This window comes from Bombyx mori, chromosome 6 (assembly GCF_030269925.1).
Source record: "Bombyx mori chromosome 6, ASM3026992v2".
In the NCBI taxonomy this organism is placed as follows: Eukaryota; Metazoa; Arthropoda; class Insecta; order Lepidoptera; family Bombycidae; genus Bombyx; species Bombyx mori.
The window spans coordinates 10,021,704-11,117,500 of NC_085112.1; the positions used below are offsets into that span (position 1 = coordinate 10,021,704).

Genomic DNA, 1,095,797 nt, shown 5'->3' on the forward strand with positions numbered 1-1,095,797 from the left:
ATTATAATTTTGCGGGTTTGATTTTTATTACACGACTAGCTGACCCGGCAGACTTCGTAGTGCCTCAATCGATAGATAAAAGACCTAAACTTTTGTATAAAATAAACTTAAAAAGGAATCCGACGGCCGACACATCTAAGGAAAAACAAAATTGACATTTTTATTTAATTCCGAGCATTTTTATATTTATCTACCTTTCAAACCTTCTCTGGTTTTCCAGAAATAATTCAAGACCAAAATTAGCCAAATCGGTCCAGCCGTTCTCGAGTTTTAGCGAGACTAACGAACATTTTTTTTTTCCTACCTATGCTGATAGCCTTGAGAGGCTATTTCAGCTTCACCCTAACGTTAGTAGGTGAGCTCGCGGGGCTCAACCGGAGAGTTGCTAACACTGACCCTAGCAAGAGCAGTACTTCGCAGAATCTACCACCGGATCGGAAACGCGACCCACTGAGAAGATCCGGCGAGAAACTCAGTGGGCTGTGTCTATGGGTTAGTTCGCTCGTCGAGCCCTTCGTCGCAAGCGACGGGTTCGACGAGGACGGTGACCGGTGCTTGTGGTGCCTAAAAGCACCGTTAATGGATCAGGAGGATCCGTAATGACGTGCTAACGAACAGCAATTCATTTTTATATATATAGATGTTATTCCTTCATCGTGGAAGTGAATCGTGAACATTTGTTAAGTACGTATCCCGCCTGCGGGATTCGAACACCGTTGCATCGCTCAACGCGAATGCACCGGACGGCTTATCCTTTAGGCCACGATGACTTAAATTTTTGTGAAATAGCTAATCATTTGAAACGTAGAAAGATTAATATTCTACAATATGATAAAAAGCTATATTTAATATTCTTCGGGCACGAACCTCTTGTATTGAATTTATTCAGTTTTGCAGCGCTTGTTATTCCATTCAATATGTCACAAAGCATCGGTCATACAAAGGGACTCCGTAATGGATTTCCGGTAATTTTAGTTCAGCAAATAGTATTTGCATAAAGCTAGAGGACGATCTAGCCTAATAAAAATTGCAGAACTTAACGTATTCTAAACATAGCCCTGTACTTACAAAAAAGAGAATTGTTAGTCTGTCTGCGCTATTGATAAAATTTTAACTAAGCACTAATAGCCTGCCACTCTTCTCAGCTGCACTGTTTCAAACTATGCCGTCATTTTATAATGCAAGAGTGTTCTGAATTCGAGCATCATAAATATCACCTCAGGATAGTATTTGTAAAAAATTACTGGTAAATTAATACCAACTTAACAAAAAAAATGTATTCATATTTTTATATATTTTCTTTTGTTATTGACGCATTCTCTTGTAAAGATGACCTTTAAAATTAAATCGGTCGACAAACAGAAGAAGAATAAAAAATACTCAATCTGTTTTAACTTATTCTATATATGTATATACCTAAGTAAATATAATAATATCATGATTGCCAAAACTTAAAAGAAAGTTTAGGAAAGAGATCAGAAACATACAAATATATTTTTTATTTAAATAGCTAAGATAGATAAATAAACAACGTTATTCCACATTCAACGATGCTAAGCTAGGATTTTATTACAGGTATCCGAATCACACAGGACAAGAACAAACACATGTAGACCCCGAAAATCAACTTTTCTGTTTTTTGTCAAAATTACGCATTCCACTATTGGTTTTTTTTAATAAATAAATTCTATGAAATTTAGCCAGTGTTAAGAGAACTTCTATTAGAATTAAAGATACTATTCTATGATATATAAACGAAAAGAACACTTAAATTATTTTCCAAAATAGTATAAAATAGATCTATTTTATCATGGTTGTAAAATATCGAAAATTATTCTAAAAATGCTAAATATTATGGGTAAATTTAAGTCTGTCAAATATTATAAGGTCGTTGTGAAATAATATTTCACTTCTACATCAATTGTAGCAATGAAAGCTACTTTAATCTATTTTATTTTCATAATGCTAACACTATCGAATTTTCGTCAGGACTTTGAGAATATGTTTTTCCTCGTGAATATTAAAATCCTTCTGGAGTGATTCGTGACGTGTTTAAGCTATACTTAACCTAGTTTGAATGAAATGCATTTTCATTCTATAGATATGCTTTTTAATTATAAAGTAATTTTTTCAAATCATCTTATCTTCTATATTCATAAAAAAAACATTTAAATATTTTTTTTATCTATTATAATTAAACATAGAAAAAGACAGTTTGTTTCAAATAAAGCCTGTGGACAATGTTATGCATCAATTAAACTAAAGTAAATCTATTTAAAAAAAATAGTAGTGGTTCTTTTCCCACCGCACTTGTTTTATACCTATAGAACTTCTTCTTCTTCTTTTTCTCCGCCTTATCCCACTAAGTGGGGTCGGCACAGCTAATTTTTCACTTCCATTCTCTTCTATCAGCCGTCATCTCAACACTTACTCCTCTCTCTCTCATATCGTCATTCACACACTCCATCCATGTCTTCTTCGTCCTCTTCCCCCTCTACATTGCACTACCATTTCCATACATCTCCTAGTCACACATACCTATAGACCTGCATTCCATAAAGGCCTTACGATTATTGGATCACTCATTCTGAATAATACACGAATATAAAACTAAATATAACCACCTAGTAGCATTTTTTTCAACGCATTGAATGTAGAAAAATTTCATATTTGTCAGCCCAAAGTCCTGATTAATGCAATACTGCAATATTATGCCGGGTTTTTGAATATTCGAGGTGCGTCGTTCGTGTTCGTCCATCCCTAGAGGATCGGCGTAACGAGATTAAACTCGCGGTTATGGATATCCCAGTCTCCCCGATGAGCCCTCTCATAATAACTACATTGATTAACCGCTGTAAAGAGCCTCATTTAGGGGCGTCACGTTTCACACATTACGGCTCGCCACTGACGTTAAATTGTGCTAATTTTTTTTTCATAAATATTTGTTTTTATATCTATGCTGTGGTAACCTTAGAGGGTTATGCCAGCGTCACCTGAGCTGACAGGGCTCTACTAACTAGAGAAACTAAACCATATTATAAATGATAGCACATAGTTTTGTTTAGCAAATTGCTTTCTTCATATAACAATAAAAATAATGAAGATTTTTTTTACATTTAACCAGCCTGCAAGTGTAAATGGGCTATATAATAAGTTACATAATGTTGCGATAATTCAAGCAAGAAATGCTTGTGAGTCAACGCTTTCTTAGATGAAGAAATCGTCGTGGTCTAAAGGATAAGAAGTCCGGTGTATTCGTATCTAGCGATACGCCGGTGTTCGAATCCCGCAGGCGGATACCAATTTTTCTAATGAAATACGTACGTAACAAATGTCCACGATTGATTTCCACGGTGAAGAAAAATAACATTGTGTAATAAAAATCAAACCCGCAAAAAATATAATTTGCGTAATTATAGGTAGGTTGGTAGGAACTTTTGTGAGTCCGCACGGATAGGTACTACCACCCTGTCTATTTCAGCCGTGAAGCAGTATGCGTTTCGGTTTGAATGGTGGGGCAGCCGTTGTAACTATACTGAGACCTTAGAACTCACATCTCAAGGTGGGTGGCGCATTTACGTTTTGGATGTCTATGGGCTCCAGTAACCACTTAACACCAGGTGAGATGTGAGGTCGTCCACCCACCTAAACAATAAAAAAATACATTTTGAAAACTGCATTTTAAACTTTATTTCGGACAAACACAAAAAGGCTTTGGGAACAAAGAATTTGGAGATGTAGCCAAAATCCACCAATTTATAAAGACAAAGCGTATAATTTTGACATGAACGTGCACGGTTACGAATATTAAAATAATTCATAATATGTAGATAGGACTATACTGCATTGTTGCAGAAGTTTCCAGAGAGGATATTGTATTCGAATCACGTTGTTGACTGCTACTTGTCTCTAGAGGTTCAACGAAATGAGATTCGATTCTGTTGCAACGGATAGGCCAGTTTCCCTAGTGATTTTACTTCACAATAACCACGCTAATGAAGTTTAATATGAAGTTTTGAGATAACAAATGCTGAATGAATTTTGGATTCGCGTATATTTATTTATATGTGGTTTAATAGGGAATATGCATGTATTATTTTTATGTTTTTAAACGATTCCAATAGTTCTTACTTTACCAAAAATAAATGTCCGTAATACAAACCATTAGGCAATTTTTTTAAAAATTTAATTCACTATAATTTTTGGCGCGATTTAAACACGGCCATTTTGGCACGCATTTTCTGTGACGTCAGATTACAGACGAATTCGATGTCAACAACGCAGCGAAGTTCACACTTTAAAAAAGTTACTTTTTGATGGACATTATGCTCAGGTGTTATTCTACCCCTTACGACGCACATATCTTTCTCTCGTTTTACTTGCACATATCCAATGGCTGAATCCCCATATGATTCTCGTTCAGATCTGTCACAAAAGTTATAAAATTAGTTGCGTATTTTAGGTTATGTTTATGCTATATTTACAAACCATGAAAACGATCATTTAATAAATATATATACCTACCGTTAAAAGATAAAAACCTATATCTATATTTCATTATTTAAAATCATGTTAATATGTGATCAGCAAAAATGATTTTTTTTAAATCTTAAACGAACGAACTTACGGTTCACCCGGTGTTAAGTAGTTACCGAAGCCCTTTTTTCCGCTACCTAAGCTGATAGCCTTGATAGGCCATTTCAGCGTAACCTTAACTAGTAGGTGAGCTCACGGGGCTTAAGCCTGGCGACGTTGCTAACACTAACCCTAGGAAGAGCAGTGCTTCGCAAAATCTACCACCGGATCGGAAACGCGACCCAGTGAGAAGATCCGGCGAGAAACTCAGTGGGCTGTGTCTATGGGCTTATTTATTCGCCGAGCCCTTCGTCACAAGCGACGGGCTCGACGAGAACGATGACTGGTGCTTGAGGTACCTAAAAGCACCCTTAGTGTATTAAAAGGATCCGAAATGACGTGCGGAGCCCAGTGATATTAGAACGTTACTTTGAAAAACGTACAACTAGTAAAATACAACTTGTAGTGTGACTGTTTCAATTTGTGGTCGCTATTTAGAAAGGATTCATGCGAATTCTTCAACCGACACTAACAGCTCGTTATCCAAAATTATAAATTATTATTAATTGTTTCCAAAAATAACGAATGACTAGCAAACGTTTCCATTTCGCCAATTCAATTAATTAACTTGATTCGATCCAGAACTTGGACATCGCTCACTGACCTATTTATCAACGAAATCACTTAACAAAAGTGTCCCTACCAAAACAGTACAGGAGAATAATAAATTCTTGACAAGAACAAGATTGAGCGCTCCGGATACTTTGCAAGCATTGAATTGCCGTATAAAATTCGCCAGTGAACATTATATTGACAGGTTTTTAACGAACCGGTATTTTGGTCGGCCGAACCGGTATTTTGGTTATCACTAAATGCCCTTGAGAAATGAGATCACAACTACAATACGTTGGAACGACGGCCATCCGGCAGTTAAGACTGGAAGGCCCAATACCCTCTTATAACACGGTACTTCTACAACGCGATACCGAGAATATTTCTTAAAATTATTTAGATATTTTATTATGCACTATGAACACACAATATTGGGAATAATCGAAATTTTACTGATAGCTTGTTATGTATAATCTATATACTTATATATATGAATTGCTGTTCGTTAGTCTCGCTAAAACTCGATAACGGCTGAACCGATTTGGCTATTTTAGGTCTTGAATTATTTGTGGAAGTCCAGAGAAGGATTAAAAGGTAGATAAATATGAAAATGCTCGGAATTAAATAAAAATAAGAAATTTGTTTTTCCTTTGATGTGTCCCCCGTCGGACGGATTCCTTTTGTTTGTTTTAAGTTTATTTTATACAATAGTTCAGGTCTTTTATTTATCGCTTGAGGCACTACGAAGTCTGCCGGGTCAGCTAGTGGTTAAAAAAAACTTACATACAGGCATAGTTGAGATTTTTCATTAAGAAAAATGCTCTCCTTTTTATGCTGGGTTCTAGTGCCATATAACACGGTTTCGCACAACACGGGACTTTGTAGGAACGTATCTACCACGTTATAGACCGGTTACCTGTCTTTAGATTTGTAATTCGAAGTAAATTTGTCCTAACAAAAATGAATAGTATTACGTTATTTTATATTTTTATGGTAACATGGAATATTCGAAGCTCAAAAAATAACATCGTTGTTATTCGAAATTAGAATAATAAAGTTTGCTATTTTAAATATCTGTTAGAGTTTTGATATTTATTACTAAGCTTTTTTAAATTATCAAATACTAGCGACCCGCCCTCGCTTCGCTTCGGAAACATTAAAACACACATGAAACCAAAAAATAAAAATAAAAAAAATAATAAAAAAAGTAGCCAATGTTCATCAGGGACAATGTCGGCTTCTAATGGAAAAAGAATTTTTCAAATCGGTCCAGTAGTTTCGGAGCCTATTCGAAACAAACAAACAAACAAATCTTTCCTCTTTATAATATTATTATAGTATAGAAGTTACAACCGATATTTCTAAAATAACCAAAAAAAAAACAGCGACTGCGATCTGTACTTTTAAAGAATTACCTCCCTAATAAACTCGCTGAATTATTAATAAGAAAGAAACTATGAGTTTATATCAGCAAAGTTTTTTTCGTGGGACTCACTGGTAATATTAAAGTACAAAAGCTTGTTTCTCTGTACAGCGGTGATCACAACGGTCGACTCATGAAATATTCATGCGGGATGCGTGGTACATTCCACCCGATATACCGGTGACCGCGTCTGGTAGCAACGACCAAACAATAATTACATGTAGAACGAAATTGATCGTCCCGCTGTATGTACATACAGGTCGCGCGTAATTTACGTAAATTATTTTCGCAATAAGTATTTTTTTTTTTTTATTACACGTTTTGGTCGCAACATCGCGCATTGAGGCCTTTCTGGAAAACAAAATACAGAGTGGTTATCGTATGCTTTAAAACGTCACAAGATTTTTTTTATTGCTTAGATGGGTGAACGAGCTCACAGCCCACCTGGTGTTAAGTGGTTACTAGAGCCCATAGACATCCACAACGTAAATGCGCCGCCCACCTTGAGATATAAGTTCTAAGGTCTCAGGTATAGTTACAACGGCTGCCCTACCCTTCAAACCGAAACGCATTACTGCTTCACGGCAGTAATAGGCAGGGCGGTGGTACCTACCCACGCGGACTCAAAAGAGGTCCTACCACCAGTGGAAAAATATTTCTATTATAATATTTTTGTATGGCACACAGTGTACTGACTGCAATTAACATTCGGCTGACGCGCAAAATCTAAGGTCTTGAGATAACGTAGCGAGCGTATACTAGCAGATTTGCTTCTTTACGGATTCACGAAACACGTACCTAATGTTGAATGTAGGATTTTTCCATAGAATTTTTTTCATATATAGGTGAACGGATTGCGCTGTGACTCATTGACGACTTAGTAGCCTCTTACGACAGCCGTGGGAAGGCATAGGTAGGTGTTTTTAAGACTACGCCATTCATTACATACGATTATGACAAAGGAAAGAAGCAGAGGAGTCAGTGAAGGATAAAAAAAATCAGATAATCTCTAAAGATTCTTTATTTAAGGAGCGATAAGCTTAAAATTTACAATATCGTTGTTGTCAAACCAAAATGTGATATGTGCAAAAACTCTATTTTGAATTAACGAGTAAAAACATTTTTGTATAAAATTTTATGTGAATGTGAATTTTGAAGAACTATATCAAATGAAGCTATAGATAAATATTAAAGCTATAGACACATAACAGTTTTTTTATACGGTAGATAGGGCTGTGAACTATACGGAAAGGTAAAAAGTAAAAATCACAAAAAGTGCACATAGCAGATTTTGGTTTGACAACGACGATATGCCAGAAATAAGTGAGAGGATGTTTCCAGGCGAGCTCATAGCACGGTCCTACTAATTACATTTACGTGAATTTGTTAAAGGTGGGCTCCATGTATATTACAAAAGGCTATTTATTCCTCTGCAAGCTGTGCGTGTTATGTATGGCTTTACAAAAAAAAACAAAAATCCTTTAGAGCAGTAACTTTACTATATTATAACATATTAAGATGGCACTCTTTACAGGTGATTCAATGTAGTTAATTTTTAAATTATCATCAACATAAATTAATAGAAGATTGAACCAATTTTGAAAATCTGTGTAAATTATTCCAATCTTAATAACCATAGATAATTCTTATAATAATACGAACGCGGCTGTAAGTTTTGGGTGAATTTTTAAAGGTAATATAATTCTGTAAAACTATTTAAAATATCTCAAACAAAAGGAAAAATCGATTCAAATTGAAAGGAGTGTCATAATGCTCTGTTTGTATTTATGAGATCTTCATTAAAAATTTAATTCATAAATGGTGGCTTCAATTAATCCTTCTATTATAATTCATTTCTAAGAACAGACACAAGTAAAACAAAATGATATCAAAGGAAAAATAATTACTTTGACTTCATGAATTAAGACAGATATTTACTAAATGCAATTGTTTACCACTGTACTTGTAGAGTAGCTCAATCATTTGAAAACTCAAAGGGCGGTGCCTCGTAAACACAGTCGGTAATTTTGCACTATCTAATTCACTGAACTGAAAACTCAGAAGCGTCCCACCTATTTGAATTACAGTTCATAATATCTCGATATAGCAAGCAGAATAAGGTCGTATATGCACGACTTCGACTTTAAATCGAAAAATTTAAGCCTATGAGACGATTTCTTCGAACAGCTATTTTTTTTATAGACTAGCTGACCCGGCAGACTTCGTAGTGCCTCAATCGATAAACAAAAGACCTAAACTTTTGTATAAAATAAACTTAAAACAAACAAAAGGAATCCGTCCGACGGGGAACACATCAAAGAAAAAACAAAATTGTTATTTTTATTTAATTTTCCGAGAATTTTCATATTTATCTACCTTTTAAACCTTCTATGGACTTCCACAAATACTTCCAAACCAAAATTAGTCAAATCGGTCCAGCCGCTCTCGAATTTTAGCGAGACTAACGAACAGCAATTCATTTATTATATATATTATAGATATATTATAGTCACAGGTCACAAGATATTACCAAAAAGGTTCAAATAATTTAGTTTTTAAAGCAGTTCGTGAGGCAGGGAGGCTTTATGAGGAAAATATCACAAAGGAAAACTTAGTTCTTTTGACGTCTTAATAAACATTTTATAAAGGACATTAATAACAATAATTAAGTTTGTAACTTAACGTAATTAACTAACGACGAATTACAAGCTTACCAAGTATATTCTGATATACATTAGTAGAAAATGTTCATGTGTTAGCTCCAAAATTTTATACCAGAGGGCCATTCAAATAATTCCCTAATACTCCAACAGACTGTTAGTTCACTAGCTTAAAGTCTGATATTCATGCGACAGCTATACGAGCCGTAAGTTAGTGGTGTAATTTAAGTAGATAAGCTCGTGAGAATTTCACATTCTAAACTCCGCTGCTATGGATCGCAAGGCTTCCTCTTCTGTTACATGAAACGGAGTATCTGAGAATGGTTTGGTTAATATATCGCATTCAACCTTACCTAGTGAATTATTTTTTGCTACAGACGTGGAGAAGTCACGATCCAATTGAAATACCTAGTCAGGTCATAAATTCTGTCACATGTTTAATGTAAAATAATTGAAACAAGTTTATTCATTATGTAACCATTCATATACCAAAATGAACTTAACAAAACATAAATTCTTATGACACTAAAGTTTATTCAAAATTACCTCCGTGATTTTGGATACAGGCCTTCAATCTGCGCGGCCAGTCGTCTATCGCAGCACGAACGAGGTCCATGTCAATATCGGCGGCTGCCTTAATCAAGGATGTCTTGAGTGACTCCAAATTGGGATGAGGCTTTGAGCACGCCTTTTCCTCCAAGTGTTGCCATATCTTGTAATCTAACGGATTCAAATCTGGACTGGAGGAGGGCCAGTCTTCGTGCCGGATGAAGTCGATTTCACGCGCCGCCAGCCAGTCTTGTGTGCTCTTCGCTCTATGAGCTGGCGCCGAATCTTGTTGGGATACCCAGTGCCTGTTATTGAACATGGTATGAGAAACAGGTTCCACAAGGTTCGTCATGACTTTATTTTGATACACAACTGCATTCGTTTTTACACCTTTCTCACAAAAATGTACCTCTGTTAAGCCCCAATAAGAAACTCCCAACCATACCATGAGCGAGGATGGAAAATGACCTCGTTGGACACGCGGAATACGGTTGCTCGCTTTTTCACTACTGTGTGCGTACACCTTATCATTTTGTTTGTTGTAGCTCTCTTCTACGGTAAAAATTTTTTCATCCGAAAAAAGAATTTCCCGATATTTTTTTCCCGCGTACCGCTTCAACAAAGCGCGGCATCTCTTCAGTCTCAGGTCCATTAGACGAGCATTCAAACGATGTCCTGTTTTTCTTCGATATGCCCGAAGCCCTAAGTCTTCATTTAACACCCTTTTCACCGTGGTTCTGCTTAACCCCATCTGAAGGCCCAACAGTTTCTGCTTACGTTTGGGATTTCTTTGAATTCGCGCCTTCACAGCTTTTATCACTGCTGGAGTCCTAACAGACCGAGGGCGACCACTTCTTGACCTGTCATCTACACTAGAGTCTTCATTGTATCGTTTGATGGTACGCTAAATGAATTTTTTGGTTATATTAAAATTTTTCAGTATGTTCAAAATTTTAATTGGCGCGTAACCGCAACGATGCAACGCAATAATTGCAACACGGTCTTATTTAAGCGTCCGCTCCATTTTTAAAAATGAGTAAAATTCTAAAAGTATACATTTTTATTTTCATGAACAATTCGAAATTCGAATTCAATAAACTTTTTTGTGGCCAGCATTCTAAAAGAAAAGTTTTTACTGTGTGACAATACTTATGACCTGACTAGTTATAATTATATTTGGTACCTGAACACTTCTCAATATCTTCTCTGTCCAAAGAAATGACGCCGTAGTCTCAATGGTATAATAAAATGACTTTTTACTGGAGAGATGGAATCTCACGAAAAAAACTAACCGAATATGTTAGTTTTGTAGGTTTGTTTACCAACGGATGTATCTAAAGCCTTTATTGTGGAAGTCATTCATGTACAATTTTTAGGTGACGACGTTTTTACTTATAATTGGGCACAAATAGTACACTGGTTTCTAACACCAAACATTTTGCAGCTTATTTTAAATTATAGTTTTACGATATACTTCGCTCAAATTGTCAACACTCTTTCTGAACTGTAAAAGAATAGGCCTGAGAGGAGGAAAAGTAAAATTCCTTACTTGAAGTGGTTGGCTAACATTTTTCGATCGATAGTCGCAGAGATTCGTCATATGGGATCCTTTGGGTAAATTTACTTATATGATGGAAGTCGAATAAATAAACAATGGAAACATTTGCCGACAAGTCTCCTTTTCGTCTAAAGGTTTGTTACTTAAAAGACAATACATAAAATTGACAATAAAATTTACTGGTGGTAGAGCATTTTGTGAGCCTGCATGGGTAATAATTACCACCACTCTGCCGTGAATCCGTAATACGTTTAAGTTTGAAGGGTGAGGCAACCGTTGTACTGAAAAACGGAGAATTAGAAGTCATGTCTCAAGGCATTTATGCTGTTGATGTCTATGGGCTCAGGTAGTCACTTAATACCAGATGGACCGTGAGCCCGTCCGCTTATCTTAGCAAGAAATAAAAAACCATATATAAATATTTACAACGTAATATATTTCATCGGAGCTCCTTATTTTGTGAATATTCTCGAAATAACGAAGGGACTCGAACAATTGCTTCAAACAGAAAATAGACTTATATGTTCAAAAAATAATCCATACGTCGGCAGTCCTTCATAAAGTAGCGAGCAGGGGGAAAATCTTCAAAGAGGGATTCTCTTTTATTGAAACCCAACATGTACTAGTCCCATACAGAGTTTTAAATATTTACACGTGCGGTAAAATTTAGATCCAAATACCCACAAATTTCTGTTTGGGTAAGATTTCAATAAATAACCTCGATTTATTTATTTATTGCTTAGATGGGTGGCCGAGCTCACAGCCCACCTGGTGTTAAGTGGTTACTGGAGCCCATAGACATCTACAACGTGAATGCGCCACCCACCTCGAAATATACTACTCATTAAACTTTCATTTTGTGGAACACTTATAGAATAGTTTTATACTTATTTGGAAGTAAGTACTAATTGACAATCAGATGAATATTTATATATTATATTCCTATAATATATTATATTATTATACACTAACATGTCAAATTAAATCCCTAGTTTTTGTGATGTTAGTTAAAAAACGCGCTATGTAGCATTATGTTTGAAGTTTCTAAATCCAACAAGAACATGAGTTGAAGTAATTCAAAGCTAAGCGTCTTATCAAGAGGTTAAATTATGTATACGTACACTTTACAGTATTTTTTTTAATAACTGCCTATTTAGTTTGTTTTGTGATAGTGAAAAATTGCACCCATGTTAGAGCTCAAATCTTGCAGACTTAGCCTTAAACGACTTACAGAGCAGTAGATGTTTTCACGTCATTAGATAAATTAAATCTCCGTTAACAGTAGTCACTTGTACCGATATTTATTCAGTTTATTGAAGATTTTAAATTGGGACATAAAATTATGAAAATACATTAAAATATATATCTAGTACACGTTATTTTGAATTCTCTGCTGTCTTACTTCTCTAATGAGAACGTTTTATTGTCCAAGCCTTAATAGTCCATCAGCGCAACGATGCAAAGTTAATTAAGGCAAATTGCGTCAGCTGGTTTCGATAGGCCGTAGGTAAGTTTATTATTTAAGCAAGATATTTTTGTCTGAGATTACGGAGACTAAGTCGGTATAAAATGGCTCTGCCCGGCATGATATTACATGAATAAACAGATGAAATTTCAGGCTCGAATTCTAGCGAAAATTCTATTCACAGTTGAGCTCATTATAAGCCTGAATATTCTTATGGAATTTAAAATCAACTTTACGTTTTATGTCCTTTACTAATGATATAGTTTATCAGATTCAGTTTTTGGCAACCCGTAATTAGATTTGAATCTTGAAAAAAAAACCCATCCACATTCCAAACTTGATTTACAAATAATGTTACTCGGTTTATATTTTGTAAGTTCTTCCAGCTTTATGTTTAAATTTACTTTTATCCTCTTCTTTTAGTACATAACATAAGATGACGGAATACTTAGGGTCGCAATAAAGATGATAATATACGAAAGATGATGATATACTTTCATCAACGAACTTAATATCTGTATCGTAAAATTTTATTCTACACGAGACTATGCTGCGGTTTTTAATAAAGCATGCAATATTTTGACTGTTTTGTATTTCGCTAGAACAAAAAGATTCCATCTCTTCGTGTAAGTCCTAAAAACGACTAAGATGAAACCCTTAGATATCTGAGTATGGACAGCTGTGTTAATTATTACTAGACGATGACCGAGCTTTGCTTAGTGTTTTTTTATATTTTATATGAAAAAGACACAAATAATATAAATAAACAATTCATTTTCTTGGTCTAACCTTAAACCAAACACTCATTGGCTTCGGGTGGCTTAACAACGCCATCTGCTGAAATAGCTTAATAGTATTATTATTCAACAATAGATGTCAGGAAGAATCAATCGATAAAGTTGAAAATTGAAAACACGATTAAAACAACATTTTCTGAAAATAATTCGTAGCTAGATCGATTTATCGCCCCCGAAATCTCCTGTATACTAAATTTTATGAAGATCGTTGGAGCCGTTTCCAATATACCAGAATTGCTCGTTTAAAGGTATACCTAAGATTATATTAGAACTAGTACTAGAGTTTTAATTATGTTAGCATAGTGCGATTGTCAGCCGACATTAACCAGTGGTATCGCATATCATAAGTCCAAATAGTTCGGTACAACAAGCCTGCTTATTTCTGGTGTGGAGCAGTAATGCATTCTAGTTTCTAGAGTTGGTTGGTATCCAGGTTGTGATGCCTAAGCGCTCTGGGTCTGAGCACTTTACATCAGATGAAGCTTGAGTTTATTCTTCTACGCCATAAATAATATAATATTTAAAAAAACAATTTTTGATTTGATTATGTACATTTTCTTTGTTAATACATAAGAGGTAAATATTAAAGCAAACAGTAGCTTTGGAAAACAAAATACTTAACTCGAAACTGGAAAAAAAAGACCATTTAAAATTATGCTAATAACATCACAATGAGGCTCCACGTTAACCATTTAAATTCCCACATGACACAACCCTTATAATACCTTGTGCAAAGAAAACAAACCTTAACGACCCGGTACGAACAAACTCGAATTTAACTAGGGCTACCGAAATTATCCTTACAAAAATATCTGAGGCAACCGCATAAATGGTCCGACGATGACTAGCAGTCTGCGTCGGCTTATTCCTATTACGTCCTCGTGCGGAAAGTATTAACAGGACCTATATATCGATTTTATAAACGTTACGCAACACAAAATGGACATTGTCCGCAAGTCACATCGGAAATAATATAATTTTTCTGTGTACATAAATTCTATGTGGGTTGATAAAAGTATCACCTATTTATTTGTGAGACAACAGGAAAATCCAATTTATTTGTAAAGGAAGCCATGGTATTTGCGCGGATTATCCCGGCATTTTGTCGGGTTCCATGTAGGCTCCGTTGTGGATGATTGTGACTCTGTTAATTGAGAACCGAGAAGCATTGTTTTGTATACAAAAAATATTTATTAGTTTTTTTTTTCGAATCATTTATAACATTAAAGTCCCTTTCCACTCAAAAAACAATTATATCTGCTTAAAGAACTTTCGGTTTTCGATTAAAATATCCCATCAGTTTAACGAGTCTGCGCTCGAATCGTGGTCGAGGCGGTTGGCCAACCCCACGTGGGGTCTACGGACCGTCGAGATGGCTTACCCGGTCTTTAATGACTGGGTGAATCGTGGCGCAGGACGCCTCACCTTTCATCTGGTGCAGGTACTGACCGGGCACGGATGGTTCGGGAAGTACCTGCACCGGATAGGAGCTGAGCCGACGAGGTGCCACCATTGTGGACACGACCTGGATACGGCGGAGAATACGCTCGCTCCCTCCCGCGCCTCCCCGCTTGGGAGGTGCAGCGCCGTGTTCTGGTCGCAAAAATAGGACCGGACTTGTCGCTGCCTGGCGTCGTGGCGTCGATGCTTGACAGCGACGAGTCCTGGAAAGCTATGCTCGACTTCTACAAGTGCACCATCTTGCAGAAGGAGGTAGCGGGGCGGGTGAGGTAAAGCTCTCCTGACAACCAGAGTCCCATCCGTGACTCGGCCCCCTAAGATCTTCGGGCTCCACCTGCTTTATGCGGGGAGGAACCCAGCTGTGGGGCGGGGTGCTTTACACCACGCCCGTAATGGGAAGCCGGGTGATGGTAGACCGCGTTGCCCCAACTGCTCCGGGGGAAGGTGCAGCGTGGCACCATCAAATCCACCCCATAAAATTCATACCATAAAATCTACGGGTTCGTAAAAAATCATAGAATTATTATTAGACTAGCGACCCGCCCTCGCTTCGCTTCGGAAACATTAAAACACACATGAAACAAAAAAAATAATTAAAAAACAATTAAAAAAGTAGCCTATGTTCATCAGGGACAATGTCGGCTTCTAATGGAAAAAGAATTTTTCAAATCGGTCCAGTAGTTTCGGTGCCTATTCGAAACAAACAAACAAACAAATCTTTCCTCTTTATAATATTAGTATAGATTTTGACTTTGAGAAATTCATAAAGATGTTTTTTTTTATCATACGTGTAGTTTGTAAAAGCACAATCTTTATATCTTTTTTTTAGGAAAAACATAAGTACCTAATGATATATTCATTGTAGTGATTCTTTTTTACGGAAATAATAGTGTGATAGCTTAATCTATAAAAATGTTCTTTAAGCCACACTCGAACTCGCGTGAAACACCACTAATTATTTACCAACCGACAAAATTCACCAACATTAACTGCTCTTTTACATTAGACCAATAAATCCTGCCGGCGAACATAATATTACGTGACACGAAAAGAATTCAAATGATAAAACGGGATTACCGTGAAAAGCGCCGCATTACCAAACGACATGCAAGCCGAGTCTGTAAGCCAGGTATCAAATAAAGCCAGTTTTTCAACGTAACCCCATAAATAACATGACATTCATCTTCTTGACACTTGAATAACACGGCATGCTCAACGGGTCCCATTAGCCTTTAGCGAAACAAAGCCTGGTGGACAGTATTCAAGTCCATTAGGGATGCTCAAACTGAAAAGTTTATCGTTATTTCACTCGGTTGAACTCGTTTTTTATATTCATCGAGGACCTGATTTTTAGGGTTTTCATATGAAGGATATCGCCTCAAAATGATAATAAGTTACATTGGCTTCAAACCGAAACGCATTACAGCTTTACTGCAGACATAAGCAGAGTGGCTTTACCTACCCGTGCGGACTCACAAGAGGTCCTACCACCAGTAATTACGTAAATTATAATTTTGTGGGTTTAATTTTTATCACACCATGTTATTCTTTCACCGTGGAAGTCAATCGTGAACTTTTGTTAAGTACGTATTTCATTAGAAAAATTGGTACTCGCCTAGGATTCGAACATCGATGCATCGCTCAACACGAATGCACCGGACGTCTTATCCTTTAGGCCATGATGACTTCAAACGGTTTTCGGGCAACCACTATTATTTTGGACAATAACGAGAATAATTCAATCGATCCCAGATAATCCGTGTCAAGGTGTACGTAAGTTAGTTTTGTCAAAAACATAACCCTCATGTCTATGTTAGTTTTGACAAAAAGTGACCGGTTACCCTTGATCTCGGATAAGTTAGATCTGGTATAAACTCTTTACTTTTCCCGTTTTGCGGTCAAGCGGAGCAGCATCTGTTTTATCTTCCCTTTGAGGTTAACTTCAAAGTTTGTTGACGTAAATCATTTATTTGGAAAACCTTAGGCCGAGTACATATTTCGGCGATGTTAATATTTAAACGAATATTTTTATATTACGACTATCCGCAAACCGTATTCATCTCGCTTTCTAAGGTGATGACTATTTAGTTACGAATGGCAAAAAAATATATTATATGCGCATGTATTCGATTTTCCGATACTAACGATTCTGTAAAGGAACGATAAAATATATTAGAAAAAATTAAGTACGTCTAGCATTATCTTTAAAATCTATTGTGAAAATCTAGAATGTACAAAATACTCGTCTTGACTATTAGTATAAAATAAATACAATCAATAAGCAATTACTTTTAATTAGTGACGTTAGGGCTTACCCGCTCATTAATATCTGTTACAAAAAAAAACTATCGAAAAGTCCACTAGAAACATTTCTTATTTGAGATCAGAGCTGACAAGAATGTATGTATTCTTTAATATTGCTTAAGTTCAATACTAATGAGTACTGCGCCATTTCTAAAATGTGTTTCAGGCAAGACCTACTCTGAAGCAAATAAAATATCTTATAATAAATATCAAATACAAAAAGTCATCGGGGTCTAAAGAATAAAAACCGGTGAACTCGTTTTTTTTTTTTTTTTTTTTTTTTATGATTGAAGGATTACTGGTGGCCCGGAGGCCTTTCCAGTTTCACCAGGACAGGTGGGCGAGCAAAGGCTCAGCCAGGAGGGGTGGGATTTGCTAACAGCTACCAGAGCGCCTCCGAAGGAGACCTAACAGCTCAAGAGCAGCTGCTTCGCGAATGAATCTACTACCGGATCGGAATCGCGACCCGCTGAGAAGATCCGGCGAGAAACTCAGCGAGCTGATTCATGGGTTAGGTTGCACGGCGAACTCTTTGTCGAGTTCGACGAGTACGGTTACCGAGGTCCCTAAGCCTGCTCCTAGAGCTGAAGGCGTCTAGTGCGAAGGTTATTGGATCTGATGGATCCGTAAGGACGTGTCTAGGGCGTCGACGGTGACTGGCTCCTGCATGATCAGGATTCGGGGAGTAGTCAGCGGCGGCTACGATAAGGCGATTATCATGACGCATAGCCTTATCGAAGTACCGTTCCGACGCTGACTTCATGTATTTCTGTATAGATTCGAGGCCCAGGTCGTCGTGTAGGTCAACGTTCCTCACGAACCACGGAGCTCCGACGGCTAACCTGCAAAAGCGGGATTGTAGAGATTGAAGGGTGTCTATGTGCGTGCGGGCCGCGTGAGCGAACACCACACTCGCGTAAGTCATGACGGGCCTTATGCAAGTTTTGTAAAGTGTCACCTTGTTCCGAAGGGACATTTTACTCCGCTTACAAATCATGGGGTAGAGTCTACCGAGAATAAACGCGGCACGGTCACGGACTGATTTTATATGCGGGCGGAATGTCATCGATGCATCCAGGGTAACGCCCAGGTACTTGACCTTCCTGGCCCAGGGTATGGATTGACTAAAGAGAGTAATCGGGGGTGTGAGATTCCTCCTCCTAATACGGGAGGAAATCCGTGTGGAGCTTCCCCTATGAAAGAGCACCGCAGTACTTTTCGCTGGGTTGATGTCTATGCGCCATTTTCGGAACCACTGTCCTAGGGCTAGGGCTGCGCTCTGAAGCTTCTTCGCGATTAGGGACTTGTTTCTACTGGAATAGTAAACAGTCGTGTCGTCGGCGAATAAAGCTAAATGGGTCGGCGGCGACCGGGGAATATCGTTAACGAATAAGCTAAATAGGAGGGGTGAGAGGACAGAGCCTTGCGGGACTCCAGCTGTGAGAGGTCGTGGGGAGGAGCGGGTTCCCTCGACTCGATATCGAAAAGAGCGGTTCGACAAGAAGTCCCGTATGATGAGCACGAGACTATCCGGCACACCCATGTTGAATAGTTTGAAAATCAAACCGTTGTGCCAGACTTTGTCGAACGCTTTTGCGACGTCGAAGAAGAGAGCTCCCGTGTATAACGGTTTTGGTCGATTAAGCCCCACAAGAATGTGCTCCGTGAGGCGGTGCACCTGTTGAACGCATGAGTGATTTGTACGGAATCCGAATTGTTCATCGATGAGAATGCCCTTGGATGAGACGAAGTCTCTGAGGCGTTTGTAGAGCAGACGCTCATACAGTTTGCCTAGAGACATGAGGAGGCTAATCGGGCGGTAGCTCGTCGGATGATTTTTTGGTTTACCGGGTTTATGTATGCCGATAACGTCCGCTTCTTTCCACACCGCGGGAAAGATACAGTTCGCCATAGCGGCATTGAAAATAGATGCCAACATCACGATGAGTTGGACGGGTAGAAGTTTAATAACGCGGTTGGATATACCGTCGGAACCGGGAGCCTTGCGAGGACGTAGGTCTTTGATCAAGTCTTTAACTTCCATCGGGGTGACGGGTGGTAACACATCAGAGGGTGGCAAGGAGGCTCTGCGTTCTACCTCACTGTCTACTAATTCTACATGCACAGGGTCCACGGATTGAGTGCTGGGCGTGCACTGGGTTTGCAATGTATCGGCCAGCAGCTCTGCTTTTTCGTCATCATCGAACGCCGTGAGTCGGCCTGAGGGGCCTACGAGGGGGGGCATAGTTACTACCGTATCCGATTTGAGAGTACGAGCTAAGCGGTAGTAAGACCTTTGGGAGGGCGCGAGTCCTTCTAAGAAATCAGACCATCTGGCATCTCGGACTTCGGCGATGCGAGACTTTACGTCGCGTTGTAGGGCACGCATTCGAATACGATTTTCCGCGGTAGGATACCTGTCGTAGGCGCGTATCGAGGCGTTCTTAGCTCTAAGGAGTTCCCTAATATCGTCGGACAATTTGAAGCGGTGAAGGAAGTCCTCCGCTACAACTTGTTTCGATGACCTATCTAATGTCGAGGTGATGTGTGACGTTAAGATGTCTATGGCTTCAGCGGTATCCTGAGGAGACGGGGTAGAGTCCGGGCTAAACGGTAGCGATGGTGGATCAGATTCAGCCAGGCTGATGCCCAGCGTGTGCCAATCCACCACAGTCCTCGTGACGGGAACGGAATCGGGAGCGCGACCGAGCTTCATAACGACGGGACGGTGGTCTGAATCTAACTCTGAAACTACTTCGATCGAGTGTAAGCTCAGAGTTACGTTTTTTAATAACGCTATGTCGAGTATATCCGGGCGATGCGCGATATTTAGCGGGTAGTGAGTCGGGATTAGCGGAGCGACGATATCGAAGGCGAGATTATCGACTAACGCGTCAAGCCGCCTGCCATTCGGGGTTGTGGTGTGTGAGTTCCACCTGATGTGTTTACAATTTAGGTCGCCCGCCAGAATGACAGAGCTCCCCATACCGAGCAGCGCCTCGATATCACTGCTTAGAACGATCTTATCCGGTGGAAGATAAACGGACGCGATAACGATCGGCGCGTGTCCCGTCAGTGAGATTCGGCACACTGATGCTTCGATATTAGCGAGCGCGGGAGGATCGAGTGGGACGCAATGCAGGGCTCTTCTATAGTAAATGACGGTACCACCACCACGAGCAGAGAGCCTGTCGTTCCTGACCATGTTATAGTTCGCGATTTTAGGGTCACGGCGCGCGGGCTTAAGTAGGGTCTCCTGCACTAAAAAGATATCAATTTGATGGTCACGCAAAAAGTCAGAAACCTGATCACGCTGATTTGCGAGACCGTAAGCGTTAAAAAATCCTATCGTTACGGATAGGGGCTTTATTCTACTTATATACGCCATTGATTACCGGCGGAGTGAGGGGAGGACGTACGTATTTAATGACGCGTATACGTCGGCGTATTCTTGCACAACGGCGATAAAGTGTTGTGCAGTGGAGGCAGAGCGAATGGCGTCGCCCAAAGCGTTAACGCGCTCAAAGTTGATCGACTGAAAGAAGTCGATCGCTAAAGCGAGATTGTCGGACGCGGTCGGAGGGCAAGTCGCGGGAGAGGGACGAGTCGCGGGGGCGGGACGAATCGCGGAGGAGGGAGTTGTAGCCGTGTTCATGTACGGCAGCGGTTTCGCCCAGGCCGAGACACTGGGCACCGGCGCCGGAACGAACGCTGGCTTAGCCTGCGACACAGAGGGTGCCGAGGCTTTGATGTCTGGGCCGGAAGCTCGGAGGCGGTTTTGGCGGGCGACGCGGCGATTTATTTTCGGGGCTCGGGGGCATCCGCGGTAATTTGCGGGGTGACCCTGTGTTCGACACAGGACGCAGCTAGGCGGTTCTGTCGCGGTTTTTTGATCGCGAGTGCATAGGGCCGTGGCGTGATCGCCTAAGCATTTGACGCATCGGGGGTGCGCGTGACAGTTACGGGAAGAATGCCCGTATAATTGGCAGTTATGGCACTGGCTAGGTGTGCCTTTCTTGTGTGGGGTTTCGACTGCGATTCCGGAAAGGCTACAGACCGTTCGGATGTTGAATATTTGCTTACCCTCGGGGGTAGGCTGGAGGGCGACGAGAACCATATTATATGGCTCCCTTCCGCGGCCTGTGTGCATGCGGTGTACGGAGTTAACCGGTAGGCCTTGTTCGAGAAGGTCGGCCTTGACGAGCTCGGCATCCAACTCTTTAGGGATGCCACGTATAACGGCACGGAGTTCGCGCTCCTCCTGGAGCGTATATGTGTGGAAACTTATACGCTCCTTACGGAGGTAAGAAGAGAGGGCCCTATGGTCGTCGGATGTTCGAACCTTAATTTGAATGCCGTTCGCGAGGTTACGGGCATTCGTAAAATTGATATTTTTGGCCTTAAGGGCCAGGGAAACTCGTTCCCAAGCTGCCTTCTCTTGAAGGATTACCGGGGGAGGGGTCTGGGCTTTATTTTGTGCCACCGGACGCGGCGACGGAGTGGCACGGGCTGGAGGCGCAACGGGAGTCTGAGGGCGGGGGCGCGACGCGTTCGCGGCTTTGCTAATTTTAGCGGCCGCGGGAGCTCGAGACTCCGCGGCACGCTTCTTACCCTTTTGCACCAGGGTGAATCCATCCGTCGATGAGGCGGGAGCGAGGTCGACCTCCATCTCCGAGTCAGAGTCGGAGGACGAGGAGGCGGGCGCAGGTGACCTACGAGTAGGTGTTTTGGACGGCGCGACGGAGGCCGCGGATGATCGCGCTGCTGGAACGGTGACCACGGCGGACGACGCAGCAGTTTTACTCGCCAGTATAGGCGACGCGGGAACGGCAGGCACGACAGAGGCTGCGGTGCTCGATGCAGAAGCTTTGCACGCAGGTACAGGCGACGCAGGAGCAGCGAGCTCGGTGGAGTCCACGAGAGGGCTCGCAGTGTGATCGGCCTTGAAGGCCTGAAACTCGGAAGTGAGCTTTGGGTAGCGAAGCCGGAGAAATTCCGCAAATACAGCGTCCATGATGTCTACGTGCCCAGGTGGGGCTACCCTGGGTCTTAGAAAACACTCGCCTTGCGGCGAGGCCCCAACTTCTCGGACCTGAGCGGTTCTATTGAACACAGGTGGCGATGCGGCACGATTACTGCAGGACAAAGAAAAATCACAACAAAACGGAAATAACAAAAAGAAACAAAACAATTAAACACTTCCAGGAAGACAGTTTGTCGGCAGATGTACCACGAACACAGAAATAACAAAAGGAAACAAAACAAATAAAAACTTCCAGGAAGAGCACTTAGTCGGCAGATGTACCACGAACACAGGCCGCGCGAACAATGGCCGGGCTAACAAAAGCCGGGCGAACAAAGGCCGGGCGATCGAGTGGTCGATGAGCACGTCCGCGCGTGACGGGTGCCTCTATCGGAATGCGGTGAACTCGTATCGAACGATGCAACTATACCGGTGTTCACATACCGCATACAGGTATCTATCTATTTGATGCAATAGCATCGTGTAATAAAAACCCGCAAAATTATAATTTGCATAATTACTTGTGGTAGGACCACTTGTGAGTCCGCACGGGTAGGTCCCACCGCCCCGCCTATTTCTGCCCCGTGAATCAGTAATGCGTTTCAGTTTGAGGGGTGGGGCAACCGTTGTAACTGTACTGAGACCTTATAACTTATATTTCAAGGTGTGTGGCGCATTTACGTTGTAGATGCCCATGGGCCTTAACCACTTAATATCAGGTGGTAACCACTTAATATCCGGTGAGCTGTGAGCTCGTCCACACATCTAAGAAATAAAAGAAAAAGGAAAAAACAACCTACCTCGCTTTCTCCCTCTCTCCAAGGTCGAGTGGTTCGCGAGACGCTCTGTCTATTATCTCACTCTCGCTCGTCCTAAATTGTATTTTTTCTTCCTAGCCGTAACGAATCTGTCGTGAATTAAATTTTACTCTCAACGCACCTAAAGAAGTTTCACTTCAGAAAAATAAAATAACACTGTTTTTCTTTTCAAAATAATAACAACCCAAAAATGATTCTTAATGGAACATGGAACGAAGACTAGTTTCATTAAAAGTAGCACAACTTTAAAAAATATATGTTTTGTATTATAGTCATATAATGTAATAATCGCAATTTCCAAGTCTCGAATTTATTAAAGCATTGGAAACATACATGTAAAACTTTTTAAGAATTTTAAATAAAGAAACCTTTTAAATACAAATTATTTAACCTATCGGAAATACTTTGTACCGATTTATTCAATGGAAATTTCTTTTCAACTGAATATCAAAACGTTCTTGTGTTTTCGACAGAAGCCCTCCTTTATTTCTTTCAATTTATCAAAACAAATCTTTCAAAGAGCTTTTCTCTTATGCCGTCATCTCAATACTTTTGACGAAATTGTCATTCATAAAGTACCCTTGAGAGAGTCTTATTTCTATCGTATTTTTTTTCTAGCAAAAATATCAAACGCTCCCATGTTCTTTCTCGAAATTTTATCCGCATATCGTGATCGTGGTAATGATTTTTACGTTTTCAGACAATTCGGTTTTCACGGAGCTTATCACGCACACGAGGTTTTGCAGTCTCCTGGTTTAATGGCGTGGAAACTGTGATAAATTACATCCTAATGCTCTTTTTTTCTTTCGCGCAGAGCCTATCGTTAAGAGGCCGTATATTATTGTTGCGAAATACCTGTTTATGGAGACGGTTCGATTTATTTGATAAACATTTCAATTTTATGTTCAACTGCGAATATCTTAGTTCGAACGGACCAAACCAAAAAAAAAAACGTTCCGCAATGCATTCAAAACATAAAAAAGCTAACATTCAATTCTTGAAGCACGTGAAATATGATGATAATCTGTAAGCACGTTTTATACATTTTTAGTGGTGGTTTACTTGCTGTAATAAAAATGAATAAACGCTAAACACTTCCCACTCGGCCTCTAAATGAATGAAAAACACGCAAAGTTTGGAAACCGCGCAAATGTGCGGAAGTTGTCTACAGTTGCGCTAGTTGTAGAATCTATAGGACACGCATTCGCTTAAAAGGTTGCTTTTATGCTTACAAATTATTGTATTCGTTCCTGCTCTGCATAAACATCAATATTCAAATACGTCGGCTCTAAAAACTCATACGGTCCAGCTTTTCATGGCGGGATATTTTTCATCGGCTGAATATTAATACGGAAATCCTCCGCGAATCCCAGCGCCAATTGAGTCATATTTTTTCAGACCACCTTTTGAATATTCTATTGAGGTTGAAAGGTTCCTGACCGAACTGTTTGAGCAAACGCAAAAGCAAACCTACAGTACGACATAAGCTTCTAAATCTTTAATAAACATTTCAATATCTATAAGAAAATGAAATGATTTTCGTTGGTAATCGTATAATTTGAGAGCGGCTATACCGATTTGAATATTTTTGATGTTAAATGATCTGGAACATTTATAATTACACTCGATATGTGGGGGTGCGATCAGAATTCAGGATAATTTTACTCTCAAGGTAGGATGTCATCTGAGGAGTGACTTTTCAACGGCTTATTTCGGGTTCCCAATTTTACTTTTTTTTTAATGCGAATCGGAACTTTGTGTACACTCACATCGTATGACGTGAAGTGTTCGGTTCTAAAGTACTTAAATCTCGAAGAAAATGGCCATAGAAAATGCTTTCCGCAACAAAATAGCTTAATTCACATTCATTCTCGGCCCTACTAATTATGATAGGAGTTTTTTTCAAAATGGCTCATTTCTAGAACATTTTGTAGGTAAATTTTGTTAATACGTATCAAAAAGGCTTATTTCTAATCTGGTATCACAGGTTATTTTGGACGGTTGAAAGATTGCTTCAGTATCTGGAAGTGGATCCGCAAATATATTTTTATACATTAGCAACACTTTATATTTGACTACGGCCAGGACTTCCTTTTTTGGCGGGAAATAGGAAGGCGGCAAATTGAAAATTTTTTTACAAAAAAATTATATTTAATAGTTGTAAATATTAAAAGTTTATAAAATGTCGTCAGAAAGTGACGGCGATGATGAGGGAAAAAGAAACGAGGCGAAAAAACGCAGATATCAAGGGGACGACGGACTATCAGATTCGGACTACATTTATAAACCTTTTCTCAAACCTGGGTACCGTCGTAGTTATCCTGATAACTCTCTTAATGACGAGTTTCCTGTCTACATCGAAGGTATCAGTAGAGAAGATAAAATTGGTAACAAAAATCCTTTACTTTTATCAAAAATATTTAAGTCGGTGAAGGGCATCAAAGAGAACAGGCGCATTAATGCTAATAAAATAATGCTTATATTTAAACAGGCAGTGGCTGCCAATGATTTTATAAACCATAATTGCCTTAAAGAAAATAACATGAAAGCTTACATTCCGGCATCTTCAGTGGAGCGTGTGGGGAAAATAAGATTCATTCCTACAGAAACGAGTAACACTGAACTCTTCGACAAATTAATATCAGATTCAGAAATCATTGCTGTTAGACGTTTCACAAAAAAAGTAGGCGGAAATATAGTCCCAATGTCCATAATAAGTGTGACCTTTTCGAGTACTGTTCTTCCCGATTTTGTATATTTAGATAATTGGAGATATAAGGTATTCCAATATGTACCACCTTTGATGCAGTGTTTCAGATGCCTTAAATTTAGACATAGTGCCAAAGTGTGTCGGAATGAACAGGTCTGTTCTAAATGTTCAGGCAATCATTCATACAAAGATTGTTCAAGTGAAATTCTGAAATGTTGTAATTGCCAAGGCGATCATTTAGCTATCTCAAGATTTTGTCCAGTGAAACAAGCCCTTTATGAAAAACATAAAAATGTTTATTTAGCAAAACAATATGCTACAGTTGTATCTAAAGAATTTCCACCTTTGCAAAGACTTCAGAACAGACCAGATCATTCAACACAAAAGAATCAAATTAAATCACAGGCCTTAATAGATAATCCTAATTCTGTTAAAAAACAACCTACTAAATTAAACTCAACTAATAATGTATCTTATGAAAATTTATTAAATGATAATCAGTTCCTGGAAATAATTGTTAAAACTATAGTAATGATAGCCAATTCAAATTCTGCAAAAACTATGACACACATTAAAGATATACTTAAACAAAATTTAACCCTCTAATGGATCCACTTAAATTAATGCAATTTAACATTCAAAGCATAAACAGTAAAAAATGGTTACTTAAAACTATACTTAAAGATAATTCCATAGATTTGTGTCTACTCAATGAAACTTGGCTTAAAAAATCTAGTCCTTCTGTTAATATAACCGGATACAATTACATTGGAAAAAATGCACAAAACGAGCATGGCGGTGTAGGTATATTGATAAGAAATACTCTTCAATACAAAACTATCAAAACAGCATTTTATCAGGATATTCAAAGTATCGCTATTGTAGTGTCGACAGTATCAGGACCAGTGTCCATTCTTTGTGTATATTGTCCACCTAAAAACAATAATAGTCGTAATTCGATTAGACTGAATAAATTAAAAAATATTATTAGTAAAATACCGAAGCCATGTATAGTTTCTGGCGATTTTAACGCTCACCATATTGCTTTTGGCTGTAGCACTACGAATTCAAGAGGTAGAGAATTAATAGATATTTTTGATGAATTGGATTTATGCATCTTGAATACAGGATCAGCCACTACTATACAGAGACCAGGCTTCAATTCTTCAGCCATAGATGTTACTTGTGTCAGCCCAGTCCTCGCTCCACTATGTGAGTGGAAAGTCGGGGATGACCCTCATGGTAGCTACCATTATCCAACATTTATTGATCTGATTACCTCCCCTAAAAAGTATCAAATTAAGGATAGCTCACAAAAGTATTTATTCAAAAGAACAAATTGGGATGTATATATGGAAACATCTAAAGTAATGTTTGATAGCTTTTTAACAACTACTTGTCATGATCCTCTAAAAAGTTATAAAGAATTTTGTTCAATTTTAAACAATCTTAAAGTTAATTGTATTCCTGTTCATAAAAATAATATTCGTGTCTCTAATGCCCCTGCACCATGGTGGAGTCAGGACTGCGCTATATCTGTAAGGAAATCTAGAGAAGCTTTATTAAAATATAGAAACTGCATGTCCTTAGAAAACTATATTGAATACAAAAAAGCTGATGCACATAAAAAAATAATTATCAAACAGGCAAAATTGAATGGCTGGAAAAATCTCTGTCATTCATTTAATAGACACACTCCATTGACTAAAATTTGGAACGATATCAGAAAATTTAAAAGAATATATGTAAATAGAAACGTATATCGAAATGACGAATGGATAAATGATTTTATTAATAAACTATCCCAGACTGACATACCCGAACTAGACAATATTCAGCTGTATTTTGACAACAATAATAACCTAAACAATAATTTTTTATTGAAACCATTTATGTTACATGAACTAGATATAGCTCTGACATCAAGAAAATCCACAGCGCCTGGTTTAGATGACATCCCATATATCATGTTACAGAAATTGCATATTTCAGTGAAAAACAAATTACTTGATATTCTCAATTCTCTCTGGCTTAGTCAACAAATACCTGAATCATGGAAAACTCAGTGTGTAGTACCTATTTTGAAACCTGATAAACCACCAGATGATTATAAGTCTTATAGGCCAATTTCTCTAACATCATGCATTGGTAAATTACTAGAACACATGATCAAAGTAAGATTAGATTTTTTTGTAGAGACAAATAAACTATTACCCCCTTGTCAGTTTGGTTTCCGTAAAGGTAGGAGTACAGCTGAAAGTTTGATAACATTCCTTAATGATATGAAGAGTTGCCAGCTATCTAAATCCACTGCAGTGTGTGTCTTTTTGGATGTCCAAGGAGCCTACGACAATGTTGATCTTATACAGCTGATTAAAATTTTACATGATCTTGGTTTACCCGGAAAGTTGTTAAAATGGATTTTTAATTTTTCATCTGATCGAACTCTATATGTCAAATATAACAATCAATTACATGGACCAAAAAAAACATGGAAAGGCCTAATGCAAGGAGCTTGCATGTCACCACTATTATTTAATTTATATACTTCACAAATTATTAATTTTATTCCTCATAATACTTCAATTCTACAGTTTGCTGATGATGTCCTGATATATACTATAAACAGAAATATAAAATCAGCTGAAACAAATATAAACTTAGCACTACAACAATTAAATCTATTTTATTCCTTAAATTTAAAACTTAAAATTAACAGTGAAAAGAGTTCAGTTATGGTTTTAGGAAATGACATCACATCAGTTAAAGTTCTTTATAATAATAAACAGATACCTCTAGTAAATGAGAAAAAATTTTTAGGGGTTATTTTTGATAATAAATTAACATTTAAAAGCCACATAGATTACATATGTCACAATGCCATGAAAGGTATTAATATTATGAGATCTTTGGCAGGTACATTCTGGGGATCTGACCCTAATATTTTATCAACAATCTATAAGAGCTTAATACGTAGCCATTTTGACTACAGTGGCATAGTTTATATGAATGCTAGACCAACCTTTCTAAAAAAAATAGACGTAATTCAAAACATGGCATTACGCATAATAAGTGGTGCCATGCGCACTACTCCCATTATTTCAATGGAAGTAGAGACTTGTATTGAGCCCCTACCTATTAGAAGAATACTATTTGCTGAAAAATTCTCTACCAAGTTACTAGCATGCAATAGCCCTATTATCTTAAATAAACTGCCTGACACTCTGTCTATTTCTCAGCAATCCAATGTACTTATAACTGTAAATAATGTGGTTACAGGACAATTTCCAGAACTGTTAGGTGTTTTTAATTTAGTTTTTAAGAAAACAAAGAATATTTACAAAAATGATCTATGGCCTTTATATGTGGTTTCATATGATTCTTTATTTGCTAAAATGGAAATAGATGTTAGCCATGTTGGCAGTAAATTTGAATTTTATGAGTTTCTATCTAAAAAAGATGATTTTTATGTGTTGTATACTGATGGATCCAAAAGTGGTAATAATACTAAGTCAGCTTATTATGACCCGCAAAAGAAATTAACTAAATGTTTTAAATTAGATAATCATTGTACTATTTTTACAGCAGAGACATATGCTATTTATCAATGTTTATTGTATGTATGTGATATGGAAAAGGAGAAAAAGAATGTACTTATTATTTCAGATTCCATGAGTGTTCTTCTCTCTTTAGATAATTATAAGTTAAGTTATAAGCTCAATTATCTAATATATTTAATAAGAAAAATTATATTTGATAGTGGTAAAACTGTAACATTTAAATGGGTTCCATCTCATAGCGGTATTTGTGGGAATGAGACAGTAGATAGGGCGGCAAATGCTGAACATGATGAGGACCACTCGCAAGTATTCAAGGTCCCATTCACGGACTATGTAACTTTACTTAAAGTAGAGAAAAGACAGCTATGGGAGAGTTACTGGCAATTATGTTCAGAGAATAAAGGCATATGGTATAAGGAAATTCAAAAGAAGATCCCATGCAAGCCGTGGTATTGCAAAATCAAATTATTTAAGGAAAGAAAATTCATAACAATCATAAACAGAATGAGATTTGGTCATTGCCTGACACCTGCCCATTTGCACCGAATGAAAATAACAAATAGCAGCCACTGCCAATTCTGTAATGATGAAAATGCAGACCTGACGCACATAATATTGAAATGCTCCAACTTTTCCACACAAAGACTGACCCTAGTAACAGAAATAACAGAAAAACTGGAAGAACATTTTGAAATAACGAAAACAAGAACAGCCCTTGAAGATGATGACTTACGAATGTCATTCTCAGTGTCAGACACTTATGTGTCAGTGTCAGAGGACTTAACCCGCCGCGTTCAAGAACTTTTGAGCAATGAAAGACTTTTCCCGAGCTTATATAAATTTATTACAGCGACTGTAGAAAAAATCTGACCTGAAAAAATAACATGAAAACCTGAGAAAAAACCGGGAATTTAATAATTTTGTATACTGTATGACATTTCGTAAATATTAACTTTATTATTGTATTATAATATGTAGACGGCCAATGGACTTGTATCCGGCTAATTTTATAAATAAAAAAAAAAAAAAAAAAAAAAGACTACGGCCAATTAAAAAAATATTAAACGAATGTAGGAGAAGTCCGTGTGTGATTTTCAGATTTTAATAAAAGTTTTTAGAAAAAAACATTTTTTTTTGCTAGCCCATCTTTTCGAAATGGCTTATTTCTTAGGAGTGCTGAAACAAAACATCTTATTTCTTGGAGTTTGCGACTAAATGGGTTATTTCCTTAAATCATATGATAATAACTCATAATTTAGAGAATTAAAAAAAAAAATACTCTGTGAAACGATCTATTAACCTACCTAGATTATGTACATAAAAGTTTGTTACTAAAAATATTCATGTATGAAAAGTTTTCGTATTTTTCTTGTTCCTGAAAAAAAAAATCATACAGAAATAAGCCATTTTGAAAAGTCACAAGGTCACGAAACCGTGCTTCAGTGCGTTCATATGTCCCGGAAAATGCTACCTGCTATCAAAAAGCGCAAGATAGAGTATCTCGGCCACGTGCTCAGGAACGATCGATACATGCTGCTGCAGCTGATAATTATGGGCAAAGTGGACGGAAAGAGACGTGCTGGGCGAAGAAAGAAATCATGGCTCCGGAATATCCGGGAGTGGACCGGTATTGCCTCCGTCGAACAGCTGTTCCGGCTGGCTGCAGATAAAAACGAATATAGAAAGCTAACGGCCAACCTTCAGGATTGAAGAGGCACTGGAAGAAGATGAAGAAAAGTCACTCCTCATCTGGCTAGCCAATCTCTGGAGTCTACCAAATAAAACGGTTATTCATAATGAAAGATAAAATGCATTATTCAAAGGGCGCGCTGCTAATGATTACGAAGTAATTGGGACAGTTCTGAGATTATTCTCTTTGCAGATTAAATTGTTGACAGCGACCGGGTAATTTATTTCAATTAATTCAGCGACGTGAATACCCGACAGATTCACTGAATCATTTTTCTCCTTGGCAAAGCGAAGACGTTGACAAATGAGAAAATTATTCGGTCACTTCACTACATGTCACTGGGAAAGCGCTAGAAAAAAAATTATGATCGAAATTCTCTTGTTTTCTCCGATTTTTTCCGTGAAAATATTGTTTTTAGGTATAGCGCGCCGACCTAGGTTTTAGAGATAAGAACCGCCAATATTTTTGTATGAAATATCACTATCGTTTTAAAATAACGAATTGCTATGGATAAAAATTGACCGACCTCGGCGATTCTACGTACTCGTAAAGTAGAGTTGGTAATATTTTGTGGAGCGCTGACGTGCTTCATTCGGGGAAAGGATTGTAACTATTTTTAAAATTCTACTAGAATACGTACTTAGTTATTGTAATTTATTTAAAAATACCCTCAATAAATTCATTTGCTTAACATGTTCTATGTATTGTATGAATGTTCGCAAATGGAAAAAAATATTACAAAAAATTATTTCTTCCCTTAATATGTGAAGTATCATCAGTCTCATAAAACTGCTTTAATATGATTTAGAATATTACCAAACGAAACTTAAAGAAATTCCGGCTGAACAGAAAAAATATTCCCGAAAAAATAACATATATATACTCATTTGTATTTGTATTAAAAATATATTTTACCTAATGCTCTAGTTTCACATTCTCTAGACTAAGTGAGCCGTGAGCTTGTTTTTCTTACGCTATTATTAAGTATATTGAAGTACTCACCGACTAGATCTTTCAATGTAAAAAAACCTTCAAGCAATAAAAAATGTTGCAATATAATTCTAGATTCTATTTTTTTAGAAACACAAAACAAATCGAGTAGAAAACAGCACAAACAAAAATGATTCATAACATTCCCGAGCGAGCTTATAATTTCAAAATAATATTAAACGCACAAAAGAAAGGTATTGTGCTGTGATTGAGGTAAATAACGGTGTTTAGGTAAAACAGGTAATATTAGAAGTAGTAATGAGTTCCGCGGACGTCGAGTAATGAAAACAGATGACGTCCCGCCCGGGAAGGCTCGTCAACCCAGATGTTTTTTGTTATACAATTTTTTTTTTTTTTTGTGGAACGTTTTGTGTGGAAAATTCTAAGAAAATTTGAGCAATTATGATTCCTCATAGGTCGGTCTTTGTGCTGGATATTTTGTTGTACTGTTTAATTCTTTTAAACAAAATTGTTCCTCTATTCGTTTAAGTATTTTTATATTTGTATTAAGGTTTGAAGTTCGTTCTTGATATTTGAAATTAATCACAGAAGACAAAGATCGATGTAGTTAGCTCAAAGACTATCTATATAATAATATATCAGTTTGACTAATTTTGGTCTTGAATTATTTGTGGAAGTCCAGAGAAGGTTTAAAAGGTAAATAAATATGAAAATGCTCGGAATTAAATAAAAATAACAATTTTGTTTTTCCTTTGATGTGTCCCCCGTAGGGCGGATTCCTTTTGTTTGTTTTAAGTTTATTTTACACAAAAGTTTAGGTCTTTTATTTATCGATTGAGGCACTACGAAGTCTGCCGGGTCAGCTAGTGTATAATAAAATATTTATAACTTCCAGATTGCGCTCCAAAGTGCCAACACGTGGTCGGCGGTTCAAACTACCACGACAATAAATGATGTTTGCTGCAACGTTCTAATCTTGGCTAAGTCTTATGTTTTCGGGTTAGGTTAGGTGCCAACAATCTACGTTCTACAACCCTAATACAAAAAATAAGCATTTAATACAGAAATTACTGGTAGAATTTACTGGTGGTAGGACGTGTTGTGAGTCCGCACGGGTAGGTACCACCACCCTGCCTATTTCTGCTGTGAAGCAGTAATGCGTTTCGGTTTGAAGGGCGGGGCAGCCGTTGTAACTATACTGAAACCTTAGAACTGATATCTCAAGGTGGGTGGCGCATTTACGTTGTAACTTCCCTTAACACCAGGTGCGCTGTAAACTCGTCCATCTCTCTTAGCAAAAAAAAAAAAAAAACAAAAAAAAAATTGTCTAAATTTTCGGATCCGTGACTTTTCTAAGAGTACTCAGACTTGTGGAGTGCTCGACTCCTGTGAGCGTACCGTCTCGCAGAAGGAGGTGGCAAAACGAGAGAGGGAAAGATCATCCCTCGCCACACCGATCCGACTAACTGACGGCCTGGTACTGGCCCAGTGGCATGCCACAACAGTGGCACCCCCTGAGACAGCCTGATGAGCTACCGTACCGTGATGGCTGACGTAAAGTCGTCGACTATTGCTTCAATGACTCCATTTCCGAACCCAATTAGAGCTACGCGTTTATTTTTAGTGTTGATTATGGAATTTAACTTAATTTAATTGAATTTGTTTTTATTTTATTTGGAAGACAAACAGTGAACTTAAATTATACAAAAACTATATTTTAAAAAACTTAACTAGGCCGGGTATAGCAACGGGTAAAAAAAATGTCTCACGGAATGTGTGAAAATCAGAGGAGCGTGACAATCTGATTGAGTGATGTCGGTATACCGAAATTCCCAGCCGTTGTTTACGTAAAAATGTTTATCTGGAATTGTGCCAAAGGCTACAAAAACGACAGAGGGCATCAACAGTCCAAGCATCTTCATTTAGTCAGTGAATTACCGGTAAGGGATGTTCATTATGAGTTGTTTTTATCTTGTACTAGAAAGCAGTTAAAAAATCTAGTTTGAATAACCATTATAATTTACTGGTGGTAGGACCTCTTGTGCCGTGAAGCAGTGATGTGTTTCGGTTTGAAGGGTGGTGTAGCCGTTGTAACTATACTGAGACCTTAGAACTTATGTCTCAAGGTGGGTGGCGCATTTGCGTTGTAGATGTCTATGGGCTCCAGTAACCACTTAACACCAGGTGGGCTGTGAGCTAGTCCACCTATCTTAGCAATAAAAAAAAATAAAAAAACCATTCATCTATAAAGTCACCCATTTTCGGGATGAATCCATTAGGCGCGTTTTACAATACTGACGGCAAAAGATGGGGGGAAGTCATGTGTACTAGGCCGAGACCACACAGCTAAAACATATGTACACATTTATGCATATGAAACCCATAGACAAAGATCAAACAAGTGTTGTTCAGTACAGAATTGTTTGCCTAAACTGTGAACAAGACCAAAGCTTTCGGCTCAATAAACAAATGCCTAACTAACTAGTACTCTAAACAGTCAGTATATTATTCGTAGCATAAACAATATTTTACAGCCAGCTTTAGGCAAAAATATTATTTAAATTTACATACGTTTTTTTTTCTTATATCCTTGGATCTTTTATAATACACAGCAGTCCATCGTGGTGTTTTGTTTTTCCTACCTAAGCTGGTGGTTATAGGGTTGTGCCAGCGTAACCCGGCGAGTAAGTGAGCTCTAGTAAGAGCAAAATCTATCACCGGATCGGAAACGCGACCCACTGAGAAGATCCGGAGAGACGTCCGGTGCTTTCGTATCTAGCGATGCAACGGTGTTCGAATCCCGTAGGCGGGTACCAATTTTTATAATGAAATACGTACTTAACAAATGTTCACAATTGACTTCCATGGTGAAGGAATAACATCGTGTAATAAAAATCAAACCCGCAAAATTATAATTTGCGTAATTGCTGGTGGTAGGAGCCCTTGTGAGTCCGCACGGGTAGCTACCACCACCCCGGCTATTTCTGCCGTGAAGCAAAAATGCGTTTCGGTTTGAAGGTTGGGGTAGACGTTGTAACTATACTAAGACCTTAGAACATAAATCTCAAAGTGGGTGGCGCATTTACGTTATAGATGTCTAGGGGCTCCAGTAACCGCCTAACACCAGGTGGGCTGTAAGCTCGTCCACCCATCTAAGCAATAAAATAAAAAAAAACGTCAGAAAACAACAAAATATGGAGACGCAGCTTTCAAAGTTTCCATTTGCCAGAATTGTTTATCGATCATTTCGAAGATGTAACCATCTAATACACAAAGCTATAACATCTAAAACATGCAAAGCAATTTAAATCCATCAAATTTATTGTTTTGTGGATTTATCTTAACTGATTGTTTAGTTCATGAATTTCTAAATTGTTGTTAGAACAACAACAGTGTGCTAACATTCTCGAAATTCAAATGTAAATTATAGATGGGATATTGCTATCCAATTCCTGGTATAACTTAGTATAAATACCTCAGCTTACCCCAGCGTTCTCGAACATTCTAAGATCAAAGAACATATTTCGACAGCAGTCTCGATTAGAATCTTTGTTGAAGTTTGAAACAACTTGAACGATGTTTTGAATTAATTACCTTATTCAGTTTTAAGATCGATTGATCTCTTTTGATCTGGTATTACAAAGGCGCTCAAGTTCCTAGTCAATGAACTTGATGTCAACTTGCTTTTTAAAGCTATTTTAGGTAACAATTTTTATGAAAGCCAATTTGGAAAATGAAAAAAAGTTTTTTGAGAGAAATCATTCTATAAGGCAGATAAATTCGCGACCTACCGTTTGTCATCGGAGCACATAGCCATCACTAATCCCAGAACTTAATGATGATCTCTTATTAATTAAGTAATATCTATAAGCATGATAAAAAAACCTTTAACGGCCGTCTGGTGTAGTGGTAAGTGACATGGTCACTACACAAGGGGGTCGCGGGTTCGAATCCCGCTAAGGGAAGATATTTGTATGATAAATATAAATGTCTTTTCCAGGGTTATGGATGTATATTAAATATATGTATGTGTATAATAAAAATCTTACATTTATATCCGTTATCTGGTACCTGTAACACAAGTTCTTTACGAACTTATCGCGGGACCAGTTAACGTGGCGTGATTGTTAGTAAATATTTATTTATTTATTATTTATTTATTTTATTTATCAATACATTTCCTTTTTTAAACCTTTTTGTTCAAGATTTAAAAATATTTCCATGAACACACTCGACTTTAATATGTAAGGGAATAAATATAAATTATTAGGACAATGCCCTAGCATACTTCGAGAAATGTTATTACACACATCTATTAACAGGAATATAGCATCGTCAACATGCGAAGATAGTCTTATCTTCGTGGCGGAAAAGCCATTATGCATATTCCCCCTTGGACAATAGCAGTGGTCGTAGCTAGATAAATAGATAGAGCCATGCGTTGCTTATCCCGGCCTTTATGATGAAGTGATCGCTCTAGTACGGGCCACTCATGAAATATGCATGGCTCCAGAATGCGGCAATTTGCCCAATATATTCTGTTCTATAAACAGCGTGTACGTAGGTCATTCTGAATTCGAGATTACGCATTGTATTATTATATGTTTACTGCTATTCAACATAAGTCTTCTAAGGGCCAAAGGGCCAACGAACATTTACATTATTGTAAACATACTTTTGTTTTATATACAAGCAAACAGCGATCCGATTTCATTTAATATCATATAGCATCGACGTAAAACATTTCCTTTTTTTTGCCATCTAAATGGGTGGACGAGTTCACAGCCCACCTGGTGAAGTGGTTACTGGAGCCCATAGACATTCACGACGTAAATGCGCCACCCACCTTGAGATATCAGTTCTAAGGTCTCAAGTATAGTTACAACGGCTGCCCCGCCCTTCAAACCGAAACGCATTACTGCTTCACGGCACAAATAGGCAGAGTGGTGGTATCCACCCTCGCGGACTCACAAGAGGTCCTACCACCAGTAGGTAGTAGGGCCAATTACGAACATTTTACATTATTGTAAACATACTTTTGGTTTATATACAAGCGAACAGCGAACCGATATCATTTAATATCGTATAGCTTCGACGTAAAACGAATCCTGATTGATTTAAGTGCAGCGAAAACTTTTATCGAACCAAAAAAAAGTAACAAAAAAGGTTCGCCAGGAATTTCGCCGTTTATTCATACATCAAAACGGCCCAGAGAAACCAAGAAAAACACCAGTTCACACGGTTCTCTCTCAGTGAAATTTCCTCCAACTTAGCTAATAAAGATTTATCGTTGCGATAAAAAATTTCATAGCCGTGAGTTGGCCGTAAATAATTTGCGGCATACCTGCGAATGCTGATTTGACATGGGTCAGGGTCTCGAACTCGAACCGTATAATATTTCATTTCTTTGAAGGCGAAACATCACGAGTCGCAACCGCGGTGCAAATTGAAAATATCCGTCGGACCCAACGATGCCCTGTTATTAGTTTATTCTTCCGATCCCTTGCATATGGTCACGTTATCTTCACAATGAAAGATATAAATTTTACCGTTGTCTAATTGAAAATACCCGGAAACGTTACTTGTGGCTTGTGGCTAACACATTTCGTGTTTCGACGTTATTATGTTCAAATAATATTTATTAAGCTATTGCATAGAGTTTATCGCGGGCCTTGAGCGCGACTTGAGAGCGGAATCGTGAAATTCCGTAACGAAAAAAACCTTACACCCCTCACTACGCCTACTATGTATTTTTAAATAACTTAATACCATAATAAAGTTAGATAAGCAAAAACGGAACAAATTGCCACCGTAAACACAACACACAAATAGATAATGAAAAAAAATAACTGAATTAGCTACTCAAAGTTTCACTTAAATAAATATCAAAAACACTTCCAAATTTGTTTAAAATCTCCACAATGATACATAAGAGTAATATTATTATCCTCTATCATAATATTTTCTTTTGAGTTTTGCATAAAACTTGGCTTTGTTTCTGTTTGAATGAAAAGAAGAAACAGAGATGAAACCGTCCCAGATAAACATATTTATAGGTGTTTAAAACTTAATAAATATTCTCGAACTTTTTTCGGGATCCTTATCGGTGCCATCAACAAGCTTTATACATACAAACGATTCCAAAACTTACTGCTATGAAAATAAGGTTATATTTCAAGTGATGTTAAAATAATTAGAAAACTAAAAGCAAACACATCGGCCGTTTTGTCCCACACTCATTAATCGTAAGTTGGGCGGTCTACCACAGAATATCTTTAGCAATTAACTACCGGAACTGAGTATACTATAAATTCGGAGTTTTCATATATAAATCAGGGTTGTCCCAGAAGGTCCACAGATAAACCCGATAGTGAAGAGAGCGGGGAGACATTACCCGGGCCAGCTGGGTCCCCGAGTCTGTCACATTACAACCGGTTTTATGTGGAACCCGGGCGAATCTTGGTTTAATACCGTACGTTTCCTTAGCGAAACTTAACCAAATTGAAACTTGGATCGGGGACCGCGGGATTATTTCAACGTTTCACATGCGAGATATGTACATTTCGTATAAAAACATTGATCATTTTTTTCGAAAAGAGCGAAGTTTTATTGACTTTTAAATATCCTACCAGTAGCAAAAGTCTTATGGACGCACTGCCTTTAGAAAAATGATTACATTGATATTTAAAAAAGCAATTTACTAAATTTAAATCTGGCGTACTTTTGCGAACAAACAATTATTTTAAATTAATCGTTCAATGAACCATGTAAGGCGCAATCGACATAAATCTGTCATCACATTATGTTACGCTGAACTTCCCATATACACAAGAAACATTACAATGTTATTATAACATATTTATTTATTATTCATGAGAACGTGTTCGCATTATCGAAATAAACCAAACACGAACTTATCCCTGAAACGTAAAAGGCAAAAACCGGGCACGTAACGGAAATCTTATAAATTATAAATCCGTTTCGTATGGAATTGAAATCTACATAATGGTTTTTCTCGGGGAAAAATATGACTGCTGAATAGAACGACAATAATATGAAACATTCGCCAAACAAAGCGTGGCTTCGAGTGAAATTACAACAAGAGCACCTACATATATATGTAATACAATTGAAACAGAATGAAAACGTAAGAGACGAATAACCTTATTTGTCCTTATATCATACGAGTTTTATATTAATATAGAATTTTTAATACGTCATAGATCGATGGTTGTTATTAAGTTGTCATTTTTTTTAAGGGTATTTATGACCTGGTAACTGAAACCTTTAAGTCACATCTTATTTTAATTTATATTCATATTTTTATGAAAAATGATATTATGGAATGAAATGAAATGAAGATGATTAATTTGAGATGAAATGAAATGAGATGATATGGGATGAAATATAATCTCAGTAAAATGGTGGTCATTTACTAAGATTTTTTCAGTGGACTTTTTGGAGGATCCCGAGAAGTTAAGTCCAGCGGCTTTGTTTCATTTTCCCACATTTGTGCACTTTCACAGATAATAAACAGTTAATAAACCACCATTATTACACATTTAAACCTGAAGAAACACTAAATAGACAAAATAAAACAAATCACACAACTTCACTCCTCGCGTTCCCGCCAAAAAGTCCTAACGTTGTCTTATTTTCATCGATCATCGACAATTATCTGTCTAAACGATCATCAGCTTTTAAATCTGTAAATAATAAAAAATATATTTGGTACGTTAGGCTTACGAATGGTATCTAGAGTATTTTGGCAAAAGTAATTTCAAACTGATCCATATAAAATTCTGATTAGTTGTTCACTTTTAAAATATGCTTTTTAATTAACTGCTATAAATCATAACGATACAAACGTAATGGCTGAAATGGCGCGGCACCGCGCGCCGCGTACCGCCAATAATAACACCAATTCTGTTTTTTTTTTTGTTATTAAATTCGCATACTTTTTGCAAGTGCCGCCGGTGCGACACAATATTTCATTTTCACCCTGCGCGACATGTAATTTTATTACCGGGATAAATTTTACGACATCGATACTTTTATGGGTGTTTAGCCTTGAACGTAAAAGGGTTCCGTAACGGTGGTCGTAACTCGGCCTCCTTTGTTCTCGTATGGAATATTGAAGAGATTCAGGTTTTAAATAGATTTCTCGTGTTTTACTGCTGGACCTGCTTGCTAAGATTTATGGGAGCTGGCGAGGAAGCTAACCGGATTTTTTTGTTCATTTTCCGGTAGTTGCTGAACTTAAAATATTACCCTCTAGGCAGCGTTTCAATGAAATTTATACGTGTAATTTCAAAGGTTACGATGATTTCACCCCTTTTGTTGCTTTTGTAAGCATACCGTCATACGATTGACCTAATGGTCACAGTGGTTCATGAAGGTCAACAATGCAGTGAACACGGCCGTTGTCTGCCACTGAGAATCCGCCTCAAAACTCGTTTAAAGAAGATCTAAATACATATACCATTTAAACGTAAACCAATCTAGTATTTCGTAATCAACGTAATTAAATTTTAAGAGGTGTCTCTGTAATCAAAGCTCACTTTTTTTTACGTTATTAAAAATAGTAATCTACACTACGAGATAGTGTGATGTTACCTTCAATACCAGACCGGGACATAACCCGGTCTGGTATGGCTAAGCTTCTAATAGTTCTAATGTCAATTAGTGACGATCAAAATTAGAATCAGAGGTGTACGCTTTCCCTATAAATATTTTTGTTTGCTACAATCGCTATCTGGTATCATAATTAGGACTAAGTTTATATAATCTAGTGGTCAATCAATAACAAAATTTTTTGAATTAATAAAAAAAAGCTAATTTACTATGTCGTAGTGTAGATTACTATTTTTAATAACGTAAAAAAAAAGTGAGATTTGATTACAGAGACGCCTCTTAAAATTTTATTATATTGGTTGCATTTTTATGTGAAATTGTCATAATACAATGTAGTCAATGCTATTTGTGATTAATAATAAATAATAGTTTAAAAAAACTAACAAAATACGGTTTTATAGAAAATCCAACTAAAAAATAGAAAATAAATTTGAATTAAAAATAGTGTAAGAAAAAACCATTTTATTGTTAAAAAAGCGTTTATAAGCATATTTTGTTAGTTTTTCTAAACTATTATTTATTTTTCATTTTTTAGTTGAATTTCAATATTTTTTTTAAATATTGAATTCCCATCGGTCCTTAATAAGTAAACCAAATTTCGAGTTAATCCAACGTTTTCAAAATCATGTTCAAAAATTCAGTTACATACTAACATAGTAACGTACATACGTCTGGAGCTAATAAAAGCGTATTAAAATTGAAATAAGTACATTAAAAAAACACAACAACATTGTCTTTAATAAATACTCGTTCTCATTCGTAGAACGGTCACGTAAATGGTACAGCAGTCGCGTGGGACGAAAGCCGAATTACCCCGGGGCGAGCCGCAAGCCACACGTGACATCCTACGTAGACGATGTACGTGTGTTAGTTTGATTTCTCATAGGCCCTTTTTAATACGCTTTTACATTAGCTTCAAACGTATGTATGTTAGTTTGTACCGGAATCCTTGAACATGATTTTGACCCCCTTCAAAACGTCGGATTAAGTCGAAATTTGGTATACTTATTGAGGAACGATAACAATTCAATATTTAAAAAATAACTATATATTAAAAAAATTGAAATTCAACTAAAAATGAAAAATAAATAATAGTTTAAAAAAAAACTAACAAAATACGCTTTTATATAAAATCCACCTAAAAAATAGAAAATAAATTTTAATAAATTTGAATTAAAAATAGTGAAAGAAAAAATGATTTTATTGTAAAAAAAGCGTGATATGAAAAAATATGAAGATCATTTAGTAGTTATCGTCGTCGTGGCCTAAAGGATAAGACGCCCGGTGCATTCGTATCAAGCGATGCACCGGTGTTCTAATCCCGTAGGCGGGTACCAATTTTTCTAATGAAATGCGTACCTACTTAACAGGTGGTAGACAGGCGTTGAGCATTCTCCATTTTAAGCTGTTGTAGGACCGAGATTTTCGTGCGGTGGGCTGTCCATGGAATCCTTAATAGGCGGCGCCAGCACCAAATTTCAAAAGAATCAACTCTGTTTCGGTCAGCTGCTTTTATTGTCCATGTTTCTGTGCTGTAGAGAGCGATTGGAAAGACCAGTGAGTGCACAAGATGTATTTTGGTCCTATTCGAAATATTACGATCTGTCCAAACTTTGCTCAACTGCATCATAGCTGTCTTAGCCATTCCAATGCGTCTGCGTATTTCAGGTTCACAACTCCCCTTATCCGGGATTACAGAACCAAGGTAGGCAAATTGGTCTACGGCCTCGTATTCTGCCAGAAGGTTCGTACCCTGGGCGGATGAGAAGCGGTCTACGACTAGCAGCTTGGTCTTGCTTTTGTTAATTGCTAGTCCCATGTTTAGACTTATAGCCTCTAATCTGTCCAGAAGCTCCTTCATCCCCGCCTCAGATGATGCAAGAAGTGTGGTGTCGACGGCATATCTCAGGTTCAATATCTGAACTCCACCTATTCTAACGCCTCCTTTCCAGTTTTCTAAAGGCTGGCGCATTATTTATTCTCCATATTATTTAAGAGAATAGGTGAGATCTCATCCTTGCCGGACCCCTTTTTTGGAAACGAAATTTACTTGACGTGGCATTTTCTATAGAGACAGACCCAAACCCAGGCTGACTCGTATAGGTTGCGAATCAACATAATAAGATGACCCGGAACTCCTGTTTCACTTTGGATCTCTCACAGTTTCTCCCATTTCACACAATCAAAGCACGCCTTCTGATTAATCTACAAAGCACCTAAAGATAGGTGTGTCATACTCGTAGCATTTCTTACAATAATATAATAAAAATGTAATCTCAGCCTCTTCTTTGGTAAGTGGTATTCATATTGTAATATAGGGTTCCAATTAAATTGGCTCGTGAGTTTGTTTTGTTTCTCCATAAAATTCTCGGTAGGCAGCGACTTGGCTCTGCCCCTGGCATTGCTGAAGTCCATGGGCGACGGTAACCACTAACCATCAGGTGGGCCGTATGCTCGTCTACCTACAAGGGCAATAAAAAAAAAATAGACCTGGTTCATAGACATTTTAGTAAGTATTTACTAGAGTTCGTTTATATCAGCACCCGCCTTGAGACATGACATTCGCACCCTTCAAACCGGATAGCGTGATTACTTCACAGTAGAAATAGGCGGAAAGTGGGTACCTACTCGTGCGAGCTCAGAATTCTTCTGCGTCTGCTTGCAGCGATAAAGAAATCAATAGCGTCGTCTTGGCTTAAACTTTTCCCTCCAGTATACTAGTCACGTATGTTGCAGAACTCGCGCGAGACGAAAGCCGAATTATCCGGGGAGGGCTACGAACCACACGTGATATCCGGCTACTTGAATACGGCAATGTGTACACTGTGTATATATTTGTTTTTGTTTTTTACTTATGCGGAGGTTTTTTTTGTTTTTAATTATCACTAGAGACGAGTCAAATAGAAACAACCTGTCAATGTTCAATCAAAAAAACTTTATGTTGTTAATGAATCTCAATGTAGGTATACCAAGTTGTGAACATTCGTAGAATAAGGTTTTTAATTAATAATACATCGCCAAGAAATTTTAAAACACCTATAGATATATATAACACACTATAAACACACATTTTACTGATGGTAGGACTTGTTGTGAGTCCGCCAGGTTAGGTACCACCACCCTGCCTATTTCTGCCGTGAAGCAGTAATGCGTTTCGGTTTGAAGGGTGGGGCAGCCGTTGTAACTATACTGAGACCTTAGAACTTATATCTCAAGGTGGGTGGCGCATTTTAATTGTAGATGTCTATTTGCTCCAGTAACCACTTAATATCAGGTGGGCTGTGTCCACCATCTAAGAAATAAAAAAAGATAGTAAGTACTGAAGAGTTAAGCTTCATAAAGTTTTCCATTTAATAAGCGCATCGCTGAACGTCGAAGTACATACAGCATATTTTCAATATTTCGGTACTCATGTTTTTAAGCTTTATTGCCTTTCCGTGCAAAAAGTCTCCAACTATTTTTTTTGGTGAAAAATATTTTTCCAACACCGAAAACTTACACGTACACTCATATTGCATAGGAAATCGCTTGATGTACCCACCGGGGGGTGGTACGAACTTTTCCTCGTTTTTATTTATTTATTAGACACGTGACAATTAAATTACAAATACAAAATTGAACTACAATGTAAAGACAATGTAAACAAGACAATTTTTCTAACAGTTTTTTAGTTTATTTAATTTTAATTTTCAACCAATGTACACATATAAGATAGGTGGTCTTATAGAAATATAATTATATTGTACTACAATTGAATATAATGCATTCATTAGTATAATATATTATAATTTTTTTTAACTTAAGATATATGTGTATTATTTCCCTTAAGCACTTTCTAATTGATAACTTTAAAATATTATTTTAACACAGATACAGTCACAAATAATTTTCCAATTTAACTTTGTTAATATCCTTTTAAATAAATGAAACAATAGGTCTGCAATTTTTACCATGTTTTCGCAACGTCAATATTGAAATTAAAATGTAATATAATTGTCTAGTTTTAACATTTCACAATGTTTCTGTGCAAATGAATATTAAAATTGAAAAAGACGCTCGATTTATGAAAAATTCGCATGGATCAATCATTCTTACCTTACACACATGAACTCAATTACTCCCTTATACACAATAAATGTTTTTATTTATTATTTATTATAAACTAATTTTAAATGCAAAACTATTTGATCATTTATAATATTTTAGTTAAATTCGACAGTAACTTATACTAGGGGAATATATATCGTGTTTTAGTACCTAGTAATATGCTGAGTACGAAGAACTCGCGCAAAACTTTCCTTCGTAGAGTACATACGTACACGATCAGCTTACGAAACCTTTGCGGTGTTATCTTCACGCAAATAATTCGCAACGAAGCATCTTGGGAACGAGATGGAAATAGAATATTTATGTTACAATTCTTTACAGAAGGAATCGAGGCTCGATTCGCTAGATTGGATACGTTGAACATATGGAAAATAACAGTACAGTAAAATGGATAAGAAGTGTGACAAGGCTGTTTTGAAGAACCAACAGAAAAAAAAAGTCTGAATTCGGATGGAATTTCTATGTTACAAACAATAGTAGTAGTAAAGATTCGTTAAAGGCAGAATAGACAAATTGATAAAGAAAGTAAAACAAGTAATAACATTATGATATTTGTTACCTGTGTTCCAAATATTCAACATAACATATGGCCTGTAATGAGACAAACATCTCAGAAAGGTATTTTTTTTTCGGAAAACAACGTGAAACTTTCCAAACCTGACAAGAAACTCATATAAATTTCTTTCAGTATAGGTTATTTTCAGGCAAATGAAAAAGCGAGCAAAATATTTTGGCAAATTTTCTCGAGTGTGGAGGCTCATTCTCCACAATTCCCGATGGAAGAGAATGCGAATCGCGTCCAATGCCTGGAGAATTCCAGAGCTCCGACGATCCCTAGAATTATCCCGTTGGACAGAGTGCACTATACGTAATCCTAGACACTCAAGCCGCTCTCTCCGTATCGCTTAAATTGACTAATACAATGAACGGAGAATTTTATACTGTATTACCTATATTTATTGATTTACAACATTTTGCGATTTATATTATTATGTTGTTTTGTTTTTAAATATATCACTGATCATAACAATAACTGTATTTTTATGAACATATAATACAGTAATTAAACCAGACTTTTAACAGACCGTTGCAGTAGAGAACCAAAAAAGTTAAGAGTCTATCGAAGCGTTGTGTGCATGAAGATCAAAGCGGATGCAGCTCATCTGAGAGTTGAGAGAGTTTGATGATTTTTTAGTTTTAAATTTTTTTATTTACATACATGAGCGATCTCACGGCCCTCTTGATACCAAGCAACATCATGTTATGAATTGTATTGTTTTACGGCTGTGCCATTCTTTAAGCTGGAAGACATGACTTCATTGCGGCAGAAATAGACAAGATGATGATGGTCTGGCGGCCTTATTATCCTAAGCAATACGTCCGCTCGATAAACCATTATTTTACACGTTTCATAGAACAACCGTGACGATAAAAAGAAATAGAACTCATTATTCGTGTCAAGGACCCGTTCGCTCATTTTTTTAAAAACGTACCTACTTAAATAATTATGAAATTATTCTATTTGAAAATATTATATGCTTGAAATAAATCATGAGTCGCGTATAAAGACCGTGTAGTGAAAATCGTATTAAGCTTGCCAGAACAAAAAATAGTAAAGGCGGCCCGCCGTCGACCAGGTGATCAAGAGAGAGAAGGGGGTCGTTGTATCCCCTTGCGGGGGCACGGAACCAGTCTCGAGGAAACCCCTCTGCCCAGGCTGAATCTCCCTGCCTAATGAGGCAGAGGTGATGCGCTGCAGGATGTTGTAAGGCAGGCTTGAGGTAGTGATGGGCGGGACTCTCCTTCTTCTTCTTCTTCTCTTCTTCCCTTTTCTCTTTTTTCTTCCGTCTTCGTTCTTCAGCAGGGACCCGATTGCCAAAACCAACAGCCTAGGACAGATCAGCCTGGCGCCGTAGAGTGAGCAAACCCGACCCCAGTTAACGGGAACAGGGACGGTAGAGGAAGAAGAAGAATATGCTTGAAACAAATAATGTAGATTCAATCTAAATTTCATGTTTCGTTACAGAACCATCAAACGCATATATCACACCAGGCCGATGTCGTAAACTGTCGGAATTTCATCGAATTTCATCGGAGCCCGAACCAAATATGCACATCGAAATTTATCGAAGGTATATAACGAACGCTACGATTATAAAACGCATCTTATTGAGCAGCGAAATTCGTCTTTTATCACAAAATCTGTAACTCAATTTAGGAGAATGCTTAATCCTGAAAGAAAACGGACGTGAAATGTTTTTGTTTGTGTTGTTACGCGACGTAGAATTGTGTTGAAAATTTCAATAACTACTTTTGCGGTTTGACCTCACGTTTTTTATTATGATTATATTAATTACGACATTTTAAATACTTTACGGATTGATTGATTTACCACACTGGATTTATGTCACGAGACAAAACAAAATGGAATTCTTTGGAGGAGGCCTTCACCTGAGAGCGGTCCATGCATATAACATAATTACACAAAAAAATGTAATTGCATGGAATAAAGGGCTTTTTTTATTAAGTACTTTACAGTTTTCGCGATCACCGACACTTGATGCTGTTAATCATCTACATTTGGATTTTATGCTAACTACCATCTATTTTTCATTATGCATATCCAACTCATTAGAACAACGGCTGCCTTGCTGCTAATATTGGTAGGACCTCTAGTGAGTTCGCACGGGTAGGTTCCACCACTCCGCCTATTTCTGCCGTGAAGCAGTAATGCGTTTCGGTTTGTAGGGTGGGGCAGCCGTTATAACTATACTGACACCTTAGAACTTATATCTCAAGGTGGGTGGCGCATTTACGTTATATATGTCTATGGGCTCCAGTAACCACTTAACACCAGGTGGGCTGTGAGCTCGTCCACACATCTAAGCAATAAAAAAAAAATAAAAAAAACTAATAACAACACTTTTCATTCATGACTTAATTATAAAATTTAACACAAGCGAAATCACTGGACTTGTATAGTATAATTTAATCAGAACAAATCTCAAATTAGATTCACAATGTCGTTCTACCCGCGATTATAACTTTGGAATCGAATATACAACCACTTTTAGGGGAGTATTACTTTGAGTAATCCCTACTAATATATAAATGTGAATGTAAGTTTGTTTGTTACGTTTTCACGCGAAAACTACTCAACCGGTCATCATGAAACTTTGTACACATATTCTTGGCGGTATTAGAAGTAACATAATATGATACTTTTTATTATTATTATTTTTTATTTTTTTTCCTACCTAAGCTGATAGCCTTGAGAGGCTATGTCAGCGTAACCCTAACTTTAGTAGGTGAGCTCACGGGGCTCAAACCTGACGATGTTGCTAACACGAACCCTAGCAAGAGTCGTGCTTCGCAGAATCTACCACCGGATCGGAAACGCGACCCACTGAGAAGATCCGGCGCGAAACTCAGTGGGCTGTGTCTGAGAGTTAGTTTACTCGTCGAGCCCTTCGACGCAAGCGTCGGGTTCGACGAGAACGGTGACCGGTGCTTGAAGTACCTAAAAGCACCGTTAGTGGATCGGGAGGATCCGAGATGACGTGTTTTGGGCGACGTCGACTGCTTTCCATTCTGTCCGCAGGATCGGGAATGTAGTTACCGGCGGCCACGATGAGAGGGTTCTCGTGTCGTGCCGCTTTATCGAAGTGGCGCATGGACGCCGACTGCAGATACTTACTGATGGACTCTAAGTCCAGGTCGTCATGGAGGTCGACGTTCCTGACGAACTTTTTATTAAGTAAAAAAAAAATATTTTTTACGAAAAATTAAAAAATTGTTTGTCAAAAACGTATCAAAATCTAGCTTCTTCAACCCCATCTACCGGTTCAGTAATGAAGCTCCAATCCTGAGTACTGTAGATGAAGTCGCGGGTAAAATTTAGCGTTATGCCAAAGTAACTATTCCACGCGGACGAAGTCGCGAGCAAAAGCTAGTTGAATAATAATAATCAAATATTACACAGTCTAGAGATTACAGATATAGAAACGATACTAAAGTGATTTTTGCAGTACAAGTACTTTCGATACAACAGCTTTTCATGGCGAGATTGTAATTACTGAAACGGAACTGCAGGCAAAATGTGGATCTAGACTTTAATAATGCTGTTGAACCCGAGTGTATCGTGAATCTAAATTTTTTTTTAAATAATTTTTGTCTTGTGTTTCAATGACAATAAATGTTTCTAGGAATTTCTTTTTGTATTTAATACAAACAGCTAATAAAATATTATTAATATATTATGGTTGTCTATGTTGTCAAGCCAAATCTTCATTAATATGTTTTGGTTTTATAAATAGAAAAAATGAAATGGAACGAATGAAATAGCTTCTTCTTTTAGTATAATGGTAGGCATAGTAAATATACATGTATTAAATGTTGAAGTAATTTTTTTTGGGTTTATCTAGAATTAATCAAACATGGCCCGATGGTTGTATAAATAAGACTAACTCAACTCATATCAAAACTATATTATAAATGTTAAAAACACTATATAAAAAAAAAAACATAATATGTTGCTCCAAATTATTCATAGTGGCCAAATAACGTTAATAAAAACATACAATGTACAAAACACTCATTAAATTTCTTAAGACATAACAATCCTTAATGGAAAATTATGAATTAACCTCAAAATGAAACCACGAATATCAATTTATATGTAAATAAGGAATAATCCGAAATCAAATACAAGGTACTACTGTTAATTATTTTTATTTATAATCTAATAATAGTCCAGATAAGTAGGAGTACAAGCTTTAAATAAATAAGGGGCTGTAGAAACGAGTTTTTTTTTTTTATATCAAGTATATTTTTTGTCAAGCAATGGCCTCGATAAACTGGTTGTACCCAAATTAAATCAGTTAGGTAGTTTAGTTTTATGGACGTCGATAATAACTATGGTACGCGTCGAGCAGTTAGTTGGAAACGTAAACTTACCACCAAAGTATTTGTTAATACACAACTTGTACAGTTGATGACGTAATCCGGTCATCGTTCTCGTCGAACCCGTCGCTTGCGACGAAGGGCTCGGCGAGTAAATTAACCCACAGACACAGCCCAATGAGTTTCTCGCCGGATCTTCTCAGTGGGTCGCGATTCCGATCCGGTGGTAAATTCTGCGAAGCATGGCTCTTGCTAGGGTTCGTGTTAGCAACATCGTCAGCTTTGGCGCCGTGAGCTCACGTACTAGCCCGGCGACGCTGACATGGTCTCTATATACCATCAGCTTAGGTAGGAAAAAAAAAAGTTTTTTTTTACATCATAAAATTACTTGAATAGTATATCCGTCCGCTGATAAATACTACTATTTATCAGCGAACGGACTACTCCGTAAAATTTGTTTAACAAGTATTGATTAATATGACTGTTAAAGTCTCGGAAAAGTCGGTGATGTTTTTTTTATGATGTTTCATTACTGAGAAATAGTTCAATTATCACTCATAATTAGTATCATTTGCTACTTCAAGACTGTATGAGTGAGGCTCTTTTTATTTTGCACATAAAAATAGGTCACCGATATACATAAGCTATTTAAATAAACTTTTAATTTTTAAACATAATAAAAAAAAACACTTGCACTCATTGTGAGTGATATCTCGTTTACTGGAAGCAATATTAACGGGTTTAAAACAAAGCTGTAAAACTATCGATTCAATCTACAGAATAGAACGCCGAACGGAAAATATGCAAAAGTTTATTGAATAAATTTATTGAATTCGACTGTACACAGCCTTAATGCGGTGCGTAAATTTACGCTTGGCTGTACTGGTTTAAATTAGTTCTTGTAAATGAACGGTAATGAGTGTGAACTGTGAACAAAGGTCACCTAAAAATTGTGTATAGTCAGCATAATCGTGATAAATAGTGTTGATTCAAGGATTTATTCGTTGAATTTTGTTGGTCTAATGAAAATCAGTGACAATATTTGATTGACATGAAACTGTAATTACCCACCATATTTATTTTGTTCGACTTCAGCAGCGCTTTTGATACGGTTAACTTTGGTATCTTTCTCAGTATTATGTCCTCTCTTAATATCTCTAACTCGGTAATTGTGAGACTCAACTAATACTTTTTTGGGGGTTCACAGTCGGTACGCTACGAAAAATATCACTATGAGTGTTGAGACATTGCTGCGAATATTCCTCCGGGTGGTGTATTCTCTCCTTGACCACTCTGCTTCTTAATACCATCACGAAAGTAACTCTGCTTTTCAGCTATCAACGACAATGATCCAACATTATGCCATGCAATAGGCAATATCTTTTAATTTTGTTAACTCATCGAAATTGCAAGCTATTTTCGTCGGCGGTCAGTACTATTCCAATCCAATTTAGTCATCGTGGCCTAAAGGATAAGACGTCCGGTGCATTCGTGTGTAGCGATGAGCCGGTGTTCGAATCCCGCAGGTGGGTATTAATTTTTCTAATGAAATACGTACTCAACAAATGTTCACGATTGACTTCCACAGTGAAGGAGTAACATCGTGTAATAAAAATCAAACTCGCAAAATTATAATTTGCATAATCACTGGTGGTAGGACCTCTTGGGAGTCCGCACGGGTAGGTACCACCACCCCGCCTATTTCCGCCGTAAAGCAGTAATGCGTTTCGGTTCGAAGGATGGGGTAGCCGTTGAACTATACTAATACCTTAGAACTTATCTCGAGGTGGGTGGCGCATTTACGTTGTAGATGTCTATGAGCTCCAGTAACCACTTAACACCAGGTGGGCTGTGAGCTCGTCCACCCATCTAAGCAATAAAAAAAACTGCTTGATATTAACTTCATTTCAACTATACTTTAGTGTCTAGGCCTACCTCTGAACCTTGCATGGGATAACACCTTATGGAAGTGATTCTAAGATCTTCTAATCGGTAAGATATTCTAATCGTTCTAATCACTCAAATGTTTCTATAAAATTGATGTCTGTAAACTTGAAATTTTGACAATCGATGCCTTTAATGTAGTAAATAACTACATTTAATCGAACATACTTGCACAAAATCCAGAAAAAAAATCTACAAAACAATACTGAATACTGTCGGACAAGGTCCCTCAACTTAAAAAGGGTTAGGGACATTATGAACTAGAGACAAACTTTAAATCTTTTATTTAGACATGACGCTATGCATAAATCTTTTATTTATATTTTAAGCCGAACAGTAACGTGGCATTACCTTCGGGTCTTAAATAATCCGCTTCAAAAGACCAGACAAGAAGCCGCGATAAATACTTTGCTGAAGACAGTAAAAAGTCATCTTTGGTCAGGAAAAGCGATTTGATCTCGTCTACTGAATATTAACTTCTAGACTCGTTTTGGTTTTCTTGAGTGCGTTTCTCTTAATAATTTAATTGACTAGAAATAATAATAATAATAATAATAATAATAAGCCTTTTTTATTTCTTGTTTTACAATCTTAGGTGGATTATAATATTACATTAAACAACTAATATGATTTTTGTTAGCAAGTTAGCTTAAATTATGTTACTAATATAAGTACGTGTATTAAAATAAATATAAATTAACAAGAAATCCCGGTTTGGGTAAAGGCCTCCTCCAAAGACTTGTGTATTAAGAATCCTGCTCCAGATTTTTCCGGGTGAAGTTCCAATGTAGCAAAATATAAAAGCGTTGTGTTCTTCTATTTGTTACCCTGTCATTTAACTTCCGAAAGTCCCACGATATCGTCATGTATGATGACAGATAGTATATATATTTATTTATTTACATCTCTATTTTTTTTTGTATTAGTGACTATGCTTTATCAGATTTTGTCCAAGTTTTTAAGGTTGGGTTTGAGTTTTGTAACTTTGGAGGGTTTTGGTCGTAATCTTCCACGGTGACCAGCCGGGTTGGAAGATTTTTTTGTCTTTTTTATTGAAGTTTGTTTATTTGTGGTATCAGTGTGGAGAGAGGGGGTTAGTTGTTATGTATTTTTATTCGTTGTCAAGAAGTTCAACATGCTTGGTTTTATAGCTTTTTCGGTGACACTATTTGACCTTATGACCTTGATTTTTGAGTCAGACAGTTGTTGTTTATTCTTTTTTGGTTTATTTACTAGATTATGGATATTTTCAGGAGATATTGAGAGATTTCTCTTATTTGTTATATTCTTGTCTTTGTCTAGTACTATAAGTTTATCGTATTTTATTATGGCAGTGTTTCCTTTTTCTCTTTCAATCTTTAGTTGCTTTTGTAATTCTTTTCTTTTATTTAATATGTCCCGTGGGTAATCTTCCTTTATATAGTATGTTGTGTCTTTTAGTGCATTTTTTTGTTTACATATCTCGATTTTTAATCCTAGATTAGAAAGAGTGACAACAATTGGTCTAGGTCTTTCTCCTTTTTTTCCAATTCTTTTTATTTCTTGTATGTCTCTTCGTTCTATGTTTAACTCAAAGTATTTTTTTGTAAATTCTACCAAAGTATTTTCCAAGTTTGAGTATGATGTCTCTTTTTCGTCTAATCCGAACAATACAAAGTTTCGTCGTCTTACTTGTTTTTCCAAAAAATAAAGACGTTTCTCTTGATTTTCTACTTTTGTTTGGAGGTTGTCATATTTTTTTTCTAAAATTGTAAATTTTTCTTCCATTATGCTATTTATATTTTGTGTTACCTGTTCCGTAACTTTTTCTCCACTTCTTTGTATGGCGATTTTTTGTTCATCTAACTCTTTTTGGATGTGACGAAGTGCATTCATAATGTCCTCCATGATTTGTGAGATGCTTTGAATAAAATTAGTAAATTATATTTTTATATTTTTATAGCACTGGTAGTGTCATCTAGCGACTATTTTCCTATATATTTATTTCCTTTTCTAAACTAATTCATCCTAGTGATAGCTTTTGTTTGCAAATCTATCGATAATGTTTCGTTGTTTGTAGGACGTAGTACATCGAGTTTAAGCAGATGGCGCTCGTTTTGATTTATTTAATGATAATTGCCTAATCATCAAGTATAGATTTAGGTTATTTTTCTTCTATTTGTATTTAGTCCACAATAGTCCACTAATATTCACACTTTGTCACTTCCTACCGCGATGTAGTTCGTTTAGGTAATAATTTTTCGTAATTATTGTCCATTTGCCCCAACAAAATGATAGTTTGTTATTACAGCTATTCACTATTTATAAGCAGATAAGTTATTATTTCACTATGTTGTAAATCATTTGTTTATAAATCCATAATATTCTATTCCACTGGTTTTTAAGCACTGATTTTATTTTTAAATCTACAAAATACTCGGAGCTGATGTTCCCTAGAAATAATAAGAAACATTTATTTAATTTAATAAGGTTTACTTAACTCATCTCAAAAATCTAAATATTGAGTTACCAACATGCATGTGACTAGGAGATGTATGGAAATGGTACTGCAAGGTAGAGGGGGAAGAGGTCAACCGAAGAAGACATGGATGGAGTGTGTGAATGACGATATGAGAGAGAGAGGAGTGAGTGTTGAGATGACGGCTGATAGAAGAGAATGGAAGAGAAAAATTAGCTGTGTCGACCCCACCTAGTGAGATAAGTTGGAGAAAAAGAAAATTGAGTTACCAACATTAAAAGTTGAAGACACGGTAAACTAACCTTTAAATACCATTGGAAATGAAAACGAATTACTAAGGTTATGTCTGTAGATATGTATATATCTATATTATAACTAAGAGACAAGGTGGGATTAGTTTTGGAACTTTGATTAGAAGCGCTGTCTGTATATAGCATAGGAAGCGATCCAAAACAGATTCGTCCCACAGCCAATACAGTCGGTCAGCTCTCCCCCAGCGGATATTGCAACTGTTATCGTGATATGCAAATTCAATTGTCGCTCTCCAACGACTATTTCGCAAGGACGTAACTGATCGTACCTACCCAAATTCGTTGTTGGAATAATATCAATTTCGTAAGATTATTAAACATAGATAGCATGACGCTCAAACAATTCTTGAAATAAAAATACATTCTAAAAATATACAATTACATAATCTATACGATATTACCTGTACTAACACATTACCGATCATATACCAATAATACAACATAACATATTACACTTTTTTCATTTCAGTAAGGATAAAATTTAAAAGAAATTGTGCGAAACTAAAACAGTTTTTATAAAGAGAATACAGATCGAGGGACTGCTGATCAATAGCCTATGCAGGAAGCACTTGGAAGGAGAAAAAAAAAATATATATATAATAGTATAAAATGTATATAATGATAGTTATGTGTTAGATTTTTTTAAGTTACTAACATAGATTATAAGTAATTATTACTAACAAAATGTTACGGTTTTAAAAAAAAAAAACTGAAATAAAGTATTAATAATAATAATAAATAATAACGATGCTTATACGACGGAAACTTAAAAACTAAAATAATATTATTCGAAATTCTACTTCAACCCATTCAGTAATATTAAGTAGACCTCTCGCAACTTTCGCAAAACTGTACCGACTCTGTCATAATCCGGATTTGTATGAATAATGCATAAGCTGAAACTTCGACGGATTCGAAATTAATTCGCAACAATTGTTATTATACGACCCATAGAGACAGCCACAACACAGACTGTGGGTGTGAACGTCAAACTTGTTACATATAAATCAGAGAATCCAAACATATGTATCATCTTACAGTATAATAATAACAATAATAGAAATAAAACCTTTTATTCGGATAACAGATATACAATTAAGTTTCTTATAGGTACTACTGCACTTATACTGATAGATTATGTACATATATGTATTTTAGAAAATTAAAATTGTTCACGCATTTGGTACTTCTTTACTCTCTGTAAGTCCGTTTGCCAGTTGGAAAAGGCCTCCTCTAACCTACTCCATTCATCTTCCATTCATTCTCCAGTCAATTAAAGTTAGGTATACTGTAAGATGACGTAACTTTAATTGACTCCTATCTTTTTTATCACTAAGAGAACCAAGTTATCTTTTCGTAACTTGAAATATACTATCGTCGTTCGATAAAAACAAATTCCACAGTACGAATTTTCAGCGGATCATTTTTATCAACGTCGTAAAGTTATAAAATAATTTAAGACACAGTGACTGTCTTCTGGATCGGTGCCAAATGGGATGCAATGTTATCCCCGCCTCTCGACCGAAAAACTTTAAAGAAGCATACCCTTGTCTAAGTCGAGTGTTATTACAGAACGTATAAGGCGACACGTTTAACATTAAATTGGATTTTCGTAAGACGTTTCGAGTGGTGATTATTATAGCGTCTGCGTGTACGGAAAAAGCTCACAAATTTTTACGACCGCCATTTTACGAACATAGAAACGCTATCGATAATCACGTAGACCCGTTAGCTCTATTACTATACGTGCCTCAGTTGGCAGATATTGCAGTGTATTAAATTAGAGATATGTTGGTGATTGCATGATATTGGCACGACTATCGTACGTAGCTGCGAACAGATGTGTGTCAGCGATGCGGAATCATGCATCATTCAGTCGAAACCTGCAACCGATTGCTTCAGAATTCGAGAAATAGTCGGTGTGATAAATTGCCGTTCTCAAGAAAACTTGTAGTATCATCGCGACTTAGCGTGCCTGTGTTATATTGCGGGCTTTTATCAGATTTTTCTGTCGGTGAGCGAATGTGCTCATGTAAAATGCATGCTGTACTAGTAGATTGGCAATGGTAATCGCCGGAAAAATATCAATTCTCTATAAGTAACAAGCACAATAATAAGTAAATAATAACCTAAATGGCTACATAAACTGTTGTTTTTGTTTCTCTTGAAACAAATTTAAACAATTGATGTATTATTTTTTTATTAGATACTAGCTGACCCAGCAGACTTCGTAGTGCCTCAATCTATAAATAAAATACCTAAAATGTTGTATAAAATAAACTTAAATCAAAAAAAAGGAAAAACAAAATTCTTATTTTTATTTAATTCCGAGTATTTTCGTATTTATTCACCTTTCAAGCCTTCTCTGGACTTCCACAAATAATTCAAGACTAAAATTAGCCAAGTCGATCCAGCCGTTCTCGAGTTTTAGCGAGACTAACGAACAGTAATTCAATTTTATATATAAGTATATAGATTTCCTAGAAAATACGACAAATCCTATGTATTCACTAACAATTTGTTTTGACTTATATCGTCTGTACAAGAAACAAAATACACTACAGATAATGGACCTCAATATAAGTGACATTGGTTGATGGTTTCGAAATTGAACTGATTGGGATTCTTGGCATGTGTGAAATTGGCGTTTTCATTGGACGAGCGCAGACGGGGACGGATGTACTCATGCAATATGTAACAGCGTGCTGAATATGAGACCTATTTGTCTGTCTTCCTTCTTATGAATGCTCTGTTTATTATTTATGAGAAATGGGGTAATGGAGGAAATGGTATTCAGATGAAAGAATGTAACAGGCATTTGTACTTGAAACTTGTTGAAATTTTTTTTATTGCTTAGATGGGTGGACGAGCTCACAGCCCACTTGGTGTTAAGTGGTTACTAGAACCCATAGACATCGACTACGTAAATGCGCCACCCAACTTGAGATATAAGTTCTAAGGTCTCAAGGGAATATTTAGATTATCGTCAAATTCTTTTTTTTAATTCTCTAGAATATTCTGCTCATTTATATCAATGACGGTGACAGCTCAGACATTCCTTCGAGTTTATTTGTGAAAAAAAATTACGTCTGATGTTTGTTAGCCGCTTATTCCCATTTAATTAATGTTCGACTTTTTTACGATTTGCCAAATAAAAACATCGCTTGGATGCCTTTTACTGAAGATTTACAAAACGAAGATGAGTACCCAGTTTTGCCTTTTTCCGGCTTATGACAACCATATTTTCTCTTTGATCACTCAAAGAATTCACGGAATGAAATATTTGTTTGTGTGCGTTATTTATATTTTTACTTAGCATTTTTTTATTTATTACTTAGATAGGTGGACCAGCTCACAGCCCACCAGGTGTTAAGTGGTTACTGGAGCCTGTCTATGACATTTACGACGTAAATGCGCCACCACCTTGAGATAGTTCTAAGGTTTCAAGTATAGTTACAACGGCTGCCCCACCATTCAAACCGAAGCGCATTACTGCTTCACGGCAGAAATAGGCAGGGCGGTGGTACCTACCCGCGCGGACTCACAAGAGGTCCTACCACCAGTAAGAATTAAGCATTGAAGTAATTTGTTATCAGTATGTCATAATAATACGTAGATATATCTACATATTTTAACAATTTTTATTAAGAACATCCTCAGAAACCTACAAAATAATTACCCGTTCTTGATAAACTTACCTCAGAAGTATGAGTTGAGAATGATCATTGTCTAATGGAGAAGATATCATTTCTAAAATCTCGTTTAAAATAAAAGATTCAACAAAGACTTCAACTTAATGTAGAAAATTAAAACATTTCAAGGTTTCCGAAATATAATGACTCTTTTACGTCGAGCCAAGAAAGAAAGTTTTTAGAAATTAAATCGAATCACCCTTTGTCATCGGGCTTGCGAACCCTCCGGTGCCAGCCCGCGACTAACACTAAATCCATATTTAACCTTTCCGATTCAGTCATAAATAAAATTAATATGATTTGTATATCGGTTTGTTGTTTGAAAATTTTGGAGTAGGTAAAAAGAAATATAAGGAGAACCCGTCGTCACTTCTTCGCTCAGTAAATAAACCAGTACAATTTGCTGGCCACCTACTCTTGTACGGTTACCAAATCCCATTGTATAGTGTACACTGTCATCCGCCTAGAGATAATAATACGATTTTAAGACTCAACTTCGTTGTATAAAAACTGCCACTTCCTTTCAAACCGAACGCAATAGTACTGCACGGCAAAAATAGTCATGTATTAATGTTTTCCAAAACATTTTTTTTTATTGTTTAGATGGGTGGACGAGCTCACAGCCCACCTCGTGTGAAGTGGTTACTGAAGCCCATAGACATCTATAACTTAAATGCGTCACCCACCTTGAGATATAAGTTCTAAGGTCTCAAGTATAGTTACAACGGCTACCCCACCCTTCAAACCGAAATGCATTACTGCTTCATAGCAGAAATAGGCGGGGTGGTGCGTACACGTGCGGACTCACAAGAGGTCCTACCACCAATAAAAACATAGGGGAATAAAAAATATAATCTTAAATACACATATTACATCGAGCCGATTTCATTTCACGAATTAGTTACACGGAACAAGCTAATCTCATATCACAATCAAATGAATCTCGAAATTGGAATCTTCAGACCCTATACAATCACATTAACATCTTCGATACGCTTTGGCAGAATTAACGATCCTATCGTAGTCCTCGACCGCAACGCCTTTGTTTGTTACAAAACAATAGGAACAGTTACCTCAGACGGTACAACTTCTGATAATAAACACGTATAGATCAGATAATGGTATCAAGAATATCAAATCCAATTTTATGTGGAAACAAGTGAAGCGTTTTTCGAATATGAAGAACAGAGAAAATGCTTTTAGAAAAATGTCGGATGGATATTATGGTAAGATGAGATTCTTGTTATTGTAACGAGCAATATGAGACTTTAATCCAAAAAGGCGTACATATTATGTCAATTCAGTTTTTCATTTTCCGTTCACCATTATCGCCGATGATATAACTTATTGACATGGAAACGTGAGGTCGCTACCTACCTTAAGACGTGAGGTCGAAACCTCATTTGAATTGTATTACGGTTGTTCCACTCTTCAAACCATACAGCTTGATGGGTTTGCATTTAGAATTTGATAGGACGATGGTTATAATGGTGTGCAAAACAACAATATAATCAGAACTATAGGGTCATAGTCCTCATTTTAACGGCATGATAGAAAATGCCATACGCTTTACTGGTGGTAGGACCTCTTGTGAGTCCGCACGGGTAGGTACCACCACCCTGCCTATTTCTGCCGTGAAGCAGTAATGCATTTCGGTTGGAAGGGTGGGGTAGCCTTGAAACTATAGGCATACTGAGACCTTAGAGTTTATATCTCAAGGTGGGTGGCGCATTTACGTTGTAACACCAGGTGGGCTGTGATTTCGTCCAACCACCAAAACAATAAAAAAAAACGCTCCGCAAAACACCATCTCATCTTCACCGTAGGCAGAGACTTGGCTGTGTCCCTGGTATTGCTGACATGCATAAGCGACAATATCTATCCACCGTCGGTTTGGTCAAATTCTCCTCTGTTTACCAAGGCCTTTGTATATACAGGATATAATATCGCCATCTGAGAGCAGTTGTTTCCAAATAAATCTATTTTTACATTCACTTTTGAAGCTTCGCAATCATCAATGGAATCATTTTGCAGCCTTCCATTAGCGATAATGCGTTCACGCAAGTATAATTTTAATATTCCACAAATCGTACTGGGCTCAGGTGCTAAACGGAATTGTCCCCCGTTACTTTTCCCTTTGCATGCCCGTTTTATGGCAACTGATGGGAAATTGTCTGGAACGTGGGACGAAGAGAAAGGGAATTTTAATATTCATGTCTCGAGTGAACCTTATGACCCGAAATCTTTTCTCGGCGACATTATTACCTATATGGATTGCGTTTGTTTGTATGAATCTGCGTGTAGCGGGTTTTATGGGCAGAATTGGTCGCCCTATTTGTGCTAAGCAAATACGACAACCTGACACAAGTAGCCTTATACGAGTTTTATACCTACTTTCAAAAACATATTATGTTATTTTGATAAATTATTAGAAAAAGTTTATTTTTATATTATCTCACGATATCTTAAGCCCGAACCAAAGATTTTATTTTATTTTTATGTAGCCTAATACGTATGATCTAATCACTGTTTAATTTTTGAAGTGGCCATTCGTAGTATTTTCATTGAAACATATTATGTGTAAAACACACATTTCAATTAAATTACATATATTACAAATATCTTCGGCCCTCATTACTTCATGAAAAAAATGTTATCGACTATAATAATAATAAGATATCACACGAGTATCTCAAGGCATCATAGTGACACTTCTATCACTGAAGCCATTGTATTAGCTCATACATAACTCCTTAACGCAAGATATAACTCAGATGTAGCAGAAAGTGTTGTATATTTGAAATAGAAAAACGAGACGTTAGGTTCATTAGCGTCCGTAATAATCTGACCTATTTAAACACTACTGAATAATCAATCTAAATGAGGCATCAAAATAGTATTAGTGCTGTTAAAGCTTGATATATGATATTCCGGAAGTATTCCGAGAAAAAATATACACAAATAAAATGCAGCATATGAAATGGAATATGATACTAAAATAGAGGCATTTATTTCTCATGGGACCAATATAATATCGTTGTAATATCCTAAATCGGGTTTCCCAAGTGTTTCGAACTGAGGCAAGTCGTGCCATAAACTAAGATTAGGAGTGGTACTGTAAGGCGAAGCAATCGTGCGTTTCGTTTTGAAGAGTATGGGAGACGTCGTGCCAATATTTAATAAGTACTTTTATAAGTATTTTTAGAATGATTGAAACTTACATTAAATCTATACAGATCTATCTATACTATACAGATAAATTTGCATTCATTGAAAACCAGATTAAAATAATATGTAATGACAAAAACAAAATCTTTTAGAAATGTAAACCACGGCGGTGCGGTGTTTCTATATTTTTGAACGTTCCTGGGGGGCAAGTAGGTATCGCCAAAAGGTGAATAAAAAGAGGGGTTAGGTCGAGATAAAGTATTTTAAAAAGAGTAGTAGACGTACCTGCCAACCCGTCGCTGGCTTCTTGCAAGCTGTAGAATCTAAGGAACGTGACTTATTGACGACGCGTAATGGCGGCGGTCGGCCTGACAACTTGACAGCACTCCTCTAAATTATTTGTGTTCACAAAACGCGTCTAACACTCTCACAACGACGAGGATGATTGTCCGTAAGAGTTCGTAAAAGAAAAGTAACAAAAGTCAAAAAAAATATTGAGATGAAAAATAAGCGACGGGTGCATGTACAATGCGCGCGGTGTGGTCACCGATAGTCTTCTTTTTTCTTTCTTTTTCCTTTTTTTTTATAACTGGCCATGCAATAGGTTTTATGTCTACTCTCACCAAGAAAAGAAACAATATGCATCAAATGCTATCATAATATTTTGAACACTCATCAAATAACTAATTATAGTCTATCAAATAGAATCCACGGTGCTGTACGCTCTTACTAAATTTAATTAACATTCTCTAAACATCGAAGCGACGTATGAATTTCGTCAGGACTGATTACTAATCCAAGATGTTACGCTTGAATTGAAATATATTTATCTCACCAACTAACGTATCAAATTAGTAATATGTTATCTATTTTGTAAATGAATTAAAAAAGGTTTAACTGTCACGACTCAAACTGCATCACATGATTCTGGTGGTAGATGCATTAGTAAAGCGTTCTATCTTTAAGCTTCTTTGAGGACGCTTGAATAGCTCTGTTAGCATAACTTCCCCATCTTGCTGAGTCTTTGAGTTTACCCACCCGTCCTTGCGAACCTGGAAAAGTCTTCAGGTCATTAACCATAGTTCCATCGCTAAAATACCTGTAATGAATTGTTTACGCTGAAAAAAAACTTAATTCATTTTAATACCATTATGATATGGTGCCAAATTATCGAGGGATATGGATATATTATTGAGGAGGCCATAATTCTCGATACAAAACATTCATGTCGTGTCGTTATGTGAAGATATCAAAATACAACAAATACTTCGTTCAAACGAAAGAAGCGTGCGCATCTAAAAACCTCATCTTTCATCAAATGGAAATTAAAATTATCTCAATCTTTTTTTTTACATATTGATAGACATATTTGACACATGAAACTGACATTTTTTGACATTTTTCTATTACGACGATTTATTTATTTATTTGAGCCCTTTTTGGTATATCGCGGGTTATATAAACTCGTTCGTAGGCTTAACTCGTTCTTGCGATAACTTATGCCGGCAGAAGTGAGATCGTTTTAAGCCGTGTTAACATGACCAGAGTAGGCCCGGACACCGTGCGATTTATGGTCACTCGGCGTGACCACGGTCTATTGTCAAGAGCTAGTCCAATAGCAATAGTAAAACAAGATGGTGTGTTATAATTTATTTAGATATATTCCGGCTTCTACGCAATAAAGGTATCCGAGAGCACCAAGAGTGTTAATAGTGTGGTTTTGGAAGTCGTCGTGGCCTAAAGGATAAGACATCCGGTGCATTCGTGTTGAGCGATGCACCGGTGTTCGAATCTCAGGCGGGTACCAATTTTTCTAATGAAATACGTACTGAACAAATGTTTACGATTGACTTCCACGGTGAAGGAATAACATCATGTAATAAAAAACAAACCCACAAAATTATAATTTGCGTAATTACTGGTGGTAGGACCTCTTGTGAGTCCGCGCAGTTGGGTATCGCCACCCTGCCTATTTCTGCCGTGAAGCAGTAATGCGTTTCGGTTTGAAGGGTGGGGCAGCCGTTGTAACTACATACACTGAGACCTTAGAACTTATATCTCAATGTGGGTGGCGCATTTACGTTGTAGATGTCTATGGGCTCCAGTAACCACTAAACACCAGGTGGGCTGTGAGCGCGTCCACCCACCTAAGCAATAAAAAAAAACAACAACTATAAACTTTTTTCCAGCTAGCATTTTATTTTTTGTTATAGGTACCGATATTATTGACATACTTATTCGTAGGTCTGGAGTTAGTGATCACGAGGTTGTATGCACAAAAATAAATACACACTATACGTAATTTCAACTTAGCAATGTTGTGTAAATAAGTTTATTACATACCAAATTTTCGACAACAATAAGTTCAGTTCTCTCTCAAATTTACTAACTAAACTGCCTTTGAACCGAACAATTATGTGTAAACCTTAGGTTAAACACTAATATGTGTAAACTGGACGCCCAGACCAACAATGGCGTCGAAGGATATTGTTATGATGTGTGTATTCAATTTCACGGCATCAAATTATTATTGACAGCTGTCTAGCTCGTATATAAACTGATTGTTTGATAGGCAGATAGTTATAGATGAGCGATGTGGTCCTTAATTATGTTTATAGATTGTTATACCGATGATTCCAAACACACTGTTTTCAAAATGTAATTTAAAAAACTTTTTTCTTTGATTTTTCTCGAACATAAAAGGAAATGCGGTGGCATCGGGTCATTATGCCACGCTATACGGCTTGAATTCCATGTCAAAGTTCAGTATCTTATAATTCGAAAGTTTGACCTTCGGAGTCGAGGTTTTCATAGTTCTTGTCCGATTTATAATATAATCCATAACGGTAGTTGGTAATAATGCAAGCTTACTAATAATATTTCGACAATTTTATTTACAATACTGAATCCAGCAAACCTAAGATAGGACGGCGTATCGAAATGGCAAAGGGAGCCATGGGTTATGGCTCGGTAAAATCTGGAAAGACCGTAACATTACCCAGAAAACAAAGATAAAACTGGTGCTCACTCTGATCTTTTCCATTTTTCTAAACGGAGCGGAGATCTGGACCCTGAAAGCGGCTGATCCCAAACGCGTGGATGCTTTTGAGATGTGGTGCTGGAGAAAAATGCTCCGGATACCTTAAACAGCGAAGAGAACCAATGTGTCTATCTTAGACCAACTGCAGATCAAGACAAGACTGTCCATATTCTGCCTTCGCCGCGCACTCGAGTATTTCGGTCATAATGCTCGGAAAACACCCGATGGCCTAGAGAGACTATTCGTAACAGGGAAAATGGAGGGAAAGAGACCGCACCGGCGTAGTCCGACAAGGTGGTTTGATCAAATCTGCACCACACTAGAGATCCCATTCCATAAAGCCCTTCATACGGTTAATGGTCGGAGGCGCTGGAGGAACATTACAAGAAAAATTATAATTTGCGTAATGACCGGTGGTATGACCTCTTGTGAGTCCGCACGGGTGGGTACCACCACCCTGCCTATTTCTGCCGTGAAGCAGTAATGCGTTTCGGTTTGAAGGGTGGGGCAACCGTTGTAACTGTACTCGAGACCTTAGAACTTATATCTCAAGGTGGGTGGCGCATTTACGTTGTGGATGTCTATGGGCTCCAGTAACCACTAAACACCAGGTGGGCTGGGAGCTCGTCCACCTATCTAAGCAATAAAAAAAATCCTGTCGAAATATGATGGTCACGACCCTCAGCAGTGGGGAAAAAACCTGAGGAGAATATGTTATTTTTTTTTTATTCCACAATGCTATTTTCCTTTATCACAGAAGTCATTCACAAACGATTTTATAGACGAAATTATTTAGAAAAATCAGTTACATCAAGATTTAACTTAATTTAGAACAATTTTTGCCTTTGATCATTATTAATGTGTTAACATCACAGAATCTCGCCGGAAGCTACTGACGATATTTTCACAAGCTGCAGCACCACTTCTACGAGTTCTATAACTTTTGATATTTTTATTTACATCAATAGCAGAGACCTGAAGAGAGCATAAAATCTACCGCGTCGAATTATTTTCAAATCCCTCTTGCAGACCAACAATACTGTTCTGTGGTAGGATTGAAAATTCCAGAGCAAGATGGTATACGTTTAAAATGATCTCTAGAAGCACATTATAGGTTAAATTTTCATTCCAGATAGTACGAAACAACTATATTCTCTTTGCGATGTCATTAAGGAGATGACAGGATTAATTCGAATAATTACTGTGAATATGTAAAGCTGTCATAATATTGCATTTAATACAAACGTAAATTCTTTAAGCCAAAAGAATGTATTTCTTACGTTTCGTGTTCAACAGGACTAGCAATTTAGTATGCATTTGTTCAGTCGCATAAAAGCCACTATGCCGGTTGCACAAAAAGTAGAAATAGAGGTAGGTTCACATAATTGCAGCCACCATCAGCGGCGGGCGAATGAATGCCGCCGTGACGAGCCGTGATGGCTGGAGTGCGCCAGTGTGTACCGCGCTTTTGATGAAACCATGATTACACCATACATACGCATATGTGGCCATCGACATAGAGATTCTGGAATTGCAATATCACTTGCAGTTGAAAACGAGAGCTCCTTCAATTCTTTTGGAACAACTGTCGGATGATAACGTCACTTTTTATTAGTTAGTTGATCGATCCAATTTTGATATTTATTATTCCAAAGGATTGTCCGGCTATTCGTTAATACATCTGTTTACTGACTTGATGGTGCAGTAGTTAGCAGCCCTAACTGTTGCACCGAGGGTCATGGGTTTGATTTTCACATCAGGCAAACACAGGGAATCCTAAATAGGGGCCGGATGACCGTGCGCGATTTTTTCCCAGTTATAATTATTATTACATGGATATACCACGCAGTAGTAACGGTACTGTTTCCAAAACATCCACCCGTAGTAGCAGTAATTTTTCCCTATATAACTTTCTTCGCAATATCACCAGCATCATACGATCATTTAACCTCAACCACGAAAAATCATCACATGCTTCAGAAGGGGTCTTACAGAGTTTATTTTACGTAGTGTATAGGACCATTAAAATTTCATATTTCTTAAAATTACTCATTGTATTTTTACTTTTCTAATTTCAAGATGTTGTCCACTATTGTTGATTGCACCTATAATTAAGGTGACATCTGTCATGTACTTATTATCGATTTGTCAATGTTTTGTATTGAGGATCACTTTGTTAGTGCAATGAAATAAATAAATAAATTAACACTTCAACTGTTTTGTGATTAATCTTCAACCAAAAGAAATGTAACCAAGAATAAATGGGTCGTTTTCAATTTTGCGGCCAAAAGGCTAACGATTTCATGAATTTAAACTTTTTCTAATTTTTAATTTTTTTGTATATAAGCATGTTCATAATAAAAACAGCTTCATCACAGTCAAGTCAATCACTTATTTATTGATAATATTATATTATAATATTTGTTTATATTTTTCTTTTTACGCATTTGATAACGCCAACACGGATGACAATTTAAATAGGAACTTTTTTATAAAGCTTAGAAATCGTACTTCCTTAGTTTTTAATAATGTTCTAATATCCAGTTATTTTTCCTTTATTATTTTATTATATACAATAATAAATTAAATAAAATTGCCGAATTTCAACACGCGCTACTGGAAAAATAACAAACAAGTTAGAATTTGAATTTTAAGCCAGTGATACGAATAATATTTGGGGGTAGTTTTTAATGTATAACTCCTAATTTAACAGTTTTTACGAATATACAGTTATAGGACAGCGCGCCTGTTGTCATGGCAACAAATTTACTGTACTTATAATTATGACAACGTTAAGATTATGAGAATTAAATCAAACTAGTGGTCCCGCATAAGTCGAAATTCGACTATAATTAATTGGAATTGTAAGTTTGTACACTATTATGATTGTATTTTATACTTCTATAATCACAAATTTCGCCAAGACTACACTATGAAAAATATTAACAAAGACAAACAATATTTAAATTCAATTTGACAACAGACGTCAAGAACAAAAGTTTGACAATAAATAGTATGTATGCGTGTGTGCGTCAAATACATGGTATTTAGTGTGTGTAATGTTTTTTTTATTTATTTAATGTATCTTTTGTACATTATTTAAAAAAAATATTAGCACTGTGCACTTCTTCTCTATATTCTCTATAAGTGTGGAAAATTTCATACTCCTCCGTCCGCGCAATTTTTGTAAAAAGGGATACAAAGTTTTTGCTTCACGTATTAATATAAATCAAATAACTCGCTTTTGGCCCCAAATTTGAAAACGACCCAAACCTATGTATGTCAGTTCTAGTGCTTCTCTATGTCATTACATTTGCCAACATACTATCGGGTTGACACGCCTTTGTATTACGCGCATTCAGCTGTGGGTTAAATAAAAACCGGGCTTTGCGGAATGTGAAAAAAATACACTGCGCGCAACCATCCTTTTAGGCATTTTCTTTTAGGAATATTTAAACATTTGCACAACGTTTTCGGTAAGATTTTAAAACATCGTGTTCCCTTTTTATTTTTAAAACTAGCTGTGTCCCGCGATGTTACCCGCGGTTATTGTCGTACCGCGGGTGACGCAACGGGGCAAAGCTAGTCTAGAAAAAGTAGCCTAAGTTACTCCTTATATTTATTTATTTTATTGCTGAGATGAATGGACGAGCTCACAGCCCACCTGGTGCTAAGTGGTTACTGGAGCCCATAGACATCTACAACGTAAATGCGCCACACGCCTTGAGATATAGTTCTAAGGTCTCAGTATAGTCACAACGGCTGCCCCACCCTTCAAACCGAAACGCATTACTACTTCACGGCAGAAATAGGCGGGGCGGTGGTACCTACCCGTGCGGACTCACAAGAGGTCCTACCACCAGTAATTACGCAAATTATAATTTTGCGGGTTTGATTTTTATTGCACGATGTTATTCCTTCACCGTGGAAGTCAATCGTGAACATTTGTTGAGTATGTATTTCATTAGAAAAATTGGTACCCGCCAGCGGGATTCGAACACCGGTGCATCGCTCGATACGAATGCACCGGACGTCTTATTATTTAAGCCACGACGACTCAATATCATCAGCTACCTATCAGTGAAAGTCCCGTCAAAATCGGTCCAGCCGTTCTAGAGATTAGCCCGAACAAACAGACAGGCAGACAAACAGACAGGCAGACAAACAGACAGATAGACGAAATTTAAAAAAAATGTTATTTTGGTATATTACGTACCGTGTATACATACTTACGCATTTAGTAAAAAGTGGTGATTTTATTATTACGAACAGACACACCAATTTTATTTATTTGTATATATTATTATGATGCTTTCAATTTGATTTTGTACATGTGAGAGATTCTATAAAATTTTGAGAATATTGAAGATAAAATGAATATTAGAAGAATATTGAAAGCTTTCTATATAAATATGTCAGTGTTTGTTCCGATTCCACATCTTTAGCTCACAGCGAACGCTTAGAAATTCCACCGATATTAATATTAGTTTCAACATAGGATGATTAAATTTCTAGGAGTTCGCTTTGAGGATGTTTGCAGTTTCGAAAAAGAGAATACAGGAAAGATATTAAAATCCAATCTCTTACTTTTCTTTTCTTAATAGTTTCTTTTCTTAATCCACAGTTTTAAAAATACTAGTGATTTTTTTTTTATTGCTTAGATAAGTGGACTAGCTCACGGCCCACTGTTACTGGAGCCCATAGACATCTACAAGGTAAATGCCGCCACCCACTTTGAGACATGAGTTCTTTTTTTATTGCTTAATTGGGTGGACCAACTCACAGCCCTCCTGGTTTTAAGTGGTTACCGGAGCCCATAGATATCTACAACGTAAATGCGCCACCCACCTTGAGATATAAGTTCTAAGGCGGCCCCACCCTTCAAACCGAAGCGCATTACTGCTTCACGGCAGAACTAGGCGGGGTGGTGGCACCTACCCGTGCGGACTCACAAGAGGTCCTACCAGTTTTAAGTCCTCACAATCTTTATACTAGAACGGCTGCTCCAAATTCTAATTTTTTAACAAAACAGCGGTCGATTAACATAGCCCTTCGTTTCTAAATCCTAGAACGCCCAAAATAGTTAAACAACGCTATGTAAATATCGCCTCAATAAGGCCCAGTTTAAACGCAATGCGTTCGAAAGCGTAGTAATAACACGCACCTTATTAAGTGTGCCGAGAAACGACGTGTACGGCCTTAATTTAAAGCAAAGTTATTAAAATTTAATAACAAAGCCCACGAGTGTATAATAAAATAAATTACAATGGCAGTTTCCATAAAATCAACATTATGTCTCGCAGTTGTTCGGCGAGACGTTTAATTAGTATTAAAATTTAGATTGGGTTGCTTGATCCATGTTAATAATGGCGATGTTTTGAAAGAAAAAAAAGTATTTTTAATTCTATACATAGTTACATAATTGCTTGAATGCATTTTTAGATAGAGCTGTGAATTGTGTGTGTACCTATTGACACGTTCCGTTGTAATTTATAATTGTTAAATTTGTGAAATGATTTTTGAAATTTATAGTGAAATAACTGAATACACTAGATAAATGAAGACATAAAGTAAAAATGTTAATTATCCAATAACACATTGTAGTAGAAAAACAGAGAAATATGTATACCCTATTCGTATAAAAATTGAGATTTTCATGTACGATATTTTCAATCATTCGTTTTAAAGTTATAGAATTCGGAACACAAAGTAACTTATAAACAAATTAACGTTGTAATTTGTTTGTGTTCATTAATTAACATCAATTAACAAGTTTCGTCATTAATCATGGCTCTGCTGGTGACAGAATGACGTATGACGTTGTGGTTCTACTCAATTCTTTGAGTAACTGTAACTTACTTTCTTAGAAACTCATTATTTGTTGGGAAGTTACGAACAAATCGCCTGATTAAAGAAAAAAAAAGTATTATATGTTTAATTTAATCAGTAGTATATATTAGATTCAATAATTTTAGAATATTATTGTATCACCAACTAACGACTATTTTATATAATAATATTGTTTGGGCTTGGTTCTTTAGTTTTTAGATTTAGAGCGCAATTGATATGATACTTGGTAATTTGTTAGGAACTCACCGAAGGTCTGTGTCTTTGTAGTTATAATAATATTTTGTAGCACTATCTTCCTGGAGTGGCCACTCCTGTCTTCCTTCTTTTTATCTTGATGAACACTTTCAGCTTTTTAAGTAATTAATTAGCTGCACTCAATATTCACTACTATTTTTCGCGATCGCACAATTTTGATGGGCACGAATCAAATTCGACTTTATAATGACATTGATATAAGAGGGGAAAGAGGCGGGACTATATGGATGCGCTCTCAATTACGTTCAAAGATATTAATGCGATGTGCCCATTGCAGATAGCGTAAACAAATATAATTATTATGTGAGCAGAAAATCTTGAAGATTTAGTTTGAGTTACGGTTTGGTACAAAAATAGCCACCAAAGATATGACTTGGACCACTAAGAAAATGAACAACAGCACGTTCTCGCCATAAGGGCAGAAAGACTGGTGACACCTGAATGACATTTCATAAATTAAAGAAGACACGGAGGTGGTTATCGGAGACTATGATATGATCAAAGAGAACGCCACCTTCTGCGTTGGTACATAAGGTCCAACTCACAATTCTAATGTATGATACAGCCGCTGTATAACCATATATAAAACTGCATCAATCAACTCGTATTTTAAAAAACTCATGAAATTCATTCATTCCCACGATTACCAACACAATAACTTCACAACTAGATCAATCAGTACTTCCTATTTTTGCCACTAACTAGTTATCGGTTTGATAATCGAGATCACAGTCAAAGAATGTAATCGAAATTTCACTAGTATTTCAAACAACATCAAACTCCGCTGATTGTCTATATCTATACTAGTCTATACTAATATTATAAAGAGGAAAGATTTGTTTGTTTGTTTGTTTGTTTCGAATAGGCTCCGAAACTACTGGACCGATTTGAAAAATTCTTTTTCCATTAGAAGCCGACATTGTCCCTGATGAACATAGGCTACTTTTTTAAAAAAAAAATTTTAATTTTTTTTGTTTTTGGTTTCATGTGTGTTTTAATGTTTCCGAAGCGAAGCGAGGGCGGGTCGCTAGTACTAAAATAAAGAAGATCGAAGCAATGATCACCTTAATTTCTATGGGCTATCGACGTCAACAGTGACGTCTTTATTCCGTAAGAAAGACGAAAATCCAATGTAAACAGTCTATGTATGCACACTTGACTGGAACATGAGAGAAAACGAGGTAGCATGTTTGAGGAAGGTTGTCAAGCCGTGTGAACACGCATAGCAAGGCAATTTTGTTTGGCTAAGGAGTTTATCTCACTTAACAGTTCTGTCTGGTCTCTTCGAGAAAATCTTGAAAATAATTTTGCATTCTAAGTGATAGTCATAGATAAAAGAATTGTAAATATTTTCTTTTAAACGAATTAATTACCATAATAATAATATGCTTTTCTAAAGCACCAAAAATTCGAGTGGCAATTACATGTTTTTAATCAATGTTGAAGAAAATATTAAAGTTAGCAAACAAATGATGTTTATTACAGAAAGTTTGTATTTTTATATAGCACTAGCTGACCCAGCAGACTTCGTAGTGCCTCAATCGATAAATAAAATACCTAAACTTTTGTATAAAATAAATATAAAAAAAAACAAAAGGAATCCGTCCGACGGGGGACACATCAAAGGAAAAACAAAATTGTTATTTTGTATTTAATTCCGAGCATTTTTATATTTAAATCTACCTTTTACACCTTCTCTGGACTTTCACAAATAATTCAACACCAAAATTAGCCAAATCGGTTCAGCCGTTCTCGAGTTTTAGCGAGACTAATGAACAGCAATTCATTTTTATATATCTAGATAGATATTAAAGTATAATAAAAAATTCAAATACAAAATTTAATAACAGCAGGACCACTGAATTCAATCGCTTTGGAGGAAAATTACTTGTACTGCAAATACCATTAGCAAGGCTGCCTGCAATATCTCCGGCGCAGTCAATAAACCCAGTATCGTATCTTGAAGACGTCTTTTTACGGTGTAAACCTACAGCGAACAAACGTTAGCTCGAACCGATGCGATATAAAAGAGCCGATGTGAGTGCTTTTGCTCCGGGCTTTTAACATGGAGCATGTTAGGTCTAGACGGAAATTCACACTCGTACGTCTTTCGTCGTTTAAGTATTGGGTTAGTGAAATAATAATAATAATAATATAACTGCCCACCTCGCCGGAGTGTGTCCTGCCGTCATCCCAGGCGTGGCAGTGTTTGATACATAAAAATAATAATATTTATTCAAGCCTCTTAAAATACAAACACGTACAAAAATTCATACCTAACACTAGTATAATAATATACATGGCTTTTTATGAGGTATACAATAACAGTATTCCCTGACTTATGCTAGGAAAACCTGTACAAAAGTCAGTGGTTCAGTGCTAGATCACCAGGTAAAGTAAGTTAACCAGAAGAGCGATCTGTAAGAATGTAGTACGCACATGTGTGTGTGTGTGTGTGTGTGTATAGCTGTTAATCATTATCAGTCGAGTCTAATGGTAGATGCCGAGTATATTCGTACCAAGTGAAGCGACGTTGGTGCTCAAATGCATCGGTTGACACTCTTTTTTCTTCTTCTAACAAATCGTTCTTGCTTCAGCCATAAATGTGATCCTGGTTTTACAGTGAGATATCCGTTTACAACTAAGATTTACACCTCAAGTGGGTAGCCAACAACTTGAGGTCTTGAGGTCGATCGACACTATACCGTAAATGCGGCTCCACTGCGACTCCGGTAACCGCTTACCGCAAGATGGACCGTGGGCTCGTTCACCCGTTTAAGCAATATAAAAAATTTAAATGTAAAAAAAAAATTGTCATCACAACACTCCAATAATCAGCAGCCTCCACGCAACGAGCAGTAGAGCTTTACAACGAAGTTATAAGTGACGACTTTCATACTAAACATTTCCCTTGTTTTGTAGCTAACCACTTTAACGGGTACACCGCTTACTAGGACAGATAAAGATTGCAATAAGAAGGACGTTTATTACGCTGAGGGGTGAATGACCTCAGGGTCCAGCGGCTACCGGAGACGCATCACCAAGTGAATATCGCCGCCCGCCTTTTTGCCTGATATCAAAGTCTCCATTATACAATGGCCAAGGTTAAGAGAACCTTCAAACTGATGACTCGCGAATGTTTCGTAGCAAAAAAGTGCAGAAAAAGAACAGCTATCCATGAGGTCTTACAGCCTTAAAACACCACGAATACCAACAAAAATAAATCTTCTTGTAAAAGCAGAATAGAAATCGATTGTAGCAATTAATATTTCTAAGATTATGAAAGTCGAAGGATTAACTCAGGAAAAGTGAGCGCACCATCTCGCTTTCTCTCTCGCATATTCGTACACATACACATGTGCGTCCTTTTCTTTTCATCATACCAATATATTTTTATCTAATAACAAAAGCCTTCTGGAACAAAAGCTTCATATTGGAATTTTTTTCGGCTTTATCGAAAAGACAATAAAATCGTTATTTCCCATTTGGCAAAAGCCGCTGAAAACAGAAACTTCCGGATAATAGTTTCGATGAAATATCTTTATTTCAACGATCATTATCGGAGTGTGGAAACTTTTCCTATTATTCCTTTAATAATACTTTAAAAAGTGCTGCGTCCGTTTGATTACATTTTTTTTTATCATAAAATCAAAAAAGTCTATATGAGTTCGAAGTTCAACTTAACCCGTACATCAGCCTGCTGAGTTTCTTGCTAGATCTTTTCAGCGGATCGCGATTCCGATCCGGTAGTAGATGCATTCGTGAAGCAGCTGCCCTTGAGTCGTTAGGTCTCGGGCAGCTGTTCAAAGCAAATCCCACACCTCCTGGCTGAGCCCGTACTCACCCCACCAGTCCTGGTGAAACTGGAAAGGTCTTCGGACAACCAGTAATCTTTTGCTTTAAATAAAAAGGTGGGTAGCATTAACGTGGTTGATGTCTATGAGCTCCGGTGACTACTTGACACCAGCTAGGTCGTGAACTCGTCTATCTATTGAAGCAATAAAATAAATACGTTATTAGAACCCTTAGAAGTCACAGCCTGAATGTCGCCAGCAGCAGCAAAAACGTGCATTATTGTATATGTATAGTATACACCCGTGCAGTCCTATCAAACTAAAATTTAAACTGAAATAAAAGGTTTTCATTTATATATCCCATTCAATACTATAAAACTAAGCCCATTATTTTCCATTCACTAGACCGGTGAAGTTGTTGTGCTTAGTCTCTCAAAGTTGTTTCCGATTTGTTGTTCCACTGCAAACTGTGTCGAGGCTCGCTCACAAATTGCAAAACATTTTGTAGCATTCACGAGAACCTTTTAGATAGCTCTAGTTATTGTGTTGCTCGGTTGTCGTGACCCTTGGCCTTAAGGGGCACGGGCTGGCCATCAGAGGTCCCTACGTCACTGAATAGGGATGTTGTTTCCCAGGAAAACTTATGCTGCTTGGTTGGAGTACCAACTCGTATAAGTTTTAGTTTAGAAGGTTAGTGTTTTTTTTTTATTGCTTAGATGGGTGGACGAGCTCACAGCCCACCTGGTGATAAGTGGTTACTGGAGTCCATAGACATCTACAACGTAAATGCGCCACCCACTTTGAAACATAAGCTCCAAGGTCTCAGGTATAGTTACAACGGCTGCCCCACCCTTCAAACCGAAACGCATTACTGCTTCACGGCAGAAATAAGCAGGGTGGTGGTACCTACCCACGCGGACTCTCAAGAGATCTTACCACCAGTTAGAATACCTGTTAGAACGGGACCTATCTGATTATATTTCGATTTTTTATTTATTATAAGAGTAAAGTCGCGCTCTTCTCCTAGTATTCGACACGAGGCAAACTCTGTTAGATTAATGTTAGTAAATGTTCCGATAGCTTTTGTTAAGACATTGAGAGAATGTGCGAATCTTCGCGGAGCTTAGTGTTTAATGTTATTTGATGACACTTTTTGCTATCGGAAAACGTTTCAGTCGTTAAATCTTCTTCAAAAAATATGTGTGTCTTCCTTTTTGTTTGTCTGGTCATAAATATAATTGTATCTGTAACTGCTAAAGTTAGTAATAACGTTTCTCAGTTCGGTTTCTTGGGCTTGCATATTTTTTTTATATACTAGCTGACCCGGCAGACTTCATAGTGCCTCAGTCGATAAATAAAACACCTAAACTTTTGTATAAAATAAACTTAAAACAAACAAAAGGAATCCGTCCGACGGGGGACACATCAAAGGAAAAACAAAATTGTTATTTTTATTTAATTCCGAGCATTTTTATATTTAAATCTACCTTTTACACCTTCTCTGGACTTTCACAAATAATTCAAGACCAAAATTAGCCAAATCGATCCAGCCGTTCTCGAGTTTTAGCGAGACTAACGAACAGCAATTCATTTATATATATATAGATTACAGCATTTAAATACACGTCCCCGTTGTGAAACAGAAACACGAAATTCAAAGATTACCTAATTTGTACCTGTACTTGGTAATCTAATTATCAAATAATAAACTGTTAAGTCTGTGCTTATATATAGAGCGTGTGTTAAATTATGTAGGGTGATAATTATTAACAAGACACGACAGTTTGCAATCTGTTTATTATAATATGAATACTCGACACAGACTGAACTAAGTTAAGTCCGCTACAAAATATAAATTGTGAATTAACAAAGCTATCAATTTTAGGCTAGGCAATGGACGTTTTTTTTTCTTTCATGAAATTAAATGAATGTGCCAAAATGTAACCCGAATCAAAGGCCTAATTGACAATGAAGGCTAATAAAATCATCCAATACTTAATAATATTCGAAAGCGCTTTTAGCCAACTCGTGGTTATTTATTGCGAATCTCAAACGATTTACTTTGACAGCACGAAGCTAGCATTTTAGCGAACACCTTCATTTGAATGCAACACATAGCCCCGAGGAAAATCGAGAGCATTGACGATAAATTTTATTTGGAACTGCAAATCAAAGTTTAGTATGAGAAATCCCGCAACCACCTGCATATCAGCAAATTCATTAAATTTGCTGATATGATTTTTATAACACGATCTCACGGCAAAGGAATCTCTACGAAACATAATGTGTAAATCATTTGTGAATATTCGTTCATTGTGATATTATATACTTCATCTTATCAACATCATCATCCTCAGTCTTTAGTCCTACTGCTAGGCATAGGTCTTCTCTTTTTATGCCATAATATCGTCCGAAATTCCCATCCACGTCGCTCATAGACGTCAGCAATTCCAAACCCACAGCTAAGTCGCTGCATCCCATTGATTACTCTCCGCAAGCCTCATTTGAAGACAGACATGTCATAGCGCTCGCGAAAAACCGTGGAGGGGAGCTCATTACAAAGTCGGATATTACGTAGCAGAAAATATATTTTGAAACGCACTGTCGATGAACGCAGCTGTTTCAGATAACATGGATGAACTCTGTTCCGGTGGCAGAAGGTGTGATGGTAAATAGGAGATGGGGGAATCGTCTCGAATAATTCCTCAGAGCACTCCCTATGGAACATACGCTACAAAACAGAGAGAACCGAAGTCCCTCCTCAGAACCAGAGGCTCCAAGCGATCTGGTATACTCCTATATTTACTAAATTTTTTCCACATTCTTTTTTCCTTGAAATTTTATTCATCATTTACTTTGTGAAAGCGAGCCTAGCGATCTGGTATACTCCTATATTTACCACATATTTTCCACATTCTTTTTTCCTTAAAATTTTATTCTACATTTACTTTGTGAAAGCGCAAATGGGATTATGTTCCTAAAGACTTTTTAAAAAGTAAAACAACCACTGATTACATTACATACAAATCTGCGAAAAATGTAAACTTTATAACGTCCATGAAATTGGGCTTCTAATATAGTGATACCATCTGAGTGGCTGTCACGTCGTCGGTATACTTCGATTTACTAGAGACTTACCGTCTGCAATGCCTTCAGCCAGCTTATTACGATACCATTTGTTATCTTTGACACAGACGAGAGCTTAGTATCTTATTAACCCTTCAAATGACGAAATACTTGTTTATCTGTTGGAGAAACTTATATGCATCGTGATATCATCCCATTGGTAAACTGGTTAGTAACGTAAACTATGGAACACAAGTTTGACTACCAGTCGAAGTACGTACCTCTGTTAAGAAATTTTATGTTTGACGAACACCAAATTTTGTCACAGTTTGAACATTGTACTGATATGTATTTCAGGTTTTTTTTTTTTATTGCTTAGATGGGTGGACGAGCTCACAGCCCACCTGGTGTTAAGTGGTTACTGGAGCCCATAGACATCCACAACGTAAATGCGCCACCCACCTTGAGATATAAGTTCTAAGATCTCAGTATAGTTACAACGGCTGCCCCACCCTTCAATATATGTATGCCAACAACTATGATATTTCTATCTACGGTATTCATATTTGAATAAAAACTTTTACGTATCATTTGTATCTAATACCTATTTATATGATAATTACTCAAAAAATTATTTATCATTGATTTTTGGAGTTTTTTGTGCAGAAATATAATAAATAACAAAGAATGTAGTTGAAAAACACGCTGTAGTAGTAAACCGCACTTTGACTATGAGTGATCTTGCCCTAGAATGTCACTACCGTTTCTTCCCCTTAGTGTCATAAAAGAAGACTCAGGGATTCATCGGAGAATGTGGATTAGTGTTTGTTTAGGTATTACACCAAGGCACTACGTTTTACTAGAGGTAATGCGTATTGTAAGACGCTCGGATAGGTATAAACCGTATATTTCCGTCTTTCCTTGCGTTCCTCTTTGAACTATTTGATCTAATTAACTTTGCTATATCATTCTGTACATTAGACACAACGGTAAATAAAATTAAAAACATTTAATTGAAAACAACATTTTGGTTGTTAAAACAGTAGTACGGTAGAGCTAGAAACAAGAATGTCTCGCTATCTCACTCGCACGATTACTTCCCAACCCATATTTTGGAAACAGTTTTTTATTAAAATAGTCGTTAATAGTTAGAATTTAAAAAGAGGCAACATCACTATTACCGACAAGAGCTAGAAGCAGGAATATCTCGCTATCTCACTCGCACGATTACTTCCCAACCAATATTTTGGAAACAGCTTTTTAATAAAATAGTCGTTAATAGTTAGAATTTAAAGAGAGGCAACATCACTATTACCGACATGTAGCTTTCGTGTTAGCCTTCAAAGTTAAACCATTAAACAAGCACCGAAATGCTTTTACAGTACAAACTAGCCGAAGAGTGCTGACTTATCAATAAATCGAACGAAGCGAGTCGAACTGACTGTTAAAAACTCAGCTGAATTCAGTTCGATTCAGTGTGGAATTTTGCTTCAGGTATTGGCATTACGCTGGCGGAACGTTAAGATAGAAATAAAAATCTTTCCGAATATTATAAATCTAGAATAATATTAAAACCTATACACTAAAAGAAAAAAAAAAACTTAATAATATAAAAACTTATTAATTGATTTGCAATAATATCTTTATCAGCTTTTTCTTTTAACTAGTGGTCCCGCAGTAGTCAAAATTCGACTATAATTAATTGAAATTATAGATTTGAACATTATTCAGGTTCTATTGTTATGGACATTTATACTTCTATAGTCACAGATTTCGCAAAGACTACGCTACAGACAAATAATATTAAACTATTCTAAATTTGACCACAGACTTTAAGCAATAATAAAAGTCTCACAATAAACAAAGAGTATATATAGGTGTATGTGTCAAATACAGGTAGTGTGTGTAATATTTTTGTTATTGATTTAATGTATTATTAATGCATAATAATAAAAAATATCATTCCGCACTCCTTCTCCATATACTCTATAAGTGTGGGAAATTTCATACTCCTCCGTCCGCGCAATTTTCGTAAAAAGGGGTACAAAGTTTTTGCTTCACGTATTAATATATAGATTAAACATAACATATTGAAAATTCGTTTATTTTACAATTAAATTAAATATGATAATACTGTGCAATGTACTCCAATAATATAAAACGTTAAATATAAAAAATGAGTTCTTGGAACGTACACAAGGTTTCCATTACTACATATCCACAAAAACACGGCCTGGGTATCTGAGGGTACTTTAAACACTTATTTTCAAAAAATCTATTTATTTGCAAAATAATTTCCGCCTTTTACGATTCGAGGTGCACTGCGTCTAATAATTTGCGTTAAACTGCAATGTATGTATAGACTTAAAGGAAGTTTGTTATTAAAATTACAAATAACTAAATCGCCTTGTCGTTACCATCGTCATTATGGTAGGCAGCGGCTTGGCTCTGCCCCTGGCATTGCTGACGTCCGCGAGTGACGGTAACCACTCACCATCGGGTGGACACGTTAGTCGTGGCTCAGGGGGATGTTTAATGAATCTGCCCGTCTAGCCACATCTTGAGTGGCCCTAGTCGTAGAGAGGATAAAGAGGCTGGGCCTCGACGTGGCGCTCAGTACATCTGTCGACGCTCATGTCGTGGTTGGAGGCCTCCGGATAGGTTTCGGGGTGCCGTTGAGGTACCTCGCAGTGCACCGTTGCTATCAGGGTCCTCCGTGAATATCGCACCGTCTCCTTCTGGTAGCTGGAAGAGGAGTCGCTCGCTGCCGATTATCAGTGGCGCAGCGAGATTCGTGCTCTGGGCGTGACGTGTCTCCCCAAAAGTGAGCTGCGGTCGGTCTCCCAGCCCGCCGATCGAGGGAACCGGTGGTCGTGTCGCTGGCGGCCGGCAGTCCGGCGTCTGGGGGACAGCGAGATGGATGCAATATGTGCTCTGCGTCAACCCTGTCCCGCAATTCGAATTCTCTCTGGTTTTAAAGTCCTTTAAATTAATTACCTGGTAAATTCACCGGTACATCCTCTCGCAGCACCTCTGTCTATTCATTCGAGCGTCGATTACAACTCAACATCAGGTAGGTCGCAGCTTTTTTTGTTCAAAATCCTTTTTTCATTTCGTGTTTGCTAATTTCAAGGACATTAAGAAGTGCTTGATTTATGGACAATTAATTTAGTAAATGCTGTTTTCAAAATCCAAGACTTACAATGCTTATTCACCCAGTAATTTTTTCGTTAATTAATTATAATCAAAGAGCTTTTTATTTGAGCGTCCACTAATGAAAAGTTTTCCTTGGTATTTATCGCGCAAGTTAACAATTGTAGATCCGGTCTCACCCGGTTTTCCGGTACATTCTCAAAGAAACAAAACGGCTCCAAGGCCGGATGTTACTTGATAAGGAAGCCGGATGCTTATTCCTGACTAACGAACAACTAGTTACCGACGTCCAGAGACAATTGGCCTCTTTTATGGCAAGCGCGCGTAACTGTAACGCCCATATTTTAAGGCAAGAAGGAGGAGGAGTAGATCAAGAAGCACTGGACGCCCTTGCTCCATGCTAATATAGTGTAGTCATGCCAAAGTGACATGAATGCAAACTTCCTTTGATACTTGAGTTGTGAAGAGCTCTTCTTACGTTATAATGGAAAAGTTATTTGTCTAGAGAATGTTGCGAGGAGCGGGTGAAATGACTTTGTCACGCGTTTGAAACGGAAAGAGACACGCAAGGGCGCCTACAAATATACAAGTTCTTATCACTTAGGATGTTGACGTTTGTCTGACATGAGTTATACTTCAACGAAACATTAACATGTAAGGCTTCTAATTAATTGGGTTGATAACGTTAACTTGTATTTTCAGAGCAATTATGATTAAGATAAATCGTTTTCAATCAACTTTTAAACTAAATTTTATCGATATAAATCACTGAATCGAAATTCTTGACATACGAAACACATTGCTTTTACGAAATATATTTTTTATTGCTTAGATGGGTAGACGAGCTCACAGCCCACCTGGTATTAAGTGGTTACTGGGGCCCATAGACATCTGCGACGTAAATGGGTCACCCACCTTGAGATATAAGTTCTAAGTTTTCAACGGCTGCCCCATCCTTCAAACCGAAACGCTGGTGGTGCTACCTACTCGCGCGGACTCACAAGAGGCCCTACCACCAATTATCACCAGAGGTCCTATCACCAGTAAAATTGTTGTTGTATTATTGTTTATGCATATACGCAAATACTTTGGCAACACACATATCCATACAAATTGATTTTTCAATTAGTAAAGACACCGACCAACACAGCACTTTGCGTAAGCCTAAGAATGTAGAGTATGAGATTTTTTAATTACTGAAAAGTGTTTACGTACTGCACTGTTATCCGTTCTTCCAGCTTATTTAATTTTGAGTCTATGACCGAGCCGCAAGTCCCTTTGTTCTGACAAAAAATCTCTACAGCGTTATAAGTGTTAGATACACAAATATTGTGTGTAGATCGAATTCGTCCAACAAAAACGTTTTGATATGTATTTAATAAGCCAGATCTTCTTGACAGGCCCAAGTAAATTGGTCAGGTTTTTTTATGACGTCTGACGTTTTTACGTGTGATTGTCGGGTTATTTTGAATTTTTTCTCTATCTATTCGCTGGTGACCTAGGGGACTATTCTAGGTAGATTTTGATTATGTGCTAAAGGTGACTAAAAATCACCAAAGAGTTTTTGTAGGGTAAACCAAGGGCTTATTGTATATCGACGCTTGAAAGGCAAACGTGACTAAGCGACAATAACTGCTTTGTACATAAATGATAGGCAATAACCATATTCGATGCGCAAAAAAATTATATTTCTAGGTCTATTAAAATCACTTCAATCTACATTACACTCAAACAGCTAGATTCGTTAAAATATATTTTGTTTTCAGATATTTCAACTTTAAATTAGTCTACTGTAAAGTTCACGCATTGTCGCTTAGTCATGTTTGCCTTTCAAGCGTCGATATAATGTATTATTTTATTCACATAAAAATAAAGTTTACTGGGGTAAAACTATAGCACAAATTGAGTTGCTCTATAAAGAGAAACAACATTTAAAGCTATTGCTTCACCACTTTCTTATGTTTTTTATATTTTACAATTCAAAAATGTTTTTATATTTCTTATGTTCTTTCTAATCTTTCAATATTCAAATTTTCATTTATGTCATCTTTATAACAAATTTACCTCTTTTAAGATAATTCGTATAGAGATTACATGTATATTATCATATAATTATGTATGTGCCCTCGGAGTATGAGAATGCGGAGGATGAATATACGAGTATAATGCCAGTCAGCATTTATTAGCGGCAAACCATATTGTAAACCGGCACGAGTGGATCCTACCAATTTCTGACCTAAAGTAATCATGCGCTCTAGATGAAGGCTGGAAAAGCCTTTGCGCAATAAAGTTGAGACTTGAACTTAAAGTGTCATGGTGAATTATTTATTTATTTATTACACTTCATGTAAAATTTACATTGGCGGACTTAATGCCTAAGGTATTCTCTACCAGTCAACCAAAGGTAGTGCAGAGTGGATAGTGGTAGGTGCAATGAAATTTATATTAAGTTACAAAAAGTATATACATACATACATACATACACACATACATACATACATATAATAGTTTATATAGTATTAAAAGGAATATATTAATAAATTTCCTTTACAAATAACTTCATCTTAATAAGTTCATGATGATTCCGCTAACTTTTCCAACAACATTCGCCGAACCCTTAACTTGAACGTGCAACGGTTAGTAATAGTCCTGATCTCGAGAGGAAGTGCATTCCATAGCAGAACAGACTGCACGACGAAAGAGTTACGAACATAACTAGAACTATGTGTGGGACAACGAATTAATAGGCTATGGAGAGAACGTAGAGAGAATTATGGTGCTCATGATGGTTTAATATAGTCTCTAATCACCACCTAATAGCAGGTAGGTCTTTATCTCGTGTGGTGCAGATATGATCAATAGAAAACATAGTTACTCTTTAGTTTCCAAGAAATGAAAAATGATGAATGAAGAATGCAATGTACGCCGAAACGTTTCCTTTGCCAAATATTTTGTAGATCATAAGAATAAACAAAAACATTGATTATTATGATCAAGTTATTTCATATCATACAATTACCGTACTAAAAATAAAAATAATACTCATTATCTCTCTACTTAGATCTCACTCGCATAACAATTCCAGTATTGGTAAACATTTAAAAATATAAGTATATATTGAATTCTTCTAAAACATACCTGGTATTTCCTTCCTTTCTATTTTATTTAACAAAAATAAACAGTCTAAAGATTCCATCCTTATACTATCTAACCCCTTGAAAGCAGAATTAATTTTACAGAAAACTCATCCTTAAACTCGTTCGGTTAAGTGCTAGATTTTCTCGAAAGAAGTTTCTTAAGTCCCAGCATACGGATGCAGTTCATTAAACTTAAGCTTTAAGTAATGAAAATGGAATCTCCGGCCTGAAGTATCTGAAAAGCATCGTGATGAATTTTCCAACAATATTTTTTAAATGAAATAGAAAAAAATGAACCGTTTCTTTGATGGGATGGATATGTTTTGTTACGAAAAAAGGAAATTGGCATTTTATCTAAAAAAAAATAAGCAGCGCAGTATTTTTAGTTTTTTCCTCTTACCCTACCCGGGGTCTGACCTCGAGGACAATCGGATGCTTGGACAAGAGTGCAGGGGAGTCATTTAGTGGGTAGGGTCCTCAATTCCATTCCTTAGGCCCGGGGTCCGCTCCGAACATGTGCGAACTGTTCAAGTATTTTGTATTTTGAACAGTCCTATGGATTCTGTTTGTAAGAATAAGTTATTTGGAATCTTTGAGTCACGAGGTCAAAGTCACGGTCGTATTGTATACCAACTGTTTCAGAACTCAAGCCAAAAAAATCAATGCTTCACAGTGGAAATTGATTAGTTTGTAGTAATTATCATGAAGGCTCATATATCATACCGCTAGTAATCACTCATCATCATCATCATCCGTCCATCAGGCTTCTACCAGTGGACAGAGTCCTCGTACAAGGTTCGCCATAGTGATATGTCTTGTGAAGCCTGCATTGAGCAGATTCTGGTAATGACTGGGTGAAATATTCATCGTAGGTTTTTATCTTATCTCCTCCTTCTTATCTTCTCTCCTTTTTTGGATTTAAATTCCCTACACTTTATTTTCTGAGCGCTGTAACACATTCTTCCTTAAATGAGGCTTGTGCAGAGGAGAATCTAAGCTCGTCGAGAATCGTAGCTAATAGTTTGATAGTGCCCCTGGCATTGCTAAGTCCACGATCGACGATAACCGCTTATATTATAACAATTATCCATGATAAATAAACAAGTTTTAGTCGCTTCCCATGGTCACGCTAGCAGCTGCAATTGCAGTAATCACGCGTCTAACTGGTCCAAGAGTTGAGCATTGGAAAATCACAGCCGATCACGATTCCTATCCAATGCCAGATGCACTCGTGAAGCACCTGCCTTTGAGCTCCCAGGACCCTCAATTGTTAGCAACCACCATACGGCATATCCGCATATCCGCATAGCAACCGGCATACTGAGCAATTGAGTTCACCCACGAGTTCGATCGCATTTGAATAGGCCGCCGGGCCATAATCTTTTCATACATCCCACAAAAACAACTCACTTCACTACACTTTATAACTTTGGTTGGTTGGTTTGGCTATAGGATTCGTAGGATCGTATTTCATTTTCCTTGTATTCGGTGTATTTGAGTTTAGTTGAAATGGTAATTATAAAGTAAGATCTTTGTAAACAAATATTGCTGTTTCTCAACAAACACGTTTCTAATAAGCACCCCCGTTCTGGAGACAACTCCAATATCTTTAATTGGTATTTGATGTGTGATCTAACTGCATTACATTTAGAAAGCTAATATTATAAAATTAAACATTGTTGGTAAAGTTATCAACTTTTTATATCATACCTGCTGTTCTAGAGGCAAAGAACATAGCTTACTCTATACTAGTCCAGCTTGACTGCAACAGTGTAGGCAAGCCAGAATACAGATACGAATACAGATTCGGTGGTATCCAGCTTTAATACCACCACTGCTCGAGGATCGATCGAAGTTGACAGCTCTCATGCTCCTACTATTCATTTTCTACAGAAATTCCCAAATTGATACAGATGTTTAAATAGTTCAACATTTTGTACTACTTTGTGTCTGAGTATAAGAGATTAAATACGTAAATAAATATTTTGTTTGTTGGCACAGTTAAATAAATTGTGAATAAATAAAGCTGTAACAATGTACTGATCATTTCATAGATCAAGTCAATGCTGATCTTGTAAATTTACGATTTAACTGCAATAGTTTCAAATAGCTCGAAAAACAAACAATTCGTTTTAAAATTAAATATTCGAATATGTACTTCGACAAAGGATTTAGTCAAATTTTTAATGAATGAAACAAAACATTATATCTGTTGAGAAGGAAATAATCATTGGTCGGGTTGGGCCTAACCCGTGGGAAATTACACATGAAAGGCAAACCGAAATGTCTTGCGATTAAATCCATCCGTACAAGCGATTCTGTCCCATTGCGATATTTAATTTTAATTGAGTGGAAATTCTGAGCTTAGGGGTTGTGGTCGAATTTATCCGATTTTCCCAATACGAGTTAACGTTCAATACATTTTCGACTAATAACGTTTAGAAAGATTCTAAAAAAAAGCATACTTAATGTGTACAATTATTATTACCTACACGCTATACTAACAAGCTACATGAAGCACCGCTTAAATTCAAGATCAAACACGTCAAATACTCTAAATTACGTGTTATCTTTCTTCTGTAAAGAAGCCAGGAGATAATTTCCGTATGTTTTGGCACCCGGCGACGGCTAAGTAAAAGCTTTCCGAGTCTTATTGACACACCACTCTAAGTGAGCGTTTATTCGGCGGTAAGACGCCAGGTAACACGGTATCAACAAAACACGCTCTCAATGTGCCTTTGGAGACTTTTCCGACAATTTTCATCGTGTTTTCTATACAAAGAGCCCCTTAAATTGAAAGAAAAATACAAGTAAACTTTACCCCGAGGCAATGTTTTCAACAATTTATGTTTCCTATTGAAACAGCTGCCACTTCGCTCCGACGTTTCGCTATATCTGTAATTTTACGTGAAGGGGGATATTAAAAAGCAATCTACTTTAATTTCTCTGAAACCGGTAAGCCGAAAAATGAATTAATATCATTTGAGGTCCTTAATTTCTTCCGAGCAAAAGGACAGTGGCGTCTTCACTGCGAATGTAAACTTAGCAATTTCAATATTTACGAGAGCTAGCGTGAAAAACGGTTTCGTCCCGAGGGATGCTGCAATATTACTTTTTAATAAAATTTTATTAATTCTTGTTAGAGCTCTGCAAATGTTGCGTCGGTTTGGGTACCCAGGGAATTTATTTTATAGAAGAATTGATTTAAATTTTTATTCGCTTCACGTAAACCAAATTGATTTTCATCTAGGTCGTAAAAAGTTGGGACAGAAAATATTGACGAATACGATTTTTACAAAACTTTCCTATTAATAATTTTGAGCCTAATCCCATATGCTGGACGCTTAGCAAGTCGAAATGATAACAGGTGGAGTTAGACAGCGAGGGAAAGGTAAGTGGGAGTAAGTCATAGAAGTGTCGGAAACCTATGACATAGTCAAGACGGCCGAGCGGTCCTGAATGAGAATAGCAGACATCCGAACATTATGGCATAAAAAGGGGAGACCTATGCCGAGCAGTGGGTATCAAAGGACTGAAGATCTCTCAAAAATCTCACGTAAAATAAAGTTTTATTGCTGATAATTCTAAATATTTGTTTTATAAATATTTTTATTAAGATATTCACCTATCCAATTTTTTTTATTGCCCTAGTAGGCAGACGGTTGTACGGCCCACCTGATGATGAATGGTTACCGTCACCCATGGACTTTAGCAATGCCAGGGGTAGAGCCAAGCCGCTGCCTACCGTTATGCACTCTCTCTCCACAAGCCTCGCTTGAAGAAGAACATGTTATGGCGCTCTGGAAACACCGTGGAGGGGAGCTCATTCCAGAGCCGGATGCTACGTGGCAAAAAGATCTTTGCACTGTGGACGAACGCAGTGGCTCCAGGTAGTATGGATGAACTCTACACCGGTGGCGGGCGGTGTGATGATGGTTTTTTATTATCAATTAATAAAGTAGCTAATAACTGCAATATTGCTAATTATATACCTATATTTATAAAACTGCTACCACTTTGAAATGAAGTATTCGATATATAATATCCACTCCTTTAATAAACATCTACATAATTCATTTTTGCATGTTAAAGTTAATATAAATATATTGGTATAGTCTTCAGAATTCTGGAGTTGAGGTGAGCTGCGAAATTTTCGTCGTGATGTCTATGGACAGAGATAACCATTTTACATCAGGAGCGTTATGAACTCGTCTGCCCATCTTGAGCAATTTTATTTACAATAACTGAATCGAGGTTTTAAGCTTTTAAATAGTTGTTCAGAGGTCACAAATTTAATGCCACAAATTTTCTATAAATTAGCCTAAATCAAATCGATTAATCGATGCGATGTGAGACATTGATATATTAAGGGTTAGAGTATGAAATTGCCGATTTATACTTAAAAATTGGAATTCGTTTTTTTTCTTTCATTTATCATATTTATTTAATCAAAATATCTACCATTATTATCTATACATTGCTGCCATTTAATAGCAAGGTCATTTATGCCTTTGCGATAGAGCTCTGGTGATCGACATTCTACAAACTGTGTGAAAGCATTTTATACTGCCTCCTAGGAAGAAAACTTTTTATCACGTAGAAAATTGTCCAAATCACGAAAAAAATTGTAGTCCGTTGGAGCAAGGTCTGGCGAATACGAATGGTGACAAATGGTACCATTTGAAAAAAGTTTCACTCAAAAATCTCAAACCATGAAGGTTCTATGTCAATTCGAAGTACCTATTACAATAAAACGGCAATTTCATACTTTAACCCCTATTACTAAAATACCGAACAATTTGTTTTGTACGATTTATAAAATCAAAACATAGATGCGACGTTTCAAGTAGTTGACGGAGTTTTTAAAAAGCAATCAGAAATGGCAGATTTAGCAAGAAACAAAACAAAAACGACTAAAGAAAAGTCGAACAATAACTATTTAAAGTATTTATCGGGGTCGGCTATAATGGTATGGCTGTTCGGAACTATCGCTATTCGCAAAATTAGATAGGCATGTTCCGCTATTAGGGCTGTCATGTTTTCTAAATGAAGATAAAACGAAGGCAAGCTAAATGCATTTTCAAACAAAAATCTTTATACTTATTAGGATTTCCTAAGATATATTATGATGAGTTCATAAACAGCTAATATTGCGTATCGTTCATTCATTTTTTTTTATTGCATAGATGGGTGGAAGAGCTCACCTAGTCAGTCTACCTGGTGTTAAGTGGTAACCGGATCCCATAGACATATACAACGTAAATGCCGCCACCTAAGGTGGATATGAGTTCTAAGATATATATATATATTTTTTTGCAGTACAACGGCTGCCCTCCCCTTCATACCGAAATGCATTACTGCTTCACGGCAGAAATAGGCGGGGTGGTGGTACCTATCCATGCAGACTCACAAGAGGTCCTGCCTGCTTAAAGTTTTTGAATTTTCAGATTTTTTCATTACCGCTAAAAATTTCACAAATTTAACTTAGACGATATTGTTAATTAAGCGACTTTAAGCTCTAACATTAAAACAACATGAATATAGCGTGTATTAGTGTTTTGTTAAAATAAATCTAAAGAAAGCAGCTAATGTGATTAGCATTTGTCCATATAGCATGCTTGTTTCATTAAAATCCATTGCCGAATAACAAAAATCACTAAGGCAGTTTTAATGTGCATGTGTAATTCCGAATCAACACTCTTCAGATAAAAATAATTTACATGTTTGTACGCCTTTGAAATTTCTCACTATAAAACGCCTATAAATTAATTTTTTTATATGCGTTTTGTGCTGAGAAATTTATTTTGCTTGCTTATATGGAAAAGATATTCAATAAAAATCAAAAATTCAATACAAACGAGTGACAACCCTTTCACCTGGTTTATATTTCGACCTTTATATTCTATTCCGGTCAGGGTATTATGAGCCTTCTTAAGACCTCGAATTCGCTTGTTCGAAATGGCCTGAGCTCATACAGATTACATAGCTACAACATGAGAGTAGTATTGTAAGGCAACAGAGCGTATGTGAAATTCTAACTGAAATCTGAAGAATAGGGTACATACAACCTAATAATTGTATGTATGCTTTAACAAAAACCGACTTCAAATAGAAAAAGAGTTATTCCAAAACAAATGAATATACACTAAAAACAATAATCTTTCGAAATCGGTTGGCGTGATATTGAGTTATTGAGTTATTCATCTAATTGTCGCGCACATACTTAATGCAAATTTAAGGCTTATATGGATTTCTCATGGATACCATTAACAGAACTGGACTAAATTGAAATGGGACCACACGGGAAGCGTCAGCTTTCTAATAAAAAAGAATCATCAAAATCGGTTCACCCAGTCAAAAGTTATGAAGTAACAAACATTAAATAAAACATACAGTCGAATTGAGAACCTCCTCCTTTTTTGAAGTCGATTAAAAATAAATGTATGGGTAATTACTCTTCAATTATTACCAGATTGTTATTGTTCTTCTTAACATTTTCATCGTGAAGGATTTAGTTAATCTTGTACTATAGAAACATGTAAATCAGGGCTTATTTTGATCTTAACATCATGCTTATGTCTTATTACTTACCTATGGAGCTCTGTGTGTTTTGAATGTGTGATATCTCGTTTATTTTCTGATATTGATTTCTTGTCAAAGTTAATATCTTTGTTAAAATAATCGACATTTAAGTTCTAATTGTACCCTGTATGTGTAATTCCATTAACTAATAAGAAAGGAGGAAATACTAGTCTGGAGGTATTAAATGTGAAACATTTGATTTATATTACATGTCACTTAGAAAGAAAGATGATTAGGAAAAATGAATACTGGCAATGTTTAAGGTATGGACCCAGAGACCGAAGCCTCATCTGTTGATCCTACCACATCGGGTCAACCTCGAAATTCCAGTTAACATTTAACAGTTACTGTTAAGCTGGCTGGCGGACTGTAGTCAACAGAAGACTGTTTTCTTTTTTATTGCTTACATGGGTGGACGAGCTCACAGCCCACCTGGTGTTAAGTGGTTACTGGAGCCCATAGACATCCACAACGTAAATGGGCCACCCACCTTGAGATATAAGTTCTAAGGTCTCAAGTATAGTTACAACGGCTGCCCCACCCTTCAAACCGAAACGCATTACTGCTTCACGGCAGAAATAGGCAGGGTGGAGGTACCCACCCGCGCGGACTCACAAGAGGTCCTACCACCAGTAATTTATAATTATAATTTTGCGGGTTTCATTTTTAGTACACGATGTTGTTCCTTCACCGTGGAAGTCAATCGTGAAAACTTGTTGAGTACATATTACATTAGAAAAATTGGTACCCGCCTGAGATTCGAACACTGGTGCATCGCTCAACACAAATGCACCGGACGTCTTATCCGTTAGGCCACGACGACTTCATCAGAAATAACTACGTTCAGCATTGACGCAATGAGTACAAGAAACTTGAGAATCATAACCGTAGGAAAATTGTTGTTGGATATTTTATCAATATTAGTTAAATAATACTAGATGCAACAAAGTTATTGATGTAAACAAAATAAGTAATAAACAACACGTGGGATATGAAATAAACGATTTTCAAGAAATCCAGCTATTCGTGCACGAACACGAAACATTCCGAATAAATAAACGATACAACGAATCATGCGACGGTTGTAGATTGCAATTCCAAACAAGAAACTCGAAAGCAGAATCGATAGAATTATCTGGAACATTGATCAAAAGTGTAAACAGATACTGATTTCAGCTCAACGTTCAACGTGAACGCGATGCAATGCAGTGGAATCGTACAGGGTTGATGGTCATATAGATCATAATAAAATAACACTACAATTCAGACTAACTCCAATTTTGTTGGCAAAATTATACCGCTTTTGTCTACAAATACATACGAGAACTAGTAGCTTCGATATTCTTTTTATTTCTTATTTCTAATTCAAATGTATCTGAACTGAACTGTAATTACCGCGATCGTTTATTCTACATCAAATGTAGGCTGAAAATTAAAGAAAAACATAAAAATAGATTCATTGTAAGTGCAGTTTTTATTCAATTATTTTTGTTCAAATGTGTAGTAACGATAAATACATATTTTTATTATTTACTAGCTGACCCCGCAGACTGCGTAGTGCCTCAATCGATAAGTAAAAGACACATCAAGGGGACACATCAAAGGAAAAACAAAATTGTTTGTTTTTATATAATTCCGAACTTTTTAATATTTTTCTACCTTTTAAACCTTCCCTGGACTTCCACGAATAATTCAAGACCAAAATTAGCCAAATCGGTCCAGCCATTCTCGAGTTTTAGCGAGACTAACGAACAGCAATTCATTTTTATATATAGAGAATATTATTTATAAATATTGTATTTTAGCAGTGTTTTTATTATTTATTTCAGAAGATATATCGTGTTTGTCCATAAATTCATTGTATTCATTTATTCTAATTCTTTAAACTGCGATTTATACAAAGAAACATCGCTATAAGTAGCTAATTTTAAAATAAGTAAATGTTGTATTACTTATTTGTATATTTACAATTTTATCCATAATCAATTATCGGAGTGTTATAGCCCACTATAAGAATACTGTCAAGTAGTGATATTCTTAGTATTTAATGAATAAACATTTAAATGACACTTCCTGGCAATCCCGTTATAGCGGGACTATATGGCAGCAATAACTGATTAAAAATAAGACTGCTAATCTAAAGCTTACTGAAAGCTAGGTAGATAATGTATTTAAAAATGTTGGAACGGTATTAACGAAAAGGTTAATGTATGTACCTGTATGCACTATTTATTTTATTTAGTTATTGTTAACATAGAAGTAGAAACACAATGATATTGTTTGTATCTGTGCTAGAACTAGGTGATAAAACCTGTATCTCAAGTAGTACTATTACTATAGAAGGGTGTAACAAGTTCTGAGATTATTTCTGTTATACCTGGTTGATTTTGCGATAGTTATCGAGTTTTAGAATGACCAACAAGAATTTCAGAGTAACTATTTTCTCAAATATTTAGAATGACAATACAATAAATTTTCAATTAACAATCTTGTGTTTCTTTATTGATGATTTTATACGAATTCTTTATTAGTGTACTGGCAGCCCTGCAGAAGTAATACGATAAGCTGGTTCCCAGTAAGCAGGATCCCCGTACATCCCAAAGCAATTCCTCGTACATATAGATTATATTTAGCCAAAGCAACTAATGATCAACTCAATGTAGTTTCCAATTTCGTTGTAAATGATACTCTATGACTGTGTGACTATTTTTGGTGATGTAGATACAAATATAACAATTAGCGATATGCAAGACCCGCGTTCATTTACTTATTTTTTCCTAATTAAAATACGTACATAACACGTATCAATTACCAAGAACTTAATATGTTTCATTGCTATTAATGTTTTTTTTTCTTTTCACTATACGTTTTTTTTTCTACATGGCTTTTGTTTTTTCTTGTTTTTCGTTTATATATTATACTTTGTTTTACTTTTGAAAAACAAAAAAGAACTATTGCTATACTGAAAAGAATGGTTGATCGGACTGATGCTGGTGTGCACGTCGCTCTGCAGGTGCCGGTGGAAGATCAGCGCCGTAGTACCGATGTTAAGCATTGCTGATTTTTTTTGTTTGTTTATTATTATTATAATTTGGTTGTCAACCGCGTGATAGGAGTAGAGCTGGTCGCCCTGTACACACTATCCAACACACCGTGGATAGCAAGATGAGAACTGCCGGCCTGACCTGGAGTTTCCAGAAGTTCCCCGTCAATTTCACCCCCCTATGGGAGGAAACCGTAGCGGCCTGACCTGGAGTGATGTTAAGGAGCAAGCGCAAGAAAGGATGAAGTGGTGACAACTTGTGAGGGCCATACCAGCGGTGTACCATAGGATAGGACCCTTATATTATTATAATTGTAAACGTAATAAAATTACCAATGTTTTTTTTTTTATCTAGTCACTGATGCTAGGACATATTGTTCCACAATCCTGAGGATTTCTGCCACCAAGCAGTAATAAACGTTCCAGTTTGAACGTTAGGTAGGTATCTGTTATAGAATACAATTCTGGGGTCGTCGTGGCCTAACAGACAAGACGCTTAGTGCAGTCATATGTATGCGTCATAGCAAGGTGTATGCGTCGGTGCTCGAACCCACACGCAGGTACTAATTTTTCTAATGAAATACGTACTTTACAAATGCTCACGAACGACTTCCACGATGAAGGAATAACACCGGGTAATATAAATCAAACCCTACAAAAATTATAACTTGCGTAATTACTGGTGGTGGTGGCGTGTTTTGAGGCCGTATGAGTAGGTACCGCCGCCCCATCTATTTCTACGGTGAAGCAGTAATGCGTTTCGCTTTGAAGGGCGGGGCAGCTGTTGTACTGTAAAAGCTGAGACTTAGAACTCATAATCAAGGTGGGTATGGGGAGCCCATCTCAGCAATAAAGTAGAACAGTATCTCTTAAACAAGAGATAGCAGGACCAAGAACATGCCGCCATTTCTAGTTTTTGTGCTGAGACTTATACGTGCCTATCGTTCTGAGTGTTGATGAGGGTTCACGTTTGGCAGTCAGAAATGGCTACAAAGTTTAATGTACGCATCAGTTCCCTTTAAATCGATTTTTATTTTTGCGAAACTTAAACATCTGGCACAATTTCAGATTCCGTTCTCGGATTTCCTGCCTCCAATATTTTGGGTATCGCCTGTACCCGCGACATGTCCTGCATGCCGACATGGCGGCATTATGTCGTTGATGCCTATGGGCTCAGGTAAACACTAAACACCAGGTTAATAAGCTCGACCATTTAAGAAATAAAAAAATATATCTATCTACCTCGTATCCGAAATTTATAATTAGTACCTATTACAGATCATTCCCCAATGCGGTCGAGATGCGAAACGTCCACTTTTTTGCTGTTGCTGAAACAAAAGAACGACTAATCACCTGCTGTAAGTATAAGCCGTATTTAAATTCTTAAGGCACGCTATAAATTTACATCAGCTTTTCCCAAAGTGGGCGCTGCAGGCCTAACGTGGGTGGTAACAGGTCCAGAAAAAAATGGGAGCGTTGTGTAGAAGCTTAGGAGGCGATTTGTAATTTCATCTAAAAGGACTCTTAGACAACAACTAAGCTCTCACTATAGTGGTTTTTAGGTATGTGAAAAAACGGGGGCGCTATAAAATAATTTATTCTCAAATTGGGCAGTAGACAAAATAAGTTTGGGAACCCCTGATTTACACGGAACAAATCGGATAGTTGGCCATAATATAAAACATAAGTTTGTGCTGTTACCTTATTTCTTTTGCTTGTCAGATGAACTATTAATAATATAATTCTTTAAAGATTGTATAAAAACAACATTACTGTCTGTAATAAATATACTTCACCTAATACCTCTGAATATTTACCCGTCCATTACAAACCTTCTTTGGAGCCTATTTCAAATAGTTTATTCTACATAAGTTTGTGGAAATTAATAAAAATATTCAAAGTTTGGTTTGAAATATGACAAAACCTTCAATAATAAGGCTAACCCGACACGCAACTTCCGCTTATCAGTCTCTTTGGATGAGCACAAATTCTTAATAAGCAATATAATAACCTTCAAAAGACGTAGCCTTGAATAACAGACATCTACAGAAATCAAATGGCCATTTACAAAATCAAAAGCTTGAATTTACTTAAATCTCTCGTCAGCCCTAAAGGTTAAGTTGAAAAGCGTATTTCGTATTTTATGGAAAATCGGATGATGCTATTATATAAATTTGAAGCGCTGTTAATTTTGAAGATCTTTGTTGCAATAATCTAATTCACAAATCATATTTAGAGCACTGTAACCAGTCCTTCTTCAAACGAGTCTTGCAGATAGTAGTCTTAGTGGCAAGCAGCGTCTTGTCTATGACCCTGCTATTTCTAACGTCTATGAAGAACGGTAGCTACTCACCATAAGGTTGGCCATATGGTCATCTGTCTACAAGACCAAAAAAAAGTATAGGAAAAAAAAATGTTTTATCTCTATTCACAGTTCTCTATGGTTCTATTTTCGATAACCGTCAACTGACTATTTAAATGCAAGACTCGTCAATGTAGCTACTTTTTATATTATAATTCGTGGATTTTGAAAATAGCCCTCTTTGACAACTCTTTCAGGTTGAACATAAGGGCTCCCAGCCAGTTTAACTGGAATAGTCTCTTAGACTATCGGCGAGTAAGTAGGAGAAAAATAAATCCAATAAAAATACTAGGCTATTTTCTTTTTATGATAAGGCCATGTTTTAATGAACTATTTCTCTTTAACTTAACTTTTTAATTTTCATATCGAGTATTTTTCACTGTAAGTTATCTAATCTGGAGTTTTTGAAATACACGTTTTTTAACTATTTATAGTTGGTAGAAGTATTTATAATAACATGTGGTCCCTCGGTAATCGAAATTCGACTATAATTAATTGAAATTATAAGTTTGTACACTATTATGATTCTATTGTCAAGGACTATTATATATTATATGCGAAAATACTTTTTCCCCAACCTATTAACTATATACTTTTATAATCACAGATTTCGCCAAGACTACACTTTAGACAAATATTAATAAAGACACAATATTTCATCTATTCTCTATTTGACAACAGACTATGCAATAAGAAAAGTTTGACAATAAACAAATAGTATGCATGCGTATGTGCCAAATACACGGTATTGTGTGTAATGTTTTTTTAATTGATTTAATGTATTTTTTATGCATAATAAAAAAAAAATAACATTCTGCACTCCCCCTCTATATTCTCTCTCCGTCCGCGCAATTTTCGTAGAAAGGGGTATAAAATGTTTGCTTCACGTATTAATATAAAGATAAGTGAAGTAAGAACTTTACACTGAAATACTAGAGTTCATGGAATGACTAATTTATCATGCGTGTTATGAAAACTTGCTGAATAGTTCGGCGCTAAAATACAACTATGTGCTCTATTAATATAACTTAACAACTGACATTACTGTGGGAAGTTTCCAAAATTACGGTTACAAGAACAAGTAATACAGTGTTATTAATGATGACATAATGTATAATATATATATATATATATATATATATATATATATATATATATATATATATATTTTTTTTTTTAAGTGCTTTATTTCGTCCGCAGTTTTTGTCTACAAAAAGCACTTAAAAAATAGTTTATTAAGATAATTCGCTGGTTTCAATAGATTACGTGTAATTTAATTGAAATTCAATAAACTAACAATTTTTAGATTTATTCTTGCATTTAAAATTAGAGGATTAGCTCTACTGTGTTATTCGCATTGGGTTTTTCAATTGACAATTAGAATTTCTAATATTTCCACCACATTACGTTTTATTGAGAAAACGTGTTTCACAACTTCAATTACACGATCCAAGCTTTTGTAGTAAATGAGTTTGTAATGCGGACTGCACCGATATTATCACGTTAGGGGCACGCTACACTTTACCAACGAAAAGTAAAGGTGAGTTCACAAAAAATGGTTCTTAACCGTGTTTTAATAAAGACTGTTTCTACATAACTTAAGTTTCCGTGCCCAAGGAACGTTAAGTAAATAACAAAGTCGTAACACAATAGCGACTATTGAAAACGACAAATTTATTTTCGTACTAAGTACATATTAGGAGTATATTAGTTGATCAAAGCTAATATTCAATGGTAACCTTTAAATAATACACTTTAAATATCATGCAAACACTGGATGCTCCGGATAATTGAAATATTCTAGAAGCGTATGGTGGCTATTATCGGTTCCTTATTTTTCATTTTCGCGGTCTAGTACATAAGTATATGTACATAATATCTTTAGTGATAGTCAATTTAAGATTTTTCGAAGCCAGACTTCGTAGTAAATCATTCAAAGTGACAACTGCCATTGATAGGGGCAATAGAATGATCTTGCACACTGCTTCTATAAAAAAATCCTTGAAACTTACCCACAATCCGTTTCAAGACATGATTTCCTTACTGTTTAATTTACTTTCTATTTTCTTACTCACTATAGTGTTTCTTGAGTGCCATGAAATGTTCTTCTTCAAAATATTCGAAACGAGCCCACGGCTTTGATGTGACCCTGACATTTCTGATATCGATGGGCTAATATGACTACTCATAATCGTTACGTTAAGATGCCTTGCTTATAAAAGTAATTAAAAAGCAATTTTGAATGATGACTACTGACTCGTCGCGTAGGTATTAAACTCCGCTCCGCATTACTTTCTTGCTCCGCTCCGGTGGACAGACACAGTACGCAGCTCCGCTCCGCCTTACTCCGTTGCTCCAAGGCAGGCAGCTTCTGCCCGGGCAGTGGGGTTCCGTGCCCCCGTAAGGGGGTACGACGACCCGTCTTGCAAATGACTACTCAGATAATCAGATACGTTGCTATAAAAACACAATAAAAACAATTTTGTATTAGATACAATCTCCGAAATATGCTCGTGATCTTAAAAAGAATCAAATAGTCATTTCCGCTTTTATAAATACTAAGACTAGATTCAGACCCAATAACTAAGATTTCGGTTTCCTTTCACAAACTTAGTTAGAAACTCAACCGATGTTTTGAGTCATTAATGAATTAAAGTGACCAAAAGTCTTCTAGTTCACGCTGTGTCGGTGCCTTTAGATCAGCAACATTTGCGGTTTTAATATCGTAATGGGTTTGCCGTCGCACCACCCTCTATTTAGCTCGGAACACTCAATTACACTATAAGCAATTAGAATTTGTATGAAAAATTGTTGAAAAAATTTACAAAATATACAAATTGAAGGTTGAATTTTGAAGGCAAAAAACGAAACAAAAATTAACCATTTAGTAAAAGTTTCTATTAACATTATTATTATTGTTAAAATTATTGTTAATGTAAACATTGTTGCTATTGATTTCCAATGAAGGAGATGAGCCTCGTTCGAACAGAGATAGAATTAGTTTGAAAGTATCGAAAGAATAGATTAACCCGTGCATTGGATTAAGTTCCTGATCTTTTTTTTATTGCTTATGTGTGGACGAGCTCACGGCCCACCTGGTATTAAGTGGTTACTGGAGCCCATAAACATCCACAACGTAAATGCGCCACCCACCTTGAGATATAAATTCTAAGGTCTCGAGTACAGTTACAACGGCTGCCCCGCCCTTCAAGCCGAAACGCATTACTGCTTCACGGCAGAAATAGGCAGGGCAATGGTACCTAGCCGTGGGGACTCGCAAGAGGTCCTACCACCACTAAAACATACATACCCTTAAAACTGGAAAGTATTACTGCATCACAAAACGTCCTATCAGAATTGTTTTCGAAATTCATACATTGTATGAGTCCTCAAATTATCTGTATAAGTTTATTATAATATGCCTACTATGTGTTTTATTAATATTGCCTTCTCTTTATATATTATGAAGCGCTTCCTACAATTCTTCTCGTACACCTATTATTTTCACAATAACAGTAACTCTACCAATATTACGATCCGCTAAGATTCCTCTCGCAAATAACAAATGCTATGAAACTATCTACCAACAATGATGAAACTGTTATTAACGCAATAATACTCGTGAAAATCTCATTATCACGGTATAAGGAGATACTGTTCTTTATTTTTTGCTAGCACTTTTGTTATATCCATAAGTAATGTGAGCTGTCGTAAAAATGTCACGGCACTGTGTCTACACATGACAGATAATCCGATTTTTTTTACTTTTCTTTAAATCTCGTTTTTATTAATTGAATCAATAATCCACTCAAACAGATATGGTGTGTCCATATTCGAGTATCTCTAAACGTTGTAATGGATAATTACTTTTTTCTTTAATTAAAAAACCATTTCAAGGTATATGCTAGCTGACTAAAGAAAATCAATTTTTTAATGAAAACTAATCTCTAAGTACCGATATTTTTAATAAAAATGTTTGACCTTTGTTAGCCCTCAAATGAAGTCATAGTGATCCACATCGCCCAGTCATTCCCCACAGCAGAAAGTCAAGGACAAATCCCTGTGGAAAACCGCACACGACCGTTATAAAACTCCACCGTGTCCGGCGCATAAGACCAATCTGATCTCAAGATAGGACCCGATCAGTTAGTCGAGGCAGGCAAGTACTCTTTCCACCACCTCCTAAACACAACATGTCCAAACACGACTCAACGAATGATAATTTGAAGCATTGAGTATCTCATTCCCGCAATAAACAATTCAATGAGCAAGTTTCAGGCTTCATAAATACCAATTTGAATTCCTAATGGATCGATAACTATTCCAGCTTTGCCCCTACACAAAGCGACAAAGGAATTCCCTTATTTACGATCATTTCTCTTTAAGGAAAATGAACAGAATGCCTTCGGTATTCACAAATGAAAATGACGTACAGCTAAATGCTTCGGTTAATTGCGATTAATTCGCAACGTCTGAGAAATAGTGCCTAGGAAGGCAATTAGCGCTCCAAATTATCTATTATTTAACTTGTCTTGAGTTGTAAATAATTTTATACAACTAAATGCTGTGAATAAATTCCGTTCAGAGTTCCTTTTTAATTGACTTATTTAATTAATCTATTTGCTTGATTGTATTCCTACCAGTATGATAGACAATTATGGTTAACTGTTATTAAGTAGTTGCTTCGAGAAATAGGGTCGAATATTCAATTGTATATACAAAGGTTTTGAAATTCTGATTTTGAAAAACTTTTGGCCTGAGACGATCACTAAAAAGAGCTGTGAAGGATCACCAAGAATACACGAATAGAGAAGGAGTTCTTAGGCGGAAGTGGCATTAAATTGGTCACATATTAAGAAAACCCGATACCCACGTTTCCTGAGATCACTGACCTGGAAAGTGTCTGGCAAAAGAAAGAGAGGCCATCCCAGAACAACTTGGCGTCACTCTGGAGCTGGGATTTTTGGGCGTGACGTGGGAAGAGTTAAAACAGAATGTCCAATATCGATGTAAATGGAAGTATTTGATTCGAGCCCTACACCTCAGCAGAGGGTAATAGGAAAGAAATAAGAAGAAGAAGAAGACGTACAAAGGCTGTAATCTTTCAAGCTGAAATTCTTACTGCTTCGAAGCAGAAATAAGGCAGTGGTACCGATTCTTGCACGCTCTCGATACGCCTTATCCACCAAAGCGGACTGTTGACGTTTGTAAAGCCCGAAAAAGATGTTGCTCATTTTGCTCCATTGAATCTTTAAACTTTCACGACACTCACGGGGTGGTACAATTCTAGTTTGACTTTTGGGCAACTAGCACGGTACGATCGTACACATTAATAGACTGCCAACTATTAATCAGAAAATGTGACCTTAAACCCTTTTGGTAAAGCCGTTCATTTAATAACCCTGTACCTAATACTTCTCCTTTGTCGTATCACTCTTGTCAGAGTGGTTGCGATCGTCATTCAGTATCATTGCTGTGGGCAGATGTTATGCGCATCAGGAGCAATCGCCACTTCTCCCGGTTTGTGGTATACTTACAGTATACAAAATGGCAGCTATATATTATGTCCAGCAGTGGACCGCTATGGGCTGATGATAATGATACAAAAAGATTCATTTGCGAAGCACTTGCCCTTGAGTTGTCAGGTCTCCTCCGAAGGCTTTTGAGTAGCTGTTAGCAAATCCTGTCCCTCCTGGCTGAGCCTTTGCTCACCCACCTATCCTGGTAAAATCGGAAAGGCCTCCGGGCCACAAGAAATCCTTCAATCAAAAAAAAAGTTATATTTAAATTATTGTGTGTATACACAGGTATGAAAATTTGTACTTACCCATATGGAAAACAGCAAGCCTCGAGTTTCTTAGCGATTCTCAGGAATCGTTTAACTGCATTTCAAATCGGTGGTAGAGTTGAATGTGCAATTCTAATTAATAACTCTAATTTCATCTTACTGATTATTATTACAAAAAAAACTTACAATCGGCATGGAGTACAAAGGTATTGAGATCGTAAAATTGTACTGTATTCTTGTGATTGGTTGTAGGGCGTCTTGTGAGCCCGCACTGGTCGGGGACCTCGTAGGAGGTTCGGCCCTCTACCCGAAAAAAAAAAAAAAAAGAGGAAAAAAAGGTACATCACCCCGCTTATTTCTGCTGCGAAGCAGTTATGCATTTCAGTTTAAAGGGTTGGGAATTTTTATTCTTAGCATTATACTTAGCATTCACGTAGCAAGGTCAGTGCCGGAATTTGTGTTGTTGATTTTAAGGCCTCCAGTAACCACTTTACACCAAGTGTTCTGTAATTTGCGGAGCTGGTCCCCCGATTGATGGGGACGGCCGGTTCTTTGAGCCGGCTGCTCCCGAATATTGGGGGACCGGATCAGGTTGTGCGCCGTCTCTACGCGGGGGTGGTGCGATCGATGGCCCTGTACGGTGCACCTGTGTGGGCTGAGCCGCGCAACCGGGCCACTATGGCTCGGTTCCTGCGCCGGCCGCAGCGCACCGTTGCCATCAGGGTCATCCGCGGATATCGCACCGTCTCCTTCGAGGCGGCGTGTGTTTTGGCGGGGACGCCGCCATGGGAGCTGGAGGCGGAGTCGCTCGCTGCCGACTATCGGTGGCGCAGCGAGCTTCGTGCTCGGGGCGTGGCGCGTGTCCCCGAGAGTGAGCTGCGGGCGCGGAAGGCCCATTCTCGGCGGTCCGTGCTCGAGTCGTGGTCGAGGCGATTGGCCAACCCCACGTGGGGGCTACGGACCGTCGAGGCGGTTTACCCGGTCTTTGATGACTGGGTGAATCGTGGCGAGGGACGTCTCACCTTTCGTCTGGTGCAGGTGCTGACCGGGCACGGATGCTTCGGGAAGTACCTGCGCCGGATAGGGGCTGAGCCGACGACGAGGTGTCACCATTGTGGACACGACCTGGACACGGCGGAGCATACGCTCGCTGTCTGCCCCGCTTGGGAGGTGCAGCGCCGTGTCCTGGTCGCAAAGATAGGACCTGACTTGTCGCTGCCTGGCGTCGTGGCGTCGATGCTTGGCAGCGATGAGTCATGGAAGGCTATGCTCGACTTCTGCGAGTGCACCATCTCGCAGAAGGAGGCGGCGGGGCGAGTGAGGGAAAGCTCTCCTCACTACGCAGAAACCCGCCGCCGCCGAGCAGGGGGTCGGGACCGGGGTCGTATCCGTGACCTGGCCCCCTAAGAGCTAGGGGTCCCACCCGTTTTGTGCGGGGAGGGACCCAGATGAGGGGTGGCGTGCTCTGCACGCTCACCCGCAATAGGAAGCCGGGTGATGGTAGACCGCGTTCCCCCGACCGCTCTGGGGGAAGGTGTAACGCGGCGCCATCAAAGCGGGCTCTCGGCCCGCTGAACGAGGGAACCGGTGGTCGTTTCGCTGGCGGCCACCGGTCCGGCGTCCGTGGGACGGTGGGATGGATGTAATGTGCTCTGCGTCAACCCTGTCCCGCCGTTTCAATAGCCCCGACTGGGCTCCGGCCCGGTCCGAGGTAGGGCGCCGGTTGTGAGCGGCAGGAGTTTTTAGTGAGGTTCAACTCCCACATACCCCACCTGCCGCGCGGGTGGGGATCCGGCGATTTTCTCCTGTGGAAAAAAAAAAAAAAAAAAAAAAAGTGTTCTGTAAAATCTTTCACATATTTAAGCAATAAAAAAATACACTCAAAAGACGTAGATTTTTGTTTATTATCTTGATATTAACTTTATTTAGCAGAGTTACTATAAATATCGCGATACGATAATGCATGGCTCTGAAGTTATTGAGAGCGGAGAATATCAAAACCATTACAGCTTATTACAAGTTCAAAGACGACAGCAATTGCTGAAGCATAAAACACAGGAACGAACTGGTCTCTTTTTTACGGTAAATTGAACTAAAAGGCTTTCAGTAGCAGACAGAACCGGATGCGGCGGACGGCGAACTTCCGGCTTTAAGCCTCAGACTTTACATGTAGTTTTTCTCTCGTTCACGCTTATTTATGTAGCTTTTGCTGTGTCAAGTGAGGATTCTACTAGAGGCTTAGACCGAAACCTTTTTCTTTTAGGAGGATGACGTAATTTGTGGTGAATTCTCCACGGAAACGTTTTCAGCTATACGTCTAGTCAAATTTTTGTTGTTGTCCTTCTAGTAATTTGTTCGCCATTTTAGTCTTGTGGTTGTTGAACCGACCACAATAGCACGGGGTCCAGGTTCGATTATCGGTCGAACTCAATATTTTTTTTAACGGCATTTGGTGTTTCTAGTCTGGGTGTATTATTATAGTTATTGTCTCATCTGCAGCCAGGTTCCCCGGTCTCACGCGAGAAAGATTCAGTTTGGATGTGAAAATTTTTATTTTCAAGTATGGATTTTAATTTGGGTGAAATTGATAAAAAAATTAACATCTATTAATCATAAATACACAATGTATCTAACACACGATGTTCAATTATTCATAAAATAATAGAAATTAGTTCAGTTTCAACAACCATTGCTATTGATAAAGCAAATTAATTCGCAAATGTAATTCACAGAATCAACATTGTGATATTTCCGAAAATTCACGTAGAAATTTAAATAGACGTAACATTCCGTAACATCACTCGAAATACACAAAAGACTTGCCTATATAATTTTTGCTGTTAATTTGTGAACCAATTAGTTTGTAGTATTTTGATTGGAAATTTTAATTTGCAGCTTTAGGTATAAATTATATTAAGGTATAAATATCTTAACACTTAATCAACGTTAGTTGATCGGTTTAAATTTTAAGTAGCTATTATATAAATTCAAAAGGAAACAAAACATTCAGACTACAGAACACACAAAGATAATAAAAGAGAACTACAAGATTACGCATACGATTGACTCGGAATAATCAAAAACTCTGGCATCCCCGAGGCTAATGCTAAGATGTTTCGTTATGAAAACCCAGGCAATTCAACTATAGTAACTAGCTGGAGTCATAATTGGGGCGCCGGCAATAACATTTCAAAGGGACCCTTTCAAATTAGGTGCCGCTCATTAATGTAGATTAGTTCAACTAACAAACTTGTTTGGAAGTTTCTGACGTTTTGTTCGTCTCATGAACAACTGATTCTGTGGTTTTGGAATGCTAAGAACATTTGATTTAGTGATAGACTATAGTTTGTATTCAGCAATACACATTATATTCATTGCTTACCTCGATGGAGACCACTCATCGCTACTAACTGAGACACTAACGGCTAGGGCACAAATAAACTTCTATCTTCTTCCTTTCTTAAACTTCCTTTTTTAAACTCGTTTGAAGAACCGGCCAGAATGCTCACGAAATATAGAACCAGATTTATTGTACGTGTTAAAAAATATACCTGGAAATACAATGGCTGAACGCGGTGCCACAAGTCACAGTGATAACCTCTGCTTCGGTCGCGAATGAAGCTCTGGTGAAAAAAGGCGACGAAATCATCGTAAATAATTCCTAAGAGCACTTTTCTTTTTCTTTACTTCCAATTAAATATACGATTCTTATAAAAGAAAAGGTGATCGAAAATATCAGGGTTTTTTTAATGCTTAGATGGGTGGACGAGCTCACAGCGCCACTCACCTTGAGATATAGTATAGTTACAACAGCTGCCCCACCTTTCAAACCGAAACGCATTACTGCTTCACGACAGAAATAGGCAGGGTGGTGGTACCTACCCGCGCGGACTCACAAGAGGTCCTACCACCATGTTTGTCAATGAAAAGATATATTTAGTAGAATTTTGAAAATAGCCGTTAAAACCGAAACCGTTTTTATCACCGAAACTGTCAGTCAAACAAATCGCTTCAAGCGCTTCCATTTTCAAACTGTCAAAATAAACAATTCAATTTTTTGTTTTCTCCGTTCACTCGCCGCGTTTATAGGTTTCGCATTCCCGGACATGAACAATTAGTATTCTGTTTCTGTGCCCGAAGCTAATTGGATTGTTAGTTAAATTGACGTGCAAACATTGAGTGCGGCGTCAGCGGTAGCGTCATTTAGCCGCTTGTGCGGATTCCCCGCGGCCGTACAGTTCATTCCCTATTTAATGTGCTGCTACGTACGAGAGAAATAATTACCAGAGATATTTTAAATGAATCGATTAGCTTACCCAAAAAATATGACACAGTAACTATACTGAGACCTTAGAACTTATATTTCAAGGTGGGTGGCGCATTTACGTTGTACGTGTCTATAGGCTCCAGTAACCACTTAACACCAGGTGGGCTGTGAGCTCGTCCATCCATTTAGACAATAAAAAATAAAACACAATATGTACTTACAAATAATTTTAATTTTAAATTTAGATTTTAGCTGGAAGAAAAACTTGGTTGTACTTTTAGAGGGCCCGTGAAAGCTTTTAGAGAGCAGCTTGTTCCTGCTCCGCGTCCATCTAGAAATCCATCAACTTTTGGTAGACGAGCATACGGCCCACTTGATGGAAAGTGGTTACCTTCGCCCACGGACTTCAGCAATGCCAGGAGCAGAGGAAAGCCGCTGCCTACCATTATCTTTAGAGCAATTCTTGATTCCGTAATGACTGAGATGTTCAGTGACCTCGTAACGAGTAGTGATACAGCTAGCTATACTGGGATTAAAACATTTTCAAGGATCATTTTTTTATGTTAATACGTAGATATCTAATACATATTTACGAACTACTTCCACGATGAAAGAATAACATCGATTGCCTCCCTCTTCGGACCGAACAATGACGAAAAAAACACAGCCATAAATCCGTGTATCTTCAAACTAATTTTCTATATGTATTTTTGTACTGTATATTGTATATATATTTTTACTGGTGGTAGGACCTCTTGTGAGTCCGCACGGGTAGGTACCACCACCCTTGCCTATTTTTACCGTGAAGCAGTAATGCGTTTCGGTTTGAAGGGTGGGGCAACCGTTGTGACTATACTGAGACCTTAGAACTATATCTCAAGGTGTGTGGCGCATTTACGTTGTAGATGTCCATGGGCTCCAGTAACCACTTAACACCAGGTGGGCTGTGAGCTCGTCCACACATCTAAGCAATAAAAAAAATAAAAACTGTAAAGACTTAAATTAAGTTTTATTTTTATACGGCCCTTAAATTCACGGATAGTTAAACTTTTTGTTTTTCTTCTCCTACTTTATCGATTCATTTCAAAATTAAAACATATTATGCATGCTTACAAAAACCATCGATTTTATTTTAATGCTAATCCTAATATATCTCACTTAAAGTCCACATATGCGAAGCACGTACCTCAAACTACAGAGACCACTACGTACATACAAACATTCCATTGCTTCTTGATACATGATATCGAATACTCAAGAGTCTTACTAAAATAGTTATTTAACTTATCAACACCAAACTAAAACGGAGTTTGGTTCACAGCAGCAATAGACAACATTGTGATTCCTACTAGTATAGGCTTGAAACAGGTCATACCACTAGTAATCCATTGATCAGAATATAGCCAAGATATTTTTATAAGCATTACTACTACAGATTCCGCTACTATGGATGGATGGTGCATAATTGCTGTACCGATGGTAGGACCTATTGTAAGTCCGCACGGGTAGTTACCACCACCCTGCCTATTTCTACCGTGAAACAGTAATACGGTTCGAAGGGTGGGCAGCCGTTCTAACTATATTGAGGTGGCGGGCTTACGTTGTAGATGTCTATGGGCTCCAGTAACCACCCAACAACCATGTAGGCTGTGAGCTCGTTCACACATCTAAGCAATAAAAAAAATATATTTTTTTTAATAAATGACCGTGAATGTCAAAAACTGAATCTAAAGCTACACATGTTTGGAATTTACATTTAAGTTTATACAATGATACAAAAAAGTACTGAAAAGTCTGGAAACAGAGCATTATCCAAATAGAATACGATTTCGATAGCATCGAACGATTCTATTGAGAAGATTTCCAGTCAATGTAGCTTATAGGATTCGACACGTAGTTAAATATCCCGTACGATGGCTGAGGCGCTTTAAAGCACGATATGTTAAGCCGGGCAGTGCTTATTGAACGGCTGTTAGCAGATAACGCGCAATCCCTCCATAAAGTGTTTCTCTTCGGCTCTACAATACGTGCGGTTACTCTACATTCTAAATTTACTGTTATCGCATTTAAATGGTACTTCAAGATGTTCTTGGGCTTATCATTGTTATATAGACCTTGATTCTATATTGGTATGTACTTAAACATTTTCATGATTACAAAGGGCAATCCCCACTTTCCTTTAATCTTAATAACAATAAACCAACTTCAATATAATCACTTCGGTATTCAGACTGACCCTTTGAGGACTCATGGACCTCTTGTTATGCCACTCGACTGATCGACAAAGCATCGGAAATCTGTTCGCCTTTCATTGTATTTCTAGGGCACTGGCTTGGTTTGAATTTGATTTTGGATTAAGTAAATTGGAAATATTTTTTTAACGATCCGTCTCGGCTTTGTAAATACCAGGATCCAATCTAATTAAATCTAGCACATATTTATGTATGTCTTTTGTCTCTTAAACATAGAGTTACTTTTGGATTCCATCTTGTAGAATAAGAGCAGCCGTTATAACTGAGGCTACCTCTACCTTACTACTGCTACTTTCATGCCTCAATATGGCGACAATTTTAATGCATCATAATGTTTCTTTTTCTAAATTCTTAGCATGATAATAATATTATGGACTATGCACTTGGTCATCCATCTACGCCTTAAAATAATAGATAGAGCTATAATTTTATAGATATACCTATAATACCTTGTTAGTGTCTATTTTTCAAAATTGATTTTTTCCATTTATTTCATTTCTATCAAGAGCAATATCATCTTTTGTGACCATTATGTTATGTATACAATATGTACATATTTCAACAAGGAATTATCTAAATTATTGTGAAAACTGTATGAAAATTGGTTGCGTAGTTTAGAGGAGTTAAATACATACATACTATTTTAAACTTCTCATTGAAAAGGGTTTCTTTTACTAGGTACAGACGCCAAAATTATTATTTTTCAATAAAAATATTCTCAAACTAAAGTAAGTAAAGATTCAAAGAAAAGTATCAAAAAAGAAGTTTCAAGATTTTTTTTAATTTTAAACTTGTTCTATGATACTTTTCGCTTTTTCAATTCAACTGGTTTGTACATTTAAACTATTTCAAGGATATAAATTTATTAATTTAAAAATGCAAAACCAACGAAATAATGAATTAACTAACGATTAATAATTGGCAAGAAACCAGCTCGCAAACTCGAGACCACTTAGGTTCGGTACTCTTTGAAATCTATGAACATCATAACTTAACTATCTGTCTCGCTTCCACGTCACGTAGGTGTGAGCAGGATAGTAGTTTCCTGAGATATACGTACCACTTACAGATTTCACAGCCAAGAGACGAGTTGGCTTTGGTTAGGAAATGGCTAAACTTTGTAGGATCGTTTAGATGAGCTTAGATTATAATTAGTCTGTCGATACAATGTTGCTTGGCTGCACTAGACAAACTTCATTCTAAAACCTCTTTTATATTATATTTTATTTCTATAACAATTAAACTTATTTTATAGGTATTTTATAGGTTAATGAATCCACGAACCAGAGAACAGTAATCTGTTTCAGAATTGATAAACGTTGCAGCGTGAATGTCGCTATCCACCTTAAGATACAGGATCGAATTCTCAATCGCATTATAGAAAGGGTATCATTATCTTCTAGGAAAATAGATTGGAAGATTTTATGTAGTACCTACCAGTGTAGACTCAAGACATGGTCTACAATCATTTAAAAATAATTTTGAAAGTCATGAAAGTAATTCGTTGTAAATGATTGGACTGAACATTCATTTAGAAAAATTAGTACTTGCCCCAAATCTGAACCAGGAGAGAATTAATAGGACGAATACACCGGGCGTCTTAATTACTAGGCCGTGGACCGTAAATTGGATGGAAATCTGCGAGTAGCCACACTTGTGCGGGGAAACAATATTACAAAATCACCTCGGAACTTTGTGGGTTTCCTTTTTAATTTTACAAGTATTTAAGGGATCCTTGCCGCATGTTTTAGTTTTGGTGAGTTCCCGATACTCTGGAAGAGCTGTTGGAAGAATCATTATCACAGGTTAACTAAGGACAGTAGGTTTATATTTATTTTTTATTGCTTAAATGAGTGAACGAGCTCACAGCCCGTCTGGTGTTAAGTGGTTACTGGAGCCCATAGACATCTACAACGTAAATGCGCCACCCACTTTGAGATATAAGTTCTAAGGTCTCAGTATAGTTACAACGGCTGCCCTTCAAACCGAAACGCATTACTGCTTCACACCAGAAATAGTCAAGGCGGTGGTGCACCTGTGCGGACTCACAAGACCACCAGTAAAAAAGTCCAGTAGGTACGATGTTACAAGTAAAAAACAAATACGTCCACTCTCTTTCTAGTCCCTTTTTGGTGTTACCACTGAAACTCGAAAAGTCACCCCGATAGCATATAGCGTATCAACAATTTTTTTGGGACACTCAGTCCGCGTTAATTCTTATTAAATTTAATAGTGATTATCACTCGATTCCTAACCTGAATCTTTTTTGACCATTCTAGGTGTAAAATAGCATTCAGCTGACAATCCGTGTGACTTTTAAAATTACACAAATTAATAAGTCATTTCTTTTTTAAGATTATTTTGTACATTCGAAGTATTAAATTTGGTTAACTGAGTGAATTTTTTAATGCTTAATTGTTTTGTAGGAAAAGGCACATGTTACGAGTAATATGCAAATGAAATTCATGTCAATAGCGTTAAAATTTAAACTTCAATGTCAATCTTTCTCTTTCCCTTATTTGAGATGTAAGTTAACATTGTATTTTTTTTTATTGCTTACATGAATGGACGAGCTCACAGCCCACCTGGTGTTAAGTGGTTACTGGATCCCATAGACATCTACAGCGTAAATGCGCCACCCTCCTTGAGATACAAGTTCTAAAGTCTCAGTATAGTTACAACGGCTGCCCCACCCTTCAAACCGAAACGCATTACTGCTTCACGGCAGAAATAGGCAGGATGGTGGTACCTACCCGCGCGGACTCACAAGAGGTCCTACCACCAGTAATTACGCAAATTATAATTTTGCGAGTTTCATTTTTATTACACGATGTTATTCCTTCACCGTGGAAGTCAATCGTGAATATTTGTTGAGTACGTATTTCATTAGAAAAATTGGTACCCGCCTGGGATTCGAACATCGGTGCATCGCTCAACACGAATGCACAGGACGTCTTATCCCTTAGGCCACGACGACTTCAAATTTATATGATGATGAGGTATTTTTATGATACCTCTCCAATACAGCTATTCAGTAAATACGCAAAAGAATCACAGTGTTACTTAGTTTTTTTTTAATTTTTTTTTATTGCCTTTGTAGGCAGACGAGCGTACGGCCCACCTGATGGTAAGTGGTTACCGTCGCCCATGGACTTCAGCAATGCCAGGAGCAGAGCCAAGCCGCTGCCTATTACTACGTGATTAGTGCTACGTGATCAATTCAAAAAACATTCAATACTGAAAGAGCTTAAAATTGGACTCACCCCGTTTCAAATTAATGCGCTAGCTAAACGCGATAAAGTTAATTTACGCTTACGAATACGTTTACCGAGTTTTATAAACTAAATAAATTTTCACTGAACTCATAAACTAGTTGCGATTAACATGTTTTTTTTTTGCCGTTCGCGTTTCAAATTTAATTTCAGCAACAGCAAAAAATCTAATTAAACGTAACAGAGTAATCTCATCGGATATTCAATATACGAGTTTTTTTAATTCGTAGATAAACTTTATACAGTCAATTCTAAATAATGGGACAACATAAATTCCAAACATAGGCAAAACGTTTAATAATGGGACTAGTTTAGGATGCTAGATTGATTGCTGGACAACAGCGAGCACATTAATATATCCTTCTTCAATAGAGATTTAAAAATAATGCTAAGTGATAAACAGTTACAAGAACATTAAGGACAACTGACTATCAAATGGGTCTACTTGTGAATGATCTACTACCATTTGATGGAAGTCCCAAAAATAACATATACGAACTGTCTTATCGTTCAAACTGTATTTCAATACTGGCCAACGAATGAAATAAACAGAGGGTGCTTACCCTTGTGGCTCTTATTACCCTCCACCACCAGTAAAAATAATATGAAAGATCATTTACAGCCGTCATTTCAATGAAATGCGGTCTTTTACCTCATAACCTTTACCACTTTGTCAAGCTTTCAGGACATACGAGGGCAAATAAAACTTTAGAGATAATTCATATAACACTCAAAGTTGATGTCACTTAATGTGTTTGGCTTAATTTAGAAAATAGGTCAGTGGTCTGTACTGTTATAATCCTATTTCACTACATATCTATTGAGATTTTCTACAATTTGACATGAATTTTAGGTGCGTCGCCAGCGGCAGCTTCTTAGTACTACGCACGCGCGTACGCAGCACACCGCTAACTCTCCGACGCATCGTGCTGTCTCGCCACTCAATGGCTTGCTAGCCTATGCTCCAGAAATGGATATATTCCATGATGGTTTGCAGCGATTTATTGTTGTTGTTAGGAATTACTTAAGCTAATTATTAATACCTTACAAATGTTTTGGTTTATACTGTTAATTTGTAAGTAGACTAAATAAATAAATAAATAAATGAAACGAAGGGAGGATGCGTTAGTGCAATTGCGAAGTTTGGTAGCAGATTACAAATTCTCGGAATGGCTGATTCGTGGATGATGATTGTCGGGTCCCGTCGCCTATTACGGTCCTCTTCGGCTTACCCGTCAGATTTCCTGAACAATCAGCTTCACAGTTCATCGAGACAAAGCATCCAGTAGCTCCACCATTAGAACAGAAATAAAAAGTTTGACCGAATCGATCAATTAAAAGATTTCATATTAAAAATTGCGCTGACCTCGTCGCATGCGGTTCGTTGATTCGCTAAAATTTGTACACGTTTTGATTATTTCTTTTTTTTTTGGCTGAGGGCCGAACCTCCTACGAAGACATGTTTTGATTTTTACTTGGACTTTTTTGAGGGAAACAAACACAATCATTTCATTATAAAGATATTGAAGATGTATTTAGTTGAATTATCATCATTCGGATTTTCGACGAGTAAAAACAATCTTAACTCTGACTAAAGTGTTTAGGTATTTTTCTTTACGCCATCATCGTATTTTGACTGACACGATGGTGCAATAGTTAGAGCCCCTGATTGTTGCGCCGACGGTCGTGGGTTGGATACCAACATCGGGCAAGCAATGGTGTGATGAACAGGTTTGTTTGTTTTTTGTCTGGGTGTTCATTATGTATTATGTTTAAGTATATATTTAAACGTATATAAGAACATATGTCAGTCTCTGGTACCCATAACACAGGAAATCCTAATTTAGGGCCGAATGACCGTGCGTCATTTGTTTTCAGTTCTTTTTTTTATATCATACAAATCAGTAATAGATACAATAAATTCTTAATTTATTTAAAACACTACAGAGATTCATTCCTGTAATTTTTATTGGCTGTAAAATGCGATGTAAAATACCATGATGTATTTAAAATATGGTGGTAGGACCTCTTGTGAGTCCGAATAGGTAGGTACCAACACCCCGCCTATTTCTGCCGTGAAGCAGTAATGCGTTTCGGTCTGAAGGGTGGGCTAGCCGTTTTAACTATACTGAGACCTTAGAACTTATATCTCAAGGTGGGTAGCGCATTTACGTTGTAGATGTCTATGGCCTCCAGCAACCACTTGGCATCAGGTGGCTTGTGAGCTCGTCCACCCATCTAAGCAATAAAAAAAAAGAATGATTACAAAAAGTGCTTTTCGTTTAGTGACGAAGTGTAAGTTCTGGGATGAAACCCCGTCCGGGGCAACCATTAGAAGATTAAAACGCAGGCATACCTATAACTCTAAATGCGCCACAATTTCACGAGGTGGAAACCCGACATAAACTATGAATAGGCAGAACTTAAACCGTCCGTTTTTTAAATTGGAATCATGGATAGTTTCTAAGCGAGAATTGTATTATAGCTGCTATATAATTGGGGCATAAGGTCGCTATTTCCAATTCATAGTTTCGAATGGTAATTTTTCTATTTCAACTATGAGCAATTATTGTTTATTTTTATTAGTTTAGGCTAAACGGTGGTGCTGTGTGGGTGATTTGAGACGCCAAATCCGGTAAGGAAATTTTGTTCATAACGCTGGACTTCAATAATATTTTTTTATAATCATGTCACACCCCCCGTTTTCAAAGTGGAAAAGCCGCTATACTACATACACAACTGAGACTTATTGGCTATAGTAACCGCTTAACATCAGGTGGACTATATATAAGCTTTTTCACTTGTCAACGCAATAAATAAACAAGTAAAAAAATTTCAGTAAATTAAATTTCAGTAAGTGTTGCTGTTACTGTAGGAATTAATCTATATAATATTAATACGTGAAGCAAAACTTTGTACCCCTTTTTGCGAAAATTGCGCGGACGGTGGAGTAGCAAATTTCCCACACCTATAGAGAGTATAGAGAAGGAGAGCAAAATGTCAATTTTTTTTTAAAATTATGCGTAAAAAATGTTTTAAATCAATAAAAAAAACATTACACACACTACCATGTATTTGAAAGAATACATACATATAAAACTCTTTGTTTATTGTCAATTGTCAAACTTTTTTTATTGTTTATAGTCTGTGATCAAATTGAGAATAGATTAATATTGTTTGTCTTTAATATTATTAATTATTATTCATTTATTTTATTAATATTATTTACTAAGAGACCTACAAATCGATTGACAATTGAAAAACCAAAGAACTTAGACACACTCAATCTCTCACACCGTTTATCCCGAAAAAAATCAACATGTTTCATTACTTCTGAAGTGCTTCTGAATTATAAATTTAACGCACCGGCAACCGAGATGTATTTCGAAAATGTGATACAAATTATTCATACTATTCTTTTTTTTATTGCTTAAATGGGTGGACGAGCTCACAGCCCATCTGGTGTAAAGTGGTTACTGGAGTCCATAGACATCTAGGACGTAAATGCGCCACTCACCTTTAGATATAAGTTCTAAAGTCTCAAGTATAGTTACAACGGCTGCCCCACCCTTCAAACCGATACGCATTATTGCTTCACGGCAGAAATAGGCAGGCAGGGTGGTGGTACCTACCCGCGCGGACTCACAAGAAGTCCTACCACCAGTAAAAAATAGGCCAATATTTTATTTGTTAACGTAATACTATTTGGCTTTTAATATGCAATGCCTTTTTGTTATATTAAGAACATATTTTACCGCAGTAAAATAAAACCTCACTGTTCTCTTTGATAATTTATTTTATGTTTTATTAATCTACATCCGACTCGCCTTATATCGGTGGACGCGTTACATTTATTATGAGCCTGAACCTAAACTGGGAAAAGCTGAATAATGGCTCAATGAAGCACTTATTCATACATAAAATTTTGAACATCTGTTATAAAATGTTAATAAAAACGAAAGAGTCTATATGATTTTTATTATTTACAATAAAATCGTATTCTTCAATTTAATAAATCTGCAATCGAGTTAATTGTAATTTGAATTTAAAAATATTAATTTTTAACTCCTTTCATCCGCTCTTTGTACACGTATAGGAATACTAGCTTTTGCCCGTGACTCCATCCGCGTGGAATAGTTACTTTGGCATAACGCTAAACTTTACCTCCCACTTCACTTACGTAGAAAGTGAAAATATCTTTAAATTATAGAACGTTAAGGAGCTATTTAAACCCCTATTTTGAAACATTCTTTATTGCTGCTCCACTTGTATTGGTCTTACCGTGATGTTATATAGCCTATAGCCTTTCTCAATAAATGGCCTATCTAACACTGAAAGAATTTTTCAAATCGGACCACTAGTTCCTGAGATTACCTCGTTGAAACCAATCAAACTCTTCTGCTTTATAATATTAGTATAGATTAACAACAAATGTATATATTAAGTAACTGATTCATACATTAAATAAAGTGCGATCATTTTACTATTACTACAATATAAATGGAAGATGGCTGGGTCAGAGATATTCGAGAAAATTATTTTGATTTTACAAAAATCTCAACGGTTCTCAAGTCGACTTGAAGTTGGAAGCTATCACGCAACATCGCAAGCTTAGGTTGCGAGTCAGTGATATTTGAACAGTCAAATGGAAAAGGTGTTAACACGAGTACATACGGCTCGATGTGAGTGAGCGAAGTATAGAATCGGTAGCATTTACCATCCATTTTATGTATCGACCAGAGAGTTACACAAGTGACTCTATCCCTGAAAAATGCACTGTTCCTTTAGAATAATAAGCATTGTACTCTATATTTTCCTACTAAATCATCCGTTTGTGAGAAAACTTGGTATAGTTGTTGTTGACGCTCTAGGGAAGGTCTTCGTCATAGTATTGCTAACGTAAGACAGATGGCGCGCGAATTGTGTCAAGAAATCGACTTTTTTCATAGGATTATAACAAAATAGAAGTCTTCGTCGTAGGACGTCGCGACATTACATCAATTTAACATAATATCTATCAAGCGGGATCTTATCGCGGACCACTAGTGATAGCTAACTCCTTTCACTGATGGTAGGGCGTCTTGTGAGCACGTATAGATAGGTGCTGCTCTGACAATTTCTGCCGTGAAGCAGTTCTGCCTTAAAGCGTCAAACAGCCGTTTAATTATATACAATTGCGACTTAGGCCTCATGTCTTAGCACTCTTATATTGTAATGTGGCCCGAATAAATTTTTTGCGCCCAATCACACATTCGAATAAATAATACACCCTATATTTCTATACCCTTTTACGTGAGTTAATGTTTTTCGTAAAACTAAAATTAATTCGTCAAATGACGAAGACAAAGGTCGCAGTTTCTTTGTGAAAGTAAATTACATAAGTGAAGAATGGCCTGGGTTGGACACACCAATTTAGCTGAAACGCCGGCAATGCCAAGGGCATAACTAAGGTTCTGCTTACCGCTTTGCAAACGACTTCCATGTCACACTAGTAACAAATACAACACTATGTTCTGAGAATGTTCTGGTGATTTACAACAGCACAAAAAAGGGGCGCTTAATCTTATTTGTAAATCGATTATTGGTAGTCGAAATTACTGCTATTAAGATTTTTCAGGCTATAATAATACCTGATAGGCAAATAGACTCATGAACCGGGCGAACTTGAAATCATATTTTTTTCTTATTGTTTTTCTAGGCAGATGAGTGTTAATCACCTGATAATGTGTGGCTACCGAAGCTTATCAACGTCAGCGATGCCAGAGGAATAACTAAGGTTCTGCTTACCGCTTTGCAAACGACTTTCTTGTCACACTAGTAACAAATACAACCCCATCTTCTGAGAATGTTCTAGTGATTTGCAACGGCCCAAAAATGCACGGTTAATCTCATCTATGAATCGATTATTGATAGTCGATATTACTGCTATTAAAAAAAAATATCAACCAATGACACAGCGGCATTTTTTTTCTTAACTCGAATCAACATAATAAAATAAACACAAACACGTATTACCACTTTAATATTGATTTTTTACACTAGTAACTAGTGCAGAGCAACTATTGCTTACAGAAAAAAAAATATTTTACATACATATGACGCAAATAAGATAAATATAAACATTATTAAGCATAATTCGTAACGCCACTACGTATTTATAGTGAGCGTAATAGCGTCTTAAGCATTTTGCAACAATTTATCTGTAAATGCATAAACATATTATCTATACGGGTATTGTAAGGGCTCATATGTGCAGACACAATTAGTAATTAGGCGCAAGACTACTTGCTAACAGCGAATACAAAGTGATGTTGTTTACGTGATCAAAGCCCGTGTCGGGTGCTACACATTGCTCTAAAAAATGTATAACATATTATTTCCGTCCTCAATTTGATAACTTTCTTTGTTTTTGAAAGTTAAAATGCGGAATGGGAAACATTTTTAGTGCGAATAGAGAGTATTATTATAATAACTCTAACTTAATAATATATTTTCGTTGTTGTCATCATGGTTTTTTTATTAAATCTCTATAATTATTTTGTTACAGACTATATGTATTTGAAAAATTATATACATTCTATATTCGGCCCCAAAGTAGGCGATGTTGTGGGTACAAAAAATACAGAAGTAAAATAAGAATAGTCAGTGTTCAAAAAAACCTATTTAAACAATGTATTGCGATTGAGAATCGAGCCTGGATCCGTTAGTACAATGACCACAAGGCCATTAAATAATATAATGAAAACAAAAAATGCGAAATTAAGCCATAAAGGTAGTTTTCATTAAGTCCTTTTTCATTTATTTATTGCTTAGATGGCTGGACGAGCTCACAGCCCTGTGGTACTTAAATGGTTACCAGAGCCAACACACACACACACACACATAAATGCCGCCGCGCACCTTGAGATACGATTTCTAAGCACAACAGCTAATCCACCCTTCAAACCAAAACAAAATATTTCACCACTACCGGTACGGACTCGCAAGACGCCCCACCACCAACAAGCCCATAAAATTATGGCGTAAAAAAGCTTAACATACATATTCTATGTATTATTATTATTTTATTATTATATTATTTTAGCATTAAGAATTGAAAAATTACAAAACAAATATAGTTTAAAGATTATCAGTAATACTCAAATACTGGTGAAAATATGTTTGCTGTTCTACATAACAGTGTGTTTACGGAGTGCACGGGATTAGGTTCCAGTGTCAATCAGTGGCGGCTTTAATAATCTTGCCTCGTAATTGTACCAGAAATCCAATTATCTGCGCGATACGAGATTAGGGGCACCGACTGACATTGATGTCCCTGTGAGCAATTTCAACCAGGATTTGCTTTGTAGCGGTACACCGTGGCACACAAGACGATGCAAATTGTTACTGGCAAAGCATAATGACAGTCATTTCAACGTGTAGAGCTACAATAGGTAGTTTATCGTATTTTTAATATTACGTTAAATAAAATTTAATTAATCTACCACCACCCTGGCATTGCAATCTATCTGGATATCTGGATATCTAATGCGAATAAAGCCACCCACTTAGACGTCTGGGTTTACGGAAGTTTAGTTCTACGGAACTGCAATTCCATAAACAGAAACAAGAAATAAACTGAAAAGATTAATTAAATTTAAGATAGCAAAAATACTTTATAGGACATTGTTCAAAGGCTGAATATTTTACACAAGTTCATCTAATAAGAATTTTTAAAATCGGAATTTAAAAAATGGATCTTGATTAAAATAGAAAAAAAAATTGAACCATAACGAAAAATAACCGCCGACGATTCCCCTGCTGTCTTCAGAGTTAAAATATGCAGGTAAATTTTACCTTCTTTCAAATTCACTAACGAAGAATTCCGTATTCAATGAATGTACATTCAAGCAAAACTTCTCAGAGATTTCTTATTTCATTCAGAATGGAAACTTGTTTCAATTCCATCGTTGGGCCCACGAGTCATCTTTTGTGAGTTTCAAATGAGTACGAATTCTACGTTGATGTCAAACAAGTCGCTTCAAAGCCCCGCTAATGAGTCCCGATTCAAGTGTTTCAGTATTCCACCTCTCTGTCTGAGCTTCTACGACTTTGGAAACCAATCATTCTCCTGAGATCTTAGTCTAATTAGCAGACTCGTGCGAGAATTATACAGAATACGATACGAACGTGTCTGGAATTAGTCTCGTAATGTCGGAAAGACGAAATTCATTGTTATATTCTGTAATTGTAAAATCGTCATGGCGGCTTATATTTTTCTTTGTTTTTGTACATTCACTTGACTATTCTCGATGTTCTAATTTTATGTTTGAAAATTCTTTAAAATTAAAATTTGTACGATGATAAACAACTACTAAAGTGCTATGGTACTGTCGAAAAGACGAAAATAACAACTTGACTTTTAAGTTCTGTAAAGACGAACTTACAGCCGACCTATTGGATGATTACTGGAAGCCAGATTCCAGTTCGGGCTCCGATCTACTTCTATACACTTAAAATCAGATGGGCCAGGCCGCTCAAATAAAAGCTCAAATAAACGCAATAAAAGCGAACAATGGAAGGAAACTGTTTCTTAAATTTTTTTTATCGAAAAACAAGATTGATATCATTAAATTTTGTCAAAAGTTAAAAAGTTACTCTTCTTCTTTTTCCCACTTGGTGGGGTCTGTATGGCTCTTTTTCTTTTCCATTCTCTTTTATCAGCCGTCATTTCAACACTCACTCCTCTCTTTCTCATATTGTCATTCATACACTCCATTGATGTCTTCTTCGGTCGACCTCTTCCCCCTCTACCTTGGACTACAATTTCCATACACACATACATAGTCACATGCATCTTCTCTCTACGCATCACATGTCCGTACCACTCTAACCGTCCGCTCTTTAATTTGTTAATTACCGGGGCTACTTTCACACTTCCTCACAATCCACACATTCATCTCAACATTCGCGTCTCTGCCGCATGTACTCCTCTTTCATGCTTTTCTTTCAGTCAGAGAAGCCAAAAAAGCTTTGTTTCTTTTTACAAATATTTTATACACAAATATAATGTATCTTAAAAGTATATGTAGAATTTAAATCCATCGTAATATGTTAAATCCGTTTTTAAGACTCATTAACACGCTTTTTAAACCTACAACTTAATCAATACAAGTAGACTGTGTACTTTAACTAAGATGAAAATGTAAAATTAGATCACTTAAATTCAGTTGTACTCTTTCGTGATTATCATTCTAACCTCTTTGAGGAACAATCGACATTTTATTTTTGCAGATTTTCTCCTCCTCCTAGCGTCGATAATCCTCAATGCTGAGTGTCGTGGACTCCCTTAATAATTTTCTCCTGGATTATCCTGCGCCAGCCTTGCCATTCCTCGGCTGTGCAGATAGCATCGTGGACTGAAGTGTTGAGAGTAGAGCGTATCTGGCGTATTGAATTTGCACCTCTGGCCCTTCAGCTTTTCTAAATTGTCACCTCTCTTTCTAGAAATGTGTCCAAAGAAATCGAAACTCCTCCGCGCGCATATAGTGCTGAGCCGCATCGGAATTTTGAGCTCTCTAAGGATGGATTTCTTGGGTCTGTGTTTTGCCAAATGAGTCCCGAGCATTTTCCTCCAGCACCACATTCAAACGCGTTGATGCGTTGGCGATTGGCTTTCTTAAAGGTCCATGTCTGTGGGCCGTAAAGAAAAATGGAGAAGACGAGAGAAGTTTTTTTTGAAGAGTTTTGTCTAATAATAAACAAATTGTATGCATTTAAATGTAATGTACCACCACCCTGCCTACTTTCTGCCGTGAAGCAGTAATGCGTTTCGGTTTAAAGGGTGAGGTAGCCGTTTTAACCATACTGATACCTTAGAACTTATATCTCAAGGTAGGTGGCGCATTTTAGTTATAGATGTCTATGGGTTCCAGTAACCACTTAACACCAGGTGGGCTGTGAGCTCATCCACCCATCAAAGCAATAAATAAATTACTCTTAAATAACTATCCATTTGTGACGTCTTGTTTTATATGAGTAGAAGACTTCTTAGACTTAACTTTTTTTTTATTGCTTAGATGGGTAGACGAGCTCACAGCCCGCCTGGTTTTAAGTGGTTACTGGAGCCCCTAGACATCTACAACGTAAATGCGCCACCCACCTTGAGATAAGTTCTAAGGTCTCAGTATAGTTCAACGGCTGCCCTACCCTTCAAACCGAAACGCATTACTGCTTCACGGCAGAAATAGGCGGGGTGGTGGTACCTACCCGTTCGGACTCAGAAGAGGTCCTACCACCAGTCAAGAACCTTATTCAACCAAAACTTCACCTTATTTTCAAGCTCTGGTCGAAACATTCTTGCCCCTCGGAAATCCCCAACACAATAATCGGATAACACCGCTCGAATAAAGCGGCTTAGCTTTAGATCCATTACTTGTATCAATAAAAGCAAGCTTAATGAAATTTCAGTAACAAAATCACTTTTAAAAATCACGTTTTTCTTTCACAAAAAAAAAACGAATTACCATACTCGTCCATTAAGCTTAATCGCCTTTGTGTTTCTAAACAAAACAATGTGATTTATGAATTTAAACGCCAGCTTAGCGCACTTTGGAAAACGATAGTCATTTTGTTTCAGTAAACATTTTTATTTATAACAGCCATCAATGCATTCATTGTTATTAAAATCAGCTTGCGTCCTTTCAAATTGTAAATTTCTCTGTTCGTAAACGGATTTGAGGCCTAAAACTATGTATGTGTGCATATGTCATAAAAATTATTTCAATCTATAACTAGTCAGGTCATAAGTATTGTCACACAGTAAAAACTTTTCTTTTAGAATGCTGGCCACAAAAAAGTTTATTGAATTCGAATTTCGAATTGTTCATGAAAATAAAAATGTATACTTTTAGAATTTTACTCATTTTTAAATATGGAGTGGACGCTTAAAGAAGACCGTGTTTGCAGTTATTGCGTTGCATCGTTGCGGTTACGCGCCAATTCAAATTTTTAACATACTGAAAATTTTTAATATAACCAAAAGATTCGTTTATCGTACCATCAAACGATACAATGAAGACTCTAGTGTAGATGACAGGTCAAGAAGTGGTTGCCCTCGGTCTGTTAGGACTCCAGCAGTGATAAAAGCTGTGAAGGCGCGAATTCAAAGAAATCCCAAACGCAAGCAGAAACTGTTGGCCCTTCAGATGGGGTTAAGCAGAACCACGGTGAAAAGGGTGTTAAATGAAGACTTAGGGCTTCGGGCATATCGAAGAAAAACAGGACATCGTTTGAATGCTCGTCAAATGGACCTGAGACTGAAGAGATGCCACGCTTTGTTGAAGCGGTACGCGGGAAAAAAATATCGGGAAATTCTTTTTTCGGATGAAAAAATTTTTACCGTAGAAGAGAGCTACAACAAGCAAAATGATAAGGTGTACGCACACAGTAGTGAAGAAGCGAGCAACCGTATTCCGCGTGTCCAACGAGGTCATTTTCCATCCTCGCTCATGGTATGGTTGGGAGTTTCTTATTGGGGCTTAACAGAGGTACATTTTTGTGAGAAAGGTGTAAAAACGAATGCAGTTGTGTATCAAAATACAGTCCTGACGAACCTTGTGAAACCTGTTTCTCATACCATGTTCAATAACAGGCACTGGGTATTCCAACAAGATTCGGCGCCAGCTCATAGAGCGAAGAGCACACAAGACTGGCTGGCGGCGCGTGAAATCGACTTCATCCGGCACGAAGACTGGCCCTCCTCCAGTCCAGATTTGAATCCGTTAGATTACAAGATATGGCAACACTTGGAGGAAAAGGCGTGCTCAAAGCCTCATCCCAATTTGGAGTCACTCAAGACATCCTTGATTAAGGCAGCCGCCGATATTGACATGGACCTCGTTCGTGCTGCGATAGACGACTGGCCGCGCAGATTGAAGGCCTGTATTCAAAATCACGGAGGTTATTTTGAATAAACTTTAGTGTCATAAGAATCTATGTTTTGTTAAGTTCATTTTGGTATATGAATGGTTACATAATGAATAAACTTGTTTCAATTATTTTACATTAAACATGTGACAGAATTTATGACCTGACTAGGTATATATGTAAGCTTGAGGGTAGACATTATCTTGTTGAACACCAAGTAAAACGATGTCACTATTTGATTCCTGATTTAATCAACAATATGTTATCTTAACAATTCACTTTAACACTTGTCCAACTTTAACCAGTACGTACAACAGTCACTGAATCACACAACGTAACGAGGATATAGTAAGTGCACCAGGCAAGCGCAGTCCAACGAATGTTCATTTCAAGGCACGTTCCGCCTTTTTATACTAGCCGGCGCAGCTGGCATATGAGTCACTTCTGTTGCAGCTGTTGTTTACGAGTGAAACGACACGGCCGGCGCGCCTGGCTTGTGTGAGTCACTCCTATTGCACGTGCTATATAACATAAATATCGTTAACGCCGTCACGGCCATACTGACGTGCGCTCGTCCTCGTGCGCGCATTCTTATGGTATGTCTGTGAACAACAAACGTGTTCGTTCATCCTGACATTAACGGATGCAACTTAAAACGTGGTCTATGATATTAACAATCTAGTACGGTTCGGTTCGGTTCGCATAATTCTTCAGAAAATCCTATACTGGCTATAAATAACCTTCAGACTGCTTACATACCTGGGCCAGTTCATTTAAAACTCTTCAGGTATGTAAGTATGTCCCTTTTAACTTAGACCGGAATTGTTATCCCTTCAGTTTTTCGAACTGGACCGGATAATGCTAGACCGAATCGCAATCCCTGTAGCTAATGTGGCTAATCTGGATGAAAATCCCTATAGCCAAGCCATTGGACCGGACAGACCCTTCAATGACTTCACACTTTCTTTTTTTTTTTCCTCTTTTTTTTTTGCTAGTCCGGATTAACATCTCTCTAGCCACATACAATTCTCTTTTTTTTTCTTTTTTTTTTTTTTTTAATTTTTCTGTACGGTAGCGTTTGTTAAAACATTTCTTAAACCAGAACATTTATACGGAATTTCTTCAGAAATAGTGCGAGACCGACCATCGTTTTCTACATTTCCAACACCTGCACCTGAGGTGCCTGAGCTTACAGACATTGTATCACTACCCACAGACTATGTTTGCTGTATCGCTATTTGCGGACAAAAATGTCACTTCTATTGTCAGTGATAGAGTCGTCATCATTAAGATCAGTTTCATGAACAAGATTAATTAACCCATCCGTGTACGCCGTCACGTCATCGTCACTATAATTTTCAGAAATTTCTAGTAGGCCTGACGGGCCTCGAGGTATTTCACGTAAGTTTTCATGGGGAAATTTGTACACTCTATTAGAACTATTTACATGTCTCAATTTATACCTATCGTTTTCCAAAACTGCAGTAATGTTGAAGGGACCTTTACATTTTCGGTCAACTTACGAAAACAAAATCCCGGAAAAGAGTTTGACTTTAGCTTTGCCTCGACTAAACCAAGCTTCTGTTTGTGCCCTTTTTTTATGTTTTCGCCGGTCTTCGACCGTGCTAAATCAAGATCTAATCTAGAGGGATTATCACTCTGTTGAAACTTTAAGATATTTCAAGTGAACTACCCTGAACGGCAAACGTCTATTCTATTGGAGGAAACCCTGTTACTCGACAACGTGCACTATTAAGGGCGAGTTGAATATCCCCTAACTGCTCTTGCCATGATTGGTCCGAGCTACTTTCAGATCAAAGAGTGACTTGTTCATGAAACCGCTTACCATTGAATAAATTACTATGGCTTTGTTTTATAAGACTACATTCTGACCCTGAATGGAACATAAAGGGGAAGCCAAAACCACTTATCTGTAACACACTGAAGCTCTGGAACACACGTTGACGTCTCTGGTTGGATCTGCCACAGCACCTGGAGCAGTGTCGTTTTTCTTCTTGTAGCGCATGGAACACCCAGAAGCTACATGGCTCGCATCACCGCACACGTAACAGCCGACTTGCAGGCGAGAGCCGGGCGCCCACGGATGAGGAGGTTGTTCAGGTTTTGCAGGCTGTATTTTTGTGAGGCAAGTAGTAGCTCGAGCCTTAAGCGAATGTGTGAGAGTCAAAATTAAATCGACACCATCCAATACTTCAACTACTTTAAACGGCCCTTTAAACTTCGTATCTAATTTCGTTTGATTATGCTCTTCGTATTAATGTGTGGACGAGCTCACAGCCCACCTTGTGTTAAGTGGTTACTGGAACCCATAGACATCCACAGCGTAAACGCACCACACACCTTGAGATAGAAGTTCTAAGGTCTCAGTATAGTTACAACCGCTGCCCCACCCTTCAAACCGAAATACACCACTGCTTCACGGCAGAAATAGGCAGGGTGATGGTACCCGTGCGGTCGATGGCACTATACGGAGCACCCGTTTGGTGCCACGTCCTTACCCACGAGAACGTCGCCGCGCTGCGACGCCGGCAGCGCGCGATCGCAGTTATTCAATGATACCTCACAGTCTCCTACGAGGCGGCGCGCCCTAGCGCAAGTGCAGCCGGAGCGCGGGGTCTCCAATATCGGCAGTCCGTGCTGGAGGCGTGGTCTCGTCGTTTGGCGGACCCGTCAGCCGGCCTCCGTACCGTCGAGGCGATCTGCCCAGTTCTCGCGGACTGGGTGGGCCGCGACCGCGGAAGTCTCACCTCCGGCTACCTGTGCAGACTCACAAGACATTTTACCACCATGCAAACTTCTTACCGCAACAAATCTTACCAGCCACCACGCAAACTACAATTTTACGGGTTCCACCTTTCTTACACGATGTTACTCCCACACTGAGGAAGCCAACCGCGAACACTTGTCAAGCACGCACAAGCACGCACTTCACCGGAAAAACCTGCATCCGCCAGCGGAACCCGAACACCACCGCATCGCCAGACACGAACGCACCGGACGTCTTATCTTACAGGTCACGACGACTTCAGATGTGTCAATTTTTCTTCCCCACGGAAACTTGCTTGCTTTCTTGTTTGCTTGCTTGCTGGAGCCCGAAGTCATCGAACGTGTAGTGTTATTGGTATTGAATCGAGTAGATTCTAAAATTTCAGCGACAATTCACAGTCTCATGTCCTGGTTTACTGTACTAGTGCCATGTAACACTAGCAGTAGTCATTGGCTTAAAAACGATTCGTGTCGGAACTACCCACTCGTCATGACAGATCCATTATTGCGATCGAAGTTTCAATTGAGATTTGCACTTGCCTTAATTTCTTGCAATAGCTTGTTACGTGTTGTATTTCCGTTAGTAAACGCCATGTGATGACGTCGACAGTCAAACTGGGCAACATGAGCCAGAACGTAAGATGTGACGATTTCTTCGTGGCTCAGATCTTCCATCGAGGTAATAGAGACGTTATTACACGACTTACGTATGCTGCATTCACGCTCTTGTGGCGTACCACTACTAGTATTCTGATCTGCATCATGTTTTTTTTGCTGTACTTCGAACATGTTCAAACACGTCACGCCAGTGAGAGTAGAGTCCTGATCTCACTTCTGATGTAAGCTTGAGGGTAGACATTATCTTGTTGAACACCAAGTAAAACGATGTCACTATTTGATTCCTGATTTAATCAACAATATGTTATCTTAACAATTCACTTTAACACTTGTCCAACTTTAACCAGTACGTACAACAGTCACTGAATCACACAACGTAACGAGGATATAGTAAGTGCACCAGGCAAGCGCAGTCCAACGAATGTTCATTTCAAGGCACGTTCCGCCTTTTTATACTAGCCGGCGCAGCTGGCATATGAGTCACTTCTGTTGCAGCTGTTGTTTACGAGTGAAACGACACGGCCGGCGCGCCTGGCTTGTGTGAGTCACTCCTATTGCACGTGCTATATAACATAAATATCGTTAACGCCGTCATATATAAAAATGAATCGCTGTTCGTTAGTCTCGCTAAAACTCGAGAACGGCTGGACCGATTTGGCTAATTTTGGTCTTGAATTATTCGTGGAAGTCCAGATAAGATTTAAAAGGTAGATAAATATGAAAATGCTCGGAATAAAATAAAAATAACAATTTTGTTTTCCCTCTGATTTGTCCCCCGTCGGACGGATTCCTTTTGTTTGATTTAAGTTTATTTTATACAAAAGTTTAGGTCTCTTACTTATCGACTGAGGCACTACGAAGTCTGCCGGGTCAGCTAGTCAGCAATATAAATTAGCTATTTCATACATTTTCTTAATCTTTAGCAGTCATATAGTTAAAAAGTTCTACTCCCTGAAAGTCAATTCGGTTAAGCCCTTCACCGAAATAATTAACACTATACAAAATGAATGAGAAAACCGTTGAGAGATACCTACGTCCGGCGCCTAACAAGATGGCCTTTTCATTCAAACAAACTGAAAGTGTTTCATGAAACCCGACCTTTGACCCCACTAAAGCGGATTTGATGGAAAGATGAAAATAAACAAGACACAAGTGCAACCGGAAATTAAAGGGGCGGGAGTTTTCCGTCCAATGTTTTGGCAATGTTGCCAATAGAAAACAACAATGTATCCCCGAGTGCCTAAATAAACATGGAATCGTTCTGTTTTCGCTGACAGAAAGTGAATTATAGTAATGTTGCTGTATTATTACCGTTTCAGAATTGAACACTTATTATTATTATATTTAAGGCACATCTCGTGCACTAAATTTTCTTGCATAACACTCAGAAGACGTTAAAAGTTTTAAATTATTATAGATTCTTACGTTTATGAAATAAAAAGATTCGTTGCATTATTAATGTAATATGGAATGCAGTGAAGAGTAAACTCTATAACTGTTTGTCGTATTTTGTAATGCAAAACTTCAAATAGTACATTTACTTGTTGTTGTACATATAGTACATACCCTCGCGCACCTATGGCGAGTAATTAGGCAAAGACAATGTCATTCAGATTCTGAAGAAAAGAAGACTTTTTTCATGGAAATATAAGATCTGACAACTTGCAACTTCTCAACTATATAGTTGTACGAACTTATTATGAGCACGTACGTGTGGGCAGTAGAAATCCCCACCATATTTATTTATTCATTTGTTACACTTCAAGTAGGTAATATTTACATTGGCTGACTTAATTCCTAAGGCATTTTCTTATAGTAAAAGAGTAAATTATAGTAGGTGCATTAAAATTTCAATTAGATTACAAATACACACACATACACAAAATATATAGTTATTAATGTATAGTTCATCTGTATGAACTGAATACTGTTATTCAAACGATAGGATATTCAATATATTGCCTATTACTGGGACGACGCCTTTATACCTTCATGCATGCAGGGTAGGAAAGTTACACCACTCAACCTCATCGACCTATAAATTATTATTTGATTTTTACTCCCATCGAAAGCAGACGAACATATTATAAAGTTCTATTGATGATAAATGGTCACCTTGACAGGATATCCATTATAAAATACAATTGAGACGTCCACTTCAGGTTTGAGTGGTGGTATTTTAACGTCTCTGGTCCTTATGGTCACCACTTAACATCAGACGGAGCGTGCGGTCGATCATCTATCTAAGCAATATGAAAACGTCCGACAACAAAGATATCAAGGAAAACCAAGCCGCCTAATCCATAAATAGTATCATTAAGTATGTTCACGACCACAACCAGAGCCTACGAACTAAAGTGCAGTCAGTTTTCATGTCAAAAGAATTGGACCATAAACTAAGTTTATTTGTATGTAAATGAAGCTCTCCTGGCCCTCCATTACATTTAAATTTCCCGCGCATTAGCTTCGACTATCATAATAGTAATCTATGGTGGAAGCTATGTTCATTCTATAATTGGAATTTCTCTCTGGCTTTGGACATTCAAAAAGACAACGTGCTTTCTTAAAAAATTAAAAAACTTGCAGATTTAAAAAATATTGAAGCAATAGCTTTCAGTTTTGTTTCTCTTTGCAGGTTCGAAAATAATTATAATAATTGTAAGGGTAGAAATAAGTTAATAAAATAATAATAATAAATAACTCTTTGCAGAGCAACAACTTGGTTTTTTGTTTCATTTACAACACATTACATGTATTTAAAATAATTATAATAATAAAATTAGAAATTGAACCGTGTATTCTTCCTATCCATAACAACGATTATACTAAATCATTGAATTTACAAATAATAGTGTTTATAGCAGACACAGTTTGTTTATCAGATCAATGGCCTAGAACCCAACGCCTGTCAGTAATCATGAGCGGTCGTAAAATTGAATGATTTTATCTGGAGACAATTTTCTTGGCGAGGTCTGGTTCTTCGTAGAGATATTGTGCCTTTTCTTCGAACGTTGGTCTGAAGATTCCATTTTTTTCGGTGTTTCCTTCAATAAAATTGATGAATCCATATTGGTTTTGTGTACTTTTTATAGTTCATTGCTTTGTTAGTGTATTTTCTAATTCATTATAATAAATAGGAAAGTGATTCTAAATTCAATGTTGTACTAAGAAAGTACTGAAACCCATATAGACATTATGTCGCCAGATTAACATAAATCATTTCAATGGTATTGAAAATTTAAATACGGCTACAGAACTTCGAACCACAACTTTATAAAAGAAATATGTAAGATGTAATATGATGATACTAACTAGCCATTCGAGGTTCATAACACATTATACTGCCAGTACACTTGGGTGAAAATTAGGAACGAGATTGAGATAATTTGCAAAAGATTAAGGTAGGAAAGATAGGCGTACGCGGAAGTCCGGCTTACTTATCCTAACAAAAAAAGTCCCTGTCTAGCTCAAGATATTCGTGAAGTTACAAAGTCGCCGGACCAAGAGAATTTACTAGACATAACGTGAATATCGGCGCTCTCATAAGTCCTTCTAGTTGGTAGGATTAAGACAATATATTCTAATTTAATTGAAACTTCAGTTACAAGAACAAGTGTGGTCACCAATATTCCCATTATGTCCAGTCTACACTCCTAGTCCAGTTCGGTTTCTAAAGGAAACAAGCAAAGAGGAAAATTACTCGATTAACGATCGCCTACCGGAAAACACATGTAGGCCTCTCACAAGGCACATTGACGCTGGTGAAGATCGCCGAAATCCGGTGGAGGGGCAAGGCAAGGCGATCATTTTAGCGAACCTTAAGCGAGACCTGTGTCCAGCAATGAACTTCTGCAGACTGATGATAATGATAATAATGAAGAAGCAAGCAAAGAAAACTTAAGAGCGTTCAAGTGAAAAGCGATACTGATAACAAAAATAAGCATTCGTGGAATTGTATTTCGGTACTATAACGAAAATGACCTTCTCGTATTTCGAATATAAGTCGCCTAAATTAGGGGTGCCCCAAAAGGTCATTTAATACTAAATTAAGCACAGCCTTCATTTTATAGCAGTTTGAAATTGAGAAATAAATATTTATGAACGAACGTATTTTTTTTTCGTTTCCATTTCGTTTTATTTAAGTTACATTCACAAAATGTTTAATTGTTTCTGCATTAGTAACGGTGACATATAATCAATAGCAGCTTAATGTAATAACCATCCCAAATACAATAAATTATTTTTATTTTAATACTGGTGGTAGGACCTCTTGTGAGTCCGCGCGGGTGGGTACCACCACCCTTTTTTTTTTTTTTTTTTTTTTTTCGGGTAGAGGGCCGAACCTCCTACGAGGTCCCCGCGCAAAAGGGGCGCGCGGGGTATGTGAAACTCAACGATCTGCATGGTGTTGTGAGCAGACCGCGGGCCCAAGGATTTTAGAGCCCACCCACTAAACGACTCCTCTGCACTCTTACACCCGACGTCCGATCCCCTCCGAGGTCAGAACCCGGATGAGGTAGGGGGGCTACCGCGGTCAACACTACAACCAGACGGCGCGGCTCACCCCAAGGACGCCCAGCCGACGGAGCCTTCGAGGCGAATCGAAGGCTCTGAAACGTCGGCCGTCTCGGTACGGCAGCCCGTCGGGCCGCCCAGACGGTGCCGCTGGTGTCCCGGAATACCCCGCTGGACCAGAACCAGCCTGCCGGGTCGGGACGCGATACACCGTCGACCGGTCGCTCTAATCAATCCACGGCAGCGCGCTAGAGTGCTGGTAGCGCGCCGCGCGGCCTCACCCCCTCAGGTCGCCCCTTGACCTTCACCGGGGGGAGGCCGCCACCTACAGGGGCCGAGACGTACGGGCGTATTCCCGCCTCCGGCCCCCGGCTCGACGGCGACGGATCGGTGCGGAAAGGGAAGAGCTCTCCCTCTCTCGCTCCGCCGCCTCCTTCTGCGAGATGGTGGACTCGCAGAAGTCGAGCATCGCCTTCCAGGACGCGTCGCTGCCGAGCATCGTAGCCACGACGCGCGGCAGCGAGAGGTCCTCTCCAATGACCGCGACGAGGGCGGCGCGCTGCTCGTCAAATCCAGAGCAACGCGCCAGCGTGTGTTCCGCTGTGTCATCCTCGTCGCGGTCCGCGCAGTGGTGGCACTGCGCCGTCGGTTCCCTTCCGGCTATCTTAAAGAGGTACCGGCCAAAACACCCATGGCCGGTCAACATCTGCGTCAGCCGGAAGGTGAGGCATCCGCGGTCGCGGCCCACCCAGTCCGCGAGAACCGGGCGGACCGCCTCGACGGTACGGAGGCCGGCCGACGGGTCCGCCAAGCGGCGAGACCACGCCTCCAGCACGGACCGCCGAGAGTGGAGCCTCCGCGCTCGAACTACACCTTCGCCGGGGCGCCCTTCCCCCCTAGAGCGGAGGTCGCTACGCCACCTGTAATCGGCAGCGAGCGCCTCCGCCTCCAGGTCCCAGGGTGGCGCCCCGGCGAGCAAGCACGCCGCCTCGAAGGAGACGGTGCGGTATCCTCGGATCGCCCTGACCGCGATCGCGCGCTGCGGACGTCGCAACGCCGCGACGTTCTTGCGGGTCAGGGCGTGGCACCATACGGGAGCCCCGTATAGTGCCATCGACCGCACCACCCCCATGTAGAGGCGGCGCGCCACCTGATCGGGACCCCCGACGTTTGGAAGCAGCCGGCTCAGAGAGCCGGCCGTCGCCATCAGTCGAGGGCCCAACTTCTCAAAGTGAGCGCGGAAGTTCCACCGACTATCCAGTTCGAGGCCGAGGTACCGAAGACCGGTCACCCCAACCCCGACGCGGACGCCTCCGATCACGAGGTGGGCACCCACAGGCGGCGCTCGTCCCGGCCCGTGAAAAAGCAGGGCCTGGGTTTTATCGAGCGCCACCTCGAGCCCCAACCGTCGGATCCTAGTGACGACGTGTGCCACGCCTGCGCACGCCAGACGGGCAGACTCCCGGTAGTCCCTCCCCGGAAGGGTACCACCACCCTGCCTATTTCTGCCGTGAAGCAGTAATGCGTTTCGATTTGAAGGGTGGGGCAGCCGTTGTAACTATACTGAGACCTTAGAACTTATATCTCAAGGTGGGTGGCGCATTTACGTTGTGGATGTCTATGGGCTCCAGTAACCACTTAACACCAGGTGGGCTGTGAGCTCGTCGACCACACATCTACGCAATAAAAAAAAACCTAAATTTCGATAGTAAATTATAATCATAACCATTCAGAAACTTCAATCATTAAACTAGTGTCTTTAAAATGTGGTCACAACATTAATTTTCGTTTTTGCTATCGTCCACTACTGAACAAAGGTGTTTCCAAAGGATATGTTACTGAACTCGAGATCTTGATCCTGATCACCTTTGGAATTGGACTTCTTGTAAACTGGCTGACATGAAAACACCATCGTCTTGGCTTAGGCAGCAGCTTGGATGAGGCAGCGGCTTGGCTCTGCCCCTGGCATTGCTAAAGTCCATGGGCGACGGTAACCACTCACCATCAGGTGGGTCGTGTACTCGTCTGCCTACACGGGCAATAATAATTTTTTTTTTTAACATGGAACTGAAAGTCGTTTCCAAATTTCAAACAAAATGAAAACAAGCAAAGCATTTTTGGATCACGAAACTAAAAAATATTTATAGGAAATTAAAATAAATACCTCACCATTCGTCAACCGAAACCATTAATTAAGTTATTAAAAATTACGGCCCGCATAATTTCAGTTGATTAAATTTCAAAGAGTCGCGTCATTAAGGACAACCGCACATTATTTTGTGGTCGAATTTCTGCGCGTAATAACATATTTCATCCGCAGTGTTCGTTGGGCGACCATTCGGAGCTCTAACCGACCCTGCAGGTGATATACCGGAGACAGTTGACTGACATTACGACCTAACTGGTTAGTGGAAATGTTAACGGTAGAACAGATTCTACGAGCTGTTTAGTCTGTACAAATAATACGCGATGACACATTCATGAAGCATTGCACAATAAGTGTAAGTAAAGAAAGAAAGAAAAACAGCAAAATATTATATTGATAAATACAGATGCGCAGTATAAAATATACGAACTGTCGAAGATCAGCAAACAACAATATTATTTAATCTACTAATCTATAATTTAAACTCTCCAAAGTGAACATCTAGAAAATTTGGATGGAAAAAAAACAAATATTTTAAGTCAAATACCTTTAAAACCTAAATCATATCTATATAATCTTAACCAATAGAAATTAATAAAACAAATACAGTACAGCAGGTAAAACTAATAACAAATAAAAAACTAAAAATATTATCTATTGTGGTTTTCATTCAAAAACAGAAGTGGAGAGAATGCGCTTAAAGTTACAAAATATATTTCACTCGCAACGTCTGTTGGAGTGATATTCACAGCTCACACCGCTTCTGCAGTTGATAGAGTGTAGGCAGGTGGCTGACATTACAGCCAGACCGAGTTAGGCACTTCCTCGTTGCAGAGTTTGAACGGAAATAACTAAGGAAAATTATTGTTACTATCATATTGCATCATTACAAAGCCCGACGAAATAAATTATAGAATTTAATGTTAATTTTCTTTTAATTCGAACCCAATGCTTCCGTTCTATCTAACTTTCATCCAATTGCTTTATATGCAATTCATTTTGTAAAGAATTTAGATCGTTATTTAATATTAATAATTTATCATTAGTCATCAACCAAACGCACGATTCATATTCATTGGCCACAAGGACAGCTGCGTCTCATTAATCATTTCAAATAACACTTGGGTCTAATTTAAGGGATCCCCGCCAATACTGAGCCAAGCAGGTGTCTAAATGATATTGTACAATCATAGCCCATTTGCTAAATTACTTTCTCTCAATTTGTTTCCAAGTCCCAAGTCTCATTAAACGGAATGAGAATATTTTTTCTTTTTGTAAATGCCTACATTCCACAAGGATCCCTCTTTTATGGCCGTTTGCTTTTAGCTAATTCGAAAGTAATTAATATTTTAGCCAATAACACCATGGATATACAAGTTTAGAATTAAATTGAGTTTCTTTGAAGCGTAATGTCTTTTTTATTTTATTATATCGCTGTTGTAAGGAAGACGTGCTTATAGCCCACCTGATGGTAAGTAGTTACCGTCGCCCATAGACGTCAGCAATGCCAGAGGCAGAGCCAATCTCCTACCTACCGCTAATATATTTATAATAATGATGTATTTAGTTAATTTAATTAAAATTAACGACTTAACGTCTTAATAATGTCTAGAATACGTGACTAATAAATAGTGATATATTAATCTAATTATTGTAATCTACAATTTTAGAATACGAATCTTTTATGTTATGTTATGTTACGATGTTTGATGAGTTCTCGGTTTTTATTACATTTTTATCAATTTTTTGTTCTGATTTTCTGCCTCTTTCATTAATGATTGAATCTGGATGTTAATACATCCTACTTGATAAAGAAATTTTGAAATCGACAAAGACAAAACGAACTAGAATAATTATCTCGATACCTATAAAAACGAAGGCGAAAAGTCGTAAAATCAAATAGCAGTAAAAGTGAACAAGCGAGAAAGATAATGAAGGCACCTATTGTCAAATGAAACGGAAGAACGAGATTAGAATTTGCTTAAGAGAGCAATGAAAAAATAAATGACCCTGTCTGATGCGAAAATGGTGTCCCGTTTTATGTCCAACGTAAATTGCGCTAAAGATTTAGGATCGATTTTCTGTTGGAATAAAGAGTATAATAACATCAACAAGGATGACGAAATTAGCGTAGATAGTTTACATTTGTAAAATGATACGTAATATGTTTATTTCAAGCAATTTAATTGGGATGGCTTTTTTTAGTACCGCGGTTTTTTTTTTCATAACTGAAGCATTTAATGTGAGATTTTGTTTGTTGTGGCGTGGACGCAAAACTCAATCAATAATCTTTATTACACTGAGAAATAACCAGACATATTACTTTTTAAACAAGAACGGAATATTGTTTTACAATAGACAAAGACAAGGCTGATCCTTTTGAGAATTATGTAAAAAGAAAGTATGCCATCTACCTACTATATTATTTTCAATGTTATAACAGAGTTTCACGTATGTTTCATTCAAATTTGCATTGTACGCTAAAGCCGCATAATCTCAATTCTAAGTTTGCAACTATTCCTGAACAACCCTTTGTGCGATACGAGAGCTCTTGTCCTCGTTCACCTCCGACTTTAGCTACATCTGCAAGTATCCAGTGTGCATAGTTCACAACTTGTTCAAACTCCTGAAATTCGAAGTGCTAACTATCTCGCAACGAACAGTGCCGGTTTGATATCAATTCTATGAACACATCTGTGTCTACAGAGAAATCTAGTAACGCTGCTCATCAATAGTTTGCCAATTAGCCAATTTGCCTATGTGCATTTAAATGGCACAGTCATTTTAAGGCCTATCGATTTTTCACACTAATCAGCATACCGTTTTACCGTAAGGTCGGAAGAAACAATTTTCATGGAAATGAGAATGAATCATAAATAAGCATAATAGTTCCCGATTGGGCTATCTCCCAATTATATCCAACTGCCCTCATTGTAACCGAAAACACGACACAAAAATGACACTTTGTACGTCCAAAGAGGCAAAGGCCGTTATACCAGTTAGTCGTGTGAGTCCCCGCGGGAGTATAATTACAGTTCCACAATCGGAGAGGCAACGCAATTAGCCATTTCACGGGAAAACGTTGTCACTTGGCCTTAATGACACCGTCCACTGCGAAGCCCATAAGTGTGAGGCGGTAAAAGCCTCGGAAAGGACTATTAAAATTTAACTACGAGATATAGCGAGGAGAAAAAGTTACTGAAATCCATCTGAGTCCGAAATTAATAAAATACATTTTTGTTGAGCGATCCATTTTATAAACGGGCTCCATTTAAATTTTCTTTTCCATAAATGAAAATTGAAAAAAAAATATGCCTATTTATTATAATGATCCGTTGATGTGTTTTAGTACTAAAATAACTACATAAGACAGGTATAAGAGCCGTTACAGAATATAAAAGAAATTGTAACTTAATTGCACATTAGTCCAACTAAAATTACTTTGGAAATTGTACAAACGAGTTTCCAACTGCCCGTACAGTAAGCGAATTAAGCAACATTTCGAACTTTTTTAAAAATAGAAACTACGGTTGGAAAACAGAAGTAATTCGAAGTAAAAAACAGTGTTACGTACAAAACTAAGGGAAAAGTTTGATTCTCAAATTACGTTATCTTTGGAAGACAGTTGTTTTATTTGCACTATACCTACTGTAGGAATAAACTTGTTATCGATAAAAAACAGTCATTTCTTTGTAGCATAAAGAAACTGTATTGAAATTCGTGAAAATTGGACCATTCTTTTAAGTGTATTTGAATATTTTGACCCAGCTTAAGGTGGACTTCAGCAATAAAGGGACAGAGAGTTGGGCTGCTGCCTACCACTGAAGCCTTGCCTCTTTTCAAGATAAACTTAATTATAGCCCTTGAAAACCCACACCGTAGATGGAAACTCATTCTAAAGGCCGATTATACAGGACAATAAAGACCTTTCAAAATGCACTATGGTTGAACACAGTGATCCTAAGTAGTATACATGAACTCTGCTCTAGTAACAGTGCGATTTATCTATATATTAATACGTGAAGCAAAAACTTTGTATCCCTTTTTACGAAAATTGCGCGGACGGAGGAGTATGAAATTTTCCACACTTATAGAGAAAATAGAGAAGAAATGCACAGTGCTAATATTTTTTTAAAATAATGCATAAAAGATACATTAAATCAATAAAGAAAACATTACACACACTACATACCATGTATTTGACGCACACACGCATGCATACTATTTATTGTCAAACTTTCGTTCTTGACGTCTGTTGTCAAATTGAGAATAGATTAAATATTGTTTGTCTTTGTTAATATTTTTTATAGTGTAGTCTTGGCGAAATTTGTGATTATAGAAGTATAAAATACAATCATAATAGTATACAAACTTACAATTCCAATTAATTATAGTCGAATTTCGACTACTGCGGGACCTCTAGTTATTATAGTTCCTTCATTCTCCTTTTGTTGTACAACGATAGCATTGTTCGTTCATCGCTATTTCGCTCATACCACGAAAAGACGTATCTTTCAACGTTAAAGACATTGGTCAATGGTGACCAATTTATTGACTTGCTTGATCAAGCCAATGACATAAAGACGAATCTCCGCCAATCTTTAATCCCAGCTTATTGAGTATAGATGTTCGTAGTAACTGGCAGACAAGAAGATATATCGACGAACAGACTACACAGAACCCATTCAAGTATAAATAGGCGAGATATCGTCCCTTTCGGGGTAAATTCAATTAGTTTTCTTTTTGTGTTTTTTTTCTTAATATCGGTAATGTATCGTGCGTCTACGGTCGGCTATGAAACTTCAATTACGATAATGCTGGTTCGGGCATCATTCGAAGGTCTTATTTACGGGGTCAATGTACGAAGCACCTTACATTACACTTTGCTGTTTCGACGCTCCTCCTATCTAATTATGTAAATATCTTTTTGGTTAGGTAGCCTTTGTAGAGGTATACTAGCGTTGCGTTCGATCGGTACATGTTTTATTCATGATTTAAAAAGGATTGGTTGCGCGTAATCTAATGGCGAGACGTGTTGTTTATACTTAAATAATTGCTGTCCTTTTCAGAACTAGTAAGTCTTAATGAAATGGTCTTGAAAGAGAGAGAGGTAGTTAGGGTATACTTTTTGCACACCAAAACACGATTAACATTGATAAGCATTCATGGAGTATTATTGTACAGTAAGCGGTTTTATCACTAAAAGCGATCGCATCCAGACAATCGTTTTTATTTACAGAAATACCGAAAAGATACAGCAGATTTGTTGCGATGCTCTATTATTAACAATACTCAGAGTGATCTACCTAAATAGACCAAACCTATACGCAATTGATTAAATAATGAAGAAAAGACATATAATAATATGTAGCTATGCAATTAATATATACTTAATGTATTATACATATGGGTATTGATTAGTTTTCACGACATTTTCACAGTGAAACCCTTGTGGCCGTAGCGAATCTACATTTATATCCGACCTTTATGTTGAGCGGAGCTGATGTTTGGCAAACATAAAATAAATCTAGTTTTACTCCAATAACATGTACTACTAAATATGCTTGACTGAAATGGAAAAGCCTTACATTTAGTGTATATTATAGGTAAGCTCACAACTCATTTGATTGAGTATGTCATGTGAAATATTCCTCGTTTCCAACGTTTTTAATTATTTATTGTATATTGTTGTATAGTTGTATAATGGTTGCCTGAGCTTATAGACGTCAATCAGGACGTGTACGCCAATCACCTTAAGACATGAGACATGACTGACCAACATTGACATGATTGTATTGTCTCGATTATATTGATTACTTCGCGATAGTAATAATATTTAGGGGTGAAAAGCTATTTAGCTTCAGCGACATTTGGCTTAATATTTAATATAAATAATTTTTACTGGTGGTAGGACCTCTTGTGAGTCCGCACGGGTAGGTACCACCGCCCCGCCTATTTCTGCCGTGAAGCAGTAATGCGTTTCGGTTTGAAGGGTGGGGCAGCCGTTGTGACTATACTGAGACCTTAGAACTATATCTCAAGGTGTGTGGCGCATTTACGTTGTAGATGTCTATGGGCTCCAGTAACCACTTAACACCAGGTGGGCTGTGAGCTCGTCCACACATCTAAGCAATAAAAAAAATGAAAAAAATAAAATAAAATACATAACATATTTATGTTTGCAATTAATGATACGTTTTATTTGGTATCAGCATCAACAGTTCGATGTTTTTAATTGAACTTCCATTACTCCATTCACACAGCTGAACAAGTTTTCTTTATTGTGATATTTTTTCTAAATTTTAAAGTTTAAACGATTCTCGTGTAAATTTGCAAAAATGTCGTTAAACCCAAATATCCTTTCACCTCTTCGATATGAATTATAACACGTACCAATGCGGGCTAATAATTATCGATTTTAAAACGCCATAAAAAAAAACCGCAATACCCTTTTGCTGATCTGCGCACAATGATACCGCGAGCCTCCGTCGAAAATAACTTAACAAAAAGAATTAATTAAAAACATCAGTAGGTACGATTCGTTCGAAAACTCCTAAAGAGATTGTCAGTGCTTTAATTAACATTTGAGAATAAAATGAAACCCAAAACAGAATTATCAAACGCAAAAGCGAAATTATTAAAACGAATATATAAATAAATTGTGACTGTAATTATTTTAATTGTGGAAACGTAATAAGCTGGATGTTTCATCACAATGATAACTAAGGACGCAGCAACGTTCATTAGTGGAACCTTAAGATCGCGTAGGAAATTAATGATGTAATAATGTTGTGTGATGAAATGTTTTGTTAATTATGAACATAATTTGTCAGCATATTATTTCATTTGTTACCTAACATCTTGTTATTATGGGATTTTTGTATTACTTGAGCTGTAGATGAACCAGCGAGCTCATGGTATATCTGATGTTAAGGGCACTTTGGTTGATATCTCAAATGGAATGGTATAACAGTTGTCTCATCCTTCAAAGCGGGAAAAATGAGATGGATAGCGACTGACTATAACTATACTGAGACCTTAGAACTTATATCTCAAGATGATAGCGCATTTACGTTGTAGATGTCTGTGGGCTCCAGTAACCACTTAACACCAGGTGGGCTGTGAACTCGTCCAAACATCAAAGCAATAAAAAAAATGACATCTATGAGCGACAGTAACCACTCACCATCAGGTTGGCTCTATGTTCATCTGCCTACAATGGCAATAAAAAAAGTCAATGTAAGATCTTTTACAAAGCTGTTTTCCGAGAAAACTTCAATGCAGAGAAACTTATCCACGGTTACAAAGGAGCTGTAATTAAAAAAGTTTACTCTGCGAAATGTACATATTTGTCATGAAAAGTATTTTCTTTCAGATTTTCAAGTCTAATTAAATGAAATGTACGTCATCATTCTGTGTGAATTTGCGTAAGACTAATTCTCAAAACTCTAAGGTCAAACAATAAACAAACAAAACAGTTAAACACAAGCAAACATTTTTTCAACAATTTTTTTTTCTTGCTTACATGTGTGGACGAGGTCACCACAGCCCACCTGGTGTTAAGTGGTTACTGGAGCCCTTAGACATCTACAACGAAAATGCGCCACCCACCTTGAGATATAAGTTCTAAGGTCTCAGTATAGTTACAACGGCTGCCCCGCCCTTCAAACCGAAACGCATTACTGCTTCACGGTAGAAATAGGCAAGGTGGTGGTATCTACCATTGCGGACTCACAAGAGGTCCTACCACCAGTAATTACGCAAATTATAATTTTGCGGGTTTGATTTTTATTACACGATGTTATTACTTCACCGTGGAAGTCAATCGTGAACATTAGTTAAGTACGTATTTCATTGGAATAATTATTGGTACCCGCCGACGTGATTCGAACACCGTTGCAAAACCAACCGCAAAAACTATGACCGCTCTGCATTATGACGAATCGCATTTACAACTTCGATGGAACTTCGATTACGAATCTCGATAATCCAATATGCGTGTACATTCTGACGTGAGGCTCAAGCATAAGATATATTAAAAGTTTTATTAATCGAATAAACTTCTATCCGCATTCAAGAGCAAACCAAAACATCTCCAAAAAATACAATTTTATTCACGACACGTAATAGAAAAACATTAAACTAGACAAGATTTGATTGCGAAAAAAAAAAAATTCGAATTATCCTTACCCAGACCAACCTTTTCTTGTAAGCTCTTAGATGAGAAAGCGTTTTGAGATGCTGCGCCAGCCATGTCTTCAAAAATTTGTAATGATCGTGCATCCAGCCACTTCAGGTACTATTATTTCTGCCACTATCCATCCATAGACGTAGAAACCTTATCTTCTTTTCTTCCCACCTTCTTCGATCCCCTAAAGGACTTTTATTTGAAATGAGCTGTGATGTAAGCCAAATCGGAAAGACGCTCTCATATAAACTCTCCAGCAGAACATTTATTTCGAACAGTATTTCCCGCCTACATCTACCGCCTTGCAATAACGCATTGTGGTTATAAAGATCAGATATATTTTGTACCTTCAAATTGCAGATGAGAGCGATATGCTATTAGATGATAGGCGATAGGCAACACCTTGGATGTGTTTTCGGCATTGGCAATAAGAATCACTGATAACGCTCAAAATCAGGTGGATAGCAAAATGGCCAGTCTTCACAAAAAAATACAAGCGTGCAGTTCACACGTAGTAAAAGTTAAAGCTTCAAAAATATTCTCATTTTATTATAATATTCTCACTCTCTAGCAAGTTAAATCCTGTAAATTTACATGTATTCTTTATAATGTCGCTTTTCTGTTTCACCTCGTTTCAAGCCAGATCAGTACTAAAGAAGTTTTCACTTCAAAAACTATCTTCCCAAGAATAACGACTGTACAGATGTGTATTAAAATCAATTATATGTAGATTAAACTGAACCGCAAATAAAAGACAAATATCATTTCACTATTTGTATTTCCACAGTAATAATGTAACTGTGAGACAAGTATTTTCTATATTGTGATTTATTGGGTTTTATTCTCGACAATGCTTCTGTTTTCGTTGCTGGCTTATATTTAACAAAATAGACTGTAGGAGTTTCTGCATAAAAATTCGTAAGATTAACTAGTTTTTGTCTATATATTTATGTAGGATTGGTAAGAACGGAACGTACGAAAAGAGTGTGAAACGGAGCGTTAAGATGTCAGTGAGAGAAAAAGGAAAGAAAGGGAGAAGAGAATGACAGATAGAAGGACAGAGAATTGGAAGATGGCGAAGACGGTTGAAAATTGAGCAAGATGTATTATAAGTGTTAATTATTAATTATTATTATAATAGAAGATTTTGGAACAGTGGAAGTTTTATTTTACGCGCTGCGATCCCTATTCTACATTTATATCGTAGAGTATATAATTTACTACTCTAAATACGATTTGGGGCTTGTGAAAGTTTTACATCGGATCGCTGACATAAATTACCATAAATATACCCCACTTCGCATGCGAATCTGTTAGTTTCGGGTCAAGTCGTGGCTTGTTTTACTATCAATCTATATTCAGATTTCATTTGAATTATGTTTCTATTCTGTTTCCATATTTGTTCTTGAAAAATAAAACCTGAATTTCAGCCTTTTCGTTATAAATCACGATTTTCACAATTTTACAGATGAACTACGATGTTCATTTATTATATTACTAGCGACCCGCCCTCGCTTCATTTCGGAAACTGTAATTTATTATTGATTTCTCCACTACTTAATGGATGTTATTATACATATAATAACCCTTCCTCTTCAATCACTCTATCTATAAAAAAACCGCATCAAAATCCGTTGCGTAGTTTTAAAGATTTAAGCATATATAGGGACAGACAGATATAGGGACAGAAAAAAGCGGCTTTGTTTTATACTATGTAGTGATAATTAAATGCGATACTCTAGCTCAAAACATAGCGAATGTTTCATCATCAGTCCGCCAACGCGTCGTCCCGTCCTCCTGGTGCCAGCGCGCTCGAGTGACGGTAGCGTGCGGCGCAGCTTCAACCCCCTTAGGTCGCCCCGTGACCATCACCGGGAGGAGACTACCTTCTCGTAATACTGGTCGTAGGTCAACTTTTCAACGCAAATGGGTATGTACTTCCGCCCTGTCTATTTCTGCCGTGAAGCAGAAATGCGTATAAAACAGAGACTGCGAACTCATGTTTCAAAATGGCTGACAACTTTGCGTGGTTGATGTCAGTGGATCGTAAGCTTATTCCTTCTAAGCATACATATATACAAATTAATAAATAATAATAAAAGTACCCGTGAAGATCAAAAGAAATACTATTACCTCCCCCGCCCCCGCTGTAGGCGGAATATGATATTAACAATTAGCTTCATTACCGCGGAATCTTATTACCATAAGAAGGAAATGATTTTGAATATTCCATCTATAAAAACAAGGAAAACATCTGCTAAGCCTGTTATTATTTAATCAAAAGATATAATCTTTATCGGGTACGGTAAAAGTGAAATTCGGCTAACGGCCGGTAATGAAGTTCCCCCCCACAAACTTGATAATACACAAACCTTTCCCAACGAATCCAATTAAGCTGATAAAAGATAAAACACGATCTCCTTTTTAATACGACTTTTAAAGTATTATAATGGCCCAAACACAGGATAATCCTTAAGGAGTGGGCCTCTTTAATCTTCACGTTGGGATTATGAGTAACTTTTGTAATTTTTCTCCCTAACCGATAGAGTTGTGAAGCTATAAAAAGTATAACGACCGCTTTAGCTAGTTCCACTGAACGATAATAGCCCGAGTGATTACGGGTAGTATCACAAAAACAAATTCAAAGGCGCTTGGTTGGCTTTTTCATTTGTTACCTGTAAAAATATGATGCTGATACAGAATGACCGTCTTTAAAATGATTTGCTAATTTTTATGTATGGCCTTAAAGCATGAAGTAAGTATGAAGTATTTGTGATAAGTATCACCGTCCTGTCTATTTCCGCGAGTGAAGCACTCCACCTTTCTAACTTGAAGGACGAAAATTAGACTTCGTGACTCTAAATGAGTGACGTTATGTGATGACATTTTATGGGCTCTTGTAATCTTTCAACACAATTTAGGCAGTGAGCCCGTTCACACATCAATGTAGTAAACATAAATATTTGTCTCTGTACGATTTTAAACCAGTCTCTGGGAACCGATTGTGGTTTGCATACGGCTTTTTTTCCGGTAATTTCCTTTTTTAATCTCTGTCCACATCCAAATGTTTAATTAAAGAAAAAGCCTTCATCTTATGATTTCCTGGCAGATTAAGAACATGATTAAAATCAGTTTTGAGGTAAGTACAAATATCAAAGTAATAAAACACGAAAAATAAAAGGAAACCTTCACAAAGCAGCAAATATATTATTATGTTTGTTTGATTTATTAGTAATCATTAATAATGAAGTTTCCAATTCTTAATACACTCTTTACAATTTTGAACATAACATAATTTTATACTTATAACCAAAAGCTACGACTAATCTAATTTGCTCTAATAGCCCAAAGTTCCCAAATCTCCCAACGTTCTTAGTTTCCAATTCTCATAGAACCAATTCACCATGAATACTATACCTTACTTTCAATTTACACAAACTTAAGACCCATTTCGTAAAGAGCACACGGGCAAGTTGCCGGCTGTTTGAATCATGCCAGCAACAACGACCAAGTTTGGGGGATTGCCGCAACTTCTGCACGGATTACACTTACAGCTACAAACTCTCCAAACAATGGTCCATTGCTCGAACACCAGATCTACGGCATTGTCCGCTATTAAGGAAATTTTATTAACATTTTCCCTCTAATTATTTGGAAAATTAAATTTAGTGTTTTCCCGATCTGCTATCGTTTCAAAACAAGATTGAAGGCGTCGTGGCCTAAAGGTGAATTATTCGTGTTAAGTGATACACCGGTGTTCAAATCTCAGGCGGGTACCAATTTTTCTAATGAAATACGTACTCGACAAATGTTCACGATTGACTTCCACTGTAATAAAAATCAAAAACCCGCAAACTTATAATTTGCTTAATTACTGGTGGTAGGACCTCTTGTGAGTCCACGCGGGTAGGTTCCACCACCCTGCTTATTTCTGCCGTGAAGCAGTAATGCGTTTCGGTTCGAAGGGTGGGGCAGCCGTTGTAACTATACTTGAGACTTTAGAACTTATATCTCAAGGTGGGTGACGCATTAAGTCGTAGATTTCTATGGGCTCCAGTAACACTTAACACCAGGTGGGCCGTGAGCTCGTCCACCAATATAAGCAACGGCTGCGGGACTCGAACACCGGTGCATCGCTAGATACGAAAGCACTGGACGTCTTATCCTTTAGGCCACGACGACTACCAAACTGCTCTTCCAGTTAACCCTCGTTGATGAAGTAAAAGATTCAAGAAGAGCGTAGCTGTAATAAAGTTAATACATGGCGATAATTTAAAGAATTATAGTAGATATGAGTAAAAATGAACACTAGGTTATAATTACCTCCCCACCGAACGTAGTTCCGCCTTGTCGTGGCGGTGGGGCTTAAGCGTGCGTCCCTAAAATCGCGTGCAGAGGAATCTGTGTGGACGCCGCGACCAAGAGAACTGCACCCAGCTCTCCTTGGCCGCTTTTGCGTTCCGCGGGGGCTGCCTTGAGAGAGAGCGAGGGACCCTCTCCCCACGCCCTTTGCACCGCCAAAGGGTGTTATTCTGAGGATGAGGGGTTGGCTCTCGGGAGCCTGATGAGCCGGCAGCACTTTTGTGTCTTCCGGCTGCGGGTTGCCATGTCCCCGGCTTCGGCTACAGGGGAAAGCCTTCCAGATATGGGAGGTACCGGCTCGCCGGCGTGGCCCCGCACCGCGCTGTGGGCGGCGGACAGGCTTCGGCCACCGCCGGCCAAACCGTAAACCCCAGTCATGGGGAACGGGGGCTCCTGCCTTTACTGGTCGGAGCCACGAGGATGCAAACCTCTTCAAAAATGCCCCAATCCTAAGCTCGACACCCGGCGATGGGATGTATGGCTGGAGGGTTTCCAGTCCCGAGGGTGTCATTGATCCCAGGGGACCAAACCCCTGGTTAATAAAAAAGGAACACATGAATATGGCCAATTGTGAAAAGTTAGTACCCCAGGAGGGTACCGCCCGCGAGTCGGGCGGAGAATCCCTCCGTGCTTCCACCCCAGTGGAAGCACGCTGCCCCACGTATTCTGGGGGGGGCAACAATTGCCAGGATGAAGGAGGCTGTGCGACGGGCAGCGGAATTCCCGTCGAACCGAGGCGTTCCCCGATCGCCGGCTCGATGCGCTCTGCGCTCGTCAGCGACTCGGGTGCGATCAACCCCACCAGATCATCGGCGGGGAAAAAGAGGAGGCGAAAGAAGACCCCATTACAAACTTCCGACGATGGCGGCGCGTCATCCTCCAGCATCGAGGTGCCGGAAAAGACGATGGCTGTCGAGGAGGTGGTTCCGGTGGTTTCGGGGCCTGCCACGTCGGAGGATATGATGCCTGCTCCCCAGTGGGCACCAGTAAGGAGGAGGGGCGCGGTGTCACCGGCGACGTCGGTGGAGTCTATATCGACGTCCGCCGCATCCCTGGCTAGCGGGGATGAAACATTCCGCGACCTTGACCTTGCGCTGGTGAATCTGGGCAAGCTGCTGTCGACCGTGGCTGCCAAGGGCGCCGAGCCAGGCAGCAGCTACCGAAAAAGGCTTCGAGAAGGAGCCGCTATGGTTAAGACGAGGCTGATCCCCACTATGTCTAAGCTGTATAACTTGGTGGCGAGCCGGGAAGGGGATAAAAAAGGTCTCGTCGCGCAGCTTGACCCCAAGGAGAGTAACATCCCGGGGGACTCTCCGGCCTTACGGGGAGGGAACCCCCTGTCGCCAATGCCTGCGCTGACACGCTCTGGGCCCCTCGCAGAGGCGATGGACACCGACGTACCCTCGCGGGCCGCGAAGAGTGTGCCGGCACCCATGCCAGTGCCCACCCCTGTGGCCTCTATTCCTCGAGCACCTACGTCTGCGCTTTCTCGCCCCCCGCGGAGGGTTGAGTTAAGGCCTGCGCTGCCTCCCCGGATATCGGCCGCCCCTGCATCCGGGCAGAGAGGAGTGCAACGGCCTGCGCCAGCACAAACGGAGGACATCCGTTCGCCACTGGCGAGGATGGTGGACGAGTGGCCGGCACTGCCGCGGCCCAGATCTACAGAGCCGTCTCTTTCGGCCCCGCGTGCCGTGGGGCCACAGAGTCCACACTACGTGGCTGCTGGTATGCGGGAGGTGAACAATTCCCTCCCAAGCAAAGAGGAAATGGTGGCCTGCATTTCGCGGGCGGTGGCAGTAGAGGTCGGAAAGCACTTTGCCAGCCTTGAGGAGATGCTCCGCTCCTCGGTTGATTCCGGAGTCTGCGTCCTGGCGCCAAAAGCCGCAGCCGCCCCGCGCGACCAATCCACTCGGCCGACCTCTGCCTTTACCCCCTCCGCGAGGGTGGTACAGCGTGGAGGCCGAAACCAGAACAGTAGGGCTGCGGGTGCTCCGCGATCCCAACCACAGTCTCGTTCCCTTCCTCCTCCTCCGTCAAACATGGACGAGGGCTGGACGGAAGTGGTGAAGAAGGGAAATAGAGTAAAGGGACAGACAGCAACTCTGGCAGCTCCCCGAAGGGGTCGAGCGCCGATCAACGCAACACAAAATATAGCGCTGGTGGCCATGGCTGCTCCTCGCGAGGGTAGAGCACCGGCCGCCAGCAAAAAGAAAAGAGAAAGGAAGAAGCCGCGCGCAGCGCGGTCGGCTGCCGTCGTAGTGACGTTGCTGCCGGCCGCCGCCGAAAAGGGCCTCACCTATGATGAGGTGATGGCCCGGGCGCGCGCGGCCGTAAATTTGGAAGAAATCGGGGCGGAGGAGGGTCTGCGCTTCCGGCATACCGCCAATGGGGCGAAGCTGCTGGAGTGTCCCGGTGCCAATAGTTCTGGCATCGCAGACAAACTAGTAACGACGCTCCGCGTGGCACTGCCGGAGGAAGACGTGCGCGTGCACAGGCCGGTGAGGATGGCTGAGATTAGGATCACCGGCCTGGACGATTGCGCCACCAGGGAGGAGGTGGCAGCCGCGATAGCCGCCCAAGGTGGATGTGCCCCGGAGAGCGTGACCGTGGGTGAACTCCGCTCAGGGTACTCCGGGGCCAGGTCGGCGTGGGCGCGCTGCCCTGTGGAGGCGGCCACCTTCTTAGCCACTCCTCCGCCGGGAAGATCGACGGGGGATCCGGGGAGACTGCGCGTGGGCTGGATAGCGGCCCACGTGCGTCTCCAAGAACCGCGTGCCTGGCGATGCCTTCGGTGCTTTAGTACCAGACACGGCCTCGCCAGGTGCACCAGCTCGGTTGACCGCAGTGGTCTGTGTTGCCGCTGCGGCCAGCCAGGCCATAAAGCGGCTTCCTGCACGGCCGCCCCGCACTGCGCTCTGTGCGCTGCGGCCGGGCGCAGGGCAAACCACCGGGCGGGAGGCAAGGCGTGTTTTCCGTCCGGTGATAACACCGAACGAAACCGGCGCCGGAAATCAAAGCGCCGGCAAAAGAGAAGGTTGGCCAGAGGAGCACTGGCCAACGTTGTAATCCCCGTTGCGGCGCCGGTGCCGGAGAGCGGGGGCAGCGGTGAAGGGGAGGGGGCGATGGATGTGGTCCAACAGTAATGGACCGCACCTATCGCTTCCTCCAAGGAAACCTGAACCACTCCGCCAGAGCTCAGGACATGCTGTCTCAGAGCATGGCGGAGTGGTCCATAGATGTGGCTGTGGTCGCCGAGCCGTATTTCGTTCCCCCAGCAAATGATTGCTGGTTTGGGGACGACGGCGGCCTGGCGGCCATAGTCATAAGAAGAGACGCGGCGATCCCCCCCCTGGCGATGGTGACCAGGGGTCAAGGGTTCGTCGCGGTGCAGCTGGAAGGGACCGTCGTGATCGGGGCGTACTTCTCTCCGAACAGGCCTACCGTCGAGTTCGGACATTTCCTGGACGGGATCGGGGCGATTGCTCGCCGCCTCGCTCCCCGTCCAGTGATTCTTGCGGGGGATCTTAATGCGAAATCTGTCGCATGGGGCTCCCCCCGCTCGGACGCTCGTGGTAGGCTACTGGAGAGGTGGGCGAACGCGGCCGGCCTCTGTTTATTGAATAGAGGTACGGTTGCGACGTGCGTGCGGTGGCAGGGCGAGTCTATTGTGGACGTTACGTTTGCGAGCCCGGCCATCGCGCGCCGTATCCGCGACTGGAGGGTTTTGGAGGGGGCGGAGACACTGTCAGATCACCGATATATTCGGTTCGATCTCTCCGCCCGCTCCACAGTCGCGGACGCCCGCGGGGGTCATCCCCGTGACGCGTCTCGATCATTCCCTAGGTGGGCATTGAAGCGCCTGAATAAGGAGCTCCTGATGGAAGCCTCTACAGTGGCGGCGTGGGCGCCCATGCGTCCACACCCGGTCGAGGTCGAGGGCGAGGCGGGGTGGTTCCGGGACACGATGCGTCGCATCTGTGATGTGTCGATGCCCCGGATCGGCCCTCGACTTCCCAATCGCCAGGCGTACTGGTGGTCGCCTGAAATCGCGCAACTCCGCGTGGAGTGCGTTCGGGCGAGGCGCGAGTGCGCCAGGCATCGCCGCCGCCACTTGCCGCGGCGCAACGATCCGGTTGCGTTCGCGGCAGTGGAGGCTCGGCTGCACGGCGCATTTCGCGTCGCGCAGAGAGCGCTGCAGCTGGCCATCAGAAGAGCCAAGGACCGACACATGGAGGGTCTCTTGGAGACGCTGAATGAGGATCCGTGGGGGCGGCCCTATCATATGGTGCGCAATAAAATGCGCCCATGGGCCCCCCCGATCACGGAGCGTCTCCAGCCTCAGCAGCTGCGGGACATCGTCTCGGCGCTGTTCCCGCAGGAGCGGGAGGGATTTGTCTCTCCCGCTATGGACGCGCCGCCGGAATACGAGGGTGAAGTCCCTGCTGAGGTGCCCCATATAACGGGGGCGGAGCTCCGTGTGGCCGTGCGCAAAATGTGCGCGAAGGACACTGCACCCGGCCCGGACGGCGTCCATGGCCGGGTTTGGGCCTTGGCTCTTGGTGCCCTAGGGGACCGACTCTTGAGGCTTTACAACTCTTGCCTCGAGTCGGGACGGTTTCCTTCATCGTGGAGGACGGGCAGACTCGTGCTGTTGAGAAAGGAGGGGCGCCCGGCGGATACTGCCGCCGGGTACCGTCCCATCGTGTTGCTGGATGAGGTGGGCAAGCTGCTGGAACGCATTCTGGCGGCCCGCATCATCCAGCATCTGGTCGGGGTGGGACCCGATCTGTCGGCGGAACAGTATGGCTTCCGAGAGGGCCGCTCAACGGTGGACGCGATCCTTCGCGTGCGGGCCCTCTCGGAGGAGGCCATCTCCAGGGGCGGGGTGGCTTTGGCGGTGTCACTCGATATCGCCAATGCATTTAACACCCTGCCCTGGTCCGTGATAGGGGCGGCGCTAGAAAGACACAGAGTGCCCCCCTACCTTCGCCGGCTGGTGGGTTCCTACTTGGAAGACAGATCGGTCACATGTACCGGACACGGTGGGATCGTGCACCGGTTCCCGGTCGTGCGCGGTGTTCCACAGGGGTCGGTGCTCGGCCCTCTTTTGTGGAATATCGGGTATGACTGGGTGCTGAGGGGTGCCCTCCTCCCGGGCCTGAGCGTAATCTGTTACGCAGACGACACGTTGGTCGTGGCCCGGGGAGGGAGTTTTGCTGAGTCTGCCCGTCTTGCCACCGCTGGGGTGGCACATGTCGTCGGCAAAATCAGGAGATTGGGCCTCGACGTGGCGCTCAGTAAATCCGAGGCCATGTGGTTTCACAGGCCCCGGAGAGTGCCACCTGTCGATGCCCATATCGTGGTTGGAGGCGTCCGTATCGGGGTCGGGGTGCAGCTGAAGTATCTCGGCCTCATTCTGGACAGTCGTTGGACCTTCCGTGCTCACTTTCAGAACCTGGTCCCTCGTTTGTTGGGGGTGGCCGGCGCGTTAAGCCGGCTTCTGCCCAACATCGGGGGGCCTGACCAGGTGACGCGCCGTCTCTATACAGGAGTGGTGCGATCAATGGCCCTATACGGGGCGCCCGTGTGGGGCCAGTCCCTGGCCGTGGGGGTGGCGAGGCTGCTGCAAAAGCCGCAACGCACCATCGCGGTCAGGGTCATTCGTGGTTATCGCACCATCTCCTTCGAGGCGGCGTGTGTACTGGCTGGGACGCCGCCTTGGGTTCTGGAAGCGGAGGCGCTCGCCGCTGACTATCAGTGGCGGGCTGACCTTCGTGCCCGGGGCGTGGCGCGTCCCAGCCCCAGTGTGGTCAGAGCGCGGAGGGCCCAATCTCGGCGGTCCGTGCTGGAATCATGGTCCAGGCGGCTGGCCGATCCTTCGGCTGGTCGTAGGACCGTCGAGGCGATTCGCCCAGTCCTTGTGGACTGGGTGAATCGTGACAGAGGACGCCTCACTTTCCGGCTCACGCAGGTTCTCACTGGGCATGGTTGCTTCGGTGAGTTCCTGCACCGGATCAGAGCCGAGCCGACGGCAGAGTGCCACCATTGTGATTGCGACTTGGACACGGCAGAGCATACGCTCGTCGCCTGCCCCGCATGGGAGGGGTGGCGCCGTGTCCTCGTCGCAAAAATAGGAAACGACTTGTCGTTGCCGAGTGTTGTGGCATCGATGCTCGGCGACGACGAGTCGTGGAAGGCGATGCTCGACTTCTGCGAGTGCACCATCTCGCAGAAGGAGGCGGCGGGGCGCGTTAGAGACGCGCTAGCCCGCCGCCGTCGAGCGGGGGCCAGGGAGGCGGATCTCGCCCAAGCCCTGGCCCTCTAAGTGTTTCGGGTCCCCCTCACATGTCGGTCTGGGGACCGGCGAGAGGGACCTAAGAAGACGTCGTGCAAGCTGCTCTGCACGCGTTTTACGCAAGAGCATCCGGGTGATGGAAGGCCGGCTATCCTCGACCCACGCTGGTTCTGACCCAGCGGGGTATTCCGTAGGATAGCTCACTCTAACCGGCGCCATCTAGGCAGGCTCCGGATAGCCTGCCGACCGAGAGGGCTGGTGGTCGTGGCGCCGACGACCGCCAGTCCGGCGTCCCGAGGGGGAGGGTGATGGGAGAGATGTGCTCCGCACTAAACACTTCACTTTCCCCCCTTTGCCTTTTCATGAGTTCTGTCTCATGTGAGGTTTGGACGTTGGTTGTTGAGCGACAGGAGGTTTTAGTCGGTTCGACTCCGACATGCTCCGCCCGCCGTCCCCAGTGGAGGGCGGAAGTCCGGCGATTTCCTCCTGACCAAAAAAAAAAAAAAAAAAAAAAAAAAAAAAAAAAAAAAAAAAAAAAAAAAAAAAAAAAAAAAAAAAAAAAAGGTTATAATTACCTACCTGTCTTCAGCAAAGGACATGGCTGAGATACGATGATATACTTAGCTCGTGTTCAAAAATGACTTCTACGATAAGGAGGAAACATCGTGTAATGAAAATTAAACCTGCAAACAATATAATTTGCGTAATTACAATTTAATTATTTTCCAAGTAATCGAAAATTACATGTACCTCAAGTTTCAAGCTATGTGAGGTATGTGAGTGATATTTAATTTAACATCAGGCTGACCCTCAAAAACACTTGTGCCGTTATTAAATAAACATGTTTGAATAAGAACTTTTTTAACGTAAAATGTTAAAAGCATTACGAACGACTCACACCGCTAACTTTTTTCTATTTTGTTACAGGAGCTCTTGGTCAATAAACTCAAATGCTACCCGCCTTAAGATAATAATATGAGGGTCAAAACTCCAATAATATTACATAATGTTAAGTATGTGTGCGTGTGCCTACGCATACGGGGTATTTCAACAAATATAGGACAGTGTGTTATTAGCAGGCAAGTGTTTCACTCGCGTATCCCTCGTATCTAACACATAACAACTGCTCCATCCTCAAAACTGGAATACATAACTGCTTAAGAGCATAAATGGCTATACAATACGCACTACCAGAAGCAATTACGCAAATTTTATGTACATTTGATCTTTATTACATTCATTATTTCATCGTGGAAGTCATGAAATTAAAATCTCGTAGCGAATACGAATCCATAAAACAGATAACAAGAAACTCACAGTATTCGTGACTCGAGACCATTATGTACCGTCAACGCTATTAGACATCTTATTATCCGAGTTAAGGGCACAAAATTTTCCAAGGGAACGTGTATTACATATGTAAATCGCGTTCAAGTAGCAGACGACTTCGCTTACATAATAAATCGTTGATTTCTGCTTGGCTTGCTTCTATAGAACCATTGGAATTAATTCAACATTGAGTGTTGGCAGAGCAAACATCTATTAGCTGGCTATTGTGGTAAGGAGCATGAAGATTAAATTTCGTCTCCCAAAGCTGAAACTATGCGGAATTCAGCTGGGAAATGATTGCCTGTTTACCCATTGATCAAAATTTAAAATACAATTAAAATAAATTTAAAAGTTGGACTGTTTTTACTTAATTACATATAGACGTATTTTATTAAAATTACAAAATAAAATTTTCTTGAAAAATTTACTTTCTTTTAACAAACTCAAAAGCAATTGTTCAAATTATTTTAATTATTTAAAAGTATTGGTAAACTTAATCGGTTTATCCCACAATAAAAAAGTAAGATCTTTGTACCTATAATTTTATTTAAACACTTAATATACATTTAATGTGAAAGCAATAAGAATTGCTTACATTGGCACCAGAAATTTTCGCTACACATCTAATGAGGTATTTTTTATGCTTAAATTCGCACAGTTAAGTGTGTTGTATCGTTTTAAGATTATTTATTTATTACCTACTTTAACGAAAACATGGGATGTATGGGAATGACACACCATCTATCTATTCATTCCAAGTCAACCTCACCTGCCCGCGGTCATCCTGCTGATTAACGAACGAGGCTCTGGCGACCGGCTGATAGCGGTATAGCGCAGTCTAAACTTGGCACAACTAAAAAACCTGATCACTGACTGGCAGCAGTGTTAGTGGTACAAAAAAGAGCTGTGTCTCTGCAATCTCCAACACGCCTGCCCAGCGTGGAGATTATAGGCATTTCCTCCATGAAATACACACAAAAACGACGGCCCCTAGTTTCCGGTCACCCTGCTATTCCTAGTCACGGTAGCGACTATGGTAAAGGTAGGGTAGGGGGTGCTAAGAATCCCCGGGTTACGGCAGGCTACCATAAACGATTGCAGACCGGGCTCAGTGGTGTAGATTGGGAGAGGCCTATGTCCAGCAGTGGACGACTGTGGGCTGTTGATGATGATGATGATAACGAAAACAAAATTTACCAATATATTATTTTCGTTATAATACAGAAATGACATTTAATTTAGGTTTGCTAATCAAAAAATGGATCATCCAAATGATAATTAAAAATCCGAAGAGTTATTTTGAAATTATACGTGTACAAATTATACGTGATACAAATTATTTAAGAACCGCTGTAATGGATTCATTATATTTTAATTGAAATGAAGGATACACAGAACGTTCGCATCAGTGTACCTCCCATTACAAACATAGTCAATTTAAATCTTTAAAGCAATCAAAACTCAATTACTAGGGTTTACTTTTGCCTAATAGGAAAGGCGACCTTTGTTACGACACGATTTAATTCGTTTGTGTTTGGACACTGAATAGGTACCATTGACGTTCAAAAGTTTTTTTTTTATTTCGTTTTCAATTACACAGTGAGAAAAATCAATTATTGTAAAATATATTTCCGGGAAAATAAAATGGATCTTTTTTTAACATCGATTTACGTAAACAGACACGATCCGTTGGGAGCCATCGTGAATTAAATTCCGTTTGTATTTACAAGAGTTGAGGACTTTTTTTTGTTATTATAAAAGATAAAAGGGGTTACATGATTTCTGCTGTCAGCGGGTTTTTGTGGGGAGACATAAACGAAGCTTTAATATTTCGCATATTCAAAAGGCTACGTTTATATGGACACGCAATTATTCCCTGAAAGAAAGGGTACTTTTTATATTTATTACTACAGTTTTTATTGCGACAAGATTAAAATTTGCACGTAGATATTCTCATAATAGAATAAACGTTTGTATGAATCTCACGTAATGTATGCAGCTCAAATGTATTGATAAGTTAAAGAGTATGCACATAAAAAGATTTCGGTAGGTTACTTGTAACTACTACTATAAAATGTGGTAAACATGTTTAAATTCAGCACGGTGGTCAGTAGACACCACTAATGGTAGACACCGACTCACACACTACACATCCAACTTCACTTCGGTTACCTCTCCAGTCGAGTCTTTTTTATTTATTTATTTTTATTGCTTAGATGGGTGGACGAGCTCACAGCCCACTTGGTGTTCAGTGGTTACTGGAGCCTATAGACATCTACAACGTAAATGTGCCATCCACCTTGAGATATAAGTTCTAAGATCTCAGTATAGTTACAACGGCTGCCCTACCCTTCAAACCGAAACACATTACTGCTTCACGGCAGAAATAGGTTAGGCAGTGGTACCTTCCCGCGCTGACTCACAAGAGGTCCTACCACCAGTAAATAGTCTTAACCACCAGTAAATACCACCAGTCTTAACTAATCCTACATAAAATGACACAACATTAGAAGAACTCTTGTCTGCGGCATTGATTTCTTTGAGCACACGTCGGCCTCATTTAAGAACATGCCACGCACCGTCTACTTTACAGACTTCACCCATTGACCGTCCATACCCAAATAATAATAGGTTGCTGCTCGTGCAAAGAAGATTATCCCGAGATAATCCCGGCCGATCCACAAGGAAACACTAAACTCCACTTCTTTAAATTGAAGACGACTTAGTCACAAAGAAAGTAACTTTCAATTTCTACAAGGAAACCGGAGTGTTATAACCACACTTAAATCAAGAAACTACCGGCTCTTTTCATTAAGCTCATAGCATGATGGCGCCTTAGGAAATAACTCTTAACCCAGTTTAAAGTTTGTAGTAAATGAACAAAAATAGTTTTGTACATTCCGATAGAGGCACCCGTCACGTGCGGACGTGCTCATCGACCACTCGATCGCCCGGTCTTTGTTCGCCCGGCTTTTGTTAGCCCGGCCATTGTTCGCGCGGCCTGTGTTCGTGATACATCTGCCGACCAAGTGTTTTTCCTGGAAGTTTTTATTTGTTTTGTTTTAGTTATTTTTGTGTTCGTGGAACATTTGCCGACAAAGTGTTTTCCTGCAAGTATTTATTTGTTTTGTTTCTATTTGTAATTTCTGTTTTGTTTTGCTTTTTCTTTGTCCTGTAGTAATCGCGCCGCATTGCCACCTGTGTTCAATAGAACCGCTCAGGTCCGAGAAGTTGGGGCCTCGCAAGGCGAGTGTTTTCAAGACCCGGGGCCGCCCCACCTGGGTACTCAGCGATCATGGACGCTGTATTCGCGGAATTCCTCCGACTTCGCCATCCACAGCTCGCCTCAGAGTTTCTGGCCTTCAAGGCCAATCACACTGCGAGCGCTCTCGAGGACTCCGCCGCGCTCGCTGCTCCTGCGTCGCCTGTACCTGCGTGCAAAGCTTCTGCATTGAGCACCGCAGCCTCTGTCATGCCTGCCGCCCCCGTGTCGCCTATACTGGCGAGTAAAGCTGCTGCGTCGTTCGCTGTGACCATCGTTTCAGCTGAGCGATCATCCGCGGCCTCCGTCGCGCCCTCTAAAACACCTACACTTGCTCGTAGGTCGCCTGCACCCGCCTCCTCGTGCTCCGACTCTGACTCGGACATGGAGGTCGACCTCGCCCCCGCCTCATCGACGGATGGATTCACCCTGGTACAGAAGGGTAAGAAGCGTGCCGCGGAGTCCCGAGCTCCCGCGGCCGCTAAAATTAGCAAAGCCGCGAACGCGTTGCGCCCCCGCTCTCAGACTCCCGTTGCGCCCCCAGCCCGTGCCACTCCGTCGCCGCGTCCGGTGGCACAAAATAAAACCCAGACCCCTCCCCCGGTTATCCTTCAGGAGAAGGCAGCTTGGGATCGAGTTTGCCTGGCCCTTAAGGCCAAAAATATAAATTTCACGAATGCCCGTAACCTCGCGAACGGGATTCAAATTAAGGTTCAAACACCCGACGACCATAGGGCCCTCTCTTCTTACCTCCGTAAGGAACGTATAAGTTTCCATACTTATACGCTCCAGGAGGAGCGCGAACTCCGCGTTATAATACGCGGAATCCCTAAAGAGTTAGATGTAGAGCTCGTCAAGGCCGATCTGTTAGAACAGGGCTTTCCAGTGAATTCTGTGCACCGTATGCACACCGGTCGCGGTAGGGAGCCATATAATATGGTTCTAGTCACCCTCCAGCCTACCCCCGAGGGTAAGAAAATCTTCAACACACAGACCGTCTGTAGGCTCTCCGGTATCGCCGTCGAAGCCCCCCATAAAAAAGGCACTCCTAGCCAGTGCCATAACTGTCAATTGTACGGGCACTCTTCCCGTAACTGTCACGCGCGCCCCCGATGTGTTAAGTGTTTGGGCGATCACGCCACGGCCCTCTGCGCTCGTGACCAAAAAACCGCGACGGAACCGCCTAGCTGCGTCCTGTGTCGAACACAGGGTCACCCCGCGAATTACCGTGGTTGCCCCCGAGCCCCTAAAATAAATCGCCGCGTCGCCCGCCAAAACGGCCTCCGAACTTCCGGCCCAGACATCAAAGCCTCGGCACCCTCTGTGTCGCAGGCTAAGCCAGCGTTCGTTCCGGCGCCGGTGCCCAGTGTCTCGGCCTGGGCGAAACCGCTGCCGTACATGAACACGGCTACAACTCCCTCCTCCGCGATTCGTCCCGCCCCCGCGACTCGTCCCGCCCCCGCGACTCGTCCCGCCCCCGCGACTCGTCCCTCTCCCGCTACTTGCCCTCCGACCGCGTCCGACAATCTCGCTTTAGCGATCGACTTCTTTCAGTCGATCAACTTTGAGCGCGTTAACGCTTTGGGCGACGCCATTCGCGCTGCCTCCACCGCACAACACTTTATCGCCGTTGTGCAAGAATACGCCGACGTGTACGCGTCATTAAATACGTACGTCCTCCCCTCACTCCGCCGGTAATCAATGGCGTATATAAGTAGAGTAAAGCCCCTATCCGTAACGATAGGATTTTTTAACGCTTACGGTCTAGCAAATCAACGTGATCAGGTTTCTGACTTTTTGCGTGACCATCAAATTGATATATTTTTAGTGCAGGAGACCCTACTTAAGCCCGCGCGCCGTGACCCTAAAATCGCGAACTATAACATGGTCAGGAACGACAGGTTCTCTGCCCGTGGTGGTGGTACCGTCATTTACTATAGAAGAGCCCTGCATTGCGTCCCGCTCGATCCTCCCGCGCTTGCTAATATCGAAGCATCAGTGTGCCGAATCTCACTGACGGGACACGCGCCGATCGTTATCGCGTCCGTTTATCTTCCACCGGATAAGATCGTTCTAAGCAGTGATATCGAGGCGCTGCTCGGTATGGGGAGCTCTGTCATTCTGGCGGGCGACCTAAATTGTAAACACATCAGGTGGAACTCACACACCACAACCCCGAATGGCAGGCGGCTTGACGCGTTAGTCGATGATCTCGCTTTCGATATCGTCGCTCCGCTAACCCCGACTCACTACCCGCTAAATATCGCACATCGCCCGGATATACTCGACATAGCGTTATTAAAAAACGTAACTCTGCACTTACATTCGATCGAAGTCGTTTCAGAGTTAGATTCAGACCACCGTCCCGTCGTTATGAAGCTCGGTCGCGCTCCCGATTCCGTTCCTGTCGCGAGGACTGTGGTGGATTGGCACACACTGGGCATTAGCCTGGCTGAATCTGATCCACCATCGCTCCCGTTTAGCTCGGACTCTACCCCGTCTCCAGAGGATACCGCTGAAGCCATAGACATCTTAACGTCACACATCACCTCGACATTAGATAGGTCATCGAAACAAGTTCTGGCGGAGGACTTCCTTTACCGCTTCGGGTTGCCCGACGATATTAGGGAGCTCCTTAGAGCTAAGAACGCCTCGATACGCGCCTACGACAGGTATCCTACCGCGGAAAATCGTATTCGAATGCGTGCCTTACAACGCGATGTAAAGTCTCGCATCGCCGAAGTCCGAGATGCCAGATGGTCTGATTTCTTAGAAGGACTCGCGCCCTCCCAAAGGTCTTACTACCGCTTAGCTCGTACTCTCAAATCGGATACGGTAGTAACTATGCCCCCCCTCGTAGGCCCCTCAGGCCGACTCGCGGCGTTCGATGATGACGAAAAAGCAGAGCTGCTGGCCGATACATTGCAAACCCAGTGCACGCCCAGCACTCAATCCGTGGACCCTGTTCATGTAGAATTAGTAGACAGTGAGGTAGAACGCAGAGTCTCCTTGCCACCCTCGGATGCGTTACCACCCGTCACCCCGATGGAAGTTCAAGACTTGATCAAAGACCTACGTCCTCGCAAGGCTCCCGGTTCCGACGGTATATCCAACCGCGTTATTAAACTTCTACCCGTCCAACTCATCGTGATGTTCGCATCTATTTTCAATGCCGCTATGGCGAACTGTATCTTTCCCGCGGTGTGGAAAGAAGCGGACGTTATCGGCATACATAAACCCGGTAAACCAAAAAATCATCCGACGAGCTACCGCTCGATTAGCCTCCTCATGTCTCTAGGCAAACTGTATGAGCGTCTGCTCTACAAACGCCTCAGAGACTTCGTCCCATCCAAGGGCATTCTCATCGATGAACAATTCGGATTCCGTACAAATCACTCATGCGTTCAACAGGTGCACCGCCTCACGGAGCACATTCTTGTGGGGCTTAATCGACCAAAACCGTTATACACGGGAGCTCTCTTCTTCGACGTCGCAAAAGCGTTCGACAAAGTCTGGCACAACGGTTTGATTTTCAAACTATTCAACATGGGCGTGCCGGATAGTCTCGTGCTCATCATACGGGACTTCTTGTCGAACCGCTCTTTTCGATATCGAGTCGAGGGAACCCACTCCTCCCCACGATCTCTCACAGCTGGAGTCCCGCAAGGCTCTGTCCTCTCACCCCTCTTATTTAGCTTATTCGTTAACGATATTCCCCGGTCGCCGCCGACCCATTTAGCTTTATTCGCCGACGACACGACTATTTACTATTCCAGTAGAAACAAGTCCCTAATCGCGAAGAAGCTTCAGAGCGCAGCCCTAGCCCTAGGACAGTGGTTCCGAAAATGGCGCATAGACATCAACCCAGCGAAAAGTACTGCGGTGCTATTTCAGAGGGGAAGCTCCACACGGATCTCCTCCCGAATTAGGAGGAGGAATCTGACACCCCCGATTACTCTCTTTAGACAACCCATACCTTGGGCCAGGAAGGTCAAGTACCTGGGCGTTACCCTGGATACATCGATGACATTCCGCCCGCATATAAAATCAGTCCGTGACCGTGCCGCGTTTATTCTCGGTAGACTCTACCCCATGATCTGTAAGCGGAGTAAAATGTCCCTTCGGAACAAGGTGACACTTTACAAAACTTGCATAAGGCCCGTCATGACTTACGCGAGTGTGGTGTTCGCTCACGCGGCCCGCACACACATAGACACCCTCCAATCTCTACAATCCCGCTTTTGCAGGTTAGCCGTCGGAGCTCCGTGGTTCGTGAGGAACGTTGACCTACACGACGACCTGGGCCTCGAGTCTATCCAGAAATACATGAAGTCAGCGTCGGAACGGTACTTCGATAAGGCTATGCGTCATGATAATCGCCTTATCGTTGCCGCCGCTGACTACTCCCCGAATCCTGATCACGCAGGAGCCAGTCACCGTCGACGCCCTAGACACGTCCTTACGGATCCATCAGATCTAATAACCTTTGCATTAGACGCCTTCAGCTCTAACACTAGGAGCAGGCTTAGGGACCTCGGTAACCGTACTCGTCGAACTCGACAAAGAGTTCGCCGTGCAACCTAACCCATGAATCAGCTCGCTGAGTTTCTCGCCGGATCTTCTCAGCGGGTCGCGATTCCGATCCGGTAGTAGATTCATTCGCGAAGCAATTGCTCTTGAGTTGTTAGGTCTCCTTCGGAGGCGCTCGGGCAGTTGTTAGCAAATCCCGCCCCTCTTGGCTGAGCTTTTGCTCGCCCACCTGTCCTGGTGAAACTGGAAACGGGAAAAAAAAAAAAAAAAAAAAGTTTTGTACAAACCGGCTAGAATTAATTTGAATTTATTAAAAAATAGACTATCTATTCTTTTTACGAAAATTTCTTTCGTACGTGAAATAATCGATACTAAGTTTACCTTTACCTGTATCTAAATTTGATGTGATTGAATAAATTTTGATATCGATTTGGTTTTTCCATTCAAATCGATTTCTAAACAACAAAAGAAACAGGCGCTGATCAATTTCAGGTGTAAAAATACAACATAGGTTTTATTGAAATAAAAATGTGAACTGGCCATAAAGAATGAATAATTAAATTTTTCGTTGTTAACAAATTACCTGAATAATTCCTAAAGTTAGTTAAATTGATTGATTAATAATTTCAATATTCGCGTGGGGGTGTCTGCGACTTTCGGGGACTACTAAACACCATGAGAAATCATGAAATCATTCGCAAATCTATGCAATAAAAGTATATAGCGGTAGGCAGCGGCTTGGTTCTGCCCCTGGCATTGCTGAAGTCCATGGGCAACGGTAACCACTCACCATCAGGTGGGCGTAAGCTCGTCTGCCTACAAGGGCAACAAAAAAAAAATAAAAAAAAATAAAGTGTGGTTTACACAGGTTAAATATGTACATAGAATTAAACAAAGATACGCAAGTACCTTAATTGTTAAACTACTTAAGAACACCAAAGTAATAAGCAATGAATGCGATTAACGGTCTTGGAAAAGCGCTCGGAGCATTCATAAGCTGCAGCGTTTAAGTAGCAAGTTCATAGCTTATACGCTTTAGATTGACTCTTCAGAAAATAATAAAAACGAATGCGTAGTTATTGGAATTATCAGAAAATAAGAAAGATTTTTTGTCATTTATTCGTTCAACAAGAACGTTATTTTAAAGTTTTTTATTTATTTTTTATTGCTTATATGGGTGGACGAGCTCATTGCCCGCCTGGTGTTAAGTGGTTACTGGAGCCCATAGACATCTACGACGTAAATGCGCCACCTACCTTGAAATATAAGTTCTAAGGTCTCAAGTATAGTTACAACGGCTGCCCCACCCTTCAAACCGAAACGCATTACTGCTTCACGGCAGAAATAGGCAGGGTGTTGGTACCTACCCGCGCGGACTCACAAGAGGTCCTACCACCTTACTGGTTGTGAAATTTAGACTGCTAAGTTGCAATACTAATTATATAAAAAAAGTTTATTGTCTTTGTAGGCAGACGAACATACGACCCACCTGATAGTAAGTGGTTAGCGTCGCTTGTGGCTTACGTCAGCAATGCCAGTGACAGAGCCAAGGCGCTGCCTACCATTACGAATCCTCTTAAAATATCATAAATCCAATTCAATGCTTTGATCGTGAACTTACTCAAATGGAACTCGCAGACATTCCGTACATGGAATAAGCATTAGCTGGATTCAAATATCCGAGCATACAAGCAAAACATATTGGCAACATTTGGTATAGGGCGACTATTACGAAAGCACCGTTATAAATTGTATTCACAATATGGATTTTGAATTACAGTTTTATTCATTTTACGCTATTTTTTCGGATGAATGCCGTTAACAAAAATACAATGTTCTACTTTTTCTCTTGATGTGTATATTACGCATTTAACAGAAATATGGATGTCCCGTTTAAAACTGTCTGCCTTCCAACCACTAAGAATTTTATTAAGAAACTAGCTGACCCGGCAGACTTCGTAGTACCTCAATCGATAAACCTAAAATTTGGTATAAAATAAACTTAAATAAACAAAAGGAATCCGTCCGACGGGGGACACATCAAAGGAAAAACAAAATTGTTATTTTTATTTAATTCCGAGCATTTTCATATTTATCGACCTTTTAAACCTTCTCTGGACTTCCACAAATAATTCAAGACCAATATTAGCCAAATCGGTCCAGCCTTTCTCGAGTTTTAGCGAGACTAACGAACAGCAATTCATTTTTATATACACCTATATAGATAGATAGATTATTTCTTAAACAATTTCTAAGCATTTCTTAAGCAGGCATTGAAGGATATATCCCCACACAAAATCGCTCACTCCTAGATCAGCCTTCGCCTTCGACTCTCTTCAATCTCTAATCAGCCACCTTTCGTAAATCATCACTTCACCAGGCCGACAGGTACCCCACAATACATTTACCGATGCGTGGTCTGCACTCAATAATCCATCTGCTTCAGCGATCGTCTACTCTACGTTGCCCATGGACGTCTACAATGCCAAACAGGATAGCCAGCCTAAGATTTTATACCTTTAAATTGAAGAAAATTGCTGAAAGAGGTATATATAGGTACTGGCTATTTATGTCTTAGATGGATGGACGAGCTCACAGCCCACCGGGTGTTAAGTGGTTACTAGAGCCCATAGACATCTACAATGTAAATGCCGCCACCCATCATGAGATATGAGTTCTTAGGTCTCCGTTTTTAAAGTACAACGGCTGCCCCACCCTTCAAACCGACGCGTTACTGCTTCACGGCAGAAATAGGCAGGGTGGTGGTACCCGTGCGGACTCACAAGAGGTCCTACCACCCACCAGTAAGGATATATCACAAGATACGGTACACAATTTGAGTCTTCGGCGAAAATGACATAGAACTACGGTGAAATTAAGAAAAACGCGAGCGATATAAATGAAGCGGTCGTGCTATGCATTTAGAAAACCACGTCCTTTGCAGTGTAGGCGACATTTGATGAATGCGTCTCTCCGTCAATGCTACTAGCTGAATACTGATCATTACGCTGCGCACGAACTTAAAATATTCATGAGGGTGAGTACTCATTACATTTACATATTTCATTTCTATGTTTTTAATTTTTGACGCTATCAAGTCGCTGGGCCTCGTCTCAAAAAGAGAGTTAATTTTGTGGTGTCCATATGTATATACTTCTCAACGGATGGGTCATGAACATGTCTGACCATGGACAATCACAATAATAGTCACTCTCTATAAAAGATGCAGTACTGATGTGTTATTACTTTCGATTCTTGCTCATTTGAATGCATAGAAACCAATTTTATGGAACTTTTTTTTTTTTAAGTTTTAATCTGAATTGGTACCGCCATTTTTGATCCTGGCCTACACATTTGGTTCACATTATACAAATTCTGCCGCGAAGCTATCTAGATTTATATTTTGATGAGAGTAGGTTAGGTATTATCTAATTCAGACTTTGACTTCAAATCACAATGGATGTGGTGGCATTCGTGTTTTAATGTCTAAAGGCTTCGATAATCACTTAACAATAGTTGGGCTCTGAGATCGTCCGCCCAACTCTACAAATGGGCAAACCTTGCCATTAGTTTGATGATTGGCCATCCAAAAATGAATTATATCAGTATCCAACAATATATAAGTAACACAACCCCCCATACATTTACTGCGATTACTTTTTGACAACATAATATCTTATTTTCAATAAAGTTTAAATTCATCTCCTGCGACAAAAGCCCACTCGAATGCCACTTAATTAGCATAATTTCTCCATAACCATCCCAATATATTTAACTGTGGTTATCGATTAATGAGACCATTGTTTTCATTGTATTGCCATCTGCTGCTAATTTCAATATTTCGTTGTATACATTTAACATTCCGATGAGAATTACATAGAAATGAGTACCTGTATGTAAAAGCAAAATATTAAAATAGTGGGATATTATTGGTAACTGGAAAAGTGGAAGAAAATGTTCGCGGTGTCGCAATCCAATGCTAATTGCTATGACCAGATCGGCACCACACTCGATTCCAACATCTACAATGTCTCCGAATCGTCGAAGACAGCACATAAATATATATCTCACAAGATATATAGGTATATCTCTCAAACAAGAGATAGTAGGATAAAGAGTTCTAGCTTATTCTAGCCATTTCTAGTCTATGTTCTGCGACTCACACCTGCCTAACGTTCTGAGTGTTGTTAAGGGTTCACGTTTGGTAGACAGAAATTTCTATTAAAAAGGTTAATGGCCGCATCAATTTCCTTTAAAATCGATTTTCATTTTTGCGAAACTCTGAAACATCTGGCACAGTTTCCGATACCGATTCAGGATTTCCTGCCTCCAATATTTTCTGTATCGCCTGTATCCGCGACGTGTGCCGCAAAATAATTCAAATAGAATTATAAAAAAGTATATAAAATATAAATTTTAATTACTACCGATATCGACTGATCGCTAAGTGTAAATTATTCATATGTACATACATTTTTATTTATTTAGATTTATACACAGTAACAATAGCCATGAAATTTGTCTAAAAATTAAATTATACTAATGTATTGCTCGATTGAAACTGAAATATCTTCCAAAAGGCTCTAAAATGGACACGAAGCTGAAAATTTTGATGTGCACAAAAATAAATAAAGAGCCTTATATATAAAAAAAACAACTGGGAATACAAAGAGAACACAAATTTGATTACATTAGAGAAGAGATATTCTTTATAAGAATTCTTTATGAGAATTCTTTATATCGCTTTATTTTTAAACAGATGTTGATGTTTCAGTCTATTTGAGAACGTAAAAAAACCACTATCTAGCACCTATATTCGGCGGGATGGATGTAATATGCTCTGCGTAAACCCTGTCCCGCCGTCTCAATAGCTCCGACTGGGTTCCCGCCCGGTCCGGGATAAGGCGCCGGCTGTGAGCGGCAGGAGTTTTTGGTGAGGTTCGACACATACACAGATCCCACATACCCCACCTGCCGTGCGGGTGGGAATCCGGCGATTTTTTCCTGTGGAAAAAAAAAAATCTAGCACCTATATTAATATTTTTCACTATTAAAATTGACTTCAGCGGAGCTTAATTTGTTAAAATAAATAACGCGTTATATTTCATTGAGTTATTTTTAAAAGCTGATTATATTGAAATGTTTAACCATTTTATTTTTCAACATTTTAATATCTTTGGTCGTTTTGAAAAGGTCGTTCTACGAAAAAGGTACAACGTCTAGAGGTCAGTTTAAGGTAAGACTTTATTGAGGAAAATCGAATTAAATCGGCGCGATGGATAACCAGAACATCTGCCCATCACGCTTAAAAAAAAACATTGAATTGAAACATTGAAACGTAATTGACTTTCATTTAAACGAGTAATTGGTCAATATTTTTTAAGATACTAATTTCATTCAAATTCTAACAAAGGGCGCAATTTTATTTAAAATTAAAACAGGGAATCACGCTATTAAATTCACGGTGATAAATGATTATCGGGGCTCATTGGCATCACCTCGTGGAGGCGTTCACCCACCTTGAGACCTGAGGTATATGTCTTAATTCCTGAGTGATGCAAATAAAAAGTTTATTGAACCGATTTTTGTTACACAATGTTATTCTTTCGTCGAAAAATTGATACCCATGTGCTAAGTATGAACACCAGTATGTCAGTTAGTAATCGAAACTACTCGAAGCGAAACAGCGAACGGATCACCTGAAGCGAAGCGGAAGAAGCGAAGTGAGAATTTTAAAGTGCTTGTGAAGTGTTTTAAGTGTTCTAAGTATTGATTACAGTTTTTAAGTTTTACTTCGGTGGAATTTTATTTATCCCGAACCCCAGCGCGTAACAATAGGAATGTAAAATCGACACGGAGCCATTGACACCAGACGATAAGTTTCCCTTAGGACATAAGACTTATATTTATCGTGACTTATATTTATCATAACTTGATTGTGGTCGAATATAAATTTACTAAATTTCATTCATAGCACTCACAACTTTCATTACTTTTTTCCCTAGTGGGACTTTTACCAATTGATTGACGTAGAGCCTTTCAGATTACCTTCTAACGAATTTCTAACAATCGAATTCAAGTAAATCAAATATTTTTGCTTAAACTTAGGCTTAAGGAGTGGTTCCATCAAATTGTATTCTAAACGAAATCGTTGTAAATGCTCAAACAAATCTCTCTGTTATTTTATTATGCTGGCAATCGAACTAAGAGTACAACAAGCCAAGCTCTCATCCATATAAAAAATCTAATCTTGAAGCACCAACACACAATTATATTATAAACTCATCTCGACGCTTTGTGCTCTGATTCTATGCTTAAGATATTTACGTACCTAAATGATATGAAAAAAATTTGTATTCTTCAATCACAATGGAATAGTCGAAGTTATTGTCTGTGACATAAATTTTCAATAACTCTTTTTGGTGGTGAATTTTTTGCTCAATTCGAGCGTAGATGATAGCGATCTATTGGTGTTACGTGGTTAGAATAGATCGTGTGAGTTTCATGTCTAAATCTATTATATAAGGATTTAACGCTCTTCATACCAGAAATCATCACTACCTAGCGGTATAAGCAAGATGGCAGTGCCTAACTATCCGGTTTCACGCTACGTCCTATACCCAATAATTGAAAAAATATAAATTGCAGTATTTTTATATGAAAACTAAAAATATATATAGAAACTGAGCGGTACATCAATTCCCAACATCCTACCACTCGAATATTGCATAATACATATACCTATTCAATTCCATTCAACACTCACACAGAAATGTTTTGTCCTCTCACAATTTCGGATGAAATAAATCATAGTTTTTCCATTCGGGCATTCGTTCGGTAGCAGGCACCGCTTCTCTTCAATTTGCGCTTGTAATCGACAAGTGATTTGCTTTGCAAACCAATTTCGTGCAATAAAACGAATCCCAGTTCGGCTCATGGATTAATTAAAAAAGGGTGACCGCAGATTGTATAGTGAAGGCTGACCGAGTGCAAATTAATGGAAGGCAGCGATTTTTACTTCAAGAAAGTTAACGAAAGTCTAGAAAGCCTTGATTATAAGTTGAACCTTACGATGCAAACATACTTACCATTATTTCATTGTAATCTATACTAATATATTATAGATCTACAGTGGTTTTTTACGGATGTTCCGTTATAACTACTGAACCGTGCATCCGATTGGCTTGAAACTTGGTATCCATGTAGAAAATACGTGTGCTTAATGGATAGGCTAATATTTATATGAGTGTTTGGACTCCCTACACCAGTTGCGGGGGCATTAATGATGGGAATATTTGTGGGGGTGAGAAATAATAATGTTAATTTTAAATGCCCAGCGAAGCGGACGGGTACAGCTAGTCATATATATATAATCTCTCAGTTTCAAACATCCCATACAATGAATACACATTACACCAATATCTCTACAATAAACAAAGCAAAGTCTCTAGAGCAGTGCTGCTTAATAAATCCTATACATATTTTGAAGGTATTGTATAGTTACTACGAATTGACAGAAACCGATGCTACATAACGTAGTTGTTTGTGCGATCTACATACAGACAGTAAATGGAACTGTTTACGAAAGACTTGAATTATGCGGGCTTGTTGTGCACAGCGAGCGTAATAATATTACGAGTATTGTGTTCAGTATGTGCAATACTATAACTGTAAATATTATTATATCGGCACGTTCACTACAAATAACTGTTCATGATTCGTGGTCCCTTTATTACAAGAAGTTTTACTGGAGGCTCATTTATATTAAAGAGAGACAAAGGCCCAACAAGCTTGACAAAAAAAAACTTTTTTTTTTTTCAAAACTGTACTTTCTCTGTGTCAAAATGACGATACATAATGCATCTTGTATCTCTTTTCTTATATCTCATAATTTACTAATTAAATTCCGTGCAAATCTAATAAAATCACTTTCCCTGCTATATTGTTTACTCGGATATCCTGCTTCGGAACAAACTGGAAAACTATATTTTCACCAGTCACATGGGTGGCTTATGTTTTAAATAAACTATCACCACAACAAAACTAACCCAATTTTTATAACAATCCAAAAAATATTACACCCGCTGCCTCAAATTGAAATGAATGAAATTATAAAAAACGATTTTGTTCTACTCCCAACTCTTTATATTAACGAAATAAGCTTTCTAATCAAATAATTTAAGCAACACCCTGTAGTTTCACGTTACTTGAAGTACAGTGGAGATGTCCGGTCCACGCTGGCGTTTCCTTTCACGTGTGATTTCCCCCGACGCATCTCGTCTAGCGGCTAGTATTAGAGCCGAAATCGGTGTATTGAAATGGATTGATTATTGATTAGACTTACTTACTACAAATACGATTTGGATTGAGGTTTCAGAATAGAGCGAATAGAGAGAGGCGGTTATATTAATTAAGTATAATTTACTAAAATTCTGGGCTTAATGGCTTTTTTTGTTCAATTCTAAATGTATGGTGTTCAATAGTTCTGCTATATTTCAAAGATAATTTATTAATCATAACTAGAGTTGTCCCTGTGAACAAATGATGTCTTCACTTATTACATCTCTAGAAACTTAACTATTAAAACTAAAGTAGTTTTTTTTTGTTTTGTTCACTCGATATCAGCTTATTATTTTAAATTACTCTTTTAAAAAAAAATGTCTCTTTTGCGTTCTATCAGTCGTGACTGTATTGATACTTCGTTCGGATTTTAAACAAATGCGTGAACGTTTTAAATTTTTCTTCTTATTTTTAGTTTTAATTATACTAGATGATGACCGATCTTTGCTCGTTTTTTTTTTTTAACGCCATCTTGTTGTGTCTTTAAAGCAGTTAGTTTCTCTCAATTAAGAAAAATAGTATTATTATTCGCCAATAGATGTCGGGAAGAGTCATAAAGTTGATTATCGATAAAGTTGATTATTGAAAACACGAATTATTTTATTCGGGTTTTCAAATAATCAACGATTGATTTTCAGAAAATGTTATTTTACATTTTCTGAAAATAAATCGTAGCTAGATCGATTTATCGCCCCCGAAATCCCCTGTATACTAAATTTTATGAAAATCATTGGAGCCGTTTCCGAGATTCAGATTATATATATATATATATATACAAGAATTGCTCGTTTAAAGATATAAGATTATAACTATTGACCGGTATTAAAGGCTTGCTGACAATCATTTTAAAACCTCTCGTATTCTTAAATCCTCTGGTATTTGAGCGTTTATGTCCGATGGAGCTTAGAATAAAAATCGCTTCATCTCCGCTCGTGAACGTACCGTAGTTCTTCTGAGTCGGCTAAGATAATGATCTCGAAAGGAATCGGGGGAGCTCTGCGGATTACTTTTCTCAATCAGCGTGTCGTAATAAATATTTGATGAGCTATTCCAAGACAGCTGTTATTTTTGGGCGTCTCGGCCTTTTCATCGTGACGAGAAAGGAAATTACTTTCCCAAAGAACCGTTTAATTGAAAGAGCTTAATGAAATTAATTTTCGTCTATTATTATTTTTTCCAAATATATTTGATTAGATATATGAGATATTTGATATAGATGAGTTCGATGACTTCCTAATCCTAAGATTACTAAGGCTTGTGGGCATTAGAACGTTAACGCCGCCACCTGTCTCGAGATTTGAGGTGTTATACTACATATAAACGCCGTCTCATCCTTCAAACCAACATAGACGTCGCCCATACGTGATAGAAATAACCAGAAAGATGGCACGTGTTGTGCGTGCCGATTCATAATAGAGGGTCTATTAAATAACCACATTAAATTGAAACTGGTATTTTTTGAACTACTGTTATCAATTTATGACAATTATAAAAACAAAAAAATAACATAAATAAACACAATTTAAATATGAGGATACATTTTTTCTTTATTAGTAAGATGGGCGGACGTGCTTTCCGTCAACCTGGTGTTAAGTCGATACCGGAGCCGTAAGCCGGTATCGACTTAACACCAGGTGTAAGTAAGGGTAAGTAAATGCCGTCACCCTACCTCCATACTGCGTCTACATACATTATCACATATATACTTGATCATTATAAAACGAGCAATAAATAAATCAAATCTTCTAAAAACTTTCATTTATTTACACAATTACTTTATTTATTTATTTTCGGGAAAATTGCGAGTAACTCTTCAGAATTCCCGTATGAAAACGACATAATATTAAAGTGTTCAAGTATTCACGTATTTCATTGGAAATCATTCTCGTCACTTTCTCTCTCTCTCTCTCTCCCTCTCTAATTACATTCTTAAAGTGTCGCTGACGAAATACAATTTGCATTGTTGTGCGTATGAAACATTTTGTAGCAATTAGGGTGACGTATCGGCTGTGAAACTCAACACTTGTGACGAATCGTAAAAATGTTTCTCAATAATTAATTCGCTTATTTCTTCACGATTCTACTTTCACATTTTTGGAGAACTTAATAACACAAAGTTAAATGACAAAAAATGTTGATATTTGCTGATACTGATACTGGTAGCCAAATTTAGCTATTAATTTGGCTAAGCTAATATTAAAAGTAATGTTAATTAATAAACTAAAAGTGAACACATTTCATTGGTAGCATTTGTAAATAGTTTCAACTTCAAATTTCAGATCTTCATTTTTTTTTAAATTGACAGACTTAAAATGTTATATATTGGTTGCAACGGTTGTCCCTTCCTTGAAATCGAAACACACGGGGCTAAAAAATGACGGTGAAGCTACGCGTACAAACTCACAACGCTCATCATTGTTACTCGAGATAGAAGTTAAGGGAACTAAGGTGCTTGGAATCAGGAACTTGAGTACAAAAAATACATAAAGATATTTACTATTAATTTCAGATTAATATGTCTCAGATGGATTCGTTTCACGAAGAGATAACCAGTCCGTAAAACGCGTCGTCATTCAAGAAAAGCTTGACGACACAAGGCCGCACTGAAGGTTGCAAATGCAGTGGACTGACCAAATCAGGACTTCAGTGGGAGATCCCTTAAAATGCTACAGGAGGATCTCAAGCAGGGAGCGGACGAGACTTCCTAAGATGCGTCAAGTTTGCCTCTTCCAACATGATGACCATGACCACTCTGCAAGGAGTGAAGTGATTTAGAAGAAGAAGTCAGACCAATGCCAGAGAAGTAATAGAAATAGATTAATAATGAAACACTTTCTCTCATAAGCACATTTCTTCTTTTAGACCGTTTAGACCTTGGGTTTCATTACTCACAGTGACTCATTGTGGCTATCAGCCCACCAACACTGTACCATCACGTTAGATCAAAACAAAATTTTCATAATGAACCTCCGATCCTCCGAATAATGTTAAAGCAAAAACCACAAATCGTTAACTTCAATAACCTATCGGGAAACCATAGTAACATATAGCAGATCTGCTTTTAATGAAGCCATTCTCAAATAATTCAAGGCTAATTAAGTTCTGAGAGGTTGTTACAAAGTCTAAGTAAGTGGAAGGTGGTAATTACCCGTCTTGGGCGGTGTTACGTTAAAATTTAACCTCTCGCCCTCTAGTAACGAGTCATTAGCACAACTCTTTGATGCATAACTAATTCACTGAAAGTGATTTCAGATGTCAAAGGCTCGAATTTTATCTATATTTAAAAAAAAATGTTTCTTTTTTAGTTTAGCCTCCGTGCCTTTCTACGTCATTGATCCAGTTGTGATGAAACTTAGTACAATTTATAAAGTTGCCGCTTTAAAAAACTGGCCAGTTGAAATGTAATAAATAAATGGATGGAATAAACTGAATAATATACAGAACGGAATAATAAATTTATACTGGTGATAGGACCTCTTGTGAGTCCGCACGGGTCCATCCTGCCTATTTCTGCCGTGAAGCAGTAATGCGTTTCGGTTTGAAGCTGCCGTTGTAACTATACTAGACCTTAGAACTCTTAACTCAAGGTGAGTGGCGCCATTTACGTTGTAGATGTCTATGGGCAATAAAAAAAATCTAAATTTAAATAAATTCATCTTAGAAATAATGAATTTTAAATTTTCATTACCCTTTTTCACTACATTTGTATATTTTTCGTATTTTTATCGTATCCGTATTCTGTCATGATAAAAATAGGAATTATTATGGATATCGAGCTGCGACGCGGTAGCAATACCGCACAAACGGCTCACAACATTAATGACGTGTACGGAGTGAACACTAGAAACGAACGCACGACTCGTTATTGGTTAGAATGCTTTCGATATGGAAATTTTGATCTAAAAAATGAACCCAGTGACCATTCGAAAACTATAGTCGATAACGTCGAATTAAATGCGATATTTGAGGCTGGCAATTGGAGGCTACTATATCTACCGCTGAGTTAGCAGCACCTTTCCAAGCTAGCATACAAAATAATATCGGTCCATTTACATCAAATGGGCAAGGTAAAAAAACTTGATAAGTGGGTGCCGCACGATCTGAACGATTGCCAACGCGAGAAACGTATTTAGGTATGCCTTACGTAGCTTAACAGGTTTAGAAACGAAAGGATTTTAAACCGCATTGTCACTCGATGAAAAATGAATTCTTTTTAATGATTGCTGCTTCAGCACCTAGGTAATGATCCAAAATTTGCCCCCAAAAAAAGTTATGGAAACTGTTTGGTGGTTTAGTGGCGATATAATTAATCAGAGCTTCTTAATAAATGTCATCAGTATTAGTGCGGATGCGTACTATGAGGCACAGTACACAATGGAGAAGCTCGCGAATCATGATAATATTATAGCGATAGTCAAGAAATTTATCTATTGAATAATAAATAATATCTATATTGAAACAAAATATGTTAAACGAATTTTTAAGCCTTTTTGGCAGGATACTAAAATTAGGAATAAAACAAAAGACCGCTCGGGCCGCATGTCGGCTCCGAAACTTTGAACTGATAAATCTACAGGGGTGACTAGCTCATCTTCCGCTCCACTAGTGAATGTGAAAACGGATCACAGAAAATACATTTAAAAATTTCGGCCAGTAACGTCCGAACGTTTTATCTTTAAAGCTTGTTCGCTTTGTATTCAGAAATATCCATCCAACCTTTTCCTACGGATCGTCGGACCCTAAATCCCTTGAAATTTAATAACGCCATTTCGAATATAAACTGTTATTTGAACATTAAATTCTCGGCTCTCACCTGATTTAGAAGAAGATAATTGCTCTTTTCGACGATTTAATAACTCCGACCAGATGGTTTTATAAATAACGATGAATGATACGATAAACTTCTCCGAGAATGCTATTTAAGTTACATTGAAAGTTATTTCATTTACATGTTTTCTTGGTTATCAATTAAAATGTTCATTTTCATGACTTTGATGTAGACTAATTATTTTTTAGATACTAATATTAATAACAAATAATAGTCAACGTTTTTAAAGTAGATAAAGTGACAATAATAATAATGTGTGTAGTGTCATTGTCCGGAAAAGTCTATTAGACAATTTGTTTATGATTATTCTCGTTTTGCCGATGATGAGTACTTGCATAGACAAAACCCACTTGCTTGTTAGGATTATTGGATTGTTAGGATTATACATGGTCAAGTTGTTCAGAAATGTAGTTTTGTCGATTCCGGCGTACCTTTTTACCAAAAACTCAATCAGTTCTTGAAGACGATCACTGCTCTACTAGGACTGATTTATAATCCCGGAGGAGACTATTGCCTCGAATAAACCTGATATCGTGATGTTAGATAGGTCTGCGCGTCGAGCAATATTGGTTGATATCACCAATCGCGATGAACTGGTGAAGGCAGAAAAGAAAAAAATGATAACATAATATCTGAACTGCGAGATAGGCCACCTTTTAGCGTGTTGATTCAACTTTCATTGTTCTGTTGTTATTTTATCGATGCATCAGTTGAATAACGATAAACTTCGAACAACACCTAAAGAAGCATTTTTATTCAGCCGGGTCAAGGGCCCGGTACAGAAAGTGGTCATATTTAACATAGAGCTATCGTGTTGAGATTTCTTATCTTGAAGCCCTAACTATCGGTAGCTTGTTTTAAAACAAAACCCCAACCACAAACGCCAATATTTTTTTTATGATAGTCGATTTAAAAAAAAATATAAGCATCCTTTTTCTTAAATAATGCATATTTTATAAGGTTCTTCGTAAATATTATATGTAAATGTATAATAAATATTATGTAGTCAGGCAATTTGTTTGTTTCTTAAGTATTTTCTTTTAAATTACTAAAATTAAAGTCGATCAAAAGAACGACCAAAAGTATGCATTGTAATCAATCAATCTTAGAATATCCTAGTGAAACTACAATATTCCCTTTAATAAAATTTATTCACTGTCTTAAAATATTATCTCTCGTTTGAACTCTTCTCATACTCAATTTTAGTTTAATACTATCAGAAAAATACTGTTTGTAAATTGATTCCGTTACTTTGGCATACGCAAAACTTTATCTATAACATCAGGCTTGTTTATTATTCGGAACATGCTCAGATTCTGCCAACTTTTCCCCTGTCTCCACAATAACGGACTTCCTCTAACACAGACGGTGTACACCTTAAAAACGAAGCTCCACAAATTTGGTTAGTAACATTGGGCGCGATCGCACCATTAATTCGGAACAGAATGTAACTTAGTTCGAGCGTACAAATTACATCAGTCTTAGTTTAGTATGTCGGCGGAATTCTTTAAGAGCCACACTTTGTTCTGTTGTCGGAATCCAAGTGTCGGGGAAGCAGGAAGCTGAGGCACCGGATAATTCGTCTCGAAGACCGTTCGATCGGCCTAATTCTGTGAGATCTCGTTCGGTTAATGGACGTAATGTTTCACCTGAGTGACTCTGCAGTTGATTTTACCCGAGAATTTACGACGCCAATTACGGATTCGAGATAAAAGTATATATAGTTTTTTTTTTTTTTTTTTTTTTATGATTGAAAGTTTACTGGTGGCCCGAAGGCCTTTCCAGTTTCACCAGGACAGGTGGGCGAGCAAAGGCTCAGCCAAGAGGGGTGGGATTTGCTAACAACTGCCCGAGCGCCTCCGAAGGAGACCTAACAACTCAAGAGCAATTGTTTCGCGAATGAATCTACTACCGGATCGGAATCGCGACCCGCTGAGAAGATCCGGCGAGAAACTCAGCGGGCTGATGCATGGGTTAGGTTGCACGTCGACCTCTTTGTCGAGTTCGACGCGTACGGTTACCGGGGTCCCTAAGCCTGCCCCTAGTATTAGAGCTGAAGGCATCTAATGCAAAGGTTATTGGATCTGATGGATCCGTAAGGACGTGTCTAGGGCGTCGACGGTGACTGGCTCCTGCATGATCAGGATTCGGGGAGTAGTCAGCGGCGGCAACGATAAGGCGATTATCATGACGCATAGCCTTATCGAAGTATCGTTCCGACGCTGACTTCATGTATTTCCGAATTGATTCGAGGCCCAGGTCGTCGTGTAGGTCAACGTTCCTCACGAACCACGGAGCCCCGACAGCTAACCTGCAAAAGCGGGATTGTAGGGATTGGAGGGTGTCTATGTGTGTGCGGGCCGCGTGAGCGAACACCACACTCGCGTAAGTCATGACGGGCCTTATGCAAGTTTTGTAAAGTGTCACCTTGTTCCGAAGGGACATTTTACTCCGCTTACAGATCATGGGGTAGAGTCTACCGAGAATAAACGCGGCACGGTCACGGACTGATTTTATATGCGGGCGGAATGTCATCGATGCATCCAGGGTAACGCCCAGGTACTTGACCTTCCTGGCCCAGGGTATGGGTTGTCTAAAGAGAGTAATCGGGGGTGTGAGATTCCTCCTCCTAATCCGGGAGGAAATCCGTGTGGAGCTTCCCCTCTGAAATAGCACCGCAGTACTTTTCGCTGGGTTGATGTCTATGCGCCATTTTCGGAACCACTGTCCTAGGGCTAGGGCTGCGCTCTGAAGCTTCTTCGCGATTAGGGACTTATTTCTACTAGAATAGTAAACAGTCGTGTCGTCGGCGAATAAAGCTAAATGGGTCGGCGGCGACCGGGGAATATCGTTGACGAATAAGCTAAATAGGAGGGGTGAGAGGACAGAGCCTTGCGGGACTCCAGCTGTGAGAGGTCGTGGGGAGGAGCGGGTTCCCTCGACTCGATATCGAAAAGAGCGGTTCGACAAGAAGTCCCGTATGATGAGCACGAGACTATCCGGCACGCCCATGTTGAATAGTTTGAAAATCAAACCATTGTGCCAGACTTTGTCGAACGCTTTTGCGACGTCGAAGAAGAGAGCTCCCGTGTATAACGGTTTTGGTCGATTAAGCCCCACAAGAATGTGCTCCGTGAGGCGGTGCACCTGTTGAACGCATGAGTGATTTGTACGGAATCCGAATTGTTCATCGATAAGAATGCCCTTGGATGAGACGAAGTCTCTGAGGCGTTTGTAGAGCAGACGCTCATACAGTTTGCCTAGAGACATGAGGAGGCTAATCGGGCGGTAGCTCGTCGGATGATTTTTTGGTTTACCGGGTTTATGTATGCCGATAACGTCCGCTTCTTTCCACACCGCGGGAAAGATACAGTTCGCCATAGCGGCATTGAAAATAGATGCCAACATCACGATGAGTTGGACGGGTAGAAGTTTAATAACGCGGTTGGATATACCGTCGGAACCGGGAGCCTTGCGAGGACGTAGGTCTTTGATCAAGTCTTTAACTTCCATCGGGGTGACGGGTGGTAACGCATCAGAGGGTGGCAAGGAGGCTCTGCGTTCTACCTCACTGTCTACTAATTCTACATGAACAGGGTCCACGGATTGAGTGCTGGGCGTGCACTGGGTTTGCAATGTATCGGCCAGCAGCTCTGCTTTTTCGTCATCATCGAACGCCGCGAGTCGGCCTGAGGGGCCTACGAGGGGGGGCATAGTTACTACCGTATCCGATTTGAGAGTACGAGCTAAGCGGTAGTAAGACCTTTGGGAGGGCGCGAGTCCTTCTAAGAAATCAGACCATCTGGCATCTCGGACTTCGGTGATGCGAGACTTTACGTCGCGTTGTAGGGCACGCATTCGAATACGATTTTTCGCGGTAGGATACCTATCGTACGCACGGATCGAGGCGTTCTTAGCTCTAAGGAGTTCCCTAATATCGTCGGGCAATTTGAAGCGGTGAAGGAAGTCCTCCGCTACAACTTGCTTCGATGACCTATCTAATGTCGAGGTGATGTGTGACGTTACGATGTCTATGGCTTCAGCGGTATCCTGAGGAGACGGGATAGAGTCCGGACTAAACGGAAGCGATGGTGGATCAGATTCAGCCAGGCTGATGCCCAGCGTGTGCCAATCCACCACAGTCCTCGTGACGGGAACGGAATCGGGAGCGCGACCGAGCTTCATAACGACGGGACGGTGGTCTGAATCTAACTCTGAAACTACTTCGATCGAGTGTAAGCGCAGAGTTACGTTTTTTAATAACGCTATGTCGAGTATATCCGGGCGATGCGCGATATTTAGCGGGTAGTGAGTCGGGGTTAGCGGAGCGACGATATCGAAGGCGAGATCATCGACTAACGCGTCAAGCCGCCTGCCATTCGGGGTTGTGGTGTGTGAGTTCCACCTGATGTGTTTACAATTTAGGTCGCCCGCCAGAATGACAGAGCTCCCCATACCGAGCAGCGCCTCGATATCACTGCTTAGAACGATCTTATCCGGTGGAAGATAAACGGACGCGATAACGATCGGCGCGTGTCCCGTCAGTGAGATTCGGCACACTGATGCTTCGATATTAGCGAGCGCGGGAGGATCGAGCGGGAAGTATATATAGTCTGAGTGCGGATTTACTTTTGTGTTCAGTAAGAATTTTAAGCGCTCTTTACTGATTTTAGATTTAACTTGTACTTATTATTTGTACTCTCGGGATATTAAGCTCCGAACACATAAAAGTCAAACACACCAATTCAACAATATACTAATATAATATTATGTGTACAATGTTCTATTATAAAGTAAAAAGAGTAAACAAGTCGCTAGGCACTAAAAGGCACAAATTAAAACTAAAATTATAATACGTTTTACAATCAACTTAATTCGACGCGCGCGAATCTCAAAGTCTGACGTCACGGGACACCTGCGCGTTCGGGAACTCCGATCGCATCCGATGACGCCCGAATGCGACCGAGTGTTGCACGCTACAAACTATTTAGATTTAATTATGAAATCAATTAAATGAAAAGGCATTAATTTTAGAAATTAGAAACATTAGTTTTAGACATTAATTTTAAAATTGGAAATAAATAAACAAAGAAGTAGTTCATTAAAAAAGCTGTTCTACGAAAAATAATATTTTTAATTATTGAAAAATACGTAATAAGTCGTAATCAAGAAATTTTGTCAAGATTACGAGTACATTAACAAACTGAGCACAATGTTCAACTAGACGACTAGACTAGGATTACATATTATTCTAATTTAATGATAAATTAAAGCAATTTAAATTTATAATAGTTTATACTATTTAAAAATTATATATAAAAATGTTTTATAACAATATAATTAAAAATGAAGAATTGTTTGAGATGATTCCATCATCTCGTTTTTACCATCGCACCGCCCGCCACCGGAGTAGAGTTCATTCATACTACCTGGAGCCACTGCGTTTCCAGAGATCGTTTTTGCCACGTACCATCCGGCTTTGGAATGAGCTGCCCTCCACGGTGTTTCCCGAGCGCTATGCCCCTTTTCAAACGAGGCTTGTGGAGAGTACTTAGTGGTAGCGGCTAGGCTCTGCCCCTGGCATTGCTGAAGTCCATGTAACCACTCACCATTATGTGGGCCGTATGCTCGTGTGCCTAAAAAAGCACTAAAAAAAGCCAGATCGGAATCGCAACCCGCTGAGAAGATTCAGCGAGAAACTCAGCGGGCTGTTGTATTGGTTTTTTTTTTTTTTTTTGTCAGGAGGAAATCGCCGTACTTCCGCCCTTCACTGGGGATGGAGGGCGGGGCATGTCGGAGTCGAACCGACTAAAACCTCCTGTCTCTCAACAACTAACGTCCAAACCTCGCATGAGACAAAACTCATGAAAAGGCAAGGGGGGAAAGTGAAGCGTTTAGTGCGGAGCACATCTCTCCCATCACCCTCCCCCTCGGGACGCCGGACTGGCGGTCGTCGGCGCCACGACCACCAGCCCTCTCGGTCGGCAGGCTATCCGAAGCCCGCCTAGATGGCGCCGGTTAGAATGGTCTATCCTACGGAATACCCCGCTGGGTCAGAACCAGCGTGGGTTGAGGATAGCCGGCCTTCCATCACCCGGATGCTCATGCATAAAACGCGTGCAGAGCAGCTTGCACGTCGTCTTCTTAGGCCCCCTTCGTCGGTCCCCAGGCCGACATGTGAGGGAGACCCGAAACACTTAGAGGGCCAGGGCTTGGGCGAGATCCGCCTCCCTGGCCCCCGCTCGACGGCGGCGGGCCTGTGCGTCTCTCACGCGCCCCGCCGCCTCCTTCTGCGAGATGGTGCACTCGCAGAAGTCGAGCATCGCCTTCCACGACTCGTCGTCACCGAGCATCGATGCCACAACACTCGGCAACGACAAGTCGTTTCCTATTTTTGCGACGAGGACACGGCGCCACCCCTCCCATGCGGGGCAGGCAACGAGCGTGTGCTCCGCCGTGTCCAAGTCGCAACCACAATGGTGGCACTCTGCCGTCGGCTCGGCTCCGATCCGGTGCAGGAACTCACCGAAGCAACCATGCCCAGTGAGCACCTGCGTGAGCCGGAAAGTGAGGCGTCCTCTGTCACGATTCACCCAGTTCACAAGAACCGGGCGAATCGCCTCGACGGTCCTACGACCAGCCGAAGGATCGGCCAGCCGTCTGGACCATGACTCCAGCACGGACCGCCGAGATTGGGCCCTCCGCGCTCTGACCACACTGGGGCTGAGACGTGCCACGCCCCGGGCACGAAGGTCAGCCCGCCACTGATAGTCAGTGGCGAGCGCCTCCGCCTCCAGGACCCAAGGCGGCGTCCCAGCCAGTACACACGCCGCCTCGAAAGAGATGGTGCGATAGCCACGGATGACCCTGACCGCGATGGTGCGTTGCGGCCGTTGCAGCAGCTTCGCTACCCCCACGGCCAGGGACTGGCCCCACACGGGCGCCCCGTATAGGGCCATTGATCGCACCACCCCCGTATAGAGACGGCGCGTCACCTGGTCAGGCCCCCCCACGTTGGGCAGAAGCCGGCTTAACGCGCCGGCCACCCCCAACAAACGAGGGACCAGGTTCTGAAAGTGAGCACGGAAGGTCCAACGACTGTCCAGAATGAGGCCGAGGTACTTCAACTGCACCCCGATCTCGATACGGACGCCTCCAACCATGATATGGGCATCGACAGGTGGCACTCTCCGGGGCCTGTGGAACCACATGGCCTCGGATTTACTGAGCGCCACGTCGAGGCCCAATCTCCTGATTTTGCCGACGACATGCGCCACCCCAGCGGTGGCAAGACGAGCAGACTCAGCAAAACTCCCCCCCCGGGCCACGACCAGCGTGTCGTCTGCGTAACAGATTACGCTACGGCCCGGGAGGAGGGCACCCCTCAGTACCCAGTCATACCCGATATTCCACAAAAGGGGGCCGAGCACCGACCCCTGTGGAACACCGCGCACGACCGGGAACTTGTGCACGATCCCACCGTGTCCGGTACACGTGACCGATCTGTCCTCCAAGTAGGAACCCACCAGTCGGCGAAGGTAGAGAGGCACTCCGTGTCTTTCCAGTGCCCCCCCTATCACGGACCAGGGCAGGGTGTTAAACGCATTGGCGATGTCGAGCGACACCGCCAAGGCCACCCCACCCCTGGAGACGGCTTCTTCCGAGAGAGCCCGTACGCGAAGGATCGCGTCCACCGTTGAGCGGCCCTCTCGAAAGCCATACTGCTCCGCCGACAGATCGGGTCCCACCCCGACCAGATGCTGAATGATGCGGACCGCCAGAATGCGTTCCAGCAGCTTGCCCACCTCATCCAGCAACACGATGGGACGGTACCCGGCGGCAGTATCCGCCGGGTGCCCATCCTTTCTCAACAGCACGAGTCTGCCCGTCCTCCACGATGAAGGAAACCGTCCCGACTCGAGGCAGGAGTTGTAAAGCCTCAAGAGTCGGTCCCCCAGGGCACCAAGAGCCAAGGCCCAAACCCGGCCATGGACGCCGTCCGGACCGGGCGCAGTGTCCTTCGCGCACATTTTACGCACGGCCACATGGAGCTCCGCCCCCGTTATATGGGGCACCTCAGCAGAGGCGTCGCCGCCGTTTTCCGACGGGACGTCCATAGCGGGAGCGATAAATCCCTCCCGCTCCTGCGGGAAAAGCGCCGAGACGATGTCCCGCAACTGCTGAGGCTGGAGACGCTCCGTGATTGGGGGGGCCCATGGGCGCATTTTATTGCGCACCATATGATAGGGTCGCCCCCACGGATCCTCATCCAGCGTCTCCAAGAGACCCTCCATGTGTTGGTTCTTGGCTCTTCTGATGGCCAGCTGCAAAGCCCTCTGCGCGACGCGAAATGTGCCGTACAGCCGGGCCTCCACCACCGCGAACGCAACCGGATCGTTGCGCCGCGGCAAGCGACGGCGGCGATGCCTGGCGCACTCGCGCCTCGCCCGAACGCACTCCACGCGGAGTTGCGCGATTTCGGGCGACCACCAGTACACCTGGCGATTGGGAGGCCGAGGGCTGATCCGGGGCATCGATACGTCGCAGATGCGTCGCATCGTGTCCCGGAACCACCCCGCTTCGCGCTCGACCTCAACCGGATATGGACGCATGGGCGTCCACGCCGCCACCGTAGAGGCTTCCATCAGTAGCGCCTTATTCAGGCGCTTCAATGCCCACCTGGGGAATGACCGGGGCGCACCATGTGGGTAGTCACCGTGGGCGTCCGCGACTGCGGAGCGGGCGGAGAGATCAAACCGAATATATCGGTGATCTGACAGCGTCTCCGCCCCCTCCAAAACCCTCCAGTCGCGGATACGGCGCGCGATGGCCGGGCTCGCAAAAGTAACGTCCACAATGGACTCGCCCTGCCACCGCACGCACGTCGCAACCGACCCTCTATTCAACAAACAGAGGCCGGCCGCGTTCGCCCACCTCTCCAGTAGCCTACCCCGAGCGTCCGAGCGGGGGGAACCCCATGCGACAGACTTCGCATTGAGGTCCCCCGCGAGAATCACTGGACGAGGAGCGAGGCGGCGAGCAATCGCCCCGATCCTGCCCAGGAAATGCCCGAACTCGACGGTAGGCCTGTTCGGAGAGAAGTATGCCCCGATCACGACGGTCCCTTCCAGCTGCACTGCGACGAACCCTTGGCCCCTGGTCACCATCGCCAGGGGGGGGATCGCCGCGTCTCTTCTTATGACTATGGCCGCCAGGCCGCCATCGTCCCCAAACCAGCAATCATTTGCCGGGGGAACGAAGTACGGCTCGGCGACCACAGCCACATCTATGGACCACTCCGCCATGCTCTGAGACAGCATGTCCTGAGCTCTGGCGGAGTGGTTAAGGTTTCCTTGGAGGAAGCGATAGGTGCGGTCCATTACTGTTGGACCACATCCATCGCCCCCTCCCCTTCACCGCTGCCCCCGCTCTCCGGCACCGGCGCCGCAACGGGGATTACAACGTTGGCCAGTGCTCCTCTGGCCAACCTTCTCTTTTGCCGGCGCTTTGATTTCCGGCGCCGGTTTCGTTCGGTGTTATCACCGGACGGGAAACACGCCTTGCCTCCCGCCCGGTGGTTTGCCCTGCGCCCGGCCGCAGCACACAGAGCGCAGTGCGGGGCGGCCGTGCAGGACGCCGCTTTGTGGCCCGGTTGGCCGCAACGGAAGCACAGACCGCTGCGGTCAACCGAGCTGGTGCACCTAGCGAGGCCGTGCCCCGTGCTGAAGCATCGGAGGCATCGCCAGGCACGTGGTTCTTGGAGACGCACGTGGGCCGCTATCCAGCCCACGCGCAGTCTCCCCGGATCCCCCGTCGATCTTCCCGGTGGAGGGGTGGCCAAAGAAGTCGCCGCCTCCACAGGGCAGCGCGCCCACGCCGACCTGGCCCCGGAGTACCCTGAGCGAAGTTCGCCCACGGTCACGCTTTCCGGGGCACATCCCCCCTGGGCGGCTATTGCGGCTGCCACCTCCTCCTTGGTGGCGCAGTCGTCCAGACCGGTGACCCTAATCTCGGCCATCCTCACCGGCCTGTGCACGCGCACCTCTTCCTCCGGCAACGCCACGCGGAGCGTCGCCACTAGTTTGTCCGCGATGCCAGAACTATCGGCACCGGGACATTCCAGCAGCTTCGCCCCATTGGCGGTATGCCGGAAGCGTAGACCTTCCTCTGCCCCGATTTCTGTCAGGTTTACGGCTGCGCGCGCCCGGGCCATCACCTCATTGTAGGTGAGGCCCTTTTCGGCGGCGCCCGGCAGCAAAGTCACTACCACGGCAGCTGACCCCGCTGCGCGCGGCTTCTTCTTTCTGTTTTTCTTCTTGCTAGCGGCCGGTGCTCGACCCTCGCCGGGAGCAGCCACGGCCGCCAGCGCTGTATTTCGGGCTGCAGCGGTCGGCGCTCGACCCTCTTGGGGAGCTGCCAGAGCTGCTGTCTGTCGCCATGCTTTGGTACCCCGCTTCACCACTTCTGTCCAGCCCTCGTCCATGCTTGACGGGGGAGGAGGAAGGGGACGAGGTTGTGGTTGGGATCTCGGGGCGGGATTCTTGGCTCCCGCACCTCTGATATTCTGGTTCCGGCCTCCACGTCGTGCCACCCTCGCGGATGGGGTAGAAGTGGAGGTCGGCTGCGCGGCCCAGTCCCGTATGGCGGTCGTGGCTTTTGGTGCCGGGACGCAATTTCCGGAACCATTCGAGGAGCGGAGCATCTCCTCGAGGCCAGCAAAGTGTTTGCGGACCTCATCCGCCACCGCCCGCGAGATGCAGGCCACCATTTCTTCTCTGCTTGGCGGCTCCGCAGGCCTGGGCCGCGACAGCGCCGGCCACTCGTCTACCATCCTCGCCAGTGGCGAGCGGATGTCTTCAGCCTGCGCTGGTGCAGGCCTTAACCTTCCTCTCTGCATGGACGCAGGGATGGCCGATATTTGGGGAGGCGGCGCAGGCCTTAACTCAACCCTCCGCGGGGGGTGAGGGAGTGCGGGAGTAGGCACTCGTGAAACAGGGACCACAGATGTTGTATTGGTTAGGTTATTTTTTGGCGAGTTCGACGAATACAGCTACCAGGGTTCGTAAGTCTAGTGCTAGTAGCTGCAGGCGTCTAATAATAGTGTTAATGGATCTCAATAACGAGACTAAATGCATAATGAGCTCCAATGAATACATAATTTTAATACCATGCTTGCATAACAGCTGCAAAAGTAAGATGAGATGATAGTATCTCCGAAAACTAGCATTATACCCTATCAAGTCCGACGATGACACGCACAACACAGTAGGAACGAAGCCTAGCTTTGGCCAGCATAAATAAAGGTACAATGGTCACTTGCATTGCTCAAATAGCTCGTTTATATGTCTATCTTTGACAGTAATAAAGGCAATATCACAACTTTTTTCTCTCTCTTTTTAATTATATTTATGAATGAAAGTAAAAATAATTTTTAGAAACCTAAAATAAGTTTAAAGCAATGAAAATACACTTACCAAAATACGACCTTATTGACTAAATTTTCTCGAGGTTAACTCCATTTATCCGAATTAGGCGTTTAGGAACTCTTAGATGCATACAATTTGATAGTTTCTAAGGTACAAAGCATGAAATCAAAATAAAAGCTTTTTATTTCGAAAACAACACAGTTAAAATTACAAAATGGCGCTCACAAAAACAATCCGCTATTCACAATGGTAAGTAGGAAAGTTTCAGTTGTATACGAGATTATTTGCATTGAGAAGAAAAGCGGTAGAAACTACTTATTTCGGCGACTCAGATACTTTGGATACTATCGGAGAGCATGCAGAACAACATTCCGATGCAAATTTTAAAGAAATGAAGTTTTTATACATTCAAAATAGGAAAACAAACAAATAAATAAACGATTTCTTTGAAATCTATATCTATACTAATATTATAAAGAGGAAAGATTTGTTTGTTTGTTTGTTTCGAATAGGCTCCGAAACTACTGGACCGATTTGAAAAATTCTTTTTCCATTAGAAGCCGACATTGTCCCTGATGAACATAGGCTACTTTTTTTTTTTTTTTTGGGTTTCATGTGTGTTTTAATGTTTCCGAAGCGAAGTGAGGGCGGGTCGCTAGTACTAAATACAAAAACATAGGATTACTTTTAAATTGTTATTGGGAGATAAAAATCTATTATAATTAATATTTCAAATATGCGTAATGTATATCAATGACATCATTGTTTCAACGATCATATCAGCCAGTAATTCTTCACTTTTGGCATTTCTTCATTGGCATTCTTTAACTACAACTATACTCAATGTAGTCAAGGATGGATATAGCGAAATCAGACATGTAATTCGAAGCATTATCCTGCATTCTTCGGTCGCTGTTTCTTCTTACCTCATATTGTACTTTTTGTACTTAATGTTTGGCATTATTTTTGTTTTTATATTGGTGTACAATAAAGCATATTCTGCTCTCCACTCTTAGAATTTACCAGCAATAAAAGAAAGAGCTTAGCCGGAGAGGACATTTAAAATTTATCACTTTGTAGACTATTCCCATGTATAATATAAACATTAAGTATTTAATAAAAAGAACACAGTATGTTTAATTTTTATTTATTTAATCTACTTTCAAGTAACAGAATATCTGAATCAAATGTAAAGCCACGTCAATAAAATAGTCACCAAAAGTTTTTAAATAATAAGTTCTCCTAAATAATAATAATAAGTTCTCCTATCAAACGCAATATAATATATTTTATTAATATAAAGGTTTAATTGAAAAAACAAAAACATATTATATAATACGTATATACTTAAAATGTATTTTAATCGATTGTTACGCATGCGTCACTTATAATACACATTAGTAACGACGTCACTTATTTTAGTAAGTACACTGTGAACAGTGAACAGATCACCTTATTAATAATAGTATTAGTAACTAAATAAGATGATATCTAGACTTAATTTTATAAAGCTGAAGAGCTTGTTTGTTTGGTTGAACGCGCTAATCTCAGGAACTACTGGTCCAATTTGACATTAATTTAAAAGAAATTTGCCCTTTACATCATTTAATTTCAATGAGTATCTTAAAGGATATCGCAGTTTTAAAATAACATCCAAAATAATGATCAAGCATGTAATAAGATGTACAAAGCGCCAGCCGGCCGGTACGTGGCGACACAGAATAAGAAGAATCTATATATTAATACGTGAAGCAAAAACTTTGTATCCCTTTTTACGAAAATTGCGCGGACGGAGGAGTATGAAATTTTCCACTCTTATAGAGAATATAGAGAAGAAGTGCACAATGCTAATATTTTTTTTAAATTATGCTCAAGTAATACATTAAATCAATAAAGAAAACATTACACACACTACATACCATGTATTTGACGCACACACGCATGCATACTGTTTATTGTCAAACTTTTGTTCTTGACGCCTGTTGTCAAATTGAGAATAGATTAAATATTGTTTGTCTTTGTTAATATTTTTTATAGTGTAGTCTTGACGAATTTTTTGATTATAGAAGTATAACATACAATCATAATAGTTTACAAACTTACAATTCGAATTAATTATGGTCGAATTTCCACTACTGCGGGACCTCTAGTAATAAGAAACACCCAAATCACTTCAAGATAGTCCTCAAAAATTGTAGATTTTCTCGATTTCTCCAGGATCCTATCATCAGATCCTGATGATTATTCTAAAGGTAGTCTTCCCGAATGGTCAGGACCATCAGGTCCCGAATAGTCAGGTCAAAAAAGAAAAAGAAAAAAAGAGTTATCAGAAAATGGTGGTCGAATACATATTATTATTATCATGAACCCGAATAACTTATCTTTTAATAATTCAGATATAATACGTTCGTACGTAATAAAGGCGGCAACGACATCAAAAGTATTTTATTACGTCGGTGTTCTATTTACTATTTGTTAAGTCGATAACTTTCTTTGTAACTTGATATCTCGTCATAACCAACGGAAAGAATCGAAGATGAAAAGGTCGGCGGTCGTCTCCGGGGAGACATTGAGACGATTCCAATTTGTAATAAACTTGATCGTAACAAATCTGAAATATTAGGAGGCATTGTAAATTGGATCACGTTTTGCGCTTTACAAGAAAACTCTTTTGGGAATACAATTTTATTATAATGTATAAAATGGAAATTTTAGAATTTTTAAAAATTACGTTACGCCCCTTTTTCTCTTTTGTAAAAATTACGTTACGCCCCTTTTTCTCGGACAAATTATGATTGAAACGTGAAGAGTCTTACTAATTTAAGCACTGTTTCGGATAAGCATCGTTTTCGGCTACAAAATCGTGAAACCACACAATTTTTTTCGGCGTCTTATTGAGGATTGAATCGTCGAAGTCTATCGACTTATTATACAAATGGACGATATCTGGGTTACGGTAACAATATTTCACCATCAAAAATTACGACTCAATAGTATTGTGGTATCTTTTGGCTCCCGTCCTGTAATAAAATTGATAGCTCGTAGACCGTTCAAATATTTCAGATTCGCGTACACGACGTTGTGCTAGCCGAGATCTTTTGCAAGCGAACCAATTACGTGGAACATGGCTCGAGAGATACGAATGTGGTAATGTGGAATTATTTGAGCCGGGAAGACAGAAAATGTCTGTTTTGAATGGAGACGGGAAAATAAATATTGCGTTGATCAGGATTTCGCTGGGTTTTTCGATTTCGTTTCACCAATTTCCAATTAAGCATTTACATGTCTAAGTAAGTTCTTCTATGGAAAACTTACATCTCGGTATACGAATACCCTAAATATAAGTCAAAGTTTCTCAACTAAAGATTTTTTTTTGGAACGAAGTTCCTTACGGCAGGCTTGGAGGAGATAGGGATTTTGCTGCGCGACCGAACTGCAAAAAGGTGATAGTAAAAACCGTAAGAAAAAGTCCGTGGAATAAGGCCTTGTTTTCCGCACAGCGATATTTCACCGCGCGATTTTTGCTGCGCGACCGAACTGCGAAAAAGAGTGATAGTAAAAACCGTAAGAAAAAGTCCGTGGAATAAGGCCATGTTTTCCGCACAGCGATATGTCACCGCGCGATTTTTGCTGCGCGACCGAACTGAAAAAAAGGTGATAGTAAAAACCGTAAGAAAAAGTCCGTGGAATAAGGCCTTGTTTTCCGCACAGCGATATTTCACCGCACGATTTTTGCTGCGCGACCGAACTGCAAAAAAAGGTGATAGTAAAAACCGTAAGAAAAAGTCCGTGGAATAAGGCCTTGTTTTCCGCACAGCGATATGTCACCGCGCGATTTTTGCTGCGCGACCGAACTGAAAAAAAGGTGATAGTAAAAACCGTAAGAAAAAGTCCGTGGAATAAGGCCTTGTTTTCCGCACAGCGATATTTCACCGCACGATTTTTGCTGCGCGACCGAACTGCAAAAAAAGGTGATAGTAAAAACCGTAAGAAAAAGTCCGTGGATTAAGGCCTTGTTTTCCGCACAGCGATATTTCACCGTGCGATTTTTTTCTCGTAATCCTTTTTTTTTATGTGGAACTTCGTTCTTATCCGGTGTCCCACGACACCACACATCTTTTTATTGTTTAGATGGGTGGACGAGCTCGCAGCCCACCTGGTGTTAAATGGTTACTGGAGCCCATAGACATGTACAACGTAAATGCGCCATCCACCTTGAGATATAAGTTCTAAGGTCTCAGTACAGTTACAACGGCTACCTTTAAACCGAAACGCATTACTGCTTCACGGCAGAAAATAGGCATGGTGATGGTACATTACATTTAAATGTATACAATTTGTTTATTATTAGAAAAAACTCTTCAAAAAAATACTTCTCTCGTCTTCTCCATTTTTCTTTACGGCGCACAGACATGGACCCTTAAGAAAGCCGATAGCCAATGCATCGACGCGTTTGAATGTGGTGCTGAAGGAAAATGCTCGGGACTCATTAGGCAGAACACAGAACCAACGAATACAAGCCGAAACTTAGCTCTCGAAATGCACATATTTAACATAGATTACTATATTCTTTTTTATTCAAAACGTCAAAAGGATTCAATGAAAGAGCTCGCCTAAATAAACGTAGTCAGCAAGTTTCAGTTTCAAAAGAAAACTGAAAGGCGCACAGACAGGACAACAGGCCTCTCGAAGTAATCTATTGAAAGCTGTACTTATCAATTAATAGCTGTAACGTAAATCGATGAGTAAGCACAGCCTAATCTCTTTTCGCAGTCTCACTGCGCCGCTATTAGTCTAATGGACCGTCGACGCTCCAACCGAACGATTGCAATATAGTTCTGCCGTGTTTTAAAAGGAAAAAGAGAAACTAGATACTGCAGTATATATTCCGATCATCTCTTGATTTATGGTTTCGTGTTGTTAAGCGCTCACAACGTGTTTTCAAGGCCTAAAGTAAGATCTACATATGTGTGTAACATGCATGTAACACGCTTGTGTGAATGTGAACGTTAATATTTTAAGTGAAGCAGTAATGCGTTTCGGTTTGAAGGGTAAGGCAGCCGTTGTAACTAACTGTCAAGGTGGGTGGCGCATTTACGTTGTAGATGTCTATGGGCTTCAGTAACCACTTAACACCAGGTGGGCTGTGAGCTCGTCCAACCATATAAGAAAAAGAAAAAAAAACATCTATGTGCTACCACACTACAGGCTGCTAGCATAAGTGAGTACGGATTTTGCCTACACCAATCCTTTTTTATATTTTTTATAAAAATGTTGTAGCCTTTCTTTGAGTTGGTTCTTTTTCCCATATCCCGTCAATTTTTGTAATCTCCAATACCTAAAAACTTTATTCGGTGTAATTTTTCTGCCAACACTTTTGTGTACATTGAAAATACCGCCTAGACATACTCAAGTGATGACGCTTACCAAATACAACCCCTAATTTCTTAGGTGTAGAGAACCAATCAGCTCTTTCAAAGATTCAACGACCATAATTCAACTTCAGTAGACCTCGTAGCGTTGTTTACACCACACAAACTTCGCACAATAGACTGCTACACTTTCGTACGCCGTCTCCCTGTTCATATTTCATCTCGTTCGGTGATTGATGGCCCGAGAATCGACACGTCATTGTTAACAACAATTTTATATCTAACTAGCGGCCGGCTCCGGCTCCGCCCGGGTCTTTAACAAAAAAACACTTATTGCGGCATAACTATAATAGTTAGACATATGCTGTCGCGACAATTTTTGTGAATAATAATATGTTCTACAAAGTCGTAGTACATTATTTTATTCTATCATCAATAGTTTTCGCAGGGCACGCGATGTAAAGAATATTTTAGGTAATTTTTTTACACCTCGGGTTACATTATTGGAGTTTTAGTAAGGATACCTAATTAAAAAAAAATATATAGCCTATGTCACTCGGGAATAGTGTAGCTTCCAAACAGTGAAATAATTATACAAATCGGCTTAGTAGTTTCGGAGCCTATTCAATACAAACAAACAAACACATCTTTTCTCTTTATAATATTATTAGTATAGATGATACTATGTTTCGTGCTGTAATCTTAACTTTAGTCAGTAAAAATCGTGATCCTGCATAATCAAAGCACACCGGGCTCGCAGTCAACATATTTTTGCATTGTTTACTTTTTAATGAGCTCCGCTGACGACTGCCCAAAAATGTATATTTAGCTGGGAGAAAAAAAAGACGTAGCATCATGTTGAAAATGTGTATTTAATTTCATTAAATTCCTTATACTAGTGGTACCGCAGTAGTCGAAATTCGACTATAATTAATTGAAATTATAAGTTTGAACATTATTATGGTTCATTGTCAAAGACACTATACTTCTATAATCACAGATTTCGCCAAAACTACACTATAGACAAATACTATTAAAGATAAACAATATTAACCTATTCTCAATTTGACCACAGACTTTTAGCAAAACAAACGTTTGACAATAAACAAAGAGTTTATTATGTGTGTGCGTGTGTGTTAAATACATGGTAGTATGTGTAATGTTTTTTTTTATTGATTTAATGTATTATAAATGCATCGTTTTAAAAAAATATTAGTATTCTGCACTCCTTCTCTATATTTTCTATTAGTGTAGGAATATATTAATACGTGAAGCAAAAACTTTGTATCCCTTTTTACGAAAATTGCGTGAACGGAGGAGTATGAAATTTTCCACAGTTATAGAGAATATAGAGAAGAAGTGCACAATGCTAATATTTTTTTTAAATAATGCATAAAGGATACATTAAATCAATAAAGAAAACATTACACACACTACATACCATGTATTTGACGCATACACGCATGCATACTATTAAAATTTATTGTCAAACTTTTGTTCTTGGCGTCTGTTGTCAAATTGAGAATAGATTAAATATTGTTTGCCTTTATTAATATTTTTATAGTGTAGTCTTGGCGAAATTTGTGATTATAGAAGTATAAAATACAATCATAATAGTGTACAAACTTACAATGCATATTAATTATTGTCGAATTTCGACTACTGCGGGACCTCTAGTGCATTATTAATGCATCGTTTTAAAAAAATATTAGCATTCTGCACTCCTTCTCTATATTCTCTATTAGTGTAGGAAATTTCATACTCTTTCGTACGCGCAATTTTCTTAAAAAGGGGTGCAAAGTTTTTGCTTCACGTATTAATACACATATTATGTTATAACCGTACCGGAATTGTTCGTTTTATTGTATTGTATTTGTTGAAATTCGAAAGTTGAACCCTACTTTATAGTTTACTAGCGACCCGCCCTCGCTTCGCTTCGGAAACATTAAAACACACATGAAACAAAAAAAATAAAATAAATAAAAATGAAAAAAAAGTAGCCTATGTTCATCAGGGACAATGTCGGCTTCTAATGGAAAAAGAATTTTTCAAATCGGTCCAGTAGTTTCGGAGCCTATTCGAAACAAACAAACAAACAAACAAATCTTTCCTCTTTATAATATTAGTATAGATAGACTCGTGGTGTGATGACTATATCTCTAGTTTATACTTTAATATAATCTATGTAAGTCTGTGATTCCTTTTCCTGGTCTATGATAGAGCTCTCGCAAATCAAAACTTCGTTTTATAAAACCGCTATACCTAGTCAGGTCATAAATTCTGTCACATGTTTAATGTAAAATAATTGAAACAAGTTTATTCATTATGTAACCATTCATATACCAAAATGAACTTAACAAAACATAGATTCTTATGACACTAAAGTTTATTCAAAATGACATCCGTGATTTTGAATACAGGCCTTCAATCTGCGCGGCCAGTCGTCTATCGCAGCACGAACGAGGTCCATGTCAATATCGGCGGCTGCCTTAATCAAGGATGTCTTGAGTGACTCCAAATTGAGATGAGGCTTTAAGCACGCCTTTTCCTCCAAGTGTTGCTATATCTTGTAAACTAACGGATTCAAATCTGGACTGGAGGAGGGCCAGTCTTCGTGCCGGATGAAGTCGATTTCACACGCCGCCAGCCAGTCTTGTGTGCTCTTCGCTCTATGAGCTGGCGCCGAATCTTGTTGGAATACCCAGTGCCTGTTATTGAACATGGTATGAGAAACAGGTTCCACAAGGTTCGTCAGGACTGTATTTTGATACACAACTGCATTCGTTTTTACACCTTTCTCACAAAAATGTACCTCTGTTAAGCCCCAATAAGAAACTCCCAACCATACCATGAGCGAGGATGGAAAATGACCTCGTTGGACACGCGGAATACGGTTGCTCGCTTCTTCACTACTGTGTGCGTACACCTTATCATTTTGTTTGTTGTAGCTCTCTTCTACGGTAAAAATTTTTTCATCCGAAAAAAAGAATTTACCGATATTTTTTCCCACGTACCGCTTCAACAAAGCACGGCATCTCTTCAGTCTCAGGTCCATTAGACGAGCATTCAAACGATGTCCTGTTTTTCTTCGATATGCCCGAAGCCCTAAGTCTTCATTTAACACCCTTTTCACCGTGGTTCTGCTTAACCCCATCTGAAGGGCCAACAGTTTCTGCTTACGTTTGGGATTTCCTTGAATTCGCGCCTTCACAGCTTTTATCACTGCTGGAGTCCTAACAGACCGAGGGCGACCACTTCTTGACCTGTCATCTACACTAGAGTCTTCATTGTATCGTTTGATGGTACGATAAACGAATCTTTTGGTTATATTCAATTTTTTCAGTATGTTACAAATTTGAATTGGCGCGTAACCGCAACGACGCAACGCAATAACTGCAACACGGTCTTCTTTAAGCGTCCACTCCATATTTAAAAATGAGTAAAATTCTAAAAGTATACATTTTTATTTTCATGGACAAGTCGAAATTCGAATTCAATAAACTTTTTTGTGGCCAGCATTCTAAAAGAAAAGTTTTTACTCTGTGACAATACTTATGACCGGACTAGGTACTTTCATTTAATTCAAGAGTATTTATCAATTGTATTGTGTCAAAGGCTGGTCGACCCGAAACGCATGACTTGCTTCTACGCTCGCAACACTTCCTAACGAAAATTGAATTTAATTGGTTTTTATTGATCATCTTCTTATTTAAATTTTCATCGTAGAAGATTTAAATAGAAAGTGGTTCACCATCAGCGAAATTATCGAATGCGTCTTTTATATGTCCGTGTGCCCGATATCGTAAAATCGCATTTGCAACTCCATAAAATTCTCGAATTGGCATAAATTTTCGCAACGTTTGTTGAAATTGATAATTTTAATCCTCATGAATTTGCAAAATGCTTCCACCTAAATAAATCGGCCATATCTATATCTGCCTAACATTATGAACAGGACTATTTCCTATTTTTTTAATTTTAAATTGAAATTAATAAAATCGCTTATTTTTAAACCCCGTTATTGCAACACCGGGTTCTATAGCTATAAAAATATTCCCGTAGATCGGTGCACATTTTGTATCGCTCGTGTCTCCGATATAATCGGATCTAAGGATAAACGCTGTAAGTCGAGACAATACTGTAATGTCTTCATTTTCAATATGCTTTTCCTCTACGACGTTGCAAGACAATAGTTGTATCACACTATTTTATAAACAATCAATACTACCGCGTTCGGTTTGTTGTCGCATTCGAGGTATAAGCAAAAAAAAATTATTTTTTATTCCTTAGATGGTTGGACGAGCTCACAGCCCACCCACTGGTGTACAGTGGTTACTGAAGCCCATAGACATCCACAACGTAAATGCGCCACCCACCTTGAGATATAAGTTCTAAGGTCTCAAGTATAGTATAGTTATAGTAATTTCTCAACGAGACTCAAAATTATCTATTCTAGTAACCTCGGGTTATAGTAGATCGGAAACGCAACCCACTGAAAGATCCGGCGAGAAACTCAGTGGGCTGTGGCTGTGGGTTAATTTACTCAGCGATCCCTTCGTAGCAAGCGACGGGTTCGACGAGAACGATGACCGGTGCTTGAGGTACCTAAAAGTACCGTTAGTGGATACCGGGAGGAACCAAAATGACGTCCTTAGGGCGACGTAGACTGTTTACCATTCGGTTCGCAGGATCGGGAATGACTAAAAGACATAAACGTATTATCCGTATGCAGAGTCTAGGTGAGGTAGTATTAAATAAAAATGACACGCAGACTGTGCTCTATCTTATGATTGAGTTCATCGTAGCTAACTTAAGAACTGTGTTGTGTGCGATGATTATTTGTAAAACTGTAAATTTCTCAAAAAATTACATTTTCGTTTGGATTTCAGCATTGAGCGCACAATGATGGACACGAATATGACACTATAGTCGCCACTTCGACATACTGATTGTTATTACTCATTTACGTATGAATAAAACCGATAATTAGCACAATATTAAAATTTGAACGAACAAAAAGGGTAAACTGAAGAAATAACTACACTAATTAGTTTTAAGTATTACGATTTCATGTCATTATTTAGTATAAAGTCCTCTAAAATATATTGAATCCATGAGTATGCGTTGTAAGGCTCAAGGTATTATTACTGGGGTAGTTTACTGTTATGAGGATGCACTCACAGCTCGAAGCCTAAACCAACCTCCCACACATGGCCGATTTATGGACGGGATTAGACGATATTATAAGGATTTTTGTTCGTTGTGCCTGTTTATTTTAGATAACGAAAGTGGAATTACATGTTAATAATAAATATACCCTGGTCGTGTAATAATTTCTTTTGACAATAAAATCGTATATTATGTTTGAAGTAGAATGACAATTTTTAATAAAAAAAATTAATTTTAATTCGTCAATAATTCCGATTTTATATGTTTTACGTATGTAATTTTATGCCTTTTCAAACGTTTCGATTAAACTAATTAGGTATACTAGCTATTACTAGGTATTAAGATATTACTAGCTATTCTTATTACTTATTATGTAACTACTTAATATGTAAATACGTACTCAAGAAATGTTCACGATTGACTTCCACGGTGATGGAATAACATCGTGTAATAAAAATGAAACCCGCAAAATTATAATTTGCGTAATTACTGGTGGTAGGACCTCTTGTGAGTCCGCGCGGGTGGGCACCACCGCCCTGCCTATTTCTGCCGTGAAGCAGTAATGCGTTTCGGTTTGAAGGGTGGAGCAGCCGCTGTAACTATACTTGAGACCTTAGAATTTATATCTCAAGGTGGATGGCACGTTGTGGATGTCTATGGGCTCCAGTAACCACTTAACACCAGGTGGGCTGTGAGCTCGTCCACCCATCTAAACAATAAAAAAAATTACATATAAAGGTATTCCTTGAGAGGCAATAGAAAAACCACGAATTGAATACATAAGTATATACTGTATACGTAAAGCAGACATAGAAAACGTGACCCAGTAAAAGCTACAAGCTTTTCCGTCGTCAGTTCCAGTCCTTGACATCAGCAAATATTTGCATCAACGAAACGTATTCGAATGAATATTCACAAATTCTATCAAATATATGCAAAGGGCGGCAACAATGGAATGTATTTTTTTCTAAGACCCATTTATCAAAGTAGGTGAACACGAAACGTCAGGAGAGCACGCATTTATCACGGTCAAATACGTAAGAAATACATATATGTATTTCATAAATTATATCTATGAATGTGGATTAAGTAAATAGGTTATGTGTGGCCTAAATGGGTTGAGATTTTTTTTTTAATATTTAGACTATTTTGGAAATGGAAGCACTTGCTGTGAAATACATACAGTTCAGTATTGATGAATTTAAGTTAAAATCGAATTAGAAATTTTCCTTAAAGCTTACTTTTATAAATGAAACAACAAACGGAATAATAGCCTTGTAAAATGATGTGATTAGTTGGGATTAAGATGAAATAGTGAATTCGGTTTTAACCAAAAAGATATTTCTTTTTTGTTCGTTTCCACCCACACAGTTTAATATTTTGAAACAAAGGCCAATGTAATACGGGTTGGTTGAAGAGAAAAATGAAATTGAAAGAAATAAATTTGATGAGATGAAACGAAATAACTATTCAGTAGACTGATGAAAATTCCCTGAGACTCCCTTAATTTTTTTTAAAGAAACCAAGAAACTACTCCAGCTGTATTCTGTTGCATTTTCCCACACTTTAACCACCATTTTTACACGTTGGCGCCTGAAGAAACACTAAAATAACAAAATAAAACGAATTCCACCACACCGCTTCTCGTACTTCTATAACCTAACCTCCTTTAACCAAAGGCAACTTTATTGATAGTTATCGGACCATCTAATTCACAAAACATGTTAAGAAAATGCAGTTTCGTATTTACTAGTATTTAATAGTTTTAAAATGATCAATATCATCAGTATCATTCATTTAATAGTTTAATTAATCCCATAGATTAGACAGACGGTAGGCAACGGTTTGGCTCTGTCCCTGGCATTACTGAACATGCCTCTGTCCATGGGCGACGGTAACCATTCACCATCAGGTGGGCCGTATGCTCGCTCGTCTACATACAAGGACAATAAAAAATAAAAAATAAAAATTTAATCAAACTATAAACAGGAGATAAAAAAGTCCGTCGCACAAGAAAAACACAGATTCATACGAATTCAGCGGAAAACGAGAGCAGTCCTTAATTCGGAAATATTGCGGAAACATTTTCACATCCCGCTCTCTACAAAGCAAGGCCTTTTTATCTTTTCAGCTCTGTTTCTTTTTGTTGGCTCGCCATACACTCTGAAAGTTACCAATGCATATAAAATGATTCATGTTTTCAACGTTCTAGAGAATCCGGCTACGCCTTGATGCACGCTTTAATTAAAAAACGCTACTTTTGTGCATCCCAGTATGTTATTAGTTTTGCTTTACAACATTTTATTACTGGTGGGAGGACCTCTTGTGAGTCCGCACGGGTAGGTACCACCACCCTACCTATTTCTGCCGTGAAGTAGTAATGCGTTTCGGTTTGAAGGGTGGGGCAGCCGTTGTAACTATACTGAGACCTTAGAACTCATATCTCAAGGTGGGTGGCGCATTTACGTTGCATTTTGGCTTGAATGGTGGGGCAGACCTTAGGACTTATATCTCAAGGTGGGTGGCGCATTTACGTTGTAGATGTCTATGGGTTCCAGTAACCACTTAACACCAGGTGGACTGTGAGCTCGTCCACCAATCTAAGCAAAAAAAAAAACTGGGGTTGAGGGCGTACTATAAATTCGTATGGATAGGCTGGTACATAAACGATTATGGTTTTATACTATTTCTGCCGCAGAAGAGTAATGCATTCTAGTTTGATAGCTAGAACAGAAGTTATATTACAATATTGAATAACCTCAGGGCTCAAGATGGATGGCGGCATTTAAATATTGTGATGTATACGCGCCCCGGTGACCAGTTCCACTATATCTGCAATTAAATGGATATGTAATTAATTAAGTCAGATTTAAAATGTTCGTCTTTTAGTGTAGTACACAATGCGACAAATAAACTCTTAAAGCGGATTCATGTATCGGATATCTGATTTCCCACAAAAAACAGTCGAAAAATTCGAAGAAGCTTATACCTAAAAATAGATCACAACGAAACGGAAAGCCCTTGAAATAACGGGGTTGCCAAGCTTAAGTTGAAATCAGAACCTTTCAGATAATTGGATATCGTTTCATGGGATTCCTTTGGTCGTATTTACCGTAAATATTTAAATTTTTGATATCGTTTTCTGAACTGAATTTAAATCGAATTCAAAATATTGCAAGCTTGAATTTGAAATGTTTTTAACTAATGTTGTTTAGTTGGACATTGGCCGTGAAGCTAAAGGCTAAAGTTTATGAAGTTCTATCAAAAAATAACCTCAATATCTCACGTGAAGGAACACGAAATACCATTTCGTGGCGCAATGAGTTTCCTTTCCTTCCATATTCGCTAAAAATCAGTACAGGAGGACGTAAAAATAAACGACACCAATTTTCCTCGTATGCGCTCCCAATAAAAACATTAGCGATCGTTGATGCGTGAAATAACCTCTTTACATGCGTGCCTACCGCTACCCTGTACGACTGCGTAATACGAAAATAAATCTCAACGCCAAAAACATAAGGTCGAATCTTTAAAACAAAAACCTGATAGTGGTTTTCGTGTACAGATTTGTTTTTATAGCCCTAGGGTTAATGAACTTACGATCCGGGTGTGAAGTGATTACCGGAGCCGATAAACATCAGCAAGTGATACTGCCACCCGTCTTGAGACTTTAGTTCGAATTCTCATTACGGTACAACGGATATCGCACCCTTCGAATCAGAACGCATTACTGCTTTGATTTTAATTACACGGTGCTATTCTTGGATAATAGAAGTCAATCGTGATCACTTTGAAGTCGTGGTGGCCTAAAGGATAAGACGTCCGGTGCATTCGTGTTGAGCGATGCACCGGTGTTCGAATCTCGCAGGCGGGTACCAATTTTACTAATGAATTATGTACTCAAGAAATGTTCACAATTGACTTCCACGGTAAAGGAATAACATCGTGTAATAAAAATCAAACCCGCAAAAATTATAATTTGCGTAATCACTGGTGATAGGACCTCTTGAGAGTCCGCGCGGGAAGGTACCACCGCCCTGCTTGTTTCTGCCGTGAAGCAGTAATGCGTTTCAGTTTGAAGGGGGGGGCAGCCGTTGTAACTATACTTAAAACCTTAGAACTTATATCTCAAGGTGGGTGGCGCATTTACGTTGTAGATGTCTATGGGCTCCGGTGACCATTTAACATGTGGGCTGTGAGCTCGTTCACCCACCTAAGCAATAAAAAAAACCTGCAGGATTTGAAAAGCATGTTTATACCAGCGTAATAGACCTACGTCTTATCCTTTACTACAATACTTATAATTAAATGCACAATACTTATATACACCCAACCAGCATTTATTCGGCTCGCTATGTCACAGTCTACGTTGCTATCGTTCTGAAGTATAGAGCCGAGGGACTTGAAGTTGGAGCAGGCTGACAGGGATACATAATCTAAGGCGAGAAGTTTGAAGAACCATGAAAATCACAGAACATATGCTCGGTTTTTGTTCGACTGATCTTCAAACCCACGTTTTTCAACCCTTCTTTCCATTTTGTCAGTCTTCTCTGTACCTCAGGCCCATCTTCTCCAACGATAACAATTGTCGTCGGCGAACTGCATACACCAAGGTGCCTCCTCTTGTATGTCTGATGTTAGGGCATCCGTTATTAGGATGAACAGTTAATGGCCTAGAGCTAAACTATGGTGTAAGCTTACCGCCACACTAAACTCGTCGGTATCGCCAGCTACGGAGCGTATATATAAGTACTGGTTCTACCGTACATAGCTCGAACAAGCCGGTGGTATTTCCCTAACACTGCTTTCACTTTCATGTTCCACCACAGAACCTGAGACAGTACAACCCGTTTCACAGAAAATATCAATCTTTTTTTATACCTTTATTTTCTTAAAATTATTCAATAGGTTGATTTATTGCTTTATTTTGCTTTATGTACGTCAAAAGAAATAAACATTCCTACACAAATATACATGTGGTGGCATTAAAGGCATCACTTTCATGTAACGATAAAATAAACATCAAGAATGGGTAAAACTGCAGTAAAGATAATATTGTAATAATTGGTTTAAATGATGTTATAATATTCGTTTACTTACTAATAGTCAATTACATTGATATTCCATCAATATTTCAGCTCAAATACTAATATCAATATTTTAGAAGACAATTTGCAATTATTCTATAATTTAATCTAAATTTTAGAGTAAGCATTTATGATAATAAAGTGCAAATTATAGAAGCAAAAACGCACGAAGTAAAACAAAGAACAGAAAAGACAGACACAAAAGAAGAAGCAGATAAAGTCTCCCCAATGGCACATTGCAATTAATATATGGAGATAAAACCCAACAAGGGTTGATGTCAGACTGGGCGACCGGTCGAAAAATTTATGCCAAATCTATTATTTTTTGTCTATCTATCTGACTTTACCTTGATTGATTTCTATGCAGCATGATGAGAGGATATACAGGCCCACCCCCCACCCCCCCCCCCACAACCCCACATAATATGGAGGGATAAGAACCAGAAAAATATTTTATCAGAAAACTAAATCTAAGCGAATTCATAACATTCAACAAACCTTCAGGTGAAGCAAACAGATCTTCAATTTAAACTTTGGTTGTTCGTAGAAATTTCTATGTAATTTATAACAAATAAATTTTAATGATGAAGATAAATTCGAACAATCTAACTGATAATGTTTTCTTAAGCTTTTGTAACTAAGTTTTAATTAACGGTTATTGAAACAAAACATTTCTACCAAAACAAAGCAACGGTATAATTAATATACAAACCGAAGTTTATGTTAATGCAACGTCCGATTACAGAGTCCAAATGAACTATTCACGGACGAAATGTCAACGTAACTAATTCTAAAAGCAAACCGAAGGCCGAACTTGTATCGTGACGGTAAACTAAAACCGGCACATCAGAGGATATTATGTGGATGCCGGTTCGTAGAGGTCAGATGGAAAGCGAGTCGTGGTTAGATTCATTTCCGAATAAATCTAGGTCGGTTTCGTTCGGTCAAAGGACTGTGTTACGTTGTGTATCGATGAGTTTGTCCAGTACACACAGCATAATATTTAAAGAGCACGTTTTTATTGAAATATATTAGATACGTTGGACTCGTGATCCTATCTAATGACTGTAATTACTTAGCCATTTAAGAACATATTCGTACGTATTCTTAGATCGTGATATTATTCATTTTTTTTGTATAGATAGGTAGTTAAGCTCAAGGCTTATTTAGCGTTGTCTTTACCGGAGCCGATAGACTTCAGAACGTGGATACTGCCATCCATCTTGAGAATGATGGCTCAATCCCATTCTTTAGACCACAAACCACGTTTGCTTCGCTGAAACAATTACCAGCATCATCATACCCGTGATAACTCATAATACACCAATAAAACTTCTATATCCGGATCGGATCCGATAACGGATCGTTTGGAACCTCTGGGTCTGCGTAGGGACTTCGGTTCCCTCTGTTTTGTACCGTATGTTCCATTAGGAGTACTCTGAGGAATTGTTCGAGATGATACCGGCATCTCGTTTTTACCATCGCACCGCCCGCCACCGGAGTAGAGTTCATCCATACTACCTGGAGCCACTGCGGTCATCCACAGTGCGTTTCCAGAGGTCTTTTTTGCCACGTACCATCCGGCTATGGAATGAGCTCCCCTCCACGGTGTTTCCGGAGCGCTATGACATGTCCTTCTTGAAACGAGGCTTGTGGAGAGTATTAAGCGGTAGGCAGCGGCTTGGCTCTGCCCCTGGCATTGCTGAAATCCATGGGCGACGGTAACCACTCACCATCAGGTGGGCCGTATGCTCGTCTGCCTACAAGGGCAATAAAAAAATAATAAAAACATTCCTATTTTAAAGTTTAAGACCCTTTCAAATAATCTTTCTACTATAAGGCTAGTTCTCGGAACACAGGCACAAAATCACGGGCTGCATCGCCACTTCATAAATATTTTAAGCGGAGTAGAAAAACGTGCAGCCGACATAAAAACTAAAGTGAAGCTATCTAACAGCCATTTAACTGGAGATTACACTTGACGGCACGAGGAAATTCTGTTCGAGAAATTATTTCTCAACTTCTCTTGACCTCACTCCAGTGAATAGTGTCTCGTTGACGAGCTCCGCCCAAACTGTGTCCGCCATAAATAAATAAGTGCCTATGCCAGGGATTATTTTGAGAACCTTTTTAGGGAAAATAGTGAATCTTGTGGATGAGGGTGGTTAATTGAAATTCTGCTCGTGTGGTATCTTTTTTATTGATATGTTCGATGGATTTCTCTGGAGTTCGATACTTCTATAATATTCCTTGTTGAAGTATTGGAAAACAAAAATTCGGGCTCGCGATATCAAAAGGAGAGAAATATAGTTTATTCATACCTAAATGGCTTCTTTTGTTAGGAACCTAAGGGATGGGTGGTTAAAGGCGCAATTAAAAACTGTGAGGCAGTAAAAGTTATGTATTTATTTAGTTTTAGATTTTTTAGTTTTCCTACGACACTATTTATTGTGTGACTTTTCAGATTAACATTTTGTTCTCGGACATCGACTTCACACTGTCTTACATCTTACATTAGATACATACATTATAAAGACATACATACGTGTCATAATAATATACAATTAAATTTAAAATGTGAAAATGGATCATACAGAAGGCAGTAGTTACCCTCAATACTGTGTGTATTGTGAGGAGGTTTCTTACCTAAGAGTCCTAACCACTGGTGGCTTGTGTCGTAGACACAGCTATCAGCGGCCAATTGATTTTTTTATATACTCTTATTTCTTTTTTTATGCCTAGCTATTGCTAGTAACCTCGAAGGGTTATATTAGCTTCACCAAACGCAAGCTCGAGGGACTCGGCCTTCGCTGAATCTACCACTGAATTAGAATCGTGAACCATAGTGAAGATCCTGCAAGAAACGCAGTGGACTATGTCTGTGAGTTAATTTATACGACAAACGCTTTAACGCATTCGACGGGTTCCACGAGAACGGTGACAGGTGTTTGGAATGCCTAAGAGCAGTGAGAGTGAGAACATCCGAAATGACATGTTTTGGGCAACGGCGACTGGTTTTCATTCAGTAATCTGGATCGAGTATTTCATTAATTTGCGGCAACGATAAAAGGATTATCGTATGGCGACACTTTTTCGAAATAGCATTCCGACGCTGTATTCACATAATTACTCATGGATTGTATTTTTAGGTCGTCGTGAAGATCTACGTTCCTCACGTACCACGATGCTCCGACGACTTTCTCGCAAAAAGTGGATTGAATAACCTGTAGGGTCTTTATGCGAATGCGAGCCACATGAGCGAACACTACACTTGTATACTCGTAAGTCATGACCAGACGTAGGGATAAGAGTGTCACCTTATTTTGGAGGTACAATTGACTTTGTTTGCAAATCATTCGGTAAAGTCATCCGAGTAGGGATGCAGCTTGATCTCGTCTTAGCGTTTTTTTTTATTGCTTAGGTGGTTGGACGAGCTCACAGCCCACCTGATGTTAAGTGGTTACTGGAGCCCATAGACATCTACAACGTAAATGCGGCACCCACCTTGAGATATAAGTTCTAAGGTCTCAAGTATAGTATTGCGTGGGGACGGAATGTCATCCCTCTGTCGAGCATAGGTACTTGACCTTCGAGGCCCTGGCCTTCGCTGGTCGAAGAAGGTCATAGGATAAATGGCGTTAATGTTACTGCGCTCGATACGGTGTAGGATACTCAAAGTGGTATCGTGAGGATGACCCCTTTTGAAGAACACGGTTGTGCGTTTCGTGGGGCTGATGTCGATGCGCCACCTCTGGAATCACTGTTGGTTGGAATCACTGGGTGGTTGCAGCGGTCGGCGATAAAATAAAAATGTCTTCCTACACGAGTTGTAGATAACCGCGTCATCGGCGAAGAGAGCTAATGGCGCACGGTGTATATCATTGATATCCAAACTAAATAGTAAAGGGGAGAGAACGTAGCCTTGCTGGTACCCGGCCATAACTCGCCACGTTTCATTGGGGCTAATCATAGACAGCTTGTAATTAAAATACGGACAATTGTAATTGATATCTCATCTAGTAGTAGAAGCAAAAAATCTATATGACGTATTCACAGTCATTGATCATTAAAAGACTTTATACATTTGAGCATGATTGATAGTTTGATGCACCAAGAAAAAAAATATTAATATAGCTTATTTCTTTAATGCTTTCTAGCTGGAGCAGCCATAATGCAATGTAATAGAGATTTTGACCTCACGTCTCAAGGTATCATGTTGTCTATAGACTCTGTGTTAAGCTGTACCTACGTAGCGTCTCTAGTTTATTGTGAATTTAACCTATAAAATCTATTGAAACTTGTTAGAGCTGTCACGGTAGTTAAAGTCAACTATACATTCGTTTATCGAATAAAAACCAATAAATTACCTAACGTAGCCGTAGATCTCAATTACGTTCGTAACTTGATTACTTACATTGATCTATCTTGCGAACAAAAAGACCCGAACGTGCCCTTAGAAAGGGATTCCGCTAAACTTAATCAACGTCCAAAAAGGAAAAAGTTCACGACGTCTCCCTTCGAAAGTTTCGCAAAAAACACATTCGTGTTACGTGTTCGATGTATTTTTGTCTTTTTACAGTCAGTTATCTGTTGTTTTGAATTTTGTATTAATGTACTAGCTATTTTCCACGGTCGTTCTCGTAATTTTTATATTTTGATACATCAATGTAGAAGCTAACAGTCTACTGAAATGGCTTTTGAATCCCAAGACGTCAATCATACTGTAAAAGTCATTGACCATCTTAAAATATAAGATCTAAATATTAATTGTTTTGCATAACAACTACTCTACTTTTCTCACCGGCATGCAAGAATGTTTCACGATGGCAGGCGGGCGGTAATACTTTTTGTAATACAGTATACCAGCATGCTTGGTTGAAAATAGTTATCCTCACTCACGGATTGTCGCATGTGAGCAAGTTGTTAGAGCGGCTGCCGCTGAGAAGGGTATCGCCGCCCATCCTTCTCAGACCCGATCGATTCGGGTTTCGTAGCGATCACACGACAACGCTGCAATTGGTCCGCAATATGCACCACTTGGCGGATCGGTCCAACGCGCGCAAGTACACGGCCGCAGGGCTGCAGCCCGATATCGAGTAAGCCTTCGACCGTGTCACGGCATGTGGTACTGATCTACAAGCTGTTGCGGAACACGGACCTCGGGCACGACTACGCCCGACTGCTGGGATCGTACCTAGAGGGAAGATCCTTCCTTGTCGCAGTCGAGGGCGCCAAGTCGTCGGTGCGCTCATCTAAGGCTGGTGTTCCACAGGGAAGTATCCTGTCACCAGTCTTCTACGCTTTCAACTTTTCTTTTTTTCTTTACACCAACGACATTCTCACACTCGAGAGCAACCTCCGAGCGTGGGAAGCCGACGTGAAGTTGGCGCTATTCGCCGACGACAGCACTTACTTCGCGTCATCAAACTTCCCCTCTACGGCCATCTCGAGGATGCAGAGCTTGTTGGACGTACTGCCCCAATGGCTGGATTGATGGAGGACCGCGGTCAACGTGGGGAAGACCGCGGCAATCTTCTTCGGTCAGTTCCGCACAAGAGTCGTCCTGGGATAGCTCAGTCTCCGCGGCATCAATGTCATGTTTAGATCCAGCATCCGGTACTTGAGGGTCGATATCAATCAGAATTTTAGGACATCCGCCCAGGCCAGATCGTCGTTGGCGGCGGCCCGATATGCGTGGTTTCCTTTCCAGCCAATATTGGTCTCTAGATTGCCGGTCAAGACTAAGCTCGGCATTTACAAGACGTATGTACGTTCCCCTATCACGGAAGCAGCTGTGGCCTGCTATCGCCTCATCCCGCAAGGTATGCAGGAAGAGGACTAGCAAAATCTGGCTCTTCGCACGATAGTAATAGCAGGAGACTACGTCAGAAATGACGTAATCTATTGGGATCTGGGTGTGGAATAGCTCTAGGAGTTCATCTTGAAACTAGCTCGTAATATTTACGAGTGGGCTAACAGTGGACCCCATGAGCACCTCCACAAACTAGCTCCCTTGCACGCCAGACTACTGCACCTTCCACTTTCAAAAACTCAAACAAAAAACCCCAACATATTTTATACAGAAACATACAATAACACCCTAATGATAAGGAAAGCCTAACCTAAGGAAATGAACAAAATACATTAATTACAGTACATTGATTGGTTATTCGCTTTCCGAACTCGCTTCTTATCTTAAAGAAGTTCGTGTCGAATATCAAAACAAAATAAATCTTGAGTTTGCGTTTAGGACTTGTTTACTTGTGTTTTCAATGCTTTATTGACTTTGCTTCGGGAATATTACTTATGTTTGTGTCTATGATGGACTTTTGCCAAAGATATACGGGTATATACGTACTTTTTTGACAAAAGCCGAATAGAAGACTTAGACTGTAACGAGTTTTGGTTTCTTCCTAATTATCCCGGCTGTGTCCTGAAGAATATTAGAGTTGCGAAGTTAAATCTAGTTCTGATCGACACCCGTAATTACTGTAAGCTACGCGAATGACCTAACTACGTTCGTAGCATGACAAATTTGACAAATTTTCTCAAAACCCACGCGAACTTCCTAACACTTACTGGTGGCAGGACCTCTTGTGAGTCCGCACGGGTAGGTACCACCACCCCGCCTATTTCTGCCGTTAAGCAGTAATGCGTTTCGGTTTGAAGGGTGGGGCAGCCATTGTAACTATTTTTTTATTTATTGCATAGATGCGTGGACGAGCTCACAGCCCACCTGGTGTTAAGTGGTTACTAGAGCCCATAGACCTCTACAACTTAAATGCGTCACCCACCTTGAGATATAAGTACTAAGATCTCTGTATAGTTACAACGGCTGCCCTACCCTTCAGACCGAAACGCATTACTGCTTCACGGCAGAAATAGGTAGGGTGGTGATACCTACCCGTGCGGACTCACAAGAGGTCCTACCACCAGTAAAAAGTGCCGCAAAATTACCGCCTGGAAACGCCGGACTAGCAGTTCTCAGCGCCACCTCCTCCAAGTCCTTCGGTAAACTATAACTACATGTCTCCACAGCCCGTGTAAACCTAACTTTAAACTTAAATTTTTAATCACGTACGTAAATCTCTAAAATATAATATATTTTCCAAACAACACCGCGCTTCTCACAAATGCATACAAGCCAGTCTACCAGCAAGCGCGAGTCTACTTTATAATTAATTCGAGCACACTAGTTACAAAGACCAGTAATGTGTTTGTTAATTAGAATTTTGCCGCCGTTGACAGCGGTCGTTGTCCTCCAATTGAGATTTCGTCCTCAATTCAGACAAGAAAAGGGCATTGACTTTATAATGAATACGGATTCCACTCAATACCAGGTGGGTCGTGAACTTCTTTGTTCATTTACAGAATTAAAAACGTGACCCCTTACTACTAAGCATAAACGCCCTAAATGTTTCGCGCTCATGATTTTCGGGTCAACCGGGTCACTAATAAATCAGTTCAAGTAAACTCAGTCACGGTCTTGCGGTTATAAAAGTTTCGAGGACCGTGAAATAAATTTCCATACACTGAATCCGCCGTTGGGCACGAATAATCGAGTCAGTAACCACGCATACAAATGTGATCATTACCGACAGAGGTTTTGAATTAATGATGTTATTGCTTTCACTATATCATTATGTCGGCGTAATTGCTGCTCGAATCAAATAGCTGGTATGTACTTAAAAGGAAAATATACATATATTTTTGGAAGGAAGTAAAATAAACCATTTGCTTGGAATACGTTTTATGTCTAAAAAAAATAAGTAATATAAAATGGACTTTTATGAAACATTTTGAATAGATGCGTCTTTTTATATAAAATATGTTTGACGAAAATAAAATGAGCTCATAAATCAATATTGACGATAGAAGATGAGATATGACGATAAGAGATACGATGAAAACGATAAGAGCGTTGTAAAATTCGTACAAATTCTGTAGTATTACTTATATGTTTTTTACAAGCGGTGCAATAATAGTCTTATCTACCGCTAGACGTTAACTGGACCGTGAACCTATTCAAAAATCGAAGTTAATTTTTAAAATAAATAAGTTTATGAAATGCTCGAATGTTATTAATGTTTTCCGTTACAAAAGATTAATCAAATAATTCCACATTCACGAATGAAATATTCAAAGAAAATTATACGCACGAAAAACCGGCACGGAAATATGAAAATTCTTTATAGTTGTGACGTGTGCCGCCACGATATATTTAAATTATGGAAACGCAATAAATTATTTGCTGCAAAAAAAACCGAATTGTTTGTTGAATTTCGTAAACGCTCTATCTGTTTTACATGAAATTATATTATTCTTCTACAACAATGTGAACGTCCAGTTTATGTGTTTAACTAATTACAAATTTAATTAATCAATTTTAATAATAGCTCACATTAATAAAATAACATTTTTTTTATTGCTTAGTTGGGTGCACGATCTCACAGTCCACTTGGTGTTAAGTGGTTACTGGAGCCCATAGACATCCACAACATAAATGCGCCACCCACCTTGAGATATAAGTAGCGGTAGGCAGTGGCTTCGCTCTGCCCCTAGCATTGCTGAAGTCCATGGGCGACGGTGACCACTCACCATCAGGTGGGCCGTATGCTCGTCTGCCCACAAGGGCAATAAAAACAAAGATATAAGTTCTAGGGTCTCCGTGTATGTAGTTACAACGGCTGCCCTACCCTTCAAACCGAAATGCATTACTGCTTCATGGCAGAAATAGGCGAGGTGGTGGTACCTACCCGTGCGGACTCACAAGAGGTCCTACTACCAGTAAATTGTCGATAAAATACACTCCGAATATCAAAATTGCTTAATAGAACGTAGCGAGCTTTGTTGCGCTCAGTTTGCTGACTTCGCCCAATTCTTCGCCGTGCCAAAAGCAAAGTTAAACGTTGTGTCAACAATTTACAATTAAATGAAAACGATGACTTTACGAGATATATTGAATGAATATCAATTAACATTCGAATTACTGTTCGCAAAACACGTTCCAAAAATCACTTGGCGCTTATTTAAGCTATTTACAGTTAACCATAATCAAACATCGGGCAAATATAATAACTTCGCTCCCTCGCCGCCATATTGTAGTCGAAATTATCATTATGAATTAAATTTCAGGCTATTTAAAATGAAACATAATAACCGCTCTCTTTGTATTGGTAATGAATGATTCATGAAATTTGTAAATGGAATTATGATGATTATTTTATAATAAATCAGCAGAGAATAAACATTACAAAAAGGCGATCTACTGAATGCCTTCGCCACCCTCTTAAGGCCCAAATTTCAGTTCAGTTCCAAGGGATTACCGTAACGTAGAAATATCAAGTAAGGTACCAAATTCTGCGAGCCTACAAAACACTATAACCAGCATGAATTTTCATTGAAATAATTTAGCTTTACGCTAAAAAAGTATTTATTGCCATCCTTGTTCACAATGAGATATTGCTATTTAAAAAGAGTGTAATTTCCTTTGATAAATATAAAACAATTAAAAATAAGAATTTTCGATTTTCTATTCGAAGTCAAATGGTGACAAATGTCAAATGGGCTTCGTCCAATATAGTCATATTTTCATTAAAGAAATTTGACGGTAAAAAAATAATTAATTTAAAAAAAAAAAACCACCGATCTATATCTCGTCTTAAATATAATTAAAGAATATAAAATCATTAAACCCCATTTCGTAGATTGTTCGGCGACGTTTAAAAACTTCGATTCAAAGTTTCAAATTCAGCAAGATTTTTGAGGCAGCAATAAAACGGTACTAAACTCAAAGCGCACATTATACAGCGTATTCGATACAAACGATGTCGTTACCTTCCCCAAAATTACATGCATTTAAGCGATAAAGAGACAGCGCGTTTTCGCTTCGACCCCACCTTCATCCGTACTATGAAAGGCGTGGATCTTTTGAACGTAGCACGTTATGTTCTACGGAAATCGTTTGACGTTAATCTGTGTTAGAAAAAAAAAAATCATTATTCAGTCATATTTATTCTTAATACGGTAAGGTATGAAAGGTTTCGAAGCGTTTTCATTCACTAGCTTACGCTAAATGGTCGAAATACGAATATAAAAAAGTACTATTTTGATTTTTATTTATTTACTAGCTGACCCGGCAGACTTCGTAGTGCCTCAATCGATGAATAAAGGAACTAAACTTTTGTATAAAATAAACATAAAACAAACACAAGGAATCCGTCCGACGGGGGACACATCAAAGGAAAAACAAAATTGTTATTTTTATTTAATTCCGAGCATTTTCATATTTATCAACCGTTTAAACCTTCTGTGGACTTCCACAAATAATTCAAGACCAAAATTAGCCAAATCGGTCCAGCCGTTCTCGAGTTTTAGCGAGACTAACGAACAGCAATTCATTTTTATTTATATACCTATAGATACGGTAAGGTATGAAAGGTTTCGAAGCATTTTCATTCAGTAGCCTTCGCTAAATGAACGAAATTCGAATATAAAAAGGTATTATTTTGATTTTTATTTATTTATATCTATTGAAGACGTTAAGATCAAGTAATGAACAGGAGTGAAAATGTTATTTCAATAATCGTCGATGACTACGAAAGATCGCAAATATACAGATATATTACTTTTCTTATTATTATACTTCGTCTTATACTCGTATTAGATAGAAGAAAAACATAAATGAATCCGTACGGGCTATTAGCTGCCCCACCTTTTAAACCAAAACCCATTACTGCTTCACGGCAGAAATAGACAGGGTGGCGGTACCTACCCGTGCGATCTCACAAGACATCCTACCACCAATGAACGCCTTACTAACAGATTTCCCAAGGTTTAACTATAAATAACTTCAATCATTTTAAAGTAGTGATTTTTAAGAATACTTAGGCCATTTTTGTATGTGGATACGTCGGATGCGCATCAGCACACTCTTCGGATAAGCTCAAAAATGTAGAGTATTTAATTCGTGCGCCGCGGACTCCGCGTGTGGGTCACGTCTCAAGACATAAATTAATAAGGTTATTTTGAGGTTTAACTCACGATTTCTTCATCTTTAAATGAGAAACATAACTTAACGAATCTACTTTTACTTCTCGAAGAAACCAATCAGTACGTATTTAGCATTAACTTCACATCCCTACATATTATCCGGAATCCATAGATATATATTTTATCCTACGGGGAATGTAATCGTCAGTGATTCAGATGATGCGTCCTCTTTGAATCCTATTCAAAGCTATTACACGCGCACCTCGCTAGCTGAGCCGAAATCAATGAATAGCGTTGACTTTGACTAGCTGTGACGTCATGTAGTGGCATGTACAAAATAGTTCATAGGCTTTCTTATTTGACATATTATTTGTAGCAAAAGCTTATGAACCTGCGACTCTTCTGATGCTAATTTTTTTAGTGATTTTATGACCTGGTAACTAAGACCTTTAGGTCAAGTCTTATTTTAACTTGGATGAAAACTGATTTTGATGTGAAAAAAGAAATTATGAAATAAAATTAAGCTGATTAATATGAAACATGGCATGAAATGAAATGAGATGATATGGGATGAAATATAATCTCAGCAAAATGGTGGTCATTTACTGAGACTTTTTCAGTGGACTTTTTGGAGGATCCCGAGAAGTTACGTTTAGCGGCTTTGTTTCATTTTCCCACATTTGTGCACTTTCACGGATACTAAAGAGTTAATAAACCACCGTTATTACACATTTAAACCTGAAGAAACACTAAATAGTCAAAATAAAACAAATCACACAACTTCACTCCTCGCGTTCCCGCCAAAAAGTCTTCTGATGCTCAATAGTCGGTATAAATATAGATTATGTGCACTATAATCTAAATGCCGCCTAACTAAGTCCCAATTGTATAATATGACGTAGCCGGGGATGCCTGAACGGCAGTTCTGTCATCATTCGTATTTGGTGGAACTCATTTTATTGCAATAAAAGTCAATAAAGCATTTTAAATAATAATTATTGAAACTCTCAACCAAATAATTATTTTCATAACGATAGGGTAAATCGACAGTTTCATTGTGACTGACCCCACTCTGTCCACGTACCGCCTTTTTTATATTCTGGCGTTACTGCTTCTACCTTACATCTTTTTGATATTTAATTTTATCAAAACAACATTTTATTCTTTATATAACTATCAAAATAATGTCTTACTCAAGTCGTTTTCCACGACAAATACAACAGCTTTCCTCGAACCATAATGCAGAACAAATTCAAGGCAGAGGTGTCCAATATATCTATAAAAACTCCTCCACCTGGAAATATTTTAAGATTACAAAAAAAAAATATCAAACATAACATTAAAGTCACCATCAGCTGATACTTCATGAGACACCCTTATGATAAATTTAAAGTATTCACTTTCACGAACTGCAAATGCAAATGTTTGCGGGCATAAACATGATCCTCGAATCACGAGTACTGTGGGTTAAGCAAAATTTTAAACAACAGCCAAAAAGGGTGCGAATGATCTTTAGCAAGGCAAATGAGGTACAGAAGCTCGCTAAATATGTGGAACCCCAAAAAGAATGGCCGCAGGAAGAAAACAAATTGCTACAAGCGTTCCGTACACTGTGGATATTAAATTCTTTTGTGTTTCCTGTCGCTACGCTTGTTGTTCACAATTTGCGAGGAAACTTTTCGTTTTAATGCAAACTTGTTGTGGTTCGTACGAAACTGTATCTGGTGTTTGCTTTAGCGTCATTTTGATTGGCGACTCTTAATTTTTTATGTGACCCCAGCAAAAGTTTACATTTAAAAGTTGTGAAAATAATATAACATTATTTTCTTTATATTTACAAGTGCGACTAATTCTATTGATTATTTTACTTACGAATAATATTAGATTGATTTTATTCAGCCTATAATTTTTATTATTGGCATTGTAGTATCCAATGTATATAAGGCTTGGGTTTCGTTAACAGCGATAAATTCCCGCACCATCTCACTCTTGATCTCTATTTCTCCTCTGTTCTCCGTCGCCTTTTTCTTGTTTTTTTATCAGAAACTATTTAAGAGTGATCCGCCCTTAACCATCTTTGGTCACGGAGTCTCACATATCCCGCATACGCCTTTAGATGCGGAAACCCCTTAGGAGATTAGACCCCCGATCTAAGAAGAACAGGGATAATTACGCAAATTGTATTATAATTTTTATCGATTAGATTTTTTATTTCAGTAATAATTTCAATGCAAAATTTGGTATCTGTACATTGTGATATAAACACCAGCATAGTCACACGAGTACACCGGGCGTCTCTCCTATGCTTTAGGCCACGACGGTTTCAACAACGAATTTTGCAAGTTTATAAATTTTTGATCAGATATTGATCCTTTAACATGGAAAATACGCCCGTGAATATAATTACGTTAGTATTACTGAGATAGCATTCCAGGGTTTTTTATCTGCCTATCATCATCTTCATCATTATCCTGCCCTTCTCCCAGTTACCTGGGGTCGGCGCAACATGTTTTTTCCTTCCATACTCTTCTATCATATCCCATTTCTTCGCTCACTCCCCTCTTACCCATATCGTCTTTCACGCAATCCATCCATTTCTTCTTAGATCTACCTCTTCCTCTATATCCTTCCACATTCATAGTTAACATTTTCTTACCAACTTCATATAAGATTTACACTATAGTATATGAAGGTATAATAAAACTGTTGTTGAATAACAAAGCAAATCAATGGCATCTTCAAAGCCAAACAAGCAAAATTCCTTAAATCTGATCAGACGAAACCAAACTACTTTGAATTTGATAAGTTTTTCAGTTAAACATACAGACAGCGCTGTCCTACTATTCATGGAAAGTACGTTAAGAAGTTTTTATTATGAAATCGATGAAGTTAGGTCTTCATTTTCAGTCCATTAAGCTTCACCGGGACTTAGCGACAGGGAAAAGAAATGGAATTTACATGCTGATCGATTTGAAGAACTTTACACAGACCATTAAACTAGTCTCGTGTAAAAGAAATTTCGAAATTCTTGTTAGACTTTTCAGAGTCTGAGAAGTTATTTGGTGTAATTTACTTTCTTGCGAATACAAGCACTACAATAAAATAGTAGTTGTACTTAAAATTTTATGAATCTCTCGTTTGGAACTCACTATAAATTTACTATTTGGAAAATTTTACTATGCATAATTTTTCACGTCGGACTAACATTTGTCGTCAGTCAAATTTTTTTATCGCTTCGATAGACGATCTCACGACTCACCTGGTGTTAAATGGTTACCGGAGCCCATAGACATCCACAACGTAACACATCTTGAGATATGATATGATATGATTGATAGTTCTCAGTCGGTTTTTACAATACAACGGCTGCCCCACCCTTCAAGCCAAAACGCATTGCTGCTTCACGGCAGAAGTAGGCAGGATGGTGGTACCTAGCCGTGCGGACTCAAAAGACGTTCTACCACCAGTAATTACGCAAATTTTCAATCTGCAAATAGTACGGTCAAAAAAAAAGTCTTCGAATGTTAGTACATTTTTTATTTTGAGCCCTCAATAGCTCTACTATGAGATGTTTCAGAATTATCCATTATTTCTGGGACACCCTGTATATGTACAATATTCGAATTTAAATCTGTATGTTTCAAAATTACTAATAAAAGGATCTCATAATGTAGGCACGTGGCCAAATAACAAAGGCATTGATATACACGCATGAAATTGAAATATTTAATACAAAGGCAGCTGTGGCTTTTCGGATACAAAACGTGAACAATACTCAAGGCGTTTTCGTGAATAAGTAACGATATAATTCGAAATGAGATTCGTGCTTCTGTAGCAGACGTCTCCAATAGAAACGTGTAAATAGATGAAATTCTTTTCAAATGTAAAATTGTTTTCGTAAAAGCTCTTAGAACCTTCATCAGAACGTTTATTACGGCTGTGACGGCTAGGCTCTCGCGGTTCTAATTAGTTTTTGAGTACTCTGTTATTCCGTTTTCGTGTATTTTAGAGCGAAATTTCGAATACGCTATTATTGCACAAAGTTTCGGCTCATTACATTTTTTTTTCTTTAAGTTCCAAACATTGTTTTGCTTTTTAAGTCTTAATTGCTTATGTTTCGATGCTTAGCTTAGCAAAATCCTCCTATATTTAGTATTAGTACAGTCTGGCCGCGCTAAGCTGTGACTAGGGTTGCCACCTTCTTTTTTGCAGATATAGTACATTGTTTATTATAGGTAGGAAAAAAAAGTACATAGTATTAAAATAAAGTACAATTTATTATTTATTATTATTATTATGTTTAAATACATTTTTTTTATTACCACGGAACAAATTAAATAAGACATTGTGATAATTAATGACGGTGACATTGTTGACATTTGAGGTTAAGTTGCGGTGAGAAATATTTGTTATAAAAATAAGTGATGTAGCGTTGGCGAGTGGCGACATCAATTGAGCAGTCTAACCCTCAAACACAGGCCACTGAGTTTCTCGCCGGATTTTCTCAGTGGGTCGCGTTTCCGATCCGGTGGTAGATTCTGCGAAGCACGGCTCTTGCTAGGTTCGTGTTGGCAACGTCGTCAGGTTTGAGCCCCGCGAGCTCACCTACTAATTAAGGTTACGCTGAAATAGCCTCTCAAGGCTCTCAGCTTAGGTAGGAAAAAAAAAAGATTGAGCAATCAATGTATTTTGCTTAACAAAACAACACATATGACAAAACTTTTCAAAATCCCAAAGAAACCAAATCATGCCAAATAAAGTATTCTCGTGTTCTTTATTGTTCACGCAAAGTATAGAGTACAATTACCTAAAATAACATACAATACTTTATTATAACGTACGGGTGGCAACCCTAGCTGTGACTGTCGCTAGAAATACACATCTACATATACACATAGTTAAATATTGTACCTTTATGTTACTATGTACTGCCTAAACAAACAAACCTTTTTATTAATTTATTTATTAGGCACACAATACACATCACAAGCTAAAAAGATATATAAAAAAAACAAGTAAAAAGAAACAAAATCTGGTTTGCAACATGTACGCACGACTAAGCAAGACAAAGTGCTGAATTTGTACACAATGTTCCTTACGACTATACGATAAAACAACACGATAACGAAAACTAATCTAACTTATATTGTAAGGAAATAATATTATTCACAATATACATTAAACAATTACACTACTTAACCGTTTATTAAATTGGAGGATGCCCTTGAACATTTTTATTAACGTCACTAAGCTATAAATAAAAATATCCAACTTAGTGGCAACGATTTTTGTGCAAAGATTCAGCTCAGTCCGATAAAAAACGTGTGACACAAAATAATATATTACAATAATACCAAATGAACAATGAAGAACATAAATATATTTTTCCATTGTATTTTTTTTTTAATTAGGCCTTCCGATGTCTAATATTGAAGATAAGTTTCTTGTGCTAATCAAAACTCCAATTTATCCTATAGCTGTACTATTATTGGATGACGTCTAACTATCAATTAGCATCAGGACTTTTTGGCGGGAACGCGAGGAGTGAAGTTGTGTGATTTGTTTTATTTTGCCTATTTAGTGTTTCTTCAGGTTTAAATATGTAATAACGGTGGTTTATTAACTGTTTAATATCTGTGTAAGTGCACAAATATGGAAAAATGAAACAAAATCGCTGGACGTAACTTCCCAGGATCCTTCAAAAAGCCCACTGAAAATTTTTCAGTAAATGACCATCATTTTACTGAGATTATATTTCATCCCATATCATTTCATTTCATTTTATCCCAGTTGATTAATGTCTCAAATTAATCATCTTCATTTCATTTCATTTCACTCCATATTATCATTTTTCATAAAAATAAGAATATAAATTAAAATAAGACATGACTTAAAGGTCTTAGTTACCAGGTCATAAAATCACTTAAAAATCAATTAGCATCATCAACTGATCGATATATAACAACGCTATCTAAATTGAATTAAAATATAGATTCTACATTTATTTTCGATCCTCGCTGAGCTCCCGAGCTTCGGAAATACAACACGGCACGCTCCGCCATTTTCAGGTCATCCATTAATAAATCATGCAAAAAAAAATGGAATTAAAAATGGAATTCGCGACGAGCTATCGCGAACCGGAGATATAAACCGAAGCCGCAAGTGATTGATCGTTCGGCATTCGAAGCAGATTTACGTTAAGTATAAAATTCAATTTCGACGCGACAGCTCGGCGATCAAATGGCGTCCATTATCGCGACAGACGATTTATTTATTTATTTATTGATGCACAAAACAAATTACGGTCATTATATATTAGCTAAATCATACAAGTAGTACCTACCTAGATCTAATCTAGATTTCAATCTAAATGGTATGTGCACTCAGCAAATCCGTATTAATTTACATAGCTTTGGCTATTAAAAACAAAATTACAAATAACAATTAAAAATTACAAATAAAAATAAAATAACGAGTTCCAGAAAAGAAGAAAAAAAAAACGATATCCACATTAGTAGACAGCAATACAACCAACACAAACAATATATTGATAACTAGCCATTATTAAATAGGATATCCTTCACACATCTGACAAATCCCCTGAGTCTAGGTTCAAAGATGTCAAGGTCACCGTGACATTCACATTTAGTTCTGTATGATTCGCGACTGTTTCGAATACTAAAGTCCCACCCAAGTAATATTTGCCTCTATTTAATTGGTCTTATTTAAAACACAAACCATTAAAGAATATGCTGATAATGTAGAAGAAATAAAGACGAAGCCCCAAACGATTTTCTTGGTAGGCCGTCTTATGAGCCCGCAGGGGTAGGTACCACCTCTTTTTGCCGCGGAGCATTAAAAAGTTTCGGTTTGAAAAGCGAGGACAGCGCTAGTACTATAGAGCTAAGACATAGAACTCATATCTTAAGGTCGGTAGCGGCACATTATCTATGGGCGATCACTCATCCGTAGTTATAAGCAAGTTTTTATTTATTTATTATTTAAAATAAAAATTACATATTCCAATCTATCTGAAAGTTCCATACAGCAAAAATAGTTTATTGAAATTAACGATCAAAGCTTTCAGCATGTAATGGAATGGAACCACTGTAGATTTATATATTAGTTTAATACGATAAAATAAAACAGAGAGAATTTAACGTCATAACAGACCACAACGCTACATCAGCTTGAACAAGACCGGAACTAAGGGCTTAGTTACGTCAAGTAATTACTGCGAATTTAATACAGAATGGAGGGTCTGTTCTAACCCTTGTGCTGACGTCATTAGTAGCTGTAAACTACATGCACTGCCTACATGACATGTGCAGGCCTTCCCTATCAAAGTACGCCGATGACGTGATATGATTGTCATATGACGCATGCTCTGTGTGGTCTGGATACGGATCGTGGAGGTTTAATAACCGACTATCGTTCCAGAGAACAAGACAGATAAATTTATTAGATGGTCAATTTTACAATCAATATGTTTTTGGGAGGCTTAAACGACAAAGGGAAGATCTTCCACAGAGCGGGTGATATTTGCTCGGTAGACGGGCGGTCCGAATGTTGTTATTCGGAACTTGTATATATACAAGCTTGTCTTGAAAATGTCGTAAGCGATATTCAGGCATCTGTCAAATATCTTTCGTTGTATGATGGCTACCCGCCACATGTTTAACTAATGACATCCGAATTGTAAGGATGAATTAAAATTCCACAGTAAATTTTGAATTGATTAAGTGGTACAAAAGCATTTTGTTTTTCGTGTTATCCCGCTTCGCTCGCGAAGGCAAGCTTGGCTTATGGATTACATGATTATCAGTGGTTACCGTCGTTCACAGACTTCATCATTTCCGAATACACAGATGACCCTACCTACCTATCTACTACTAAGGACTCTCTACAAAACCCGATTTGAGATTTTTGTCAAAGCGCACAAAAGACCGTCGAGAGGATTCGAGAGCCAGATGGTACGTGGCAAAAAAGAATCTCTTTTCTTTTATTGGTCTTGTAGGCAGACGAGCATACGGCCCACCTGATGGTGAGTGGTTACATGAAACCTGATGGTGAAGGTTGAAGAAAGACATGTCATAGCGCTCAAGAAACAGCGTGGAGGGGAGCTCATTCCAAAGCCGGGTGGTACGTAGCAAAAAAAGATCTCTAAAAACGCACTATGGATGACTGCAGTGGCTCCAGATAGTATGGGTAAACTCTACTCCGATGGCGGGCAGTGCGATGGTAAAAACAAAGATGATGGTATAACCTCGAACAATTCCTCAGAGCACTCCCCATGGAAGATACGATACATGTCTCTAAAAAGACTACGGATTATGACAAAATGTTAAATTTATTCTAGCAATTTCTAGTAGTAGCAATGACCTCTGCTAACGAGGTTGGTGGTGCAACAGTTAAAAAAAAACAGAATTATCTCAAATTATTCCTCAAAACACTCTCCATAAAACATCCACGTATAGTTACTATCACACAGTATAACACAGAGAGCACTAAGGTGTATTCGTAAATTATTCAATAGGCTTCTAGGTACGTCATTTGTGAAAGACCCATCGAATAAGTTATTTTACATACTTTTGCATACGGCTCAGATTTCATTAGTCATTTCCGATAGAGGCACCCGTCACGTGCGGACGTGCCCATCGACCACTCGATCGCCCGGTCTTTGTTCGCCCGGCTTTTGTTAGCCCGGCCATTGTTCGCGCGGCCTGTGTTCGTGGTACATCTGCCGACTAAGTGCTCTTCCTGGAAGTTTTTATTTGTTTTGTTTCCTTTTGTTGTTTCTGTGTTCGTGGTACATCTGCCGACAAACTGTTTTCCTGGAAGTGTTTAATTGTTCTGTTTCTTTTTGTTATTTCCGTTTTGTTGTGTTTTTTCTTTGTCCTGTAGTAATCGTGCCGCATCGCCACCTGTGTTCAATAGAACCGCTCAGGTCCGAGAAGTTGGGGCCTCGCCGCAAGGCGAGTGTTTTCAAGACCCGGGGCCGCCCCACCTGGGCACTCAGCGATCATGGACGCTGTATTCGCGGAATTCCTCCGACTTCGCCACCCACAGCTCGCCTCAGAGTTTCTGGCCTTCAAGGCCGATCACATCGCGAGCCCTCTCGTGGACTCCGCCGAGCTCGCTGCTCCTGCGTCGCCTGTACCTGCGTGCAAAGCTTCTGCATCGAGCACCGCAGCCTCCGTCGTGCCTGCCGTTCCCGTGTCGCCTATACTGGCGAGTAAAACTGCTGCGTCGTCCGCCGTGGCCACCGTTCCAGCAGCGCGATCATCCGCAGCCTCCGTCGTGCCCTCCAAAACACCTGCTCGTAGGTCACCTGCGCCCGCCTCCTCCTCGTCCTCCGACTCTGACTCGGAGATGGAGGTCGACCTCGCTCCCGCCTCATCGACGGATGGATTCACCCTGGTACAAAAGGGTAAGAAGCGTGCCGCGGAGTCTCGAGCTCCCGCGGCCGCTAAAATTAGCAAAGCCGCGAACGCGTCGCGCCCCCGCCCTCAGACTCCCGTTGCGCCTCCAGCCCGTGCCACTCCGTCGCCGCGTCCGGTGGCACAAAAGAAAACCCAGACCCCTCCCCCGGTAATCCTCCAAGAGAAGGCAGCTTGGGATCGAGTTTCCCTGGCCCTTAAGGCCAAAAATATCAACTTCACGAATGCCCGTAACCTCGCGAACGGCATTCAAATTAAGGTTCGAACACCCGACGACCATAGGGCCCTCTCTTCTTACCTCCGTAAGGAGCGTATAAGTTTCCACACGTATACGCTCCAGGAGGAGCGCGAACTCCGTGTCGTCATACGTGGCATCCCTAAAGAGTTGGATGCCGAGCTAGTCAAGGCCGACCTTCTCGAACAAGGCCTACCGGTTAACTCCGTACACCGCATGCACACAGGTCGCGGAAGGGAGCCATATAACATGGTTCTCGTCGCCCTCCAGCCTACCCCCGAGGGTAAGCAAATATTCAACATCCGAACGGTCTGTAGCCTTTCCGGAATCGCCGTCGAAACCCCACACAAGAAAGGCACACCTAGCCAGTGCCATAACTGCCAATTATACGGGCATTCTTCCCGTAACTGTCACGCGCGCCCCCGATGCGTCAAGTGTTTAGGAGATCACGCCACGGCCCTCTGCACTCGCGATCAAAAAACCGCGACGGAACCGCCTAGCTGCGTCCTGTGTCGTACACAGGGTCACCCCGCAAATTACCGCGGATGCCCCCGAGCCCCGAAAATAAATCGCCGCGTCGCCCGCCAAAACCGCCTCCGAGCTTCCGGCCCAGACATCAAAGCCTCGGCACCCTCTGTGTCGCAGGCTAAGCCAGCGTTCGTTCCGGCGCCGGTGCCCAGTGTCTCGGCTTGGGCGAAACCGCTGCCGTACACGAACACGGTTACAACTCCCTCCTCCGCGATTCGTCCCGCCCCCGCAACTCGTCCCTCTCCCGCGACTTGCCCTCCGACCGCGTCCGACAATCTCGCTTTAGCGATCGACTTCTTTCAGTCGATCAACTTTGAGCGCGTTAACGCTTTGGGCGACGCCATTCGCGCTGCCTCCACTGCACAACACTTTATCGCCGTTGTGCAAGAATACGCCGACGTATACGCGTCATTAAATACGTACGTCCTCCCCTCACTCCGCCGGTAATCAATGGCGTATATAAGTAGAATAAAGCCCCTATCCGTAACGATAGGATTTTTTAACGCTTACGGTCTCGCAAATCAACGTGATCAGGTTTCTGACTTTTTGCGTGACCATCAAATTGATATCTTTTTAGTGCAGGAGACCCTACTTAAGCCCGCGCGCCGTGACCCTAAAATCGCGAACTATAACATGGTCAGGAACGACAGGCTCTCTGCTCGTGGTTGTGGTACCGTCATTTACTATAGAAGAGCCCTGCATTGCGTCCCGCTCGATCCTCCCGCGCTCGCTAATATCGAAGCATCAGTGTGCCGAATCTCACTGACGGGACACGCGCCGATCGTTATCGCGTCCGTTTATCTTCCACCGGATAAGATCGTTCTAAGCAGTGATATCGAGGCGCTGCTCGGTATGGGGAGCTCTGTCATTCTGGCGGGCGACCTAAATTGTAAACACATCAGGTGGAACTCACACACCACAACCCCGAATGGCAGGCGGCTTGACGCGTTAGTCGATGATCTCGCCTTCGATATCGTCGCTCCGCTAACCCCGACTCACTACCCGCTAAATATCGCGCATCGCCCGGATATACTCGACATAGCGTTATTAAAAAACGTAACTCTGCGCTTACACTCGATCGAAGTAGTTTCAGAGTTAGATTCAGACCACCGTCCCGTCGTTATGAAGCTCGGTCGCGCTCCCGATTCCGTTCCCGTCACGAGGACTGTGGTGGATTGGCACACGCTGGGCAACATCCTGGCTGAATCTGATCCACCATCGCTCCCGTTTAACCCGGACTCTATCCCGTCTCCTCAGGATACCGCTGAAGCCATAGACATCTTAACGTCACACATCACCTCGACATTAGATAGATCATCGAAACAAGTTGTAGCGGAGGACTTCCTTCACCGCTTCAAATTGTCCGACGATATTAGGGAACTCCTTAGAGCTAAGAACGCCTCGATACGCGCCTACGACAGGTATCCTACCGCGGAAAATCGTATTCGAATGCGTGCCCTACAACGCGACGTAAAGTCTCGCATCGCCGAAGTCCGAGATGCCAGATGGTCTGATTTCTTAGAAGGACTCGCGCCCTCCCAAAGGTCTTACTACCGCTTAGCTCGTACTCTCAAATCGGATACGGTAGTAACTATGCCCCCCTCGTAGGCCCCTCAGGCCGACTCGCGGCGTTTGATGATGATGAAAAAGCAGAGCTGCTGGCCGATACATTGCAAACCCAGTGCACGCCCAGCACTCAATCCGTGGACCCTGTTCATGTAGAATTAGTAGACAGTGAGGTAGAACGCAGAGTCTCCTTGCCACCCTCGGATGCGTTACCACCCGTCACCCCGATGGAAGTTAAAGACTTGATCAAAGACCTACGTCCTCGCAAGGCTCCCGGTTCCGACGGTATATCCAACCGCGTTATTAAACTTCTACCCGTCCAACTCATCGTGATGTTGGCATCTATTTTCAATGCCGCTATGGCGAACTGTATCTTTCCCGCGGTGTGGAAAGAAGCGGACGTTATCGGCATACATAAACCCGGTAAACCAAAAAATCATCCGACGAGCTACCGCCCGATTAGCCTCCTCATGTCTCTAGGCAAACTGTATGAGCGTCTGCTCTACAAACGCCTCAGAGACTTCGTCTCATCCAAGGGCATTCTCATCGATGAACAATTCGGATTCCGTACAAATCACTCATGCGTTCAACAGGTGCACCGCCTCACGGAGCACATTCTTGTGGGGCTTAATCGACCAAAACCGTTATACACGGGAGCTCTCTTCTTCGACGTCGCAAAAGCGTTCGACAAAGTCTGGCACAACGGTTTGATTTTCAAACTATTCAACATGGGTGTGCCGGATAGTCTCGTGCTCATCATACGGGACTTCTTGTCGAACCGCTCTTTTCGATATCGAGTCGAGGGAACCCGCTCCTCCCCACGACCTCTCACAGCTGGAGTCCCGCAAGGCTCTGTCCTTTCACCCCTCCTATTTAGCTTATTCGTTAACGATATTCCCCGGTCGCCGCCGACCCATTTAGCTTTATTCGCCGACGACACGACTGTTTACTATTCCAGTAGAAACAAGTCCCTAATCGCGAAGAAGCTTCAGAGCGCAGCCCTAGCCCTAGGACAGTGGTTCCGAAAATGGCGCATAGACATCAACCCAGCGAAAAGTACTGCGGTGCTATTTCAGAGGGGAAGCTCCACACGGATTTCCTCCCGTATTAGGAGGAGGAATCTCACACCCCCGATTACTCTCTTTAGTCAATCCATACCCTGGGCCAGGAAGGTCAAGTACCTGGGCGTTACCCTGGATGCATCGATGACATTCCGCCCGCATATAAAATCAGTCCGTGACCGTGCCGCGTTTATTCTCGGTAGACTCTACCCCATGATCTGTAAGCGGAGTAAAATGTCCCTTCGGAACAAGGTGACACTTTACAAAACTTGCATAAGGCCCGTCATGACTTACGCGAGTGTGGTGTTCGCTCACGCGGTCCGCACACACATAGACACCCTTCAATCTCTACAATCCCGCTTTTGCAGGTTAGCCGTCGGAGCTCCGTGGTTCGTGAGGAACGTTGACCTACACGACGACCTGGGCCTCGAATCAATTCGGAAATACATGAAGTCAGCGTCGGAACGATACTTCGATAAGGCTATGCGTCATGATAATCGCCTTATCGTAGCCGCCGCTGACTACTCCCCGAATCCTGATCATGCAGGAGCCAGTCACCGTCGACGCCCTAGACACGTCCTTACGGATCCATCAGATCTAATAACCTTTGCACTAGACGCCTTCAGCTCTAGGAGCAGGCTTAGGGACCTCGGTAACCGTACTCGTCGAACTCGACAAAGAGTTCGCCGTGCAACCTAACCCATGAATCAGCTCGCTGAGTTTCTCGCCGGATCTTCTCAGCGGGTCGCGATTCCGATCCGGTAGTAGATTCATTCGCGAAGCAGCTACTCTTGAGTTGTTAGGTCTCCTTCGGAGGCGCTCGGGCAGCTGTTAGCAAATCCCACCCCTCCTGGCTGAGCCTTTGCTCGCCCACCTGTCCTGGTGAAACTGGAAAGGCCTCCGGGCCACCAGTAATCCTTCAATCATAAAAAAAAAAAAAAAAAAAAAAAAAAGATTTCATTAGTAAACCAACAGTGAAGGCGTCGTGGCCTAAAGGATAAGACGTCCGTTGTACTCGTCATCGTAATCGTATTGCTACCAATGCATCAGTGTTCGAATCCCGCAGGCGGGTACCAATTTTTCTAATGAAATACGTACCTGTAAAATGTTCATGATTGACTTCCACGGGTAGGTACCAACCACCATCGGCATTTCTGCCGTGCAGCAGTAATGCGCTTCGGTTCGAAGGGTAGGGCAGCCGTTGTAACTATACTTGAGACCTTAGAACTTATATCTCAAGGTGGGTGGCGCATTTACGTTATAGATGTCTATGTGCTCCAGTAACTACTTAACACCAGGTGGACTGTGAGCTCGTCCGCCCATCTAAGCAATATAAAAAAAATAAAAATAAAAAACACGAGCTTTATTGGTCCATATAAAGTTGAGTAAAATATATATGGCTGAGTTCTTAATCAGAACGTAGTACGGGCAACATAATATGAAAACACTATTTCATTGGTCTCGCTCTCGTATACATTTCCCCAGAGTACGTAATGTAAACTTGTATTTCCAGATTATTCTATAGTTTTTTAACGTGTACATTATTGTTATGTGAATAGAACAGAGAGCGCTTTGAATACGAGTGACAGAATTTTCGTTTGTGATTAAGTCAGAGATGAGACTCACAATTTGTAAAATACATTATGCATGCACTGTTCAAGGCATTGTGGCATTTTGCTGCTTCATCGATCTAAATTTTTTCATAAGATTATGATTGAAGTGAAACCTCATCCAGAAGACTAAAACAGGAGACCAAACTGAACATATTGACGTGTACGAAATAAACAAGAACTTATTTGGTACGCTTATGATCTGTGTCAAGATGATTTCTTTCGGGAAAAGTTCACAGTTTCGTAAAGGAAATTGTACAAAAAACTGCGACGCATATGCGCTGAGAAGTTCTGTTTAAGTAAAAAATATAGAAAGTTATCTATCAACATTTTCTTCATATCAAAGAGCTATTCTAATCACTGTGATGTCAGAATACACACCAAGATAGGAGTTATGTAATTTTCTAAACTGAAGACTAATTTACACAATACAAAGTTCTCAATGACGAGTAAACTAGAATATTACTAAAGATTTGTTTGCTCAGACTTTATTTATTTGAAAATTTTTCAATTTTTTATTTTATTGCTTTGGTGTTTGGACGAGCTCACAGCCCACCTGGTGTTAAGTGGTTACTGGAGCCCATAGACATCTACAACGTAAATGCGCCACACACCTTGAGATATAGTTCTAAGGTTCAGTATAGTTACAACGGCTGCTCCGCCCTTCAAACCGAAACGCATTACTGCTTCACGGCAGAAATAGGCGGGGCGGTGGTACCTACCCGTGCGGACAAGAGGTCCTACCACCAGTAATTACGCAAATTATAATTTTGCGGGTTTGTTTATTATTGCACGATGTTATTCCTTCACCGTGGAAGTCAATCGTGAATATTTGTTGAGTACGTATTTCATTAGAAAAATTGGTACCCGCCAGCGGGATTCGAACATCGGTGCATCGCTCGATACGAATGCACCGGACGTCTTACTCTTTAGGCCACGACGACTTTTAAAATTTCAGCAACTTCTGCCAGGATCGTGTGACGGCTATTCGTGGAAGAGAAATATAATATAATATTTATAGGGATTAACTAAACTTACAAAGTGCTGATGTATCATTTTCAGGCATTTTAGCCTTAGTTCGAATGCCTTAGCCAACTTAATTGGAGTGATGCACGCATGCAATGGTGGTGAAATCTTTAATTTGTCTTTCTCAACGAGGAGTGCAATGATTTACGCTTTTTTTACCTACCTATCTTCCAGTGCCAGTAACCATGAGGGACTATTCTGGCTTCAATTTGCCTGGTGAGCCAACTCAGGGGAGTCAGCCTGAGAGAACTTGCTACACTGCTACATGATGCTAACACCTACCCTAGCAAGAGTGCTTCACGGAATCTACAATCAGATCACAATCACGGTACACTGAGAAGACCCGGCTAGAAATACGGGTTGATTTTCACAAATCATATTTACTCAGATGAAGTCAATTAATTTAAAAGCTTTATTTTCGCGGAATTCAACTTTACAAGTTTTATTTTACACTTTACGATTTACAATTCTACCTCCTATCGGGCTGTATTTGTAAATGGGCAGTAGAAATATTTACACAAAACAACATACAATTGAGATATTGACCTGATATATCCCAAGGTACACCCATCTGGCGTTTCCAGTGTGATATCGTCTCCGATAATCTTAAACAAGGCAGACACTGAGATCTATTCTTCATTACCACGATCCCTTGTGACTGCATCTATTATTTGCCTATTATGACTACTAAAGAGAGTAGTGAGCTCTTAATAAAACAAAAATACGTGAACGCTATTGTAGAGTTCATTCACAAAAATTGGTTTTTCATTTGTTTTTTTTTTGTACGTACAATAAACTTTATTTGAAACAAACTTATTCACCACATTCAGTATATTTGAGTCCAAGCTCTACTTACTATGTAAAGCCAAAAAGCTTGGCCGAATTTACATAGACGTGCTCAAAGTGTGCAGTCAAGCCAACAGTGAAATTCTCACCTAAACTCTATAAGCACACGTGCAAAATTCGCTTACATCAAAGATTTATGCAGCCAAATAACACAGTTTTATCTGTCTTTATGAATTGCTGTAATAAAACCATCTACGAGAAAATATTTTCTCTAAGAAATATTAATATGACCCGTTGCGGGTAGCATCCAACATTCGTTATTAAAAGGATAGTTTTTTGTGCTCCTTCCTAGAATGGGACCTTTGACAAGTACACAGAGAATATGAGGGTTTATCTCAGAAACTGAACGCGAATAAACTATAATTAAAAAGTACTGAACTAAGCATAAATGGTTAGCAATGTAGTATAATGATTTTTTTTCTTAGACGAGTAGATAAGCTCACGGTCCGCCTGGTGGTAAGTGACTCATCCTCCTCCTCCTCGCGTCGTTTTCCTCATTACTGAGGGTCATAACTCCCCCGCTGCATCAGTTTCTCCCGTACGATTTCCCTCCATCTGCTGCGATCCTTAGCTTCATGAAGGGCATTGTGGAAGTTGATGTTTAGAGAAGTTCGTATTTGGTCCGACCACCTCGTGGGACTGCGTCCTCTGGGACGTTTGCCATATACCCTTCCTGTTTCCCGGTAAGTGACTACCGGAGCCCATGGACATCGTAAACAGCGTCATTCCGTCACCCACCTTAAAACACGAGTGCTAAGTCTACGTTTTTATTGTACAACGGCTGTACCATCCTTCAAATCAAAATTAATTATTGCTTAAGGACAGAAATGGTCAGTATGGGCCTACACGTGCGTCCTCTTCTTCTTCTTTGGAAGCGCCGGAAATAGCCCGTTCTGTTAGCCCCCTCGACCGGCTACCCGTAAACAAACACGTCAGCGTTAAAAAAAATATCACTACACCTTAAGATACTTACCGGTGATAGGCCTCTTGTGAGTCCGCATGGGTAAGTACCCTGTCTATTTCAGCAGTGAAGCAGTAATGCGTTTCGGTTTGAAAAGTGGGGCAGCCGTTGCAACTATACTGAGATCTTAGAACTCATATCTCAAGATGGGTGGCGGCATTTACGTTGTAGATGTCTATGGGCTGAGGTAATCACTTAACACCAGTTGGGCTGTGAGCTCGTCCACCCATCTAAGGAATGAAATAAAATAAAATCGAAATATAAACATATCCTTTGATTATCATTATTAGACAGTAATGTAGTTGGGAAAATTAAACAATCAACCATCAAGTCGAGATATTCCAGTCGAGATATTTTTCTGTAACTAATAAGAATAATAAAATTAATATGATAAGTGCGAAGTGAAATTCTGAGTGTAAGATATAGATACGCGCTGTTATAATCGCAGGTTCGATCCAATTATTAGTTGCTTTCGTATTAGTGTCGTATTACAGGTTTATTTACTCGTAAATAAAAATTTCAAAACATCTCCCAGTATGTATTTGAATGATTCGGTGGTGTATTAGTTAGTGCCCTTGGTTGCTGGGCCGAGGGTCGTGGGTTCAATTCCCACATCGGGCGATCATTCAGGTAATACCAGCTACTTCCATTTGACTCCATACAGAAGAGGACCGTTCATATTGTCGATAATCCCGTTCTCACGGATCGTTTGGAACCTCTGGGTCTGCGGAGGGACATCGCTTCTCTCTGTATTTTTTACCGTATGTTCCACGGGGAGTGCTCTGTGGAATTGCTGGAAATGATCTTATCATCTCATTTTTACTATCGCACCGTCCGCCACCGGAGTAGAGATCATCCATACTACCTGGATCCACAGTGCGTTTCCAGAGATATTTTTAGCCATGTACCATCTGGCTTTGGAATGAGCCACCACTGTGTTTCTCGAGCGCTATGACTTGTCTTGACGCTTGCTATGTTCTTCAAACAAAACTTGTGGAGAGTACTTAACAGTAGGGAGCGGCTTGGCTCTGCCCTGGCGTTTCTGAAGTCCATGGGCGATGGTAACTATTCAGTCTGTCTACGAGGGCAAGAAGTCAACCAGTCTGCCTACGAGGGCATTAAAAAATACTAAACAACAACACTAATTAAACAAAATTAAAACTGTCCAGCACCAACGAACTGAATTAACAACCAATTTCACAGAAAGAAAAGAAGCATTTTAATATGTTTTCAAAGCATTATTAGTAGACAGCAATTTATATCTATTTACGGCACATTTACAGGTACATTCACAATAAATAATTACTTAGAGCAACTAAGGAAAACTGTACTTAAAGTTTTGTTACGGCTTACAAACTTGCAGGTTCTTAGTTGTTCACAGATAAGTATTAAACACCACGGACGAAGTTGCAAGTTTCTGATTATTTCGTGTTTAGTTTGCTAACTACCTTCGATTTACGTAGAAGGTCATTGAAAACTCAATCTTAATGAAGAAGACGTTTCATTGAAATATACTTTATGTATAATAACAATTATGTATAATGTATTAACATAAAATTCTTGAGTGATACCAGTTTACCTTTTTTTTTATGTTAGATGGAGATTACCCGCTAAACCCATTAATGGTGAATGGTCACCATAGGCCATGGTCATTAACAATGCTAGAAACAATGTGATGAATTTAATATTTCGTGTCCAAATTAACTGAACGACTGCTGCAAATTAAAACATTCGGAAAAAGTACAAATGAACTATGTATTTTCATTATAAATATCAACTTTATAACGCGGCAAATTAAAACATTCGGAAAACATACAAACGAACTATAGATTATATTTATATCAACTTTGAGATGCGTTAGTATCAAGTTCGGTCGTATTAATGTAGAAAAATATTACATCTCTCGGGAATTGTACCTTTTATGCTATTTTCTGTACTCCTTATAATGTGAATGCAAAATTTTACGACATACGATTGAACAGTTCAGACGTGAAGACGTACAAACTTATCTTCGCATTTAAAACATTTAAGTATGAACTTTTCAATAGAGGAAGAGGTAGAACCAAGAAGAAATGGATAGATCGCGTGAAAGATGATATGTGTAAGAGGGGAGTGCGAAGAAATGGTATATGATTGAGGAGTATGGAAGGAGAAAACACGTTGCGCCGACCCCAGGTGACTGAGAGAAGGGCAGGAGAATGAACTGTGAACTTTTGAAATTGAATTGAAGTTAAAAGTCTGGATAAATATATAAAAATAAATTGCTGTTCGTTACTCTCGCTAAAATTCGAGAAAGGCTCGACCGATTTGGTTAATCTTGAATTATTTGTAGAAGTCCAGAGATGGTTTAAATAAATTAAATAAAAATAACAGTTTTATTTTTCCTTTGATGTGTCCCCCGTCAGATGGATTCCTTTTGTTTGTTTCAAGTTTATTTTATACAAAAATAAAGGTCTTTTACTTATCGATTGAGGCGCTACGAAGTCTGCCAGGTCAGCTAGTTATGGATAAATAAAGCAATATTAAAATTCTATCTTACCATACGATACCAGTCACGGGCAAGGCACTATTTATCGACGAGCCACGAAGTAGGGTACGGCATCGTTTATTTGAACACGTTATTATCGTCCTGTATTTAGCTGATTCAACCTCCTGCGGTAACTACCCCGGTCTGTAAGTAAAGATCTGTCCACATCTGTGACATTTTTTTTAATAGTAGATTTATATTCTATTTACGGCATAGTTACGTACAGTAAGAGAACAAGGCTTATAGATATAGTAGAGTAAAGTACAATGATATTAATCGGATAAATAGCAAAAATTCAGACAAAAAATTAATTTTATTATTGGAATAACGAAATTTAATGTTTTTAACCGTTTGGGTTTCTTTTGTTATTCTCATACGTAAAAATATTGAATCAAATATAAAAAAAGGATATTGAATTATAAATCTCGGCAAACATTCTGCTAGGATCCAAAAAAGGATACGCTGAGCTCAGGTATCAGTGGAATTTCATCAACTTGGCTCTCTACGGATATCGTTAAACCGCTACACCCATATCTTACACCTAATAGGTTTTTTTATACATATGCGTTTAACAAATCCCATATCAGAGATAAATTATCTAGAAAGAACATTTACTTTTTTGCTTCCGTCGTAGTTTTCGTAACACATATGTATATCTGTCACAATTAAAAATTCAATAAGCGTTGAAGGGTCGCTGAGACACAAGAAGTCTGTATTGAACATAGATTATACACTTAATATATTTGAGAGTATTGAATGAGTCTTAAATACATTCATATTACTCACGGATTCCAACTAAGTAATTTCGCTCTATAATCTCCCAAATTCGACCATAAACAAATTAATGATAACTTAACATTTAGATCCATATAATATATTATGTATTTTTTTTAAATATCACGAAGAAAATAAAGTAGAAAATGTATATTTTATTTCGCCTCGCGGTACTGACTGACAAACGAGGCTTGACATGCTTAATAAGGTTCAAGGTATGCCGGTTGTGTCTCTCGCATTATCGATGTGCATTCCGGTCATCGTTCTCGTCGAACCCGTCGCTTGCGTCGAAGGACTGCGCGAGTAAATTAACCCGGATAACGCCGGATCATCTCAATGGGTCGCGTTTCCGATTCAGCGGTAGATTCTGCGAAGCACTGCTCTTGCTAGGGTTAGTGTTAGCAACGTCGTCAGGTTTGAGCCCCGCGAGCTTACCTAGGGTTACACTGAAACGGCTTCTCAAGGCCATCAGCTTAGGCAGGAAAAACAAAAATATGTTCATTAGCGATTCGCTTGACACTTGGTTACACGGTCTAAAGTTCTTATTAATAAGGTAGATTATTGCATGTAATTAATTTATTACTGGCAGGATATTTAAATAAAATAAAACTGTAGACGTACCCTAACAATGCGGCGTCTGCGTCTGTCTGGCGCTCAGCCAGCTCCTCGACACTAGTGAAGTAACCACTCAGCTGCCCCTCGCGGTGCACGAACTCATGTACCCACACTATGACTACATCATCAATTTCTTTACCACTTCCCACTTTACCATATTCTTCTTTACCACTACCTTCTAGACCTAAGTTGTGGACCCCATCAAATTGAAATGCGAAATTTTATTTAAATAATTTCAATACACATGCTTCCCGCTTCCGTAGGTTTAACCCGCGATTCCCTACAAGTAACCCCTGGGTGGTGCTAAACGGGAGCCGAAAACACAATCGGTGGTAGGACCTAGTCCGACTGGCTGGCGACCACCCTCCAACTAGAGTCTGCCGCCAAATAGCCTAGCTGTGTTCCGGCATGTGGGTTGGAGAGCCAGTTCTATTCCTTTCCTTTCCTCCTCCTTGTTGGGGGTGAGTCTTGGTGATACTTGGAACATGCAGAGCAAACGTGCGCGCAAGTCCGCGGGGCGTGGGTTGCTGACGGGGGTATAGGGAGACCCAGTGAAACGGTGCCTGCCGCCGCCCGCCGGTCAGTAGGGGACCTGAACCTGGGTGTCACAACTAAACTCCGCCCCAGGAAGCTGTCCCGCCAACCGGTGTAAAATCCTGTCATGCGGTCGTCGTGCCGGAGTCGGAGACCGGAGTGGATCCCGGCGATCGTATGCAGGGTGGACTGGGGGGCGGATCCCCATTCCACGTTTAATGTGGACTTCAGCAATGTCAGGGGCCTACACAGTAACCTTGACGCCGTAAATCACCACCTTGAGACGGCGCAGCCTGCCCTCTTTTTCCTGACTGAGACGCAGATATCTGCCCCGGACGATACGTCGTACCTCGGATACCCCGGCTACGCATTGGAGCACACCTTCCTGCGTAAAGCCGGGGTGTGCGTGTTTATCCGGGAGGATGTCTGCTGTCGTCGGCTTCGGGGCCTCGAGCAACGGGACCTGTCCCTCTTGTGGCTACGCGTGGACTATGGGGGCTGTACCAGAGTCTACGCTTGCCTGTACAGGTCTCACAGCAGTGATGCGGGGTCAGCTCTGTTTGAGCATGTACAAGAGGGGACTGACCGCGTGCTTGAGCAGTACCCATCTGCGGAGGTGGTGGTCCTTGGTGACTTTAACGCTCATCACCAGGAGTGGTTGGGGTCCAGAACCACTGATCTCCCGGGTCGGGCTGCCTACGATTTCGCCTTGTCCTACGGCCTCTCACAACTGGTGACACAGACCACCCGTGTCCCAGACATTGAGGGGCACGAGCCTTCTTTGTTGGACCTTCTGCTGACCACTCACCCAGCTGGATACAGTGTGGTAGTCGACGCTCCACTTGGATCGTCTGATCACTGCCTTATCCGTGCTGCCATACCACTCTCTCGTCCTAGTCGTCGAACGACGACCGGGTTTCGAAGAGTTTGGCGGTACAGGTCAGCAGACTGGGATGGAATGCGTGAATTTTACGCATCCTACCCATGGGGGCGGCTCTGCTTTTCCTCCGATGATCCTGATGTCTGTGCGGACCGACTTAAAGACGTGGTGCTTCAGGGAATGGAATTATTCATACCTTCTTCTGAGGTGCCCGTTGGGGGTCGCAGCAAACCCTGGTATAATAAAGCCAGTAGGGATGCTGCACGCCTCAAGCGGTCTGCATACGTGGCATTTAATGTTGCTAGGAGATGCCGGGATCCTGATATCTCGGAGAAAAGGCGGAAATTTAACGCCGCCTCTAGGTCCTATAAGAGGGCTATTGCCAAGGCGAAGTCGGAGCACGTTGCCAGAATTGGCGAGCGACTGAATAGCTATCCCTCTGGGAGCCGTGCTTTCTGGTCGCTAGCTAAGGCTGCAGAAGGTAACTTCTGCAGGTCTAGCCTTCCACCACTGCGTAAGTCCAATGACAGTCTGGCTCATAGTGCGAAGGAGAAGGCTGACCTTCTGGTCAAGCTCTTTGCCTCATACTCGACTTTGGATGACGGAGGAGCCACGCCGCCCAACATCTCCCGGTGTGACAGCTCCATGCCTGAGATTCGCATCACACAGCGTGCGGTCAGGCAGGAGCTTCGGCTTCTTGATGTCCATAAGTCGAGTGGGCCAGATTGCATCCCCGCAGTGGTTCTAAAAACATGCGCCCCTGAATTGACACCCGCGCTAACGCGTCTATATCGCCTCTCGTACAATACCAACAGGGTTCCGTCTTCATGGAAGACTGCTCATGTCCACCCTATCCCCAAGAAGGGTGACCGGTCGGACCCCTCGAATTACAGACCTATCGCGATAACTTCCTTGCTTTCCAAGGTGATGGAGCGAATCATAAACATCCAACTTCTTAAGTATCTTGAGGACCGGCAGTACGGTTTCCGTCATGGTCGCTCAGCTGGCGATCTTCTTGTATACCTCACACATAAATGGGCTGAAGCCTTGGAAAGCAAGGACGAGGCTCTCGCTGTGAGCCTTGACATCGCGAAGGCCTTCGACAGGGTCTGGCATAGGGCACTTCTATCGAAGCTTCCAGCATACGGGATCCCTGAGGGACTCTGCAAGTGGATCGCTAGCTTTTTGGATGGACGGAGCATCGCAGTTGTCGTCGACGGCTGCTGCTCCGATACCATGACCATCAACGCTGGTGTTCCACAAGGTTCGGTGCTCTCCCCCACGCTTTTCATACTGCATATCAATGACATGCTATCTATTGATGGCATGCATTGCTATGCGGATGACAGCACGGGGGATGCGCGATATATCGGCCATCAGAGTCTTTCTCGAAGCGTTGTACACGAGAGGCGATTAAAACTTGTGTCTGAAGTGGAGAACTCTCTGGGGCGGGTCTCCAAGTGGGGTGAACTGAATTCAGTTCAGTTCAACCCATTGAAGACACAGGTTTGCGCGTTCACTGCGAAGAAGGACCCTTTTGTCATGGCGCCGGAATTTCAAGGAGTATCCCTGCAGCTTTCCGCGAGTATTGGGATTCTGGGGGTCGATATTTCGAGCGATGTCCAGTTTCGGAGTCATTTGGAAGGTAAAGCCAAATTGGCCTCTAAAATGTTGGGAGTTCTCAACAGAGCGAAGCGGTATTTCACGCCTGGACAGAGACTTGCGCTTTATAAAGCGCAGGTCCGACCTCGCGTGGAATACTGCTCTCACCTCTGGGCCGGGGCTCCCAAATACCAGCTACTTCCATTTGACTCCATACAGAGACGGGCTGTTCGGATGGTCGATAGTCCTGCTCTGACGGATCGCTTGGATCCTCTGGGTCTACGGAGGGACTTCGGTTCTCTCTGTGCTTTATACCGCATGGTCCATGAGGAATGCTCTGAGGAATTATTCGAGATGATTCCCTCATCTCCTTTTTATCATCGCACCTCCCGCCATCGGAGCAGAGTTCAGAGGGGGTTGGTGCTTCCCGCTTCCGTAGGTTTAACCCGCGATTCCCTACAAGTGACCCCTGGGTGGTGCAAAACGGGAGCCGAATACATAATCGGTGGTAGGATTTGTCCGACTGGCTGGCGACCACCCTCCAACTAGAGTCCGCCGCCAAATAGCCTAGCTGTGTTCCGGCGTGTAGGTTGGAGAGCCAGTTCTATTCCTTCCCTTTCCCCTTCCTTGCTGGGGGTGAGTCTTGGTGACGCCTGGAACATGCGGAGCAGACGTGCGTGCGAGCTCACGGGGCGTGATTGTTTGACGGGGGTATAGGGAGACCTAGTGAAACGGTATCCGCTGCCGCCCGCCGGTCAGTAGGGGACCTGAACCCGGGTGTCTCTACTAAACTCCGCCCCGGGAAGCTGTCCCGCCAACCGGTGTAAAATCCTGTCGTGCGGTCGTCGTGCCGGAGTCGGAGACCGGAGTGGATCCCGGCGATCGTACGCAGGGTGGACTGGGGGCCCTTCCATGCCCTGCGTCAGTCTCTCACGCAACCCGTGGTCGAGCACGTACTATGTTCCGCGCTTCATTCAGGTGTTGCCTCGATCTCACCTCCAACATCCTACCTCTCCTAATCCTACTCTCCAGAAATATAATTTATGAAGTCGAAAAAAAAGAAAAGGGTTTTACAGGCGGTTCCCCATTCCACATTTAATGTGGATTTCAGCAATGTCAGGGGCCTACATAGCAACCTTGACGCCGTACACCACCACCTTGAGACGGCGCAGCCTGCCCTGCTTTTTTTAACGGAGACGCAGATATCTGCTCCGGACGATACCTCATACCTTGAATACCCCGGCTACGTATTGGAGCACAACTTCCTACGTAAAGCCGGGGTGTGCGTATTCGTCCGGGCGGATGTCTGTTGTCGCCGTCTTCGGGGCCTCGAACAACGGGACCTGTCCCTATTGTGGCTGCGCGTGGATCACGGGGGCTGTATCCGAATCTACGCGTGCCTGTACAGGTCCCACAGCAGTGATGCAGGTTCAGCTCTGTTTGAGCATGTGCAAGAGGGGACTAACCGCGTGCTTGAGCAGTACCCATCTGCGGAGGTAGTGGTTCTTGGAGACTTTAACGCTCACCACCAAGAGTGGTTGGGGTCCAGAACCACTGACCTCCCGGGTCGGGCTGCCTACGATTTCGCCTTGGCCTATGGCTTCTCCCAGCTGGTGACACAGCCCACCCGTGTCCCAGATATCGAGGGGCACGAGCCTTCTTTGTTGGACCTTCTGCTGACCACAGATCCGGCCGGATACAGTGTGGTGGTCGACGCTCCGCTAGGATCGTCTGATCACTGCCTTATTCGTGCTGCCGTACCACTCTCTCGTCCCGGTCGTCGAAGGACAACCGGGTATCGTAGAGTTTGGCGGTATATGTCAGCAGATTGGGATGGATTGCGTGAATTTTACGCATCCTACCCATGGGGGCAGTTCTGCTTTTCCTCTGCTGATCCTGACGTCTGTGCGGACCGTCTTAAAGACGTGGTGCTCCGGGGGATGGAATTGTTTATTCCCTCCTCTGAAGTGCCCGTTGGAGGTCGCAGCAGACCCTGGTATAACAATGCCAGTAGGGATGCTGCACACCTCAAGCGGTCCGCATACGTGGCATGGGATAATGCCAGGAGACGTCGGGATCCTAACATCTCAGGGGAAAGGCGGAAATATAACGCCGCTTCCAGGTCCTACAAGAAGGTAATTGCCAAGGCGAAGTCGGAGCACGTTGCTAGAGTTGGCGAGCGATTAAAGAGCTATCCCTCCGGGAGCCGTGCTTTTTGGTCGCTCGCCAAAGCTGCAGAAGGAAACTTTTGCAGGTCTAGTCTCCCACCACTGCGCAAGTCCGATGACACTCTGGCCCACAGCGCGAAAGAGAAGGCTGACCTTCTGGTCAAACTCTTCGCCTCGAACTCGACTGTGGACGACGGGGGTGCCACTCCACCGAACATCCCCCAGTGTGATAGCTCCCTGCCGGATATCTGCTTCACACAGTGTGCAGTTAGGCGGGAGCTCCGACTCCTGGACGTCCATAAGTCGAGTGGGCCAGACGGCATCCCCGCAGTGGTTTTGAAAACGTGCGCCCCTGAGCTGACACCTGCGCTAACGCGTTTGTATCGCCTCTCTTATTGCGCTAACAGGGTTCCGTCTTCATGGAAGACCGCCCACGTCCACCCTATCCCCAAGAAGGGTGACCGGTCGGACCCGTCGAGCTATAGGCCTATCGCGATAACTTCCTTGCTTTCCAAGGTGATGGAGCGAATAATAAATACACAACTCCTGAAGTATCTTGAGGATCGCCAGCTGATCAGTGACCGACAGTACGGTTTCCGTCACGGTCGCTCAGCTGGCGATCTTCTTGTATACCTTACTCACAGGTGGGCTGAAGCCTTGGAGAGCAAGGGCGAGGCTCTTGCTGTGAGCCTTGATATCGCGAAGGCCTTCGACAGGGTCTGGCATAGGGCACTTCTATCGAAGCTACCATCTTACGGAATCCCCGAGGGTCTCTGCAAGTGGATCGCTAGCTTTTTGGATGGGCGGAGCATCACGGTCGTTGTAGACGGTGACTGTTCTGATACCATGACCATTAACGCTGGCGTTCCACAAGGTTCGGTGCTCTCCCCCACGCTTTTCATCCTGTATATCAATGACATGCTGTCTATTGATGGCATGCATTGCTATGCGGATGACAGCACGGGGGATGCGCGATATATCGGCCATCAGAGTCTCTCTCGGAGCGCGGTGCAAGAGAGACGATCAAAACTTGTGTCTGAAGTGGAGAACTCTCTGGGGCGAGTCTCCGAATGGGGTGAATTGAACTTGGTTCAATTCAACCCGATAAAGACACAAGTTTGCGCGTTCACTGCGAAGAAGGACCCCTTTGTCATGGCGCCGCAATTCCAAGGAGTATCCCTGCAACCTTCCGAGAGTATTGGGATACTTGGGGTCGACATTTCGAGCGATGTCCAGTTTCGGAGTCATTTGGAAGGCAAAGCCAAGTTGGCGTCCAAAATGCTGGGAGTCCTCAACAGAGCGAAGCGGTACTTCACGCCTGGACAAAGGCTTTTGCTTTATAAAGCACAAGTCCGGCCTCGCGTGGAGTACTGCTCCCATCTCTGGGCCGGGGCTCCCAAATACCAGCTTCTTCCATTTGACTCCATACAGAGGAGGGCCGTTCGGATTGTCGATAATCCCATTCTCACGGATCGTTTGGAGCCTCTGGGTCTGCGGAGGGACTTCGGTTCCCTCTGTATTTTGTACCGTATGTTCCATGGGGAGTGCTCTGAGGAGTTGTTCGAGATGATACCGGCATCTCGTTTTTACCATCGCACCGCCCGCCACCGGAGTAGAGTTCATCCATACTACCTGGAGCCACTGCGGTCATCCACAGTGCGTTTCCAGAGATCTTTTTTGCCACGTACCATCCGGCTATGGAATGAGCTCCCCTCCACGGTGTTTCCTGAGCGCTATGACATGTCCTTCTTCAAACGAGGCTTGTGGAGAGTATTAAGCGGTAGGCAGCGGCTTGGCTCTGCCCCTGGCATTGCTGAAGTCCATGGGCGACGGTAACCACTCACCATCAGGTGGGCCGTATGCTCGTCTGCCTACAAGGGCAATAAAAAAAAATAAAAAAATCCATATTATCTGTAACCGCTGCGTTCATCGACAGTGCGTTTCCAAAGATCTTTTTTGCCACGTACCATCCGGCTTTGGAATGAACTCCCCTCCACGGTGTTTTCCGAGCGCTATGACATGTCCTTCTTCAAACGAGGCTTGCGGAGAGTTCTTTATGGTAGGCAGCGGCTTGGCTCTGCCCCTGGCATTGCTGACGTCCATGAGCGACGGTGACCACTTACCATCAGGTGGGCCGTATGCTCGTCTGCCTACAAAGGCAATAAAAAATTAAAAGTTGTCGACATTTGCATGAAATTTGCATGAATTTCGGTTATCTAGGCGTTTAATTAGTCTTATTATTAGTTTTATTAACATACCTTTCATGAACAAATTTGTTTGCCCTTTGTTTGCTTAGTACAAACAATCCTAATTTTGAGCCAATGACCGTGTGTGACTTATCACCATTATTATTATGCACTCTTCTATGGCCCTGACAATCTGTATGCAAAATTTTATGTTGATCAGTTAAGTAGTTAAGAAACACTTTTCCATTCGTAATATCGGAATGGATAAATAGCTGCGAAATTCATTGACTTTGGTTGTACACAACTATTTGTTATAAATGCAACTCAATTTTTTTTATCTATATCTATATAGAAAAAATCATGGTTAACGGTTTTGAAATTGCTTAATCGTTCTTCAGATTTATTAACATCTATATATTAATACGTGAAGCAAAAACTTTATATCCCTTTTTACGAAAATTGCGCGGACGTAGGAGTATGACATTTTCCACACTTATAGATAATATAGAGAAGAAGTGCACAATCCAAATTTTATTTTTTAAATAGGTAATGCATAAAAGATACATTAAATCAATAAAGAAACATTACACACACTACATACCATGTGTGGCGTTTAAGTACGCACCTTTTTATGATGCGTAAGCCGGAACGCACGAGATGTGGGAAACGAAATATAGTCTGTTACACGGGACCTTTTTACCGCCGAAAATTTAAAACGTAAAAATAAATTATAATGTGTTTATTAACTAATGTAATATAATTACTTAGAATTGTTTATGCCGCTGCAACAATAAAATGTATATTGTTTCAACTGTGGTATTAATTACATAAAACACGACTTTACGGCGAAATAAAGAAGGGACTCTATATGAACTCCCTTACATGTATTTGACGCACACACGCATGCATACTATTTATTGTCAAACTTTTGTTCTTGACGTCTTTGAGATTAGATTAAATTTTGTTTGTCTTTATTATTATATTTTTATAGTGTAGCCTTGGCGAAATTTGTGATTATAGAAGTATAAAATATAATCATAATAGTGTACAACTTTATTATACTTCAGAAGAAGAAGAAGAAGAAAATTATACAATTCCAATTAATTATAGTCAAATTTCGGCTACTGTGGGACCTCTAGTTTTTATAAGAAGCCATCATAATTTCAATTGAATAGAATTCCCCAACCAAATTAATTTTCTAATCATCTGTCGGCCGTTGCTTGGGAACGCATGACAAACGTTTGCAAACAATCTCAGTATTAATTGCTTCATGGTTTGATTATTTGTTGTTGGAATAGCAAAGCCACAGCTCGCGGTATGTTGTATACAGAATTGTGTTTCAGATATTAATAATCACCAATTTGTGATTATTAATTACGATGATTAATAATCCTAATTTGGTAATTATGTATTAATATTTGACACTTACTATGATTTTGCTGTTGCCAGGATATCTTGTAAGACTGCACGGGTAAGTACCACTGCCTAGCCTAATTTTGCGCAAAGCATCAGTTTGATAGGTGGGGCAGCCGTAGTACTATAGAACTGGCCATTCACGCTATGATGCCTATGGGGTCAAGTAATTAGCCGCAATAAAACACGTGTGGCACTCGGGGACTGCCGCGGTAAAGCTATTTGCATAGCATTTTTTATCAACTTATGCTTAGACAATAATAATTTAATATTAAAACAATAATAAAATAAGACCACGTTATATTTATAAACATTAACAAAAGCAAAACATTAACTGTCCCCTTCACACTCATAAGCTAGACCACGCGAGAGAGATATGAGCAGACTTTTCATGATGCGCATGCAGTGCGACGTCACGCCGCGCGCTTACTCACAAACACTACACAAACGCTACGTGTGAATGTGTTGAACCCGAGCTACATGGTAGGTGGAGTGGGGGTGTTAGGTTTTATTTTCGTTACGGAATTTCTTGATTCGGTCGCCGCGTTCAAAGCCCACGATAAAAGCTATGCAATAGCTTAAAAACCGCAGCAACTAAAAATTTACTTACAGCCACTGTAGTAATTAATCTACTTACTGTAGTAATTAAACTACTTCAACCAAATATGTGTAATATACCTACATAGAATAATAAGTGAGAATACTCAATAAGTACTACTTACCTGTGTTGAGCCGTAAAAAAATATTAGCCCTTCCGATGTTATTGAACGCATTTGTGTGGTGACGATGAACGAGCGAGGGTCGACGAGGTATTTACCCGTGACTAATCAAACGTGACGTTTTATTGTCCCGGTGTATTTGTGATTGGAAATTTAATATACGATATAGGTAACTGAAATAATAAAGTATGGAGCTTTGGAGTTTTTTGGAAAATGTTTCCTTGGGCAGTGGCGTTAACAATTATTCAGATTCGATATTCAAAATGATTGTACTGTTACCAGAAAAATTCAATCGATATCCATATTTTATTTTATTATTCAAAACATCACGTTCACGAACGAAATCAATATAGTCGTAATAAGCACAAGTGTACTTGACATATTCATAAAATACGCTTACGTAGCTACTATATTTACTTATTTTATAAGGGGTATGTTGAAATAGAGGTTTTTTTTTTCGAGAGAGAGACAGAGAATATACTTCATGGCACACCAAAACACAATTAATAATGCCCCAAGTTTCTCGCAGAATGTCTCAGTGGGTCGCAACACAGATCAGGTGGTAGATTCTGCGAAGCAATGCTCTTACTAGGACTAGTGTTAGCAAATTCTCTCAGGTTGAACCTGCGATTTCACCTACCCGTCCGCGAGAAGCTAGAATAGCCCCCTAGATTACGTTCGAATATGTAGGGAAAAAAAACAATTAACATTCAAAAATAGCCAACAGACAGGTGTAATTGTATGACGTTCTTACCGCTAACAGCGATCTCTTCTGAACGACCGTTTTATCTACCTGAAATCCTGAAATAGATACAGCAGATATGTTTCAGTGTACTACTATTAATAGTGATAGTATTAACAATAAAAGTACAAGTGTCTCGTGGTGATTGAGCAACAAAATACCCGCTGCACCGAAATTTACTCGTATATTATTGAAGCGTTCCGGAACATTTTCTCGTTGGAGCCGTTGAAATCTGTTTTGATCGGGATTTTCTGCACCGCGACACATTTCACCACGTCCTAAGGAGCTTATCTTTAGTAGCAGCATCGTGTAAGGGAAGCCTCGGCCTCTGTCGAGATCACCAATTTCTTACTTGATTGGGTCGGCTGATGGCTTTCGGAACAAAGGACCGATCAAAATGGAACAACAAATACATTACGACACACTCGAGCGAACTCGATTACGTATTTAGATGGTAATGCTTTTTATCGTCTCGAAATTTCGAACACGGTACGTTCTGGTAACTGTTATGTTTCTATTACAAAAGATAAAATTTAATTGAATTATTTAAGAAGTTTTTTTTTTGTTGAAATGAACGCTTATAATATGTTTGTTTATTCGTCAAATTCACATTCGCGCGTCAATTCAAACTTTGTAGAGTTGGAGTTTTGATTGAAGGTTTTTTTTATTATGTCATAAAAAAAATGGCAGGTCGCACACGATTGATTTTTTATCTCGTTGTTGTTGTCGTGGTTGATTTCCATACATTTACTGATAGTTAAATAGCCGAGTTTCACTATAAAGATACTTATAACAGGCTTTTATTAGCTTCGTACGCATGTATGTATCTTTGGCAGTATGCAACGGAATCTTTGAACATCATTTTCACCGACCTATAGATGTCCGATTAACTTGAAAATGCGCATAAAGGATCGTTGATAATTATACAGCAATTTTATAAGTGCACTCTAATATGCTAACCAGTATCAGCAAGGAAATTACTTGTTAGTTCGGTTCGCTATTTCAGCGTATTTTTTTTTATGTTTTAAAATTACATATTTTGTACATATTATATTAACTAAAGATATTGTTACGCCGGTAAGAGTAACGCCATCTGTCATCGAATAGCAGAAACACACATGGAAATGACTGGTCTTGCCGGAAATATTCTCGATAATTGTAGAGATGTCGTACCGAGTCTAAAAGCGTTGCAAAGATGACACGAAGGCAGTAATCGTTTCTACTCGAAGCGAAACAGCGAACGGATCACTCGAAGCGAAGCGGAAGAAGTGAATTACAAAATTCTAAAGTTTTCTTTAAGTGTTCTAAGTGTTTAATAGAGTTTTAATTTGTACTTCGGTGAAACTTGTTTTATGTATGTTTATTTATACGTATTTTTCATTTTATAATAGATTTTTTTTTTTTTTTTCAAAGCTTAGTTATCAATCATGCTTTAATACCTTTTATATTGTACACTTTTCCCCTCTTATACATCGTATTTCTCTCTGCTAATGGTTTGCTGGACGAAAACTCATGAATGAGTTAAGCTCGCCTTTGTACATAGTATTTAGACATTCTTTAAATCTGATTTTATTGTATTTTCTTTTGTGTACAATAAGTATAAATAAATAAAATTAAAAAAAAAAGTTTTATTTATCCCGAACCCCAGCCCGTAACAATATTGTCTGCGACTTGACGTGATAAAAAGCACGATCTTTTAAATCTTGATGTTCAAATAAATATCAAAGATATCCTCATTTCTCGTAACAGCAATTCAGGAGACAGAACGCAGGAAAATACCTTAATAAGGAGACAGGTTTACTTCATTAACTTTAATAAGATTTCTCATGGACAGTCGCTGGAGAGTGTACGTACACCCCGTGACTTATTGGTGTCGCCTTACTAATGGCATTGAATAATGAATATGTATTTTCGATGTTTGGACGTTAGATTTAGTAAATCAGTTCGAAAATTCCGGGATAGAATGAATGAATGATGTGATGCGGTATCCTTAACGTTGAAACTAGACGTCAAAGTTTGAAATGCCACGGCACTGTTCTGCAATTTTAAGGAGTACACGTGGATGCTTCGGACTATTCTGTCCTTCTAATGAGAACACGCGGATGAAAATTAAAAGATAATCTTATTAGTGAAAATTATTATTACATAAATGATTTTCTTAGGGACGACATTGAAAATAAATGGATTTTTTTAATTATTAGTTGAATTATGGATGAATGAATGGTAAATTATATAATATTATAATACCTATGTTGCACTGCACTGAAATTCGCATGTCAAATAATGACAAAGCATACACGCTGCTTTTAACTTGTAAAATGTAATAACTCATTTTCACTATGCTTGGCGAATAAATGATTTCTTTCTTTCTCTTTCTTTCTTTCTTTCGCGGCGGAAATAGGTACAAAATTGCGTAAACACAGTAAGTCGGGCTTGAGTATGTATATGTGTAGTATATTTTATAACTAGCAGAACAGACTCAAGTCAACTTGAATGATTTGTACCGGCACGTCGAAATTTATATTATAGTAGTTAAATTAATTGTTCGTCTAGACATGAGTTCTAAGTCTCAATTTTACAGTAACAAGATATTGGAAAATTCTTTCATTCCGAGCCCTGTGAGGTCGCCCACTAATCACGGCGCAGCTAGACTAGTCCCTTGAGGCTACTGTCAGATAGGTAGGCAAAAAAGTAAAAAAAAATCCTTTGTTAATAGAATTTTTAAATTATCTTAAGTGCTTTTTACGCAACATCAAAATCAGTCGTGTAGTTTTTTTTCTTTTTCTTGAAAACCGAATGAACAAGAGAAAAGAAAAATTAGAGTATGATTTTGTATCAGATCTACTAGCTGCATTCACCAAGCTGTTGTCTTAACCGGTTTTTATATTAACGTTTATTGGACAAACGCATACACAGTTTTACATTACAGTTACAATACAACTTGTGTTTATTATTTAATAATATTTACTTAGCGATTTTTTAAAGTAATATACCTATTGCTACTTAAAGATTATACACGAAAAACAACATTGACTGTATTGTGTCATTACTTTTTTAATACTTTATTATATTTATTTATTTTACTTTAGTTTACTTTTTTATTTATTTTAACGGCCGTCTGGTGTAGTGGGAAATGACATGGTCCCTACACAATGTGGTTGTGGGTTCGAATCCCGCCAAGGGAAGATTTGTATGATAAATATAAAAATGTATTTTCCAGGGCTATGGATTTATATTAAATATATGTATGTGTATGTGTATAATAAAAATCTTACATTTGTTTCCGTTATCTGGTACCTGTTACACAAGCTCTTAACGAACTTAGCACGGGACCAGTTAACGTGGCGTGATTTTTAGTAAATAATTATTTATTTATATATTACTCGTTTATTATATATATATATATATATATATATATATATATATATATATATATATGTCGGCACACGTCAGGGATGGCTGAGCGGTAGCTTTCGTCATCACTCGTATTCGCTTGAACTCAGTTTAGTCAATAAAACTTTTCAATCATAATTATTGAAACTCAACACACACAACTTTCACAATGACAGGATAAACCGACAGTTTCGTTGCACATACCGACAGACCGACTGACTGACTGACTGAGACGGACGGAATCACTGTCTGACACGAATGCCACGACTCTGTCCACGTACCGCCATTTTATAACTGTGGCGTTACGGAGTCTACCCTTCATTTTGTGATATTTATCAAAACAACATTTCATCATTTAAAATAATAATCAAAACCACCGTCTTAATATTACTAAAAGTCGTCAACCACGACACGGCCATTCTGTCACTTTGACGTTTGTGTATCGTTGATATTCCGAACTATTGACCCGGATGCGACACGGCCATCCTGTGTTACACACGTCCTCGTGTGTTAATCTGAAACAAAAGCCAATACCGCACAGTATCATTCACGCTCGGCCATATCTGACCACTCTACTAAATAAAAGTCTTGTGTCATCACAAATTCTATAACGACATTGAAAGATTACACAAACGAAAATAAGTGATTTACTACTGCTGCAAGTTCTCCCCGTACAATTCATGTACACAGTAACTAAGTCATCCCTGTGACTACAAGTGTTCAATGATAGTCATCCCTGTGACTACAAGTGTTCAATGATAGTCATCCCTGTGACTACAAGTGTTCAATGATAGTCATCCCTGTGACTACAAGTGTTCAATGATAGTCATCCCTGTGACTACAAGTGTTCAATGATAGTCATCCCTGTGACTACAAGTGTTCAATGATAGTCATCCCTGTGACTACAAGTGTTCAATGATAGTCATCCCTGTGACTACAAGTGTTCAATGATAGTCATCCCTGTGACTACAAGTGTTCAATGATAGTCATCCCTGTGACTACAAGTGTTCAATGATAGTCATCCCTGTGACTACAAGTGTTCAATGATAGTCATCCCTGTGACTACAAGTGTTCAATGATAGTCATCCCTGTGACTACAAGTGTTCAATGATAGTCATCCCTGTGACTACAAGTGTTCAATGATAGTCATCCCTGTGACTCTACTCAACAGTCATCCCTGTGACTCTAATCAACAGTCATCCCTGTGACTCTACTCAACAGTCATCCCTGTGACTCTACTCAACAGTCATCCCTGTGACTCTACTCAACAGTCATCCCTGTGACTCTACTCAACAGTCATCCCTGTGACTCTACTCAACAGTCATCCCTGTGACTCTACTCAACAGTCATCCCTGTGACTCTACTCAACAGTCATCCCTGTGACTCTAATCAACAGTCATCCCTGTGACTCTAATCAACAGTCATCCCTGTGACTCTAATCAACAGTCATACCTGTGACTCTAATCAACAGTCATCCCTGTGACTCTAATCAACAGTCATCTTATGAGAACCATCGCATATAGATTTCTCGACAAGAGAACATTCGGCACCAAAATCCAAATAAAAATAATACGACTCACCAGATTGTTCTCATTTACCAAAAATACTCGATATTACACAGCTACCGGCACGTCGCTCCGCTCGGCCGGTGAATAGTTGACCCATCGAGCGCCAACAGACGGCGTTTGCGTCCCATATCTCGTATTGGCTGCAGCAATCACGTGTTAATTGCGACATGGTCTTCCTGATTGTACATGTCCTCGTGTGATGGTTAACCTACAATCAAAAACATCCACGAGAACACTTGTTCCGCTCGATCACTCCTGACTACACTTTACGACTTATCGGAAACTTTAAAGTCATCAAAGCTTTAAACTGTTTTAATACCATTTTAACCAAATCAAACAATAGGGTATACAAAGTTCACTATTCAGCAGCCAGAGCACGTACCACAGTCGTTCATCAAACTTCAAATTTACTCTGTACAAATCAGGCATAGTTTACAGGAACTCAGATCAAAGAAAACTTCCGAGTAAAAATATCTAACGCCACGGCTCTCCAGCCGACCAGCAATCGCAATTGCCCTCATGATGCGCATCCACAGCGTGGATCGCCCGTGTGCATCACCCGCTGACCACACACGATGGTCTTTAAAGACCCCGACCTCCGCCAGAGCCAAACGCGCACCACGCACCCACGGACTACTTGAGTTGCCTCAAGAGACACCGATTTCTACCGGGCTACGACTACGTAATAGCTACTGGTACGGTCGAACACAATACGGCCGATAGACTATCCTTACTCGAGTTTTCACCACAATTTAAGCTTGCTCTTCATCATCATCATTTACATCAACCTCGACTGGTATGTGTCATGCTGGCATTTTTCTTAGCCTATCATGTGGGTATTTTTAAGTACGTTTTGAATTTAAAGCTTTCAATGTGTAACGGTCACCATCCAATACTTCAACTACTTTAAACGGCCCTTTAAACTTCGGATCTAATTTCGTACCGACCTCCGTACCGTCGAGGTGATCTGCCTGGTTCTCGCGGACTGGGTGGGCCGCGACCGCGGAACTCTCACCTCCGGTTACCTGTGCAGACTCACAAGACATTTTACCACCACGCAAACTTTTTACCACAGCAAATCTTACCAGCCACCACGCAAACTACAATTTTACGGGTTCCACCTCTCCTACACGATGTTACTCCCACACTGCGGAAGCCAACCGCAAACACTTGTCAAGCACGCACAAGCACGCACTTCACCAGAAAAACTTGCATCCGCCAGCGGGACCCGAACACCGCCGCATCGCCAGACACGAACGCACCGGACGTCTTATCTTACAGGTCACGACGACTTCAGATGTGTCAATTTTTCTTCCCCACGGAAACTTGCTTGCTTTCTTGTTTGCTTGCTTGCTGGAGCCCGAAGTCATCGAACGTGTAGTGTTATTGGTATTGAATCTAGTAGATTCTAAAATTTCAGCGACAATTCACAGTCTCATGTCCTGGTTTACTGCACTAGTGCCATGTAACTCTAGCAGAAGTCAGCCGCTTAAAATAATTCTTGTCGGAACTACCCACTCGTCATGACAGATCCATTATTGCGATCGAAGTTTCACCTGAGACTTGCACTTGCCTTAATTTCTTGCAATAGCTTGTTACGTGTCGTATTTCCGCTAGTAAATGCCATGTCATAAGTCGAGAGTCAACTGGGCAACATGAGCCAGAACGTAAGATGTGACGATCGATTTCTTCGTGGCTCAGATCTTCCATCGAGGTAGCAGACGTTATGACACGACTTACGTATGCTGCATTCACGCTCTTGTGGCGTACCACTACTAGTATTCTGATCTGCATCATGTTTTTTTGCTGTACTTCGAACATGTTCAAACACGTCACGCCAGTGAGAGTAGAGTCCTGATCTCACTTCTGATGTCGGCACACGTCAGGGATGGCTGAGCGGTAGCTTTCGTCATCACTCGTATTCGCTTGAACTCAGTTTAGTCAATAAAACTTTTCAATCATAATTATTGAAACTCAACACACACAACTTTCACAATGACAGGATAAACCGACAGTTTCGTTGCACATACCGACAGACCGACTGACTGACTGACTGAGACGGACGGAATCACTGTCTGACACGAATGCCACGACTCTGTCCACGTACCGCCATTTTATAACTGTGGCGTTACGGAGTCTACCCTTCATTTTGTGATATTTATCAAAACAACATTTCATCATTTAAAATAATAATCAAAACCACCGTCTTAATATTACTAAAAGTCGTCAACCACGACACGGCCATTCTGTCACTTTGACGTTTGTGTATCGTTGATATTCCGAACTATTGACCCGGATGCGACATATATATACGTTTATATGTGTATATTTTTTATCTTTTTTATATATTTATAAAACGTAGCAGTCGAAAGTAAAAAAAAATTTTTAATTATACACGTCTCTACAAAAAATTACATTGTTTTTGTTCTAACGTTTATACTAGGTTTTTCCGGTTAATATTATTCACAAAAACGAAAATAAAATACCTTTTTTTGGTATAAAGTTTGCTTTTGTGATAGTTATAGTAATAATACTCATTTCTCAATTTTTTTATAAAATTTAATTAATTTTAATACATACTTTCAAAAAACCGCGCTATGAGAGTGGGGTGTTTACATTTACACAGTGCCACTAGATGGCACTGGAGTAATAAACAACGATCAGGTGTTTTGTACAAGCCCAGAAAAACTTAAAATGTCACGAAAGTGTAAATACGATGCTGATGCATTTTGTTTCATATCGACGCTTGAAAGGCAAACGTGACTAAGCGACAATGCGTAAACTTTACAGTAGACTAATTTAAAGTTAAAATATCTAAAAACAAAATTTATTTTAACGAATCTAGCTGTAGTAGAATTAGCTAGTAGCTGTAGGATTGAAATGATTTTAATAGACCTAGAATTTTTTTTTTTTTTGCGCATCGAATATGGTTATTGGCTATCATTTATGTACAAAGCAGTTATTGTCGCTTAGTCACGTTTGCCTTTCAAGCGTCGATATGTGGTCAATTTATTAAAGTTCAAAAGCAAACTGTTTCATGCCATGTATTTTTGTCCGTCTAATTACGATTTAATTGAAACATCGAAATTTTATGCTTTGCAATCAAAGTCATATTTGCTGTTGACCCGTTTTATATTTACATACTCGAATAACCGTAAATGAATTAATCTTCTGTAACGTGCCAACGTTACTCAACGTCTTGTTACCAAACTCATTAACATGAAAGCTCTATACATGACTATTAAGCTCACATTACAAGATCTCAATTGGCTCTCTAGTAATGAGCATTGTACATTTGCGTACGAATTTCTTAAACATTAAAATAACTAACGTTTAATGTAGGATTTAATGTAGTTTTCTTACCTTAAAATTGTAATATAAATTTAAAATGCTTATAGATTTTTTCCACTAAAAACAGCTGCAAATCTGAACAACAATTTTCCTTTCATCCTATCCGCTTCTGTCGACGACAGGTCATTTCAGCGTGTCCTCGTAATTCGCGATTCGAGGTTTAAGAGTGACCCGATCGTCTTTATAGATCTTCAGTGATCGTTTATAGATGTCGGACATTGTATTAATTTATAGCAGGATGTTGCTAACAGCGCTCAAGGTGAATTGTTTTTAATGTCATTGAAAAATGATATCGGTAAGACTCCAATATTAACTGGGTCTTGCGCTGTACTTTCCATGATGAATTATCAGAGGATTTGTTTGAAATGACATCGTCAACTCATTTTTATTGGATCCACCCAGCCTTAGAGCATGTAAAACCGCAAGGCCGGTTCAACAACGGCCGCTTTCAAGATAACTTTTTACAACTATATTGTATAACTATACTACATGGATCTGGAATGAACTTTTTTTATATCGCAAACCAACAGTACAATATATCCATATTGTGAATTATAGATAGTGAAACAAAAATCGAAAAAAATGTGTTCGGTTTATTGTACATAGTGAATAATAAATATTTGAAACTTCACTCTCCCTCGATACTTCTCGAGTGTTATAGGATTAGGACTCGGATCTTACACTATTAGTCAGATAATACGAGTATACGACATCAGCTGTTGTAGTACAAGTGAATTAATTGTGAAACCTTCGTTGCGAGACAAAATCGAAGGAAAATGACTTCGGGGCCAGTCTCGTAGCCACTAGTAGGCAATTAATTCCCAGGAGGATTTATTTTTATTTTATTTGGAAGACAAACAGTGAACTTAAATTATATAAAATCTAACCTTACAACTAAAATCTAACCTTACATTGAAATGTCTCCGCATTTAAATAACTACAAACGACTGTGGCGTCGCATCGCCTAGAATTAAATAATTAAAATGTCCTGGGATATCCTATGGGATAACATAATAACGGGCTATCCTATGGAATAACATAATAATGTGTTATCCTATGGGATAACATAATAACGTTAAATCCTTTAAGCGTCTTATCTCGTGTTGTTGATTTCTCATTCTAAATTTTCACTCTCGTGCCTAGTTTCACTTAATATACTAATAAAAAACCCGCTTTGAAGTTCTAGATACACAATTTCGTACAAAACGTGAATAGATTCATAAATTTCATGTCATATTCATTTGTTGATTAGAATTATAATTACAATATTAGTCGTCAGTGATCTTAGCGCAAGACCAATGTTTGTGGCGAGGCTTGAGGGAGGCGTCTGTGGGCTGATAGAATAGAATATTATAAAATTATTAATAAGATCGGATTCTTGAAGTCCATGATAATGACGTTAAAACATTAGTTGTATGTGTGTACAAACAAACACATACTTTTCTTGTTCAATTTAGGCGTGTTCATCATGAATGATGGTATTTTTTTAATTGCTTAGATGGGCGGACGAGCTCACAGCCCACTTGGCGTTAAGTGGTTACTGAAGCCCATAGACATCTACGAAGTAAATACGCCACCCACCTTGAGATTTAAGTTCTAAGGTCTCAAGTATAGTTACAAAGGCTGCCCCACCCTTCAAACCGAAACGCATTACTGCTTCACGGCAGAAATAGACAGGGCGGTGGTACCTACCTGCGCGGACTCACAAGAGGTCCTACCACCAGTAAACGTATTCATGTTTCTCACAGCGTCGTAGAATTTTTTATAATTACACATATCTCAATATTCAAAGCGTGCTTAAATCAATTGTCACATATAAGTACATGGCCACGCATCGTTTGACAAAAGCACACACTTTCGTTGCGTTAGTAATTTTAAGGCCAAGGTTTGCACGAAAGATAATTTTTGGAAAATTGACGATAAACAAATAGTACAGTTAGCGATATTCACGACAATACGAAGTAAATTAATAAAACATTTAATCAAATTGATACTTTAAACTGACAGGCCTAGAAGCTTTATATCCTATGTGTAATATCCTTGTACCCAAATAAATCTATGTATGTATAGAAGTAATAAGCTGGCAACATTTTCAAAAATTCCTTACAAACAGTATGAGCACGTTGTTTTTTTTATTTTATAAAAACATAGCTAACTAACTCAAGTGTGTATTATGACATCAATAATTATCCCGACTCTGTTGAATTAATTTGCGGTTGTATAGAAACCGATACTCAGTCCAGGTAGCGACTTTAGTTCGCGACTGTACAATTCTCGATCCAATTTATTTACACTTCTGCTATAAATACGACTCGATTTGAACATCAAAGTGCAGGGATGCTCAAGTAAACAACGCTAATTGGCATCGTGCAGATCGGCCTGGTCTCAGTTGGCGTATTGGCATGTTTGAATTCAATTTAAATCCACTCCCTGTCCGTATTTGTGTTACGAGAATGTTCATTTCGTTTTAAATGTGAAATCCAGCTGATGAGAAACGATATCTGATGGCGAGTACGGGCTTTTGTAAAAAATAATGGGTTTACACTTTTGTTACCTTTTTATTTTATTTTTTATTGCCTAGGTGTGTGGACGAGCTCACAGCCCACTTGGTGTTTAAGTGGTTACTGGAACCCATAGACATCTACAACGTAAACGCGCTACACAACTTCAGATATAAGTTCCAAGGTCTCAGTATAGTTACAACGGCTGCCCCATCCTTCAAACTGAAACGCATTACTACATTACACAAGAGGTTCTACCACCAGTAATTACGCAAATTATAATTTTGCGGGTTTCGATTTTTATTACACGATGTTATTCCTTCACCGTGGAAGTCAATCGTGAACAATTGTTAAGTACGTATTTCATTAGAAAAATTGGTATCCGCCTGCGGGATTCGAACACCGTTGCATCGCTATATACAAATGAACCGGACGTCTAATCCTTTAGGCCACGACGACTTCAAAATGCTTATTTTTTTGTCACAAACCTTGATATGATGTGGTGATTTTAAATTGAACCAATTAAAACTGGTGATCTTATCCAAGAATAGCAAAAAAAAAACAATTTCTCAAAACAGTGAATGCTTAAAGTAATAACGAAAAAGTCTCTAAGTGGTCCCACGATGCTTCACAGAGAACGAACGATAAAGAAAAATTACATTTAATGTAAGTCATGACGTCAGCTCTACAGCCTGCTCGAGCACCTAAAGGCTCTATCATACTTAAAAATTTGATGGACACTTTTCGATAAACAACTCAAAAGTATCCATTTAAATTAATAAGCCACTATTATCTTGGTCTATCTGAGCCGTCAGTGTCACCGTTATAAAAAAGAATCAAATTTATGCTGACGTAACTTATGAAGTCCTTAGTTTCGTGCAACACAGAGTAGTAGTCAACCAAGTGCTTTCATATTAAATCCCAAACTATAAGTATTATATTTTTTTTATCACTAATATGGGTGGACGAGCTCAGACTACCTGGTGTTAAGTGCTTACTGGGGCCCATAGACATCTACAACATAAATGCGCCACCCTCCTTGAGATATAGTTCTAAGGTCTCAGTAGAGTTACAACGGCTACCCCACCCTTCAAGCCGAAACGCATTGCTGCTTTACGGTAGAAATAGGCGGGGTGGTGGATTCTACACGTGCGGACTCATAAGAGCTCCTACCACCAGTAAAAATACTGAATACTTAGATATGCTTAGAAAATGACTAATATCGTTGCACTTAAGCCCTTTTCGACTTCAGTAAAGCACCGTTTCCGCTTATCTCACTTAATATATTACACATCAGCTATAGTATTCGAAAAATGTTTCAAGTACACACTAAAACCCAGGATCCTTCGTTGTAAAGGCCCAGAAGTGCCACTAGTGTAACAATACCTTAAGCTTCAAGAGTCTTCGAAGGGCTCCTATGTATTTATATTATTTTTCTTTGTCTTGGAGCCTTTTGAAGTGATGTAGATTCAGTTAGAATAAAATATTCGACCCCCGAAACAATTGCCGTTGTAATTTTTACCCTCATTTAGCAACGTTTTGTTAGTAGGGACAGAGAAGAATAAAAGAAGCACTTCGTTAATTCGGCATAATTATCGTCCTCTTGTTATTTTGCCGAAAAGAAATGTAAAATATTATACGATTTCTCTTAGGAACAAAAATTCGTTCAGGAGTGAAATATTTATAACATATTAATGAAAGTTATTCGTTGGAAATGAAAAAACGTCTTATTCGCACGAAATTGCTCTAAGTACCTTAGCACACGCAAATACCTAATGTGCTACATTAATAAATCTAAGTGGTATTGATACTTAATTAAAAGTTAAAACTACTTACGACTAGACGTTGGTGACCATGATAACTGTAAAATATTCGAAACGTCAGAAAAAAAACACGTGTGGCACTAGGTGACTGCCGCGGTAAAGCTATTGCATAGCATTTTTTATCAACTTATGCAATTATAAATCGACAATAAGACCACCCAATAAGATTTACTGGTGGTAGGACCTCTTGTGAGTCCGCGCGGGTGGGTACCACCACCCTGCCTATTTCTGCCGTGAAGCAGTAATGCGTTTCGGTTTGAAGGGTGGGGCAGCCGTTGTAACTATACTTGAGACCTTAGAACTTGTATCTCAAGGTGGGTGGCGCATTTACTTTGTGGATGTCTATGGGCTCCAGTAACCACTTAACATCAGGTGGGCTGTGAGCTCGTCCACCCATCTAAGCAATAAAAAAAAAAAAAAAAAAAAAAACGCTATATTTATAAGCATTAACAAAAGCAAAACATTAACTGTCCCCTTCACACTTATAACCTAGACCGCGCGAGGGAGAGATGGGCAGACTTTTCATGATGTGCTGCAGTGCGACGTCACGCCGCGCGCTTATTCACAAAAACTACACAAGCGCAACGTGTTAATGTGTTGAACGCGAGCTACATAGTAGGCGTAGTGGGGGTGTCAGGTTACGGAATTTCTTGATTCGGTCGCCGCGCTCAAGGTCCGCGATAGAAGCTATGTAATAGCTTAAAAACCATTACATTATGACAATGTAAAAAACTAGATTAAACCGTAAAAGTAGTTTTAATTAGGCATGCGACCAAAGCGAAGACAATACTAGTCATCTAGTCTCGGCTCTGTTTTTCAATAGTTATTTGTGCAACAAGAGAGCAAAGTTGTTTTTTGTTTCGAGTGCTGATTTTGATCATCATTTTTTTCATTATGAAGTACCAGTGTGCTTAGTGCGAGTTTTTTAACGTTCTCGATTGCGTAAAAGTTCGCTCATATTTGTATGCAATGAGATTGCTTGTGTAGGTTTGCCGCTAGGGGCGCTGTTCCAACTGCATACAAAATTGGGTTAACTTTTACGCTATCGAGAACGTTAAGAAACTCGCACTTAGCACACTGAATAAAAATATTACTGCCAGCACTGAAATATCGAGAAATTTTTAAGGGAATGCGAAAGAACGCGTGGAATAATAGTGTTTGTGATTTAAATAGCTGCGAAATTTTCAAATAATTCCTACAAGTTTATTTCTCACAACTATTAGAACTTCACTAGATGATGACTCGGTTTTTTTTTTGATAACGCCATCTTGTTGTGTCTTTAAAGCGGTTAGTTGCCCTCGATTAAGAAAAATAGTATTATTATTCGCCAATAGATGTCGGAAAGAGTTGATTATTAAAAACACGAATAAAACAACATTTTCTGAAAATAAATCGTAGCTAGATCGATTTATCGCCCCCGAAATCCCCTATATACTAAATTTTATGAAAATCGTTGGAGCCGTTTCCGAGATTCAGATTATATATATAAAAGAATTGCTCTTTTAAAGGTATAAGATATCCCAATAAGTAAGCAGCACCATCAACCTTGAAACAACCATACATTCTTGTTTGAGCAGTATGAAAATACAATAGAGACTTCAAAGTTACTTCTCAAGACTAGTGGGAGCATTCACATTGTCGTTGTCTGTTTCCTCTAAACAGCAGTGAGCTCGTCCGCATATCTAACAATAAAAGCACAAATTAAATTAGGTATACAAATCAAAGCTATTTTTGCAAAATATAGATTAGACCATATGCTCATATTTATAAAACACATAAATTACTTACTTATGCTGCTCATTATTTTTTTTTTTTTTTTCCGGGCCGAGGGCCGAACCTCCTACGAGGTCCCCGCGCCTAGGGGGCGCACGGGGTATGTGAGACTCAACGATCTGCAGGTGTTGAGAGCAGACCGCGGGCCCAAGGAATTTAGGGCCCACCCACTAAACGACTCCCCTGCACTCTTACACCCGGCGTCCGATCTCCGTCCGGGGTCAAAACCCGGTCAGAGTAGGGGGGTTCCCGCGGTCAACACTACAACCAGACACGCGGCGCCACCCCGAGGACGCCCGACCGACGGGTCGTCGAGGCGATAGTTGACGACCAACGACGTCAGTCTCCGCGGTACGGCGGCCCTTCAGGCCGCCCGGGCGGTGCCTCTGGTGTTCCGGGATACCCCGCTGGGCCAGAACCAGCCTGCCGGGTCGGAACGCGATACACCGCCGACCGGGTTGCTCTTCAACAGTATGTTCGGCGACGACAGCGACGACGAAAATGCGGACCGCATCGCAGTCCGCAGCCGCCGACGCGTCGTCCCGTCCTCCTGGTGCCAGCGCGCTAGAGTGACGGTAGCGTGCGGCGCAGTCTCAACCACCTTAGGTCGCCCCGTGACCATCACCGGGAGGAGACTGCCTCCTCATAGGGGCCGGAGCTGGACAAACGCCCTCCTCCGACCCCAGAACGCAACTTTAGAATTGAAGTGGCTTAACTAAACATTTTTAGAAAATAAGTTTTATACTTCATACTTATAAACATGTATTCTAAATTCAATGTACATAAAAATGAATTGCTGTTCGTTATTCTCGCTAAAACTCGAGAACGGCTGGACCGATTTAGCTAATTTTGGTTTTGAATTATTTGTGGAAGTCCAGGAAAGGTTTAAAAGGTAGATAAATACGAAAATACTTGGAACTAATTAAAGTTTAGGTCTTTTATTTATCGATTGAGGCACTACGAAGTCTGCCGGGTCAGCTAGTTAGTTTATAAAAATAAACTGTCTCTTTTAGTCCAGAAAAGCACAAACGTACTCTTTCCTCTTTTAAATGAAGCGCATATCTTAAAGTATTAAAATCGAAAAACTAGAAAATTATTCAAATACATTTTTGCGTTTACTAAAAAAACAAGATTTTTTGATTAAGCTACTTCAATAATTCTAAAGGTGCGATATCAAAAATTATTATTTTAAATCTTGTTTTAGTTCCATCTGTAGTAAGAAGTCGGTACTGTTAAAGGCTCATGTTCTGAAACGCAAAGTTATATGGCAAAATTACATTAACCCTCCAGAGATGGCGTTAATAAAAATTTTGAGATGCCTTCTCGTCTTTTTCAGATCATTTTATACCTCTTTCATAGATGGAGCTACTAGATTCACAACAAACTTTACAACACAAATCGATTTGAATTGTTGTAGATTTCGACAATATGTAAAGTGGAAAATCGCCGCTAGTCAGATAGTCAGTAATTTCTTAAATGAGCAGCAAACAACTCATAAACATCTATACTAATATATAAATCTACAGTGGTTTTTACGGAAGTTCCGTTATAACTACTGAACCATGCATCCGATTGACTTGAAACTTGGTATCCATGTAGAATCCATGTAGAAAATACATTTACTTAATGGATAGGAAAGGATAAATATTATTATATGAGTGTTGGACTCCCTAATAATAATGACAATAAATAATAATGTTAATTTTAAATGCCCAGCGAAGCGGACCAGTACGGCTAGAAAGTTATAAGATTGTTAAAAAATCAAATTACTCACGATATATAATTTTACACTGATGAATTTTAATTTTGAATTTTTAATTTTGAAATTGAATTTCACTGACGATTGAAAATGACAACAAAAGTAATAAGAAAGCATTTATATTTTCATCTCTATTTAAAAGTAAACAAAATTTTCTGAGAGCCTGACCTAAGTAATACAATGCAGCAGGCAATTATTGAAGGAGGGGGATGGATAGCGGAGTATTTCAAGTTTAATCGAGTTGAGTCCGCATTATGCCTGCATTGCTGTGGCCCCCGGGTGCCCCGCAATTGGATCCTTGATGGAATTACTTACCGCTGTTTGCTAAATCAAAGTTTTTATTATACTTACTTGTGGTTATATTAAATGTATTTTTGATGTTATTGCTATTTCTTTGTTTCAAACGGTACAACATGATTAAAATATATTTCTTTAGATGATTCTTGTTCACTTGATATAATTTATGGAAGAGATCGCTTTTAGGGAAAAGTCCGACAGGTATGCTTAATAAAGCATATAATAATAATATAATAATATTATTTGCTTGTTTAATATATTTTTATGCTATATTATGCTATATTGCTATTTATTTTGTTATTATTATTTTGATACAAAATAAAGCAAGTCCCTGTGCTGCATGTTATATTTAAAAACAAAATTATAGGAATTAAACTGGCTGAACAAATTTGTTTCAAAATATCGAGTCTTGTTTTTAGACACGTGTGGAACTCAGTAGGTACATGATTTATTTATATTTAATTTATTTAAATAAATTTATCGTTTGGTCTATTTGCAAAAGCGGGACTATGTCGATCTCGCTGGGGACAGCGGGACAGAATGCCCGAAAGCGGGACTGTCCCGTCTAAATCGGGACGTATGGTCACGTTAGGCAAGCTATGCGCACTTTGTTAACAGAAATATCTATTATAAAATAACTTGATTTAATTTAAGTACTTATAATCCTATAAACACAATTAATTATCTCCGTTTATGGAGCGCTCAAAATAATAAGTAACGTGTTCAGTCGAAATGATCACTGGATTGGAATAGCTTAGTGAGAATTTTGTCAATAATTTTCAAATTCCCATAAATCAACGATAAAATTAACATTAGGTAATATTCGGCATTCTGCAGACACAGCTTTGTTTTAACTTTAACATTAACAATACCTACTGTTAGAAATTCAAGCCACATTTCATAGTCTTCGACTATATCTGATGTGATAATCAAGTACACACACACCACATAGTATCTACGGATTAAAAGAGACTTTCTTCTATATCAATAATATAAAAATAATAATATAATGTAACATAATAATAATAATATAAGGGGCAAATGCTTAAATAGGCAAAAAATACGGTAATTTAGTTTATACCCGGGACAAATAAAAACAAAATTATATAGTGATATTCTTTTTTTTTTTACATCATCTCTTGCTGCTGTGGCTGCGTCTGTCTTTGATTATGTTTATAGTAATATATATACATACATTTATATGATTCAATATTATTTTTTACGTACAATTATGTATAAATTATTTATAACAAATGCAGCAACTAACAAAATCACTATTATATTCAGCAGTCTGCAATGATTTTCTAAGAGAAGCGTTGAGGATATCTCGCGATTACATGTTACTGATAAACACTTCCATGTATTTAATGCTTACGAAGGTTTTTGTTTGGATAGGACCCACTATCCCGTGTAACCTCTTGTAGCTAATGTAATCAATCTAAGAAAATAAACCCTAAAATCAGCTTATACTGAAAATAAACAAATTGTAAACATGCTTTTGGAAATCCTCACATCTCGAGAGGATTATGAAACTATAACTTATTCATTTACTTATTTTATCTATACTAATATATAAATTTACAGTGGTTTTTACTGATGTTCTGTTATAACGGCTGATCCATGCATCCGGTATTTTTTTTATTTTTTTTCAATTTTTCAATTTTTTTTAAAAATATTGAATTGTCATCGGTCCTTAATAAGTATACCAAATTTTCGAGTTAATCCGACGTTTTAGAGGGGGTCAAAGTCATGTTCAAATATTCAGTTACATACTAACATACCTACATACGTCTGAAGCTAATAAAAACGTATTAAAATATAACTTAAATAAGAAGTCTACTTATGCCACACCGGAAAAAAAGATGTACTGATGTTTTTTTTATTATTCTATTAGTCACACATTCAGTATCAGGCTACATTAGAAAACAAACACCATTACTAGTCGTTTGTATTATTACACGAATTTGCCACGAGAAGTAAAGTGGCACTTCTCTTGGATAACACATCAAAACAAAAGTCTTCAATTCAGGCAAGATGGACACTGCAGCCTAAGGCTCCTCACACTCCCCACACAAACCCTAATGCGACGATTTTCGTCAATCACCACAGACAAAGGATGGGGTGAATATTAAAGCGTCTGGAGACACTCAAGCTGCGTTTTCATCAGGCCACGAAACACAGTGCTTTCAAACCATCCTTTTGAGATCCCATGCAAGATTAGGCACTAGTTCTTAGGGTGACCGTAGGGGTGGGACATGCGGTATATTAATTTTATCGATTTATTTTATTAAAATATTTATTTGCATTACCGTGCATTTTTATGCGAATAGCCGGGAAACGGGTGTTTTTAATATGTCTGCCATGCAGCTACCACGACTCATGTTGTTTATTTTACAATGAAAACATTATTGTATGTAATATCGTCCGGCTTTTGAACAAATTATTTGGATCGTTTGCTCCGCTGTCGACAAAGATAAGAAAAAATTATGTTTCTTCTAAAAATCTTCAGAGAACTAACTCCCCGTTGAACATACAGTAGGTACAGGACACATAAAGAGCTGAACTCCGTAGAAAACATATACGCGACATTGTACTCGCTTTGAACTAAATATAATTGATCGTTATTTTTTCCAGGGGGTCGTGTCAGCGGTGTCGACGTGGTATCGCGACACTGACTCGTTATTGCACGCCGACACAAGTTGCTCGACACTCGACACCGCGATGATTCAGCGTTCTCAATACGAAAGCCTTTTACGATTCCGCTTTTTCATTCTGGGCGCGTGAATTCGACGCTTCGGTTTCAATTTCCACGCAGCTTAAACGTGACATATGGGAGGGCGCCCCGTTTTGTGAGAGATTCAATGTTGAGAGCGCGGACGCCGTTTTATGCGGATTTTATGACGTTTAGTTTAGGCAATCCCTGATTTATTGTAAGTGACTGATAGGGATATTTGAATGAATGTCTATATAAAGTAAATATTAGGTTTTCATTTGAAACAACGTAACAGAATACGTGAATAGTCTTCAATTAATGAATAGGGCGATAAATTGATAAAAGTAATTAAGTAAAATCCTCTTACCTTGGCCGCCGCTAATTACATATACCACTCAGGTGACGAGGCAAACGCAAAGCCACCGTCGCCTTAATAATGCCTCGTAAGATCCCTAGGATCCGGTCTCAGTGCTTTTGGGCTCTTCAAGCACCGGTCACCGTCCTCAACGAAGTCGTCGATTACCTTTGACTTGCGAAGATATAGACACAATACCCATAGACACAACCCACTGAGTTTCTCGCCCGATCTTCTCAGTTGGTCGCAAATCCAATCCGGTCGTAGATTCTTCTTGACGGGGCTAGTGTTAGCAAAGTCTCTCAGGTTGAGTACCTACCGGCCCGCGAGTAGTTGGAATAGCCCCTTAGGCTACCAAGGATTACATACGGAAAAAATTAAGTGATTTTTGAAAGCAAATGATTAATTGAGTAATTTAGAATTTGAACTTACTTCTCAAGATAAAGGAGGTAATTGCGTTTTTATAGTATATTTGATCTTTAGTAAAATAAGCTCATCTCTAATCACTATTTTTATATTTTACTAATAAAAGACCTAAACTTTTGTATAAAATAAACTTAAAACAAACAAAAGGAATCGGTCCGACGGAGGACACATCAAAGGAAAAACAACATTGTTATTTTTATTTATAATAATTCCGAGCATTTTCATATTTATCTACCTTTTAAACCTTCTCTGGACTTCCACAAATAATTCAAGACCAAAATTAGCCAAATTGATCCAGCCGTTCTCGAGTTTTATCGAGACTAACGTACAGCAATTTATTTTTATATATAACTAGTCAGGTCATAAGTATTGTCACACAGTAAAAACTTTTCTTTTAGAATGCTGGCCACAAAAAAGTTTATTGAATTCGAATTTCGAATTGTTCATGAAAATAAAAATGTATACTTTTAGAATTTTACTCATTTTTAAATATTGAGTGGACGCTTAAAGAAGACCGTGTTGCAGTTATTGCGTTGCATAGTTGCGGTAACGCGCCAATTCAAATTTTTAACATGCTGAAAAATTTTAATATAACCAAAAGATTCGTTTATCGTACCATCAAACGATACAATGAAGACTCTAGTGTAGATGACAGGTCAAGAAGTGGTCGCCCTCGGTCTGTTAGGACTCCAGCAGTGATAAAAGCTGTGAAGGCGCGAATTCAAAGAAATCCCAAACGTAAGCAGAAACTGTTGGCCCTTCAGATAGGGTTAAGCAGAACCACGGTGAAAAGGGTGTTAAATGAAGACTTAGGTCTTCGGACATATCGAAGAAAAACAGAACATCGTTTGAATGCTCGTCTAATGGACCTGAGACTGAAGAGATGCCGCGCTTTGTTGAAACGGTACGCGGGAAAAAAAATCGGGAAATTCTTTTTTCGGATGAAAAAATTTTTACCGTAGAAGAGAGCTACAACAAACAAAATGATAAGGCGTAGACGCACACAGTAGTGAAGAAGCGAGCAACCGTATTCCGCGTGTCCAACGAGGTTATTTTCCATCCTCGCTCATGGTATGGTTGGGAGTTTCTTATTGGGGCTTAACAGAGGTACATTTTTGTGAGAAAGGTGTAAAAACGAATGCAGTTGTGTATCAAAATACAGTCCTGACGAACCTTGTGGAACCTGTTTCTCATACCATGTTCAATAACAAGCACTGGGTATTCCAACAAGATTCGGCGCCAACTCATAGAGCGAAGAGCACACAAGACTGGCTGGCGGCGCGTGAAATCGACTTCATCCGGCACGAAGACTGGCCCTCCTCCAGTCCAGATTTGAATCCGTTAGATTACAAGATATGGCAAAACTTGGAGGAAAAGACGTGCTCAAAGCCTCATCCCAATTTGGAGTCACTCAAGACATCCTTGATTAAGGCAGCCGCCGATATTGACATGGACCTCGTTCGTGCTGCGATAGACGACGGGCCGCGCAGGTTGAAGGCCTGTATTCAAAATCACGGAGGTCATTTTGAATAAACTTTAGTGTCATAAGAATCTATGTTTTGTTATGTTCATTTTGGTATATGAATGGTTACATAATGAATAAACTTGTTTCAATTATTTTACATTAAACATGTGACAGAATTTATGACCTGACTAGGTATATAGATAATGAAAAATTTGAACCACCGAAACGATTTTGCGTCAATGAATCCGCAACAGAATCAAATTATTCTGGTTTATTTGGAACTAAAAGCGAATCATATAAATTGGTACAATTTAACGTTAAGCGAATTTCGTTACATTACTGTAGTTTCCCGCTGACCGAAGCAATTTAAGTTTGTATTATGCAGCTACACGCTATTTGTTCAAAACGCATACGTTGGCAGAACATATTATGTTGAATGATCGTCTTCATAATGTATTATTATATTAGATTAATATAGAAATAGTAGCTAACCCGGCAAACGTTGTCATACATTTTTTTTTTATTGCTTAGATGGGTGGACGAGCTCACAGCCCACCTGGTGTTAAGTGGTTACTGGAGCCCATAGACATCTACAACGTAAATGCGCTACCCACCTTGAGATATAAGTTGTAAGGTCTCAGTATAGTTACATGTATTATATGTATTGTTTTTAGGTGGACCACCCTTAACATTTAGAAGTATGAAAAATAGACGTTGAACGACTCTCATAACTACCCGATGTGTATACAAAGTTTCATGAGAATCAGTTGAGCCATTTCGGGAGAATTTTTATGTATTAGAATGATTATATGAGAAAAAGATTTTTTAGACAAGTTCACTCCACTCACCTGTAATTCAATGTGCAGAATAATTTAATCTTACATAATATAATAATATTGATATTTGAGCAAAAGTTCAGCTAGGAGGGGTGGGGTTAGCTCACAGCTAACCGAGCGCCTCCGAAGGAGACCTAACAATTCAAGAGCAGCTGCTTCGCTAATGATTCTACTACCGGATCGGAATTGCGACCCACTGTGAAGGTCCAGCGACAAAACTCAGCGGGCTAATGCATGGGTATGTTATTGTCTGGAGTATTTGATATCATTATATATGTATTACATTAGAAAAATTGGTACGTGCCTGCGAGATTGCTGCCAACACCGACAATGTGGCATGGCTCGATACAAATATCGGCTTTCTTACTTTTTAAGCCACGACGACTTCTGTTGAAGCGTGTTGAGTAATACCATTATTATTAGTAGATGATGACCGAGCTTTGCTCGTTTTTTTTTTTTTGATAACGCTTCTTTCTGTTTCTTTAAAGCGGTAATTTGCCCTCAATTAAGAAAAATAGTACTATTATTAGCCAATAGATGTCGGGAAGAGTTGATTATTGAAAACACGAATAAAACAACATTTTCTGAAAATAAATCGTAGCTAGATCGATTTATCGTCCCCGAAATCCCCTGTATACTAAATTTTATGAAAATCGTTGGAGCCGTTCCGAGATTCAGATCATATATATATTAATATACAAGAATTGCTCGTTTAAAGGTATAAGATAAGATAAGATAAAAGAAATCACACTAACCTTTACACAAAATAATCGTGCTTAAAACAACATACGACTTGAAACAAAAAGTAGTGCTTTAATGATTTACGTTTCGTAACGTATAATTTACATAATTCTATTTCTCAACTAAACTTATATAAAGATTGTCAGGTAATCGTAATAAATTCGTGCATCAATCAAAGCAAACCGCGACGGCCAGTGAAAAATGGCGAATTCCATTAAACGTCGAAAATACAAAGTTGGAGCTAGAACAGATCGGATGCGACTTTTAGCGGCATGACGACTACCGTAAAATACGCAACATTGCCCACATTTTTTAAATAACACTAGATATTTCAAGATTTTTATATATAGCCCAGTACATATTTTTTTATCTATGGCAACACTAAGCTCATATGCATACATGTGTTTACTAAAATTTAACATTATTCGTCGTTTTCTCGACAATTTATACAACTTTCAAGGATAAAGTTATCTAGTATTTTGGCCAACATTACCCACTTTGAATTTTAGCACAACAATAACAATTAGATGAATGCCATAAGAACCAGTAAAAGCATTTTGGCAATACAAGCGATAGCGCAAAATGTTTACTCAATATTATAAATATTTTCCTACTGAAATGAAAGGGCAATGTTGTCCTGACATTTTTTCTCTTCCCCATACAAACGGTAGGTACATAGCGATTTAAAATCGATACCGTGCTCACTTAAATTTATCTCATGAAGGTCTTACTACTGACGGTTTTATTTGTCTATTACTATTATTAAAAAAAAAAAAAAGTGACCTTTCAAAAATTATAAAAATTGTTGATAATACATTAATAATAATAGATACTAATTATGATAGAATTCTTAATATAATGTGTATAATATTAGTCGGATCAACATAAAAGATATAAAAAAGGTTATATTAATTAAGCGTGCAGGCATGCCAGAGCCCCTCTTATGTGATGGTGAAGGCCTCCTCCAGACTTTTCCATTTGTCTTTATTTTATTACTATTATTGTCTACTATTAAAACAGATTCGCCTCGCTTCGAGCATTACTAGATATATCTTTGATTGTTTTTTTTTCTTGTGTGAGTGGGTGAAACAGCTCACGGTCTTGGTGTGAACTGGAATTCATAAGGGTACAGCTTTCATTGTAAATGCGGCCACATAGATTAATTTATTATCTAATGCGTGAAACAGTCTCGACCTTCAAGCCGGACACAATTATTTCCTTATGACAGAGATAAGCAAGACAGCATTAAGTGCGCGTGCGAGCACACGTGTCACGACATTACTGATGGTAGGACTTCTTGTGAGTCCGCACGGGTAAGTACCACTACTCCGCCTATTTCTGCCGTGAAGCAGTAATGCGTTTCAGTTTGAACAGCGGGGCAGCCGTTGTAACTATTCTGAAACCGTAGAACTCATATCTCAGGGTGGGTGGCAGCATTTACATTGTAGATGTCTATGGGCTCTAGTAACCACTTAATACCAGGTGGGCTGTGAGCTCGTCCACACATCCAAGCCAAAAAAAGCTTTTGATCTCATATCTCACATGATATGCAAACTATTCTAACTCTTCTGGCACGCGACGTTATTCGTAATTGCAACATTTAAATTTCATCAATCACTGGAATTGGTGTTTCGACTTACTGATTAAACGGTAAAAAGGTTTATGGTAGTTTATGCATGAAATTATATATCACATTCGCGCATTTGGCGTTTTGATTTCTTTTTTTTTACGATGTATCTCAGTCAAAACGGTCGCATAGACACTTAGTTTCTCGCCAGACCTCCAAAATGGGTTGAGATTTCGATTTGGTGGTAGTTTCAGCGAAGCACTGCTCTTGCTAGGGCAGGTGTTAGCAGAGTCTCTCTGGTTGAACCTGGTGAGCTCACCTACCCATCCTCGAAAGATTGGAACAGCCCAGATTAGGCCACCAACGATTAGTTAAAAAAAACATATGCTATTTACATATTTATATTAAATTAATATTAATAGATTTTAACAGGTTTTTTTATAGCATAGATAGGTGGAGGAGCTCACAGCCCACCTAGTGTTAAATGGTTACCGGAACCGATAGGCATCTAAAACGTAAATGCAGCCACCCACCTTGAGAGATGAGTTCTAAGGTTTCAGTATACTTACAACGGCTGCCCCACCCTTCAAACCGAAACGCATTACTGCTTCACGGCTGAAAATAGGCAGGGTGGTGGTACCGTACCTACCCGTGCGGCCTCACAAGAGGTAATACCACCAGTAATGACGAAAATTATAATTTTGCGGGTTTGATTTTTATTACACAATGTTATTCCTTCACCGTGGAAGTCAATCGTGAACATTTGTTAAGTACGTATTTCATTAGAAAAATTGGTGTACCCCCGCCTGCGGGATTCGAACACCGTTGAATCGCTAGATACGAATGCACTGAACGTCTTATCCTTTAGGCCACGAAAACTTCAATGTGACTTCACGTGACCGCTTAAATATTAAATTAGCTTAATTACACGAATTTTACAAAGATTCGTTTTAATATTACGAAATATAAAATCGAATCGAAATACACTTAGTGTTGTAAAATAAACCAAACAACAAATACTGGATTTCGTTCAAGAATTATTTTGCAAATTGAAGTGACGACATACGTGCTGTTAATTATTCTAAAACGAATTTATAATCGGATAGGTGTGTAGGCACAAGACAGGTTATATACACGCACGTTTCATATAATATTATATTCCCTGTCGCGAGAAGTTGAACGTGTTGACGTATTCATAATTCATTCTGAGACTCAGCAGCTTCCCCGAAGAGGATCCTCTCCGTACTTAGTACTGAATAACTTAAATGCGCTCTTAGTTTTGTAACCTTGCGTTTAATGTTTGATATCCTCTCTCAGTTTTTTTTTTTATATAATAATATTACTCGTGTTTTTTCATTTTTGTCTACTTCATTCGTCATTAAGTCAAAGACAAGATTTAATTATAATGTATTACTTTTTATACTTAGTTTGGCCATAAATACTGTTACAATTAAAAATAAACAAAATATTACATTTGAATTTGGAATCTGTCATTTTTATATGATTGCTCATTGAGTTTTCTCATTTTGGCGCCAATACATTGTACAATATTTTGCGATATTAAAATGGAGTGGGGTGATAAAGAGAGAGAGATTGCATTACATAAAGTAGGTATGGAGCCAAATGCAATTTTTAAAACTCTCCATACGCTTGGTATTAGTAAAATGTTTGTGTACCGGGCTATTAATAGGTGCAATGAGACCTCCTCTCTTTGTGACAGAAAAAGATCTGGCCGTCCACGTAGTGTTCCTACGAAAAACGCGGTCAAAACAGTAAGGGAAAGAATTCGAAGAAATCCTGTCCGAAAGCAAAAGATTTTAAAGATTTTATCTCGGGAAATGAAGATAGCACCTAGATCCATGTCGCGTATTTTAAAAGAAAAGGACTTGCAGCCTATAAGAGACGTCATTTCTTAACTGATAATTTAAAAGATAATTTAAAAGAGAATAGGGTGGTAAAATCGAAACAACTACTGAAGTGGTACGCAAAGGGAGGTCATAAAAAAACTTTGTTTACGGATGAGAAATTTTTTACAATTGAGCAACATTTTAACAAACAAAATGACCGTATTTATGCTCAAAGCTCTAAGGAAGCTTCCCAATTAGTCGACAGAGTGCAACGTGGACACTATCCGACTTCAGTGATGGTTTGGTGGGGTATTAGCTATGAAGGAGTGACTGAGCCATGCTTTTGTGAAAAAGGTATCAAAACATCGGCACAAGTGTATCAAGATACCATTCTTGAGAAGGTAGTGAAGCCCCTTAACAACACCATGTTCAATAATCAAGAATGGTCTTTCCAGCAAAACTCGGCGCCAGGTCATAAAGCTCGGTCTATGCGGTCTTGGTTGGAAACGAACGTTTCGGACTTCATCAGAGCTGAAGACTGACCGTCGTCTAGTCCCGATCTTAATCCGCTGAATTATGATTTATGATCAGTTTTAGAGAGTATGGCTTGCTCTAAGCGCCATGATAATTTGGAGTCCCTAAAACAATCCGTACGATTGGCAGTGAAAATTTTTCCGATGGAAAGAGTGCGTGCTTCTATTGATAACTGGCCTCAACGTTTAAATGACTGTATTGCAGCCAACGGAGACCACTTCGAATAAGCTTTTTATACTTTAAATTGTTTTATATTTATATATTAAACTAGCATACTGTAAAAGAATAAATGTTATTTGCAATAGAAATTTATTTTTCATTTGTCTCAGTATTTATGGCAAGACTAGATATATAAAAATGAATTGCTGTTCGTTAGTCTCACTAAAACTCGAGAAAGGCTGAAGCGATTTGGCTAATTTTGGTCTTGAATTATTTGTGGAAGTCCAGAGAAGGTTTAAAAGGTAGAAATAAGGTATAAAGGTAAAAATAACAATTTTGTTTTTCTTTTGATGTGTACCTCGTCGGACGGATTACTTTTGTTTGTTTTAAATTTATTTTACACAAAAGTTTAGGTCTTTTATTTATCGATTGAGGCACTACGAAGTCTGCCAGGTCAGCTAGTGTATTATAAAATATGCAAAATAGCAGCGCATCCTTTAAAATTATTGAAACACATTAGCATTTTTACCATCGCACCGCCCGCCACCGGAGTAGAGTTCATCCATACTACCTGGAGCCACTGCGGTCATCCACAGTGCGTTTCCAGAGGTCTTTTTTGCCACGTACCATCCGGCTATGGAATGAGCTCCCCTCCACGGTGTTTCCCGAGCGCTATGACATGTCCTTCTTCAAACGAGGCTTGTGGAGAGTATTAAGCGGTAGGCAGCGGCTTGGCTCTGCCCCTGGCATTGCTGAAGTCCATGGGCGACGGTAACCACTCACCATCAGGTGGGCCGTATGCTCGTCTGCCTACAAGGGCAATAAAAAAAAAAAAAAAAAAAAAAAAAAAAAAAAAAAAAAAAAAAAAAAAAAAAAAAAAAAAAAAAAAAAAAAAAAAAAAAAAAAAAAAAAAAAAAAAAAAAAAAAAAAAAAAAAAAAAAAAAGCTAAAACGCAAAACCGTGCTACACAAATTGCGAACGCTTAAAAATGTTATAACTTGCAGACCAAAGTCATTTTACACGCCCCTTCTTGTATAACTTAAGCTGAAATTACATTAAATAACATTTTGTTGTGATTTCCCGAGTCTTACGCATTATTAAAACTACTTTTAAATATTTCGTTTTTAATCAGTCGTCTGTGCCAACGAAGACTGTAAGGTATTGGAAACGCCAATAATAATATAATCGGCGTAAAAAATGCGAGATTAAATCGTTAAAATTATTTTTAATTGTACATTAAATAACATTTAAAACGTAGCTAAAACACAAGTGAACACAACTGTTTTTTTCTTCAACCTTTTGTCCTTTTAACCTTTTGTTCGTACAAGTGTCTTACTAAGAGGTCATTAAGTACTCTAGTCTGTGATGAGGGAGGTTGAGGGGTCTTTTTCCAGCAGGCACTTTTCTTGCAGGTACAAACCAACGTCCTGCGCACGTCACCTGAGATTCAGTTATTGAAAAAACGTGAAGGACACTACGAATTTATTTCCTACATTTAGATACCGTCGTTTCATGTGTAGATACATGTCGAGGGGTGAAACGTTATTTGGTTTAAGCGATATTTCGCTTAATACGCGACATTTATCTTTGTAATTTTAAGGCAACGAAATCTAACTTCTTTAAGGCATCGAAATCTAATTTCTTTGCCACTAGCTTCCACTAACTATAGGCAAAACTCATTCTTTTTACGTGTTGGTGGTGACCTCAACAGACTTGGCAGGTTCTTAGATATTAAACCATTTTATTCCTCTATCACAGGACTTAGACGTCAGCTTAGTGCACGATTTTTCGTGGGCGATGAAGGGGCAATAGTTTTTTATTAATTTGTGACATTTATACATAAGTGTACATTTAAATTAGTCTGGTGTTTTCCTCCATTCCTTATGTTGTTTCTTGCTTGCTGATTGTTTTTAATTTTTTTTTTTTGTTTCTATTTGTTTCTCTAGTGTTTTTAATTTGTTTATGTTGTTTCTATTATTTGTTATATTATTATACTTTGTTAGTTGGCTGTTGGTTCTCCTTGTATTAAATAAATAAATAAATAAGTAATTAAAGAACCGTTTTATTTGATATAAAATAAAAGAAATAATAATAAAAAAAAATCTTTATTCCATGCAATTACATATCCCTCTCAGGTAAAGGCCTCCTCCAAAGATTTCCATTTTGTTTTGTCTCTGACGACATAAATCCAGTGTGGTCCAGCAACTTTTCTAATGTCGTCCTCCCAACGCGTGTACGGTCTAGCGACGCGCCGCTTGCCTTGTGGATAGCTATTGTTATTTGATATAAGCATCAACAATTCGATGTTTTTAATCGAACTTCAATTAAATGTACTCCATTCAAGTAGCTGAAGAAGTTTTATTTTCATGATATTTTTTCCAAATTTTAAACTTTAAATGGCTCTCCTGTAAAGTTTGAAAGATGTCGAAGCGATATATTCTTAATGTCGTTAATATGAAAGACATTATGGCTCAAAAATGTCAGTGAATGGATTAGCATCAAGACAGTTAGACAGCTCCTCAATCCTACCATGGAAAACCTCAAATTTAAGAAGCTTATGAAGAACCTTCACTAATAAAGTGACTTAAAGGTTAAAGAGAGGCAAGACTCTTTTAGATCACTCGCTTTAGCAATGTGACCATTTACAGCAACGAATTCCTATTGAACCAATCGACAGACACATTTATTCAAAAAACATATTTCTGGATTATAGTTCTAAACAGTCGTGGTAGATTGTATTGAAGCCCGTAGAGGTAGGAGCCAAAATAAAAAAGGGGGTAGGTGCCGCCATCTGACCTATTTCTTCCACGAATCACTGGTGTACTTCTTTTTGAAGAGTGAAGCAGCTGAAATCGACTTTATGTCTCTACATGGATAAGAATTAACGATGTGGTATCAATTGGCCCCGGTAATTCCTTATACGAAATAAGAAGCTAACCCACTCACTGATCTGTGCAATAAAAAGAAACCACAAAATCGGAACTGCCGCTTCTGTTAAAAATCCACCATCGCTATTTTGCCAATTCTATTCAAATTCACACGACTACATTAGCGAACAAGCTAAATGTTCGGCAATATCTGGCTTCAATAACACTTGCACCATTAACTATCCGTGCCTGCAATAGACATCGTGACTAGTTACAGCCACATCACTGTTTCAAACGAGACAAACAAAAACTAACAATAAGATCAGTGAATAGAGTTCCAATTCAGAAAAACGGTTTCACTGAAATTAAATGTCTCATAACCGTGAAGGCTTTAATGCCCTTTTCCGTGAAATTCCCTTTTCAGTCTTATTGTTACGTGTTAAGAATATTTTTTGTGTGATGTAATCAAAGCGATTTGTTGTGTGGGAGGTTAGTCCAAATTGCCAACAGTTAGGTTAACTGTTGCTCGCACAACGCTTTCTATCTTTCCTATTGTGCTGGTACTAATATATCGTTATTTAGATTAAGGCAAAAAGCCTCCTAAGTTATTCGCTTCACAGTTGTCATAACTCGGCCGTATAAATGTGTTTGTCATCAAATAAATCATGGTAAGGAAAACGCACGGCTCGGTACGGGAATGGCTTTTTATTAGAAATAATGTTGACATGATAAAATTTACGTTTTGCTTTGACTATTGTTTTAATCACAAATGTATACTTGAGCTGGAGACGTAAATTCTAGTAAAAGGCACTTGATCATGTCATGTATTAGTGGTTCGATATTTTTTCGTTTGGTCCATAATGTGATTATATAACGTAGCTTTGCCTGTATTTTTTTAACACAACAACCTTTTAAGTTCTCCGTGGCTTAAAGGATAAGACGTCTGGTGTATTCGTAGCAAACGATGCGACTATGCCGATGTTCAAATCCGGCTATCATTTACCAATTTTTGTAATGATACCTTAATACTTAATTCGTATTCACGAATGGCTTCAATGATGAAGGAATAATAACATAGTATAAACAAAAAAATGTAATTTTCATATTTACTGTATTATTGCGATAATGTACCTCAAATATCAAGATTTGAGCTTCGGTAACAACACCAGGTGGGTCTTGAGCTCGTCTAGGCTATAAATAAAAACTCGAATATCGCCACCCACCTGTATGAATGAATGAGTTTGAAATCTCAATTAAATTGGAATCACGGCAATGTTATTTTCCATGTCGAACTTGTCATTTCGGATCCTCCCGATCCCCTAACGGTGCTTTTAGGTACCTCAAGCACCGGTCACCGTTCTCGTCGAACCCGTCGCTTGCGACGAAGGGCTCGACGAGTAAATTAACCCTTAGACACAGCCCACTGAGTTTCTCGCCGGATCTTCTCAGTGAGTAGCGTTTCCGATCCGGTGGTAGATTCTGCGAAGCACGGCTCTAGCTAGGGTTCGTGTTAGCAACGTCGTCAGGTTTGAGCCCCGTGAGCTCACCTACTAGTTAAGGTTCCGCTGAAATAGCCTCTCAAGACTATCAGCTTAGGTAGGAAAAAAAAAAGTCGAACTCGTGACTATTTGCATAACGGCAAACACGAATTGGAATGATAATCATATTTTTTTTTTTTTTTTTTTATGATTGAAAGTTTACTGGTGGCCCGAAGGCCTTTCCAGTTTCACCAGGACAGGTGGGCGAGCAAAGGCTCAGCCGAGAGGGGTGGGATTTGCTAACAACTGCCCGAGCGCCTCCGAAGGAGACCTAACAACTCAAGAGCAATTTTTTCGCGAATGAATCTACTACCGGATCGGAATCGCGACCCGCTGAGAAGATCCGGCGAGAAACTCAGCGGGCTGATGCATGGGTTAGGTTGCACGTCGACCTCTTTGTCGAGTTCGACGAGTACGGTTACCGGGGTCCCTAAGCCTGCCCCTAGTATTAGAGCTGAAGGCATCTAATGCAAAGGTTATTGGATCTGATGGATCCGTAAGGACGTGTCTAGGGCGTCGACGGTGACTGGCTCCTGCATGATCAGGATTCGGGGAGTAGTCAGCGGCGGCAACGATAAGGCGATTATCATGACGCATAGCCTTATCGAAGTATCGTTCCGACGCTGACTTCATGTATTTCCGAATTGATTCGAGGCCCAGGTCGTCGTGTAGGTCAACGTTCCTCACGAACCACGGAGCCCCGACAGCTAACCTGCAAAAGCGGGATTGTAGGGATTGGAGGGTGTCTATGTGTGTGCGGGCCGCGTGAGCGAACACCACACTCGCGTAAGTCATGACGGGCCTTATGCAAGTTTTGTAAAGTGTCACCTTGTTCCGAAGGGACATTTTACTCCGCTTACAGATCATGGGGTAGAGTCTACCGAGAATAAACGCGGCACGGTCACGGACTGATTTTATATGCGGGCGGAATGTCTTCGATGCATCCAGGGTAACGCCCAGGTACTTGACCTTCCTGGCCCAGGGTATGGGTTGTCTAAAGAGAGTAATCGGGGGTGTGAGATTCCTCCTCCTAATCCGGGAGGAAATCCGTGTGGAGCTTCCCCTCTGAAATAGCACCGCAGTACTTTTCGCTGGGTTGATGTCTATGCGCCATTTTCGGAACCACTGTCCTAGGGCTAGGGCTGCGCTCTGAAGCTTCTTCGCGATTAGGGACTTATTTCTACTAGAATAGTAAACAGTCGTGTCGTCGGCGAATAAAGCTAAATGGGTCGGCGGCGACCGGGGAATATCGTTGACGAATAAGCTAAATAGGAGGGGTGAGAGGACAGAGCCTTGCGGGACTCCAGCTGTGAGAGGTCGTGGGGAGGAGCGGGTTCCCTCGACTCGATATCGAAAAGAGCGGTTCGACAAGAAGTCCCGTATGATGAGCACGAGACTATCCGGCACGCCCATGTTGAATAGTTTGAAAATTAAACCATTGTGCCAGACTTTGTCGAACGCTTTTGCGACGTCGAAGAAGAGAGCTCCCGTGTATAACGGTTTTGGTCGATTAAGCCCCACAAGAATGTGCTCCGTGAGGCGGTGCACCTGTTGAACGCATGAGTGATTTGTACGGAATCCGAATTGTTCATCGATAAGAATGCCCTTGGATGAGATGAAGTCTCTGAGGCGTTTGTAGAGCAGACGCTCATACAGTTTGCCTAGAGACATGAGGAGGCTAATCGGGCGGTAGCTCGTCGGATGATTTTTTGGTTTACCGGGTTTATGTATGCCGATAACGTCCGCTTCTTTCCACACCGCGGGAAAGATACAGTTCGCCATAGCGGCATTGAAAATAGATGCCAACATCACGATGAGTTGGACGGGTAGAAGTTTAATAACGCGGTTAGATATACAGTCGGAACCGGGAGCCTTGCGAGGACGTAGGTCTTTGATCAAGTCTTTAACTTCTATCGGGGTGACGGGTGGTAACGCATCCGATGGTGGCAAGGAGGCTCTGCGTTCTACCTCACTGTCTACTAATTCTACATGAACAGGGTCCACGGATTGAGTGCTGGGCGTACACTGGGTTTGCAATGTATCGGCCAGCAGCTCTGCTTTTTCGTCATCATCGAACGCCGCGAGTCGGCCTGAGGGGCCTACGAGGGGGGGCATAGTTACTACCGTATCCGATTTGAGAGTACGAGCTAAGCGGTAGTAAGACCTTTGGGAGGGCGCGAGTCCTTCTAAGAAATCAGACCATCTGGCATCTCGGACTTCGGCGATGCGAGACTTTACGTCGCGTTGTAGGGCACGCATTCGAATACGATTTTCCGCGGTAGGATACCTGTCGTAGGCGCGTATCGAGGCGTTCTTAGCTCTAAGGAGTTCCCTAATATCGTCGGACAATTTGAAGCGGTGAAGGAAGTCCTCCGCTACAACTTGTTTCGATGACCTATCTAATGTCGAGGTGATGTGTGACGTTAAGATGTCTATGGCTTCAGCGGTATCCTGAGGAGACGGGATAGAGTCCGGGTTAAACGGGAGCGATGGTGGATCAGATTCAGCCAGGCTGATGCCCAGCGTGTGCCAATCCACCACAGTCCTCGTGACGGGAACGGAATCGGGAGCGCGACCGAGCTTCATAACGACGGGACGGTGGTCTGAATCTAACTCTGAAACTACTTCGATCGAGTGTAAGCGCAGAGTTACGTTTTTTAATAACGCTATGTCGAGTATATCCGGGCGATGCGCGATATTTAGCGGGTAGTGAGTCGGGGTTAGCGGAGCGACGATATCGAAGGCGAGATCATCGACTAACGCGTCAAGCCGCCTGCCATTCGGGGTTGTGGTGTGTGAGTTCCACCTGATGTGTTTACAATTTAGGTCGCCCGCCAGAATGACAGAGCTCCCCATACCGAGCAGCGCCTCGATATCACTGCTTAGAACGATCTTATCCGGTGGAAGATAAACGGACGCGATAACGATCGGCGCGTGTCCCGTCAGTGAGATTCGGCACACTGATGCTTCGATATTAGCGAGCGCGGGAGGATCGAGCGGGACGCAATGCAGGGCTCTTCTATAGTAAATGACGGTACCACCACCACGGGCAGAGAGCCTGTCGTTCCTGACCATGTTATAGTTCGCGATTTTAGGGTCACGGCGCGCGGGCTTAAGTAGGGTCTCCTGCACTAAAAAGATATCAATTTGGTGGTCACGCAAAAAGTCAGAAACCTGATCACGTTGATTTGCGAGACCGTAAGCGTTAAAAAATCCTATCGTTACGGATAAGGGCTTTATTCTACTTATATACGCCATTGATTACCGGCGGAGTGAGGGGAGGACGTACGTATTTAATGACGCGTATACGTCGGCGTATTCCTGCACAACGGCGATAAAGTGTTGTGCAGTGGAGGCAGCGCGAATGGCGTCGCCCAAAGCGTTAACGCGCTCAAAGTTGATCGACTGAAAGAAGTCGATCGCTAAAGCGAGATTGTCGGACGCGGTCGGAGGGCAAGTCGCGGGAGAGGGACGAGTCGCGGGGGTGGGACGAATCGCGGAGGAGGGAGTTGTAGCCGTGTTCGTGTACGGCAGCGGTTTTGCCCAGGCCGAGACACTGGGCACCGCCGCCGGAACGAACGCTGGCTTAGCCTGCGACGCAGAGGGTGCCGAGGCTTTGATGTCTGGGCCGGAAGCTCGGAGGCGGTTTTGGCGGGCGACGCGGCGATTTATTTTAGGGGCTCGGGGGCAACCACGGTAATTCGCGGGGTGACCCTGTGTTCGACACAGGACGCAGCTAGGCGGTTCCGTCGCGGTTTTTTGGTCGCGAGCGCAGAGGGCCGTGGCGTGATCGCCCAAACACTTAACACATCGGGGGCGCGCGTGACAGTTACGGGAAGAGTGCCCGTACAATTGACAGTTATGGCACTGGCTAGGAGTGCCTTTTTTATGGGGGGCTTCGACAGCGATACCAGAGAGCCTACAGACGGTCTGTGTGTTAAAGATTTTCTTACCCTCGGGGGTAGGCTGGAGAGCGACTAGAACCATATTATATGGCTCCCTACCGCGACCGGTGTGCATACGGTGCACAGAATTCACTGGTAGGCCTTGTTCTAACAGGTCGGCTTTTACGAGCTCTACATCTAACTCTTTAGGGATTCCGCGTATTACAACGCGGAGTTCGCGCTCCTCCTGGCACGTATACGTATGGAAACTTATACGCTCCTTACGGAGGTAAGAAGAGAGGGCCCTATGGTCGTCGGGTGTTTGAACCTTAATTTGAATGCCGTTCGCGAGGTTACGGGCATTCGTGAAATTTATATTTTTGGCCTTAAGGGCCAGGCAAACTCGATCCCAAGCTGCCTTCTCCTGAAGGATAACCGGGGGAGGGGTCTGGGTTTTATTTTGTGCCACCGGACGCGGCGACGGAGTGGCACGGGCTGGGGGCGCAACGGGAGTCTGAGGGCGGGGGCGCGACGCGTTCACGGCTTTGCTAATTTTAGCGGCCGCGGGAGCTCGAGACTCCGCGGCACGCTTCTTACCCTTCTGTACCAGGGTGAATCCATCCGTCGATGAGGCGGGGGCGAGGTCGACCTCCATGTCCGAGTCAGAGTCGGAGCACGAGGAGGCGGGTGCAGGCGACCTACGAGCAAGTGTAGGTGTTTTAGAGGGCGCGACGGAGGCCGCGGATGATCGCTCAGCTGAAACGATGGTCACGGCGGACGACGCAGCAGCTTTTCTCGCCAGTATAGGCGACACGGGAGCGGCAGGCACGACAGAGGCTGCGGTGCTCAATGCAGAAGCTCTGCACGCAGGTACAGGCGACGCAGGAGCAGCGAGCGCGGCGGAGTCCTCGAGAGGGCTCGCAGTGTGATTGGCCTTGAAGGCCAGAAACTCCGAGGCGAGCTGTGGGTGGCGAAGTCGGAGGAATTCCGCGAATACAGCGTCCATGATCGCTGAGTACCCAGGTGGGGCGGCCCCGGGTCTTGAAAACACTCGCCTTGCGGCGAGGCCCCAACTTCTCGGACCTGAGCGGTTCTATTGAACACAGGTGGCAATGCGGCGCGATTACTACAGGACAAAGAAAAAGCACAACAAAACAGAAATTACGAAAAGAAACAAAACAAATAAATACTTGCAGGAAACCACTTTGTCGGCAGATGTACCACGAACACAGAAACAACAAAAGGAAACAAAACAAATAAAAACTTCCAGAAAGAGCACTTAGTCGGCAGATGTACCACGAACACAGGCCGCGCGAACAATGGCCGGGCTAACAAAAGCCGGGCGAACAAAGACCGGGCGATCGAGTGGACGATGAGCACGTCCGCACGTGACGGGTGCCTCTATCGGAATGATAATCATATACTCGAGACACAGGCAGGTAGATTTTATTGGGGTAGGACGTCTTGTGAATCCGCGCGGGTAGGTACTATCACTCTGCCTATTTCTGCCGTGAAACAGTAATACATTTCGGCTTGAAGGGCGGGGCAGACGTTATACTGTTAAAATTGAGACCTTACAACTCATGTCTCAAGGTGGGTGGCGTCATTTACGTTGTAGATGTCTATGGGCTCCGGTAACCACTGAACACCAGATGGGCTGTGAGCTCGTTCGTCCATCTAATAAATTAAAAAAAAGGCAGTACAGCATTCCTCGTGTTCTCAAGACATAATAAGAGCGATAATTATGTAACAGTTATGTAACACTCAGATATAGACACTGCTACTAAAAAAATCTTTCTAAAATCTTGGACCTTTTTCCTCGAATGTGTTCTCACAAGCTTTGGAGGGACATAACAATGAAAAACGTATCTTTTATATCATCCAAAGAATAGGGATCGAAAAACGTTTGACGAGATCATAATATATCCACTGGACAATATATTTGAAAAGTATCAATTCACATAAATTTACGAAGCGATATCGCGTTTACTGCGCGCCGCCCGTTACCGTTCTGAACCAATAAAATCTTCTTGTTTTATGTTAAAACTTTACGAGCAATATTTTAGAATAATAAAATAAATAAATACGCGGGAGAAGAATAAATTCATAGTCACCATCAAATTGCACGTTTACGTTAGACGTTATTCGTCCATTTTATAAGATAACTACATATTTAAAAAAAATATTAAACACCATAGCTTCTTTGATTCCAAACGAAAACGAAAAGTAATTCTACCTATTTAGGAAAATGAATAACTCATCTCCAAAATGCCATCAATATAATATGCATATCGTGGTGAATAAAATATAAAAAGTAGAAGAAACGATGACATAATACCATATAAGTAAATCAAATAATTTATTCCTCCTTTTTGTGTAAGCAAAACTATCATTATATTGTTGACATTATATATTTATAATTAAACTAGCTGACCCGGCCGACTTCGTAGTGCCTCAATCGATAAATAAAAGACCTAAACTTTTGTATAAATTAAACTTAAAACAAACAAAAGGAATTCGTCCGACGGGGGGGGACACATCAAAGGAAAAACAAAATTGTTATTTTTATTTAATTCCGAGCATTTTCATATTTATTTACCTTTTAAACCTTCTCTGGTCTTTCACAAATAATTCAAGACCAAAATTAGCCAAATCGGTCCAGCCGTTCTCGAGTTGTAGCGAAACTAACGAACAGCAATTCATTTTTATATATACCTAGTCAGGTCATTAGTATTGTCACACAGTAAAAACTTTTCTTTTAGAATGCTGGCCACAAAAAAGTTTATTGAATTCGAATTTCGAATTGTTCATGAAAATAAAAATGTATACTTTTAGAATTTTACTCATTTTTAAATATGGAGTGGACGCTTAAAGAAGACCGTGTTGCAGTTATTGCGTTGCATCGTTGCGGTTACGCGCCAATTCAAATTTTTAACATACTGAAAAATTTGAATATAACCAAAAGATTCGTTTATCGTACCATCAAACGATACAATGAAGACTCTAGTGTAGATGACAGGTCAAGAAGTGGTCGCCCTCGGTCTGTTAGGACTCCAGCAGTGATAAAAGCTGTGAAGGCGCGAATTCAAAGAAATCCCAAACGTAAGCAGAAACTGTTGGCTCTTCAGATGGGGTTAAGCAGAACCACGGTGAAAAGGGTGTTAAATGAAGACTTAGAGCTTCGGGCATATCGAAGAAAAACAGGACATCGTTTGAATGCTCGTCTAATAGACCTGAGACTGAAGAGATGCCGCGCTTTGTTGAAGCGGTACGCGGGAAAAAAATATCGGCTAATTCTTTTTTCGGATGAAAAATTTTTTACCGTAGAAGAGAGCTACAACAAACAAAATGATAAGGTGTACGCACACAGTAGTGAAGAAGCGAGCAACCGTATTCCGCGTGTCCAACGAGGTCATTTTCCATCCTCGCTCATGGTATGGTTGGGAGTTTCTTATTGGGGCTTAACAGAGGTACATTTTTGTGAGAAAGGTATAAAAACGAATGCAGTTGTGTATCAAAATACAGTCCCGACGAACCTTGTGGAACCTGTTTCTCATACCATGTTCATTAACAGGCACTGGGTATTCCAACAAGATTCGGCGCCAGCTCATAGACCGAAGAGCACACAAGACTGGCTGGCGGCGCGTGAAATCGACTTCATCCGGCACGAAGACTGGCCCTCCTCCAGTCCAGATTTGAATCCGTTAGATTACAAGATATGGCAACACTTAGAGGAAAAGGCGTGCTCAAAGCCTCATCCCAATTTGGAGTCACTCAAGACATCCTTGATTAAGGCAGCAATAACGCCGATATTGACATGAACCTCGTTCGTGCTGCGATAGACGACTGGCCGCGCAGATTGAAGGCCTGTATTCAAAGTCACGGAGGTCATTTTGAATAAACTTTAGTGTCATAAGAATCTATGTTTTATTAAGTTCATTTTGGTATATGAATGGTTACATAATGAATAAACTTGTTTCAATTATTTTACATTAAACATGTGACAGAATTTATGACCTGACTAGGTATGTTGGAGTATTTCCACTTTCGGGTAGCGACATGGTAAGCGGGCGGTCTTCGTAAGTCAATAAAACCAGAAATGAACTCAGAGCGTATATTACGCAGGAGCGCTCCGTCCGACACGGCGACTCGCTCGCTTCTGAGCTCGAGAGTAATTTTTTTTTTTTTTTTTTTTTTTTTTTTTTTTTTTTTTTTTTTTTTTTTTTTTTTTTTTTTCATTCCGATAGAGGCACCCGTCACGCGCGGACGTGCTCATCGACCACTCGATCGCCCGGCCTTTGTTCGCCCGGCTTTTGTTAGCCCGGCCATTGTTCGCGCGGCCTGTGTTCGTGGTACATCTGCCGACTAAGTGCTCTTCCTGGAAGTTTTTATTTGTTTTGTTTCCTTTTGTTATTTCTGTGTTCGTGGTACACCTGCCGACAAACTCTCTTCCTGGAAGTGTTTAATTCCATTTCTTTTTGTTATTTCCGTTTTGTTGTGATTTTTCTTTGTCCTGCAGTAATCGTGCCGCATCGCCACCTGTGTTCAATAGAACCGCTCAGGTCCGAGAAGTTGGGGCCTCGCCGCAAGGCGAGTGTTTTCTAAGACCCAGGGTAGCCCCACCTGGGCACGTAGACATCATGGACGCTGTATTTGCGGAATTTCTCCGGCTTCGCTACCCAAAGCTCACTTCCGAGTTTCAGGCCTTCAAGGCCGATCACACTGCGAGCCCTCTCGTGGACTCCACCGAGCTCGCTGCTCCTGCGTCGCCTGTACCTGCGTGCAAAGCTTCTGCATCGAGCACCGCAGCCTCCGTCGTGCCTGCCGTTCCCGCGTCGCCTATACTGGCGAGTAAAACTGCTGCGTCGTCCGCCGTGGTCACCGTTCCAGCAGCGCGATCATCCGCGGCCTCCGTCGCGCCGTCCAAAACACCTACTCGTAGGTCACCTGCGCCCGCCTCCTCGTCCTCCGACTCTGACTCGGAGATGGAGGTCGACCTCGCTCCCGCCTCATCGACGGATGGATTCACCCTGGTGCAAAAGGGTAAGAAGCGTGCCGCGGAGTCTCGAGTTCCCGCGGCCGCTAAAATTAGCAAAGCCGCGAACGCGTCGCGCCCCCGCCCTCAGACTCCCGTTGCGCCTCCAGCCCGTGCCACTCCGTCGCCGCGTCCGGTGGCACAAAATAAAGCCCAGACCCCTCCCCCGGTAATCCTTCAAGAGAAGGCAGCTTGGGAACGAGTTTCCCTGGCCCTTAAGGCCAAAAATATCAATTTTACGAATGCCCGTAACCTCGCGAACGGCATTCAAATTAAGGTTCGAACATCCGACGACCATAGGGCCCTCTCTTCTTACCTCCGTAAGGAGCGTATAAGTTTCCACACATATACGCTCCAGGAGGAGCGCGAACTCCGTGCCGTTATACGTGGCATCCCTAAAGAGTTGGATGCCGAGCTCGTCAAGGCCGACCTTCTCGAACAAGGCCTACCGGTTAACTCCGTACACCGCATGCACACAGGCCGCGGAAGGGAGCCATATAATATGGTTCTCGTCGCCCTCCAGCCTACCCCCGAGGGTAAGCAAATATTCAACATCCGAACGGTCTGTAGCCTTTCCGGAATCGCCGTCGAAACCCCACACAAGAAAGGCACACCTAGCCAGTGCCATAACTGCCAATTATACGGGCATTCTTCCCGTAACTGTCACGCGCGCCCCCGATGCGTCAAGTGCTTAGGCGATCACGCCACGGCCCTATGCACTCGCGATCAAAAAACCGCGACAGAACCGCCTAGCTGCGTCCTGTGTCGAACACAGGGTCACCCCGCAAATTACCGCGGATGCCCCCGAGCCCCGAAAATAAATCGCCGCGTCGCCCGCCAAAACCGCCTCCGAGCTTCCGGCCCAGACATCAAAGCCTCGGCACCCTCTGTGTCGCAGGCTAAGCCAGCGTTCGTTCCGGCGCCGGTGCCCAGTGTCTCGGCCTGGGCGAAACCGCTGCCGTACATGAACACGGCTACAACTCCCTCCTCCGCGATTCGTCCCGCCCCCGCGACTCGTCCCTCTCCCGCGACTTGCCCTCCGACCGCGTCCGACAATCTCGCTTTAGCGATCGACTTCTTTCAGTCGATCAACTTTGAGCGCGTTAACGCTTTGGGCGACGCCATTCGCTCTGCCTCCACTGCACAACACTTTATCGCCGTTGTGCAAGAATACGCCGACGTATACGCGTCATTAAATACGTACGTCCTCCCCTCTCTCCGCCGGTAATCAATGGCGTATATAAGTAGAACAAAGCCCCTATCCGTAACGATAGGATTTTTTAACGCTCTTGGTCTCGCAAATCAGCGTGATCAGGTTTCTGACTTTTTGCGTGACCATCAAATTGATATCTTTTTAGTGCAGGAGACCCTACTTAAGCCCGCGCGCCGTGACCCTAAAATCGCGAACTATAACATGGTCAGGAACGACAGGCTCTCTGCTCGTGGTGGTGGTACCGTCATTTACTATAGAAGAGCCCTGCATTGCGTCCCACTCGATCCTCCCGCGCTCGCTAATATCGAAGCATCAGTGTGCCGAATCTCACTGACGGGACACGCGCCGATCGTTATCGCGTCCGTTTATCTTCCACCGGATAAGATCGTTCTAAGCAGTGATATCGAGGCGCTGCTCGGCATGGGGAGCTCTGTCATTCTGGCGGGCGACCTAAATTGTAAACACATTAGGTGGAACTCACACACCACAACCCCGAATGGCAGGCGGCTTGACGCGTTAGTCGATAATCTCGCCTTCGATATCGTCGCTCCGCTAATCCCGACTCACTACCCGCTAAATATCGCGCATCGCCCGGATATACTCGACATAGCGTTATTAAAAAACGTAACTCTGCGCTTACACTCGATCGAAGTAGTTTCAGAGTTAGATTCAGACCACCGTCCCGTCGTTATGAAGCTCGGTCGCGCTCCCGATTCCGTTCCCGTCACGAGGACTGTGGTGGATTGGCACACGCTGGGCATCAGCCTGGCTGAATCTGATCCACCATCGCTACCGTTTAGCCCGGACTCTACCCCGTCTCCTCAGGATACCGCTGAAGCCATAGACATCTTAACGTCACACATCACCTCGACATTAGATAGGTCATCGAAACAAGTTGTAGCGGAGGACTTCCTTCACCGCTTCAAATTGTCCGACGATATTAGGGAACTCCTTAGAGCTAAGAACGCCTCGATACGCGCCTACGACAGGTATCCTACCGCGGAAAATCGTATTCGAATGCGTGCCCTACAACGCGACGTAAAGTCTCGCATCGCCGAAGTCCGAGATGCCAGATGGTCTGATTTCTTAGAAGGACTCGCGCCCTCCCAAAGGTCTTACTACCGCTTAGCTCGTACTCTCAAATCGGATACGGTAGTAACTATGCCCCCCCTCGTAGGCCCCTCAGGCCGACTCACGGCGTTCGATGATGACGAAAAAGCAGAGCTGCTGGCCGATACATTGCAAACCCAGTGCACGCCCAGCACTCAATCCGTGGACCCTGTGCATGTAGAATTAGTAGACAGTGAGGTAGAACGCAGAGCCTCCTTGCCACCCTCTGATGTGTTACCACCCGTCACCCCGATGGAAGTTAAAGACTTGATCAAAGACCTACGTCCTCGCAAGGCTCCCGGTTCCGACGGTATATCCAACCGCGTTATTAAACTTCTACCCGTCCAACTCATCGTGATGTTGGCATCTATTTTCAATGCCGCTATGGCGAACTGTATCTTTCCCGCGGTGTGGAAAGAAGCGGACGTTATCGGCATACATAAACCCGGTAAACCAAAAAATCATCCGACGAGCTACCGCCCGATTAGCCTCCTCATGTCTCTAGGCAAACTGTATGAGCGTCTGCTCTACAAACGCCTCAGAGACTTCGTCTCATCCAAGGGCATTCTCATCGATGAACAATTCGGATTCCGTACAAATCACTCATGCGTTCAACAGGTGCACCGCCTCACGGAGCACATTCTTGTGGGGCTTAATCGACCAAAACCGTTATACACGGGAGCTCTCTTCTTCGACGTCGCAAAAGCGTTCGACAAAGTCTGGCACAACGGTTTGATTTTCAAACTATTCAACATGGGTGTGCCGGATAGTCTCGTGCTCATCATACGGGACTTCTTGTCGAACCGCTCTTTTCGATATCGAGTCGAGGGAACCCGCTCCTCCCTACGACCTCTCACAGCTGGAGTCCCGCAAGGCTCTGTCCTCTCACCCCTCCTATTTAGCTTATTCGTTAACGATATTCCCCGGTCGCCGCCGACCCATTTAGCTTTATTCGCCGACGACACGACTGTTTACTATTCCAGTAGAAACAAGTCCCTAATCGCGAAGAAGCTTCAGAGCGCAGCCCTAGCCCTAGGACAGTGGTTCCGAAAATGGCGCATAGACATCAACCCAGCGAAAAGTACTGCGGTGCTCTTTCAGAGGGGAAGCTCCACACGGATTTCCTCCCGTATTAGGAGGAGGAATCTCACACCCCCGATTACTCTCTTTAGTCAATCCATACCCTGGGCCAGGAAGGTCAAGTACCTGGGCGTTACCCTGGATGCATCGATGACATTCCGCCCGCATATAAAATCAGTCCGTGACCGTGCCGCGTTTATTCTCGGTAGACTCTACCCCATGATTTGTAAGCGGAGTAAAATGTCCCTTCGGAACAAGGTGACACTTTACAAAACTTGCATAAGGCCCGTCATGACTTACGCGAGTGTGGTGTTCGCTCACGCGGCCCGCACGCACATAGACACCCTTCAATCTCTACAATCCCGCTTTTGCAGGTTAGCCGTCGGAGCTCCGTGGTTCGTGAGGAACATTGACCTACACGACGACCTGGGCCTCGAATCAATTCGGAAATACATGAAGTCAGCGTCGGAACGATACTTCGATAAGGCTATGCGTCATGATAATCGCCTTATCGTAGCCGCCGCTGACTACTCCCCGAATCCTGATCATGCAGGAGCCAATCACCGTCGACGCCCTAGACACGTCCTTACGGATCCATCAGATCCAATAACCTTCGCACTAGACGCCTTCAGCTCTAGGAGCAGGCTTAGGGACCTCGGTAACCGTACTCGTCGAACTCGACAAAGAGTTCGCCGTGCAACCTAACCCATGAATCAGCTCGCTGAGTTTCTCGCCGGATCTTCTCAGCGGGTCGCGATTCCGATCCGGTAGTAGATTCATTCGCGAAGCAGCTGCTCTTGAGCTGTTAGGCCTCCTTCGGAGGCGCTCGGGTAGCTGTTAGCAAATCCCACCCCTCCTGGCTGAGCCTTTGCTCGCCCACCTGTCCTGGTGAAACTGGAAAGGCCTCCGGGCCACCAGTAATCCTTCAATCATAAAAAAAAAAAAAAAAAAAAAAAAAAAAAAAAAAAAAAAAAAAAAAAAAAAAAAAAAAAAAAAAAAAAAAAAAAAAAAAAGTAATTTTTTTTTTTTTTTTCCTACCTGAGCTGAGAGCCTTGGGAGGCTATTTCAGCGTAACCCTAACGTTTGTAGGTGAGCTCACGGGGCTCAAACCTGATGACGTTGCTAACACGAACCCTAGCAAGAGCCGTGCTTCGCAGAATCTACCACCGGATCGGAAACGCGACCCACTGAGAAGATCCGGCGAGAAACTCAGTGGGCTGTGTCTGAGAGTTAATTTACTCGTCGAGCCCTTCGTCGCAAGCGACGGGTTCGACGAGAACGGTGACCGGTGCTTGAAGTACCTAGAAGCACCGTTAGTAGATCAGGAGGATCCGAGATGACGTGTTTTGGGCGACGTCGACTGCTTTCCATTCTGTCCGCAGGATCGGGAATGTCGTTACCGGCGGCCACGATGAGAGGGTTCTCGTGTCGTGCCGCTTTATCTAAGTGGAGCTCGAGGGACAACAACGGAGCGTTTTTATAGCAAGGTATCGTGGTGGGACGATGTTGTTTACGATTATTATCTTGCACGTGTTGTTTTCGATGAATGCTTGCACCTGTTGTTTGTCGTCCCATCTTTATTAGTCATGAACTAATGGTTTATAAAAACACGCGCCGACATATATAGATAGAAGATAGAATAATTTTTTCAATCGTACATAAGTACCCCGCGATTAATTTCCTCCTGTTATGATTATTTTCCACCTGACGAATGTCTGGGAGAGATCGATCATAGCGCGATAAGACCACACATTGTACTTTTGTATTAAATGTTTTGCATTTGTGTTTTGGTGTACAATAAAGCATATTCAACTCTACTCTAAAAATTTCTAGACTGATAGCAAAATTGACAGTCATGGGCAAGCAAAACGCGTGACCGTGTACCATAACAATAATCGTTACATTTGGAACCTAGTTTGGAGTTCATATCATACAGGACAAAACTGTACATGTGTTCAGCTTTAGACATATTGAATAAATATTCGGATTCCGTTATTAATGCTTCAGTTTTACTTGTATAATTAAAATTGATTATTGAGAAAGCAATATAAATATATTATAATAAATCCCTCATTCATATGAATACTGTCAAGTGGGCATGTTGCGAGTTCACCTAACGCGTAGTCCACCTAAACTACCCACAATCTATACATACCTATTTTTACATCAAAAGAATCATAAAGTTCATCATCATGAGTATCAGTACGAAGGATTCGACAGGCTGTGGTACTAATAAACTTGCATACTAGAATCTTAAAAATTAAAGTAGTGTCCATTCACATTTTGGCTCCACCAAAAAATAAGTGCGCTGTCGAATGGTCCCTAACTGAACTAATTTACATCTTATTTCGCAACTACGAAGATCGAGTTTTAAAAAATTGCTGTTAAGAACTCACATATAAATGCAAGCTTATGTTGAAAATGTTGTCAGTGCGACTAGGGTTTTGCTGTATTTTTTTTATGAGAGGTCACACAATGCTAATTTGTCAGGATACTGAAGTGTAAACTCGACCTCGTTGAGCAAGATTATTTCTTCCCCATACAAGTTTTTTTTTTTTTTATTGCCGTATAGGCAGTCGAGCATACGGCCCACCTGATGGTGAGTGGTTACTGTCGCTCATGGACGTCAGCAATGCCAGGAGCAGAGCCAAGCCGCTGCCTACCGTCATACCTACATGTCATAGCGCTCGGGAAACACCGTGGAGGGGAGCTCATTCCATAGCCGGATCTCGATACTCATTTTCTATCCTTATTTACTTCAAAGCATACAATTTCGAAGGAGGATTGAAGTTAGGCTGTACGCTATAAAACTCTCAGCGTCAAATCAAATTATGCAAAACAAAATGTAGAAAGGTACTTTGTCGAATTCATCTAGGGCACGAAGGAGAATACAGAGTGCGAAAACAAACATACGAAACATTACTAAATGTTAATAAAGAAGGTGAAATATATCTGAAGCAGACAGTATAAGGAGTGTGCATTGTCGTTAAAACAGACTAAGTTTAATTGAAGTCTACGTTTTCCGCTCTCGCGCTGTGTTGAATCTGAGAATATTGTAACGTTTTACATGCTCAAACAGCTACAGTCATGCTTGATACAATGTAAAATACACAAATTATTTATTTTATTGCATTCGCTAAAAAGGATTATTATGCTACAATTATAAATCAATACATTGTGAATCATGCTTCAATGTTATAATTTGTTTTCTTGTGTGTACGAGTGAATGCAGTTTGTTTGTAATAATCCAAAGATACCACACAGATTAGTTTACACAGCTACCACAGATTAGTTTAATAGTTACTACGATGCTACCAGATGCTGCCAAAAACCAGGCTACCTGTCGTGAAGTCGTCGTGGCCTAAAGGATAAGACGTCCGGTGCATTCGTATCTAGCGATGCACCGGTGTTCGAATCTCGCAGGCGGGTACCAATTTTTCTAATGAAATAGGTACTTAACAAATGTTCACGATTGACTTCCACGGTGAAGATTGACTTCCATCGTGTAATAAAAATCAAACCCGCAAAATTATAATTTGCGTAATTACTGGTGGTAGGACCTCTTGTGAGTCCGCACGGGTAGGTACCACCGCCCGTCCTGTTTCTGCCGTGAAGTAGTGATGCGTTTCGGTTTGAAGGGTGGGGCAGCCGTTGTAACTATACTGAGACCTTAGAACTTATATCTCAAGGTGTGTGGCGCATTTACGTTGTAGATGTCTATGAGCTCCAGTAACCACTTAACACCAGGTGGGCTGTGAGCTCGTCCACACATCTAAGGAATAAAAAAAAAATAGTTTTTCGTGATAAATGACATGGTCCGGGTAATGCTGACCTTAACTATTATAATAAATACAGACTGTCATATTTATTACAACTGTTAAGGTCAGCGTTCGCTGGTTCGTGAGCCCACTGAGTTTCTCACCGGAACTTCTCAATGGGTCGCGGTTCCAGACCAGTGGTAGGTTCAGCGTAGCACTTGCTTGGGCATATCTGAACAAAGCCCCAGGCTGAGCCCCGGGAGCTCGCCTACACACACCCGGTGAAGCAAGCATAACCCCTCGAAGCTACCAGGCAATAGGAAGAGAAAAAGTCTTACGTTACGGACGTTTTTCCCGGTTATGGTACCCCTCCGCATCGTCCCATAAGGAACTTCGTTCCAAAAAAGAAAAAGGGATTTCACGTAACAAATAGATCGATAGATTGTCGACCAAAGACAACTTCCTTATTCAACTTATCCCGGGAAAATGGAATTCTGAATTACAAATTAAAGGCGAGCAGAACCACGGTAAACGCTTAGTTTTAATACGCAACGAAATTATGTTCGTTTCATTTCACTAACAGTCGTTTTTAATTATATTTATCCTTCGTAATATTGCAACGAAATTTATGCTTAATTAAATTACGCCGGTTAACGAGGAAATGTATATTGAATTAATAAAATATTGACTCGTTTTGGCATTCCATGGCCCTGATAAGCCTTTGTAAATTCATTAACTGTATTCCAATGTAGGTACTGTCTGCAACCATCGCCTGACAAAAAAGGGCCATTATTTTTTGTTCGCATTCTTCATTCCGACGGTAGTACATGAGTCAAAACGTTTACCTATACGCCAATAATTGGTTTTAAAATTCCTATTCATCTTATGCTTTACTTTTGCAAAAAACGCTTTTATATACATTTTTAATATTTTTCTTGGACTCATGTGAGACGTTGGCGAACAGTTTTTTTTTTTAATTTCTCTATGCAATTATATCTATGTATATAAAAATGAATTGCTGTTCGTTAGTCTTTTTTTATTGCCCTTGTAGGCAGACGAGCACACGGCCCACCTGATGGTGAGTGGTTACCGTCGCCCATGGACTTCAGCAATGCCAGGGGCAGAGCCGAGCCGCTGCCTACCGCTAAAACTCGAGAACGGCTGGACCGATTTGCCTAATTTTGGTCTTAAATTATTTGTAGAAGTCCAGAGAAGGTTTAAAAGATAGATAAATTTGAAAATGCTCGGAATTAAATAAAAATAACAATTTTGTTTTTCCTTTGATGTGTACCCCGTCGGAGGGATTCCTTTTGGTTATTTTATACAAAAGTTTAGATAGTTTATTTATCGATTGAGGCACTACGAAGTCTGCCGAGTCAGCCAGTATTCAAATATAATTTAAAAAAGTCCTTTGATAGTCGAGCGGTATTCTCAATGGCAATTTAGAATGCGATACGTTTGAATCTACTTTATATCTAATGCGTTTCGTGTCAAAGAATAACGTAGAATTTACGAAGAGAGAAGTTTAATTACGTTTCTCCTCCAAAGAAATATTCGAAAAACGGTAAGGCTCATTAAAATTACGTTTTATGGCGGTTCCGTATAATGCACGTATTGTTTTTAAAGCCGTTAAAATTCAATGAATACAAATAAACATTTCTACGATATATGTCTGACTTATTAATTTAATTAATTTATAGCTTTGATGTCATTAACTTTAACACCTGAACTTACTCACCTTTCGCCTGGTACTTTTTATTGCCTTCGAAGGCAGGTTATCACACGACCCATACACGCAGTACCGGGAGAACTGGTAATTAAGAAAATTTATAAATTTTACGAGTTTGATTTTTATTAAACGATATTTTCTGGATATTATTCTCAACGCGGAATTCTTTCGTGAACACGTGTTAGGTATGTACGTATTGCCTTCGAAATTTAAGTAAGACTCGCTCATTGTGAGTGAGGCGCTGTTTTCGTTTAGTCCATAACGAATTTCAATAATATACTTTTTTATTTATTTATTTATTTACAGGGCTTATCTACCACCGACCCTATGTTTGCTCTAAATACGATCGCTGAGGAGTATCGTGCGAAACTTGGGCCATTTTATGTTGCATTCTTAGACATGGAAAAGGCATTTGACCGTGCCAAGAGATACGATCTGGTGGAGCCTTCGCAAGAAGAATGTACCCGAACATTATGTTAACGTCATAATTGACATGTACAGGGATGCGAGGTCAATGGTACGGACAGTAGTGGGTCAGACAAAACCAATAGCAGTTGCAGAAGGTCTGCATCAAGGTTCAGTACTGAGTCCCTTTCTGTTCGGCAAGGTTATAGACTCACTCACTGAGGTGGCGCAGTCCTCAGCCTCGTGGACTTTCATCTATGCAGACGACGTTGCTATCTGCACCGAGAGCCGCACAGAGCTACGAGAGGCACTCCTGTTGTGGAAACAGCATTACAGGCCGGTGGCCTAATATTGAGTGTTGCGAAGACACATTACATGTCTTTTAATGACCCAGATTCAGGTGACAACAGTCCGATTTCCATTGACGGTCAACTTGTAAACATGTGCGATCAATACAAGTATCTGGGTACTATGATGCACAGATCTGGAAATTTAAAATGCAACATTCAACACCGAATAACCGCAGCGTGGCTAAAATGGCGAGAAGTAAGTGGTGTCACCTGCGATAGGAGGATGCCCGTTAAGCTCAAGGGTATGATCTATAAGACCATAATAAGGCCTGTTCTTATGTATGGCAGCGAAACATGGGCGGCAACCAAAAGGAACGTACATACCATTCAAGTTGCTGAAATGAAAATGCTGAGGTGGATGTGCGGCGTGACTAGGCTCGATAAAATCCGCAACGAGTACGTGCGTGGAAGTCTAGGTGTACGGGACATCGCCGACAAGATGCAGGAGAGTAGGCTGAGATGGTATGGTCACGTGAAAAGGAAGCCACCTGACTACGTCGGAAATTTAGCGCTACTGCTCGATGAGTGTGTGTAGAACAGCTAAAATAACAAATACAACATTAGAATTATAGTAATGCACATACACATAGCAAATATTATTAAACTTATTATTAAACAAATATTATTAATTTTACTCTCTAAATTTTGTAAGGAACGTCTGAACTATTTCATTATTTGTCGAGACAAACGTTGAAGTATAAATGAATGTGAAAAGATAGGTGTAAACGAATTAATAACTTTCGTAAACAGTTTAGAGTATCTTAAAAAACCTTTCCTTACAAAATAAAATAGTGCATTATCGAAATTTAAATTAATAATGAGTTTTCATAAAGTGCCCAAGTCCAATTTTATGACTTCAATTGAAATTAAAAGGCTCACGTATCTAAATTATGACAATTAGGATGCTCTTCGTGATCATTATTCATTCAGTGGCGTTGACAGAAGCATACAAAGGTCGCGTACGTTTATGTTGTTAGTCCCTGATTACATTATACATTCATCGGAAGCGAGATTTACGTAAACAGCTTATTATGCGGTTGTGCCGTGGAAATTGCACAGTTTGAAGCAGGAACGGAGTTAGAATCTCTTTGTATTACTCCGAGAACGGAAAAGTTCTGATTGGCTTTTGTGCTGTTGACTCGAGATACTTACAGCGGCTTCAGCGGACAAGACTATGTAGTAAGGAAATATACGCTAACAACATTGTTGTTGAAGTCTAGAAATCAATTTTTTAAAAGACTAGTTATTTTCTTACTCTTTGATGTTTTTGTCAGAAGCAGTTTTGAAAGGACGATTTTGTCTTGTGTATTATCGCTACACAACGTTAACAATGACCGTAGGTATCTGTTTTGTAAGCATTCATCTTATGCAGTTTGATTAATTATTACTGATTGAATACACTGAAAGGGATATTGAACGTCATGTAGATATGCACAAATAAGGCGTTAGGTAGAACAGACATTCAATTGTTTCTTTCAAATAGATTAACAAAATACGGCATTACCATATCTAGGATAGTTTGGTTTTTCACAAGTTTTTTATTTTGAAGGAATTGCAGCTGTAGTTTGAGGGAACTCATGTTGCATTTTCAGAGCAAAGATTCTGTGGCCTTTACGAAATTTTAATTGCTTTTGTTAAAAAACTGATAGGTTTTGTCTCACGCCGCACGTAGTTTCTTCGATGGGCATTTTTAAGAATCAATCTCCCATCATGTGGTGAAATGAAAAGGAAATGGGAAGCAATGCAAGAATGAGCACTGGTAAATGGATTATAGCTCAAAGCGACTAAAAACCCCGCGGCGTTTCGGGAAGGACCTATGTGTACTTACTACTTCTGGATAATGAACTGTCTTCTGCTTGCCTGTCGAGACAATCTGAGCTCTTATCTCGCACAACGGCATCTCAACTTATAGATGCTGAAAGCGCTTCAAAACGCACGCACACTCCCACCTAAATCCACACCTGTATTAACCCAAATGTGCCTCTGTGATATTCAAAGCTTAATTTACGCCCGCAAGTCGGATGTTAACAGATTTTTACAGCAATCAACATACAAATCTGCTATTGAAAAGTTAATGTTGAAATATTTTGAAATGCTCATATAAATGAGCAATATAAATGATAACAATAATGTCCTGTTGAATAGCAAGGTGGAGGCAAATTAATAATAGCGGGCTGACTTGTCAACTATCAAGTTACTTGCCAAGCTTTTTTTTTTTTATTGCTTAGATCGATGGACGAGCTCACAGCCCACCTGGTGTTAAGTGGTTACTGGAGCCCATAGACATCTACAACGTAAATGCGCCACCCATCTTGAGATATAAGTTCTAAGGTCTCAGTATAGTTACAGCGGCTACCTCACCCTTCAAACCGAAACGCATTACTGCTTCACGGCAAAAATAGGCAGGGCGGTGGTACCTACCCGTGTGGACTCACAAGAGGTCCTACCACCAGTATTCTATTCATAGGGTAAAATGCAACATAAACTAATCTAGAATGTTGTCTCTATACTATTTGCCCCTAGTATTGCTAATGACCAATATTGACTTCTGGCCATCAGGTAGGCCCGAAGCCTGTCAGCATTTTTCAATAGTAAAAAGTATTTCTCAAGGGTTCTTGCTGCGTTCATGTTGTACATTTCATAAATAAAACAGCAAAGTTAAATATTTACAGTTAAGTTAAACAGTTTTAACAATTTTGTCGCAAATAACTTGTTTTGTTCTCACCAAGTTTTGTGGCAAACTTTATAGTCATCATCACCAATTTTAACAGCCTGTTATAGTCCACTGTTGAACCTCTTAATACATAAGTATAATATCCATATTTTAATGCGAAAGTAACTTTATCTGTCTGTCTGTCTGTCGCACTTTCACGCCAAAGCAACTGAACCGATCTAAATGAAATTTGGTACACAAATAGTCTAGAGTCTGAGATAGGACATAGGCTACTTTTTAATGTGAAAAAAGGGTTGAAAGAATTGAAAGGGGCGATCAAAAGTTGTATCGTCATTTTTAGAGATAAAAGCTTGTAACATCAGAATAACACATATAATTTATAAAAATATAGTGTGAATTACCCAAAATGTAACGATAAGTTTCAAGTAAGAAGGAAAAAAATCTGCCATCTGCGAGCTATTTTTGCGTACGCCGCAAAAACCGTTGGAGCTACACGTACATATATAATATAAAATGGAAATGTTTATCATATATCTATCTTTTATTTGTAAGCCATTATCGTCAAAATAATGAAACATTAATATAAGAAGAGGAATGATTATATTTTTTGTTTGCTACGTTCTTTTTTTATCGCGTTTGTTACTGTCAGGACCAGATTTGTATAAAAGAATATTCAATAAGATCAATAATAAACTATAGCTCCTAGAGTCCCTAGTCTGTTCATAAAACAATATCTCACTTCTATTTATTCTTCATACGAGAACAGAAGAAGCGCATATCTCTGATATTCAAGAACATATTAACTCCGTATTTAAGGTTTGTACGTACATATTTGTAATTTACAAAACTTTTGTAATGACAAGTAAAAATCTTCGGTCGTTTTGACTGTTTAACATTGACCTTTGTTAACTTAACTTAGTGATATGCTTATAATCAACTTAAGCTCAGTTTCCTTTGAATTTTCATCACTCTGGTACATAAATTACATTTACATACAGCTCGACTTATTCCAGCCGTAGCAGTTAGTAGCACGTAGGGTCAGACAGTTGCATTATCCGCGAGCTACGAAGCACACGCCTTCACTGGCTGGCTACACAGTCAAAAGAATTGTTACGATCGACAATTATCATCATGAATATTGTAAAAAAATGATTGTATATCTGTATATTGATAATGTTAATTTCGTATTTTTTAAAGTGACTCTCAGTGTTGTGTAAAATGATACGAATATTAAATGTTTTCTGTTTATTTCTCATAGGAGCTAAAGGTAATCTTTAAATGATCTTGACATAAGGTTTATAATTGAATATGCAATTTCGAAAAGGGCACATGTTGCATATTTTGTAAAATACGTTTTTTCATATACAAATAGTTTTGAGGCTTACCTACACCCATTTTATAATAATTCCAGTAATTTTCAATTGCTAATTAACACCAAAATATATCTCAAAAGTTAATATTTTAAATTTTACACTGCTTTAGAAAATAATCAGTTTTTTTTTCACTTCCTGAACATTTTACATTTTCAGAGATGTGCCCTTGTCGAAATTGCATATTCAATTGAAATTCGCAAAATTTTTATGTTCAAACAGTAAACAAATTATTTCATTTGAGACACAGTTTCACAGATTTTCGTTACTTGTAGGGATGTATCGCTAATTGTACCGGTAATTGTATAACGTCATATATTAATACAATTGAATATTTTTTTTGTATTGCTTAGATGGGTAGACGAGCTCACAGCCCACCTAGTTCTAACTACTACTACTGTTACTGGAGCCCATAGACATCCACAACGTAAATGCGCCACCCATCTTGAGATACAAGTTCTAAGGTCTCACGTATAGTTACAACGGCTGCCCCACCCTTCAAACCGAAACGCATTAGTGCTTCAGGGCAGAAATAGGCAGGGCGGTGGTACCTACCCGCGCGGACTCACAAGAGGTCCTACCACCAGTCTTATCGTCTTATACTCTTATCCAGAAGACGAAAACGCAAGTCCAACATACAGCCGGAAACTCAAAATAATATTAATTCATTCTGTGGAAAGAAAAATCTAGATATTTTTTTTTTGAATAATAGAAAATAAAAGAGTTTCAATTAGTATTAAGTGATTACCGAAGCTTAGAAAAACTAAAAAAGAATTGCCATTGGTTCCCTGTAACCATAAAGTCGAAGTCTCATGTAATACAATCCTTCACCAGCCCCGACCACCCTCTTCAGCCAACCTATATCCTGGGCCAGGAAGGTCAAGTACCTGAGAGTCCCCCAAGCATGCATCATCTGTAAACGGCGTAAAATGTCCTTTCGGAACAAGGTGACACTTTACTAAACTTGCATACGTTCCGTTAAGACATGCGCCAGTATGATGTTCGCTCGCGCGACCCGCATGCACATAGACACCCTCCAATCCCTATAATCCCGTTTTTGCAGGTTAGTCGTTAGAGCTCCGTGGTTCGTAATAAGCGATCAAATGATCCAAAAGCACATGAAGTTAGCATCGAAACTTCGATTCGCCTTATCGTTGCCGCCGCTGACTACTCCCCGGGTCCTGTTCACACAGGAGCCATTCAACGTCGACGCCCTAGACACGTTCTTACGGATCCATCAAATCCAATAACCCTTGCATTAGACGCCTTCAGCTCTACAACTAGGAGCAGGCTGGGAGGGACCCCAGTAACCATTACTCGTACGTACGTGCAACCTAACCCATGCATCAGCTCGCTGAGTTTCTAATCGGATCTTCTCAGCGGGTCGCGATTCCGATCCGGAAGCAGATACATTCGCGAAGCAGCTGCTCTTGAGCTTGAGTTAGGTCTCCTTCGGAGGCGCTCGGGCAGCTGTTAGCAAATCCCTCCTCTCCTGGCTGAGCCTTTGCTCGTCCACCGGACTTGGTAAAACTGTAAAAGGCCTCCGGACCACCAGCAATACCTTAGTCACAAAAAAAACAATCCTTCAAACTAGAACACTTTATAACAAAAACTAGCTTTTGCCCGCGACTTCGGCCGCGTGGAATAGTTACTTTGGCATAACGCTAAATTTTACCCGCCTCTTCATTTACGTAGAAAATGAAAATAATTTTGATTTAATAGAATGTTAAGGAGCTATTTAAGGTAGCAAAATCACGCTTTTTAACCGAATTCAAAAGTTATCAATTCGACCACAATTTTTTTATCTATGTATGTTCACCGATTTCTCGAGAATGCTTGAACCGATTCTGATAATCCCTTTTTCTTTTTTTTTTGTTTGAAAGGATAGACTTCCCGTTTGGTCCTGTAATCATCAAGATCTGATGATGGGATCCTGTAGAAATCCAGAAAAATGTTTAACTTTCAAAGCCTATCTTGAAGTGATTTGGGTGTTTCTTGTTATTCTTCTTATTCTGTGCCGCCGCGCGTCTTGTACATCAATATTACGCGCTTGATCATTATTTTGCTGCGATGTTATTTTAAAACTGCGATATCTTTTCATACTCATTAAAATACTCATAGCGAGACACTCATTAAAATCAAGCGAGGGGAAATTTCTTTAAAATTAAATACTTGTAATGAATAACGTATTTATTTGGATAGGGATAAATATCATCTTCATAAAAACACCTTCACATATAATGCTTTATTTTAGAACAAGTTTGTTTAGCTTAAAACGTTATTCGGCCAACCTTAAAATAAAGACATATGCTGTCGCGGACTTTTTTTGGAACCTTTAAAGGGGAACAATTTTGTCTATACATTATTTTGGACCGTCGAGGCGATTCGCCCGATTCTTGTGGATTGGGTGAATCGTGACAGAGGACGCCTCACTTTCCGGCTCACGCAGGTGCTCACTGGGCATGGTTGCTTCGGTGAGTTCCTGCACCGGATCGGAGCCGAGCCGACGGCAGAGTGTTACCATTGTGGTTGCGACTTGGACACGGCGGAGCACACGCTCGTTGCCTGCCCCGCATGGGAGGGGTGGCGCCGTGTCCTCGTCGCAAAAATAGGAAACGACTTGTCGTTGCCGAGTGTTGTGGCATCGATGCTCGGCAACGACGAGTCGTGGAAGGCGATGCTCGACTTCTGCGAGTGCACCATCTCGCAGAAGGAGGGGGCGGGGCGCGTGTGAGACGCACAAGCCCGCCGCCGTCGAGCGGGGGCCAGGGAGGCGGACCTCGCCCTAGCCCTGGCCCTCTAAGTGTTTCGGGTCCCCCTCATATGTCGGTCTGGGGCCCGGCGAAGGGGGCCTAAGAAGACGACGTGCAAGCTGCTCTGCACGCGTTTTACGCAAGAGCATCCGGGTGATGGAAGGCCGGCTATCCTCGACCCACGCTGGTTCTGACCCAGCGGGGTATTTCGTAGGATAACCGACGCCATCTAGGCGGGCTTCGGACAGCTTGCCGACCGAGAGGGCTGGTGGTCGTGGCGCCGACGATCGCTGGCTCGGCGTCCCGAGGGGGAGGGTGATGGGAGAGATGTGCTCCGCACTAAACGCTTCACTCTCCTCCCCTTGCCTTTTCATGAGTTCTGTCTCATGCGAGGGTTGGACGTTGGTTGTTGAGCGACAGGAGGTTTTAGTCGGTTCGACTCCGACATGCCCCACCCTCCATCCCCAGTGGAGGGTGGGAGTCCGGCGATTTCCTCCTGTTTTAGCAAAACTTTCCGTTTCCGCAGCAGAAGCTCTCAAAAGGGAAAAAACCCCGATTTTGAAACATTTTTTTTGGTGCTCCGCTTGTATTATTCTTATCGTGATGTTATATAAGCCTTCCTCAATAAATGAGCTATCTGACACAGAAATAATTTTTCAAATCGGACCAGTAGGTAGATCCTGAGATTAGCGCGTTCAAAAAAAAAAACAAACTCTTCAGCTTTATAATATTTCTTATAAAAAAATATAAGTATACATAAGCTGTAGAAACTTTTAAAAAGATCCGATGTATTATTTTTAACCTACGTTACGGCGTTTGATTATCAAGAAATATATAAATAAATAACAATATTAAAACATTTCTTCTCAGTCGCATGCACTCTTGGCAGAGTCGTGGTCATCACTTCGGGTGGTGGTGCGCTTCACCAGACGTCGCCATTCCTCGCAATCACCATGACGTTTAAGTATCAACAGTTCACTCAACGTAAAGCTTTGATAAGTAATTTTGTGTTTCCAGTATCCATCTGCCTACGGGTTGTAGGGATTTCTGTGCCGCCGCTGAAGCAGCGTGGTGATTCTGCGACCCTAACCTGCGAATACGATTTGGAGGGCGGGAAACTATACTCAGTGAAATGGTATCGAGATAATGAAGAGTTCTACCGATACATGCCGAGGCTTAGACCGCCGCAACACGCACATCAATTGGATGGCGTCAAAGTTGATGTGAGTTTGATATGTTTTAGAAATTCATATCGGAAATTTTATTATTTATTCTATTAGAAGCGAATGAGGACATCACAATTCATCACATGGACATTTTTTGTGCCAGGCCTGTATAAATTCACCCCAAACGCGTGAGGTGATGGTACGACGTCTCGTCAAACTTCCAGTCAAGATAAGACAGAGCTAGGATTGCTAGGCAGGGGTAGGATTGAAAAAACCAAAATAACCCATCACGGGGCATCTGAACAAACCTCTCGTTCGCAAGATTATCGAGAACCTGAACGATACTTACAAACATGTTCGAAATACCCTGCTGGATTAAAGCCAGTGTAGAGTCGGAGGAAAATAACCTTTGGTCTTCTTAGCAGACTACGCTAGCTCCAAAAAATACGCTACGGGGACAAGAACCTTGTGAAATAATTCATCCTAGTAGCAGTACATCGCATTTTTAGTGTCTTTGAAGGTAAATGAGAAAATTGCTCACTTAATGAGTGGTCACCAACTATGGAGAACTGCTATAATACCCTGTTTGAAGAAGGACATATCATCAGGCTCAAGTTAGGCTGTAGAGCGCTCATACGTAATAGTAGTAATAGCAGCGAAGTAACTAATTACAAGTGGGCCGTGAGCTCGTTAAGCCATAAACATTAAATTAAAGTATTGTACAATAGTCATAACTCACTATATACATTACATACCCACATTTTAGCTTGAAAAGTCAACAGCTCGTCGAGTCCATCTCAGAGAATTGACTTTGAAGTCCCGAGGGCTGTACCGATGTGAGGTATCAGAGGAAGCACCGTCATTCCACTCGGCACAGGCAGAGAATTTTATGGAAATTTATTGTGAGTGCTAATTAAGTCCCAAAGCGTCTACATATTTATGAATCCAAAATTCCGAAAACTTGTTTCATGGTCTCGGCTTTGGATTTTATTCGTATTACCAAAATACGAATTACTTTGGTTACACCGAAGTAATTAATGTAGGTACATCATGTGGATGGATGGATTTCTATGCAACCATTGTATAAACCAATAGCAAAAATATCTCGCGTGCAGTGCATCTCAAAAAATCTTTCGAATAAATCCTGGGGGATCTAGACAATACTACATTGAAAAAAGTGGACTTTTACTGGTGGTAGGACCTCTTGTGAGTCCGCACGGGTAGGTACCACCGCCCCGCCTATTTCTGCCGTGAAGCAGTAATGCGTTTCGGTTTGAAGGGTGGGGCAGCCGTTGTGACTATACTGAGACCTTAGAACTATATCTCAAGGTGTGTGGCGCATTTACGTTGTAGATGTCTATGGGCTCCAGTAACCACTTAACATCAGGTGGGCTATGAGCTCGTCCACACAGCTAAGCAATAAAAAAAAAAAAAAAAAAAAATATTTCTACACTAATGTGTTGGCTGATCATCAGTCGTATCTGAATAGTTTTTTTCTTTAAGTATGCTCGTTGTGGGTTGTGCCATTCATTATTTATTTTCGATGCATACAAACCTATAATAATTTTCCACCAGGTAGTCGGTCTCAGTTTTTTTCTACTTTTTCCTACCTGCCAGTAGCTTCGATGAGTTATTCTAGCTTCACCATGACTTGATGGGAGTTTACTGCACTCTACCTAAGAAGACTTGCTAACATCTGCCCTAGCAAGAGGTACGGATCGGAATTGCGACGCGCTGTGAAGATCTAGCGAGTAACTCTGTAGACGACATTCAGATTCCGAAAATAAAAAAAATTACCTGCATCTAGTCGCGAATAGGCCAATTGTTAATTTTCTGAATGGTTTTGAAGTGAAAACTTCTATAGAATCGTTGTGATTTCAAACAGGATGCAACGGAAAAAACGACAGGTAAGAGACACAAATACAAAAATGTGTAGGATGAAGCCAGCAAAGAATGAGACAGAAATATACATACTATTTAATACAGCGCCATCTGTGAGATTTTTTAATACTAACGTGTGTATGAAAGCTCTTGTAGTGAATTTTAATTTAGGATTATACGTGAAATTAAAATATCAATTCACAGAGGGCGCTACCTTACAATTATTTACTAATGACAAAATTTTACATATTTTATACCTAAGACGTTTAGGATAATTGTATTTTAATTTTGGAAGGTTTCACTTCTACCACGTGTGAATTGCACACATTTTGTTTTTTTTTCTAATAATCCCCTATTTTTTACATAATGTGACTTATTATTCTTCTTACCATTGCTTTATTTCAGATTTTCCGAAGGAGAGTCCTCGGATCACGGGACTCGAAGGACCATATAACATCAAGGATATGCTAGACGTTAACTGTTCATCAGCTCGATCGTTCCCAGCTCCGGAATTGCAATGGCTAATTAACGGTCAAAAGGTAAATAACAGCAAGCTTTTGAAAGCGTACCTAATTGATTTTATTGCCCTTAATTTTTATCATTGCTTTAAACATGGACAAAGACAGACGACCAGAAAGGCCATTTGATAATGATTAGCTGCCTGACCCCGTAGACATCATGGGCGTGTCCACGAAACACTTTTACGCTCAAGGATCGAAATTAGTTGTATTAGCTACAACTGTTCCATACTTCAAACCCAAACGAATTACTGGTTCGTGACAAAATAGATAGGAATTGTGAGATAGCTTCTCATGCATACCAAAAAAAAAAATTAACACACTGTAATCTATTTAAGTCAAAATTTATAAAAGTACCGTAGGTACTAGCCATAATCGCCCGCTTCGCTGGGCATTAAAAATAACATTATTATATATTGTCATTATTATTGTGGAGTCCAACACTCATATAAATATTAGCCTATCCATTAAGTACCTACATGTACTTTCTACATGGATACCAAGTTTCTAGTCAATCGGATGCATGGTTCAGTAGTTATAACAGAACATCCGTAAAAACCGATATAGATGGAAGGTAATCTATTTCATATTTTTTCTGTACAGATTACGGACAGATCTTCGTTAATAGCATATGGCGCGAAGCCCGCCCCACAAGGTCTTCTAGTATCTACCCTTGGTCTCCGGACGCCAGTTCAATCACGAATGAAAATCAAATGTATCGCAACAATCGATACACATAGACGAGAGCGTACCGTTGTCATTGGTAAATATTATATAGTGATAACAAAAAAAAAAAGAGTGCGTGTACTTATGTACGCGCGTAAGAAGTTATACTGTATTTTTATTAAATTTATTTATTTATTTAAATTTTAATCAATTTGAAAAAAAATCGATTAAGCAACATCCTCAAACACGCATAATGGACATCCCTTTTCTTGACATCGTATAAATTCGGTAATTCTCGGTACGGTTCGGAAAGTTCACCAGCGGCTATATTCAGACTCACCAAGTTACGTCGGTCGTATTGTAATGAGCGATTTAGTGGGCAACTTCATTCTGTTAATTTTGTGTCACGGTGCGCGCGCATCGTAAAATTTCACTCTCATTAATTGGTCATAACGCGCCTAAAGAAGTATAACATCAAAAAAAGTACTCAAAAACATGTTCGAGTTTGATCAGTCTCCTACCAGTGTCCCTGTGGTAGAATGATGTTTGACGGATATTTTAAAAGTCAACAAAAATTTACAGCGGTCTCAAATATTCTTACTGCAATAGCAATTCGACTAGTTGATCTCACTACATATATAATTATTATTCTTATTTTATTGCCCTGGTATGCAGATCAGCGTACGGCCCACCTGATGGTGTGTAGTTACCGTCGCCCATGGACTTCAGCAATTCCAGGGGCAGAGCCGAGCCGCTGCCTACCGTTAAGTACTCTCCACAAGCCTTGTCTGAAGAAGAACATGTCATGAGAAAACATCGTGGACTGTCACTATCTATATACTGTTACTTAGTTACCGGAATCAGACATTAAAAAGTGAAGCCGCTAATCTTAAGACATGGGGTGGACATACTTAAAGACTCATTACAATTTTTGTTTTTCTTATCAAGTTTTTTATTTATTTATTATAAAAGAATATTCTCGTTACAAGAACACCACGAAAAAGGTATAAGTTCCGAATTAACCCTCGGCTCTTAATATATTTTAGTCCGCACGAGTACCTACGAGCATGGGTACCTACCATCCCGTTTCTGCCGTGAAGCACTGATGCGTTTTGACGTATAGAGTACCGCAATTGTTGTACTGTAAAAACGGAAACTTAGAACTTATATCTCACGATGATGGCAGCATTTACTTTGTTGATGTCCATGGGCTCCAGTAAGCACTTAACACCAGGTGGAGCGTGAGCTAGGAGATCCAAGCATAAAAAAACGGAATCCTTTTTAAAAACCTGTTAAAAATTAAAAAAATACAAAAGGAAGTTTGCTAAATAAAGAAATCGGAATTGCCAGGGTAGAGGTATAAAACAAATCAAAACAAGTTTAAATTTCTATGTAAATTATGAAGAAAGTTATAAAATAAATAATTTCACTTTTATTTTCATTCAGGTTATGATTTACTTGATGGGTACATTGTATCGGAAGATTAACAGATTAATAAATCAACTGTTGTTAGTGAAATCTGACATTTGTTAATAGTTATCAAATATTTTACTTTCGTGTTTTATGCAGAGCGCTAACTTTGGATTGTCAACATAAATATATAGCTGTCAAAAAGAGTCATCCAAATAATTTTATTAGCTACCAACATTAAGCGGTGGTCAGGTTACCATTATGAATTTTAATCTAAAAAATTCCATTTCAGAAATAAATTGCGGGACCCAGCACAAACTTTGCAATCTGTCAACATTACTACTTGTTCAAACTTTTTATTCAATTAGTACAAAATATTTGTGATACTCTATTATTGTAAATAAACACGTTTCATAAGAATTGTTGTTTCATTATTACTTTCAATAACCAGATCCTAAACGTCACGAGAATACCACTGCCCTCAGCTATAGACAAATTCTAAATTAAACATGATCAAAGGCTTTTCCTACTCTTTTAATCCGAGTGCGTGGGTTCAGAACACGCATTTTTGCTAAATACTCAATTTAAGCTCCTTTACACTTATACCTCAGAGTAAAGCTGAAAATGGTATAAATATAGTGTAATTTTGAAAAACTCTTGGCCGTACGGGATGGCAGTACCGTGGACGTTATTTCGTATTGTTAAAAGTGCAGTTTAAAACTTATTTATCATAATTTTTCCATCGCGTTTTTTCGTGTGAGCGTGAAAAATAATGTTGTTACCTAACCTTAATTAAGTTGATATTTTTTATACGCTTGGGGTACCTAAAAGCACCGTTAATGGATCGCGAAGATCCGAAATGACGTGTTTAGGGCGACTTCGACTGTTTACCATTCGGTCCGCAGGATCGGGTATGTAATTTCCGGCGGCAACGACAAGAGGGTTTTCCTGTCGTGCCTCCGCCTTCTCAAAGTGGCTCACTGACACCGACTGGATATACTTACTGATGGGAGTCAAGCTCCAGATCATCATGGAGATCCACGTTCCTCATGAACCACGGTGCTCCGACGGGTATCATATAAAAACGGGATTGAATGACTTGAAGGGGTTTCAAATTAGTGCGGGCCGCGTGAGCGAACACTACACTTGCATAGTTCATGACCGGGCGCGTGCAAGTTTTGTAGTGTCACCTTATTACGAAGGGATAATTTACTTCGCTTGCAAATCATCGGATAGAGGCAATCATTCGTGAACACCTTTCTTTTAGAAAAATAGGCACACGTTTGCAGCACTCTTAACAGCACGGTGCGATCCACTAACGGTGCTTTTAGGGACCTTAAGCTCCGGTCACCGTTCTCGTCGAACCTGTCGCTTGCGAAGGGTTCGATGAGTAAATTAACCCACAGACAGACAAAGCCCACTGTTACATTTAAGCAGACTGCTCATTAGCGAACATAAATATATTAAAATAAAAACCTAAATAAGACCTTGTCTATTGTTGTTTATTTTAAAATTTACTTACATTTTTTATACATTTTAGGTTACAACAAAATTATGCGGGATAGTAAATTATTCCACTGAAATAAGATAAACATCCCTGGATATATAAAAATATAACATACGAAAATTAGTACTGAGTAAATAATTTATTGTAATTATGTGTACATGGCAGCAGGGCTTCTAAACACAATCATTCTTGATAAAAGAAAACAATTTAATTTTTTATTTACAATATTCGTGAGCATTTCTTGAACTTCGCAAATTTGATAACCCTGTCATGTCACAAAAATAAAATCCACAAAGATCAAACTTCAAAAATTCGTTCTATATTGTGTAGTAGGCATTACTTTAGCAACAAAAAGTTAGCGGACGAAGCTAGAGATTACAGGTATTCATTACATACTTACAAATATATAAATACCTACAATTCAATATTGACAAGCAACTCACGATTTTATGAAGTTTTTTAAACTTTACATTTACAACATTGATAATGCCAAATTTTTATTTTACTATTTTCAGAAAGAGTATGTGCTTTTGGAGTTAGTAATAATCAATATTAAAAATAAAAAATCAGTATTTATAGCAATACTTACAAATAATAATAAAATCGTGGAAATTCAATTGTTTCTTTCTTTCGTTTTTTTTTTGACAATCACAAAACAGAAGCAATCAAAATATTAGGCACTGTGCTTTCAACTTCTTAACATATTCATATTTTGTGTAATTATAATTATTTAGACGTAATTTGTCATTAAAACAAATTTAAGCTTATCCTTCCTGACCAAAGTCTTCCATGAATTTCCTCAATTTTACCATATCATCATCATTTACAGTAGGCTTCGAAACAGCTAAAGATCTCAACATGTCTGACATTGTAACTGGCGGCTCGCCAAGTTTGTCACTAGGCACATCGATCCAGGTCATTTCTATAGCTCCTGGGTCACCAGGCGAACATGGCGTCAGAAGGTCATTGACAATAACATTAGGATCAGTTGGGCTCGGACCAGATATTTTTTTAAAGTGTGTGGCAGATTGTACTTTACGTACAGGTTGCATTAGTGCATCACGGACAACAATGCTGATATCCGCACCGGAATATCCCTCACTTTTAGCCGCTAATAATTTCATATCTTGTTCAGACAGTTGATGTCTTGTGTTGCCTAAATGCAACTTAAACATATCAAGACGGGCATGTTCTTCTGGCAGAGCAATGTAAATACGCTTCTCAAAACGCCTTCGAATAGCAGAATCAAGGACCCATGGTATATTTGTGGCACCAAGAACTAAAATGCCATCCATATCATTACCAACACCTTGCATTTGAACAAGGAATTCTGTCTTGATCCTACGAGCCGATTCAGATTCGTTGTCTGAACGGGAAGAGCAAAGTGAATCTATTTCATCAATAAAGATGATGCTCGGTTTATGTTGTCGAGCAAGGTCAAATAAGTTCTTTACCAACTTCTCCGACTCACCCAGCCATTTAGAAACCAGATCAGATGATGAAACAGAGAAGAATGTTGAATTGTTTGCTTCAGTAGCCACAGCCTTTGCCAAGTATGACTTACCAGTACCAGGGGGTCCAAATAATAAGATGCCCTTCCATGGTATTCTCTTGCCAGTAAACAAATGTGGAAATTTTATTGGTAGAATTACAGCCTCTTTCAATGCTTCCTTAGCGGCTTCTAGACCAGCTACATCACTCCACTTCACATGAGGTTTCTCTACCACAATAGCTCCTTCAAGTTTCCCTTGTAGTTTTTTCTTTTCTGGATCATCAGAATCACTGTCACTATCACTCTTCTTATCATCACTTTTGGATTCCCCATCCTTTACTGGTTTTTTCTTTTGATCTTTTTTGAGATATTCCTTTAATTTTTCAGCTCTATCAAGATATTGAAGGCATTTTGCACGAATGCTTTCTTTTGCCCTTTCACCTTGGGCCTCATATTTTACTGCATGAAGAAAATACTCTACACCGTGCTCATATAAACGTAATGCTTCTTCATAGTTCTTGTTCTTGTCCTCTTCAGTAGCCTTAGTGACAAGATCAATAGCTTTTTGTAAGGTATTTGATGATGTCATTGTTTTTTAAATTCACCTAGAAAAATAAACTATTTTAAAATTACACAATTTTGGTTTTTTTTTTTTTGTTAATATGGACCGACCAAAAATCTAGAGACTTTTCTTTGCATTTAATATTCCTTTTAAGAAAAAACATCCACTCAGACAAATAATGACAACTAATAATATCAAAAAATAATATCCCCACTCAGACCTTTGGTTTAAGTTGTCAATATATATGTAGGTCAGGAGTCTTTGAAACTGGAACTTACAATAACTTTAAGAAACACTAATCTGATGTCGCAAGAGTACATGAGCTCAGGGAACCACTAAGACGGGATGCAAGTTTATTCCCATTTAAGTAACAAACATTTTTTATATAGATAAACATTGAAATCTACAAATATATAAAATTTTAAGGTTAGTCTGTTCTGTACAGATATTGGAATTTCTGTTCTTCACGGTTCTCCCTGTGTATAACAATATAAACACTTTAAATTACAACCAAATATATTTATTTAAAAACAAATATTATTAACTTGCACAACGGTAATGAACTAAAATTATAGAAAATTGTTGCATTTCTTGAATGGAATTAAATAGATGCAACCCTTTATTTTCCATTTACATTTTTTTATATTTTATAATTATAAGATCATTTTAGTTATTTATAAGGTCAATAACCTGGAGTTCAGAAGCAATCTGGGTTTGTGTGTAACATACATTTATTTATTTATTTGCAATTCTATATGGTTGTCGTTTACACTTCAGGGAAGGTTCTGGAATAGCACCAATAACATATAGATAATTTAAGTTGTTTTAACAGACCAATGTGTATTTATCTTGTAGTAAATACAGTAAGGGTAAATGGGATTTACTAGTAAGCTATTGTGGAGTCCTCAATACAGTAAATGTTTTGGATTAAAATAGAATCGAGTTTATTTTACTAGTTTACTAGTCTGTTATTAATGTTTCTGAGTATCATACCACAGAATTATACTATACTATGCTATGCATTGAATCATACGAAAATTGGTACTTACTGTAAAAGTGTTGAAATCTTTAGATACCAAAAAGCGTTATACTTCGATGTAGCTAATTTTACATTATTTATTTTTGGCTAAACCAATTTTGTTGTTTTTTATATGAATGGTGACTAATTTGATGGCTATTAATCGTGATATCATGACCATAGAAACTACTCTGCTTGATATGTTTTTCCTGTCCCATTATGGAGTGCAAAAGGCATTACTTACCACAATTATGGTGCAAAAAATTGCTCAGCTGTATCTTTGACGCAATTATTCGCTGCTATTATTATAAGAAAACAAGGCAAATATGAATTTATGTACCTACTAATTCAATAAAATTCAATAAAATTCGTTGTCTGTCACGTACAAGAATGTCAAATTTAGATACAAATACAGCACATTATAATTTATCTGTGGTCCAAGCACAGACCTCTATAACTATAATGATTAACTGACAAGATCCAGCGAGAAAGTTTGTAGCCAGCTGTCTGTGGGTTAATTCGCTAGTCGAACCCTTCGTCGTAGTCGACGAGTTCGACGAGGACGGCGACCTGTGCTTGAAGAGCTTATAAGCACCGAGAGTGAGTCCGAGGGATCTGACATTATATGTTTCAGACGACGGCGGCTTTGCGTTGCCCCGTCTCCTGGGTCGGATATGTAATTAATAGCGGCCACGTTAAGAGGGTTATCGTGATGCTCTGCTTTGTCGAAGTAACGTTCTGCGCTATCTTAAGGTACTTACGTAGGTTCTCAATTTTGATCGTCGTGAAGGTCGACATTCCTCACATACCACAGTGCCCCGACAGCTATCCTGCCGAAACGGGATTGGATGACCTGGAAAGAGTTTATGTGCATGCGAGCCGCGTGATCGAATACTGCACTTGCTTAATTCATGTCGGAGCATATGCAAGTTTTGTAGTGTCACCTTGTTATGAAGGGATAATTTACTTCGCTTGCTGATCGTGGGGTAGACACTAAACAAAGAACTAAGTCTATATTTTATTTCTCTATCTTAATCTAATAACTTTCAGCGCCTTTTTTTAAATGTATCCGGTTGCTACAGTAGCGCCACCCTTATTTAGCAGATTTTAACGGACACTTTTGCATCTCAAATATATTAAGTGTATAATCTATGCTTTTGCACACACATAGATGGTTCATCTTATCTCTACCCTCCATAAATAATTATATACCTACGAATTAATAATCTGTGATAATTACTCTTAAGCTAGAATGGGACCTTTTGGCGGGAACGCGAGGAGTGAAGTTGTGTGATTTGTTTTAATTTGTCTATTTAGTGTTTCTTCAGTTTAAATGTCTAATAACGGTCGTTTATTAACTGTTTAATATCTGTGAAAGTGCACAAACGTGGGAAAATGAAATAAAGCCGCTGGACATAACTTCTCGGATCCTCCAAAAAGTCTACTGAAAAAATCACTATTTTACTGAGATTATATCTCATCCCATATCATCTCATTTCATTCCAGTTGATTAATGTCTCAAATTAATCACATTCATTTCATTTAACTCCATATTATCATTTTTCATAAAAATCAGAATATAAATTATAAGACATGACTTGATCTTAGTTACCAGGTCATAATATCCCTTAAAAAATTAAGCTAAAATACGTTACATTTTAGCTTTTAGCTATCTTTATTTCGTAACAATGTGCTTCCCAGACACGGATTCTGAACAAGAATCTAGTTATATTCACGATTCACCTGTACTGTTGTTTATGTTTTACAGTGTACTAAATAAATTAAACGAGTACATAATCTCTGTACTTTTTTAAAACTAGCTTTGGAATAAGTACTTATATTTGTTGAAGAATATTTACATTTTCGATATTTGTTAATTTTAAATAGTTCAATCGAATAGTTTTAAATAGTTATATAATTTTCAAATAGCAATTCCCATGAAAATTAGCACGCAAGCGATCCACTCGAGTGATCGCCAATCATTTTTTGTTATAGTAAAGTCAAATAGAAGAAACTGATATGTAGAAGCTCCTGCCTAAAGGTAAGAGCTTCTTACCGCTGAGAACTCGAGACGGGAGGCCTGACTTTTATTTTATTTTTCCTACCTATGCTGATAGCCTTGAGAGGCTATGTCAGCGTAACCGGGCGAGTAGGTGAGCTCACGTGGCTCAAACCGGGAGTATTGCTAACACTGGCCCTAGCAAGAGCAGGGCTTCGCAGAATCTACCACCGGATCGGAAACGCGATCCACGGATAAGATTCGGCGAGAAAATCAGTGGGCCGTGTCTATGGGTTAACTTACACATCGAGCCCTTCGTCGCAAGCGACGGGTTCGACGAGGACGGTAACCATTACTTGAAGTACTTACCTAAAAGTATCATTAAGGGATCGGGAGGATCCGTAATGACGTGTACCTTTGTTAGAGATTACAGTAAAATATTGGGGGCAGTTTCTTGTCTCATCAGATTCCAAATGCGATGGCCTAAAAAATCTCTCGCTGTCTTACATAATAATATTAACGCCGTGAAACACTCTTGCGTTCTAATTTGAATATTATATTGAAATAATAAAGGTAGTTAAGTACCGAAAACGGTAATTCCCATATGTACCTAAGAATTAAATATAGATAGATATATCAGCAATTTTTTGTTGATAAAATACCTATTCGTTGTTTATTACCTATTAATAGTTTTTTTTTAATCCTTAGATCGTTGGACGAGCTCACGGTCCACCAGGTGTTGAGTGACTACCAGAGCCCATGGACATCAATAACGTACCTAAATGTTTGTTGTATAACGATAATTTAAAATATTGAAGAAATGGTTGAGATCACTTTATTATTCCGCTAGATAAAACCTATGGCTGTACGCTGTATATTATTCATGGTACATAATATTTAAGGTTAAATAAATGAAATCTTTGTTTTATTGAGTAAAATAATATATATTTTAATGTTTTTTTAATATTAATTTACACCAAAACCATAATTAGACAGTTTCACTGTTTAAAACCCATCAAATACCAATTATGAAATACAATTTTTGTGTTAATACACCCCTCACAAACCCTACTTTGTGACGACTTCAAATTCCATTTTATGCTTCATTAAATTTTCGACAAGGTTCGTGTTCTGAAATGCAGCTGCGGGCATAAGTACTCCGCCTCTGGAAAATAACATGCAGAATATTCATTTTTAGTTATAATAAGTATTGTTTCATTCTCGGATAAATGTAACACAAAATGCAAAAGAGCTTTCTACTTCTATTTGCTACAAAATTCTAGAATGTTCTCTTATTTTAGGCAAATATTATCTCCTACAACACTAATAACTAGAACCAGATAGTATAAAAAGACAGACAAAACAAAAACGATTATTTTAGTTCTCTAATAATAATTAGCTAACTGTTTGAACTGAAAGTGCATTAAAATCGAAATAGGGACATAGTAACTTCAAATTATATAGAAGGCAAATAGTCTTTCGGTCATTGGGCGAAAATAAGGGATTTTAAATACATCCTAACTCTTTGAACACTTTGAGACCTGCTTTACTTACTTCGGCATTTTATCACTCTCTCTTAGGATCGTCATGGCAGAAATAATCAAACACATAGCCGTAGTATAATAGCCGGGATCCGTTCCTGAAACCTAAAGCACATTAGCAAATTAGACACAAAAATCATCTCAACGTAGAAAGAAATTTACATCATCGATAGTAATAAATATATGTTCATACTTTTTATGTAGCGCTTGATTAAAGTCGAACATCCACTATATAAGATCGTTTGGAACTCAAAGTTTGGTCTGCGGGGTTACATTATTAATTATCTGTCGACCTTAAAAAGTACAAGATAACTCAATTTTTTATGGAGTTGGAACAGCGCCCCTGGCGGGAAACCTTGGCTAATGTTCCAACTCCATACAAAATTAAGTTAACTTTTACGCTATCGAGAACGTTAAAAAACTCGCACTAAGCACACTTTTTTTTTTCCTACCTATGCTGATAGCCTTGAGAGGCTATTTCAGCTTCGCCCTAACGTTTGTAGGTGAGCTCGCGGGGCTCAACCGGAGAGTTGCTAACACTGACCCTAGCAAGAGCAGTGCTTCGCAGAATCTACCATCGGATCGGAAACGCGACCCACTGAGAAGATCCGGCGAGAAACTCAGTGGGCTGTGTCTATGGGTTAGTTCGCTCGTCGAGCCCTTCGTCGCAAGCGACGGGTTCGACGAGGACGGTGACCGGTGCTTGTGGTGCCTAAAAGCACCGTTAATGGATCAGGAGGATCCGTAATGACGTGCTTTGGGCGACGTTGTCGGTTTACCATTCGGTCTACTGGGTCGGGTATGTAATTTCCAGCGGCTACGATGAGAGGGTTCTCATGTCGTGCCGCCTTCTCAAAGTGGCGCAGTGATGCCGACTGTAGATACTTACTAAATGAGTCGAACTCCAGGTCATCGTGGAGATCCACGTTCCTAAGGAACCATGGCGCTCCGACGGCTATCCTGCAGAATCTGGATTGAATAACCTGAAGGGATTTCAAGTGGGTGCGGGCTACGTGAGCAAACACTACGCTTGCATACGTCATGACGGGGCGTATACAAGTTTTGTAGAGAGTTACCTTATTGCGGAGGGACAGTTTGCTTCGACTACAAAGCATTGGGTAGAGTCGTCCTAGTATAAACGCGGCGCGGTCGCGTACCGTTTTTATATGGGGACGGAATGTCATCCCTCTGTCGAGGGTGACGCCTAGATATTTGACCTTCGAGGCCCACGGTATGGGCTGGCCAAAGAGAGTTATGGGGCTAACAGCGGAGATGTTTGCGCGCCTACTACGGAGTGGGATGCTCGAAGTGGTGAAGCACACTGTTCTTCAAAGAGGAACGTATGACCGCTTCACATCATAAAAATGACGGTGTTACCTAACCGTGTGGACTTATAATACGCCGTACCGCGGGATTGGAACATCGGTATTGTCGCTTCAGTTGATACGATACTATGGTTGATACTACAGGGCATAATATATTTTTATATATGCCCTGAAGTACTTATACTTAAAGTTTATATATTTTATTTTCCAAAATTAAAATACCTAATTTATTGCAGAAACTTTATTAGATGTATATGTACATATACAGATATATGTATATACATATTACCTATATTCCAAAAACATAAATAAATATTTGTTTTGGATTTCTAACAATTATAAAGGACAATGCCCATTTTCTATGGGCGTTTGGGCCCCTAAAAAAAGTTGTCCTGTCATGATGGTTTTAACTTAATTTGATAGAATTAATTTGATTGAAGTCGTCGTGGCCTAAAAGATAAGACGTCCGGTGCAATAGTGTTGAAGCGATGCACCGGTGTTCGAATCCCGCAGGCGGGTACCAATTTTTCTAATGAAATACGTACTCAACAAATGTTCACGATTTACTTCCACGGTGAAGGAATAACATCGTGTAATAAAAAGTGAAACCCGCAAAATTATAATTTGCGTAATTACTGGTGGTAGGACCTGTTGTGAGCCCGCGCGGGTAGGTACCACCGCCCTGCCTATTTCTGCCGTGAAGCAGTAATGCGTTTCCGTTTGAAGGGTGGGGCAGCCGTTGTAACTATACTGAGACCTTACAACTTATATCTCAAGGTGGGTGGCACATTTACGTTGTAGATGTCTATGGGCTCCAGTAACCACTTAACATCAGGTGGGCTGTGAGCTCGTCCACCCATCTAAGCAATAAAAAAAAAATACAAAGAAATTTCGTTTCATATTCAGAAAACGATTTTTATATTCTCGCCCAGGCTTAAGAGAAATCTGTTTTTTCTGCAGCTAAAATTAAGTTGTTAATTGTTTTCTTCGAAATCAATAATCGCTCTCATAATTATTTAGAGTATTAAATAAGTTAATTGTGGTTAATGTTGCTAGAAATAAGCCCTTACGTACATTTTATTATTATTATATCCTCATAATAATAATAAAATGAAATGAAAATCCGGAAGCCGGCAACGATATTGTTGTTGTTTTTAAATTCACCAATAAGCAGGCAAAGAGCGTAGCCTATATATACAGCCTAGTCTGTCGAAGTCATATATTTTTTATGTCAATAAAAAGCCGGTGTATCTCTTTTTATTGCTTTTTGGGAGTTTTGACGTCAACTCGACGAATACCACATTGACTGAGCATGAGCTTACGCAGACCTTTTATACACAATATTACAAATACAAATTACACAATAAACTATTAAAAAAACATTAAAATAAAAATTCAAGTGACGCTTCACTCGGGTTGCTGCCAAAACTCTCTGATCATATATAATAAGAATAGAGTAATGGTAGGCCATTGATATTTTTGCTAATGGAATCATTAATATCTAAAAATATTAAATAATTCATAGTTTTAAGTAATAATTATTATTACAATAAATATTGAATTAAACAAAAATAAACAAAGAAACCTGTGAATTATAAGCATTAGCTAATTTTTTTTAATTTGTTGTTCAAGTCACAAACAACTCTTTCGTTTGACAGCATATAGGTTTGCTATAAGGCTGTATGGGCTAAGAAGCCCTTTGCCTATTGGTGAATTTAAAAACTATGACATGGATAGTTTTGGGATGTTATCAATTAAATAATTTATTTTTTTGGAAAACAATGCCAGGTTGAAGGAAATGTTGATACATAAACTAAACAACGTGAAAAAATAAGGCATAGTTTTTCAAGTAGAAATAGGTTTAACATAAAGTTGGCCCACTTTTGGACACTGTCCTTTGGCACTATGGGGGACTCATCATTATATTACATAAAAAAAGACTAATTAAATTTCTTTAATTCCAGATTAGAAAAATAGATTATTATTTTAAATCTCCAAGGAAATATATTGATTAAATCATTTTGATTATTAACTTTTACCAAAAGTGCCAAAATTATAATTAACAAATAATGGATGAATTGAATTTCTTGAATTATTAATTAAACAGAAAATTATTAATTTTTAGAATTAATTAATTTTATTGAGCAATATTGATAAGACTAAATTTTTTTTTTCACTTTTAAAATTTTGCCGCCCTGGGAATTTGTCCCGACTGCCCTTAGAAAATCCACTACTGTATATATTTAAGAGAGAAAAGAGAAGAACACTAGAAATGCCGAGTCGAACGCCGGTTGTACTCAATTTGTCATTGCATGCGCTATCCGTTAAAATGCAATGCCATGCAATAAATAACCCTCACCTTTAGCTTTAATTTACTACAATTACAAAATTTAAATGCAACATAACAGTTTAGATTTTAGCTCGTTATAATTATTAAGAATAAATAAAACAATTACAAAATAAAATTAGGATTATTTGAATAGATATAAAAATAGAGCGTGAAAAAAAAATCTAGACAATTTAATTATGTAGGTACATACACTAAGTTGATAATTTTATATATTCAATAGCAAATAGAATAAATTTAAAACGAGAATGAGCTTCTAATTAATGTAAAATAATATTTATGACAATAACTGTTTAATAAAATTAAAGATTACCACCATACCTTCACAGTCAAAGATTTCTTAGGATCATGTTCGTAATTTTTTACATTTGAATCCCAACTCTTTCCAGTCATCGTTAGGGTATATTTTGTATTCATTCTTGATACTTCGGAAGGTCCCTGACGTGTCATGTAACCGGCCGTGAAAACCTTAGGGTGCTTACACAACATCTTTCGAAACCATTCGAAACGACTTAAATAGTAGTACATATACATTGGGGGTATTATTAAAAAATGATAAAATTTCGGTACAGTACAAAAACTACGAAATCTTATCGGTTTCTGTTCGTACTTGTCCGATACATATCTTTGGGACATTTCGATTAAATCTTCGTCTGGTCCTGGATACGGGAACCAGACTTCTCCGCTGTGACGATGAAAGAAAGATCTGGAACATAATAGAAAAATACTATAAATACTTTGTGATACTTATGTGTATGGGTATACCATGCAATACCAGATCGTTCACTAAAACTCTTAAATGGAAAATGTTAAACAATCTTACAAAATATCGTAGCAAAATCCAGAGGTCAAGGCTTACATTGTATAGCCTATTCTTCGAAGTCCTCAATAAATATCGTTTCATCTTACAATCGTAGTATTATGCAAATATGATGCGAGTCGGAATATTTCTATATAAACATACCTACCTTTTTAATTCTATAGGCTCGTGCACAAGCGGTTCAGGAAATGTTTCTTTTTTCAGATTTAAATATTTTGGTAGATCTTGTAAAACGCAAACCAGAGATTCCCATGTACCCGAATGAACTAAACAATGTTGACCAATTGGCGCGTAACTTCTTCTTGGTATATCGAATCTGAAGTAGCAGTCGACGACGTCAGGAATATCTGTGGATATAACTTGAGGTTTTCGTGTAGTCTGATTACTAAAAAAAAAATTTTTTTGTTTCCTTTGGTATTATAGTGTTTCCATAAGACGTTCAATTTGAATAGTCGCATTTGTGACTCGAAAAATGCAAGATTTAATTTTGAAAAGTCTCTCAAATTTTAATCTGGCCACTGCTTCTTAGTTTTTCGAAAATAAGCCAACCATAACGGTAAACGGATTGCACTTTCAAAGATGATTAACGATTATATAGCCGAAAATAGAAGATATTGATGTGAACGATGTTCATTTTCAACAACAAGATGTGGTAGGACCGGTAAAACTACCCTGCCTGTTTCTGCCGTGAAGCAGTAATGCATTTCGGTTTGAAGAGTAGGGAAGCCGTTCAAGGGCGGATCCAGGGGGGGGGTCATGGGGGTCATGACCCCCCCCTGAGCTGGTTCCAGGACCTAGGTGGACCACATATTGAACATAATGATTTTAGGACACAATATATTGTTGCTCCTTAATTAATTTAATATATTAAAATAACTTTGTATGATGGCAATTGTTTGGGAATGAACGCATCGAAAATTTTTAATTTTACCGCGCCACACTCGCGCGCGCTTGTCGACTACGTAACGTCTAGCTAGGCCTAACCTCAAATTGAATCCTAACCTCAATCGGAATCGGAACGACTAAACTTCAACATATCATAACATAGTTCTAAGTTAAAAAACTAAAATTTATTTCTAGCTTTAATGTGTTATAATTGTACCTTTATGAGTATTCTTAAAAATTGTTACTGTAAATTCATTAATTACAAGAAATGGCAAGTAATCAGTTTCTCATTATCCCAGTGTGTGTGTTTTAACTTAAATGTTATTGTTGTTAATGCTCATAAAGTACCTCATAGGTAGATATGTAGGTACCTACTTACTGACTGGTCGGCTTGTCCTTATTCCTAAGGAAGGCCGGCCACGTGACGAGCCAAGCGGGTACCGCCCAATCGTCGTGCTGGACGAGGCTGGTAAGCTCCTCGAGCGCATCGTCGCCAGTCGCCTCGTCCAGCACCTCGAAAGCGTTGGGCCTGACCTGGCTCCTAACCAATATGGTTTCCGGAGAGGTCGCTCCACCATGGACGCGGTCTTGCGCGTCCGCCACCTCTCCGATCGTGCGTGCTCCGAGGGGGGCGTGTTATTGGCTGTGTCGATTGATATCGCCAACGCCTTCAACACGATCCCTTGGAGCACGATCGTGGAATCGCTCCGGTTTCACCGCGTCCCCCCTAGTCTCCGCACCCTGATAGAGGATTACCTCTCAGGGCGAAATGTGGTCTTCCCCGAGAGGAGGGGGTGGGGACGGAAAGCGGTGTCGTGCGGGGTCCCGCAGGGGTCGGTACTTGGACCACTCCTGTGGGACATCGGTTTCGACTGGGTATTGCGCGGTGCTAGCCTGCGTGGCGTCGACGTAGTGTGCTATGTCGACGACACGCTGGTGACGGCCCGCGGAGCTGACTACAGAGCCGCAGCGATCCTTGCGACGGCGGCGGTCTCCACCGTCGTTAGTCGCATTCGGAGATTAGGTCTTGAGGTGGCCCTCCGCAAGTCCGAAGCGGTGTGCTTTCACCCAGTCCGGAGGGGACCTCCTCCGGGAGCGAATCTCATAGTCGGCGGAGTATCGATCGCTGTCCAGCCGAAGCTCAAATATTTGGGCCTTGTGCTGGACAGTCGATGGCGCTTCGACCACCACTTTGGTGAGTTAGTCCCGAAGCTGCTGGGGATGGCGGGTGCACTAGCCCGTCTTCTCCCCAACGTCGGTGGTTGCAGCGCCGGCGTCCGGCGTCTGTACCTGGGGGTCGTGCGCAGTATGGCTTTGTACGGCGCTCCCGTGTGGTCGCCCGCACTCTCTGCGCGCAATGCAGCTTTACTGCTACGAGCGCAGCAGGTGCTCGCGGTGAGGGTCATCAGGGGGTACCGTACGATCTCCCGGGAGGTCGCCTGCGCCCTCGCCGGTTCCCTTCCTTGGGATCTCGAGGCCGAGGTAGCAGCTGCGGTATACCGGCGCAGAACACAGTCCCTGAGTCGGGGACGGACGCCCGGCCCTTCGGCTGTCGGTCGGTGGAGGCGTGCTGCGCGTCATCTGGCGTACGCCAAGTGGAGGGAGCGGTTGCTGGAGGAGCTTGGCCAAACTTCACTCACTCGCCGACGCACCCTCGAGGCCCTGGTGCCCGTGCTGGAGGCATGGTTAGATAGACGACACGGCGTGCTCTCCTTCCACCTAACGCAGGTCCTCTCGGGGCATGGTTGCTTCGAGAGGTACCTGTGGAAGGTTTGCAGGAGAGAGCCACATCCGGGTTGCCACCAGTGTGGGCATCCGGATGATGACGCTCAGCACACACTCGAAGGGTGCCCGCGTTGGGAGCGCTCGCGGCGAGACCTCATCACGGTGCTGGGGAGAGACCTCTCCTTGCGGGCTGTCATCGCCCGCATGCTAGAGGACCAGAATTCTTGGGAGGCCATGACCAGGTTTTGCGACCTGGTCATGGCGTTCCGTGAGGCTGAGGAGCGCGAAAGGGAGTGGGATCCCTCTTCGGCTTCTCAGCGAAGAAGGCGGAATGGACGGCACGGGCGCGAAGCTCCCGTTCATCTCCCGTAGGGGCTGTCGGGTGCCGGGTGCGGGGGTGCCCGGTACTCGGCTGTTGGTCCGGTGGTGAGGCGGCGCAAGGTGGCTCCTGTGCACCGCTCACGGTGTGTCCGAGACGACGTCTTGCGGGATTTTCCCGGGAATGGAGTGCCGTCCTATTAACAGGATGGGTACCGGCGACGGCGAGCCTTCGGCGCGCACTGTGCGGTACCGTGGGTTTCGTGGAGTCGGAATGGTGGGGCTCGATGGGGTTTAGTCGGTAGTCGGTTTTGCGGGGTAGCTCTTGGTGGCTGACGCCGTGCAGTGCCTCGTGCGCCTTTCTCAAGGCGTAGTCTCCCGGCAGGAATTGGGAGAAGAGGAGGACCCCTGTCTTCTTCTTCTCCCTGTTCTTCTGTGGAGGCGCCGGAGTCCGACATAACCCGGTCTCTTACCCCCCTCGACCGGGTATCCGTAAATGGATTCCCCAGCGTTAAAAAAAAAAGGTACCTACTTACTGAAAGAGTCCTGCGTGACTTATGTACCTACTTATATATATTTTTTGGATGAGAGAGATTGAAGAGCATAAGGTTTCTAACCCAACCTAATAAAATCTTAGATAAATTCACACAATGAAATCAAGTGTATCGTCGTGACCACATTGATTTTAATGCTTTTAAAAATAAAAGCTTTTAAATATGTACAAGTTATTATGTGTTAAGTTTTTCAAGTGTACAATAAAGAATAAATATTTTTAAGTACAGTACTTACGTCCATTAATAAAAAACCTACTTTTTACTTGTATCTATTGTTATCAAAATTAAATTATAAGTTCTTGACTTGACTATGACTATGTGACCCCCTCCTGGCACCAAAGCTGGATCCGCCCTTGAAGCCGTTGTACTGTAAAAACTGAAATCTTAGAACTCAAATCTCAAGGTAAATCGCGGCATCTACGTTGTAGACTCCGGTAACCACTTCAACTAGGCTATCCGTGGGCTCGTCTACCCATCTAGTTACAACGACTGCCCCACCCTCCAAACCGAAACGCATTACTGCTTCACGGCAAAAATAAAAAGTTGATATAAAATAAATAAAAGGTGTGAAAAGTTTCTTAAGTGTGTGCCTTCTCGAAGAGGCGACAGAATCAGAACCACGCAAATTTGTAAATTTTCATGTTTTATCTTTATTACACCGTGTTATTTACATCGTTGAAGTCGCTCGTGAACTAATTTTGAAATACTAGCTGACCCGGCAGACTTCGTAGTGCCTCAATCGATAAATAAAATACATAAACTTTTGCGTAAAATAAACTTAAAACAAACAAAAGGAAGCCGTCCGACGGGGAGGACATCAAAGGGAAAACAAAATATAATTTTTATTTAATTCCGAGCATTTTTTTTTTATTGCTTAGATGGATGGACGAGCTCACAGCCCACCTGGTGTTAAGTGGTTACTGGAGCCCATAGACATCTACAACGTAAATGCGCCACCCACCTCGAGATATAAGTTGTAAGATCTCAGTATAGTTACAACTGCGTTTTTTTTAGATTGAGAGGCTTTTTTTCCTACCTATGCTGATGGCCTTGAGAGGCCATTTCAGCGCAACTTTAACAAGCGGGTATAATAATTCAATGAAATATACCTTTGAATTGATTTTGTAAGAACATGAGTCCTGCTGCAGAAGGTATAGAGGCCAGACCACAGGATGGTACAATTAGCACATTCCCCTCTTCAGCAGCATTGTGATTATTACGAAATGCGTTAAAGATTTGCTGCAATTAATTGTTTACATGTATTTACACTTTTATTTACATGTTATCTAAATCTTTGTTAAAGTAAGGTACTGTATTTAATATGTTTCTTTCCAAATTTACATATAAGATTATTTTTTTATTGCTAGATGGGTGGACGAGCTCACAGCCCACCTGGTGTTAAGTGGTTACTGGAACCCATAGACATCTACGACGTAAATGCGCTAGTCACCTTGAGATATAAGTTCTAAGGTCTCAGTATAGTTACAACAGCTGCCCCACCCTTCAAACCGAAACGCATTTGCTTCACGGCAGAAATAGGCAGGGTGGTGGTACCTACCCGCGCGGGCTCACAAGAGGTCCTACCACCAGTAAAAATGTATTACCAGTTTATTTTGATGTCTGCATGTATGTACATGGTAAGAAATCTTTAACTGCTTTCCTGTATTATTTTTTTGAAGTGAAACTTCTTTAGAATCGTTGTGATTTCAAACTCGATGAAACGAAATGAAACGAAACGAAAAAATAAGTGTGCCGCGCTTGACTTGCCGACGCGGTTCCGAACGGCGCCGACAAATCACGAAGCGCTCCAGACGGTCTCGCGTCCCCGACTACTGACTAGTTCAGTCAGTGATTCAGTGTATTTTTGACGTCCGTGCACGCTGGCACGTCCGTGGCTCTCGGAACGCCCTGAGATACTTTTATTTCTATTTAGTTTGTTATCAACAGATGTCGCTGCACGTAAATTCAACAATTCCTGAATCGCGGTAACGAGATGTTACACAATTGATAGACGTTCTCATATTTCTCTTGCATTAATCATACCTACCTGGCGTAGGGATACCGTGATCGTGCAGGCAGTTCCCAGGGTGAGGCTGCTCCATTGTACTGCGGAGTGGTTGACCCTTGCAAATCTTGAAATTATTCTTATTTTATATAAATTTCACTTCGACACATTTTTATGTATTACAAGAAGTAATTCAACATACTGGTATTTCGGCTGATATATCAACGTAGTGAGTCCTTGTCTCGATGCAGCTCTTAATGACAGCTTCACCCAATATACTATGAGGACCAGTGCAATTTATCAAAATTTTCGTTCTACCTGTGGCGTTCCTTAATTCAGTTTGATTGTTGATGTCACATTTTATGACGACTATGCTGGACGTTCTGATTTCTGTAAATTAGATACTTATTCTTTAACCTTAACAAACGAGTTATAACTCCCTAAAATCAGTCAACAAAACAGCGTTAGGGAGTTGAACAACTGAGTCATCAGTACTTCAACTTCCTTTTGTACTCAAAAAACATCATGAAGTGAGCTTTATTTGGATAATTTGTACGGCGTTGGAACAGTTTACCGCTAGGGGCGCTGTTCCTACTCCATACAAAGGGGAATGCCCACTCTCCAGTGTGCTAGGCCCAAGGTGGACATCAAATATTACTATAAAAATGTACTGATTCAAATTCTTAAATGTATTAGATATCTAAAAAATATATTGAAATTGACGCCACTATTATAAAAAATATAATAAAAATAAAAACTCGTTTTGAGGTTAATTTTCTATATAAATAAGTGTCGGATTGTGACATACTTCAAGAACTTTTCTTTTCTTAATGTTTAAGATGTTCCTAATGTATTTTTATTCAATAGGGTATAAAAAACACACTTAATTCTTTAAATATCTATATTTTCTTCATTTTCATACAGAATTAGTATCATCTAAAAATAGCAAAGGAGAGCATATTATACACGGTTTTAAATCTCGGTCAGGGTAAAACCACAATTCACACAATGTTTTTTAGTCGTAGTATGAACGTTATTGATAAAAGTAAAATAAATCGAAGAAAAATCAAAACACATCCATTTTGTACGCAAGCACAACACCACAAGCAGCAAGCGAAGTGTCAGTCAGTCAGATTAAATTCAGTGTTGTCAGTATAAAGAAAAATAATTACATGAAATTCATATATCGATTATTTTTTTAAATAACCGATAATTGATTTATATCTTAATCTTTCTTTTACGAGTACACATTATTTTTTATGTTTTTGTTTTAGTTGTACATATTTAAATAACAATACTAGTAAACTTTTTTTATTGCTTAGATGGGTGGGTGGACGAGCTCACAGCCACCCTGGTGTTGCTAAGTGGTTACTCGAGCCCACATACATCTACAACGTAAATGCGCCACCCACCTTGAGATATAAGTTCTAAGGTCTCAAGTATAGTTACAAGTTAAAGTCCAATGGGTATGTCTTCGATGTTATTTTATCTGCATAAAATCCATTAAAATCGATTGATTAATGATAATACTTAAAATTATTTATTTATATGTTTTATTTATATACTCAAAATATTTACTTCATAAGTAAAAGGTTTTGAAGCTGGCAATATTTTTCCCGCAAAAATAAAAATCCTTGTTTTTCAATAGAGTTACTTTTTTTAAACTACTTATTGTAAACTGTAGTGGCGCTTATTTGCAAGAAAGTAAATGCATATTTATTTGTGACAAAATTAATGCACTAAGTATTTTTTCTATAATCTATTGTCCGCTTTGGGCCTAAAATGGGCATTCCCCTTTGAGTTAACTTTTACACGATCGAGTAATTAAAAAACTAGTACAAGCAAACGGACATTCAGATCGGATCGCCGGATCATCTCAGTCGGTCGTGATTCGATCTCAAGCTAAGCCCGTGAGCTGACCTACACGTTTGCCCGAAGCTGACATAAAAAACTAAAGCATACGTCCATAGAGAAAAAAAAACTTAACATCACGCTGTGTCACTAAGGACACGTTCGAATACGTGAACTGTTCAGTATTCCTATCCCCCCTGAACCTCTGGCTGTTTGTCCATAATTCGAGAAACATTCACATTATTTCAACCGCATCCTGTTACAAGCGCACCCAGTATACTCTAAACGTGGTTATTATTATTTCTACGGCGAGTCGTTGGTTCAAGATTTAAAAATACGCTTGATGTACCTAAGTAAATCGGACCAACTCGTTGGTCCGATCAGATCCGCACCGCTTTGGACAGTGCAGTGTACAGCGCGCTGCATGACGCCGTGGACAGGGGAAAGTGGAAAAAGATCCTAAAATTGAAGCTCATGGGTGATGGTGGTCACGACCCTCAGACATGAGGAACGCGACTCGAGGAGGACCTAAGTAAATCAATGAAATGTACTTACTTAACTCAGAAAGCTCTTTAAGTAAAATGTTAAGTTTTTTTTCAGATCGTCCGGCAATACCCCACTTCACGTTATGATATTCTGGTTCCTTAGTTAATTCTCTTAAAAAATTTACCGTTGATTTTCCTGTGAATCCAGTAGCACCTAACACAAGTAAATCTAATTTTTCCATCTCTTAACTCAAAATATTGCTGTTTAACTAACTGCAGGAAATTTGCAAAATATAAAAACGTGTGTACTTTTAGTGTTACTCACGGTCAACTGGTGTTTTAACTGCATTTTTGCATATTTGCATTGCAGCGTTGCAAGGTCGCGATAGCCATTTGCATTTGCAACTTGCCCGACAAGCTCCACAGACTGCAGCGTAACTCGGACTAGCTCGCACATGGAGTTAATAAGTACCTACAACTGGAGTGCTGTCTAATGCCGAGAAATAGGTCTCGAAAGAGAAAACTTTTTGGTCGCGGTGTCCTCGTCTAGTGTGGTGACCATATAAAATTTATTAAATCTTAATGTTACAACCAATCTTTATTTTGGACTTATACTATCGTAGGATTAGATATGTAATATTTATATAATAGACTATCGTAGGATAGTATCCTGCTTTTGAATAAACGGTGTCATAAGGTTTAATATTAGGTCAAACGAGATCGAATCCATTTATAGATAATTTTTCAAATCTGCTGGTTCTAAATCACTCATAATGTTCATATTTGATAACATTCGGCACAGCAATAAATATTTCTTCACCGATATTCTTGGTTTTTTTTTTTGAGAAATTGAAACAAAAAACAAAAAAATTGTTGTTGTCTAGTCTAGTCAATACTGGGGCCATCCTCTTACGCACACGACACGTCTTACTTCGTCGCGTTTAAACTGACAATTGATTCAGTAACTGAATTTAGAACAGTGTAATCAGTGTAGTCCCGGGCGCCATTAAGCAGGCCGAATGCAGGCAGCATTGGAGAAAGCTGGTGAAAAAACTGGACCAAGGTAGTCACGACCCTCAGCAATGAGGAAACGACAGAGAAGAAGAAGAAGAAGAATCAGAAACTTCTAAATATGCTTCTGAGTTCAGTCTACTAAATTCAGCCAAATGTAATAAGCCTTTAAATAAAACCTATGGCTGTAGGCTGTACCTATATTATTTATGGTACATAATATTTAGGGTTAGACATAAATCAAATCGTTGTTTTATTGAGTAAAATAATATATATTTTAATGTTTTTTTTTATATGAATTTATACCAAAACCATAATTCGACAGTTTAACTGTTTAAAACCCATCAAATACCAATTATGAAACACAATTTTTGTTTTAATACACCCCTCGCAAACCCTACTTTGTGACGACTTCAAATTCCATTTTATGCTTCATTAAATTTTCGACAAGGTTCGTGTTCTGTGTGCTTAGTGCGAGTTTTGTAACGCTCTCGATAGCGAGCCAGTTTGCTCAAATTTGTATGCAATTGGAACAGCGCCCCTAGCGGCAAACGTACCCGGTGTTATTTTGTGAGTGCGAGTTCATATTAACGTTGTGATCTCGTAACCGAGTAATTTTACCGAAATGAGTACCACGAATGACATTTGTGCGAGTGCGTGTTACAAATTAGTGGGTTTTAACGTTTCGATCGAGTATTTCTTTAGTAGTTCTATTTTTCCAACTAGAGAGGCAAAAGTATCATATCATAAAGCCTAATCTTTTTTTATGAAAAATGATAATATGGAGTGAAATGGATTAAGTGATCACTGGAACCCATAAAATTAACATAAATAACTCGGCCTCCGCACGAAACTTAAAAATGTACTCAAACTTCATTTAAATAATCCGTTTAAATCCCGATAAGGTGTATCTACATAGTATAAAACAAAGTCGCTTTCTCTGTCCCTATATCCCTATGTATGCTTAAATCTTTAAAACTACGCAACGGATTTTGATGCGGTTTTTTTTAATAGATAGAGTAATTGAAGAGGAAGGTTTATATGTATAATAACATCCATTAAATAGTGGAGAAATGAATAATAAATTACAGTTTCCGAAGCGAAGCGAGGGCGGGTCGCTAATGTATAATAATTCAAAGAAATGTACCTTTGAATTGATTTTGCAAGAACATGAGTCCTGCTGCAGAAGGTATAGAAGCCAGACCACAGGATGGTACAATTAACACATTCGCCTCTTCAGCAGCATTGTGATTATTGCAAAATGCGTTAAAGATTTGCTGCAATTAATTGTTTACATGTATTTACACTTTTATAAAGTACATAAAATATTATCTTAAGCAACCATTCGTGGAAACCAATTGCACGCCACCTACATATATACCTAGTTCAGCCATAAGCTCTGTTACAAATGAAAATGCATTTTTTTTTTATGAAGTATTATATATTATTATGCATTATTATATATATTATTATTATACCTACAAATTTATTTAAGTCTCAGCAAAAATAAAAAATATTCTATTCGAAATGGCCACCTTTAATCTGTTTGGCCACGAATCTATGGATTTACACACTGTTTCAAAGGAAAATTTCGCCACTACTTGCTCCAAAGATTTTTTAAGTGACTCAATGTCGCCGTGTCGTTTAGAGCAGGCAATGTCTTCTAAAACTGACCACAATTTGAAAACTAAAGGGTTGAGGTCTGGACTAGATGAGGGCCAGTCTTCAGCTCTTATAAAGTCCGGAACGTTGGTTTCAAGCCAAGCTTGGGTAGTTCGTGCCTTGTGACCAGATGCAGAGCCCTGCTGGAAAGTCCATGGTATATTTTTAAAAAGTGTATTGCTGAGAGGTTTCACAACATGATCCAAAACTGTATCTTGATATGATACACTTTGGCTGAGGTTTTCACTTCTTTTTCACAAAAATGTAGTTTTGTGACTCCTTTATAAGATACGCCCCACCAAACCATCACTGACGCAGGATGATGACCACGTTGTACCTTTCCGACCACTTAAGCAGCTTCTTTAGAACTGTGAGCGTACACTTTAACATTTGTATTGTAGTGTTCTTCAATCGTGAAAAAATTTTCATCGGTAAAGAGGATATTTCAGTTCCTTTCACCTGCGTATCGCGACAGAAGGCGTTTTGATCGATCCACTCTCTTTAATTGTAAAGATTGATTTAGGGCATGACCTGTATATCCAGGATAAGCACCGAGCTTCAGGTTTTGTTTTATAATACGCGATAGAGTCCTAGCGGGAATCTTCATTTCTCACGATAAGATTTTTACTTCCTAATGGGGTTTCGACGAATTCTGGTTTTAACAGCATTAATAGCCTTTGTAGTTTTAACAGCACGCGGCCGCCACGATCTTTTCTGGTCTTCGACAAACGAAGTGGTGTTGTATCTGTTGATAGTACGATATACGGTTGATACCAAGCTTTTGAAGTGTCTTGAATGTGACCGACGGCTCCATACCCACTTTGTGCAATCCTATTTTCTTTAACACCCCATTCCATATAGTAATTTGATAATGAACACGAAAAAATATGTGAAATGGCGCGAAATCGAATTTTTTTTTAAATATAATATACGTGTTCCAAATTCAGAATTAACTAAAAAGTTGGAAAAAAGGAAAGGTTTTATGTAACAGCAGTATTTATGGCCAGACTAGTTATATATTATTATGTTAATGTTATAGATTAAAAACCAACCCGCCAGTAATTTAAGGCACTTTAAATTTTGCAACGAACTTGAGTAACTATGCATCAACGCATGGGGGACGAACATGCTAGAAAGTTTATTAGTATTTTTGTTTGATTTTTTTGTGTATTACAAGAAGTAATTCAACTTACTGGTAATTCGGCTGATATATCAACGTAGTGAGTCCTTGTCTCGATGCAGCTCTTAATGACAGATTCGCCCAATATACTAAGAGGACCAGTGCAATTTATCAAAATTTTCGTTCTACCTGTTGCGTTTCTTAACTCAGTTTCGTTGTTGATATCACATTTTATGATGACTACGCTGGACGTTTTGATTTCTGTAAATAAGGTACTTAAACGTTAACCTTAATAAACGAGTTAATAACTCTTAAAATCAGTCAACAAAACAGTTATCAACTTGAGTTATTCAATCTCGGCGGTCCGTGCTAGAGTCATTCATGGTCCAGACGGCTGGCCGATCCTTCAGCTGGTCGTAGGACCGTCGAGGCGATTCGCCCGGTTCTTGTGAATTGGGTGAATCGTGACAGAGGACGCCTCACTTTCCGGCTCACGCAGGTGCTCACTGGGCATGGTTGCTTCGGTGAGTTCCTGCACCGGATCGGAGCCGAGCTGACGGCAGAGTGCCACCATTGTGGTTGCGACTTGGACACGGCGGAGCACACGCTCGTCGCCTGCCCCGCATGGGAGGGGTGGCGCCGTGTCCTTGTCGCAAAAATAGGAAACGACTTGTCGTTGCCGAGTGTTGTGGCATCGATGCTCGGTGACGACGAGTCGTGGAAGGCGATGCTCGACTTCTGCGAGTGCACCATCTCGCAGAAGGAGGCGGCGGGGCGCGTGCGAGACGCGCAGGCCCGCCGCCGTCGAGCGGGGGCCAGGGAGGCGGATTTCGCCCAGGCCCTGGCCCTCTAAGTGTTTCGGGTCTCTCTCACATGTCGGCCTGGGGACCGGCGAAGGGGACCTAAGAAGACGACGTGCAAGCTGCTCTGCACGCGTTTTATGCAAGAGCGTCCGGGTGATGGAAGGCCGGCTATCCTCAACCCACGCTGGTTCTGACCCAGCGGGGTATTCCGAGGGTAGACCATTCTAACCGGCGCCATCTAGGCGGGCTTCGGATAGCCTGCCGACCGAGAGGACTGGTGGTCGTGGCGCCGACGACCGCCAGTCCGGCGTCCCGAGGGGGAGGGTGATGGCTTCACTTTCCTCCCTTTGCCTTTTCATGAGTTCTGTCTCATGCGAGGTTTGGATGCTGGTTGTTGAGCGACAGGAGGTTTTAGTCGGTTCAACTCCGACATGCTCCGCCCTCCATCCCCAGTGGAGGGAAGAAGTCCGGTGATTTCCTCCTGACAAAAAAAAAAAAACCCTTGACTATTAATTTGTTGACATCATTAACGTCGGGTGCATCAAACAGTCCTTATACATAATTTAGATCTGCTTCATAAGTAGTTTTGTACGAACATTTAGGTATCTTCTTGTGTACCTACATGGAGTTTTTTCGCGAAGAACTTTAATGTCATGGTTTTTTAAAAATAGAATATTTAGAAGACAGTTAGCACAACCTGCACAGCATTCAAATGTCAACGAATGACACCTTAGTCGTCAGTGACCACGAATATTTTACAGTTATGTAACTTCGGAAACAACATAATGAAAACACAATCACGAGATTATGTCGTTTTAATTATACTAGTGGTCCCGCAGTAGTCGAAACTCGACTATAATTAATTGAAATTATAAGTTTAAACATTATTATGGTTCTATAGTCAAAAATTACTATAATTCGATAATACAAGGGTTCGCCAAAACTGCACTATAGATAGGCTCAGTGAATTTGGCCCCCCTTTTTTTGATTTTCGGATTATTTTTATTTTTAATTATTTGTTCGTTAATGTTCGAATGTAAAAATTGTTTGTTGGTCTTTTATTTATTTGTAATTAATTAAACAAATTATCACCCATAAGTTGCCCCTCCTTACTATATATCTTTATTTTTATCGCTTAGATTAATTAATTTTGATCAATTATCGTTTGTTCGACGACTATTGGTGATTGATCGATCATAAAAACAATTAAATGAAGAAAAAAAACGAAGCCTTGTAATATTTATCAATCAAGATACTTCTCGATAATAATAATTAAGTTAATATAGACGTAAATTAATATTTTTTTTAAATAAAATCCTGTTTATAGAGTATATTATTATATCTACTAAGTTTATTCTTCCATATTAAATGAATTTCTACCTAATTATTTATAAGTTTCTACTAAATGTCCCTGCAATATAAATATATTGCAGGGACATTTAGTACTTTGTACTTAGTTTTGTACATTTAGTACAAACTTATAAATAATAGCGACCGGCCCTCGCTTCGCTTCGGAAACATTAAAAAACACATGAAACCAAAAAATAAAAATAAAAAATAAAAATAAAAAAAAGTAGCCTATGTTCATCAGGGACAATGTCGGCTTCTAATGAAAAAAGAATTTTTCAAATCGGTCCAGTAGTTTCGGAGCCTATTCGAAACAAACAAACAAACAAATCTTTCCTCTTTATAATATTAGTATAGATTAGGTATCATTTCAACGAAAACAGATTTTGTGTGCATTACATTTACATTTTTTGAACAACGTAACGAATTTAGGAATTATTAATTTTATTATAAAATACAACTATCATGACTATCTCCTATTGCCTGGTAAGGAATAGTATCATTTTAACACGAAAGTTGTACTCCTAAAATATTCTTAAAATAATTAGAAATCACTGAAATTTCTATGTGCTTGTTAAAATTCAATATCATAAAAAATAACTGAATTTATTAAAACCGCGCTAATCGTACTTTAACGACTAATTGGCCGTCTTCGCTGACATTTTTTTGTTGAAGTATTGTTGAAGTTTTCAATATATTTTTGATCTACATAAGAAATAATTAGACAGTATAAATGCACTTGTTAACAAAACGCTAGTAAATACGGCCATTGTCAGCTGACTGACAAAACCGGCGCATGCGCAATGTAGGCGTGAGGTGATGGTTTGCATAATACATATAAAATAATTAATAATACGGAATTTAATTGTTTTTATGATCGAACAATCACCAATAGTCGTCGAACAAACGATAATTGATCAAAATGAATTAATCTGAGCGATAAAAATAAAGATATCTAGTAAGGGGGGCCCACTTAACGGTGATCATTTGTTTAATTAATTATAAATAAATAAAAGACGAACAAACAATTAAAAATTAAAAAATCTGAAAATCAAAAAAGGGGGGCCAAATTTACTGAGTCTTGGATGACCTGTTAACAAGCATTCGACGTGGTGACTCGATGTGGTAGGTAATAGTTAATTAAACTGGATTGTTTCTAATAATATACTAATATAAAAATCGTTTAAACTCAACTGTTTTCTTCTCCTATCTCGTATACTACTTTCACACAAACAAAATTACATTTCAAGTCACAAAAAAAGTTCAGAAATATCAAAGATCAAAAGGTTTCATCTTGAGATACTGTAGAATTTGTGATGAGAACGAGATGAGACGAGCTAGATTCAACGATTGACTTCTTTTTCGAAGTTGGACCTATCAAGTTGGACAGTTCATCTCTCGTAAATATACTCGTTCACAACTTCCGAAAATCAAAAAAAGAGCCGCCAAATTCACTGAGCCCTATAGATATATTATATTATAGACAAACGATATTAATCTATTTTGAATCACAGACTTTAAACAATAACAAAAGTTTCAAAATTGACAGTAAACAAAGAGTATATTTTTATATATGTGTTGTGTCAAATACATGGTAGTTTGTGTAATGCTTTTTTTATTGATTTAGTGCATTTTTTAAACATAATTTAATAAAAATATTAGCATTCTTCGCTTCTTCTCTATATTCTCTATAAGTATAGTAAATTCCATACTCCTCAGTCCGCGCAATTTTTGTAAAAAAGGGTACAAAGTTTTTGCTTCACGTATTAATATATAAATTTAAAACTCGCGAGAAAAAAAAAACATAGGTACTAAGTTACGGTAAAAAAATTTAATTCACTACTACTTAATGCGAGAAAATGAACAAAATGTACTTACTTAATTCAGACAATTCTTTTAGTAAAATCTGGAGTTTTTTTTCTGATCGGCCAGCAATACCCCACGTCACATTTTGATATTCCGGCTCCTCGGACAATTCTGTTAAGAATTTTACCGTTGAATTTCCTGTGAATCCAGTAGCACCTAACACGAGTAAATCCAATTTTTCCATCTCTTCATTCACGATAATATGGGTTAATTTTTATTTGAATATCAATAATATGATGTCTAAAAGTACTTTAACAATCAAATTATCATCTAATTTTTTTAAGTTTTGAGGTTAATATTTAACCGGATGATATGATACGTGCAAGAGGGCTCGAGTGTTTGTTGGAAATGTGAAAAATACGCACACGAGTTAAGCCCTTTGCATTACCTACCAGTTGTTTACATTATTTTATACAGCGTTACTGAATTTACACTACAAACACTTAACTCTTATTTTCTAATCAAAAAGCATTATGCCCCTATCCTGTCTTTCTTTCACTCTCCCTCTATGTCTATTATGTACGATGGTCACTTGTTTTGAATATTTTATTTTTGTATTCACGTACGTAGTAAATGACTTAAGTAAAACAAAAAGTCTCATTATTTTATTCTTTATAGACTTTAAACGTAATACACACATTTTTTGGTGACACATTTAATAAAATATAGGCATACTCTTTAAAGTGTCTTCACTAGTATGGTTATAAAAATGTACTTTTAATCGAAAACAGACTCATTTCGGAGACATAATTTTTGAACTAATATTTAATATAATAAATAATAAAATTTCTTCAAAATAACATTTAAATACCATTAATCACTTGATTAACTACCAATAAAATACATAATTTGTTACTATCACAACGTTTTTATCGAGTTATAAGTCAATATATGAGTCTATTATCAAAGGCAATCTGTGCATTTGGACAAAAAAATGTTATTGATATGTCAATACAGATTGATTTGAATATAATCGTCTCCTTCAAAGAATACGGTTCAAAACCTGCATTAAATAAAGGTTAATACTTAACCTGTTATTTATCTAAGATGTCGATCAGAAGAGTTTTGTGACTGCCAATGGAATACAAAGTCAATAATTCGTTTTTCTGATTTACCAATAATTGTCCAAAAGTCACATTGCCGGCTTTGATAATAGTCGACTCATATGGGATAAGTAGTAAATGACAAAACGTTTTTTGCGATTTCCCAAAAAACAGGTTTTTTGAGTTAGGTCAGTTTATGATTAAGCGTGCGACATAAATATACGATATAATAATAATTATTATTCTAAAATCATGTATTGCCTTTGACACAGTTTAAGATAGTAGATAAAAAGAAAGGAAAAATGTATATAACTAGTCAGGTCATAAGTATTGTCACACAGTAAAAACTTTTCTTTTAGAATGCTGGCCACAAAAAAGTTTATTGAATTCGAATTTCGAATTGTTCATGAAAATAAAAATGTATACTTTTAGAATTTTACTCATTTTTAAATATGGAGTGGACGCTTAAAGAAGACCGTGTTGCAGTTATTGCGTTGCATCGTTGCGGTTACGCGCCAATTCAAATTTTTAACATACTGAAAATTTTGAATATAACCAAAAGATTCGTTTATCGTACCATCAAACGATACAATGAAGACTCTAGTGTAGATGACAGGTCAAGAAGTGGTCGCCCTCGGTCTGTTAGGACTCCAGCAGTGATAAAAGCTGTGAAGGCGCGAATTCTAAGAAATCCCAAACGTAAGCAGAAACTATTGGCCCTTCAGATGGGGTTAAGCAGAACCACGGTGAAAAGGGTGTTAAATGAAGACTTAGGGCTTCGGGCATATCGAAGAAAAACAGGACATCGTTTGAATGCTCGTCTAATGGACCTGAGACTGAAGAGATGCCGCGCTTTGTTGAAGCGGTACGCGGGAAAAAAATATCGGGAAATTCTTTTTTCGGATGAAAAAATGTTTACCGTAGAAGAGAGCTACAACAAAAAAAATGATAAGGTGTACGCACACAGTAGTGAAGAAGCGAGCAACCGTATTCCGCGTGTCCAACGAGGTCATTTTCCATCCTCGCTCATGGTATGGTTGGGAGTTTCTTATTGGGGCTTAACAGAGGTACATTTTTGTGAGAAAGGTGTAAAAACGAATGCAGTTGTGTATCAAAATACAGTCCTGACGAACCTTGTGGAACCTGTTTCTCATACCATGTTCAATAACATGCACTGGGTATTCCAACAAGATTCGGCGCCAGCTCATAGAGCGAAGAGCACACAAGACTGGCTGGCGGCGCGTGAAATCGACTTCATCCGGCACGAAGACTGGCCCTCCTCCAGTCCAGATTTTAATCCGTTAGATTACAAGATATGGCAACACTTGGAGGAAAAGGCGTGCTCAAAGCCTCATCCCAATTTGGAGTCACTCAAGACATCCTTGATTAAGGCAGCCGCCGATATAGACATGGACCTCGTTCGTGCTGCGATAGACGACTGGCCGCGCAGATTGAAGGCCTGTATTCAAAATCACGGAAGTCATTTTGAATAAACTTTAGTGTCATAAGAATCTATGTTTTATTAAGTTCATTTTGGTATATGAATGGTTACATAATGAATAAACTTGTTTCAATTATTTTACATTAAACATGTGACAGAATTTATGACCTGACTAGGTACATAGGGTGGACAAAAAAAAACTTTAATTTTTTTTTCTTTAGGTAAATACTACGAAAATATCGTCCAAGATGACAAAAAAAATTCTGGTAAAGTTTCAGCTCTTAATATTAGTATTTAGAGGTGCCGCATCGTGATTTTTGATTTTAATCAACAGAAGGGGTGTGGTTTTTCATCATGATAATGCTAGACCTCACACATCTTTAGCAACTCAGCAAAAATTAAGAGAGCTTGGCTGGGAGGTGTTAATGCATTCGCCGTATAGTCCTGACCTTGTACCTTCAGATTTCCACCTGTTTCGGTCTCTTCAGAATTCTTTAGGCAGTGTCAGGTTAATATCACGAGAGGACTGCCAAAACCAATTGTGGCGGTATTTTGATCAGAAGCCCCAAAATTTCTATAGCAATGGGATCATGTCCCTACCTACAAGATGGCAAAAAGTTATCGAACAAAATGGTACCTACATACTTTAGTCAAGTGTAAATAAACTATATTAAAAAAAGTTGTGAATTTTCTTAAAAAATGCGAAAAAACTTTTTCCCCAACCAATCCCCAATATGATAACTTTCACATTTTTTTATACTTTTTTACAAAAAAATGGCTTAAAAACATAAAACAACATATTTTTTTCGTTTTTACTTTCCATATTTATTGAGAATGAAAGCTTTGAAAACTGATTTTGATCTGATAGAAGAGTACAACAACTGCCTCCCAAAAGACGAAGAACAGTTGCAATTTGTGGAAGTCATCATATATTATTTTAGGTTGAACTTTAACTGCGAATAACTTTTAACCGAATTGACTTAGCAAAAAAATATTTCAGACCTTTTTTGTAGGCCGTTTAATTCCCTACAAAAATAAGTATTTTTTTTTACTACACGATAATTCGTTGATATCGATCTCTCACCATTGACCCTACCCTGAACAACAAGTTTCTCGATAGACTCTGCTGGCTGACGCGATACGTGTCCAAAATATCGAAGAATCTTGAATTGCACTGTTGACGATAACCTGTGAGAGATATTTAGTTCTTTTAGGATCAAGGCGTTGGTGCGGTGCTCAGTCCAAGATATACGGAGCATCCTTCTCCAGCACCACATTTCTAATGCATCGATCCTTCTTTTTTCTCTTTCTTTCACAGTCCAGGTCTCAACCCCATATAAAAAGATGGGGAATACCAGTGCCCTTACCAGTTGGACTTTGGTAGTCTTGGTGATATTCCGGTCCTTCCATACTTTTCCGAGTTTATCCATGGCCGATCGCGTTATGATTATGCGCCGCTTAATTTCGTCCTCCGAACCACCACTGTTAGTAACCAGTGAACCTAGGTAGGCGTAAGATAAAACGACCTCAAAGCAGTAGGAAGTGATAACATTCCAATCGAGACAGTTAAAGATTGTGGCGAGAGTGGTGTCGAAATCTTCCATGCAATTTGTAACAAGATATGGAAATCTGGCACCTGGCCTACAGAATGGACGCACTCCCTTTTTATTCCTTTGCATAAGAAAGGTTCGACAAGGAAATGTAGCAATTATCGTCTTATTGCCCTGATATCACACTGCAGCAAAATTCTACTACATATTCTTAATGAACGTTTAAAATGCTTTTTAGCAACACAAATAGCCCCAGAACAAGCTTGCTTTGTAAAGGGGAAGGGAACAAGACAACAGATCTTGATTGTGCGACAAATAATAGAGAAGGCGAGAGAGTTCAACATGCCAACATTCATTTGCTTTGTTGACTTTCAAAAAGCATTTGACTCTGTTAAATGGCCACAGTTATGGAAAACCCTCGAAAATATGGGAGTGCCAAAACATCTTATAAATGTCCTACGAACGCTTTATGAAAACAATACAGCTTCAGTAAAACTGGACAACGTTGCCTCAGAACCACTGCGTCCCAGCGCTGGAGTCCGGCAAGGGTGTATCTTGTCACCTCTCTTGTTTAACATTTACACGGAGGCAATTATGAGAAACGCTCTAGATGACTGGACTGATGGTGGCAAAAATATATGCAACCTTCGTTATGCTGACGATACTACTCTGCTGGCTACAAGCAAAGATCTGATTGCCGAATTGCTAAATCGCGTCGAAACAGTTGCCTTTGATTTTGGTCCCCGAATCAACAGGCACAAAACCAAAATGATGATAGTGGACAGAAGCAATAACAATACCCCGGAGATTACCGCGATTGCAAGCTGTGAGGTCGTTTTATCTTACGCCTACCTAGGTTCACTGGTTACTAACAGTGGTGGTTCGGAGGACGAAATTAAGCGGCGCATAATCATAACGCGATCGGCCATGAATAAACTCGGAAAAGTATGGAAGGACCGGAATATCACCAAGACTACCAAAGTCCCACTGGTAAGGGCACTGGTGTTCCCCATCTTTTTATATGGGGTTGAGACCTGGACTGTGAAAGAAAAAGAAAAAAGAAGGATCGATGCATTAGAAATGTGGTGCTGGAGAAGGATGCTCCGTATATCTTGGACTGAGCATCGCACCAACGCCTCGATCCTAAAAGAACTAAATATCTCTCACAGGTTATCGTCAACAGTGCAATCCAGGATTCTTCGATATTTTGGACACGTATCGCGTCGGCCAGCAGAGTCTATCGAGAAACTTGTTGTTCAGGGTAAGGTCAATGGTAAGAGATCTCGTGGACGAATCCCCATGCGTTGGACTGATCAGGTGAAAGACCTTACTGAAACCCCACTTAACGAGTGTGTGCGCCGGGCCCCGGTTCGCAAGCTGTGGAAAACATCTGTCAAGGCTTTAATGAGCAAGAATTCCACATGACCACGACTGCTCTGCCAAGAGCAACCGATTATGATGATGAATTCGTTGAGATACAATAAAATTGCAAAGAAAATAAAATCCTGTGTTATTTAAATGGGAAATCAAAAATCACCTCTAAATATTAATAATAAGAGCTCAAACTTTACGAGAATTTTTTTTCGTCATCTTGGACGATATTTTCGTAGCACCCAAAGAAAAAGAAAAAAAGGTTTTTTGGCCCACCTTAGTATACATACATGTAAACATAATTGCAAGTCGTATCGAAATTTATGCAGACGAACATTCTGCATGGTCGTTTGTGGAATCTTAATATTTTCCTTCGCATTTTATACAACTCACGATTCCCAATGATATATTTAATAAAATTGGTATACTTTAGTAAAATATTAAATGAAACTTTTTGAAGATACCTAACCTTTCCATAATAATTCTTTATTAAAATGCCTTTAACAAAATTCAACCAGGAATTAAACCTATACATTCCGTAAGCAATAATCTAGTTTATCCATAGTCTTTCTCGCTCAGACTTATTGATCGAAATCTGTTCTATGTATGTATTAAGGTAAATAAGCAACTCAGTATGTTCTGGTAAAGTGGCCTTTGTATAATTGAAGCAAAACAGGTTTAAGGAATACAACCGCTGTCAAGTTTTTTTTTTTTACTTTGCTAATCTGTTATGAGAAACAGAGTAAAAAATTATTCGTACTTTACGAGGTCATAATAATTACGATTCGCCAGTCAAGAGTACTATTTATTCATTACTAGATGACCCGGCAGCCTTCGTAGTGCCTCAATCGATAAATAAAAGACCGATGGGGACACATCAAAGGAAAAACAAAATTATTTGTTTTTATATAATTCCTATATTATAATAATTCAAACCTTCTCTGGACCTCCACGAATAATTCAAGACCAAAATTAGCAAAATCGGTTCAGCCATTCTCGACTTTTAGCGAGACTAACGAACAGCAATTCATTTTTATATATACTTAGTCTGGCCATAAATACTGTTACAATAAAAAATTAAAAAAAACTATTGCAAATAACATTTATTACTTTTACAGTGTGTTAGTTTAATACATAAATATAAAACAATTTAAAGTATAAAAAGCTTATTCGAAGTGGTCTCCATTGGCTGCAATACAGTACTTTAAACGTTGAGGCCAGTTATCAATAGAAGCACGCACTCTTTCCATGGGAAAAATTTTCACTGTCAATCGTACGGATTGTTTTAGGGACTCCAAATTATCATGGCGTTTAGAGCAAGCTGTACTCTCTAAAACTGACCATAAAGCATAATCCAGCGGATTAAGATCGGGACTAGACGACGGCCAGTCTTCAACTCTGATGAAGTCCGAAACGTTCGTTTCCAATCAAGACTGCGTAGACCGAGCTTTATGACCTGGCGCCGAGTCTTGCTGGAAGGACCATTCTTGATTATTGAACATGGTGTTGTTAAGGGGCTTCACTACCTTCACAAGGATCTTGATACACTTGTGCCGATGTTTTGATACCTTTTTCACAAAAGTATGGCCCAGTCACTCCTTCATAGCTAATACCCCACCAAACCATCACTGAAGTCGGATAGTGCCCAAGTTGCACTCTGTCGACTAATTGGGAAGCTTCCTTAGATCTTTGAGCATAAATACTGTCATTTTGTTTGTTAAAATGTAGCTCAATTGTAAAAAAATTCTCATCCGTAAACAAAATTTTTCTGACCTCTGCGTACCGCTTCAGTAATTGTTTCGATTTTACCACCCTATTCTCTTTTAAATTATCAGTTAAGAAATGACCAGTATGTCTCGTATAGGCTGCAAGTCCTAAGTCATCTTTTAAAATACGCGACATGGTTCTCTTTATCACCCCACTCCATTTTAATATCGCAAAATATTGTACAATGTATTGGCGCCAAAATGAGAAAACTCAATGAGCAATCATATAAAAATGACAGACTCCAAATTCAAATGAAATATTTTGTTTATTTTTAATTTTATCAGTATTTATGGCCAGACTAAGTAGAAGATATTATATATATTAGTATTTAATTATAGCTTTGTATTCACTAGATTTATATCTCATGTTTCACTGCAACTCACTCTATATAATCTGAATCCAAATTTTACAAGATTTTTAGTGCTCTGAATTTTCAAATAAGCACACATCCTACCTGATATTAAGTGAAACTCAGAGACCATAGACAGCGCTACATCAAAATAGCTGTCCTCTTCGAGATTTGAGAACAAATAGCATTTAAGATGATTGTCCACCTTTTAAGTCGGAACGTTTCAATGCTTTGCGGCAGAAATAAGTGTGAATCGTGATAGCTACCCGTACAAGCCCACAATGCCCACAATACTACACCAATAGCCAATGACGTAAATTTTACCGATCATCGTTCTCGTCGAACCCGTCGCTTGTGACGAAGGGCTCGACGAGTAAATTAACCCACAGACACAGCCCACTAAGTTTCTCGCCGGATCTTCTCAGTGGGTCGCGTTTCCGATCCGGTGGTAGATTCTGCGAAGCACGGCTCTTCATAGGGTTCGTGTTAGCAACGTCGTCAGGTTTGAGCTCCGTGAGCTCACCTACTAGTTAAGGTTACGCTGAAACAGCCTCTCAAGGCTATCAGCTTAGGGAGGAGAAAAAAAAAAAGATTTTAAATTTTTGTGAGACGCGTTTTTATGATATGAGTTCCACGATTCCTCTATCGCAGAAGACGTTTGTGGCCATGTTTTAGGTGTTTGTACCTATCTGCAAAATCGAACATAAAATCTGAAGGCACGGCATTTCCATGATTTCTCAATGGAGGGATCTTTCCATTTTTATGGATTTTGAACTCGTTCGTCTACACATCAACTAAAACAATAAAAAGGTGATCGTAGATCTTGATATCGACATCAACAATGAAAAGCACTTCTTCAAAAAGGGTCTCCGTCCCGACGCCACTGCTAGTATCTCGTCATGAATTACTTAGGCGCAGTAACTCCATTCCTGCCATTAAAATCTTTGGCCAGGCCATACCTTGGGCTTCAAAGGCCAAGTGCCCCGGCGTCATCCTCGATAGAGGGATGACATTTGGGCTCCACATTCATTCAGTACGCGACCCAGCCGCCTTGCTACTCGGTCAACTCTACCCCATGATCTGCAACCGTACTAAATTATCCCTTCACAAGGTGACACTACAAAACTTGCATACGTTCCGTCATGAGTCATGAGTCATGACATGAAATGGTATTTTTAATTAATAAGTCTAGATTTTTTCTTCCTTAAGTTGTTAATGACCTTATCCTTGCTAATTAGCCTTCTGCGGCATTTGTGGAGTTCACTTTTTATGTGAACTTTTCGAGGTGTATCCAAAATTGAGCCTATACTCAGGGAAGTGGTAGGAGATTTGAATTCCTTATTATTTTCTAAATAAAACATTGAACTTGTACGACAGACTTCAGTATGCCCTAAGTAATCGATATAATAATATAATATTTACGAACTTTAAAAATAACGTCGTATGGACGACCCTTTTCCTTCTGCAATTCGATTAAGACCTATATTATTATTATAATATATTTTCTAACAAATAAATACTTGTTCAAAACTAAATACAAAAAAGTTCAAAGTTGATAAACTTATAAATTAAAAAGTTAAACACAATAAAAAAAACGACTCCATTGAATAAGAACAGGGTCGTTTGGATTATGCGACTAAAATAAAAGGCTTTATAATAGTAGTTCTTACACTGAAAATACGGCCATTGAAATTTGCCGTACTAGACTTGGACCGTTGAGTGAAGTTTTTAGACAAATTAAATCAAAATCACATATTGCTTCCTATATTTAGTCATAAAAACAACAAAAACAAATAAACAAACTCTTTTACTTATCGAATATACGATATCCCATCCATTTTTAACGTTCTTGATGTTATCTTTTTATAATTTCTCAACGAACACTTCGGCATTTTTAACGAGCGCACAGAGACGCGAGCGACGCGAGACTGTTTGAAATGAGCGCACAATTAAATTAAATTGTGCGCTCATTTTATGGGGACGGTTTTGAGACGCTGAGTGTGTATCTTGGGTTTTTTAATACATCAATGCAGTTGGCTCGTATATTATATATATGTACGGCAATTATAAACAACGCGCAGCAATAAATAAAAAAATACACTCGTAAAACATACTGTTATGAAATTTTGATTAGGTATCGATAAAAGAAAAGAATAAATGATCTATGAAAATGTACAGTTTTTTTTTTTAACTTTTAGTTTATAATTTAGCTCTTAGATATGTCTAGCCCGGACAGTGGCGGACAGCCCGGGTGACCATCATTATCATCATCAGCCTACAAACGTCCACTGCGGAACATAGGCCTCCATCAGTATAGCCCTGATCTAAAAACATTAAATAAACTCTCTGCCGCTTATTGTTCAAGCGTCTTTTGAAACAGAACTCAGTGTGCTTACTGCGAGTTTTTTAACGTACTCGATAGCGTAAAAGTTAGCTCATATTTGTATGGAATGGGATCGTTGTTCAGTGGAGTAACATGTTTGATGTGTTAATTGATATGGGCGTTCCTTCTCATCTCACATTACTGATACAGAATCTGTACCTTGATGACTCTTGCTTCGTGAAACTGGATAATCGAAGATCTAGATCCTTCTATACAGAACGTGGAGTGCGTCAGGGCTGCATTCTGTCACCCAAATTATTTGACCTCTACGGCGAATATTTAGTGAGAAAAAGCACTTGAAGGCTGGAACGGCGGTATTTCCGTGGGCGGTGAAACACTCACGAACCTGAGATACGCTGACGATACTACCATGCTTGCATCAGATGAAGAGGGAATGGCAATTCTGCTGAACCGTGTAGAAGAAGAAAGTACTAAACTCGGTCTTAAAATCAACCATTCTAAGACCAAAATAATGATAATAGATAGAGCGCAACTTCTTCCACGTTCTGATGCACTCAGCGGCTACGAGAAAGTAGCGGATTTCATATATCTTGGGTCGCAAATAACATCCGAGGGTGCTGCACGGGAGAGATACGCCGAAGATCCGGTATGGCTAAAAGTGCGATGGCCAATCTCGAGAAGATCTGGAAAAATCGTAGCCTTCGATATAAAACCAAAGTGCGCTTGGTGCGGGCAATGATCTTTCCCATATTCTTCTATGGGGCGGATAAATGGTGCATGAAAAGCGGGGATATCAAAAAGATCGATACCTTTGAAATGTGGGTGTGGCAGAGGATGCTACGAATACCGTGGACTGCCATGAGAACAAACGAGTCCTTTCTAAGGCATCTAAACATCCGAAAAAGGCTCTTTTCCATCTGCCGGGAAATAATGGCCTAAAAGCAAGAACACTACCACTTTTAAATGGAGGGAGACCAATTAGTTTTCATAAAATAAAAGAAAAATTTTATTTGTCATTAGGTAATATTAAATGTAGAACAAACAAATGCGCACTGTGTATCTATTATTACTTCATTCATTACTGTGTATTTAATTAGATAACAATGATGGACGTTGATGATTTATTTGAAAACTATCAGATCAATCGATAACCAATGAATCTTGCTCTTACAATGTATTTAAAGACATGTGAAATTAACTGGATTTTAATAATGTGTCCTTATATAATTTAAATTTGCCAACATATTTTTTTACTTCATCCTTGGGATAAGGCTTTATGGCTAAACAGGTAGGGATGTTTTCAGGCTGCTCAATCCACAATTTGTGCAATATTGAGTTTTCTTTTAATTTTTCAGCTACCTTTCTTAGTGACTCTTCATTTGGCACCTGAAATTTAAATGATTAGTTTTATAAAAATATAGACGGGTGCATGTGTAGCTGCTCCTCCATTATCATTAGTGCTATGAGTGACACAGGGCATGTTACTGCATTACTATACGGACATTAGTAGAGCAGATGCGTGCCATCCATTACCATTTCCGTCATCTATAAGTACTATTTAACATAAGTAGAAAACAATTACATTTCTAATCAGATTGTAATGCAGCCACAACTTTTATCATTTATTAACCGAATTAGGTGATGAAGTCAGGATAGTTTGATTTTTGCCTACATCTTTGACTACATCTTCAAAATCATATCAGGCATTATCTAATGGAGGAGAGTATTCATAAAGTTACTCTAAACAGCATCACAAACCAAGAAAGTAACGATAACATCAACACAGAGCCAACAGGTGACTCATTCTCATTCAAAGAGAATTTAGGCTGTATCTACAGAACTTGACTAAAATCTTAGAAAAAATATAATCTTAAAAATAGATTATTCCTAAATTTTAAGATTCACAAATGACAAGTAATAATAAAGGCAATTTAAAATTAACAATCCAAAACTTGACTTTTAGAAGTTGTATAGTTGGACAGGAAACAAATTCAGGAAAAGCATATAATTACGATGACTAAACTCAAAACCAGAGATAACAGACAAAACAAAAATATCTCAATGTTCAGATAACTAATGTACTTGAAAACAATGTAGCATATTATTTGAAGAAACATTGGGGGGTTTAGTTTAAGCGACATTTTATCAACTTTACAGGAGAGCCATTTATACTTTAAAATTTGAAAAAATATAACAAAAATACATCTTCAACTTCAGTCAATAACTATTAATTCTCAATTTTAAGTATTATTCATGTTTAACGAAACTTATGACAAAATCAGTGCAATGCAAGTGCAAGTGCAATGATTTAGTGTAGTTTTTCCATACTCTTACTTTTATATTCGTTTGCTGAATTTAAGCTCTAACTTGAAACTTTTGTGATTTCGTTATTTTAAAATCAAAACTTACTTCTAAAACAACTTTGTGCATATTATCTAAATCATTCAAATATTGTATAGTATGTTCATCATCTTTATATATGTGCATAACTGCCGAAGAAGCGTGGCATGCTTGAGCGACAAGAGCCCCAATAGACCAGCCAAATTCTTTTAATAAATCACTACGGAGTAATATATACTGCACAGTTACGTTCGACATTTTATTTTATGCCAATATAGCTTTCTGAAGTGTTGAGATATGAACAATAAAATCAAGCATAATTATATATGCATTTAAAACATAAACATTATTTTTAATGTACGGTACTGTACAATTTATTCACACCGAAATCGGAATCTGCAACTTAAGTATGACCTGAATATTGACAATTGACATTATTTGACATTTATATTACACTATCTCTCCGTGACATAGACCTATTTTTTTTTTTTTTTTTTTTTTTTTTTTTCCTACCTAAGCTGATAGCCCTAGCGGCTATGTCAGCGTAACCCTAACTTTAGTAGGTGAGCTCACGGGGCTCAAACCTGACGATGTTGCTAACACGAACCCTAGCAAGAGCCGTGCTTCGCAGAATCTACCACCGGATCGGAAACGCGACCCACTGAGAAGATCCGGCGAGAAACTCAGTGGGCTGTGTCTGAGAGTTAATTTACTCGTCGAGCCCTTTGTCGCAAGCGACGGGTTCGACGAGAACGGTGACCGGTGCTTGAAGTACCTAAGAGCACCGTTAGTGGATCAGGAGGATCCGAGATGACGTGTTTTGGGCGACGTCGACTGCTTTCCATTCTGTCCGCAGGATCGGGAATGTAGTTACCGGCGGCCACGATGAGAGGGTTCTCGTGTCGTGCCGCTTTATCGAAGTGGCGCATGGACGCCGACTGAAGATACTTACTGATGGACTCTAAGTCCAGGTCGTCATGGAGGTCGACGTTCCTGACGAACCACGGGGCTCCGACGGCTATCCTGCAAAAACGGGATTGAATAATTTGAAATGTTTTTAGGTGTATGCGGGCCGCGTGAGCGAACACTACACTTGCATAGGTCATGACGGGGCGTATGCAAGTTTTGTAGAGTGTCACCTTATTTCTAAGGGATAGACCTATATAGTATAGTATAGGTTTAAGTTAATTTAAGTTTAATAATTTAAGTACCTATAGGTTTCCTACTTCAGTGGGCACGAAATTTTGGTTGACGTTTCATTTCCATAGGTTTCCTACTTCATTGCTCCGTGAACTCTCCACATAGCAGTATTTTTAAACAAAAAAGGCGAAAGTACCAATCATACAGTCTAATTTTATTATTAGATAAAAAAAATTGAAGTCAAAGTATGAAATTGCCGATTTGTACTGAAAAATTGAAATTCGTTTTTTTTTCATGTAACATATTTATTTAATAAAAATATCTACTATTATTATCTATACATTGCTGTCATTTAACAGGAAGGTAATTTATGCCTTTGCGATAGAACTCTGGTGATCTAGATTTTACAAACTGTGTGAAACCATTTTGTACCTACTGCCTCCTAAGAAAACTTTTTATTACGTAGAAAATTTTATTGTCTGTTCAAATAATCAGAATTTAAAGGAATTCTATCCATCCATTTGTGAGGTGCAGAATCATGACGCTGCTTATTTATAAATAAATGTTCCGAACTGTTTGCATAAAATGATGTCCTGCAATTCTGGCGTTTTTTCTTAAACTTGTGCACTTACACAAAATCTAAACGATTAACTGGCCATTCATTCATTCACGTTTGTAACTAAAAATAAACCATGATGTCAAGAAGAAAAGAAACACGTCCTTTTTAATAGCTCTAAATGGGTATCCTAACACAGTGATCACCTGATAATAAGTGGTTACCGGAACTTATAGATAGCATGGATACTCCTACTAATTCTAAAACAGAGATCAGTGTGAATCTAAATTACAATGGCTAGCGCACGTCTCATACTTCTGCTATTAGTACTACCGGTAAAAAATAAAAATAGGGAATATTAAAACTAAACCTATAACCCGACACCATTTTACTTTGTGAAAGCGTGCTACATCAATTCTGAATACTGACATACGAATAATACATAAATACAATAGCGATGTAGTTTCTCTGCTGAAACGGTGACTAACATCTAAACATTAGTACCTAATTATCAATGTCGTAACTCGACACTTGCCATATATTCATACTATTAATAGTAAGTATTGCGAAAAATAAGTTATTGCTTGTGTCTTGTGACTTGTTGTCCACAATATTGTAGAGAAGCATTACTCGGTAATATGTTGCACAGTGTATCACAGCGGTCGGGGAACTTTTTTAATTATTACCCCAAAATATATTTTTTTAAGTTGGTTGGTTGGGTAATTACCCCATGGCGAAGAACAAAAAAAATATGAAATCGCTTCTTTTTAGTATCTTTCATATTATAGCCCCGATGATAATTTTCAAAAGAAAAAACTAAAAATTTAATTTAAGCATCATTTATTCAATTTATCAATGTAATACATAGTAATACATAACGGTAATAATAGTAATATCTGTAATATACAGTTGAGGAAAAAAAATCACCCCCACAGAGAATATAAGTAATTGATAATTTCTTGTTATTTTATAATTCACACGATGCCTACAATAAAATACCTGGGTCAATCACGTGAACTTTGTGTTTCCAAATAATGTGTTCTATCTCATTCTCTCGCCGGCTGAATCCTATATATTTATGTGTTTGTGTCTCTATGGACTTATTTTTCGTTTCGTTTAATTTCGTTTCATCGAATTTGAAATCACAACGATTCTAAAGAAGCTTCACTTCAATATATACTTTTTACTCACAAAAGTTTCATTTTTACGCCCCAAAATTTCATTTTAGGTAATTTACCCCGGTTCCCTGGCTGCTGGTGTATCATAATAATTTGTGAATATATGATCCGTCAGATCTTTTCTACCCAATTTACACGCTTTATATTAACTTCACTTGTATGTATGTTTGCAACTGACTCCTTTAGACGCGATTTTGACCCACTTTAAACGGCCAGAATTCATTCAAACTTTGTAGATTTATCGAGGACCGATAAAAAAATACTAATTTGATAAGATTATTCCATTATTCAATTTATAAAATAAGATTTTGGTCAATTTATATAATTTTTATCTATACTCGATAAGGCAGGAATTGATGTTAATGTACTTAATAGTTTTAAAAATACGCTTTTAAAGAAAATTTAAAATACATAATAGTTTAAAAAACTAAAAAAGACACTTTATATAAAATTCAACTAAAAAATTAAAATAAATTTTAATAAATTTAAATTGAAAATAGTGTAAAATATATTTTATTTAAAAAAAAGAGTGGGGTGCTTTTTAAGATATTATTGAAATAATAATTCTTCTACTCATATCTGTCAGAAAAATATTTATAACTAATAACACCATGCACCCCATGCTTTTTTTACAATAAAATATATTTTACACTATATTCAATTTAAATTTATTAAAATTTATTTTCTATTTTTTTAGTTGAATTTTAGATAAAGCGTGTTTTTTATTTTTTTAAACTATTATTTATTATGTAGTAATCATGTAGGTAGTAATAGTAATTGTAGTAGCTATTATACTAATCTGTGTAGGTACACATTTCAAATAATAATCTGTGGCAGCTCCCTGAAATTTGAAAATTTCTTATAGTTGTTTGATGTTGATTATTACTAATTTGAATTTATAAATAAAATAATTAGAATGGCTTCTGGACTCGAAAATTACGTGAATCAAACAGTGTCGGTAATAACTTCGGATGGACGTAATTTTATTGGCACCCTTAAGGGCTTTGACCAAACAATAAATATTATTTTAGACGAATCTCACGAAAGAGTGTTTTCCTCCACAAGTGGCGTCGCTCAAGTAGTACTTGGACTTCACATAATCAGAGGAGACAATGTGGCAATAGTCGGGCAAATAGACGAGTCAATTGATAGCAGATTAGACCTCGGAAACATCAAGGCAGAACCACTTGGACCAATGGTACATTAGAACTAGTTAATAAATGTTTTGTTATCAATCGGTGTTTCATTTGGGCAAATAAATATCATATTTTGTATTCGTCTCTTGTCTTGATTTACTAATTCGCAAAGCAGAATACATATTTTCACCCATAAAAATTAATCTTAGCCCTGGCTTGGGTTTTCCATTCTCTGAATAGGATTTGTGATAGCATGCCCTGTAATACCTGTTAGAATAGACAACACCCTGGATATATGTTCATTTCTTTGAACATAATCCTTAGGAAGTTACTTATGATGCCTATTGTAAACTACCAAATTAAGGGTTATATGTTTTACTCTTTCACAAAATACACATGAAGGTTCAAATACATTAAATCCCTGTATAATATATTCACAGGAATCAAAAATATTCATAGGTACTAAAAGAACCTTATTTCTCATTTGCTAATGGGTCTCATCACAATCAGCTCAGTTAGCCTGTTACCAACACAATTTTTTTAATGTGTTTGTGCTCTAGTAACTGGCATATAAATAACCGTTTTAGAATAAGCATAATAGCATTTCTTTTAATCGGCAAAGCCAAATAAACAAGAAAAAGATGCTTGAATTTTTTATTTTAATCGTGTCACAAAAAATGTTTTAGCATTGGTAATTATTTCATTGGAAAAATCACATTCCATTGATTAAATAAAAAGGAGCAAGCCTCATTAATTACATAATTAAGAGAACAAATTCCGTAAAAACGGATACATATTCCTTTCAGTCTGTTTTAGGAAACTTCAAAATTATGCACACTACTCATATTCTGAATACCCAGAGGTCATTCATTTATTCATCTATTGTAAGTTTGTCAAATTACATGTATGCTTGTTTTTACCAGTTTGTTGTTACATAATATATATGTTTAATTATAATTCAATTGTTATTTGTTTATCTACTTACTGAACAAAAAAGTTCCCAAATTAAAATGTTGCATAGTGCTACAAACAAAATTAGAAAGAACCTTATTCCACTACACACTATAATATTACCTACCTAATTATATTGCACAAGTTTATTAAATACGAGCAGTACATTATTTTACCAAAATTCGAGTACCATCTAAGAGTGGTAATGATTCTAATTTTGAACAATTTTGAAACAGTACATATTTTATGTTCAATTAAATATGAAACATGATGGGCCTAAATTAATAATACTAAAGGAATGATCTTTTGGCGATCGACGCGAGAAGCGAAGTTGGGTCAATTGTTTAATTTCTTGATTTACATATGTGGTGATTATTCAGGTTTAAACGTGTAATCACTGGTTATTCATTGTTTAGCATCTGTAAAAGTACACAAATGTGAGAAAATGAAACAAAGTCGCTGAACGTGGATTTTCGGGTTTTTTCCAAAAAGTCCACTGCAGTCAGTAAATAACCACAATTTTACGGAGGTTTTATTTCATTCCATCTCATCTAGTTTCATTTAATTACATCTTAATTGATTTCAACCTCAAGTAAATCAACTTCACCTCATTTTATCGATTTTACGTTTCGCTTCATTTTTTTTTTATTGCATAGATGGGTGGACGAGCTCAGAGCTCACCTGGTGTTAAGTGGTTACCGGAGCCCATAGATATCTAGAATGTAAATGCCACCCCATAGGTACACCTTGTACGATTTCATTAGAAAAATTGGTTCCCGCCTGCGGGATTCGAAAACCGTTGCATCGCTTGATACGAATTCATCGCAGGTCTTATCCTTTTTATATTATTTTATATCAAAGATTAATGGATGAATGGTTTGATACTTTCGCCTTTCCTGTTGGATGAATGCAACTACTACTAGTGAAAGTCATGAAAATAAGTAATAAATTGTCAAGAGTTACGTACTTTCCAAATTTTTTAATTTCTCGAAGAGAGTGAAAGATAAATTTACATTTACTTAGGTCCATTTTTAACAAAACCAAAAAGTATATGTACTGACATACGATTTAAAAAACATGGTTCAGATTGACCCAGAATGCACTTATAGGTCAACGGCTGAAGTATACAATCGAGGGGTTACTATCAAGATAAAAACTGGTGAGTAGGTACACTCAAGATAACTGTACAGGTGTTTTTATTTTTTTATTTTTTACCCCCCTCGACCGGGTATCCGTAAATGGATTCCCCAGCGTTAAAAAAAAAAAGGTATTTTTATTTAATTTAAAGATATTAAAAAAAAGTTTAATACTTACTGACAATGAGTGAATTAGAATATCTGGATGAACGTGGAAGTGTACTAGCAGTGGAAAATAATCTTGGATAGATTTTTTCACGCTTATATTATGGGCGGAAGGGCAACGGTTAAAAACACGTGATTCGTTAAACCAATCAGCCCGCACTTTGCCTTTCGTCATACGCAACAATTTGACGGCTGCACTTGTTTGCATAGTGCGAGTTTTTTAACGTTCTCGATAGCGTAAAAGTTAGCTCATATTTGTAATGGAATGGGATCGTTTACCTACGTTTGCCGCTAGGGGCGCTGTTCAAACTGCATACAAAGATGGATTAACTTTTACGCTATCGAGAACGTTAAAAAACTCGCACTAAGCACACTGGTCAGTTTACTAGGCTACGAAAGCGTAAGCATTAAATTGTACATTTTAATGTCTCTATGCAATCTATCGACAATTTGTAACCTCAATAGATTATTTATAAGCTAACGGTACCCACAAGTATCCAATGACATTGAGGATTTTACCTCTACACTGAAAACAGTGGCATCAGAAGAATTCCATACTAAATAAAGATAATTGAATTTAGAACCAACACCTATTATATTATTACTCGTTTGCATTTTCTGGATTACTTCTTTTGTAACCAAGCTGAAGGATTTTAATAATATTAGTGAAATAAGACCATCGGCAAAAAATTATGCTTAGTTTTCGGCTGGAAAAATTATTGTATGCGCCCATATAGATGCGTAAAATGTGCTGGTCCACATAAGACAACATTGTGCACTATTGACAAAAATACACCAGCTGTGTGCACTCTCTGCTCAGGAAGTCATCCTGCTAGTTACAAAGGATGTATGGTATACAAAGAAATTCTTACAAGGAAGAAAATGGCTAATAAACCTAACACGAAATATAAAATCAACTCTCTTGCTACAAAAGATCCAACAGTATATAGCGATACCCAAATAGAAACTGAAAAAGAAAGAAAAGTAAAAACCACCAAACAGCATGCTACTGTTCAAGAAAGTTTAAAACAATACAGTGAGGTTGTTAAAAAAGGTCTTGAAAATTCATCTCTCAAGAATCATACTTATGATCCAATCAAATATAAAAAAGATACGCAGGATCATCAGACATCATGGCCTTTAGATAACAGTACAGAAACACAGAGATCAGATACATACATAAATAGACATCAGCCAAGAACACAAAAACCTATGACAAAATACAACGATGACAATATGTCACAGAGAACACAATTAAAAAAAATAGATAGCGACAATGACACTCGAGAGCAAATACTTATGTTAGAAAAGGTCATAACAAGACAATCTGAAAGAATTGACCAACTTATAACACAGCTAAACACAATGATGAACCTTATCATTACACTCGTGAGTAAAGCTCCATAATGTTCTCGTTGCGCATCGCTACCTGGAATATCAATGGATTGGCGCCAAATAAACAGGAGCTAGAAATTTTGCTCAAGCTTAATAAAATAGACATTGCGCTAATATCAGAAACTCATCTTAATGACAATAGAACAATTTTGATAGATAACTATAGTGTATATAACACAAATCATCCTGATGGAACTTCACATGGAGGAACCGCCGTTCTTATTAAAAATAACATAAGGCATAATGTACACAGTGCTTTTCGAGAGGAATGGCTCCAAGCTACTACTATAACTATAAACGAAAAGTTTGGGCCTATTAACATCAGTGCTATCTACTGTCCACCAAAACACAATCCTAAGCAAGATATGTTTAATAAATTCTTCAACACTTTGGGCAATAAATTTATAAGCGGAGGTGATTGGAACTGCAAGAATACATTCTGGGGATCACGGTTGACAACTACTAAGGGACGTGAACTGAAAAAAAGTGCTGATGATTGCAAGTTAACAATCCTTGGAACAGGTGAACCTACCTACTGGCCAACAGATACAAATAGACTTCCAGATCTGGTGGACTTTTTTATAATAAAGGGTCTTTCATATGTATATTTTGAAGTTGAGTCATCACTTGATTCTGTGTCGGATCACACTCCTGTCATAGCAACATTTAGCATCTCACCTATACAAAAAGAACAAAAAGAAGTACTATATAATTATAAAACAGACTGGAACTCATTCAGCGATTATCTAGAGGAAGAAATTAAACTTAGTGTTAAACTTAAAACAGAAGAAGATATAGATGAGGCAACATTTTATATCACAAACCTCATTCAAGTGGCTGCGTGGCATTCCACTCCAAAATTAAGCGATCATACTGTTAGTAATAATATACCCATGGAAATACGCCACAAACTTCAAGTAAAGAGAAAGCTAAGAAGGCAACTCCACATGACAAGATCCGATACAGACAGAAAAGAATTTAATAAAATCTCAAGAGAACTAAAAGAACTAATCAATGAATCTGTCAACTCAGCATTTCATCATAAAATATCAGGGCTCTCAGCATACAAGAAGGACAATTATTCTTTATGGAAAATCACCAAAAACTTCAAAAAACCTAAAAGCCATATTCCACCAATGAGGAAATCGCCAACCGACCCTTGGGCCAAGAGTACAACTGAAAAAGCTGAGCTATTTGCAAATTACTTGTATGAAATATTTACCCCTAACCTATCACCAATGGAGGACTATGAAAAAGAAGTTGATGTCATGATTAATAGTGACCAGCAGCTATCCCTGCCACTCAAATCCGTCACCCCCAGGGAACTTACGCAATGTATACAGTCTCTTAAAAATAAAAAAGCTCCTGGTTTTGATTTAATAACTGGTGAGGTACTTAAAAAATTGCCCAAAAAAGTAATAATATTTTTAACAATGTTATTCAATGCTATCCTCAGAGTACATTATTACCCAAAACTCTGGCAAATAGCACAAGTCTGCATGGTTATAAAGCCTGGAAAACCAGCGTCAGATCCAAGTTCATATAGGCCCATAAGTCTTCTACCTGTGTTGTCTAAGGTGTTTGAAACGGTATTTCTAAAAAGACTGAAGCCGCTTCTTGACCAGGAAAAGATTATACCGGATCATCAGTTTGGATTTCGGGCGAAGCATTCTACTGTCGAACAAGTACACAGAGTAGTTCATAAAATTCGACAATCCTTAGAAAAGAAGGAATACTGTTCTGCGGCATTTATTGACATCAAGCAAGCTTTCGATAAAGTCTGGCATAAGGGATTACTATATAAATTGAAAACCCTCCTACCGAATTCTTTTTTCATGCTCCTGAGATCCTACTTAAAACACAGAAAATTCCAAGTCAAATTTGGAGAGGACTGTTCGAAACTGTATAATATTAACGCCTCCGTACCCCAGGGATCAGTGCTTGGTCCGGTCCTGTTTTCTATCTATACTGCAGACCTGCCTCAATCCCAAGATGTTGTAACTGCGACTTACGCTGACGATACAGCTTGTCTGGCAAGTGACATAGATCCACATAATGCATCATTACAACTACAAGTACAGCTTGACAAAGTAGATGCTTGGTTGCAGAGATGGCGATTAAAACCTAGTGTAACTAAGTCAACGCAGGTAACATTCACCCTCCGGAAAGGTATCTGTGGCCCTGTTTACATGGAAGGTAAAGCTTTACCAAATGCCGACTCTGTGAAATACTTGGGATTACACCTAGACAGAAGATTAACCTGGGCGAACCATATAAAAGCAAAAAAACGAGAAGCGAACTTGCAATTTCTCTCTTTGAATTGGTTACTGGGACGCCGGTCTCCACTGTCACTAAGTAACAAACTCCTGGTCTACAAAGCGATTATAAAACCTGTCTGGACTTATGGAATAGAACTGTGGGGTTCCGCTAGCAACTCGAATATCGAGATCTTACAGAGATTCCAGAACATTGCTCTTAGAACTATCTCAAACGCGCATTGGTTTGTAAGAAATAGTGAGATTCACGAATATTTAGAAATGCCGACTGTTCGAGGAAGTCAACAAGAACAGCAAGAGATATAAGGAAAGACTAAATGAGCACTCAAATGAATTGGCAAGGTGCCTGCTAGACACAACTGGAGATGTGAAACGTTTAAAAAGATGGCAAATTTTAGACTTAGACCAAAGATACTAAATCTACTGCTGTAATTGATGACATTTAATGTAATGTCATCCACAACTCGAACTTCTTGGAACACATCTGATTATGGCTATAGAGCCGATTGCAGATAAATATAGAGAAAAAAAAAAAAAAAAAAAAGTTTTCGGCTGGAAAGGAAAAAAATTACCAACAGTAAAAAAATCATTTAAATTTCCATGTATTTACAAATTAACAATATTATATACATAAGACAATGGCAGTTTTGTTGATGTTTTACTTGCAGACAACAATTTAAAATAAACAAAAAAACAAAATTTTTTGTTCACTGTCAACACTGTCGTCTCAGTAAAGATTTCTCGCAAATCACTCGGTACGAAGATAGAGCTTTTTTTGTTCTAAATTCAGTGTGAGTTGTTAGGATTCAAAATGTCAAGTTTTGATTTGATGTTCTGAACTTCATATTACGGTGTATGTCAAAATAATATTAATTTACATTTAATTAAGAACAGTAGAAGAATTTACATAATATTAAAATACAAATCGTATTTATTTAGTTATACCCTAGAGAACCTACCTAGAAAACACAACGTGAATGCCTTGCCTTGTTTTGAGTTCTATGACAATTGTCCTTCGCATTTGCAAATTAGAATTTTTGCGAGTACAAGCGGTAGGCAGCGGCTTGGCTCTGCCCCTAGCACTGCTGAAGTCCATGGGCGACGGTAACCACTCACCATCAGGTGGGCCGTATGCTCGTCTGCCTACAAGGGCAATAAAAAAAAAAAGTACATTGTGGAAGTAATTTGTGAACATAATGTATCCACTAAGTATTTCACAAGGAAAAGTGGTACCTGCCTATGGGTTGGATTTCAAAACATTACCCTTTTGAGTACATTATCCTTTATTAGGTCACAAAGACTGAATTAAAAAAAGTAACTGGAATTAGAATTAAAAAGGAATTGCTAGTGTTGTTGTTACTATTTTAGGGTTTCTTCGACAAATCGATTAACGATGACACTCCATTTTAATTGAAAGATAAAATAAGTATGAATGTACACAGATACGTCAGATAATTATTTATAATTTCCCCGAAATGTATTATTGCCTTTGAATATTGACTGTCAACGTTTATCTTAATTACGGAACCCTTCACTCGTTGAACACACGGTCTATTTTTTTTTTGTTAATGTAAATGTGTATACTAGTACACGGCCTTCTTGGTGTTTCCAGTAGGAACCCATAGTCTGCCAGTGCCAGTGCGAGCTCACAACACGCCTTACCAACTTTTAGTTTACCGTGATCAATAAGATTTGTACATTAATGAAAAAGAATAATAATAATAATACATGTCTATATTATAACTGATGTCAGCTATGCTGATGACAATCGCACAAAGCATCCCTTTGCGATTGTATGTTTAGCTAATTTAAAAATAACAACGTGGTAACATTGTATTGATGAACTAGATCTAGTTCAATATCACAACAATTGTAAAACTTTACTTCTGTTTGTAAAATCAAAACTTAAGTCAAAACTTTGTTTTCATGAGTATCCACTGCTGGTTGTTGATTGACTCATTATAACAATATCTTGGTGCCTGAGAAAAAAAAAAAGAAAAATAATTTTATTGTTTTGTAAACTTTCTGCAAATAATGAGGATATTATGAAATGATTTTTAAAAAAATCGGTTTCCTAAATTGAGCAACAAAAAAAAAATGCTAACCGTTTCTTTTAAATTATATAGATGTTATTATTTCTTAGGAAAACCAACCAGTTACATAATTAATTAGATTTAATGATTTCAACTTCAATTCCGTTTCTGGAATAAAATAAACATTTAAAAAAGCACACAAACAAAAATACAAATAGCTAACAAAAAAAATATATCTTTACAGTTTTTGCATTAGTTTTAAACACCACTAATACTCTCAAAATTTACCTTTGCAATTTCTCCTTATATTTTTGCGAATTGTATTTCTGGAAGAACTGCTTGCCGTATTCGAACGTTGAGATCATGATTGCACAAGCGGGCGCCACTTTAAATATTCGAGGCATGAGACCGGTAAACAAACCTTTCAGACCGTGATTCTTGTATATGTTTCTGACAATGTCTGTCATATTCGAAGCTCTCTGTTGGATTTTACCATCTGTAAATAACAATGAAAACGTAGAATTCGTACTGTAAAAAAATATATATACAAAGCAAAGAATATACGATATACACAGAATAGTACCTACTCTCCCTTTTGGATTATTGCCATTGAGTTTTAATTCACAAAATTTTAATTCTTATGTTTAATTCTTAAATTAACAAAATTTTTACTGAATCATTTCGGTTCTTGTGTAAACACTAGCAAATATAATTTAACGAACCTGTATATATCTCTTTCTCCCCTAATTCTATTTGTTGATGTGTTTTTACTACGTCAAAAGGAAGGGTTACAAAGGCCGCGATCTGAAAAATAAAATTCGCATAAATTCGGGCAAACTGATTAACGTTTAAGAATTGAATAAATGTTTTATGAAAATTAAGGTATACTCACACTGCCAGCTACCGAACCACAGAAAAAATTAAAAAGGAACGAATTTTTTTCTGAATCCGGTTTATTGAACGCTCTCTTCGTCGATTCGAAAGTAGTCCAGTATATTCCTAGAAAAAAAACATGAACGTGTACTAAAATATATAAAATAATAAATGAGTAAAATATATTAAAAAAATCGGATCTTGATTGGATTAGAAATGGCTTATGCAAGATGAGGTTAGTTTTTATTACTTAGTAAAGTACCAAACAGCCAGCTCTCATTATTCACATTTGGTAATTTTCGTTTTATTTTTATTGTCTTTTTAGGCCGACCGGCATACGGCCCACCTCATGTATGTGGTAATCGTCGCTTATGGACATCAGCAATGCTAGAGGCAAGAACAAAGGCGGTGCTTAGTATTTAGCAGTAAAAAAAATTATTCATGATCCAAAAAAAATCTATATATACCTGAGAATGGGACATCCCTTAACAGTGTTGATCCTAAGCCTCGGAAAAGTCCTCCATAGCCTTCATATTTTATGACTTGCCGTAATGCCGACGTAATTTCTGTAAAAAAACGGTTTTTCTTCTTAGCTTTTATAGGCATTACAAAAAAAACTTACTCAATCCTCTTTATATTAAGATTTAAATATTGAGATTCAATTTAAAATCACTTTTTCCACCCATAAAAATTAACTAATAGTGGTAAAAGTAAGCTGGATATTTGTTATTAGAAATCTAACTCTAGTTCCGTGTCAGCAGGTGACTGACTTGTATCTCAGAATGAGTAACTGCATTCTGATTGCTCATCGCTCCAGTGACCACATAAAATCAGGTGAATTGTAAACTTGTTCACTCATATATACAATAGATAAAAAAAAAATTTATGATTACCAGTAATATCTATGAGATGTGAGTTCGTCTGCGAAGAATCTTTTTATGAAAAGAAATGAAAAACCTAAATTTGCCTAAATAAATACTCAAGCCAATAGAGATATATTCAGATAGATATTTAGAAAACACTTGGTAAATAAAGGTAAAGAAACTACTGTATCACTCAGCAACATTACACTTTTATCCAACAATAACTCTCTTTACTCCCACTCCAAAATATTACATTGCCTTACCTGAATATGTCAAGTGTTTTGATTGCATTTTTGTTCTAATTAGTTCTAAAGGACTGACTAATGTGACCGCAGTGATCCTTGCTGTTGCTCCTGCTATTAATGGAATCCACATAGGTTGACCAACTGAAAAACACTTCTTATTTCATTTTAAGTTGTGAAAATTTTAAATATGAATTATATATCTAGGACCATTCATATTATATAATGAAAGGTTTTATATTAATCTTCTACTATGAACTATAAATACGATTCTGTACTTAATTATGAGATAATTCAAGGACTTCTGTTCTCTGGGCTGTTTTGAGATAACTTGTATTGATTAATCAATCATTTTGATAAGATAAAGAGTCACATCTTTTGTAACTCAGTAATATAAGAGCCCTTAAATATGATTTAGTCATACTTAAATGCACCATTACAGTTTTGTTTTATCTCTATTTTGTTTACAACATAACTGTAACATTCATGATGTAACCCCACTTTCAAATTTTATTATTTCAAGTAATTACAATGAACACATCCATGGTTTGTATAATATTATATGTACATTTAAGTAGCAATTTAGAAGTACTTCTACACCTCATGCAATACTTATCTACAACAACAACTACTACTACTGACATATCACAAATGAAACAGGAAAAGGAATAAACAAAATGAATCAGAATCTTGAAGTATCCGTGTCAGATTATAGGTGAATTTCAACCATTGAACGCACACTAGTTATATTAGTTAGACCATCTTTATCAGTTTGCAACATATACCATAGTGTATGGTATCTGAAAGTATGTGTTGCTTTTAAATTCGAAAATGAACTGAAGGTGAATGAGAATAATTTAATACTACTGCTTCTATTACTGCTATTAACTGACAGCACCTAAATTATAGTTTGACAAGATAAAATGTATCCTACTCTTCATTGTAACTTACTTTTAGCTATCAATATTAATGAATAAAGACTTACACTCTCCAGTCATTTTATTGTGCATTGTCTTCATTCTATATCTTAATTGTTCATATGATACAAAGTAGATCATAGTGCATGGAACTGCTAATACCAAAGTGGGACTTAAGCCAGACCATAACGCTGGTACTCCTTCTAATTTAGCTATTTTGTAGAAAGCATCCTGGAATTGAAAAAATTAGGTTTAATTGTAGTTTTCGCATTCTAATGGTGTGCAAATAAGAGAAACAATTAAAATTATTACAAAATAAAATAAAAGATTAGACATAGCGCGAAGATCGGACGGCCGATGGGGCGGAAAGATCCTTGAGTGGAGACCACGTACTGGCAAGCGCAGTGTGGGACGGCCACCTACGAGATGGACCGACGACCTGGTAAGAACCGCTGGGTCACGTTGGATGCAGGTGGCAACGGACCGGCCGCACTGGAGATCACTTGGAGAGGCCTATGTTCAGCAGTGGACAATGGACAGGCTGAGATGATGATGATGAAAATAAAAGAAAGAGCACATTTATTTACATTATAATCATATCTTTATTTTACTGTCATTCATAAATAAACAAACATTGGTGTGATAATTTTATTGTAATAGAATATGTCTGCAAGGGCTTGGCTCTGCCCCTGGTATTGTTAACTGACATCTACAGCATACAGTAACCACTTAAGTGGGCCATATGCTCGTCTGACTACAAAGGCAATAAAAAAATGGTAACAAACCATTTATTCTAATATGGTTTACAGTGTAATTTAGATAACCTTAATAATTCTGGTATTAGAAGTATGTCACATATTTTTTATTGGTGTATCAATACCTGACATGTTATGGTACAGCATTCATTATTATTTTTATCAATATCTCATATAACAGTGCATAAAATATTATGGTTTTGGACAAAATTCTTGTTATAGCAATTTCAATTACTAAAATATATCATCAGTCAGCTTAAGTACTTTTTTATTGTGTAAATGGGTAAACTATCTGACAACTCATCTAGTTTTAAGTGGTTATTGAGCTTATAGATATTACAAAGTGAAAGCCACTACCCACCTTGGGAATTGGGGACTAATGTCTCAATTGTTGTTTGTATAATTTTTATGACACAACATTATTCCTATTAAAGAAGTGATTCTTAAACATGTGTCAAGTACGTATTTCATTAGGAAAATTTGTATCTGCCAGTAAGAGTAGAACACTGACATAGTTGCATCACTTGATGCAAGGATACCTGGCATGATAATATTATTTAGGCCATGATGACTTCAATTTACAATTTATTATTGGAAAATCTTTTATAATTCCCAAAAGCATGTACAAGGCCACTTATTAAATTTTATTCAAATTTTATTTACATAATTTTATTAACTTTAGAACAGGTGTATTTTCTTATTTAGTGAACAAAATTCATATTATTCGTGCAATGCGGTTTTTGTTTTTAGACAAGAAACAAAAAGGTTCATTTTTTTATTAAAGCAACACATTAACTTTATTTGCTATTGTACTTACAAAAGTCCCATGGAAATGGACTCTTTTCGGTACCCAAGCAGTTTCACCACAAGGACATAAATGCTCCATTAAGCCATTGCAATAAAGATAGCACTTATTTGATAGTAAAGCCTTCTGTTGCGCCTGTAGTCTTATTTTTACAACATCTAATGGTGTCACTGCAATATGAAAACATAGTATTCTAAAATAGGTTTAAAGGAGGTTCGCAGTGTAAGTGTATCGTTTAACAATTGTTTGATAGTTAATATTGTACCTGTAATCGTAAATTTACCCGTGACTCCTTTAACAGCGGGCATAAACGTAAAATGTATAAATTACAAAATCATAAAACCCATCGAGCAAGTATGAAACAACTGAAGCTTACAATACAAATCAATTTATATATCATCACAACTTACTGAACAAAGAGGTTATAAGAGCGCCGGAACATGCCGATGCCATTTGTTGAAGTGGAGTAATCCGAAATTGAGGATCGTCTTCCCGGATCATGGCATCAGATTTAGTCCTCACTTAGCCACCTTATGTTTTATACATACAAACAGCACAATTAACTATGTGGTGAATGGTTTTTCACACACAGATTAACAACGGGAGACGTCCGGAAGAAAAGAAAGACAGGCTGTCAGATTGAGGGAAAAATGTCATGAGATAAAAATTTGTGTTTTACGTTTTTAAAAGGTTCAAAGGATAAAAACCAATTGATTGTTAATGTATACGATTTTAAGGTGCGTGTGGAATAAATAAGTGCTTCCTATACTGCAGTTTGAGTTTAATCCGCAACGACGACAGTTGACAACATATTTCCTAAAATGGTGACCCCGACACGAGAAATTGAGATGTCCCGTTGAAGCCGCGGACGTAATAACGGATGTAGTAACGCAATATAGAAGCCTGCTTTCAGTAAATCCACGGAGAACCACAGAAATTAATCGCAAATGTTCATTTCCTTATTACGCCTGAACATTTTTTCGACAATTTAATTATCAATTTCGCAAGTATTAGTGAGGTCTAATACGAACACCATCAGTGCTGCAGTCTATATATTAGGGACTCTAATAAAAAATAGAATTTCGTATTAAAAACCTTAATGTTATTTATTTCCTTTAATTTTTTATTTTTCTGTGAATGTATTAACCAATATTAATTTTAGTTAAAAAAAAAATTTTAATACCATTTTGTATTGTAATATAATACTATAATTGGTTATATGTATAATTCCTGCTGAGCGTGTGGTATAGTTAACATTATTTATACAGTTTTATATTATTAAACTAAGTTTATATTTTTCTTCTTAACAATGGCCAGTCAAGAAATACAGGAACAACTGCAACAACTCTTGGCTGCAAATGCAGCGCTACAAAAACAACTTGAAGGAAATGAGAGAGAAACAAAAGTTTGTAGAGTTACAGTCAAATTGCCTACATTTTGGGCTGACAAACCAGCTGTTTGGTTTGCTCAAATTGAAGCTCAATTCCAAATTGCCAATATTGTGACAGATACTACTAAATATAATTATGTTGTAGGTCACCTTGACCAAAGAATAGCTGGAGAGGTTGAAGACATAATAACAAACCCACCAACTGAAGAAAAATATGAAAAATTAAAAAGCATACTCATTCAGCGCCTTTCTGTATCACAAGAAAAAAGAGTTCGACAACTTCTGAGTGATGAAGAACTTGGGGATAGAAAACCATCACAGTTCCTCCGACACCTACGCTCTCTTGCAGGAAGCACACTCACAGACGACAATATTATACGCCAACTTTGGTTACGCCGCTTGCCTCATCAGGCTCAAGCTATACTGGCAGCACAGGCTGACCTTGGCCTTGACAAATTGTCAGAACTAGCCGACAAAATTCTTGAGTTGGCCCAAACTCCTCCTATGGTATGTTCGACCGCAACATTTTCGAACAGTTTAACCCTTGGTTCATTAGCCAAACAACTAGAAGAGATCAGTAGCCAAGTTGCTGCCCTATCTAGGCGACAGAGCCGCCCTTATCGTGACAGATCATCATCTCGCGGCCCTAAAATTTGTTGGTATCATCGGAGGTGGGGCAATAATGCAACTAAATGTGTAACTCCTTGCACCTGGAAGGCGGAAAACCCAAACAGCAGTCAGTAATGGCGGCAACTGATTGCCATAGTATTGGCCGCCGCCTGTTTGTCATTGACCAAGTGACCAAGCACCGTTTTTTAATCGACACTGGATCAGACCTATGTTGTTTCCCCCATCACTGGTTACCAGTAAAGCGAAAGGCTACCAAATACGACTTAAGCGCTGCCAATGGTAGTTGCATTCGGACTTTCGGCACAATTAATTTAAATCTAAACTTCGGGCTACGCCGTAACTTTGTCTGGAAATTTGTCATAGCCGACGTTAACTCTGCAATTATCGGATCTGATTTTTTAGCGTTTTACAATCTTTTACCGGATTGCAGAAATGAAAGGATAGTTGATGGGACCACAGGACTATCATCAATTGCCTCAACCACTGATATTGATCAACCAAGTGTTCGAGCAGTTGCATCTGGAAAGGTCATTTTTACTGAATTATTAGCAGAATTTCCAGACATTACACGACCACCAGGGCTGCCTCGAGTCGTTAAGCACCATACGGTCCATTTCATCAAAACAACGGATGGGCCTCCGATTGCCTGCCGTCCCCGCCGCTTAGCCCCTCAGAAACTAGTTGCAGCTAAGAAAGAGTTCGAGGATATGGTGCAATCTGGTACAGCTCGACCATCCAAAAGTGCCTGGTCATCACCACTGCATATGACAATTAAAAAAGACGACACCTGGCGTCCATGCGGCGATTACCGGGCCCTAAACGCCAGAACAGTTCCAGATAGGTACCCCGTGCGCCATATTCACGATTTTGCTCATAACCTCTCTGGTTCAAAAGTTTTCAGCACCATCGATTTAGTAAAAGCTTATCACCAGATACCGATCGCTGAGGAGGACGTGCCGAAGACAGCAATTGTTACACCGTTTGGCCTCTTCGAATTCCCATTCATGACTTTTGGGCTTCGAAACGCGGGACAGACATTCCAGCGATTTATTGATGAGGTCACACGGGGTCTTGATTTCTGTTTTCCCTACGTTGATGACATCCTCGTTCATTCAGCTGATGAGAATCTTCATCTGAAACACCTTCGAACCCTCTTCGAACGTCTACAAGAATACGGAGTTGTAATTAACCCCTCCAAATGTACTCTGGGAGTAGATGAAGTTAACTTCTTGGGCTATCACATAAACAGTGAAGGGACACGCCCTCCTCAGGCTCGCATCCAAGTCTTATTGGACTTTCCACCTCCTGAGACGGTACAAGGTATGCGCCGATTTCTCGGTATGCTGAACTACTACCGGCGTTTTGTTCCACATGCTGCTCAGTTTCAGGCACCGCTAATTGAGGCTCTCGTAGCAACAAAGAGCAAGGGTGCCAGGCCATTTCCTTGGTCCCCAGAGCTACTTCAGCAATTTGAAGCCTGCAAGCAAAGCTTGTCCTCGGCGACGCTATTACAACATCCTGTGAGTAATTCTAGTTTAGGTCTGTTCACGGATGCCTCCAGTGTTCATATTGGGTCTTGCCTTCAGCAAAAGGTAAATGGTAAGTGGTTTCCGCTATCTTTTTTTAGTAAGAAACTCACACCCCAGCAAAGACAGTGGCCGACTTACTACAGAGAATTATTAGCGGTATACGAAAGTGTTCAACATTTTCGATATATTTTAGAAGTCCAGCATGCCACAATTTTTACCGACCACAAACCACTCTTATATGCTTTCTTACAGAGACGCGAGAAGCTGCCACCTCCTCAGTTAAACCAGTTGTTTTTTATAAGCCAATTCACGACTGACATACAGTATATTAAGGGCGAGGACAATATCGTTGCTGACACAATGTCACGCATCGATATCAACGCCATCGCGCTGGATCAAGATCACGATGCACTCGCGAAGTCTCAGGCTACAGATTCTGAATTGAAAAATCTGTTACAAAATGGCTCTAGCCTGAGCCTAACTAAAATCAGCCCTCCAGAAGCGAAATCGGCAATTTATTGTGACGTTTCTACAGGTAAGCCACGTCCGTATTTGACCCTTTCCTTTCGAAGAACCGCGTTCAACCAACTGCACAACTTGAGTCATCCTGGTATCCGTGCTACCACACGCCTCGTGTCAGAACGTTTCGTTTGGCCATCGATGAAAAGGGACTGCCGTATTTGGTCTCGAAGCTGTGACGCATGTCAACGTAGCAAAGTTTCAAGACACAACTCAGCTCCTACTGGAAACTTTAACATACCATCCGGTCGCTTCATGCACGTGCATATAGACATTGTAGGGCCATTACCGGTTTGCAACGAATACCGATATTGTTTGACGGCAATTGATAGGGTTTCCAGGTGGCCAGAGGTGTGGCCTATGCGCACCATCACGGCAGAGGAAGTGGTGGAAACTTTTACCAGGGAGTGGATTTCCCGTTTTGGAGTACCGTCAATAATCACAACAGACCAAGGATCCCAATTTGAATCCGATTTGTTTAACCGGCTGCTGCTTCGATTCGCCACCAAGCGTATAAGGACTACCTCATATCATCCCTGCGCAAACGGAATGATTGAACGTGTCCATAGACAGCTCAAAGCGGCATTAATATGCCATCAAGATTCATGGGTAAGATCCCTTCCCATGGTTTTGCTGGGAATGCGGTCAGCCTTTAAAGAAGATTTGGAAGCCACAGTCGCAGAAACGGTGTACGGTGAACCTTTAAGACTCCCTGGAGAGCTGTTAATAGCTTCCTCGTCAATAGAAAAAATTGAGGATGCCACCGACTTTGTGGTACAATTGCGTAACAAAATGTCATCTATACGCCCAGTGCCTGCTTCTCGACATTGTAAAAACTCTCCATTTATATTCAAGGAATTGGAAAGCGCTTCTCATGTTTTCCTGAGAGACGATACCATCCGCAGGGCATTGCAGCCGCCATATACAGGTCCATATAGAGTATTAGAACGCTCCCCTGATGGGAAAACGTTCACACTGTCCATAAAAAATAACAAAGTTGTCGTGAGTGTAGACAGACTTAAGCCGGCTTTCATAGATCACATTGATGATGAACGGAAGCAAGCCGAGCCTTTGTCTTGTCAGCAAAATCAAGCCTTACGACCAATGGATCTTGAAAATCCGCCGCTGTTGCCGCTGCCAACAAGGCCGCTGTCAATTCCAATAAAAATTCAAGGTGAGAAAACAAAAGAGCCTTATACCACACGCTCAGGCAGACGTGTCAGATTTAAAAAAAATACTGATTTATAAGAACTACTTGTATCTTGTTACCTGTTGTTACCTATCGTTACCTTGTACTTGTTACTTGTTACCTGTAATTTTCACTTATAATTCTTCGTTTTATACAATTATTCTTGTAATACATTCGCACGTATACCTAATTATGCGTAATATTAAGAGTATAGTGACAATTTTGATTAAGGGCTCTCAACTGGCGTATCTTTCTCCGTGGGGGTGTGGTGTGGTGAATGGTTTTTCACACACAGATTAACAACGGGAGACGTCCGGAAGAAAAGAAAGACAGGCTGTCAGATTGAGGGAAAAATGTCATGAGATAAAAATTTGTGTTTTACGTTTTTAAAAGGTTCAAAGGATAAAAACCAATTGATTGTTAATGTATACGATTTTAAGGTGCGTGTGGAATAAATAAGTGCTTCCTATACTGCAGTTTGAGTTTAATCCGCAACGACGACAGTTGACAACATATTTCCTAAAACTATTGTTCAAAATTTGTTTTTCGTCATTTGATTTTTCCTACGGTATCTATTCTTTATTCACAAAACACAACCCACATTTTTCTCAATTTCTTCAAAACTTCATTACGGTACATAAGTGTATAATCTATGATTATGTAGATAAACATAGATTAGTCATATTAGCGTAATAGGCTTTTTTTCCAGCTGGAAAGGCAAAAGTGTCATATATAAGTTTACTGGTGGTAGGACCTCTTGTGAGTCCGCGCGGGTGGGTACCACCACCACCCTGCCTATTTCTGCCGTGAAGCAGTAATGCGTTTCGGTTTGAAGGGTGGGGCAGCCGTTGTAACTATACTTGAGACCTTAGAACTTAGATCTCAAGATGGGTGGCGCATTTACGTTGTGGATGTCTATGGGCTCCAGTAACCACTTAACACCAGGTGAGCTCGTCCACCCATCTAAGAAATAAAAAATAAATAAAAAATGGGATGAAATATAATTTCAGTAAAATGGTGGTCATTTACTGAGACTTTTCAGTGGACTTTTTGGAGGATCCCGAGAAGCTACGTCTAACAGCTTTATTTTATTTTACCAGATTTGTGCACTTTCACAGATACTAAACAGTTAATAAACCACCGTTATTACGCATTTAAGCCCGAAGAGACACTAAATAGACAAAATAAAACAAATCACACAACTTCACTTCTCGCGTTTCCGCCACAAAGTCCGATCAAAAGCTATAGTCTTAGGTAAATTACTTCATATATAATACACCAAAGTTTACTCTATTGTCCAACACTATTTTCTACTTGCCCTGATAAAACTGGAAAGTCCTCCGGGCGGCTCTGTAAATTTGGCCACCTTTCTTTGATTTTTGGATTATTTTTTTTAGTTATTTGTTCGTCGTTTGTTCGTTAATGTTCGAATGTAAAAATTGTTTGTTCGTCTTTTATTTTTTTATAATTAATTAAACAAAAGATCACCGTTAAGTGGGCCCCCTTTACTAGATATCTTTATTTTTATCGCTCAGATTAATTTATTTTGATCAATTATCGTTTGTTCGACAACTATTAGTGATTGTTCGATCATAAAAACAATTCAATTCCCAATTATTAATTATTTTATATCTAGCAAACCATCACCTCACGCCTAGATTGCGCATGCACTAGTTTTGTCAGTCAGCTGGCAATGGCCATATGTTGTAGGTACATATTAACTCCATGGGCCATATTTACTAGCGTTTTGTTTACACGTGCGTTTATGTCTGTCTAATTATTTCATAATATGTAGATAAAAAAAATATGGAAAACTTCAACAAAAAAATGTCAGTGAATTGAATGAAACGGTCGTTGTGGTACGATTAGCGCGGTTTTAATAAATTCTGTTATTTTTAATGATATTGAATATTATCAAGCACATTGAAATTTCAGTGATTTCTAATTATTTTTAAGAATATTTTATGAGTACAACTTTCGTGTTAAAATTATACTATTCATTACAATGCAATAGGAGATAGTTATGATACTTGTATCTACATATATATAAAAATGAATTGCTGTTCGTTAGTGTCGCTAAAACTCGAAAACGGCTGGATCGATTTGGCTAATTTTGGTCTTGAATTATTTGTGGAAGTCCAGAGAAGGTTTAAAAGGTAGATAAATATGAAAATCCTTGGAATTAAATAAAAATAACAATGATGTTTTTCCTTTGATGTGTCCCCTGTCGGATGGATTCCTTTTGTTTGTTTTAAGTTTATTGTATACAAAAGTTTAGGTCTTTTATTTATCGATTGAGGCACCACGAAGCTAATTTTATTATAAAATTAATAATTCCTAAATTCATTATGTAGTTCATTGTTCATTGTTGTTGAAATTATAATTACATATTTGAGTCGACTATTATCAAAGCCGGCAATGTGACTTTTGGACAATTATTGGTAAATCAGAAAAACGAATTATTGACTTTGTATTCCGTTGGCAGTCACAAAACTCTTCTGAACGACATCTTAGATAAATAACAGGTTAAGTATTAACCTTTATTTAATGCAGGTTTTGAACCGTATTCTTTGAAGAAGACGATTATATTCAAATCAATCTGTATTGACATATCAATAAATTTTTTTTGTCCAATTGCACAGATTGCCACCTTTGATAATAGACGACTCATTTGTAAGTTCAAGAAATATGTTGCAGGGACATTTAGTAGAAATTAATTTAAAATGTAAGAATAAACTTAGTATATATATATATATATATATATACTCTATAAACAGGATTTTATTTATAAAAAAATATATTTTCGTCTATATTAACTTAGTTATTATTATTGAGAAGTATCTTGATTGATATATATTACAAGGCTTCGTTTTTTTTTTAATTTACTTGTTTTTTATGATCAATCAATCACCAATAGTCGTCGAACAAACGATAATTGATCAAAATGAATTAATCTGAGCGATAAAAATAAAGATTTCTAGTAAGAGGAGCCAACTTAAGGGTGATCATTATTTTAATTAATTATAAATAAATAAAAGACGAACAAACAGTTTTTACATTCGAAATTAACGAACAAATGACGAAAAAATATTTAAAAATAAAAAAAGTCCAAAAATCAAAAAAGGTGGCATGAGGTGATGGTTTGTTTATTAGATATAAAATAATTAGTAATTGGGAATTTAATTATTTTTGTGATCGAACAATCATCAATATTCGTCGAACAAAAGATAATTGATCAAAGTTAATTAATCTGATCGATAAAAATATAAATATCTTGTAAAGGGAGCCAACTTAACGGTGATCATTTGTTTTTTTCGTTTGTCTCATTTATTTGTCTCATTAGTCATACTCTATGCTACTTAGTTTCTAGTATCTAATCTATGAACAGTCTTCTTATTTCAAATTACTAATCTATGAAACAGTCCGAGACTTTTTGGCGGGAAGTCAAACCTATTAGGCGGAATTTTTTGAAAGAAAATTTTCACAAATTGTTTTTACCAGGAATTTGTAACCAGGCATATAATCTCACTATTTATAGGTGAGCTTCAACATGAGGGGCAAGCGCAAAAAGCGCAAAGCCGACGATCTACATCAAGATGTGGCAAGTGTCGACGACTCAGATACTTCGACCGATACTGCTGAAACTGATAAGTATACTATTTATAAATCGGAAAATTACTGCCGTCAGTATCCAGAAGATGGCGGTAATTTTGAATATATTGTAATATATGAAAGTTCCGAAACCAGGCCAATAGGCGACAGAGACCTCATGTCCCTTGGCGCTTCATTGAAACGAGGCAACAAGGGCATAAAAAGATTTAAGAGAATAAACAAATACAAAATCGGAGCTATATTCGAGCGGCCAGGGTTAGCTAATAGCGCCCTATATAATACCAAAACATTAAAGGACCTGCACCTAAAAGCATCAATTCCCGCTTTACTCACTGAAACTACTGGTGTAATTCGAAATGTTCCCACTTATATGTCGAACAAAAACATATATAATGGATTATCAAGTTCCAGAGATGTAGTTTCCGTGCGTCGACTTATGCGTCGAGGCCGCGATGAGGACGGCAAATCGTGTTTGCTGCCCACCCAAACAGTTGCCTTAACTTTCGCCTGCCCTACATTACCAGACAGTGTCGATATAGATTCATGGTACTTCGAGGTAAGCCTATACATTCCACCAGTTAGCCAATGCCTGCGTTGTCTACGCTACGGTCATATCGGCAAATTTTGTAAGAATTCGCAAAAATGCACCATCTGCGGTGAAGAACACCTATACAGAGACTGCCCTAAAGATCCCAAGGAAGCCATTTGTGTTCACTGCAGTGGCAATCACATAGCAATTTCTTCAGATTACCCTATTAAGAAAAAAAAAATTGAAGAAAATAGAACTAAATACCAAAAAGTTGCATACGCCGATTTATTCAATGAGAAGTCTTTTCCAACATTAAACAAGTCTAAACCAACTGATAATATAAAAAACCTCCTACAGTGCGATGACTTTGTAAACTTACTTATTTCTTCTATTATCAAAATAATATCTCTCAACAAGTCTGACGAAACGCCTGTTACTTCTGCAGGCATCAAAAGCATTCTATTAGATACTTTCAGTACAAACAAAAACAGAAATAAACTTAAAACCACTTAATTTTTTTATGGACCACTTGAACATAATTCAGTGGAATGCTCAAAGTCTATCTAGTAATAAACATGCTTTTACATATTTCCTTTACAATAATGATATACATATTGCTTTAATTTCTGAAACATGGTTAAAACCCGAAAAAAAATTTCATATCAAAGGTTACAAAATAGAAAGATTAGATATTGGTAGCAACCATAATGGTGTTGCTATACTTATAAAAAATAATTTAAACTATATTAGATTAAATACATTACATGATGATTCTTTGCAGAACATAGCTATTAGATTACAGTTCAACAATGAAGAAATCTCTATTGTTAGCTTCTATAGTCCTACTTCAGCTGCCTCGCAAAATTTTACTTATACACATATCAATAATTTGATTGATTCTCTTCCAAAGCCCTTGCTATTGGCAGGTGATTTTAATGCTCATCATACAATGTGGGGTTGCACTTCGAATAATGGTCGTGGTACAACACTACATAGTATTATTGAAGATAGTGATCTTTGTATACTCAATGATGGACAAGCCACCACTGTGGGTTCCCACAAATGGCGTCCCAATGCATTAGATCTCACAATTGTTTCATCATCACTATCACTTCGTTGCAACTGGTCTGTTCACAATGATCCAATGGGCAGCTATCACTTGCCAACTGTCACTAGCATCTTGTTCAGCTATTCTGAAAATACAAATAACAAAGCAAGTCAGGGTAATTTTTCCAAACCAAGCTACATAAATGTTGACTGGTTCAAGTATAAACAAATTGTTGACTCCAAAATTTTAGATCACACTTTCGATTTTTCCGATCCCATTCTTTCATACACCATTTTTTGTAATATTTTATTGGAAAGTGTCAATGATGCTAACACGAAACCAAAAAACATAACCTTATCACACAACACAAATCACAAAAAAAGGCTATGTCTACCTTGGTGGAATCAGACCTGTACTGCTGCCATAGAACAGTGTCGCAAGGTTTATTTGCAATTCAAATCAGATCCTTCTATGGAAAACTATATCTCATTTAAAAAACAACAAGCACTTAAAAAACTTTCACTTAATAAAGAAAGAGAAGCTTCTTGGACAGCTTTTTGTGAGTTACTCAACAGACAAACGCCATTATCGACCATCTGGAAAACAATAAGAAAATTTAACAAAACCTATCACAACAATAATATTAAAAGCTCTACAAATAGCAGTTGGATACAAGATTTTTTAAATAAATTTTCATCAAACCCCCAGTCACAGGTCAATTTCAATATCCATGTATCAAACACACATACACACAATGAATTTCTTACTAAAAGTTTTACTTTACCTGAACTACATAGTGCTCTCAACTCTAGACGCGATACGGCCTTTGGTTTGGATAATATTTCATACAAAATGCTAAAGAATCTCTCAGTTGACGTGAAAAAAATGTTAATTCTCATATTAAACCTACTTTGGAATGCATCTCTGATCCCACCGGAGTGGAAAATTGATTGCCTTGTACCAATACTAAAACCAGGCAAAGATAACACAAATCACAATTCATACCGACCTATAGCTCTGACATCTTGTTTTGGTAAACTTTTTGAGCAAATGTTAAAACAAAGATTAGAGTTCTATATAGAATCAAATAAATTATTACCTTCAAATCAATTTGGTTTCCGTAGAGGTTTTTCTGCTGCTGAAAGTATGAATAATCTTTACTTAGATATTCATAGTGCATTTGCATATAACAGATTCCTTGTCTGTGTTTTTCTTGATATTGTTGGAGCATTTAATAATGTTGACCATAAAGTTCTCACTAGAGAGCTATTGACTCTTGGCATACCTGTTAAAATAATTGCTTGGATTTTTTATTTTTTACATGGCCGACAAGTATATGTTAAATTTAATAATAATTTATACGGTCCAAAACCCTCTTATTTGGGAGTTTGTCAAGGTGGAATACTTAGTCCATTATTGTTTATTCTGTATATTCATAAATTAAATATTGTTCTTGGTCCAGAAGTCACAAACTTACAATATGCTGATGATTTAGCTGTGTACTGCTCAGAATCTAACATGGTAATAGCAGAAAACAAATTAAACACAGCTTTAAAAAAATTAAAAGTTTACTTTAATTACTTAAAATTGGATATAAGTTTGAGTAAATCGAAAGTAGTGGTTTTTAGTAGATCTAGAAATTTATGTGCTAACTTATATTATAATGATAACTTAAACCCTATGGTAGATGAATTTAAATTTCTTGGTGTAATATTTACCAAGAATTTATCTTGGAATAAGCATGTTTATGACTTGTCAGACAGAGCTTCTAAAGCCTTCAATATTCTTAAGCCTCTTGCAAGGACATCATGGGGTGCTGACCCTAAAATTTTACTTATGTTGTACAAATCTATAGTCCGATCTCATTTTGAGTACAGCTATTTTTGTTACGCATCAAATTCCATTCTTATTAAAAAGCTTGAAATTATCCAAAACAACAGTTTGCGATTAATAACTGGTGCCATGAAAACCACACCAATAATATCTATGCAAGTAGAATGTAACGTCCCACCATTACATCTAAGATTCAAATTTTTAAAATTTAAATTTCTTCTTAAGCTCTTTGCTATTTCACATCATGCACTACTGCGAAAACTTCAGCATTCCCAAACTATTCCTTCTTCCATTAATTCCCCAAAATACCCTTTCATTCTTCTTCACTTCTCGAATTTTATGGCGTTTGTTGAGCAATATAACATTTACAAAGCAGTTGATAAATGGGCTTGTTATGAAGATACATTTGAGAGTAAATTCTGTGCTATGCGTATATCTATAAATAATGACCTTAAATCTAAAGAAGACTTTGATCAACACATAACCGAATGGCCTGATTTTCACTGTATTTATACTGACGCCTCAAAATCAGATCAAGGAGTATCACTAGCCTATTATCACAACAATATTAAGGTTGGATATGGATTTGGTTTACCACCTTCATCCAGCATTTTCACAGCAGAAGCACTTGCTATATTGCATGCCTTGAAATATATAAAAGAAGACATATGTGCCAGAAAACAGAATAAGTGGCTTATCGTCAGTGACAGTATGTCAGTTCTTTCCAACCTTCAAAATAATTGCTTTAGCAATAGAATAAACCATGTCATCTATCATATTAAAAAACTTTGGACGGATTTGCGTAACCAAAATATCACTGTTGAATTCACATGGACTCCAGCACATTGTGGAGTGGTGGGCAATGAAAAAGTTGATAATTTTGCAAAATCAATAAATAACTTGGGTGGCCAGATTAAAAATATTTCAATTCCATGGCAAGACCTAATTCCTGATATTTGTCAACAAATTAATAAAGATTGGCTCGAAAACAGAAGGCATATGAATGAAACCAAAGGTAAATGGTATGCTGAAATAAATAATGAAATCGGTATTAAACCCTGGTTCGCTAGGAGCAAATATTTCTGTAAAAGGAAGTTCTACACACAGATTTGTAGACTGAGATTTGGTCATTGCAAATTTAGCGCTCACCTTTACCGAATGAAAATAACTTCATCACCAAATTGTAATAAATGCTCACTAAATGAAGAACAAACTTTACATCATATTTTTTTCACATGTCCAGCTTTTAATATTCATCGCATCCTATTTATTGATAAACTGCAAGAGGTTTATAAGGATAGCATCCCGCCTTCTCTTCAAGAATTGCTTAAGTGCCCTGCAAGTTTTAGAGCAGTATATGAATACATTACCTCTACTTTCGGAGACTTATAATGGAGAACACAAATTTTGACTTTATAGTCAGATTATCCAAGAAACACGATTGCGACAACTCTCAACCGAAACAAAAGGGGAAAAAAAAAAAAAAAATCTGAATAGAAATTTACACGGATTTGAAAAATATTTATAAATGAAGAATACTAAAGAATTGGCTTTTTTGCCTTGAAACATAAAATTATATATGAAAATATTAAACTTAAGAATTGGCTGTATGGCTTAGTTCCTTTGCCTTTCTCTTCGAGAAAAACCTTACTACTACTACTACTGAAACAGTCCGACTGCCACTACATGGAATGGAGGGCGTTATTTAATTTTATTTAAAAATAGCAAAAAATTCATTTCGGGTAACGGGAAGGTCTCGGGTTTGTTAGTGATTTGCATTTATATGAAAAAAAATATTTGAAATGTTTTCCAGTGTGTCCAGATCGTTATTGTAAGTACATTTTCTTTTATTTTTGTTCTTTACATAACGTGACAGCTGTTTTAAATCCGATTTAGAAACAAACTGAGAGAGTAAAATTAAGGAACGGTTACTACATTTTTACGCATAGAGTTCGGCAGACTTGCGCGTCTCTCAAACCTATGTTAGATATAGGCAATTTTGTCTAAAACAGTTAAAGTTAAAACCCATTCGTGGTTTATTTGTTATTCATGCATTTTCATTGGGTTTTCTCATTCGGGAAATGCTTTACACATCGCTTAGCTCGCTTCAAGGTTTCACGTTTATGATTTACCTCTTTTATTATAATTTTCTTTCCGCCTATATCCGGTAATATAAATTCGAACATTTTGAGCGTTTTTTTTCTAATTGACGTTATTATGCTAATCAATAATCTACTTTGCAAAAAATAGATGATCCTTCCACAACGTGACCTTGTTGAGATATCCATTAAGTGGCTTGAAACTAGTTCACAGTATTGTGATTTTTAAATCACATTTCATGTAAATTAATAATTACAAATAAAAATAATTCAATTTATTAAAATATTGAAATTTTATTGTATATTAAATTAAATTCTAATCTATTGAGTGTTTTTTATTGGTTTGATGGGTGGACTAGATTACGGCCCGCCTGGTGTTAAGTGGTTACTGTAGCCCATAAACATCCCCTAGGAGCGGGGACCTCGTAGGAAGAACGGCCCCCGGCCCGGAAAAAAAAAGCCCATAAACATCTATAATGTGAATGCTAGCATCCACCTTGACACATGACTTCTAAGGTTTAGTATTTATTTATTACACTTCATGTAAAATTTGGAGAATTTTGGTTACATTTCAGTTTTGTAAATTACAGAATTGAATAGCCATAAGTTTCTGTTATTTTGTATCATTATGGGAGATTTATTGCATCTCAATATTCACAGGAAATAAGAAACATCATTAATTAAAATAAATTATTCTTTCCTTAATTACTTAATTGATTTACCTGCAATATAATCAGATAACAGATTATTATAACTGATAAGAGAATAATTTAGATTTTACCATGTAAGACATAAGCAAATAGTCTTGGCATTTTAGTTTTTTTTTTTAATTATTTAAGAAGAATGAGCACTGTCCTATAAACAAATAATAGATACTCTTATTATTGGTAATTCAAAAATAAATTGAAAAAGTGGATCTCTTATAAATATTAAAAGTGAGGGACTATAAATAAATTTTAATAAGCCTTTAACATTTCATGTCTTCCAAAATAAGCCTCAAATATAAGTGGTGGTGACTCCGATTAAATTAACTCTGATTATTAGATGGAGTACCAGGTAAAGTTCCAGTAAATATATTTATGGGCCCTTTTTAAGGATAAGAAAACCACAAACTTTCTTCATTTAATCCATTTTTCTCCAATATTTGCTTCATTCTTTCTTTCGTCTCCGATATTGAGCACTGAATTTTCACTTGGCGCTTTAGATGATTATGGAAGTCAAATAGTATCTTCACTGTTTCTTTGTACACAATTAGATTCATGCCGACACAAAACATAGAAATATAGGGCATCATATGCTGTGGTCTGTGATGTGATAGACCATCGGTTGTCGGTGTCATGACAATAGCAGTTTCAAAAACAATGTATGTCAGGAAGCATTTATGTATCCTGGATGATGTTGCTCTTTGTCATAATGATAAACATAGGAAAATGTTGTTTTAGTACACCTACATACCCTATTTTGACATTATGCAACAGAAAGCAATGAAAACCACACTTTCGGCAGATCAGTCCAGAGGGAGATGCTCTTTCATGGTCTGTCGCCTTGTTTTTTCAGTTGGTGGGGTCTTAGAATTGATGGTAGGTACGTGTGTTCATTGTGATCGTTTAGAACCTATTTTATCGCTAAGAACACTATGTTGTCTCTGATACAAGGCAAAGAACGGGTGTGTGATTGTTTCCGGTATGTTTAAGTCGCACATTGTCAGCTTGCTTCTGGCAATACAAATCCCCTACTTACCGAAGCAACAATGCCCTCTCACCCAGGAGGGTTTCGATAAACTATTGAAGATTAAAGATTAAATTAAAATAATGTTAGTCAATGAGACCATGACTAGCACGGTCCGTCGAGGCAGCCACGAAATACTCCCCATTCGTACATTTGTGACTTCTGATCTATAGAGTAAGATAGCCAAATGGCGAATACGGAAATATTACTTACGGTATACTTGGAAATATTACTATTGAGACTAACATCTTAAGTCTTTTAACTGACGATAAGGCCTCATGTTTTTTCTGCGTCTGTGACTATTAATAATAATCATAATTCATTTATTTATCAGATAATAATAATCCATATAGTAAAAACACATTTAGTCAAAATTCAATTACATATAGGTACATAAAGAAAAGAAGATAAAATAAACAAATACTAACAATAAACAAATAGCCTTCTCAACTAAGATTATAATATTATTTAATATTATTTATAAGCATTATGTACTTACTTTACTTTATATTTAGTTACCTAAGAGGTTATTATTATTTTTGTTAGTCTGCAAGTGAACCGTGGCACCATGGTTCAAGGACTGACAATCATAACGGTCTGCTATAATGCCTTCAGGATGCTGTTAGGGCTGACCTGGACCCGCGAATCAGGGATGTGCGCCGTTTCCGCATGGTCGAATAGAAACAATCGAATCGTGTCTCGGTGACCATCCTCGACGCGCTACAGAACCGAAGCAGCCCCAACAACGCCCTGAATGCATTGTTGTATTGGACGCGTAAGGCACTATAGTGCTTTTAAATACAGAATACCCACAGTCCGCTCATGTAGAAGGACGTACAAAACGCTCTAAATAGAGTAATTTTGACATCCCGTGAACATCGAGCGAACCTGCGGGCAATCATATTAGCTCTTACAGACAGCGCCCTCCGTTCCCGCACAATGTCTGTATCGCCCTAAGAACTCATATCTTAAGGCGGTATTTACGTTGTTCATGTCTTCAGTAAACACTTAACACCAGGTGGACCGTGAGCTCGTCCACCCATCCAAGCAGAAAGAACAGATGAATTGTGAGCCTGTCTTCAATACAATATTGTCCAGGACTGATTGGTATTAAAGCTCTTGGAGTGAATTTTATTTCCTGTTCTTTAACTATGTAGACCGAGAAGCATCAGCGTGCACTGTAGACTTTTCTTTGGGTTATGAAAATTCTTTTTAATGGGAATGTATATTTAGGAAGTTCTGTGAAATATGTAAATTGTCCGGGTTTTTTAACTATTTCACTAATTTCACTAATTTCTACTAATTTCAGGATTCCATAATGTTTCGTCTCTAATCTTGTGTGTAATGTTAGGCATACACCGTTTCATAAGTTAAATATATAGTAGTAGCCTATAGGCATACTTCCTAGTCTCCACCTCCATTAGAATCTTCAGAATTGACGAGGAGTTTTCGTTATCATTCGAGCTTGTCTGTATTTGTTAAAATCCCCAAGGAATTTGGTCTGTTACATAGTTGAAAGAGTACATTAAAAATCATTCGTTGAAATTAGCGTAATAATTTTTAGGTCAGACTAGCTATTAGAAACAGAGTTGGCAGTTGCACGCAATATGTGTGTAAAATTGGCATTGGAAAGCTTGTAAACACCTACATTCCCGCGACAATTCCCTAAGGCCAGCACAATTTGTATGATAATAGTATGTTTAGTTATTAATCAGAACAAACGGAAATGCACCGAGTCTACCTTTAACTACTACTAATTCTACTCCATACATTACATACACTCTTATTTAATGGGTTCTTATTACGATTTTCATATTTAATGAGTTCCGGATATTTCGGCGTTGTTGCAAGCGCCATGATCACAGGTAGACTGCGGGTGTTAAGAACAGATAAATATGTAGACCTTATTTCTAGTTTTTGTGTTACCATTGGAACTCGATGACTTGCCCCAACCTCGTGGCCCGCTCGAAGTCCCGTTTTCAATTTTCCGTCTAGAAACATTAACGCGTTACGTGATTCGAATTTCGACCTAATGTCTCAAGGTAGGGGGTAGAGCAGATCGTGTGCCTATTGCCGAAGTTCTCGAATATTGCAATTATTAATTTGGACAGTTTGCGAGTATTAATTATAATAGGTTCAGTTTCTTTGTTTATGTTTTAAAGCAGCGCTCATTAATGACGCGACGACGTTCTTACATAACGACATTTGTATACAAGCCGTCGTGTTCTGTGGACTAAAATTGTGTTTGTAAAAGAATTATGTAGTTGTTCGCACGTTGGTAACGTAATATTTGGGGCTTGATCTGTACGTGGTAAGGCACGACCCGTCCGTTGTTTGCCAAATTTGTTGTTCTCACTTGCATAATTTGCCAATGGTTATTGAGAGCTTGGACAACGCCCATTCACGACATACATACAAATATAACTGTCACGCGAAAATCGACCAATTACATAACAATCGCTTCACCACTAAAGTTTGTAGCTACCGGAAGAGCTTAATTATTTTAAATGCAACGTGTGTAATTTACATCAACACGATTGAACAATGAGGTCGTGAATAAGCACCGAATAAAACGTAAGTTCCATACAAATAATTTGTTCACCTTGACATTGATCATCAATTAACGGTATCGACTTTCATTGTCAGTATAGAACTCGACAGGTATCTTTGGTATCGTATTTTATCGATCTTACGTGTCGCCGTCTAAGCATTAAAGATTATCGATTACATTTTCAGACGTCATATCGATTACGTTATTGAATGTCTACTGTTTTTTTTTTATAAATATCTTTTTTTAAAGATTTGAATTAGGTATCATATAAAACATGAATTTCGGTATTGGAACATAATTGAGATTAACGGATTACGATACGCATTTTTTCGAACGCACGATGATGTCGCGATTTTTTTCAGCAAAGGAGCGTATCTCAACTATGCTGCGACAGTCATATCGAAGTGTACTTAATGCAGAGGATACTTTATTGTACATTAAAAGTAAATTCTACTAACAGTTCAATTTTGGATGCTTACAATGCTTTTTTTCTTCTGTCATTAAATTCGCTACCTTTTTATTTGCAAAAGCACTAAAAAAAATTATTCATTAGGGTCTTTGTGTCCAAACGTTTGTCCAATTTGTCCAAATTGTAGCTATACGGAGACCTTAGAACTTATATCTCAAGGTGGGTGGCGCATTTACGTTGTAGATGTCTATGGGCTCCAGTAACCACTTAACATCAGGTGGGCTGTGAGCTCGTCCACCCATCTAAGCAATAAAAAAAAAATTAAAAAAAAAATTGGCCCGTTATCATTATTCGCATCTACACTACGTATCTTTCAGGAATGAATCACGAAACGTTTTGACGTTATTAAATCATTTCATCTTTTGATGGGAGTAATACTGTTTATCCGGCGATCGTTGTTAATCTGCCCGATGACGTATCGTACGTACTTGAACTGATTTAATCCGGATGAAAGCGAATCAATAAAATTGCCCCTCGACTGAAGCTGTTATAGAACTCGTCGAAAGCTGTTGCACGTTCGAGTGGCCCTTGAGACTGTAATATCATCTCTTATGTTATGGAATTAAGGGGTTATCTTTTTTTTTATTTTATATTACATAGTTGGGTGGACGAGCTCACAGCCTACCTGGTGTTTAGTGGTTACTGTGGAGCCCATAAACATCTACAACGTATTTTTTTTTGTTTCCTACTTAAGCTGAGAGCCTTGAGAGGCTATTTCAGCGTAACCTTAACTAGTAGGTGAGCTCACGGGGCTCAAACCTGACGACGTTGCTAACACTGGCCTTAGCAAGAGCAGTGCTTCGCAGAATCTACCACCGGATCGGAAACGCGACCTACTGAGAAGATTCGGCGAATGCGTTTCGGTTTGAAGGGTGGGGCAGCCGTTGTAACTATACTTGAGACCTTAGAACTTGTATCTCAAGGTGGGTGGCGCATTTACGTTGTGGATGTCTATGGGCTCCAGTCACCACTTAACAACAGATGGGCTGTGAGCTCGTCCACCTATCAAAGCAATAAAAAAAAAAAAACAGTGGGCTGTGTCTATGGGTTAAACATTTCGCTTAATACACAACATTTATCTTTGTAATTAAAGGTCCTTTTTATTTGGTATTTATCATCAACAATTCGATGTATTTAATCGAACTTCAATTATATTAATATCAATCAAATAGCGGACTAATTTTTTGTTCATGTTATTTTTTCCAAATTTTAAACTTGCAATGTCTCTACTGTAAAGTTTTAAAATGTCGCTTAAACCAAAATATAATCGTCCGCCTCTCGATATAATGGCAATAAAAACGCGAGATTAAACTGTAAAAGTAGTTTTAATTAATATCTATCACTCACGAAAATCAAAGAAAATAACTACAAATATTTAAGGTAGGAATTAAGGGAAGGTTTGTTGGCGAATAAGAATAGTTGACATACTTTGCTATTATTGGCTCATTGGTTATGAGGATAGAAGAGTTGTATTTAGAGGAAGCGGGGCTCGCATACCGATAAATATTCGTACTTACTATTTGTATAATATAAGAACATTGGGTATACCGTAAAATTCTTTAGCTCCACCACTGGACCTAAATCTTTCAAATGGTTCCACTAATAATATATGTATAGAATTAATTCGTTTGCGTGAATTTACTGTGGCAAAAGTCTATACGGTTTATCGTGTGTATACAGTAATTAAAAAGTGCTATATATCTTTATATATTAACATAAACACGATTTCCGTAAGCTGTAATAGAAAATTTCGACGTGTTAATTAGTTATGAAATATTTCGGTAAATCCATACAATAACGCAGTCACGAGCTACAGCTGCTAGCGTTGCTAGCTCTAGCACTTATCAATGTCAAGAACTATGTAAAAATAGATTATTATTATTTGCAAAACGGATTTTAATGTTATCCTGTGCCTTTTTTTTCTATGCTATGCTGATAGCCTTGAGAGGCTATATCAGCTTCGCCCTAACGTGTACGTGAGCTCATGGGGCTCAAACCGGAGTGGTGCTAACAATGGCCCTAGCAAGAGTAGTGCTTCGCAGAATCTACCATAGGATCGGAAACGCGACCCACTGAGAAGATCCTTCGAGAAACTCAGTGGGCTGTGTCTGTGGGTTAATTCACTCGTCGAGCCCTTCGTCGCAAGCGACGGGTTCGACGAGGACGGTGACCGGTGCTTGTGGTACCTAAAAGCACCGTTGAGCACAGGAGGATCCGTAATGACGTGTTTTGGTCGACGTCAACTGTTTACCATTCCGTCTACAGGATCGGGTATGTAATTTAAATGCTGTGCCGTTGGTTGCTTGGTACATGGTTTTGAAAACCCCACATTCGTGGAGTTTTCACCCCCTTTTTTACTGGTGGTAGGACCTCTTGTGAGTCCGCGCGTGGGTACCACCACCCTGCCTATTTCTGCCGTGAAGCAGTAATGCGTTTCGGTTTGAAGGGTGGGGTAGCCGTTGTACTATACTTGAGACCTAGAACTTATATCTCAAGGTGGGTGGCGCATTTACGTTGTCGATGTCTATAGGCTCCAATAACCACTTAACACCAGGTGGGCTGTGAGCTCGTCTACCCATCTAAGCAATCAAAAAAAAATCGTACATTTATTAGCTGTGTAATAGTCTATCGGTAATGTATGTAACCACCGGTTTGCTTCTTCCGCGAAACAGTCTAGATTTGAGACTTAAAGTGTGGGACAGCCGTTATACAATATAATACAATTTAGATGTTGTATCGCATGTCTCAGGTGGGTGGCATAATTCGCGGCGCGATGGTCTGGGCTTCGCTAGCCACTGGTTCACAGGTCTGATGAGGCCTTAGATTAATAAAGAAAGAAATCTCACTTGCTCTCGAGATTTTATGTCTAATTCGTGAAAATGGGTATTACCTCTATGATGAAAAAGAATCGTAAAGAAACAATTAAGTGCTTGGTACCAGTAAACAGTTTTTATTTAGATTAAATTCAGAAAACGATGGTCTAATTTAATTTAATAAGAATACTTACGTATATATACGCTATTAATCCAAAACTTTTCTTGATCTCAAGATATGTTTGAAGTCTTTTATATGCTTAAAACAATATTTTAATTTAGCTTCATTGATTTACGTGGTGCGCGCAAGTTATGCTGCTAGTTATGCTCTCAGTCGGTATTATTCTGACATCTTCAACAATCATAATCGAATTTCAGTCAAAATTATAATTGAGGCCGTTAGCGCAAAAGTGGCCTAACCCACAATTTTTTATAATCAAGCTTATATGTAAAAATATTGTATAAATATTTATTTAACAAATAATAAATTTTGCATTGCAATTGCAAATTTTCGTTGATGCAAAACCGGCCTTAGTTTCACCCATAGATAACAGATAGCTTTGTAAACATTATTTTTGCGCGTATTGTTTTTTTGCCTACTCAAATTCAAATTCATGAAAATTCATACCTAATTGCTTCTATACTAACTATGGTAAGCTCAGGCCGCTTTAGCGCTGACGGCCTCAATTAAATATACACCTAAACCTTCCTCATGAATCACTCCGTCCATTGGTGAAAACCGTATGAAAATTCTCTCGGTATTTTTTTACTTTATCATGTTCAGATTCAGATATCTATATCAGCGCAATCGAATTTGCGACGTCGGCACATATTATATGTATGTAGTTACCATAGCTTTGGTGTTTATCTAATAGGCAATGTTGCATTTCATTTTTTAGAACAGGACGGTCATTTTTATATTGTACTAGCTGACCCGACAGACTTCGTAGCGTCTCAATCGATAAATAAAAAAACTAAAATTTGTATAAAATAAACTTAAAACAAACAAAAGGAATCCGTCCGACGGGGGACACATCAAAGGAAAAACAAAATTGCTATTTTTATTTAATTCCGAGCATTTTCATATTTATCTACCTTTTCAACCTTCTCTGGACTTTCACGAATAATTCAAGACCATAATTAGCCAAATCGGTCCAGCCCTTCTCGAGTTTTAGCGAGACTAACGAACAGCAATTCATTTATATATATATAGATATATTTGAGACTTCAGCCTCGAGCAGAAATTGCTTTATTTGTTTCAGATGTTGCACAAACGCAATAGGTCCAAACAGGGCCCTGGCGTACATCCTAACAAAGAACTCGATCCTCGAACCTTCCTCGATACAATGTCGGGATTACCACGAAGTAACCGGCAATATCATTTGCCCGAATGTTGTCCGAGGCATCGACCACCTTAGAGATCCTCGCCTTAATAAAGTAAGTTCTAGTTAGTGAAACACGGGGCATCGAAGTTGTTGTTATCATATTTTAGGTTGTCACTTATAAAATTGTTACGAAAGACATTGACCGGTTATATTTCAGGGTCACGTTTGAAATGAATAATTAAGATAATCATAAAGGTTTGTTGGTTTGGATAGTGCATATGCTTCGTCAGTTAATAAAATGTTACTTTGTTATTTCGATACAAGTTTCAATGACAATTTTAGGGTCTCGCGTTTACTTTAGAAGAACGTCAGGCTCTCGGCATTCACGGTCTTTTGGCGGCCAAATTCAAAAGTCAAGAAGAACAGCTGGACATTTGCAGGATATCAGTGGACAGATACGAGGACAATCTGAACAAATATCTCTACCTCGTCGAGTTACAGGTGACTAAACCTGATAAAGGTACCGTTTATTTAATTAAATCCGTCGTATTAATTTCGGTTTTGGTTCTAACTTGGGATGGAGTGTTTCGTGAGGACGGATTAATTTATTGGGCTGTTAGACATTGATGGCTGATGTAAACTAAATTTGTCTTAACAGTTTTATTACAGTTTCAATCGTTCTTATAGAAGTAGTAGTAAGAAGTAGTTTAAAATCATAATAATTTAGTAGCAGGTAGCGTCTTGTGACACTGGCATTGCCGATGTCCGTACGTGACATGATCGCCCACAATCATGTGGAGCGTATGTTATCTTGTAATAATGAAAATTTAAATAATACGAATCTGCCTAAACGAAATGGAATTTGAAGTCGTCGTGGCCTAAAGGATAAGACGTTCGGTGCATTCGTATGTAGCGATGCATCGGTGTTCGAATCCCGCTGGCGGGTACCAATTTTTCTAATGAAATACGTACTTGACAAATGTTCACGATTGACTTTCAAGGTGAAGGAATAACATCGTGTAATAAGAATCAAACCTGCAAATTTTTAATTTGCGTAATTACTGGTAGTAGGACCTCTTGTGAGCCCACACGGGTAGGTACCACAACCCTGCCTATTTCTGCCGGTAAGCAGTAATGCGTTTCGGTTTGAAGGGTGGAGCATCCGTTGTAACTATATTGAGACCTTAGAACTCATATCTCAAGGTGGGTGGCGGCATTTATGTTGTAGATGTCTATGGGCTCCGGTAACCACTTAACATCAGGTGGGTCGTGAGCTCATCCACCCATCTTAAGTAAAAAAAAAAAAATAACAAAAAAATCATTCAAACTCGTATCAGCTAGCTACCGCGTTATTAACTGGCTTAAAGATGTGGTGAATATATACGTACTTTTATAAATTATTTAACATGTCAAGCTTGTTCACTCTAGTAAATATACGAGTTTTTTTTTGGCTTACGAAAAATATATTATGATGTAACGTTAGTCGCATAAAAGTGAGGCGTATTTGTAATCATGTGGTTATCATCGTCACGCCGTAAATTGTTTCGATCCGGTGCTGGTGTCATTTTTTGTAATTAATTATGTACCTAACATATGTTTACGAACGACTTCTGTAGTGAAGTGACACAGTCGTTTATTAAAATCATAACTATAGTTACCGCTTTTCTCAAAGCGGTTTTGCTGTTTCTTGGCGTTATGGCACTGCGATTGATAGCCATCCCAGATCTACCTAGATCTTAAAGTCAGGTCGGCCTTCAACTATTCTCTGTCAACATGTAGTATGCCATATAAAATAAAAGAATCCTCCACACGAAATTACATCAAGTTCAAATGTATTCAATAATTGATATTAGTAAAATCAGACCAATCTGTTATTTATTTTTAACTAGTAGTACCTAATTATCGGAATTCGACAATTTCATGTAGGTATTACACTTCCTCTTTGGTTTAAGTATTGATAATTTTGTAATTAAAAAAAAATACCACACTTTTTGTTGTTCATTACTTTATTATAAGCTTGTTATATGTGATAGGCAGTGAAGAAAAAATATGCAAATTCTTTTGATAAACAGACTTGATATTTTTCTTATTTATAAATAAAGATGAGTCCATTGGCACGTTTAGGTATACACAACGTTTTTGTATTGCAGGATCGAAACGAGAAACTGTTCTTTAGACTTCTAGCCGAGAACGTCGAGAAGTATTTACCGATAGTGTACACTCCGACCGTTGGTCTGGCCTGTCAGAGGTTCGGCCTCATATACCGAAGGCCGAGAGGTCTCTTCGTGACTATCAACGACAAAGGCCACGTGTTTAACATCATAAAAAATTGGTGAGTTGAGGGGAAAATGGGACGATGCGAAGGGGTACACTAATAGGGAAAAAACGTCCGTAACGTAAGATTTTTATTAGTAATGCACACAGTGTACGACTTAACTTAGTAATAACGTACAAAAAATAACAATTATTGTATTATTCATTAACCACGATCTCAGAGCGTTCGTTTGCGCAATACACTAACTCTTATGCAAACAACCGTGAATGAAGTGTACCACAATAAGTTCGCACGTTACCGAATGACCGTGGGTTGTTGCGAAACCTCCAGTTTTATTTTCTTTATACCTCGAATAGAACTTAAAATTAATATTTTTATAATAAGGAACTTCGTTCCTGTCCAACGTCCCACGACACCATACATCTTTTTTTTAAATTTTTCGAATCCCTTAGTTATATGCTCTGCTCGGAACGTTTGAATTAATGCGAGTAAAGTGACGTCATAAATAGTTTTTTTGTGTTTTTAGGCCAGAACCTGATGTCCGAGCGATCGTTTTCACCGATGGCGAGAGAATATTGGGCTTGGGTGATCTCGGAGCGTACGGTATGGGGATTCCAGTGGGAAAGCTGTCGCTTTACACAGCTCTGGCTGGGATTAAGCCACACCAATGCTTACCGATTACGCTGGACGTCGGAACGGACAATCAGGTAAAACTTGAAACCATGGCCTAAAGAATAAGACGTCCGGTGCACTCGTATCGAGCGATGCGACTGAGCCGGTGTTCGAATCCCGCTTCCGTTGACAATTTTTCATGAAGTACTTCTAGGTACTAGCTTGGATATGTTTAATTGGTGGAAAAGCCGTTCTAGAATGTCACTTCTTCGACCGATCGAGTTCAAATTTCGACCTCATGTCTCAAGGCGGGTGGAGTTCTCGTTGTCTTACAACCAGTTTGGCCGTGAGTTCGTTCAAACAGCAACATCATTCTCCTGCCCTTCTCCCAATCACTTGGAGTCGGCTTAACATGTTTTCTCCTTCCATACTCTATCATATACAATTTCTTCGTTCACTCCCCTCTTACACATATCATCTTTCACGCAATCCATTCATTTCTTCTTAGGTATACCTCTTCCTCTATATCATTCCACATTCATAGTTAACACTCTCTTTCCAACCTCATTTTCATTTCGTCTCATCACATAGCATCCCAAACGCGCACTTCGCTTCTCTGTCACAGGTCCCACTTTCAGACTTCCTCTAACATATTCATTTCGTATTCTATCCATTCTCCACACATCCATCGCAACATTCGCATATCTACTGCACGTAATGATTCAAACAACAACGCAATGCATTAAAAAAAATGCAGAAATACCGAATATTCACAATACTATATGATAGTGGCGATTGAAAACTATTTATATACATACTGTCACCTTCAAATTTTAAGACACGTTAAATTTTCTGAACATTCCAGTAATAAATCGGTTTTACGTCAAAACCGTGGGTTGAGTAATTGGACGAACCTCAATAAACTCTCGATTCTGTAGTTTGGCTTGTTTAAATCGAATCGTTTTTCCTTTCTATTAATTGCCAATCGATCGATTACAAATAATTCATCAATTTAAATCGATTTGAACTTTTAACTAGGGAAGGATTGTATTTAATTTTCTCACAACCTACGAATTTAGAAAAGATAATTAAAACTATGTACTCTTTTACTATTTAATTTCGCGTGTTTTAATCGGTTATATTACTTCCGACGTTTAAATATATTTTACAGTTTTCTGGCATTATTCCTTGATATTTGAGTATTGTGCTCAGAAAATGTATACTATCTTGCTATATTACTCGCGGCTTCGTTCGCGGGGTCAAGGATAAATTTCAAATATCTTTTCTAAGGTTAATAAAACAGTTTCTCTTGCGAATAAGACGTTTATTCGGGATCAATGGTAGCCTATCCTAACCGAAAATATCATTTTAGAAAAGTATATCAATCCCTTGCTTCGTTTCGACGTCAAAGAAAGACCGACAAGCACCCAAACAAACACACTGTCACATTTATAATATTAGTGAGTATGGATAACTAACACGCCGATATGTCATTGCCGGTCATTGGTCATGCGTTTTCTGGACGGCAACAAAATAGGCCGCATCCCACCCGTACTCGATATTGACATTGACAATGCCCTAAATGTTTGTAAATTGTTTATTTACAGTACAAACTAAAACATGCACTAAATTACTATTTTTATTAGCTGACTAGCTGACCCGGCAGACTTCGTACTGCCTCAATAAATATAAGAATAATAAATAAATAAAAGACCTAAGCTTTTGTATGAAATAAACTTAAAACAAACAAAAGGAATCCGTCCGATGGGGGACATATCAAAGGGAAAACAAAATTGTTGTTTTTATTTAATTCCAAACATTTACATTCAATATCTACCTTTTAAACCTTCTCTAGACTTTCATAAATAATTCGAGACCAAAATTAGCCAAATTAGTCCAGCCGTTCTCGAGTTTTAGCGAGACTAACGAACAGCAATTTATTTTTATATATCTATACTTCTATACTATCTATACTAATATTATAAAGAGGAAAGATTTGCATGTTTGTTTGTTTCGAATAGGCTCCGAAAGTACTGGACCGATTTGAAAAATTCTTTTTCCATTAGAAGCCGACATTGTCCCTGATGAACATAGGCTACTTTTTTTCATTTTTTTTTATTTTATTTTTTTGGTTTCATGTGTGTTTTAATGTTTCCGAAGCGAAGCGAGGGCGGGTCGCTAGTTATTATATAAATGATGAGTTGTTTATCTTCGCTCATTGGCATCTAGGGGCTCCGGCTCAGCTGAGTCCTTGGTAACTGTTGATGATAATACAAATTTCGTTTTAAAGAGTGACTCATATCGCTCAGGAAACACCGCATTAACACGTGTCAAAAACGTGTTTTCTCGAAAACACTCTTGTATATTAAAGTGGCAATAATTATAATACGTTAATTAATTGTACAGGTGTTGATACTCGAAATAGCTGGTATACTTTTGGTCATTTCAGTATATTTGTATAATGAAAAATGCATTATAATGTGTTACATAAATTATATTGCAGTACGTAAAGTAATTTTATTAAACTGATCGATACTAAATATACGTATATTAGAATATTAATATTTCTTTCCTTAAATGTATATGCCCCATATTTTGCAAACAAAATATATTTATACATTATTTTTCATGTTAATACTAAAAGTAGTAAGGATATTGCAGAAAAAAACATTCTATTTAAACACATTGACATTTACTTTAAAAAAAAGGGGGGGATAAAATAAATAACTAAATATTTAATAACAATCACGCCACGTTAACTGGTCCCGTGATAAGTTCGTAAAGAACTTGTGTTACAGGTACCAGGATAACGGAAATAAATGTAAGATTTTTATTATACACATACATATATTTAATATACATCCATAACCCTGGAAAAGACATTTATATTTATCATACAAATATCTTCCCTTGGCGGGATTCGAACTCGCGACCCCCTTGTGTAGTGACCATGTCACTTACCACTACACCAGACGGACGGTCGTAGCTTTAACGTCCAGAAATTTTAGATATTGGCGTAACTATTTGCGCGTCAATCTAATCTATATTATGATTGTATTCATTATATTCAGTTTATCACTACATTTACTACTATCTTTTAAATAATACACTTATTTATTAAATAGGATGGAAAAAATACAATTAAAAAAATTAAAGTAATAACACGTTTTTATTAGCTTCATTTGTAAAAAATTCACAAGTATCAAGAACCAATGATAATACAGTAATATTACTTCGTTCACCTAATATCCTGGATCATTAGATTGATAATAAAAATCGTTATTTAACCGCAATTTTCTTTTTAATTTTTTTGTTCTCCTAGGACCTTCTAGAAGATCCTCTATACATCGGTCTGAGACAAAAACGCGCCAGGGGAAAGGAATACGACGAGTTCATCGATGAGTTCATGGAGGCCTGTGTACAGAGATACGGACAGAACACTCTGCTCCAAGTTAGTTATACATATTTATGATGTTAAAATAGAATACCTACTTGTGGTCTATATGTTTGTTCCTAACCAGATTTATTTACAGCGCCTGTGGTATTCACCATACCAATATTTTTTTATTGCCTAGATGGGTGGACGTGTTCATGGCCCACCTGGTGTTAAGTGGTTGCTGGATATCGACGACGTAAATGCCGCTACTCACCTTGAGACATGAGTTCTAAGGTCTCAGTTTTTACAATACAATGACTGGCTCACTGTTCAAACTGAAACGTATTAGTGCTTCGCGGCAGAATTAAAGATCGAATGAGTCTAAAAGAATGACGATTCCAATTTTAGATGTGGGTAGTCTTCATGGCCCAAAGGAAAATACGCCTCACGGGCTCAACCTGAGAGAATTTGCTAACACTAGCCCTAGCAAGAGCAGTGCCTTGCAGAATCTACCACCAGGTCGGAAACGCGACCCACTGAGAAGATCCGACGAGAAACTCAGTGGGCTGTCTGTGGGTTAAATAGAGCGCAATGTCGACATGTCGCATTAGATATCAACATCTGGTCTATTTCGGCCGCGAAGCGTTTGCGACAAAACAATTGCCATCGATTTCGGGAGGTGAAGTTTATGGGCTGAAGTAACCTCATAAGGTCAAGTTGAGTCGTGAGCTAGGCTGCGAATAATCTGTAATCAAAAGAGCAATTTACTAATCGAGATTATCAAACACGTGCTTTAACGCGTCAGTCAGACAATTGCCACAAAAACGATAAAAAGTATTCCGCATTAAATTTATATCGATATGAGATAATGCAGGTATCTGATATGTAAATATACGATTTCTAAAATAAATCGTTCGTGTATAATAATAATAATATAACCTTATATAACGAATCAGCTGATCGATTGTTTTAGATAGGGCTTTAGTCGGACGATAAAAGGTCGCGTTTACCTTGGCAACAAGTCATTTTATGTTAACGGTTATCTTTGTTCCCTATTCGCTGGTAGTCTAGGGGTCTATTCCAGCTACGCGCGGACAGGATTAACATTATTGTTGTTGATGCTGTTCGTTCGATTTCGTGTCATCCAAAATCTATCATCCAGGTGACCCTGCTGGGTGTCTAGTCCGGTCGGTTATGAACGCGTCATTCCCAAATAGGGATAAGCAGATGAGCTGTGATTTGTTACGAACGTGTCATTCTCAAATAGGGATAAGCAGATGAGCTGTGATTTGTTACGAACGTGTCATTCTCAAATAGGGATGAGTTGCGATTTGTTACGAACGCGTCATTCTCAAATAAGGATAAACAGATGAGCTGTGATTTGTTACTCCAATGGTACGAATGCTAGCGAACTCTTCTAAACAAATAATAAACGATGTTATTCGTAGTAAATAAAGTGTCTAAAAAAAACATTGCCAACAAAACTCATTTCGCATCAGAAAATACCTGAGAACGGGTAATTACGTTTATCTATCTACGTATATAAGTTTATTTTTGGTGTGCTTGTTGAAATATGTGCAAGCAGTGTCGCGGATAGGGGGCGCGGGGAGGGAGCGCGGGTGTCGGTGTGTAGGTTTCGTTAACATCAGATGGGCAATGAACTCGTCTGTTGACATACGGCCACTAAAAAAATTGTTTCTCTTGAACAGCACGTTACTCAAATTCTGGGAGATTAAGTTTCGATAACAACAGCAAAGTGGGTGGTTTTCCTAACAAAGAAAAAAAAATCAAACGAATAGTTTCCGTGTTTTTGACGTAATTAATAAAAATAAACTGAGCACAAACATAGATGCGTAATCCAGAGATGACGTCACGGACGCGTTAAATGACATCATCGTTCGACAAGTCGTGCGTGATTCATTAATAGACAGAAGTTATTCATTAACTCTAAATGCTTAATACACACACCTAGTATCCGATATCGTGACAATTAAAGGTGACAAAGACATTTGCCGGAGAATGTTTGGCAGCGTTTTTTGAGTATTGCACCAGAGGGTACTGCGACCGTAATCGGCATTTATATTCACGTTATTTTCCTGATGCTCATGACATGTCTTTTTTCAAACGAGCGTTGCTCCGAGGGCAATTAAAAAATATTGTAATTCCGCACGGGTATGCTACGACGGACCGACCAAACAAAGGCAGCTCTAAAAGGTCGCGTGAACGAGTGGCCGCGAGGGGCCGTGGTGCTTGAGGAATGGTGACGTCTTGTAAAGTGCACCACCACCCGAACTGATGGCCATGACCACTATGCCAAGTGCAAATGACTAAGAAGAATCCTGAAATTATTTCTGCCGTGAAGCTATAAATCGTTTCAGTTTGAAGGGTGGGGCAACCGTTGTAACTATACTGAGACCTTAGAACTAATATTTCAAGGTTGGTGGCGGCATTTACGTTGTAAATGTCTATGGGCTTCGATAACCACTTAACACCAGGTGGGCTGTGAGCTCGTCCACCTATAAATGCAATTTAAAAAAATTTAAAATTGAGGCCTCGTCTGGTGTGGGTGGCGGCATTCACGTCTATGGGCTTAGATAGCTTCTTTTCACCGGATTGTCTGTGAGCTGATTCTGGATGCAAACAAACATATTATTATATACCTAGTCAGGTCATAAATTCTGTCACATGTTTAATGTAAAATAATTGAAACAAGTTTATTCATTATGTAACCATTCATATACCAAAATGAACTTAACAAAACATAGATTCTTATGACACTAAAGTTTATTCAAAATGACCTTCGTGATTTTGAATACAGGCCTTCAATCTGCGCGGCCAGTCGTCTATCACAGCACGAACGAGGTTCATGTCAATATCGGCGGCTGCCTTAATCAAGGATGTCTTTAGTGACTCCAAATTGGGATGAGGCTTTGAGCACGCCTTTTCCTCCAAGTGTTGCCATATCTTGTAATATAACGGATTCAAATCTGGACTGGAGGAGGGCCAGTCTTCGTGCCGGATGAAGTCGATTTCACGCGCCGCCAGCCAGTCTTGTGTGCTCTTCGCTCTATGAGCTGGCGCCGAATCTTGTTGGAATACCCAGTGCCTGTTATTGAACATGGTATGAGAAACAGGTTCCACAAGGTTCGTCAGGACTGTATTTTGATACACAACTGCATTCGTTTTTACACCTTTCTCACAAAAATGTACCTCTGTTAAGCCCCAATAAGAAACTTCCAACCATACCATGAGCGAGGATGGAAAATCACCTCGTTGGACACGCGGAATACGGTTGCTCGCTTCTTCACTACTGTGTGCGTACACCTTATCATTTTGTTTGTTGTAGCTCTCTTCTACGGTAAAATTTTTTTCATCCGAAAAAAGAATTTCCCGATATTTTTTTCCCGCGTACCGCTTCAACAAAGCGCGGCATCTCTTCAGTCTCAGGTCCATTAGACGAGCATTCAAACGATGTCCTGTTTTTATTCGATATGCCCGAAGCCCTAAGTCTTCATTTAACACCCTTTTCACCGTGGTTCTGCTTAACCCCACCTGAAGGACCAACAGTTTCTGCTTACGTTTGGGATTTCTTTGAATTCGCGCCTTCACAGCTTTTATCACTGCTGGAGTCCTAACAGACCGAGGGCGACCACTTCTTGACCTGTCATCTACACTAGAGTCTTCATTATATCGTTTGATGGTACGATAAACGAATCTTTTGGTTAAATTCAAATTTTTCAGTATGTTAAAAATTTGAATTAGCGCGTAACCGAAACGATGCAACGCAATAACTGCAACACGGTCTTCTTTAAGCGTCCACTCCAAATTTAAAAATGAGTAAAATTCTAAAAGTATACATTTTTATTTTCATGAACAATTCGAAATTCGAATTCAATAAACTTTTTTGTGGCCAGCGTTCTAAAAGAAAAGTTTTTACTGTGTGACAATACTTATGACCTGACTAGTTACTTAGTTGTATGGGTTGCAACCCGAAAGAACGTGCCTACATCCAAATTTATGAAATGAAGATGCTCAGTGTGCTTCCGTTTGAACGTAGGGGCGCCGTTCCAACACCATACACATTTGAGTTAACTTTTACGCGATCGAGAACGTTAAAAACTCGCACTAAGCACACTGGTGGAATATACGGCGTAATCAGGCTCCATAAAATCGTAACGAGGATCTGTGTAAGTGACATCGCCGATAAGACAGACGCTGGAGAGTAGACTGAGATTATATGGAGCCTGATAAAAAGTAGGCCACCAAACTAGGCTGAAAATTTGGCGCTGCAGCTCCACCTCCCCGGTCGGAGATCTAGAGGAAGATCCAAGACAAGATGAAAGGCTGTAGTGCTGAACAGGGAATGTAATGTTACTGACGATGATGTCCAGGATTGGATTGCGATGTGTAGGAGAAAAATAAGGAAAGCTGATCCTAACACTGATCCATGTGAGATGAATGGTTAAGAAGAGAGAGATAGAGAGATATACATATACATTTAGTTACGTAATCTATATATAAATAAATTGCTGTTCGTTAGTCTCGCTAAAACTCGAGAGCGGCTGGACCGATTTGGCTAATTTTGGTTTTGAATTATTTGTGGAAGTCCAGAGAAGGTTTAAAAGATAGATAAATATGAAAACGCTCGGAATGAAATAAAAATAACAATTTTGTTTCTCCTTTGATGTGTCCCTCGTCGGACGGATTCCTTTTGTTTGTTTTAAGTTTATTTTATACGAAAGTTTAGGTCTTTTATTTATCGATTCAGGCACTACGAAGTCTGCCGGGTCAGCTAGTTTATTATATTATTCTATCGTAAGTTTCACTATCTTGTTACATTAGTCACGACTATAAAATTAATTTCGAATCTTAATATAAACTAGTAGTTCGCTAAAGCAAATTCCATCATTCGCAAAAAAAAAAAATAGTTATAACAGACAATGTTATTGTCCGTAACGTTAGCGACCGGTTATCATCGGATTTAAAATTTAAATTAGACTACAATGTTTAAATTGACTCTGAGCCAAGAAAACAAATGAATGGAAATAAAAGTTATATTTGCGCTGTAGGTACATACCGCTGACGTTTTTCAGAATTAAAATATTGCGAGTGACTTTAATTGTCAAAACGAACAGACTGCTTAATAGTAATTGATTATTAAGATAAGAGAAATCAGAAATCACGTGATTATTAAATAGGTATTTCCGAATATTTCTAAAAATAACCGATGTGCAATCTATACTCTATATCTATACTAATATTATAAAGAGGAAAGATTTGTTTGTTTGTTTGTTTCGAATAGGCTCCGAAACTACTGGACCGATTTGAAAAATTCTTTTTCCATTAGAAGCCGACATTGTCCCTGATGAACATAGGCTACATTTTTTTTTTTTTTTATTTTTTTTTTGTTTTCATGTGTGTTTTAATGTTTCCGAAGCGAAGCGAGGGCGGGTCGCTAGTCAAGAATAATCACGAAACCGAGAATCGAATTGTCAGAAGTGTTATCATAAACTTATATATTTATTATTATTTATTTGATAAAAAATAATGTAATGATCGGTAAATAATACTATATTTCGTTAGAATTATACGAATGCAAATAGTCTCCCCGTCTATGTTCTCTGGTATCTTATAACTAAATTACATGGTTTACTGGTGGTAGGACCTCTTGTGAGTCCGCGCGGGTAGGTACCACCACCCTGCCTATTTCTGCCGTGAAGCAGTAATGCGTTTCGGTTTGAAGGGTAGGGCAGCCGTTGTAACTATACTGAGATCTTAGAACATATATCTGACGGTGGGTAGCGCATTTACGTTGTAGATGTCCATGGGCTCCAGTAGCCACTTAACACAAGGTGGGCTGTGAGCTCGTCCACCCATCTAAGCAATAAAAAAAACACACTTTAATATTATAATCCAACAAAACTAAAATAAAAGTTCAACACATACGTTCTTTACTAACAGCACGGCGTCCTATAAGCCTATATGGGAAGGTTACCACCGCTTTGTAAGTCTGCTGTGAAGCAGTAATGCGTTTCGGCTTGAAGAGCGAGGCAGCCGTTGTGCTTTAAATACGCAGACTTAGAATTCATGTCTCAAGGTGGCGGTATTTGCATTCTCAATGGACTCCGGTAACTTAACCTCTGGAATGCCGCAACGTAAATATTACGCCACAAATCATGTTACCGTAAACTGTCGGAACTTAGTAGATCTACGCTCAATTATATACGATTATTTGTCAATTTTATTTATGATACTTTTATTTATAATACTGTTGTTTTTTTTAGTAAATTCAAATATATGAATACACCGTGTATCAGAAAACCTCAATATAATAATATTCAAAATTATAGTGGCAAATGTGTAAATTATTTTATTTCCTGAATCAATTACGTATTTTGTTAATGGGGTTGTTTAAAAAGTTTTGATAATTAAATTGATTAATGATTATTTAGCTAAAATAATTACAAGAATGACATGGATTCGTTTTTTCCGTGTGATTTCGACTTTTCAACAACTCTTTTCTTTGGCTGCGCGCAGTTTTTTTCCCGTCACAGTCGCGTTCTATTAGATCGAATTGAACTCTGCATTTCAAAGGTTAACAGCAGATAAGCTCTGAGCGCGTCCATCAAAGTTATCTTTTTTTTTCCCTGCCTATGCTGATTGATAGCCTTGAGATGCTATTTCAGCTTCACCCTAACGTGTGTGTGTAGGTGAGCTCACGGGGCTCAAACCGGAGTGTTGCTAACACTGACCCTAGCAAGAGCAGTGCTTCGCAGAATCTACCACCAGATCGGAAACGCGACCCATTGAAAAGATCTGGCGAGAAACTCACTGGGCTGTGTCTATGGGTTAAATAGAGCGCATTGTCGACATGTCGCATTAGATATAGACATCTGGTTTATTTCTGCCGCGAAGCGTTTGCGAAAAAACAATTGCTATCGATTTCTGAAGGTGAAGTTTATGGGCTGAGATTCATAAGGTCAGGTTGAGTCGTGAGCTAGTCTGCGAATAATCTGTCATCAAAAGAGCAATTTACTAATCGAGATTATCAAAACTAAAACATAAGTTTTAAATTACTCAAATAAATGTTTCAGTTTGAGGATTTCGCCCTTCCGAATGCCGGTCGGCTCCTGAAGAAATACCGCAATAAATACTGCACGTTCAACGACGACATCCAAGGTACGGCCAGCGTTGCCGTCGCCGGTCTGATGGCGGCCGTCAGGGTCACGAGGAGGAAGCTCAGTGAGAACATTTACCTTTTCCTCGGTGCTGGATCTGTGAGTATATCAGATTATATTTGGTTCTCATCCATCAGGCTGCGTTGAATTATAATGGATTGCAAATAGTACATTGTGCACCGCGGGAGAAAAGTAGGACATTTCCTCATGATGTTCTACTTTTCTCCCGCGGTGCACATACTATTGTTTCTCCCACCAGTATCGAGCGATGCACCGGTGTTAGAAACCCGCGGGCGGGTACCAATTTTTCTAATGAAATACTTACTTCAGCAGCTTGGGGCAGCCGTTGTAACTATACTTGAGACCTTAGAACTTATATCTCAAGGCGGGTGGCCATTTACGTCGTAGATGTCTATGGGCTCCAGTGACCACTTAACACCAGGTGGGCTGTGAGCTCGTTCAACCATCTAAGTAATAACAAATTAAATTAACTAATTAAATTTTGAACTGTGATTTATACACGAATTGAAATTACAAATGGGGAAGACTGTTATAATGAGTTGGCAATGTGAGTAATATATTTAATATAAAAGGATGTGTATATTATTATAATAATTATTATTTTCCCGATGCTAATTATAGTTAATTTTTAAATGTACAACATAATAACGTACTGATTCTAATGTGAGGCATTTTTAAGATTGAATCCTATCCCAGTGATTTGGTAGTTTATTGATAAGAATTTATAATGAAGACTTCTTCTGAAATAAATAAACTTTTCGGTGTAAAAGTTAGCTTCATATGTACTAATCAATGAAATACCATTCACTTCTTTCTCTCTTGTTCTCTCTCTCCTTGTCTCTGTCTCCTCTTTATCGCGCCAATCAGTTTGTTACCGAGTGAAAGAAGTATAAACCGATGAATAAAAGAACATATTCACGAAATGACAAGATGTCGAATGTTGTTATAATTAAAAAAAAATTATAGTGGTTTTCAACAGTATTTCACATTTATTTGTTATAAGTATTAAGATATTGTGTGGGTTTTAAGAGATTGCACAATTATCTTAATTTTATTTATGTTTATACAATGTAAGCTATTGTTATGTTAATTTAATCATAATTTTGTTCATATCTTTATATTATCTCTGACGATGACGTTACGTAAATCAAAGAACTATATTAAATAACTCATTGTATACATTCACAGATAAATAAAAAAGGCATAAAAACTGTGTAGGCTTGTATCTGATATATTTAATTAGGAATTTATTTTCAGAACATCTGTAAATTCAGACATCTATATTCGAACACCCAATTTTAAGTCTCTTAAAGTAGTCAATAAATATAATAAAGTGAATACAGTCGCCCGTTTTTATTTATGAGATTAAATACTCATATTGTATGTAATATGCCTCTCTGACCCTTTAAACCGCAAAACATGAATGTTACTAATGCGAGCCCATAAAACGTTTTGCCACCATTTAAAGTAATTCAAAAAAAGGCGATCTATGAAAAGCATTTGGAAGGGTGTAGCTTATTACGAATGAGTTGTAAGAATGTAGTAGCAGTAGCCAGAGGTTTGTCATTTCTTCTTTGTTAAGCATACCAATTTGTTTCTTGCGATGCCATTCTCGCCAGAGACAAGTTTATAAAAATCTTCATCTATAAATACATACACACACATATTCTGTAATGTAAAAATGATATGGAGCGAAATGAGATGTAGTTGAATTATTTGAGACGGTCATCGATTGGGACGGAATTAAACGAAACGAGATGGAGATGGGATGAAATAAAAGTAAAAGTGGAATAGTGGTAATTTAATGGGCCTCCAGTGGATTATCTGAAGGAACCGAGGAACCGAGAAGCCATGTCCATTGGTTTTGTTTCATATTCCCTACACTTGTGCACTTGCATAGATGCTCAATGTTTAATAAGCCATTATTATTACACGTTTAATTCCGGCAGCAGAAACAGTAAATTAAAAAAAAAACAATTCAGGCATCTCCTCTCCTCGCCTTCCCGCCAAAAAGTCCCCAAAGTCTCGTATTAAACACTTTTTTTTTAAATATTATAGGCAGCGAACGGCATCGCGAACTTGACTGTGGCCGCCATGATGGCGGACGGACTCTCCGAGAGGCAGGCCCGCGAGAGAGTGTACATGTTCGACGTCGACGGACTATTGTCCACTCGACGTGAAGGAGGGGTTCCGGAGCACGCCAAGGCCTTCGGGAAGGATATCGAACCGGAGAAAGACTTCGAGGCCTGCGTTGCCAAGATCAAGCCTAGCTGTCTTATTGGTAAGAAATTAATCTATCTATATATGTATATAACTATACTTGAGACCTTAGAACTTATATCTCGAGGTGGGTGGCGCATTTACGTAGTAGATGTCTATGGGCTCCAGTAACCACTTAACACCAGGTGGGCTGTGAGCTCGTCCACCTATCTAAGCAATAAAAAATAAAAAAAACTTAACACATACAGAGTGTCCCAGAAAGAATGGATAATCCAGAAACACCTCAAAGTAGAGCTATTGAGGACACAAAAAAAAAGACGTTCTCAGGTAGTACCCAAATTACGTATTTTAAAAAAAAGTTGATATTTTCCATACTGCTATGCCTTTCTGGAATATACAACAGCTACAAATAAATGAAATTCATAGACTTTTTGGTGTTTTAATATTCTACATGGACTATTTTTTTATTAGGTAGACAAACAGTAAACTTATAAACTCTAACCTTACAACTAAACACCATTTAAATGTCTCCGTGTCTATACTAAAGAATATGCAGGAAATCGTATGAGTAGCTAGTGTATTTTTTTTATTAGTTAATCTGAACTTAAATTTTAATCATAATAATTGGTATTTTTCTTTATTTTTAATTTGGGTACTACCTAAAAATTTTTTGTATTTTAATTTTTTTGATTACCCATTAGCTCTACTATGAGGTGTTTTCGGATTATCCATTCTTTCTGGGACATCCTGTATACAATTTCGTTATAAATTTTTGGTTTTTCTTTTCAGGTTGTTCAACGGTGGGCGGCGCTTTCACGCCCAATGTATTGAAGCAAATGGCGATGAACACCGAGCGACCCGTCATATTCGCACTCTCGAATCCGACCAGTAAAGCTGAGTGCACAGCCCAAGACGCCTACGACCATACGGAAGTAAGTTACAAGACAGCGCGAGCTTAAAACCATGACCATTAAGAAAGTCGTAATTTGTTGTTCGACTCAGAAAAAAACCTATTTATTGCATTGATTAGACTGAACACGCAGTACAGCCGGCTCGCCCGGTTATGCTGACATAGTCTCTCAAGGCTAACAACTTAGGTAGAAAAAAAAAGGAAAAAAAAAACAGTACAACTGGTTCGTTCTGTATTAAAATGTGAAATGTGGAAATATCAAAATATGATAAAAAAATACAATTTAAAAAAAGCAAACTTAACGGCTCGATTGTATTATTTCTACTTCTTTTAATTTCCTATGTTCGTATCATATCAAAGATAAATGTACACAGCCAGGTTTTTTTTCCTACCTAAGCTTTGAGAGGCTATTTCAACATAACCTTAACTAGTAGGTGAGCTCACGGGGCTCAAACCTGACGACGTTGCTAACACGAACCCTAGCAAGAGCAGTGCTTCGCAGAATGTACCACCGGATCGGAAACGCGACCCACTAAGAAGATCCGGCGAGAAACTCAGTGGGCTGTGCCTGTGGGTTAATTTACTCGTGGAGCCCTTCGTCGCAAGCGACAGGCTCGACGAGAACGATGACCTATACTTGAGGTACCTAAAAGCACCGTTAGTGGACCCTGAGGATCCGAAATGACGTGTCTTGGACGACGTCGACTGCTATCCATTCTGTCCGCAGGACCGGGAATAACATCCAGGATTGACTTAACATTACATATATACAAAGTTGCCGTAACGTTCCCAGGGTCGTTGCATATTCGCGTCCGGCTCCCCGTTCCCGCCGGTGATGTACAGCGGCCGGGAGTACCGCCCGGGACAGGGCAACAACGCCTACATCTTCCCCGGTGTGGCGCTCGGCGTCATCGCCACGGCCACGCATCACATCTCCGAGAATATGTTCCTGACGGCGGCCAGGGTTCGTATGTCGATATATAGTGTAGCTGACTCTCTCTCTCCCTCTCCCTTTCTCTCCCCCTTTTCTATACTAATATATAAATCTCCAGTGGTTTTTACGGATGTTCCGTTATAACTACTGAACCATGTATCCGATTGACTTGACACTTGGTATCCATGTAAAAAATACATGTACTTAATGGATAGGCTAATATTAATATGAGTGTTGGACTTCCTACACCAGTTGCGGGGGCGTTAATGATGAGAATCTTTAGGGGGGTGAGAAATAATAATGTTAATTTTAAATGCCCAGCGAAGCGGACGGGTACAGCTAGTGTCGATATAAATACATACACTCGCTCTCCATTTCTTTCGCCCTCATAAAATCCGGTGTTCATGATTGTAGTTTTTCTAATTGAACGTTTCAAACTGAAATAGGTCTTAAATTACGTTATTAATCGAAACAACGAGTTCTAAAATTCATCGATAAGCGGTTGGGCCTGCTCTTATCTACCCGAGCAAAAAAATATATAGAAAAAATATATCTCATTTATTTTTTTATTACACAAAAAATTAATCCTGAAATTATTGGCATAGTATGAAAAATATTTCATGTTCAATACATACATTAAATATAATACACGGTGTATTATCTCAACGATTTTACTATCAATATTTGTAATCGATATTTCGATTTTAACTATAAACTATTAAAAATTCCAAATATCTATCGCTTTTCGCCTCTTAATCCTAATAAGAAAATTCGATTTGATTAACAGACTTTGGCGAACTACGTAAGCGAGTCGGATCTATCCATCGGTCGCATTTATCCGTCGCTGGCTGAAGTGAAAGAAGTGTCCGTCGCTATCGCCATCGAAGTCGCTAAGACCGCATACGACGAAGGTGAGTCGCAACACTATTTCTAGGGTTCCGTAACAAACGTCATCAAAAGTAAACCTACAGTATTATAAACTATAAGCGGCACGCTCCGGCTTCGATCGGGTCTCTAACAAAAAATTTACAATTTGACGTTTTATTTTTTTAAATAAAAAATACACTTATTGCGGCATAACTATAATAGTGAAACATATGCTGTCGCGATACTTTTTGTAAATAATAATGTGTTCTATAAAGTCGTAGTACATTATTCTATTCTATTCTATCATCAATAGTTTTCGCAGGGCACGCGATGTAAAGAATATTTTAGGTAGTTTTTTACACCTTGGGTTACATTATTGGAGTTTTAGTAAGGATCCCTAATTTTTTTCAAAAAAGATTATAGCCTATGTCACTAGGGAATAAATAGTGTAGCTTCCAAACAGTGAAAGAATGTTTCAAATCGGTTCAGTAGTTTCGGAGCCTATTCAATACAAACAAACAAAAATTTTTGCTCTTTATAATATTAGTATAGAAGTATAGATACAGTCTTACGTCACTATCATTTTGAGACTTAAAGTTTAACACGAACTTAGGTTGTCTCCGAGATAAATGTGACCCTATTAGATTTGGAATAGAGTTCTTTATCGTTGTTCATATTTGCGAGCTGAAGGGCTAGACTGAAACAAGTGTAACAATTGAAAACGACACAAAAAAACAGACATGTTTTTGCACTGATTTTTGAGGCACTTCCCGATCACTTGGGAAACTGAAAGGGGATGTGGGGGGCGGAGCCCAAAACAATTTAATTGTTTTTTAATTTTTAAATAAACTACTACTAATTGAATAAGAACTGTCTGATGAACTCATCTTTGTTTAACACTTCACTATTAAATTTTGGAAGAAGAACAACAAAACTCCAATTACGTAATGATATCCGCATCGGAACGTGGAATGTGAGAGGCCTCATCGATGAAGGAAAGCTCCACGTACTGGATCACGAACTCGAGCGATGTAATACAGTTATTACGGGACTAAGTGAGACGCATTGGAAAGAGAGTGGGCACAGAAACCTGGAGAACCACACCATCTACTTCTCAGGAAATGAATTATCTAGCTTTGCTGGAGTGGGTATCGCAATACCCAAGCTCTGGACTGAGTCGGTCCTGGGCTATAATCCTGTCAGCGACAGGATCATCACCATGAAACTCAGTGCTTCACCATGTGCACTGAATATCATTCAGGTCTACGCCCCTACCAGCGCTGCTACTGAGGAAAAAATTGAGAGCTTCTATAATCAACTCGAGGCTTGTATAAACAACATCCCAAAAAGAGAGATACTGATGATTATCGGCGACTTTAACGCAAAGGTTGGAACCACTGTTTTGGATGTAGGGTTACGAAATATCGTGGGTCACTACGGTCTTGGTTGCAGGAACAGTAGAGGAGAACGGTTGATTCAGTTTGCGGCAGATAATAACTTAACAATAATGAATACAGCCTTCAAACACCACCCCAGAAGACTGTATACTTGGACATCCCCAAACGGAGAGCACCGCAACCAAATCGACTATATACTGATCAAGACAAGATGGAGAAGCTCAATAACCAACGCTCATACACTACCGGGAGCTGATGTCACGTCGGATCACCAGCTACTAATATGCAATATGAGGATCAGACTGCGTAGACCTATAATTAGAAAAACTGTCAAACGCCTAGAAGTCATTGATAGAAACTCGTTTGTCCAGTCTCTTCAGGATATGGAACAGTGCTGGTACGAAAACTGCAGCAAGGAAGTGAGCGTTGATCACCTCTGGCAATCTACCGTGCAATTTATAAAAGATGTCGTGCACGAATCACAGCCCAAAAAGAAATCCAAGAAAAGGCAGCATTGGATGTCTACCGAGACCTGGGACTTAATTGAGAAGCGTAGAGAGCTTAAGGCTGGCGGTGCCAGAATGCAGGAGTTGAACGTCATGAGCTCCGCCATACAGGCTGCTTGCCGTCGTGACCGAAACACAGCGCTACAATCAATATGTGAAGAGGTTGAAAGGCATTCTCAAAAATTTGAAACAAAAGATTTACACATGAAAATCAGACTTATAACTCGTCAATTTAAGCCAAAGACTTGGGCTATTGAGAATGCGTCTGGAGATACTGTCACTGAGATCAAAAAGATTGTTAGCGCTTGGAAAGACTATTGCAAGTCTCTGTTTACTGACACCACAACAAAGATCTCAATAACCTACAGTGAACCCTCGGAACTGGAGCCGATGCCTTTAAAGGACGAGGTGCGAGCAGCTATCAACCACCTTAAACGGAATAAGGCTGTAGGTTTTGATGAAATCCCCATCGAGACAATAAAAGCCATGGGAGAAATCGGAGTGGATATACTGCACATCATCTGTTGTCGAATTTGGGTCACTGGAGTTTGGCCGAGCGATTGGTCACATTCGATATTTATTCCACTTCACAAAAAGGGATCAACGAAGAAGTGCAATAACTACAGACTAATTTCTCTCGTATCCCACGCCAGTAAAGTCATGCTGCACATAATTAACACGAGGCTCCAAGGTTACTTGTCCCGAGAGATCGCCCCCGAGCAAGCAGGTTTTGTAAAAGGTCGAGGCACAAGAGAGCAACTACTCGTAATGCGGCAAATTGTAGAAAAGGCCAGAGAATTTAATATTAGCCTATATGTGTGCTTCGTGGATTTCCGAAAGGCTTTTGATACCGTCAAGTGGTGGAAGCTGTGGTTGGTACTGACGGAAATGGGTGTACCGCAACACCTTGTACACACCATCAGACGTCTGTACGAAGATGGCACGGCCGCTGTTCGTGTTGACAGTATTGACTCCGAACGCTTCAGCACACAGGCAGGCGTTAGGCAGGGCTGCATACTATCTCCTCTTTTATTTAATATATACACAGAGTATATAATGCGGATAGTTCTTGAAGATTGGGATAAAGGAATATCCGTTGGTGGTCGGAAAATATCAAACTTGAGATACGCCGATGATACTACCCTCTTGGCGTCAACCAGAGACGAAATCGAGGTGCTTCTTCGCCGGCTGGAGACTACAGCGTTGGATTTTGGACTTGCGATCAATCGTGATAAGACCAAAATGATGATCGTAGATCGTGCTAACATCAACCAACCGGAAGTCCAACATATAGCGGGATGCGAGGTAGTTAATAGCTATGTATATCTAGGCTCCACTATCACCAACGCTGGAGGCTGCGAAGATGAGATCCGAAGACGTTGCGCCGTGACAAGATCCTCAGTTGAGAGGCTAACAAAGATTTGGAGAGACCGCAGAATAACCAAAAATACAAAAGTTCGGTTAATGAGATGCCTGGTCTTTCCAATCTTTCTGTATGGGGCTGAGACGTGGACGCTGAGGATGCAAGACCGTCGTAAGATCGACGCACTAGAAATGTGGTGTTGGAGACGTCTCCTCAGAATTCCGTGGACCGCGCACCGTACCAACATTTCGATCCTGAAAGAGCTCAACATCAAGGAGAGACTATCGTCAACAGTCCAATTACGAATCCTCAAATTCTTCGGGCACATCACTCGTAATGAGGACTCCATTGAGCGGTTGGTGGTGCAAGGGAAAGTCGAGGGCAAAAGATCTCGCGGACGATCTCCAACACGATGGACCGACCTCATAAAATCTGTTACTCACTCCAACATAAATGCTTGCTCTCACTCTGCGAAACATCGTGCCACATGGCGTCGCATCGCGAGAGCATCGGTATCGCAGGATCCGACTGATGCATGACCACGACCACTCTGTCAAGAGTGTACGAATAGGAAGAAGAAGAATTAAATTTTGTTGCCTTTTGTTTATTTCGCTTTTACACTAAACACGATATTGCAAATTACACGAGCACAACAATGGCGGAGAATTGTAGGTGCGTGAGAGCAGACGTAGACACTAACGCGCATGCGCACTTTGTCTTCTCGCATTAAAACTGTATAATCTCAAAACTTAATTTTACAGGAGAGTGTTTTAAAGGTTTAACATGTGATATTTTTAATATTAATCATCTTTGCGACTTTTATTTTTTATTTTTTACCAGTTACATTATCTGTCTTTTATAAAAAGACTTTTTTTATTAAACTATGTATTAATTTGGTTAATAGTAGACAAAACATAGGTAAACTAAAGAAAAAAAAATTAAAACTAAACTACGCTCTTTTGACAATATTTATGAGAAAAATACTGGTGATACCAAATGATTCCGCATATTAACTCAATTTCGAATATTTTTGGAAATTGTACACTTTTAATGCGAAAAGACGAATTGTCAGTACCCAGGGAGAAAAAGTTAGACTTTCTTCCCTGTACAGCGGAACAAAAACCGAACTTTGGGCGTAGGTAGGAGAAAAAATAAATTTTTGAATCTTCGACAAAATCACATTTCGTTCTGTAGGTCTTGCCTCAGTGTATCCAGAGCCTCGCGATCTACCGAAGCACGTACAAAACCAAATGTACAGCTATTATTACGAATCTGCAATGCCGGTGACCTGGGATTGGAAGCCCGAGGAGAAGTTCAACGTTAGACCCATCCAACCTGTACCGAAGAACATTTAAACCTAAACTACCAATGTATTATTATTATTCAATTTAAACATGGACACGTACAGTCGAGCAGTCAAGTACTTAATATTAAAAAAAACTGTAATATTGAATTTGAATCATTGATTTTTGTTTAATGTTCACATTTTCTGGCTTGACTGTACATTAAATATAATATAATAACATTTGACGTCTATTGTCCAATGTTTTCAGGATTATTTTATTTAAGATTGTGACTGTACTAACTTGTGCTAAGTGTACATTATCGGAGTGTTCATTACATTACCCATTTTTTAATGAAAAACAACACAAAGTATTTTTACCTCTAACGTATTATTTATGTTATTTTTTTATGATATAAGCAATGTTAATATAAGCGTTAACCCAGTTTAAGAACGCAATTAGCAAATTTTAGTAAAAATAAATAAAAAAAGATTGAATTTGTAGTTTGAAGAACTTGTATGTGTGAGTAGTGTTAGAGTATGTTGTATGTTAAAGTTATTTATTAAATCTGAGTTTTGACTGTTGAAAATCACTAAAATTTATTTGCACCATTAATAATTAACTTGCGTCGATATAACAAAAATGATCCGATGAAATGTTTAGAATATTTTTATCACTCATTTTATTTTTAAGGTGTGAATGCTTTTTTTTTATTAACTTTTTCGCTTCCAATGTACCTTTCAAATACGTGATGAACAGAGAGAACAGTCTAGTCACCGCATGAAAGAAAAAAAAACTCGCATGTCATCTTAAAACCGGTATTAATCAAAACTATAAATTTTAATAAATCGTAAGAACGAAATGATAAATCGTATTTAAATACGTAGATAGATTAACATTATGAAATCGATTTGAATCTTAATCGAACAAGAGAGTTGCCAACATTAAAAAAAGTCCTCAAAACCTAGACGAAGTTTCAAACGAAAGTATGTATATATAAGACATTTTCTTAAAATAAAATAGTATATGTAAAGACGAAGATATAAATAAAAACCGCTATTTAGCTGTTTACATAACTGATCTTACTTAATATGATGAAAATTATGCAATAATTGATAATACGACTTAAGATTTGCTTTTTTTTAAGTATTTTTGAATTCAGTATTTTGTTAGTGAGACAAAAATCTTTCGCTGAGCGAAGAAAAATAATCTTAGGTAGTTAATTCATATTATTTATCACGTATCATCCGATACGGTGTGATTACGTTGCTGTGAAGATGTATATTATGAAATAATCGATTTCAACGTATTGCTTATTAAAATTATTAATTAGTATTATACATTTTTTTTTTTTGTTTTTTACTCTGCCTATTTGGAATTTGTCGTCTTTTTTTCTTCTTCATAGATCTTGATTCTTTACTCTCAGGGTCGTTTACATTTCAGTAACTTTTTGTAGGTCAATTAAAGTGTTTTAATTCATCCCTTTAATGTGAGTGTAACTGCTTCTGTGTACGAGTATGCTGTACGGTTAGTTGATTGAATTGTTACGAAGAAATTATAGATGTTACTGATTAAAATGTTCGAAAGCATAAATCTTGTTTTAATTCATGTTACACCCTGAGTCTTCGGATTAGGGAGCATTTTTGCATGTACACAATATAATAAACACAATGACAGATTACTGTCGAACTTGTTTATTATATTGTGTACCTATTAAGGTATTTTCTTATGAAGTTGCCGTTTTACAATACTGGCCATTTGAAACGTAGTATATGAATGGCTGGCAATATTCTAAATTCAAATTAAACTTATTTATAAAAATAGGATTCTCCCAAATAAAAAAAAAAGGATTCTCGTTGAGAGGGACAAAAGGGTAAAAGTAGTTTTAATTTTAGTTGGTAACATGCATCGTGTTTATTATTAATCATGATTATTTCCATACTTTTTACAACTGATGTAGATGGTATAAAATAAAAAGGGAAACCGTTTTTTTTATAATCGCGTCCATTTAATTTTTTTTGAGTAGATTAACTTTATTGCATGTGACGTAATTTGGGCCTAAAATGATTTTTTTTTAAGGTGATTTTATGACCTGGTAACTAAGACCTTTAAGTCATGTCTTATTTTAATTTATATTCTTATTTTTATGAAAAATGATAATATGGGGTGAAATGAAATGAAAATGATTAATTTGAGACGTTAATCAACTGGGATGAAATTAAATGAAATGAGATGATATGGAATGAAATATAATCTTAGTAAAATGGTGGTCATTTACTAAGATTTTTTCAGTGGACTTTTTGGAGGATTCCGAGAAGTTGCGTCCAGCGGCTTTGTTTCATTTTCCCACATTTGTGCACTTTCACAGATATTAAACAGTTAATAAACCACCGTTATTACACATTTAAACCTGAAGAAACACTAAATAGACAAAATAAAACAAATCACACAACTTCACTCCTCGCGTTCCCGCCAAAAAGTCGGCCTAAAATGAAGAAAATACTGAGCACAGATTATACGCTAATTAATGATGATTGTTTACAAAATATTGTCGTCATTTCATGCACATTTATTAATACGCTTTAGTTTCAATTGTACCTATATGTATGTATTTATTTTTCTGCATAGTATATAAAATATGTAAGGGAACGTTTCAAAATAAATTTAAATAACTTTAATACCTTCGATTAACTTAAAAATGTACGTATGTATCAACACCCTAAATAGAAGGACCGGATAAAAAAATATATTAATTATCATTGACTAACTCGGGAGGTATCAGTAGTTAACAGTCCCAACTACTTGGCCGAGGGCAGTAAGTTCGAACATCGTGCAAACATTCGTGTGATGCACATGTTTGTTTCCTCTTTGTCTGTGTCATTAATATCTATATATTTATACTAGCGAACCTCACAGACGTTTTTAATAAATAACCTAGATACTGACTGCAGCGCCATCTGCCGGGCTGATTTGTGAATCTAAACAATCCAGGGCGCCACCCAAACTCATACAAAAAAAACATTCAAATCGGACCAGCTGTTTAGGAGGAGTTCAGTGACATAGTCACGTGCAGTAGAATAAATAAATAAGAATGATAAATAAATATAAATATAAGAAAATAAAAAATAAATAAGATAATAATAAGAAAATAAATAAATAGAATCATATTATAATATATATAAAGATATTAAAACGTATATAAACATGCATATCAGTCTCTGGTTCTCATAGTATATAGAGAATCCAAAAGTTGGAGCCAGATGGGTGTGTATAACTTGCCCCCGGCTATTACTATAAAATATATTATTGATTCTTAATCTAGGTTGTTACATAGCATATTTTTCTATTTCATGAAAACGGCGATATGTGTTTTTAATTTATTTAGGTACGTCCTTTATAAGAGGTGTTAGAAATATTTGTTATTGCCATCCGGTTGTTACTATAAACTTTTTATGAGATTCATTTTTTGCTTAGACGTTTCATAAAAGATCTAATGTGCCGGCTAGCCGGCTCTGTTCATCTTGCGTCTGTCTACAAAGAAGGATTTTCTCCTCTGAGAAAAGAACAGAGATAATGAAGAGGATATGGTCTAAATTCATGCAATAATAAAACCTTACAAAACTTATAGTTTTAATGATATTTTCGCTCATATTCAACTAGAATTATTACTGACAGAAAATGTCTCGTAGACATTTATGAAGATCTTTTATGTCGATGAAATTAATTTGGAAATGTTTACAAATACTTTTTTTAAATCATTTTTAACATTTATGTAAGTATTTTTATTCGGTTTAGTGGGAATTTTTTGTCCTATATTTAAGATGAAAAATCTATGAAAACTAAAGAGAATGGTGTTTGCAACAACATTAATGGTCACATTAACGAGCACATATACCGTGATATCAATTAAACAGATATTTACTCTTTGTTTTATTATGAAAAAAATATTGTAGCTTACTTTTGCGAACATATCACATATAATGATCAAGATGAAATACATCATCATCGTCATATTTCTGTGCTTCTTGCTTTCTTCTGGTATTTACTTTTCCATACTTTAATTATTTACAGTTTTGAAAGAACAAAGTTTAAGCGTAATATAATAAATGGTTTACAAACTAAGTATTTGGACCAGAGAAGAGATATGCATGAGATAACTGGTAACATAATTTGCCCAAATATGCTCAGAGGCATTGACCATATAAAAGATCCGCGGCTTAATAAGGTAAACTCTACAAATTAAAACCATTTATACAATTTGAGAAAACACTTATGAACGACAATAAGGCTTATAAGGAAACGGCTTTGGGAAGATCACTAAATTATTTTTAAATCCTATTATTGTTCATTATTTCATGAATTTATTACTGTTATTTTGGGTCGCGTTTACAAATATTTCGTTACGTACGTAGTAGTATTCTTTTTTGCGTGACGTCATTGAGAACTCTCCATCTACAATAATAATAAAACAAAATAAATAGCTCAGTCTATCACCTTAATAAAGGTGATGCAGTACTAAAGACAGGTACAGGATTAAGGACAGTAGCTTCAGGGTCTTCAGGTAGCATCAGTAGGTATCTGAATCTTTTTTCTTCTATTTCTAGCTACACCGGACGTCTTATCCTTTAGGCCATGACAACTTTAAATCTTAATAATATATCTGAAACTTATAATTTGACAATTTATCCATGAATGTGTCTAAACTACGCTCTTTTGACAATATTTATGAGAAAAATACTGGTGATACCAAATGATTCCGCATATTAACTCAATTTCGAATATTTTTGGAAATTGTACACTTTTAATGCGAAAAGACGAATTGTCAGTACCCAGGGAGAAAAAGTTAGACTTTCTTCCCTGTACAACGGAACAAAAACCGAACTTTGGGCGTAGGTAGGAGAAAAAATAAATTTTTGAATCTTCGACAAAATCACATTTCGTTCTGTAGGTCTTGCCTCAGTGTATCCAGAGCCTCGCGATCTACCGAAGCACGTACAAAACCAAATGTACAGCTATTATTACGAATCTGCAATGCCGGTGACCTGGGATTGGAAGCCCGAGGAGAAGTTCAACGTTAGACCCATCCAACCTGTACCGAAGAACATTTAAACCTAAACTACCAATGTATTATTATTATTCAATTTAAACATGGACACGTACAGTCGAGCAGTCAAGTACTTAATATTAAAAAAAACTGTAATATTGAATTTGAATCATTGATTTTTGTTTAATGTTCACATTTTCTGGCTTGACTGTACATTAAATATAATATAATAACATTTGACGTCTATTGTCCAATGTTTTCAGGATTATTTTATTTAAGATTGTGACTGTACTAACTTGTGCTAAGTGTACATTATCGGAGTGTTCATTACATTACCCATTTTTTAATGAAAAACAACACAAAGTATTTTTACCTCTAACGTATTATTTATGTTATTTTTTTATGATATAAGCAATGTTAATATAAGCGTTAACCCAGTTTAAGAACGCAATTAGCAAATTTTAGTAAAAATAAATAAAAAAATATTGAATTTGTAGTTTGAAGAACTTGTATGTGTGAGTAGTGTTAGAGTATGTTGTATGTTAAAGTTATTTATTAAATCTGAGTTTTGACTGTTGAAAATCACTAAAATTTATTTGCACCATTAATAATTAACTTGCGTCGATATAACAAAAATGATCCGATGAAATGTTTAGAATATTTTTATCACTCATTTTATTTTTAAGGTGTGAATGCTTTTTTTTTATTAACTTTTTCGCTTCCAATGTACCTTTCAAATACGTGATGAACAGAGAGAACAGTCTAGTCACCGCATGAAAGAAAAAAAAACTCGCATGTCATCTTAAAACCGGTATTAATCAAAACTATAAATTTTAATAAATCGTAAGAACGAAATGATAAATCGTATTTAAATACGTAGATAGATTAACATTATGAAATCGATTTGAATCTTAATCGAACAAGAGAGTTGCCAACATTAAAAAAAGTCCTCAAAACCTAGACGAAGTTTCAAACGAAAGCATGTATATATAAGACATTTTCTTAAAATAAAATAGTATATGTAAAGACGAAGATATAAATAAAAACCGCTATTTAGCTGTTTACATAACTGATCTTACTTAATATGATGAAAATTATGCAATAATTGATAATACGACTTAAGATTTGCTTTTTTTTAAGTATTTTTGAATTCAGTATTTTGTTAGTGAGACAAAAATCTTTCGCTGAGCGAAGAAAAATAATCTTAGGTAGTTAATTCATATTATTTATCACGTATCATCCGATACGGTGTGATTACGTTGCTGTGAAGATGTATATTATGAAATAATTGATTTCAACGTATTGCTTATTAAAATTATTAATTAGTATTATACATTTTTTTTTTTGTTTTTTACTCTGCCTATTTGGAATTTGTCGTCTTTTTTTCTTCTTCATAGATCTTGATTCTTTACTCTCAGGGTCGTTTACATTTCAGTAACTTTTTGTAGGTCAATTAAAGTGTTTTAATTCATCCCTTTAATGTGAGTGTAACTGCTTCTGTGTACGAGTATGCTGTACGGTTAGTTGATTGAATTGTTACGAAGAAATTATAGATGTTACTGATTAAAATGTTCGAAAGCATAAATCTTGTTTTAATTCATGTTACACCCTGAGTCTTCGGATTAGGGAGCATTTTTGCATGTACACAATATAATAAACACAATGACAGATTACTGTCGAACTTGTTTATTATATTGTGTACCTATTAAGGTATTTTCTTATGAAGTTGCCGTTTTACAATACTGGCCATTTGAAACGTAGTATATGAATGGCTGGCAATATTCTAAATTCAAATTAAACTTATTTATAAAAATAGGATTCTCCCAAATAAAAAAAAAAGGATTCTCGTTGAGAGGGACAAAAGGGTAAAAGTAGTTTTAATTTTAGTTGGTAACATGCATCGTGTTTATTATTAATCATGATTATTTCCATACTTTTTACAACTGATGTAGATGGTATAAAATAAAAAGGGAAACCGTTTTTTTTATAATCGCGTCCATTTAATTTTTTTTGAGTAGATTAACTTTATTGCATGTGACGTAATTTGGGCCTAAAATGATTTTTTTTTAAGGTGATTTTATGACCTGGTAACTAAGACCTTTAAGTCATGTCTTATTTTAATTTATATTCTTATTTTTATGAAAAATGATAATATGGGGTGAAATGAAATGAAAATGATTAATTTGAGACGTTAATCAACTGGGATGAAATTAAATGAAATGAGATGATATGGAATGAAATATAATCTTAGTAAAATGGTGGTCATTTACTAAGATTTTTTCAGTGGACTTTTTGGAGGATTCCGAGAAGTTGCGTCCAGCGGCTTTGTTTCATTTTCCCACATTTGTGCACTTTCACAGATATTAAACAGTTAATAAACCACCGTTATTACACATTTAAACCTGAAGAAACACTAAATAGACAAAATAAAACAAATCACACAACTTCACTCCTCGCGTTCCCGCCAAAAAGTCGGCCTAAAATGAAGAAAATACTGAGCACAGATTATACACTAATTAATGATGATTGTTTACAAAATATTGTCGTCATTTCATGCACATTTATTAATACGCTTTAGTTTCAATTGTACCTATATGTGTGTATTTATTTTTCTGCATAGTATATAAAATATGTAAGGGAACGTTTCAAAATAAATTTAAATAACTTTAATACCTTCGATTAACTTAAAAATGTACGTATGTATCAACACCCTAAATAGAAGGACCGGATAAAAAAATATATTAATTATCATTGACTAACTCGGGAGGTATCAGTAGTTAACAGTCCCAACTACTTGGCCGAGGGCAGTAAGTTCGAACATCGTGCAAACATTCGTGTGATGCACATGTTTGTTTCCTCTTTGTCTGTGTCATTAATATCTATATATTTATACTAGCGAACCTCACAGACGTTTTTAATAAATAACCTAGATACTGACTGCAGCGCCATCTGCCGGGCTGATTTGTGAATCTAAACAATCCAGGGCGCCACCCAAACTCATACAAAAAAAACATTCAAATCGGACCAGCTGTTTAGGAGGAGTTCAGTGACATAGTCACGTGCAGTAGAATAAATAAATAAGAATGATAAATAAATATAAATATAAGAAAATAAAAAATAAATAAGATAATAATAAGAAAATAAATAAATAGAATCATATTATAATATATATAAAGATATTAAAACGTGTATAAACATGCATATCAGTCTCTGGTTCTCATAGTATATAGAGAATCCAAAAGTTGGAGCCAGATGGGTGTGTATAACTTGCCCCCGGCTATTACTATAAAATATATTATTGATTCTTAATCTAGGTTGTTACATAGCATATTTTTCTATTTCATGAAAACGGCGATATGTGTTTTTAATTTATTTAGGTACGTCCTTTATAAGAGGTGTTAGAAATATTTGTTATTGCCATCCGGTTGTTACTATAAACTTTTTATGAGATTCATTTTTTGCTTTTCTCTTCTGAGAAAAGAACAGAGATAATGAAGAGGATATGGTCTAAATTCATGCAATAATAAAACCTTACAAAACTCATAGTTTTAATGATATTTTCGCTCATATTCAACTAGAATTATTACTGACAGAAAATGTCTCGTAGACATTTATGAAGATCTTTTATGTCGATGAAATTAATTTGGAAATGTTTACAAATACTTTTTTTAAATCATTTTTAACATTTATGTAAGTATTTTTATTTGGTTTAGTGGGAATTTTTTGTCCTACATATAAGATGAAAAATCTATGAAAACTAAAGAGAGTGGTGTTTGCAACAACATTAATGGTCACATTAAGGAGCACATATACCGTGATATCAATTAAACAGATATTTACTCTTTGTTTTATTATGAAAAAAATATTGTAGCTTTTTCCATACTTTTCCATACTTTAATTATTTACAGTTTTGAAAGAACAAAGTTTAAGCGTAATATAATAAATGGTTTACAACCTAAGTATTTGGACCAGAGAAGAAATATGCATGAGATAACTGGTAACATAATTTGCCCAAACATGCTCAGAGGCATTGACCATATAAAAGATCCGCGGCTTAATAAGGTAAACTCTACAAATTAAAACCATTTATACAATTTGAGAAAATACTTATGAACGACAATAAGGTCTATAAGGAAACGACTTTGGAAGATTACTAAAGTCCTGAGTCTATGTGGATCAAATGAATCCAATAATTATTTCTAAATCCTATCATTGTTCATTATTTCATGAATTTATTACTGTTATTTTGGGTCGCGTTTACAAATAATTCGTTACGTACGTAGTAGTTTTCTTTTTTGCGTGACGTCATTGAGAACTCTCCATATACAATAATAATAAAACAAAATAAATAACTCAGTCTATCACCTTAATAAAGGTGATGCAGTACTAAAGACAGGTACAGGATTAAGGACAGTAGCTTCAGGGCCTTCAGGTAGCATCAGTAGGTATCTGAATCTTTTTACTTCACCTTTCATAGATTCTAGGTACACCGGACGTCTTATCCTTTAGGCCACGACGACTTCAAATCTTAATAATGTATCTGAAACTTATAATTTGACAATTAATCCATGAACGTGTCATCAAATCTAAACAAATTCAACTGTAAATCAGTCAATTATAATTGAAACAAAACAACAAATTTCGCAGGGCCTAGCCTTCACGCTCGAAGAGCGCCAAGCTTTAGGTATTCACGGACTTTTGGCACCCAAATTTAAAACCCAGGAAGAACAGTTGGAGTTCTGCCAAATTTCATTCGATAGATATGACGACGATTTGAATAGATACCTTTATTTGACTGAGTTGCAAGTAAGTAGTTTTACTTTATATTTTTTTCCATTTTATGCCTGATGCTATATCTCGACAAGCATTGAGTCAGTTTACATCATAAATATCTTACTGTATCGGACAATATAGTTTTGTGATCTGAAATTTAAAACGCGACAAAAAAGTAGGTTATTGTAAGTGTATACCTACAAAGTGTCGTAAAGAAGGTGCTTATGCATGGTAAGGAAAGACCTATTACCTTTTTATTAAAAATGCGTGATTACAGGGATTGACAGGGCGGTTTGTGAGCCCGTCATTTCTTTTCCAACTAAATCGCCGGTAGCCTTTAGGGCTAATTCAGCCATCAAACCGCTAGGCGAGCTCACGGGGCTCAGCCAAAGAGCCGTGCCTTAATAAGGTTTTTGTAACATAATTTAAAATAATGGTAATGAATAAAAAACGGAAATAACAGCTAGCCAATTCTCAGACTTCACTGTGACTGTCGATGATTAATTCAAGAACTAATGTCCGCCCATTGATTGAAATCCGATCATAATCATATTAGTTGGCTTCACTTTTGAAAAAAAAACATTAACTTAAATAGTGACATCAAAAATGGAAATCGGTTGATAAACAGGGAAGGAAACGATGGTTAGGCTAATTATAATTACTTTTACGGCTTAATCTCGACTTTAAGATTAGCGTAAATATAGTTTTGATTAGATTTGCGACTCGCGGAAACCGCAGAAAATACTGTACGTTTCATCTTTCAACATACGATCACTTGATGAGCTTGAGGAGCTGATGATACTCTGATGGTATTTATTTTATCAGACTATTCATTTAAATGCGTACAAAAGGAACCATTCCTTACGATCGAATGAATCATCTGTAGAAGACGAACGGACCAACGCATTTTATTATTTTTTATTATTAGATAAATCGATATGTCCGATTTTCAGGATAGGAATGAAAAACTATTTTTCAGTTTACTTGATTGTGACATAGAAAAATTCATGCCTATTGTGTACACGCCTACGGTTGGATTGGCGTGCCAGAAATTTGGTCTCGTTTACAGGAGACCGAGAGGATTATATATCACTATTCATGATAAAGGACACATATTTGATATTTTGAAGAACTGGTAAGGTTTTTTTTCGCGACTACCGAATCTCTGTATTTGTTTTGTGTTCTTTGAAAGATATTCTAAAGGTTTACCTTATGTTTAGATATTGAACTGAAAATTCGGAAAATCATTTCTTTAATGCCTTATGCCTATGTGCCTTACCATATACAAAAAACAAATAGTAGTAATAGTTGTTATTGTAGTAAACAAAAAGTTGTTGTTGTGTAATCAGGCAGATGTCAACGAAGAATCTGAAAGAAATAGTGATACAGTTTCAAAGAAATTAGATTAAATCAAGCTGCAAACTTTGAGATGATGAGTAGATGTTGATAGTTTGTAGTAGTAGATAGTTTGGGTAGATGTCTATGGGCTTCAGTAACCACTTAACATCAGGTGGGCTGTGAGCTCGTCCACCGATCTAAGCAATAAAAAAAAGATGATGATTTAAGAATTGCTGGATACAATGCGTTTAGATTGTGTTGAATTTTAACAATGACTTTACTTCCGAATACATGTACGTGTAGGCTACTTAATATGTCAAACGGATTGGAAACTTTGTAGGCCAGAGCATGCTGTCCGCGCAATAGTTTTTACAGACGGCGAGAGAATATTAGGTTTGGGCGATTTGGGCGCTTATGGTATGGGCATACCTGTTGGCAAACTGGCCCTTTATACGGCGCTGGCTGGGATAAAACCACACCAATGCTTGCCTATAACATTAGACGTGGGAACTGAAAATGAGGTGTGTACGTATTTTTACTGCGTGTCATATATAACCACAAGAAAATGTCTGTATGCATAGACAGTTTTAAGACCCGGGTCTCTATATTTTTAAGGGAGATTGAAACTTTAAAAATCCTTCTCCGTATTTAGTAATAGTGTACATTAGCAACGCAGTTAACCCGTTTAGACAGTTTTGTGATGCATCTTTGTGGTCTGACTCAGTGATGTAGTAGTTAGTATTCCTGATTTCTGGGCTGAGGGTCGTGGGTTCAATTCCCGCATCGGACAAACATTTGTGTGATGAATAGGTTTGCCTCTTTAAATGCTTTATATTTTCTATAAGGTATATATTTTAAACGTATAGAAGTATTTGGTTCTTATAGTACAGAAAATCGTCGTTTAGAGTCAGATGATCGTATTGGACCGATTGTTGTAATAATATTATCATTATCAATAATAAATATACAATAACAGGCTTAGATGAGCTAATGAACTAACGACCTATATTAAGTGATTATCGAATGCTTAAGAAATCATTAAAGTCGTCATCTACCTCAATTCATAGGTTGAAGTTCTAATAATATTATAGTATAGTGGCTGTCGCGTCCAGTGGCGTATTTCTAAATTGAGCGCTCTGGGCCCATAAAACTTGCTGCCCTATAAAAAATTAATGGATTAAAAAAACTTTAAGGCAAAATATGAAAGACGGTATGTGAGAAGGAGGCGTTCTAAAAAGACTAGGATGGATTGTGTGAAAGAGAATATGCGAGAGAAACGTGTAAGGGCAGCTGAGATGGCGTATGATGATGATCAAATGGAAAATAATGCGCAAACCTACATAGTGGGGTAAAGGCAAGAAGAAGAAATAGGCTACTTGGTAATACTCGGACGGTTCAACAATACGCTCTCTCCCAAAAACAGACAGCATTAAATGGTCCCTCAGCAATTTTTTATATAGAAGATGCAAATACTATGTTATGGTTTTAAAACTGTAAACTATTTCTCCTAAAATGTTAGGGAACTTGTTGGATTATAGTAAGAAAATAATATTAAAAATATTACAGACATTATTAGAGGATCCTATTTACATTGGACTACGACAGAAACGAGTGCGAGGACCCGCATACGACGAATTCATTGATGAATTTATGGCGGCTTGTATTAATCGATTTGGAACAGAGGTTCTGTTGCAGGTATGTTAGTAACATATTGTTACGCGCTGGAGTTCGGGATAAATAAAAATTCTACTTAAGTATAAATTATAACTGTATTTAACATTTAGAACACTCACAGAACAGTTTACAACTCGTAGTTCACTTCTTCCGCTTCGGTTCAGGTTTTTTATTTTTTTTATTGCTTAGATGGGTGAACGAGCTCACAGTCCACCTGGTGTTAAGTGGTACTGGAGCCCATAGACATCTACAACGTAAATGCGCCACCCACCTCGAGATATAAGTTCTAAGGTCTCAAGTATTGTTACAACGGCCGCCCCACCCTTCAAGCCGAAAGGCATTACGACGTCTTATCCTTTGGGCCACGACGACTTCAAGGTGATCCTTTCACTGTTTCACTTCGATTACTAACTCCTTTCGCGACGTCCCTGCAACACCTTTATAATCGATACGACATCCCTAGAATTATCGAGAACATTTCTCATAAGTCGAGTATTATCGATATGCGTTTATGACATTTGACAATAGATGGCGTTGGACTTCTCGAGCGTTCTGGAGTTTACTAGTGCTTTTGATATTCGTTTCTGCTATTCGACGATAGATGGCGTTGCGCTTACCGGCGTACAATAACATTTTTTTAATTAAAAAATAAATTTGAAATTCAGTCTTCATGTCTCAAGATACCTCTGAGAGTACCAAAGCAACAAAACAAAAATTCGTTTTTTCATATGTTCGTTTGTTGAAATTTCTAGAATTTTTTAATTTTCGTTTTAGTTTGAAGACTTTGCGTTACCAAACGCCGGTCGTCTTTTGAATAAGTACAGGGAACATTACTGCACGTTCAATGATGATGTTCAAGGAACCGCCGGTGTTGCTGTGGCCGGTATGATGGCGGCCACTAGAATCACGAAGCGGAAACTCAAAGAAAACACATATTTGTTTTTCGGTGCCGGTTCTGTAAGTGTTTTTAATGTGTGCGACTTTATGATATGCAATTCTATGAACTTGTATATATTATGAAAAAATAATATGGTACTTAAAAATATAGGAGTATTTTCAAATGATAAAACCGCGATTCTATCATTAATTGTTCTTTGATTTTATTAATTTCACGAAGACAACGCAATGTTCGATAAGTTTAACGGTAGACAGCGGCTTGACTCTGTCCCTGGCATTGCTGAAGTCCATGGGCGACGGTAACCACTCATCATCTGCTCGTCTGCCTACAAGGGCAATTAAAAAAAATAAGTTTGCCAATTTTACATTAGGGGAATAAAATATGTAACTTAATTAATTGAAGTTTCTTTTAGCATTTCATTCAGTTCTGTGTGATTTGTACCTGATCATTTATTTAATGTAGGCAGCTACGGGAATTGCTACTTTGACTGTCCAAGCAATGGTAGAAGAAGGCTTATCAAAAAAGGAGGCATTATCTAAAATATTTATGTTCGATATCAATGGTTTATTGTCCAAAAGCCGACCTGAAGGTGTACCTGATTATGCGAAGGCATTCGGAAAGGATGTTAAGCCGGAGAGGAATCTGGAACAAGTCATTAAGAATATCAAAGCAACTTGTATTGTTGGTAGGTTGTTATATTATACTGATAAACACAATGTCTGAATTTGACCTTTCGTTTTCTTCACTAATTGTGAATGGTCAAGGTTAATTAATTATTTGTTATACCTACGGTAGGCTACCAAGAGCCGATTTCTATAATAATATGTTTCTGTATGTATATTGTTCACAAACAGGCTCTCAACCACATCATGTAGCTATGCACATTCTGATCAAATGTGCGATCGAAACCTTACACACTACGAACCGGCTTGGTTCTGAGTCGTTTAGCTATAGTAAATAGTTACATTATATATATAACTAGTCAGGTCATAAGTATTGTCACACAGTAAAAACTTTTCTTTTAGAATGCTGGCCACAAAAAAGTTTATTGAATTCGAATTTCGTTCATGAAAATAAAAATGTATACTTTTAGAATTTTTACTCATTTTTAAATATGGAGTGGACGCTTAAAGAAGACTGTGTTGCAGTTATTGCGTTGCATCGTTGCGGTTACACGCCAATTCAAATTTTTAACATACTGAAAAGTTTTAATATAACCAAAAGATTCGTTTACCGTACCATCAAATGGTACAATGAAGACTCTAGTGTAGATGACAGGTCAAGAAGTGGTCGCCCTCAGTCTGTTAGGACTCCAGCAGTGATAAAAGCTGTGAAGGCGCGAATTCAAAGAAATCCCAAACGTAAGCAGAAACTGTTGGCCCTTCAGATGGGGTTAAGCAGAACCACGGTGAAAAGGGTGTTAAATGAAGACTTAGGGCTTCGGGCATATCGAAGGAAAACAGGACATCGTTTGAATGCTCGTCTAATGGACCTGAGACTGAAGAGATGCCGCGCTTTGTTGAAGCGGTACGCGGGAAAAAAATATCGGGAAATTCTTTTTACGGAGGAAAAAATTTTTACCGTAGAAGAGAGCTACAACAAACAAAATGATAAGGTGTACGCACACAATAGTGAAGAAGCGAGCAACCGTATTCCGCGTGTCCAACGAGGTCATTTTCCATCCTCGCTCATGGTATGGTTGGGAGTTTCTTATTGGGGCTTAACAGAGGTACATTTTTGTGAGAAAGGTGTAAAAACGAATGCAATTATGTATCAAAATACAGTCCTGACGAACCTTGTGGAACCTGTTTCTCATACCATGTTCAATAACAGGCACTGGGTATTCCAACAAGATTCGGCGCCAGCTCATAGAGCGAAGAGCAGACAAGACTGGCTGGCGGCGCGTGAAATCGACTTCATCCGGCACGAAGACTGGCCCTCCTCCAGTCCAGATTTGAATCCGTTAGATTAGAAGATATGGCAACACTTGGAGGAAAAGGCGTGCTCAAAGCCTCATCCCAATTTGGAGTCACTCAAGACATCCTTGATTAAGGCAGCCGCCGATATTGACATGGACCTCGTTCGTGCTGCGATAGACGACTGGCCGCGCAGATTGAAGGCCTGTATTCAAAATCACTGAGGTCATTTTGAATAAACTTTAGTGTCATAAGAATCTATGTTTGATAAGTTCATTTCGGTATATGAATGGTTACATAATGAATAAACTTGTTTCAATTATTTTACATTAAACATGTGACAGAATTTATGACCTGACTAGGTATATATAGTATATACCTTAAACGTCGATTGCACACCATTGCTGCACCTCCATCGAAGCCGGGTTCATCAGTACTAACTCGAACTGTGTTCAAATGCCTTGTTTCCAGTGTATGCAGTTCTGCATTCACTTGGATTTCCTCTAGCATTGCTAAAATCAAAATGACAATCAATTATGACTAGTTATTCCCATTCCTGCGGACAGAATCGAAAGCAGTCGACGTCGCCCAAAACACGCCAATCTCCCGATCTACTAACGGTGCTTTAAGGTACCCCAAAGGCCGGTCATCGTCCTCGTCGAACCCGTCGCTTGCGACGAAGGGCTCGACGAGTAAATTAACCCACAGAGACAGCCCACTGAGTTTCTCGCCGGATTTTCTCGCAGTCTGCTTTTAAAGAGAAAAACCTTGCCTACGTTGGTACCATGATTAAATGAAAAAACCTAACTTTTAGTGTATTTTATGCCTTTGTATCAATTGAAATATTTGAATTTTTTCACTGTGATCATCTCAATCCAATATAGGAACTTCAACAGTGGGTGGTGCTTTTACACCGGCAGTTTTGAAGCGAATGGCAAGTAATAGCGAGAGACCAATCATATTCGCTCTCTCTAACCCTACGAGTAAAGCCGAATGTACTGCACAAGCAGCCTACGATAATACGGAAGTATGTTATTCTAATATAATGTTAACTACATATTTTTCTAATTTAGCAAATAATAATCCGGGCTTCCGTAAAATGTCGCCTCTTAACCTGGAAGAATATAACGAAATTTTTAACACTATGTTAATAATCATTAAGCCATTGTATTATAATATAATAATGATACTAAATCGTAATGTCAAGTTTATATTTTACTAGCTGTATCCGTTCGCTTCGCTGGGCATTTAAAATTAACTTTATTATTCTCACCCCCACAAAGATTCTCATCATTAACGCCCCCGCGACTGGTGTAGGGAGTCCAACACTCATATAAATATTAGCCTATCCATTAAGTACATGTTTTTCTACATGGATACCAAGTTTCAAGTCAATCGGATGCATGGTACAGTAGTTATAACGGAACATCTGTAAAAACCACTGTAGATTTATTAAGTATGTTAGTATAGACTAAACTGGACACCGAAGGAAGCGTGTCAATCAAATACATTATAAATTTTGTTAAAGTTTCTTGTAATGTTGTCTATTAATACTTGAATAGAAAGATATGACACCTTTTGGGGAACCCTAGATTTTAGTACCCATGCAAATTGACGTAAAATTTATTTTTATTTTAATTCATTCTTAAGGAATAAATTTCCAAAATACAGCAGATTTTCTATCTTTAGGGACGTTGTGTATTCGCGTCAGGTTCTCCTTTCCCCATCGTCAAATATAACGGTAAAGAATATACAACTGGACAGGGTAACAACGCGTATATATTCCCAGGAATTGCACTTGGCGTCATAACTAGTGGTGCTCATACGATACCGGATTTGCTTTTCTTGAAAGCTGCACGGGTAATGTATCTTTTAAATATTAATTAAAAATTGTAGATGAGGATGAAATAAATTTGCCTGATATACTTTTTCAATGAACAGATTTCAATATACCTAGTCTTGCCATAAATACTGAGTGAGACAAAGGAAAAAAACATTTCTATTGCTAATAACATTTCTTATTTTTACAATGTGTTAGTTTAATACATAAATATAAAACAATTTCCATGGGAAAAAATTTCATTGCATTTGTATTGCAGCCAATGGATACCACTTCGAATAAACTTTTTATACTTTAAATTGTTTCATATTTATGTATTAAACTAACACACTGTAAAAGTAATAAATGTTATTTGCAATAGATTTTATTTTTATTTTTAATTGTAACAGTATTTATGGCCAGACTACCTTAGAACTTATATCTCGAGGTGGGTGGCGCATTTACGTTGCAGATATCTATGCAATAGATTTTTTTTATTTTTTATTGTAACAGTATTTATGGCCAGACTAAGTATATGCGTTTGCTCTAAACACACGATAACTTAAATTTGCTAGGTTACGTTGAACATTCTTAGAGCGGGCTAAACAAATCGTTATTCAGAACTCGGTTTTCAGTTATTCCGGTTCTACAAACAATGTTTTTAATAGGCCGGAAATATCGATTCAGAATTAACACCATTTCCACCAAACATATCTACAAATTTTAACTAAAATGACATTCGAAGCTTAATAATTTATTCTTTCATAATTTTCGTTTTGTTAACCCTAGATAAGAAATATACATCTTGTATTTAATTGTAAAGGTATCAAAAAGGCACCATTTGGTAGAAAAAATATTTGGAGACAAGAAATTTTAGTAGAAAAAGTGTTCAAGTATACAATTTATAAATATCGTAGAATAATCTAGAAACTTCAAACTTTAGGCGTTGGCAGAATCAGTAAGCGAGAAAGACTTGGAAATGGGACGCATTTATCCACCTTTAAAAGATATTAAAGCTGTTTCGATTAGTATTGCCGTTGAACTTGCAAAGTTTACATACAGCACAGGCAAGTTTATATTGTTTTTTAATCGTTTTCTTTTTTTTTTATTAAAAATTCATTGTTTAACTGATGTTACAAAACGTTTCATTGAAGTCGTGGTGGCCTAAAGGATAAAACGTCCGGTGCATTCGTACTTTGGTATGCAATGATGTTCGAATCCCGCAGGCGGGTACCAATTTTTCTAAAGAAATACGTACTCAACAAATATTCACGTTTAACTTCCACGGTGAAGGAATAACATCGTGTAATGAAAATCAAACTCGCAAAATTATAATTTGCGTAATTACCTACCTACCGTGGTAAGACCTCTTGTGAGTCCGCACGGGTAGGTACCGTCACCCTGCCTATTTCTGCCGTGAAGCAGTAATGCGTTTCGGTTTGAAGGGTGGGGCAGCCGTTGTAACGATACTGATACCTCAGAACTCATATCTCAAGGTGTGTGGTGGTATTTACATTGTAGATGTCTATGGGCTCCAGCAACCACTTAACACCAGGTGGGCTGTGAACTCGTCCACATATTTAAGCAATAAAAAATAAATACATTTCACCTATGAACTGAATGAGTTAAAATAAAATGTATCATGACTGATATCGCATGTGATTCTCATTGTTATTATTATTATTATTGAGACGGCTTTATTACGATGTGTATATTACAGGTTTAGCTACAGCTTTGCCTGAACCGAAGGACTTCAAAGCATACATTGAACAGCACTTGTATACGTTGAAGTATGCCAGTTACTTGCCCACATTCTACAAATATCCTAAAGGATCTGAACATAAAATGAAATCTATAAGAGAAGCTTATAAATCAGTCGTGTGGGTGTTTATGAATTTTTCACGATTTCTTTTGGAATATGCCGATTTTATGATTTTATCTTATAATAGCAAAGTAACAATTCGTTTCAATATCCAATCCATTTGATGTATTGTAAGTTCACGGGATTTTGTGTTTTTTTTTCATTAGTGAATATATGGGCGAATGAGCTCAAATCCCACCTGGTGTGTTGAGTTGTTACCGGAACCTGTAGAGATCACAACGTGAAAGCTGCCTTTCGCCCTGGGACATAAGGTTGAAGTTTGAAATGGATTTTATAGCGGCTGTCCCACCTTTAGTTTCGAACGCATGACTGCTCCGCAGCATAAATAGACAGGTTTATTGTATTTCCCCGTGCGGGCCTACAAATCGCCCTACCAATAGTAAACACCAGTAGGCGATTTCTGCCCGTTGGGATAATATTCAGAGGATGCTGCTGCCTATTTTCCGGCGAATCCCTTAGACATCGTTTTTAGTTATAAAAAACTTGTGTTTAAATATGTTGAAAATATACATAAAGTCGCGATGAAAAAGTCATGTTTTAGTGTAATTGCTTTTTTTCTTTCTTTTCAAATCTTAATACTTAAAATTTCTTTTTAGAGCGCCAAAACAGCCAATCGGTACGAAATGATTTTCAATCTACGAATTTGTAATAAAATCTAAGAAATAAACGTTCTATTGATCTAACAATATTTTATCAAGTTCCTTTGCGATAGTTCGAAAGAAATGGAGCCAGCAGGTTTCGGGTGCCGCCATGTGATTTATGAATTTTGATGAAATTTATTGACAATCATATTTTTTAATAAAAGTTAATTTATCAAACTTTTGTTTAGTATTTTTCTATGAATAGTTACTTAATTTATCGTTTTAAGAAGGGATTTCTCTATCGGCTTATCAAGTCTCTTAGCCACAAACAAGGACCCGTATTCACTAGAGGTTTACTGGTGGTTAGATGTCTTGTGTGGTGTGAATGGGTAGATAACACCAAATCACCTATTTCTGCCATAAAGTATACGTTTCGGTTTGAAGGAGGGGGCAGCCGTGGTACTATAAAACATTCGAACTCATGTCTCAAAGTGGGTGTCGGCATTTACGTTGCCTATGTCTATGGGCTCCGGTAATTACTTACACCAGGTGAGCTCGTCCACCCATTTAAGCAATTTTTACAAGCGGCGTCGCATTAGTTAATATATCTCTGTATGTGCTGCGATGCGACAATGCAAATGCATCATGTAGGTACCCGCTTTATGATCAAACGTGCGATCGAAATCTTATACATTACGACGAACCGGCTACACTCAAGTTTGTTTATCTTAGTCCGAGCAACTGTGAACTTGGTTATAGCAAATAGTCATCATGTAAGTAAGTAGTAAATGCTAAAAAGATTAGCTGTAGTAATAGTAAATAGTAGATTAGCTGTTAATTTTAAATCCACTCGCAACTGCCTAAACTGTCTTCGATATAAATACAGGTGATAAAAAAATATCGAAATTTCATATTTCATCTTGTTTAAGTATTTTGTCGAAAGTGTTTTAATATGCCTGACTCTGAAACTGTTGCGTTAAAATCGAATTTAATTATCTACAGCGACTAACGAGAAAGTCACTTTTTTAAAAGATGCTCTTAACTTCAGCGATTATTACTTCAATTACATTTTTTCATTCGTTTCTTTTAATGGTGTGTTCTGTGTTCTTCGGTGGTTCCAACTAATATCTTCTAAATTTATCACGAGAGCATGACTAACTGTCGAGACTTTTTATTTTAAAAGACTTGTCTCTCTTGCATCTCTTTTTTATGCACAGAAGAGTTCATCGCGGTGGTCTGGAAAGCCCTAATCAATCAAACGTTCCCCTGATGTCATTTTCACCATGAATTATCTGGCTCTGGAGAGAGCACCCTTTTCGTAAAGGAATGTATACATATGTGATTTAAGAAAATAATCTTGCGAAAAGCGATGGTCTCTTTCCGTGGTCAAAGCACAGTCTGCAACGAAAAGCTATTACTTAAAAAAGCATGCTGCAAAATTAAAACTGCGAAGTCTTTATAAAAGCAAGCCTTAAACGACGTTTTAAAAAATTAATCAAATTTTCGTACTGGACTTAAACATATTGACATCGACGGGCGCATCTCAAAGTCGGAAGGCTAACTGGCACAATATCCGGCGTTATCACATTCACGTGACACGCCAGATGGTCCGCCGACGATTACACTGGACCGTTGCCACCGAAACTGTATACTGTGCTTGGATACACTTAATACTATCTACATAGAGATGATACACACCAAATCCCACCCCTCTTGGCTGAGACTTTTATGATGTAAGTAGATAGGCCTTCGGGCGCACGGAAAGTAATCCTTCAAACATAAAATTTAAATGATACACATCTGTGTTTTTGACTAGTGTCCGTCCGCAGGTCTAAGTTCGATCATAATAATAATCATTTCAAAATTTAGTAACAATTTACGTATTTCACATGAATGCTTTATAAATATACTCTTTCTAAATATAGAACTATAATTTATGTGTAGCTTTTTGACAGCCTCAATTCCGTCATCAGGACTGGAAAAATCAAGGACGAACCAACACAACGTCCCAATCTAAAGATAGCAGAGCTCACCGTCGGGCCAGAGCAGAAATCGATGAAGAGAAACGCTCTATAATCTTTTTTATTGCTTAGATGGGTGGGGTGAGCTCACGGCCTACCCGGTGTCAAGGGTTTACTAGAGCCCATAGACATCAATAATGTAAATGCCACCACCCATCCTGAGTCATGAGGTTTACGACATTTTGAAGATAAGCTTGCCTATAGTATGTACCTATACAATTTCCGAACATCAATTGGTCAGTCGGTCTACTGAGCGATTTCACCAGCTCGGTGTAAGATTTTCTCTTTGTCGTTTCCTCCTAAACACCAACCGAAGATTGGAATCAAGAATTTAGGATGAGCTCAGTTGTTGTAAATGAAAGTCGTTATTAGCTCACACACTTGTATATTTACGGAAAATACAATATAGCTATCTAAGTGGAACTGTGTTCACTGTATGACCGTTACAACTGGACTGTCGTCCCAATATCCTTTTTCCACAAGCGTGGAATGGTGAAGATGACACCTTGCATTACGTATCCAGGTAACACGCCACGTACGTTATTAGCATGTGTGTGTGACCCTACAAACGATAATAATCGAATACCTCTTTGTATATTATACGTTAAGAATAAAATATTAAATTATTAAAGGAGCACTATCTATCAATTTAGTATTACTTATATGTATTTCATTATATATGTACGTGTATGTATATGTTTATGTTATTTATGTGTGTAATTGTGTATGTATATAGTCTGATATATTATGTATTAGTGTTTATTTTTATTAGTGGTTAATGTTATTGTGTATTGCATCAATAAGTAAATTGATTAGATTGTACTCATCTACCCACTCATGTAAAGCTTTCCTTCCTTAAGAACGGTTAGCTGGTAGATAACTCAATTGTTGAGTTAAGCTCGCCATTTTTTTTATATCTTATCGCAATTACTGTATTAACTGTGTGTACAAATAAAGAATAAAAAAAAACTATACGTAAAGAATAAAATATTATGTTGTATCAGCTCTACACATTCCCAAGTATTAGACTATACCAACAAACTCGAGTACGTAAGGTCGCTGTCCTCCAATTGTATCACATTGTGTATGTTACCTACACTGAGTATTCCTGCGAAAACAAATCGACAGCGGCTAGCTACGGTACCTTGTGTTACTGCGACATCGAAAACTTTTCAATTAAACAACACGGACGATCGAACAAATTGTACATTTTTCAAACAAGTTCCAAATTGAACCATTTGCACTCGATCTCTCATCTCTGATTCTCGCTCACCACTTTGTTTGGTACGGAAATTCGATGATCTGTTTAAACTGTTTATGTTACTTATTTGATGATTGTCATCTTGTTTATGTTTTCGATATCTGTTCTTATCGTTCTTTTTGTCGTTTGTAATTAAATCATGTTAGGTAGTGATACCACATGATTTGATGTGATACCGATATTTTTAAAGTCGTCGTGGCTTAAAGGATAAGATGTCCGGTGCATTCGTGCTGAGCGCTGCAACGGTGTTCGAATCCCGCCGGCAACTACTAATTTTTCTAATGAAATACGTACTTAACAAATGCTCTAGATTGACTTCCACGGTGAAGGAATAATATCGTGTAATAAAAATCAAACCCGCAAAATTATAATTTGCGTAATTACTGGTGGTAGGACCTCTTGTAAGCCCGCACGGGTAGGTACCACCGCCCCACCTATTTCTGCCATGAAGTTGTAATGCGTTTCGGTGGGGCAGCCTTTGTCTATTAAAAGTGAGACCTTAGAACTCTTGTCTCAATGTGGGTGGTGGCATTTACATTGTAGATGTCTATGAGTTCCGGTAACCACTAAAAACTAGGTGGGCCGTGAGCTCATCCATCTATCTAAGCAATAAATAAATAAAAAATGCGACAGCTGTAATGCGTTTCTGTTTGAACGCAGGGGTGGGGCAGCCGTTGTAACTATACTGAGACGTTAGAACTTATCACATTACGTTGTAGATGTCTATAGGCTCCGGTAACCATTTAACATCAGGTGGGCCGTGAGCTCGTCCACACACCTAAGCAATAATAATAATACGGGGAGTATTGCAACTCGTGTGCAAAGGGTTAATACTGTTGAAAAAGATGAATCTCAACAAAAAACCCACACACAAAAATTGAGAACCCTATCGTTGCTTTATCGATTTGAAGATTCACATTAAATCGGTCTGTTCGTTCGCACAGTAAGGGGTTTTTCTGATTGAGTTAAAACTTTGTAAAGTTATTGTTGGTACTTTAGGGAAGTTATCTCTTTTAGCATCATTGCTATAATATAGATAGCATGTGGGTCGTTGCGACAAATAGGGGTGTCTCCTATACTTAGCTGTGGTCACAGCAATGTGCTGTTTTTAGTTTTTAAATACAAGCCGTACTGGTGGTAGGACCTCTTGTGAGTCCCCACGGATAGGTACCACCGCGCTGACGATTTCTGCCGTGAAGCAGTAATGCGTTTCGGTTTGAAGGGTGGGGGCAGTCGTTGTAACTATACTGAGACTTTAGAACTCATATCTCAAGGTGGTGGGTGGGTTTACGTAGTAGATGTCTATGGGCTCCGGTAACCAATTAAAACCAGTTGGGCTGTGAGCTCGTCCACCCGTCTATGCAATAAAAATGTGCAGCTTTCAGGTGAAAGCATAAACGTCTTGATTTTATTACATCATGTCGCTTTCTATGAGGTAAATAGCGGATGTGCCCCTGGCATTTTTAGTGTTAGTAAGCGACGGTAACTACTCACCATCAGGTCAGCCGTATGCCAGTCTACCTACAAAAGTAATAAAAAAATTGGCAATCATAGGGACTGCCGATAGAAGGAGAAACATATAACTTAGAATTTTAGTATTAAACCTTGAAATTTCATTATACTTAAAATTATCAATATCAATCAGGTTTTCACATATATTGGACGCTCCGAGCAATAATTATTGAATTGGGCCGGTATCTTCATGATTTCTTAGTATAGTAGGCGTATGGTGGATAGTCGTGCAAAGAGATTGCGCAGCACGAAATGATGACAGCTCCGAGACATCTTCAGTCTTCCTAAGTCTACAGATATGCTGCTATTACGCATGTCAGTCACGCTAACTCACGAGATTTCACCAATCCAAAAATTGCTCAAAGGGACTGAAGAACTTTTCACTTAAAAAAACCACTTACTGGTGGTAGGACGTCTTGTGAGTCCGTACGGGTAGGTACCAACTCTCTGCCTATTTCTGCCGTGAAGCAGTAATGCGTTTCGGTTTGGAGGGTGGAGCAGCCGCTGTAACTATACTGAGACCTTAGAACTTATATCTCAAGGTGGGTGGCGCATTTACGTTGTAGATGTCTATGGGCTCCAGTAACCACTTAACACCAGTTGGGCTGTAAGCTCGTCCACTCATCATCCAGCAATAATAAATACAATAAAAAAATCCACGCCCACACCCTTGAAAACATTTTAAGATCCCATCACGGTAATAAACCTTTTAATGCCTAAACTCGCTTAATAATAAGTCCATTATACACCTTATATCGTATTCAAGAGGCAAAAGTTGCAAACTAGATTTACTTGGGTAAAAATTGAATTTCGTTTTTCGTTAGTCGAGAACAAAGAGAGCGTTATGCTTTTACATCATCGTGCGCTTGTCTACTTGCATTCCTCTAACGTTTGCTCCACTCTAAAATTCTGCTGTATGAATACAAACGTGCTCTGAAATGAGGATACGTCTTGCGCGCGAATCCTTACCTTAGTGACTTGAGCACTTCGTTTTCGCATTTGAGAGTCGGTAGATGTTTCTCGAATTGCTAATTGCATTGTTACGAAGCGAAACGATTCTGCGACAGTTACTGTTGAACTGCGCGTGCAATTTGAAGACTGCGTACTTTTGTCATTCAAAAATGTGTCTTAATTGGGTACAGGTACATATATCACCTTTTCGCATTAAAAGTGTACAATTTCCAAAAATATTCGAAATTGAGTTAATATGCGTAAACATTTGCTATCACCGGTATTTTTCTCATAAATGCTGTCAAAAGAGCGTAGTTTAGTTTTAATTTCACTTTTTAGGTTACTAATGTTTTGACTACTGTTAACAGAATTTTTACATAATTTTATCTTACTTTAAAAGACAGATAATGTAACTGGTAAAAAGAAATGTTACAAAGACGATGAATATTAAAAATATGACATGTTCAACCTTTAAAACACTCTCCTGTAAAATTAGTAAGTTTTGAGGTTATACAGTTTTAATGCGAGAAGAGGATATCATTTGATGGAAACGGAAAATGTTAGCAAATTTTAAGATTTCGTTATGCATAAAAACTAGTAGTTGTAATGTTTGATAGGCAGCGGCTTGGCTCTGTTCCTAGCATTGTTGACGTCCATGAGCGACGGTAAGCACTTACCTTCAGGTGGGCCGTACGCTCGTGTGCTTACTCGAGCAATGTTTTATAGAAAGAAAGAAAAAAAGATTCACTATTTGATTAGGCAGGCACGTAGCACGTATCAAGTATAGTTTTTGTGCACGTATGCATTTATATTGACGAAAAAATAGTTTTTTTGCTCAGAATGTAGACGGAACATTACGCTAATTGATGAATAGGACATCAGAAATATCAGGTTCGCAGGTGCATCACTGTCTATCGCAAAATTCGCAATATGTTTCCCGATGCTATGACTTGTCTTTCTTCAAACGAGGCTTGTGGAGAGTACTCAACGGTAGGCAGCGGCTTGGCTCTGCCTCTGGCATTGCTGAACTCAATGGGCGACGGTAACTACTCACCATCAAGGGGGCCGTATACTCGTCTGCCTACAAGGGCAATAAAAAAAATGTACTTGACAACGATGACGACTTTGGTTACTCAAAATAATTTTCAATCTATATTAATACGTGAAGCAAAAACTTTGTATCCCTTTTTACGAAAATTGCGCGGACGGAGGAGTATGAAATTTTCCACACTTATAGAGAATATAGAGAAGAAGTGCACAATGCTAATATTTTTTTAAAATAATGTTTAAAAGATACATTAAATCAATAAAGAAAACATTACACACACTACATACCATGTATTTGACGCACACACGCATGCATACTATTTATTGTTAAACTTTTGTTCTTGGCTTCTGTTGTCAAATTGAGAATAGATTAAATATTGTTTGCCTTTGTTAATATTTTTTATAGTGTAGTCTTGGTGAAATTTGTGAAGTATAAAATACAATCATAATAGTGTACAAACTTACAATTCCAAATAATTATAGTCGAATTTGGACTACTGCGGGACCTCTAGTAATAATACTAATACCTATTAAGTTTTACACTGGCCATTTAAAAACTAATTTATTATAGCTGACAATAAATGGTAAATTCAAATTGATTTTATCTTACAATATAGAATTCTATTTTCAAATTGAAACATTTGTTTATTAATTAGTGTTACGTTTCCACTACATACCTACATTTGTTTTTTTTCCATCGATATGGACACGACAAAAATACGAGCAGTTACGTAATACGAGTTCATTGGCAGTTGCAATGCCGCAAAAACGGCATCCAACATTAATGACGTGTACGGAGTGAACACTACAAAAGAACTCTCGACTCGTTATTGGTTTGAACGCTTCCGACATGGAAACTTTGAGTTGAAAAATGAGTACTGTGATCCCTCGAAAACCAAAGTCAACAACGACGAAATAAAGGCGATAGTGATAGCTGCTCTATCGTTTGCTGAACTAGCAGCAGCTGTTAACGTTAGCATCAAAATAGTATCGGTACATTTGCGTCAAATAGGCAAAATAAATTATAAGTGGGTGCCGTACGATCTGAAAAAGTAGCTTAACAGACATATAGAAACAAAGGGATTTCGAACCGCATTTTCATTTGTGATAAAAAAAAAATGATTTCTATTTGATAATCGTAAATGATCATCTTGTTGGTTAGATTCTGGTAAAGCACTTAAACAATCCCCTAAACTTATCCCTAAAAAGTCAAGGTAACTGTTTGGGAATGGTATAGTGCTAGTAAAATTCATCACAGCTTCTCATCAAATGGCATTAGCATTACTGCGATCGTGTACTGTGAGAAATTGGACAGTGATGGTGAACCTTGCGAATTTCCGGCTAGCCTTTATTAATTGCTCATTCCCGCTGCTCCTACATGACAATGGTCGACCTCATACAAACACAACAGACAGTCTCTAAGCTACAAGAGTTGCGATGTCCATCATACTCATCAGACCTTGCACTGGTAGACTTGACTTATTCCAAAGTTTCGAGAGAAACAACATTTACTGCCGAGATAAAATTCAATAGTCGAGAGGCAGTGCAAAATACCTTTGAAAAGTTTGTTAGCTCCCGTAGATCTAATTTCTTTAAGAAGGGCTTCGAAAAGTTACCAATGCACTGAAAGATATGCATTGATACCATGGGTGCAAATTTTCAAATGATAGAAATTAAAAATATTTATATGTAATAAAAACATTTTAGCTTTCTCTAAACTAACCGGCAATTTCGTAGGTGAAGACCTAATATTTATTGATAAACGCGAATTCGTTACTTCGTAACGAGTATTATTCGTAACGAGTTAGTACTCGGAACTAAGCTGCAAGAAACATTAGCATTAGTTAAGACTTACAAATTTACGAAGCGGAAATGTGCACTTCGTACAATTTTACAGTAATTTTAATGCAAAGCAGCAACAAAAGTTAAAGCGATATTATTATGTATGCAAAATACTTAGTGAAATGCGAACTGCACACGAATACAGTTGATTGTTGTAGTTTGTGTAATAAGAAAATGTGAACGTGAATCGTTTAATAATTTTCAGCACGACTTTTGTAATTTGTATTCGTAAGAAGATAGCGATTAATCTATCTATACATATAAATAAAATTGGAGTGTCAGTTTGTAAAATTGAAATAACCGCTTTTTACTACATGCATATGAATATGTATACGCTACATACACCAAAATAACATTTTTTATAATTTTTGTCTGTCTGTCAGTCTGTTTGTTCCGGGTAATCTCTGGAACGGCTGAACCGATATTGACAAGACTTTGACTGATAGGTAGTTAATGATATAAGGAGTAACTTAGGCTACTTTTTTTAAACTAGCTTCGCCCCGCGGTGTCACCCGCGGTACGAAAATCAATAATAAAATGTACTGTTTCCGAAGCGAAGCGAGGGCGGGTCGCTAGTTCAAATATAAACTAGATACACTAAATGTATTCTTTATAGTGTTTTCTTTAGTTTGCGCGTGTAGTAGACAAATTAAAATTGTTTATACTTTTAATTCGTTTGATAACTGATGTCTCCTATTTCTATTTAACGTTTGGGTATTTACAAATAACTGCATTTAACAAATAATTATGTTATTACATCCCGACAACTGTTTTTTTTGTTATAAATAAATGTTATAATTTAATTCACAAAAACTGTAAAGTATTAAAAATGTCGTAATTAATGTAATGATAATAAAAAACACGAAATTAAGCTGCAAACTTAGTTTTAATTATATCTACGACTCGCAAAAGCTAAAGACAATACTAAGTTCACGAACAAAAGTGTTTAGCTTCTGCCGAAATTTTAAGACAAATTTCAACTCAGTACCGTTGGGAAATAAACTATAATTTCTTTCACATATACGACCAAAAGTTTTATTAATTGTCTCAAGAACCAGAGCATTATGATCTTTAGCAGAATTAAAGTATTTGTATCGGTGTACTTATAAGTACATTCTGTAAGTCGGATTTGCGTCATATATCGATTGATGTATCACCTTGTAGTCAAGGCTTTTCAATGAAGGGAGGCAATTACCTAGTTATAGTGAATATCGAGTAAGCTGGTTGTTGTTTGTTTTCACAATGCTTTGTTATTTACTACGTTATTTGATTCTATTACGGGAAAATATCAAAAGTTTTTATTTATTAAAATGTTATGCGTTTCTTGCTAGGGGGGAAGTGCTCTGAAGAATTCTTTGAGATTTTATCATCGCATCGAAGCAGATTACGTCTATAATGAATTTCAATGTAAAATTTAATCCTTTAATACCGTTTCTGTATTTTTTACTAAATGACCCGGCAGACTTTGTAGTGCTTCAATCGATAAATAAAAGACGTAAAGTTTTGTATAAAATAAACTTAAAAGAAACAAAAGGAATCCGTCCGACGGGGGACACATGAAAGGAAAAACAAAATTGTTATTTTTATTTAATTCCGAGCATTTTCTTGTTTATATACCTTTTAAACATTTACTGGACTAACAAATAATTCAAGACCAAAATTAGCCAAATCAGTCCAGCCGTTCTCGAGTTTTAGCGAGACTAACGAACAGCAATCCATTTTTATATATATAGATAGATTAAACAATGTTAGAAAAGAGCTGGTAGCAGTAGACTGTAGTTTGACTGTGTCTTTAGCATTGTCGATGTCTGTAACGGGCGATGAGCATCCAACATTAATCCTGAATTACTTCGTTTGTTTTTTTAACGATCATTTTTTATAGTGTAAGTTCTACAATTGTACACGGACTTCAAGCTAAAGTCGTACAAATGTATTTTAATACGGAAAATAAATATAATGTGTTCGGGTACAAAATAATCAGTGGGATCTTCCCGTAAATGGTATGCACGTAATAGTGCTGGGCGTACGAACTCGGGGTGTAGCTCTTAAAACAACAGTGTTATTTACGTAGACGCATTATTATCATGACTTCGAAAAAGTTAAATTGAATTAAAAGCAAAATTTTATGTGAAAAAACCCCGCATAATTCATGAAATTATGTAATTAATTATGGTCGAGAGTGTAGTGAAAGTGCACGCTTAGGTACTACTATCATTCTGCTTATTTGTCGCGAATGTTCTGGCTTTAGTTCGTGTAGGAAAACTGTAATATACATATACATATATCAGGGCATCACGAGGTTGAGCTATTGTATTTTTTTTTATTACTTAGATAGTTGGATGAGCTTACGGCCCACCTGGTATTTAATGGTTACCGGTGCTCATAGAGATCTACAATGTAAATGTCGCTCACCGTAAAATCCACCTTGCGACATGAGTTCTAAGATCTCACTCTTAACAGTACAAAGGCTGCTCCGCCCTTCGAACCGAAACGCATTACTGCTTCACGGCAGAAAGAGGCAGGGTGGTGGTACTTACCCGTGCAAACTTACAATACTTCCTACCACCAGCATATGATGGATTCCTGAAATCGTCAGCAAAGGATTCCATGGTGGGCGTTCGCCTTCAGGTGACGTTGAAATATGTAGACTGTAGTGTTGACTCTTCACTATTTTAATTATACATACGGCTAAATTACCTAAATCATAAAGGACTGCAAGATTTAATGGTAGGCAGCGGATTGGCTATGCCCCTGGCATTGCTGAAGTCAATGGGCGACGGTAACCATTCACAAACAGGTAGTACGCTCGTCTACCTACAAGGGCAATAAAAAAAAAGAAGGATTATTGATAATTTAGAGCCAATGGGTTTTTGTAAGATCGCCACGTGCGACCGCTGTCCACAAGAGAATAGAATGACTTGAAGTTCGCCCGCCATGACAAACTTAACTTCGTTCAGTGTTACCAGTTCTTAATTCCAATTATCATTTATTCAAATACAAAATCATTAATCGCTACCAAAATAACATAATTATTTTCCAACGATAAAAAAAAATTATAAAATAAATTATATGTTTCAAAGTTAAATGATTTTCATGATTGACATGATGACAGACATAACGAGCTAATGAAAGGATGTTAAAATTGAGACCGTCGTCATGCCACGATCGGTGGTATTAACGATATGACGACGTCTATGTTCTCCAAATAATGACTTCACAGGTGAACCTTGAGTTTATTCACCCATCTAGTGTAAAAAAAAATGAAAAGGGATAAGAGATACCGTTTATCATGTGTCTTCTTCCATGTGTAATCTTCTTCTTATCTTTATCACAGTATGTAGGGTTAGCGTAGTATGTCCTCTGTTTCCATTCAGGCCTATCATATGTTATCTCTGTACCCACATCTTTATCTCGCAGATCCTCTCGTACAGTTCGTCCAAGTCTTCTTATAACGCGCTCCCCATCATGCATCTGTAATCATCATAATTATTTCCTATTACCCTCTGCTGGGGTGTAGGGCTCGAATCCGATTTTTCTATTTATATCGGTCTTGGGCAGTCTGGTACAACTCCTCCCACGTCATGCCCAAGACACCTAGCTCCTTTTCCACCGAGCGACGCCAAGTTGTTCTGGGGCGGCCTCTCTTCCTTTTTCCAGACACTGATACCGGCACCAGACACAGGTCAGTGCTCTCTTTGATAGCTAACAATGCATCTGTAATATATAGAAATAATACCTATCCAAATCTGCATTCCCAGATCGGCTAATCAACTAGCCATTGCTTTAGTGAGACGTATTTTATTACGTAGACGTAGACGTATTTTATTGATGAACTAATTACCAAAGGCTTATGTCACAACGAGGCGTATGACGTTGGTCGCACTGAGGTCTAAGTCTCAAGTGTGGGAAACAGGCAACTAAATGCAAATAGGAACACACCATTACTCCACAGAAATAGGCGGAAGGGAATACGTCCACTTTGCGTTGAGGTACTGGCTATTCTCAACTGTTACTTCACATAACGAGTCATCGTGGCAAGCCCAATGCATGTAACTTAAAACTCTAAGCTCATCGCATGCAACGTAATTATTACTTTAATTCTTTCCCTCACGCTATTGCTGTTGTAATTTATAATTTGTTTCAAATCTGTTTTTTTAATGGAGCAAGTTTATTTGTTAGTTGAACATTAGTTACTGTTTTATTACAATCATTTTAGTCTTCGCCTTCTTGTCGGTTGTACCTATTAAACTAAATAATTGCATAGATAGGTAAATATAACCCTATTTCCTCTAATAGTATTTACATTTTAATTTATTACTGAAACTGTAGTTTCACCGAAATTGCTCGTAAGTGCCACAGGTCTGTGAATTACGTCAAGGTACATAGCCGCTACTATTGGCACACCTGCCAACTGTATACGGTGATTTGTAATGTTGATAAAATTGCTGGACTATTGTGTTCCTTACAGAAATTTGATCTCATCAAACATAATATGATTTTACACTTTGATTTATGCTTACTTAAATACATGATTGGTGTTATCGATATGAGATCTATGAACTTCTAACTATATTGGTGGTAGGACCTCTTGTGAGTCCGCGCGTATAGGTACCACCGCCCTGCCTATTTCTGCCGTGAAGTAGTAATGCGTTTCGGTCTGAAGGGTAGGGCAGCCGTTGTAACTATACTGAGATCTTAGAACTTATATCTCAAGATGGGTGGCGCATTTACGTTGAAGATGTCTATGGGCTCCAGTAACCACTTAACAACAGGTAGGCTGTGGGCTCGTCCACCCATCTAAGCAATATAAATAAAAAACTTATTGATACAATTTTAAATAAGACTTTAATATGTTGCTCTGTTTTTAACTATCCGTTTTGTATGTATTTGATTTATTCCAATTAGATGTGTTTTACGACCAAGATAGATAAACAGATGCTTTTTATAGGCAAACGAGCTTAATGACTATTTAGGGTTAAGTGATCACTTGATCCCACCGAGATCAATCTCATTGCGAGTGCCGCAGCTCACTTTGTGAAAGCTAAAAATTAAATAAGACCGTCGACTGTCTTTAAATGGGAACCGCACGGCTGCATTACAACCGAGATCTTAGCAAACTTTCTGAGGCTAAATGCCCTGAGCTTGGACACTACTTGAGGTGAGGCCTAAATAGCTCTTTGAGGCCACTGGCCAGTAGACCTGGCAGAATGTGATCAGCAATAAATACTATTTCTGTACAAGCCAAAAAGTAAAACCATAATGTTAGTATTTCACTATGTTTATCATAAACAATTCCCCAAGATTCGCAATTCAGAGGGCTCGAATTCCGATCGTTCCGCAAACCATCCAATTCGTCCCACTATCTTCATCTAAGCTTAAAGCTACGCTGACGGCAGCGAGGTTTTCCTCTGCGTTATGATAATTCCAAGTATCAAAATAAAACGATAGTCAAGTATCGAATTCTTTTTGGCCTTCGTCGGATGTTTTGAACAAAAAAATGTGGCCGTCACGGGACGCCTGGCAGATGTGAAACATCGACATTATTTTGTAAAAGTAATATGCAGAAAAGAACAGATAGGAACTAAATATGTGATAATGATAAAATAAAATATTACGAAAAAATAATTTGTTTTCAACTAAAACACAGGTTATGTGTATTGTAGTAAACAACACTGTATACACTACGGAGCCGGGGTAGAGAATCGCACAGTCGACTGCGCATGGCGACGCGTCGCCACACCGTACACACTACTGCATATAGACTGTATATATATCATCATATAGCGTCAGAAACGCCAGAAATCGGTTTTACGTGCGGCTATAGATGTTTCACATCAAAAAACGACTCCTAATAAACTATAGATTAACTATAAATTTATCTTATATTGTAGGCTTAATTTTTATCTTAATGTTTACAGTGCGTTTTAAGTTACTATATTTGGGACATTCGTTTCTAGAATATGCTGTTTTTCGCAGTGCTTCACTAGTGCTATTTCACGAGTGAATTGTCCATGTAGCAACGAGGTTTAGAAAGACTAAAGCGGTAGTCAGTGGAAAGATGCCTCTGGCATTGTTATTTTACACAAGTGACGATTACCACTCTCCAACAATGGGACCGTGTGCTAGTCCTTTATCGAGGGCAACAAAAATGCTATTGACAATATAAATTTATTAATGCACAATTATTGTTTTAAAACTATGTAATGCTGTTTCTTTTACATCATCTTTGATACTTTGATTGCTTTGATTTATTCTATCTTTTTTTATACTTTATTCAACGGTAGGCAGCGGCTTGGCTCTGCCACTAGAATTGCTGAAGTCCATGGGCGACGATAATCACTCACTATCAGCTGGGCCGTATGCTCGTCTGCCTACAAGAGAATAAAAAAAAAGTAATTGATGCGCAATTGTTGACGTGAAGTTCAAGATGTCGAATGTCTCCACAAGTGGAACAGCAATCTAGACTTTGGCAGCTTGTTTTTAAAGTTCATTATTAAGCAATGAAATATAACACACGCCAAACTTGTATCTGATTTTGTAAATTATCTGCGATTGTAAGTTTTCATTTAATTAAAGCGGTACGTGTTTCAATTTAGCTTTAATATACCCGAAAAATGTATTGATGAATAATTTTCGTGTTTTTGTTCAAGTAAAATTTGTCGATAAAATTTAAAGGCACAACGTTGTTTTTAATATCTTCCAATGAAAAGATTCACGTCTTATATGGTTTAAAATGGTTAGTGGAACCTTAACAATATACAAAGAGCGAGCTGACGCATGGGTTAGGTTGCATGTCGAACTCTTTGTCGAGTTCGACGAGTACAGTTACCGTGGTCTCTACGCCTGCTCCTATTGTTAGAGCTGAAGGCGTCTAATGCAAAGGTTATTGGATCTGATGGATTCGTAAGGATGTGCTAGTGATGTAATGTGGGTTAGCCCCCTGCAAGATCGACGACCCGTTGAGGGTTGTGAGAATTAGCTAACTGCAAGTTGCGCATGAGCGGTTTTATGGCGAATATCCCCCAGTGAGCTGATTTGTAGGCTGACAGTAGTAGTAGTGATGTAACGACGGCGTGAATCCTTGGATGTTGATTTTCTCGTTGACGAGTAGTAAATTTCGAGTTACGAAGTCGTCTTTTAAGCCGTCGTGGCTTAAAAGAGAAGGCGCTCGGTGCATTGGTATCGAGCAAAGCAATCGTCGGAGTGTTCCAATCCCACAATTAGGTATCAATTTTTCTAATAAAATACGTACTTAGCCCATATTTATGAATTACTACCACGATGAAGGAATAAGATCGTGTAATAAAATAAAACCTGCAAAGTTTTTAATTTGTGTAATAACTGGTGGTAGAGTGTCTTATAGTCTGCACGGGTAGCTATCATCTTGCCTATTTCTGCTATTAAGCACTAGTGCATTTCGGCTTGAAGGGGAACATCCGTTATAATATAAAACTTAGACTTAGCACTCATGTCTTAAGGTAGGTACTGGCTTTAGCATTGTTGAAGTCTATACCTTTGATAACTACTTAACACCAGATGACTAACTGACTGTGAACTTGTTCAACATTATAAGTAATAAAATAAGACAAAATTGCTATATTTCATTATTTCATATTCTGTTGGTCCGACCATGGTAATAGTTCGTATTAGACATTTGTGGTGTTTTATTTACTGGTAGTAGGACCTCTTATGAGTCCGCGCGGATAGGTACCACAACCCGGCCATTTCTGCCGCGAACCAGTAATGCGTTTCGGTTTGAAGGGGGGGCAGCCGTTGTAACAATACTTGAGACTTTTGAACTTATATCTCAAGGTGGGTGGCGCATTTACGTTGTAGATGTCTATGGGCTCCAGTAATCACTTAGCACTAGGTGGGCTGTGAGCTCGTCCACCCATCTAAGCATTAAAAAAAATTGTGGCTGTAGTATCCGCTTTGTCGTCTAAATTTTCATTTAACACAGTTCTCATAAAATGGACTATGCAGTAGCCAATATTGAACTATTTTGGTCAAATCTCCATAAGCGAGTACTTTATGGAAAGGCTTGCAGTCTGAAGTTCTTATTTTCCTATCTAAATTCCCTGTTGCCCTCTCTCGGATTGCTCTCTTAAATGAGTACCGGTGTTCGGGATATCATATTTTGAGAACATTATTATTATTTTGAGAACATTCATACCACCGCTATATTTATTAATTCTATCACAAAACGATCTCGCATTCGATTATTAAGAGCATCGTTAGCTGTTTAGAGCGACATTTGCATCCACATAGGCTTAATCGTGTATTCGACCTTAAATATCAAGGGTGACAGGAATTTGGCTGTGGTATCTATGAGCTCCAACGAAAGATTCAAATCACACTAAAAATCTTAATATTTCATATCTTTGGACCATGCGTTGGATCAATTTGATATTAATTGTTAAAACATATATTTCTAAAAAAAGTTACAAGTCTATATTCGCTAATTATTCATTAGCAACGCGTTCATTACGTGACTCAAAGCATAAATAAGTACTCGGAAGCTAACGTAAGGACTGACCGTGGTTTTTATTCAGTTCAACGCGATCGCTACGACAGCGCGGACCTACGCCGTAGCTGCTTGACGTAGAGCGCTCTACGCGAGCACGACAACTTTCCAAAAATTATTAACTTTGTTTTAATGTAATAATCTTAGTGTAAGTAATTTTAATGTAATTTAATATAAGCGAGTTAGTGTTTCGTGTATTGTATAGGTTAGTAACTGTATAGTGCATACGGTAACCTACTTAATGCTTCTTCATAAAGGGGAGGTAAGTAATGACTTTTCTATTCACTACGTTTTTAAAATGACTTTAGTTACAAAATGACGTTGCAGAATTCATTTGTCGATTTCGTTTTAAATGTATAAGTAATATTTTTAGTATACTAAATATTTATATTATGATTTCTGATTAAAAGTTTTTTGTGTTTATAATAAATCATACAAAATCTAAATGAGAATTTTATAAAATTCGCTGATTTATAGAACAGTATGTTGGTAAAAATCATACTCATAATCAGTATGAATATCTTTCAGATTTTTACTTGAAACAAAATAATAGGTTACGAGAACACTGGTACCGAGTTATTTGAAGAATATGTTTTTAAATAATGTACGTCTCAGTGCTAAAAAAACTCATGAAAGCATACGACATGGAAAGCTGCAAGTCAGGCTAAAAAATCGAATTTTAAACACACATATAACATAATACACACATACACACACAGCACCATTTTTATTAGCTCTCATGACGTTAACCCATTATTATGAGCCCATAGAAATCACTACATTAATGCTAGCAGCTGTAATACCAATAAGCCTTTTTTCGATTGCTTTGGTGCTATTTGAATCTACAAGACATCAACGGCTTAATTTTGCATTTACCAATTTCAAATTCATCCATTTACAATCTTCGGCATTTCGAACGTTTTACAGATAAAAAATATAGCCTTGATACATTGGTACTTTTAGATAATACTAATACATCAATATTCTTCAAAACACCGCATTACTTTAGAAATGTTCCAAAAATGTTCCAAAGATTTTCAGTATCGGCTCCGGCAATAAATCTATTATAATAATCTAATTATAGCTTCAAGATGACGAGTGAATGTAATTATTATTCGCTTCCGATTTTATTATAACCTATAAATACTAGAGACAATTACGAAATAATTTAAAAATAATAATAATAATGAAATAATTTAATTTTAAATAATAAGCAATACGAAATAACTTAGAATGGTTATATTTAACATCTGCCTGTTTCAATTGGTTGTGACTCCACACGGGTAGGTATCATCAGCCTCTAGTGCTGTCTCGAAGCCAACGCGGGTTCCGTTCTAAAGAGCAGATCCTGGCACTACAGTACAATCAAGACTTTCACCCAATGTTTCGAAGCTACCTAGCATTCACTACTGCTGATTTCTAGAGTCTCCTATAGACAACACCTTACCGTCAGCATGCTTGCTAATCTAAAAGCACAAAAAATTCCATAGCTTCACTCTAAAAATTAAGTTAGAGTCATGTTAGACATAGGCTCTAACTAATAGTAATGCTGTTCAAATTTAAATAATAAAAGCGGTGTTGGACAATAGTCCATTAGGTTATTACTATTGAGTAGTATAGCACGATTGAGTAAAAAAATACTACTAAGTAATATAATACTACTGAATAATAAAATACTATTGCGTAATAGTGATTTTCGAATCTTTAAAATAATAGTGTTCTCCGAGTATTCAAAGTAATACTATACTTCTATTATCGAAAAATAAAAGTAAATTTAGACTATTGAAATAATAGTGCTTTTCGATTATTAATAACGATAGAGTGTTTTAGAATATTAAGACTAATAGTTCTGTTCAATTATTAACAACAATGGTGTTTTTCGACTGTTAATAATGATAATGTTTTTCGGCTATTAATTAGTATATAAGAATATGCGAGCAGAGTCTACTCAATGTTAGGGTAAAGCTGAAATAGCCTCTCAAGGCTATCAGCATAGGTAGGAAAAAACAAAAAAGTCTTCTCAAACGACTTACTTTACAATCAACCCGTCCGTGGTAGTAGTAGCATTCTCACGTAATTTTAGATTCTTAGTCTTCTCCCGATCCCCCTAATTCCTATTTAGTGTTTGGTATGGCGAGTTGCACTAGTATGGTACGAACTAGTACGACATCGATCTGTTGTCAACAACTGACGTAAATATTCACTTTTCACAGTATACAGATTGCGACATGAATTGGGCCGTGAATTCATCGGCCCATCCACTCCAGTAAAAAGTACAACACGATTGTTTGTTCGGTCGTCCAATTAATTTCTCTTGATATTATAGTTCTAGAATAAAACGTAGGTACTTGAAGGATAATGTTTTGAAGAAATAGTGCGTTCGAATTTGCTGGTTAAAGAGAGTAGTTATTGGGTTGTACTGAGACTTTAGAATAATGTTTGAAGCGCAAATTTATGCAATTCGTATTCGTATTGTATTTGTATTCGTGTTTTTACTGGTGGTAGGACCTCTTGTGAGTCCGTGCGTGTAGGTACCACCGCCCTGCCTATTTCTGCTGTAAAGCAGTAGTGCGTTTTGGTTTGAAGGGTGGAGCAGCCGTTGTAACTATACTGAGATCTTAGAACTTATATCTCAAGGTGGGCGGCGCATTTACGTTGTAGATGTCTATGGGCTTCAGTAACCACTTAACACCAGGTGGGCTGTGAGCTCGTCCAAACATCTAAGCAATAAAAAATAAAATAATGCCCGCTACCGTCAGTATTATAATTATCAAATTTGTATATAAAATTGTTTTTTGTATTTTATTTAATCGTATCATTAAGTTCTATATTTACCATTCAAACGCAAATGAAATTATTTTCCATCACGCGTTTGTTAATTACGAAATGCTACAGAATAATTTCAAATAATTTAATTGATGTGTATTGGATTATAGCTCATTCATTATGGAGCTATTGAGAGCTATTGGCTGAGCTAAAGCCTACTTTGTATTCACTGGTTACTGAAGCCCAAAGACATCATGTTTCGTGGTAGAAATAGGCAGGATAAGGCTAATGTATTCGTGCGCGGTAAATAACAAGGTGTTTGTTCAAGGTTTGTTTAAAATCGAGAAAGTTAGGCTGTACTACAATTAAGTTATACAGTGGCTATTTTCTTTGAATGTAATGTTGAAGTAAGCTAATGGTATATTCTATTTGAACATGATGTAGGTATACAGAACACCAAATTTGGTACTGTACTAAATTTAATATTTTACTTTATGTGTGAGTGGTATTTAATAATAAAATTGGCCTTGCAATTTTCTTAAACGATTGTTTGAAATTAATATATATTTTTGAATTATTTATATTTTTAAAATACTGAAATGTTTGCTGTCTCTGTGCTTATCTTGAATTCTGACTTCAGAAAAAAACTTATGGCCGAAGCACATTTCAAAATTAGTGATTAAAAAGGAAGACTTCGAACTGAATTTGTTCAGATTTAACTTTAATTAAAACAAACACTACGTTAAAACGGCTACTTTATACTTTAACTATTGAACGAGTCTATGATTAATAAAACATGCGGAACATTAAAAAAACAACAAATAAATAATAGAGAACAAATCACACAAGGGCATTTAGGCCCAAACCAAGATTTTATGTACTATGGGAACCAGAGAGATATGAGATCGGTATCGATTAAATACGCTGAATTATACATATAATATAGATTTTATATAACATAGATAATATATAACGTAGATTTCATCCGGACACGAAGGAAACAAACCTGTTTTCACACAAATGCTTACCCGAAGTGGGAATCAACCTTAGCTCAGCAGTCAAGGCTGCTAACTACTAAACCATTGGGCCACGCATCGCGTTCATAGACAGAGAACGGGCTTAAAAACACAAATGTTCTTTGAGAATTTGAATTCGTGAGCATAAGTGTAAACTATATGTATTTGTGAACGTATGTATGTATGTACATATGTAAGCGAAATTTCTATCTTGAATATATTTTCATGCATTATTTTTATGATGAACATAAATTTGATGTACCGAATTTTCGATTAAAATGATGGTCGTTTCAATAAAATACGACTTCACTGTTAGTAATAATTTCACGCGCACTAATAACGCGAACCTTTGAAAATTTCACATTACGCTACCTATCTTTGAACCGTAAATAATATTTATATCGTATTCTAGAAGCTCGCAACATAACAAAATGTCCGCGGCCGCACTTCGCTGATCGTAAAACATGCATTGTTGAGTGCTCGCTTAGTGTTCGAACGTTCTCGTAGATATTGAATGCTCATTTAGAGTAAGTGGATGCAGCGGTACATGCAGTTTTATCGTAAATCAAACGCGACGCTGCGACAATGCGAGCACGAACGCTTTCTGGAGCATAACCCGTTTGTGCAACTTGAATATATGAACGAGATACATCGTTCACGCTGCAATGTAATGTGTTGTATTTCAATATCGTGTTTCTTTGATAGTCTTGTTTTCATTTCGATTTTGTTTTAGTGAAAACTCAACTTAGGATTTGTTTTTTGATTAAATTCAAATTCAAATTCAAAATCATTTATTTCAACTTAGATGTCAGTATGACACACTTGTTGAATTTCAAAATACAAATAACAATGTTAACTCTACCACCGGTTCCAAAAAAAGCCACAGTCCTGAGAAAAACCGGCGAAACAAACTCAGCGGTCTTTTTTTTGTTTGTTTTTTCTTAAATATTTTCTTTTTTTTAAATAAATAAAAATATTTACAATAAAGGAAAAAACAAGTCAAAAAATACAATTAAATTTTTTTTAATAATAATGAAAAATGAAAAGGCCAGGAGCGAGCGCCTCATTCCCACATAGTGCCATCTAGTAAATAATCCTTAACTTTATAATATGCCTTGTTGCATAAACGTTCCTTGACAGTTTTCTTAAATCTATGAACAGGTAGTAATTGAACGTTTAGTGGGATCTTGTTGAAAAGTTGCACACCCAGCCCCCTAAAAGAGAAATAGAAGAGAAATAGAGAAAAGAATAATATAAAATTTCCTTTGCAAATTTTGGTTGAAACATTACCGTTCTGATTAGCTGTCGGAGTATATGCTTTTTGGAATGGGTACATAGGATTACATATATCTTTTCTATTAACAATTTAACAAATAAAACGCAATGTAAACTGTATTCAGTCAAACTGTTTTTAATAAAAGTCTGTGATTTAAAAAAAAGAAGATTAATTATTTCGATTTTATTTGACCGGTTTAAGAAATATGATAGTAACAGCTCATACCAAGAATGATTAATAGAATACAATTATCAAGAAACAGAAAAAACGGAAATCATCGATCCTTCGTTAGTAAACATGTGTAAATAAAGGTTCGCTTTCAAATTTTAGTTATTATAAGACATTGAGTTAGTATTTTAAGAGTTAGTTAAATTAAAGCAATCTAATTACTTTAATAAAAAAAAAGGACAATATTCCTAACCTAAAAGTACATGTTAATATCCGCAACATGCTTCGTCAGAAATGTATGTAATGCTTTCAAATTGTATTATGGTTTACAATACAGTCTGTTTCCGTGTTTGTTTAAAAGTATCTCGTATATTTAGTATATCGCGTAGGCACACACCTCTCATTGTCCTTACTCGATTATTCTTTTTTTTTTTTTTTATTGCCCTTGTAGGCAGACGAGCATACGGCCCACCTGATGGTGAGTGGTTACCGTCGCCCATGGAGTTCAGCAATGCCAGGGGCAGAGCCAAGCCGCTGCCTACCGCTAAAAATTCAATCGATATTGTACAGAATGATATTGCTTATTCGTTTGTAGTATTGTTTCGTTAGGATCACTATTTTTGTAGTTGCGTTATTTGAGGGATCAAAGAGTTTTTTTTCTTTTTGGATTGCCTTTTATATGATGACGGTTAAGTGGCTCACTCGATAGTGTTTATTTATCTTTATTACAGCGACATTACAGCGGTAGATATATAAGCTGCTATGTACCGTCAAGGGCTATTTTCATAGCACGTTAGAAGGATATGTACCATTATAATTCGGTTTCTGCATTATTTAAACGCATAGTATGAGGTATATTTTTTTTTATTACTTAGTTGGGTGGACGAGCTCACAGCCCACCTGGCGTTAAGTGGTTACTGGAGCCCATGGACATCTTTATTTTATTTTTTTATTTTATTGCCCTTGTAGGCAGACGAGCATACGGCCCACCTGATGGTGAGTGGTTACCGTCGCCCATGGACTTCAGCAATGCCAGGGGCAGAGCCAAGCCGCTGCCTACCGCTTAATACTCTCCACAAGCATCGTTTGAAGGACATGTCATAGCGCTCGGGAAACACCGTGGAGGGGAGCTCATTCCATAGCCGGACTATCTACAACGTAAATGCGCCAACCACCTTGAGATATAAGTTCTAAGATCTCAGTATAGTTACAACGGCTGCTCCACCCTTCAAACCGAAACGCATTACTGCTTCACGGCAGAAATAGGCAGGGCGGTGGTACCTCCCCGCGCGGGCTCACAAGAGGTCCTACCACCAGTACTAGGTAGGTAAAATTAGGTAGGATCCTAAATTTTCCCACTTTGTAAGTTAGGGAGAATTTAGGAAATATAGTAAAAATAATTAGGAAAAGAACACGGTGATCGACGTATGGATATTGCTTCAATAGATGATTTCAATAAGCGTATTGAGGGCTTGCGAATATATACATATATATAGTAAAAAACGAAAGAAGATGCGAACATATTTCATTGCTACTTTCCTATAAATTTTCGTATTGCGTTTCATTTCATTATATTATCGCAGAGTCCATTCTATTGAGCATGTAGTCTTCGTACACCGTATTCAATCTAAATTTCCTTTTTAAACCAATGCTAACCGTGTAATGACCAAATTTCCTGAGCTCTGTTTCTGTGAAACCAATTTGGCTTAGCTTTAGGTAACGTCCCGCTATTGTGTTGATACCTCCGCGTCGCAGAATGTTCCAGATTAAACAGCCATGTTTGCTTTCGGCGTTCATTCGTCGAATAACACTGATTCCGTTGTAATTAACCCTGTTTGCACATTCGAAAACGGCACAACGTTTAAGACAATTAAGATTAATTCGCATTTTGTTATTTTGCATCGAGAACGCTGTTGCCACGCTTGCGTGACGACCGAAATGGCTTCCCGTTGTTGTTATTCCTTGTGAATTATGTATCGACTCGATATAACTTTAGACGCTAATTTCTTCGATATTGCGATAGTAATTTTGCCTTCATTGACTAGTTTAACACTTTAACTGCCATGTAGGTCACCGGTGCACTACGTGGCGCACTGAAGTAATTATTTCGATCTCTCTCTCTTCAATCTTCTAAGGCGCCGGAATATCTAGTAGACTCTGGGAACGACGAATCCGAACGATTCTGAGAATCAATCTATTTCTAAGAGACTTAAAAGACTAACACATTACAGGCTCCTTAGTAACAAAAATCGACCTAGTTACTTCAGTGCGCCACGTAGGGCACCTACACGGCAGTCAACGTATTAAAATATAAAGACAAGACCTAAAATTGTTTCCCACGAAAAGAAAAAGTCCATTAGAATTTTCCTCAAAGATTATTAAGTGAGTCGGTGTTGAAGTTTGCAGTTTCCGCGTCAGTTGCCTGACAATTACGCCGGTTCCGAGGCTTGGTAACTTTGAACGTGCACATTGCTGCAACTTACCATTGTGGTGCAATAAGTATATTGCAAGCGTAACTAATAATTCAGATATTGCTTGTCATCATTGATTTGGGACCCACACCACATCTCTTTACAGCGTTGAAGTGATTCTCAACTAACTATCTATATTTATGTGGGATGCAGGCTTCAGACAATAAATAAAAGTTTCGCGTTTACTACTTCCACGTTTTATTTCAATACTATTAATGTAAATTTTAATAGTTCCGTCGTGCTCGTGCTTCGTTCGTCGTCGTTCATCCATTCGTCATTCTGTCATCTCACACGTCATCCCCTTCCATTCTCGATATACCGCTGCGTTCACAAACATCAACTTGCATCCATCATATCATGCGTTCAATAAAACATCATTCCCACATTCGGCCGTCCTGCACGTAAGTCTGTCCTCAGAGTTACCTTTTTATAACACTAACATCTTACAACATAGAGAAAGTTATACAAAAAGTTATAAATCATTCTTAAACAAAACAATTAACAACTATTACATTAACATCATATGACTAAAGACTGAACATATTACAACAAAACTAACTTAAAAAAAACAAAACTCATCTTATGATAAAAGGATATTAGAACATCGTATGCTAATAAATGTAACATAATAGAACTATAACTAGGGTTAACAATATAATTCACTCATCCTTTCATACTACCAATCTTGAACTCATCCTTTCTGTTTATTCAGTCACTTAAGTAATCAGGCCACTTTTTCATAAAATCAGCAGATGTAGTAGTCTTGTTAGGGCCTTCAACTTGTGCGTCAGCCTTCTCAACATTGTATCTATTCTTTCTTTTGACCTTTACTATTCGATATGGTCCCAAAAACTTTGGTTTCAGTTTCATTCCTGTACCAAACTGAGTCCTTTTCACAGCTACTAAGTCGCCTTCCTTGTATATAGTATATTCTTTCATTTTCTTGTTGTAATTTCTTCTATTTTCTTCTTGTACTGTAAATATTTGTTTCTTCGCTTCCTTCCTAAGTTCTTCTCTACTGTCAATGAAATTGTGTCTTTCTTCTTCCATCAAAAGGAACATGGAAAACAATTTACCTTAAACAACCAATCATTTGGTTTCATCCATACCAAACCATCTTTCATAACTGTAATAACATTTCGTAAAAATTCATGTCCCAATATCACTTTAATAGGTATACTGTCTCTAGGAATCACATAAAATATTATATGACGATACGTGTAGCCGTCGATTTCAATGTTTGTTTTAAATTGTTCACTTGATATTACCTTTCATGAGCCTAAACCGGTAAGAACTGTGTTTACATTTTTAAAACACGTCGGAGAGCCTATTTGCTCATAGTAGTCCATGGTTACTAAATTAACTTCACTACCAGTATCAATTAATGCATGAATTTCGTTATTATTACACAATTTTACTAATTTCAAAGTTTTTTTCAACACTTTACATTCTTTATTTACTTTTAAAATGTCAACCTCACTGTTATGACATTTGTCGCGCACCGTACTGTTCGCAGAGCCAATCACAGCATTCATAGCGTTGTGAACTTCGTCAGATTGATTTTCGAAAATTGTGTTCGCGCCCTCCTGCGTCGTAGCGATATATGTGCGTTTCGGTTGCTGCTCCGTTCTCGCGCTGCTAGCCGTAGTCGATGACGCTTCCGCCTTTGCCGGACATTGTGAAGAAATATGGCCGAACACGTTGCAGTTGAAACACTTTTTTCCTTGCATCTTTTTCGGGCAATCTTCACTTTTATGACTCTTCTCTCCACAGCTATAGCATCGAACTTTTGATGACCATTCTCTTGTATTAGTAATTTTCTGCTCTTTTCCGTAAATAGGTTCTTTCTTCATTTTTTCTTTCAAAATCTCGTATATTTTTAATTTCTCCTTTAATTCAGCGTACGTTGTGACTCCATATAGCATTATTTTATTTATTTCTTGATCTTGTATGCCATCTACAACATATTTTATAGCCACGTAGTCCGCCATTTTGCCTCGGCGTCCAAGCTCTTTCATGGCAAACATGTAGTCAATGCATGATTCATTTGACTTTTTCTTTTTAGCACTCATCATTTCGTGAATAGTCTTGGCGTCTATGGTGTCAGGGAACTCCTTACTGATGGCTATCTTTAAAGTATCCCAGCATGGAAACGTTTTTTCAGAATTTAACCACAAAGCTGCCGTGCCGGTTAATGACCGTCGAGCCACTAATAACCGTTGCTTTGGTGTCCACTCGAATATGTCACCATTTTCCTCTATATCTTGTATCCACTTTGTTACAGCATAAGTTTTGTCTTTGCCGTCAAACTTCCTGATGATATTCTCCGTTAAGTGAAACATTCCACCACGCGTTGGTCGATCGAAAATACTGTCGTCGTCATCGAAGGACTGGCTTTTTGATCGTCGTCTTGCCATCCTCGTGTATCAATCTTTTGTGATCGTCGTACACAATGAAGATTTAAATACGTCGTGTGTATATTCGTACAATTGACGCGTTGTTTGTTTCTCGTAATGGCGTCGAAACAATTATTATTACTTGCCTTTTCTTTTGGCCGATCCCGGACGAAGCCCCCAAAATGTGGGATGCAGGCTTCAGACAATAAATAAAAGTTTCGCGTTTACTACTTCCACGTTTTATTTCAATACTATTAATATAAATTTTAATAGTTCCGTCGTGCTCGTGCTTCGTTCGTCGTCGTTCATCCATTCGTCATTCTGTCATCTCACACGTCATCCCCTTCCATTCTCGATATACCGCTGCGTTCACAAACATCAACTTGCATCCATCATATCATGCGTTCAATAAAACATCATTCCCACATTTATATAATGACTAGCTGACCCGTAGTGCCTCAATCGATAAACAAAAGACCTAAACTTTTGTATAAAATAAACTTAAAACAAACAAAAGGAATCCGTCCGACGGGGGACACATCAAAGGAAAAACAAAATTGTTATTTTTATTTAATTTCGAGCATTTTCATATTTATCTACTTTTTAAACCTTCTCTGGACTTTTACCAATAATTCAAGACCGAAATTAGCCAAATCGGTCCAGCCGTTCTCGAGTTTTAGCGAGACTAACGAACAGCAATTCATTTTTATATAATATATTATATAGATAGATATGGAGTACATCAGAATGAATAAACAATAAAAGACTTAATTGCGTTTTCTGTGATATATTAAGAAAACAACATTTAAAACCTTTAACCTCTTCTAAAATTAATAATAGGGTTCAAAGTATGAAATTGCCGTTTTATTGTAACTAGATGATGACTGAGCTTTGCTCGGTTTTTTTTGATAACGCCGTCTTGTTGTGTCTTTAAAGCGGTTAGTTGCCCTCAATTAAAAAAAATAGTATTATTATTCGCCAATAGATGTCGGGAAGAGTTGATTATTGAAAACACGAATAAAACAACATTTTCTGAAAATAAATCGTAGCTAGATCGATTTATCGCCCCCGAAATACCGAATAGATAATAATCATCAATAGATGGCATCAATGTATAGATAATAATGATAGACATTTTGATTAAATAAATATGTTAAATGAAAAAAAAAACGAATTTCAATTTTTCAGTACAAATTGGCAATTTCATACCTCAATACATACAATTCAATACAATTCAATATTACGGGTTACCCTAATATTAAAAATGAAACAGTAAACAGTATTAATCAACTGTACAAAACTAAACTCTACTTTTTATTAAAATGACAGCCTTCACTTCTGAAATATTAAGTATTATTATTTATGGACTTCACTCCATGACACTGAATTACACTGAAGAAAAATCCTTTTTAAAAAATCGTGCTCAATTTTATGTTGGTTTTCTTGATTTTTCTCTTAAATTTTGCTGATGAGTTTTTATTTAAGTACAGGAAAGTATTTATGAAATTCAGTATTTTAGGAAATAATAAATTACGTAAAATAAAAATAAAATCGTAATTCAAATTATCAATTAAAATAGCTTCTTTTTATTGCTCTAGCGCTCATGACTAAGAAGAAGAAAAGTTACTACACTTCTAAGCTCTTCTGAGCTAAGATGTCTTAGAACTAAGATGCAGTCATAGACATCACAATGTGGACGCCGCTAGTGACCTTAAAACATAATATTAAATCCTCAATTGTATTGTCATATTTTTCAAACTCGAGCACATCGCAGTAGAATTAGATAGAATATCAATAGCTACCCCATTGGATTCACAATGCGTCTTAGATACGCAGATACTTAAAATACGCAGTGATGTCGAGCGAATTCACCAAAGCTAAGGTTTGTTCATTGAGTTTATTTTAGAAAATATAAATGTGGTGTCGTGGGACACCAGGTAGGAACGAAGTTCCTTCGGCTAATGTAGAATCGACACAATTTGCAAAAAAAAAATCGTGCTCAATTTTATGTTGGTTTTCTTGATTTTTCTCTTAAATTTTGCTGATGAGTTTTTATTTAAGTACAGGAAAGTATTTAGGAAATTCAGTATTTTAGGAAATAATAAATTACGTAAAATAAAAATAAATTCGTAATTCAAATTATCAATTAAAATAACAAAATATGTCTCTTTATTTTTGTTTGACAACATAAAATTACATAGAAATAGAAATAATTACAAAATAGAGAGAGAAGGGATGAGAGAACGAAAAGAAAGAGGGAGAAAGAGAAAGGTATTATACACTACTCGCTTGTGTATACGACTGTCGCGCCTGCGCACGTCTCATTTAACGGTTTTATTCCACGCACTTTTTTCCACGGATTTTTTCTTACGGTTTTACTATCACATTTTTTTCAGTTCGGTCGCGCAGCAAAATCCCTATCCCCTCCAAGCCTGCCGTAGGGAACTTCGTTCCAAAAACTAAAGAGTTTTAAATAATAAAGGTTTTTATTTACATTTATTTAAACTTATTGTACAGAATTTAGGGCGAATGGTTAATATAATGTAAAAACATGCACCATTGGGTCGCAATATAGAAATTTTCACGGCAACTATGTATCACACTTACAGTTTTGCGTTAGGTCAATGAAAATAAATTTTTAGCAGTTTTTTAAATTTTATATTAAGATCGAACCAGTTAAAAAAAGAAACCAAAGTCTTAAAAGATACAAGGTCAAAGCGTTAATTGCATTGGATTCCAATTACAAAATTTAATGGGCCTAAAAGCAATCGTGTTTTTATTTGGGTAAACGAAGGGTTTTTAAAGAAATAACCCTTACCGGGAAACATGGTATAAATAAATTTCTATGTTTGTATTTGTAGTGTTCGATTTACGTGCCCCAGCACATTAAATTTGCAGAGAAACAATCTTCTTTTGTAACAAGTTTCGATAGTGTCCACGTGCTGGTGCGACCGGTCCTATTTTTGGCAAATGTATACAGACTTAAGGCTCTAACCAAAACAATTCGTGTTCGAGTTTGAAGCTAGAATCATTGATTAAAATATATTTAACTCAGTTAATTTTTCTTTTTTGTTAATACTGGTTTTTTTCTTTATTGCCCATGTAGGCAGGCGAGCATAAGGCCCGCCTGATGGTGAGTGGTTACCGTCCCCCATGGACGTCAGCAATGCCAAGGCCAGAGCCAAGCCGCTGCCTACCGCTAGGTACTCTTTAAAAGCCTCGTTTAAAGAAGAACATGTTATAGTGGTTGGAAAACGCCGTGGAGGGGAGCTTATTCCAAAGCCGGATGGTACGTGGCAAAAAAGATCTCTGGGAACGTACTATGGATGAATCTGTGGCTTCAGGTAGTATGGATGACCTCTACGCCGGTGGCGGGCGGTGCGATGGTAAAAACGACGATGATGGGATAAATTATGGGATCATCTCAAACAATTCCTCAGAGCACTATGACGTATGCAAGTATGTCAAGAATGTATCATCAAGATTCGTCCAGTCTATCCCAGAGTCAAGACATATTGATTAATAATTTAATTTTATTAAAATTATAAGAATACTTGTGGCTTGGTTTGGATCGTCTTCTTTTGTTTTCGTTTATGTTTTGTTTATATCATTTAATAAAAAAATTGCTCAGCTTCTGTACTTTTGTCACTTTAGTAATAGTATTTACGGCCGGTAGGGCGTAGGTATTTATTTATTAGGTATAATGCGTTTCAGTTTAAGCAGTGGGGCAGCCGTTGTACTGTAAAAACTGAGACTTAGAACTCATGTCTCAAGGTGGGTAACGGCATTTACATTGTTGATGTCTATGGGCTCCGGTGAGAACTTTAACGCCAAATTAGCAATTTAAAAAAGTGTAATACGATATTTTAAGGTTTTCGCGAGTCGCAGACACAACTAGTTTTACGGATTAATCTCGTGTTTTTTTATTAATTTATAACTTTATAACATACTTATTTTTTTTTGTGAAATCTTAGATATCTTTTGAATCTTGGATTAAACTCCGTTTTAAATTGTACTTAAGTGGGTTTTCAGCTCACGAGTGGTTCTTTTTTTGTTGTATAGACAGGTGATCGAGTTCACGGTCCATCATTAGTGGTCACTGGAGCCCAGGGATATCACAAGGTGAATGCCGCTACTCAATTTCAGACATGAGGTTTTAGTCTCAATTATCTAGTTTAAGGGCTGTCATTTCCTTTAAGGCCCACTACTAAATCTCCCACGTCCATTCAACAGGTCCAAAAATCTCCGATGATTCTGTGTCGAATGTGTAATTTTGAAATCGACCGGTGAGTTTTAGCGTAGACGTGGTAAATGTGAAATAACATTTGTTCAACACTAGTGTTTTGTTCGAGTTTAGTCTGTATCACAGTAAGCCGTGAACTAACTTTATCCAGAAGGTTGTAATAAGACGATCCTTTCGTGTCTAGTGGAGCGCGTTAGAGTTTGTTCGGAACAACACGTGTTCGGGAATTGTTTCAGGAGCAGATATGTCAACCGCTTCGTTATCCTAGTTTTGTAAAAGTTTTCGCTTTAGATTGCGCTGTGAATTTTACACATAAAACTGTTAATAAACTTTGAAATAGATTGACAGTATTATTTGCGGTAAAATTACAGCATTAATTAATTGGAATTGTAAGTTTGTACACTATTATGATTGTATTTTATACTTCTTTATTCACAAATTTCACCAAGGCTACTCTATAAAAAAATATTAATAAAGACAAACAATATATAATCTATTCCCAATTTGACTACAGACGTCAAGAACAAAAGTTTGACAATAAATAGTATGCATGCGTGTGTGCGTCAAATACATGGTATGTAGTGTGTGTAATGTTTCCTTTATTGATTTAATGTATCTTTTACGCATTATTTAAAAAAAAAAATAGCATTGTACACTTCTTCTCTATATTCTCTATAAGTGTGGAAAATTTTATACTCCTCCGTCCGCGCAATTTTCGTAAAAAGGGATACAAAGTTTTTGCTTCACGTATTAATATATAGATCCTTGTCATTACAATCAGGACTGTATTTAATCGAAATCACATAGCTGCAGGATCAATGCAATGCAACATTAAAAAATTGCAATTCAATCATTATATGAATAAAATTCAATTGCACTTTTATGTTTAATCAACCTATGATCGAGATCACAGTTAATTTTACTTATAACACAAAAAAAACAGTCCTTTAAAAACACCACATCGGCATCGGTTGGATGTAAGATTAATCTGTCAAACTTTTATGACATATCTGACCTAATTAACAAATCACAAATCGTAATCGATATAATTCTCACAAGTCTCTATTTACTGTTTTAGAATTTAATAGTAGATGTTTGGCGACGAAAGCAAATGAAGTGGTTTCGGACGTGTGATGATGCTTGTCAAAAGGCTATTTTCGGTTCAATTTCAAACGCGATAATGTATTCGGTATGTAGGCGTACTAAAATGAGTTTATACGGAAAACCAATCATGTGAATTTACCGCTCATTACTATTGTTTTTGAACGGGTATAACGCAGAGACGAATAACTATAGGTATTAGCTGATATTGGAATACTAAACTACAATTTTATTGAGATTCATAATTAGAGAGTAAAAAATATTATACTTTGTAGCACTTAAAGTAATACCATTTTATTAATTAGCGGTAGCCAGTGGCTTGGCTCTGTCCCTGGCATTGCTGAAGTCCATGGGCGACGGTAATCACTCACCATCAGGTGGGCCGTATGCTCGTCTGCCTACAAGAGCAATAAAAAAAAAATTAGCGTACAGAGCGCTTACTTTTGATCTAGCTAATATGTGGGTAAAGGGAAGTAAAGAATATTTTGTGATTATTTCCTAATTTTCTGAAGCAACATCAACTACATAATATTTTAAAATGAACTTTATGTAACGATTAGAGTAGTCTTGCAAAAACGTCAAAAAATAAACTTTGAAATAATTTTTAATGCGCTTTCCGCGTTAACACGCACGTCAATGTGTCACTTCAGCAAATGGATTAAATTAATATTGAACTTTTATACACACGGGGAACAGGTACCGATAATATCGGTTAATCCACCGAAGCGTCTCCGTGTTTTGGGACACCGATATTCGTTCGAGTTTGTAGATTTAACGGCCACTGAATCCGTCCGATTCGAATTTTAATTAGTTTTGATTGAATATTAATTTGAATTCATTTGAGAGTTTTGTTTACGATTTATGTTATACTGGTCAAACTCGTTGGACAGAGTAGGGCAGGAGAGAGTAGGGCAGAGTTCACAAAGCTGCGTATAATCTTTTTTCTTTTTTTCTTTTTTATTGCTTACACGGGAGGACGAGGTCCCACCTGGTGTTAAGCAGTTACTAGAGAACATAGACATCTACAACGTAAATGCGCCACCCACCTTGAGATATAAGTTCTAAGGTCTCAATATAGTTACAACGGCTGCCCCACCCTTCACACCGAAACGCATTGCTGCTTCACGGCAGAAATAGGCAGGTTAGTGGTACCTACCCGCGCGGACTCACAAGAGGTCCTACCACTAGTAAAAAAGTGTGGTTAAGTGTGGGCTTAGATTATTAGATATTAGCTTTTATCCGTGGCTTCATTCGCGTTCATGTAGAAAAAAAATTTAAAGTAATATTTTATGTGCACTTTTATATCGTATGTGCAAAATTTCAGAATTGTTTGCTTGAGTAGTAAATACTTGAAAGTGTAACAAACTAACACATTTACTTTAACATTTATAATATTAAGTGTTCATAAGTATCGGCTCCACTAAATGTTCGATTTCATTAATTATTAGGTTTCATTGTTCGCGCTTGAATTCAGTGCCTACGTTAAACCTTCAACACGAGATGACGTCATAGTTTCGAGACTTCGAACAATGTTATCTCAAACTAGAATCTAGACTGATGCTCACCAATTAAGTATGAGATCCGTAGACCTAACTTTCACTACAACAATGTCAATGAATTCGTTAGTTTGAGTGCTCAACTTTGCGAAGCTCATTTGAAATATAAATTTAGTGGGTACTAATGAAACTTGGTCGCGACCATCTCTGATATTATGAAAAACAATTGCTGAATTCGTCTGCCGCCTATAGTGTAATGAATTTATGGTACTAGGAGAATAATTTCTCAGAAATGTCAATTGCAACTGTATCTTACATCATAACAATCGGTTTGAGGATCTTCGAACGAATGAATCAATAACAGACACAAAAATAACTTGTGTTTGTCCGCAAAGAGGAACACTGGTACGATTGGATGATCCCTAGCACGATATAAGTAAAAAAAAAAAATTTATTTATTGCTTAGATGGATGAACGAGCTCACAGTTCACCTGATGTTAAGTGGTTACTGAAGCCCATAGACATCTATAACGTAAATACGTCACCCACCTTGAGATAAGGTTTTAAGGTCTCAAGTATAGTTACAACGGCTGCCCCACCCTTCAAACCGAAACGCATTACTGCTTCACGGCAGAAATAGGCAGGTTGATGGTACCTACCCACGCGGACTCACAACACGTCCTACCACCAGTAAAGAATATAACCAGAATAGAAGAAAAAAAATGTTACGTTTCCAAGCCTATACTTTTTGATAGCCCGCAATGTAACACAAATAATAACAAAACCGATTTGAATGAAATCCAAAAATAGTTTACAGCCTGAAAAATCACAAACCCTGCTTTTCATCCCATTGCTGACCATGGGTCTTCGATCAAGCCATACAAAGCGCAACCCACGTACGTGAAGCTGTGAATGGAAATTCGGTACACCAATAAAACAAGTTATGGATAACAGTATCTTTTTATTTATTTATTGCTTAGATGGGTGGACGAGCTCACAGCCCACCTGGTGTTAAGTGGTTACTGGAGCCCATAGACATTTACAACGTAAATGCGCTACCCACCTTGAGATATAAGTTCTAAGGTCTCAGTATATATTAGTTACAACGGCTGCCCCACCCTTCAAGTCGAAACGCATTACTGCTTCACGGCAGAAATAGGCGGGGTGGTGGTACCTACCCATGCGGACTCACATGAGGTCCTACCCCCAGTAATCTAAATGATGACATTACGGTGTATAATATGCTTGCACAAACCAGGAAATGAACAGATTGCAGTAGTTTACTTAATTCCGTACTGTATTCTTCGCCATTCCACTTTTACTTAAAGGTACACTATAGAAAGTATCCACTCTTGCTGGCTTTATACCCTCGTCTTCGTTTTTCGCTTCGTTCTCTTACCCACTGTCCCTATTTTCTTCGCTCGCCCTGACTGTAATTCGAAAATTGTGTCAATTTTAACATATTAAATTTAATACGATAGTTATTTTATTGTTAGACAAGTCAATGACTGACTACAAAACGTAGGGCTTAAGACTTTATTATCCAATACTTTATACAAATAATGTGACATTAAAAAATACAATTAACTTAAAGAATTGACAACTAACCTTACAATAGCAGCCAACTACTCGTAGTCTTGCCAAAGGTGAAGCCATGACAGTTAATTAATCACTAAACCCATTATTAATTTTAGTCTCATGTTAATTTTGTAATTGATTTAATCGCGTGTACATTGGGATCACGGTTCTGAATTACGCATTGATTTGCCCGATCACGATTTAGAGCTTAAACATCCTTGGTAATGGATTATTCCACCAAACTATGGTGGCACACGATCAGCTAATTTATTCATGGTGACATAACCACATGCTAGCGTTCGTGGGTCGTGCTATTGAATGGGCTTTTGTTTAGTTTCTAGATGAGATTAATTTTTAATGAAATTGGATTAGATTTTGTATCGACGCTCTTTTGAATATTTAGGTTATTCGTTAAAAAATTGTGACGGATTTTTGAGGCATTATTACACAGTTTAATAAGAGATTTTGTGGCTCTTCAAAGATAATTGGAATCAAAAATGTTTTGATTTGTCTCTGCTTTGGCAATCAACAATTGATTTTTTGCGACGTTTTACGTTAAATTCTGTTAGGTTTTTTATTTATTTTTTATTGCCCTTGCAGGCAGACGAGCATACGGCCCACCTGATGGTGAGTGGTTACCGCCGCCCATGGACTTCAGCAATGCCAGGGGCAGAGCCAAGCCGCTGCCTACCGCTTAATACTCTCCACAAGCCACTTTTAAAGAAGGACATGTCATAGCGCTCAGGACACACCGTGGAGGGGAGTTCATTCCATAGACGGATGGTACGTGGCAAAAAAGACCTCTGGAAACGCACTGTCGATGAACCGAAGTCCCTCCGCAGACCCAAAGGATCCAAACGATCCGTGAGAATGGGATTATCGACGATTCGAACGGCCCTCCTCTGTATGGAGTCAAATGGAAGAAGCTGGTATTTGGGAGCCCCGGCCCAGAGATGGAAGCAGTACTCCACGCGAGGCCGGACTTGTGCTTTATAAATCAAAAGTCTTTGTCCAGGCGTGAAATACCGCTTCGCTCTTTTGAGGACTCCGAGCATTTCAGATGCCATCTTGGCTTTGCCTTCCAAATGACTCCGAAATTGGACATCACTCGAAATGTCGACCCCAAGTATCCCGATACTCGCGGAAGGTTGCAGGGATACTCCTTGGAATTGCGGCGCCATGACAAAGGGGTCCTTCTTCGCAGTGAACGCGCAAACTTGTGTCTTCAACGGGTTGAATTGAACTAAGTTCGATTCACCCCACTCGGAGATTCGCCCCAGAGATTCTCCAGTTCAGACACAAGTTTAGATCGTGTCTCTTGCACCACGCTCCGAGAGAGACTCTGATGGCCGATATATCGCGCATCCCCCGTGCTGTCATCCGCATAGCAATGCATGCCATCAATAGACAGCATGTCATTGATATACAGGATGAAAATCGTGGGGGAGAGCACCGAACTTTGTGGAACGCCAGCAAGAATGGTCATGGTATCAGAACAGTCACCGTCTACAACGACCGTGATGCTCCGCCCATCCAAAAACCTAGCGATCCACTTGTAGAGACCCTCGGGGATTCCGTAAGATGGTAGCTTCGACAAAAGTGCCCAATGCCAGACCCTGTCGAAGGCCTTCGCAATATCAAGGCTTCAGCCCACCTGTGAGTAAGCTATACAAGAAGATCGCCAGCTGAACGACCGTGACGGAAACCGTACTGTCGGTCACTGATCAGCTGGCGATCTTCAAGATACTTCAGGAGTTGTGTTTTTTTTATTTAATTTTTTTATTGCTTAGATGGTTGGACGAGCTCACAGCCCACCTGGTGTTAAGTGGTTACTGGAGCCCATAGACATCTACAACGTAAATGCGCCACCCACCTTGAGATATAAGTTGTAAGGTCTCAGTATAGTTACAACGGCTGCCCCACCCTTCAAACCGAAACGCATTACTGCTTCACGGCAGAAATAGGCAGGGCGGTGGTACCTACCCGCGCGGACTCACAACAGGTCCTACCACCAGTAATTACGCAAATTATAATTTTGCGGGTTTCACTTTTATTACACGATGTTATTCCTTCACCGTGGAAGTCAATCGTGAACATTTGTTGAGTACGTATTTCAATAGAAAAATTGGTACCCGCCTGTGAGATTCGAACACCGGTGCATCGCTTCAACACGAATGCACCAGACGTCTTATCTTTTAGGCCACGACGGCTTCGAAATTTGTATTTATATTTATATTAAATGTGTATTTATTATTCGCTCCATCACCTTGGAAAGCAATGAAGTTATCGCAATAGGCCTATAGCTCGATGGGTCCGACCGGTCACCCTTCTTGGGGATAGGGTGGACGTGGGCGGCCTTCCATGAAGACGGAATCCTGTTAGTGCAATAAGAGAGGCGATACAAACGCGTTAGTGCAGGCGTCAGCTCAGGGGCGCACGTTTTCAAAACCACTGCGGGGATGCCGTCTGGCCCACTCGACTTATGGACGTCCAGGAGTCGGAGCTCCTGCCTGACTGCACACTGTGTGAAGCAGAATTTCGGCAGGGAGCTATCACACCGGGGGATTTTCGGTGGTATGGCACCCCTGTGGTCCACAGTCGAGTTCGAGGCGAAGAGTTTGACCAGAAGGTCAGCCTTCTCTTTCGCACTATTGGCCAGAGTGTCATCGGACTTGCGCAGTGGTGGGAGACTAGACCTGCAAAAGTTTCCTTCTGCAGCTTTGGCGAGCGACAAAAAAGCACGGCTCCCGGAGGGATAGCTCTTTAGTCGCTCGCCAACTCTAGCAACGTGCTCAGACTTCACCTTGGCAATTACCTTCTTGTAGGACCTGGAAGCGGCGTTATATTTCCGCCTTTCCTCTGAGATGTTAGGATCCCGACGCCTCCTCGCATCATCCCATGCCACGTATGTGGACCGCTTGAGGTGTGCAGCCTCCCTGCTGGCATTGTTATATCATAGGTTTGTTGAATATTTTACTTTTGTAATAACTTATTAAATAACGATCCTATTTCGATTAAGTTCATTCAAAATAAGCACTACTAGTGTTAAATTTTAATTGAATCCGACCGCTAACCCGAATCCCATTTAGTTTGAGTGTCAACGAGAAGCACATTAGAAGTTCTGGCAAGCAATTAAAATCAAAAAGCTAGACCGAAATCAATTTCAATTCAGTTCGCTAGATTTTGGAGACTTATCGAAGCTGTTTATATCTAAAATTTAATTGACAATTTCGCTATACGAGAGCTTACTCAGAGTTTTCGGGTGTAAAAAAATACAATGCTCTATACAGAAAAGATAAACGAGGACAATAAATATTTTAAATTAGGGTGTTTCCCAGGTGGGCTCAGGGGTTGGTTTTTCAACTAAATGACGCGAGTTTTGCTCAACCTCATGACAGTCCAAATTATATTACGAAAGGTAATATGATCAGGAATAATTGAACCGGTCCCTTGCACACTTGATACCTCAAGGATTTTTTATTAATTTTTATACTGAAATTATAGAGCACGCCAATCTATACTAATATATAAATTTACAATGGTTTTTACGGATGTTCCGTTATACCTACTGAACCATGTATCCGATTGACTTGAAACTTGGTATCCATGTACATTCATGTACATGTAATGGATAGGCTAATATTTATATGAGTGTTGGACTAACTAATAATAATAACAATAAATAATAATGTTAATTTTAAATGCCCAGCGAAGCGGGCGAGTACGGCTAGTTGTTTCTAAAAGTGTATTTTAATGGTTTACTATTTGTATTCTCTTAGAAACCATTTAAAAGTAGTAATGGCATGTAAAATAATGTCTTTCAGCCTCGCTTGGGGTCTGACTTTGACGCGGCTCTTCTGCGATGAGGAGACAGAATTGTGTACGGTGTGTTAGGAGCTCGCATGGATAGGTATTATTAATCACATACTTCACACTCCTCCTCATCCTTGCGTCGATTATCCTCAATGCAGAGGGTTGTAGTCTCCTCTAATACCTTTTTCCCGGATTATGCTGCGCCTCTTCTGCCTACTCTCGGCTATGTGAATAGCAACATGGACTGAAGTGTTGAGAGTAGAGAGTATCTGGTCTGACCAGCGTATTGGACTTCTGCATCTGGGCCTTCTTCCGCATACCTATGGAACGAGCTCCCCTCCACGGTGTTTCCCGAGCACTATGACATGTCCTTCTTCAAACGAGGCTTGTAGGGAGTGTTAAGCGGTAGGCAGCGGCTTGGCTCTGCCCCTGGCATTGCTGAAGCCCATGGGCGACCGTTACCACTCACCATCAGGTGGGCCGTATGCTCGTCTGCCTATAAGGGCCATAAAAAAAACCTTGCCTGCTACCAGCAGTTTCTCTAAATCGTCACCTCTCTTTCTGGCAATGTGTGCAAAGAACTCGAAACTCCTCCGCGCACATATATATAGTTCACTGATATAATGAATGATAAACTCTTTATGCTTGTTAGTTTAAAGCTCAGAAGTCGTCGTGGCCTAAAGGATAAGACGTCCGGTGTATTCGTATCTACCGATACAACGGTGTTCGAATCCCGCAGGCGGGTACCAATTTTTCTAATGAAACACGTACTTAACAAAAGTTCACGATTGACTTCCACGGTGAAGAAATAACATCGTGTAATAAAAATAAAACCCGCAAAATTATAATTTGCATAATTACTGGTGGTAGGACCTCTTGTGAGACCGCACTGGTTGGTACCACCGCCCTGTCTATGAAGCAATAATGCGTTTCGGTTTGAAGGGTGAGGCAGCCGTTGTTACTATACTGAGACCTTTGAACTTACATCTCAAGGTGGGTGGCGCATTTACGTTGTAGATGTCTATGGGCTCCAGTAAGCACTTAACCCCAGGTGGGCCGTGAGCTCGTCCACCCATCTAAGCAATAAAAGAAAAAATACATAGCACTTTATTTATTAATATTATTCCTAAAAATCTTGACAGATATAAAAAATGGCGTGACGATAAAATACGACTGATCACGCATAACGTATTGAACGCACAAAGGAAGCTCGTTGTGAATGTTCCCGCTCTTAGATTATGGTGCAAATTATATTATTCAACGCAATACGTATCCGAAGTTAGAGCTTCGGCGTTACGTACGCAAATTCATCAAAAACACATCGAACTGTGTTTGTTCTCGGAATTTATCCCTTTGCTTATATTATTGGTACTTTGGTAGAAAATGTCGAATACGTCAACTTGCATACTGTCATTGGTCACGAATTTGGATATTTCAACTATTTTTGATGTCTTTGATTTATACTTATATATAAAAATTAATTGCTGTTCGTTATTCTCGCTAAAACTCGAGAACGGCTGGACCGATTAGGGTAATTTTGGTCTTGAATTATTTGTGGAGGTCCAGAGAAGGTTTATAAGGTAGATAAATACGAAAATGCTCGGAATTAAATAAAAATAACAATTTTGTTTTTCCTTTGATGTGTACCCCGTCGGACGGATTCCTTTTGTTTCTTTTAAGTTTATTTTATACAAAAGCTTAGGTCTTTTATTTATCGATTGAGGCACTACAAAGTCTGTCGGGTCAGCTAGTTTGAAATATATTTTTAAGTGCTATTAATGGCTAGTATAGTCGTTAATCGTTATGTTGTTGAGGTATGCGTTGGTTCACTTGTGCGTTGCGCCGTATGCACATCTCCATGCATCTACAAGGAAAAAACACACACAAACACAAACATAGAATACAAATTTGATTTGAATTAAATGAAAGATTGACTTTGGAGGTCTATCCTGGGCCCCGTAGTACAGTAATTAGGGTAAAATTAACCAATAGACCAAAAACGCGATCAAAATGACAAACGATCATTTTAAATTGTAATTTAGTTTTTAATTCACTTTTATGAGCTTTACCTTATATTTTATATATATATATATATGTAAGATAAATTTCACTAACTTTAAGACGTCGGATTAATTTATACATATATCTTGGAATTTCGGATTAATAATAATATATTATAGAATAATAATAATAATATTTATCTTATTAATATATAATATATACATTAAGCTTGGTTTATTTTATTCATGTTGTAGACCTAAATTGGAACATAAAAATGTGTGATTAGGGTACATTTTTACATTATATATTTGACAAAAAAAATCGTATTGAATCATTTCTAATAAAATATTAGAAGCCAATTGGAAAAGATATCTTTTATTTTCTCAATTGCTATTCCATTTTGCTTTGTTTGAAATGTCTGCGAATTCAGTATCGTTGTTCACAAAGCAAAATGAACATGCGGTAACGAGTATGAAAATAAATGAAAAAGCGTAAAGAAAATGATAAAAAGATGTGTGGTGTCATGGGACACCGGACAGGAACGAATTTCCTTATTATAAAAATATTAATTTTAAGTTATATTCGAGGTAAAATAATTATTCGGGTATACATTTTTTATTGATAACAATAAAAAAACTACATTATCAACTTCATTTTATTCACAATGATTTATCAAAAATAAATATAAATAATATACAAAGAAACAGCTATTTATGTGAATAATAATAATGACCGTCAGCATGTAGACTATACATTAGACACTATAGCCATTAATTATACTAAGACTATACATAAATAATAAAAATCTTCTGCTGTTCGTTCCAACAAGGATTGCTGCCTGATTTTTTTAATTGCAAACAAAATCTTTGTACGCCGACCAAATAAATGATTTCAATGCTGTTTTTTTGTGGCTCACCAAATTTTATAATTGCTAAACATTTCATTACTTCTCTATTATTATTGTGTGACATTCATATTATAATATAATACAGATGTTAGATGCGTTAGTAACTGGTGCACTCATTCCATAATTTCAACAGTCTAAGTTGTTCCCATAAAAATTGATAGATGGCAGTAGTATCTCTAAAAATAAAAAGTGTCGTGACAAATTTTCGTAAGAATTTTTTCCGTCTAGCCCCCTTTCACAACGCGCGATAAGGAACTTCGTTCCAAAACTTCGTTCCAATAATTTCAAATGTTGCAGAACTATAAAATATTTTCTGAGCACCGTCAATCGACTTTATTGACGATATGGTTAAATGAATGTTTCAATATCTAGCTTCAGGTTTGAGTTGGGTGTCTTGAATTTAAAAACTTTGAGATATTTATGGTATATCAAAGTGTTGGTTATGCATGAGCTGTTTGTATTTAACATGAAATATATCTAATATATTATATAGACTATCATTTCTTCCGATTTCCGAGAGTTTTAGATTTATCGTGGATCACTTTTCATACGTGGCCTCCGTTCGAGGACCTGGAACGGATGGGTACCAGGAGCGTGGGGCGTCCTCCAACCAGGTGGACCGACGACTTAGTGCGCACGGCGGGAAGTCGTTGGATGCGGAAGGCGGAGGACCGCATTCTGTGGGAGGCATTGGGGAAGGCCTATGTTCAGTGGGCAGATAAAGGCTGATGATGATGATGACTTTTCATGCGGTTTTTATTTCATTGCTTTGATGGTTGGTTTAGCTAATAGTCCATCTGGTGGTCACCGAAACCCATCATAGAGATCAACAATGAATATACGGCAACTTACCATGAGTCATAAGTTCGAAGTCTCAGTTTTACAGCACAACGGCTGCTCCATCCTTCAAACTGAAACGAATTCCAGCTTCACGGCAAGTAAATACGTCCAGTAATTACGCAAATTATAATTTTTGCGAGTTCGATTTTTATTACGCGATGTCATTCTTTCACTGTGAAGTCATTCGTAAAAATTGGTTAAGGATGTATTTCATTATAAAAATTGGTACTTGGGAAAAAATTCTGGATGATACACGCAAATACTGACGTTACTGATTGAGCGAGGGCAGAAGCAGGATGTTCTCTCAAAGTGTACCGAATAAGGAAAATTATGTATATTGAATAAAGCATAGCCTACGTGAAATTGTAGTAATAAAGGAAGTATAACTAAACAGTTTTAGAATTTTTCGGCGAAAACCAAAATAGTAGGTAGCAAAGATAAAAAAAGCGGTATCACTACACAGTATAAAACAAAGTCGCTTTCTCTGTCCCTATATCTGTCCCTATGTATGCTTAAATCTTTAAATTTACGCAACGGATTTTGATGCGATTTTTTTTAGTAGATAGAGTGATTGAAGAGAAAGGTTTATATGTATAATAACATCCATTAAATAGTGTAGAAATCAATAATAAATTACAGTTCCCGAAGCGAAGCGAGGGCGGGTCGCTAGTTAATAATCAATCTAAAGTTTGCAAATAATTTTTATTTCATTATTGAAATACATTTTCATTCGTCACTCGAAAATTCTCAAGAGACGATATCGCCTTTGTTCAATTTGCGACTGAGATTGCGAAATAAATAAAACAAGGAGTTTGTCGAAGCAAAAATATTTTGTTGTTACTTCCGCGTTAAGAGAATCTCCGAACGTTTCCGACGCGCGTCGCTTCACATCGAATGCCGCTCCCCGAGAAATTGATATGTAATATTGTTGTGAGAGCTTCAACAAACAGGATTAGAGTAGAGTACGTGCCTTTAGCCGACGGCAAATCTAATTGTGAGTCCTTGTGCCGTCGGCGCGGCGACTATCGTATACCGAACCGTCTCCACTGGTTTGTCTTCTCGAACTTTTGCTATTGTTTTTTTTTTAATATTTTGGTATAAAAAAAAATGTCGGTTGTCTGTAAAGTTGGTTTACTGACGATAGTTGAACGTGACAACGTCATAAGAAAATACAGATGGAATGGTTTCATTTTTCAAAAGAAAATTTAAATTTTATTTGTTTGATAGATATTTTGATAGATTTTTTTTTAGGGATTTTATGTTCTAGTAACTAAGAATTTTTAGGTCATGTCTTATTTTAATTTATATTCTTATTTTTATGAAAAATGACAATATGGAGTAGAATGAAATAAAATGGAATGAAAATGATTAATTTGCGACATTTATCAACTGGGATGAAATTAAATGAAAAGAGATGGGATAATATGGGATGAAATATAATCTCAATAAAATGGTGGTCATTTACTGAGTTTTTTTTAGTGGACTTTTTTGAGGGTCCCGTGAAGTTACGTCCAGCGGCTTTATTTCATTTTCCCAAATTTGTTCACTTTCACAGATATTTAACAGTTAATAAACTTACACGTTTATTACACATACAAACCTGAAAAAACACTAAATAGACAAAATAAAACTAATCACACAACTTCACTCCTCGCGTTCCCGCCAAGAAGTCTATCGTAGATGATAGTTAGATGTTGAAGATAGTAATGTGATAGGTGATGTTCATAATAGTTAGATGCAGTACGTCGGCTGTATTCAAAATCGCGGCGTTGATGTAAATAGTGCTTTAAATGGCTCGAATAGTACAAAAGTAGACGAGTTTTATTCGATTGATATGAAAAAAACGCTTACACTGAGTTTTCGATGGCTTACCAGCATCACTTACACTAGTCACAGAGTGAATTTAAATCTACATTGAATGCACTGCAATAGCCTCTGGCGCGTGCTTACTAAATTCCTTTTTAATATAATAATCCATCTGTCACTGAAGACCAATAACAGACACGCTATTCAAGTCTGCGTCTGTTGTTAGTCACCGGATCAATGTGAGTCAACCAAAATACAGAGTGAAATGTAGTTGTTTTCGAAAATGAAGACAGTATAATATTGTTACGCGCTGGGGTTCGGGACAAATACAATTCCACCAAAGTATAACTAAAAACTGTATTCAACACTTAGAACACTTATAACACTCAACAAACACTTTAAAACTCTCAATTCGCTTGTTCCGCTTCGCTTCAGGTGATCCGTTCGCTGTTTCGCTTCGAGTAGTCCGATTACTGACTGACTGCGTGCCATCCCTGCAACTCTTTTATAGTTGATACCTCATCCCTAGAATTATCGAGAATATTCCACACATCTCTAGTAGTTGTTTCCGCTATCTGACAATAGATGGCATTGTACTTCTCGAGCATTCTAGGTACTACTAGATCCTTCGATATTTGTTCGACTATTCGGCGATAGATGGCGTTACTCTCACCGGCGTAACAATATTGTCAGTGAATCCTAAATTCGATAGTACTAAAATCATTTGGAAATTGATTTTTTACTAATGCATGCAACGTAATAATACAATTAAAATTCAAATACGCGTGGGGTCCGTAGTCTCAAGGGAAGAGGGAAGCGGGGGTTGATGACTTTTGCCTTGCATTGATGGTTCACACAATATTAAATAATTAATTTACACCTCATGTGTTATGTAAACAAATAAAAAAAGAGTAAGTAAATAATTGTAAATAGACATGCTTTAACAAAAACCCACTTCAAATAGAAAAAAAAAGATATTCCAAAACAAATTAATATACAGTAAAAACAATAATTATCGAAAACGGTTGGCGTGATAATTCAGTTATTGAGTTATTCATCTATTTGTCGCGCACGTAATGCAAATTTCAGACTTATATGGTTTTCTCATAGATACCATTATCAGAACTGGACTAAATTGTAATTTGACCGCACGGGAAGCGCCAGCTTTCTAATAAAAAAAGAATCATCAAAATCGATTCACCCAGTCAAAAGTTATGAGGTAGCAAACATAAAAAATTAATACATACATTCGAATTGAGAGCCTCCTCCTTTTTTGAAGTCGGTTAAAAAAGTCTTAATATAATCTGAGACACGTGTGGTTCAACTTCGGAGAAGATTTCGATCTGGTCTAGATGCTTCATTTTAGATTTATTGAAGCGAGTCGTGAGACTCCTCGGGGACCGACTGATTTCTTATATTACATAAAGTACGTGTCGGATAGTTAAGTAACCGCGTAATGCTTTTAGGTAGATTAAAGAAGCTATTTACGATTCAGATTATTATTATTATTATTATTATGTTCAAATTAAAAAACAATTTCATCTTTAAAAAGATTTTAATCTTTAAAAAGCAAAGCTCTTACTCACGGTATTCTTCCATAGACACAACCCACTGACTTTCTCGCCGGACCTTCTAAGTGCGTCGCGTTTCCGATCCGGTTTTTTTCTTTCCTACCTATGCTGATGCCTTGAGAGGCTATTTTCAGTTTCGCCCTAACGTTTGTAGGTGAGCTCACGGGGCTCAAACCGGACAGTTGCTAACACTGACCCTAGCAAGAGCAGTGCTTCGCAGAATCTACTCACTGAGAAGATCCGGCGAGAAACTCAGCGGGCTGTGTCTATAGTTTAATTTACTCGTCGAGCTTTTCGTCGCAAAGACGGGCTCGGCAAGAACGGTGACCGTTGCTTGTGGTACCTAAAAGCACGTAATGACGTGCTTAGGGCGACTAAATTCGTAGTATGGGTTCTTACTTATATAACGTTTACAATTGCAAAAGTTTAAAGCAATTCGTAGCATTATTGACATATACATATAAATCGATGATAGCCATATTTTGTCGCATACATGTAGGGTGAAGCTGAAATAGCCTCTCAAGGCTATCAGCATAAGTAGAAAAAAAAGCATACTATACAATATATATATCACAACGGCATAATAAATAACAGCGTAAACAATTACAACAGGCTTAAGTCTGAAGGTCGTTGAACTGGAAAACTAAAGATTGTTCCAGCCTCGCTCGGTAACAAGTAATATAATTACTGAAACGTGCAGAATCCTAACGTTTGGCTTATCCTTAATACCTAAGGTTCTTTTTGTTGACGCCAAATAAATAAGGCATCTGTCCTAAGCAAACACTCGTGTAGCTTTATGTATGACATTTGGATTTCTTGGAGCCTTTGTAAAGACGTTCCAGCCAAGAGTTTGGAGGTCAGATGCGCTAATGAGGCCATTTCATTTGTTCAGACGGTTTTATTCGGGATGGATTACCTGGTTGTTATATAAGGAAATAAGTTTTTTTTTATTGCTTAGATGGGTGGACGAGCTCACAGCCCACCTGGTGTTAAGTGGTTACTGGAGCCTATAGACCCACAACGTAAATGCGCCACCCACCTTGAGATATAAGTTCTAGGGTCTCAAGTATAGTTACAACGGCTGCCCCACCCTTCAAACCGAAACGCGTTACTGCTTCACAGCAGAAAATAGGCAGGGTGGTGGTACCCATCCGCGCGGACTCACAAGAGGTCCTACCACCAGTAATTACGCAAATTATAATTTTGCGGGTTTCATTTTTTTACACGATGTTATTTATTCCTTCACCGTGGAAGTCAATCGTGAACATTTGTTAAGTACGTATTTCATTAGAAAAATTTGTACCCGCCTGAGATTCGAGCACCGGTGCATCGCTCAACATGAATGCATCGGACGTCTTTTCCGTTAGGCCACGACGACTTCAGTACTTAACACGACTAACCATCGCTATGAAGGAATAACATTAGGCTATAAAAATCAAACTTGCAAAATTTTATAAATTTTGCGTATATAATAATTATAATTATTGTCTCCTGCTCAATCGATAGGTAGTAATTGTTCTACAATGCAATGAGACTAAGATGTCTTGTCTCAAGTTTGGTGTGGACATTAATGCTGTGAATTCCGTACCAACTTAGCTATCATCGTCATTCTTTTTCATTCATCAATCTAAGCCATAAATATCCTTTGCTCCATAATATACCTATAGTTTCAGTTCGAAACTCGGAAAGATCGTAATTAATATATTCTATTATTATTTTATGTATATGTTATTGTATCTGTTGTCAGATACCAAAAACGGTTATCGAGATTGTTCCAGGCGAATCGAGAGTGTTACTAGAATGTACTCGACATATGCAAAATGCGTCTAGAACATTCTCGAATGCTCTATCGGGAATGTTCTGGAGAATTGTAGGCACGACACGACTGTACAAGCGTAGCATGGCCGGCATGCATGAAAATAATTCTATTCGAAGCGAAGCGACGTTAGGATCACGATCAAGAAAGCGAAAAAGTGAATTATGATATGGGAAGTTTGCATTAATTGTAGACATAATTAAATTCAGTTTTAATTATTATTTCGGTGAAGAGTTTTTATTTCTCTTGAACTCCAATTGGTGACAGTATTATCAGGAGACGAATAGGGTCGCTGACGAGACAAAGAGAGTTTATCTCGTAAAAATATAACTCGATTTTGCAAACTTTAAGCTGAATAAAGATCGCAAATACACAGATCCATATCATAGGTACTTAAATCTTTAAAACTACGCAACGGATTTTGATGCGGTTTTTTTAATAGATAGAATGATTGAAGAGGAAGGTTTATATGTATAATAATATCCATTAAATAGTGTAGAAATCAATAATAAATTACAGTTTCCGAAGCAAAGCGAGGGCGGGTCGCTAGTTAATAAATAATCTAAAGTTTGCAAATAATTTTTATTTCATCATCGGAATACATTTTCATTCGTCAATCGGAAATTCGTACGGTATACGTACGGTAGTTCGAAACGAAGGATTCGAAGACTCAAAACACTATTAGTTTCATATTTCTGTATACTTTCCTAATAAACTCGTCTGTAAACTTTAGTGCCGAAGTTTTCAACGTTCATAACAAGAATAAGTTTTTATATGTCTTTGACCCTTACTGTTTATGAGTATAGTTTAAGTATAGAAATCTCTCGTGAATAAACTTGAAACCATAAACAAGTAAGTACGTTTTATTCGTTATTTCGTGACATATATTAAATGGACGCGTTCGTCATGGTTTTATCGTTTTATTTTTAAATTACAAGTGCGGACGAGTTGCTTAGTCAGGCTATTACTGGTGGTAGGACCTCTTGAGAGTCCGCGCGAGTAGCTACCACCACCCTGCTTATTTCTGCCGTGAAGCAGTAATGCGTTTCGGTTTGAAGGGTGTGGCAGCCGTTGTAACTATACTTGAGACCTTAGAACTTATGTCTCAAGGTGGGTGGCGCATTTACGTTGTAGGCTAGTAATAGGCTCCAGTAACCACTTAACACCAGGTGGGCTATGAGCACGTTCACCCATCTAAGCAATAAAAAAAAGTCGGACTTAACAGGAATCATAGACATTATAAAGTTCCACCACTGGCTTTGAGACAGAGGGATCCTTGTGGGCTTACATTATGTATTACTCTTGGCTTCGCAGAGGAGAGGCACAGAGCTAACAGTCCAAAAGTCATAAATGATAATTTATGCAAATGGAAACTGGTTAGCGCTTTGGGCAGGCTTGTACTTACTTTGATAAAAATCTTATTCTAAATCGTTCCCTCACTACTGAGGATCGTGACCACATGTCATTGTGACGTTCTCCCACTGTGTTCGATCATGGGTGGCATGGATCGCATGGTACAGACTGCCATATGATATGATAAAAATATATAAGCACAAATTAGATTTTCAGAGGTAATAAGGTTTAAAATGTAAATATTTTTATGGCTTCCGTTCGATCGCTCTTCAGTATCCAGTTTTCGCCTTCGGTTAATCTTCAGCCGAACGTTTTTGTGTAAACTGACAGTTGATAAATTGGCGATGCTCTTTTGTACAATAATTCATGCCACAGAAGTAATGAAAATTACACGTGTTTTGTTCTTCAAGGTGGGTGGCGCGTTTACGTTGTAGATGTCTGTGGGCTCCAGTTAACACTTAACACCAGGTGGGCTGTGAGCTCGTTCAACCATCTAAGCAATAAAAAAAAATTGTCAGTATATTTCGTCGGAATAAACAACTAACTAATAATGGCAAGGCTCTCTTAATGTTCTTAATATAAAACAGTAAAATGAAAAAGTAAAATTATTGACACAATGGATATTCTTCTATGGAAAGACTTTGGCTTGGTTTATGCTTTATCCATACTGTTAATTTATTAATCTAATCTTTTAATTTTCAAAGGAATTTAAGGCACCGTCTGTCATGAAACTGTCTATTGATGGTGATAAAATTCTGAGCGACAATCAATTATGGGATAAGTGAAGTAAACTAGAACAAAAATCAAGAACTTTTGACACGTTACTTAATTGATTAATTTAAAATATGGCTAATATTTTTGTGCACTTTTTACATTCTGTATCCACAATGTACTGTCACTGGTTTGATGGAGAATGCTAAATTGTCTCTTTAGCCGGTCCATTGTTCGGAATTCGTTCTCTTAGCCTTTTATCCTCATTCATGTAAAATACCAACAGATGCTAAAGATTATTGGAGCTTCAGAATGTAGCATGGACGAAATACCATAAAAAGCGACGTAGGTAGGTATTCTGCGAGAAGATTTCTCTAAAAAAAATCCTCCAAATCAAAACCACGTGTGTTAAAGAATAATCAATGCTTCGAACCGTTTTAACATAAGAATGGAGCTAGTCAGACAATTTATAGAATGACTAGCGGCCCGCTCCGTCTCCGCTCGGGTCTTTAACAAAAATTTCAACGATAAGTCGTAGTACATTGTTTTATTCTAACATCAATAATTTTCGCAGGGCACGCGACGTAAAGAATATTTTAGGTAATTTCTTTACACCTTGGGTTACATTATTGGAGTTTTAATAAGGATCCCTAAATTTTTCCAAAAAAGATTATAGCCTATGCCACTCGGGAATAGTGTAGTTTCCAAACAGTGAAGTTCGGAGCCTATTCAATACAAACAAACAAATCTTTCCTCTTTATAATATTAGTGTAGAAATGCCGGCAAAAAATACTGTTACCATATTTTTAGTGCTACGAATTCTGAAGGCAAATTTTTTATCATGGCCTTCGTCGAGATTGGAGCGCAGGTATTACGCGAGACGCGATGAACCGGTAACGCACGGTCCAATATACGCCTTCCTTATATTTATTTACCAATACGTGTCAGAGAGTCGATTTTCTCGCCTGTGAGCGCAGGTGTTAATCTCTTTAATTAATTTTAGATACGAAATACGATACATAGACGATTTCAAATGTTATATAATATGTTGGTAGTTATATTTTGAAATGATCTTTTTTAGCTACGTTGCGATTTGAAACTCGATGAAACGTAAGAGCGACACTAAAAAGAGACTAACATATAGGTCTATAGCTTGCGAGAGAGAATGAGATGAAATACTTCTGAAAAAAAATCGGTTGTCTGTAAAGTCGGTTTACTGACGATAGTTGAACGTGACAACGTCATAAGAATATACTGATGGAATGGTTTCATTTTTCAAAAGAAAATTTTAATTTTATTTGTTGGATAGATATTTTGTATGGACAATTGACACCACATTCACTTTTCACTGAACTTCATACTTGACGAAAACATGTAAATGTATTGTTGTATAGCAGCTGTCCACGCGGATGCATCGCTCACTCAAGTAGGAGAGAGACAGATGTCGAAAGCTGCCGAACGCGGAGGCCGATTGTGCCTCTTTGTCGCTCGTTGCGCGCTCTCGCTTGCACTTCAAGCCTTAAATGGAACGACTCAATGAGTCATGTTTTTTCGTGCGTGCAGCCGGCTCCATCGAATTATAAGACGTTGTCACGTCAAAATTTCTGTGTCTGGCCTTCGCACTTTTTTTGTTTTATTGTTACAGTAATTGTTCTAGATAGGCATATGTAAGTCATGGAGCAGCTAGTATTAAGTGGTGACCGGATATAAATCACAACGCGTGTCACAATAAAACCTAGCAGAAGTAAGTATTATCATATAATACCCTGAAGTCAGTAAGCTAACACGTACAATTGTAAAAACTTAATCGTCCAGTTCCCAAGTAAACGTCCACAGCGTTTCCTTAATTAACCCAGACCAGACCATTGCTTCGACGATCGTTCCAGTTACCGCCACACGCTGCTCACTGCCAAACGGTGTTAATTTTTCGCCTTTTACAAAATTGCGCTATATAATTAAAGAAAATTCCGTTATAGTTTGTAGATGAAAAAAAAAACGCTTTTTTAAGCTCAGTTATTTCCTTACTATTTGTGCTGTTAACTGATCATGCGATACAATTGAAGTCAGCCGCTTTGACGTCCTTTTTGCTTCTAGAATGTTCTTCATTCCTGATGCTTGAGTACCTAGCAGAGACTAATTTGCTCCTTAGGCAGAGCAGCCGTTGTTCACGTTTATAGCTCGCTAACTTGACCCTTCCACCCTATATACTTTGTTTTTTTTTTTTTTTTTTTTTTTTTTTATGATTGAAGTATTACTGGTTGCCCGGAGGCCTTTCCAGCTTCACCAGGACAAGTGGGCGAGCAAAGGCTCAGCCAGGAGGGGTGGGATTTGCTAACAGCTACCCGAGCGCCTCCGAAGGAGACCTAACAGCTCAAGAGTAGCTGCTTCGCGAATGAATCTACTACCGGATCGGAATCGCGACCCGCTGAGAAGATCCGGCGAGAAACTCAGCGAGCTGATTCATGGGTTAGGTTGCACGGCGAACTCTTTGTCGAGTTCGACGAGTACGGTTACCGAAGTCCCTAAGCCTGCTCCTAGTGTTAGAGCTGAAGGCGTCTAATGCAAAGGTTATTGGATCTGATGGATCCGTAAGGACGTGTCTAGGGCGTCGACGGTGACTGGCTCCTGCGTGATCAGGATTCGGGGAGTAGTCAGCGGCGGCAACGATAAGGCGATTATCATGACGCATAGCCTTATCGAAGTACCGTTCCGACGCTGACTTCATGTATTTCTGGATAGATTCGAGGCCCAGGTCGTCGTGTAGGTCAACGTTCCTCACGAACCACGAAGCTCCGACGGCTAACCTGCAAAAGCGGGATTGTAGAGATTGGAGGGTGTCTATGTGTGTGCGGGCCGCGTGAGCGAACACCACACTCGCGTAAGTCATGACGGGCCTTATGCAAGTTTTGTAAAGTGTCACCTTGTTCCGAAGGGACATTTTACTCCGCTTACAGATCATGAGGTAGAGTCTACCGAGAATAAACGCGGCACGGTCACGGACTGATTTTATATGCGGGCGGAATGTCATCGATGCATCCAGGGTAACGCCCAGGTACTTGACCTTCCTGGCCCAGGGTATGGATTGTGTAAAGAGAGTAATCGGGGGTGTGAGATTCCTTCTCCTAATACGGGAGGAAATCCGTGAGGAGCTTCCCCTCTGAAATAGCACCGCAGTACTTTTCGCTGGGTTGATGTCTATGCGCCATTTTCGGAACCACTGTCCTAGGGCTAGGGCTGCGCTCTGAAGCTTCTTCGCGATTAAGGACTTATTTCTACTGGAATAGTAAACAGTCGTGTCGTCGGCGAATAAAGCTAAATGGGTCGGCGGCGACCGGGGAATATCGTTAACGAATAAGCTAAATAGGAGGGGTGAGAGGACAGAGCCTTGCGGGACTCCAGCTGTGAGAGGTCGTGGGGAGGAGCGGGTTCCCTCGACTCGATATCGAAAAGAGCGGTTCGACAAGAAGTCCCGTATGATGAGCACGAGACTATCCGGCACGCCCATGTTGAATAGTTTGAAAATCAAACCGTTGTGCCAGACTTTGTCGAACGCTTTTGCGACGTCGAAGAAGAGAGCTCCCGTGTATAACGGTTTTGGTCGATTAAGCCCCACAAGAATGTGCTCCGTGAGGCGGTGCACCTGTTGAACGCATGAGTGGTTTGTACGGAATCCGAATTGTTCATCGATGAGAATGCCCTTGGATGAGATGAAGTCTCTGAGGCGTTTGTAGAGCAGACACTCATACAGTTTGCCTAGAGACATGAGGAGGCTAATCGGGCGGTAACTTGTCGGATGATTTTTTGGTTTACCGGGTTTATGTATGCCGATAACGTCCGCTTCTTTCCACACCGCGGGAAAGATACAGTTCGTCATAGCGGCATTGAAAATAGATGCCAACATCACGATGACTTGGACGGGTAGAAGTTTAATAACGCGGTTGGATATACCGTTGGAACCGGGAGCCTTGCGAGGACGTAGGTCTTTGATCAAGTCTTTAACTTCCATCGGGGTGACGGGTGGTAACGCATCCGAGGGTGGCAAGGAGGCTCTGCGTTCTACCTCACTGTCTACTAATTCTACATGAACAGGGTCCACGGATTGAGTGCTGGGCGTGCACTGGGTTTGCAATGTATCGGCCAGCAGCTCTGCTTTTTCGTCATCATCGAACGCCGCGAGTCGGCCTGAGGGGCCTACGAGGGGGGGCATACTTACTACCGTATCCGATTTGAGAGTACGAGCTAAGCGGTAGTAAGACCTTTGGGAGGGCGCGAGTCCTTTTAAGAAATCAGACCATCTGGCATCTCGGACTTCGGCGATGCGAGACTTTACGTCGCGTTGTAGGGCACGCATTCGAATACGATTTTCCGCGGTAGGATACCTGTCGTAGGCGCGTATCGAGGCGTTTTTAGCTCTAAGGAGTTCCCTATATCGTCGGACAATTTGAAGCGGAGAAGGAAGTCCTCCGCTACAACTTGTTTCGATGACCTATCTAATGTCGAGGTGATGTGTGACGTTAAGATGTCTATGGCTTCAGCGGTATCCTGAGGAGACGGGGTAGAGTCCGGGCTAAACGGGAGTGATGGTGGATCAGATTCAGCCAGGCTGATGCCCTGCGTGTGCCAATCCACCACAGTCCTCGTGACGGGAACGGAATCGGGAGCGCGACCGAGCTTCATAACGACGGGACGGTGGTCTGAATCTAACTCTGAAACTACTTCGATCGAGTGTAAGCGCAGAGTTACGTTTTTTAATAACGCTATGTCGAGTATATCCGGGCGATGCGCGATATTTAGCGGGTAGTGAGTCGGGGTTAGCGGAGCGACGATATCGAAGGCGAGATCATCGACTAATGCGTCAAGCCGCCTGCCATTCGGGGTTGTGGTGTGTGAGTTCCACCTGATATGTTTACAATTTAGGTCACCCGCCAGAATGACAGAGCTCCCCATGCCGAGCAGCGCCTCGATATCACTGCTTAGAACGATCTTATCCGGTGGAAGATAAACGGACGCGATAACGATCGGCGCGTGTCCCGTCAGTGAGATTCGGCACACTGATGCTTCGAGCGCGGGAGGATCGAGCGGGACGCAATGCAGGGCTCTTCTATAGTAAATTACGGTACCACCACGAGCAGAGAGCCTGTTGTTCCTGACCATGTTATAGTTCGCGATTTTAGGGTCACGGCGCGCGGGCTTAAGTAGGGTCTCCTGCACTAAAAAGATATCAATTTGATGGTCACGCAAAAAGTCAGAAACCTGATCACGTTGATTTGCGAGACCGTAAGCGTTTAAAAATCCTATCGTTACAGATAGGGGTTTTATTCTACTTATATACGCCATTGATTACCGGCGGAGTGAGGGGAGGACGTACGTATTTAATGACGCGTATACGTCGGCGTATTCTTGCACAACGGCGATAAAGTGTTGTGCAGTGGAGGCAGCGCGAATGGCGTCGCCCAAAGTGTTAACGCGCTCAAAGTTGATCGACTGAAAGAAATCGATCGCTAAAGCGAGATTGTCGGACGCGGTCGGAGGGCAAGTCGCGGGAGAGGGACGAGTCGCGGGAGAGGGACGAGTCGCGGGGGCGGGACGAATCGCGGAGGAGGGAGTTGTAGCCGTGTTCATGTACGGCAGCGGTTTCGCCCAGGCCGAGACACTGGGCACCGGCGCCGGAACGAACGCTGGCTTAGCCTGCGACACAGAGGGTGCCGAGGCTTTGATGTCTGGGCCGGAAGCTCGGAGGGGGTTTTGGCGGGCGACGCGGCGATTTATTTTCGGGGCTCGGGGGCATCCGCGGTAATTTGCGGGGTGACCCTGTGTTCGACACAGGACACAGCTAGGCGGTTCCGTCGCGGTTTTTTGATCGCGAGTGCATAGGGCCGTGGCGTGATCGCCTAAACACTTGACGCATCGGGGGCGGGCGTGACAGTTACGGGAAGAATGCCCGTATAATTGGCAGTTATGGCACTGGCTAGGTGTGCCTTTCCTGTGTGGGGTTTCGACGGCGATTCCGGAAAGGCTACAGACCGTTCGGATGTTGAAAATTTGCTTACTCTCGGGGGTAGGCTGGAGGGCGACGAGAACCATGTTATTGTTAAAATAGGTATAGCGTACCTATGAGCTGGCAGTTTGTTCAGGTTTGTTCGGGAACGGGCGAGTGTGCAGACCGTTACAAGAAAACTAACACGCTATAATATTTAATGACAATTTATTTATAAACCAATGTGAAAATGCTTTACATTTATTATGATTATCAATATAATTATAGATTAGAAAAAACTCACACACCGAGCCACAAAACCACAGCGAAGGAAGTGACAGAAAGACTTGACAGAGCCAGTGACAGCTATTCTCAATAAATTTAACATTATGTAAGGCTCATGCCTTTTAGCTCATACAGCCAATTTATACTTATAATGGAATGAATAGAGTAAATAATATTTCTAACAGTTATATGGCTCCCTTCCGCGGCCTGTGTGCATGCGGTGTACGGAGTTAACCGGTAGGCCTTGTTCGAGAAGGTCGGCCTTGACGAGCTCGGCATCCAACTCTTTAGGGATGCCACGTATGACGGCATTGAGTTCGCGCTCCTCCTGGAGCGTATACGTGTGGAAACTTATACGCTCCTTACGGAGGTAAGAAGAGAGGGCCCTATGGTCGTCGGGTGTTCGAACCTTAATTTGAATGCCGTTCGCGAGGTTACGGGCATTCGTGAAATTGATATTGTTGGCCTTAAGGGCCAGGGAAACTCGATCCCAAGCTGCCTTCTCTTGAAGGATTACCGGGGGAGGGGTCTGGGTTTTTTTTTGTGCCACCGGACGCGGCGACGGAGTGGCACGGGCTGGAGGCGCAACGGGAGTCTGAGGGCGGGGACGCGACGCGTTCGCGGCTTTGCTAATTTTAGCGGCCGCGGGAGCTCGAGACTCCGCGGCACGCTTCTTACCCTTTTGTACCAGGGTGAATTCATCCGTCGATGAGGCGGGGGCGAGGTCGACCTCCATCTCCGAGTCAGAGTCGGAGGACGAGGAGGCGGGCGCAGGTGACCTACGAGCGGGAGTTTTGGAGGGCGCGACGGAGGCCGCGGATGATCGCGCTGCTGGAACGGTGACCACGGCGGACGACGCAGCAGTTTTACTTGCCAGTATAGGCGACGCGGGAACGGCAGGCACGACGGAGGCTGCGGTGCTCGATGCAGAAGCTTTGCACGCAGGTACAGGCGACGCAGGAGCAGCGAGTTCGGTGGAGTCCACGAGAGGGCTCGCGGTGTGATCGGCCTTGAAGGCCTGAAACTCGGAAGTGAGCTTTGGGTAGCGAAGCCGGAGAAATTCCGCAAATACAGCGTCCATGATGGCTACGTGCCCAGGTGGGGCTACCCCGGGTCTTAGAAAACACTCGCCTTGCGGCGAGGCCCCAACTTCTCGGAACTGAGCGGTTCTATTGAACACAGGTGGCGATGCGGCGCGATTACTACAGGACAAAGAAAAAACACAACAAAACGGAAATAACAAAAAGAAACAAAACAATTAAACACTTCCAGGAAAACAGTTTGTCGGCAGATGTACCACGAACACAGAAATAACAAAAGGAAACAAAACAAATAAAAACTTCCAGGAAAAACACTTGGTCGGCAGATGTACCACGAACACAGGCCGCGCGAACAATGGCCGGGCTAACAAAAGCCGGACGAACAAAGGCCGGGCGATCGAGTGGTCGATGAGCACGTCCGCACGTGACGGGTGCCTCTATCGGAATGACCCTATATACTACAATCACGTTTGTAGTATGATTTGGGGAAATATATCTTGAAACGTACATTTTAAGGTTCTAGTTAAATTGTCCCACTGCATAACGCGTGGGTTGATCTGCCCCCCATCGTCAGCACACCCGGCCCGTCCCGGAAGGGACGTCAAGCAATGGACGAATTATACGCCCGTCGCCCAATCCCACGAACCCGACCGGTCCCGATGGACCCCGGTAAGGACGATTCGGCCGGACCTTCGGGACTCCCAGGGGATCGGACCGGGGGAAGGTTCCCTTCCCTTGTCGACCGATCACCCTGGGACTCCTCGGCCGAGAAAGAAGGCCAGGTCTGAGTCCGACCGAGGCTCATCGGAGGACCACGACAAACGACCGCGACTAGGTCCCTCCTCTAAATCGGAAGGAGAGGATAGTGAGGCCACGTCCTCCTCCCCCTCCTCCTCCCAATCTTCCACTCCAGACTCATCACGATCCTCATCCCCTACTGGGAGTCCCATCCCAGCAGTCAAACCTGTTCCCAAACCGAGGGCCCCCGTCAGGACAGGGGTAGCTCCACGCCTACTTAGATCCCCTCCCCGATCCCCCTCCCCTACCATTTCCCCTATCCCGGTGGATTCGACTCGAGGTGCCCCCGCCCTAAGCGGCACGGCGGGCAATCTGGACTCTACCAGATATATGGACCTCGAGTCCACCAAAGCCCAACAACCCATCCCCTCTACGTCCTACGCGACCATAGCCGCATCCCAACCCCCAGTAGGTACACGCCCCAAACCTACCCAACCGCAAGTTCCCCTACCCCCGAGGCCGAGGGGTCGGGCCCAGGAGGAGCTCCGCCGTCATCCACCTATCATGGTGGAAGCTCTCCCGAACTGGTCTCGCCATATGGCGGCCATTAGGGAGCGCCTCGGTAGGGCTCCTTCTGCCAGACCCCACGGCGCCGGTTTCCGCTTCCTGCCGTCATCGGCGGAGGAGTATAGGGTGATTCAGGACTACCTTTCGAGGGCCTCCGCCGCAGACAAAGCCATTAAATGGTTTTGTTATGCGCTGTCGGAGGAAATACCCTCGAAGGTGGCTGTCCGGGGTCTCCCTGCTGACACCGATGCGGCGGAAGTAACAAACGCCCTCAAGGAGCTGGGCTTTCCTGCCCGATATGCCCGGTGTATCCAGGCTAAGAGGGGGAGACAGGGCTGCGTATTTTTCGTGGCTCTGGACCACCTCTCCAAGGGTGACCTCGCCCGGCTGTATTCAGTTAACGAACTGTTATACTTGCCGGGGGTGACGGTCGAGGGATGGCGTCCAACCCGGGGGCCTGCGCAGTGTCACCGCTGCCAGGCCTTCGGGCACGCGTCCACGAACTGTCACCGTGCGGTCCGCTGCGTTCGATGTGCCGGCGAGCACATTGTGGCGGACTGCCCGAGGCCAAGGGATGGCCCATTATCCTGCGCTAATTGCGGGAAGGACCACGCCGCCACCGATCGGCGGTGTGTGGTATACCGCAAGAGGGCCAGGATGATGGGAGTAACCATCCCCCCTCCTGTTCCACCGGTGCCTCGGCCCAGGAATGTCCCAGCTCCAGTAGCTGCTCCTGTGTCCGCACCCATCCCCAAGGGGAAGGGGAAGGGGAAAGGGAAATCCTCCCAAACCCCAGCCCCTCTCCCTCCTAGTACCCTTCCGTCTGCCTCGGTAGTGGAGGCTATGCCGTCAGCGGCCACGCTGATGGCACAGGCAAACCCGCCGAGGCGAACAAACAAGCCTGTCCCTACTCCTCGTGGTCGAGCTTCCTCTACTACCACAACAGTAAGCAAGCCAGCGCCTCTCACTCAGAACATCCAGAGCACGTCCACAGTCAACAGAAAGAGGGAGAAAAATAGGAAGAAAAAGCTAAACAGGAAATTAAGAAAAATAAAAGAAAAAGAGGCAAACACTAACAATCCACCCATTACGACCGAGCCAGTTGTGCCGGACCTTCAAACCACCCAAGTTGAGGCAATGTCTACTACTGAGGCCTCACACATCGACCAACCTTCGACTAATGAAGGCCCGGTATTATCCGAGGCCCATCAAAGCGTGCCACCTTACACTAGTCAGCCTCCTCTTCCCCCCCGCCCTCAGCGCGAGCAGCGCAGCGGTCGGCAGGCCTCACAACCTGCCGGCTTTGCTGCATGGCTCCTCGCGCTCTGGGAGAAATTGTCTGAGGTGATCTCCGGAATTATCCGCGAGATCGCCTCAGGAGCTAGCCCTTTCGGGGCTCTCCTGTCGGGGTTCTACCAAATGATTGCGCAGTTCAATGGCTAGCCAGGAACTGCGCATCATTTATTGGAACCCCGGCGGGGTAAAACCCCGCAAGAACGATCTCTTGGTCCTCGCCCGGGAGTACAACCCTGAGGTTGTGCTCCTGGGCGAGACCAAGCTACGTCCTCGGGATGTGTTCAGGATTCCAAACTACTTCATGTACCGACGTGACGAGGTGAGTCCTGCCGGGACGCCGTTCAGGGGCACTGCGGCGCTCGTCAGGCGAGACGTGGTGCATGATCAGTTGGATTTGCTGGCCTTCACATCGACAAGGTCGATCGGTGTGAGGATCCACACCTCGGGGGGAGATATGCGGGTTTATGCCGCGTATAGACCCCCGGGGCCTGATTTCCACCCCGGGGACATAAGACGGGTCCTGAATTGCGACAGCCGCCCAGCTCTGCTGGTCGGGGACCTCAACGCGAAGCACGTCGCGTGGGGCTCCCGACTGAACTCAGCGGTGGGCAGGCGGCTGTTAGAAGATGCCGATAGGGGCGACTACTCTGTGGTCGGCCCCGACGAACCCACGCACATTCCGACCGCCGCGCAACTCCAGCCCGACGTGTTGGATGTGTGCGTTCATAAGGGGCTACGGTGCCCCTTAACTATTGAGGCACTGTACGACCTGGGTACCCCCCATCTCCCTATCCTGGTCACACTGGGAATGGGGCTTACCCGGGTTGCGACCTCGCCCCTACGACCGAAGGTCGACTGGGAGCTCTTTAAGAGACTCCTAGTCGACCTTCCCGTAATTCAGGACCCCAACACCCCTGAGGGGGTCGACGACGCGGCAGTCCGCCTTGTCGACTCCATCAGGGGAGCGATCGACCAGGCGACGACTCTTGTGCCCAGCGGCGGGCCCAGAGGTATACTCCCGGCCCATCTGAAAGCGATTATTCGCCGGAAGAGGGGCCTGAGGAGGCTCTGGGCGACAACTCGTTGTCCCAGGATCAAGCGCGAGCTTAATGAGCTGGAAGCGGAGTTGGCGGCGAAGATTAGCTCCTATCGGGGCTATGCGTGGGAGGAACGGATCGAGGAGGCCCGTGAGGACCCCTCGTCCGTGTCCCTCCACCGACTTTGCCGCCAGCTCTCAAATCGGCCTGCCCCGACTTGTCCACTCGTGGACGAGAGGGGCAACCGATGTTTCTCGGCTCAGGCCCGCGCCGATGTCCTGGCCGTAATGCTGGAGCGGCAGTTCGCTCCAAATAACTCTGCACCCTCAGAGGCCGCATTCCACCAATCGGTGGAAGAGAGCGTAGCAAGCCTACTCTCCTCCCCGGTGCCACCGTTGGGAGATGGTGATTTCATCACTCCCAGTGAATTGCGCCTCTCCATCAAGCGGATGAAGAGGCGCAAGGCGCCGGGCGAGGACGGTATTCCCTCCCTCGCATTTTTCCACTTCCCCGAAACGGTCGTGTCATTCATGACACGACTGTTCAATTCCATTCTGTCCACAGGACACTTCCCGGGAACTTGGAAATTGGGCAAGGTTATTGCCCTGCCCAAACCCGGCAAGGATAGGAGAAATCCCTCCAGTTATCGTCCGATCACTCTGCTGTCGCATATGGGCAAGTTGTTCGAGCGGCTGCTGCTGAGAAGGGTGTCGCCGCACATCCTTCTCAGACCCGAGCAATTCGGGTTTCGCAGCGGTCACTCGACAACGCTGCAATTGGTCCGCGTTATGCACCACTTGGCGGATCGGTCCAACGCGCGCCAGTACACGGCCGCAGTCTTTCTCGATATCGAGAAGGCCTTCGACCGTGTCTGGCATGCGGGACTGATCTACAAGCTGTTGCAGAACACGGACCTCCAGCACGCCTATGTGCGACTGCTGGGGTCGTACCTGGAGGGAAGATCCTTCCTTGTCGCGGTCGAGGGCGCAAAGTCGTCGGTGCGCCCAGTCACGGCCGGAGTTCCCCAGGGAAGCGTCCTGGCACCAGTCCTCTACGCTCTCTACACCAACGACATTCCCACGCTTGAGGGCAACCTCCAAGCGTGGGAAGCCGACGTGAAGTTGGCGCTGTTTGCCGACGACAGCGCCTACTTCTCGTCCTCTAATTTCCCCTCTGCGGCCATTTCGAGGATGCAGAGGCTGTTGGACCTACTGCCCCAGTGGCTGGACCGATGGAGGGTCGCGGTCAACGTGGGGAAGACCGCGGCTATCCTCTTCGGTCCGGTCCGCACAAGAGCCGTCCCAGGACAGCTCAGTCTCCGTGGAGTCAATGTCGAGTTTAGGCCCAGTGTCCGATACCTGGGAGTCAATATCGACCGGAGTTTGAGGATGACCGCCCACGCCAAGTCGGCGTTGGCGGCCGCCCGCTATGCGAGGTTTCTCCTCCGGCCGGTGTTGGCCTCCAGGTTGCCGACCAGGACTAGACTCGGCATTTACAAGACGTATGTTCGTTCCCGTATCACGTACGCAGCTGCGGCCTGGTATCACCTCATCCCGCAGATTATGCGGGTGAAGTTACAGGCCCAGCAGAATCTGGCTCTTCGCACGATAGTCGGAGCAGGGCGTTACGTCAGAAATGACGTAATCGCCCGGGATCTAGATGTGGAGTCGCTCGAGGAGTTCATTCGGAGGCTAGCTCGTAATATGTACGAGCGGGCTGACGGTGGACCCCACGAGCATCTCCACAATATAGCTCCCTTGCACGCCAGACCACCTGATGGTCAGGCGCTACCAAGGGAGCTACTGGAACCCCCGGCTATGGTAAGATAGTCGGCTTAACCGGAGTGATATGGGAGTGCTCATAATGAGTGCCCCCATGGGACTGAGCTGTCCACACTCTTCATCTCCCCCCACACTGTTGGGGTGCCCCCCTATGGGGACCCATTTCTACCACCCACTTGGGTGAACCACTCCCCCTTAAGGGGAGTGATTTATGTCGGTCCCTCCCCGCGACGGTCTTCCCCTTCTGGGGAGCCCCGAGCGGGTGAGCGCCAAACCAGTGCCGCGGCTCCCCCTCTGACTTGTAGAGGTGGGGCCGCGGCATGGGGCCGGTGGCGGGCCCCGGTTTAGTTGCTGACTGCTGCCCTGCTTTTGTATATAGTGTATAGTTAGTTAGTTAGTTAGTATAGTAGTTTAGTTTTAGTTAGTTATAGTTAGTAGTTAGGAAAAAAAAAAAAAAAAAAAAAAAAAAAAATCAAGCAGAGGACAGCAGCCGGCGCCGGGGTGACTCCTCCGCGGGCATCAAGCCGTCGCTTAAGATCAAGCCCATCGTATTATGTTTATGTATATATTTTTGTCGATGTGGAGTGCGCCGAACGCGCATACGAACAGCCCCCCTAATCATCCCGTCTTGCAACACTTCACCCCTGCCCTGTGTGGCAGGGAGCTTCGTTCCGGGCAGTGGGGTTTGCCCCGAGGCCCGTTCCGTGCCCCCGAAAGGGGGTACGACGACCCTTCTTGTCTTGGGTTGATCTGTCCGTATAAGGTTGATTCTTACAAAGTTTTTTAAATTTATTATTATATATTATTGCTATTATACTTAAAAAAATATTATTGTAAATGTGAAACTTTGTGAGGACGGATGTTGTATATTGTTCTTTCAGACATAAACCACTGGACAGGATTGTGGAAAATTCACAATGTAGCTCACGATAGGTCGCCCTGTATTAGCTTAAAGAAATAAGCTGTATATTTTTTATATACAGCTTACGATAGTCATAACGGAGCGTGACATGGTTTCATTAGTTTTTTTTTAGCGGCGATTGGACCTTAGAATCGGACATTATAGATCGAAAGAAATTTTTTTTAAAGAACTTTTGCAAAACTTAAAATATATCGAATGTTTGCATTGTGTTGTCTTTTTTTATTGCTTAGATGGGTGGATGAGCTCACAACCCACCTGGTGCTAAGCGGACATCTACGACGTAAATGCGCCACCCACCTTGAGATATAAGTTCTAAGGTCTCAAGTATAGTTACAACGGCTACCCCACCCTTCAAACCGAAACGCATTACTGCTTCACGGCAGAAATAGGCAGGGCGGTGGAACCTACCCGTGCGGACTGACAAGAGGTCCGACCACCAGTAATTCTTCGTCATTATATACTGTGCATGTAAATAGTGTGTTTTGCGGTAAGATATATTTTCAAAACAATGAAGTTTTGCTTCTTTTTAAACAAGAAATGTTTGTAAATAATTCCTTTTATCAAATTGAAAATTTGGAATGTTTCGAAACTGGAATACAATTTTGCGTACAACTGAAGTGCATTACGTTGAGCCCTTGTCTCACAAAGTTTAATCTCTAAAACATGATAACGAAGGTCAAACTTTGTTGTTTTTGTTCAACGTGATAATTTGATTGTTACAGGAAAAAGTAGAGAAAGATATAACTAACTGTTTTTATAGATATAGTGGTGTTTTTTACACCTTTTTTTTAATAAGTACTGAATTCCCGCATGACGTAATGCAAATTCTCAGCGGTCTCTACACCAAAAACAGCTTATATTGCCAAAGACAAATACTATAATTTCGGTTTTATAATATTTTTGCATAACATTTGTGATGTGCAGCTCAAACTAGTTGTATGTAGTTTTTTGTGGGTTGTTCTTTGTGTGTGTATATACGAGTATGTATAAGTAAGTCATATTACGGTAATGGAGATACATAAAAAATAATTTCACCTTATTCGAAAAATCAAACATACGACTAAAACTAGCCAGAAGGACGAAAACAAATGTGTAGAGAGTAGAGTACATTAGCGCGTCACCAGTTTTTAGGTCACATGTACTCTACATATGTCAACAATAGGAAGGAGACGTCTAGAGATTAAGAGCGCAGCAGGAAAATGCACGCATTGTTAACATAACAGTGTATCCAGGCCGCTCTTGTTACATATGTGTCGGCGACAAAATACTTAGCGATTCCATTCAAAAATTTTATTGCAGGAAATGCGGATGTTGGCTCCTATCTAATTTTCGTCGGACATTATCATAATGGTATTCGTTTTCTTTCGAATATTATGACCACTTTAAATATTATGGCTTTTCGCGGATAAACAAGCATTACTTTGTTTAATACTAATCCTTTTTATTACCATGAAAACTTTTTGGAACGTTAAGTTATCATTTCGAAATTAAATAATTCAAACTGTGGAATATTTTAGCACAGATAATCTAATAATAATTTTTTGGGTAGTGGCATTTATGTATAATTTAATTTAGGTGAGTAATTTTTGAAAAATTAATATATGTGTGCAAATTTCATCTGAGTTATCCGCGGCCACAGACTAAAAAGTTTTTTTTATTTTTTTTTATTTATACTTATTGTACACAAAAAGAAAATACGATAAAAAACAGATTAAAAGAATGTCTAAATACTATGTACAAAGGCGAGCTTAACTCATTCATGAGTTTTCTTCGAGCAAACTATCAGCAGAGAGAAATACGATATATACGTTTTTATGTAAACGTATGTTATGTTTATGTATGTATTTATGTTTTTTAAAGTATTATGAAATATCGGTTAATTAACGTGAGCGGTTTTATTTTTGCTTACAGCACACGAAACAAACGAACTGCATAAGCGTTCTAAGCGTTTGATTCACGGAAAACGATTTCAAAGTCCATCCGCTTCCATAATGTAAGCAATACAGATTTACCACAGAGTCTTCCTTACAGTGAATTATTCGCATAAATCTTTCAAGGGTACTTACGAATACCTTTTTCGGATTTTCGGCGGCATCAATGCGGGAACTGGGGTTTGAATGTTAGCGCCAGGCCCGCACGAGAGATTTGTGTGAACTATGTTAGGCACTTAATCTCAGATAAGCGTTTCGACATGAGGCTAGAATGATGGCCGTCGGCTGGAAAATGTCCAAAAATCAGCTAGGGGAATTTCAATTGGATGTAATCAATAAACTGTTAATGTTTTACTAGTAGTCCCCCTGTAATCGAAATTCGACTATAATTAATTGAAATTATAAATTTGTACACTATTATGATTCTATTTTTAAAGACTACTAGCTGACCCGGCAGACTTCGTAGTGCCTCAATCGCGATCGATAAATAAAAGAACTAAACTTTTGTATAAAATAAACAAAAACAAAATTGTTTGTTTTTATATAAATCCGAGCATTTTCATATTTATTCACCTTTTAAACCTTCTCTGGACTTCCACGCGTAATTCAAGACCAAAATTTGCCAAATCGGTCCAGCCGTTCTCGAGTTTTAGTGAGACTAATGAACAGCAATTCATTTTTATATAATACTAGCTGACCCGGCAAACGTTGTATTGCCTTAAATAAGATTTCTAGGGAAATTTTACTGTAGAAAAAAAAAACTCATTTAACCACATAATACCTCATTATAAACAAAAAAAATATTAAAAAAATTAAAATAAAAAATAAATGTTTGGGGTGGACAACCCTCTTCACTTAGGGGTATGAAAAATAGATAGTAGCCGATTCTCAGACCTACTGAACATACTATTGATACACAAATAAAACCAAAAAAACATGGCTGAAAAATGTATAGGAGTATTGTATAGCTCTCAAATATATTAAGTGTATAATCTATGATGTATAGTGAGTAAGTAAGACAGGAGACCGGCTTCGTCCTCATCCCTACTACGTGATGTTTGCTGGATGAGTGGTGACACCTGGCGGGGATAGCTGATTGATCGATTGTTGATCAGTAGTCGACCGGCGAGCGCGGAAGACCAAATTCAATTTTTAAAAAATCATAATTAAAGGAACTTGAAATTATAAACTCTGAATAAGAATTTATCGTACTACAATTATAATATTTGATTGCCATCTTGCAACCTTATTGCGGATCTGTGCATAGAATAAAAAAAATATTAATCGGGATGGAAAAATAGGGGTTGATCGTATAAGAGTGAAAATTGAGTATGAGAGTAATATGATTTTTTTTATTTTAAGTCATAACAAAACAAAATAAAAAACTTGCCAAAAAAATTAAAGTTTATAATTAACAAATAAAAAATAGGGGTTGGTCATAGAGGGATGAAAAATTGAGAGTAAAATCAGATTTTTTATTTTAATTCATGACAAAATAAAAATAAAAATGAAAATCTTGCCAAAAAAAATCAAAAGTTTATAATTAACAAATAAAAAATAGGGGTTGATCGTAGAGGGGTGAAAATTTCAGAGTAATATGAATTTTTTTATTCTACGTCATGACAAAATAAAAACAAAATTCTCGCAAAAAAAATTAAAGTTTTTAATTAGCAAATAAAAAATAAGGGTTAATCGTAGAGGGGTGAAAATTTTGGGTTGTATGTATCTTTGTATGTTGTATCATAAAAAAATAGAAATTAAAAATTTTGTCTAAAAATTAAAAAAAAAAATTTAGGGGTGGACTACCCCTAACATTTAGGGGGATGAAAAATAGATGTTGGCCGATTCTCATAGATACCGGATAAGCACAAAAAATTTCATCAAAATCGGTCAAGCCGTTTCGGAGGAGTATGGCAACGAAAACTGTGACACGAGAATTTTATATATTAGATATAGATTGAACTTCTATAATCATACTTTTCGCCAAAAATCCACTTTAGACAAATATTAATAAAGAAACAATATTTAACCTCTTCTCAATTTGACCACAGACTTTAAGCAATATGAATAGGTTGACATTAAACAAATATTGTGGATGCATGTGTATGTCAAATACATGGTAGTGTGTGTAATGTTTTTTTTATTGAGATAAGGTATTTTTTATGCATAATTTAAAAAACTATTATCATTCTGCACTCCTTCTCCATATTCTCTATAAGTGTAAGAAATTTAATACTCCTCCCTTGGCGCAATTTTCGTAAAAAGGTGTACAAAGTTTTTGCTTCACGTATTAATATATAGATGTATTTTTTTCAACATAAAGTTTCTGAACATTTTTATCGTTAATATTTCACATTAAATATTGAATACTCTCAGTTTTCTCGCAGGAGATTAGCTTTTATTTACATTTTTTCGTTTATCAATTTATTACCTAAATTGAAATTCGAATTTACAACAAAATATGTTTCTCTAATTCGATGGATTACCTCGTTGCTAAACTTCAAGGAAAGGAAAACCGTCGATGATAGATTGCGGATTTAACTCTCGATTGAAAGACAGGGAATTGGTGTTGAAGCCCTGTAATGTTTTACGGATCAAAATGGAAAAAAACAGATACTCGAATTTCTTTATTCATTCTTCAAGTCTTATTCATCATCATTAGTCCACAGTAAGGGAGGCCTTTCTACGCGTCAATGAGCTTGTTTCTCGGTTCTCCTCATACAATTTTCGTCGACCAAGATTTGTCAGTCGTTGCTTCATTTAACCAGGTATATATATATATATATATTTATTGTGTTATATTATTATAATCTATACATATAAATAAAATTGGAGTGTCTGTTTGTAATATTGAAATAACCGCTTTTTATTACATGCATATGAATATATATACGGTACATACACCATAAAAAAAATTTTTACAATTTTTGTCTCTCTGTTTGTTCCGGCTAAGCTCTGGAACGGATGGACCGATTTTGACGAGACTTTAACTGATAGGTAGCTGATGATATAAGGAGTAACTTAGGCTACTTTTTTTAGACTAGCTTTGCCCCGTGGCGTCACCTGCGGTACGACAATAACCGCGGATAACGTGGCGGGATCCAGCTATTCAATAATAAAATTTAATGTTTCCGAAGCGAAGCGAGGGCGGGTCGCTAGTATATAATATAGCGCGATATATTGTTCTAATAATGTATTAAAGTAACTAATTCGTTTCTACGTAAGTTTATATTAAGTTTTGAAATTTTAAAACGTCGGAAATTAAATTTTTAATTGAGCATCGAAGCTTTCAAAGTTTGACGAAATTCATTCAGTTTATTGTAAACAGGGAACTAACGCTAAGTTCGGACTCGGTTTAAATTTCCCATTTAACTCAAATAAGAGGTTATCAAAGTTGTTTACTTTGTAAAGACGAAACAAAATAAATAAACGTAACAAATAAAGTGGTCTCGCAACTCTGGCGAGCTCGTGGATGGAGCAATAAAATGTAAATAGCTACAGAAGTGTTAAAAGGAGTCGCGGTAAAAGTTTAGCTCACGCGAACTTAGCACTCGATAGAGTCCCTCCGAGTTTGCTTGTGCCTTAATTGATAGGCGAAAATGATTTTTATGTACTTGTTCGGTAAGAAGTACATCTTCGTGTGGACACATTAGAACTTCTCTCAGTAGGTGTGTCTACAGAAATCGTGACCTAAAAAAAAATAATCGTTCCAATTATAAATTGAATAATTTTTGGATTATTTAACTGTATGATTTTTGTCTATTCGATTACACGAAAACCCTTTTGGATACTCTTATTAATGCTGATATTTCAAAGAGATTTATTATTAACAGATAAAAAATTTACATAAATTTGCGTTATGTGTGTGTGTTATATATATAAGTATATTTGTCTTTTTAATATTTGCTATGAATGATCTTAATCAAGAGTAAACATAGTTTATATTTCTTAACTACTGTTAGTGCTCATTAGCATCGATCGAAGTCGGCATCAGCCATAAAACAACTGCTTTCATTTAAAAACGAATTCAAAGAAAAGTCGTCATCATTTCGATTTTAAAATTTAAAATTATGATATTGTAAGGAGCCTCTGAAACATCGTCATCGAATACTCGGCAAGCTTATATAAGGAGGGTACCTAGATAATTCCGAACATTTTGCTCGTTACACTCGCAGTGTACGGACGTTTGGCGATAATCAGTGTTAGATTTACCCCCATTAGCTAAAATGTTAGATGTACCCCCACTAGCTAAACGCACTATACCGAGTAAACCTATAAAAGCACCGTATTTGGCGCGGCTCGGCGACTTGAGCATTGACCGGCGCTGGGTACGGACGTTCGCGGACTACTCGGCATACGTGATTCGTGATTTGTGATTTGTACTTAATTAAAAATAAGTAAGATAAGGTTAGGCCACTGGCAATTGTTTTTTTATTCATTTCTCACTTCTGATTCCTAATAATATGATCACCCATGAATTACACCGTACAGTTAACGATTCTCTTTTACCGAGGAAATCCGCCGCAAATGGGCTCGCCCAGTAAGTAAGTATTAGAGTTGTGTGCCACCGAGAATTATGAGCATTGTGTTAATAAAAGATCGTTATGTATTTCATGTACTTGATTTGGGCTCCCCACTCAATCCACCGTAACGGAAATTACTTTCAGCGAGTTAGATGTTACAAATTACTTGTAATTTCGTTCGTTTAACTTTAAGATAGAATTGTTCCACGTTATTTATTGGACGAAGTTGGATTGAACGTCGCTTAATATAGAGTTCTATTTGTTTTGATAATATTTTTTTTTAATTCCGTTCCAGATATAGATTTATTTAAAATTTAATGTGGTTTACTGGTGGTAGGACCTCTTGTGAGTCCGCACGGGTAGGTACTACCACCCCGCCTATTTCGGCCGTGAAGCAGTAATGCGTTTCGGTTTGAAGGGTGGGGCAGCCGTTCTAACTATACTGAGACCTTAGAACTGATATCTCAAGGCGGATGGCGGCATTTACGTTATAGATGTCTATGGCCTCCGCTTAAAAAACGGCTTTGAAACAGAGAAAAATAATGTTGAAAATGTTTTCCATATCTTGTTAACGATCATCGATAGATCAGGTCATTGTCATGACGTTTATACAATACCGTATATATGCTTAGCGTCGGGAATGATAAGAACCTGCCTATACAAATAGATTTTTAATTCACCTAACTGTTCTTTTAAATTCCAACATAACCTTAATTCGAAATCTTACTAAATTCAAAAATTTCCTCAAGCTGGTTGCCACGTCACATTGAAAGAAAAAAATACCAGTCACCACAATTTTACAACCAAAACGAAATTACATTCTCTCTTCTGTACATTGCATGATTCAAACGATACCCTAATTTTCTACATTACACTGGATCAGTCCATCTATACAGTATATAATGTAGTAAATCTTTTATAGCCACGAATCGCACAACTGTTATAATATCATAATAATAGGTCGGGGAAAAAGTCTTGACGCATTATAGCACGTATGAACTTGTAATAAATCTCTTTGGCAATACTATTTGTATCTGGCTGGTTTTGGTATCAATAAAACTATAATATTAATATAATAAAATAATAAACTATATTAAAATACTAGCTGACCCAGCAGACTTCGTAGTGCCTCAATCGATAAATAAAAGACCTAAACTTTTGTATAAAATAAACTTCAAAAAAAACAAAAGGAATCCGTCCGACGGAGGACACATCAAAGGAAAAACAAAATTGTATATTTTTATATAATTCCGAGCATTTTCATATTTATTCACCTTTTAAACCTTCTCTGGACTTCCACAAATAATTCAAGACCAAAATTAGTCAAATCGGTCAAGCCTTTCTCGAGTTTTAGCGAGACTAACGAACAGCAATTCATTTTTATATATATGTCGGCGCAAATATGACTATTTACCTACTAATCATCAACTAATTACTCTGTGATAAGAAATTGATGTTAAACAGTCCCTTTTATTGTAATTTCAATACTTTAAAATCTTGTAAACACGCTCACGTGTTTAATACTTGTAAACACGCTGACGTGTACGAAGTCCTATAAATACGGCCGTGCTGTCTAGCGTTGATTCATTCGTGTCCGAGCCGTAGTACAGTACGGATCTCTCTGTAACGTTGTTATGCTTCTCGTGCAGTATACGCAGTTCTCGTGAAGTTTTGTTTTGAAAGCCCAAATATGAGTCATCATCGAGAACTTAAAGACCGTGACGTCAACAATGCTGACGTCACACTTTTTAAAAACATTCCTTCAGCGTTTCTCCTCCGTCATCAGAAGTGGGATCACATGCCGCCTCCGCTCAGCAACAACCTGGAGACCATTTAACCATATCGGCGGAAGAAGACTACCCCCCAGCAACAGCCGATGAGCCTATACATCTACTTCACAAATCAGCATGGTCGAGCAACAAAATCAACACTCAAAGATAAGTTTTTATTTTTGATTACTAAAATTCCACTACATAAGTACCACAGTGTACGCCCACTACATAAGTACCACAGTGTACGCCCACTACATAAGTACCACAGTGTACGCCCACTACATAAGTACCACAGTGTACGCCCACTGCATAAGTACCACAGTGTACGCCCACTGCATAAGTACCACAGTGTACGCCCACTACATAAGTACCACAGTGTACGCCTACTACATAAGTACCACAGTGTACGCCTACTACATAAGTACCACAGTGTACGCCCACTACATCCCACTACACAACATCCTTATCCGAACACCTTAAATAAATCTACGAGAACCGCCGAGAACTCTACGAGAACCGCCGAGAACTCTACGAGAACCGCCGAGAACTCTACGAGAACCGCCGAGAACTCTACGAGAACCGCCGAGAATTCTACGAGAACCCTACGATACCCTCCGAGAACCCTACGATACCCTCCGAGAACCCTACGATACCCTCCGAGAACCCTACGATACCCTCCGAGAACCCTACGATACCCTCCGAGAACCCTACGATACCCTCCGAGAACCCTACGATACCCTCCGAGAACCCTACGATCAAATCGCATTAATAAGTCTCAAACCTACATAGTTACAAGTAACGCAAGTATAACAGATGCGCTACTCAGAGAAACTTTTTATTCCTGCAGGTCAATGAGAATCAAAGAAAAACCTACGAGAATCAACGAGGCCGGTGCAGAGCGCGCACCGCCTGTCAGTATGGCCGTGTCGGCGCAAATATGACTATTTACCTACTAATCATCAACTAATTACTCTGTGATAAGAAATTGATGTTAAACAGTCCCTTTTATTGTAATTTCAATACTTTAAAATCTTGTAAACACGCTCACGTGTTTAATACTTGTAAACACGCTGACGTGTACGAAGTCCTATAAATACGGCCGTGCTGTCTAGCGTTGATTCATTCGTGTCCGAGCCGTAGTACAGTACGGATCTCTCTGTAACGTTGTTATGCTTCTCGTGCAGTATACGCAGTTCTCGTGAAGTTTTGTTTTGAAAGCCCAAATATGAGTCATCATCGAGAACTTAAAGACCGTGACGTCAACAATGCTGACGTCACACTTTTTAAAAACATTCCTTCAGCGTTTCTCCTCCGTCATATATATAGAAGTTAAATAGATGTTGTGAATTTTCTTAAAAAATGCGAAGAATCTTTTTCCCCAACCTATTATGATATTACGTACATAGATAGCAGTGGCCACGGAAATAGAACCAACAATGCGTCGTCATTATGCCGGCAGTAGATAAGAAACGTTATTTCATTGTGAATATTAGATGACCGAGAACGCTCCTTTTGTTCGGGATACGTTATTGACTCTCTAGTTATTATATTTGATGTAATTTACTGAAATTGTATTGTGTGAATCTCATATATTTGTGAAGCATGTTTGTTTCATGAGCTGTATTTTAAAAGTAACCTTGTCATATATGCATAAGAACTGTTATTAGTTTAACCAGTCGGTCGTGAGTTCGTCTGTCAGTTTATGCTAAAATGTGCGAAAGAAAAATCGTGAGCGCTTCACCGTGATTCGCCCCTATGATGTCTGACGATGGTGTTGATAAACGTGGTTTCTCCGACATATACATAAATCTGATGCAACGGTTATTAAGTTATCGTGTGCTAGAGTTGCTGGGCGCTAGAAATTGTGAAGCTGTTGTTAGGTTGTTGCCAACTTTGGCATTTCTTTCTCGTCGTTTCTGTGGACTTTCACAGAAACGACTGTAGCTTTGAGACTTAAAATTGAAACATAACGACTGTCGTGCACTTCTAATACAAATGCAAGATTACTTTGCGATAGAAACAAGCAGAACTGAACCGTGAATCACATCTGTTACTACCAGACTTGAGATGGAAACAAAGGGATTACTTGAGTAATAAATAAGTAAATTAAAAAAAAAATATTTACATCAAAGCGAAAGCAAACTAAATTTTATTTTCTAATTAATTTATTTTATTTACCTCGATAAGATCATAATAGTAAAAATTATTGTATTTTATTTTATGCATGATACGTGTGGAAGTTTTCAATTTAACCGCATGTCGTGAAGTTGATGAAAAGTACTTTTCAATGTTTTATACACATGTAGATGTAAACCAAGCTAGTGAAAGCGATGTTTTGATACAGTAGTAGCTTAAAGTTTCTCTTACCTTATAGATTATTCGTATTCTGTCATTAATACTCGCATATAGTATTGCTTTAAATATAGCGGCATGATTAATGCAATAATTGCGTACTGTTCAAAGATTTAATATATTTTACATTTCGGCAATCGTTCTTAAAACTGGGCCGACGTATTATTTAATATTTATGGCTTTCAGTAGTTGCCTATGGTTGTCTAGTACTATCATAGGTCAACGCAAAACCACGTTGTCTATATCAAACTATTGTTTATTTTTCTATAAGCGTTAATGCTAATAGAATGTAAAAATATTTTTTTTATTACTTAGACCGGTGAATGAGCGGCGAACGATCAAGCCAGTGTTAAGGGGTTACGGGAGATCATAGACATCAACAACTAAAAAGTCGCCAATCATTTTGAGATATGAGTCCTAAATCTGTTTTACAATATAAAAGTTTCCCCATCTTTCAAACCCAAACGCTTAACTGCTTCGCGACAGAAATTGTACCTACTTACAGAGGCCTATATTACGCCACCACGACTGCATTGGAAAGCCTGAAACAACTCTGTAGTTTCCTGAACAAAAAAAAAACAAAAATGCAGATTTATTTCCAATACAGAACTATGAATCTCGTAATAGTCCGAGGTGGCACATCTATTTCTGCGGCCGGTAAATGCCTAAGCTCTGGCCGCAACGGCAATGCCCTAATTATATACACTCGTTTGCTACAACGCCCCGAGAATTACTAGGCCCTACTATATATTCTCATTACTATAAAATGATATTATGGGACGAGGCATTTTCTTTGGTGTTCGAGAATCGTAAGCATAGTTCGTGCTAGTTTTTGCTTTTAATCTTGCATTTTTATGGTAATTAAATTATTTCCGACCTTTCGAATACATTACAATTTTCGTGGTCACGAACGACTTTTAATTAAATGTTATAAGTATTTAAGAATGATGAGCCTTCATGAGTGCTTCAATAGGACGGTAGTATTAAAAGTGAGAACTAACATTACACTAATGCCGGTCGGTGATTGATGAAATGTGGTGTAATGTCCAGAAAATTAGCAGCCCATTCTCTGATGAATCCTAATGTCGCTTTTGACGACAATGAGAAGTGATGGCCGCCATTGTAGACATACAGCCTTAATAATCTGAAGTCACTGAAAAGTTGTAACTTCTTGCAACTATTCCTATGAAGAAGACTGCTGAAGTTAATTTATTTATATATTTATTTCTCTAATTGATGGACGAGCTCACAGTCCACCTGGTGTTAAGTGGTTACTGGAGCTCATAGACATCTACAATGTAAATGCCGCCACCACATGAGATATGCGTTATAAGGTCTCGGAATAGTTACAGCAGCTGCCCCACCCGTCAAACCGAAACGCATTACTGCTTTACAACAGAAATAGGCAGGGCGGTGGTACCTACCCGTGTGGACTCACAAGAGGTTCTATCACCAGTAATTACGCAAATTATAATTTTGCGGGTTTGATTTCATTACTCGCGCTAATAATAAGCTGATATTGGTATATCGGCCTGAAGTGCACTTGTTTAAATGGGCCGACGATCAGTTCCGCTCAAAGGAACAATTGGACACGAAACCGAATAGAACGCATGGTAGGGAGGATATTTACGGCTGAATGAAGTTTCACACCCTCCTTTGTGCCTTGAAATAACTACAAAGGTCCGAAAGGGTTAGATCTCCTCTTTAATTTTAAGTTGTTAGATAAGTTGTTAGTTTATTCCTGGATATTTTTAACCATCTAAATAGATAGATATATATATTTATTACCACCGTGTGTTGCCTATCACTGCTTTCTTTATCTTTCATTCTCTTGGTAAAAATTAACGATAAAAAGAGACTTGAAATTTTTTATTTAAAAATTTATGCATGTTACAAGACTTTTTTTGTGTTTTTTGTAAGTTTCAAATTTTTCATCAAATTAGCTTTAAATAAATATAAAAACTGCGTTATAACCAAAACCACAGAAAAATACACACGTAGATAGTGTCATAATCTCGATTTTCACATATTTGTGAAAAGCGTTACAAATGTTTGTTTGAAAGCTCTTTTCGCTGATTAGTGAAGCTTAACTATGCTTTTGATGAAATCCAAATGAGTTGCGTAGTGACCACGTAAATGAAGGTATCCCAAGGGGCGACGAGTGAATCACCGCGTCCGCTAGCGTCGAATTTTCTAGTAACACGGCTCGTTCTCAGAACCAAATCGATCGAAAAACAATTGAATGACAGTAAAAGTTATGTACTTAATGCGTTTCGGTTTGAAGGGCGGGCCAGCCGTTGTAACAATACATGAAACCTTAGAACTGCTATCTCAAGGTGGGGTCTCAGGGTGGGTGGCGCATTTACGTCATAGATGTCTATGGGCTCCAGTAACCACTTAACACCAGATGGGCTGTGAGCTCGTCCAACCATCTATGCAATAAAAAAAAAAACTTAAATACATCGATCACGAACAAAATGCCGCCTGTGTTTATGATGGCTCTTCGCATTATCAACAGAAAATAGAGCAATTTAAATCATAATGCCCACCATTAAATCGCGTATTAAGATCGAATTTGGTTATTATCGTCGCATAAGCGATATCACGATCTCTTTACTGGCCTGGATTAGTGAAATAAAATTTGCTTGTTTTTCAGAGAAAAATGTAATATTGTGTAACGTAGTCTCATAAATACAATGTAAGTGCATCTTCATGTGATTCCACCACCCGCCACTAAGCCTGCTATTGTTGCCAGAGGTAGATTTACACTAGGGTCAAGTGCACAGGGCGGCAAATTTTTTAGAGGCAAAATTTTTTTTTTTGTCTTTACAGGATTGCTCAATTTATTTACTGTTTAATTGATGATTCAAGAAATTCAATTCATCCATTATTTGTGAAAAATAATATTTTGGGACTTTTGGTAAAAATTAATAATCAAAATGATTTAATCAATTTGTTTCCTTGGAGATTTAAAACAATAATCGCCTTTTCTATTTTCTGGAATTCAAGAAATTTACTTAGGTTTTATTTAAAGTAATATAGTTATAAGTCGCCCTTAGTGCCAAATTTATAATTCTTAGTAAGAAAACGAATATTTATTTATGTTCTTGGAACATATAACACATAATAAAGTTTTTGTAATAAATTCGTTGTTTTAATTTTGAAAAACAGAATTTAAAAACTATAAGTTTCAGTAAAATTCCAGTATTAGGGCGGATTTTTTTCCGGTGCCCAGGAGCGGTATTTAGTTTAAATCCGGTCCTGATTATTGCTCAGTTTTATTGAACTTTGAAATTATTTATCTTCCTTGATACAGCGTTATCGTTTTATTAATGCGATAATATAAATGAAAAAATAATGAAAAAACAGTAAAATTATAGGCCTGTGAATTGTTTCCTCTTGTACAAAATTCAAACCGAATATTATTGAGCCATAAATATAGCTGAAAGTTTTCGTTGGGAATACGACTCGTTGCGTGAGCGGTTTCATTATTATGACTATAGTGTAGTCTTCTCCGCACCTATTCCTGTGTAATAAGCACGCACTTTAGCCAGAGTGCTGGGCGTCGGTATCGCGTGCAAACCAGAATAGGACCCCAAACGAAACCGTGTTATTACATAAAATCGCTTTTATGTCAACGTACTCGACGAATATTGGAGGGAGTAATTATGCGATAATCGACCCTCGTTAATTATGGACGTTAAATGTCCTGATAAGGTAACGTGTTTTTAATTATGCCCTCTGCTTTGAAGTCAGTGCACTTTACTAGGAAGATCACAATCATACGAATTTCTACCTTCAGTGTTTCACCTTTAAATTGGTGAGGAAATTATATTGGTTTAGTTTTATTCGATAGATTAATTGATGAGGCACGAACGTAGTGTGTATAATTCAGAGTTTTAATGTCAAATCGGTGAGAAAATTATATTGGATTAGTTTTATTCGGTATATTAACCGGTGGGGCAAAAAAGTACTGGAATTGAGACCTCGTAATGGGCTTCGTAACGTTGGCAGACAACCAATGAGGTGTACCGACAACCTGGTCAAGATAGCTGGTAAGGACTGGATGAAGGCAAAGGACCGAAACGAATGGAGTGCTTATGAAGAGACCTACACTTAGCATTGGGTGGACAATACTAAGTGCAGTAGCTTAGGTTAGGTTAGCTGCTTAGTTAGGTAGGCAGCGGCTTGGCTAACGGTAGGCAAAGCCTTGGCGAACGGTAGGCAGCGGCTTGGCTCTGCCCCTGACATTGTTGAAGTCCATGGACGACCGTAGCCACTGACCATCAGATGGGCCGTATGCTCGTCTGCTTACACGGGCAATAAAAAAAAAGGTTAAAGAGGAAAGAGTTTTATAGTAAAACGCTCCTCCTCTTTGCGTCGTATTCCTCAATGCTGAGGGCTCTGAAAACCCTTCTGTATCACTTTCTAGCAGAGTACAATTAAAATTATTTTCATTATACAGCAGAATATTTATTTCAGGTGAAACAATAAGTACTCTTAGTCGAATTAACATGAACATGTACCTAGTTGGGAGCATTTTAACTACAAGTCATTTAGTTAGAAATTAGATCTTTAGATGCGATTGCTGTACTTACGTATTTAAATATTCATAAGTGTGTCAAGTGCCCAATTTATAACGAAAGCGGCCACGTAATAAGTTGTTTTATCAGATTCGTAATTAGTGAAACAATGTTTTTTCGGGTCCCCGTTTAGAACGACATAACATAACACTTAGTTGAATTTAATTCTGTTTTTTTTTTCAAGCATTTCACTCCAACTTTATGTGACTCTTGAATATTATTTAAATAAATTCACTTTTCTCGGTTTCCCGCAAGGAGCGTGTTTGCATACGCGCGCGCAGTTCAAAGACCGTAAAAACCATAAACTAAGAGAATATTCAAACGTTTAATTTGCAGGTGGAGTGAAAAATAAACGAAATTAGCTTTACTATTAACTTGGGGCAAAGTCGGCCCCATTAATTCGAGCGGTGACTGAAGGGAGGGTGTACACTTTGGAATTTGTGAATTCTTTGTGGCGCAGTAAGGCGGAAGAGTTTCCATTCGTAGCAAACGTAATGATGCAAAAATACGCATTAGTAGTTTCCACGCAGTGGACGCGTGAGAAATTATGCGTCTCGTACAATCATCACATAGTTCGTATCGTATGTCGTATCACTCTTGTCAGAGCGGTCGTGGTCGTCATCCAGCATCATTGTTGTGGGCAGATGTTATGCGCCTCACGAGCAACCGCCACTCCTCCCGGTTTGTGGTGAGCCTGGTGCACTCATGCAAACAGCCGCCAACTGCCGACTTGATCTGGTCGGTCCATCGCCATAATCGACACTTCTGTTTGCATGGAAAATTTTCGATTTATTTTCTATCCAAGCGCGTTCGTCATAGTATTTTTCTGGAGCGCATACTTTTACTAACAACAATTAAGTTAGAGCGAAAACATGTCTATAAATCAAAGCTCATTATCTATTTTAATGAAAACTATTTAGATGCTTTCTGCTTTATAGAATAATCTATATCTATTTATAATATTTATACTAATATATAAATCTACAGTGGTTCTTACGGATGTTCCGTTATAACTACTGAACCATGCATCCGATTGACTTGAAACTCGGTATCCATGTAGAAAATACATGTACTCAATGGAAAGGCTAATATTTATATGAGTGTTGGACTCCCTAATAATAATGACCATAAATAATAATGTTAATTTTAGATGCCCAGCGAAGCGGGCGAGTACGGCTAGTACTATACAAAATCATGAGTTAGTATTGATTTTTCTTGATACATATTAAAATCACTGGTACATAACCAAGTGTGCAGCCGGCCGGATCGTAAAAGAAAAAAGTCTCCTAACGGCACTAATTGGGTGCTAAAGTAAATATTTAAAAAGGTGAGCGTGAAACGCAGGGTTTTAACTTTTCAATTGCGTCAATTAACAGAGACCGGTCTCAGCTGCCGGCTAAATTATACGAAACAGAATTTTTATAACGAATTGTTTAAATATAATCCAGTTCAACCGTAACTGCTTGGAGACTGCTTTGTGAGGTACAGTTAATAATTGAGGCTGTTTCATGTTTATTATTTTGTTCGTAAAATTTTTAAATTATCGGTTGCGGTAACGTTATATATCTATTTATTTTATGGATATCTTTTCTATAATACCTCTGGGTCAGCGGAGGGACTTCAGTTCTCTCTGTATTTTATACCGTATGTTCCATGGGGAGTGCTCTGAGGAATTGTTCGAGATGATACCGGCATCTCGTTTTTACCATCGCACCGCCCGCCACCGGAGTAAAGTTCATCCGTACTACCTGGAGCCACTGCGGTCATCCACAGTGCGTTTCCAGAGATCTTTTTTGCCACGTACCATCCGGCTATGGAATGAGCTCCCCTCCACGGTGTTTCCCGAGCGCTATGACATGTCCTTCTTCAAACGAGGCTTGTGGAGAGTATTAAGCGGTAGGCAGCGGCTTGGCTCTGCCCCTGGCATTGCTGAGGTCCATGGGCAACGGTAACCATTCACCATCAGGTGGGCCGTATGCTCGTCTGCCTACAAGGGCAATAAAAAAAATAATAATAATAATAATAATGTATTATCAATAGTACACCGCAACATACCTGCTTTATTATTTATATTTTCTAGAAACTTCTGTAAATTAAACGGTTGTCTGGAATAGATAGCTTGTACACATGTATCTGCATTTTGACTGTTTTTGAATATAAATTGTGTTTTGATGTGCATTAAAGTGTATTTTCTCTCTTCTCTCTGTCTTGCTCTATTCATTTTTAGAATATAATCGCCCTACGCTTTTAGCAGATGATGTAGCACATGACGTAGGTATTATAATATTTGCATGAATACCTGCAAACTATGCAGTCACCTTTTAAGTCATGTTTTATATAAATCGAGCGGTGAAAGGCTATTTGGTTTAAGCAACATTTTTGCAACTTTACAGGTGAGCCATTAAAAGTTTAAGGTTTGAAAAAATATCATAACAAAAAAAACTTCTTGAGATATTTGAATGTAGTAAACTTAATTGAAGTTCAATAAAAAAACATCGAACTGTTGATGCTAATACCAATCAAATAAAACGCACCTTTAATTACAAAGATAAATGTCACGTATTAAACTAAATGTCGCTTAAACCAAATAGCTTTTCAACCCTCGATATATAGAATTTCAGATTATGAAAATAAAATTCATTTGAATTTAGATTATTGCTAGCCCTATATAAATTACGTTTCAAATGACCATTATTTTAAAACTTCATGGTTAAAGAAAGACTTGTTATTTATGTTAAACTAGCTGACCCGGCAGACTTTGTAGTGCCTCGATCGACAAATAAAAGACCTAAACTTTTGTATAAAATAATCTCCAAACAAACAAAAGGCATCCGTCCTCCCCACATGTCAAAGGAAAAACAAAATTGTTATTCTTATTTAATTCCGAACATTTTCATATTTATCTACCTTTTAAACCTTTTCTGGACTTCCACAAATAATTCGAGACCAAAATTAGCCAAATCGATATCGATCGATTCATTGAAAAAAATATTAGTTGTAAGAATGATTGATCTTATGGTCATTCACCCTTTGTGGCCAAATTAAATATCTTTGCGAAAGGTGTTCATTGTTCATGGGTTGCGGTTCTTCGCTTTGTTTTTGCATGTTTTCCGGCACCCATGGCTCAAGAGAAACTCTTACCTAAAAGCCGCTGAATATGTTAAATATTTATTATTTTAATTTTAATTATTTGGAAAAGAAGTACATTTTACAGTATTACGGAGGGTTTTTTTATTGCTTAGTTGGGTACACGACACAAGGTGTTCAGTGGTTACAGAGACTTATACACATATACAGCGTAAATCCCGCCACCCACTTAGAGACATGAGTTCCAAAGCCTCAGTTTTTATAGCACAATCGCTGCCTTACCTTTCAAAGCGAAACGCATTACTGCTTCACGGCAGTAATAGACCTACGTATAAGTACCTCCTACCCATGCGGACTCACAAGGTGAGCTACCATCAGTATTGCGTGTCAGTATTAATAATTTTGCGGGCTTCGATTTTATTATACGATGTTATTCCTTCACCTTGGAAGTCAAGTCAATCGCGAACATTTGCTATGTACGTGTTTCATTACAAAAATTGGTATCTACCTGCGGGATTCGAGCATTGTTTTTTTTTCTTTTTTTCCTACCTGTGCTGATAGCCTTGAGAGGCTATTTCAGCTTCGCCCTAACGTGTAGGTGAGTTCACGGGGCTCAAACCGGGAGTAACGCTAACACTGGCTCAAGCAAGAGCAGTGCTACGCAGAATCTACCAACAGATCGGAAACGCGACCTACTGAGAAGATCCGGCGAGAAACTCAGTGGGCTGTGTCTCTGGGTTAATTTACACGTCGAGTCCTTGGTCGTAAGCGGCGGATTCGGCAAGCACGGTGACCGATGCTTGAGGTATCTAAAAGCACCGTTAATGGATCGGGAGGATCCGTAATGACATGCTTAGGGCGACATCGACTGTTTATCATTCGGTCTATAGGATCGGGTACGTAGTTACCGGCGGCCACGACAAGAGGGTTTTCATGTCGCGTCGCCTTCTCAAAGTGGCGCAGTGATGCCGACTGTAGTTACTGACTGAGGAACACGGTTGCATCTTTTGACGCGAATGCAACGGTCGTCTTATCCTTTAGACCACGACTACTTCATCCATCTTTTTTTATTTTTATTTTTTATTGCGTTTGTAGGCAGACGAGCATACGGCCCACCTGATGGTAAGTGGTCACCGTCGCTCATGGACGTCAGCAATGCCAGGGGCAGAGCCAAGCCGCTGCCTACCATATAGAACTCTCCGCAAGCCTCGTTTGAAGAAGGACATGTCATAGCGCTCGGAAAACACCGTGGAGGGGAGTTCATTCCAAAGCCGGATGGTACGTGGCAAAAAAGATCTTTGGAAACGCACTGTCGATGAACGCAGCGGTTCCAGATAATATGGATGAACTCTGCTCCGATGGCGGGAGGTGCGATGATAAAAAGGAGATGAGGGAATCATCTCGAATAATTCCTCAGAGCATTCCCCATGGACCATGCGGTATAAAACACAGAGAGAACCGAAGTCCCTCCGTAGACCCAGAGGATCCAAGCGATCCGCCAGAGCAGGACTATCGACCATCCGAACAGCCCGTTTCTGTATGGAGTCAAATGGAAGTAGCTGGTATTTGGGAGCCCCGGCCCAGAGGTGAGAGCAGTACTCCACGCGAGGTCGGACCTGCGCTTTATAAAGCGCAAGTCTCTGTCCAGGCGTGAAATACCGCTTCGTTCTGTTGAGAACTCCCAACATTTTAGAGGCCAATTTGGCTTTACCTTCCAAATGACTCCGAAACTGGACATCGCTCGAAATATCGACCCCTAGAATCCCGATACTCGCGGAAATCTATTGGAATTATCAAACAATTCGGTACTACTGGCAACAGAAGCTTCAGCTGTTATTTCTGTATGTTGGCACTAACGCGAATCGATTTCCATTAACATAGAAAACGTTTTATCTCGATTACTTGGCATTCCTCTCGTTTATTACTTTTCGATGGCCCGTAGAATAGATCGAGTTGAAAATTTTAATTTTTCGAAATTACTCGAACCCGACAATTAGTTATTCATTCGATTTTTATGACTTTGCTTAATATTGTATATTAGTTATGGTAACTAATTAACGTTGTGATATCTGCAATTTTGTCTATCATCTCCACAATCGTGAACTAGGCTTCCACCACAAAGCAATAAATGAATCTAGATACGGGTTCACGTCCACAAGCTCACTGAAAGGAAAATCTGCGCGCATTCCGCAATAATAATTTCCACTAATTTCGTTTTAAAACTTTTAAATGATTAAATCCGAAAATGGTATTAACGACACCCGGGCGATCACAAAACGCGAGCTGATTCTCGAATACGGGTCGTTTGTCATTTTTCCATTAAAATAAAGGCTCACCGGTAATAAACTGGGAACATTTATAACTTGTAATTTATGGACATTTTATGGTATTGATAAATTTACCTGCCACCGAACAGAGCTCAGAGTACCCGATAATCAGTACCGGATTGTGTTTTGTTTATTTATCACATGCCGAGCGTTATTTTCCGTTTGAGAAAATCGCATTTGAGTTTATCGAAATATAAATATTTGTAATGATGTAAGCTCACACACGTTCTTCGTATGGAATGGTAAAACAATCTAGCCTATATTTATAGTTTAGATTTATTATATTCAAAAGTCGGCGCTGATGTTAATGGAAAATGTTTGAGGCTCCTTTGCTCATCTTTTTTTTTACTGGAGCCCATAGACATCGACAACGTAAATGCGCCACCCACCTTGAGATATAAGTTCTAAGGTCTCAAGTATAGTTACAACGGCTGCCCCACCCTTCAAACCGAAACAAATTACTGCTTCAGGGCAGAAATAGGCGGGGTTGTGGTACCTACCCACGCGGACTCACAAGAGGTCCTACCACCAGAAAGCGACCACCTTTAAAGCGATGTTTTTTTTGGCCGAGCGCTGAACCTCTGGGCGGAATCCTCGTGTAGAAGATGATGCATGGAGTATGTGGGACTGCCCTATCTACCCACTAGACTATTCTTCTTCCTGCTGGCCCAATGTTCGCCCGCGACAGAACCCGAAAGAAGTAGGAGGTGTGACTGCGGTCAAAATGGTACAGAAAAATATATTTTAATCTCTGCTATATCACTTAATATTAAACTATGATCTCAATAAAAAATTAACTGTTAAACTTAATATATATTGTATTTTATTCATATGTTTATAGTAGACAGAGAATACATAGGCAAAATAATTTTAGCATTTTGAAATAATTTGTATAAAGGCGAGCTTAGCTAGTGATGTTTTGGTATTTACGGCATTTGCCAGTCATAGTATAAAGGCGAGCTTGACTTGTGTTATTTTAGTATTTTCTTTGGCATATGCCAGTCGTAGATACAATTAAAACTAATTTGACGACATTAATCGTCCGTGACCACGAAAACTGTAAAGTATTCGAAACGTGGTGGTAGGACCTCTTGTGAATCCATGCGGGTAGGTACCACCACCCTGCCTATCTGCCGTGAAGCAGTAAAGCGTTTCGGTTTGAAGGGCGGGGCAGCCGTTGTAACTATACTTGAGACCTTAGAACTTATATCTCAAGGTGGGTGGCGCATTTACGTTGTAGATGTCTATGGGCTCCAGTAACCACTTAACAACAGGAGGGCTGGGAGCTCGTCCCAAGCAATAATAAAAAAGAAAGAAAACGTCTGAAATATAATAATAAAAAATGCGAAATGAAACCATAAAAGTAGTTTTAGTTTTATTATGTTTTTTTTATTTATGCTGTTTTTTTTCTAGAAATATTCTGTTTTTGAATAGTTCGATCATAAATAGATCAGTATCGGGGCTACCGTTTTCTAGGAATATAAAAATATTGACAAGTAAAAAAAAACACTTTCTAAAAACCCATGTTTCATTTCAGGTATCTCAGACTAATTGTAACGATGTTGCGCCATCATGCGGAGCGGTAATGCCATGGAGGTTCGTAATTCACTTTAATATTCATTCTGAAGTAACATCTCTGTTTCATAAACAAATATTATTTGTTTATTTTGGTTTTGTTTTTACTTAAGACTAGCGACTAGCTGAGCTTCGGAAATGTTAACTTTTATTGTTATTGACAGCCGAGTCCCGCGATGTTACCCCCGGTTATTGTCGTACCGCGGGTGACGCCGCGGGGCGAATCTAGTCTAAAAAAAGTCTAAGTTAATCCTTATATCATCAGCTACTTATCAGTGAAAGTGTCGTGACAGACGGACGAAAATAAAAATGTAGTTTTGTATATTATGTACTGTGGTATACATACTTACGCATTTAGTAAAAAGTGGTTATTATATTAATAAAAACAGACACTCCAATTTTATTTATTTGTATAGATACTAGGCTACATAATGTTTGAGACAATGTCAAATAAGTGTTTGAAAGGTTAGACAAAGATGAGTTCGTATTCTGTACATTATGAAGCCGAAAATATGAAAGAGCAGTTTTTCTATTTAGTATAGAATCTGTTGTAGGTATATTTTTGTCTGGTCCACTGTTTTTAACGACAAACAAAGAGGAGGAGTTTCGGAACTTGGAGTATCGTTTGTCGAATGTTGAACCGTATTTTTGTGGTACAAGTAACAGGCTGAAGATGATTTGCCAATAAGAAGTTTCTGCCGGTCGTCGACATGACAAATTGCTAGAATTGATTTTCATTTGTTTTGTTTTACTTATCGATTTTTTAAGTATTTGTTTCGTTTCTAGTATTGAGAATGCGTCTTAGCCCCACTTGAGCAGCAGAGTGTAGATTAATTGGTCCATCATTAGAACGAACTTCTTTAACGCGACCTGAGATGGGGCTAACTCGTATAGATTATCACGTGAAGCCTTTGATTTGGCTTAACTATAAATAAGTTTTCTTTAAATAATAATTATTCATTAAAGTATAAGTAAATTAAAGTAAGAAAATTGTGATTATTTTATATTTTAGTCATGACTAAATGTAGCTAACGATTTATGGAGACAGAAACTAAACATCTGAAAATATGGAGAGAAAATGCCACGGGTCGGATCAGCGTTCCGCCTTTTTTTTCCATTAAGTAATTTAATTGAACTGAACTTTCTAATAATACATTAAAATGATTATTTCTCGTAACCTAGTTTGTAGAGAATACTTTAAAATATTAAATAAAAAATCTAACCATTTCGCTTATTCTTGGACCATGCAATCATTTCGGTTCCTTGTATCTCTGCGGTTTCATAACTACAGCCCGAGGAGGCACCACTGACAAGCGCCGCTCGACAATATTATTTTATTTCGCTTTTTCCAGTTTCAACACTCGACTAGTGACGCTATTTTTATTATTTTCTTACTTTTTATTAAGGAAAATTTTAAATTAGCACAACGAGCGAACATAAATTGTTTTAATGGAAGTTTTGAGTTACACTACCGTTCTGCATTGATGTTGTAAAATGATGTTGTAGACCAATTCAATATTCGAACATCTGTCTCATGCTTCACGCATTGGTGTGGTAAAGATCTCATAGGGATCGGATTCCGTAATAAGTCGATATCAAACCCTGACGTTCAATCTATGTACCGTATTAAAAGTTACGAAAAACTTTTCTAATTTTAATTTTTACGACAACTATTTTCTGGCCTCCCATTGAAGCCGATCTCCATAACAATTCACAATCGGAGCCTTGTAAAAAATTAATCATTAAAGTTCATATTAAAAAAGTTTCGGGCACGATGAAAAGTTTTAAGAGTAATTTCGTTTCTAAGGAATGCTCCTTAACTTTTATTCTGCCTACTCGAGTTCATTTACTCTGTCATGCTGGTGCGTAAATCCGTTTGCCTAGTTCAACGTTTAAATTAGAACATTGAATTTGACTTATCACAAGCTGCTTTAACAAACTTGTAAACAAGCGAACAAGAGACACGAGAATTAAAATTGTTATGAAGTCGTCGTGGCATAAAGGATAACACGTCCGGTGCATTCGTGTTGAAGCGATGCACCGGTGTTCGAATCCCGCAGGCGGGTACCAATTTTTCTAATGAAATACGTACTCAACAAATGTTCACGATTGACTTCCACGGTGAAGGAATAACATCGTGTAATAAAAACCAAACCCGCAAAATTATAATTTGCGTAATCACTGGTGGTAGGACCTCTTGTGAGTCCGCGCGGGTAGGTACCACCACCCCGCCTATTTCCGCCGTGAAGCAGTAATGCGTTTCGGTTCGAAGGGTGGGGTAGCCGTTGTAACTATACTGAGACCTTAGAACTTATATCTCGAGGTGGGTGGCGCATTTACGTTGTAGATGTCTATGGGCTCCAGTAACCACTTAACACCAGGTGGGCTGTGAGCTCGTCCGTCCATCTAAGCAATAAAAAATAAAAAAAAAATAAAGGACAACAGGCCCAGTGTATTCGTCTTGAGTGATAAGACTGTGTCTGCGTTCGGATCCCGGAAGGCAGGTACCGATTTTTCTAATGAAATATGTATTGGTGGTTTAATGCTATTTTCAATAGAACGGCTGCTCCACCCTTCAAAGCGAAACGCATTACTGCTTCACGGCAGAAATAGGCTAGGTAGTGGAACCTACCCGTGCGAACTCACAAGAGGTCCTACCACCAGTAATAACGCAAATTATAAATTTGCGGGTTTGATTTTTACTACACGATGTTATGTCTTCACCGTGGAAGTCAATCGTGAACATTTGTTAAGTACGTATTTCATTAGAAAAATTGGTACTTGTCAGCGGGATTCGAACACCGGTGCATCGCTAGATACGAATGCACCCGAAGTCTTATCCTTTAGGCCACGACGAGACTGCAATAAAGACATCATCACAATGCCGCAAAGTGAATGGTAGAAAACACGGAAATCCCGGAATTCACACATAAATTCCGTGAGCCCATTTGTTTGTTCAGTGATAAAAGAGATTGTAAGGAAAAATGAAACAATCCGAAATTAAATTTTTAATAAATAAAAAAAAAGAAATTGTTTAGTGAACAATTCTATTTTCATAAGTTGGGATTTAACTGTCGTTACGTTTAAAACCTTCTGGCGGAACACGATAATACGTTTAATGGCGTCGTAATGGGCATTTTTATGCGTCCACTATTTGCGATGCTGATGCGATTAAAGTGAATGGAAGTAATTTGGGTTTCTCGGAGGATTTTCTTTGTAAATTTCACGATCACGACTTTGAACTCGAAATTGAAATGTGGTTTTAGACCTTCGCGATAATAAACGTTTTTGTTTGCTACTGATCGTTTCAAACCTTGAATTTGTTGAAGTTTTACGAACGAAGTTCCTTATGGGACGATGCGGAGGGGTACCCTAACCGGGAAAAAACGTCCGTAACGTAAGATTTTTATTAGTAAAGCACACAGTGTACGACTTAACTTTGTAATAACGTACAAAAAAATAAATATATTTTTTATCATTCATTGACAACGATCTCAGAGCGTTCGTTTGCGCAATACACTAACTCTATGCAAACAGCCGTGAACGAAGTGTACCACAATAAGTTCGCACGTTACCGAATGACCGCGGGTTGTTGCGAAACCTCCAGTTTTATTTTCTTTATACCTCGAATAGAACTTAAAATTAATATTTTTATAATAAGGAACTTCGTTCCTATTCGGTGTCCCACGACACCAGACTCTTTTTTTTTTTATATCATCGACGGGTGAATGAACTTACGCCCACCTGGTATTAAGTGATTATACCGGAGCCCATAGACATCAACAATGTAAAAACCGCCGCCTATTAATGTGGTGAAAAACCTTATATCTGCCTGCTGGATTTGAACTTTGGAAATACATATTATGAGTACACTGGAGGTCTTATCCCATAGGTGACGACGACACGACACGAAACAAAGCTTTATAATTTTATAAAATAAGCTATATATTCATTATCTCATACTATGGAAGTATTTTTTTTTCGATCTATAAAATGGTGACAATAAAACCCTATAATAGCAACTTCTTTCATGGGAGTTTTTTTATTGTCCTTGTAGGCAGACGAGCATACATGTTATGAGACGAAATAAAAATGAGGTTGGTAAGAGAGTGTTAACTATGAATGTGGAAGGATATAGAGGAAGAGGTAGACCTAAGAAGAAATGGATAGATTGCGTGAAAGACGATATGGGTAAGAAGGGAGTGAGCGAAGAAATGGAAGATAGAAGAGTATGGAAGGAGAAAACATGTTGCGCCGACCCCAGGTGACTGGCAGAAGGGCATGATAATGATGAGGCGGACGAGCATACGACCCGCTTGATGGTGAGCGGTTACCGTCGCCCATGGACTTCAGGAATGCCAGGGGCAGAGCCAAACCGCTGCCTACCAAATACCAACTGTTTTATATATTATGGACATATTTTTTTTCAAATAATTGTTCTAATAAAGTTATAAACAAGTTAATTAAAGACGTAAAACGTGTCCAATCAACTTGAAATTCAAGTCGTAAAGTTTATTGGTTTTAATTAAATTCAACGTTGAAAATTAAGTCACTTTGCGATAACTTCATAATAATTTCAACGTTAACTCGGCGCTTAAATGAAAATTTAAAAATAAATTATAGTAATTTCGTAACTTTCAATAAACTTTAAAATCAAAATTGATGAATCAAAAGCGCTTAATGTGCGATGAAGGTTCAATTCAATATACAGAATTTGTGAATTCTTTTTTAATAAAATATTGTTACTAATTATAATATATTCAATTAAAAAAGTATCGGGAACGGATGATAATAAAATATTGTTACTAATTATAATATATTCAGTTAAAAAAGTATCGGAAACGGATGATTTGTTTATGGTTCCAAACTCTATTTCTTGTTTTATTTTTTGTTGTTCTTAAGTTGGCACAACTGTTTTACATTTTGGCGCGAAGTTGGAGTTGCATTTGTTATTTAGATTAAATACAGTGCTGTTTTTAGTTAAATCATATCTAGTGGGTATTGTGAATTTCATAATTACAAAAACATCGAACAAAATGTCTTAAATTTTTCGATTCGCTGAAAATATTACAGAAGCCTTACCGTGAATCGACTTTGTCAAAAACACGTGCTTATGAGTGGTACAAGGCGTTCCAAAGCAGTCAAAATGAGATGAAAGATTTTGTTCGTCCTGATGGGCCATCAATGACTTCAATTGAAGTTAATATTGCATAAGTAAAGAAAATACATAGTGACTGAAACTTCATTCAAGCTTGATAGAGATAGTCACTGAAATTTTTGTGTTTTACGAGTCGATCCATTTTAAATAATCATATAAACCAGCTAACAAGCTTTGCAGTGGTGCCTTTCAACTGAACCAAAACCGAAAAACCACACCATATTCGTTCAAAAGTTGATATTGACTGTTCTCTTTGACTATCGCGATGTCCTACACTCGGAATTTTGCCAGTAACTCAAAAAAGGTAAATAAATAATATTATTTTAACGTTATGCGGCGTTTAAGAGAGCAAATTAAACGAAAATGCTCAGCTTTGTGACAAGAAAATTCTTGGATTTTGTACCACGATAATGCGCCTTTGCACAAGGCCATCGAATGAATTTTTGACCAAAAATTCAACAAATGCCATCGAGCAACCAGACCAACCACCACCAGATATAACAACAGGCGACTTTTTTCCATTTCCTAAAAGTAAATTACCACATAGTATAGAATTGGAGGCGAGAATTGAACTCAATTCCGGAAAAAGCACTTAAAGAATATCTTGATGATTGGATTATTCGCTGACTTAAGTGTATTGTTTCTGAAGGAGCATACTTTGAAGGTGATAAAATAAGTTTGGAAGAATAACTAACATTTTGTGTATTATTTATCTTTTCCCGGCACTTTCCTGACAGAATAGTGTACTGATAACAATAAAAAGAGTACGAAATCATGTTGTTTATTTCACTCACAATAAAATAACGATTTCTCTGTCTATTTGATTGTTTTTGAAGAGTATCGGTCAAACAATACTGGACCAATCTAACAATTGACTCTGAATTCTAGGGAGATTGAATCATGGAAAACATTATTGTGCGTAGATAGTAAGTACTGGATGCACTTTAGTCCAACGTAAAATTTTCCCGTATAAAATTACGGGTTAAGTTTAGAACAACACTTTAGACAGCTATTTAGAAATTATTTATATCTGAATAGTAAGTAATTCAATTGAAAATTCTAGCTTACTGATCTTTTTTTTTTTGCTTAGATGGGTGGACGAGCTCACAGCCCACCTGGTGTTAAGTGGTTACTGGAGCCCATAGACATCCACAACGTAGACGCGTCACCCACCTTGAGATACAAGTTCTAAAGTTTCAGTATAGTTACAACGGCTGCCCCACCCTTCAAACCGAAACGCATTACTGCTTCACGGCAGAAATAGGCAGGGCGGTTGTACCTACCCGCGCGGACTTACAAGTGGTCCTACCACCAGTAAAACGGCGGTACACGGCAAACTTTATGCGACGCTGTATGTACATATATAAACTCTGGCTCTTATTTGAAATTTGCTATAGTTGCAATGCTAAAAACTATAAAAATAAAAATGATTGAAACTAAACTGAATTTATTTTTATTAGACTAAACAAATTCTCCAGTCTTAAATTTTCCGTGTACGATTGCCATCATCCAGAACTCCACGTCAAGACAATTCATCCTCATTTATATAATAAATGACGGTACTCGTTTTAGTACCGAGCTCAGTTTGAATTTTACTGCGCATTCTGAAGTATTCCTGAAGTTTACGAATCGAGTTGTGCCGGTACGAAGTCGCGTTACACTTTCGAAATGATAATAAAATTTAATTACGTGTTCTTAAGTTCATATTTTCACTCTCATTTATCACGTATTTAATATACTGCTGAGATAACTTTACTTTAAGCTATACGAATAAGTTTTACGTTTTGAATCGAGGAATTGAGAAGAGTACTTTTTATAGGAATTAACCGGAGATCTTAGTAATACGAATCTAAGGAAGATAAAGGAAATATATCGTCTTCTCGCACTCAAAAATTACTAATTCTACAGGAGAATGTTTTAAAGGTTTAACATGCAATATCTTTAATATTAATCATCTTTGCAACATTTGCTTTTTATTTTTTACCAGTTACATTATCTGTATTTTAATGTAAGATAAAATTATATATTAATTTTGTTAATAGTAGTCAAAACATAAGTAAACTAAAAAAAAAAAGAACTAAAACTAAACTACGCTCTTTTGACAGTATTTATGGGAAAAATACTGGTGATACCAAACGTTTACGCATATTAACTCAATTTCGAATATTTTTGGAAATTGTACACTTTTAATGCCAAAAGGCGATATCTTGAGAAGATATTTGTTTAATTCAGTCCATAAATATGTGCGGAAATTGTTTTCACATTTTATACTGGCAGAAGGATATTATTTCAAACATGTTTCGTAATTGTTTCAACAAAACCCTGTTTAGGAAGGGAAAGAAAAAAAAAACTTTGAACTTGGAATTCCGAAATAAAAGTAATTGAAGGAACAGAGAATTAGCCTCAACTTTTTTTAACTTTGGTGCTTCGTTTGTTTTTGTTACTTGTTTTTTTTTCTCTCTTTCAACGAAGCGAAGTTCTGTTCTTGTGCTCACATTCCGATCAAATTAACTTTGAGACTTTTTCATTTCGTCTCGCCTTGTCTAATTTCTAAGTAATAAGAGACTTTATGTGTAATTGGATTCGTTAATTAAATTTATTATCTCGTTCGCGTTCAAATCGATGGAATTCGCAGTTTGCAACTTTTATTCTTAAAAAGAATTTGATTTCAAAAAAATTAAGGTTTTAAGTAAACCGAGTGGAATGAATTTTAAAGATGTTTTTGTAAATCGTATAGAAAATAAGAGTTTCAAATTATTTTCATTGATAAATCTGCAAGTCTCTTAGCTTCGAGGTTATTCCGAAAGATATTTTATTAAATAGAATAAATCCGCAGCGGTGGATATTATTGTTTTGTCTTAAAACATTTCAATCTAATAATATTATACGATGATTCATAAAGAACTCAAAAAAACACAACATAGATATCACAAACAAAATATTGTAAGTTGTTAAACGAAAAAAGGATTAGGATCTCGCCTTTATCTTTTTTAAAGAAAATCTTTTAAAATGGGCTTTAGTCAAATAGACTTTAGTTAATATATTAAACATGACAACTACATTACCTGAATGATCAACGTGATTCGTCTGCCGGTCCTAGTGAAGCTGGAAAAGTCATTAGGTTAGCAATCCTTTGATTCCAAAAACTCTACATACAGAATCTTATGAATATGAAGTTTATGCATCATACGTCTACAGCAACTTTTGGGTAAAAAGTTAGTGGGAAAAACTCTTTACAAATTTACACCACGGCGGTGCGCTGGTTCTATATTTTGGAAGTTTCTGCGGGGGCGAGTATCGCTAAAAGATGAACTAAAAGAGGGGCAGGCCGAGGCTATGTAATGAGAAGTAGACGTATCTGTCAACCCGTCGCTGGCTTTGTACAGGCTGCAGAATCTAAGGAACGTGACTGCTGGATGACGCGTAATGGCGGCGGCCGGTGCGACGACTTAACGGCACTCTTCTATATTGTTTGTTCACAAAACTGATATACTACTCGCGCAACGACGAGTATGATCGTCAGTAAGAGTTCGTAATTTAATAGAAAATTAATGAAAGTTCATAAAAATATTGAGGTGAAAAAACAAGCGGCGTGTGCATGTACAATGCGTGCAATGCAGTCGGCGATGATAGTCCTCTTTTTTTCTGTTTTTTTATTTTTTATTTTTTATAACTGGCCATGCGATAGGTTTTATGTCTACTCTCATTAAAAAAAGAACCAGAAATGAAGAAAATATTGGATTCGGTTTACCTGAATTAACTTTAATCTGAAGTAGGAATGAGGAAAATAATTATTCACTCCCGACTCGATGATCTGACTGAGTTCACACCCCATCGTAATGGTCTGACTATGATGCTGTACATGTAGCAGCCGACATACCACAATGACGCAGTATCGGGGTCTGGGATTTTTTGTGTTTATCTATAGCACGAGAAACAAATCGTCGCTGTCAAACCAAAATCTGCTATGTGCAAAAACCCCTTTTTTTAATTAACGAGTAAAAATATTTTCGTATAAAATTTTACATGAAAGTGATTTTTTAAGAATTATATCAAATGAAAGCTATGGATAAATATTAAAGCTATAGACACATAACAGTTTATACAGTAGATAGGGCTGTGAACTATACGATAAGGTCAAAAAGTCAAAATCGCAAAAAGTGCATATAGCATATTTTGGTTTGACAACGACAAATTTAAGTTTAATGTCTTGCGTACGAAGTCTTAAACCGATGCAATAGTTGTTGTAAAAGAAATCCATGGTAAAACAACTTAGATAATGTAATTTATTTTATAAGTAGGAATCAACAAATGATTACCCAGCTTATGCAAATTAAGTAAACTTCGGAGTGAATACTGTATTTATGTTTTCAAGTTCGTAATTGCATTTTATTCAATGAATTTTAGACAGAAATATTGTTACACTAGCGCCCCGCTCTGCTCGGGTCTTTAACAAAATTTCAACGATATTTGATGTTTTTTTATTTTTTAAATAAAAGAACACTTATTGCGGCATAACTATAATAGTTAGTGATATGCTGTCGCAACACTCTTTGTAAATAATAATGTGTTCTACAAAGTCGTAGTAGATTACTTTATTCTATCTCTTTGAATTTTTTTCTATCTTCTATGAATAGTATTCGCGGGCATGCGACGTCAAGAACATTTTAAGTAATTTTTTTACACCTTGGGTTACATTATTGGAGTTTTAGTAAGGATCCCAAATTTTCTTCAAAAAATATTATAGCATATGTCACTCGGGAATAGTGTAGTTTCCAAACAGTGAAAGATTTTTTCAAATCGGTGTAGTAGTTTCGGAGCCTATTCAATACAAACAAACAAACAAATCTTTCTTCTTTATAATATTAGTATAGATTAGAATGTAAAACCTTGTTATTATTTTCATAAATAATTTTTTTTAATATAATAGATAAAGAATAGATTCTGAATAGATAAATGTTTCAAATAATACTACACTATTATAAGTGTAATTTATTTATAATGTCCTTTCACGAAGACAATGCCCATTTATGGTTACGGTTAAGGACACTTCATTATAATGCAAATAGTCAGTGAACGACCTAAATTGAAAATTACCATCATGAAATATTTATTCTGACCCTACAGTGTTTCAAATACAATACAGGATAAAAATAATGACAAGAAAATTCTGAATTTTGTTGTCTCTTTATAAGAGTAATGGTGGACCCGACAGACGTTGCTCTGCAAAAATTCATTCAAATCGATCCAGCCGTTTAGTTGTAGTATAGATAAATAACCTAGATACCAACTGCAGCGCTATCTGCCGGGCTGATTTGTGAATCTAAAAAATCCAAGGTACCACCCAAACGCATACAAAAAAAAACATTCAAATCGGTCCAGCCGCTTAGGAGGAGTTCAGGGACAAACACACGCATAGAAGAAATATATATATATACTTTCATATATATATGCAACTATATACTCTCATATATATATGAGAGTATATAGTTAATAACTGGCAAAAAACATGCAGCGTTAGCCAGCAAGATGAACAGGGATGCACCTATTGAAATTTCATTTCTAAATATGAAGACTAGGTAACATTTGTATGAAACAGCTAACACGAGCTCTAGCAAGTGCAGTGCTTGGCAGGATCTACCACCGGATCGGAAGGGCGGCGCACTGAGAAAATCCGACGAGAAAGATTTGAACAGTAGGTCACCCAGACTTTACATTTCAATCTAAAATTTTAATGTAGGCGCTGATATCACATGATCTCTGGTGTCACTATTAAAAACGTCGTCTGTATGTTTAATATTAAGAAATTAATAACTTTTGTTTATTCTAAAAAGATTAGGTCACTTCGTAGACTCGACTACGGTTGCTAAGCAACATCCAGAGCTTGCCGCGTGCCGAGATATCTGCGGCATCAGAACGGATCGGACGAAGTTAAGCGAGGAAGAAAATCTATGGCTTGTTTGGTCGGTTCCCGTTCCTGTACTAATTTCGTACCCATTTAATCTCTTATCCAAAAACTTTAAGCGGAACGGATTTATATCAGAGCTGCCGGCTATACGAGTTATTTAGCACCCAGTAGTGATGGTGTTTTCGTTGAAATGTGATTTTCAGATGTAAATTGAATTTCGAGTTGATTAAGCGAAATTCGTGTTGAAGTAGTGGTCTGCTTATAAGTATTTCATAATATTCAAATCTGTGTTTATTTCTTAAGTTAACATTTTCGTGAAACTGTTGAATGTGCTTAATATATCTATATATTATTAATACGTGAACGAAAAACTTTGTATCCCTTTTTACGAAAATTGCGTGGACGGAGGAGTACGAAATTTCCCACACTTATAGAGAATATAGAGAAGAAGTGCACAATGCTAATATTTTTTTTTAAATAATGAATAAAAAATACATTAAATCAATAAAGAAAACATTACACACACTACATATCATGTATTTGACGCACACGCGCATGCATACTATTTATTTATTGTCAAACTTTTGTTCTTGACGTCTGTGGTCAAATAGAGAATAGATTAAATATTGTTTGTCTTTATTAATATTTTTTTATAGTGTAGTCTTGGCGAAATTTGTGATTATAGAAGTATAATAGTCTTTGAAAATAGAACCATAATAGTGTACGAACTTATAATTTCAATTAATTATAGTCGAATTTCGGATACCGTGCGACCACTAGTTTTGTTAGATTCATGTATTTGGCTTGATTGAATCCAGACGTGATCCAACGGAGTGATGCGTATTTTTTTGCTTATCCGTCTGACATTAGCTCGCTGGGCTATTCTGTTTCACCATGACTGCTGGTCGAGCTCACGGTACCCAGTCTGAAAGGATTTGCTATCGTCTGTCCTTGCAAGAGCAGTGCTTTGCTTAAACTAAAACCGAATCGACATTACGAAAAGATCCGACGAGAAACAATCAGCGGCTTGCCTGTGCCTCTGGTATTGTAGAGACGACGACCAATCATTACTACGTGTGCCGAAGCTTATCTACCGTTAAAAGCTACAAAATAATACAAAAATATACCTCAAATTGAAATTACATAAACAAACGATTAAATAAGTCGTGTAAAATGTAAGACTTACCCGAAGTCGTCGTTTTATGTTTTTTTTGTTTGATTATTTGATTTTTATCGTTGTAAATCAAAATTGACGGGAGAAGATGACGCGGACGCAAACCTATCCGCTGGTCAGATCTAGTACAGACGCTCACCGACTTTAGAAGTCGTCGTGGCCTAACGGATAAGACGTCCGGTGCATTCGTGTCGAGCGATGCGCCGGTGTTCGAATCTCAGGCGGGTACCAATTTTTCTAATGAAATACGTACTCAACAAATGTTCACGATTGATTTCCACGGTGGAGGAATAACATCGTGTAATAAAAATGAAACCCGCAAAATTATAATTTGCGTAATTACTGGTGGTAGGACCTCTGGTGAGTCCGCGCGGGTGGGTACCACCACCCTGCCTATTTCTGCCGTTGTAACTATACGTGAGATCTTAGAACTCATATCTCAAGGTGGGTGGCGCATTTACGTTGTGGATGTCTATGTGCTCCAGTAACCACTTAACATCAGGTGGGCTGTGAGATCGTCCGTCCACCCATCTAAGTAATAAAAAAAAAACTTGCCAAGGTTATAAAAGTCTTCGAGTACAGAAATACGTGGAGAGGCACGACGCATCAGGCGATCGTCGCTTCAATCTAGACACGACCTTCAGCAATGTAGAGACCCATTAAGGAGAGAGAAATCAAAATTAGTACTTATAGCTTATCTGGTTCTCGGTCTAACAGTCATAGTGGATATCATTGTCAATGTAAAGAAGTGACATTAATGTCTTGTCTAGTAAAATCTTGCATTGTAAACCCAGAACTAGATCAATTTCCACTATTAATTACTTTATTTTAGATTGAAGTTAAACGAGATTGATTTTTCTAACGCAATACTCTCATCAATCGTTCATCGTGTACTTTGTCTGTCAACATTGTTAGTTACGAATTTTCTTTAGAAAAATTGTATTTGGCTAAGGATATTTTCAACCAATAATTTCGTATGACGATACCAATTCTCCTGATTTTTCAAACATTATACGTTACAGAAACTTACAAAGACTCATTAATGGTTTATATAAGTAATGAAGTGTCTCATATACTACAGTGGCTCCTTTTGTAGGTAGCACCGTTAGTGGTAAACCATTTTAGGACCACTAACAGTGTTTAGCATTATGAACACCTAACTTGACTGTAAATATACAGAAGTTTACACTATCAATCCGAACCATTGCGAATTAATGTAAGTTACGATTGTATGATAATAAATTACATCAGATTTTTTTTTTGTAATTACTTCGATATTTTATTTAAATTTTGGTAGTGGTTGCGGGTAGTTAGTTACCTACTATTGCAAAGTTTTTGCCTCACTCGCCCCACCGACTCCGCCTCCAGCTCCCATGGCGGCGTCCCCGCCAACACACACGCCGCCTTGAAGGAGACGGACGCACTGACTGGTAGGTGAGCTCACGGGCTCAACCTGAGAGAATTCGCCAACCCCTACCCTACCCTCTACCCTCTACCCCTAGTAAGAGCAGTGCAGAATCTACCACCGGATCGGAATCGCGACCCACTGAGAAGATCCGGCAGAGAAAACCTCAGTGAGCTGTGTCTATGGGTTAGTTAGGTTCGAACTCTTCGTCGTAATTGACGAGTTCGACGAGAACGGTGACCGAATGCGACTCAATGCTCTATTCATATACGCTCGACAAATTTAGCTCCCGTATTTTACTAGACCTCTGACATGACGGGAGACATTAGCCTCGTGGAAACATTATCGTGCTGTAAACCTGAGATTTAACGACTTGCCGCAGGTTACGTTCGCACTGGGTATATGTATGCCGTATGATGGAGAACGTTGTTTACACTGAGCGCAGCAAAATTTTGTTTGACTTAAATATAATAACATCGAATTTCCATAGTATTTTCTAAAGCTTTTATAATAGTCATATACGCAATTAAGGTTATACGTAAAATTTTGTTTTAGTTAATTTCTTTATTAACCTACTAGCCGTACTCGCCCGCTTCGCTGGGCATTTAAAATTAACATAATTATTTATTGTCATAATTATTAGGGAGTCCAACACTCATATAAATATTAGCCTATCCATTATATACATGTATTTTCTACATGGATACCATGTTTTAAGTCAAACGGATATATGGTTCAGTAGTTATAACGGAACATCCGTAAAAACCACTGTAGATTTATATATTAGTATAGTGGTAGCTGAAAACAAAATCGACACGTCAATGTTTGTTCGATAACACAATATTTACGTCAATATGTCAATTAATAAGCCGTTGTAAAGTAGACAGTTAAGCAATTTGAAAAATTGTATTTCGTCCTCATCTCGAAATGCTGGCAAAGATAAAATAAATAAATAAATAAATAAATAAAATAAGATAGTAGTCGTGTAAGTATATTCTTAAAACTAAGTAAATAAGTTCGAGATTAAGACGAAAAAGTAGCTTTTCAATACCCGCATTTTCAATACCGCATTTATTAAATGCAATTTTTTGGTTTTGGTAAACTTGGCACTTATATGTGGAATATTGAAAGCAAAATTTGAGACGGAATAATTGGAAAATTTTCACATAAAAAAAATTCAATGTTTTTTCGTCAATATGGATATATGTACAAGCTTAAATCAGCAACATTGAAATGTGAAATTTCGAAATGAAAAAAAAAGTGGTTGTAAATCTTAAAAGCAACAAATAAAAAAGTATTTTCCACTAATAGATGAAAAGGCTTAACAGGCGCACCTAACTTACTGACTGACTTCATTCAGTCTTCAGTCATTTCAATCTCTTCAGATTGACTTGAATAGAAATTGTACTTCTACGTATATACTCAAAAATTCATTTCTATCGTGTTGCCATGTCTTTTTTCTTAACATTACTTTGGGAACATTATTGCATTTCTGCGCATTAGTTTTGCCGTATACATTATAGTTTTACTATAACGCTATAGTTTATAGAGAAACGTCTTCCTAATTGTCACACAGTGACGCCAAAGTCCAAGTTATTAGTCATATAACATGCCATTGGATTAAGAATAATTGGCTTATTTTTCCTGACCACGGCAAAGACGCTCTGCGAGAGCATCGATCGTTGAAAAGCCGTCTCGGGATCCACAACGTTGATTCCTTTATAAATAGAACGTCATTACACAGAATGGGGGCTCTGTGTTCTACTTACTTCGTCTCCAGTTCAGCTGAGATGCGGATAGCCGCAGAATTTTGCCCCCTAATTAATGAAATGGCGGCGGATGTATAGAATTGAAAAGGACTGCGTTTCGAATTTTGCCTGTTGGTTTTTAGGTTCCTTGTTGTGGGAAGCAATAGTACAATAAACAGTACAATAAATTTTTTTACTACCGTGAATGTATACACGTATGAATAGTTTCAACAAATGTATTTCATATATATAGTCGTGGTAGGACCTCTTGTGAGTCCGCACGAGTAGGTACCACCCTGCCTATTTCTGCCTTGAAGCCGACCTTAGAACTTATAACTCAAGGTGGGTGGCGCATTTTCGTTATAGATGTCTATGGGCTCCATAACCACTTAACACCAGGTGGGCTGTGAGCTCGTCCACACATCTAATCAATAAAAAAAAACATTAATGGTCCTTTATTTATAGAAGTCAGTTTGTGTAACTTTGTCGTTTAGAAGTCAGTCTTTGTAACTGATGTGGTGACGATCCACTTGGTATTAAATAGTTGACTGTTTCGGTATTGCAGTAGTAAGCAGTTGATGGGCTCCAGGGTTGGAACTGGATATTCTCATCGGGCAAAGGGGCTTTAAGTAAATGCTTAAGGCAGGTGCTTACCAAAAGCTTCTGTACCTAAATCTGTTTGGATAGACGAAATTTAAGTTAGAATCTCTCCGACATTATTTAATACTAGCTGAACCTCGCGGTATTACCCTCGGTTATTGTCGTACCGCAGTTAACGCTGCAGGCCGAAGCTAGTCTAAAAAAGTAGCCTAAGTCACTCCATATATTATTATCAGCTACCTATCAGTGAAAGTCCCGTCAAAATTGGTCCAGCCCTTCCAGAGATTAACCGGGACAAACAGACAGACAGGCCGACAGACAGACGAAGATTTATAAAAATACATTTTTGGTGTATGTACCGTCTATACATGCATACATCTGCATTTATTAAAAAGCGGTTATTTAATATTAAAAACAGATACATCAATTTTATTTATTTGTACAGATAATACGAGTATACAAAATTGAAGCTATCTTATAAACAACTAGCGACCCGCCCTCGCTTCGCTTCGGAAACATTAAAACACACATGAAACAAAAAAAAAAAATAAAAAAAAAAAAAAAAAGTAGCCTATGTTCATCAGGGACAATGTCGGCTTCTAATGGAAAAAGATTTTTTCAAATCGGTCCAGTAGTTTCGGAGCCTATTCGAAACAAACAAACAAACAAATCTTTCCTCTTTATAATATTAGTATAGATAAAACGTCAAAACGTTTTAACGCATCAAGATATTAAAATTTACATTTCTGCGTACTCTAGGGATCCCATTAATCCATTATTGTTGTGTGACGCCGAGTTTGACGTGCCAACGAATGCTAAAATATTCATTAAAAAAAACCGTGACCTTAATATCCTATTTTAGGCTTACATTAATTGTTCGCAGGATTTGAAATTTTGGTAGCGTACTTCTGATTTCGTCGTTTTTTTCGGATTCAAGTTGCGCATTGTTTTTATTGTGTTTTCGAGTGAATGAGCTTACGAAACGAAGCAAAACGCCTGTATAGTCGCCTACTTTGAAACATGAAGTCTTTTTTTTATTGTTTAGATGGGTGGACGAGCTCACAGCCCTCCTGGTGTTAAGTGGTTACTGGAGCCCATAGACATCTACAACACAAATACGCCACCCACCTTGAGATATAAGTTCTAAGGTCTCAGTATAGTTACAACGGCTGCCCCACTCTTCAAACCGAAACGCATTACTGCTTCACGGCTGAAATAGGCAGGGTGTGGGTACCTAGCCATGCGGACTCACACGAGGTGCAACCACCAGTGGTCTGGGTCACAGTCGTATAGTATTCTATCCCGCTGATCAAAACGAAAAGCATTGTTGCTTCACATCAGAAAAGGGTAGAGTTTTGGTATCTACCTATCTCGTCTTACCCGGTATTAAATATCAAAGATTTACCAATGCTACTAACAAAAATATGAATTTCGCCGCCCATATATCTGATTAATAAATTGAGAACGACAGAAATGAATCTTAAAACAAAAAAAGATATTGGTAGAACAAGAAAAAATATCTTCACGTAAATTTAGGAAGGTATGTTGAGAGTATGCCGTGGTTCAAATCCTCGGGGAGGCATCGATTTTCATCCTATATGAATCAAAAAACGTATCCATTCACGCTCTCAGTGATGAATGAACAACATCCTGTAATAAAAATCAAAGACATCGAATCCATAAACAAGACTAAGGAAGGAAGAGATAAAATGAAAATACATTTAAAAAAAAATTCAATAAGCTACATCATTGTTTCTCATCTAAAAATATAAATTTATATTAATACTGGCGTTAGGGGCGGTATTGTGAGTGTGGACGGGTGGATGCAATCGATTTTCTCCCTTATATCTAGGTCTATATGGTGGACAACGGTATTTACGATTTCATGGGTTACGATATTTTCTGAGTAATAAATAAGAAGTGTGTACAAAAACTTCTATACGCGTTAAAAAGCATCAATATATGTAATATTCATTCCTGTCGTGCTGTATGGATCTGAGTGTTGGGCGACGAAAGTAAAGCATGAAAGAGGAGTGCATGCGGCAGAGATGCGAATGTTGAGATGGATGTGTGGAGTGACAAGAATGGACAAGATAAAGAATGAGTATATCAGAGGAAGTGTGAAAGTGGCCCCGGTAAGCAACAAATTAAGGAGCGGGCGGTTAGCGTGGTATGGACATGTGATGCGTAGAGAGAAGATGCATGTGACTAGGAGATGTATGGAAATAGTAGTGCAAGGCAGAGGGGGAAGAGGTCAACCGAAGAAGACATGGATGGAGTGTGTGAATGACGATATGAGAGAGAAAGGAGTGAGTGTTGAGATGACGGCTGATAGAAGAGAAAAATTAGTTGTGCCGACCCCACCTAGTGTAATAAGGTGGAGAAAAAGAAGAAGATATGTAATATTCATATAAATACAGTACAAGCTAAGTTTTCATTCAAAGCCAACGCTTTCATTTTATGTCCCCAACATGTACACGCTGCAAAGAGTTTTGATAGCATTACCGACAATAGAACGACGCTTGCAATGAAACACTTTGTATGGAAACAATGAAAATGGAACTTATCTGCATAAAACAAAGAAGTAATGAAGTTAACTGCGTTCGACGAACATCGGTACGCTTTTGTGAGCTGTACACGTTACGTCGCGTAACAAATACATTGTTGTGTATTATGAGGCTTTCCAATAAGCAGACATTTTGTGAATTCCATAGGAATGCAATGCTATGTTAAAACATTATAAATGTGGTGTCGTGGGACACCAAGTAGGAACGAAGTTCCTTCGGCTAATGTAGAATCGACACAATTTGCAAAAAAATAATCGTGCTCAATTTTATGTAGGTTTTCTTGATTTTTCTCTTAAATTTTGCTGATTAATTTTTATTTAAGTATAGGAAAGTATTTAGGAAATTCAGTATTTTAGGAAATAATAAATTACGTAAAATAGAAAGAGAATGGATGAGAGAACGAAAAGAAAAAGGGAGAAAGAGAAAGGTATTATACACTACTCGCTTGTGTATGCGACTGTCGCGCCTGCGCACGTCTCATTTAACGGTTTTATTCCACGCACTTTTTTCCACGGATTTTTCTTACGGTTTTACTATCACATTTTTTCAGTTCGGTCGCGCAGCAAAATCCCTATCCCCTCCAAGCCTGCCGTAAGGAACTTCGTTCCAATAAAACATTTTAATTGGAAAACTGGTGCAAACTGGTTTTTGAAGCATTCAAAACGAAGGTCTCTTTTTCCATTCATAAATGTCAAATTTTTGGAACGAATTTCCTTATGAGACGATGCGGAGGGGTACCCTAACCGGGAAAAAAACGTCCGTAACGTAAGATTTTTATTAGTAATGCACACAGTGTACGACTTAACTTTGTAATAACGTACAAAAAATAACATATTTTTATTATATATTTTTTTATAAATCATTGTGAATAAAATAAAGTTGATAACTTTGTAAAGTAGTTTTATTTTATTTTTTATCAATTAAAAAAATCATAATAAAAATGTATATCCGAATAATTATTTTCTTTATACCTCGAATAGAACTTAAATAAATTAATATTTTTATAATAAGAAACTTCGTTCCTATCTGGTGTCCCACGACACCACACATATTTTTTAAAGCCAATCAGTGACATAATCGAGCCGAGCTTTGTTATGAATAGTCTGGAAATTATCCACCGTGAAAGATAATATTAAGATGACCTTTAAAGGGTCGAGGGTGACTGCGGGCTCATTAGCTCGCGTCTTAATGACGTGAAAATGGCGCAACACCCACCTTCACATTTTACTAGAGGTCACTACTTTCGCTGAATTACGCTCTAATATTATTGTAGATTTTAGTATGTTTATTGCTCTCTCGAATTCCATAAGCAAATATCGATTATAAAAATAAAAATAAAAAACATTTAACAGGTTAGGGACCGAGATTTTTAGCGATTTCTGCCGAAAGTAATTAAATGCATATGAATGTATGTATGTATGTAATGTATGTATGTATGTATGTAATATATTTATTCATAAGAAGTTACACTTACATTCAAAACATGCCTCGCAAAACTGCTTATGCAGTTTGACTGCAGGTAACTCGCTTTATACAAACATAGCGTATAAACCATTCAACTAGCTTATACTATAATAACACAATTAATTTACGTAAATGGTTATAACGTATTTAACAAATGTTTTTTTAATAAGCTTTTAAATTTAGCAAGTATAGGCTCACGTCTTATGTCCTCGGGTAAACTATTGAGTAAGTATGGAACACGTTTTTTTAACGTTCTATCTCCATAGTAATTTTGTACCATGGGTATTTCAAATTTTCCTTTGGACATTGACCTTGTGCCAGTTTTATGTTGCACCAAGTTAGTTAAACGATCCTGTTTACTATGATTGTTTACAAGTAGAAGATATTTATGTTTCAGGCTAGCCGGTAAAATTTTACATATTTTATATAGTTTAGAGTAATCTCCTTTACATTGATTCTTTGTCTTTTTATTTACGAGTAATTTTAAAAATCTTGTTTGCAATGATTCTATTTTATCTATGTATGTTTTAAATGTTAATCCATAGCAATCAAGAGCGTAACTTATTATTGAATCCACTAGTGCAAAATATAAACATTTTAGTATTGGCAATGGAACTTTAATACTTAAATAATAAAACTTTTCTAGTAATATTCTTAATTTTCCACATAAGTATTCTATGTGGGAATCCCAGGAAAAAGAGGTATCTATTTTTACTCCTAGGTATTTTACACAATTAACTTTTTCGATAGGATTACACGTGCATAAAGAATTACTCAAATAAGCTATTCCAACTTTTAATTTTTTTATTATGCCATTATATTGTCGAATAGCCCCCTTCAATATATAATAGCTACTAGCCTAGATGAGCCATGGCGGTCCGCGTTTCTTACATATTCAATAGAAAACTTGCGGTCAGGGGTATTCTAGGCAGGTGAGTTGCGGCAGTCCCAAGGGACGGTTATTTTTGTTTTGGCAAAGTAATAGTATCCAGCCACAGGGACCACTCCGATCCTGAACCTGTTAAAAATCGTTCTGAAATGATTAAAGAGGATTAGGCACCATTTATATCTCTATAATAACATCATTCACAGATATAAGCGTAAATGCCACCACCAATTCGAGATATGAGTTCGAAGTTTTCACTGAGCTGCTCAATACATGTCCCACCTTTCGAATCACGACACAAGCGGCTGTAAATAGCGGTATAATTTTTTTTAATTTGAAAATCTTATACCTTTAAACGAGCAATTCTTGTTTATATATATATAATCTGAATTTCCTATTTCAGAAGCAGTAATGCGTTTCGGTTTGAAGGGCGGGGCAGCCGTTGTGACTATACTGAGACCTTAGAACTATATCTCAAGGTGTGTGGCACATTTACGTTGTAGATGTCTATGGGCTCCAGTAACCACTTAAAACCAGGTGGGCTGTGAGCTCGTCCACACATCTAAGCAATAAAAAAAATCTCGGAAACGGCTCCAACGATTTTTATAAAATTTAGTATTCAGGGGTTTTCGAGGGCGATAAATCGATCTAGCTACGATTTATTTTCAGAAAATGTTGTTTTATTCGTGTTTTCAATAATTAACTCTTCCCGACATCTATTGGCGAATAATAATACTATTTTTCTTAATTGAGGGCAACTAGCCACTTTAAAGACACAACAAGAGGGCGTTATCAAAAAAAAAATCTAGTGATAATTAACATTGAAGCTACATACATGCCGAGTTCCGTAGGCGCGGAAATCTCGCATAAAAAAAGGTGCGAACTCGTAGGATGCTCTATTAGTAAATACGTATTATAACGTAATTATTTATTTTTATTCATTAATATAACCCGTTAAGGATTCCGAATCCTTCAATTTTTGCCCATCATTTGTTCGTATTAAGGTGTGTTGGTGGTATTGGTGGTATTTACTCCGCAAAGCAATCCTATGAAATGCGGAATAGTCGCATACCATATTATTCGGCTATGGAATGAGCTCTCCTCCACGGTGTTTCCCGAGCGCTATGACATGTCCTTCTTCAAACGTGGCTTGTGGAGACTGTTAAGCGGTAGGCAGCGGCTTGGCTGTGCCCCTGGCATGGCTGAAGTCTATGGGCGACGGTAACCACTCACCATCAGGTGGGCCGTATGCCCGTCTGTCTACAAGGGCATAAAATATATATATATTACAACTTAATATTTATTTAACCTAGAGAGAAAGAGATTGAGAACTTAACTTAGTTCATTTAACAAGTGTTGTCATTCGCCCTCATCTGCGACAATAAAAAGGGCAGCCACCAGAGAATACGCTCTAGGGGTATCCACTCGATATTTTTAATTTTTAATGAAAAGAACCCTTTTCAACTTTTAGCAATTTGAAATTATGTTTTCCAACACTCGTCCTTATTATACTGAATTAAAACTTTGCACCGACATCACACACGGTTGGTACACGAAAATGTTCCGTGTCCCTTGGACATAATATATTAATGACGAACGTATTTTATTTTGCATATTCTGTCGGGCTCCATCTCTGTATGGGTCAAAAAACATTGCAATATAGTTACTGGAATGGTTTACATTCGTTATAAGCTAATTCATTAGTCGCACTAATTTGTAACTATACTTGAGACCTTAGAACTTATATCTCAAGGTGGGTGGCGCATATGCGTGATATCTATGGGCTCCAATAATCACTTAACACCAGGTGGGCTGTAAGCTCGTCCATCCATCTAAGCAATAAATAAATAAAAACGAATGCACTGGGCGTCTTATCCTCCAAGAAACGACGACTTTTATAAATTATAATTGATTGAAATAAATTAAATTGTTGCGATAAAATCTTCTACGTCTGAATTAAAGCTATTTTAGACGATATTCCTATTTAAATACTATTCTCGTACCGTACCACAAGTACTCGATTGGGCGTTATTAATATGGAATCAAACAAAAAAAAAAACAATTAAAACATGCAAACTCGAAAATGTGTATTTTTAAAACGCGTGCTTTTCTTTACAATTTGAAGAAAATTATAAAAGTCAGTACTTTTAGGCCCTCATGTTAAATGGTTATCGGATTCTATGGAGACCACAAAGTTAATGCCATCGGGCCTGTTTATAGATATGTGGACATAGTCTCAATTTTATTGTATAACAGTTATCCAAATTTAAGACTTATATGGTTTTCTCATGGATACCATTATCAGAACTGGAATAAATGGGACCACACGGGAAGCGTCAAGCTTTCTAATAAAAAAATAATCATCAAAATCGATTCACCCAGTCAAAAGCTATGAGGTAACAAACATAAAAAAAAACATATACTCGAATTGAGAACCTCCTCCTTTTTTGAAGTCGGTTAATAACTTAAAAACCAATGAAATAGAAGACACTGCTGTGACGCATACGCAGTCTTGATCTTTGGTAGAAATAATGAAGAGTAAATAATAATAATGAATAGTAGTACTATAAGGTATGTTTACCCGCATTTCCAATGGTCCTATCATTGCTGTTGGAGTAGAAAATCTGAAGATAATTTTCTAAAAATTTAAGACAGAATAATCTCGAAATTCTATTCCAAATTGTTCCATTAATTATTGCCTTTATCTACCGTATCTGGGAACATGGAACTGACGTCATTGCAAGCTACGTATTTATGGTATCGTTAGGGTCACGTGCACATGATCGGAGCATTAAAATGTACGTTGTAAGAATAGGTTTGATTTTGAAAGACAATACCCAAACTTATTAGTACTATACGGAAGAAATTCTAAAGTTACCGGTATACAAAGATTCCGTTCCATAACTGAAAAGCTATATTATATGGGCTGTTGTCCTATAGTAAGTGTAACTCAAACCCTAAGCTGAGAAATGAAAAATAAAAATGAAAAATGCTATGTAAAGTTACCATTAGAAGGGTCTAAACACTGAAAGAGACGTTTACAAAAATTAATAGAAATCTTAAATTTGTTTGATATACAGAAATCAGAATTCTTTCAACGAAACAGTATTTTGCTGATTACTTTTTGAGATTAAACATGTTTTCCATTAGACGGTCATTAGAGGTAAATAGCAAAATTCCTATTAAATCTTTGAGTATCGTGAATAAACCGTGAACCTCTAAACTAAAAACGGATTTAAAAGAGTAGGTTTTAAATCAACATAGGTTTAAAATAGTTGCCTTCATTAGTGTAAGGGTTAAGGCTTACGTCAGTTGCATCGACAATCTCTCACTTTGAAATATTATTATGACCTTCCCGATTGTTTTGTTAAATGGAGTTGTCAAAATTTGATGAAAATAGATAGTCAACAAAAACGTGAAACTCTTAGGTGAGCGGAGTCAAAAACTAGTGGATAATTGGCAATTGTATTAAATACACCCAAGACCTCAATCAAATTGATATTAAGAGTAATTATAAAATTACTATCTAACAAAACCATTAGGAGAACAAAAATATTTTTCGCTAAGACGGCAAAAGTAAGAAGTTCTGTATCGATGAAAATAACAGAAAGATGAATCTAATCACTCAAAGAAGAAAATTGAATGGAGCATAGGAGTAAAATTAAAGGAGAAAAAAAAAATTTAAGAGAATGACACGCGAGGCTGGATTTGAGGGAAAAGCAATTTCCATTAACGGTTTTTATTTATTTATTTTGTATTGAATGGGTCTGTTGCTAGGGCTAGTGTTAGCAAGTTCTCTCAAGTTGAGCCTCGTAAGCTCACCTAGCTCTCCGCACGTAGTTGTAATTGTCCTTTAGGATACCAACGATTAGATAGAAAAAAAAAGGTTTGTTACTCCCAAAAAAAATTTGATAACTTCATGTTATACAATATTTTAAGAACATTTCCTGTTCCAAACAAACAAAGGAGTTAAGGATATTTCTGAACGTTTTTGTTATAAGTTCATCAAAATAAAATATCGCCGAAGCTACCGACGAAAACATAATTTCAATTTCACTTCCAGTGTTATCTTAATTCATGGTTCACGGATCATAATTTGAAAATAAACCGTACTTTAGTAACTTTTCGAAGGCCTTCTAAGCTACTGATGATATCTGACACGTGTATTGACAACGAGTAGAAATTTCAGTTCAGTAAAATGTCTTCTGGGAAAATATATGTTTGGCGGATGTTAATAACAATTTAATGAGTCACTGTGAGAGGAAACACGACGTAAATCCGGTATGAATAGCCATTCATGTGATCGATTCATTTAATGAAATCTGCACGTCATTTCGGATCCTATCGATCCACTAACGGTGCTTTTAGGTACGTCAAGCACCGGTCATCGTTCTCGTCGACCCCATCGCTTGCGATGAAGGGCTCGAGGAGTAAATTAGCCCTCAGACACAGGCCACTGAGTTTCTCGCCGGATCTTCTCAGTGGGTCGCGTTTCTGATCCGATGGTAGATTCTGCGAAGCACGGCTTTTGCTAGGGTTCGTGTTAGCAACGTCATCAGGTTTGAGCCCCGTGAGCTCACCTACTAGTTAAGGTTACGCTGATATAGCCTCTCAAGGCTCTCCTCAGCTTAGGTAGGGAAAAAAAATGAAATCTGTTATCCGTATCTAATTAATTTAGACAAATCGCCGGACCTTCTCAGCGGGTCGCAATTCCTATTCGGTATTAGATGCATTCGTGAAGCAGCTACCCTGGAGTCGTTAAATCTCCCTCGGAGGCACTGGGGCAGCTGTCAAATCCCACCCCTCCTGGCTGAGCTCGTGCTCGCCCAACTGTCCCTGTGAAACTGGAAATGCGTGCAAGCCACAAATAATGCTTCCTTCCGAAAAAAACTGTAGACATAATCATGATCGGAGTCCTCCTGCCTGAGTCGCATTCCTTGTCTGAGGGTCGTAACCATATCCTCCCATTATCCTTCTATTGATGATGATGATGATGATTGATGGACTAATTGTTCACAAAAATTATCCGGAGTAAGCATTGTGCTAGTGCAGAATTCCCGATATTTCCTTTCTTATAAATTGCGCTGTTCGTTGTTCGCTTTTATTTGTGCACTTTTGTTCTTAAATTTCATCTTTAGTTCTTTATAGGCCAGTAAGCTTACGGCTTGCTTGATGTTAGATAGTTATCGGAGTCGACAGACATAAAGTGAATACTACTGCTTTTTTGGAATTTTTTTTATTGCTTAGCTGAGTGGACGAGCTCACAGGCCACCTGGTGTTAAGTGATTACTGGAGCCCATAGACATCTTTGATGTAAATGCGCCACCCACCTTGAGTTCTAAGGTCTCAAGTATAGTTACAACGGCTGCCCCACCCTTCAAACCGAAGCGCATTACTGCTTCATGGCAGAAATAGGTTGGGTGGTGGTACCTACCCGTGCGGGCTCACAAGAGGTCCTACCACCAGTATATGGAATTATAACGGTTATACTATCCTTTGTTTTTCTATTCCCATTATAACGTTTATACTACCGCTTAGACCGAAATATCCAATTTGCTTATGAAGAAAAGGTCATTAAAGAGAGAACACAATCAAATATAGCCGGTGATACGTCTGAATCCCTTGATTACTAGCCGCGTGAAAATGCCAACTCACAATACACCATACAATAGTAAGAGCCAAGCCTACTGATTGATTTGCCAAACACTATCTGAAACAAATTGCTTGTGTTTAGTTTTGAAGTGGCATTTAAAAATTTCAGTCTAACGGACTCACATTTCGTAAATGCAAGAACATCAATATAATGACGGCAATGAACTGTATTACGATCCATTTACATTATAATATCTCAGAGAATTCTCTTTTAGGTTCCAGCTTGCTCGTAACTTGTCTCATTAACTCGAATTTACTTACTCAAGAAACAATGAACTCCGTTGGAACACAGGACTGCACTTGTTGTTTTAATGATAACCTTGCAGCATTTATCTTTCTTTGAATCTCGTTTTATTCATTTCAAAGAGAAGGCTATTTTGATTGTATCTCACAAGTATGTTTCACGACCGTAGATTATATACATAATATATCGTCTTCTCGCATTAAAACTGTATAATATCAAAACTTATTAATTTTACAGAAGAGTGTTTTAAAGGTTCAACATGCGATATTTTTAATATTAATCATCTTTGCAACATTTTTTTTTATCAGTTACATTATGTCTTTTAAAGTAAGATAGAATGATGTATTAATTTTGTTAATAGTAGTCAAAATACAGGTAAACTAAAAAAAAAAAACTGGAACTAAACTACGCTCTTTTGACAGTATTTATGAGAAAAATACTGGTGATGATACCATATAATTCCGCATATTAACTCAATTTCGAATATGTTTGGAAATTGTACACTTTTAATGCGAAAAGACGATATTTGAGATTCACGACTGAAATGAATGTCAGCATAAAGTGTTTATGGCTTAGAAGACCACGCACGCATGACTTTTTTTGCGTGTCAAAAACAGATTGCATATGATGAACACATTCTGAAGTCGTCGCGGCCTAAAGGATAAGACGTCCGGTGCATTCGTATGTAGCGATGCACCGGTGGTGTTCGAATCCCGCAGGCGGTACCAATTTTTCTAATGAAATACGTACTCAACAAATGTTCACGATTGACTTCCACGGTGAAGGAATAACATCGTGTAATAAAAATCAAACCCGCAAAATTATAATTTGCGTAATCACTGGTGGTAGGACCTCTTGTGAGTCCGCACGGGTAGGTACCACCACCCCGCCTATTTCCGCCGTGAAGCAGTAATGCGTTTCGGTTCGAAGGGTGGGGCAGCCGTTGTAACTATACTGAGACCTTAGAACTTATATCTCGAGGTGGGTGGCGCATTTACGTTGTAGATGTCTATGGGCTCCAGTAACCACTTAACACCAGGTGGGCTGTGAGCTCGTCCACCCATATAAGCAATAAAAAAAAAAACAAAAAAAAAACTACTATGAAGTGATCTTGGTTGGTACAAATTTTATTCACTACATTTATATAATACAATATGTAATATGCTCGTTACCTCTGAATATCTACGAGTATATGATAGCGTTTTTTGTATCGCCCCGAAAAGAATAGACGAAAAATCATACCTTTTATTTTCGCATTCCCCTTTTTTTTTTTTCAATAAGAGCGTGACTCAGAGCTTCCGTAATAGCTTCCGTAACCGGTTCCATAGATTATACAATGTTTTTTGTGTGTAATATTTCAGTTTCTGACTTAGTACTTTATTTACTAGTGATTTATTGGGCAAAGGGTACTGAAATCTGTGTGCATAAGTTTTAATAATGAATGATGTGGTGCGCAAGTTTTCGTAGTGCCTTGAAACTTTAAAAGTAGTCGTAAGCATACGTAGTAAAATTTTATAGAATAACTAGATTTTTAAAGCAGCACTACTGTCAGAGTTGAAGTCAAATAAATATTCTTAAGGAATAGTACGGTTTTTTTAACAAAGTGTAAACCCGTAGGTATTCTGGCAGGCAGCGGCTTGGCTCTGCCCCTGGCATTGCTGAAGTCCATGGGCGACGGTAACCACTCACCATCAGATGGCTCGTCCGCCTACAAGGGCAATAAAAAAAAACCGTAAAATTATAATTTGTATAATTACTGGTGGTAGGAGCTCTTGTAAGTCCGCACGGGTAGGTACCACCACCCTACCTGTTTCTGCCGTGAAGCAGTAATGCGTTTCGGTTTGAAGGATGGGGCAGCCGTTGTAACTATACTGAGACCTTAGAACTTATATCTCAAGGCGGATGGCGCATTCACGTTGTATATGTCTATGGGCTTCAGTAACCACTTAACATCAGGTTAGCTGTGAGCTCGTCCACCCATCGAAGAAAAAAAATCCTGTACTTTTCTGTCAGCTTAACAATATGTATGCGAATTTAATGTTGATCGGCTGAGGAGTTGAAACGCTAATACCCAATAAACAAATTCACTTTTGCCTTTATAATATCACTATGTATTATAATTATCATTTAAGTTTCTCTACGCGGCAAAGTACTTGGTGTGTTTACATTATTTCTTTATAGGCTCTATTGTTTTCCAAAAGAAATCGCTTTTGGCATTAAGATTGCTCACTCTACCCTTTTTTGTCTTTTGCTTGGCATGTGACCTTTTGCCTTTCAAATTTCAGTAGTAATTCACAAAGCTGCGTGAAGTAGACGTCCTGATAAAAAATCTCTTATGCGTACATTCTACAGCAGCCTACCTGATACAGCTTTATACATAAAAAAAATCTGACAAACGAAAACCAACTCCGCAGAAAAACCCGCGAAAATCACAAACGCTTTCAACCATTTCTTCGTTCTTAGTATACGGGCATTAAGCAACATTGGTTCTGTAACAAAGGATGGTATGACAAAGTGCCTTCCCAGGGTGGCACGACAATAGCCCTGTCCGTTGTTGTTACGTCTTCGAGACGACTGTCGCGCGACCGGCGCACAAAACGCCGAGAGTAACCGGAGGCAACATTCAAGCGACTTAACGACTTAATGCATCGCCTCGTTATTTCTAGAAAAAGAAAATGTCGCGCTACAGTCGATACGAGACGCTGTGTGTGTTTTTCCACTACAATTTCTCCAAGGTTAATTGTATTGAGTTTTATTGAGCAGTGTTAATCTTTCTTTACTGTATTTTACAAGCATTAACTACAGTATTGCAAATTAAATATTTATTTGTCGGAAAAGCCACAATTATTAACACCATCGTCAGACTTCATAGGGGCGAATAGGCTAATCAAGCTATGAGAAATATTGAGTACACCAATCACGTTTGTTGTCTTAGAACAATTTAGAAATCTTCTCTTGACGTTAGCAAACGAAAACGAATGACAGTTCTTAGGACGGAGGCCACAAATATTACAACGTGAATCTCGCTACCACTGGTTTTCTTTCTTTTTTTTTTATTGCTTAGATGGGTGCACGAGCTCACAGCCCACCTGGTGTTAAGTGGTTACTAGAGCCCATAGACATCTACAACGTAAATGAGCCACCCACCTTGAGATGTAAGTTCTAAGGGTCTCAGTATAGTTACAACGGCTGCCCCACCCTTCAAACCGAAACGCTTTACTGCTTCACGGCATGTTGAGACATGAAGTCAATGGTAATATGTATAAGGCTATCCCACCCAAAATGTTCCGCTGCTGAAAAAAACGATGGTGATAGTAGCTCTGAGGGTTAAAATGCGCCATACCAACAGCAAGTATACAAATTAATAAAGTTCATTATATGTTGTTATTATTTACGTACGTATGTATTTTTTTTATGGAAACTGGCATATATGCCGTCGATTAGAGCATCGGCATAGTCCCAACGCTGGATACGAGTATACAGGATTTTTAACCATGGATGTATCGTTTTACGGAGTTAACACTTTGACGATTAACAATTACTAGTGTAAAACAAATAATGGATTTACTTTGCCTGATTATGTTACAGAGCTATAAATTATTTCGACTCAATACAATAATTTTAGATGATATTTTATAAATAACGAACAATTTTGAACTTCTACTCGATCCTATAGCTTACGATATGTTTTTTTTTGTTTTTTATATATATAAATATAAGTTCTAAGATCTCAGTATAGTTACAACGGCTACCCCACCCTTCGAACCGAAACGCATTACTGCTTCACGCCGGAAATAGGCGGGGTGGTGGTACCTACCCGTGCGGACTCCCAAGAGGTCCTACCACCAGTGATTACGCAAATTATAATTTTGCGGGTTTGATTTTTATTACACGATGTTATTCCTTCACCGTGGAAGTCAATCGTGAACATTTGTTGAGTACGTATTTCATTAGAAAAATTGGTACCCGCCTGCGGGATTCGAACACCGGTGCATCGCTACGTACGAATGCACCGGACGTCTTATCCTTTAGGCCACAACGACTTCAAATGTACTCACAGAAAATGTACTCACAGAAAATATATTTTTTTATTAGGTACGAGTTTTAGTAGCATTATAGTAGATAGGACTTCTTTCGACTTGAGAGAAACAAGATAAGCTATTCTTTAAATAATTTAAGAGCACTGCGGACGCAATCATTCACTTTGAGAATATAAAAACAAGATTAGTGCTAATAAAACTCGCATCCTGAGTACTTTGACCGCACACTAAGTATAAGACCTTTCGCAAAAAAGGCTTTAGAGCCTCGACCTCAAGAACTGTTCGTATCTATACTAATATATAAATCTACAGTGGTTTTTACGGATGTTCCGTTATAACTACTGAACCATGCATCCGATTGACTTGAAACTTGGTATCCATGTAGAAAATACATGTACTTAATGGATAGGCTGCTATTTATATGAGTGTTGGACTCTCCACACCAGCTGCGGGGGCGTTGATGATGAGAATGTTTGTGAAGTTGAGAAATAATAATGTTAATTTTAAATGGCCAGCGAAGCGGATGGGTACAGTTAGTGTATTATTATACTTGTAGTTTTCTTTATTTATATTACTGAGATGGGTGGATGAGCTCACGGCCCAAATGGTGTTAAGTGTTCACCGAAGCCCATAGACACCAACCACGTCAACGTCGCATCCCATTTGAGACATGAGTTCTAAGTCTCAGTTTTTATAGTATAAAAGCTGCCCCGCCATTCAAACCGAAACGCGTTATTGTTTCACGGAAGAAATAGGCAGGGTGACTGAGTTCTTATGAGAACGCATGGGTAGGTAGGTAACCATGCGTTCTCATAAGAAGACAAGCCTGTCAAAGTAATCTGCTAAGGATTCTACTTTTTTTTTCTTATAAGAACCGGAACCCTAAAAGCATATCAATGCAGAGGAAGAAGTGACTTATCTTTCAAATCGATATATAAATGTACCTTGAGGCAAAATTCAAATCACGTCTGAAACAATACGAAGCCCTCACTTAAGCCCCGTGGTTTTTTTTTAATGCTCAAACAATGCGCTTGTCTTACGAAAAGGCTTTACCGAGAATAGCTCAGATACAGCACAACACTAGCGTTGCACGAAAGTCAAAAATGATATCTTGTGCCAATTTAGTTTTAATTCAAATGAAAATTATTATAATGAATAGATTTTATGAAGCATATTAAACAAGCGTCCTTTTATTGATCTATCTATCAACTCGCAAATGTTCATAATTAAACATAATCCTAAGGTTCACCACAATTGTAAATTGAGTAAAAATTATTTAAACGATGTTTTATCGTAAAGTAGGTTTCACAAAGTCAAGACACTTTAAACTTTAATGTTATGTGTAAATATGTTAACACTATAATGAAATTACGTGGAGAAATGACTTATTGAAAGACAGAAAAACACAGTAGAATAGTCTTTACATTTGAAGATCACACTTCAGTAGATTACTTGTAGCTCATTTTGCATACCTTTTTAGAAATACTAAATGGCTCAATAAAAATTGTATACGAAAATATTTGGCCCGTGTAATGCACGCACCGTGGACCGAAGCGTCGCTTAGTTAGGACACATGATAGTTTGTGCCGAGATTAGAAGCCCGCCTGGCGTAGATTGAACGATATTACATCCAACGGGGAACGCTGTGATATTCTGGCGGCCGTAAACCATTATTACTGTGTCTCGTTTTTTGTGATAGATAGATAACATTCTTAATTAAGTTTTTGTTGTTTATATGTGGCAGTGAAGCGGGAAATTGTTGGGCAAAGTTTTCTACTTAATTTGTCTTTGCTGTGCCAAGAAACTTCAACAAAAAAATATCGCAATAATTTTGCTAAATATTTCTGTGTATCGTCAAGCTACTGTTATTTTCTTCTAAATCGATTTAGCCTTTTAAATGGGACAATTCGAAATATAAAAAAAAATCGAAATATAAAAATCGGTCTATTACAGGCGAAGCGTACCTTGTTTACCGAATCAGTTAAGAGCGAAACACGAAAACACAAGTCACAAAATTAACATTTCAAAATCCAAATCAAACATTCATACTACAAACAACAGAGGCTTCGACCTAGTTCTATGAAATATTACGAAGGTACATGACTCTGTCACGTACCAGCACACTCTAATCGAATAAATCATTTCAACGAAAATAAGACCAAGGCCCCTTTTTTGTTTTCTATTATTACAAACAAACGGACGGGTTGAAAACAGAGATATAGTGCAGGCTTTCACCTACATTCGTCGAAGTTTTTAGCTTCACCCAGTTCGGGACGGCTTCGTGTCAGAAAGTTCCCTGCAGATTTATTTACAGTCGAGTTTCTATTTTGATAACGTTTTTGTTTGATACGTTTTGTGAATTGTTTAACACAATAGATCTAACAGTTTTATTTTCCTCTATCCAAGCTCCAAGATTGACTCATTGAATGCACGCTCTGAAGTCGTTAAGAATAAGAAGACTCTGCACCTGGCGAATATTGAAATCCTTACTGTTCATTCTTGTTGTACCTATAGATTGCCGCAAATTATGTTTATTTGTGTTTAACCAAATGCAAAAAGCAGTTTTTAATTGAAAAGCAACTTTTATCTAAGCAAATGAACCTGTTTGTTTGTCCTGAGTATGCATTCAGGTCTCGTGCCTCTAATTGAGTTGAGACTTTGTATATAATTACAACTTTGGGATTTTGTGCTATAGTACTATCAAAATATGGTAGGTGGCGAGCGAGTAATTTCAACAAATGGACTTACAGTGCCACAGCGCGACGCGTTCTAGTTTAAATAGTTAGTAGTTAAAACTTAAATACATTAATTGAATGAGTTCTCGTGAAAATATCTAAATTGTTTATCTTAAATGTTTTTTATAGTCATTTATTAACACTTCAAGAAATATGTTTGTCTTAGTGCAAATTGACACACTTCTCGCGGGACTTTGGGGGACTGAAAAAGTTTGTTAGTATCTCTCTAGCAAGGGCCCTGCTTTACTGAATCTACTACCGGAAATAAATAATGACTTATTGAGAAGATTCGGCGAGATTGACGAACAACGAGATCGTTCTTAAAAAAATAAGAGATTAAAACGGCTTCGACAATCGAATGTTCTGAAAAATGTATAATGCGTAACGGGAAATTACTGCATTATGTGTCCTTAGTAGACAACAGAATAAACAATAATAATGTAGACACAAAACTAATTTAACAGTCAACTGTTTAACATTTTAGTGTCACTATAGCGACTCCGTCCACGTGGAATAGTTTGGCATAACGCTAAATTTTACCGCCCACTTCATTTACGTAGAAAGTGAAAATATTTTTGAATTACAAAATCTTAAGGAGCTATTTAAATCCCTATTTTGAAACATTCTTTATTGGTGCTCCACTTGTATTAGTCTTACCGTGATGTTATATAACCTATGGCCTTCCTTAATAAACAGGTTATCTAACACTGAAAGAATTTTTCAAATCGGACTAGTAGTTCCTGAGGTTAGCGCGTTCAAACAAACAAACTCTTCAGCTTTATAATATTAATAGTATAGATATTAGAATTTCAGCGTCGATAAATATTTTAGTGTCACTATATAGATATTCGAATTTCACCTTAGAGTCGGGGTCGACTTGAGTTATTCACGAACTTGGCTCGTTAAACTGAGCCACGGTTCAACTTGGTAAAAGTGAAACATCTAACTTTCCCTTGCTCGATAATGCCCATATTTCTCGATCGAGGATAAGGTATCTTCAGTCGACGGTGACCACGAAAGCTTTATAGTATTCGAAACGTCTGGAATAATTAAATTGGAAATAGTAAATTCGAGAATAAACCGTAAAATTCGTTTAAATTAGATCTTTTGAGTTTGGTAATATATTATAACTATTATACGTGATAATTTTCATTATCGTATCAATAGTTTTGGTTATCATAATATTTTATTCTATAGTTGTAATGAATATAGTGTATTTAGCACGTTTCTTTTGATTAGTCGTGCGCACATGGCTTATGTCACAAACCAGATCTTTTAATTGTTGTTAAAATACTGTAACGTGCTGGGGTTCGGGATAAATAAAATTCAACTGAAGTACAAATTAATACTGTGTTTAATGCTTAGAACACTTAAAACACTTTAAAATTCTCAATTTACTTCTTCCGCTTCGCTTCAGGTAATCCGTTCGCTGTTTCGCTTATAGTCGATATGACATCCCTAGAATTATCGAGAACATTCTTCACAAGTCGACTATTTTCGATGTGTGTTTCGGCTATTCTAGATGTTACTAGATTGATATATTTTTCGGCTATTCAGCGATAGATGGCGTTACTCTTACCAGCGTAACAATACTATACGATCTAAAAAGAATAATTGTATTAGAATTGAAAATTCCAGAAATTTTTGATAATTTCACGATGTTTACTCACGTACCACGAAGTACCTACTGCAGAAAGTCGAAAATATGTAAATTTATTAAACATGGTAGCTCTTTTACGCATAATATTTGATGTCGCACGAAAAAATTGAAATTTCATCTCCCCAGGCGCGTAAGAATGGTTTTCCATGTGAACGGCCAAGTTCGTTTTTGTTACGCTAAACATTTAGCGTTGAATCGGTCGCGCTTCTCTGAAACAAATTTTGTTCTTTCTAAGGACAGCCCTTTCGTTTCTAAAAGATAAATGCAAACAGCCCTTAAACTGTGTTGGCCCGTAATAAAATATGGCAATTAATTTGGACAAAGTCGCCGACACCGAGACAAAATTATAATACTTTTTAGGGTCGTTAAAAAATTTTCGGTGATTTATTTACGTCAAGACCGATAAAGATCACGGCTTTTGTTAAAGTTGACAATGATTTTACCTGAAAAACGTATTGTTTAAGAATGTAAAATTTATCGTTCAATATATTTTAGTTTTTCTTTTATTCGATTTTAAGTCGTTGTGGGTTAAATGTGTGGGTAATAAGACACCTAGTCCATTGATGTTGAGCTATGAGACTATGAAAACGTTCGAATCCCGCAAGCAGGTACTACTGTTTCTATTGAATACATACTTTCCACATGTTCAAGATTGACTTCCACGGTGAAGGATAACATCGTATAATAAAAATGAAACCCGCAAAAATTATAATTTGCGTGGTGCTAGGGGGGTTTGTGAGCCTGCAGGGGTAGGTACCACCATCTCGCCTATGTCTGTTGTGAAGAAGTAATACTTTTCAGTTTGACAGGTGGGGCACATGATGTCCTATAAAATAGAGACTCAGGACTCATGTCTCAACGTAGGTGGCGACATTTGCGTTGTTGAAGCCTATGGGCTCCGGTATCTACTTAAAACCATTTACTTATTAAAGAGCGTCATAGCACCCTGAAGCCTTTCGTGAATTTTTGTTCGCCGTGAGTAGCTGTCTTTTGCTGCATGTCAACTGCACTATAGATAGGGGTGGATATAATATGACCGATTCATTATCTGATCTTGCATCGATTTTGTAGGTAATAACTAAAAAGTAAAAGCTTTTAGATTTTTTTTAGAGTACACAAGGCACAATATTGACTTTTTGGGGTTAATCATAAAGGGACGATGTTCCACCGAGCGGGTGAAATTGCTCGGTAGACCGACGGCTCGAACGTTATTGTTCGGAACTTGCATATATCTAAACTTATCTCGATAAAGTCGTTGGCGAGATTCAGGAATTTGTAAAAACTTCGGTTCTCTCTGTGTTTTATACCGTATGTTCTATGAGGAATGCTCTGAGAAATTATTCGAGATGATCTGATTCTCATCTCCTTTTTATCATCGCATCTTTCGCCATAGGAGCAGAGTTCATCCATATTATCTGGAACCGCTGCGTTCATGGACAGTGCGTTTGCGGACAGTACTTAATGGTAGGCAGCGGCTTGGCTCTGCCCCTGGCATTGCTGACGTCCATGAGCGACGGTGACCATTTACCATCAGGTGGGCCATATGCTCGTCTGTCTACAATATGCAAAAAAAACTCTAGCGTTCTATGATACGTCACCTTCAAAAACTTTTGAACAATATACAATGAAAATAAACGCACTACATACGTCGCTTTAGTTCTCAGTCAAGAGAGTAAAAATATTTTTTTAATTGGAATTAATAACAACTTTTTAGCCATCGTGAAAATTTTATAAGATTTGCTGCAATAAAAGCTGAAAATCATAATTAGATACTAAGAAAGCTATAAGCACAATCTGAGTAGATATTTTACGGAGAAAATTCACCACTCGCGCAAATACGATTAATTTTAATCATATAGCTATGACACAATATAAAAGATCGTTCTTCATCAAATGTTAATTCAAGAGCGAAACAATGTTCGGCTGTTTCGTTAGTAACACGAAAATCTTAATTAAAAAGTTATATAATGAAGGAGCATTGTTCTTTTTCTTCGTAGTGCCAGTACCTATTCGTTCTTTTCCCAGTCCTGTGTAGAGCGATCTTTTAGACTACCTTTAACATTTATAATCTAGTTCACAAAATGAACAATAAATAATAGTTTAAAAAAAGCTAACAAAATACGCTTTTATAGAAAAACCAACTAAAAAATAGAAAATAAATTTGAATTAAAAATAGTGTAAGAAAAATGATTTTATTGTAAAAAAGCGTGAAGTGCTTTTCAGGATATTATCAAAATAACCCTTCTACTCATATCTGTTCATAAAATATTTATAACTACTGATACTATGCACCCTACGCTTTTTTTTACAATTAAATCATTTTTTGTTACACTATTTTTAATTCAAATTTATTAACATTTATTTTCTATTTTTTAGTTGGATTTTCTATAATAGCGGATTTTGTTATATTTTTTTTAAACTATTATTTATTTTTTAGTTAATTTCAATTTTTAGAATTTTTTTAAAATATTGAATTGTTATCGGTCTTAATAAGTATACCAAATTTCGAGTTAATCCGACGTTTTGAAGGCGGTCAAAATCATGTTTAAAGATTCCCTTACAAACATAGGTACATACCTCTGAAGCTAATAAAAGCGTATTAAAAATAGTAACGATTTCCAAATATACTACTAATTAATACGTGAACCAAATCTTTGTATCCCTTTTTACGAAAATTGCGCGGACGGAGGAGTATGAAATTTTCCACACTTATAGAGAATATAGAGAAGAAGTGCACAATGCTAATATTTTTTTAAAATAATGCATAAAAGATACATTAAATCAATAAAGAAAACATTACACATACTACATACCATGTATTTGACGCACACACGCATGCATACTATTTATTGTCAAACTTTTGTTCTTGACGTCTGTTGTCAAATTGAGAATAGAATATGGTTTGTCTTTGTTAATATTTTTTATAGTGTAGTCTTGGCGAAATTTGTGATTATAGAAATATAAAATACAATCATAATAGTGTACAAACTTACAATTCCAATTATTTATAGTCGAATTTCGACTACTGCGGGACCTCTAGTACTACTAATTATGCTAAAGCGGCGGTAAGGCGTACTGTGAGCCCGCCCGTTTCATTTGTATCGTCATGGTTGTTCTGTTATAAAGTACTAATGTGTTCCTATCTGTCAATTGGATTGTACTGGATTGAATCATGTTTGTTTTTTATTAAGTGGTTACTGGAGCCCATAGACATCTGTAATTTCCGTGAGTTCCAGTAACCAATTAATACGAGGTGGAGTATAGGCTTGTTTGCCCATCAGTGGCAATAAAAAAGAAGATTGAGAGTCGAATTAAAAAATAAAAAACACGTGTGGCACTCAGGGACTGCCGTGATAAAGCATAGCATTTTTTATCAACTCATGCAATTATAATTAGACAATAATAATTTAATATTAAAACAATAATAAAACAAGACCAAGCTATATTTATAAACATTAACAAAAGCAAAACATTGACTATCCCCTTCACACTCATAAGCTAGACCGCGCGAGAGAGAGATGGACAGACTTTTCATGATGCGCATGCAGTGCGACGTCACGCCGCGCGCTTATTCGCAAACACTACACAAGCGCAACGTGAGAATGTGTTGAACGCGAGCTACAAGGTAGGCGGATTGGGGGTGTTAGGTTTTATTTTCGTTATGGAATTTATTGATTTGGTCGCCGCGCTCAAAGCCCGCGATAAAAGCTATGTAATAGTTTTTAAAAAGGAATTTGAATCGAATTAAAATACTGCTCTCGGTTTAGATTGCACGCTTTATTGGCTAAAATTTTATTGGCTGAAATTAGGTCAAATTGTCCGCACGATGTTAAGTGATTGAAAATATATCGGAACGCGAACGTTTCAGGGTTTATTATTTTACAAATACTAATGAGACTAATAAAGTCTAACCGAAATAAGTTGATCGTATCGATACAAGCGTGCTGTCAGACTCACGCATCAACATCACATTTAAGTTTTCCAACTAGTGAAAAATAAAAATGTATATTTTATGTATTATCTTTCCCGACAGTGATTGATTTAAAACAGGGTATTGGTACCGAAGTGCAATAAGCATTCCACAAATAGGTAGCCTTCAGGGCTAAGCTTAAAAACTACCAAATTATTCTTTAAGGTCATTTAGGTCTACCTGTTTATTCCTCTATGTTCCAAACAAACCTGTATTTACTTTGTATCCACATGTCTGAGTTGCTCGGCGCACGTCAGCCGTCAGTTAACGAAGATTTAGTGACCACCCTGCGACACCCCGCCTGTATCTCCTCTTATATGCGGACAATAGAATCTAGAACTTTCCATGAAATAACAGAGGCCGTTTGATATTTTTCTGTTTGGATCGTGTTTTTGCATGTGTATGTGCAATGCACTACGCATTGACGTAGAATTGTAAGCACAGTTACGGCAGTAACGCTGATAATATTTGACCAGGCTGTTAAATAAGATAAGAGATATAGTAATTGTAAGTTAGAGATTTACTGGTGTTAGAGTATATTATATGCCCGTAAGGGTAGCACCAACATACCTCTTTCATGTCTTTCTCATGTCTTTAACCTCGTCAGCGTGTGTATGAGGGTAAAGACATAGTGATGTCTATAGGTCTTTAAAACTAGTCTTATTTGCTAGCAATGAAAGGCACCCTCTTTTGTATTTTACAATCACAAAAAAAAAAAACGATTTTTGCACCAAAATTGAAAACTCAAATGTCAGGTAGGAGCTTTCTTCTACGGAACCCTAATAAATTACATTTATTCTTGTATTAGCGTTAATATAACAAAAAGTGGACAATCCCAGAACGTCAGCTTTTACGAAAGCACCGGCAATAATAAAGTAATGGGATCGTATCGTGACACGACTTATTGGTAACGTGAAGAACTTAATATTATACATTTTTTTTACGTGAAGATCAACCTTTCCGTCGAGGTGGTCTCTTAGTTTTATGGACGTAATATAATAAATGGGAAGGGTATTATAGCATGACGTGGATGTCAGCGTTTCGAGAATAGAATTTAGTTGCTCGAAGGTTCTTTAGCAAGGTTTAGCTTTTTTGTTGGATTTTTGTGGCGAACATATATTGGGAAGTCCAGATTGGTAAATTTGGTTTTATTGCACTGTTAGTAATGGAGCCTATGGCGTTTACGAATTTTGGTGGCCACACGTGTGTACCGTTATCTACCGTGAGGTTGTACTCTCAGTTGGACTATATTAAGACCGTGTGACCCTTTAAATTAAAATAAAAGACAGCTTGCGTCAAAAATGCACAATACAGGCTTCCACTATCATTCATGTTAGCTTATAAAATATTGTTCATAATATTCCTTTATAGCAATACCCGTCCGTTGGGACGTGTTAGGTACATATAGTTTAAGAAAAAGTGGTACCTGCACGCTCGATATTAATGCACTGGACGTTTTTTCATTTAAGCTAGGGCTACTTTATTCTTATTATTAAATATTGTGACATGTCTCGCTAAGTTATCATATGCCTAGAAAACACTATTAATTAAAGATGTTTCTTTATTTTTTACATTCGCAATAATACATGAACAAAGTACTTAGTCTTAATAGACACTAAGTAAAGTCAGTGGACTCAAATCTCAGAGGCATTATTTAAAATGGTAGTTTTCGTTAAATTAAAATTACTTATTCCTTAGCCTTATTGAGCTAGATTGTAATCTTAGTATTGTGCCGCACCTAGTTTCTTTTTTTTTTTTTTTTTTTTTCTTCCCTAAGCTGATAGCCTTGAGAGGCTATTTCAGCGTAACCGTGGCTAGTAGGTGAGCTCACGGGGCTCAAACCTGACGATGCTAACACGAACCCTAGCAAGAGCCGTGCTTCGCAGAATCTACCACCGGATCGGAAACGCGACCCACTGAGAAGATCCGGCGAGAAACTCAGTGGGCTGTGTCTGAGAGTTAATTTACTCGTCGAGCCCTTCGTCGCAAGCGACGGGTTCGACGAGAACGGTGACCGGTGCTTGAAGTACCTAAAAGCACCGTTAGTGGATCGGGAGGAAAACGCACCTAGGTTTTGGTACATTACTTATATATAAAAAAAAAGAATAGTCCCCACCAGAGCGAGACAGACTTCAAACTCTCCATCGCTATAAATTAAGACAATTTACAATTAATTTTACCTTAATTTGCTTAAGTCAGACGAAGCAAGCGCAGTGCAGACGGCCACCTACTAGATGGACCGACGACCTAGTAAAAAGCGCTGGGTCTCGTTGGATGCAGGTGGCAATGGACCGGTCGCACTGGAAATCTATTGGAGAGGCCTATGTTCAGCAGTGGACGGCGATAGGCTGAATTGATGAGACGAAGTCATATACATATAGTCGTAAAACAACGTTAATGTCTCTGTTTCGGTATATAAATAGGAAAAGACGAAATAATTAAATAAAAATTTCTGTTTGTTTATTAGATGATTCTCCTTTTTTGTGGGTGCTTTTCAACCACAATGCAAAAGAATATATTGTACACAAAATTAATCTTAATCTTGAAGTACTTATGGTTGAAATTTGATAATTGACGATAAAACAACCAATATTAATTTCTCAAACGTATTATATTGAAGAAACTGTTGTACAAGTCCAGTATAAGTAGAACGGTGGTGTCTACATAATATCCACGGTTACCTCAAATCAGTACTCAAAATTATCTCTAAATACACAGCATTAAGTATTCTTAGAAAACGAATTAGCGGCTGCAAGTTATGGTTCTGACTTCAAGAACACTCGTGTATCTAAAGTTGAAGATCTTACATACAGTTTTTGCTGTAACGTTCTGAGCTGACAGACAGTGATAAATATGAAACGGGCCTCACGCTCGACGCTCGGAGAGAAACTCTTTAATACCTTGCTTCTTTAAGTTTGTTAGAATTTTTAGTTTTAAGCGCAAATAGTGTCGACGAATTTACAACAAATATTGAAAACTAGTGGTCCCGCAGTAGTCGAAATTCGACTATAATTAATTGAAATTATAAGTTTGAACATTATTATGGTTTTATTGTCAAACACTATTTAATATAATTACAGATTTCGCCAAAAATACACTATAGATAATTAGTAATAAAGACAAACAATATTAATTTATTCTTAGTTTGACCACAGACTTTCAACAATAACAAAAGTTGGACAATAAACGCAGAGTATATGTGTTGTGTCAAATACATGGTAGTGTGTGTAATGTTTTCTTTATTGATTTAATGTATATTTTATGCATTATTAAAAAAAATATTAGCATTGTGCACTTCTTCTCTATATTCTCTATAAGTGTGGAAAATTTCATACTCCTCCGTCTGCGCAATTTTCGTAAAAAGGATACAATATTTTTGCTTCACGTATTAAGATACACGAGAATTTAATAGAACGAATTCATTGAATACGTTGCCTTAAATGAAAATCTAAACCTTGGGATGTGCTAGTGAAGTCTCAATGGTATATTTTAATTGTCCCTTCTCTTCAAACTCGAATGAAGAACTAGGCAGGTTGGTGATACCTACCCAAGCGAGTTTCCTATACGTCATACCATTAACTTCTTTTTTAATTTTTTTTTATTGCTTAGGTGGTTGACGAGCTCACAGCCCACCTGGTGTTAAGTAGTTACTGGAGCCTATAGACATCTACAACGTAAATGCCGCCACCCACCTTGAGCTATCAGTGTAGCTCTCAGTATAGTTACAACAGCTGCCCCACCCTTCAAGCTGAAACGCATTACTGCTTCACGGCAGAAATAGGCAGGATGGTGGTACCTACCCGTGCGGACTTACAAGAGGTCCTACCACCAGTAAAAAGAACTTCTTCTTCTGTTGGCGCTTATTCTACTATCGGCACAGCACGTCTTTTCCATGAAGCCTATCATACGTCATTCTTTTCACTCGCACTCTTCTTTGGCATATTCTTTTTTACACATTTCATCCAACTATTTTTAAGAAGTCCTCTCACACCATACCGCTAACATGCTAACGAATTAATAACTCCACTTTGAGTCATATAACTTTCTGAAAGCAGAACTAAATGCTTTTGACTTATTACGCTTGGGAACTGAGTCTATATGCCTTCTAATTTAATGACAATGTTACAAGTAAATACATAAAAATAGGAAAAACGGTGCCATATTTATTGGCGGCGTCACGGCACAAACACAATCGCTCACCATTAGTCCGTTTTTATCTCGTTGTCCACAGTAAACCAGAAAATAATAGGATATCACGTGTCAGAACGCTCGGCGGAATCCCTTTTATATCCAGTATGTACTAACAAATGATCTCGTACGCTCCTCTGTTGCGGATTGAACCTTTATTTAATCACCATTAGACCTTTCTCGGTTGACGGGTGTTGGTGTTGCTACTAGTATGTTTAGGAGCTGACCGCACGAACGTCGGATTTAGTTCGCAAATTGTATATAAAATCCACGTTATAATAATAATAGTTCAATTACTACAATGTGAAAGTTTGTGAGAAGTTTGCGTCTATCAACATTTAAACTTTCTCTTGGCAGATGGACGAGCTCACAGCCCACCTGGTGTTAAGTGGTTACTGGAGCCCATAGACATCTACAACGTAAATGCGCCACTCACCTCGAGATATAAGTTCTAAGGCCTCAGTATAGTTACAACGGCTGCCCCACCCTTCAAACCGAAACGTATTACTGCTTCACGGCAGGAATAGACGGGGCGGTGGTACCTACCCGTGCGGACTCCCAAGAGGTCCTACCACCAGTGATTACGCAAATTATAATTTTGCGGGTTTGATTTTTATTGCACGATTGTTATATTTCTGTAACAAGATCACGAATAGTGAAAATTTTTAATAAATAAGAAAACCAACTTTAATGAAATAAAATAAGAATGTAATCCTTATAGTTGAAGTCATTCGAGAATCATTAAAGAGAAAACATTAAATTTCAACCATTAAAATCGATATCCTTTTAATCACTAAGCGCGTCTGAAAAGGCTCATTAATGCTGGTTTAAACGGCTTATTGTTATACACTAAGCTTTAGTGTCTAATAATAAGCCGTTTCAAGGCTCCATTCAAGAAGATAGAGATCAAAGGTACAGGATTCAAATTCGCAATTAGGACTGTTATAGTCGTCGGGACCTAAAAGATAAGACGCCCGGTACATTACTACCAAGTACAAGATACCACTGTGCCGGTGTTCGAATTCCGGAGACAGGTACCAAAAACTGACACTCAAAACTCATGTTTCAAAGTGGGTGGCTGCATTTACGTTGTAGGTGTCTATGGACTCCGGTAACCACTTAACATCAGTGGGCCGTGACCTTGTCCACCCATCTAAGCAATATAAAAAAATCCGATACAGTTATTTCTCAATAGATTATTTATCTCTTTGTGTTTTATTGTCCCAGACTGCTACATCACTTCTATGATTGTTGTATCCAAATTCCAAATCAAATCCTCTGTCTTCGAAAATAGTACTTTTAAATTTCGCCCCACATCCCATTCTATAGTTCACCAGCGATGGCAACAAATAACCATCATCTAAGACGTAAGTTCGCCAGCCTTCGTAGGACAACAAAAAACTTAAAACCCCACGATAATTTAAAGCCGCAGCAACATTTCATTTTGTTAGATAGCCGAGTTTGGTCTTGATTTTAACGAATGGTTACAATCTTTCTAGCCCGCCGCCAATTTGCGGGAGATAGTGCCTTTACAGTTGTTTAGATAAACAAGCCCGTTCGACTGATGTACCCTCGTTCGAAGGGATCCTCTTCCTCGTATTTACCCATTTGAACTGATTCATCGTGCACCGATTGCATGCAATTTATATTCGTGTCAAGATTTTATCGAACAAAAGATGATAAATCGACTTCTCTTTTGATAGTCTTACGTCGCATTGTAACGCTTTTGTAGGATTAAACGACAATCTGTGTCGAGATTTCGCCGAGCCAATAACAAAGCAGTTGAGATTTTCTCTTCAAATTTCACGGTTTTATCACGACTTTGGGCTTATACTTATAATTGAAAATAAGAATACAAAGATTGCTATCAATCCAAAGCTGCTAATCAAAGTTGCTTCATAGCAGTGTCAAGGTTGCGTAAAATTGTTCCCTAGACTAACATCGTTCAAAAAGTACCTTCGTTGAGTGGCCTTCGATGTCCCAAGAGACTTGGTCGTCTACGTTCCGAGGCAATTGTTGAAGCCGTGTTCTTGGTTTGTAGAAAAATGTTCTGTTTCTGAATTGTAAAAGTGGGTTTATAGGCTACGCTCGGAGGCTGTTTACGACGGATTGATCTGATGTTTTGATCTACGTCAAAACGAGGTCAGTGGTAAAATGTCAGGTTTCAACTATACTGAATGGACTTACAAAAGAAAAAGTTTATTTGCAGAACCAACAAAACTTGATCAAATTTTGCAAATGCAGTTCTTTATTGCAGTTTCTTTAGAAACGTTCGGTTTACAAAAAAAAAAAACCAAAAAAAAAACGGGAATTTTATACTTTTATCACGAATTTTATTAAAACTTCATCAATATTTTCTTATTAAATGTTATTTCAAAATATGTTTGTGTTTCTGTTATAACCATATCCACAAAATGTGAAAATTCAAAGCTATCATTGTGTTAATAAATGACGTTTATATTTGATATTCTGACCGGAACCGATGGAGGCTGACAGTCGACAAGCTAAAACGGAGTCACGATCCTCAGCAATGAGGGAGCGATGGAGAAGAAGAATATTTGATATTATTACTGCCTATTTAATCATTTTAATTATGACGAAAAATTAAAAAAAAAACAAATCACTATTTTAATTTCAGATTTAGCGGGCTTTTGGAACATTTCACAGAGCTTTCAACATTCTTATGCTCATTTAATTTAAGTTTTCTTTTAAATATAATTAATGAATATAGCTTATCAAAATATTTTACTTTCCATTCATAATTATTTTTGGTTTAATTTAAATAAGATTGAAACTTAGGTCCCTAGAGAATTGGGACGATATTATTTTATTAGTTTCGGGCTTCTTAACATGCTCGAGGTTTTTAATTTGCGTTCATGAATAATTTTGTATTTCTTTTGCGACCGCGAAATTTGGATACATATATTTTCGGCAGTCAAATTTTTTTTTTTTTATGTAATGTTCAATAGTTTAAATTTAGGTTTCCGTTGATCTTAAAATTTATATTGGAAGTTATTACGAACGGAAACTTTAGGGAGTGATAGTGATTGAAGACTGCTTCTAACGATGTTGAGAATTTGAAGTAATGTGCTGCCAAGAATTATATATTAGATTCATTAGTGAAGTTTTTATTCAATTTTGGAAATTTTCTGTAACAAACAAAATGAAAACTGATCGTGACAAAACTTGTAAGTCGGCCTAAGGTATTAAGAGACATAGTACACTCGCGTCAAGTTATTCGATTATTTCGGGACTAAATTCTTGCACACAAGTATTCATAGTAAATGCGTATCTAATACAATGCTCACCAACGAATTCCGCAATTAAGAATAACACACATAGTATTATAAAAATCAGATATTTTTTATTTTATTTTACTGGGAGGGCGTTTTGTAAGATTACATGTGAGTAGTGAGAACGAAGATTCAAACGGCTATACGATAACGATAATGGCTTTAAAAAAAACTTTCTGTTGCAAAGTAGTAAAGCCTTCTGATTTGAAGCGTGGGCCAGCTCTTATACAATCATAATTTCGAAATGGACCAATTTCTGTGGATGTGTCCGGTGACCACTTAACACCAGTAGGCAGAGTTATCTGATTCATCAAAAAAAAGATTTGTGGTGTCGGTGAGACACCGGATAGGAACGAAGTTCTTTATTATAAAAATATTAATTTTAAGTTCTATTCGAGGTATAAGGAAAGTAATTTATTCTGGTATACATTTTTTATTATGATTTTTTTATTGATAATAATAAATACTTTACAAAATTATTAACTTTATTTTACTCACAATTATTTATAAAAAGTATATAAAATAATAATATACAAAGAAACAGCTATTTATATGAATAATAATAATAACTGTCATCACGTAGACTAATTAGACACTGTATAGCCATCATACAAAGACTATACATAAATAATAAAAATCTTACGTTACGGACGTTTTTCCCGGTTAGGGTACCCATCCGCATCGTCGCATAAGGAACTTCGTTCCAAAAATTGTTGTTGTACAAAGTCAGTACCTAAATAATTTGCTAGATTTCGGACTAAAATTTATTACATCCGCAACTTCTTAAGTAGTTCTCACTGAAAACTGTAATAAAGATTGTATTTATATCCCCCATTTAACTCTGTCTGCTGTAAGTCCTGAGATTAATACAAGACACTTCCAGTATTTCGGTTGCCATTTTTAATCAGGATTAAAACTGCATTTGACTTAATTGAAATCGTTTGCAAATTACAAAGCCTTCTCGAAGAAGTTTCTTAGTTACTCGCAATAAACCAAGTTTATCAAATCGGTCTTCTGTCTTTGAGCTAAAGTGTGAAAAATTATAATTTTTTTTATCTGTGAAAACTGAAATGTATAACTTTTTTTAATTGAAGATTTTATGTCCTGGTAACGAGGCTTTTAGCCACGTATAGTTATAGCGTGGTGTGGACATGTAATGAGTATGGAAATGGTAGTGCAAGGTAGAGGGGGAAGAGGTCGACCGAAGAAGACATGGATGGAGTGTGTGATGACGATATGAAAGAAAGAGGAGTGAGTGTTGAGATGACGGCTAATAGCGGAGAATGGAATAGATAAAATCGGTGTGCCGACCCCACCTAATGGGATAAGGTGGAGACAAAGATTAAGAGAGTTATAAAAGCCAACTGCGTTGTTTTCTTCGATATAATTATAGCCATATTGCGTATGCCTTGGAGTCACAGTCACATTGTATGTCATAAAAATATCAACAAGAATAAATTCATCACGTAAATGATATAGAGGTTAGGTTTAATTAACAAAGGCACCGTGTAGAGCCAAACGTAATAATTATTATCTTGTGCGTGCTAGAGCAAGATAAACAGTTTTATTTTTATTTCATCGTACTACTAAAAGCTAGATCTAAAACTGTTACACTTTTACGGTTTAATCTTGCGTTTTTTCATTGGTACGATATGACTTCCGTTGTTACGAATTCTTTACAGTTTTCGTGAACACGGACGATTATGATGTTATTTATTGTGATTGTTATATTGAGCTGAGTACCCACTTTTTCATGAGATTATTTCTAGACTTTGACATTTTATGGCACTGATAATGAACTAACAGTGTCTTTAAAATAGTACCTTGAGCTGAAGTTCCCATCTATGGGAAACAATCGCAGACGGATTCCTGTGCTGTCATCGTCAAACAATGTTTACGAACAATCTATAAAATAATAAAAATATATAAAAATGAATTGCTGTTCGTTAGTATCGCTAAAACTCGAGAACGGCTGGACCGATTTGGCTAATTTTGGTGTTGAATTATTGTGGAAGTCCAGAGAAGGTTAAAAAGGTAGGTAAATATGAAAATGCTTGGAATTAAATAAAAATAACAATTTTGCTTTTCCTTTGATGTATTCCCGGTCGGACGGATTCCTTTTGTTCGTTTTAAGTTTATTTTATACAAAAGTTTAGGTCTCTAATTTATCGATTGAGGCACTACGAAGTCTGCTAGGTTAGCTAGTTTTAAATAAGTGTCATAAGTGTCATTTATATCCTGTAAGTGATTTTAAATCATATTTCGCTAATTTAGAACGAAACTAAAATACGCTTTTCCCAACCATCAAATCGAAAGCCGTGTATTTTATTTGTGTGCCGTTTGATAGATGAACGTAATCGCTTTTAAACGAGTTAGCATGTAAAAATTCTAAACTTTGAACGTTTTTAGTTTAGACAAAATAAAACTGAAATTTCGCCCGCCCGCGAGCGGAATTTTAAGCGCGCTTTTCCGAAGTTTGTTTTAGAACTAGTGTGGAGTCGAAACGGAAAAGATAAAATTTATTTTCCGTTTCGAGAATGTTTTACGGAAGCCGAGTTACGGATTCCTAGATTAATTCTTACGTATTTAATATATAATATTTATTTTTCATGTACAGCTTGAATTAGAACTTCAACTAAACTTAAAGTTTTAATTAAGTTTAAATGTACACGTGTTGATAATTACAACAATTCAATACTGTATGGCTGTGTACTGTACAATACTGTATATAAATATTGTATAATTACTGGTGGTAGGACCTATTTTGAGTCCGCGCGGGTAGATACCACCACTCTGCCTATTCCAGCCGTGAAGCAGTAATGCGTTTCGGTTTGAAGGGTGGAGCAGCCGTTGTAACTATACTTGAGACCTTAGAACTTATATCTCAAGGCGGGTGGCGTATTTACGTTGTAGATGTCTATGGGCTCCAGTAACCACTTAACATCAGGTGGGCTGTGAGCTCGTCCACCTATCAAAGCAACAACAACAAAATATTTTTCCTAAAATCGTTATTTTAATGAGTAACTTAATAAACGCACTAGGTGTTTTCGCTGATGCATGTTTTTCAGACCTGAAACATTCTAAGTTCAAGTGTGTTATTGAAAGAGTTTCGTGTTGGTACCTTAGTATTTTTTTTCTGGAAGGTTATTCAACGTACGAACTTGAGTAGGTGCAAACGATTTCTGTTGGTTTTTAAACGATTGTTGAGAACCAAGAGTTGTAAAGAAGGTCGTTAACTCATAGACACAGCCCACTGAGTTTCTTTCTTTTCAGTGGGTCGCGTTTCCAATCCGGTGGTAGATTCTGCGAACCACTGCTCTTGCTAGGGTCAGTGTTAGCATCACTCCGGCCTGAACCCCGTGAGCTCTACTACTAGTTAAGGTTACGCTGAAATAACCTCTCAAGGCTATCAGCTTAGGTAAGAAATTAAAAAAAAAAAAAAGCTCGTTATAACATTTTAGGCTGCTTTTTTAAAAGTGTGACCGCGAATTCATTCGTTTGTTTCATTTTTTCGCTACTTTATTTGTATTCTTTGAGGTTTTATCGCAACAATAGTTACAGTAATATACTTCCGCCGGAATTTCAGCGGGATACCCGAACTGACGAATACAAGGTCTGTTATTTTGAATTTTTAATTAATTAGAATTCCAACGAATTTCTTCTCATTAATTTAGAAGCATTATTAGCTATTAACGTAACTGACGTCACCCGGAGAGGTGCCATCAATAACGTGGCACGATAATAATAAGAACAAGATTAATACGAACTGTTCATCTTTATAAAAGTTAAGTATGAGCTTCGCTAACGAAGCGCTCTTTAAGTTATAATCCTATATTTCATCCTACTCAATTTGAATAAATATAGCAATGTTTGGATAAGAAATTTTAAGATTTCGATATGTTCGTCATCTTTAGTCTTATATCTATTCACTTCTGGATGTAAGCCGAGCCCACTGAGTTTCTCGCCGCATCTGCTCACTGGGTCGCGATTTTTATCTGGTGGTAGATTCTGTGAAGCACTGCTCTTGTTAGGGCTAGTGATGGCAAATTCTCTTTGGTTGAGCCCATGAGCTCATCTACCCATCCGGGCATAACTGGAATGGCCTCTTAGGCTACCAGCGAATAGGTAGGAGGAAAAAGATATAACCATCTTACATAAGCCCCCAAAAAATGTGGAATACTTCACGGTTGAGCGTGTCATCCATGCTAATTTTCTTTGTATCCTTCCAATTTGAGTATATGCACTGCGGAATTGATTTGATACTTTAAGGTACTATAATTTATTGTACGATCGTCTGTTAGGATTACTTTTTTATTTATTTACACTTTATGTTAAGCAATTACTGGGACCTGTACCACTACACTTGTATACCATCTGGTTTCGTGGTTCGAGCCTGTGTAAGCACTAACTACTATTTTCAATTATTCTGAAATTTCGTTTCCATTTCCTGCGAGGTCAGATGGGCTTATTTCTTAACGTAAAGCTCTCTATTGCTCTATAGGGTGGACGGGCTCACGACCCACCCGGTACTAAATGGCTACTGGAGCTCATAGACAGTAACAACGTAAATGCCGCCGCCCACATTGAGACATGAGTTATAAGTCTCCGTTTTATTGTATAACGACTGGCCCACCGTTCAAACCGAAACGCATTACGACAGAAATAGGCGGGGTGAAGGTAGCCATGCGTTCGGACCCTCAAGGTACACTGTTAACAGTAAAAGATTTTGCTGTATTTTTAGGCAGCTGAGCGTAATGCCACTCGACAATATGTGGTCATCGTAGTTCATGGTCATCAGTAACGCCAGAAGCGTATCGCAACCGCACTACCTATCGCTCGCCTAAAATCGTTTGAAAAAAACCATCACATAGCACTCCGACATCTAACTCAAGCATCGTAAAGGAGAGTTAATTTTATAGTCGAATGATACGTGTTATAATGTTCTCGAAAAGAGCCCTGTGGCTGAATGCGCTTTTGCTGCACGGTAAAAAGGATTCTCATATAATGTGTATATGTACGGTTGCGCCGTGACATCCTCAGTTGAAAGGCTAACAAAGATTTGGAGAGACCGCAGAATAACCAAAAACAAAAAAGTTCGGTTAATGAGATGCCTGATCTTTGAAGAGGATGCGAGACCGTCGTAAGATTGATGCACTGGAAAGGTGGTGTTGGAGACGTCTCCTCAGAATTCCGTGGACCGCACACGGTACCAACGTTTCGATCCTAAAAGAGCTCAACATTAAGGGAGACTATCGTCAACAGTCCAATTACGAATCCTCAAGTTCTTCGGGCACATCACTCGTAATCTCCATTGAGCGGTTGGTGGTGCAAGGGAAAGTCGAGGGCAAAAGATCTCGCAGACGATCTCCAACACGATGTATCGACCTCATAAAATCTGTGACTCACTCTAACATAAACGATTGCTCTCGCTCTGCAAAACACCGTGCCACATGGCGTCCCATCGCGAGAGCATCGGTATCGCAGGATCCGACTGATGCATGACCACGACCACTCTGTCAAGAGTATACGAACAGGAAGAACAATGTGTATAAGCCATGTTATGTATAATATTATCTTACGTTTATCCTATAATTGAAAACCAAAAACACAAAACGGTTAGGCAAGCTAAACCACTAGTGAAAAAATGGTTGCTTACATTGAACTATATGGACACAGAGAACTTAATTAAAAGCAAGAAATAGCAGTAGATTTATCAATTTTGTATCTTTTTGTTTATTTTTTCTTATTAATTTATTTTATAATTGTTTATGTCTACGCTCCCCACATATGTGTAATTATTTGATGTGTTATTTTTATTACTCAAAAATTTTTATTATCTTATATGTTAAATCTTGTAACGCATGTTTTTGAGCGTAATAATTATTAATAATAGTGATGTCGTTTTGAGGTCAATTATATACATAGTAAATCGCATTTTGGTCCTCACGATACAGGCTATGCCTAGTGTGAGGATCATTGGTTAATTTTATATTGTTGATGCCATCTGCGTAATCTCTCAGTTAGTTAAATATGTAAATAGTATTCTAGCTCATGATTTAAGAGTTTATGTCTATACTAATTAATATTATAAAGAGGAAAAATTTGTTTGTTTGTTTGTTTCGAATAGGCTCCGAAACTACTGGACCGATTTGAAAAATTCTTTTTCCATTAGAAGCCGACATTGTCCCTGATGAACATAGGCTACTTTTTTATTTTTTATTTTTATTTTATTTTTTGGTTTCATGTGTGTTTTAATATTTCTGAAGCGAAGCGAGGGCGGGTCGCTAGTAGTAAATAAAGAAATTATTATTATTATTATAATTACAAGACCCTAGTTAAAGACAAACTTTAAGTGAAACGGCACTTAAATGTCATACAAGTATTAAAGTACGGGTACCGTTCAAAGGAACATTTCGTCTGTCTTCTAGGTTGAAATTATCCAATTACAGCAATTAATGTTTGTTCCCGAGTCGTTGATAAACGATGACAATATTGTACCGTGAATTATACACGAAGTTTCAATACAATGCATTGTGTCCCATAATGGCTGGAGTTTACATTCGTTTTACGCTAAATAAATTTAATTAATTCTAAAAGCGCGTGTTGTCCAGTTCTTGGTACGATCTATGCTTGGAAGACTTATATTGCTTCACGTAACTTTTTAACGCGCTTTTATTAGCTTCATACGTATGTTTAGTATGTATGCTTGTAACGGAACTTTGAACATGATTTTTAACCCTTCAAAAGGTCGGATTAACCTTAAGATTTTGGCATACTTATCAAGGACCGATTACAATTTAATATTTTAAGCAGTTCGACCCGTTATCGACCTGTGTAGTATTGGCGAAATTTGGGATTATCTATACTAATATTATAAAGAGGAAAGATTTGTTTGTTTGTTTGTATTGAATAGGCTCCGAAACTACTGAACCGATTTGAAAAATTCTTTCACGGTTTGGAAGCTACACTATTCCGGAGTAACATAGGCTATAAACTTTTGAAAAAAATTAGGGATCCTTACTAAAACTCCGATAATGTAACCTAAGGTGTAAAAAAATTACCTAAAATATTCCTTACATCGCGTGCTCTGCGAAAACTATTGATGATACAATAATATAATGTACGACGACTTTGTAGAACACAATATTATTTACAAAAAGTGTCGCGACAGTTTATGTCTAACTATTATATAAGTGTTCTTTTATTTAAAAAAAATTAAACAACGTCAAATATCGTTGAAATTTTTGTTAAAGACCCGAGCGGAGTCGGAGCGGGCCGCTAGTAGAAGTATAAAATACAATCATAATAGTGTACAAACTTACAATTCCAATTAATTGTAGTCGAATTTCGATTACTGCGGGACTTCTAGTATTATCAGATACAAGTAGTAAACGATTTTTCGAGTGGACACGTTAAAAACGACCACAAACACAGTGCCACGCAACCTATCGTTAATGATTTTTGCTATAAATTGTAGCTTAGTGTTTGTGAATTGACATTTTGAGATTTAAAAATGTATTTTTGAATGAGTTTTTATAATAACGAAATTTCCAGTAAAAACAGAACTTTAGATAAGTTAAGAAGCATTTTGAGTAGAAAGTACGAAACAATGCAACGCAAAACAAAACGTGAGAATTTCGATACGAAAAACTATGAATGTTAAACCAGCATAATCCAATTATTAATGAAAGGTGAACAATGCAGAATTTTAATGCAATTTTAGTGTTCTTATTGCGCTCAAGAACTTAATTTCTATAATTCACGGGCTATGAAAAATGTAAGCGAATCATTTAATACTGTTCAAAATACTTTTTACTGTTGGTAGGACCTCTTGTGAGTCCGCACGGGTAGGTGCCAACACCCTGCCAATTTCTGCCGTGAAGCAGTAATGCGTTTCGGTTTGAAGGGTGGGGCAGCCGTTGTAACTATACTTGAGACCTTAGAACTTAATTGAGATAGATCCAAAAGATGATTTTGTTAAACTAATTTTAGAAAAACTAGTGTAGTTTGCGCCTATCCCTAGGGCTGGCAAAACATTTTTTTAAATTGTAATTTTGGGTGTAGGTTGTACCACACAACTGAGATTTAGGATTCATATCTCAAGGTAGGTGACGGCATTTACGTTGTTATCGTCTATGGGCTCCTGGTCCCAACTTAAAAACAGATAGGCCGTGATATCGGTCACCGGTTAATGCAATAAAAAATATGACGCTTCATACCCCTATATTACGCACTATTTGTACTTTCCGTTATTCTTTCTGCCGCGAAACTGTGATGCGGATTTCAAGATAGGCCTTATGACAATAAACAATAGTTTAAAAAAAATAAAAAACACGCTTTATATAAAATTCAAGTAAAAAATAGAAAATAAATTTTAATAAATTTAAATTGAAAATAGTGTAAAATATATTTTATGGTAAAAAAGCGTGGGGTGCGTGGTGTTATTAGTTATAAATATTTTTCTAACAGATATTAGTAGAAGAATTATTATTTCAATAATATCTTAAAAAGCACCCCACGCTTTATTTTAAAATAAAATATATTTTTTTACACTATTTTCAATTTAAATTTAATAAGATTTATTTTCTATTTTTTTGGTTGAATTTTATATAAAGCTAATTAATATAAAGCGTGCAAAAACAACAATTGGAACATTCGTATCAAATTAGTAATGATAAAAAACATATGTTGCGTCTATTTCTTAGATGTATCTTGAGGTGGCCAAGAAAATGAATGAATGCGTTTACTTCTTCAAATACTCATTATATTATTGTTTTTAATTATTTTACAAATACAAAATTGAAATGCGCTTCCATCTTTTTTCTGCGTGTTATAATTGTGTTAAATTTTGACCATTGGTGCCACTATTGCGTTTCCTGTTTTGTGATTGGTTCGTGCGATATGACGTCATCGTTGGCCAATCATAGCCATCAATGTATGACGCGACGTTGATTCGTTAACAACATACTTGGTAGTTGAAATAAACGGTAACCGTACTCGTCGAACTCGACAAAGAGTTCGCCGTGCAACCTAACCCATGAATCAGCTCGCTGAGTTTCTCGCCGGATCTTCTCAGCGGGTCGCGATTCCGATCCGGTAGTAGATTCATTCGCGAAGCAGCTACTCTTGAGTTGTTAGGTCTCCTTCGGAGGCGCTCGGGTAGCTGTTAGCAAATCCCACCCCTCCTGGCTGAGCCTTTGCTCGCCCACCTGTCCTGGTGAAACTGGAAAGGCCTCCGGGCCACCAGTAATCCTTCAATCATAAAAAAAAAAAAGTTGAAATAAATAAAAGCAATCAGTAACGAGTTATATTACAGCCGTGAAATAGCAATTTTTGGGTGTTCTTGTTACAGCGAAAGTTGAGTGATAATAGAAAAAAACAATTCGACTAATGTCTTATTAATCTTGTTTCAGTTGTCAGCGATTTTGCTGGTGCTGCTACATCTGTCGATGAATGTCGTTGATGAAGGACATGCCGTCAATCCTAGTAAGTTAAATTACCTAATAAAAATAAGATTTAGCTATCTACATTCTTGATTTTAATACGCTTTTATTAGCTTCATACGTATGTAACTATACTTGAGACCTTAGAACTTATATCTCAAGGTGGGTGTCTAGGGGCTCCAGTAACCACTTAACACCAGGTGGCCTGTGAGCTCGTCCACCAACTTAAGCAAAAAAAACAAAAATGTTGATACGTATGTTAGCGTACTAACATACATACTAATGGATGCATGGTGTCAATAGTTATAAATATTTTATAAACAGATATGAGTAGAAGGGTTATTTTGATAATATTCTGAAAAGCACTCCACGCTTTTTTTAGAATAATTTTTTTTTTTCTTACACTATTTTTTAATCAAATTTATTAAAATTTATTTTCTATTTTTTAGTGGGATTTTCTATAAAAGCGTATTTTTTTAGTTTTTTTATACTATTATTTATTACTTTTGAACTTCCGGATGTGTTGATAGTTATAGTTGAAGTTCTTCAGTCATAGCATTATAATATCGTACCGTAATATTGTCTTATATCTACAATGGGACCGCGTGTTTTCTACATGATGGAACTCATTCTCCACCTATCTTACATTAATGCTACTATGTCAGGAAACTTCCATCTAGTGCGAACATCTTTACAAAGCGTGGAGCTTTTTAAAGATAGGGACGCAATAGGAACGCTTAGGATACGAACAAAAAGAACACAATGACATATAAAAATGTTCAATTCATAAATTATCTCGGTCGATTTCTGAAAATATATAAAATTTTAGCGGGCGCTCTTGAATATCTTTTACTGGTGGTAGGACCTCTTGTGAGTCCATACGGATAGATACCACCAACCTGCCTTTTCTGCTGTGAGGCAGTAATGCGTTTGGGTTTGAAGTGTGGGGCAGGTGTTGTAACTATACTGAGACCTTATAACTTATATCTTAAGGTAGGTGGCGACGTTTACGTTGTAGATGTCTATGGGCTCCGGTAATCGGTTAAAACCAGGTGGGTTGTGAAATCGTCCACCCACCTAAGCAATAAATCACTACATAGTATAAAACAAAGTCGCTTTTTCTGTCCCTATATCCATATGTATGCTTAAATCTTTAAAACTACGCAACGGATTTTGATGCGGTTTTTTTAAATAGATAGAGTGATTAAAAAGGAAGGTTTATACGTATAATAACATCCATTAAATAGTGGAGAAATCAATAATAAATTACAGTTTCCGAAGGGAAGCGAGGGCGGATCGCTAGTAAAAAATAAATTCTTGGTTAGTAGTTATAAAACAATTTTAGAGCGATTAGTATTAGGCATATGTAATGGAGTCGTGCTCCTAAATCAATTCAATATTCCCTGGTGTTGTCGTAGCCTGTGTACCTACAATTTGATGGAGCCCTGGCGGAGATAAGTGCCTTTTTATGTCGATCGAGTAACATAATATTATGAATAAATATTTATTATATTCCCCTCATTTCGTTTCCGGAAATCGACTTTGTGTTTTTATTGTTAGTGTAACTATTTACTACATTTACTCTGTAAACACGTGAATTCGTTTCCAATATCTGAGATTCTAGTAGTGTTATAAAGTTATTAATGTTGTCAGAGCAGAATAAAAAGCTTGCTTGTTTTTAGAATTAAATTATGTAAGAAAATCTTGTTTTTTTCTTTGTGATCTTTAAGTCTCATAAATATTATGTCTGTAAGGAATGGATTTCGTTACACGCTTCGCATCAGATGGGTAGTGGATTTGACTACCCATCTAGAGAAATAATCTTATATGTTGTACGCAAATATTTTACGAGTTTGTTTTGCAGGACAATATTAATCGATATCGATAAAATTTTATCGACATTCCCTAACATTTGGTCGATGTTTGCACACTCGATTCTAGAGTTGGGTCTGCAAAGGTTTGGGGTTCGTCCCTTATACGTGTGTTTACCTAATCAATCTTATCTCCTTAAGTCCTATGGTATAGCGTTCAAAATTGCTTACAGTTACAATTTAAGCTAGAATAGCGATCACAACCACGTACGTACAACTGAAAATCCCTTCGTAACGTGAACGCCTTGTTTGTTTGTTTGTTTCCAAGGAGGTCGTCTTTACGACTATGGATAAAAGCATATTTACAGAACTTATTGTTTCCAAAAATAAATCTATTAGTATTAACCCAAAGCCAGATGCAGTGGTAGCGATTCCTGATTCTTAATATAAAATAAATTTATTTACATCTTTTTCGCTGATATTTTTTGTATTCCATGCAATAATAGAGAATGTGATACGTCTATGGTAGAGAGACATCCCAATTTTATAACGGAATGTATCACTGAATAGAAAATATATCACAAATAACTGAATTACGCTAATAAAAAAATAAAAAAAGAAACGTTTGTGCGTATTTAAACAATAAAAAAAACAATTAAAATTTCACGGAGAAGGCACAGCTAGTGCTGTCCAAAGTGGATGTATGGAAGAGAATAGTGCCCTTTTTTCGGCCATTCCTTGGATCTATGGTAGAGAAGAGCGCCCCTTATCGCCCATTCCTGTTGTCTTCTGGATTGTGTGGATATTTTGCGTCCGTACAAATTTCATAATACAAAAAATACTAGTTTTGACTGACCCCGGTAACCCTATTCGTTGAACCCGGCAAAGAGTTCGTTGTGCAACCTAACCTAAACATCAGCCCGCTGAGTTTCTCGGCCGGATCTTCTCAGCGGGTCGCGATTTCGATCCGATAGTAGATTTATTCGCGAAGCAGCTGCTCTTGAGTTGCCAGGTCTCCTTTGGAGGCGCTCGGGTAGCTGTGAGCAAATCCCAGCATCCTGACTGAGCTCCTGCTTGCCAACCTGTCCTTGTGAAACTGGAAAGGCCTCCGGGACACTAGTTATTCCTCAATCCTAATTTTTAAAAAGTTGAAAAACACACCCGCTTGAAAAATATTCCATTTTCATCAGACAAACAACAACTACGTTACCAATACTAAGTTGGATTCATGAAATACGAACCGGTCATCGTTCTTGTCGAACCCGTCGCCTGCGACGAAGGGCTCGGCGAGTAAATTAACCCACAGACACAGCCGACTGAGTTTCTCGCCGGATCTTCTCAGTGGTTCGCGTTTCCGATCCGGTGGTAGTTTCTGCGAAGCACGGCTCTTGCTAGAGTTCGCGTTAGCAACGTCGTTAGATTTGAGCCCCGTGAGCTCACCTACTGATTAAGGTGTGGCAGTAGCTATCACAAAACGCAAGACATTTGACAGATGCCTGAATCTCACTTACAACACTTTCAAGATAAACTTGCATATATACCAGTTCTGAACAACAACATCAGAACCGTCGGTCTACCGAGCAATATCACCCGCTCGGTGGAAGATCTTTCCTTTCGTCGTTTACAGGTTACGCTGATATAGTCTCGCTATACCGTCAACTGAAGTTGGAAAAAAAGAACAAAAAAAGAAATACGAATTTGTTGATGTGATTATTGTTTGTGCTTTAATTAAGCAGATGTTTATGTGGAGGTTCGACTTCAGAAATCGTTCTCTTACAGCCGGCATTTGCCGATTGTAAATAGCAGTGTTATTTGAAGTTAGTAAATTTGCATTCACACATTGTGCGGGTGGGTTAAACTAGTCGTTATTCTTTCTGCTAAGCGGCAAGATCTCTGGACCATTCGAGATCCTTCTAACCCAAATAAGGCCTTATGAATAAAGTAATTGGCAATTTTAAAAGACCAATATCAAACTGTCGATCTTTTTATTTATTAAAAAAAACACAATACATTCCTTCTTATTCATTTAAAATATACTAATTATATGCAAAGTTACTTCAAGAGTATCACAACCACAATATATTTCATTTCTATACTCCACTGGTGAATATAGATGAAATTTTAAATTACAAATGAACCACAGATTTGCATAAACACTCCCCGATGTGAGTAGCAGTCGATTGCTAAACTGATTCAAGCTTAATTTGAACAGAATACGTCGAAATTACTATTTAATTTAAGCTTAGTGTCTCTTGAGCAAAATACATTCCACATACACAAATTTAAAAACTTAGAATTAATATTTCAAGGTGAGTGGCGTCATTTGCGTTGTTAATGTCTATGGGTTCCGGTAGCCACTTAATACCAGGTGGACCGTGAGTTCGTTCGCTCACAAAAGCAATAAAAACACCACGAAATGGATCGAATGCATTTCAGTGCCAAAAACAAAAGTTTTATTCACGCCGAAGCTGTTTCGGCTTTTGAACAGGTTAATGTTCATAGTATGAAACAAGGGTGTGCGGTAAAAAGCGCCGAGTGCTCTTTGTAAATAATTCAGCGCTGTTTTTGAGGTCGTTTTTTCTACGGTTCAGTAATAAAAACCGTCGTTCTTGTGTGTGGCTTTGTTTTGATCAGAAAAAAAATATGGATTTTTTTGTTCTTCTATATATTGCATAGGCGAATGAACGATTTCAAGGAACTCACGGTCCGCCTGGTGTTAAGTGGTTACTGAAGGACATAAATAACAAAACGTGAATACTGTCTTTTATTTTTCGGGGCGGCGGCCTAGTCTCCTGCAATGTCCCCGCGCTTAGGGAGCACCCGGTTATATGGGAATTTTAGGGCTCTACTGCACTAAGCGACTCCTCTGCACTCTTAGACCCGACGTCCGATCTCCATCCGGGGTCAGAGCCCGGTCAGAGTAGGGGGTTTCGGGGGCTGGAGACGCTCCGTCACCGGGGGCGCCCACGGCCGTAATGTCTTGCGGACTGTTTGATACGGGCGCCCCCAGGGATCCTGGTCGAACGTCTCTAGGAGCATCTTCATGCTCTGAGACTTGGCCGCTTGAGGATGGCCCGCCGGAGTGTCTCCTGCTTCTGACGTCAGTCGGCCACCACTTCCGCGAAGTCCGCATCGCGAAGGTGGCGACGGCGGTGATGGGCGCTTTGGCGGCGCGCCCACACGTACGCCTCTCGAAGGAGCGCCATCTCGGGCGTCCACCAATACGCACCGCCACGCGGAGCGCAACCACTGACCCCGGGCATCGCAGCATCGTAGACGCGACGCATCGTACCCAGGAACCAGTCGGCCTCCGACTCCACGTCCTCTAGAAGCGCGGGCATGGGCGCCCATGCGGCCAATGCGGTCGCCTCCACCGCCAGTACCTTGTTCAGGTGCTTAAGAGTCCAACGCGGAAATGATCGGGGAGCGCTACGCGGATGCTCCTCCTCGCCGCGGGTATCTTCGGCCGGTGCGTTCAACGAGATACGTGAATACTGCCTGCTTTAAGACATGGATGAGGTCTAAATCACTATTGTAAAGCTTGTAAAATAGCTGTAAAGTATTCCCATGTTTCAACACAACGAACTTTGTTTATTTCAGTTGAACGTAACATAATCTCACGAAAAAAGAAACGGTTACATCGTTTTGGTAATTTTAAACTAAAATAAATTATAAATTTATATTCAGTTTAAGTTTTAGTAAATCGTTTTGTTCTAGTTCTCAGAACTTCGGAAGTCGGTTAATGCGCGTATTGTCGCTTATCTGTGTTGAGCGGCTACTTTCCTTAAACAAGTTCGAAGTTCTTATGCTTTAGTAAATTTGGTTGTACGAAATTAACGGACTCATAGTGTTATTGAACTCACGTATTCATTGTGAGTCCATTTGGTGGAGTAACTATAGAAATTTAAACGGACTCTAACTTATTTTAAGATGTTACTATGTATTATGTAATCGATTGAGTATATCAATTAATTATACGCATCGTTTTTTTTAATTAGTTGCACCACGTATCCCACTAGATCGTAACTCGAATATTACCATATATACAACTAAACGTGTTAATTTAGTATTTATATCATGTAGGACATTATACAGGGTGTTCTAACTGTACCGTAAAATTGAGGAATCCTTAACCATTCTCACACACCCTATACAAATACGGAATGTTCAATGTATTGACATTCCAGAAAGTCTTGTACTATATAACATACATATGAAGTAATCGTCAACGTTCGATATAAGCGTGTATGATGAGCGAGCGACTCTGAATAATGTATGAAGGGTTGGCATGTGCCGGATGTCAAACTGACCCGCGGTCAATAAACAATGCCCTGTTAAATATTGAACTAGATTATGTGTTTAGGATATAATCGTTGGTTTTATATAACTGTCTATATACTCGGTTCCCGAAATTAAATGGTTCTGTAGTTTTATGAGAGATCTTCATTTAATTTTTTTAGTGTTGTCGAATATACTCCATTGCGCCACTCCAAACTTGGATTTTATTCTGCGTTGTAAGTTTTGGAATCGTACCTGTCTATGCGCACAATACTACCAAAAATAAAAACAACATCGGTCAAGGAGCACTACTGCCACCGCACACACATATTTTTCTCTCGCAACAACCTTACTCACGACATCTGTGTACCTGTGCTACGTCACGGCCGCTATTTAAAATATAATTTGGAAGGTAAAATAAAACAATCATTTCATTCGTACACCACTTGCTTGCCTCCTCTTCCTCGTCAACAGTAGCCTAAAGGATAAGGCGATCAGTGCACTCGTACCAAGGGATGCGACTGTGTCGGTGCTCAAATCCCGTTGTAGACAGCTGCATTACTTTTCTATGAAATACGTACCTAAAATGTATTCACTAATTAATTCCAAGATTAAGGAATAGCATCGTGTAATCTATATACGTACAGCAAAAACTTTGTACCCATTTTTACGAAAATTGCGTAGACGGTGGAGTATGAAATTTCTCACACTTATAGATAATATAGAGAAGGAGTGCAGAATGATAATCATTCCGATTCAGGCACCCGTCGCGTGCTGACGTGCTCATCGACCGTTCGATTGCCCGACCTCGGTTCGGGGCACATCTGGCGTCCAAGTGTTTTTCTCGGAAGTGACTACCTGTGCTAATTGCGTCGCATCGCCATCTGTGAGCGGGCGGACCCCTAAATTCCAGGAATTCGTTCGGTAACTTAGTGGCCCGTTTGCAAACGGACGGCTGTGTGCCGTAATTAATTGCAATTATTACAATTTTTGGGGCCTCGCCGTAAGGCGAGTGTGTTTTTAAAGTCCCGGGGCAGCCCCCCCTGGGCACTCGTCTATTATAATGGAGTCCACGGTCGATCTGTTTGCAGAATTTCTTCGCCTTAGGTACCCAACGCTATCGGCAGAATTTTTAGAATTCAAGACTCATCACGCAGCGAACTCGCCGGCCGTCTCCGTCGCTCCCGTCGCTCCTGCGTCGTCCATCGCGGCCTCCGTCACGCCCGCCGATCCCGTGTCCCCGATACTCGCTCCCAAAACTTCTGCGTCGACCGTTGCAGCTTCCGCCCCAACCGTGCGTTCGTCGGCGACCTACGTTGCTTCCGTGCGTTCGTCCACGGCCTCCGTCGTGCCTGCGTCGTCCACTGCGCCCGCTAAAACACCCACCCGCAGGTCGCCCGAGCCCTCCTCATCCGATTCAGAGTCGGACATGGAGGTCGACCCTTCCCCCGCCGCCACGACTGATGGATTCACAGTAGTCCAAAAAGGTAAAAAGCGCGCTGCGGAGGCCCGAGCTCCCGCGGCCGCTAAAGTAAGCAAAGCCGCGAACGCGTCGCGTCCCCGCCCTCCAACCCCCGTCGCTCCCGCTGTCCGTGCAACACCGTCGCCGCGTCCAGTGGCACAATCTAAATCTCAGACCCCTCCCCCGATAATCCTTCAAGAGAAGGCAGCTTGGGACCGAGTTTCCCTGGCCCTTAAGGCCAAAAATATTAATTTTGTCAGCGCCCGTAATCTCGCTAACGGGATTCAAATAAAAGTAACGTCACCCGACGACCATAGGGCCCTCTCAAGTTACCTCCGAAAGGAGCGTATAAGCTTCCACACTTATACGCTCCAGGAGGAGCGCGAACTCCGCGTTGTCATACGTGGAATCCCGAAGGAGCTAGATGCCGATCTCGTCAAGGCTGATCTGATAGAACAAGGCCTACCAGTAAATTCCGTGCACCGCATGCACACCGGCCGCGGTAGGGAGCCATACAATATGGTTCTAGTCGCCCTCCAGCCTACCCCCGAGGGTAAGCACATTTTTAACATACGGACCGTCTGTAAGCTCTCCGGTATCACCGTCGAAGTCCCCCATAAAAAAGGCACTCCTAGTCAGTGCCATAACTGCCAACTGTACGGGCACTCTTCCCGTAACTGTCACGCGCGCCCCCGATGTGTTAAGTGTTTGGGCGATCACGCCACGGCCCTCTGTACTCGCGACCAGAAAACCGCCACCGAACCACCTAGCTGCGTCCTGTGCCGAACACAGGGTCACCCCGCGAACTACCGTGGATGCCCCCGAGCTCCAAAAATAAATCGCCGCGTCGCCCGCCAAAACCGCCTCCGAGCTTCCCGCCCGGACATCAAAGCCTCAGCACCCTCTGTGCCGAAGGCTAAGCCTGCCTTCGTGCCGGTGCCGGTGCCCAGCGGCTCGGCCTGGGCTAAACCGTTGCCGTACACGAACACGGCTGCAGCTCCTCCCTCCGCGATTCGTCCCTCCCCCGCGATTCGTTCCTCCCCCGCGATCAGCACTCCGACCGCGTCCGATAATCTCGCTCTAGCGATCGACTTTTTTCAGTCGATCAACTTTGAGCGTGTTAACGCCTTGGGTGACGCCATTCGCGCCGCCTCCACTGCACAACACTTCATCGCCGTTGTGCAGGAATACGCTGACGTATACGCGTCGTTAAATACCTACGTCCTCCCCTCACTCCGCCGGTAATCAATGGCGTACATTAGTAGAATAAAGCCCTTATCCGTAACGATAGGATTTTTTAACGCTTACGGTCTCGCAAATCAACGTGATCAGGTTTGTGATTTTTTGCGTGACCATCAAATTGACATTTTCTTAGTGCAGGAGACCCTACTCAAGCCCGCGCGTCGCGACCCTAAAATCGCGAACTATAACATGGTTAGGAACGACAGGCTCACTGCTCGTGGTGGTGGTACCGTCATTTACTATAGAAGAGCCCTGCATTGCGTCCCGCTCGATCCTCCCGCGCTCGCTAACATCGAAGCATCAGTGTGCCGAATCTCACTGACGGGTCACGCGCCGATCGTTATCGCGTCCGTTTATCTTCCTCCGGATAAGATCGTTCTAAGCAGTGATATCGAGGCGCTACTTGGCATGGGAAGCTCTGTCATTCTGGCGGGCGACCTAAATTGTAAACACATCAGGTGGAACTCACATACCACAACCCCTAATGGCAGGCGGCTCGACGCGTTAGTCGATGATCTCGCCTTCGATATCATCGCTCCGCTAACCCCGACTCACTACCCGCTAAATATCGCGCATCGCCCGGATATACTCGACATAGCGTTATTAAAAAACGTTACTCTGCGCTTACACTTGATCGAAGTAGTTTCAGAGTTAGATTCAGACCACCGTCCCGTCATTATGAAGCTCGGTCGCGCTCACGATCAAAATCATCCGACGAGCTACCGCCCGATTAGCCTCCTCATGTCTCTAGGCAAACTGTATGAGCGTCTGCTCTACAAACGCCTCAGAGACTTCGTCTCATCCAAGGGCATTCTCATCGATGAACAATTCGGATTCCGTACAAATCACTCATGCGTTCAACAGGTGCACCGCCTCACGGAGCACATTCTTGTGGGTCTTAATCGACCAAAACCGTTATACACGGGAGCTCTCTTCTTCGACGTCGCAAAAGCGTTCGACAAAGTCTGGCACAACGGTTTGATTTTCAAACTATTCAACATGGGCGTGCCGGATAGTCTCGTGCTCATCATACGGGACTTCTTGTCGAACCGCTCTTTTCGATATCGAGTCGAGGGAACCCGCTCCTCCCCACGACCTCTCACAGCTGGAGTCCCGCAAGGCTCTGTCCTCTCACCCCTCCTATTTAGCTTATTCGTCAACGATATTCCCCGGTCGCCGCCGACCCATTTAGCTTTATTCGCCGACGACACGACTGTTTACTATTCTAGTAGAAATAAGTCCCTAATCGCGAAGAAGCTTCAGAGCGCAGCCCTAGCCCTAGGACAGTGGTTCCGAAAATGGCGCATAGACATCAACCCAGCGAAAAGTACTGCGGTGCTATTTCAGAGGGGAAGCACCACACGGATTTCCTCCCGGATTAGGAGGAGGAATCTCACACCCCCGATTACTCTCTATAGACAACCCATACCTTGGGCTAGGAAGGTCAAGTACCTGGGCGTTACCCTGGATGCATCGATGACATTCCGCCCGCATATAAAATCAGTCCGTGACCGTGCCGCGTTTATACTCGGTAGACTCTACCCCATGATCTGTAAGTGGAGTAAAATGTCCCTTCGGAACAAGGTGACACTTTACAAAACTTGCATAAGGCCCGTCATGACTTACGCGAGTGTGGTGTTCGCTCACGCGACCCGCACACACATAGACACCCTTCAATCCCTACAATCCCGCTTTTGCAGGTTAGCTGTCGGGGCTCCGTGGTTCGTGAGGAACGTTGACCTACACGACGACCTGGGCCTCGAATCAATTCGGAAATACATGAAGTCAGCGTCGGAACGGTACTTCGATAAGGCTATGCGTCATGATAATCGCCTTATCGTTGCCGCCGCTGACTACTCCCCGAATCCTGATCACGCAGGAGCCAGTCACCGTCGACGCCCTAGACACGTCCTTACGGATCCATCAGATCCAATAACCTTTGCATTAGATGCCTTCAGCTCTAATACTAGGGGCAGGCTCAGGGACCCCAGTAACCGTACTCGTCGAACTCGACAAAGAGGTCGACGTACAACCTAACCCATGCATCAGCCCGCTGAGTTTCTCGCCGGATCTTCTCAGCGGGTCGCGATTCCGATCCGGTAGTAGATTCATTCGCGAAACAATTGCTCTTGAGTTGTTAGGTCTCCTTCGGAGGCGCTCGGGCAGTTGTTAGCAAATCCCGCCCCTCTTGGCTGAGCCTTTGCTCGCCCACCTGTCCTGGTGAAACTGGAAAGGCCTTCGGGCCACCAGTAAACTCTCAATCATAAAAAAAAAAAAAAAGAATGATAATATTTTTTTTAAATATGCATAAAAATACATTAAATCAATAAATAAATAAAATATTACATATTATTGTTGTTATTATTGCTTATAGTCTGTGGTAAAATTGAGAATAGATTAAATATTGTTGGTCTTTATTAATATTTGTCTAAAGTGTAGTCTTGGCGAAGTCTGTGATAATATCGTAGAAGTAAATAGTCTTTGACAACAGAATCATAATAATGTTCTAACTTATAATTTCATTACATTTCGACTACTACGGGACTACTAGTCAAAATAAAACTTTGCTTGCGTAATTATTGGAGCGTCTTGTGAACCCGGATCGGTAGATGTCGACACTTTGCCTATTTCTGCCGTGAAGTAGTAATGCTTTTCCGTTGAAAAAATGGGACAGCCGTTGTTCTATAAAATTTATATCTAGACCTTATCTATCTCAAAGCGGACAGCATTTTAGTTGTGACATCTATAGGCTTCGGTAGCTAATGGTAGGTAGTATTAGGTGGGCTGTAAGTTCGATCAACTATCTAAGCTATAAAAAAATCCTTTTTTTTCCTAATCTAATTCTAATACAAAATGGCTAATCTAATTTATTTCCTCTAGTCATCATGCAAACACAATAATTACTGTTCGACGAACTAAAAGTTTCTAAATTAGAAACGTAGTTTTGATCTTAGGGTTTTTAATGCCTACTCAATGAATCATATGTCGACTCTATCAGAATCTGAATCGCTACGACTATGACAGGGAATGCAGAAAATGATCGTTTCCAAAATTCATGGGCTTACCCAGAGGTAGGACTGACCATTAACGATAAGGGATCCGATACACAGCGAGAAATTGCCTTTAAACTAGGAGCACTTTACATAATATTGTACTATGAAAGCTTATAATGTTACAACCAAACATAGTGAAAGCAAAAATAATTTTTAAATGTTAAAAGAGATGACTGACTCGGTTGTGCCGTAGATCGTGGGTTCGATTCCCACATCAGGAAAACATTGTGTATCTTTGTTTGCTCTTTATCTGGGTGTTTGTTATCGATTAATGGATATATCTTTTTACTGGTTTTTACTGGTGGTAGGAGCTCTTGTGAGTCCGCGCGGGTGGGTACCGCCACCCTGCCTATTTCTGCCGTGAAGCAGTAATGCGTTTAGGTTTGAAGGGTGGGGCAGCCGTTGTAACTATGTTTGAGACCTTAGAACTTATATCTCCAGGTGGGTGGCGCATTTACGTTGTAGATGTCTATGGGCTCCAGTAACCACTTAACACCAGGTGGGCTGTGAGCTCGTCCACCCATCTAAGCAATAAAAAAATATGTAAACATAAATAAGTAGGTATATAAGTCCCTGGTTCCCATATTACAGGTATTAGTTTGGGATCAGGTGACCATCGTGAACGCGGTTATTATTCAATGAAACGAAAAATCCGATTGCCTTAAAAATACATACTATCTGAAAAGCGAAAAGTCAGTCAAAATATTGCCGGCGGGAACAAATTGATCGTTCAATTGGTCGTGTTTAAAATGGGAAGTTTTAATTTAAACAGAAAATATGTTTTTTGTTTTCTGATCCCCAATACCTATTACTACCATTTATTTTTGTTTTTTTGGTCATACGCCATCGTTTTCACTGTTTTAGGCCTAGGCTTATAGTATGGCCGTTAACTTTTTCAGTTTTATATAACATGTTTCATGACAGACCTGCTTAGCTTCGGGTTAGGGCAGCGTCTTCTGATTAACAGCCGGACTGATAATAATTATCAAAGCATAGGATGAGTAGAAGATGAACTAAATTATCTTCTCCATTTTACCATCGCACATTCATCGCCGGAGCAAAGTCAAGTTGTTTCAACTGGAATCGTCGCAATCGTTGGCATTCAATGCGGCATTAAGGCATCTTTTTTTACAACATACCATCCCTCATCTCTTCTACGTTCCACAAGCAGCGTCATATGTCCATATTCATAGAATGTTTGAAAAGGGTCTTTAATTGGAGGCATCAGCTCGGCTCTCTTTCTCTCTTGGGTCTTTCTTTCTCTTGGCTCTATTTCAAGTATATATAGGTATATGCGACGACAAGCCCATCAAATCGATCGTTGGATCTACTGCCTATTAACACAACTATGAAAAACTAAACCTGAAGTATTTTCCCTTACGGTAGTTTTTTTTTATCACAGTTCTTGTATACACTATTGTTGTGCATTACACCAAATAAATGACTTATCAAATAAATTTGCTGTTTTCATTACATCCAAGTTCCCAAGGCACTGTCTTGGCTCCAAGAATAGGGCTTGTCTGACACTCTATGCCAAGTCATAGACTAAACTCAACAGCTTCTTGCTTTTATGGACTCCTGCCAAACTGGGATAATCCTCGCTCGTAAATTATGATATATATTTTTGAGAATTTTGTTGTAATAACCGCAGTTTTGTATTTTTCATTTATTTATTTTTATTGCCTTTATTGGCAGATGAGCATACGGCCCACCTGATGGTGAGTGGTTACCATCGTCCATGGATTTCAGCAATTCTAGGGGCAGACCCAAGCCGCTGCTTACCGTAATTTATCGGTAGCAAATTAATGATTTCAAAATGTGCTCATTTGATGAACGTATTTTTCGAAATCCAAAAGACTACTAAAAATCAAATCAAATCAAATCAATTTTTTTTTGTCTTAAGCACATGGGTAAAAATTGTTAAATTGTATTTTGTGTCGATATCAATATTTAATTAAGGTACATCAGATAATTTTAGCGAACAGTGAAAAATATTGAGTACTTACTAATATAATGTAGTTCAAGAAAGCTCTGATCATGACATAATCGATTAATCAAAGCTTTTTAAGGCTACAGTATTATTGCGGGCTTAGTTTTTTTTTTATTGCTAAGTCGGTGGACGAGCTCATAGCCCACCTGGTGTTACGTGTTACTGGAGCCCATAGACATCTACAACGTAAATGCCACCACCCACCTTGAGATACGAGTTTTAAGGTCTCAGTATAGTTTCAATGGCTTCCCCACACTTCAAACTGAAACGCATTACTGCTTCACGGCAGAAACGGGCAGGGTGGTGGTACCTACCCGTGCGGACTCAGAAGAGGTCCTACCAGCAGTAAAATAATGCAATGTAATATTCTAATGTAAATGTAATGGTCTAATAATGTTTAAACATTTCTTAATCTAGTTTTCTTTGTTAAAAATTACAATAGGCACCGATATTTTTCTTCTTGACTTTTTATATTTTTATTCCTTTTAACAATTTTAAGGCGAGCGGAGGACTAATTATCGTTTTACAAAGACGACAATTAACGTTTCCTTACAATTGAAATCTAATTAAAATTTTTAATTGAAAACTAAACGAGACGGCCCTCAAGATGTTCGTCATTATGTTCAGCCCATGAAATTTAATTAACTTGGAATATAATTATCTAATTAGGCTCTATTTTGAATGCCATATTCGACCGTATTTAATTTTATTAGGTTTACAATTTTCGTTCCTTTACAGTACAAAAGTTTTTAATTTAATTTCGCGTCTGAATATTTAGAGCGAGAAATTTGATCCGAATGAATGATTTTTTTGAATGATATCGTTTTAGATTTACGAATTAGATTCAATTTCATCCTTTGACTGTATCACTAGTTTTCCTAAAGAAACGAATGCATATTTATTGGTCCCTAGATAGTATAGACTGTTGTGCTAGTTTAAAAAAACATACATAAAAGAAACTGACTTGAGAAGTTGAGCCGATGTTACAGAAGTCAGGAGCACTAAACTTAACTAACAAACTATACTCACGTAATACCTACTTAGTGATAAGATCATCTATCTGTCTATTCACTAAGATAATCTAAGATAACATTATTTTCAATATCACATTGTTACATAAATAAGAATGAACAAAAAACACAGCAATCAATAAAATTCCCAACTAGACGCGACGGAAGAGTTTATGTGATGTGTGAAGATTAAATTTTCCTAACTATATAATATCACACATAAAATTAATCGGATTTTTTATTGATACCCTCCAATAGTGAGACGCTTATCACCGATGAACCTATAAAATAAATTTTCATTGAAAAAATTAAAGCAATTCTATTGCTCCACACAATAAAAAATTACACTTTGACATTACTAAAAAGAAAACCTATAGTTTTGCGAAATAGTTCTTTAGTTTTTTTAGATTTTGTTAATTGAAATTAACCCACACACCTATTACAATTTACAGCGTACTATAAAATATTATTTACTAAAAAATAATGAAATAAATAGTTCATATCAGGAATTCCAGATATTCACCAAGGTACACACAATATTCGTGGTGAACACTAGCGTACATAAGTAAAACTGACGATCTTTGACCGCGATTTAAAATTTATTAATTCAATCGCTAATATGTTGTAAGGTGTAATAATATTAAAATAGAACAATCCGTAATGCTTTCAGCGCAAGAAGCTATTTTACGGGTATTACGTACTTTACAATTAACTGGCAATGAAAGAGAAATAAAGGAGCGATAAACTGGTCTTCCTTACTAATGAATTTTAACTGGAACAGCTTTTACGAGTTGTACTTAATCATGTTTGCTAATGTCTAACATTTGTATAATCGGTTTTTTGTTTAATTAGTAGTTAGGAATTAGTTTGATACGAGATATCTTCCCTGAAGACCATTGGAAAATAAAACTCCGATAAGAGATTACTATTCTATATATAAGTATGTACATACTATTTCATACTACATAAATATAATCTATATTAATAATCATGCTTAATTTCAATATTTATATGGGTTAAGATAGTTATTTTAATTGAGATTTAACAGTGGCATTCAAGAATTTTGAATTTATCATTAGAGCTGGTTTATGTAAAATTTCTAACGTATAAGTAGAAAATTATGACTTTTCTATACTTTTTTTTAATGTAACTTTCACCGTCTTTCTGATATTAAGTGGCTACTCCACTTATTTAATTAATAAAAAACCCGTGGCACAACGATTCTTGATAAACACTAGTTTGCTCTAATAATAGTATTTCACGATGTTATCCACACTGAAGATGCAAATCTGACACATGCCTGAAACGGCTCCAGCCTTCCGCGAGGCAATGAACCCAATTAGGAACTTAAGGGCACCCTTACAGCATCCTTCGAAAAGTCAGTGTTGCGTGTAATTCTACGTGGGCCAAGTCGAGTGGGGTTCCTTCGCATTAATGTCAATAGATTACTTTGATAAAGCGGCGTGAGACGTAATGGTGCTTGATAGTGTTTTGTTAGCAGTGGAACCCTTGGCCTGTATTTTTGGAACAAATCTTCTTAATGCGGTTGGGGTAGAGTTATTATTATTAATATTCAGTATTCTATAAGTAGTTGGTGTCGTATTATTTTTGGGCTTGTCCTACGCGAACCCGTCTGTCACTGCCGTACAAGTACGCCAAGTCCAGTTCAATTAACGATCAAAGCAGCCGTGGTCAATCTGCAGTTGTGGCCAGGGTTTTGTCCGCAGAACTTGGTGAACTAGGACTAGGTGACTAGGACGATTCACCGAGATTGATGTTCCCAATATTAGATGATACATGGCTGGATACGGTTCGCCTGGTTGTGTGCACATCCCAGGGCTGCGTTCTGACAAGAACACACGCCGTCTCAAAGAACAGGTGATATTGCAACGTTGTCGCAGGTCAGGACCCGGAACCATATGGAATCCCCGTACAGTGGCATAGATTGCCCCATACCCACGTAGGCTATGCGGTTATACCCATTCACCTAAGAGCCTCAACATAGTTTACCAATAAACATAATATATGTGACCTATAAATGCAACTCTATAAAATTAAGCTCCGATTCACTAATTAGTGTAAAATTATATAGATAACCGTAGTACTGAAGACGAAATCTAAAATCCAAATTTATCCAAAATTATTTTTCGAAGGAATATCATGCGTTAAAATTTTCTCCTTTTACGTGGTCATAAATAATTTAGGTAAAAATGAATAAAGCAAGTCAGGTGTAATCGTGTCACGTGTCACTTTATCCGACACGTCATGGTAGGTTGGATAAAGTTCTTTGCTAGTATTAACGTTTTTCGTGACAATCTATACTAATATTATAAAGAGGAAAGATTTGTTTGTTTGTTTGTTTCGAATAGGCTCCGAAACTACTGGACCGATTTGAAAAATTCTTTTTCCATTAGAAGCCGACATTGTCCCTGATGAACATAGGCTACTTTTTTTATTTTTTTTTATTTTATTTTTTTGGTTTCATGTGTGTTTTAATGTTTCCGAAGCGAAGCGAGGGCGGGTCGCTAGTACTGAATAAAATTGGCTTCCTTTACAGGGGATTTCGATTCAATTAAAATCACAACATTTAGCCGTGGGCAAACAAAGGAATGCACTGTAAAATGATTTTTATTCAATACAATGGCAACGGAAAATGTATTTCTGTAAAATGAATTTACCAGATTAAGATCCATTAAAATTTGCTATAACAAGTAATTAAATATCTTTTGTAGTACTGGCTTTTTAAAGTTAAGTTCAATTTTAATGTTTTGAAACAGTCTGATAGCCAAGCTTGTACATAGAGATATACAAAAAATGAAAACGCTTTTCAGATATCTGAAGATTTGCATGTGTAGGTCATCACCAAGTTTTATATCGCCATCTCCGCAACCCTTATAAAATGGGATACGTTATAATATTTTTAAGTTTATAGGTTTGGTTTATAAAAAAAATAGCACAAGAGGCTGTTGTTGAAATATATATCTAAATAATGAACATCAGATCTGAAGATACAAGTTTCGTATCTTCGTTTTCATATTAGAACGGTTTGAATTGGACATTGGGACACGATCTAGATAAACTCCTATAAGCCCTAATTCCAAAATTCTCGATTAAGGCTTAAAGAAAGAAAACCTTTTAGAAAAATATTATATAATAATAAAAAAACAATAAATTTCAACGCGAAACAACGGCTCAGCAACACGACGTGCAGGTAATAAGCGAAAGTGGTTCTCGGCCAAATTAAATATGAATTCTCGAGTGGCGTTCCTAGTTGAAATATAAACCCGCTCATTGGTACTGTTCGTGTAACTTTTATTGAGGTTTTACGACTCGAGTACACCAATTTGGGGAACGTGATACTTCCCATTGTGATATCACGTGACATCACGTGGCACGTTTTCTAAGCGCCACACAAACAATTAAGTATACAGTTATTTCGACCATTTTCAAAGGGGTTCGTGTGAGTTCATTGGCTTTGATTGCTGTCTTACTATAATAATAATAAAAATAATAATGTTTTTATTGCAAGTAACCATGACTCATATAAATTGTTAATAAGACTTAGACCTATGTTAGTAGTTATATTTACATCACAATGAATTACTGTCGTAACATACCATGGGAGATGGCACCACAGCGACCCATGTATACACAGTCCAGCCTGCTTGCGATCATGCTCAGGATACTGTTGGAGCTGGCCCTCGCTCTGCTTACCAGGGATGCACACCTCATAAGCATGGTAGCGTAAAAACAATCTATGTGCGCGTCTGCAAACATCCCTGATGCGCTACAAAAGCGGGGCAGCACCACCAGCACCCTAAACGCGTTATTATATTGAACACGGATAATAGGATAATAATCCTATAGCTAATAGGATCTAATCTATACTAATATATAAACTAATATATATGCAGTGGTTTTTACGGATGTTCCGTTATAGCTGCTGGACCATGCATCCGATTGACTTAAAACTTGGTATCCATGTAGAAAATACATGTACTTAATGGATAGACTAATATTTATATGAGTGTTGGACTTCCTACACCAGTTGCGGCGGCGTTAATGATGAGTATCTTTGTGGGGGTGAGAAATAATAATGTTTTGTTTTAAATGCCCAGCGAAGCGGACGGGTACAGCTAGTTCAATATATGAAGACGTTTTTTAAATAATACATTGATAATACGTACTTGGTAATAGGTGGTCATCGGAGTACGTTGACTTCTTCTCGGTCATTGAACTTTTGCAGTGTCTTGTCAAGTACTAATGTTGTCGAGTATGTCGTGCTCGCTGAAACTGAAGCCCATAGATAACACAACACGTTTCAAAATTCTACTCACACCGTCAAAAACCTTGAAACACGAAGTCAGAATTTTAATTCTATAATCTACATCTATATATTAATACGTGATGGAAAAACTTTGTATCCCTTTTTACGAAAATTGCGCGGACGGAGGAGTATGAAATTTCCCACACTTATAGAGAATATAGAGAAGGAGTGCAGAATATTAATATATTTTTTAATTACGCCTAGAAAATACATTAAATCAATAAAATAAAAACATTACACACACTACCATGTATTTGACGCAAGCATACTATTTATTTATTTTTAACCTTTTGTACTTGACGTCTGTGGTCAAATTGAGAATAGATTAAATATTGTTTGTCTTTATTGATATTTTTCTATAGTGTAGTCCTGGCGAAATTTGTGATTATAGAAGTTTAATAGTCTTTGAAAATAGAATCATAATATTGTACAATCTTATAATGTTTGAAGGGTGGGGCAGCCGTTGTAACTTGAAACTTATCTTGAAACCTTAGAACTTATATTTCAAGGTGGGTAGCGCATTTACGTTGTAGATGTCTATGGGATCCGGTAACATTAACACCATTTAACACCAGGTGGGCTGTGAGCTGGTCCATCCATCTAAGCAACAAAAAATAAAAATAAAATGAAAAAAAAAAAAACTACGCAAAGTTAATTCATATTTTATATAAGAGCTTCAATATGCTTTGATATGCTAAGACGATATACTGTTTTTGAAAAATCCGTTTTTCAAAAACACAGCTTTAATATGCTTTGATATGCTAAGACGTTATACTGTTTTTGAAAAATCCGTTTTTCAAAAACACATACGAGAATGCTGAACTACATTGAATTACCCCGAAAACCAAATATCATTCACGAGGCAATGACGCGTTAAGGCCGATGGGTTTGGGCACCCATTACTGCTGTACAGTTATTATTTTATCTATGGTTTCCAGTAAGCTCTAGAGGTTATGAGCTCGTCAGTGAAGATACGATGGTACGAATACCTGAATTTGACAAATACTGGAGGAATTGGTTCGTGATCAATAGAAAATTTGTATATTATGGTCTGTCGAATAGTTCTACTGTACTTTGGGTTAGCGACCCAAAAAAAAGAATAGCCTTCGACATGAAAAATCTCGACAGTGGATATTTCCATTCTACGATCCCCAGTTTATTTAACAAAGAATAAGATTTAAAAAAATAAAGCCCCTATAAATTCAATTCATGACTTAGACGAGATCTACAAATTTGTTTTAAAAATGAAATAACAGTAACTGTAAACACAATGTTTTATAAATTTGGGTCTCGAACACTGTAACAAAGAAGCGAATGGATTTTTTTACCCTCTCACAAGCAGTTTAAATTATGCAAGCGATACCCATCATAAAATTTCCTAGGAAATCGGAGACGCTGGTGTTGAATTCATTGCTGGAATGACAATACGTTGTGTATTTAAAACTCTTTTATTTTTTTATTGGCTTTTGTGTGTAGACGATTTATTGGTGGTAGGACCTCTTGTGAGTCCGCGCTGGTAGGTATCACCACCCTGCCTATTTCTACCGTGAAGCAATAATGCTTATCGGTTTGAAAAGTGGGGCAGCCGATGTAACTATACTGAGACCTTTGAACTTATATCTCAAGGTGGGTGGGTGGTGGTGGTGGGATCGGTCCTGCGCTGCTTGCATCCAGCAGATCCCCGCGAACCTCAATAGGTCAGTCCGTCAGCTTGTGGGAGGCCTATATGTCGCTCATGGGCAGCCAAATAGCCCAGGGACATAGCCAAGCCCCTGCCTACCGCTGCGTGCTCTGAAGCACACCAAAGTCGAAATTTTAAATTACTTTCTTTTCTTTAATGTTTCTGTAAACATTTTTAAGACGATCGTTAAATTTGGAGGTGTTTTTAGAAAGCTGTAAAACGAATCAGTAGATATTGCTTTTCCATTCGCAAAGAAAACATCGTATTTCGGATTAAACTGTTTCATTAAATCTTCTAGTCTTAATTGTAACGTAAATTCAGATGATTACTACATTATCCAATTCGACTCGAGCTTTCGTTTAATCAGAAATCGACTATATAAAATTGAAGAAGATACTGAATTGAAGAAGATATTCGAAAATACATATTTAACTAAAATAACTTGAGCAATTTATTTTAACGAGATGAAATTTTAGATGTCGTAAACTAATCTAGCCAGCTCTATAAAGCGGTGAAGCTCAGACAGACTGACGAATGGTCAAATGCTCCCTAATTGAATATTAAATGCGGTCGGCTAAAGGCGAGGAGACAGTATGACACGGGCTTAAGAGATCGTGAAAATACCGAAATGTTTCGTATATTTTCGTATTCAGTGTGTTGTTGTATATTCCTCTACGACTTAATACACTTTTACCTTTAGAAGTGTTTTATGTTTGTGAACGCTTTTAAATGCCCTTTTTAATTTATTTTTCACGAATAATACGAAATACACATGTCTTAAAACTATCCGCCCTACGATCTGTCGTGAATAACTGTAGCAAGTCAATTTGTTAGGCGACAGAAAAATTTATAGTCACGAAGAAACAAACATTTAAATATAAGAAAACTCTGTGTAGCCGTAAATTAAAGAAATGAGTGTAATTAAAATAGAAAGGAAGTAACTAAATAATATTAATAAATGAAACAAAAACCTAGCGATTTTTAGATCTATTTTCTATCTGTTTGCTAGGACTTTACAGGTAGGCTGAGATGAATTAAGTACGTAAATCATTGCAGAATTGTTTCATTAAGATCATTTCCAAAAAATCTATCGTTAAATTTAAAATATTATTGGAATTTACTTGAAATTTGTTAGACGTCAGAAATTACATAGCAAATAACGTTATTAATAAGAAAGTGAGTTTTGTCTGGCTGTAATGTTTCACGCCCAAGAAACTGAAAAGATTTTGAGAGAATTCAGTAGAAAAATAATCCGAACCCAGAGCAAGATTTCATCCCAGTAATTTTTTTTTTATTTTTTTTATTTTATTGGTTAGATGGGTGGACGATCTCACAGCCCACCTGGTGTTAAGTGGTTACTGGAGCCCATAGACATCTACAACGTAAATGCGCCACCCACCTTGAGATATAAGTTGTAAGGTCTCAGTATAGTTACAACGGCTGCCCCACCCTTCAAACCGAAACGCATTACTGCTTCACGGCAGAAATAGGCAGGGCGGTGGTACCTACCCGCGCGGACTCACAACAGGTCCTACCACCAGTAATTACGCAAATTATAATTTTGCGGGTTTCACTTTTATTACACGATGTTATTCCTTCACCGTGGAAGTCAATCGTGAACATTTGCTGAGTACGTATTTCATTAGAAAAATTGGTACCCGCCTGCGAGATTCGAACACCGGTGCATCGCTTCAACACGAATGCACCGGACGTCTTATCTTTTAGGCCACGACGACTTCAGTATGTAATTCTACTTCAGTAATTCTAATGGGTAAGCAAAAAAAGGTAATTATTCAATATGTGTGATCTTTGTCTAGCATAGAATGAAAACACTCATGAATTCCATTTTGCTGAATCATTTTTAATTTAGACTTCATTGATCGGCTAAGTCGTAATGTTTCTTGTGATGATATAGCATATTATGTTCACATACATAAAAAACCTTCTAATTTACAGCAAATGACACTATGTAACAAATTCTGTCGTTATAATTATTTTTAACATTATTTAAGCATTGAAGTATTGCTTATTTTAGTCGGCACTAGAAAAAGCAAACAACACTAATACCGGTTTGTGATATTGAATTTCGATGACGACAGGGTCGGTGCTTTAATATTATGTTTTGCTGTTACAACGTTGTAACGAATGCTTTTTAGATTTCAAGACAATTTTATTCATGTTTGCGTTTGTATAAAACATTGTAACTTGTTAGAGATACTCATAGTATTGGCAGAGTTGCCAATCAAATATGATTGATGAAGTGGATTTCTTTTACCGCAAATTATTATTTATATTAAGGCTAAAAGCACAATGTAGGTGGGTGAAGATTCAACCACAATAGACGTATGGGGAATAATTAGCATTATGAGTATTTTGAACAGGTCGATATCGCATGCTTCAATGTCGGCCAATAGAAATTGAAATCAAGGACCTGGCTCAATTGCTATCCGAAGTGTTACCTCGAATAGTGCTGATATTCAGTCACCCATTTAATTTCCTCCTGACCAATAAAAATATGTACGATGTTACTCGAAATTTATAGATAGCTACGCCTGCATAATACTTCACATAAACTAAGGAAAACGAGGACGACGTGCATTCGTAGAGTATTGGAGTTCTTCGGACACATTTCTCGAAAGGAGGGTCACAATACTGAGCAGCTGATGGTGACGGGCAAGGTTGAGGGCAAACGTTCTGGGACGCAGTCCCACGAGATGGTCGGACCAAATTCGGTCTTGTCCGGACGTCAAACTCCACGATGTCCTCCATGAAGCTAAGTACAAGAGAAGAGAGAGAGAGAGAGAGAGAAGTGAGAGTGAGAAGAATCGTATAGAGAAATTGATGCAGCAGGGAATCACGACCCTCAGTAATGAGGAGAATGACGCAAAGAGGAGGAAGGAAGTCGAGATAAACCTTTTCTACTTTTTTTTTAATCATAGCTATTATTTGAAGATATTGACAATTTATGAACTTTATCATTATTTAAAATTGCGTGCATTAAAATTATTGATTGATATCTTGAACAAAAGGCCAAATATAATTTAAAATAAAATATGTTATCTAAATGAGACTCGTATGTGGGTTCGGGAGCCGAGTATGACCTCTAGATAGCCTTGCCGAGAATTCATTAAAAGCTTGTAAATCTCTAGAGGCTTAGTGATCGAGCTGTCACTTCGTAAGTACTAAGGCTTCGAACTACGGGTCTTATAAATGTTTCGGTTGTATTGGAACGCATAGCTGTCAGTTGCCGTGCTTAATTAATGTTTTATTACCGAAACATAAATGCGATTTTACTATCAATTCAACTAGTTTTGAGATTTAAAGAATTCTGCCCATCGAATAGAGGATTGTTCATATTTTTACTGAACAATTTTAATCACGCAATGGAAACGCATTACTGCTTTACGACAGAAATAGGCAAAGTGGTGGTAACTACCGGCGCGGACTCTCAAGAGGTCCTACCACCAGTTTACCATGACACTAGTATTCAATTTCTTAGTATCGTTATCAATTACCTGCGGCTGTTCGCTTCACGGATGGATCTGGACTGCCCAATAATTCAACACTGGACACGTGTGCATGTTGAGCAGTTTGGATCCAAACCAGCCTTTAGGTTAAGGTAGTTTTGACGTTCATTTTAATTTTTTGTTTTATTATTATTATTGTTTTTATTTTATTTCGAAATTGTACATAGTTATTATTTTTATTTAATTCTGTTATACTATATGAAATGTTTATGAATGTAATATGGATGCAAAATCTTGAAGTAAATGAAATAAGTAAATTGTCTCAAGTACTGTGTACTATTTTTTTATTGCTTAGTTGGGTGGACGAGCTCACAGCCCACCTGGTGTTAAGTGGTTACTGGAGCCCATAGACATCTACAACATAAACGCGCCACCCAGCGCGAGATGTGAGTTTTAAGGTCTCAGTAAAGTTACAACGACTGTCCCACCCTTTAAACCGAAACGCATACTACTTCTCGGCAAAAATAGGCAGGGCGGTGGTACCTACCCGTGCGGACTCACAAGAGGTCCTGCCACCAGTCGTAGACATAAATGAATTAATATTTTTTGTTACTACGCAGGGTTGATAGGCGACCGATTTCAGATGATTGTGTGGTTATCGGAACTCAAAAACATGAAGTTAAAGTTTGAGTGAATCCCAATAATGACTGTTTAGACTTAAACCTGGAATGTAGGGTTGCTCTGAGACAGAAATAGGCAGGATTGTTGTAACTGAGTTTGCGAGCTCTTAATATACCCGATTACCACTAATCGACTGTATATATAATATACTGACATTAATTTTGCGACTTTGATTTATAACATGAACCTATTATACTTCATCGTCGGATAGAATAGCCCCTTAGGTTACCAACGATTAGGTATACAAAAGTATAATTATCGTGCTCACAGCAATACCGCACCCTAATCTTTGCCAGTATATTTCTAATCTCCTACTCCACTAAAACGAAATTTCAGTAGGATAACAATGAAATTATTTATCTTACTTTATGAAATACTAGCGGCCCGCTCCGGCTCCGCTCTGGTCTTTGACAAAAATTTCAACGATATTTGACGTTGTTTTATTAAAAAAAAAAAAAACACTTATTGCGGCATAACCATAATAATTAAACATATGCTGTCGCGACACTTTTTATAAATAATACTGTGTTCTACAAAGTCGTAGTACATTATTTTGTTCTACCATCAATAGTTTTCACAGGGCACGCGATGTAAAGAATATTTTAGGTAATTTTTTTACACCTTGGGTTACATTATTGAAGTTTTAGTAAGGATCCCTAACTTTTTCAAAAAAGATTATAGCCTATGTCACTCGGGAATAGTGTAGCTTCCAAACAGTGAAAGAATTTTTCAAATCGGTTCAGTAGTTTCGGAGCCTATTCAATACAAACAAACAAACAAATCTTTCCTCTTTATAATATTAGTATAGATAATTTCTTACTTTTGTCTTCATTTAATCGTTATTATTTAGTTTACGTCTTACTCAAGATTTAATAGCGTCTTGGATTGTCGAGAAGAAATACTTATATGTTGCATGAGACGCTTATCGCTTTTTATCAGCTTGACCTTTGCACTTGAATAACTTATAATAGGTGACTGTACTATATGTATGTACATTACCAAAGTTTGTTTTGTCTGGTCATTAATTTATTATTTTTACATCAAACGTTAATATCCACTCGCGGTAACGACTTGACTTAATGACTCCGAAATGAAAAGTTATTCGATACGCTTGGCAATAAATATTCATATCATTCAGCTGATATTACTCACGTACATCTAAGGATAGCGTCACTTTCTCATGTTGTTTTATTATAACAATATTTTTATTTGGCTTGCTAAATAATGAAAAGGTTAAAACGTATAAGCGTTGAAAGAAATTTGAACCTTTTCGTGTCTAGATTCCGATTTTATTTTCCTTGATATGTGGAAAATTATTTGGGTAAATCAGAACAGATAAATATTGTTAGGAGTTCGTTTTTATGATAGTCAAACGTATCAATATTTCATTTTATGTGACGAGGCGTTTGCTCTCAATGGACTTGGAAATATAAAAGCACTACTCATCGCAATTATCGTCCCAATTACAATTGAAGTTTAGTTTGTTTAGAATACAATCAAACTGCTTATTTGCTACTTGCATAGGGAAGAATCAACGAACACTTTCTGTACAGCCCTTCAAACAGGAACTAATGACTAATTTTCGGCAGAAATAAGCACGATTGAGGCCTCACAAAATCACCATTATTAAGCAAGTTTATGTATTTGAAGGGTTTTTTTAAATGTAAAATGTTATTCCTTTAGCATCGAAGCTATTAGTGACAGAGTGCTAAGTGCGTATTAAAAAAAAACTGGTTTTTGATTGACATTGTCACATCACTCGATATAGCGTACAGAGCGCGTCACCTTTAGTCCATTACAACATTGGAAGTATTTACGAAATTTAAAATTTACTAAACACTATTTACTACGAGAATACGATTAATAATCACAGTAGCTTCTTAAAATCGAACTTTTTTTTTTCTACCTATGCTTATAGCCTTGAGAGGCTATTTCAGCTTCGCCCTAACATGTAAACCGGAATGTTGCTAACACTGGCCCTAGCAAGAACAGTGCTTCGCAGAATCTACCATCGGATCGGAAACGCGACCCACTGAGAAGACCCGGGAGAAACTCAGTGGGGAAATCGAACCGAAAATATTTTCTAAAAGGCAAATATGTAGTTATAATATTACGTATACAATACTAACATTACAATAAACGTCAAGCTCAAACAGTTCAGATAAGCTGCACCGCACACAAACTCCGGAATTATCACCCAAGAATTTGTTCAGCTGCCCTCGGTCATAAACCTCACAATCTAAGCCACGAACATCGTTTATAGCCAAACTTTTGCTGTTTGTAAACCGCAGACAATATGACCCTTAAGAACGCAAATTCAACAATAACGAGCTCGAACCGTACTTATAACAATAAGGGAGAGTCTGTTACATTAACTATTTACGTGCAACCAGTTTGAATGTTTAATTTTTATATCTAGCATATCTTGAATTGCATCAAAGAAATTATTGTCGAAACGTCGTTATAATTTTCAATTGCTTTAGCTGACATAGCCGATTATAGCTACGGTTTATTTAAAATTGTGTAGTTTTAAGCTATTGCATAGCTTTTAGCGAGGGCTTTGAGCGTGACGACCGAATCAAGAAATTCCGTAACGAAAATAAAACCTAACACCCCTCACTCCGCCTACAATCTAGCTAGCGTTCAACACATTCACACGATGCGCTTGTGTTTGTGAATAAGCGCGTGGTGTGACATCGCACTGCATGCGCATCATGAAAAGTCTGACCATCTCTCTCTCTCGCGCCCTCTAGCTTATGAGTGTGAAGGCGACAGTCAATGTTTTGCTTTTGTTAATTTTTATAAATATAGCGTGGCCTTATTTTATTATTGTTTTAATATTAAATTAATATTGTCTGATTATAATTGCATAAGTTGATAAAAAATGCTATGCAATAGCTTTACCGCGGCAGTCCCCGATTGCCACACGTGTTTTTTTGTTTTTTTGTTTAGACAGTTAAAGCTCTCACCGACGTGAAGTGGTTGCCGACGTAAATGTTGCCCCTCCTTTAACTAGTGTAACTGGAACCCACCTGGAACAAAATAGATAAGATGGTGACAGTCACCGGTGCGCATGGCATTGTCTTCTATCACAACTAACGCAAATTTATAAGTAGAAGCTTTTAAATTTTTTGTTGTACTTTCAACTCTTATGTTAAAAGGGGAGAACAAATATTAAAATTTATAGTCTGATATTTATGGGCGGAATCGATACAGGTATCTTCGAATTTTAATAATTCATCGCTCTACTTAAATTTTCGTATTTGCACTGTTTTTATTTTTTTATTTTTTTTATTGCCCTTGTAGTCAGACGAGCATACGGCCCACCTGATGGTGAGTGGTTACCGTCGCCCATGGACTTCAGCAATGCCAGGGGCAGAGCCAAGCCGCTGCCTACCGATGTATATTTTGTTATTACGAGTATACAAATCCACAGACGTAGAACAACAGTCAGTAATGCTAACCTTAATTTTTTTTCTTTGCCCTACGTACTCTCAGGTATCCCAAGGGGCTATTTCAGCTACGCGCGAAACTTTGAGAAGAATCAACGAGAAATTCAGTGGGTACATTTTACTTAGCTGGACAGTCTAGCTCACAGCCATAAAACTCTACGCATAAACATAATCCATTTATGTGTATGGGAAACCCATGTGTGGTACACCTGTCACATTTCATGTACTAAATATATTTATGTGGTGTACTCCGATAACATGTCAGCAATAACTTCCCAAACTTAACATAAGCCAAGTGTTAAGTAAAGCCAATTTACGCTTCTGTTACCCATGTGTCATTCATGTGATTAATCAAGCGTATGTGAATGAAGGGCCATTAATAATAAATTGTTTGTGAAGTTTAGATCCCATCACATGACACACTGTACGTAGGGCTGCCAATTTTAGCTAATTCGACTATTTTAATGACAATATGTGTTTTGAGTTACTTTTTATTGAGGATTTTATTCTTGACAAGAAAATTGTTTTCTAACGATGTTTGTTAGTTGTTGAATTATTTTAAAACGAAGATTGACGTATTTGGGCTGATGACGATGATGCTTTGTATATGAAGATTAAAAAATACCGTGTAGGTACGCTGATATTAGACAATATTGCTTTTATGACTTAACTAATTTGTTACTTTTGAATCGTAAATAGTAACATTTCAAAGCATTATACAGACAAACTAATTTGTGTACAGATTATGGCCGTAATCCGTCCCTTTGGATCTTAAGTAGATGGTTTCGAGGATTAGTCTTAGTTAGTAAGTTTGAAACAATATGATCCTTGTTCCATGGATATACAGTCAATTATACAAAGTAATATTTTAGACTAGACTGGTGGTAGGACCTCTTGTGAGTCCGCGCGGGTAGGTACCACCACCCCGCCTATTTCTGCCGTAAAACAGTAACGCGTTTCGGCTTGAAGGGTGGGGCAGCCGTTGTACCTATACTGAGACATTAGAACTTATATCTCAAGGTGGGTGGCGCATTTACGTTGTAGTTGTCTATGGGCTCCAGTAACCACTTAACATCAGGTGGGCTGTGAGGTTCTCCACCCATCTAAGCTATAAAAAAAAAATTGTACTGAAACGGTAATTCTATACTGGCCTGTTCGGAAAGTCTTTTTTAGGTGTAGAATTCATAACTTTTTTCACTCCAGTAATAATGCACTTAATAGTTTGTATGATACCCCTTGTATAGTTGTATTATAGTATAAAAATTAATCCAAAATTCATTTAAAAAATGTGTGCGTGTACTAGTGTACACACGTAAGAAGTGAAACTTATTTATGGCCTTATTTTTCGAAAAATGATCTACATGCAACTTTCTAGAAATTGGTTAAATAAAGTTAAATTAGATAAAGTTTAAACAAAAGGATTTTATTATCATAGACATGAATACAAAAAAGATGGCGCGTAACGGAAAAATGTGACGCGTAACCGAAAAATGTGACGGTAAATTTTTTTCCAACGCCGATAAGGAAGTTTCACTTCAATAAGTCTCAATTTTTTTAAACTGCTCAAATCATAAGGCATTAATTTCAGTGCTAGCCCGCCAAAAAGTAAGCCTTACTAAAGAATAAATGGCATTTTTCATTATTTATTTTATTGTGAATTACATTTTTGAAGAAATTAATAGTAATTTTGTTCGTATTTCGATATATTTCACGCATAATGTTCTTGGTCTTAGTTAAGTAGTGTGAACATAGTTACGAATAATCAAAAAATCCACCGCCAGTTATTGGAATAGTACTAAACATGTATCTATACTAATATTATAAAGAGGAAAGATTTGTTTGTTTGTTTGTTTCGAATAGGCTCCGAAACTACTGGACCGATTTGAAAAATTCTTTTCCCATTAGAAGCCGACAGTGTCCCTGATGAACATAGGCTACTTTTTTTAATTTTTTTTTTTTTTGTTTTTTTTTTTTTTGTTTCATGTGTGTTTTAATGTTTCCGAAGCGAAGCGAGGGCGGGTCGCTAGTAATTCATAATTTCATGTTTGATTATAAAGTCTATTAGTTTGTTAACAATTTATTCGTTTTATATTGAAGGATGAAATTGATTCTTAATGAATAACACTGTCTGATTGAAATGTTAATGACATTATGACGTTACCACAAAGCTTTAATGATAATTAATTTGTCAACTTTCTTATTGTTTGTATATAAAATAAAATTTGTTTCAAAAATAGCCTAGCTTTGAACGGAAGAAATTGAGGTAATCAAAATCTATTCAAAAACACGGATATTGGAGAATGTTACGCAAGCAAAGAGCGTGCTATTTCTACACATGACGCCAAGTCTTGTATGCGTCATCTACATACCTATATTATATTCCATTCTAAAACTGAGATCATTTGACCTTTTAAATGTTATCGGAGTTGAATAAATTTTGTTATAATTTTTAATCGCTAACAAACATTTTGATATTATTTAATGTTCAAAGTCGTCATATTCATAGAAATTAACGATTTAAACTTAACAGTGTATATTGCTTAATAGAAAAAAAAACCACTCAATATTCCATTTGTGACGTTTTATTATTTTTTCCATAGATTATTCACGTAGCATGCTTATACACTTTACACAAAAAATCAATATGGTTTCTGACATGTATTTCTGAACCAATCTACCACTTCTTCAATCGTATATCCGCCGTCCACGTACGTTGCTAGGCTTCTGTAATCAGGTGAACTCGTGCCCCCACCAGAAAGACCGGATCCTGATAGTCCTTTAAATGTAGGATACGAATGCGACACAACGGGGGGGATAAAATAATTTTGAATCACTTCTCCATTACTATTCCAAGTTATTTTCTTTAAGTCATTATTCAAATTCACTAAAACGGACGGATACGGGTCGCCGGCATCCAAAGTTCTGAGAGTACAAGTCAAACTCGACGATAGATCCTTCACATCGGTTCTTCTCTGGGACACTATATCCGTTTCTTGTAAAGCAACGCGACCGTAACACGAATCGTAAAGGAACAACAAAACAACTAGTAGATATTTCATGTTGCCCGCGCGGATTCCTACGGTTCAATGACGGTGTTGTTCTTTTGTAAATTCGACGCGTACGATATTAACAAACGAGAATATTGTAGTGTTTTTCCATTTACCGACACGATATTAATTAAATATCGGACCGATATTGCGGCAGTGTAATGTGTGAAGTTATATTTAACAAAAAAAAATGCATGTGAGGACGATCTCACAGCCCACCTGGTGTTAAGTGGTTACCGGAGTCCATGGACATCTACAACGTAAATGCCGCCACCCACCTTGAGATATGAGTTTTAGACCTTAAAACGCATTACTGCTTTACGGCAGAAATAGGCAGGGCGGTGGTACCTACCCGTGCGGACTCACAAGAGGTCCTACCACCAGTAATTACACAAATTTAAATTTCGTTTGATTTTTATTACACGATGTTGTTCCTTCACCATGGAAGTCAATCGCGAACATTTGTTAAGTACGTATTTCATTAGAAAAATTGGTACTTACCGATATTTAATTATTGCCGGTAGCTTGTCGGTGTGTCCTCAATCGTCTTTAAATATCGTTTTTAGGAAAACTTTTACATTTGAATAGGTACACTATAATTAATTAAAAGTTAATTTAAATTTATAGAAGGCATTTATTAAATTTATGAAATTTTTATGTGAAAAGGAACGCAAATGTCAAGAATTGTTTTTTTTTTTTTTAAATAAAGGTAAAAGGTCCCCGTTAGTCGTCCATGGCCACGGTAGCTGTAAATTATTCGGAACGTCAGAAATAATAAAACATAATATTAAACGCGATACTACGTAACCATAAAAGCAGTTTTAAATATTTTAATTATTTCATGGAATTTCGCAACTAGATCCTAAACATATTGTGTTTTTGTTGTTGGTTACTAAATTTAACTAATTTACAACATTACCAGTATAGAGAAAGTTCTGTACAAATTCAATGGTTATAGTCTGTAAGTCTCGCCTATTTGCAATTCAAATATTATAGTTCATATTCGACGTTAGTAACCTTAGGACCGTTAGGAATGCCAGGGGCAGAGCCAAGCCGCTGTCTACCAAAGTTGCCTCTTCGAGGAGTACCGTTATCGGGGTACTTACTCCAACTGTTAGAGCTAAAGGCATCTAATGCAAGGGTTATTGAATCTCATGAATCCTTATCGACGTGTCTAGGGCACAATAGTAGTAGTTAATGTATGACTTTTCAGATAAACAAATTTTAATAAAGTTTGTACGAGTATTGATCATTATCCTGTCCTTCTCCCAGTCATCTGGGGCCGGCGCAACATGTGTTCCTCTTTCCATACTCTTTCATCATATACCATTTCTTCGCTCACTCCCCTCATACCCATATCGTCTTTCACGCAATCCATCCATTTCTTCTTAGGTCTACCTCTTCCTCTAATACGAAATAGAAAATAGATATAGAAATAGAAATAGAAGAAGAAATAGATATAGAAAAATACGAAATAGAATACGAGTATTATGCATTTTAATTCTTATCTATCAAAGAAACTATTACAATACCAAAAGAAGAACTGGTTGCGTAGTTGCGAGAAACGGGGTTTTGGTTTTTGAACGAACAAATATGAAATATGGAAGCGATCCAGTTGCATTTAGATATGTATGTTCAAACTCGTAATATTAGCTTAGTATTGTTAATCTTATCGATGTCAAGAAATCTATATTGACTCTTAAATACAAATATGATATTAGAAAATAAATAAAACTCGAGAAATACAACTGATTTTGCATTTGCCACAAATGAACTATACAGTGAAACTATTTATAAGTTTATTAAGGCGGAACAAAAGAAAATGCTTAGCAAAATATGTACCACCGGTACTGTAGGGTTTATATTTCAATGGTGGTATTTACGATCTTAAATGTTTTCCAAAAATGTTTGCTCAACTGATCATATAGTTACATGGATCGTAAGAAATGACAGTGTAATGGAAACACAGGATACAAGAAGATCATTGAATTGTGAAATCAAAAGGAAATAGTTTACATTAGTTACACTTTGTGCTCCGGAGCATTCAGATAAACGTTTAACATTCAACAGTATTGAAGGTATGTCATTATTTACATTGCTTCTGAGTTTTATAAATGGGTAATAATTTAGGATGTGAAAGAGAAACCAGATGATGGATGATTTATTTCCTCGATTAAATCTGGTTCTAGACGAGCAGGGTATCAGGTGGTACGTGTTAGCGACGAGCTTAGTCGGTGGGGTATTACTTCTAAGCTGTACTACTAAATAATACTAAGCAATCAGAACATCAATAAAGAATTTGATCTGTTCTTACGAAGTTTTTAAAGTCTGGAAAAAGTGGCAGTGAGAGACAAACGAAATTATCATAAATTTTATATTATTCCGGCCGATGATCGAAAGTTGATAGTAATATGTCCAATTCTTCTTCAAGTGGCGTCTTCTAGGTCAGTGATTATTAAGGCAACATTTATTTTTTAAGCAATATATCGAAACAAAAGGTCCGGTTCCTTTTTTATTAATATGCACTCTTTCACTCTCACTCTCTCTCTCTCTCTCTCTCTCTCTGTCTCAGTCTGTAGTCTTTATCCTTATTTTTTTTAGGATAAAGGCTAGCTAGATAGATACCTCTTAGTTTTATCACTAAATGTGTACACTATATACTGGTAGTAAGGCGTCTCGAGAGCCCACACGAGTAGGTACCACCACCCTGCCTATTTTTGCCGTGAAGCAGTAATCCGTTTCGGTTTGACGGGTGGGGCAGCTGTTGTACTGTAAAAATGGAGACTTAGAACTCGTGTCTATAGGATGGTGGCGGCATTTGCGTTGAAAACGTCTATGGGTCCCGGTAAGCCGTGAGCTCGTACACCAATTTAAGGAATAACAAAAATAAGTATAAGTAAAATTAAATATCTATGTAGTAAATTCAAGTGATTTTAATTCATAAATACCTTTTAATCTGAATGACGATTTTATTTACGAATACGAGTACTTTTGTGAATCGAATTGAGTATAGGTATGTGCGCTTTTACGAGAATTTATGAGCGCACGGTTATCCCATATTCTTCGACTCATATATATCAGGCCAATTTATTGGAACTGGATTCGCATAGAGCAAAGCGTCAGAAAGCAAATATTATTTTATCTTATTTCGTGATGCGTTGTTCGTTATTCATATAACGGGAACTTTAGGATTTTTCGAACAAAGTTCCTTATGGGACGATGCGAAGGGGTACCCTAACTAACTGGGAAAAAACGTCCGTAACGTAAGATTTTTAATAGTAATGCACACAGTGTACGACTTAACTTTGTTAGAACGTACAAATTAGTAATGCACACAGTGTACGACTTAACTTTGTAATAATGTACAAAAATAACACATTTTTTTATCATTCATTGATCATGATCTCAGAGCGTTCGTTTGCGCAATACACTAACTCCTATGCAAACAACCGTGAATGAAGTGAACCACAATAAGTTCGCACATTACCGAATGACCGTGGGTTGTTGCGAAACCTCCAGTTTTATTTTCTTTATACCTCGATTAGAACTTAAAATTAATATTTTTATAATCAGGAACTTCGTTCCTACCCGGTGTCCCACGACAACACTCTTTTTTTTTTTTTTTCAAAACCGTGAACCGATCTCTGCTTGAAATTCCTTCGTGATATTTATAAACCGAACTCTCTCAGCTCGAAGCACATTAGATTAGCTTTGTGCATGTTGGGTTGATGTTTACACTTGAATCCTTCAATCAGTGAGGGAATGTCTGATATACTATTGTTTCTCGCTTAACAGAGGGTTCGTCGGGAATATGATGTGTTCGATTTCGTTACAACTCATTTCGTATTCAGATTTCGTGTCAATTCGATACGCGTGTGCTGTGTTGTGATCATTATGTATTGGTCGTTATAGAACTATCTTAATTAGTATCGGTATTGTATTTTCTTCGGTTTTTTCTGCTTTTACGGTTGGATCTTACTTTTAAATTGGCATGGTTTTATTAGCGTCTTTTCTAATCTAATACTTTACAGTTTTCGTGGTCACGAATGACTAAGGTGTCATTCATCGATATTTGATTGTTCAAATGTCGCATATTCCATTCAAATCTTAAAAGTAGTTAGGTAGTATTAGATTTTAGAATCGATGTAGGGTTGTGTCAATTTAATTTAGGTGAGTGCTTTCCGAAGGTAATTTATAGTTACAATTTTTATCGCTTTACTATGATCATGTCTGATATAATGTTAATGGTTTTTAAATGGGAAATTCATTTTCGGAACGATTATATTTTGACGTAGTGTCGAAGTAGGAATTAAAAAATTAGACCTATCTATAAAAATGCGCAAAACAATGACATTAAGTTAAAAAGATATTAATCGTAAGTAAGTTTCTTTTTTTATAACAAGACTAAAATATAAGACGACAATTCCGCACTAGAAAGAAGGGCTGAAGGTCTTAATTAAAGCAGGTAACTAATTGTACTAATTTTAACGAGACATTTGGATAAATAATGGACAATTCAGCCCCTTGGGCGTCTTTATTATTTCCCCAAGGGGTCTCACCGTTCCCCAATCATCTGCTAATTGGGTTCATTTGTAAATTCAAACATCGTTTCGTTGTAAATCTAGGAACGGTGTATAAATTTCTAATTGGATAAAAGATTTCGTAATATTAATTTTGGGTTCGGTCAGCTGCTATGATATTATTTTTTTATTGTTTCTTACGTATCCAGCTTTTATATTATCCAGAATTTTTTAATTGCGTGTGCTTTAAACCATAATTTTGAATCTTATCGATAAACTAGTAACGTGACAGCTATGAACATGTTACGATTGTTACTATGAATATGGTTGCGGTCAATCAATCATTGATCAAGCTGGTGATATTTAATTATCAAATCTACACAGTCCAATGTAACTGTGAAATCCGTAGATGTTCTTTTAAAGGAACCTCGAGCAGTTAAGCTATCTTATTATGACAAAACCAAATTCAAAGATATTCGGCCGTAGGCCACTAGAATAGCTATAAATTTTGACTAATATCTAAAATTATCGATAAAGTAACATCTCTAAAAAGCCGAAAATCTGAATATTGTCTTTACCTGGCTATTAATAAATCGATATAATCTGCGTCAATATTCATCTAACGTTAACATTGAATTATTAAAGCTGCACAGCTTATGTTCGCAGTTTGGGCTTCATCCGGGAGCCGGTCTGTCCCCGGGCCAACGTTTCCAATTTCCGTTCTCAAGCTCACTACGACAGACGATTACCACAATCTATCGGATTCTAATTTAAATTATTTCACATCTAATGTTCAGTGATACCGATGAGTTAATATGTTTGCTTTGAATATGTTTGGGTAATCTCATTGTTGAATCGTCAGTCCGCTGAGTTTGTTGTGAGTATTCTTCGTGGGTGGCTACACCGATCCGATGGTAGATACAAAGTAGCTGTCTTTATGTTATGCCTCCTCTGGAGGCGTTCGGGCTGATGTTAGTTAATCATCTTTTAACACGGACTGAGCCTTTGAGTCCGCCTATCTACCTTAACAAAGACCGATGGACGAGTTGCGATAATTGCCTCTCCAAAAACAATAATAATTTTGAATGATTTTTCGGTAAACAAAAACAATAATAATTTTGAATTAGTTTTCTTTTATGTCTGTCTTACACATTGCTGTGAAAGTTTTCTTTTAAAGACATCTGAGCTACACAGCAGCTTTGCTATGTCCCTGGTCGTCTATGAGTGACCGTTCTTCACAAAGTATGCTGGCTTGTCTACGAAGGCAGTAATTAAAAACGATATGTACTTGAATGTTTGTATATTTGTGCGTTTCATATCCATCCACACGTCATTAATACGATTAAGTTGCAATTTAACGGCTTTATTCAATTCCATTTCTCTTTTTGTTTGTTTGGTTGATTCTATACATTAATTAATAGTTAAGTTCAAAACTAGCTAGTTTTTGCTAGGCCGGTCCACTATCATAAACGCTTGCAATGCCTAAGAGTTGTTAAAAATCTGAACGTTTGGCGAATCTCTGTCCACTGATGTAGCGATTTCAGAAATGTTTTATTTTATGTCTATTCTTGTAAGCACAATTTCTTCAAATTCAATTCGATAAATACTTTTGTCTGATTAAAACGAACAAATACAATTATGACATTTTTAAATAATTAGATCATCTTTGACGTTATTCACGCATTACAACTTTAGCAGCGTTGACACGGAGCGCTTGTTCGATACACCGATTTAGAAGAAAAAAAAACAGTTGAATTAAATTTCCCGCTGAACAATGTACCCCAGTATCTTTCACAGAGATTCCTAGAAACCAAACTCCACTGAGGGCGAGGCGATCACTCTTTCATTTTACATACATTTAGTCTTATGACTATTTTTCTATCCATTAATGTAATTGATTGGCTCGGGTAACCAGTTAGCCACTTATTGTGGATTATGAGATGTAGCATCAAAGAAACCGTCGTAATGGAAATGAGACCATTTTGTTCAAAAGGATTATGTACGTTCTACGGTGGTTCAATCAAAACAGAATAAATCTAAAACAAGAAATACTTATGAAACTGTACTGAAACATGTATCAACTTGCTGTCCTTTCTGTGCCTACTGCCACTTCACTAAATATAAACTTTAAGTGCTTTTTTTTAACGATTTTCTTATTTGGTTTTAATCTTATATTATATTTTATAGATATCTTATATTATTTCATAATTATTTCATATTTCTTATATTTTTTAAATATCTAATAGCGGTCTTTGTATATTTAAATATTGAAGCCATTTGTCATACTACAATGCTCTTCGTCCTCAAGGGGTCGAAGTGTTATTTATTTAGGTAAATATAAGTATCAAGACGTACGTTTACGATATGCTACATCCACCCAAAATAACCAACTTGTTCCCAACATTTTGCTTTGAAATTAGAAGAAAAATATAGATTTCTCGTATATACCAAGCATAGTGCGGGTGTGTAGGGAACTCTAACCCAATGCTTACGAGTTTCCTAAGTTTTTCCTTTGCACGAGTTCTATTCGAAACTACAATCACTCGGTGATTACACTAATTACTAACTTCGTCAAACGATATTGCTTCGTGAACACAATTTATTGCCGCAACTTCATGTTTCCATCTTCTTGAATTATTTGCTTTCACTTAATTGTTTCGTATTGTTCTATTAATTAATTTGTTAGCAACATAAAAAACTTCTTTAGTACGATCACGTGTTCAATACATATTTTACGATTCATAGTAGCAATGTTTATTTATTTATAGTAAATTTAAATAGTCTAACCCCATATTTTTCCTAAGCTAATATAGTTTTCACTGGAACGGAGCGATGGAAATTAATCTTAAATCTTCCCAAAAGTCAAGGCTTTGTCTAGGTCGTGATCAGGTCAATTCACCGTATAATTTAAATGAAAAAATTATGTGAACGATAAATTCCAAGCGTAGCACGAGGACAATCACTTTAATAACCTATCAATCCAAAGCACTCCGTAATCATGAGGAGAAACATTAAAATTAAATTGGAATAGTTGACTCAAACTATTTGGGGGTACGTAATTTACTAACAGGACCTAACCGCGGTAATGACCCCACACAACGTGGTCTCGCCTTGTCGCGGCGGTGGGGCTTAAGTGTGCACCCCGATACCGTGGAGCAGCATTGTCTGCAGAGGGGTGCCGCGAACTAAGAAGACTGCACACGGTGTTCCCTTTTCCCACCTTTGCTGGACAAAGGGTGCGTGAAGCGGGAGAAGGCTCCCTTCTAGAGACCTTTTGGAGGCTAGGCCATGTCCCCGGCAGCTCTTTGACTGCTAAAGGGGAAGGCCCTCCAGAGGAGGGTACCGGTACGCCGGCGTGGCCACGTCGTGGTCAGACGTGTGGGTCTGTCAGCAATGGTAGACCCCACGTGGATGAGAAGTGAACCGGAGGGCACTCCCTTCCGGTCGCTGGTTGCCATGTCCCCGGCTGCCTCTTGGCGGCTACAGGGGAAGGCCCTCCAGAGGGGGGTACCGGTTTACCGGCGTGGCTTCGTAGAAGCATACCGTAATCCCTACCGAGTAGGGGACGGGGGCCGCTGCCTAGCAGGGGCCGCGAGGATGTGTACCTCTATAAAAAATGCCCTAATCTTAAGCTTGTGACGTGCCCGGTGATGAGATGAGTGGCTGGAGGGAGTCCAGTCGTAAGGGCCGTCCCAGGGGACCGACCCCTGGTTAAATAACAAAGGACCAAAAAATGATGGCAAACTTAAAAATAAAATTACCCCAGGAGGGTACCACCCTAGGTGGAGAATCCCTCCGTGCTTCCACCTCGGTGGGAGCATGCTGCCCCGCGTATTCTGGGGGGGGCAAAGCATGCCACGATGAAGGGGGCTGTGCGACGGGCAGCGGAAAACCCGTCGAACCGAGGTGTGACAGCGCTGGCTCGACGCGCTCTGCGCTCGTCAGCGAAGGCGAGGCGGCTGGTCCGAAAGGGACAACCGCCAAGAAGATTAGGCGGAAGAGGAAGTCTTGGCGAGCTTCCTCTCGTGAGGGGGTAGGGGAGCCAGCGTCATCCTCTGGCGCAGATGCCCCGCCGGAAAAGGTGTTGGTAATCTCCGATGCAGCCTCTGCTGCGGAGGAGATGCCGCCCCCTAGAGGGAGACCCGCCCGGAAAAGGGGCGCGCCGTCACCGGCGCCATCATCAGTGTCAATGTCTGTCGCCTCGTTGGATGGGCAGACGACAGAGGAGGAAGAGAGCGGCCTTCAGGATCCTGCCATGGTCATAGACAGGGCCATGAAGACCGTGAAATCATACGCGGCCAATGGCACCAAGACCAAAGCCGCTGGTCGTAAACTGCGAGAAGTGGTCTCGCAGGTCTCGAAAGTTCTGCCATCAGTTGCTTCTGCCAATGACCAGGTGGTACAGCTGATGGCGGAGAATTTGAGACTTCGAGCACAGCTCCAAGCTCGGCAACGGCCCGATGATGGAGCAGCGACGTCCTGGGTCGCTGGAGCCCCTCGGAGCTCCCGTCTCCCGGCGCTGACTAGTGATCAGTGGCCTGTGCTGCCACCACCGCGTGCGGCACAGGAGCGTCCGCGTCTCCCGTCACCGCGCTCTAGAGAGACGACCGCCGCCGCGCGGCAGCAAGCACTCGCGGGGCCACGGATGCTGGCTCCGCCAGAACCGAAGACCTTCAGCCTGGACGAGGTCATCAACCGCACCGTCCAGGCTGTAGTAGAAAAGCTGGGCGGGAGGCTAGCGGCTCTCGAGGCGAGAGTGACTGTTTCGGCCGACGTTAGGCAACCGGCGGTGACGGGTGCTTTGGCCAACCGTTCCGCTCCCGTACGGGCTCCGGCCACCAGGTCGGGCCCGGGACGGGATCGAACTAAGCGAGGGGGCGGCGCTAACACGAAGCCTCCATCACAAGCACCCCAGTCCCGTCCGCTGCCTCCGCCCCCGTCAGACATGGACGAGGGGTGGAACGTGGTGGCCCGGCGGGGTGCCAAAAAGGCCTCACTGGCAGCTCCCCAAATGGGTAGAGCGCCAGTGGCCATGGCGGTTCAGGCTGCACCCCAACAGGGTCGAGCACCTGTAGCCGCCAAGAAAAACAAAAAAACAAAAAAAAAAGGGAAGAAGTCGTCGCGGGCGCCGCGATCAGCGGCAGTGGTTCTAACTTTACTGCCTGCCGCTGAGGCCAAGGGCATCACATATAATGATGTGATGGCCCGGGCGCGTGAAGCAGTCAACCTGGACGAGATTGGGGCGGAGGAGGGCCTCCGCAGCAGGCAGACGGCCAATGGGGCCAAGCTGTTAGAGTGTCCCGGTGCCGATAGTCCCGGCATCGCGGAGCGTCTGGCGGCGAAGCTCCGTATGGTCTTGCCTGAGGAGGAGGTGCGGGTGCACAGGCCGGTAAAAATGGCGGAATTAAGAGTGACCGGCCTGGACGACTGCACCACCAGGGATGAGGTGAGAGCGGCCGTCGCTACCCAGGGCAACTGTGCACCGGAGAATGTAACCGTGGGTGAGCTGCGCCGTGGTTATAACGGGGCCAGCTCAGTGTGGGTGCGTTGCCCGTTGGAGACGGCTGCCTCCCTGGCTGCTCCTCCGCCCGGGGGACCGTCGGGGAATCCAGGCAGGCTGCGCGTGGGCTGGATAGCGGCCCACGTGCGCCTGCTTGAACCACGCGCCTGGCGATGCCTCCGGTGCTTTAGCACCGGACACGGTCTCGCCAGGTGCACTAGCTCGGTTGACCGCAGCGGTCTGTGTTTCCGCTGCGGCCAGCCGGGCCATAAAGCGGCGTCCTGCGCGGCCGCCCCGCACTGCGCTCTGTGCGCTGCGGCCGGGCGCGGGGCTAACCACCGGGCGGGAGGAAAGGCGTGCCTCCCGTCCGGTGATAACACCGAACGCAACCGGCACCGGAAGTCAAAGCGCCGGCAGAGGAGAAAGTTGGCCAGAGGAGCACTGGCCAACGCTGTAATCCCCGCTGCGGCACCGGTGCCGGAGGGTGGGGGCAGCGGTGAAGGGGAGGGAGCGATGGATGTGGTCCAACAGTAATGGACCGCACCTATCGCTTCCTCCAAGGAAACCTGAACCACTCCGCCAGAGCTCAGGACATGCTGTCTCAGAGTATGGCGGAGTGGTCTATAGATGTGGCTGTGGTCGCCGAGCCATATTTCGTTCCCCCGGCAAATGATTGCTGGTTCGGGGACGATGGCGGCCTGGCGGCCATAGCCATAAGAAGAGACGCGGCGATCCCCCCCCTGGCGATGGTGACCAGGGGCCAAGGGTTCGTCGCGGTGCAGTTGGAAGGGACCGTCGTGATCGGGGCGTACTTCTCTCCGAACAGGCCTACTGTCGAGTTCGGGCATTTCCTGGGCGGGATCGGGGCGATTGCTCGCCGCCTCGCTCCCCGTCCAGTGATTCTCGCGGGGGATCTCAATGCGAAGTCTGTCGCATGGGGCTCCCCCCGCTCGGACGCTCGTGGTAGGCTACTGGAGAGGTGGGCGAACGCGGCCGGCCTCTGTTTGTTGAATAGAGGTTCGGTTGCGACGTGCGTGCGGTGGCAGGGCGAGTCTATTGTGGACGTTACGTTCGCAAGCCCGGCCATCGCACGCCGTATCCGCGACTGGAGAGTTTTGGAGGGGGCGGAGACACTGTCAGATCACCGATATATTCGGTTTGATCTCTCCGCCCGCTCCACAGTCGCGGACGTCCACGGGGACCACCCCCGTGGTGCGTCCCGGTCATTCCCCAAGTGGGCACTGAAGCGCCTGAATAAGGAGCTCCTGATGGAAGCCTCTACGGTGGCGGCGTGGGCGCCCATGCGTCCACACCCGGTCGAGGTCGAGGGAGAGGCGGGGTGGTTCCGGGACACGATGCGTCGCATCTGTGATGCGTCGATGCCCCGGATCGGCCCTAGACTCCCTAATCGCCAGGCGTACTGGTGGTCGCCCGAAATTGCGCAACTCCGCGTGGAGTGCGTTCGGGCGAGGCGCGAGTGCGCCAGGCATCGCCGCCGCCGCCTGCCGCGGCGCAACGATCCGGTTGCGTTCGCGGCGGCAGAGGCCCGGCTGCGCGGCGCATTTCGCGTCGCGCAGAGGGCATTGCAGCTGGCCATCAGAAGAGCCAAGAACCAACACATGGAGGGTCTCTTGGAGACGCTGGATGAGGATCCGTGGGGGCGGCCCTATCATATGGTGCGCAATAAAATGCGCCCATGGGCCCCCCCGATCACGGAGCGTCTCCAGCCTCAGCAGCTGCGGGACATCGTCTCGGTGCTTTTCCCGCAGGAGCGGGAGGGATTTGTCGCTCCCGCTATGGACGCGCCGCCGGACTACGACGGCGAAGTCCCTGCTGAGGTGCCCCATATAACGGGGGCGGAGCTCCGTGTGGCCGTTCGCAAAATGTGCGCGAAGGACACTGCACCCGGCCCGGATGGCGTCCATGGCCGGGTTTGGGCCTTGGCTCTTGGTGCCCTAGGGGACCGACTCTTGAGACTTTACAACTCCTGCCTCGAGTCGGGACGGTTTCCTTCATCGTGGAGGACGGGCAGACTCGTGCTGTTGAGAAAGGAGGGGCGCCCGGCGGATACTGCCGCCGGGTACCGTCCCATCGTGTTGCTGGATGAGGTGGGCAAGCTGCTGGAACGCATTCTGGCAGCCCGCATCATCCAGCATCTGGTCGGGGTGGGACCCGATCTGTCGGCGGAGCAGTATGGCTTCCGAGAGGGCCGCTCAACGGTAGACGCGATCCTTCGCGTGCGGGCCCTCTCGGAGGAGGCCGTCTCCAGGGGTGGGGTGGCTTTGGCGGTGTCGCTCGATATCGCCAATGCGTTTAACACCCTGCCCTGGTCCGTGATAGGGGGGGCGCTGGAACGACATAGAGTGCCCCCCTACCTTCGCCGGCTGGTGGGTTCCTACTTAGAGGACAGATCGGTCACGTGTACCGGACATGGTGGGATCCTGCACCGGTTCCCGGTCGTGCGCGGTGTTCCACAGGGGTCGGTGCTCGGCCCCCTTTTGTGGAATATCGGGTATGACTGGGTGCTGAGAGGTGCCCTCCTCCCGGGCCTGAGCGTAATATGTTACGCGGACGACACGTTGGTCGTGGCCCGGGGGGGGAGTTTTGCTGAGTCTGCCCGTCTTGCTACGGCTGGGGTGGCGCATGTCGTCGGCAAAATTAGGAGATTGGGCCTCGACGTGGCGCTCAGTAAATCCGAGGCCATGTGGTTCCACAGGCCCCGGAGAGTGCCACCTGTCGATGCCCATATCGTGGTTGGAGGCGTCCGTATCGGGGTCGGGGTGCAGTTGAAGTACCTCGGCCTCATTCTGGACAGTCGTTGGACCTTCCGTGCTCACTTTCAGAACCTGGTCCCTCGTTTGTTGGGGGTGGCCGGCGCGCTAAGCCGGCTTCTGCCCAACGTCGGGGGGCCTGACCAGGTGACGCGCCGTCTCTATACGGGGGTGGTGCGATCAATGGCCCTATACGGGGCGCCCGTGTGGGGCCAGTCCCTGGCCGTGGGGGTGGCGAAGCTGCTGCAACGGCCGCAACGCACCATCGCGGTCAGGGTCATCCGTGGTTATCGCACCATCTCCTTTGAGGCGGCGTGTGTACTGGCTGGGACGCCGCCTTGGGTTCTGGAAGCGGAGGCGCTCGCCGCTGACTATAGGTGGCGGGCTGAACTTCGTGCCCGGGGCGTGGCGCGTCCCAGCCCCAGTGTGGTCAGAGCACGGAGGGCCCAATCTCGGCGGTCCGTGCTGGAGTCATGGTCCAGACGGCTGGCTGATCCTTCGGCTGGTCGTAGGACCGTCGAGGCGATTCGCCCGGTCCTTGTGGATTGGGTGAATCGTGACAGAGGACGCCTCACTTTCCGGCTTACGCAGGTGCTCACTGGGCATGGTTGTTTCGGTGAGTTCCTGCACCGGATCACAGCCGAGCCGACGGCAGAGTGCCACCATTGTGGTTGCGACTTGGACACGGCAGAGCATACGCTCGTCGCCTGCCCCGCATGGGAGGGGTGGCGCCGTGTCCTCGTCGCAAAAATAGGAACCGACTTGTCGTTGCCGAGTGTTGTGGCATCGATGCTCGGCGACGACGAGTCGTGGAAGGCGATGCTCGACTTCTGCGAGTGCACCATCTCGCAGAAGGAGGCGGCGGGGCGCGTGAGAGACGCACAATCCCGCCGCCGTCGAGCGGGGGCCAGGGAGGCGGATCTCGCCCAAGCCCTGGCCCTCTAAGTGTTTCGGGTCCCCCTCACGTGTCGGTCTGGGGACCGGCGAGGGGGGCCTAAGAAGACGACGTGCAAGCTGCTCTGCACGCGTTTTACGCAAGAGCATCCGGGTGATGGAAGGCCGGCTATCCTCGACCCACGCTGGTTCTGGCCCAGCGGGGTATTCCGTAGGGTAACCCACTCTAACCGGCGCCATCTAGGCGGGCTTCGGACAGTCTGCCGACCGAGAGGGCTGGTGGTCGTGGCGCCGACGACCGCCAGTCCGGCGTCCCGAGGGGGAGGGTGATGGGAGAGATGTGCTCCGCACTAAACGCTTCACTTTCCCCCCTTTGCCTTGTCATGAGTTCTGTCTCATGCGAGGTTTGGACGTTGGTTGTTGAGCGACAGGAGGTTTTAGTCAGTTCGACTCTGACATACCCCGCCCAGTATCCCCAGAAAAGGGCGGAAGTCCGGCGATTTCCTCCTGACCAAAAAAAAAAAAAAAAAACCGCGGTAATGAAAATTGGATCTGATAAGATCTAAAGCTTCAATTGAATCTGAGACCCCGAGGATTTTGTATAATGGGGGAGGATTCTGTTTAATGGGGATCAAGCTATCAATTACGAGAATGTGTTTAATTTATAACTGAATCTCCATACGAGATCAATAAAGATCAATCCAGACTTCTGGTTTGACTTAAAATTTAAAATCATTTCATAACAATTCCGATGATTCTTAAATCTTAAATTTAAAAAATCTTAATAAAGTTCTAGTAAATATAAATTAATAGTATTAAGTAATAGTATAAAGTATATCTTAGTAAAAAAAAACTATCAAACTAATCTAGTTCAGTAGAACAAAGAAATCTTTAACAAAAAGACAAACTGATAATTGCGAATAATGAAGACAATTCTTAGGGCAGTCACGAAAGACAGTGATCCTGGTTATAAGAAAATTGTAGCGAGAAAAAGTAACATTAGCTATTTACTAACGTACTAGGTATAGCTTAATAATTTGGTCAGAGAAAGAAAAGTGTGACAAATAAAGAACTTAATGAATCCTGAATGAACTAATTAAGCCTTTGTACTGTTTTTGAAGATTTAAATAGAAAATACATATCAATTTTAAAAATATAAAGAAACAATTCATTCGTTTTGATAAGTATTAAATGTTGAAAATAGTCTTAATAATAAGAGGAAGTCTAAGGTGAGCTATGCTTCTCCCATTATTAATTTTCATGCGCATCGGTAACCATTCACTGTCTGGTGGATCACATTCTTGCTTGACTTTAGAGGCAATGAAAAATTTGGGTAGTCAATAATTAATTCAATTAAATAAGAATTCAACTTATGATTTTATGCTCCCTAAGCAGTAGATTTGTTATCGCTATTACCAGTAATATTTGAAATGGCTTCATTACATTTAGAAGTAAAGTCATCAGCTACTTATTTTAACAACTCCTGTATCCCCTTTGAACTAGGCCTAGTTTTTTAAAAGTTTTCAACTGAATTCTTAACTGAAGACAAATTAAAACCAAACCAAACATTGTTTTCAACGTTTCTCAATGAGGTGCAGATTTTCGGAAACTCAGCTAATTACAGGTCGGTGTTGAGTTACTTTCTTACATAATTACCGTTACGGTCTTCCCGGTAATCGATGTGTGGGCGAATAATTTAGTACCTACCTTTCTGAATTACTAATCCAATCAGCGTGAACAATTTGCGGGTAAGAGGTAACTCGGGTGGTGTTATTTTGCTTGCGTCTCAAGGACAGTCCTGTACTATAAGTACCTGATGTAGGTAATTAAGATTTGGATCTATCTGCTTGTGTTGATGTTAATGAGATTCTTGTTTTTTTTTTTCACCAAAAGGAACAATTTATAAAAAAATGCGTTTCAAGTTGTGCTTTATTATTTCTAAAATATTAGTGCTTATCGTTCTTCTAATTTAATATCTTCTGCATAGTGATAGTAATAATATCTTCTGTATAAATACATACGTATGATGATCAGCATTGGAAATGATTTCGTCAATATCTTAGGAAGAGGATTTAATTCAATTGAAAATTTTCAATGCTTTTAAAGTTTTTTTTTATTGCTTAGATGGATGGACGAGCTCCCACCTGGTGTTAAGTGGTTACTTAAGCCCATAGACATCTACAACGTAAATGCGCCACCCACCTTGAGATATAAGTTCTAAAGATCTCAGTATAGTTATAATGGCTGCCTTCAGACCGAAACGCATTACTGCTTCACGGCAGAAATAGGTAGGGCGGTGGTACCTACCCGCGCGGACTCACAAGAGGTCCTACCACCAGTATAAAGTACTTAGAATTTTAATGAAACTGAGCAGAATAGTTTCCTAATGGGTATCTTTCTATCATCAGGTTGTGAGTGCATCCGCTTCACTTCAACATACGGCAAAGAGCGTGGAACATTCAGCAGCCCCGACTACCCGCGACCGTATCCGCCGCACCTCTCCTGCGTACTCTACACATTCATCGCTGCACCACACGAAATCGTGGAAATCATCTTCACGGACTTCGATATCTACAAGGACCCTATCGAGTAAGTACATCAACAACCAAAATAAAATTCCTAAAGCTGTATTATTATGAGACTTCGGATAACTGTTGCTAACAATAACAAGGAAGCATTTATCAATGTAATCTTTAATTATCAATTTCGTCCACAAAATTGGTTGCTATTGTTGAAGTTCTGAATGTGTAAAAAGTTTCAGAGTTGTAAAAAGTCTTATCCATTTTAATTTGTTATCTGTTAAAAAACAAATAATATAATAATATATATGTATTTGAATATACGAGTATCGTATGTTATTTATTAAATTTTGACGTTGAAAGTATCCAATATTTGTTTACAACGCTAATCAAGCTTTACAAAGTTCAATATGAATAGGATGTTTAATTTATTTTTCAAGCGAGGTTTTGAAAGAATATTAATGTTTCAATGCTGGTAACGACGTATCCCAGCATTGCCTTTGGGCGAAATTCCATCTGCCAATTCTATAAATACAATAGAAAAGTTAAACTGTTATTCATTATTTTTATTCTTATCATTTCACTGATCTATACTTCAATATCTATCAATAGTCTTTTCAATATGATCATTATTTCATTATTTTTTTATATATTTTAACTTCCATATCCTTGCTAAAGGTATTCAAACTGTAATTATTATAAAATCGTGATTACTTGTATAAAATAAGTAAGTAATTTCTTTCCAATATTAATATTTCATTTTATTTTTTGAATTAAACAAACAATCTGATTGATTTGATAAGCAAAATTATTCGGTATTAATTTATTGATCTCTCGGCTTATTTGGCTTGCGAAGGCCACTCAACTGACTACAAAACCGTATATAATCTATCATGGTGCCGTCTTCTTTTTGGACTATCGGTGCCTCGTCTAAAGCGTAGTCTGCTTCCTTTGCGGTGAAGCGATCGCCCCAGGTCATGAGATCGTGTCGGATTCTGAAAAAATAACCAAAGCGTACAATGAGAGACCATGTTGACCCTAAATTACAAAATAAGTGACGGGGTTCGTATTTGTGGGCATCGGTAACAATGTAAAAGCAAGTGGACCGTGAATTCGTCCACCTATAAAAAAGCAATAAAACGGACTTGATGGTGTAATTAAATTTCAGTTGTTTTTTGCTGTTGGGGCTTGATTGCTTACGTAGAATATGTAATAGGATACGATATTTTGTTTCGTTATGAAGGCAGAAGAGCATAAGGCACATCAATGGATATCAGCAATTTCAAGGACACAGTCATGCCATGCGGTAAGCAGCGGCTTGGTTCTGCCCCAGGCATTGCTGAAGTCCATGGGCGACAGTAACCACTCACCATCAGGAGGGCCGTATGCTCGTCTGCCTACAAGGGTAATAAAAAAAAAAGTCCTACTACTCTCAGCTCCCTTTAACTCTAGATTTACTGGTGGTAAAGTATCTCTGAGCCGGCACGGGTACCGTCATTTTGCTTATTTCTGCCGTAAAGCAGCAATGCGTTTCGGTTTGAAGGGAAAAGCAGCCGTTGTGCTGTAAAAACTGAGACTTAGTACTCATGTTCAAGGTGGGTGGCGCATTTACGTTGTGGATGTCTATGGACTCCGGTAACCGCTTAACTCATGTATACTCGTTGACCTATGTAAGCAATAAAATAAAAAAATTTAATGAGAAAAATGGAGGGAAATTTGTTATAAAGCTATATAAGTATTGTAGAAATTTGTTATAAAGTCGTGTGGTGCATGGCAGAAATAGGTCCTGAAAACGTACTACGGATAAGGGCCTTCAATATTAAAAAAAGTCTAAAACACAAAATTCTCGAAAATTATACACAGAACAAAAAAAAATACACAAATAAGAATGACAAGAAAAGATCCGAATGACAAAACAACTAGAGATGGTTTCAAGTGAGACTTCGCAATTAGCGTGAAAGACGTGATTAATGATTCTGGAGCACTGAAAAGATGATGTAGGCTAGACATTTATTCATCGCGTCGAAGAATTATGACTTCAGAAAGTTCACAAATAGCCTTCTTTCGAGAGTTGAATATTATTTGCATTTGAAAGAGACGCAGGATAATTTGTATGGAATTGTCAAATGTCTGACTTTTAAATTACACGCTTCGGATTCTATTTTGTGTTTAATGGTTATTGTAATATATACAATACACAAAATCATATTTAAATTGTATATGTAAAGCTTGTGCTTCCTTTTTTGGAAAAGCCCAAATTACCTCAAACCATTTTTACGTACTATGTCCAAATAAAGAAACAAACATTAATTTTTCAATCGTTGGTTACAATTGCTATGATTTTTCATAATTTAATTGTGCCGTAAAAACAACTGACTGAAAATTAAATAAAACCAAATTCTCGGACCTTGGCCATTGATAAATCATTTTGTGCGTCTAATTGTAATCATTTTATAAGTAGTCGAAATACGTGTTAAAGAAAAAAGGTGTTCCAAAGCTAATCTAATTAGAAGTAATATCATTTAACAAAAAAACTTGCTGCTACCGCACTCCGTTGAATCACATAGTCGCCTTTAACGACGTCTATGGACAGACATATGGTTGTGCTATTTTAAGACACCATAACCAAAATAAGTTATTGATAAATAAATAATTAAATTAGCCTGTTCCGCTTGTTCCGTCCTGTTCATATTATTCGAAGTATGAATTCTTATCAGCTGCGTTCAAGATAATAAACGTAAACATACCCTTAAAATTGTACTAGTATTAATATGGGCAACGTACAAACCGGCTAACTCTGTAAGCATCCCTTAGTCTCGTACAGATTAGATAAGTTTCTCGAGTCTCGCCGTTTAGTAATTAGGAAGCGACATATTATAATTAAATCCTACTCACAGCAGGTCTTTGATATTAGTTTTCCTCGAATTAATTATGGATTTCGATTTTTCCTTTCCATTTTTCCCATCTTTTAACACGTTTAAGAAAGTGTAACAAAAGAAGAGCATTGACTGAATGAAAAAAAAAACATCTTCCAGTAATTGAAGTTATTGAAAAAATCGAAAAATTTCAAATATCTTGAAATTGGTTTTTTTTTAATACAACAACGCAATAGTTTCGTTTTCATAGAATTGAGAAATAATAAGCGTGCCAACACGATGTTAATATGTTCTTTGTTTGAACATACTATAATATTATTTTTAATTTGACAAGCAGTCGTTCTTTTTAGTGGGGCATTGACCCGAAATCCAGGGTGAACCTCTACGTACTCGCCTCATATGTATTGTTTTAAAAGCACAACCAAAAAGGTCGTATATTTTTCGCCATTGAACGGAACACATTGAATTCGGGTGAAATCTTTAAAAATCAACACATGCTAGGAACTGGTAAGTCAAAGCCAGACAAGAATGAGTTGTTAGTGTGTTGAGTGCAATTTATACGAATCAACTCAACAACTATATAAAAACGTCGCTAATTACACATCGTAAATAACATTACATACCCGATCCGGTGGACCGAATGGTAAACAGTCGACGTCGCCCTAAACACGTCATTACGGATCCTCCCAATCAATTAACGATGCTTTTTGGGCCTAAAGACCGGTAACCGTCCTCGCCGAGCCCGTCGCCTGCGACGAAGAGCTCGACGAGTAAGTTAAACTATAGACACACACAGCCCACTGAGTTTCTCGCCGGATCTTCTCAGTGCATCGCTTTTCCGATCCAGTGGTAGATTCTGCGAAGCACTGCTCTTGCTAAGGCTAGCGTTAGCAACATTCCCGGTTTGAGCCCCGTGAGCTCATCTACTAGCTCGGTGAATCTTATATTATTTTCCTACCTGTTCTTAGGTAGGAAAAAAAGTAAATAACAAAAGGGAAAATGAATCGTAAAAGTATTTTAACATATATAAGCTTTAATTATATTAGTGAAATCCGAAGAATATCCCTTACCTATCAGTAAAGTTATTTTTGACTCCAGTATCGATAATTTTGAATATTTATTAGTAAATCGGCGCTATCCTAAGATAAAAAATCAATCCGCACACTAACAGTGAAACTTCGATACCTCTCAACAAAAAATAAGGGCGGACCTTTGACCGTACGTAGGCTAGGGTAGTAGGTAAACAAAATAACAAGCATTTTTGATGAAGATACAGTAAGCTAGAAAGAACTTGGGTCTAGCTGTCAATCGAAAAGGTAAATAAGAGTTTGCTTATTTATGAGAGATAATTTCACAATATTAGATTGTATGTAATATTTAAAAACATTTAAGTTTTCGGTTTCATTGTTAGGGATAGTTCCGTCATCTTTATTATACGAACACGACTACTGACCACCGGACCGTAGACCATCCAATCCATACTCTCTGAAAGCACTGCGCTCATCCGCAGCTCATTTCCACAGGCACTATTATGTCCTTTTTTCCCGGTGCTTTGTGAGCGCTATGAAATGTCCTTCGTTAAACGAGATTTTAAAGTCTCTAGAAATCAAGAATCAATATGGTGATCGCTCATCAACATATAGGCTGTATGCTCGGCCTTAAGGCAATAAACGTAAAATATAAGCGATTAACCCATAACATATTACAAGACCCAAGTTTCTGACTTTAAAAATTGTGTCGCAAAATCCGCGTTTATTTCCAAAAATAATAAAATTATAGGGAATATTATGAACCTTCACTGGTTTCAGGCTAGTAATATTGATGTGATTAGTCATTTGTTCTAATTTAAAAAGGAAGATACTAAAATTGCGTCCTTAAATTCTCTGTGACTGATGTGTGAGCGCTTGACGGATGGAGTTCTAGAACTCTACTGCCTATCTAAGTCAATAAAAACATCAAAGAAGGCATTATTAGTCTGCTCATACGATTAAAACTCGACGATGTGTGTTGAACTTCCCTAATCCTTTACGGATATTAAACAAGTTTCCTTATTTCCGCCGTTAGCTAATTAACAACGATGTATAATACCTAGACTGCAAAGATGTTCTGTTTTTTGTTCGTACTATTGAAACAAGCACATAAAATCTACACGTTAAATTATTATGAAATTTCATTATATTCATAATGTTCGGAACACCAATATTGAGAAGGGACTGCGAGCATTTTGAAGTCTTTGAAATTTGTGCAGTTTTATTAATTTCTATTTCTACCCTATTTATCCTATTTAACTGTATGCCAGAACACAGTTGAGCCACTACTTACCGCTAACGACTTTTTCCAAAAATCATTCTAAGAAGATCATATTATAGTACTCTGAAACACGGAGATAGAATAAGGAGCAATGATTTCAATTTCTTTGATTGATTTGTTTGGACTCTGCCCCATTGGTAAAAGAAGATGATGAGATCATCTCAACCAAATTCCATAAAGAACTAATTATGGTATTAGAAACAATACAAGTACAAAAAGACAGGACAAAAGTCTCTCTGTTGACTAAAGGATTCACGATCCGTGAGACTAGTATTATCGATAATCCGAAGAACCATTTTCTGAGTAGAGTCAAACGAAAATACTTGGCACTAGCTTAGAAACGGGAGCAGTCCTCCATGCCAAGCTGAGTGGAACTTTGGAGGAAATTATATTAGGCCAGAAATGTTGTTTCTATCTTATCTATCTTCTATATATAAGTATAAAAATGAATTGCTGTTTGTTAGTCTCGCTAAAACTCGAGAACGGCTGGACCGATTAGGCTAATTTTGGTCTTAAATTATTTGTGCAAGTCCAGAGAAGGTTTAAAAGGTAGATAAATATGAAAATTCTCGGAATTAAACAAAAATCCCCCGTCGGACGGATTCGTTTTGTTTGTTTTAAGTTTATTTTATACAAAAGTTTAGGTATTTTATTTATCGATAGAGGCACTACGAAGTCTGCCGGGTCAGATAGTCGCTGATAAATGTAAGCCTATAAAAATTTCAACATGTAGTTTCGTATTATTCAAAACGGAATAGACCGTTGTGATTTCCGAAAAGGACAACAGCCCCAAGGCGAGGCTTCTCACAATCGAGATAAGATAAACAGTACGGAATGCTTATAATGTAAACACAAGATTTTGGGTCAGTCCATAAGTGTAAAGAGATGTGTTGGTGTTTATACTGTTTATGGAGAACTTATGAACTATATATCTATATTTGAGAATGGATGACCTGGTGTAAATGATATTTAAAGAATGGAAGATGCCCAAATATCAAAACGCAACCATCAATACTTAAAAGCGACTTCTAATAATGTGTAATTTGTGGCCTTTGGGCAGATACCACTATATTTGAGTCGTCTATTATCAAAGGTGGCAATCTGTGCATTTGGACAAAAGTTTCTTATTGATATGTCAATACATATTGATTTGAATATAATCGTCTCCTTCAAAGAATACGGTTCAAAACCTGCATTAAATAAAGGTTAATACTTAACCTGTTATTTATCTAAGATGTCGTTCCGAAGAGTTTTGTGACTGCCAATGGAATACAAAGTCAATAATTCGTTTTTCTAATTTACCAATCATTGTCCAAAAGTCAGATTGCCGGCTTTGATAATAGTCGACTCATTTCGTACATAAATCACGAAGCAGTTATAAATTGCGGTTTGAGTTTAGAGATAATCGTTGTGCCATATACGAGTATGTACCTCTTACCTCAAGGTGGTGAAATGAATATTATGATATTTTTTCTTCTTTTTATTGCTTAGATAGTTGGACGAGCTCACGGCCCAACTGGTATTAAGTGGTTACCGGAGCCCATAGACAATTACAAGGTAAATGCCGCCACCTACCTTGAGATATGAGTTCTAAGGTCTCCGTTTTTACAGTACAACGGCTGCTCCACCATTCAAACCGAAACGCATTGCTGCTTCACGGCAGAAATAGGCAGGATGGTGGTACCTGCTCGTGCGGTCTCACAAGATGTACTACCACCAGTAATAATGCAAATTATAATTTTACGGGTTTCATTTTTGTTACACGATGCTATTCCTTCACCGTGGAAGACAATTGTGAACATTTGTTAAGTATGTATTTCATTATAAAAATTAGTACCTGCCTGCGGGATTCGAACACCGGCGCGGCGCATCGCAAGATACGAATACATCGAACGTCTTAACCTTTAGGCCACGATGACTTCAACTGTCTGCTACGATGACTGTTTAGATCATATTAGCACTAGCAGACTTAGCTGGTACAAGCGCTAATAAGCGACGTCGTTACTTAGAGTAAATACAGGTAGCCCTTCCATAACACTGCAGATACGTGTCTACAAAGTTCCGTGTTGTGCAAAACCGTCTCATATAAAGCTAGAAGCCGGGAGAGTAATTTTTTTGAATGAAACATCTCAACTATGCATTTATGTATTATTTTACCGATTATACATATAAAATAAGCAGTAAAATTTTGGTTATTCCCATATATTGTGTGTTTATAATGCATAAAGTAATTTTTTAAATATATTTTTAACATAAATCTCGTTACCGTAGAAGAACCGTGTTATGAGAGGGTTTTTGAAAAAAGAATCGTCTTACAGTGGTACCGTGTTGTAAAATACCGTGTAATAAGTAAGTTACCTGTAAAGAAAAAACTAACGATGCTATATGTAAAAATATGATAAAAGATGTTCCGATAGAATCTTACCTTTCTTCTGAAATGAGTCCTGTATTATTTGGATCCCACCGTGACAAAGCAGCTACAAGCGTCTCTTCGGAATCGAGTTCTAAAGTTTTGTATCCAAGTAGATTAACAAAACCATCGAAGTCCAAGGGGCTTGGTGCCTGCATATCGGAAAGAATATTAAGGTATTATTTATATAAAACTCTTGAGGATAAATTAGAGATACGTTATGCTGTAATATTTCATTTCTATTATGCAATGTTTTTCTCAACGACTAGCTGACCCGGTAAACTTCGTAGTGGCTCAATCGATAAATAAAAGACCTAAACTTTTGTATAAAATAAACAAAAGAAATCGGTCCGACGGAGGACACATCAAAGGAAAAACAAAAATGTTATTTTTACTTAATTCCGAGCATTTTAATATTTATCTATCTTTTAAACCTTCTCTGGACTTCCACAAATAATTCAAGACCAACATTAGCCAAATCGGTTCAGTCGTTCTCGAATTTTAGCGTAACTAACGAACAGCAATTCATTTTTATATATAGAAAGATTAAATGTTACATACTTATATGTAGATGTTGATGTTCAGAATTATAAATGCGACATCGGCGACAATGCGAGAACAAAAAAAAAAAACAATTATATCCTTATAGGTTAATTCGATCCAATTAGATACAAACAAGGGGTTGCTTCCTTTATTCAAAACATATTTCAAAATATGTAGAACAAAAAATTAGTGATCGCAGGAAGGCTGGCAGATGTGAAACATTTATATTATTTTGTCAGGTACAGATAGATGAAAGGATAGTTCACGACATGAAACTCATGCGGCATAGTGAAAAGTAAAATTAATATTAAGAAACAGTCACTTGCGCATGACGACGCGTCGCGACACCATACACACTACTACTTATAGCCTGCACATATTATTATTATTATGTATATGTACTATAATAAACGCACTCCATGGTATGCGTCGCCACGCTGGCAATCGGTTTTACGTACGGCTATAGATGTTTCATATCAAACTGCAATAACTTTTACAGTTGAAAACCCTGATATTCTTGTAGTAGGTCGTAGGTAGGTTGCTTGGAAAAAGTGGAAGTGGGCCGGTCACATATACCATCGCACTGACAATCGGTGGGGCACAAAAGTACTGGAGTGGAGACCTCGTACTGGAAGTCGTAACGTGGGCAGACAGCCAAAGAGGTGGACCGATGACGTGTCAAAGTGGTTGGTAGAGACTGGCTGAGAAAGGCAAGAGACCGAAGAGAATGGGGTGCATTCGAAGAGACCTACACTCAGTATTGGCCGGACATGGGTCGAAGAAGAGATGTCTTAGGTAGAAATTCGATCCACATGGCCTAAAAAAAAGGAAGAGTTTTCTTTGTTTAAATTGCAGCGGACGCTCATAATAATTTGTGCATATCATAAGAGTATTGCGCTTTGAATTAAGTTTTCGTCCATTTATGATGAATACTAAAAAAGCACTTCGTTGGTCACTATTATTAATAAAATTTAACGACTTTGAAAGCAAACTAATTTTCGTACAATAATATTATTAAAATAATAAACAGATGTGTTATAAAGTTAAATTTTAGAACTTCTCGGAAGCTGTTGCCAAAAAATATTTACCTGATTTAATACATGCATGCAAGGAGCCAATCTAAATTTATAAAGGACATAAAGCTTAGGTCAGTTAAAAAATTAATTTGCGACCCCGCTCTACAGCGCAGAGTTCCAAGCTACATGAAATATTGAACAAAAAAAAACCGCGCTCAGAAGTCGTAAATTAGCGCCAACTTTTGATTTTGTTACCGCGAGAAAGGTTAACTACATAAATGTTAACAGGGCTCAGTTCTCAGTGAACCCTCGTTAAAATAAATTGGATTGTGTTATCTGATGTGTAACAGCTAATTTTAATATGGAATTTAAATATTTTGCCAAACAGAGCGTAACGGCTCGGCAATTATTTTTCACCGGAAAGGGTTGATCTGTATGGGAATTTATCTTATTGTCATTCTTTGATCCCTAGTTCGAATAAGCATTATACATTAGGTTTTTAAGATGTATCGACATGCAAATTGGGGTATTGTACATGCCGTTTTATGTACACGAGATTTGGAATGGGTTTTACCGTATTTTTTACCAAACCTGTTAATACTTGGAACATTTGCACAAATAACAAAAAGAGGCTTAATTCATCGTAGTTCTTACCACCGATATATTTTTAGTACATAAACAACCAATTTTTTTTGGCATTTTGTGTACTAAAAATAATGAGTGAATGTACTTTTTCACAGCAGAGCACGTTCCAAGCAGTTTTAATATCCATAAGCTCTTCCGAACTCTCTACATTCGACTATTAGGTCCTTAATAAGAGCGATCCCTGGCAGCGTCAAAGGATCACGGATCAGCTCTATTCCAAAGTTCTTCGCTTATGTGGAATTAAATGAAAAGTTCCCCTCGGTTGATTTGCAAGTATCACTGCAAGTTGTAGTACTTTAGTTTTGCGATGTAATGGAAATAAGTTTTGCTCGTTCGGTATATTCGTAACAAAATTTCGGTTTTTGGTCATTCAAAAGGTAATGTTTTACTTTCGGGTATATGATGGCCAGAAATTTAATTGCTGATGGGGTATCTTGTGAGTAAGCACGGGTAGGCACCACCACTCTATTTCTGCCGTGAATCAGTAATGCGTTTATGTTTTGTTGTACTGTAAAAACCGAGACCTTAGAACGAATGCTTTGTTGTTGATGTTGTAAGCAAAAAAAACGTATTATCATATTTTCGATGCATAAAAGAATATCACTATAATTGACGATTGCGAAATTTTGTATTTACATAAAGTTTTTTATTTTAATTCTGTATTGAAACGAAGTTCCTTATGGGACGATGCGGAGGGGTACCCTAACCGGGAAAAAACGTCCGTAACGTAAGATTTTTATTAGTAACGCACACAGTGTACGACTTAACTTTGTAATAACGTACAAAAAATAACATATTTTTTTATCACTCATTGATCACGGTCTCGGAGCGTTCGTTTGCGCAATACACTAACTCTTATGCAAACAACCGTGAATGAAGTGTACCACAACAAGTTCGCACGTTACCGAATGACCGTGGGTTGTTGCGAAACCTCCAGTTTTATTTTCTTTATACCTCCCATAAAACTTAAAATTAATATTTTTATAATAAGGAACTTCGTTCCGGTGTCCCACGACACCAAACATTTTTAGATAGATATATTTAGAACGTCATTGTCGGTATTATATTCGTTCACATCTAGGGGATGTGATTAAAAATTAAATTAGCACCAACTATAAAATAGAGCACGAAGTTCAACTATGAAACTAAAGCGGGTCCACAACTAATTCGAACCGTTTTCACATACGATAGTCAATACATATCGATGCCAGCTGGCTAATTGAGTATGCATTGAAAATTTATGTGCAAGATGTGTATATTAGCATCGCAGTGTTTGTGCAGATTCTGGTCTAGGGGTTTCGTGTGCATGAAATATTTATTTAAACGAGAACTTGGTAATGTTGTGTTCAAATTGTATCAGCTGTTTTTATATATTCATTAGTCATATTAAGTTAATTATTATTCTAAAGGATCACGAGATGTGATTTTTGCCATTTCATTTAAATCATTTTTATTTTTTTAATATTTTTTCCAATTTTTTTCCTTATAATGCTCTCGAATATAGAAAAAAAAAATTGAAACTAAAGAAAAATTGTGTAATTGAATTTTTTCATGCTATTGAAACTTCCTATCAAGTTTTTCATGTAAATTTAATGATATTTAAAATAAACAATATAGATTTCCAATCTATTTTCCAGATAAGAGCTTTAATTCTAAATACATGTAAAGGAAGTCTTATTCCTTTCTTTAAATTGAACTATGTCACGCATGCGCTGTCGACATGTGCTAGAACGTCCGCGCACGTGTTGTAAAGTCGAGAAGCCTTGACAGAGAAACAATATGACATTTCGTAAAATTTTAATAAAATTAATTTCTATTTAGATAACTACAAGATTATAAAATAAAACTTTAAATGTCGTTTCTTTGTTCTTTCAGGTTAGTGTTAGTGTTATAATGTGATAATGTAATATGGTACGTAAGATAACTTGATTAAAACTTATAAAATAAATCTTTGTTCTTTCAAAGCAACACATTGAAGTTTTTATTTTAACAATACAACATTACTTATATAAGTAGCTTAATAATCTTATATACATATAAAAACACACACACACATAAACTTTAGCACATTGGCACGTCATTTGAAGCTGATTTTTCTCTTTAAATAATTTAATTTGAGTTCACAAAATAAAATGCTGTCGGTGCTATAAGATTAAGATGTGTATCCTAGTCCAATATATTTTCTTAAGCGAAATTAAAACAAGAACTCTCACCTCAGCTAACATGCTTCGAATAGCCTGGTCATCTATCTTGTCTCCAAGACTAACCAGGGTTCCACGTAGGTCGTTGTAATCAATACACCCGTCTCCATTTAAATCGAACAGCAAAAATGCCTATGAAAAAATGATGTTACAAAACGACAATAATTCCAATTCTTAAAAAGAAAAAAAAAGAACAAGACAAAACGAATGATAGGAAAAATAAATCAATGATTTAGCGTGTTCTTAACAATGAATTAATGCTTTTCTTGTTCCCTTTGTAGACGGGAAAGCATACGACCCTTTTTTATGATTGAGGATTTACTGGTGGCTCGGAGGCCTTTCCAGTTTCACAAGGACAGATGGGTGAGCAAGGGCTCAGCCAGAAGGGGCAGGATTTGCTAACAGCTACCCGAGCGCCTCCAAGGGAGACCTAAAACTCAAGAGTAGCTGCTTCGCGAATGAATTTGTTACCGAATCGGAATCACAATCCGCTGAGAAGATCCGGCGAGAAACTCAACGGGCTGATGTTTAGGTTAGGTTGCAGGTTGACGAGTATGGTTGCCGGGGTCTCTACTCCTAGTGTTAGAGCAGAAGGCGTTGCCTTATCGAAGTAAGCATACGACCCACCTGATGGTGAGTGGTTATGAACTTCAACAATACGAAGGGTACAGCAAAGCCGCTGCCTGCCTTGTCAAAATGATCGAGTTCATATTCAAATTATAAATAGAAAATAAGTACTGAAACTTATTGGTTCAGTCGAATTGAACGAAACAAAATTTGATATTATAACACTATTATTAATTTTTTATTTAAAATTCAGATTATAACGAAATATAAATGAATTAATAGCTCAACGGAATCATCGTATTAGACGAGATTGTTACTGTGAAAGTACAAAAAACGAACTGTCGTAAATTCAACAGTTGACTAAACATATCGCTATTTATTCCGTATGTAAGGAAAAAGACAGTTCTTTTTTTATGATTCCACATGCTCGCAGGCACAGACAACTAAAACACACACACAGAGTGACATTGAAAATTAGAGGCCGTTAGTTTTCAACTTAATTTAAAATGCCTTAGCCAGGAGCCTCATGAAATATCAAGATAGTTTGCTTATTTGTTATCTGAAACAGATTTTGCAACCCATACACATTGCAACTAGAATTTTGCCATCCACTTTAAGACATGAAGCCAAATTTTATTGAATAACGGCTTCCCTTTAAGCCGACTTTGTGGTTGTTTAGGAGTAGAAATAAGGATTGTGGTACCTACCGTTTCGGACTTACAATATGCCCTATAGACAGCGAATAGATAAATATTGCAGGAACTATGACACATAAATGTATTAATTTAACTAGAGACCAAAAATAATATTGAAATAATTTAAATCCAAATTTTAAATCCACTTTCCAATCTATCTATAACTTTCTAATAAAATTCAATTTTTTTTTATCTAAACATTCTTACAAAACTATCGAAATAACCCTCAACGTTATAAATTCAAAGCCTTTAAAATTCTATGTTCCCTCAAATAAAATGAATTCTCAAACCTCTTTTAGTTCAAAGAGTTTATTCTCGTCTATCTCGGCTAAGACGTTGGAAGGTATGGATAGTGCTTCACGAGCTCTGGAAGCCGATCGAGATCTGGCCTGCACCGGCAAATCCAGACCGCTATCCGATAATATGGAACTGCAAATAAAATTTTTAGTATTCAGTAAATTGCTAAATCTCCATTGCTTTCTATTTAATGTTTAATGTTCATACTAAATTTAATACAGTACGAAATATTATTTAACAAGTGTATTTGTTAAGTCGTTTCCCTTGTATATTTATCCAGTAGCAATATCATGCCGAAGGTAAATAGAACGGGAATGACGCACGTTGTGAAATAAGGACGACAATTGTACTTGTATTGTCAATTTTACAACTAAACTACAATCAAACTGTAACGCATGACTGCTTCGCATCAGAAATAGGCAGAGTGGTGGTAAACGCCCGTTTGTATTTACAATATGTACACTCTGACAATAGTGTTTAAACAATTTTAAACTTTTTGCAGCTTTTATTTGAATAACACACTTTTATTCTTTCATCGTAACGATTGTTCGAGAAGATGTGTAAAATAAGTATAAGCTTTTTTTTTATTAGTACCTGCTTACGATGTTTGAGTACCAATGTAGTCGCATAGCTACTTAGGGCACCTTATCGTGCAGATCACGATGAGTTTTTAATAAAGCACGAGAAAATAAGATTGGAATTCGAAGAAGTAAGGAAAGAAGGAAGCAACAAAGATGTACTAAGGATATTAATAATACGGCAGGGTGATGGGAATGGGACAGTAGAGCCTTTTTGACCGAGTTTCGTGTCAATGAGAACTTTTTTATAGTGCAACAACACCGTGGCTTTATTCCAGCGCAGGATAAGAAGTGATGATGTCTAGAAAACTTTTAATGCAATGAAATCTGCTTTAGTAATAGGCGATGTGAAGGTAAAGAAGAGATCGGAATTAAAATAATAATTATTAGAGGCCAGTTAGTGCCATGTTCAAACTTCAACAGTTAACAAACACCTTTATCATTTATGACCAAGAAAACTGTACTGAGGTGAAAGCGTCGAAAATTGAAAAATAATAATAATAAAATTTCTACGACCTGAAATTAAATTGTTACGGACCGGCTAAGCGACTTTTGATCTTTTACAAATTTGTTCTCCATCGTCCTATAAATAAAAGAATCGATTTAAAATTTCACAGCCAGCGTTACTGATAGAAGAAAATGAAATTTACTTCCCGCCTCCGATATTGTCTTTTGATCTTGCCAAACTAAGTTTACGTAGAAAATTTTCAAACGACACTTGATTCGGCAGCTTCCCGATAAATAAAACTGTCATAAAAACGTGGCTTCAGTTTACTACAGTAATTTGTTTTTATAACGCCTTTTCAATTATTTATCTATCTATATCTATATATATAGAAAAATGAATTGCTGTTCGTTAGTCTCGCTAAAACTCCAGAACGGCTTGACCGATTTGGTTAATTTTGGTAATGAATCTGGTCATTGTGGAAGTCCAGAGAAGGTTTAAAAGGTAGATAAATATGAAAATTCTCGGAATTAAATGAAAATAACAATTTTGTTTTGCCTTTGATGTGTCCCCCATCGGACGGATTCCTTTTGTTTGTTTTAAGTTTATTCTATACAAAACTAGGCTTTTTATGTATCGTTTGAGGCACTACAAAGTCTGCCGGGTCAGCTAGTTTCCCAATAAAAACTTTTATAATGTCGGAACAGCCCCCCGTCGGAAATTAAAATTACGAACAAAATAATGGAATTACCATATGAACGATAATCATAGCTACACGAACAGCTTCTAATAAAAAATCCCCGAGTCGTCATTAGTAGGTTCCTGAACGCATAACTATTTACAGGGTGGCATTATGTTAGTACAGAAATATCATTTTATATGCCTCTTTACTAGACGCTCATTATTTATTTGGAAGTACTATTTTTATCGGATTGTTGATTTTGTGGTTTGGCCTCTGACTACTGTACTATTTGGCCCATATTCGCTAAAGGATCGTAGTTTTGGGTTAAGATTTTAAGATATTGCACATGCAGGATTTGGATAAACTTATTCTCGTTAAGACAAATCTAACTTTTGGCTTTTCGATTTGAACGTTAATTATTGTGTTGAATACATTAATATTTTTTATATTATTTTTTTATTGCTTAGATGGGTGGACGAGCTCACAGCCCACCTGGTGTTAAACGGTTACCGGAGCCCATAGACATGTAGAACGTAAATGCGCCACCCATCTTGAGATATAAGTTCTAAGGTCTCAGTATAGTTACAACGGCCGCCTCACCCTTCAAACCGAAACGAATTACTGGTTGACGGCAGAAGTAGGCAGGGTGGTGGTACCTACCCGCGCGGACTCACAAGAGGTCCTACCACCAATAATACGTCCAGGCCAGTCACGGCCTAGTCTTAATGTTTGCTTTTATCCACTTCAACATAATATCTTACATACATACGTAGGGGTACTGGCAGCTACGGTTTGATGTTCTGACTATCGAGTAATAGAATAAGAGTGTTCATAACTCACTCCGAGGTAGACACTGATTGGAGTAGATTTTCTTTGAATTCCTTTATTTCGTCCCGAGCGGGATCCGTTTCGGGGCGGCTGCGGCGACGTTCTCCTTTAGCCTTCGCCTGAAAACAATATGAGGTTTTCAGATATCGCTATAAAAAGCATACAAAAAAAAAAAATTCTGATTATACCTTTTTGTTGATTTTTTTAAGGGATTTTATGACCTGGTAACTAAGACCTTTTAGTCATGTCTTATTTTAATTTACATTCTTATTTGTTACCTTTTTTGTTGATACGTCATTGTCCATTTTGAACGTAATATATTTGAAAGGTGACGCGCTTTATCTCCGGTAGTTCGTATTGCGACTGACCACCGTAGTGCATGGATTAAAACTGCACATTCGTAAAGTCAACTTACGTTTTCCGTCAAGAATAATTATTTATTTCGGACGGATGCTCGGAGATCGCGAGATTAGTCGACATTTAGTTTAAGTAATTAATCTTTGGGCCGAAACCGTTCTAAGATTTCCAGGTCAGTGGATTGTCGGTGCCGCGTTTACACATTTCCAGTCGCTTGACTATGAAAAGCGGCTGCTTCTGAGTGTTGCGGCTTATGTTTTGAATACAGTAAGACGGTTCACGAAATTTGTCTCAGTACGAATTTCGGGAGCATGGTTTTCGCTTCATATTTGTTTAACATTTGGTATTTCGTTTATTATTATTCAGCAGTTCTGACATTTGTGGGATATGGTTTTTAATTTTGAATAGCATTAATTAATCGTGATAGTTGTTTCTTGTATTTGTTATTATGAAACATGTGTGGCACTCGGGGACTGCCGCGGTAAAGCTATTACATAACATTTTTATCAACTTATGCAATTATAATTAGACAATAATAATTGAATATTAAAGCAATAATAAAATAAGACCACGCTATATTGTGTACCACGCTGTACAATGTTTATAACATTAACAAAAGCAAAACATTAACTGTCCCCTTCACGCTCATAAGCTACACCGCGCGAGAGAGAGATGGGCAGACTTTTCATGATGCGCATGCAGTGCGACGTCACGCCGCGCGCTTATTCACAAACACTACACAAGCGCAACGTGTGATTGTGTTGAACGCGAGCTACATGGTAGGCAGAGTGGGGGTGTTAGGTTTTATTTTGATTACGGAATTTCTTGATTCGGTCGCCGCGCTCAGAGCCCGCAAAGCAAAGCAAAGCTATGCAATATCTTAAAAGTTTCTTAGCATACATGTTTTATACATTTTATTTCTTATACATTTGAATCCCTGCTTTTTCATGCTTGAACAAAAAATCGAGCTCACGGTTCACCTGGTGCAGTTATTGGGGCCCATACACATACATACATATATCACAACGTGCATGCCATTACCCATCAAGAGACTTTCACTCTCAGCTGTGTTATAGTGTTATCGTGTTTATACGAGAACGAATTACTGCTTCGAGTCAGAAATAAGGTAGGCGGCGGTACCTCCCGGGAGGGCTCACAACACCAGTATTGACGAAAATTAATCTTTTTTCGAGTTCGATTTTACACCCATGCGCTTATTTTTCCATCACGGAAGTCATTCCCGAGTTTATTCTAAAAAAAATTTATTGCCCATGTAGACAAACGAGCATACGGCCCACCTGATGGTGAGTAGTTACCGTCGCCCATGGACTTCAGCAATGCCAGGGGCAATACCAAGCCGCTGCCTACCGAGCCAAGCCGCTGCCTACCGCACGCATTTCATAATGGCATAACCGCGTTGCTTGCTCAGCTTAAAAACATAACTCTGTTACTAATACCTAAGTATGCCAAATCCACCTAGATAATACTGAAGCATAAAAGTTTCCTCGTATAAGCCAAGTTCTTTATTGCTAATAAATTAATATGATTTAAAATTGTAATATAAGTAACTAGCGGCTCGCTCCGGCTCCGCTCGGGGCTTTAACAAAAATTTCAACGATATTTGACGTTGTTTTATTTTTTTAAATAAAAGAACGCTTATTGCATTATAACTATAAAAGTTAAAAAGATACTATCGCGACACTTTTTGTAAATAATAATGTGTTCTACAAAATCGTAGTACATTATTTTATTCTATCATCAATAGTTTTCACAGGGCACGCTATGTAAAGAATATTTTAGGTAATTTTTTTACACCTTGGGTTGCATTATTAGAGTTTTAGTAAGGATCCCAAATTTTTTTTTTCAAAAAAGATTATAGCCTATGTCACTCGGGAATAGTGTAGCTTCCAAACAGTGAAAGAATTTTTCAAATCGGTTCAGTAGTTTCGGAGCCTATTCAATACAAACAAACAAACAAATATTTCCTCTTTACAATATTAGCATAGATACGCATTTCGTTAAAAAAATTAAAAACATAACTATGTTACTAATACCTAAGTATTCCAAATTCACCAAGATAATATTGAAGCGTAAAAGCTTCCTGCTATAAGCAAAGTTCTTTATTGCTAATAAATTAATATAATTTAAAATAGTAATATATCTTCGAGTACCTACTTAATACCTCACAGAAAATGTTGAGTGACGATACGTTTACTGCAGATGTGACGAAGCGAAATTTTAATGGAGTCTGTCACTCCGAACATTGCTTTACGAGTCGATGCTTTACGATTTTCAACGTTAAATCATATTTTATGACATTGAAATTCTTTTGGTACGCAGTAGTATACGATCACACTGAAAGTTTATCAGAAAAATTTATTACTCTCGCAAGCCGATGAACACACGCTCAATTTTTATTGCGCCGGTTGAATAGACGACCTCAAGACTAACCTAATATGAAGTGATTACAGGAGCCTTTAGATTAACAACGTGAATGCCACTGCTTGGTCATAAAGTTGAATATCATCATCACCGTCGACAGCTCACACTCGACCTTTGGTGGATATAGACGCTACTGAATATGGCAGTTCACGTGGCCAGCCCAATGCATTAATTCTATAAGCTACCTCGGTGATTTTAGTTCTGTCTCATAACCTTATTTCGGATTTCGTCCTTAGAAGAAACCTAAGCATACTCGTTCTAAAGCTCACTGAGTCACCTTGAAGTGTCTTATTAGCCTTTTTTTTTAAAAGCTAGTCCTTGCCTTGGACCCATATATCATGACTGGTAAGGCGCACTGATTTTCGAATTCAGAATTGGTGACGAGGAGAATCGGCCTCATTTTCGGAACGGTGCCCGATCTGACTGTAATGTACTCTTGGTTTATCCCTCACGCACATTTTTCTACCCAACTATAGTCTAACCTAGGGAGATCTATCTGTTCTTGAGCAAATTCCCGTAGATGATGATTTGATAAGGGTTTTATTTCTCTACTACCATTAACAAAAAGTCTCAATTCCTTTGGCTAAAATTTCTCTTATCTTTACTTGCCCGCTTCGCTGGGCATTTAAAGTTAACATTATTATTTATTGTCATTATTATTAGGGAGTCCAACACTCATATAAATATTGGCCTATCTATTAAGTACATGTATTTTCTAAATGGATACCAAGTTTCAAGTCAATCGGATGCATGGTTCAGTAGTTATAACGGAACATTCGTAAAAACCACTGTAGATTTATACATTAGTATAGATTAATTAATTTATTTAGTCCAAACTATTTTCGGTATTGTGCATAAAATAAGTGCATTCAACTAAAGTGTTACTTCGTTTATTTTGATAATTAAATGTGTTAAGCAGAGTCCAAGGACCGAAGAAACCATTTCTCATAAATGTCTTGTGATTTATAAGATTTGTATCTAAAATACATGACAGTTTTGTGGCATAAACAGGTCGGTGGCTAATTGTAGATTTTCGTGAAGTATGTGTAGTCAGTCAGATTTATACTGAGCTTAATGACTCACGACCATTTATTTATATTTCTATAATAAAACAAACACTTTGGTTATATACACACACATGTACATATACAATTGCTTCATCATCTTTGTTAGAAATTCGTCACTGAAAACCTAAAGAAGCTAACTCACTTATTAGGATTGTTCAAGTATTCTTGAACATTCCCTCGTGTCGTTTCACGTAATTGACCCATTAACTACCGCTTAGAGGTCTATGTCGACTGCTGTTATTTTGACTAGCCATTTCAGTTAGAACCTCTAAATTCGTACAAGTATCAATTCGCTTTACAAATGTAATGCATAATGTAAGACGCGAGGAGGTCTGTTTAAAGCGGTCGCATTCAGTTTCAAGACGAAGACTCATTATCGTTCACAAAGGATTGTATTCGATTTACATTACAACGTATTGCGCGTGCCATTATTGTTCTAACGTTCGCGTGTGTTAATTAATCAATGTATTCATTACATTGGTTAGCTTCCAAGCCTCTGTTTTTTTTTATTGTCGCATCTAAAGATCTAATTTCTAACTAAATGACTTGTAGTTAAAATGCTCCCAACTAGGTACATGTTCATGTAAATTCGACTAAGAGTACTTATTGTTTCACCTGAAATTAATATTCTGCTGTATAATGAAAATAATTTTAATTGTACTCTGCTAGAAAGTGATACAGAAGGGTTTTCAGAGCCCTCAGCATTGAGGAATACGACGCAAGGAGGAGGAGCGTTTTATAAACTCTTTCCTCTTTAACCTTTTTTTTATTGCCCGTGTATGCAGCTGAGCATACGGCCCACCTGATGGTGAGTGGTTATCGTCGATCATGGACGTCAGCAATGCCAGGTGCAGAGCCAAACCGCTGCCTACTGTTTAATACTCTCCACAAGCCACGTTTGATGAAGGATATGTCAAAGCGCTTGGAACACACCGTGGAAGGGAGCTCAATCCAAAGCCATGATGGTACTTGACAAAAAATATCTCTGGAAACGCACTGTGGATGAACGTAGTGGCTCCAGGTAGTATGGATGAACTCTACTCCGATGTCGGGCGGTGCGATGGTAAAGACGAGACGATGGTATCATCTCGAACAATTCCTCAGAGAACTCTTGCAGAAAACTAATATTAAAGAGTAATCCTAGTTCAATAATCTTGTTGAATGCTCTTTAATAGACTCGATTTTAATACGTACATAGCATACATCACTTAACCGATTCAGGCCACACATTCAGGTCGCGACAGCTGCGTATAATTTCTATTTCAATTGAACATTATGGTACAGGCGATTTTGATATGTTAACGAGTTTTTGTGGCGTGTTGAGTGCATAAGTTAGTTTCGGTTTAATTAAAAAATAATGAAACAGTATCCTCCGTTACAAACACGAGAAAAAGGCAAATGATAATCTAAATGTGTCGATGTTAAGATTCTATTTAATTAATCTATAGTAATTGATATTAATCCCATATATTTTTAATTTTTTTTTTATTATTTAGATGGGTGGACGAGTTCACAGCCCACCTGGTGTTAAGTGGTTATTGGAGCCCATAGACATCTACAACGTAAATGCGCCACCCACCTTGAGATATAAGTTCTAAGATCTCAGTATAGTTACAACGGCTGCCCTACCCTTCAGACCGAAACGCATTACTGCTTCACGGTAGAAATAGGCAGGGCAGTGGGACCTACCCGCGCGGACTCAAGAGGTCCTACCACCAGTAATAAGTATAATATTTGATTTAATTAAAGTTATAATTTGGCTTATTTATAGTCGAATTTCATTATTACTAAATTCCACAGAATATGACAGGAAAAATAATGGTTTTCTCTAAAAATAACATGCACATAAATATAGTTTTCTAGTATCTACTGAACTAGTTTCAGTGTCTTTATAAGTATTCAGTTTCCTCAAATCTGATACACAATATCTAATGTTTCGTTCTAATGAAAGCTCCAAAAACCAATATTTGAATACTCCTTCGTTCTAAAGCAAATATCGTTCCGTATGCGAGTCAATGTTTTATTTCATGGCCCTAATATTGGAACGATATGTATTGGCGGAGATGGATTACTCGCTCCAATTATGCAAAAGGTTGAATAGGGGAAATCGAACATCAATATTTGCTGACTTTTCCGTGAATTTCAATGTCGATGTTGCCGCTCCGATGAATTATTGAACAATACATTACATTATATTGACTTATATTTTTGATGAAACATCCAGAAGAACGTAACTTTCCGAAGTTAAGATAATAATCAAGCTAAAATTCAAGAGAGTCGTGAATTTATTTTATGGGCGTTCTTAGTGATCAGACCTGAAATGCTTCTGATGTATTAAACATTATTAAATGTTATGTAATGAAATTCAAACTTATTAAAGCAGTCTCTACAGTTTTTATTTATTTTTACTTCATACAACTACTTTCACATCCCGCCATTTCAACTCCCCGCTGCATGCAATCTCGCCGACAACCCTATTTGGGATTTGGAGGCGAAGGCACTCGGCACCGATTTTGCGTGGCGCTTTGAACTTCACGACAAGGGAAAGCCGCGTCACAACTGGGGCAGCGCTATACCCTTGTCGCAAAAGAGGCCCAGACTTATCGCAGTCGACGTTATGACTACGTTGCTTGGCCGCGTCGAAACCTGGAAGGAGATGTTCGACATCTGCGAGTTCACCATCTCGCTGCGAGCCCACAATCTTGCAGAAGGAGGCAACGAAACGAGAAAGTGAGAACTCATCCCTCTACCGATCCGTTGTAGCCGAGCCGGAATCTGAAAAGGGCTTTCGCTTGACTTCGACACTTGTACTAGGCTGCCAAACTTCATCCTCGTTGAAGGTTACGTGGCAACCGAGGGTGCGGGGCCACGCGAACCTTTAGCAGAATCTAGGGCGCTGCCTGATAGCAGTTCCGTGGAACTGCTGTGTATCACACTTTCGACCCGGGAGGCTGTTTATTTCTTTTTTTTTTGTGTGTCTGGAAGAAATTTTGAGGGATATACGTGAGACCGTTACCTAATCCAAAATCAATTCACTAAGTTGCAATTTCATTCTTCATGTTTTTTGGAACGAAGTTCCTTATGGGACGATGCGGAGGGGTACCCTAACCGGGAAAAAACGTCCGTAACGTAAGATTTTTTTCTCTATTTAGTTTGTTATCAACATATGTCGCTGCACGTAAATTCAACAATTCGTGAATCGCGGTGACGAGATTTTACACAGTTGATGAGGCGTTCTCGTATTTCTCTTGCTAAATCATACCTACCTGGCGTAGCGGGACACCGTTATATGCAGGCTGTTCCCCACGGGCGAGGCTGCTCCATTACACTGCGGAGTGGTTGACTTTTATCTTTGATTTTTATCTTTATCAATAAAGAAATTATAATAAAAAATGTATACCCGAATAATTATTTTCTTTATACCTCGAATAGAACTTAAAATTAATACTTTTATAATATGGAACTTCGTTCCTATCCGATGTCCCACGATACCACACATCTTTTTTAATTAATAAACACAAGAAATATAAATTGAATTGACATTTGTGAACGTAAGCACTGAACTTCCTCTGACCTGCAATTCGTGGACCTTATTTAGTGCTATTTCAAAGATATATGTCGCAGTTAAACGCCACAGTTGTCCGTGCTTCGTCACACACACACACACACACACGTAGCTACAGCACACCCGACTATTTCTGCTACAAAGTTTACCTGAAACTTCAAGCGAAGTTAAACATGGCTCTCCAATTCAACGGCGCGCGAGAATTCCGACTTATTTTAACTGATTTTCGGCTCTGAATTTGATGTAAAGATCGTTATCCAACTCAAAAAAACTTTTAATGGTCTAGGCGAAAATAGTCACTCTTGACGAATAAAAAGGCGGAAAAATCTTGTATTTTTATTTTTTTATCGCGTACATGATTGAACGAGCTCACGGCCCACCTGCTATTGATGGTTACCGGAGTATATGGACATCACAATGTGAATGCCGCCTCCCATCTTGAGACAGCTTAAACTTGAATTCTAAGGTGCAATAGCTGGCCAAGTCATTCAAACCAGAATGCACGACTACTTCACGGCAAAAATAGGTGGAAAAGTTGTACCTACTAGTGCTGTTTCACAACATTCCCTACCGTAAGTAATAAAAAATGAAGGGATAAATGAAGATAAATATAGATAAGAGTTAAATGAAAATAAGTCCTTTTTGTTTTTTATGTCTACGTGTTTCTGCCTCAACGGGCATATAGAATGGGCTGCTTGTCCGAGAGATCACAATTTCGAAACAGAGTTGTTTCCAATTTATGTTTGTCAATATCAAAATGTTTTCAATTTTTCTGAAAACAATAGCCATGTCGAATATCTCTATCAAATATATTGACCCCGACTTGGAATACTGTGTTACAGTAAACAAGATCCTTAACGTATTTTTTGTATCTTCGATTTGTGTTTATTAGTTATTCGCGATCTGTATTAAATAACAATGAATTTACGTTGACAATGGCACAAGCAGGGGTAGCATTATAACCACTGTCTATATTGATACCGTGAACAAATAAAAAGTGTATAAGTATAGTATAAGATCGACATAAAACAAGCGTAGAACAATTTACCTCAGCCCAAATAATTCTCCTCCTTCCTATTTTATAACAACACAACAAAGGCTTAATGTAGAACTGTTTGAGGCGGCCGCTCTCGTGGGCGCAATTTCTCCTGACTCGACAACCAGAGACGGCGATTACTCTATTTTAGTAATCCCAATGCGCGAATTTAATCTTTGTTCTTTCCCCGCTTTCTACACTATTCGCAGTTCATTAATCGGGATGCCCCGTTTTAATTAATGATTATTTTTCTGGTTAAGTTTCTTTAGTGCGATATTATTTTGAAAATGTGTTCATCAGAGCGCATAGAACTAATGGATTTAATGCTTCTATTGGGATATTACTATGGCTCCATAGTAGACAGGATACCTTTGACAGCAAATAGATTTCGCGTAGGAATTTGTGTCCTCAATTCTAAACCAGTATAGTTGATTTTTTCAATTTTACTTTTAAAACTTTGATTTGTATAACAGTTTATTTTATCACTGAATTGAACTAGTTCGCGGAGTCTTAGGGATTTTGCTGAATTTCTTCGAATACCCTAACTGCTTTGGAGGCAGAACTTAGCAACCGCTTCCTTTGTGAGTCTGAGAGTAAGCGGGGATGTCTTTAAATCTACAGTAAGACAAAGTTTCGGAATCTTGCCAACGTTAACCGGTTTCGATTGATTTAAAGTAACTACAAGTATTAGCGAACAGCTCAAAATTTTGGATAACTTTTAGTATAAGATTTAGAACATTTACAAGGTTCGATTCGATCTTTTTTTTATTTTCTAAATACAATTTTCTAAAAACATAATATATCATGGCATTTTGGTATAATTTGAAAACAGTTATGTTAATTTAAGCTTATGTACTTCAAGATCCATGTAATTTGATAATTCGCATTATGGGTATGCCAAACTATGTTCGACAACCATTAGTCAGACACAACTAGAACAATAATCAAACACAATTACAAACGTCGGGATAACAAAAGAAAAAGCTATTATATTTCCAGTGGCCACGGAGCGAAGCTTTTAGCCTGTGTCAGTATGTCAACAGCAATAAATTGTTGGTAACGAGAGAAGTTCAGTTGATGAGCTCATTTCATCCATAGGCCACTGGGGTATGTTCAATCACAATATAAAAAGTTCGCCACTTGTCCTTTTGATGGTATCGATAATTGTACTACCTTATCCATTTTATCTATAACAAATGAGTGAGTTTTGGGTTTGAATGTAGCCAACGCTTAATCAGAATGTTTTAGTGCCAATGAAGATGAACCTGTCTAAGGTGGGTAGGATTGCTCGAGGAGGATTCAAGGACCACAGCAAACTAGAACTAAAGACTTCTGAATAAGAACGTGCCGTAGACATTCTAGAAAAAAACTCGGTTTTAGAAAATGAGCATGAACTCTGCTTCGGCGAGTGTTTTAGTAATAAAATAGAGATAATGGTGGTCATTTGAATAATTACTCCCCTTGGAGCATTTTGCCAAGCATATAAAGTGTATTTATAGTGTGTGGTACAACAAATAGAATTGTTTGAATAATATTAGTACCTAAATAATAATGAACCGAGCTTAATCTCCGAAGAGTGAACTAGTACTTAAGAGGATTTAGTTGCAAGCATCTTATGTTCAAATAATAATAAATATTAAGTAATAAAATGGTTTTTACATAGAACAAGGTGCTAAGCCAAATCATTTATATTTTTAGGTAATACAATTATGTTGAACATTTGGATGAATCCTATGGATAAATTGTTACTGAAACATTCATCATCTTAGTGGATATCGGTTTCTTTAGATGCTTTTCCTTCCTATATCTTTCACAAAATTCAATATAATTCAATTAAAGAAATTGAAAAGTAAAGGTACAGGCGGATATGGAGAAGAATAACCTCACCTAGAAGGATGCCGAAGACCTGGCAAAGTGGAGGGGTTTAAGTAGGAAAGTAGACCCTGGCACTAGACCGGGAAAGCGCTAGGAAGAAGGAGAAGAAGAAAGAAATTTATAAGTGTATTTCAGATTATTTCATGGGCTTGAATTACTTTATTAATTGTTATAAAAACCAAACTAGCACTTCAGTAAGGTGTCACGTGTTATTAAATTTCGAACAAGTTTTCAACATTACGGGTTAATAAAAACAGCACGGTGACATTTTCAAATGTATTCATTGTACAGTACAGTGATTGACAACACTACAGAAATCATCCACTAAATTTAATTGACAGATGTTTTCCAAAACCATTCTCCTTCTACTCTCTAAGCAAAGAGGAAGAAAACAGTTTATATCTAACGTGAACAGACGCTAAATATCCGTTGTTTAATATCGACTACCTTACTTGCTTCATTTGTACCAATTTTATATTCTTCACATATCTTCTTTTTTTTATTGTTTAGATGGGTGGAAGAACTCACAGCCCACCTGGTGTTAAGTGGTTACCGAGGCCCATAGACATTTACGTCGTAAATGCGCCACTCACCTTGAGATATAAGATCTAAGATCTCAAGTATAGTTACAACGGCTGCCCTACCCTTCAAACAGAAACGCATTACTGCTTCACGGTAGAAATAGGCAGAGTGGTTGTACCTACCCGTGCGGACTCACAAGAGGTTCTACCGCCAGTATCAAGACCGGTGGGTACTAGAGACTCAAACTTATATATGTTTATAGATCATGCACATCCAGACAAAGAGCAAACAAACTTGTTCATAATAAAATGTTTGCCTGATGTGGGAATCTAACCTACGACCCTCAATGCAACAGTCAAAGCTACGGCAGTACAGTAGGCAGCGACTTGGCTCTGCCCCTGGCATTGCTGATGTCCATGGGCGACGGTAACCACTCACCATCAGGTGGGCCGTATGCCCGTCTGCCTACAAAGGCAATACAAAAAAAAAAAAAAAAAACAACTTACTACTACATCACCGATTCAGTCAAAGGTCGCGAGTGACATTTACCGCTTGCGATATAAGCTCATCTGTCTTGAATAAACAAACCCAAAGCTGGTTGAAGTGTTGGTGAATGCAGGGACTTTTTTTTGGCATTTTTTATAGTAAATTGTACCTCACGACAGGCTATTTCCAGCTCCCGTCTTATTTAGTATTCATAAGCGGCATTACGATCTCGAGCCCTCGAGATATTGTTTAGGAATATTGATAAAACAAAAATGACACTGTTTTTTACTTACCTTTCCACTTTTATAATTTAAAATACTTCTGGGATATTTTTACGTAGTCGGATGCTTTTAGGCATTGAGTTTGACACGAAAAAACGTCCAAGAAAATCTGACTTCATTTTCCTAGAAAGTATTTACGGTTTTCTCCAGGGACGCTACACTCGGGTAAACTAACTAGTGACTAGACCAGAGAAATGTTTACAAACAATTAATTTTCTGAGATTGAGAAGAAAAATTTACTCAATTTACCAAAGTGAGTTGACGTGTGATTGAAAAAATTAAGTATGGATACTGGATGGATACTGGATACTGGTTATTTCAAATTTACAGTGAATTTAGCGTCGAGTTCGAAGACACGAAATACGGAGAATTCTTACTTTTTGTTTTAATTTATACAGTTTTTCAACCGAAAAGCTATGCTTAATATCTGTATATAAATAGAAAATGAAAAAATAGTACCTTGCTGTACCTCTGTTTCTCAACCGATGATATTTTTTTGCTTGATTAAAATGTTACGAGTAAAAATTTGCTTGGGAGCGTTTTTTTTTTCCGTCTTTACAAGTTCAATTAAAAAAATGTAAATAACAAAACAAAAGAGTAACGGTAATACAATGAATCTAAAATAGAAATCTTGAGGTGACAGTGGCTATGGGTAAATTTCAATTACTTTTTTTTCGAACTGGGGGCCGAACCTCAGCCGTGAGGTTACCGCGCCCTGGGGGCGTGTGGGGTTGTCGGTCCGCAGATGTTGGAACGGACTGCGGGCCCAAAGATATGATTAGGGCCCTACCCGCAAAACGATACCCCTTGCACTCTCTCACCCGGCGTCAGAACCCGGGCAGAGTAGGGGTATTCCCGCGGTCAACGCTATAACTAGACTCGCAATGCTATTCCGAGGACGGCAGACCGATGCGTCGTGGAGGCGATCGTCAACGACCAACGACGCCAATGTCCGCGATACGGTGGCCCGTTAGACTATGGTGTTGATCTGGCATACCAGTAGGCATAATCATAATCGGTAGGCAGCGGCTGGGCTCTGCCCCTGGCATTGCTGAAGTCCATGGGCGAAGGTAACCACACACCATCAGGTGGGCCGTATGTTTGCCTGCCTACACGGGCAATAAAAATAAAATAAAATAAAACCGAGAACCAGCCTGCCGGGTCGGAACACGATACGCCGCTGACCGGCTTGCTCTTTCACAGTACGTCTGGTGACAACAGTGACGACGGCAATGCGAACCGCACCGCTAAATTTCAACCACTAGCCGAACAATAATTTATAGCAATTAGTTTATGGGCCGTGAGATGGTTCACCAATCCAATGAAAATAATAATTCTATCAGCAGTAAGTAGGCGTTCCAAATAAAATTTTAAACTAATTTAATCTCAAATCGTAAACACTAAACTAGTTTATAAGCTATATTCGATTTTATTTGTTAATACTTGACGACGCTTAAAAATGTTTGTTTTATTTTAGCTCTATTATTCAGTTTTTTTTTTTTATTCTGTTTCAAGGCTATTAAGGCATCTCTTTTCAATTTTAAAAATAAATTAAGATGATTCATTTTACTAACGCTTTCCTTTAAACGAGACCAAATTTCGACGTCAGAAGATCATTTTCAATTGACGACTCATTCTCAATTCATATCGCCACCAGCGCATATAAGTCTAGAAATTTATGCACTTGCTAAAAAATTCACGTCAAAGAGATGTGTGCAACTTCATTTATTCTTAGTGTGAACATAGAGAATCTATAATTCACTTGTACGATGCCTATCATTATCATAATTTCTAAATTATCTTTAATTTTTAACAAGGGCTTTAGCTTTGCGTAGATAAGGAGACAAGTCATAAAATGGTATTATAATTTTAAGCTAGTTTTTAAATAAATTTACCAACATTGAATTTGCATGATAATAATTGCTTCCATCCTAAATATATATCCTAAATACTATAAAAAATGGTTGTCTTAGTGTGAACATCAATTTGTTCTTTTAAAATACCACATACCAAAATGATAAAGTACCCCAAAACATTTTACTTCTCCGACTATGACAGCCTTAGTTGTGAATAATGTCCGTGGCTCACACGGGGGACATTTTGGAGGGTTGACTGATTCCTGTTGAAAACTTATTGTACTGTGCTTCGCGGGTGACAAATATGTCAAATGTTTACCGTAACGGTCTCGAAAGCCGGCCGGTCTCCGGAGAAATGGATTTGGGCGGCCGACTGTACTCACTGACTGTAGGTACTTATCAAATATTCTATGTGTGAAATAAATCGTGACTTTCGCTTTTAGCGTGCAACCCTTTGACGCAAAAGCTTTTCTTTGCATCGTAATCGTGTTATTAAAAATGTTTTGTAGAATCCAAACTGTGTCTTTCATCGCCTTCTCGAACAAATAAGGGTAGCTTACTTTAGAAATAAACGTTAGTGGATGCGCATATACGTACTGATTACAACCACGCATCATACATTGGATTCGATTGGCTTGAATTCGATTGAATCTACAAAATAAAATGTACTTAAAGTTCTTGTTGATACTTAAGAAAAAGGCAAACAACGTGCCCATGTTATTTAAAAAAAGTGGTGTAATTAACATTATATTGAAACAGGGCACTAATTCCTTAGTAATTTATTGAAAAAGAATTAACATTTCTTTTAACTCAAACATAATATTGATTGTGATTTTCCACTTTGATTGCGGTGATTGAAAAACAACCACTTTGTTTTATTACTGGTGGTAGGACCTCTTGTGAGTCAGCATGGGTAGGTACCACCACCTCGCCTATTTCTGCCGTGAAGCAGTAATGCGTTTTGGTTTGAAGGGTGGGGCAGCCGCTGTAACTATACTGAGACCTTAGGACTTATATCTCAAGGTGGGTGGCGCATTTACGTTGTAGTTGTCTATGGGCTCCAGTAACCACTTAGCACCAGGTAGGCTGTGAGCTCGTCCACCATTCTAAGCAATAAAAAAAAATAAAAAAATCAAAATGTGGAATCGTTTTGGTCGTTTTGCCATTACACAAATCCTTCTCAAAGCGAATCGCTAAAACGGAACATCTCTCCCATTTATCATAGCAACAAAATACGCAAACGGTTTCCCGTATTAATAACATTCAGTTTATGTAAATCACCAGTGACTGACTGCTAATATCCGGGGCTTCTGAATAAATGTTCAAAAGGAATAGGTACCACAAATTCTTTTCTTTTATTGGATCCGGTGATTGTAGAACACGATAGTCAAAACTGAATCGAAGCTTCCTTTTTATTGTTTATGTTTCTATTTGACTTTTAAAAGACTCGTGATTGGGTATCTCTTGCCTGATTGAAGACAAAATAGCCAAAAATACTATTCTAAAATACAAAAACCATTTGTTTTCTCTTGATCTTTTCAAAACGGTTTTAGGTAAATAGGTTTTTTTTTATTGCTTAGATGGATGGACCTCACAGCCCACCTCGTTATCTATAACGTAAATGCGCCACCCACCTTGAGATATAATAAGTTCTAAGGTCTCAGTATAGTTACAACGGCTGCCCCACCCTTCAAACCGAAACGCATTACTGCTTCTCGACAGAAATAGGAAGGGTGGTGGTACCTACGCGCGCGGCCTCTCTAGAGGTCCTGCCACCAGTAAAAGGTTAAAGCGAATCAGTCTATTTCGACTGTTTCGTGTTGCAACTTTTGACAATTATATTAGCATATTTCTTTTTTATTTAAGATATGCTGAAGGTTCACCTAAATTGTTGTTACCTTGATTGTATTGTATAACTGTTGTCTGTCCCTTCACCGAATGTCTTTCGCCACAATGATACCCACACGTATGGACTCATTCATAATCATCACCGATATTTCAGTTCAGATCAAGAACTCGGTTGGATTTTTTGTTAATATTTTAAAGACCTATTAAAAGAATATATTACTCTTACAGAACGTTATTTATCATTTGGCAATGGAATCCTAAAAAGGACACATTTCTCTTCAAGCTTCGAAATTATTTTAAGAAAGTTAAGTGAAAAATGTTTTTCTGATCCAAATGTAAGCATTCTCGTTCATTCGCTTGTCATAAAAATTTGAAAGACTCTCTAGATGATCGCGACTAATAAGGCAATTTGGATTTAAGAAAATTAAGGGCTTTTTGAAAAGATCTCTTTTAGAAGAATGATTCTCGTATATTTTTTTCTCGCTAAGACTTCATAAGTTTATAAGTGAGTGAAAGTTTTGTTAATATTTTAAGAGATTTAGTTGGATTAATTGTACTTACTCAAGGCTAGATTGATGATAATCTCTAAGACGTTTTCTGTAAAGCTTTAAAGCTAATTGTGTCTGTAAAAATCTTACTTACCAACAAAACCAATATGTAGCCGTTCTATAGTGACTAATTTTTTTTTTCAAGTTTTTCGTAAACCTCTGGCCAAGCTAAATATGTTAAAAAATACGAATATGTAGTTCAATTATTTCGGTAAATAAAAAACATTAAAAAAAATATAATTTACGATAAACTGAAATGTGACATTGGTTCTATATATGTCACTTTTAACCCTGCCTTTACTAGAGATGAAAGCGAATGGAAGCCTTAGAAAATATGACATTAAGTACCATCGCAATGAGCCTGCAATAAAAACGACTGTAAGTATTCGATTTGTGTAAAAAAAAGTAATTGCTGTATGTACACTGAAACTAATCAATATTTTTTTTATTACTAGCGGTAAGAACGTATAGTGAATCCGCTCATGTAGGTAATTATTATATTACTGGTCATATTAAAAGTCAGCATGAACACGTATCACAACTCTTCGTGTTTCTGTCACAAAGAAATTATGCATTAAGGCTTGAGGGATTGAGACAACGTTTAGACTATACAATCAAAATTTGGACTTGGATACCTCAAGGTGAGTGTTAGCAATCGGGTTGTGATATCTATGGGTTTAGGTTACCTCTTAACCAGTTGGGTCGTAAGCTCGTGCAGCCGTCTTTAAAATAAGTGTAAACCACGCATCCAGATGTTTTTTTGAATCAATATTGCGTTCTGAATTGTGAAACAATCACCATGCGATACAATTGGGAGTGCGATATTAGGTGGGTTATGAGGTCCGATAAACTTTTAGTAAGAGCAGGATTCATCTGCCTATATTCTTCTTCGCTTTCGTAGCGTTTTCCCGGTCTAGTGCTACGATCCGCTTCCCTACTTAAACTCCTCCACTTTGCCGGTCTTCGGAATTCTTCTGAGCAAGGTTATTCTCCTCTATATCCGCCTTTACCACATCCAACCAGCGTTCCTTGGGCCTACCGCGGGATCTTGGGCCTGGTACGCAAAGGTTGAGGAGAGGTTATGTAGTTTAGAAAATCACAAATATAAAAATCACAATAATAATTGTTTAATAACAATGTATAAAATAAGTGTCGTATTTCATGTAAGCAAATGGTTCGCAGTTTTTATACGCTTTAGTGGATCAGACTCTAATATAACTCAATGCCAATCAACTATTGCGTATCTGAGAGATATATTGCCTTGTCTGACGTCTAACGCACTTTCTATTTTCCTAATTCTGTACTTTCTTGAATGAAAATAAATCCGTTTGTCCGAAATTATAATTTCAAACATTTCTGAAACATCTTAAATTTTGTAGTTTGAGAAGTGTCCAAATTATTTTTTACTGAAGGAAAAAGGTAAAACAGTTTTTTAGTATTAGGTACTCTGATTACTTCCTTCACACCAATATTACAAATAAATCGATGTAAATACATCAGAAATGATTTTCTTCAATTTACGAAAAAAAATTTAGATCAAATGGTTCTTGTTCATAACATTCAAAGTACATGATTTGCTTTCTATGTGTATGTCACAAACAAAATCTGCTATTTATTTTAAGAAAACTGTGAACTGAGATCAGATATAAATTTACACCGCATCGCTATTGTGTTCAATTCTTTCACGTATTCCAAACACAGAAATGCCTCGTCTATTTTTTAGTAGTCTATTTTGAGTTAGCTATTTTCTCTGCAGCCCAACATCCAAGTTTGTGGGTCCTATTTTTATATTGAGTTGCTTGTGTTAAAACACAAATGTTGTGAGCATCAAACCTAGATTTCTAATACTTTTTTGCTGTCACATTACTAACTAGTTTGAGTTTAATAAAAACTGGTTTTGACGATTCGTATAGAATTAATATGTATATATTGCGGATGTCAAGAATAGCTGGGTAACACAGATTTGCAGTTTGTCAGGTGTTGCTAGTAATTAAATTAGTTTATTTAATATTATAATATATTATTTATAAATAAGATAATGATTAAAACGTACATTTTGAAGTGGTAAAAACCACTTTGAAAATATTTGGTAGGACTGGATTTTGTCATAAAAAAAAACAATAAAACCAAATTATTAAAAACATTAAAATTAATTAATATAATTTATAGGAAAATAAAAAAACACACTCAAGCTAAAATAGCTCCGATCCATCGATCTTTCGTCGACTATAAAACAAGCGAAACCTCGACAAATTACTTCATCGTGTTTTCTCATGAGATGTAAAACGCAAAATAATTATTTCACATTGCGGTACAATTTAATCTAAGAGAAATTTCAGACTTACACCGTTAAGATTAAAGAATGTTTTCCTTTGGTACATTTTTTGGCTTCACCGAAACCCGGCCGGTGCTCCTCGGTGTATTGCTTTATATTCGGTTTTCTTGTCTCACATGTAATTTATTTGTTGCAATACTCATACTCTTCCTTGTAGTTTGGTTAATTTTGGCATTCATTTGGACTATATATTACAAATAAGCCGCTGTTATTGTATTTTGATTTTATTATCGTCACTGAAGTATGAAGGTCTATGATTATCATTGTCCTATTAACATCAAATTTGAAGTTGGCCGTCAAAATTCAAGATGAGATGAGTTCACACCTTCATCTCACCCGTAGAAAGAACTCTATTGAAGCGGTAAAGGGTTCTTCATTTAGTGAGCTTCCAATAAAGACATCATTGATTTCAATAGGGCATAATACCCACCCGAAATATCCATGACTTTATCAGGCCCCTCTCATATTTCCTGAAATTTATACGGGTATGCCTTTTGCGGTCGTCCTGACAGTTCTTTCACATATTCCGATTGGATTGAATTTATACGCCTCAACCTACGTTGATATTGGATTGTTCAACCTTTAATATTTCACCACGTCCGTTTCGGAACTTATTTGTGTTCCGGATTCCTTTAAAATATTATACGCTGAATTCTGTGGCTTAATTGAATTTTTAAGTATGGACGAAACTACTCTAATAAAATATGGTGGTGTGCTATTTGTTTTTTTACTATACATTCTATATTTAAATGCAAGCGATATAGTGATTTGTGTTAATGCAGTTATTCTAAGTTCCTATTCCTTTCGTTCTGATTGAATTTTTAAAATGCGAAAATAACTATTGAAAATATCAACCAACCAATTCATGAGTTGAAGATTTCGAATGTTAAGAATTTCCAGAACGATCCTCTCACATCACGGTTGTTTGTATTGAGGATTAGGATTCAACCGAGAATGCGGCAGTCGTGAGGAATGCTCGTGTCAATGGGCTCCGACAATCGGAATGCTTCTATCTCCAGTGCAACCTCCGAACGAATCCGGAGAATGCCCTCTAAATTTCCTCTTTCATGTTTTAAAATACAAACAGAATAATTTTTTTTATATTTGATTCGAAAGGGAGTTCCTTTAGTTATTTTGTTTTAATTAGATAAACTGTCAAAATTGGTCACAATATTTTTTGAATTATGAATGTTAATAAAGGTTTCAAAGATATCGGAATCTAATCTTGAATTATGTCATCATTGATTCAAGATTATATCGATTTAACTTTTGCCGATGACATCTATTTTATGTGAAACACAAATCTGAATAAAATTTCCGTTTGAAACCACGAAGCGTTACTATACCATATAAATTACTTTGTTTTGCGTATTACTAAATCATCAAACGTCGGAACAATAATCCTGTACCAAAATGAATCTAAGAATAATACAGAAAGTATCGTAAAGTCGTTAAGACAGTGACGAATCGTACCGCAACGCTGTTTATTCGTATGTAATCTCACGTTGAATTTTCCTCACGCCTATCCACAAAACCACAATATACCCGTCGTATTCCTTTATTCTCACTAGACTAGATTTATCGTGTTGAATATTAAACGTTTCATGTACGTACAAACATAAATCGAATTACGAGTCTTACGCGGCTAAGTTTCGGGTGTGCTCCTAGTTACGATCGTTTGGTTGTGTGAAGTTTCTGCTTCTATTAAATTTAGAAAATACGTTTATGACTGTATCGTAGTAATTTTATTATATAATAACGTTCTGGATCTTTATTTTTGTGAAGATATATTGAAATTAACTTTCCCTGTTTAGTTTTTGATCACTTTATTACTTTTGCACTAGTACATGCTTTCAGTGAAATGTTCGATCGTTTTTATAGGTTAAACCAATAATAGCAGATCCGCCTTCGTCATCTAACTCACATGGTCTATGCTAAATAACTTTCCTTTAGTTCAAATTTCGAATTATCTTTAGTAGCAGTCGAGCACATTGGCTGTCCGATACACAAATAAATATCTGAGAAACTTTCTAAAATTCCTCTCATTTAAACAATTAGACGATACCGATCCAGAGCTAGATTCTGCGAAGCACTGCTTTTGCTAGAGATAGTGTTAGCAAACTCTCTCAGGTTGAGCCCGTGAGCTCACCTTTCCGTCTGGGCGTAACCGGAATAGCCTCATAGGATTCCAGGGAATAGATAGGGAAAAATACCAGTCCAAATCTTTTCGTAAAAACTTATACACCTTTTCTCAAAAGAATTCTCATTTAATTATGCCGAAATATACTTGTTCATTTCTGGAATAAATATGAATCATAACATTTCACGATAGGAACATCGTCATGTTCTTCATACATTCCTTTGTCTCTCACAGTTACAGAAACTTGATTTATATTAATTCGGATTTCCTTCGCCTTCACGAAGGCAACCGTTTCCCGCTTCGTGATTGAAAATTGCATTATTAATACTCTTGCAAATCCTTTCGGTACTGTTTGAATATTATTCTCTTCCATCTCTTTCATAGAACCTTAAATACTAGGAATATTTTATTTTCGTTTTGAAAGTTATTTTTTGGTTCTTTAAAATTGTCTTTTTATGAAGAGTTTTATTATTTGAAGGATACTCTTTATGAATGATTTTTAGTTTCTTTGGAAAGAAATATTACTATACAAAATTCAGTAATGTTGCTTTGCAAATCGTAGATACGACAAAAAGAAAACTGTTGTATTTATTGAGGTTAGGGCGTATAGTTAGAAGAAGGGATACCATCCTACGGATTTCAACCGCTTAAATGTCACGTATTACGGTTTGATATCCGCTTGTCCGGTTGCAATAATGATTGACTACGTATTCATGAACCTCAAGATGGTGGTGGTTCTTACATTGTGATATTTATGGACCTTGTAGTCCAATTGAGCTCGAAAAGTGTTTACTCATCCAGTGCAAAATAAATCATTTAGAAATTTAATTATTTTCCAAATCTATACGTAATATAGTGCTTCTAATACATTACAGATTTGATTTATGTATGAAATACATTAAAATAACAAACAAAAGTTTGACAGTAATCTTATTGACTAATTGCGGTAAAGCATTGAGGGAAAAAAAGAAAGTGTCCGATTTATTTAAACAAGGTTAGCCTTGGTTTAGTTTTAGTTTGGCCTTTAGTTGTTGGTACTCTATATATATCTACCATGCGGTTCATGCCACCCATGATCGATATGGAGGAAAGTCACATGTAGTCGCGATCCTCAGCAATAAAGAAACGATGGAGAAGAGAGCCTTTCAAAAAACTAAAGTGCACAATTTAGTGTATCTGCAGATTGTAGGTTAACTCGGAATCTGGACGGAAACATCCGTAAACAGACACAACGGAACTAATATACAATGGTACTGAGAATGATGGATGCTCACGGCGTAGTCAGATTCCGAAATTCTAGATACTACGTACCTACACCGGTTGAAATGGATCCGGGTAATGATTGATGGCTACGACGGTCGTAAGCTTGTCTAAAACAAGTGATATATTCTTGTAAATTTTAGAATTTTCTTCGCTTCTCGCGATTCGTCGAAATAGTTGAAACATTTATGCAGTTTTTGTAAATATAATATAAAATATCTGATCTTTCGTGTTTTCATTGTTTTTGTGTTCACCAATTGCTAAGGCGGCATTTATCGTCAATGTACGTATGAGTCTTGGTCTAGCTTCCGTCACAAAATTTTGTAAACGTATCTTTTAATGTATTTAACTAATAGATATCGCGAATCAAAAAAATAAAATAATGAATGCGATTTTTAATTGTAAATTAGTTTTAAGTATATTGTACAGCATATTGTTAGTCCTTAGGAATGATTACCAGTAGATTTTTTGGAACGAAGTTCCTTATGGAACGATGCGGAGGGGTACCCTAACCGGGAAAAACGTCCGTAACGTAAGATTTTTATTATTTATGTGTAGTCTTAGTATGATGGCTATACAGTGTCTAATGTATAGTCTACGTGATAACGGTTATTATTATTTCTATAATAGAACATAATTAGGCTTAATTATTATTATTCATAGAAATAGCTGTTTCTTTGTATATTATTATTATAATATGTTTTATAAATCATTGCGAATAAAACAAAGTTGATTAATTTTTTAAATTAGTTTTTTTTTATAAAAAAAAAAATCACATTAAAATATGTATACCCGAATAATGATTTTCTTTATACCTCGAATAGAACTTAAAATTAATATTTTAATGATAAGGAACTTCGTTCCTGTCCGGTGTCCCACGACACCACACATCTTTTTTTATACAGAATGATGCATTTCGGATAATGTAACTATAGTTTTCGGACAACGAACAAACGAGAAAGAGCTATTTGAAATACGTGTTTCAATTAATTTACCTTGAAAAGTATGCGACTGGTCATATTTACATTCAAATTTTCATTCTGGTCACGTTTTGTATTCGCTGGCTAAGTTATTATATCCACAAATTTAAAAGTGAATTGATTCGAATTTTATCTGTGTGGTGTCTAAAAGAGCATTGTTCCATCTATTTGTGGTTCAGTGTAGGAAAAGGCGACTAAGGGGTTCACCGGAGAGCAGAGTTGTCTAAGCTTTATACTAACGTAATGCAATCTGCACCCGCTATTTACGGATAGGCACCACTATACTGTCTATCGCTGTCTCGCAGCAATTGTACGTTCCGGTTTGATGGTTGAAACAATCGTGACAATAAAATTGAGATTTACTCCTCAAGTCTCAAGGTGAGAAGTCTCAAGCGAAATTAACTTTGTAGTTTTTATGAGTAGTCGCTTTATTCAAGAAAGCCGTGAGACACCCTTTATTCATGTATTAGAAAAGATTACATTGTTAATACAATGATAGGAAACTTCCTTGAAGTGCCAACTGTACAGATTTTCAACTCAATAAGAAGAGAAACATGCTTCCGCACGAGATACGAGTGAACAAATAAGCAATTTTTAAGGGAAGGTTTTTTTTATATTAATATAGAAAGGAATGAAGCTGCAGACATATGCGAAATTAATTCGAGAACCATTATTAATACTTACCTGGTGGTTCGCAAGACCATCCAGATTTACGTCGGAATTCCCCACCTCTGATTTACGACAGGAAATCTATTTGGAGCGTAACACACCGGCGGTTAATTTAAAAGAATTTGCGGTCATGCTTTCTGCTTAATATAAGGAGTGCTTTGGTGTGAATTATGAAATCATTATTTTCGAATCTTTTTTTACGTACATAGTTTAGTGTATATTTAATAAAATGTAAAAAGTAAGCCATCGTAATGTCTTTTACAAAAGCTGTTACAATTCTTTAATATATAAAAAGTCACAAAGTGAAGAACCATTCAAATTGAAATGTTAGAGGCTTAAAAATTAAACTGGATACTTTTCAGTCATTGCCGACATTCGTGAGAAGTACTGATATTTTACCCATTGAACGAAAGCTTTTAAACATTGATTAATATTAATGATTTCCTTTGGGAACTAATTTGAGTGGATAATGGATCTTTTGTACCCGATGAAAAAGTAATTTGTACGGAGCTCGGCCCGACATTGTAATTAGAATAGGAAAAGTAGGCGTTGGAAGGTTTTTCGATTAATCATCATATTCACGGGAAAATCGTGCACAGGTATGTTGTATTGAGATATCGCGTGTTTCGCTTCTATTCAACCGGTTTTGGATGTACGGTGTAATTAATTTTAACGAAATTATACGCCATAACTTCGCTTTGGTACGTGTGTTTTCTTGAACATAATTCAAATGTGTTTACGTTGGCGCCATTGAATTTAAAAGGATGATTCATTGCTGTTCGCCACTCGAGATTTAACTGAAATAATTTTTATTTTTCTTCTGTTTAAAGCTCAATTTGATTTTTTTATGATTTCACTTCGTTTGAAACTGAAATGAGAATTAAAACAGATATTAAATCTATTAAATAAGATTGAATACTAATATCTGTTTTAATTTTTTAATTGTTATTGAATTTTATATCCGATTACATTTTATCACAATCCCACATAATTTATGTTTCGACAATGGCTTGATTTGACGATCTTAATGTACATTATCTACCAACTCCTAATCTCCTCTAACAATAATTTGAAACTATTTGATAACAATCATAATAAAAACACAAACTTTGACTGTACAATTTCTACAACATAGAAATAAAAGATAATTTAAAAAAAGAAAATGAGAGATAGTTCGTAATTTATGATCCAAAAGAAATTTAGTTTTCATTTTAATTGACTCGATCAGCTGCATCGAACTTTTAACGTTAAAAAAACATACGATAGGGCAGTAAATCAAACGAAGTCCATTGCTGGTACACAAGTCGAAAAAGGATGGTCTGAAATAAATCCAAATCCTTCAGATTTATCTATCATTTATGTTTGTTTATTTCTTTTTTTTTATTGGTTAGATGGGTGGACGAGCTCACAGCCCACCTGGTGTTAAGTGGTTACTGGAGCCCATAGACATCGTAATTCGCCACCCACCTTGAGATATAAGTTCTAAGGTTTCAAGTATAGTTATAACGGCTATCCCGCCCTTCAAACCGAAACGCATTACTGCCTCACGGCAGAAATAGGCAGGGTGGTGGTACCTACCCGTGCGGACGCACAAGAGGTCCTTCCACCAGTAAGACCTCACCTTGCTTATGACATTTTCAAGATAACATATGACTTATGAAATTTTATGACCTTTTATATACAAGCTTTCGAACAACATCATTCAGACATTCATCTACGGAGTAATTTCACTCACTCGGTGGAAGATCTTTCCTTTGTTGTTAACTCCCATACACCTAAAAAAACATTCTCATATCTTTTTTGCGGGTTGAAAGAAGCACAAAAGAAGAAGATAGATCTCACAGATACAGAAAAATAATCTTTATCGAATCTCAAATTTTGTAACGTTTTTGCATATGAGTTGAATTTCAGACGACTAGCTTAGGAAACTATGGTTGGTATTGGATGAAAGAGGCGCATTTTAAAACGTTGAGAGCACAAATCCACAAATTATTTTAGTAGATGACTAAGGAATTCTAGACTGAAAAACAACTACACAAAACTTAGCTAGACGCTGATTAATAGGTTTGGGTTTGTTTGTTTGTCTTAAAATTATATCGTCTAGACCGCGAAAATATTAAGAGAACATAAAATTCGGTGATATTACGAATTAATATTTCGATATCCTCAGCCATTTATCAATTCAGAGCAAAATTTCTGATGTACTTTTCTCTCATTGGCTTAGACATACAAATGGGTCATAGTGTGGCTGGCGCAAAGTAGGTACTGATCATCTGAAGAAATAACACTTAGAGAGAGAGAGAGAGAGAGCGATAGAGAAAAAGAGTGAGACAGAGAGATAATGCTTTATTGTTCACCAAAATAAACAAAAATCCTAAATATGACAGTACAAAGTACAAAGCAATAAATATATATATTTCATAATATAATGATAATTTTGTTACTTTACATTACACACAATATATAATATTTACATTGTACATATACATGCTGAACTAGTGCCTATTGTATTCTGTAAGCAGACATGTGTTTGTATTACCATCCTTCCCAATAAACATATCTATTACATATTATATACATACATCTAATACATTACAATACAGTATACAATAGGCCCTAGGTCTCAATCAGACCGAGAGGGCTGGTGGTCGTGGCGCCGACGACCGCTGGTCCGGCGTCCCGAGGGGGAGGGTGATGGGAGAGATGTGCTCCGCACTAAACGCTTCCCTCTCCCTCCTTTGCCTTTTCATGGGTTCTGTCTCATGCGAGGTTCGGACGCGGGTTGTTGAGCGACAGGAGGTTTTAGTCAGTTCGACTCCGACATGCCCCGCCCTCCATCCCCAGGGGAGGGCGGAAGTCCGGCGATTTCCTTCTGACCAAAAAAAAAAAAAGTCTCAATCAGAATCAAATAAATTTAAAAAAATATAAGTTTGTATTTAAAATACAATACTGTAGAGGAAGGGCTTGGTGACAAAACGTCTTCTGTGAACAGATGTTACGAAATTATTGATCAAAATTGGCACGGACCCCAAAATCAAACTGCCGCAGCATCGTGTAACGAAAATGTAAAGGATCTTAGCTCTACTATCTAACTACAAGTAGATCTTAGATTTTACAATATTACGCAATGACGAATCTGCTTGAGTAACTCGCAAAGTCATCTCACAAATAACCAGTAATTTTGAATTACGAATTTGAACTAGTGGTAGGACCTCTTGTGAGTCCGCGCGGCTAGGTACCACCGCCATGCCTATTTCTGCCGTGAAGCAGTAATACGTTTCGGTCTGAAGGGCGGGGCAGTCGTTGTAACCATACTAAGATCTTAGAACTTATATCTCAAGGTGGGTGGCGCATTTTCGTGGTAGACGTCTATGGGCTCCAGTAACCACTTAACTCAAGGTGGGCTGTGAACTTGCCCACGCATCTAAGCAATAAAAAGAAAAAAAAATGCATCTCAAAAGTAATTCTTCATTTTTTGTCAGAATTAAAACCGAATGTAGAGTAGTCGCAAATTGTACAAATTCATGATAACAATCAAACTTAAAGTACTTCTTTCAAAGTGATTTAAGTTGGGTGAGTCAAAGCCAGGAGATCGCTCACTTCGTTAATGAAGGAATTCCGTTTTTATTGTACTCGAGTGCCTGTCACATCTATCTTACCCATAAAATGTCAAGAGCCACACAGAACAAAAAAAGTTCGCTTTGATAGGCAAATTGAGGAGCATTAGCACGATGCTAAATAGTACCTTCCATATAGGCCTTGTTGTTCAAGGCGACGTATAAGGAGAGCCTTTGGAAAGTTGCCCATACAATGGATCGACCAAGTCAAGTCGGCACTTGGCGGTTATTTACATGAGTGTACCAAGCTCATCAGAAACCGGGAGAAGTGGCGATTGCTCGTGAGGCACATAGCATCTGCCCACAGAAATGATACTCATGACAGCCACGACCGCTCTGACAAGAGTGGTACGACAAAGGAAAAATAGTACCGTTGCCAATTATAAAGTCGTGTCATATGGGCAGTTTTTTTGTTTTTCTTTAACGTGTTAACGACAGAAAGAGCTTGTGACCCATCTAGTGCTAAGTAGTTACTAGAGTCCATAGACACGAAAGCGTGAATATTGCCATTCCGCCTTGAAACTTAAAGTCGATGTGCTTGTGTAGAAATTGTATAGAAATTTCGCAAATTAAATTTTTTTTCGGGTTTGATTTTTGGTATACCGTGATAATATTTCATAGAGGAAATCATCCGTGAACTAGTGTTTATTTTATTACATATTTCATTATTACGTGTTTCATTAAAATCGGCAAGTTTTCCATTAAAAAAACTGGTACCTATCTACTGAGTATTTGAACCACGGGTATATTCGCAATACTTGACCTAAGTAAACCGAGCGTCTTATCATTTAGACCACGAAAAGTTTTCGAAAGCTTTTCGCAGTGAGATGAGGCGGAAAGGCGGAAAATAAATTATAGACAGAGATCAAACCGAATTAGATTGGCAGTAGATTAATTCTACCGTTAATGGAAATATTCAGACCAGATACCTCGAGGAAACACTTTAGATCTATTTGTTACTTTGAAGGTTTTTAAGAGCTTTTAATTAAATACGGGTATTGGGTCAATCGTTTTATTTAAGTCCCCTTTCAACTCATCTTCATGCTAATTGAGTATCTGCTTCCAGTCAATTTTAGTAGTTAGTAACTTCACCGTTGTTTTTGTAGGTAGACAATTTTATAGGCCATCTGATGTTTATCAGTTACCTTAAACTACTCCTAATGCTATTGTACTTTTGTATTTACTGGTGGTAGGACCTCTTGTGAGTCCGCACGGGTAGGTACCACCGCCCTGCCTATTTCTGCCGTGAAGCAGTAATGCGTTTCGGTCTGAAGGGTGGGGCAGCCGTTGTAACTATACTGAGACCTTACAACTTATATCTCAAGATGGGCGGTGCATTTACGTTGTAGGTGTCTATGGGCTCCAGTAACCACTTAACACCAGGTGGGCTGTGAGCTCGTCCACCCAGCTAAGCAATAAAAAAAAATAAAAAAATTGTACGCATTGGAACAAAGCTATTTTTACCTTCAAATGCATGAATGATTTGTGTGTGATTTAAAATTAGTCTATACACTACCAGCTCTAATCCTCCAAAAGGCTCACTGAAAAAATTTCAGTAAATTACCACGATTTTACTGAGATTATATTTCATCCCATATCATCTCATCTCATTTCATTTTATTTTATCCCAGTTGATCCCAAATTAATCACCTTCATTTCATTTCGTTTCATTTCACTTCATATTATCATTGTTCATAAAGATATAAGTTAAAATAAGATATGACTTAAAAGTCTTAGTTACCAGGTCATAAAATTCCTTTAAAAAAAGCTTTAATAGACCTTCCGCCGTTCTAACAGCAACAGCGTATTCACTCATTCACTCACTATTTCGAACACTACCGAGGTTGAAAAATTTGGTACTCAAACCAATGTTTAAACGAGGACCCAATTACATGACTACTAAGCTTTTTACCTGCGTCATTAAACAGTAATCTTACATTGTTTATGTTCAACAACGGCATAGTGTACTTTAGTGCAATTCGTATTTTTGTTGTGGTATTTTTACGTCCAGTATCCGAAGTGTACTTAAAAATCCGAGTATACAATATGTGAATGGTGCAACTTGGAATATACATCAATGCAATTTTATGAAAGAACTAGCTGACCCGGCAGACTTCGTAGTGCCTCAATCGATAAATAAAAGACCTAAACTTATCTATAAAATAAACTTAAAACAAACAAAAGGAATCCGTCCGACGGGAGACACATAAAAGGAAAAACAAAATTGTTTTTTTTATTTCATTCCGTGCATTTTCATATTTATCTACTTTTTAAACCTTCTCTGGACTTCCACAAATAATTTAAGATCAAAATTAGCCAAACCGGTCCAGCCGTTCTCGAGTTTTAGCGAGACTAACGAACAGCAATTCATTTTTATATATAAAGAAGATAGATAGATAAGACTTAAACTTTATCCAACTGTATCGAATAAGTATGATAATCAGATTAATATAAGTACGTTGTAAACAGTGTTCGTGAGAATAAATGCTTCTATGAATTACAAAACTTAACATAATCTTTCTAACGCACATTGAACGCGCGTATAAATAAAAGGGATTACATCCAGCCTAATCCTTCTTATTGCTCTAAACACTCAATCCCAGAGGATTTGAATTCTGATATGAGGATTAAGTGTTGATAACTTTATTTTCTTCACACAAAAGTAAATGAGAATAGAATTCATGAAATAAAAAAAAGTTTTGCACGATCGTAGAAATTCATTGTTCAACAAAGATAACATTTATTTTACGTATCAAAGCGAGCGATTGTATTAAAAAAAAACATTTTTTTATTTTTTATTTATTGCTTAGAAGGGTGGATGTACTCACAGTCCACCTGGTGTTAAGTGGTTACTGGAGCCCATAGACATCTACAACTTTAATGCGCCACCCACCTTGAAATACTAGTTCTAAGGTCTCAAGTATAGTTATAACAGCTGCCCCACCCTTCAAACCGAAACGCATTACTGCTTCACGGCAGAAATAGGCGAGGTGTTGGTACCTACCCGCGCGGACACACAAGAGGTCCTACCACCAGTAATTACGCAAATTATAATTAAATTATAAAATGGTACCCGCCTGGAATTCAAACACCGGTGCATGGCTCAACACGAATCCACCGGACGTCTTATCCTTTAGGCCATAACTTATATCTCTATCTAGCTTCGATGATTAATTAAAATAAGGTGGTATGTGAATTCATCGTTCCTTAAAAAATACAGTAATAAAAAACCGCACTTATAGCAAGCACAGTACACGCGATAGAAGTGAAACTTTTAAAACGAAAGGGTAACTTGCTTTCCAGTTTCAAGAACATTGTATTTAATAATGTCTATGTACTCCAGTGGTCACTTACGTTAACACAAGCTCTGCCTATCCACGGCAAAACTGTAATTAAATATCCTGTTCTAAATGTGAATTAATATATAATTCGTAGCGATTAGAAGTACTTAATGAAAGAGTCAATTAATGGAAAACTCCTTACATTTGCGTAAACTATTTTTTGGATAGCTATTGTTACGCCGGTAAGAGTAACGCCATCTATCGCAGAATAGCTGAAACGAATCTCAAAGGATCTAGTAACATCTAGAACGACGAGAAGTACAACGCCCTCTATTGTCAGATATCCGAAACACACTTCGAAAATACTCGACTTGTGAGGAATGTTCTCGATAATTTTAGAGACGTCGTATCGACTATAAGCGAAACAGCGAACGGATCACCTGAAGTGAATTAAGCTATCAATAATAAAATTTTATGCTTACGAAGCGAAGCGAGGGCGGGTCGCTAGTAGCATAATAAAAATATAACTGTCCCATCCTTCAAATCGGTTCAGTGTCAGTGTGTTGCCGATACACAAGCTCTGTTACCGCCTTTGTACTGTGGATTATTTATGACGGCTTTGTGTTGTTGTTTATACAATGCTCTCTTTTAATCCTATTCCGGAATGTATAGCTCTTTTTCTTTCCACGTCATAGCTACCTTCTCGCTTAATTTACGAAATGTAAATAAACCTGACACGCCCTTAAAATTTTACTCTCAATTCGCTCATCGATTATCGAATCGTTGCCGAAGAAGTTTAAGGAAAAATTGTTTCAGATGATGATACAAATTTTTAATCTTTCCATTACATTAAGCTATCGTTTGTCTCAAATAATTGTTTCCATGGCGTCTTTTTTTTGTTTTGTTTTTTGTAATCAGATAAATGGACGAGCTTACGACCCACATGACCTTAAGCGGTCGCCACCCACCCTAAGACATTAGTTCTAAGTCTTACTTTTACAGTGCTCCATCCTTCAAACCGAAACGCATTACTGCTTCACGGCAGAAATAGGCATGGTGGTGGTTCGGTGAAGAATCTACGCGGGTTCACAGAAAGTTCAAAGAAATAACGCAAATTATATTATAATATAATGATGATAATTTTGGAGGTTTGATTTTTATTACACGATGTTATTCTTTCACCGTAGAAGTCATTCGCGAACATTTTTCAAGTATGTATTTCATTACTTGGAAATTGTTACCTTCCTGCGGGATTAGAACACCGGCACAGCCATATATATCGCTCTTTACAAGTACACCGGGCGTCTTATCCTTTAGACCACGACGACGATCGGAACAAACATTTTGGAGATATTTTATGTAGTCAAAGGCGAGATACGATTCAGATCAAAAGCATGAAGACCGTGATGATCAGTAGATAAATACCTACGCTCTATAGCGATATAGAATTAAAATAGACACAGATTAGTTTCATTAAAGTCAACGTGCATCCCATTAATATTCATCTCCACCGGAATATTGTCAATGCACGACGGAAACACATTTTGATTTAGCGTTTGCTACCTACACCTAATACAGTTGCACTTTGCATATGTCTATGTAAATTATATTATGTATGCTCCATGATCCTACACTAATCCATGAATAAAGATTAAATCGATACACCTCGATTTAATCAGGTTTTAACAAACAATAAGTTAGAGGTTTCGTGACATTCATGTTCTCTAATGGACAGAGATTTTTTTGTTATTGTTTAGATGGGTGGAAGGGCTCACAGCCCATCTGGTGTTAAGTGGTTATTGGATCCCATAGACATCTACAACGTAAATGCGCCACCCACCTTGAGATATGAGTTCTAAGGTTTCAGTATAGTTACAACGGCTGCCCCACCCTTCAAACCGAAACGCATTACTGCTTCACGGCAGAAATAGACAGAGTTGTGGTACCTATCCGCGCGGACTTACAAGAGGTCCTACCACCAGTAATTACGCAAATTACAATTTTGCGGGTTTGATTTTTATTACACGATGTTATTCCTTCACCGTGGAAGTCAATCGTGAACATTTGTTGAGTACGTATTTCATTAGAAAAATTGGTACCCGCCTGCGGGATTCGAACACCGGTGCATAACTCAACACGAATGCACCGAACGTCTTATCCTTTAGGCCACGACGACTTCATAACTTGGACTTGGACTAAGAGCTTATCGAATTTGGTCAGACCATATTATTTAGTCTATGATTGGGCTGCGAAAAGGTACTTAAAGTAAACACTTTACCAAATACTACCTAAGCCTACAAGCTCAGTAAATTCGTCTGTAATTACGACATTTAAAAATATTAATTTAAAAAATTCCTCATTCCAATAAAGCTGCCGTAGTAGTTACATCTTTATTAACAACTGAACGTTTTCTGGGAATCAATATTTGTTGTAGATTCTTAACGTCTTTCTTTTAATATGTTTTATAATATTCTCCTATAATTTTGTTCTCAATAAATAATAATTTATGAGGACACGAATTTATGAGAAATTTCATTAGAAACGTAATGAAATATTAGGGATGAAATTAATAATATGTGTACATTGTTGATGAGCCTTTTTATTTTGTCTCAGTTGATTGTTGGTACCATTTTCCTTCTAGTTTATGAATATATTTTGTCATAAATATCTTACTGTTACTCAAGTTATTCAATAAAAAGAATTCCTGAATGAACATTTTATTCAATTGAGAATGACAAGTGTACCAAATTTATATTTACTCTACGTTAAACACGAACGCTTAGACATCACTGTCCTACCTATTTATGTCGTGATCTTGCATTTCCATTCAGAGGGTCCTCTTTGTCGATCTGTTTCTATAGTTTTCAATTCGGATGAATACAATACAACAGGAAAAACTACTATGAGTTCAATCTACGAAGACTAGCACCTTAAAGAAAGGCCTTTACTTTATTTAGGCTTATGGAGAGTACTTAACGGTAGGCCGCTGCAGGTCAGCTCTGTCTATGGTATTGCTGATATCCGCTGACATCTCTATCTATGGAATTGCTGACGTACGCTTGTCTGCTAACAAGAGCAAAAAAAAATTTACTAGTACATCATCTAGATTTATATAACTTTGTAAATTTTTAAGATCACCACTTTCATCTACCATTATTCATGTAAGGTCTAAAAGAAAAAAAAAACATAACCAAACGTCAGAGAGACAGACGATGGATGACCAGACTGGTGATTGATGACGTCACAGAACTAAGAATCCGATCGCAAATCAATCACAAAGGGATTATTTTAGTTTTTATATGCATCATTAATAGTTTTTTTTTTTTTTATAATACGCATTTACTATTTGATAGGTAAGTATTTAATAAGTAATACGTAGCAGAGCAAATTAACTACATTTTTCAAAATCATCAGTCTGTATTTTCAAGTACATTTTTGAACCGGACATTCTAAATGTTACAAGACTTAAAAATTTAATGGTGAAAAATTGTCGCGTATTCATTGTCTTCTACAACTTTAGTTCAGATTATCTTAAAGTGCTGAATAGATTTCCCAGTTGCATCGTTGTCCCTCGCTTTAAGAGGCCACCAAGAAGCTTAACAATCCGCATTAAGAGCTTCTATTTGGTGAATAGTTTTTCTGTAAAAATCTAGAGTTTATTACTTGAAGTAGAGTTGCAGAGTTTATAAAAGTTCTTCATGAAATTTTTGTTGCCGTTTTGCAACGTCTCTATCATCCCATTAACAGTGAACTCTACTTAATTCCGTTAATAATATTTGATATGTTACAGTGCAAGAATGCAATGGAGTTTTGAACTGAATTTTCACTCAATTATATTTATTGTAGTATGGTGAAACTTCATAATTGTTAGTACATATTTCTGTTGTCAATAAAATAAGACGGTACCATTTAGTTGTGTGATGATGCAGTTTGAGTCAACCTTGACTCATGAGGTGAAACTTTTAATTTTGGTTTACAGTACAGTAGTAAATACAGCCTACAAACTATTCTGTGTCTTGTAATTACAGTACCCAACCAGCTGTTCTATATTTTGGAAATAGTAAGTGTGTATCAGTTCAGCCCCGTTTCTTCGTATGCATAAATATTTTTTTTTTTTTGCATAATTGGTTGGACAAACTCACAGCCCACTCGGTGCTAAGTTGTTACTGAAGCCCATAGACATCTACAACGTAAATGCGCCACCCACTTTGAGATATAAGTTCTCAGGTCTCAAGTATAGTTGCAACGGCTGCCTCACCCTTCAAACCGAAACGCATTACTGCTACACGGCAGAAATAGGCAAGGCGGTGGTAACCCGCGCGGACTCACAAGAGGTTCTACCACCAGTAATTACGCAAATTATAATTTTGCGGGTTTGATTTTTATTACACGATTTTATTCCTTCACCGTGGAAGTCAATCGTGAACATTTGTTGAGTACGTATTTCATTAGAAAAATTGGTACCCGCCTGCGGGATTCGAACACCGGTGCATCGCTCAACACGTGTGCACCGGACGTCTTATCCTATTAGGGCACGACGACTGAGAAAAATGAAATTCATTTTTTCGGGATAAAGAACTGCTTCACTCTGGTTTATGAAATCTATTCAATTCTATTCTATACTACATAATAGAATATAATTTTCTATTCAAAGTATTCAGCGTCATGTCATATACGAGTGTCAGGTAGGTATTATAAAACAGACAAATCAAACGTTGGCCTGGACGTGTCATTTAAATTACACATTCGAATGAATAGTTAGTTAATTCATGTTATTAATTCATGTTATGAATTAACTTCATGTTATGAATTAACTATGTGCGTAAAATTCATGCAAATCCGTTCAGTCATTGAGTGGGTGATGGAATAAAAAATATTCAAATATACGAAGTTCATATATAAGTATTATGTTATATTATTATAATTAATTTATTCGCAAACTCACTGACCAATATTATAATCAACCTAATGTTTATCATGTAAGATCTCTGTTGCAGTTAACGTTTTCGAAACCAATGATTCTATTAATAAAAAGGTCTCGATGGTGTAGAGTTGATAATCCAATTTATTTCTCGATCAAATACTTATCAGTTCGTGTCCTGTCCCAAATTAAAAATGTCAATAAAATTAAAAATACATTTTCCATTAAAAAACCGTTTACTTTTGAACCTTTGATTCATTTGATTTTTTCTATCGGGCTTGTCACGCATCAAACGGCTTTAATCACAAAATATATCCTTATCGATATAAATAATTTTATGTGAAATGGAATATATTTTGTATCCTTAAACATACTTATTAATGACACAGCCGATCTGCGGTTTCGGTATCTTTAATAACCTGTCTGTCCGCTCCAGTTGGCAATATCACAACTCCAACATCAAAAGACTTTCTAAAATTCGTTCTGAAGACTTCGCAATATCCCAAGATAATTGACCAAATTGCGTCTCTGGCGAAGCTTTAAGAAATTCTACGTCTGGTGGCTACAATAGAAAATGTTCGTGTTTTACGGTTCTAGAATGATTTTCATTTATTAACTCACAATAGATACTTAAGCGTTCTTCTCGTGGCGTTATTAAAATATTTATAGCTTGCGCTTTCCGGGTCTTGCGTTTGCTCATTCGTATTAAGGAAATCTCTTTGGCACCGTTATCATGAAGATAAAGCTGTTATTAGAGATGATTTCAGTGTTAAGTTTGAATTACTTTTGTTCGTCGACTTACTCGCTCATTTTTCTCTATAATTTTACGACTAAAAATTTATAGAGCAATCCTATGTTCAACAGTGGACGTCTTGTGGGTGATGTGGTAAAAACGTTGAACAAAATGTTTCCCTCTTTCTTCAGAACAGAACCTTTTTTCCTTTGTTACCAAGAAAGTTTTTCTTCTTGTCCTTATCCCACTATCTGCATTCGGCGCAGCATGTCCTCTTTTTCCATTCAGGCCTATCATACGTCATCTCTGCACTCTCACTCTTCTCCAACATATCCCCTTTCACGCAATCTGCCCAAGTATTTTTAGGACGTCCCCTCCTCTCGCTCACATTACCATCTACTACACCTTTACAAATTACCGTTATTTGGTATTTTTACATTACATGTACATAAAATAATCAATTTAACATGATTACGTACACGTTATTCTCGCTACTAATCAGATCACAAAAATTACGAGCATCCAATAATATTTACCGGGCCGAATCTGTGAATTTCGTTCTATTCAAATCACGACACCGTGTTTCACGCCGAGCAAATATCCCAAACGATCGTGCAACCAGTCACAATTATAACGACTTCTGTGAACAGCGCCGCACATTAATATGCATCAAGTGCAAACTATCCCCGGCCACCGTAGTACGGGCTGCAAACACTGACAACGTACGACTACGATCTATGATTTCGATGATCGAATCCGTGAGGGCAATATTTAAATGGTTTTGTGCATAGATAATAAATATACAATTGTACATAAACTAGCTGGCCCGGCTAACGTTGTTTTGTCTTATAAATTATTTCTAGGAAAGATAAATAACCAACTGCAACGCCATCTGCTGGGCTGATTTGTGAATCTAAACCATCCAGGGTGCCACCCAAACGCATACAAAAAAAAATCATTCAAATCGGTCCAGGCGTTAAGGAGGAGTCCAGTGACAAACACACGCACAGAAGAAATAAATATATAAAGATTAGTTATAGATAGCAACTCAAGCACTCAACAAAAATGTTTACGGAGGTCGGCCACTAGATGGCTTCGCTTCGATTAGTTTCTCATTGCTCCTATAGATGGCAATAACATATTACCTATCCTATATTTTATTTTTAATGAAAGATTTTGTAAATTTTCAGAAACTACAAATTTATCTGAAAATTTAATCAACTTCTCTACAACAAATAAAGACTTGTATGATTTATTAAATTATTATTTTCTGTGTTTATTTATAAAACAATTAAATGCCTTAACTTTAACAGCATATAAGTTTAGGGCATCCGCTACAAGATGTCGCTAGATTCCGTATAAAAGAAATACTTGTCTTTTAAGACAAACCCAGGGTCCTGTTTTTGTGTTTCTTTCAACCGTGGTCCACTAATAGTATTCATTCGCATGACTGTTCCGCGCTGGAATAGGTGGGATGTGCAAATTCGTTCGTAAACACAGCCATGATTGTTCTACAGAATTTTGAATGATACTTGAACAGACATGACTAACTATGACATCAGATATGTTGAAAATTTTATGGTTAATCGTGAGTATGTACTCGAAATACCTGCATTCCCAAAACACCTTGAAGTCATCGTGGCTTAAAGGATAAATTTCCCGATGCATTCGTAACGAATCTAGCAAGCAGTTACCAATATTTTTACCATTATTATAACGTATGTAATAAATGTTCACGATTGACTTGCACAGTGAAGGCATAACATCGTCTAATAAAAACGAAACCCGAAAAATTATCATTATTATAATTTAATATAATTGGTATCAATGTAATTTGCGTAATTACGGTTGGTAGGATATTTTTTTTGCATTTTTACTGTGTTTAAAGACGAAACCTGAGTCAAATAGACTAACAGGTCGCAAAATACTGTTAGATAATTCTGTGTGAATTGAAACGTCAAGAATTTTTTATGGAGAAAAAGACGGTAGTTAGCACAATATTCAAATGTCGAATAATAAAGCTTTAGAAACGGCTTCCAATAATACATATAATGATAATACATACAACAAATCCGAGAATAGACCATTAAAGTTAGAAATCAGACAGTAAGCAACTCTAACACGTTGTATTGGCTAACACTTTATATCACTCCGGTGATGTTATTTTTATAACCCTGCAAACTAGTATAATATCGATGAAATAAAAAAGGAAGCTTCCACCATAAGAAAAGAGAAGCTTCATTATCATAACACACAGCATTATGAGACACTATAAAAGCTCAAATATAACAATTCAGAGACACTTGTAGCAAAGTAACGATATTTTTACTCAATAATAAATAGATATTTCTAATGATTTCATATAGTTTTAATTATATTAATTTACTTAAATCATTATGCAAAAACTTATTAGGACTATTCGACTAATTTAGTGGAAGAGAAAACTGTAATTGTATGTAAAAAGCTCACCAGTTGTTAATTGGTTCCTGGAGGGAATAACTATCACAACGTATATGCCGTTTCTCACTTTGATACGTGAGACCGAAATCTCAATTTTACCTAATCTATTAGAGTTAACACATCCTTCAAACTTGAAGGCGTAATCGTTTCATAGCAAAATTGTCGGAACAGTGATATCAATTCGTGCAACCACCATACCACGGATAATGTCATTTCGTAGATGTATTCTTATTTATAATTTGATTTTAGTAAGTGCAAATTTGATTCTACATAATATATTTTATTTAAAATTTAAATAATTTCATTTATAGTTTGATTCGATTATTTTCTTAATTTTATTTCCTTCTCTATGTTAAATTTAAGCAAATTTTATCTAATCCATTTTGGTTTTTGGATGTTCATTCATCTATGGCTTGCAACAAAAAAAAAATTTATTTATTTATTGATCTTGGGTCTTGGCTGGTTAAAGCAATCAACCAATAAAACTACCATTAAAGATTTAGATTATACCAGAGCATACTATTTTCAATATCACGAAACTGACGGCCATTGCATTCACTCTACATAACTTTTTGCAAATTGCCAACGTCGGCTTGCAAACTAATCTCAAACTTTAATTTGATTGTGAGACGAGAAAACTGGACGGGCTGTGACATGGCGTGGTTATGAAACATCGTCCGAACACGCCTGACGCGATTTTCTGTGGAAGTTTTGTTATGATATATTCTTAGCACATAGCGCATAATCTTAGTTACTACAGAGCAATGTAAAAGTTGTCATTGCGGTGGATTTTATTGAATTATTATTGTTACGCCGGTGAGAGTAACGCCATTTATCGCCGAATAGTCGAACGAATATCCAAGGATCTAGTAGCACCTCGAACGCTCGATCTCGCAACACCATCTCTTGTCAGATAGCGGAAATACAATACTAGAGATGTGTGGAATATTCTCGATAATTCTAGGGATGTGGTATCGGCTACAAAAGCGTTGCAGGGATAGCACGCAGTCAGTCAGATATCGGAACTACCCAAAGCGAAACAGCGAACGGGTCACCTCAAACGAAGCGGATGAAGCGAATCGAGAATTTTAAAGTGTTTGTTGAGTGTTTTAAGCGTTCTAAGTCTCGAATACAGTTTTTAGTTGTACTTTGGTGGAGTTTTATGCCGAACTCCAGCGCGTAACATTATTGATTCCTATTATTATTATATATTAGTATTGTATTATTGAACTGAAATATAACGTGACAAAAACTTGGCTTTCTACATATTTTAAATAATGCTTATCGTTTTCTGTATTGCTTTTTGTGTCTATTGACGTATGATTTACATCTGTTGACACAAAATAGTTAGAACGGCTCCGAATGAATAAATAAGTAGAAGTCCCCAACAAACTATAAACTTTAAATTAATGATGAAATTAACTCAGAATTTTGAAAATTTGAGGAAATTTTTAGTCACAGAAAGCGTAATATGTTTTCTTGAAAATACACCAGACAAATCGTATCCAAAGTTTTCTTTCCAAGTTTCTCGTGGATTTCTCACAAGCACATCTATTACAGAGTTCGCGACGTCCTTTACGTGCTATGTTTTTTTTTGGAAATTCTAAATTTTCAAACACAAAAAACTATTGATAATTCATTTATTCTTTGTCGTATCATTCTTGTCGGAGCGGTCGTGATCGTCATTTCAAATGAAATTGGCAGTTGGCGGTTGTTTACATGAGTGTACCAGGATCACCACAAACCGAGAGAAATGGCGAATACTCGTGAGGCACATAACATCTGCCCACAGCGATTATACTAAATGACGACCACGACCACTCTATTGATAATGTTTATATCAAATTCATTATGATGTTGTCACTGCCGCGCTTTTGTAGTGCATCCACAATATTTGCGACATCTCACACCGATGACTTCTTTGCAATAATGCGGAAGAGAAGTGCATCGTTATTGCGTCAAGTCCGTGACAGTGGCAACAGTATTTTGAAAATCATATCGAGCAAGATCGAGGGACTGCTGATCAATTGCAGTAGGCACTTGGAAGGAGAAAAAAAATAAAAATGTATTGGTATAAAATGTATATAATGATAGTTATGTGTTAGATTTTTTAAGCTGCTAACATAGATTATAAGTAATTATTACTAACACAATGTTATGGTTTTAAAAAAAAAACGAAATAAAGTATTAATAATAATAACTATTATTATAATTTTATTGATCACAAGAAACTACCTTTCCCTCTAGATATTTTTTGGGATGGAAAGAATGCGAACGGTCCAAAGACCTTGATGCTTTTTTGGTTAGCTCAGCATAATAGGCCGTTTGATAACATCGAATTTATAACGAATTTTCATTACTTTACACTATTATTTTTAATGCCAGCTTACATTGAACTTTGTTTTTCAAATTTCGAAGCTTTAAGCTAAGCGATCATATTGTTTAAGGTGTGGCTAGACTTAAACATTGTTTTAACAAATAGGTAATATATGTAGATACACGCGCAGTATTCACACAGACTGTGTTTATTGCGACATGTCTAGATGACGATCAACACAAACAGTATCAATGAGCGGCATGTCGAGCCATTGATTACAGATACAAGCTGTCAAACATTCGGCTGTACGCCAACGCATTGTGAATTCTAATTCTCATCTGCATGCTTTTATCATATCATTTATCTACATATTAATGCGTAAAGGAAAAACTTTGTGTCCCTTTTTACGAAACTTGCGCGGACGGAGGAGTATAAAATTTCCAACACTTATAGAGAATATAGAGAAGGGGTGCAGAATGTTAATATTTTTTTAAATTATGCCAAAAAAATACATTAAATCAATAAAAAAAACATTACACACACTACCATGTATTTGACGCACACACGCATACATACTATTTATTTATTGTCAAACTTTTGTTCTTGACGTCTGTGGCTAAATTGAGAATAGATTAAATATTGTTTGTCTTTAATAATATTTTTCTATAGTGTAGTCTTGGCGAAATTTGTGATTATAGAAGTATAATAGTCTTTAAAAATAGAATCATAATAGTGTACAATCTTATAATTTCAATTAATTATAGCCGAATTTCGACTACCGGGTGACCACTACTTTTAAGTAATTCCAAACACGAATACTTGTAAATCTGACTTTGTTGACAATATCTTAAACGTAACAAGACAATTGGTTCAAAAGGAATCTTTGCAAGCCGATTTTTCACTAGCATTTTACTAAAGTTAGTACAGCTATTACGTCAAGAACTTTTCTGTTTACTTTGGCTTATATAGGTCGAAGACATACGTTACAGTGAAAAGTATTTTTTTAACCCAAGTTCACCCTTTTTCCGTTCGAATGATATCGGCATTCCCATGAATCATACCCAAACTCGGAATCCAGACAAATGAACGATAATAGAAAACATTTATATCAAACTGATTGCGAACTCATTCGTATTTTATGTTTTGTTTAAAGCACGATGCGGTGTTAATGGAAAGAACAATATTATCTTCACGAATTTATAATTTAACGCATCCATTGATGCATGGATGCACGGATTTATTGGCTCATTTGTGAAATTCAAAGCATGTCTCTGATTTTAATGAATGAACTTTTTTTACTTAACACAAAAGAAGAGACTATTGGTAGTAGGACCTCTTGTGGTTACTTGTGGTAGGACCTATTGTGAGTCCGCACGGGTAGGTACTACCACCCTGCCTATTTCTGCCGTGAAGCAGTAATGCGTTTCGGTTTGAAGGGTGGGGCAGCCGTTGTAACTATACTTGAGACCTTAGAAGTTAAATTTCAAGATGTGTGGCGCATTTACGTTGTAGAGGTCTATGGGCTCCAGTAACCACTTAACACCAGGTGGGCTATGAGCTCGTCCCCCATATAAGCAATAAAAAAAAAGACTGGAAGAAATAAATGACTACAAATTGTTTCTTGTTTTTCTCAGATTAAATTTTGTAGTAACAGAGATGAATAGCTGAGCTTACGCCCACGGACTGTTTTACTGCAGAAATATGCAGGGTATAGGTTCCACCCCTGTGAGTTTACTACGTCTGCCATCAGTAAACGCTGGTTGGGGATTATAATACATAGTACAATACTTAGAGAACTATGTTCACCAATCTCCGGTACATCCTTAGTCGCAGTTGACAACGCCCTTTCTTTTTTTTTCGGACTGGGCGCCAAAACTCCTACTAGGTCCCCACGTTGGAAAAGCCTTTTCTACCTCTTCCATCCACTCACGAAGATGACGACTCTATGTTGTCCTTTTGTACGAGCATACGATCCATCTGGCGGTGAGCGGTTAACGCCGCCCATAGGCGTCAACAATAGCAAGAACAGATCCTAGTCGCTGCCTATTACTGAGTACTTTCCACAAACCTCGATTGAAGAAATGTATAAAGTGATGGGGCGGTTGTATTCTAGACCAGCACTCAAGACAGCTTAATCGTATCAATATGGTCTTATAAGTATCTGAGTATGAAAAAGTTTGACAGAAAAAATACTAAAATTACTTCGTTGTAACACAAGATGGATGATAAAGCAAAAACTGTCACTTTCGTATGTTACTAGAAGAAACGAGGAAATAAAATCTTCGCCTGTCTCAGTCAATGAAACTCGTCATTTCCGACGATTGAGTACGGTTTTTTGGTTCTCCAAACTGCCATTTGCAATAAAATCGATTCAAAATAATAATACATTTGTCGAACTAAGCCAGGTCGAGGTCGTGACAGTATGTATGACATTTTACTGGTGATAGGACCTCTTGTGAGTCCGCACGGGTAGGTACCACCACCCTGCCTATTTCTGCCGTGAAGCGGTAATGCGTTTCGGTTTGAAGGGTAGGGCAGCCGTTGTAACTATACTTGAGACCTTAGAATTTATATCTCAAGGCTCCAGTAACCACTTAACACCAGTTGGGCTGTGAGCTCGTCCACCTATCGAATATGAACATTTTGAGTACCTTATCTAATTTTATTACTTTAAATTTATTTATCTGCAATCTACAATAGGTTTTAATTTTGTCTAGACCGAGCGACGCTTTTTCTGACCGCACTGGGTATCCCAAAGTTGGCGGTGCCATCTAGATTGGCTTTGCGATAGAGGTTCAGCTGTCATAATTGGACGCTGGTACGAAGTCCGTACTACGAGTGGCGAGTAGATTTACGCTCAGCGCGTCACCTTGTCAACCGACTGTTCCGACTCACTTAAATCTGATCCGAGGCTCAGACGCGGGTTGTCGGCAGACAGCGTGTTTTAGATTGTTAAACTCTGACCGGCTTACCACCACGTACACGTGTGGGCGTCGGAGGTCAAATAATTTCGCACTAAGCTTCTTCTATGTTATATATTCTAATCTCTTTATCCATTTTTTTTTGTCTAATTTGAGGCACATTACATGCTTGTATGTCGTATTAGAGTCGTCCCGAAAACGAAGGCAGTCATTAATATAAGTTACTCTTAAAAACAATAAATTTTATTTTTTGAGAAGAACAAAAAAATGTTTTATTCGCACGCAATGAAATATAATAAAAGGACACAAGGGGCTTTTGTTTTCATGCTTCGTCGATGGTTCATGAATTTGAAATTCGCTAAAAAGTAAAGTTCGCTTATATTGAGTAAACTAAATTTGTCTTCCGTTCACCTTATGTAAGGATCTAGTTGTTTTTTCCGTCTAAGGAATTATGTTTATAGCTTTTATATACTGAAGAAAAAACCATCCAGCAAGGTAGGCGAGTAAACAGCCCACTTATTGGTGAGTGGTCACAGACGCACTAGGGGATTATTATCAATATCATCATCAGCATAACAGACGCCGCCTACCGCTTAGGACTGTTTTTCTTTTCGAATAAATTTTTTTTTTTTTTTGTTGCCCTTGTAGGCCGCGTAGGACGCTTGTATGCTTGTATGCTTGTAGGACGAGCATACGGCCCACCTGATGGTGGTTACCGTCGCCCATGGACTTCAGCAATGCCAGGGGCAGACCCTAGCCACTACCATTAAGTACTCTCCACAGGCCTCGTTTGAAGAAGAGCATAGCGCTCGGGAAACACAGCGGAGGAAGCTCATTTCATAGCCGGATGGTATGTGGCAAAAAAGACCTCTGGAAACGCACTGTGGATGACCGCAGTGGCTCCAAGTAGTATGGATGAACTCTACTCCGGTGGCGGGCGGTGCGATGGATAAAATGGGTGGTACTCCGGTGGCGGGTGGTGCGATGAATAAAATATCAAAATTATGTTCTGAATTGATACAGCCACAATACAGAAAGCGTCAGAAGCCATTACGATTTCGTATTCAGTCCGAACATAAATTATTATTGTTGATAATGAAAATTAAATTTTCGACCTAGTGGTCTTTTGTTATTAACACAGATTACACTTTCGAAATTATGTATGTTCAAGGCTTGATGAACTTACTACCGTAATTATATAAGATAACATTTGATGTAAAATAATAGGTTAATTTTTCCTCTAAAGTTACTGTTTTTCCGTAATTCGTGTATGAAAATTTTCGACCAAATATTTGGACAACAGTGTGTAATTCAGTCGAATTAACGACGCAAAAGAACCAAGAACTGTGCCCACTCTATTTTCATGGTGCTCCAGGATTGAGAACCGATCTTGAGATTTTTGACGGTATTTGATAAACTCTAATCATAGACACTAATAAAAATCAAATAAAAAATTATCACACAGTTGGAATTTCGACCTCCAGTTTCAAAATGGCTGGTGGCATTCACGTTGTCATGTCAGTAGCTCCGATAACTTAATACTAGGTGGGCCGTTAGCTCATTTACCTGTCGACACAATAATACATATGAGTACATATATCTCTTCTATAACTATAACTACTAAAAAAAACACCAAACTCTCACTCTGTGCCGAAGAGCTATACAGTACCCGGCAATAAATATTGCACATCGACCGTGGGGAAGCGACGGTTAATTTTTGCTTCGTAGAGTGTTATATCTGTATCACACTACCAAATTGACGTTTAGTCTTTATAGATACCGGATCGTTAGTATTTCGTCGCACACATGTAACGCTATACAACAAAAACAAAATTAGACGACTGTCTCTTTCTGAATATCGATGTGCAATATTTGTTGCCTGGTACTGTACACGCCAGTAAAATGCGGTCAGTTAATAAATACAAAATTTGAAAGCCGCTGGAGCAGCGCTTCTCTATCATAATATAAAATAAAAAATATATTCAATTTCCTTGTTCAGTTCCTGCGGTAATAAAGACTGTCTTTTTAGAGGATAGTGCTCCAAGTTTCAAGAGCCATTACTTTATAATAAAAGACCGTAAGCCCCTCGGTAGCAGACTTTCAATAACGTTCCAACACGTGCATTAACGCCTGTTCTCTTTAAAATACCGCTCCTCCGCCTGAAACCGTGTAGATTACCTGGAATGGGATTTTTTTATATCTTTCGTGCTGCTCACGGTTTATGGCGTGTCCCCATTTTTGATACAATATTTCGCATACGCTTATGCCGAGGGAGAAATGAAATGAAAACTGATGGTTATGAATAAATATAAAGCTACATATATATTTTTTTTGGAAATTTTGTTTTCTTTTTTTTTTCTTGCTTAAATGGGTGGACGAGCTCACAGCCCACCTGGTGTTAGTGGTTACTGGAGCCCGTAGACATCTACAACGTAAATGCGCCACTCACCTTGAGATATAAGTTCTAAGGTCTCAGTATAGTTACAACGGCTGCCCCACCCTGAGACCTTAGAGCTCAAGGTGGGTGGCGCATTTACGTTGTAGATGTCTATGGGCTCCAGTAACACCTTAGCACCAGGTGGGCTGTAAGCTCGTCCACCTATCTAATCAATAAAAAAAAACGCCCACGTTTATGAATCTTAAAAAAAACAATTTGACACCAATCGAAGACTAACGAAAGTGTTTTGTTGCAGTTGCGCTCGTGGAGACTACCTGAAGGTGTATTGGGAGGTCCAAGGTCCTGGGCCGCCTGGAGCAGTGAACGAGCGCTCGGCCTGGGCAAGAGAGTTGTGCGGAGGCAGACCTGATGCGCCTCCAGCCCTTTACTCCCCGGGGCAAGCGTTAGTTTTGGAGTTTCACTCTGGTCCGAGGCGGAGTAACGCCACCGGCTTCGTTGGAACATACAGCTTTATTGACAAACGTAAGTATAGACGTTAAGTATAAACGTAAGTATAGACGTTAGCTTACTGGTGGTAGGACCTCTTGTGAGTCCGCACGGGTAGGTACCACCACCCTGCCTATTTTTGCCGTGAAGCAGTAATGCGTTTCAGTTTGAAGGGTGGGGCAGCCGTTGTAACTATACTTGAGACCTTAGAACTTATATTTTAAGGTGGATGACGCATTTACGTCGTAGATGTCTATGGGCTCCAATAACCACTTAAAACCAGGTGGGTTGTGAGCTAGTCCATCCATCTAAGCAATAAAAAAAAACAAAAAAAAAACAGTTGGGTGGAGTGATGATCTTTGCAGGGTGGCTGGCAGGAACTGGATGAGAGAAGCCGAGGATCGTGCTCAGTGGCGAACAATTGGAGAGGCCTATGTCTATGACTACTATGACTACTATAGGCTGATGATGATGATGATGATGATGATAACAGTTCCAAAATTTTAACATCCATCTATTTTGAATTTTTCAATATCCCGCGATTAAGTTCAATGTTAAAGAGAATATATCCAACGCGGGGGAATTGGCAACGTAACATCAAATGTAGCGGCGGAAAGAGCTGATACGTACAGTTCGGATCGACTGAATTTAACTCCGCCCTGTATAACGGACGTCCGGCCTAACAAAGCAGCTCCCGAATCGAATTTTCAAGATATTCGCTTTGTCGATCAGCGCTTCACGTATCTCGTGTGGCCGAACACGCTTGATTTCGTTCTTTATGCCCACGTGATCTACTCTAAGCGGATCAGATCAACGGCACGGTTCGTTAAAGGGATCCAATCTGTCTACGTACAATAGAGAAATATTTTTATATTCGTAGCACGTGGAATTTGAATGTTTCGAAGCACGGTTTAGTCAGGAAGGAAATTGTTATTCCCCGATATATAATAGATTCGGTAAAAGTGTAAGTAAATATAAATTTGACAATCATATAGCTTTTATGGGGTTAATGTGGTATTTATATTACAATGGAGTCATTTTAGTGGTAGGGCGTATCGTGAGCTCACACAGGTAGGGATGCATTACTGCTTCACGGCAGAAATAGACAGGGTGGTGGTACTACCGGTGCGGACTTACAAGAGGACCTACCACCAGTAAAAACCGCGTCCAGTAAAATCTGCTTCGTAAGTGCATCCACCACTGGATCGGAATCGCAACCCGTTGAGAAGATCCAGCGAAAAATTCAGCAGAATAATGCGACGGGCTCAAATTCAAGTCGAATTCCTAGACGTATTCGACGTGTACGCTGTCCTGTGCTTTAGTTTCTGCTACCGGTAGCTTCCATCAGCACCGAAAGCGGATCAAAAGGATCTGTAAGGACCAGTAAGGCGTCGATGGTGGTTACATGAGCCGGGTCGGTGTTGGGTTCTCATTTTAAGGCTGACAATGCTTTTGAATAACACAATTTAGAGTTCGTCCCATCAACTTTGATAGGTACATAAGCTTAGGAATATAAAAAAATCATAACTTAATTGCATTAGTTGTATACACGTACATATCTTTTGAATTGCTTTCATTTACTTATAATATTAAATGTTGAATACTGATGCCTCATCGATGTAAAACAAAATTTATAATATATTGTCTACTCAGTGTTTTAAAAAAAGAAAAAAATCGTTGAGAATACTATTCATACTTAAAACTTGGTCGGGGAGTTCTCTCGATCGTTCGCCGGGAACAATGAGGCTTCGCTCCAATATTTCCGCTATTTTGCGATTCAATCCTGAAAACAAAAGGGAAAATAAGCGCCCCGGAACCCCTAGCATTGTTTAAGGCTCCACAAGGATTTTTCGATTATGAATAAAGAAAGACCGATTTAAATTATTGTTTCATTTTATTTCTAATCGCCAATTAGAATAGCGTATTGGTTTTCTTTAAAGAAGTTAAAATGGCAGTTACTTTTTTTAAATAAAGGTAGTTAAAGTTTTTAGTATGTGAAAATTTTATAGTCCTTATTTTTTTATTGTTAAGTTCGATATACGATCTCACCACTTTATTACCTGGTGTTAAGTGGTACTTTCTGCACAAAATACTAATTAAATTAACCCGTGTGAAACAGGGGCGGGGTGCTAGTATATATATATTAATACTTACATCATCGTTTTAATTTAACTAGTATCCTTTATATCTAGAATTGTATTGTTTTGTTACTTTTTGCGATGGCCTTTTTATATGATTTTACAAATTCATTTCACACACAAACAAGAGTGAACACTATAAAAAAATAACATATAGGTATACATGTATATATTAATCGGATTTCGTGAAGAAAGCTTTAAATCGATTGATTTAAAACAATGAAAACGTTTCTTGTTATCTTAAAATTGTTCCAATGATAATTACGCCCACACACAATTGAGAAATAGCCAGGAAATTAGTGCATTAAGAGTAAGTGTTCATATCCGATCAGAGTAATTAGCAATTACTTTCCATTTTGGATTGCTAACCAAGTATCACATGAGTTAGCGAGCCAGAAATATTGATTAAATGTTTTGTAGTTAATCTGTCAGAGCTTTTCGTGGCTCAGTTGGGTGAACGAGCTCAGAGTCCAATTGGTGTGAAGCGGTTACCGGAGCCCACAGACACCTTCAGATGAGTGTGTTCTTTTTTTATTTATTGCTTAGATGGATGGACGAGCTCACAGCCCACGTGGTGTTAAGTGGTTACTGAAGCCCATAGACATCCACAACGTAAATGCGCCACCCACCTTGAGATATAAGTTCTAAGGTCTCCAGTATAGTTACAACGGCTGCCCCACACTTCAAACCGAAACGCATTAATGCTTCACGGCAGAATGCTCATGAGATCTAAATTTATCTGAGAATGAACTGAATGAGATCTGAATTGTCTAGTATAATGCCTGTTTCAACCTTCAAACAGAAAAGTTGCGGAAAATGCAGAAGAAGCCTTCCCATGCAGGTTTATGGTATGGAATGGGATTTTTTATATCTTCCGTGCTGTTCACGGTTTATGGCGTGTCCCCATTTTTGATAAAATATTTCGCATACGCTTATGCGAACCAGCAGGCTGGTTGGTTGAAGTATACCAACCGTATAAAACTCCAGCATATCCGTATAAAACTCAGACAACGCTGGTGTTCATTTCTCTGTGAATCCTTTCTTCGCTTTGACGACACTCACGGAAAGAGATATAGTAAAAAAGAAAGAGGTATAGTAATGTAGCCTATAGTAATTCTGGTTCAACACCACACACCCGTCAAGAATTACATTTCTTTGTATAAAAATCGAAACACAATTTCCCAGTTTATATTTGCCATCCAATTAATTTCTATTATAAAATTAGTTGAACACTACAAGTCCTAGGATTGCAGTTATCCGTTAGGATATTTGGACTTTTGTTGTGAAATGAGTATACTTGAACTGCTTCACTATAAGCGAACTAATATTTTCGATTGGTTCTCAAAGGCTTCTTTCAAATGTTTCATCCACATTACAAGTCGATGTTTCATTTTAGATGTGCTAACAAAAGTGGATCGTTTAAAGACTACAAACTAACAGTTTCCCGGCGTGATACGTTAAGTCTATTTAAGTCAAGACGAGGTCCGAAAAGCTTAGCAAGATCATGCCGGATTTCACGGATTACCAGCTCGGAGCTGACCGCATTTCCGTTGAATATGGTGATAGTACGGTGGTTTTCATTAATGTTGGATACTATAGGCACTCATTTGTTTATTTATGTTAGATAAATAACCAACGATTTCCTGTTCTATGAGAATTGTCGGACTATCGGAGACTGATATACATTTGAGGGAGTCCGTATAGAGTCCCTTCTTTATTTCGCGGGAAAATCGTGGTTTTGGATCACTCGTAATTAGCACCACAGTTGAAACAGTAGGAGTTTTATTGTTGCAGCGGCTTACACAGTTCTAAGTTATACACATTATTTTTTTCGTCTTAAGTATTTTCGGTGGTAAAAAGGTCCCGTGTTACAGACTATCTTATTTTTTTTCGCCTCTCGTGCGTTCCGGTTCACGCATCATAAAAAGGTGCGTTCTTAAACGCCACACATATTTATGTACCTTTACAATATACAGATAATAAACACTCAGATACAGACCAAGCAAGTTTTTCAATCCCACAAATGTTTGTCCGATGAGGGAATCGTAGCCACGACCCTCGGTTCAGTACTATTGACTTTATTCCACCCCATTCTACTTCGCTCTTCAAACTGGAATCACGTCGCTGCAAAAAAGGATCATGTGCCCAGGGTGCTGCACAGTGACCGCGACTGAGGACACCTTACCGTCCAGATGAAGCAGGTGCTCAACGGCCAAGGTTATTTCGTTCTAGAGCCTTCATTTCACCTCGAAGGACCTGTCGTTCGGGCGTCCTGGGGGTGAATCGCGCGTCTAGTTGCAGTGTTGACCGCGATAACTGCCTTACCCTACCCGGGTTTTGATCTCTGAGGGATCAGATGCTTGGGCGAGAGAGCAGGGGAGTCATTTGATTTGGTAGGGCCCTAAAAATATCCTTGGGCCCCCATTCAGGTCCAAACATCTGCAAATCAAAAATTGCCACATACCCCGCGCGCCTCTTAATCGCGGGGACCTTGGAGGACGTTCGGCCGCCAGTCCGAAAAAAAAGAATTCCATAGATCTCAACAACGTAAATGCCGGTACCCGCCTTGAGATATGAGTTGTAAGTTTCAGTTACAGTATACAGCGGCTGCCTCACCCTTCAAATCGAAACGCTTTACTGTTTCACGGCAGAAATAGTCAGGGCTCTGGTACCTACACTTGCACGCTCACAAAACTAATTACCATCAGAAATAAGTCCGTACATTTTGATTAAGAGTCATCTTAATGCTTCCGTCGTCCGTACCATTTACCATACTACCATTTACATTCTAGGGAATTTAAAATAGTTGTTTAATTTGTCTATTAACCTCAGGTGAATTAGCATAAGATCCACATAAACACTTCCAGTTGAATTGAATAATCTCTCTCTGAATTTTAAAACTCTCCTAAAACGTTAGTGGTAAGTGAAATCTGGCGGAAATCCGAGCGGATCCCGGTGAAAGCTTCCGAAGATACTCTAAAAGGATCAAGTCCTGGATTTGCCCAGAATCTTATTGGTAACCGGACCATGCATATTAAAATCACCTAGATGCCTGCGAAGTGAGGGCCCTACAGAAAAATAATTTAACTACGAACTGGTTCTTTTAACAGCTTAAATTATTTGGAGCTCTTTTTTTGCCCTACCTATGCTGATAGCCTTGAGAGGCTATTTCAGCTTCGCCCTAACATGTAGGTGAGCTCACGAGGCTCAAGCCGGACTGTTGCTAACACTGGCCTTAGCAAGAGCAGTGCTTTGCAGAATCTACCACCGCAAAAGCACCGTTAGGAGCTCGATTACTGTCACTCAAATGCACAAACTACAATAAGCTAATACAAATAATAAGATATAGGGTTTGACATTATTTTTTGTAATGATCTAGTATTGTCTTCTCAGATCTAGTCTTGGAAAGAATGGTGAAGGAACACTACCTATCTGCTTAGTGCTGTTTGTTTGCATCATCATTTATCATTTCCATACTGTTGATGTATTATGTGTATGTAAGTATATTAGTATGTATTGTATGCAAGTATGTATATTGGTATATATTATATTATGTAAACGGTATATATTTTATTTATTGAATTTATATATTTTCTATAATAATGTATTATCTATAGTACACCGCAACATACCTGCTATATTTTTATATTTTCCAGAATTTCTGTAAATGAAACGGTTGTCTGGAAGAGATCGCTTTTAGCGATAAGACCGCCTGTTGTACAAATGTATCATAATTGTTTTTTTTTAAATGTAAATTATGTTTTGGTGTGCAATAAAGTGTATTCTCTCTCTCTCTCTCTCTAGTCTTGTCGGTTCTAGCTTGGCTGCCTTTATAGTCGGTCTCACTCATGTGGTGTTACGTGGTTGTCGGGCTTCATGCCATGAATGCTGCCAATCACCTTGAGACACGAGGGTAAAGTTTCAACTATGTTGAACAACTCAATATACCAAAAGCCATGACTTCTTTGCGGAAGATATATGCGCTCTGGTTAATTACCAGTAAAGCAGCATGACATATTTTATTCTAACTACTATTCGCCCTATGATTGAAAAGTCGTTTGACTTTTATTGACACCTCCAGATTTAGAATTCTTATATGTTAAATTTGCAGTATAGTTGCGTTTGCAAAATAAAACAACGATTATTTCCATTTTTTTATTGCTAACACCAAAAGTCGCCATCAATAGATATGCAGAATAAAGCATTTATATTTTCAGATAGAAAAGAAAACTGTATTGTCTTGACTGACAGTTGATGTGGTGTGGTAATATTTCCGTCGGTTTTCGCGAGAGACATAATCAAAACTACTCTAACGACTTAATCTCGCGTAACAATAAAAAAAATGTATTATTATTATTATAATAATTATAAATATATAATTATAATTATAAATATTGTTATATTGCTAGATGATAACCGATCTTTGCTCGGTTTTTTTTTTGATAACGCCATCTTGTTGTGTCTTTAAAGTGGTTAGTTACCCTCAATTCAGAAAAATAGTATTAATATTCGCCAATAGATGTCGGGAACAGTTGATTATTGAAAACACGAATAAAACAACATTTTCTGAAAATAAATCGTAGCTAAATCGATTTATCGCCCCCGAAATTCCCTGTATACTAAATTTTATAAATAATATATTATATAAATAAATAATATATTAAAAATGTTATATATTATTGCTTTACGGTTTTCGTGCACTAACGTCCGTGACAAACGATAGTAGAGATATGAGATTCGAAATTGTAAAGTGTAATTTTTCATAAGGAAATAGTGAAACGAAGATTTTTCATAGAAAACTTTTATTCAATAATGTCGAGAACATTATTACATTCGATATATTTGGGGTTATGTACTTAGATACTAAAAAATTACTTCTCAGGCTTTCGGTGCTTCCGCGGGCTTCAGATTTTTATACTGCAAACAAACAAAAAACATGATAAAAAAAAATGCGTTTCCACTTACTAATTCACCAGCCACGTTTGTATCATGTTAACAATGTCGATCCACTGCTGACGGCAACCACTGATCAGTATAATTTCATTTACGCTATGCAGATACGAAATATCTATTTACATGCTACTTTTATTGGAACGAAATTCCTTATGGGACGATGCGGACGATGCGGTACCCTAACCGGGAAAAAACGTCCGTAACGTAAGATATTTTATTAGTAATGCACACAGTGTGCGACTTAACTTTGTGATAACGTACAAAAAATAACATATTTTTTTATCACTCCTTGACCACGATCTTAGAGCGTTCGTTTGCGCTATACACTAACTCTTATGCAAACAACCGTGAATGAAGTGTACCACAAGTTCGCACGTTACCGAATGACCGTGGGTTGTTGAGAAACCTCTAGTTTTCTTTTCTATATACCTCGAATAGAACTTAAAATTATTATTTTTATAATAAGGAACTTCGTTCCTATCCGGTGTCCCACGACACCACATATTTTTTGATAAGGGTGTTACGCCCGATTGGCACGAAAGCTATACGCGAGTTGAAGGAACACAACAGAAGTGAAGAGTCAGTTCGTTCATTTGTCGTCTATTTTATGTAATGTACCAATTTTTGTAATGAAATACACTCGACAAATGTTCACGATTGACTTCCACGCTGAAGGAATAACATCATGCAATAAAAATCAAACCCGAAAAATTATAATTTGCGTAATTACTGGTGGTAGGACCTCTTGAGAGTCCGCGCGGGTAAGTACCACCACCCTGTCTATTTCTGCCGTGAAGCAGTAATGCGTTTCGGTTCGAAGGGCGGGGCAGCCGTTGTAACTATACTTGAGACCTTAGAACTTATATCTCAAAGTGGGTGGCGCATTTACGTTGTAGAAGTCTATGGGCTGCAGTAACCACTTAACATCAGGTGGGATGCGAGCTCGTCCACCCATCTAAGCAATAAAAAAAACGCCACAGTCGTTCCATTTCTTTCTTTTGTTGAACGTGTGATTACTTTGCGACCGTAATAAGTAGGATATAGGTAGGTAGTCTACTGCCCTAGTATCGGTAACTGCGCAAATTTTGTACACATTTTACTGCCTTCGGAGCTTTTTTCTTAGATAATTTCATTAGGAGAGAAGCCTGTATCGTGTAATTAACGTGGCTAAGAATGGTGACGGAAACTTCTTATAGCATGCTGATTAGATATTTAATTAGAAAATTTGGAATTATTCTAAAGAATTCGAATTCATTTCACTTTTTCCTGTTCTTATCTACTATCTATTATGTCACGCGATTCGTATTATTATCGTAAAATACTTACAAATTCGTTGAAGCTGTCTACCATCGTGCCAAAGTTTTTCTTAACAGTCTCCGGGGCCAAGGCGGATTCAACTTTTTCCCTCAATTCCTCAATTGTTTTCTTCGCACTCTCAGCCAGCGTATTTAGGCTATTGTCTTCTTTAGGAGCATCTCGTTTGACGAATGCATGCACCTGTTCAAATCATTTTTTTTTATTCAACATAAATGAAAGTACATACTTGTTGAACGTCAAAAAGAACTACCGCCAATTCACAAAAACTAGCTTCGGTCCTGAGAAGAACTGGCAAGAAAGTCAGCGGGCATGTCTTTTTTTTTTAAATATTAGTTTTATTTAAATAATCATTTTTACAATAGATATTATAACGTAACAATTATTCCAATATTGAAATGCCCGGAGCGAACAATTCATTCCCACTTTGTGCAATCTTCTAGATAATCATTGACTTTATAGTAAGCTTTATTGCACAGATTTTCTTTAATAGTTTTCTTAAACCTATGTATATGTAGGCTCCGAACATTTTGTGGGATTTTGTTGTACAGGCGCACAGACAAACACCCGAATGAATTTCGTATCTTATGTAACCTACTCATCGGCACAACAAGCTTGTGTTTGTTCCTAGTATTTTTTAAGTCAGACTTTTTAGGAAACTCAATTTCAAATTTGATGTATGTTTACGAAAATACATCAAATTTTCAAAAATGTACTGGGATGGCATAGTGAGAACTTTAATTTCTTTAAATTTCTCCCTCAGAGATTCCTTTGAGTGCACGTTATAAATAGCACGTATAGCTCATTTCTGCAGAATAAATGTTGATAAAAACATTATTGGTCATCTAATATTATAAGCAGTTGGATACTTATTATGCCGCATTTAGCTGTCAGTTTATCCACAAAATCTATTTTAGGGGCTGAGCATCATTTTATTTCATTAATATTTCACAGCAAGTAAACGATATAAAACCGTTACAATTTCGGTTTTGTCTCAAAGCGAGTGGCGGTATTAACGTTGTAATTTCTACGGGTCATGGTAATCATACAACTTTGGTTCATAAGCCCTACTAGACTCCAATAGAATAATGAAATAGATTGAAACCACAACATTAACTGTGAACGTGTGAAGTTTTAAACTAAATTTTGTAATGCGCATCAAAAATGATTTTAAAATGATCCTAAAATTTAATTACAATATTAAAATAATTATATTATATGCCGCAGAGGTAATTCTCAGCAGTCATCGGTCGTCACCTCAACCTCATCGTACGATATTAAAAAAAACCTAAGTTGATTTGAGACCAAAATAAGAATCGTTTAATGTTATCGTATTCACGAGCAACAGAGAGATACAGCTTACATTTCAACAAGTTAAAATATATATAAATCTAGGCAAACGCAGTCGTGGGTACAGCTAGAGATAAAAATGATCCATTTTCATGTATTGATTTCGTGAACACGAAAATTTTATTAAGTCGAAATTTTATGTATTCAAAACGTCGGCTTATTTATAACGACGAAATGAACTTGACTACTGTTATTTACAGAAACAGTAGTTTTATATACGGAAATATATCGTTCGGTTTTCTATGAAGAATTACGGCAATAAGGTATAAATGAGTTTTAGTTATGGTGAGTTTTAGTTTACACTTATGGTAGGACCTCTAGTGAGTCCGCACGGGAACGTAAAACCACCCCGCCTATTTCTGCCGTGAAGCAGTAATGCGTTTCGGTTTGAAGAGCGGGGTAGCCGTTGTAACTATACTTGAGACCTTAAAACTTATATCTCAAGGTGGGTGGCACATTAACGCTGTAGATGTCTTTGGGCTCCAGTAACAACTTAACACCACACCCATCTAAGCTTAAAAAAAAAAAACAAAAAAAAATTATAACAAAAATGGAAATTGAAATAAAACTACTTACATTGGCGAGGCAGATAGCCAACAAGATAATCAGCAGCTTGTTCATTTTGGATATTTGAGAACGTCTTCACGAATCGGCTACAGAATCACCACTGGCTCTTTCTGTGCCGTAGCCCTCTTTATGTTAACAGAGCTCGTTAACTTATTTGTCAGTATAATAAGATAATGTGATCTAATTAATAAACGAGAAACCGTTAATTAGCGTTTCCGAGAACCCTAAAGCGCTGATAACAATTTGTTTTTGTTTACACGACCTCATCACCCACAGCAATTGAAAAATAAATAGTAGATTAGAACAGCAAATATTACCATCTATTAGAAAAGATTGACGGAAATTTTCCTAAAGTTTTACAAAAAAAAAGGTACAAATTTAAAGTTACTCACATACGTAATTGTTGGCACGTATTAAATAAAACATCAAGAACATTCAGAATATTTCATACTTCACTTTATTGATTATAATACAGGGTTTTTTTTTTTAATTAATTTCTTGTTGCTCCTTGGTGTATTGAATCAATTAGATTTTATATCTACACTAGCGACCCGCCCTCGCTTCGCTTCGGAAACATTAAAACACAAGCAAAAAAAAAATTAAAAAAAAATTAAAAAAAGTAGCCTATGTTCATCAGGGACAATATCGGCTTCTAATGGAAAAATAAATTTTCAAATCGGTCCAGTAGTTTCGGAGCCTATTCGAAACAAACAAATCTTTCCTCTTTATAATATTAGTATAGATTGATACGTGAGGTCAAAGGCCCCTGATTATTACTTGAGCGTTTTTCGGTCGCCAACCGGCATTCACTTTTGGTAGGGCGTATTGTAAAACCTGTACCGAGACGTACCAACGTCTGGCCTATTTCTGCCGCGAATCAGTCTTTAATTTAGGTTTGATGGGCGGAATAGCGGCTTATATATATGTACAATACAGTTGAAACTTCGATATCATGTCTCGAGGTGGGTGAAGGCATTGACGTTCTGACGTTTTAGTTCTGCGGTAACCAGCTATAATCAGAAAAAAAAATTAAATTAACATTGCCTAAAGGCTTAACAAACCTGGTAAAATCGTATCGAGCAATGGGATTGTCGAATTACGCAGTCAGATATCCATTTTTTAAATGAAATACGTATATCAAAAATGTTCTCGATTGACTTCAACGGTGAAGGAGTAACATCGTGTAATACAAATCAAACCCACAAAAATTTTAATATGTGTAATTACTGGTGGTAGTCAGAGCACACACGGATCGGTAGCAAGCACTACCTAGCTTATTTCTGCTGTAATTCGTTTAGGTTTGAAGCAGCCTTTAGCCAGCCAGCCCCAGCGGTCAACCATTGTACTGTAAAAATTGGGATCTATTGACATTTTTAGACCATTAAGATCTCGAGGTGGGTGTCAGTATTTAAGTTGTTTATGTTAATTAAATTAATTTTACTATTTTAATTTTATTGTTTTAAACATTCAAATAAAATCCGCAGTGCCATTTACAAATACATTTTATTATCAAAACGAGAATTCTATAACCAAAGTACACTGAATTGAAACTGTCTACGCCCAAATCGATTCCTGTGTTGTAGTACTTTTCGCGGTCAAATCTTCGAACTGAAAATGAATATATTTAAAAAATAAATAAATTGCAATATGTTTATATTAAGCAATTGTTTTCAGCAGTAACAATGTAATACTTCTAAATCTCTGTGTGATGCTTTCGTATTGTAAAAACAAAAAACCCAAAGTATCGTATATCGCACAGCTGTTAGCAGTAAATAAACAGAATACCTGAATAAAAACTGGTGGTAGGATCTCTCATGAGTCCGCACCACCCCGCCTATTTCTGCCGTGAAGCAGCAATGCGTTTCGGTTTGAAGGGCGGGGCAGCCGGTCTAACTATACTGAGACCTTGGAACTTGTGTCTCAAGGTGGGTGGCGCATTTACGTTGTAGATGTCTATGAGCTCCAGTGACCATTTAACACCAGGTGGGCTGTGAGCTCGTCCACCCATCAAAGCAATAAAAAAATTACAGAACTCACCGCTTTAGAAAATCTATTAATCTGATCACCGATAACATTAAAGACAGGTTTCAGTTGATGCACGTTAACATCGTCCACCGATTTGGCCAGCGTTAAATCCAAGCACTTCCTGAACATGTCCATGTTTGTTTGAAATGATTCAAATATATTCGGGGGGGTCGATGGTGTGTCTCTCTTCACCACGTACGCTCCGTTTACCTGAAAACGGACACAATGAAATCCTTCACAGTGCTACATGCTGCTTGTAATAATGTGTGTAGGTTTTTTTTTTTTTTTTTTTTTTTTTTTTATGATTGAGAGTTTACTGGTGGCCCGAAGGCCTTTCCAGTTTCACCAGGACAGGTGGGCGAGCAAAGGCTCAGCCAAGAGGGGTGGGATTTGCTAACAACTGCCCGAGCGTCTCCGAAGGAGACCTAACAACTCAAGAGCAATTGTTTCGCGAATGAATCTACTACCGGATCGGAATCGCGACCCGCTGAGAAGATCCGGCGAGAAACTCAGCGGGCTGATGCATGGGTTAGGTTGCACGTCGACCTCTTTGTCGAGTTCGACGAGTACGGTTACCGGGGTCCCTAAGCCTGCCCCTAGTATTAGAGCTGAAGGCATCTAATGCAAAGGTTATTGGATCTGATGGATCCGTAAGGACGTGTCTAGGGCGTCGACGGTGACTGGCTCCTGCATGATCAGGATTCGGGGAGTAGTCAGCGGCGGCAACGATAAGGCGATTATCATGACGCATAGCCTTATCGAAGTATCGTTCCGACGCTGACTTCATGTATTTCCGAATTGATTCGAGGCCCAGGTCGTCGTGTAGGTCAACGTTCCTCACGAACCACGGAGCTCCGACGGCTAACCTGCAAAAGCGGGATTGTAGAGATTGGAGGGTGTATATGTGTGTGCGGGCCGCGTGAGCGAACACCACACTCGCGTAAGTCATGACGGGCCTTATGCAAGTTTTGTAAAGTGTCACCTTGTTCCGAAGGGACATTTTACTCCGCTTACAGATCATGGGGTAAAGTCTACCGAGAATAAACGCGGCACGGTCACGGACTGATTTTATATGCGGGCGGAATGTCATCGATGCATCCAGGGTAACGCCCAGGTACTTGACCTTCCTGGCCCAGGGTATGGGTTGTCTAAAGAGAGTAATCGGGGGTGTGAGATTCCTCCTCCTAATCCGGGAGGAAATTCGTGTGGAGCTTCCCCTCTGAAATAGCACCGCAGTACTTTTCGCTGGGTTGATGTCTATGCGCCATTTTCGGAACCACTGTCCTAGGGCTAGGGCTGCGCTCTGAAGCTTCTTCGCGATTAGGGACTTATTTCTACTAGAATAGTAAACAGTCGTGTCGTCAGCGAATAAAGCTAAATGGGTCGATAGCTCGTCGGATGATTTTTTGGTTTACCGGGTTTATGTATGACGATAACGTCCGCTTCTTTCCACACCGCGGGAAAGATACAGTTCGCCATAGCGGCATTGAAAATAGATGCCAACATCACGATGAGTTGGACGGGTAGAAGTTTAATAACGCGGTTAGATATACCGTCGGAACCGGGAGCCTTGCGAGGACGTAGGTCTTTGATCAAGTCTTTAACTTCTATCGGGGTGACGGGTGGTAACGCATCCGATGGTGGCAAGGAGGCTCTGCGTTCTACCTCACTGTCTATTAATTCTACATGAACAGGGTCCACGGATTGAGTGCTGGGCGTGCACTGGGTTTGCAATGTATCGGCCAGCAGCTCTGCTTTTTCGTCATCATCGAACGCCGCGAGTCGGCCTGAGGGGCCTACGAGGGGGGGCATAGTTACTACCGTATCCGATTTGAGAGTACGAGCTAAGCGGTAGTAAGACCTATGGGAGGGTGCGAGTCCTTCTAAGAAATCAGACCATCTGGCATCTCGGACTTCGGCGATGCGAGACTTTACGTCGCGTTGTAGGGCACGCATTCGAAAACGATTTTCCGCGGTAGGATACCTGTCGTAGGCGCGTATCGAGGCGTTCTTAGCTCTAAGGAGTTCCCTAATATCGTCGGACAATGTGTGTATGTATCATCATCATCATCATCATGATCATAAGCCTTTATCTACCCACTGCTGGACATAGACCTTCTCCAATGCCTTCCAATGTATGTATGTATGTATGTATGTGTATATGTAATATATTTTTTCATAAAAAGTTACACTTTCATTTAAACCATGCCCGGCAAAACTGCTTACGCAGTTTGACTGCAGGTAACTCGCTTTATATAAACATAGCTTATAAATTATTAAATTAGATTATATTAATACAATTAATTTACATAAATGGTTACAACGTATTTAACAAGTGTTTTTTTAATAAACTTTTAAATTTAGCAAGTATAGGTTCACGTCTTATGTCCTCTACTACGTCATTTCGGATCCTCGCGATCCACTAACGGTGCTTTTAGGTACCTCAAGCACCAGTCACCGTTCTCGTCGAACCCGTCGCTTGCGACGAAGGGCTCGACGAGTAAATTAAACCTCAGACACAGCCCACTGAGTTTCTCGCCGGATCTTCTCAGTGGGTCGCGTTTCCGATCCGGTGGTAAATTCTGCGAAGCACGGCTCTTGCTAGGGTTCGTGTTAGCAACGTCATCAGGTTTGAGCCCCGTGAGCTCACCTACTAGTTAAGGCGACGCTGATATAGCCTCTCAAAGCTTTCATCAGCTTAGGTAGGAAAACAACTGTGCTCGGGTAAACTATTGAGTAAGTATGGAACTCGTTTTTTTAACATTCTATCTCCATAGTAATTTTGTACCATGGGTATTTCAAATTTACCTTTAGACATTGACCTTGTGCCAGTTTTATGTTGCACTAAATTAGTTAAACAATCTTGTTTACTATGACTGTTTACAATTTTTTTTTTTTTTTTTTTTTTTTTTTTTTTTTTTTTTTTTTTTTTTTTTTTTTCAGGAGGAAATCGCCGGACTTCCGCCCTCCACTGGGGATGGAGGGCGGGGCATGTCAGAGTCTCACCTCCTGTCGCTCAACAACCAACGTCCAAACCTCGCATGAGACAGAACTCATGAAGAGGCAGAGGGGGGAAAGTGAAGCGTTTAGTGCGGAGCACATCTCTCCCATCACCCTCCCCCTCGGGACGCCGGACCGGCGGTCGTCGGCGCCACGACCACCAGCCCTCTCGGTCGGCAGGCTATCCGAAGCCCGCCTAGATGGCGCCGGTTAGAGTGAGCTATCCTACGGAATACCCCGCTGGACCAGAACCAGCGTGAGTCGAGGATAGCCGGCCTTCCATCACCCGGATGCTCTTGCGTAAAACGCGTGCAGAGCAGCTTGCACGTCGTCTTCTTAGGCCCCCTCGCCGGTCCCCAGACCGACATGTGAGGGGGACCCGAAACACTTAGAGGGCCAGGGCTTGGGCGAGATCCGCCTCCCTGGCCCCCGCTCGACGGCGGCGGGATTGTGCGTCTCTCACGCGCCCCGCCGCCTCCTTCTGCGAGATGGTGCACTCGCAGAAGTCGAGCATCGCCTTCCACGACTCGTCGTCGCCGAGCATCGATGCCACGACACTCGGCAACGACAAGTCGTTTCCTGTTTTTGCGACGAGGACACGGCGCCACCCCTCCCATGCGGGGCAGGCAACGAGCGTGTGCTCCGCCGTGTCCAAGTCGCAACCACAACGGTGGCACTCTGCCGTCGGCTCGGCTCCGATCCGGTGCAGGAACTCACCGAAGCAACCATGCCCAGTGAGCACCTGCGTGAGCCGGAAAGTGAGGCGTCCTCTGTCACGATTCACCCAATCCACAAGGACCGGGCGAATCGCCTCGACGGTCCTACGACCGGCCGAAGGATCAGCCAGCCGTCTGGACCATGACTCCAGCACGGACCGCCGAGATTGGGCCCTCCGCGCTCTGACCACACAGGGGCTGGGACGCGCCACGCCCCGGGCACGAAGGTCAGCCCGCCACTGATAGTCAGCAGCGAGCGCCTCCGCTTCCAGAATCCAAGGCGGCGTCCCAGCCAGTACACACGCCGCCTCAAAGGAGATGGTGCGATAACCACGGATGACCCTGACCGCGATGGTGCGTTGCGGCCGTTGCAGCAGCTTCGCCACCCCCGCGGCCAGGGACTGGCCCCACACAGGTGCCCCGTATAGGGCCATTGATCGCACCACCCCCGTATAGAGACGGCGCGTCACCTGGTCAGGCCCCCCGACGTTGGGCAGAAGCCGGCTTAACGCGCCGGCCACCCCCAACAAACGAGGGACCAGGTTCTGAAAGTGAGCACGGAAGGTCCAACGACTGTCCAGGATGAGGCCGAGGTACTTCAACTGCACCCCGACCCCGATACGGACGCCTCCAACCACGATATGGGCATCGACAGGTGGCACTCTCCGGGGCCTGTGGAACCACATGGCCTCGGATTTACTGAGCGCCACGTCGAGGCCCAATCTCCTGATTTTGCCGACGACATGCGCCACCCCAGCGGTAGCAAGACGGGCAGACTCAGCAAAACTCCCCCCCCGGGCCACGACTAACGTGTCGTCTGCGTAACAGATTACGCTCAAGCCCGGGAGGAGGGCACCCCTTAGCACCCAGTCATACCCGATATTCCACAAAAGAGGGCCGAGCACCGACCCCTGTGGAACACCGCGCACGACCGGGAACCGGTGCAGGATCCCACCGTGTCCGGTACACGTGACCGATCTGTCCTCCAAGTAGGAACCCACCAGCCGGCGGAGGTAGGGAGGCACTCCATGTCGTTCCAGCGCCCCCCCTATCACGGACCAGGGCAGGGTGTTAAACGCATTGGCGATGTCGAGCGACACCGCCAAAGCCACCCCACCCCTGGAGACGGCCTCCTCCGAGAGGGCCCGCACGCGAAGGATCGCGTCTACTGTTGAGCGGCCCTCTCGGAAGCCATACTGCTCCGCCGACAGATCGGGTCCCACCCTGACCAGATGCTGAATGATGCGGGCCGCCAGAATGCGTTCCAGACTGTTTACAAGTAGAAGATATTTATGTTTCAGGCTAGCCGGTAAAATTTTATATAGTTTAGAGTAATCTTCTTTACATTGATTCTTTGTCTTTTTATTTACGAGTAATTTTAAAAATCTTGTTTGCAATGATTCTATTTTATCAATGTATGTTTTCTCTTTTGAACAGAAGTTATGCTTCTCTTTCGAAGCAATCAACGCTGGTATCAAATATAGCCGAATGACTCAAAGATGGAATTGCAACGTGTAATGATCCTCCTCCTTCTGTCGTAAATCCTCAATGCTGAGGATCGCGACCTCTGTGGGATTTCAGAATCTTCCGGCGGACTATATCACGCCACGTCACGCCACAAATCAAGGTCATTCTATTGCGAATGCGAAGTGATGGAGAATTTCGTAGTGAGATGCGAGTTCTTGTTTATTTATTTTATTTTATTTATTTATTTATTTAATAAGTTGTTTGAATTTTATAGAATCGCAAGGCTGACCTCGGCGGCGTAATGTATGCGTAACGATCAGGGGACCAAAAAAAGAAGATGACGATACGAATAGGCGATTCGGCTGATTGTTTTGTGAGTTTAAAGGAAGTAATGAGAAATGGGTCCAAAACCTGAAGTTAAAATCTGTTCCGAATCAGTGAAGCTTATCAACATTAATAAATAGATAATGGATTTCTTCTTTTACGTCGTTTCAGTCTGGACAGAGCGTTCGTGGTCATGATGTAGCTCTTTCTTTCTCTCTCTTACGAAGTCTCGCCGCCTCCTTCGTTCTGCATTGGGTCTGGGATGTCAACGTACTAAGGCTAGCTCGAGGAAGTTAACATTGTTTTAATTTAACACCAGACTATGAGCATATTATAGCTATTAATGACGTCACTAGATATTCATATTCTTAGCAACATTTGGCTTGCGGTAAAGCAATAGAGTAACCACTTAAGTTTACTTCTCAGCTGAATTTTAATATCTTGTATCATATTACATGCTGTACCATTCTACAATATTTTATTTTATTGCATAGAAGGGTGGACGAGCTCACAGCCCACCTAGTGTTAAGTGGTTACTGGAGCCCATGGACAACTACAACGTAAATGCGCCACCCACCTTGAGATATAAGTTCTAAGGTCTCAGTATAGTTACAACGGCCCTTCAAACCGAAACGCATTACTGCCTCACGATAGAAATATGGGGGGTGGTGGTACCTACCCGTGCGGACTCACAAAAGGTCCTACTACCAGTAACTTCTCAATATACATACCAGTAAACTAAGCTGCGCAATAAATTATATTCTATCTGTTCAGAATCTCATAAAGATTATTGATATTAGCCGACTGATGCAAGAAATTTTACTAAGCTTTCTATATTTTAAAAAAAACCTGGCAATTTTCATTAATTGTCAATTGTTTTTCGTTTAATGACCGTTGAAATATTAACTGCGTCCGTTGCCCGGAAAAGCCCTCCGAGTCTTGTTCTCCGATATAGGGCTATCAAACATTTTACATTTTAGTAAGTCCCTGGCGAGCTTTATCCGGATTGATCCGGGCACTTCCCTAATATCATCATCCAATCTGCTAAATTGCTACTTTTTTGGCAAACACCGTCATTACATGCCGCTTCCTTGATCACGTTTTTGTGAAAATTTAATTAGTTTTAAATCCGAATTGAAGATACGTTTAGGTTTTTTTTTTATCAAAATTACTCAGAGTAATGTGTATTAGCCAGTTTTTGATCATGGCAATCTTAAGAACTGCTTCAAGTATTCGTGTATTTCAATTTGCGATAGATCTATGTAGTTGTGAATGACTTGTGTTTTTTTTAATTGCATATATGGGTGGTCGAGCTCACAGCCCAAAGACATCTATGACGTAAATGCGCCACCCACCTTGAGATATAAGTTCTAAGGTGTCAGTATAGTTACAACGGCTACCCCACCCTTCAAACCGAAACACATTACTGCTTCACGGCAGAAATAGGCGGGGTGGTGGTACCTACCCGTGCGGACTCACAAGAGGTCCTACCACCAGTAAAAACGCTTTCAACGCTTAAAAACGCTTTCGACGCTTCCACAAAAATAAATCATGTACTTCTCCGTCATGTCGGAGTAAGTGTATTTTTACTAATTAAGGTGACAGCTGGACTCGCGTACCAATTAGACACGTAATACTTGTGTGAGCTTGTTCGTTTAAAATAGGCTAAATTTAATCAACTTACGCGATATGAATGTGTGTATCCAACTTATAACTCACCTCAAGCAAAAGTGCACATAGAATGTTCACTATAACAACTATGTTAAGTTTCATCATTGTAAGTGCTTGTAAGATTTGCTATTAAATTTAACGACAAACTGAATTATGTATCTCAGCTCATACCATTTTAAGTACCTGGTCGATGTAACACTAGCCAAACCGTCTCAATTAGCATAAGCGTATCGAAAACTACAGGGGGTTGTAAAATTTGGCGTTAAATTAATTTCATATCCTTTTTTTATTGCACTTGTAGGCAGACGAGCATACGGCCCATCTGATAGTGAGTGGTTACAGTCGCCCATGGACTTCGGCTATGCCAGGGGCAGAGCCAAGCCGCTGCCTACCATTAAGTGCTCTCCACAAGCCTCGTTTGAAAAAGGATATGTCATAGCGCTCGGGAAACACCGTAGAGGGGAGTTCATTCCATAGTCGAATAATACGTGGCAAAAAAGATCTCTGGAAACGAAATTTGGATGAACGCAGTGGCTCCGGGTAGTATGGATGAACTCTATTCCGGTGGCGGGCGGCACGATGGTAAAAACGAGATGATGGAATCATCTCAAACAATTCCTCAGAGCACTCCCCGTAGAACATACAGTAAAAAATATAGAGAGAAGCGGATACTATTTATCTAGTCAACTCTGAAAACGTATCACGTGTCATTTTTACACTACTACCTGTCTCATAAGCATTAAGATCTTAATGTAATAAGAATATATTCATGCACGTGTTGTGAAACGTGAGCACTAGTCAATGATTGAAATGAAAAATGGCAAGTCTATAAATAAATGTATTGTCTGACAAACATCCTGTATATAGAATTAACATCACACATTAGTCGCAATACCGGTAGGTATTGGCGGTCAAAGGTTGCTTCAAGTAAACAAACACAATGTTTACTTATTTTTTCAATTCTCTTGTTGAATGTGATTGGCACGATGATCGTGCTAAATCATTGCTATCATTAATCACTACATTTATATCTGATCAGAAGATCCAATTTATTATATTTACTTAACTTACATAACATAACTTTTGTAAATGTTTGTTTCTTTTTAACGAACTCACGGCCCACCCAATCATAAGTGGTTACCTCACCCCTAAACATCAACCACGTCAATACTGCCGAAAATTACATATCAAGGTAGGAATTGACAATAGATATGGCTAAAGAAATACAATCAATACAAATCCTTATATTAATAGCGCATAGTAGGGTGATGGCGAAGCTGGTTTTGGGCAATTATCGGAGCCCATCGGCGTCAGCAACGCGACTGCCACCTTGGCACATGAGGTCAAAATCTCATTTGTATTTGCTGTCTCGTCCTCCAAAGCGGAACACGTGACTGATTTGCAGCAGAAAAGAACAAGATATCGGTATCTACCCTTGTTAATTTACAATGTACCCTACGTCATTTTACACTTCTAAATATTGACATATCGTTTAGATTTCTGTACCAAGTGTGCTACAATTAAGGAAGAATGTTAGGATCTTATTCTGGATCGAATGCAATCGTGACCTAGCAAGAAAGATACCCGATCTATTCGTATCCAGTCAGATATTAGGGTTCAAATCTTACAGCAAATAAAAATTTAGCTATCGGTTAGTCTATTAATGCTCTTGTCTACCTATTTTTTTTATTGCTTAGATGAGTGGACGAGCTCACAGCCCATAGACACCTACAACGTAAATGCGCCACTCACCTAGAGATATAAGATCTAAGGTCTCAAGTATAGTTACAACGGCTGCCCCCCCCCCCCCCTTCAAGCCGAAACGCATTACTGCTCACGGCAGAAATAGGCATGGTGGTGGTACCTACCCGCGCGCACTCACAAGAGGTCCTACCATCAGTATCTGTATCTTGTGTCTAGTGAAATTAATAATAAAATTTAAAATATTACGACCAAAGAAAATCCTTGATATTCGAATTTTTTGTTCTTAAAATAACTAAGAATTTTTTTGTTCTTTTAATACCTTATTTAAGTATTACCTATGGGTCGGGATACAAATAACATATATCCTAAAATGTATCAGCGTTTTTATCATAAAAAAGCCCAACATTTTATTTATATATTTCATAAAAAAATATCCTTTAAAATTACGTTAAAGCCCCAGAAGCAATAGAATAATAAATAAATACTGAAATTTTATTCTTTATTATTTCAAATATATTAACAATCCTGTAACTATTAAATATTATACAAATATATTAAAATATAATACATATCATAAGCATATTCAATTATGCATTTTAAATATATTATTTCATATCACATGTATTTTACGCATATCTCTGACGTAAATTCCTTATATACACAAAACGTTTGATTGTGATACTTTTACTAGTACAAAATTTCGAAACGCTTCGATTTGAGATATCATTGCCAGCTACCGTTTATGACAAGCTACTTATGCTGGAATAGAATACGGTAAATTATTGTCATACTTCATTAAGCATTATTAACTTAGAATCCCCTTTATTCATTTAGCCTTTTTTTTTATTCTCCTACAATGTTGGGTCCTCCTATACCAATCCTATCATTTATATCACTTGAACCCTGATCATCGTTTTCATAATCTGAATCAATATCACTATCATCGTAATCCTCTACATCATCTTCGGTCTCCATCTCACTATTATCTATCACGTGCTGTTTTACTGCGCTGATCTGTAAATTAATAAAAACATAAACTTACACAATAGTACATACAAATAATAATAAAGAGTGCCGACGATAATTTAAACATAATAAAAATTATAGAGATTCTCTTTGAATACAAAAGATAAAATAACGATTGAAGGGCTTTTTCTAAATTACATATTGATAAATAAATAAACATGAATTATGTTGTGTAAAGTTAAATTATGATTTTGATTATAAAAAGTAATTGTTATGCTTATCCCTAACTTATATGTACCCAAGTCAAAGAAGCGTAGATAATTTATCATGTTCACATTTATTTTTAACATAGAAAATTAAATAGAGTTTAATTTTAAATAAATTTAACTATTAACACACAATATCTGAAATTTAATTTAAATCATTTACTTCATAAACTAGCTAATAATAGGTCTTGCGTGTTTGTCTGTCAAACAAATATTAAAAATTTTTAACCTACACTAAAGTACTGTTAGGAAAATAGATATGATTACAATTTATTAGTTGTTTGGATCATAGTAGTAATCTGTGACAATAGTGCCAATGGAAACGTTGTAGAGAGAGATTAATCAAATTACAAATAACGAATGCACGCAGACTTTCTCGAAAAAAAAAGATGTTTGATACGATAATATTTAAAAAAGCCATAGGTATACTACACTGACGTAATATGCAATGTAACAGAATTAAAATTCGTTATTTATGCATTTAACAAATTAATATTATTTTTCGTTTGCATTGAAGCAATAAAAACGAATATCGACTTATGATATAATTTGATTACACTCTGTATATTCACGTCACTTCGAATAAGTGTGTACATTTTTGTTAGTTTTTCTATACGATGGTTTCTTGCTTCATATTTTGCGTAATTCAATTTCATTAACGTTAAATTAATTTATAGAAATCAAAACACAGATGGGTGAAAATTTGACGGTAGTCATTAAAATTACTGTTTTAACAATTGCACAGACATGATGCAGCTTTGTAATTACTAGAGGTCGAAGTAGGTAGATTGATTGATGATTAGAAGGTCGCTGACGTCAAAAGTAAAGGATAATATGGATATGCCTCCAAAATATCGGAACTTCATATTTATTGTGATATTTGTTCCGGAATTTTAAAATTAGCATAAATCTGTGTTTAAGGTGTAAAACGTATTAATAATATTAATCTACGCTACTAGTGCTAGCTAATGGTGAAAGAAATCAGTATTTTATTTTATACAAAAACACCATGGAATAGTTACACCGTATTTTGTCCCTTTCTGTTAAATTAGAAATGGCGCTTGTTAGTATGACACAAAACTTAGACAGGGCTTTTCGTTACTTTATCTCATAAATATAGTAATTGTATCCGATGAGGTTTAAAAATATATTTTTTCAATTTAAAAAAACAATCTTTATGGATAAAATGGCATGTCCATATTATGATATCTTGACCCAAGTATATAAAACCAATCTACCTACTCCGACCACTGGTACTACTGGACCTACCAATCGTATATAAGTTTACTGACCATGCTGTTAATGTGGTCTACGAAGGACCCCATTCTGTCGATGAAAGAGTCTCCCTCGTCGGTCCCCTGAAGTCTTGCCAGTGCAGGCAGCACTTGCGATTCTGCTGCAGCGTTCATATTCTGTACAGCATCAGTCATGTACGGCTCGTAGTTCGGAACGCGGAACGGAACAGTTGTTTCTGTTGGCGATCCATGGGCCTAAAAATAAGAATGGAAGCCACCGGAATGCTTGTTATAAGTTATTGGGATAGATTTTAATAAGAGCTACGGGATTTTTTTGGCAACATCAGAATCAATCTTTGTACTGTTTAAAAAAAATTATGATTTATCCGTATATATTCCGATGCAACGGTGTTCGAATCCCGTAGGCGGGTACGACCAACGGGGGAGGCTGTGAGCTCGTCCACCCGTTTAAGCAATAAAAAAAAAGTAGTTATAACAAGTTTTTATCTTTAATTCTTAGGTGCTCGATCTCTAAGTCGTATATTTTACTAATCATCGATTGAAGAAATCTTTAAGTAGGAACAGATAAATTCAACACATCCAATTTGAAAAGTTCAAAATATATACGCTAGGTTAAAGAATTAATAAAAGGAGTTAGACCGATGATCTAGAAACATAAAAAAAAATGAAAACAAAAAAAATATTACAAAAAATGTGGATTCCTGTATGACATTTCATTGTTGTTTGTAGATGCGTGTACGACCTCACTGTGTGAGGTGGTGTTAGATAGTCATCGGAGTTCATAGACATCAGGTTAATGGCACCGTTCATCTTGAGACATGAGTTCCAAGTTCCAGTTTCTACGGTACACTAGCTGCCCTGCCCGTCACCACCGAAACGCGTCACTGCTTCTCGGTAGAAAAAGGCAAGGTGGAGGAGGCACACCTACCTGTGTGGTCTCACAAGACGCCCTACCACCACTAATTACGCAAATTTTTTACGGTTTCGATTTTTATTACACAATGTTATAACTTCGTCGTGGAAGTAATTCATGAACATCTGTTAAGTACGTATTTCATTAGAAAAATTGGCACCTGCCTGCGGGATTCGAATACCGGCGCACTAGCATCGCTCGATACGAATGAAACACACGTCGTATCCTTTAGGCTACAATGACTGAAAATCGTTCAATTGATTATTTTTTTTATGATTCAAGGATTACTGGTGGCCCGGAGGCCTTTCCAGTTTCACTTGGACAGGTGGGCGAGCAAAGACTCAGCCAGGAGGGGTGGGATTTGCTAACAGCCGCCCGAGCGCCTCCGAAGGAGACCTAACAACTCAAAAACAATTGAATTGTTTTACTTAACTCTATTCATTGACAACAAAACTTGTTTGCTTAAATATGATTAAATAAAACTCACGTAAAACAAGACCGAACCGACAAAGACAAACGCTAATATTGTTAAGAACGTCATGTTCAATGAAGAAAACACAAAAAAATCACGAGAAAATGTAAATGAGTTCGCCTATTTATAAACACGTATACCTTTGTTCGTCGATTCGATGACTCAGGAATGTCACGTTTTCTGAATATCGTAATGATAAAATTTATTCGCGGTACGTGAATAATGAATACTCATTGGTGACTATAATGTTGTTGTGCTGTAGGTAGTCTACAACAAACTTGCCAATTACTTAGTGAATGTTTAATTTGAAGTCGTCGTGGCCTAACGGATAAGACGTCCGGTGCATTCGTGTCGAGCGATGCACCGGTATTCGAATCTCAGGCGGGTACCAATTTTTTTAATGAAATACGTACTCAACAAATGTTCACGATTGATTTCCACGGTGAAGGAATAACATCGTGTTATAAAAATGAAACCCGCAAAATTATAATTTGCGTAATTACTGGTGGTAGGACCTCTTATTAGTCCGCGCGAGTGGGTACCACCACCTTGCCTATTTCTGCCGTGAAGCAGTAATGCGTTTCAGTTTGAAGGGTGGGGCAGCCGTTGTAACTATACTTGAGACCTTAGAACTTATATCTCAAGGTGGGTGTCGCATTTACGTTGTGGATGTCTATGGGCCCCAGTAACAACTTAACACCAGGTAGTCTGTGAGCTCGCCCACCCATATAAGCAATAAAAAAAAAACGCTACAAAAAACTTTACCTATCTTAATTGCACGGTGCATGGTTTCAAATTTTTGTTTTTGTTCCCTAGACAGCTAATGTAACTCTTAGGCCATTTAGGCTGTGCGAGCGTCACTACTTCGAGACAAGAGTTGAAATGCGAATACGATTTTTGAATATGCTTACGTCCTACCTGTTGTTCCAACTTGAAGACAATTTGAAGACTGAGACTGCCTTTCTACATTATATGTAATTGAGACTTAAGTCCCTTGTCTTAGAGTGCATAACGGCATTTGCGTTTGTTATATCATGTTACCCTAGATGGGCAGCAAGCACATCTACTTAGAGCAAAAGCAAACTATTTAAGGCAAATCATTTAATATTTAAGGTAAATGATTTAAAATAAATGATTTTAAGATACGGTTAATCACCCACATAGTTGTGGGTCCGGTCATCGTTCTCGTCGAACCCGTCGCTTGCGACTATAGGCTCGTCGAGCAAATTGACCCACAGACACAGCCCACTGAGTTTCTCGCCGGATCTTCTCAGTGGGTCGCGTTTTCGGTCCGGTGGTAGATTCTGCAAAGCACGGCTCTTGCTAGGGTCCGTGTTAGCAACAACCTCAGTTGTGGGTGAAATATTTTTAACCTGCAAGGGCTAACTATAAAGGCTTATTTTATTTATTTATGCACAGAAAACAGAAGCAGTAGTTTATGATTGGATGTTAAAGTGAATTCTTAGAATTTTATTTTTTTATTTTTGGGAATACTTTCTACTAGACTGTATGTATGGAACATGGCCGGTGCGATTTCGAAAAGTTATTAAGTATACTAAGAAAAGAATTTCCACTTAAAACGTCGACCTTTCAAGTTATGTATCCTCACTGTCTTTAATAAATGCAGCAAAAACGTACTCTTGACTAAGCACACTATGTATTATCAAGATCCAAGTCATGCAAAGAGGTAAGGGTGGAGCCATGCTCGGCATTGAGAGGAATAGAAAAATTGTGTTAGAAAGACACACCGATATAGACCACCGTGGAGAAGAGCTCTATGCGTAGAAACGAACACAGTAAGAAGTGGAAATTGTATGGTGAATACCTAAATTTGTACACATAGCTAATGCGGTATAAACAGGCTAGACGGAAACAATGTCGTGGTCGTGTCGTGAATCTTTGAATACCAGTGGATTGTAATGTTGTGCTTAGTTTTTTTTTATTTATTGCTTAGATGTGTGGACGAGCTCACAGCCCACCTGGTGTTAAGTGGTTACTGGAGCCCATAGACATCTACAACGTAAATGCGCCACACACGTTGAGATATAAGTTCTAAGGTCTCAAGTATAGCCACAACGGCTGCCCCACCTTTCAAACCGAAACGCATTACTGCTTCGGCAGAAATAGGCGGGGCGGTGGTACCTACCCGTGCGGACTCACAAGAGGTCCCTACCGCCATTAATTACGCAAATTATAATTTTGCGGGTTCGATTTTTATTACACGATGTTATTCCTTCACCGTGGAAGTCAATCGTGAACATTAGTGAAAGTGCTTATTCATAAAATAAGCAATACGAGCTCCAACAAGATAGCTGTCAAAAGTTCGGTGAAGGTAGACAGTGTCAGAGGAATTATATTGTCCGTGTTAACCGTTTGATTAATAATAATAATAAAAATAAAAAAAAATTACGAAATAGTATTAATTTTTTTAAATAATCTACTTAGAAGGATAGCACACGTACCTACCGCTTATTAAATTACGCCGTTTTAATATTACAAGCGAGGTCTCTATTTATTTAGGATGCGAAGCCATGTTGCCGTGTTATCTTTCAGCCGTTTTCCACCTCGGAAACGTTGGGTGTGTGTACATCGTACTGAGAAAATAATCAAATTTAACGCGTAAGCAAATTGGTTCAAGCGAAACAGTTCTATGTAATTTATTCAATCTTTCATCATGAGCACCTGAATTAGACTCAGGTTAGTATTAAGGAGTCGCTTCGATCGATACTGGATCAAACACGTCGACAATAACGTTCACAAGGCTTGTGGAGAGTATGAAGCGGTAGGCAGCGGCTTGGCTCTGCCCCTGGCATTGCTGAAGTCCATGGGCGACGGTAACCACTCACCATCAGGTGTGGGCCGTGTGCTCGTCTGCATATAAGGGCAATATAAAAAAAAAAAAAACTGGTATCTAAGGTTTCAAGTACCTAGTATCGTCAAACGAATATATGCTATATGGTTTAAGGTATAAGTGCTTTTTTTTTACTTTTAAAAGTAACTCTCGTTATTAAACTATAAACAGTGGACGTAATGTTGAAATATTTTTTTAACTGGTGGTAGGACCTGTTGTGAGTCCGCAGGGGTAGGTACCACCGCCCCGCCTATTTCTGCCGTGAAGCAGTAATGCGTTTCGGTTTGAAGGGTGGGGCAGCCGTTGTAACTATACTGAGACCCTCCGATGCGTTACCACCCGTCACCCCGATGGAAGTTAAAGACTTGATCAAAGACCTACGTCCTCGCAAGGCTCCCGGTTCCGACGGTATATCCAACCGCGTTATTAAACTTCTACCCGTCCAACTCATCGTGATGTTGGCATCTATTTTCAATGCCGCTATGGCGAACTGTATCTTTCCCGCGGTGTGGAAAGAAGCGGACGTTATCGGCATACATAAACCCGGTAAACCAAAAAATCATCCGACGAGCTACCGCCCGATTAGCCTCCTCATGTCTCTAGGCAAACTGTATGAGCGTCTGCTCTGCAAACGCCTCAGAGACTTCGTCTCATCCAAGGGCATTCTCATCGATGAACAATTCGGATTCCGTACAAATCACTCATGCGTTCAACAGGTGCACCGCCTCACGGAGCACATTCTTGTGGGGCTTAATCGACCAAAACCGTTATACACGGGAGCTCTCTTCTTCGACGTCGCAAAAGCGTTCGACAAAGTCTGGCACAACGGTTTGATTTTCAAACTATTCAACATGGGTGTGCCGGATAGTCTCGTGCTCATCATACGGGACTTCTTGTCGAACCGCTCTTTTCGATATCGAGTCGAGGGAACCCGCTCCTCCCCACGACCTCTCACAGCTGGAGTCCCGCAAGGCTCTGTCCTTTCACCCCTCCTATTTAGCTTATTCGTTAACGATATTTCGCGGTCGCCGCCGACCCATTTAGCTTTATTCGCCGACGACACGACTGTTTACTATTCCAGTAGAAACAAGTCCCTAATCGCGAAGAAGCTTCAGAGCGCAGCCCTAGCCCTAGGACAGTGGTTCCGAAAATGGCGCATAGACATCAACCCAGCGAAAAGTACTGCGGTGCTATTTCAGAGGGGAAGCTCCACACGGATTTCGTCCCGTATTAGGAGGAGGAATCTCACACCCCCGATTACTCTCTTTAGTCAATCCATACCCTGGGCCAGGAAGGTCAAGTACCTGGGCGTTACCCTGGATGCATCGATGACATTCCGCCCGCATATAAAATCAGTCCGTGACCGTGCCGCGTTTATTCTCGGTAGACTCTACCCCATGATCTGTAAGCGGAGTAAAATGTCCCTTCGGAACAAGGTGACACTTTACAAAACTTGCATAAGGCCCGTCATGACTTACGCGAGTGTGGTGTTCGCTCACGCGGCCCGCACACACATAGACACCCTCCAATCCCTACAATCCCGCTTTTGCAGGTTAGCCGTCGGAGCTCCGTGGTTCGTGAGGAACGTTGACCTACACGACGACCTGGGCCTCGAATCTATACAGAAATACATGAAGTCAGCGTCGGAACGGTACTTCGATAAGGCTATGCGTCATGATAATCGCCTTATCGTAGCTGCCGCTGACTACTCCCCGAATCCTGATCATGCAGGAGCCAGTCACCGTCGACGCCCTAGACACGTCCTTACGGATCCATCAGATCCAATAACCTTTGCACTAGACGCCTTCAGCTCTAGGAGCAGGCTTAGGGACCTCGGTAACCGTACTCGTCGAACTCGACAAAGAGTTCGCCGTGCAACCTAACCCATGAATCAGCTCGCTGAGTTTCTCGCCGGATCTTCTCAGCGGGTCGCGATTCCGATCCGGTAGTAGATTCATTCGCGAAGCAGCTACTCTTGAGTTGTTAGGTCTCCTTCGGAGGCGCTCGGGCAGCTGTTAGCAAATCCCACCCCTCCTGGCTGAGCCTTTGCTCGCCCACCTGTCCTGGTGAAACTGGAAAGGCCTCCGGGCCATCAGTAATCCTTCAATCATAAAAAAAAAAAAAAAAAAAACTATACTGAGACCTTAGAACTCATATCTCAAGGTAGGTGGCGGCATTTACGTTGTTGATGTCTATGGGCTTCGGTAACGACTTAACACCAGGTGGGCTGTGAGCTCGACCACCCACATCTGTGCTATAAAAAAAAAATCGAAAAAGTTCGCAAGGTTGATTTGTCTGCGGGCTCTCGGCCCGCTGAACGGGGGAACCGGTGGTCGTGTCGCTGGCGGCCGCCGGTCCGGCGTCCGTGGCACGGTGGGATGGATGTAATGTGCTCTGCATCAACCCTGTCCCGCCGTCTCAATAGCCCCGACTGGGCTCCGGCCCGGTCCGAGGTAGGGCGCCGGTTGTGAGCGGCAGGAGTTTTTAGTGAGTGAACTCCCACATACCCCACCTGCCGCGCGGGTGGAGATCCGGCGATTTTCTCCTGTGGGAAAAAAAAAAAGGTTGATTTGTCTGGCATTTTTTACTGCGCACGAGTAACAAAATTTCAAAGGAAACAAACTGGCTCGTTAACAATGTAATAAAATATGTAAAGCGTAGAAATCACGCAACGAGTCTTCAATTACAAGGTATACGTAGTTTATAAAAAAAGTATAAGCTGCATTAATTGTGTTCGAAGCCTGACAAGTATATGGCCTGACGCACCCGATGATCGGTTTAGCAATGGCAGGGAACATCAAAATTGCAGGCTATCCGACTTTTTTAAAACCTTGCTTGAACAAATGATTTTTTTTTATAATAACTGATAACTGGGAACACAGCACGCACGATCATCAGCCCCAAATTACGATTCCGATTAAATACTTTGAAATAGATAATGAACAACCAGACAAAGAGCAAACAAAACAGGAGCACTAATCACTGCACCACCGATTCAGTCAAAAGTAAATTTGATAATTACTACCTATTATTACGAGGGTGCGTTTAGACTTTTGCCTTGTCATTTCTACAGCTAAATAATTATGAGTTTCATTTTAAAATTTAGATAGATAATATAATAATTCACTGCCTTTTTGCCAATCTTAATTAAAAAAGAGCTGTCATTATCGGGGGCCACGGTCATTTGATTCGATAAACAAATTATATAATTGTGACTAAAGCTGATATTGTAGTATTTCGGCAGTATTGACCTTTCTTATCATATCAATATTCCAAGTTCAAAGTTGGAACACGTCATAGCGCGCTAAGGAGGAAAAATATCTAAAGAGAATTTAAGTATCACAGAATTCAATGTTGCGTTTTAGTTTATTTCTTTGTTACGCATAGCCTACGTTCTTAGGTGGGATAAAAAATCTGTCATGGTGTCTAACCTCATACGATGTTGGGAGCAGATCGCGGGCCCAAGGATATATATATATTAAATACGTGAAGCAAAAACTTTGTACCCCTTTTTACGAAAATTGCGCGACGGAGGAGTATGGAATTTACCACACTTATATAGAATATAGAGAAGGAGTACAGAATGTAATTTTTTTTTATTATGCCTAAAAAATACTTCTAAAATATAATTACACACACTACCATGTATTTGACACACACACACATATACATATATTATAGGGGTTAAAGTATGAAAATTGCCGTTTTATTGTAATAGGTACACATGTGAATAACAATGAATTGAAAGAGATGGTGGAAGCCGATCCGAGCCAAACTACCCAGGAATTAGCGGCATGTTTTAACGTTACCTTACCGACTATAGGTATTGACTCATTTGCGTCAAATCAATAAAATTAAAAAAATGTGAAAAATGGGTGCCTCATTATTTGACTGATCTGTAGAGAGAAAGGCGTATTGAAACTTGTGTTGCCTTGTTGAATCGATACAGAAATGAAGGAATATTGGATCGAATTGTGACATGTGATGAAAAGTGGATTCTTTATGATAACAGTAAGCGAAAAATGCAATGGCTGACTTCAGGTCAAACGCCGCAACAGTGTTCTAAAGCAAAACTTATAATAGTCTTTGACAATAGAACTATAATAATGTTCAAACTTATAATTTCAATTACATAATTAAAGTCGGATTTCGACTACTGGGGGACCACTAATACAAATAATACTCTAAGCTTATGTGTATGGCAGATGAGAAGCGGAATTTATATAATTATGCCTATAGACTCCGGTATCTGTGCTAGGCACACAAGGTCAAGCAAGATCTCGTCCACACACAGATGCTATCAAAAAACATTAACAATAACTTTCGCGAGTCGTTATCTTTTTATAATAAAATAAATATATATTTTTTTCTTAGTTAGAGATATTCAAACGCTTCACAAAGTACTTTCCATATAAAAATTAAGGAAATATGAAATTTTAGTTTTAGCTTTAATTATTCCATAAAACTGTAGCGAGAAAATGGAGTGAACGTGAAATTACCGTAGAACATTCTTTCAAGAAAATTGAATATTTACGTCGGCGATACAGAGGAATCTATTGCTCAAATAAAACGAGCAAAGCATTTTTTTTGCAGTAAAGAGCACGGTTATTTTAGTAATATTGAAGGTTGAATGAATGAATGAATGAATGAATGAATGAATGAATGAATGAATTTATGAAAATTCTTTATTGCACAAAAATTTGTACAAAGGCGAACTTAACGCCACGCAGGCATTCTCTTCCAGTTAACCCTCGTTGATGAAGTGAAAGATTCAAGAAGAGCGTAGCTGTGATGAAGTTATTACATGACGATAGTTTCGATGCCTCCAATGAACACTACTCTAACTCAAAATTTTGAAACTTTCGTTTTTCACACAAATCGCTTCACTATTTTAAAAGTATTACAAATTCATTATTGATGGGGTTCGAAGCAAGAATAAATCAGTTAGTTACACAAGAAAAAACCATAAATATATCTGCAATAATGAAGATTTTTTCAACTTTTTTCATTTAAACGCTCTTCCTGTAAACCTACGAATTTGGAGTTAGAGTAGTGTTCATTGGAGGCATCGATTTAAAGAATTATAATAGTCATGAGTAAAATGAACACTAGGTTATAATTACATTGCCAAAACGAATACACAGATACATACATACAAATAAATACAAAATACATAGATGAGAAATACATATCAAATAAAATAAATTATATAAACCACAACATACTACAAAACAATCAAGCAATCTGTGCTTTGAAAAAGAGATCATGTACTTTCGCTTTCAAAAACGTTATGTGTGGAACTAGTTAATCGCGTATGTTACTATCACTACATAGTATAAAACAAAGTCGCTTTCTCTGTCCCTATATCTGTCTGACCCTAGGTATGCTTAAATCTTTAAAACTACGCAACGGATTTTGATGCGGTTTTTTTTAATAGATAGAGTGATTGAAGAGAAAAGTTTATATGTATGATAACGTCCATTAAATAGTGGAAAAATCAATAATAAGTTACAGTTTCCGAAGCGAAGCGAGGGCGGGTCGCTAGTTGTTAATAAAACAAAACCAACGTAGTGTGATATAATTAGATTACAGAGAAGCTTTCACAGCTCACCGGAGGAGACCCGGTTAATTCATACCTAATAATACGACGGCTCATAAATTCTTAACGTATTGAATAATTGAAGTAATTATATCGATTTCGATCTTTTAACTAACGCGCCGGAATATCTAATAGACTCCGGGAAAACGAATGCGCAGATACTGAGAGTGAATCTATTTCTAAAAAACCGAAAAAGACTAAAACATAGCAAACAAAAGAAGGCAAAGTTAGGCAATCCAGACGTTTTAATAAAAATCGACATAATTACTTTAATGCGCCGCGTAGGGCACCAGTGACCTACAAGGTAGTCAACGTGTTAATAAAAGACTTCGTCAATTATGAATACTTCGTTGCTACTGGTGGTAGGACCTCTTGTGAGTCCGCGCGGAGCAGCCGTTGTAACTATACTGAGACCTTAGAACTTATATATCCAAGGTGGGTGGCGTATATAAGTCTATGGGCTCCAGTAATCACTTAACACCAGGTGAGCTGTGAGCTCGTCCACCCATCTAAGCAATAAAAAAAAATACCAATCGATTGATACGAATGGCTTCCCCTTTGGAAACCACTTCAATGCAAAGCAACCTTAAGTGCAAGATTTTTTCTAATACAGTAAACGAGCAAAGTATGTACTATTTTCTTGCTTATTTCTATCAAGGTGCATGCGTGCGGGCCTGTATAGCGGTACATCCTTTATACAATACATTTTAGGCTTTGACGTCCCGTTTCAAGTTAGGTAATAACTTTTGCTTTGTGCTGAGTCGTGAGTTCGTCACCATTCTAAATAGTTAAAAATAAACATAAAATATTTTTGGAACGAAGTTCCTTACGGCAGGCTTGGAACTGAAAAAAATGTGATAGTAAAAACCGTAAGATAAATTCCGTGGAATATAAACAAGTAGACGTAGTTTATAGTCGGCCCTCATTACCGGCTACGCTAGTGACCTGTTATATTCATAATTTAATTATTCCAACTCCGCAGCGCAAGCTTTCCGTGTGTGGATTTTGCCGTATTCTAGTTAATCGTATTCTGTATGATATGACTTTTAAGTTGACTGTCGTATTGAGTGCTTTGGGATTTGAAAAATGTTTGATTTAATACCTAGTTGTTCGTAGGCATAGAAAATTGAGAAATAGCTGTATCGTTCCTTCATTAGAACATTTAGATTAAAGGCAGCAAAAATCTAACAAATACTTAAAATGTAACCTGCAATATTATAATATTGCACTAGCATATTGCATAAAACACTAGCCGTGGCCATCATGATTTTCATTACATAATACTCTCTTTTATTTAGTCAATAGTGAAAGAAATTCAGATTCACGAAGACAAGAAATTTCAAGACCTTAATTCTTTATCTATATTAATATATAAATCTACAGTGGTTTTTACGGATGTTCCGTTATAACTACTGAACCATGCATCCGATTGACTTGAAACTTGGCATCCATGTAGAAAATACATGTACTTAATGGATAGGCTAATATTTATATGAGTGTTGGACTCCCTACACCAGCTGCGGGGGCTTTAATGATGAGAATCTTTAGAGGGGTGAGAAATAATAATGTCAATTTTAAATGCTTTGCAAAGCGGACGGGTACAGCTAGTACTCCATAATATTATACATTTACTTAATGCTCGTTTTGTATAGAAATTATATTATATTTCATTGTTTTTTTTGGAAACTTTCTCGTGTTTCGATCCCCTTTCTTATTCATTATTTTTTTAAGTCATTCATATATCATTTACTAACCTGAGGTCACCTTTTTGAAGTGAAATTTCTTCGAAGACAACTTTCACGCGCTCCTTTGGCCTGAAAGGGTTAAAAAAACCAGTAAATGTTAAATTGTTCATATACAGATGTTCACGATTCTAAAATGGTTTTTTTTCCAATCTATAGTATTATTGAATCATAGGTTGTAATTTTAAGTCAATTTAATATATGTTTGTCGAACTAAAATCAATAAATAGTAGTCAAAGGATTTTGACTCTCCGACAATTTTAAAATGCGATGACAGTTTTATTATATGTTATGCATATTTGTTTGCTGCTAGCTATCTGATAGGATTTTTAGGCCATCGGTAGCAGACGATCTTACGGATCATCTGATATAAATAGGCTATCATCGTTCAGTGTATGAAGAAAGCCTACGGACACATTTTACAACTTCATTTGTACTAGAATGTTGTAGCCCTGGATAAAAATCTAATGTGGGGAATTCAATAGTCTCTGTAATAAGCACCACGGCTCTAGATATTAAGGATGTGTACAAGAACTACTGTGTGTAACTATACTGAGACCTTAGAACTTGTATCTCAAGGTGGGTGGCGCATTTACGTTGTAGATGTCTATGGGCTCCAGTAACCACTTAACACCAGGTGGGCTGTGAGTTTGTCCACCCATCTAAGCAATAAATATAAAAGATGTGTGGTGTTGTGGGACACCGGATAGGGATGAAGTTCCTTATTATAAAAATATTAATTTTTAGTTCTGTTCGAGGTATAAAGAAAATAAAACTAGAGGTTTCGCAACAACCCACGGTCATTCGGTAACGTGCGAAGTTATTGTAGTACACTTCATTCACGGTTGTTTGCATAGGAGTTAGTGTATTGGGCAAACGAACGCTCTGAGATCGTAGTCAATAAATGATAAAAAAATATAATTATTATTTTTTGTACGTTATTACAAACAACATTGTCCATTCTTGGAAAATTAGGGATGTGTATAAGGCAATAGAAATGTCAGTACAGTACCTTGCGTGAAAGTGATAAGTACATCGCACGTTGTTGGGATAGATGGACGGGTAGCGAGGGCTGTACAGCCGGCCGTGCTGCGGACGGCTCCCGGAACGGCTGAACTGGTAGTCGCATTCCGTGCCCGGGATCCGGACGCCATCCGTATCGAAGAGTCCTGGCAACAACAATAGTAGACTTATAGATCTTATACCTTTAAACAAGCAATTCTTGTATATTAATATACATATATATAATCAGAATCTCGGAAACGGCTCCAACGATTTTAAAATTTAGTATACAGGGGATTTCGGGGGCGATAAATCGATCTAGCTACGATTTATTTTCAGAAAATGTTGTTTTATTCATGTTTTCAATAATCAACTCTTCCTGACATCTATTGGCGAATAATAATACTATTTTTCTTAATTGAGAGCAACTAACCGCTTTAAAGACACAACAAGATGGCGTTATCAAAAAAAAACGAGCTTTCTAGTTCATTCTTAATTCAAACAGGTATTAAAATTTTAAACTGGTGGTAGGACCTCTTGTGAGTACGCAAATGTCGTCGTACGTCGTACGTCTCTAAATCGTCACCTCTCTTTCTGGCAATGTGTCCTACAAATTCGAAACTTCTCCGCATGCTGTAGTTCACTCATTTAATGAATAAAAAAAACTCCCTATGCTTGCTCGTCAGTTTAAAGTTTGGAAGTTGTCGTTGCCTAAAGGATAAGACGTCCGGTGCATTCGTATATACTTATGCAACGGTGTTCAAATCCTGCAGGCGGGTACCAATTTTTCTAATGAAATACGTAGGTACTTAACAAATGACCGAACGACTCAACCGAGTTGGTTCCACGGTGAATGAATAGCATCCTGTAATAAAAATCAAACTCGCAAAAATATAATTTGCGTAATTACTGGTGGAAGGACCTCTTGTGAGTACGCAAAAGTAGGTACAATCACCCTGCCTATTTCTGCCGTGAAGCAGTAATGCGTTTCGGTTTGAAAGGTGAGGCGTTGTAACTATATTGAGACCTTAGAACTTATAACTCAATGTGGGTGGTGGCATTTGCGAGATTGTAGATGTCTATGAGCTCGCTTAACACCAGGTGGGCCGTGAGCTCGTCCACCAACCTAGACTTGAAACAAGTGAGGCTGAGTTCTGTCTTCGAAAGAGAATTAAGGAGGATTTACGAAAGATTTAAGAAAGTTTATATAGGTATTAATTTTCCCTAAAATAGGCATTAAAAAACTTAAGTGGTAGATGTGTAAAAACGTATATTGACTGAAAACAAAATTGGCATTGATATCAAAGGGCAAATAACATTTGAACATACGTCTCGTAAATTTTCTTATTTTGTAGTTTCTGATTTTTGGTGCAAGGCAGCTATGAGCTCAAGATTGAGACATGAGGTATCCGTGAGACAAGGTAATGATATCACTAGGCTCCGATAGATAGGCCGCGACCTAGTATATCTTAGTTACCCTTACTTACTAAATATTACTCCAATTTTTACTGTATATATGGCTCACGGCCCTGATGGTGGTGAGTGGTTATGACATGGCAGCTTCGTGGCAGAAAACGCAGGATAGCACTACCTACCCGTGTGGACTCATAACCCGCCTAAGCGCCATTTGACTTTTCGTTTGAATTTTTATCATCGGCAATCTTTGTTAATTTAATTGTAACGGCTTATTGCAGCCGAAGCCGGGCGTCCATAAAAGTCCCTTGAGTAATATTAAATTATGAGCATCCAGCAACGACGGGGTTAATTGACTTAGGAGCTGTTTCCTTTCATAAAGAACCCGGTACCCCAACTCAACAAGAAAGAAAAAAAAGTCCGCGCAAAATAGAGTGGTGCGAAATTTAATTTCGTTCATTCATTTCGTTGCTGCATACGAAAAATTGTAATTCGGCATTAGATTAAGGCTAAGGGAGATGTACTGTGTAAAGGAAATTGTGTGAGATTTTTTACATTTTTCTAACTTGATCATTTTTATCAAGCTTCGGCGTCGTGAAGAACTTACTTTTTGGAACGAAGTTCCTTATGGGACGATGCGGAGGGGTACCCTAGCCGGGAAAAAAACGTCCGTAACGTAAGATTTTTATTAGTAATGCACACAGTGTACGACTTAACTTTGTAATAACATACAAAAAATAACATATTTTTTTATCATTCATTGACCACGATCTCAGAGCGTTCATTTGCGCAAGATACTAACTCTTATGCAAACAACCGTGAATGAAGTGTACCACAATAAGTTCGCACGTAACTAAGTGACCGTGGGTTGTTGCGAAACCTCCAGTTTTATTTTCTTTATACCTCGAATAGAAATTAAAATTAATATTTTTATAATAAGCAACTTCGTTCCTATCCGGTGTCCCATGACACCACACATCTTTTTTTTTTCCTACCTATTCCAGTAACTTCGAGGGGTTATTCTTCACTGGGCTAGTAGGTGAGCTCACGAGGCTCAACCGGGAGTGTTGCTACCACTGGCCTTAGCAATAGCAGTGCTTCGTAGAATCTACCACCGGATCGGAAACGCGACCCACTGAGAAGATCCGGCGAGAAACTCAGTGGGCTAGAGAGCTCTAACAAATACCCTGTCGTTGTTACCAGTCTCACGTGTAAAATTCATTCGATCGCTTAGCATTTTATTCGAATGGTTGCAAGCATTGCCTTCACCACAGCTGGGGACACTTCTTGATAATAATTCATTGAGAGTGGCCACAGCTTTGAGACTCGGTTGCAGCATTTGCGAGCCCCATCGATGTGTCTGTGGTAGTATGGTGGATGCCGCCGGGCTGCATGGACTGAGTTGTGTTAGATCGGCTGGCCGCTTCCCGAGACACCATGCACTTAATGATATTATTCGACGTGCTTTGGTCTCCGCAAATATCCCGTGTGTGTTGGAACCACCAGGCCTCAGCAGGTCGGATGGTAAGAGGCCGGATGGTTTGACTCTGATTCCTTGGGAGAGGGGACGCTGCTTGTTATGGGACGCAACCTGTAGCTGTACGTACGCGGCGTGTCATTTATCTGGGACCCGACAATGTGCGGGCTTTGCTGCTGAGGCGTCGGCTAAAACGAAGCATGCCAAGTACGATGCTCTGAAATCTACATACCTGTTTGTTCCAGTGGCAGTGGAAACGACGGGTGTGTGGAGTTCGGAGGCCAAAAAGTTTATTGCCGCAATTGGCCACCGCCTCAGAGGGCAAGGCCACGATCCTCGGTCTGGGTCGTACCTGGTTCAGAGATTATCCATTGCCATACAGCGTGGCAATGCTGCTAGCGTAATGGGTACTTTCGGGCCGGGTGCGATCCAGAGTGGCTTGTTTGACTAGCCGATGCCTACGCGCGCATTGCTGTTAGCGTGGACCTTTATGTTACATATGACGACGCTTGCAGCTGAAAGTAAGTATTGTACTTTTTGACGAAGCATGTTGCTGATAACTTTATTTCTGTAATCTGACGAAGCATGTTGCGGATAATAACGTTAATGACGTCATTGGTTTGAGAGATAGTCGTTCGTAATCTCAATTGTATTGTAATAACGTCTTTTTCGTCCTTAAAAACGTAAGACGGTATCAGTTACAAAAACGTCAGTCTCTTTATATAAAAGCCCAAGCAGTAACAAATCGCGCTCACTCGCGAACTCATCTTTTTTTTCCCTCAACACAATACGAACACTCACTGACCTGTCAACACTTTCGATAAGAACAAATTAGAGATCGTGTAGACGTTATTTTTCTACGTATTTTTTTTTTAGCTCGAGTCTGGGAGATCGATCGTCTTCGACTGTCATTTGTCAAAGTGAGTTATTTCGCACTTAGTGCTAGTACCATTCGACGATGAAATTTTCTAGGTATCAGCGAAAACGCTTTTAATGCTTTGTAAATTTGTCTTATCTTAAGATTCATCGCGTCATCATAATATCATTTATCATTAGTAATGCAAGATTAAAGAGTTTGAAGCGTTGTTAATGATTTAGACATTTTATGTGAATTGAAATATACTGATTTACGTTGTTACCTCGCTGAATATTTTTATACATAACAATAATACACTCACTGGTGGTAGGACCTCTTGTGAGTCCGCGCGGGTAGGTACCACCACCCTGCCTATTTCTGCCGTGAAGCAGTAATGCGTTTCGGTTTGAAGGGTGGGGCAGCCGTTGTAACTATACTTGAGACCTTAGAACTTATATCTCAAGGTGGGTGGCGCGTTTACGTTGTAGATGTCTATGGGCTCCAGTAAAAAAATACATATGAGGAGACTTTTAATTCACTTGAAAAACAATAAATGACCTCGAGGTATAAATTTTCGTGATTCATAACGAGAATTTTATCTCTATTCTTCTTATCTTGAATTTTTGCATTTAGTTTTTGAATACGATCTCTTGATTGATGAAGCTACAGTTTCAAAGTGCCGCACTAACATAAGTTTCACCCGTACGTCGAAACTCAATATCCGATAAGGCGTGGCTGATTCTGAATAACCCTCTATGTGACATGTCTAATCCGGTCCTTAACGCACAATATTGGGACGTCTCTTTGCGTAAAAGGCTCTCCAAATATATTTCATTCGAATAAAATGCTAAGCGATCGAATGAATTTTACACGTGAGACTGGTAACAACGACAGGGTATTTGTTAGAGCTCTCTAGCCCACTGAGTTTCTCGCCGGATCTTCTCAGTGGGTCGCGTTTCCGATCCGGTGGTAGATTCTACGAAGCACTGCTATTGCTAAGGCCAGTGGTAGCAACACTCCCGGTTGAGCCTCGTGAGCTCACCTACTAGCCCAGTGAAGAATAACCCCTCGAAGTTACTGGAATAGGTAGGAAAAAAAAAAGATGTGTGGTGTCATGGGACACCGGATAGGAACGAAGTTGCTTATTATAAAAATATTAATTTTAATTTCTATTCGAGGTATAAAGAAAATAAAACTGGAGGTTTCGCAACAACCCACGGTCACTTAGTTACGTGCGAACTTATTGTGGTACACTTCATTCACGGTTGTTTGCATAAGAGTTAGTATCTTGCGCAAATGAACGCTCTGAGATCGTGGTCAATGAATGATAAAAAAATATGTTATTTTTTGTATGTTATTACAAAGTTAAGTCGTACACTGTGTGCATTACTAATAAAAATCTTACGTTACGGACGTTTTTTTCCCGGCTAGGGTACCCCTCCGCATCGTCCCATAAGGAACTTCGTTCCAAAAAGTAAGTTCTTCACGACGCCGAAGCTTGATAAAAATGATCAAGTTAGAAAAATGTAAAAAATCTCACACAATTTCCTTTACACAGTACATCTCCCTTAGCCTTAATCTAATGCCGAATTACAATTTTTCGTATGCAGCAACGAAATGAATGAACGAAATTAAATTTCGCACCACTCTATTTTGCGCGGACTTTTTTTTCTTTCTTGTTGAGTTGGGGTACCGGGTTCTTTATGAAAGGAAACAGCTCCTAAGTCAATTAACCCCGTCGTTGCTGGATGCTCATAATTTAATATTACTCAAGGGACTTTTATGGACGCCCGGCTTCGGCTGCAATAAGCCGTTACAATTAAATTAACAAAGATTGCCGATGATAAAAATTCAAACGAAAAGTCAAATGGCGCTTAGGCGGGTTATGAGTCCACACGGGTAGGTAGTGCTATCCTGCGTTTTCTGCCACGAAGCTGCCATGTCATAACCACTCACCACCATCAGGGCCGTGAGCCATATATACAGTAAAAATTGGAGTAATATTTAGTAAGTAAGGGTAACTAAGATATACTAGGTCGCGGCCTATCTATCGGAGCCTAGTGATATCATTACCTTGTCTCACGGATACCTCATGTCTCAATCTTGAGCTCATAGCTGCCTTGCACCAAAAATCAGAAACTACAAAATAAGAAAATTTACGAGACGTATGTTCAAATGTTATTTGCCCTTTGATATCAATGCCAATTTTGTTTTCAGTCAATATACGTTTTTACACATCTACCACTTAAGTTTTTTAATGCCTATTTTAGGGAAAATTAATACCTATATAAACTTTCTTAAATCTTTCGTAAATCCTCCTTAATTCTCTTTCGAAGACAGAACTCAGCCTCACTTGTTTCAAGTCTAGGTTGGTGGACGAGCTCACGGCCCACCTGGTGTTAAGCGAGCTCATAGACATCTACAATCTCGCAAATGCCACCACCCACATTGAGTTATAAGTTCTAAGGTCTCAATATAGTTACAACGCCTCACCTTTCAAACCGAAACGCATTACTGCTTCACGGCAGAAATAGGCAGGGTGATTGTACCTACTTTTGCGTACTCACAAGAGGTCCTTCCACCAGTAATTACGCAAATTATATTTTTGCGAGTTTGATTTTTATTACAGGATGCTATTCATTCACCGTGGAACCAACTCGGTTGAGTCGTTCGGTCATTTGTTAAGTACCTACGTATTTCATTAGAAAAATTGGTACCCGCCTGCAGGATTTGAACACCGTTGCATAAGTATATACGAATGCACCGGACGTCTTATCCTTTAGGCAACGACAACTTCCAAACTTTAAACTGACGAGCAAGCATAGGGAGTTTTTTTTATTCATTAAATGAGTGAACTACAGCATGCGGAGAAGTTTCGAATTTGTAGGACACATTGCCAGAAAGAGAGGTGACGATTTAGAGACGTACGACGTACGACGACATTTGCGTACTCACAAGAGGTCCTACCACCAGTTTAAAATTTTAATACCTGTTTGAATTAAGAATGAACTAGAAAGCTCGTTTTTTTTTGATAACGCCATCTTGTTGTGTCTTTAAAGCGGTTAGTTGCTCTCAATTAAGAAAAATAGTATTATTATTCGCCAATAGATGTCAGGAAGAGTTGATTATTGAAAACATGAATAAAACAACATTTTCTGAAAATAAATCGTAGCTAGATCGATTTATCGCCCCCGAAATCCCCTGTATACTAAATTTTAAAATCGTTGGAGCCGTTTCCGAGATTCTGATTATATATATGTATATTAATATACAAGAATTGCTTGTTTAAAGGTATAAGATCTATAAGTCTACTATTGTTGTTGCCAGGACTCTTCGATACGGATGGCGTCCGGATCCCGGGCACGGAATGCGACTACCAGTTCAGCCGTTCCGGGAGCCGTCCGCAGCACGGCCGGCTGTACAGCCCTCGCTACCCGTCCATCTATCCCAACAACGTGCGATGTACTTATCACTTTCACGCAAGGTACTGTACTGACATTTCTATTGCCTTATACACATCCCTAATTTTCCAAGAATGGACAATGTTGTTTGTAATAACGTACAAAAAATAATAATTATATTTTTTTATCATTTATTGACTACGATCTCAGAGCGTTCGTTTGCCCAATACACTAACTCCTATGCAAACAACCGTGAATGAAGTGTACTACAATAACTTCGCACGTTACCGAATGACCGTGGGTTGTTGCGAAACCTCTAGTTTTATTTTCTTTATACCTCGAACAGAACTAAAAATTAATATTTTTATAATAAGGAACTTCATCCCTATCCGGTGTCCCACAACACCACACATCTTTTATATTTATTGCTTAGATGGGTGGACAAACTCACAGCCCACCTGGTGTTAAGTGGTTACTGGAGCCCATAGACATCTACAACGTAAATGCGCCACCCACCTTGAGATACAAGTTCTAAGGTCTCAGTATAGTTACACACAGTAGTTCTTGTACACATCCTTAATATCTAGAGCCGTGGTGCTTATTACAGAGACTATTGAATTCCCCACATTAGATTTTTATCCAGGGCTACAACATTCTAGTACAAATGAAGTTGTAAAATGTGTCCGTAGGCTTTCTTCATACACTGAACGATGATAGCCTATTTATATCAGATGATCCGTAAGATCGTCTGCTACCGATGGCCTAAAAATCCTATCAGATAGCTAGCAGCAAACAAATATGCATAACATATAATAAAACTGTCATCGCATTTTAAAATTGTCGGAGAGTCAAAATCCTTTGACTACTATTTATTGATTTTAGTTCGACAAACATATATTAAATTGACTTAAAATTACAACCTATGATTCAATAATACTATAGATTGGAAAAAAAACCATTTTAGAATCGTGAACATCTGTATATGAACAATTTAACATTTACTGGTTTTTTTAACCCTTTCAGGCCAAAGGAGCGCGTGAAAGTTGTCTTCGAAGAAATTTCACTTCAAAAAGGTGACCTCAGGTTAGTAAATGATATATGAATGACTTAAAAAAATAATGAATAAGAAAGGGGATCGAAACACGAGAAAGTTTCCAAAAAAAACAATGAAATATAATATAATTTCTATACAAAACGAGCATTAAGTAAATGTATAATATTATGGAGTACTAGCTGTACCCGTCCGCTTTGCAAAGCATTTAAAATTGACATTATTATTTCTCACCCCTCTAAAGATTCTCATCATTAAAGCCCCCGCAGCTGGTGTAGGGAGTCCAACACTCATATAAATATTAGCCTATCCATTAAGTACATGTATTTTCTACATGGATGCCAAGTTTCAAGTCAATCGGATGCATGGTTCAGTAGTTATAACGGAACATCCGTAAAAACCACTGTAGATTTATATATTAATATAGATAAAGAATTAAGGTCTTGAAATTTCTTGTCTTCGTGAATCTGAATTTCTTTCACTATTGACTAAATAAAAGAGAGTATTATGTAATGAAAATCATGATGGCCACGGCTAGTGTTTTATGCAATATGCTAGTGCAATATTATAATATTGCAGGTTACATTTTAAGTATTTGTTAGATTTTTGCTGCCTTTAATCTAAATGTTCTAATGAAGGAACGATACAGCTATTTCTCAATTTTCTATGCCTACGAACAACTAGGTATTAAATCAAACATTTTTCAAATCCCAAAGCACTCAATACGACAGTCAACTTAAAAGTCATATCATACAGAATACGATTAACTAGAATACGGCAAAATCCACACACGGAAAGCTTGCGCTGCGGAGTTGGAATAATTAAATTATGAATATAACAGGTCACTAGCGTAGCCGGTAATGAGGGCCGACTATAAACTACGTCTACTTGTTTAATTAACCGGATTATACGTGAATAGCAACATTCTGAATATAAATCGTGCCGTAGACAATTCAATAGTGAATCTTGGTCGGTTGCAAATGAGAAACTTGTAATGAAATGTTTGAAATATTAAACTAAGTGAGCTGTAAGCCTGAAGTTTTCAATGTATTTAAATTTTGGTAATGTTAAAATCCTATGTAATTCGAGATTCTGGTAATTTTGAATATTTAATAATAATTGTGTCTATTATATTCTGATACCACTGATTCTGAATTATAAATGCCATTTGGCATATTCACATTGTCTGCCCTCCCCTTGAATCCCAGATATTTCGCGGTAGAAGTGAGTTAAAAAGTTTCGATTCTGCTCTGAGGAGTCGTTTGAGAGGATCCCGTCATCTCATTCTGAGTTAAGCCAAACTACTTAGAACCACTGCGTTCATCCACAGAGCGTTTCCAAAGATCTTTTCTGCCACGTATCATCCGGCTTTGGAATGGATTTCCCTACTCGGTGTACCCTGAGCGCTATGAAGTGTATTTCTTTCCACGGCGTTTATGAGACGTACACAATGGTAGCAGCTTTGCTGTGCCTCTGGCATTGTCGTAGTTGATAGTTGTTAGTTGAGTCGTATGACTGGCTGCCTTTCTCTTCTTTCTCTTTGAGCGGTATCTTCATTGCTGAAGATCGTGTCTAGCTTGAAACGCCGATCGCCTATTGTCTGCCTACAAGGGCAACAAAATAAACTGGATAAATAAACAAACACAAAAAAACAAAGAAATTTGAAATCATGTAAATATCAATTTAGATTCATCTTTTTTTTCTAATAGTAAATAAAAATAAATGAAGTGACGATTTTCTAAAGAATTTGAAACGATAACTCGTTACCAAAACAGCTTCCAAACTATAGAACCATCAAGGTATAATCTCCGAAGTTACCATTCCACTTATTGGCCGATTAATTTTCCCTTGTTAACTGTTCCGCGTAATTTACTTACAGTTTCCTCTGGGCTCCTGAATAACACGATTAGTGGAAGTAATTTCGTTTACATCGATGCGATGGTCTATTTCTGGAATACGCAAATCCGACCTTGTTATTTTGCGGTCGAACTACTTTAATTACGTCTGTTGATGCAGCCAACCGGAGAGGCCAATCCTAAAGCGGTCTGGATACGCAGTTTTAAGATTTATATTTTTTAAGCTATTGCATAGCTTTTATCGCGTGCTTTGAGCGCGGCGACCGAATCAAGAAATCCGTAACGAAAATAAAACCTAACAACCTACTCCGCCTAACATGTAGCTCGCGTTCAACACATTCATACGTTGCGCTTGTGTAGTGTTTGTGAATAAGCGCGCGGAGTGACGTCGCACTGCATGCGCATCATGAAAAGTCTGCCCATCTCTCTCTCGCGCGGTCTAGCTTATGAGTGTGAAAGGGACAGTTAATGTTTTGCTTTTGTTAATGCTTATAAATATAGCGTGGTCTTATTTTTTATTGTTCCAATATTAAATTATTATTGTCTAATTACAATTACATAAGTTGATAAAAAATGCTATGCAATAGCTTTACCGCGGCAGTCCCCGAGTACCACACGTGTTTTTTTTTATAAAGACACACAAATTGTTTGCTCTAGTAATGTTTGTACAGAATTATCTATATAAGAATATCAGTCCACTGCTGCTAATAAAATGCCTTGTGGATGTTACTTGATATGAATTCAAACTGGATTGAAATCCAAATGGAACTTGAATGGAATGGAGTTGTTGTAAAATATATAATTTTTTATTTTGTTAATCGAATTAGTTTTGTGATGCTGACGAGGAAAGTTCACGGCAAACAAGCGGGGGGATATCTGAAGTCCATAGACATCACAACAATATCTATTTATATGTTGTTTTTTTTGAATCATTTACTTGAATTAAATTACGATGAAGCTTGTTGTGTTTTTAATAAACCATTTTTTGGGAATTATTTTCAGTTGCCTCCGAAGAGCGGATATCATCAAGGTGTTTGATGGCCGGGACTCGAACGCGCCTGCGATCGCAATGCTATGCAATGAACTGACTGGTTAGTTTGATAAACGATTTTTGGACTAAAAACATATGCTACAAGGGTTACTTTTGATTGTACATGTTACAAGCTGTTGAAGCAAAATGAGCCTGGATTTTACAATAAAATAAGTGTATATGGTTTGGTTTGTATATGGTATGGTTTTCATTTGCGTAATTACTGGTGGTAGGACCCCTTGTGAGTCCGCACGGGTAGGTACCACCGCCCCGCCTATTTCTGCCGTGAAGCAGTAATGCGTTTCGGTTTGAAGTGTGGGGCAGCCGTTGTGACTATACTGCGACCTTAGAACTATATCCCAAGGTGTGTGGCGCATTTACGTTGTAGATGTCTATGGGCTCCAGTAACCACTTAACATCAGGTAGGCTGTGAGCTCGTCCACAAAACAAAGCAATAAAAATAAAAAAAATAAAAAAAGGTTATTTATCTGAGGATATGAGTATGCGTCCCCATTCTCTTCCATCTACTGTTACATTGACACGTGATACATAAACACAACATGAACACTTTATATTTTCACAAGTCGTGACCGCCATCGCTGTAATACCTTAAAAACAACAGAATTAGTCTAACTGGGAAATATTTTAATATCACCCTTTTGCATTGAACATAGACTTCCCTAATAAAATATAAAACTATATAAGTGGGAACAAATCACGCACATTCATCTGGCCCCAAATTATGGGCCCTTATATATGGCCCCTGTGCTATAGGTACCAGAGACTGACATACATATTTAAATACGTTTAAATATATACATAATTATATAGATAATAAACACCCAGATAGATACTTATATACGTTTAAATATATACATATATAGATAGTAAGCACTTAGACAAAGAGCTAATAAATCTGTTCATCACCCGAACCTTTGCCCGATTTGGGAACCCACGACCCTCGATGCAACAGTCAGTTACGCTAACTACTGCATCACCGAGAAAATCAAATGTACCAATCGTCTTAAACTTCCTTGGCTCATCATCATCATTCTCCTGTTCTTCTTCTAGTCACCTGGGGTCGGCGCAACATGTTTTCTCCTTCCATACTCAGAGGATAGGATAGAGATCTACCATTTCTTCGCTCACTCCCCTCTTACACATATCGTCTTTCACGCAATCTATCTATTTCTTCTTAGGTCTACCTCTTCCTCTATATCCTTCCACATTCATAGTTAACACTCTCTTACTAACCACATTTTCATTTCGTCTCGTCACATGCCCATACTATCTCAAAGCCGCACTTCTCAGCTTCTCTGTCACAGGCGCTACTTTCAGACTTCCTCTAACATATACATTCTAAGCTTCCTTGGCTATACACACTTATTGAACGGCTTCTACTTACGATTTTCACATTTCCATGACTTACCGATACCGACGTCATTATCGCGGGTATAATGAAGACTGGGTAGGATGTTATGAGCACACAGATATGTCCTCCATGTTTCTAATCCCTTTTCGAGTGTTCCACTAGAACTCGATGAGTCGACTCCGACAATGTCCACTTAGGTTTCGTCAGTTTCCTCAAACACTTTCAGACGCATCTCCTTAAGCGCGTGATTAGAATAGGCCAATTTTAAGTTAGCTCATCCGTGCACTTTTTTATTGCTTTGTAAGGAAAATAAGGACGTGGCCTAATTTATAATGAGTCTTTCTTTGACGTCAGAAACGCTGGCTGTTTGTTGTTTTGACGACTCTTCTCAAATCTTGTTTAAAGAAGCTTATGAGCAAGCGTGTATTGTCTGCCGCACGTGATCTGGAATCCAGATCTTTCCTGCCCTAACAGACGTCAGTCGGCTAAAATGGTTGAAGCCACCCCCCTAACAATCTGCATTCTCTCTCAAGCACCCGATTCCCGGCCGTGCCATATAGGTAGGCGTTAATAACCAAGCCACTGTCTATACAGCTTGCAAGTCCTTCGGGACGTCTAGCCGGTCATCGTTCATCTCGAACCCGTCGCTTGCGACGAAGGGCTGGGCGAGTAAATTAACCCACAAACACAGCCCACTGAGTTTCTCGCCGGATCTTCTCAGTGGGTCGCGTTTCCGATCCGGTGGTAGATTCTACGAAGCACAGCTCTTGCTAGGGCTAGTGTTAGCAACAACGTAAGGTTTGAGCGCCGCGAGCTCACCTACTAGTTCGGTGAATCTAGAATAGCCCCTCCAGGTTACTAGAGTAGGCAGAAAAAAATGTACGTCTAAAAATGTTACACAAAGAGCTTTTAGAAGTGTAAATATATGTCACCGTTATCAACAATAAGTAAACAACATCGTTATTCATTTCTGTTGATTGGTACGTGATCTTTGAACCCACCTATATCACGAGATAAGATAATATTTATTATTGTCGTGTCAATTAATTAGCTTACTTCAATGAATAACAAAGTTGCGTAGATGCAGAGCAGATCCTTTGTGTTGGAGCGTCATAAATATTATTTTCGTTTTGAATAATATTTCATAGAACAAAGCCACAACGCTCGAACAGAATATAATATTCTAATTCAATATTTGTAACATTTGATTACTTTATTCACTAAATTTGGAATAGATAAGAGAATGATGCAAGAAGCATTACATAATGAACAGTTCAAAATATTTGTTATATTGTTAAATTTTTAGATTTTTCTTGTTTGATCATTCAAACCTCATGGTTTACGAAGATTTATGTTGTAGGCAGTTTGGTTTGAGAATTGTCTATTAAAATGTGGATAGTCATTTAAAAAAAACTTGTGAATATTGATGGTGGGATAACCGTTGCACAATATAGATGAGGCTTTGACTCCATGTATCGGTGACGGCTTTGACAACTATTGGCATAAATTAACATAAGTATACACAATACCGCCTTAAACTATCAGCCCACGTCCTTACGGATCCATCAGATCCAATGAACTTTGCATTAGGCGCCTTCAGCTCTAACACTAGGAGCAGACTTAGACCTCGGTAACCGCACTCGTTAAACTCGGCAAAGAGTTCGCCGTTCAACCTAACCTAAGCAGTTGCCCTCTGAGTTTCACGCCAGATCTGGTCAGCGGGTGACGATTGCGATCCGGTAGTAGATTCATTCGCGAAGCAGCTGCCCTTGAGTTTTTAGGTCTCCTTTGGAGGCACTCGGGCAGTTGTTAGCAAATTCCACCCCTCCTGGATGAGTCTTTTCTCGCCCACCTATCCTGGTCAAACAGGAGAGGCCTTTGGGCCACCAGTAATAACCCGAAACATAAAAAAACTATCAGCTTCTCTACAAGACGATAAAAACTATTAAATACTAACTCAATGATGCAATAGTTAGTGCCCCTGACTGTTGCACCTAGGGTCGTGGGTTCGATTCCCACATCGGGCAAACATTTTGTGTTGAACATGTATGTTTGCTCTGTGTCTGGGTGTTTCTTAACTATATATGTATACATTTAAACGTATGTAAAGAAAAACTTTTTTTATGTAAAACCTTCCAATTATAGTCGAATTTCGACTTCTGTGGAACCACTAGTTATTATTATTACTATAATACCTATCTGATGAAAAAATCGAAGGGCTTATTATAAAACTGGACATCGTCGCTGTCAAACCAAAATCTGCTATGTGCAAAAACTCTATTTTTAATTAACAAGTAAAAACATTTTCGTATAAAATTTTATATGAAAGTGAATTTTTAAGAACTATGTCAAATGAAAGCTATAGACACATAACATTTTTTTTTTGGAACGAAGTTCCTTATGGGACGATGCGGAGGGGTACCCTAACCGGGAAAAAACGTCCGTAACGTAAGATTTTTATTAGTAATGTACACAGTGTACGACTTAACTTTGTAATAACGTACAAAAAATAACACATTTTTTTATCATTCATTGACCACGATCTCAGAGCGTTCGTTTGCGCAATACACTAACTCTTATGCAAACAACCGTGAATGAAGTGTACCACAATAAGTTCGCACGCTACCGAATGACCGTGGGTTGTTGCGAAACCTCCAATTTTATTTTCTTTATACCTCGAATAGAACTTAAAATTAATATTTTTATAATAAGGAACTTCGTTATTCGGCTGATAGGGCTGTGAGCATCAAAAAGTAAAAATCTTAAAAAGTGCACATAGCAGATTTTGGTTTGAAAACGACGATAATATGTTTCTTTAATTGACGTAGGTTACGAGGTGCTGTCAACGGGACCCGCACTACTGCTGCAGTTCACGGCGAATTCGGCAACACCAGGCCAGGGTTTCGCGGCCACCTTCCACTTTCAACCGCCCCCTGATTCGACGGCTGCTGGTTTGCATTTCAACAAAATCACTACATAGTATAAAACAAAGTCGCTTTCTCTGTCCCTATATCCCTATGTACCTATGCTTAAATCTTTAAAACTACGCAACGGATTTTGATGCAGTTTTTTTAATAGATAGAGTGATTGAAGAGGAAGGTTTATATGTATAATAACATCCATTAAATAGTGGAAAAATCAATAATAAATTACAGTTTCCGAAGCGAAGCGACACAATAAAATACGATAAGAACTCAAAACAAATCAAATCAAACTTTATTAGCTAAAACATGGTTTACAAAGTTGTTGATAGTTATTTTATAGAACGGCGTGTTTCTACCAGGTCGGCGTGCAAATATTATTCAAAATTATTTACATTAAATTCAGTCAGTAAATATATTAATTAATTAAAATATCAAACAATAAAATAAATTAATTGAATCTGTGGTTTGCCGGAACTCATAGACATCTACAACATAAATGCCGCCACCCACCTCGAGACATGAATTCTAAGGTCTCGCTTTTAACAGTACCGCGGCTGCCCCGCCTTTCAAACCTAAAACGCATTACTGCTTCACGGCAGAAATAAGCAGGGCGGTGGTACCTACCCGTGCGGACTCACAAGACTTCCTACCACCAGTAAATAACCTCGAATCCCCCACTAGAATCAACGTTTTTCTGATTTTTAAATAATCATCAAATAATTGAAACGCATTTTTCCTTCGATAAATTGAGAATTTTTCCTAAAAATTTCCTCTAATACAATTTCGTTCCGATTCGTTGTTGACTTCTTTGTAATAAATGCGACAGAGCGAACAGTTTAAATTTGCGTTAGCCGCCAACTATGTATGAATCGGAAGTTTGGCTTCGATCCAAAACCTACGTTAACTAGTTTAGAAAACCCTTGAAAATATTACGCTAGTACTTACCATTGGACAGAAAGTACCTATAAGCTTTTAGAATGAAAATTAGTTGGCTTACAAACTACGAACGTATTGTTTTATGATGCTCTTACACGCTATTTGAAGCACTACGGATTTTTCATAATTACACATTGTGTTGTTTTAAACAAGCTGTTACTTTGAGTGCAATCATTTCAAAAAGAAAACCTTCTTAACAATTTCAAAATAATTTTCAAATTATCTAAGCTTAGGAATATTTTTGATCTTTAGACATAATAATTTAATGATTGATAATAATATGAATTTGAAACTAGAGGCTAGTGAACTGTTTGTCCAACTAGAATTATTAGTTATCTGTCCACATATATTGTTTCTTTTTCACCTCCTGTGTCGTGTTTAATTTGTCCTGTGGGTCGTGCTCTTAGTGTTATTCACTTTTACCATAATTCCAAAACAGTTTATTCAGAGAATTTAATGTTTTATTAGTGCCATCTAGTGTAGGCTATTTAAACTATTTGTACGCACAGTTGAACCCAACGTAAATTGACTCGACTGCAATTTCGGTTGTGAGACAGCGCCATCTGTTGGAGTTCTTTATAACTATACTAGTAATGTTTTCTTTTAATCATAGATGGCAGTTTAATAAATTTCTTTTTTTTCAGATTCAGATCGTCTCCTGAAACTCAGCTTCGGTAAAGCCTTTGAATCCCTCGGGCCTGAAGTAAGCGCAACAAGTGAGTAGCGATATAATATATTTTTATTTACAGAAAGTTTGACGGCATCATTATTCATTAATGACGACACAGAGAATTGTTAAGAATCCTCATTTAAATATTATTTAAGCTTGAGTTTCGAATGTTCCTTTTTTCCTACATTCTAATGAGTTGTGGTATCGAGTTGACGAAGATTTCTTTTCGAATGTTTGAAAAAGGTCTGTTATGTCCTAGCACCGTGTACTGTAATCCGCTGACATCATAGATTCTGTTATTAATTTAAATTAAAATAGAAGCGTGAATTAATTGATAAAAAAACTAGTCTTTTATAACGAACTGAAGTTGAAATCTGAAATACTTTTGTAGTTGTCCTACCCTTTAAAACTGAACCCATTGCCGTTTCTTATAGTGGTTTCTACCGCTGCATTTTACCATATACCATTAAAAGCAATAAGTATGTACGCATTTTTTTTATTTGCGGATTTGATTTTTACTACACGATGTTATTCCTTCATCATGGAAGTCGTTCGTTTGATCACGAAGCGAAGTACGTATTTGCCTGGAAAAAATCACAATCGCATAAGGCGTCTCATCGTTTTGGCTACGACTCCTAGTGATTTAGTTTACTATGAACTGTAAACTTCATTTAGTACCCGCTGTATATACTAAAATCATAAGAAATTCACTCAAATTTCACATTTTTCTGGCGCTCGAAACGCCGCCTTAAATTTAAAACCCAACTGGCTGTCGAGCTTTGCATTTCTAGCCGAGTAGCTAGCGCAAGAGAATAAAACATACCGCCTTAAATAAATAAAAGAGATTCTTTCAGCCATTTTATTCAAGCACAGCGACCTCGATGGAGACTGTAAAACTAACACCGAGGATTTTTAGACCTAGGCAAAGCAAGACGCCGCATGAATCATTCATGTAAAACACCTTTAGGTTACAGCTAAACTCGCAAATTGGTCATATAAAATACATTCGGATAGTTTTTAAAGAACTTCTTGAACTATACGAAATTGAACCATAAAAATTGATATTGCTAATATATTTGGATTTGTTAGATTGAGCACGAAGAAAATAATGTAAATACAGTGTTAGAATACGGTGTTAATTTATATTTGTCTAGCACATATTTTGTTAAATTGAATCTATCATAGGTTCTGGTTTGTTTAAAGACCAGTAATTTTATGAATTTTATTTATTTTATCCAGATTATGTGGGTCAGGGCGAAAGGTAATGTTTTTTCACGTCACTTATGCGTTACGTAGAATTGTCACCGTTCTCGTCGAACCCGTCGCTTGCGATGAAGGGCTCGACGAGTAAATTAACCCTTCTCGCCGGATCTTCTCAGTGGGTCGCGTTTCCGACCCGATGGTAGATTCTGCGAAGCACGACTCTTGCTAGGGTTCGTGCTAGCAACGTCGTCAGGTTTGAGCCCCGTGAGCTCACCTACTAGTTAAGGTTCCGCTGAAATAGCCTCTCAAGGCTATCAGCTTAGGTAGTAAAAAAAAGAAAGCGTAGAAAATTACTTCTACTATGAAAGTAGATTACTGGTGGCAGGACGTTTGTGGGGGACCCTGTCTATTTCTGCTGTGAATACTATACAATAATACGTTTCGGAGGGTGGGGCAGCCGTTCTAACCTAAAAAGTGAGGCATTAGAAATCATGTCTTAAGGTGGCGCCATTTACATTGTAGATGTCTACGCGCTCGGATATAACTACCCATCTAACCAATTTTTTTTTATGATATCGTAAATAAAATAAAAAAATGCGGTGTATATTAAATTTGTATAATTATGGACTTATTATGGACCGTCATTACTGTCGCAATTAATAATGGGTTCCGATTTGAGGGTACCTAATCAAAACCACCGCTAAGACAAAATACTTAATTGAGACTCCGTTCTCATGTTTGTAACTTGACTCATAAATGTACTGACTTGTACTAAAATCAGATCCGTGTTAATTTATGTTCGAAAAAAACTTCTTTAAATATTAGGGAACATTGAAATAAATCTTCTTTGCGAGAAAAATAATTAAGATTTCACAAACAACATTCATTTTCATTTCATTACGGCAGCCCCGCGAACTATTTTGTTAACCTCGAAAAATCTAAGGCTGATTTAATTAAAATTTAACTTGTCCTAATTATAAGGCAGTTTATTCATATAGCGTTGTTTTTTTTGTCAGTCTTAATTTTTTTTTATTGCTTAAATGGGTGGGCGAGCTCACAGCCCCCCTAATTTTAAGTGGTTACTGGAGCCCATAGACATCTACAACGTAAATGCCGCCGCCCACCTTCAGATATAAGTTCTAAGATCTCAGTACAGTTATAACGACTGCCCCGCCCTTCAAACCGAAACGCATTACTGCTTCACGGCAGAAATAGGCGAGGCGGTGATACCTACCCGTGCGGACTCACAAGAGGTCCTACCACCAGTAATTACGCAAATTATAATTTTGCGGGTTTGATTTTTGTATTATTCGTAACTGACGAATTAAAAATTTTGATCGTACAATTACAACGAATATTTTAAAATATATAATATATAAATAGCACTATGGTTTTTAAGCATAGAGATTTCCTAAACCTAAATATTTCGTGATAGCTTAAGTAACGTCGTCAGAAGTCTTAGGTTATTTAATAAACAATACCTATTAAATAATCTAGTTCTGCTTACTCACTACCTCAGTTGTTTTGTAAGCTTAAAAAAATGAGAGCGCTATTTTAAAACGTATAACTATTTACTAAAAATAAAAGTTAACAATAATACGTTCATTAGTACTGATTTATTTTTGTAATATTATTATTAAGTTGTTAAATTACTTTTGTCAGTTACCGAGAGTTGAACTTACTTCCCGTATAGTATGATCGTGTATTGATTTCGATAACGGGCTTTACATAATATGCAATGTAAATAATTACGACTTGATCTCGAGTTTATTATTGTCATTGTCATTGTCATTTTTGTCGTTTCGAATACTTGACAGTTTTCGTGGTCACGGTCAACGTTCTATGCCCTGTATTTCACAGCTATGTACAATCTCTGAGCTACAGCTAATAGGATAGACTCGATAGACTGTAGTCAGACCCCTGGTAAAGCAAGCGTACTGTTTCGGTCCAAGTCTGTGTTGACATTATGTTAGCTCCAAACTAGCCGCAAAAAGATAAAGCACTATACACATTTGTATGTATTGTTTCATATTTTAATATAAAAATACTTTTTCCTATTTTAATATATCCGGCTCATAAGGTTTAGATCACTATTGCGTTAACTTCTAATTGGTATCAAAAATATTCTTGCGTATCAAAGAAAGTAATTGAATCGATGTGATGAAGGATTTCGTGAAGGGAATTTAGACATATTTAACAAAATGAATTATAATGTAATTAAGTAATTTTTTTTTTTTTATGAATTAGGTAAATATTCTTAAGCAGATTACATATTACGATAATTAAAAATAATACTCGGAAAAACCAGGAGGAAGGAGGTGGAGGTATATAGAGAAAGAGGCAGACCTAAGAAGAAATCGATGGATTGCGTGAAGGACGGTATATGTAAAAGGGGTGTGAGCGAAGAAATGGTATATGATAGAGGAGTATGGAAGGAGAAAGCATGTTGCGCCGAGCCCAGGTGACTGGGATAAGGGCAGGAGAATGGGATAATGATGTCTCGGAAAAACCAAATCTTGCTCTTATATATTCTATAGACTGGGGCATACAACTGGCTTGTCACTAACGACTTACCTCCAGACGTCAGTCCACCGTAAGGCGATCTACGAAGGAAAAAGCCATTTGAATTAGTAAAATATTCAATATCAATACCCGGTAGCTTTGTTTTTGTTTTATCCAAAGTAACAAACGCTTTTGCCGGTTTCTTTCCAAATGAATTTGGTAATGAATGACGAAAAACTTAGTCCATTTCAATCACTCTTCCGTAAATAATAACACTGGGATGCTGATAGTTAAGCAAAAGCAGTTCAGTACTTAGTTCCATTTCAGCTGGGAAAATAGTCTGTAAACCAAAATGCAGGGCCGACTTTATGAAACCGTCCGATTATTTCCGTTGGCGTTAGTTAGCGAGGCTTGGAAAATTTTGTTTGGCTCCGAAGTTTTCCCACTCGTAGTTGCCCAAAGTAATTACCTAAATACAATACTGGGATATTGTATGGAACCAGGGTACGAGGCGGCAAATTATTTTGAGTTAAATTTCTCTAAGCATTCACATTAAGACGAATGCGATGTTTATACTAAGCATTGTAAGGTAACAGCAAATGAAAAGATTGTGTCAAACTGAATAATTTAAATAATGTGTCTGATTGAATTTCATCAAGAAATTTGACAACTTAATTATGATTTGTTTGAATAAGAGAGGGATAGTTCAGAATATGCAACAGTTCAAAATTCAAACGTATAAAAGATTTTGAATTTAGCTTAAAATATAGTATCTAGTGTTTATTACTTGTATATAAATTTGACTCCGATTGAGCTCCCATCACACCTCATGATTGGCGAAGTTGACAGACCTCCCAACGCGAATGAGGCCGCTCAACTTGAGATTTGAAGGTGGAAGTCTCATCTGTATTTAATTATTGCTTTTCTACACAACACGCTAGGACGTATTGTGTTTAAAAGCCACCAATAAAGTAAAGAACGATTCAGAAACCCATTCTCCTCAAATGTAATTCCAACAACAAAGCCCTGGTTTTCGTTTCGTTAAAGGCAAAATACAGTCCGGAGCAACGAAAGCAGCGGGCTCCGGTACCGCAATAAATCGTACATAAAACAAACACTAAGTTTTGATACGTTGAACGTAAACATTGTACACATTGTTGGCTCGCTTGCTCCACGGTCCAACGTTTGAGTTGCTATGCTTATTTACCTCAAATTTCATTAAATAGGTAATGAGGTAAGGCGCTCTTGTAATCGCAAAACAAACTGAAGTACTACGATGACTGGACCGGTTTGTAAATACGGGTAACAATGAGATTAGTTCCGTTACTGAATGCCGCTGGAAGTTTTCTCGGGACATAACATTAAAATTTCAATCGCGTCGAGATGTTCGCAGTTTTGTATTTGCAAATCAAAGTACATGATCATTTCGCGGTCGTAATAATATGAATGCCACTACATAATATGAGACATAAGACCCATAGCAGGTAAAACGCCATACGGTCCACTGTATTCTGTAACTTTCAGGCTAAGCCCATATCAGGGAATCAGTGATATTTATCTGCTTTTTTGATGACATGATTTTCATTCCAAAATTTATAAAATGCGATAATTTGCACAGAAAAAGATATTTTAAAAGTATATAATCTTAATAAAAACTACAACTATCTATTAGATTTGAGAACCAAGGCGTTCGACTAAGGGGTCACGCGGCTCATTTCCATACGCGTTTTGTTTGATAGCTGTAATCTGTAGTTGTAGCAAGCGTTTATGTTGGAGCCCAGGCTCACGGGTGACCCTCATGGCCCAAACGGTTCAGTAAGACTCACCGGTGAGCAAAGTAGCCTGAATGAAAATACTCGATTTTTCATGTGGCGCTCAACGTGTTAATACTAAATTATGATTGCTTCGTGATAGAGACAACCAGGGTTGAGATGCACACCCTTGCGGGTATTTTGTATCACGAGTAAGATCTCTGATGAATTTCTTAGATTTTTTTAAACAAACTGTGAAGGTTAGTTGTAATTCGATTATTTAAAAAATGTATCTAAAAATGGGCTAGGTTAGATTAGATTCGGTTTTGTAGTTTAAGCATAAAATACTTTCTGCTACAACATTGTTCTCAATGTTTCGTAGATGTATAATATCTATATATTAATACGTGAAGCAAAAACTTTGTATCCCTTTTTACGAAAATTGCGCGGACGGAGGAGTATGAAATTTTCCACACTTATAGAGAATATAGAGAAGAAGTGCACAATGCTAATATTTTTTTAAAATAATGCATAAAAGATAAACTAAATCAATAACGAAAACATTACACACACTACCTTGTATTTGACACACACACGCAGGCATACTATCTGTTTATAAATTGTCAATCTTTTGTTCTTGACGTCTGTGGTCAAATTGAGAATAGATTAAATATTGTTGGTCTTTATTAATATTTTTCTATAGTGTAGTCTTGGCGTTGAAAATACAATCATAATAGTGCACAAACTTACAATTCCAATTAATTATAGTCGAATTTCGACTACTGCGGGACCTCTAATATTTTATAAATTCGCCTTGGGGCTTCAAACAATCAACTAATTTATGTGACGACTACAACAATATACTATATTAAAAACAGATGATAATTTACAGTTCGTAAACTTCTCAAAACTTGAGTAAGAAATGTGTTAGTAATTTATATAATTGTTTGTAACGGATTAGTCAAAGTTATGTTACGTAGAATAAGTGGGCGGGCTGTTTGTTTATTATTTTCTTCTTTATCTCCACCTTATCCCACTAGGTGGGGTCGACACTGCTAATTTTTCTCTTCCATTCTCTTCTATCGACCGTCATCTCAACACTAACTCCTCTCTCTCATATCGTCATTCACACACTCCTTCCCTGTCTTCTTCCTCTTCTCCCTCTACCTTGCACTACCATTTCCATACATCTCCTAGTCACATGCATCTTCTCTCTACACATCATGTCCATGCCACGCTAACCGTCCGCTCTGTTTATGAGCTTTGTTTATTCTATTGGGCGGTTAAAAGTTTATTGTTACGTGAAGATATTACCTAAAACCAAAACTAACAGACAATCGCCTGTTAATTCATATGATGTCTATATAAATATTTTGCTATTTGTTATAAATATATATTAAATTCTTATGTTGTCTTATACTACACGTGCAATCTATTGTATTCCCCGGGATCAAATAAACTTGTATTTATATCGATGACCGATGTGGATTTCATGTTTTTGTCCGTAAATTCGCACTAGTGCTATTTGAAAAATTATCGGAAATAAATTACACATAAAAATATAACTCGGAGAACGTCTCGGGTCCTTATAAGTGATATCTACACTATAAAATTACTCAAAGAACAAAAATAAATTATATTTCATAAATTCTAAAACATTTTTTTCGGTTTTTTTTTATACAAAGACGGAAGATCTAGTGATAAGATCGCCTGTTGTACAATTATACCTGTCTGTTGACTGTTTTTCAATGTTAATTATGTTCTGATGTTCTCTTTATAAAAGCTATTCTGGCGATAGGCCGTATTGTAAGTTTATCGCATCGCAATTTCGTTTGATTATATCGCATATCAACCACGCGTTCTGGTTTAAAAAGCAAGGTAACTGTTATATGTATATAATATGACTTGACCTTTGTCTCAAGCTAGGTGGTGGAATTCACGTTGTGACGTTTAAGGGTTCTTGTAACCACACAATATCAGGAGCTATTCATTTTTATTACACAAACAGAGAAACATCTAGTATTTTTTTCTGCTTTCGGCAGTAACAGACATAAAGTAAAACAACTTTTACGGGCTTAATTTCACATTTTTCATTGTCATTATATTTTTTCCGACCTTTCGAATACTTTTTTTTTCCTACCTATGCTGATAGCCTTGAGAGACTATTTCAGCTTCACCCTATTATAACATGTAGGTTAGCTCACGGGGTTCAAACCGGAAGTGCTGCTAACGCTGGCCCTAGCAAGAGCAGTGCCTCGCAGAATCTACCACCGGATCGGAAACGCGACCCACTGAGAAGATCCGGCAAGAAACTCAGTGGGCTGTGTCTATGGGTTAATTCACTCGTCGAGCCCTTCGTCGCAAACCACGGGTTCGACGAGGACGGCGACCGGTGCTTGTGGTACCTAAAAGCATCGTTAATGGATCGGAAGAATCCGTAATGACGTGAATTTCGAATACGTTTGAGCTACGATAAATAAAAAGTATTCGAAGCGTTGGAAACAGTGTGACGAGAATAATAAAACAGTTTTGATTATGAGAAAATTATGTCACGAAAAATTTTTATGTTTGATTTTAATTTCAATGAATTTAATGTACCTTCAGATTATATGATACTAGCGACCCGCCCTCGCTTCGCTTCGGAAACTGTAATTTATTATTGATTTCTCCACTATTTAATGGATGTTTTTCTTCTTCTTCTTCTCAGTCGGACACTCTTGCCAGAGTGGTCGTGGTTGCGCTGATGCTGTATGTGCAGTAGGACCTATTAGGTCGCCCATGTTCCCGATGACCGCCCTCCAGGCAATGCGCTTCCAGGTCTGGCTATCCTAATGGCACCCTAATGGATGTTATTATACATATAAACCTTCCTCTTCAATAACTCTATCTATTAAAAAAAACCGCATCAAAATCCGTTGCGCAGTTTTAAAGATTTAAGCATACATAGGGATATAGGTACAGAGAAAGCGACTTTGTTCTATACTATGTAGTGATGTATCTTTTGAACGCCGGTAATTTTGAACGACAGTGCGAACAAGCATTTAATCTTTTAGGTATGTGGGTCAAACTGCCGCAGACGAAGGTTCATAATTGATAGGCTTGATTCCCATTGCGATGTTCGACGTTTGTGCTGAACAAATACCTAAATTAAACACTGGAATAAGTCTGAAGTTATAACAACTTCCAGAGTTTCCCGAGCGCTTTAACATGTCCTTCTTCTAACGAGGCTTGTGGAGAGTATTAAGCGGTAGGCAGCGGCTTGGCTCTGCCCCTGGCATTGCTGAAGTCCATGGGCGACGGTAACCACTCACCATCAGGTGGGCCGCATGCTCGTCTGCCTTCAAGGGCAAAAAAAATAAACAACTTTTTTATTTATTACGTAAGCGGGTGATTCAGCTCTCAGCCACTGTGGTATTAAGTGGTTACCGGAGCCAGGAGAACATGACAATGGGACTACCTTCGCCCGCCCACCTTGAAATGTAATCACATTTCACGTTATATGATGTTATTTATACCTTCATCGGAGAAAAAATCTGTACAATATTCTAGAAGGTGATAATTATGAAATATTAAACGTTATGTAGGCTGCGCAAGATCGGTTATTATGGGAACCTTGAGGGAGTCCTATGTCTAGCAGTCGAGGAAAAATGCTATAAAATATTCTAGAAGTAGTTGTGAAATCTTAAACATTACGTAGGCTGCGCAAGACCGATTATTACGGGAACCTTGGGGGAGTCCTATGTCTAGCATTCGAGGAAAAATGCTGTAAAATATTCTAGACGTAATGGTGAAATCTTAAGTGTTACGTAGGCTGCGCAATACCGCTTCTTGTGGCGAACCTTGGAGGCCTAGGTCTAGCAGTTTTTTTTTTCTCCTACCTATGCTGATAGCCTTGAGAGGCTATTTCAGATTCACCCCAACATGTAGGTGAGCTCACGGGGATCAAACCGGTTGTGTTGCTAACACTGGCTCTAGCAAGAGCAGTGCTTCGCAAAATCTACCACCGAGTCGGAAACGCGACTCACTGAGAAGATCCGGCGAGAAACTCAGTGGGCGACTAACATAGCTAGTACGTGGGCATAAAAAATAATTACGTGTACTCGTAATTGTGCCTGTCAGTAAGTACTGAGAAAATTGTTTTAAGCTTTCGCGGTTATCTATATTACAAACATTATTATTTATATGTTAACGCGTAGATAACAGCGCCGGCAAAAGCACTGAAATAACGGGAACATTTAAGACGTAAAAAAGCCCGTTTAGTAGCAGTGTTTATAAGTGAAACTAGTGGACCCGGCGAACTTTGTTCCGCCACACGGTTTGTTTCAAACACATCAACCGGTCAACTTCAAAATTCTACAATAATTAACCATAGAATATATTACGCTTAGCTGTGAGTTGCGTTTTGTTATACCACATTTTATGTCACGTCCCATGGGAATGTGATAAAAAGTATCCTATGTCCTTCTCCTGGTTCTAAGCTACCTCCTCACCAATTTTCAGCCAAATCAGTTCAGCCGTTCTTGAGTTATAAATAGTTATAGTTTATAAATAGTAACTAACACGACACACAACGACTTTCTTTTATATATATAGACTAGCTGACACGGCAAACGTTGTTTTGCCATAAATAAGATTCTAGGGAATTTGTAGTATAGAAAAAAAAGTAACTTATTGTAAGTGTGTAAGGATAAGTGGTAAATGAGTGAAAGAGGCATGTAGCGCTGTGAACGAAGTATAAAAATAACAAAACCTCAGTCAATCACATAATACCTCATTATAACAAAAAAAAAGTCCAAATAAAAAAAATATGTTAGGGGTGGACAACCCTAATCACTTAGGGGTATGAAAAATAGATAGTAGCCGATTTTCAGGCTTACTGAATATGCATAAAAAATTTCATGAGAATCGGTTAAGCGGTTTCGGAGGAGTATGGGAACGAACATTGTGACACGATAATTTTATATATTAGATAATACTGAAACTATTGTTAGTATTGTCGTTTATTACAAGCAGGTAACGGACTTGTTTATAATTCCTCTAGGGGCAAGCTTGTGGGTCTGCGCGTGACAGAGTCACGGTATATAACCGCACTCCAACAACTTACTTTATGGATAACTTGACGCTTGCCTTTACCTTTGTCAAAATATATTCGGTATCTCGGCTAAAAAACGTCTGAAGTAAACTGGAATATTTTGATAATTATCATTTGATCTGATTTTGAGTTTTTATTTATTTATTTGTAACAGCCTGGCCACGGGACATTCGCCGATGCGAATATTCGCGCGGTGCGAACGGCGAAGCGTCTAGCGACTAAAACAAGCGCATAGAAATGTACCTAACAAGCCACGCGCACCGGCGACCGGCGAAGCGACCGGCGAAATGTACCGAGCGAATCGCGCGATGCGGCGGGCGAGCAAAACAAATGCATGAATACGGACGGCGCGAGCCACGGAGTCGAGCGGTAGTCGCGGCGAATAGTGCAGTGATTAAATGAGTTTAGTTGTTTTCGCCGCGAAAAATTAACGCCGAAATTTTTATATTTTTTATTTATTTTTTATTTTATATTTTTAAAGTCGTCGTGGCCTAACGGACGTCCGGTGCAATCGTGTTGAGCGATGCACCGGTGTTCCAATATCAGGCGGGTACCAATTTTTGTAATGAAATACGTACTCAACAACACTCAACGTTCACGATTGATTTCCACGGTGAAGGAATAACATCGTGTGATAAAAATGAAATCTTCAAAATAATAATTTGCGTAATTACTGGTGGTAGGACCTCTTGTGAGTCTACACGGGTGGGTACTACCACCCTGCCTATTTCTGCCGTGAAGTAGTAATGCGTTTCGGTTTGAAGGGTGAGGCAGCCATTATAACTATACTTGAGACCTTAGAACTTATATCTCAAGGTGGGTGGCGCATTTACGTTGTGGATGTCTATGGGCTCCAGTAACCACTTAACACAAGGTAGGCTGTGAGCTCGTCCACCCATCTAAGTCATAAAAAAATAAAATAGCTGAAATACTAGCTAGACCAGCTATTTGGAAGTCTAGCCACCCAAAGTATTTCTCGTACTTCTTGTGGAATTCTCCATCTATAGGTATACTCCGATTCTTATTCAAATCATGTACTTCACAATCTTTTCCAAATAATAGGTCCTGAACCAAAAAACTATTAATTTGTAAGCAATATCGAGATAATTTCGATATAGACATTTCGCTGTCGGACTTCCTTACTAGTCGCGGCGGCGAACGTGAGTACCCGTGGCCTGCAAACGGTGCTGCGCGAATGGTCGCCTCGCCCACCGCTTCGCTGTTCGCACCGCCGATCCCCGTGGCCAGGCCGTAAAGTAGCGCAACAGAAATACTTTTGAATGAATACTTTTTGAAGTCGTAGTGGCCTAACGTCGCGTTTACACTATGAAATTAGTTGCATGACATTAATTTCACCAAAAAATCGCGCAGGGCACGAAACTAATTTCCATGCATGAAATTAATGCATGCATTACGAAAGTATTAAATTACACGTGAAACTGTTAGTAAAACTAATGTCACGAAATTAATTTCACGCCACTAATTTCGTAATGTAAATTCGGCTTAAAGGATAACAGCCTGGCCACGGGACATTCGCCGATGCGAATATTCGCGCGGTGCGAACGGCGAAGCGTCTAGCGACTAAAACAAGCGCATAGAAATGTACCTAACAAGCCACGCGCACCGGCGACCGGCGAAGCGACCGGCGAAATGTACCGAGCGAATCGCGCGATGCGGCGGGCGAGCAAAACAAATGCATGAATACGGACGGCGCGAGCCACGGAGTCGAGCGGTAGTCGCGGCGAATAGTGCAGTGATTAAATGAGTTTAGTTGTTTTCGCCGCGAAAAATTAACGCCGAAATTTTTATATTTTTTATTTATTTTTTATTTTATATTTTTAAAGTCGTCGTGGCCTAACGGACGTCCGGTGCAATCGTGTTGAGCGATGCACCGGTGTTCGAATATCAGGCGGGTACCAATTTTTGTAATGAAATACGTACTCAACAACACTCAACGTTCACGATTGATTTCCACGGTGAAGGAATAACATCGTGTGATAAAAATGAAATCTTCAAAATAATAATTTGCGTAATTACTGGTGGTAGGACCTCTTGTGAGTCTACACGGGTGGGTACTACCACCCTGCCTATTTCTGCCGTGAAGTAGTAATGCGTTTCGGTTTGAAGGGTGAGGCAGCCATTATAACTATACTTGAGACCTTAGAACTTATATCTCAAGGTGGGTGGCGCATTTACGTTGTGGATGTCTATGGGCTCCAGTAACCACTTAACACAAGGTGAGCTGTGAGCTCGTCCACCCATCTAAGCAATAAAAAAATAAAATAGCTGAAATACTAGCTAGACCAGCTATTTGGAAGTCTAGCCACCCAAAGTATTTCTCGTACTTCTTGTGGAATTCTCCATCTATAGGTATACTCCGATTCTTATTCAAATCATGTACTTCACAATCTTTTCCAAATAATAGGTCCTGAACCAAAAAACTATTAATTTGTAAGCAATATCGAGATAATTTCGATATAGACATTTCGCTGTCGGACTTCCTTACTAGTCGCGGCGGCGAACGTGAGTACCCGTGGCCTGCAAACGGTGCTGCGCGAATGGTCGCCTCGCCCACCGCTTCGCTGTTCGCACCGCCGATCCCCGTGGCCAGGCCGTAAGACGTCCGATGCATTCGTGTTGAGCGATGCACCGGTGTTCGAATCTCAGGCGGGTACCTATTTTTCTAATGAAATACGTACTCAAAAAAATGTTCACGATTGACTTCCACGGTGAAGGAATAATATCGTGTAATAAAAATCAAACCCGCAAAATTATAATTTGCGTAATTACTGGTTGTAGGACCTCTTGTAAGTCCGCACGGGTAGGTACCACCACGCTGCCTATTTCTGCCGTGAAGCAGTAATGCGTTTCGATTTGAAGAGCGGGGCAGCCGTTGTAATTATACTTGAGACCTTAGAACTTATATCTCAAAGTGGGTGGCGCATTTACGTTGTAGATGTCTATGGGTTCCAGTAACCACTTAAGACCAGGTGGGCTGTGAGCTCGTCCACCCATCTAAGCAATAAAAAAATATGTAAACATAAATAAGTAGGTATATAAGTCCCTGGTTCCCATATTACAGGTAATTCTAGTTTGGGATCAGGTGACCATCATGAACGCGGTTATTATTCAATGAAACGAAAAATCCGATTGCCTTAAAAATACATACTATCTGAAAAGCGAAAAGTCAGTCAAAATATTGCCTGTGAGCTCGTCCACTCATCTACGCAATAAAAAATAAAAAGCATATAAGGATTTATTGTATAATGGTACAACATGTAATATGATACCAGATATTGAAATTCGGCTGAGAAATAAACGTAAGTGGTTGCTCTATTGCTTTACTGCAAGCCAAATGTTGCTAAGAATATCTAGTGACGTCATTATAACTGTACTATCAATATGTTTTATATATGAATCAATTTTAAAATAACGAATAATCTGCTATAGTTTTTTTTTGATACTCAACAATAACATTCCGTGTTTAATTGTATTATTCCAACAGTGTCCAAACAATTTCCTAAGTTTAAAGATGTCTGTGTTGTCGTGAAAAAGTCACAACTTAGAAACTTAGGCTATGACTTATTCAGTGTAAGGTCGAGTTTAGTTTGCCGTGTTCATTAAAGTTTTAGCACAAGACTGACCTCTTACGCCTCAGAGTAAAAGTAATGGTGTTGTCAAACGAAATTTACATTAAGCTTCAACTGTTAATTTACTCTTCTTAATACATATGCGCAAAATATAAACATGATTCCATTAACAAAATTTCACGCTCACAACGCTTGAAAAGTAAACGTGACTAAGCGACAATGTGTGAACTTTACAATAGACTAATTTAAAGTTGAAATACCTGAAAAAAATTCTATTTTAACGAATCTAGCTGTAGGATTGAAATGATTTTAATAGACCTAGAAATATATATTTTTTTTGCGCATCGAATATGGTTATTGCCTATCATTTATGTACAAAGCAGTTATTGTCGCTTAATCACGTTTGCCTTTCAAGCATCGATATGAAAAAAGTTAATATCGATTTTATTACTGTACCGAGAAAGGTATGCTCAGCACTATTTTCATTACAATTTTAAAGTATTTTCTCTTAACGAATTCGTTCAAAGCGAGAAACTAACGAAATTCCTGCATCGACCTTGTTTTCGAAATAAATGAAAATATAAAGTCGACGTAGCTAAGCTTGTACTGCGCAGCGGTGTAGCTCTCCCGTTCCAGTTAGAGGCACGGTACCCAGTTTCAGTCGGTTCTCGTGTCTCGAGTACTCTCGACCTTTCTAGGAGCAGTAATCGACACCGTTTCCTCACATTCCGAGCGCCAAATTCAAAATTCTAATCCGTATTTTCTGTTTCGAAAAAGAAAAAGAAAAAAACAATGTTCTTGTCTTTGTTTTTTGAAACGCATTCAAACTATTTTTAAATATTCCAAATTCAAAATGTTTTTATTTGTTGAAAAAAAGAAATTGGTTCTTGTCGAATTTTAAGTTTTCTAAAAAAAATAATACCTATATAACAATGATTTGCAACAGCTATCAAGGGCTAATTTTAAGTTTTGTTTCGATATCCTTGAGCTGTCAATTTAATGAAACCATAGCGAAGACTGCCAGTAGATATCAAGGTAAGTTCTCAATTACTAATTAAATTAAAACCTTACTTGTAAAATGCAGTTTCATCATAGCCCCAATTAATACGATAAAATGTTTGTAAAAACAGACTTTTGGGTTTTAATAGCCTTATACCTCGGCAGATGTAGTTTTTGTTGGCTTTTGGTAATTAATATCTCGAATATCTATACTAATATATAAATCTACAGTGGTTTTTACGGATGTTCCGTTATAACTACTGAAACATGCATCCGATTGACTTGAAACTTGGTATCCATGTAGAAAATATATGTACTTAATGGATAGGCTAATATTTATATGAGTGTTGGACTCCCAATGTAATAATGTTAATTTTAAATGCGCAGCGAAGCGGACGAGTAAGGCTAGAATTCTATATAACTAACAAGAAAAATTTTTTTACACATTAAACTCTTTTATAATGTGTATTTAGTGTTTAATGTAATAATCAAACAATAATCTGTTAAGGTTTTGATTTATCGTACAATACTCGTCCCACAGCGCAGTAATTCAAATTTATTATTTAAGATTATAAATATAAAACTGAATTTTCTTCGGTGGCAATACATTAACAATGCGCAACGGTTTTGATACTTTAGAAGCAATTAATTAAAGCGTCCCCATAATTATTCTAATGATGAATGCCTAATAAATATAAAGTGAAATCGTGAACAAAGACTTAAATTAATGATGTGATGACAACAACAGAGTATCCCATTATTATTTCAGGTACCATAATGGGGTTGATTTTCGTGATACCTTAGTTACGTTCGGCACAAAAATTACTGTTTCATTTTGATATGCATTGAATGGAATTTAGAAACGGAGAACAATATCCATTCACGGAATTGAATTATTTGTCAAGAGGTTTTTTAGGGCCACGATTGCTTCTTAACTTCGGACTCCTGGCTGAGCCCGTGCTCACCTAACTGTCCTGGTGAAACTGGAAGGCCTCCGGGCCACCAGTAATCTTTCAGTCATTAAAAAAAACTTCAAACGGTTAAGAGTGGCCTCTACTCTAATTTAATAACGAATGTTTGTACTATATTCTGCATTATGAAATGTGATTTTCTTTTCTTTCATGACTCTCTCCGTAGACGCGAGAATAAAAACGCGAAACAAAATTTAAATGAAATCAAGAGTATGAGATACGTATGCATGTTAAACTTCCACACGGAATGTTTGTATAGTTATTAATTTTGAATACAAGTATGATAGTATTGTTATTAAAACGTTAAAAAAAAGAATTATATTATATAATATCGTCACGTTATATTTAAATACTGGTGGTAGGACCTCTTGTGAGTCCGCACGGGTAGGTACCACGATCCCGCCTATTTCTGCCGTGAAGCAATAATGCGTTTCGGTCTGAAGGGTGGGGTAGCCGTTCTAACCATACTGAGACCTTAGAACTTTTATCTCAAGGTGGGTGGCGCATTTACATTGTAGATGTCTATGGGCTCCAGTAACCAATTAACACCAGGTGGGTTCTGAGCTCGTCCACCCATCTAAGCAATAAAAAAATAAAATAAAAATTATTCGCCAAAAGCGATCTCTTCCAGACAACCGTTTAATTTACAGAAATTCCGGAATATATAAAAATAATTATAGCAGGTATGTTGCGGTGTACTATAGACAGCTGTAAACAGTAGTGAAATAATACGCTAAAATACAGCCTGTGAAATTTTACAGCTCTTATCTAAACTATTCAGTGCGGCGCCCGAATCGAAAACCTTAGGTTTCATTGAAATGATGAAACGTTCACAATTTTTATTTTTATTGCATAGATGGTTGGCCGAGCTCACAACCCACCTGGTGTTAAGTGGTTACTGGAGCCCATGGACATCTACAACGTAAATGCGCCACCCACCTCGAGATATAAGTTCTAAGGTCTCAGTATAGTTACAACGGCTACCCCACCCTTCGAACCGAAACGCATTACTGCTTCACGGCAGAAATAGTCGGAGTGGTGGTACCTACCCGTGCGGACTCCCAAGAGGTCCTACCACCAGTGATTACGCAAATTATAATTTCGCGGGTTTGGTTTTTATTACACGATGTTATTCCTTCACCGTGGAAGTCAATCGTGAACATTTGTTGAGTACGTATTTCATCAGAAAAATTGGTACCCGCCTGCGCCGGATTCGAACACCGGTGCATCGCTACATACGAATGCACCGGACGTCTTATCCTTTAGGCCACGACGACTTTTTATCCACGAATCGTGTAACAAGGCCTTACATTTCATCAAACATTTACTATAATCTGCAAGGACAAACAAACATTACCCTAAAGCTGTTTACAAACATTATTATGTAATTAGCTTAATTATATATTTGAGAACAAAAGAATCCAAATATATTTTCTCAATTAAAACCAAATCATCTAAGAACTCGGTCGTGAAATCATTAAATCCATAAACAATAATTAGTTTGATAGACAAACATGTATATTCAATTTCTGAATAATTCGAAGCCCTTGCTACGCATAGATAACGTACAATAGAGGCAATTTATCAGAATTATGAAATGTTTCAGACAATAAGGCGACTTTGTCGAACAAAACTTACCAAAGGGATACGATATATTTGTTTTATTGAAAATATTAATATTTATAATGATAGATATGTAAATATTTTCAGCGAATTCTTTGTTAAAAAGTGTGTAGGTATATAGTAATAGTATTGTCACTCTACAAAGCTAATTTGAAGCGCCCTTAACTGAAATAATAGGCAAGAAGGACTATTATTACCTCGAAACTTGTAAGCTGCGTGAATAGATGTAAACTAAGAAATATATATAAATACATATTTTTCGTGAGCTTTTTTGTCCATAGGTATTCCTCGTAGATATTATAGTATTGAGATAATATCGAAAAAAATTTGTATACGTCACATCACTACATAGTATAAAACAGTCGCTTTCTCTGTCCCTATATCCCTATGTGTGCTTAAATCTTTAAAACTACGCAACGGATTTTGATGCGGTTTTTTTTAATAGATAGAGTGACTACATAGATGAAGGTTTATACGTATAATAACATACATTAAATAGTGGAGAAATCAATAATAAATTACAGCTTCCGAAGCGAAACGAGGGCGGGTCGCTAGTATAACATAAAATCTAGAATTTAATATTATTATTAAAAACTATTAAAAAGTGCGTAGGTACTATTTGATAATCTATATTAAATTTTGGTTTCCAATATTTGATACAAGAACTCCGCAACAAAACAAACAATTTAATACAAAACTATTTGTTGGTGAATTTGTAACTGTTCACGAACAATACTGGCCGTGAATCATACCCTTGTCCATATCGTCTACATTTTCAAGACAAACATTTATTATTATATGAAATATACTGTACGGTAGCTACAGCTAGGCTAGCTAGGCGTGCGTTAGAAAAACTTAAAAAAAATATGTCTTATTAACATTATTTGCTCAAAGATCTTTTACTGTGTGAAGCTTTTCTATAATCTAACTTAAGAAATTACTTGAAGTTGACGTTAAAAGCTCTTTCCATGCATCCGAGTTATTATTACTATTGTTGATCGAAGATCCGAGTATATAAATAGTATTATGGTCTTATTTTAAATTCTTACTAGCTGAGCCGTCGAACTTCGGACCGACTAATAGTCAGTGAATGTCGTGTTACAGATTAGCTGAACTAAATATGCCTTTACCATTCAGGCAGCACGATCTAGGCGTATCTTAGCTTGATTATATTTTCCTTAGTTAAGGAAAAATAAATTTGTGAATGCACGCATAAATATTTCATCATCATGTTTTTTTTTGTTTTTTTTGCATTAGATGGGTGGACGAGCTCACAGCCCACCTGGTGTTAAGTGGTTACTGGAGCCCATAGACATCTACAGCGTAAATACGCCACCCACCTTGAGATATAAGTTCTAAGGTCTCGGTATAGTTACAACGGCTGCCCCGCACTTCAAACCGAAACGCATTACCGCTTCACGGCAGAAATAGGCAGGTTGGTGGTACCTACCCGTGGGGACTCATAAGAGGTCCTACCACCAGTAAAAGTGCGGCCGGTTCGTTGCCACCTGCATCCGGCGTGACCCAGCGATTTTGACCAGTTCGTCGGTCCTATGGTAGATGGTCGTCCCACACTGCGCTTGCCAGTGCATGGTCTCCACTCGAGGATCTTTTTGCCCCATCGACCGCCCGGTCTTCGCGCTATGTGGCCTGTCCACTGCCCTTTCAGCTTACTAATCGTATGGGCTATGTCAGCAACTTTGGTTCTTCTAAAACAAATACTTAGTCTGGCCATAAATACTGTTACAATTAAAAATAAACAAAATATTACATTTGAATTTGGAATCTGTCATTTTTATATGATTGCTCATTGAGTTTTCTCATTTTGGCACCAATTTATTTATTTGGCAACATTATACAATATTTTGCGATATTAAAATGGAGTGGGGTGATAAAGAGAACGGAATCGCTGTGATTGCATTACACAAAGTAGGTATGGAGTCAAATGCAATTTTTAAAACTCTCCATGCGCTTGGTATTAGTGAAATGTTTGTGTACCGGGCTATTAATAGGTGCAACGAGACCTCCTCTGTTTGTGACAGAAAAAGATCTGGCCGTCCACGTACTGTTCCTACGAAAAAGGTGGTCAAAGCAGTAAGGGAAATAATTCGAAGAAATCCTGTCCGAAAGCAAAAGATTTTATCTCGGGAGATGAAGATAGCACCGAGAACCATGTCGCGTATTTTAAAAGATGACTTAGGACTTGAAGCCTATAAGAGACGTACTGGTAATTTCTTAACTGATAATTTAAAAAAGAATAGGGTAGTAAAATCGAAACAACTACTCATGCGGTACGCAAAGGAAGGTCATAGAAAAATTTTGTTTACGGATGAGAAATTTTTTACAATTGAGCAACATTTTAACAAACAAAATGACCGTATTTATGCTCAAAGCTCTAAGGAAGCTTCCCAATTAGTCGACAGAATGCAACGTGGGCGCTATCCGACTTCAGTGATGGTTTGGTGGGGTATTAGCTATTAAGGAGTGACTATGCCATACTTTTGTGAAAAAGGTATCAAAGCATCGGCACAAGTGTATCAAGATACCATTCTTGAGAAGGTAGTGAAGCCCCTTAACAACACCATGTTCAATAATCAAGAATGGTCCTTCCAGCAAGACTCTGCGCCAGTCCATAAAGCTCGGTCTACGCAGTCTTGGTTGGAAACGAACGTTTCGGACTTCATCAGAGCTGAAGACTGGCCGTCGTCTAGTCCCTATTGATAACTGGCCTCAACGTTTAAAGGACTGTATTGCAGCCAATGGAGACCACTTCGAATAAGCTTTTTATACTTTAAATTGTTTTATATTTATGTATTAAACTAACACACTGTAAAAGTAATAAATGTTATTTGCAACAGATATTTTTCTATTTTTAATTGTAACGGTATTTATGGCCAGACTAAGTATATATGTCAATACTTTTTTATTACTGATATAATTCCACTTTTTAATTTTAAATCTAAAATACGCGATTATCCGAATATTGTGGATATATCTTGTCGATTCGGAATATTTATTTAAATATGTTCTTTAATTTGATGGGAGAATTGAAGATATGAGAAAAGATATTTATATAAATTATAATTGATATCAACGGATGAACATTAAATGTTTGTCAGTTACGAAATCCACACATATTTGTTTGGGGGAAGAAAATCTTTAAATATTTTTTTAGTAAATTCTCCAATGTTTTTAATAGTTATTCCGCTATTCGAGGCGGAGACAAATATAAAAACACAAAAACTATTAAAATCGGTCTAGCCGTTCTCGAGTTATAAGTGTTCGAACAATCCACTTTGTATTATATGTATATTATAATAAGATATAAATAGGTGAGGTTAAGGCGTAGTATGAGTTCGTATCTCGGTTATTATTAGATAAGCGGTAGCTTGGTGTACACAGTTATTTATGTTTTATCCCGCGTGATTTCTATACATTGTGTTAAATCCACATAGATGTGTACATACGTATATTATTGTGTTTATAAACGATATTTTTTAAACTATTGCTACAAATATAATGACACAATATCTATAAAGATATACCGAGTATTTTTTGTAAAATTTAGTTGATGAAATGTACCGGATTTGATAACCGACCCTTAAATAACGAACCCGAAATAAAAGAGTCCATCTATCAAATGAATCATCGAGTCTTGTCTTTTTTGTTGTTTTAAGTGAGTGCCCGTGAAGAAATCTTTCTCAAATATTGGAGATTGGGTTTTTCTGATTATTTTTTTAACAACAATCTATATTGTGTTATTTAGAAAAAAATACCTTAGTATTTATTCTCTTCGATTTTCTCGAGTCGTAGAGGTAATGAAAATTACTTTTATGATTTAACTAGCGACCCGCCCTCGCTTCGCTTTGGAAACATTAAAACACACATGAAACCAAAAAAAAAAATTAAAAAAAAATTAAAAAAAGTAGCCTATGTTCATCAGGGACAATGTCGGCTTCTAATGGAAAAATAATTTTTCAAATCGGTCCAGTAGTTTCGGAGCCTATTCGAAACAAACAAACAAACAAATCTTTCCTCTTTATAATATAATATAATATATTATATTATATATAGTATAGATATCGAGATTTTTATTGCCTTTATATTGTTTTCGACGTTTCTAATGCTTTGTAGTTGCCGTGGTCACAGACAATTATGGTGCTATACGTCCTTTGAATATTAACGCTACCATCTATTTTTCTAAAAAAAACACGTTTCATTTCACACTGTATGAACTAACTGTACCTTGATGTTTGGCAGTTTGTTTGAATGAAGGTTTTCATCTGCACGAATATATAACTTATTTTTAATATAATTTTATTTATGGTTTCACTATAAGTGAAAGAACACCATGAAGCTATCTGAATCCGGAAATCTATTGCTGATTCCTCCAAGCTCACATAGATTTTCTGATTTTAAGAGCCCACAAAATATTTCATTTAAACGTGCAATCCATCAAACGGTCGAGAGATTTCCTGCAAACTTACACTGAAAATGATACATAAAACCCGACTTTGGCGATACAATTACAATCAGAACTTGGCAATAAGCTGTATTGGGAAATGAACGAGTCAATTGGTCTTCGATCTTGTGATTTAACAACTCTCCGATAGTTACGTGAAGTAACTGATAAGCAGAGTACATTTGTTTCTGATAAAATTTTAAACATTTTCAAACTATTTCGGACTAAATAACGCCCTTAGCATAATGATCATACTTTTAATTTAGCTACTTATACTTACTGCTAAATAATTGAATATGGAATTTCGAAAAGGGCACATGTCGCATATTTTGTCAAATACGTTTTATACATGTCGTTTTGAGGCTTACTTACACTCATTTTATAATAATTCCAGTAATTTTCAATTGCTAATTAACACTATAATATATCTCAAAAGTTAATATTTAAAAATTTACACTGCTTTAGAAAATAATCAGTTTTTTTTCATTTCCTGAACGTTTTACATTTTCAGAGATGTGCCTTTTTCGAAATTGCATATTCAATTATATGAATGCGCAACAATAAATCTTCATCTGAATTAAACGAAAATAAAAATAACATATTGGTTACACACATATTCTCTTACCTTAATAATTGAATACGTACAAAAGTCGCAAAATAAACACGGAGTTACTGTAAACTCGCAGCTGAGCGAGTAATTATTCTCTCTACCTCATTAGTGCAAGCTCAGATTGAATTACTTAGCGACTTACAGAGCCAAAATATAATTTATAAAACTTACTTAACGTACAGGCAGATAGATTCAAACTTAGATTTAAACTATTTTAATCTATAAATGAAAGTAAAGAACATTTCACATTCAAACGTTGATAGAAATGCCAGATTGTAGTCCAGATCCATTTTGTTTTCAATACTGCAGTCATTGATACCATCGGAAATGTTACTAAACGAGTATACCTAATAATTTGTCTGTCGTCGTCTTGACACAACATTCTATAGAAAATATATAAAGCAAGTAAATCTTATACAGATTTAAACTCTCTGCAATGCTATTCACATCTCCATGTTTAGGTGTTTAAACGCGCGTGGCACAGCTGAGCTATGCATGAATTCAAATTTATTAGTACCGGTGGCACTACAGGAGGATCGTGGACGTGTCTCCCTAACGTAAAAGTCACGTCTTTCTAGAATATCATTGAAATATGCACCTTAATAAATACTTTATACCTTTCGTCATTAATTCCAGTTGCTACTGAATTACCGAGCTCTCTAACTGCGGCGTTGTGCCAAAAAAAAACTAAATGGAAAGAGTAGATGGAAAAGTAAAAGTTGAAAACCGGAGTTAAATCGAATTGAGTCGAGGGTATCTTGTATGGATATTAAGAGTTGCGACTCTGGCATTGTGCGCTTTATTTTGATCGGGGTCCGAACCTCGCACCGAGGTACCCGTTATATATGGACTAAGCCTACTAACCCACTAAGCTATGCACCACATGCTAAGAAGAACATTTCGGTTAAAGCTAAGGAGCAAATTGAGAATGTCAAGAACAATCGAGTTCACATACTTTAGTTTGTCATTATGCTCTTTATAGTTATGCCAAACATTTTAGAAGATTTGACAAAATCCGTAAAGATCCTTAAAGAATCGATAAAACAGCATTTATTTAAAATAATTTATTGTTTTACGGTTGAATGAGGTCACCACGGCTCACCTAGTGTTCAGTAACCTGAACTCATAGACTTTAACGCAAAAGCCACCCAGGTCATATAGGACGCACATTCTTCTAGCCTGCATGCATTACGGTATTTTCGCAGAAATATGCAGGGTTATGGTGAAAATCCGGGCGAGTTCACAAAACGACCTACCACCAGTAGTTTCATATATGTCATAAACCTTTCCGTAAAAATTGTTTTAACCAAACTAGAAAAAAATTAATATCTAACATGCAATTTGTTAGTTGAACGGTCTGTTGCCGATAGGCAGTCTATACAATTACGTCGAAACAATATGTTTCAATCATAAAGCCAACAGAAGCGGAATCGAAAGAAAAAAAATACCAACACCCGCAACGTACTTGTGTTTTTGATTATGACGCAAAGCCTCGTGTCCCGGGGTTTAACGGAATGTATTACGAATCCAGGTATCGGCTTAGGTCTCATTCTTTTGATTTCCTTTAGTAATGCATGACCTGTCCCTGCCCAGGTTAATAATGGCTTTAGTTCCACGCCTCCACAGAAATGGAAATGTTCTCAGAAATTGTAGTTTTTCATATCACTTATAGATTGGTATTTTTGCGTACTATTGGATTGGGGGAGGGTGCCTCCTAAACAGACAGGGATGGACTGTATGAAAGAAATGATGGACATGCAAGAGATGAGTGTGAGTGGAGAGATGATATATGATAGGCTTGGATGGAAAAAGAGCACATTCTACGCCGACCTCGTATAGTGGAATAAGCGCAAGAAGCATAAGAAGAAGATGAACAGATAACTTGTGAAGTTGTGAAAAATAAGTTTATCGTGAGATTTAAATCAAATTGTATTTTTTTCGTAGTAACCAAGCATATAAAACGAATTGTTATAGATTCTTTCGGAACAGCTACCGTAAAGTAAGAACGATTGAATTACAGAGCTTCCAAAAAATATAACTTTGAAGTACTATAAACATGATTTAGTTTGCCGATTGTACTATAATTATATCCCCGAAATATGCTTTTTATAATAATACAAATACGACTTTAACCTCTTGTCTCATGGTGGCGGCATTATGATGTCTATGTACTCAAATAAGCACTTGACACTATTAGCGATGTGTTTGGTTGTAAATACGAAATTGTATCATCATAAACATCAAATTCAGCTTAAATATTTGAAGATAATAATCTTATATATATAAAAATTAATTGCTGTTCGTTAGTCTCGCTAAAACTCGAGAATGACTGGACTGCTTTGGCTAATTTTGATCTTGAATTATTTGTAGAAGTCCAGAGAAGGTTTAAAAGGTAGATAAATATGAAAATGTTCGGAATTAAATAAAAATAACAATTTGTTTTCCCTTTGATGTGTCCCCCGTCGGACGGATTCCTTTTGTTTGTTTTAAGTTTATTTTATACAAAAGTTTAGGTCTTTTATTTATCGATTGAGGCACTACGAAGTCTACCGGGTCAGCTAGTTACATAATAAATTAAAGTAAGTTTGCTCTTTATCGTATTACTAGCGACCCGCCCTCGCTTTGCTTCGGAAACTGTAATTTATTATTAATTTTTCCAGTATTTAATGGATATTATAATACATATAAACCTTCCTCTTCAATCACTCTATCTATTAAAAAAAGCTGCATCAAAATCCGTTGCGTAGTTTTAAAGATTTAAGCATACATAGGGATATAGGGACAGAGAAAGCTACTTTGTTTTATACTATGTAGTGATACCCGAATCGTTAATCCTATTTCACTGTATTTACAATGCTTCATTGTACAGAGTGGCTTTAGTATTATGCCGGCAGTATTTTGGCAGTCAACATATATCTGTTGCTAAGCAGACATTTACTATTCCGGGAATTGCAACTGGCTGGTTTATTTGCGTATAGAGTGAATTTTAATCGGATAGAGTGAATTTTTATCCTTAAGATAAATAGAAGTGTTTCACAAATTAGTTATCTATACTAATATTATAAAGCTGAAGAGTTTGTTTGCTTGAACGCGCTAATCTCAGGAACTAATGGTCCGATTTGAATTCTTTCAGTGTTAGATAGCCCATTTATCGAAGAAGGCTATAGGCTATATAACATCACGCTAAGACCAATGCAAGCGGAGCACCAATAAGGAATGCTTCAAAATCGGGGTTATTTTTACCTTTTGAGAGCTTCAGCTGCGCGCGCTGCAGAAACGGTTAAAGTTTCGCTAAAATAATGTATGACAGAATTGTTCCCCTTTAAAAGATCTAAAAAAAAGTCCGCGACAGCATATGTCTATATGTTAAGGTCACTATAACGTTTTTATGCTAACCAAATTTGTTCTAAAATAAAGCATTATTTGTGAACTATTCCACGCGGACGGAGTCGCGGGCAAAAGCTAGTACACTATAATTGAACTGTCTCGGGCATAATTTTTTTTGCCTACATACGAGTATGTGCGTCTGGGTGCTATTCTGTTCTTCGTCTATTCTTCGCCTTGGTTAATTGAGGACCTCACAGGGCTCTGCTTGGATTAATTTGTTAACATCTGTCCTAGCAATGGCCTAATAGGAAAATATTGAGTGACATTCATACGTAAATTCAATTAAATATATACTTTTGTATTATGATGTTCTTACACAAGACTACTAAGCTAAAACAATTACATAGTTTATTCATATTTATATTTTCATTTATTCATATTTTCATTTTCTTAAACTATAATGTATAGCATTAAAAGTCGGAAAGAATATGTATTAATGTGAGTGTGAGCAGAAAGTATTATCACGCTAGTGGTATCTTATTGTAGTTTTAATGTACGAATCCGGGCGAAAAATTAAATATTTAGAATTTTACAATTGATTATGACACCCAACATAGTACTTATGTTAATTGTGGTTAACTCAAAATTAGTACAGAAAAGAGTCTGTTTGCTTGATTTTAATTCATACTACCCTACCTAGACTCTGTATACGTTTACGGCGTCGGTGCTCATTGAACTATTTTGTTCATGAACCGGATTTTTTTTTTTTTTTGTTGCCTAGATGTGTGGACGAGCTCACAGCCCACCCGGTGTTAAGTGGTTACTGGAACCCATAGACATCTACAACGTAAATGCGCCACACACCTTGAGATAGAAGTTCTAAGGTCTCAGTATAGTTACAACGGCTGCCCCACCCTTCAAACCGAAACGCATTACTGCTTCACGGCAGAAATAGGCGGGGCGGTGGTACCTAACCGTGCGGACTCACAAGAGGTCCTACCACCAGTAAATTCGACTTTTTTCCCTACCTATTTGCTGGTAGCTTAGGGGGCTAATCCAGTTACGCCCGGACGGGTAGGTGAGCTCACGGGCCCAATGTGGGAGAGTTTGCTAACACTAGCCCTAGCAAGAGCAGTGCTTCGCAGAATCTACCGTGGATCGGAAGCGCGACCCCGGGTTCGGCATATAAATATACTGTTACGTAGGTAAGAGTAACGCCATCTATCGCCGAATAGCTGAACAAATATCGAAGATACTAGAAAAATCGAGAAGTACAACGCCATCTATTTTCAGATAGCAAAAAGCACACATGGAAGCTACTCGACTTGCCCAGAATGTAGTCGATAAATCTAGGGATGTCGTATCGACTATAAAAGCGTTGCAGAGATGGCACGAAGTCAGTTAATAATCCGAACTACTCGAAACAAAACAGCGAACGAATCACTTGAAGCGCAGCGGAAAAAGTGAATTGAGAATTTTAAAGTGTTCTAAGTGTTAATACAGTGTTAATTTGTACTTTGGTAGAATTTTTATTTATCCCGAACCCCAGCGCGTAACGATACATTAACGTTTCTTCTACGCAATAAAGTATTAGTGATACTGAAACACAAGCTGAACAGATACATTTTGTGTCGCCGGTTCTGAACTGATAAACACATTTCCACTTAAACTTCTCAGCGTTCCGGATTCAAGTTTGACAGTCGGAGCCGGAGGTGTAGGTCTGCCGATAAATTCGAAACGATTATTTTAATTTATGGTCTTGAGATTGAAAAGTAAATTTAGAAAATACTAAATAGGGTGTGCCGTTCCGAAAAACGTAAATAAATGATGGAGCCAGTGATGCCTAATTTGGGAACATTTTAGTTAATAGTGTTTTGCCTATTACGCAATGTATTACAACTTTTGATTAGTTGGTTCGCGGCATATGCAGTTTCAAGCAATACCTTTGTGCTATATTGAAGATTCTCGAACTATAAACTTAGTGAAATGACAACAATTTGTACCTAGTTCACACAGAGCTCGAAAGACCATTGATACGTGAAGAATAGGTTCATTTTACGTATTAAATTTTCTGTTTTATTATATTATTTGTTGTAAAATTGGAATACAGAAAACTGTTCCCAACTTTTAAGTTAGCAGAACTGCTGTCAATATCGATTTAACAAAAAAAAAATCAAATTGGTCGACGAACTAAAGTAAAAAAGATACGGAGCTGTTTTGTCTTTCACTGTAAATATTTAGATTATTGTTGTTCTTCGTTCATTTTGTGACGAGCAGTTTTATTTCGGCTTTGATAATTGAAACTTTGATCCAATGTTAGCGGGATTGATGTTATTTTATCTGTGGGTGACCGCAAATTAGTCTTCCTATACCTAATAAAAACAAAACTTTATTCCAACAGAATTTAGATTGTATTTACAAAATTATTTGAACTTCCGCACGAACAACAGCTTCTTCATTTGTGATAAGCTCTCTAGGCTGCTTTTAAGTATTTCTGTTTCTAATACTATCAAATTACTATAGATACTGATAAATATAATTTTCATTCTTAACATTAAAAATTAAAATAATAATATATCACGATTTTATATGAAACAGTCGAAGTAATGCCTACACAAAGCGTAAAAGGCAGTTCAGTGCCTGCAAAGAACTTTTATAACAACGACTTTACAAGTTAGGATTCTTATATTGTACTAGTTGTTGTTGAATTCTCAAGAGGTTTTAATATTTCTTTGCTTATTGTTCGATATAATTACATTACTTTACAACGCGGGAGTTGTTTGTATTAGTGTGATATATTTTTACTGCATTAACTATACTGACGATACTACGAACTTACTCATTTTAAGTTCGTTAAAGATATCGCAAAGTGAAAGCCATGTTACAATATACGGCCCACCACTAAAAAAATGTCTTGGCACTGTCAGTAATCAGTGATTGTTGGGCTGTATTATTTGCCGTCGATGGTAAAATTAAGTAATAGTAATTAGCGTGGTATGGACATGTGGTGCGTAATGCATGTGACTAGGAGATGTATGGAAATGGTAATACAAGGTAGAGGTGGAAGAGGTCAACCGAAGAAGACATGGATGGAGTGTGTGAGTGACGATATGAGAGAAAGAGAGAGAGTGAGCGTTGAGATAAAGGCTGATAGAAGAGAATGGAAGAGAAAAATTAGCTGTGCGTACCCCACCTAGTGGGATAAGGTGGAGAAAAAGAAGAGGTAAAATTAAATAATACATAGGTAATATGTAACTTATATGCATATGTAGCTTAAAACTTGCTTATACTTTTTTTACTTATAACGCCTAATTAAATATCAAACCGAACTGATATTTAGGTAATTTTATAATTTAATTTAAATTTTAAATAATTTTCTTTATTCTGTTGATATTGTTCTGGATATTAAAGTGAAAATTAAGTGAGTTAAAACTTAGTGCGTGTGCAAATTTTCAAATTATTCGGACGTATTGTAATCTCTAAAATTACGTTCAAAGATTACGTCATATACGAATGCATCAAGCTAATAAAGCCGTGTTTTTAAAAATACTGCTATCATTGTGTTAATAAAATACGTCAGAAGCTAGAGATGATCCACATTGCGTACCCATATACCGGGTTATTCGTCAGGAATAACTTCACTTAATCTGTTTTTTTTTAATTATCCGCAGAAAACAATGTTTTAACGTTTCAGAATCAGAATAAATTAAAGAAACATATTATTTTGCGTATTATTTACAGCGTTTTAAAAATTCGTAGTTGCAAGTTAACATGATTTGCCACTCTCGAAGCAGAGAATAAACATTCCCGAGAAAATGAAATAATTCTGCGTGAAGACTTACACTGCCTATATTTTTGCTTTATAGTGGTTATATTGTTAATGTCACCAGAATATAATAAACATTTTTATAAGGTTTTATTTAAAAAAAAATGTATGTAAAATCACTTCTTTACGGTATAAGGCGAAGCGGTTTAAGGTGTGGTTTGAATTATATAAATTTAAAGAATAAAAATTAATTGTTTTTTTCTCTAAGTGTAGTCGAGTCTTCTTCTTAAAAATATCTGTGAAAGGGTATAGAAGAGTAAATGCCTTTTCCCCCGTCCGTTCCGGCATTCACTTTAGACCACGTGGGCTGGTACATCGTCTGCCTGTTAAGAGAAATAAAAAAAGTCCAAGGAACCGGCGCTTGTCAAACTCCACCACCGCATCGTCATAATGCGGTAGCGTCAACGCATAACAATGATTTTGAAAGTCTGAAACTTTGGGAAAGTTATACTTTGGAGTCTCGTTTGCGACATTGTAGAATTAGATGATGCGGTTACTCGAAATTAGATTTGTTCGAAATGCGGTTTGGATGTAACCAGTTTGACGTTATATTTGAAATTTTTGATCCGGAGGAAGGCTGGAGTAACGCGACAAACTTTGTAGGTCAGCTTGGTTGGTTAATGAAAGAATAGGCGGGTCAATTTTAAATTAATAACAAATACCAACTATCGGTTTGTTGAATGTGTGAAAACATCAACAGAACTAAGAAAATCTATAGTGTACAGTAATACTTTTACTTTCTTAAGGTGAAACCCTAGGATTGATGAATTTCTATCTTCCGCTCTTCCCTTGCAATTCGATTAAATAACAAAAAAGTTTTTAACCGACTCTCTGAATTACTCAAAACAAGGTTTTAAGTTTATAGTTATATATATAGTTTATAGTTATTTAAGTTATACTTTATTCGTATTTTTATAAAACTTGTATTCTCTTAAGCGTTAAAGACGAAAGTATCGACAGGCTATTAAACTTCAAACATATTATTTAGACCAATACAAAAACTAAGCTTTTTACAACATGCAACGTTTTTACGAGCCACAGAATAAAAACGGTTCATTTAACTTCTCTCGTATGTTGTAAAAACAAAACAGCAAGCCGGACCGTTAGTTGTCAACTAGCCTGCAAACGCGATGTTGCGAGTAATCCAATTTGAAAGTTGCGCTCGACGAACCGTACTCCCCGTCATAATTAACTGGCCGTGTACAGTGGCCATGAATAACTAAATCCCCTCTGACAGTTCTACAACCAAGAACACTTTGAGAGCCACTAATCTCACAGCATAATAATGAAAATGGCAATGCGGAACACCAAACAAAACATATGAACATCAACTTACCTCTAAATCAACTGTGCGTTTATATTTATTAACAACAATGAACAACTTCATATTTCAGTCCTAAAACATTTACTTTACGAATGTAGTTTCCTCGGCGCAATCGTGCCTGATAGGTAACCCTAGCGTACATTTATACTCTATAAAAGATTGTGGAGCAATTTAAAAGGCTACCAAGGCTGTATCGTATACGTGAGCGAGAAACTCTTATAAATATTTGATACTAGGCACTTGGATATTTGCCTGCGCTTGCCGTCGAATAAATCTGGTGATACCAAGTACCGAAAATATTATTGGAAAAACTTCAAATGCCGTAGAAGTAAATTGAACATTCTTTATTAAAAATTATCAAACAACAGTTCAACTTACTATGAACAGTAGATTGTCAAAGTATTGAAAATTAAAGAGCGAGCGATGAGCGATGTAACTACATCGAAGATTAAGTCCGTAAGCTGCAGACAGCCGTTGCACAATAATACAAATCAAACATTTACTATTACAAATTAGTTATATCATTGGTTCCTGTAAACAATTCAGAAATGCTCCAGTATTCCACTCTCCTTCTATACGAATCATCATCTTTCTCTTGCCCTTCTCCTAGTCACCTGGGGTCGACGCAACATATTTTCTCCTTCCATATTTATCTATCATATACCATGTCTTCGCTCACTCTCCTCTTATACATATCGTCTTTCACGCAATCCATCCATTTCTTCTTTCTCTATAGCCTTCATACTACTCATCATATGATAGAAATGAACCTAGTCACCGAGACTTAGTCTTTTTTAGCCTACCAAGTCCATGTAGCCTTCAGGAGGTCCACGGGCTTCAGGGGCTCCTAGCCTTATTCCAGCTTCACCGAAAGTGTACCCTACCCTGTACTGTCTACTCTACCAAGAGCAGTTCTTCGCTAAATTTAAGTTCTACGTTTTTATGAGAATTGAAGTACACGTTTCAACCGTAACTTAAATAATAGTGTTGTTTTGTCACAATTAACTTTTTATTCTATTCAAACGACGGCGGCTAGCGTAGGCTTTCATTATCGAACAGGTTCATAGTCAATCACAGAAATAATTATCAGTATCCAATGTTCGGGTGTCATTAGAGCGATTTAACAAACAATGAAATGAATATGCATCAATTGGACACACATTACAACTGAAATGCAGTGAGACATGAAACACTAGAGTGCTCGAGCAGATTGTGTAACTCGTTTCTTCGTAGCCCGTAGGCCTTAATAACTGTCCTTATCAAGCGGTCTAGCTGATAAACCTCATATGTTACGTAGTAGGTATGTTACAAGCTCGCATAGCTGAGTTCCAACATGATTTTTTGGCGGGAACCCCAGGAGCAAAGTTCTGCGCATTCTTTTTTTTGTCACTTTTAAATGGTTCATTAACCCTTTAGCATCTGTGACAATGCACAAATGTGGGATAATGAAAAAAAAGGTACTGGGCTTCTTGGCCTCTCAGGCTCTTCCAAGTAGTCAACTGAAGTTTCAGTATATTTAGTTAAATTTTACTGAAGCTTTCTTAAATCTCATTTCATTTTGTTACATTTAATTTCATGGCCATTTATTACAGTCTTAAATAAGTCAACAATTCATTCCATACCATTTTTTCATAAAACAGAATCTGTATTCTTAATTACTAAAGATTTACTGGTGGTAGGCCCTCTTGTGAGTCCGCGCGGATAGGTACCACCCCGCCTATTTCTGCCGTGAAGCAGTAATGCGTTTCGGTTTGAAGGGCGGGGCAGCCGTTGTAACTATACTTGAGACCTTAGAACTTATTTCTCAAGGTGGGTGGCGCATTTACGTTGTAGATGTTTATGGGTTCCAGTAACCACTTAACATCAGGTGGGCTGTGAGCTCGTTCGCCTATCTAAGCAATAAAAAAAATGTTTTAAGCTATTGCATAGCTTTTATCGCGGACCTTGAGCGCGGCGACCGAATCATGAAATTCCGTAACGAAAAAAACCTTACACCCCTCACTCCGCCTACCATGTAGCTCGCGTTCAACACATTCACACGTTGCGCTTGTGTAGTGTTTGTGAATAAGCGCGTGGCGTGACGTCACACTGCATGCGCATCATGAAAAGTCTGCCCATCACTCTCTCGCGCGGTCTAGCTTTTGAGTGTGAAGGGGACAGAATTGCATAAGTTGATAAAAAATGCTAAAAATGCTTTACCGCGGCAGTTCCCGAGTGCCACACGTTTTTTTTTTTTTATAAACTCAACTTTGGCAAAAATCGCATCGGTAGTAAGCCATGTGCCTTACTGAAAAAAACAAGAAGATGAATTTCAAAATCATATTAATATCTGCAGCGTAGCTTTCATTAATCCTATGACCGTTAACAATTGGTAGGCCAAAAGATTGCATATCCATTCCAGTTAATAAAACACTTAGAAGCCACATACTTTATAATCCAGACTTCAGCTATATTTATCAAACAGCTTCAATAGCAATAACGCCTCGAACAACTCTCAAAAACTCGACATCACGTGTGGCGTTTGTTGGGCCATTTTAAATTTTCAACATTTGCTACAAGCCCTGAAGCCTCTTTGTGTGTGCAAAAACAAATTAATTATTTAGAGCAACGTGGGGCTTTTCACGCTCAAACGAACTCAGCCGGGGGCGTTTGTATATTCACAAAATTATACGAAATGATTCGCTTCTCGTGAAACTTTATTAATGCATAAATCTTCAGACTTGTGGAAAGCAAGTATCTTAGAATAACAAAGTTGGGTAGATTGATATTACTATCATACGTATAAGAAACTAGTACTGTATTGTAGTGTTTTTTCTTTTGGGTCTTTTTTTTTTATTGCTTAGATTGGTGGACGAGCTCACAGCCCACCTGGTGTTAAGTGGTTACTGGAGCCCATAGACATCCACAACGTAAATGCGCCACCCACCTTGAGATATAAGTTCTAAGGTCTCAAGTATAGTTACATAGGGTCTTAGTTATTTCAGTTCTTGTTAGACATTAAACTGTTCTATCTATACTGTGTATTATAAATGTGATAATTTGTATGTTCGGGAATTCGTTAGTCATTTGCGCAAAACCGGCTGAAAGTAATTCGATAAAATTTCGGTTAAAGATAGTTTATAACCTGGATTATCATTGTAAATGACACGACCCGGGCAACGCTTGGTACAAAATATTCGCTGGTTCGTAACTTCCCATGCCGATGAAACTCTAAATCGACTGGTAGTATAACAGACAAGAGTATAACTATAATTGAGACCTTAGAACTTATACCTCAAGGTGGGTGGCGCATTTACGTTGTAGATGTCTATGGGCTCCAGTAACCACTTAACACCAGGTGGGCTGTGAGCTCGTCCACTCATATAAGCAATAAAAAAAAAAAAAAAAAAGCAACTCTTAGTACTGGCAAGATGCAACCTGTTTCATTCTTTTTGACTTGCAAATCTAACATGAGTGAAACCGCGGTGCATTTCTAATAGCTTGATAAATCAAATACTGTTATAGTAAATAGTAATAGGATAAAACTAGTGAATAGGATCAAAAAAAGTTAAAAAAAGACATAAAAAGGGATTAATATTCAGGCGGAGTAAATATTCACAAATATAATTCACAGTTTTAAGAAACATGGAAACTGAGATATTATTTTTCAAACGGGTTTCTAACTTCTTTTGCAGAATATGCAAGATTTAAAAGTTGTTTTTTTACACAAAAAAGGAGTGTGAACTGCGGAAATGTGAGATTATTCTCACACTTCCTCCAAAACTCCAACTATTATTTGTGCAATCATTTAAATGATTAGCAGTTAGCACGATGTATACAGCCGCGGTTTGTGACCCCACATATTACGAGGACCGTAAAATACTAGTAGTTACGAACCAGCGAGCTGTACTGAGCTCATCCGAATCTCGGTAAACCGCTTGTGAACTGTTTCGTGTGTTGGCTTCCGGGATGACACGAAAGTCATGTAAATTACAGCAGTTTTACATTTTGTTAGCAAATTGTTTGCATCATAATTTCTTCAATTATATCGTTTTGTGGATACCGGCAATCGCGTTGCTATCAATGGAGCTCGTTTGCCCAGAAAAAAATTCATAATGAAAAGTAAAATAGGAAAAAGGTTTGATTGTAAACTCCATAAAATATTCAGAAAAACAGAGAGGTTGGAACGGAATTATTTTGCTAAATTATCTTTATTATGTTTGTATTCATTAACGATTAAATAAAAAATAAAGAGCTAGTGAAAAATAATTAAACGAATCATTAATAAATGTGATTACGAATAAAGTTGGTATTGCAAATTAAATTTCTAGAATATTAGTGAAAACAAATGTATCACTCTTTTATTATATATTATTAACATATAAATATATTATTATACGTTCACAAAATTAATGGCGAGCTGAATTGATAGAAAAAAGTTTCCTTGGTGATCGCGAAACGCCTCAAAAATCACTTCAAAAATATGTCAGTTTTTCGTGTCGTTTTCTATTTGTTACAATTTTTTCGTTCTTACTCTTCAGCCCGCAAACAAAACGTGCGATATGTAACTCCGTTCCAAATAAAGTATAACGCATATTATTATTATGTTTCTTTTACAAATTACAAAAGTAAAGACGAAAAGTCATAACGCTCGATTGTAAGCAGTCTAAACAGTTACCACAATGACAACGAAAACTGTCGGCTGTTCTTCGAAATCCCAGAGGATGATATTTTTATCTATATATTAATACGTGAAGCAAAAAGTTTGTACCCCTTTTTACGAAAATTCTGCGGACGGAGGAATATGAAACTTTCCACACTTATATGTAATGTATCTTTTATGCATTATTTTAAAAAAATATTTGCATTGTGCACTTTTTCTCTATAATCTCTATAAGTGTGGAAAATTTCATACTGCTCCGTCCGCGCAATTTTCGTAAAAAGGGATACAAAGTTTTTGCTTCACGTATTAATATATAGATATTGAATATTGTTTGTCTTTATTAATATTTGTCTATAGTGTAGTCTTGGCGAAATTTGTGATTATAGAAGTATTATAGTGTAAAAACTTATAATTTCAATTAATTATAGTCGAATTTCGACTACCGGGGCATCGCTAGTTTAAATAGCAACGGCACAGCATCGCAAAACTGATTAATATCATAATAAACTAATTCGCAAAGTGTATAAAAAAGTAACTAAATAGCAGTATATGTATACATAGCTATATTTCTTAGAATAAAAACCAATTAAACGCACCTCAGGGTGAAATACTGAGCCAGGGGGAGAGCGAAATTGGTTTACTGTCAAAGAAACTGACCGAGCAATTACCTAGACTCTAGAGCTTGCGCATCACCGATTGATTCGCAAACCGCATTCGATCTACAATTGCCTCAGATATGTTCACGCTTATAATGGAATTGTGGATGGAAGCACGTAATTTGTGTGATTGTTGTTTCTGTATATTCAATTAACATCTTTGGCGTTTGAATACTAATAGTTATACCAAGATCAATATTGATTACACACTGATTACTAATTGTCCCTATCATTGCCCCGGACCAATCTAAATCACAAGAAAATATATTTAATGTATTCTATTCGATAGAACATATCAATTGGGTCGACATTCAATGTGCATTTATTTATATTCCCTAAGTTAACAGTGTTATTTAGGTAAAAATGTAGATGATCAGACTAACTGAGTCCAGAAGGTATTTTACAGCCCACGGGTGTATCTATAGTAGCTGGTGATAGCTGCATGTAGTTATGTGTAGGTGTAGTTGTACCCAGTTTTCCACATAATTAAACCTACTAGTTCTGGGACTTTGGGACTAAGCCTGGGACTTTGTCTTAGAAGGAACAACCAATGATCCGTGTCACAAGTGTCACAAGCAATACTGCAGCTACAGTTGACAGTTAAACGCCTTATTCCTATTGTTTTAAGTACGAATACAGAATGCAGATATTCGGTAATTGACGTTTTTGCGCAAGTCCTCAATTACGTATGTAAATCACGGCAGCATGTACAGGATCGTGGTACGTGCGGCTTAACAATAACATCTGTAAATACAAAAATTTTGTCGGTTGAGAAAATTTGTTTTTATAACATTATGTTAAACATTCATCGTGTAGGTTCGTAAAGGAGTGTTAGACACACATTTCCTTACAAAATTTGCATTCTTTGCATGTAAACCAAATACTCGAAGTTTTAATTAAAAACGCACTACAAAAAAAAACTTTTCATTTCCAATAATTAATTTTAATACACCCTGTAGATATGCGAGATATGGCGAGTTGAGAGAGTAGTTACGAGTATTCCTAGCTAACAACACGCTAAAAATTTAACTTCAGTTTACATACTGTAACATTATTAGCTAGTTTTAAAATGCTAGCAATACAGAATGTTTTAATTTGTTCCGAAGTTAGGGATGCAAGCTAATATAATTTTCAAAACTTGTTTGAAAAACGAAACAGTGTAGAGTGGAATGAATTCCAGAGAGCATAGAGAAAGTTTTGAAAATAGATATTTACTACTATTACGGACGGCTAGAAAGCAGTAATGCGTTTCGGTTTGAAGGGTGGGGTAGCTGTTGTAATTATACTTGAGATCTTAGAACTCATATCTCAAGGTGGGTGGCAGCATTTACGTTGTAGATGTCTATGGGCTCCAGTAACCACTTAGCACCAAGTGGGCTGTGAAAAGGGGGTATGGCGGAGAATGCTACGAATACCGTGGACTGCGATGAGAACTAACGAGTCCATTCTAAGGGAGCTAAACATCCGAAAAAGGATCTCTGCCATCTGCCGGGATCGTGACAAGAGCTTCTTCGGACACATCATACGGTCTCCCAGACATGGATTAGAGAAGCTTACAATTGCGGGTCGCATAGAGGGCAAGCGCGCCGTGGGCAGAACAACAGCCAGATGGTCAGATCTAGTAAGGGAAGCACTTGTGGTAGTCTATACCATACGGTCCATGCCACCCATGATCGAACACTGTGGGGGAACGTCACATGTGGTCACGATCCTCAGCAGTGAGGGAACGATATAGAAGAAGAGAAGATTTGATCTCATACGCGCGTTCTAAACAGACATTCTACATGTCCACGGCTCGAACGAAATATGCTTCTAACTCTTTTGTCCGTAGATCTTGTAGGTTTTATGATGCTAAGTTCTCTAATGCTGACATCTTTTGCTTGTCACTTGTAGCATATAGAAAAGCTATTTTAAAACTTTTATAAGGTGATTTAGCCCGATAAGTAGTATAGTTGATGTATAAGTGTGTATAAGTGTTATTGTTTTAGCTATATTTTTTTAAATATTGTACTTTTGTATTGTACTGTTTGTTTCCCAAATAAATAAATAAATAAAATAAATAAATACCAGAATTTTTAGATTACATGTTTGTAGACGTAAAATAGGACATGTTTAAAGATACTAGTAGTACACGTATACCTGCATGTAGGTAATACTAATAGATGATAAAGCCTCTATTCAACACATTAGGATACCGACGTTATTGTAACGTGATTCTATTGAGAAACATGTCACACCGATGAGCTTTGAGAATGAATCGGAAAGGAAAAGATAGGGCACGACAGCGCTCCGTCTTCAATGTTTACTTATTGTCACGTCGGCTCCATAGATTATACACTAATATACAACGTTGGGTTTATGTACTTAGATAATAATTATTTGTGTAAATAGGTCAGTATTTAATGTTTGCGATTCATTTAACGATTTTGTAGAAAGACCATTAAAACAATTAGGATATATATTTTATTTTATTTTATTTATTTATTAGGCACACAATACGCATCACAAGTTAAAAAGATACATAAAAACATAAGTAAAAAGAAACAAAATCTGGCTTGCAACATAAGCCATGTGGGCACGACTAAGCAAGACAAAGTGCTGAATTTGTACACAATTATCCTTACAACTATACGTATGAAATTTTTTTTTTATTGCTTAGAAGGATGGACGAGCTCACAGCCCACCTGATGTTAAGTGGTCACTGGAGCCCATAGACATCTACAACGTAAATGCGCCACCCACCTCGAGATATAAGTTCTATGGTCTCAGTATAGTTACAACGGCTGCCCCGCCCTTCGAACCGAAACGCATTACTGCTTCACGGCGGAAATAGGCGGGATGGTGGTACCTACCCGTGCGGACTCACAAGAGGTCCTACCACCAGTGATTACGCAAATTATAATTTTCGGGTTTGATTTTTATTACACGATGTTATTCCTTCACCGTGGAAGTCAATCGTGAACATTTGTTGTATTGAATTGTAAATAAAAAGTCGAAGTATGAAATGGGCAATAAGTTTTCCGCTTTTACTCATCTAATTGCGATAGGACGTATGAACCTAGTTTAGTCCATGAACACTAAGCACAGAATAAAAACCTAGGTTGGGGGATTTCAACGACCAACAACATACGCTGGTTCCGATACAGGGGGTATTCCGGGAGTTTGAATTCGCGTCGTGTGCATCAGTGTGCTTAGTGCGAGTTTTTTAGCGTTCTCGATAGCGTAAAAGTTAGCTAATATTTGTATGGAACGGGATGGTTTGCCTTCCTTTGCCGTTAGGGGCGCTATTCCAATTGCATACAAAATTGGGTTAACTTTAATTTATTTATTTTTTATGCTTGAAAGATTACTGTTGGCCCGGAGGCCTTTCCAGTTTCACCAGGACAGGTGGGCGAGCAAGGCTCAGCCAGGAGGGGTGGGATTTGCTAACAAATGCCCGAGCGCCTCCTAATAACTCAAGAGCAATTGCTTCGCGAATGAATCTACTATCGGATCGGAATCGCAACCCGGTGAGAAGATCCGGCGAGAAACTCAGCGAGCTGATGCATGGGTTAGGTTGCACGTCGACCTCTTTGTCGATCGAGAACGTTAACAAACTCGCACAAAGCACACAGATTCCGCGGACCGCGAAGTTCGCCATCCTATGGAGTCAAGTGTACGATTTGCAATGCGCTCAATTCAAGTTTCAGACACGGGTTGTTTTTTCGACCACAGAGGCTTTTAGTCGTTTAAACTCTGACGAGCTCTGGCTAACGCGCCTAACAAGTATGCCAAAAAAACTGACCCAAAAACTGGAAAGAACTCCTGTGGTTTCCAGAGCGGTATGACATGCCCTTCTTCAAACAAGGTTCGAGGATACCTGGGCAGTGAGCAATCACGTTAAATCAGTTTATCTGCTTACCTACTGATTGCTTGTCTACAAATTGATTGCAGATTAATAGCAAAGAAAACCAACTAGGGAACTTTTTTTTCCTACCTAAGCTGATGGTTTAGAAAGACCATATCAGCGTCGCCGTAACTAGAGCTGAGCTCACGGGGTTCAAACCTGATGACGTTGCTAACACGAATCCTAGCAAGAGCTGTGCTTCGCAGAATCTACCACCGAATCGGAAACGCGACCCACTGAGAAGATCCGGCGAGAAAATCAGTGGGCTGTGTCTGTGGGTTAATTTACTCACCGAGCCCTTCGTCGCAAGCGACGGGTTCGACGAGAACGATGACCGGACTAATAATGGCTTCGCTGTGACACTCCTGAAGTCTACGTGCGTCAGAGACCTTTTAACTTTGGGCCGTATGCTCGTAATAAAAATTACTACGATAAAAAACAACGATGAACGAAGCGAGCACTATGAATATAATTTATTTCCAAATATAAAATTAACAGATCATTGTTAAAGGCGCAACACACAATTATAATAACAATCAATGAAATTTGATAAAAAATAATACATTCTGAAAGATCACTTAATATAATTTCTGAGGTATAACCGTTACCGCATATTTAGTAGTATCACATAGTGCAACCTCATTTATACACCTAATTAACCAATTTTTCGTAACATGCCTTACGCCTTGACGCAATTCTTCTTTTAACCTTTGCATTTCCTTGTATGTAATACAATTGTTATTATGTACGACAAAATCAACGTTCGCAGATCGCATCGATTTCACAAGAACACCTCCGTACGCAATCCAATGCCTAACAAAATGTTTTCTTTCGTCCTCCGAAAAAGATATTAAGTCGGGATATAAACTTAATATTTTATCTTTGAACGCGTCCGGCAAAGGGTTGTCGGGGTATAATTTATTTCCACTAACTGTTGTTTTGTCTTTTCTCTTTACTTTTGCAGGCGTCTCATTTAACTCTGCAATAGTTTCTTGAGAACTGTCTAAATCTCTTTTCTTTCTTTTCATTTCTCTTTTGACATCCGTTTCAGTCTCCTCCGACTTCTTTGTTTCTTCGGTGTTCTTTTTCTTATTCTTATTCGTTTCCTCATAAGATTCAGAGAGGGTTCCTTCCGAAATATTTAAATGTCTTTTCCTTCTTTTGATTTCCCTTTTAGAATCAGTCTCATCGTAACTCAAATCCGAATTAGAACCATTCAGTTTATTTTTGTTCGACGCTTTTGTTTCTAACTTTACTAGGGGACTATCTGGAGATTTCTTTGAAGGACTCTGTTTTGGTTCTTTCTTTAAGAAATTGTCCAATTTATTTTGTTTCTTCGGACTAGCCTTCGTTTTTTTGTTCGTTGTTTCAATACCAGAAGCTGAAGCAGCCAATTTGTTTAATAATGAGACGTCACTGGTTTCTTTCGAAGTTTTGTATAAATGTTTCAGTTCATCCAAGTTCGTGGCGGACTGCCAGTCTTTGTCTGTTCGAATCCTTGTGACTCTTGGGAACCTCACTGATATCCCATCGGCTGTGTGTTGGTTTGCTTTTGTTAACTCGGTACCTGAAACCACACAACTTATGATTACAAAGCAAAAAAAAATTTTTTTGGCAGTTCAGTTTTAAGGACCCTAATATTTTCTTATAATAAAATCTTAACCACATACTAAAACTCCATAAAGGTCAGCATACAATTAGTACTTGAAATATAATATTGAAATTTAAATAATCACATTGTCAGTGGCTGAAACTTAAGTAAGGTGACCAACTATTTTATGTTCAAAAAGAGTAACACTTTGCAAGCATTTCATCGGTGAAAAAAAAAAGAAGAAAAAAACAATAAAAACTTTATTTATTTTTAAAAACCTATTTTTAAATCAAATTCAAATCACTGTCAAAATAAAATTTTAAGTATTTAATTAATAAAATTGAAATAAAAAAAATAAAAAATAATAATTTAGAAATACAAATGAGAGGTATAAAATTATACAAATGAGTACTTTTAGAGTACAGGATTTGAAAAGAGAACGGTTTGCGAAAAAAGAGTACAAAACTCAGTAAATTAGTATAGTTTGGTCACCTTATTAAGGCCAGCTTCGTGCACGGACATGTAATGCTCTATTTACAGTTTCTATTAATAACTCCTATCTATAAAGCGTTAACGGCATTCATGGATACTCACGGTTAGATAAGGCTGTTATTATATCGAAGGGTGAAAGCCTATTTGTTTTAAACGACATTTTCGCAACTTTACAGAAAGTATTTAATGCTTAATATTTGGTAAAAATATCATAACAAAAAAACTATTAAACTTCTTCAGCTATTAGAATGAGGTAAACTAATTTGAAGCTGAATTAAAATCATCGAATTGTTGATACTAATATCAAATAAAACGGACCCTTAATTACAGAGATAAATGTAGCTTAAACTAAATAAGCTTTCACCCCTCAATATGTATTTTGTTTATGGCAAAAGGCCCCAACTAATCAATAGTTACCATAAACAAAAAACAAATACACTAACCTGTAATTTCCCAAACTGGTTGCTTCTTAGGATCTAAAGCGACGAAATCCGGCACCATACCCTTTTTACAGTCTAACCATGACGGGACTTTATTACTGTCTTGAGAAATCTTCAACATTAAAGGTCCTAACTCCTTTTGAAGTCTCTCGAGCGTGCTATCATCATGTCCCGTATGCACTTTGGTTACAGTTACCCACTTATTTTTGTACTTATCCAAACAGCCCATCAAGAATACTGACATCATTCCGCCTTTCTTACCTGTACCTGAAAAATTCAATAACAATATATAATAATATATAAAAATTCAATGGGGTCTTATATAATTTTACAAGAAATAAAAAAATACAGCCCGAAAAATACATGTTTCCTGAATATCTCAAATATACCTAATGGATATATCAAAATATTTTATCTTTTAAAATACATCCATATTTTTTTTATTTCTTAGATGGGTAAACGAGCTTACAGCCCACCTGGTGATAAGTGGTCACCGGAGCCCATAGAAGCCCAGCTTGAGACAGAAGTTCTAAGTCTTATTTTTCAGTAAAGCACCTGAAACCGAAACGAAATGCCACTACACGGCAGATTTGGCTAAAGAAAGTAACATTCAAAAATTATGTTTATTATTCACACAAAAATGAGTTAGCAGTGTTGTTTGACTAAATTTAGATGTTAGTTAGATGCTATCTTATAAAAATTGATAGTTAATGGCAAGAGGTTAATTATGAAAAACTGTATGTTTACCAAACCAAGCTCCAAGTACAACAAGATCTGCAGTGTCAGCCATTGCTCCATCAAAGAGATAATCTTTCTTCACTTTCAACCAATGACGTTTTCCCGGCTCATATATAGATTCACGGTCTTTTAGTACCAGTCCTTCCAGACCCAGTTGTAGAACCTGGAATAATTAAAAGACAGTTTCTGGCAAATGATGTCTTGACATAACGTTTCTTTTTTACTACAGAAATTATATATGTTATTGTGTTTTGAAAAGATATCTGGAAGAATATTAATAAAAGTAAATTGTATGAAATGTGAATTATTATTGTGCAAAATTAAAATACAAAAAGGAATTTTCTAGATATACGAGTGAATTAGCTCATTGCTCACCTGGTGCTAAATGGCCAACACAGCCTACACACCTCGAGACATGACTTTCAAGTCTTAAGTTTTTACAGTACAATGGTTGCCCCACCCTTCATATCAAAATACTGCTTCACGACAGAAATAGGCAAAGTGGTGAGACCTAACCAAGGCTCACCAGACTCTTGTGTCAGTAAAAATTGTGTTTTAAACAATTTGCAATGGATTTTTATTTTAGAGGATTTTTATTTTATTTACCTCAGCAATCATCTTAGCTAAATCTGATGGCTTCTCAATAAACTGTAATTCAGATAACATGACATGATTTTTTACTTCAATCATATTTTCCTCAAGAAACTTCTTTCTTTTCCAAATTGGCTCATTCATCAATACTTCTCCATTATAATAGAGACAATCAAATATAAACAAACATACTTCCGCATCTTTAAATTCAGATTGTTTGTGTACGCCCAATGTACCAAATGGTAAGGGCTTCCCAGTACACACATCCACCATCAAAACTTCAGCATCTAATATCATATCTTCTCCTTTAGGAAAAGCTTTAGGCAAATGTTCCTTAAATAAGCTTACTTTATGTGCCATCACAGGTTTTAATGCTCTAGAAAAGTATTTAAATTCTGTACCTTTTTTATGTATCTGAACTCTCTCCCCATCATATTTAATTTCAGAGTACATACCGTTTGGACATTTTTTCATCGCCATTTCAATTGATTTGCATGCTTCAGCTAACATAGGCAAAACTGGAGTCATTAATGTCAGTTTTGCTGAAACAGCTTTGTGGCTCACACCCTTGTCATTTGAACTATTATTCTTTGACAAAACCCGATCAAGAACCATATTAAGGTCTCTTGACGTCTGAAAAACATTATATGAATCGGGATGCACTCCTTCCAAGATATGCTTTGGTCCAGCATTAATTCTTAGATCTCCTTTTATTAACCGTATCAACATTTTCATATCATCTAATGTACATTTTTTCACAATTTTTTTGAAGTGGTAAATTTGTTCTTCTTCTTTTGTTAATGTAGATAAGTTTTCTAGGAAATCTTCTATGTTGTGGATCGTAAGTGAACTAAAGGAAGCAGGTTGCACTACCTTTGATGTTGAGAAAAATCTCTGTATCGTATTTGCCACATCTCCCTGTTCTAGATCCGTTAACATATCATCGTGATCAATATTGAATATTTTTGAGAAGAGCTTAACTAATTGTTTGCTCTTTAAATTATAAACTCTTTTGGTTACTTGAGGTAATAGTAATTTACACCACAAACCAAGATCTCCTTTAAAATTATCTTTCTCTATTCCTTTCGTAAAAAAAGAATTAACAGCAGCAGTCTTTTCAGTATATGCATCGACTTTTGCAATTCTTTTACATAATTCAATAAAAGTACTAAATTTATTATCTTCTACAATGTTACCACTATCAGTAGTGTCTGGCTCACTTTTAACACTATTTTTCTTTATGGAGCCTAAAGATTTGTTTTCAATTAGTTTCGCTGTGTATTTCCCACTGTGTTTTTCTGCGTACAATTTTTCAGTTTCGTTTAATTTTTTTAGTATCAATTCTTGATCTTCCTTACTAATATTGTCCCAGTTACCAATGTCGTTGATGGATTCAACTCGTTTAGTATTAGGGCGTTGCTTTAACAATACGTCAGTAAAACAATGAACATGATACCAAGATTTCATGGATTGATTATCGCCATACGGGCTCGGTACAAGTTTGGCCATACGTAGTTCACCACTAGGACAGTTGCCTTTACATAATTTACATGCTGCCCTACCACCTTTGGCTCGATCTACGTAAAACGGTGTTGAATCGGACATTGCGATTATGAATGCCAATGAGGCAATGACACACTTAAAAATATATGTTGAATACTCAAAACATCTGATACGAGACCTGTTGTGACAGGTTTTGAAGCATTTTTTTCAAGAAGCACTGTTTAATATTAAATAACTTTTATTCTCTATCTCCTTATATTTAACCACTTTACATAACTTGCGCGAAGTACGGATTTTTTTATAAAAATAACATAAATTACGGCCTGAAGTGTGCAATAACAACTTTAATTTTAAAAACAGTTTTCCTCGTGTTTTCTAGTTTTCAATACACACACATCAAAATTCAAAACATAATATAAAGACAACTGACATTGTCACATTATTGACATTTGACGTTATAGTCAGCACAGCCACGCATGCGCGTCTCGTGGAACATTCGGATACAGATTCTTGGCAATCTTTAATTTTGCAACATTAGACTATTAATACGTAAACTCTAGTATTCACGAATAATTGTTATGAGATATTTGTCTTTGATGATATACACTTGACTATGATCATATAGGAAAAACTATAGTTATTTTTTATCAATTTTGTAATTATAATAATAATATTTGTTTATGTTTCAGCATCATCCTGCCACCAAGAATTCAACAGTGATACGACGAAGCATGGAACACTGACTTCTCCTCATTATCCCACTCCATATCCACCGAACACACATTGTCATTACGAATTCTTCGGGAGAGGAAAAGAAAGAATAAGATTAATTTTCCTGGACTTTTTTCTATATAAAACAGCTGATGGCACTTTGGAGTAAGTAAAAGTTATATTTTCAAAATATTACTCAACTTTTGACGAAGTTTGTTTTAATATTCAATAAGCTAAAGATTATTAGTAAAATGCTATCAACAAAATAAATCTTCACATTTCTGGAAATCTATGAAAATAATCGTAATATTAAATAAATAACTATTAATTTGACTGTCCTTTGTCTAATGGGTATGCCGCTCTGTAAGTATATGTCGTGTAATATACAAGTATACAAGTCCGGCCTCGCGTGGAGTACTGCTCCCATCTCTGGGCCGGGGCTCCCAATACCAGCTTCTTCCATTTGACTCCATACAGAGGAGGGCCGTTCGGATTGTCGATAATCCCATTCTCTCGGATCGTTTGGAGCCTCTGGGTCTGCGGAGGGACTTCGGTTCCCTCTGTATTTTGTACCGTATGTTCCATGGGGAGTGCTCTGAGGAATTGTTCGAGATGATACCAGCATCTCGTTTTTACCATCGCACCGCCCGCCACCGGAGTAGAGTTCATCCATACTACCTGGAGCCACTGCGGTCATCCACAGTGCGTTTCCAGAGATCTTTTTTGCCACGTACCATCCGGCTATGCAATGAGCTCCCCTCCACGGTGTTTCCCGAGCGCTATGACATGTCCTTCTTCAAACGAGGCTTATGGAGAGTATTAAGCGGTAGGCAGCGGCTTGGCTCTGCCCCTGGCATTGCTGAAGTCCATGGGCGACGGTAACCACTCACCATCAGGTGGGCCGTATGCCCGTCTGCCTACAAAGGCATTAAAAAAAAAAAAAATTTTTTTTATTGCCGCTTAGATTTGTGGACGGTACATTTATTTTTAATAAGGTAACTTTATAAATAAATTAGTACACCTCTTCTTCACACTAACTGTCAATAGTGCCCGGGGTTCCGGTTACTACTTAACAACAAGTGAACGGTGAACTGATTTATATCTCTGTATCGAAAATAAGATGATATACGTGGATTACATTAATTTTCCAATTGTGAACGTTGGGTTCTTTTTTTTTTTAATAAACGGTAACCCAAAGCATTAAAGGTGCGACATAATTCGACTCCATTGGACTCTATCGATACAGTGGACTGTTCACCTTGAGTATCTATACCAACAACATTAAAACAATTACAATACCTAGAATATTTAACAGCATAATAAAATAATTTATGGGGAAGTTACAAATAACATTTATTATTTTTTACATAATATTATTTTTTCACATTTCAGCTGTACGAATACGGACTCGCTACAAGCGTTCATTAATGTGGACGGAAGATTGGAAAAAGTACAGACGTTTTGCGGAATCGATCTCCCAAAGCCTATCATGTCTAACGGTCCAAAACTGATGTTAGAGTTTCGGGGCACGCAATCGTCTAGATACGTTAGAGGATTTAAAATTGCTTATTCTTTTGTTGAAAGTGAGTATTGATAATTGTAATGTAGGTACCTATTTGATTAGGTATCAAGATAAATTCGTCAATAGTTGCCACTGATTAGCAGCCCACTTAAACGCAATTGATTACCCTACAATTAACAACATCATAGTGCCATCAATTAATTTGTGAATGTTTGTGAATTCACAATAAGTTTTGTACGCATTAGAACTCTCTCAAGAGTTAGAAAAACAATTTTAAGTATTGTATATCGAACATGACCTAAAATGTTCAATTTTATTATTCGGCAGCGATTGCAATAGTATATATTATAAAATCTTCTACATTACAGATTTTGGAATTTCATCTGGGAGGCAACTCAAAGAGTTTCCCTGCGCCTTCGTATATAACAGTACAGAAAATCGTAACGGTACCTTCGCATCCCCTAATTCACCAGGACCATATCCTCGTGATACAGAATGTACATATTTTTTCCACGGCGGTGAGACCGAGAAAGTGCATCTACATTTCACCAATTTCGATGTAGAAGGAGTTTTGCCGTAAGACGTTGTTTATTATTTGCTAATTTATTGTAATTAATTCTCAATAGTTTTTTCATTTAAAATCTTCATAATTTCAGCTGTGAAGCTGTATCGGCAAGTGATTACGTCGAATTTTCTAATTACATGACTGAAGACAATAGATACGGCAGATATTGTGGTCAAATGAAAGAATTCCATGTTGAATCCGAAAGGAATTTCTTCAAAGTAACTTTTCGTTCCAATGATAGATTGGATGGAGCTGGATTCAAAGCCATTTATCAGTTTCTAGAAGCAACTGATGAATATCAGGCACCTTCAGTTCAAGATAAAGCTTCATGTTCATTGTGTAAGTTCACATCTAACTATATATTCCAGTAAGTAATTTAATACATGTTTATCAAAATACTTATGTTTCTGTTTCAGATAAAATCTCCAACCTTCAGAATATTCTGGCGATTTCGCTGCTACAATATTTACTATATCATTAACAAATAAAAGTGATATTAGAATTATGAATTTAGCTTTTAATCCTGTATATTTGTAATATAGTACGTGCCATTCATGACAATTATGTAATACATAGTAGTATATTGATGTAGTATTTTCTATCAAATTGCGATTTTCGTTATCCTCTATTAAAAGCAACGCAATGATTAAATGTAACACAATAAAGGTTAATAAAATTATGGCACAGTACAAACAAATTTAATTTCATCAATTCGTGGTCTTTGGCGTTTTAAAAATTAATGGCAATTTAAAAATTGGTCCTATGAAATGTTGTAGCAATAGATGAATATTTTAAAAATTAATGTCAATCATCGATGGTATCAGGGCCGCAATGAAACCAGTGTTAGGAATATAATGCTATTTAATTATTTTGCATATTTTAACTACATATTGTGTGAGATGATTTGGGGATGCGCGATATATCGACCATCAGTCTCTCTTCGAATAGAAGCGCGGTGCAGGTGAGGCGACCAAAGCTTGTGTCAGAAGTGAAAAATTAACTGGTGCAGTCTCCTATAGAACTTAGTTCGACTCACCCTTTGATTGAACTTAGTTCAACTCAAACCGTTAAAGCGATAGCTTTGCACATCTACTGCAAAGAAATACGCTTTTGTCATGGTGCCGCAATCCTAACGAGTTTCCCTGCAACCTTTCCCGAATATTGGGATACTGTTAGTTGAAGCTTAGAGCGATGTCCGATGTCGGAGCTATTTGCAAGGCAAATCAAAGTTGGTGGCAAAAATTCTAGGGTTCTCAAGACTAAAGGGGTACTTCGCACCTAGATAAAAACGTTTGCTTTACAAAACAAAAGTCCAGCATCGCGTGAAGTACTACTCTCACCTCTAGACTGGGATCCATAAATACCAACTATGTACTTCCATTTCACCTTATTCACAAAAGGGCCGTTCGGATAATCCAATTTTCAGGGATCGTTTGGAACCTCGGTTCGCGCTGTATTTTCTAGCGTATCTGCAATGCAGAGTGGTCTGAACAATTGTTTGAGATGATTATCACACCGCCCGTCACCGGAGTATTATTCATCCATACTACCTAGAACCTTTGCGTTTATCCACAGTACGTTTCTAGAGATATTTTCTGGTAGGTACGTACCATTCAGTTTTGTAATAGACTCACCTCCATGGTGTTTCCCGAGCGCTATGACATATCTTTCTGCAAAGAGGCCTGCTGAGATAACTTAGCGGTAGGCACCGGCTTATCTCTGCCCCTGGCATTGCTGTCGTTCATGAGCTACGGTAAGAGCCATATTAACCGCTCATCATCAGGTGGGCTGTATGCTCGTCTGCCCATAAGGGTAATAACTAATAAATGAAAAAATATTACGTTTCACGTGTATCAACTAACCAAAAAAATATTCCATGTCTGAAAATGAGCGGTGGTGTTAGTTTAATGGATCTGTTAAGTATTTAAAATCCTTCAGACAGTAAGCTACTCTGCATATCTACGCCAAAAAAAGTGTTCGGGTATACTTATGTACGCACGCGCGTAGTATGGAGTTCTTCTTTATATTTATTAACTCAAAATACACAAATCTATTTTTTTCATCAATACATAATTTTATGTCATCCCTACGCTAAGCATACATTGAACTGTAATGTCAAGTTTGTGTTCTTAATAAAGCTACTTATGCGGAATGAAATTATGATAATTGCTCACAGCTGCAAAAGTACCAAACTAAACATGAAAGCTGTATCGTAAAATACTAATTAATCTAACTTAATAAGAAAGCTAAAAGCTACAAGTTAATCCAAAATTTACATTAATTGGAATAAAATCAAGCATGTATCCGAACGTGTGTAAATGTTTTGGCGGTAAACATCAGGAACGCAAATCATAAACTTGTGTTCAAGATATTAAATAATATAGCAAGACTGCAAAAAGAAAATACGAAATATTATTACTATACATTCCAGGGACATCATTACGTTAAGTAAATTCTCTTAAAGGTAAGTACGAGAATATATAAAAAAAAAACATTTTTTTGCTTCAATGTAATGCTGATGGTTCCTTTTAACGTATTCATTACCAAATTAACCAAATACTCCGTATGAGTATTCTCAAATTATACAATAGAGACGCATGTAACATGCAGTTTTTCAAATTCACTATCCTTCACGTTTAATTGCAACGAGGTTTTTTATAGGAAAAATATACTGTGCAAAACATATTATAATGTTTACATTATTGAGTAGGTACTCGGTAACTCCTGTGTGCTTAGTACGAGTTTTTTAACGTTCTCGATAGCGTGAAAGTTATCTCAAATATGTATGGAGTTGGAAATTTTGCCTACGTTTGCCGCTTGGGGCGCTGTTCCAACCACTGGTTCCAACTGCAGACAAATTGAGTTTGCTACTTTTACGCTAGGTATATATCGAGGGCGTTAAAAAACTCGCACTAAGCACACTGATTAATGCAGACAATATATAGTAGTGGAGCGGGTACATTTTTTTATAAGTAGGTATTAATGTGGGTACGTAAGACCTCATCGGTATTTCACAGGAAGTTTTAGGTTAGTCCGCCAATCTGTTCGTGAGTGAGTACGTGCGCGGGCCCATGATGCTTCAAAATCGAAGCTATAAGGCAACAGGCGATTTCTTAATCGGGCACCACGTGATATTAATTTAAACAGACGTCTAGAGTGTATCTCATAATATATTGCCAGTAAGTTACCTCGTCGGCTCAGTAGCTCCAGGCTTGATTCCAGATCGAAACAGGTTAGTGATGCGGCGTACTGTGAGCCTGGAGTGCCACCATCCTGCTTTTTTCTTCTTGACGGCTTAACCGGAGAAAAAACAACAGATGGTTAATTTCATACTTTAATGTAGGAGTCATAACAAATAAAAGGAACAGTAATGTAGGTTTGTTTTTACAAGCAAAAACACGAATATTAACTTAACAAAGAAATATCAGTATTAAGAACTTATCAGTATTAAGTACAAATAAATGATTATGCTCTTTAAATTTATCAATAGCTATTAAACATCTAAACACGAAACTTCCAAATGAACTTAAATGTGTTGAATTAGGAAGTCTAAATAATTAAACTTTCCTAATTTTAAACGTACAAATGTAATAAAATTCAGACAATGCATTTTGTTGTCCATTTTAACTTATGTATCTCTGAAAAAATTTATGAATATCTGCTGCGTGAAATGAGGACGATCTAGCAAACTCATTGGCAGCTTGAATGTCGTTTTAAGTAATCTTCTTGTTCTTCTATAATATATAAAAATGAATTGTTGTTCGTTAGTCTCGCTAAAACTCGAGAACGGCTGGACCGATTTGGCTAATTTTAATCTTGAATGATTTGTGGAAGTCCAGAGAAGGTTTAAAAGGTAGATAAATATGAAAATGCTCGGAATGAAATAAAAATAATTTTGTTTTTCCTTTGATGTGTCCCCCCGTCGGACGGACTGCTTTTGTTTGTTTGTTTTAAGTTTATTTTATAAAAAAGTTTAGGTCTTTTATTTATCGATTGAGGCACTACAAAGTCTGTCGGGTCAACTAGTACTGAATAGAAACAAGCTTAACAGTTTAGTTTTCGCAGTGGCTAAGCTCCCTATACGAACCAAAAGTGTAAAATTATGTATTGTATAATTTAGATAAAAGAACCAACACACCAACCAACCTGCCTCTTTTAGCTCTGGCACAAATGAGATTTCGATCTCAAGATTCATGCGTGGCGGCGAACACGTAATGATTATGAGCTCATTTGGCCTTCCAGAAAATATTACGAACGACTTTAAAAACACAATTTGAAGTTTTTTATTGGGTTTGATCGGCTGATGAGCTCATGGTACACTTGATGTCAGATCGTTTTCAGGTTCAACAGCTTCGCCCGAACGTTGATAAATGAGGCCGTCAGCGCAAAAGTGGCCTAACTTACTAACTAACTAACTAATTTTTCATAATCATGCTTATATGTATATTGCAATTTATTTTAAAAAATATATAATGTTTTTTTATGCAAAACTGGCCTATCCATAGTTTCACCTATAGATAACAGATGGGTTAGTAAACATAATTTTTGCGCGTATTGTTTTTTTGCCTACTCAAATTGAAGTTCATGAAAACTTAAACCTTATTGCTTACGAAATAACTATCGTAAGCTTAGGCCACTTTTGCGTTGACGGCCTCAAATCAGTTTAAACGATGCATACACATTATCTTACTGTATTGTACTTTATTATGTTACGTCAAAACTTATTTTATATATATAGTGATATAGCCGTACTCTGGGCATTTAAAATTAACATTATTATTTATTGTCATTATTATTAGGGAGTCCAACATTTTACCAATAATTTACTGGTGGTAGGACCTCTTGTGAGTCCGCGCGCGTAGGTACCACCACCCTGTCTATTTCTGCCGTGAAGCAGTAATGCGTTTCGGTTCGAAGGGTGGGGCAGCCGTTGTAACTATACTAAGATCTTAGAACTTATATCTCAAGGTGGGTGGCGCATTTACGTCGTAGATGTCTATGGGCTCCAGTAACCACTTAACACCAGGTGGGCTGTGAGCTCGTCCACTCATCTAAGCAATAAAAAAAAAAAGAATATACTATCCTATACCTATCCATTAAGTACATATTGTATTTTCTACATGGATACCTACCAAGTTTCAAGTCAATCGGATACATGATTCACTAGTTATAACTGAACACCTGTAAAACCACTGTAGATTTATATATTAGTATAGATAAACAATTTCGTTTTCTCTACAAAAGCATTGGGTGTAAGGTGAATTCTTGATCGAAGGGTGAATTGCATACAATATAGGTTTTTAATCTGGCAGCCCCGATGCCTCGCCTCGAAGCGATTCACCGGCCGGCGGACGGCGCGGCGACGGGCGAACTATTCACTCGTATTCGTTCGTCGACCGAAGCGACACGGGGGACTCGGACAAAGAGTAAAGCGTCGCGTTTGGCTGTCGCGTTTGTACGTTGTTAAGCGTGGCGATTGAATTATAATAATAATTTTAAATAAAGTTCGTGGACTTGTTTACGTATTTATTAAATAACATCAACAAAAAAATAATTGTGCTTGTGACTTTACCTTTTAATAGCGGTGAACGTGATTTTTGTAATACTTTAAGGCTCGTACTTAGTGATTAACAACCAGGATCTGTGAGTGTAGTTGTGGAAGCAGGTGTTGCATTCCAGGGGCGTTAAGGACGCAGCCTCCGCTTCAAATAGAAAGGTGAATTTGTCACTATCATCCTATTTTCGGTGAGTAGTTAAAAATGTTATGACTTTAATTCAAAATATAGAAATACAAAAGTTGATACGTCGTACTCAAGGACAAATATTTACAATACTATTTTTTTACTTACATAACATAAACTTAGCGTTGTTTATATTTTGAAAATAGTAAAGATTGTAATAGAAAAATAGGCTGTTTAATGAATTTCATTTAAGTCCTTGCAAAATCTTATACATATACTTCTTGAGCCGAAAATAAATGTTTGTAAATGTCTAACAAAGTATTTAATTGGTGAAATGGCAAACTATTCCCGCGGTCAATGAACCTTGATGACAATCACTAATGATAATATTGCATTATGATTTTAAATATTCTTTAAGCTCTCATTCAATGTTAAGCGCATTGAACGATACAACTGTAGACGCAGTGTTCGCCGATTAGTCAAAAATCGACTGTAACTATTGGCAACTCAAGACTCATATCATGCACAACGTTTTTTTTTTATACTATTACGAAATTGTTGTCTTGTAAAAAAAATAACGGTTTCCAAATGTTTTTTTTTATAGACTTAAAGGTCGTTAATAGCAAGCAAGCAAAAAAATCGACCAAAGACAAAAAAAATCTGTTCGGAAAAATACCGAACATTTATTGTCCTTGCACATTTATATAATTTTAATAATAAATGGAGTCTACGTCGGCTCGAGTTGGGTAATGATAATCCGAACTGTTGAAAAAACCGTGCGGGTGGGGATCCGGCGATTTTCTCCTATGGAAAAAAAAAAGCATATCTCCCCGTGAATTTTTTGATTGTTGGGTGCTAGACACTCACTCACATCCTTCTTAAAGAAATCAAGTAAGTACATATGGGTGCCCTAGTACCTGCTTATTACTATGAAAAACTCTAATAATTGCATTTTTATCAAGCCATAAGGAGTGACAGTGCAAAGGTAATTTTCAAAAATATTAATTCTACTTTTATTTCGTAGTTTCCGATTGGACATCATTTTTGCCATCACCTTTAGTCCACCGAACCACCAGTTTAACCATTAAGTTTTTCGTTTTGTTTAACATTAACAAGTCCTCGTTTTTACAATTAATGTAATGAAAATAGAGAAAAAAACTACTGGTAGGTATTAGTTGGCCGTACATCCTAACTAGCATTACCTTTTTATGGATCAGCAGCTTTAAAGTATCATAAAGTATTAAGAAAGCGTCAAGATATTGGTAGTTTGCGGAGCTTAAATGCAAATACAATATTCGTTTCTGCAGACAAATGTCTGCAAACCGCCAAGAAAGTATAGTATGCGTGCGCTCAGGCTTTATCGGAGAATTGTATATCAGTCAGCTGGTATTAAGTTTTATTAAACAGGTAGATAATGGTAAAAGCAATTAAGAAGAAGTACGCGTCTAAACTTGCCTTCTACAGAAAACTGTCATATTTACCTACATTACAAGAACACGTAGGCACTTATGAGCTTGAGTCACGTGTTCGAAGAGTTAACATAACCGTTCTGGTGACCAGTTCACCGACCGCAAACAGAATTGATTTAACATTCTCACTAGAATTCTCGAGCTAAATACGGGCAATTGTGCAAACAACGAGAATTTCGTTCTTGCCTAATAAATATTTAACCAATACCACAGATAACATGGATCTTACCTATATTTGGGAACTCCGAATTAATGAATCATTTACATAGTATAGTACAATACAAAGCCCTCCATATAAGTAATCGGCTAAATCGGCGCTCATGCATGGGCACATACTATTATTTTTTGGACCTATCTCTGGAGAGGAAATTATTCCATAGAGCGCCTTGTCGTTCAGGGCAAAGTAAGGCATCAGACCGCGTGGAAGGTTGCCCATTCGATGGACCGACCAAGTTAAGTCGGCAGTTGGCTGCTGTTTACATGAGTGTACCAGACTCACCAGAAACGGGGAGAAGACCTAGTTGAAAGTCACATATAAATGTTTTTCATGGTGGTGGTGGACATATCCGGTAAAACACCCAATGAGTGTCTTACTAGATCTTACTACATTACTGTAGAACTGGAGAGTCGGTGAGAAGTTCTGCGACGCAATATGTCCGACAACAATCCTACCTACACACCACAACCGCTCTGTCAAGAGTTTGTATCGTGAATCCGCACGAGTAGTTACCATGATTGACTGTTTTTGACGTAAAGCAGTTCTGTGTTGTTCTTTGAAGGCCAAGTAGCAATACAATTTATAAAGACTGTTTGTCACAGATTAGGTGACATTAACAGTGTGGTGTGTATTAGCTCCGATGTTCATTTAACAAGAGGTAAACTGGTCTGAATATACAGCAAAGGAGAAGTAGCCTAGATATTTTAGTTCAAAGGATTAATGTAACTATACACTATATACTATTTCAAACGATTTAAATTTGCTGTTACGAAAAACCAATTCTTAAAGCATTATTTACTTAGACGAAGACGAATTGCTTCTGGTTCAATTGCTCATGGAGCCCAAAGTACCATATTTACTTTTCAATAGTTGACATTTACAATTTAATAATTAGCCGTCGCTTGGAGAGTTTACACCAGTCAAACACCAGCATATCTGTCGATACAAACAGCATATGCCCTTGCACTAAATTAAAACCAGTTTATAAGATATAACAATGTAAGTGATTATTATACAAATTTGTTTCTGTAGTGCTGATATTCAACATGCTATTCAAGAGTTTGAATATTTAATAAGGTTTCTTGTTCTCTTGCCACAGTTTGAGAGGCCTTTTCGCAAAACGGTAGGCAGCGGCTTGGCTCTGCCCCTGGCATTGCTGAAGTCCATGGGCGACGGTAACCACTCACCATCAGGTGGGCCGTATACCCGTCTGCCTACAAAGGAAAAACAAAATCCCTCGAAGATAATAAATAGCCAATAAAATTTTAAATAAAACAAAGAATATTCAGTTTTTTTTCCTTAGGTTGCATTATTCGCCGACCGGGTTGCTCTTCAACAGTATGTTCGGCGACGACAGCGACGACGAAAATGCGGACCGCATCGCAGTCCGCAGTTTCGTCGTCGCTGTCGTCGCCGAACATACTGTTGAAGAGCAACCCGGTCGGCGGTGTATCGCGTTCCGACCCGGCAGGCTGGTTCTGGCCCAGCGGGGTATCCTGGAACACCAGCGGCACCGCCCGGGCGGCCTGGTAGGGCCGCCGTACCGCGGAGACTGACGTCGTTGGTCGTCGACTATCGCCTCGACGACCCGTCAGTCGGGCGTCCTCGGGGTGGCGCCGCTTGTCTGGTTGTAGTGTTGACCGCGGGAACCCCCCTACTCTGAACGGGTTCTGACCCCGGACGGAGATCGGACGTCGGGTGTAAGAGTGCAGGGGAGTCGTTTAGTGGGTGGGCCCTAAAATCCTTGGGCCCGCGATCTGCTCTCAACACCTGTAGATCGTTGAGTCTCACATACCCCGCGCGCCCCCTAGGCGCGGGGACCTCGTAGGAGGTTCGGCCCCCGGCCCGGAAAAAAAAAAAAAAAAAAAAAAAAAGTTAATTATCATAACCTACGCTTTTGAGCTTGCAAATTTTAAGTTGACAACCACCGCGTGTAAATCAAAACTTGGTTAAAGCTATTGACTTTCGCGATATTTGGTTTTTAAGATTGACATAATGAATTGAAACAACAAATCTGATTCGATTGGAACAAAATACAAATAATAAAATTGCACAAGGAAATACCTAACGTCTCTTCAAACAAACATTTATGTTCACGATCTTTGTTCGGCTCCATCTCGATTATTTAGTTGGTGTAATGCTTTAGATATCATTTATTGCGTTGAAATAACCAATAAGAATTTTTATACATAACAGTACTCCACAGTTGTGGCATTGGAAAGCTTTTTGTACACTGTGAATAAAAGAAAAAAACAAACAAAAGTGCTAAAAACTGTTAAAGTTTTTTAAATTGACTTTTTTATGACTAAGATATTTAAGAATTACAACGAGATTAGATGAGTCTATACGAAGTAGGCACATAATTACTCCTTAATAGCTTCTACTAAAACTTATGAAATAAAACATGTATTTTTCTTAAAAACAACCTTAGAAATTCGTAGAATATGTTTTAGAATTATAATAGTAATGGACAACTTCACGGCAACGCGAGAAGCGAAGTTGTGCGAATTGATATATACCTATTGTTAATTTAGTGTTATTCAGGCTTAATAAATGTGTATTAATGTAGTTTATTAACTGTTTGGTATCAATGAAAATGCACAAATGTGGGAAAATTAAATAAAAGCGCTGGACGAAACTTCACAGGTTCCTTCAAAAAATCTCAATAAATAGTCACAATTTTACTAAGACCATATTTCATCCCATCTCATTTTGTTCCATTTAATTTTATCCAAATTGATTAAACTCTCAAATTAATCAACTTTATATCATTTCGCTTCATATCATTTTTCATAATAAAACAGAATGTAAGAAGAAATATTAGACTCGCCTGAAAGGTTACCAGAACATAAAATCTTCCATAATTTAAATACCGTTAAAACATGAGAATTTTATTATTGTCTCCAATAGGTAGACATCGCCATAATGTTGCAATCGTATTGTTTTATCTAAGTTTCAAGCGACCGGACATGTCTCGGAATGTTCCTTAGAATACGTCTAGGCTTTCAACAGGAATTTAATTTATCTTAAGTGACGGCTTAGGTTAGTTTAAAAGTGTGTATCGCGTGGACATAAGATATTGGACCTATTGAGTTAAGTATTTTGCTAATCGAATCTGACTAGAAAATATTGTGGTATTCGTATTGCATCTGATTTATACATATTTCCTTAATTGATCTAGATTATTTCGGCACTTTTGGGGCTGTTTTTTTACCTTTCTATTTCAGGTATTATCACCATCGTTTAGTGGGCCATGTTTGACAAAAAAATAGTTTAGTTACGTTGATCTAGAACAGTTTGTAACCTTCATTTTGTATAATAATAATTCATATAATCAGGTCGATATTAAAGAATTTAAGTCGTAATCTTTCACAAAAAAGACTAGATGCATAGGACAAGCATTAAAATTACTATGATTTTTTTCCATCTGAACCTAAGTGCGGGCTTTAGGGTATTAGCAAAATATTATTTAAATCGAAACAACGTAATTGCATTCACTTTAGTTTATAATAAACTTGCACCGAGCTTAATTGAAGCGATCACGAGGTGTTAATTCATGTCACTAAGCCCCATTATTATGCTCATTTAGGTGCAACTAGTAATTTTTACTTTTTAATTTGCACGTTTTTCTGGCAGTTCGCAATATTAAATACGGGTGTAACCAGTTCTTGATAATTTTTAATCGTCCTTAACTGTCTTAAACCTGTTACTTTTGTATTGTACAGTTGTAATTTAAGCTTCTTTTTTTGTTTAAAATACTAAAATATGTTATTGCACATATGGGTATTTATATCCTTTTTTGGAAATATTGTGTCATCTAAAGTTCATATCTCCAACCCTAAATGCTAAATTGCAACAGTTTATCTAACCCACGCCTCATCCATTAAGAAATCAATAGAAAATTTACTTAATTCCAATTTAACTTAAATAATGGGTTGGTTCGAACTCTGTACAAGACACGACTTCTGATTTCCATTGTGAACTACATATAAATCTTAGGCAACGGTCTATGTGCTGGTGCGAAATCTTAGGCCTATATTTATTGTATCTATATCTCGCTCATACCTATAATTATTTAATGCGTAGAAGCAGGAGAGATATTTGACGTTGAATAAAATTTAGTACAACTGGGAGCGGCTTACCTTTGCAGAGGTCGGGTGAAGTTAATGCCGGTTAACTGTTTTATCATTATAAATAGGTGTTGTTTATTCACCTGCAGCGTGTCCGTTTGTGTGTGCGTGTGTGTGTTAATAATTTACTGATAATGTTCTGAATCTTTTAAGTACCTAAATTATTAACGACTAGCAAATTGAAAGTTACATAGCGTTATGTTTGATGTGGAAATGAAAAAAAAAATTGCAAATTTATTCGTCCATAATTCAGTTCTCCAAGCAGATAGAAGATTAGTTTAATCTTAAATCGACTTACAAGGCTTTACATGTAAAGATTATATATTTTGTGGAGTGCTCAACTAAGCTAAGGAGTGTATTGCCAAAAGTGTCAAATATTCAGCTATTATTTATTGCTAACCATAACTAACAATAATACTCAGTTATGTTAACCTATTTGTATTTGCCATAGAAATTTGGGCTTCATTGAGCGATTTATATCCATAAATAAGCGTTATACATTTCATGATGTCGGTTTGTCACAATATTTGCTAGTTTTCGTGACTTGAGTCTTGGTGACGTAAGTCCCAGCATAATAGCTAAAGAACAAAGGGGTCATATTAAATTAGACGAATCTTAATAACATGCATCTTTAATTCAGATATATAAATTGATAATCATCTTAACATATTCGTGACTTCTCGGAATTGAATCAGACATAGCCAAAGTTCTTATAAATTTTGTTGTTAAGTTTTTGTACTCTGTTGTCTTTTACGTTTTGGACTTTTAAGTCAAATCTACATCGACTATAACTTTAATTTAAAACGAATAATCCGAGGAAAATACAATCTATTAAGTAGATTAACAGTTCTCATTGTTCCCGGTGAAAAAAAAATGCGAAATTTATTATTATCCTGATAAACTGGTGATTATTGGTGGTAGGACCTCTTGTAAGTTCGCGCGGGTGGGTACCACCACCCTGCGTATTTCTGCCGTGAAGCAGTAATGCGTTTCGGTTTGAAGGGTGGGGCAGCCGTTGTAACTATACTTGAGACCTTAGAACTTGTATCTCAAGGTGGGTGGCGCATTTACGTTGTGGATGTCTATGGGCTCCAGTAACCACTTAACACCAGTTGGGCTGTGAGCTCGTCCACCAATCTAAGCAATAAAAAATAAAAAAAACTCCGTCATTGAAATCCACTTGTCACCCAATATGAATAGTGCAAAACGAATGTGTTCTCGATCGAGAGTGTGGAATGCACTAGCGCGATAGTTGTTGGCCTCAGCGCAGACCGAGGACACGAAATCGAGTGATGACTTTTACTTGACATTTTTCTTTATTCACAACCAGCAGCTAAATTTAGAATCTATGAATAGTAATCAAAAAGTATTCATCTTGAACAAATATATTTCTATCGGTTATTGAACAAATCTCGTAGTCCCCCGGTAGTCGAAATTCGAAGATAATTAATTGAAATTATAAGTTTGTACACTATTATGGTTCTATTGTCAAAGACTTACTTCTATAATCACAGATTTCGCCAAGACTACACTTTAGACAAATAATATTATAGACAAACAATATTTAATCTATTCTCAATATGACCACCGACTATAAGCAATATGAAAAGTTTGACAATAACCAAATCGTGTGTGTGTCAAATAGTTGGTAATGTGTGTAATGCTTTTTTTTATTGATTTGGTGTATTTTTATGCATAATTTAAAAGAAATATTAGCATTCTGCTCTATAAGTGTGGGAAATTTCATACTCTACCGTCCGCGCAATTTTCGTAAAAAGGGGTACAAAGTTTTTGCTTCACGTATTAATATAAAGACGATTCCTAGATCAGCTTTTTTATTTCTAATTAATTAATTAATATGTATTTCAATTGAGAGACTGTTTGCAAAGTATAAAATGGATGCATTCCCAATCTTATTTTTTTGTTTATTTTATAGTCACAACCTTTCGTCATCTGATTAATCTCCTTAGAATATAAGTATTCAACGATCCTTTCTCAGTGCCCACGCATCCGGAATTTCATGTTTCTGGGCCCTCTGGTCAAAATCAAAAAACGTCGAGAAGCAAAGCTCTTCAAGGTAATTTTCATTTTGATACCGACGATCTGTGATAGTTATTTCTTGTGGCGCTCCCACGTAACCTCCTGTAGGAAGTGAAATAGTGATTTTTTAAAAGCATCGATTTAGTCTCTTTTATAGAATAATCTTACCTACCTTTATAATTGCATTTATTCCCATAGTCATAGAGTTCGATGGCCGGGACTTTGACAGACGTATGGCATACAATTATAAATGTAACACGGAATTCTAAATATGAGATAAATTCTTCGATCAACATAGTTACTATTGTTGATCGAAGGATAAATTGTGTGGAGTTTACACACGAACATTTCTGTATACTTTGGGATCAGAGGGAACTAAAAAACGAAAAGTTGGTCAAATTTCGTACCGTTTTAAAATAGGTAACTTTAAAACTTATTGTAATTCCGTTGTGGATTTCGATTCATCGAAATAATGATGGTACTATGGGCTTGTAAGCAAAACATAGGAACCGGTATGTCCGGGATCAAATCTATAACAACTGTGTCTTGCTAGGGCTAGTGTTCGCAAATTCTCTGACTGAGCCCGTGAGCTTACCCATTCGCGCATACATGGAATAGCTCCTTCGGCTATCAGTAAATGGGTAGAAAAATAAAACTGGAAATAATGGTAAACAAATACCAATAATACATCAATTCGTCAAACTTAAAAATTATTTACACAAATCTTGTCATCCCGCAAATTATTGATCGAAGCCCGCAAACCATAAATTTCTCGTCGAAGTCAACATAGTTACCGGTTTTCAAATCAATTTGTCAAGTCGCCATTCTATTCTCATTGTTACCGTGACCGCCTTGCCCTTGCCCGTGTCACACATGTTGCTTGCCAGTGTTTTATTGATGTTTTGACAAATGGTATCTATTGATTTGCATCTAGCATGAAAGGCGTTAGTCGTTACCTTGTACATAAATAGCTGTTTAATTTTATTTCGAGGGTTTGTGTTTTGTAAGACACTGGTGATTTACTGGTGGTAGAACCTCTTGTCAGTCCGCGCGGGTAGGTACCACTACCCCGTCTATTTCTGCCGTAAAGCAGTAATGCGTTTCGGTTTGAAGGGCGGGGGTGAACTATACTTGAGACCTTAGAACTTATGTCTCAAAGTGGGTGGCGCATTTACGTCGTAGATGTCTATGGGCTCCAGTAACCACTTCACACCAGGTGGGCTGTGAGCTCGTCCACTAATATAAGCAATAAAAAAAAAGAAAACAAAAAAATGTAACAAATATCAAAGTCTTTTGCTCTTCGACAGGCATTTACAGACAATAAAAATATAACAAAAGCTCATGACCTTTCTTTTAGAAAAAAGGGATATAAATGTATGCCATATGAATGCAATTAATTTAAATTGTACTTAATTTTCTGAGCATGAAAGTAATTGCGGTAAATTCGATAGACGCCTGAAACAATTGTCATTGCATGACAATAATAGTTCTGATGATTATGATTATGCCGGTTCTGATTGGATCTTGAGGTTAGTTTTTATTGTCGTAGTAGGTACTGGGTGGCTTAAAAACTCAATTAAATAAATTACATGAATGCTAACCTCGTTAATTGGCAATCATTGTCAAGTTACACCGATCACGATTATAAGGCTGTTTCACTATCATTAATCTGCCATTCTGTAACTGCACAAAAAGTTGAAGCCATTAGTTCGTTTTGAATTCAATAGCTTTGAGTGGTTACACTTTAAAACATTGAATATAGTACATAGGGGTAGTTGTTAAATAAAAATGTGCCACATTGCGTCTGACGTTATTACTGTGTGCGAAAGAGATAGTGCGACATTCCTACACCGCGGCATCATACCTTCCCTTTCTCGCGTAATATTAATATCTAACTATTTTGGTGTTCAGAAAAACATTTCTTGCAGCCCTCATTTTTGTTTACAGATACATCATATTAATAATGTACAATATCAAACAAAATAATAGCTGTCATTTAGTATGTAACTCTAAGAAATTCTAATTCCTTGATCTTAATGGCTTCTCGAACTAATCACTAGCGAGACTTTACTGCGCTTTTATTCTCAGCAAATTGGACAATATAAATAGTCGAGACATACCTACGTTCGAAAATTTATAAGCCCTTAAACTTGACACGCTCAGTTAGCCTCAGTTGTCTACGTTGACTTAGTTTTTATCTCTTTCTCGATGAAATGATGCATATTTAGCTGTCTTTTTCTAACTTTACCGAAAGCTCGTTGATTGGTACATCAACCCAATCCAGTTTACGTGTGTACTATACGAACGAATCTATAAATCTTCAGTCCCTTACAATCGCAAGCACGTTTCCGATGTGTTCATGCCAATCACATCGATATGACTTGTCATTTTTATCTCTGTACATCTCTGTTTGTATGTCTGTTATCCGGAACTTATGAAATGTTTCTATGAATAATACGAACGAGTTTGTTAACCACAAAAAAGTTAATTATATCTTTAGATTGAAGAACTAATATTATTCCTGTGGGAAACCGCGTGGACATAAAAGCATTTCTGTGATACAATTAATGAGTTTCACTCGTGGCCCTTATTTCTCATCTGGAGTGGGCTATTGTTCTCGGCGCTCTCTGTAACAATTAACATTGTCAATTGACGACTTCTTCCACGACGGGATTTTAAATGCTTGTAATTTTGTATATTGAAGCACCACAACTAGGAGGAATGTTCTCACATTAATAATTGAATATGCAATTTCGAAAAGGGCACATCTCTGAAAATGTAAAATGTTCAGGAAATGAAAAAAAAACTGATTATTTTCTAAAGCAGTGTTAAATTTAAAATTATATCTCTTAAGATATATTTTAGTGTTAATTTGCAATTGAAAATTACTGGAATTGTTATTAAAATGGGTGTAGGTAAGCTTCAAAACTACATGTATATAAAAAAACGTATTTGACAAAATATGCGACATGTGCCTTTTTCGAAATTGCATATTCAATTAGTTATGAAGATTTTTTTAATTGCTTACTAAATTCCGGCCTACCTCAAGATAATGATGTGTTATAACATCTTTCAGCATTCATCTACATTTTTATATCATCTAAGTTGACCGCCACGGTATACCCGTCACGTTTTCCCTCGGTCGCTTCGTTTGCATCTTTATACCATTCGATTAAATTCCATTAAGCAAAGTAAAACAACGGGAACCCTTTAATTAACACTGACGGTTGACAGCAAATGACGTTCACAGTTCAGCGGCCAGTAAAGATGACTACACGAGCCGTCTTGATTACATAACGCAGAGCTAAGAATCTGAAGTGAATCGGCTTTTTGCTATCCACTTCTTGAGAGAGGTACTTTAAGCTTTAATATTAGTAAAGGAAAAAATATCGTGTTTTTATATTGTGTGTGTATTTTTACTGGTGATAGGACGTCTTGTGAGTCCGCACGGGTAGGTACCACCGCCCTGCCCATTTCTGCCGTGAAGCAGTAATGCGTTTCGGTTTGAAGGATGGGGCAGCCGTTTTTACTGTATTGAGACCTTATAACTCATATTTCAAGGTGGGTGGCGGCATTTACGTTGTAGATATCTATGGGCTCCGGTAACCACTTAACACCAGGTGGGCTGTGAGCTCGTCCACCCATATATGCAATTAAAAAAAAATACAACATGTTTTCGAGGATGTAGAAATAGGATAATCTCGTCATGTAATCCTGACTCATACTAATTTACCTGCCAGTGGGACTTCAGAAGGCATGTGAAATAATTTGTCTCCATATCAAGTCACGAATACGCGCGGAATGTCAGTCAGGTATGCAGGTAAATGGTTGGCTGAATACTGACTATCAAGATTTTAAGCATAATGATGATTCATGATGCCGCACCTTCATATTTCCCTTACATTACTTTTGTTTTGAATCGTGTGGATACATCAATCGAGCCCACCTGTTGTGAAGATATTACTGGAGTAAGTAAAGTCCAAAGCCACAGTTTGATACGAGTCTTTTAATTTTTTTTTAATCAAGAAATTGATCTATGAAAAACTTTAAAATATACCTTAATATTTCGCTTTATTCTCTTGGTATATTATGATCAAAAATACGTCACGTTAAATTATGTCAAAAAGCGTTCTCGTAGAAGAACACTTTCATTTAATTTTTTTGTATTCTCGGCCCTTCTAACCGCAAAAGGCTTATACAGCGGCGTCTTTGACCAAGTACTCGCTACGTGTCCCCCTTTAACCAGCCTCCCCGCATTCGAAGCCACCGACGCGGCCAATGGTCTTTTGTTTGTTAAACACACAAAACCAACACGTACCGGGCCCTGTGTTTTTTGTCTATTTTCTATGGACGAGACGAACATTACCGGCCGTGTACAGAAAAAAAGTGGTTCAGATTTCTACCATGTAATGTCGAACCTGAGTAACAGGTGTGATGTAATCTTGAATCATAATCTTGATAAAACATTACATAGGCATTTCGGTAACTAGTTTTTGGACAGTGTAGTATTTATAAATAAATATTATATTGGTTAAATGTTAAAATAATTAAAGATTGTATTAGGTTATAAAGGTTTTATTGCGCAAGAGGACAATAGCTGCAGAAGCTTTTTTTTTTAAATAAGCTTTCTACTTTTTTTTTTATAGTATAAGTGACACAAGTTTATCGGCCTGGCCACCGGTAAAAAAGCGGTGGAGCGAATAATCGATTTAAAATGAAATAACTTCTCGCAATTTAATGCTATTAACAATTACCAAAGTCTCTCGATTAGATTGTGGCCAGATACAGTTCTACATAAAAACGAGTTCAGTCTATTCTGATGTTTAAGTTTGATTAAACCTTTTTTTTACTATACCGCGGGATTGCTTATTTATGACAATGAGATGATTGATGACTTGATGAGATTATCTTAAAATACTTCATAATTCACAATTTAGGATATCAATTGAATGTCTGAATGCTATTTTAATTTCCTAATAAATCAGACATTCAATATTTTGCTGTCGGATACTTTGGGGACGATTTCTCAAAAGTAGACCCAGTAATGTCATTATTCAGAGAACGCCGGCAGATTCTAGATCGCCTACTTACACGCTAACAGGTCGCATGAAAAAAAAAAAAGATTACAATTCATGATCAATGCTTTCGTCAATCGCCGAAAAAGGGTTCAGTACGATTTTTTCGTATGTTAAAAGGCTTAAAGTCTATTTAATTATGATTATTATTAAATTACAATCGCCCTCTATTCCTATAAATAATTTTGTTCGAAATTTATGGAATAGATGTTTACAAAATAACTCTTTAAGCATTAGCAGTTGGCTAATCCGAATATTACGCTTCGTTAGCCATAATGCTTTATCAATTTATTAATCTGATCGATTCTAAAAACGATGTTGAATATTCAAACAGTTGTGGAGATGCGGGTTTTATTATTAAGAGAGATATGATATCAGCATCAACATTTTAGCTTTCACGTCGTGCCCCGCCTTTGTGGGCGATGTTTTATTTAATGTTGAAGTAATTGCTTAGATAGCTATCATTATTACTTGGTCGTCATGGGATGGCGTGGCTCCCGGCAGCGACCCTAATCTTGGACCGAAATTGGTTAAAAAAAAAACGAGGCGTGGGAAATTTGAACGATTTTTAAACAAAGTTATTACCTGTTGAATGTCTTTATTCACGAAGGCTCTGTGTCATTTCACGAAGTTTCGTTTTAATTGTTTGTAACTTTTAATTTACCCTACGCGTTTATTTTCTAGAAAGTATATTTTTATGGTTATCGAAACGCTATGGCCGACGAGCATATGATCTACTTGGTTAGTGCTAATGAAAGCCGTTCATGGACATTGTTACTGCACCGGACAAAATCGAGTCGCTGCTAGACTGCTATTTAATTGTTTTTCCATTTTCTTTTTAATGATTGAATATTTACTGGTGGCCCGGAGGCCTTTCCAGTTTCACCAGGACAGGTAGGCGAGCAAAGACTCAGCCTGAAGGGGTGGGATTTGCTAACAGCGGCCTGAGCGCCTCCGAAGGAGACCTAACAACTCAACAGCAACTGCTTCGCGAATGAATCTACTACCGGATCGGATTCGCGACCCGCTGAGAAGATCCGGCGAGAAATTCAGCGAGCTGATGCATGGGTTAGGTTTTTCCATTTTCAAGTAGGCAAGGAATATTATTTAATCTTGCGTATATCTAGAAAACTATAGGCTTTTATAGGAATAGACGAGTGTAGATTGCATAGCCTCCGGATGTGGGCAGTGTGTTATACAGCACATTATGTGCTTATGACACATTATACGAAACCAGTTCCAAGACAGCAAAAGTTTTTTCTTTTCTTTTTAATCTTAAGTTTCTATGCGATCGCCGGTGTATATATGGCCATTAGTCCGGAATCCTAATGTTAGATGATGTGATAGCGACTGGGTGCAGGTTTTTGTCTAGACTTCATTTGGCCTTTGTTGTTCTTGGAAGTATATTAGCGTTCTTTCCATTCGATTATATCCAGATATGCTTTTTGTTATAGGTACAAAAAATGATACTGTTTTAAGATTATTTATTATTAAACATAAAATTCAGAAACATTACTTATTTTCACATAAAATAAAATGAAATAACCTCAATTTTTATTTATTACTTACACGGATAGACGAGCTCGCGGCACACCTGGTGTTGAGTGGTTACCGGAGCCCATAGACATCTACAACGTAAATGCCGTCACCCACCTTGAGACATGACTTCTAAGATCTCACTGTTACAGTACAACAACGGCTCCCTCATCCTTCAAAACCTAAACGTATTACTGCTTCACGGCAGATATAGGCAGGGTCCGCACCTACCCGTGCGGACTCACAAGACGTCCTACCACTCTAGTAACATGTTTATGTAAATTTGTTCCTGTTATGCCGCATTTCATTTATATGTAGTTCTTTTATAGTTTTTAATCTATTATAATTAAGACAGTCTAATTTTGTCAGACCCTAGATAAAAATTACAAAGATTTCGTTGTTCTAGTATTACAATGATCCTCCTAAAATCACAACTTACTATTAAAAAAAAGTTAGCCTTCCTACCACACCTCGTACCAACGACAGTGTGAAACCCATTGTTGTAGCATGATAACCCGTTTAATACTATTTAACTACGGTTCACATGTCCCATATATGCTCTCTCACGATCATATGCAACGGTTTGTTCACTCTCCGTCATCAATCTTGTAAGCACCGGAACAATACAAGTCTCGTCGCCTTTCGTTTTTACAATACACGTTGCGAATTTATCTGACCAAATAGGACGTGATATATTATGGCCCTAATGTTGACAACATATGCGACTAAAAAGGATATTATTGAATTGGACAATAGAAAATGTGGTTATATATATATGTTGAAGCTATCTAGAAAAATATTAAAATGGGATATTTTTATTGGTTTTAGGGCGTTTAGTGAGCCACACCGGTAAAATTCCCTCAAACCATATGATAAAAATACCTATAAAAACGTTTTGACATTCACTCTTTTATCTCTATGGGTTCAGCTAATTACTTAACATCAAGTGGGACGTAAGCTCGTTTACTCATCTAAGCATTAAACTTTAAAAAAACGATCAATACAATTCTGATTTTGACCAATGACAATGAATCACCTGCGGCACTTGTATTATATTGAATGTACTGTTTTTGCTAAGCCTTTTTTTCCTTACTATAGCCAAGCGATATAAATAACTGGTAGAAATTAGCATTTAATATCTATAATACTTTTTTAGTATACCTATATATAAATCATAACTTGTTATTAATATCTAAATCACAACTGCAATAGTAGGTCACTATTCATTTTAATAATCACCATGATCCTACAAATTTGTAGACAGACAGAAAGTGAGAGGTATAATCTTAATTGCTTATAAAATTAACATTAATATTGAATACCAAATTTATATGTTACTAAACAATTTATCCTAAGATTATTCAATGCGATAGTTATGTAAGCTAGTCCATTAGTACTCACTCCTGTACTAATGTAATCTGATTACTATCGAGGCTACAGTTTATGCGTTTGTATTTATTGTAATCATATTTACATTTAGCACGGAGTTTATTTAAATAATTTACCAGTAGTCTCGTTTATTTCGAATCGATATAAGTATCTGTCGCAGAAGGGCCGAAATCTTCATTATCTTATGACATAGTGGGTGGGTGGTCGCGCAAAAAGATTGCGCAGTATCAAACTTTGTTTCCGAGACGTCTTCACTCTTCCAAATTCAGGCAACGAATGTGTTTCGATTCCACTCGAGCGATGACACCTCGACTCTGCCGAAGCACACCATCCGAAGCGATCCGATGCTTGACGAGTATTTACGGCCCTCGTTCACTAGGTGGCGCGCTTTTTCTTCGTTTGACCAGATGTAACATAATATGACTGTGTGATATGATTTAATATAATAATACTGGTGGTAGGACTTCTTGTGAGTCCACACGGGTAGGTACCACCGCCCTGCCTATTTCTGCTGTGAAGTACGTTTCGGTTTGAAGGGTGGGACAGCCGTTGTAACTATACTGAAACCATAGAACTTATATATTAAGGTGGGTGGCGCATTTACGTTGTAGATGCCTATGGGCTCAGGTAACCATTTAACACCAGGTGGGCTGTGCTCGTCCACCCATCTAAACAATAAAAAAAAGTGGTTGTGTTTCCTATATTGTCTTCGATTTTATGGAATAACTGTGGCTTTACACTTTTAAATCAATGAAAAGAAATAATAAATGAATTTGCAACTGTTGCAAGTTTTTTGAACGTGCATTGATACACAAACTCCTTTCATTGCAATATTATTCAAATAAAACTGCAATACGATACAAGAAATTCGATAAACGGTGACATCACTACTTTAAATTTGTTTATCGAGCACATTTAAAAAAATTCCTAAATCATGAATGTGTAAATAATGTGAATTCGTTTGTAACCCGAGTCGTTGAAGTATCTGTTTCATTCTCCCACGTTTACCTTGTAACAGAACGCCCTGGCACAATAGAAATATGTCCCGATGTGCGAAAACCTTAGATTGCTTGTTAGGTGGGAAATCAAAATGCAGTTTCGATATTTTTATTAGATACTAGTGGCCCGCTCCGGCTTCGCTCGGGCCTTTAACAAAAATTTCAACGATATTTGACGTTGTTTTATTTTTTTAAATAAAAGAACACTTATTGCGGCATGACTATAACAGCTAGACATGCTGTCGCGACACTTTTTGTAAATAATAATGTGTTCTACAAAGTCCATAGCACATTATTTTATTCTATCATCAATAGTTTTCGCAGGCCACGCGGTGTAAAGAATATTTTAGGTAATTTTTTTACACCTTGGGTTACATTATTAGAGTTTTAGTAAAGATCTCTAATTTTTTCAACAAATATTATAGCCTATGTCACTCGGGAATAGTGTAGCTTTCAAACAGTGAAAGAATTTTTCAAATCGGTTCAGTAGTTTCGGAGCCTATTCAATACAAACAAACAAACAAATCTTTCCTCTTTATAATATTAGTATAGATTTCGATGTTGATACAATGTCAAACGCATCAGGTTCTTTTAAAGGTGTATTAATGTATTATTAAATTATTTTAATCAAACTGCTCCAGTAGTGTTGTACAGAAACTCTGATGAGCAACAAAACTCTTTGTCAAATGACGAAGAGTTTTTTTCACGTCAAGAACCGCGTGATTCTTTTCTTACAAAGAATTTGCTACTGGACATGATTTCCTGGAAAGATTAAAGTTGTAAAATGTGTTAAATTAGATTTGTGGTTTATGATAGATCTGACTTGAATTTGACTAACCTTGACATTATGTTACTTTGTAATCCTGAATATCTTTATAGTGGCAATAATTTGCTTTTATATTACAAACGTATTATTTTATATCATAATTCCTTTTAGATAGAAAAAAAAAACATACGAGGCTCTTTTTCTCCTCGACCCACGCTGGTTCTGACCCAGCGGGGTATTCCGTAGGATAACCCATTCTAACCGGCGCCATCTAGGCGGGCTCCGGATAGCCTGCCGACCGAGAGGGCTGGTGGTCGTGGCGCCGACGACCGCCAGTCCGGCGTCCCGAGGGGGAGGGTGATGGAAGAGATGTGCTCCGCACTAAACGCTTCACTTTCCCCCCCCTTTGCCTTTTCATGGGTTCTGTCTCATGCGAGGTTCGGACGCGGGTTGTTGAGCGGAAGTCCGGCGATTTCCTCCTGACCAAAAAAAAGAGGGTCTTTTTCTATCGTATGTTTTATCGTTTCAACAATATTTTATGTATTCTTGACAACGCAGTCAAAGTACCTAAGAATCTTAAAGTAGGTAGGTACGTGTTTTTTTTAAATATATTCTGCTGCAATCTGATAGTTAAATATTTTCTGTTTGTATCTCTTTAATTTGTAAGTCTCACTTCTTAAAATTGATGAACGAGATCCTGATCTATCAGATATTACGCGGTTAACGGACGCAATTGATGTCGACCGGAATGCTGCTATTCACTTTGAGAGTCCTAAGGCTTAAATGTATTGTTATAAGGCAGTCCCAAACTGAAATGCGGCAGAATTTGGCGGAATAGACCGCCAAATTACCGCCATTGCATGATCACCGGGTACCAACCCGTGCGGGGTTACAATACGTCCTATTGCCAGTAAATGTCTATTGATGATCGTAATACCCCGATATGATACTCAAAAAACATTTCTCCCCATTCACTGGTAAATTCCGTATTTCCCTGTTATTCCCTATACCTTAGTCCCTTATTCTTCGCGAATAGAGTGCAACACACATTTAGAAATGTTACGCGGTAATATGATCAATAATAACTTAAAAATGGTTTTTAAAAAAAATACCGGTTTGTGTTTTATTGCCATGTCTGCATTATTAATTGTCATGCATTAAAACTGAACAGATGACCTTTAAACATCTTGGAAGTTTGAAGCTATTACGGTATTATGTAATTTTGAGAAATGTCATCGTATGAATTTGCTCAAGAAAAATAAACAAATGATCGATGATACTTTCTGTAATTTTAAGCAATTAACACAATTTTATTAGCTTGGTATGTATGTTTGTTTGTATGTATGTAATGTCTTTGAACGTCATAGTTAGCAACTTCAAGATTCCGTTCGATAAATATGAAAATTTGCACACGCATCACGGACCATTCGCATTACAATACTTTTTTAATACATCCTTACGGATCCATCAGATCCAATAACCTTTGCATTAGACGTCTTTAGCTCTAACACTAGGAGTAGGCTTAGGAACCCCGGTAACCGTACTCGTCGAACTCGACAAAGAGGTCGACATGCAACCTAACCCATGCATCAGCCCGCTGAGTTTCTCGCCGGATCTTCTCAGTGGGTCGCGATTCCGATCCGGTAGTAGATTTATTGGCGAAGCAATTACTATTTAGTTGTTGGGTCTCCTTTGGAGGCGCTCGGGCAGTTGTTAGCAAATCCCACCCCTCCTGGCTGAGCCTTTGCTCGCCCACCTGTCCTGGTGAAACTGGAAAGGCCTCCGGACCACCAGTAATCGTTCAATCATAAAAAAAAAACTTTTTTAACTTTTCTTTAACGTCCTGGCCAGTAACAATAGTACTAAAAAAAGTTAAATTGCCTAGGTATATTATAATCTTTGTTGATTTTAATTCACATATGGGATTAATCTACCCTGAATAAATTCAACGACTTTTGCAAAACGTAAATCCAGTTGCGTGTCAGACAGGCATGCCTTTTGGCATAGAAGACAGTGAGCGCAGTTCATAAGCATCAGTGGAATTTAATTCCTAGTCCCGGCATACCTTCAATGAATTACTTCAAGAAAGGAAAGGTAAACAATGCGGCCGCTTACTACAATCACGGATACATTCACGGATTAATGGCTAAGTAACCAGCTTTAACGGCTTATTTATGGGTGTATAAAGTTTATATACTGCACATTCACCCAAAAATCCGTAAATAACTGATCATCAGAATCGAGAAATAATTAATTTTAGAATATAAAAATAGAATAAAGCAATAAATGTATTTTATTCTTGACAACACGTAGAAATTTAAGAAACATCATCATAAATCTGTTGAGATCGTGACGAACCTCATTTGTGGGTTATAAAACAAACGTTTAAAGTTTCACACACGATATTCTGATTGAGATATTATTAGACGATGTTTATGTATATGTTCAATCGTACGTGTAATGACACGTATCGGTAAATGAATGTTTCTATCGGTTCTTTCGTAAGTTTGCGGATTGTATGTCATTCCGTTCGGGCAGGTTGGTCTGTAATTTCCTTGTCTAGCGTTGGAAATTGGAGGTTCAGATACATACTTGTTGTATACAAGCGTTTTGTAATTGTATTTTGTTTGAGAGATTCGAATGTAAATTCAATTCGGCGTTTATTATTTTCATTTTTTTTTATTTTTGACGTGTCAAATTTATTACTATTTTGGTAGTCACGGGCGACTAATGCGCTTTTAGTCAACATTTGAGTATTACGCTAACTACCGTCAAATTAAAAAAAAAAATTGCCTATTTATTGACACACATTATAAGGTTCTTCCCACAGAGTAAACAACGAACGGTAGCTTAATGTTTGTGTATTTGATATCTATACATCACAATGTAAATGCCGTTACTCACATTGGCACTTGAAGTCGAAGTCTCAGTTGTATACATAGTTTAATGGCCGTCCCACTTTTCAAACCATTACTGCTTTGTAGGAGAAATAGGCAGGGTACGAGCACATAGCACACCCTACTTACTACCAGTTCGTTAATTATTTCGTAAAGTTTATAAATCGTTGCTTTGTTAATTTTGTGTTCATGGATTTTTAAGCTATTGAATACCTTTTATCGTGGGCCTTGAGCGCGGCGACCGAATCATGAAATTCCGTAACAAAAAAAACCTTACACCCCTCACTCCGCCTACCACGTAGCTCGCGTTCAACACATTCATACGTTGCGCTTGTGTAGTTTGTGAATAAGCGCGTGGCGTGACGTCACATGGAAAGTCTGCCCATCTCTCTCTCGCGCGGTCTAGCTTATGAGTGTGAAGGGGACAGTTAAGGTTTTGCTTTTATAAATGTTTAATATAGCGTGGTCTAGTTTTATTATTGTTTTAATATTAAATTATCATTGTCTAATTATAATTGCTTAAGTTGATAAAAAATGCTATGCAATAGCTTTACCGCGGCAGTTCCCGAGTGCCACACGTTTTTTTTAGCTTATGGATATCTTTATCTCATTCTTGCTTTGTCACCTTTACAATGTGCATTTTTAAAAAAACAGCAACTTCTACTATCTCTTAGCATCTAGATTATCCTTTTCTGCCACTTTAATGCCATTCACTGACAATATATCTAGGTTGACGGCTGCAATCTGATTCCCTCACGGCTGGCAACTTTATCGTTTCCGCATCCAGCGGCGCTCGGCTACCTCGCGACTGTGTACTCCTAAGTTAATAGCCAACCTTATCTGAGACAAAAGGACCGACTTTTGGTGCGTTTACCCTACATAACAGGCGATAACAAGAAACTGTGTTTCAATAGGTTGTTCAGATAAATGTTAGATCCATATTTTGAATGTCTTCGTAGCGCTGTACTGTGAAGGCTAACGATGTAATAGACTTGAATTTATTGCTACGGGTCGTCGGTGAAAAGATTTAGGCGACCGTAATATGTTCGATGTTAGCTTGAACACGTTCCGAATTACTAGATTATTTTAAAACATTGTAACAACGTTTATTTGTATGTAATTTAGAACATCTTGAATCTTTTAATTAGCTGCTAAATTCGCTAAAAACGTCACACGGGAAAAGTGAATTAAGACTATGAAAAAAGAATCGTAAGTACTAACATTTATACGTTATGTTACATGACCTAGACATTTTCGACCTAGCAGTACCTATGTAATAATACGACAGTAGGATCGCGCTTTAGTAATCCGGACACGCATCACACGTGATTGACACGCATTCCGCGTTCGTGCTTTGATAACATCCTGCAAACTTTTTTCACGTTACGAAACTTGATTTTATTGCGTCAGACTCCAAATTTAAGGTAGTTATGACAGCACAATTTTAAATAAGTTTTATGGGAAACATCTAAAATAGAAAATAACGAAAGATTCTGAAGTCGTCGTGGCCTAAGGGATAAGACGTCCGGTGCATTCGTGTTGAGCGATGCACCCGGTGTTCGAATCTCAGGCGGGTACCAATTTTTCTAATGAAATACGTACTCAACAAATGTTCACGATTGATTTCCACGGTGAAGGAATAACATCGTGTAATAAAAATCAAAAACCCGCAAAAATTATAATTTGCGTAATTACTGGTGGTAGGACCTCTTGTGAGTCCGCGCGGGTGGGTACCACCACCCTGCCTATTTCTGCCGTGAAGCAGTAATGCGTTTCGGTTTGAAGGGTGGGGCAGCCGTTGTAACTTATTTTGAGACCTTAGAACTTATATCTCAAGGTGGGTGGCGCATTTACGTTGTGGATGTCTATGGGCTTCAGTAACCACTTAACACCAGGTGGGCTGTGAGCTCGTCCACCCATTTAAGCAATAAAAAAAAAAAAAAAAAAAAAAAAATATTCACAAATGCAACTTGTTTTTTACGTCGTTTTCGTGCAAGTACCTACAGACAAGCAGACGGAAGTAATTTGCGGTTACCGTCATTCAAGCGCGTCAGAAATATTACACCTAAAATATCAATATCATGATATCATTTAGGAGACGACTACAAAGGGAAGATGTTGCTCGGAAGACTGATGATGTTGAATGTTATTGTTCGTAACTTGTGAAGATTTGTTTGGGTAACCGTTACGGCAATTCGGGTTTTTGTTAGATTTCTGCTATTTACTCATAGTTGCCAGTACCAAAAATTGTAGTTTTTATCCGCTGAACCAATCCTACATCGAGCGTAAAAGACGCTAAATAAAAATATCAAAGTGTGAAATTATTTGAAAAACAAAAACTCGTTCACTTCAAAAGTTGCACCTAATCTGTAATGAAATGGTGGTGTAGTGCCTGCATTGTCACGGTTGTTAACGTTGTCGGGTCACCGCCCGTGAACTCGTCAGCATTTCCTCTTGTAACTGGTTTAGTAGTAGTACCTGTTACAATTTCGTTTGAATGTGTAATGATAACATAATTACTCGACGTCACCGAAGTTCCGATTTTCGCGATACTACGAAAATCGATTTCATCGAAATTTTATACTCAAGTTATTTGACCTAGTTTCAAGTGAAAATTCACAGGCTTTGTTCACTGTGACAACTGATACACAAAAACAAAGCTATCTAATGCGAATATCAAAATTTTACGTTCCTATTGTAACACGTCAAAACGACTGCTAAATTAGAGTCATTAGAATCACATTTGTGGATGTCATCATGCGTGCTCAAATCTACCAATTATGTTGTTCTCGCAACTTGTTCGCGTGCAAAATATCTCATCTCACACTTCTCACAGTGCTGCAGTGGTGAAACGAGGCACTTGACCTTTGACAGTAAATCCAAAATGGCTGCCCAACTGTCAAACATGCTCTTACTTTCCTTATCGCCCCAACGAATCGTATTTACCGGCTGATGTTTTGGGTGTTCACTTCGAAGATATGATTGTGAAATGCTTTAAATGAATTAGTTCTTCTTTGTTGTCATAAAAAAAAACGACTGCCGTTATTTTTAGTTGTGCAATTTGGCATGTTCCTGTTTGATTGGTCACAAAAGATAGATAACGAAAACGTATCGGTTTAAAAAAGAACTTTTGTTACGTTGTTTCCTAACAATGACGTATTTAATTTGTTAAATAGTGACACGTAATCAATTTGTAAAAAATCTATAACGGTATGATCATATACAATAACTTTAAAGCAGCAGCGCGAATTATGTTCAATTGAATGTTAATCTTAATGGACGTCTTACACAAGCATGATGGTATGTAAATATCGTTATCACATGTTACGTGATTTAATACGGTTTTTTATTAGACACGTATGAATGACTATGAATGACTATGAATCAAATTAATCCCGCACTCTGGGAAATTAAATTAACTATTGTTTCCACACTATTATTTTCAATAGTTTCTTCGTATAGGATCTAGAATTGTTTTCGTTTACTTTGCTTTAAGAAAACTTACCTATGTGTTTTAAGGTCCCGACCTCATGAAGAATTATAATTTAAAATTTATCGCTAACTGACGTCACGTCGCTGATATCCAGAGTTTATTGGTTTAAAAATTATTAATACTTTAAGTAATTAGGAAACAAAAACCAATTAAAATAAGTTTAGCAACAATTAAGTAATCAAGTTTTTATATCTATATTGAAAAGTCGATGTTAGTCATGATAAACATTTTACTCACAATTAAAGCCCTATTGAACAAGTGGTCTGACCTAACCTTTTATGGCACTGTACATTTGTAAAGTTATTTTGTTAATTCCAATAGACAAATTCAAATAACATTTGACCTTCGCATTTGCATTAGAGTTTCTAGTGTGTAAATGCCAGTACAACTGTCGGAGTCGAAGTGATTATTACTAAATTGCTGTTTTTATGATATTTCTGAACTTTGCTGCCATTGAATAAACAAATTAAAGATGGAAAACTATCGAATGAAACCAAATAAATAACTGTGATTTTACACCGTCTGAACTAAATGAAAAATTTTAGAATACTGCTAAAAAGGTCACTCGAGTTTCGGTATATTCATATCGTGTGAGTGAGTGGTCTTTGCTAGTCATAAACAATATGGACGGTATACTAGATAGTGGTGAGATAAAGTAAAAACGAAGGCACGTTTGAAGGGTTGTGATATTTAGTAAAGATTGTTATAGTCTGATAGTAAAAGTGGTTTATTTGATCGTGCGTCGAACCTGCAAGCAATTGTGTAGCAAATAATAATTTGCAGCAAGTTGGTCTTGCGATTTAGGGCTGAGATTTTGCGAGCTTATTGGCATATTTGGGTGTCAGTTATTTGTGGACTTTGAGATTAACTTGGTGTGGTACTTACTAAAAATGAAAAGAAAATGTATTAAACGTTGCACACTCAACGGCTCATTAACTAAGAGTTTAAAACAAAGAAAAAATATTAACTGAATATGTTACTGAATTTTGACAAGTCTTTTAATAATTCTAGTAGCATTTTTCTAGGAAAAAAATTCTAAGTACCTATCGATATTGCTATAGGCTTCCGAGCTGGTACCACGCCTATGTTAGTCAGGTTCACCCACTAAGAAATATGTTAGTCGGGCTCACCCACCAAGAAAGTCTACACTTCTATTGTTCGCGACAGACTATAAGGACCTTTTAAAGTTAACGACAACCCTAAGTCTCTCACCGGAATTACGGTAATACGCAGCCACAAGCGAGTGCTTTAACCAAAAGCTGAGCCGCCTCTAGCGACACACTACCAAGGAAGATCACAAGATTAACTCGGTCTATACATAAGGTATTTAGCTCAGCACACACCGTTTATTTACCAAATAGAGCTTGGGAAACCGGCTAAATTGTGTTTTGTAACGGTAATTGGCAATTGTACGGTCACTAAGCCCTATTTCAATTCGGTTCCTTGTTAATATCGAGAATTTTAGTGACTGTTCGAAATATATAACGTTATGTTTGATAGGCCGTAAATAATTTATTTTATGTTATATTGCAATTATATTTATGAGCTATGAATGTGTAATTTCGTAACTGACCGAGAAAGTATCAATCAGTTTGAAGGACTATATTTCAGGGTAGTTACACATTACACATAATCATCATTCAAACAATCTAAATGTAATAATTTATTCATGCGATCATGATTGGTGATTTGTTATTCGAAAACGTGCTGATGACACCTCTGAACGACAAGGTTCAGTGGATAATGATTGGGCACGTACTAATATATTTTAATGTCTTAAATTCACACAGTGCGTAACATTAAGTTTAAATGACCTACTATGACGTTGATGATATTAAGAGAATACTTATTGCTATAGCATAATACAACTATTGCATCCGAAGTAGTGATTCGAAGAGGCCGAAGTTGTATGCCTACTCTTATCATCTGAAGAATACTAATGCTTAAATCCTGCGTTGTGTCAGTGAAATATATGAGTTTATTTAGTAAGTTTGTAACTAAATATATTGTGCTCTTCATTAAGACTTAAAAAAAAACCGTCATTTGACCACATTTTAAAGACACCATCCGTACCAATACTTGTTGGAATCAGTTTCCCTCCACGGTGTTTCCTGAGTGCTATGACATGTCTTTTTGAAACGAGACTTGTGCAGAGTTCGCTCTGCATCTAGCCTTGCTGACGTCCATGGGCGACGGTAATTACTCAGCATCAAGTGAGCCGTATCCTCGTCTGCCTACAAGAGTAATAAAAACAAATACCGTGTTAATTAGTTGTTCTGAAACTATAGAACTTTTTTGTGTCAATTAATAGATGTTATAACTTGGTGGATAACTGTTAGTAGATTCATTCGCGAAGCAGCTACTCTTGAGTTGTTAGGTCTCTCTCGGAGGCGCTCGGGTAGCTGTTCCCAAATCCAAATCCCGCCCCTTCTGGCTGAGCTCTTGCTCGCCCACCTGTCTTTGTGAAACTGGAAAGGCCTCCGGGCCACCAGTAAACCCCCAATCATAAAAAAAAGATAATTGTTATCTGATGATTTAAGAATCAGCCAATCTTAACATGTAATAATGAGTAACAAAAGCGTATAAATCTATTGTATTTATGTCAGTATTTGAGCCATGCCATGACGTATTCCACAGAACGGCGTTTCGTTGAGTAATTAAAAATGTCAACATCCTATTTCTCTACTTGCCACGTCAATTTACTGTTTCGATGGGTCATTAAATCATTACATATTTAATTACCGAAAACTCACAAACCCGTTATCTCAAAATCAATATCGATAGACGAACCATGCGTTCTCGACTGAGAACCACTTATTAATCATAATTTCATTAACATAAATGATAGCTTCCTGTGTATTTTCTCACGTGTTCTATTAATTATTTATTAGTATCTGAATAGTATGCAGTAGGTACTGTTTTGGAATAAATACTAGATTACATGAACGTTATTGAGATACAACAGTATTCCGTTTGTATTGATGGAGAAAAAATCAATTGAAATAATTATATATAGAAATTGAACATGTCTGAAGAGCTGTTTTGATTTCACGAAGACAGTAGGTATGCTTAGACAGCTTAGAGGGTTTTTCAGTAACACGTCATGCGTCGGTCCAATTGATAATTGATATTCGGTTATCAAGTATTTTGAATATAAACGGTGATATAAGTGTAATAATTATTTTGAATTAGACGCCTTTAGCTCTAACACTAGGAGCAGGATTAGGGACCCGGGTAGCCGTATTCGTTGAACTCGGCAAACGTGCAACCTACCTTAAACATCAGCCCGCTGAGTTTCTCGCCGGATCTTCTCAGCGGGTCGCGATTCCGATCCAGTAGTAGATTCATTCGCAAAGCAGCTACTCTTGAGTTGTTAGGTTTTCTTTGGAGGCTCTCGTGTGGCTGTTAGCAAATCCCACCCCTCCTGGATGAGCCCTTGCATCAGTCCACACGGATGAGTACCACCATCATACGTTTCGGTGTGATGGGTGGGGCAGCCGTTGTACTATAAAACTAAGACTTGGAATTTCCTTTGTTGATGTCTATAGGCTCCTGTAACTACTAAATCCCTGGTGGGTCGTAAGTTCGTGCACCCAACGTAATAAAAAAGTTTTGACTTTACCCAAAAATCATAATATAACAGGAAAGTGTTCGTTTGTTTCAAGTACATTCTCATCGTGTGATTTCACGACCATTGCCCCTTTAGTTAGTTATTCTGACTGTTATGCTAATACATATTTGTTGACTCTCTGTTGAATAATAGGAATTGGAGCATTTTTTGGGGGGTTGGTGACGGGAAACGCGTCGTCTTGCTCCTAGCCTGCCTTGAATGAGTTCTGCCTTCATCGAAGGCTTAGATGCGAGCTTTGAGCAACAAAGGGGTTTTAGCCACTTGAACTCTGACGTGCCCCGGATAACGTCTCTCAACGTGTTTTTTTATTTTTTTTATTGCTTAGATGGGTGGACGAGCTCACAGCCCACCTGGTGTTAAGTGGTTACTGGAGCCCATAGACATCCACAACGTAAATGCGCCACTCACCTCGAGATATAAGTTCTAAGATCTCAGTATAGTTACAACGGCTGCCCTACCCTTCAGACCGAAACGCATTACTTCACGGCAGAAATAGGCAGGACGTGTATGCGGAAATTGGGTAATTTATCTGACTCAAAAAACAAAAAGTTGGACCCTTTTAATAACAAAAATAAACTAATTCAAATTTTTAAAACGATATAATTATTAGATTCAGCTAAACCAAATCCTTCAAAGCTGTGTCCACGCCTGCATGGTCTGTGCGTGTTCAGAATACATGACGTCTGCATTTAAATATTTCCATGTTCATAAAAGCGAACGAACTGAACGTCTTAAACGAAAGGGCATCATAAATATTGAAAACAATACAGTGTATCAGCAATGCGCTCGCACCAGCAGGTAAACGCGACCGATGACAGCTTTGAAACATTATATTCCGTAGGCTTCGGTCTTCCCATAAATAATATGCTCCAAACACCGCTATGTAATGTAACCCATAACAAAAATTCAATTCACAAGACTAACACGTCTGAAATTTAGTAACAATTGTTCTACAATTTTCAAAGAGAAACAACTGTATGACATAATGTAACTTAATAACTACACCACTAGACGTGCCCTTGCTATAAAGCTGATAAAGGAATAAATAAAATTTTAAAAGAAACACTAACTGTCTTAAAAACATATAGATGGGAGACCAACTTAAAACCGTTAACCGTAATAAATAATAGAAATGTTTTAAACCACTTTAGTATTTATAAAATAAAAGTTCAAGTATACACATATATACTTCCTAATTATTTTATTTATTTATTTATTGCTTAGATGGTTGGACGAGCTCACAGCCCACCTGGTGTTAAGTGGTAACTGGAGCCCATAGACATCTACAACATAAATGCGCCACCGACCTTGAGATATAAGTTGTAAGGTCTCAGTATGGTTACAACGGCTACCCCACACTTCAAACCGAAACGCATTACTGCTTCACGGCAGAAATAGGCAGGGTGGTGGTACCTACCCACGCGGACTCCCAACAGGTCCTACCGCCATTGAATATTAAATTAATTCATACAATCTCGCTACAACACCAGCTGCAGTCTATTTTATTAATTGCACATCATTTACGTTGTCTTGCAACACACCCCACCACTTAAGATAGGAATTAGGGGTAATTGTAATATAGAAATACGGTGTAAGCTGAAACAATAACATTAAAAGTTTTTAGTCTTTAGATAATAGGATAAGTAGGTACTAACACAAAAAGATTATCAACAAATACATACTGAAAAACGAAATCTGAACTGACGCGTAATAAAAAATAAGTTACTCAAGCAATAACAAAATTATTTTCGTGGTACATCAAACAGCTGAATACAAAGTCAAAACACCCAATTCACTTTCAAATCTATACTAATATTATAAAGAGGAAAGATTTGTTTGTTTGTTTGTTTCGAATAGGCTCCGAAACTACTGGACCGATTTGAAAAATTCTTTTTCCATTAGAAGCCGACATTGTCCCTGATGAACATAGGCTACTTTTTTATTTTTTATTTTTATTTTTATTTTTTTGTTTCATGTGTGTTTTAATGTTTTCGAAGCGAAGCGAGGGCGGGTCGCTAGTAAAAAATAATGTAGAAAATTCCCAAAAAAAGAATTTACTACAAATGTGGGCAGTGTAGTGTAATCGTGTTTCTTGTAACTCTCACCATAATCTGTGTAACAACAATTCACGCCCATTCGCTGTCAAACGGCTACATTGCAATAGTGCGGATACCGACCCGGATGACGTATGTGATACAATATTAATTATAGTAAGATCGTGGGCGTTTCTAGTCGGCCTGTGGGAAATTAAGCGGAATCTTCGTCAATGCGTAAAGACGGAAATGTTAACAACGCGACCGTTCCGACTCCACGATGTATACTATAAATAATAGATTACTAGTTTTGAACACGTTGTTTTCTTGTGTTTCCTTCTTGTTGAAGGCATGTTTTAATTTGGAATTAAAATTTAATTTTTAAAGACATGCAACATTGTCTATGTATATAATTACATATTTTATATTTTAAACAGCTATAATTTATCCGTATGGGTATATTTTTGTTGGTCAGGAGGAAATCCCCGTACTTCCGCCCTCCACTGGGGATGGAGGGCGGGGCATGTCGGAGTCGAACTGACTAAAACCTCCTGTCGCTCAACAACCCACGTCCGAACCTCGCATAAGACAGAACTCATGAAAAGGCAATGGGGGGAAAGTGAAGTGTTTAGTGCGGAGTACATCTCTCCCATCATCCTCCCCCTTGGGACGCCTCTCGGTCGGTAGGCTATACGAAGTTCACCTAGATGGTGCCGGTTAGAGTGGGTATCCGTATGGGTATAGGCTATATTTATGAATTGAAGGTACAAGATCAAAACCCCTCCTGGGTCTGGTTGGTTTTGAATTGAATTTAATTTTTTTAGAGACACATTGAAAATAAATACTTATAATCTTATTAACTCGTAAGTTTGTATAAATAATTTTTAAATTACCATCGATAGAGAAGAACGAGAAAACATGAAAATAAATCTAGTGTAATTATCAATTGTTTATTTAATACAAAACATACAGAGAAATGAAGTAGACTTCTTCTTTAGGCCCAAAGGTTTCAATAAATCCTTGAGAACATTCATTCACTTACAATTGAGTCGTCTATTATCAAAGGTGGCAATCTGTGCATTTGGACAAAAAATTTTTATTGATATGTCAATACAGATTTATTTGAATATAATCGTCTCCTTCAAAGAATATGGTTCAAAACCTGCATTAAATAAAGGTTAATAGTTAACCTGTTATTTATCTAAGATGTCGTTCCGAAGAGTTTTGTGACTGCCAATGGAATACAAAGTCAATAATTCGTTTTTCTGATTTACCAATCATTGTCCAAAAGTCAGATTGCCGCCTTTGATAATAGTCGACTCAATTGTAGATTTTGTTTATTCAAGCAAACTGTGCCACTAAACGATTTATCTTTATTGATTTTTTGACCCAATTGATTAATGTTTAATTACTAAATAGTTCCTATTCCGGTCAATGGTTAACGGTAGATGAAATTTGAGCACTAATGGAAGTTAAAAACATTAACATATTTTGTCAGATTGCTTTTAATGTTAGATTTTTGTCTACGTTAAGAATATCTAAGAGGCACATACGATATTAAACCAGTACACAATACGCCTAGTAACTTTATCACGTTAGGTCGTATATAATCAACGTGAACATTGATAGAAAAAAATGTATTGATGTAGTTTAAATATAATAAAAACACTCACATCAAACTAACCATATTTTTTTTCCGTTATTACTGGTGGGGGGTATTAGACCGAAGTTATAAAATTATTGTATTATCATTGGTCCCTTTTCATGTTAATTAGACCTCTTGAAGCCGGTGAAATTGACGTTCAAAGGTAATTAAAAAATACGTACTTCTAAATATACCGATCTAATGAAAATGTGTTAAAAAGCTAATTAAATTCTGTGAAGTAGACAATTACAACTTATTACATACATGACTTAAAATTTACGTAGTGTGAGTCCAAACGTACCTCAAGATGTCCATGGGCTCCGGCAATTCAGTACACCAGAGTGGGCCAATAAATAAAGACTTCAAATTTTCCGAATATTTTTTTTTTTTAATAATCCGAATGCGTGGCAAAATTCTCACACAAGCTATCACAACGTCATCAACATAAATATTACGTAATGAAAAAACTCATCACACGTCACGAACAGTTACACATTTCACGGTTCTGCTAATAACGTTACACGCTTTACATTATTCACGGTGATAGGTGCTACAAAAACGGTTTTGCTTTCGGTATCAAGCTTAGTAAAATAGGAAAATAGTTTATGGGCTGAAGTCGTCCGTTACGTCTCATTTGTTTCTTTGTTTGTTTGTTTTCTCTTATTGTTAATTTTTATAAGCGATGTTGTGTGTTTATTTTAAAGTTTAAATGAATAAGCAAACTCATAGAACACCCCGTTTTGAGTGGTTACAGCAGCAGACACCATAAAATATATAAATTATAAGCGAAAGAGGTCGATTTTAAAAATAATTGTCTAGATTAACTAGTAATTACCTTATTAAAAGATAACCATCAGTACAGTCAATCAGTGAAAATAAATTTGAAGTTTGTTGAAATATTGAAAAAAGTTTGATACAATATCGTGCTAGACAAAATGCAGGTTATTTTGTAGAGTGACGTCATCGATTAAGAGTCTGTTAAAATTTCGGTACAAAGTCACTGCGGAAGGGACAGAGCTTCTTAGCTCTGTCCCTTCCGCAGTGACAGAGGGCGGGCGGGCCGGAAGGGACAGAGCTTCTTAGCTCTGTCCCTTCCGCAGTGAGAGTGAGTGAGTGAGCTGCTTAAAGGCCAGATTTTTACTTAGCCCATTTTGATTTCAAGCACATAATATATTATCTATTGAAAAATAAACACATAAAAAACATAAATGCTCTTCAAACAGATTATGCTCTTGATTCCAATAGCCATGCATCTTATGTGTAAATTCAATTTTATCAATCGAATAAATCCATACATATAAATAAGGCGGCGCAATACTTTTAACTATCCTACAAACCAATGTGGCTGTGTTTTGCGATGCGCTAATCTGTCCGACCGTGCATGTACTTGGCTCACAACGATCCTATAAATTAAAAACCCTTTTTTACGTTACATGCGAAATGAGATTTCAGTTAATAAGCTTAGAGTTCACTTTCGAATGGACTACCTTAATAACAGATGCGTCAGATATGAGCTTTCTGTACCGTTAGACCGCTCACCTGCGACCGCTCTTCTCTAGTTATGCTAATGCGCTCACGGTACTAAGGTAACATCGAAATACGTTCTCTGGAAGTCTCGACTGTCCCGTTTTTCCTTTTAATGATCGATCGAGTTTTAATCATGACACAGACACTTTGTGCCGGCTACATTCTACAATGTTTTATCTATTTAGAATAATTATGTATTGTTTAGAATAAGCATTAAAGAAAGAAATAGGGTATCGAATAAATTATGGTATTCAATTTGGATAGGATACTTTAATTGTAGTTAAAAACAAACATATTATGTGTTGCTTAGACGCAATTTATTTCATTTTCTCGCAAGTTAATTCTTATGTGTGCGATTCTCGCTTTTTACTATTGCTTTTCTCTTCATCGAGTTTCAAATTCGCATGACGCTAAACATATTATCACATCAAAATGTTATATGTTTTACATTACATTATACATACTAGTGGTCCCGCAGTAGTGGAAATTCGACTATAATTGAAATTATAAGTTTGAACATTATTATGGTTCTATTGTCAAAGACTATTATATTTCTATAATCACAGATTTCGCCAAGACTATACTATAGACAAATATTATTAAAGATAAACAATATTCTCAATTTGACCACTGACTTTAAGCAATAACAAAAGTTTGACAATAAACAAAGAGCATATACTTATATGTGTGTTAAATACATGGTAGTGTCTGTAATGTTTTTTGTATTGATTTATTGTATGTGTTTTTTGTGCATAATTTAAAAAAATATTAACATTCTCCTCCTTCCCGCTGCTCTATATTCTCTACAAGTGTGGGAAATTTCATAATCCTACGTCCGCGCAATTTTCGTAACAAAAAGGTACAAAGTTTTTGCTTCATATATCTATATATATAAAAATGAATTTCTGTTCGTTTGTATCGCTAAAACTCGAGAAAGGCTGGACCGATTCGGCTAATTTTGGTTTTGAATTATTTGTGGAAGTCCAGAAAAGGTTTAAAAGGTAGATAAATATGAAAATGCTCGGAATTAAATAAAAATAACAATTTTGTTTTTCCTTAGATGTGTCCCCCGTCGGACGGATTCCTTTTGTTTGTTTTAAGTTTATTTTATACAAAAGCTTAGGTCTTTTATTTATTGATTGAGGCACTACGAAATCTGCCGGGTCAGCTAGTTAATATATAGATTCTTATCGAGTCGAAAGCATTCGGTTTATTTCGTCATAATCTCTAAAGTATCTGCATAATAATATTGGTATATGCGGACGGGAATGTAGGTGGACCCGCAACTCGAACGGAAATCGATTAGGCATGAACGTGTTCGAATCGAATTCTCGACACCGGGGTTAAGCGCGCGTATCGAATAAGATGTTCTTCGGTAACACGATTTTACGAAGAAGGTGTGCATTCAATCGACCCGAATAATGTGTATACCGAATATTTTAGGGCAGATAGACCAGCAAATATTCCTTTATATCAATAATAGTACCACGAAATCAATTTTCCACGCATGAGCTATACGGGAATTTGTACATTTGTAGTTCCAATCTTGAATATTAGAGTTGTTCGTAACTTTAAATTCACTGGACTAAAACTACAGAAAGAAAAGGATACTAAGGGCTACCAGAGGGACGCCTTCCCGTAGAGAGGAAGAAGTACGGCACGCACGGCAAATACCGCTCTGACGCAGTGGAAGGGGATCGGGGCACTTCGGGGCCATAGCGTCAGCACAGCAGTAGTAGAAGTAAAACCACTGAAAAATAACAATCCTGTAGTACTACAATATGTTATAAAGGCTTAAACTTTCCACCAATACCCAAACGAGTCCTTTTTAATCGGCTTCCGATAGTCAACAGTCTGGATCATGACCACTACCGATTGCCGAAGTTGGGTCTTCTCTCTTACCACACTAGATCGGGAATGCCTTACATTCTTTCAAGTTTTAATCACCACTGGTAAACAGCAGCAAGCGCCCCTACCTGCATATGTGCCGCCACAAATAAGATGGTGCGTTAATCTCGTATGACTTCAACAGAAATGACATCATCAATATAATTATATCACATATCTACAACATTGAAAATCTCTATATAAAAACGTTCTTACTCGTACTGAACAATAATACATTTATTATTGAATAAAAAGTGACGCAAGCTCAAACATCGCGGTTTTTGTTATGCGACACTACACGTTGCGACATACTTGTAGATAGATACATTGACATGCTCAGAATACAGCTCTCCGGTTGATGAATTTGCTTCGCCTTGGAAGAGTAAAAAGGTATTGCGTGACTCAATAAAATTGATAAATTGCCAATCTAATTGAAAATGTTCATTATTGTTAATGAATAGCGTATCCATTTTTTTTGTTTTTAATTGTCTTCATCTCAACTGATTGATTCAGATAATTATAAAACGTTAAATCAGTGTTTTTTTTTGATGATTCAAGCGAAACATCTAGAAACAGAAATCATTACTCTCCTTGGTACATTGATGATAATACTCACGTTTTTAGGTACGTATTTATAAAAGTGAGGTTGACAATTTTATTGTAAGCATTTAAATTAGTTGATATTTCTGAAATATCTTTGCTAATATATATATATATATTTTATTGCCCTTGTAGGCAGACGAGCATACGGCCCACCTGATGGTGAGTGGTTACCGTCGCCCATGGACTTCAGCAATGCCAGGGGCAGAGCCAAGCCGCTGCCTATCGACATATAATAATCGACAAGTATAGTATTTAATTCGATTAGCTGTCTTGTCTCTTATAAGTATATATCGACAACTTCGAAATACCGTTACGTATCTATCGATTATATTCATGAACCGTGCGTGTATCAACACTCGCGATTCGTGTTCCGTTCATTTGAAATTTTAATTCCTAAAAAAAGTCTCTAATAACAGTTTTTAAATCCATTATAGATACTGTTATACCGAAGTTTAGTCGTAAAGACGACCAGTTTTTATTTTCTAGGTCGGATATCAATTCTGCTTTTCCATTTCCACGCTCTCGTTTATTTTTATTACGCGGGACATAGAATGGGTATCAGGAACTTGGCTTTTTGCCCTACTAGATTGAGGAAGTTTCATTATTGCGGTTCCTAGTTTTTACTTGTATAGGAAAGTACTGAAGAGTGGACTTTGTTTTATAGTTTATATAGAAGGCCGATATCTTTAGGTCGTTCTTTAAAATAATATGCGTGGAGAATCTTTAGTTACATGCGGCTATTTTGATTGGTAAGAATGGCTATTAATAAAGTATTGTTCAGCAAAGGCGATTGTGATCGCTAGGTTGTTGATGTTTGTAATTGTTATTGTTAATTGTTTGTTCGTAACAATATGGTTTTAAAAATCATACATGCCAATTATTCATTGATTATTCATTTTTGACGAGTACGAATGTATTATCAAAATAAATTGATTGGATAATTCTTTGGTGATCTTTTCGAATGAATTTATTATGATTGATATTGTTTGATAGAAATTACTCATTGATTATAATTATTATGTATATGATCGGCAAATATTATAGTGAGTACATTTGATATATGTAGACAATTTTAAGAAGCATCTCTCTCTGATTTAATTGTCATTTCATTAAAATTTAATTTTTTACGCATATTTTGTATTACCCTACCCTGAGCTCACAGCTCACCTGTCTCGGGCGATTGCTGTAGGCCATCCATCATGTATTTAGCTTCCCTAGTTATATAAGCAACGATGTGAAACGTATATTTTTCAATCATCATGTTTGTAATTGCTAGTCAATGTTTTAAACGTAATCTCCATTCCTTCATTGGCAACGTTTCGCCATGTCGTTCTCTAATCATCGTGACTGTACGTAGTGTCGTGTGCTTGGATCGTGGCCCACCCAGACACGCGTCTAACTGTATCCGCATGGCAAGAAACACTCTTCGTCAACTTCAATTCTATTAGATCGATTATAGCAAAATATAAATCAAGTCAACTCGTTGTTATCGTGTAAGATAACGCGCCTGCACGTGAAGTTTGCAATCCAACTAAGTATATGAAAATATCTAGGATTCCAAATTGATGGTGTGTTCGATTCTTATCGTCTGCATGTGGGTAATGTGAATAAGCAAAGCAAATACCAAATGTTACTAAAATTGATCTAATCGTTTTGTAATGCTATCATCTTATATATAAAATTCTCGTGTCACAATGTTAGTTACCATACTCCTCTGAAACGGTTTGACCGATTTTTATGAAATTTTATATGCATGCTCAGTAGGTCTGAGAATCGGCTACTATCTATTTTTCATACCCCTCAGTGATAAGGGTTGTCCACCCCATTTTTTTTTTTTTGACTTTTTTTTTGTTGTTATAATGAGGCATTATGTGGTTGAATGAGGTTTTGTTATTTTTATATTCCCTCATCGTTCACAGCGCTACATGCCTCTTTCACTTATTTGCCACATCCTTACATACTTACAATAAGATAGTTTTCTACATTAGAAATTCTCTAGAAATCTTATATATGGCAAAACGAACGTTTGCCGGGTCAGCTAGTAACAATATAGCTCTTTTTCTCACCCCACTCCATTTTCTTATCTTAGGAAAATTTCTCAGAGATTATCGCCAAAATGAAGGTCTGCAATTAATGTTCATCTGAGCATTAAACGCTGACCGAAGAAGGTAATGGGGCGAATGGTGTTGGTGTTACCGCGCTTATTACGAGTATAGATGATTGTTTAATATGAGATGACATGTAGCTCTCCGATCTGGGCTAAAAAAACATTGATCAGTTTATCACAAAAAAATAAGTTGTTACGATTTTGCATTAATTGTATACAAACCATAGATTCCCTTCCCCATAGATTCCCTGAAGTGTCAAAAGCAATTTTACCAAGTTTTATCTTATGCTGAAATTGTGCAAAATAATAAAAGCATGCTCAAAAGATTGAGCATTATGAACCATTGTGAAAAAGTAACTTACACTGATAAAATTAAACGTGATTGCCTATTGAATTGACTTGAATGGAATATAGTAAAATTATTATACATAACCTCACCATAAACATTACGGTTCAATTCAGGGAGCGCTTGGTTGTATGATGATTATTAAAAAGTATCTGTGCAAATATACTTTAATTGTACCCGCATGAGAAATGATTTTTCTTTAATGGGGCCTATTATTACCATGAATGCGGGAGTTTATAATTTGCACAGGAAGTAATGGTCTTAAAAAACATTCTTCGTATTTCACTATAGTTATTTAATTAAATTAAAAGTAGCTCACGAGTATAATTGCCTGCCCATCTAAGTCAACAACGATACAAAAATATTTCAGAAAGGCTTTAGTAAATGGACTTATAATATAAAGCGTTCTCATGAAGCAGAATGTAGGGTTTAAAAGATGAATTCCAAAACAAATCAGCTGGGGTATCTTCACTATTGTCATAGTTTCATAAGTAGGTATACTGTACTTGTTACTATACTGAGACCTTAGAACTCATATCTCAAGGTGGGAGGCTTCATTTACGTTGTAGATGTCTATTGTAGGTTCCGGTAACTAATTAACACCAGGAGGTCTGTGAGCACATCCACCCAACTGCAATAAAAATAAAATACATTACATACATTAAAATACATAAAAATACATTAAATTTTACATTAAAAATATACATATTTCGTCATATCCAGACTTAGTCTGGACTGGCAATGATAATTACAAAATTGCCGTGACAGGATTCTGAATACCTCACCTACTAGGTCGAATGAGTGCAGTAATAAAAACGGGCGTATTACGCAGAAGTAGAAATGTAATCACTTAATAAGACCTGTTTACAAAACCAAACAAGAAAATAATTCATACAATTTGAATGTTTTAAACGGCCGTCTGGTGTAGTGGTAAGTGACATGGTCACTACACAAGGGGGTCGCGGTTCGAATCCCGCCAAGGGAAGATATTTGTATGATAAATATAAATGTCTTTTCCAGGGTTATAGATGTATATTAAATATATGTATGTGTATAATAAAAATCTTACATTTAAATCCGTTATCTGGTACCTGTAACATAAGCTCTTTACGAACTTATCACGGGACCAGTTAACGTGGCGTGATTGTTAGTAAATATTTATTTATTTATTATTATTTTAAACTAAGCTGTTTAAGCTTTTCGATTAATTGGATTTACGGTATGTAATGCAATCGATTATGTTCCGAATGCATAAAATAGTCACTATTAAATTAATGTTCAATAGAATCTTAATCTTAACTTATACGTTAATATTAACGGTCAAGTTTGTCTGGTTGATGTTACTTAGTTGGCATCAAAGTACAGACAGAAGGGATAAGAAATGGTATAGAAACCTCAAAGACCGGTCTACGTTGGCCTCGTTTAGCATTGCAGGCGTGAATCGTAATGATGTTAAAGGGCTTATTGCGGATGCATAAAATGCGTGTAAAAGACTAGGAACCGATTTAAAATTTTATAGATAGTTTAATACGCACAGGTTCTTACTGCAGTTTCGAGGTGGGTGGCGTTGTTACTGTAGTTCTTACTGAAAAATGCAGTGACTAAATAGAGGCCAAGAAGGGAAAAGAGGAAAACAGACGTGAGCGAAAAATACTCCAGATGTTTTTTATTATTCCTTTTATTATTATTATTTTTTTTTTTATTGCCCTTGCAGGCAGACGAGCCTACGGCCCACCTGATGGTGAGTGGTTATGGTCGCCCATGGACTTCAGCAATGCCAGGGGCAGAGCCAAGCCGCTGCCTACCTGAACTAACTGATCCTATACTAACTGATCGTCCTGTTCTGACCACTGATCGTCCAGTTCAGATCTGATGATTGAAAAGTGCCTTGCCCAGGGTTCCCACCCTACAAATTAAGGGCTTTAGTAAAACGACTTATAACAAAATTCGAAGTCAAGGTAAGATCAAAACTGTAATATAAACAATGTCAGATGTTACATAAACATTGATGAATATTAGAAATTATATAATATTATGTAATAATATTGCGTGAAAGCCCTTCCCAAATGCTGACTTCCGTTACAAGTTCCATTTGAATACATATTTTACATTCGAAGTCTACAATTCATAACTCTGATAGAAAATTAGTATTAATATTATGTTGATTTGGACTAGTCCACTTTATGTTAACTAGTGATTTATTGTTTGTTTATAAAATTATCATAATATTTAGTTACTTTTATATGTAAATGTTCGTATTGTGTAAGTTCATTCACCCGTTTCGATACAGCATACTTTGGCTAATGTTCTATGCAAATTGTCTCATCCAATTCTAAATTATTCTTGTCGTGGCGTTTATCCGACGGATTTACATTTTAACCAGCGTTAAGTATTAGTTGGTAAAGTTACATTTAGTAACCGTCCTATGAATTATTTATTTCGTGAAATTTATGGCGCTTCAGAATATTGCAGCGTTTTATGGTCAAATGTTTGAACTGACAAAAGCAGACGAAAATATATGCGAAGATAATGGGAATTGTCGCGCGTTAATCTTACCATCCGCCAATAATTTTGTATTTGATGACGATGTAAAAATTATTTTGTGGATAGGCTTTTGTTCGTGAGATTGATGTGAGATTTGATTTGGAATTTATGGCTATACAATAGCCGAAATGTCGTCCAAATGAGTTATTTTTTATTGCAGTGCGTGGGTAGATTTACCCACGATCAGTGCGGTGTTAAGAAGCTTCTGGAATTCATAAAAGCTACGTCGACAATGAGACACGAGGATGATGATTCGAATATAAAAATATTTAACACAAGTATTTGAATGCAAATATAACTTGTATGGTTTTGATTTTAAGTCACAATGTCGCTTCCTGCTCTAGATAGGCAAAGTTACCAGTAGGTACATCAGGCTTCTCATTGAGACCACAGAGAACAAGAGATAATTTATAACAAACTTTAATATAGCTAATGAATCTGATGAATGATGATCTAATGAATCATTTACAATGAAAAATGCACAATACACCTCTTATCCAATCAACAAAATATTAGAAAAGTTTGGAATTTAATGAATTTGGTCGAATCGAAATTAAAAATGTATATGGGCACAAAACGATGAGTTGTTTGGTCATCACACGGTACCGTAATTGTGTAAAAAGTAAAACCCGCATTGTGAGAAGCCGTGAGGCTGAGCGTCTTGATGCTTGTGCCAATGACCTACTACCGCTTTTTGTGCGTGTAACGGAACGACACACTTTGTCTTATTGACATTCGGAGTTAATGATTGCTTACTATTGATTTTAAATTTCTTTCGCATTCCAATTTCTCGTAAACAGAATAGTTAGCCAAATGTGAATTGCCTAACAGAAAACTGACCGGTTTTTGCGACTGACAAATTTCAAATTTGAAAATTGAAATTAAAAAATGCTTTTAATTTCTAATCTAACCAAATTCGTTTGCCATTACCCGTTGTGCCATAATGCCATCATGCATTTTCTCGTAAACAGAATGATTATCCAAATGTGAATAGCCTAACAGAAAACTGGCCGGTTTTTGCGACTGACGAATTTCAATTGTGAAATTTGAAATTAAATAATGCTTTTAATTTCTAATCTAACCATATTCGTTTTATTGAGTATTAACGTACCTCAGTGCCATTTACTTTAAAGACAAATAACATTGCTAAGACCGTATTCGTAGCGTTAGGATCACGCTTATTCTAAATAATACTTGAAACAATTACGTGTCCGAAAATATTTTACAATCCAGACTTTTTTTCTCTATTACATATTTTGTCGCTTAAGAAACTGTTACATAATTAGGAAGGCGTAAAATGGAGGATGTGACTTTGATGGAGGCGGTTCTTTGAAGTTATCACGAATGAACGAACATTAAGTTAGTGATAAAATACGTTAAGGTTCCGGTCTTGACTTTAGTCTTGTTCAAACTTTTATGTTCGAAATTACGACCCGACTCGTTTCTGATAATACTAATTCTAAATTAGAATCCAAAGCAAACGAATAATAGCTATCGACGTAAATGAGACACTTAAAATACGATAATTTTTATTGGTATTTTGAGGCGAGTGATCACATTAGGGACTGTACTTAAGTGTCATAGACTATGATTGCTTTAATTTCAGATCGACGGCGCTTTTTAATTGCGTAGAAAGGTCAATGAACTCAGGGTTTACCTGGTGCTAGCTGATTACTGGGTCATGTAAACGTTACCACGTGAATGCCACATGCTAAATGACCACAAGCTCTAGGTCTCAATTTTACTGTATAACGAATCTAACACCCCTTAAACTGGAACCATTATCCTTGTAAAATAGTTGAAATTTTTTTTATTGTTTATTAAACTTCTTATAAATTAATAACATTAGTAGCAGGCACTATTTAATATTAGGGCTTAGGAGAATTATTTAAGGTACTAATAAATAGTTGTCTTTATTAAATTTACTCTCGGTGTGCATTATCAAGTTTAGATGAAACGCTGCGGTCGTCAGTTTCCCACACTACTTAAGATATAAATGGTTATTTTATTAATATTGTAATTTTAAGTAAAAGTCCCTAAGTTAAGGCCACACATTATGTGACCACATATTATCATTACGTAAAACCATGTCTCTGACTCAAAAAAATATTTTGTGGCCACGTGTGTGTTCGATTTAAAAAAAATATGCTAATTCACGATATGGTTTATGTCGTCGTGGTCTAAATGATAAGATGCTCGGTGCAAGCAGACATCATTATTCCTAGTGAAATATGTATCTATTCAACAAAGGCACTAAAAATTGAGCCCTTCAAAATTTTAATATTCGTTATTGCTAAACAATTGATTCGTAGGCTTCAAGTCTTAAAGCGGGTTTTTATGTTGTTGTTAACCTCTTAATACCAAGTAGACCGTGAGCTTATTCACTTAACGACGCTTTAGAAAAAAATGCTTTTCTATTATTTTTCTGTCCCTTCTACGTTCGGCAGATAATTTAGTAAAACATTTTATATGATAGACATAATAGTCTCCATAAATCGATTCAAAACTCTACTTCATTAAGTAAGGGAAAAATATGCCTGTTTATTTTTAAGATATTTCGCAGTCACTTTCTGTAATTATTCGAATTAGTTGTATGTACATGTCTTATAATAAAAAAGATGCAAATAGCATCTATCTAATAGCATCTATGCAAATAGATGCAAATTTGTATGGAGTTGGAACGTTTGTTTACGTTTGCCGCTAAGGGCGCTGTTCCAGCTGCATACAAATTTTAGTTAACTTTTACGCTATCGAGAACGTTAAAACACTCGTATTAAGCAAACTAATGCTTTGTCTTTACCGGTAACGTTAGACGCACGATCTTTAATATCACTAACTTCCTTGAGGCATGAGGTCCCAGTCTCAATTGTACTGTACGATTGAGACTGGGACATGTGACTGGTTAGCTAAATGGAAGTACTGATTAATACAAAACGAATAAAACGTTTACCCTGCGCTAAACTTTAATACTTATAAGAAGGGACACGATTAATTCTGACTTCCTATAGAGGAATGGAACATGAAATTCATAATAACATTAGATAGCTGTCATCATATCTATTTCTATAGTTTTGCGATTACAAGACAAGACTTGTATCAGCGAAGCCGGTTTGAAATGCACTAAACTTTCACATAACGTGTAACCGTGGGTGGCACATCGTACTTCAAGCGCTAAAGGATTCGTTTATTTCCTAAAAAATTGGGTAAAAAGAGAAAAATAAAAGCATTTTTTTTTAAATTAAAACCTAAATTTTTATTTTTTTTATTGCTTAGATGGGGCTCCACCTGGTGTTGAGTGGCTACTGGAGCCCATAGACATCTACAACGTAAATGCGCCACCCACCTTGAGATATAAGTTCTAAGGTCTCAGTATAGTTACAACGGCTGTCCCGCCCTTCAAACCGAAACGCATTACTGCTTCACGGCAAAAATAGGCAGGGCGGTGCTAGCCACCTGTGCGGACTCACAAGAGGTCCTACCACCCGTAAAAATTTTATAAATGATCGATAGAAAAACGAGCAGTGTAATAAAAAGTTCTTTTATTTCTGCAAAAAAGCGGGTAGAAATGGCTAGCAAGGCTTTTTTATTAACACTATCCCTTTGTTGGCTTTGCCTGGTGGCAGTGGCGGAACCGGGCGTGTCAATACGTGGCTTGGCAGGATGGCTGGCGGCAGGGTATGGCAGCTGACGTCACGTCCGTTACAATTACTTTTTTCTTGGTATCATAATCATCATCTGCTCACAATCGTCCACTGCTCTTCATAGGCCTTTACCAAGTTTTTATGTTGTAGTTTTTGTATTACGAAGTACCAAAACCGCGATACTTGCGAACCAATCGCGGTTTCTGGCTTAGAGAGTAAAACAATCGTTAACTATGATTCTAATTCAGAATTTTATCTCACAAAGCTATTGAGATTGGGTAATACGAGTTCTCGACTTATAGATAATAAAGATAGTACGTGGTTAGTTATTGTTATTTGATTGGATTTTGCATTTGATACGGTGTTGTGTGTAGCAACGGCATGGCACACGACACTTTAGTTGTTAGTAGTTAGTTTTTATTTTATTTTTTATTGCTTAGATGGATGGACGAGCTCACAGGCCACCTGTTGTTAAGTGGTTACTGGAGCCCATAGACATCTACAACGTAGATGCGCCACCCACCTCGAGATATAAGTTCTAAGATCTCAGTATAGTTACAACGGCTACCCCACCCTTCGAACCGAAACGCATTACTGCTTCTCGGCGGAAATAGGCGGGGTGGTGGTACCTACCCGTGCGGACTCCCAAGAGGTCCTACCACCAGTGAAAAAGCTTAGCTTAGTTTAGCTTAGTTTTAAGTTACGTGTATTAGATAGTTGGTAGGAAAAAACCAAATTCACCCTTCCTTAGTGGGTAGGGAGCTTACAGCCGGATAGAGGGGTGCACCCCGAGTACGACGACCCGTGATTAATTACAAAGTTGTAACGAAACTCAATTTTGCACCTTGCATGCACCTTGGGTGGCATTTGATTAAAAACAAATATATTTAACTCTTAATCTGCATTTTTCGTTCTTGTAATTGGTGCAGTTTGATACTTAATTATGTACACTACTCGAAGAAATTTAAGCCCGACAGAAATATGCGATAAAAAGTATATATACAAGATAATTTCCTGTCTGTTTCAATATACGTATCAGATATCTAGGGTCGGCAGACTAAAGCACATAAGTCAAAAATTTCAATTTATTTTTTATTACATCATCGGTTTACATTTTGCTCAATGCACAATCTGACTAAAGCACATAAATCAAACTCAAGTATTTCATGGCGTATTCAAGCGGCGTTCTGTATCAACCTTATCAAATCCTAATATAGTCAAACGAACTAAAAAACATAACTGGACTTATGTTCTAAGGAACACCATAAGTACAAAGTTATTAACGTAAGAAGTCTGACTTATGTTATAAAGAACATCAAAATGTAACATTTCTTTAGAGAAAGTGGTTACTTAAAAATATTTATAACGTAAACAATACTTCGGTAAGTGGTTTTAATTTACTAATGTTGTCGATTGTGCACAGTTTTTTGGTTAGTTTTGTGTGAGTGCTTAAGTATTTTAATTATTTAAGATGAATATTCAAAGAGGCAAGAAATTAGTTGAAATGGCGTCATCCACTAATCTGGAAAGCAATGAAGGTATATTTTCACATATCTTCAAAATTATGATTTGCAAATTACGTAATTATATCAATATTATATCATTATAAATAGATAATTAATTGTCTTGTCCTTTTTTAGAAAATGTAAATCAACAGTCGATTTTGAACACAGAGTTCTAGTAGAACCTAGTAGTAGACGATCCTATACCGTCGACATCATCAGGTCAAGTCAGTAGCTTAACATACTATTCTGTACTTGACTTCTCTAGTGATGATTCTGTACGATATCCATGTTATGAATTACCGAGACTTCCAACCACATCAAGTTCAAGTACTTGTGATGAAATTTCAATGAATCCTAATGTGTCTCCAAAAAAGAGTATACGTACTATAAAAAGAGAAAAAAGAATAAAACGTAACTTAGGACAGGCATACAAAACTTTAAAAGGAAAATGTATATCAGATCGCACTATGAATTAAAAAAATTTTTTGAGAAAAAACAAAAAAAAAAGCCCGCTGAGTTTGTTTCGCCGGTTCTTCTCAGGACTGTGGCTTTTTTTGGAACCGGTGGTAGAGATAACATTGTTATTTATATTTTGACATTCAATAAGTGTGTTATACTGACATCTAAGTTGAAATAAATGATTTTGAATTTGAAAGAGTTACCTGTTTGCAGAATGAAATGTAAAGAACGTATACCATTAACTGATAGGCGTGCCATATTTACAGAATATTGGCAAATGGGGTCATATGCAAAAAGATCTGCATACTTGGCGTCTTTAATGGAAATTCAAGATAAATCTAAACAAAGAATACGAGATATTGAACCTGAAAAGCAAAAGCTTAGAATGAAGACATAAAAATACTTTTTTACTGTGCATGGTAAAGGTGAACCTGTCTGCCGAGGATGTTTAATGAAACCGTTAGATGAAAGTGACAATTTTATAAAGACAGTTGCTATGAAAAGGAGATCATCCATTGGGGGTTCTCAAACTGATGATATAATATCTATACAGCCATTACCCATATTCATCGAGAAAAAAAATTATTTAATTTCGCTGCTCCCTTTAATACTAGATATTTTCCATGAATTTTACATAAGTCTTCCCACGTTGGAAACTTTACGAAATACTGATCCAGATATTTAGAAGAAGAAGAATAATAGAATAAGAAGAAGAATTTTAATTAAACATTGAGTTGTTATTTATATTTATGACTTATATTATTATAATATATATCTTAATTGTTGATCTTTTTCACTTAACTCATACTATTATTGTGTTCCTTATAACTTAAGTCATCTAATTATTAAATAATCACATTTACTTTAAAATATTTAATTTTAATAATAAGTTAGTGTTATAGACTTATATAATTCAAATAAACATTATTAAGTTTGTTAATGTATAAGATTCTAAATAGTTTTTTTTAATTCCTGTAAAGTAGAGTTTTTTGACTTATGTGCTTTAGTCTGCTGACCCTAGATATATAAGAATTTTTGCAATCAAATTGACTCGTTATCTGACGTACGGTCAGAATAGTAAATATTTAATTAATTTTATTATATATCTTGCCACACAAATTGCATAATCGATGCTAGCTTGAAATAATCTATACATGTAAATAAAATTGGAGTTTCTGTTTGTAATATTGAAATAACTGCTTGTTACTACATGCATATGAATATAATAATATATACGGTACATACACCAAACTAACATTTTTTACAATTTTTGTCTGTCTGTCTGTCTGTCTGTTTGTTCCGGCTAATCTCTGAAACGGCTGGATCGATTTTGACGGGACTTAATAAGGAGTAACTTAAGCTACTTATATCTTAGAAAAAAAAATCTGATATTTTTTTTCAAATAAATAATGTATTGTTAAATACCACGCGGGCGAAGTGGCGGGCACAGCTAGTTTTAACGAATAAATATTGGCTGTAGGATATTCTTTAATGTAACTTTACGAGGCGCTTTCTCGAAATGAAAGATTTGCATTATTTATTGCGATGTAATGTTCGAACATTATCATAGACCATTAGCACTTGCTCGTCCGAGATAAATAGCAGTAAATAAAATATCGCATGTCATTAGGGTTTTCCTTTATGTAATAGTCTTGTAACCAGAGTTGATCTCAAGCCTACAGACATTAACGCTTGCATACAAAATACAAATTTGTCATTGATGAAGATAGTTGAAGTTGCTAATACAAGTTTTTTGTCTCGGTAATCTGCGTGTGTTCATCGTGAATTACAAAAGATATAGAAATATTAAATGTTTCTCTGAAGAGTATTTTTTTATTGCTTAGACGGGCTGACAAGCTCACGGCCCACCTGGTGTTATGTGCTTAGGAGCCCATAGACATCTACAGTTTAAATGCCGCCACCCGCCTTGAGATAAAGTTTTAATGTCTCAGTTTTTAAAGTACAACGGCTGCCCCACCCTTCAAACCGAAACGCATTACTGCTACACGGCAGAAATAGACAGAGTGGTGGTACCTACCCGTGCGGACGGACCCACAACACGTCCCACTAGTGAAATATCTTAGTTACGGACGTTTTTTCCCGGTTAGGGTACCCCTTCGCATCGCCCATAAGGAATAAAAAAGTAAACTACGCTCCTTTGACAGTATTTATGAGAAAAATACTGGTGATACCAAATGATTCCGCATTTTAACTCAATTTCGAATATTTTTATATGAGATTAGGTGTTTAAATTGAGACACGTACCGTTCCTCTAAGACTAATACTAAGATTAATTCATTAAAAACTTATCAATGTACTATACCGTATAACTTCTCGGTGTATAATAATGCTGTAGACACACCATGTCTTAGTTGGGGCGGTCGTGAAATTTAATTTAATCTCGGCCTTATAATCGTATGTTGTGTCAGGTATAACGAAGCCACGAAGCTGGAGGCACGTCAGACATCCATCAACCGGGAATGTCTTATTTCTTCCTGGTCTGCGGGCACTGCGAACGGTAGTCCGTGAGAGTTAAATTTACAGACACGTTAATATAATTTACAATACAAATCACATTTTTCATTGGAAATGTTTGAGAAAATTCAATTTAAGTTGAAACATATTGATATTGATCGACACATATAAATACTAAAAAAATTTTTTTAAATCCTTCCTAAGCTGATAGCCTCGAGAGGCTATTTCAGCGTAACCTTAGCTAGTAGGTGAGCTCACGGAGCTCAAACCGGAGTGATGCTAACACTGACCCTAGCAAGAGCGGTGCTTCGCAGAATCTACCACCGGATCTGAAACGCGACCCACTGAGACGATCCGACGAGAAACTGTGTCTGTGGGTTAAAATACTAAAATAATAACGCGTATATCAAATATAACGTAATAGGTAATATAAATATGAAAATATACAAACGACAAATAAAATTAAAGAAACAAAAAGTCCACATAGTTATTGCGTAATACTTAATTGTAAATTAACTTCAAGAATTGCTTTGTTTTGCGGGCATTATTTTTCTAAATTTCACAAATAAATTATCCAAATCATTAATAACATAAAAAAATTAGATCTGACTAAATACCAATATTCAGATCACGACCGATTCCTACATATTGGGTAAACATGGTATTTAAAACAGGAGGACGATGTTTTGATTGTGTATATAGCCGTATATTTTTTCTTAATTTTGAAACCCTCTTGTGAAATTCCAGTTCATTCTTAATAAAATTCCGCAATTTCCTGACTAAATGTAATTTGTGACATCATTTCGCATCGGTCACGTAATTTTAATCACGACAACACGATCCTGGATCCCGTTTTACTGTTGCATTCTTCATTAGGCAATTACTTGTGTACACTTAACAGTGGTAATAAGGAAGCACTGAGATTATGTTTTAAGATCAACTCTTATTTAGGCTTAGGCTTATTGAGATGAAGAAATATTCCTAAAAATATTGTCCTTGGCAATTTACCTTTAAATAATTTTGCCAAACATGATTCGTTTAACAATTCCCCCTTAAAGGACAAACCCGAAATCCATACAAACTTGGGCCTGGCGTTACAGTGCTAGAATTTGGGCATAAGTTACAATACCTAAAAAGGTTTCATGAGCCCAATTTTCAGGTCTCCCAGCAATGGCCAAATTGGTAAAATCAGACAATGTTTACATTTTAGGTTATGTTTATTGCTCGAGATATTTTAATAAAAACGATATTTTTGAGGCTGTTTTCTACTAAAGATGAGTAGTTTTTTACGAAACCTGTTGCAGCAACAGGTTGCTTGAAAATAAAAATGGAACCTGTACGAGAAATCGCGCGTTAGGTTGTTTACGAAAACGAACGAAAGCCAAAAATTAAAAACAACGTAATGCGAAACGCGCTGCGCACGAAATGATTTTTTTAAGGGATTTTATGACCTGGTAACTAAGACCTTTAGGTCAGTCTTATTTTAATTTTAATGAAAACTTTTTTATATGAAAAACTATATTTATATGATAACTTTTTTATATAAAATATAAATCATTACGTGCTCCCATATTATCTCATCACATTTCATTTCATTTTATTTCATGCCTTTTATATTTTTATTTTTTATTGCTTAGATGGGTGGACGAGCTCACAGCCCACCTGATGTTAAGTGGTTACTGGAGTCCATAGACATCTACGACGTAAATACGCCACCCACCTTGAGATATAAGTTCTAAGGTCTCAGTATAGTTACAACGGCTGTCCCGCCCTTCAAACCGAAACGCATTACTGCTTTACGGCAGAAATAGGCGGGCGGGAGGCGCGGACTCACAAGAGATCGTACCACCAGTAAAATTATTAATGTAACTACACCATAGAAAAACTCAAAGTACCAAATCGACTTTTTCATGTTATATTTAAGATTGCCAGTTGAAAATATTTTGAATTGTCGCAGTTGCCGACATGATTTCGTGTCATAACTAAATGGCACAGTTATTTATTTCTTTTAATGATTTTTGTTAGTAGATTTTGGTGCTTTACGTTACGTTATTCAATGAGATTAAGTTTATAGTCTGGCGAATCATGGCACAACTAAATAGCGGCAATCCAAAATATCTTCAGTTGGCAACATTAAAGATAACATAACACGATTTGATACATTTTTGTTTTTCTATGGCATAGTCACATTAATATAAAAATGCAAAACTACCCTTTCATGCTATGTTTAATGTTGTCAGTTGTAGATATTTTGAATTGCCGCCATTGTAAGTAGTTGTGTCACGATTCGATGGCCATACTCTATTTACATTTATTAAAATACCTATAAAAACAGTCATTTATCCTAAAGCAAAAGAGTATTAACTATTTTTTACACTCGATTTCCACTAAATCGATCCTATTTTAGGGATGCTCTAATTCTAATCCGCATGTTTGTGGAGCTAGTTACGTATATTGAAATAAGTGTTGCAGATGTTTACAAAGATTGTTTAAAACAAAAAATTGAATTCAACTTATTTTCTACACTTGGCCATTGACAATGAAGCTAAGATTTCAATAGGTTAATCAAGCAAAATAGACGAATTTTTTGGTACATATCCCATTCGTGTAACGCTTAGGCCCAGAATGGGGTTTCTCCTTTGAATGTATTGATTTTTTTTTAAATTAAAAAAGTCTGTTATATTCTTAGTAATAAAATCAAAATTGTAAAATTAAGGAAATATTATGTCCTTGAGGATTCATTCTATTAAAATTCAAGTAAGATACTGTGGTTTCCAATCTACTAAATTAATGTCCAGTCAAGAGGTAAACACGTTTTGATATAAATGCACTTGAAGGAAACCCAACATTCAAACAAGTTCAGGGTTATGAAGTATTATGTGTCTTGAATACATAAAGATACGGTTCATTCTTTCTCAAATATGATCGATCGCGATGGAATCACGTGGGTCCTTTTACGACGTGATCGGCAAACAAAAAATACATTCTCTATATAATAAGTTTCGCAGAAATATCGAGTCGCTTCTTATTGTGAGGCACATCAAACAAAAAAGCCAGTAAAATTGTTTTATGTCGTACGCAATTACTTTTGAAGTACCATTGAAAATTAATATTTTTTATTATATTGTCAAGCAATGAAATCGTTTATTGTAGGCAAATAGACATTTCAAGAAATATGTCCACCCGTTCTCATGTATGACTTGAATGTGTTATATTGATTAATGTTCACATTCCTTGGGAAGTTAGATACTTGCTAACTGAATATTTATTGCTGCGAAATCATTTTGTCAATGGAAGAGTTAAAGTTTTACCTATCTCCATTGGAACCTGTGGTTTGCATTAGATTCGGTGCTAAATTGTGACGCAATCCCGTACCTGCTTGCACATACCTGTACATTTGTATGTCATATTTAAACAGTAATATGTTGATTAGATTTAAGTATTATATTATTATTATGTATACGTTGCTGACTTTATTGTATTGTTTGCAGATATCGAGATGGCGGCTAGATTATGAGGTCCGCTAACAAACGGCATTTAGGTGAGTCCAGAATGTAAATGTGTTATGCAAACAAACACGTTTCAACCGTAAGCACATAATGGGCCTATTCTGCCGGTTAATCGAATATCTATATGAGTTCAAAGCAAAGGGTGCGTCGACTCCGAAGAACAGGGAATCGCTTTGAAACCCACGCTACGTGCTGACAAAACCGTTTATTTATCTTTGAACAATCGATGATAAATAGTTTGGAAACCATGCAACATTTTTTATTGCACTTTCGTAATACCTATTGTCAAACATATAATAGTATTCTCAATCATTTAGTTTTAGAAAAAGTTAAGGCCTTTCTTCAACAACATCAACAAGTTTTGCGATTCTAATGACTATTTAGTTATTCGTCAGCTAGGGACCTTTACTTAATATGTTTTGTAGAATTCAAGGTTTGACCTATGTATTTCTATTCATGTGAATATTTGCCGTACCAGCTTTATATTATTTGGTGCTCCGGACTCTGTGAAATGGTTATGTTCCGTTTGATTACTGTGAAATAGCAAATCTATATTTTAGTTAGGCATTGTTGTGGTTAGTCAAGTAATTTATGTAAAGCCAATTTAATTTGAAAGGACCCTGTTTTATTTGACGTAAGTGGTTAAACAATTAAAATTTATTCATTTGGTTAGAATTCTTCAGATGCATTGTAAAACTTATCTCAGAGAAACCATAATTGATATTCGGAGTTAAAAAAAAAGAATTTATCATATGTATCTTCAATACAGCAAACATATGTGCCTCACAATTATTTATGATCTTTGATTTGTTAGTAATGTCAGTGTACTCAGTCTATTATAACCTTTTTCTTTGAAGTCCCACCTAACCAAAGAACTTTCGTTTCATTGCACCCAACATGACTCTTGAATAATTTATGCCGGTAAATACATTAAATATTTTCCAATTTGCTGGACAAGTACATCGAAAAACATTTTTTGTGATGTTCTGGTATTAGTTGCTATATTGAAGATCAATACTGAGACAATGAATTAATTAATCTATACTAATATTATAAAGAGGAAAGATTTGTTTGTTTGTTTGTTTCGAATAGGCTCCGAAACTACTGGACCGATTTGAAAAATTCTTTTTCCATAAAAGCCGACATTGTCCCTGATGAACATAGACTACTTTTTTTAATTTTTTTTTTTGGTTTCATGTGTGTTTTAATGTTTCCGAAGCGAAGCGAGGGCGGGTCGCTAGTATATTATAATAGTAGTGAAAATTGGGCAAATTTCTATCAGAAGGTTTTCGTTCAAGATTTGTATTCAGATTACAATTATGATTCAATTCAGTTCAGGTTTGCCATGGTATGTATTTCGGGAGTTTTAGAAAGCAGCAGTCTAAACTTACAATTATTTAGTTGGTGGTAGATTTTGCGAAACATTGCTCTTGCTAGGGCTAGTGTTACAGGTTGAGACGGTGATCTAACTTACCCACCGTAGTTCGTATTTTTTTTTCCTACCTTTTTTTTTTTTATTGCCCTTGTAGGCAGACGAGCATACGGCCCACCTAATAGTGAGTGGTTACCGTTGCCCATGGACTTCAGCAATGCCAGGGGCAAAGCCAAGCTGCTGCCTACCGCTAAAACCTATGCTGATAACCTTGAGAGACTATATCAGCGTTACCCTAACGTGTGAGCTCTCGGGGCTGAAACTGAAGGTGCCGCTAACACTGACCCTAGCATGAGCAGTGATTCGCAGAATCTACCACCGGATCGGAAACGCGAGCCACTGAGAAGATCTGGCGTAGTTGGTGTAGGCCCTCCAGCTACCAGTGAATAGGTAGGGGGAAAAACTAGTTAGTTATCGTTTAAAGTAATTCTTCCTACCAACTGTTAGGTGGATATCTAATTAGATAATAAGGTAACATGCCCGCTTTTCTTAACATCTGTGGCTAGAGATTTAAGTAAAGTAATGGCTATGGACATTTATTACATTGAAAACCATTATTTGCGAAAGACAAATAGGTCTTTAAGCAAAACCAAGCAAAATCCTTAACCTTCATTTGAAGAACAATACTGACAATAAAGCAAAAAACTTAGACAAAGAAAATGAATATTCATAGAGATAAATAAAAACTTAATTGCTACCGCATCCAATAGGTATGTATCTCCGGTGAATGTGACGTCAAATAGAACGTAATTTGATTGTTAACTATACACAAAAAGCATTAAAATAAATATTATTATAATGTTTGACATTCAACGCGCACACACACTTACGAACGGCAGTTTTGTATCAACTAACTTCGTCTCATTAAGCCGAATTTACATTACGAAATTAGTGTCGTGAAATTAATTTCGTGACATTAGTTTTACCAACAGTTTCACGTGTAATTTAATACTTTCGTAATGCATGCATTACTTTCATGCATGAAAATTAGTTTCGTGCCCTGCGCGATTTTTTGGTGAAATTAGTGTCATGCAACTAATTTCATAGTGTAGACGCGACGTGAAACTAATGTCGCGAAAGGGCCTGCGCTGTGCGGACGTGTGTATTGTTAGTTCGGACGCGCTTCAAGCGTTGAAAATGGCAAAGCAATGATGGAGTACAGAAAAAAAATACAATTCATTAATGAATATCAGCGACAAGAGTGTCTCTGGGACCCGAAACACCTACAATATAAAAATAGGCATGCCCGAGATGCGGCCTACAAAATAATTATGGAAGCCATGGAGATGCAATATGTCAAAGAAGCATATATATAAGCATTTCTTTAGCTACATTGAATATAGCAAAATATAGCTTTGATGCTGGCGGCGCCATGGTTACTGCGTTACTGTGGATTTCGCGACAGTAATTTTTTAACGAAATTACTTTCGCATATATCGAAACTACTTTCGTGAAACTGAGCTCAACATGCATGACACTAATTTCGTAATGTAAACTCGGCATCAGAGTTTACTAGTTTTCATTGTAATATTTTATTTTGTAATAATTATCGTGAATAATTTCCAATGCATTTTCTTCTAGACATATATTAAGCAGCTGGTTATTCGAAAGAAAATCTAGACTGCATATTTGAAGTAAGGCAAGAGACAGGACACATATAAATAAATACAACAATAGTTCACGACCTCCATCGAGTATCATGTATCACGAAAATTGTAAAATTTAATGATTTCCATAATTACGAAGCGATAAACATAAACACTAAATACATTAGTTTTTATATCTTTTCTGTATCAGTTGGTAACATCATTCTGAATGTTTTTGCCGTGAAACATTCAAGTATTTCTGTTTGACAGTCACTATTACAATACATTTATGACTTCATCCCCATGTTTCAAAATAGATGGCATTTATATTATAGAATCTATGGGGCTGCGTTAATCACTATCACAAGGCGGTATTTATACACAAAATACCTATATTTTTGTTTTACTGGTGGTAGGACCTCTTGTGAGTTTGGGCGTGTAGGTACCATCACCCTGCCTATTTCTGCCGTGAAGCAGCAATGCGTTTCGGTTTGAAGGGTGGAGCAGCCGTTGTAACTATACTGAGACCTTAGAACTCATATCTCAAGGTGGGTGGCGGCATTTACGTTCTAGATGTCTATGGGCTCCGGTAACCACTTAACACCAGGTGGGCTGTGAGCTCGTCCATTCATCTACGCAAAAAAAAAGAATTATTTTCATGTAACAAGCAAACTATAGTAAAGCTTAGAATATCAGTGGAATTTTCATTTACGATTCCTTTCCATATGATTTGAAATTTAAAAGTTTCGATACCTATCTAAGAAAGCGGCCAAATTGAATAGACCGGTAGTGAATCTACAAGTATTATGTATACTTACAACATTGCGCAACGCGTGCGTGATTGAATGCCTTATTGTGAAAAAAGGTGAACGCATTTTATTTGAGTATTACGAACAAAAAAAAAAAACCCTTGCATTGGCAGCTTCAACAATTATGTCACTTATGTAATTTTTGTTTGTGATCTAGTTCAATGATATGATACAATGTCAACTTTACAATTTTTTGTTATACCTTCATTTTATTTTGATAAGCTTAAACTTTTTGACGGTTGATAGGATTTGTTCGTACTTTTCTTGTAGAAGTGGCGCCTCTAGGTTGTTTTCAATTTTGCGGCCAAAAAAGTAACGATTTCAGTAATTTAAACTTTCTCTAATTTTTCATATATTTTTTTGTATTTAGACATGTTCAGAATAAAAAATGATTCATCACAATCAAGTACATCACTCATTTATTGATAATATTATATAATATTCATTTATATTTTTCATTTTACGCATTTGATAACGCCAACACGGATGACAATATAAATAGGATATTTTTAAAAAGCTTAGAAATCGTACTTCTTTTGTTTTTAATAATGTTCTAATATCCAGTTAGTTTTCCTTTATTATTGTGTTATATACAGATTAAATAAAATTGCCGAATTTCAAAACGCATTACTGGAAAAATAGCAAACAAGTTAGAATTTGAATTTCGAACCAGTGATACGAATGAGATTTGGGGTAGTTTTTAATGTATAACTCCTGATTTAAGAGTTACGCCTATTGTCATGACAACAAATTTACTGTACTTATAATATTAAGGTTATGAGTATTAAATCAAATAACTCGCTTTTGGCCCGAAACTTGAAAACGTCCCACCTAAGTTATTTAATATTACATTATAAACCATCATAAATTGTTCTCTTCAATACTCAGCTCTTACTGCTACGATTATAAGGTTTGTTTTTACGTATGGCATACGCACCTGCCGCTATTGCGTGCTGTTACATCTGAGTTACAAACTTCTGGCAAATAAAAAAATCTCAATCTGTTTGCCGGATCCAAATAATGTATTTTCAAAACTTAATCTAGATTTATAGTACTAGAGCAAGCTTTACTATTAAAGTCTAAACAATCTCAGGAATCGAGTTTGTCTCGAGTTGGTTCTTATAAGGAAATCACAAGATCAGTTAATGCGTCTACACCTATATATACATTTAACCTTCATATTTCTTTGTACCATTTAAATAAATCTTGTAAATGATGATACCATATAAAATATTTCAATTTATTTGATGTAATCTTGAAGAAGAACAATGATATATTTTCCAGAGTATTCTAGTTTAGTATTGGTTTTCCTTACTGACGTGTTCTTTTCAAGAATGTGTGATCCAACTGTACTCACGCTGCAGCAAAGGTCTGGTTGTTTCTCTGAAACCAAAAATGGTGGTAATAATATTCGTCAGTAATTTAACAATTAAAAAAAATTGCTATGCCAGTTTTTTATTATTTCTGTACAGCAAAGTTTTGCTAGAAGATAGTTATCTGTGGCGAGCGTCGATAGCGTCAGTAGCCTCCCGTGTGTTTCCGTTCTCAAGTACTCGAGTAACGGTAAAGTTCTGACCTCTTTTTCGAGTGATAATGAAGTTGATTCTCGATTACAGTCTGGAACAGAGAGAGTTTATGCCTCCGTGAGGTGAATGTCGAAATTCGTGTTTATGAAGCGACTATCATGTATTATGGGGTTGTTGAGTTTAAAATTTGCGATTAATGATACCGTAAATTGTAAATGACATATTTGGCACAGAACTAAGTAGTAAAAATACAATTTAATATACCTACATCTGTTTTATTTATTTATTTATTTATAACTTCATATACTAGAAAGTATAAAGGCGGACTTAATGCCATAGGCATTCTCTAACGGTCTACTTTAGGGGAGTGCAGAGATGAACCTTGGTAGGTGTAGTGTGAAGGTGATATTACTTAAACATATGTGTATATATAACATACATAATATTATAATTATAATTCAATACATTCATTTAATAACATTTTTTTGAGTTTGGTGTTTTAAATATTCGTTGTATCCAAATATCTTTAAACTTTTCCACGCATTTTCATTATTTACAGCCGGAACTATATTAACAGAATATTGAAATTCATTACGGTATACGAATGTCATTGAACTTTTGATATTAAGTTAGGATACGTTTTTTTTATAAACTGACACAAAATAAGAGGTTAAAATTAAGGCAGTACGTGAATTGACTTGTTATGTTTCGCACTTCGGTACTTAAGTGCTTTGAGACCGTATAAAGCCATATAAACCAATTTTTTTTTAAATGTTTATTAATGAGTACCAAATGTTTTTTTTTTAATTATCTATTCTAAATCGTTATAGTACATTTTATTCACGTCGAATTTTGACGTCGTGCCTCAACTTAGCGACGATCATACAACCCACCTGATGGTCAGTGTGTACCTAATACCCATCATACAATATCAGAAAAAGCTCCTGTCTGATTCTATCTATTTTTACTGGTGGTAGGACCTCTTGAGAGTCCACGCGGGTAGGCACCACCACCCTGCCTATTTCTGCCGTGAAACAGTAATGCGTTTCGGTTTGAAGGGTGGGGCAGCCGTTGTAACTATACTTGAGACCTTAGAACTTATATCTCAAGGTGGGTGGCGCATTTACGTTGTAGAGTCTATGGGCTCCAGTAACCACTTAACACCAGGTGGGCTGTGAGCTCGTCCACCCATCTAAGCAATCAAAAAATAAAAAATATCTATATATATCTAAATTTAATACGACTTTTTTATCAATTATGTCAAAAATAAAATCAAACTAATCGAATTTGAGAGATAATAAATCTGGCAACCGCGTTCGCCAATAGCAATATAATTTTATTCAGGTTCGATTCAAACGTTTGTTGAGTCAAATTAAAGGAAATCTTTCAATGCTGTTCATAACTAGCGAATAGAAATTGGCAAAATACATTGTGTATAGTAAAACGCCTATTGTAGACTTGATTGGCAATTTGTAGCTACCGTTGCTTTATAAGTCGAAGTGATGCAAATACAATGATTGTATGTCATGATAAAATTACAGGGTTGATTAATTTTGTATGAGCTATAAAATCTTGATTTTTAATTTTCTGTACGCTTGTAAGATGATATGTAAGTACATATTTTACATGTGTAAATTATTTATTGGCAGAGACATTATTTTGAGTATATAGTATATTCTAACGGCAAGCAGCGGCTTGGCCCTGCCCCTGGTATTACTTACGTCACTCACCATCAGATTTAGATTCAATAACCTTTGCCTTAGACGCCTTCAGCTCTAATACTAGGAGCAAGCTTAGGGACCCCGGTAACCGTTCTCGTCGAACTCGACAAAAAGTCGACGTACATCCTAACCCATTCATCAGCCCTCTGAGTTTCTCGCCGGATCTTCTCAGCGGGTCGCGATTCCGATCCGGTAGTAGATTCATTCGCGAAGCAGTTGCTGTTGAGTTGTTAAGTCTCCTTAGGAGGTGCTCGGGCAGCTGTTAGCAAATCTCACGCCTTTGCTCGCCTACCCGTCCTGGTGAAACTGAAAAGGCCTCCGGGCCACCAGTGATCCTTCGCCGCAATGAGCCGCAGAATTATTGTTTTTCAAAAAAAATTGCTGGCGTAACTCAGATGAGCTCCCCCCACCTGCAGTATCCCATAGACATTGTAACTTGATTGCGTCACTTATTTTGAGAGCGATTGGCATAAAATTATATTCATGAGATATGGTATCGCTCCTTTTGGAGGTTAAATTGTGGCATTTACTAAGTTTACCCAGCATATGCCTGAGTCGAAAATTTGTTAGGTGTAAGCTCTTGCGATTACACGTTTTTGCATAAGCCACCAATTACAAAACTGGATGGGAAGCCGCGTCTCCGGTGGTGGTATTCACGCTGTGCCTTATAAGGATTCTGGTAAACCATTAACGTCAGCTGGAATCCGTGATTAACTGCAACAAAAAAAAGCTAATTACAGTTTCTTTTGCAGAATACTCCTTGGTATTATAGACGAAAACAAATTCCAATAAATACTTTTTTACAATAAATGTTGTATTATAGTTTCATACCTATAGTTAAAAATACTTTTACCGTTAAATTTCGTGTGTTTTTTTTTTTTGTTATTTTATTATTTCCGACGTTGCCGATATTTTACAGTTTCCGTGGTCAGCGTACGATTAAGATTATGGCTACAGCATCCGAGAAACGTCGGAAATAATGTAATTATAATAAAATAAAAATAAAAACGTGAGATTCAATCATTTATGTTGCAATTTAAATTTATATTTTGAACGATTGTCTCGCATCGTATGTTGTATTTTGATAAAAAATAATAATAATGAGATATTAAATAATCTTCTTCGCTCGATTCATTAGTGCAGTTTACTTACAGTATAACTTTTTCTATTTCAAAAGCTTCATTTTCATCAGACCGATTGCACTTATCGAGATTAATTCCTAAAAATTGGTTCTAGAATATTTTTGAGCACGCTTCTAATGCAAAGTTTAACGACCCGGCTTATAGCCGTTTGAAAGAGTCATATACCAACATATTTATGAAATTAAATAAAAAAATGCGTATTCATTCCTATTTTCTGCACACGCGGCTATTTTATTCGAGTCCACCGTGTGTGTGTTGCCGCTGCATCGAAATGTCCTCATTTTCATGTTTCATTATGGAATCTAATGTATGTGCATTTTCAATTCTTTGGATGCTATTGTAAATATGTCGTCTTGTGATTCGCAGCTCCGTCATCGTACGCATGTTATATTTCTATTGTTTTTTTTATTGAATTATTAGTGTACGTGGACTAAGTGGTTTCCAGAACCACATAACATCGATCTTACCAGCTGCTTTGAAACATGGGGCTTAAGTTGGAATTGTGTCGCAACTCGGCCGTCCTACTTTTCAAACTGACATGCACTGAAGCATAGCTGCTTGGTGCCAGAAATAAACAAGATAAAGATTAGATTGGTGGATGACCTCAAAGCTCAGTTATTGTTTAGTAGTACTGGAGCCCATAGACATCATCATCATCATCATCATCATTAGCCTTTATCTGCCCACTGCTGGACATAGGCCTTCCCCAATGCCTTCCACATAATTTCACATAAATTCCACATAGACATGAATGACATAAACCGCTACCCACCTTGAGACACGGCTGCCCCACCCTTCATACTGAAACGCATTGCTGCTTCACGCTAGAAACATACAGACAAGGTGGTGGTAACTACCAGTGTGTCCTCACAAGATACCCTACCACAAGTAAAATATGTTTTTTAATTATTATTGCGAACTAAAAATACGCAAATTTTTGCTCAGAAGAAGCCCAGCGAAGAATTAGATCGGTACAATAATATTGGAAGGGTTCATGAACATATTCCTACTCATAACAGATGAGGGATAAAAATAATATTGTAAATACTTAAAGCAATCTTTAATATTTAAGATTCTACTTTCGTTTCCAATATTTTACAATTTTCTCGGTCACACGGACGACTAAAAAAACGCAATATGAAACTGTAAAACTAGTTTTAATTATAACATTTAGTGACACACAGTAAAATACTGCTTTGATACAGAAATATTTTAATTAGTTTTCAATTCCCATTTCAATATACGTTTCCCATTAATTGTGGACTTTTGCATTATGCATGTTCTCAGAATTTCGATCAGTGGAATTTTCGTATGAATATTGTAGTAACGAAATTTATCGTTTTGATTTGTTTAACCCAAATTCTCGAGCGTGGTGTCGCATAGTTTTCACAATAGCAACCTTGAATGTTCATGATGCAAATTAATTTCTTAACATCCAAGAGTCTCGTGCTAGCGATCGATTTGGAAGACATTCTACTTTTGCAAGTTTATGTCATTGAATGTGTTCGATTTGTTTCTTATGTAATATCGATAAATTTTTATTATCGACACAACTATTTAACTTTTTTTTTAATTGAAATGGAAAATAATTATGTAAGGCTAATTTTAGTAAAAAAAAAAGTTTAATTGATTTATGAGCTTTCATTTAGTAAACCAAAATTAGATTTACCCATATACAAAAATTTCAATAAAAAAAAGTAAAAAATGGTGTGTTTTTAACTGCTAAAAACGAGGACGAAGTAAGGACGAGCTCACGGCGCACCTGATGTTAAGTGCCAAAGCCCTGCGACATCAACAAAGTAAATGCCGTTACCTCTTTGAGAGATCACTTCTAAGTCTCAGTTTCCCTACCTTTCAAACCGCAACGCATTACTGCTTCACGGCAGAAATAGGTACTGGTGTTACCTACCTTGGCAGACTCACCAGACGGCCCACGACCAATAATTACGCAAATTATAATTTTTGCAGGTTTCATTCTTACTACACGATGCTATTTCTTCATTTCAGAAGTCCTTTGTCAAGATTTGTTAAGCACGTATTTGATTAGGAAAAATTAGGGGAATCGAACAACGACCCAATCGCATCGTTCAGTACGAATGCACAGGAAGTCATATCCTTGAGGCCACGACGATTTAAAAATTAAATTATTAGTATTATTTTGATTTTACAATATTTTTAACAATAACATGATAAAATATATACAAGGAAATGGTTTTTAGTTTTAAAAAAATCCGATAACCCAATATCCCATATAAAATTAGAAAGAGAGGCAAAAAGTTGCAGAGTCTGAAAGGCAAAGGATTTATAAATATCACGACTAGAATTCATTGAAATAAAAAAAGCACATATAAACAAACAAGCCGTGCAGTTTCAATAATGCGATGCAGAGCATGCGTAATCAGATCACTAGTTTGCATTGATGTAGTCAACTCTTTGGTATTTGCTATCGACGTACATTTCAATAATAGCTATGTATGTATACACACATTATTTACCAAATATCAGTGGCACTATAGCATTATGATAAACGATTTTCGGACTTTTTACATTTCATAATAATATCAATCATTTTAAATGTGGTAAAACCGCTTTTTCTTCGTTGTATTGGTAGGACCTCTTGTGTCCGGACGGATAGGTACCACCGCCCTGCCTAATTCTGCCGTGAAGCAGTAATGCGTTTCGGTTTGAAGGGTGGGGCAGCCGTTGTAACTATAGGTACTGAGACCTTAGAACTTATATCTCAAGGTGGGTGGCGCATTTACGTTACAGATGTCTATGGGCTCCAGTAACCACTTAACATCAGGTGGGCTGTGAGCTCGTCCACCCATTTAAGCAATAAAAAAAAATGCTCATCTTGATTGTAATAAGGCTCGTTGTGCCGAAAACATATTCACTGAGATCTAGCACTAAAGTAAAATAACACATTTTATTCCGCCTTCATTTAAGTAGTAATTAAACAAAATATCGTTTCGCACTACCTAACCCCGAATATCGCACTTTGTGTAGTTATAACAGAATAGGATGATTGACCAAATTTAATTGCAATTCTATTAAAACTACAGTATCTTCAACAGTTAACCGGTTATGATCTCCGAATTCACCGTTACAGATAGGTAGTGGATCGACCACTTTTTAATTGAGACGAAACGAATGGACTTTCGAAAAGCCTTAATTCTTGGCGTTTTATCGAAAAAAATATATCTTACTTGCTGACCCGGCAGGCTTCGTAGTGCCTCAATCGATAAATAAAAGACCTTAACTTTTGTATAAAATAAACTTAAAACATACAAAAGGAATCCGTCCGACGGGGGACACATCAAAGGAAAAACTAAAATAAATCTTTATTATTTAAACGTTCTCTGGACTTCCACAAATAATTCAAGACCAAAATTAGCCAAATCGGTCTAGCCGTTCTCGAGTTTTAGCGAGACTAACGAACAGCAATTCATTTTTATATATATAGATTTTACATTATCATTTTATTCGCTTCAATTGTCAATTTATCTCACGGCCCAACTGACGCTTAAGCTTCATATAGGATATGGCTTCAATCCTGCAACTGGGATTAATTTACAATACCAGCTTCTTCCATCTGAAACCGCTGCGTTCATCGACAATGCGTTTCCAGAGGTCTTTTTTGCCACGTACTATCCGGCTGTGGAATGAACTCCCCTCCACGGTGTTTCCCGAGCGCTATGACATGTCCTTCTGCAAAAGAGGCTTGTGGAGAGTATTAAGCGGTAGGCAGCAGCTTGGCTCTGCTCCTGGCATTGCAGAAGTCCATAGGTGACTTTAACGTCTCACCATCAGGTGGGCCGTATGCTCGTCTGCCTACAAGGGCAATAAAAGAAAAGTGATTAGCTTCAATTGTCAATTTATCTCACGTCCCAACTGACGCTCAAGCCTCATATAGGATATTGCTGCTTCAATCCTGCAACTGGGATTAATTTATTCGACTACATAAGCATCTAATAGGTATATGTTCATGAACAACTTTTATGGGGAAAGACAAAATATCGTGTAATAAATTTAAACCAACAAAAGAAATATTGCGTAAACCAGGGAAAATAATATATTAATTACCGAACAAAAGATTATTCATCTAAGACCTTTCTTAAAGAACGAAGAAGAACTTCTGATAAAATTTAAGTTTTTATCAGAAGTTCTATATTAGATTAAGTGAAAAAACAGTGCGTTCATAAAGTTTTGGTAAAAAAAAATCCTGTCAATACCCTGAGTGCATATATTATAATGTGCATTCAATACTGTGCAAACGTTAGCTGACAAAAAATTAAAATTAAATTTAAAAAATCTGCACCTCCGAACCAATTACCGCTACTTGACACGTGTTTCTAGACTATATTTACGGTATATAGAATCGTGAATGGCTCGTTTTGTGGACTCCATTTCAATGTTTGGTAAACGTGTCTTGAATAATTTTGTAGATATATACGTTTGGTGTCATTCGTTTTTGTTTTACGAGTTTTGTGTGGGCGTTCGTCGAATATGTTAAGTGTTTCGTCTTCTTTAATTACATTTAATTACAATAATAATGTTTTGTACGAATAAAATTTTAGTTGCTTTTCCGTGAACATTATTGATTTGAATGTTAATTTACGTTGAATTGTTTTCGGAGTAAAACGCGACAAAAAATATATAATAATAATATACAAAGAAACAACTATTTATATGAATAATAATAATAACCGTCATCACGTAGACTATACATTAGACACTGTATAGCCATCATACTAAGACTATACATATATAATAAAAATCTTACGTTACGGACGTTTTTACCGGTTAGGGTACCCCTCCGCATCGTCCCATAAGGAACTTCGTTCCATAAAAACATGTTTTCTTACACTAACTAATTATTTACTATCCAATAATTAATTTGTGTTTTGGAGCCGATCCTATTATATTACTAAATGTCTACAATGAATATTTTTTTCTATTAAAACTGCCTAGAAAAAAGAACGTGTCTGAGAGCACAGTGAAAACCCTTTGCCTGCTTCATCGATTATAAAATAAAACTTCAGCAATACGACAATAGAGATGTCGATCATACTCGCGATAAAAAGATGGTCAATGATGTTAATTTTAAATTCCGATCGCTTTAAATAGCGATAATCGATAGCTAAACGAAATCTATCGATTGTCTTGTACCGTTATTACGTTTCCCAAGCTATCAGTCTACCTATAGTATGGGGCCCTATTATAACAGTTTTGTATTAAAATAACTCGAAAATTCTGGAACGTGGACTGCGATATTTTAAACATTTTATTGAATGAAAATCTTTTAGTAAAACTAACACTAGACTATTCAATAAAGGCTTATTTAGTATATAGGATACAGTAATTGAAGTGTAGATATCCTCGTCCTGTATACATTTCTGACCCGAAATTGTCGTATTTTCGGCTTTAAGAATGGGACACTATTTGAAAATACAATTGTAACGTCAACCTCAGGATCTCAGATTACTGTTGAATTCTAGTTGCGACGTCTGTTGGTTCCAGTAGACATTGCTAATTTTCCTCGAGCATTTCCCATTTGAATCCTCTTGTTTCAGATTCAGATTCAGATATAGGCTTTAATATAGACACCGGCATGGTATTTACCAAGGTATACAAATGTATTCCTTGTTAAAACACTGCTTATAGACGAAATCATATTTTTGTTTGTAGCAATTTTATCTCCATTATAGTTTTGGCCCCGCTAACATTATTTGCCACACATTGTATCTGATTCAGTTAAAATATGAACGTTTGCTTGATTTAACCATTTTTTTCTGTGTAGGTTCACGCAATGAAGCCACCCTTGACCACCCCTAGACAATAAAGAAAAAACTTGCGTAAAAAGCGACGTAAATATATACTCTTTTAACTAAGTTTCGTATTCCAAATTCCTGGTTAGCTTACATAATCCACGTCCTGGTTTCGCGTTTAAATAACGAACCGTTTGTATTTAATGCATTTTCCGTGTAACATGTCGCCTCGGTGTGAAAGCCGCCTAACAACTAGATTATAGTGAACCTTTTGCTAAGATACGAGTGAATAAATACTACACGAAAGCGATATACTTGGGTTCATGGGGGCTACTTACGAAGCAGGGGGCTTAATAGTAAATCTAACGACGCTATGGTTGTGTTTAAGGAATCTGTGTAAAGTACGTTACGTCATATTGTTTACTAGCGACCCGCCCCCGCTTCGCTTTTTTTTTTTTTTTTTATTGCTTAGTTGGATGGACGAGCTCACAGCCCACCTGGTGTTAAGTGGTTACTGGAGCCCATAGACATCTACAACGTAAATGCGCCACCCACCTCGAGATATAAGTTCTAAGGTCTCAGTATAGTTACAACGGCTACCCCACCGTTCGAACCGAAACGCATTACTGCTTCACGGCGGAAATAGGCGGGGTGGTGATACCTACCCGTGCGGACTCCCAAGAGGTCCTACCACCAGAGTTCGCTTCGGAAACTATAATTTATCATAGATTTCTCCACTATTTAATGGATGTTATTATACATATAAACCTTCCTCTTCAATCACTCTATCTATTAAAAAAACCGCATCAAAATCCGTTGCGTAGTTTTAAAGATTTAAGCATACATAGGGATGTAGGGACAGAGAAAGACAGAGAAACTTTGTTTTATACTATGTAGTGATGGCATGGACAACGTATGTTTCAAATATGGTAATGTTAACTTTAAAAAATATGCTATTTGTTTGTTAGTAAACGCTCCATTTGGGGAAAATAATTTCGAATTTCATAACGAAATCGTAACCAACAATGATTTTAATTTATTTCCCTGAATTACAATATTTAGTTATAAGTTAACGGACTATTAAACTTGTAAAATACTCCTCAGAAATTCAATTGCATGCGAACGAGCTTTACGTAATACGAAAATAATAAGACATTGTCACGAATGTAGTTGCTCAATTTTATCTGAGGTACAATGTTTTTTTTTTATTGCTTAGATGGGTGGACGAGCTCACAGCCCACTTGGTGTTAAGTGGTTACTAAAGCACATAGACATCTATAATATAAATGGGCCACCCACCTTGAGATATAAGTTCTAAGGTCTCAGTATAGTTACAACGGCTGCCCCACCCTTCAAACCGAAACGCATTACTGCTTCACGGCAGAAATAGGTCTGGCACCTGGTATAGGTGGTGGTACCTACCCGTGCGGACTCACAAGAGGTCCTACCACGAGTAATAACATTGGTCGGTGATTCGGTGCAAAATTTATTTGACACGTATTAAAAAATATAGTCTTCTGCTTATATTAAATCTTAAGTTTTGTAGTTTAAAATATAGAGCAACTATCATGTTATTTTGATTCAAAATGTTTGCGGTAGGCAGCGGCTTGGCTCTGCCCTTGGCATTGCTGAAGTCCATGGGCGACGGTAACCACTCACCATCAGGTGGGCCGTATGCTCGTCTGCCTACAAAGGCAATAAAAAAAAAAAAAAAACTAATGACCGAACTTGCAATTGCAATCCAAAATGCAAATGCGCTGAAGTGTTGCGATACTTCAATTATTACTTAGAAAACAAATCAAAATACATTTGAAACTATTTAAGTGATAGTATCAACCATATTTTTTTTTAGTTTAATATTACGCAATGACATAAGCAATACCAATTCCATCAAGCTTATTGTGTTTTAACAATGCCCAATGCAAACTAGTGCAATAATTATCCTATTAGTTTTTATATTGCAGTTACATAACTAAATCAACGATTAATTGTAATTACTTACGAAATTACGACCGTTGTGAACTCATTTTATTGGATCTCAAATCTTAACTATCTTATAGAAGAAGCTGTTTGTTACAACACAAGTAAAACAGCAGTCTTTGCAAAATGTTTTACTTAATTGTACACAAATGGCTTTAGAAGAAATAATCTGGTAGTGATATAAGACTTTGAGAGATATTAATGCCCAAGTATGGACTCAAGCAGTCTAAAACTGACGGACGGAGAGCATAGACATTACAGCAATGGTTTACATTCAAAGATCTCAGTCTCAGTTGTATAGCCACTGTCTCACTCTTCAACGTGGAACGCAACGCATGACGCATTTATTTTTCACAGAAAAAAGCAATGAAATAATTGACTTTTTTATGATTTTACTATAATTGGTCATTGGTTTTGTTTGTCAGCGTACGATTATCTCTTAGTTTATATCATTAAAATATCTATCTATGCCTCAAAATGTCATTAATTATGGGCGCTACACCACGCCACGTCGCTTCATTTTGTCAAGGAAATAATCTGATAACCTAACTTCGATCGAGTTTATCAATAATCAATTTAAAAATGGTTACGATGTTCGGTGAACTGATGGATTGTAAGTTAAGATTTTAACGAAAACTAGAATCACGAATTCCGATTGATAATTGCCTAATCGATTAAATGATTTCTTTGTTCTGTTTGACCTGTGTGTCTCTCAATTAAATTTAATTATGTAGGCATTTTTGTGAAGCTGTAATCTTTAGTTATTATTCTTAAGATTTGTTTACATCTAATGATACCTCCGACTTATTCACACTTAAGCACTCTCAATATATGACTGATTTACTAGATAATTAAAAAAATACTTATCCTTTATTTACACGTTTACCAAGTCCATATTTTTTAAAATAAATGTTTATAGCGTTATTTCATTAGCTTAAATTGTTCATAAGCTTTGCATAAGTTAAACTCGATCAAGATCAATGAATTAAAAGAATATGGTAAGATAACTCTTAGTTTATCTGCTAGTAGATTGCCTCCTACTTTGCATATCGTGTAGGAATGTCTTTATAGTCAAGAACTAATCAAACATTTAATGAATCAATTTGCGTTCTCTCTTGGTGGTATCTGCAATGTTTGTTAGCGCTATTGACATAATTTTTTACTCTTAAGTCTTTGAACTTCTTCGTCTTGGAATAAATTTCAGAACTACTTTTTTATTACTCTTTCTGGACTAGCAGAATTGTCATCGATCCTTAATTAGTATGTATGTAGTAATCCGACGTTTTGAAGGGGTCAAAATCATGTTCATTCCGTTACATGCCAATAACAACAACTAAATAACATAAAACAACTACAACTACAACTAACACTAATACTAACTAACTAACATACATACTAAATAGCATACGTATGAAGCTAATAAAAGCGTATTAAAAAAAAGAATTGATTTTGCTTCTGATTTATAGACCATATAGATATTTATAGATAGATAGTCGTTTCCTATCTTCAATGACAGTTGTTAACGTATCGTAACATCAATCGTGGTAAATATAAAATTCCTTTGCAACTCCTTCTAGTTTAGTTTAGCATAAAACGCCTGCCTTGTTAAATATTCTGCTATAAATCCAAGTTAGTTATGCTAAACCGTTCGGAATGCCGATTCTCGTACCAGTTTCTTCTTTCTCTAATGAAGCCAACAGAATAATTACATAACATTAAATATTACACAATAATACAAATTTACAAAATTTTGTCGTTAGTAAAGTTAGTCTAGGTATTATATTGCTATCGTTGGGCATACGGGCTAGCGCTGGCCTGGTATTCATTGGTCACTCATAAATATTACAAGGTGAATTTCAACACCCCCTTTAAAACACCACCCACCTTTACACAGTTCTGTCACAGCAACAACTGTCGCCTTTGCGATTTTTCAAACCGGAATCCATGATGAGTTTCGCTGCAGGAATCAAGTGAATCGTATCTATATCTTCCACAGCCCTAGCAGTAATTTAGTGTTGGTGTTCACAATAAACTCCAAAGAATACTGCATCTTTATTCTAAGTAACTTTTTCTTTCCAAATTTAATCCTTAGCATCTTTAGTTAGATGTCACTTCCTTGAACACATTATTACCTACTAGTGAAGTCTTTGAAACAGATCAAATCAATCTTTGATATTATGAGTTGATACTAATTTATATTGTTTCGACGTATTTATAATGTTGGTAATCGCGTAAGCTTAAAACAACCCGTAGATTTGATCATGTTCCATGAAAGACATTCTTTAAATTGCGAACAAAAACTGTTTAAAATTTCGATTCAGCGCAACTAATACAGCGCAGATATAGAACACGACCAAACAAAACATATAAAAAAGATTATGGAATCGCTTCTTAAAATATTTCTATTATTTATATTATGCCTAGCTATGTATTTCTACTGCGAAGCATTGATTTGTTCCGGTTTTATTAGTTGGTATTATAGAGAGATCCGGTGAGAAACTCAGCGGGCTGTGTCCTTAAGTTAGTCCGCTCGTCAAACTCTTGACGACGGTGACCGGTGGTTGAGGGTCCTAAAAGCACCGAGACTGAAAATGGGGGATCCGACAAGACACGTTTCGGGCGACGGCGGCTTTGCGTTGCCTCGTCGCGGTCGGATAAGCCAGCAGATGAGTACGTTGTCATAATATCTATTTCATTATCAGCCTATAGTAGTCCACTGCTGGACATAGGCCTCTCTAATTGCTCCCCACTGAGCACGATCCTTGGCTTCTGTCATCCAGTTCCTGCCATCCACCCTGCACAGATCATCACTCCACCGAGCCTGAGGGTGTCCTGTACTGCGTTTTCCAATTCGCGATCTCCACTCAAAAACGCGTTTACCCCAACGGTTATCGGTTGTCCGGCTAATATGGCCACTTGCCACTTCAGCTTACTAATTCGCTGTGCTATCTCTATAACTTTGATTCTCTGTCGGATCACCTCATTCCGGATTCAGTCTCTCAGAGAAACTCCAAGCCCTCTCCATAGCTCGCTGAGCGACTAAGCTTGTGGACCAGCCCAACCGTGAGTGTCCACGTTTCCGCTCCGTATGTCATGACAGGCAGGACGCACTGATTGAAGACTTTCGTCTTTAGACTCTGTGGAATAGACGACGAAAATACTCGACGTAATTTTTATATTATTATATTAAAATTATATTTTTTAATATCTATTTACTTATAAAAATGGTGTTTGTACGGAAACGGCTTTCCAAGAAACTTGACGTACAGTAGCGCAGAGTGGAACACTTTAATTGAATATGCAATTTCGAAAAGGACTCATCTCTGAAAATGTAAAATGTTCAGGAAATGAGAAAAAAGCCGATTATTTTCTAGAATCAGTGTAAAATTTAAAATATTAACTTTTGATATATATTTTAGTGCTAATTAGCAATTGAATTGCTGGAATGATTATAAAATGGTGTAGGTAAGCCTCAAAATTACATGTATATGAAAAAACGTATTTGACAAAATATGCGACATGTGCCCTTTTCGAAATTGCATATTCAATTATGCCTAAGTGATTTCAATTACATTAAAGATACTTTGGAGTGCTGCATCACAATGCGCGTCCAGTTTATTGTACTTAGCTGTTTCCACTTCTGATTAGCTGTTATTGAAGCAGTAGAGTTCATAATATAACTAAATAACTCATTACAATTTTCAGGTAATATTATTTCATTGCACCGGAAATTTCGACCCAATATAGATGATTACCTTCACATATCATTTTAGTAAACAGATTCACGACAGATTAGGTATATATGATTAAATTCAATGTGTCAAATTTCTTTAATATTATACATTGATTCAGCAAGTTCCAATCACCGATAGTTACTTTTAATAAAACACAACCTTTGTTTTGTTTTTTGCACAGGTGTTTCGTATCAACTTTGTATTTTATTTTGCAACAGTTCTATTTAGATCGAAGTCAGTTCCGAATACCAAAGAGAATGTTCAATACATGATTGATAGAAAATCGATCGAATAATAACGAATTCGACATTGGAGATTCAAATTTTGAAGCATATTAACGTGCCTAGTTTGTGAAACATATTAGTTTTCTTTCCATTAAAGCCTGTTTTGGAGTTGTCCTAATGTTATTCAAACGAAATTAAGAAAAATTCTGAGCGGTGTAGACAAACTTATGTAAATATTTAGGTCGTTAAAATACCTTCGGTCCTTATATACGTCCAGAAAAAAGTTTAAAGATATGTTTACATTAGAAAAATGTTTTGCTTTCAATCCTTTAAATTTACCAAATTACTATTGAAAAATATCATTGAATATATCAAGCAGCAGCAGACCACTTTTAATTCCATTTCAGAGGCAGTAGTGAAACTACAATTTTCACCTGACCGTAAAATATGAACATAAAACATAGATAGAATAAAAACGTCGTCAATTCACCCAGTATTACCAAACAATCAATTATTTATTATTAGTGTTGACAGCCAGACCTCTTTTTCACTTAGTACAATATTTATCGATGTTTCACAAGCGAACGGTAAATTTTATAATGCTGTTAATAGCTCGAATGCGGTAACGGTCCCGTATCGATTTATTATCGATACAAACGTACTTCTGTTTGATAGAGTCGAGTAGATCGGGAATGATTTTGTTCATTAATGTGTCTTTGATTTTTTCCAGTTTTTTTTTTGTAAACACAGTTGCGAATATATGATTTTTTCCAGTTTTTTTTTTTGTAAACACAGTTGCGAATATATACTGTCAAATATAACGATAAAATAAATAACAAAATTAGCGGTTATAGGTAGTTTCATAAGTGTGTTGTATGTGTTAAGATGGGCAGAAATTGCTCAGTACTTAAGAAAAAAAAGGTAAGAATACTGAACTGAGAGTAGAAGCAGTAGATTGAATTAGCCAGGTATCATCTATATACATGATCTCACATAAATTGCGATCACACATAACCCGTATCATCTAATGACTAACTAAATTATTAAAATGCTTTAAAGCAAAGGAGTATAACAATTCATTTTGATCTTGAACGTTTGGATGAGTAACGTCACCAGCCCTATTAGTGCAACTTGGTCCAAGTACCTATCTTATATTTTACCTACATTTAATTCTACGATTAAGTTTGATATCTCGAAGATTGATCATTTAGTATCAAGATAGGTAATACACGTTTTTATTTGCTCAAAAGGATATAAAAGTGATAAATCTGAGAGTGCTGTACTTTTTAAACTGAAAATTAGTGGGCTCATTGTTTGAAATTATTTTGTATCTGAAGAAAACCTTAACGAGTTAGGGGGGACATTTTTTTGTCAGTAAAAATGGATCACAATTAAATGAGAAAAACTAAGATTTGAGTCGTGTAAACTATTCAAAGAGTGGATGATTATCCGCAGCAGTACGGATTGAACATGTTGATAATGTTCTTGAAGCAACGATTCTTATTGTTAGTTTATTCTTTAAAACATAATTAATATTCTAAACCTCAAAACCTGTAGCTATATTTTAATAAAGTAGCAACAGCAAGCGTGAAAATCTATTGTAGTTTTAGGAACCACAAGTGAAATATTGTTAAAATATATTATTAAGAATTACCCAAAAAGGGGATCTTAAGTGACAATCTTAAACAACGTGGTTTATTTTCATTCAGCCTCTATGCTATAGGTACAATTTTATGACAATTAACGTTAAGCTCAAGGAGCCAATTAAAGAGTAAATAAAATAGAACGGACTAACAAATCACGCCAAGTCAAACCGACATATCTTCCGTAAGAACCTTTTCCGTACTGCCTTTTATAGGAAGCGGCAACCTACCAGCCCAAGCTCATAAACATTATTAAAAAAGTTAAATATCCAATGATACAATATCATATTAACCATTCAATGCAAAGCTGATCTATTTGCTTTATTTATCAATCCGCCTATGACTGCAAAAATGTTCCTAAGGGAATTATTTTGTTACGAACATTTTCAAGACTCATTATTATTGAAATCGAGGACCTCCTAATTCAAATAAAGGAATTTGCAAAACAGAAAATATGTTTTTCTACAAGCTGTTATGCACACCATTAGTCTCTTCTTCTTTTTCTCCACCTTATCCCGTTAGGTGGGGTCGGCACAGCTAATTTTTCTCTTCCATTCTCTTCTATCAGCCGTCATCTCAACACTCACTCCTCTCTCTCTCATATCGTCATTCACACACTCCATCCATGTCTTCTTCGGTCGACCTCTTCCCCCTCTTCTTTGCACTACCATTTCCATACATCTCCTAGTCACATGCATCGTCTCTCTATGCATCACTGTAACCGTCCGCTCTTTAATTTGTTGTCCGCACTTTGATTTGTAATGTACACCATTAGTCATTAGTATTCGCTAATTAATCATTTAATTAAGTCTTTTACTGCCTGTACACTGAATTGGTTATGTCCACTCGTTAGCGTAAACAATTCACGCAAACACGCGTATAAAATAATGGCAATAGATCACAGTCTTGGATAAACAATTCCTTCTTACATAGATTAAGAATGGAAGGAACTATAGCAAAAAGTAATTTACTGTTTGAAATATTTGTGTATCAATGTATAAATTAAATATTTTTTTAAGATTCGACCACTGATGTAAGTCGTGTCATTAAAATTTTGCTTATGTACCAATAGCTCTAGGAAATGAACTTTAAAACTCAAAATAAATTATAGTTTCGATTTAAATAGGTCTTCGATTACAACAACTTCAATACGAAATAAGTTTCTCAACAATAATCTTAAATATTTCATTCGACACGAATAAACACTTCACGATTTCCATAATAATAGAAGTGACTTCGAAAACTCATAATGCTATCGTCTTTAGAACCATCTTGACCGGGTCTCAACAATCCCCATATTGAAGGCACCCCATGAATACTTATGAACCTATTAACTCCAAAAGGCTTTGCTAGAATAACGTTTTCATTCAAATACTAGCGTCAGTTTATTGGCTACGTATTATCCTACCTTTATGATTTACGCTGTAAGCCCTTCTATGGTTATCGTTCTAGTTCTAACTGTTCATTGATTTAATACAATTGTATAATTTCCTTATTACCATAGGTTCATCTCGTATAATATTGTCGGGAGCTATTGTTTAATCTGCGAATCAAATATGAATTATTTATTCTGTGATGTATTGTTTTTGTTTTCAGCGTGACCGAAGCTTGATTATCTACGTTTGTTTGGTTACAGATTACTAACCTAGATTCAGATATTAAATTAAATTGTGTTTTTTTGTTTTTCGATTTTCGCGAGCCGTAAATAAATAAAAAGTGCGTGCGTACAAAGTACACATGTCAGAAGTGAAACTTTTTTGGCGAACTAATTTATAAGTCTTGCTTATATTTATACAAATCTAAAACTTTAGATTTCCGAGACTTGGAGGAAGGGAAAAAGGAAGATATGTTCCCGCCAAAAGTCTGTCAAATGTCAATCTCAAACCTCAGTGTTGACAGTCACATTATGTTTAGATTTCTAAATTGTAAATGACTAATATTTTGCCAATTGAATTGACTAATTTAATTTCATGCTATTTGATTAATGTTCCAAATTCTTTTCATTTCATTTCAATTCCTATTAACATTTTTCACAAAAAAAATTATAAAATATTAGGCTGTATGGTATGATACATTTGCCTTTCCAGTTGGAAAAATACAACAACTACTACTACTGACATTTGACAAGTACTTAATTTCAATAGTAGTTTGATGTCACTTCCGTTGCATACCTGCGTGACGTTCTGTAAAAAATTTACCCTCATGCGCCTAAAGAAGTTTCACTTCAAAAAATAATTACGATTTAATTTCGAATTACGACGAATAAAAACTTAATGTTCTGCTATCACCAATAGCGTGAAGTATTCGAAAGGTCGGAAATAATCAAATGAATACAATAAACTCTAGATTAAATCGTAAAAGTAATTCGAAATGCAATTGTTCATAGTATTTAATTAAGCGTTCATAACGGAAGTGAAACGTCACGTAGCGTTTTATTAGCGTGGTAAAGTAGATCAGCTGTAGGCAGTGGCCTAACTGCACCCCTGACTGTGATGATGTCCAATTACCATCAATTATAGTTTTAAGTATTTTAAACTTTTGTACTCATAAAAATATCATAAAAGTCTTTGATACTTTCAGTCAACGAACAAATTATAATAAAATATATTATTAAACGTAATATACCCAGCGGAATCCTCAGGCTTATAAATAAATGTTCTAAAATAATTAAAGTCGCAGTTGCAGTCGCGACGTGGATCTAAATCACTAATAGGAAGTTGCTTAGCATAATAAGAACAAGTTGTAATTTTATTATATTATTGGTTCTCTGATTTCCCTGTAATAGTGTTAGTGTTTTATAACTACTGTATATTTGTACTTGGAACAATTACATAATGGAAGATAGCGGAATGTCCAGCAAGAGATATGGGTTTATGTATGTCGATGCAATAAATTGTAAATAGCAACGAGATCTAAACAAGTCAATAATTGGATGTTGTAAACCCGCAAACTAAAAGCATGAATTCATTAGAATTATCAGAAAAAAAAAACTCATTATTGCGTTTGAAAATTAGACAGTTTTTTAAAGAAATAACTTTTGACCCTAAAAATTTACTGTTTATTTACACATTCATTATAAAATTTAAATACTTTAAAATAAAAGTATTTTTCAGTGCGAATTTATGAGAAGTGGGTTTTCCAAATTCTGCGTTTACGATATACTAACTTGTAGGAATAAAAAAAAATGTTCTAAAATTGAACCGTGCTTCTAATTAATTACTTCTAATTATAACCTAATTACTTGTGTTATAAGAACATTATACGCCTGAATGTGTTTTCTGGGGTGAAACACAGCAATATTGTTCCCTTAGTTACTGAAGCCTGAATTGCATTAATGTGCGAGGCATTTCTCACATTTTTAATACAAAGGCAGACAAGATCACACGAGTCTTTGGACATCAGCAATCATGGAAACCTCGATAAAAAGAAATTATTATAGAGCCGGACGGTATGTGACGAAAACAGTGTCTGTGGATGAAAGGAATTTTTTTTTCCTACCTTTTTTTTTTATTGCTTAGATGGGTGGACGAGCTCACAGCCCACCTGGTGTTAAGTAGTTACTGGAGCCCATAGACATCCACAACATAAATGCGCCACCCACCTTTGAGATATAAGGTCTCAAGTATAGTTACAACGGCTGCCCCACCCTTCAAACCGAAACACATTACTGCTTCACAGCAGAAATAGGCAGGGTGGTGGTACCCACCCGCGCGGACTCACAAGATGTCCTACCACCAGTAATTACGCAAATTATAATTTTGCGGGTTTCATTTTTATTACACGATGTTATTCCTTCACCGTGGAAATCAATCGTGAACATTTGTTGAGTACGTATTTTATTACAAAAATTTGGTACCCGCCTGCGGGATTCGAACACCGGTGCATCGCTCAACACGAATGCACCGGACGTCTTATCCGTTAGGCCACGACGACTTCAGCTGATAGCCTTGAGAGGCTATATCAGCGTCGCCTTAACTAGTAGGTGAGCTCACGGGGCTCAAACCTGACGACGTTGCTAACACGAACCCTAGCAAGAGCCGTGCTTCGCAGAATCTACTACCGGATCGGAAACGCGACCCACTGAGAAGATTCGGCGAGAAACTCAGTGGGCTGTGTCTGAGGGTTAATTTACTCGTCGAGTCCTTCGTCGCAAGCGACGGGTTCGACGAGAACGATGACCGGTGCTTGAGGTACCTAGAAGCACCGTTAGTGGGTCGGGAGGATCCGAATTGACGTGGAAAGGAGTAGTTTCAGGTGGTAGGGATGAACCTGATGGCGGAACTATTTTGAAACTATTTTGAAAAAAAAAAAAACAAAAAAAACATTAATAAATTCAAATTTCGAATCGAGTTTTATATTTATAATTAGTTACAATTATCTCTATAAATTCTGCATACATACAACCTATTACGTCACATGGAGTTACGTCTCAACTAAACTAATACTTCAGTACTCGAAGTGTAGTGATCCGAGACGCGCGTACTTATAGTATCTGCTCGCGGAATCGTGTTTTTGATTGTGAAAGTGTACGAAAACTGTATTGTGATGATTTGTGCAGTGACCGGAGAATAAGGAAATAATCTTACCGGGAATTATTCATTTTTATGGCTTATTCTGTTAGTATTCGTGAGGTAAGTAAGATGGCATACTTATGTATTATAAAGTCGAGCTTACAGCTCATTTGTTGGTAAGTGGTAACCGTCACTTATGTCGTACCATTGCCTAAAAACCGCAGAAGCGCTATTGCATGTGTAAGAGACCTGGCCGTGTATTTTGAAAATAAAATATATCAATCATTACTTTGGCGTGCTGATATTATATGGTAATTATTAAAAATAGCTATTATTTTTGTCAGAGATTCATTTCGCTTAAAAGCAATAACATTATCTGTTTACGATTAATTTTAATAATTTTACCAAAACCATTTTAAGTACTACCTACATTTCCGCCACTTTTAAACACTAATAGTATCCACTAAGTATGCAAGCACTACATTGATCATCTTGTAAAAATTATAATTTAATATTACGTTCGTATATTTTTTACTATTATGAAGTTCTAAGCGAAAGTATGTTGTGGAACCGAGTTCTTAGTGCGAGTTTTTTAACGTTCTCGATAGCGTAAAAGTTAACTCAAATTTGTATGCAGTTGGAATAGCACCCCAAGCGGCAAACGTATGCAAACTTCATACAAATTTGAGTTAACTTTTACGCTATCGAGAACGTTAAAAAACTCGCACTAGGCACACATGAACGAACTGTTTTATTTCATATCAATTCAGTTGGATCTAGTTTATGTTGTTCCTCACATAGACTGTCTCAATGACAACTGTTACCTTGTTTTTTTTTCTTTATTTATTAATGTAGCCCTCATATACGGTTGTTCTCACAAAGAAACGAATTAAACCGATTCTTACGAGATATTTTGAAGAGAGCTTCGATTCGGCGCCTCGTCTAAAAAAATACTACCGAGTGACATTTTATTTATAGAGTACTAGCGACCCGCCCTCGCTTCGCTTCGGAAACATTAAAACACACATGAAACCAAAAAAAAATATTTTTTTTTTTTTTCAAAAAGTAGCCTATGTTCATCAGGGACAATGTCGGCTTCTAATGGAAAAATAATTTTTCAAATCGGTCCAGTAGTTTCGGAGCCTATTCGAAACAAACAAACAAACAAATCTTTCCTCTTTATAATATTAGTATAGATATAGATAATTTTTAGAGGTATTAATTTTTCTGACATTCGATTTTAAAAAATAAGAACCGCGTAAAATTTATGAAAAAAAAAAAAGAATATGTAACTAAAATAGTCTTACAATATTTTAATATAATAAGTCTTCTATCTAATAAGTCAATATTTATTTTTTATATGTAATAATAATATTTTGTTAAATACTAGTTTCGTATTTATTTACCAAAACAGTTCTTAGTTTTAAACTACTTAAGAAAGTCAAGGTTTAAATTCATCACTATTTAAGTAATAATGGTTCAAAACCATGAATAATGAATACAATCCGACTTTCTTTCCTTGTCTTGAAACTATTCAATTTATTTTAACAGACTTCTTTTGAAAAATAAGCAAACGCTATAAATTCGGAGCGTCTTTTGTATCACTAATATTTTTTATAAAGAATCTTTCTTTTTTCCTTATCTTCTGTTCGTCCTTTTCATTGACTTTCAACGACACTAAAATCAATGGCTCAAATAGATTTTCTTATTGCTAAGATGGATGGACGAGCTCACGGCCCACCTGGTGTTAAGTGATCACCGGAGCTCATAGACAATAACCACGTTAATGGCGCTAAATCTCAATTTTTACAGTACAACAGCTGCCCCACCCTTCAACCCAAACTCTTCACGGCAGTAATAGGCTGGGACGATACCTGGTGCGGACTCACAACATGCCCTACCACCAGCTAACTATAATAATCTATATATCAATACGTGAAGCAAAAACTTTGTACCCCTTTTTACAAAAATTGCGCGGACGGAGGAGTATGAAATGTCCCACATTTAAAGAAAATATAGAGAAGGAGTTCACAATGTTAATATTTTTTTTAAATAATGCATTAAAGAAAAAATTACACACACTGCCATGTATTTGACATACACAGATATGTCTATATACTCTTTGCTTATTGTCAAACTTTAGTTAATGCTTAAAGTCTGGTCAAATTGAAAGTAGGTTAATATTGTTTATCTTTAATATTATTTGTCTATAGTGTAGTCTTGGCGAAATCTGTGATTATAGTGACAGTATAACCATAATAATGTTCAAACTTATAATTTCAATTAATTATAGTCAAATTTCGACTACTGCAGGACCACTAGTCTTAATAAATCATTCATTAATGACAGATATTTTCTATGTAAAACATTCGTATCACATAAATAGCGTGATAGGGCTCTAGTATCAACAAAATGCTTACTTATCTAAACGTTATAAAAGCTGATGCGTTCTATACTGCGACTATAATAGCCCTAGTAGCAGTAACTGACGATTGAGTGATGTGAACGGATGCTTTTTTGTACTAATAGGGAATACAGTAATCTTTGCGTAGCGGTACCGGTAAGTCGACCGGAGCTTATTAAAATTAATCAACTTTAAAGGGATTTACTTGTTGAAATAATAAATTTATTAATGGTATTACAATAAGCATTAGAAGATATGCGGACGCTATTTTACAAATTGATGTTCTTGTAAGCCGTTATAGACTTTGATTCATGTTGGATTTGTCATAGCACGCTAATTTGCATATGAAGATCTTTTAATTTGATGTTTCGCATAATTTTTAACGACCGTCTGGTGTAGTGGTAAGTGACATGGTCACTACACAGGGGGGTCGCGGGTTCGAATCCCGCCAAGGGAAGATATTTGTATGATAAATATAAATGTATTTTCCAGGGTTATGGATGTCTATTAAATATATGTATGTGTATAATAAAAATCTTACATTTATATCCGTTTTCTGGTACCTGTAACACAAGTTCTTTACGAACTTATCACGGGACCAGTTAACGTGGCGTGATTGTTAGTAAATATTTATTTACTTATATATTTAAAAAAAAAAAAAATTAAGACTGTTCTAATTGATGAAGCGTATATTTAAAAAAAACACACAATTCACGGATTATATTACAATGCACTTACCACTCACTCTGCACTACCTTTGGTTGACTGGTAAAGAATGCCTTACAAATAAGTCCGCCAATGCAGATAATCACATAAATAAAAATAAATTAAATCGTGATTAAAAATGTACATTCGTTTTACAAGTTAACTCTTGACAGTCATGTGTCAGCGTTACAAGCGTTCGTCTTGAAATCTTTTGAATCGATTATGCAATTTGCGATACGTCAGCAATTTACATTTTATTTAAGGGAACTGCTGACGGCTTGCTAAAAAATACAACTAAAAAACAAGATAATATATTCTATTTATTTGTTAGTTTATATTTTCGGTTATTAGTTTATGAGTCGTCTATTATCAAAGGTGGCAATCTGTGCATTTGGACAAAAAAATGTTATTGTTATGTCAATACAGATTGATTTGAATATAATCGTCTCCTTCAAAGAATACGGTTCAAAACCTGCATTAAATAAAGGTTAATACTTAACCTGTTATTTATCTAAGATGTCGTTCAGAAGAGTTTTGTGACTGCCAATGGAATACAAAGTCAATAATTCGTTTTTCTGATTTACCATTAACTGTCCAAAAGTCACATTGCCGGCTTTGATAATATTCGACTCATATATACCACCACCAAAATTGTGAAGTATTTGAAACATCTAAAATAACGACAACAAAGAACGCGATATTAAATCGTAGAAAAGGTGGTTTGTAATTAGAAAACAAGATTTTGTAGACGTTTATTTTTTTTCGGTTGCGCCTAACAAGAATTGTGTCCAAGGCCAGTAGTGGTTTACAGATTCGGCAGTGTTTTGGCGGTCTTTATGGCACTAGCTATATTCGAAGTCATTATACCAAATAGCTTTCAACGAAATAATGGCGTTGGCTGTTTAATTGGTCTAAGTTGATTTATTACTGACGCGTGAACAAACTTACAGATTAATTAGTGTTCAATGGTCGCCGGAACCCAGAGATATCAGAATGAAACAAGTTTCGCGTCATAATGGAGTTTTTTAACGGCCGTCCCAGCTTTTAAACTGGGTCGCATGACTGCTTGGCAGAAATAGAACGGACGATGGTGCCTATCCGTGTGGGCTTGCCATCAGTAAATCCAAAATAATAATCGGATTCGATTTTAAGACAAGATGTTTTTCTTGTTCCGTCGAAATTAATTCGTGAAAATGGCGTAAATACTTATTTCATTAGAAAAATTTGTATCGTTCTGTACTGGGCTTATTGTAGTTTACGCAGCGACTGCTTTAAGTATCTCTGTTGTAAGAACAAAGCTAATCTGATTCCTACCGTTAAGTACTCTCTCTCCACAAGCCTCATTTGAAGAAGGAGATATCTTTTTTTTTGCTTAGGTAGGTGGACAAGCTCACGGCCCACCTGGTGTTAAGTGTTTACCGGAGCTCATAGACATCTACAACGTAAATACTGCCACCTATCTTGAGATATAAGTTCTAAGGACTCAGTATAGTTACAACGGCTGCTCCACCCTACAAACCGAAACGCATAGCTGCTTCACGGCAGAAATAGGCTGGGTGGTGGTACCTACCCGTGCCGACTCACAAGACGTCCTACCACCAGTAAATGTGCTATAAATATAGTAGAGGGGAGCTCATTCCGAAGTCGGATGGTACGTAACAAAAAAGATCTCTTGAAGCGTACTGTGGATAAACGCAGCGGTTCTAGGTAGTATGGATGAACTCTACTCCGGCGGCGGGTGGTGCGATGGTAAACACGAGATGATGGGATCATCTCAAACAATTCCTTTGAGCATTTTTAATACATTGAATACATTGTATGAAGTGAACTTAAGTTCGTATGAGTTCGATCCCGTAGCTTTGTTAGCAAAGACTATGCCTTCGAAGTCAGCTCTCGTCCACCAGTCTTAATATAGTAATGACAAGATACTGGAAAAACATCCATAAAAAAAAAAAGTTATATTACTGGAATCAAATGTATAGTTCAACTGCTATCAGTCACTAATAACGTCCGAAAGCTTCGGGTTTTACTCAAATAATCTTAAGGTTCTTGGTCTTTTTTGCGAAGTTCTATTCGAAATCACTGACCTCAAGGTTACTTTTATTATTTATTTTATGCTATCTCATTAACACACTTTTGACTTGCTTATTTGGGTTCTTTAGCGTAACCGTGTGCTTTTTAGTTCTTGTTCTTAAATTTTTGTTTTAGTTGTAATGTAGTGATTTATCAAACTGAAGTTGTTCTAGCTATTTGTGCGAATTACTTTTCTGCGGTACACATCAAACACACAGTAGTAATAAAACGAAGTTTCCACATAAATAGACTAATGCGTAAACACGGCTAAAATTACTACGGATTCTCAACTAATCGGGCGATGATCACATTCTCAACTTGGTTTGGTGTAAAAGATGTTACCGAAACCATCAAGGAGGATGGCGGCATTTAGGTTGTTGCTGTCTATGAACTCTTATAACCTCTTGTCACCGGGTGAGACGTGAGCTCATCCCCTCAGCTAAGTAAAAAATAAATAAAAACGTTCTAATTGGAGGGTGTGCCATTATAATCGATTACATTTTTAATACGTATTATAGTAATGTGAGAACTCCAATTGCAGCAATAGCTATATAATTGTTTTTAATTAGGTATGTGTTAGAGAATGTTCCCGTCCTTGCTTTTGTTTTAAATCATATAAATATTTTTAGTAAGACAATGAAATTAGGCTTTTTTTATATTATTATTGCATCGATGGGTGGACGAGGTCACGGCCCAGTCAGATAGACATCTACAACGTTAATACCGCCACACGCCTTAAGATATTTGTTCTAGTGTCTCAGTTTTTAAAGTACAGCATATACACATGCAACCATAAAATCCGTAACTAACCTTAGTTGTAAGATCAATAATCATATTTTCTGTACACACGTCCAAACAAAAGAAGAAAGCGTAACTTGGAAAGTACTATTCAGGCAGTTAATTAGTTCCAGTGACATCCACTTTTTTTTCCACTTTCTTCTTTATTGAGGCACATGTCTACAACGGACGTGAGTTGCCCGTTGCATATTCTGTCAATTCTAATGAATTGTAATGATAACATTACACGAATATCACTGTTTCTGATTGTCTATTAAACGTTTCATCCGATGAAAATAGTCTATTAAATAATACGTTTGAATATTTAGTTGGTAAATAATCCTTAACTCAGTATGCAGTCAAATACGAATGTTTTCACACAGTTAAGATAATTTAATATCGCTTCATAAACTTGGCAATATAGATAGAGGCAATAGAGGCTTTAACATTTTGAATGACAAAACAGTCGTGATCTTTGTGTCGGTCAACTACTCCGTCTTATCTTATACCTTTAAACGAGCAATTCTTGTATATATATGTGGAGTATTTTTTAGAATTTAATTTTATTTAAATCTGACAACCCAAATTTGTGGATGGTCTGTCAAAGTCAGTAGGTAGTTAGAAAAAAAAGATTAGTGTGTGTGGTGGTGGTAAGATGTAAAAGTGATATGTTGTTGTTTCTTTGTGTAAAAAATAAAAAATAAGTAAGGTGAGATCCATTTCTCGTTATTCCGCCATCCTACATATATATATATATATATATAATCTAAATCTCGGAAACGGCTCCAACGATTTTCATAAAATTTAGTATACAGGGGATTTCGGGGGCGATAAATCGATCTAGCTACGATTTATTTTCAGAAAATGTTGTTTTATTCGTGTTTTCAATAATCAACTCTTCCCGACATCTATTGGCGAATAATAATATTATTTTTCTTAATTGAGGGCAACTAACCGCTTTAAAGAAACAACAAGATGGCGTTATAAAAAAAAAAAAAAAAACGAGCAAAGCTCGGTCATCATCTAGTATTGTTTATCAAACCATTACTGAGGCTCTTTAGAATAACGTTTAATTTCACTTCGGGCAAAGTGTATTGGCGTTGCCTCGGTTTCGTTGCATTTGTTCGGTGACTAGACAACGTTTTCTCGAGTAAGTCGCGAGGTCAGACGTTTAAGTTTTGGCCAGACACGAAACAATAATGTGCCTAGTTTCGAAAGTCACGCGACCCGCTCCAAATCACTTTTGTACGCAAAAACAACAATTTTCGGTTGGATAATAAATAATTCGATGCGATGGCGAAATAGCAATGTTTTTTTTCCTAAAATTGTAACGCAGAAAGTTTGTCAGTAAAGCCTAATGCTAGGCCCAAGTGCGCACAGAACGACGAATTAAGGGCGTCTATGAGAGAGTCAAGTCCGTTGGTCAATATTTAATGACTTGAGAAATGCGAAAATTTTAAATAAAAACAATTTTATGTTCAAAAAAAAAACCGTTTCGTCAAATTGAATTAATACAAAATTAATAGAGTTAGGAAATTTTACTAAAAAGTAATTTAAATTTCGCCATTGACTTAAATTTGGTTGCGTAAATTAGAATCAATTTTAAAATGAAACTCGACCCAAAAAAAATTAATGCAACAAACCGATATTATTAAACACTTCGATCACTGACATCGTTCGAAGAAATTCAAATTATAAAATCCTTTCAAAACATTCTTCTTGAATCACATCCGAGTCACCGACAGCTTAATAATACGTAATGCTCTGTCTATATTCTATTACTTACGATTTCATTCGAAAAGATCGTAATCAGAAGCCATTATCGTCTGAGTTCCACGAATAAGGCTATCGGATCTATGTCCACTTTATTTAGTCAGTAAAATCGAAATTTAATGTGTATCTAGCTGGTTAGCTACGTTAAGGGCTTGACTTACTTAATGTTGAACCACTCATTACAAGCTTTTAAATTATTATCAACATTTTGTTTTCTGTCTTTCTAGAAGTCGTTGCATCTTGACTTGATTTAATTCTTCGAAGGTCCCCAAATAGTGGTGGCGGTCAAATCTATAATTTAATTTATTCTTTTATTTTTATTTTTTTATTGTGTAGATGGTTGGACGAGCTCACAGCCCACCTGGTGTTAAGTGGTTACTGGAGCCCATAGACATCTACAAAGTAAATGCCGCCATCCACCTTGAGATATGAGTTCTAAAGTCCCAGTATAGTTACAACGGCTGCCCCACCCTTCAAACCGAAACGCATTGCTGCTTCACGGTAGAAATATGCGGGGTAGTACCTACCCGTGCAGACTCACAAGAGGTCCTACCACCAGTAAAAATTCAATACTGTCATAGGAGTAATAAATAAATTTTGCACTACATCCCTAGTACGTATAACGTTTTATTCAATAATCTTGGCATACATTTGTTGAGTACAAACAATTTTAAACATTACCACTTTGGATGATCTTTCAAAAGCCATGAAATAGCAACAATAGCGCGGAGTTCAGGTGATTGCGGATCTCCGCCCTCGTGATGCTGTTGTTCCGATAACGGCTCATCGGGACCTTGACTGGCTGGCTGAACTTTACTGTGAGTCACGCCGATACCAATGAGCGGGAGCAGGTTGTGATTACTTGCCTTATACTTCACGGAAAATCCATACTGTTGCGAAATGATCCCAATGCATACCTATACTGAATAATTTAACATTAACATTTATTTAAATAAATAATGATAATTCGAAAACACATTTGTTGATTAAATTGCAAGCATGAATATTAAATAGTTAATGAAAAGAATTGTCGTTCGTTAGTCTCGCTAAAACTCGAGAACGGCTGGACCGATTTGGCTAATTTTGATCTTGAATTATTTGTAGAAGTCCAGAGAAGGTTTAAAAGGTAGCTATATAAATATGAAAAGTCACGGAATTAAAAAAAAAAACAATTTTGTTTTTCCTTTGATGTGTCCCTCGTCAGAAGGATTCTTTTTGTTTGTTTTAAGTTTATTTTATACAAACGTTTAGGTCTTTTATTTACCGATTGAGGCACTACGAAGTCTGCCGGGTCAGCTAGTACTAAATAAAGGACTGGTGTGTAGATCACAAAAAATATATATTACTAAAAAACGCGGTGGAATCAAATTTACCGAAATAAAAACTAAAGACTTTTATCTAGATGAATATACAGTGGAAGACAACCGTTATGGAAAACCAGGCCCACGTTATCCATTTAAAGTAACAAACAGAGTAAGAATGTCGGGAATAGCATCACGTTTGGTTATAGATTCAAATGTCATTGCGGCAGGTCGTGTCCAAGACGTGGGAGATTCACATTTCGCTTCCTGACTATTTTCCGTTGTACTGTAACAACTGGTTTGAATGTTATTACAAGGAATGGTGTTCCGACTTGATCAATTGTGGGCGAGACTTGACGAAACCAACGGCACTTACTGTTTACAGTAATGCCCATTGAATTAGCTGGATCCGTGAATAAGGTGCGGAACAGTGGGCTTAGGGATATAGCGTATTTACTAAAAAAAAAACTAAATACTATTTAGTTTTTTTTTTTTAATTTATATTTTAGTGCGTAGATGGGTGGACGAGCTTACATCCCATCTAGTGTTAAGTAGTTATCGGAGCCCATAGACATCTATAACGTAAATGCCGCCACCCACCTTGAGATATTAGTAAAACTGGTCTTGTGATACTTTTATGCATTTACGTTTATTGCTTCTACTGTGACTCTTGTTTTATAACAATTGTTTCAATGAAGAACATGGTGATATCAAATAAAGTTCCCAGCGCGTGCGAGTATATTTATAATTAAATAACGACAAGTATGTAAATGTTATTTAAGAGCAAGTTTCGAAAAAATCGTGTTTTTTTAAGTAATAATACATATGGATATTAAGTATTATATTGATACAGGAATCGTAATATACGTTTTGGTAAGTGACTGGTACAAGATACGTGCGTAAGAAAAGTGGTCAGTTTCAGGTCAATCAAGTTTGCTACAGATAGTGTATTCGTTTCTTTTTTTTTTTTTCGCCCAGTAACATTAAATGTCGAATGTAAGACTTGTTTGTGTGTATTGCGTCATGTAATAAAATCACTAACAAATTTCATGGAATTACACGCTTATAGCAGAGAGAGAAAGGTTTTCCTTTTTTTATAAAAAATAAATAAATAGTCGTCATAAATGTGAGATTGTTAGCTGTATTTGTTTGGGTCAATTGCTTTTATATCATTTAAAAAGTAGATATAAACTACAATACTCATTTTAATTGAAGCAGTGTCTGTGATGAGTTTCCTTAAAGTCTAACGCACGGGTAAAGGACAGGGGTCTAATTTTAATTACTTTTTTGACCCATTCACGTAATTAGTGTTAATCTGTAATACTATGTGTCCCAACCGGTGGGTCTTATTGTTTTGTCTATTACTTGATGAGAATCGGTCATCAAACATGAAATGGATCCTTAAATGTTGTAGATGAGAGATGACATTATAAATGATAAACATGATTGAACCTTTTTTCATAATGCGGGTGGTATTCAAAAAGCTGTATCTTAATAAAAAATTATCGTATCTGAGTAAAAACGCGTCTAAATTCTACAAAATACAATAATGCAAATAAGCTTTCACATTTTGACACGCCAGAGGTTATGAATTTTCATACGTTGCTCATTTAGTACACAATAGATAAACTAGGTCGAATGCCAACCAGTCATATAAACAATAGTACAAACAAAAGAAGATACAATAGCGTTATAGTAGTCCGCTAAGAACTTTGTGCGTAAGAAACAAATGTTCAGAAGCATACGTAAGGCTGTGTTGAAAAGATTTTACAGTTACAAACTATTATGGTAACCTAAAAAAACATGGAAAAAGTTGATAGAAGAGTTCGTGGTCTTGCAAAAGTGAAACCTGTAGACTTCTAAACTATGTACTATAATCCTGCTATATCACTTTAAAATTGATATCGAAGTATCTATTCTTTGGGATCTCGAACCTCTCTTACCGTAAAATGTTGATTAATAATACCTACTAAAAATCAAAATACTTTTAACACCATAATTAATTTCATAAAAACTATATATTGTATCTTGCTTGCTGATTGTTTTTAATTTCTTTGTTTCTATGTTTTTGTTTCTCTAGTGTTTTAATTTGTTTATCCAATATAAACAAGACCTTTAATTTGGCTTTTTGTTTCTATTATTTGTTATATTATTATATTATGTTAGTTGGCGGTTGGTTCTCCTTGAAAATAAATTAAAAAAAAACTCTATCCACAATACCCAAGGCTATGAGTACTATATTCGTTAAGCTTTATAACTGCATCCCCATTTAAAGTAATTAAACGAAATTCGAGATAGACTAAAGCTATAATCCAATTCTAAAATCACAAGTTAATTCAATGTTAATGAACATGAAATAATGTAAACACATTTATAGGCAAATGATGATTTTTATTAGGGAAATCTATGCGACAGAAATACACGAGTCGGTGGCGTTAAGTTTAGTAACTTTCTCAAAACTGCATAATATTTACAAATATGTATATTAGACTGATTATATTCCTAATGTTGGCATTTGTTATTTTGGTCTACAATCAAGTAAACTAAATTTTATTTAGTTGTTTTTTTTTCTCTAAAATTACAACCATAATGTCGTTCGTTCTTAGTGTTATTCCGAGCACGATTCGCGTAATAAGACCGTGTTACATTCCATTACTAGCACACGGTTTTTATTGCACAATTACCGCGACAATCAATCGGTCACACTTCATTATAAATTCAACTCGATCTATTTGTTCAACCTGCTCGCGGCCGCAATGAATGGCGGGCACTCCCATCTACCCACACTAAAATGATACTCATGCTCGAATACAGGCCGTTTATTGACATGTCTTGCGCAAATAACTTATTTATTTATTTGCTTATTTGAGAACTCAACTCTTTTTTGGGTGTCTTGTGAGGTTTTGAGTCTTTTGAGCCCGCATAGGTACCCTGCCTATTTCTGCCATGAAGCAGTAATGCGTTTCTGTTTGAAGGATGGGGGAGCCGTACTGTTAAAAGTGAGACCTTACAACTCATGTCTCAAGGTGGGTGGCGGCATTTACGTTGTAAATGTCTATGGGCTCCAGTGACCACTTAATATCAGGTGGACCGTGAGCTCGTCCACCCATCTAAGTAATAAAAAATAAAACTTGAACGTAACAGAGTACAAATACCTTAACAGCTCCGATTCTTCGTCAGAGTTGTCAGATGTGTATTAAAATCGATTTATTTAATGACGCAATATCGAGTGGTCGATATGATTGTGAGTCAAGTTGGACAGTTGTCCAACTTGCGCCTACACATTAAACGCATTTACGAACGACACTGAGAAATTGCTACCTGCCCTGCTTACTTGTACTGCGCGTATTCAATGTATGAGCTAGTTAGAAGATGTAGTGGCTACATGTAGACTAGTGATGCTGTAATCTGAATGGCGTTTGTAGACCCCGCACGTACCGTCTGGACTTTGGCATCAATTATATAAAGACTATACCTGTTTTATCGCAGAAAGCTGTTACAAAGCTACTTAGTTTATTGAACAGGCTTGATTTCAGTCTATAAACTATGCTACAGTGAATATAGTAACAGTTACTCAATAATAGAAACTATGGTATAATTAAAGCGCATTATTTGGCTCCGGAATTATGGCACTGATTTTTTATTCTTGGAATGAGGTTTGATAATAATCCGAAACGTTAAGCAGAAGTTCAGCTATGCACAAGCACCGGTTACTCACCATCGGGTGATTTATCTTTCTTTTTCTTTTCTTTTTAATCTTTCAAGCATGCCCATCTATGCTTGAAAGATTAAAAAAGCTTACCATCAAAGAGCTTCTTCCTTTCTTTTTCTTCTTGCCCCTGTCCTGCATTATGTGGGGTTTTGATTTTGATTTTTTGATTTTTATTGGACGCCCACTTTACCGTTGACTTTCACACTCAGGATATTTTTGGTAACATACAACCTTTCATAACAAACCGATATGATATCATGAAAACCTTACATTTCTTATATTTTCTGTTACTGGCGCTACTTTCAATGTTCCATTTATATACGAGTATATCACGTCTAATCTTATCAATTCTTGTTACTCCACACGTCCATCTAAAAATCCTTGTTTCTGCTGCATACATTCTTCCTTCATCCACCGCTTTCGTAGCCCAGCACTCTAGTCAATACAGTCAGTCAAAAATACAGGCTTCTAAATCTTCCCTTTAAGTTTAAAGGGGTATTCATCGGTCCCAAGCTGTTCTCAGAACCTGTCACCATTAGACCATTAGACCTTTCTTTGTGTAGGGTATGGAAAGGTGTTCGAATTCACGGATCATTTGACTTTAACAAGTTACCTACTAAAGCCCATAGATCTCACAAGTCGCCTCAAGGTCGAAGTCGTAATTGCACTGTAACGCTCATCCAACCCTTTAGATCGGAACGTCTAACTGATTTGTGGCAGACCACAGCACACCCTGCCACCGGTAACCAAAATAGGAAATAGAAATTTGATTGAGAAGAACAGGTTCTGCGAAGACGCCGCAGTGGAGGTAGCCCGCAATTGGCCTTATTTTTTAAAAATATTAATTAAATATTAAATTAAAGTAAATTATCTTGTAACGCCGTTGGTTTTAAAGCCATTTTTGAGGAGTTTAATCATTTTCAAAATCCTCTGACGGTGATCACTGCTTATCACAAAGTTAGCAAAGTAAATATTTAATTGGTACCGCTAATTGCTGAGTCTTATACCTATTGTTGTACCGACGATCTCTCTCACAATTGCCATTGTGGTTAGACAATGTTGGGAGCTGACCTCAGGATCGTGATGCAACGTAAGTACAAAGCTGCAAAGGAAGTAAGCGAATCTTTCTCGGAACGTTGACTCAAAGGTGTAAAATACAATCGAATCGAAAATGCGTTCGGTTCTTGTAAGAATACAAAAGCTTTAAGTTGATGACGGGCTTGTGGTTGGATCCTAGAACAAGATATATACTGTCGATTGCGGTAAATAGGTTAATAATATTCAACATCATGAATAATTATTATTACTGGTGGTAGGACCTCTTGTGAGTCCGCGCGGGTGGGTACCACCACCCTGCCTATTTCTGCCGTGAAGCAGTAATGCGTTTCGGTTTGAAGGGTGGGGCAGCCGTCGTTACTATACTTGAGACCTTAGAACTTGTATCTCAAGGTGGGTGGCGCATTTACGTTGTGGATATCTATGGGCTTCAGTAACCACTTAACATCAGGTGGGCTGTGAGCTCGTCCACCCATCTAAGCAATAAAAAATAAATAAAAAAAATCACTTTGATTGCGATTATTAAAAAACCTAGCCGGTTTGTTCGTAATATAATTTTCACGTAATTCTGTAATTCATTATATCATTATGTAATTCATTATATTATGTTTAATGTGCATATTTATTTATTTATTTATTTGTCTTCATTATTTAATCATATGCTTGAGGTTTTGTCTATTTGCATCGATTTCTCTGATTTATTTAAATAATAGTACATCACAAGTCACAACATACCGGCCGTATGTTTTTCAGGAATAACCTTGGCAGGAAGAGATAGCTTTTAGCGAAGCTGTTCAAATTGTACCTGCCTATTGAGTGACAATTCAATGCTAATTTTGTTTCAATGTACAACAAAGTATACTCTTTTGTTTATTCTCTGTGGGGTCATTTTGGTTCTGATGTCTGCTATAAAGTAGAAATTACTGGTGAACAGATGTATTATTGGAAGACTGCATGACTAAATACAACCTACCTTTCTCTACTGGGAATTACTCGTGGGTTTTAGGTTGAAGGTCTAAAGGTCTTGAACATACTTCAAGATCTCCACAGCGTGAAACGAAACGTATATGCTAATTTACCAGCTCATAAAATCTCTTTAAAAAAAACAGTCTGCGGACTTTTTGACCACTATTTTATTGAGATTATATTTCATCCCATATCATCTAATCTCATTTCATTTCATTTTCATTTCATTTCATTTCTAGCCATCCCACAATATTATTTTTCAAATAAAAAAAGTTTTCATTATAATTAAAATAAGACTTGACTTAAAGATCTTAGTTACCAGGTCATAAAATCCTTTAAAAAGAATCAAGACTTTGCCGCCTTTTTTATAAGTTTACATATTTTTCAAATTATTATTGTCGGACTAAAAATATATATCAATACTTCAACAAACCGACTTATTGTTTATCCCGAGCGTGAACATTGTATAATAAACAGTTGAAATTTCAAAACCCACAAGAAGAGTAGCGTCACTCCCTCTCTCTTGGAATAAGGTGGGCCGTGAGTTATGTGAGTTCTGCGAAGCACTGCTCTTACTAGTGTTAGTGTTAGCAACGTCATCAGGTTTGAGCTCCGCGAGCTCACCTACTAGTTAAGGTTACGCTGAAATGGTCTCTCAAGACCATCAGCTTAGGTAGGAAAAAAAGAGTTATGTACATGTAAAAAATATTAATTTATGTTTCCTTGTTACAGATGAAGCAAAGCCGACGATCTAAGGAATGCTAATTCATAAGCGTTATAAATCTAGCGTAAGTACATAAATGATAACCATGTTTTGTAGCCATACAAATACATCCGCTCTTTAATTACCAATTTACTTTGATTAATTATGTAATAAGTTAATGTTTACGTGTTAACTGGACGCCGTTTGTAATGTAATTTACTCTAATCTATACGAGAAAAAAAAATGGCGTGTCTGTTTGTAATAACAAAATAACCACTTTTTACTAAATACGTAAGTATGTATACACGGTATACATATACCGAAATAACTTTTTTTTTAAATGTCTGTCTGTCTGTTTGTTCCGGCTTATCTCTGGAACGGCTGGACCGATTTTGACGGGACTTTCACTGATAGGTAGCTGATGATATAAGGAGTAACTTAGGCCTTACTTTTTTTAGACTAGCTTCGCCCCGCGGCGTCACCCGTGGTACGACAATAACCGCAGGACTCAGCTAGTGTAGTATAAAGTAGAATTAGAAGGGATTTATGTGGTAAGCTTTAATCAACTAGGTAATGAGTCTCATAACTTGATATATGCGTAATATTTATTATCTAAAAAATATTGTTAGTTTGGCTTTTGCTACGGCACTACCTGGTTCAAGAGAAAGATTCTTCTGAAACAATTGCGTTCATCGAGAACGTTAATGCTTAGGCTAGTGAACGAGCTGACGGCCCACCTAGCGTTAAGTGGTTACCGAAACCCAGAGATATCAACAGCTTAAATACCGCTACCCGCTTTGAGATATGGGTTCCGAGTCTCGATTTTACAGTACAAAGGCTGCCTCACCCTTCAAATCGAAACGCCTTACGGCAGAAATAGGCAAGGTGGTGGTGTACTTAGCCGTGCGGCCTCACAAAAGATCCTATCACCAGTAATTACACAAATTATTATTTATATAATAATATCTATACATAATAATATGTATATAATTATTATTATTAATCAAAAGAACGGGTTACGAAAAATGCAGCTTAATGTGAAGTCATTATAAATAAAACTCCTCGACAAACCAAAGACCACCGTAGTTGGTTTGTCGGGGAGAAGTTGTTCTCTCTGTTCATTATCAGCAATCGAACTTTTAATGGTCCATTTGATGGATTACGTAGAGTCGAATCTCGCACGTTGTATATTACATACGCCATTCAATCATTTGAAGTTAAATTGTAAAGGAATTTGAGGTGTATTTTTAGACATTGTCTTTTTTGTGTTTTCAATAACTATAATTTCTAAACATAATAACGATGATAAACAAAAATTATGATTTTATTTAATTAAATAAGCTTAAACATCTAATAAGGCATTATTATTACATTTTAAAATCTTATGATATATGTATAATAAACATTTTTTCCGCGTTCGAGCCATATTTCACTATTGTTTTTGTTGTCAGAAGTATAGTCGTACTCATCCATACATGCTTGAAATTCAATATACATTACATTAGCCTGAGAACGTTGCTGGCTTATCTCCAACGAATTCCTTGAGAACACAATACACAGATACTGTTTTATTATTAAAATAATGGGATTTTTTTATAAAAATCAAAAGAAATGAAGCACTCTGCCCATCTGCCTTTTGTAGGTGGTCTACGCTGGAGTAACGAACGCATCTGTCGGGACAAAAAAATTATTGAAAGGAATACATTATATGTGAATAGGCGTTTATAATGTGGCAGGTAATATATTCCGTTTGATGTTATAATCGGGGTAGCGTGATCTAAATTTGCTTTAGTATATGAAGACTTTCTATATCAGGTATATAACACTCAAATGTGAGAACGGCATTGGCTAGCAATTATCACTCAAGAATATTTAAAAAAATTAAAGAGATTTGTAATCTAATGGACAAATACTTACTGCTTTCTTTTGAACATTCAACATCAAAACCGTAATAGCTTCATCGCGTAAAACTCAGGCGACTACTATCATTGACATAACAACAAACTACTCCAACAGTTAACTTGTCCATTGAAAATTATACCGAGTCAAATCGAAAAACTCAATGAATTAAATCCAATTTAACGAATCAATGTAATACAAAAAGAAAAAAAAAACTAGATTCCGATAGTAATAGTTGTCCAGCAATCGATGATGCTTTAGCCCTTTATTTTTTAATGCTGACAAAATGACAATAGTTTTCGTGTTAGACGGGCGGTGAAAATAACGGTAAAAAGACAAGCACGATATTCTGTAAATACGCCATTTTGAATCAAAACAAACAACTGATTTGACTAAGCGTCATACAAAAGTATTAATGGAAAGAGTATTCATGAAAGTATTAATGTAATGTAAAGAGGTATCAATTGTACAAATAAGTAAACGTTATTTTTGATACGGTTTTATTAGCTTCAGACGTATGTATGTTAGTATGTAACGGAAACTTTGAGCATGATTTTGACCCCCTTCAAAACGTCGGATTAACTCGAAATTTGGCATACTTATTAAGGACCGATGGCAATTCAATATTTTAATTTTTTTTATTAAAAACTTGAAATTCAACAAAAAAATTAAAAATAAATACATAATAGTTTAAAAAAAATACGCTTTTATAGAAATCCAACTAAAAAATAGTAGTTATAAATATTTTATGAGCAGATATGAGTAGAAGGGCTATTTTGATAATATCCCGAAAAGCATCCCACGCTTTTTTATAATAAAATCATTTTTTCTTACACTATAATTGAGACCTTAGAACTTATATCTCAAAGTGGGTGGCGCATTTACGTTGTAGATGTCTATGGGCTCCAGTAACCACTTAACACCAGGTGGGCTGTGAGCTCGTCCACTCACCTAAGCAATAAAAAAAATAAAAAAAACACTATTTTTAATTCAAGTTTATTAAAATTTATGTTCTATTTTTAATTGGATTTTTTATAAAAGCGAATTTTTTAAGTATTTGTTTTTTTTAACTGTTATTTATTGTATTCAAGTCTAGCAGCGTGACGTGCACATGCTCGTTTTCATAAAAATGCAACAAATTACAATCATCACAAAGCAATCGCCGTGATCTTTAACCTCAGAGATCATTCGTTGCTCAATCGGAAATTAATTCATTAAGTTTGCTCGATAAAAAATTAATTTATTGAGATGTTAAGATCGAAATGATCACGAGTTGTCAATTAATTTAAACCGGTGATTCTGTCCGACGCATTCACGTAATGATTCATTTGATTTAGAAAATCGTGACGGATTTACCCTTGAAAAAGAATCGTGAGGGGATCCTTCTCGTATTCGCCGCTGATACGCTAGTATTTGGAAGCGAGAAAGGATTGTAAAAACGTAACGTAGTGGGCATAACAGAATATTAGCGGGTTTTTTTGGCCCTGAATAGATGGACTGATTCACGGGCCGTCTGGTGACCCAAAGTAATAAATAGGTGCTGATAGAGATTTCAACATCGAGATTTGGTACAGTTATTATTGGCACTTCAGGGAAGGCTTCAAAGTCAAGTCAAAGTACCAATCCACGGGAGGAGACGCGTTATTATTTTGCAGAAATTGAAGGTCTCAAAAAATAGCGACAGTCAAGGCGAAACGCGATCGAGTTATACTCGTAAAAAATGAAATGAAATTGTTTGGTAATAAATGAATGAATGAAAAAGATGAGAAACGATTTTTTTTTTGCCAAACCTAAAATTGGTTATGGTAAAAAACAAACAAATGACCATACATCTAATTGGCAGCTAATTGCAATCGTTTACGTAACAAAACCGAGATAATACGTGTGTTTCACATCGTTTAATTGAATATAAACGTGAGATTTTTTCTAATTAAACAATTGTTGTTTGCAGCGTGCGTTCAAAAGAGGTCGGCTTCTTGTTGGTCCCGTGGTATCAGGTCAAACAAACGGCGCTTTCACGTTTGTCGTAAATTCAAGATTTGCAAAGATACACAAGTGTCTTAAATGCTTTATGTAATATTGGTGATGAATTTTAACTAAACTCGCCGTCATTTGGTCGTCAAAATTTTGATCCTTATGCTTCTAGTAATATGGCTGCATTGTTTGTTGTACTCATTGTTTGAAAAGAGTTGACCGAATTTGTTATTGTATATCTCGTTCTGACGCTTTAACTGAACTAGAGGTCCCGCAGTAGTCGAAATTCGACTATAATTAATTGGAATTGTAAGTCTGTACACTATTATGATTGTATTTTATACTTCTATAATCACGAATTTCGCCAAAACTACACTATAAAAAATATTAACAAAGACAAACAATATTTAATCTATTCTCAATTTGACAACAGACGTCAAGAACAAAAGTTTGACAATAAATAGTATGCATGCGTGTGTGCGTCAAATACATGGTATGCAGTGTGTGTAATGTTTTCTTTATTGATTTAATGTATCTTTTATGCATTATTTGAAAAAAATATTAGCATTGTGCATTTCTTCTCTATATTCTTTATAAGTGTGGAAAATTTCATACTCCTCCGTCCGCGCAATTTTCATAAAAAGGGATACAAAGCTTTTGCTTCACGTATTCATATATAGATGGCTGCATTGTTTGTCGTACTCATTATTTGAAAAGAGTTGACCGAATTTGTTATGGTCTATCTCGTTCTGACGCGTTTAACCGAATGAACGGCGCGGCGTAACGGTACTTTTATTGTAAATATTCAGGGCTATTTTCTCGAACAATTATTAAATGTTTTTTTCTATGAAACGATTAATTGCTACAAAAAAAAAATAACATTTTTAACGTGATCTACAGTGTTGATACTATAGCCACATTTCGTCTTGATATACCTTGCGGGTCACCCTTTATGTAATAGACGTCGCCGTGGCCTAAAGGGTAAGACGTCCGGTGCATTCATATCTTGCGAAGCACCGGTGTTCGAATCCCACAGGCAGGTATTAATTTTTCTAATGAAATACCTACGTACTTAACAAAATAAATGTTCACGATTGACTTCCACGGTAAAGGAATAACATCGTGTAATAAAAATTAAACCAGCAAAAATAATAATTTACATAATTACTGGTGGTAGGACATCTGGTGAGTCCGCACGGTTAGGTACCACCCCCCTGCGTATTTCTGCCGTGAACCAGTAATGCGTTTCAGTTTGAGAGATGGGGCAGACCCTGTACTGTAAAAAAAATCTGAGTCCTTAGAACTCATATCTCAAGGTAGTTGGTGGCATTGAAGTTGTTGTAGTTGGGCTCCCGACGGAGCAATAAAAAAATAAAAAAAATTATGACGTAGACAACTGCACAAGCTCACGCCTGATGTTAAGAAGTTATTAGGGCCCATAGACAACTACAACGTGAATGCCACTCACTTGGGACATTAGATCTGAGTCTCCAAACAAAACGCATTACTGTTTCACGGTAGAAATTATAGTAGAAAACATTACACACACTACCATGTATTTGACACAACACATACGTATAAATATACCCTTTGTGTATTATTAATTGTGAAACTTTCGTTCTTCTTTTTCTCCACCTTATCCCACTAGGTGGGGTCGGCACAACTAATTTTTCTCTTCCATTCTCTTCTATCAGCCGTCATCTCAACACTCACTCCTCTCTCTCTCATATCGTCATTCACACGCTCCATCCATGTCTTCTTCGGTCGACCTTTTCCCCCTCTACCTTGCACTACCATTTCCATACATCTCCTAGTCACATGCATCTTCTCTCTACGCATCACATGTCCATACCACTCTAACCGTCCGCTCCTTAATTTGTTGCTTACCGGGGCCACTTTCACACTTCCTCTGATATACTCATTCTCATTTTGTTATTCTTTTAAAATCTGTGGTCAAATTGAGAATATATTAATATTCATTGTCTTTAATATTATTTATTTATAGTGTAGTTTTGGCGAAATCTGTGTTATTATAGAAGTATAATAGTGCTTGACAATAGAACCATAATAATGTTTAAACTTTTAATTTCAATTAATTATAGTCGAATTTCGACTACTGCGGGGACCACTAGTAGTTATAAATAGCTCTTATAATTTGGTTAGATAATTTAATAAAAATCTATCCTATAAATTTACTAAAATTATTTTTTATCATTAATTCTTTGTCATACACGTTCGAGGAATCAAAACTGCGTAATGCCATACCGAGAAGCTACAATCAGGTTAAAGAAATTATCATCAATTATCACGTCACTGTATTTCCTTTAGAAAGTTTAACAAAAGAATGAAATAAACACTATTTGCTAATAGCTACGGTGGTTGAAAACAAGAGAATTAGTTGTAAGGTTCCAAGTTTATTTTGTTCTATATATACTATATTGCAATTGCGATTAATCCAATATTTATTTAGGATCATACATAATAATGATAACTAAATAAGCGGTCTAGCGGTTTGTCAGATATTTATACTATTTTACGGGAAACATAACGTGAATATTGATATTCTTAATAAATGTGGTGCAGACCAGTCAAGCTCAAGTCGTATTCTATTTCTTCTGAACGCGTCTGAAGCGAATGCTTTAAGACGCTAACGTAAACTTTTCAAACTATCAATGCACTATTTCATGTTTTAAATCTTTATATATATTTTGTTAGTTAATAACAAAGTCGTCGTTCAAGTCGTCGTGGCCTAAAGGATAAGACTTCCGGTGCATTCGTGTTGAGCGATGCATCAGTGTTCGAATCCCCCAGGCGGGTATTAGTTTTTCTAATGAAATACGTACTTAACAAATGTTCATGATTGACTTCCACGGTGAAGGAATAACATCGTGTAATAAAAATCAAACCCGCAAAGTTATAATTTGCGTAATTACTGGTGGTAGGACATCTTTTGAGACCACGCGGGTAGGTACCACCACCCTGCCTATTTCTGCCGTGAAGCAGTAATGCGTTTCGGTTTGAAGGGTGGGGCAGCCGTTGTAACTATACTGAAAACTTAGAATTTATATCTCAAGGTGGGTGGCGCATTTACGTGGTAGATGTCTATGGGCTCCAGTAACCACTTAACACCAGATGGGCTGTGAGCTCGTCCACCCATCTAGGAAAAAAAAACAAATTTCGAATATTTCGATGTTTCTTTAAGTTATTTTCGTTTCTAGATAATGTCACCATATCAGTGAATAAAGAAGTTTTTAAAATTGCCTTTATAGAGTGACAGAACGTTCGTAGTCCTCCCAATATAAAGAAATCTGTAACATAACTCAGTTCTGTAGCAGATTTTAGTTTTATTTTTCTAAGTAACTTGACTCTTTTATTCGATGTCAGGTAGCATGGCTTATCCTCCCCGGAAACGACTTGAAACCAGGTGCATTAAATGACGGTTAACGCGAAATGTTTGAGGCCTCAACACTGTTTTTCTTCGCCATTTAAAAACGCAAACCGTTCGTTTCTATTCCATTCAAAATCGATCCTTCAATCAACTGTCAGAGCGCGAAAACCGTTTATCGATATTACAAAACAAATGAGGTGCATGACTAGACAATTTATTATCGACCACGTGACCTATTAATTAACAATATTTACGATTAATATAGATTTTATCTGTAGCTACTAAACGATTGTTAACCGCAAGCGATTCGTTTTTAATGTCGTTAATTATAATCTGTATTGTTCACTTCAAAACGTATATTAACTATTTATTGCATTTGTTTTAAGATAGTTTCGTAATTGTTTTAAACACGATCGTAAATGCTTTACAAATATTGTTCATGTTATAAAGATTTATTTGCTATAAAGTTTTTAGTAGTTCAGTGACGTTGTAGGTTCGAGTTGGTATGGTGCAAGCTACGGAATGATGGTTCAAAGGTCAAAGGTTCTTCATGATACATTATTACGTTCAGCTATCAATCAGAAAACATGAGTGTTAGACTCCGACTTCCCAGATCTTTGCTACTTCTCTATTATCCTAATAGTATTATCTTCATTTTTCATCTCTCTCTCTCCTTACTCGGTCTCTTCATTACTGAAATCGTCTGGTCGTCTCTAGCTTGAAGCGTCGATAGCCTTAAGCACCATCCCTTTCCACGTCTTCTTTTCCTCGGCGGTCTTTTTAAGTTTCGGTTATTGGCAGGCCGGTGAGCGTCTTTACCAGATCTGACCAACCTAAAATATATTTTGTAATATAGCTAGCTTTTATTATATTGTAAAGTAGTAGACCTGGATACTGCAATTCTACCTTGGCACAATCAACACGATCGTGTTTTAAGTACCTACATTTTGATGTCATGTATGCCTAATAGGCACCAGACCGCGTGGAAGGTTTGGATCGACCAAGTCAAGTCGGCACTTGGCGGTTGTTTACATGAGCGTACCAGGCTCACCAAAACTGGGAGAAGTGGCAATTACTTGTGAGGCGCATAACATCTGCTCACAGCAATGATACTGAATGATGACCACGACCGCTCTGACAAGAGTGATACGACAAGGATATTAAGCTAGATAGCAGCTATGGACTTCCATACAAGCATCTATATATTAATAAGTGAAGCGAAAACTTTGTACCACTTTTTACGAAAATTGCGCGGACGGAGGAGTATGAAATTTCCCACACTTATAGAGAATATAGAGAAGTAGTGCATAATGCTAATGCTTTTGTTTAAATAATGCATAAAAGATACATTAAATCAATAAAGAAAACATTACACACACTGCCATGTATTTGACGCACACACGCATGCATACTATTTATTTATTGTCAAATTCTTTTCTTACATTTCTTATTTCTTCTTGACCTCTGTGGTCAAATTGAGAATAGATTAAATATTGTTTGTCTTTATTAATATTTTTCTATAGTGTATGTAGCCTTGGCGAAATTTGTGATTATAGAAGTATAATAGTCTTTGAAAATAGAATCATAATGGTGTACAAACTTTTAATTTCAATTAATTATAGTCGTATTTCGACTACTGGGCGACCACTAGTAATATAAATTGCGTGAGTTCGACTGGGCGTCTAAGGCAAAAAAGTTTCACCTCCACGTAACCAACCAATTTGTTTTAAAAAACTTTCGTAAAATAATTTCTTGGTATAGTTGCGATTCCTTTTGCGGGGATGTTTAATCGATAACATCGCCGGTAGTTATTTAAAACGTTCTCGGTCGCGTAGGTGAGTGTTCGGAACACTGGAACAATAAATCGTACGCTCGCCATGTACACTCAGTAGGCTCTCTAAGTTTTATCGATAAAATTCACGCGCAACACTTTAGCTCTGTTCATTTTTACACTTTATACAATTTTAATAAGGCATTTATTTGTTATATTCATCTCCGTTTGTTTATTGAATTGCAATAAAGTTTATTGTCATTAAACGTAGGTATCGTAAGTAAATTGGAAAAGTGATAAGTGAAATTTTTGGAATCATCATCATCATCATCAGCCTTTATCTGCCCACTGCTGAACATAGGCCAATGCCTTCCGCATAATGCGGTCCTCCGCTTTCCGCATCCAACGACTTCCCGCCGTGCGCACTAAGTCGTCGGTCCACCTGGTTGGATTCGCAATCTACAAAAAGAAAGAGAATGACATACTTAGCAATTCTGGCTGGCACCTTAAGTATTTTGGGGGGTTTCCCTATGCTGGCTTGAAGACCGGCGAGGGAAACTCAAGAAGTCGACATATAAGTTGCTCTATATGTACTCCACGAGCTATGCTAGTACTGACTCAGCGGGATATCCCGGGTACGAGTTGGTGGCGCCGTCTGGGTGGGCTTCGGATAGCCCGCTGACCGAGAAGTTAGGTGATCGCAGCGCCGATTATCACCCGTTCAGCGATAGAAGGCTTAGTTGGTTCAGATAATCTCTGTTTGCTGCCCCCAACAGGTAAACGAAACGCAATTACTCGCTGACAAAAAAAATTAATCCAAATTCTAAAACCTGAATTCGATATTTTGACAACGTGTTATTTTATTATTTATGATCTAATTTCATGAGTTTAAATTTCATAGTCAAACAGTAAACGGCAATAATTCGATCGAGGTCGCAATAATTTTGCCTATTCTGACCCTAAAGCCATTCTGTGCTACAAATTAACAACATGCACTCAATTTATAACGTTATTATAATGAAGCATAAATATTCTCACGCAAAGCATCTGGTCAAATCCGATTTGAAAAAGAAAAAAAATGAATACACACATAAATATTTCTTATGTGATATTTTATAACCGGATTGTGAGAGTATTTTAGTGCGATGGAAACACGGTCGGAACCGGTCCTAGCAAATTGTACCTGTTGTTTTGTGAGCACTCGATGTTGAACGAAGTCAGAGCCATTACAAAATATTTCATGCGTATTGGGTATGTATTTTAAACGGTTCCCTATTGATTTTGGATATGGCATTAGGAATACGACGCTTTAAAATTGACTCCAATTGGTTAAATATATTTCTTATCGGATGCAGACGAGTGGACCACCTGAGCGTGTATGCAAACGATCTATTTTATGCCTACCTTTGACGGCAGCACAATCTAGAGATGGATCGTCCGTGGCAAAAAAAACCATGGAATGCACTATCGATAAAACTAGTTTAGTCCAGGGATTCATTCTGGAAAATCATCCGAACTCTAAACTATTTCCATACAACGTCCATATTAATATACAGGATGTTCTATAAGTTACACAATAGTGAAAAGTCTCACATTGGCTGAAAACAAAATCATACCCAATATACTCATTTATACAAAATGAAAAGTGAAAAAGCAATAAGGCTTTAAAAGCTAAAATAATTGTATGAAATTGTATGAATGAAAACAACACGAAAATTTAATTTTAAATAGTCTATAATTTTATGTTAACGATTTTGTTATATCTGTAGCTGGGGCGTTTATTTAAAGTTTCGGTAAACTCTTAAAATCGTCTGGGCCGTGAGCTCGCACACCTACATTTGCAATGACAAAGCCCACTACTTTAATTAAAAAAAAAAAAAAACTCCTCTGCATATGTCGTTAAGTGTTATAAATAGAGCTACTCATTAAAACATATTAGAATTCTATATTTTTTTAATTAAATTAGTTTGAATTTGGAATTTATTGCCAACTAGCTGACCCGGCAGACTTCGTAGTGCCTCAATCGATAAATAAAATACCTAAACTTTTGTATAAACTAAACTTAAAACAAACAAAAGGAATCCGTCCGACGGGGGACACATCAAAGGAAAAACGAAATTGTTATTTTTATTTAATTCCGAGCATTTTCATATTTATCTACCTTTTAAACCTTTTCTGGACCTCCACAAATAATTCAAGATCAAAATTAGCCAAATCGGCGCAGCCGTTCTCGAGTTTTAGCGAGACTAACGAACAGCAATTCATTTATATATATATAGATTATACATAAATTTCGTTTCAAATGGCCAGTATTAAAAAACAGCAACTTCTAAGCGAAATAACTATTATTATACTTACTCCTAAACTAGAACATTTATTACTGAGCACGGTCGCGTGACATTTACTATTGATTTTTAGATCATTTCCTTGTTCGTACAGTAACGTGATCAAAGCCAATAGTCATTTAGACTGTATTCTCTTTGGTGTTACAACGAAATTACAAGACACTAGACTGGTAATATTGGGTTATCAGTACCGTAGCAGGGTTGGCGATTGAACGAATTAAAAAGTAACGAAATAAGGACGAATGCTAGGATTAATTTGGAATTTTTTATTGATTTTTATAGATCTTCTTCATCCATCTTCCATCTTCATAGTTTATGTCACACATTAATGTGTAAAACAATTCCACATTGAAAATAAAAATGAAATCTTGTATGTAAACTAAACTTTTTTTGAAACTTAGCAACCTCATTGTAAGTTACGTAAAAACACGGTAGTGTTATAGATGTATCTTCTGTCAAGATAACAGAAGAAAAAATGTAGGTATAATAGATAAAGAATGACAATTAGCATAAAATTTTTAGGTTTAAGCTCCCTTGGAAAAATCAATTAAGTCTTAAGTGATTATGAAAAAAACAAAAACTATCTATAACATTATTCGGCATATCAAGCCATACGTAACGGTAGGCAGCGGCTTGGCTCTGCCCCTGGCATTACTGAAGTCCATGGGCGACGGTAACCACTCACCATCAGGTGGGCCGTATGTTCGTCTGCCCTCAAGGGCAATAAAAAAAACGTAGATTTACTTTGTGATTAGCTTGTTTAGAATCAAATAAACGTTTAGAACCGTTTTGACCGTAAGTAATTACATGTACATAGATGGGTATGTACATACATAATTTAAACGTACGTTTGGGTTTTCCCTTCAACCTGTTCAACTAATTTGTATGAAGCGCACTTGGGTATGTCTCTACAACGAAGCAGTCATGGGTTCAGGTTGATAGGTGAGTTGTCAATGTTGGATACCTAGGTGTTTTGTTACAAAATTGAGCTTTCAATTAAATAACAAGGCGTGTAGATACATCGTGATGTGTATGAACTTCTTTAACCACGTAACGATTCGTTGCCCCTAAATTTCTTCATCCATCTAGAGAAATAAGTAAAGTCATCCAGGTAAAGCCATCTAGATAAATGAGTAAATCATCCTCTACTTATTTCATCCTCAAATCAGCTGTTGTGTATACAGTTGAGGATTCAATCACACGTATAACGGTGGGGTGGTGGCATTTAGTTTGTGTTTGAGCTGTGGAAGTACACCAGATAAGCCCTGTGCTATGCTTGGGCTGTGAATGCACACCAGATAAGCCCTGTGCTGCGTTTGGGCTGTTGAAGCACACCAGATAAGCTCTGTGCTGCTTTTGGGCTGTTGAAGCACACTAGATAAGCTCTGTGCTGTGTTTGAGCTGTGGCAGCACACCAGATAAGCCCTGTGCTGTGTTTGGGCTGTGGAAGCACACCAGATAAGCCCTGTGCTGTGTTTGGGCTGTGGATGCACACCAGATAAGCCCTGTGCTGCGTTTGGGCTGTTGAAGCACACTAGATATATCCCGTGCTGTGTATGGGCTGTGGAAGCACACCAGATAAGCCCTGTGCTGTTTTTGGGCTGTGGAAGCACACCACATAAACCCTATGCTAGTTCATTCAGTTGTGGAGGAAAAAAAATGGCTTCTGAATAAAAGTTCAACGAGTACACAAGTTTCAAACCTGACAACCTTGCCTTCTGAAACGAGGTAGCGCTTGTTTTGTATGGATAATGAGTGCACTAACAGGAGTTTTCCGAGGAATGCTCAAGATCTAGTGTTTACGTCCACTTTCTGGCGTTTAACGTTTTGCACGTGCAATTATATTCAATTGACACATGTATACTTTAGGATGCCAGGTGCACATCATTGGGTATACTAGATTCACGGGATGTCCTTGTCACTATTCCCATATTAGACACTCCGAATGAATTTCATAATTAAGTAAACGCTTTGTAATATACCCACTGCTTTAAATGTATCAAGAAGTGTTCAATAAAAATTGTAATGCTTATAAGTTACAGATGAAACATTCTTAAAATCTCAGGAAATATTAATTAGTTTCAATAAACAAACAAAAATTAGTTATCGATAAATCATTACGACCATTGAAGCGACACGCTGATGATGGCCAAATTAAATCCCGACTGAGAGCTTTTCAAAGTGTAAATTTAATAATAAAAACAAGGTAAAAATATCTTCAATTATTTTCGCGTTAATTTACCGCTTGTGAACAAAAACTTGAAAGACATCAAGTTTTGTACAGACACGTGAAACGGTATTGAAGCAGAGGTCAGTTTAATATTGCAAAAAATAATATTTAAGTCTTTATTTGAAGACGTAAGCGATGTTTTTGACGTTTTCAGTAGCCTTCGTTAAGAATAGCCGTATTGTGAATTCGTCTGGAGAGCTGTAGAAAAATATATAGATAAGAAGTTAAAATAAGTTCCTATCTTCTTTGCAAAACGACTCGGTAGCATGCGTCTACCGTCTTGCTTTATAAACTCTGGGTACTATTGGTGCAGTCTTCGTTAAATGCAATCAACGACACTTTGATACAAAATTCGAGTAATGCACAATATTATTTTACTTATTACATGCAAAACTCTTCACTGTAAGAAAAAATTTTTTTTATTGTAGTATTAAAACAGAATTTCGGTAGAGGTCTACGTCGACATTAACGAAATCGCATTATAGAATCTTAAAACGCAAAATACGTTGACTTTCTGACGTCTCTCGCGTTATTCGCACTATTAAATGACTTTATAGAAAATCGAATGTAAATTCAAAAATATGTAAGTCAAAGTCAAATGTAAATTGAAGGTCGAATGTAAGTCGAATCTAAATTCAACGTCAAGTCAAAAGTAAATTTACCATGGAAATATACTCCCAGCAGCTTAATGTTTGTTCATCAAACGACTGCCTCAACTCTGTCTCTAACATATTTTTTTTATTCCTAACTCCACAACTACCTACTCTGTCCTATCACCAGTTACGCAAATTATAATTTTGCGTGTTTGATTTTTATTACACGATGTTATTTCTTTACTGTGGAATCGTGAACATTTGTTAAGTACGTACATACACTATATCGAACATAGAAGTTCACTGGCGTTCATATATTTTACTAAGCCTTTCTTAAGAAGCTATTTCTAGTAATTTACTATAAAAGTCACTATAAAACTTCTAAGGGATAATAGATAGTAGTGATCGCAATAAAAAAAACGTGTGAAAATAATATAGTTTGGTGCAGAATTCATAGTCTACCCTACAAATTCAGTTTATTCTAAATTGTATTTGTTTTTATAAAGGCAAATTATGAAAAATAATAATAAAGTAGACACAAAATTCGAAGTCATTAAATTGTTTATTTTAGTCATACTTACGTATATCTTATCCTGACAGACTATAATATATCGAGGGGTGAAAAGCTAATTGGTCCAAGCGACGTTTTTGTATCTTTACAGGAGAGCTATTTCAAGTTTAAATTTGGAAAAAATAAAATCACAAAAAAACTTCTTCAGCCATCTGAATTGTGTAAACTTATTCAAATTCAATTAAAAACATAGAGCTGTTGATGCTAATACCAAATAAAACGCACCTTTAATTACAAAGATAAATGTCGCGTTTTAAGTGACATGTTGCTTAAACGAAATAGCCTTTTCCCCTCGATTTGATGATGTGATATCAATAAATTAAAAAACAATAATATTTTAGTTTAAAATCGAATAATGCAGACTTCGACAATTAAAGGAACAAGTACCTTAGCCACTCTAAAATAGACTCCAGTATAGTATATTACTTCGAAGCCACCTATTTAAAATATCTGTTGAGGCAAAGATAAATTTTGTAGGGTGCAATGGAATCTGTGAAGTAAAATCGCTTCTTGTCGATTACCAGACGTCTACTTCAATTCTAAAGAAAAACTATGAATCTGTCTCGAAGGACTGCAATGGTGCCTAGATGTTATCGATATCACATATCACATGAGTGCCGATCGCATCTCGCGTGTATAATGGAGGCAGGTGATTCAACACTGTGGGCCGTTCACAGGAAACTGAGCGAATTTGCATGCAATGCTGTGGCTTTTCTTCGGGAATGTGGATATTTCAATGTTGTTTAGAGGTGACTCGATGTAAATTTAAGACTGAAAGTACGAATGTTTTGGGTATTATTTCTCATGTATGTTATAATTTCTAGAAATTAGAGCCATTTATTTATGCGTGATATAAAAAAAAATACCTGTATGAAGAAGGGTGAGAAAATCGTTCTACAGTATAATTGAGACTTAGGCCAAGTTTACTTAAGCAAATAAAAATGTGATGTAAAATTTCGATCCTACGATAAAAGTATATGTTCATAATCGCAAAATGTACTCTTAGCGATTAAGGTTAGATTATTATAATACTGGCTATTAAATTACTGGTGGTAGGACCTCTTGAGAGTCCGGGCGGGTAGGTACCACCACCCTGCTTATTTCTGCCGTGAAGCAGTAATGCGTTTCGGTTTGAAGGGTGGGACAGCCGTTGTAACTATATCTGAGACCTTAGAACTCATGTCTCAAGGTGGGTGGCGCATTTACGTTGTAGATGTCTATGGGCTCCAGTAACTACTTAACACCAGGTGGGCTGTGAACTCGTCCACCCATCTAAGCAATAAAAAATATAAATATAACCAACCTGTTTGTTCTCCTTCGACAAAATAAGTATTATTCTTTATTCTGACAAACAGGGGCTAGGTGAATAAATCATTGTTGAATGCCAACGACATCCCAGACGATTTTCAAACGGACCTAACTGTAATTTAAAATTAAATGTCCAAATACGTTCCTGTTCAATCGAACTGGACAACTCGTAACCGAACCGCCAATCACTACTTCCTTTTCACTACAAACCACATTTTGCTGCAATCCTTGCATCAAAACTGGTTATGCTAATTCTACTGTCTACATTGTTCATTCTGTTATCCAATAATTGTATGGAGCTTAGAGAGATTTTATTTGGCTTCGGGAGCCGCCACCTAATTGAATCCAATAATCTTTTTTTTTTTTTTTTTTTTTTTTATTGCTTAGATGTGTGGACGAGCTCACAGCCCACCTGGTGTTAAGTGGTTACTGGAGCCCATAGACATCTACAACGTAAATGCGCCACCCACCTTGAGATATAAGTTCTAAGTTCTCAGTATAGTGACAACGGCTACCTCACCCTTCGAACCGAAACGCATTACTGCTTCACGGCGGAAATAGGCGGGGTGGTGGTACCTACCCGTGCGGACTCCCAAGAGGTCCTACCACCAGTGAAAATCTTATTAATCTTATCAAATCTTATTAAATCTCGGATTATAATATAAACTAAACAAAATTAGAATGTGTGTTATTTTTTTTTTCCTTCACTATTTACTGTTATTTTCAGTCGTCGAATGATAACGAAAGTAAAAGGTTATTGGTGGCAGTGAATTAATGAACTTGCAATAACAATATCTGTTTTTAGTGCCTATTCCTCTAAATCAGCGGTCGGGGATTTTTTTAAATTATTACTCCAAAATATTTTTGTGGTAGTTGATATTACCCCATGGCGAAGAACAAAAAAAATACGAAATCACTTCTTTTTAGTATCTTTCATATTGTAGCCCCCATGATAATTTTGAAAAGAAAACGATAACTAAAAATTTAATTTACTCACAAAAGTTTCATTTTTATCCCCCAAAATTTCATTTACCCCATTTGGGGTAATTTACCCCGGTTCCCCGACCGCTGCTCTAAATGAATTGCGTAAATATATTTTGCAAAATATATTGGAAACATAATGACAACTACTTTTACGCTTTAATCTTGCGTTTTTTTATGATTTTCGAACTATTGTTTCCGACGATTCCAATGCTTTACAGTTTTCGTGGTCACGGGCGAAGACAATCGTAAAACTAATTTTAATTGCGTCTGCGACTAGCAAAGGCCGAAGGAAAAGCTCAAATCAATAGACATTTAAATATTCAATACAATACCAAATGGCTTTTAAAGGAGATATTCGTGTTAAGATTACGCCTATTAATGTAAGCACAACTTCGATTGTATTAAGTACCTATTTGAATACCAGATATTTAGAAATATCTATGAATTTAAATGCCATGTAACTTCATTTACGGTGCATTGATACAAAATAGTAATTATATATGTACGAAAACGATAGGGACCGTAACTAATCTTGATGTTTAATCGTGAAGAGATCTTTCCACTTCTCCATGTTGTTTTCCAGAATCAATTTAATACCTAAAATTAGTTTTAATTGTATCTATGGATTTGTTTTTGTACAGATTTAGAATAAGCTTTAATATAAACCAAAATGGTACAAAATAAAAATGCGTATTGGCATCATACTAAATTGTAAATTCAAAAATAAAATTGAAAACAACGAAGTTGTGTTGTTCAGATTATAATTTTCTGAAGGGATTGAGAATTGACGTTAGTCTCATATCTATTGAATATCTTTTTTTATAGCCCTAAATGGGAGTACACTTGGTAAATATGTACTCACAGAAGCCAATACACATCATAACAAGAATGCCACCTACGTTGAAGTAAAAAACTGAATCATTGGACCAGAAGGCATAACTGTTTCGCGGCAGAAGTAGGCGATGAGACCTATCTATGCAAACATAATATATCTTACCACTATTATAATAATAGCCAATTTATTGTACTATTATGATTTACGATAAGATATTTCCAACGGAGTTTCTCGCCGGATCTTCTCAATGGGTCAAGATGCCGATTTGGTGTTGATTATGCGAAACATTCCTCTTCCTAGGGCTAGTGTTCGGAAGTTCTTTCAGGTTGAGCCCGTGAGCTCACCCACTCGTCTGCACAGAAATATCATATCATAGAGTTTCTGGATTAATGCTACTGCACATTTACAAATGATCGTGAAATGTATTAGTTTAGTTCGGCAAAATATAATGTAATTTAGTCGCATTGGCAAATCACAATAGCAATACCTAAAAATATTAATGTGAGGATTTTAGATGACGGGAAAGAAGAATTTTGGTAATTGCTCAAAAAAGCCAGACTACATCCGGCTTTTATGATTAATAACGCGATGAAGAACAATATTGATATTCGAAAATAAAAATTAATCATAAAAAACAAGCAATGAAGCATAATAAAGAAATGTCACATTTGCACTGTTAAGCCTAATAGAAACATCCGCCACAAGACAGTCGTGAATCAAACAGAATTGGATAACAAGTGATAATTATATTACTCGTAAATCACGGTATAGGTTGGCGTCGAACAGAACTTTTAATTTACAAGTCAACCCGTCAAACACGGGCGTCGTTTGCAGCTGTGTTGATCATAGAATATAGATAATAGTAGACTTGTAATAGCGTTGGGTGCTTTTTATAAAGATTCTTTTAAATATTAACTTCATCTTTACACCTATCTATACATACTATTGTATATTCTGCGTTAAGTGTTGTGTCTTTGCAGTCATCCAGCTCTGGAATGAACTCCCCTTCATGATATTTCTTGAATACCATGACATGTCCTTCTTCAGAATAACTTCAAAAGAGTTTTGAGCCTGGAATTGTTGTTGAGTCACACGCTTGTCTTATGGCCTTCATTCTGCATTCATCTGACCCACCATGCGATGAGTGCTCATGAACACCAGCATTACTGTGAGCTTAGTTAAGTCACTGTCTACTGCTATAAAATATATTAATTTATCTTACAGTAGTTTCTCTTCTATTCTACAAACATCTTCTATGTTTCAAGTCGCTGACCCCGTGAACTTTGAAGATGGAGTCGTTACGTAAACTTATGCAAAACGAGACGAAGATGTACCTTAAACACTAACTTTATGTACACACTTTCACGTTTCTGTAAACCGCTAATGGATGTTTAGCATCATTATGCTGTACGTAATACTGATGAAGGGGAGTTGCCGGCTTCGTGATGACATTTCGTTATTATTTTATAGTTTTTGATGGGTTCTAAGGGCTTAGCTGTTTTTTCGTGTGCCATGTAGTTATATATGAGATGTTTGGATATAATTTCTATGTAAGATTTATTTATGTAAGAGTCTGGAACGGCTGTACCAATATCGATGAAATTTTCAGAAAATCTTCAAATTGACCTAGCAGGCAATCCTGTGATGTTTGATCGCGATCCGATAATGGTTACAAAACCAAAGATCATCTAGCAAATTAATTCGGTTTTGTCTAATATATAATGGTCTAATAAATTTCACACAGCGTGCTGAAATCCTCGCTTTCTTGTTTTCTATATAAAATAAAGCAATATTGTACTAAATACAATTTTAATATCTGAAATTAGATTCATTTAGGTTTAGGGCATTAATTTTCGTATTTTGTTTAAATTTAATCGTACAAGATAACCGCTGACCTTGTGGTAGGACCTCTTGTGACTGGTAGTAGTAGGTCCCCTTGTGACTGGTGGTAGGACCTCTTGGGAGTCCGCACGGGTAGGTACCATCACCCTACATATTTCAGGGTTTCGGTTTGAAGGGCCGAATGCAGCCGTTGTAACTATACTGAGATCTTAGAACTCATATCTCAATGGCATTTACGATATAGATGTCTATGAGATCCGTTAACCACTTAACCCCAAGTGGGCTGTGAGCTCATCCACCCACCTTGCAAAAAAATAATATCCGAACAAACTAGTAAGTTGTTCAGCAACTAGCATGCGTAAGAACGTAGCCAATTTCAAAGCCTTTAAGGCAACCCATAAAATTGTCGGTAAAACAACTATGCTATTATATTACGAAGCTATTTATTTTACAGACTGTTTCCTTGCAAGTATTTACGCAGTTTGTCGCGTGTGCGGATAGGATCGAGTTTAAGATGAGATCGTCTGATAAAGGCCCGCATGTACGATAACCCGACCTTTGGATCTAGGCATCGTATTGATTACTATCCGGTCCTATTGTGCGGCCATTTCTATAACATATTTGGATATAAATCTCTTGTTCTAAAGGTGCTAAATTGTAACGAAAAAATCTAGTTTGCTAATAAACGGAAAACGTTTATTCTTGTTATCATCGATTGAAATCGAGCTTTATTCTCATGGCAGACAGCACGATTTCAAATAAACCGAATTGTACACCTGTCTCTAGTGAAGGATCAAGGAACTTTAATCGGGCTCCCGACGGCTTATTGCAAAAAGGTTTAAACGACTCAAGAATTCCTTTCTACTTAGGGCGTTGTTCAGATACTTCAATTAGATCGCTCAGATAGAGCTAAATGCCAAGCTGCCTGTAAAGACTTGATTTCACGATCGACACATTAACCTCCAATATTACCGGGTTTGGCACTAAATTGGGTCATAATGCACGCTTTTATTGATGTAATGCGTAGGGAGTAAACTTTTTCAACTTTTGTAAATTATCTATTTCTATCTATTTAAAAAAAAAAGTTGTTTTACGGTAATTGAAGATGAACACGGCCATAACATGTTTTTTTTAAATTTTATCTTGAATTAATTACGTTTATGTAACAACAAAATATCTATATTACTAGCTAACCCGGCAAACGTTGTTTTGCCATATATAGGATTTCTAAGGAATTTCTAGTGTATAAAAAAAACTAACTTATTGTAATTGTGTAAGGATGTGGTAAATGAGTGAAAGAGGCATGTGGCGCTGTGAACCATGAGAGAATATAAAAATAACAAAACTTCATTAAACCACATAATGCCCCATTATAACAAAAAAAATTGTCCAAAAAAAATTTTTAGGGTTGGACAGGCCTTATGAATTAGGGGTATGACAAATAGATAGTAGCCGATTCTCAGACCTACTGAGCATGCATATAAAATTTCATAAAAATCGGTCATACCGTTTCAGAGGAATATGGTAACTAATAACTAACATTGTTTCACGAGAATTTTATATAAAATTTTTAAATAAACCAACAAAAGATGATTCACTTATCTTAAAATCTAAACCCAAGATGACTCTTTGAATGGACACAGCTTCACTTATCAGCGTAAATCAAAGGGTGGATACGGAAACGTTAGGAATAAACCGAGGTAACATGTAACGGGTTCGATGCTGTGATGCAATTTTATAAAATACCGCGGCGTCTAGTCTGCTATTAAATAGAATTCCTTTCAGTTACTGGAATCATTCTTATCGACAGGCACTATAAGGTTATTTTTTCTATGCATCACAATTCGTTATAGCATTTTATAGTGAAATATTGTTTGAGTTAAATATTCAGTCTTACGCGTTACGTTACAAACAAAATTTGTGAACATATTTTTTATCTTATTGAGTTCCATTGAAACTAATTACACTAAGATTTCAAGATTGAATCGGAATTTTAAAAATAATTTGTGCGATATTTTTTTTTGCTTAGGTGGCTGGACGAGCTCACAGCCCACCTGGTGTTAAGTGGTTACTGAAGCCCATAGACATCCACAACGTAAATGCGCCACCCGCCTTGAGATACAAGTTCTAAGGTCTCAAGTATAATTACAACGGCTGCCCCACCCTTCAAACCGAAACCCATTACTGCTTCACGGCAGAAATAGGCAGGGTGGTGGTACCTACCCGTGTGGACTCACAAGAGGTCCTACCACCAGTAATAATTACATAGATAGGTATATATAAATCTTCGAATTGAATTAATTTCGATATTGTAAATTCATAACTGTAAATTTAGGGTCTAAATGCGGTTTAATTCGAAATATACACAAATATATACATTCCTCTCTATTTATATTATAATAATATGTATTATTATACTCGTATTCTGTAATTTTTGATAATTTAATAACAACAAACCTGAATTTGTTTAGATATTTTGTGTTCCAGCTTAATCTAAAAGAATTATTTTAACGCCCGTTGTCCTATAGAAGTTATTTATTGAAAGTTTCGCAGTTTAATCTTTCTAATTAACTTAACCTAATAGGTGTATGGCTCTAATAAAGAATAAAAAAAAAACAAAATTCTTTTTAAACTCATCGAAAACTTACGAGATCGATAACTGCGTCCGCTTAATCATAAATGTTATTTGGCAGCGCATCTCGCGGTCGTATGAGGTCGTGCACCCGTCACATGAATGCCTTTTTAATACGCTTCTATTAGCTTCAGACGTATGTATGTAACGCAATGTAACGGAATCTTTGAACATGATTTTGACCCCCTTCAAAACGTCGGATTAACTCGAAATTTGGTATACTTATTAAGGACCGATGACAATTCAATATTTAACAATATTGAAATTGAAAAAAATATATTGAGAAGATTGAAATTCAACTAAAAAATGAAAAATAAATAATAGTTTAAAAAAAACTAACAAAATACGGTTTTAAAGAAAATCCAACTAAAAAATAGAAAATAAAGGCTTTTTTACAATAAAATCATTTTTTCTTACACTATTTTTAATTCAAATTTATTAAAATTTATTTTCTATTTTTTTAAACTATTATTTATTTTTTAAGTATGGAACACATTGCGTCATTACACTATGTAATTATTTGAGAGAGATTTATAAATTGATTACGGCCTGTTCGTTTTTTCCCCTGTTACGTATGTATTGTACAAAAATCGAATGCTATTATTAACCTATTGATTCATTGAATATAAGTGACATATTTTTGAATTAATGCACAAAAAAAAACGAATAATGACTGCACAAGCTAGCTCGTAATTTCATTGGACTGTCAAAACCATTCATAAAAAATGTCTTTGCTTTTTGTCGTCAAATCCGATGGAAGCATTTTATAACGTTGCATTATTATAGCCCTACCAGAATTCAATAAGATTCTAAGAAACGATACGCTTACATGTAAGTTTACGATGCATCGAGCAAAAGGGATATAAAGTTTAATTTGCTTTTAAAAAAAAAAGTAAGAGTAAGATTTATGAATTATCGCATTGCTTTTGAAATTAACACACACGTGTAATCCGTCCTAAGCTATTTCGCAAATTTACACCTACACAACGTCGGTTATGCTTGAACATTTAATATCTATATCTATACTAATATTATCTATACTAATATTATAAAGAGGAAAGGTTTGTTTGTTTGTTTGTTTCGAATAGGCTCCGAAACTACTGGACCGATTTGAAAAACTCTTTTTCCATTAGAAGCCGACATTGTCCCTGATGAACATAGGCTACTTTTTTAATTTTTTTTTTTTTTTTTTGTTTCATGTGTGAATTATTGTTTCCGAAGCGAAGCGAGGGCGGGTCGCTAGTTAGAGATAATAGCGTTCATCCATACTACCTGGAGCCACTGCGGTCATCTACAGTGCGTTTCCAGAGGTCGTTTTTGCCACGTACCATCCGGCTATGGAATGAGCTCCCCTCCACGGTGTTTCCCGAGCGCTATGACATGTCCTTCTTCAAGCGAGGCTTGTGGAGAGTATTAAGCGGTAGGCAGCGGCTTGGCTCTGCCCCTGGCATTACTGAAGTCCATGGGCGACGGTAACCACTTACCATCAGGTGGGCCATATGCTCGTCTGCCTACAAGGGTTAAAAAAAAAATTTGTCGTCCATCAGTTTCATGCCTTCAAATACATATTGTAAAATGCGACTCATAGCATTTTTACATACTAATTCATACTAATTAAACACTGGTGGTAGGACCTCGCGTGAGTCCACACGGGTAGGTACCACCGCCCCGCCTATTTCTGCCGTGAAGTAGTAATGCATTTCGGTTTGAAGGGTGGGGCAGCCGTTGTAACTATACTGAGACCTTAGAACTCACGTCTCAGGGTGGGTGGCGGTATTAGCGTTTTAGATGTCTATTTGCTCCAGTAACTACTTAACACCAGGTGGGCTGTGAGTTCGTCCACCTAACTAATATCGGAATTATTCGAGATGATTCCTTCATCTCCTTTTTATCATCGCACCTCCCGCCATCGGAGCAGAGTTCATCCATATTATCTGGAACCGCTGCGTTCATCGACAGTGCGTTTCCAAAGATCTTTTTTGCCACGTACCATCCGGCTTTGGAATGAACTCCCCTCCACGGTGTTTTCCGAGCGCTATGACATGTCCTTCTTCAAACGAGGCTTGCGGAGAGTTCTTTATGGTAGGCAGCGGCTTGGCTCTGCCCCTGGCATTGCTGACGTCCATGAGCGACGGTGACCACTTACCATCAGGTGGGCCGTAGGCTCGTCTGCCTACAAAGGCAATAAAAAAAAAAAAAAAAAAAAAAAACTAAGCAATAAAAAAAACCATGGCAAAGCAATTAACATAAGTTATTCGGCTTTTAAATTTAATCTAGTCACGCACTAGTAGTCTATCAATAAATCATATAATAATAATATTACATAAAGTAATATTTTGTTAAAGTTGCGTACGACTTTGAATTGCGGTAATCGAACAAGAAAGTTCTTAAACCTGAGCATTCGCATACAAATTTCACAATAACACTTCTTGTTTATTGGAATGTTTGTCGCGACACTTACTTTTCTATACCGTAACCGTTTCAAGGGTGTTTGGGTTCTGCTTTCGAGTCATGGTGATCGATGCACGACCTCTACGAAGTTTACGATCTTGCAGAAACAGACGCTAGAACGTGAGATATACCCCTTCTTACTCCGTATCGACGCGTCGCTGTCGATTAAGCAGTTGGCATAGGGATCAAGTCCGATTTATAACCCTAAATTTTGGATCCCCACCGTGTGTTAAGCTGGGGTATTGTCGAGAAAAACCTAAGAAAACTTCATATAGTTTACCTATCTCGCTTCTTGCTAACGAGCCACTGGGAGTGGGAGACAGACGACCGTAATTCCTAAATTACGCTGGCCTTGATCCAGTGTGGTGTTCAGGTATTCCATGTTGACGGCATCGTTGAGGTGGACTTCGGATTGGCGTTCGGTGGAGGCAGGGTGGTGAGTAGATACGCATTCTTCCCGAAACTCATCTCCTTGTCCCAGACTACCTCGGATGGGTTCTGTCCTATCTGAGAGTTGGACGTGAGTGAGCGTCCGTTTACTCAATTTAGATCCTAGACGCTTCAAATACCGCCCCTACGCATAGGCGCAAGTAAGGCGATTTTTATTCACGCAAAAAAACGCCATACCATTTCAGAGCACTTAACTTTTCACAGCTATATGAGCATAACGGCAGCCCATTATTTGCGTTTTCTATTATTCGCTTAGCCATCTTTTATGTTTGATGAAGCTATGAACTTTCGTATGTTACAAAAAGCGGAAACGCGCTTCGTTCGTAAAGTGTTAATTTCATATAGCATTTGTCTGGAGTCGTTAAATCTCCGTGCTAATAACTGTTTGATTGAATCTCGGTTTAACATTGTGTGAGTGCGTATTGTTTCGAAATACACTTCGATCAACAATAGTAACTAGATAAAGGGATACGTACAAAATTAAAGCAAAAACTGTCCGCGTGAATATATACATTCGTTTACTAACAAACGGAGAAAAAGGGTTTTGAAACACTTTTACTTTCAAACTAATAACAACTATGGCACCTAGTAATAAAGTCACAAATCTCCAAAACATTATCTAATACTTACGATCATTCGTCACATAAAACGAGCAAAGCAATAAATTACTCCTGTCACTTACCAATAAAAAGACATATTTTAAACAACTTTTAATGTTAAATCAATCTTAAACCGCAATAAATAAAGTAACTTTTCCCTTAATTGCTCTGAGAACTAACATCGTTTTGCTTTATTTATTTTTGCTTCTTGAAATGCCGATTTCTATTTACTACAGGAGGTAAGGGAGTCGCGCTTAACACTAAAATAATTTATTAATGAATTAAAGTAAAAGTTTAGTTGTTTACTTTTTATGTTTTGGAAATGTATGTTTGTTAGTATCTATACATTACTTATTATTTTATTGGCGTTACGTTTTTGTGTAATATATATTTTTAAGTTTTCGCGACCAGTGCACATTATAAAACAACGTTTAAACGGTTTCAAGCGTGGTATTTTTATTACAATGTTTCGGCCACATTTCAGTAACCGTGAGCACGGAAGGCAAAGATGTCCAGTGTCAATAAGCGGAGTTCTTAGCTGGCTTATAAAAGTTATCTCTTGTTTCTCTGGCGACAATCGAGATCCATTCTGCACACGTGATTGCTAGGAAAGCTAAAATAAAAATGGAAAGCTAAGTATCTAATGAGAGTCAAACAAACAGACACAAAAGCAGCATTAACCAATTTTAACCAACTAATTTTGAAGTACTGCTAACAAATTTAAAAAAATTATTACAACACAAATCTACTCCATGCATATGCTGTTCTGTTAAGCAAAAGTTTGTCCATGTGTTGGCCGAGCCTTGGCCAACATTTGTAGCGGTGGTTAAAAATCGGTAATTTTGTTCAAAATTTAATATTATTTATAAGTTTAAAGCTTACAATATAGTTTAAACTTCACGTACTTACCGAAAGTAAGATACTCCGGCCGTTAAATTGCTTTTTCGGGCCTTATTTTTGCAACTTTTGAATACACACTGCGGTATTGTGAGACGGGTTGACATTGGCTGTGTTTGAAGTGAACTAAACAAAATAAGAGCTCACATTTCAAGTGCGCTGTTATTTGACGAGACGGATTTTATGCACCGACCCGAAATCTAGTTACTATTGTTGATCGAAGGAAATACATTAACACTACCGTTTCATTGACAGCACTATATCTTGAAATTTACTTAAGTGTGTGTGACCGTTGTGTGTTGCCAATGATAGTATACGATAATGAGGCTTGGTCGCTGACAATGGACCTAAGAAGGCTCAAAGTCACTCAAACAGCAACGGAAACCGCTATGCTCGGAGTTTCTCTGGGAAATGGCCGCGAAAATGAATGGAGATTTGTAGAAAAACCAAGGTAACTGACAAAGCTCGAAGGATTGCGATATTGTAGTGGCAGTGGGTAGGATACATTGCTGGTAGAATAGATGGCTGCTGGGGCCAAAAAGTTCTCGAGTAGCGACCGCGTACCGGAAAGCGAAACGTGGATAAGCCTCCCACGAGATGAACCCATGACTTACTGAAAGTCACGGGAAACCACTGGATGCACAAGATAAAAGCTATTATAGCGAACTTTGGGGGAGGCCTATGTCCAACAGTGGATGTCCGTGGGCCGACATAGCCCGGTCGATGGAGGATCAGAACGGGTTATGTCGAACTCCAAGATGACTACCGACCAAGACCCATCAATGACTCCCTCCTGACGTCTAATTCCGCCCGAGATGAACACAAGACAGGGTACGTAGAGTGATCGTGCGGTCAACAGTACAACTAGACGCGCAAACCTGGGCCAAAAAGTATTACAACCCGTCCTATCGAATATTCCAAGCTGAAGGGACAACCTCGTGTAATAAAAATCGTCCTAATCCTATATATAATGAACAAATTCAAATTTTCTGAATACCGATGAAACTTGTGAGCTCATAAAGCTCACAAGGTGACAGCTGCAGCGAAACATATCATTAATTCCGAAACCATACATCGTCATTCCCATGCAAAAGAAACATGGATCTAGCGACTGAAGAAATGAATATCACATTCAGGTCTTTAACAGTAAAAATCAAATATAAACAAATAACAAAAAAAATAAAAATAACGTAGATAATTTCTTGACAAATTAAATACTTAATAACCAACGCATTCAAAATTTATGTTGTATGTAGCTATGAATATTCACGGCGCGGTTTGAACCGGGAACAAAAACCGCAGAAACTATAAACAATGGTCTGTACCATTACAATAGAGAATACCGTGCTAAAATTATACATTTCGCCGCTCGATTCGTGCTCAAGTCTTTTAAACTGGCCGGTATTTTGAAAGAGTGGATGTTTATCTAAATTTTCTTTTTAAAGTGATCGCCTTTTTATTTCTTTTCTTTATGTTTTCATACTTTTCCCCTGCTTATTCGTTGGTAGCCTAAGGGGCTTCTTCCAGCTACGCGCGGATGGGTAGGTGAGCTCACGGGCTCAATCTAAGAGAATATTTTAACAATAGCCCTAACAAGAGTAGTGCGTCGCAACTTCGTAGAATCTAACATCGGATCGGAATCCCGACCCACCGAGAATACTCAGCAAGAAACTTAGCGGGTTAAAATTTCATTATACTAGATAGGTGAATGAGTTACAGAATTTGATTACCATCACTCAGTTTGAGACCCGAAGTCAGAGCATCTGTTGTATAACAGCTATACAATACTTTAGATTTAAACGCATACTACCAATTCCGGTCATCGTTCTTGTTGAACCCGTCGCTTGCGACGAAGGGCTCGACAAGCAAATTAACCCTCAGACACAGCCCACTGAGTTTCTCGCCGGATCTTCTCAGCGGGTCGCGTTTCCGAGCCGGTGGTAGATTCTGCGAAGCACGGCTCTTGCTAGGGTTCGTGTTAGCAACGTCATCAGGTTTGAGCCCCGTGAGCTCACCTACTAGTTAAGGTTACGCTGATATAGCCTCTCATGGCTCTCAGCTTAGGTAGGAAAAAAAAACAATTTGTAACTAATTTAGAAATAAATATACTTATAGTATAAGCCCCTGAGGCTGGGTTATGAAAAGAAACAGAGATGACAGCTAATCGAGACCGAAAATGAACTATATCAAATTTTAGACAGAGCAGCTTTAACGTAGGTTAAATCACAATTTCACTAGAATAATTTCCAATAATATCTGTAAATACAATCTAGTTTCTACGATTGTAAGTAAATCTTGCGACATATAATAGGATCATAGTAGACGGCGAACGTCCCACTAAACGTAATCTTTACTAATGCGGTTAACGGACTATTCTTTATGTCATCAAGGTTAGGTTTAATTCGATCTTAAATTGTGGCGTTCCGTACAAAACTTGGATGCGGTTGGCGTACGTATATCTTCCTGAGTAATTACGATAGGGAAAACGAAATAGTATATACATATTTCGGCATAGAACAAATTTATTAATTCTTATAAAATTATTTTCACTGTTTATTTAAATGATAAGATGTTTATTAACTTGTAGCCGAAGACGACCACTGTGACATTGTTTTGATTGTTAAACAAGTAAGATGCTGTTTTGAATAATAATAAATATTAGGGTAATAATAATAAACAGGGTTATCGCTGTGACTTTATTATAAAAAGGCAGCACTTCGCCTGATAAGTGACGTGGTCTCTGGATCGACCCCTAAACTTCCACATTCAAAAAGAGTCGTTTCCAAATTGAAATAAAACTGTCAGTTTGCCGTATTGTTGTGAGAATTAATGATTGCTCGAGCGCTCATATATATATTGACATTCATTACAATGAATCCGATACTACTGAACTCAGACGCTGACGGCTAACCACCATCTAACCAGCTAACCAGAGCTAACATCTAACTACTAACCAGAAATTTTTTATATGAAAAAAAAAGTTGTTCATTTACCTGCATTATAAAATGTTTAAACAAGTATTGTATAGGTATATGTACTAATGTAATATTAAATTAGGTCATAAGTTCGAAGTGTCGGTTGCTTTCTATTACGAGTATATTACCCAACCTTCAAGATCAGAGCGCTACTATCTTCTTCGCGCCAGGAGTTGGCGTGATGGTTCCTTCCCGTTCGGGTATACTACGACCTATAATTAGTTGTTGATAGTTAATTATTTAGTTGTCTTTGGGTCGGTATTATAAAGTATTTGCAAACACAAATGGACACAAAGAAAGTTTTCATTTAAGACGAACACAAAATATAGAAAGAAGGAGAAAGTAACAAGAAATAGACAGTCCAAGCAACACAGCAATAATTTAAAGGCGTAGTAAGAAAAGATAATACGGGATGCGCGCTCGCAAGTCAGATTTCGACTGGTGGCGGTGGATCGGTAAAAATGCGACGACCGGTTCGTCTATGCACCGATGTACTAGCGAAATATTATCGCCGCCGCTATACTGCAGTTATCGCCCGACTTTGCTTGTGAATTTAATTTTGTTTAGTGTAAATAATGTTTTGTATGATTGTGTGATAAATCAATGTGTTGATATAAAATAAAGTATGTATGTGTTGTTGTGTAGTGTAATTATAATAAAATATTATAAAATAAATAATGTGAGTCACCCACACGCACATTTATAAATTGAAATTACGATTTTTTTTTACCTTGTCTTAATCAAATTCTCTATTGACCACATTTTGACTTACCTCCAACACAAAAGGAAAAACAGTAAACGACCAATAACTATAACTCAGCCCGAGGCAATGTTGTAGATCAAATTAAATCTTACATCGATATGATGTTCAATATTACATGATTCATCAAAAATTTTAGTTCGATCATTCTATGAGATATTTCAAATCAAATTTGATTATGATGCGACAGCTATGAAGATTTTCTGATAAAAGTAATGTAAGCGTGCATTTACGCGTAAGCATTAACTGAACAAGGATGCCAGGTACTACGAGAATAGGAAACTCATTGTATTAGCCAGAGTCCTACTTACACAGGATAAAGCCTCGTAAAAAGCAACAGTCATTATATCGTTTCAAGAACAGGGCTGGGCTGAATTAAAGAATACTCATTCAATGAAAATGTATTTTGTAAGCTATTCAAACAAAATTTTCAATAAATCTCTAATATGACTTTTATCTATATGACGTCTCCCCTTTTGAAGCTTCCAAGCACAATTTAAGGCGTTTAGTCTCTTCTTAGCAGATTTTGTATCGTTAAAACATTAGACAACAATTGTGTTCTATCACTATGCTTCAAAACTATGATAAAATCATGTTATTATACACCACGCAATGAACTTGCGATCAGAGACTATCAGAAAATTAAAGATGTATTCATTGTAAAGAAAATGAAAACAAAATTGCATTACAAACTACAATTTAAAGTAATTTATAATGCCCGATCTGATATGCCAATGGCCATAAACATTCTTATGTAAGATCTAACAAGTAGATGGTTTACATCCGTTACTTTAATTTCTACACACCTCTAAGATTCAAACTATCATCCAGCAAAGACCGGTATCGTCATTTCGCTTCAAATTATTTATTGCTTGCACCACCCACCAGCTTTTATACGCTACTTTTAACATTTTCTTATGATTTACTATTGGATAATCTATATTTAATGTCATTTCCAGTGTTAGATTTATAATATTTAAGGCTACGTTTGCAACGTTGTTATTTTAACCTCCGTTAGAATCTCTTTTTGAACCTGTGTCCATCTAATTCTTAGTGTAGGTCTTTCCATATGCCTTTCGCATCCTGTCCTTACCAGCTATTTTGACTAGGTTTATCTGTCCACTTCATTAGTTGTCTGTTCAAGCTACGACGTCCAGTATGAGGTGGAGACCTCGTCCAATCCTTTTTCAATACTTTCAATCAATTTAATTCAAGTCCAATACTTTTGTGCCCCACTGATTGTCAGTGCGATGACATGTGTGGCCGGCCCACTTCCAATTTCTCCGATTTCTGCATTGTGCGTCCTATCCCGTAAAGAAATGTCCAACATAACCGTTAGAATAATAGTTGCTAATTTTACGATTGTTAAGGGCGCTTAAGCAATGTCCTTCATAAACTTCATGGATTACTTTACCTTTGTATTGGACGCTGTAACTTAGATGAAATAACGTTATCTAGACTAAGACTATCATAAATTCGCTTTAAGTTCAGCTGTTGTGGTGCGAGATCCATGACTTGGGTTTTGTAATAATATTTATTATCTTTACGTTGCGTCCGCGTTCCACCAGGCCGCAATAAGGAGTCTAAGAAAAGCTACAATTGGTACAAAAATGATGGATTGAGGTAATTTGTTTTCATGTTCGGTTAGCAATATATCTATTGAAGATTGAGGACAATATTTTTATATTGGGTATCTTACTGAATACATACGTAATTGGATTATTTTTATGGATTCAGTTATACTTAATTGTACTAATATTTTAACTATAGGGAAATAAATAATTATAGAGACACTAAACTTTCTCTATAGTTTTGACCGTGTAAAATTTGTAATTTAGAAAGAATTAAACCTGCATTTTCCTTGGATAAAAAACAGTTTATTGGATCAGTCTAGTCTGTGAACTAAAAAGTCGATTTGTAGATTAGTCATTAAAACCACTGTATGCCTTTTCTTGCGTCGGTTATTTTATGATAAAAAGTATGTTATGTTTGTTTAGGTTGTGTAGGATCGTAATCTTCCAAATTCGTTAAGTTAGTTTTGCGTAATTCAGTTACATACAAACTTTCATAATTATTTATAATGTTAATGTATGTATATTTCACATAGCACTTATTACAAAGGCCATGGCAACTGTGTGCAAACAAAATAAGCTTATGTTCCTCCTTTGTAAATAAAATATATATTTTATAATAATTAATATTACCATTAACATAATCACAGGGATTAAATAAACAAAAACATCATTTCTTTTTAATATATGACGTTCTACAATTTTAAGAGACTCACGGATTATCCGTAACATTGTATAATCGATTGCAGATTAACCTGTAACTCAACCAGTCCTATGAAACTGTTTAATAAATGTTTTTTTCTTTTTGTTACAGTGAGATGCCGCGGTGGAGTGCGCTGATCCGGCATGGACAAACATCGATATGGCTTTTCCTATGCCTGGTTTATCTGGTCATCGCCACTCCCGGTAAGAATAACATAAAGTGTGAAGAAAATTGACATTTAGGATATCTTCAAATATCGATCCTAAAAAATCCGATAATTGATATTTTAGTGGACATTACAACGTGTATATCATGATTCATTCGTTTGGAGATATCGAAGTCACAATTTCGCATAAAGTCTCTCCCCATCCCAAGCAGAACAGGTGACTGTGTCGTGATACAAACAGGTAGAGTCGTAGCACTCACGTGTGCGGGCTTTTCGCATCAATTTTGTGTAATGTTCAGCGTGCTTAGTGAGAGTTTTTTAACGTTCTCGATAGCGTAAAAGTTAACTCATCAACATTTGTATGCAGTTGGAACAGCGCCTCCAGCGGCAAACGTAGGCAAACTGCATACAGATTTGAGTTAACTTTTACGCTATCGAGAACGTTAAAAACTTGGACTAAGCACACAGATAATGATGTTGTTCGTTCCCTCTGGGTCACCTCATACGTCACTCACGGAAGAAGACGGGTTGTGCTAATCTAGGCTGTCATATAAGAAAAATATGTTTTCATTATGAGTAAACAATTCTAACAAACTAACGGACTGTAAACAAACAAGCAATCAGAATGAGAAACACAACTTAATCAATGTAACAATGGATTGTTTACGAGTACACAGCTATCGATTTGTTATTTTAATATGAATGAATTCATTGTTTACATTCATTATTGTCACTCGATCGTTAACAAGCATTTGTTTACTAGATTTATTTTTGTTTGTATACCTCAAAGATTTTCGTGAATGCTTGATTTGATATGTCGAGTAGTCCAAAATTCACGTCAAACCAGACTGGCGACTAAGTCGCGAATTAATCAGAAAAAAAAAAATCGATTGCATTGATACGGTGTCTGTCATGGAAAATTATTTTTTAATCTAGTAATATGGTAATTTAAAACCCATTTACTGTCCATTATGTTTATCTGACACCTTTTGGTGATGCTCAAATGAATTTGTTCTATAACACACGAACTAATGATCTATGTTGCTGTAGGAAAATTTAAAACCAAAATACGGATTTCTATTTCTCTCGAAAGATCGATAGATCGATCTAAAGATAGAGTGACCAACATAATTGCACTAAAACCGAAAAGTTTTTTTTTTTTAAATCTTTATTTAAGAAGATTATTCCCCAGGGGAGGGCGGACAAGCCCTGGCCCTCTAAGTGTTTCGGGTCCCCCTCATATATCGGTCTGGGGACCGGCGAGGGGGACCTAAGAAGACGTCGTGCAAGCTGCTCTGCACGCGTTTTACGCAAGAGCATCCGGGTGATGGAAGGCCGGCTATCCTCGACCCACGCTGGTTCTGACCCAGCGGGGTATTCCGTAGGATAGCTCACTCTAACCGGTGCCATCTAGGCGGGCTCCGGATAGCCTGCCGACCGAGAGGGCTGGTTGTCGTGGCGCCGACGACCGCCAGTCCGGCGTCCCGAGGGGGAGGGTGATGGGAGAGATGTGCTCCGCACTAAACACTTCACTTTCCCCCCTTTGCCTTTTCATGAGTTCTGTCTCATGTGAGGTTTGGACGTTGGTTGTTGAGCGACAGGAGGTTTTAGTCGGTTCGACTCCGACATGCTCCGCCCGCCGTCCCCAGTGGAGGGCGGAAGTCCGGCGATTTCCTCCTGAGCAAAAAAAAAAGTGAATATGTCACTCCATTGTGCAACAATAGAGAGTAACAAAATAATGATATAAAAAAAATAAAGGAAACTGTTATCGTCTCTGAAGGCCCACCAAAACTATTTTATAAAGTGACTTAGCCATTTCGGATTCCCGAAAATCGAAAAGTTGAGAGACACGAATAAAATATCTCATAATTATCAAGATAAAGATGCAAACCTAACTGTTGGTACCGTGAATCGTTAACGCCCACGTATCTGTTATTTTAGTACCAGTTTCTCCATACAAGGTTTATCTAACAGATTAATGATTATTTCAAACCGTTATCTAGTTAATTGTCAAAGAACTAATGATGGCGGCCATTGAAATGATCTCTAAGTATTGTATAGTAATAGGTATTGGCCGTAAAGTTGTTGTGTTTTTGTTTCGAAAAAGCTCTGTTATGACTACCCGCAAAAATTATAGTTTGCGTAATTACTGGTAGTAGGACCACTTGTGAGTCCGCGCGGGTGGGTACCACCACCCTGCCTATTTCTGCCGTGAAGCAGTAATGCGTTTCGGTTTGAAGGGTGGGGCAGCCGTTGTAACTTACTTGAGACCTTAGAACTTATATCTCAAGGTGGGTGGCGCATTTACGTTGTGGATGTCTATGAGCTCCAGTAACCACTTAACACCAGGTGGGCTGTGAGCTCGTACACCCATCTAAGCAATAAATAAAAAAAAAACTTCGTTTTCAGAATTGAACAGTATCACGCTGTGGTCAGTGCATGTTCAATTAAAACCAAATTTTATCCGTTGTTATGTGTCAACAATATGTGTGAAATATAAAACAGAGAATATAATTTTTTTCTCAGGTGTCTGTAGACGAAAAAAATCTATGATCAGTGTATGTTGTTAGTGATGTTAATACGACAGTGAGATGTCTCTAGTTAGACATAAGATGAAATGTTTCAAGATTACAATGACTCTTTATAATTCGAATTGGTGTGCGGATTCGTGGTAGAAATAGTTAGGACGGTGATATCTATGTACATATCTGAGCGGGCTCACAAGCCGTCCATCAGAATTCTACCAGAATCTTACTAATACGGCATAGTGACGGGGATAGTAGAGAGATATCTGGAAAAGCTCTGATTGTTTTATATGTATTAGTGGTCTACCGGTAGTCGAAATTCGACTATAATTAATTGAAATTATAAATTTGAACATTATTATGGTTCTATTGTCAAAGACTATTATTATATTATACTTCTATAATCACAGATTTCGCCAAGACTACACTATAGACAAATAATATTAACGACAAACAATATAAATCTTTTCTCAATTTGACCACAGACTTTAAACAATAACAAAAGTTTGATAATAAACAAAGAGTATATATGCGTGTGTGTGTGTGTTAAGTACGTGATAGTGTATGTCATGTTTTTTTATTGATTTAATGTATTGTTTAGGCATAATTAAAAAAAATTGCATTCTGCACTCCTTCTCTTTATTCTCTATAAGTGTGGGAAATTTCATACTCCTCCGTCCGCGCAATTTTCGTAAAAACGGATACAATGTTTTTGCTTCACGTATATACTCAGACCTTGCTTACGTTTTGCTTTTAAACTTACAAGCGTTTGTCCGATGATCGAATTTCGACAATAAACACTAATGCCTCAAGACTTAGATTAATTTGTGCATTACATTATGTGTGTTGGTTATTTACATTTTGAAAAATAAAAACAAAAAAATTGGTAGCACTAAATTTCGTCAATGCTACTTCAAACTAAAACACACACAAAATCGGTTTACAACAAGAGGAGCTGTTTCATCTTTGCCCGTATGTAAATTAAATCTCTAATGCTTTTCTGGATACTATCACTAAGTGCATAATTATCATTATCATTATCCTAAAGATAAAGTTTAGACATTTTAACAGTCCTTAGCTCAGTTTTTCTTCACTGTTATATTATTATGTATCAGAAATATAGAAGTAAGATACTAAAGAAAGTACACTCAGATCCAGAATACCAAGTATCTGTTAGCAAAACAACTTTATACCTAGAGTCCTTCTTCAGACGAGGCTTGCGAGGGGTACTTAGCGTTAGTCAGTGGCTTGACTCTACTCTTGGCTTTGCTGAAGTCCACAAGTGACGGTACAAACCCACCATCAGGTTTTTTTTATTGCCTTAGTAGGCAGACGAGCATACGGCCCACTCGATGGTGAGTGGTTACCGTTGCTCATAGACGTCAGCAATTCCAGGGACAGTGTCAAGCCGCTGCCTACCGTAGACCGTACGCCCGTCGGCCTGCAAAGACAATAAAAGAAAAGTATTTCCTTTAGTTTTTGTGAGACATTGATACAAATTTAATTTTACGATATTATAATCTCTCGTTTTTTTTATCGTTATATTATTTTCGACGTTTTCATTACAGTTTTCTTGGTCACGGAATTAATATGATATTATAATGACAATAAACAACTCGAGATTAAACTCCAAAAGTAATTTCAACCATTTATCTTATAGATTATACAATCGACTACGACCGATACCGGATCTCATGCTAAAGTACTAGGGATCAATAACCACTTCACTAACAAAAATGCATACATTTTATAATTTTTAAAAGCTTAGTTGTTACAAATTTAATTGAAAAATGTAAACTATAAAGTAGATGATTTATCACCCTGCCAAAGAAGTTTACGATAAAAGTTTCGTTATAATCTTTTGGTATTCAGCTAAAGCATTAAAACCGCTTAACATAAGCTCAGTTACATAATTTTATAGCGTATTGCGGCTTTGGATTTAATAATTTAAGAGTAGATACTATATTCTAAATATTTTAATATGGTTAAAATATGTATTAAATTACATATTAGGGACAGTTTGTTTACAGTTGCAGTGCGTCTTGTGAGCCCGCACGAATAGGTACCACTCCGACTATCTCTGCGGTGAGGTAGTATTGCGTTTTGGTTTGAAGGGTGGAATACGTGATATACACACACTGGGATAGCACTGATACGTGGTCCTTGACTATGGGCCTTATCAGTGTTAGGTAAAGAATGTAATTATATGGCAACACTGCCAGACTGCATACGCCATTAAAATGAGTCACACAGAGCCCATGTCATTTTTATTATAAAGTATAGCTACACGCTACAACCCGGCCATTCTATCACTTCATAATCCGAAGGCTTAAGGTCACCCAAAGAGCAACAGAGAGGGCTATGCTCGGAGTTTCCTTGTGAAATCAAATCAGAAATGAAGAGATTCGCAGGAAAACCATGGTAACCAGCATAGCCCATGGGTTTGCGAAGTTGAAGTGACAGCAGGCATGGTACATTGCTCGTAGAACAGATGAACTCGCTGGGGCCGAAAAGTTCTTAAGTGACGACCGCGTGCTGGAGGGAAGACGTAGCGTGGGTAGGTCTCCCACGAGGTGGAACGAAGACCTGCTAAAAGTCGCGGGAATTCGTTGAATTTCGTTATTGCGGCGCACCTTAGGGGAGACCTATGTCCAGCAGTAGACGTTTGTGGGCTGAAATATAGATACAATGTACCTATATACAATTGAGATCTAGATCTCATATCTGGCGTACTGTGAGCTTTTTAAAACCGTTAATGATAGAAATAAAAAAAAACGATCGCTATCAAACAATGGAATGGAAAGAAATGCTTTTGATATCTTGATTTTTTCAATGCTGAAAAAAAGCTTTTCTCATTACAGAAATTTAGAAAAACGAAACATAATTGTACTAAAGAATGATCATAACACGTTATTTAAAATGAATCCTTATGTTTATAATATACTTATACTTATGTACATGTACTTATGTATGTATTTAAGGAATAGAAAGCACTTCATAGCAGTTACAATTCAAATACCGTTGGACAATCATTAACAATCTCACGTGCTTACGTAATCGGCAATTATTGGAGGGAAGCCAGACCTAAGTCTTGCGTTAATTAGCCGACGGCTCAACGTAGTCCCAGAGAACTCTGCACCTGTCCTTTTCAATATTTATGGCGGTCTGTTAGACTCGAGCTATTCCGTTAGGTAGATAGAGACTATGGAACTTTGATGTGTGACGTCATAATTAGAATCGAAAACCCCTCAGGCGAGATGTAGTCTTCAGTGTTATGGGTACCGAAATTACATAACATTACTATTTTTTTTCTTTTTTGTGTCTTATGAATAGTGAAATGTGTTATATTATTATTTTGTGTTTATGATTATACTAGCGACCCGTCCTCGCTTCGCTTCGGAAACATTAAAACACACATGAAACCAAAAAAAAAATTAAACAAAAATTAAAAAAAGTAGCATGTTCATCAGGGACAATGTCAGCTTCTAATGGAAAAAGAATTTTTCAAATCGGTCCAGTAGTTTCGGAGCCTATTCGAAACAAACAAACAAACAAATCTTTCCTCTTTATAATATTATTATAGTATAGATATGTGAGAATATTTATACAGATATATGGTATGGTATAGATATATAGATATACGTGTACATTTTACATTATTATTATGATATAATAATATGTAAGGCGTTGTATCTCAGATAATGCCTTAGGCAGTAAGTCCGCTACTGTACTTTTGTAAATAAACCTGCATAAATAAGAGACAAAAGCAGTACATACACTCAGATTCACAATTTTTGAAATGAAATACGTACTTAACAATTGTTCACGATTGACTTCCACGGTGAAAAAATAACACCGTGTAATAAAAATCAAACACGCAAAATTATAATTTGCGTAATCACAGGTGGTAGGACGTCTTGTGAATCCGCACGGGTAGGTACCATCACCCTGCCTATTTCTGCCGTGAAGCAGTAATGCGTTTCGTTTTAAAGGGTGGGGTAGCCGTTGTGCTGTTAAAACTGAGACCTTACAACTCATGTCTCGAGGTGGGTGGCGGCATTTGCGTTCTAGATGTCTATAGGCTCCGGTTATCACTTAACACCAGGTGGGCCGTGAGTTCGTCCACCCAGCTAAGCTATAATTTTTATTTATTAAATAACTGTTAGAAAAACAACTATATACCTAGTAAGAAGGACTCTTCAATCGAGGCTTGCGGAGAGTTCTCAACGGTAGGCAGCGGTTTGGCTTTGCTCCTGGTATTGCTAATGTTCACGAGCGACCATAAACACACACTATTAGGTGGGCTGTAAGTTCGTGTGCCTACAGGGGCTATAAACAAAATGTAAAGTTTATTATTTAATAGAGTCGTGACGTGCAATCATAAAATCGAATTACTAAATTGTCTGTTTGTATTGTTGAAAAGTGCAATTCTGAATTAGTATAATTGCAATGAGTATCTCCGCAGTCTCGACGTCCTGCTAAATGGCGTTTAATTGCGAACACTCGTAAATACTTTCGTGTTATGACTGTGAACTAATTTGTGTAAATATTAGTGTAAATGACCTTTGGTTTTTAGATTATTAACTATTTTATTATGTTAGGGCGAAATCTAGTGGATTTTAACTTTAACACCAAAAATCTTTATTAAAAAAAGAAACGGTAACCACTTAACATCAGGTGGGCCGTTTGTTCGACTGCCTACAAAGGCAATAAAAAAAAACTCATCAGGAAAGCCGAAGACTGCCATTGATATTCATCTTCTTTTAAAATAAATTTAGTGTGCCAGTGTGAACTAACTAAAATAAACCGATCTTCCTACATTCTATATAATATTATAGAACTTTCATATCAAATCTTATTTCGGTTAGAAATTTTAAATGGTAATATTTTGAATTCGGCCGGATAGTATTCAAAGGAGAAACAAATTTGTTTCTTTATTAAACACATTTTCTATGGCTATATTACCATGGATGCCATACAAGAATGCAAATTTTATCTAAACTGCAATAAACTACTTTAAAACTGACGCGAATGTCTTATAAATATGAATGGGCATTAGTAAATTAAGACTAAGGAATAATAAAATAAACATATTGATATATAATAATTCTATACTATTTTATATAAAATACATAAGAAAAGTATTCTATATCTAAGAGATCTTTTTTACCACTTTCATCAGAATTATTTAATAGCAACAGAATATTCATCATGCTATTTTACTACTTTTTAGTTTAAGCGGTGACATGTATTAAAACATTTCTTTTTTCATTTCAGAATATGTTAATAATATTGATGTGTTAATAACGTAAGAATTTTTGTTCCAAGGTCCATGCGAAGTGGAAACGGGTCAATCGAGTATTATAGTCGATATCGAAGAAAGCAGAGGAGATCGTAAGTTAAAGGCATAATAATATAAAACTCTCCTGTTGTTTTTACTGCATATGCTATACGCAAGAGTCAGCAAGCTGAAGTGGCAGTGGGCTGGCATTATATGCCGTAGGACTGACGATCGCTGGAGCAGACGGGCTCTCGAGTGGAGACCGCGCAGCGGAAGACGTAACGTGGGATGCCCCCTGGCTAGGTGGTGCGATGACCTCCGAACGGAGGCTGGTAAGAAGTGGATGAGGAGAGCTGTAGACCGGGCTCAGTGGTGTGGATTGGGAGAGGCCTATGTCCAGCAGTGGACGACTGGGCTGTTGATGATGATGATGATGATGATGATGATGATGATGATGATGCTATACGCAAACATATGCAATCTAACTTATCTTACCTGGGGTCGAGGATTATCAATGCTATCATGAAGGAGATACCTGCAGTCATTTTTCTTAGGTTTAAATGATAACATAAAAATATCTATAATGGCTCCATACTTCAAACAGGAGCACAATGTTCACGATTGACTTCCACTGTGAAGGAATAACATTGTGTAATAAAAATCAAACCCGCAAAATTATAATTTACGTAATTACTGGTGGTATGACTACTTGTGAGTCCGCATGGGTAGGTAACCACCACCCTGCCTATTTCTGCCGTGAAGCAGTAATGTGTTTCGGTTTGAAGGGTGGGGCAGCCGTTGTAACTGAAGACCTTAGAACTCATATCTCAAGGTGGGTAGCGGCATTTACGTTGTAGATATCTATGGGCTCCGATAACCACTTAAAACCAAGTGGGCTGTGAGTTCGTCCACCCATCTATGCAATAAATAAATAAAACATGACGCTTGACCGACGGCGACAGGACGTGTGGTTACGCAGTATAGAGAACTAACCGATCTTGAAATTAGGCAGTAATTTTGATACAGAAACAAGACGAGGAAACTGCAATACCGCTCATAACAGACTTAAACGGTTAAATCTTATCAATCCCTATCTCTCATAGTGATTGAAGTCTCAAGATATTACTGTAAATGCAGTCGTTGTTCTTCAAATTGAAACGAATAATAATGGTTAAGTACCCGTACGATGACTGGGTTTGTGATGTTTAGATTTTTGGTGTATAACAATACACATCCTTATTCCAATACTCCTTAAAGGAAGATGTGGTTTTTGGTTCCAAGTGCTTGCTCCGAGGCCCATCCGCATCTCTGTAACGGGACGCGAGGTCCCCACGTATTTAAAGTAAGACTCTGCTAATGAAATCACGACTCCCATTTCAGAAGTTAACCAAAGCACGGTGCCAGCAATCTTGCCAGTAGTGGGGGAGCCAGATGTGGATGTAGTATTATCGACAGTGTTCCCTAAGGGGCCAACGCTGTTTCAGCTCGATGGAAAACGCTTACAACTACTCCAGCCCCTCGATAGAGACGCGGACAACCTCTCACATATGGTCTTTCAGGTAAAGATAAGCCTTAACAAATCAACTGTTTTAAATGATGAAACACATTACAAAATTACTGGTGGCAGGACCTCTTGTGAGTCCGCACGAGTATGTACCACCGCCCTGCCTATTTCTGCCGTGAAGCAGTAATATGTTTTAGTTTGAAGGTCGGGGCAACCTTAGATATCTCAAGGTGGGTGGCGCCTTTACGTTGTAGATGTCTATGGGCTCCATTAACCACTTAACACCAGGTGGGCTGTGAGCTCGTCCACCCATCTAATAAACAACAGTTTTTTTTTTCAATTAGTTTCTAATGAATATAAACCGATTTCAACGAAGTATAAATGAGTGTATCATCAATGTAGTGGAATTTAGTGAAATATTCAATAATAAGGAAAACTCAAAAACTAGTGGTCCGTTCTTGATAAAAATAGAGTAGCAACAGAGCAAAAAAAAAAATAACCTACTCCCTTTTTAAGTCGGTTAAAAACAGCGCTTAACCTCCTTATATAGCTGCTTATTTTCTGACTGTAAACTATCATATAAAATTAAATAAATAAAATTAATTAACAGCTCGTAGCCACTTATAGCAATGGCGCATCATTAATATCTAAAGTTGTGTGTACGCAGTAACAATCCTATCTTGTGAAATTGCCGATAATTAACTGTATTTTATGGTTTCCATAATTATTTTAAATACGTTGTAATTGATAATGAAAAGAAAACTTCTTTTACGGTTACTAATTAAACTAAACTATAGGTGCCTACAGCTTTATCGCATTTTTAAGAAATATTTATAAGTTACTTTTTATTTTTTTATACGAAAATTACGTTTAAAATGTCCAGTATTATAACAGGGCAATTTCGGAAGTTCAAGACCTATGATTTTGTTATTTTGAAGTTTTTTTTATTATTTTATTGCTTAGGTGGATGGACGAGCTCACAGCCCACCTGGTGTTAAGTGGTTACTGGAGCCCAAAGACATCTACAACGTAAACGCGCCACCCACCTCGAGATATAAGTTCTAAGATCTCAGTATAGTTACAACGGCTACCCCACCCTTCGAACCGAAACGCATTACTGCTTCACGGCGGAAATAGGCAGGGTGGTGGTACCTACCCGTGCGGACTCTCAAGAGGTCCTACCACTAGTAGACAACATGTAGTTTTAGATATGAAAAGAATATAATATATGGATAGGCAGAAATGCTTAGTATGTTTATTACAAAAATACTATTCTAATGTATCTAAAATTGGATTGTGCGTTGTAAACAAATTTAAATATTATAATTAACGGCTGTCTGGTGTAGTGGTAAGTGACATGGTCACTACACAAGGGGGTCGCGGGTTCGAATCCCGCCAAGGGAAGATATTTGTATGATAAATATAAATGTCTTTTCCAGGGTTATGGATGTATATTAAATATGTGTATGTGTATAATAAAAATCTTATATTTATTTCCGTTATCTGGTACCTGTAACACAAGTTCTTTACGAACTTATCACGGGACCAGTTAACGTGGCGTGACTGTTAGTAAATATTTATTTATTTATTTTATTTATTTAATTGTAATATTGCAAAACAAAAATAGTGAAAGTTATAGGCCAGAATTTAAAGCTATTAGAAATTTGTCATCGCGTAATATAAATAATAGCTAAAATAAACAGAAACATGTCACAAATTGAGACATGACCACCGGTGCCGGTGGGTGGCTAGAGCTTTCGATCTGTGATCTTACCACACTAATTTATTGCATTCACTTTGAGCTCCATTCAAAGATTTCAGATCATTGGATTCTAATCTGAAAATTCAATGCGTTAAGGAACGTAATCGCTTGCTTTTAAATCATTTCCAAATATGAACTTATTATCAAGAAGCCTGAAGGCATAACATCGATCTGCATAATATAATTAATCGTCGTCAGTGACTAATGTTGTCAATAATTAATGAACTGGTTTGGTTTCCAGTTGGTGTGCCAAGTGAAAGCTACGAAGAAGCGTCGGACCATACCTGTGATAGTGAGAGTGTCGGATATCAATGATAATGCGCCCGTGTTTCAGGGGACTCCGTATGAAACTAGCGTCTCTGAGGTACGATGCGATTTTGATAATTTGAAACTTAAATTGAACATAGATTGGATTTTGAATAAATAGAAAAATGTTATGCTAATATTTATTTTTAAAAAAAATCTAGAATAAACGCAATAATAACAATGACTTACAAAAATACTAATTTTTAAAGTGTATACGTTAATTTTAAGCACCTATGATGCAGTTTAAAGGCACCGATCTTGATAACACCACCGTAATCAAACAAACAGATAATAAAACTTTCGCCGTCACAGATATTCATAATTTCATATCCTACGCAAATTGTATTTGAAGATAATAAGACACCCTTATTTTTTTAATTCGGGTCATCTTTCTACCTGCACGTGGTGATAGGAACGCCAATTTAGATGTAAATAAAACAAACTAAAATTCTAGATTTAACTTGACCGTCCAATAATAGCAACATGATGTTACGTTGTGTGGAGACCAAAATTTTGGCATTCAATCGATTCGCAATTCGAATGATACAGTAGGTATGTGAATAGAATAGATTCGTTAATTCACTAATAAATTCGAATCCGAAAAGTGATTTTATCGGAACTAGTGGTAGTAGTAGCAGTAGCCGAAATTCTACTATAATTAATTGAAATTATAAGTTTGAACATTATTATAGTTCTATAATCACAAATTTCGTCAAGACTACACTATAGACAAATCATATTAAAGATAAACAATATTAACCTATTCTCAATTTGACCACAGACTTTAAGCAATAACAAAAGTTTCCCAATAAATAAAGACTACATGTGTGTGTCAAATACATGGTAGTGTGTGTAATGTTTTTTTTTATTGATTTATACATTAAATTTTCATGCATAATTAAATAACATATTAACATTCTGCACTCCTCTCTATATTCTCTATAAGTGTGGGAAATTTCATAGTCCTCCATCCGCGCATATTTCGTAAAAAGGGTACAAAGTTTTTGCTTCACGTATTAATATATAGATGATGTTTTCACTTAAATATAGTTGGCTCCGATTGGCACGACGATATTCGAAGGGATTCGAGCAGTTGACATCGACGCTGGAGTTAATGGCTTGTCAGAATACTTCATAATACAGGGAGATAACCAGACATTGGATTCAATGAACGCCGCTGACGGGTACAGCCATTTCGCCATTCCGATACCTCATGTTGGACACGTCACAGTTAACAAGAGTTTGGATTACGAACGAACACAGAAGTATCTAGTCACTATTGTTGCTTCTGTAAGTATTATAGCAATAAGAGATTTATATGAGTCGACTATTATCAAAGCCGGCAATGTGACTTTTGGACAATTATTGGTAAATCAGAAAAACGAATTATTGACTTTGTATTCCATTGGCAGTCACAAAACTCTTCTGATCGATATCTTAGATAAATAACAGGTTAAGTATTAACCTTTATTTAATGCAGGTTTTGAACCGTATTCTTTGAAGGAGACGATTATATTCAAATCAATTTGTATTGACATATCAATAACATTTTTTTGTCCAAATGCACAGATTGCCACCTTTGATAATAGACGACTCATATATTGAATATTTACTGGCGGTAGGACGTCTTGTGAGTCAGCAAGAGTAGGTGCTACCACTCTGCCTGTTTCTGCCGTGATGCAGTAATGCGTTTCGGTTTGAAGGGTGGGGCAGCTTTTGTCCTGTAAAAACTGAGATTTAGAACCCATATCTCAAGGTAGGTGGCAGCATTTACGTTGTTGGTAGATGTCTATGGGCTCCGATAACCATTTGTCACCAGGTGGGCCGTGTGCTTGTCCAACCATCTAGGCAATAAATAAAAAATTAAAGAAAGAACCAGACTATGGTACATTGTTTTTCTTCCTATGGGATATAAAATCGCAAAGCCCATAGGTAACACCACATCAATGCCGTTACTTTTAAGCCGATTAAGTCGGCCTTTCTAAACAGCTTTTCATTTAAGATACCGAGCTTTTTTCAATGTCACTTGTGTCCACCAGACTCCCACCAGATATCTCGAGCTTAGTGGATTCTATGAACACCATTTATGGTACATAAGCGTACCACCAATCTTTGCAAGAAATGACATGTTCTCATTATAGAATTTGATAGCAAATTTCGCCTTAATCTTCTTAAGGATCGTGCCCGTGATAACAAAAGACGGTTGTCAAGTACAACGACGCTAACAGTGAACGTTCAAGATGATGATGATCAAGATCCTTCATTCATATACAAAGGCTGCACCCTACACGAAGGAGCTTGTTTCAACCCCGAATATGCCAGTTACGTAAGTTGTTCTCTGCAAAGACTTAGGGTTGCTGCTAGTTTATCAGAACCCGTGTTTGTGTTATTTCATATCACGGACGGGCAATTAACGACTTGGGGTAAAGTTTGCATATTTTTAATGGTCCTCTATAAGTATTGCTGAAACAGCTGCAAATTGTAATTTTATTTTTATTGTTTACAGACGCACGTACTAATGTTCACGTAATAGTAATTCGGCATTGTAATTTATGTAGCATACTTAAGCCATGGCCACAATCAAAATCTTGCTTACCGTTAGAATTTTTTTTCTGAAAGTAGCTTGCAGGGACATGGAAAATTTCAAAACGGATTCTAAGTAATAACTTTGACCGAATGTTAGTCAATCCATAGCAGGAGGCCGATCAATATGAATAAGGGATGAATTTCAATTTTAGTTCAGAGTTAGTTAAAGAATTAATTGGTTTTCTGGTATATTGGTACTCGAATGAGTTTCATCTAACCATAAGAAAGGAATGGAATGTTCTAGCTAGGGTCCGTTAGACATTAGGCTGTTCTGCTATTAATCAAAAAGAGGTTATCACTCGAGCCGTTGTGTTCATTATATCTGTAATTCTCTCTGGAGTTACCTCATGTCACAATATATATTACCAACAGTGTGTATGTAATTAAAACTTCAATTTCAAATCCCAACGAGAATGGCATTCTTAATGTTTAAGTCTATAGACCAGTAAGCGTTGAATGTAACTATACTTGAGACCTTAGAACTTATATCTCAAGGTGGGCGGCGCTATGGGCTCCAGTAACCAACCACTTAACACCAGGTGGGCTGTGAGCTCGTCCGCCCATTAAAGCTATAAAAAAATAAAAATAAAAAGAATGACAAGTGCGCAATGGATTTTTCTGGTTAATTACACGTTAAAATTGACCTAAGTTTTCGTATATCCCCCTACCAGGTGAACAGCGGTATGCTAGCAGGAATCCTCTCATTAGAACCGGAAAAGATTCAAGCCGTCGACATGGATACATTGAACGCGAGGATACGTTACAGCATCGAGAGCGGAGAACCAGAGTCTTGGCCGGATTATTTCACTATCGACACGAACACCGGCGCTGTAAGGCAACTGGTGCCGGTCGATACAAGTATTGCGAAAAAGTTTCAATTGGTCATTAAGGTGAGATATTTATCAGTTTCACGATTTTCAAACAGATAATGCTTTGGGAGTTCGACGAATCGTCATGCGTGAGTTCAAATTGTGATTCGGGCATTTTAAAGAAGACGCAAATAGGTATAAATCAGTTGACATTTTTAATATATCTTTAAAGATATCGATAAAGTGAAGATTTACCATCGAGCAAGCGATATTGGTCGGTGGACGCACAGTCTGAGTATTGGATATGCATATTTATCTCGAAAACCTTGTTGGCACGTTTCAAGTGTTTGTCAAATTCCTTGTGTTCTACGAAAATTTTTTTTTCGTGCCGGGGGCCGAATCTACGAGGTCTCCGCGCCTAGGGGGCGCTCGGGGTATGTGGGACTTGACGATCTGCAAGGTGTTGGGAGCAGACCGCGGGCCCAAGGAATTTTAGGGCCCACCCACTAAACGACTCCCCTACACTCTTACACCCGACGTCTGATATCCGTCCGAAGTCAAAACCCAGTCACCGCAATAATAAGTTGGTTTTGTTCACCACATGATCCACGTGATGAGTAAAATTACATGTAAAATACCTGTATCAACTAATCAACATTGCCAATATTTTTGTAAATTAATAAATTGCCTGTGGTCCCTCACTACCGTTTTGGTGCTAAGTGGTTACCGGAGCCAATAGATATTAACAACATCATTGGCACTACCTACCTTGAGATACGAGTTCTACGTCGGTTAACAGTACAACGGCTGCCCCAACCTTCAAACCGAAACGCATTACTGCTACACGATATAGATAGACAAGATGATGATACCCGGAAATCTGGTGACCACAAAGACTTCAGAAAATTTCAGTTTTTTTTTTCCTACCTGAGAGCCTTGAGAGGCTATTTCAGCGTAGCCTTAACTAGTAGGTGAGCTCACGGGGCTCAAACCTGGCGACGTTGCTAACACGAACCATAGCAATTTCAAGCAAAAATCAACCGACGTTATTGTATTTTAGGCCGAAGAAGTATCAGAAGCGAAACGTTATACCACAGCCAAGTTGACCATCACAGTGCGGCCGGTAGACGCTAGTCCACCAGTCGTGAAAGCTTCTTCAGATTTAGGGGAAGTCGAGGAAAACTCACCGAAAGGAACTAAAGTCTTGGACTTAAACGGTCAGCCGATTGAGCTAGCTGTTTCTGATCCCGATCTGGTGAGTATAATACGTAGATTCGAAATAATCATTCGTACGTGCGTACTCCTCGTCCTCGCGTCATTTTCCTCATTACTGAGAATCGTGACTCCCCCGCTGCATCAGTTTCTCCCGTATGATTTTCCTCCATCTGCTGCGATCCTTAGCTTCATGAAGGGCATTGTGGAAGTTGATGTTTAGAGAAGATCGTATTTGGTCCGACCAACTCACGGGACTGCGTCCTCGGGGACGTTTGCCATCTACCTTTCCTGTCACCATCAGCTGTTGTAAATTGTGACCCTTTTTCCGAGCATATGTCCGAAGAATTCCAGCACCCTACGAAGGCATATAGCAGAGTGCTTTTGATATTTAGGGCTGACCCCTGTTAAGTGTTAGCATTAGAAACTTTAAGATAATAATATAGAAAGGCAAAAGGCTATTTGGTTTGAGCGACATTTTGGCAAGTTTACAGGAGAGCTATTTAAAGTTAAAATTTGAGAAAAATATCATACCAAATAAAATTAATTGAAGTTGAATTGAAGAATGAACTGTTGATGCTAATACCAAATAAAACGGGTCTTTAATAACAAAAGATAAATTTCGTGTATTATGTGAAATGTCTTTCCTTTCACTCCTCGATATAGTCTTAGAAGCGCCGAATTGTCAACGAATATAATTTTAACAGGGACCAGGAGATCCAATTCCGAACTACACGTTTGAACTAACCACTAATTTCTTCGACATCAAGGACGGATATTTGGTTGTTGGTGACGAGACACTTGACAGAGATCCACCGAATCCAGGGAAATATAGAATTCAGGTATCTATCGACTTTTCGTCAGTACAAACCTATTTAAAATGCCATACCGGGTGCTTGGGAGTCTGGCAATACCTATAAAATTAATTGATAAATAATTTATATTATACTGTATATTCATATTTTTATACAGAATACAAAAGGTCTCACGAAATCTCTACTGGAGATTGTGATCTCATGAAATATAAACCACAATAAGGCTCATTAAAATAACTTGCTTGCTAAATAGCTAATAATTCACTATTATTACACATTCAATTCGGATTCTTCAAGTTATTGTATTTTTTTATTATTTGTATAAAAAAATAAAAAAGAAATGTCATTGAGTTCGCGCCAAAATACACTGAATCTTATTTTTTGTAATGTTGCCATACTAATTAATTACTGTAATTTCTTTACGTTACATATTAATAGATAAATTAAACCTATTGGAATATTTTCGTTTTTTTTTTATCATTATTGAAAAGGCTTATGAAATATAAAAGGCTGATTCTCTGATACTTGAATTTTTCTTCACTCAGGTCGTAGCCCGCGAAGCGAACGGTGGAGCCGCCTCAGCTCCATATACCATCACCGTACAGTTGCTAGACCAGAACGATAACGCACCAACCATACCTAAAACCCAACCAATAGTTGTACCGGCCACTTTAGAACCCACCGCAGTGCATAAGGTGAGATTTGTTCTGCGAAAAGAAGATGGCGTATGTAACTACAAGTGACGTGGCCTCAAATACAAAAATGGCGCCCGAAATGTTGCTCTAATATTTTTTTCAATCAATTAATGTGGTTATAAAATTAATTTATTACACTATTGGGTGTTATTACTTTCTATTCTATACAATTTATATAAATTATCCTCCATAATTGATAAGGTCAGGTAGAGGTAAGGAGAACCATTTCATAAGGGAGAAGCTTGAAAAAGTGTGCCACCTTCAGCACTACGTTCAAAAATCCTCCAGAATGGCGCTAGCGTAGGCACAGGGTATGATTTGAATTGAGCAGTTGTTAACTGATTGAAGTGTGCTGAGTTAGGAAATTTAATATATTTAATGACTAGAGTAGCTAGTGACAGTGTAATATACAAGACCTCACATGTTTACGTAGTCAAAACTAATTTAGTCAATATAACCTAAAATTATTGGTGTGGTAAAACGTGAAGACATGGATTGTATTTTCTTATCAGCTTTAAATAAAATATTTTTTGTGATTTTGTAGTGCTTACAGCTCTTTCGTGTTTTTTTTTTATTTTTCTATTTTATTCTAAAAACTATCAGCGCTTTTTTTTTTAATTTACCCTTTTGCTACTGTAGCGCCACCCTTATTTAGCAGATTTTAACGAACACATTTTCACACAGAGACGTGTCTCCTTACCTCTACCCTCCATAATATCAATGAATAAATTCGAAAAAATAGGACAAGGAATTTTAGTAATCTTTTCTTTTATTTATTCATAGTAACATTATGTTTTTTTACAGGTCGAAGCTGTTGACATCGACGAGGGTGAGAACGCACGTGTGACCTATAATTTATATCACGTGTCTAATAATGGTGGCAACAAATTCACTATAGACCCTAACACGGGAGTTATATGTAAGCACCTAAATCTAAATTACACTTGTAACACTTTTCTCAATCGAACGTACGACGAATTGAATTTCGTCACTGATATTAAGTACGGTCCGAAATCTTTTTCTCTTCTTTTTAATATTTTTCAATTGGATAGGTAATAGAAATAACGTTTGTTGCCGGATTCTGCTATTGAAAGATAATTGGAAGTTGCTTTACATTGCCTAATAGTGGTTAAACGCTAGTATTGAGTATCTATAGGCAGATGCGTTTTATCTACGGTGCAGAATGTGGCTGCAATGGCGTTAGGGGACGCCGGCGTCGGCACTTTCAATGAGCCTGATACATTTGTACCTCTTTCAGTTTGACCGCGCGCTTACTAGAGGGCGCTGGGGTAATGAGAGACAGAGAGAGATTGAGAGAGTAAGATAATGTTGGAGTGAGAGAGAGAGAGAGAGAGGGAGAGATTGAGAGAGTAAGATAGTGTGGGAGTGAGAGAGAGAGATTGAGAGAGTAAGAGAGTGTGAGAGTGAGAGAGAGAGTATTCTTTAAGTCACACCAAATTAATAAACAATGCGAACATTACATACACAAAAAAAAATACAAAAAATATTGCACATTTGTTGTTTTTTACGCGGACTCTAAATGGGGTATAGACGCTTTTGTCTATATGTATGCGATTTCAGATCAAATTTTAGAAAATTTCAATAAGTTTTTACCGCACAGATACAACATTTTCTGCATTCTACAGTCGCAAAGTATTCTTTTTGGTAAAAAGTACTTAAAGGCATTTCTCTCTTTCTGAGCACAAATATTTTAGTGCATTGCTGCAATGTAATTTGATTCTCCTTTAAAGTACTCATGGTAATGGATGTCTTACAATTATCCATCCTGTTTGGTTTTGCTTGAACGCTCTTCCTTTCATATTTATTTAACTATCGAATTATATCTTTCTTGTGTGAATTGTGAACTATGAAAATAATATTCTCACATCATAACAGCACTTTGTTTTTGGCCTTAAAGTCTTAAGATTGGGATAGATTTTTCAGTAGTATCTTAGTAATTTTATTAATGTAAAGTTTCCTGCAAAACTGCATGAGTAATTTAGGTTATATAATTTCACCAACTCATGAGCCCACGACTTCGCCTTATCACCAGTAAATTCCAATACTAAGCAATAAATTACTGTAGTTCATTCAACTATATAAGGAGTAAATTTTTTAAAACCGTAAATCTGGAGCGTTTGCTCCACGGACACTTAAAATTGTTTTATAATAATACCTGATGGTGAGTGGTCGCCGTCGCCCATAGACTTCAGCAATGCCAGGGGCACAGCTAAGCTGCTGCCTACCGTTAAGTACTCTCTACAAGCCTCGTTTGAAGAAGGACATATCATAGCGCTCGTGGAAACACCGTGCGAGGGAGCTCATTCCAAAACCGGATGGTACGTGGCAAAAGAGATCTCTGGAAACGCACTGTGGATGAACGCAGTGGCTCCAGGTAGTATGGATGAGCTCTACTCCGATGGCGGGCGATGCGATAGAAAAAACGAGATGATGGCATCATCTCAATTCCTCAGAGCACTCTTCAAATGACAAAACTCGTTCATATTCCAGCAAGCACGGGGCGTCTCCAAGCCGGCGAACAATACAGCGTTACAGTTCGAGCCACCGACGCTAAGGGCCTCAGTTCCCAGGGCATTGTGGAGTTATCCGTGGCCCCCGGCCCTAACACGAGCCCGCCGCAGTTCTCGTCCAGAGACTACTACGCGCCCGTCTCGGAGGGCGCCGCCATTAACTCGACCGTCACCACGGTCACTGTGAGTGGTCGTGATTATTTGAGTCCTAATGGGAATAAAAGATCTCGCAATTATGCTTCATTTGGTTCTTTTTTTAAACAGTACCAACGAAACTTTTTTTTTATTGCTTAGATGGGTAGACAAGTTCACGACCCACCTTTTAAGTTTTGAAGTGGTTAACGGAGCCCAATGTCGACATCCACCTTGAGATACGAGTTCCAAGATCTCAATATAGTTACAACGGGTGCCCCACCCTTCAAACCGAAACACATTACTGCTTCCCGGCAGAAATAGGCAGGGTGATGGTACCTACCCATGCGGTCTCACAAGACGTCCTACCAACAGTAATCATTTTCACAATAACAAACAAAAAAGATGTGTGGTGTCATGGGACACCGGATAGGAACGAAGTTCCTTATTATAAAAATATTAATTTTAAGTTCTATTCGAGGTATAAAGAAAATACTTATTCGGGTATACATTTTTTATTATGATTTTTTAATGATAAAAAAAAACTACTTTACAAAGTTATCAACTTTATTTTATTCACAATTATTTATAAAAAAATATATTATATAATAATAACAATATGCAAAGAAACAGCTATTTATATGAATAATAATAATAACCGTCATAGCGTAGATTATACATTAGACACTCTATAGCCATCATACTAAGGCTATACATAAATAATAAAAATCTTACGTTACGGACGTTTTTTCCGGGTTAGGGTACCCCTCCGCATTGTCCCATAAGGAACTTCGAAATTTAATTTTTACACAAATATTATATAGCTGTTTTTTTCTATTAATTTTCAGGCAAAAGATCCCGAGAACGAGCCTGTGACATACAGCATATTATCTGGAAACGATCTGAGACAGTTCGCAATCGGCTCTAATACTGGCGTCATAACGGTCATTAGGAGTCTAGACCGAGAAGTTTTGACGAGATATCAATTGGTATGCAAATTTTTAATTAAAATTTAAGTTTAGTGTAGCTTTAGTTAATAGTTTGAAATACTTTTGAGTTTGCTTAAAAAATGTAACAATTATAATGCGATTGATCTTAAGAATATATTCGTGAACACAATACGTCACTTTTATTGAAGTAATAAATCTCATAAAAGTCGTGTAAGAGTGAATAGAGATGTAATCTATCTGTTGTACACATAATTAACATATCTATATATTAATACGTGAAGCAAAAACTTTGTATCCCTTTTTACGAAAATTGCGCGGACGGAGGAGTATGAAAATGTCCACACTTATAGAGAATATAGAGAAGAAGTGCACAATGCTAATTTTTTTTTTAAATTATGCATAAAAGATACATTAAATCAATAAAGAAAACATTACACACACTACATACCATGTATTTGACGCACACACGCATACATACTATTTATTGTCAAACTTTTGTTCTTGACGTCTGTTGTCAAATTGAGAATAGATTAAATTTTGTTTGTCTTTGTTAATATTTTTTATAGTGTAGTCTTGGCGAAATTTGTGATTATAGAAGTATAAAATACAATCATATTAATGATAGTCGAATTTCGACTACTGCGGGACCTCTAGTATAAACAAACTAGTGTTTGCCCGATGATCGAAATTCAACCATAATAAAAAATTTAAAATTTAGACTTGTTTTGTTTGTTGCATTTTCTATGTCGTTTATCTATTAATAAGACTTAAAAGAAAAACGGTTGTTTTAAAAACAAAATCACTGATTGTTATCTGATCTTAGCATTTCCAGTAGCTTCTAAAGTGAAGATAATCAGCTTAAAAAGTGGAAAAAAAAACTAAAATAGAGGTTGTATACAAAATTATGCCCGGTATCGTCAATCCAAGCGATTTCTTTGAGTTAGTTATACAGATAAACATCAAGAATATGCTAGGCTATATAAATACGATCAATTTGTAATATTTAGTCCTCGTAATTATTCGAATGCATTCGATTATTAATTTGAAATAAATGACAGACTAATCGATTAAAAAAAATCGATACTATTACTGGGTATTTTGTTTTAATTACAAGCACAACATTTATCGATGTTTCAGGAGGTGAAAGCAGAAGATCCAGGGAAATTAGTGAGCACTGCGACCGTCAATATTAAAGTTACCGACATAAACGATAATAATCCGAAATTTGATGAGGAATTCTATACGTTTCATGTTAAAGAAGGTAGATAATTAACATATCACAACTATTTTAAATCTAAACACAACTTATTAGTTAAGTTAATATAGATTTATCGAAGCGCCTAAAGTCCTTTGCGATTTGTTCTTAAAAGTTCTGGCTTGGGCTGAAGTTCGCGGCGCATTCGATGTTAAGTGTTGCCAGATTAGATGTACTCTTCAAACGGAAGCGGAAGTTCAAGGCGGTAAGGTTCGATACGTCCTATCATCAGTTATTCGAATATCATCAATAAGCAACACTATACGGAATATTTAGGTACACCGAAATAACGAGAAAAAACAAACTTAAAACCAAAATATAGTTACAAACTTCCAAGCCACCATTAGACGGAGACTTCGGAAATCGGATAGATTGACATAACCCAATTGTATATATAACCCAAAACATCTTCTTCTTCTTTATGGCTTCCTCATTACTGAGGGTCGTGACCACCTTGATCTAGTTTTTGCACCAGCTTCCTCCAATGTTGCCTGCATTTGGCCTGCTTAGTGGCGCCCGGGACGCTGGTGTTTGTGGCCTCCTTGACAATGTCCACCTAGTTGGCGATCAACTATTAGTTTTTCCAAGTTGTCAGGATTTCGTCAGGCCACGTGTCCGAAGTACTAGAGGAGACGCTGCATATTGAAATAACCGCTTTTTACTTCATGCACATGAATATATATACGGTACATACACCAAAATATCATTTTTTACAATTTTTGTCTGTCTGTCTGTTTGTTTGTTCCGGCTAATCTCTGGAACGGCTGGACCGATTTTGACGGGATTTTCACTGATAAGTAGCTGATGATATAAGGAGTAACTTAGGCTACTTTTTTAGACTAGTTTCGCCCCGCGGCGTCACCCGCGGTACGACAATAACCGCCCGTAACATCGCGGGAGTCAACTATCAATAATAAAATTTAATATTTCCGAAGCGAAGCGAGGGCGGGTCGCTAGTATAATATACGTATAATACAATACTTACACACAGAATATTACCAATATATTATTAATATTATAGGGATGTCCGATGAATTCGTTGGGTACGTGCACGCGACGGACGCGGACGAAGGCGTCAACGCGATCATAAGCTACAGCATCCCGAACAATTTGCCTTTCAACATCGACAACAACACCGGGATGATCAGCACCAAGACCAAACTCGACTATGAGAAGACGAAGGTGAGTACAAAACCTTTAGATTTCCCGTTCATTTGTTAATAAAATGTAAGATATATTTATTTAGCTACTAGCTGACCCGGCAGACTTCGTAGTGCCTCAATCGATAAATAAAAGACCTAAACTTTTGTATAAAAAAACTTAAAACAAACAAAAGGAATCCGTCCGACGGGGGACACATTAAAGGAAAAACGAAATTGTTATTTTTATTTAATTCCGAACATTTTCATATTTATTTACCTTTTAAGCCTTCTCTGGACCTCCACAAATAATTCAAGACCAAAATTAGCCAAATCGGTCCAGCGATCTCGAGTTTTAGTGAGACTAACGAACAGCAATTCATTTTTATATATATAGATTAAACACTATACGACGCAACTAAAATTACAGAAAAACTATAAATGAACCAACATCGAACAAACAATAATACTCTAACAATGCTAGAGGTAGAGGGGGAAGAGGTCGACCGAAAAAGACATGGATGGAGTGTGTGTGAGAGTGACGATATGAGAGAGAGAGAGAGGAGTGAGTGTTGAGACAACGGCTGATAGAAGAGAATGGAAGAGAAAAATTAGCTGTGCCGAGCCTACCTAGTGGGATAAGCTTAAGAAGAATGTTAAAATGCATTTTCGTAGTCCATTTGACGATTACATTAATTGTGTGTCGGACAATAATAACTATTTAAACAGAAACATAATTAAAAATACATCTAAGACTTCATTTTTTTTTAATTATCATATCGAGTGGCCAAAAGCTATTTACTTTAAGCGACATTTATCTTTGTAATTAAAGGTCCGTTTTATTTGGTATTAGCATCACCAGTTCGATGTTTTCAATTAAACTTCAATTAAATTTACTCTGTTCAAATAGCTGAAGAAGTTTTTTTGTTATGATATTTATTCCAAATTTTAAACTTTAAGTGGCTGTCCTGTAAAGTTGCAAAAATTTCGCTTAAACCATATTTTCTATTGCCTTTACCTTTCGATATTATTTCCGACATTCCCAATGCTTGTTTATGAGGTTAAACCGTAAAAATTGTTAAAATAAGTCTACAACAGTTCTTACAGGTGGTAGGACCTCTTGTGAATCCGTACGGGTAGGTACTACCGCCCTGCCTATTTCTGCCGTGAAGCAGTAATGCGTTTCGGTTTGAAGGGCGGGGCAGCCGTTGTAACTATACTTGAGACCTTAGAACTTATATCTCAAGGTGGGTGGCGCATTTACGATGTGGATGTCTATGGGCTCCAGTAACCAGTTAACACCAGGTGGGCTGTGAGCTCGTCCACCCATCTAATAAACAAGTTTTTTTTAAATTAGTTTCTAATTAATATAAACCGATTTCAACGAAGTATAAATGAGTGTATCATCAATTTAGTGGAATTTAGTGAAATATTCAATAATAAGAAAAACTCAAAAACGAGTGGACCGCTCTTGATAAAAATTGAGTAGCAACAGAGCAAAAAAAAAAAAACTTACTCTCTTTTTAAGTCGGTTAAAACAGCTCTTAACCTCCCTAGATTGATGGACGAGCTCACAGCTCGTCCATCAATCTAAGCAAATAAAAACACGAATAACGCCAGAAAATAACCAAAATCTAGGGTTGAGACGTCTCAATAAATTACTTTTTTTTCAGGAATATTCTTTCGTGGTAACAGCGACAGATGGCGCTATAGACAAACGTCTGGGAACAGCGTCGGTCGCTGTACAAGTACAAGACATACCCGATGAAGCGCCAATATTTCCTTTGCCGCTGTATTCGGTTCATGTACCGGAAAACGTGCCCAATTACCCAGTCGTTAAAGTTCAGGTTCGTGTGATGTGAAATTAATCGTCGCGTCGCGATGTAGTATCGATTTGTACCTACGTATAAATATATGTATACTAGCTGTGTCCGCGACTTCGTCCGCGTGGAATTTAACAAACCATTAAATTTATAATAATTGTTTTTTTTTTAAATAGAAGTATCCTAATTTACTCCTTATTACACTAGCTATCTGCCAATGAAAGCCCCGCCAAACTTTGTCCAGCTATTCCAGAGATTAGTCGGGACAAACAGACAAACAGACAAAAATTGTAACAAACGTTATTTTGGTATATATGTACCGTATATACATTCTTAATATGTCTGTAGTAAAAATCAGTCAGCTTAATATTACAAACATACATTACATTTTATTTTTCATTTCAACAATAAATATCAATCATCAAGTTTCGTGTACTTATAAATAAATTAGAATAAGGGTAGACAGATTTCTCTATTTTCTCACATCCTAGCCGCAATCGACCCTTAATCATGACGATTCCATCAGCTCAAAAATAACGAGAACTCCTTGAAAGAGTACGTTTGATAATAGCCTTGATAATTCCCCGAACAGGCAGAAGATCCCGATACATCTCCGGAGATAACGTACACGATAATGAAAGGCGATATGGATCTGTTTTCGATCGACCGCAAGTCGGGTCTGGTAAGGACTCTGCAGGCCTTAGATAGAGAAACATCGGCCCGACACGAACTCATTGTTGGCACCGAAGAGAACAGCGAAGAAGGACCGGGCGCGACCACAACTATAGAGATTGTCGTTGATGTGAGTATTCGTTACTAGTGAATTCCGAAGGCCGTCATTTTGTTTTATTGAAATTACAAAAAAATACTAAAGGCTTGTTTGGGATGTTCGCGCTATCTTATTTTTATAGCAGACTTAATATATACATAATAGTACCCTTTTATACCATCAACCCACCATCCATCTATACCACTTTCATATATTCCTTATACGGTGCTATTTCTGCGCTGTGACACGTTCTTCTTCAAACGAGGTACGAGATAACTTCTTAGCGGTAGTCACAGCTTGGCTATGCCCCTGGCATTGCCTTGATGTCCATGGGCAACAGTGGTTACTCATCATCCAATTTTCCGTATGCTACGCTGTTTACAATGGCAAATGTATGAAGACGTTTTGAAAAGTACATAAAAGGCTGCTAGCTGCATCAAACGCGTACAGCTTAGACAAATAATTTATGTGTTTGCTTTTGAAAACATTTTGTGAATTATTTCGTTTGCCAGAAATTATTACAGATGTGAGGAAGTAATTTTGAATACAAGGTTTCGTTAAATTATTGCTAACGCATTGGAGTTTTCCGTAGGGTTTCTTCTTAATAGTATACTTGACAATATTTTAATATGCTAGGTGAATGGATGAACATATGGTTCAATAGGTGTCGAGTGATTATCAAAATTCGTGGACAACGCAACGTTAAAATCGCCAGTTACTTTGAGACCCAAAGGTCGAAGTCAAAATTTTATTAAAGAGTGGCTGTCCCAACCTTTAAATTAGTGACTCCTGCCTGCCCAGACTCATAATACCAGCAGTAAAGTCCCCATTTTTCTAATATATTTGGGCTACTAAAACTAATCATGCCACTGAATCATGAACAAGTTTTAAATTATTGCATTTCATTAAACGCAATCCATACATTATAAGTTAGATTGGTTTTCGTTATCGTGTTGTTTTGTTGTATAGTTGTTACGACGATTGTATACAAGTTCAGCACATTTGTCTTGCTTAGTCATACGCTACATGGCTTATGTTGCAAGCCAGCTGTTAAGCTATTACATAGCTTTTATCGCGGGCTTTGAACGCGGCGATCGAATCAAGAAATTCCGTAACGAAAATAAAACCTAACACGCCCCCTCCGCCTACTATGTAGCTCGCGTTCAATACATTCACACGTTGCGATTGTGTAATGTTTGTAAATAAGCGCGCGCGGTGTGACGTCTCACTACATGCGCATCATGAAAAGTCTGCCCATCTCTCTCTCGCGCGGTCTAGCTTATGAGTGTGAAGGGGACAGTTAATGTTTTGCTTTTCTTAATGTTTATAAATATAGCGTGGTCTTATTTTATTATTGTTTTAATTTTAAATTATTATTGTCTAATTATAATTGCATAAGTTGATAAAAAATACTATTCAATAACTTTACCGCGGCAGTCCCTGAGTGCCACACGTGTTTTTTTTTACTTGTATAAAATAAATAAATAAGTTTGTATATCTCCAGGACAAGAACGATAACTCGCCCATATTCACGTCAGTGGTCCGACCGGTCACGGTGGAGGACTCATCGTCTATAGGGAGTCTCGTGCAGACGGTCGTCGCCAGTGACGCAGACGCGACGTCACCGAACAACAGAGTCCGGTACAAACTAGTGGGTCGGGGTAAAGCGTCCAAGTACTTCCACGTCGAACCCGACACCGGTGCGTTGAGGGTTCGCGATGATCTGAAGAAGGAAACGGATAGCGAGTATACGGTAAGATTCATACTGGTTTGTTGTCTTGAGCCCTCGTGTCTCCTTACGAGGGACCCCCCTCTGCCTGACCTTGAGGCAGGGGTGATGAGCTTTTTTTTATTGCTGCTTAGATTGGTGGACGAGCTCACAGTCCACCTAGTATTAAGTGGTTACTGGAGCCCATAGACATCTACAACATCTAGGAAGGGTGGTGGTGCCTACCTGTGCGGTCTCACAAGAGGTTTGCTGGCATGAATCTCATATACGTGCTGGTTTGAGTTCAGATTGGATGGAATTTTCTTCTTTCTTCGTTCTTCTTTTGGAAGACCGAATGGTTAGGCCACAGACAGAAACGTGAACACATCCGCCCACCTTTCTCTATCACCACATCTTTCATACCGAAACGCATTACTGCAGCAATAGGCGGAGCGCTGGTACCTACGAGCTAAGTAGAAATGATTAAAACCAAATTCGTGTGCATTACAGGTGGACGTACAAGCTTACGACCAAGGCGATCCGGTCATGTCATCGGTGACCAGTCTAACGGTGTACGTGAGCCATTCGGCAACCGTTCCACCTGACGTAAGCGCTCAGTTTTTTACACATGTAGCAGCAGTAGTAGTAGTAGAATAGTAGAGATAAAAAAACTATAATAGAACTAAAAAAATATTTCTTGAAAACTCGTCTTTAATTCGTTGATACTAAGGTTTTTTTATATAAAGATTCTTTGATGTAAGTACGCGCTCTAAATGTATTAAGAATGAGAGCAGAGAGGTAGGTAGGCAGGAAAATGTCAATAGATAAAAGTTTATGGGCTCACGACCCTTAGTATTGATTATCGAAGCCCATAGATACTAAAACGTGGATGACATCACTTCAAGCTGAATGTTTGGATTTAGGAACGCTTGACTGCTTCTCTATAGAAATAGGAAGGGATGTAAAGAGACAAAAAGCTCTTTAGAAATAGGCAAGATTGAAAGAACCAACAAGCTCTTTAGAAATAGGCTGGATGGAAAGTGACAAAAAGCTCTTTAGAAATGGGCAGGATGGAAAAAGACAACAAGCTCTTTAGAAATAGGCAGGATGGAAAATGACAACAAGCTCTTTAGAAATAGGCAGGATTGAAAGAACCAACAAGCTCTTTAGAAATAGGCTGGATGGAAAGTGACAAAAAGCTCTTTAGAAATGGGCAGGATGGAAAAAGACAACAAGCTCTTTAGAAATAGGCAGGATGGAAAATGACAACAAGCTCTTTAGAAATAGGCAGGATGGAAAGTGACAACAAGCTCTTTAGAAATAGGCTGGATGGAAAATGACAACAAGCTCTTTAGAAATAGACAGGATGGAAAGTGACAACAAGTTCTTTAGAAATAAGCAGGATGGAAAGTGACAACAAGCTCTTTTGAAATAGGCAGAATGGAAAGAACCAACAAGCTCTTTAGAAATAGGCAGGATGGAAAGTGACAACGTCGAGGATCGTGGGTTCGATTCCCACATCGAACAAACATTCGTGTAACGAACAGTTTTTTATGCTCATTTTCTGGGTGTTTATTAAACAAGTTTGTGTGTCAGTCTCTGGTATCCATAGCACAGGGACTCCTAATTAGGGGCCAGATGACCGTGCGTGATTTATTCCCAGTTATTTAATTTATATCCCCCAACTCACTAAAAACTGCTACGTAATTTTAATATAAATTAAATTTTAATTTTTTAATGATGCTATTTCTTCATTTCTAAGTTAATTCAATATTTTTTCTTCGTCCATCAGGTCGGCTTAGGTTTCGCTGATACAGTGTATACGGAACACGTTGCCGAGAACTCGCCCAACGGTACCCTAGTTAGAGTGTTGCCATTACTCAATAAAAGGGAACATTCCCCAGACACGCCTCTAAAATGCTTACTCACAGAATCTTCGCAAAAAGGTAAGATTGCGTTAATTATTCTATAGGTTATGTGGTTATTGATATTATGAAATGCATAATTAAATAATCAATAGAAAAATGGCCAAGATTACCCTATTTTCGTTTTGTGTGGAATCCCTTTAAACCAGGGGTGAGTGACCTTTTTTATCAATGGGCCCATTTTAATTTTAAATTTTTTTGGCGGGCCGCCCTTTTTATCTCTTATTAATAATTTACGAAACATTATTTTTTTAATAAAAACAATTAAGAAAACAACAGAAAAACGATTTTATGGGAGAAGGTCGATAAAATAAATTTCAATTATAGAAATGATTGGCGGGCCGCGTGTTGCTCATCCTTACTTTAAACAAAACCTTTTTTTTTCATTTTGTAGTTGGGTGGACGAGCTCACAGCTCAACTGGTGTTAAGTGGTTACCGAAGCGCATAGACATCTACAAGGTAAATGCCGCCACCCACCTTGAGATATGAGTTCCAAGGTCTCAGTATAGTTACAACGGCTGCCCTACCATTCAAACCGAAACGCATTACTGCTTCACGGCAGAAATAGGCAGGGTGGTGGTACCTACCCGCACGGACTCACAAGAGGTCCTACCACCAGTAATTACGCAAATTATAATTTTGCGGGTTTGATTTTTATTACACGATGTTATTCCTTCACCGTGGAAGTTAATTGTGAGCATTTGTTGAGTACGTATTTCATTAGAAAAATTGGTACCCGCCTGCGGGATTCGAACACCGGTGCATCGCTACATACGAATGCACCGGATGTCTTATCCTTTAGGCCACGACGACTTATACTAACCGATTTATTCAGGGATATTCTACGTGAAGCTGACAGAAGACCGCGACTGCGCGATATACCTTAACACGAGTTCGCTAGACTACGAGACACTATCGGAGTATTCTCTGGAAGTACAACTGGAGTCCATACAGGGTCTGATCAACCCCGACAGTAGTAGAGCGCTCGTCAAAGTTCATGTGACCGACGTCAATGACAACCACCCCGTGTTTGTGTTCAACGAACAGTCCACTGTGGCCGCCGCGAAAGGGAAATACTTCGCTATTGTCAATAAAGAGATGCTTCTGGGCACCAACGTTCTTCAAGTAAAGGTGAGATGAAATTTAAAATAAAATAAAAAGAAATTTTGTTAATAATTTTATCTTATTATTTATTTAGTTTAATTTAAATTTACTCAAAATTAATTTTATGTAAATGAAAAAAAAAAGATATTCAACTTTATTTAAATTTAATTATTCAATTAATTATTAAATGATTGATTTAATTAATTAAGCTTTCAATAGTTGAACTATTGAAAACACACGGTTTTTTGAATAGATCGTTCTCGTTGATTAAATATAAAAAACTACTTTTAAATATTAAAAAAAATACTTTTACATAGACTAACACGAGTCATTTTTGAATGTGCAGACTATGAGAAAAGCTATTAGATGCCTATCATATACTCCTGGTAACAAAGAAGTAATGCGTGCTGATTTATAATTACTCACTTAAAGTGCTATACGTGAGATAAATTTCAATCTTTTGTCGTACATTTAAAGTTCATTTTGGTAAAGCATCGAACGTAAATACTATACACAAACAATATTTGTCGTGTAAAACAACTCTTTATTTACTCGACAATAAATGAGTCGTCTATTATCAAAGGTGGCAATCTGTACATTTGGACAAAAAAAATTTATTGATATGTCAATACAGATTTATTTGAATATAATCGTCTCCTTCAAAGAATACGGTTCAAAACCTGCATTAAATAAAGGTTAATAGTTAACCTGTTATTTATCTAAGATGTCGTTCCGAAGAGTTTTGTGACTGCCAATGGAATACAAAGTCAATAATTCGTTTTTCTGATTTACCAATCATTGTCCAAAAGTCAGATTGCCGCCTTTGATAATAGTCGACTCAAATATCGATTTATTCAGGCGAAAGATCGGGACAGCGGCGCTTACGGCAAGTTAGAATACCACAAGAACTCGTGGACCGAAGCGGCCGAAGAGTACTTCGGTCTGGACGCGGACACGGGGATCATAAGCAATATAAAATCGTTCGAGAACGTTCCAAAGGACATTCTGCCGTTCAAGTTCAGCGTGACCGCGAGAGACAACCCTGATTCGCCACAGGACTATAATATAGCCAGAGCGTCGGTTGTGGTAAGTGTTCGATCCATATTTATTTCATAACTCACGGCGTAAAGTGATCATAGGATCTTTTTTTTTAATGCTTAGATGACGAGGACGAGCTCACAGCCCACCTGTTGTTAAGTGGTTACTGGAGCTCATAGACATCTACAACGTAAATTCGCCACCCACCTTGAGATATAAGTTCTAAGGTCTCAAGTATAGTTACCTAGTTCATAGGATCTCACAGATATTAACGCGTAAATGCCGCCATCTTGACGCTTGAGCTCTAAGTCTCAATTCTACAGTAGTGACTAAGTTAATGATACCTATAAGTGTGGGCTGAAAATTCTATTCAGTTAAGATGAAATAAAACATTAATACGCAATAGTTTTTCATCAGGAACACTGTAAAGCATTCTAAATGGCGGAAATAATAACGACAGATGAAAGGTTATTTGGCTTAAGCGACATTTTTGCAACTTTGTAGATAGCGGCTTTGGCTCTGCCCCTGGTATTGCTGAAATCCATGGGTGACAGTAATCACTCACCTTCAGGTGGGCCATATGCCCGTCTGCCTGCAAGGGAAATAAAAAACTTACAGAAGAGCCATTTAAAATTCAAAATTTGAAAAAAAATCCATAACAAAAAAATAATCTTCAGCTAGTATTTGAATGGAGTAAACTTAATTTAAGTTCAATTAAAAAACGTCGAAATGTTGATGCTAATACCAAATAAAACGGACCTTTAATTACAAAGGTAAATGTCGCGTTTTTAAGCGAAATCTCGCTTATACCAAATGGCCTTTCACTCCTCGATTTATAATAACAATAATAAATGTGTGATTAAACCGTAAAATTACGTTTAATCATGTCTGCGACTAGCGAAAACCTGTTACAAAATACATAACTACAGCTCTACCACAGTAATGTAATCCTGTCAATAATTCACTGAAGCTCTACACGCGAGGTGACCTTCACTCACCTCTATCTCTACCTTTCTATCTTTATCTGACTATCTATTCCTAGAGATCTTATCTTAGAGATCATATTCCTATCTATTCCTAGACCTGTATCTATCTATCTTTATACAAAAACAATATACTGTTACATTTATACAGAACAATATAATGTTACTGGTGGTAGGACCTCTTGGGAGCCCGCGCTGGTAGGTACCACCACCCTGCCTATTTCTGCCTTGAAGCAGTAATGCGTTTCGGTTTGAAGGGTAGGGCAGCCGTTGTAACTATACTGAGACCTTAGAACTTATATCTCAAGGTGGGTGGCGCATTTACGTCGCAGATGTCTATGAGCTCCAGTAACCACTTAACACCAGGTGGGCTGTGAGTTCGTCCACCCATCTAAGCAATAAAATAATAATTATTATTATAATTATGCTAATTACAGATAAACTTATTACAAAAAGAGAATCAACTGGTATTGGAAATAGCGGATTTGAATCCGGATGCGATGCGCCGGAGAGCCAGAAGTCTTCTATCGGTCATAGAAGAGAAGAGCGGTTTGGTCGCCGGCCTAGAAAAGTTAACGTCGAGACATTATCTAGGAGAGAATGGTACATTGGAGAGCGACAGCCGTGGGACCGACGTTTGGCTCTACCTAATCGAACCTAGTACTGGCGAAATATTGACTAGAGAATCTATGCCTGTGCAGAAGTGAGTAGACAATTATTGACATTACCTATTATATTTATATGTATATAAATCTCTCTGTCTCATATATTCCTAGTACATTTATATAATACTAGTGGTTCCCCAGTAGTCGAAATAGTGGTGTAAATTAATTTTTATGCTTATGACTTGGGAAACCTTAGAGCATATGATATTCGCATTATTATTTATTACTAGACGATGACCGAGTTTTTTTTTGTTGATAAATTGTGTTTTTTAGAAATGATATTTAAATACGAATTACATATTGATAACATGATGAAATATTCCAAGATCGTTTAGGCATTTAGTAAATGAACACGTGAGTTAAAAATGCACAAATAATATAAATATACAATTCATTTTCTTGGTCTAACCTTAAACCAAACACTCATTGGCTTCGGGTTGCTTAACAACGCCATCTGCTGAAATAGCCTTAGCGTTATTGTGTCTTTAAAGCAGTTAGTTGCTCTCAATTATGAAAAATAGTATTATTATTCGCCAATAGATGTCGGGAAGAGTCATAAAGTTGATTATCGAAGAAAAAAAAAAATGAAATACACCGAACAAACAATCAAAAGTATTTCATTAGAAAAATCGGTATCCGCCTGCGGGATTCGAACACAGGTGCGTCGCTCAACACGAATGCACCGGACGTCTTAACCTTTAGGCCACGACGACTTCAAATACTATTTTTTAGAAGCGTTGTGATTTCAAACTCGATAAAACGAAAAAATAAGTCCATAGAGACACAAACACATAAATGTATAGGATTCAGCCGGCGAGAGAATGAGATAGAGCACATTCGACGGTCTCGGTCTCTTCTTTCTGCGACTCTTCGTAGCATCCCCACTATCGTCTACTAAACATTGTCCATATGTATGCTCCTGTGTAGTGGGACGGTCAGTATATCTATATCTTATTTATAAGTTTCACTTCTTCCGTGTCTGACTTGCTTGCACACACATTTTTTTTTATCTTCATAGGGCCATAGAGACTGGGGTCCACAAAGCGGTGGCTGCTCGGCTTCAGTCTCCAGTCAGTGAAGTTCGAGCTCCTTTATTAGCGGCCGAATTGCCGAAGAAGCCTCACATAGCAGCCGCGCCGCTCGCCACGGCCCTACCCGCCGCCCTGATAGGCCTGGCCGCCGTCGTACTGGTCGCCGCACTGGTCGCCACCATCTACATCTGCGCCTCATGGAACAGGTAAATGTTTGTATTAGTTTAAGTTCAACTGAAGATCAAGACTAGACTGTCCTCACTCTGCCTTCGCCGCGCACTCGAGTACTTCGGTCATATTGCTGGGAAAACACCGGATAGCTTAGAGAGACTATTCGTGACAGGGAAGATCGAGGGAAAGAGACTGCGCGGGCGCAGTCCGACAAGGTGGTTCGACCAAATCCGCACCACACTAGAGATCCCATTCCACGACGCCCTTCATGCGGCCAATGATCGGAGACGCTGGCGGGACATTACAAGGAGCAAAATCCTGTCGACATAAATGGTCACGACCCTCAGCAGTGAGGAAATGATGCGAGGAGGAGGGAGAAATTCCCAAGGAGAGGAGTTTTCACGATCGGTCTTGGGCTACGCGCAGCCCGCTGAGTTTCTCGCCGGATCTTCTCAGCGGGTCGCGTTTCCGATCCGGTGGTAGATTCCGCGAAGCACTGCTCTTGCTAGGGCCAGTGTTAGCAACGCTCCCGGTTTGAGCCCCGTGAGCTCACCTACTCGCCCGGTTACGCTGACATAGCCTCTCAAGGCTATCAGCTCAGGTAGGGGAAAAAAGGGCTACGGGCTTTGTTTCGGCATACAATAGTAGCAGTAGCTTTTGATTGTTGAACGCGCTGAAAAATCCAATAATCACTATTTGCTAATAATTACGGTACTTTAAAAACAAAAGAATATTGTACACTCCTTAGATTTAAGGTTCCAATTATTTTGTTCTATATACATATATTTATATTGTTATTGCGATCAATCGCAATAACAATATAATGTCGTCTTAAAAGTAGTTAAATTATGTTTAGGACTCGCAAAACTCAAAAAAAATACTACAATTATCGAACAGGTCCACCACCCGAATATGGTTTGAAACTTTGCCTTGAAAATGTCGTTTCCACAATCCAAATTTTTGTCAGATATCTTTTATTCCAAAAAAGAATGACAGTAGGAGGGGATTGAAAGAGACATATACTTCTTTAAATGCAATCTTTATGATAATGACACCGTTATTGATCGGTATGGTGCAGATTAATTAGCAAAAAGTGTGTGTGTGTGCAAGTCACACACGGTAGAAGTGAAACTTATAAATAAGATATAGATACAGATATACTAACTATCCCACTACACAGGAGCATACATATTACGGACAATGTTGAGTAGACGATAGTGGGGATGCTACGAAGAGTCGCACAAAGAGGAGACCGAGAACGTCTAATGTGTTCTATCTCATTCTCTCGCTGGCTGAATCCTATACTTATTTTTTCGTTTCATCGAGTTTGAAATCACAACGATTCTAAAGAAGTTTCACTTCAATAACTACAACGTGCATAATATTATTAAATCATGTATCAATTGTTCTTACTCCATTTCTAAGGTATAAGAAACACAAAGAGCAAGCGGTTCAACAGTACGGAACTCTGAGTATGAGCATGCCGCCTCCTCGTCCTCCGTCTGGCTACGAGTCCAGTGAAGATGACCCCGCACCGAGATATGAAACACAGGTACTATAAGTTTCAAGTTCTCCTAGACATTTACTAACATTTACCGCAACCCATACAAAATGATCTCTATTTAAATATTACTATGGTCTATCAACCTCCATTTGGAGGATAAGTGGAATATGAGAAGGATCAATTATGGAGATGTCTCGATATGTGTGTATAACAATAAAATTAGTAACATTCACTAACGCTTATCGACAATGTCAATGCCAGAAATAGATATGGCGCTGGCAAGGATTTTTCAATCCTCTTTTAGAAGCCCTTGAAGGTTTAACTTAATCTAAATAACATAGTCAATACTTTTGTTTTACACAGAATCAATTTTGGTGATCTAGTTAAATTTACTAAATAAATACGGATACGATAAAGTTTTTTTTTTAAAAGTTACTGATGTATGTTGCAAAAGTTATTGGGGTATGTTGCAATTGAAGACACGAGTGGATGAAGAGAAGATATGATACCATTTGTTAATTTTGAGAAAACTGGCAACAACCATTTGTTATCTGTAATTTTTCTTCGTTAATGACTACTTCAACACATGCAAATTTCTAAAAATAGCCTTGAAACCAGTCGTTTTAAGGTCTAATATGGTTTATAGGCACATAACGCCTTCATTTCATGTAAAAAACCAAAAATCTTAAAAATGGTACTTAACCCCTTCATTCACTCATGACTTCAATTATTTTTAGCAGATGCTAATGTCGTCCAGATAATCGTGTCGGTGAAAAATCTTCGTTTTAAATTAGCTCTTACGTTTATTTGTTTTAATCATATTTTAGATTGTGTTATTTGTATTTTAATAGAATTTCGCATCTCTAACAGGTACTCAATATGGCGGTCGATGACGCGGATCTGCAATTAGACTTCAGTCCAAACAATCACGCGTTCAATATACACAACGTTCAATATTTATCCAAAGATAATGGTGAGTTTATTCGACCTTTGTAAAACTCAAGTAAATGGAAAATGACGTTACAATTTAAGATTCTTAAAATAGGTAATTCACATCTCACACTGTTATAAAATATAATAAATATAAACATATTTTACACACGATGCAACTTGACATTACAGTCTGATATCTTACTTATTTGTTTTTACTTTAATATTGACTTAATAATTAGAAACGGGATTTTTTAAAAAACACGCCAATGAAACTTATTTGAAGATTTCGAAATATTTTTTTAATTTTAAATACAATATCATTGGTTTGTCTTTTGTATAATTATTTTCTTAAATAATTGCTATAAAATTCCAAAGTACTCACTAATCCTGACAAAAGAGACTTGGAAAAAGTAAATCTGAATTTATGCTTCACATTGTAAGATTTACGAAATTTGAAGTCCTGTCCCAGTACCTAAGTGCAAACTGAATATAGATTATCTAAAAAAAAATACTGTACTATTTTATTATATTGTTTTATTTTTTTAAATATAAGAACACTTATTGCGGCGTAACTATAATAGTTAGACATATGCTGTCGTTAAACTTTTTATAAATAATAATGTGTTCTACAAATTTGTTGTAAATTATTTTATTCTATCATCAATAGTTTTCGCAGGGCACGCGATGTAAAGAATATTTTAGGTAATAATTGTTTTACACCTTGGGTTACATTATTGTAGTTTTAGTAAGGATCCCTATTTTTTTCAAAAGAGATTTATAGCCTATGTCACTCGGGAATAGTGTAGCTTCCAAACAGTGAAAGAATTTTTCAAATCGGTTCAGTAGTTTCGGAGCCTATTCAATACAAACAAACAAACAAGTATTTCCTCTTTATAATACTAATAATAGTATAGATTGTACGATATAACTTATCCACCTCAGGTGAGAGAAGTCCAACGTTATCGGAAACAGCGACGACAGCTCGAGCCTCGAGCGTCAATGAAAACGGGGGTACTCTGAACAAACTCCACAACAGCCACTACGATCCTATCGCGAACAACGCGTCCATAGCGCGCAACACACAGACATTGAACCGAAGGATGCCGAACTCGCAAGCGTTGAACAACGCTCTCGGGACATTGCCCCGTGCCAACAATAACAATGTCGGTGGTGGATTATTAGCCGCCACATTAGGTAGGAAGATCAACGGGAATAATCACAAGAAGAAAACTCAACCCATAATGGCGTACGACGATATACCCGGAATGCAGAAGTACGTATAAAATTTATTTTCATTTCATTACATCTTTATCTCAGTCATACAAATTAGTTAATAACTAGTGGTCTCGCGGTAATCGAATTTCGACTATAATCATTGCAATTATAAGTTTGAACATTATTAAGATTTTATTCACCACTATTCACCAAGACCACAGTATAGACAAATATTAATAAAGACCAACAATATTAATCTATTCTCAGTTCGCGCAATTTTCTTCAAAAGCAGGGTACAAAATTTTTGCTTCACGTATTAATATATAGATTTATAGCAGGCATAGGAAATAAATAAAAAGTAACTTTGTCATTACTTAGACATATGTCAAAACTGTCAAGTGTCAGCACAGTAAATCCGCCCTGGTGGCAAAAATCGTAAAGTTTGAAATGTCACCTCGTTTGACATATTACATATTACATTGACATTGACATTGATCTCTGATCACGCGATAAATGGTTACCGTATCAGGCACAGCCGCCTACTCTTCGAAGAGAGTTCTGAAATGCGAGATCACTAACTTTTTTTTTTTTCTAGAGCCTCTGACAACGACAACGTGACATTTGGCAAAAGAAACTTCTCTGGGTACCCATACGATCAATCGACTGTCGAAACTACGACAGAGTTATAGTGAGAAATTTGTGAAACAATAAAATAATGATATCGAACATTGTAAGATGAAATATCCGTCCAATCAGTGGGTGAAGTGCTGTTTTAATATAAGCGAAATCTTAAAGTATTGCTCTACTATATCCCTTCTATTTTGTGATCGTTTTAAATGACTATTCTTATTTTATAAATCTAATTAAATTATCTTCTAAAAATAAATATACATTGTATAATCTTTTCAGTTATATATGATTTATTTATATTTATCTATTTGTACTATAGTTTAGGGGTACAAAAATACAACATTTTTGTGGTAGGGTAACGTTAATTTCTTTCCGGTTGTTTGTTATTAATTTCGTAAAATATTTTACATAAAAAAAATTGTACATAGGTTTTGTAATAAGCGAACTGAGCGACTTTATCATAAATGAACTCCCATTTCCATAAAAATATTTTTTTTTTTTATATTCAACCTCTTTTTAATTAGCTCGAGCGATTCTTCGTATAATTTTCTTCTTTTAATTTATTAATTTACGTATTCAAAAAATGTATATGTTTAACAAAACTTTTGTAAAAAAAGTTTGTATTTAAATTTATTTACTCTGTTTTATGATTTCGTTTTTAATAAAACTCGTAAAATTAGTATAATGATGATGATGATGTGTTCAACGAATATAATAATTATTATACGACTGAAAAATGCTTCAAACTTAATATTATTATAATAATTTTTATAACGAATTTCTTAGCGGTACTTACTTAGCCAAGGCTAGTCTTTTAAATGAGAACAAATTGCGCGTAATGTTTTTTTTTTTTTTATAAATATTATCTTGTAAATAATTGTGGCATTAGAAAGTGTATAGATAATGTTAATATACGAATAGTAACGTGTATAATGTCAGATAAATATTTTTGATGAGGGGAACTTAACAGTGCAAAGGAATTGCTTCCGAAAACAATTGGAAGTGATTTTTATTCCTCAAATGGTCAGATATCACTAGCTGAGAGGTTGAGCGATTTAGTTTACAGATAAAAAAAATTATATCTATTTTAGACCTACTGAGTGTGAACTAATTGAAAGCGATATATGTTTGTGTTATGTGTAGCAAATTAATATTGTTTTGCCCTTAAAAGCGGTTCGTTTACTTGAATATGGTTATGAATAAGGATTCCCAAGGAGAATGTTAGTTTGTATTCTTTTTTTTTTTTTTTGGAAATATCTCGCCATTCCAATGATTTTTATTTTTAAAAATACTCGTTTTTTGGTCTAATCATCTACAGACAGCTTCTTTTTCTTAGAGTCGACCTTTAGATTACAATGTTTTAGCTAAATTGTTTGAAGAATTCATTACAAAAATCATTGCGTAAATAATTATGTGCGATTTTAATATTTATTTTCAAAAGCTTACATCATTGATCATGATTGACTTTATGTCACTAAATGCAACAGATCGACGTGGCACTAAAGTTTTTCGCTAGTCGTGACCGTAATTTTATTTTATTCTATTTTCCGGTTTGAATCGAAAAAAAAACGACGTTTTTTTTAAATCGATCTACTGGCTCTGGCCAGTGCTCACGGCTTGCATCATAGTGAAATTGTCAATGGTTTTGCAAAGTTTTAATTCGAACCGCTTACTTGCCAGGATAAACTAAGAAAAATCATAAAAAAACACTGTAACTTAAAACGAATGTAATATGAGCACTTTTTAAATGACGATGAACATGTCTTGAAAATGTTATACGCAAAAATTAACAATCGAAATTATCACAATATTTCAATATTAATATCTAATAAAGCAATAGAAGAAAGAAAAAGAAAAAAAAACAGCTCCCTGTGTTCTGGACATGGCTTCCAAGTTGCCATGTAAATTCACATATCTTGTTCAAAAAGTGTCTGGCTTCGTCAATAGATCGAATAAAAATGTAAACTCTCTCGTGGGGTTTGCTGTAAATGAGTAAAAACCTCGAAAAGGATTTCAAAGTATGTATTAATTTCCTTTGAAAAAAATATTTTACTTGTATACCATTTACAAGGTGTCACTATCTACGTTACCAAATACTTTTAAAGTGTTTGTATTAAAGTAATGTACACTAAACTTATATTTAAAGATACGAATATTTTTATAGCGTTTTTTTTATCGGATAGTCACCGTGGTAAGGTTTTTATTATTTAAACCATCGCTGATATTCAAGAATAAATAATACATTTATTATAATAGTTTCCATATGAATAATGTGCCAGTTATTATTAAATTTTAATACTATGTAAATTAATTCAGAAAGAATGTAGAATTTGGCGTGGCGATGTCTGAGTATGAATTATTTAAAATACTCATTTCTTTGATCTAAAGATTGAAAGAAGTAAATAAAAATGATCAAAAAAGTGTATTTGATTCCATTTACTAGCTAATGCTGCTTACTTACTTAATAGTATACTAAAGAAATGCTCATTTTGTATTTTAAAAGGTTATTCGTGCCAAACAAATGAAGTGGGTAACAAAATTATCTAAAAATCTTATTGGTTCATTAAACGTTACCTATTGTAATTTTGTATGATAGATTGTAAAATATATTTTTATAATATAAATGTTTTTCATGAAAATGTAATATATGATAAATAAATAAGAAATTGTTATTGTAATTTTTTGAAATAAATACATTTTATTATCAATTTGGCAGTTTTATTTTTTCGTATTACCGCTAACTACGATAGCAAAATAAAATTGCATGGCTGTAATTGGAAAAGTTGAAGATATTCAAATCCGACTGGTAAACGTTTGTTTAAAGTAACCCGAAAACCGTAAGACTAAATAAATACAATTATTATTTAGTAGCGTAGATTCCATGATCAATAGTATTTGGGTACTATTGGCATTGGCTACTATAAGCATCATAAAATAGGCATCGCCTAGTTAAAACACGAAGTCAAAGTTTCTATTGCAATATAATACACGAATTTACCAAAATAAAACTAGAATATCATCAATGGCGTCGAAGTCAATTCAATATGCATTATTGAGGAAAACTCAAAAAATATTGGTCAGGTCTTGACAACATTAACAAAAGCCAGATTTTAATTGAAAGAAATCGGTTCACCTAGAAAAAAGTTCTGATGGCAATACACTAAAAAATAGACGAACTGATAACCTTCTCCTGTTTTTTTAAGTCGGTTTAAAATATCGAATCCTGTTAGCGAAAGGCTCACGATATGTTTTTCCACCATTCAAGACAGGAATTTGGTGATATGTTTTCAGGAAAAGGCGGTTTTTTTACTATACTGAAGGACCAGACTAGTTCACAACGTTATCGAAGCAATATCACAATGTGGATGATATCACGCATCCTGCACATGAGCTTCATTGTCACAGTTGCTGTACACCAATTTTCCGTCCCTCACCAGAGCCCATAGACAAAGTAAATGCCGCTACCGGAATGACACTTTACGAAACTTGCTTAAGACCTGACATGACACACGCGAGTGTGGTGTTCGCTCACGCGGCCCGCACACATGTAGACACCCTCCAATCCCTAAAATCCCGCTTTTGCAGGTTAGCCGTCGGAGCTCCGTGGTTCGTGAGGATCGTCGACCTACATGGCAATCTGCCAGCGTCGGAACGGTACTACGGTACGGACTCGTTGGCCGAAAATGGTAAAAAGGCCACGCCCGAACATGGTAAAGACGCAGGATAGCTGTGCGAGCTCACAACCAGTTGTTACGCGAATTATAATTTTTGCGGGTTTGCTTTTTATTACACGATGCTATCCCTTCATCGCGGAATTAATACTTCGCAATTTCATAATTTCAGATATATTGTAAACCCTGTCCATATACCTATACATCAGTGTGGTGAATCTATAAGTTTACAACACTTTACTATCAGTATGTTTTAAAATTTAATGGTTCTGATTTTATGACGTAATTTTTATTCCTTTATCGTGCAAATCGGTCGTGATGTGTATGTATTATTTTATAATTTCTAGGTACTAAATCTATAAAATTAGTTAAATTTTGACTTATAATACTGGTGAATTCGGAAATTTCGACCACGCCAATTCATAATGTTCGCGTTTTAGTATTTAGTATTAGCATTGTTCTGTGAGGATACAGAAAACATATGAATATTTAATGAAGAGCAAGAGGTAATAAAAGAGCATATTTTTTTTTTAAATATTGCCGATGTATAATTTTCAAGATTATAAATCATAATATTATTATGTACTTGAAGTCGTCGTGGCCTAAAGGATAAGACGTCCGGTGCATTCGTATGTAGCGATGCAACGGTGTTCGAATCCCGCAAGCGGGTACCAATTTTTCCAATGAAATACGTACTTTACAAATGTTCACGATTGACTTCCACGATGAAGGAATAACACCGTGTAATCAAAATCAAACCCGCAAAATTATAATTTGCGTAATTACTGGTGGTAGGACCTCTTGTAAATCCGCGCGTAGGTACCACCACCCTGCCTATTTGTATCGTGAAGCAGTAATGCGTTTCGGTTTGAAGGGCAGGGCAGCCGCTGTGACTATACTGAGACCTTAGAACTTATATCTCAAGGTGGGTGGCGCATTTACGGTGTAGATGTCTATGGGCTCCAGTAACCACTTAACACCAGGTGGGCTGTGAGCACCCATCTAAGCGATAAAAAAAATAAAAAAAAATACTGTCGTGCCTTATTTTTTTTGTAACACAAATATTGTACATTTTAGGTGATCTGGAACTGCTAAATTAAAAAGCGCAATAAGACTTTTACAAATGAGAAACGCTTTTAAAACTTTAGTTGTTACAAACATAATACGATTAATTAACTTTCAATAAAACATTGTGTACTTGCTTGTCACGTTTTTTATTTTATTACTTAAAAGAGTCGGCATTAAATACTATCCGATAATAAAATAATAGTATAAAAGATCGGGTTTGAAAATGTCGGAGTTAGTAAGGCCACGATGTTGGTCTTATTTGTTGGATTGTTGATGTTAATCAGCTCGTCTACTGCTACCACAGTACCGAGAGGTGAGTTTGAATATCTTAAATGCGATTTTCATTTCTTTTCCACGTTCTGCTTTAAGGTAATAAGTTTTTTTTTTAAATATCAAATACCGTTTACCGTTCAATCTTTCGTTTTTTTCTGTTGCATTATTTCTGACGTTTCAAATACTTTACAGTTTTAAACATCAACAAAAAGTATACATATGTTTGAAAAAATAAAATTTTAATTTTAATAAAATTTTCAATAAAATTTTAATTTTAAATTTGTGGTAGGTCCTCTTGGGAGTCCGCACGGGTAGGTACCACCACCCCGCCTATTTCCGCCGTGAAGCAGTAATGCGTTTCGGTTCGAAGGGTGGGGTAGCCGTTCTAACTATACTGAGACCTTAGAACTTATATCTCGAGGTGGGTGGCGCGTTTACGTTGTAGATGCCTATGGGCTCCAGTAACCACTTAACACCAAGTGGGCTGTGAACTCGTCCACCCATTTAAGCAATAAAAAAAAAAATTTTGCTCCGCTCGTATTCATTTGACCAATATTTGCCCTTTTTTTCCCCTTCCTATTTGCTAGTAGCCTGAGGGCTATTCCAGCTATGCCCGGGTGAGCTCAGGGGCTCAACCTCAGAGAAATTGCTAACACTAGCCATAGCAAGAGTAGTGCTTCGCAGAATCTACCATCGAATCGGAATCGCGACACACTGAGAAGATCCGGCGAGAAACTCAGTGGGCTCTGTCTATGGGTAGTTCGCTCTCGCGTTTGAACTCGCAGTGTTCAACGAGAACGGTGGCCAATGATTGAGAGGCCTAAAAGCACCGAGAGTGAATCCGGGGGATCCGACAAGACATGCTTTGGGCGACGGCGGCTTTAGATTGCCCCGTCGCGGTCGGATAAGTAATTAGCGGCGGTCACGACGAGAGGGTTATCGTGCCGCGTTGCTTTTTCAAAGTAGCGTTCTGACGCTTCCTTAAGATACTTACGTATCGGTACTAAATTTAGGTCGTCGTGTACATTCCTTACACACCACGGTGCTCCGACGGCTATCCTGCAGAAACGGGATTGGGTGACCTGGAGAGAGTTCATGTGCATGCGGGCCGCGTAAGCAAATACTACACTTGCATAGGTCATGATGGAACTTATGCAAGTTTTGTAGAGTGTCACCTTGTTATGAAGGGACAATTTACTTCGTTTGCTAATCATGGGGTAGAGTTGACCGAGTAGAAACGCGACTTGGTCGTGTACTGACTTAATGTGGAGTCCGAATGTCATCCCTCTGTCGAGGGTTACGCCTAGGTACTTAGCCTTCGAAGCCCATAGTATGGGCTGGCCAAAGTTTTTAATAGCGCAAATGGAGTTACCGCGCCTAATTGGTGACGAGATACTAGCAGCAGTGTCGGGAGCGCGACCCCATTTGAAGAGCACGGCTGTGCTTTTCGTGGGGTTGATGTCAACGCGCCACTTCCGGAACCACTGTCTTAAATTGGTGGCAGCGATCTGGAGACTTGTGGCCACTAACTCCTGCTAATCTTATTTAAAATGCGGATACGTGTATTATCGAGCTACTGCTATTAGGTGCTTCTATTTCATCCTATTACTTGCAGTGTCTATAGGATTTAACACATTATTATTAGGTGATCACCGAATTCATATTGTGCTCACCGACCTCGTCGAACCCGTCGCTTGCGACGAAGGATTTTTTTCAGTTAATCTTATTACATTTACTAGGTTTTGACATAATATATACCTTATTATTTCTATATGAAATATTTTAATAGTCCAATCTTGTACTGGTGTTTACTAAGTTGCATTTATTAAATTTATTATTGAAGTCTGGATATATTCTTTTTTTTTCTGTAAAATTGTCATGAAATTAACTAACTCAAATGTTCATACAAAAACTAAATGTTTCTTAATCTTCATACTAAGAGCCATTTTGAACACGCAAGAGTTTCTATCATATTGTTGATATTGACGTAGCGTAAGTCATGATATGAATACTGCATACCCGATCTTGTGGACCGGATGGTAAACAGTCGACGTCGCCCTAAACACGTCATTAAGGATCCTCTCGATCCATTAACGGTGCTTTTAAGTACCTCAAGCATCGGTCACCGTCCTCGCCGAACCCGTCGCTTGCGATGAAGGGCTCGGCGAGTACATTAACCCACAGACAGCCCTCTGAGTTTCTCGCCGGATCTTCTCAGTGGGTCGCGTTTCCGATCCGGTGGTAGATTCTGCGAAGCACTGCTCTTGCTAGGGTCAGTGTTAGTATCACTCCGGTTTAAGCCCCGTGAGCTCACCTACTAGTTAAGGTTACGCTGAAGTAGCCTCTCAAGGCTATCAGCATAGGTAGGATAAAAAAATAAAAAAAACGTATTGTGCATATAAGACCATTTTATTTTTCCCTACCCAATCGTTGGTAGCTTAAGGGGCTATTCCAACTACACGCGGATCGGTAGGCCAGCTCACGGGCTCAACCTGAGAGAATGGTTAACACTGGCCCTAGCAAGAGCAGTGCGGCGCTGAATATACCACCGGATCGGAACTCGACGCGACTCACTGAGAAGATCCAGCGAGAGACGCAGTTAAACGAGAAACACACGCCGAACTCTTCACCGTAATCGACGAGTTCGACGAGGACGGTGACCGGTGTTCAAAGAACCTAAAAGCATCAAGAGCAGATCCGGAGAACTCGATTAGACATGTTTCGGCGGACGTCGGCTTTATTTTGCCCCGGCGCGGCGGCGTCGTCTGGGTCGGATACATAGAAACCAACTTCTTGGTGAAACAAGTAGGATGACTGAATTAAGCTGGTCTTTGGTTTCATTTTGTTAAGTCGTAATGTGACGATTTGGCATAAGTTTTAGTGTAATGTAGAAAAAAATATATTTTAATATGTCTAATGTACATGCCTATTTCTGTTCTGGTTGGAGTAGTTAATAAATTAAAAAAGTGTGTGTGTGTGTGTGTGTGCAAGTCACACACGGTAGAAGTGAAACTTATAAAATATAAGAATAATCGCAAGGGTCAACCACCAACCATTGATTTCATTTGATTTGATTTGATAACATACTAAATAGAAATAATTGTAAATCATCGTTTATAGTATGTGGTAAAGGGCGCTCCTTTGTGAATTGATATTTTAACTTCACATTTCATTTTTTCGTTTCATCGAGTTTAAAATCACATCACAACGATTCTAAAGAAGTTTCACTTCAATAATGATTGGCTTCTTTCAGGCTACTGCTATGGAAATGAAACATTCGTTCAATGCAAAGCTAGCTGTCCCACCGACTGTTGTCCAACAAGCGACAGCCGCGCGATAATTGCTTGCTCCCCCCCCAAGCTGTGCAAGCCGGGCTGCGTTTGTAAACCAAATTATAAGCTCTTGAGTGAGAAAAACAGAAGATGTGTACTAACCAGTGACTGTCGTAAGTACAAAATTTTTAAAACACATTTTTATTGTTCAGTCACGATAAATCATAATCACGATACTTTCGAAAAACGCATTAAAATTTATTTGTCAGTCATAAACTAATATTATTGCGTTAAAAAATATGCTTATCAGAGGTGTAATTTAAATGGAATGACATTAAATACAAAAAAGTCCTATTACATAAAATTCTCTAAAAAACTAATCCCTATGACATCCTGTTATGTACTGAATGGTGACATTTTGCAGCAAGTCAATGAAATTCGAGATTTGGGCGTGATGATGGATAACAAATTAACATTCAAAGCACATATTGATACAATTGTTATTAAAGCTGCCAGAATGCTGGGATTCCTAAAAAGAAATACTAAGGGATTTATGTCCCCCACCGAACGTGGTCTCGCCTTGTCGCGGCGGTGGGGCTTAAGCGTGCACCCCGATACCGTGGAGCAGCGTTGTCTGCACAGGGGTGCCGTGAACAAAGAGGACTGCACACCGTGTTCCCGTTTTCCCACCTTTGCTGGACAAAGGGTGCGTGAAGCGGGAGATGGCTCCCTTCTGGAGCCGTCTTGAATGCTAGGCCATGTCCCCGGCAGCTTTTTGGCTGCTAAAGGGGAAGGCCCTCCAGAGGAGGGTACCGGTACGCCGGCGTGGCCACACCGTGGTCAGACGTGTGGGTCTGTCAGTAATGGTAGACCCCACGTGGATGAGAAGTGAACCGGAGGGCACTCCCTTCCGGTCGCTGGTTGCCATGTCCCCGGCTGCCTCTTGGCGGCTACAGGGGAAGGCCCCCCAAAGGGGGGTACCGGTTTACCGGCGTGGCTTCGAAGAAGCACACCGCAATCCCTACCGAGTAGGGGACGGGGGCTGCTGCCTAGCAGGAGCCGTGAGGATGCGAACCTCTATAAAAAATGCCCCAATCCCAAGTTTTTGACACCTGACGATGGGATGAATGGCTGGAGGGAGTCTAGTCCCAAGGGTTGTCCCATACCGTAATCCCCACTTGGTGGGGGGCGGGGGCCGCTGCCTAGTAGGGGCCGCGAGGATGCAAACCTCTATAAAAAATGCCCTAATCCTAAGCCTGTGACGTGCCCGGTGATGGGATGAGTGGCTGGAGGGTGTCCAGTCGTGAGGGCCGTCCCAGGGGACCGACCCCTGGTTAAATAACAAAGGAACGAAATGAATGATGGCAAACTTACAAAAAACATTACCCCAGGAGGGTACCACTCTAGGTGGAGAATCCCTCCGTGCTTCCACTTCGGTGGGAGCATGCTGCCCCACGTATTCTGGGGGGGGCAAAGCATGCCACGATGACGGGGGCTGTGCGACGGGCAGCGGAAAACCCGTCGAACCGAGGTGTGCCAGCGCTGGCTCGACGCGCTCTGCGCTCGTCAGCGACTGCGAGGCGGCTGGCCCGAAAGGGAAAGTCAGGCGGAAGAGGAAATCGAGGGGAGTTTCTTCCCGCGAAGGGAAGGGGGGGCTAACGTCGTCCTCTGACACGGATGCCCCACCGGAGAAAGTGGTGGTAGTCTCCGATTCGGCCTCTGCCGCGGAGGAGATGCCGCCCCCTAAAGGGAGACCCGCTCGGGGGAAGGGCGCACCGTCACCGGCGCCGTCATCGGCGTCGATGTCTGTCGCCTCGCTGGACGGGCGGACGACAGAAGAGGAGGAGGGCGGTCTTCGGGACCCTGCCTTGGTCATAGGCAGGGCCATGAAGACCGTCAAGTCGTATGCGGCGACCAGTGCCAAAACCAAAGCTGCTGGCCGCAGGCTGCGGGAAGTCGTCTCGCGAGTCTCGAAGGTTCTGCCTTCGGTTGCTTCCGCCAATGACCAGGTGGTGCAGCTGATGGCGGAGAATTTGAGGCTCCGAGCACAGCTACAGGCGCAGCAGCGGCCCGATGGCAAGGTTGCTGCTACCAAGCGGGTAGCCGCGACGAGGTCGTCGCCCGCGTTGCCGCGTGCCGCTGGGTCGCGGACTCCTCCGGCATCTGTGCCGGCGGTGTCGCCGCTGGTCTCCGGGGTCCCTCGGGGTCCCTGTCCCTCAGCGGCGGCTGGCGACCCGTGGCCCGTGCTGCCACCATCGCGCGCGGTACAGCGGCGTTCGCGTCTCCCGTCGCCGCGGTCTAGGGAGGCGACGGCCGTCGAGCGGCAGCAGGGATCCGCGGGGCCACGGATCTTGGGCCTGCCGGAACCGAATTGCTACAGCCTGGACGAGATTATCGATCGCACCGTCCAGGCTGTAATGGAAAGGCTGGGTGGCGGGCTGGCGGCTCTCGAAGCGAAACGTATTGTCGCTGGTGACGCTGAACGGCCTGCGTCTACACATGCCGCGGTGTCGGGTGCTGCAGTGACCCGCTCCACCCCCGTACAGGCTCCAGCTACTAGGGCGGGCCCGGGGCGAGACAGAGCCAAGCGGGGGGGCGGCGCTAACGCGAAGTGCACATCGCAAGCGCCTCAACCCCGTCCGCTGCCCCCGCCCCCGTCTAACATGGACGAGGGGTGGAATGTGGTGGCCCGGCGGGGTGCCAAGAGGGCCGTACCGACAGCTCCCCAAGTGGGTGGAGCACCGGCCACTGCGGCGTCTCAGGCTGCTCCCCAACAGGGTCGAGCGCCTGTGGCCGCCAAGAAAAAGAAGACGAAGAAGAAGTCGACGCGCGCGCCGCGGTCGGCGGCAGTGGTCTTAACGCTGCTGCCGGCCGCCGAGGCCAAGGGCGTGTCATACGGAGATGTAGTCTCCCGGGCGTGCGCGGCTATTGATCTGGACGAGATCGGGGCGGGGGAGGGCCTCCGCTGTAGGCTGACGGCCAATGGGGCCAAGCTACTAGAGTGTCCCGGTGCCGATAGTTCCGGCATCGCGGAGCGTCTGGCGGCGAAGCTCCGTACGGTTCTGCCTGAGGAGGAGGTTCGAGTGCACAGGCCGGTCAAAATGGCTGAATTGAGAGTGACCGGCCTGGACGACTGCACCACTAAGGATGAGGTGGCGGCGGCTATTGCCGCCCGGGGCAACTGCGCCCTGGAGAATATAACCGTAGGCGAGCTGCGCCTCGGTTATACCGGGGCTGGCTCTGTTTGGGTGCGTTGCCCGGTAGAGGCGGCCACCTCCTTGGCTGCTCCTCCGCCCGGGAGACCGTCGGGGGAACCGGGCAGGTTGCGCGTGGGCTGGATAGCGGCCCGCGTGCGCCTTCTCGAACCACGCGCCTGGCGGTGCCTCAGATGCTTCAGCACTGGGCACTGCCTTGCTAAATGCGCGAGTGCCGTTGACCGCAGCGGATTGTGCTTTCGCTGTGGTCAGCCGGGACACAAGGCGGCCGTGTGCTCGGCTGCGCCGCACTGCTTATTATGTGCGGCGGCCGGGCGCAAGGCTGACCACCGGGCCGGGGGCAAGGCCTGCCCTCCGGCCAGCAAGAATGCTGAACGAAATCGGCGCCGCCAAGCTAAGCGGCGTCAAAAGAAGCGGTTGGCCGGGGGAGCACCGGCCGGCACTTTGTCCCCCGCTGAGGCGTTCGCGCCCGATAGCGGGGGCAATGGAGTAGGGGAGGGAGCGATGGATGTGGTTCAGTCTTAATGGATCACACCTATCGCTTCCTGCAGGGAAACTTGAACCACTCCGCTGGGGCTCAGGACATGTTGCTCCAGACCATGGCGGAGTGGTCAATTGACGTGGCTGTGGTCGCCGAGCCATACTTCGTTCCCCCAGCGGATGACTGTTGGTTTGGGGACGTTGATGGCTTGGCGGCCATACATATCAGAAGAACCGCGATGGTCCCCCCCCTGGCGATGGTGACCAGGGGCCCCGGGATCGTCGCGGTACAGTTAGAAAATATCGTCGTGATCGGGGTGTACTTTTCTCCGAATCGGCCTACCGTCGAGTTCGAGCGGTTCCTGGACGGGCTAGAGGTGATCGCTCGTCACCTCGCTCCCCGTTCAGTGATACTGGCGGGGGACTTCAATGCGAAGTCTGTCGCTTGGGGTTCCCCATTCACGGACGCTCGTGGTAGGCTGCTGGAGGAGTGGGCGGTCGCGGTCGGTCTCTGTATCGTTAATAGGGGCTCGATCGCGACTTGCGTGCGGTGGACGGGCGAGTCTATCGTGGACTTGACGTTCGCGAGCTCGCCCGTCGCGCGGCGCATCCTCGGCTGGAGAGTGGTGGTGGGGGCGGAATCGTTGTCCGATCACCGGTATATCCGGTACGATCTTTCTGCCCCTGCGCCGACGCCGGCTGCAGGTGCCCGCGGGGTTGACCCCCCGCAGAGTGCATCCTGGTCATTCCCTAGGTGGGCACTGAAGCTCCTGAACAGGGAGCTCCTGGTGGAGGCCTCTATGGTGGCGGCGTGGGCGCCCAAGCGCCCACAACCTGTCGATGTGGAAACCGAGGCCGAATGGTTCCGGGGCGCGATGCACCGCATATGTGATGCCTCGATGCCCCGGGTCGGCTCTCGGCACTCTGGACGGCGACAGTCGCCCTGGTGGTCGCCCGAAATTGCAAGACTGCGTGCGGTCTCCATTCGGGCGAGCCGCCGGTGCACTAGACACAGCCGTCGCCGCCGCCTGCGGCGCGACGAGCCCGTCGCGTTCGCGGAGGGGGAAGCTCGGCTGCACCGCGAATATCGCGCTGCGAAGGACGCCCTGCGGCTGGCCATCAGGCGGGCCAAGGAGCAGAACATGGAGAGACTCTTGGAGGCGCTCGAAGCGGATCCGTGGGGGAGCCCATACAAATTGGTACGCGGCAAGTTGCGCCCGTGGGCCCCGTCTATGACTGAGCGTCTCCAGCCCCAGCAGCTGCGGGACATCGTTTCGGCGTTGTTCCCGCAGGAGCGGGAGGGTTTTGTCCCTCCCGCTATGGGCGGGCCGTCTGACACCGTCGACGGCCAAGCTCCTGCTGAGGTGCCTCGTATTACCGAGGCAGAGCTCCGGGTGGCCGTTGTCAAGATGACTGCGAAAGACACGGCCCCCGGCCCGGACGGAGTCCACGGCCGGGTATTGGCCTTGGCCCTCGGTGCCCTGGGGGACCGGCTCCTTGAGCTATATAATGGCTGCTTGGAGTCGGGACGGTTTCCGTCGCTCTGGCGGACGGGTAGACTTGTGTTGTTGAGGAAGGAGGGGCGCCCGGTGGATACAGCCGCCGGGTATCGTCCTATCGTGCTGCTGGACGAGGCGGGAAAATTGCTGGAACGTATTCTGGCTGCCCGCATCGTTCGGCACCTGGTCGGGGTGGGGCCTGACCTGTCGGCGGAGCAGTACGGCTTCCGGGAGGGCCGTTCGACCGTGGATGCAATTCTTCGCGTGCGGTCCCTCTCGGACGAGGCCGTTTCTCGGGGTGGGGTGGCGCTGGCGGTGTCTCTTGACATCGCCAACGCATTTAACACTCTGCCCTGGACCGTGATAGGGGGGGCACTGGAGAGGCATGGAGTGCCCCTCTACCTCCGCCGGCTGGTTGGGTCCTATTTGGGGGCCAGGTCGGTCGTATGTACCGGGTACGGTGGGACCCTTCATCGTTTTCCGGTCGTGCGTGGTGTTCCGCAGGGGTCGGTTCTCGGCCCCCTCTTGTGGAATATCGGGTACGACTGGGTGCTGAGGGGCGCCCTCCTCCCGGGCCTCCGCGTTATTTGTTACGCGGACGACACGTTGGTCGTGGCCCGGGGGGATGATTTTAGGGAGTCTGCCCGTCTCGCCACAGCGGGAGTGGCCCTCGTCGTCGGAAGGATAAGGAGGCTGGGTCTCGACGTGGCGCTCAATAAATCCGAGGCTCTGTGGTTTCACGGGCCGCGGAGGGCGCCACCCGTTGACACCCACATCGTGGTTGGAGGCGTCCGGATAGGGGTCGGGGTGCAGTTGAAGTACCTCGGCCTCGTGTTGGACAGCCGGTGGGCCTTTCGTGCTCACTTTGCGGAGCTGGTCCCCCGATTGATGGGGACGGCCGGTTCTTTGAGCCGGCTGCTCCCGAATATTGGGGGACCGGATCAGGTTGTGCGCCGTCTCTACGCGGGGGTGGTGCGATCGATGGCCCTGTACGGTGCACCTGTGTGGGCTGAGCCGCGCAACCGGGCCACTATGGCTCGGTTCTTGCGCCGGCCGCAGCGCACCGTTGCCATCAGGGTCATCCGCGGATATCGCACCGTCTCCTTCGAGGCGGCGTGTGTTTTGGCGGGGACGCCGCCATGGGAGCTGGAGGCGGAGTCGCTCGCTGCCGACTATCGGTGGCGCAGCGAGCTTCGTGCTCGGGGCGTGGCGCGGGTCCCCGAGAGTGAGCTGCGGGCGCGGAAGGCCCATTCTCGGCGGTCCGTGCTCGAGTCGTGGTCGAGGCGATTGGCCAACCTCACGTGGGGGCTACGGACCGTCGAGGCGGTTTACCCGGTCTTTGATGACTGGGTGAATCGTGGCGAGGGACGTCTCACCTTTCGTCTGGTGCAGGTGCTGACCGGGCACGGATGCTTCGGGAAGTACCTGCGCCTGATAGGGGCTGAGCCGACGACGAGGTGTCACCATTGTGGACACGACCTGGACACGGCGGAGCATACGCTCGCTGTCTGCCCCGCTTGGGAGGTGCAGCGCCGTGTCCTGGTCGCAAAGATAGGACCTGACTTGTCGCTGCCTGGCGTCGTGGCGTCGATGCTTGGCAGCGATGAGTCATGGAAGGCTATGCTCGACTTCTGCGAGTGCACCATCTCGCAGAAGGAGGCGGCGGGGCGAGTGAGGGAAAGCTCTCCTCACTACGCAGAAACCCGCCGCCGCCGAGCAGGGGGTCGGGACCGGGGTCGTATCCGTGACCTGGCCCCCTAAGAGCTAGGGGTCCCACCCGTTTTGTGCGGGGAGGGACCCAGACGAGGGGTGGCGTGCTCTGCACGCTCACCCGCAATAGGAAGCCGGGTGATGGTAGACCGCGTTCCCCCGACCGCTCTGGGGGAAGGTGTAACGCGGCGCCATCAAAGCGGGCTCTCGGCCCGCTGAACGAGGGAACCGGTGGTCGTTTCGCTGGCGGCCACCGGTCCGGCGTCCGTGGGACGGTGGGATGGATGTAATGTGCTCTGCGTCAACCCTGTCCCGCCGTTTCAATAGCCCCGACTGGGCTCCGGCCCGGTCCGAGATAGGGCGCCGGTTGTGAGCGGCAGGAGTTTTTAGTGAGGTTCAACTCCCACATACCCCACCTGCCGCGCGGGTGGGGATCCGGCGATTTTCTCCTGTGGAAAAAAAAAAAAAAAAAAAGGGATTTATGTCCTCAAACACTAAAATAATATTATATAACTCGCTGGTTCGCAGTCAACTTGAGTTCGCATCAGTAGTTTGGGGTCCCCATTACGCTACTTACTCGCAACGTATTGAGAGCGTACAGCGTGCATTCACTAGGCACTTGGCATTCCATTCTTCTAGCATATCTTACCGTACCACATATGATCTACGTCTTAAACATTTTAAAATGATATCGCTCGGCAACCGTCGTAGAATAATTAATATCATGTTCCTAAAAAAACTAATTTCCGGAAGCATAGATTGTAGCCACTTACTTCAGAAAATCAACTTTAGCGTTCCATACCACTGCCCACGGCATCCTATTACTGAAATTTTCCATATTCCCGCAAGTAGAACAAACCTCCTTAGATATTCCCCTTTATCAAAGATATGTAGTGAATTTAACCAAATATGTGCATTAATTGACGGCATTGACATTTTTAACGACACGTGTCCTGGTCTCAAAAACAAACTAGTATCCAAGTTCCTTTGCTTATAATTGATGTGAGAATGTCATTCTGATTACATTGCGCAGTCTGTTCTATGTATTTATATTTTTTGCATTGCCGCGCTCGACTTTTTTAATTTTTTTATAGTTTTATAATTTTTATTTATAATTTTTTACTATATAAATATGTGCATTATTTCTTATTTAGTAATCTGTGAAGTTAGTAGTGTGTGTAGTTAGCTCTTGTTTTCGTGTTGTTTTCAAATAAATATATTGCTGTAACATGTCATAGTGTGTTATAAGAGATTGCTGTACATGCCTGTAACTGGCTTACATACCAGTACTTTATTTTATATATGTTAATTTTAAGCTTGAATGTTTTGTGTGTATTGCTGTTGGTGTGTCTAAATAAATAAATAAAAAAAAAAAAAAATATTGCAATAGGAGCAAAACTTTTTGATTTGCTCTATACATTACGTTAGGAGAGTTAAAATGATGACGGATTAATTTGGCATCAAATGATTTGCTTCAATTTATTTCGTTGCCTTCGAGATCGGCTTCGGCTATTCTTTACAACCTTTACTTATAAATATATTCAAGCAAAACAATATGACACTCGAGGTAGATTACAATGCGTACCTAATGACTTAATTGTGAGCGCTTTTTGCTACTGCTTAGCAGGCATATAAATCTGTTAATACAATGCTAAATTATCAATTACTAACCTGGTTTAGCTCCAGTGAAGTGCACACGCCCGAATGAAGTTTGGAATCCTTGTGCACAATGTTTGGCGGAACGATGCGGGGATCTAAACAGTGCCTTAAAACCAAATTGTCCTGCTCAACTGCGTTCTTACTGCAATCCGCAGTGCGTGTGTGCAAACGGCTATTACAGGAACAACAATGACGTTTGTGTCCCGAAGCAAGCGTGTCGTAAGTGAATTCTTATAGGACATTAATATCCTGATTTTGCTAGTTTTCTGATGTGTTAAGTTGATGGTCTGTTATGATAATAGTATGTTTGCCTATGAACCAGAAGCCAAGGGGAGTTTCACATTGCCTACTTTTTTTTCCAACCTGAAGTCTATTCTCTTATTGTTTACTGGAATCGTTCCCAAAATCTGTTTTAATATTATGTATATTATTTTAAATTTAATTTTTAACATTATAATTATTTCTAAACAGCTGGTCAGTGTCCGGTGCCCGCCAGGTGTAGACCTACCTGCTCTGTGCCGAATCCACCGAACTGTCCACCTTGCAAGCCGCCTATTGAGAACCAGGACGGTTGTCAATGTCAACCGGGGTACATCTTGTCTGAAACAGAAGGGAAATGTGTTAAGATAGAAACCTGCCCTAGTAAGTTACGTAGTCACTACATCATATCTCGTTTCAATGTAAGGTAATATTTTATTCTACACGAAAATGGCAATAACCCAACACAAATTAAAATAAGAACAAAAATAAGTACAATAGGCCGTTTATAAGAAAAAATAAAATTTCCAAGCAGGTTTTCAGTACAGACGGTTGAGAAGAAAAGATATAAGTACTTTAGTACCAATGCGGTTCTTTGCATATATGTATCACTAGCTTTTGCCCGCGACTTCGTCCGCGTGGAATAGTTACTTTGGAATAACGCTAAATTTTAGCCGCGACTTAATTTACGTAGAAAGTGAAAATATTTTTGAATAATAGAATGTTATGGAGCTATTTAAGGTACCAAAATCACGCTTTTTACCAGACTTCAAAAGAGGAGGTTATCAATTCGACCACCTTTTTTATCTATGTATGTTCACCGATTTGTCGAGAATGCTTGGACCGATTCTGATAATTCTTTTTTCGTTTTTTTGTTTGAAAGAGTAGACTTCCCGAATGGTCCTGTAATCGTCAAGATCTGATGATGTGATCCTGGAGAAATCCAGAGAAATCTATAATTTTCAAAGCCTATCTTGAAGTTGTTTGGGTGTTTCTTGTTATACTTCTTATTCTGTGCCGCCGCGCGCCTTATACATCAACATTACGCGCTTGATCATTATTTTGCTGCGATGTTATTTTAAAACTGCGATATCATCTCATACTCATTAAAATACTCATAGCGAGATACTCATTAAAATCAAGTGAGGGGAAATTTCTTTAAAATTAAATTCCTGTAATGAATAACGTATTTATTTGGATAGGGATTAATATCATCTTCATAAAAACACCTTCACAAATAATGCTTTATTTTAGAACAAATTTGGTTAGAAAACGTTATAGTGAGCCAACCTTAAAATATTGACATATGCTGTGGCGGACTTTTTTAGAACTTTTAAAGGGGAACAATTTTGCCTTTTTATCGAAACTTTAACCGTTTCCGTAGCGCACGCAGCGGAAGCTCTCAAAATGGAAAAATACCCCGATTTTTAAACATTGTTTATAGGTGCTCCGCTTGTATTGGTCTTAACGTGATGTTATATAGCCTATAGCCTTCCTCAATAAATGAGCTATCTAACACTGAAATATTTTTTCAAATCGGACCTGTGGTTCCTGAGTTTAGCGCGTTCAACCAAACAAACAAAAAACTTTTCAGCTTTATAATATTAGTACAGATATGTGATACACTTTTCGCAACAAATATACATCATATTTCTGTCTTCTAGTCCTCGTCTCCCAGTTGAGCTTCTTGTGTCAGGGGTTGTGACCACCTCCATCCATGACTTTCGTACTTACGATCTTGTGTCATCTCGTCCTGTCTTTGATTACTTGTACATCATCGCAGACTCTGTAACCGAGTGTGGTGCAGATCTGTTCAAAAGAGCGCATTGAGTTGCTGCCTCGCCATATTTTCCCTTCCACTTTGCCAGTAACAACTAGCTTCTCGGAATTATCTCTATGTTTTCTGGCAATGTTCCCGAGGTACCCTAGGATTCGCTTATGGCAAATGCTGGAAAGCCTTATTTTCATTATTACTAGGAGTTTGCAAGGATAAAAGCAATAGCTTTATCAAGTTCGTTTTTGCATTTTTAATTTTTCTGCAAATAAATAAATAAATAAATATTTACTAACAATCACGCCACGTTAACTGGTCCCGTGATAAGTTCGTAAAGAACTTGTGTTACAGGTACCAGATAACGGAAGTAAATGTAAGATTTTTATTATACACATACATATATTTAATATACATCCATAATCCTGGAAAAGACATTTATATTTATCATACAAATATCTTCCCTTGACGGGATTCGAACCCGCGACCCCCTTGTGTAGTGACCATGTCACATACCACTACACCAGACGGCCATTAAAGATTTTAGATTTAGATTTTATATATTACTGAATCCAATTAAAATATCAATATCAAATAAAAATCCAAGTGTTACAAAAATATCTGTTACAATATGATACAATATGTAACAGATATTTGTAACAGAACGAAACAGTAGGTTTAACTAAAATTAAACCACCAATTGGAAGAAGGGAATAAATCCCACACATTTACATGTATACATATATATAAATGAGTAATATACTTAGTCTGGCCATAAATACTGTTACAATTAAAAATAAAAAAAACTCTTTTGCAAATAACATTTATTACTTTTACAGTGTGTTAGTTTAATACATAAATATAAAACAATTTAAAGTATAAAAAGCTTATTCGAAGTGGTCTCCATTGGCTGCAATACAGTTCTTTAAACGTTGAGGCCAGTTTTCAATAGAAGCACGCACTCTTTCCATGGGAAAAAATTTCACTGCCAATCGTACGGATTGTTTTAGGGACTCCAAATTATCATGGCGCTTAAAGCAAGCCGTACTCTCTAAAACTGACCATAAATCATAATCCAGCGGATTAAGATCGGGACTAGACGACGGCCAGTCTTCAGCTCTGATGAAGTCCGAAACGTTCGTTTCCAACCAAGACTGCGTAGACCGAGCTTTATGACCTGGCGCTGAGTATTGCTGGAAGGACCATTCTTGATTATTGAACATGTTGTTGTTAAGGGGCTTCACTACCTTCTCAAGAATGGTATCTTGATACACTTGTGCCGATGTTTTGGTACCTTTTTCACAAAAGTATGGCTCAGTCACTCCTTCATAGCTAATACCCCACCAAACCATCACTGAAGTCGGAAAGTGCCCACGTTGCACTCTGTCGACTAATTGGGAAGCTTCCTTAGAGCTTTGAGCATAAATACGGTCATTTTGTTTGTTAAAATGTTGCTCAATTGTAAAAAATTTCTCATCCGTAAACAAAATTTTTCTATAACCTTCCTTTGCGTACAGCTTCAGTAGTTGTTTCGATTTTACCACCCTATTCTCTTTTAAATTATCAGTTAAGAAATGACCAGTATGTCTCTTATAGGCTGCAAGTCCTAAGTCATTTTTTAAAATACGCGACATGGTTCTAGGTGCTATCTTCATCTCCCGAGATAAAATCTTTTGCTTTCGGACAGGATTTCTTCGAATTCTTTCCCTTACTGCTTTGACCACCTTTTTCGTACGAACACTACGTGGACGGCCAGATCTTTTTCTGTCACAAACAGAGGAGGTCTCATTGCACCTATTAATAGCCCGGTACACAAACATTTTACTAATACCAAGCGTATGGAGAGTTTTAAAAATCGCATTTGGCTCCATACCTACTTTGTGTAATGCAATCACAGCGATTCGGTTCTCTTTATCACCCCACTCCATTTTAATATCGCAAAATATTGTACAATGTATTGGTGCCAAAATGAGAAAACTCAATGAGCAATCACATAAAAATGACAGATTCCAAATTCAAATGTAATATTTTGTTTATTTTTAATTGTAACATTTAACACTACAAGTCCGACTGGCGGGCTTTTGTGAGTTTTCGTGAGTTCGTTGTTCCGGGCTGTTGGCGAAGATGATAAAGAAATAATGTTTACACTGATTTGGTATGAGGTTTTAATATAAAAAGCGACACAATAACTAACATAAAATACAAAATGAGTTGAGAATCGTACAGTTGAACTAAGACTCGCAATATTTTACTGGTCGTCGTCGCGCAAGCTGAGGGCGTGTGTTTTCGCGCTCAAAGAGCTGTCTCAGCGGGGGGTAAGGCGGCGGCGGGGGCGGTATCGCACGTTCGGAAATTACGTTCCGTTATATCCTCCCCCTCCGAGTCACTAGAACGCCTCGTTAGTGGCTCGGCAGAACCAACAAGACGGGGCCGTCCACGCAGGCGTCGAGGCTGTACTAGAGCTGAGACCTGACCGGTTTGATTATGATACGGCTTCAAATGAGAAGCATGAAATTTCCCTAAAACCTGCGAATTCAAATCAGTAACCTCATAGGTAGTAGGACTAACGATATTACTAATCTGGTAGGGTCCGTCACGCTTAGGCATGAACTTCTTCGTTCTACCTTTGGCGGCATCACTTAACAAGTGCGTAGAGAGAAGGACTAGATCACCTACTTGGTAACTGGGACCAGATAACTGAATTTTGTCGGTTTGCTACTTCCTATCATCCTGATAATGTTCAGCGTAAGGCATTGGGGCTCCCCTGCTCTGAAGACATCCTCGTTGCACTGAAGAAGAGAAGCTAGGCGGTTAACGCTCTGGAGGACACAGCATAGTTCCCTCGTCTTCTCTTAAGAAATCAGCAGCAGAACAAGGCGTGAGGTCACTGGGGTACTCGAACTCCAATGGAAAAACTCGTTCAGAACCATGATAGCGCCATGTCGAAGTATGGAAGTCGATGGCTAAACCAGCTGCTACTAAAAAGTCTACACCCAATAATGTGTCATTATCCTGGGCGTCCGGGAATACGACGAATTCTATGGGAATTATCTTATACGGTAATAACTTCACGTCAAGTGTCGTTGTCAGCATTTGTCGTGTTAGCATTGAACCATCGGCGAGCTTAACACGCATAGAATTACGCACAAAAGGTTGATTATGCTGTTGCAATAGGGCGTAGAGTGAAGAACCGGCAACAGTTCGCTTGGCTGCGGTGTCGATTAAAGCCCTACCTCGGATTCCTAAAATCTCTATACCTAAAATAGGTCGTCGCGCGTTACCATTTTGCGAAGAAGTTACAGACGAAAAGGTGACAAAACTATCACAATTAAAATTTGTGGTCCCTTTAACCGGTGCACAACTTTCCAGGTTGTGTCCTGAAAAATTTTTGGTCACCCTACTTTTATTATCGAATTCCTGGTTTTGTCCTGAAAAAATCATGGTCGCCCTACTCGGTGACGGACCACGTGACAGGCACTGACGAGAATGTTTCGTTTTCCATTTATGTCTATTATTTACGACGCACTGATTAACACAAAATTCCCTAGGAGATACTGATTTCAATTCGCTAGGTACATGAGTGCGGTTAAAACACTCCCCCTGCTTAACAGGACGAGATAAGTATGTAAACCAAGGCGTATCATCGGAACGCGGCAAATTTGAAACAATTTGTTTATCAACACGTTTATGGGACGAGTTTACATTACATTTACGGGCAAAATGATTATTTACGGGGGGTGTACTTACATTATTACATGATACCAAACTTGGCTGAGCAGTGTGTAGCGATGAATTAACATAATTTGGGCGCTCAGTATGAACACTACTGGATAAACACAAGTCAGGTATAGCCCCAGTAAAACCCATAGGTAAACTTGCCAAATTACTCACCTGGGCGGACGACTTACCAACAGCTGATGTCTCAGCGGTCGTTGTACTTCGCGATCGCGTTCGCGGTATTTGAATAAAATCGACCGCGCTAAAATTTGAACTACATTTGGAACAATTAGAACGTATGACTCCGCTCGCGCCGCAACCGTAACATTTAATATTATTTACTTTACTAACTACGTTATCGTTACTGTCATTCGCGGTTTGTTTTAAGAACAATTTACGACACTGATCACGCGTATGACCGTAACTTTTACAATAAACACAGTATCGACGTTTCTCGGGTTTTTCGGCGGTCGGAGTGGCGTCGGCGTTATCGCCTGACGAACGTTGGCGCGGGGAAACTTCTACAGCGGCCGTAGGTACACGCTGCGTTGCAGGACGCGGCGGCTCGAGTCGAGCGCGGGCGGCGGCGGCGGCACCCTTTGAGGTCTCGGCGACGGCATTTGAAGTATGCGCTTCTTTCGTAGAATCCTCAATACTTCGTGCTTTTTGCAGGAGAACATTGAAACTGGTGATTTCCTCTCTACGAAGGCGTTTACGAATTTTATGATGCAGTAATCCGTATATCATATCGAGCTCCACTTTTTCACATAGGTCGCCTCGAGGTAGCTTCGCGAGGAGTGCTCGAGCCCTGGCGACAAACAGGTCGGTTTTCTCCATAGGCTGCTGGCCGTCTGCGAATAGGTCGACATAAATTCTGTGGGGTGGGCGGCGATCACCAAAAGCACTTCGTAGATTTGAGATGACGTCTTCCCATGTAGAAACTTGATGCTTGATACCCTGCCACCAGGTAGCGGCGGTGTGCGTCAGCAACATGGAAATACCTTTTACGGCTACGTCATCGGGAACATTGGCGGCGTCTCTGTACGATTCTATTGCGTCGATAAAACCTTCTACTGACTCGTCTGCGCGTCCGCTGAATACAGATTTGCAGCGGCTGAAGTTGTTGGCGGGCCGATGGTCGAATGTAGGAGTCGCCGACTGCCTGACGCTATCTAACAGCTCCCGGAACGCGTCTAGCTGCGTTCGTTGAAGGGTGTCGATCAGCATGGTGATGTCTTCCGGGCGGAAGCAAACACTGGCGGGCGGCGCGTCACTCGACGGCGCGTGGGGCGGCGACGCGGCTCTCGCGTCGCGCTCCTCGGAATTCGGCATCTTCTTTGGCGGCATTATTTGAGGACGGTTTAGTCGGTAAAGTCAGGAAAACACAAATCGTTCATGCAGGCACAATAATTTCTTATAAATATCACTTCACAGCTAAACGTTCGGGCGCCATTTTTAACACTACAAGTCCGACTGGCGGGCTTTTGTGAGTTTTCGTGAGTTCGTTGTTCCGGGCTGTTGGCGAAGATGATAAAGAAATAATGTTTACACTGATTTGGTATGAGGTTTTAATATAAAAAGCGACACAATAACTAACATAAAATACAAAATGAGTTGAGAATCGTACAGTTGAACTAAGACTCGCAATATTTTACTGGTCGTCGTCGCGCGCGCTGAGGGCGTGTGTTTTCGCGCTCAAAGAGCTGTCTCAGCGGGGGGTAAGGCGGCGGCGGGGGCGGTATCGCACGTTCGGAAATTACGTTCCGTTATAAACAGTATTTATGGCCAGACTAAGTATTTCAGCCAGATCTATTAGTAAATAAGTAAGAATTTATATTTTCTTCAATATCAGTGATGTTACGTGAGCCTTTAAGTTGAAAGTAAAAACTTATAAAGTTTTTTTTAATTATCTCCATTATTGTTTTTTTGGATTTATTCTCTTTTTCCAATTTCTGGTTCGATTAATGAGGAACATTATTTTAGATCCGTGCAATGCAAACGAAACGCTCGTATCCTGCAAAGCTGGCTGTCCCACCGACTACTGTCCAACTAGCGACAGTCGCGCCGTAGTTGCTTGCTCGCTCGCTTACCCATGCAATCCTGGCTGCGTTTGTAAACAAAATTATAAGCTCCTCAGTGAGAATGACAAGAGATGTGTACTGACCACAGACTGTCGTAAGTACAACATGTAATACAATCAACGCTGTTTTAGTGGTTTTTTGATGCTATTGAGGGATAAGCTCATGGTCCACTCTTGAATGCCGCTTCTCCTAGAACAAAACATTTATACAGTACGACCTATACCCACTACAGAAATACTCCAATGTTTTCTTTTGTGAATTAATTAATCTTCTAAGGTTTCTAAGATTAGTAAAGTTACACACAATAATAACTAAATTATTTTTGAATGAAATGCGTAAAATAGATTCAGTTTTGGTATTGCAGGCGGAGGCAGACGAAGAATTAAAAACATTTTTTTTGCAATTTAATCGTCCTTGTCTATAAATTGTTAACACCCTAATCAACGTGTTCAAGACATACTTTATAATGTTTGTTTTTTTTATAGTACATTAGAGAAATATTATAGATAGTATTTTCTTTGGAGCCGGGTTGTCTTGTATCATTAAATATTTATTTTATTACACATTACAATGTGTACATTTATTAACATCTAACTTCACACATCGAGATACCTGAAAACCTGAGTTGTTCCTAGTCAAATGTACAGTAGAGTTAGCGCGGATGCATTCTTGCGTCTCCTGCACACCAACGAAAACTTTATAAGGGCTCAGTTATCAGTTGAAACCTGTTTCAGCTCCAGTCACGTGCACACGACCCAACGAAGTTTGGAATCCGTGTGCACAATGTTTGGCGGAACGATGCGAGGATCTCAACAGTACCTCTAACCAGAATTGTCCTGCTGAACTGCGCTCTTACTGCAGGCCGCAGTGCGTGTGTGCAAAAGGCTATTACAGGAACAACAATGACGTTTGTGTCCCGAAGAACGCGTGTCGTAAGTGAAATGTTATAGAACATTAATATCTTGACTTTCCTAGATTTCTTTATGTGTTAAGTCGATGATCTGTTATGATGATAGTATGTCTGCCTATTAACCGGAAAGAAGAGTTTCACATGGTTCACATATTTTTTGAGGTTACTTCTATTCTTGTAATAAATATTTATTGGAGTCCTTCCGGAAATCCTATTTGAAGTTCATCGTTTTTTTTATTTAAAATTTTAACACAAACTATTATTTCTAAACAGCTGGTCAGTGTCCGGTGCCCGCCAGGTGTAGACCTACCTGCTCTGTGCCGAATCCACCGAACTGTCCACCTTACAAGCCGCCTATTGAGAACGTGGACGGATGTCAATGTCAAGAAGGGTACATCTTGTCTGAAACAGAAGGGAAATGTGTTAAAATAGAAACCTGCCCTAGTAAGTTACGTTTAAATTTGTTTTCCTACCTAAGCTGAGAGCCTTGAGAGGCTATATCAGCGTAACCTTAACTAGTAGGTGAGCTCACGGGGCTCAAACCTGACGACGTTGCTAACACGAACCCTAGCAAGAGCCGTGCTTCGCAGAATCTACCACCGGATCGGAAACGCGACCCACTGAGAAGATCCGGCGAGAAACTCAGTAGGCTGTGTCTGAGGGTTAATTTACTCGTCGAGCCCTTCGTCGCAAGCGACGGATTCGACGATAGCGATGACTGGTGCTTGAGGTTAATTTACGTAGTCACTACATCATACCTCTTTTAATGAAATTTAATTACATTTGTAAGCTTCAATTCTTCAATTCTACATGAAAGTTGCAACAACCCAAATAAAAGATTTTTTTTTTTGTTATGTGCCTATCTGCGATCAGTCCTGGACTATGAGCAGATGCGTTGCGTGTGCCATCGCGTCGAAGAGGCTCCTCACCAGGAGACTCCTCATTGATCACCATCTGTCACCAACTCCCTGTATATCATGACGTTTCAGTCGCTTGATGTAACTGACTTTTGTCAACGCATTAGCTAGGGTATTTGGGTGGTTTTCCAGCCGAGTTCTGTACTTAGTCCCTGTCAACCTTATCTCTTCCTTAACAGTTCTCATGTTCATGGCTTCATGGATCTCAGTGTTTGTCACAAACCATGGTACGTTTGCTATGGTCCTTAAGATGCCATTCTGCATTCTTTGCATGATATTTAAACTGGAGTCGCATGCACTTCCCCACAGTTGCAATCCATACGTCCATATTGGCTTCAGGATCATTTTGTAGATTAGGAGCTTATTGTCAGTGGAAAGTTTCGAGTTACGTGCCATCAGCCAGTAAATGTTTTTGAACCGCATGTTTAGCTCATCTCGTTTTGATTGGATGTGTTTTTTCCATGTCAGTCTTTTGTCCAGGTGCATACCGAGATATCTGACTGTATCACATTGTGGCAGGGTGATATCGCACATTTTTACCGATGCGCAGCTTCCTTTCCTAAGCGTAAATGTTATGTGGACGGATTTTGTAGTATTAGCCTTTATTCGCCATTTCTGGAGCCATTCAGTCACTTTGTCAAGGTTGTTCTGCAAGGTAGCAGAGGCAACAGCTGGGTCCGTGCTGCTTGCAAGTAGTGCTGTGTCGTCCGCAAATGTAGCTGTGGTAACGCCTTGTGTTTCAGGAAGGTCAGCAGTATATATGGTGTACAAGACAGGTCCCAGGACAGTACCCTGTGGGACTCCCGCCATTATATCGTGAATATTTGATAGCTCTCCGTCTTCTCTCACCTGGAAAATTCTATCTATCAGGTATGATTTCATCAGTGGATAATAACTATGGGGTAGGAATGCCTTTATTTTGTATAGTAGGCCTTTATGCCACACCTTATCGAACGCAGCCTGGATGTCCAGAAATACGGCAGAGCAGTATTCTTTGTTTTCAAGGGATGATCGAATTTTTCACAGACCCTATGCACTTGTTCTATGGTAGAGTGCTGTTGTCGAAAACCGAATTGATGTCTGGGTACAATTTTGTTTTCATTGAGTATGGGTAATATTCTACTCAAGAGAATCCTCTCAAACATCTTGGACAGCACAGGCAACAGGCTTATGGGTCTGTATGATGTGGGTTCTTCCGGGGGCTTTCCAGGCTTGTGAATCATTGTCACTATGGATACTTTCCATAATCTGGGAAAATGTTGCACTCTAAGCACACTATTAAAGAGAGTCACCAGGAAGACCAATGCCTTTTTGGGAAGCTCTGTGACAATTTCTTTGGTGATGAGGTCGAATCCAGGGGCTTTTTTATTTTGTAATTTAATTATGGTCCTTTTCAGCTCCTGTATCGTAACTGGCCTTGGTGGGGTGGAGAGTTGCAGGTCTTGCTGCAGTGTACTTTCAACTGCATTTTCAAACTCCACATTATTGCTATCATTCGGCTTGAAGATGTTGGCTAGATGTTTTCCAAACATGTTCGCTTTTTATGTACTTGTCCTAGCCCATCCAGAAACAGTTTTAATGGGACATTTGTATTGTTGTGGTCTGACCAGTGCCTTTGTAAATTTCCAGAGTGAATGGTCCGTTGATTTTGTGGCCGTTAGGTTTTCCAGATTATTTTGTAGCGTGGCATTATTCACATTGTCTATTAGGTTTTTCAGTTCTCTAATAGCTCTGTTAAGTGCAGTCTTGTCGCTTTTGTTTCTAGTTTGATGCCATATTCTACGCAGCTTTCTTTTTTCTAAAATTTTGTGTTTGACTTCGAGAGGTACATTTCCAGCCACTTGAGAATTTTTCCTTGGAATGGGTGTGTTAGTCCAGCAAGCCTTTTGGATGAGGTTAGTAATATATTGAGTTGCTTCATCTATTTCATCAGGTGACTTCAACGATACTTTCAATTCGATATTATTTTCAATATAATCTTTGAAGCCTTTCCAATCAGTGCGGTTGTTGTAGAGGGTATCAGGCTTGTCATAATGAATAATGGTCGTACTAATAGTTAAGAGAACAGGTGTGTGGTCAGAATTACTGTCTAGACAAGTCTCTGCCTTGAGATAATTTTTCGAGAGTCCCTTTACTACGAAGAAGTCTAATAAATCTGGTTTTTTATTTGTATCCGTAGGCCAGTAAGTTGGTTCTCCAGACGAGACAGTGCTGAGGCCGTTTTCTTCGAGACTTAGCTTTAGTTGTCTGCCTCTAGTTGTTGTTAGCCTTGAGCCCCAATATGTATTTTTGGCGTTCCAGTCTCCACCAGCCACAAATTACCTCCCCAGTGTAGCGAAGTAATCTGTAATCTTTGTTGCGCTAATTGTATGTCTCGGTGGGCAGTATACCGCTGACAAATTCAAATGTCCACAGCGGGTTTCGACTGCAACCGTGGTAGCTTGGATATGGTTTGTCCTAAATTCTGGCAGCATTTGATGTTTAATTGATTTTCTTATCACAACGGCTGTTCCCGCGTGGCCAGTTCCATCAGGATGATTAGTCACATAGATGTGGCATCCTTTGATGCTAATTTTGCTTTTACTTGTACAGTGAGCTTCAGAGACAAGTACAACATCAAGCTGGTTATTGTTCATCAACAGTTCCAACTCAGTCTTGCTCGAAGAAAGACCATTAATATTCCAGGTACCCACTCTCAGTGCGGTCATTTTGATATTCTTTCGACTAGAGTAGCTATGAGACTCATGAGAGTGCTCATCTGTTGTAGGATTAATTCGAATTTCTCCGATTGTTTGATGAGTAATTCTTCTAATTTGTTATTCACGCTAATTGTAGTAGTTGGCTGGGTTTCTTTCTTTTTAAGTATATCCGAGTAGAGAAGTTTTTCTTGTGTTTTTTCGAGAGGTTGTGGTAGAAAGTCTATTGGGACAGTCCTGCTTGTCACTTGTGTTTTAGTTCTGAAGGTTAGATTCCTAGCCATACGTCTGTTTAGAATTTCTTTGTAAATTTCACAACCTTTATAGTTAGCCGGATGTGCGCCTTGGCAAAGGGCGCATTTTGCTGGTGTATTGCGGTCCTTCTTTGGGCAATCCGCTGTTTTATGCCCTTGGCCACACTTCACGCATCGGTATGGTCTCATACAATAATTTTTAGAGTGACCATATTGCTGGCACCTTTGACATTGTGGCAACGTGGTTCTTTTTTTTGGATCTTCGATTATAACTGACTGATGGTATATATATTTAATGTCTTTCACTGCGGCGTTGTTCGCTCCTGGTTCGATATTAATAAAGAATGTGGAGGTTGGTTTTTTGTCTGGTCCAAACTTAGAGTTTATAATTTCACCTTGGACTTTGTTTCCCGTCTTTTCGATTTCTTCTTTGATTGCACTGTGTGGAGTTGTATGGTGCAGGTGTTTGATGACTATTCTACAGCAGCGTTGGTCTTTTAAGTTGAAAGTATGCCCTATAAGGCCTTTTTTCCGGACTAACGTTTTTGTATATTTCTGTGTCCACGCAGACTACTCTCAGTTGATTTCTATTGATAATCTTTATTGTAAAACAGTCTTTGTCTACTGTAGACTCCAGCAGTTCCACGAGTTTGTTGACGTCTTCAACTCCATATAATATTATAGGAGGTGGCTTACTAGGTCGTTTCTCCATTGGCTCCTTCGTGGGTTCTTTAGAATCAAGTGGTAATTCGCTAAATCTATTGCTAATTGTGATTTTTTCTGGTGAGGGTGACTGTAGTTTTTGTCTTTTTCTCTTTTGGTTTCTAATTCCAGGGATCCTTTGCCAGTCTGGTGGTTTTGGTACAAAAGTATCAGAATTACTGTCTTCTAATGCTGTGGTAGTTTCTAGCTGGGGAGTACTTCCCAGTGACGAGCATCTAGTTCTTGTGAACAGACTAGGATGAAAGGCCTGTTGAATATATCGTTTTCCAGTAGCATTCACTGGTACGGGAGCCTGGTTACCTACTCCTGCACAGTCTTCGGTAGCAGATTTCACACCATAAGGCCCGGGTACCTCATGGCGCCGGGGGTTAGCCGGATCGCATGACAAATCACATATTTCTTTTTCCATTATTCCATTAAAAAAGGGTGGGAGAATAGTAGCAGGTGTTCCCCATGTACCTGCCCTCGGTTTTTTTGAGGGTATTTAGTCACTCATGGCCTCCGATGGCCACATTCATGGGTTAATTGACCGCCGCCCATTACTCGGCGTTGACAAGTTTTATGGCCGACCTATTTAGATGTCCTGCATGTTTCGTTGTTTACGGCCAACCCTCCTCTTTTCTCATCCGGGCTTGGGACCGGCAATGGCAGAGTTCGGAAACTAAAAATTAACACAAAAACTAAAAAGTGCAATAGGCCGTTTCTGAGAAATAATAAAATTTCCACGCGGGTTTTCAGTACATACGGTGCAGAAGAAAAGATATAAGTACTTTAGTACTAATGCGGCGCTTTCCATATATGTATCATAATAATATGTGATATCCTTTTTCCCAACAAATATACATCAAATTTCTGTCTTCTAGTCCTCGTCATCCAGTTGAGCTTCTTGTGTCAGGGGTTGTGACCACCTCCATCCGTATCTTTCGTACTTACGATCTTGTGTCATCTTGTTCTGTCTTTGATTACTTGTACATCATCGCAGACTCTGTAACCGAGTGTGGTGCAGATCTGTTCAAAAGGAACGCATTAGGTTGCTGCCTCGCCATATTTTTCCTTCCACTTTGCCAGTAACAACTAGCTTCTCTAAATTATTTCTATGTTTTCCGGCAATGTTTCCGAGGTACTCTAGAATTAGCTTAAAGCAAATGTTAGAAAGCCTTGTGTTGTTTATTATTAAGAGTTTGCAGGGATAAAACCAATAGATTGATCAAGCTCGTCTTTGCATTTTTAATTGTTTTATCAAAATATAAGTTTTTTGTATGACTGAATCCAATTAAAATTTCAATATCCAAGTGTTACAAATATCTGTTACAATATGTACAATATGATACAATATGTGACGGATATTTGTAACGGTACGGATTTATAGTGTTAACTAGAATTAATTAGGAACTTTATTTTAGGTCCGTGCAATGCAAACGAAACGCTCGTATCCTGCAAAGCTGTTTGTCCCGCCGACTATTGTCCAACAAGCGACAGCCGCGCTGTAGCTGCATGCGCGCGTCCCTACCCATGCAGTCCTGGCTGCGTTTGTAAACAAAATTATAAGCTCCTAAGTGAGAATGACAAGAGATGTGTACTGACCACAGACTGTCGTAAGTACAACATGTAATACAATCAACGCTGTTTTGGTGGTTTTTTGATGCTATTGACGAGATGAGGTCCACTCTTGAATGCCGTTTCCCCTAGAACAAATATTTATACAATACCTATATTAACTACTGAAATACTCCAATATTGTTTTTTCTTGAATTTATAAGGAACTTTCTAAGATTAGTAAAGTTACAAACAATAATGATTAAATTATTAAGCTATTGCATAGATTTCATCGCGGGCCTTGAGCATCATTATCATCATCATCAACAGCCATTATCTGCCCACTGCTGGACATAGGCCTTCCCCAATGCCTTCCACATAATGCGGTCTTCTGCCTTCCGCATCCAACGACTTCCCGCCGTGTGTAATAAGTCATCAGTCGACCTGGTTGGAGGACGCCCCACGCTCCTGGTACCCATCCGTGGCCTCCATTCGAGGACTTTCCTCCCCCATCTGGCGTCGCTGGCTCGACAGATGTGACCGGCCCATTGCTACTTCAGCCTGCTAACTTTGAGAGCTATGTCGTCGACTTTGATTCTCCGTCGAATTTCTTCGTTTCGGATTTTGTCCATTAGAGAAATACCGAGCATAGCTCTCTCCATCGCCCGCTGTGCGACTCTTAACTTATGGGCCAGCCCTGCCGTCAGTCTCCAGGTTTCCGCGCCGTAGGTTATCGCGGGGAGAACGCCTTGAGCGCGGCGAGCGAATCATGAAATTCCGTAACAAAAAAAAACCTTACACCCCTCGCTCCGCCTACCATGTAGCTCGCGTTCAACACATTCACACGTTGCGCTTGTGTAGTGTTTGTGAATAAGCGCGTGGCGTGACGTCACACTGCATGCGCATCATGAAATTATTGATTTCTTTTTTTTTGTTTTAGATATATATATTTTTTTTAATTTTCTACCAGTGATTGGATTCTTTGCATAAGCCGATTTTTTGAACTAATTTATACTTTTTTATTTGCATAGATGGGTGAGCGAGCTCACGGACCACCTGATGTTAAGTGGTTAGTGGAGCCCAGATATATTTACTTTTTAATGTTTAATATAGCGTGGTCCTGTTTTATTATTGTTTTAATATTAAATTATCATTGTCTAATTATAATTGCATAAGTTGATAAAAAATGCTATGCAATAGCTTTACCGCGGCAGTTCCCGAGTGCCACCTGTTTTTTTTTTTAATGAAATTCAGTTTTGGTATTGCAGGCGGAGGCAGACGAAGTATTAAAAATATTGTTTTTTTTTTTTTTTATTTTATTGCCAGATAGGTGGACGAGCTCGCAGCCCACCTGGTGTTAAGTGGTTACTGGAGCCCATAGACATTTACGACGTAAATGCGCCACCCACCTCGAGATATAAGTTCTAAGGTCTCAAGTATAGTTACAACAGCTGCCCCACCCTTCAAACCGAAACGCATTACTGCTTTACGGCAGAAATAGGCAGGGTGGTGGTACCCACCCGGGCGGACTCACAAGAGGTCCTACCACCAGTAAGTTTGTTAGCAATTTAATCGTCCTTGTCTATAAAATGTTAACACCCATATTATAGATAGTATTTCTTTTGGAGTCGGGTTGTTGTGTATCATTAAATATTTATTTTACTGCACATCTGACATCACACATCGAGATACCTGCTCAGCTGCTGCTAGTCAAAATTAAAATTAAATGCAAAGCAGAGATATCGCGGACGCATTTTGCGTCTCTTGCACACCAACGAAAACTTTTTAAGGGCTTAGTTATCAGTTGAAACCTGTTTCAGCTCCAGTCACGTGCACACGACCCAACGAAGTTTGGAATCCGTGTGCACAATGTTTGGCGGAACGATGCGAGGATCTCAACAGTACCTCTAACCAGAATTGTCCTGCTGAACTGCGCTCTTACTGCAGGCCGCAGTGCGTGTGTGCAAAAGGCTATTACAGGAACAACAATGACGTTTGTGTCCCGAAGAACGCGTGTCGTAAGTGAAATGTTATAGAACATTAATATCTTGACTTTCCTAGATTTCTTTATGTGTTAAGTCGATGATCTGTTATGATGATAGTATGTCTGCCTATTAACCGGAAAGAAGAGTTTCACATGGTTCACATATTTTTTGAGGTTACTTCTATTCTTGTAATAAATATTTATTGGAGTCCTTCCGGAAATCCTATTTGAAGTTCATCGTTTTTTTTATTTAAAATTTTAACACAAACTATTATTTCTAAACAGCTGGTCAGTGTCCGGTGCCCGCCAGGTGTAGACCTACCTGCTCTGTGCCGAATCCACCGAACTGTCCACCTTACAAGCCGCCTATTGAGAACGTGGACGGATGTCAATGTCAAGAAGGGTACATCTTGTCTGAAACAGAAGGGAAATGTGTTAAAATAGAAACCTGCCCTAGTAAGTTACGTTTAAATTTGTTTTCCTACCTAAGCTGAGAGCCTTGAGAGGCTATATCAGCGTAACCTTAACTAGTAGGTGAGCTCACGGGGCTCAAACCTGACGACGTTGCTAACACGAACCCTAGCAAGAGCCGTGCTTCGCAGAATCTACCACCGGATCGGAAACGCGACCCACTGAGAAGATCCGGCGAGAAACTCAGTAGGCTGTGTCTGAGGGTTAATTTACTCGTCGAGCCCTTCGTCGCAAGCGACGGATTCGACGATAGCGATGACTGGTGCTTGAGGTTAATTTACGTAGTCACTACATCATACCTCTTTTAATGAAATTTAATTACATTTGTAAGCTTCAATTCTTCAATTCTACATGAAAGTTGCAACAACCCAAATTAAACTAAAAATTAACACAAAAACTAAAAAGTGCAATAGGCCGTTTCTGAGAAAAAATAAAATTTCCACGTGGGTTTTCAGTACATAGAAGAAAAGATATAAGTACTTTAGTACCAATGCGGCGCTTTCCATATATGTATCATAATAATATGTGATATCCTTTTTCCCAACAAATATACATCAAATTTCTGTCTTCTAGTCCTCGTCATCCAGTTGAGCTTCTTGTGTCAGGGGTTGTGACCACCTCCATCCGTGTCTTTCGTACTTACGATCTTGTGTCATCTTGTTCTGTCTTTGATTACTTGTACATCATCGCAGACTCTGTAACCGAGTGTGGTGCAGATCTGTTCAAAAGGAACGCATTAGGTTGCTGCCTCGCCATATTTTTCCTTCCACTTTGCCAGTAACAACTAGCTTCTCTAAATTATTTCTATGTTTTCCGGCAATGTTTCCGAGGTACTCTAGAATAAGCTTAAAGCAAATGTTAGAAAGCCTTGTGTTGTTTATTATTAAGAGTTTGCAGGGATAAAACCAATAGATTAATCAAGCTCGTCTTTGCATTTTTAATTGTTTTATCAAAATATAAGTTTTTTGTATGACTGAATCCAATTAAAATTTCAATATCCAAGTGTTACAAATATCTGTTACAATATGTACAATATGATACAATATGTGACGGATATTTGTAACGGTACGGATTGATAGTGTTAACTAGAATTAATTAGGAACTTTATTTTAGGTCCGTGCAATGCAAACGAAACGCTCGTATCCTGCAAAGCTGGTTGTCCCGCCGACTATTGTCCAACAAGCGACAGCCGCGCTGTAGCTGCATGCGCGCGTCCCTACCCATGCAATCCAGGCTGCGTTTGTAAACAAAATTATAAGCTCCTAAGTGAGAATGACAAGAGATGTGTACTGACCACAGACTGTCGTAAGTACAACATGTAATACAATCAACGCTGTTTTGGTGGTTTTTTGATGCTATTGACGAGATGAGGTCCACTCTTGAATGCCGTTTCCCCTAGAACAAATATTTATACAATACCTGTACCTACTACTGAAATACTCCAATGTTGTTTTTTCCTGAATTTATATGGAACTTTCTAAGATTAGTAAAGTTACAAACAATAATGATTAAATTATTAAGCTATTGCATAGATTTCATCGCGGGCCTTGAGCATCATTATCATCATCATCATCAACCATTATCTGCCCACTGCTGGACATAGGCCTTCCCCAATGCCTTCCACATAATGCGGTCTTCTGCCTTCCGCATCCAACGACTTCCCGCCGTGTGTAATAAGTCATCAGTCGACCTGGTTGGAGGACGCCCCACGCTCCTGGTACCCATCCGTGGCCTCCATTCGAGGACTTTCCTCCCCCATCTGGCGTCGCTGGCTCGACAGATGTGACCGGCCCATTGCTACTTCAGCCTGCTAACTTTGAGAGCTATGTCGTCGACTTTGATTCTCCGTCGAATTTCTTCGTTCCGGATTTTGTCCCTTAGAGAAATACCGAGCATAGCTCTCTCCATCGCCCGCTGTGCGACTCTTAACTTATGGGCCAGCCCTGCCGTCAGTCTCCAGGTTTCCGCGCCGTAGGTTATCGCGGGGAGAACGCCTTGAGCGCGGCGACCGAATCATGAAATTCCGTAACAAAAAAAAAACCTTACACCCCTCGCTCCGCCTACCATGTAGCTCGCGTTCAACACATTCACACGTTGCGCTTGTGTAGTGTTTGTGAATAAGCGCGTGGCGTGACGTCACACTGCATGCGCATCATGAAATTATTGATTTCTTTTTTTTTGTTTTAGATATATATATTTTTTTTAATTTTCTACCAGTGATTGGATTCTTTGCATAAGCCGACTTCTTGAACTAATTTATACTTTTTTATTTGCATAGATGGGTGAGCGAGCTCACGGACCACCTGATGTTAAGTGGTTACTGGAGCCCAGATATATTTACAACTTTTGTTTGTTTGTTTTATTGCATAGATGGGTGAACGAGCTCACGGCCCACCTGATGTTAAGTGCTTCTGGCTAAGTGCCCAGATACATTTACTTTTTAATGTTTAATATAGCGTGGTCCTGTTTTATTATTGTTTTAATATTAAATTATCATTGTCTAATTATAATTGCATAAGTTGATAAAAAATGCTATGCAATAGCTTTACCGCGGCAGTTCCAGAGTGCCACATGTTTTTTTTTTTAAATGAAATTCAGTTTTGGTATTGCAGGCGGAGGCAGACGAAGTATTAAAAATATTGTTTTTTTTTTTTTTTTTTTTATTGCCAGATAGGTGGACGAGCTCGCAGCCCACCTGGTGTTAAGTGGTTACTGGAGCCCATAGACATTTACGACGTAAATGCGCCACCCACCTCGAGATATAAGTTCTAAGGTCTCAAGTATAGTTACAACAGCTGCCCCACCCTTCAAACCGAAACGCATTACTGCTTTACGGCAGAAATAGGCAGGGTGGTGGTACCCACCCGGGCGGACTCACAAGAGGTCCTACCACCAGTAAGTTTGTTAGCAATTTAATCGTCCTTGTCTATAAAATGTTAACACCCATATTATAGATAGTATTTCTTTTGGAGTCGGGTTGTTGTGTATCATTAAATATTTATTTTACTGCACATCTGACATCACACATCGAGATACCTGCTCAGCTGCTGCTAGTCAAAATTAAAATTAAATGCAAAGCAGAGATATCGCGGACGCATTTTGCGTCTCTTGCACACCAACGAAAACTTTTTAAGGGCTTAGTTATCAGTTGAAACCTGTTTCAGCTCCAGTCACGTGCACACGACCCAACGAAGTTTGGAATCCGTGTGCACAATGTTTGGCGGAACGATGCGAGGATCTCAACAGTACCTCTAACCAGAATTGTCCTGCTGAACTGCGCTCTTACTGCAGGCCGCAGTGCGTGTGTGCAAAAGGCTATTACAGGAACAACAATGACGTTTGTGTCCCGAAGAACGCGTGTCGTAAGTGAAATGTTATAGAACATTAATATCTTGACTTTCCTAGATTTCTTTATGTGTTAAGTCGATGATCTGTTATGATGATAGTATGTCTGCCTATTAACCGGAAAGAAGAGTTTCACATGGTTCACATATTTTTTGAGGTTACTTCTATTCTTGTAATAAATATTTATTGAAGTCCTTCCGGAAATCCTATTTGAAGTTCATCGTTTTTTTTATTTAAAATTTTAACACAAACTATTATTTCTAAACAGCTGGTCAGTGTCCGGTGCCGGCCAGGTGTAGACCTACCTGCTCTGTGCCGAATCCACCGAACTGTCCACCTTACAAGCCGCCTACTGAGAACGTGGACGGATGTCAATGTCAAGAAGGGTACATCTTGTCTGAAACAGAAGGGAAATGTGTTAAAATAGAAACCTGCCCTAGTAAGTTACGTTTAAATTTGTTTTCCTACCTAAGCTGAGAGCCTTGAGAGGCTATATCAGCGTAACCTTAACTAGTAGGTGAGCTCACGGGGCTCAAACCTGACGACGTTGCTAACACGAACCCTAGCAAGAGCCGTGCTTCGCAGAATCTACCACCGGATCGGAAACGCGACCCACTGAGAAGATCCGGCGAGAAACTCAGTAGGCTGTGTCTGAGGGTTAATTTACTCGTCGAGCCCTTCGTCGCAAGCGACGGATTCGACGATAGCGATGACTGGTGTTTGAGGTTAATTTACGTAGTCACTACATCATACCTCTTTTAATGAAATTTAATTACATTTGTAAGCTTCAATTCTTCAATTCTACATGAAAGTTGCAACAACCCAAATTAAACTAAAAATTAACACAAAAACTAAAAAGTGCAATAGGCCGTTTCTGAGAAAAAATAAAATTTCCACGCGGGTTTTCAGTGCATACGGTGCAGAAGAAAAGATATAAGTACTTTTCGGGTTCAAGATATAAGTAGTTTTCGGGTTCACCATTTAATTTGATTTTTATTTTGTTTTTTCTTAAATTTTTATAAAATTACTAATTTTACTAATTTATATCATATTCTGAGTATGTACACACGTACGGAGTCTTCATTCCCGCAAAGAACCAAAGGGAAACGGGGGTGACTGAAAATCAGCGCTGTTCAATTTATCAACTTTGAACAGCAATAGCTGAGCCACCTCCTTTTGCCTTTTTCTCTTTTTTTTGCTTTTCTTTTTTTTGTATTTCATTTTATGATGTGAAAGGCAATAAATGATCTTTATTATTTATTATTACTTTAGTACTAATGCGGCGCTTTCCATATATGTATCATAATAATATGTGATATCCTTTTTCCCAACAAATATACATGAAATTTCTGTCTTCTAGTCCTCGTCTCCCAGTTGAGCTTCTTGTGTCGGGGGTTGTGACCACCTCCATCCGTGTCTTTCGTACTTACGATCTTGTGTCATCTTGTTCTGTCTTTGATTACTTGTACATCATCGCAGACTGTAACCGAGTGTGGTGCAGATCTGTTCAAAAGAGCGCATTGGGTTGCTGCCTCGCCATATTTTTCCTTCCACTTTGAGAGTAACAACTAGCTTCTCTAAATTATTTCTATGTTTTCCGGCAATGTTTCCGAGGTACTCTAGAATTAGCTTAAAGCAAATGTTAGAAAGCCTTGTGTTGTTTATTATTAAGAGTTTGCAGGGATAAAACCAATAGATTAATCAAGCTCGTCTTTGCATTTTTAATTGTTTTATCAAAATATAAGTTTTTTGTATGACTGAATCCAATTAAAATTTCAATATCCAAGTGTTACAAATATCTGTTACAATATGTACAATATGATACAATATGTGACGGATATTTGTAACGGTACGGATTGATAGTGTTAACTAGAATTAATTAGGAGCTTTATTTTAGGTCCGTGCAATGCAAACGAAACGCTCGTATCCTGCAAAGCTGGTTGTCCCGCCGACTATTGTCCAACAAGCGACAGCCGCGCTGTAGCTGCATGCGCGCGTCCCTACCCATGCAGTCCTGGCTGCGTTTGTAAACAAAATTATAAGCTCCTAAGTGAGAATGACAAGAGATGTGTACTGGCCACAGACTGTCGTAAGTACAACATGTAATACAATCAACGCTGTTTTGGTGGTTTTTTGATGCTATTGACGAGATGAGGTCCACTCTTGAATGCCGTTTCCCCTAGAACAAATATTTATACAATACCTATATTAACTACTGAAATACTCCAATGTTGTTTTTTCCTGAATTTATATGGAACTTTCTAAGATTAGTAAAGTTACAAACAATAATGATTAAATTATTAAGCTATTGCATAGATTTCATCGCGGGCCTTGAGCATCATTATCATCATCATCATCAGCCATTATCTGCCCACTGCTGGACATAGGCCTTCCCCAATGCCTTCCACATAATGCGGTCTTCTGCCTTCCGCATCCAACGACTTCCCGCCGTGTGTAATAAGTCATCAGTCGACCTGGTTGGAGGACGCCCCACGCTCCTGGTACCCATCCGTGGCCTCCATTCGAGGACTTTCCTCCCCTATCTGGCGTCGCTGGCTCGACAGATGTGACCGGCCCATTGCTACTTCAGCCTGCTAACTTTGAGAGCTATGTCGTCGACTTTGATTCTCCGTCGAATTTCTTCGTTCCGGATTTTGTCCCTTAGAGAAATACCGAGCATAGCTCTCTCCATCGCCCGCTGTGCGACTCTTAACTTATGGGCCAGCCCTGCCGTCAGTCTCCAGGTTTCCGCGCCGTAGGTTATCGCGGGGAGAACGCCTTGAGCGCGGCGACCGAATCATGAAATTCCGTAACAAAAAAAAACCTTACACCCCTCACTCCGCCTATCATGTAGCTCGCGTTCAACACATTCACACGTTGCGCTTGTGTAGTGTTTGTGAATAAGCGCGTGGCGTGACGTCACACTGCATGCGCATCATGAAATTATTGATTTCTTTTTTTTTGTTTTAGATATATATATTTTTTTTAATTTTCTACCAGTGATTGGATTCTTTGCATAAGCCGACTTCTTGAACTAATTTATACTTTTTTATTTGCATAGATGGGTGAACGAGCTCACGGCCCACCTGATGTTAAGTGCTTACTGGAGCCCAGATACATTTACTTTTTAATGTTTAATATAGCGTGGTCCTGTTTTATTATTGTTTTAATATTAAATTATCATTGTCTAATTATAATTGCATAAGTTGATAAAAAATGCTATGCAATAGCTTTACCGCGGCAGTTCCCGAGTGCCACATGTTTTTTTTTTAATGAAATTCAGTTTTGTTATTGCAGGCGGAGGCAGACAAAGTATTAAAAATATTGTTATTTTTTTTTATTGCTAGATAGGTGGACGAGCTCGCAGCCCACCTGGTGTTAAGTGGTTACTGGAGCCCATAGACATTTACGACGTAAATGCGCCACCCACCTCGAGATATAAGTTCTAAGGTCTCAAGTATAGTTACAACAGCTGCCCCACCCTTCAAACCGAAACGCATTACTGCTTTACGGCAGAAATAGGCAGGGTGGTGGTACCCACCCGGGCGGACTCACAAGAGGTCCTACCACCAGTAAGTTTGTTAGCAATTTAATCGTCCTTGTCTATAAAATGTTAACACCCATATTATAGATAGTATTTCTTTTGGAGTCGGGTTGTTGTGTATCATTAATTATTTATTTTACTGCACATCTGACATCACACATCGAGATACCTGCTCAGCTGCTGCTAGTCAAAATTAAAATTAAATGCAAAGCAGAGATATCGCGGACGCATTTTGCGTCTCTTGCACACCAACGAAAACTTTTTAAGGGCTTAGTTATCAGTTGAAACCTGTTTCAGCTCCAGTCACGTGCACACGACCCAACGAAGTTTGGAATCCGTGTGCACAATGTTTGGCGGAACGATGCGAGGATCTCAACAGTACCTCTAACCAGAATTGTCCTGCTGAACTGCGCTCTTACTGCAGGCCGCAGTGCGTGTGTGCAAAAGGCTATTACAGGAACAACAATGACGTTTGTGTCCCGAAGAACGCGTGTCGTAAGTGAAATGTTATAGAACATTAATATCTTGACTTTCCTAGATTTCTTTATGTGTTAAGTCGATGATCTGTTATGATGATAGTATGTCTGCCTATTAACCGGAAAGAAGAGTTTCACATGGTTCACATATTTTTTGAGGTTACTTCTATTCTTGTAATAAATATTTATTGAAGTCCTTCCGGAAATCCTATTTGAAGTTCATCGTTTTTTTTATTTAAAATTTTAACACAAACTATTATTTCTAAACAGCTGGTCAGTGTCCGGTGCCGGCCAGGTGTAGACCTACCTGCTCTGTGCCGAATCCACCGAACTGTCCACCTTACAAGCCGCCTACTGAGAACGTGGACGGATGTCAATGTCAAGAAGGGTACATCTTGTCTGAAACAGAAGGGAAATGTGTTAAAATAGAAACCTGCCCTAGTAAGTTACGTTTAAATTTGTTTTCCTACCTAAGCTGAGAGCCTTGAGAGGCTATATCAGCGTAACCTTAACTAGTAGGTGAGCTCACGGGGCTCAAACCTGACGACGTTGCTAACACGAACCCTAGCAAGAGCCGTGCTTCGCAGAATCTACCACCGGATCGGAAACGCGACCCACTGAGAAGATCCGGCGAGAAACTCAGTAGGCTGTGTCTGAGGGTTAATTTACTCGTCGAGCCCTTCGTCGCAAGCGACGGATTCGACGATAGCGATGACTGGTGCTTGAGGTTAATTTACGTAGTCACTACATCATACCTCTTTTAATGAAATTTAATTACATTTGTAAGCTTCAATTCTTCAATTCTACATGAAAGTTGCAACAACCCAAATAAAAGATTTTTTTTTTGTTATGTGCCTATCTGCGATCAGTCCTGGACTATGAGCAGATGCGTTGCGTGTGCCATCGCGTCGAAGAGGCTCCTCACCAGGAGACTCCTCATTGATCACCATCTGTCACCAACTCCCTGTATATCATGACGTTTCAGTCGCTTGATGTAACTGACTTTTGTCAACGCATTAGCTAGGGTATTTGGGTGGTTTTCCAGCCGAGTTCTGTACTTAGTCCCTGTCAACCTTATCTCTTCCTTAACAGTTCTCATGTTCATGGCTTCATGGATCTCAGTGTTTGTCACAAACCATGGTACGTTTGCTATGGTCCTTAAGATGCCATTCTGCATTCTTTGCATGATATTTAAACTGGAGTCGCATGCACTTCCCCACAGTTGCAATCCATACGTCCATATTGGCTTCAGGATCATTTTGTAGATTAGGAGCTTATTGTCAGTGGAAAGTTTCGAGTTACGTGCCATCAGCCAGTAAATGTTTTTGAACCGCATGTTTAGCTCATCTCGTTTTGATTGGATGTGTTTTTTCCATGTCAGTCTTTTGTCCAGGTGCATACCGAGATATCTGACTGTATCACATTGTGGCAGGGTGATATCGCACATTTTTACCGATGCGCAGCTTCCTTTCCTAAGCGTAAATGTTATGTGGACGGATTTTGTAGTATTAGCCTTTATTCGCCATTTCTGGAGCCATTCAGTCACTTTGTCAAGGTTGTTCTGCAAGGTAGCAGAGGCAACAGCTGGGTCCGTGCTGCTTGCAAGTAGTGCTGTGTCGTCCGCAAATGTAGCTGTGGTAACGCCTTGTGTTTCAGGAAGGTCAGCAGTATATATGGTGTACAAGACGGGTCCCAGGACAGTACCCTGTGGGACTCCCGCCATTATATCGTGAATATTTGATAGCTCTCCGTCTTCTCTCACCTGGAAAATTCTATCTATCAGGTATGATTTCATCAGTGGATAATAACTATGGGGTAGGAATGCCTTTATTTTGTATAGTAGGCCTTTATGCCACACCTTATCGAACGCAGCCTGGATGTCCAGAAATACGGCAGAGCAGTATTCTTTGTTTTCAAGGGATGATCGAATTTTTTCACAGACCCTATGCACTTGTTCTATGGTAGAGTGCTGTTGTCGAAAACCGAATTGATGTCTGGGTACAATTTTGTTTTCATTGAGTATGGGTAATATTCTACTCAAGAGAATCCTCTCAAACATCTTGGACAGCACAGGCAACAGGTTTATGGGTCTGTATGATGTGGGTTCTTCCGGGGGCTTTCCAGGCTTGTGAATCATTGTCACTATGGATACTTTCCATAATCTGGGAAAATGTTGCACTCTAAGCACACTATTAAAGAGAGTCACCAGGAAGACCAATGCCTTTTTGGGAAGCTCTGTGACAATTTCTTTGGTGATGAGGTCGAATCCAGGGGCTTTTTTATTTTGTAATTTAATTATGGTCCTTTTCAGCTCCTGTATCGTAACTGGCCTTGGTGGGGTGGAGAGTTGCAGGTCTTGCTGCAGTGTACTTTCAACTGCATTTTCAAACTCCACATTATTGCTATCATTCGGCTTGAAGATGTTGGCTAGATGTTTTCCAAACATGTTCGCTTTTTCTGTACTTGTCCTAGCCCATCCAGAAACAGTTTTAATGGGACATTTGTATTGTTGTGGTCTGACCAGTGCCTTTGTAAATTTCCAGAGTGAATGGTCCGTTGATTTTGTGGCCGTTAGGTTTTCCAGATTATTTTGTAGCGTGGCATTATTCACATTGTCTATTAGGTTTTTCAGTTCTCTAATAGCTCTGTTAAGTGCAGTCTTGTCGCTTTTGTTTCTAGTTTGATGCCATATTCTACGCAGCTTTCTTTTTTCTAAAATTTTGTGTTTGACTTCGAGAGGTACATTTCCAGCCACTTGAGAATTTTTCCTTGGAATGGGTGTGTTAGTCCAGCAAGCCTTTTGGATGAGGTTAGTAATATATTGAGTTGCTTCATCTATTTCATCAGGTGACTTCAACGATACTTTCAATTCGATATTATTTTCAATATAATCTTTGAAGCCTTCCCAATCAGTGCGGTTGTTGTAGAGGGTATCAGGCTTGTCATAATGAATAATGGTCGTACTAATAGTTAAGAGAACAGGTGTGTGGTCAGAATTACTGTCTAGACAAGTCTCTGCCTTGAGATAATTTTTCGAGAGTCCCTTTACTACGAAGAAGTCTAATAAATCTGGTTTTTTATTTGTATCCGTAGGCCAGTAAGTTGGTTCTCCAGACGAGACAGTGCTGAGGCCGTTTTCTTCGAGACTTAGCTTTAGTTGTCTGCCTCTAGTTGTTGTTAGCCTTGAGCCCCAATATGTATTTTTGGCGTTCCAGTCTCCACCAGCCACAAATTACCTCCCCAGTGTAGCGAAGTAATCTGTAAACTTTGTTGCGCTAATTGTATGTCTCGGTGGGCAGTATACCGCTGACAAATTCAAATGTCCACAGCGGGTTTCGACTGCAACCGTGGTAGCTTGGATATGGTTTGTCCTAAATTCTGGCAGCATTTGATGTTTAATTGATTTTCTTATCACAACGGCTGTTCCCGCGTGGCCAGTTCCATCAGGATGATTAGTCACATAGATGTGGCATCCTTTGATGCTAATTTTGCTTTTACTTGTACAGTGAGCTTCAGAGACAAGTACAACATCAAGCTGGTTATTGTTCATCAACAGTTCCAACTCAGTCTTGCTCGAAGAAAGACCATTAATATTCCAGGTACCCACTCTCAGTGCGGTCATTTTGATATTCTTTCGACTAGAGTAGCTATGAGACTCATGAGAGTGCTCATCTGTTGTAGGATTAATTCGAATTTCTCCGATTGTTTGATGAGTAATTCTTCTAATTTGTTATTCACGCTAATTGTAGTAGTTGGCTGGGTTTCTTTCTTTTTAAGTATATCCGAGTAGAGAAGTTTTTCTTGTGTTTTTTCGAGAGGTTGTGGTAGAAAGTCTATTGGGACAGTCCTGCTTGTCACTTGTGTTTTAGTTCTGAAGGTTAGATTCCTAGCCATACGTCTGTTTAGAATTTCTTTGTAAATTTCACAACCTTTATAGTTAGCCGGATGTGCGCCTTGGCAAAGGGCGCATTTTGCTGGTGTATTGCGGTCCTTCTTTGGGCAATCCGCTGTTTTATGCCCTTGGCCACACTTCACGCATCGGTATGGTCTCATGCAATAATTTTTAGAGTGACCATATTGCTGGCACCTTTGACATTGTGGCAACGTGGTTCTTTTTTTTGGATCTTCGATTATAACTGACTGATGGTATATATATTTAATGTCTTTCACTGCGGCGTTGTTCGCTCCTGGTTCGATATTAATAAAGAATGTGGAGGTTGGTTTTTTGTCTGGTCCAAACTTAGAGTTTATAATTTCACCTTGGACTTTGTTTCCCGTCTTTTCGATTTCTTCTTTGATTGCACTGTGTGGAGTTGTATGGTGCAGGTGTTTGATGACTATTCTATAGCAGCGTTGGTCTTTTAAGTTGAAAGTATGCCCTATAAGGCCTTTTTTCCGGACTAACGTTTTTGTATATTTCTGTGTCCACGCAGACTACTCTCAGTTGATTTCTATTGATAATCTTTATTGTAAAACAGTCTTTGTCTACTGTAGACTCCAGCAGTTCCACGAGTTTGTTGACGTCTTCAACTCCATATAATATTATAGGAGGTGGCTTACTAGGTCGTTTCTCCATTGGCTCCTTCGTGGGTTCTTTAGAATCAAGTGGTAATTCGCTAAATCTATTGCTAATTGTGATTTTTTCTGGTGAGGGTGACTGTAGTTTTTGTCTTTTTCTCTTTTGGTTTCTAATTCCAGGGATCCTTTGCCAGTCTGGTGGTTTTGGTACAAAAGTATCAGAATTACTGTCTTCTAATGCTGTGGTAGTTTCTAGCTGGGGAGTACTTCCCAGTGACGAGCATCTAGTTCTTGTGAACAGACTAGGATGAAAGGCCTGTTGAATATATCGTTTTCCAGTAGCATTCACTGGTACGGGAGCCTGGTTACCTACTCCTGCACAGTCTTCGGTAGCAGATTTCACACCATAAGGCCCGGGTACCTCATGGCGCCGGGGGTTAGCCGGATCGCATGACAAATCACATATTTCTTTTTCCATTATTCCATTAAAAAAGGGTGGGAGAATAGTAGCAGGTGTTCCCCATGTACCTGCCCTCGGTTTTTTTGAGGGTATTTAGTCACTCATGGCCTCCGATGGCCACATTCATGGGTTAATTGACCGCCGCCCATTACTCGGCGTTGACAAGTTTTATGGCCGACCTATTTAGATGTCCTGCATGTTTCGTTGTTTACGGCCAACCCTCCTCTTTTCTCATCCGGGCTTGGGACCGGCAATGGCAGAGTTCGGAAACTAAAAATTAACACAAAAACTAAAAAGTGCAATAGGCCGTTTCTGAGAAAAAATAAAATTTCCACGCGGGTTTTCAGTACATACGGTGCAGAAGAAAAGATATAAGTACTTTAGTACCAATGCGGCGCTTTCCATATATGTATCATAATAATATGTGATATCCTTTTTCCCAACAAATATACATCAAATTTCTGTCTTCTAGTCCTCGTCTCCCAGTTGAGCTTCTTGTGTCAGGGGTTGTGACCACCTCCATCCGTGTCTTTCGTACTTACGATCTTGTGTCATCTTGTTCTGTCTTTGATTACTTGTACATCATCGCAGACTCTGTAACCGAGTGTGGTGCAGATCTGTTCAAAAGGAACGCATTAGGTTGCTGCCTCGCCATATTTTTCCTTCCACTTTGCCAGTAACAACTAGCTTCTCTAAATTATTTCTATGTTTTCCGGCAATGTTTCCGAGGTACTCTAGAATTAGCTTAAAGCAAATGTTAGAAAGCCTTGTGTTGTTTATTATTAAGAGTTTGCAGGGATAAAACCAATAGATTAATCAAGCTCGTCTTTGCATTTTTAATTGTTTTATCAAAATATAAGTTTTTTGTATGACTGAATCCAATTAAAATTTCAATATCCAAGTGTTACAAATATCTGTTACAATATGTACAATATGATACAATATGTGACGGATATTTGTAACGGTACGGATTGATAGTATTAACTAGAATTAATTAGGAACTTTATTTTAGGTCCGTGCAATGCAAACGAAACGCTCGTATCCTGCAAAGCTGGTTGTCCCGCCGACTATTGTCCAACAAGCGACAGCCGCGCTGTAGCTGCATGCGCGCGTCCCTACCCATGCAGTCCTGGCTGCGTTTGTAAACAAAATTATAAGCTCCTAAGTGAGAATGACAAGAGATGTGTACTGACCACAGACTGTCGTAAGTACAACATGTAATACAATCAACGCTGTTTTGGTGGTTTTTTGATGCTATTGACGAGATGAGGTCCACTCTTGAATGCCGTTTCCCCTAGAACAAATATTTATACAATACCTATATTAACTACTGAAATACTCCAATGTTGTTTTTTCCTGAATTTATATGGAACTTTCTAAGATTAGTAAAGTTACAAACAATAATGATTAAATTATTAAGCTATTGCATAGATTTCATCGCGGGCCTTGAGCATCATTATCATCAGCCATTATCTGCCCACTACTGGACATAGGCCTTCCCCAATGCCTTCCACATAATGCGGTCTTCTGCCTTCCGCATCCAACGACTTCCCGCCGTGTGTAATAAGTCATCAGTCGACCTGGTTGGAGGACGCCCCACGCTCCTGGTACCCATCCGTGGCCTCCATTCGAGGACTTTCCTCCCCCATCTGGCGTCGCTGGCTCGACAGATGTGATCGGCCCATTGCTACTTCAGCCTGCTAACTTTGAGAGCTATGTCGTCGACTTTGATTCTCCGTCGAATTTCTTCGTTCCGGATTTTGTCCCTTAGAGAAATACCGAGCATAGCTCTCTCCATCGCCCGCTGTGCGACTCTTAACTTATGGGCCAGCCCTGCCGTCAGTCTCCAGGTTTCCGCGCCGTAGGTTATCGCGGGGAGAACGCCTTGAGCGCGGCGACCGAATCATGAAATTCCGTAACAAAAAAAAACCTTAAACCCCTCACTCCGCCTATCATGTAGCTCGCGTTCAACACATTCACACGTTGCGCTTGTGTAGTGTTTGTGAATAAGCGCGTGGCGTGACGTCACACTGCATGCGCATCATGAAATTATTGATTTCTTTTTTTTTGTTTTAGATATATATATATTTTTTAATTTTCTACCAGTGATTGGATTCTTTGCATAAGCCGACTTCTTGAACTAATTTATACTTTTTTATTTGCATAGATGGGTGAGCGAGCTCACGGACCACCTGATGTTAAGTGGTTACTGGAGCCCAGATACATTTACTTTTTAATGTTTAATATAGCGTGGTCCTGTTTTATTATTGTTTTAATATTAAATTATCATTGTCTAATTATAATTGCATAAGTTGATAAAAAATGCTATGCAATAGCTTTACCGCGGCAGTTCCCGAGTGCCACCTGTTTTTTTTTTTAATGAAATTCAGTTTTGTTATTGCAGGCGGAGGCAGACAAAGTATTAAAAATATTGTTATTTTTTTTATTGCTAGATAGGTGGACGAGCTCGCAGCCCACCTGGTGTTAAGTGGTTACTGGAGCCCATAGACATTTACGACGTAAATGCGCCACCCACCTCGAGATATAAGTTCTAAGGTCTCAAGTATAGTTACAACAGCTGCCCCACCCTTCAAACCGAAACGCATTACTGCTTTACGGCAGAAATAGGCAGGGTGGTGGTACCCACCCGGGCGGACTCACAAGAGGTCCTACCACCAGTAAGTTTGTTAGCAATTTAATCGTCCTTGTCTATAAAATGTTAACACCCATATTATAGATAGTATTTCTTTTGGAGTCGGGTTGTTGTGTATCATTAATTATTTATTTTACTGCACATCTGACATCACACATCGAGATACCTGCTCAGCTGCTGCTAGTCAAAATTAAAATTAAATGCAAAGCAGAGATATCGCGGACGCATTTTGCGTCTCTTGCACACCAACGAAAACTTTTTAAGGGCTTAGTTATCAGTTGAAACCTGTTTCAGCTCCAGTCACGTGCACACGACCCAACGAAGTTTGGAATCCGTGTGCACAATGTTTGGCGGAACGATGCGAGGATCTCAACAGTACCTCTAACCAGAATTGTCCTGCTGAACTGCGCTCTTACTGCAGGCCGCAGTGCGTGTGTGCAAAAGGCTATTACAGGAACAACAATGACGTTTGTGTCCCGAAGAACGCGTGTCGTAAGTGAAATGTTATAGAACATTAATATCTTGACTTTCCTAGATTTCTTTATGTGTTAAGTCGATGATCTGTTATGATGATAGTATGTCTGCCTATTAACCGGAAAGAAGAGTTTCACATGGTTCACATATTTTTTGAGGTTACTTCTATTCTTGTAATAAATATTTATTGAAGTCCTTCCGGAAATCCTATTTGAAGTTCATCGTTTTTTTTATTTAAAATTTTAACACAAACTATTATTTCTAAACAGCTGGTCAGTGTCCGGTGCCGGCCAGGTGTAGACCTACCTGCTCTGTGCCGAATCCACCGAACTGTCCACCTTACAAGCCGCCTACTGAGAACGTGGACGGATGTCAATGTCAAGAAGGGTACATCTTGTCTGAAACAGAAGGGAAATGTGTTAAAATAGAAACCTGCCCTAGTAAGTTACGTTTAAATTTGTTTTCCTACCTAAGCTGAGAGCCTTGAGAGGCTATATCAGCGTAACCTTAACTAGTAGGTGAGCTCACGGGGCTCAAACCTGACGACGTTGCTAACACGAACCCTAGCAAGAGCCTTGCTTCGCAGAATCTACCACCGGATCGGAAACGCGACCCACTGAGAAGATCCGGCGAGAAACTCAGTAGGCTGTGTCTGAGGGTTAATTTACTCGTCGAGCCCTTCGTCGCAAGCGACGGATTCGACGATAGCGATGACTGGTGTTTGAGGTTAATTTACGTAGTCACTACATCATACCTCTTTTAATGAAATTTAATTACATTTGTAAGCTTCAATTCTTCAATTCTACATGAAAGTTGCAACAACCCAAATTAAACTAAAAATTAACACAAAAACTAAAAAGTGCAATAGGCCGTTTCTGAGAAAAAATAAAATTTCCACGCGGGTTTTCAGTACATACGGTGCAGAAGAAAAGATATAAGTACTTTTCGGGTTCAAGATATAAGTAGTTTTCGGGTTCACCATTTAATTTGATTTTTATTTTGTTTTTTCTTAAATTTTTATAAAATTACTAATTTTACTAATTTATATCATATTCTGAGTATGTACACACGTACGGAGTCTTCATTCCCGCAAAGAACCAAAGGGAAACGGGGGTGACTGAAAATCAGCGCTGTTCAATTTATCAACTTTGAACAGCAATAGCTGAGCCACCTCCTTTTGCCTTTTTCTCTTTTTTTTGCTTTTCTTTTTTTTGTATTTCATTTTATGATGTGAAAGGCAATAAATGATCTTTATTATTTATTATTACTTTAGTACTAATGCGGCGCTTTCCATATATGTATCATAATAATATGTGATATCTTTTTTCCCAACAAATATACATGAAATTTCTGTCTTCTAGTCCTCGTCTCCCAGTTGAGCTTCTTGTGTCGGGGGTTGTGACCACCTCCATCCGTGTCTTTCGTACTTACGATCTTGTGTCATCTTGTTCTGTCTTTGATTACTTGTACATCATCGCAGACTGTAACCGAGTGTGGTGCAGATCTGTTCAAAAGAGCGCATTGGGTTGCTGCCTCGCCATATTTTTCCTTCCACTTTGAGAGTAACAACTAGCTTCTCTAAATTATTTCTATGTTTTCCGGCAATGTTTCCGAGGTACTCTAGAATTAGCTTAAAGCAAATGTTAGAAAGCCTTGTGTTGTTTATTATTAAGAGTTTGCAGGGATAAAACCAATAGATTAATCAAGCTCGTCTTTGCATTTTTAATTGTTTTATCAAAATATAAGTTTTTTGTATGACTGAATCCAATTAAAATTTCAATATCCAAGTGTTACAAATATCTGTTACAATATGTACAATATGATACAATATGTGACGGATATTTGTAACGGTACGGATTGATAGTGTTAACTAGAATTAATTAGGAGCTTTATTTTAGGTCCGTGCAATGCAAACGAAACGCTCGTATCCTGCAAAGCTGGTTGTCCCGCCGACTATTGTCCAACAAGCGACAGCCGCGCTGTAGCTGCATGCGCGCGTCCCTACCCATGCAGTCCTGGCTGCGTTTGTAAACAAAATTATAAGCTCCTAAGTGAGAATGACAAGAGATGTGTACTGGCCACAGACTGTCGTAAGTACAACATGTAATACAATCAACGCTGTTTTGGTGGTTTTTTGATGCTATTGACGAGATGAGGTCCACTCTTGAATGCCGTTTCCCCTAGAACAAATATTTATACAATACCTATATTAACTACTGAAATACTCCAATGTTGTTTTTTCCTGAATTTATATGGAACTTTCTAAGATTAATAAAGTTACAAACAATAATGATTAAATTATTAAGCTATTGCATAGATTTCATCGCGGGCCTTGAGCATCATTATCATCATCATCATCAGCCATTATCTGCCCACTGCTGGACATAGGCCTTCCCCAATGCCTTCCACATAATGCGGTCTTCTGCCTTCCGCATCCAACGACTTCCCGCCGTGTGTAATAAGTCATCAGTCGACCTGGTTGGAGGACGCCCCACGCTCCTGGTACCCATCCGTGGCCTCCATTCGAGGACTTTCCTCCCTATCTGGCGTCGCTGGCTCGACAGATGTGACCGGCCCATTGCTACTTCAGCCTGCTAACTTTGAGAGCTATGTCGCCGACTTTGATTCTCCGTCGAATTTCTTCGTTCCGGATTTTGTCCCTTAGAGAAATACCGAGCATAGCTCTCTCCATCGCCCGCTGTGCGACTCTTAACTTATGGGCCAGCCCTGCCGTCAGTCTCCAGGTTTCCGCGCCGTAGGTTATCGCGGGGAGAACGCCTTGAGCGCGGCGACCGAATCATGAAATTCCGTAACAAAAAAAAACCTTACACCCCTCACTCCGCCTATCATGTAGCTCGCGTTCAACACATTCACACGTTGCGCTTGTGTAGTGTTTGTGAATAAGCGCGTGGCGTGACGTCACACTGCATGCGCATCATGAAATTATTGATTTCTTTTTTTTTGTTTTAGATATATATATTTTTTTTAATTTTCTACCAGTGATTGGATTCTTTGCATAAGCCGACTTCTTGAACTAATTTATACTTTTTTATTTGCATAGATGGGTGAACGAGCTCACGGCCCACCTGATGTTAAGTGCTTACTGGAGCCCAGATACATTTACTTTTTAATGTTTAATATAGCGTGGTCCTGTTTTATTATTGTTTTAATATTAAATTATCATTGTCTAATTATAATTGCATAAGTTGATAAAAAATGCTATGCAATAGCTTTACCGCGGCAGTTCCCGAGTGCCACATGTTTTTTTTTTAATGAAATTCAGTTTTGTTATTGCAGGCGGAGGCAGACAAAGTATTAAAAATATTGTTATTTTTTTTTATTGCTAGATAGGTGGACGAGCTCGCAGCCCACCTGGTGTTAAGTGGTTACTGGAGCCCATAGACATTTACGACGTAAATGCGCCACCCACCTCGAGATATAAGTTCTAAGGTCTCAAGTATAGTTACAACAGCTGCCCCACCCTTCAAACCGAAACGCATTACTGCTTTACGGCAGAAATAGGCAGGGTGGTGGTACCCACCCGGGCGGACTCACAAGAGGTCCTACCACCAGTAAGTTTGTTAGCAATTTAATCGTCCTTGTCTATAAAATGTTAACACCCATATTATAGATAGTATTTCTTTTGGAGTCGGGTTGTTGTGTATCATTAATTATTTATTTTACTGCACATCTGACATCACACATCGAGATACCTGCTCAGCTGCTGCTAGTCAAAATTAAAATTAAATGCAAAGCAGAGATATCGCGGACGCATTTTGCGTCTCTTGCACACCAACGAAAACTTTTTAAGGGCTTAGTTATCAGTTGAAACCTGTTTCAGCTCCAGTCACGTGCACACGACCCAACGAAGTTTGGAATCCGTGTGCACAATGTTTGGCGGAACGATGCGAGGATCTCAACAGTACCTCTAACCAGAATTGTCCTGCTGAACTGCGCTCTTACTGCAGGCCGCAGTGCGTGTGTGCAAAAGGCTATTACAGGAACAACAATGACGTTTGTGTCCCGAAGAACGCGTGTCGTAAGTGAAATGTTATAGGACATTAACTCCGTACACGGCGTGAATACATTGACAAGTCGAAAATGCATACTTTTCAGGGCAGCCATTTTTAAGTTTACATATTATTGGTAAATCTATTTTCTTATCCTTTTATATAATTTTTATGCGTATTTAAGCAATTTCATCGGAATTTTCACACAGTGTAAGTATAATAATCAATTAACGTTTTAATCAAGAAAAAAATGACATATCAAGTTGCTCACCGACGACTTGTCAATTTATTCACCTAAGCAATTTATTAAAATCCGAGAAAAGTAATAAGATTGTTAACTTAAGAGATTTAAAAAAAATACATAAATATGTAATAGCCATTTGGTGGTGGTTGGATGGTGAGATGGGATGTGATGGGATGGTATGGACATGTGAGACCTTAGAACTTATATCTCAAGGTGGGTGGCGCATTTACGATGTAGATGGCTATGGGCTCCAGTAACCACTTAACACCAGGTGGACTGTGAGCTCATCCACCCATCTACGCAATAAAAAAAATGTGCTGAGACGAAATGAAAATGAGGTTGGTAAGAGAGTGTTAACTATAAATGTGGAAGGATATAGAGGAAGAGGTAGACCTAAGATGAAATGGATGGATTGCGTGAAAGACAATATGTGTAAGAGTGAGCGAAGAAAAGCTATCTGAGAGAGGAGTATGGAAGGAGAAAACAAGTTGCGCCGACCCCAGGTGACTGGGAGAAGGGCAGGAGAATGATGATGTAATAATAAGCCATTTGAATTGATCAATCACGAACTAAAACCCAAAACTTGTACTTAATTTAATTTTTTATTAATTAAAAGAAACTGAAGTTATTTTGCTTCTGGAATTACTATCATATTATTCTTTCTGTTCTTTTCCGTTTCCCTCTAAATCAGGGTCTTCAGTATCTAAGTCGTGGCATTTTTTGGTGGGTTGTCAGTCTTTATGTTTTTATAAAAATCGTGAAATGCTGTGTCTATTAAAGGTAATAAATCCACCAAATTCTTCTCTTTTCTGTACTTACTGGCAAGATGTCTTTGGAGACAACTTCTATCTGGACGTTATATACGTTATGTCTATATTATATTTGCTCCTTTTCTGAAAGTTGATTACCTTAAAAGAGCTTTCACTGTCAAATCTATCTTGAAACGTATTTCTCCAATAGGTTTTTTGTATTGCAGCCATTTTACAGTTTGCCGCAAGAATTTATCTTCTCAACTGTCTTTTTTAAATCGTGAATGGCTCTTTTTTCGAACTTAATTTAGGAAATTTTCGCACTTAATTGGTACAATGGCATATGCGTTATTAATCTTACAAGATCTTATGAGTTGCACCCAGTCATTAAAATAGATAGTTAATTTTAAGTCGCCTTTTCTGTTTGGTTCTCTCAATCAAGGCATGATCCGAATCACACATCATGTGAATCACAATCCAAGAAACTTGTGATTAATAGTTTCTAGCGTTGGATACACATGAAGTAAATACATGAACATCATTGCACTCGTATTATTTTTGTTTTGGCCTCCATATGTATCTGAATAAAATGTGACCTGTAAAACTTTTGAATCTGAAGAAAATGCCACAGACACGACGCGATTTCACGAGCACCGATGGTTTCGTCCTACATGTAACGATAAGTTGCACTTTGCTTCATCTTTATCCTTTCTTTTTTCTGAATATTATTATGCTTTTTTATGCCGGTAATAACTTGACAACCGATATGTATAGTCGCGAACACAATTATGGGCTATGTGAATAATTGATCATCTAAAGGTATTCTGTTAGTTCATTTAATTATGTGGCGTAAATAACTTAACGTGTTGAGTTAATTAAATAAATAACACTAATATGTTTAGATATATCTAAATGTCATTATGTTCTCGTTGGAAACAGAGTTGTTTAGTAATTCACAAGTGCGATATCCCAAAAATACGTGAGAGAATCGAGTTACTCATTTATTCCCCATATAAAACAAGTAATCTGGACGACAATTCTGCTATAACTTAAAATTTGATATTAGTCGACTTGTCAAGTTATTCACGCCATGTACGGAACTAATATCTTGTCTTTCCTAGGTTTCTTTATTTGTTAAATTGATGATCTGTTATGATGATAGTATGTCTGCCTATTAACCGGAAAGAAGAGTTTCACATGGTTCACATATTTTTTGAGGTTACTTCTATTCTTGTAATAAATATTTATTGGAGTCCTTCCGGAAATCCTATTTGAAGGTCATCGTTTTTTTTATTTAAAATTTTAACACAAACTATTATTTCTAAACAGCTGGTCAGTGTCCGGTGCCCGCCAGGTGTAGACCTACCTGCTCTGTGCCGAATCCACCGAACTGTCCACCTTACAAGCCGCCTACTGAGAATGAGGACGGATGTCGATGTCAAGAAGGGTACATCTTGTCTGAAACAGAAGGGAAATGTGTTAAAATAGAAACCTGCCCTAGTAAGTTACGTTTAAATTTGTTTTCCTACCTAAGCTGAGAGCCTTGAGAGGCTATATCAGCGTAACCTTAACTAGTAGGTGAGCTCACGGGGCTCAAACCTGACGACGTTGCTAACACGAACCCTAGCAAGAGCCGTGCTTCGCAGAATCTACCACCGGATCGGAAACGCGACCCACTGAGAAGATCCGGCGAGAAACTCAGTAGGCTGTGTCTGAGGGTTAATTTACTCGTCGAGCCCTTCGTCGCAAGCGACGGATTCGACGATAGCGATGACTGGTGCTTGAGGTTAATTTACGTAGTCACTACATCATACCTCTTTTAATGAAATTTAATTACATTTGTAAGCTTCAATTCTTCAATTCTACATGAAAGTTGCAACAACCCAAATTAAACTAAAAATTAACACAAAAACTAAAAAGTGCAATAGGCCGTTTCTGAGAAAAAATAAAATTTCCACGCGGGTTTTCAGTACATACGGTGCAGAAGAAAAGATATAAGTACTTTAGTACCAATGCGGCGCTTTCCATATATGTATCATAATAATATGTGATATCCTTTTTCCCAACAAATATACATCAAATTTCTGTCTTCTAGTCCTCGTCATCCAGTTGAGCTTCTTGTGTCAGGGGTTGTGACCACCTCCATCCGTGTCTTTCGTACTTACGATCTTGTGTCATCTTGTTCTGTCTTTGATTACTTGTACATCATCGCAGACTCTGTAACCGAGTGTGGTGCAGATCTGTTCAAAAGGAACGCATTAGGTTGCTGCCTCGCCATATTTTTCCTTCCACTTTGCCAGTAACAACTAGCTTCTCTAAATTATTTCTATGTTTTCCGGCAATGTTTCCGAGGTACTCTAGAATAAGCTTAAAGCAAATGTTAGAAAGCCTTGTGTTGTTTATTATTAAGAGTTTGCAGGGATAAAACCAATAGATTAATCAAGCTCGTCTTTGCATTTTTAATTGTTTTATCAAAATATAAGTTTTTTGTATGACTGAATCCAATTAAAATTTCAATATCCAAGTGTTACAAATATCTGTTACAATATGTACAATATGATACAATATGTGACGGATATTTGTAACGGTACGGATTGATAGTGTTAACTAGAATTAATTAGGAACTTTATTTTAGGTCCGTGCAATGCAAACGAAACGCTCGTATCCTGCAAAGCTGGTTGTCCCGCCGACTATTGTCCAACAAGCGACAGCCGCGCTGTAGCTGCATGCGCGCGTCCCTACCCATGCAATCCAGGCTGCGTTTGTAAACAAAATTATAAGCTCCTAAGTGAGAATGACAAGAGATGTGTACTGACCACAGACTGTCGTAAGTACAACATGTAATACAATCAACGCTGTTTTGGTGGTTTTTTGATGCTATTGACGAGATGAGGTCCACTCTTGAATGCCGTTTCCCCTAGAACAAATATTTATACAATACCTGTACCTACTACTGAAATACTCCAATGTTGTTTTTTCCTGAATTTATATGGAACTTTCTAAGATTAGTAAAGTTACAAACAATAATGATTAAATTATTAAGCTATTGCATAGATTTCATCGCGGGCCTTGAGCATCATTATCATCATCATCATCAACCATTATCTGCCCACTGCTGGACATAGGCCTTCCCCAATGCCTTCCACATAATGCGGTCTTCTGCCTTCCGCATCCAACGACTTCCCGCCGTGTGTAATAAGTCATCAGTCGACCTGGTTGGAGGACGCCCCACGCTCCTGGTACCCATCCGTGGCCTCCATTCGAGGACTTTCCTCCCCCATCTGGCGTCGCTGGCTCGACAGATGTGACCGGCCCATTGCTACTTCAGCCTGCTAACTTTGAGAGCTATGTCGTCGACTTTGATTCTCCGTCGAATTTCTTCGTTCCGGATTTTGTCCCTTAGAGAAATACCGAGCATAGCTCTCTCCATCGCCCGCTGTGCGACTCTTAACTTATGGGCCAGCCCTGCCGTCAGTCTCCAGGTTTCCGCGCCGTAGGTTATCGCGGGGAGAACGCCTTGAGCGCGGCGACCGAATCATGAAATTCCGTAACAAAAAAAAAACCTTACACCCCTCGCTCCGCCTACCATGTAGCTCGCGTTCAACACATTCACACGTTGCGCTTGTGTAGTGTTTGTGAATAAGCGCGTGGCGTGACGTCACACTGCATGCGCATCATGAAATTATTGATTTCTTTTTTTTTGTTTTAGATATATATATTTTTTTTAATTTTCTACCAGTGATTGGATTCTTTGCATAAGCCGACTTCTTGAACTAATTTATACTTTTTTATTTGCATAGATGGGTGAGCGAGCTCACGGACCACCTGATGTTAAGTGGTTACTGGAGCCCAGATATATTTACAACTTTTGTTTGTTTGTTTTATTGCATAGATGGGTGAACGAGCTCACGGCCCACCTGATGTTAAGTGCTTCTGGCTAAGTGCCCAGATACATTTACTTTTTAATGTTTAATATAGCGTGGTCCTGTTTTATTATTGTTTTAATATTAAATTATCATTGTCTAATTATAATTGCATAAGTTGATAAAAAATGCTATCCAATAGCTTTACCGCGGCAGTTCCAGAGTGCCACATGTTTTTTTTTTTAAATGAAATTCAGTTTTGGTATTGCAGGCGGAGGCAGACGAAGTATTAAAAATATTGTTTTTTTTTTTTTTTTTTTTATTGCCAGATAGGTGGACGAGCTCGCAGCCCACCTGGTGTTAAGTGGTTACTGGAGCCCATAGACATTTACGACGTAAATGCGCCACCCACCTCGAGATATAAGTTCTAAGGTCTCAAGTATAGTTACAACAGCTGCCCCACCCTTCAAACCGAAACGCATTACTGCTTTACGGCAGAAATAGGCAGGGTGGTGGTACCCACCCGGGCGGACTCACAAGAGGTCCTACCACCAGTAAGTTTGTTAGCAATTTAATCGTCCTTGTCTATAAAATGTTAACACCCATATTATAGATAGTATTTCTTTTGGAGTCGGGTTGTTGTGTATCATTAAATATTTATTTTACTGCACATCTGACATCACACATCGAGATACCTGCTCAGCTGCTGCTAGTCAAAATTAAAATTAAATGCAAAGCAGAGATATCGCGGACGCATTTTGCGTCTCTTGCACACCAACGAAAACTTTTTAAGGGCTTAGTTATCAGTTGAAACCTGTTTCAGCTCCAGTCACGTGCACACGACCCAACGAAGTTTGGAATCCGTGTGCACAATGTTTGGCGGAACGATGCGAGGATCTCAACAGTACCTCTAACCAGAATTGTCCTGCTGAACTGCGCTCTTACTGCAGGCCGCAGTGCGTGTGTGCAAAAGGCTATTACAGGAACAACAATGACGTTTGTGTCCCGAAGAACGCGTGTCGTAAGTGAAATGTTATAGAACATTAATATCTTGACTTTCCTAGATTTCTTTATGTGTTAAGTCGATGATCTGTTATGATGATAGTATGTCTGCCTATTAACCGGAAAGAAGAGTTTCACATGGTTCACATATTTTTTGAGGTTACTTCTATTCTTGTAATAAATATTTATTGGAGTCCTTCCGGAAATCCTATTTGAAGTTCATCGTTTTTTTTATTTAAAATTTTAACACAAACTATTATTTCTAAACAGCTGGTCAGTGTCCGGTGCCCGCCAGGTGTAGACCTACCTGCTCTGTGCCGAATCCACCGAACTGTCCACCTTACAAGCCGCCTATTGAGAACGTGGACGGATGTCAATGTCAAGAAGGGTACATCTTGTCTGAAACAGAAGGGACATGTGTTAAAATAGAAACCTGCCCTAGTAAGTTACGTTTAAATTTGTTTTCCTACCTAAGCTGAGAGCCTTGAGAGGCTATATCAGCGTAACCTTAACTAGTAGGTGAGCTCACGGGGCTCAAACCTGACGACGTTGCTAACACGAACCCTAGCAAGAGCCGTGCTTCGCAGAATCTACTACCGGATCGGAAACGCGACCCACTGAGAAGATCCGGCGAGAAACTCAGTGGGCTGTGACTGTGGGTTAATTTACTCGTCGAGCCCTTCGTCGCAAGCGACGGTTTCGACGAGAACGATGACTGGTGCTTGAGGTACCTAAAAGCACCGTTAGTGGATCGGGAGGATCCGAGATGACGTGTTTTGGGCGACGTGGACTGCTTTCCATTCTGTCCGCAGGATCGGGAATGTAGTTTCCGGCAGCCAAGATGAGAGGGTTCTCGTGTCGTGCCGCTTTATCGAAGTGGTTTATCACTAGCTTTTGCCCGCGACTTCGTTCGTGTGGAATATTTACTTTGGCATAACGCAAAATTATAGCCGCGAACTTCATTTACGTAGAAAGTGAAATTATTTTTGAATAATAGAATGTTAAGGAGTTATTTACGGTACCAAAATCAAGCTTTTGACCCGACTTCAAAAGAGGAGGCTATCAATTCGACCACAATTTTTTTATCTATGTATGTTCACCGATTTGTCGAGAATGCTTGAAACGATTCTGATAGTTCTTTTTTCTTTTTTTGTTCGAAAGGGTAGACTTCCCGAATGGTCCTGTAATCATCAAGATCTGATGATGGGATCCTGGAGAAATCCAGGAAAATTTATAATTTTTAAAGCCTATCTTGAAGTTGTTTGGTGTTTCTTGTTATTTATTCTTCTTATTCTGCGCCGCCGCGCACCGGCAGGCCGACGCCTTGTACATCAATATTACACGCTTGATCATTATTTTGCTGCGGTGTTATTTTAAAACTGCGATATCTTCTCATACTCATTAAAATACTCATAGCGAGATACTCATTAAAATCAAGTGAGGGGAAATTTCTTTAAAATTAAATACTTGTTATGAATAACGTATTTATTTGGATAGGAATTTAATATCATCTTCATAAAAACACCTTCACTTATAATGCTTTATTTTAAAACAAATTTGGTTAGCATAAAAAACGATATAGTGAGCCAACCTTAAAATATAGACATATGCTGTCGCGGACTTTTTTTAGAACTTTTAAAGGAGAACAATTTTGTCATACATTATTTTAGCGAAACTTTAACTGCGTCCGCAGTGCACGCAACGGAAGCTCTCAAAAGGGAAAAAGAACCCGACTATGAAACATTCTTTATGCTGCTTCTTTCATTCATTCTTTATGGTGCTCCGCTTGTCAATACAAGCGCAATAATTGGTCTTAGCGTGATTTTATAAATTAAATGAGCTATCTAAGACTGAACGAATTTTTCAAATAGGTCCAGTAATTCCTGAGATTTGCGCGTTCAACCAAACAAACAAAAAAAAACTCTTCAGCTTTATTATATGTGATATATAGATATGTGATACACTTTTCCCAACAAATATATATTTTATTTCTGTTTTCTTGTCCTCGTCCCACAGTTGACCTTCTTATGTCTGGGGTTGTGACCACCTCCATCCATGTCCTGTCTTTGATTCTTTGTACATCATTGCAGACTCTGTAATCGAGTCTGGTGCAGATCTGGTCAAAAGAACGCATTGGGTTGCTGCCTCGCCATATTTTCTATTCCATTTTGCCAGTGACAACTAGCTTCTCAAAATTATCTCTATGTTTTCTGGAAATGTTTCTGAGATTCGCTTAAGGCAGAAGCTGGAAAGCCTTATTTTCATTATTACTCGGAGTTTGCAGGGATAAAATAAATAGATTTATTTATCTCATCTTTTCATTTTTAATAGTTCTGCAAGTAGATTTTATATATTACTGAATCCAGTTAAAATATAGTGTCCAAGTGTTACAAATATCTGTAACAATATGATACAATATGTAACAGATATTTGTAACGGAACGGATCGATAGTGTTAACTAAAATGAATGAGGAACTTTATTTTAGGTCCGTGCAATGCAAACGAAACGCTCGTTTCCTGCAAAACTGGTTGTCAAACGAACTACTGTCCAACTAGCGACAGCCGCGCTGTAGTTGATTGCGCGCTTCCTTACCCATGCAATCCAGGCTGCGTTTGTAAACAAAATTATAAGCTCCTAAGTGAGAATGACAAGAGATGTGTGCTGACCACAGACTGTCGTAAGTACAACATGTAATACAATCAAAGTTGTGTTGTGGTTTTTTGATGCTATAGACGAGGTGAGCTCATGGTCCACTCTTGAATGCCGCTTCCCCTAGAACAAACATTTATACAGTACGACCTATACCTACTACTGAAATACTCCTGTCTTTCGTGAATTTATTAGGAACTTTCTAAGATTAGTAAGGTTACACACAATAATAACTAAGTTATTTTTTAATGAAATGCGTAAAATAAATTCAGTTTTGGTATTGCAGGCGAAGGCAGACGAAGAATTAAAAATATAGTTGTTTGCAATTTAAACGTCCTAGTCTATAAATTGTTAACACCCTAATCAACGTATTCAAGATATACTTTGTTATGATTTTTTTATAGTAGTACATTATAGAAATATTATGGATAGTATTTCTTTTTGAGCCGGGTTGCTTTGTATCATTAAATATTTATTTTATTTCACGTTACAATGTGTACATTTATTAACATCTAACCTTCACACATCGAGATACCTGCTGAGTTGCTGCTAGTCAAATGTACAACAGAGATACCGCGGACGCATTTTTGCGTCTCCTGCACACCAACGTAAACTTTATAAAAGCTCAGTTGTCAGTGGAAACCTTTTTCAGCTCCAGTCACGTGCACACGACCGAATGAAGTTTGGAATCCGTGTGCACAATGTTTGGCGGAACGATGCGAGGATCTCAACAGTACCTCTAACCAGAATTGTCCTGCTGAACTGCGTTCCTACTGCAGGCCGCAGTGCGTTTGTGCAAACGGCTATTACAGGAACAACAATGACGTTTGTGTCCCGAAGAAAGCTTGTCGTAAGCGCAATATTATATTCATAATTTGGTAATAGTGTGTTTTAGAGTCTAATTTGTTCACATTCATTCTTAACACACACTATTATTTCTAAACAGCTGGTCAGTGTCCGGTGCCCGCCAGGTGTAGACCTACCTGCTCTGTGCCGAATCCACCGAACTGTCCACCTTACAAGCCGCCTACTGAGAACGAGGACGGATGTCGATGTCAACCAGGGTACATCTTGTCTGAAACAGAAGGGAAATGTGTTAAAATAGAAACCTGCCCTAGTAAGTTTTGTAGTTAACATGCAAAAATTCGTTACATAGTTACAGTGTGGTATGCATTAAAAAAAAGCAGAACAGAAACGGGTGCTCATCATACGGAACTTCTTATTGAACCGTTCTTTTCTATATCGAGTCGAATGAACTCTTACCGCTCCTATTTAGTTTATTTAATGACATTCCCCGGTCGCCGCCGACCCAGTTAGCCTGATTCGCTGATGACACCGCCTACTGTTCGAGTAGGAGCAAGTCCCTAATCGCGAGTAAATTCCAGAGCGCAGCAGTAGCCCTCGGACAATGGTTCCGAAAATGACACATAGACATCAACCTAGCGAATAGCACAACGATGCTATTTCAAAGGGGAAACTCTACACGGATTTCCTCCCGCATTAGAAGGAGAAATCTCACACCCCTATCACCCTCTTCAGCCAACCTATTCCCTGGGCCAGGAAGGTCAAGTACCTGGGAGTCACCCTGGATGCATTCATGACATTCCGCCCGCATATAAAATCAGCCGCGTTTAATCTCGGCAAATTTTTCCCCGTGACATGTAAGCGCAGTAAATATCCCTTCGGAACAAGGTGACACTTTACAAAGCTTTTATAAGGCCCGTCATGACTTACGCGAATTTGGTGTTCGCTCACGCAGCCCGAACACATATAGACACCCTTCAGTCCCTACAATATCGTTTTTGAAGGCTATTCGTCGGATCTCCGTGGTTCGTGAGGAACGTCGACTTACACGGCGACCTGGGCCTCGAATCTATACGAAAACACATGAAGTCACCATCGGAACGTTACTTCGATAAGGCTATGCGTCATGATAATCGCCTTATCGTTACCGCCGCTGACTGCTGCCCGAATCCTAATCACGCAGGAGTCAGTCACCGTCGACACCCTAAACATGTCCTTACGGATTCAACAGATCCAATAACTTATATTAGACGCCTTCAACTCTAACACTAGGAGCAGGCTTAAGGACCCCGGTAACCGTACTGGTAGAACTGGGCAAAGAGTTCGACGTGCAACCTAATCCATGAATCAACCCGCCGAGCTTCTCGCCAGATCTTCTCAGTGGGTCGCGATTCCGATCGGGTGGTAGATTCATTCGCGAAGCAGCTGCCCTTGAGTTGTTAGGTCCCCTTTGGAGACGCTCGGGCAGCTGTTAGCGAATCCCACACCTCCTGGCTGAGCCTACCTTTCCTGGTGAAACTGGAGAGGGCACTGGGCTACCAGTAATCACTCATTCATAAAAAAATGGAAACGTGCATTAGGCATTATTATTGCTAGCTCAGCCAGAAACAAAATTGTAAGCGATATGCTAAGAACTCTTTTAAGGAACCTCCCATTGTAGTCCCGGTTTAGTCTATTCACCGTATTGAGCCTTTTATACTAGTTAGATACATATATCATATTTATCTTAATTAGTAATTAAAAGGAGAAATACTACTGAGTTTCTCGCTACCCAGTGAGTTCCTGGCCACTCACTGAGTTTCTCGCAGAATCTTTTTAGTGGGTCGCGATTCCGATCCGATGGTAGATTCTGCGAAGCATTGCTCTTGCTAGGGCATTTGTTAGCACATTCTCTCAGGTTGAACCCCGAAAGCTCACCTACAAGTCAGAGCGCAGCTGGAATAGACCCTTAGTCTATCAGTGAATAGGTAGGAAAACATAAAATAAATTATATTATATTGTATTGTAAAATGTACGGGGGGGGGGGTCTACGGCGTGCTTTATATTTGGCCATTACCGGAGTCCCATATTCACTGTCACCGCCCGCTTTGGATCATGAGGTCGAAAAATCAATTGCGGCCATTTCGACGATTAATCTGGAACGCATGACTAATTCGCGCCAAAAATAAGTTTGATTAATGAGATAAACTGAATTTTGTTAACATAATTTAATTACTCATCTAAATCGGTGTACATTTTAAGTTGTCCGATAAAATATTTATAAATGGATTTTGGAAATATGTTATATGTATGTCCAGTTCTGTTATGATAACTATAAGTAACTGAAGAATATATTTCAGGTCCGTGCAATGCAAACGAAACGCTCGTGTACTGCAAAGCTGGCTGTCCCACCGACTATTGTCCAACAAGCGACAGCCGCGCTATAGTTGCTTGCTCACCCCCCTATCCATGTAATCCGGGCTGCGTTTGTAAACCAAATTATCGAATCTTAAGTCAGGATGACAAGCGATGTGTGCTGACCACAGACTGTCGTAAGTACAACATAGAGTATAGTAAAAATAGTTTTATTGGGCATTACGGTGATATCTTCTGGTTGTCGTAGGGCTTCTTGTGAGCTCCTAGGGGTAGGCTACTAGGGGTAAGTTCTTCAAACGAGGCTTGTGGAGAGTACTTAATGGTAGGCAGCAACTTAGCTTTGCCCCTGACATTGCTGAAATCCATGGGCGATAGTAACCACTCACCAGCAAACCTGTCCTTTCTGCCGTTAAGCAGTATCGCGTCCAGATAAGAAGGGCGGGGCAGCAGTTGTACCACAGAACTGACACTAAGAACTCTTATTTTTGTTGTTTAACTTTTATTTTTGTTGCTCAGATTGATCAAGACAAAAGTATAATAATAATAATAATAATAATAATTTCTTTATTTACTACATAAACTCTTAAATCATGACCTAGAATACAATTTACATATTTAACAAACTGAGAGATTACGCAGATGGCATCAACAATATAAAATTAACCAATGATCCTCACACTAGGCATAGCCTGTATCGTGAGGACCAAAATGCGATTTACTATATATATAATTGACCTCAAAACGACATCACTATTATTAATAATTATTACGCTCAAAAACATGCGATACAAGATTTAACATATAAGATAATAAAAAATTTTGAGTAATAAAAATAACACATCAAACAATTACACATATGTGGGGAGCGTACAAATAAACAATTATAAAATAAATTAATAAGAAAAAATAAACAAAAATATACAAAATTAATAAATCTACTGCTATTTCTTGCTTTTAATTAAGTTCTCTGTGTCCATATAGTTCAATGTAAGCAACCATTTTTTCACTAGTGGTTTAGCTTGCCTAACCGTTTTGTGCTTTAGGTTTTCATTACAATGTCTAATAACCGCGTTATAAATATAGATCTTAGCAACATCTTGAAATAGATGTTTTTGGATAGATGGTGATTTTGTAGCTGTCAAAGTTACAGGTAATTTGTAAACCCTGCGTTTAATCAAGGAATCGTACATTCCAGAAGAGAGCACCGCTCCATGTATCAATAAAAATATTTTTAAAATGAATAACTGACGCACGTTGAGAACTTGACTTTCCCTGTAAACGCGTTCTGTAGAGTACCTTCGAGGTTTATTTAGTATCACCTTTAACACTGAACGCTGAGCTCTTTCTAATTCAATTAGCACAGTTTTTGAGGCAGATCCCCAACAGATGATACAGTACATTAATAGGGATTGGCATAGTGCGAAATATACGGACTTGAGAGTATCAAAACTAGCCACGTCACGTAGATTCTTCATGACGTATACACATCTTCTGATTCGACCAGATAACTCCCGAATATGTGTCTTGAAAGACAGCTTTTCATCCACTATGACGCCAAGATACTTTATTTCATTAACTCTTGCAATCTCCTTGCAATCACACGATGGATCAAATCCATCGCAAACGTGTATTTTAATACTCGTAGATGCTGAAGCAGACATTGAGGTTTTGCAAAAACAGATGTACATGCTTTTCCTTGTATTCAGTGTCAAAAGATTACATTGTAGCCATTTCTGTACTTTGGACATTCCCGCCTCAGCAATAGAATGAGCATCATACCATGTTGATCCGCTAAATATAATTGCTGTGTCATCCGCATAACACAGAATGTCTGCGTTTGTTAAAGAAAGTTCAAAAATATCATTAATATATAATATAAACAAGGTAGGCCCCAGAATACTACCTTGCGGGACACCATATTGGTTAGTCTGTAGTCCACTGATTATAGATCCGACCTTAACACACTGTTTTCGTTCCATTAAATAGCTAGTGAACCAATTTAGAGCGATTCCGCGTATGCCTAAAGTATCTAACTTCTTTAGTAAAATTGGTACGGAGACAGTATCAAATGCCTTTGTTAAATCAAGGAATACGCCAATACAGAATTTTTTCTCACTTAGTTTTGACGACACTACAGTTTTTAATAAAGATACAGCATCCTCAGTAGACTTCCCCTTACAAAACCCAAACTGTCTGTCAGAAATGAGATTTCGAGATTTTATGAATTCAGTCAGTCTTATATTTACCAATCCTTCGAGTAACTTGGAAAAAATACACAAGAGTGAAATAGGGCGGTAGTTATCCACTTTATTTTTAGGTCCACTTTTATATATCGGGCAAACTAACGCTGTCTTCCAAGCATCTGGAAAAGTTCCCGCTTCAAAACTACCGTTGAAAATTATAGTTAAGGGCTCAAGCAGTTCGTCTTTAATATTTTTGATTAAAGAGTTATTTATTGCATCGATACCTGGTGCTTTATCATTAGAAAGATTTTTAATGAGAGCTTCGACTTCTCTGTGATCTGTAGGGTGCATGAAAAAGGAGTCAGCTGCCGTACGGGAGATTTTTACAGCACTCGCCAATTCGCATTCAGACTTTGACAAATCCTGTAGTATTTTATCTGCCAGTGTTTGTCCAACGGTTGAGAAGTGGGTATTACACATTTCAATGGATTCCGATATATCATGACTGCCTTCCAATGACAATAGTTCAGTGTTTTCAGTTTTAGTTGTCTTCATATTGCATATTGTTTTAATAGTTGTCCAAAGTTTTTTCGGATTCTTTTTAGATTTTTCCAACTCGGCTGTTTCATACTCTGCCTTTAGCTTACGCAACAAAGATATGAAAAAATTTCGATATCGGGTAAAAATAAGCTGTAGATTTTCATTATTTGGATTATTTCGAGCTTGCATATGAAGTTTGTCACGATGGCGCATGCACCGCATAATTCCTGGAGAAATCCAGGGTTTCAAATTATATTTAGAACGAGACACTTTTAGAGTGCGTGAATGCTTTTCGAGAATATCCGATAAAACCTTGGTGAATACATCATTTGCTTTGTTAATATCTTTAAAGGAACACAACTCTGACCAATCTACAGATTTCAGCTCTTCCTTAATAGCTACGATATTTCTTTTTAGTATAAATCGATCAGGTTTTTTCACTTTATCCCGGCCTAGGTTTATTCCAATCATTGCCATGTAATGGTCAGTAATCGAACTTTTACACACAACACCAGTAATACAAGTATGATTTATGTCTTTCACATATATGTGGTCAAGGCATGCAGACTCTCGAGTGGGCTTAGTTATAGCTGATAGAAACCCATTTTCTGCCATGAAGGATACGTATTCAAGAGACTGCGCATTCGGTAAGGTATCTAGTATATTGATATTAAGGTCTCCAGCTATGATTATAAGTTGGTTACCTAAGCCTTGTACGCAATTATCTAATGTGGTAAGAAAATTATCCAAGTTTCTATAAGAGGGTGAACGATAGATGCCTAGAACTACTATGGACTCAGATAGTTGAATCTGTAAGCAATCGGCTTCCTCGATTAGAGGTTCCGACACAGTAACATTCCATGAACATTTGACATAAGTGACTACGCCACCATTTTGATTACTGCATTTAGTGGTATGGTAAGCATTATATCCCGGCAACTGTGGAACAATTGTAGTTTCATTTAACCAACACTCTGTAAGTATTATAATATCGTAATGGATATTTAGTCTAGACAAATGTACAAGAAATTGATCAAAGTTTCTCCTAATGCTTCTAATATTAAAAGTTAACACCCTAAAGTTACGATTTTTCAAAAATAGACTTTTACAATGCTCCGGTTCATCTATGACCTGACAATCGATTTGGATCGAATCCAAGTCTCCGTCAATGTCATCGTTTATATCCATGTGTAATAAAAAACATTCCAAATACGCAAAGAAATGTTCACCATTAGCATACAATGCAGCGCCATTAATAGCATTAATTTTATATTTACATCGGAATCATTTAAATGATCATATGTACGGAAAATATTATTCTCAAATATAAGTAAAATCACTGGAAGTAAAACAAATCCCACAAGCAAAGACCATAAAGAACTGTGATCTATATACAATTTTTCCAAGTTATACAGAGTACAAATATATAGTAAACATACGGAATCCAAATTAAACACTAAAGCTCTAGCAAGACAATCAGTGAAATGAGCTATACACACACTAATTATACTGTTTATACATAACGAGAAGAAATAGGGAAGGTAGTAAAAAAGAATATGCTCCTTAGTTTGCACCACTGGATTATCACACAGACTGTTATACCTCGATATTGTTACATCCGACAGTAGTTTTCGTGTTAGCAAATAACCGATCCAGATCACTTTGGCTTCGCAGTTGCACTGCTGCATTCCCCTCACGCCGCCTGACATATATAGTATGAAAGATGATATAAATGTTGATGGAATAATTCTTTGTGAAAACACTTCTTAAACGTTTCCCGGTATTCATTGCTTTGATATTTAATTATAACGATACTGATTTATTGTTGAACGGTCCAATGAAAAATTCCCTGAGGCCGTATTTTACTTAAAATTTCTTTTTTTTTAAACATTAAGGCGAAACAATTGAGAAATATAAATAAATCCGAGTGGGACGAAATTCAAAGGCTATCTGAATGGCCCTGCGAAACAGATTGGATTTACTAAAGCTTATTAGGAACGCTTTGGACTAGTATTTATGGATAACTTCTTCGAAGTTAAAGTATATTGCAATATAAATAAATATATTTCCAGAGATAAGAAGGGTATCTATTAAGGCTCGAGAAACATTTAGTATCCTGGGGCTGCTTGGATGGATACTTAATGAAACACCAATATTATGACTAAATGTATCTAACACAATTATTTTCGTGAAATTTGATTTAAAAGTCACGCTATCATCATCAAATCTACTAAGAATGAGAAAAAAATATTCTAACCACTTCTACTGTAGTATTATATTATATTAATTAGTATCAGAGGTTCATTGGCAACTTTAGATATTAATTTGATATAAACGTGAACCAAAAACCTATTTTAGCTCCAGTGAAATGCACACGACCGAATGAAGTTTGGAATCCGTGTGCACAATGTTTGGCAGAACGATGCGAGGATCTCAACAGTACCTCTGACCAGAATTGTCCTGCTGAACTGCGTTCCTACTGCAGGCCGCAGTGCGTTTGTGCAAACGGCTATTACAGGAACAACAATGACGTTTGTGTCCCGAAGAACGCGTGTCGTAAGTGAAATGTTATATTCATAATTTTATAGTATGTTTTAGAGTCTAATTTGTTCACATTGTTTCTCTACGTAAGTTTGTCTATATATCCTCCAAATTCCTAGAGTTTTGAGTAACGATATAACGACGGATTATATATAAACGTGCCTGTCAGGAAGCATCATGCCTTTCGTTTTGAAGAATGGTATCGCCATTATTCCAAAAAACTGAGTTGAGTCGACGTCTTCTGGTGGATATCGAACACGTAAACACGTAAACACGTAAACGTAAAGTTCTGATAGTTTATGGCAGCCTTTTCCAAAGAGTGCGATAACGTCCCCTTGTGGGCGCTGCAGGCCTAAAGGGGGGCGGTAAGAGACCCAGAAAAAAAAAGGGAGCGTTGTGTAGAGACGTGGGAGGCGATTTGTAATTTCATGTAGGATGACTCTTAGACACCGATTGAGCTCTCGCTAAAGTGGTTTTTAAGTAGGTGAAAAAATGGGGGCACAAAAAGTAATTTATTCTCAAAGTGGGCAGTATACAAAATAATAGGTTGGGGAAAAGTTTATTCGTATTTTTTATGAAAATTCACAACTTTTTTTAATATAGTTTATTTACATTTAACTAAAGTACCATTTTGTTCGATAACTTTTTGCCATCTTGTACGTAGGGACATGATCCCTTTGCTATAGAAATTTTGGGGCTTCTGATCAAAATACCGCGACAATTGATTTTGGCAGTCCTCTCGTGATGTTAACCTGACACTGCCTAAAGAATTCTGAAGAGACCGAAACAGGTGGAAATCTGAAGGTACAACGTCAGGACTATACGGCGGATGCATTAACACCTCCCAGCCAAACTCCCTTAATTTTTGCTGAGTGGCTAAAAATGTGTAAGGTCTAGCGTTATCATGATGAAAAACCACACCCCTTCTGTTGATTAATTTCGGCCACTTTCTCTCAACTTGTTGCTTTAATCTCATCAGTTGTTCGCAGTAGAGTTTGGAATCGATGGTCCTGCCTGGTGGTAACAGCTCATAATGAATAATGCCCTTCAAATCCCACCACACACACACGGCATCACCTTGTTGCGAGTTAGCTCGGGTTTCACCACAGTCTGTGAAGTCTGACCGGCCTTTGACCACGACCTTTTTCACACGTTCTTGTCGTACGTGATCCACTTTTCATCACCAGTTATCAGCTTCTTCAAAAATGGTTCGCTTTCATTACGTCGCAATAAAGAATCAGAAATGAGTACACGGCTCATTAGGTTTCTTTCAGTGAGCTCGTGAGGTACCCAAATATCGAGCTTTTTTGTGTACCCGGTTTTTTCAAATGCGCCAAAACTGTTTTGTGGTCAATTCCCAGTTCTTCAGCTACGTCGTAACTACTGATATGCCGACCTTGCTCCACTTTTCAAAAATGACATCCATTTTATCCGTAATAGGGCGACCAGAGCGACGTACATCTTTGACTTCTTTAAAAATTTCCGGATTGAAAACGCTTAAACCAAATTTGTGCTACCCTCACAGACACTGCACTAGGTCCATAAACATTGCAAATTTTTTTCGCGGCTTGCGTTGCATTTTTACCTTTTTTGTAGTAAAATTTTAAAATGTATCGAATTTCTTCATTAGATTCACTCATCTTGACAGTACGAAAAATAAATAAAAAAATTAAAATAACCTACTTTAATAATTTATAAGCTATAAATATATAAATCGAGTTACCTGCAGTCAAACTGCGTAAGTAGTTTTGCGGGGCATGGTTTAAATGAAAGTGTAACTTTTTATGAATAAATATATTACATACAAATACAAAAATACAATACATAATTTTTGAATTTTAACACACAAATGTTTTTAAACAGCTGGTCAGTGTCCGGTGCCCGCCAAATGTAGACCTACTTGCTCTGTGCCGAATCCACCGAACTGTCCACCTTACAAGCCGCCTACTGAGAACGAGGACGGATGTCGATGTCAACCAGGGTACATCTTGTCTGAAACAGAAGGGAAATGTGTTAAAATAGAAACCTGCCCTAGTAAGTTTTGTGGTCATCATGCAAAAAATCGTTTTAAAGTTACAGTTTGGTATACATGACACTAACAGAGCAGAAACGGGTGCTCATCATACGGGACTTCTTGTCGAACCGCTCTTTTCGGTATCAACTCGAAGGAGCCCGTTCTGCCCCGTGGCAACTCACGGCTGGAGTACCGCAAGATTCCGTCCTCTAGCCGCTCCTATTTAGTTTATTTATCAATGGCATTCCCCGGTCGCCGCCAACCTAATTAGTCTGATTCGCTGATGACACAACCGTTTACTACTCGAGTAGGAACTACTCTCTAATCGCAAGTATGCTCCAGAGCGAAGCCGTAACCCTCGGTCAGTACCTGGTAACCGTACCGTCGTACTGGGCAAAGAGCCCGCTAAGTTTCTCGCCGGATCTTCTCAGTGGGTCGCGATTCCGATCCGGTAGTAGATTTATTCGCCCACTTGTCCTGGTGAAACTGGAGAGGCATCCGGGCTATCAGTAATCCATCATTCATAAAAAAAACGGAAACGTGCATTACGCAGTATTATTGCTAGTTCAGTCAGAAAAAAACTGTAAGCGTTATGACTATTGTCCTGTCAACGATAATCGTGGAGTTATAATTTGTGAAGGCTTTCCACTAGCCCCCTGTTACTCTGGATTCCTAGAGTTTTGAGTAACGATATAACGACGGATTATATATAAACGTGCCTGTCAGGAAGCATCATGCCTTTCGTTTTGAAGAATGGTATCGCCATTATTCCAAAAAACTGAGTTGAGTCGACGTCTTCTGGTGGATATCGAACACGTAAACACGTAAACACGTAAACGTAAAGTTCTGATAGTTTATGGCAGCCTTTTCCAAAGAGTGCGATAACGTCCCCTTGTGGGCGCTGCAGGCCTAAAGGGGGGCGGTAAGAGACCCAGAAAAAAAAAGGGAGCGTTGTGTAGAGACGTGGGAGGCGATTTGTAATTTCATGTAGGATGACTCTTAGACACCGATTGAGCTCTCGCTAAAGTGGTTTTTAAGTAGGTGAAAAAATGGGGGCACAAAAAGTAATTTATTCTCAAAGTGGGCAGTATACAAAATAATAGGTTGGGGAAAAGTTTATTCGTATTTTTTATGAAAATTCACAACTTTTTTTAATATAGTTTATTTACATTTAACTAAAGTACCATTTTGTTCGATAACTTTTTGCCATCTTGTACGTAGGGACATGATCCCTTTGCTATAGAAATTTTGGGGCTTCTGATCAAAATACCGCGACAATTGATTTTGGCAGTCCTCTCGTGATGTTAACCTGACACTGCCTAAAGAATTCTGAAGAGACCGAAACAGGTGGAAATCTGAAGGTACAACGTCAGGACTATACGGCGGATGCATTAACACCTCCCAGCCAAACTCCCTTAATTTTTGCTGAGTGGCTAAAAATGTGTAAGGTCTAGCGTTATCATGATGAAAAACCACACCCCTTCTGTTGATTAATTTCGGCCACTTTCTCTCAACTTGTTGCTTTAATCTCATCAGTTGTTCGCAGTAGAGTTTGGAATCGATGGTCCTGCCTGGTGGTAACAGCTCATAATGAATAATGCCCTTCAAATCCCACCACACACACACGGCATCACCTTGTTGCGAGTTAGCTCGGGTTTCACCACAGTCTGTGAAGTCTGACCGGCCTTTGACCACGACCTTTTTCACACGTTCTTGTCGTACGTGATCCACTTTTCATCACCAGTTATCAGCTTCTTCAAAAATGGTTCGCTTTCATTACGTCGCAATAAAGAATCAGAAATGAGTACACGGCTCATTAGGTTTCTTTCAGTGAGCTCGTGAGGTACCCAAATATCGAGCTTTTTTGTGTACCCGGTTTTTTCAAATGCGCCAAAACTGTTTTGTGGTCAATTCCCAGTTCTTCAGCTACGTCGTAACTACTGATATGCCGACCTTGCTCCACTTTTCAAAAATGACATCCATTTTATCCGTAATAGGGCGACCAGAGCGACGTACATCTTTGACTTCTTTAAAAATTTCCGGATTGAAAACGCTTAAACCAAATTTGTGCTACCCTCACAGACACTGCACTAGGTCCATAAACATTGCAAATTTTTTTCGCGGCTTGCGTTGCATTTTTACCTTTTTTGTAGTAAAATTTTAAAATGTATCGAATTTCTTCATTAGATTCACTCATCTTGACAGTACGAAAAATAAATAAAAAAATTAAAATAACCTACTTTAATAATTTATAAGCTATAAATATATAAATCGAGTTACCTGCAGTCAAACTGCGTAAGTAGTTTTGCGGGGCATGGTTTAAATGAAAGTGTAACTTTTTATGAATAAATATATTACATACAAATACAAAAATACAATACATAATTTTTGAATTTTAACACACAAATGTTTTTAAACAGCTGGTCAGTGTCCGGTGCCCGCCAAATGTAGACCTACTTGCTCTGTGCCGAATCCACCGAACTGTCCACCTTACAAGCAGCCTACTGAGAACGAGGACGGATGTCGATGTCAACCAGGGTACATCTTGTCTGAAACAGAAGGGAAATGTGTTAAAATAGAAACCTGCCCTAGTAAGTTTTGTGGTCATCATGCAAAAAATCGTTTTAAAGTTACAGTTTGGTATACATGACACTAACAGAGCAGAAACGGGTGCTCATCATACGGGACTTCTTGTCGAACCGCTCTTTTCGGTATCAACTCGAAGGAGCCCGTTCTGCCCCGTGGCAACTCACGGCTGGAGTACCGCAAGATTCCGTCCTCTAGCCGCTCCTATTTAGTTTATTTATCAATGGCATTCCCCGGTCGCCGCCAACCTAATTAGTCTGATTCGCTGATGACACAACCGTTTACTACTCGAGTAGGAACTACTCTCTAATCGCAAGTATGCTCCAGAGCGAAGCCGTAACCCTCGGTCAGTACCTGGTAACCGTACCGTCGTACTGGGCAAAGAGCCCGCTAAGTTTCTCGCCGGATCTTCTCAGTGGGTCGCGATTCCGATCCGGTAGTAGATTTATTCGCCCACTTGTCCTGGTGAAACTGGAGAGGCATCCGGGCTATCAGTAATCCATCATTCATAAAAAAAACGGAAACGTGCATTACGCAGTATTATTGCTAGTTCAGTCAGAAAAAAACTGTAAGCGTTATGACTATTGTCCTGTCAACGATAATCGTGGAGTTATAATTTGTGAAGGCTTTCCACTAGCCCCCTGTTACTCTGGATTCCTAGAGTTTTGAGTAACGATATAACGACGGATTATATATAAACGTGCCTGTCAGGAAGCATCATGCCTTTCGTTTTGAAGAATGGTATCGCCATTATTCCAAAAAACTGAGTTGAGTCGACGTCTTCTGGTGGATATCGAACACGTAAACACGTAAACACGTAAACGTAAAGTTCTGATAGTTTATGGCAGCCTTTTCCAAAGAGTGCGATAACGTCCCCTTGTGGGCGCTGCAGGCCTAAAGGGGGGCGGTAAGAGACCCAGAAAAAAAATGGGAGCGTTGTGTAGAGACGTGGGAGGCGATTTGTAATTTCATGTAGGATGACTCTTAGACACCGATTGAGCTCTCGCTAAAGTGGTTTTTAAGTAGGTGAAAAAATGGGGGCACAAAAAGTAATTTATTCTCAAAGTGGGCAGTATACAAAATAATAGGTTGGGGAAAAGTTTATTCGTATTTTTTATGAAAATTCACAACATTTTTTAATATTTATTTATTTATTTATTTATTTATTAGGTTCACACAACTGGATGAAAACTGCACACATAAACATTGACCTTATGTACATAAAATAATACATCATAGAATTCACCCTTTTGGGTGTGAACACATCTTGCTTAAGAGCGTTTGTGCTTAAGGTAAAAATATCGTTAACTAATATTAAATCAAGACAAAGAAAACAAAAAACTGCATATACAAACTTACAAAAAAAAAAAAAACATGATAATAAAAAATTAAAAGAGGGAAATTAATGTTCTATAGAAATAAAAATAAATGTGGTTGGTCTACAGCTCGGTGTGGATCACGGAACTTAAATTTATTTTAAGTGAGGCTAGAGAAGCATGGCAAACAAATATGTCAATTTCATCACGTATACTATTTGCCAGGGAAGTCATACGATAGACAGGAGAGTGCTGGCCAAGATTACTTTTGATTTTTGGTAGGTGGAAAGTTTTCCGATTACATAAGCGGCTGCCCAAGCGCGGTACGCTTAAGTGAATACGTTCAAGTATTTCTGGTGAGTCTATTATGCTGTGTATAAGCTTGTAAAGGAACACAATATCAGCTGCTTTACGTCGTGTGCTTAATGACTGGATCCGATAGAACGAAAGGCGTTCCCTATATGATTTCAGTTGGTGACACTTATTATCATAAAAGCGAGATGATAAAGGAACCGTTTTTGGATTCTTTCTATCCTGTTTGCATGTACTTGATAGCCAGGGCTCCAGACTGTACAACAATATTCCAAAATGCTTCGTACAATCGTATTATAAATAAGAATAGTTATGCTAGGTTGCTTGAATATTTTCATTTGCCTATTTATAAAACCAGAAAGCCGAGAGGTCCTGCTAATTATGTTATCAATATGGGATCTGAAGTTCAATGCGCTATCCAAGATGATGCCTAAGTCCCGAACAGTATTTACTTCTTGAAGGGGTATGTTGTTTATAAAGTATGTGGCTTGAAACGGAACCCTCTTTCTTGTAAATTTAATAAAATTACACTTTTGCAAATTTAAGTGCATGTAATTCTGCGTACTCCATTTGTAAATCGCATTGATATCTGACTGAAGAGCCATTATATCCGAATGGTCTTCAACAGCACGATACACTTTTAAGTCATCAGCATATAATTTAAATTTAGATTGGATGACATGCTTAATGTTATTGATGTATACTAGGAAAAAGAAAGGACCGAGACGAGACCCTTGAGGGACCCCTGATGGGACCATGCGCACTCTAGATTTAAACCCTTGAATGTTTACCAATTGCGAGCGGTTGCGTATGTACGACTCGCACCATTTCAGTAACGATCCATGGATGCCCAGTTCTGCAAGCTTGTGTAATAGGCAGTTATGGTTAACTAGGTCAAACGCCTTTCTGAAATCGGTGTAGATAGAGTGCACCTCGCCACCTCCGTCCATAGTATCAATTATATCAGAAACATAACTAACTAAGTTAGTATTTGTCGATTTGGATGGCAGAAAGCCGTGTTGATTTGTGTCTATAGATTGCTTGAAATGAGTTATCAGTTTTTTATTAACTATGGCTTCCAATACCTTGCCAAACCCAGACAGTATGGAGACAGGTCGATATTGGGCTATATCATCCAGCCTCCCATCCTTGTGGATCGGTGTTAAATGCGCTAATTTCCACTGAGTGGGGTAAGCACCACTTTGGAGAGATTTGGTATAAATTTTGGCTAGAGGTTTATATAAACTTAGAGCACATTTTTTTATACTTTAATTTATTTTAATTTTTTATTCTTTAATAATTCTTTATTATTTTAATATAGTTTATTTACATTTAACTAAAGTACCATTTTGTTCGATAACTTTTTGCCATCTTGTAATTTTAACACACAAATGTTTTTAAACAGCTGGTCAGTGTCCGGTGCCCGCCAAATGTAGACCTACTTGCTCTGTGCCGAATCCACCGAACTGTCCACCTTACAAGCAGCCTACTGAGAACGAGGACGGATGTCGATGTCAACCAGGGTACATCTTGTCTGAAACAGAAGGGAAATGTGTTAAAATAGAAACCTGCCCTAGTAAGTTTTGTGGTCATCATGCAAAAAATCGTTTTAAAGTTACAGTTTGGTATACATGACACTAACAGAGCAGAAACGGGTGCTCATCATACGGGACTTCTTGTCGAACCGCTCTTTTCGGTATCAACTCGAAGGAGCCCGTTCTGCCCCGTGGCAACTCACGGCTGGAGTACCGCAAGATTCCGTCCTCTAGCCGCTCCTATTTAGTTTATTTATCAATGGCATTCCCCGGTCGCCGCCAACCTAATTAGTCTGATTCGCTAATGACATAACCGTTCACTACTCGAGTAGGAACTACTCTCTAATCGCAAGTATGCTCCAGAGCGAAGCCGTAACCCTCGGACAGTACCTGGTAACCGTACCGTCGTACTGGGCAAAGAGCCCGCTGAGTTTCTCGCCGGATCTTCTCAGTGGGTCGCGATTCCGATCCGGTAGTAGATTTATTCGCCCACTTGTCCTGGTGAAACTGGAGAGGCATCCGGGCTATCAGTAATCCATCATTCATAAAAAAAAACGGAAACGTGCATTACGCAGTATTATTGCTAGTTCAGTCAGAAAAAAACTGTAAGCGTTATGTTAAGCACTATTTTAAGGAACCTCCCATTGTAGTCCCGGTTTGGTCGATCCACCGCATTGAGCCTTTTCTACTAGTTAGATACATATATCCTTTTTATCTTAGTTAGTAATTAAAAGGAGAAATACTACTGAGTTTCTCGCAAAATTGTCTCAGTGGGTTGCAATTTCGATCCGATGGTAGATTCTGCGAAGCATTGCTCTTGCTAGAGCCTTTGTTAGGACATTCACTCTAGTTGAGCCCCGTGAGCTCACCTACAAGTCACAGCGCAGCTGGAATAGACCCTTAGTCTATCAGCGAATAGGTAAGAAAAAGTAGAATAAATGATATATTTTATTGTAAAATGTGGGCGAAGCGAGGGTGTCTACGGCGCGTTTTATATTTGGCTATTACCGGAGTCCCATATTCATGAAAATATGACTGTCACCACCCGCTTTGAGTCATTACGTCGAAAAATCAATTACTTCCATTTCAACCATGAAACTGGAACACTTCGCGCCAAAAACAAGTTTGGTTAATGAGATGAACTGAATTTTGTTAATATTATTTGATTACTCATCTAAGTCGGTTTACATTTTGTGTTGTGTGATAAAAAAATGTATAAATGGATTTTGGTAATGTGTTATATATAATTAATTGTCCACTTCTGTTATCATAGCTATAAGTAACTGAAGAATATATTTTAGGTTCGTGTTCTGGTAACGAAACGCGCGTATACTGCAAGGCTGGCTGTCCCACTGACTATTGTCCAACAAGCGACAGCCGCGCTGTAATTGCTTGCGATCCCCCCTACCCATGTAATCCGGGCTGCGTTTGTAAACCAAATTATCGACGCCTGAGTCAGGATGACGAGCGATGTGTGCTGACCACAGACTGTCGTAAGTACAACATAGAGTATAGTAAAAATTGTTTTATTGGGCAATGCGGTGATATCGTCTGGTTGTGGTAGGGCGTCATGTGAGCTCCTAGGGGTAGGTTCCTAGGGGTAGGTTCTTCAAACGAGGCTTGAGGAGGAGAGTACTTACTAGTAGGCAGCGACTGGCCCTGCCTCTGGCATTGCTGAAGTCCATGTGCGACGGTAACCACTCACCAGCAAACCTGTCCTTTCTGCCGTTAAGTAGTAACGCATCTAGGTTGGAAGGGCGGGGCAGCAGTTGTACCATAGAACTCACACTAAGAACTCAGGTGTTTTATTTTTGTTGCTCAGATTGATCAAGACAAATATGAAAGATGATATAAATGTTGATGGAATAAGTCCTTGTGAAAACAATTTTTAAACGTTTCCCGGTATTAATTGCTTTTAAATTTAATTATAGCGACAATGATTTATTGTAGAAGGGTCCAATGAGAAATCCTATGAGACCGTATTTTACTTAAAATTTCTAAGTTCTTAAACATTAAGGCGAACACAATTGAGAAATATAAATAAATCCGAGTGGGACGAAATAAAATGGCTTACTGAATAGCCCTGTGAAACAGGTTGGATTTACTCGTATTAGGAACACCTTGGAATAGTATTTATCGATAGCTCCTTTGAAGTTAAAGTATATTGTTATGTAAATAAATATATAAATATCAGAGTTAAGAAGGGTATCTATTAAGGCTCAAGAAACATTTAGTATTCTGGGGTTACTTGAATGGATACTTAAATACCAATAATATGACTCTACCACAATTATTTTCGTGAAATATGATTCAAAAGTCACGTTATATATTGCTCATGATATTTTCCAATATCGTGAGGAAAACTTATTCAAGAATTGAGATTTATTAGATATTGCCATAATAACTTTATATCAACAAGAACTTATAGCTTTAACATTTTTTCTACTAAGTATGAGAAAAAATGTATCAGATAGAGTGTGAGATGTGTAGATATCAGAGGTTCACTGGCAACTTAAGATATTAACGGGATTTAAATGTGAGTTAAAAACCTATTTTAGCTCCAGTGAAGTGCACACGACCGAATGAAGTTTGGAATCCTTGTACACAATGTTTGGCGGAACGATGCGAGGATGCCAACAGTCCCTCTAACCTGAATTGTCCTCCTCAGCTGCGCCCTTATTGCAATCCGCAGTGCGTGTGTGCAAACGGTTATTACAGGAACAACAATGACGTTTGTGTCCCGAAGAAAGCTTGTCGTAAGCGCAATATTATATTCATAATTTGGTAATAGTGTGTTTTAGAGTCTAATTTGTTCACATTCATTCTTAACGTAACTTCGTTTATATCTCCTCCAAGTCTTGAGTACCGATATAACGACGGATTGTGAGTATACACTTGTATATAAGCGTGCCTGTCAGGAAGCCTTTTGGTTTGAAGGATGGTATCACCATTATTCCAAAACAACAGTGTTTGAGCTGACGTCTCCTGGTGGATACCGAACACGATTAAAGTTCTGATGTCTATGGGCTTCAGTATCTATTTTTTAAAAGATAAGGTGAGAGCTAGTGTACTTCTAAGTGGTAGGAAAAATGTTTGAAATATTTCCTTCTGTCTCGTCGTAAGTACACACCATTATACGTCCTATAAGTACACGTGCTAAGTACACATAATTTTCAAATTTTAACACACAAATGTTTCTAAACAGCTGGTCAGTGTCCGGTGCCCGCCAGGTGGAGACCTACCTGCTCTGTGCCGAATCCACCGAATTGTCCACCTTACAAGCCGCCTGCTGAGAACAAGGACGGATGTCAATGTCAAGAAGGGTACATCTTGTCTGAAGCAGAAGGAAAATGTATTAAAATAGAAGAATGTCCTAGTAAGTCACTTTGACATTGTAAATAATAATTTTATACCAATAACGAAATAAAATTCGATAACGTACGTAAATCATCACGATCGATATACTATTCACACATTACGAGATTTTTCAAAACTTCTGATCTATTATCACGTACAAGTATATTGTCATGAATAAGCCTGATATTGTGGTAATTGGTATTGGTCTGCGCGTCGAGCAGTGTTGGTTAATATCACCGTACCGCCTGAGGAGAGAGACCTCGTGAAGGCAGAAAAGGACAAATTAATAAAATGTTTAGTTTGTCAAATTAATAGTTTAGTTTGGTCCACAAGACCATATTACCATATGGCAGGTTGACTCAACCATCATTGTTCCAATAGTTGTGTCGGTGCACGGTTTGATAGCGAAAAGTTTCGATCAACACGCTGAGAAAATCTTGTTAAATAGCCGGGTTAGGGGCCTGGTGCAGAAAGCAGCAATTCTTGACATGGCGCGTATCGTGAGGAGGTTTCTCAATATGTGAAGCCATAGGCGGTGGTGGTTCGTGCTATAGACACCTGCATCATGGGCAATTTTTTTTTTATTACTTACATTGGTGGACGAGTTCACAGCCCACCTGGTGTTAAAGGTTACTGGAGTCCATAGACATCTACAACGTAAATGCCGCCACAAACCTTAAGATATGAGGTCTAAGGTATCAGTATAGTTACAGCGGCTGCCCCACCCTTCAAACCGAAACGCATTGCTGCTTCACGACAGAAATAGACGGGGCGGTGGTACCTACCCGTGCGAACTCACAAGACATCCTACCACCAGTAATTACGCCAATTATAATTTTGCGGGTTTGATTTTTATTAAATACATGATGTTTTTATTCCTTCACTGTGGAAGTCAATCGTGTACATTTGTTGAGTATGTACGTATTCCATTAGAAAAATTGGTACCCGCCTGCGGGATTCGAACACCGGTACATCGCAAGATACAAATGCACTGGACGTCTTATACTTGAGGCCACGACGAGTTCAGACTATCAGTTGTAAAATTGAGTGGATTTATGCTTAGGAACATCAGGCTGTAATGGAGATCCACATGCAAAAGTGACGAAGTGTCCGTTACCTTGCCCGTCCACTTGCAAATCACCAGAGGCTATAGGTTGTAAGAAAAGGTGCGATCCGGTTGGATGTGAATGCGAGTATGGCTACATACTATCAGATATAGGAGGAAAATGTATTAAGCCTGAAGAATGCCCAGGTTAGTTCTATAACCCTTTTTAGAATAATTTTGACATATGAACTGAAAAAAACAAACAATAGTATAGTAAAGTAGCAACCAATGACGTAGTTATTGTATTTAGTTTCTTATAAATATACTGATATACTTATAACTATACCTATGAATACTAGGTATACTATATATAAAGACTATACTGAGACCTTAGAACTTGAACTTATATCTCGAGGTGGGTGGCGCATTTACGTTGTGGACGTCTATGGGCTCCAGTAACCACTTAACACCAGGTGGGCTGTGAGATCGTCCACACATGTAAGTAATAAAAAAAACTAAAAAAATACGTAGAAAGTGAAAACATGTTAAGGAGCTATTTAAACCCCTATTTTGAAACATTCTTTATTGGTGCTCCAATTGTATTGGTCTTACCGTGATGTTATATAGCCTATAGCCTCCCTCAATAAATGAGCTATCTAACACTGAATTTTTCAAATCGGACCAGTATAGTTCCTGATATTAGCGCGTTCAAACAAACAAACTCTTCAGCTTTACAATTTTCGTAGGCGGAAACCCGTGTGGATCAAATGGTACATTTGTTAAATGCAAATCAAGGTGTCCGAATGACTATTGTCCTGTCAACGATAATCGTGGAGTTATAATTTGTGAAGGCTTTCCATTAGCCCCCTGTTACTCTGGATGTATTTGTAAGCTAAATTATAAAAGACGCAGCGAGACAGACCGAAGATGCATTCTGTCTACAGATTGCCGTAAGTTACAATGTTTTTCAAATAAACTCGTAATACTCTATAATTAATCTTATAACATTTAAATAGTTGATAAGCGCGGCAAATTCTAATTCTAATAATGTCGTTTTTCTTTGGTATTCGCGAAATATGATTATCCCTATTTCTACGGCTTAAGCACAAAAATTATAAAGTAACAAGTCATCATAGAACACAAGATATTTGACAGGTGTCTGAATATGGCTAACGACGTTTTCAAAATAAGTTTGCATATAGGTATGCAAGTTTCGAACAAAAACATTCAGGCTATCGGCTTACCGAACAACTTAGGTACATTCGCTCAGTAAAATATCATGCTTTTGTCGTTATTTTCCAAAAGTACCGATATTTTTTTATAGCAGTTAATTTTAGTAAATATGTTTATCGAAAATATGAATGATAGCTGACCCGGCAGACTTCGTAGTGCCTCAATCGATAAATAAAAGATCTAAAATTTATTTAATTCTGAGAATTTTCATATTTATCTACCTTTTAAACCTTCTATGGACTTCGAAAAATAATTCATGACCAAAATTAGCCAAATCGGTCTAGCCGTTCTCGAGTTTTAGCGAGACGAACGAACAGCAATTCATTTTTATATATAATATATAGATTGGTGGTAGATTTTAATTAAAATATGCAGTGATCGCTGGAAATGATACTCCATTTCCATTCAATGCAATTACATATGTAAATTTGCAAAGGCATACAATCCGGTCCCTGATGTTTTTTTTTAAAACCCAAGAGACATCCAGAGATGTCCTTAAAGATGAGTCCAGACTTAACTTTTGAATTTTTCGCGTCCATATTCCGAGTCTGGGAACAACTTTTATTCTAATGACTACATGGGCGCTGTTTGTAAGCATTTCCAAAATAAACCCGCATCTGGGATGCATTGATTTCTGAAGCCCTATATCTTGGTTACCGCCCTTCAAGACAAGAGATCGAAGTTTTTCTTGTAAACTGTACTGTGTAACTGACTTTTATAAAAGGAACCCACGACTGCTTAATGACAGAAATAGTAAGCTCTCCTACCACGACTTTCTATGGAAAAAATCATGAAAGAAGAGAAGGACTTTTTTGAGGCTTTCTTATTGAGGCTTAGAGTTTCAGTCAGTCAGTCGTGAATGCTTGTAACGGCATGTCGATGAATCATATTTTTTCACGTAATCTGTGTCTTCGGTTTTTGTTTTCGATTAATCAAGGTGTTCTTTTTTTTTGGCAGCTCCTGTAAATTGCACTAGACCCAACGAAGTCTGGTGCCCGTCACCACCGCCCTGTTTACAAGAAACCTGCGATGATGTCGACCTTCCTCCGGTACCTTGTAACGAATTTATAAAAAGCAGTCCTAGATGCATCTGCAAAGATAATTACTTCAGGAACGATAGCGGAATCTGCGTTTGCGCTCAGGAATGTCGCGACATAAACGCGCCTGATTATAATCGCAAGAAGCGTGATAGTAAGAAATTAATCTTATTTTTCAATTAAATGTTAAAGATGTGCTAAAATTCCTACTTATGTAATACGTTTCGATGTCTCGAACACTAAATTAAACAGTGTAATAAGTTATTACTTTTCGGAACTTGATTAGGTGCAATTTTGTTTCTTTTTTAATACTGTTTAAATGATTAAAAAAATTAATTCTAACGATTTTGTTTTGATATACCCGATTACAAACAATTCAGAGCACTAAATACACAATAAGCTTCAAAACGCAATCATTATGTAGTACATTAATACGATAGATACCGTTGGGTTCAATCAGCGGAAACTTATAAGCGATTTTTGTATTTTTTTTAATTGAAATTAAAATTTGTTGCATATTTCGTGCCGAGGTTTTATAACTGTGCAAATATCATATGAGCAAACCTTCCTTTTGGTATTTATTAATCAATGGCGAAACAGCATTTCAATTTATCTGAAGGCTATCAATATGGAAACACGAATTACGTTTTTGTTTTTGGAATGCAGAAAAGTATTAAGTTTGGAATGTTGTATCTTTATGGATGAACTCTACTCCGCCACCGGAGTAGAGTTCATCCATACTACCTGGAGCCACTGCGGTCATCCACAGTGCGTTTCCAGAGGTCTTTTTTGCCACGTACCATCCGGCTATGGAATGAGCTCCCCTCCACGGTGTTTCCCGAGCGCTATGACATGTCCTTCTTCAAACGAGGCTTGTGGAGAGCATTAAGCGGTAGGCAGCGGCTTGGCTCTGCCCCTGGCATTGCTGAAGTCCATGGGCGACGGTAACCACTCACCATCAGGTGGGCCGTATGCTCGTCTGCCTACAAGGGCAATAAAAAAAAATTAAAAAATCTTTTTTACAATAATAACATTATACACCAGTCCAAATTTCAAATAACAACAACTGAAATTATGGGGCACAGTATTAAGTGAAAACCACATTAACATAACGAATGATATTTTTTTTACTTGTTTATTTAAAGAAAACCTTATTTGTTATCGAATTTGAATAAAAATGCTTCGCTTTGCACAACTGTTAATTAAACAACAGTTAACACGATGACTAGCACAATAATAAAATGCGCTAGTATATAAATTGGATTTTGAATTGTATTAAACAGTTTTGCCAAGATGTTGTTCGTATGTGTTAGTGTGTTAGTATTCATATGCTCCGCAACCGCGCACAATACAACTGAAGGTGAGTTTCAATAATTTAAATTGATAAAAGAAGATAAAAGTAACATGTTTCGTCATTTTTTGTATTATTTAAAAAAATACACTGTGACTAATGTGGTCTTTATCAGTTGTTGTGCGATTTAATTGTTAGCACATACCTTATTAAGCGTCTTAATCTTAAAACTTGTTTCGAAGTTGACTTCTAACACAAATCATTATAGTTAATACGTGCATACACGTATAAGGAAAATAATGCTTGACGTCATTCTATTTTTAGTTGTTAATTTTTTTTATATTTAATCAACTTCACAAATCTGTTGTGTATAATATAAAATCCGGTAAGGGATTTACCGAAGGCTGTGGGACCTCGTAGGGAGTTCGGCCCTCGTCCAGAAGAAAAAAAGTGTTCACACAGTATTGTCCTGCACGTTTTCTTTGTATTCGTTATTTTAACGTACAATCACCCGGATGTTCATATGGTAGATTTTCATTCGTGTAAAAACGAATGTATGAACGAGTACTATGCGCCACTGCAACGTTAAAGTTCATTCGATTCGCTTGACAAATCGTCGTAACGCCTTTGAGTATTCGTTTAAACGCTTAAGCGGTATATGATTTTTTGCAGTACAAACGACTTGACTTGAATGGTTCTATGTACAATACAGGTTGAGCCTTGAAAGCTCACCTACAAGTCACATCGCAGCTGGAATAGCCCCTTAGTCTATCAGCGAATAGGTAGAAAAAAATAAAGTAATTGATATTATATTTTATTGTAAAATGTGGGCGAGGCGGGGGTGTCTATGTCGTGCTTTATATTTGGCCATTACCCAAGTCCCATATTCATAAAAATATTACTGTCACCGCCCACTTTGAGCCATGAGGTCGAAAAATAAATTGTGGCCATATCGATCATGAATCTGGAACGCATGACTAATTCGCGCCAAAAACAAGTTTGATTATTGAGATAAATTGAATTTTGTTAATATCATTTAATTACTCATCTAAATCGGCTTACATTTTGAGTTGCCCGATAAAATATTTATATATGGATTTTGGAAATATGTTATGTATATGTGTGTCCACTTCTGTTATGATAACTATAAGTAACTGAAGAATATATTTTAGGTCCGTGCAATGCAAACGAAACGCTCGTATCCTGCAAAGCTGGCTGTCCCACCGACTATTGTCCAACAAGCGACAGCCGCGCTGTAGTTGCTTGCGATCCCCCCTACCCATGTAATCCGGGCTGCGTTTGTAAACCAAATTATAAGCTCTTGAGTCAGGATGACGAGCGATGTGTGCTAACCACAGACTGTCGTAAGTACAACATAGAGTATAATAAAAATAGTTTTATTGGGCATTGCGGTGATATCTTCTGGTTGTCGTAGGGCATCTTCTGAGCTTCTAGGGGTAGGTTTCTAGAGGTAGGCTCCTAGGGGTAGGTTTTTTAAATGAGGTTAACGGTGGGCAGCGACTTGGCTCTGCCCCTGGCATTGCTGAAGTCCATGGGCGACGGTAACCACTCACCAGCAAACTTGTCCATTCTACCGTAAAGCAGTACGCGTCCAGGTTGGAAGGGCGGGGCAGCAGTTGTACCATAAAACTGACACTAAGAACTCAGGTGTTTTTTATTTTTGTTGCTCAGATTAATCAAGACAAAAATATGAAAGATGATATAAATGTTGATGGAATAAGTCCTTGTGAAAGCACTTCTTAAGTGTTTCCCGGTATTAATTGCTTTTATATTTAATTATAACGACACTGATTTATTGTTGAACGGTCCAATGAGAAATCCCCTGAGGCCGTATTTTACTTATAATTTCTTTGTTCTTAAACATTAAGGTGAACACAATTGAGAAATATAAATAAATCCGAGTGGGACGAAATTCAATGGCTAACTGAATGGCTTTGCGAAACAGGTTGGATTTACTAAAGCCTATTAGGAACACTTTGGACTACTATTTATGGATAACTTCTTTGAAGTTAAAGTATATTGTAATGTGAATAAATATATTTCCAGAGATAAGAAGGGTAGGGTATCTATTAAGGCTCGACAAACATTTAGTATTCTGGGGCTGCTTGGATGGATACGCATTGAAACACCAATATTATGACTAAATGTATCTATCTAACACAATTATTTTCGTGAAATTTGATTCAAAAGTCACACTTAATACATTATTTTTTTGAATACCGTAACGAAACTTATTCATGAGCTGTGTAAATAATTAGAATACCATCAGATATTGCCGCAATAACTTAATATCAACAAAAACTTATAGCTTTAACATTTTTTCTACTAAGTACGAGAAAAAAATATATTTCCTAACAACTTCTATTCTAGTATTATTAATCGATATCAGAGGTCATCCTTTGAAGTCGTCGTGGCCCAAAGGATAAGACGTCCGGTGCATTCGTGTTGAGCGATGCACCGGTGTTCGAATTCCAGGCGGGTACCAATTTTTCTAATGAAAGACGTACTCAACAAATGTTCACGATTGACTTCCACAGTGAAAGATTAACATCGTGTAATAAAAATCAAACCCGCAAAATTATAATTTGTGTAATTACTGGCGGTAGGACCTCTTGTGAGTCCGTACGGGTAGGTACCACCACCCTGTCTATTTCTGCGGTGAAGCAGTAATGCGTTTCGGTTTGAAGGGTGGGGCAACCGTTGTAACTATACTTGAGACTTTAGAACTTATATCTCAAGGTGGGTGGCTCATTTACGTTGTAGATGTCTATGGGCTCCAGTAACCACTTACACCAGGTGGGCTGTGAGCTCGTCCACCCATGTAAGCAATGAAAAAAAACTTCTATTGTAGTATTATTAATCGATATCAGAGGTTCAAGGTGTTTTTTTTTTGCCAGCTCCTGTAAATTGCACTAGACCCAATGAAGTCTGGAGCCCGTCACCACCGCCCTGTTTACAAGAAACCTGCGATGATGTCGACGTTACTCCGGTACCTTGTAACGAGTTTATACAAAGCAGCCCTAGATGCATCTGCAAAGATAATTACTTCAGGAACGATAGCGGAATCTGCGTTTCCGCTCAGGAATGTCGCGACATAAACGCGCGTGATTATAATCGCAAGAAGCGTGATAGTAAGAATTTAATCTTATTTTTCAATTAAATGTTAAAGATGTGCTAAATTCCTCCTTATTTAATACGCTTCGATGTCTCGAGCACGAAATTAAACAGTGTAATAATTATTTTTCAGAACTTGATTAGGTGCAATTTTGTTCTTTTTTTAATGCTGTTTAAAGTATATGTCTCATTAGAAAAAATTCTTCTGTTTTGTTTTGATTCGCCCGATTATAAACAATACAGATCACTTAATACACAATAAGCTTCAAAACGCAATCATTATGTAGTACATTAATGCCATAGTTATTGTTGGGTTCAATCAACGGAAACCATGAAAGCGATTTTTGTAATTTTTTAATTGGAATTAAAATTTGTTGCATATTTCATGGCGAGGTTTTAAAACTGTGCAAATATCATATGAGCTAACCGTCCTTTGGAATATGGAAACACGAATTACGTTTTTGTTTTTTGAATGCAGAAAAGTATTGTATTAAAAGTATGTGTTTATTTAAATACGAGTATTTGTATCTATAAATTCATGTTATATATACACATATGTTTAAGTAATATCACCTCAACACTACACCTACCAAGCTTCATCTCTGTACTCCCCTAAGGTAGACTGTTAGAGAATGCCTATGGCATTAAGTCCGCCTTTATACTTTCTAGTATAAGAATTTATAAATAAATAAATAAATAAAAAGTATTAAGTTTGGAATGTTGTATCTTTTTTTACAATATTAACATTGAACAACGGTCCAAATTTCAAAAAACCACGACTGAAGCTATGGGACAGAGTATTATGTGAAAACCACATTAACATAACGAATGATATTTTTTTTACTTGTTTATTTAAAAGAAAACCTTATTTGTTATCAAATTTGAATAAAAATGCTTCGCTTTGCACAACTGTTAATTAAACAACAGTTAACACGATGACGAGCACAATAATAAAATGCGCTAGTATATAAATTGGATTTTGTACTGTATTTATTGTAGTTTTGCCAAGATGTTGTTCGTATGTGTTAGTGTGTTAGTATTCATTTGCTCTTCAACCGCGCACAATACAACAGAAGGTGAGTTTCAATAATACACACATGTGTACATGTGTATACATATACGTTTTGAAGGGTGGGGCAGCCGTTGTAAATATACTGAGACCTTAGAACTTGTATCTCAAGATGGGTGGCGCATTTAAGTTGTAGATGTTTATGGGCTCCAGTAACCACTTAACACCAGGTGGGCTGTGAGCTCGTCCAACCATCTAAACAATAAAAAAAATACATAATGAACAGTCATAGAAGATGATAAGACACTTTCAAATGTCGTGAGGCGAAATCACAGGTGACATTGTAAAGTTGGCCTGCTCGCAAAAAAATTGTCATTTTGTCGTTGCTTATTAAGCTGGGCTACGATTTACGCCCACAGAACTAACGACAAATCGTACACGTGTAAATGGTTAACGACATTTAAAATCCACAAGAATGTCAACAGTCGCGCACTCAAACCAATTACCGATTAATTTTGTTTACTTTAATTTCAGTACCGGAATGTGGTTATAACGAAGTACTGTCGGATTCCAAAATAGTGTGTCCCCCTCAGACTTGTGAGAGCATATACACTACGTATTTATGTGAGTCTAGGGGTGATGAAGTTGGATGTAACTGTTTATCTGGATATTTGAGGAACAGCAGTGGTATATGCATTCCCAGTGAGGAATGTTTTCAAGGTAGGTTTGTAAAAAAAATGTGTATTTAGAGTTTTATGCACTAGGAATATTAAGTTCTGATTCTTAGTCCTGTTTCTTACTGGTGGTAGGACCTCTTGTGAGTCCGCACGGGTAGGTACTACCACCTTGTCTATTTCTGTCGTGAAGCAGTAATGCGTTTGGGTTTGAAGTGTGGGGCAGCCGTTGTAACTATACTGAGATCTTAAAACTTATATCTCAAGGTGGGTGGCGCATTTACGTCGTAGATGTCCATGGGTTCCAGTAACCACTTAACACCAGGTGAGCTGTGAGCTCGTCCACACATCTAAGCAATAAAAAAAACCCTAAACATTACTACAGATTTTGAATACTTGAATCATTGGATTCCTTAAGTTGTGGGAAAGAGATAATATATATCATTTTTATATGATGATGACCGCAATAATTATTTACTAAAAACTATCAAATAACTTAAAATGTGAAACAAAATAAATGAATGAATATAACAAAACATATTTATCCCGCCATATTTATCTATCCCGCCCTTCTACGGCGTTTCCCGAGCACTAGGACACGTCCTTCTTCAAACGAGGCTTGTGGAGAGCACTTAACGGTAGGCAGCGGCTTAGCTGTGACCCTGGCATTGCTGAAGTCCATGAGCGACGACAACAGCTCACCATGGTGAGCCATATGCTCATCCGCCTACCAGAGATATTAAAAAAAAAATATATATATACTAATTAATAGCAAAGTGTAGTCTTATAAATAAATATATAACTTTGGTTGATTGCTTCCCGCTTCCGTAGGTTTAACCCGCGATTCCCTACAAGTGACCCCTGGGTGGTGCAAAACGGGAGCCGAACACATAATCGGTGGTCGGACTTGTCCGACTGGCTGGCGACCACCCTCCAACTAGAGTCCGCCGCCAAATAGCCTAGCTGTGTTCCGGCGTGTGGGTTGGAGAGCCAGTTTTATTCCTTCCCTTTCCTCTTCCTTGTTCGGGGTGAATCTTGATGATGCCTGGAACATGCGGAGCAGACGTGCGTGCGAGCTCGCGGGACGTGATTGTTTGACGGGGGTATAGGGAGACCCAGTGAAACGGTGTTCGCCGCCGCCCGCCGGTCAGTTGGGGACCTGAACCCGGGTGTCTCTACTAAACTCCGCCCCGGGAAGCTGTCCCGCCAACTGGTGTAAAATCCTGCCGTGCTGTCGTCGTGCCGGAGTCGGAGACCGGAGTGGATCCCGGCGATCGCACGCAGGGTGGACTGGGGGCCCTTCCATGCCCTGCGTCAGTCTCTCACGCAACCCGTGGTCGAGCACGTACTGTGTTCCGCGCTTTATTCAGGTATCGTCATGATTTCGCTTCGAACTTCCTACCCCACCCATTCCCACTCTCCAAACAAAAAAAAATCAAACATGACAGTACAAAAAAGGAAAAGGGTTTTGTCGGCGATGCCCCATTCCACATTTAATGTGGATTTCAGCAATGTAAGGGGCCTACACAGCAACCTCGACGCCGTACACCACCATCTTGAGACGGCGCAGCCTGCCCTCCTTTTTCTGACGGAGACGCAGATATCTGCTCCGGATGATACTTCGTACCTTGAATACCCCGGCTACGTATTGGAGCACAACTTCCTGCGTAAAGCCGGGGTGTGTGTATTCGTCCGGGCTGATGTCTGTTGTCGCCGTCTACGAGGCCTCGAACAGCGGGATCTGTCCCTCTTGTGGCTGCGCGTAGACCATGGGGGTTGTACCCGAGTCTACGCGTGCCTGTACAGGTCCCAGAGCAGTGATGCAGGTTCAGCTCTGATAGAGCATGTGCAAGAGGGGACTAGCCGCGTGCTTGAGCAGTACCCATCTGCGGAGGTGGTGGTTCTTGGAGATTTTAACGCTCACCACCAAGAGTGGTTGGGGTCCAGAACCACTGACCTCCCGGGTCGGGCTGCCTACGATTTCGCCCTGGCCTACGGCCTCTCCCAGCTGGTGACACAGCCCACCCGTGTCCCAGATATTGAGGGGCACGAGCCTTCTCTGTTGGACCTTCTGCTGACCACCGATCCAGCCGGATACAGTGTAGTGGTCGACGCTCCGTTTGGATCGTCTGATCACTGCCTTATCCGTGCTGCCACGCCACTCTCTCGTCCTAGTCGTCGAACGACGACCAGGTATCGAAGAGTTTGGCAGTATTTGTCAGCAGATTGGGATGGATTGCGTGAATTTTACGCATCCTACCCATGGGGGCGGTTCTGCTTTTCCTCTGCTGATCCTGACGTCTGTGCGGACCGTCTTAAAGACGTGGTGCTCCAGGGGATGGAATTGTTTATTCCCTCCTCTGAAGTGCCCGTTGGGGGTCGCAGCAGACCCTGGTATAACAATGCCAGCAGGGATGCTGCACACCTCAAGCGGTCCGCATACGTGGCATGGGATAATGCCAGGAGACGTCAGGACCCTAACATCTCAGAGGAAAGGCGGAAATATAACGCCGCTTCCAGGTCCTACAAGAAGGTTATTGCCAAGGCGAAGTCGGAGCACGTTGCTAGAGTTGGCGAGCGACTAAAGAGCTATCCCTCTGGGAGCCGTGCTTTTTGGTCGCTCGCCAAAGCCGCAGAAGGAAACTTTTGCAGGCCTAGTCTCCCACCACTGCGAAAGTCCGATGACAGTCTGGCCCATAGTGCGAAAGAGAAGGCTGACCTTCTGGTCAAACTCTTCGCCTCGAACTCGACCGTGGACGACGGGGGTGCCACACCACCGAACATCCCCCGGTGTGATAGTTCCCTGCTGGAGATCTGCTTTACACAGTGTGCAGTCAGGCGGGAACTCCGACTCCTGGACGTCCATAAGTCGAGTGGGCCAGACGGCATCCCCGCAGTGGTTCTGAAAACGTGCGCCCCTGAGCTGACGCCTGCGCTAACGCGTCTGTATCGCCTCTCTTATTGCGCTAACAGGGTTCCGTCTTCATGGAAGACCGCCCACGTCCACCCTATCCCCAAGAAGGGTGACCGGTCGGACCCATCGAGCTATAGGCCTATCGCGATAACTTCCTTGCTTTCCAAGGTGATGGAGCGAATAATAAATATACAACTCCTGAAGTATCTTGAAGATCGCCAGCTGATCAGTGACCGACAGTACGGTTTCCGTCACGGTCGCTCAGCTGGCGATCTTCTCGTATACCTTACTCACAGGTGGGCTGAAGCCTTGGAGAGTAAGGGCGAGGCTCTTGCTGTGAGCCTTGATATCGCGAAGGCCTTCGACAGGGTCTGGCATAGGGCACTTCTGTCGAAGCTACCATCTTACGGAATCCCCGAGGGTCTCTGCAAGTGGATCGCTAGCTCTTTGGATGGGCGGAGCATCACGGTCGTTGTAGACGGTGATTGCTCTGATACCATGACCATTAACGCTGGCGTTCCACAAGGTTCTCTTTAGGGTCCTCCCCCCCACGCTTTTCATCCTGTATATCAATGACATGCTGTCTATTGATGGCATGCATTGCTATGCGTATGACAGCACGGGGGATGCGCGATATATCGGCCATCAGAGTCTCTCTCGGAGCGTGGTGCAGGAGAGACGATCAAAACTTGTGTCTGAAGTGGAGAACTCTCTGGGGCGAGTCTCCAAATGGGGTGAATTGAACTTGATTCAATTCAACCCGTTAAAGACACAAGTTTGCGCGTTCACTGCGAAGAAGGACCCCTTTGTCATGGCGCCGCAATTCCAAGGAGTATCCCTGCAACCTTCCGAGAGTATTGGGATACTTGGGGTCGAGATTTCGAGCGATGTCCAGTTTCGGAGTCATCTGGAAGGCAAAGCCAAGTTGGCGTCCAAAATGCTGGGAGTCCTCAACAGAGCGAAGCGGTACTTCACGCCTGGACAAAGGCTTTTGCTTTATAAAGCACAAGTCCGGCCTCGCGTGGAGTACTGCTCCCATCTCTGGGCCGGGGCTCCCAAATACCAGCTTCTTCCATTTGACTCCATACAGAGGAGGGCCGTTCGGATTGTCGATAATCCCATTCTCACGGATCGTTTGGAGCCTCTGGGTCTGCGGAGGGACTTCGGTTCCCTCTGCATTTTGTACCGTATGTTCCATGGGGAGTGCTCTGAGGAATTGTTCGAGATGATACCGGCATCTCGTTTTTACCATCGCACCGCCCGCCACCGGAGTAGAGTTCATCCATACTACCTGGAGCCACTGCGGTCATCCACAGTGCGTTTCCAGAGGTCTTTTTTGCCACGTACCATCCGGCTATGGAATGAGCTCCCCTCCACGGTGTTTCCCGAGCGCTATGACATGTCCTTCTTCAAACGAGGCTTGTGGAGAGTATTAAACGGTAGGCAGCGGCTTGGCTCTGCCCCTGGCATTGCTGAAGTCCATGGGCGACGGTAACCACTCACCATCAGGTGGGCCGTATGCTCGTCTGCCTACAAGGGCAATAAAAAAAAAAAAAAAATTGTGCTAGTAAAGACGGGGATAGGTAAATAAATAAACATATTTCCGTGTCATTTTAACGTATCTGGTTGTTAACGAAACTTGAAACCAGATTACACGACTTCAAGGTACGATAGGGAGTATCAACCCATGCGGCCTTATCATAAACCTCACAGTCCGTGAATATCAATAGTTTGGCAGGTAATTATGTATTTTCCAAGAAAATTTGGTATCTGTTTACGGGATTTGAACGCCAATATAATCGCATCGCTTGATGTCGGACGACTTTACAGACTTTAATTCAAATTATAATAATATATCTATTGTTAAGAGCTGCCACGTGTCGTTTGTCAGTCTTTCATAAAAATGATAGTAAAATCCTTTTCATTTTCTTCCCTTCTACTAGCACTAATATTGTGCTTGTACAATAATTTTTTTTACTCATTGTTGATTATCCTGACTGACGTTTTCTGTTTCGGTCTATAGAGTTTCTTAAAAACTTCTGCAAAAGATTTATATTTAGATTGCGAAAATAATCCTGTCTCCCCCTTTCGTATATAACTCGACTTTTATCTTTAGTCTTTCCTGCAATACTCGTAGTCTCCTTTTCCTAAGGAATTCAGCGTTTGTTTTTCTTGTAGCGGAGAATTGCTCGCTTCCTTCTGAATGTATACCGACATGCGCAATTCCGAATCCCAATTGTTCCTACGTTCAGGAAGTTTCCTTCAAAAGAGAAGCCTGTTATTGTAAGCCTGGTTTCATATTATCCGAGGTCAATGGGGAATGCATTAAGATCGAAAATTGTCCAAGTATGTACAGTAATTATGTTTACGCCAATTTTGTTTTAGTAAAAATCCAATATTGACATCCCTAAAATTACGAAATATAAATTTTCAATTGAGGAAAAAATAGGGACATTATAATGTTATTTTTAAACCCAGCGTGGCTAAGGAATGATACTACATATAAGGAATAATATCTATAGTTTTAGGATTGGTAGATGAAAAGTTTCAGAAGAACCAATCCCTGAAAAATGTAAATCATGGTACTATAGAAATATTGGTTTAGCTGTTGAAATTCAAGCATCACTGCTTTTTAAAGACTAAAAGCTTTTCAAAGATTTGGTTGTTTTTTTTTTCAAGAAGAACAACAATGCGGGGTAAACGGAACATATTCCGATTGCGGCTTTCGATGCCCAAACCAGTATTGTCCTGAAGACGACAGTTTACTCCAAATAGCGTGTAAGCCTGGGCGACCCTGCCCGCCTGGCTGCGTATGTAAGGATAACTACAAAAGAAAAAGTCGCGAAGAAGACGATGTTTGCGTACTCGCCTCAGATTGTCGTAAGATTCATTTTGTTAAATACCCATTAATGTTTAGATGATCAGTAACAGCGTATTGTAGCTTTTTTTCTTATGCAAATAGAAGGTACGGAATTTTGTGGGATCGCACGGGTAGGTACCACCATCTTGCTTATTTCTGCCGTGAAGTAGCAATTTTAAAGACGGTCAGCCGTTCTAGTATACAACTGTCACTTAGAACTCATGTTTTATGGTGGGCGACAGCATTCACGTTGTCGATGTCAATTGGCTTCGATATCCACTCAAAATCGGCCATATACTCAATATCGGCTCAACATAGCCCTCCTGCTAGATGGAGCGATGACCTCCGCAAGGCAGCTGGCAGTAACTGGATGCGTAGAACCGAAGATCGGGTTCAGTGGCGAGCTTTGAGGGAGGCCTATGTCCAGCAGTGGACTGCCGCAGGCTGATGCTGATCGGCCATGCCGTGAATTACTTCACACCTTTAAGCAGTAAAAAAATTACCAACTCCTTTGCATATCAATGAAAGAGCTAATTTATTCTGTTAATTTTACATTAATTTTGTCCAATATATTTTAGCACCCGTCAATTGCACTAGGCCTAATGAAGTTTGGAATCCCTGTTCGCAATGTTTGGCGGAACGATGCGAAGATGCTAACACTACTAATTGTTATGATCCGCCCGGCTCAAACTGTGACCCTAGGTGCGTGTGTGTAGATGGGTATAAAAGAAACAAAGATGACGTTTGCGTCCCGGAGAAAGCGTGTCGTAAGTAAAATAATTAGACTAAACAAAAAAAACTAAAAAAAATAAACAGTTTCTCTTTAATGCATTTTTTTTAAGACTTTTTGTGTAGGTTTCGATCTGATAACGTCTTATAAATCGATGAACCTCAGCTGCACGCACGATAAAGTGTCACGTTCCGCCTGAGCCTGAGTGTGCAAGCGAGAGCGCGGAACAAGCGATAGAGAAAGACGATCGGCCCAAGCTTTGGCATCTCTCTACTCGCGTGACGCTAGAGCGTCTGGAAGTTTGATAAGTTCTGTTGCTGACGTAGTCACCCAAAACTATCGTCCGTAAACCGACTTTACAAACAACCAATATATTTTTTTATACTTCTCATAAATGTACTTAACTATTACATATTCTTTTTACAGCTGGTCGATGTCCGATACCGATTAAATGTAGACCGACATGTGCTGTTCCTAATCCAAAAAAATGTTCTAAGTATAAATTACCTGCCAACAATGAGGATGGGTGTCAATGTAAGAAAGGATACATTTTGTCGGAACTCGATGGGAAATGTGTTGCAATCGACAAATGTCCCAGTAAGTTTGGTAACACTGTTTACATATCCAGATTTTAGCTTCCTAATAGAGGTATCACGGAAGTTTGCCAACTGAGTTTCTCGCCGGATTTTCTCAGTAGGTTGCGTTTCCGATCCGGTGGTATATTCTGCGAAGCACTGCTCCTGCTAGGGCCAGTATTAGCAACACTCTCTGTTAGAGCCCCGTGAGCTCACCTACACGTTAGGGCGAAGCTGATATTATAGCTTCTCAAGGTTATCAGCGTAGGTAGGAAAAAAAACACAAGGTTATTGTTTTGTATTGTAAGTATTATCATAAATAATGTAGAGATGTAGACTTTGAAACGTAAGGTCGAAATTTCGATTTTATTGTATCAAGGTTTTTCCAACATAATAACAGGGATTTTGTATGAGTTAAGGTTAAGACCTAAACGCCTATTAAGACTATTACCGCCAGCATATTTATAAAATTTCCTTATGTGATTTCATTACACGATGATGTTTCTACACCGAGCAAATCATTCAGATAAAATTTTATATTTACAATTATTTAAAAGAAATATTGTCGGTCCTAAGATCATGCCTAGTTGCAGTTTGTTTGTAAGCGTTATTGAGTTTTCGTGACCCATATCTCTATTTAAAATTATTTTTACGTTTACTCTCGCGTTTTTAATTGTCATTTTATAATTTCTGACATTTTAAATACTGTACAATTGATTTGTCAGTAACCACCGATAAACTAGTCTTAATTATGTACCTATTTGCTCCTTGTTTTATAAGCTGCCTTTTACGGAACATCTTTTTTACAAACTCTTTTAAGCTTTTGCCATATAATCACACTATTATTTTACGGGTTCTCACACTAAAACTTACACATTACAGTCTGCCCTTAATCATGGCGTTTGCCACAGCCCTGAAATATCAGGAACTGATCGTGTAATGTGATGTAGTTAGAACCCGTTAAATAATGTTATGTATAAATTATTTTTTTTGTCATTTTATTATTTATTTTCTCTTCTTCAACCGGTGTCCACCCAATGCTGAGTGTAGGTCTCTTCGAATGCACCCCATTCTCTTCAGTCTCTTGCCTTTCTCATCCAGTCTCTACCAACCACTTTGACCACGTCATCTGACCACCTTGTTGGCTGTCTGCCCACGTTACGACGTCCAGTACGAGGTCTCCACTCCAGTACTTTTGTGTCCCACCGATTGTCAGTGCGACGGCATATGTGGCCGGCCCACTTCCACTTTTTCCGAGCAATCACTTTGACTATGTCAGTCAAACCAGTTCTTCTGCGGATTTTGGTATTGCGCATTGTATCCCTTAAAGAAATGCCTAACATAGCCTGTTCTATGGCTCTGTGCATGACTTGCATTTTGGTCATAATATGCTTTGTGAGCTTTGTGAGCGATATTTGGTTTAGTCTATATATATAAAAATTAATTGCTGTTCGTTAGTCTCACTAAAACTCGAGAACGGCTGGAACGGTTTGGTTAATTTTGGTCTTGAATTATTTGTGGAAGTCCAGAGAAGGTTTAAAAGGTAGATAAATATGAAAATGCTCAGAATGAAACAAAGATAACAATTTTGTTTTTCCTTTGATGTGTCCCCCATTGGACGGATTCCTTTTGTTTGTTTTAAGTTTATTTGATACAAAAGCTTAGGTCTTTTATTTCTCAATTGAGGCACTACGAAGTCTGCTGGGCCAGCTAGTGCTTGATAAAGATTTAATTTGCTTTTACAGAAATGGGAGGTTGCAACGGTGATCCGCATGCGGTAATAAAAGAATGTCCGTTGGCTTGTCCGTCTACTTGTGAGGCACCGGAGGCTAAGCCCTGTAAAAAGAAATGTGCTCCTGTCGGATGCGAATGCGAATCTGGTTATATACTTTCGAAAACAAAAGGCAAATGTATCAGCCCCGAAGAATGCCCAGGCTAGTAGCTCAATTATTAGTCTTGAAATATTTAAACTAGAAGATAGTTTGGAATCATAATTATGTAAAGTATTCGTTTAATATGATATTAAGTTGGGTTTGTTCACAATATCCTTTAAAAGTGAATCACATTTAATTTCATATCAATTTATTTTCGCTTGTGTTACAACACGAAGAATTTTAGTTTAGTTATTATAAAATATCTGCAATTATTTGTCATTAAGTTTTTCAACAAAACCTTTTTTGTCCTATTCCCCCAAATAAAAAATATATCGTTTATTTTGATATTTGCGTTGAGACTTTAGTTACAACAGTTTCTATGTTTTTTTTTATTTATCTTTCACTTCGATGAGTGGGCGAGTTTACGGCCCACCTGGTATTAAATGGTTACTGGAGCCCATAGACATCTACAAGGTAAATGCTACCACCCATCTTAACGCATAAATTCTAAGAACTATTTGTACAACTGTACAACGACTGCCCCACCCATCAAACTGCAACGCATTACTGCTTCACGGCAGAAATAGGCAGGGTGGTGGTACCTACGAGTACGGGCTTACAAGACGCCATATCATCAATAATTATGCAAATTATAATCATTGGTACTACGTTAATTTTGTCCTACATCTAGGTGGAAACCCTTGTGGTCCAAATGGTACTTACGTCCAATGCAAGTCCGGGTGCCCTACTGATTATTGCCCTGTAGATGATAACATGGGGATTTTGATCTGCGAGTATTTCCCGTTCAGCCCATGCTACTCTGGATGTATCTGCAAACTTAGCTATAAAAGACTTAGCACAGAAGATCCGAAATGTATCGCATCTTGGGAGTGCCGTAAGTGGTTTTATTTATCATGCCTAACGTTTAACGTAGTGATGTGAAATATCAACGCAATATGTTGGTAGAATCGAAATGTTTTTCTCTGCGATTCATACTTGAGACCTATTTCAGATGATATGAACCGTTTCTCACGAGACCACTGCTCTCCATGATTTTTTGTTCGTAAATTGTAGGTATTTGCAAAAAATATTTATTGCCGCATTTTTCATAGACGAGTTATCGACATAAATTCTAAAGTCGACTTTATTTGCTTCTCCTCCCGATCCACTAACGGTGCTTTTAGGTACCTCAAGCACCGGTCACCGTTCTCGTCGAACCCGCCGCTTGCGACGAAGGGCTCGACGAGTAAATTAACCCTCAGACACAGCCCACTGAGTTTTTCGCCGGATCTTCTTAGTGGGTCACGTTTCCGATCCGGTGGTAGATTCTGCGAAGCACGGCTCTTGCTAGAGTTCGTGTTAGCAACGTCGTCAGGTTTGAGCCCCGTGAGCTCACCTACTAGTTAAGGTTCCGCTGAAATAGCCTCTCAAGGCTATCAGCATAGGTAGGAAGAAAAAAAAAATTGCTTCTATGTGGAGAGAGGGAGAGCTATTACTGGACACATAAAATGTAAATTAAATATTGTACACTGCTTGTAATTTATGGTAAAAACCACTTTATATATAGATGTACATAAGTCCATTGTATAATGTTCGATTAAATGAATATAATTTTATCGCTTTCAGCACCTGTGAACTGTACGAGACAAAATGAAGTTTGGGATCCTTCTCCTCCAGCTTGTTTATCGGAGTATTGTGAAGATGTCGACCGCCCTCCAGCTGTTTGCAATACACTAGTTTTTAACAATGAACCTAAATGTGTTTGTAAAGAGAATTATTTCAGGAACTCTTCAAGTATTTGCATAAGCGCCCAGGAATGTCGAGAGATTAACGCTTCAAAAACATAGCTGGATAAGAAGAAGAAAGAATCTTTTTGTTTTGTTTATTTTACTTTATTTTTCATTCAATACAAACTAGAGCCATACATTTAAAAAGTATTTGCGTACGTATGATATTATAGTATACACAGACTTTAGGAGTTTTGTAAAATGTGCACAATATGCTGTCGAAAAACATGCAAAATTTCTCGGACAATAGAAGAGTGAGAGACTCAATGTGTCTCATGACTCTCATGTTAAACTTTAAGATATCTCTGGTTAAAATTATTTTTACGGTTAAAACGCGAATAGTTCCCAATCGGCGTTTAGTCCGGAAGCTGTAAAGTATTCGGTTAAATCTTAGAAGTAGTTATAATTATGTCTACGACTCACTAAAGTCGACGAAAATACCATTCAAAATGTCTTTTTTTTTATTGCTTAGATGGGTGGACGAGCTTACAGCCCACCTGGTGTTAAGTGGTTACTGGATCGAGGCGATTGGCCAACCCCACGTGGGGGCTACGGACCGTCGAGGCGGTTTACCCGGTCTTTGATGACTGGGTGAATCGTGGCGAAGGACGTCTCACCTTTCGTCTGGTGCAGGTGCTGACCGGGCACGGATGCTTCGGGAAGTACCTGCGCCGGATAGGGGCTGAGCCGACGACGAGGTGTCACCATTGTGGACACGACCTGGACACGGCGGAGCATACGCTCGCTGTCTGCCCCGCTTGGGAGGTGCAGCGCCGTGTCCTGGTCGCAAAGATAGGACCTGACTTGTCGCTGCCTGGCGTCGTGGCGTCGATGCTTGGCAGCGATGAGTCATGGAAGGCTATGCTCGACTTCTGCGAGTGCACCATCTCGCAGAAGGAGGCGGCGGGGCGAGTGAGGGAAAGCTCTCCTCACTACGCAGAAACCCGCCGCCGCCGAGCAGGGGGTCGGGACCGGGGTCGTATCCGTGACCTGGCCCCCTAAGAGCTAGGGGTCCCACCCGTTTTGTGCGGGGAGAGACCCAGACGTAGGGTGGCGTGCTTGCACGCTCACCCGCAATAGGAAGCCGGGTGATGGCAGACCGCGTTCCCCCGACCGCTCTGGGGGAAGGTGTAACGCGGCGCCATCAAAGCGGGCTCTCGGCCCGCTGAACGAGGGAACCGGTGGTCGTTTCGCTGGCGGCCACCGGTCCGGCGTCCGTGGGACGGTGGGATGGATGTAATGTGCTCTGCGTCAACCCTGTCCCGCCGTTTCAATAGCCCCGACTGGGCTCCGGCCCGGTCCGAGGTAGGGCGCCGGTTGTGAGCGGCAGGAGTTTTTAGTGAGGTTCAACTCCCACATACCCCACCCCACCTGCCGCGCGGGTGGGGATCCGGCGATTTTCTCCTGTGGAAAAAAAAAAAAAAAAAAAAAAAAAAGAAAAAAAAAAAAAAAAAAAAAAAAAAAAAAAAAAAAAAAAAAAAAAAAAAAAAAAAAAAAAAAGTGGTTACTGGAGCCCATAGACATCCACAACGCAAATGCGCCACCCATCTTAAGATATAAGTTCTAAGGTCTCAAGTATAGTTACAACGGTTACCTTACCCTTCAAACCGAAACGCATCACTGCTTCACGGCAGAAATAGGCAGGGTGGTGGTACCCACCCGCGCGGACTCACAAGAGGTCCTACCACCAGTCTATTGCAGATCAATTATAAAAACAATTTACAAGACACTGTATCTTGAATGGATGATTCGATTCAACCAAGAAGATTAACACCGCTTCGCCGACTCAAAATAGTTCCAATGAGGCTTAAGTTTCGTAAACCAAATAGGTGATTTGTTGGGATTTCTTAAAATTTGATTGCTTTGGTCCCGTTTCGTACTGAACAGATTTGTATCTGTTGTGTGCAAACAGATCGAGAGAGCTGGAGGAAATTACATTTATTTTCGTTGAAACTCCGTGTAAATAGACGTTGTTAATTTAAAACAAATTCCAACTAAAATTATTGTTGTTTTAATCGTAATCCATTCTAGTATATTAATACTAGTCTGGATATTTTAATTGTTGTTTTATTTGCTTTTAAACATGTGAATGATAAAAGAGTTTTTTCTATATTAAATTTTGCAAATACTATAATAATATATCCACTTTGTACTCCTGAAACTATGTTTTCAAAATTTAGTATATTATAGTGTAAAAGCGTATTAAATAAACTCTCCTTTACATTTTTAATATTTAGAATGGATATTTTTCAGTTAATCTTTTATTACATTTGCTTGGTTTTATTAAAATTATATACCTTGTTATTTCTATAAGAAATATATTAAAAGTTCAATCTTGTACTGGTGTTTACTAAGTTGCATTTATTAAATTTATTATTGAAGTCTGGATATTATTATTTTTTTATATTTTTTCTGTAAAATTGTCATGAAATTAACTAACTTAAATGTTCATACAAAAACTAAATGTTTCTTAATTAAGATCATGCTAAGACGCCATTTTGAACACGCAAGAGTAGCTATCATATTGTTAATATTGACGTAGCATATGTCATGTCGCTTACTAATACCAATATGAATACTGCATACCCGATCCTGTGGACCGAATAGTAAACAGTCGACATCGTCACAAGTCTATACTACACACAGGTTTACACACGTCATTACGCCGACCCATTTAGCTTTATTCGCCGACGACACGACTGTTTACTATTCCAGTAGAAACAAGTCCCTAATCGCGAAGAAGCTTCAGAGCGCAGCCCTAGCCCTAGGACAGTGGTCCCGAAAATGGCGCATAGACATCAACCCAGCGAAAAGTACTGCGGTGCTATTTCAGAGGGGAAGCTCCACACGGATTTCCTCCCGGATTAGGAGGAGCAATCTCACACCCCCGATTACTCTCTTTAGACAACCCATACCCTGGGCCAGGAAGGTCAAGTACCTGGGCGTTACCCTGGATGCATCGATGACATTCCGCCCGCATATAAAATCAGTCCGTGACCGTGCCGCGTTTATTCTCGGTAGACTCTACCCCATGATCTGTAAGCGGAGTAAAATGTCCCTTCGGAACAAGGTGACACTTTACAAAACTTGCATAAGGCCCGTCATGACTTACGCGAGTGTGGTGTTCGCTCACGCGGCCCGCACACACATAGACACCCTCCAACCTCTACAATCCCGCTTTTGCAGGTTAGCCGTCGGAGCTCCGTGGTTCGTGAGGAACGTTGACCTACACGATGACCTGGGCCTCGAATCAATTCGGAAATACATGAAGTCCGCGTCGGAACGGTACTTCGATAAGGCTATGCGTCATGATAATCGCCTTATCGTTGCCGCCGCTGACTACTCCCCGAATCCTGATCATGCAGGAGCCAGTCACCGTCGACGCCCTAGACACGTCCTTACGGATCCATCAGATCCAATAACCTTTGCATTAGACGCCTTCAGCTCTAACACTAGGAGCCGGCTTAGGGACCTCGGTAACCGTACTCGTCGAACTCGACAAAGAGTTCGCCGTGCAACCTAACCCATGAATCAGCTCGCTGAGTTTCTCGCCGGATCTTCTCAGCGGGTCGCGATTCAGATCCAGTAGTAGATTCATTCGCGAAGCAGCTACTCTTGAGCTGTTAGGTCTCCTTCGGAGGCGTTCGGGTAGCTGTAAATTAAACGAGTAAATTAAACCATAGACACAGCCCACTAAGTTTCTCACCAGATCTTCTCAGTGGGTCGCGTTTCCGATCCGGTTGTAGATTCTACGAAGCACTATTCTTGCTAGGGCCAGTGTTAATAACTGTGTGAGCTCACCTACACGTCAAGGAGCAGCTGAAATAGCCTCAAGGCTATCAGCATAGGTAGGGAAAAAAATGAATACTGCAAACTAAGAAATAATAGACCGAACTTCGGAAAACATGTTTCTGTATTAATACCAAAATTATAAACACGGCAATTTCATAACTCAAGATCAATATTATTTCTGACTTTTCGAATAAAGTTGTCGTGATGACAATAAAAAAACACTATATTAAGCTGTAAAAACAGTATAAATTATACTAATATACATATTTATGATTAACATCATAATATATAAATAATTAACTTCCAGACAAGAAGTAAACAAATTTATACGTCACGCGAGTATGTTGACAATGAGTTGAACAATCTACATAGTCAGGTCATAAATTCTGTCACATGTTTAATGTAAAATAATTGAAACAAGTTTATTCATTATGTAACCATTCATATACCAAAATGAACTTAATAAAACATAAATTCTTATGACACTAAAGTTTATTCAAAATGACCTCCGTGATTTTTAATACAGGCCTTCAATCTGCGCGGCCAGTCGTCTATCGCAGCACGAACGAGGTCCATGTCAATATCGGCGGCTGCCTTAATCAAGGATGTCTTGAGTGACTCCAAATTGGGATGAGGCTTTGAGCACGCCTTTTCCTCCAAGTGTTGCTATATCTTGTAATCTAACGGATTCAAATCTGGACTGGAGGAGGTCCAGTCTTCGTGCCGGATGAAGTCGATTTCACGCGCCGCCAGCCAGTCTTGTGTGCTCTTCGCTCTATGAACTGGCGCCGAATCTTGTTGGAATACCCAGTGCCTGTTGTTGAACATGGTATGAGAAACAGGTACCACAAGAAGAAGAAGAAGAAGGGTCGTCGTACCCCCTTTCGGGGGCACGGAACGGGCCTCGGGGCAAACCCCACTGCCCGGAACGAAGCTCCCTGCCACACAGGGCAGGGGTGAAGTGTTGCAAGACGGGATTAGGGGGGCTGTTCGTATGCGCGTTCGGCGCACTCCACATCGACAAAAATATATACATAAACATAATACGATGGGCTTGATCTTAAGCGACGGCTTGATGCCCGCGGAGGAGTCACCCCGGCGCCGGCTGCTGTCCTCTGCTTGATTTTTTTTTTTTTTTTTTTTTTTTTTTTTTTTTTTTTTTTTTTTTTTTTTTTTTTTTTTTTTTTTTTTTCTCTCTATAACTAACTAACTAACTAAAACTAAACTACTATACTAACTATTAACTACTACTATTTACATTATGTACAAAGCGGGACAACAGTCAGCACCGTGGGGCCCGCCACCGGCCCCATGCCGCGGCCCCACCTCTACAAGTCAGAGGGGGAGCCGCGGCACTAGTTTAGCGCTCACCCGCTAAGGGCTCCCCAGAAGGGGAAGACCGTCGCGGGGAGGGACCGACGTAAATCACTCCCCTTAAGGGGGAGTGGTCCACCCAAACGGGCGGTAGAAATGGGTCCCCATAGGGGGGCACCCCAACAGTGTGGGGGGGAGATGAAGAGTGTGGACAGTTCAGTCCCATGGGGGCACTCATTATGAGCACTCCCATATCACTCCGGTTAAGCCGACTATCTTACCATAGCCGGGGGTTCCAGTAGCTCCCTTGGTAGCGCCTGACCATCAGGTGGTCTGGCGTGCAAGGGAGCTATATTGTGGAGATGCTCGTGGGGTCCACCGTCAGCCCGCTCGTACATATTACGAGCTAGCCTCCGAATGAACTCCTCGAGCGACTCCACATCCAGATCCCGGGCGATTACGTCATTTCTGACGTAACGCCCTGCTCCGACTATCGTGCGAAGAGCCAGATTCTGCTGGGCCTGTAACTTCACCCGCATGATCTGCGGGATGAGGTGATACCAGGCCGCAGCTGCGTACGTGATACGGGAACGAACATACGTCTTGTAAATGCCGAGTCTAGTCCTGGTCGGCAACCTGGAGGCCAACACCGGCCGGAGGAGAAACCTCGCATAGCGGGCGGCCGCCAACGCCGACTTGGCGTGGGCGGTCATCCTCAAACTCCGGTCGATATTGACTCCCAGGTATCGGACACTGGGCCTAAACTCGACATTGACTCCACGGAGACTGAGCTGTCCTGGGACGGCTCTTGTGCGGACCGGACCGAAGAGGATAGCCGCGGTCTTCCCCACGTTGACCGCGACCCTCCATCGGTCCAGCCACTGGGGCAGTAGGTCCAACAGCCTCTGCATCCTCGAAATGGCCGCAGAGGGGAAATTAGAGGACGAGAAGTAGGCGCTGTCGTCGGCAAACAGCGCCAACTTCACGTCGGCTTCCCACGCTTGGAGGTTGCCCTCAAGCGTGGGAATGTCGTTGGTGTAGAGAGCGTAGAGGACTGGTGCCAGGACGCTTCCCTGGGGAACTCCGGCCGTGACTGGGCGCACCGACGACTTTGCGCCCTCGACCGCGACAAGGAAGGATCTTCCCTCCAGGTACGACCCCAGCAGTCGCACATAGGCGTGCTGGAGGTCCGTGTTCTGCAACAGCTTGTAGATCAGTCCCGCATGCCAGACACGGTCGAAGGCCTTCTCGATATCGAGAAAGACTGCGGCCGTGTACTGGCGCGCGTTGGACCGATCCGCCAAGTGGTGCATAACGCGGACCAATTGCAGCGTTGTCGAGTGACCGCTGCGAAACCCGAATTGCTCGGGTCTGAGAAGGATGTGCGGCGACACCCTTCTCAGCAGCAGCCGCTCGAACAACTTGCCCATATGCGACAGCAGAGTGATCGGACGATAACTGGAGGGATTTCTCCTATCCTTGCCGGGTTTGGGCAGGGCAATAACCTTGCCCAATTTCCAAATTCCCGGGAAGTGTCCTGTGGACAGAATGGAATTGAACAGTCGTGTCATGAATGACACGACCGTTTCGGGGAAGTGGAAAAATGCGAGGGAGGGAATACCGTCCTCGCCCGGCGCCTTGCGCCTCTTCATCCGCTTGATGGAGAGGCGCAATTCACTGGGAGTGATGAAATCACCATCTCCCAACGGTGGCACCGGGGAGGAGAGTAGGCTTGCTACGCTCTCTTCCACCGATTGGTGGAATGCGGCCTCTGAGGGTGCAGAGTTATTTGGAGCGAACTGCCGCTCCAGCATTACGGCCAGGACATCGGCGCGGGCCTGAGCCGAGAAACATCGGTTGCCCCTCTCGTCCACGAGTGGACAAGTCGGGGCAGGCCGATTTGAGAGCTGGCGGCAAAGTCGGTGGAGGGACACGGACGAGGGGTCCTCACGGGCCTCCTCGATCCGTTCCTCCCACGCATAGCCCCGATAGGAGCTAATCTTCGCCGCCAACTCCGCTTCCAGCTCATTAAGCTCGCGCTTAATCCTGGGACAACGAGTTGTCGCCCAGAGCCTCCTCAGGCCCCTCTTCCGGCGAATAATCGCTTTCAGATGGGCCGGGAGTATACCTCTGGGCCCGCCGCTGGGCACAAGAGTCGTCGCCTGGTCGATCGCTCCCCTGATGGAGTCGACAAGGCGGACTGCCGCGTCGTCGACCCCCTCAGGGGTGTTGGGGTCCTGAATTGGGGGAAGGTCGACTAGGCGTCTCTTAAAGAGCTCCCAGTCGACCTTCGGTCGTAGGGGCGAGGTCGCAACCCGGGTGAGCCCCATTCCCAGTGTGACCAGGATAGGGAGATGGGGGGTACCCAGGTCGTACAGTGCCTCAATAGTTAAGGGGCACCGTAGCCCCTTATGAACGCACACATCCAACACGTCGGGCTGGAGTTGCGCGGCGGTCGGAATGTGCGTGGGTTCGTCGGGGCCGACCACAGAGTAGTCGCCCCTATCGGCATCTTCTAACAGCCGCCTGCCCACTGCTGAATTCAGTCGGGAGCCCCACGCGACGTGCTTCGCGTTGAGGTCCCCGACCAGCAGAGCTGGGCGGCTGTCGCAATTCAGGACCCGTCTTATGTCCCCGGGGTGAAAATCAGGCCCCGGGGGTCTATACGCGGAATAAACCCGCATATCTCCCCCCGAGGTGTGGATCCTCACACCGATCGACCTTGTCGATGTGAAGGCCAGCAAATCCAACTGATCATGCACCACATCTCGCCTGACGAGCGCCGCAGTGCCCCTGAACGGCGTCCCGGCAGGACTCACCTCGTCACGTCGGTACATGAAGTAGTTTGGAATCCTGAACACATCCCGAGGACGTAGCTTGGTCTCGCCCAGGAGCACAACCTCAGGGTTGTACTCCCGGGCGAGAACCAAGAGATCGTTCTTGCGGGTTTTTACCCCGCCGGGGTTCCAATAAATGATGCGCAGTTCCTGGCTAGCCATTGAACTGCGCAATCATTCGGTAGAACCCCGACAAGAGCGCCCCGAAAGGGCTGGCTCCCGAGGCGATCTCGCGGATCACTCCGGAGACCACCTCGGACAATTGTTCCCAGAGCGCGAGGAGCCATGCAGCAAAGCCGGCAGGCTGTGAGGCCTGCCGACCGCTGCGCTGCTCGCGCTGAGGGCGGGGGGGAAGGGGCTGAGATGAGGTTGGTTGCGACTGAGGCAAGTTGGCATCAGTCACGGCTTGTGCATCAATGGCTTGGCTACTTTCGGGGATATGAGGGGTCTTAACATCGACCTCCATTGCTGTTGAGGAGGTTTGGGCCGTTTGTATGTTTGTTGCTACTGTTGCTGTTGCTAGAGAAGGGGGAGGAAGGACTACGGCTGCTTCTATCAATAGTTTTCTCTTTAATTTCCTTCTCTCTTTTTTATTTTTATTTTTCTTTTTATTTTTGCTGGCTTTATCATTAGCACTTATATTTCCTGGCTGCGACCCGGGTGGTTGATTCATACCTTGAGTGGCAGCGATAGTACTACGAGGGGCAGGAAGAGGTTTGTTACCCCGTCGCGGAGCATTGGCTTCTGCCATCAGCGTTGCCGCTGACGACTTAGCCTCTACAACAACGACGGGGTGGATGGATAGGGACTGGGGAGGGGGCTGGGGCTGGGAGGATTTCCCTTTCCCTTTCCCCTTCCCCTTAGGAGCTTGAGATGAGGACGGAAGTACCGGAGCCGGATGCAACTCGGCCCGTGGAGCCCGAGGTACCGGAGGGGGAATGGTGACTCCCATCATCTTTGCCCTTCTGCGGAAGACCGGGCACCGTCTGTCGACGGCAGTGTGGTCCCTTCCGCAGTTGGCGCAAGAAAACGGGCCATCCCTCGGCCTCGGGCAGTCCGCTACTACGTGCTCTTCAGCACATCTAACGCAGCGGACCGCGCGGTGGCAGTTGGAGGATGCGTGCCCAAAGGCCTGGCAACGATGACATTGCGCCGGCCCTCGACCTGAACGCCATCCCTCCACTGACACCCCCGGCAAGTACAGCAGCTCTTCAACTGCGTACAACCGGGCGAGGTCGTCCTTGGAGAGGTGGTCCAATGCCACGAAAAACACGCAGCCTGGCCTACCCCTCCTGGCCTCGATACATCGGGCATGCCGGGCCGGGAAGCCCAGCTCTCTTAGGGCCTGGGTTACGTCGGCCGCATCGGTATCGACAGGGAGGCCCCGAACGACTACCTTCGAAGGAATGTCCTCCGCCAGGGCATAACAGTACCATTTAATGGCACTGTCCCTGGCAGAGACCTCCGATAGGTAGGCCTGGACCTCCCTGTACTCCTCGATCGACGACGGGAGAAATCGGAACCCGGCGCCGTAGGGTCGCGCCGAGGGAGCTCTGCCGAGCCGCTCCCTAATGGCCGCCATATGGCGAGGCCAATTAGGGAGGGCCTCCACTACAATTGGTGGGTGACGGCGTAAGTCCACCTGGGCACGACCCCTCGACCTCGGGGGAGGGGCAACTTGGGCTTGAATAGAGGGCCGTTTGGGGCCGGATGATTGAGATGCAGCCATTGCTGCATAGGATGTGGATGGTTTTGATTGGGAGTGTTGTGATTGAGCAGCGTTATATGGATGGGAATGGGTAGCCTCAAGGTCCACGTACCTCGTTGATTCGAGGTTGCCTGCCGTGCTGCTTAGGGCAGGGGTACCTCGAGGCCGAACCGCTGGTATGGGAGATATAGGAGGTGAGGGGGAACGAGGAGGGGTTCTCAGTTGCCTGTGGGCTTCCGCCGCCCTGGCAAGAACCCTTGGTTTGGGTATCGGTTTGGCAGGAGGGGAGGGTGAAGGGCTGCCGCTGGATGAAGGAGAAGAGGATGATGATGTGGCAGGGGAGGAGTACTCGTCGCTGCCACTCTCTTCCTTGGACCGTGGTGACGGTCCAATCCTAGGGCGCTTATCGCCCGCCCCAGATGAACCCTGGTCCGACCCGGACCTGGCCTTCCTCCGAGGCCGAGGGATCCCCGAGCGATCTGCCGGAATTGGAAAGGAACTTTCCCCCGACCCGATCCTCGGAGACCCCCGGGCCTCCGAAGAAGGTCCAGGCCTGTTTGCCGGATCAGGGTCCATACGACCTGGGACAGGAATGAATGAAGGGCGGTGGGCAAAAATGACTGCCGCCGCTTTACGTCCCTTACGGGATGGGCCGGGAGTGCTGATTATGGGCGGAGACGAGGCCCCACCAGGCATGATTTGGCTATCCTGTCTGGTCACGCGGTCATCAGTGCTCTCACTGGAAGGCCAGCTGTTGGATGAATTAAGTTGACCTATGTCAAAAGGCCCTAAAACCTTCCCGGCGTAAGGTTGCAAAGGTTAAAGAAAAGGAAAGAAAATAAAAGAAAATTAACTAGTTAGTGTAATAGAATAAAATGAAATTATTAAAGTAAGAGGAAAAAAAAAAAAAAAAAAAAACTTATATCAAATGCTACTCTAATGTGAAGTGGTGTATTAAACCGACTTCTAATAACTAAATGAAAAATCGAATCTAAATTTATATACTGAATGGACGAACACAACTTAAGACACAAGGATGGCCGCGACTGCCGGCTCCAGAAGCGTGCTATTGTGCCAGTATTAATACTAATAACTGTAATTTGTAATAAAGAATAATTAAATTGATACTACTAACCACCTATCTGATTATAATAGCAATGAAATTATTTGAAAGATGATATTAATTATAATAAGTAACAATAATAACAACCTAGAGAATTTACAATTAGAATAAAAAGTTCAGATTAAAAGTAACAGTGCCAGTGGCAGCACAATAAGGGCACGGAAGGGGGCCGGGGTCCGATCCCTCAGCCTAATGGCTCACAAGGCCGAAGACCCCCGATTCAAGATCTCAAAACAAGTTTTGAGATCAGTAAACCGAGAGGACCACAGCCAAGGGGACCACAGACATCAGAATCACACCACCAGCTTCGTCAACCGGCACTGGGCCTCGCCAACTGTTCGTTAAATTATAACTAAATATGTAAATCTAATAAAATAATATTATACAGAACTACTTACCAAGAGCAACACGACTGGAACCTAGAAAGCATGCAACCGTCGGTGATTCTACAAATAATAAGGGAATGCAATAGGGACAACTTATGACAGGTGGTCGGTATGCCAGATTATACTAATTTATGAAGTAAAATTAAAATTATTTGGTAAACAAAAAATATAACATCAAATGTGGGTAGAATTGAAAAAAAAAAAAAAAAAAGGTAAAAGTACGCTATGTAATTAAATTTTGTTTGAGCAATTGCTCCTATTAGCTATCAGATAAGGAAACTATTGTATGTATTATAAGGAAATTAACTGATCTATTGTATTAATTAGATATGAATGGACGAATAATTTAAGATTAATAAACAAAAGCGAATTAAATCAATCAATATACAGTATGGATATAGAAAATTTACTAAAACAACAATCAAATAATGAATTAAACTAAACTAAAGCTAACCTACCTGTAAGGGCTCCGACGCCGCAAACCTGTGAAAGGATTGGCCTGTCGGGTGTTAGTAACAGCCCCTCCTAACCCCGAAGGGTAGGGGAGGACTGGGAATAGACACGGGCGGCCAGACTCGATGGCGCTCACGAAAACCGATTTTTATCACTAGATAAAATGGCTTCGCAGCTTTCACAGGCTGATCTACACCTACCCGCAATTAAACAATGTTAAGGAATAGATGGTGTCGATCACTTACCTGTTCCCGGGTCCTTCGTCTCACTGTTCGGGGCGTTTCCGCTCCGAGACAGCAACTCCAGATTAAACACTCACACACTTGGGCACACACAATTGTACAGCACTAAACAATCGGGGCCTCGTAGCACTGGTGTCCCGGGCCTCGGTACCACAAGGTTCGTCAGGACTGTATTTTGATACACAACTGCATTCGTTTTTACACCTTTCTCACAAAAATGTACCTCTGTTAAGCCCCAATAAGAAACTCCCAACCATACTATGAGCGAGGATGGAAAATGACCTCGTTGGACACGCGGAATACGGTTGCTCGCTTCTTCATTACTGTGTGCGTACACCTTATCATTTTTTTTGTTGTAGCTCTCTTCTACGGTAAAAATTTTTTCATCCGAAAAAAGAATTTCCCGATTTTTTTTTCCCGCGTACCGCTTCAACAAAGCGCGGCATCTCTTCAGTCTCAGGTCCATTAGACGAGCATTCAAACGATTTCCTGTTTTTCTTCGATATGCCCGAAGCCCTAAGTCTTCATTTAACACCCTTTTCACCGTGGTTCTACTTAACCCCATCTGAAGGGCCAACAGTTTCTGCTTACGTTTGGGATTTCATTGAATTCGCGCCTTCACAGCTTTTATCACTGCTGGAGTCCTAACAGACCGAGGGCGACCACTTCTTGACCTGTCATCTACACTAGAGTCTTCATTGTATCGTCTGATGGTACGATAAACGAATCATTTGGTTATATTCAAAATTTTCAGTATGTTAAAAATTTGAATTGGCGCGTAACCGCAACGATGCAACGCAATAACTGCAACACGGTCTTCTTTAAGCGTCCACTCCATATTTAAAAATGAGTAAAATTCTAAATGTATATATACTATTTTTATTTTCATGAACAATTCGAAATTCGAATTCAATAAACTTTTTTGTGGCCAGCATTCTAAAAGAAAAGTTTTTACTTTTTACAATCATAATAGTGTACAAACTTACAATCCCAATTAATTATAGTCGAATTTCGACTACTGCGGGACAGCTAGTCCTTTTTAAAACTGAAATGTGAATAGGGGGAACGGGCTCTTTATAACTATCCAATGACACCACCATTCTATTCCAGCGTAGTAAACAACAAATTACGAAGTCATAAAACTTTTAGAAGCGCATTAAACTTGTTCGGACGTTTTAGTACAAAATTGATATTGTAATATTCGCCGTCGTCGCGTCGGTTCGAATCAAACTTCAAAGTAATCAGTTTCAGAGGTATAAGTGTAGAATATTTCGCGACCAGGCCGGTAATATTTACTAGAATTTAATTAAAATAGGACTTTGAATACAGCCATTTTATAGAACTTTGTATGGCATATTATTAGATACTGTCAAAACATCATCCAAATTGAGTGGAGAGCAATTAGATGGAAGGCAATTTAGCCAACGTTTTAAAACATTACAGTCAGTAAAGACATATTTCTGTTATCTTTAATATATACTAGATGATGACCGAGCTTTTCTCGGTTTTTTTTTTTGATAACGCCATCTTGCTGTGTCTTTAAAGCGGTTAGTTGCCCTCAATTAAGAAAAATAGTATTATTATTCGCCAATAGATGTCGGGACGAGTTGATTATTGAAAACACGAATAAAACAACATTTTCTGAAAATAAATCGTAGCTAGATCGATTTATCGCCCCCGAAATCCCCTGTATACTAAATTTTAGGAAAATCGTTGGAGCCGTTTCCGAGATTCAGATTATATATTATATACAAGAATTGCTCGTTTAAAGGTATAAGAAAGATTGCAACAAGAGTTGCGAGAATTGTTTAGAAAAGGAATTTTAAATAATTCGATTGGAATGATTTTAATGACTGCTAAATCATCAAGGGTTTTTTTATTGCTTAGATATGTGGACGAGCTCACGAGCCACCTGTTGTTAAGTGTTGATCGGAGTCCATAGACATTAATAACGTAAACACCGTCACCCACCTGAGATCTAAAGTCTCAGTTTTTACAGTACAACGGTTGCCCCACCCTTCAAACTAAAACGCATTACTGCTTCACGATAGATATATGCAGGATGATGGTACCTACCCGTATTGACTCACAAGACGTCCGACCACCAGTAATTATAATTTTATGCGGGTTTGATTATTTTTTTACACGATGTTATTCCTTCACCGTGGAAATCAATTGTGAACATTTTTCTTTCCCAAATACTTTCTACTGCCGCCCCTGGTTTCTCTCTAATTTAAATGATGTTAAAGCATATTATTAGCATGGACGAGCAGATCATTCTAGCTTTTTTTGTCACAAAGCTCTCGAGTATTCCATTCTGAAATGCAACCTTATCGTATCCTAAGTTTCCTATAAACATTAAAAGTATACATATGTCAGAGTTCACCCTATAATGCTTATCGACATAAAATATTTAATACCAGACTAGTTCTCTGGTTTGCTTATCAGAGATAACAAAATAATTTGTCCATTTTAAAGTCCCTATGAGATCGCGGGTAAATGTTCATCAAAATTAAAGCCAGTTAATTTCAAAGAGATCCTTTCAACTCACTCCCTGTACTACTTACAAATCTAAAATAAATGTTAAGTACAAAACGTATATTTCTGGCACAAAGTAAAAGGAAGGATACCTTTTTGCGTTAGTCATAAATCAATCTCTCTCGCGGAAGGCTCCGGGAGATTGCCTCAAGTTTTTGTTGGGCTGCGTTAGATAACGTGATACTAACTTCGCGGGCCCTTTTCGGATCTATGAATCGGGAATATTTTGGGCGATTCCATTATATTACGTTTCTTTTGGAAAAAAAAAAAAACGCACGGTTTCGTAATTTTGATACAACATATTATTATGTAACATGGCGGAAATATTTTTTGTTATGAGCAAAGAGTTCTTTTTTTATTATATTGCCCTTGTCGGCAGACGAGCATACGGCCCTGAGGTTGAGTGGTTACAGTCGCCCATGGACTTCAGCAATGCCAGGGGCAGAGCAAAACCGCTGCCTACCGCTTAATACTCTCCACAAGCCTCTTTTAAAGAAGGACATGTCATAGCGCTCGAGAAACACCGTGGAGGGGAGCTCATTCCATAGCCGGATGGTACGTGGCAAATTCGATCAAATTCCCTATTGAAGTTATACTTCTTTAGGCGCGTTATGAAAAATTGATGAGAGTGAAATTTTACGATGCGTGCGCACCGTGACACAAAATTAACAGAAATGAAGTTGCCCACAAGTGCTCCAATACAATTGAGGTTAACTATCCGTATGTATTATTTAGTAATATAAATGACAAAATTATTATTTAAAATAATTCATACTAAAAATTATTAACGTTAAATATTAAAATTAATTAATATTTAAAAAAAAAAGTATTACTTCTTACGCGCGTACATAAGTACACGCACCCTTTTTTATTTATTTTTGAATCGATATTGTTTGAATTGTAGACGGATATGTAAATGCTTGGCGAGTTTGTAGTCGCGAAATAATTATTGAAGTAATCACGAAATATATTGCTAATGCAGGAAACCGCACAGTGTAATTGAAATTGAAAATAATTTATTAGAATCTGAATGTCATTGAAAATTGTTATTGAAAGTTCAAATTAATTTACTACCAATATAACTAAGTCGCATTATCGGTAGTAAATTGTTCACACTAGTTTTGTAATCTATTTTGAAAGACAATAATGGGCTTATTAGTCTTACGGTATATATATATTTATTGTATGTATGTATTTTCTTTAATAATGTATTATTAATAGTATACCGCAACATACCTGCCATATCTTTATCTTTTCCTTTCTTTTTCTTTTCTGTTAATTAAACGGTTGTCTGAAAGAAATCGCATTTAGCGATAAGCCCGCCTATTGTACAAACGTATCTGCTTGTTGACTGTTTTCTAATGATAAAGTATGTTCTCTCTCTCTCTCTCTCTCTCTCTCTCTCTTTATCTCTCTCTCTCTCTCTCTCACACTTTACTTTAGGATTGTTTATAAAACTTTCTCTTTGTCCAATGGCGACTTGACAAGTTTGACCGTAAATACTTACAAGGCTTATTCATTTTATGTAGTCCACTTCTTCTTTTATTTTCTTTTGCTAGTGACATTTGTCGTTTACTTAAGAAGGAAAAATAAACTTTTGTAAAATATTTTATTGAAATCACTATAGCGTCATTAGCTACTGTTGTCGCGCACCAGAGAAGAGGCACTGAACTTAGTTCCGTCATTATCAATTTGTTGATTAAGTGCCAGTAATTTTGTTTGTAATAATATTTGATAACCCCAAGATCGAAATTTCTTCTGGAAGTTTCTTAGTAATAAAATAATGATGATGAAAAACCATCTACAAAGATTTATATTTTAATTTACATTCTAGCCGCTATTTCAATGTAGGTAAAGTTCCAGACGAATTTATTTTTAGTTCTCTCCGCAACTATGTAATATCATGGATTCCGCTGTTATTTTATCTGTCCATATCTGTAATTCTTACTCGATACCTGACGAATAAAACTATTTATTTAATAAAATTATGTATAAAAGTTTACTGTATCAATGCATATTTTGTTTTATCAATTGATTTTTTTTTTTTCAATTCATTCAATCAATTTTATCTTGGTAAGAAATTAATAAATATAACAGTCATTTTGGTTTTATTCTTAATAGCTATTTTGTTCACGGTAGTTGTTTTATCCTTAATCAACTTCAATGTCCAGGTATATTTGAAAAGTTCCTGTAAAAAAGGAAAAATATTTATCATTTGTTTCATCTGTTATTTTCATAAATTGGAATAGAACGTTACAACGGTTTGTGGATCTTTTCTTTTGTTTGATCCGAAATTTTATTTGCTATTGTATTTCATACTATACGTTATTCAAACAAACGACTTTAATAAGACTTAGGCATGCCGTAAGCCTAAGAATTTATTAAGTAGATTCTGCCGATACTTTTTATTATTTACAGAAGGGCGTCTACTTATACATAACATAACATATTTGATCAATCAAAGTATTTTGCAATACATAACAGACTTTTTAGAAAAGTTTTTTTAGTGTCGTAAAACATGTATGTGTATCAAAATTATATCAAACCGTATCAAAAGTGGGAAAACTATTAATTCAGAAGGATGACGGGGGTTTTCGCTGTATCTAATCTAATGACTGACTGGCCCTAATAATAAGAATTAAAATAAATTTACTCACAACAATCAACAGGTAATACGCAAAACTGCAACTTGTCATGATAAACATAACCATCTCTGCAACTACAACTGTTATATTTGCAACCCGTCAGACATGTTTTGTTAACTTCTTTGTAATCGGAACATGAGTTGCCGCAGTGGTTGCCGCAACCAGTTGTGGCGTTGAAGTCTCCTCCGCAACTTGCTGTGGATCACATTCAATTTCGATTATTTTATAGGTTTTACGTTTTAGGTCGATTCTTGTACTGCTATTCAACTGAGGGAGGGCACTGGAAGTTGTATATTAGACTCTTTCATGCCTTAAATATATTTTGAAAGAGCATGCATGGGCGCTTTAGGGTAGGGATGGGCAGGAAGCTTATTTAACCTCACAGCATATCCTACAAGCAACCATGGCATACATGGATGATGTATTCATATAGTGCGATACAATTATGGCGGAGGACAAATTTCGCAGATCGATTATTAGGTATCATTTATTTGGGAGATAAATGAAGAGTATCATTTGTGGTCCGGGGATACATTCCAAACCAAAACCATATCAAGCTATAAAGGTATGGCTTATGCATTTTCGAATTGTAATACGACATCGGAGATTATAAAAAAAATAGTGTAATTTAGCTACGATCCCGAAAATCGTAACAATAAGCCAATGGTGATATGGGTGCACCGTAAAAGATTTTTCAGATTTTCGGCTTTTTAAAGGCTTAAACAAATAAGTAGGTTTCCTTAATGTCTATGCTTTTTTTATTGCTTAGATGAGTGGACGAGCTCACAGCCCACCTGGTGTTAAGTGGTTACTGGAACCCATAGACATCTACAACGTAAATGCGCCACCCACCTTGAAATATAAGTTCTAAGGTCTCAAGTATATTTACAACGGCTGCCTCGCCTTTCAAACCGAAACGCATTATTGCTTCACGGCAGAAATAGGCGGGATGGTGGTACCTACCCGTGCGGACTCACAAGAGGTCCTACCACCAGTAAAAAGTGCCTATGTGTCATAACAGCCTAACTATTAGTCTTAAATATAATAATATTATAAAGCTGAAGGGTTTGTTTGTTTAAACGCACTGATCTCAGGAACTACTGGTCCGATTTGAAAAATTCTTTCAGTGTCAGATAGCTCATTTATTGAGCAAGGCTATATAACATCACGCTAAGACCAATAGGACCAATAGGACCAAGCGGAGCACCAATAAATAATGTTTCAAAATCGGGGTATTTTTCCCTTTTGAGAGCTTACGCTATATGTCGCCGTATATAGATATACGCCAAAGTAACTATTCCACGCGGACGAAGTCGCGGGCAAATGCTAGTCTTAAATATAATACAAATGCTTACGGCACTCGGTCTTTAGTATGCAAGTTTCGTTCGTATCTCTGACGTAGGCATCGACGCATACGCACGCTGGCCTGCAGACCCCAGTGGCTCCACTACAAGGCACCGCTGTTCCAAGGTCCTCGCAAGTTTTCGGACCGCAAAACGAGCATTCCACAGACATTTCGTTGGCTTCACATGTGAGTGTCGAGCGTTTTACAACTGTAATCAAAGTTTACCCTGGTAGTTTGGTACGCAGCGGCTTGGCTCTGCCCCTGGCCTTGCTGACGTCCATGAGCGACGGTGACCACTTACCAGCAGGTGGGCCGTATGCTCGTCTGCCTACAAAGGCAATAAAAGAAAAAAAGTCACATTTGAAGACATTAGTGGATGAAGAGGATATGGATACAGTTTGTTAATTTTGAGAAAACGGGCAACAAACTTTTCTTGTTTGTACTTTTTCTTCGTAAATAACTGCATCATCACAATATGCAATTTCTAAAAATAGCCTTTTAACTCGGAGTTTTTTAGGTCTATTACGGTTTATAGGCACATAAGACCTTTATTCAATGTAAAAACTCAAAAATGTTAAAAATGATACTTAACCTCTTCATCCACTCATGTCTTCATTTATTTGGTTACTTAAATTTTGGATAGAGATACCTACTAAGGATTCTTAAATAAAATAGTTTAATATACACTTCATTCTTATCTCTAGAAACATGCAGTTAGTACCAATTTTGATAATATCATGTTACAATACAATTTACATGTTTCAGTTAATGGGCAGACTCTATGTAACTACCTACATACGTCCAGTAGTAAGCAGATAATTATCGGTTTCTCATGAATTTCAACTGGTCATTCTTCCGCATTGGTATATTTTACATCTATTGTATACAAAACATGCCACAAAAACGTCATCAATAGATACAACAAATATGTATAATAATATGTACGATGCAATAAATATAATAAACGCTGAAAAAATAACGTATCTACGTAAAAATAAGTACTCATATAATAAGAGTTGCATAGACATATTATAGAATAAGATATAAGCATAAGATATAAGGAAGCAATTACGAATTTATAAGAACATTTAGCTACTATAAGGGGAATATGCATGTACTTTTTTTTTTTTTTAAACGATTCTTCTGGTTGTTACTTTACCAAAAATAAATATAAGACATCCGTAATACAAACCGGCAATTTTTTTATTATTAAAATCATTATTATTTTGGGGCGATTTAAACACGGCCATTTTGGCACGGTTTTTTGTGACGTCAGATTACATTAAAATCGGTTTCAGTCATTGTGTTGAGTCTTTCTACACAAGAATGTAGGTAATAATTTTACACTGAGAACTTATTATATAGTAACTTAACATGAAATACACGTAATTACACGTAGAAACCATACAAACAACTTGTTGACACTGTTGACAGTGTAGTTTGACGTCACATTTTGTTCCACCAATAGCGTTCCGTTTTAGAAAGAACAATGGCAGCTTTCTATACAACATTTTACCTGATATCTATTTGAGGCGTCTAGAAACAAAAAAATACTAAAACGATAGGAATAACATAGCTTAAGCTTAATCAGAAATATTTTTGGTATTAGAAAGTCACAAAAAAAAGATATCAACGTGTTTACTTTATAATTTGAGGTTATCTATCATTAAATAGATGTCTCTGATTTTTGTAGGCACGGACTATAACAAATTGAAAAAAATAGGTAAACGATATGTTTTTAATTAACATTTTTAGTTTCATTATCATAGATGAACCAAGGATACACCTCTAATAGTACTCGAGTAGGTACCCTTAGCAATTGCAGAACTACCTAGGTACATATACATATTATATAGTTTGTTCTTTCTTCTTTGTAAATGTGTAAAAATGTGTGTCAGAGATAGGTACTTTTAACATTTTGAACGAATTAGTCACATATTTGCGACAAACGAAGGCTTGCAAAGCTAATTTACTCTAGTAGAATTATTTTGTCCGTGCAGTTTGGGTCATAAAAAATCGGAGCGGTGAAGCGAGTATTTCGCTCTCTCTTCCACTCACGAGCCTTATGGACGGGCATAGTCATGCGCATTATGTCAGTTTTCATACTGTTAAAATCATTGTCATCTGCAGTGCTGCCATTACTATTACATATTTAGTTATTTAATTAAGTACTAATTGTAACAAAGGATAATTAATATTATTATTTTCATTTTAAATACTTTATGAATATTATTCATTATCAAAAAATATTGCTTTTTTGTGCCAATAGTATAAATGCCATCCTTTACAAATGTATTAAACCAGAAGTACACAAAAATCGAATTAAAAGCTTATTAAATTAACATTTTTTCGTGGCTTTTCCACGTAAATCTAAAATCGTATAAAAAACGAGCAAATAAAATGATGAAGTTTCGTTTATGTCTTAATCTAAGACGCCTTTTAAAACATTCAGGTAAAAAATTGCCATTGTTCTTTACGAGAGAATTTGAAAAAGGCTGTCTGTTATCGAACTAACCCCTGTATATATATGTTGTATGTATATTGTATGTATATTGTTTTAGGTAAATCAACAGAGATCCTGTCATCAAACATTCTTAGCTACTCACTTAATTCTTAGTGAATATCTGTGACCTTGCTCGTTCACGAAGCCCGCTATAGAAAGCAGAGTATTAAATACACTTGACATTGGCGAAATCTAAAAGGAAACGCCATAAACCTAAGAGATAGATAGATAGATAGAAAAAGGCCAATTTTTTATTATTAAGTTTAACTATTAAATTAAGACAAATTTCAAAAGTAATTGTATAGGTATGTCTTTTTATCAATCAAAATTACAAATAAAAATGTTTTTTGCTTTTTGGAGTCACGTGCATATTATTATTTCCTATTATTGTCACAGTATGATTTCTCCATTATTTCGTGATGTATATTCATTTATGAGTCTCAAAAAGATACAAGAAAGTGAGAGATAAAAACAGATAATCCTTAGTTCGTCTAAAATCTATACTTAATATTATAAAGAGGAAAGATTTTTTTATTTGTATTGAATAGGCTCCGAAACTACTGAACCGATTTGAAAAAATCTTTCACTGTTCGGAAGCTACACTATTCCCGAGTGACATAGGCTATGATCTTTTTTGAAAAAAATTAGGGATCCTAACTAAAACTCCAATAATGTAACCCAAGGTGTAAAAAAAACCTTAAATATTCTTTACATCGCGTGCCCTGCGAAAACTATTTATGATAGAATAAAATAATGTACTACAACTTTGTAGAACACATTATTATTTACAAAAAGTGTCGCGACAGCATATGTCGAACTATTACAGTTATGCCGCAATAAGGGTTATTTTATTTAAAAAAACAAAACAACGTCAAATATCGTTGAAATTTTTGTTAAAGACCCGAGCGGAGCCGGAGCGGGCCGCTAGTTGTCAATAAATAAACACTACCAATCGATTCTTAAAATCAGTTGTTGTTAACTTAAATAAAATAAAATAAACATTTCCATCATCTTACCTTCGCTTCGAATAAAACAAAGTAACAACGCCGAACCCAAAATTACGAGAGCAAACTTTGTCATTTCTATTTAATTAATTAACTGTAGCCGTCCACTTCATTCGGCGTGTTCAAAACCAATAAATCTATTGACAAAATGACTTAAGCCAGTCGTCTTTGATTCATAACACAATTTTCCTTGTACTGAGACTAGCGTAATAATTCTGCTACGTCAACATTGTAATTACTGAAGAATTATCATCGGTTCAGTATTTTGTTAATGATTTTATAATTAACCAACCAATTATCGTTTAATTTAGCGATTCAACGAAACGTATCTCTTAAAACTAGTCTTAAATATATGAATCTAGTTGCTTTATCATTGTATTTATAATATTAAAACCGGAATTCCATTGATCAGAATATTCACTGCTGTATTAAAATATATGTATACTTTTTCTAACATCCATACATGTTTGTTAAAGTTTTAAGTAAAAGAAGTGATTTGTATTCGATAAACATAAGAACCTAAATTAAGTTTGTAAGTTTTAAAGTTTTTATCGCCTACAGAAAAGAATAAGTTGTACTTTGGCCAGGACATAGTTTAAAACAACAAAATCTCCAAGACCTTTTTGGATCCTGGTTCAAACAGTTTGAGAAAAAAAAACGGTTGTCTGTAAAGTCGGTTTACTGACGATGGTTGAACGTGTCAACGTCATAAGAAAATTCTGATGGAATGGTTTCATTTTTCAATTATCGCAATTATCGTTGCTATAAGCAATTGACACCACATTCACTTTTCACTGAACTTGATACTTGACGAAAACATGTAAATGTATTATTGTATAGCAGCTGTCCACGCGGATGCATCGCTCACTCAAGTAGGAGAGAGACAGATGTCGAACGCTGCCGAACGCGGAGGCCGATTGTGCCTCTTTGTCGCTCGTTACGCGCTCTCGCTTGCACTTCAAGCCTTAAATGGAACGCCTCAGAGCGAGGCAACGCCGCATGAGTCATGTTTTTCGTGCGTGCAGCCGGCTCCATCGAATTATAAGACGCTGTCACGTCAAAAAGATTTAAAGCACTTTAATACCGAAAACTTGTATTCCAGCCTTTTTTGAACGACGAAACGGCGCGGATTTGAAATTCTGCTGAACGCAGAGCAAATATTGAAAAGATCATTGCTAAGTGCTACTTCGAAAACTGATAAGTATTCGAAACGTCGGAAATAATAATGGTAATAGAAACGCCAGATTAGGCCGTAAAAGTATGTATGTAGTTTGAATTACTTGTAAATAGATAAATGTAGTAACTGTCCGTGCCGCGATGCACATGTACATAGTTATGATAAAAATCGAGTCTGGAAGTTTATCGTTGATTACTCTCAGTGGTGAATCTGAATAGTAATGCTATCACGATTTAAAGCTGCCTGTAAAGGCGCACTAGAATAAAAATAACAGACTGATTTTTTGAGCGTTTAAATTGATGTAAGCCATTCGAGTATCGTCGAAAACCAATTTATTATTCTAATTTATATTATTATATCATCATCATCATCATCATCATCATCATCAACAACAGCCCACAGTCGTCCACTGCTGGACATAGGCCTCTCCCAATCCACGCCACTGAGCCCGGTCTGCGGTTCTCCTCATCCACTTCTTGCCGGCCATCGTTCAGAGGTCATCGCACCCACCACCTAGCCAGGGGGCGTCCCACGTGACGTCTTCCACTGCGCGGTCTCCACTCGAGAACCCATCTGCTCCGGCGATCGTCAGCTCTACGGCATATATGGCCAGTCCACTGCCACTTTAGCTTGCTGACTCTTTGAGCTATGTCGATGGCTTTAGTTCTCTGTCGAATAACCTCATTCCGGATTTTATATTTCAGAGAAACTCCGAGAATGGCTCTTCCCATTGCTGGTTGAGCGACCTTGAGCTGACGAACCATCCTTACTATGAGTGTCCACGTCTCGGCTCCGTAAGTCCTTACATTTATTGTATACCTAACCCTAATTACTTTTGTTGTCAATGCATTGCTTAATTATTTAAGTACTAATAAAGATACTGTTAGATGGGACATGTTATGTTATGATTCACAGGTTAAGGAAGTACCTACAGTATCGATTAGTCTTTTGTTGTTTCTTTTGTATTGAAAAACCGCAAAGAAATCCACCATTCAGTTTCGTTGGACGGAAAATGTTTGAAGGCGACGACATTGCCAGCTTTACGTCCAATTTTTCCTGTTTGTCATCAGTGTTCTTTGAACGTCGCCCGGATTTGCACCGAAAGCCTCTTAACACTTTTTTTGTATACATATTTTTTCTTGACGACATTGTTCAGATTTCACTTGATTTTTGGTTTCGGTTTGACGTAATTTTTTTAACGTGAAGTCCCGCGGTAGTCGAAATTCGACTATAATTAATTAGAATTGTAAGTTTGTACACTATTATGATTGTATTTTATACTTCTATAATCACAAATTTCGCCAAGACTACACAATAAAAATATTAACAAAGTCAAACAATATTTAATCTATTCTCAATTTGACAACAAACGTCAAGAACAAAAGTTTGACAATAAATAGTATGCATGCGTGTATGCGTCAAATACATTATATGTAGTGTGTGTAATGTTTTCTTTATTGATTTAATGTATCTTTTATGCATTATTTTAAAAAAAATATTAGCTTTGTGCACTTCTTCTCTATATTCTCTATAAGTGTGGAAAATCTCATAGTCCTTCGTCCGCGCATTTTTCGTAAAAAGGGATACAAAGTTTTTGCTTCACGTATTAATTTTTTTAATAGCGTTAAAAATGCCAGAGCCAGAGAATCAAGTTATGTTTCGGTGTTTTGTTCTGAAAATCAACTATATGAAAATCTTTTAAAAATACTTTAAGATGTAGGTATTAAGAAGCGACTTTTAAGGAAATTCTGTTTTTATATAAATGCTCTAAGTATGCCTAATTAGTGTAATTTGTAGAATAGGAAAAATTAAACAAGCAGTTTATATTTCCTTTATTATTAATATTTTTTAATAGTTACAATTTTAACAAATGCCATTCGTTTTCCATCAGCGTTCAGTATTGATGACGTAGGAAGCTGTAAGCAATTAGTTAAATATATTAATATGTTTAATAATACAGAAAAGTCCTAATACCGTGATTATCATTCGGTTAACATAAAATATCTTAAAAGCGCAATGCAACGTGTGCCTTCGTTCACTCGAGATTTTAGATTATATAGATGCTATAATACAAAGAAATCTAAAATCATTTCTCAAAAAAAACTTTGCAAAGCGCGATTTTGCGTGATACATTTTTTTACTTATTCTAGTAGCCTTGAGGGGTTATATTAGATTCGCCGTTCGAGACCATAATGCATTGCGGGTTCACATAATAATAATATGATCCTACCAATTACCATTTTTTTGTGCAAATCAAGCATTTTTTATGAAAATTAATATTGTTTTCCGTCTAAGTGGAGGTAGTTTTTTTTTTCGACTTCATGAACGATCTCTTATCAATCTGTATAATATAACGTCGGCAGGGCTGGGTCGTGATGTTCAGTTTTTCAGTGGGCGTCGTTGGGTAATTTAGGAGAAACGAAACACAGTATTAATTTACTCGGTCAGATTATAATGATTCCCAACTTTTAGGTACAAACAGATAGGTACGTTTAAAGGAACACGCAATGGTTCAAATTCGACCGCTCTAGCCGACTGCCCCACGATAGCAGTTGGTCGTGTGCTCCGCTCGACCAGTGAATAGTTGACCCATCGAACGCCGATAGACGGTGTTGATTGCGACAGTCAATGATGTTATAGTAAAAAGAGGTAGATAAGTTACTTGCGTTCGTAAAGCGGCGCCGTAAAACTGATCTAATTAGCGCACTCAAGCTTAGTCTCGTGAAAGCATTGTTAACGTTGACTGTGTTTTTTGTTTCGCGAAATTTCTTTAAAATGCCGTCCTGTGTTATGCGACACTGTAAAAACTATACAAGTAAGACTCGCAAAAGTCTAGGGATAACATATCATGCGTAAGTATTAATTTTAAATTGATTTGCTTTCATATTGTTTAAGAAATCCAAAATATTAGCTTAAATTTATTAAAAAAGGCTAGAGTGCAACGGCATATACTCCGGTCACCGAGTGTAAGAGAGATGTCTGTCAAGATTAAAAAGAGTAATGTAACAGAAACGACATTTCCATGATATTGCCTACACATTAGCTCACAACAACCGAGAAATGAATTAACAAATTTGATTTTATTTTTAAAGGTTTCCGGCAAATGAATTAAACTATAACATCATTGGCGACAGTGTTGATTGCGAAAAATATAATATGTTAGTAATATAAATACTTACGACATTCTTCAGCTGGCACACACACTCCGTCGTTGTTTCTAAAATGATTCTCGTCGCACACGCAACGGGGTTCGGCTTTGCAACTGTCGTCGCACACTACATTCGGATTGTCCACATCGTTGCAATTTTCGTATAGGCACGTCGATGGACAAGAGTCCCAGACTTCATTCGGTCTGGTGCACTTGACCGGTGCTGAAAATAGTTTTTGGAAACGTCATGAGCTTCAACGACATACTTATAGTATATTACTACTGTACTAGACATATCCATGTTAAGGTCAGATAAGGTCAAAGGTATTTTCTGGTCAATAAGTCAGAAAAGGTTAATAGTTAATTAATAAAAATATGGGTAATCAAACCATATCTTCTTATTTACTTAGTTAATATTATTAATTATTTTCATAAAGAACTTAAAATTTGTATTAACAGACGGAAAGTCATGTTAGGTGCGCAAAGGTGGATACCGTGAGCCGTGATATTCCCGTTGCTTTGTCGACGGGCTCTAGTAATCGTTAAATATCAGGTACCTAATATGTGTGCGCTTGTTTGTCAATAGCAAACGAGTAACTTAGCATTTACCATTTCCATAAGTCAGAATTTACTATAAGCGAATGAAAATCGAATTTGAACAACAATTTTGATGTTTTTTTGAATGGATTTTTTTTTTAAGATTTAAATTCCTAATTTAAAAAAAAAAAAAACTTATATTGAGAGATGCGCTTTAGACAAGTTTGAAAACAACAAAGTAGTTCTTATTATTAGCCTACGATGTAACGTTAAATTTATAATTAAAAACTGCTAAATTTCTCGAACATTCATCGAATAATTCGATCGAATATCAGTATGTGTGTGTGTGTGGGTTATAATCTGCCTTCTTGGCTTCGTTTAAAATGTAAACAGCGTCTGAATCATATCACCTTCTAAGCGGTACTGAGGAACATAAACGCTAAGCCGTTATAAAAATATAGACAAATTAAAGCAGTTACTTACGACACTCTTTGGCGGGGATACATTGATTGTCATTGACGCTTCGGTGCTTATAGTAGGAGTTACAAACACATCCAGAAAGGCAAGGGTTGGGTATATCGCAAATGACCTCGCCTCTGGTGTCGTTAACGGGACAATAGTCTGTTATGCAAGGCACCCGACAATTCATGAAAGTCGCGTTGTCTCCACAGGGATTGCCTCCTGAAAAAGTCCAATATTAAGAAAATCAGTGAGAATTTAAAACTGCGTAATTAGAAATTTACGTATATAGTTTATTGGCAAATAATTCTAAAATTGGTATTAATATAAACTGTAACTGCCTACAGATTGGTGCCATAGTCTTGCCTAATTCGGTATTTGGCAATATTTTCCAATATTAGTTATCAACATCATGTTCCAAAGTAGACGAAAGCAAACTAGATACGAGCCTAATAATTAAGCGACACATTTAAGCACGGAATATTTAGATGAATCAGATTTTTCTTATAAATTTAGATTTTTTTTAATTATTAATTAAAATTTTAGAATTATTTAATAATTATTAATTAAAAATTATTTATTAGTTAAAAATTAATAAATAATTAATAATTTATTTATTTATTTTGTTTTGGAAAGCCGGGGAAAGTTACGAAAAAGATAATAGAATTTTGAAAGATGAAAGTGATAGAAGAAAATATTATGTAAGAGCAACCACGTCAAGAATTTTATGAAGGTGTATTCATTAAAATATGCATACTAGTACATTTATAATATAATTCATTAAGGCTTTATTAATAATCTCACAGAATTTCTAAAGAAAATGTTATCATCGAAATTTTTTACACGTAACAATAGAGTAGAACGATTTTATGACGGACGGTGGTAAATTGCCTTCGTTTGAAATCGAGACTCCTGTACGTAATAGATAAGGACCGGAAGTTTCAAATATCATTCAACTTCCCAGAAACACGAACGATCCAATAGATCTCGTTTAATTATATTTGTTCCTTTATTTATCAAAGAACTTTGGCTCTGAATAATGTTTTTGATTGGATCATTAGTGAATCAACGTTTTACGTGGAATATAAATTTTCTTTGAAAATTGTATTGGATCTTTTATTAAATGGTATTAATATTGAAATAGTTTGTAAAATTCTTGAGACACGTACAACGTACATGTATCAATGTGTTTTATCTTGAGTTTTATGGATAATTGCTAGACTTCCACCGACGCATCCGATTTGACGGGGCGATAAGTTGGGGAATTGAAGGTACTTCATGACGTAATAACATGTAGGAATCCTCATCAACTCAGCGTTCCAATATTGGTTCTTCCATTCCATAATATATAGTAGAAGGATACATCCAAAAAGTTTCTTTTAAATTACGAAAAAAAAAAAAACACTTTTTCGACCTGTCTTTGTTTCTCGCAGTAGTTTCAATTACCCTGATTCTGTGCCTAAACAAGTAGCCTAAACTTCACGAATAAAGCCCAAAAACACTCAAATTCAAATAAAAAAGAACTAACCAGGACACTGATCAAGTAAAATGCATTTGCCGTTGACCTTTGACCGGATGAAGCCGGGCTTGCATTCACATCCGACGGGTTCGCACATTTTCTTGCACGGAACAGCATTAGGGGCTTCACACGTCGAAGGACACGGTTGTGGGCACTGAGCGATTATAGCATTCGGGTCAGAATTGCAGGATGCATCAGCTGAAATTTGAGGAGTCATTAATGATTTCCAGATACAGGGAATATATTGACTGGCCGCGAAGTATATTACCGACAACGTCTGTGTTATAAAATAAAATTTGTGCGTCTGTGGTCGCCCGACAGAGGTGATAACTTAAACTAATCTATATTGAATTATTTAATATTGAAATTGTTTAATTTTAGAAAACTTTAGGTTATTACTTAAATTTTATGTATATCAATTTGATAAGGTAAGGAAAATTGTAACATAAATTGAAAAAGATATATAAATAGTTAAGAGTTACATACGTTGTCAGTAGCGCTGCCGTAGGCGTGAGAGAGAGGGAAGCCAGACATAGTGGCGCCGTAACGCGTAACGTAACGAAGCGGTTTACCCTCCCATAACAAATGATTACTTCAAAAATATTTAATTTTCTTTGTCATTTAATGACGTCCTAGGTCCTAGGACGTCATTTAATGACGTCCTAGGTCCTAGGACTTAGGTCCTAGGTTCTAGTTTTTAGGTTCTAGGTCCTAGGTCTAAAAATTTTAGAACAAATGAGCCATTTGTCATTATGTTTAGCCATTGTACAAATGTAATTAAGACTTCCACTCATGGTGGATAGTGACATTCACGTTATTAATTTTACATAATTTATTTTCATACCAGGACAATCTTCGATCTTTATGCAGACGCCTCCGATCTCAGACAATATATAACCAGGTTCGCATACATTACGATCAATATTAGGACAGTCCGGTGGATTAGGTTGAGCGCACGTTGGCGAGCAGATGTTCGAATCTGGGAAGGAAATTTTAAATATTTAATCTATTAATACGCTGTTTAGACCCATGTCAAAAAGGATTCCGTATTGAGAAACGGAAAATTTTGTTTGTATTTAAAGGTGTCGGCATGAAAGCCCTGCGCTAATATTTTGCTCTGTGTGATTTTAATGAAGGAAACAGCAATAACAAGTTTCACAGCCCTTACACAAAGAAACTCCATCCGGTACAATATTAGTACCAAGGGGCTCCCGAATTTAGAACTAATGACTTAACGTCTCACTGATGTCAACTATAAAGGCTTCGTCAAACAGAACGCGTAATTAGCGCGCGTCGGAGTGCTAAACTGACGGCGCGCTATGACGCCGAGATGTGCTGTACTACTATGGTAACATACCGTCAAACAGAGCCCCAGCGCTATAAGTAAGAAATGAGCGCGACGTTAAAACGCAGCGCTAAGTACGCGTTCTGTTTGATGAAGCCATAATGCTTAATTGCTTTAATATAAAATTAGAGCTTAGTAGAAAATGTAAACTGGAATGTTTATTTGTTTTAGTAAACTCAGGGGAAACGTACTAATAGCAGTATATTTAAAAAAAAAGCATGATCCTTTCTTCTCGAAGTGTAAACTACGATCTTACGGAGGTTAACATCAACTTGTGGTTCTAACACTTGAATAAACATCGGTGAATGTAATCATTACAATCATCAAACAGTGTTCAAACAGTAGCGGTGATTTATTTTCAAGATATTAAGAATATTTATTCCGTTTGTCCGTATGTCACCACTTCTAGGAATTACAAATTTATTAATGACGGAATTACTGGTGGCCTATTTCTACCGTGAAGCAGTAATGCTTTTGATTTTTAATGATTTGCTCCGCTTTGAAGGGTTGGGCAGCCGTTGTGACTGTACTGAGATCTTAGAAATCATATCTCAAGCTGGGTGACGGCATTTACGTTGTAGATGTATATGGCCTCCGGTAACCACTTAACACCAAGTGGGCTGTGATCTAGTCCATCTATATAAGAAAAAAATAAACTAGCTATTGGGGAAACAATACAGGGTGTGATATTTTGAAAAGTAATTTCGATTTCTTTTTACTTATATAGATTTTCTTTTGTTACGAAATCGCAAATTTTTACTTTTTTAAAATTCACTTGTTGGCACTTCAATGGCACTTGATTATAAAGCTCTAATAAAATAATTTTGACTGTATTTCCAATCCCAAACCTAACAATATAAATGAAAAAGCTATTCCTAAAATTAAATAAAGATCGCATTTATACACGTTTAAAACTAGACGTGTCCTAGATTATATTCGTGTTAAATTTGCTTATTCAGAAATAATAAGATTACATTTTTGGGATTTATGAGTTGCTTGCGTCGCTCTATGGTTTATAGACAAACAACCAATCTCTACATCTGTTATTATAGAAAATAGATTCGCCGTTGCCTAGGTGATGATTCAAGCTATAAATTATTTGTGTGCAAAAGTTCATCCAAATTAATTCAGTCGTTTTTACGTGAATTAGAGGCCCCGCAGTAGTCGAAATTCGACTATAATTAATTGGAATTGTAAGTTTGTTGTACACTATTTATTATGATTGTATTTTATACTTCTATAATCACAAATTTCACCAAGACTACACTATAAAAATATTAACAAAGACAAACAATATTTAATCTATTCTCAATTTGACAACAGACGTCAAGAACAAAAGTTTGACAATAAATAGTACGCATGCGTGTGTGCGTCAAATACATGGTATGTAGTGTGTGTAATGTTTTCTTTATTGATTTAATGTATCTTTTAAGCATTATTTTAAAAAAATATTAGCATTGTGCACTTCTTCTCTATATTCTCTATAAGTGTGGAAAATTTAATACTTCTCCGTCCGCGCCATTTTCGTAAAAAGAGATACAAAGTTTTTGTTTCACGTATTAATATATAGATATCAAACATAATAAAAACATTTACATCTAATATATAAAATTCTCGTGTCACAGTTTTCGTTGCCATACTCCTCCGAAACGGCTTGACCGATTTTGATGAAATTTTTTGTGCTTATCCGGTATCTATGAGAATCGGCCAACATCTATTTTTCATCCCCCTAAATGTTAGGGGTAGTCCACCCCTAAATTTTATTTATTATTTTTTAGACAAAAATTTTTGTTTTTATTTTTTTATGATACAACATACGAAAATACATACAACCCTAAATTTTCACCCCTCTACGATCAACCCTTATTTTTTATTTGCTAATTAAAAACTTTAAAATTTTTTGCGAGAATTTTGTTTTTATTTTGTCATGACGTAAAATAAAAAAAAAATATTACTCTGAAATTTTCACCCCTCTACGATCAACCCCTATTTTTTATTTTTTTATTATAAACTTTAATTTTTTTGGCATGATTTTCATTTTTATTTTTATTTTGTCATAAATTAAAATAAAAAATCTGATGTTACTCTCAATTTTTCATCCCTTTTAAATTAATTTTAATTTTTCCAATTGTTTATTTGTTAATTATAAACTTTAATTTTTTTGGCAAGATTTTTATTTTATATAAAAAAAATAAAAATAAAAAAAATCATTTTACTCTCAATTTTCACTCTTATATGATCAACCCCTATTTTTCCATCCCGATTAATATATTTTTTATTCTATGCACAGATCCGCAATAAGGTTGCAAGATGGCAATCAAATATTATAATTGTAGTACGATAAATTCTTATTCTGAGTTTATCATTTCAAGTTCCTTTAATTATGATTTTTTTTAAATTGAATTTGATCTCCCGCCCTCGCCGGTCGACTACTGATCAACTATCAATCGATCAGCTATCCCCGCCAGATGTCACCACTCATCCAGCAAAGATCACGTAGTAGGGGTGAGGACGAAGCCGGTCTCCTGTCTTACTTACTCACTATACATCATAGATGATACACTTAATATATTTGAGAGCTATACAATACTATACATTTTTCAGCCATGTTTTTTTGGTTTTATTTGAGTATCAATAGTATGTTCAGTAGGTCTGAGAATCGGTTACTATCTATTTTTCATACCCCTAAGTGAAAAGGGTTGTCCACCCCAAACATTTATTTTTTATTTTAACTTTTTGGATATATATTTTTTGTTTATAATGAGTTATTATGTGGTTAAATGAGGTTTTTTTTTTCTACAGTAGAATTTCCCTAGAAATCTTATTTAAGGCAACACAACGTTTGCCGGGTCAGCTAGTATTAGTATAGATTCGTACAAACCTTCTCAGTGAGTCGCGTTTCCGATCCGGTGGTACATTTTGCGAAGCACTGCTCTTGCTAGGGCCAGTGCTAGCAGCACTCCGGGTTTGAGCCCCGTGAGCTCAACTACATGTCAAGTCGAAGTTGAAATAGTCTCTTAAGGTTATCAGCATAGGTAGGAAAAAACAAACCTGGGCAGTAATCACGCGGAACGCACATTCCCAATTGGTTTCTCAAGTGGTTTTTAGTACATTTGCATCCAGGGATGCAAAGGTTACTGGCGATGCAGATTTCGTTAGAATAAACATGAGCGCAGGACTCTAAGCAGATATTCTCACATTCTGTCGGTTCTTCGTGTGGCCCACAGTAAACTGGATCTGGCGCTGAAAGAAGCATTGTGATTAAAACTTCACGAGCATTAAAGCAATATTTTTGGAACGAAGTTCCTTGTGGGATAAGCGGAGGGGTACCCTAACCGGGAAAAAACGCACGTAACGTAAGATTTTTATTAGTAATGCACACAGTGTACGACTTAACTTTGTAATAACGTACAACAAGTAACATATTTTTATTACATATTTTTTATAAATCATTGTGAATAAAATAAAGTTGATAACTTTGTAAAGTAATTTTTTTCATTTTTATCAATAAAAAAATCATAATAAAAAATGTATACCTTAAAATTAATTAAATTATTGAATATAACTTAAAATTAATAATTGTATAATAAGGAACTTCGTTCCTATCCGGTGTCCCACGACACCACACATTTTTTTAAAATTTAATACTGAGTCAAATCAACAACTTTATCTATTATTGTTGGAATTCTAGTTTAGTAATGTGAGCATTTAATGAACTGACGTAATATGTTTTTCTTTTATCACCTGTTCATGTATGATCAGCTTGCAAGCAACCATAATTTATGTAAGAACTGAAAAAATATTTTCGCGATCAAATTATTGACATTGCCTGTGTGAATAAGCATCGCAAGCCGTCACTGTCTGTGAATAGATAGGACCAAGATTCGCATTATTATAATCGCGCTGCCACGTTGGAGTACTTTTCATAATTTTTAAGAGATCCGGTCAACTTTGAAGTGTATATTGTATTTATTGGTGGTAGGACGTATTGTGAGTCCGCACGGGTAGGTACCACCGCCCTGCCTATTTCTACCGTGAAGCAGTAATGCGATTCGGTTTGAAGGATGGGGCAGCCGTTGTAACTATACTGAGATCTTAGAACTCATATCTCAAGGTGGGTGGTGCATTTACGTTGTAGATGTCCATGGGCTCCAGTAACCACTTAACACGAGGTGGGCTGTGAGCTCGTCCACCCAACTAAGCAAAAAAAAAAAAAAAAAGATTCGAACATCGGTGCATCGCTCAGCACGAATGCACCGGACGTCTTATCCGTTGGGCCACGACGACACTCAAGACACTTACGACACGAATCCGTCGAAACGCAAGGTCCAGTGGCATCATCGAATAGCCGAACCCGATCTTCATCGCATACGCATCCCGAGTAAGTTTCACACGAATCTCCCGGCACTGTCTGGTAACGGTTCGAACATGTTATCGGGCAGTCGGTGCTGTTTCCAACGAAATGTTCGTTTCTCGGACAACGATGTAATAAATGATGCTCTGGAAAAAGTTGCAAAGATTAAGATTAATTTAATTTAATTTAATTTAAAAGCATTGTGTTCCTCAATAATCTGGTAAGGCAGCCTTAATAGTCATTTACTCATTAAGTTTACGTATTACGAACTATTCGTCATCAGCCTGCGGCACTCCACTGCTGGACATAGGCCTCCTCCAAAGCTCGCCACTGAACCCGATCTTCGGTTCTACCGTCGCTCCATCTAGCAGGAGGGCATACCTACACTACGTTTGCCGGTTCGCGGTCTCCACTCCAGAACACGTCTACCCCAACGGCTATCGGTTCTGTGACATATGTGACGAGCCCACTGCCTCTTCAGCTTACTAACTCTGCGAGCTATATCGACCACCTTGATTTTTGCCCGAAAAACTTCATTACGTATTCGTTCTCGCAATGATAAACCAAGCATAGCTCGCTCCATAGCTCGCTGAGTAACTTTTAGTTGGTGGACTAGTCGCAAAGTCAGCGTCCACGTTTCGGCTCCGTAGGTAAGCACGGGTAGGATGCACTGGTTACAGACCTACGGTTATAGATTACGAACTATTACGCTCATCCAATGAATATCTGAGGTCTATGAGCAACGTTGAGCTCCCAAAATGAGCTGTTTTAATAATGGCAATGCTCAGAGAATGAAAGAAAGAAAGTGAACATTTAACACATTTAGTCACGTTATTCCTTAAATGAAAATACTTTATTACGCAATACTCGAAGACAATCCTGAAATAGATCTATAAGTAAGCCCGTCCATTAATAAGTTGGAATAACGAATTATTGATTCCACTGTCGACACTAAAATAATAGTACCATAATGTGGATTACATTATGGTACTGTTAGTGGTATTTCTAGAAGCAAGTAAAAGAGTCGGTAAAATCTGTGAGAGCTTTATTAAGAATTTTTTGGGAAATTCCCTACCACGTTTTTGTGTTTCACTGCCTTTTTTTCACCTGATACTCTGTTAATGATTTTTAAACTAGCCTCACGATGAGTTTGAAATTTATACGAACATAGCTTAAAATGCCAATGCCAGTAAATGGACAGGATTTTGTTTTTAGCGAGTCAATTTATTTTTATCTAATCATAATTTGTAATAATAAAACACATTATTACCAACCTGTTAATTATTAATAATTGAATACACTATAATAGTAACGGTAGAATTCTTCACTACCAATCTTTAGTTTTCATAATTTGAATTCGTTCCAGAAACATCGATGCGAGAACATTTTCTCAACCAAAATATTTCGGAATGTCACATATTAATAACACACACATTGAATTCCAAATAAATACACAATGACAATAACCATTTTAAAGTTGTAAATAAGTATTATTTTTTGTGAATTATATAATAAATACCTTGTACATAATATGCTGCAACCGTAGATATAAAACAGAATAAAATGAACATCCTTGCGATCTAGTTCATACTGTCGTATAATGTTCGAGTTACTTTTATATTATGTGCGTTTTGTGTGCACTGTGATATTACGAGTATACAAAGAAGCGTGTTCTTTAATGTGTTAAAGAACATCTGTGCAATAAAGCTTACTATAAAGTCAATGATTATCTAGAAGATTGCACAAAGTGGGAATGAGTTGCTCGCTCCGGGCATTTCAATATTGTAAAATTGTTATGTTATAATTACTTATTGTAAAAATGAATATTTAAAAAATCTAATATTAAAAAAAATAATCTAATATTAAAAAAAAAAAAGACGCCCGCTGAGTTTCTTGCCAATTCTTCTCAGGACGGAGGCTAATTCTTGTGAATTGGCGGTAGTTCTTTTCACGTTCAACAAGTATGTACTTTCATTTATGTTGAATAAAACTTTTTTGATTTGATTTGATTTGATTTGTGTGAACTTCAGAGACTATAACTCTAAGAAAATGTCTATACTATGTTATCAAAACATTTGTATATATTTCTTGTATTAATTAATGAAGTTAAAGATTATTAAAGTATTATTCGGTTTGATTTATGTGTTTTCTTGAATATTTTAATTTACGATGTGTTCGTGAAAAAATTCGATACCCGAGAGGTAGCACAAAAATACTTAAAAAAGTTTTTTAGAACCGGAACACCCGACTTCCTTAAGTAGAGTACGGAAAGGTCGCTATTGCCGTGGCAAGAGATGCATCGACACCATGAGTGCAAATTTTGATTGATGGAAGAAACAAAACCTTTATTCTCGGGAAAATGAATTGCAATATTATAGGCAATAATATAGATTAATAACGGTATCTTTATATTATCGGAATAATGTTATAAAAGATAAACCAATAAATAGACAGACAGATATTATTTTTAAAGTTTTAGAAAATAGTGAATGAATAAGCTTAATTGACATCTTTCATTTCGAAATTGAGAGATCTTTAATTAATTTTTCTGTAAACACCTTTATTAAGAAAAATGTATGTTATGTCCATAGTTACATTTAGGTAGTGTCAGTATTAGGTTTTATTGGTGGTGGACCCCTTGTGAGTACGCACGGGTCTATTTCTGCCGTGAAGCAGTAATGTGTTTCGGTTTGAGGGATGGGGCAGCCGTTGTAACTATACTGAGACCTTAGAACTTATATCTCAAGGTGGGTGGCGCATTTACGTTGTAGATTTCCATGAGCTCCAGTAATCACCCAACACCAGGACTATGAGCTCGTCCACTATCTAAGCTATAAAAAAATGTTACCGAGCCACGACGCTGGGCAGCAATAAGTCGGGGCCTGTCCAAGTGGGACAGACTGTGAGCATGTGCTTTACCGCGTCCAATTCATACCCTAAGTTCCAATTCGGTGCAAGTATTTCCCGAAACAAGCATTCTTGAGCTGCACTATCACCAGTCCCTTAGTCGTCTGCGATCGCGTTTCACCAAGGACCGGGCGAATCGCCTCGATGGTCTGTCTTCAAAGTCTCCTCAGAATTTATTTCACTATTTAAAAAAAATATCTTGGACTGAAAAATAAATAGACAGACATAAATTGTAACAGTTCTTTTAAAGTTTTATCTAAAAAATCCATTTGCCGACAACAACCTTTACTTCGAAATCACAGACAGACATCTTCTTTATTTATTTGTAGATAGTACGACGTAATGACCATTAAAGCTGATGGTTAAACTTTAACTCACCTTATATCCTCCGAACTAATCGCGACTTTATTCCGAGCTTTTTACTACTCTTTAAGTTCATGAAAGTTAGATCACGGGCTAAGCTAGTTAGCACTGAGCGGTTTAACCGCTTAGGGCTCCGCTACACCGTTATAGGATACTGTGCTATTTATTAATAGATATAGATAATAGATTTGCACTGAATAACATTTTTAAAAGTCTAATATTATTGTGTTATATGATCTTATTGACTTATCTCCCTACCTATTAGCTAGTAGCCTAAAGGGCTATTTCAGCGATGCACTGGCGGGTAGGTAAGCTCACGGGGCTCATTCTGATAGAGTTTGCTAACATTGGCCCTGACCATAGCGATGCTTCGCAGAATCTATTATCAGATCGTAATCGCCTTATTGACTGCAACAGTATTAAATGTGTCTTTATGGTATACACCAGATAAAAAAAAAGGAGGAGAAGCGGTCGCCCCTGAAGAACGAAGAGAAGAAGGAGAAGAGATCAAGGGAGAAGAAAGAAACGAAGAAAGAAGTCAGTCCCCCCGACAGTAAAATGAAGCCTTCCACTCACCAACCCGCAGTGCATCATCCTTACCTCAATAGGCAGGGAGTCACAAACTCGGGCAGAGGGGTTTTCCTAAGGCCCGTCCCGCGCCCCCGTAAGGGGACACGACGTCTCGATAGTAGTACTTTAGTTTGTTTGAAAAAGTTTTTTTTTGGGTTTCTATTTTTTAATTTATTGCTTAGTTGAGTGGACGAGCTCACAGCCCGCCTGGTGTTAAGTGTTTACTGGAACCCATAGACATCCCCAACGTAAATGCGCCACCCACCTTGAAATATAAGTTCTAAGGTCTCAAGTAAGTTACAACGGCTGCCCCACCCTTCAAACCGAAACGCATTACTACTTCACGGCAGAAATAGGCAGGGTGGTGGTACCCACCCGCGTGGACTCACAAGAGGTCCTACCACCAGTAATATGTTGACTCCAAGCTTTGTAATTCAAAAGCCATGTTATAGGTCTGCATTCACATTCCTTTGGTCCTTGCCGAAACGTACACATGAAATTACAGCGATATAAATTTCGTCATCAATCTAAAGATCTATTAGAAGATGCAGTAGAAATTCACAGGACGATTACATTTATTCGCGCGTGCGTGTAGAACGAACCTAAACTTCAGTTACAGAACTGCATAGCCCGACATAATTAAACATGGCTTCAGCTCGGGAAAATGCCTTTTCAATTTCAAAGTTTATTACCTTCCAGTCAAAAAATATACGTTGTACTAGCTGA

At 38.4% G+C, this 1,095,797-nt stretch overlaps 21 protein-coding genes, 13 long non-coding RNA genes, 1 other non-coding gene and 1 pseudogene across 61 annotated transcripts in view; 15 read left to right on the forward strand and 21 right to left on the reverse strand.

The window, feature by feature from the left end:
- Positions 1-62,016: 62,016 nt before the first annotated feature.
- LOC101738389 (uncharacterized) lies at positions 62,017-62,758 on the reverse strand. Its single transcript, XR_209738.4, has 2 exons — positions 62,520-62,758; positions 62,017-62,424 (listed from the first exon to the last, which is right to left on the reverse strand). It is a non-coding gene; the product is annotated as an uncharacterized LOC101738389 (long non-coding RNA).
- A 32,425-nt stretch (positions 62,759-95,183) lies between these two features.
- On the reverse strand, positions 95,184-95,329 carry Mir3430 (microRNA mir-3430). The gene has a single exon (NR_107710.1). It is a non-coding gene; the product is annotated as a microRNA mir-3430 (primary transcript).
- A 75,926-nt stretch (positions 95,330-171,255) lies between these two features.
- Positions 171,256-174,582, reverse strand: LOC134199084 (uncharacterized). Its single transcript, XR_009973443.1, has 2 exons — positions 174,326-174,582; positions 171,256-172,264 (listed from the first exon to the last, which is right to left on the reverse strand). It is a non-coding gene; the product is annotated as an uncharacterized LOC134199084 (long non-coding RNA).
- A 56,272-nt stretch (positions 174,583-230,854) lies between these two features.
- On the reverse strand, positions 230,855-232,859 carry LOC110385104 (uncharacterized). Its single transcript, XR_009973444.1, has 2 exons — positions 232,199-232,859; positions 230,855-231,320 (listed from the first exon to the last, which is right to left on the reverse strand). It is a non-coding gene; the product is annotated as an uncharacterized LOC110385104 (long non-coding RNA).
- A 32,903-nt stretch (positions 232,860-265,762) lies between these two features.
- On the forward strand, positions 265,763-272,984 carry LOC134199061 (uncharacterized). Its single transcript, XR_009973405.1, has 2 exons — positions 265,763-266,317; positions 272,340-272,984. It is a non-coding gene; the product is annotated as an uncharacterized LOC134199061 (long non-coding RNA).
- Positions 272,985-297,614: 24,630 nt separating this feature from the next.
- Positions 297,615-306,754, forward strand: LOC101740362 (uncharacterized). Its single transcript, XM_012689954.4, has 6 exons — positions 297,615-297,837; positions 301,711-301,916; positions 302,626-302,761; positions 304,146-304,279; positions 304,862-305,021; positions 306,627-306,754. Exons 1-6 carry the CDS (start codon positions 297,789-297,791, stop codon positions 306,716-306,718), a joined length of 777 nt encoding a protein of 258 aa, XP_012545408.1. The 5' UTR covers positions 297,615-297,788; the 3' UTR covers positions 306,719-306,754.
- Positions 306,755-307,815: 1,061 nt separating this feature from the next.
- On the reverse strand, positions 307,816-311,382 carry Vps4 (vacuolar protein sorting 4). 4 transcript variants are annotated; one of them, XM_012689940.3, is made up of 2 exons: positions 311,158-311,382; positions 307,816-309,938 (listed from the first exon to the last, which is right to left on the reverse strand). In XM_012689940.3, the coding sequence occupies exon 2, from the start codon at positions 309,920-309,922 to the stop codon at positions 308,606-308,608; it is 1,317 nt and encodes a 438-aa protein (XP_012545394.1). In that variant the 5' UTR covers positions 309,923-309,938; positions 311,158-311,382; the 3' UTR covers positions 307,816-308,605.
- Positions 311,383-313,831: 2,449 nt separating this feature from the next.
- Positions 313,832-327,299, reverse strand: LOC101740496 (saccharopine dehydrogenase-like oxidoreductase). 4 transcript variants are annotated; one of them, XM_021347682.3, is made up of 8 exons: positions 327,094-327,299; positions 326,839-326,982; positions 324,635-324,822; positions 323,537-323,666; positions 319,094-319,292; positions 318,447-318,831; positions 314,467-314,558; positions 313,832-314,077 (listed from the first exon to the last, which is right to left on the reverse strand). In XM_021347682.3, the coding sequence occupies exons 1-8, from the start codon at positions 327,131-327,133 to the stop codon at positions 313,981-313,983; spliced, it is 1,275 nt and encodes a 424-aa protein (XP_021203357.1). In that variant the 5' UTR covers positions 327,134-327,299; the 3' UTR covers positions 313,832-313,980. The 4 variants fall into 4 exon arrangements, with proteins under 4 accessions (XP_021203357.1, XP_021203356.1, XP_037867669.1 ...); XM_021347681.3 differs by having other exon boundaries at positions 319,094-319,304; XM_038011741.2 differs by lacking the exon at positions 326,839-326,982 and having other exon boundaries at positions 319,094-319,304.
- Positions 326,492-327,593, forward strand: LOC134199062 (uncharacterized). The gene is made up of 2 exons (XR_009973406.1): positions 326,492-326,815; positions 327,139-327,593. It is a non-coding gene; the product is annotated as an uncharacterized LOC134199062 (long non-coding RNA).
- Positions 327,594-345,446: 17,853 nt separating this feature from the next.
- LOC101738527 (putative peptidyl-tRNA hydrolase PTRHD1) lies at positions 345,447-347,251 on the reverse strand. The gene is made up of 2 exons (XM_004925619.5): positions 346,852-347,251; positions 345,447-345,828 (listed from the first exon to the last, which is right to left on the reverse strand). Exons 1-2 carry the CDS (start codon positions 347,038-347,040, stop codon positions 345,637-345,639), a joined length of 381 nt encoding a protein of 126 aa, XP_004925676.1. The 5' UTR covers positions 347,041-347,251; the 3' UTR covers positions 345,447-345,636.
- Positions 347,252-350,463: 3,212 nt separating this feature from the next.
- Positions 350,464-350,891, forward strand: LOC101738659 (U6 snRNA-associated Sm-like protein LSm8). Its single transcript, XM_004925620.3, has one exon. The coding sequence runs from the start codon at positions 350,573-350,575 to the stop codon at positions 350,861-350,863; it is 291 nt and encodes a 96-aa protein (XP_004925677.1). The 5' UTR covers positions 350,464-350,572; the 3' UTR covers positions 350,864-350,891.
- Positions 350,892-351,432: 541 nt separating this feature from the next.
- On the reverse strand, positions 351,433-353,051 carry LOC134199060 (uncharacterized). Its single transcript, XR_009973404.1, has 2 exons — positions 352,711-353,051; positions 351,433-352,162 (listed from the first exon to the last, which is right to left on the reverse strand). It is a non-coding gene; the product is annotated as an uncharacterized LOC134199060 (long non-coding RNA).
- Positions 353,052-357,300: 4,249 nt separating this feature from the next.
- LOC101740778 (probable mitochondrial glutathione transporter SLC25A40) lies at positions 357,301-369,130 on the reverse strand. Of its 2 annotated transcripts, none has more exons than XR_002430449.3 (10): positions 363,614-363,788; positions 363,216-363,373; positions 361,712-361,874; positions 360,748-360,870; positions 360,089-360,187; positions 359,641-359,747; positions 359,471-359,552; positions 359,037-359,244; positions 358,821-358,916; positions 357,301-358,694 (listed from the first exon to the last, which is right to left on the reverse strand). XR_002430449.3 is itself a non-coding variant. In XM_062669113.1 (10 exons), the coding sequence occupies exons 2-10, from the start codon at positions 363,702-363,704 to the stop codon at positions 358,640-358,642; spliced, it is 1,086 nt and encodes a 361-aa protein (XP_062525097.1). In that variant the 5' UTR covers positions 363,705-363,764; positions 368,984-369,130; the 3' UTR covers positions 357,301-358,639. The 2 variants fall into 2 exon arrangements, 1 of the variants encoding a protein (XP_062525097.1); XM_062669113.1 differs by lacking the exon at positions 358,821-358,916 and adding an exon at positions 368,984-369,130 and having other exon boundaries at positions 363,614-363,764.
- Positions 369,131-377,139: 8,009 nt separating this feature from the next.
- On the forward strand, positions 377,140-411,002 carry LOC101740919 (NADP-dependent malic enzyme). The gene is made up of 12 exons (XM_038011491.2): positions 377,140-377,313; positions 386,405-386,579; positions 386,810-386,968; positions 388,618-388,799; positions 389,269-389,449; positions 392,677-392,805; positions 399,825-400,007; positions 401,988-402,210; positions 402,939-403,081; positions 403,853-404,023; positions 404,781-404,904; positions 409,321-411,002. The coding sequence occupies exons 1-12, from the start codon at positions 377,285-377,287 to the stop codon at positions 409,479-409,481; spliced, it is 1,860 nt and encodes a 619-aa protein (XP_037867419.1). The 5' UTR covers positions 377,140-377,284; the 3' UTR covers positions 409,482-411,002.
- A 2,052-nt stretch (positions 411,003-413,054) lies between these two features.
- Positions 413,055-429,571, forward strand: LOC101738798 (NADP-dependent malic enzyme). Of its 5 annotated transcripts, none has more exons than XM_062669110.1 (13): positions 413,055-413,181; positions 413,481-413,634; positions 419,101-419,259; positions 420,180-420,361; positions 420,905-421,085; positions 422,131-422,259; positions 423,013-423,195; positions 423,599-423,821; positions 425,937-426,079; positions 426,742-426,912; positions 427,815-427,938; positions 428,592-428,863; positions 429,350-429,571. In XM_062669110.1, the coding sequence occupies exons 1-12, from the start codon at positions 413,105-413,107 to the stop codon at positions 428,855-428,857; spliced, it is 1,992 nt and encodes a 663-aa protein (XP_062525094.1). In that variant the 5' UTR covers positions 413,055-413,104; the 3' UTR covers positions 428,858-428,863; positions 429,350-429,571. The 5 variants fall into 5 exon arrangements, with proteins under 5 accessions (XP_062525094.1, XP_062525096.1, XP_062525093.1 ...); XM_062669112.1 differs by having other exon boundaries at positions 420,206-420,361; XM_062669109.1 differs by lacking the exons at positions 413,055-413,181; positions 413,481-413,634 and adding exons at positions 418,005-418,143; positions 418,362-418,515.
- Positions 429,572-446,518: 16,947 nt separating this feature from the next.
- Positions 446,519-784,544, forward strand: LOC101741207 (suppressor of lurcher protein 1). The gene is made up of 15 exons (XM_038011405.2): positions 446,519-446,754; positions 515,577-515,635; positions 571,720-571,792; positions 619,344-619,524; positions 681,758-681,984; positions 725,318-725,474; positions 726,415-726,474; positions 729,301-729,389; positions 733,529-733,651; positions 735,205-735,276; positions 781,739-781,925; positions 783,153-783,343; positions 783,651-783,858; positions 783,939-784,186; positions 784,264-784,544. Exons 2-15 carry the CDS (start codon positions 515,612-515,614, stop codon positions 784,326-784,328), a joined length of 1,905 nt encoding a protein of 634 aa, XP_037867333.1. The 5' UTR covers positions 446,519-446,754; positions 515,577-515,611; the 3' UTR covers positions 784,329-784,544.
- On the reverse strand, positions 471,414-472,909 carry LOC101739020 (uncharacterized). Its single transcript, XR_209740.5, has 2 exons — positions 472,577-472,909; positions 471,414-471,900 (listed from the first exon to the last, which is right to left on the reverse strand). It is a non-coding gene; the product is annotated as an uncharacterized LOC101739020 (long non-coding RNA).
- LOC119628695 (U6 spliceosomal RNA) lies at positions 566,472-566,561 on the reverse strand (annotated as a pseudogene).
- Positions 620,190-635,941, reverse strand: LOC101741062 (myosin regulatory light chain, smooth muscle). Its single transcript, XM_012689969.4, has 6 exons — positions 635,826-635,941; positions 635,560-635,666; positions 633,008-633,146; positions 631,468-631,587; positions 627,066-627,202; positions 620,190-620,449 (listed from the first exon to the last, which is right to left on the reverse strand). The coding sequence occupies exons 1-6, from the start codon at positions 635,850-635,852 to the stop codon at positions 620,278-620,280; spliced, it is 702 nt and encodes a 233-aa protein (XP_012545423.1). The 5' UTR covers positions 635,853-635,941; the 3' UTR covers positions 620,190-620,277.
- Positions 688,872-701,673, reverse strand: LOC101739396 (uncharacterized). 4 transcript variants are annotated; one of them, XR_009973401.1, is made up of 6 exons: positions 701,522-701,640; positions 694,308-694,505; positions 692,663-693,878; positions 692,280-692,450; positions 690,366-690,536; positions 688,872-689,003 (listed from the first exon to the last, which is right to left on the reverse strand). XR_009973401.1 is itself a non-coding variant. In XM_004925623.5 (3 exons), exons 1-3 carry the CDS (start codon positions 701,576-701,578, stop codon positions 693,825-693,827), a joined length of 309 nt encoding a protein of 102 aa, XP_004925680.1. In that variant the 5' UTR covers positions 701,579-701,640; the 3' UTR covers positions 693,755-693,824. The 4 variants fall into 4 exon arrangements, 1 of the variants encoding a protein (XP_004925680.1); XR_009973402.1 differs by having other exon boundaries at positions 692,280-693,878; positions 701,522-701,673; XR_009973403.1 differs by having other exon boundaries at positions 692,280-693,878; positions 701,487-701,637.
- Positions 703,663-707,194, reverse strand: LOC101739535 (uncharacterized). Its single transcript, XM_004925624.5, has 3 exons — positions 707,066-707,194; positions 705,702-705,899; positions 703,663-704,191 (listed from the first exon to the last, which is right to left on the reverse strand). The coding sequence occupies exons 1-3, from the start codon at positions 707,117-707,119 to the stop codon at positions 704,021-704,023; spliced, it is 423 nt and encodes a 140-aa protein (XP_004925681.1). The 5' UTR covers positions 707,120-707,194; the 3' UTR covers positions 703,663-704,020.
- LOC101739679 (DNA ligase 3) lies at positions 776,142-781,485 on the reverse strand. The gene is made up of 4 exons (XM_004925625.5): positions 779,562-781,485; positions 778,965-779,118; positions 778,221-778,484; positions 776,142-777,261 (listed from the first exon to the last, which is right to left on the reverse strand). The coding sequence occupies exons 1-4, from the start codon at positions 781,149-781,151 to the stop codon at positions 776,273-776,275; spliced, it is 2,997 nt and encodes a 998-aa protein (XP_004925682.2). The 5' UTR covers positions 781,152-781,485; the 3' UTR covers positions 776,142-776,272.
- Positions 784,545-786,150: 1,606 nt separating the features above from the next.
- Positions 786,151-957,650, forward strand: LOC101741348 (cadherin-99C). 6 transcript variants are annotated; one of them, XM_062669106.1, is made up of 33 exons: positions 786,161-786,311; positions 786,865-787,079; positions 789,144-789,592; positions 841,433-841,482; positions 883,026-883,081; positions 915,886-915,977; positions 923,794-923,859; positions 925,127-925,305; positions 927,254-927,376; positions 928,369-928,608; positions 929,495-929,644; positions 930,576-930,794; positions 931,774-931,968; positions 932,633-932,767; positions 933,286-933,435; positions 934,240-934,354; positions 935,947-936,149; positions 936,947-937,087; positions 938,186-938,309; positions 939,325-939,485; positions 941,116-941,289; positions 941,858-942,067; positions 943,539-943,787; positions 944,253-944,348; positions 945,535-945,688; positions 946,504-946,799; positions 947,631-947,858; positions 949,231-949,496; positions 950,477-950,695; positions 952,086-952,212; positions 953,035-953,137; positions 954,040-954,370; positions 954,908-957,650. In XM_062669106.1, exons 6-33 carry the CDS (start codon positions 915,890-915,892, stop codon positions 954,999-955,001), a joined length of 4,836 nt encoding a protein of 1,611 aa, XP_062525090.1. In that variant the 5' UTR covers positions 786,161-786,311; positions 786,865-787,079; positions 789,144-789,592; positions 841,433-841,482; positions 883,026-883,081; positions 915,886-915,889; the 3' UTR covers positions 955,002-957,650. The 6 variants fall into 6 exon arrangements, with proteins under 6 accessions (XP_012545413.1, XP_062525092.1, XP_062525090.1 ...); XM_021347673.3 differs by having other exon boundaries at positions 789,160-789,592; XM_062669107.1 differs by having other exon boundaries at positions 786,865-787,026; positions 789,160-789,592.
- On the forward strand, positions 834,548-836,417 carry LOC134199008 (uncharacterized). Its single transcript, XR_009973324.1, has 2 exons — positions 834,548-834,884; positions 834,974-836,417. It is a non-coding gene; the product is annotated as an uncharacterized LOC134199008 (long non-coding RNA).
- LOC134199085 (uncharacterized) lies at positions 846,278-849,245 on the reverse strand. The gene is made up of 2 exons (XR_009973445.1): positions 848,534-849,245; positions 846,278-846,894 (listed from the first exon to the last, which is right to left on the reverse strand). It is a non-coding gene; the product is annotated as an uncharacterized LOC134199085 (long non-coding RNA).
- On the reverse strand, positions 884,306-885,469 carry LOC134199086 (uncharacterized). The gene is made up of 2 exons (XR_009973446.1): positions 884,914-885,469; positions 884,306-884,666 (listed from the first exon to the last, which is right to left on the reverse strand). It is a non-coding gene; the product is annotated as an uncharacterized LOC134199086 (long non-coding RNA).
- Positions 909,074-909,986, reverse strand: LOC134199087 (uncharacterized). Its single transcript, XR_009973447.1, has 2 exons — positions 909,778-909,986; positions 909,074-909,481 (listed from the first exon to the last, which is right to left on the reverse strand). It is a non-coding gene; the product is annotated as an uncharacterized LOC134199087 (long non-coding RNA).
- Positions 957,651-970,720: 13,070 nt separating the features above from the next.
- Positions 970,721-981,252, forward strand: LOC134199009 (keratin-associated protein 10-7-like). Its single transcript, XM_062668908.1, has 6 exons — positions 970,721-971,697; positions 971,811-972,008; positions 972,261-972,431; positions 979,519-979,710; positions 980,351-980,548; positions 980,800-981,252. Exons 1-6 carry the CDS (start codon positions 971,595-971,597, stop codon positions 981,006-981,008), a joined length of 1,071 nt encoding a protein of 356 aa, XP_062524892.1. The 5' UTR covers positions 970,721-971,594; the 3' UTR covers positions 981,009-981,252.
- Positions 981,253-986,440: 5,188 nt separating this feature from the next.
- Positions 986,441-1,017,230, forward strand: LOC101741909 (zonadhesin). Its single transcript, XM_062669244.1, has 20 exons — positions 986,441-986,471; positions 986,520-986,711; positions 988,473-988,670; positions 988,922-989,092; positions 990,221-990,412; positions 992,272-992,469; positions 992,721-992,891; positions 994,350-994,541; positions 996,294-996,491; positions 996,743-996,913; positions 1,002,463-1,002,654; positions 1,004,398-1,004,595; positions 1,004,847-1,005,017; positions 1,006,476-1,006,667; positions 1,008,419-1,008,616; positions 1,010,910-1,011,080; positions 1,012,216-1,012,407; positions 1,014,267-1,014,464; positions 1,014,716-1,014,886; positions 1,016,932-1,017,230. The coding sequence occupies exons 1-20, from the start codon at positions 986,441-986,443 to the stop codon at positions 1,017,138-1,017,140; spliced, it is 3,606 nt and encodes a 1,201-aa protein (XP_062525228.1). The 3' UTR covers positions 1,017,141-1,017,230.
- A 6,294-nt stretch (positions 1,017,231-1,023,524) lies between these two features.
- LOC134199097 (zonadhesin-like) lies at positions 1,023,525-1,040,295 on the forward strand. The gene is made up of 11 exons (XM_062669245.1): positions 1,023,525-1,023,624; positions 1,025,336-1,025,533; positions 1,027,382-1,027,552; positions 1,029,953-1,030,123; positions 1,033,152-1,033,322; positions 1,034,583-1,034,774; positions 1,035,840-1,036,037; positions 1,036,487-1,036,657; positions 1,037,702-1,037,890; positions 1,038,430-1,038,633; positions 1,039,874-1,040,295. The coding sequence occupies exons 1-11, from the start codon at positions 1,023,525-1,023,527 to the stop codon at positions 1,040,134-1,040,136; spliced, it is 2,028 nt and encodes a 675-aa protein (XP_062525229.1). The 3' UTR covers positions 1,040,137-1,040,295.
- A 632-nt stretch (positions 1,040,296-1,040,927) lies between these two features.
- Positions 1,040,928-1,057,257, forward strand: LOC134199063 (zonadhesin-like). Of its 7 annotated transcripts, none has more exons than XM_062669117.1 (11): positions 1,040,928-1,041,313; positions 1,042,417-1,042,608; positions 1,044,163-1,044,396; positions 1,045,923-1,046,108; positions 1,051,155-1,051,322; positions 1,051,656-1,051,856; positions 1,052,415-1,052,603; positions 1,052,993-1,053,163; positions 1,054,887-1,055,075; positions 1,055,707-1,055,910; positions 1,056,642-1,057,257. In XM_062669117.1, exons 1-11 carry the CDS (start codon positions 1,041,247-1,041,249, stop codon positions 1,056,860-1,056,862), a joined length of 2,022 nt encoding a protein of 673 aa, XP_062525101.1. In that variant the 5' UTR covers positions 1,040,928-1,041,246; the 3' UTR covers positions 1,056,863-1,057,257. The 7 variants fall into 7 exon arrangements, with proteins under 7 accessions (XP_062525101.1, XP_062525102.1, XP_062525103.1 ...); XM_062669118.1 differs by having other exon boundaries at positions 1,041,154-1,041,313; positions 1,051,659-1,051,856; XM_062669119.1 differs by lacking the exon at positions 1,051,155-1,051,322 and having other exon boundaries at positions 1,041,154-1,041,313.
- A 1,043-nt stretch (positions 1,057,258-1,058,300) lies between these two features.
- LOC134199064 (uncharacterized) lies at positions 1,058,301-1,061,720 on the reverse strand. Its single transcript, XR_009973410.1, has 2 exons — positions 1,060,604-1,061,720; positions 1,058,301-1,060,454 (listed from the first exon to the last, which is right to left on the reverse strand). It is a non-coding gene; the product is annotated as an uncharacterized LOC134199064 (long non-coding RNA).
- Positions 1,061,721-1,072,790: 11,070 nt separating this feature from the next.
- Positions 1,072,791-1,079,044, reverse strand: LOC101739819 (venom peptide BmKAPI). 2 transcript variants are annotated; one of them, XM_021347687.3, is made up of 4 exons: positions 1,078,705-1,079,044; positions 1,075,196-1,075,393; positions 1,073,853-1,074,035; positions 1,072,791-1,073,383 (listed from the first exon to the last, which is right to left on the reverse strand). In XM_021347687.3, coding segments are annotated over exons 1-4 (447 nt in total). In that variant the 5' UTR covers positions 1,078,769-1,079,044; the 3' UTR covers positions 1,072,791-1,073,381. The 2 variants fall into 2 exon arrangements, with proteins under 2 accessions (XP_021203362.1, XP_004925683.1); XM_004925626.5 differs by lacking the exon at positions 1,078,705-1,079,044 and adding an exon at positions 1,076,378-1,076,616.
- A 1,389-nt stretch (positions 1,079,045-1,080,433) lies between these two features.
- Positions 1,080,434-1,081,209, forward strand: LOC134199065 (uncharacterized). Its single transcript, XR_009973411.1, has 2 exons — positions 1,080,434-1,080,663; positions 1,080,785-1,081,209. It is a non-coding gene; the product is annotated as an uncharacterized LOC134199065 (long non-coding RNA).
- Positions 1,081,210-1,081,686: 477 nt separating this feature from the next.
- Positions 1,081,687-1,092,923, reverse strand: LOC101739956 (rh5-interacting protein). Its single transcript, XM_004925627.5, has 8 exons — positions 1,092,751-1,092,923; positions 1,091,180-1,091,377; positions 1,089,929-1,090,120; positions 1,086,377-1,086,511; positions 1,085,542-1,085,730; positions 1,084,038-1,084,235; positions 1,083,049-1,083,240; positions 1,081,687-1,081,785 (listed from the first exon to the last, which is right to left on the reverse strand). Exons 1-8 carry the CDS (start codon positions 1,092,800-1,092,802, stop codon positions 1,081,757-1,081,759), a joined length of 1,185 nt encoding a protein of 394 aa, XP_004925684.1. The 5' UTR covers positions 1,092,803-1,092,923; the 3' UTR covers positions 1,081,687-1,081,756.
- Positions 1,082,334-1,095,797, forward strand: part of LOC101742203 (suppressor of lurcher protein 1) — a 151,661-nt gene continuing 138,197 nt past the window's right edge. The window contains exon 1 of the mRNA XM_021347670.3: positions 1,082,334-1,082,721. The gene's annotated coding sequence lies outside the window, so the exon portion shown is untranslated. The remainder of the gene's footprint in view (positions 1,082,722-1,095,797) is intronic.

What these genes read in the sequence shown, in the direction of transcription:
- LOC101740362 (XM_012689954.4), top strand. Translation starts at nt 297,789, where the DNA reads ATGATACGAATATTAAATGTTTTCTGTTTATTTCTCATAGGAGCTAAA. An exon ending in TGGATGGCGTCAAAGTTGAT is followed by an intron (nt 301,917 to 302,625) that starts GTGAGTTTGATA and finishes CCCACATTTTAG; the next exon opens with CTTGAAAAGTCAACAGCTCG. An exon ending in AGAGCGTACCGTTGTCATTG is followed by an intron (nt 305,022 to 306,626) that starts GTAAATATTATA and finishes ATTCCATTTCAG; the next exon opens with AAATAAATTGCGGGACCCAG.
- Vps4 (XM_012689940.3), bottom strand. Translation starts at nt 309,922, where the DNA reads ATGACATCATCAAATACCTTACAAAAAGCTATTGATCTTGTCACTAAG.
- LOC101740496 (XM_021347681.3), bottom strand. Translation starts at nt 327,133, where the DNA reads ATGCAAATATGCAAAAATGCAGTTAAAACACCAGTTGACC. An exon ending in TAAAGAGCTTTCTGAGTTAA is followed by an intron (nt 324,823 to 326,838) that starts GTAAGTACATTT and finishes TCTAATTTACAG; the next exon opens with AAATCAGAACGTCCAGCATA. An exon ending in CTTACAAAATCAATTCAAAG is followed by an intron (nt 319,305 to 323,536) that starts GTATATTTCATT and finishes GAAAACCTCAAG; the next exon opens with TTATATCCACAGATATTCCT.
- LOC101738527 (XM_004925619.5), bottom strand. Translation starts at nt 347,040, where the DNA reads ATGTCGAACGTAACTGTGCAGTATATATTACTCCGTAGTGATTTATTA. An exon ending in TGCACAAAGTTGTTTTAGAA is followed by an intron (nt 345,829 to 346,851) that starts GTAAGTTTTGAT and finishes TTTAAATTTCAG; the next exon opens with GTGCCAAATGAAGAGTCACT.
- LOC101738659 (XM_004925620.3), top strand. Translation starts at nt 350,573, where the DNA reads ATGGCTTCTGGACTCGAAAATTACGTGAATCAAACAGTGTCGGTAATA.
- LOC101740778 (XM_062669113.1), bottom strand. Translation starts at nt 363,704, where the DNA reads ATGATCCGGGAAGACGATCCTCAATTTCGGATTACTCCACTTCAACAA. An exon ending in TCTTATAACCTCTTTGTTCA is followed by an intron (nt 363,374 to 363,613) that starts GTAAGTTGTGAT and finishes TTCATATTGCAG; the next exon opens with TGACACCATTAGATGTTGTA. An exon ending in CAATAAAATGACTGGAGAGT is followed by an intron (nt 360,871 to 361,711) that starts GTAAGTCTTTAT and finishes AGTGTTTTTCAG; the next exon opens with TTGGTCAACCTATGTGGATT.
- LOC101740919 (XM_038011491.2), top strand. Translation starts at nt 377,285, where the DNA reads ATGTTTTCCAGTGTGTCCAGATCGTTATT. An exon ending in ACGTCGGAACGGACAATCAG is followed by an intron (nt 389,450 to 392,676) that starts GTAAAACTTGAA and finishes TTGTTCTCCTAG; the next exon opens with GACCTTCTAGAAGATCCTCT. An exon ending in ACGCCTACGACCATACGGAA is followed by an intron (nt 403,082 to 403,852) that starts GTAAGTTACAAG and finishes TAACGTTCCCAG; the next exon opens with GGTCGTTGCATATTCGCGTC.
- LOC101738798 (XM_062669110.1), top strand. Translation starts at nt 413,105, where the DNA reads ATGAAGATCTTTTATGTCGATGAAATTAATTTGGAAATGTTTACAAAT. An exon ending in CAAAGCAACTTGTATTGTTG is followed by an intron (nt 423,822 to 425,936) that starts GTAGGTTGTTAT and finishes AATCCAATATAG; the next exon opens with GAACTTCAACAGTGGGTGGT. An exon ending in AAAGTTTACATACAGCACAG is followed by an intron (nt 427,939 to 428,591) that starts GCAAGTTTATAT and finishes TGTATATTACAG; the next exon opens with GTTTAGCTACAGCTTTGCCT.
- LOC101741207 (XM_038011405.2), top strand. Translation starts at nt 515,612, where the DNA reads ATGCGGAGCGGTAATGCCATGGAG. An exon ending in GGAGCGGTAATGCCATGGAG is followed by an intron (nt 515,636 to 571,719) that starts GTTCGTAATTCA and finishes ATCTTGTTTCAG; the next exon opens with TTGTCAGCGATTTTGCTGGT. An exon ending in TGCTTATTCTTTTGTTGAAA is followed by an intron (nt 783,344 to 783,650) that starts GTGAGTATTGAT and finishes TCTACATTACAG; the next exon opens with ATTTTGGAATTTCATCTGGG.
- LOC101741062 (XM_012689969.4), bottom strand. Translation starts at nt 635,852, where the DNA reads ATGGACAATGACGTATCAACAAAAAAG. An exon ending in ATGACGTATCAACAAAAAAG is followed by an intron (nt 635,667 to 635,825) that starts GTAACAAATAAG and finishes TATTGTTTTCAG; the next exon opens with GCGAAGGCTAAAGGAGAACG. An exon ending in GGACTCATTTCAGAAGAAAG is followed by an intron (nt 620,450 to 627,065) that starts GTAAGATTCTAT and finishes TTATTTTTTCAG; the next exon opens with AATCCGACACGATCTCATGA.
- LOC101739396 (XM_004925623.5), bottom strand. Translation starts at nt 701,578, where the DNA reads ATGATGAAACTTAACATAGTTGTTATAGTGAACATTCTATGTGCACTT. An exon ending in TATGTGCACTTTTGCTTGAG is followed by an intron (nt 694,506 to 701,521) that starts GTGAGTTATAAG and finishes GTCCGTTTTCAG; the next exon opens with GTAAACGGAGCGTACGTGGT. An exon ending in TTAATAGATTTTCTAAAGCG is followed by an intron (nt 693,879 to 694,307) that starts GTGAGTTCTGTA and finishes ATTCATTTTCAG; the next exon opens with TTCGAAGATTTGACCGCGAA.
- LOC101739535 (XM_004925624.5), bottom strand. Translation starts at nt 707,119, where the DNA reads ATGACGTTCTTAACAATATTAGCGTTTGTCTTTGTCGGTTCGGTCTTG. An exon ending in TCGGTTCGGTCTTGTTTTAC is followed by an intron (nt 705,900 to 707,065) that starts GTGAGTTTTATT and finishes TCTTATTTTTAG; the next exon opens with GCCCATGGATCGCCAACAGA. An exon ending in TAGACCACATTAACAGCATG is followed by an intron (nt 704,192 to 705,701) that starts GTCAGTAAACTT and finishes ATTAATTTACAG; the next exon opens with ATCAGCGCAGTAAAACAGCA.
- LOC101739679 (XM_004925625.5), bottom strand. Translation starts at nt 781,151, where the DNA reads ATGTCCGATTCAACACCGTTTTACGTAGATCGAGCCAAAGGTGGTAGG. An exon ending in TGTACTTGGAGCTTGGTTTG is followed by an intron (nt 778,485 to 778,964) that starts GTAAACATACAG and finishes TGAATTTTTCAG; the next exon opens with GTACAGGTAAGAAAGGCGGA. An exon ending in ACCAGTTTGGGAAATTACAG is followed by an intron (nt 777,262 to 778,220) that starts GTTAGTGTATTT and finishes GTGTGGTTTCAG; the next exon opens with GTACCGAGTTAACAAAAGCA.
- LOC101741348 (XM_012689959.4), top strand. Translation starts at nt 915,890, where the DNA reads ATGCCGCGGTGGAGTGCGCTGATCCGGCATGGACAAACATCGATATGG. An exon ending in CAGGGAAATATAGAATTCAG is followed by an intron (nt 932,768 to 933,285) that starts GTATCTATCGAC and finishes TTCTTCACTCAG; the next exon opens with GTCGTAGCCCGCGAAGCGAA. An exon ending in CACCGAGATATGAAACACAG is followed by an intron (nt 952,213 to 953,034) that starts GTACTATAAGTT and finishes CATCTCTAACAG; the next exon opens with GTACTCAATATGGCGGTCGA.
- LOC134199009 (XM_062668908.1), top strand. Translation starts at nt 971,595, where the DNA reads ATGATTTGCTTCAATTTATTTCGTTGCCTTCGAGATCGGCTTCGGCTA. An exon ending in TAAGATAGAAACCTGCCCTA is followed by an intron (nt 972,432 to 979,518) that starts GTAAGTTACGTA and finishes ACATTATTTTAG; the next exon opens with ATCCGTGCAATGCAAACGAA. An exon ending in TGTCCCGAAGAACGCGTGTC is followed by an intron (nt 980,549 to 980,799) that starts GTAAGTGAAATG and finishes ATTTCTAAACAG; the next exon opens with CTGGTCAGTGTCCGGTGCCC.
- LOC101741909 (XM_062669244.1), top strand. Translation starts at nt 986,441, where the DNA reads ATGATACAATATGTGACGGATATTTGTAACG. An exon ending in TGTCCCGAAGAACGCGTGTC is followed by an intron (nt 988,671 to 988,921) that starts GTAAGTGAAATG and finishes ATTTCTAAACAG; the next exon opens with CTGGTCAGTGTCCGGTGCCC. An exon ending in TAAAATAGAAACCTGCCCTA is followed by an intron (nt 989,093 to 990,220) that starts GTAAGTTACGTT and finishes ACTTTATTTTAG; the next exon opens with GTCCGTGCAATGCAAACGAA.
- LOC134199097 (XM_062669245.1), top strand. Translation starts at nt 1,023,525, where the DNA reads ATGTGGTCAAGGCATGCAGACTCTCGAGTGGGCTTAGTTATAGCTGAT. An exon ending in TTCAAGAGACTGCGCATTCG is followed by an intron (nt 1,023,625 to 1,025,335) that starts GTAAGGTATCTA and finishes AACCTATTTTAG; the next exon opens with CTCCAGTGAAATGCACACGA. An exon ending in TAAAATAGAAACCTGCCCTA is followed by an intron (nt 1,027,553 to 1,029,952) that starts GTAAGTTTTGTG and finishes GTTTTTAAACAG; the next exon opens with CTGGTCAGTGTCCGGTGCCC.
- LOC134199063 (XM_062669117.1), top strand. Translation starts at nt 1,041,247, where the DNA reads ATGTTGTTCGTATGTGTTAGTGTGTTAGTATTCATATGCTCCGCAACC. An exon ending in CGTCCCGGAGAAAGCGTGTC is followed by an intron (nt 1,052,604 to 1,052,992) that starts GTAAGTAAAATA and finishes TTCTTTTTACAG; the next exon opens with CTGGTCGATGTCCGATACCG. An exon ending in TGCAATCGACAAATGTCCCA is followed by an intron (nt 1,053,164 to 1,054,886) that starts GTAAGTTTGGTA and finishes TTGCTTTTACAG; the next exon opens with AAATGGGAGGTTGCAACGGT.
- LOC101739819 (XM_021347687.3), bottom strand. Translation starts at nt 1,078,768, where the DNA reads ATGACAAAGTTTGCTCTCGTAATTTTGGGTTCGGCGTTGTTACTTTGT. An exon ending in TTGTTTTATTCGAAGCGAAG is followed by an intron (nt 1,075,394 to 1,078,704) that starts GTAAGATGATGG and finishes CTTTGATTACAG; the next exon opens with TTGTAAAACGCTCGACACTC. An exon ending in CATACTAAAGACCGAGTGCC is followed by an intron (nt 1,074,036 to 1,075,195) that starts GTAAGCATTTGT and finishes TGTGATCCACAG; the next exon opens with CAAGTTGCGGAGGAGACTTC.
- LOC101739956 (XM_004925627.5), bottom strand. Translation starts at nt 1,092,802, where the DNA reads ATGTTCATTTTATTCTGTTTTATATCTACGGTTGCAGCATATTATGTA. An exon ending in CGTTTCGACGGATTCGTGTC is followed by an intron (nt 1,090,121 to 1,091,179) that starts GTAAGTGTCTTG and finishes TGCTTCTTTCAG; the next exon opens with CGCCAGATCCAGTTTACTGT. An exon ending in TTTACTTGATCAGTGTCCTG is followed by an intron (nt 1,084,236 to 1,085,541) that starts GTTAGTTCTTTT and finishes GGACTTTTTCAG; the next exon opens with GAGGCAATCCCTGTGGAGAC.